Genomic DNA, 1153433 nt, shown 5'->3' on the forward strand with positions numbered 1-1153433 from the left:
GATCTGGGCTGGAGGACAGGGCTTAGGGGAGGATAGCTTATACGGGCAGTGAGAGCAGTGATTGCCAGGCCCATCGACTAAGATAAAGTGGGCACAAGGGGACAGGAGGGGCTGGTTCAGTTGGAGTAGTGAGTCCCTAGAGTAGACTTGAATGTTGCGCGAAATTGAGATTGGCGTACTAGGCCCTAGGCTCGGTCTGGCGCGGACGGGCGCAGACGGTCTTACCTCTGGCCCACTCCGGCGCGCCATCGTAGTGCCCGCTGCGCTCGACCGCTGCGCGTACGACGTATAAAGGGCATTTTGTAGTGTGAGTGCCAAATCGCCCGCAACACTAGAGGATGTCAGGTATTCATATTTTGGCACATGTTCAATGTGAATTTGGCGAGCTTACACTTGCTAGGTCAGACATATTGTAAGTAGGTGTAGCATAGAAGGTAGGCAAACCAATTTTTCTTTTTTTTTTTACCAAAGAGCAAGATCCCCTGTCCCGTTAGTATCTCACTTTACATAGAAGAGGCCAGAGATCCAGAGAAAGATAAGAAGATATTCTGGGGGAATCTGTCAGCTAGAAGGAATTTGCCTCCAATTGTATCACCAGAACTCAAAGTAGGCGATTTTGCTGCAACAAAACTCTCATCCAGTATAGTTAAAAAAATGACCAAGAAGTTCATTAAATGAAAACTGAAAGAGAAACGAATCTGCTCTCTGTATGAAAATATAGTAAGCAGACTTAAGACGATTCCCAGGTTCAGTCTTTGTACTCCATATGCCTTTCAAACTGGTATAGAAACTATTACTCCGTAATGCCAAAACAACCATTACATCCCTCATTGATATGATACAGTTGTAGAGGGATATAAGCTAATGCAACACTTGTTATTAAACTACTGTCTCTAAAAGAGCAAAACTTCAAGGCTGCTGGATAAGGTCCTTAGATAAAATGTATGGCACTTGGGTGGGCAATTTAATCAGTGTCATTAGCCATTTGTTGAGTGCTGCTATTCATAAAAGTAAATGAACATGATTATTAATGTCATAACCATGACACAATTATGTTAGATTTTAGCAACTGCTTGGTCACCAACCCATATGACAACCTTGAGAACTGTACAGCTTAGATGGAAAGTTGGAAGGAGAGTGTGTCCTCTGCGGATGCCACATGCAGAAAAAGGTACATAGTCAGATGGTCATCAGATTCCTGGACCTTTTTTCCTCAAGCTGGATAACTAACTGTTTTCCCTACTGCCTCCCCTTCCTATAAACACAATTCAAAAAGTATTTATTTCATAATTTTGGATGAATGTCTTCTTGAAATTCATAGACTGAAGTACGGCAAAAGTATTCTACACCTACTCAAGTGAACATCGTTGTAATCATAATTCAGATACATTAATAGTGGCAATCTACTCTTATTTTAGCCACGCCATGAAAGTGGTTTATCCCTATGAGACAATGATTTAGTAATATAGGCGTGCATAATTTCAAAACTTTTATGAAAACTTCCATTCCTCTTTGTCTTAATATTTCTTCAGGAGAATTCCATTGGCATAAACATGACATCACATGAAAGGCATCAGGTTGTACATAATATGTATCACAAAATTACACGGAAATCTCTACTGTTGGTGTTATATGAATAACGTGAATCAAAAAATCTAGCTGTAATGTTTTGTAAGACATTCATCCTTCACAAAAGGGGGTATGAGGATCATGATAAGAAAAAATACCAACGGAATTCATATCACAGCTTTAAATGTGTACAAGTTAATGTATTGTATAATACATTTTTCAAAATGTTCACCTCTAGATATTTTCTTCCAATATTTAGACAGATCATCTAATCCACATGTTCTCCATGTTTTAAGGTTCTGAGGATTATGTTTACATACAAGACTTCTCTGCAGTGTGCCTGGAAGGATCATAGCATATCTTCCATCAGCCCGTGGCAATGCTTGATTAACAACGAGGTCCTTCCCATCCTCACCGAAATACTTGACAACAATTCTTAATCCTCCTATCGTTGAATTCCACTATGCTGTCTCTACCAGCTTAAATCACTCCCTAAGATGGTCCTCCTTTTGCTCTTTGCCATCCTCTGTTTTAAGGAAGATGCCCGTGGGAACATTGGGTTCTTGGTCTCTGCACAGTCCAATGAACGGAGAGTGGTTGCCCATGTCCCTGGTGATATTATCATTGGGGCTCTGTTTTCTGTCCACCACCAGCCAACTGTTGAAAAGGTCCATGAGAGGAAGTGTGGAGAGGTAAGGGAGCAGTATGGCATACAACGGGTCGAGGCGATGCTCCACGCTCTTGACCGAATTAATGCAGACCCGATGATACTGCCAAATATAACCCTTGGTTGTGAAATCCGGGATTCATGTTGGCATTCAGCAGTGGCACTGGAGCAAAGCATTGAGTTCATCCGGGATTCCCTTATATCCAGTGACGAAGAGGAAGGGCTTGTGAAATGTGTTGATGGATCTTCTGCACCATTCAAAATCAAGAAACCCATAGTTGGGGTGATTGGACCGGGTTCGAGCTCTGTGGCGATCCAAGTGCAGAACTTGCTGCAGCTCTTCAACATACCTCAGATTGCTTACTCTGCAACAAGTATGGATCTCAGTGACAAAACTCTATTCAAATACTTCATGAGGGTTGTACCCTCCGATGCACAGCAGGCTCGGGCGATGGTGGACATTGTCAAACGCTACAATTGGACCTATGTGTCTGCAGTACATACTGAAGGTAAGAATCCCTGTTTTCAGTGTTGTAATATTCCATATATTTTTCCTTAGGGGTGCCACATCAAATAATAATGATTATATTCCTTTTATGCTGTTTGAATTTAAAAAGTTTCATTTTGTTTTTCTTAAAAATATTTTCTGATTCTACAAATGCTTCCTTGTATTTTTTCTGGTATTTCTGCTTCCCTTGAAAGAAACTACTTTAGACACAGTTTCTTGATGCCTGAAACATATAAAAAATACATTGCATTTTGAACCAAGATTTAGACTGCAAGCATATTTTTCAATGACCTGATACAAACTGTTTTGATTTAGAGTGCAGCTCTGGAGAGCCATCTGTGACTGCAATCTACAATTTCCAGAAAGTGAACTGTACTTGAACAACCCTAGATTGTTATACATTTTGTGCTAATGTTGAAATCTAGATTTAAGGGGGTCTGTAAACATTTCAATAGGAGAGCACAGATTGATCAGAGACTTACTGTATTTTGAAGAGGGAGGTTTGGAAATGGATCTACACTGTACATGTGAAGGCCTGTGTGGTCTTGGATTAAATACGGCATTTTGTGGAAGGAAAGGGAATTTGCATCAAACCCCCTGCTGAACTTGTTCTTTTCATGATGGGATGGTAGTGTGCAAGATTGTTTTCAGTGTGCAGGCTTTTTTTTTTTATAAACAATTTTTTATTGATTTCAGAAAAAGCACCAGCCAATCATCAAGACACCATGATCACAGAGAAATATATGGACAACCCAACAGCCAAAGGCATAGAAAATCAAAAGGACAAATTTTAGAGCATTCCCAACGAGATTAAACCATTCCCCGATCACTTCCCCCAGACCCTATGAAACTTCTTGGGGCAGCCACGCGCTGCATACATAGTCTTCTGCTGTGCGGCGCACCAATCAACCCTGGCCCGCCAAGTGTGCAGGCTTTTTGCATATCCTTCTTAGCATACACCTGTTCGGAGCCGAGAGAGGGCCTGATTACGAGTTTGGCGGATGGGATACTGCCTCACAAATGTGACGGATATCCCGTCTGCTGTATTGCAATTCCATTATATCCTATGGAACTTGTAATACGGCTGACGGGATATCCGTCTTGTTTGTGACGGAGTATCCCATCCACCAAACTCGTAATCTGGCCCTAAATCTGGCAGCCCTCTGGAGCTCGTTTATATTAAACCTCATCTGATGAAGGGAACCAGTAATGTCTGGACATCAGCCATAACATAGCATAGCAGGTCGTTTCATAACACAACCTAGTTTAAAATAACCTATAATTTTTTATAATAGAATATGCATAACACAAAGAACCGTTGCATAGCAAAACATTTAGGAGTACGCCAGATGTGCTCGTAAATTAGGTGTACTCCTGGTTTACTCCTGTAATTTAGGAGTAAGCCAGAATAAATATGAGTAAGTAACACATACCTTAAAATCTTAGTGATTTAGACCCAAAGTAGGCACTTTTTAAAAAGGAAAACCGTAGTGATACTTGACGAACAAAGTTCAGGAGTTTCTGTAGCCACTGTTCAATGAAACACCAGCCATCGGGATTGTCGTTTGTTTTCCATTTTGTGTAATTAATGCGTTTATTGGACCTTTTGTGCGGCTGCAGGTTAACAAACTTAGCCAAGTAAATGTTTTGAGGATTTTCACAATTGAAGGTGTAAATGATGTTTGCTTTCCTAAATATGGACATAGCAGGTTGTGTTTTGATGAGACTTTCATAGCATTGTTTACTTTTTCGATATGTGAGTAACTACCAGTAATGTTTGTAAATCAGTAAGTCAGACTGTGCCCAATCTAAAGCAATACGATGTAATTAGTATTAAAAAAATCGGAAACAACCGTGAGCAGCAGTGCTTTCTTTATGTACTTTTGCAAACTTATTTTCTGGATTTCGGGGCAAGGATCGTATTCGCCCCTTCCAGAGAGGCCTAATCCCCCTGGCCTCCGCACAGAGGCACAGGTTTGCTGCCTGGGAGTGCAGTCTGGCGCCCCCTGCAGGTGGCCCAGAAAGCCGCCCCGTATTGTCTTGTCCCGGATCAGACACCGCTCATGTCCCAGCCGCCATGGCAGACTGAGAATCGACAAAACCATTATCAACAGAGAGCAGGCGGCCTGCAGGTCACCGCGCGCACATACTAATGAAGCAGCCCAAGGGCGAGTGGCGCAGAGCGAAGGGCGACTTTGAAGAGGCTGCGGCCGAAGTGCGCAGCGAGTCAGCGCATCTGGAAGGCGGGAAGGGAGGTCTTGCTCGACGAGACATTAGAGAGACACCCTTCTACATTTAAAAGTGGTAGAACCCTTGAGAGGATCATAACGTTTAAATACGTCACATAAATCATGACCAGACACTTATTTATTCCCATTAGAAATTATCACAATCCATAGGTTTCCTTTCCCTTCGTTTACTTCAAACATTTTGTAAGTTACATTTCAGCGACAGGAGAATTTCGAGAATAGAGCGTTAAAGTATTCTGGGCTGGGGGACTTCACTCTTCATTGCATGCACCTTTCACCTTTCACGAGCGGTAAACTTCAGATGCTACGGTGCGAGATAAGGTTCCGGCGTATGCATTAAAAAGTGTGCTCGCCTCTGTTGTACCTTTCATTTCATTGGGGACGTTCGCAGGGTTTTAAATGGGCCGGGTTAAAAGCAGGTGCCGAGACGGGTCCCTTCGGGCTCTCCATTTTTGCCCTCACCCTCGGTGAATAAAATAAATCTTAACTCTGCAGCAGTACCACACTTCACTGCCTTTGATACAACTTCAAGGACACTCGTTGTAGTTCTTTCACAGTCTTATCATTTCAACACTGAAGTATGTTCAGTCTTCTATACAACGTAGCCATAGCTGTTGCTTATTTATCTTATGCAACTAACAACAATTGACAAAGCCAATAGCCCTGGCTTGTTTTAGGTTTAAAGTTACTTGTTGTATTATATATATGGATACAATGATAGAAACAGCAAAATACCAGTCAGGCAGCACACTATGCTAAGCACAGATTTTCAGTTAACATGTTTTTAAGCCGCGCCTTTAATTACATCAGCCACGCCCCTTTGAGAGACCCGCCCAGTTTTTTCATCCCAGTTAAAGCTCTGGTCGTTTGTATAGCACCTGGTACGCCGGAGGAACCTCGAAGCGCTTCCGTGTCAACGTCCACTATGCTGCTCGTGGTTAGCAGAGCATGGATTTACAGAGGACTCTACGCGGGAAGAGTTTTGGGCTCATGTGTGAAGTAGTCCAAATGTGTTGCTTCCTGTCTGTTGCTGTGCTTAAGCACAGAGTGATTCAAAAAGGGGGGTGGTGATGGACAGAGTATCTGAGTTAATCAGAACACTCCTACCCAGTCAACAGATCAGGGCTTGATCCATCACCGTTTTTTAGCTCACTGCACCATCCCAGTTCAGAACCTGGCTACATGCAAATTAGTCTGTCCCTGGCCCAGTGCATCATGGGAACAGGGCAGACCAAACTACCAAGCCAATTCTTTACTGGAAAGGAAACAAGCTTCCGGGGACCGGTTTCTGGCATTACAGCCGTCTTCAGTCCGGCTTGCTTGAATCCTGATGGTGCAGTGAGCAAGGGACTCACATCTGAGCATACCCTTCCAAGCATACCCTTCCACACTTGTGGTGGCCAAAACGATTCAAAAAGCTCATACCTGCCAACGTGAAGCACAATCTCACCATGTGAGGAGGGGGCGGGGCATTGAAGGTGGCAGGGCCTTAAGCCGAGAAGTACCTATGAGTCACTTTTGAACCCCCCAAGCCCCCTCCTACCAAAGAATAAAATAAAAAGCTTGCTGAGGCTGGTGTCGAAGTTGGCAGTTCAAAGCCTCGGAAAATGAGCTGGAAAATCACTATTTACAGTGTTTTTCAGCTCGTTTTCCCTGCCAACGTGTGATAGAGGCTTGGGCCTATATTGGGGTGGGGAGGGGCAGCACATACCACAGACCAGCTTGTTGGTGTGTAAAAGGCCGCTTTATTGGAAACAGGTGCACCTTACAAATACATACCCTTGGCCTGTGCCGAACAAAACTAGATCTCACTAAATATATACTTCCTAACATACCCCGCTCTCCCCACCCCTAAAATTGGACCCCCTTTGCAACAATTATAAACACCAACTTGCAATTTGCAACTTTTTACCTACCTAACTATATACCTTCTTATATATATCTATCCAACTGTAAACCCCAACCTCATAACTCCCCCCTGCACTTTTAGGGAAAAAACGCCACTCGAAAGTCATCCTGACGGCTTTCGACCCCCCCTTAGGATGCTAGCCTCTTAGGATACCGACACACACCTATGGCCCTATCCAGCGCCTCCTTCAGTTGCACAATGTACAACTCCATCCCATACCGAGATAGGTGTACTCCGTCCTCCCCAAAAAAATACACCGCCCGGTAGCGGAGCTCCGAATGTTTCATCCTACCCACACCTTCCTTCTCGCAAAAATACCTAATTTCCCTGTTGAGCTTCCTGCACGCCCTATCTATAGCCTCTGGCCTTTCTGCTCCTCTCCATATCCGTCTCTGTATTAGTTCTGACCAAATACTATGGGAGCCTGACCACTGGCGCAGCACCTCCAACAGGTCCCTGTTTATCTGCTTAACTAAAGCCAGCCCCTTGCACTGCACCAAATCATTCTCGCCTAAGTGTATAATAAGCACATCCGGACACACCCCTCTCTTGACCACTTTACTCAAGGCAGGCAACAGCTCATGCCACCACATACCCCCTCGCCCTTGTCACTGGCACACAAACAACCCCGGATCCAATCCTAAATTCGCTCCTTTTCCCATTCCGCACGTTCCGCTCCTTTCACAAAGGAATGCCCACAATGAGGATAGACAGGACAGCCTCCTCCGGCCCGCCACTGCACCTGAAAAGACACATATGTGAGCCACAGGAAAAGATGCCCATCAAGCGCGGTCCTCCATCCCCACTCCCTTCAGCCTGTTGTATGTCTTATAGCAGTCCGACTTCCAGCACCCTAAGCGCATGAGGTCCTTGCTCCCCCAAATCCGTCGCCGCCCCAATCGGAAGGAATGCGTACCAAACACCCTCGGGTCCTCGCCCAATGGCGCGTAGGGCCTGTCGCAGGATCCCCAACAACTGAGCCGCCGTCACCCTGGTCAGCCCGACAAAATTCAACGCCTGCGTCCACTTGCCGCGCAGAAGTCAACAAACTGCCCAAACTCGCTGGGCAAACTGCCCCCGCCTTCACTGGACCCATCACGGACTGCTTTCCCACCCCCCCTTTGGTTGGTCTTAGAGCATCTTAGCCGCACCTCCACCTCCCGGATCGGCAGGTCGAGGTCCCCCCACAAGATCCCAGGGCCCCCTCTGCCCCCACCAGCTCTGAAACGCAAAACGCTCCAAAGTACATCCACGACATGAGCGTGGAAAACAGCACGGTCTCCTCATGATTATGGCAGATGGAGGGCAAAAGCCGAATCAACATGCCGAGCATCCCAACCGTAATGGGCCTGCACCTACACACTCTGGCCCTTTTCTCTCACGCCCAACCCTCCAATAAGCATGTCCCCAGCTCCCCCCCGGACGGAGCATACCCCCCACCACAACATCCCCATGCCACCGCATACCGCCACCAATTTCCCGGCAATCGTCACTCTCGACATCCCCTTGTCCATCATGCGCAGTATAAACTGCACCACCTGCTCGCACCACCGCCCGCCATCCTCCTGCCGCACAGCCCCACCGTCCCGAAATTCCCGCCAGGCCTGTTCGTACGTTCTCTAGGTAGAAACTGCCACCGACGCTCTTACCAGCTGTATGACCCGGTGTCTCCCACGTTTCACAGCCCCAGTGGTACCGGTGTCTTGTGGGCTTCCGCCTCCATGGCTAGCCCATTTGAACCTCTCCCACTGTGAACGAGACATCCGCAATGTCATTGTCCACCCCGGAAATATGCCGAGCTTGAAACAAAATATCGTGCTCCAACATTTCATAATAAGTACCCTCATCACCTTGAGCACCTGCGGGTCCCTGGCGGACTGTCTGTTAACGACCTGCACCACCGCCATATTGTCCACTTTAAAAATTACCTGCTTGTGTGCCAAATCATGTGCCCACACCGTCACCGCCACCATGAGCGGGAAGAGCTCCAAAAACGCAATGCTCCGTCCCTCGCCTTGCCAATGTGACGGCCATTCTTCCGCACACCACCAACCCTGCCAGTATAAACCGAAACCGCCCACTCCTGCCGCATCCGATGAGATGGTCACGTCACAGTCCCTGTCCTCCGGGGGCGCCATGTGCACACCATTGAAACGCTCCAGAAAAGCCCGCCACATGCGCAGGTCCTCTTTCGTCCCTGACGACAAACGGAGGTGGTCATGCGTCAACGTGAGCCCAGATAGCGCCAGCCGCCTGCAAAATATACGGCCCGCCCAAACGACGCGACATGCGAAATTCAGATGCCCCAACAGAACCTGAACCTCACGCACCGTCACCTTCTGCTTCTTCAACATGCTGTCCACCTTCTTCTCCTCCGGCAGGCGTGCTTCAATGGCCACGGAGTCTCGCTCTATGCCCAGAAATGACAGCACTGTGCTGGGACCCTGCGTCTTCTCTGGCACCAGAGGCACACCCAGGTGACCCATGAGTTCCGCAAAACCGTCCAGCTGCTGCTGTCAGTCCGCCGAACTGGGCCGTCCGACTAAGAAGAAGTCATCCAGGTAGTGCGTCACCGTCTCGTTACCAGTGTGCCAGGAAAAATCCCACTGTAAGAAGGTACTGAAGCGTTCAAACAAGGCACACGAGATCGAGCACCCCATGGGCAACGCCTTATCCACAAGGATGTCCCCGTCAAATTGGATCCCCAACAGCGGGTGATCCTCTGGATGGACAGGCAGCAGCCTTAATGCCGACTTAATGTCGCATTTTGCCATGAGGGCTCCTCCCCCCACTAACGCCAGTAACCGCCGCGCCACATCCACCGACCAGTACGACACCGAGGACAACTCCGTCGAAATGTAGTCGCTCACCGACGTCCCTTCTGGCCACAGCAGGTGCTGAATCAGGCGAAATTGCCCGGGTTCCTTCTTCGGCACCACGCCGATAGGAGAAATAATCAAGTTCTGGATGGGTGCCTCCCAAAAGGGGCCGGCAATCCGCCCCTCCTGCACTTCCTTGAACAACTTGTCCCGCACCACCGTCTTGTGTGCGTTAACCAATTTCAAATTCTCCGCCCATCGAGCGATCCGCGGACCCTCTTAACCCAAACGGAAACCCTCCCGGAACCCCCGGCGCAGCACGCTCACGTCCTCGGCCCGCGGATAAGACGCTAGGAGGGTGTCCAGCCGCTCCAGCCTAACCGGCGTATGAGCCTTTTCCTATAGTCCCTGACCTCCCCTTTCCTCCGTGACTCCCGGGCTGTGCTCCGGTCACCGCGAGCAGCTGAGCCGGCGTACTAGCCCCCGGCCCCCCCAGCACCGTTCCACGGGGTGGCGCTTCCCGCACTTGGAGCACACGTGCCGGAATCAACAATATTGCCTGCTACACACGCCCTTGTTGTAATCCCAGCACGCTCCGACGGCAGCGGTCGTGTCAGCTCCACCTTGTCCCACCCCTCCACAGGTCGGGCGGGCCTGAAAGGGGCGCGGTGCCAGCGGTAACCCGCTGGCTGTGTATACGGTCCTAACAAACTTCGCACCCCCCATCGTCTGGTGGTACAGATCCTCGTTGATCTCATCCCACTACCCGTCCGGATCTCCTGCAAATCGCGCCCGGAACTCCTCATCATAGTGCGACCACGCGTAGCCCCCATACGTGACCTGCGCCCTTTGTATCACATCCATATATATGAAAAGCGCGACCTCCCGCTCCGGGTACTTCTCACAGTACACACTGGCAAATATTAAAAACCCCGCTGACCAATTCCCTATAGTCAAAGGCACCTTCGGCCGCCTCGCCAGCTCCAGCTCCTCCTCCTTCGACCCCTCCTTCACCGTCCAATCGCAATGCAGGAGCTTCAAAATGTCAACATAGTCCCCTTTCCAAATCTTCGTCTTTGGTGGCCAAGGACAGGAGCGCCCCCAGGGGCTTAGTAGCTTACATACCGGTATGTTGTGGCTCTCCTTCTCGTCCGCACCCCCTTTGTCCTCCCGGGCCAGCGTCACGTCCGCGGCTCCCTCCCCAGTGCTCACCGCGTCCGGGCCTACCCCCGTGTCCCTCACGTACATCCCTTTACTCAGCCGCACCCCCTCCGCTACTCCCTTGGCATCAGTGCCCACGGACACCCTACCATGGTGGGCCCTACCCGACCCACCACATTCCTTGCCTGGCTTCAAGGTCGGCATTCGCACCGGATCCCGCCGCCTAACCAGTAGAGCAGGGGGGGGCACCACTCTCTCTGCTCGGCTACTCTCTGATCGGCAACTCCTCGGGGCCTGTAAAGCACTATGAATAACATTACTGCGTTCCCCCCTCCCCGCTCTCCTCCCGAATCTCCCCTTCCTCTGTGCTGTCCTCGTCGTAATCCAATTGAGGACCATTCACATCCCATTCATGCCCTCCATGAGATCTATTCTACTGAGCCCTGCCTTCTCCCTGCAGGTGCACCACAGCTCTCTCAAGTCAACACTCTCTCTTCTCCCCTCATCCACCTCCAGCTCGGGGTCCCAATCAGCACTGCCGTACCTCCGCCCCCGTCCTCCGGCGGCCGTGTCGACCCTTTAGGGTGGGGCTGGCGGAGACCTACCACCCCGCCTCCCGTAGGATTCTAACGACCGGTCCCTCGTGGGAGCACGACCGCCCGTACAAAGCAGAGCCAGCCCATCCTCTTGGTGGGTTGGAGCCGCATGCTGCTCTCCCAAGCACCTCACCAACCGCTCCTATCGAGAGAAATAGGTGGAGTCCAGCATGCCGGGGTTAAAAGAACCCCACCCCCCCAGAAACCCCCATGCCCCCCAAACACCCCTCCCCACACCCGCTGAATGTCCCCCTGCCGCACCGGGGTGTCGTGCCCCAACCCCTGATCCCTTCCCGTGCCACGTCAACCCCACCCCTATCTCCCCAGATGTCCCCTCCCCTTCGCTCCACACCAGCGATTCCATCTCCCGCTGCACCGACCAGCCCCCACCCCCCACCCCCGGCCCCCAAAACTCCCCCTTCTGCAGGTCCCCTACCACCCCACGCCCTCCCATCCACCCCGCTACCTCCGTGTGCCCCGGCCCGCTCCTCGCGCTCCGCCATTCCAGTTCCCCCTGCCTCTCTATCTGACGAATCATCCCCCCCGCACCCCCATGACCGGACCCGCGCTCACCGGTACCCACCCACGCCCCACCCTCCCGCTCATCCTCCCCGAATTCCGGCTCAGAGTCCTCAATCAACAGCGGGAACACCCCCCCAACGCTCTCGGGCACGGAGTCATCGTCCCCACCCCCTCTCGTCCACGCGGCTATTCTATTCATTTTGGGCCCGCTTCCGCGCAGCACTCTGCCCCTCCCACAACGAACCGCCCGCAGCCGCCGCCCCTCGAGATGCCCCCTCCGCTCCCTCCACAAACACCTGTCGGGGATGCTGCATCGCTCCCCATCGCCCCCCCGCCTCCGCCTCCAGCCCTCACCCCCCACCCGGCTACGCGGCACACCTTCTTCACCCCCTCCGGCCCTCTCCCCTCCCCCCGCCCCCCGCCCCAACTGCCGCCACAGCGGCCTTACCTTCCTTCCAGGCCTCAACATGTCGGTGTGGCCTGCTTTCTCGAGGAGGCGGAGGGCCTCCACCACTCTGGGGTCCTCACGATCCGCCATCACAGCAGCCACCGCCGATCCGCAGCTCCGAGGGAAATCCACGCGGCGAGGCACCCACCCTACTACAGCCCAGGTAATCGGACTGCGCCCACACAGCACCACGGCCACCACAAGCGACCGCACAGCCCCCGAGACGGCCGGCTAGCAGCCACAGGCCAAAACCTACCACCACAGGCCCCGGAATACAGTCCACAACACAACCACCAGGCCAAGCCTCAAAGGCAACAGGAAACCCTCACTGGCCCAGGTCACCTGAACAGCAAAACTAGGCAAGCAGCAAGACAAACTGGCAAACAGAAAGACCAAATACAAAAACAGCGAACCCCCAGGACACCTCCCACCGGCTGCTGGGTCACTGCCACCAAAATGGTGGGCAGTGTCCTAAAATGTCAGATTAAGTATCCCCCCAGCCCAAAGGTAGCCCAATGCCAACCCAGAGGTAGCCCAAGGCCAGCCCAACCAGCCCAAAAAATCCCACATAGCCCAACCAGCCCACTGAGGTGCTGGCTGCCCTCCCCCCACCCCGGGTTAAAATCCCCCGGGAGTGCCAGGCCTCCCGCTGGTCGGCCGCCCCTCCCAAGGCCCTATTCTCACCGGTAGACAGTGTGATGAAAGCCGATATCGTGTGTTACACAGTGGCACCGTGTGAGTTGGCAGGTATGTGTACTTATCATCTTCTGCGGGATGGGCAGTAATTTCCCCAAAGCACGCGATCGCTGGAGACCACTAGTTAGAAAGAGAGGTGTGTCCAACCCTAAGTAAACAGCTTCAATCTGAGTAAGGTGCTAGTGGAAATATGTTATTTTACTTACTCAGTCAGATGCCTATTGTAAACAATGAGGAGTATAACAAAAGGAAAGAAAACTTGATCAAATATTCCCGAAGTGCTGCGAGCATACTGTGGACATATCTTGCAGATAAATACCCCAAAAACTAGCAAAGCCAGTGGGTCTTGCATGATTTAGGTTTGTGTGATCTTTGTTGTAATTTGTTTATATGCACTAGTTTGAAACACACAGGCACCATATGCATACAGGCAGTACCCAAAACAACAGGCACAGACAGCACATTTACAGGCACACAAGCAGTCCGAAAGCAGACGTGTACATGCAGACACAGGTTGATGATGTCTTGATGGGGTGGCTGAATTAATAACTATAAGGTTTATACAAGGATGAATAAAGGGGTGGATGCCTGTGGGTTCATTCGATGGTGGGTTAGTGGATCCATAGGCAGGAGCAATTACATAGCTCCGAATGTTGGTGGATAATGCTTTGTTGTGGGTTGATAGATGAAGATATATGGGTGAATGGAAATGTGTGTGGATGAGAGTAGAGAAGTGAAACATCATTGAATATGACTTTATGAGCAAAATATAAGTAAGACAAACATAACATTCTTAAGCATATATGTTTATGTATGTATTTATATATATATATATATGTATAGCCATTTAAATCACCTATTGTTTGAATGATACCCCTGAGTGCCATTGAGTGTTTCAGCATTTATACCCGGGCATCGTGGGTTTATGGGAAGCTCTTGTAGCCTAGTAAGACTTTAAACAAAATCATCAATGACAGCGGGTGGATTTGCTTAAATTTGCTTCCGATAGTTTGAATAAATTATCAGCCCACCTTTGCTTTGTGGTATATATTTTGCTGGATGTTATGCATGTCAATTGTGCACAAGTAGCTGTAGGATATCAGATTTATACAGTGGTTTAGGCTCTATATCAACATACTGGTAGCGTATGCAGGCCCTTATAGTCATTACCATGGTATAGTTGCTTACTTTTGAAGTGAAAAGAGACCAGCAGAAGGGAAAGGAAAATAAAGAGTATGAAGGCAGCTATTGATATGGTAAAACCCTCTCAATAATTCCCAAACGCTATTACACCTTTTAGAAACAAAAGGCCTGATTCGCAAATGGTCACTTACTCTTTTGAATAATTTACACTTTGAGTAAGTTCACTTTTTTTGGCTGTTCATAAAATCCAAGTGTACGTTTACTACAAATGAGTATCTCACATGCCTCCAACAAACTGAAGGGCCTGAGGGCTATACAATTTTGAGTATGTTTACTACTTTTTGACTATCCACAAAACCAGAGTGTACATTTACTCCAAAAGTGTAACTTACACTCTGATTTTGTCAATGGCCAAAAAGGTGTAAACTTACTGAAATGTACATTACTCAAAAGTGTAAATTACGTTTATGAATCAGGTTCAAAATGTTCAAATAATAAAATCACTTTCTTTCAAGTCAGGGTGTGTGTAAAGCATCTCATATTCGCACAGCACTTTAGACTTCATGTACTCAACAGCCTCTGTAACTCTTATTCACTTAAAAGGTACTGGAAATGGTAGAGGGAGAAGAAACTGCAGGGAACTTCTGCAGTTTTTAATACTCGCCTGAGACTTACAGAACAGGGATTTGTATTTGGGTTTTAGCTCTATAACTCGTTGACAGATACACCATTTCACCAAAAGAAACTTGGATGTGATAAAGGGGAAAAGTGCATTTTCCTTGAGAAGAGCTCCGTCCTGTCTCTCCATCTCACTTACAATACTGCTGGTCACACATAAAATTAAGAATGTCTAGACAGCAGACTTTACCATAAATGAGTACATCGGAATGTTGGAAGCTTCTGGGTTTCTAATGGCCGGTAGAAGGCCGGATCTCCAACATTTCAATGTTTGTTCACAGTTTCTGCTGTGAACAAAAGGCCTCATGGAGCCCAGGGTTGTGGGGGGGGGGGAGGGGGGAATTCGAACCCCTCGGGCTCTGTGAGGCATTTGTTTGACAAATTAGAACATTCTGCCCTCTAGCGGTGAAATGTTCTAATAACCTTAGAGCCTTCCGTTGTGGGCTCTACCGGCCATTAAAGACCCGCTCCCTTGTTATAATCCTCCCTTCAGCTTGGGTCGTTAACGCTGGAGCAGGCCTTTAATGGCCGTTAGAGCCCACTGCGGCAGGCTCTAAGGCTATATTATACTCTAAGGCTATATTATATCTTGATGAAGCTCCATTTTTTCCAGTTGACCAATGAGCACTCCTGGTCCCTGTTAGATAAAACCCTAGTGTCTATACAAGTGTTAGCTCCATTTGTGACACAAGTCCACTTTTTTGTACTAGAGGCGTGACATCATGGATCTTACTGTAACACCAAGCGCAGAAATACTGCTCTAGCACCTGCAAATTCACGAGGCAAGGTTTGCCTTATTTGCATGTGGCCGTACCAACACCAAAATCATAGGGCATCCATTTGGTTGGGCTTATGTTCACTTCAGTTAGCATGTTCTGGCCATATACCCGCCGATAAAGGCACAAAACTACTCAAGATATGGTCTACCTTCTACAGTCCTGCAATTTGGGTAATGAGTGACCAGGATCCAAGGGACTTCTTATGGGAGCGCGATCAGGGTACTTTAATTGGTCCTGTGTTGGCACGTTCCTAGATAGCGTGCCAACACAGGGCCAAGGTGGGACTTCTGGTGCAGGGCCACACATTGCACATACTGCTATACAACCTGCATTTGTGCCCGGGAGTGCTGCGCTTGTCCATTGTGGGGTGACTTGCAAAGATGGGTGGTTTCAGGGATCATATCCATTCACCTGGGTATACTCAGGACCCCTCTCAGTGTACAGGGATTTGAGGCCTGTACACACTGTGGCCTAGAACTGAGTGAAACTTCAAGTTTGTCAGTGTGAGGAGGGTGTGGAGCTGCACAAGCGCACTCTTAAAGAAGGTGCACCACTGCAGCTGCCCTGCGCCGTGCTGTGTGCAAAGTAGTGGGAGAAATTCTCCTCTAGTGCCATCTCTCTTGTCCTGATATAGAAGACAGTGTCAGAGTATGTGTGAAAAGATACAAAGGAAATGCTTGACCTTAAAAAACCTGAGTCTTATGGCAAAATGCTGAGGCCTTGCAATTCAGCCTTGATTTATGTTGTTTTTTTTTACTATACCAAACAATTTCACATTTTGGTAAGATATGTCTTGTGCTAAACAACCAAAATACCACATCTGATAATACTATGTGTGCAATGAACCCCACAATATTACTAATTTACCCCGGACTGTCTACCTCTTGCTAACAAACATTTCCCTTTTATCATTCAGAAATCATCATTTGACAGACTAATCTTTCAATTAATTGACTAAAAAAAAGCCAGCCATTATGAAATTAAAAATGCCACTAACCTACTTTTAAAATGCCCCACATGTGCTCTCAAATTTGTCCTGATTTGCCCCTGAAATATATGAAATGTAATCATTTTAAGACATAGAGAAGCTTCTGCCCTCACTTGACATACCTCCATCCAGGGTTGTGGACAACAGATTGCCACATTTATGGCCTACAGGGGGAACCATCAGAAGTTCAATGTAGTAATCAGCTGTTGACTATAAAAGTGGACTGGGTGTGAGCAAGCCCCTATCTCTGGCTTTTTATGTCAAATAGAAGTATTGTCAAGGCAGTGTTGATACCCAGTGGCGGCTCGCCGTGGGAGTGCTGCGGGGCGGAGGAGGGGCAGGGAAGAGGGTAGTGGAGTCCAACATCAACGGAGAGGAGTAAGGTAAGTAATTAAATAAAAAAAACAATTTACCTTTCGCGGGCTGCATCGCCAACTCGGCGATGCAGTACGCGTAAGGTAAAATTGTTTTATTTATTTAATTACTTACCTTACTCCTGTCCGTCGTATGTCGGACTCCACTACCACCCCTTCCTGCACCTCCCCGCCCACCACCCACAGCACTCCCACGGCGAGCCACCACTGTTGATACCTAAACCTGTATCATCTATGTAATCCCCATTATTTTCTTACTACTAGTGTGTTCTGGTTTAAGAAATTATAATCGGATATTGGCACAAACAATTGCCTGTAATAATTTATTACAGGTGAGCAGTCAAGTCACAGTAGCCTGGCTGCACCAAGCGCTTCTGCATATAACCCTACTACTCGGTCACAGAAGCTGAGAGCCTGGCAGGCTCTATGTGCACTGCAAGCGGAGGAGTCACAAAGGCCTGTAATCCTCTCGCTTTCAGCTGCTAAAAACAAGTGAGCTGCCCTACATCAGAGCTCCAACAGATGGAAGGCAAAGAACATAATGTGTGCGAACAGTAATAACAGGGAGAGGAAAATGCATCGCGCCATATGAAATATGGTTTCGGGGAGTTATCTGCATGGGTTCACCAGAAATGTAGGCACGACATGCGGCTTGTATCGATTTTTGTGGCAACAGATCTGTCATTTCAATGATGAAGTGAACCAAACAGCTGCCATCCACATTTTGGTTTTTGATGAAGGAGAATGCCATTTTTAAATCAGCGACTTGTAGCGAAAGTGAAAGGACCCTTGCATTACTAGTTTGAGACCTATGTGTCTCTAACTCCCTAATTAAGGAATCAACAGATGTTAAACTAAAGAAACAAAATAACACCAAGACAGAACGTTTAGAGCTTCTAACATAATACTAAAGACTACAGAGGTACAGGAGGTTCAACACATATGGGTCACTATGTATTATAAGGAATAAAGTAGCCCAGACTGTAGGCAGTGAGGCTTTTATTAGCATCATCTTGGAGTTCCACAGCCTTCCAAATAGATTTATCCTTAGCCTAGTACATCACTTGAGTCATGACACTCCTATGTGACTTGAATAGTATTGATAATACCTAACCCACATGCTCTCATATTATCACATCTATCGATGCTGACAACAACGTGCAAAGCTGATCAACGCCACCAACCAGGCTCAGGCGTTATGCTCACGCAAAAATCTTCCGGATCCAGTCTGACACCCGGGTAAACTCAAAACTAAGGAATTTGCAGCTGTATCTTGGTTTTACCAGATAATGCATTACCGAAGATAAGAAACTTGTTCTTTAGGGAGTTTGTCACTATTCCGCGTATATGTGGTACTATTTCCCATTTTAACAGCCAATAAAAGGTATCCAATGTTGACATGTATCCTTTAAAATGGGCAATACAGGGAGCTTTCGTAAATGTTAAAATTTTCTCAGATTTCTAAAGATAACATTTTGAAAAGAAGGTGCATTAACACAGCTCTGTCATATCCTGAGTTTTCTTCAAATTTCCACTGACCTATTTTTATTTCTGGTTTATCCTTTGCCATCCGACATAGACACAGAAATAAGAGTTCTATTGAAGTTAAAGGTACCCTCAATTTAGATAGACCACTGTTTCTTAAATTTGTATTGCTTGTATGTCCTTGAGCTGTTTTAGCTAATTAAACTCAGACCTACTGATTTTTGCAAAGTGTGTTATTTTTTTAGCGCGAACTAGACCCGAACCGAATCGGGTATCAGAGCGCTTTACATAGCACCAGTTACGTTACATGAGGACACACATTCATTTTTGGTTAGGCACGGGGAGATTAAGTTATTTGCCCAGAATCACAGGATGTTTGGCGTCGTTACCGAGACTCGAACGCAGTTCCTCCAGGTCCGAGGTCGAGCACCCTAGCCGTTAGGCCAACTCCTCTACCGATGCTTTATGCTACAATTGGTGCAATACAGCAGTACACATGCTCTTTATTGGTCTTATACTAAGCTAGGGAAGGAGAGATACTGAAATCGAGATAGTGCACAAAAAAAAAGAAAAGGTAGCTGGGATAAGAGAAATTAATACAAATTACATAAAGGGAAGGGGAGTAGGACTTGATACACGATAAATGGGACTGTGGTATCCCTTCCATTAAAAAAACTGTAGGGCAGAAACCTTGAACCTCTTTCATGGTCACAAATACATACACCTTAATTCAGTGAATAAGCATTGACACCAAGTGGTTTGTTGTGTTTTATAAAATGATGTTTTCATGAGAGTCAGCAAACTTTCCTCTGCATCATGGAATTTTTTGTGTGCATTAACATTGTCATGCTGTCGCTGGATTTTGCATATACATAAAGAATGTTGTGAAACTCTGTCTACGCTTACCTCAGAATTTTTTTGTAACAAACATTGCAAATCCGCAATTTAAAAGAACAAAAGGTTGGCGCTGCAGGGGAACCCCTGTGATACCTACATTCCTCCAGGTACATTTTCCTCAAACTAATATTTGCAGGAATTTTCCAAACGATGTTTTTTAGGGAGACTAATACAGCTTAAAGAAATGTTGTACAGTGCACAAGCTCCATAACAGCGTACACTGCAAAAGTTATGTACAGTGTACAACAACAGCAAATACGTTATTTCCTCTACCCACAGTCTTAGAGATGCCAAGATTACAAATTGGTTGGCCACTGATTATAAGGACGACTGATGCTCTAGTTAACTTGCCTAGGAGCACCCTATCTGTATGAGCGACACATACAACGAAAATAAATGAGTGGAAGAAATTGGAGGCACCACTGCCATCCAAATGAAATACTCTTACGTTTTAGTGATCTGCTGTTCCTTGTTAGGAGATATATTTTCTTGGCCCGCTCTCTATTTCTCTCATATATAGAGAGCTACACCATGCACATGCCTACTATCGGAGGAGCTAAGAAGGATCTTACTGTGGATGCATCTCCCTGGCTCCTCCTAGTGCCCATATTTAGCAGTAAAGGGGTTCTGCTCCAATTGTTGTTTCCGGTTTATTTTCAACTCGTGGTTTTAGATGTTAAGTTATTTTGTTTTAATCATAACTTTACACTGTTACATATATCAGCATACCACTTTATCCTTATCTATACAATTATATTCTATACTACAGTTTCTTATTTTAACTTCCTAGACTCTCTACCTGTCACATTCTACTGTTGTGAAGAGATGTAGGTAAAGAGCCTTCATTCATTACTATGACCTTTTGAAATTACACAAATTTATTTACTACAAGGCGTGCACATTTCTGCAGATTTCCGTTTCTTCAGGAAAAGTGTGGAATATTCTGTTTTTCAAAAATGTTAAATGGACAATGCATATTTTCAGCTCAAGAATAAAGATTTACTATATTCAAAGCAGTGCTTTAAATGGGAAGGTGCTACCAGGTACTGAGTGCTTGCACTTCTTTAGTTTGGAAGGAACAGTATCACCAAGTCTCAGCAAGGATATTGTTTCTGCAATGGAAGAGTACTAGCACTTCTCGATAATTAATACAATCTGGGACGAGACAGTAAGTACCTTCACTTGTATATTTGAATTTCAAGCAATGGTTCAATAAAAACTAACATATGTTGAAAAGGAAATCTTGGAAAATGACCTCAAATTAAACAGGCAGTATTTTGAAGACCATTGCTTTGTTTTTACCTCTCTGTGCAAACATGGAACACGAGTAAATTGATAAGGTGCTGCCTAATTCCTAAGGGCCTCTGAAAGAGCACTACAATGGAAATTAACTATTGGGACGACCCATCTGTGTCACAGTAGCTGATGATGAGGATGCAACTTTGCAGGATGAAGGACAATAGCATCGACTCTTGTATGGTCCCTTGTAATTCCTATGCATGCATTTTACCCTTTGCAAGTTTTGAAGTCACTTATGAGCTTTACACTACCCTTAAGGCTTTTATATTAACATCCTGTTATTCCATCATGGTCAAAGGTTAGATGATCTCTCTGTAACTCCAGAAGGTTTAACTGCTATATGATATAGTTCCCTCTTTTCTTATGACCAGTGCAAGGGCGTTAATGCTCCATCACTAGACCTTCTCTGCACCCTAAGTGTCACCTACATTTGAGACCCTTCTGCCTCTCTAGACTGAACCGTTGTATAGCTTTTACCAATGCCCGGCCTATCGTGAGTTTGGCACTCTATAAATTCTTCAAGGGACATCAGTGTGTTTTTTTTAATAGCAGTGTTGTTAAATGCAAGAAATGGAGGTACAGATCCATACCCGAATTTCAGGATGTTGACAAAAGATATATTTGCATACAATGGATCTAAATGGAACAAATTTTCATAGTCGATGGCTAGCCCAAAAGTCTGTTATGCACCTGCATCTACTTTTGACACTTTTTTCATGGTATAATCAGGGCCACTGGAATTATGCGGCAAGAGAGGGCCAAATTATGTGACAGGGTTGAGTAAATGATGCTGCAGGAAAAGGCAAATTATGCGGCATAAAGTGGCACACTTTGTAACAGTATTATTTCATTATTTTCTCATTTTTAAACTTGGCAACACTGTCTGGGCATTAATTGCACCTCATTAGTCACCCACAAATAGCAATAAGCTACGAAAGTTGACCAGTCGAGCTTTGCACAGGGGCTTCTACTGAGGGGCAACACGTGTTGCTGGATTGTTAGTAATTTTTTAACCGTTTGAGCTAGAAACAACATTTTTTAAAATCCAAATCTGCAGATTGTGGCAAATGCAGCACATCTCTATATTTAAGCGAAAATTGCAGCGGCCACACAAAATTCCAGAGGCTTTGAGTATAACCCTGTAGTAGAATAAAGCACTTGATGACAATAATGTGCACTTTTCCCTACAAAAGCGTCACTTTCCTGGTACAATCGTTGCTGCAGAGTGAGTTGCAGTGTACATTAGTTTCGCTTTCTAATGTCATTCCTGGCTGCCTTGCGTTTGGTTCAAATAGGAACATAAAAACCTGCAACATTATTATTTAAATCTCTGCAAGCTCCTGATTAGAGAACAATAATTCTTCAAATGTGCAAAATCACGTCGTGGTCATCATTCCCATTTCCTGTTTTTTAAAACTGATGAGAGAGCATTATGCAGATATGAAATATACCAGAAAGAGCTACTTAGCAGTTGCAGTGATCGCTAGCTTAATTTTGCATTTTATTTTCAAACTGGTAAATGCTAATTTTATACAATCTTAGTCATTTTATGCCTGGTTGATAAGGAACATCATTAACAGCTCCCTTCCTGTTGCAACACTCGCTTTACCCATAATAACATTTACAAATGCCCTACATTTTATACATTTGTTACAACCTTAAGTGTGTTCTCTTAAGGGCTGAATATTTTCTGCGAGCTAAACATATCTTGGGTTATGTAACCAGAGTTCAAGTTCATCATTACATGTTTTCGGATATATTTGCATTTTAGTGACCAATACTACGGCTATGTTCTCGCCTTGCAAATATTTTCTTTACTTTTCAGATTAAAATATTTTGTTTTTGAAAGTCTATACAAGTTTTCAAGGGATAACTGGAGAAGGCTGGCAATAGCCCAAAAAATCACAAAAATGCTTTATAGAATATACTTGTTCACAAAGATTTCAGTTGCTTTAATTATTGTTTTCCTATGACAAAAGAAACAAATAAAGCCCAATATGTAAAAGAAAGGAATTATGAAATATTTTAAATAGGACTGACTGAATTAAAGCATTCTTACATTAGAGGAGTAGAAAAATAATAAACTGTAGAACTGTGGTGTGTGTGTCGAGGGCCGCAATAATGGCAGCATGGTGAGTGGGGCTTGGTGGGGGGATAAAGTGGGCATAGGGGAAGCGAATTACATACATGGTGTAGTCAGCTAGCTTAGTAGGGGCCTGTGTTTGACCCCATGGTCACAGTTTCAAATCCTGGGGGGTCCACTCAGCCTTTCATCCTTCTGAGATCGATAACATGAGTACCATTGAGTTGGATAACAATAAACATCTGTTATTCAAAGCCAAGATACCCTTGGGTAACCGTGCACTTTACAAATACACGTTGTGAGTCAAGGAATTATTTTAAGGGTTTCTTTCCTTACTGCCATCTAAATTAAGTCCCCAGTCTCTAGTAGAGTCATAGATTTGACGATACTGTGTTATTCTGTATCTGAATTGCTATCCCTCTACCGCACCTTGCGGTAAGTCTTTCTGCTTGCTATCGCTACCTTGGGAGACGCAAGTGTAAAAAGTAACCAGAAAATCTAGGATCAATCCTGGCTTCCCCACTTGACCCAACTGTTTGATCAATTCAACTGCCTAATTATACTTTATCTCCCTTTTCGTCATTCTGGCAAATAATGAGCACCTTGATATGCATGTGTTCAGGATATATTCTGTACAAACCTATTGTGTTTGATTTATTAGACTATAATACCCATGTATAATAACAACCCTAACCACCCAGAGAGTTCCACGTGGCAACTGGCTCGCTTCTTAGTTCACTATTGGCACTGTTGTCAGCGTGTGAGGAGGCATAAATATTTCTACACTCATTTTTGAAATCCATCAGTTTTATATAAAACAACTACTAAATGCACTTATCTATTCTGATGTACTGAGCTGTAACACTTCTGCATTTCAATGAAATACACTTTTAGAATTTTGGAGAGACTTTGTTATATTTTTACACGTTTGCTGCTAGATGTATTGAAAAATGAATGTGTTCCTTAACACCTTCCGCGCTCATGACGAGCTCAGCTCACCATAACCGCTGCGGAACGTCCATGTGGGGCTAAATCCCCTGCTGTGCTGGGCATTCCATTGAGCGGGCATGCTCGTCATGAGCACAGCGCCACCATGCTGCATGACAAGCCGAGCTCGTCAGAAGCACCGCGGCGCCGCGTGCGGCCCCCTCCCACCGCGTCGCGGGGGAATTAGCCCTGCGCCGAAGAGGTTAAGTTACGTTTTGCAGGGAACCTTATTTGCTTCTTTTCATTTACTTCAGTTAGCCTGTAAATAAACGTGTTCCCTTTCTTTAACTCATTTTCGAATGTTAGTTCTTTTTGAAGTAAACAGCAGCCGAATGCAGTCATTCAGCTGAGGGGGTGCAAGTGAAGGTCAGGAGGGCCGTATGCGGCCCACAAGCCGTACTTTGAGTACCCCGGCTGTAGAATAAATAGGCCTTCAGAGTTTTTTTAAGTCCTTCACTGAGTGTACCCATGCTGGTCAAAGGACGAGGAGAAGCAGAATGTTGGCCCATGCAATGAGAATGCCCTCCCACCTTCAGAAACAAGCATTGCTTGAACCACAACAAGATGCTTGAGATCAGCATGTCTGAGGTTCCTTGCAGCTTGGCAATGATGCATGTGGGAGGAGAGAAAGGTCAGTGGCCCATTTGTATAGGCTTTAGGTGCTTCAACATATTTTGAAGACAATTGTTGCACTGAATGAAGCAAGTAGGAGGGTCAACTCAGATGTGCTTCACAAACCTCCACATAGTACAATCCAGGAGAACCAAGCAAGCATTGCTGGAAGTACATCACGTGGTTGAAGAGAAGGGATAGAAATGAGAAAAGAGGCACAGGCTGCTGGATAAGACTACGGATACACCATAAGGTCTCAGCTGGACCATGAGGACTCAGAGTGAGTGAAGGACCCACAAAAGCCCGTGACTGTGATAAGTCTGACCGATACAATAAGTCATATGAACTCCAAAGGTGAGTGTAAATACAATGGGATATACCTCCGAGTGCGTACTCACTGTCCCAGACAACGGCATTGACAAGCACCAGAGCAATCACGAAATACCCTGACACACCGAGATACAGAAACAGCCTGCTGGGAAACAAACACTGGCTAGATCAATAACCCTGACTGGTGGAGCAGGTGGGAACCCTAAAATGATGGAAAACAAGAAGGGAAAAAAAACCAATAAACGTGCTGGATGCTGAAAGCCGAATGCGTACAATCGAAAGTTGGACTCTTACATTGCTAAGGCAATTTGACTTCCTTCTGACACGGATATATTCACCTGGAGCTCATCTGACCAGTGTGAATGTATAGTCCCACTCTGTCAGGGTGCCCCAGCTGCCACTGGCCTGGACTCCACACTCTCCATTAAGATTTCTGGCAAACAAATCTCTGCCATGCCCTGCCTAGATTAGGATTTCCACACACTGAGAATGGACCTTTTGGGAGATTCTCGACTATTTATTCCTTGACTCATTCCCCTTTAGCAAGCATAAATGAACTCTCTTGGCAAACCCAAAGATCAAATTGTTAATAGGGGGGGTTTTACCCATTAGAAGGTACGGGGACCTGGGTAGTTAAATCAGTAACGAGAAGGGGTCCCAGTAGCCATGGAACATAAAAACACACAAATGCAGAATAATCAAGAACACATAAATTGAAACCACATTGTTTACTTCACAATGGGAATGCTTATCGAATATGCAAGGATAAATACACACAATAATAGAACACTCGTTTCGGTGGTGCCCCAAGGAGGGAGAAGGGATGGGACGGTGTAGTGAAGGTGAGGAATTGGTGAGGAAAGAAGTGGCGATTCAATAGTGACAGTAAAATCAGCAATTGTCAATCGTTTGACAGAGTTACACACTATGTACAGAAAAAAATAAGACACAAAATGTTCGTGAGCAAGTTCGAGAAAGTCATCCTCCAGGTTGTCCAATAAATGTAGATAGTGGGGATTGGAGATGACACACGGAACTGGATATCGACGTTTCGACCCTCAGAATTGCAGATATCAATGGTTATCTTGCTGGGGGGTCTTCATCAGGACTGGGGGACACATAACCTAGTAAATGTATAGAGATATATATACATTATGAATACGGGATAGAACTCCCTGTATATAGTTCAAACAAAGTAGCACATTACACTAGGGTTTGGATGCCGTAAATGAATTACAATCCCATACATTAGGTTGGGACACAATAATTAATAACAATTGCGTCATATTGGGGTGTCAGTTACACTTTACACTGATCATGAGCACGTGGTAAAAAGCTGGATCCAACATGGTGGAGGGGAGTAAGGTGGCACTAGGCTGGTGGGTGCCGGCAGGGTTCTGGTAAATAAAGTGCCAGATCAAGAAAAAGCCAAAAAGGACTATGGGGACTGCATGAGACTATAGATACATACCGGACCTACAAAGTAGAAGTGGGACTAGGAAGGACTTACCACAATAGTGGTGTCTGAAAGACCGAATCAATTGCGCAGAGAGACAACCTGGATGGTCTGTGGAATGGATCCAAAGTTGAATTGCGTACCTTACCGCTTGCAGGGCAAAAATGGGTGGAGGTGGTTAGAGAAACTCACCGTTATATGCACCAAACGTGGTGAGGTGGTGCCGGATAGGGCATAGAGTTGAGGATGTCTTCAAGGTACACTTCTATCTAGAAATGAGGTAGAGGTGTGTTGGGGACCCTAGCGCGAACAACGTCAGCACCGTGAACGGGGCAGAGGAAAAAGACTTACCCCGCTATCATGAAAGAGACGAATCCGACAAGGATAATTGAATAAGGCCGTCAGGTAGCTCAACCGTGGCTGTCTAGTGGGGAAAACATAGATTGCATAAGGGATCGGTGGTGTATGTCGTGTGAAAACACAGACCTGTGAGCGCCAGTTACAGAATAGCCCAACTCGCGCACTGCTTACCGGACTGGGAATTAATCCGTCTACGTTCGCAATGTGGAGTTTCAAAGGCGGTGCAGAGTACCGGGGTCAGTCCGGTAGGGAAGCTCGCACGAGGCGGTCTCCTGTGAAAGACATGGAGTATGATGTCAGATGGCGGTATATGGCGGTTAAGCGCACAAACACCTGAAAAAACTGCTGCAGTACGGCATTTCAGGAAGCAGGTTGCTTGCTTACCGGTCTTGGAAAGAATCCGTCTAAGATCGCGGGCTCGCGTCTGAAGGCGGCGCGGGTTTCCGGGAATCTTGAAATCACTGTGGCAACCAGGTCACGAGGTCTTGTCACATGGTCAGGACATACGCAGCCTGCATGTCGTTGCTAAGCGACATGTAAACAAAGGATAGAGAAGACATCCTCTGTGGTAGCTAGCGAGGCAGAATAGTGACATTGACACAAGATGTCGGTGCAAGCAGAAGGCAAGGACATGGATCCTACAAAGGGGAGTCCTGGGCACAGATCGTATTGGGCAACAGGAAAGCCACGTAATGAGTGGACAGATGATTCAAAGGAAATGGACAGACCAAATCCCGAGGGATGCAAAGCGGAGGTCCGTGCTAATAGAAATAAAAGTTAGATTACAAAAAAATGTTGTAAATATATAAAGAGGAGTTCAGCATGCAAATCGGGCAGATCGGTACATCCAGGGAAAAAGTATAATGGTTAACTCCACAATATGAAATGCATACAGTAGATGGAACAATAAAAGTCATAGTGAGGATGTGAAAAACTGCTAATACACTCAAATAGCATAGATACAGTTGGCGTACCACACACAAGCGGGTAAAGGCCATGAATGATTACAGTAAGCTTATACTGGCGCATACAGAATAGTGGCGTACCTCGCACATGCGGGTAAAGGCCAGTGTGAATCGGACCAGGAGAAACATTAAGTCAGACATGCCAATTGCGAAAAAGAACTGTCTTGTTCATTGAGCCCTGAATCAATGGAGTCAAAAGTCAGCATCCATCTAAGTTCGCGGGTGTTTAGGATGTCTGCAATGTTCCCACCCCGGGGTCCCAGTGTGGCTCGTTCAATTATCACCCATTTCATGCATTCAGGAGAGTGACCTGCTGATGAGAAATGGTCGACCATGGGGGCACCAGGGACTTGGCAGCGAATTCTGCTCATGTGCTGGAGTATCCTGCTCTTAGCTTTCTGCTGACCCAAAGATCAGGAAAACATCTAGATTTTGGACATTTTGAGGATCTGAAACTCGGGTACGCTGTCATGAAGTGCATTTACACTGCTCATTGCAAAAATTGGTAACACCCCTACCATGAGTGCTCTACGTATGTTGCATACTTTCTACAATAAGAAGATAATGCTACTTGTATTAAAATACAAATTTGTATTCCCTACAGAATTAAATATCTGATAGACATGTTGCACGAGTCTAAAATGCAGACTAAGCTATTTCCACACGCACTTGCAACATTATTAAACTGAGGCTGTTAGCCCCACAATTTGCTACACCAATTCAAGTGGAGAAGGGTCTCTAGGGCTCAGATTAGCAGGGTTGTCAGTCTCTGCTACTTAGAATGTCCATTTAGGTGTTCAGTCATGTGCTATCACCTCCTGGATGTAGCTGGATTAATACCAAGACCTACTTCTTCCTCAGCAATGGACCACACTGCTCATCACCTTCAACACCCTACTGATGGAGTCATGGCTCTTTTGCATGGGGACATCCACAATGCAAACGAGTCCCCTTAGAACCCCCGCATTAGTCACAGTTATCTGGTTTATTTGCAAATTGTGGAGAAGAGCCCGCAGGCCATGGTGGAGGGTCACCAAAAAGCAATTTCCCTGGAGTCAATCTGTTTCCACAAAGCACTCAAAAGGAACACCAGGTGAGATTAAAGAAGTGGGTAGCCCATTTTACCATCTGTCTGGGGGACATTTGCAATGGAGATTATTAGCACTGAACCAAAATTTGGGGAAGATGAGCTATGAAGCTGGAGGTATTGTCGGTTGGAGGACCATAGGTAGGCAATCAGCGGCAACTGTAGGGGTAACTGCTGAGATGGTACCTGTCCCGGTTCATGGGGGGTAAAGTGTCATCTCTGGTTGTCTCTCCCAATGTAGCGTGGTAACCGTACCAATCTCGAGCAATTGGGTACTTACAGAGGCCTCTGGTCTCCTTCCTGTGAAGAGTGTTGATCTCTGCCTGAGCCCACCTCAGAACCACTTGGCACAAGTTGTAACTAAGGTCGGCGTTGCAGTTTTATTATGTGAAGTAATTGTGCGCTTAGCAAAAAGGAGGTGTAAATTCAAAAAAACAATTTACGGCTTTGCAGTACTTTGACTGGGTAAATAGACCTTTTTGTAAAATAGACCTCGTTTTGTAAAATGTTTCATTGAGAATTATCTGTGGTCCCAGGGACCATTGCCGACTCTACCTGCAGCATTTTTCAAGATTCTCAAAGGGGAAGTGGTCAGAATTGCTGTTTGGAAGAGACAACCAAGACACACCCCTTCCAAATAGTGATTCCGAGACTATTTTTGAACTCCTTTAGTGATTCACTAAGAGAGCTTAGTACACTTGAGAAAGGCTTTTTGCAAACCTTCTGATTTACCGAATTGGAGAGTTTGCGAATTCTGAAACCCTTCGTGCATTCGGCCACTAGTTTCATACAACTGCACAGATGAAAATTACCATAGGAATGAAAGAGCCAATGGACTAATGCATCTATTGCCATGGCTGTATGATAGAGACATGCATGGCTAAACCACGCATGCCTATACCACGCAGCCCAAGCCACGAATGCGTCTTAACCACGCATTCCTTTACACACATGCCTTTACCAAGCAATTTTGTGGTAAAGGGATGAATGGTAAAGGGGTATGCGTGGGGAAGGTTGCTACTACTCAAACCCCTCTCCCTGCCCTAAGCTACAAATCACCTAACAGTCCCCCTGCCCTGAGGCCCAAAACCTGAACACTACCCATTCCCCTCCCCCTGTCCTGAGGCCAAAAACCATGCCCTTTAACATACACTGCCAAGCTCGCGCTATCCCTACCCCTTAACCTACACTACCCTGACCCCCTCCCACCTCTGCGGTGTCCATAAAACTACCCCACCCCCTTCCACTGCCTTTAGGCCTAAAATCCTAACCCCTGATTTAACCCCCCCCCCCCAGCCCTAAACACTACCCCGACTCCCCCAGCTCTGAAAAGTACCCGATCTCCCTGGCCCTGAAAACTACCCCCAATCCTAAAAACTACCCCCAAGCCCCGCCCTACTTACCTCACCACATCCTCTGGCTCTCTTTCTGGTGTGGTCTTCACAGCCACGGCCGGTAGTAGGTGTAACTGCAGGGCGGTGATGTGGGGAGCTAGAGAGGCAGGGTGGGGGTAGTAATGTATGTATTACGGACTTTAACAGGTAAGTAAACATATAAATAAATAAGACAAATTTTGTTGTGCGCACTGCATCGCATTTGGTGATGCAGTGCACACAACGTTTATTTATTTATATGTTTACTTACCTGTTAAACTTTAAGTCCGTAATCCATACATTACTACCGCCCACCCTGCGTCTCCCCCTCCCCACGTCACCGCCCTGCAGTTACACCTACTACAGGTCGCGGCTGGGTCTCCCTGCTTCTGCCCAGCAGCAGCTAGATCGCGCACTGTCTTAACCACGCATGTGCATGATTAAGGCAAACTTGGTTGTGCTTGTGATGTTGTAACACGTGCGGCTGAGGCCGCGGTGTTCCGACTGTTTCCCATTGCCAATACCTGTATGTCACACAATGGTCACAAAATACTTTAACATTTCCTAATTGAATATATCTAGCCACAATCTTTTAAAGAAGGTCATCTCTAAATACACAAAGCAAATAAAATCCCTCCAGATCGATGCATTAATTTTCATTCTAAAGAGGCCAATTTGCATTGCTGGCGGGTCTCCAAGATTAGCACACATCTCATTTTGAAGAGTTTCTTGTTTGCATTGCACCAGTGCACCAGGCCAATATTGACAGCTTCCAGTCCTGGACTAAGCCTTTGTTTACATATTTTATCTCTTTCAGGAGTGCCTTTGCTGGAGCCCAGATATCAAGGTCACTCTTACTAATCCCTGTGGGACCATTCGTCCTTTTTACCCCTGGAAAGTCAATACAATAAGTACCAATGATTTAAACACTAATAACACATTATCACTAATTAGAGACAATCGACTTTGACTGGCATTTGATATAATGTATTCATTATTAATATGTTTTGCTAGGGAGCTCGTGCATATCAATATACAGCATAGACCTCAAGTGATAACCTTCCGGTGCATTAGTCCTCCATCTTGACGTCAGTTTCACGTAGGACGATCGACCATCTTATACAGAGCTTGGCATTTAAGAGTTATTTGTAGCCAGTGGGAGGGGAGGCGGGATCAGCATCTGAGAGAGGGGGAAGGCGGCCAATCAGTGTCTTAGGGAGAACAATCAGCTTATCCATGCTGCCTCTTCTGACTAAGTGAATAATGTTCAGTTGCCTTTTGTAGAGCTGCTGTGCATTTCAACATTCTATCTCGTGCCTCTGTGAATTAACTGCACAATCGAGCTGCTGTCTCTGCTGAAAATGACTGATCATTAGCGGCCGTAGCCTTAACGACTTTAAAAGCCTCGCGTGGACAAAGCACATCATTTTCTCCCTGCCAATGTGCGCTACCGAGTACTGAGTGTACTGATGGCGACCATCTGGCAGTGTATTGGTAGAATGATATTTTCTCGTTTGCGTGTGCACATTATAATGTGACTGAGGGAGTACTTAGACCTGTGTTGAATGTTGTGCTAAGCTACATGCACCAACAGGGGGCGGGAGGGGGCAGTACTCAGTCAACGCGGAGTGCACATTGTAGATAAAATAAGATAGTATTTGTAGAGTGCACTAAACGCATAGGTGTCTAGGCGCTAAACTAGATCGCACAGGATGTATGTTACAATTTTCACAGACAGCATAATGTGGTTTTTTGAAGTCTAGGAGGATTCCGAAGCCTCATCCTAGGAAGAAAACATTAGTGAGTCTGCCCCCATTTTATGTATATTGGATCGGAACCCTAGCATCTTGCAAATGCGTGCAAGGGGTACTACTGCAACAGGGCCGGTGCATTCCTGCTACTGATGTTTAAAGGAGTAAATACAGTGGCGGCTCCTATAGTGGAGTAGTGTCCCCCCCACCTGCCAGCCTCAAAACTTGAAAAATAAAATGATAATAAAACAGGTCTATTATTGTTTTTCTTTTTCAAGTTCTAAGTGCCGGGCTAAGTTTTGGGGGTGGGGCCACCAAGCGCCACTCACAAGGGGGAGTGGTGGGCACTGCTATAAGTGTGCATTTGGTATCAAACCGACATGCGCACTGAGCTGTCTCCAACCTGAGCTGCTTTGTCTTGTTTGGAGACAGCAAGCAGAAGCTCCCAGTCTCTCTGAGGGCGCAAATTCAGGGTGCTCAGGCAAATTCTGACAATGCTTTCATGCAAGAGAGCAGCTCCAGGATTGGCCACAGGAAAGTCTGTGAGCCTGTGTTGCAGCGAGGACTTGGAGCAGAAGAGCGACTGTGGCAGGTAAGTTCTTTTTCTCCCTTTTTTTGTGTGTTTTCTTCGTAGTCCGTTATTCCCCCTCCCCTCCACCCACACACCTGCTGGTACTGAGTAAACGTTCTCCCAAATGTTTTTGTAGTAAATGGGGAGAGGAGTTGGCCCAACGGCTAAGGACGGTCGACCTCTAATCTGGGGAACCGGGTTCGAGTCTTGGCAATGAGCTGAAGATCCAGTGATTCTGGGCAAATCACTTAATCTCCAGATGACTAACAAAAATAACTGTGTCCTCATGTAATGCAACTAGTGCTATGTAAAGCGCTCTGATATCCGATACCGGGTCAAGTTTGCGCTATATAAAACTCAGTAAAAAAAAGTATACGGAGTCAAAGGGGGCTCAGCTCCCTCATAAAGCTCAGGGGAACAGATTGAGATGACTGTTTTCTAGACACTCCCTCTGTCAATAGATGCTAGGAAGAGTGAGTGCGGACATATTGAGACAACTTTCGCTTCTCCCAACCCTGTTGTGTATAATTGTGCACAACATCACTAGATACACATCATAAAGTTCACCCATATGTTCTAATATTTAATTTGCATGTGTGTGCCTTGAGTCACGCTGTGCAACAGTGGCTCTTCGTTATGCCTTTTGACGCATTGATGTATGGATACTGTAGTCCATGAATTGCCAATATTAATCTTCAATCAATCCTACTGTCAGTGTTTGTTTTTCCTTTAACTAAATATAAGGTGCACAAGTCTTAAATGGATGTGCTGATTAGAATGTATTTAAACAAAATAGAAGGCTAATAGAGCCATATTTGATGGTCAGAGGAGCCGCGCCTCCATGATGATTTTGTACTTTTGTTTAAAAAAAAATTATAACTAGGGCACCTGGGATTATACTACAGGAGAGGATCAAATTGTGTGGCAGAGTTGATGAAATTATACAGCAAGAAAAGGCAAATTTTGCAGCCTAATGCTTCACATTTTGTGACAGTATTCTATTATTAGTTTGTCATTTTCACTCGTGTTAGCACAGTTTTTGCAAAGGTGTCACCTCATAAATACCACTTTAAAACTCTATTACATCAATAAACTAGTACAAAATGAGCCTTCATCATGTGGGAAGGTCTTTCACATGCGCAGCAAGACATATTACTGCATTTTTAGAAACTTTTGAACCTTTTGAGATAGAAGCATTTTGTGTTAAAATCTGCAAATTATACAGCAGATGAGGGATTATGTTGCAAATGTGGCAAATTCATATTTCTGTGAAAAACGCTGCAACCACAGAATTGTATAATTACAGTGGGCAAGTGTGTACCTTAGTAAAATCGATAGGTTTTTGCACCATTATGCTTTACATTTTTTTTAAAGTATAGATTTTAATATTGCTTTAAGTTTAGGTCCCCATTTAGACATTGGCAGATGTGTGGAGTATTTGCAAAACATGGCTGATTATGTGTGTCCCAAACTTGCTGTTCCCGTGCCCCATTTAAAGGGTGAACTGATGGGATTCAGCAATGATAGCCTCAGCTGGCCCTACTGGCGGCCACTTGACTGCCAGTTCACACTGATGATCACTTGACCCTATTTAGAGAGAGGCAGCCGTGACCGGATTTCCCTGCCTGGGACTGCCTTGCGAGGTATGGGGCTCCCTCCAGGGAAACAAACAATGTCTCTGGAGTGTATATCCTTGTCTGTGATTTTTTTTTGTTTTACTGAAGTAAAATTCAAATAGGGAACTCCCCTTTCCCCACATGCCCCTCTACAGGCATGCATTTTCTACAGAGAACCATCTCAACACGCATGCACGCAGCAAAGAGACCCCAAGCTACAGTGGGAATGTTCGCTTCAAACAAGCGGCAAGCAAGTCCACCTCGATGGCACCCCTGGGGCACTGTCACACTGATGCACAATCTCATGTTTACACTGGGGGCCCGATTCACAAAGTGCCTCTGTAGTCTGGCTGAATCTCCACAATGAGCAACGGCAGTGCGGAGATTCCGCCACAAGTGCGGAGGCGCTTTGTGGAACGGGCCCTGGGTCTGTGCACACTTATCCCCGAGACTCCAGGCCCAATTCACAAAGGTAAACAGACGACTTTCGGTATTCACAAAGGGCATTTATTTACGAGTACTAAAGTTAAACTTTTGTCTCAGTTAAACTTAAGTTTTGGTCTTAGGTTTAATTGAGACAAAAAGTCCTTAGACTTTTGTGAATACTGAAATTTGTAAAGTTAGACTTTCGACTCAGTTTTTCTTTGTGAATCGGGCCCTCCATGTTTTTTACTGAAGTGGGACACACAGCCCCATTGTTTGAGTGGTGCAGCCTGTATGCTCATGCATGTCTATCTTTTTGGACAATGCACCCCCTGGTCCTAACCTAGAGGTAAGAAACAGGAAAATGTTGATTTTTCTACTAATAAAACTGACTTCAGATTCTGGACTTACAATGTCAATTGTACATTTTATTATTTACTCAGTAATTCGCAAGTAGCTTGCTCAAGAAATAACCAAGCAAAATATTACTTCTCTTAAGAGAATTTTCACACATTTGTATGGAATTCATAGTTTTCTTGTCCTAGAATGTAAGCAGAGAAGTGAGATTTTGCACATCAATGAATGATGAATATATGTTTTTTGTATGTGTTTGTAGAATATACATTGATATCCTAACGGAATTGTATGTTCATTATAAAATTTAGGTTCAAGGCATTGGGATTTCCTCTCTATTATGATGATTGATCAGATAATTCTGGAGTGTACACAGCCGATTCTGGTTAGCTCTATTCACAGTGCTTTCTTGTTAATCCTGGCATTTCCTCAGATGCACGTTAATGCCCCCTGGGACAGCTTCAAAGAGTCTGCTGGCACACACTACTTGGCCTGAAGGTGACACAGCTGCTGCTCTGAGCTACAAGTAGATGCTGCTGGTGTCCTGCTAGAAGGGTGCTTGCAGAAAAGTTGTAAGAAAGAAAAGACAGAAGAAAGAACAGTGACATGTCAAATGAAAATAGAACTACTGAAAAATATTAGTACAAATAACAATACCAATTTAATAAAATAATAAGTACATTTTCATGTATAATGTGATGCATTTCTCTAATCACCGTCTCCTCATCCTCATCCTTTCATGGAGGCTGCATTCTAAACTTTGTTTGCTTTTGTTACAACAATAAAGTGAAACAAGGTGTGTTGTGGCAGGCATTTACAAGTCAAAGTTATTTTTCAACCTTGAGACCAAAACTCCTATTCCCTTTTTCAAAGACCCACAGGACCTGATTAGCACATCTTCTCCACCCGTAAGGTACTTTTAGGGTGTACTGACAGAATATTTAAATATCATCCTTCAAACATATCATATCCAGAATAATAACTACCACACTATCATGAAGGTAAGCATATATACATAATTATACGTTCTTAACGCCATATCTCTGCACCTTGACATTACTTATATTTACAAGGCACATAAAAGTGAAGTTAAGATATTAAGGTAATATCTATCTATCTATCTATCTATCTATCCATCTATCTATCTATCTATCTATCTATCTATCTATCTATCTATCTATCTATCTATCTATCTATCTATCTATCTATCTATCTATCTATCTATCTATCTATCTATCTATTTATCTATCTATCTATCTATCTATCTATCTATCTATCTATCTATCTATCTATCTTATCTATCTATCTATCTATCTATCTATCTATCTATCTATCTATCTATCTATCTATCTATCTATCTATCTATCTTATCTAATCTATCTATCTATCTATCTATCTATCTATCTATCTATCTATCTATCTATCTATCTATCTATCTATCTATCTATCTATCTATCTATCTTATCTATCTATCTATCTATCTATCTATCTATCTATCTATCTATCTATCTATCTATCTATCTATCTATCTATCTATCTATCTATCTATCTATCTATCTATCTTATCTATCTATCTATCTATCTATCTATCTATCTATCTTATCTTATCTATCTATCTATCTATCTATCTATCTAATCTTATCTTATCTTATCTTATCTTATCTTATCTTATCTTATCTTATCTTATCCTATCCTATCTTATCTTATCTTATCTTATCTTATCTTATCTTATCTTATCTTATCTTATCTTATCTTATCTTATCTTATCTTATCTTATCTTTCTATCTATCTATCTATCTATCTATCTATCTATCTATCTATCTATCTATCTATCTATCTATCTATCTATCTATCTATCTATCTATCTATCTATCTATCTATCTATCTATCTATCTATCTATCTATCTATCTATCTATCTATCTATCTATCTATCTATCTATCTATCTTATCTGTCTGTCTGTCTGTCTGTCTGTCTGTCTGTCTATCTATCTATCTATCTATCTATCTTATCTTATCTTATCTTATCTTATCTTATCTTATCTTATCTGTCTGTCTGTCTGTCTGTCTGTCTGTCTGTCTGTCTGTCTGTCTGTCTGTCTGTCTGTCTGTCTGTCTGTCTGTCTGTCTGTCTATCTATCTATCTATCTATCTATCTATCTATCTATCTATCTATCTATCTATCTATCTATCTGGCTTTATGTCTGTCTGTCTGTCTGTTCTCTTTGACCACTAGGCAGGTCACACAGCACCCAGCAACAATGCACCAGCAACAATGCAAACACCCACCCACCCACACAGAAACAGCCTGTCAAAGACCATTTGAACAATAAACATACCTTTGTTACAACTGTTTGTAGGCCAATACTCAATCAGATGCATTAAAAAAATTAGTAAGGGTGGGCTTGCCTTGGTGATGCACACTGTGTCAGCCCAGCCATAGAATAACTTTAATCACAAATGCTAGCATCATTGCATGAGCCATGTGCGTGCAGAAGTTTTCTGCTACAGTGTGCCATGCCAAGTTTTCTGGGTAGTAATTGTTTGCTGGGTACTAATTAGTGGCAGCTGGCTTTTACCGAGGGTGGTGAGGCGCAAAAAGAAAATTAAAGTAGTCTCACCTTTTATCTTGCAGCGCCACATCCTCCTCCCGCAGGTGTCTTCTCTCCTCACAGAAGCTGCAGATGCAGGAAACAGCACTACCCAAGCCTGGCCCTGCTTTCACAGCACGAAAGTAGCACTAGGTTTGGATAGAGCAGCTTCTCCACAAAAAAGTGAAGAGTGCCGGAATGCGCTGAGTAATTACCAGTGGCTGGGATTAGTTGAAGCATTCCATCCATCACTTTTTGTACACTTCAGTGTGGCATCTTAAGTAGGATGTGTATGCTCAGATGTAGGACCCTTGACATTGTGCCATTGGAACCGAGCTAGACTTGACTGAGGAGTCATAATAAGGGTAAAACTAGTCCTGGGTTACTTGTGTTCTGATTCAGGGAGGACCTGGCCTGGCACGTTGGGCTGGACAGCTCCAATTGGAGCAGGGTGAAGACTGATTTGTCTGTGGGAGGGTCCAAACTGATGTGGCACGGTGTACAAAATAACAATGGACTGAGATGCGACCCAAGTGATTACCAGTGGCTGAGATTAATTCAAGCATTCCATCCGTCACTTTTTTCTGTACATCAGTTGTATAGATCAAAAGCCGATCTGTATTAAAAAAACAGACCAGGCTTTACAAAGACAAAAACGCAGATCAAGTCCTGGCATCAAACAGTAAGAGATGAACATGTTGTTGTGTATGCAAAAAATGGCATCTCAGTAGAATCTATGGAGGTACTCCAACTTTTTACATGTATCTATTTCAGGGACCCCAGGAACGGGGCACCAGTAAAAATAAATTTTAACCAGATGCTGAAAAATATTTTCTTTTCCGGTAGTCAATCACATGGGGTCTTCTATGACATGAAGACAATCTAAACTTTTAGAAACAAAATGCACAGATCAGATATAAAAACCGTGCTATAAGGCTAGCCAGTATATGGGTATTCATGTAATAAAGACCAAGGCAGACACAAAAGAGAGGCAGGGCTTTATTCAAGATCATGTGCAAGAGGGCGGGATGCTGCTAGAACCAACATAGAGGTTATCAGTGCAAGGAACGATTTAGCCTGCACATCCATTGACCAGATTTGACAAAACAGTGCAGAGAAAATGAACCCCTCTAAGCAGCCACAATAATTTAGTTTTTTTTGTTTTTAACAGTACCAAATAAATCTTCAGTACAGTTTTTTTGGAAGAGGGTAAAAACCATCTTGCAGCAATACTAATTAGAAAGGTCAAAACCCATTAACTGGCTCCAGTGCTACGTTTATGAGTCTACCCCTTCTGACATTCCTCCACATCTGCAGATAGCTCCAGTGGCAAAGCCATTAAGTATATTGTAAGCATATCCCACAAAAATAAAAAGGAAAAATAAAGTATGCTGTAACCAACCCACTGCGACATTATGCTCACAATAAAAATGTTATCTTTAAAAAACATTCACCAAAGCATTAGGGGAGAGGATGCAGCCTTACGGCTAGAGCGGTCGACTTGAAGCAGGGGAACCGGGTTTGAGTCTCGACAACGATGATCAACATCCTGGGATTCTGGGCAAATCACTTACAGCCAGATTCATCAAGCCAAAACTTTTGCGAGCACTATTTTTGCATTTGGGATTCATCATCCCAAATGCAAAAATTGCAAATCTAGAAATCGCTAAATTGGGAATAATTGCATTTAAGGAATCTCAATTTGAGATTCCTTAAATGCAATTCATGTACCATTTTAAAATTACGAATTCGTAATCTGGGGCCGCTATTTACCGCGAAGTCTAACTACGTGGTAAATAGCGAAAACTTAGAAAAATGCACTCTAGTGCATTTTTCTAAGTTGTATGTTACACACACACATGTCCTTTGGACATGTGTGTGTGCAGCACCAGTGTACATTACCATTTCAGGGGTGCTACAGGGTGTCCTTTGGACACCCTGGCACCCTTGAAATTGCTTCCTTATTTGCGATTCGCTAATTGCTAATCGCAAATAAGGAATGGCGAATCGCAAATAAGGAAGCAGTAGAAATCGCAAAAAATATTGCGATTTCTACATGCATCCCGTTTTGCGAGTCTTTAATAGCGATTCCTTAATATTCGCTATTAAGGACTCGCAAAACAGGACTTTGATGAATCTGGGGGATAATCTCCCCGTGCCTTATAATGAATGTATCCTTGAGTAACGAAACTGGTGCTCATGTAAAGTGCTCTGATACCCAAAATCTTCGAGTCTAGTTCGCGCTATATAAAACTCTACAAAAAAAAGAAAATGAGGCTCTGTTACTATTGATTTTTTTAAATTATCAAGCTGTTCAGCTGACCATGCTTTTTATTATTATTATTTATAAAGGTGACATGAATAAATCACAACTTAACCAAGCACCCACATTGAAGGCAGTGACTGTGTTTACAATGGCACCTCAACCCTACATAACATAAACTTTATATGGGAGTGCAGGCAAAATAAATAGCTAGTATTTAAACCAATAAAAATAAGAATATACATTTTAAATCAGCTTTTTAACGAAGGAGGAACGAACTATATTTAGTTGGATGTGAACAATGTGCACAGACTTTGTGCTGTCTCTCAAAGGGGAGGGAGCATTGGGCTGATCCATTTCTTCATACTGTGGGGGAAGAAGCAAAACGTGAAGGACAATTTAAGAGACCATTGGATGAAGCTTGTTGACCAAAACCTCCTAGTCTTGCGAGAGACCTATAGCTGTCCCAAAGGTCAAACCTAAAATCACATGCACACCACTGAGTGATGGGGCGGCTAAGGGATGTTAGCAAACCTTACCATCCCCTGCTTTAATATGAGCACACTGCAGTCGCTGTTGTAAGGGTCTGATTAGTGCTGCTAGAGGCAAAAATGTCTTAAGGCACATAAACCACGTGACAGTAGTGCTACAATCTGCAATATGGAGAACTGAGCGGGGAACAACCTATGCTCAGCAGGGCCATACTGGGAACCACAACCGGCCCTGGCAAAGTGCTCGGCCGCCCCCCCTCCTCAATTAGGGGGTGGAGGTGCCGCCAAGCTCTTTGTCGGGGCCGGCTTTTGGACGATTTTGGTACAGGGCGGATTTTGCAGCTATGCTGCAAAAATGGCCCTGTAACAAAAACGGCCCCCAGGGGCCCAAAACCGGCCCCCACCCGTGCGGCGCACCAGGGGATTGCCCGGTGCCCGCTATGGCCAGTCCAGTCCTGATGCTCAGTGCCTTGTTTCCACTCGGCCTAAGGAAAAGGGCCATGCATGTTTGCAAGAACAAATGCACTGCAACACAAAACGTTAATATTTGTCTGTCTAGCTAAGCCACTATCTGGCGGTAGCAAGGTAAATTGTTCCCTGTGGACTAGCTGGATAGTATAATACAGCCATAATTTGTGTGCATTGGGCCCCTAGCCCCACAGAGCACTCGTGCCACTGCACCTGCTGAGCTATTGATAGCTTTGCCCCTGCCCAGCAGCTGTGTTTGTGGTAGGTCTCGTTATATTATTTCTATCATACTATTGATAATTGATTTTACTTGAAAGGCTTAAGTCGTGGTTCCTCATCTTCATACATTGTCGTTTCTGAAGCACATAATGGATGGTTGCATGCCATGTGCTCTCTCTGGATAAAAATCCTTTAGATGGGCTCTTTTTTTTGCATATTTTTCGAACAGAGATCCGTGAGCATAATGAAGGCGATAACCAGTGGTTATCGCCTTCATTAGGACTTGGGGATCTGGGTTCGAGCCTCGGTAACGACGCCAAAAACCTCCTGTGATTCTGGGCAAATCACCTAATCTCCCCGTGCCTAAAATGAAAGTGTGTCCGTCCTCATGTAACGTAACTGGTGCTATGTAAAGCGCTCTGATACCCGATTCGGTTCGGGTCTAGTCGCGCTATATAAAACTCTGCAAAAAAAAAAAAAAAGTATGTGTATGTAACAAACTCTGTCATCTTGTGAGGTTTTCACTTCGACTCTATCCAACATGCACGGTGATGTGAACGATGACAGCACTACTAGAGCGTCCTTGTCCCAATCACAGCGTCCTTGTCTGTCTCCCGAATATACATTAAGAATGTGGGTCCCGATGTGCAAAGCCCTTTTGTAGTTGCAAACCCAGTAATTCACAAAGTCTTTTTGACCCTAACGGAGGAGGCCACATCCACCCCCAGTGCGTTAAGACCCTCACAGGTGAATAGTGTGCTTTACAAATCCCTGATTGATTGATTAATTGATTAATTGATCATTTGATTGATTGATTGAACGCAAAGGGCGGGTAGTTGGTTAAACCAGTGAACCAACTTAGCTAGCTATCATTTAGTTAGGGTTATGTGTAATGCCCAAATTTCTTTGACATTTGAACATAGCTGTTCATGCTTTCAGCTTTGCTGTTGCTCATAATCTGTTGATTATCCTTCTGTGTTAAGTCTGAAAGCTTCTGAGGGCTGGGGCAGAGTGACCCCTGACAAGAAGCCAGTGATTATTTTCACGTTGCCTGAATGTGATTATGTTGGAGTATCAAAAACCTCATGAGAGATTGCTAACATGATCATCATGTAGCAAAATGTGTGGAAATTTCAATAAACCTTGATGTTATTAAGGAAGATACATAGCATGATACATTGTGACCCATTGTACTTCAAGCCTCAGAAAGAAAGTTATCACCCTGTGTATTTCTAGCATGTATTGGCTTCTGTGTTTATTTGATTTATACAAATCCATCAATGACTACATGATAATGGACAAAGGTGACGCATAGTTAGCCATGTGTTTGACCTCCTGTAGGTAGAGGCCAGTAAATTTACTCATCCATAATTTGATGCCATTTGGATATGCCATGCAAGTAGTCAGTACTGGAACTGCCACCATTGACCTCGCTTAGTATGACTTATTAAAAGATAAACAAGAAGGTCAAGATGAAGATTAACAGTGTGAAACCAATAGAGGGCAAACACATTTATAAGCTGTGTGCTGGATGCATTCCTTTAGATTGGGGCATTATTCAATTAACATTTGGGTTAGCAAGGCTCCAGGGTTGATAAGGTTGTTCAAATGCACCACCACAATAGAAAGGCAATATGTCACACTTAATAGACAAAGGAACAGATAGTGCTTTGTGCAGAGGAAGATGCTGGAAATACTATTTAGGATCAATAAAAAAAAAGGTGCAGATCTGAGTCTGTACAACAGAATACTTAAACGCTTTCATGTAAATCATCCATACTATGGAATTCTTTTTTTTTAATCATCCATACTATGGAACTTGATTGTATTCTTTTCTGCCCACATCAGAATTTGATGAAGCAAAATACAAGAGGTGGATCTTCATATTATTTTCAATTAAATCAAACAGATTGTAAGTTTAAGTGCAATGGACTAGAGAAATGCATTATTATCTCACCCCAAACACAACAGTGCCCTACGTGCATGTCCATCACCACCATCACACCCACCCAACTCGCAAATTAGCTGCAATCAGTAATTTATCTGTCCATCACCAGAGAGTACCCACAAGTTCAAGCTGGTTGTAGTGTTGTAAGACAATGGCAGCCACAGTTATATTCCTAAACTCATGAAAAAGGACGCACCCTGTTTCGTATCTGGAGAAATGGTGCATGAACATGTGCAGGTGGCTGTCGATGCCATTGCTATGCTCGCATGTAAAAACTAAGCATATGTGAATTTTAAGGACTATTGTTACCAAATATATGCCATATCCCATTTATCCTTGGAGTGTGATTCCTCTGTGTTTGGAGCTATCATTGGTCACAAAAATGAAATAGTGTGCTGACATAGGGAACCTGTATCTGCCATTCTATTCAAATATTTGGTGCTTATTTGGAATGGCTATAGGTATTTCATGCTTTCTGAATGCTTCAGTAATGTAATGCTATACCATGGAAATAGAGGAAGATGATATTGAAACCTCTTCTAGAAAAGCCTTGGCTGAAAGAAAGTGATTCTTTATACTATTGCCAAATCTTAAACCTGCCTTTCCCTTCAAAACTACTGGCTAGAGCAGTGAATGACCAAATTCAACACTATTTGAAGGCAAATGCCATCTTCGACTCACTCAGTTCTGGTTTCCAACTAGGTAGAAACAAAAGAGTCAGTCATGGTTAATATCCTTTATGGCCTTTACAGGCTCGGGAACCTCAGCTATGTTGATTCTGTAGTATGGGACACTCAGTCCCATTCAGCGCAATCATTGCATCTGTTTGTCTGATCTGGAAGAAGCTGGCAACATCGATCCTGCTTTGGTCTGTTTCATGTCCATTTAATTATCCAAGAATACCCTATTATTTCCAAAATGTTCAAAGATCACATGGGCCATATTATCAAGAACAGGCGATACATTATCGCCGCTTTAGCATCAGGAAACTGCCACTAAAGCGGCGATAAGGCGCTTGATAATATGCCCTAGAGAATTCCAAAAGAAGCCCAGGTTCTGCTGGGAAGGACATCAAACCTGGGCCTCTATTGGAATTCTCTAGGGCATATTATCAAGCCCCTTATCGCCGCTTCAGCAGCAGTTTCCTGCCGCTAAAGTGGTGATAATGTTACGCCCATTCTTGATAATAAAGCCCCATATGTTGTGACCGAAAAAGGCCAACTTTTTCCAAGTTTGTATCACATATCCATTCCTGCTGACCTGACTCATCCAGTCCTATGTCTTAGGTTTTATAAACCATACTGATGTGGTGCAGATCATTTATGATCTCAAAACATCAACTTGAAGCCTTCAATCTATGTCCCAAGCCCTCACTTTCCAGTATAGTAAAATATTGGTGTGTGGATCAACTCTGCATCCCCTCTATCTCCTTAATTAAGAGAAATATTTTACATTGATGTAAAGGCCATAAGCAATATGTTTCTATATCCTTTAAATCCTCTGCTGGATCAATGTGTGTTTGGTTACAAAGGATTCTGAATTACACAGGGCCAAAATAGAGGTCCACCTAGTCATAGAAATAGGTAAAGTCCATGTGATGTAGCTGATAGTGCAGTCGAATCATAGAGATGACTATTGAGTAGATTCACAAAAGCACTGTGTGAAGTCTAGCACTGCCATGTCGACTAGGCCAAGTGCACCCACTTGCCAATCCCTAAACCACCCCTTTGCTTCATATTAGACACCCCGATGGTAGGGCCAAGGGCAGGGTGCATTGAAAGTATAAGGGAGGACATGCTCTGATGTGTGTAGCATGTTCTAATAGTGAATTACAGCCATTTTCGTTTTTTCACTATTGAAGATTATCTGTTCTCATAGGCCAGAATGGGCAGTTAGATTATTACATTCTTATAATCCTAACTGACCCGGGGAACATGGTACAAATTTGAGTATGCCTGAACTCAGAATAATAAAATACATCTTTTAGTAAAGTTGGTTTCAATATTCTGTGTTTGCAAAAACCACTTTTAGAAAGCAGGTATTTGCTTGCCTAACCATTTGAGCCTGCCTCTGCTGGGTTGTGTATTCCTTGTCTGGGTTTGTGAGTGACAGGGCTGGGGAATTCCAGGACACAGGCTGGGGCAGCCCGGTGGTGAATAGAGAGATCTGCATCAAGATGGGAGGGAGGAGTTGCACCTGGGACCTGAATAGGGCTGGGCCTTCCTTCTACAATGCTGACTCCACCCCCTGTGGCTTGTCTGATGTCTTTGCCCTGCACTGTGAAAGGAGAGGAGGAATCATGTCAACAGAGTGGTCCAGAGCTCTATCTTCCCTCCCCTGTGCTGGCTCACCTCCGGTGGGGCGGCTGATGTCTCTGCCCTGCACAGTGAAAGGAAGAAGAGAGTCCTGTAAACAAAGTGCTCAGGAACTGGTTTGGACTAGGCAGAGGCCTCTCTGCCTTCAGAGAACAAAGGATTTTGGGGTAATGATATTGGGACCCTGATCCCAAGAAATTAGATCACTTCGTGAACAAGAAACTTTTTGCCAATGTTAATGTTAATGTTATGTGGATTTATATAGCGCACGGCTGCCCCAGCCAAGGGGCGTCCCGGCGCTGTGAGCAGACAAAATGCAGAGTGAAAGTAACAGAAATGGAAGACAGATTATTGGAAAAGATGGGTTTTGACGGCCTTTCTAAAGGCTAAAAGGTCTTGGATCCCCCGTATGGTTTCAGGCAAACTGTTCCATAGCTTGGCAGCAAGGAAACTGAAGGAGCGAGGAGAAGAACCAAGGAAGCTGCAGGAGTTTGGACTGCCCCTCTGCCAGTGTGCTGTTTGCTGGGTTGGCCTGCAGTGGTTGCTTCATTGCCAAGGAAAGGAGAAGGAACTTTTTAAGGACTTTCATCATCTACAGAATATTCTCCAAGGGCTTGAATCGTGCTTGCCTCCTGCTGAAGTCTCAGGGACAAAAGACTTCACCTCCAGCTCCCTCCTGAATTTCCTTGCTGAAAATTCTGACTCCAGACACTTGCGTGCCGCTGGGAGCTGGCAGCGCAACGCATCGAGAAGAAGCGTGTCGCCGCCGCAGCTTTAATCGCCGCATCGCCGGAGAAGCGAGCCTTCGACGCATCTCCCTCGAAGCGTGAGTTCATCGAAGCTGCCTGCTGTCGCATCACAGGAGAAGCGTGACGCCATCGTGAGAGTCGCCATCACATCACCGGAGAAGCGTGTCGCAGGGTATGTTGCAGTTCCAAAGTACAGAGTAGTCACAAGGCTGCCAGGGCGTCATCGCATCGCCGCATCAAGGGCGCCATCTTCTCGCATCGCAACTGGATCATCGCATCAAGGCGCCATCTTGCGAACCGCAACGGGCCCGCAGGCCGAGAATCTGCGCATCACCTCCACACAGGTAAGGCTCACGACGAGTCCTCTACTCTGCGCAAGCATTGAGGCAGGACGCAACCGTTCCCCTGGATCACGCATCTCTCCTTTTGCGAGCCATTTGTTTACTTTGCATTACGCATCCAGGTACTTTGTTGAGAACTTTGTCGCATTTAACAGCAACTTAAACTAAGAGACTTTAATCATCTTTAAAGTAATCTTAAGTGTAGTATTGTGGATTTTTGTCATTTGTGGTCTTGTGAGTTTATATAAAGTATACTTATTTTTATAAAACCTGTGTTGTGTCCATCTGTAGGGATGCATGACGTTACAACGCATACTTTTACAACGCATACCTTTACAATGCATTTTTTACAACACAAGATCCTTTACAACGCATTCCATTACAACGCATGCCATTACAATGAATTTTCTGAAAACTACCTTTACAACGCATTCCATTACTACCCACACTACCTTTACAACGCATACCATTACAACGCATACCATTACATTGCATGTATGGTAAGTATTGGATAGTGTAGGGGTAAAAATTACTATTCTAACTCCAGGGGGCGCAACAGTAGGGTAAGTGTTGGATAGTGTACGGATAAAAATTACTATTCGAACTCCAGGGGGTGCAACAGTAGGGTAAGTGTTGGATAGTGTAGGGGTAAAAATTACTATTCTAATTCCAGGGGGTGCAACAATAGGGTAAGTGTTGGATACTGTAAGGGCACTACGCGTTGTAATGGTATGCGTTGTAATGGTATGCGTTGTAATGACTGCGTTATAATGACATGAGTTGTAATTGTATGCGTTGTAGTGTCATGCGTGGTAATGGTTGCGTTGTAATGGCATGCGTTGTAAGGGATGTTGCGTTGTAATGACCGTTGTAATGGTAGTGCATTGTAAAAGTTGCATTGTAAAGGTTGTTTCCCATCTGTAGTGTTTTCACTGTATTACTGGGTATATCCACAAATGCTTAACACACTGCCTCTGAGATAAGCCTGTCTGCTCGTGCCAAGCTACCAAGGGGATGAGCAGGGGTTATTAAGGAGTGCAATCCCCTTATCCTGAATTAGAAGTAAGGGTCCCTATTTGGACAAAGGTGAATACCATTGCCAACTAGAGACCCCCAGATCTAACACTATGGGAGAGGTAGGCCTTGCAGCAGTGAAAAATGAATTTAAGAGTTTAAAATACCATGACATGTAAAACGTAAGTCAACCTTTTAAATACACTGCACCCTCCTGAATGGGCTGTTTAGGGCCCACCCCATGGGTGAAGTATATGTATTGCAAAAGAAGGTTTGGGCCAGGCAAAATGTTTCCTTTGCCAGGTCGAAATGGCAGCTTACAACTGCACACACAGGCTGAATTGGAAGGCCTGACATATGTTTGAAAGGGCGACTTAAGTGGGTGGCATAATCAGGGCTGTATGCCCACTAGCAGCATTTAATGTATAGACCCTGTGTACAGGTAGTGCCACTTTACTAGAGACCTACAGGTCAATTGAATATGCCAGTTGGGTGTAGACCAATGTCACCATGATTAAATGAGAAAGCACAAGCACTTTAGCACTGGTTAGCAGTGTTAAATTGTGCAGAGTCCATAAAGCCCCCCAACAAAGTTCAGAAAACAGGAGGGGGAATGCAAAAAGTTTGGGGATGACTTTGCAGAAAGGGCCAAGCCCAACACTATCTTGATCAGATAAGTGTTAAATAACAACAAGAAGGCATGCTTATGAAGTACAGAATTACATTTGGACCCACAAGAACACATACTCATACGCATCCAAACTGCATTCCACTTTTACCAGTGCTGTGATTTGTGGGATTTGTAGGACATCACATATAGTCAAATATGTTTACAAATATGTGCATATGTAATACTTTTTCATGGCCCATACACATGCATTATGCTCATGCAACAATGTGCACCTTTAACCCCTTCCATGCTGATGACAGCCCCCGTCCGTCATGCATCACGGTGGGCATGTGCTGATGACGGCTGGGGGCCGTCATGATCCCGCCCACTCATTAAAACGGCCGCACAGGCGCAGAATTGCGGCCGCGCCCAAGGGGTTAAACAAGAATTTTGTTAAGAAATTTACACCTTGAATTTACTGTAGAACTTAATAACATAGTTCCCACCAGTACCTCCACTACAGCCACAGCTATTAAATGATGTAAAATTATTTTTGCAAACCTAAAGCATGATGACCTCGTAATGCATGATTAGAAACTATGACACCGCGTACTGCAATGGCACAAGCAGTGTGCCAGAGACCAATACTGGAAGAGGGAGCTGGTGTGAGACAAAGGGCCCAATTCACTTATTTCTGCCTGCAAAAATCTAGTCTCAATTTGCGACCAGTATTTTTATGAGCAGTAAAGAATTTAGCAAATTGACTTTTGTACTAATCAGTCGATACACTAAATTCAGATTTGGAGTGGGTCACAATCCAACCTACCTCATGAGTATTAATGAGGTAGTTCACCAATTCTGACTCATTCCACTTGGTGACTTTCACAAGAATGGTGGCCTGCAAAGGCCAGCAAACAATTATGTTTGTGATTGCACTTCAATAAAGTATTTTTTTTAAATACAACCCATTTTCCTAATTGGAAACAAGGCTGTGTTTAAAAAGAAAATATGAATTTGTCTGAGAACTTTGTTTGAGAATTAGCAGTGGTCCCCTTGACAATGGCTACTCTTCGACACACCTTTTTATACCTTCACAAAGGCGAAGGTTTTGGAAATAAATTACCACCCCAGCTCAGGAGTCTGCAATTGTTCAATGTTTTGAAACCTTGGTTGCAAAACTTTGACACATTTGGCACAATTTGGAAGAGATAGCTACAAACCTACCCCTTCAAAATAACAAATTTAAAAAAACATGAATTTTCTAAATGGAATTGCTCAATGTAGCCATAATGTGTTAAAAGGTTTGCTGAAAATTGCTACAGTCCTTGAATCCTTGCACATTTCAAAGGCACATATTGTGGCCCACATTCAAAATTCACATGATAGTATTGCTGTGCTCACTGTAAGGCGTGGAAGAGGAGAGGTTGAAAGTGCAAGGCAGAATAATCTACTGACAGGCCAACAGTAACTAGTGGAAGTAAAAACATTAAAAATGCATGTTAATGCGTTAGGTTAATTATTATCCTTGGCAATATTGGAAGACGCCTTCCTTTATTATAGTCAGATCATGGCATTCATTTTCAGGTTCAATGTTAATATCTTAGCATAATCAGGGGCAATCCTTTGTTATTTCAGTAAATAAGCTCATACATGATTTATTTTACTTAAAGTAATTCATACTTTACCTTAAAAATAGTTGGCGGTTATGTGCCCTGCATGCACTTCTTTCAACTGCCCTTGCAGCATATTGTATAAACCATGGTACGATGGGGGATGGGGGTATTCATCGTCGTCTGTATGCTCACTCTTTGGTTCTATGGAAAGACCTTTTTGAGTGGTTGGATTATGAAGCATTAACTGTCAGTCAATATTTGTGCATGATATTTCTCATGTATACTGAGTCCTCCCCCATTGAATGAATTTGCTCTTTAAATGTCTGAACCTTGTACATATAAGTGCTATGATATAGTTCGTCTCACTGGCTGTAACATTCAGATATGGTCCAATGAGCCAGCATCATTTCTAATATTCACTGTCACCTGCATTAATTTTTTTAATTGTTTTGTAACACTGAATGATAGTTGTTCAACAACATACATGCCAACATTTTAGAAGAGCAAATTGAGAGGTTTTGAATCCGTAATCAAGAGAACATATTTCTCCCATTGACCTCCATTGAAGCAGAAGCACTTTCAGGTAGGAGATAGCCAACATAAAGCCATTTTGTGTTTAAAAAATCAGGAGTTTCCTGTCCGAATCAAGTCCATTGGCATGTATGCATTAATGGCAATAGTAACATGATTTGCCTAATATGGAACCATTTTCAAAATCTCCCCTCATCTAAGAATTGTAAAGATCACACTTTCTGAACATGTGGGAGATGTGTAGTTCCAGGTTAAAGTGCCACCAGATCTGTAATGATGCACTCTGCATTGTGTACAACCAGACTGTTTAGTGAATGCTGATACTGTAGTTCCTTACAGGAGTTCAGAGCATGAGGTTAAATAACCATAAGACATATATCCCTTCTACATAACCTATGAACCGTGCAAATGTGGTATCCAATAACAATCTACTTTGGTGTTAATCCATTCCTGAGCTCAGTTAGAAAAATCAATGTAAGTCATCATCTTCAACAGCACTGCATCAAGAAATTTATGAAAAGGTCCGGATAATGCAGTCTGTGACATCTCACCTCAAAGCCAACAATTCCCTTGTAACTGCTGCTGTCAGAATCCTCATTCGCTGTTCCATGCCACAAAGTGCAGCCATTTTAGAAAAAAAAAATCTTCTTTCGGACTCACTTTTTATAGTTTGCACCTGGCTAAAACCTACTTCCACTTGGCGGAAAATTGTGAATTAAAAATCTAATTTTTGCCAGTATTCACAAATCGCGAATGTTTCAGCCATTACCGGTTCATAATTAGGTACTTTCTCTTTATTATTGCTATTTCATTTCACATTTTATCAGCGTCAGTAACCATTTATTTCCCAATGTGGAATTGTCAAACTCCATGTTTTAGCTTTTATACATTGCAATAGATTGTTTAGCATTCGCTGACAAGGTTTCAGCTGGTTAGCACTATCCAAAACATGGGTCCATCAGGTCCCTAAACAGTTCTCTTCCATTGTTTTCATTAAGTATGCCCCTCATATCCACTTGCCAGCATTAATGGTCTATTTTAAGTCAGATTGAAATGCTATATTTGCTTAGTTATTTAAATCCATTTCAACGAATAAGCAAATAATTTCACTATACATTTATTAAACTATCGACCAGCAATAAAAAAAAAAATTCATTAAGAACAAGTATATTTACTAAATCATGTTTGATTTAATGAATGGGATAAAATGCCCTAATTGTGCGTTCAAATAATTTGCAATCCACAGAAGAGATTAGTGGCCATGTCAATACACAAAGCCTCCTTTATGAGGTCATGGTAATCTGGGTGAGGTATAATGGTATTTTTAATGTAGAATATGGGTTATACCACCCAGAAGATTGTTGTCCAGGCAGTAGTAACTTCTCGCCTGGACTATGGAAATGTATCAGATCTGAGATTTCCACAATTAGTACTGAACACATTGCAGGTTGTTCAAAATGCTGCAGCACACCTTCTACTAAAGCTGTCTAGGCAACCATCTGATTCAGTTTCTTTGATATAACTTCATTAACTCCCTATAAAAAAAAAAAGGATTCCGTTCAAAGCCTTATTGTTATATGCTTCATAAGTAAAATATATGGATCCAAACCTTTTCCACAATGTATTACAACCCTACAGTCCAGCAAGATGTTTTAGATCCTCTACCTCTTACGTGGCAGTGATTCCCAGAGTCCAAAAGTAGAAGCAGCTGTCGGCCTTTTTCCTTTTCGCTTCCAAATTATGGAATTCGCTGCCATTGATGCTGCACAGTGATGCGGACAAACTCACCTTTAAAAAGCTTCTCAAGATTTATCTTTTTATGTGATCGTGTCATGAGCTTATTTTGCTCTCGACCTACTTAGCGTTGGGTGGCCCTGTAGAGTACCTTATAAAATAACTGGGCGTTCTTATCCTACAAAGGGTCTCAAGCTTTCCTGGGTAAAGATTTTACTTTCTGTTCCAGGACATTAGCTTTGCGAGCACCAGAATGCAAAAACCTGATTTGGGCTAACCATAAATCTTTGGGGTGTGGGGAAAAGAGATCAGAGTTTTAAAATGACAGTTATGTGTATGTGGCCAGCAGTGTGAGAAAAATAGCACTCCAAAGACTTTCTTTTTATTAGATCATTAGAATCTAAGGACCGCCATTGAAAACAATGGGGTGCTTCAGGCTTCAAATGGCGGGTAGAAGCCCAGAGCATCAACATTCCAATGTTTAATAAAGGCTTCACAGAGCCCGAGGGGATTTCCGTCCCCTCCGGCTCCGCAAGGCCTTTGTTTTACAAATTAGAACATTCAACCCTCAAGGGTCCAGTTATTACCATTTAATAGCAAAGTCCATTTTTCTATTTTAGACCTATTTTAATCCCCAAATAGGGGCCATAGAAAGTATACTGACCTGGCCCATGTCATTAGTATATGACTGGGAGAGAGGAGGAAAAACTGTTCCCTCAAGGACACTCCAATTACTGACTAAACTAAAGATAAAGCATGCTGCCCTGTGCAAACCTTGTTGAAATATTCCCTTCATTATACGTGGGAAGTGTTTTCAGCTTTTAATGGGGAACACTTCTCTTTTTCTCCAGCAACATTTCAATGTATTTTCAACACCATGGTTTTCAACAATATTTTAATCTTCTGGAAAAATTAAAACCATGTGTAAAAATGACTTCCCAGGTTAAAATATTTAATTTGGCAAATTAAAGACCATAATAATGATACCTACATTAAAATGTGTACTGCAATAAGCAGATGTGCTCTTGGTATGTTACTGTGTAAAATATTGAAAGGGGCAAATCCAACATTCTTTGGTCTACATAAGCACCATAAGAATTGTAAGGTGGGAGCTATTGAATGAAGGTAAAAGAGCGCAAGAAAAATAATTAGCTGAATGAAATAAGGCAAAGCTCTGTTGGATTGTGTTTTATATGCTGGAAATTAGTCCATTTGCATCATTTTGGCTCATGATGGATTTTGAATTCAATTTTGGGGGCATAACTCCTTAATTAAAAATGGCATGCCTTTATAAACATACACATATATTTTGTTTTGCATTCCTATCCCTAGGCTCATGCAACATTTTAATTTAAAATCTTAAAGATATTCCATTGCATTAACGCAACATATGACCAGGGTGGTCTGGTCCCTGCCAATGTTTCAAGTGATGCATACAAAATAAATGTACACATTTGGGGCTGGATCGCAAAACGATTGCCACTGTTTTAAGAAAACAGGATATTGGAGTAGGTAATCTGTGACAATTAACTTTGTGCACATTTAATATGTTGTTTGTGCTGCTGTTGTTTTGTGCCACATTGCTGCAATATGATTTGGTTTTGTTGTACTGCAGCTTTTAGGTTGTGCTCTGTTTGACTGTTGGCATGTGCTGTGTAATGTTTTAATGGTGGTGGTATGCTACATTGTGTGTGTTATTGTGTTATGTTGAGTTGTTTCCATAAAATATGTCTACAAACTCTGCTATATTCCCACCAAAACAAAAGACACACAATTGAAGGATGGAATGCCGAACAAACCAAACATTAACCCAAAGTCAAGAGATCTGGGTTACATCCATCATTCTTTTGCTCACCATGCCACCCCAAGCCTAAGTGAGCTGGGTGTGCGCCGAGTATGCCCAGACGTGGGTCCTGGGCTTACTGTGCTGCTGGATTCAAGCGAGCCTGGCGGATGAGGGTTGATGCCCCGAAACTGGTTTTAGGATGCTTGTTTCCAGTCCATGGAGGACCTGGCTTGGCAGTTCGGTCTGGACTGTTCCCCTGAGGCACAGGGTCAAACTGATTTGTATAAGGCTGGGTCTAAACTGGGGTGGCATGGTGAGCAAAAGAACGATGGATTGAACCCAGATCTATTAACTGGGGGGAGAATGTTTGATTTGCTCTGTATTCCGTCCATCATATGTGTGTCTTTTGCTTTCTCTCCCTAAGTGTGCTGGGTATGCCAAGACGTGGATCCCGGGCTCACTGTGCCACTGGATTCAAGCTAGCCTGGCTGATGAGGGGTGATGCCCCGAAACTGGTCCCAGGATGCTTGTTTCTGATCCAGGGAGGACCTGGCTCGGCAGTTCGGTCTGGACTGTTCCCATGAGGCACAGGGTCAAGACTTCTTTTCATATGGCTGGTTCTAAACTGGGGTGGCATGGTGAGCAAAGAAATCATAGTTTTAACCAAGATCTATTGACTGGGGGAGAATGCTTGATTTGCTCTGCATTCCGTCTATCACCTGTGTGTATTTTGCTTTCTCATCTTAAGTGCGCACGGTATGTCCAGATGTGGGTCCCGGGCTCCCTGGGCCACTGCATTCCAGCTAGCCGTGCTGATGAGGGGTGAGTCACTAGAAATCAGTCCCAGGATGCTTGTTTGCAGTCCAGGGAGGACCTGGTGTGGCAGTTCAGTCTAGACTGTTCCCATGAGGAACAGGGTCAAGACTGATTTTTTATATGGCTGGGTTTACACTGGGGTGGCATGGTGAGTAAAAGAACGATGGATTTAACCCAGATCTATTGACTGTGGAAGAATGTTTGGTTTGTTCTGCATTCCATCCATCATATGTGTGTCTTTTATATTTCCACCAAAGGCAGGACAGGCTGTCAGAGATCTTGTGACAAGCAACAATTCACCACTTCTATTGGTGCTGCAGCTCTTCGAGCACTTAATAAACGGGAAACAACCTTTACAGCATGGTCTGAGCCATGCGTGCTGTTTTCCCGCAAGCGGAACCATGCTTGCCTTAACAACGCATATACCTTAACCACTCATGTACCTTAACCACTCATGCATGTGATTAAGGTAGTGGGTGGTCTAGATGCTGGGATGGGCTGACACAGGAAGAGGAAGAACCGGGAGAGGACGCTATCAGGTAAGTGGGGCTGGGGCCTGAATTTTGGGGGGGGGATTTACTAAGGGTTGGGGTTATTTTTAGGGCTCATAGGGTTTTAGGGGTGTTTTTTTTAGGGTTTGGGCAGGTCGTCAGAGCTCATGGGGTCAGGGTAGTTTTCAGGGCTCGATGGGTCAGGGTTATTTTGGGGGTTCACGGGGTCTGAGACTTTTTAGGGCTCTGGGGCATCAGCATAGTTTATAGGGCTCGGGGGATTGGGTAGCGTTAGGGCTTGGGTGGGGGTAGTTTTTAATGCTCGGGGGGGTCGGAATGTTTTTAGGGCTTGGGGGGCTCAAGGTAGATTTTAGGGTGCAGTGCAGGGGGGGCTGGTGTGTGATCTTTACCACACATAACCCTTTACCAGTCATGCCTTTACCACGAAATTGTGTTGTAAAGGCATGCATGGTACAGGAATGCATTGTTCAGACACATTCTTTTTTTTGGCATTGTTGTAGAGGCACGCGTGGTTTAGCCATGTGTGCCTCTGTCATACAACCTGGCATAAACCAGTCAGCACAGCACTGCGCTGCCTCCAGTGCTCACTTGATGTGATACGGCCCAGAGAGACGTATATAACTCATTTGCGTAATGACTTTTTAATCTAAAAAATCTGGCGTGGACACAACCCTCCTAAAACTACGTTGGACAGCCCTGCAATAAGTGATGCCAACAGAGATTTTCTCTTAGTCGCTGGGCTAATAAATATTTTAGCACTCAGAAGGCTATTTAAAATAAATTTGCAAGAACATTAATTGTAATGCTCCGTTGTTCACTTCACAGATTACTCATTTTAATCAATGCATTATGACACTAACAAGTTGAACTCGGAATATACACATTAATCGGTGCAATTGCCTATTCAGTCCTTGTATATTATTTATCCTGTGGGACAAAAGTAATTGATTAAAGTAAATAACATTGTACGCGGTGCAAATATATAATAAATGCCCTTGTATATTATCTCTGCTGTAGAGCAAACGCCATTGATTAAAACCAATAAATGGCTGTTTACAAGGTCTTAGAGTATATTTCAGTGTGCTGGCAGTGAACCTGGGGTATCCCTGGACGCAGAAGGGAATGAATCTATAGTAATCACTTGTAAAAAGCTATTAAGTTATGATCAAAGCAGGCTGATCTCTGCAAGTGCTTTCTTAGTGCACTTCTGCAGACTCTGCCCCTTGCCAATTTCCTACATTGGCAGAGAAGCCTGGAGTGCTTGAAGAGAGGTATAAGTAGGCCACTGGTACCAACTCATCCCTCACCGGACTCTTGTGTTGCCCACTTCACTGAAATCATTTCCTTGAGGAGTTTTTTTTCAATAACTGAAATGTCTGTCCTCTCTTCATCTTTGAGCTGCACATATGCTCCCAAATCCTCTTCACAAATCCGATCAGCCAGAGGCAGCACATTTCTGGTTTGCCTGGCATTGTGTTCAGCAGGGCGGTCGTATATTGAGCTGGACAATCACAATACAACATATGTGAAGATTAAGCATCATGGAATGACATCATCATCAGGGACCCTGAAAAATCTGTCTCAGGATTATGTTTAGTTATTGAAACGTCATCAAATAAAACAATAGTTCGCATTATCTCTGCATAGTGAACACACTTGCAAATACGTAAACTCGGATTGTTTTTATTTGAAGAGTGTGAGAAATAAATAATTGATTCAAATATCATTGGCGCACATAACATTAATCGAGAGAAATGCCTAGGAGTACATGAGCAAATTAAGGAGAAATTAATAATGAATAAGGAAGTAATAAATAAAAATAAGCATTTACATTAAAGGTGTATGTTAGATGTTATTTATAAGATATAATTTATAACGAATGAAAATATAAGTATACAAATACGTTTCGGGTTTACTGAATAACAAAATAAAACAAAAGCTGTGTATGCAATGGGGCTCACTATCCCTGAGCATGGATCACGCACACACGCATGGCGTCCTCAGGTCCATCACCCTGCTTGGTTTGCAGACCCGAAAACAGGGCAAGGAACCTGGCAGATCTCCAACAAGGGTCCTTAACCTCTTCCATGTGCCAGACGGCCCTCACGGTTGGTTTGTGCGGAGGACGGGCGGGGGCCGTCTGAACCGCACACACATAGAATTCTCCAGCACCGCAGGGGAATTCCGGCCGCAGCGAAGCGGTTACGTCTGCAAGGTTCGTAACCCCAAGGTGGTGTCCACGGACAGTGGCCATACCCAAGTGTGGATGGCCAGTTTTTGTGGTAAAGCATCCTATGGCCTTGTATCGTGCACAGTGGTCTGGGCTGCCTGTGGCAGTGTGGGCGCTGGGCCGTGTACCAGGCCCTAGAGTCAACCCTCGCCGCATTGTAGTGCGGTTGTCTACCAGTGGCTGGTTGGGCATAGTGCTGCAGCTAACTCCCACTGCCCTCTGCCAAATACTTTGAGCAGCTGGACAGTGATTAATTTAATAGAAATTAGGTGTACTATATGATCAGAAAACCCACAAATTCTTTGTGATAAACCGTGGTTGCAATAAAGTTATGATTAGCTTTGATTATGTTACAAAGACTCAGACATGTACCCATCAAATGGGTGAACAACCTTTACAACGAAACTTTTACAACGCACTACCATTACAACGCGGTCATTACAACGCAAACTATTACAACGCATTGCGCTGGGGGGCGCTCTAGGATAGGGAATAAGTTTAATTTTCTATCCAACACCTTCCCTAGTGTCCACGGGGACTAGAGTTGGAATAGAAAATTAAACTTTTTACTATCCAGCACCTCTAAGCGCTATGCGTTGTAAAGGTTTGCGATGTAAAAACCGCGTTGTAAAGGCAGGCGTTTTAATAGCCTGCGTTGTAACGTCATACATCCCATCAAATGCAATGCTTATACCTTCACAATCTTTATATCAAAAAGTAACAACATCTAAAAGCCCAACCTAATCAAATACCAACACATACTTAAACCATTAAATAATACTGCATTCATAGTTGTCTCTTTCAAATTATTAAGTATAATGTTATATGTAATCTCATCGGTAAGATTGTTAGCATTTGTAATTGCATCTGTTATATCAAGAGTAAGATCATGAGCACTGCGTTCGGTATCTAAGTTATAGTTTGTATGGCTGTTGCGCTAGTTATCGATTACGGGAATAGCCATTACTTGTGCATTTTAGTGTGTTTTTTGGTCATAAACAGAGCTGCAGTTAAGTTATGATTTTGTAAGTTAAATTCATAGTTTTAAAAAAATACATTTGAAGAGATGCATGCAAGAAGCCATGTAGGCAGATGTGCTGAGCACAATTAGCTATTCATTACCATAAATGAGAAAGGGGGGGCGGGGCGGGGTCATTATTACCCACTCAAGGCTCTGCCTCTCATGAGTTATGCCTTCTCACCACAGTCAGCTATATTTTAGCGACAGATATTCAAACGAATCCAGGATGCACGAGATTTCATTTGTGCAGGAAGGTAAACTGGCAAAACCACAACGAAGAATCCTTGTGACAATAAGGAGAATTGTTTTCATGTATAAAGTAATTGTAATATTCAATCTGTGTGGCAGTAAACAAATGTTTTCTCACATGAATTTCACATAATTGTGGTAATAAACTGGAATTTGACCTTTGCACTTTAGTACTAACTGTGTGAATGTGTGTTTATCTGTACAGTTGCTATAAATTACAATTATTTTCAAGGCTATGGAATACATATATATATTAATATATATATTTTTTCATATACATATAACACACGTTTGCCCTGTCTATGGCAATATATAATGTATAATTCACGAGCTATATCTACTAATTCTTACTTATATTAAATATTTGATTATATAATAAAAACCTAATACATTTAGTCTTGTTTATTTATGGTAAATAATGAGTAATTTGGCTCGTGGAGCCATTTTCCTAGATTATGTAACAATTTCCCAGAAAAGTATAGACTCGGTTGAAATTTGCTGCCCATCTGAAAGGATCTAAAATCTTTCCTAATCAAATTACCCCAGAATTATAAAAATAAACCATTCCATTTTCTCTGTTCTTGGTTTAATGTATGCCATTGTTACATGTAAACAAAAAAGAGCCACCCAATTATCCCACAAGGACTGGGTATATTCAATAACAAACATCAGATGCCCCTGATTCCTGGAGGGACATCTGATGTTTGTTATTGTTACATGTAAAGCGCCCATCTGCCCATGTAACTAGGTTTATATTACACATGTATCTAGAATGAATAAATAAATACATGGAATTGAAATTGCACTGTTATTATTTGTGATCCTGAACTGATCTTGGAAAATTGTTTTTTTTAGCAATATCACTCTTACATATTAGCTCGATGGGTTTTCTGTCATATTGTATGCACTCCACAATGGTGAGCAGTGTTGAGCAAGTCAATAAATGCAGCTGTATTAATAGACACAGTGCTTTTAACAATTTTTTTATGCATGACACCATTTTGGATTTGTAAAATTAAACCACTGGGCGACCGGCAACAGGGCACTTATTTGGGTCAGCCCCCTTCTGGCATTGGCTCGATGGGCTGTCCATCACATTTTCTGCACTTCATATTGGTGAGTAGTGTATGTAATTCAACTCCATAAAACTGTTCATATAGACACAGTAATTCTTATAATTGTGTTATCCATGACACCATTTATTGTTTGTAAAATAGAAGCATTGGGGCACCAATAGCAGGGAGTGATTGTGAGAAATTGTGCTGCAAAGGAGCCATGAAGATTCACTTGGCAGTCGGTAAAACATGCTTACGTATTGTCTACCACATTACGGCATCTCCCATTCAGTGTTCTGAATACTAATGGTCAGCAGGATGGGAGCTGGTCCTGACGGACAGCCTATGGCCCCGCTCAAGTCACTGTGCATTTGGGCCTATCTGGGGCCTCGGTGCACACTCTATTGGCTGGACTCCACACACAAAGTACAGCCATTCACCAAAATGGAGCAGCGCTTATAGCTCAACTTAGGAGCAGCGCATCATTCCCCTTCTGGTTCATACTGCTGGGCCCTGCAGGGACTAGTAGCCTGACTCTCCTATGCTGAACCTGCCTATGTAGACCCAATTCCCTGCAGCAACAGGACTTTCACTTTCTAACAATGACTTGTTTTTCAGACAAGTGCTTTTTGCAAGCTCCCGCATAGTGAGAGCAGCCCTGAGCGGATTCCGATTTGGGTCTCTGTGGTCCAACTGCTCACTCAGAAGCACAGTACAACTCTGTTTAATGGGTGCCGCAAATGGCTGATGGGCAGAACTGCACAGCTTCATTAACAGCGCAGACTGTCAATTAACCACTGCTTTAAATAAAAAAGTGCGGGTCTATGAGTCAAAAGCCTGGGCTGTGCATGGTGCCAGAGATTAGCATGTTCCAACTGCTGGGTACATTGCCATGTGCATATCAAGGCTCACGTTACACCTATCAATCTACCATGTGTTCCATAACAGTGCTTAATTTGAACCGGTGGTTTCAGGTGCTCAGTACCAGTACTTAATTGTCAACACCGGCACTAGGAACAGCCTGCCACCTGGTGGCACTGTTTGTCCAATTTACAAATAAGTGCAACAACAGTTGTTTATTAATTTGATATACGTAAAAGTGACTAATACCTGTTGCCCAAGCCCTTGTTATGGATTTGGGGGCCTGGCATAGTCTTATTGGTTCCCTTTGTGGAACTGTGATGGTTAGCAGTTGTGTTGGTACTGTCAATGGCAGCGCTGGCAGGGCAATGGGTGGTGCAAACTGCAATGGCCTCCTGACGCGGGCCCTGGCACTTATTTATTTATTTGCAAATAAAGCACTGCGCTCTGGTCCTTGTCTTCCAATTGCCTGTGTATGCCACGCCCTCATCACGCTTCAGTGGCTGAGGAGGCAGAACCCAGACTGTTAATCATCCCTGCATACCAGCTTCTACCCAATCAGAAGCGGGAGCGAGCTCAAGCAGAACACAGAGGACCTCTTGATCACTAGACACGACACCTCTGCTACCAGCCGCTAGTGCACGACTGTGACACAGGTTTGAAATGTGCAATGTGGCTGTCTCAGTTCTGCCCTCAACTGATGAGCTGCTGAAATGCATGCAAAGACTTTTAATAAAAAAGGAGGAGCAGCACATCTTTCATACGTCACACTGCCAAAGAATTAAAATATATTGGTGAAATTCATACAACATATGCCATTCCAGCCTTGACTTAGTGCCCATGAGGCTGAAATACAGAGCTATCATGCTTCTTAAGACAATGTATGAGTAGCTGATCCAGGACGAGTTTTATTCATGGTCCTAATCAACCTGAGAGCTCTGGAGCTCAACGTGTGGCTGTAAGGAGAATATTGACCCATGACCTCAAAGCACCGAATGCATTGCATTGACCTGCAGGTTGCAATGAATGCTTGGCAGTGCTGTGAGGCATTTCTTTATGCAGTTTTATATAGCATAACTATGTCCTGCATCAATAAGAGCACATTATAATATTACCAATGCTAATAAAAAGTTAGGGCAAATAAAAGTATATAAGAAGGACAGAAAGGTAGATGCCCAAAAGTAATTTTTAGTAGAGTATTGGTTCTATTTATCCCATTAGTCTGGAGGAAAGAAAATAATATATATGTAACTAAGAAGTAGGAGGGGGAGGGGACAGAAGGGATTAATCGAAATAGTTGAGATACGATACGTATAATTGGAAAGACATTGACAAAAGGATGGAAGAAAGATTAGAGAGAAGGTTGTAAAAACTAGAATGTTGGTGGTGAAAGAGAGAGCGGCCTATGCTTGCAAAGGAAGGAAGCAGAATTGAAGAGTGAAAAATCCTGTAATTGTGGAGGTAGTAGAGAAACAAAAGCTGCAGGAGTTAAGCAACGGTTTGGAAATGGCGAAGAAAAAGAAAAGGTTGTAGTATCCTTTTCAATGTAGCTAGAAAAGAAGTTGTGCTTCAGAGTTGGAGGGAGTGGCTTACAGAATCTTGATGCACTACCAAAGAAAGACTGAGATATAGGGCCTGATTTATTGCATGGCAGTCTTTAAACTGTCCATCAGGGTGGCAGAGGGCATTATGTATACCAGTCTGACGGATTGAAGACCACCATATTCCGAGATGACTGCCAGCCCAGCAGTGATCTCTGTGCCGTTAAAGGAGCCGCCATCATGGTGGTTCCACTTAAAGTATCAAACGTTGATGGGCTGGTGCCATTGGTCTTGACGGCCATCCATTAAGCTTTTTAGGTTTTAAGCACAAACTCCCAAAGTGGGGGGTTGTGTTTGATAAATAAATAGTAATTGACCCTTTACTTTCGTTTGGTGTTGCGTTCATTCTTTTAATTTTTCTGTTCTTCATTGCCAAGTTTTAAATGGCGGTGATAGACCATCAGCTTTAAATAGGGTGGGTGGTCCGGTGCCCTCAATCTGATGACCAGCACTCCATCAAGCTTGGAGTAAGCGTTCCATCAATGGAAAGCTCACAATCCACCAGGTTCTAAATAGGGAGGGCAAACCAAGAGTTTGGCAGGCAAGGTACTGTGTCACATTTGTCATAGGGTAACTTGTCAGCCACGCTCTAAACAATTCCAATAGTCTGCACTTTTTTAAAGTACAGCAGAACTGCAAACGAGTAGTTGGCCACCAGAGAATTGCAACTTTTTTTACAAGGCAGGTAGAAGTTGCTGTATTTACAGCTTTGTTGGTGATGAACACTGTTGTGATCTGAACCCTAACTTCAATGGGAAGCCACTTGAATGTTGGAAAAACAGGAGACATGGGCAGATTTCTTTAATCGAGGAGCAAGTCAAACTGCAGCATGCAGTACAGCTTAAGAGGGGCAAGTACATAATCCTTGCAATCCTGTGAGGAATGTGTTCCAATATTTAAGTCCAGAGAGCACTGAGATTTGAACTAAAGACTTTGATTTTTCGGTGGGATAAACTGTCTGATACCCCGAAGCAGTCTGAGTTAAATTCAAAAAGTCTTGGACATAGCCTTGATTTGGGATTGGAGGTTAAGTATGTCAATACAAGATTGAACAGGTCAGTTTGTTTTTTTCAAGGTGAGATAAACCAGAATTTGTAGTATGTTTAGTAGTAATGCAATAATACTAATAATGTAATTGTAATTGTACTTATATAGCACTTACTAACCCTGACGAGTCATGGACGTCGCTTTTTGGCGAGGAGGATGCTATGCTGAAACCCAAAAAGGATTATTGCTTGATTAGTATAGGGAAATATGAGTTAATTTGTGAAGTCGATTTGTCTGTTAAATGGATTGAGTAGGATAATGGAGGAATACATGAGGAAGAGTCTAGAAAGTGTTGTTAAGTGGTGTTCTTGGCATGGCGCCGTTGGACCTCATGTGCAGGGACCGGACACTGACCCCTTTTTGGCAAGGCACTTGCCTACACAATACCGTAGCATTGGAGGGTTTCTCTCAGTGGGATAGGATATGGACATCCCATTTCGGGTATATCGGGGATGGTACCCACATATTGTCATTTCAAGAATTCAGGAAACAGTTCCAGGCTTCCCACGCTCAATTTCATAGGTACCCCCAGCTGTAACAAGCCCTTTCCGCAAACATCCCTCTTGACACAACAATCCCCGCATTCAGTATCCTTGAGGCCAGGCTGCTGACTGGAAGGCTTGATAGGGGAGCCATTTTACAGGTTTATCGTTCCTCGGCTATTAATGCCCCCAACCAATTTCCTAAACTGAAGCGGAGATGGGAGGGCTTGCTTGGTGAGATGGACAATGCAGATTGGAGGGAGGCCCACTTGGTCCCCAGGGAACTAGCGATACTGACACGCCTGCGCCTGGTTAACTTAACTACTTACACACCGCATACATGGCCCTGTACAGTTGTATCGGGCTGATAGGTTGCCCCAGCTGGCCTGCTTTCGCTGCCCAGCTCAGCAACCGGCTTCTTCCATGTTGTTTGGTCCTGTCCAGGACTGGCCCAATACAGGATAAGGATAGAGTGTGAACTCTCCTTGATCTTGGACAAATCACTACAGCTTACCCCTAAGATTGCCTTGCTGGGGCAGCTCGAAGACCTTAGCAGCCCCAGAATAGAGTGTGTGTTTATAGGGGTGGCATTGTTGGCTGCCAAGTGGCGAGCAGGGATGGACTTGTGTGCCCAACAAGAACTGCTTATATACGTGACCCATGGTTGTCCGCTAAAACCCCAGAAGATCTGGGCAGCTGGTAGGATTTCCATGGTTTGGACCCGTGGCCTGGTTGAAGTGCGCTATGCATACTGCGAGAGGTTGTGGTCAGAAGTGGTGGCCTTGCATTCCTGTTGTGTTTTTGTGTATGCTTGGAAAATAATAACATTTGTTCATACATATGTTTTTATTAACTCATTTTCTAAATGTATATAAAATGATTTTAATGATAAAAATACATTTGAGTTATAAAGAAATATTATTTTGATTTAAAATACCTTTTTTGATGTAAAAATATGTGTGACTTCAATTTTATAAAAAAAAGAAATAAAATTTCATGGTTTATATATGTAACTTTTAGTAACATTTAAGACATAATATTAAGAATATTGTAATTGTAAATTGTGTTTATATAGTACTTACTACCCTGACAAGGCTTTGAAGCACTTTGAGGTGAGAAGCACACAACTGCCCAATAAACGACATAGGAGAAAAGGTCAAAACTACAAATAAACCTCACTCAGAGATACGTGGAAACTTCGTTTTACTTTTTTACTCTACTGTTCGAAGTAAAGCAAAATTCCCAAATATCTCTGACTGAAAGTGGATCTATCTATCTATCTATCTATCTATCTATCTATCTATCTATCTATCTATCTATCTATCTATCTATCTATCTATCTATCTATCTATCTATCTATCTATCTATCTATCTATCTATCTATCTATCTATCTATCTATCTATCTATCTATCTATCTATCTATCTATCTATCTATCTATCTATCTATCCGTCCAACAACATGATTGCTTCCGCATCGGATATAAGCACGATAGCGAGTGAAACTGAGTCAGAGGGAAGTGGTTCAGATGCAGGCAGTATTCCAGCATTGGGTCCCTAACATATGCGGAAGAAATGGATTTTATAAGGGAACAGAGAAAACGTTCCCTTCGACCGAGAAATCCAAATCCTCAACCAGCGCGCTCAGAAACCACAAGAGGCGCCAAAGGCGCAAATGCGCCAAACAACAGAGGCAGAGGGCAATTCTACAAGAAAAAAACCTGGCAGAGTTAGATACCAGTTCGGAAAATACCATCATTAACCTAACAAATATTCAACTAAATGTTGCAGAAATACAATTGTTGACATTAGGGCTTAGTTTCTGTCCTGAAAGTAATTGTAACTTTGTGGAGACTAGGGTCAACGTGTACAAGTTTATTCGCAAACTTAAACTAGCGAAATTTTTCAAAATTAAGAAGCAGAATATACAAATAACAAATCCACCAAGTACATCTGCACAAGCTAGTTTAGCAGTACAACAGATACCCCTTTTAAAATCTCTCCACTCTTTACGCTCAGATCAATCGAGCTCACAGGAACAATTAGTTGACACGCAACAGATAGCTGATGCCGAAGGCATAATCATCTCAGCTCCGGGCAATAGTCCTTTCAAGGCACCCTCCAGGTTTGTCCCTATAATGCCACGTGACGCCCTGGACATTTTTGACGACCGCAACACAGAGGAACTAAAAATCTTACATCGCAAAACAATCAACAATAAGTATACAGTCAAAAGGAACACATCACAACAATATTTTCAACTGATGGATAAACTTAAGAACAACAACTCAGTGGTGATTAACAACTCCGATAAAGGGGGAAATCTAGTTCTATGGGACAAAACAGCCTATAAAGAAGAAGCATATAGACATCTCAATAACACTGAATGTTACGAACTGACTAATGGGGCAGCAGTGAAAAAAGTGAGTAAGGAATATAAAGAACAGCTCACGAGATGGAAGAGGGAAGGCCTAATTACGAAAGAAGAATTCGGCTTTCTATACAAAGAGTTTCCCATCTTACCGACTTTCTATTTGATTCCGAAAGTCCATAAACAGATAACGCCAGTCCCAGGACGCCCTATAATCTGAGCAAGAGATAGTGTCTTTGAAAACACGTCAAGATATGTCGACTACTATTTGCAGGAACATGTGGTTGCCCTGCCGACTTATCTAAGAGACACAAAGGACTTCCTTAAGAAACTCAGTTCCATTCAGTGGTCGAGTGACTATATGCTCATGACCCTAGACATTACCTCCCTTTACACAAGTATCAGACACGATGATGGCCTCGCAGCGATTGAACATTTCCTCTTTAACAGGTGCATTTCGTTGTATAAACATAATGCTATGCTGCTAAATATGATGCGGTGGTGTTTGTTTAATAACTTATTTTTGTTTGAGGGAAAAATATTCAGACAACAACAGGGTGTAGCCATGGGTTCATGCTTCTCCCCCAACTACGCGTGCTTGCACGTAGGCTGGTGGGAGAAGCATGTACTCATGGAGGAGCACAAAACATTTGTAGACAGGCATTTGGTACACATTTGGAGGTATATTGACGACATATTTGTCGTTTGGAAAGGTACAGAACACCAAGTCTTAGAATTTGTTAATATCATCAATAACAATCAGCTTAATCTGCATTTCACAGCCCATGTTGATAAGTGTACAATCAATTTTCTAGACATCACTGTGTATATTGAAAACAACAAAGTGGAAACACGGTTGTTTCGCAAGCCCACAGCAGGAAACACACTGCTGCACGGCAGTAGTTTTCATCCCCAGCATACGATCACAAGTTTACCGTATGGTGAATTCTTGAGGATACACAGAGCATGCAGTACACCAGAGGCATTATTGATAGCTCAGCAAGCAGCAAGAAGTAGGTTTCTGCAAAGAGGCTACAGAGCCAAATCACTTGACTCAGCCCTCATCGAGGCCAGTGCACGCGATAGATTGGATCTATTACAAACACAACCCGCATGTGAAGTGGCAGTGACTGATTCAAACATGATTTCGATTCAGAGCGACACTCCTACATCTAGTCTACCAATCTCATGTAGGTTCATTTCTACGTACAGCAGGCAGGCTAATTCTATCAAGAGCATTATTAATGCTCAGTGGCCGATTGTACTAACAGACACAGTGTTGTCACAAGTCTTACCTGCGAAACCCAACTACACATATAGAAAAGCTCGCTCTATGCGTAGTGATTTAGTTAGAACTAGTACTGAATCAGATCTGAAAGCAGGGTGGTTAACTGAGAGCAAAGGCTTTTATAAATGCAGCACATGCCGAGCATGTAAATTCGGCATGAATGTCAAGACCTACACAACTGCTTTCTCTGATGCCCCTATCAGTTTGAAGGGACACTACACTTGCCGCACTGACCATGTAGTGTATATCCTTCAGTGTGCTTGCGGATTACGTTATGTTGGCAGCACGAAGCTGCCAGCATATCAGAGAATCCTACAACATCTACGTGCAACAGTAAATTCTGATCCCACTTATCCAGTGGCCAGGCACGTAAATTTGGAACATGCCAATAATCTCAATGTCCTTAAATACTTAGTCATCGACAGCGTCCCTCATTGCAAGCGAGGAGGTAACCGCGAGAAGAAGCTTAGACAGCTAGAGACAAAGTATATAATGGAGCTTGACACAAAGTCCCCGAAGGGGTTGAATATGTGTGACGACATACACCATTATCTTTAGAACATTGTTGTATGCTAGTGCAGGGTTCCCATTTAGACACTCAGTGATGCCGTTTTCTTTTGACTGTTCCAGTTATTTTCTGCAGCTATTGCCTCCGTTAGCTTATGGTGATTCTTTCTGTTATACCATCTAAGATTTCCTTCTATACATATGAGAGTTATGTACTTGATGATATGAACATTATCCTCTCTCTCATGTTAAGGACCATTGTTGAAGGATTCTTTGCAAATATATGTAAATATGAATATTTTCGGTACCAGTTCATGGCCGTATTTTCTTCTCTCGAATGAGAATTAACAAAAGTTAACTTTATATATTGTTTATATTTCACACATTTCACTTTATCAGCACTTTATTTGTTATCACATTAGGCTGAACAGATTCAGTGCTTAGCTGCTACACATAATAAGGTTCCGGAAAGTATTGCTGTTTTTTTGCATGAACTAGATTTTTCTGCTTGTTTTAGATTGTAAATTATATTAAATGGCTTGAGTATTCGTTGACAGGGTTTTAGGATTATATGATGACATCATGGCCATTTTGTGGGTTTCATTGTCATTTTGTTCCCATCAACAAAATCGATCTTTCTGACAAAAGTCAACTTTGGATTAATAATGGCTGACACCTACATTTTTACAACTTAAATATGTAGTAGAGTTAGTTCTATATTTATATGAGTTTTTTTGCATTTGAGCAGATATTAACATTTAACCCCATTACGTGACATACTTTGTCGGTTATGCCGTTAACAATAGAATTTCTAGTATGCATACTTTTTGTCAGTAACTGTTGGGACAATTTTCATCACTGTTTATGTTGCCAGTCGCACATGTTGCTTTATCAATGCCCATGTCCAAGCCAGATGAAATAGAATACAATCGATATGTATTTGTACATTGACATTTGAATACAAACATTTTGAGTAAATCGAATTTTAGTTCACAGGTGAGATGTTAACAACTAATGTATTTGTTTTAATACTGGCTGTTAATCTTAATTCATTCATGCGTATGTGAAGTTTTTCAATATATTTGTCTTTATTTCTGGACCATTTACTGTGGCTATTTCAAAATTGTTATTTAAACTAAGATGTGTAGTTCTTTCCTGTCAGTATTTCTTCACTATCGATTATAATTGTAGTTTTCACTATCACGTGATTGTGACACCTGTGTATTTAATCACATTTTCAAAGCAACGCGGATATGTGAACAAGGCCACCTCGCTGGCCGAAACGCGTCATCTTGTCCGTTATATTTGCGCTGATGGCTGAATAAAAAGTCACTGTTGCCTGCAGTGCATGAAAAAGCATTTCAAAGTGTCAGTTTTTCTCTACAAGGTGGGTTGAAGCACCAGAGCGGTAATTGGATATATATATATATATATATATATATATATATATATATATATATATATATATATATATATATATATATATATATATATATATATATACATATATATATTTGTGAAAGGAAGCATAGTTAAATGTACAATGACATATGAATAGCAATGGACTCATCCTATACCGTAAACATTTTACTTTAGGTGGGTTTAAGTTTTTTTAAAACATCATTAAATCAAGATTTAACTAAATTCAGTATACTTAAAATCCTTAATAATTAAATTTTCTAATTGTAAAAATATTTTTTATTTTAAATGCATATGTACAATTATTTATCATTAACATGTAACATACAAAATGTTTAATTTTTTTACTTTAGAGAAATTAATAAAAGAGTATATAATACTCTACAGAAAGGAGATCTCTACTCCGATATCTGAAGTCCCCGCCAAGTGTGCAGAATGTAAAATATGGTTCTAAATTACCTACTAGAAGTAAGTTTACAGTAGTATTTGACATTTCCACTGACTCCACCTCCTATTGCAGGGATTAGGGGTTGTAGAAGTCTACAATTTTTGAGTAATTTTGCACTTGTAAATCGTGAATAGAACAAAGCAGAAAAATTACTCAAAAGTGTAAGAGTAAATTTACATGTGTAGATTTACTTCCATGTAAAGTTACCTTTTTAATTAGCAGCAAATCAAAAGGGAGAGAGAGGACTAGGTAAGCTAGTCCGGGTCCCCTGATTATATGTAGAAATATCAATATAGGACTAGCTGGGTTGTGTTAGTGAGACTCAGGAGGTACATCTGTGGGCAAACCATTAGGTTTGGTCATGAAGCCCTCACACACCAACCTAGTTGGTGTCATGCTTCATCATCGGGCCCACCACAGTGACACCGAATGTGTCCCGGGTGTGCTGCGACTCCAGATTACTGAGGAGCTGGTATGCTTACTGAGTGTGCAGTGATAGTGAGAATGAACGTGAAAAGTTAAAAGCTATACAGGTGGTCCCAGTTCCCGAGGGTGAAAGGTAAATTTTAATATCTGGGCCCCTGTTAGCAAGATAAAAAGGCTTGTGGACGAAGTGGAGTGTATTAAGAGCTCCTACGTCCTTGGTGGTCTACATGTTTCAGCCAGGCCTTTTGGTTAAAACTGGCTTTCCTCAGGACCAATGAGTATGTGTGGGTGACAATAAACTATATTAAGTGACAGTGTGTGATAAAAAGTGTCGCACTCGCTAAGGTGCTGTACGTGTTAGAGGGGGATTCCCTCTGCTTTACTGTACATAGAACATAGAGACAATACAGACATACAAGGGAGAACCAGTGAGAATGGTATTTTAGAAAACACAACTTTTGGCCGACTTCTAGTGTGCGTGAGCGACCTAGAGCGGCAGATAACGTGGCCATGAGCGTCTTTTATGGCTGTGGTGAAATATGGCGGTAAAGTTTTAAAACGTAGTGGCGGTGGTGGGCTACACAGCGAAACAAGCATAGCGTGAGGTACAGGTAAGTATGGTACATAATTCCTCACACTTGCTACTTGCTGTTAAAGCCTCATGGGTCACTTGGCAGGGAGGGGAAGAAGACCCTGAACAATGTAAAAGGCCAAAGTTAGGATAGTACCTGTGGAGAGAAAATGCTGCTTACCCAGAGCGTCGTGAAGAGATCACTCGTTTACTCACGGTAATTCAAAATTTCGGACCACCACCATTTGGTCCCATGCCTCCATACTATGGATACCCACCACTATACCCTCCTGGCCAAGTGCCGTATTATCAAAACAACCCAAACCAAAGATTGTTTCGCTGTGTAGCCCACCACCGCCACTACGTTTTAAAACTTTACCGCCATATTTCACCACAGCCATAAAAGACGCTCATGGCCACGTTATCTGCCGCTCTAGGTCGCTCACGCACACTAGAAGTCGGCCAAAAGTTGTGTTTTCTAAAATACCATTCTCACTGGTTCTCCCTTGTATGTCTGTATTGTCTCTATGTTCTATGTACAGTAAAGCAGAGGGAATCCCCCTCTAACACGTACAGCACCTTAGCGAGTGCGACACTTTTTATCACACACTGTCACTTAATATGGTTTATTGTCACCCACACATACTCATTGGTCCTGAGGAAAGCCAGTTTTAACCAAAAGGCCTGGCTGAAACATGTAGACCACCAAGGACGTAGGAGCTCTTAATACACTCCACTTCGTCCACAAGCCTTTTTATCTTGCTAACAGGGGCCCAGATATTAAAATTTACCTTTCACCCTCGGGAACTGGGACCACCTGTATAGCTTTTAACTTTTCACGTTCATTCTCACTATCACTGCACATTCAGTAAGCATACCAGCTCCTCAGTAATCTGGAGTCGCAGCACACCTGGGACACATTCGGTGTCACTGTGGTGGGCCCGATGATGAAGCATGACACCAACTAGTTTGGTGTGTGAGGGCTTCATGACCAAACCTAATGGTTTGCCCACAGATGTACCTCCTGAGTCTCACTAACACAACCTAGCTAGTCCTATATTGATATTTCTACCTTTTTAATTAGCTCACAAGTTTTTGAGGGGAGAGTTTAGAGCAGTATGTGGACATTGAACTTTAAATGGTCTCCGATACTTTGGAGAGAAGAGAAATGTCTTTAGGAGGGGTGATTTTTAACTATGTCTGAGTGTCATCAGTGTATTGATGATGACGAGTTTTAGAATTTTTAAGAAGGGTCCCTAAAGTTTCTACCTGGAGATTGAACAGAAAGGGGAACAGAATGGAGCATAGGGGACACTGTTGTGAGCTCAACAAGCTGGAATGAGAATTCCTCATTTTATATACTTGATAATAGTTGGACAATTACAAAGTAAACTATCTAAGACCTACATCCTTGATGCCAATCCTGTTTTTGAGGATATTGATCAGAAAGGAATGATTGACGCTGCTCAAAAGCAACTGAGAGATCAAGGAGAACAAGGATGCATGAGTTGTGCATATTAAGGAATCAGAGGGCATGATCGACAACTTGTGGGAGGGCAGTAATTGTGCTGCAACCATGCCTAAAACTAGATTGAAAGTTATGCAGATGATCATAGACTTTGACATCACAAGATATTTGAGATGAAACACACCTATAGATCATCTTTTCAAAAATGGGTAACCCTTTCTTCATAAGGAGTGAGATGTGGACAATTTTGAGGTAACCAGGAAGCGAGCCCTGTGAGAGAGATTAATTGATTTATATGGTCAAGTGAGGTTAAGTAAGGTAAGATATAGTGCTACAAAACTTTTAAATTTATCAGTGAAGTGGTATGCAGTTTTATACAAATATTGATAATATCCCTCTCAGAGACTTCTGTAAAATGGGTCTAACGTAAGTGGGATTTGCAATTTAGGCAGAATACATCAGCAATGTCAAGTGTAGGAGGCAGAACACTCTCAATAGCTGATATTTTATGATCTATTGGTCGCTTCCATAAGGCTCAGTCCACAGAGCACTTTTGTTACTGCCTTCACAGAGTTCTATGTCCTTTCTATGTATGCTTTTTAACCAGGTCTGGTAATTGGAAAATATCCTTGAGGTATAGCTGGGAGCAATCTGTGAAGCTGCTTCACCGAGCGCAGGGTGCACTGTTGTGTTTCCGAGCCAGATTAACCGTATATGAAAGCTCCTTAGTTCTATACTATCAGAGAACAGGAGTAGTATATCTGTATTTTTTCAGCATTAACTTTCCATTTCACATTGAATTGTACTAGCACTGTGGTACATCTGTGTTAATTTGGTTTAGTCATTTTTACAAATAATTAGTGTATAGCCAATGGTTGTGTGTATGCTCTCTAATCCTATGAATATCATGGTGCAGCCTGGTACCATGCTCTTTCGTCAAGTTTGCACTGACCATGTGCAAACATATCAGTGACACACCCCTGACATTTGTACTGAATAGCAGTGCTGTATACAACATAGCAGCTAACTGGCAACACCCTTTTATCACATGTATATAAACAAAGATGTTAGGGCAGTGAGGTGATTTTGCATAACCCTATTTGTGATACGTTTAGGGCTTTGACAATTCTGACTACTTCCATAAAACGGAATTAAAAAGAATACTTTATCTTCAAGCATCGTGTGCATTGCTGTTAGGTCACGTGAATACCTGATGTTCTACAGGTATGATTTGATTTGATTTATATATTTATCTGAAGTAATCTTTATTTCGGCCGACGGCCATAAAAGACACACATATATACATTCATTAACTCATACATTTAGAACACAATATATGCGTGAAATCAATTAAGACAATAATTACATATTTATAAAGGGAGCGATTGCCCGGAGGCGTCTTGGCGTTGAAGTTCGATGCGCATTGGATTACTGCTGAGATGAGCCACTGCCTTAGCAGAGGAAGAGCCACGTTTTTACTGCTTTTCTAAAGGACAAAAGCGAATGGCTGCTTTTTATTGTGATAGGGAGAAGGTTCCACGTTTTGGCTGTAAGCAGCAGAAAGCTTCTCCCTCCCCATCTCACCAGTTTGAACTTAGGTATTTGTAAACATTTTGCATGAGCAGATCTCAGGCTTCTTGTGGGTACATACAATTTCAGATGTGTTCTCAGGAACTGTGGTCCTGAGCCATGAAGGGCCTTATAGGGCAGACATAAAGTTTTGAACCTGATCCTTTTTTCCACCGGTAACCAGTAGAGGGGCCTTAGATTGTGAGAGACTGGCTCATTTCTGGGTATGAGAACATTACAAAAAAAATCGAGTCCTGAGTGCCTCTCCATTTAAAGAAAAGATCGTCTGAGAGTCGTCATCTCAATATCTGCTTTTGGTACTGTGAACATATTCTACTGATATAAGAAATTGAAGGTTGACACACGGAGAGTGTGTTCCATTCCAGCCAATTTTGCTAAAGCTTCTTAACCTGCACAGTGCTCATAAATACTAAACACTGTCATTTAGAAAGCTAACTCCCCTTCAAAGTCACCTGTACACTGCCTTTTTCACAGATGCAATTTGCTTCTAAGAGTTGGTTCAGAGGTTCCAATATTTCTACTTGGTACCTACTTTGTCGGAAGCCATAAAAGAGCAGTGCCAACCCCTTTGTGGGAGTGCTTAGGCTGAGCCTCTGTTATGTTCAAGTGTGGTGGATGACAGCTCCTCCCCATAGTTAAGTCAGAGTGGCCCAACCTGCCTACACCTAGCTTCCCTTAGTTTCACTGTCTGGGAGCAGAACACAAAGACAAACTATCAGCTGCACCTAGTCATGCGACCCAGGAATAGGCTGAAGGCACAAAGTACTGGGATAGGATAATGCTAACCTTATAAAAGTGGCATTTTCAGTGTTGTGACTCAACATCTGAGTTTCCCATTACAGAGTGATTTTAAATACAATTCTTTAGACACCAACCCCGACTTGCCTAACTGCTCCCAATTTTAAGTTATCACTTATTAAATGTAATAAGAAAAACCAATGTTATCCTACGGGAGAGGTAGGCCTTGCAATACTGAAAAAATTGAACGTTTTTCACTACTAGGGCATGTAAAACTTAAAAGTATTTGTCCAACTTTTTCAATATACTGCACCCTGCCCTCTGGACTGTGTATGGTCTGCCTTAGGGATGACCTACATGTATTAAAAAGGAAGGTCTAGCCTGGCAAATTATTTTTTTCCTTGGTCAAAATGACAGGTTAAAACTGCAGCCACATGTTTAAAGGGCTACTTAAGTGGGTGGCATAAGCAGTGCTGCGGGCCCACTAGTAGCATTTAATTTACAGGCACTGGGTACATATAATACCACTTTACAAGAGACTTATAAGTAAATTAAATGTCCCATTTGGGTATAAGTCAATGATAGAATGTTTGAAGGAGAGAGCACAAGCAATTTAGCACTGGTTAGCAGCGTTAAAGTGTGCAGAGTCCTAAGGCCAGAAAAAAATGAAGTCAGCAAAAACAGGAGGCTGGAAGGCAAAATGTTGGGAGAAAACCATGCCAAAGATGTTTGGTCCACCAAGTAGCATATAAAAATGCAAGTGCACAGAGGATCCCCTGCACAAATAGGGGATCTCGAATAAAACACAGGTGGTATCATAGTGTTCATTAAAACTCGTCTGTACTACCTGATTACATGGACAATAAAATGAAAGGCACTGTTCAACTAAAGTGGAGCTGTTGTGCAACTTCTCTGGCTTTGATCGTTCAGTAGCTCCCTACTTCTGTTTCCAAAATACCACATCTGTGTTTGAGTATTTGTTTAATAAAAGACACATTCAGACAGTCAGAAACAACAAGAAAGATGAATTATACAAAGTCTTATCGGAAAATTGTAAGATCTATCCTCTTATATTTATAACTAGATATGAAAACAGTCTGGTATTCCACATGCTTGTTTTATAAACACCATGAGCACGGGTTAATTAGGGGACCTAGAACATTTAATTTATTGGGAAATAGCATTCTAGAATGGGTGTTTCTGAATAGATTACTAATTGCTAGCCCACAACTTGATCCAGTTTTTCACGCCAGCAATGAACCATGCATCCCATAATTGTCACAAATCAAAGGACATTCCTGATTAAGTCCTCAAAGGCATATAATCACCCTTTTCAACATTACAAATGGAACTTTCCTCAGAGTCGACTTAAAGCCAGGTTTTATTAATCTGGATTATAGCCAATAGGCCATAGCCAACTGCAAAAACACAAGCCAATTTTAGTAGAAATATCCCAGCACCCGTGTCTCTTGGCTTTTCATCTATTTTGGAATTGGGTATTGGAACCCTCCAGCAAAAATGCAATATAGTTGTAGAAGACAGATTTAAGTAGGGGTTTCCCACATATGTATCATGTTCTTCTCCTGTAGTATCAAAACTACATGAATCCTTGTCTACCGCGTATATGAGTTGCATATTACCCTTTCTTCTCATGACACCCGAACTCTGACAGATAACAGTATAAAGTTCACCAACCCCAAAACCATGGTCTCTCTTTTTTAATGCTTTGTGATTCCAGTATTCTCAATTGGCTGCCATAGAATTAGTAAAAAGCACTCTCACCTACAGAAATTCTGTAGCATGCTTCATCAGAGTCCTTATCCAGGAGAGATGGTGCCTCTGGATGGGCTCAACCTTATGAGAGGGATACCATGCTTATTTGATCTTCAAGACTTCGTGAAAGAAGATGTTACAATTACCTAGCAGAATAAGCCTACTTTTAATCTTTTTTATTCTAGGGTCCTCGGGCAGTATTCTGGAGTGGTAGAGATGAAAAAAACATTCTAATTCTAATTCTAATTATAATAAGGTATAGAATATGCAAGTGTAGTTATACGGTACAAAGGACAATATTATGTCTATGAAAGTAAAAACCAACTAAGTGATAAAACACACAATAACGAAATCACTGCAAATCCCACACTGTGCTTCCATGTGATGTGCCACATGAATCTGTGTGAAGTAGAACTTGAATACACATGGCAGATGTTTAACCTTTTTGTACATCTTTCCACCAACCAGTTGATCTGAGTGTAGTAAGATGTAAAGAAGTGGTAGCTTAGCCCACATTTATATGGACATGAAGTTACTCTCCCTGTCAAATACAAATCCATCCCTGGAAAGGATGCCAAGAAGAGCTCTGGTCGCCACACAGATATCCAGTGCCATGATCCCCCACAAGAAGTGATACATGTTTGCAGCTCCACAAGCAAATACTGCCCAGTTTTAGACATCCAGACCCCACTGGCAAATACGCGCAGGTCAATTTAACAACTTGAGCCAGGAGAGCAGAAGTTTATAACGAACATACTTCCCACAAACTTCGTGAAGATGGTGCGTATAGGGTTACAATCATACTCTGGAGGCTACAGGGTTATTTATTAGTGAGTTTCAGAGTCCTTTTCAATGGATGAACTCACATTACAAATCCACACTATATTTAAAAAGATTTTATCAATAATTATTGCCCTATTCTAGTGATGATTACATGAATGGATGTTTCTATAAATATAAACATAGTGACTGTAATTAAACAGACAATTGAGCAATATATATTTAAACGAATTGCAGTATATTAAATGCTGTTCAATAAATCAAAACATTGAGTGATGAAACCAGCCTATGGTAAAACCCCTCACTTTATAGCCTCTAGCTAAACCTTTCTCAGAACCAAAGAGTCAGTTTCCCAGATGAGCACTTACTTGCATATTTTTGCAGGAAAATAAAATCTCAATAAAGTTCAATCCGTGCCTTGAAAAGGTCATAGATTGGCTCTGTTTTGATGTTCTAAGCAGGCAAAACACTGATAAGGTTGGCAATGCAAACCTTTGCCCTTCAGCTAACATGTCTGTAGCATGCTGCTCGATCAAGGCTCTCAGGGAAATGTGAAGTTGTCTCTCCACCGAAGATGGTCTTTGCATCAGACATAAATACCCTTTTCTAATGATTATGAAAACGCCAGACTTCTTGCTTAATGATGTGAAATGCAAGAATTAGCAAATAAAATCTGTTTGTTTACTAAAAACTACAGATCATACTCCACCTTTGTACGTCGGTAATTGGTTAATTATCAATCTATAATAAAGCAAATATTATATGAGAAACGTGGTAACGCTAAAAGAAACGCAATGCGTAGCACATAAGCAGGAAAATGCAAGGTTGCAAGAGAAGGATGTCTTTATTGTCTGAGGTTGTTGGTTGCTGACACATTAGTCAACTTGTTGAGATCAGTACCTCTGGCCTCAAGCCATCTTACTTAAACTGATACTAGTGGCTTCTTTTTCATCTTCTTCTTCAAGCAACCGCAGTGCGCATCACCATAATTACATCTGCTGAGATCTAGTTATTCCACTGACCTCAATCCACTACACAACTTGCCTCCAACCTCTGCCTCACATCTCCTCCCACTGTAAAGCCACTGCAATGACATGACAGCTGCTGGAACCAGCCTCTTCTAAACACTGCTCAAGCATCCTCTTCGTCTTGGCCAACGAGGTCATCGGCCTTTACCTTTCTGATCCATATGTCTTCGGGTGCTATGTACAATTGATTCAAGTGCCCTTGCCTGGCCCTCGTAATTGAGCCTTGTCACAGAATGGCAGCAACTTCTATGTGCTGTAGAAGATTGCAAAGTTTCATAGATTTTTTATCGCATACTACCAATGGCGTAGCGTGGGGGCTCCAGAGGTGCGGTTGCCCCGGGTGCAAATTTCTTAGGGGCGCAAAATTTTAAAACAACGTATTGCACCCCGAACCCGTGGACAGTTAGCACTTCCTGAACTAACAGTCCACTGGTTAGGTGGCGCAATACTTTCTTTTAAAATTTTGATCGGGTTCTGAAAACCCATGCTACGCCACTGCAAACTACTCATAACTCTCCAAAAACTATGGAAAGGACAAGTCTACACTGTTCATTAGGAAACAAGGTGGCAAGGCATATACTCGTCTTTAAAATACTTGAAAAATACCCAAATGGACTCATGATGAAAGAAATAGGCTCGGTTGTTTCACACAGGTGTGATAAAAAATGTGTACTCAAAAAAAATTCTGCAAGAGTAAATTCTGTGATTGACAAAAATGGGAAAGCACACATACTACAGGGAGCCCAATAATTGTGAGGTGTGCAAGAATACACTTGCATTACACACATTCCACAAACACCTACTGTGAATCAGGTATGCCCTTCTGTATCAGTGTTAAAATGTTAACGTTTCAACACATACTGAACCTCTAAACATCAGAGTTATGCTCTAAATTAGTACAATCTAAAAATAAGTGCAATGAACGTATCTATAATTCTATATTTATTGAAATGCGCGCTCTTGATATTAAAATACACTAGCTGGTAAAATTTAGATTTGTTACTATCATATAATGGAACATTTGTTGAATTGTTTAATGACTTCTATTGAGTTAAGCCTGAAATGTTAACAATTCGTTTCTGGGTAGCAAGTCTCTTTCAAGGCACTCCACGCCTGTTTCATTGCTTTGACTAATTCATTCTTTACAACACAACCAGAAAACATGCGGCTGACCTGTGTAGAAATCCATAGCGCTTGTTCAATTATTCACCACCTCTAATGATTTAGCATGAAACCCCCGCGTAAGCTCTCCCCGGGGATCAGCTGTCAGATCTCACTCTGCTAGAAAATAAGGCATTTTTGCGTTTTCACAGCCTTTATTTATTCATTAGTACACGGGTTAAAATACTTTCTAGCATACGCTGTCGTTTTACATAGAGGTAACTTCAGCTGTGTGCGCCATTTTGTGAGCGAACAAGTGAGTGCTAATATATTACAACATAAGGAGCCCTATGTTGATTCTTTGCAAGCCCTTCAATATTAACCAGTTAATTTATATACCATTCTCTAAAGAAGCAGGAACAATAGGGCTAGATAAATGATTCGAGAGCCTTTCCTCTCATCTGGTCACTGACAGTGGCGGCTGGCATCAACAGGGAGGGAAGAGCCGGGCGCCCGCTCTCAAATACAATTAAAAAATATAAAAATAAAGGGGTGCACGTGACAATAAACATAAATATATTTTTTTTAAACGTACTTTACAACAGGATCTCCTCTTCCGGACCTCTCGCAAATGCAGCTCGGCCACCACCAGGAATCTTCCTAGACCAATCCTGGTGCTGCTCTCATGCTGTGAGAGCAGCACCCTGATTGGAGGGAGCGGCCTCACTCGCTGCTCCCCAGTGTCCTGGAGGCCTGCACTTACTCTTACCCAGCTGTCTGGTTTCAAAGTGCGCATGTCCGGCCAAAGGTACGTGCACACTTTGAAAAGTGCATATACTGCCCACCTTCCTCCCTGCTGCTGTCATTAACCCCTACCGCGCTACCGCGTTTTCCCGCTGTGCGCTGAAAAAAAAAGGCTTGTTTATGACAAAGCCAGCTCGTCATCCACGCAGCGCAGGTAACGTTGATGACGAGCTGGCTTTGTCATCAGCACCGAAGGGGTTAAGCAGCAGCCCGACCCCATACTGACTCTCTGTTCAGGTCGGGAGGATGAAAAATAAAATGGTAATGAATTACAATAACATTTTTCATCTCAGGGCTTTGGGGGGATTTTTAAGTGGGGTAACGCTCCTCTGCTCAAACGGAGGAGTCTCCCCTGATTGAAGTCCATCACTGTTCCCAATTAACCATCAGAATCATCTCAGTTCATGGGACAGTAGATCAGGTAGCGACTTATAATATCTGACCAGTGAGCATTCAAGTGTTATCCCGGTGATTCCCCCCAACCCTTTTATTTGTTAGAAAGGCCTTAACGAAAGAAAAGTGCAGATGGACAGTTGTTAACAAAAGGGATATTTAGCAATGAGGGGTTTAAAGTGACCATTAAAAATTACAGCAAACCTCGGGTTGTCTATATTGCCACAGAAATCTTCTTGAAAAAAAAGTCCCACTTCTTGCCCGCTACCAGTCTTCGATTTTATTTGTTGGATGTATCCCATAAACGGTTCTATTCAATAACAGGCAGTTTTGCTAAAGTTACTAAAAGGGTAGTAGTGCATTGTAAGATATGATAATTTAAATTGTTATGAATTGCAGCGTTTCAGTTGGCAAATGTTCTCAATTTTGTTATGCTATTATATATATATACACAGAGAGGGTCTGCAATCTTTCTTTGGATATATATATATATATATATATATATAATTCCAACAATCCCCCTTGCAGAGGAAAGATCAGCCGCACACCACAAAGAGCCTTGTATTCTTTATTTGTGAGACGAACGGCAGTCCGACATGTTTCGTTCAGCTTTGAACTTCTTCACAGGTACGTCTCTCACATGACATCAGGTGCTTAGGAAACAACAGCAAAGTGTCTTATATGCAATAGTTCGCCCCCTAGTGGGCGTCCACAGTGGGTTGCAAGGTCTCCTGGTACTTGTTGTTTCCTTAGGCTATTTTACCTCGTTTTGTACCCTCCATTGGGTGTTTTAGTTTCTGAATATCAGGTCCGTTGTGCCCCTAGTGCAACCATTTTCAAGTTGTGTCGGGGACCCTGCCGAAGGCAGTCTTCGGTGACACCTGTCTGCCCTTTAGCGCTTCCGCGATCCAACAAAGGAGGCTCAGATTCAGGCAGATATTGGCGTACTTTTGGGCGGTGCATCGCTGCGACAGAGCCACATCGTTATGTATTATTCCAACAATCCCCCTTGCAGAGGAAAGTTCAGCCGCACACCACAAAGAGCCTTGTATTCTTTATTTGTGAGACGAACGGCAGTCCGACATGTTTCGTTCAGCTTTGAACTTCTTCACAGGTACGTCTCTCACATGACATCAGGTGCTTAGGAAACAACAGCAAAGTGTCTTATATGCAATAGTTCGCCCCCTAGTGGGCATCCATAGTGGGTTGCAAGGTCTCCTGGTACTTGTTGTTTCCTTAGGCTATTGTACCTCGTTTTGTACCCTCCATTGGGTGTTTTAGTTTCTGAATATCAGGTCCGTTGTGCCCCAGGTGCAACCATTTTCAAGTTGTGTCGGGGACCCTGCTGAAGGCAGTCTTCGGTGACACCTGTCTGCCCTTTAGCGCTTCCGCGATCCAACAAAGGAGGCTCAGATTCGGGCAGATATTGGCGTACTTTCGAGCGGTGCATCGCTGCGACAGAGCCACATCGTTATGTATTATTCCAACAATCCCCCTTGCAGAGGAAAGATCAGCCGCACACCACAAAGAGCCTTGTATTCTTTATTTGTGAGACGAACGGCAGTCCGACATGTTTCGTTCAGCTTTGAACGTCTTCACAGGTACCTCTCTCACATGACATCAGGTGCTTAGGAAACAACAGCAAAGTGTCTTATACGCAATAGTTCGCCCCCTAGTGGGCGTCCACAGTGGGTTGCAAGGTCTCCTGGTACTTGTTGTTTCCTTAGGCTATTTTACCTCGTTTTGTACCCTCCATTGGGTGTTTTAGTTTCTGAATATCAGGTCCGTTGTGCCCCAGGTGCAACCATTTTCAAGTTGTGTCGGGGACCCTGCCGAAGGCAGTCTTCGGTGACACCTGTCTGCCCTTTAGCGCTTCCGCGATCCAACAAAGGAGGCTCAGATTCGGGCAGATATTGGCGTACTTTCGGGCGGTACATCGCTGTGACAGAGCCACATCGTTATGTATTATTCCAACAATCCCCCTTGCAGAGGAAAGATCAGCCGCACACCACAAAGAGCCTTGTATTCTTTATTTGTGAGACGAACGGCAGTCCGACATGTTTCGTTCAGCTTTGAACTTCTTCACAGGTACCTCTCTCACATGACATCAGGTGCTTAGGAAACAACAGCAAAGTGTCTTATTTGCAATAGTTCGCCCCCTAGTGGCCGTCCAAAGTGGGTTGCAAGGTCTCCTGGTACTTGTTGTTTCCTTAGGCTATTTTACCTCGTTTTGTACCCTCCATTGGGTGTTTTAGTTTCTGAATATCAGGTCCGTTGTGCCCCAGGTGCAACCATTTTCAGGTTGTGTCGGGGACCCTGCCGAAGGCAGTCTTCGGTGACACCTGTCTGCCCTTTAGCGCTTCCGCGATCCAACAAAGGAGGCTCAGATTCGGGCAGATATTGGCGTACTTTCGGGCGGTGCATCGCTGCGACAGAGCCACATCGTTATGTATTATTCCAACAATCCCCCTTGCAGAGGAAAGATCAGCCGCACACCACAAAGAGCCTTGTATTCTTTATTTGTGAGACGAACGGCAGTCCGACATGTTTCGTTCAGCTTTGAACTTCTTCACAGGTACGTCTCTCACATGACATCAGGTGCTTAGGAAACAACAGCAAAGTGTCTTATATGCAAAAGTTCGCCCCCTAGTGGGCGTCCACAGTGGGTTGCAAGGTCTCCTGGCACTTGTTGTTTCCTTAGGCTATTTTACCTCGTTTTGTACCCTCCATTGGGTGTTTTCGTTTCTGAATATCAGGTCCGTTGTGCCCAGGTGCAACCATTTTCAAGTTGTGTCGGGGACCCTGCCGAAGGCAGTCTTCGGTGACACCTGTCTGCCCTTTAGCGCTTCCGCGATCCAACAAAGGAGGCTTAGATTTGGGCAGATATTGGCGTACTTTCGGGCGGTGCATCGCTGCGCAGAGCCACATCGTTATGTATTATTCCAACAATCCCCCTTGCAGAGGAAAGATCAGCCGCACACCACAAAGAGCCTTGTATTCTTTATTTGTGAGACGAACGGCAGTCCGACATGTTTCGTTCAGCTTTGAACTTCTTCACAGGTACGTCTCTCACATGACATCAGGTGCTTAGGAAACAACAGCAAAGTGTCTTATATGCAATAGTTCGCCCCCTAGTGGGCATCCACAGTGGGTTGCAAGGTCTCCTGGTACTTGTTGTTTCCTTAGGCTATTTTACCTCGTTTTGTACCCTCCATTGGGTGTTTTAGTTTCTGAATATCAGGTCCGTTGTGCCCCAAGTGCAACCATTTTCAAGTTGTGTCGGGGACCCTGCCGAAGGCAGTCTTCGGTGACACCTGTCTGCCCTTTAGCGCTTCCGCGATCCAACAAAGGAGGCTCAGATTCAGGCAGATATTGGTGTACTTTTGGGCGGTGCATCGCTGCGACAGAGCCACATCGTTATGTATTATTCCAACAATCCCCCTTGCAGAGGAAAGTTCAGCCGCACACCACAAAGAGCCTTGTATTCTTTATTTGTGAGACGAACGGCAGTCCGACATGTTTCGTTCAGCTTTGAACTTCTTCACAGGTACGTCTCTCACATGACATCAGGTGCTTAGGAAACAACAGCAAAGTGTCTTATATGCAATAGTTCGCCCCCTAGTGGGCATCCATAGTGGGTTGCAAGGTCTCCTGGTACTTGTTGTTTCCTTAGGCTATTGTACCTCGTTTTGTACCCTCCATTGGGTGTTTTAGTTTCTGAATATCAGGTCCGTTGTGCCCCAGGTGCAACCATTTTCAAGTTGTGTCGGGGACCCTGCTGAAGGCAGTCTTCGGTGACACCTGTCTGCCCTTTAGCGCTTCCGCGATCCAACAAAGGAGGCTCAGATTCGGGCAGATATTGGCGTACTTTCGAGCGGTGCATCGCTGCGACAGAGCCACATCGTTATGTATTATTCCAACAATCCCCCTTGCAGAGGAAAGATCAGCCGCACACCACAAAGAGCCTTGTATTCTTTATTTGTGAGACGAACGGCAGTCCGACATGTTTCGTTCAGCTTTGAACGTCTTCACAGGTACCTCTCTCACATGACATCAGGTGCTTACGAAACAACAGCAAAGTGTCTTATATGCAATAGTTCGCCCCCTAGTGGGCGTCCACAGTGGGTTGCAAGGTCTCCTGGTACTTGTTGTTTCCTTAGGCTATTTTACCTCGTTTTGTACCCTCCATTGGGTGTTTTCGTTTCTGAATATCAGGTCCGTTGTGCCCAGGTGCAACCATTTTCAAGTTGTGTCGGGGACCCTGCCGAAGGCAGTCTTCGGTGACACCTGTCTGCCCTTTAGCGCTTCCGCGATCCAACAAAGGAGGCTTAGATTTGGGCAGATATTGGCGTACTTTCGGGCGGTGCATCGCTGCGCAGAGCCACATCGTTATGTATTATTCCAACAATCCCCCTTGCAGAGGAAAGATCAGCCGCACACCACAAAGAGCCTTGTATTCTTTATTTGTGAGACGAACGGCAGTCCGACATGTTTCGTTCAGCTTTGAACTTCTTCACAGGTACCTCTCTCACATGACATCAGGTGCTTAGGAAACAACAGCAAAGTGTCTTATTTGCAATAGTTCGCCCCCTAGTGGCCGTCCAAAGTGGGTTGCAAGGTCTCCTGGTACTTGTTGTTTCCTTAGGCTATTTTACCTCGTTTTGTACCCTCCATTGGGTGTTTTAGTTTCTGAATATCAGGTCCGTTGTGCCCCAGGTGCAACCATTTTCAGGTTGTGTCGGGGACCCTGCCGAAGGCAGTCTTCGGTGACACCTGTCTGCCCTTTAGCGCTTCCGCGATCCAACAAAGGAGGCTCAGATTCGGGCAGATATTGGCGTACTTTCGGGCGGTGCATCGCTGCGACAGAGCCACATCGTTATGTATTATTCCAACAATCCCCCTTGCAGAGGAAAGATCAGCCGCACACCACAAAGAGCCTTGTATTCTTTATTTGTGAGACGAACGGCAGTCCGACATGTTTCGTTCAGCTTTGAACTTCTTCACAGGTACGTCTCTCACATGACATCAGGTGCTTAGGAAACAACAGCAAAGTGTCTTATATGCAAAAGTTCGCCCCCTAGTGGGCGTCCACAGTGGGTTGCAAGGTCTCCTGGTACTTGTTGTTTCCTTAGGCTATTTTACCTCGTTTTGTACCCTCCATTGGGTGTTTTCGTTTCTGAATATCAGGTCCGTTGTGCCCAGGTGCAACCATTTTCAAGTTGTGTCGGGGACCCTGCCGAAGGCAGTCTTCGGTGACACCTGTCTGCCCTTTAGCGCTTCCGCGATCCAACAAAGGAGGCTTAGATTTGGGCAGATATTGGCGTACTTTCGGGCGGTGCATCGCTGCGCAGAGCCACATCGTTATGTATTATTCCAACAATCCCCCTTGCAGAGGAAAGATCAGCCGCACACCACAAAGAGCCTTGTATTCTTTATTTGTGAGACGAACGGCAGTCCGACATGTTTCGTTCAGCTTTGAACGTCTTCACAGGTACCTCTCTCACATGACATCAGGTGCTTACGAAACAACAGCAAAGTGTCTTATATGCAATAGTTCGCCCCCTAGTGGGCGTCCACAGTGGGTTGCAAGGTCTCCTGGTACTTGTTGTTTCCTTAGGCTATTTTACCTCGTTTTGTACCCTCCATTGGGTGTTTTCGTTTCTGAATATCAGGTCCGTTGTGCCCAGGTGCAACCATTTTCAAGTTGTGTCGGGGACCCTGCCGAAGGCAGTCTTCGGTGACACCTGTCTGCCCTTTAGCGCTTCCGCGATCCAACAAAGGAGGCTTAGATTTGGGCAGATATTGGCGTACTTTCGGGCGGTGCATCGCTGCGCAGAGCCACATCGTTATGTATTATTCCAACAATCCCCCTTGCAGAGGAAAGATCAGCCGCACACCACAAAGAGCCTTGTATTCTTTATTTGTGAGACGAACGGCAGTCCGACATGTTTCGTTCAGCTTTGAACTTCTTCACAGGTACCTCTCTCACATGACATCAGGTGCTTAGGAAACAACAGCAAAGTGTCTTATTTGCAATAGTTCGCCCCCTAGTGGCCGTCCAAAGTGGGTTGCAAGGTCTCCTGGTACTTGTTGTTTCCTTAGGCTATTTTACCTCGTTTTGTACCCTCCATTGGGTGTTTTAGTTTCTGAATATCAGGTCCGTTGTGCCCCAGGTGCAACCATTTTCAGGTTGTGTCGGGGACCCTGCCGAAGGCAGTCTTCGGTGACACCTGTCTGCCCTTTAGCGCTTCCGCGATCCAACAAAGGAGGCTCAGATTCGGGCAGATATTGGCGTACTTTCGGGCGGTGCATCGCTGCGACAGAGCCACATCGTTATGTATTATTCCAACAATCCCCCTTGCAGAGGAAAGATCAGCCGCACACCACAAAGAGCCTTGTATTCTTTATTTGTGAGACGAACGGCAGTCCGACATGTTTCGTTCAGCTTTGAACTTCTTCACAGGTACGTCTCTCACATGACATCAGGTGCTTAGGAAACAACAGCAAAGTGTCTTATATGCAAAAGTTCGCCCCCTAGTGGGCGTCCACAGTGGGTTGCAAGGTCTCCTGGTACTTGTTGTTTCCTTAGGCTATTTTACCTCGTTTTGTACCCTCCATTGGGTGTTTTCGTTTCTGAATATCAGGTCCGTTGTGCCCAGGTGCAACCATTTTCAAGTTGTGTCGGGGACCCTGCCGAAGGCAGTCTTCGGTGACACCTGTCTGCCCTTTAGCGCTTCCGCGATCCAACAAAGGAGGCTTAGATTTGGGCAGATATTGGCGTACTTTCGGGCGGTGCATCGCTGCGCAGAGCCACATCGTTATGTATTATTCCAACAATCCCCCTTGCAGAGGAAAGATCAGCCGCACACCACAAAGAGCCTTGTATTCTTTATTTGTGAGACGAACGGCAGTCCGACATGTTTCGTTCAGCTTTGAACTTCTTCACAGGTACGTCTCTCACATGACATCAGGTGCTTAGGAAACAACAGCAAAGTGTCTTATATGCAATAGTTCGCCCCCTAGTGGGCGTCCACAGTGGGTTGCAAGGTCTCCTGGTACTTGTTGTTTCCTTAGGCTATTTTACCTCGTTTTGTACCCTCCATTGGGTGTTTTAGTTTCTGAATATCAGGTCCGTTGTGCCCCAGGTGCAACCATTTTCAAGTTGTGTCGGGGACCCTGCCGAAGGCAGTCTTCGGTGACACCTGTCTGTCCTTTAGCGCTTCCGCGATCCATCAAAGGAGGCTCAGATTCGGGCAGATATTGGCGTACTTTCGGCGGTGCATCGCTGCGACAGAGCCACATCGTTATGTATTATTCCAACAATCCCCCTTGCAGAGGAAAGATCAACCGCACACCACAAAGAGCCTTGTATTCTTTATTTGTGAGATGAACGGCAGTCCGACATGTTTCGTTCAGCTTTGAACTACTTCACAGGTACGTCTCTCACATGACATCAGGTGCTTAGGAAACAACAGCAAAGTGTCTTATATGCAATAGTTCGCCCCCTAATGGGCGTCCACAATGGGTTGCAAGGTCTCCTGGTACTTGTTGTTTCCTTAGGCTATTTTACCTCGTTTTGTACCCTCCATTGGGTGTTTTAGTTTCTGAATATCAGGTCCGTTGTGCCCCAGGTGCAACCATTTTCAAGTTGTGTCGGGGACCCTGCCGAAGTCAGTCTTCGGTGACACCTGTCTGCCCTTTAGCGCTTCCACGATCCAACAAAGGAGGCTCAGATTCGGGCAGATATTGGCGTACTTTTGGGCAGTGCATCGCTGCGACAGAGCCACATCGTTATGTATTATTCCAACAATCCCCCTTGCAGAGGAAAGATCAGCCGCACACCACAAAGAGCCTTGTATTCTTTATTTGTGAGACGAACGGCAGTCCGACATGTTTCGTTCAGCTTTGAACTTCTTCACAGGTACGTCTCTCACATGACATCAGGTGCTTAGGAAACAACAGCAAAGTGTCTTATATGCAATAGTTCACCCCCTAGTGGGCATCCATAGTGGGTTGCAAGGTCTCCTGGTACTTGTTGTTTCCTTAGGCTATTGTACCTCGTTTTGTACCCTCCATTGGGTGTTTTAGTTTCTGAATATCAGGTCCGTTGTGCCCCAGGTGCAACCATTTTCAAGTTGTGTCGGGGACCCTGCTGAAGGCAGTCTTCGGTGACACCTGTCTGCCCTTTAGCGCTTCCGCGATCCAACAAAGGAGGCTCAGATTCGGGCAGATATTGGCGTACTTTCGGGCGGTGCATCGCTGCGCAGAGTCACATCGTTATGTATTATTCCAACAATCCCCCTTGCAGAGGAAAGATCAGCCGCACACCACAAAGAGCCTTGTATTCTTTATTTGTGAGACGAACGGCAGTCCGACATGTTTCGTTCAGCTTTGAACTTCTTCACAGGTACGTCTCTCACATGACATCAGGTGCTTAGGAAACAACAGCAAAGTGTCTTATATGCAATAGTTCGCCCCCTAGTGGGCGTCCACAGTGGGTTGCAAGGTCTCCTGGTACTTGTTGTTTCCTTAGGCTATTTTACCTCGTTTTGTACCCTCCATTGGGTGTTTTCGTTTCTGAATATCAGGTCCGTTGTGCCCAGGTGCAACCATTTTCAAGTTGTGTCGGGGACCCTGCCGAAGGCAGTCTTCGGTGACACCTGTCTGCCCTTTAGCGCTTCCGCGATCCAACAAAGGAGGCTTAGATTTGGGCAGATATTGGCGTACTTTCGGGCGGTGCATCGCTGCGCAGAGCCACATCGTTATGTATTATTCCAACAATCCCCCTTGCAGAGTAAAGATCAGCCACACACCACAAAGAGCCTTGTATTCTTTATTTGTGAGACGAACGGCAGTCCGACATGTTTCGTTCAGCTTTGAACTTCTTCACAGGTACGTCTCTCACATGACATCAGGTGCTTAGGAAACAACAGCAAAGTGTCTTATATGCAATAGTTCGCCCCCTAGTGGGCGTCCACAGTGGGTTGCAAGGTCTCCTGGTACTTGTTGTTTCCTTAGGCTATTGTACCTCGTTTTGTACCCTCCATTGGGTGTTTTAGTTTCATAATATCAGGTCCGTTGTGCCCCAGGTGCAACCATTTTCAAGTTGTGTCGGGGACCCTGCTGAAGGCAGTCTTCGGTGACACCTGTCTGCCCTTTAGCGCTTCCGCGATCCAACAAAGGAGGCTCAGATTCGGGCAGATATTGTCGTACTTTCGGGCGGTGCATCGCTGCGCAGAGCCACATCGTTATGTATTATTCCAACAATCCCCCTTGCAGAGGAAAGATCAGCCGCACACCACAAAGAGCCTTGTATTCTTTATTTGTGAGACGAACGGCAGTCCGACATGTTTCGTTCAGCTTTGAACTTCTTCACAGGTACGTCTCTCACATGACATCAGGTGCTTAGGAAACAACAGCAAAGTGTCTTATATGCAATAGTTCGCCCCCTAGTCGGCGTCCACAGTGGGTTGCAAGGTCTCCTGGTACTTGTTGTTTCCTTAGGCTATTTTACCTCGTTTTGTACCCTCCATTGGGTGTTTTCGTTTCTGAATATCAGGTCCGTTGTGCCCAGGTGCAACCATTTTCAAGTTGTGTCGGGGACCCTGCCGAAGGCAGTCTTCGGTGACACCTGTCTGCCCTTTAGCGCTTCCGCGATCCAACAAAGGAGGCTTAGATTTGGGCAGATATTGGCGTACTTTCGGGCGGTGCATCGCTGCAACAGAGCCACATCGTTATGTATTATTCCAACTATCCCCCTTGCAGAGGAAAGATCAGCCGCACACCACAAAGAGCCTTGTATTCTTTATTTGTGAGACGAACGGCAGTCCGACATGTTTCGTTCAGCTTTGAACTTCTTCACAGGTACGTCTCTCACATGACATCAGGTGCTTAGGAAACAACAGCAAAGTGTCTTATATGCAATAGTTCGCCCCCTAGTGGGCGTCCACAGTGGGTTGCAAGGTCTCCTGGTACTTGTTGTTTCCTTAGGCTATTATACCTCGTTTTGTACCCTCCATTGGGTGTTTTAGTTTCTGAATATCAGGTCCGTTGTGCCCCAGGTGCAACCATTTTCAAGTTGTGTCGGGGACCCTGCCGAAGGCAGTCTTCGGTGACACCTAATTAAACAAGCATTGGAAATGCAATAGGTCTCGGATTTATTTGAGTTAGAGCTAATGGCATTGTCAATGGCAATGTCTTTTAGCCATGTGTTATGGAGTGTATGCATGTGGTGTGTAGTGGAATTATGTGGGTTGGATTGGAATTGTAGCAATGGTGACATGCTGCGCTTTAGATGAATATGTTTAAAAGTAAAGTGCACCATACTGCGATTGCTACAATAGTTTATTGTGGATGCGTTAACAATTGATGTGTGCACTGATGGCTGGTGGTGTGTGTGCCTGTAGAAATTGTTCACTGATGGCTGGTGGTGTGTGTGCTTGGTGGAAGCGTGCACTGCCGGCTGGAGGTGTGTGTGCCTGGTGGAAGCGTGCACTGACGGCTGTTGGTGTGTGTGCCTGGTAAAAGCGTGCACAGACGGCTGGTGGTGTGTGTGCCTGGGGAAAGCGTGCACTGACGGCTGGTGGTGAGTGCGCCTGGTGAAAGCAAGCACTGACGGCTGGTGGTGTTTGTGCCCGGTGAAAGCGTGCACTGATGGCTGGTGGTGTTTGTGCCTGGTGAAAGAGTGCACTGACGGCTGGTGGTGTGTGTGTGTGGTTGCGTGTGTGGTGGTGAGTGTGTGGTGGTGAGTGTGTGGTGGTGAGAGAGTGGTGTGTGTGTGTGTGGTGTGTGTGGTGTGTGTGTGTGGTGTGTGTGTGTGTGGTGTGTATGTGGTGTGTATGTGGTGTATGTGTGGTGTGTGTGTGTGTATGTGGTGTGTGTGTGATGTGTGTGTGGTCTTATGTATGTGTGTGTGGTGGACTTAGTTCAAGTGTTCATACCCTGCACACTCACACACTGCCCCTACACACTCACACACTGCTCACCCTGCACACTCACACACTGTTCACCCTGCACACTCACACACTGTTCACCCTGCACACTCACACACTGTTCACCCTGCACACTCACACACTGCAGTCACTGTCACTCTGCAGTCACTGTCACTCTGCAGTCACTCTGCAGTCACTCTGCAGTCAGTCACTCTGCAGTCACACTCACTTTGCAGTCACTCTGCAGTCACTCTGCAGTCACACTCACTCTGCAGTCACACTCACTCTGCAGTCACTCTGCAGTCACACTCACTCTGCAGTCACTCTGCAGTCGCACTCACTCTGCACTCACTCTACACTCACTCTGCACTCACTCTGCACTCACTCTGCACTCGCACTCACTCTGCACTTACTCTGCACCTGCACTCACTCTGCACCTGCACTCACTCTGCACCTGCACTCACTCTGCACTCACTCTGCACTCACTCTGCACTCTGCACTCACTATGCACTCTGCACTCACTCACTCTGCACTCTGCACTCACACTCACTCTCACTCTGCACTCACACTCACTCTGCACACTGTTCACCCTGCACTCTCACACACTGTTCACCCTGCACACACACACTGCAGTCACTGTCACTCTGCAGTCACTCTGCAGTCACTGTCACTCTGAAGTCACTCTGCAGTCACTGTCACTCTGCAGTCACTCTGCACTCTGCACTCACTCTGCACTCTGCACTCATTCTGCACTCTGCACTCACACTCACTCTCACTCTGCACTCACACTCACTCTGCACACTGTTCACCCTGCACTCTCACACACTGTTCACCCTGCACACACACACTGCGGTCACTGTCACTCTGCAGTCACTCTGCAGTCACTGTCACTCTGAAGTCACCCTGCAGTCACTCTGCAGTCACTGTCACTCTGCAGTCACTCTGCAGTCACTCTGCAGTGACACTCACTCTGCAATCACTCTGCAGTCACACTCACTCTGCAGTCACTCTGCAGTCGCACTCACTCTGCACTCACTCTGCACTCACTCTGCACCTGCACTCACTCTGCACTCACTCTGCACCTGCACTCACTCTACACTCTGCACTCACTCTACACTCGCACTCACTCTGCACTCACTCTGCACTCACTCTGCACCTGCACTCACTCTACACTCTGCACTCACTCTGCACTCACTCTGCACTCACTCTACACTCACTCTACACTCACTCTGCACTCTACACTCACTCTGCACTCTACACTCCATCTGCACTCACTCTGCCCCTGCACTCACTCTGCACTCACTCTGCCCCTGCACTCACTCTGCACTCACTCTGCCCCTGCTCTCACTCTGCACTAACTCTGCCCCTGCACTCACTCTGCACTCACTCTGCACTCACTCTGCACTCACTCTGCACTCACTCTGCACTCTGCACTCACTCTGCACTCTGCACTCACTCTGCACTCTGCACTCACTCACTCTGCATTCTGCACTCACTCTGCACTCACACTCACTCTGCACTCACACTCACTCTGCACTCACTCTGCACTCACACTGCACTCACACTCACTCTGCACTCACACTCACTCGGCACTCTCACTCTGCACTCACACTCTGCACTCACACTCTGCACTCACACTCTGCAGTGTGTGGGTGTCTCCCTGAAAAAGATGGGGAGCCACAGGGAAGAGATAGTGTGTGCTTGTGAGAGCCGAGGGTCCGACGGGTCTGTACAGAGGGCACTGCCAGAACTAAGTATGTCCCAGTACTGTAATACCTGACGCTGCGGCGGGTCAGGATTGGTGTGCATCGGAAGAGCAGAGTGTGCGTCAGTCGTGTAACAGCAGAGGCTGCCAAGGTCTGGGTCGAGGTACTTTGGCACAGTGTGGTGGTGCTGTAACAGATGCTGTGCTAGTCCCGACTGAGATACGTTGGCTGAAGTGAGTGCGCCCTGTATTGCACAGCAGGGGGGGCGGCAGCTCTGCATTAAGACACATTGGCAGAGCTGCGGCGTTCCGGGACTGCTGGAGCCCAGGGTGCGGTCGGTCTGGATTGAGGTGGGTAGGATGCGCCTCAGTACAAAAATAGCAGAGGGTCAACAGTTCAGGACTGAGGTACACTGACCGAGTTGTGTGCGCCCCGGACCTAAAAACAGGAGAAAATGGCACTGTGCACCCCTGTACTGAAAGAGCAGTGTGCATGGCATGTGAGAATTGAGGTACACTGCCGGAGCTATGCTCGCTCCGCAACTGAAATAGCAGAGGATGCGGCAGGTCGGGATTGAGGTGCACTGACAGAGCTGTGCACGCCTGGTACTGAAATAGCAGAGGATGCGGCAGGTCGGGATTGAGGTGCACTGACAGAGCTGTGCACGCCTGGTACTGAAATAGCAGAGGATGCGGCAGGTCGGGATTGAGGTACACTGCCGGAGCTAAGCTCGCTCCGGAACTGAAATAGCAGACGATGTGGCAGGTCGGGATTGAGGTGCACCGACAGCTGTGGTGTGCGCGCCTAGTAATGAAAGAGCAGAGGGAGTGGCTTCCCTGGAATCAGAATTGAGGCCCAATGCCTGAGCTATGGCGCCCCTGTACAATGATAAGGATGCGGGGGGTCAGGATAGAAGCCCACGGAAGAGCAGTAGGAGTTCTCGGTACCTGACACAGCGACGCTTCTTTACACGCAGGGTTAAGGTGCATCTCCGGCGCGCTGGCAATAAGCTCGTGCTCACTCACATGCCTGGTCCGCACAATAGAGTTATCCGAGTGCTCACATCCTGTTAAACTGCTCCCATGTACTTCATAACAACTCGGCATGTACCTCCGATGAAAAACTGAACGCGCGTAGAATCCCCGAACAAACAAGCTTCACAACGCCGGACCACAGATCGCGAAAGCGATCCAATTGTAAAAAAAACAAGAACAAGGAAGCTGCGCGCTGAGCGCTGCAGAATTGTGAACGCGCCCGGCCATCTGGATTCACTAACGGAGGCACCCTGACAGCTCCTAATTATAATTTATGTACTTCTTTGCGCGAGCACGAACGAAATATGCCCAAAATGGCGGAACAAAACTACATTTACCCTATCACTTCAAGCCTATTAAAACGAAAACACAAGGAAGACGAATCACTGGCCAGATGACAGAAAACGCTAAGGAATGTGTGGAATTCCTCTCGCCAAGGCCCTAGGAGATACTTCTTTTTTTTCTTCTAACATTAGGATCTCGAAACTCCTCCCCCACTTACAGTGGGGAGGAGTCCGAGCCCTAAAAATGAGTTAAAAGTGGCTACTTTTAACTCATTTTTTAATTATTCTGTTTATGTGTAAATCTGTAATGGCATTCCATTGTTGAACTGTATTGATATGCTGTTATTAAGAAATATACTTCTTCACATGTAATACGTGTTTTTTTTTAAACTGAATATATTAATAAACAATAGAACGTGAAATATAACTTGTTTTATTTTCTCTGCTAAATTTATATGATAGGATGGTGCAATGAGCTAAAAAACGGTGTTGGATCTAGCCCTGATCTTTTGACTGGGTGAGAGTATTCTGCTTAATTCAGAGACTCTGTCTCTCACCACCCCTTGTTGTAAATATTTTTGTCCACCCTAAGCATGGAAGGGTATACTCAGACATGAGTCCCTTGCTCATTGCACCATCAGGATTCAAGCAAGCCGGGCCGAAGACGGCTGTAATGCCAGAAACCGGTCCCCGGAAGCTTGTTTCCTTCCCAGTGTAAGAATTGGCTTTTGTAGTTTGGTTTGCCCTGTTCCCATCATGCACTGGGACAGGAACAGACTAATTTGCATACAGCCAGGTTCTGAAACTGGGATGGTGCAATGAGCTAAAAAACGGTGTTGGATCTAGCCCTGATCTTTTGACTGGGTGAGAGTATTCTGCTTAATTCAGAGACTCTGTCCCTCACCACCCCTTGTTGTAAATATTTTTGTCCACCCTAAGCGTGGAAGGGTATACTCAGACATGAGTCCCTTGCTCATTGCACCATCAGGATTCAAGCAAGCCGGGCCGAAGACAGCTGTAATGCCAGAAACCGGTCCCCGGAAGCTTGTTTCCTTCCCAGTGTAAGAATTGGCTTTTGTAGTTTGGTTTGCCCTGTTCCCATCATGCACTGGGACAGGAACAGACTAATTTGCATACAGCCAGGTTCTGAAACTGGGATGGTGCAATGAGCTAAAAAACGGTGTTGGATCTAGCCCTGATCTTTTGACTGGGTGAGAGTATTCTGCTTAATTCAGAGACTCTGTCCCTCACCACCCCTTGTTGTAAATAAATTTATATGACAAGCCAGTTGTAATTGCCTAGGTTGTTATCTTTCATATGCTGTTTTCCCTGACCTAGAAATTATTAGAATTGACTATTCAGGGGGTCCTTGATACATATGTTACTTATTGTTTTCAATCCATTGGGGGTTTTACTATCCAGCTCCAGTATGTAACGTGTTTCAAGCTGGCGTAACATCTTTTCTCTATTACCCCCTCTTCTTTGGCTGGGTAATGAATCCACTACAAAATATTTTAGACATTCAAGCTTATTATTATGTATGGCCTTAAAATGTCTGGCCACTGGATATGTGGCGTCACTGTTCACAATGGCCCTCAGATGTTGCAAATTTCTCACATGCACCTGTAGCTTGGTACTCCCAACATATTTCAAACCACAGGTGCACGTGAGAAAATAAACTGCAAAATCAGTTCTACAACAATAGTTCCCCTTTATCTCTTTCCTTATTGTGTCAAAAGCTGTCTCATAATGGGTACCACTGATCCCAAATTTACAAGCTCTACAGGACGAGCACTTGAAAGAGCCTTTTTGAGGTTTAAGCCATGAGGTTAGAGAATTTAATTCAGGGCTTGTTTTCACCAGCTGAGTTCTCATAGATGGCACCCTTTTAAAGGTAATAGAGGGTGTTGTAGGTAATCTGGGGTCCAGAACCGCGTCCGTCATCACAATTGGCCAGTTTTTCATGATAATAGCTTTAATCTGTCTTTGTTGGCTGCTAAATCTTGTAATAAGCCTAGCGGTTTCAGTTTGTTACTTGCTTTCCGGGGAAGGTATGGAGGCAAAATCCTCACTAGTTGAATCATTATCTTGATATTGTAACAGGAGGGATTCCCTTGTACTCATGTCAGCTTTCTTGGTTGCCTCTTTTAAAATCTTAACATTGTATCCTCTAGCTTTGAATCATAGTGCTGACTTTGTCAAGTTGTCATCAAGTTCCTCTTTGGTGCTACAGATTCTTTATACTCTTAGGAACTTACCAAATGGGATACTAGCTATACGAGGCTTCGGATGCAAACTTTGGGCATGTAGTGTAGTGTTGCCCGCTGTATTTCTTCTGTGTAACGTTGTTTCAAATTTCATGTCAGAGATATATACTTGCACATCAAGGAATTCAACTGATTTGTCACTGATCTTAGATATAAAAGTAAGATTAAGATTATTGGCATTGATATCTTGGATAAAGTTGATGCCACTACATTCATCCCCTTTCCAAATTATAAAGATATCGTCAATAAATCTAAACCAGTTAGATACATGGGCATTGTACTGTTCAGCATGGGTGATTTTGGGGTCCTGCTCCTCCCACCAACCTACATGTAAACATGCATAGCTGGGGGAGAAGCAGGCCACCCATAGCCACCCCACGTTTCTGTCTGTATAATTCTTTACCAAAGAGGAAGAAATTATTGAATAAACACCATCTTATCATACTTACCAACATAGTGTTGTGGTTGTAATACATCAGAGGTCTTATGTCTAGAAAGTGTTTGGTAGCTGCTAATCCCCTCTCATGATCTATACTAGTATATAGGGACTCAAGTCCAATGTTATCAACAGCATTCCTTCAGTCTATGTGACAGATTTTAGTTTGGAAAAGAAGTCCCCTGTGTCCTTGATGTAACTAGGCAGACCCCTGACATGGTCTTATAAAAAATAGTCAACGTATTTCGCAATATTTCCATTGACTCCTCCAATTGCTGATATTATCGGTCTTCCCGGTACAGGTATTCTTTCCATATGTATTTTAGGAATAAAATACAATGTTGGTAAAACAGGAAATTGTTTATGTAAAAAGTTGAACTCTTACTCAGAAAGGAAACTATCTCTTTTCCATTGTAAGAGGTCTTTCTATAGCTCTCTTGTATTTTTCCATTTCAGATTTTTCATAACATTCCTCCTGATTGAGATGACGATAGGCTTCTTGTATGTATTCTTTCCTAGGCCAAATGACGACATAGCCGCCTTATCAGACTTATTTATAACTAGTTCATTGTTCGTTTTTAGCTTATGCATAAGTTTTCTGTAATGAACATCACAATATTTCATTTTACCTCTGGTGCATTTAACTTTGAGATTAAGGGTTTTTAGATCTTCTGGTACCCTCTCGTGGAAGATATCCACGGCGTCTTTTGGCATTATTGGTAGAAATGTTGATTTAGGTTTAAATGGACTTAATATATATATATATATATATATATATATATATATATATATATATATATATATATATATATAAGGAACTTTTGTTGTACATGTGGGGCGATCTGCTTTGCCTTTACAAAGCAGGCAAGAGATTTCTTCCCTTCTGAATTATTAGAGCATCAAAGCAGTGTCTACGCGGATTTTAAAAAGTACTACGTCAATATTTACCATATAGCTTATCCCTGAATGTCATGCTGTTCACTTCCACCATGCTAGTTAGGCATGCCAATGTAAATAAACATCTGTTGATTGTATTTTCATTGTCGTCAAGAGAGTCATAAAGGCATGCCTTGCTAAATGCATCACTGAGGCTCCTGTCCAAGTTGGAGAACTATTCGATATCTGACTGGTAGTGGCTAGTTGATTAGCCATAAAAAAGTGACCCTTATGTGTGGCAACCACTCTGCAATTCGGAAGTACTTCAAGTTTAAATTGAAAAAAAGTCACCTCTCCATCATGTGCTCCTGTGAAATGCCTCTCTGTTCTCCTATTCCATATCCTCTGCTTGTATTTATAGTATTGACTGTGAAATAGCAGAACAGAGTGGCAATTCCCCAGCAGCGGCCAGCACAGGTAAGCGCAGTGGTTGGGGGAGGGCGCGGCAGGGGGTGAAGCCAACAGACGACGGAATAGGTATTATTTATTTATTTATTTGTACCTATTACGTTGTCTGTTGACTTCCCTCCCCTCCCCTCTAACCCTGCCCAGCCCTGCCCCACTGCGTTTACCTGTGCCGGCCTCCACTGCAATTCCCATGTCTATAGGGGCTGCAGGAGAGATGGGCACTTTAGTTTCTGGGCCAAGCTTAGCAGTTCACACAGTTTTGAAAGAGGAGCCTTCGATTCATTCAAACCTTTGAAAAGTGCTAACTAAACATGACTGGCAAAATAAAGTGCTCAGCTATACTAAGGATCCTTGCTTAGCAGCATGCCTCATGAAACCCTTCCCCTATTAACATGACTCACACAATAGTGGCGTAACAAAACTTGAGGGGGCGCACCTGCAAGGTACATGGAGGGCCTCCCCCTTTACTCAATCAGGAGCTCTCAGGCCAGCGTACTGTGTGAGGGGGCCCCCTGGAGCTTTGGGTCCCCCCTGCACAGCAAGGTCTGTGGGGACCTGTTTTACTCCACTGTCACACAACAAACATGAACAGTACATCTACCCTCCCTAGAGCGGTTCTTCAGGAAGACTTTGTGGAATCAGATCCACAACTGTACTTTTCATACTATTGGTGTGGTATTGCAACACAATTGGGCACAAGTACTCACTCTAACTGGAGTTTAGCTTCCCCTTCCAATCATGTAGTTGGATCTCTTTTCTCTGTCAGTGCTTTGAGGCAACAGAAGAGTGACACACAAAGAGCTTTACGCCAGTCCTAAATAAACACATACATTTTTCCCCAATGAGTGATTAGGTTCCCAGAGTGCAATTAAAAATCTTAATCGTTCATTGGTACCGTGCTTAAGTATAACCCTGGGCGAAGTTTGCGTAGTTGCTCTACACGGAACTCCACGAAGTGCAAAAAAACCTCTGCCGCACTATATGGAGCTCCGCAAGCGGCTGAGTATGATAGAAAAATGCAGTTCGCGGTGATTGCACAGTGCCGGATGCTTGTCTGCACTGTGAAATCATGGCGAACGGCACCATGCACAGCAGGAGCACTTCCTGCTTTCCTTTTCTGCCGCTAGAGTACATTTTTACTCGAGCGGCAGCTTTCTCAACGCGAACAGGCAGTTTCTCAACGCGAGCTGTAGTGAGCATAAGTGACCACTTTCAATGAGAAACCTGACCCCCCGTGTTGAGACATCTCGCCGGGATGTTGATTTTCCTCGCTTGAGCTTGCGAACTTGATGTTGACGATCGCGAACAAGAAAAAATCTCGCCAGGAGGTTGATTTTCCTTGCTCGTTGTTGCCAACTTGACATTGACGAACACGAGCGAGGAAAAAAACTCCGCTACGCGGAGCAGAGTTTTTAGGAACTAAGCGAGCTCGCGTAACACGGTGTGCGGAAAATTCAGAAAACTCTGCCAATTCCACGAGTGGAGTGCAGTTCACCGCCCAGGGTTACTCAAGTATGACTTTCAACCAGCCAAGAATTTCAGTGAAAAGCAAGTAAGTATATTTGGACACGAAGACTGACATGCTTAGTGCTGTTGGCTGAAAAAATCAGTTGGCAGTAGAGGTAACTTAGCATATGTAATAGTGATAAAATGTAACCTATCCTTTTTCCTTGTGGGACTGGACTAGGAAAATATATGGACACATTGGATGTGTGGCAACCTTTATCCCCTTGATTTGTGGATATTTAGGCATGGAAGGGTCACGAGCCATATGTAACTCCTTATGTCAGCCCTGGCATTCTAGCCAAAAGCACTGTGCATGCTGGGAAGGATGGCTGTTGGACCTGGCCCTTTTTGAAGGGTTATTATCAAACTTATTGGCTTCCTTCTGTATTTTTCCTGACCTGTTTTTGTTGGCTTTATGACTCTGGGCACTTTACCACTGCTGATCAGTGCTAAGGTGCATGTGTTTCATCTAGTAAACTTGGTAAGATGGGTCTATATCTGTTTGGCATATTTAATTTACCTGTAAGTCCCTTGTATAGTGGTATTTCATATATCCAGGGCCTGTAAATTAAATGCTACTAGTAGGCCTGCAGCGCTGCTTGCGCCACCCACCGAAGTAGCCTTTCAAACCTATCTCAGGCCTGCGCTAGTGCTAGGCTTGCACGCACAGTTTACTGATGCAGAGACGTGGCACTAAAAGTGTTTGCCATGTCTAAAACTCAACTTCCACTATATGTAGGTCACCCCTAAGGTAGGCCCTAAGTAGCCCCATGGGCAGAGTGCTGTGTAGGTAAATGCTAGGACATGTGCCTTAGCTGTGTGGCATGTCCTGGTAGTAACAAACAGCCTATTTAGTTTCTCACTGCTGTGAGGCTCCCCTCTCATAGGGTTGCATTAGGAAATCCCTGATATGTGCTTCTGTGGTAATGTCAGGTATGAAAGGAATAGCGTGGCCATGTTTGGTATGTTTGGAGTAGTAGTAATAAATCCTGCTATTGGTGAATAGTTATTACTATTCTAGAAATGCCACTTTTAGAAGTGGGCATTTCTGTGTGCTTATGACTCTTTGTGCCTGGTTGTGTATACAATGTCTGGTTTAGACTGACAGGAGAAGGGGATGTGCATTCACTCTAGACATTCACAAAGGGGGTTGAGGTGTGTCTTTCCTTTCATGGGTGACTCAGCACTGGGCTGAATAAACCTTGACTGCATTTAGAGTAGTGGGAAGAGTTTCCCTTGCACCTGAATAGGCCTGGTCTGCATTTAGAGTGGTGGGAGGAGTTGCGCCTGCACTTGAATAGGGCTATGCCTGACTTTCACAAGGCTGTCTCCGCCCCCTGTAGTGTGTCTCATGCCAGGGCTTGGGATTGAATGGTGGTGTTGTGCACTTCTGAAATTTGTTTGAAGTGCTGTCAGAACACATACTTTTGGACGATAAGTACTGGGGCTGTGACCCCGTGTCTTGAGACATGGCGTGGACTTGTAAGCACAAGCTGCTGGCTCTACAAATGGCCCATTGCCAGAGGGAACTGGTCTGCTGCTAGGAAGGGTCACCATTTGGACTACTTGCTTGCTGGGTTTGCCTGCTGCTCACTGATTGCTGGGCTGCTGGGTTGCTGGAGGTACTACCACTTTGTACTTCCTTATGTGCTGGTTTGCAACCTGTTCCCCTGTCCCGGGCCCCCCAGTGATCTCCCAGGGCTGAGTGGCCTGTCCTGTGTTAAGGGAAAATCAGCACACCAAGGGCGCTTTCCGGATTAATTATACAGTGCATGAAGGGCAGACCTGTGGTGTGAGACGCGGTGCTCCAGATGGCCAGAATACTGTCGGCCACAGAGAAGGGCACTAGTGGGCTTTCCCCTCTTCCATTCCACGTGTGTGCCCCAGCACCGGTTTCTGTGCACTTACCTTGAGGGCATTTGCTGGAGTGACCTGTGTCGGATGATGAGGTGAAGCCACGACGGATGTCCCTGGCCACCGATGGCGAGGATTTCCTTTTAATTGACCGTATTTGACAGAGTGTCTGGGGCCTACAATGTGGGCAGGAACACATCCCACGAACTTAAACTAGAGTACGGACCTGAACCCGGCTGTTTTGAAAGCAGGTGTTCCGGGGTCCAAGGTCCCTGAGGTGCTTAGGGAAATAGTTTGTAGTTCAGTACCCCAAAGGATGCTGGGTGTTTCATGGGGGTTCCTGCACCCTACCTGAAAACCAGAACTTACCACATTGCACCTAATAGGAGCACAGGAGTGGAGTGCCCTATCGCCTGATGAGGAGGTTAACGTGATGATTTGGTGACTGATATCTGCCTCCTTCCTAACTGCTTCATATTTATGCCCTGATGTTGTGATTATGGTTTTTTTCTTACATTTCAGGCCTGGCATTGTATGCCCAGCAACCATGATTTATGTATGACCTAACCTGCATTTTAGGCCCTGATGTGTTTTAATGTATGTTGTTTTTGCTTACCTTGCATTTGTCAGGATAACAAGCAATATTCCAGGATTCACCTTATAGTTGGAGTGATGGTTTTAAAATGGGTGCAACCATAAGTATTTTCTTGATTGCTCTCACTAGCGATGTATTGACAATTGCCTGGTTGACAAAGTGATTTATGATCTATGTGACACATGACAAGTGCCTAATGGCGCAGTGATTTATGTAATTATGGTCTAAAGTGTTTTATGTATGATACGAATTATATTTTTACATAAACTTGTGTGGAGTCTCTTTTTGTGGTGTGCCTAGTGTGTCACTGGTGTGTGTGTGATGCGCGAATGATTTACACATTGCCTCCAGGATAAGCCTGACTGCTCTGCCAGGCTACCAAGAGGGTGAGCAGGGTTTATCTTGGGTGTGTAAATCCCTTACCCTGACTGGAGGTGCATACCCTAGCAAAACAGAAACCCAATTTCTAACAGAAAGCATATGTAAACAGAGGTACCCGCAATACAAATGCAAAGTGTCATTGGTGGAAACAAGCCTAGCATATAAAGGAGTTCGAATCACATGTCTGCTATTTGGTTCCTTTCATACACACTTCTGTGTACACACACACACACACACACCTCTCTCTTGTCATCAACTAACCCCATACCATGATGGGTTCATGGGTTTCAGTGGACATCTCCTAACATACTTGAACTTGTACTTACACTTTTCCCATGCTAAGTATGGCACTAAACCAGGGTTCTCTACAGTCGGTCCTGGACGGCCGGATCCCTACCAGATTTTTAAGATAGCTACATTTATCTAAATGTGGATATACTAAAAATCTGGCATGGATCCAGCCCTGCAGGACCGACTTTGTGGAGAAGTGTGGCTCAATGGTTAGAGCGGCAGACCCTGATGCAGAGGTCTAGCCCTGGACCAGGGTTCAATTCCCCGCCTCGGCGGGTCTTGGGCTCAAAAATTCCACGGACCTGATAATTCTCGCCTCGGTGGCTATTCTAATCATAGAGTCCCACTCTGCAACTCTGGGCAATAGCTTGCTTAATCTCCACAACGGCCCCCACGATGCTAAGGATGCCTGGCCTTCACCCTGGGGGTGCCCAGGAGTGGACGCCTCACAGGGAAAGCCAGGACAGGTTCCACAGCGGTATTCGTACAAGCGCCTTGAGACCCTTGCGGGTGAGTAGTGCGCTATACAAGTATCAATTTACATTTTACATTTACTTTGGAGAACCCAGGCCTAAACGAACAAGTGTGCTGTCGATGTAAATCCAGGCAGGCAAAGAAGGCAGTCAGCAGCAGTGACGAGGTGCATTACTTCTGGAAAACAACCTTTGAGATACATGTCACTTCTGACTCCTCTGTGCAAATGTAGCAAGAACACTAATAGTATACTAAAGCATTATGCAATTAAATTATGCAAATCGCTTTCCAGTCCTACTTAATTGAAGAATATAATACTCAAGGGCAAACAATAAAACCATTTCACTTCTGAATCAACCTTTCCTTTTAAGCTGTCAGGTTTTGATTACATAAAGCACTGAAATGTACTGTTATTTACCATCTCAGTGAAGGCAAAGAAATATTTCAATTAGAAATGATGTGAAACCATAAAACAATTTATTATTACTTTTTAAAAAAAAATTCTTTATTGAATTGAGTTTCCGTATCATAAATACAAACAAGAGAAGCTCTGTTATTCTAAGTCCCACCGACTTAATCCCGTTGGCTTTATGGAGAAATTGGGTGATTATGTAAATTGCTGCGTTACTTTGGGTGACAGTATGTAGTATTAGAGAGCAATTTATCAGAAAATATAAATGTCCATGGTGGTTTTCACATCAGCGATTTACGGTGAATGAATTGAGATCATATCAAGAATACTGTAGCTTTCCAACCCATGGTGTTAAATCGTAATTTTACATAAACCACCTGTCCACCTTCATTTCTTGTGTATTTTTTGGTGGTATGGTTATTAGTGTTTGAATATAATAATGTACAGCATATCTATAAACAGAGCAATAGAAAGCAAAACAGATGCAGGAAACAAGAGCTGTCAAGCAGCACTGGCTGAAGGAATAGAGCCAAGCTATAAAAATGTAGGGGCATATTAGCAAGAACCTCGTTAAAATTATCGCCGTTTTAGCGGCAGGAAACTGCTGCTAAAACGACGATAAAGGGCTTGCTAATATGCGTTATAGAATTCCAATAGAAGCCCAGGTTAGATATCCTGCGTTATGTGAAAATTATGCAAAGTCGATGTGAAATTTCACAAAACCACATTTCGCATTATCTCTCAGGAAAATTAAATGCGAGGGTATAGTTTGAGTTCAAAAGCTATGCAAGATACCAGTACTGGAACTATTTCGATGGGAAAATGGCCCAGTGAGAATTTCTTTCCCATGAAACATTTCCTGCAAGACGTTTTCTGCTGCAACCAATTTTACTTTGAGCAACATTTTGCCGTTGCATTTTGCATACATTGAAATTTATTGAGCATAAATAAATATTTGGACAGTCCTAGTGGTGTGGTAATGTGGAGATTTTGAGGGGTGAAACTAGTATTGTTTGAAAGAACATGGATTGACACTGTTTCTTTTTGAAGGTATCGTGCAGTTCAGTTTAAACCTGTGTGCCACCACAGTTGCAAGCCTGGTAAAGGCACAGTTCGCATGTGCTATCTTGTGTATGACGGGTTTGTGTTGCATATCACAGATTTTGGCTAAAGGCACCAAGATCTCTTTAGTTCTTTTAGTAGGGCAAATTGAGATTCTGGTTAGCGACTTCTTTCACTATTTAAAAAGTGTTGGATCGTTTTAATTGATTACAGGTATCTTTTATAGTTTTTTTTAACTTGATTTAAAAGTTAGATATAAAATATTATTTTGTTTGCAGAAAAATAAATCTTCTGCGTTAAGATATTATTTTTAAAGTATGCCCTATTACGAACTGTATACCAATGGATAGAAGGAAACATTTAGCCTTCACAAATTCATGTATCTCACACAGTCCAACAGCCCTACGAAAGCATGAAAAAACCCACAAATTAATTTAGCCTTATTGCCCGCTGCCGAGGGCTGTACTGGTTGTTAAAGGCCCTGAACCCAAGCTGCGGCACTATAACGAGGGAGAGGTCCTTTAACAACACGTATAGCAATAGACAGAAGGACTATAAGGCTAATAGAACATTATACCCCGTAAGGGTAGAATGTTCTAAATTAAAAAGGGAGAACCATGAACACAAACATTGGAATGTTGGAGCTCCGGGTTTATACCAGCCATTATATGTCTGGAGATACTCCGTTTCCTTCAATGGAGCCCTCTACATTTCTATGTTCTAATAAAGGGTGGGTATTGCAAAGAGGAGAGGAAATAAAGAGGCCAAGAGATAGGATGGTGGGGAGGTATGTTAATGTTAATGTATTATATCTCTGAAAAAACACTCAGTTAAAATACAGCTATGGTTATCCTTTGGTCTGACTCATAATGAACCAAACACAGTTGCAAATGTAAATCTTCTTACATAAGACATTTCCCTTTCCACTATGACAGAGACGGATATGAATATGTTGTTGTTTAATTTCATTTCGCGTTTATGAGTTATTTGCTGGTATAAATATTGTGGGTCAAACCCACAAAAAGTGATGAAAGGAATTTGTCTAACCACTGGCAATCGCTCAAAGTACCATTTGAACCCATTGTTCTTTTACCCTTCATGCCACCTCAGTTGCATGTTGATTTGGGTTCGTCATTCAAGTGTTGCTGGTTCCAGTAGCACAGTGAGCATGGGACCCACATCTGGACATACCCTTGCCACTTAGAATAGTATGTTGAACGCACAAAAGGTGATGGGAAAAATGCTGACAATTTGCCAAACCACTGGCTCGGGGTAGTTTTCTAACCATTTGTTCTCTTGCGCACCATGCCACCTCAGTTTCGGCCCAGCCAAATGCAAATCAGTCTTGAGATTGCTGTGATAGGAGCAGTCCAGCCGGACTGCCAGGCCAGGTCCTCCTTGACCCGGAGCACAAGTAACCCAAGACTGATCTTGCCTTGATAGGGGCTTGTCATTCGGGTGTAGCTTGGTTAATTAAATATTGGTGTGTGAGTCATGATGGGCATGGCAATCAACCCTTGGCTGCACACCACCTTCAGCTGTGCACAGTGGGGTTGCTAACCTTCACTGCCGAATAGTCTTTAGCCATGCTCACTGGTGTTGGCCAAAAGCCCTGAACCCCAAGTCTTGAACCCAACCCTCCGCATCCAGCCAACCATCGCTGCACACAACCTTTGGCTGTGTGCAGCGGGTTTTGCTGCACATGCCTGACCTCCAGTCATCTCCTGTACCAACTCATCTCAGGTGGCCAACAACTACCGCACACAGCTTTTGGCCATGCTCAGCGGATGTTAGCTGAAGGCTGTGCCCTCAGGTGGGCAACTTTAGTTGTGCATCGTCTTTGGTACTGTGTAGCAGGATTGGGCACAGTCCTGACCTCAAGCCAGCCTCTCTCTCTAACTCTCTGCAGGCAGCCAACATATGCAACATCGTCGGCCCACAGCCTTCTATTGTGTGAATGTAATGTAAATATGATTTATAAAATGCAACTCATGCCCAAGGGCGTCTTAGCGCTATAGAAGTCTGAAGTAAGGCAGCAACAGTATCCACTACGTGTTGAGCAAGAGGGTAGGATGCTTTATCAGTCCTGTGTGAAAAGCCAGGTTTTTAGGGCTTTTCTGAAGCAGAGTAGGGAAGGGGCTATTTTCCAGTGGCAGACTGTTCCAGAGCATTGCAGTGGTCCTGTAAAAACTCCTCCCCCCAGGTGGCCTTTTTAAATTTCTGGAGCACCATGTTCCTGGCAGAGCCTGAGCATAGCGATCTTGCTGTTATGTACCATTTAAGTCTTCTCTTAAAATGGCCAGGCCCGAGTCCGTGCAGAGATTTAAATGCCAGACAGAGGGCTTTGAACTTGCATCGTTGTCTAACTGGCAACCAATGCAGTTTTCTGATGGCTTCTCTAGTCGATTCATATTTGGGAATTTTAAAAATTAAACAGGCAGCAGCGTTTTGCAAAATCTGGAGTCTTTTCAAAAGATCTGATGCAAGAGTAAGCTGAGACTATTATAGTAGCCAATCCTTGTATGGACCATAGCCATATTCACTGTTTTTAAAAGATCAGGGGGCAGGAATATTTCAATTTTTTTATCAGCCTTATAGAGCAAAAGGATGCAAATGTAATTTTGTTGACTTGCTCCTTGAATTTCAGTTTACTGTTCACCAAGAATCCTAGGTTCTTTACATTGGTTGAGGGTGTAGGCAGTGAATCCAGCTCTGGCGGCCACCAATCCGGTGTCCAGAGAGAGGGCTTACTGTCGAAGATGATGACCTCAGTCTTTGAGGCATTCAGCTTCAGGCGATTGCAATCCGTCCAGTTGCTCACCTTACTCATACATTAGCTAAATGCCTCACCTGGGTTGTTTTCACAGTTTTCCAGTGACACCACAATTTGATTGACGCAAGTGGCATAACAGAAAGGTTAAAAAGAGTCGGGCTCAGTGCCAATCCTTGTGGAACTCGGCGGGGCATGGAAAACTGCCTGTAGACGAAATTGCCCATTGCCACATTTTGTTATCGATTTCTCATAAACAATTTCAGGAGATTTATTGCTGTGTCTTTTATCCCCAGGCCCTGCATTCAGTCTACTAAGATTTCATGGCTGACTGTATCAACGGCCGCAGAGAGATCAAACAAGAGCAGGGCCGCATCCCCTCTCTGTCAAGAGCTTCTCGTATATCTTCAGTTGCTATGATTAGGGCTGACTCTGTGCTATGATTTATTTCTAAAACCATGTTGTGGGTCGTCCAGCAGAGACTAAACCTCTATGTATTCAAAGATCTGTTGATTCATAATTTTCTCTGCCAACTTAGCAGCAAAAGGAAGTCTCAAAATAGGGCGATAATTGCTAGGGTCCATAGCATTCTTAAGGATTTGTGCCAAGTATTGTGCCACTTGAGCAGGTATCATGTGCACTATGCTGGGCGGGCAGGGATCTTGTGGTGCACCAGATTTAATTCGCTGAATTAGGTCTATGAGTTGTTCCTCTGAGGGGGTCTTAAAGGTGGAGAAGCTGATTGTGCCCCAAGGGGCAATTGGAGCTTGCTCATCCTGGTGCTTGGCTGCTTTTTTTGCGGCCAATTTGTTGTAAATATTAACAACTTTCTCTTGGAAAAAGCCCGCTAGCGTGTCACAAAAGTCTTGATTTATACCTGCATAACTTGAGCTAGTTGGTGTAACCAGCTTTTTTATTACAGAGAAAATAGTTTTATTTGCATCACATGCTGATTTTATATGCTCTGAGTAGTATGTGTTCTTTGCTGCTAGGATAACCTCTTTATGCTTTGCTAATTTAGCTTTACAGATGCTCTTTTCCTCCAACTCACAGTTTTTTCTCAATTTTTTTTTCTTGTCTACGACAATCCTGCCTTGATAGCCTGAGGTTTTCATTGTACCTACTGTATCCAATGCAGAGTTTAGCCAGTACGTAAAGTTCTCAACACTTTGCTCCAGGTTATCCCCTCGTTGACAAGGGTTGGAGGTAATCGCATCTCGTAGTTCAGCTGAGGGTATTTTATGAAGAGGGGGTTGGCCTCAGGGCCTGGGCTGAATCCAAGAACTATGCCCAACCATTCTTGGATAGCCATTACTCAAAGTGGAGGGTCACTCACCCTACCCCAGGCATCCAATCCCTGCTGTGCAAGTCATTGAGCTTTGTGAAGCAGGGATGGACACTGGGCCATGCCTCTGGGCAGCGCTTGCGCCCAACTCTCCAACCCATTGTGTTTGTAACCAACCCCTGTCATGCACGGCTTTCAGCTATATACTGTGGGGATTGACTGCAAGACCTGGTTTGTGTCCAGGCCCTGTTCCACTCTGCTGCATGCAGGAGCTGACTTGTTGGCTGTTGGCCAAAGGCAGCAGTAGTGCACTGAATATTATTTTTCATATTTTTGCCAGATTCAAGAACCATGAGGGCAAAGAGGGTTCAGGATCCGTAAATCCAGCATAGGAACCGCAAATAACGTGATCAAAATCCGTTTTAAAATGTTTGTCTCATTACCAGAGGGTCCTTTTAGGCTGCCCATTCGACATGGCCAAGCCATGCCTTCCCTGTACGGCATGAAGATGGCTGAAATGCCAGAAACCAGTCCTAGGAAGCTTGATTCCGGTCCAGGGAAGGCATGGCTTGGCAGTTCGGGTTGGACTGTGTCCATGAGGCACTGGGTCAGACTGATTTGCATATGGCCATGTCTGAACTGGGGTGGCAGAGTGGGCTAAAGAACGGTGATGGATTAAACCCAAATTTGTTGACTGGGTGTGAGTGTTTTGTTTGATTGGTTCAGATGCCCCGGCCATCACCACCCCCTTTTGTACCGCTTTGTTCGCCATAAGTTGGCAGGGTATGCTCAGACGTTGAGTCCCTTGCTCACTTTGCCACTGGATTCAAGCAAGCCTGGCTGAAGATGGCTGAAATGCCAGAAACCGGTCCTAGGAAGCTTGATTCCGGTCCAGGGAAGGCATGGCTTGGCAGTTCGGGCTGGACTGTTCCCATGAGGCACTGGGTCAGACTGATTTGCATATGGCCATGTCTGAACTGGGGAGGTAGAGTGGGCTAAAGAACGGTGATGGATTAAACCCAGTGGATTTTAAAAAAAACATTGGACAATTACTTCTAAATTTTACGTGTCGTGATAGTGAAAAAGGTTTACATTCGTGTTTCACTATTGCATGGCCTACATTTTCCGTAGGACAACATTGGGTTACCATATTACACTTAATATGTGATAACTTTCAATCGGGAGATGACAGGAATATCGAGTTTGGCGTCTGAAATATTGTCATGCTTATATGCAGGATGGCTTAATATTGGTCCCTATTGAAACATGACCATATGTATACTTTGTTCCATAACAAGTACTATTGATTTTTAACTTATACTGTATGGCGACACACACCTGTAATTAAGGCTGTGGTGCCTTTGATTCTTCTAGGAACTAAAGAAGCTAATATTTCCATGCTACCGGGATACATGAGATGCTCTTTAATTGCTTTCATCTGGTAAGCACACTTAGCACTTACATAAATATGCACAATAGGTTGATGGGTGTTTTATTATCACTTTATCCTTTTGTCTCCTTGGGGTTTTTAGGCAGACTAGCACTCTCTTTATTTAATTTAATTTAATTTAATTTTATTCATTTTTTCTTTTACTGTTTATTTTTTCAACTTTGTGAGTACACTCTGACAACACTATTGATTTCGTTTTGAGGCCTCTATCTCACTTACAACTTGCCACTTCCAGGACTTCAAGGGAAGTAGGTACCTGTTTCTCTCTTTCCACTTTGGTTATTCCTGTTCCCACCAACTATCCATCTGCTATTGGCACTAGCGGTATACGCTATATGGGTGATGGATATTAATTACCCTATGTGTATATAACTATGTGCAGTAATGTAATTAGGCTAAATTTCTCTGTTTTAGCCCTGAAGAAGTCCGTGGCTTATAGCCGAATGGACGAAACACGTGTTGGCATGGTCTGTGGCTTGAACGTACTCTGTTAAAGAAGATGGATATCATGGAAAGATACCTTGCACACTTGGAATACAAACAAGAAGAATATACTCAGGACTGAACTTTGGGCTTTATTTTGTTGCTTCGATTTGTGTGCTGTTGGCTCGGGTAGCCAACTGTTTAACTTGTATCTTATGTGGGCCTTTGCCTACAGTTTACAAAGCAGGGTGGTCCTTGTATGGTGACCCTTGAGCATCAGTACCAGATAGGATATCTACTGGAGTTACTTTAATCACCTCTCCCCGCAGATTTTCCCTACTGCCTGTTCTGTTTTTGTTCTAGTCTGTAGCATGTATCATGACTATTCAGTAAATTCAATTGAGGTAAATACTTATATTTTATTTTCTGACATCATCTGTGTACTATTTCTCCTTGTTCATCAATTAAGCTGGCACGAAGACCGGAAATTGTCAAGGTACTCATGTGCTAACGTTTTAGCGTACATGTACGTTCTTTTCTGCTTTACACTATATAGTGGCACCGTGATGATGGTCACAACTATCGCGATTACTGGAATCATATTGCAGTCCTTTTCTGTATTATTAAAGAATGCGCGTGTCTATTGATTCCATGGAAAACAGTTTCTGTTTCAGGGCAGGATTTCACTGGTCACTCGTTGCATTTACAGAATAAAATCGTTGCCGCTGACGAACAAACTCACGGAGAGGCCAAGTGCACCTGCCTTCATCACCACGACTAATTGAGGCCGAAATTAGCATTTTAATTTAATTAGAAAAAAACACCTTACTAATGATTTAGCCGCTTGACCTTTGTAACCGCCAGTAAACGGAAGCCTAGGTTTATTTTTGTACTGAAAGCATGCATCTCTGTAGTCTTGCTAGATGGAACTGAAATTAAATACCATGTTTTCGTCATATGAAGTCATTCAGAAACGCATGGACTATGTGATGTCAACTCATTTAATTGCATAGGCTTCAATGCCATGAACTTGGGATGCATTTGTTAGCAGTAGGAAGACGTCTAATCTCAAATATTTTAAAAGGCCTGACAGAAAGGCTTTGGGCGGCAGTGCTTCATTTATAAAATAATAAGTGCTGGGGCTCTCGTCGGGAGGCCACTGCAGCTTGGACCACCCATTGCTCCTGCCAGCTGCCAATGACAGTACAAACACAGCTACGAACCATCACACTGTTACAAGTGTGACAATTCATGCTATTTCATGCCCCCAAAGCTATAAGAATGGCTTGGGAGGCGGGTATAAGCTAGTTATCTTGACGATTTTGACTCTAGGATGAAACGAAAGAGTTTTTACAGGTCTACTTTTGCAGTTGCACATTCTGGCATCATCATAATCATTTTCTAAACTGGTTCAGGCAGACCAAAATATGCACTACACATTTCAACTTTCACCATATTTATTTTTCTGTTGTATTTTCCCTTCATTACCATTTCATGATCTGTCAGTGTCTTCTTTAATCTTGCACCCTTCTACTAAGCAAGTTCCTCCCACTCATAAGGGTTAAATGTTCATTTATATTTTGTAGTTGACATTTGGCTTTACAATTATTTGATGGATCCGTTTATATTATTCCTATCTTGACATGCCGACACTAGCCTCCATTTGCACAAGTGAATTTACTTTCCTTGTAGAGCAAAGGCTCTTTTGGAGGTGCCCGAATCCACTATTGCATCGTGGGTGCCTTCTTGGAAGAGTGCTTTTTGGTGCAACTTGCTTTTAATATTTTTATGATTTCTAATTTCGCATATTTTATTTAATTCACTTTCATTTGCCAGTATCTTGCACTGGAAGGGGGACTTCCCAGTAAGTACATAGTTTCTGGCACCAGTTATCAGGTTTATAACTCCCCCTCTTTAATTTAGTACACATTTCATGTTTTGGCCACACCTATTCCTATGGCTGTGTACAAACCCAGAAGACCGCTGAAGGTATGCCAAAGGCGAGCACTTTTGCTCCCGGACTATGCCTAGTGACTGGAACCTGCTCCTCTAGCTCCAGTGTATTCGGCATCAGATCAGCTACCCTCTCATTGTTCTTCCTTTTTGCTAAGTGTTTGACTTGCTAATACCTGTGATATTTGCAACTCCCAGACCTTAGACCATGGGTACTCGCAAACATTTTCCCAGGGGCTGAAAGGTATGGTGTTAGCTGTGACCGAGGGCCGGGTTGATTCCACCAGCATTTGAACAGGGGGGCAGAGTTTAAGGTGGGAGTTGAGGAAGTGAAATATCTGCTTGTTGTTGTCGTACAGTTTCCACTTTCTCCGTAGGAACTGTTTGTTCGTTGGACTACATAAACGTTGGGATGGAGCCAGACTGATTCTATGCGCCCCCCGCAGGATATGTTGGCCTATAGACCTGCTAGCTCACGGTTCCACCATAAGTACCCCCAAATCTGGCAAGGTAACAAATGGATTGGGCAACCACAGAACATGACAACCCTAACTCCGAATATGCGATGTTACATCACATGCGCTACAACGCATGCGATTACAACAAAGTCGTTACAACCACCGCGTTGTTACAACGCAAACCATTACATCACAAGTTGTTTCTATGACTTGCTGTAGGGGGCGCACTGGACTTAGGAATAGTATAATGGACTATTCCAATTCCAGCGTGTGCAACAGTAGGAAAGGCGTTGGAATATTAAATTATACTATTCCTTAGTTTAGCGCGCCCCCTACAGCAAGTCGTAGAAACGACTTGCGATGTAATGGCTTGCGTTGTAACAATGTGGTCATTGTAACGACCGCGTTGTAATCGCATACATTGTAGCGCATGCGATGTAAACGGTGTTTCCCCCCTAACTCCCCAAGGAATCATGGTAATAGATCTAGAACCGTTTTGCTCAGTCACCCATGCTCTCTCAGAAAGGAACACAAGAAATAAACAAAGGAATATTTTCATTGTTTATTGAACCATTGTGATTCTTGTATAAAATATATGTGCTGCAAAAATTAATAGACAGAAGCAGATGAACAATTCCACCATCTTGCTGAAACAGTGTATATATGCTGGCATATAACCACAGTGTATAGCATACTCCTACTATGTGCTCCCTAACCTAGTTGCTTAGGGCGGGCGTTCTGCCAAGAATCCCCTACTGTATGATCTAACTCCCCATTACTTGAAGGCAAGGTATGTAGGCCCCTGTCTTGGTCCCAAGTCGGAAATCCTTCCTCGCAGAGGGTAAGCAGGAATCAGCTAAGCTGAAACTCCGACACAGCGTTGAACTTGCAATGACAGCAGAGTGCTCCTCTCCTTTGAGCAAGGAAATGTGTATGTATTTATAATAACATCACCACATGGATGAATAACAAACAACAACATTTGCACAATGTGTGTTCAGGCCTTGTACTAAATGTTCAAGGTGTCTTGATAGTGTACTTACAAAGTGGAATTGTAAGCAGTGTGGCTTCAGAGAAACTAATCCTGCACTGTCAAGCAAGCAAAAGTGTTTCAAAAGTTATTGTGTAAAAAAGAAGGCGACTTAAGAATCGTGTATATGTAAAATGACTGTGTTTCTTCCCGGCCTTAACCTAGCGACATGGCAGTGTGGACAGTGAGCCTTGTAGTTATTTTGAGGGTTTTGTTCCATACAGCCCTCTAAATTAATTTCCTAGTGTCAAGAAGACTCATAGATTTGCTAATACTATTATATGTTGTGTGTGAGTCACTCTCTGTCTACCAAACCCTGGAATAAGCCTTCTCTACTTGATTTTGCTACCTTTGGTAAGGCAAGTGTACAAAGCAAGTATCTTAATTACTATTACTGACTTGAAATCAAAAAGGACCTTAGGCCTCACAATTTGTTATACCTTTAGTAGTTTATCTATAAACGTTAGGAGTGCTTAGAAACCGACTCAGTTAAGGTGGTGAGTGCTAAAGAAAATTCTTGACAAAGGCCCCCCAAAAAAAGAGTGCAATCCACTGAGTTGGGACTGACACAAACACCCAAGTTCCATTGTTAGATATAGAACTGGGAAACTTTTATCCATAGTGCTACGAGACCTGACACTTAATCCTGGCTTTACAACTTTGACAAAAGATGTTGGTTCTGAACTCTGCATTTAGAGTTTGGCCAGGTTCCACAGCACAGTGGCATTAATTTGGTGAGAGTAGTCCCTGAGCCTCATCATCAGCATGACTCACACTCCAGTTGTTGTGTAATGAGCAGGAAGGAAAGTATGGAACCAGAAGGCATGTTTTATTATTAATCTTGGTCTCCCTTTGACAAATTGTGTTCTCTTGGGTATTCATTTTCTGAACAAATTTATCTGCTCCATTTTTTAACAGAAATTAGAAACACTTAAATCAAATTAAACGCTGGTAGTATGTGATAACAAAACACATCTGCAACCAATAGTAATGATTCCACTCATGGGAGGAAGACACGAAGTATCTTAGTACACTCTCTAAAATATGGTGTAGAGAGAACGTCATGAATCTTCAAACAAGGAATCCTGCACTGTAGTGTTGGTAGTCCTGTTTCAACAAATTGTTTGGTGATAGTCAAATAGTACCATTACTGTGTGTGTTTCACCTTAATTCTCATTATGTGATAAAGGTGGGTGAGCCATTGAAGGCTTGAGCCAGATGCCTGGCTCCAACTCAGCTAGAGGTTCCCTTGGATCTTCAAACCTAAAACAAATCAAGCCTTTTTGTGGCTTTTGTCTGCCACCCTTGGTCTAACCTCATACACCAACATTTAAAGATGAAGAATTAACTTTTGAGGTAAAAACTGAAATGGAAATAGATACCCATATATTGGATGAATTGCACAATAGGAAACCAGAAAACCTGGAACTAATCCCTGCTTCATCGCTTGACAAAATTGAATGACGCTAGGCAATTGTTTTATTTCACTTTGCCTTCTTTTTCATCATTATCACAATTGAGAGCATTTGAAATACACAAGAGCAGGATATAAGCTGAACAAAAAACTTCTCTTGTGTTTGATTCAATAGACTATATAGTAGCCTATGGAGGTTGCACATGACAAATGACGTGCCTCTTGGTTCACTACTTGCGTTGTCGTCTGGGCAGTGGGAAGCATTGATGTTTCTCAGTAAATGCTTGAAAACAATCACTTTTAACATATGCACATCAATGCAGCGATATAATCTGACTACGGTCAAAGTCCTCTGAATCCTAATGAAAAACTCCTTTTTGAATTAAGAAGAGTTTGTATCATATTTTTATATTTTTGTTGCAAAAGGTCTCTGAAAAGGAATTCCTTGCTAAAGATTAGTAGTATGCAACACTTTATTTGCTTCTTTTCCTTTCCTTCAGTTAACATGCTTCGGAATGTTAATGCTCAGCCAATTAAACAGCAGTCAGGTGCTGCTGTTCTCAAAAGATCCATGTGCAAAGGTCAGGAGGGGCTAAAGCAGCCATGAGCTGAACTTTGGCTATCCCTGCCTTAGACTGCTCTCCAGGCTTTCCCTGCCTACCAACCTAGGGCAAGAACATCCCTCAAGCATGACCCTTTCTATCTCTCACTTCATGATCAACATACCGTCTTACCCAAAAAATAAAACTAAAGTATTCAAATATATAATTTAACTTAAACCAGACATGCTATCTTTGGGAGGGACCTGGGATTCTGAAGCACGTGATACTGTCAACACCATCCCTGATTCTATTATTCACCTCTCCTGCCTTGACAAATTAGGTAGCTATATAGTAAACATACATTTTAGATCTATCTCCTGCACTATTATCAACTTCGATACCCTCCTCATTTAAAATGGTAATTGTTGGAAATGGCCCTTTTTCTTAGGGTTACACCAAATATTTTGCGTTGTTCCGCTTCTGGTTTAAACTTTTTTTCTGGTTTTAGGACTCTGGGCACTTTTGTACTGCTGACCAATGCTAAAATCCGTGGGCTCTTTCTCTTAAATGTAATGGCATTTGGTTTCTCCATGATTGGCATATTTGCTTTAAAAATAAGTCCTTAGTACAGTGAACTACATGTGCCCAGGGCCTATAAATCAAATGCTACTAGTGGGCCTGAAGCACTGTTTGTGCCACCCACATGAGGAGCCCTTCAAACCTGTCTCAGGTCTGCCACTGCCACTGTGTGCGCAGTTTTAAACTGCCATGTCGACCTGGCAAGTTCACCTACTTGCGAGCTCCAAACATTCCCTTTTATTACATATACGTCACCACTAAGGTAGTCCCTAGGTACCCCATGGGCAGGATGCAATGTAGTTTAAAGGTAGGACATGTACTTTCAAGTTTTACATTTCCTAGTAGTGAAAAACTGCTAAATGTGTTTTTCACTAAAGCAAGGCCTATCTCTCCCATAGGTTGGCATTGGAGCTGCCTTGTAACCTTTACAAGTGTAACTTCCAATTGGGAAAAGATAGAAGGAGTAAGTTTGATGTCTCCAGCTTCAGAATTTAAAAACACACAATTTAGTGAAGTTGGTTATTAAATTGCCGGTCTGAAAATGCCACTTTTAGAAAGCGGGCATTTTCTTAATTTACAAAGAAATGAGGAGCTCGCACAGCAAAGTGTAATCTGGTGTAAGGAGGTTTTTTAGAGTTGAAGCGTGCAGCTGGGGGTGATCACCGTCTGGCCAGAGCGGTGGATTCAAACATGAAAAGAAGCAGCTCCCCCATCTAGGGAGAGAACGCCCCTGTGCACAACTGTAAGCAGGACCCAATGGTCTTATTCCATAGTCATAGGGTAATAATGATGTTGAAACGTGGATGGAAAATAACCATCTTTCACAATTTATTTTAGCTTGTAAATATGGTCGATATCATGGTGTACTTCGCGGTATATTGATACACTTGTTTAACACATATCCCGATGCATTTCGGGCAAGGCCCTTCGTCAGGGGATCAATCTACAGAAAAAATCAAACAAACTACAATGTAGTTTGTTTGATTTTTTCTGTAGATTGATCCCCTGACGAAGGGCCTTGCCCGAAATGCATCGGGACATGTGTTAAACAAGTGTATCAATATACCGCGTTCTCTCCCTAGATGGGGGAGCTGCTTCTTTTCATTTTCTTAATTTAACCATTGTGCCTTTGCCTGTCCCTAGAATACATGTCTGGTTTGGATGACAGCTGGTCTTTCTACATTCCCTCTGGACAATCCCACACAGAGGGAGTTGAGGTGTGCCCTGCATATCCTGATGACCAATCACCAGGCTGATGGGTCTTCCTGAGGTAGAGTGAGGGGGCAGAGCTGACACTTGCACCTGAATAGTGCTGTGCCCATCCCCACACAAAGAGCTTCATACCCCCCTGTAGGGTGTATGGATCTAGGCAGAAGAAGGGCAGGGTCTTGTGCACTACAAAGACCTTTCTTTGAGGTCTCCATACTTCAAAGGTTAAAATGGGTATAAGTACCGGACCTCTGACACTATATGCTGAGAACACTTCTGGACTGAGGACATTCTGCCAGGAAGAAACGCTGTTGTGCTGCATGGGAGGATTGTTACTTTGCTGCTTGCTTTGCTGTGTAAGCCTACTGCTTCTTGCCTGGGAGTAAGAGGACTGAACTTTACTCTCTACATCCTGTACCTCCTGTTTCTGAAGTCTCAGGGATATCAAAGACTTCATCTGTATCTTGCTACCAGCACCTGGGCTCCTCCGCTGTGAATTTTGCTCTGCCAAGTGGTGCAAATCCAGCCATGTGCACTTGGAAGTGAGTGTCTGGTGCTACAACCCAAGAAATCAATGCATCAACCCTGAAACATCATTCAGAAACGGTACCTTCCCTGCAAAATAAACGCATTGCCGCTGCCTGCACTGAAGCCGTGGACACTGCTCAGATGCTGTGGATAAAGCCATGCTTTTAGCCTTTTTCTGAACTGTGATTCATTGTTTGTGCATCTTAATGCTATGGAGAGCATGTTCCAAAGTTTGCCGATCAGATATGAGAAGGGCCTACTGCCCCATTGTGCCTTCATCTTATACAAATCACTGCTGCAAGGTTGCTGTTAAACATCATGACTTGTGTGACTGAATAAAAGAGCATTTGCTCTCACTACATTGGCTGCCCATACAAAAACCCATTGTTTTCAAGTCACTATGTATCAGTCCTCGAGCTCACAATAATTTTAATCCTTCTTACATCAGATGGCAATTCACTAGCTACACTACTCCCCATCACCTACAATCTTCCTCCCTTCACTTGGTGTCAGTTTCCAATATCCGCCAGACAGGGAGACAGATCTTTATCCTTTCTTACCAGCAAAGCCTGTAAGCTTCTTCCTGTTTCCATTAGGTTGCTGTAAAGATATGCGCAATTCAGGACAAAAATCAAGACCTGTCTTTTTTTATCTAAAACTCATTCCACTCACTACATTAGTTTGAGTCTCCAGCGCCAGGACGCCCCTGGGTATTTGTGGGCTCTATCAGTCCAATTCACTTCAATTCCATTATTGCCGTGTTTGTACTTCTCAATCTAAAAGGTGCTTGGGGATATTCAACATCTATTTGATGTGCACCTTAAGAGTTGAATTAATTCCATTTGTGATAATGTCTCATTGACTCTTAGTTGGACTGTGCTCATGGGCTCCGGTTAGGCCTTGTCATGAACCATCTTTATCAGCAACATACTGATAAAATGTGGCTGGGTGGGTGGTGTGACTCAAAGAAAGGGATTTCAATTTATTTGTTCATCACATTGTCACAAGACATGCTGTACATGGCACTAGCAGAACACTACAGTAAGGATACCTAGAGAATATTTAATGAAGGCAATTGGACAACATAGGCGATGGATGGTGACAATATGTTTAGTGCATATAATTGTCATATGTTGTTTCCAAGAAAATAATTCCAAGCTTCTTGATTTAATCTTTCAGTTGTTAAGGGAGTTTTCTCTTTATATTCACATTAAAAGGTTATGTTTTATGACTCCAGTGAAGCATCAGGGTCTTTGGCCAGCACCAGACCAACACCTCATCAAAGATGGTGGCATATTTACTAGAACGGCGATAAATAAATGCAAAGCACACTTAGCGCTTGTTTATTTATCACCGTCCATTGCAGGAATTTATTGCCCTGGTAACGTATTATTAATAACGCATTACTCCAGGGCGATAATATTCCAGAGAAATAGGCCAACATCGCTGAAAAACCAGCAATGTTGCACCCAAATCGGAGATAGCCTTGGTGATACGACCCTGTGGTCGTATCACCATAATCCACCTTCCATGTTAGCTATGCCTTAGTCAGGAATTTAATAGATGTTAAATTCCTGCGATAAGGCATAGTTAACAGGATTTAAAATATCACTACCCCTCGTTGGTGATATCACGAACCTGGGGTAGCGATATATTCCCATGGTGTTTTGTTAGGCATGCCTCTTTTGCATCTCATTAGAGATGCAAAGCAAGGTGTGAACAAAACGGAAGCTAAAGCAAGGAAACACGCGCTAGCGTGTCCTTGCAAATAATGCGATATAATTATCGCTGCATTTCCCCAGAAAACGGACGCTAAAGCGGTGATAATGATATCTTCAGGCCCTTGATGATATGCCCCTTAGCTTTTTAACATGTGAACGGGCATGTGCAGCCACTTTGTGCACCCCTGGGACACTTTGGTATTCCAAGCAGAGCTGCATACGCTTCAGCAGCCCCTTCTGTAATATAGATAGCGCTGGTGCATATGTAGCACCAGTATCTTCTCAAGAGGGTGTTCCCTCATTTGCATACAGGCGTGGCCCCATGCAAATGAGGGACTTTCCTTATCTTTGCGCCTGCGCCATATTATGGACACGGGCGTAAAGGCAAAGTAGCTGTCAGGTGGCGCACTGAAAGTATGCCACAAAAAGGTGGCACACTGTCAGTGCGCTCCCAATGGCATTCCTCGGGAGGGGGGAAAGGAGGTCATATGGATCCCCCAGACATCCCCTTGCATGCAGGTGCAGTCATTTCTTGCACCCGCCTGCAAATGGATCTCCAGTCCTTGTTTAAAGTGCAGGTGGGTTGCCACACACACAGTGAAACACATAGCGGATTTGAAGCAGCCGCTCTGTATTTCGCTTGAATGCTCTGCCTCCAGGTCAGCATGAGGTTGTGGCTACCCTGGGGGCAGAAGATTTGCTGAAATAGGGAGATCTTTCTCTGTCAGCACACAGTGCACCTATTAAAGGTGCCCAATCGCACTAAGAGGAAAAGTGTGCCCTATGTGTAATAGGGCCCCTGGTGCCTTTTGATTCTCGTGTCCTGTGTCCACAATATTTGAACCCAAGTACCTCTTTTACCCTTGACCCTCACCAAACAAGTGGATAAACCACTGGAAACACCCTCTAAAGAAGTGTGGGTTGCAAGTCGATTTTTGGTGGGTCGTTTAAGTTGAAGCAATAAATAAAGGTGTCTTTAAATATGGTATTTATATTGTCACATTTGCTGCACTACAAAATCAGAGTTCAAATGTTAGTAGCCCACTACAAAATATAATATTCCTTTAAATGAACTGCACACATTCAGCAGTTAGGAAAATGAAGATGAAGCACATTTTTGTGTAAGCCTGAAGTGTGATAAAAACAAAGATTTTAATAGGAGTAAAACAAATCATGACACTTGGTGATGCACAAATGATAAATATCACTAAAACCCGATTTCCACACTTTATCATTTGCATGCCATACAGTTTTATCAGTAAAACTGTATGTCTGTCTGTGCAAATTTAGGAGCAATATCAATTGAAAATGTTCTGTTTGTAAATGACAGGGCATTACCACACAATTCTTTAGTTACATTAAAAAACGCCCTCTTCATGTCCTTTAAAGCTAGGTGGGCCGCCAACGTTTTTTGTTCTAAAAATTATGCTGTGGTTCGAAAAAGTTTCAGAGGGCCTTGCAAACCGCTGGGGGTGTACCCCAAAGAAGGGTCACAGTAATCAACTACCCACCCAAAGTGGGCGTGATTCTGTGTGTCTGAGGCACCTTGAACACTTGCTCGCTAGCAGGCCATACCCCTAAGACAAAAATCATTTTTTTCTGTGTGGGAAGTAGATGTGTGAGCTTCATATTTTGCAAAGATAAATACACTGAAAAGTAGCGTAGCATAATGTTTTATTACAACAACAAATACTAAAAATAAAACATAATCTAAATAGACTATGACAGTCATTCAAATTGCCAGTCAGTTCCACACATCCGCACTTTCTCCTGCTGACAATGCACACTTTGTCGATGGTGTGCTTTCTTAGCTGCTGATCATATGCACTTCTTCCATGATATGGTTTCATCGAATGAAAATACTTGCTTCTTCGTTGATGCTCCACCACATACTGGTAGTTTATGTTTTTTCGATACTAGTTGAGCTCTTATACACCCAATACCTAAATACAGAACTTGTTTATCGTATCCCCTTTGAGGGAGGACAATGAGATGCCAGACCCCTTCCTTAGTTGAGTTAGGTAGGTAGATTGCTTCCTAGATGGCTGCCTGGATGATTGTAGCCCGAAGCTGCTGTACGCAAGGTGTGAACAACAGAAATAGCATTTCGATGTTTAGAGTCTGGTGAAAATCCAATAACATATTATCACATTACAGTACAGCAACTCCAGAGCATGGCCCTGAGCGCGTGGTGTAATGGCTGTGTTTACAGCTGATGCAAACCCTCGGAAGGGGAGCAGGCTCCTAGTAACCCATGTTAACACAGGCGGAAATTGAGAGCTACAGATTTATTCCACAGGAGCGCTATTCGCGACACGGCACTAGCATCAATATCTGTAGACAGAGCGCACACAGAACCTGAAATAAAAGTGCCTTTATTGGGGTTGCACATTTTTATTCAAGCCAGACCCACCTACACCTTGTTGAGCTTTCCTAGTGCAAAACAATTTATAAACTTTAAAGAGTAAGGTGTTGTCTTGGATTGGAAGAAGTGTCTATCCAGGCCCAAACATAACTTTGCATCTAGGGGTAATGTACGTCATATAGCTATACTATTTGACTAATGTGAAAGATTCGGGGCATGATCTGCAAAGGTGCATGTGTGATTAATGCTAGGACGCCTGCTGGTCCTAGATGTCAATTAGAGGTAGCCAGGACCCTGGCCTTTCCTTGGGTAGCCCTAACACTCCTCATTCTACCCGATTTGAGGAGTCATGAACACGGTTTCCAGAACAGAAGGTAAACAGGACACTAATTTACTTGTCCACATTTTGCAATTACCACTACTTGAAATTCTTCTACTCACTGAGCAGCAAATAGGTAGCTGATGAGGAAATAAAGATGGTACAAATGGCAAAGCCTGTGATGTCATTGGCGATAAAGGGTATGCGATGTCACTTCCTCTACTCCAGGCATTTTGTTGAAGTAGCTTCCATGTTGGTGGTCTAACCAGTTTATTGAATAAGAAACATGTATTGATATATTCACCAGAGAGTTATTCATATTCAGCAACTAAAACAGCAAATTATAAATCGATAGGAAGCATTCTATGTTGTAAATGCTAAATCAGTTGATGAAAATGGGGTGTGGAATTCAAGATGATATTCATAGATTGTTCATAGATTGTTGGCATGATGGTATAGACAAACACTACTTAACCAAAGACTTTAGAAATACCAAAGAGTGCAGAGGGAGGATGGGACACATGCAAGAAGATATAAATACGTATATGGAAATATGGGAATCCAGAGTGTAGGAAGCCTTACAAAACTTTCATCAGGAATACCAATGGTATGACAAGTGCGGGGACAAATTGAGACTGGCCTCCCTTAAAGTGAACAATGTGAATATGATGAAACAGATATAGTTGAAAATATACGAACATATGGGGCCAAATAACTCAAAATATTTGTAAATCTGCACCCGCCGGTTTACAAACTCATGGGTAAAATTTACGAATATCTACACACCACAAAGGTTTCCAAGAGTGCGCCTGTAAACATCCAACTGTTGCAGGTTTCTTTGACTAATCCTCAAAGTTTGTGAACTCTAAATTTCGACCATTCAAAAGTATTTCTGAATGCCCGTATGTGAATTACAAAATTAAACCTGTTGATTTTTTTTTAATTAAGTCTCTTGAATCCTTTAACCCCTTGCGTGCTCGTGACGGAACCGCTCCGTCATGAGCCTCGGGTGGGCAGTGCTGGTGACGGAACGGTTCCGTCACGGCCCACTCGCCGCGCCTGCGCGGCGCGAATTCCGCACCTGCGCTGACGTTCTGAAGAGCAGGCGGGGCCGTGACGGAACCGTTCCGTCATAAGCACAGCTCACCCAAGGCCATGACGGAGCAGTTCCGTCACTAGTACGCGAGCGCCGCGCGCCCCTCCCTCCCTCTTAGCACTCCGGCGGAATAGCCGCCGCAGTGAAGGGGTTAAATTACGCCCGATACCTGAAAACGTCTGATTTTCAAATTGATCAGAACACTTCGATTTAAGGTGTTCTATGACAAATATGATGTTTTCAAAACTTCTGCAAGTGTGTCTCCAAACTTTTGTGAATCATGCTACTGTTACAGTTGCACCCTAACCTCACAACAATGGCATCATATTGATGTATAGGTTAGGCCATGCCTGTGTAACCTTGACGTTTTACAATTTTACTTCACAATAATTCAGTTGCACCATCGTCAAGACATCATTCCGTTAAAGTTTGCTGCAGATACCAGCTGTAATCTGCAGGTCACGTGCTGGAATCACAGCAGGGCCCACTCAGCCAACTTGCTTTTCGAATTTGGTTTGTTGAGTACCAATATGTTGGTTAATAATGGCACCTGCTGTATAAAGCTCCTAGAAGCACTAGAACTTGCGTATGAAGGTCAATAAAATAAGTCACTTATGGGATAAAGTACACCCGCCATACATTTTTTAACACATTTTTATTAGGTTTTCATCATTTACAGTTCTGCACAATAGGGACCTGATTCACAAAGGTAAACTTTGACTTTTCTGTATGTTTACCAACTTTTGCTACTCACAAAGTTATTTTATGATTAGTATATTTACGACTGCGAAATCTCTGCACATAAAAAGATAGGACTATCCTATCATGCCCTATGTTGTTTTGGGTGTTTATAAATCCACAAAGCTCATGCTTCTCAAGTGGGCAGCAGAGGTCAGCCGGGACAGGGTGTCAAGGCTTAGAGAACTTTGTCCCAGAAAACAGGCTGAGATGAGCAGCTGCACAGCAGGTGGTGAAAGTTGGTGGCTACTAATGAGCAGTGAGGACAGGAGGTGGAGACTCCTGGGAATATCCTATTGATTTTACGGGAGAGTTCCGCTCTGTGAAACACAGGAAACGTAATCAATTTAAATCTGACATCTCAGGAAAGAGTGTGTGACTATTGGAGTGCCTTAGACCATTCCGTACCTTATCGTGCATCGATCGCCCAATTTCTGCTTCCCAGGTGTCTCCTGGTGTTGAAGTGGGATTTGAAGTTGGGGCCAATGAGCTTTATATAACCTGCTGAAACACACCTATTTTTCATGAAATGACCTTTGGTGTACAAATAATAAACATGTTCCCATTAATATCACCTTTCTGCTTATTTGAGAAAAAAGATCAATAAAAGAATAGGCAGTCATTTCCAGAAAAGCAGATGAGCAACGGACTTGTCGAATACAAGCACCTCACATCAATACTGTCGGCCTCTTATAAGCCAGGTACGTTTACACTTCTCAGCACCGTTGCCCTTTAGTGCCACTGTCCACAGATTCCAAAAATATAGTTTACAAAAAGTAGTGCATGTGAACAGAAAGCCTTTAAGTCTCTTTATAATTTCTTTTAATCCTTTATTATCATTTCAGGTTATGCATTTCTTTTAAAAACAAGCAGCCAACGCGTTTTGCTCCATTTGGCAAACTGCCAGGAGAACTTCTTCAGGGCTGCAGACAGAGTAACACAAAACATATATAAGGCACAAAAACCATAACAATTTAACAGACAACATAAATACAACCGATTACAATTATTAATACACACAGAAACACACCTTGTTACAAAAATGTATACATAAAATGTCACAAACAAGGAGTACTATTGCAAGTACCGGTCACATAATTATACACGTAGTTTAAGATTCTTTATATATAGGTCATTTCACATTAGGATATGGGGGACACTACGAATAGGCAGTATTTGGTTTTGTTGCTTTATTTAAACTGCAGCTGAAATGATACAGAATGGCATGCCTTTCACCTGGATTGCTGGCTGCGGCAGCAGGCATTAGACGTCACAACTCGTATGTAATAACTTATTACAGTTGAGCAGCTACGTCATTTTGTTTTACTTGTCACTAGAGACGTCAAAAGTCGCCTGTATTATGTAAATTATAGACAGGTTTTTGTGCATGGATAATTAGCTCCCATATATTATAATAATATTTACTGATTATGACTTTAACAATCAGTTACAACAAAGTCAGAAACTGGAGTGGCAGAATTGTGTAAGAACTGTAGAGCTGCTGTGTCTGTGGCCTCGAGGCCTCAACATTTCCATTGCTTCCTCTATTTTTACCTAACAACAGTGCCAGGATGATTCAAACACACCATTCTCCAGACGGTGAACAGGTTGGGGATACTAGACGTCATCGCAGTGCTTTCATAGATGACATTTAAACTAATTAGCAGGGGTTCCTGGTCCCATTAAAACTAATGTTAATGAATAATGTGATCCATTACCTGCAGCTGCTCGTTCGTTCAGGAACTGCCATTGATAAATTCTTTTTAGCCGTATTTTTCGAGTGAATCTAGGTTAATACTTTGCTGCCTTTCTCAATCTGCTGAGAGCTACAAAACACAGAAACACATTTAAACACCCTGGTTCCACCACGTGTATTTGCTACATGAACCGGATTGGGACAGAAGACCGCAGTCTGCATTCTTGTTTACTGTTCTCTTTGAAGATCATGGAACTATTTGGCTTTTTAGTTACTTGTCTGCCTGTCTCATTTGGCTACATTCAGTTGCTTCGCCTATTTACTTGTAAACTTTCTTCTGGAAATGTTAATTATAACAGAAGATGTACCTCTTAATTAGTGTTCTTAGGCAGGTAATACCTCTCCGTTCAGAGAGAACCTTCCACCTATTTCCTTTCGTTTTATTTTGCCTTTAGAGTTAGTAACACTATACATTTTGGGGGAGGGGAGGTGACTTTCCACGAAGCAGTGCAGAAACAGTTAATAATTGTTGAGAGGACTGTGCCCCAGTAGCAGCTGCTGCGGGGCACTAGTGGTGTGGCGGGGAGGGCCGGCCGCCACCTCTCCTCCATCCTCTTCGGGCGACGCTGGAAGCACACTGGCTCCTAGACTCCCCTAAGCCAATCACAACGCTGCTGTCATCAGCATGACAGCAGCATTGTGATTGGTCTGAGCGGCCCGGTTCGGCGCACAGACAGGGACTTGGAGCCTGTGCATGTTCTCTACCCAGCTGTGCAATACAGCCGGTTGGAGATCATGCTAAGTGTGCATGACTGTTTGGCTGGCCCAAGACGGCCGGCCAAACCGTCATGAGCACTTAGAAAGTGGCCACAACTTCTCTCCCTGCTCTTTGGGCAGCCCAGCCCCTTAAAAGAAACACAACAGAGCCAGTACTGATAAATAAAAAGATAATAACATGGTGTTATCATTTTATTTTTCCTGTGGGGTGACACTCCCCCCCCCCCCCCTAGTGGAGGACCTGCCACTGCTGTGCTGTGCTTTGTACTTTTACTAATGAGATGTTTTTGGCACGGATTCACACCGGCATGTCAGAGTGCCTAAATGTGTACGCCTGTAAGAATGCTTCCCGTTCACATACATTTGTTTGTGAATTGACCACTTAATTTTTCATCTTAGAAAGTGAATTTACATATATGTTACATTGCAAAGAAGGAAAAGAACTCCCACTTACCACCCACAACCCCTGGCAGAGTATGCAAGGAATAGGAGTAGTTTCTGTCCTGTAACTCCAGTTCTGTAGTAGGGGTATCTCTGTTATAGTCATAATCTAGGGAATAGTCCCGCCCATGTGCGTGGACCCCGGAGCAATCAAAAATAATCTCTTACAGTGTCAAAAAATGCAGAAATGCATAGACACTTAAGAGAGAATTTAAAGACAGATAATGCAGCCAAAAAGGCTACACTGTCCAGTACTTCAACTAGAAATTCCACCATAAAATCCACAAAACAGCAAAGCCTGTACAGATTTCCTTTTGCTTAACAGCAAAATCCCTCAGGAATGATAGAGAGAAGAACCTGGACAGACAAGCCCCATAGGCTGCCATTATGTGGCTTAATTAGGATACTGTGCCTTTGAGGAACCTTCCAGAACCTTCTCCCAGTATCCCAGAATGCATAGCAGGTCCAACTTAGCCTCAGTTCTTTTTGAAGGCGTAAAAGACGCCAGACCTGTAGCATTATGAACATGAATAACTCTCCACTGGGGAGGAGGGCGGGCGCTTATGACTATAACAGAGATACCCCTACTACAGAACTGGAGTTACAGGACAGAAACTACTCCTTCTGTAGTAGGGGATCTCTGTGTATAGTCATAATCTAGTGAATAGAATGGCAAGCCCATCCCCACATCAAGCGGCGGTGGAGAATAAAATAACGCCACTACTGTGCGAACAGATTCCGCAGCGAAGCCTGCCCAACCTGAGCGTCTGCCCTGGCATCAGTGTCCAGGCAGTAATGCTTAGCAAAGGTATGGACCGACTTCCAAGTGGCCGCCTTGCAGATCTCTGCAATGGGAACATTACGGAGCATAGCTGTCGTAGCAGCCTTGCCCCTGGTGGAATGAGCCTTAGGCTTGCCCCCTAAGGTCTTATTAGCTTTGCAGTAACACAACTGTATGCAGGACACAATCCACCTCGAGATGGACTGTTTAGAGGTAGCAAGACCTGTCCTGACCGAGCCATAATTGACGAACAATTGGTCTGACCTACGAATATCTTTAGTCTTATCAAGATAAAACTTCAGCACCCTCCGCACATCCAGGGAATGTAAAGACCTTTCCGCTGGAGATGAAGGATTCTGAAAGAACGTAGGCAAAGTGATAGTCTGGTTGATATGAAAATCAGAAACAACCTTGGGAAGAAACTTAGGGTGAGTACGCATAACAACCTTAGCAGTATGAAACACAGTATAAGGTTCTTGGCAACACAATGCCTGAATCTCAATCACCCTGCGGGCCGATGTAATGGCCACGAGGAACGCTGCCTTCCAGGACAGGTGCTGCAACGAAGCCTTATGAATGGGTTCAAAAGGCTCCTTCATCAATCTGGACAGCACCACATTCAGGTCCCATGAAGGCGAAGGAAGCCTGACAGGAGGGAACACTTTCTTCAAGCCTTCCAAAAAATCTTTGATCACAGGGATCTGGAAAAAGGAAGTCTGTGAAGGGCCTTTCCTGTAGGCAGTCAAAGCAGCCAGGTGAACCTTAATGGAATGAACATTAAGGCCCGACTGCGCCAGATGTAGCAGATATGGAAGGATGACATCTTCCTTGCATGTCGTAGGGTCATAGTTCTTAGACCTACACCAGATGCAAAACCTCGTCCACTTGTAAGCATAAGAAGTCCTAGTGGAAGGTCGCTTAGCCTCCTTCAGTATGTCCATACAATCCTCTTGGAGATTCAGATGGCCATATTGCACTATTTCAGGAGCCATGCCGCCAAACTCAAAGACGAGAGGTTGGGGTGCACCATCCGCCCCCCGAACTTCGTGAGAAGGTCCGGCCTGCACGGCAGCTTCCTGTGAGGAAGGAGAGATCGGTGAAGCAGGTCCGTGAACCACCACTGTCTGGGCCATTCCGGGGCAATCAGAATCATCCTGGCCCTGGATTGGGACAGCTTGATGAGAACCGCCGGAATCAGGGGAATTGGTGGAAAAGCGTACAGAAAGCTGTTCGACCAGTTGATCCATAACGCGTTCCCCAGCGTCCCCGGCTGGTAGTACCTGGAGGCGAAGCCTTGGCATTTGCTGTTTTCGGCGGTGGCGAACAGATCTACGTCTGGAGTTCCCCACCTTGCGAAGACTTCTCCCAGTACTTCGTCGTTTATGACCCATTCGTGGTTTTCCTGAATGAGTCTGCTCAGTTCGTCTGCCTGAACATTCTGCACACCTGGCAGATGGGTGGCCGTTATCGACAGTCCTCGAGCCAGAAGCCAGTGCCAGATCGCCTGCGCCTCCTGCGACAGAGTGCGCGATCTCGAGCCCCCCTGCTTGTTGAGGTAATACATCGTTGTCGTGTTGTCCGTCTGAACAAGCAGAGAGTTGGTCTGAAAGGACGGATGAAAGGCCTTCAGTGCCAAGTGAACAGCTCTCAGTTCCAGGAAATTGATGTGGTACGTGGACTCCGTCGGGGACCACGTCCCTTGAATTTGTAGGTCTTCGGAGTGCGCTCCCCAGCCTTGGAGAGACGCATCCGTCACGATGGTCTGTGTGGGAATGTCCTTGTGGAAGGGAACCCCTCTGAGGAGATTCTCCTTCGAGCACCACCACTTCAGAGACTGAAGAGCATGTAGAGACAGTCGTATCTTGTCGTCCCAAGAACCTCTCCTCTGGTCCCACTGATCCTCCAAGCACTCCTGCAGAGGTCTCATCTGTAGCCGTGCGTGAGGAGTGAGGAAGATGCAAGAGGCCATCGATCCCAGTAGAGAAGACACCGTCCTCACAGTCGTAGACGGAGTGTTCAGGAGAGCCTGAGCCTTCCGAACGAGTGATAAACGTCGCTCTTCCGAAGGAGACACGCTTGCTGACAGCGTATTGATGGAGGCTCCCAAGTACTGGATGCACTGGACCGGAACCGGGACCGACTTGGACATGTTGATGTGCAACCCCAGCTTGTTCAAGAGAACGCACGTCTTCTGGAAGTGTGCTTGAGCTTCCGAGAAGGAGGAGGCCTTGATCAACCAATCGTCCAGGTACGGGTAGACAAACACCTTGTTCTTCCGCAGGTGTGCTGCTACCACTGCCATACATTTCGAGAACGTCCTGGGTGCAGACTTCAGCCCGAAGGGTAGCACCGTGTACTGATAGTGATTGGTGCCGACTTGAAAGCGCAGAAACTTCCTGTGTTTGCATGCAATGGGCACGTGGAAGTATGCGTCCTGTAGATCTATGGCACACATCCAATCTACTCGTTGCAGCTGAGGGTAGATCTGATGCAACGACAGCATGCGAAACTTTTCTCTGCAAATCCACTTGTTTGCCTGTCGCAAATCCAGAATGGGCCTGAACTCGTTTTTGTCCTTCTTGCGGACAAGAAAGAACCGAGAGTAAAGACCTCTTCCTCTTTGAGACAGAGGTACGTCTTCGATCGCCCTTTTCCTTAGCAGAATGTCCGCCTCCGCCTGAAGCTCGCGCAGTTGACACTGCGAGCTGACGGGAGGAATCGATGGAGGAGGGCTGGTGAAACGTAGACTGTATCCATTGCAAACAATATTCAGCACCCACTTGTCCTGAGCAATTTTTCTCCACTCTGCCAGAAAAAATTGAACGCTTCCCCCCACCGGAGCGGGTAACGGACGAGGGGGAAGTAACCGCTCAGGGTCGAGACCCGGCCGGGCCCTTGGTCGCGGTAGAGGACTGTTGTCTACCTCTACCCCCTTGGCGTTTCTGGAAGGGCCGCCTGTATTGCTGCTGCTTTTGCTGCTGTTGATGTGGTCCAGCAGACTGTCCCCTTCCACGACCCTGCGACCCAAACCGACGTTGGAACTGTCGGAAGGGTTTCTTCTCCTTGGGCTTCTCCAAGCCCACCGCCGTCAGGGTCTCCGCCTCGGCCTTCATCCTGGCCATCTCGTCATCAGCGTGTTTTCCGAAGAGGGTATCTCCGGAAAACGGGAGATTCGCCACGCGTTGCTGTGCTTACGGTTTCAGTGACGTCAACCTGAGCCAAGCATGGCGTCTCTGGTGAATCCCATGGCAGTATCCGTGCGCTGATAGCAAGGAGATGTCCGCTGCGGCGCCGATGGCCTGGTTAGAGACCAGCATCCCCTCCTGGACGATCTCCATGAAGTCCTCCTTGCGGTCTCGAGGGACAAGGTCCGCAAACTGCTCCATCGAGTCCCACAGTGCCCGGTCGTAACGCCCCAGCAACGCCGAGTCACTGGCGGCCTTCATCGAAGAGGCGGACGTCCCACACGCCTTACGACCAGCAGAGTCGATCCAGCGGCTCTCCTTGTCCGGAGGCACCGTGGACGCAGGGGAGGTGGCATGAAGCTTTCTGGCAGCTGTCACGATCACTGAATCCGGTACCGGGTCCTTCCTCAAGAAGGCTGGGTCCGAGTCCGGAGCCCTGTACTTTTTTAGGATCCTGGAAGGCGCAGACTTCACCACTGCCGGCGTCAGGAATAACTGTTCAGCGGGCTCAAGGAGCCCTGGCACCAGAGGTAACAGGGGGCGAGACAAGTGCCTTTTGTGTAATGTCTCAAAAATCACAGAAGTAGAAGCTGTAGGTGCTTCAACCTTGATTCCCAACTTCGCCGCTCCACGCAGGAGAACCTCCTGAAACGTGCCAATATCGTCTATAGGAGACACCCCAGTCTCCGGCGAATCAGACAACGTGGGCGAGTAGGAACGGGTCCCAGAGGCAGAACGTGACCTGGACCGACGTCTCTTATGGTGATGCCTGGATCTTGAGGAAGATCCACATCCACTCCTCGATCTGTCCCGTCTCCCCGAGCGAGACCTCGACCTCTTGGGTCTCGGACGTTCCTTCGGCCTCCCAGGGTCAGGAGTCCTAGGCTTCTTAGGAGTCTTCTTCGGTGGCGTCGGAAACTTTGGCATCGACACCGCCCTCGGTGGGACCGGGGGTGGAGGAGTAACCGGACGCGGGGTCTGCGGAGCCGGCATCGGAGGTGGGGTCGGGGCCTTCGGAGGCGGACCCTTCGGCAAAGTAGGCCGCGAAGGAGGTGCAGAGGGCTTCATCGGAGTATCCACCCCGGAATGCGCCGTTCCCGGCGAGCCACCATCCCGTCCGGAGCGTGGGGAGCCCCCCACAGTCCTGGGCCTGTCCTTAGGACCTCCAGACGCCGAAGATCGGTGCCCAGACGACGACCGATGGTCCCTCGACGTCGAGCGGCCCTTCGGCGTCGACCGTTTCTCACTTCTCGACGTCGAACCGCGTCTGCGTCTCGACGTCGACCCCGACCAGATGGACGAACCCCGAAACCTCGACGACGGGCGATGGTGCCTCGATGGCGACCTCGACCTCTTCGCCTGCCTCGACGTCGACCTCTTGGATCGTCTCGACGTCGACCCTTTGGATCGTCTCGACGTCGACCTCTCGGACCGTCTCGACGTCGATCTCCTTGAGCGTCTCGACGTCGGTCTTTTCGAATGCTTCGACGTCGACCTCTTCGGCGCCGGAGACTTCTTCCGTCTCGACGGCGGCCTCGACGCCGAGGATCCCCTCGACGATGATGTCCTCGACGGCGAACGGCGGTGTCGCCTCGACGGCGAGCGCCGACGCCGGGCCCTCCGATGTCGACCACTCGACGCCGACACCGACGACGAGGAGATCGACACCGGCTTCGACGGCGGCCGGAACACGTTCCTCGACGTCGACGGGCAACGTTTACTCGACCCAGAGCCCTGGGGAGACCTGGAACTGGCCGTTGACCGTCCTCTCGACGTCGTGGTCAGAGCAACTGACCCAGACGGAGATCTTGGGCGAGGGCTGGTCTTCCTGCCCCTGGGGAGCCCCCCAGAGGCCTCAGCATGGGCAGAAGGAGCCCCTCCTGACCCACCTCGTGCCTTCAACCTTCTTTCTTCAAGTCCCTGAAGTCTGATCTTCTTCCTCTCCTTCAGGGTCCTTCCAGAGAAGCCTCTGCAGATCACACAGTCCTCAGGGATGTGGGAAGAGGGAAGGCAGAGAATACAGACCTCATGGGGGTCTGACTTGGCCTTCTTCCTTGAGCACTCCGGGCATTTGTCGAATAATGCAGGCATTATGGACAAAAAAGAGTGCAGAAACTCAAGAAAAAAGTCACCAAAGTACTTTTAAAGCACCAAAAATCGAAATTAGTGTAAAACACCAACAAAACCCTTGAAAAGGGAGAGCTCAATGCTCCAGGGTCCTGCTTGCAGGAGCCGGAAAAAAGAACTGAGGCTAAGTTGGACCTGCTATGCATTCTGGGATACTGGGAGAAGGTTCTGGAAGGTTCCTTAAAGGCACAGTATCCTAATTAAGCCACATAATGGCAGCCTATGGGGCTTGTCTGTCCAGGTTCTTCTCTCTATCATTCCTGAGGGATTTTGCTGTTAAGCAAAAGGAAATCTGTACAGGCTTTGCTGTTTTGTGGATTTTATGGTGGAATTTCTAGTTGAAGTACTGGACAGTGTAGCCTTTTTGGCTGCATTATCTGTCTTTAAATTCTCTCTTAAGTGTCTATGCATTTCTGCATTTTTTGACACTGTAAGAGATTATTTTTGATTGCTCCGGGGTCCACGCACATGGGCGGGACTATTCCCTAGATTATGACTATACACAGAGATCCCCTACTACAGAAACGTGTTTACTCCAGTAATTCTCACAAAATTTTTTACTTTTACATTGCAAATTAAGTAAATGTATTTGTCTGTAATATTGCAAGTCATTCGCAATCTTTAATTGGCTAACATACCCTAATTTCTCCTTATGCATTTCCACTCTCTCTTTTTTCATTATATTTAATATAAAAACTGCTTTTACTAATAAACTGTCTTACTTGATTTTAACTTTTAGACATGAGAAGCTATTACTAAAAATAAACTCTAAAAATAACTGACTAGCCAATGGATCGTAGAGATTCCATTTTCGATCATATTCCTGACTGGAAAAATACTTAGCATTGTCTCATTTAGCTCATTCAACTTGGAAGTGCACAAGATATCTGTATAAGGGCTTCTTTTATTAGAAGAAATGGCTGAGGTAGTGTGGGTGTAAACACATGTATCTTAAATTTGCATATGCTCTGTTATATGTTCAGGCAGAATAAGCTGATAAAGCATTGTGGCTTGATTACAGCTAGAAATGCAAGCATGACTTCAGGCCCTAGGCCATCAAGCCTCTGCTTTCCACCTTTGTCGTATGTAAACCTTACTTTCATTCTTTCTCCAAAGCTATCCATCTGTGTGTGATGGTGCTCAGGACCTGGAGACTTGGTATGAACTATCAAATGAGTGAGAATAAATCTAAAGGGTTCATGGGCAGGGGATTCAGCAGGAAGATCAACATGCGATGATTGATGGAAGTGAAAGTTGCAAAGGGCTTAGCTGCAGAGGCGGTGGAGTGCTAGGAGGCGAGAAGGCGGTGAGGAAAGGAGATGCAGTAAAGTGAATGTGACTGGCAGCAGCCGTTTACACTCTTCAAGCAGCCTTTAACCATGCCACATAAACTTTAAACTCCAATCTCTATACAGGGAAAGTAGAATGAAGGGAAATATTAATACACACCTTTGGTCTGCTATCATCACTCAATAAGTATTGTGTCATTCAACTAATCCGAAATATGCATGAGACTAGAGAGGCAACAGATGTGTAGTATCAACTCATGCCAAGCACCTACTTAGTGCTGAAATTTGTTGAAGACAAAGAGAGTACCTCAGTTGTTGCAGACTTGCTGACTTTTTCAGATGCCACATGAAAGAGTTTCAAATGTATGGATCGACATGTGAAGCCTTAGATTAGATTAGAGTATTTATAGAGCGCATGTCTGCCTCGGCAAAAAGGCGTCCCAGCGCTAGAGCAGAGCAGAGTGGTGAACATAGGGAGAGACCTAAATCTGAGAGAAAAGCCAGGTTTTTACGTGCCGTCTGAAGGTCTTATGGTCTGATTCGGCCGGATGAAAAGAGGGAGGGAATTCCAGAGTGTTGGTGCCAAGCGTCTAAAAGATCGGCCGCCTTACGTATACACGGAGTGCGTGCAAGACACTGGTTTGAAGAGCGCAGTGCTGGAGCTGGAGTGTACAGGGTGCACAGCTCATTAAGAATGTCTGGGGCTATACCTGTCAGTATCTTGTGCGTAATACTGAGTGTCTTAAAGCTGACCCGTTGCTCAATGGGCAGCCAATGAAGACGATGGAGAAGGTTAAAGGCTTGGCTGAACTTCGGCAGAGCAAAGAGGGCACGCTCTGTGGCATTCTGGACCCGTTGCAATCTCTTCATCACAGATTTATTAGAACCGAGGAGAAGAGCATTGCAATAGTCCAGATGGGCCAGGATAGAGGCCTGAACAATCAGCTGGCTTGTTTGAGCATCGAAGAGACCCAGAATCGGTCTCAGGCCACGGAGTATCCCAAAGCATTTTCCAGCCACTGTTTTTGCATGCATTTCAAAGTTCAGATCTTTATATAATAGGAAGCCCAAGTTTTTTACCATAGGTTTAGGATCCGGGGGGTTACCTAGTGCCGTTGGCCACCATTCATTTGTCCAAAGATGGGAATCTCTGCCCACCAAGAGGATTTCTGATTTGGTGGAGTTCAGTTGCAAACAATTCCATTCTGCTATGGTGGAGATATCCTCTTTGAATTTTTGTTTGTCTCGAGTGGGGTTGTTAGGTAGAGTGAACACCAGTTTGGTGTCATCGGCGTATGACACCAGGGACACTCCTCTTGCTTCGGCCATTTTGGCCAAAGGGCTCACATAAATATTAAAGTGCGTAGGGCTCAATGCGGAGCCCTGAGGGACCCCGTATCGGAGCCGGTGGACCTGAGAGGCAAAGGGGGGGCAGTCACTTGGAACATCCGTTCAGATCAGAAGGAAGCGAACCAAGCTAATGCAGTGTTTCCCATTCCTATTTACTCCAACCGTTGGAGTAGTATTTCATGAGACACTGTGTCAAATGCCGCGCTTAGATCGAACAGACGTGCTGCCGGCATCCAGCGCTGATTTGAGATGTTCAACCACCGCTAACAGGGCTGACTCGGTACTGTACTGAGGGCGGAAGCCATTCTGTGAGCTATCAAGAATGTTATTGATATCTAAAAATTGCGTAAGTGCATTATTCACATAGGCTTCCAAGATTTTAGACAGAAACGGAAGCAATGAGATAGGGCGGTAATTTTCTGATTTGGAACAGTCAAGTGTGGGTTTTTTAAGCAAGGGCACTACTTTAGCATGCTTCCATGTTTTAGGCACTGTCGCAGTGGAAAAGGAGTGATTAAGTAATTCTAAGCATGCAGGCATAAGATCTGATTGGATTTTTCTAAAGACTTCAGGCTTAAGGGGATCGGCCGAGAGCCACATTTAATTTTAATTCCTAATTTCTCTAGTTCATTGGAGGTCAAAGGGAGGAAAGATGTAAAACGAGTAGATTTGGGGCCGGGATTCACATCCATACTCCAAATATTGGGGGAAATGTTAAATCCCAACTTTAAGTATATATCTTCAACTTTCTTCGACCTTAGAAGGTAGGCTGGCAAGCCAAGATAGATGACAATCATTTAGTCCAGAAAAGAGGACATAAAGTTATTGATTGGAGATAGATGTACTGAAGATCCTCTCTCATGCTTGTTCCACCATCAGTAGCTAGTTTGATAGTGATTTCTCTCATCCTCAATTAACGCCCTGATTCAAGTGCAAAATAGCTAGAATGAGAAAAGTCTAAGACAGATCGGTAACATAGTCATCATGGAAATGTAAGGGAGCAGAGTTTACAATTAAAAATGAAAAGGATGCCAAAATAGTAAATCCTTAAATCAAGTATACGCAACTATTGTGAGCGAAGGCATATATATTGAATAATCATTGTAGGGTAGAGGTCAATGGTAGGAGGATAGGAAAGCACAACAGTTACTCTGTCATAAACCTCTTATAATAAAGCTAATGAAGGACAAATCATGCATTGGTGTAGGATAATGGTGAAATACAACTTCGCCCCAACTAAGTTGAAGGGGAGCATGGACTGAAGGAACATAGTGTTGCCCAAGTAGCATAGGTAAGACAAACCACATGTCTGATTTTGAGATGGAGAAACATGCTGAGCATTAAGCCAAGAAATATGCAGATTAAGTATCAGTATGAATCTATAAAGTCAAAAAACAAACTTTTAGTAATAGCTGCATTAGCAAGTTGAACTAGATATTAGAGTGCCATTATGGATCCTAGAGTACCAGTGTGGTCACGAAATATACACCCATTGGGTTTTTCTCCCAAAGGGTACCATATTAAAATGTTTTTTTCCAGCTGAAAACTCCTGAAGGTCTTCTCTTGATACACCCAATTGATTACACGTTGAGATATCTCTTTATAGCTCTCTCTCCTCCTCGGTGCAATAATTTCAATCTTGTCCACAGATCATATTCACTTGGAACATTCTCACCAGAGTTTCAAACATGTATTAGACACGCTTAGCTTATTAGACAGAAACATGGAGTTTAAATTAGCCAAATGCGTATAGGCTTCACTGTGGTTTAATAGACATGTTAACATGTTAACTGGTTCACCGACGACCTCAAGGACTCCAAGAAGACCTGCCGCACCCTCGAGAAAGCCTGGCTCCTCGACCGGACCACCGACAACATGACCACCCTCAAACACGCTACCCGCAAGCACCACCAGCTCATCCGCACCACCAAGAAGAAATCCCTGAAGGAACGACTGGACAACAACGCCCACGACAGCAAAGAGCTCTTCACTATCGTCAAGGAGTTCTCCAACCCCAGCACCGGCACCAACGACATCACTCCGTCACAAGACCTCTGCGACTCCCTCGCCTCGTTCTTCCACCGCAAGATCGCCGACATCCACAACAGCTTCGGCGCCCCACCCACGCACCCAACCGTCGAACCAACGTCCCCCACCGTCACCCTTCGCACCTGGACCACGGTGACCACCGAAGACACAGCCCGCACGATGAACCATCCACTCCGGATCACCGACCGACCCCTGCCCACACCACGTCTTCAACAAGGCCAACTCCACCATCGCACCCCAACTCCGGAACATCATCAACGCCTCCTTCAACACCGCCACCTTCCCGATGAGCTGGAAGCACGCCGATACAGCGCCCTCCTGAAGAAACCTACAGCGGACCCCACCGATCTCAAAAACGTCCGCCCCATCTCGCTCCTCCCTTTTCCTGCTAAAGTCATCGAGAAGATCGTCAACAGACAGCTGACCACCTTCCTCGAGACGAACGGATCCCTCGACCCCTCGCAGTCCGGCTTCAGAGCCAACCACAGCACCGAGACCGCCCTCATCGCAGCCACCGACGACATCCGGACCCTCCTCGACAAGGGGGAAACAGTGGCCCTCATCCTCCTGGACCTCTCCGCTGCGTTCGACACGGTCTGCCACCGCACCCTAGTCCAGCGCCTCAGCAACATCGGTATCCAAGAGAAGGCACTGGAGTGGATCATCTCGTTCCTCGCCGGAAGAACACAAAGAGTCCGCCTCCCCCCGTTTCGCTCCGAGTCCACCAAAGTAATCTGCGGCATCCCGCAAGGATCTTCACTCAGCCCCACCCTCTTCAACATCTACATGAAACCTCTTGCAGCCATCACACGCCAGCACAACCTCAACATCATCTCTTACACCGACGACACCCAGCTGATCCTCTCCCTCACCAGAGACCCCGACACCGCCAGAACCTGCCTACACGAAGGGATGAAAGACGTCGCCGAGTGGATGAAGGACAGCTGCCTGAAACTGAACTCGGACAAGACGGAAGTCCTCATCCTGGGATCTTCGCCCTCCACCTGGGACGACTCCTGGTGGCCCCCAGCCCTGGGCACCGCACCCAAGCCAACCGACCACGCACGCAACCTGGGCTTCATCCTGGACCCCTCCCTCTCGATGACCAGACAATTCAACGCCGTCTCCTCATCGTGCTTCAACACCCTGCGTATGCTTCGCAAGATCTTCCGCTGGATCCCGACCGAGACCAGGAAGACTGTCACCCAGGCACTCGTCACCAGCTGACTGGACTACGGAAACGCCCTCTACGCTGGAACCACAGCCAAGCTACAGAAAAGACTCCAGCGCATCCAGAACGCCTCCGCCTGACTCATCCTGGATGTCCCCCGACGCAGCCACATCTCCAGCCACCTGAGGAACCTGCACTGGCTCCCCGTCGACAAGAGGATCACGTTCCGGCTCCTCACCCACGCACACAAGTCTCTCCATAACCTGGGCCCAAGTACCTCAACGACCGCCTGACCTTCTACACGCCCACCCGCCAGCTACGGTCCACCAGCCTCGCCCTCGCAGCCGTACCACGCATCCGAAGAGCCACCGCCGGAGGAAGATCCTTCTCTTACCTGGCTGCCAAGACTTGGAACTCCCTCCGCATCCACCTTCGGCTGACCCAGGACCATCTCGCCTTCAGGAAACAACTCAAGACCTGGCTGTTCGAGCAGTAGCATACCCCTCCCCCCAAGCGCCTTGAGACCCTCCCGGGTGACTAGTGCGCTATACAAATGGCATGATTGATTGATTGATTGAAGATTGATGGCACCCCAGCTTACTGTGAAAATTGGGCAAAGAAAGGAATCAATATCATTAAAGATCTTGGCGCATGAGAGAATAATACCTGTCCTCTGAATTATTGTCCAATTTAGATTTGTATGACTTTCTTAAACTCAGATCCGCTGTAAGAAAACTGTTTTATAGTCCTACTCCAGATCGCCCAACATTATTAACAAAATCCATGGCAGTGGGTCATGGAGCTTCAAAAATATATGTTTTTGTTGACCTCAAAACCGTACCTCACAAAAATTTCAGGGGTAAATATATCACCATCAGTCTTTAAAAAGAAAATTACCCCAGCCCTATCACAGATGATGCCTATTGGACTCCAGTTAAGCTATGTTATTGATTCCAACCTGTGCCGCAACTGTAAAGCTGAGTCTGGAGAACTACTACATATGTTCTATAACTGCACACATGTTCTCCCTCTATGGCAACAAAGCCAATCTTTTTCTGCAAACAATTTTCAAAATTACTTTTCCTGTAAATATCATTACAGTACTATTAGGTAGTCATGCTTCTTCGGCCGTACCTCCTGCGAGCAATGTCGATTACAATTAATTTATCTGGTGCTTGCCATTGGTTCGAAGTTAATACTTTCAGAATGGAAAAGCTCACACAGCATTTCATTTCATACATGATGGGTCAGGTTATGCTTTGTGCTTAGCACTGATAATACCTATTTTCAGAAAATGCGTTCTCTTACCTCGTCAAGAACCCTACAGAGTACTCTAGTACTCAAGATGACCATCGTCAACATACCAACCCCTTTGACTGTCCACTTTGTGTTAACTGCTTAATGGCTTAACTGGGAGCACCTTGATACCCCTCACGCCTTGCTGACCGTTCTTTGGGGTCACTTGATGGACACATTTAATCCACCCTTATACCAAGGGCTCCTTTTATATCCACTATATCTCCTTTTTCTCTCTGTCATTTTGTCTTCTTTATATAAAACATTGTCAATTTAATTTGGGTAAGGTGCAATGAGAAGTCTCAGACATTTACTGAGGTCATCGTTTGATGCACCGGATTATTGTATATGACTCTCCTTTCTTATTCAATTTTATAAAAATATTTTATGTTTATTTTTTATGATATGTGATGTACATCGGTTTTACTGAGTACCTTGCTAAGCCAAATATAATTGAAGTCATACAGCAATACCGAATACCTATATACCTTATATCTTTGATTTCTGTATAACGACTTTAATCAAAAATATTGAAATGAAAATGATGACGCTTGCTGCTTGAGTGGGGTTAAGTTTTAACATTGTTGCAGTATAATTCACAAGATAGAGAGTACAGATGTAAGGAAGAAAGGTTCGGACACACATTGGACATGCTGATTACATGTGCCAGGCTTGTTTAAGGATTTGAATTAAGCTATCAACACAATGCACATTCAAATCAGGAATCTTAAAGCAAAAGGCAGATTTAGAAAAGGTCGAATCACCTCATGCGGCTCCCCTGTCAATCCATGTTCGGGCCTGGGCAGGATTGCAGGACAATACCCCATTCTCCAGTGACATAAGGGAAGACCTACTGGACTGAAAACAGATAAATAAAATAGCACAATTTTTTGTTGTTTGTGTAATAGGGCAACCAGCAGCAAGTAGATTTGACAATATGTTGCTGCATTCACATAATTGGAAATAGAGAAAATAAATTTTGCCAAATCTTTAAATGTGAATGAGGTGAAAAGTGAAGCAGAATTGTTCCATTTTTATCACAGAAGTAAAAAAAAGTGCAAATTACTAATTTCCTTCTGAATAAAATGTTTCCCATTTGCTTAACATCTCTAATACACTTAGAATGATTTATAAGAAAAACAATGTTTCTGGTTAGCAATGGTACCACAGTCCATGTTCGCCTTTTTGTCGTCTTGTAAAAATCTTTCTGCAAAATGTGTTTCTTTCTGTATTACCCAAACAACAAAACATTTCAACATGTATTTGTCGTGTTTTGCAGTGCCTGTCTGAAATGTCACCAAAGTGTCCCTTACCGCTTATCGCCCATGACTTCTCAGACCTTCTGTACACTATCTAACTCCTTAATCACAAATACCTTAGACAAAATGGCATTTTCCCCACTAATTACATCCACATAAACCCAAAGAACACACCGACTCTTCGCCATACCGTTGTCCATTCTAACCCACTTGCGACTTGCTGATGCTTACCAATGCTTTCTCAGCTCGTGGGCAGGGCTGGACTGGCTACCGGGCAGTTTGGAATGCTGCTGAGCTGGGGGCTAATTTTGTTGATGGGGACCTGTGTGTACTAAACAAAATTCGTTTTGTTTTCATTATTTCGAAGTACACGCAGGTCTCCATGTACGAAATCAGCCCCCACTGCAGTAAAATCTTCCAGCAGCTCGGCAGCATTCCAAACTGCCCGGTAGCCAGTCTGGCCCTGGTAATAGCACACCCATTCAAACCAACCTCCAAATCCTCTTTATCACAGATTACGGTGTCCTGATACTTTTGTCTTCTTCCTTGCCAAATTAAGGTCTGGTGACTTACAAAAAAACACAGCAGCCTTATACTCACAGACCAAGTGACAACTTTGTGTTTGTCCATTAAGATATCTCTTCAGCTCTCCTCTTCCTCTTCCTCCACGGGTCTGTCTACCAGATGTTCTCTCAGGCCCACTTTTCCCATCACATGTCACATCGTGTAACATCACCCAGGTTGTTCTTCTTTGTCTGTTTCATGTCTGATCTCTTATCTATACCTGACAACAATTCTACAGATAACACTCACTTGTTCAATCTGTCTTCCTGCCAACACTACAAAAGCAGACAGACGTGTCCTGGATCATTAACTCACTCTCACTTACATTGCATTGACTATTCCTGCTCACTTCTTCATTATTAATTTGGACGTGGTCACTAGCCTACTGAGGACTGGTCTAATCGTGATGCTATTCTAATCCCCATTGCGGTCCTCAAGCAACCACAGGTACCTTTTTGCCCTTTTACAATGCATGCATGGTTGCCTTTGAACAAACACACTATTCCTGGCCTCCTACAGAACATGCAACATCAACCACCACAATTAAAACATATCACCGACCAGGCTCATGCCTCTCCACACACCAGAAGTGTAAAATCTGACCGTTCTGTAACCTGGCATACCAGGGAAAGTAATCCAGCTAGGAATCACATCTGTCTGAGAGAAATTACATGACATAGAATAAAGTTCCCAACTGCTCTTGCAAATCACAGGCTAACTCACTAAGCGCACAAAACGTGCATCATCAAATCAGTACCACACTCAAAACCTAAAATGAATGCAAAGCTCTTTCTAAAGCTGCTGTGCACCTTGCTCTCCCGACACCCATGATTTGGCTGACAAACCCACAGAAATTAGTAAACATGTCACTAGGAAAACATCGGCAGTGAGAAAAGACATCAACACCACAAATATTCACAATGGAAAAACATACATCTGTTCTCGCCTCACTGAAATTTTTTTAAAACGAAAGTCTTTATTCAGATTGTCAAAAATATCTAAACCAGCAAACTGCAATAATAATGTGACACTTGTGCAGTTACTTAGTAGCCCTAAACATATGAGGCATTATACCACGGCTGATAGGGAGGGAGGTGTGGGCTCATTCCATCTTGGCACTCTCTCCAACCCTTAACAATTCAACTGTTCTCCAATATCGTGGGCAACTTAATGACAACTACCTATGACTCTTCAATCGTCAATTGGCATTGTTTTCAGCTAATGATATCAATAAACTCAGTCACATTTTGACATTATCCAAGTTTGATCCTGAACCACTAGCATCTCGTTAGAGGACTCCACTTGAAAATCTTCGACCTGTACAACATCCCTTAATTTTCACAATGACTAAACCCTTTCCTTCAGAGATCATCTGAAGAAATCTGCCTACTTCTCGAAATCAAACGATCCCTCCCATAAACAGTTTATTTTCCATAGTTGAGCTATCCATAGTCACAATGAATATGGCAATACCCACCTCAGCGGGTCTCCCCTACACCAGACTTCTTCCCCTATAAGATGGTATTTCACCAAGAAGGGCACTTAACAATCATTACAAAATTGGAACAAATCATCCCTCTACAAAAGCAACTGCACTGTGTCACTTTTCTAGTACCCAATAGCTATAAGGCTTCCAGTGTAATGGACAAGGCTGTAAAATCAAATCAATTGGACGACTGAGTAAATAAGCTCAGGAAACAATCGAATAACTTGCAGCGGTCTGTGAAATTCAACAATCTCTCAAATAACAAGCCTTATCTTCATATGCTTCCAGGCAATGTGTTGACTCCAACTGCAGCTAAGATCTCTTCTCTTAATACAGTGCTTCATAAAGGATCACAAAATTCTCCTATTGACCATCATCCTCTCAACCACAAACGAGGTGCGAACCTCTTTAGCATCCCTCTCCGGTCAACGTAATGCCCCGTTACTCACCTGTAATCTTCATTCCTCTGAGTCCTGGTCCTCCTGTTCTATTCATGAGTCCGTCACTCCCTCCCTGTTTCTGTTTCTGGTGATTGTTTTGTGTTTTTCTTTTCCTTGGGTTTGTTTCGTATTCTTAGGCTATTGTGGTGACGCAGTGCCCCCGTTATGTAGGCCGGGTAGTCAGCATCATATTAGGGGAAGTGTTTTACCTCTGCTAGGTAGTAGGTTTCGATGGAGCAGGTGAGCTGCTCATTGATGAGGAATGGGACGGGAAGACGGAGGAGGAGGTAATGACAATATCTTTGCTTTCTACACATTTCCACATACTTCTGTAAATGTGCGTGTAGCACCGGCTATTCTTGCTACATACAGCATCAGGACTGAAGTGGCCGTAGCAGGCACTGGGCTTTTTCCTGGTAGGTCGGAAGGGTGGGGGCAGTTTTCAAACAGCGGGGGCCTTTTTTTTTTTTTACTTGGGCCGCTCTTCGGCCCCCTGTAACAAAACTGGCAGCGGTGCCAAAATGGAAGGAGTGCTGCTTCCCTCTCCCTCCGCCCAGGCCAGTCCGGCAGAATTGACAGGGCTGGTTTTGTTGCCAGTCTGGCCCTGTACAGCATTCACTACCCTTTGCACTACTTTTGTGCTTAAATACCCCATAATGTAATCAAAAAGAAGTACAAAACGAGGAACTATCCATTGCTTTTTTTTTAATGACATGTTCTTCTTTATTCATAAAAACAGTAATGGATGGCCATCCCTATTTTTGGGAAATCTCTCAATAAAAACACTTTTTTATAAGACCTTCTTAAATGTAGAGTTTATATTCAATATCCCATTGTTTGTTTTCAATCTGCCCTTGACTAAACTGTTGCCAACTAAATTCAGTCTCGATCTGCAGGATTTAAGTTGTGCCCTTTAATTGTATTTTCTGCACTGATAAGCATTCTAAACTATCTATATTACACATTGTGATTCGATTGGTAAAAGTGTTTGCAAAGAGAAGAGATATTTTTCGTCCAACTAAAGGAAGTGCTGCTGCGGGACACCGGGGGAACGCGGAGGCAGCACTTTACACGTAATATGTCAAAGTGGCTCCCTCTAGCCTTGATTACTAGCCTTTCCGAAACCCGTAGTAGCTGCGCCTCATCGCTATGAATATAATTTGCATAATGTGATTCGCATCAACAGCTGGTGCAGACTCCTTAGCTGACAGAAGGCGAGGACACAGCCGTGTCCTTAACACATATCTCCGTGCCTTCATTGAAAGGCGGCTGGCCAATCGGTAATCCTAAAGGTTAAATGCAGAGAGCCAATTCACTAAATTACTCTTGGCGGGGCACAGGGGATAACGAGCAAAGAATATAACCCTCAAACAGGCTTCAAAGTGAACACAGGAATACAGGAGGGCTACTGAGCCGAAATGATTACGTAAAGAGCGACGTGAGTGACGTCCGCGACAAACGCCTCGTGAGCACTGAAAATCCCTTGGTTCAATTTGCTTTAATAATGGGCTGAGTTTACTATGAAGATGGAACAGCTCTCTGAGGGTCTGAAGAAATGCTGCACGTGCCTGAGTGGGAATATATACATTATATAGGTGTTTAAGTTAGGAATGTACAGAGAAGGACCACTCTGGCCAGGTCTATGCCAGATTTTCAGCATAACTATTACCTCAGGTAGCAAAAAAAGAATTAAATTTACTCTAGGTGAATAGAGTTTGAGCTAATACCTTGAAAATAAATGTGAGAGGGATTGCAGTCTCAGGTCCAGCATTGGAGGGATACCCCTGCGATAAACCCATGACAAGGTAAGAGACTGAGTTGTGCAGTCCTTCAGTTAAAGACTCCATGCATTTTAAATTTAATATTGAAATTGAAAGCTCTCCAGCAGAATCAAATACCTGTGCTCACTATTGAGGTATCTTCATTTTGAACAATGAACTCCTGCTGTTCATATTTGTGCTTTGCAACTGTTGCATAAGGTGCAAAATTGTGTAATTCATGGCTAACATGCAGTTTTCACTGGCTCTGTCCTTTTAGTGGTCTTTCGACAGGCAGCTTTATTTGTCTTGGATACTAACGGGATCACTTGGGAACAAGAGGGCCATGTTAATAAGGGACCCTTCATTTATAGGTTGTCAACATGTTTCTGCAATTCTGTTGTGCCAGATGTTCGTCACACATGTTCACGAGGACCAGGTTTACAAGTCACAATGTCACTGTTCTTGAAAAATTTCCAAAGATATATGTAGCATCCAGGGCTAGACTGGGAACAGAAACCGGCCCTGGCAAACTGATGAGCCGCCCCTCTGGGGTGAAGGTGAGTGCAGCTGAGCAGTTTGCGAAGGCCGTTTTCGGCCGATTTTGTTACGGGGGCTGATATTGCCGACCCCCTGTAACAAAGATTGCCCCCCAGTTGCCCAACACCGGCCCCACCCTAGAGGCCTACCGGGAAAATGCCCGGTGCCCGCTATGGCCAGTCCGGCCCTGGTAGCATCCACTCGAATCCCCTTCCAACCTGATTCTAGAGCTTTTGTTTTCCGATTCATACAAGTGAATAAGGTTAAAAGACATCTGTGGGTTGGACTACTGCTTCTTTTTAGTCCCCTCCTGTCGCTTACCTGCTCAGTATTCCCACACAACTAGATTTGCAGGCCCAGATTTACTAAAATGTGATGCAGCGCAATGCAGCAAGACAACTTTTTGCACTGCTTCAAATGGAGCAAGCAGGAAGGCACCATATTTACTAAAATATGGTGCATTCCTTGTTCTCTCTTTCCACTCGCTGCTTAGCAACAATGCAGGCACCCTTGCGCCATGACGCAAGGGTGCCAGCGTTACAGTCAGAATTGTTTTTTGCAGGAAAGGCACCTTCAGCACAAAAACAATCTTCAGTGGTATTTTCTTCTTTCTACGTGAGGTGCAGAATGCAGTACACATAGAAAGAGGAAACTACACGGAGAAATAAACATATTTCTCCCTATTATGCCTCGTTGGGATAGCGTACCATTTTGAAGCAATCCCAGATTTACTTACCTTAGTAACTCTGGGATCAGGGCCGGCTCTAAGCATGTGCAAGCTGTGCACCTGCACAGGGCCACCAAACCCCAGGGGCCACCACGCCAATATATATCCTTAATATATTAATCCTCTGAGGATGGATACATATTTGCGTGGTGGCCCCTGGCAGGGATTTGGCAGCCTCCGGCTCTGTTCCACTTCTAAACACCCTGACCCCCTCCCCTCTTTACTGGCCTGCGCGCTCTGCCCCGCCCGGACCCCCTCTTCCGGGCCCCCTACCTACGCTCCTTGCCCAGGGCCACCATGAGCCTAGAGCCGGCCCTGCTGGGATTGCGCTAAATTCCATGAGTGGATGCATGGCATCGCCTACCCTCTTCCCATGGAAACGCGCCCAATGCAGAGTAATGCAAGGCAGCAATTTAAATTGCCTGCATTACTCTGGGTTTACTACACAAGGTGGCTCTGCATGGCTTAATACATCTGAATAAAGCCCTTATGTTGCCTTGCGTGATTTATTATGAATAACTTCATTGAAAAGTCTGCATCCACAATCCTGCTCTGATATAAGAATAAAGCAAACGCAAGGAGATGATGTACGGAGCACTGAAACGTTTCAGACCCTCACCCCCAGTCACAGATCTGGGTCCAATCCATCATCGTTCTTTAGCTCACTTCACCGCCCCAGTTCAGGGAGGACCTGGCCTGGCAGTTCGGGCTGGACTGTTCCCATTGGACACAGCGTCATGACTGATTTGCATATGGCTGGGTTCAAACTGGAATGGCATGGTGAGAAAAAAAACAATGGATTTAGGCCGAGATCTATGTACTGGGGTGAATGTATGACATTGTTCTGCATTCTGTCCATCAATTGTTGTTTTTGCACTGATATAAGAATAAGCACTGTTGTTGTGTTAGAGTAGTACTGTGGCTGATATCTGATAGAAGTGTCCAAATCTCTCTGATGTCTGCAAACCCAAGGGAGGCACAGGAATGCAGGGTTACTCTTTGACTTCCAGCTGTCATCTCCCCAGTCAGCCACGAGTGCATGCTTTCACATTGAGAGTAGAGGGGCTGGCCATTATTGGGGAGATGGAGGGAAGACTACACTGGTGATATGAGAAAGGGCGGGAGGTAGATTAAAATCTTTAAAGTTTACGTGAATATAGCGCCAAAAAGTGCTAAGCACCATTGAAAGTCTATTGTCCAAGTGACATCATAGACAATGATGGAACTTCACTCTTGTTGTCTGATTTGATATCACCTTGAAACTGGAAATAAGTGTCTATAGTTTCATTTTATCAGTATGTTATGCTACTTTACTATGGAAGCCCATAGGAATGAATGGGGCATTACCGGTCGGTATTTACCGAATTGGTAAATACCGATTTTGACAAGGGTGCAGGGGGTGTCACTTTGACACCCTCTAGCACCCCCAAAAAAGGTTCGGGGGCCATGTGGCAGGCATACCTGCCTGTCATATGGCACAGGTGTGCATGCACACATGTGCATGCACACCTGAATCGGTATTTTACCATCAAATTGAATTTGATGGTAAAATACCGAATTTGTAGGGCTTGTGGGACTCAGAAGAGTCCCACCTACATCTCAATTTTACCGATTCTGTAAAAATACCGGTCGGTAAAATTACCGACCGGTATATTTACCGAATCGGTAAAATTACCGAAATGGCCTGTTTCCTGCCCCCTACATGTCAAAAGCCAAATACCGAAATCAGCCGTTACCGACCGGTATTTGGCTACCTACATCTGGCCCCTAGTCTCTTATTTCGAGCTCCGATTGCTCCTGCGGATCAAGGAGCAGGCTATATCCGAACAGAACTCTACAAGGCCGGTTACCTTTTTGCTGAGGTCCTGCGGAAACAGATTTTCTGCAGCGGAGAAGCTTCAAGTGGGACAAACCTGTTTCTTCAGCCCAGGGATGTTCCAGTGCCTAATTTATAAAAAGAATACATGCCAGGAAGCCACTGCAGTATGCACCACAGATTGCCCCTGCCAGTATTGCCAATGATAGTAACATCACAACTGCTGACCATCACACTCCTACGAGTGTAACAAATCGGACTATTTCAGGCACCCCAAATCTATAAGACTAGCTTGGAGGACAGGTAATAATCATTTTTAATGTATATTGAATTAATAATTAAATGTTGTTATGGTTATCTCTGAATTGGGCAGACAGTGGGCGACTGTCGCAAGCTCCGGTGTTGACAATTAAGTGCTGGTGCCAAGCCCCGAAAACTATAGGCTCACATTAAGCCCCGATTGATTCCAGTCCTCCAAAGTTCTGGAAATCGAAAATATTTCTACTGCTGTCAGTTTCTTTTTCCTTCAACTCCTCATCTAATGCTCTCAGGCTTCAGTGGAAGCTCTTAGGAATTTGCAGGGTCCTTGGCAGGTCCAGCTGGAAGTGGGAAACTGGTCTTCCAAGAAAAAAGTTTTATTTTCAGATTGTTATGTGCCTGTGGCCAGATAGAGGGTCAGCTCACTGACCCTTGGATTCCAGGTATATGTCCTGGGCAGAGGAGGGAGCAGGTACAATCCTACAGGGCTCCACTCAGGTCACAGCAAGCAGGGGCTAGTCCTCTTCTGTTCTTCCACAGCTCCAGCGAGTATTCTGGGGAGGATGTTTTGGGGTGTCGCATTTATAGTTGACACCAGCTTGTGGATGGGGGTGACTCCAGGTTCTTCCTTAGCTAATGAGGCAAACTTTCCCAGCATCAACTCTATGCAGGTTTGCAGCAGTTCCTGTTTTCCCTAATGCAAACAATCTCACTGTGCACCTTACAACTAGAATAATTTAAGTTGGAGAATCCCTTCATCCCTTGTACAGAGCCTATGTTCCCACCCAGTGGAATAGCCAGAGAAACAAGCAGTCCCCTCTTCTGTGGTCACTCAAAACTGGTTCTGAGGGTACTTTCCCTCCTACTGCATGTTATGCCCTCCAGACAGGGACGACAAAGGACTGCCTTCTCCAGGCCTCATTTTATATTTATTTGTGAAAGGACAGGCCTCTTTACAAGTTAATGAAGTTCCTTGATCCACTCAAAAGGTCTTTATGCAGGTGCAAGAAAAGCCCCTCTCTTCACACAGGCTATTGTCCCTGCTCTGGGAACAGTTTTAATGTTGCATTAAGGCCAAGCTCTAGTTGGGCAGCTGCCGAAGAGCTAAAATTAATTAGCCTTTTGGCGCTTTAGGCAAGAAAAGGTAACTTTCTAAAAGTAAATTTTCCTGATTACTTATTTAATATCTCATTTCACCAATGGATTGTATTTTTCATAAATATAAAAAATTATCCTTGAATGACTTATATAATGGTTTCCTGTCAAAAGTTACAGATTCAAGTTTTTAATCTCCACTTAGAAATTTTCTAGAATTCATCAACAGCAATGCCAGTGAAAATATCTTTTTGGGCCCAGTCACTGGATGAGCATGGCAATTGTAATTGTGCACACGTTCTCTCATTTCAATACTAGGTGCCCTACATTGTGGGTGACAAGTTGTACATCAGGGTGACATTAATTTTTAAAAAGCAGTGTTTCTTGCCTGTGAAAAAGGATTATTTGCCAGGTCTCCAAAGCAGATTTTAGGCTGCTACATTCAGGCTACACAGGGTAGTCCGAAGCCATGTTTTATCTGTCACTGTAGTGTATGGCACAATCAGTGCTGTAGTCCACAAGCGACCAGTAACTTTTCATTCCAAGAGAAAATAAAATGATTCAAATTGGATTACTATGGTGGAAGTGTATTATTTGGAATATCTATGCATATTTGGCTGTGCAACCCTTGTTTGACCTGCTAAACCGGCGGGTCACCACTCTACAGTCTGACTATGTTCAGGTGCGAAAGGAACGGCGCACCTACGTGGGTGCTGCAGGCCAAAATTGATAAAGAGACTCATTTGAATGAAAGTCACGTAATAAATAGGGTGCGCTTCAAGACATCTCAGGTAATGTCGTTATACTATCCGTTTCAACGCCTGATAGCACCCCGGTAAGAACAATAAATAAACAGAGATAAAAGGAGAACATCGTGTTTCACGTCGAAAGAGATTCACCATGTTCAAGAAATAGAGAAGTCATCTATATGGACTGGTTGTAATTGGATATGAAGCATACATTGTTTATGGTCACAATTTTTGAGTTTATGGGGGTCTGTTTGTGGCATTTAGGAGTATGAGGCGCACTATTATAATTTAATACAATTGGAGACATTGTGATTGGTTGGTGGAGGGCAGACACGTGACGGCTTACACCTATGACCAGAGAGGAGGGGCGGGTAATATCAGTTTAAATACGGGACGAGTAGCACGGCCAAATAAAATGAACAACGAGTGTGGACAAGGGGGTTGATGCGCTGTGATTCTTAACATCAGGTATGCATGGGGGTTGGAAAAGGTGATAAGATCGAATTTAGGGAAGGAGTGCAGTTTTGTTTTGTTTATGATGTTTTTTTTTAATAGGATACAGAGGGTTGGAGGTGCGTAGAGGATTTTTTAGGGGGACAGTTCACTTAGGGATGGTAGGTTGAAGGTACACATTAATGTTGAACAGTGTGGAATGGTTATGTTAGGGGGCAGACTCGAGGGTCACATATAATTTTTTTTTAAAATATTTTTTTATTTTAACAGTAAGACAAGAATAGGCAACACAAACATCAGGTGTTTCGCAGTGAAATACAGAACAGGGCCAGGCGGGGGAAATATACAAACAATAATCACCGTAGGAAGTAAAAGGCCCATCACGGGTACACATAACGGAAAAAGGAAATAAGCAATCTATTAATCAATCAAAGGCAATCCCACCGCGCGACCTCGTCCACAATGTTACAGGATAATTAAGCCAGCGAAGACACCCGGACAATAAAGGATTCGTGAAAAAGAAACAGCCCATCTCTCGTAGAAGGAAAAAGAAAGACAAAAGGGGCCATAGAACAAAAGAAAGGCAAAATAAAAAACCCCACCCCTAACCCCCCACCCTGCACCCCTGCAATGGCTATGGCCTAACCCCACTAGCAGCGTGCCTGTCGCCCAAGAACTACCCTAAAGGAAGGGAAAAGAGAAAGCGGAGGACGAGAAAGCAAACACACTCCCGGTCTCCCATACCCCCCGCCAACAGCGACCACCCCGAGACATGGTAAAATCAATATTTAGCAATTATACAAACCAGTCAGGGGAGAATAAACAACAACCACCCAATTCCCATCACAATATAGGCACAACCCCGGCATTGCGAAAAGCTATTATATCGGATCCCAGCAGTAAAGTTCAGCCCTGGCCAGTGCGGTCCGTCAGAAGAGTCTTTGCCACTCGAGCCGCCATTTTGATGGAAAAGGCAAAGCATCCATAAAAGTTCTTGTCAGCACAAGAGGATCGAATACAGGATAAAAGTTCACGGCTCGAATGAGGAAAGGCGTCCAAAAACAGCGAGTATCCGAAACCATCACCAAGGAACTCGTAGCCACACGGAAGACCATCTATAGATGGGTTGGGTGGCAGCAGGGTCAGGCAAAAGACGCTAGCGAGAAGCACGGGCTGGCTTGCCGGTAATAGGGGACCGTCAAGGTTCATGAATTCCGGGTTATGCACGGGGACCTCGACCTCTGATGTGCAATGCACCACTGGTACCATCTCTAGCTGGAAACTAAACGAGGTGTCGTCCTCAGGTTCCAGGATACCGTCCACTTTCACCATCAGTGTCCGGAACACAGCGACTGTGTGCAAATGGAGCGCCCCAATGACGGCCACAATGGCCTGTAGCGATGGCGTGCCCTCCGTCCGCTCCATCTCCCCTCAATAGGTGACAGAGCCGGACTTGAACCCCGGAGGCCGGCTGCTCCGGAGTCGCAGGCCACGCAAATCTGATATCAAATAATGGGCGCTCCTCGTCTTACAGAACACACCTTCGCCGTCAGAGAGGACCCCAGCCCGTCGACCCCGAGGGGGCAGCAAGGTCTCTGGGCACCGGGCCCCCACCACAGCAGCCGGCGTGGCACGCTGGCGTGTCCCGGGTGTAGATCGTTCAAAGGATCGTCACAAAAAGTCAACAATTCAGGCACTCTTCGGGAGACCGGGCTCAGTCCAGGTCTCACGGCCGATGTTGTTCAACTCTGACTCGGGTAGTCTAGAAATCGAGGCCCCGACTTCCACACGTTGTTAGGCCGAGAATGGAAACACGGTGTATCTTCGTCAGCCGATGAGGTAGAAATCTCGGGATTGCACCTTTGGAAGCAGTAGACCTTCATAAACAAGGAAATCAGGTGTAAGGTCAGGATTGAAGACAGGATAATCGAGCTGCTGGCGGAGGTCGGAGGAGCCGGGAGCTTACGCAGCCATCTTAATTCGTAGCGTAGCTCCTCCGGATCACATATAATTAGTTGTACTGTTGGGTTTTAGTCTGCAAGTATTAAGTGGGGTCAGAGATGTATAATTTAATGGCATTTTAAATATAAATTGTTTGGCATATATTCAAATGATTTGGACAAGAATGTTTTAATTAATGTTGTGGTTTATATGCAACCGCGACTGAAATTCAGATATTCTTTTAGTATTTATAGATACTCCTGAGGAAGGTTGTTTTTAAATCGAAATGCATAGCGTATGATGTATATTGAATCTGGTGGATGTTTGGAAATTTGCTAAATCTTCCTGTATAGGCCTGGATGGGCAATACATCGAAATATAAAAAAACAAAAAGTTGATGAATTTCGGAACTTTTGACGTGATGGTTAAAAAATGGATGAACTTGAGAAACCAAGAGAAAATAAAATGATTCAAATTGGATCACTATGGTGGAAGTGTATTATTTGGAATAACTACGCATAGACGGCTGTGCAACCCTTGTTTGACCTGCTAAACCGGCGGGTCACCACTCTACAATTTGACTATTTTCAGGTGCGAAAGGAATGGCGCACCTACGCGGGTGCTGCACTCCAAAATTGATAAAGAGACTCATTTGAAAGAAAGTCACATAATAAAAAGGGTGTGCTTCAGGATATCTCAGGTAAAAAAGATTATTTGCCAAGTCTCCAAAGCAGGTTTTAGGCTGAAGCCATGTTTTATCTGTCACTGTAGTGTATGGCACAATTAGAGCTGTAGTCCACAAGCGACCAGTAACTTTTCATTCCATTGGTGTGTTTCTGCCCCATATGCTGAGGTCTTATGGAAAAGATTAATATGCTAATTAGGCTTAAGCTAATTTTGACATATTTAAAGGGGGTAGTACAGGAACTCATGGGTAGCATGGGTAAAGCACTCAGATTTATAAATTAATTAAAACAGTTAGGGCAAAAAGTGGGGGGAACCCCCCAAAAGATTGGCATTTCCATCAGTTATTAACAATAATAGGGGGGGGGGTCCATATCTCATTTCCAACTGACATCACAAACAATTATGGAACTTCAGTCTTATTGTTTATATGATGTCACTTTGAAACCTTGGCAGGCAAATATCCATCAAAAAGTCCTTGTATTCTGTATGGTATGCTACTTTACTATGAAGGGGTGGCGTAACATCTTGTTTAAGGGAGACAAACCCTGCAGAGGATCAAAATGCTTAAATTACGTTCTTAATATTTTGGTGACATTTGTAAGAAGTACAGTAATTGAATATTTTAAACACTAAGAGGTGGTAAACATAGCAATCCAGTTGATGCATTATTACAGAGAGTACGGCTCTGCATTAGTTTCTAGAAGAAGTGGCTGTGTGGGTGTATGTAATATAATCACACTCTTTGTGCATATAAAAAGCAGTGCACTTTATTTTACAAAGGCAACCAGCAAGCTGTCATCTTTGCAGGGCTAGAAAGTGGGAGTTTTCATTTAATAATCTATCATTTTATTTCAAAGGTGGACATACAGGTGGAAATCTTTGATTTGTCCCACACATTGCCACGCACAGTGCACAGCACTTCATTATAGCTAGGAAATGCTGTGCACGCTCTGCCAATGGAAGGATCAATACAATACCGCAGCTTGCTCATTGATAATTTATAAATATACTGTCAAATCATAAGAAGTTTTGCTTCCTGGGGGAGGTGAACTGTGCACAGAACTTTAAACCCATCTGAAACATTTTTTGCATCATCCATACATCAGTAATTCCTTGCAGTTCTGAAGATTTCCACTAAGCAATGGCAAGTACTTGGTTTAAGAAACTTTTGGCAGCCTCTTTGTGAATTTCTTATATACATTTTGTTCTGCCATTTTGTATTCGCTTGTGTCTAATTAACTTGTGTCTAATGAAACTAAAATAAAATTTGATGTCCTCTATTTATTGATCTTTGCTAGCTGGTTTTCTTCTTCACCAGTCTGTTGCGTACGCTACGACGACTTTGACTCATCTCTACCAAAGATGCCTTCCTGCCCATGAGTGTCACAGGTGAACTTGGTTCAATGTGCCAGCGACTAATGTGAAAAACAAATTATTGTAGTGCTGCAAGACGCTGTTCAAAGTGCAATTGACATATATGTATTGCTTTTTGGATACTAACAATCCCATAAAGGGATAAGGGGCCCAATAGAAACTGCAAAAATCTTATCTCGTTCACATTATCACACACAGGTTACTATGAAGAATGAACACTCTTAAATTAAAAGTATTTATTACTACAAGGACACTCTGTTTGTCAATAGATCTGAAACAACTACACAGAATATTATTAAAACAGTAACAAGACACGTTATAAATAAAGAGAATAAAATCACTATTTCCAGCATTATTAAAATGTCATATAAAATATTATGTAAACCTAACACCCTAATGTCTACCTCTATGCGCAATGCAATGAGAGCATGAAAGGCACAGCAACTTGCAATCTAGAGTTTCTTAGGGAGAAGAGATGTACTGCATACCTTGTTGACAGCAAAGGCTGTCTTTATCAGTGGAGTTGTGAAGACAGTGTTTCCTGCGAAGGGGAAACACCCACTTCAGTAGCAGTCAGTCGGTCTTCCCCTGGGACTTGGCTTTAGCGGCTTTAGTCTTCAGGCAAAATTTATCATTTACAAAGTGTACTGGCAGCAGGTGTGACCGTCTCTGGCAAAATCACAGGCAATATTCTGAGGGAAGAACCTCTCCTGACAAGTGGCCAAGTGGCAGTCCTATTCTAAATCCTATCAGACATTGGAATTGCTGGCATAAGTTTAGAAATGTTTGATATAGTTTATGTGCATCAAGATATGCATCCTAGTTTCCTTTTGAACATATAAGGTAAAAGGACGTCAATTCAGGCTACACTATTTTGGTTGTATGTCTATATGTGTTCTTATTTAACTTTGATATGATGAGGAGTAGACATTTGACCCAGACGAATGTCACATTAAATGTTGTACATATTTCATTATACAAAGAACTTGATGCTTTAGCAGTTCCTAGAAAGATATGGTCTTACGACATATGCGTTTAAAGGCTGAAATGACAATGATTCTGCATAAGTCAGGGAATATGAAGGTTTCCATTGTCTAAGTTAAGAAAGATGGTGCCTCCGTGAACTAAGATGGAGTCAGGACCTACATGATATGGAGTCGGACCTTAGGGACTTAATGTAATGTCTTTTCAGTTGTGGTAGTTTCTTAATACCATTTAGAATGTTGTAGTGTTGATAGCACCAGCTAGCTATTAGTCAATTCCTTTTTTTTTTGGGAATAATTTGCAAGGAGTTGACCAAATCTATTTTGCCCCCCCTGACACTACCAGGCATTAAGATTTAATAAATAACCACAAGCTTTGTCAGTGGAATGTCAATTAAATAGCTCTTAACACACTGATGAGCCCTTCTAGGTTTATTTTATCATGATTGGTAGTGTAATATTTGCGTTATATTTTATATTAATCTTGTTTTGAATAGCTAAGGATTCTTTCTCTCCCCTATATAGTTGAAACTTAATTAATAATACATGCTCAAGAGGCTGCTTTAAGCGTGTCCCAGAATATATGAGCCGATACATTTTCTGTTGTAATAAATGTAACAAATTCATGAACAAAGATTTCATATCCTGATAGGAGAGACGGTTCACTTAACAAAGTATTATTAAATCACCACCTGGAAGATTTGGGACTACTGTAGAGAAGATCGAAATCTGTTCAAATCCGGGCATGCTCTGAAATTATTATATAAGCTATTTCTGAATCAACTAGGGCTTGAATCATATATTTGCTAATAGATAAGTACTCAAGTTGGGTTTGGGAATTATGAGTCAGAGAGTAAAAAGGTATATTCATTTGAATCCAGATTAAAGAATCTCCGTTAATCTGTGGGTTCATGTTGGGAAATCGTCAGTTGAAAGGCTTTATATGTAGTATTGGAAATAAACTTGACAGTAGAATGTCTATCTAAAAAGAGGTCTAATATTTGCTTACAGTCTCCTCCTAATACATTCTGTATTGTAGCTTGTCATTTTCTTGGAAATGTTAAACCAGAACTCAGGATGTGGGTGATTAGGACCATAGACTTCATAATACATAAACTAAAGTCATTAACTTTCAATTTGACCACAGCCATCTTCCCTTAAAGTCTTTTTCCTCCGAAACCACTGATATATTTAAATGCTTATCACATAAAATAGCCATACTACCCTTATTACAAACACATGACGAGAAGAGAACTCATCCAACCCATTGTTACTGCAACTTCATATATCAGTATTGGACAGGTGAGTTTCTTGTAACATAACAGATTTAATTGACCCTGTAAGTTGAGCTAAGTGGGATAATACATGTTGCCTCTTAATAGGTTAATAGGATTCTTTAGACCTTTAACATTCCAGGTGATAATCCTGATATTCAGCTAAAGTGTTTATGAATATATTGATTGTGTCTGTCTAGTTCCATGACAAAACTAGTACAGCTATAGAAAAAGAAGAAAAGAATAAAGAAATAAATAGGTAGGAAAAGGAAATAGTAACTGAGACAGGGAAACCTCCAAAACACATAAAAGGTAAGGAGGAAAGGTGGCTAAAAAGTGAGCCACCAAGTGAGTCAGTATGAAATAAAAACCACACACTATTAAATGTGTGGGGATGCTGGAACACCCAAAGGAAGACTGTGGATCATGTATCCGTATAGAAACAAAATCAAGAGCGACATTATATATGTAAATCAAAGACAAGGTAAGGAAAACAAAGAAAATGAATAATGACATGTTCTAGTTGCTTCATAAATAAACACAAGAGGAGAGCCATCAACTTAGCAACAAAGAACACAAATGGATTGCATAGGGATAATGCAACATATTACAGCTGGACTTTCTCTCAACAAGAAGATTATACAAAACAGCATGACAACAGTGCCATCAAGTTCCCGTACCAAGACAATAAAGAGGTATTATAACAGAAGACAAAAAAGGAGTTATATTAAATAACAAAGCACAAAAATGCAAAGAAAGTTAGAGCAAAAACAGTCAGCCATTATGGTGAGCTCTTTGTGTTTGTAGAAAGTCGATTAAAAGAGCTGTATCTGTATGTGTAGTTATTCTGTTCTTATATGTAACTTTGAAGGAGCATGGGTGAAGAAGTCCGTATCTAGCATTTAGTGCCTTAAGTTGTGTTCACTATGCTAAGAACTGTTTCTATCTATTGGCAGTTGCACCCAATGCATCCTGGGAGATATAAACTGTGTTATCAGACCAGTGAAGATTCTTTTGAAGCCTGGCAGCAGTAACAATCTGCATCAAATCTGAATATTGTATGAGACGGATAATGATACCTCTGGGCTTCGATCTGTAGGCCAAGTGAAGTGGCCTCTGGATATTAAGAGGCGAGGAGAGATGAAAATGGACAATCTTAGGTAGTATATTATGGAAATAGGAGACTATATTCAGCCCTCTGCCCCTCTAGGAATGCCCTGTGGTCAAAGATTGTTAATTCTGTTCCTGTTCTCCAAATCCTCTGTGACTTTCTTGAGCAGGTCAATGTGTTTGAAGGCTTAAAAACGTCAGCACAGATTCTTCAATATCACTGTAACCTTGTAACTTTTGTGATACCCTCCTATCCAAGGAATACCATTATTCCTCCAGTCTCTGCAACATAGTACAAGATTCTACAACAAAGGGCTGGAAAGCTCTCCGTTCATCCATGAAATTATCTAGTGTCAATGTAGAAGGTGATTTATGAGAATAAACATATTTTTTAATTTTTTAACTGAGCCTGAGCTGGTTGTTTTCTTAGAAAAAGCCGTCGAGGAGTGTGAGGAGTTAACCGTATCACAACGAGTCAGCTCCATCCATATTGTGCAGATCCTTTTTGTTTATTATCATCATCAGTTCAGTTAGTAGCATATCAAATAGGGGGATATCTGACCACCCGAGCAGATATTTGAGGAACTAATCCCCTAATGTTTGTAGCAGCGGGTAAAACAAAAGGGAGTGTGGAGCGCACTGCAAGGAGAGAAGCTGAAGTTGAAGATAAAAAACGTAATATGTTTAATAAAGCCGTCATGACATTCCACTGTCATTGCTGCACCCCCATTCACCTTAATGAACTCTGTGGAGAATGGTCATGCCGTGCTGCTCAAAGACTTGGAAGCGGAGCGGAGTTTCACGGAGAAGCCACCATCGTCTTCTGTGTACAAACCACACCCAATTTCATGTTCTTGAAAGGATGCTGCAGTTCAGTGTGCAGACAGCATGCCTGGGGGTTTGGGAATAGGCAGTCTCATTCTCCTTTGGGAGAGGTCTCGTTGAAAAGAGGCAAATCTCCCCTTTTCCAATGCTACCTCTGCCCAGCAGGACACTGCTTGGGAATTACCACAGGAGAGCGATCCCCAAGCAGGATTCACCCAATAGCCACCAGGGATGGGGGAGTAGCCCCTTAAGGGAGGGCTTATGCTCACTGCCAGTATATTTGATTGACCCAGTCTATCTGCCCCCTGGGGGCTTATGGGGTAATTTCTCCCGATCTGCAGTTTAGGAGGGTGGGCGGAAAGCCCACTAGACACGAGGAAAATATATTTTTAAATATAGGGGTGGGCTAGCACATGATGGGCATGGCCATGCACCCAGCCCAATTAAATGGGGCATCAGTCTTTCTGCCCCCCTCCCCCGGCAGATGGGATAATTCGCCCATAACTGATCCCCCGGGGGAGCAGAACCATACTAGACACCAGGGAAAGCTATGGAGGGGGATGCCCACCATGCCATGCCCATACCCCAAATAAATTCTGCATCGGTCTTTCGGCTATTAGACACCAAAGAAAGCAATTTATTTTAAAGATATCGTGGTGGGGCCTGCCCACCATGGGCAAGGCCTTGTCCCAGCCACATTAAACGAGGCATCAGTCTTTCTGTACCCTTATGGGGCATATTGGGTATTTACCCCTGATCTGCACCCCAGGGGAGGACAGAAAACCTGCTAGACACTAGAGATTTCAAAATGGAGGCAAAACAAACAAAAGAATGTAGCAGTCTACCCTGGGATTGAGCTATACCCCGTCCCAGTGGGGTCAATAGTGTTTCTGCACCACTGGGGGCAGGTCAGAGGCTTGTCCCAGTGTGGGAGGGGTAGCCCCAAGGGGATAGAAAATCTACCTGTCACCAGGGGGGCAAAACAAAGTGCTACAGCTGTTTCACCCTGTCACACCCACCCCACCACAAAAGGGACAAACTAGTCTCCCCCCCCCCCCAGGGGAAGACAGATGGTGTGCTCCCAATTTGCCCCTGGGGGGCAGGAATCCCACTGTGTGGTAGGAATATATATATTTTAATAAAATAATGTGATATGTCAGTTCTATTCTAACATCAGGCTCCACCCTCACCCCATAAGCCTCAACAATCTTTCTGCTCCTCTGCGAAATAAAGCATCCCATCCCAATGGCAAGCCAGAGGACATTTTGAGTGTTGTTTTTACATATGGGCCATTAGAGAGTGGCTGACTCCCAAAATGGTGAATTGTTTCAGCATTTGGGATTGGGTAGGCTGCCACCTGGAAAAGCCTACCAGACCAAGACAGTTCTGAAAACTAGACATTTGGGGGAGTCCAGAGCAGTGTGCTTCTCATGGCTCCCACACAATTTTCCTACAATGCCCTGCACACCTCAAACTTTGACTAAAAACACACATTTTCCTAACACTACTGTGAGGAAAAATGATCTAATCTGCAGGAAGCCACAAACTTACTACCACACAGCATTCCCCTAAGTCTCCCAATAAAAATGGTATCTCACTTGTGTGAATGGGCCAAGAGACCTTGACAGAAAAGGCCTTATAGTGCTATGTGAAGAGATCAGCAATAGAAGAAGATGTGAGATTTGAGGCCATGCTCGTCTGCAGTGGCAGCCGGCACAGCTCAAATGTTGGGGGAATGTGCAATGTAAAACATATTTTTACAAAAACAAACACTTACCTTGCTGTCAGGACACGTGTCTCTGCTCCTGCTCTCCTCCGTTGTACTCCAGGAACAGGAAGCACAGCCAGGCTCCCCTGACCCATCACAATGCAGCATTGTGATTGGTCTGAGAATTGTGGGTCTACGCTCAGTCAGGGAATGGAAGCCTGGACATGATTTCCGTGCAGGCTGTAATGCAGCCTGTGTGGAGATCAGGGAAAGTGCGCATGACTGTTTGGCCAGTCCCAGAGGGCCAGCCAAACAGTCATGTGCACTTAGGAATGAGCAAACTACTCCACCCCTGCCCTGCTCCAAGAGCAGAGCAGCCCCACTCGCCCACAAAGCAGCATGGAAACATAAAATGATAATAACTCAAAGTTATTTTCATGTTATGGTTCCTTTATCTGCACTTCTTAAAAGCAGTCGGGCGATGCTCCTCTGTCATGGTGGAGGAGCCGCCGCTACTCAGCCACCACCTATGTAAACCTACCAACCACAGACATTTTTACGAACTAGACAACCAGGGAATTCCAAGGTATTGTGCCTTGCATGGATAACAATATATTTTCTTACCCAGAATGTAGAGCAAACCTCATACTTTGCCTGAAGTCATTCATTTTCCTTATTTCCATGATGGAAACATCAATAATCTGCCGGAATCCACAGAATTCATAGCACCCAGCATTGCTCCACTTGTGCCAATAAAAACGTTGTGCCACTTGTGTGGTTGGGCCTAGTGCCTGTCACAGAAACAAGTCAAACCAGGGACTATGGTAGTCCCCTCGCAAGGGCTCCCATTGACCGTGGTTTGACCAGGTCCTGTTGTGGGCACTTGGCCAAGCCACACAAGTGGTGCAGCATGTTTCATGGCAGAAGTGGGGTAATGGAATAGTTCTTATTATGGTTGACTTACCATAACGTTTAATAATACATTTGTATCAATGGTATTCATTGGTGAAATTATTCACTTTTGTGTTTTTTCTAATGGATTTTTCAGCAACATTTTCCAACATATATTTCTGTTGGTAATGTTTTTCATTAGCTTTGGTTTTCCATAATTTTAAATGTATTGTTTTTTTCTATTGAATTCTTACTGGTATTATTTCCTCTTTTCCCTATACAATTTGAACTAATCATTTTTTTCCTTTTTTCTAGTTGAACATTTGTACCTTACAGTTTTTTGTCATTGAAGATAGTTTCTTCCTACTGTAAAGTAATATTAGTTTGTAACCATTGTCACCTATGTGTATTTTCTCTGAGAACTGACTCAAAGCCAAAGCCAGGACTCAAATGATGAGCAAAGACTGGACAGGGAAAATTAGTATTCACAGATAGACTACTTTGTCACATGAATTAAGAATTTATTAACATATTTTATATTGAAATTGCATACAAGAGTAGCCAAATAGTGATGTGTTTGACAAAGAATATTTGTGATGGTGGTAAGGGAGCTAAACCAGAGTGATAGAAAAAACCTTCACGCTACCCACATTAGGGTAACTCCAGGCTGCCCCCTCCCCTCCCCACCAGACCTTACTTTAGACCAATCTTCTGCAATTATTTTTCCAATTGTACATTTCCAAAATAAATGATTGGACTATAAATATAGTCCAATATTTTATATTTGTAATGTGATAAATATAACAATATTACATTTTAACATAACATATCGTGTATTTGTAAAGCACGCATTCACCCCTCACGGGGCATCTTGGTGCTGAATAACAGATGTTTATTGTTACTCAACTCAATGGTACTCATTTTATCGACCTCAGAAATGTAAATGTAAATGTGTGGGACTTGTAAAGCGCACTGCTGCCCGTAAGCGTCCTGGCGCTGAAGACCGCTGGGGAACCTGTCCTGGCTTTCCCTGTGAGATGGTCCATTCTGGGTATCTCCAAGGTGAAACCAGGCATCCCCGGCGTCTGTGGGGGGCCGTTGTAGAGATGAGGCAAGCCTAATGTCCAGAGTTGCCAAGTGTGATCCCTGGTTAGAGTAGGCACCGAGGCGAGAATTTTCGAGTCCGCTAACCCTGGTCCACGACCCTGCCGCGTCGGGAATTGAACCCTAGTCCCAGGCCGTTCTCTGCTTTCGGGTCTGCCGCCTCTAACCAGTGAGCCACACCACTCCACCACTTGCCCCATGGTGCAAGGGTGTGTTCATTGTTGGCAGGATTCTTTGTGTGCAGGAAGAGACAACTTCCTGAATCAAAACAATCCATGGGGGCTATTTCCTCTATGTGCACTACAGAATGCAGCACACATAGAGAGAGGAATAAACGAGGAGAAATAAAGATATTATCCCTTGTTATGCCTCTGCTGGGGAATCTTACTGCTTTAACGCATTCTTAGGTTTACAGATCCTGATAAATCTGGGAATGTGTCAAAATCCATGGGTGTTTTGTGGGAAAACCCACTGCAACGCCCATGGAACGCCCCCCTGATGCAGTTTAAGGCAATGCAGTGACGTGTGCAGCCTTGCTTTACACCATATCTAGAAAGCCATGAAAACCGATGAAAAGAGGCTTTGTGTGGCCTCATTGATATGGGTCTGCGCTCTGCACCGCCAGACCTTCATAAAAAGTGATGCAATGGCAGCACAAGGGGCTTTTAAATAAGCCCCTAAGTGTTACTAAGTGACGCACTGAGGATTTTGTCTCTCACGCTGTCAAATGACTCACAGTGTTTTACTCCCACAGCATAGACGGTATTTACCATGAGACAAACAGGTTCAAATCTTAGGAGGTCTATTTCAGTCCCCAAACTTCTAAGATGGCTACTGTTATATTGGCTGACTAAGGCAATACTGTCTCACATGTAACTGAAGCACTGTAAAACCATTCAGTTTGAGAAGTGGGCTTTAAAAATGATCAACACATTAGTTTTGGTCTATTTGCGCATATTTGAATAGGTGACGTGTGTAAAGCTACTCAAAAGTGTAGACTTACATGTCTCCGCCTCCTGAACTCAGGAGGTGGAGTCTAGTTTATGAGTGTAAATTTACTACTTATAACTTTTCACATGTGAGGAAGGATTCTCTCTATGGTAAATTATATGGAAAAGTTTAAAAGTTTATTAAACTTAAAAATAAATTAGTAAAAAACATTTAATGTAAATTCATTTAAAACATTTATTTTACATTTAGAACAAAATAGAAAATGCTTCAGCATTATTAACTTAGTTTTTCATTAAATTTTATTTTAAATACATTAAATTGAATTTAAAGTATTTTTCTTAGGTTTTAAATACAAAATTCCACCTAAAGTAGAACATTTATATATATTCATTATGTAATAATAATATTTGTGTATGTTTTAAACTCATGTTTTATAATAAACTAATACTTGTGAAATTTACATATATTCGTTTTTACATTAAATTATATTTATTTAAATGTTATTTTTTATAAAAACAAGTTTATTTAATGTACCTTTTGTATTTATGTGGTTTTAAATCCCTACCTCAATTATGTTCTATGGGAGACTGCTGCAATACAATTGGTTGACCATATGTGGGGTTATACTTATTCCAGTTCTGAACTGGTCTACATTTTGGGTCTTTTTTGGTTGTAGTAACTATAGAAGTGCAGTTTGTGAATAGCTATGGGCTTACTCTTCTGTGGGTGGGTTCAAGTCCCTCCCTAAAGCACTTATTAGCAATTCCTTCACCCCTCCTACCCTCTCTCTAAACTCCTCCTATTTATTTATAATTATTCCCCATTTTTCATACACTCTGCCCTGTCGCTCCCACATTTACTACTGAAACTTATAGCTACATGTGCAAAGATCTCAGAAGTTACATAAAAGATGGGAGAAGCGGAGGCAGAGACTGCAACATGTAGAGTAGTGAGTAGCATTTTGTAGTACATTAAAAGTATTATTTAACCAACTACAAAATGTAGTTTGTGAATAGGCCATAAAGTGATTTTCCACATTTTTAACTCTTGTTTTTCCCCACAGGAAACCCCTTCACCTACACTCTCCAGCACCCCTCAGACACCTTGCTTTCTGTTTGTTTTCAGCCTAAGAAATGTCCTTCAAATGATTAGTAATGCACCCAGGTCTCTGACCTTTTTGTGTAGACAGATGCTTTGGCGTTACCACTTCCCCTCTTCTTTTCCCTGTTCATGTCCCATTCTATAATTTAACTTACTCATATAGAAACATATATCAAGTAGCTCGACCTACCTGCAAGAGCAAGTGGATTTCTGAGAATCACGCTTTAATTATTTCATGCTGTAATACTGTTTCGTTGCCTGCAAGTAACACCCATGGTTCTTTGTGAATCAGGTTTAAATGTACATTGCTGGGAAACTGACACAAAGTAAAGGAATGCGTGTGGCTTATGCTACTGACTCTAATGTGACTTTGTTTAAGAGAATTAGGACGTCTAATGTAGTCAGACTGTTGGCATCATAAGAAAGATAACAGGATAGTTACCTAAGAATTATGCTACCCTTAAGATTGAGTGCTCTTGAAAATTAAGAATCAGCAGCCGCGGGGGGCAGTGGGAGTACCTGCAGGGCGGTGACGTGGGGAGGGGAGGGGCAGGGTGGGGGGTAGTAATGTATGGATTATGGAGTTTTACAGGTAAGTAAACATTTAAATAAATAAATGAATTTCGTTGCGTGCACTGCATAGCATTTGGTGATGCAGTGCACTCAACAAAATTTGTTCCCCCCCCGCCCCCTCACCCCCCTCCCCACGTCACCGCCCTGCAGGTACTCATACTGCCGGCCGCAGCTGACAATCGGTTTGGCTCCTGTTTGTCAGTGAACCAGAAATCTTAGAATCTTTACACTTATAGTTTAAAACAATTTATACATAGAGGCTAAATGAGCTTATGTGGCTATTATTTGATTGTAATGCTCATTTGACTACATAAGTTAGTTATTTCAGCACTCAATAATGCATGCATGCAATAAACATTGAAAAAACAAAAATTTGTTTTTAGAAGCTTCAGCGATAACCACTATAAGGCAACGAGGGCCTGATGTACAAAGGGTTTTAGTGTTTGCTAACCCTCTAATTCAGTAAATCACAGGGTTTGTGAATGCTAAAATCCTTTTACTAATGTACTAAGACCATTTAACAATTCGGAAAGGTTTTCTGAATCATTACATTGGTTTATGAAACCATGCTGACTGGTATTTGGAAGGAACTTGTCTAGGACATCCAGTCAAATACTGATTCCTTGTGGCATGTATGAGACCCCTGCTTACCCCTAAAAAAATGTTTTTGAAACTTTTCTCTTTTTTTTGTTTAATGCATTTTGGGTTACTTTCAGGAAAACTAGTAGTTAAAAAAAGAAAGAAAAATGATTGCTTTATAAAAAGCATTTACAGATATGGTGGTCTGCTGACCCCAGCAGGCCAAAATCCCTGTGATGGCAGCTAATCGTAGTGGGTCACAATTTGCAACCTACCTTTTAATTATGAGGTGGGTCGAATTTAGACCAGCTACAATTTAGTATTTTGTGAACTAGTACATAGGTTGGTTCACAAAATATGAATGCATTTGGTGCTCAAATTACGAAACATTTTGCCGAATGCATTCTTAGAACATCTGACCCTGAGAGGGATATACCATTTTGTCAATAATTACCCATTATAGAAGGCTGTATCACGTTTTTTTTTGTCAGTGGCATTTGAATTTGGTGATGGTGAAAGCAATCAGAGGTACTTCAATCTATTGCACAAAACTGTATTTATTCAAACATCACTTGAAAAAAAGAAATATAAGGTGAAATTAGAGCTAAAATCCAGCGATTCGCATTTTACTACTTAGGAATATACTAACTATGACAGTAATTAAGGATAGAAAATACAAATAAAGTAAAACAAACTGTTTATATCAGTTGATCCTAGCATTTCTTACATGGACCACACCCTAATGATATGCATTTCTAGCACCCAACCTTGCTTCTATGGATTCTGATTTTCCCCTTTTCAATATCTAAACTAGAGTTATTGATTGTTTGCACACATTGTAGCAAAGTCAATTATTAGAACATTCCGGTTTAATGTGCTCTTTTTGGCACACAGAAAAGTGCTTGTTTTCTCACTGTTGAATACTTGAGTAAAGTAATCGGTTCAGTATTACCACTGGAAGAGAAAATGACACTAATAAAAATATGCAAAGTGAAAGGTTTTTCCACTTATTACATGCAGCTAGATTATCCAATAATTTTAAAGAATATTGCTTATCTAAACATAAACCACAATCATTGAAAATACATCATTATTAATTACACTGTCAACTTATTCTATTGTGCTTTATCTTATTTTGGATACAGATATATGTGTATCTTTTTTGCAACTTATTGTTTATGATATTTGTGTTTTGTGGGGAAAACCAATTTAAACTCCTTGCTTGCCATACAAAACAAAGTGTATGGCTTGACAGGACACTTCATATACAGATTAAATAAATTGGATCAAAACAGTAGCAGAAAATAGGTCCTCATATAAAAATCTATTTTACAGTTGCAAAGATCAAATCTGAGCCTTTGTGACCACAAAATGGCATTTTTAAATGTGCATAACCCAAATTGCAATTTGGTAACATGTTACAGAATCGCAGTTTGGGTTAGCAGGTAAATACTGGTATTTTGAGGGGTTGTAAAATCTATTTTACAGTTGCAAAGATCAAATCTGAGCCTTTGTGACCACAAAATGGCATTTTTAAATGTGCATAACCCAATTTGCAATTTGGTAACATGTTACAGAATCGCAGTTTGGGTTAGCAGGTAAATACTGGTATTTTGAGGGGGTGTGTAAGGGACGTCCCTTCCAAGTGCTAATTCCTTGAGATGTGTATTAATGTTTTGCGACTGAAATCTGGTAGGAAAACACCAATATTTCACCACCAAGTCAAAAGAGGTGGTAACCTTTAGCAAAGGGGAAGGGTTCGCATAGGGACTCCATCCCCTTTGTGAATGTGGTCAAAAGCATTTTTTGACCACAGCCTACTCTTAAAAGTGGGTTGTAAAAGAATGTATTTTTAAAGATGCATCCAGTTTTCCTTTTAGGAAAACAGGCTGCATTTTTCAAAATTACTTTATTTAAAATAAATCACAACATAGTGGTCTAGCCATGGTGGTGCTAGCGAAGCATAGCGGGTCGCAATTTTTGACCCACATCATACATATTAATGAGGTAAGTCAAATTTTAACCCACTACGATGCGCTATTTTGAGAACCAACCTAATAATATGTAAGTTGGTTTGCAGAATACCAATGCATTGGGTAGAAGTTGGTTATTTGGAATCATAGCACACGAGGCTAATAATACAGTGAACATGAGAGAACAATACTACAAAGAAGAAAAGCACAACTTTAGGGACTTGAGAGTGAGATCACATTTTAGCGAAGTCAAAATATTTGGCAGTGACCTCGAAGGGCAAAGAGTTGCAATATGTAGCTGTAGTATGTCGTAGAATGGCATGGTTTTAATCATATGAAATTAGTACAGATTTTGCAGCTCTAAATGGAGGACTGGAGTGGTGCTCCTAGGACCTTTGATATCTCCTTTTTCATAGTGCCTGGGGACTTCAAGGGGTGGATGTGAGATCCATTTCTGTAAATGACTAACCCAAATGTTTATAGGCATCATTTTGAGCATTTAGCTTTTGCAGATGTATGATAGATGCCACCAAGTCCAGCTGTGGCTCTGGGAGCCGTTCGTTTATTGGCAGTGTTCATAAGATCTGCCTAAAACATGCAGACCACCTCTGCCATACACTGACCCTTTGTGGAGCCATTTAACACTATTGATGATGAAAGAAGAACTGTGAGATGTGGCTTGATTCAGACGAAAACTCATCATATACCTGACCCTAATGCAGAAGAGGAGGTTCCAGGATACCGGGATCTAGCAAGAAAAAGGCAAGGAAAATAATCGTAAATATTGTCCCGCACCTGCACAAAAGATTAGGTATAACTAATATCCAAAGTACTCCACTGCCTCCAGAATGTGGATATTTCCACATTAATGAGTGCATGTCTCACTGTTCCAACCTATGTCCTCCAAAGGCAGTGCTCCACCACAAGACCCTGGGCAGTGTAGCCTAATGTGGACCTTTCAGGCACCACAGGGACATGGAAAGGCCATGAATTGAGTAGGCCTTAGGCATTTGCTCTTATGCTGCTCTTGTGGCAATTTACACTCAGGCAGAAGGAAAATATCCACCTCTCATATATAATCTCTCTGAGGACCTTCGTTGCCACCATTACCATTTTTATCCTTACCACTTGGACTTCTCAATAAAGGTTCTTTGGGGTACCAAAGTGGTAATTTTAATCACTCACTTGCCCTCCCACAATCCTGCACCCCAACTGCGGCATTACTCCTGAAACGAACTCAGACAAAGAGCCCTCTTGCGGGTCCATGGCGGACTGCAGTACCACCTCCACGAGGAGCAACACCCAATGATGAAGCATGGCATGGGTGTGTGAGGGCACTTTTTCCAAAAGGAGGAATTCCCCCACCTTCACTGTTAGACGGGGACCTGGAGGGTCGGCTGAGCACAGTGATCGCACAGACAGGTAACTTCCCCCCCACAGATGGACACCACACAAAGCTTATGGTAACACCTTTTATAGGCACTTCGGGTAGTAGAGTGGTACGATACAGGGCGATCAGGACACGATGATCCTCTCAATTCTAGTCTCTAGTAAGGGAAGGGGGTAGCGGGACAGTCTTGGTACCCACGGGTACGGGTGTGTAACGGTGATAGCTCACAATCCTCGAGCTCGGTGTTCGGAGGGGTCAGACCGCGGCAGCGCCGGCAGGTCCCGAAGAGGTCGTAGGTGGCACGGGCCGCGGCAGCGCCAGCAGGTCCCAACGAGGATGAAGGTTACAACGGGCCGCGGCAGCGCCAGCAGGTCCCACGAGAATGCAGGTTGCAAAGGGCCGCGGCAGCGCCAGCAGGTCCCACGAGGATGAAGGTTACAACGGGCCGCGGCAGCGCCAGCAGGTCCCACGAGAATGAAGGTTACAACGGGCCGCGGCAGCGCCAGCAGGTCCCACGAGAATGCAGGTTGCAGAGGGCCGCGGCAGCGCCAGCAGGTCCCACGAGGATGAAGGTTACAACGGGCCGCGGCAGCGCCAGCAGGTCCCACGAGAATGAAGGTTACAACGGGCCGCGGCAGCGCCAGCAGGTCCCACGAGAATGCAGGTTGCAGAGGGCCGCGGCAGCGCCAGCAGGTCCCACGAGGATGAAGGTTGCAGAGGGCCGCGGCAGCGCCAGCAGGCAGGACAATAGTTCACAAGGCAGGGCTGTGGCAGCGCCAACAGTCCGTCAAGGATGAGTTCGTCGCGGTGTCTCTCGACTCCAGGATACAACTGCCTTCCTGTCCTGGGGCTGCCTCAGTTATAGGTCTGGCGCCCTTTGATGTCCGGACCCTCGCTCTTGGAGGTCGGGAGGTCCGGGATGAGGGAGTCCAGACACCCAGCAGGGGGGTGGAGCCAGCGCCCGAGGAGGCTGGGGGTGCTCGGCACCTGGCGGGGGAGAGCCATCGACACTTCGTACTCCCATTGACCTGCCAAGTGGGCCGTTCACCTCCTGGGTGGAGGGTGGTGCCGGGATGTCGGGGCCTGGCCAGGCCCGGGGTTGGGGTCGGGCCGAGGCCGCACGGCCGCGTGGTGCCGTGTCCAAGATGGCGGCTGAGCCGGGCAATGGTGCTGACGGTGGCCCGGGCCCTGTCCTGCGGGGAGGGAGCGAGCCCTTCATGTGGCCTGTCCAACATGCGTCCCCCCCAGCTGAAGGCGGGGAGAGTCACCCATCTTCTTGGGGACTTTCCTCGTCGAGGCGGAAAAAGCGGGACAGGCCATCCGCGTTGGCGTGGTCTTGGCCGGGTCGATGTTCCACAGTGAAGTCCATCCCCTGCAGGGAGATTGACCAACGTAGTAGTTTCGGGTTTTCCCCCCGCATCTGCATGAGCCATTGCAGGGGTCGATGATCGGTCTGGACCCGGAAGTGGGTGCCGAAGAGATAAGGCCGGAGCTTTTTGAGGGCCCACACCACGGCGAAGGCCTCCCTCTCGATGGTGCTCCAGCGTCGTTCTCGGGCCAGGAGCCGTCTGCTGATGAAAGCCACTGGCTGGTCAAGTCCTTCGGGGTTCAGCTGGGAAAGGACTGCCCCAACGCCGTGGTCGGAGGCATCTGTTTGGACGATAAATTCCCGGCTGTAGTCGGGGGCCTGGAGCACCGGGGCGGAGCACATGGCGGCCTTCAGCTTCTCGAAGGCCGCTTGACAGTCTGGGGTCCAGTTGACCTCCTTGGGTTGGTTTTTAGAGGTGAGTTCCGTGAGGGGCCCTACGATGCTGCCATAGTCCCTCACGAACCATCGGTAGTAGCCTGTGAGTCCCAAGAAGGCGCGGACCTCGGTCTGGGTGATGGGGGACTGCCACGACTGGATGGCAGCGATCTTGAGTTGCAGAGGGGCCACCAGACCGCTTCCCACCTGGTGCCCGAGATAGGTCACGGACCCCTGGCCAATTTGGCATTTGCTGGCCTTGATCGTGAGGCCAGCTCGTTGGAGGGCCTGTAGCACCTCTTGGAGGTGGTGGAGGTGGTCGGACCAGTGGTGGCTGTACACAGCGATATCGTCCAGGTAGGCGGCGCTGAATCCTTCGAGTCCTGCCAGGACCTGGTTTACTAGCCGCTGAAATGTTGCTGGCGCATTCTTCATGCCGAATGGCATGACCTTGAAGTTATAGTGGCCATCAGGGGTAGAGAATGCCGATCGTTCTTGGGCCCGGGGTGTGAGACCGATCTGCCAGTAGCCCGCTGTCAGGTCGAAGATGCTGAGGTAGCGGGCAGCTCCCATGCGGTCGATTAGTTCATCTGCTCGGGGGATGGGGTGTGCGTCTGTTCTGGTGACCGCATTCAAGCCCCGGTAGTCGACGCAGAACCGGAGCTCCGGCGTGGCGCCGGGGGCGGCCGCTTTGGGGACCAGTACCACTGGGCTGGCCCAGGGGCTGTCTGAGGGCTCGATGATCCCGAGTGTGAGCATCTTGGCCACCTCCTCTTGGATGCAGGCCCGTACCCGATCTGGTACGCGGTAGGCCCGATGGCGGATAGGGGGACTGTCTCCAGTGTCCACGTCGTGTAAGCACCAGGGGGAGACCCCTGGGGTGAGGGAGAACAGGGTGGAGAACTGGAGCAGGAGGACTCGGCAGTCTTGGCGCTGTTCCAGGGTGAGGGCCTCCGAGAGTCGGACCCCGTCCACGGAGCCGTCCTTCTCCCGTGACCGTAGGAGGTCAGGAAGGGGTTCGGAGTCCTCCTCGGTTCCATTGTCGGTTGCCATCAGGAGACTGAGTTCGGAGCGTACAAAGTGGGGTTTCAGTCTATTAGCGTGGAGGACCCGGAGAGGGTTTCGGGAAGATTCCATATCGATGAGATAGGTGACAGGGCTCTTGCGCTCGATTACTTTGAAGGGCCCCGTCCATTTGTCTTGCAGGGCGCATGGTTCGGTAGGAGACATTACCCACACTTGTTGGCCGGGTTCAAATTCGATGGAGGATGCATTTTGATCGTACCACCTTTTCATGTCCTCCTGACTGGCCTCCAGGTTTGCTTTTGCCATCTCTCTGAACCTTCTGGTCTGGTTGCGGAGGGTTAGGAGGTACTTGAAAACATCTGGAGTGTTCTTTAGAGGGGGTATTTCCCAGCCTTCTTTGACTAGGCTGAGCGGGCCTCGCACCGGGTGTCCATACAAGAGTTCGAAAGGGCTGAAGCCGAGGGACTTCTGGGGGACTTCTCGGTAGGCAAAGAGAAGGCACGGTAGTAGCACATCCCACTGGCGACGGAGGGGCTCTTCCAACCCCCCAATCATCCCTTTGAGCGTGCGGTTGAATCGCTCAACCAGTCCGTTCCCTTGAGGGTAATAGGGGGTCGTGAATCGGTAGGTGACCCCACACTGTTGCCAGAGGGACTTCATGTATTTTGAGATAAAGTTCGTACCCCTGTCGCTGACGACTTCCCGGGGGAAGCCCACTCGAGAGAAGATCCCCATCAAGGCTCGACCCACTACTGGGGCTGTTATCGTACGAAGGGGGACCGCTTCAGGATAGCGGGTAGCGTGATCCACCAGGACCAGGATGAAGCGATGTCCCTGTGCTGTTCGGGGGTCCAGGGGCCCCACAATGTCTATTCCCACCCTTTCGAACGGGGTGGTCACCACGGGGAATGGTTGTAGGGGTGCCTTGAGTTTGCGGCCGCTCTTCCCACTGGCCTGGCAGGTCGGGCAGGACCGGCAATGGTTGGATACGTCATTTCTCATTTTGGGCCAAAAAAAGTGAGTCACCAGGCGGTGGTAGGTCTTGTCTTGGCCCAGGTGCCCGGCCAGGGGGACATCATGGGCTAGGTTCAACAGGAAGTCTCTGAAGTGGAGGGGCACCACCAGCACTCGCCCGGCCCCCAGTTCTGCGATTTTCTGTTCGCTGTACAAGAGATCATTGTCCCAATAAACCCAGTGGGCCCCGGTGGTGTCTCCTTGGCTCTGGGCGAGCGCTTGCTGTCGCAATCCCTCGAGGGAGGGGCAGGTCTTTTGCTCCTGCCGGAATTGTTCCTGGGTGGGCCCCCCTTCTTGACGCCACTGAGCCAGGTCGGGAAGCTCGGGGGGCTGTGTGGACCCCTCTGGGGTGGGGTCCGGGTGGTCGGTCTGGAGGAAGTCTTCTTCTGGAGTGATCGAGGGCGGAGGTGCTGCCCATTCTGGTTCTTTTGGTCTAGGGATGGTGCGGGTGGCCATGGACCGGGTGGTTACGCACGCCCAGTCCGGGAGACCCAACATCCCCAGATGCTCTCTTCTTTCCACAGCGGCCCACGGGGAGCTCTCGAGATCGTTCCCCAGGAGGCAGTCTACGGGGGCATCGTCACGGACAGTTACTTTCAGCATGCCGGACACTCCTCCCCATTCGAAGGGGACGCAGGCCATCCGACACAGGCTCTCCGAGTTATCTGCCGATCGGACGGGGCAAAGTACGTTTGGTAGGATTTGTTCTGGGGTCACCAGGTGACAGCGGACGGCCGTCACACTGGCCCCGGTGTCACGCAGGGCCTCGGCCTTGCGCCCATTGATGCTCACCCATTGGCTGTACTTCCGAGTGTTGGCGGGCAGGGGAGTCCGCGGGACCATGTCTCTTCCTCCTAGGCATGCCAGGGTCATGGCGGCGGGTTCCCACTCGAACTGCTCCGACTCATAGGTCTCCGTGTCTTCGGAGACTTGTTCTTCTCCCAGAGCGGCGGCCGCCATCTGGCGGGGCCCGGGGGCCTGGTTCTTCGGGCAGGTCGGGTCACTGGCATAGTGGCCGACTCGCTGGCATCGATGACACGTCACGTTAGCTCGGAATCCCGGGCGCATCGGGGGGTTTCCCCGGCCTGCTGGGGCCGGGGTGGCGTTAGTGGGTGCGGCCGGGGCGGCGTCTCTGCCCCGGCCCGGGCCTCCTCCTCCTCCTCGGGGACGATGGTGACCTTGGTTGGTTCTGTTCTGCTCATTCGGCCCACTCCGGGCCACTCGGGTGCTCTCCCACCGGTCAGCCTCGGTGGCGAGCTGCCGGGGTTCAGTCAATTTACTGTCGAGGAGGTGCTGCCTGAGCTCGACAAAGCAGTTGTTGGAGAGGTGCTCCCACACAATGAGATTGAAGAGTTGTTCGTAAGTGGTTACGTTGTTACCCTTGATCCACCCCTCGAAGGCTCGGCTGAAATAGTTCACGTATTCCAACCACGTCGTACCTGGGATCCTGGTGCAGTTGCGGAACCTCTGGCGGTACATTTCGGGTGTAAGTCCATATCGATTGAGGAGGGCGGGCTTCATGTGGTCATAGGACGTCATTTGATGGTCCGGAAGCTGCAGCAGGGCATCACGACCCTCGTTGACGAATCTCCCCCATAGACCGGCTCCCCAGTCACTTCGAGCGACCCGGTGGGCGGTCATGGCAATCTCATAGGCCTTGAACCACTGCTGTATGTCGTCGTTCCGGTGATATTCTCGGACCACATCCTTGGGGATGTGGACCTTCTGCTCGGTAGGACCCGGGGAGTGCGGTTGCTCGGGCACCCCTAGGTTTTTGTTCAGTTTGCGCATTTCTATCTCCGCTAGTTTGCACTCGTGCTCGTATGCCAGTCTTTTTTCTTCGAGGTCTCTCTGTCTCTGTTTTTCCTCTCACTCTTCTCTGAGCCGTAAGTGTTCTAAGTTTATTTTTTGTTCCGCCAGTTTCAATTCTCCGTCTAATCTGAGTCGTGCCAAGTCTAACTCGTGTAATCTATTTTTTTCCCGCTCTTGGATCTCTTCATGGGAGGGGCCTGTTCTCCGTTCCTCCGTCCGGGTGGTGTTGACTTCCGGGGCTGCGGGGTCCCGGGGGGTTGCGGTATTTGTCTCTGTCCAGGCCTCTAGGGCGTTTTTGAAGTCTTCTTTTGTGCTTAGCCCGGTGGTAGCAATGCCTAAGTCCATGCAAAATTGCTTGAGCTCTCGGTGGTTGTATTCTTCCAGCTTTTCCATCTGGAACTTCTCCGCCGATCCGCTCTCTTTGGTCGTCATTGTGGTTTTAGTTGTAGGGTGAGTTACTGTCTGTACGGTACGCGTTGGTTCGGATCGCGCCGCTAGCCACCAATGTTAGACGGGGACCTGGAGGGTCGGCCGAGCACAGTGATCGCACAGACAGGTAACTTCCCCCCCACAGATGGACACCACACAAAGCTTATGGTAACACCTTTTATAGGCACTTCGGGTAGTAGAGTGGTACGATACAGGGCGATCAGGACACGATGATCCTCTCAATTCTAGTCTCTAGTAAGGGAAGGGGGTAGCGGGACAGTCTTGGTACCCACGGGTACGGGTGTGTAACGGTGATAGCTCACAATCCTCGAGCTCGGTGTTCGGAGGGGTCAGACCGCGGCAGCGCCGGCAGGTCCCGAAGAGGTCGTAGGTGGCACGGGCCACGGCAGCGCCAGCAGGTCCCAACGAGGATGAAGGTTACAACGGGCCGCGGCAGCGCCAGCAGGTCCCACGAGAATGCAGGTTGCAAAGGGCCGCGGCAGCGCCAGCAGGTCCCACGAGGATGAAGGTTACAACGGGCCGCGGCAGCGCCAGCAGGTCCCACGAGAATGAAGGTTACAACGGGCCGCGGCAGCGCCAGCAGGTCCCACGAGAATGCAGGTTGCAGAGGGCCGCAGCAGCGCCAGCAGGTCCCACGAGGATGAAGGTTACAACGGGCCGCGGCAGCGCCAGCAGGTCCCACGAGAATGAAGGTTACAACGGGCCGCGGCAGCGCCAGCAGGTCCCACGAGAATGCAGGTTGCAGAGGGCCGCGGCAGCGCCAGCAGGTCCCACGAGGATGAAGGTTGCAGAGGGCCGCGGCAGCGCCAGCAGGCAGGACAATAGTTCACAAGGCAGAGCTGTGGCAGCGCCAACAGTCCGTCAAGGATGAGTTCGTCGCGGTGTCTCTCGACTCCAGGATACAACTGCCTTCCTGTCCTGGGGCTGCCTCAGTTATAGGTCTGGCGCCCTTTGATGTCCGGACCCTCGCTCTTGGAGGTTGGGAGGTCCGGGATGAGGGAGTCCAGACACCCAGCAGGGGGGTGGAGCCAGCGCCCGAGGAGGCTGGGGGTGCTCGGCACCTGGCGGGGGAGAGCCATCGACACTTCGTACTCCCATTGACCTGCCAAGTGGGCCGTTCACCTCCTGGGTGGAGGGTGGTGCCGGGATGTCGGGGCCTGGCCAGGCCCGGGGTTGGGGTCGGGCCGAGGCCGCACGGCCGCGTGGTGCCGTGTCCAAGATGGCGGCTGAGCCGGGCAATGGTGCTGACGGTGGCCCGGGCCCTGTCCTGCGGGGAGGGAGCGAGCCCTTCATGTGGCCTGTCCAACATTCACCTTGTTCCATTTCCAACCTACTCAGTGAGGCAGGTTCCCACAGACTTTCAGAGCGCCCAAACCAGGTCAGCTTGCCTTCAATTTAGGAACTGTTACCCCTTTATGATTACTAATTCACACTTAGGCCCTTCTAGCTTAGAGTCTAAGATCTAACTGGTGGATTCAGGGGTTTTCCGTTATAGGATGTGAACCAGTTGAAAACTGCTTCCCATCTTCCACTTGTGTCACCAGAAATTTAAATTAAGCCTGTCCACTGAAGCAGGAGCTCTATTCACTCATCTATTTTGAACAGACGCCCTTCTTACTGAGCAGCTTACATTTCCCTTAAGTAACTATGCTGTTCAGTAGGATGGCTAAGTGCAGGACGGACACCAGCAGTAGGAAATTACAAGAATATCAAGGAGTTGGCACTTATATATGGTTCTAGGTCATTTCCAGAGCAACCACTAAAGCAAAGTCACCCTCTGGAATCAAAGCTCCCAAGTGAACAATGATGATGAAATCCTTACCACCTGCCTCAGCATACACTGTCCAGGGGTGTAAGAAAACTTGAGGGGGTCCCCTTGCAAAGTACACGGAGTGGACCCCCTTTCTCGGCCCACCACCTACCACTTTTGCTGAGGTACTGCCAAGCATATTATGACTTTCCTCACTGCCAGTGCTGTCATTGAGGTTCCTCCTTCATGAAAAGCTTGGCAGTGAGGAAAGAAAGGGGGCTGTACAGCCCTAGTTCTCGGGGTGCATGCAGGGGGGCACATGTTGTGCCCATATTTATCTCTGCAACCCCAGTTCCAATGCACGACATGATGCATTTCTCCTTATGGAGGAATGTGCATTGGGGGTCCCGTGGCGTTGCCGCTTCAGGCTCACGAAGGAGCCTTTTAAACAGCACCACTGTGGGACTGCCATGCCACCCGTCCTCCAGACTACATATATCTTGTAATCTGGTGGGTGGATGGCAGCGGTTAATGGCCACCTGTCCTTGCACCACCAAAATTCATAATTGGGCCCTTATTGTTTAGCCCTTTCCTGTTTAGTTGGAATGCACCTCCTTTCTCGATATCCACTATGTCCCCTATTTGCAGGTTTAGAACGTAAAAGATCACCATAGTTGAATTTAGTAATAGAGAAGGCTGGCAAAAGCCAAATGGGACACATTTTTTCCTTGGATCCCTCATCCATGGCTGCAGAAATTATTTTTACAATCTAACCACCATTACATACAAGCAGGCAGAAGCAATTAGCAGAAGCAGACAGACAGACAAGACATGGGAAAAGAAGAGAAAGATGACAATAATAATTCATATTTGTAAAGCGTGTACATATCACCCCCTTAAGGGTTTGGAGCGCTGGGGGCTGTCGAGGAGATTAAGGGCCAGATGTAGGTAATCCCCGATTACCGATTCTTAAATACCGAATCATACCGATTCGGTATTTAAGAACTGGCAATCGGGATGTAGGTATATTTACCGAATTAATGACCGAATCGGTATGATTCGATCATTAATGAATCGGTATTTACCGAGTCTGTAACTGCCATTGTTTCCTATGGGCCTTGAGGCCCATAGGAATCAATGTCAATTACCGAATCGGTAAATACCGATTCGGTAATTGGGGGAAATATTGAAGGGTGGCAGGGTGTCACTTTGACACCCTGTTGCACCCCTCATTTGTGCATGGGTGCACATGTTGCTGACATACATGCCCTTAGGGCATGTATGTCTGCAACATGGCACTGTGTAAAAAGCAAAAAAAATGCTTTTTAAATGGTTTTCTTAATTTACCACCAACTAACAGTTGGTGGTAAATTAAGAATTCTTAAACCCTTGTAGCACTGAAAACAGTGCTACCTACATTTGAAATTACAGAATCGGTAATTTTACCAATTCGGTATTTTACCGAATCGGTAAAATTACAGAATTGGTAAAATTACCGATTCTGTAATTTTACATGCCCCTACATACCAATGTCCAAATACCGGTCGGAAACGGCCGAAAATCGGTATTTTCGGCCGTTTCCGACCGGTATTTGGACACCTACATCTGGCCCTAAGTGAGCTATTGTCCAGAGTCACATGATGTTGAGCTGAGCTGCCACCGGCGATCAAACCGAGTGCCCCGTGTTCTGAAGTCAGCCGATCCGGGCGCTGTGCCCCACCTCTCCCTACTGGTAGTAAGTAGTGAAAGGAACGGAGCAAGAAAGAGACAGAGCAAAATGAAAGTGAAAGGCAAGCAAGGTAAAACATGTAAAAAGGGATCGAAAAGAAAGCAAAATAATCCACAAGATGAGAACCAATCAAGGACGTGGTGACCGAAAAAGAGAAAACGAAAATGGCAGAAAATACACCAAGGTTGAAAGATAAAAGGGATTAGAGAATGCTTAACGACCGAGACAGAGCTAGGTAAGTGGAACAGGAACTAAAAGAAGGGAGAACATGTGTAAAATAATTGGAAATGAAAAGGCTGTAGGTGAAAATTAGTTGAGTTTGAAAGCATTGATAGAGATCAAAAGAAAAAAGAAATAAACATGTTAAGAAACGTAATAATAGAAAAATAGTTTGGAATGTTATAAATTAAAATGTGAGCAAGATAATGAAGGATTATTGTACCAACCAAGGGAGTAGCCAGATAAATAAAATATGTCCCTGCTTTGAACCATATCCCAAATGGCGCTGAGCAAGTAATAGAGGCCAGCAAGCCCAGCACGCATTCAGGGCTTGCCCCCGTCTAAGGGGATTCTGAAACCAATGAGGCCAAATGGTGCAATCTACGCATCAATTTTTCCAAATAAGGGGTTTCTAGGAAGTTCTGTAAGGTCGGGCATGAAATAAACCAATTCATCGAGGGCTACCGACTGTGGCTGATCTTTCGCAACGATTTTGAAGAGGTCACACTTTCTATAGAAAACTTAGAATAAATGGGGCCACAGCGCTCATTTCAAAAATCAATTTTTCGGATAAAGGGGTTTAAAAGCTTTAGTTTAATAGCACTCACATGTAGGTCGATGCCTTCCACGCTAGGGATATTGAGAAAGGACCACATTCTATCCGTCTTTCTTTCCCTATTCCTTTCCTACTTTTATAAGTCTTTTCATTTCTTTCCATCTCATCTTCCGTCGTTACTAAATTATAATCGTTTGCATTTCTTCTTTATTTCTCCTCATCATTTTTCTGCCCCTCTTTCCTGCTTTCTTTTATTTCATCTTTTTTCTTCCTCTTCCTCTTTTCATCATGTCCACCTTTCCTTCCTTGTTTCTTTCCATCTGCCTTTCAGTATTCTTTCTCTCCTAATGAATGCTTGCGTTCATTCATCCTTTTGTGCACCCATTTATGCATCCATGCACCCATCCACCCATTTATGCATCCATGCACCCATTCATGAATCCCTCCATCCATCCATCCATCCATCGATTCATGCATCCATCCATCCATTCATGCATCCATGCACTCATTCATGCATCCATCCACCCATTCATGCATCCAGGCACCCATTTATAAATCCATCCATTCATGCATCCATCCATCGGTTCATGCATCCATGCACTCATTCATGCATCCATCCACCCATTCATGAATCCATCCATTCATGCATCCATCCATCGGTTCATGCATCCATGCACCCATTCATGCATCCTTCCACCCATTCATGCATCTAGGCACCCATTCATGCACCCATGCACCCATTCATGCACCCATGCAACCATTCATTCACACATCCATCCTTCCATACACACATAATTCATATATTAGGTTGTCACATGAAAGCCCAAGACTATAAACAGCATCCTTGATCACTCTGAGTGACGTGGTCACCCAGTCGCATATGCTTACCCCTAACTGCATACCCACCCATTGGCCCTCCGGTGAGCTTTCCCGCACGGCAACTTGTCTTAAAAGTTTCACTGCACTACGCATGGAAAGTTTGTTTCTGAACTTGTGCAACCTGAGAAGGAAGCAAAACTACTGTCAGAAGTCATGCGTTATGAGAATACACAGAGGGAGAGTGACTCTGCGATCAACCCTCCCTCTGGGAAAGGATTTACAGCCAAGACCAAAATAGGAAAAACACTCATGGCCTTCGCGGCTTCCTAATCGAGTTATATGGGTTCACATCCATGTGGCTTCAAGTGGGACTGAACTTTTATTTGGTGTGGGGCTAACAGCGCAACTATTGCTTTATTGGTGAAGCAATGACAGTGACTGTCTCTTAAAATGTGTGGCTGTAAATACCGCGGAGGAGTGAACTCCCCTGGTTCCTCTGCTCTGTATTAATGGCATAAATCAAAGGAGGTTGTCATTGAGTGCTCTGCCAACTCCATACCTCATCCCTCGGCCCAGCTTGAGCGGAAGTGACTCAGGCTTTTGAGAGAGCGCAAACTGACCTAAATGTATGAGTGCATCACACTTACCGTAGTAAGCACAAATCATGAGGAGAAATGCCATGAGTGCTAATAGTATCTGCAATTATATTCTGAATGTATAGCTAATGTAGAGATTTAAGTAGAAGTGGAACTAATACAGAAATGTGTGACACTATATGATTTTATTAGATGTGATTATTCCTGAATCCATGTCGTGTAGCTGTTAAAATGTAAGATGGTATGTGGTTAAACGCAGAATGTGGTAGGCCTCAGGGCCAGAGCTAAAAGGGAAGGTGTTTCTTTTCACGACATAGATTGTACTAATGTTTTGGTCATTGAATTAATGGGCCATGATTTATAGATGTGTTTACTGAATAATAGAATAAGAGTATTAACATGCTTTAATTAATGAAGAAGTTGAATGCTATAATTATTATGAGAAATGCTGTAGGCCTGAAATGTTTTAACGTTGGTTTACACGTGCATGTCTGGGCCAAGAAATGTTGCGAACCTTTTTGGAAGTCTATGAGAGTTGGGATCTTGGCTGCAGATGTCTGTCTGCAAGAGAAAAGGGGGAATCCAATTATAAATAAAATGAATAGAGGTCTGTTCAGTAGACGGCCCAGACATGGAGGAGGGTTCCGGAATGTTTAAGGGGTATCAGCGGGCCGGAGAAGAGTCTGAGAAGCAAGGTCAACTCCAACGTATGAGGCCCAACACAAAGCAGCATGGAAAAAGCCAGAAGCTACACCACGTGAGGGGCGTCTCGCGAGGGGCGTCTCAAATGTTGTTGACTGTTTTGTATTAGGGACAGCACCCTTGGGTGGAGTTAGAGCAGATACCTGAGGACCCTTTAGAGAGCGGATGGGTAGGCAGAGAGGGGTCATGACTGGAGAACTATAGGTTTTCACCAAGAGACTTAGAGTGAGTGACTTCCCTTGGGGGTCATTCACTGCTGACACCTTTGTTAGGTTGGGATTTGGTTAAGTAGGGATACCATCTAGAGCAGGGTAGGGACAGCCTAACCTGTGCGTTTTCCTCCAACTTAAATGAAGGAGAGATATGCGTCAATGCTGATAGCTTTATTATTCTTAGAACTTGTGTTAGTAATTTCCGTTGCTCGTCTGAGGGCTTTCAGAGAGCACATGTATGTAGTTGGACCTGTGTATCTCGTGAATCTCATTCTGAGATGCCTGTATTTGCAGCTTATCCTATCCTTACAATAAACTTTTGAAAGCTAGAAGTTGTTTGTGATCTTTGGGAGCGAAGTCCTTTATTGGGTGAACTAGCTTGGTAAATAGATGCACTTTCTTCCTCAAAGACAGGCAACAAAGGTTCAGTCGACCAGATCGAGGTTTGGATCAATAGTGATAAGGTATCGATCAAAATCTCGCCCTTCCAGTTGGTAGCTATAGAGGATGGTTGCCTTCTTGAGGACGGTGACCTAGGCCAGGTTAGCTTACCCCAAGGCCCCTAGAGATCGATGATCGGAAGAACCGCCCGCTGAAGAAGATCCGGATGACGTGAGACAGAAAAAGCAGCAGTATCGGTCGAGAGTGAGTATAAAGGGTCATGCGTGTTAGATTGCGGTGTTTTTGTATTGTATCTATGTTGTAATGTCTGGCGGAGTTGAATGTCTGTAGAGTGACTGTGGAACAGGTTGTGAGCGCGCGCAACCGGTGGAAATCTTAAGTTCAAGGAGAGCTTAAGTGGTTCGGGTGTATCGGACACCCAGAGTAATTGTTAACTAGTGTGAAGGGGGTCATGAGGTACCATTGATCACCCGAAAGACCGAGATAGGGGGAACGTAAGAGTGAGTGCGTGAGTAACGGACGCTGGTCGGAGGTTACTGTGTGTGTAAGCAACCTATCAGAGAGACGATAGACATTTCGTCAGTTGTGTTGACAATTACATATAGACTGTGGACGTACAGTCGAGGGAAGTGACCGCTTGGTCGGAAGTAGTCATTTTTCGGTGTATGAATGGGACGCATGCATGACCGGGAGACGAGTTGAGAAAGGAGGGGTGCTGCTGCGAAGCGGAGAAAAGTGACGTCAGGAAGTGTCGCGCAGTGATTGGCTGACCGGAGAAAGACCGCGCCGTGATAGGCCAGCTAGCAAAGACGTCAGAAAGTGTCGAGCTGTGATTGGCCGACCGGAGAAAGACCGCGCTGCGATAGGCCAAGTTAGCAAAGCCGCGACAGGATTGGTGGATTGTCATCAGGAAGTAAACAGAGTAGCGAGGCTGGATATTGTGCGCATAATTATGAAGTGTTTTAAATGGCTGAGAGCGGTGTTTAAAAAAGAGAAGCGGGGATCGTATGAAGGGGAAGAAGCCCCGCCGGAGGGTACGCCGGCTCGTTACATGGCAGTGAATGTTGGGTTGCATACGATCCTTTGGATATCAGAGTGGAGTAAGATTACGGAAGGAAATGAGGAACTGACGTTCCCAAAGTACGGGACGTTCAGATTAGAGGTGTTACATCGATTAAAATCAGTCATGACCTCAATGAGACCCTTGCCTAGACCGACCCAGTTTGAAGCTCTTGATGCATGGATTAGGGCAGCGCATGAAAAGAATATGAACAGACGACAAGAAAGGGTGAAACGATCGGTAAGGGCAGTGCAGGATGCCAGGTGGGATGCGGATGCTAAAAGATGGAGAGTGCATAACATGGAAGTCAATAAACTGTACCCAGTGTTAGAGGTGCCCGGTAATAAAAGCCCCCTAGAAGAAGATGATGAGAGCGAAACAGAGGACAGCCTGATAAACAGATTATTGACAGACAGGCCACCCCCGTATAATAGAGCAGGGGGAGAGGTCGAGCATAGTGAAGGAGAAAAGGGGGGCAATGCAGGAGAGCATGGACCGCTTCCCAGTTCAGAGTGGGATCCTGAGGCAAAGAAAGAGCTGTCCCAGCCTAGTCAGGTGCAACAGGTAGTCGGGAGGTTTGTGGTACAAAGAGCGCCGGAAACGGAGAGCGCCACATCCTACGCATTACCAGATGCACTACAGGTACCTGTTACCATAGGTCCTATAATATCGATATATGACCAAGAAAGAGCAAGAGGGGAAGAACGGGTACGGAAGGACAGAGAAAGAGCAGGGACGGCAAGGAGGAACGATACGATTAATTCCCCAAGTCAGATGCCGATACCAAGAGAGTGGAGCACCCCGATGCACACAGCAGGGGACCCAGGAGGGGATCCCGGGGGCCCTAGATGGCCAGTGGATCTGAGGGGATCTGGACGAAAATCCTTTCAAGAGCTAAATGAGTACATGAAGAAGTGGGATGAGGCAGTGGAGGCTCACAAGAGCATCATAGCTGCAGAAGCTGAAAGGGAAAGTCAGGACAGCAGAGCTCGGACTCACTGCGGGGCTGGGGAGAGCAGCCCGGAGTGGGACTGTAGAGAGAGAGATAGTAGGGGAGTCACCCATTGGGCCCGGAGTGGAGGTAGAACAGACCTGGAAAACGGGGGCCCCGGGAATGGGAGGGTGGCGCGCCCAATACTCAGTGAAGAGGAGAGGAGAGCGCAAGAGTACAGAAACAGCTTTAAGTGTCCACACTGTGTGCCCGGCACCAGAGAACTGAATGGGAGTTGTGAGAGGTCGCACCATAGTCCCTGTGATGACGGAAATGAGCGCAGCCCAGGGAATATGGGGAACCAGGAAGGATCGTATCGGATACTGAGCGATACTAGGCAAAGGGAGAGTAGCGACCAGAGGGAAAATAACAGAGAGGCGTACGGTGAAAGGAGAGGAGAAGAAGAGAGTGGGCAGAGCAAGAGTGGGGGTAACAGGCCCGTGTTCCATCACCTTCCAAGATCGGATGGCCGAGCATGGGACCTGGAGAGATGGGAGCAAGGGAAGGCACTCATTAACTCTCCCGAGCCCAAACGTAGAGCTCGAAGTTGGGATGGTAGGGAGACTAGTGAGCCCCCTTCGAAAGACATATTGCGAGCTGAGATAAAAGCCAAGAGACTCGATGTCGCCAGCTTAAGGTCAGACCTGGATGACATGATAGATGGTACCCTGCCTTTAGAAAGAATGGAAATGTATGAACAGGATGAAATACTGTATATGGCAAAGGACATCACTCGAAAAGCGAGAGCAATCCATGAGAAGTTAGTCGAACTAGCAGGCAAATATATGGTGGACCTGTCAAGAACCAAAGCATTACAGGGTAACCACAGGCTACATTACACAGATCGAGACCTAGATGAGAGGAGAACGATTGGGCTGAAAACGCACATAAGGGAACTGATCACTGGAATAAGGACATGGAGGGCACTAGATAAGTGGGAAGAGAGGTGGTCCAAGAAAGGGACCGTCAGGAGAAGCACGCTTGGTATGACACCAGGAGGACTGCAGGGAATAGAAGCATACCCTTTGCGTGAAGTCGCAAATGGGAACTATGTGCATGTCCCTTGGAGTAGGGGAGATTTAGCTGCTTTTACCACCTCCTTCCCCAAATTGCGGGAAAACCCAGTGGAGTGGTACAAGCAAGTCGAGAGATTTGTAAAAATCTCAAAGGTCCTATGGATAGATCTGAACACGCTGTTTGACATTGTAGTACCAGGAGATCTGTGGACAGCATGCAAGGTTAGCGCTGAGTGGCCCACAACGGAGCCAGAGAGAGATGCTAAGACTAATGGGCCGTCCGAGATTGTGATGGCAAAATTCGAGAGAGTGATGACTTGGCTGAAAGAGAAAGTGCCAATGCAAGACATAGATTGGGTCAGAATAGACCGAACCAGACAGGAACCTAAAGAGACAGTCCACGAATATTACGAGAGATTGCTGAAGGCGTTTAAACAGTATAGCGGCTTGGATGTAATGGATCCAAAAGACATAGGGCAATTCGTGTCCAAGTTCGTCCTGGGACTGAGACCGGATATTAGTTTAATGATTCAGCAACACTCGATTTGTTGGCAAAGTAAACCCCTAGACGAAATACTGAGATATGCCAGGTACTGCTGTGATGAGATAGACTCCAAGGCTAAGAAACTAAAAGAAAAGTTGATGGTGGTACAGATGCAGGCAGCAGGGAAGGGGGGACAGCAGCAACAGCAGCAAGGAACAGGTACAGGAGGAAAGAAGCAGTACAGTCAGAACAAGGGCAATGAGGAGAGTTCCACCTTTAGACCCAGATTAGACATAGCTGCCTTGAAGAAAACGACTAGGTGCCACCAGTGTAACGAGGTGGGGCATTGGAAACGCGAGTGTCCCTACAATGTAGAGATAGGAGAACAAGAGATAGAGGAGGAAGAGGTCCAGAGCGCGCCTACAAGAGGGGTGACGCCATACCAGGGAAAGGTGCTCAAAGGGGGGGGGCTCCTCCCCGAGCCCAGTTCCCGCAACCTCCTCGAGTAGGGACTATGGGTAAGACCTATAGACAAATGCCCCTGTTTGTAGAAGGAGAAGAGTGCTATTATGTGGACCCATTAACCGGACAGAGAGTGGAAAGAGAAGACTGCACCCTCGGGGCAGCCTTGGAGGTGGACCAGAGGGGACCCTATGTCGAAGCAGAAGTAGCAGGGTGCCCTACGACATTTCTGGTGGACACAGGAGCCACTAGATCCACGATCAGATCAGCTGCAGTTCCAGACCTGCCCATGTCTGGAGAGACCATACAAGTGGTGGGGGTCGCAAACAGGAGAATAACCAGCCAATTGACAGAACCAGTACAGGTGAAAATAGGGAAGTACAGCGATGAGCACCAGTTTGTGGTTTGCGATTCAAGTCCTGTGTGTCTGCTAGGGAGAGACCTGTTGTGTAAATTGAATTGTACTATATACTGTACACCTCAGGGAGTGGAGGTATTGACCAATGATGATGACGCAGACTTCAAAGTTGCAAACTCAAGAATATGCGTGGAGCTGTACCCTACTTTGACAGTAGATGAGCTCCCCTGGGACTTGAGAGAGACAGTGGCACCAGAAGTATGGGATTTCACTGGGGAAGAGATAGGATTGGTCAAAGGGGTGGACCCAGTGAAAATTGTAGTGAAACCGCATGCTGAGTTCCCAAGAACACCCCAATATAAATTGACTCCAGAAACGATTGCAGGCATAAAACCTGTGATCGAGTCCATGATTAAACAGGGAATACTGAAAGAAATCGTGGGTAGTCCATGCAACTCCCCGATTATGGGTCTGCAGAAACCAAATGGGAAATTTCGGATAGTGCAGGACCTCCGAAAGATTAATAACATAGTCGTTTCGTGTTGTCCAGTGGTACCGAATCCATCAGTGATACTGTTTCAGATTCCATTCCAAGCTGAGTGGTTCACTGTGATCGATCTTTGTCAGGCTTTCTTTTCGATCCCTCTGGACGAAGAAAGCCATTTTCTTTTCGCATTTAAGCTGGAAAATCGCGTCCTAACATGGTGTCGTATTCCTCAGGGGTATACAGAGAGCCCATCGATCTTTAACCAGCTTTTGAAGAAAAATCTTGAAAGTCTAGTGCTGCCCCAGAAGTCAGTTCTGGTCCAGTACATAGACGACCTCCTCGTGGCGTCAGAAACAGAAGAAGCTTGCAGGGAGGACTCTATTGCTTTGTTAAATCACCTAGCTGCCAATGGGCACAAGGTGTCCCCGGGAAAATTGCAGTACTGCCTGACAGAAGTGCAGTACTTGGGACACAGAATAGAGAAAGGCAAACGGAAGGTGTCACCAGACAGGATAGAGGCGATCATGAAAATGAATGCACCTAGGACACAGAGAGAGGTCAGGATGTTCCTAGGGATGGTGGGTTATTGCCGACAGTGGATCGCGAACTTTTCACTGAAAGCAAAGCCCTTGCAAAAACTGACGCACAAGGAGGTGAGCGACCCGGTACCATGGGACAAAGACTGTTTGATGGCATTCTTACAGCTGCGAGAGGACCTGTGTCGTGCTCCGGCATTGGGAATGCCTGATTACAATAAACCATTTTTGCTTTACTGTTGTGAGAGAGAAGGTTGCGCGTTGTCTGTGTTAGTCCAAATCCATGGGAATGCCCGTAGACCAGTTGCTTATTTCTCGGCTACTTTAGACCCAGTAGCCGCAGCGTTGCCCGGATGTCTCAAATCCGTTGCTGCAACGGGTGTCAGCATTGAGAGATGTGAAAATATCGTCATGGGGCACCCGTTAGAGGTGTGCGTGCCCCATTCTGTTGAACTGTTGATGACCAGGACCAAAACACAGCATCTGACCAATAGCAGGCTCACGCGCTATGAGCAAGTTATTCTTGCTGCAGAGAATGTGACCCTCAAGAGATGCTCTGTTTTGAACCCTGCCACCTTGATGCCACTCCCAAATGATATCGAGGATGATGATGAATGTACAGACCATGACTGCCTTGATGTGACTGAACTATGCACCAAACCCAGACCCGACATCGTAGATGAGCCACTGACCGACCCAGACGAAATTTTCTTTGTCGATGGCTCATGTGTAAGAGACGAAGTTGGGCAGTTGAGAGCAGCTTATGCTGTTTGTACAATTACTGGAGTTGTGGAAGCTGGGTGCCTGGAAGGAGTACACTCCGCTCAGGTAGCCGAGATTATTGCCTTGACACGTGCTTGCTTGGCAAGCAATCAAATTCGAGTCACCATATACACCGACAGCCAATATGGTTATGGGGTGGTTCATGATTACGGGCAGTTATGGTCTCAAAGAGGGTTCATGACCTCTTCAGGCTCTCCCATTCGCAATGGAGAGTTTGTGCGCCTGTTGTTAGAGGCGTTGCAATGCCCAGCAGGTATAGCAGTTGTAAAGTGCACCGCACATACCAGAAATGAGGACTTCGTTTCGAAAGGCAATAGATATGCTGATGAAGTTGCGCGGTATTGCGCGGAGCAAGGGTACTCTTTCACAGAGGTGGAAGTGGGTGGAATAAATGTAAGGACTGAATTAGCCATGATATTGGAAACTGTTGATACTTGGGATGAACTGGCAAACATGCAAGAAAATGCTCCTGATTCTGAAAAAGAAACATGGGAAAAGGCAGGATGTGTAATGGGTGAGTCCCATTTTTGGGTCTCAGCAGACGGCAGAGCAGTGTTGCCCAATGAGATGGTGAGTCCAATGGCCAGACTCATACATGGTCCCGTACACTTAGGGAGAGATGCTATGCTGAGAGTGTTTAGACAGACTTGGTACAATCCTAAGTTTAGAATAGCAGCAGAAGCAGTGTGCCAGCGTTGTGTGACCTGTCAGCAGCTGAACGTAGGAAAAAGAACACCAGTTGCACTGAGCCACATAGGAAGGTCTGGAGGTCCATTCAATCGAATGCAGATAGATTTCATTGAAATGCCGAGGTGCAACCGCCTCCGCTATGTCCTGGTGGTTGTTTGTATATTCTCCAGATGGGTTGAGGCATACCCTACACGTAGGTGCGACACCCTCACAGTGGCCAAGTTACTGCTTAGGGAACTCATTCCGCGCTTCGGGGTGCCGGCCTTTTTGGAATCAGATAGGGGAACGCATTTTAACAGCGAGCTTGTGAAGATGATTTGTGCAGCTCTGAATATCGATCAGAAGTTGCATTGCAGTTACCGACCAGAAGCCTCAGGAATTGTGGAGCAGATCAATGGCACGATCAAAGCCCGAATTGCAAAAGTGTGCTCCTCAACGACCCTGAGTTGGCCTGACGCCCTGCCATTGGTCCTCATGAGCCTTCGTAGTACCCCAGACAGAAGAACGGGGTTGTCACCACATGAGGTGTTAATGGGGAGAGCAATGAGGCTGCCATCTGTCCCAACTACTGCACTGTTAAATATCACAGATGATATGATCCTAGACTATTGTAAGGGGCTGTCTGACGCCATTCGTTCTGTGTCCCTTCAGGTGCAGGCTGCCGAGGTTCCATCGTGCCAGGGCCCGTGTCATGACCTGTATCCTGGGGACTGGGTCCTGGTGAAAAAACATGTGAGAAGAAGCTGCTTGGATATTCGTTGGCGTGGGCCCTTCCAGATCATCCTGATCACGAACACGGCTGTGAAGGTGGGAGGCCTGCCCAATTGGATCCACGCGTCACATACGCGAAGGGTTCCAGCACCTCGGGAAGAAACAGCTCCTCTCTCGGATAGACGTCCAGTAGAGGACCGAGAAGCCATAGAGGGGGCTAGCCAAGCTGTAGAGGTGCCAGCGGAAGCAGGGAACGAGTCTGACCAAGCTGAGGACGGTCAGTACAACAGTGAAACAGACGACGCTACAGAAGGAGAAAGTAGCTGGGAGTACGAGTCAGACACTGACAGGTCTGACAGAGAGCGAGAACAGACAAGAAGGAGAAGGAGTAGAAGGGCACGTGGAGAAGCTAATTGGCCGCAAAGAAGGAGCTTTAGCCTGAGGTCAACTCCAGAGGTAACCCTTCCTCCGATATCTGAAGACTCAGACCCGGAAGAAGGTGCTCAGGGCGCTGAAGCACCGGACCGAAGAAGGTCAAGAAGAGTGCGTGTGCCTAACAGAAGATACTCCACACCTGAGTGGACATATCTGGCGACAAATGTCTGTGAAACAGGAGACAGGGAGGATCCGAGCGGTGGTGGTGTCCAGTTCTGAGCCCATCGTCACCGTGGAAATACGACTGTTGGTACCCGGAGTCGAACAAGAAGGGTCACTAACATTCATGCTCCCCAGACCTCCCCGCCTCAGCAAGTTAAAACACATGTTTCTCTCAGAATTGCAATTCCCCGACTTTGGTACAACGATAACAGCACATGAAGAGCACAATCTTCGTTTGGAAATACTGAACTTTGCTATCGAAGCTGCAGGCACAAACCTGATAGTAGATGCTTAAAGGACTTTGTAAATAAAGCAAGCAGAAAAAGAAGATTACCTAGCGCCCAGGAAGCAGAGAATTTTAGGGAACTTCCCTTGAGTTGATGGAGAAGGGCTAGGGTTGTCTTTATTGAACTGTTAAAGGACTTTTGCGAAGAAGGTTGTCAGCTTCCAGTTGTGTGGATTCTAAAGACAAAAAGAGTAAAAAGAGACTGTAAAGGAACGAGAAGAAAAGAACTTTGTGCCAAGATAAGAGAGAGCTATATTGTCTGACGAAATGGAAGCCGGCACCCAGAACCGCAGAGCTAAATGTATAATAGGTACACTAATAGTAGGAGTGATAATATTAATAGCTTTAGTGGTAACAATTTCTTATGTAAAGGGACATGAGGAAGAGGCAAAGGTAACTGATGTGAAATCTGTAGAAACGCTTACACCTACTGTTGCTGGTGAGAAAAGGGAAAACATTCAAGAGAAAGCGTTATTAGCTGCAGAAGCCCGCAGGTTACACGTAGATGAGTCCCAAGGAGACTTTAGGTCAAATGCTTATGCTAAACTCTTATATGAATACGTGGATGCCATGGAGGTTAAGGACTGTTACGTCTGCATGCAGTTGCCGGCGTCTGTAGATGAAGGCATTAGATATCATCACCTCCCGCTGACATATGGCATTACATGTAGCTTATTGCTTAGTATATTTTATGAGAGAGATAGTTTTGAATACTATTTCTCCAACTATGATTCAGTGTTGCCAGAAGTCCCAAATTATAAGCAGATGAACAAATGGGACTACTGGAAGAGTGAAGACAGATTGGCCAAGTTCTTCATTCCTTGGATTACCTTAGATACTTCACATGCCCGTAGAAATAACCTGACATGCAAGGTGTCAGAAGTCGAGAAGAAGTTCATAGGGCAGGTGGATGATCGTTACAGGAGACAAAAGATTTTGAAAAAATCAGGACAATGGAAAACAGATTGGACCGAGGAAGAGAAGGCACACAAGAGAAAGGGTAGTAGTGGTCCAATAGCTTTAGATAAGACGCAGAGAGGAAAGTTATGTCTTCACCGAGCCAAAACGTATTATGAAAATGTATACGTGGGAGAAGTCGACTGTGAACATGCTTTCAATATAGAGTACTATACTAAAGATTTCCTGAAGGGAATGCAAGTGATTCCAAATGTGTATTTTGTATGTGGAAAAAATGCCTACGTGAGACTACCTGACAACTGGTATGGATCATGTTACCTAGCAATTGTCTTCCCCAAAATATATCATGCACAAGACTTAGAGATCATCGAGGGCAAGACATCATCGAGGGGAAGGAGAGATGTAGGAGATGCAGAAATGGTTGGAGATGTCTTTGGAGCTATGTTCCCTCTTTTGGGTCTAATCCTTAATGATGTTAAAATTAGACGACTGGCAACAGTCGTCGACAGGTTGTCTGCCAGCACTGCTCAGTCCTTAATGCTGGTAGAAGGAGAGATGCAATCGATAAGGGCTATGGTTCTTCAGAACCGTCTTGCGTTAGATGTCCTACTAGCAAAAGAGGGCGGAGTCTGTAAGGCTTTGAAGGTCCAGGAATGTTGTACTTACATTCCAGACAATTCAAAGCCCCTTGAGAAAGTTATTAGGAACATAACTGATATTCACAAAGAGATCGAAGACTTGAGTAGAGAAAATGTCTGGGAAAAGGTGGGCCACGGAATGAGTGAAGTTGGAGGGTGGATTTCCACCCTAGGCAAAAGCTTTGTGTGGTATATACTAAAACCTGTCATCATAATATTGATCTGTGGGATCATATTGTGGGGATTGGTGAGGGTATTCAAATGGTACAGAGCAAGAAGGTCAGAAAGGGCCCAGAGAGAGCAGCTGCAGAGATTGGCTGCCATACAAGATAATCAGTACAGGAGTCTGAGGGCTCTGGAAGCGCAGAGACAAGTTATGCTAGCAATAACTGCAGTTTAAATGTTAGTGATGACCCCGAGAGGTCATCAAAGGGGGGAACTGAGAGAGCGCAAACTGACCTAAATGTATGAGTGCATCACACTTACCGTAGTAAGCACAAATCATGAGGAGAAATGCCATGAGTGCTAATAGTATCTGCAATTATATTCTGAATGTATAGCTAATGTAGAGATTTAAGTAGAAGTGGAACTAATACAGAAATGTGTGACACTATATGATTTTATTAGATGTGATTATTCCTGAATCCATGTCGTGTAGCTGTTAAAATGTAAGATGGTATGTGGTTAAACGCAGAATGTGGTAGGCCTCAGGGCCAGAGCTAAAAGGGAAGGTGTTTCTTTTCACGACATAGATTGTACTAATGTTTTGGTCATTGAATTAATGGGCCATGATTTATAGATGTGTTTACTGAATAATAGAATAAGAGTATTAACATGCTTTAATTAATGAAGAAGTTGAATGCTATAATTATTATGAGAAATGCTGTAGGCCTGAAATGTTTTAACGTTGGTTTACACGTGCATGTCTGGGCCAAGAAATGTTGCGAACCTTTTTGGAAGTCTATGAGAGTTGGGATCTTGGCTGCAGATGTCTGTCTGCAAGAGAAAAGGGGGAATCCAATTATAAATAAAATGAATAGAGGTCTGTTCAGTAGACGGCCCAGACATGGAGGAGGGTTCCGGAATGTTTAAGGGGTATCAGCGGGCCGGAGAAGAGTCTGAGAAGCAAGGTCAACTCCAACGTATGAGGCCCAACACAAAGCAGCATGGAAAAAGCCAGAAGCTACACCACGTGAGGGGCGTCTCGCGAGGGGCGTCTCAAATGTTGTTGACTGTTTTGTATTAGGGACAGCACCCTTGGGTGGAGTTAGAGCAGATACCTGAGGACCCTTTAGAGAGCGGATGGGTAGGCAGAGAGGGGTCATGACTGGAGAACTATAGGTTTTCACCAAGAGACTTAGAGTGAGTGACTTCCCTTGGGGGTCATTCACTGCTGACACCTTTGTTAGGTTGGGATTTGGTTAAGTAGGGATACCATCTAGAGCAGGGTAGGGACAGCCTAACCTGTGCGTTTTCCTCCAACTTAAATGAAGGAGAGATATGCGTCAATGCTGATAGCTTTATTATTCTTAGAACTTGTGTTAGTAATTTCCGTTGCTCGTCTGAGGGCTTTCAGAGAGCACATGTATGTAGTTGGACCTGTGTATCTCGTGAATCTCATTCTGAGATGCCTGTATTTGCAGCTTATCCTATCCTTACAATAAACTTTTGAAAGCTAGAAGTTGTTTGTGATCTTTGGGAGCGAAGTCCTTTATTGGGTGAACTAGCTTGGTAAATAGATGCACTTTCTTCCTCAAAGACAGGCAACAAAGGTTCAGTCGACCAGATCGAGGTTTGGATCAATAGTGATAAGGTATCGATCAAAATCTCGCCCTTCCACTTTCATTGGTTTTGAAGGACTGACACTGTTTCTGTGCGGGGCTGGTGCGAGACAAACAGAATACCCTCATGTTACGTTCCATTTACTGCCATCATTTCTTGCAAGCTATCTCATAATAACTTTATTCGGAATGTTTTTATCGATCCATAAAAGTGCATAAAATATGAAGAGAAAATATTATATATAAGATTACAAATTTCTCTCAATAGATCCAAAAAAGGACATAAAATAGAGAATACATCTTGTATAAAATTAAACCTTCTTGCAAACTAAAACATACTGTCCTACTGAGGACATTTCTTAGTCATGTGTGAAGCCTGTAGTATTTTATGTCCCGGATTCCCTCACTTATTGTTACTCTTCCAAGTGCATTTAAAGTACCTGAGGAGTGTAACTGAGCGAGCCAGACTTCAGAAGATGCATCGAAACTGATCCAGCTCCATTTTAAATGAATGCAATTAGGCCCCAATTTGAGCAGTGTGCATTAGAATTCCATTGTGGAATTCTGCCCCATATAATTTATATTTTAGTTAGTGTCCCTGCACCTGAGTTTCTAGTCGGTAATATAGCTTTAGTAAAGACCTGCATTCAGGGCCAGACAGGGAACCCAAAACAGCCTTGGAAATTATGGGAGGAACATATAATGCTGCCCTGGCCAGGTGACATCTTCCCCTTTCGTCACCTTCCCCCACCACTCCCTTTCCCCAGCCCAGCATAGGCACTGTAAGTGGGAGTTTTTGACAATGCTGCAGCACACCCAAAGTTAACACGCTGGAGTTCAAAAGGTGAATGAGCATTATGGAGGTGTTTACAATGTGTTTTTATCCTGTCACATTAGTTGTGTGTTCAAATGCAGAGGTCACATGTCAGGCTATGGCTTCTGACAAAGAGCTGCTTATTCTTTTAACATGGAGAGGGGTTTCTTTTCTTTAACTACAAAGGGAGAAGATTTTCTAAAGTGAACTATGTGACAGTCTTGCTGAGGTACAGGGAGTGTGAAAGGAAAGTCTGTAGGATGTACATTTTATTCTAAGGCACAACAGCATTTAAATACATGTAAACGAACTGTACAAATATTCCAAAATTTATCAGCTATTAGGATAGCACACAAGCACATTATTTGTAATTCTGAATTGTGATGGAAACACAAAGATTTTATTAGGATCAAAACAAATCAAGACAGTTTTCTTGGTGATGTGCAAATAAATATTTGCTGATACCCTATTTCCACATATTATTGTTTGTGTACTATATAGTTTTATGTGTAAAAAATGCATGTCTGTGTAAATGTGGTGACCATTTCAATGGAAAGTGTGATGTAAATGACAGTGCACTACCTCACCATGCTCTAGTAATATATTTGTGACAGTGGGATCCAAAATGCACTACAAGCAACATACTACACCCGCACCACTCACCTGCTGAATTGGTGTGCCTCATTCAGTATACGTCTTCTTTATGTGATGCCTTGACTTTTCACAATCCCTATGACTTCAAAGATGTAACATTGATGGCAGCACCTCCACTCTGAAAATTGTTCCAGCACCACTGCTGCCCATCATAGCAGCCCTCAGAGACGTTTACCACGAGTAGGTGTTGAATGTCTGCATTAAACCCTTTTGAATTGGGAATTTGATGTCTAATATTATCCGGACAAGACGGTTCCATGCAGTTATTCCCCATTCCATGAGCTCTATCTCCTAATTACATGAATTCATATGGATCTTATGGCTGAAATTGTAAACTCCAGCCACTTGAAAACTCCTCATGGTAATATGCTTCACTTGCAATTAGGCCCTTGCAGTGAAAGACATAGAAATGATGTGTCTTCAACGTGTGTAGATAAGATTGCTTAAAAGACTAATCTCAAGGGGTAAATCCGTGAATGATCATGTAGACAGAAGGAACTTAGGGGCATATTAACAAGATGTGCGTTAAAAAACGCACATCGCACATTTCACTATCGCCGGATTATTTCGCCGTGTTAGCGCGTCATTATCAACGTGCAACACGTAGGCGATAGTAAATCCTGCGATAGCCGGCGATAGTGAACATTAGCGCGTGAAAACAAGCGTTGTTTTCACGCGCTAATGTGTGCCTTGATAATATGGGGGGTGGATTCAGTTTTATGATCCACACCCCCATGTTATCAATGTCTAACGCCTGGTCAGGGCAGGCGTTGGGAGACCTGCGATAAACGAGTTTATCGCAGGTCTTTCCCTCCCAACGCCTACCTTGGTGATAGGGTGTTCCCACCTCCAACCACATTTTACATGTGGTTGGACGTGGGAACGCCCACTTTGCATGTCATTAGCGGTGTTTCTCGCTGACATGCAAAGTGGGCTTGAGGCAGGCGTTGCAATGCCCTTGTTAATAGGGCGCTGGAAGTATCGCCGCTTTCTCTGCGAATTGTGCCGAGAAAGCGGTGATACTTCAGCTTGTTAATATGCCCCTCAGTATTATAGAGAACCCAAGCCGGGTGCTTCTGGTTATGTGGGGCACAAGAAAGATTAACACTAGGGTGAGGCCCAGGGGGATGCTTTTAGGAATGTATGCACAGTGGGATCATCAACTATTCAGACTTTCAAACAACTCTGAGAGAAAGTTCATAATTTTCTTGCAGACACATATATAGTTTACCCCTCCAAATAGTCGTGGTGATGACAGGACTTACCTGCTATGCTCACTTCATAAGTTATTGGGCTGGTATGAAAAAGTTCCAATGGCTGCATTGAGCTCCGAGTCCACCGCTGAAATGTTAAGTCGATATGCAGGGTGCAACATATCTCTTGTGAGGGTATCTAGGCGCTGGAGCAGGAACATTTGCAAAAAATTACACACCTACATTTTGTGTGAAAAACATCTGGAGAAAGTGTACAAATTGGATGGGGTGGGAGAAATGATTTCCCTGTCAGGAAAAAAATCCCCTGATTGAAAAAGTAAGACAAACATGAGGGTTCATGCTGCTCCTGAACCCTAGCCAAAAACAAGGAGGTGTATTACCAGCACAAAACCCAGCTATTTAGGGTTACGTATTATATTGGTGTTGGTGGATTTTTGTCTGTATGTGTATCCTAAGTAAAAGGTAACCACAGAAATTATTAGGTTAAGTCTACAATTTATTATTTTACTCTTGTTTGTGAATTGTCCCTGCATTTTTCAGTTTGGGGCAGGTTGATTCCTGAATTAAAGGGCCGAAATTGCCATTCTCCACTTTGGCATTTACCAGTGGGCTAAAAGTAAGGGGGTTGCTTTCGGAGCAGCTATGTTGCCATTACCTAGGTATGTCCCCATAACCCCGTTTTAGCCCTGCCTTGAACACTTTTGCCAAGGCTAATTTTGGTTCCCAATGCGGCCCGGCTAAGGTACAATTCACATGCGAGCCCTTGATGAAATTTCCATTATGCCGGTGTAATCTTGCAAAAATTTGACAATTTTGTATTAAGTCATGTTGCACTCTTCACTGAAAAAATATAGCGCTTGCACATGGGTACAATGCGAAAGACCAGGGACCAGATGTATGAAGCCGTTTGCGATTCGCAAACGCCGGAATTCGCAGAATTCTGGCGTTTGCGAATCGCAAACTGTGTTTTGGTATGTATGTGCAAAATCGCAAAATAAGGAATCGCAAAAATTGTGATTCCTTATTTTGCTCAAGCATTTAAGGAATCGCAATTTTGCGATTCCTTAAATGCTATGCATCAAGCATTTTTTGGGGGGGAATCCACATTAAGAAATCGCAAATTACCACCAACTTGTAGTTGGTGGTAATTTGCAATTTATTTTACAAATGCACTTTTTGGCATTTGTTAAGGTGCCATGTGGCGCTCATACATGACCTTAGGGCATGTATGTGCGCCATATGCGCACACATGTAAGTTTCAGGGGTGCAGCAGGGTGTCCTTTGGACACCCCTGCACCCTTGAAATTATTCTCAATTTGCGATTAGCAAATTGCGAATCGCAAATTGAGAATAACTTCACATTCCTTCCTATGGGCCTCCTGGCCCATAGAAATGAATGGGAAATTATTCCTTAATTGCGATTAGCAATTTGCTAATCACAATTAAGGAATTTTAAGAAATCACTTAAAAATAGCGAATTTCTACATACATCCCAATTTGCAATTCCCAAATAGCGATTTCTTAAAAATCGCTATTTGGGACTCGCAAATAATGGGGATGATACATCTGCCCCCAGATTGCAAGCAGCTGCTGTTTGCACTATGTTTGAGTTTTTAGCTTCTTTTAGCGCAAGATTCAGCTGCGCTTCAAAAAAGGATGCGGGGATCCTTTTTGTGGTAAGATATAGCAATACATGACAGTTTCGCATTGCATGTTATTATGTGCAATTTCGCATAATTTCCCCAAAATTTCACATAATTATGCAAATATTTTTTTAATGCATTTCAGACTCCCCTACAATTTACCCAAGTAGCCTCCCAGTTTCCTCCACACATTCTCGCCTCCCCACACAGCAAATATATGGTGCACTGAAGTTCTGAATATTTTCTTTTTCTCGCACCGGTTGGGTGTTATAGGAGATGTTTATTAAGTAGAACTCAGCAAGTTGTTTTAGTCAGGCTGTATTCTTGATCCCTATTTGACAGCAATTTCTATTTGCTTGAATATGAAACTACGATTTGGCAAAGTGAACAGCGAAAACCTCCACAGAGAACCAGCTGCAAATAAATAATATTATTACTTTTCTGTTGACACATATTTGTGTATGCATCTGCAGGTGATAACATTAATTTTGCTTCCAGTCAGATTATGTTAGAAAGTCAGCAACAGGCACTGAAAGCAATTTCTTCCAAAGATGTTGGTGTGATGAATGTCTTTTCTTTTCAAGAGATGAAGCAATATGTATGCTCACACACATCCCTCTGTTATATGATGAATCATGTGTCCACCAGCCTGACTGAGACTGCCTCCTTCAAATGACATTGACAAATTTAAGTCAGGTCCCAGTTCTACAGTTCTTGGTTGGGCTGTTTATATATTTTGATCCCAACCTTTGCTTCTGTTCGGTATGATTTACACAAATAAGGTATTAACAGATATAAATGATTCAATTTAGGGACTTCTTTATTGAACTATTGTTTCTATGTATTAGCCTAGTCCTTACGATAGTGAGTAACATTGTAAATGTAATTTTGTTATCTCCCCACTAACATTCTGACTCTCAATCAAAAGCACTTGAAATAAAATATCATGTATGAAAATTGAAAATACATTAGACTGTGCATGCCATTTCAGCAACATGTAGTATAAATCTATGTGTATTATAAGTGAACGTGAACAGATTTCATCCAAAGAGAATAACCTCTAAAAGCTAATAACCTAAAAATCTAAAAAAGCTATTGCAAGAAATTGGATTATTGGTTAAGGGGGGTGGAAGGCTCACTGAGGCAACAACCACAATCTTTGTATGGGGTGAACCAAAAAAGTCACTGAACTAACCGGTATTTAAATCTCTAGTAGCTTAGCACAAAAGCAATCAGGCTTAACTTATCATCAATGTGAAAAGCATTTATGCAGCACACAAACAATAATAAAGTGAAAACAGAACACAAGAAAATTTCCAAACCAGTTAAGAAAAATAGAGTAGATTTTAATAAATAAAATTGCACAAGAATGGCAAAACTCCAAGTAGTAGAACTGGAAATATTCAAATTCAAAGTTTTAGTGAAAATAGGGCTCAAAATCACAAAACCGCATTCCCGGTCATCTGGTCATGCTAGGCCGAGGGAAAGTCCAAAGTTCAGGCTGACCATGATGGAGTGCTGGTTGGAAACAGGGATCGGGTTAGTCCAGCTGAAAAAGTTACCTTCAAATTCCAATGCAAAGAGGTTCATTCGTGGCGGAGAAGGCCGCAAGGAGCAGGTAGAGCATCACAAATGGACACCTTCCTGCACATAAAAAATCATTCCCTGCAAAGCAGGCACCCTTGCACTATGGTGCAAGGGTGCTTGCATTGGCGCTAGGCAGCTAACTTTAGAGCCAGCACTAGCGAAAAACACAGCGGTGCCATATTGTAGTAAATATAGGGCAGCCCTGTGTTTTGAAAATGTCAGAGAGCGACGCTGTCAAATTCTGCGCCGCTCCATGCTCTGACATTTTGTTGTACATATGCCCCACAGTTTCTGGACAAATTGGGAATTACACCGAATTTATGATGATGCCTTTACTGTGGATTACTGAATTTCCAATAATTTTATAGAGTCTGTCTTTTATTACACTATTAATTTTTGTCTGTGCTTGAAATTGCTTGTTTTAACTTATTTTCAGGGTTGGGCTGCGACAAAAAATAGGTTTCTTCACCAAAATAAATAGACCCATTTAGCAAATAAGATAGCTAAAAAAGTGGCCCACATTGTGTGAATCAGGGCAGATTTAAACTTGTAAATACTCTGTGTATAGGATTTTTGCTATGAATGAGAGACTGCATGCATTTCTGCTTGTTGCCAGCAATGTTTATTGTAATATCAGGGAAATCAACAGTAAAACTGGTCATCCAGACCATAAAGATGGTCCACCAACAGCAAAGAAATAAGCCCACATACTGAATTACACTGCAGATCATAAACATCACCTGTGGCATTCACCATCCTTCTGCATCTTTATTTTTGTTTCTTCAGTAACTAACAGCACTGCAGTGACCACCATTTGGGGTGTTTTGAAATTCATGCTGGCTTGGCTTTGTCAATGTTTCTTTAGAAATATTTGCGATCATTTGTACAATCTGAGACTTATTTAACAAAGTAAAAGTTTGTCTGATCAACAACATCTGTTTGTTCAATGCTTTAGGATCTCCAGCTAGGATTCCTGCAAGCACTAAATCCAATGAATTTATGAAAAACTATATCAATTTACTTGTGTTGGTACTAACACTTCCTAGTACTCATTATTGCTACTTAGGAACAGGTGCATTGAGTATCATCTATAAAGATTTCATGGCCAAGAAAATTCATAATCTTAATATGAAATGTAATGGGAATTGATATATCTTAAATTCATTTGATCATTTATTTTGTTTTCTCAGGTAACTATGGAGAAAGTGGAATGGAAGCCTTCAAAGATATGTCAGCAAAGGAAGGAATCTGCATTGCTCACTCCTACAAGATTTACAGCAACGCTGGGGAGCAAAGTTTTGACAAGCTGTTGAAAAAACTCAAAAGTCATTTGCCCAAGGCCCGAGTTGTTGCATGCTTCTGTGAAGGCATGACTGTGAGGGGAATGCTAATGGCCATGAAGCGTCAAGGGTTGTCAGGAGAGTTCATGCTTCTGGGCAGGTAGGTCTTGCAGTTATTAATATTATATAGTGTTTACCAGACCCTCAGCAGGTTTATACGTGACTTAACTATACATAATGTAATATTATCTATGTGTTCATTAGTTAGTTTCATGGAAATTATGGTGTTTTAAATCGAGGTACTTTAGCATGTATTTCAAGATTAGAATATGCAACACTATAAATATCCATTTAGTAGCAAAACTTGTATTAAGATATTTTTCTTGAGGACTACAGTTTATAAAATAAATGTCACTCTAAAGTCAGTTTTACCCATATCCATATAGAATATTGTAAACAATGTTCTGCTATTTTTCTAGATAATTATATTTGAATAACTATGACCAAAATGTGAAATAAATGATTCAGGCGTCACTACATGCTACTCTGTCAATTGAATAACAAGAGTTGGCTTACTAAAATATGCAATTTCTGGCTTAAAAACTCACAACCTTTTTTAGGGCATGATAATATATGGGTTTTTCATTAACACATCTAAAACACGTATATTTGTTTTAACTTTTAAATATTTTCACTCTTTTTTAAATGGTTTTATGGTTAACTTACCATTTCTAAAATGTTCAGGTAATTGTAAATATTAGGAATTTAAAAAAAATATCTTTTTTAGAAGATTTAAAAAGTGGAATTATAGCAAAAATATCTACAAATTATTTTCATATTGAAATGGACTAGGGAAGTGCTCCTCAAATGGCCTGTTTGTATCCCTATGATTTTTTTTTACAGCGGTACACATAGCTGTACAGGTTCACCAATGTCACATACATTTTTTTAATCCGCTAAGGTACTTTGCTACTTATGGATATATGCAAATTCTGGTCTAGTCTGTATGCTGGTTTTGTCAGCCGCTATAGGGAATGACAGGCATGGCACCATTTCCATTTTCAGGGATGTGAGCCTGTGCCATTCATGGTTGAGGGACTATGTTTTGTTTTAGATTGTAGAAAGGTTTAGCAACCATTTTTTCTAAGTCACTTGTTGAGAGTTATGGATTTTATTTGGAGTGATGAGATCATGTTATTGGTGCTTCACTTTCTCGTGATAACAAACCATCAGAATAAAAACACCTTTTTCAAGTTTGTCTCGCAAAAGGTATTTATAGATATGCTGATAACACCATGAAGAACCTTGTCTACCCGAACCTGCAATTGCACCCAACATTTGAACATTTCCTCCGATACTGTTGGACTCTATTTACTGTTTCAGACTATACCTATCTGTAATAAATTGCTTCACTGACAATGATAGCATGTTTTGTTTTGTTCAGAGTTTACACCTAATTCCTTAAGTAGTTCAAGCAATCTGCAGGGCAGCTTTATGTTGTATGTATTTTGTTGTTACTTATACTGATGATTGTAAATTAGCCATTTAAAGTAAGCAGTGCAAAAGGTAAATGTTGAACCCAGGATGGAATTAATGTGTAATGTTTTGAACTACAAAAGGTTATGAATTTTCTAGTGGGATAATAGAGGCAAGAACTGACAGGCGATGGTGTTTTCAAGTTTTACCAACCTAGTTTGCTACAGAGTGGTGCTACTGTTGGTCAAATTGAATTTCTCTTTTTCATAAAGTAGACCATTGTGTAATAAATATAGATGTTAGATGTGAATTAATATACATACAATGAGTTAACATGTTAATTCTGTGGGTGAATGGTGCCCAAAAACTCCATTTCAGCGTTCATTCCATCCAAATCGGAGTTTCAGGTGTAGATGGTTTGGATATCTAGTGTTATAACATATTGCTTGAGTATGATAGCGCTTAGCACATTTAGGGTGGAAGCATTCACTTCATCAGTAGCTGAGGTATTCAATAGGTTTGGAGAATTATGCTGATTGTGTTGTTTAACAATTTCTCATGGTTGATGTTCATGTTTGAAGTTGGTGAGGAAATTAAATTCATTAAATTGTTGTGACTGTTGCAGTCTAAACCAGTAGGAGGCCATCACTGCAATGGAGGTGAATCAGAGGATTTGTGAGTTATGTGACATGACATCTGTGCTCCAGATTTGCATAAATCAATTGTTGCTCCGCGGGCTATCCTTTGTCCTATTGCAGCTGTTGTTTCAGGACATGATTCTCTATGCTAAAAATAAAAGGTAGTTGCAGATAAATATAAAATACATAGTTTGAGTTATAATTTCTATAAGTGTATCTTGTTGTTAATTCCCTGCAGATGGGCACACTAATTGGTAATCACAAGAATGCTGATGTGACATAGGGCCTTACTTGAAGTTCGGTGGTCAGGGTACTCCATCACAAACGTGGCGGATATCGCCCATCCACTTCACTACAAGTGCACTATAATCAATGGGTCTTGTAATAAGGAAAACAAGACATCCACAACATTTGTGATAGAGGCCCTGTCAGTCAAACTAACTAAGGCCTATACTCTTCTAGTAATGCTGATGTCCTACAGAATCCCAGGAGTAAGCCATAAGAACTGAATTCCACTTTTATTCTTGACAAACTGCGAGAATTTAGTAGCAAGTCAGGAGTAATATATGAGTAGGTTTTAGACATGGGGTCTCTAGTTGGAAGAGATTTGCACCCTGTCAAAGTAGGGACCACCACCCTAGTCAGGGTAAGTCAGATACATACCCTAAATTGACCTGCGCTCACCTTCTGGTAGCTTGGCACAGAGGATTCAGGCAATGTGTAAAGTTTTCATGTAACACTTAAATTACAGCAACTCAATGAAAACACCACGAAAATCCACACAGGTTTAGAGAAATAAATAATAGTTATGTGAGTAAAACAAGATAAAAACAACAACATTCCCATAAGTAGAAGACAAGATATGAATTTATAAAGATTAAATTAAAAAAACATTGCTTAGAAGTAACTAGTGGTCAAAAGGTTACTTGAGGTCGCAAGGAATAGGTGCAAATTCAGAGTTCAGGCTGACTGCGATAGAGAGCAGACTGGCTGCAGAACCCATGCAGGGTCTGCTGAAAAAGTACCTTGTATGTAGCAAAGCGTCAGCGGCGAGGGCAAGCTGCGTCGATATTTTCCACGCAGTCAGGTCACTGCATCGTCGTCGGCACCATTGAATGGGAAACAATGCATCATTGTGGAGCCATGCAGATTGTCATCATCGAGTTGTGCAGGTTGTCGATTCTTCATTGAGTATCCTCTGCGTTCGCATCAAAGAGGGGATGCAGCGGAAATTCTCAAGCAGTCAAGACAATGAGGTGGTTTTTGCAGAAATCAGCTGCAGAACCCACTTCAGAGGCCCAGGACTGGAGGGTAGGACTCACAGATGGTCAGCAGCACCAGGAGGATTGCAGATAGTCTTTTGTGTCACTGAGACTTCAGAAAACAAGAGGCAAGCCAGCAAGCCATTGGAGTCACTCTGGGTTCAAGTGAGAGGGTACAGTCCTTGTCCTCAGCAGAGAAGAGGTCAGTAGGCAGCAGGACAGCTCAGCAAAGCAGAGAAAAGCAGTTCCTCACAACAGTCAGTCTCAACAAAGGGGCAATCCTTTCAGCACAGCAGTCTTTACTCCAGCAGAGTTCTTCCTAGGTCTAGTAGGGTACTAGTTTTGTAGGGCTAAAGTGCAAAAGGATCCCTTTCAGCCCAGCCTTGGTTTCAGACTACCAGTAGGGGGTAAATCAGCCCTTTGTGTGAGGGTGTAGGACACAACCTATTTAGATACAAGTGCAAACCACCTCTCCCCTTCCTTCCCAGGAAGGCCATCAGTATGCAGATGAATGCAGATGGATCCACTATCACACCCAGCCCTTCCTGTGTTTTGGCTGTCTAGAGGAAATGGACAAAGTATAGCTGTCACACAGCCCAGACATGTATTGGAGAAAGGCTGCAGGCACAGAAAGCAAAGTTAAGAGCAGAGAAATGTCTAGGCCTGGGTGAAAAATTCTGCTCCGCTCACAGAATTCACGGAATTTGGAAGCTTTGCGTTTCGTGGAGAACGTTGAGTCCCTGATAAATTCTGCATTCTGCTTTGTGGCAGAATTTAATGTCAGTTGACACACTTGAGCCGGGATTTTGCACGAACTGGCAAGTAATGCAGAGTGCTTGCGAGTGGCAACAAAATTTGCCGGCTGCCAGTGAGACTTGCCGACCACCCCTGAGCACTTGCGAGATTTGCTGCCACTGGCGCGGCCTTGAGCTGCGCCTGCGACATACGGCACCTTTTTTCTGAAGATAGCAAGAGAGCGCCAGTGACTGTGGCTGAATCTTGAGCAGATTTTCCCCTTGTGGTGCCATTTGGTTGTAATTTTGAGCATGATCACGTTGCCAAATGCCACTAACGGAGCGCAAACAGGCACGTTGAGCAGCTCTGCCCACCTACGGAATTTTGCGGAGCCTCACTGAGTTTTTGGGGCACTCCACGTAATTCTGCATAGCAGAACTCTGTGAGCTCTGCCCAGGCCTAGGAATGTCCACTTTCTAAAAGTGGCATTCCTTAAATAGCAATGTAAAATCCAACTTTACTTTACCATTAGAGAGGATTTATCCACACCAATTCAAAGAGATTAAATATGAGGTAGCTACTCCTTCTTAGGCCTGGGCGGTAAATTCTGTTCCGCTCACGGATTTTGCAGAATATGCGTAATTTCGCGTTCCGCTGAGAAAGCGAAATTGCCCATAATTCTGCGTTCCGCGGCTTTGCAGAATTTTTTGCTTGTTCACCTTCTCAAAAGGCGTGTTCGCGGAATTTCTGTGTGTTCGTAGAGATTTTTACCATTTCGCAGAACTTTGCGTAGCAAATTCCGCCCACCCCTACTCCTTCCCAATCAAGAATTACAGCTTAAAAGACGTTTTAAGCAATCCCCAATGCAAGCATATGGGAGCAGTGGGCCTCACAGCAGTGAAAAACAAAGTAACTGTTTGTTACTATCAGGAAATGCAAAACTTAAAAGTACATGTCCTGCCTTTTAGTTTCACAGCACCCTGCCCTTAGGGACTGATTTAAGGTAACTTAGGTGTATTAAAAGGGGACTTTAGGGCTTGGCAAGTGGTTTTAAATGCCAAGTCGAAGTGCCAGTAAACTGCATACAGAGTCACGGCAATGGCAGGCCTGAGATAGGTTTGAAAGGCTACTTGTGAGGGTGACACAACCAGTGCTGCAAGCCCACTAGTAGGATTTAGTATACAGGTATTGCGTACATGTTAAACCAGTTTACAAGGGACTTAGAGGGAAGCTAAATCAGGTATACACCAATGTCATTATGTTTAGGGGAGAAGCACATGCACTTTAGCACTGGTTTGCAGTGGTAAATTGCTCGGAGTCCTAAGGCCAACAAAAACATACAGCAAAAAGTGGACGGAAGCAGGCATAACGTTGGGGGACGACCACTCTACGGATGATAGGTCCAACAGTAGATCAAGCATACAGTAAACTAAACTTTTTGTTTATGGGTATAAAATCTTCAAATGGAATGGAAGTGAAAGAGAACACTAAAGTCATGGTTGCTTAAATGATTGCTTGAACTTAGTACAATGGTGAGAATCTGATTTCAAAGTTAATGGTATCTCGTGTATGGCTTTGTATTTTGTTACTAGTGCTTTAACCGCATGCGCGCTGCGCGTTTATCCGCTGTGCGCTGAGAATCGCGGAATCCTGCGGTTCATGACGAGCAGCTCGTCATGAGCGTACGAGAGGTGTACCTCATGACGAGCTGAGCTCGTCATCAGCGTGGAAGGGGTTGAGATGTTTTCTACCAAACTGGAACTGTTTTCATTCAGTGTCCTAGACATCCTCATTTCCCTCTTTATGTTCTTTGAAGAAGAATGGTAAACATGCCAGATGTTGGTCCCTTATCTGAAATCTAGTCAGTTCATGATTCCCGCCCGTTCAGGGTATTTGTTAATTGTTTTACCTTACGCGTTTCTGTACAATACGTTTTTTTGTGAGTGCCCTGTGTGTTTCCTTTATGTGGTATTTGTTCTGAATAACAATCCCTCTTTGGCAGTAGGATTGATGAATATTCATTTGTTACCCCGCAATAATCTCATGTCTCTCTTTTCACATACTACGTTGTACAGATGCTTTTCTGTGCAGCTGATGTGAGAAGAATATGTAGTATTTGACATTAGCACCCTGAATTGAATGCCTGAATGGAATGCTGCGGCTGGCTCAGACTATAACAGTGCTGGCATTCATGCCTGGTATATGCCTGGGAGCATCAGTCCACAACTATATTATAGCTTCAGAATGGTACATTTGGACCTTGAGGGAGCCTGGAAAATCTAAAGCATCTTATACAGACAATTTAATTCCCATTCCCTGACGTGTGGCATAAATATGTTGTAATGAGGATAACAAATGCGACATTGCACACAAAGATAGTGCTGTAGACAATTTTGCGAACAACCTCCAAGGATTTTTCCAACCAGATACCAAGAGTAGGATATACGCGTGATAAGTGCAAAATGGCATTTAACAGAGACTAACGTGTTAGCCTCATTTTATCTGATTGAATGTTTGCTGCACAGAAGATTCACTGAAAACACGTAATTGTATGAGTACCCCCTTGATTTTAAGTTGATATTGTTAATCCAATCACAATCATTTCCGAGTGCTTTTGAATTTGAAATAAAAGTATTGGTTATAAGTAAAGAATTATAAAGCGATCAGTGGCTGCCTTGGTAGTTAAACAGTAACATTAAATTGGGACCTAATCTGCCTGTATGAAAGTGCAACTGCTGATTGTCATTAGTCACTACATAACAGCGAGAAAGCCCCATTAATTATGAAAAAATCAGAATGCCTTAAATTGAACAGAGAGAGACCCACCCACCACGAATTAAATATGATATTGTAGAATCACTTCAAAGTAGTTTACTTTCAAGTGCAAAGCTACCAGGTTTTACTACTCTTGTATCAACATCGTACCACTGCTTAATGAAAGATGTGCATTAATGGATTGAAAGAAGACATAATGATTGTCAGAGTTCAGAGGGAAATATCAGCGGTATAGATTTGTTTCTGAATGATGGGGAGAGTTCATACTAATGTTGATGATCTACAGAATGACACAAAATACTCAATATGTCTCAAGATAACCTACATTTTTGCCGCTGTCTTTGTAAGTTAGAAATAACAAAAATTGTCTTTACAAATTGTATCAAGATAAATTAGGACACACACACACTCCACCCCAAACCCATCCACCCTCAGACGCACACACGGAAAATTCTTGGAAAATGTGTGAAGAATACAATTCTTTCCAAAGAAAAAAAAATTAGGAAACAAATGTTGGCACCGATGTTATAGTTTAACCTTGAGGCTATCTGGTAAATAAGAACAATACAATTTATGGTGTAAAACCTGAACACAGGGAGTGTGAAAGTGATGTACAGTGAATTGCTCCAGCCGGAGACTGCAAATGGCGGAGTGTGAAAATGTGACACTTATAAGTTGAAGTGTTAGCTGAAGCGAGGTGGGAAGAAGAAGAGTCAGGGGCATTAAAGATCCAGCAAAAAAAAAAAAAAAAAAAAACTAAAAAACTATCTCGATTTTAAGGTGAACTAATAAACCACAAACTTCCCTCCTATTGCACAGCTCATGACTTTACACATGATCTCACAGATGACCCCGCAGATAATACTGATGACATTGCTGATGACATAATCTCTCCAGTGATGTACTACAGTTAGGAAACGGAATCTAGGCGCATGAGCTGGGCATTGTACAGGCTGGACATTGCCTACTGTTGTCCTCCAGTACCAACAGATTACAGCAACAGCCACATCTGTAGGAGGGTTGGTAGCTCCAAAGACGGATGCATCCTCTGTAAAGGATTGTATGACATAACATAACATCAACCTACAAAAGTGTCGCATCCACTACATTGCCTACCACCGCATCAGTAAAGCAAGTATATCATTATTATACTTACCTCTACATCCACTTACCTAGATGAACCTTCCGATGTAGTGGTTGGGTAAATTACGTGAATGAGACATTTGTGTTATGTGATATAATGCATATGATAATGTAGAGGTACACCATGCAGCAATCTGTTTTCTGGTACCATTGTCAAAGGTTCAAGTCCCAGCAAATGCACTCAGCCTTTCAAGTCAAAATGAGTACCAATAAGTTATGTAACGATAGGTATCTGTTATATGCCTTTTATGTGTAATGTGTAAAGCACACTGTCAGTCACTTTATCAATTGCATAGTGTATAGAGTGCATGACTTGCTGTCCTGTGTGTTGTTTGCTCAAGACTTGCCACGTTTCCTGTGCTACAAACACATTGAATGCCAGATAATTTTAATATATTGTCCACAGGGGGCTACTGGTAGATGATATATGCTTGCTATACCTTTGTGTTTAGATTGCCCATTGTAAGGTGCACAAGTACTGCACAGGTTCTAAATCCATGTGTGTGTAAAGAACATGCAGAACATGGCCCTGTTCTATATTCAGCTGTCAAATGGCATGTGTCCTAATTCATAGCCCATAACTACCTGCCCTCAAAACGAGTCTATCAGTCCATTAGTTACACACTATACTGGTGACCGGTGGGGGAATGTGGGGCGTGGGTAGTAGGTTCCTATAGCTTGTTATGCTATTAGGTATGGAGCAACTATTTTGTGTCATGTGATCAAAGAAAATGTTCGTTTGGTGTATTTGATCGCCATTTACAGCCAGTGCTTTTCTGCTGTCATCTTTCAAATACTTTGAGAAGTCACCACAGATAGCTGATCCCTTTATTGTATAAAGACCAGTAAATATGTTAACCGCTTCCGCGCTACCGCGAATTCCCGCTTGCGCTGGAATTTCAAAAATGCGCGGTTTATGACAGAGCCAGCTCGTCATCCGCGTAGCGCACGTAACGCCCATGACGAGCTGGCTTTGTCATTAGCGCGGAAGTGGTTAATGTGGATTACCTTTCATGAGATGTCTCTGATAGATGTGTTTGCCATTAGCTCAATAGGAGTTTGTTTCCTGTGGGTTTATCTACTTTAAATTACTCTGTGCAGGGCAATGTCTTCACAAAAACAGATCAAGGAGATGGGTATATATTGACCAATCTCGACAATTCTAATCTACAGTGGAGTGGAGTTGCATGATTAGGCTCTTGATTACAAGGGAGGTAGAAATGTTTCTATATGTAGGATTTTAATTAGCCCAAAGTTGAGGCTCCCTTAGCATTTATTTTATCAACGTGGCAGCATATAATTGATCCAAGCACCAAAAGGAAATGGCATATGTTCAATATTCAACAGATTTAATAGCAAAGTTCAGACATAACTACAAATCCACTGACGCAAGAACGTACGCCAGCCCAATATCTACATGTTGTTGTGGCAAAATAGTATTATTCATTTACAGGTTAAAAAATCTATACATTTTGTGATAAATAGGCAGGCTGGCCATCTTCAATATTCTCCTATTAATGTAAGTGGATTGAGTTGCCTCCTAGTATAAAAACCATGGTCGTCATTTAGGTGGTAATAGATACAAAAGAGGAAAGGGGGTCCTAGGGAAGTTTTAGAGACCAGCAAGGATTAGAGACAGCAAAGGGTACTTCTATGGGAGTCCCTTAGTTAGGACAAAATCCCATCACCCACCGAGGTGGCATGCTTCATCATCTGGGATTCTCAACTTGACGAGGGAACCTAGCCCCGTCAAAAACTGCAACACCCTCACTGGGATGTTTTTATTCCTACTCTGTAAAGGATATACTAAATCCTGCAGATGAAAAGACACTGAACTAGCTGGGAAACGGGCGCAGGGCAAAAAAAATGTGAGGATAGTGATGCTAAAACTAGCTACCAGGGGTAACAGAAACTTTATTGACTCGTTCCTAGTGCCAGGATTAAAAACAGGGCACCTGCAGTGTGAAAGAATAACTGCATGTGACTGACAAAACCAAGTCTACATGTTTCAGCCTAAAAGACCAAAAAGGTGTCAAAGCTTTTGTCAGGACCTTTTACGGATAAGAAGCCTCACCTCCGGTTCCAGCTCTGAGACCGCCCGGGGTACCGACGGAGAGAGCGATGCCTCCTCCCTGAGCGTTTGCCAAGTTGAGGTACGACCAGTAAATCGAGCACACCAAGATTGGGATTACTGGTGGTGTATTTACCTTTCTTTGTTTATCACCGTTCACTTTATATTTTTCGCAGTAGTACTTTTCTCTAAAGTCCTGACGAAAACCTTGAAACCTTTTTGGGTCTTTTAGGCTCAAACATGAGGCCTGGTTTCGTCTGTCACATGCAGTAATTATTTCACACTGCAGGTGCTCTGAATTCACTTGCGCTACCCCAGGCATTTTGGGGAATCAACGTCCATAATTAATACAACAGGTGAGTGGCCTGACTCACAAATCCCTGGCTGCAAATTTATCTCGGGGCCTTGTTATGGTAAATGCACATTTTCATTGTTTGCGCCAGGCGCACCTTTAAAAAAAAGGAGCACTAGGTGTAAACAGTGAAAATACACCCTCTAACCATGAATGCGCTGCCCCCAAGGCAGTCGCAAACTGGTGCTGCCCTAGGGGCAGCGCATTTGGGTGAAAAACAGAGTGGCTACTGTACAGCCACTCTGTGTTTTCACAGCGCAGGCGGCAGCCCGCCTGCACTTTTGAAGGGGGATTATAGATCCGCTTGCAAGCGCCTCAAAGGGGATGTCGGGGGGGTCCATGAGACCCCCTTTCTCCCCTCCCGAGGGCTGCCATCAGGGGGCGCACTGACAGTGCACCACCTTTTAGATGGCACACTCTCAGTGCTCCTCCTGAGGGCTTCTTTGCCTCTGCGCCCGCATCTGTAATATGGCACAGGCGCAGAGGCAACAGGATTCCCTCACTTGCATGGGCCACTCCCCACAGGGTCAAGACTGTTTTGCATATAGCTGGCAAAGTGAGCTAAAGAACAACGATGGATTCAACCCAGATCTGTGACTGGGGGTGAATGTCTGAGAGGTTTTAGTGCTCCATCCATCATCTCCTTGTGTTTGACCTCTGCTTTGTGTCGTAGATTCTAGTTGTCTGGATATCACATTTGTTAGAAATGGGGGTCTCTACACCTTTGTCCAAATAGGGACTCTTGCTTCTAGTCAGGATAAGGGGGTATATTCCTAAAATAACCCCTGTTCACTCCATTGGAAGCTTGGTACGAGCAGACAGGCTTTTTTTTGCATTTTTTTATCTCAGAGGAAGTGTGTAAAGCATTTGTGAACCCATACAGTAACACCGTGAAAACACTACAAATGGACACCATACCAGTTTAGAAAAATAAGTAATCTTTATCTACACATGACCAAACAACAAAAATCCACAATACAGTATCAAAAATATGACTCTCCAATGGTAGAACTAACTCAGTTCAATGTAGAAGGTAAATGCAACATGTTTCTCTCAAAGTACCTTGGATGTGTTACGCAAAGCAAACAAAATGGTCGCAGGGAAGGTGATGCGCCGTTCCTTACACTCAGGGGAGTGGATGCGTCTGTTTCTTACTGCAGCGCAGGGGAGGTGATGCATCGGTTCCTTACTGCATGGGGAGTTGCTGTGTCTTTTTCTTACTGCGGTCCATTGATGATGCGACAAGATGACACCTCGATCCGGTGCGATGCTACAAAGATGGCGTCTTGATTCGACTTGACGACTCGGATACATGCATGCCCGGTGGCCTTGCTTTGAATACAGGCACTGCGACTCGCTTCTTCAGTGATGCGGCAGGAGACGGTGGCAGCGTCCCTGATCCGCTTGCTGACACTGATACAGCGCTAACATCATTTTAATGTGGTAAAGCTGTTGTACATTTTATTCCTCACTTCATTTTGTGCCTGAGCACTTTTAAAACTGAAACGGATAATAATCTGTGTGCGTGTTGATTATTAACGAGCACCTACTAATGTGTAATATTTTAACGTGTTGATTACTAATGCGCTAGGTATTACCGCGCTGCCTTTCCCTTACCTGACATACTAGCAGGGAAACAGCCGCTAGCCAGGTTCTTGCCTAGAGACAGCGAGGAGTGGGGGCTCAACTCTCCTTCCTGTCCGCCTCGTTCCGAAGGGGAATTATTACCGTTGTGCGGAGGGCAGACAGGTGAGAGCCTTACAATGCTGGCACTTCCGGGATTCACTGGAGCGGGTAGCGCTCTAGTTGCTATTCCCAGGGGCTATTTAGGCTGAGCATCAGACACAGCGCGAATGCGGTAGGAGACGGTGGCAGCGTCCCTGATCCGCTTGCTGACACTGATACAGCGCTAACATCATTTTAATGTGGTAAAGCTGTTGGACATTTTATTCTTCACTTCATTTTGTGCCTGAGCACTTTTAAAACTGAAACGGATAATAATCTGTGTGCGTGTTGATTATTAACGAGCACCTACTAATGTGTAATATTTTAATGTGTTGATTACTAATGCGCTAGGTATTACCGCGCTGCCTTTCCCTTACCTGACATACTAGCAGGGAAACAGCCGCTAGCCAGGTTCTTGCCTGGAGACAGCGAGGAGTGGGGGCTCAACTCTCCTTCCTGTCCGCCTCGTTCCGAAGGGGAATTATTACCGTTGTGCGGAGGGCGGACAGGTGAGAGCCTTACACTGCTGGCACTTCCGGGATTCACTGGAGCGGGTAGCGCTCTAGTTGCTATTCCCAGGGGCTATTTAGGCTGAGCATCAGACACAGCGCGAATGCGGTAGGAGACGGTGGCAGCGTCCCTGATCCGCTTGCTGACACTGATACAGCGCTAACATCATTTTAATGTGGTAAAGCTGTTGGACATTTTATTCTTCACTTCATTTTGTGCCTGAGCACTTTTAAAACTGAAACGGATAATAATCTGTGTGCGTGTTGATTATTAACGAGCACCTACTAATGTGTAATATTTTAATGTGTTGATTACTAATGCGCTAGGTATTACCGCGCTGCCTTTCCCTTACCTGACATACTAGCAGGGAAACAGCCGCTAGCCAGGTTCTTGCCTGGAGACAGCGAGGAGTGGGGGCTCAACTCTCCTTCCTGTCCGCCTCGTTCCGACAGGGTAATTATTACCGTTGTGCGGAGGGCGGACAGGTGAGAGCCTTACACTGCTGGCACTTACGGGATTCACTGGAGCGGGTAGCGCTCTAGTTGCTATTCCCAGGGGCTATTTAGGCTGAGCATCAGGCACAGCGCGAATGCGGTAGGAGACGGTGGCAGCGTCCCTGATCCGCTTGCTGACACTGATACAGCGCTAACATCATTTTAATGTGGTAAAGCTGTTGGACATTTTATTCCTCACTTCATTTTGTGCCTGAGCACTTTTAAAACTGAAACGGATAATAATCTGTGTGCGTGTTGATTATTAACGAGCACCTACTAATGTGTAATATTTTAACGTGTTGATTACTAATGCGCTAGGTATTACCGCGCTGCCTTTCCCTTACCTGACATACTAGCAAGGAAACAGCCGCTAGCCAGGTTCTTGCCTGGAGACAGCGAGGAGTGGGGGCTCAACTCTCCTTCCTGTCCGCCTCGTTCCGACAGGGTAATTATTACCGTTGTGCGGAGGGCGGACAGGTGAGAGCCTTACACTGCTGGCACTTCCGGGATTCACTGGAGCGGGTAGCGCTCTAGTTGCTAATCCCAGGGGCTATTTAGGCTGAGCATCAGACACAGCGCGAATGCGGTAGGAGACGGTGGCAGCGTCCCTGATCCGCTTGCTGACACTGATACAGCGCTAACATCATTTTAATGTGGTAAAGCTGTTGGACATTTTATTCCTCACTTCATTTTGTGCCTGAGCACTTTTAAAACTGAAACGGATAATAATCTGTGTGTGTGTTGATTATTAACGAGCACCTACTAATGTGTAATATTTTAACGTGTTGATTACTAATGCGCTAGGTATTACCGTGCTGCCTTTCCCTTACCTGACATACTAGCAGGGAAACAGCCGCTAGCCAGGTTCTTGCCTGGAGACAGCGAGGAGTGGGGGCTCAACTCTCCTTCCTGTCCGCCTCGTTCCGACAGGGTAATTATTACCGATGTGCGGAGGGCGGACAGGTGAGAGCCTTACACTGCTGGCACTTCCGGGATTCACTGGAGTGGGTAGCGCTCTAGTTGCTATTCCCAGGGGCTATTTAGCCCTCGCACCCTCCTGAGCGCGCAGCGATCGCGCGCAGCCGAAACCACGTCGAAGACCAGCCAAAGAGCTGCCCGTCTGCGCCCGTCCGCGACAGGACGGGACCAGGGGCCATGGAACCAGTAAGTCTTCTACAAAGCTTACACAGATATTCCACGCAAGATTTGCTAAGACTAAGACCATGTCCACGGTCAGGTTGTATGATCGAGAACTGGCCATGGTTAGAGGGCCCGTTCTCCTGCATCAATTGTCACTTTCAAGCAACCTATCCCACTACCCCCATTACACAGGACACATGCACGGATAGGCCGGAAAATGGCTTAAAATGTGTTTTATTAAATGTTCGCTCGATGCCCAAACACCAACTCCAAATATGGGATCTACTTCAAACATCGTCACCCGATCTATGTTTCTTCACAGAAACATGGCTTAAACCTCACACCACCCCCGCCATCACACTAGGGATACCTCTAGGCTACAAGTTTCTCAATATGGACCGCCCAATTAAAACAGGCGGCGGGCTGGCCATCGCCCACAAAGAACACCTAAAGGTCACCATATTAGAGCAAAAATGCTGCCCTCTAATAGAAATTGTAATTTTTAGAATAAATCTTTCCACCACAGTGACCAAGAAAGGAGCACTGATCTATCGCCCACCTGGCTCCCACTCAGACTTTACTAACACCCTTCTGGAACTGCTAGCCCCCCACTTCAGAGCCAAGGAAGATTTCTTTCTATTAGGAGATTTCAATATTCATGCAGATATTCCTGAACTTCCAGAAACAAAAACTCTGCTGGCAGACTTATCGACCTTGGGCCTTGAATTGCAGAATAGTGGACCCACTCATGAAGGGGGACACTCCATTGATCTGCTCTTTACTAACGGTGCCAAAATTCATTGCGAAACTGCTATCCAGCTTGACTGGACTGACAACTACTTGATGGAATTTCGTCTACCCTCAGTTAAAATACGTCCCCACAAAAAAACCCTCCCCCCAACATGGCGTCGTCAGTGGCATAAGCTAACTGTGGAAGGACTGCAAAGGGTTTGGGAAATACCCAATCTCACAGATGAGGATAGCATGGAGGACGCATTAGCCAAATTCAACAAATCCCTAATCGAGGCAATAGACAAACTTGCCCCCATGAAGTTACACAAACAATTTCCTATAAATAAACAGGAAAAGTGGTACACCGAGGCACTAAGAGCTGAGAAACAGAGATGTAGGAGGACAGAAAAAAAATGGAGAAAGACACGGACAGAAGAGAACAGGAAGGCACATTACGAAGGACAGACAATCTACTATAAAAATATAAAAAAGGCCCGAAAGAATAGCCTTGCCCAACAACTCGTAGACGCAGGCAACTCTTCCAAAGAGCTATATAAAATTCTGGAAGCATTCACCAAACCCACAGCCTGTATTAGCCCAGATGACTTCTCCCCATCCCTTTGTAACGAAATGTCACTGTTCTTCGAAAACAAAATATACTTAATCTATGAAAAAATTCTGAATAACCAAAACTCCAATAGTATCATCATTCCCTCCCCTACATCAACTCAAAGGAATACCTTCCTGCTGACTTTTCCACCAGTAACGGCTGCAGCCCTCCCCCTCCTCACCAGCCATATAAAATCAGGCTCTCCCAATGATTTAATACCTGCAAAAATGATGGCCCCCCTGAGTGCCCTATTAGGACCCCACATCCAAACAGTCATAAACCACTCCCTCAGAGTAGGACATGTACCAACAGAGTGGAAAAAAGCAGTGGTCAATCCCATCCGTAAGAATGCCGCAACACCATGGTCAGACTTCTCTAATCTCCGCCCCATCTCCCTTTTGCCATACCTCAGTAAATTAACCGAGAAACATGTGAACACTCACCTGTCAAACTACATCGAGGCAGCGGAGGGCCTGGACCACTCACAATCTGGGTTCAGGCCGAATCACAGCACCGAATCAGCCCTCCTCTCAGTGACCGACAACATCAGGATGTCACTTGATGAAGGAGGCTCAATGATTCTGGTGCTGTTAGATCTATCCGCTGCCTTCGACACGGTGTCACATGAGCTCTTGCTCGGCCAACTGAGAGATATGGGCATAGGAGGGGTGGCTATGTCATGGCTGGAGAGCTTTCTATCAGGACGATCACAAGGGGTCAAGCTAGGCTCCCATTCTTCCATCTTTAGGGAGCTTACCAAGGGAGTGCCACAGGGCTCATGCCTAAGCCCCACGCTCTTTAAAGTGTATGTGGCCCCCTTGGCAAACATTGTAAGATCAAATGGCTTCACCCCAGTATCATACGCTGATGACACACAGCTTTTGTTCCCTTTCCACACTCTCACACCTGCAGTCCAAAAATCATTTGCAGACGGCATGAGAGCAGTGGCACATTGGATGGCACAAAACTATCTACAGTGCAATGTATCCAAAACTGAGGTCATGTTATTTGGAGGTGCAACTCCAACGTGGTCCCCTGACTGGTGGCCCTCAGAGTTGGGACCTGTCCCTACCCCGAAACAAATAGTAAAAAATCTGGGCATCCGTCTGGATCAGGCTCTCCTACTTAAGGAACACACCACCCAAGTCACAGGGACATGTTTCCGTGTGGTTGGGCTGCTCCGACGTGTTTTCCCATTTCTACCAGACAACCACAGGAAAACGCTTGTACAGACCCTAATAATAAGTAGGATGGACTATTGCAATGGCCTCTATATATCAGCCAACGAGGAACAACTGAAGAAATTGCAAATAGTACAAAACACTGCAGCAAGGCTGGTCCTCAATGCCCCCCCCCGAACTCCCTCCCGCCCCCTTCTTCACCAACTTCATTGGTTACCAGTAAAGCAGTGTATAAAATTCAAGATATGTGTCACCATACATAAATGCCTGCTTGGCTACGGTCCCAGATATTTAAAGGAAAAATTCATTCCATACATTCCCGGACGCACGCTACGATCCAGCAGTCATCATCTGCTCCGGGTTCCATAGTTCAGAAAAGCCAGACAAGGAGGAAGGTCCCTCTCATATAAGGGCCCTGCCCTCTGGAACTCCCTACCACCAGGGCTGAGACAAATCACCAGCCTTGAATCTTTTAGAAAAAACCTAAAAACTTACCTTTACACCATGCCATAGGCACAGCCCCCCTCTTACCACAGCCATAACTAACATACCGCAAAACCTATCAGTAGATGCACTAGCGCAGAGATATCCCTTCGGGAATTGAATCAGGCGCTATACAAATATAAAAATAAATAAATAAAATAAAACAGCAGCGGCGGTGACACGCTTCCTTTGCGATGCGGCGGCAACAGCAGCGGCAATAACACACTTCCTTTGCGATGCGGCAGTGACAGCTGCAGGGGCGGCACGCTTCTTCCCCGTTGCTTTGACTTTCCAGCTCCCAGCGACAAACAGTCTCTAGAGGTCCTAAATAGCAGCAGGCACCTCTCTGCAGGATAGAATTCCCAGCAAGGAAATTCAGGGGAGCTGGTGGTGAAGTCTTTGTGTCCTTGAGACTTCAGAACAGGAGGAAAGCTCAGCTTCAAGCCCTTGGAGATCTTCCTCAAGATGACAAAGCAAATACAGCAAAGTCCTTTTCTCCTTTCCTTGGCAATGAAGTAACCACTGCAGGCCAACCCCAAACAGCAAACAGCACAGGGGCTGTAATCTTCCTTCAGTTTCTCCAGCTCTTCTCCTTGGCAAAGGTTCTTCTTGATTTCCCAGAAGTGATCTAAAGCAGTGGTGGAGTGGTTTGCCCACTCCTGAATGTGCAGTGGCTGATTGGTCGGCCATCTCGGGACAACCAAAACAGTCATGCGCACTTTCCCCTTGTCCATGGGCTGCATTACAGCATGCCTTGAGAACATGCCCACCCCTTCAGCCCCTGACTGAGCTCCATATCACGGCAATCAGACCAATCACAACGCTGAATTGCAGAGTTGTGATTGGCTTAGGGCAGGGAGCCTGGCTGCCTGATTCCTGTTCCTGTGTCGGGAGCAGAAGGCAGGAGAAGAGAAAACTCGGAACACTGTGGCGGCAAGGTAGGTGATTTTTTCTTTCTCCCTTCCCTCCGTAATTGCGACCAACAGCGTGACCCCCGCGACCCCTACATCCCCACCCGGGAGCCATGCTGGCCGCGACTGCAGAGTAATCCCATTTAAATTGCCTCCAGTAGCCAGTTCTCTTGCCCTCCCCCATACTTTTCTTAATAGTTGACCAGGTGCTTTTGTCAAGGGTGTCCTTTGTAGGGGAATTGCTTACTTCACTTTCTCCACTCAACATGCTCTCTTCAGATTCAAATTTGGAGTCATCTCCAGTAGAGTTTAAGTCATCCGTGACCGGTTTGTATGGTCTGACAAGGAAAACAAGTACTCCCCTGCTTCCATATCTGGCCCAGAGGAATATTTTTTTTTTAAGACTTCTTTTCTCTCCCCTTCCTCGGTGGTCTGACAAATGTTTAAAGGGGGCCCCTTTCAGGGACGCTCCTCCTTCTAAGGCAGAGGAGCATCATCCCACTGCCCGCCCTCTGGGGCTGGCCAAACATTCATACACACTTTGCATGTTCTACACCAAGGCTGCTTTACAGCCTGGGTGGAGAACATGCCCAGGTTTCCATTCACCATCTGAGTGCCGAACCACTGTGCTCACACAAATTATAACAATGCATTGCAGCAGTGTGCTTGTCTCAGGGGAGCCTCAGTGCTTACCAATCACAACACTGCATTGAAGCAATGTGATTGCCTTAGAGCCTATCCTGCTTCCTGCTCCATCAGAAGCCAGGAAGAGGACTGAAGAGAGGCGGCAGCCGGCCAGCCGGCCATCCGGTAGGTAAGTGAATTGCGATTCTCCTATTAACATGACCAGAGAATCTGGATTTCATCAAAGACACGGAGGCTAACATTATGCATTAATCCTTTAATGAAACTCACAAACAGCCGCTTACATCATAAAGATAAGAATAATAATGTGATGACAACATAGCAACAATATAAGGCATGAGCAAGAGCAGAGCTGCCTCTTTTAAATGCAATGAAGCAAGGAGAAAGTCGGCAAAATTGAGGTGCAAGTAGGACTAGAAAGCGATGAAGAAGGTGAAAACCAAGGAGGGAAGTGAAGGCAAATCCATGAAGATCCGTTAGGTCGAATTATCTGAAAATAAAAGTGAAAAAAATGTAAAGATTGAAAGAACCTTGCAAAGAAAAAGTAAATTGTAAACATGAACATGAACAAATAACAACATCATATGAAATGCAAATAGTCAAAAGGCAAAAGAATAGATTCTTTGTCCAAGGGAGGGACGGGAGGGATAATGTTAGCCTCCGTGTCTTTAATGAAATCCAGATTCTCTGGTCATGTTAATAGGAGAATCACAATTGTCAGGCCTAGAACAAAAACGGTCAAGCATAAGTGTAACTTACCACACAGATTAGTATTTAGGCCTAGGAGGTCTTTTTAGTCTAATACACTTTAGAACTCTACAAATAATAACATTCTTACTTACCGTCTTATCATTGATAAGAGAATGTCCGGCGGAAATGGGAGATCTATAACAATTAATCGATCTATAGGAGAGGCCATTGTTGAATAGTTCAACAAGAAATTAACTATATTGACAATAGGAGCCTCCACAGGATCCAAGTTCCTCTCCATGCACCAACGAAACCATTTTCTCCAGATGTTATTATATCTGTAGTGAGTTCCTGGTGCCCAGGATTCTCCGAGGAGATTGAAAGCAGATGACCAAAGTCCAGACAACTTGTTAGATTGTCTGACCCTTTTGAGGCAAGAAGGTTCAAACTCCCTGAAAGAACCAGATGGTGATCTTCTCCATTTGCGTTTAGAACGAGACCTTTTGTTGCAGAATCAGGAAGGGAATGTCGCATAAAAGCTCCAGAGTTGTGGGGAACCACGCCTGAGAGGGCCAGAAAGGAGTTATCAGGACTAGGGAGCACTGATCCTGTTTCACTTTTTGAAGAGCCCTCTGAATCATGGTAAACGGAGGAAAGGTGTAAGGTCAAAGAGGGGACCATGGCTGGAGAAAGGCGTTCACAGCAAGAGCGCGCCGTGTCTGGCATCCAGCTGAAATATTGGAGAAGTGGGAAAGTCAATCTGCTGGCAAAAAGGTCCACATCGAATGGGCCCCAAAAAAGAGACAAGGAATTGAAAACGTTCACGTCGAGTTTCCAATCGCTGAAATCTTGAAGGAATCTCGAGTTCCAATCCGCGGAGAAATTTGATTTCCCGGGGAGATATTCTGCCCTCAGAGAAATTTTGTGTTCCAAACAGAACATCCAGAGTTTCTTGGCCAAATCGGAGAGGTCTGCTGATCTTGTCCCACCAAGGCAGTTGATATAGGAGACTGCAGACACGTTGTCCATCTTCAAAACAACGGATCTGCCCTGAAGAGAGTGTTTGAAACTCATTAGGGCATAAAGACCGGCAGCCAACTCTAAAAAGTTTATATGGTGGGAGGACTCTGCCCGAGACCGGACGCCACCGGTGTCCTTGTCGAGGTGACGTGCACCCCAGCCATGAAGGCTGGCGTCTGACTCCAAGACAAAGTCCGGAGTCGACCGAAGATAGCTCTTCCGTTCCACGCATCCAAATTGTCCAGCCACCAAGAGAGTTCCAACCTTGCTTGTTGATCCAAGGAAACAAGGTCCCCGTACCAGAGACTGGATCTGAGGGCATTGGCTTTCACTCTCTGGAGGGCACCTCTGAGAGAATGAGCTTGAAATTTGGAAAGGTCAATACCAGCAAAGTTCATAGCTAATTTAACCCATCTGCCAATAGAACAGGATGAGATGGGTTTAAAAGGTTTGACAAAAGAAATGAGAAGTTGATTGGCATCAGGAGGGCGAAGGACTTTCATTCTGGAATTGTATTCTTTCATACAATCAACAACACAAAGTTTTTTGTAGTATGTAAAACGAGGGTAAAAAATAGAGTCAGACATGGTTTTAGTTCTCCTAAGAATTTCAAACTTAACACCGAACATGTCATAGCATCTATTAGAGATATCTACAGCTTTCACATTGGAAACTCTACGACAAGAAATTAAGCATAAAAGAGAAGCAAGTTTAACGGAAAGACATTTCCTGTTTAGAAAAGAATTGTCAGGCCAAGAACAAAAAAGGTCAATTTGTTTTCCCACTCCTCTGCCCCCTCCTCGCCCCACTACTGATTTGCGGGTGCAGCCATGACTGTCCCATTTCCCCATAGATTATTCCTCCATTTATCTTTTACCCCTCTTACATAGAGCGGACCCCTATTGTCATTGATGTCCTCCCCATCCACAGGGACAGGCACAATCTTCAGAAAAGCTACAAGAAATCCTAAAAAAGGTCCAATTTCTCCTATTAATGCACATCATCAGATTATACTCTAATTCACTATTCTTCAGAACATCTTTCACAATCCCACCAATCCCAAATGGTGCATTATGCCGCAATACCCAGTTATCCTTTCTTAAGTAATCACATCCTAAGGTTCAACACTAGATCACATTCCCTTCAAAGCATCTTTGGCAATCCTGCTATCCAGAAAGGTGCACTGTGCAGCAATGTCCAATTGATTTTTGTTAAATAATTGATAAGTACGTAGAAATACCAAACAAGAAAAATCAGATTTGAATGAATTCTTATTGCTAAGTGTCATTTAGAAGGATGTGAAATTTGCTCTCTCAAGGTTTTGTTTTGTTAAGTTACTCTGTGTGTGCACTATTGAGAGACATGCACTTTTATTTTATGTTTATTTTTATTTGCAAAGTTTTATATAGCGCTGTCTAGACCCGGAGGTATCAGAGCGCCTTACATGAGAATCAGCGAGTTACAGGATACATAGTTATATCAGTTGAATCAGTGAGTTACAGGTTACATAGTTACATCAGTTTGAATGAAAGAATCACAGAGGGAGGAGGAGGGGGAGGGAAGGAGACAACGAACGGGGAGACGAGGAAAGCAATGTCAGTTGACCGGCTGGATAGATGACGGCAAAGGGGCCAGACTCCTCTATAGCTGTGTAGGACAGCTCCACCGGGCATCGGCCAAGGTTGCTCAGGCTCCGTGGTAGGTACAAACAATTTTGTTATCTACATCAGTTGAATCAGCGAGGTACAGGTTACATAGTTACATCAGTTTGAATCAAAGAATCACAGAGGGAGGGGGAGGGAAGGAGACACAAACGGGGAGACGAGTAAAACAATGTCAGATGACCGGCTGGGTAGGTGATGGCCAAGGTGCCAGACTCCTTTATAGCTGTATAGGACAGCACCACCGGGCATCGGCCAAGGTTGCTCGGGCTCAGCGGTAGATTAAAACTGTTTTGAGATCTGCCCAGGGGGCGTCATCATAGTTCCATCGAAAGCATCCGGTGTTCCTGACTGCTGGGTTGGAGTGTGAGATGGGCGGTGGGAGCTGAGATGATCTACAAATCATTGAGTTCCAGCGCTCGGAATGGAAGGCCATCTATGAGTTAATTGATGTTAATTCAAGTTGATTAAGGTTGCCTTTGCTGTTGTCTCAGGCACCACTCTGTGGTGTGGCTCCCTTTAATAACCACAATCACAGACCCAAAGCCTCTTCAGGGGTGGGCATCATTTTAAGGTTAGGCATTGTAACATCAATGACTCACAGGGGCCTCTTTGGGGCGGCCGCCATCTTAGGGTCAGACATTGTGAAAAACTTAATGTAATGTATTGTGAGATCAGTGCCTCACTACTGACCCCCTTGTTTCCAGTATTATATAGTTTTATGTGGAGTTGATTCTTTAGAGTCTTCAATAATCATCGCGCGTGGCAAGGACGTGCCCCGCCACCCTTCTCACCAGTCTAGTTCCAGTGATCGTCCCGGGATCATGGCATCGCCGACCGCAGAGTCAGGAAAGGCAACCTGCTTTATTCATTTATTGTTATTGTTATTATGCATTGAATCAATGCAAGCATCGACCAGTGTCAGCTGGCATCTACGGGTGGGTTGGGTGCATGCATGCATACCAATAAAAGGTAAAAAAATTAAAGCTTACCGAACACAACATCCTCCCCTCCAGGCCTCTTCTGTCACCCACAGGACCTGGATGCTGCACCTCCCGTAACCATTCCTGGCGCTGCTCACATGGGGTTAACCCAGTGCACCAGAGGCCTGCACTTGCTCTCAAACCAACTTTCTTAAGACAGCTGGGTTGAGAGGTTTCAAGTGCGCATGTCTGGCTGGCCGTTACCAAGGCGACATGTGCACTTTGAAAAGTGCAAAGGCAGCCCTCTGCCCAACATTCCTCCCTGCCGTCACTCAGCAGGCCCCGCCCCGTCCTGATACTCGGTTCAGGATGAAAAATAAAAAGGTCATAAATTACCATTTATTTTTCATCTCTGGGGCTTTGGGGGGAATTTAAGTGGGGCAACGCTCCTCCGCTCCAACGGAGAAGCCACCCTTGGATGTGATTTTAAAATAGTTCTTTTGTTTCACAAGTCTGTCAACAAGTCGAGAAGGACATCATTAGTATGGGTGAACCGTTGAATCAAAAAGTAAGGACCACTTCAAGTAGGGAGACATATTAATGTAGGTTGCTATGGAGCAGTTTGATTTAACATGAATACCCATCCATGCTGCACATTCATACCACTAATGCAATGTGTCTGCATGATTCATAGGAATTCAAGCGAGGCAGGCCCACGAAGCAAGAGAGATAACTCCTGCTGCCCCTCAAAAAGGTTGCAGGTCGTGCTGTTGCCTTTCAGTAATATTTCCACTTTAATGTGATAATAAATCATAAAGAAGTGTTTCCTATCTCTTTTCAGACATTCAGTCTGCGGCACATAGGCATGGTTCTCCACAGAGCGGTGTTATTAAGCATGAGTCATGTTTGACTGGCTGTGCAATCACATTAGCATTGAATTGTGAGATTGCCTAGGAACCAGTAAAAAGATTGAAGAAAGAGATTTCTCGCCTTTGAAAGAGCCTCGTCCTCCATCCTAGCTGATTAGGTTACATATTAAAATCATGTTGTATACTTACAGTCCTTTTTCTTTTTGATGCAATAGGAAGATAGTGTTGCTGAGCCCACAGACACATTACAAAGATTTTTTTTATTTTTGTCAAAAATCATGAGTCAAGAATAGAAACGACTGAAAATATTTAATTATCATAGAGAAATAATGTATACAGAACATCCGAAGATAAGCAAGCTTTTGTATACAGGAGTAGGAATAAAGTAATATGCACAGATGTGTCTTTACAGGTAGGATACCTGGATTGGGTTTTAAGATTGTGTGGCATGTCGCCATTGCAAGCCCTGTCTATAACTGAATGAACACATGGACGGAACTTTTGTACTGCAGCAGAAACACCTGTGTTTATACATCCCATCGCTGTGTGGGGGAGCATCAAAACATCTGGTGAATTGGAAGGCTTATACAGATGGGCTTACTATGTGAGGGTAACACACAGGCTTTATATTCCTGTTGGACAACAATTTCACTTTGTGCATTCCCTGTAGATAGCCACAACACAGTCTGAGTATCTATCTACATACATCTGCACTCTGATGGCCTTGCCTGGGGAGGATGGAAGGGAGGGGCTAACACTTCACCTTAATAGGCAGTGTCCTATCCCCACACAGAGGACTGATTATCCCCCACAGATAGCCTGGCAGACAGGACTAGGTTGAAAGGGATACTTGTGCCTTTCAGAGAGCTGATTTGAAGGCACCCCCCCTACATCAAAGTTCCTTTTGGGCATAAAACTGGATCTCAGACCCCTTAAAATCAGATACTGCTGAATCTTGAATTGAACCTCCGTCGGAAGGACTGCTGTGCTTCTTAAAGGACTCATCTTTTGTATTGCACACTTGGAAGGCCTGCTTTTTTCTTGTGTTGCTCTGCTGCCTCCTGCGTTCTGACTCTGCTAAAGGAGAGCTGTACTCTGCCTTCCCTCCAAGGGAACTCCAAGATCTTGTAGACGTGCCTCCTGTTGCTTAAGACTCAGGAATATCAAAGTCTCTACTCCAGCTCTTGTGCCGAGCTCATTGCAAGTGGCCAAGATACTTGCAACACAGATTTTGACGTATGTCTGTGTACCAGAACCGGCGCAGCGACCCAGTTGCAGGAGTAAAATTGACACATCACATCAGAACCAGCGCTTTGCCTCCAGAGTTTGAAGCATCGGACAGTGTATTGCTGCCGCTGCAGCTTGGTAAGGTTGATGCATCTCTTCACTGCATGGCAGACTCCGGCGCATCACTTGACGCATCTCAACACGAGCAGAAGTTTTCGGAACTGACGCAACGTCTTCACTGCTTGGAGAAGATTAATGCTTCCTGCACTTGCTGGCCTCGACATTGACGCATCTTGCTGTTTGCGACCATGAAAGGTACTTCCCCGGGCCTGCATAGGTTCTCTAGCTGGCTGGCGCTCCATCGCGGTCCAGCGCGACCTAAAGTAACCTTGTTTGTGCTACTTGCTTCAAAGATATATACTCCATTTATTCTTTTAAAATTCAATATCTAAACCTCTATACATTGAATTTTTGTCATTTTTGTCTTGTTTTGTTCAGAATATAATCTTTTTTTCTAAATTGGTGTGGAGCCTTTTGTGGTGTATTCATTGTGTGACTGTGTGTGTGTGTTGCACAAATACTTTACACACTGCTTATTTAGATAAGCCTGCCTGCTCTGCGACAAGCTACCACAGGATAAGTACAGGGTATCTTTTAATGTTTATCTAGCTTACCCTGACTAGAGTGGTGGTTCCTGCCCGGCATGGGAACCCCAGCCAATCATGAATCCCATTTCTAACATTCAACAAAGTCTCATCTCATCCTTTCAGTCAAGTGTTTCAAACATCCTATTACTTTAAAGGAGAATGCCAAGCCAAGAGTACATAAAATATGGTGTGTCCCTATTAATTTCCAGGAAGAAACTTAAGTCTGAGCTAAAGAAAATGTGAAACCTAGATATCATCGAACCGATTGAGAATTCGGAGTGGTTGGCTCTGACAAGACGATATGTTTGTGTGTCAATTTGCATGACTTGAATTCCAACATTTGGGTCGACCAGCAACCACTTCCAAACATCAGTGAGTTATTGACCCCCTAAGAGGGTGTGGTTGTTTCACCACACACAACATGTGAGCAGTGTACCATCAAATAGAGCTGTGTGAGGTGTCAAGATACTTGGTCCTTGTAACTCCTGAGGGAGCATTTCAATATAAATGTATGCCTGTTGGGCTAGCCTTTGCATCTTCAGTTTCTCAAAGATTGCTGAAATTCTTTTTAAGGAGGCTCCTGGTGTATTATGTTTCCAGGATGATATATTTATTTATGGGCGGAATGGATGTGAAAATGATGGGAGACTCGAGAAAGTGATGGAAATCTTCAAAAGTGAGGATTGGACTTTGAAGAAAGGGAAATGCAAGTTTCAATGTGAGGGTGTAGATTACTTGGGCACTAATCGTCTAGCAAAGGTGTTGAATCTAAAATGAACATTCTGAAAGCTATTATTGAGGCGCCTGCGCCGAACAACAAGGATCAGCTCCGGTCCTTCCTGGGTCTAATTGAGTACCATCCTAAATTTGTGAAGGATTTTTCTGCCAAAACAGCATGCTTGCGAGATCTGTTAAAGAAAAATGCATTGTACATGTGGAGTGACGAGTGTAATACTGTGGTTAAGTCAATTAAAATGAACATTGTATCTGTCAAACCCCTTAAACTATTCAATATACATGATCAATGCATCATCACAACTGATGCCAGCAACCATGGTCTTGGAGCAGTTAAAGCAAAAGAGAAAGGACCGCAGTGATGAAATCAGTGCGCTTGCATCGAGAGCACTTCGCAAGGCAGAACGGACTTATTCCACCCTTGAGAAAGAGGCACTTAGTTTGTGTAGTATTTTAAAAAAAAAAATCTGGGGAAGTCAATTCCTTCTTTCCAATGGTCATAAACTATCAGTAGAATTGTTTGGTACTGTCAATGCTGGATGGACTACGCCCCATTTTGCAAAGTGCCAATATCAATACCAGTTGGGGTATGTTCCATGAGTTGGAAATTTCACTGCTGCCTGTCTTTTAGGCTTCTAATAGTGGATAGTGAGATAGTAGAAGATGATTATGTGAATTTTGTATGTGCTGTAAGTGTGGCTACTACTGGAGTGTTATCTGAGGGTGAATGGTGGCCAGCTGCCTGCAAGGAGAAGGTTTTGCAGGAAGTGATGAAATGCATCACTGATAGTTGGCCTAGTGTCTAGATGTTGGCTCAATGTTGAAGATCTGCAAACGAGTTGTCCATCATATATGGTATATTGTTGAGAGGTGAACATTTGGTGGCTTCTGAGGAAATTAGACCAGCAGTCCTCGAATTGGTATATGAGGGGCATGTGGGCATTCATGTGATGAAGTTTAGGACAGGAATGTTGGTGGCCTGGAGTAGATAGAGCAGTTGAACATTGTGTGAGGGAGTGTAGTACATGTACTTTAAGTGGCAAGTTGCAGGTCACCATACCGTCTCCTGTTACTCCTATGGTCAGCAATGGGGTGCCATAGCATAATTTCAAATTGGCATTCGCTGTATCCGGACCTTTTGTGGTTTTTGGCAGTTCAACTAAATGTGCTTTGATAGTAATTGGCTACATGTCCAAGTGGATGTAGATACAATTTGTCAATAATGTTAATTCCAGGGTAATCATAGATTTTTTCCAGGTCATCTTTGTCAGTGAGGGTTATCCTGAAGAATTGGTAATGAACAATGCTAGCCAGTTGTGATTTCTTGAAATCTAATGGAATTAAACACATAAGCATGTCACTGTGTCATCTTCGCAGCAATGGCCTTGTGGAGAGGGAGAATCATGTACTGAAGGACAGTCGCGGACCGTGGAGGGATTTGCAGTGGGGCAGAAAGGCAGGGTGGGGAAGGGGCAGGGGGGGGCTAAAAACCGGAATATGGATAATTGGAGGTGAGTAAACAATTGAATTAATAAAATGAATGTCATAGCGCGCTGCATCGCATTTTGCGATGCAGGCCCCGCCTTTCTGCCCCACCGCAACTCCCTCCACGGGCCGTGGCTGGCGAAGGACCAACTTCAGCTGGCCATTGCTAATGGTCTTAGTTGAGGGAAAACTGTCATGGACATATTGTGGACCATGAGAAGTTAACAGTAAGCGTTTGAACAGGGGGTGGATGAATGGAAAGAAAATGATTGTGAGAAATAATGTCTTGGATGTGCGGAGATGTGTCCTGGAGATAAACGCTTCAAAAGAGGGCAAAGAGTGTATGGTACAAGCCGGTGACTTGGTGAGGATATTGATTCCTCTGCATGTTTGTAAAGATCAATTTAGGTTTTCTCCACTGCACATAGTGATGGAAGTGAGATATCAGGTTGTGATTTTAGAGAAAGAAAAGGTTTGGAACAAGAGCAAGGTAGTTGTGGTACCCGAGGGAAATTCTAAGTATATAACTGAAAAATTATGTACAAACTACAGAATTCGCTGGATTTCATCCCAAGTTAAGGCGGAGCAAGTGTTTGCCTACGAAGTTTAGTGTTTTTGAGATGTAGATGGGTGTTATTCATTTACTTTCTTATGCCATTATTTAATCACTATTTCTCTTTATTAATTTATATTCAACATTATTATGTGTTCTTTACTTAAGTCAGAATTGTTTTATATACATAGTGTTTGGTTATATATGTTTTCTATTTAGAATTTCAGTTTGTGTATTTATCTGTTGTACATTTTATATATGCATTATAGGTCATAACTGTTCATGCATTTTTTGTAATTAAATATGAAGGGAGTGGGATATGTTGGGAACTTTCCTAACAACGTTCCAATCCTCATGTCTCAAGGATGGGAATGTTGAGGGAATTGTGGAGATCGCCAGTTGCTGCCTGATTCTCAGCGCTGTTGGACAAATAAACTTACTGTGCCACGAAGTCTCTCTCGTCCTTTCAGATAGTCATTTCAAATGTAAAGGTTGTATTATTTTCTTCATTAGACTAAGCCTTGTACCGAACAAGACGAAAATAAACAACTCATTCTGAAAAGGTTAAACAAAGATATATTGATGTCAGCGGAAGTTCAATTACAAATTTTGTTATGTTTTCTCTGACACAATACAGTGCAAAGAGTGCAGCTGAGGCCTAGAATCTATAGCTCCTTTATGCCGCTCATGTCACACAACAGTAGCAAAGAGTCTTATTCAGATCCTAGAAAAAAGATGTAAAATGATCAAATACACTGTATTTTTTCTCTTTCTAGCACACGTTAGATTTGACTATAGGTTTTGCTTTTCGTTGTGATTTGCATTGTCAAAAGTTTTGCTTCTTGTAACTTCAAACACTAATTGGGAAAAGGTGATAACATTCTACAAACAGGGGCAATTAATGGTGTGCATCTGATTTTTATGCTGATGTATACATTTTGTTGAAAAACCTTAGCACCTGATTCATAAAAGTAAATCAAACGGTGTATATTTCCTACTACACCTAGGTGCAACTCTCCATTTTTCTGCTATTCAGAATAGACCTACATCTAGTTGTTACATAACTCCATTCCTTAGATCGGGGGGGGGGGGGGGGCTTCAACAACAGGATTTATAACTGCTATTACCAGCAACTATGTCCGTGTAGGTAGAGATCCCAACCACCATGGCGAAGATCTCCCTATGTGAAGGTCAGGCAAAATTACTAAAGTTTAATATTCTTTAAAAAATGTTAAACATATTTAATATATTCTATGAATGTAAAATAATGTCAAATTTTCACCCTCACAAACATTTATATTTTTTTCTGATTTGTGGGTGAATGCTAAATGCTATGTATTAAATTATGTATTAACTAACTAACTATGTATTAAATTGGGGGAGAGGAGTTGTCCTAACGGCTAGGGCGCTCGACCTCGGATCTGGGTTCGAGTCTCGGTAAAGACACCAAAACCTCCTGTGATTCTGGGCAAATCACTTAATCTCCCCGTGCCTAAAATGAATGTGTGTCCGTCCTCACGTAACGTAACTGGTGCTATGTAAAGCGCTCTGATTGATACCCGATTCGGTTCGGGTCTAGTTCGTGCTATATAAAAAAAATATATATATATTTTTCATGCTGTGAATAAAAGTTTAAACGATTCGTTTTTAATTAAGTTGATTTTTATATTTTAAAATAATTTATACTCCTTATATGTGTGTGTGTGTGCATCTATATATAAATATATATATGGTAGAAAGGGCTCACGAACAGAGTTTCTTCCTCCCAGGAACCACAAAAACGACTCGCACACCAGGGTCCGTGTTTGAAATTGCGTTTATTGGCGCTTTTTTTTTTCCGTGTTTGAAATTGCGTTTATTGGCGACGCGTTTCGACCAAACGGTCTTCTTCCAAAGCCAACCACATATAAACACAATCACCATTTTATACATACTACAGTGCTCAAAGTGGTAGGGGAAACTGAGGTAGGACTACTTTCCAGTAAAGACTACATTTCATACGAACTACAAATGAGGTGAAAGACAGACTATGTGGAAAAACGGTCTCAAACACATTGAACAAATGTCATTTAAATGTGTAAAATTAAAACCTGGATGGTTTAAATTAAATTGAAACAAATGCACAAACATATTTCAAATAAATATTTAAATTTTTACATAAATACATACACAATTCATGTAAGTCTCTGGTCCCACCATATAATGGGAATGCATTAAATAGAGGCCAAGTGGCCTATTCCATTCTCAAATTGTTTGGAGACCAATTGTTACTGCCACAATTGTCTGTTCTATCTCAGTAGGCCCCGGATGTAAGTCTCTGGTCCCACCATATAAAGGGAATGCGTTAAATTGAGGCCAAGTGGCCTATTCCATTCTCAAATTGTTTGGAGACCAATTGTTACTGCCACAATTGTCTGTTCTATCTAGGTAGGCCCTGGTTAAGGTTTTTGGGGGGGAAGGGGGGGTCACGGCCAAGTGGCCATTTCATTCTTGTAAAAGATGAGTAGTTCGATAGTAGTCTAAGAATTCAAAGAAATTTAAACAATTCACACTATGACTCCTCTAAGGAGACGAGTTTCCCCCACATCAGTGATGGACTGCTCCAATGTCATGGAGGAGCCACTCCAAAAGAAAATTAAATCAAAGGAAATTTCGGGGTGAAAGGGTACCGAAATTCTTATTTCAGCCCCGTGAACTGTGCAAAGCGTGAACCCTATGTTGCCTGAGGTTTGCCTAGCCAGACAAACCATGGTCAGACAGTTTGGTGTGATTGTGAAAGATAAAATTGTGGAATTAGGGAAGTGCCCGTGAAAGGAACGGGAAAAGTCATTTCTGCCAAAGAGTGGTTTGGGCAATGGCGTAGGTTGAGGTCTACGAATCTAAGCGTAAATGTGATGTTATAATTAGCTAACCTGCATCAGAGAGAGCCCTCTCTGTGCAAGTATCATGTGAGTTAGGGGAAAATGCAAACACAGAAACCCAGGTGGAGGGATCCGGACAAGTGCAATGAAAAGGACAGTAGTGGAACTAGTGCAGTATAAAGGCAGATCCTCCGGCTTAACATAAGGTCCTTAGCCAATGTGCACGTACAGTTCCTCATCCTCGTTCAAACCAAAAGGGTTCCTTGAATCAAGACGGATGATATATCGGGATTCCAGGATACGTAGTAGTCTGACACGATTACCCCCTTGGGATTTTCTGGAACTCTGTCAACACCAAAAAAGGAAAATTGGTTAACATCACTGTTGTGAACACGCAACCAATGACGTGCAGTTGCATAGGACATATCTGCATTCTTAATTGCTCTCATGTGCTCAAGAATTCGCTTTTTTATCGGGAAGATGGTACTCCCAATATAAAACTTTGCACATGGACACACAATTACATAAACACAATGGTCAGTGTTACAGTTCATGAATTTACCAATGTTCTCACTTTTTCCCGTAGGGAGAGGATGAGATTTTACATTTTTACTGGTAGCACAAGCCTTGCACTTGCCACACTTGTAAAAACCCTTCTGTTCTTTTAACCAATTCTTCTTCTTCACTGGGCCCTCAAAGTAGCTTTTGACAAGCATGTCTTTCAGAGAACGTGCCTTTCTGTAGGTAACCTGGGGTGAGTTGTTAATCAATTTACCTATTGTGGGGTCACTTTTGACAATGTGCCAATGTTTCTTCAAGATTTCTCGTACTCTGCCTTCTGACATTATTTGATCCTGGGCTACTGGGGTCTTTGGCTATTTTCTTGTTCAGAAGTTTCCCCCTCTCTCTGGCTTTCGCCTTCTCCCTGGCTATCCCCAATGTCTGGTCTGAGTACCCTCTGACTCTGAATCCCTGAGTCATTGCATTCTGTGCTCTCTCATAGCTGTTAATGGAGCTACAGTTTCTTTTAGCTCTCAAATATTCTCCGTAAGGGATGCTATCCTTCAGGCTGCTGGGGTGGTGGCTCTTAGCATGTAAAATGCTGTTTCCATAAGTGGGTTTTCTGTACAAATCAGTCTCAATTATCCCTTCCACTATTCTGACCGTGATATCCAAAAAGTCCATTTCCAAGGGATCTACCTTACTTGTGAATTTAAGATTTACATCATTCTTGTTGTTACTAAACAGGAATTTATTCAGATCAGATCTTGTACCATCCCCAATCAGAAAGATGTCGTCAATGTATCTGGTGTAAAATACAATATGGCGGGTAACATCAGCATTGTCCTCAGACCAAAGAATTTGCTCTTCCCACCATCCCATCAGCATGCAGGCAAAGATATATATATATATGTGTATATAGTTTAAATGTCAAATTATCCTTTTATTTCTGTCTCTGTTGTTTTAATGGGAGTGTGTTGAAGTATCTGTGACTGGCCTTGTATGCTGCTTGTCTTATTCCTTAGCTTTGTGAACAAATGCAGATTCTGGATCAGACCCTTATTGCCATAATTTACTTGTCTAGTAAACAACCAACTAACGTGGATATGCGGTAAAAGGTGGCCAAATTAAGTTACCATCTTCTAGCTAAGTGTGCAGTCTTGTAGTTTAACTCTTCCACAAATATCTTATCTGTGGGAATTTATTGACATGATTCTGAAATTCTGATTTCCAAAATCAGTATCTATAAAGTTTCTTGACCAAAATGGGCACTATTTCCATCAAAACATCTACCGGGTTTGTTGAATTTTCTGCATTAATATGCATTATAAGGGGCAGGACTATGACTATTCCTAGAATGGTCAACATTGGGTATCGTGAGAAAATCTACATCTAAGTGATTACTTTATGGGTGGCATGCAATAACATTTCCAATTACATTTCCCACGCTATTTGCACACAAAAATGTAGTCCTCAGATATTTTAGAGTAAATCTCGAAAAATAGTAGGACATTCCCTTACTAACTCAGCCCAATCTGGATTTGAGACCCAAATAAAAACGAATGAGAAAATGCTGGTTTGTCATCATAGAGACCCTAATATTGTGAAAAAAAGACCAACCAGGACCGCACATGATAGCAAAATTGAACTTCCAAAGCATACTTTTTTTTTTTTTAAAGAAAGGCCAGATCTTGATATCAAATTCATTTTCAGTGCTAATGGACAGATTGAAAGTGTTCCTGCAGTGTAAATCATATACATCAAATGGATTGTGCATTACCTTGTTTAATAGATTTTTGTGATTATTTTAAAATAGGTTTTTTTTGTTTCCCATTTTGTTATGTGTGTAGTATTGATATCAGGGTGCCCTCTGTGCCTGCTGGAGGTTCCTCCATCTGGTATACCTTTTTTGTCCGATTTATTGATGACAGTACAGAATAAGTTGGAGTGCTTTTCGAGGTACTTCCAAAAAGACTTCGAAAATAATGCCCCCTAGATCACAAGGTAAAGTGAAATTTCATCCACCACCACTGAAGCACCCTACCTTGTTGAAAAAATCCATTGAGTCAGAACTGCACAAGAAGGCAATATTGAATCTCTTTAACGCAGGTTTAAAAGAAAGGCGCGCAGCAATGTCAAATTATCTATCAGTGGCAAAATACAGATTCACAACGTCATTCCTTGCAGTTAGAGATGTTCATATTAAATATAGTGTCTTTCCATTGTTACCCACTCCTTTGCCTTGCTTTTGGGTTTTTTTCTGTTTTGATGCATACATTTTTTAACAGGTGAAATGGAATGGAACGTTTTGTGATTTACATTTTACTTTCTGCCTGTCACCAAGGCTTTTTTCCTTGGGAGCATGTTGAAGTTTTTTCTGCCTCATTTTCAACTGGTGTCTGCTGGATCACCATAAGTGCAGATGCATTGTGCGAAGCAGGGTGCGCTACGAAATTTGTTTCATTTATTAAATTGTTTACTTACCTGCAATTATCCATATTCCGTTGTTTACCACCCCCACCCTGCCCCTCCCCCGAACCGCCTCCCTGCCCCACCGCACTCCCTCCACGGGCCGTGGCTGCACTTACCTGAAGTTGTTTTGAAAATTATCTGATCCTAAATCCTCTAATGAAGTGCAACATATCATTTTAACTTTGTCTGTGCTTTTATTATGACTGGACCGTGCAAAACCAATTGTAAAAAAGTGAATGTCATAACACCCACCATAGTTTCTACTGAAGAAGCACAACAATTATTCTTTTGATTTCCGGTTTCAAATTAACTGTGTTATGAATTTAGTAGTACCGGGCTGCAATTTTGGGTTTTGTAGAGTGAGAGCCTGAACCCCAATAATTCACTAATCCACAATATTTTCATCACCCACAAATTTACCCTTGGCTGTTCAACTTCAGCACCCTTGACCTTGCAATAAGAGTCACAACCCTCCACAATATCAGACCAACAATTTAGCAGAGTAAAATCAAATAGTGACTGGGACCACCAAATTACTGAGGGCCATATGAGCAAACCATTATTGCGGTCAGAAACGGTCCGTATCGGGCCATTTCCGACTGCCTAAATGCTTTTAGTATGAACGAATGCCAAATTATGATTCGTAACTTGCTACGGAATCACGATTTTGTCTAGCGATTAGGTATTTGGAAGGGGCATGTTTAGGGTGTCCCTTCCAAATACCAAATTGCAGTCCTATGTATGAATGTTTTGCAACTGAATTATGGGCGCAAACCATTCATTTCTTACTGACTACTAAAAGGTAGTTGTAACCATTAGCAAATGGGAAGGGGTCCCATAGGGACCCCCCCCACTTCTCCTTTGAGAATGCAAAAAAAAAGTTTTTAAGAACAGGCAGTGGTCCTATGGGCCACTGCATACTCTTAATAGATGAAACTCCAAAGTTTATTTTTTTCTTTTTAAACACATTCCGTTTTCCTTTAAGGAAAACAGGTTGCATTTCCAAAAAAGTTCGCTTTATTAAAAAACAATCACAGACATGGTGGTTTGCTGACCCCAGCAGGCCACCATCCCTGTGATGGCTATCATTCCCAATGGGTCGCAATTTGTGCCCTACCTCATTAGTAGGTCCCTTTTTGAATCACTATTGAAAACTTGTATGTTTACTTACATGAGGAATTGCAATTTCCTAATTGCAATTCGATAAGAATCACAATTAGGAAATGGAAATTTTTTAATTTTGTACATGTGGCCCTGAGTTCTAGATCGATCAAAAAGTTAAAGACTTTTATTACAGAAATCTCAAATTAGGCAATATAGAGAAATGCAGTAAATGCCAGATCTTAGTAAGCAGTAAAGTCTCTCAAAAATCGAATTGTCTGACTCTTAAAGAATACTGACAGCATCTTAAAGGAGAAGCAAAATCTCAAATAAATCAGACAGGGTCTCAGGAGGAAAATGAAAAGTCGTCTCTCACACCCCCAAAACCATGTTATTTTTTACATCTTTTACACTTAAACAATTAGCAAAACTGCAGATTCCGCATGACATGACTACCATTAGCTCATATCAAACAAATCAGAAACAAAATTGTACTTTAAGGTTTCTTAACGCTTACCCATTTCTAAGGCAGAAGGCTCCTTCCGTTAGCTTCCACAGCAACAGTAATCAGGGGAATGTAAAATACAATACGAAACATTCTCAAATAAAGGCTCTTACATTCATAGGCTAGCAAGCCTGCATCAAAAGTTTCAGCGGAAGCTGCTTCAGAAAGATACACCAGGAACACAATGGAAAATGTAATTCACAATACATGCTCTTTGAGGAAACTAACCAATTGCATCTCTGTGTGCTGTCCTCCTCAGAAAATATGGGGGAGAGGACTCGCAGGGGGACAATTATTGGGAAGAGAAAAAAGGCAGGAGAAAGATGAGCAAAACACTAGAAAATGCATCAATTTTCAATAAAATTGTGTCACTCACAAAGAATGTGGCATGCCTAAAATACATTAATAATCACACTCTTCAACATTATACTTTAATTGTTTTATGTGCAACATCATTACATCATCCGTTATGACAATATTCATCACAAAAATCATTGGTACACAAAATTATTTGTTACAAAAAGTGCATATTAACCGCATGCGTGCGGCGGTTATTTTTGCGCTACGCGGCTTTTTTCCAAAAGCCGCGTTACATGACGAGCTGAGCTCGTCATCAGCGTGCGATCGGCACAACTCATGACGAGCTCAGCTCGTCATGCGCGCCGAAGGGGTTAAACAATTCTTTGTCAACAGCATATTTCAAGAGGTTGTTTCTGTGCGTGATGCTCATATTTCACTGAAACAAATGGGATTCTTGAGTTGTAGAATCTGTTGACTTTTTATTGTGCAAACTCTGGCACAAGCAGATTTATCTTGCCCTTGCAAATACAGCCTCTATTGCAAATAGCTAATGTCTTGATTTTGTACTAAAACACCTACGTCCGTTTGAACCAGCAGAGCTTTATTTGTGACTCCCTGATTAAACTGGTTTTTAGTGTTGCCTGTAGCCTTCTTGTAACTTGTAGTGTTCTTGTAACGGTTTTACAACTAAAGAGTTTCAATATTATGGTCCTGATACAGAGGATGGTGTTAATACATAAACCGACAAACATAGACCATGGACATACCACCATCCGAGAGTCCCCTGACTTTGATATGGGTTCCAGTACGATTCAGAGTTAAGGGAGACGGACAGGCACTAGACCCGGATTCTAGGATGTTTGGTTCTCCACCTTGTGTGCCTGAATTAATTTTGTGAAACGCTGTCATTAAAATAGTTCCAGGCTGTCATTGAAAGCTAAATATGGTTACCTAAAATTAGGAACCCTCACCCATCAACATGTTGGGTGATAATAATATACCTATGCTGTGGAGGTACACTTCCAGTACCCACATCTGCTGGCTGATTTCCTGCCAGTAGGTTTATACTGTCTCGGTGGTGCAAAAATGTTGCTACCTTAGTGATTGAAGTGTCCAGCAGCTAACATTCTAACAGACCAATTTTCAATTTGTACCAAAATAGAATTGGGAACGTAGCCATGAAGGCCTACATGATTACTATTATTACTTATAATGAATTTCTAACTTTTAGGAGTTCTCACAGATTTTCTTGGAATCTCTGACTCTGTCAGTTTCTAAATGTTATTTACATGTGTAAACATGTAGGCAAATAGATATGCAGCAAGTCTAGATTTCCAAAGCTGTAAGTGAAAATACATTTAAATTGTTCAACTTTGTCTTATGGTTCTCCATGTTGGAAAGTATTTTTCTCCATTGAGAACCTCCTTCCATTACATCACCACCAGTTTCCTACCCTAAAAAGAGATGTATTCATTCAATTTGCAGGAACAATTATCTACTCATTTCAGGGTGGACAGCATGCACACTTCTATGTGTTCGCAGATGGGTGCAGGTGCCCTCACCCTTGCTGAACCACAAGGCAGCCTGTGAGCATTTTTACTCATACATAACTTTTGCCTTAATGGCTAGATTTTAAATGCAAGTAACTCCATTTATGAGGGGAAAGTGTCACTCATTCCTGATTAAGTGATTTGTCTTTGTAAATTATCCTAGTTGTGCGCCTAAGTTACAGAAAGGTGTGTACAATAGCATTCAGAATAGGACTCTAAATCAAGCCATTTGGCTATTGCCTCCCCATGTCATACCCCAATCGGTATGTATGAAACATATCCTAACTAAATCACTACATCCATGTCTGAATGACAAAGGAGATCTAAAGCATGTCCACTTGATTACGTAACTGCCACTTGTAGTGAAGCGTCACTTTTATGAGTGGCGGACAGACCAAAAGACATTTAGGGCCTGAATCGCAAAGATTTATGTTTGAGTAGATGAGACTTAATTTTTAGTACATACACATTTCTGCAGTAAGCCTTATGTATACCTAGTTTGATCCTGAAATGTAGGAGTACTACAAGAGCAAGTCACAGCAAAATCTTGTGAATTGGGCCCTTAAACTGTATTAAACACAGGTCTGTGTTCTACTAAAGCCACTTCTAAATAGTCCATAATCAGAGGTTTTGAAAAAGATTTCAAAAATTATAAAAACATATTGAAATTAAAAGTTGGATGAGTTGCCAGTGATACCCTTGTGAACTATTTTACTTATTTCTCACAGCAAAACTGGATAATTAGTACCTGAAGACATTTTTAAGCCTATCAGTCAGTCAGTCATTACCTAAGTGTGAGAAGTTGGCCTGATGTGCAGTGCTCACTATTCTAGTGATCACTATATATCAGTCCAAACAACCCTTATTGATGATTGGTTGTAAGTCAACCTTATAGACCAGCTATCCTAGTAGCATGGATACGAGCAGTCTAAGGCTAAGACTCTAGAGGGCGTGTTAAGCCAGCTGTTTTACCATCACATTACCCCTTGAACACCCAGTGAAAGGACACCACACAAGTGTTATGAAAATAAACAATGTATTTATTAGAATCACAACAACCCTGTACTCTTTATGAGGACAGGGTGCTAAGCACACAACAAAACTCTTATGAAAATACTTAAGTTAGCACGTTATACACAAATGCCCGAGGGGCACGAAAAACCATATACTCTAAAAGTGGAATGCGAATTACTAGCAGGTAAGTAACGATTCTCAGAGGCTTTGGGATCGCTAGGACTGGACTACTGAACCTTTAGATTACTAGCAGGAGGCCTAGGGAACTCGGGTGCAGGGTGTGCACTCTCACGCGGGATGCGGGACAAAGTCTATGGAAGCTAGAATTCACAAAGTTAGTGTTCACGGGCGAACCCGACCTGGTAGGGAGAAAACGACAGTGGATCCTGACCCTGGAATAGTGAGGCTATGCTGGGACACCGAAGTGCCGAAGTTACCTAGCCCAGGGGCTGCAGCCGCATAGGTCTGAAAAGACGTCGGGAATCCTCGTTGCCGGACCAGGAGCCTGGAAGGAAGAAGTTGCTGGCAGGCGACCAGTGAAGAAAGTTCGATGGATCCAAGCCTGGATCAAGGAAGAAGAAAACCTGAAAGCAGAGGGGACCAAGTTCTTGAATCACTAGCCAGTGATTAAGTGGGCACCAGGATGGCACCGGCGAAGTCACCGCAGTCAGGTGAGTGGGCGCTGCTGGGCTCTGCAGTCTCTCGGACCAGGAGGCGTTGTCGGCGACCAGGATGGAGGTGCGAGCTGTCCCACGAAGGTTCTTGCTGTCGACGTCGCTGGACCCAGGATTGGGCAACAAGTCTTGGCAAATGCAAGGCCCACGCGGTGGACCTAAAATGGCGTCTTAGCCGGACCAGGAGGATCCAGGGTACTTCTCCGATGGAGGGAAGCAAGGGCCAGTCTGGAGCAACCAGACTAGCAGCAGTGTTGTCGTCGGGCGTCATTCGGAAGGCCACAAGCCAGCGGGCTAGTAGCCAAACAACGCGGTGAGCAGCAAAAAGCAGAAGGGCCCCACGCCGATCGTGGAGATGCTGGGGGGCTGCTCTTCGGTGCTGGAGCTGCTCAGGGTGGGGGCTTCTCGGACCCCAAAGCACTCACCAGGAAATTACTCGGTGGGCTTGCTGTGCAGAAGTCGAGCAGTCTTGGCGATGGCCGGTCCCTCGAGGTCTCGTCGCACCCACGGTTCTCAGTTGTGCTGTAGAGGTGGGTAGAGGTCAGAGGTGCCAGGGAAGCCGGGTCTCGTCGAGCTGGGCAGTCGGATTCCGGAGGAAGGACGTGCAGCAGACCGCAGTGTTCTTAGATGGTGCCTGCGGATGCAGGGTGACTAATCCTTAGCCACAAGGGAGAATCTTGAAGAAGAAATCGTGAAGTCCTTTCGTGGAAAGTGGTATCTTGATTCCAAAGATGATCTGATTTGGAAGGGGGCCAGTCCCTACCTTTATCTGGGAAAAGGGGGCTGGCACGCGACTAAGTCCTGCCCTATGGGTGGGACCAGGAGGGGGGTGGTTACACCCACTTCCTTGGCGGGCTTTTCCCCAGCACAGGGTCTGGAGTGTCCCTGGAACTGGTTCAAGCCAGCCTATGCACAGTGAGCACCGGGGTGCCACGTGCAGTCACCTTCTTCTGTAGCCCTGCCTACCTACAATACACAAAACCCTGTCTGGGACGGTGCTGGCACCGCCCCTGGCAGGAAACCCTTTGTCCTTATCTCCTGCTCTGGGAGGACTCCCAGCAGCAGGAGGGCAGACTTGTGTCTCGGTGGCAGCATCCATTTTGTGGAGCTGAGGCTCTGTTTGACTTTAACCGGGTTTAGGGGTTACATGCATGTCGTGTCCCTCTAGAAGGGTGGAATGCTAACCCCGTCGCCAGAATTGGCGAGGGGTTAGTATTCCAAGTCGTATGACACCTTACTCGACATGTTTTGATAAAGCGATACCAGAGTTGGCATTTAACCGCGAGGATTATAATGCACTTAAGAGTATATGGTATGCGATATCATGGAAACGGCTAAGGGATAGATCCCGAAAGCCGCAGACAGGCTCAGCTCATGCCAGAGCACTATCTCACACGATTCCAAGCACTCTGCCTCCAGGATTGTTAAGGCCTGCCATAGGAGTGACTGATAGGAGATCTGTGTGTCCATTTTAGGGTTAGATATAGGTATACTATATCTAAAGCAAAGGGTGATTATACCACCTTGCCCCAGCTGTCAAGCAGCCAGTTGTGTCAGATTTGGATGGCCAGCCAGGGGTGGCATAATACATGCTGCAGCCCCTGGTAGGCCCTGGGTACACCTATGCCCTGGGTACCTAAGGTACACTGTACAGGGACTGATAAGGTGACTCAGTATCCAATTGGATATGTACCTAGGGTACATGGAATCCATTTTAACAGAGAGAGCAGTGGGCCTGAGGTCCTGAATAGCAGGGCCTCAGGTCAACTAAGTCAGAAAACCAGCAAAACACCAGGCAAAAAGTTGGGGGCAACCATAGTCAGGGATCTACCTTCCTACATAACCCCCCCAAACGAAAGGAGATAAGGCTAGCCTTGCCAGGTAAGCCTATATTGCCTGAGTGGCCATATAAGGAAGTACCAGCACTGGCATGGTTACCCCCTATCTCATAGTCCACTAAGCAATCCCTCACCCTAAGGGTGTCTGAGGGTCTCCACCATAGGGAATCTCTACCTGTGGGTGTGTTTTGTCAAAGAAAAAGGCTGGTGCTGAAATGGAGTACTGAAGTGAGGCTCCACTAATTTTGGGCTCAGCTTCCTCTAATCATTTTCCACCATAGAGGCCTTTCTTTCCAAGACTGAGTTGTTTTGGGCTCTCAGGGTCAACCTCTGGCTACCTACAGCTGGAGGTTGGGTCCCTCTGTTTGGTCTACTGGAGGGACAGGTCAGGTTTGGGGCCCTCAGGTCCCAGGTTTGGCTGTGCCCAACAGTGTCCATCTGTGGGAGGTCCCTAACTAAATTTAAGGGGGATCCCTCAGGAGTTGGTTTTATTTTCACTTGGCTAGGATTACTAGCTTCAGTGCCCTTAATCTGCTGATTGGGGAATCTTTTTGGACAGGGGGCCCTTTGGGGTCCACCACTGGCCTCCCTGACCTCTACAGCCCTGGGCTGACTGAGGCAGGGTAGAGAGGGGCAGGTTACCTGCTCCAGACTGGGTCCCACCTTGGAAGGGTCCACTGACATCAGGGGTTCTGCCAGGCTAGGCCTGACTACCTCTGTGGCAGTTTCCTCACAAGGGGTCAGATCAGTTCCCTGAGGAGGCTGATCCTTTCCTAAAGTCTGGTGGGAGGGAGATTTCTCTTCCTCCTCAATGCTCTCTGTCTGAGTGGAGTGATCCATAGTTTCAGGCTTCACAACACTATCATCTGTCTGAGTTTGAGCTGTGGCCATCACAACTCTCCCAACCTTTTCAGGAGGGGGCTCAGTTTGGGTGTGGGCTGTTACCATGACAGCCTTGACAACCTGTTCTGGGAAGGAAGTTGTCTGAGATTGGGTTGTGACTGGCACAACCCTCCTGACCTGTTCAGGGAGGACATCTTGGACTGGGGCTGTGGCTATCACTGCCCCACTAACCTTACCATGGGTGTTTACCATTTTAGAAAGGGTTTCTGGCTCAACATCAGCCCAGGCTGAGAGCTCTAAATCATTCCCCAGTAGGCAATCTACAGGCAAGTTTGGTGACACTGCCACTCTCTTGTGGCCAGTGACACCTCCCCAGCTGAGATTGACCACTGCCATGGGATGATCTCTCTGTACTCCATCAATATTGGTCACCTGGTATGTGGCACCAGGTAAAAGTTGCCTTGAGGGGACTAGACTCTCAGTCACCATAGTGATGCTAGCCCCTGTATCTCTATAGGCCTCAACTTTTATACCATTGATGAGGGGCTCCTGTCTGTACTTGCCCAAAGTGTTGGGACAAGTTGTGAAGTTGGCAAACCCCATGCCAGTCTCACAGACAAGAGTATCTAAGTTTGGGGACCTGGTTAGGCCAGAGTCCCCAGGAACTCCCAAAGTAAATGCACCCAAATTCTTGGGGGCACTCCCACCACCTGGGGGATTACTACTAGTAGTAACAGGAGGTTTGGGAATGTTACTTGGGGGTATGTTCTCCTTATTGTTATTCTTTGGGCAACTGCTGTCAGTTTTTAAATGACCCACCTGTTTACAGGGATAACAGTAAGGCTTCTTCTGGTTATTGGAAGGATTCTGGGACCCACCCCCCTCAGAGGATTTTTGGGGCCCTGATGTGGTTTGATCTGGAGATTTATTCCCACCCTTCTCTTGAGGCTTGGTTGATTCCTTTTTCTGGTCACCACCTTGGTTCTTGGGCCTAATCCTGGTTCTGACCCATTTGTCTGCCCTCTTACCCAATTCTTGTGGAGAGGTCAGATCAGAGTCTACCAGGTGCTGGTGTAATAACTGGTTCTGACAATTATTTAAGACTTGCTCTCTCATAATAAGATTATATAATCCTGTGAAGTCAGTAACCTTGCTACCCAGCAGCCAGCCTTCCAAAGCCTTAGTGGCACAATCAACAAAGTCAGACCAGTCCTGAGACTGAGTTTTCTGGGTGTCTCTGAACAGCAACCTGTACTGCTCAGTGGTTAAGCCAAACCCATCAACCAGTGCATTTTTCAGGACCTGGTAATCATTAGCATCCTCCACTCTTGTAGTGAGGAGCTTATCTCTACCTTTACCATCAAAGGAGAGCCACAGTATAGCTGCCCACTGACTCTGGGGAATGCACTGCACAGTGCAGGCCCTCTCCAGAGCAGCCATCCATTTCTGGATATCATCCCCTTGTTTAAAGGGGGGCACTATCTTAGTCAGGTGTTTAGTATCTAAACCCTTCTCTCTATCTCTTGGGAGATTGCTGCCACCAGTGGGGGCTAACCCACTCATCTTCTGCTCTCTAGCAAATGCAAGCTTTTCTTTGGCCAGGGCAAGTTCTTCCCTTTCAATCCTCAGTCTAGCTTGTCTCATCCTTGCTTCATGCTCTCTTCTCTGAGGGGAAGTCAATCTCCTCTGGGGAGAGTTCCTTCTCCCCTGAGAAGAGGCATTAGAGTGCAGAGATCTAAGGGAGTCCCTAGAAGGAGATCTATCTCTCCTAACTCCAAGGTTAGGCCTCATTAGGGTCAGTACTGGGAGTCCCCCAGATCCTTCCCCAAGTAGGTCTAAGTTGGCCCTAGTTAGCCTTCTGACTACCTCAAGACCTTTGTCTACCTCATCCCCAGAGAGTTCCTCTTGATCCTCCTCCTCAACTGCAGTAGCAATGTTGGGGAGATCTGGATCCTCAGAGGTTCCCTCTAAGGCTGGCATGTTCTCATGTAACTGAGAAAGCTTTCTGGCATCATATGTCTCTAAGAGACCTATCAGAAAGGGAGTGGTGGGGTTAGACCCCTGCTTCAGTTTCCTGGAGACACAGATTTGTCTCATCTCCTGAAAACTGAGAGCTGCATATCTTGAAGTGACCTGTGGAGGGTCAACACTGACCAGGGGAGTCTCAATAGATTCTCCCTGGGTAGACATGCTTTTCTAGTGAGGTGTAAGTGGTGCACTTACCTACACTATATGTTTGCCTACTGATCCCTTGCTAGAGTTGTAGTTTAGGGTGTGCTAGGCCCTAGGAGCTACAACAGCTGGTTCAGTAGAACTCAGAGTATTCTAAGCTAAGTTATATGTACCTTTAGTACTTATGTGATCTTTCACAAGATATTCTTAGGATATGTGTGGTAAAACAACAGCAAGCTCAAATCCCAACCGCTGCTCACCAATGTGAGAAGTTGGCCTGATGTGCAGTGCTCACTATTCTAGTGATCACTATATATCAGTCCAAACAACCCTTATTGATGATTGGTTGTAAGTCAACCTTATAGACCAGCTATCCTAGTAGCATGGATACGAGCAGTCTAAGGCTAAGACTCTAGAGGGCGTGTTAAGCCAGCTGTTTTACCATCACATTACCCCTTGAACACCCAGTGAAAGGACACCACACAAGTGTTATGAAAATAAACAATGTATTTATTAGAATCACAACAACCCTGTACTCTTTATGAGGACAGGGTGCTAAGCACACAACAAAACTCTTATGAAAATACTTAAGTTAGCACGTTATACACAAATGCCCGAGGGGCACGAAAAACCATATACTCTAAAAGTGGAATGCGAATTACTAGCAGGTAAGTAACGATTCTCAGAGGCTTTGGGATCGCTAGGACTGGACTACTGAACCTTTAGATTACTAGCAGGAGGCCTAGGGAACTCGGGTGCAGGGTGTGCACTCTCACGCGGGATGCGGGACAAAGTCTATGGAAGCTAGAATTCACAAAGTTAGTGTTCACGGGCGAACCCGACCTGGTAGGGAGAAAACGACAGTGGATCCTGACCCTGGAATAGTGAGGCTATGCTGGGACACCGAAGTGCCGAAGTTACCTAGCCCAGGGGCTGCAGCTGCATAGGTCTGAAAAGACGTCGGGAATCCTCGTTGCCGGACCAGGAGCCTGGAAGGAAGAAGTTGCTGGCAGGCGACCAGTGAAGAAAGTTCGATGGATCCAAGCCTGGATCAAGGAAGAAGAAAACCTGAAAGCAGAGGGGACCAAGTTCTTGAATCACTAGCCAGTGATTAAGTGGGCACCAGGATGGCACCGGCGAAGTCACCGCAGTCAGGTGAGTGGGCGCTGCTGGGCTCTGCAGTCTCTCGGACCAGGAGGCGTTGTCGGCGACCAGGATGGAGGTGCGAGCTGTCCCACGAAGGTTCTTGCTGTCGACGTCGCTGGACCCAGGATTGGGCAACAAGTCTTGGCAAATGCAAGGCCCACGCGGTGGACCTAAAATGGCGTCTTAGCCGGACCAGGAGGGTCCAGGGTACTTCTCCGATGGAGGGAAGCAAGGGCCAGTCTGGAGCAACCAGACTAGCAGCAGTGTTGTCGTCGGGCGTCGTTCGGAAGGCCACAAGCCAGCGGGCTAGTAGCCAAACAACGCGGTGAGCAGCAAAAAGCAGAAGGGCCCCACGCCGATCGTGGAGATGCTGGGGGGCTGCTCTTCGGTGCTGGAGCTGCTCAGGGTGGGGGCTTCTCGGACCCCAAAGCACTCACCAGGAAATTACTCGGTGGGCTTGCTGTGCAGAAGTCGTGCAGTCTTGGCGATGGCCGGTCCCTCGAGGTCTCGTCGCACCCACGGTTCTCAGCTGTGCTGTAGAGGTGGGTAGAGGTCAGAGGTGCCAGGGAAGCCGGGTCTCGTCGAGCTGGGCAGTCGGATTCCGGAGGAAGGACGTGCAGCAGACCGCAGTGTTCTTAGATGGTGCCTGCGGATGCAGGGTGACTACTCCTTAGCCACAAGGGAGAATCTTGAAGAAGAAATCGTGAAGTCCTTTCGTGGAAAGTGGTATCTTGATTCCAAAGATGATCTGATTTGGAAGGGGGCCAGTCCCTATCTTTATCTGGGAAAAGGGGGCTGGCACGCGACTAAGTCCTGCCCTATGGGTGGGACCAGGAGGGGGGTGGTTACACCCATTTCCTTGGCGGGCTTTTCCCCAGCACAGGGTCTGGAGTGTCCCTGGAACTGGTTCAAGCCAGCCTATGCACAGTGAGCACCGGGGTGCCACGTGCAGTCACCTTCTTCTGTAGCCCTGCCTACCTACAATACACAAAACCCTGTCTGGGACGGTGCTGGCACCGCCCCTGGCAGGAAACCCTTTGTCCTTATCTCCTGCTCTGGGAGGACTCCCAGCAGCAGGAGGGCAGACTTGTGTCTCGGTGGCAGCATCCATTTTGTGGAGCTGAGGCTCTGTTTGACTTTAACCGGGTTTAGGGGTTACATGCATGTCGTGTCCCTCTAGAAGGGTGGAATGCTAACCCCGTCGCCAGAATTGGCGAGGGGTTAGTATTCCAAGTCGTATGACACCTTACTCGACATGTTTTGATAAAGCGATACCAGAGTTGGCATTTAACCGCGAGGATTATAATGCACTTAAGAGTATATGGTATGCGATATCATGGAAACGGCTATGGGATAGATCCCGAAAGCCGCAGACAGGCTCAGCTCATGCCAGAGCACTATCTCACACGATTCCAAGCACTCTGCCTCCAGGATTGTTAAGGCCTGCCATAGGAGTGACTGATAGGAGATCTGTGTGTCCATTTTAGGGTTAGATATAGGTATACTATATCTAAAGCAAAGGGTGATTACACCACCTTGCCCCAGCTGTCAAGCAGCCAGTTGTGTCAGATTTGGATGGCCAGCCGGGGGTGGCATAATACATGCTGCAGCCCCTGGTAGGCCCTGGGTACACCTATGCCCTGGGTACCTAAGGTACACTGTACAGGGACTGATAAGGTGACTCAGTATCCAATTGGATATGTACCTAGGGTACATGGAATCCATTTTAACAGAGAGAGCAGTGGGCCTGAGGTCCTGAATAGCAGGGCCTCAGGTCAACTAAGTCAGAAAACCAGCAAAACACCAGGCAAAAAGTTGGGGGCAACCATAGTCAGGGATCTACCTTCCTACACTAAGGGATAGGAAAGAGCAAAAAAGGAGCTGACTAAGTAAAGGTAGAATGACTGCCATGTTAAAAACAGATCTCAGGCTCCAAATCGTGAAATAAAAGTTTAAATAAAAAGCAAACTATACAAGACTCTAAGTACCTATTTCATTTTAATCTTTATTGGAAGGTGGGCGCTTTTTGGATGCTTAGAACAGTTTAGCTAGAAGTTCTCACCATCATGAGAGATGCATATCACAAACAAATTCTGATATTAACTGGAAGTTTCTACCAACAGATATATCTGCTGTATTTACTGATTAAAATTTGGATTTTCCATAAGGTCCGCCAATCAGTTTCTTATGAATTAAAGAAGGCAAAAAGGGCACCGGTGGATCTCTGGCAGCAATAAATAAGGATGGGCAGAGACTGTGGGTATTCAAATCATTTATTAGGTGTGTTATACCACAGAGAGGCATAAGAGTTTAATGACAAATGAGGTTGGGATAAAATTAAAACAAGTGTTGTCGAAGCCAACAGGTCTGGCACAGACTTCCAGTTGTTAGCTTTCTCAATTCTTCCTCTGTCATGGGTTTTGTTAAACCTTATTGTTGGAGGAGCTGGTGAGCACTCACTGACATTAAAAACTGCATAAAAACAAAACCTTTGTTATGGTCTCTAAAAGCATCCTATGCCACAGTAGCACATGGCAGTGAAAGGAACTACATTGAATGTGGATGTGCACCTTCTGAAAGAGCAGAATGTCATCACTTAGAGTGAAATTAGCCAATGGCGGAAGTGGGCTGACCCATTGGGTCATGATGTTTGTTGGGGTAGGTGAAAGGAAATGACACCACAACAGACCAATGGATGCAATGTAACACTTTGTAGACATGCATTTAACTAATGAACATACGCAGGCACAGTCCAATCACAGTCTTCAAAGCAGAGATTGACAGCATTTTGTTTCCCTATATACTTCTTTTTAGAAAGTATATTCACTAACCGCTTATGCAGGTGTAACGTATATGCCCCTCGGTGACTTCAATTTGTATAAAAGATCTTTTTAGCACAATAGTTCATATTTTTGGTGTGCTATTTTGCTTCCTTTCATTCTCCAGTATTAACTCCCACAATACAACAGTGACAACCCCAAAGCAAAGTTAAAAAGCATGCCCTGACAGCTTGTAATATGTTGCTGAATAGCTTCCAGAATGACTTAAGCGGGCCTATTTACATCTGTGAGGCACGCTGCAAGTTGCTTACTTCCGGTCTTAGTCCAGGCACTTAACACCAAGTTATCTCTGTTGGTATTTGCCCAAGCTACATAGTGTGCAAACCATAACAACATGCGCCAAATGGAGGCAATGGAGGCAAACTGTGTACATTATTCCATATTTAATAAAACAATACTCTAATGTGATTTCTAAAGTGCATACAAATCTTCTTTTATTTTGTATATTTTTCAAAAGTTCATATAGAACAAGTGAGGGCAACAGATAACAGCCAATGCATTTTGTCCAGACTCCTGGATGACTTCAGGGCAAGCAGCAGATCCATACAAGCAGCGATGGGGTTCACGAACTGTTGTATGTTGCACCTTTTATTTATTTGAAACTTGCATAGCCCTGTTCCGGGCTGCACCCTGGCAGCAGGTGCGTAAATTAAGTGCACACTCCAGATACACCGTACTCTTTGTAAATTTGGGTATAACAGGTTAGGTGCGATTTAGGTGAAAGGTCCAGCTGTCATGCTTTTGCTTGATTATTCCTCATTGTTTCCATGCAGGTGTAGATGGGACACTAATAACACCTGCAGGCCCATCACAAAGGTTCCTTTGGACAGTGGTTAATAGGACTTGCTCTTTGTGGAACGCTGTAGACGACCACCTGAGCACTGTGTCCAATAGAATGCAGGCAAAATCCTGGCATTAAATCAGTAAAACAGCAAACAAGCTGGTGGGGCTTTCACTGAAATGAGATATGATCTCGAGGTTTAATAAGCCTCAATATTGGTATCCATCTGTAACTGCTTTCACTATTAGTTATATCAGTCAAAGATATTTTCAGTCAATATAATGTAAAATATTTTACCCTTTTCCACCGCGTAACATGTCTTCTACAGTTGTTAATTAGTACTTTACTACTTCCACGACTAAAATGTCTTGTGATACTTGCTTCGTGAGTGACAAAACTTTGGAATAAACCGATTTTTGTCAGCCACATATCAGGCTTTTATACAAATACCTCAGATTTATGTCATGTTCTTAAATTAGAAGAAGAGAGCACATGTTTAATCGGGCATGGTGAATTCAATGTAAGGCTGAGATATTTATGCAAGAGGACATATAGTGTAACGGATAAGATGCTTGCTTTGGAATCCAGGGACCGTCCATACCTTCTTGAAAATCTTGTGATTCTTAGCAAGTCACGTAATCTCTGTGTGAGTGTCGTACAAGTTGCATAATCACCCCTACTTGATACACCAGGATACCCTCACGGGTGACTAACAGAGCCATACAAATCCACATTACATTGATGTACACAATGAAGTAGTGTCTCTCCCCACACTGTACAGTGCACTGTTCCTACCCAGCTATTATACCATCACACTATGTAGATACAGGTAATGCATTCATACATGCAATAACCTTGTTGGGAGATTGTTTGAAGACGAAGATAAGCTTCAGTTACAGAATGAAAACTTAAATCGAGAGATCATTAAATAGAAAACAAAGTTAGATTCTCAGCTTACAGATGAGGAAGTATGCTCACACAAGAGAGTTCAAGGTATATCACGTCCTAATTTGCATCCCTGCTGAAACAATCAAGAATGCCTTCGTACTTGTGTCATGGGGAAATTTTCTTCCTAGAACTGAAGACTAAAAATAGGCAGGTAATTATGTGGTTGATGTGGGTGTAATTAGGCTTTCTTGAGAAGAGTGCTGAAAGAAAGGGAAGAGAAGTGAAAGGAATTATTTGCAGACTGTATTACTTTAGTTTATCAACTCAGGCATATGTAATGATACAAAATAAGGAAGATCATAGGTACTTCCAGTTTTTAAATGATCCAAATATTTTCCACCTTTTTTATGATTTAGTGGTATCTATTAGTTATTATAACTAATGCATAATTTGTACCACCTGGTAGATGGCTTCAGTGATTTAAAATCCTTTTCCAGTTTCATTGCGACATATGCATCAAAGAACATAGCAATGGATGGGTAAGAATTACTAACTACCCAAAGGCTTTTTGTACTTTTACGGTGTGATCATTGCCAGTGCCACTGTGTTTTTTGTTAGTATGATTATTGTCAAGTTGAATTTATTGTATACATCAGTTAAAATACCTTTCTCTTCAATATGATTCACATAGGCTCTAGAAACACAATTGTCAAGGTCTACTCAGTGTTGAAGGGCAATATTAAAACCATGTCTTGCAAGTAGTTTTCACTTATCCCCAAACTGCATGATCTATTGAAGCATAAAGAACTCTGTAATTGTGTGTAATTCTTGTATTACAAGTTAAGTGGTATATGTTATACATCTGATGCTCCAATGATAAATATACACTAATTATATTAAAAATCATAGTGCTCTATACTTTATTAGCCCCGGGAAGAAGGTAAAAAGAAGAGCTGGTGAGCTCTGCCAAGAGGATAGGTACCTTTGTTTCAGGTCCCAAAGAAGCCATCCTTCATCCTATTAGCAGAAAACAAGTTCATCTGAAATGAAGAAAAATAGTCACTCCGATGAACTCTTGGCGCGGTCTTGATAAGCAGAAAATGAACATGGATACTCTCAGTATTTTGTTTTGCCATGTACCGGTCCTTAAGCACTGAAGGAAGAAACAAAACACAAGGTAAAGTCTGACAGAAAGCAACAACAACAGGGTGATTGATTGAATGATTGAATTAATCTCAGCCACTGGCAATCACTCTGGCCGCATTCCAGTCCATTGTTTTTTGCACACCGTGTCACACTAAACAGAGGCCCACTTTTGCAAATAAGTCAGACCCTGCTCCTCATGGGAACAGTCTGCCCTGAGCTCCCAGGGAAGGCCCACTCCAGAAGGGACTACAAGCATCCGCAGACCCCAGAATGATGGGTTACAATGCTACCCCAAGCATGTATAAGGGTAAGGCTTAACTAAGACTTGTTACATATAAAATTCTGAGAAATGAACATTAACCTCTGCGAATTTTTGCTTATTAATAGAGCTCTACATCACAATATAGGCTGGCTTAGATGCGATGCATCCATGTGACAATTGTCAAAAGAAAACTAAGTACATAAATAATACCAAAACAACATGAATAATACCAATACAGCAAGAAGACACAAGAGAAAAAAATCACTGTGCTCTATTGATAAAAATTATCCTACTGCAAAAAAATTCATAAGTGTAGTGGATCACTTGAGGTCTCAAGAAATTAATGAATCTAAATTTATAACACAATGATGTTCAGCTAAAAAGGCATATTGGACCTACTTTCATGTAGTAGACAGACACACATGGTGGGGATGACGCACACACAATTAACAAAATAGAAACATCTTAGAGCTTTCCTAACATGTGCGTGGGATGGATTTTAATTTAAGCTGGATATCATTCCATAACTGAGGACAACATTTCCCTACTGATCTTCAACCAATCTGAGCGTTCTTCGCCCTTGGCATGCAAAATAAAATACTTCCACAGTGGTGAGTCTTTGTAGGTGTATAAACTTCAAAGAAGGAGGTAAGTTAAGACTTCTCAGTTCATACAATTTACAGATATGGTACAGGGTCTTGAACAGAATTCTCTGTTTCTCGGGAAGCCAGTGTAAACTACCCAAAATGAGGTGATGTCATCATTTCCCTTTAGGCCACACACTACTCAATCTGCAAAGTGTTGCACCTTTTGCAATTGATGGATCAGAGCTTCCTATATAAAGAAGGTTGCAATATTACAAACGGGATAGCACACATGAGGCTATAACTCCAATGGCGGTTGGATGGAAAATATTTAGGGGCATATTTACAAGGGCTTATCGCCACAGGAATGCCATTTTTTGTGGCGTTCCTGTGGCATTAAGTCCTTCGCCTTATTTACAAGGCGGCGTTAAGCCACTTAACATGACTTAATGCCGCCTTGTAAATAAGGCCCCCTTTCATGCTTCACTTAGATTGAGAGAGGCGGGCAATGGGTGTTGTGGTGGGAGTTCCACCGCAACACTCATTGCTTTTTTGCGCTGCCCCCTATTTACAAGGATGGGGTAAATAGGAGTAAGTGCTAAAAATAAGACCAGGGAAAACGAGGAGAAATTATTAATTTCTCCTTGTTTTTGCTGTTTCTATGTGTGCTGAATTATCCAGCATGCACAGAAACAGCTAATTGCCACTAGTGATTGCTCATATGCAGGAAGTTGTCCCTTCCTGCACTTCAACAATCATTGAAAAATGACGATTTGCAAATTGTATGTGTGCTGCATAAAACAGCACACATAGAAGTTACAAAGTGCCATTACTGAATGTGTATGTGCAGGAAGGGACACCTTCCTGAACATAAACAATCAATCCCCGCAAGGGAGGCACCCTTGCACTATGCATGAATTGGCGCTAGGCAGCTAAATTTAGTGCCAGTGCCAGGTGAAATGCAGGGGTGCACCGCATTCTTGTAACGTCGTCACATCTCTGTGTTTGGAAACTGTCTGAGCACGGCCATTAGCAATCTTGGCTTAACGCCACACTCCGACAGTTTCCTTTGTATATATGCCCCTTAGTTTTTTCAAGACCTTTAATTTATAAGAGGAGTTACTTATCACTGACTTCATCAGTGATAAGTCACTGGCCATAACCAGCTGAGAGTCCAGATGGAACCCAAGGGACTTTACTGATTTTACTGGAGTTGGGGGCTTGTCTCACTTGGGCAGGCCAGAGAAGGTTAGACCATCTTTCGGATGTTTCCCTACTAACAACTGCTTTGTCTTGTTGGTACTGAGTTGGAGAAAGTTACATGACATTCAGTCCTGTAGTGCTAGTAAACATTTCAGTAAGATTTTCCACGTCTATGTGTTCCTCTGTTACTTAGAAAATGTCATAATGTCTTCCTTCCTTTTTGCATTTTTTTTCCTGTGGGGTTGAATTCAACCCTATGGCTGAATTCACAAATTACAAGATTGCAGAATAAAAAATATGTCTAGCTCTTCATAGACCGATCACATCGATAAAAACATTCAAATGTGAATGACAGAATTTGAGTTTCATGCTAGTGCATTTGACTGACGCGATATCAATAAAATATAACTCTTTGAAGCCTGTTGACACTTTTTTCAAATCCACATATCTCAAAAATTGTTGAATGGATTTACAACACTTGCTCTGGTAGGAAACATCCCTTCTTCAGGGATCTAAAATAGAAAATGCTTAATTTCCCCCTTCTTAAGTTCTCCCCTCTCCTCCAGATGGATCTGCATAAATCTTCAAATGCCTAAATTAAACAAAATAGGTAAAGTTGGGACCAAAGACCACCCACTTAATGCTGAAATATGGAATGTGTGGGCCTGACTGATGTTCTGAAAGTAGTATAAAAGAAAATTGTAATTTTCAAACATTCATAGCCTGATGGTGTAGTAATGTATGATGATGGATTTAACCCAGATCAGTTGGCTGGGGGTGAGTGCTTGCAATGTTCAACACTCCGTCCATCATCCCCTTTGGTTTTGCTTTGTTCTCCCTAAGTTGGCAGGGTATGCCCAGACGTGGGTCCCTTGCTCACTTTGCCACTTAGATTCAAGCTAGCCTGGCTGATGACAGCTGATTATCCAGAAACTGGTGCCAGGATGCTTGTTTCCGGTCCAGGGAAGACATGGCTTGGCAGTTCGGGCTGGACTGTTCCCATGAGGCACAGGGTCAGACTGATTTGCATATGGCCATGTCTGAACTGGGGTGGCGGAGTGAGCTAAAGAATGATGATGGATTTAACCCAGATCAGTTGACTGGGGGTGAGTGCTTGCAATGTTCAACACTCCGTCCATCATCCCCTTTTGTTTTGCGAATAAGCCAGTCAAGCTATTTTGGACTAAATGCGCTCAACTAGAGGGAGACAATGCTGGAACCTCCAAGGAATGAAACATGGTCTTATCTGTTCTGCCCAATGAATGCCTGCACAGCAGTCACATGGGATCTTTGGAGTCTCAAAACTCTTTTTGGGGAGACCACCATAAGGCATGGTACAGTAGTCCAAGCAAGGCTAATGGCTGCACCGATCCCCAGGACACCATAGGTTTTCAAAAACAGAGGTAGGATGGGCTTTACTTTGGTCTGTTGAAAGAAGTTACTGCTCACTACTGCCTGATGTGAGGGGATAGTGTACTTTCTAAGTCAGATATCACCCCTAAATGTTTGACTTCATCTGCCCCACAAACTGTAAACTAAGCATTTTGAGGGACTAAGATGAGCCATTCTAGGTTTGTCTTTAGTCATCATAAGCACCATTTTAAGATCACTGAACTACATGAAATATCAGACAAACAGGATAGGCTGTTATTAGCAAAGCAGAATAAGCATTTTCAGTGGCAAGTGTAATCTAGCCATGCAGGTTAACATCCGGGTTTCTGCAAATGGATAGATCCTCAGACAAGATGAATTTAAAGATAAGTATTATGTGCATAGGATTGTGTGGGGACTTGGGTATCTTTACAAAGTTACAAGATAGGAACAAGACAGATATTGAATAGGACCAAAGAGAGTACTTCTCCGCGAGGTACCGCATACACATAAGGGCACTACACAGGAAGGCAATGGAGGTCATCTTTATCCCGAGTATCTTGTTTTCCATACCCAATACAAACCAGACCACAGCTCTCACTTCAGGTCTCAGCAAATTGCACAATAGTCAAATTAATATATGGTGGTCCACCATGTCAAAGGCAGGAAATGTCCATTAAAAAAATCAGGGTGGCGGCTTCATGAAAGGTGTGTTGAAGATCAATATCCACCCAAAAAATCTGGGTGGTGTCTGGCCTAAAGCCAAATTGAATAATCGTGAGCATGTGATGAGAATCTTGATTGTTTTGAAGATGTCTGGAAATAATCACTCTATTATTTTTGCCCATATTACTTTACTTTTGCAGGGCCATTGTTATTCTGCTGTCTGGCTGTGCATTTTTTTAAAATGTTTTTCCAGTTAATTTTCTGTACTTTGATCAAAAGTCTCACATTTTACTGTTTTCTTTAGTGGCAGCAGTGCCTCATGCCCTCTAATCGAACATCAGTCTAGCGCCCCCTTCCAGCACTCTCTGTTCAGATCTGATCCATAACCAGGAACCCTGCTGCATGCAAACTTCCACATTCAAGAGAACTTGCACTGACAGCAATTGGACATGAGTTGATGAAAGAGATAGAGAAACCTAATACAGAGTTTCCAATTAGTATGCAGGTTTTTAAATTAAACAAATTATTGCAGCATATAGGAAAAACGTGCTAGAATTAAAAGAAAGTTTAAATGGAAAAAAATATTTTTAAAATGGCAGTTGCCAATAATGTTAGCTTTCTGGCAATGATTAAAACATATAAATCCCTGCTTCAGCCAGGAAAGGTTTTTGCTCCTTCAGTAAATGTGTGAACATTGTGGAGGTCACCCCAATCCTGTTGATATGGAGCTGTCCTGACCCGGGAACTCCTGGGTAATCTAAGGATACACTGGAGAAGAGCCAGGCTGCCCACAAGAATAATTGATGGGATGCAATAGTGGCGGCTAGCCAAGAGCTTGGTAATCTCCCAAGGCGATTAATATCTGGCAGGAAAATAGTTCATGCAAGTTCAGCTTGATGCAGCATCTGTGTCAAGAGTTCGGCAAAGAGGAAAGCAAAGTCTAATTATTTTGGTTATAGGTAAAGCATGGACAGTTTACCTTCAGGAGCTAGTCAAGTGTCAAATCAATCAATCCATTGATGCAAATTTTCAGAAAGGCATAACACATGGAGGTTAGTTTTTAGTAAAATTTCAGGGCCAGAACAGGAGTATGCAAATGTGGCAAAAGAGACAAGCAGGCAAAATAAAATAACACGTTACTAATCCAAAACCGTCCAACCTGAGTGAGCGTAGGTACATGTACAGGTATAGAGCATGTATTACTAATGCCAGTTAGCAACGCCTGCATTGTGCAATAATTTGATAGACAGAAGTGAGGACTTTGGGCCATATAAATAATTAGTTTGTTTGACTAAGCCAGTCTTATGCCATGTTTTAGAAGACAGACATACATGCATATGCTCAAAGTGAGTAAAATCGACTAAGCCCTATTATGCCAGGAATTAGCAGACATGGATAAAAGCTTAGAGAATTTAGTGGTCACTCGAGTCTTAACATTCGGAAATGTCAGGATCTTTTAAGATTGTTTTGCAGGTATAGCCAAACGCAAATGGAACGTTGCGCACAAACTTTGAAGGATCTATGAGCCTGGCAGAGAGCAGGAAGGTATTAGGTGCATTCACCCCACAAGCAGCAAGAGCAACAAGGGTTGATTCAGAAGAGGTCCAGGTCAGGGGTAAAAGTTTAAGTAATTACACTTTGAGGATGTGCCTCATTGCATATAGGTACTTAAGACCTGCCAATTCTATAATTTAGGTGCTCCATGCAAAGGACTTCTGGCAGAGTGACAGACTGCTGCCCACAATTACCGACCAGTGAACTGGGGTGGCACTGGTAGCTCAGTGACTTGATTGTTCTATATTTTAATTGCTTTTACTCTGTTCTGAGCTCCCTAATACCTTTCTTTTCACTGCCTCTTTCCCTTTGCTCCACATGAGGCAAATGACTATAACTTACTGTATGTCACCTTGATGCCACAGCCTCCAACCTCCATTCAGTTTTGAGAGCCTCGTTTATGGCATACAATATCATCCAGCCACTGCTAACATAAAGCCCAGGTGGATGAACTTGCGCCAAGACTCTGGCAAAATATTTAATGCATTGACGACTACTTTCTAAAGTATACAAAAGTGTACAAAACTTTGTTTCTTACCCTTGCACTGTGTCTCCTTCCTTAGCCCTATTTCTAATATAAAAAGTAAGTCCTTGGTTTCAAAGTCTGCCATAGCCTGCAGACTCGATTTTGTCTTTGAAGTGGTTGTCTCAGATTTAGGCATACTACTGGTTTATCCTGTTGCCTTGACATGGGTAGTTACAGAGTGCAGGTCTTTAATTTTCTTACTATTCACCTTGGTAAATGTACATTGTCTTCCATAGTTCTACACCTTCTCATAGACTATTACTAGGCATCAGCAAATGTAAATTATGCCAGTATGATTTGTGTAATTCTGAGAATTTCATATTGCGCTTGTTATGTTAAATCCCAAAATTCCTTCATTACGCCATTTGGTGTAATTACATATCCTTCACGTAAAAATGTACTGCAAAGTGCCATGTGCAGACATTAACGTTAGATGCTGTTCACGACGCATTTGTTTTTTCGCTCGTATTAAGCGTGAAAGACATTCTTATATCAATTGACACGAGGATGTAATATAGCGCTAAATGATTGATTCACATTTAGCGTAATTACACATAATTTTGCCTAAATTTGCGGAATTTTGCATAATTATCCAGGAACAAAGTGCACACATTTTACACACCCCTACCTTTTATGACCTTAAACATTCAATATTTCTTTAGGATTTCTTCTCTCATCAATATGATAATGTAGATGTTCATGCTGTTAACTGACAGCCACATACAGTACTAATATAGTAATCAGGATATAAATAAGTCACATGGAGTCATATAAATAGGGAGTAAATAAGTCTTACTTCTGGAAACTGATGTGTAAATCACACTTAAGCTTGGATTAAAACACTCATAGAATAGCCTTTGTGCTTTATGAATTGGGCCATATTTCTCATGGGACTATTCTTTCCAGCCGTGCATCCAGGACCTATTTACTTGTTCAAACTACTTTTATGCTGTCTTTTGTTTTGTGGAGTTCACTGTCCAGTAAGAAGGGGTAGGTAAATATGTCTAATATGTAGAATGCCCACATTTACAGAGTGCATTTACCCCTTTTGGGAGTATGAATATTTTTAAGAAGTGTGTTCTGACCCACTTAATTTTTGTAGATGTTTTATTTTGGAGCGCTATTGTGAGTGACTCTTACTGAGTCTCACTCACTGTGTCTAATAAATGGATTCGTGTGATAACTGGTATCTGTGTAGAGGTAACATATCTCACATGGCACCTTCAATAAATTGCTGATGGCCTTATATTTTATTTGGGGCAGTCAAAGGGCACTTTCTTTTTTACTTAAGTGTAAGTCAGTAGTGCTTTATTTTATTAATATTTTGGGCTAAAGTGGTGCAAACAAGTAATTTTGCATAAATGAGTCACATTATGCTATAGAAGTTCTCAAGCACAAATACAATATTCGTTAGGCCCCCTTTGCATTCCTTCATGCTTTCTTGATTTTGCAATATTTCCCTGTGCGAGCCCTAATGATTTTTAGGCTGTGAACCACCCTTATGGGTCAAGGTAATCAATCTGCCAGCCAACTGTTAATTCAATGCCACAATTGGCCAATGGGTCCGATTAGTTGTCTCCCGGTAGAGAAAGAAGGCAGGCTGAGAAATCAGTGTAGGGTGATTAACCAACTTGCCTAGGTATGCCCTTCACATAAGGACAGAGGGGATCAGGCAGAACTCTTGCACCAATCCCACCAATAATTACATTTGAAGTCTTAAATAGAAGGAACTCGTTATGCAGAGTGAGCTAGGGGCCAGGGTAAGTTACAGGGAGAGGTCTCTCGGACCACAACTTAATTCTTCCATCTTGAAAATACCCTGCATCGGCAAGCCTAAGAGTGACTCCTAGAATTTGTCTGTTGGGGTGAAGGGGTGACGTGATATTTCTGAATTGGGCAGAGGCACCCACTTTCCAGAACTCTCCACCTTTGCTGTTAAAGCACCTGTATAATAAAAAGAATGGAGGAGGATAGAGAACTACAGTAGAGGCGAGGCAGACCCCATGTGAAGGTAAAAGAGTGTGTGGGTGACTTTGAACAGGTGACTAACGAGAAGTCTTTAGATGAATAAATCTTTAGGGGCTGAGCTGGGCATGAAAGCAAATTTGCTAGCATCTGCTAGGATGAGGTTTCATGGAAACATTACCTTATAACTTGTTTGTGTTTTTTTATCAAAGTTCTCTCAGGTGGGAGTTGAATGCAGAAGCTGCTGGACAAATTCTCTGAATTCTCGCATATAATTGGCGGATGCTCCCAAAAGCTGCGCTTCAGTGCATACAAATGCTCCAGGCGGGAGCTAGAGCAGATGGGATGCCAGCAAATATTTGACTTAGTTTCCAAACACCGAAGGGCTTTCTACCCAAGAGAACACAAACGGGCCGGTATCAGCTCGCGCAGCACACATCGCCTCACGGCTCCTCGCTCCTTAATACCAGCGATGTGCATTTATGGTAACAAAGCCTCCTTCCAGAACCACACAGCATGGTTCTCTCATCTGGAACTGGGACACTTCTGGCAGCATCAGTGGGCTGTCAGTCTGCCATCACTTGCTATTACATACTAACTTGGCGCTTTGACGTTTTCTGCACGTAATTTGTATTCAGGCCAATGTAAACCATTAAAAAGAATGCAATAATATTTTACAACCTAGGTTAAAATTGCTGCGTGCTGATTGGACAATTTTCCATTTATTTTCTAGTGGGATCCAGCTTAAGTGTATGTCAGGGGAGTAAAATTAAAATGTGTTCTCTAGGGGCGTGTTGTCCTTTGGTGGCCATGCAGTGTAGGTACATGTCAACACTCTGGAACCCGTAAATGCAATATACTAACATGAAGTGAATTTGCTCTGTGAGCATGAACAAAGCTGTTGATTATCCAATAGCAGACAAGGTTCCGCCCCTCGAGGACTCTAGCTCTACACCCCCTGCATCAGGAGACAGGCATCTTTGAAGCAGTATGTCACTAATCACTAAGCAAATATTCTCACTAATACCAGGATCAACCACTGAAAGGTTTCTTCCCGACAAGATATTTTATAGCCATTCATGATAAAGTCATGAAAGAAGTGTGATTATTGTGAGGTTCCGTGAATTCTGAATCCGTTTCATAAAGGTCATTGTTTCGTTACGAATTTGATATTAGCGAACCGTAACTAGGTAGTGCGGCAAGTATGAGTGTTTTCATCACGTTAGACCGATGGATTCACTACATATTTAGGGATTTCGTTCTGAACCCTTGGGTTCCATTTTGTGTATGGCAGCCATTTTGTGGTTGCCCTCACATAGGCCGATGACTGTGGCTGAACTAGTCTTTTTAAGGACATGTACACCTTAGCTCCAGTACGTGCTGACTTCTGTTTGACCTGAGTGAACTGACCCTGTTGCCTGAAGCTGACCTTGTTAAACCAGCTCCTGTCCTTTAGCTGATCAAGATTAAGGATCAGAGCACGGGACATCGTAAAGTTTTACTGCACACAAATATGCCTTATCCTACTCTCACCTGTTTCTGCTCCTTTCTTTATGGTCTATTTATGATTGGGTTGTGGCCTTTTTTATTATGGGTTTGTCTGAACTGTCTAAAGAAGAATGTTGGGTTTGACCGATGATTGATCATGGGCTGGGCAACTGAAAAGTGGGTTTTACCGTCATGCAATACTTTTGTTGTGGAAACATGTGATTGGTTAAACTGTAAACAAGGAATGTTTGCCTGAAGCATAATGTTTGGCATAAAAAGGGATGACTTGCTGTGTAAAATTGAGCAGTCTCCTGAGAACTCATACCGTGATGATTTCTAGGACTTCTGTTACTGCCTGCAGCCAATAAATTTGATCTTTGACGCCACCAAGAAGTTTCCGTGTCTCTGTATTCTAAGACAGGTGGAATCCGAAGATTTTGGGCGTGCCCCTGGTGCCGCTGGGTCCTAAATTACCCGGTTCTTCAATTGCACACATTTTGATCTTGCTGTGTGTGAATAACTATATGGCAATTATCAAATGTATTCCCTGCTGGACGATCAGATAACATCCAAGCAAATATGGGAGGGTCACCTAAGAGAAGATATGATTAGACTAATGTGGCAACCTGCCACCCAAGGATTTTATTAAAAGTCAGGGCACTACACTAAATCACACACACCATGTAGATCTTGCTGCTCAATTCTGCAAGCTTCCAGATATTTTGTAGTTTCAGAAATATTTTGTTTCTCTCTCCCAAAGTTGCATGTGAGTGATGGAAGCCAAACAGTTGTCTAAAAGAAGGAATACAGATAGGAGAGACAAAAAGAAGTAAGCCTTCGTCTCATTTTACCCAACTCCAACTGGGACACGGTTAAGGTTTTCCATTACATATCAGTATGTTTTTATTTTTCTTCTGCTCATCAAAATGTGTACATTGGAGTGCAGTCTACATATTGAATTACATCAACGTTCTGAAATGTTTTATTGAACTGAGAAGGCTGTTTGTTTATGGGTTTTCACAGATCTCTAAAACAAGCACTTACCGAATGGATCCATCTTGCTACTTAGTTACATGTAGTTCAATTTTACCAATATTGTGTGTTATTGTATTATATAGAAATGCCTGTTATATTGTGCCTTGTAGTTATCTGATGCAAAAGGAACAAATGATAGACGGAATGCTAAACAATGCACACATTCACCACCAGTCACAAAGATCTGGGTTTAATCCACTGCTCTTTTGCTCACCACACCACCCCAGTTTGGACCCAGCCATATGCAAATCAGTCTTGAGCCTGTTCCTTATTGGAACAGTCCAGCCCAAACTGCTAAGGCAGGTCCTCCCTGAACCGAGAACAAGCATCCTGGGACCGGTTTCAGGGCATTACCCCTCATCAGAATGGCTAGCTTGAATCCGGTGGCGCAGTGAGCACGGGACCCACGTCTTGACATACCCTACCCACTTATTTTTCTGATGCACTGTTTTTCAAAACATGGTTCTCGTATCAGCTCTTTAATTCCAATGTTGTTATAAACTGATAAAGCATTTGCTTATGCTGTGCTTGTAAGGGGATCTATAGTATTTCAAGAATGATTTGTACATGTAACATATTTTTCCGAACAAAACCTATTTCTGTTTGGGTATACTCATTGAAATCATTATTACATTGCTCACCCATAATCCTTTGATGACATATTGTTGACATTCCTAATCCACATCACCACATCACCTCGTTGTTCAATGCCCTCCATCTCACCAAATTTCCAATTCCTCTATGCTCCATGATTTTTATTGATTTTGTTACATATGCTAACATACTCCAGGATCACTGTTACTAGTAAGGCTAAAATAACAAGCGCATATAGAAGTGCGTGTTTTCTAACCTGCAGTTTAATAATGAACTCTTTTCAGATAGGGTTGTAAGTCAGTTTATCGAATTAATTGGAATATTGAATTCAGGGCATCCAATTAGGCTGCTGTTTACAAAGCAGTCCATAATTACTGGTGCAACCCATATATGCAGTTCTTCCACAGGAGACAACAGATTAGGGGAGGGACAGAAAATTGGAGGGGGTGAAATACCTGTCACATTCATGTGGTAATATTATTGTTAAGTGTCACATACAGACATCTGTTTACTTTCTGTTGTTGAAAATCTAATTTGTGCTAATGTATAACAATACTTCGGCCTGTTAAGAAATGCTAAATGGTCTTTTCAGATGTACAAAGGGCCAAAGCCTGGTCACAATTTGTGATTTTTACACTGTAAAAATAAATCACAAATTGCGACCGCGATTTAGGAATCACAAATAGGGATAACCAATTTGCGATTCCTAAAACATATGTACAAAAAGCAAATTGGGCATTTTGGAAATGCAATTACCATCAACTTAAAGTCGATGGTAACCATATGCAAAATAAAACAATGAATCAAATAAGCAATTTTTTTATTGTGACATGATGCACACACATGCCCCAATGGCATACGTGCACTTACATGTGCAATAGGAAATTCATGGTGCCTCCAGGGGGGAGCCTTAAACCCAGAAGCTCCCTTGACTTTGCATTTCTGAAATTGCCATTTCCTAATAGGAAATCGCAATTTAGGAATTTGCGATTCCCTCATTGCAATTCCTAATCCTAAGGAATCGCAATTAGAGAATCACTAATTTTGTACATATCCTTTTGCATTTCTTAAATAGCGATAGCTACGGAGTTGCTATTTATGAAATGCAAAAGGTAACATCTGGCCCCATGTGTTTCTATGCTCTCTCCATGTTTTTTCTTTCCTCCTCTGTATCGGCCCCTCCCGTGCTCTCCGCCTTACTCCCCTACTTCCCCAGCTTCACTTTTCCGCTCAAACCACCCCAAGCCCATGAATGACTTAACTGCCTCTCATTGCTGTGTGTCTCTTATAAACTAGCAAAAAACACAGTTGATGGACAGAATGTAGAACAATGTCATACATTCACCCCAGTACAAGGATCTGGGCCTAAATCCATCGTTTTTTTCACTCCACACCACCCTGGGTTAGACACTGGCTATATGCAAATCAGCTCTGACCCTTTGCCTCATGGGAAAAGTCCAGTCCGAACTGCCAAGCCCTGTCTTTCCCAGACCGGAATCAAGCATCCAAGGACCGGTTTCTGGCTATCAGCCTTCATTCAGCCTGGATAGCTTGACTCCAGTGGTGTGGAGAGCCTGGGACTCACGTCTGAGCATACCCAGCCCACTCAGGGTGAAAATTACAAAAAACACAGTTGATGGACAGAATGTAGAACAATGTCATACATTCACCCCAGTACAAGGATCTGGGCCTAAATCCATTGTTTTTTTCACTCCACACCACCCTGGGTTAGACACTGGCTATATGCAAATCAGCTCTGACCCTTTGCCTCATGGGAAAAGTCCAGTCCGAACTGCCAAGCCCTGTCTTTCCCAGACCGGAATCAAGCATCCAAGGACCGGTTTCTGGCTATCAGCCTTCTTTCAGCCTGGATAGCTTGACTCCAGTGGTGTGGAGAGCCTGGGACTCACGTCTGAGCATACCCAGCCCACTCAGGGTGAAAATTACAAAAAACACAGTTGATGGACAGAATGTAGAACAATGTCATACATTCACCCCAGTACAAGGATCTGGGCCTAAATCCATTGTTTTTTTCACTCCACACCACCCTGGGTTAGACACTGGCTATATGCAAATCAGCTCTGGCCCTTTGCCTCATGGGAAAAGTCCAGTCCGAACTGCCAAGCCCTGTCTTTCCCAGACCGGAATCAAGCATCCAAGGACCGGTTTCTGGCTATCAGCCTTCATTCAGCCTGGATAGCTTGACTCCAGTGGTGTGGAGAGCCTGGGACTCACGTCTGAGCATACCCAGCCCACTCAGGGTGAAAATTACAAAAAACACAGTTGATGGACAGAATGTAGAACAATGTCATACATTCACCCCAGTACAAGGATCTGGGCCTAAATCCATCGTTTTTTTCACTTCACACCACCCTGGGTTAGACACTGGCTATATGCAAATCAGCTCTGACCCTTTGCCTCATGGGAAAAGTCCAGTCCGAACTGCCAAGCCCTGTCTTTCCCAGACCGGAATCAAGCATCCAAGGACCGGTTTCTGGCTATCAGCCTTCATTCAGCCTGGATAGCTTGACTCCAGTGGTGTGGAGAGCCTGGGACTCACGTCTGAGCATACCCAGCCCACTCAGGGTGAAAATTACAAAAAACACAGTTGATGGACAGAATGTAGAACAATGTCATACATTCACCCCAGTACAAGGATCTGGGCCTAAATCCATCGTTTTTTTCACTCCACACCACCCTGGGTTAGACACTGGCTATATGCAAATCAGCTCTGACCCTTTGCCTCATGGGAAAAGTCCAGTCCGAACTGCCAAGCCCTGTCTTTCCCAGACCGGAATCAAGCATCCAAGGACCGGTTTCTGGCTATCAGCCTTCATTCAGCCTGGATAGCTTGACTCCAGTGGTGTGGAGAGCCTGGGGACTCACGTCTGAGCATACCCAGCCCACTCAGGGTGAAAATGACAAAAAACACAGTTGATGGACAGAATGTAGAACAATGTCATACATTCACCCCAGTACAAGGATCTGGGCCTAAATCCATCGTTTTTTTACTCCACACCACCCTGGGTTAGACACTGGCTATATGCAAATCAGCTCTGACCCTTTGCCCCATGGGAAAAGTCCAGTCGGAACTGCCAAGCCCTGTCTTTCCCAGACCGGAATCAAGCATCCAAGGACCGGTTTCTGGCTATCAGCCTTCATTCAGCCTGGATAGCTTGACTCCAGTGGTGTGGAGAGCCTGGGACTCACGTCTGAGCATACCCAGCCCACTCAGGGTGAAAATTACAAAAAACACAGTTGATGGACAGAATGTAGAACAATGTCATACATTCACCCCAGTACAAGGATCTGGGCCTAAATCCATCGTTTTTTCACTCCACACCACCCTGGGTTAGACACTGGCTATATGCAAATCAGCTCTGACCCTTTGCCCCATGGGAAAAGTCCAGTCTGAACTGCCAAGCCCTGTCTTTCCCAGACCGGAATGAAGCATCCAAGGACCGGTTTCTGGCTATCAGCCTTCATTCAGCCTGGATAGCTTGACTCCAGTGGTGTGGAGAGGCTGGGACTCACGTCTGATCATACCCAGCCCACTCAGGGTGAAAATTACAAAAAACACAGTTGATGGACAGAATGTAGAACAATGTCATACATTCACCCCAGTACAAGGATCTGGGCCTAAATCCATCGTTTTTTTCACTCCACACCACCCTGGGTTAGACACTGGCTATATGCAAATCAGCTCTGACCCTTTGCCTCATGGGAAAAGTCCAGTCCGAACTGCCAAGCCCTGTCTTTCCCAGACCGGAATCAAGCATCCAAGGACCGGTTTCTGGCTATCAGCCTTCATTCAGCCTGGATAGCTTGACTCCAGTGGTGTGGAGAGCTTGTGACTCACGTCTGAGCATACCCAGCCCACTCAGGGTGAAAATTACAAAAAACACAGTTGATGGACAGAATGTAGAACAATGTCATACATTCACCCCAGTACAAGGATCTGGGCCTAAATCCATCGTATTTTTCACTCCACACCACCCTGGGTTAGACACTGGCTATATGCAAATCAGCTCTGACCCTTTGCCTCATGGGAAAAGTCCAGTCCGAACTGCCAAGCCCTGTCTTTCCCAGACCGGAATCAAGCATCCAAGGACCGGTTTCTGGCTATCAGCCTTCATTCAGCCTGGATAGCTTGACTCCAGTGGTGTGGAGAGCTTGTGACTCACGTCTGAGCATACCCAGCCCACTCAGGGTGAAAATTACAAAAAACACAGTTGATGGACAGAATGTAGAACAATGTCATACATTCACCCCAGTACAAGGATCTGGGCCTAAATCCATCGTATTTTTCACTCCACACCACCCTGGGTTAGACACTGGCTATATGCAAATCAGCTCTGACCCTTTGCCTCATGGGAAAAGTCCAGTCCGAACTGCCAAGCCCTGTCTTTCCCAGACCGGAATCAAGCATCCAAGGACCGGTTTCTGGCTATCAGCCTTCATTCAGCCTGGATAGCTTGACTCCAGTGGTGTGGAGAGCCTGGGGACTCACGTCTGAGCATACCCAGCCCACTCAGGGTGAAAATTACAAAAAACACAGTTGATGGACAGAATGTAGAACAATGTCATACATTCACCCCAGTACAAGGATCTGGGCCTAAATCCATCGTTTTTTTACTCCACACCACCCTGGGTTAGACACTGGCTATATGCAAATCAGCTCTGACCCTTTGCCCCATGGAAAAAGTCCAGTCGGAACTGCCAAGCCCTGTCTTTCCCAGACCGGAATCAAGCATCCAAGGACCGGTTTCTGGCTATCAGCCTTCATTCAGCCTGGATAGCTTGACTCCAGTGGTGTGGAGAGCCTGGGACTCACGTCTGAGCATACCCAGCCCACTCAGGGTGAAAATTACAAAAAACACAGTTGATGGACAGAATGTAGAACAATGTCATACATTCACCCCAGTACAAGGATCTGGGCCTAAATCCATTGTTTTTTCACTCCACACCACCCTGGGTTAGACACTGGCTATATGCAAATCAGCTCTGACCCTTTGCCCCATGGGAAAAGTCCAGTCTGAACTGCCAAGCCCTGTCTTTCCCAGACCGGAATCAAGCATCCAAGGACCGGTTTCTGGCTATCAGCCTTCATTCAGCCTGGATAGCTTGACTCCAGTGGTGTGGAGAGGCTGGGACTCACGTCTGATCATACCCAGCCCACTCAGGGTGAAAATTACAAAAAACACAGTTGATGGACAGAATGTAGAACAATGTCATACATTCACCCCAGTACAAGGATCTGGGCCTAAATCCATCGTTTTTTTCACTCCACACCACCCTGGGTTAGACACTGGCTATATGCAAATCAGCTCTGACCCTTTGCCTCATGGGAAAAGTCCAGTCCGAACTGCCAAGCCCTGTCTTTCCCAGACCGGAATCAAGCATCCAAGGACCGGTTTCTGGCTATCAGCCTTCATTCAGCCTGGATAGCTTGACTCCAGTGGTGTGGAGAGCTTGTGACTCACGTCTGAGCATACCCAGCCCACTCAGGGTGAAAATTACAAAAAACACAGTTGATGGACAGAATGTAGAACAATGTCATACATTCACCCCAGTACAAGGATCTGGGCCTAAATCCATCGTATTTTTCACTCCACACCACCCTGGGTTAGACACTGGCTATATGCAAATCAGCTCTGACCCTTTGCCTCATGGGAAAAGTCCAGTCCGAACTGCCAAGCCCTGTCTTTCCCAGACCGGAATCAAGCATCCAAGGACCGGTTTCTGGCTATCAGCCTTCATTCAGCCTGGATAGCTTGACTCCAGTGGTGTGGAGAGCCTGGGACTCACGTCTGAGCATACCCAGCCCACTCAGGGTGAAAATTACAAAAAACACAGTTGATGGACAGAATGTAGAACAATGTCAATGGGAAAGACATGGCTTGGTAGTTCGGACTGGACTTTTCCCATGAGGCAAAGGGTCAGAGCTGATTTGCATATAGCCAGTGTCTAACCCAGGGTGGTGTGGAGTGAAAAAAACGATGGATTTAGGCCCAGATCCTTGTACTGGGGTGAATGTATGACATTGTTCTACATTCTGTCCATCAACTGTGTTTTTTGTAATTTTCACCCCGAGTGGGCTGGGTATGCTCAGACGTGAGTCCCAGGCTCTCCACACCACTGGAGTCAAGCTATCCAGGCTGAATGAAGGCTGATAGCCAGAAACCGGTCCTTGGATGCTTGATTCCGGTCTGGGAAAGACATGGCTTGGTAGTTCGGACTGGACTTTTCCCATGAGGCAAAGGGTCACAGCTGATTTGCATATAGCCAGTGTCTAACCCAGGGTGGTGTGGAGTGAAAAAAACGATGGATTTAGGCCCAGATCCTTGTACTGGGGTGAATGTATGACATTGTTCTACATTCTGTCCATCAACTGTGTTTTTTGTACTTTTCATCCCGAGTGCGCTGGGTATGCTCAGACGTGAGTCCCAGGCTCTCCACACCACTGGAGTCAAGCTATCCAGGCTGAATGAAGGCTGATAGCCAGAAACCGGTCCTTGGATGCTTGATTCCGGTCTGGGAAAGACATGGCTTGGTAGTTCGGACTGGACTTTTCCCATGAGGCAAAGGGTCAGAGCTGATTTGCATATAGCCAGTGTCTAACCCAGGGTGGTGTGGAGTGAAAAAAACGATGGATTTAGGCCCAGATCCTTGTACTGGGGTGAATGTATGACATTGTTCTACATTCTGTCCATCAACTGTGTTTTTTGTAATCTTATAAACTAGCAGCAAACACATCTATAGGGACCAAAATCTCAAAAAGAACCCTAGGCTGCATAAGGCACTCACACCCAATTTGAGAGGACTTCTCTATGTATAATTTTTAGAACTAAAGATCCCCTTGGCTTTCTCTGCCACTCAATCTACCTCGATGGTACAGAAGATATCTTGCTGTGTTAACATTTTCTCTTGGCGAATAACTCATCTTGACCTTGTTTGTCATTGCTTACCATTACCTACAACCACAGAATGCCTGGCATGCCTGTAATCTGATGGCGGCATGGCCCAATTTGCTAAGATTTCAAGTTAGTTTAATGCACCTTCACCATGCGCTTGTGCGAGTGCGTGTGCAGATTGCGCTTTCAAAAAGTCATAATTCTCAATAGGCGGTGGGTAGATGTTTCTGACTGGTTTCTTTTACTGTAAATTGTCAGTGAAATGTTTCAACTTCAAAGACAATTGTTTGGTTGGATATTTGCCTGCTGCAGATCAATGATTGTGTAATGCACAGGTTACATATTTGCACAACGGTCTGATAACCGACATGGTCATTCTGTTTACTGTAAGATTCATTTTACCTCTCAAATCACAGTTCAATTCCTGTAGGATAGGCTGTGATTTAATCTTTCTCCCATGAAGTTGTGACTTGAAAATAATTGGCTACAAAAATCCAGTTTTTGACTGGTTTCTGTTGTACATGGTTTCTACTCCTGTCTAGTTGCTCAAGCCAGAGTGAATGTGGAGTCTGTGTGGAATGTTGGAGTGCGTGATGTCAGAGAGTTTAGAATGTGTGTGTGCCTGTGTGTCTGTGGAATGACAGTTGAGAAGAGTGGGCTGAGCAAATAACATCTAGCTCCTGGTGGGACTATCTATTTACTATTTACTTATATTCATGATATTATCTGAGACTTACAAACTATCTTGGCTACCTGTACATTATATCATCAATTACCCACAACAGTTTCCAAATCCAAACTCAGTAAAATAGCGCAGGATCTTGGTTTACTTCCGAGCTCAGGGCATCATTTTCAGATCACAGATTCCATTTCCCACTGGATCAACTCAAATATTTTCTCTAAGAAGGTAGACGAATTAGTGCTTTAAATAGTAATGTTAATGGCTATTTCCCAAAATTGGAGGCAGATCTCATGCACTTGTCAGCTTTTGTCTAGCTTCACATTTCGCCATTTAACTCTCCAATAAAAGTACCATACAATTCTCAACAGAATGGATCTTGAAGAAGAATGAAGAATAATCCAAGGAAATTAGTTAACTATAGGTCTGAAAGACAGCTCTTTAGCTGAGGAGGGCCTGTTTGGAAGTAATAATTGGTATATAGTGGGCTATGGAAACATGCCATAGTTCTTCCAAATAGAACACCGAAATACAGGGAGGGCTGCACCATATTTTGTCCTTTTATTGCCCCCCTCCCCACCACAAAGAGGACTATTCATGCCTCCCAATCAATCCTGCCCAAGTTTTCGTGATGGGCTAATATTTAGGAACGGCTTAGGGTAGGTGTAGAAGAAGGGTGAATGTAGGATTAGAGTGACCTTGAATATGAGGGTTCGCTTAGAATAAAGAGTTGGGTTAGGAATTCCATGGTGTATGTGATGGGGTTGCAAAGACTTCGAACACCCTCCCTCTCCACCTCAGGCAATCACCTGTGACTGCCCCAATTCGGGAAACACCTCAAGACCTGGCTCTTCGATAGAACCACAGGACCCTCGACGGACCAGCAGTCCACCCTCTTACCCCCCAGTGCCTTGAGACCCATACAGATGAGTAGTCACGCTTTACAAGCCATCTGATTGATTGATTGATGGGGTTAGCATCAGAGACACAGGATATGTTTTGGTGTTTCGGTGCTTATCAGTATGGGTTACTTGATGAAATTAGCATTAAAGGGGCAGGTAATTTAATAGCATGGTTTAATGTTAGTGGCAGTTCAATTGCTGGTATAAAAAGACCCTGAATGGGTTTCACAAATTTCATGACCTGTGTTATATTTTTAAGTGAATCGTTCAAGGTTTTGACCTTTCGAACTAAAAGAATGATCTTTCAACCTGTATTCCTTAATGGATCAATCACTTTCATTATCCCCCCTCCCTGAACCACCCCCGCCTACAGCCAAATATGAGAGAGTGAGAGAGTGTGTGTGTGCTCTCTGCAAGGGAAACATACTTTACAATGAAATGAATTTGTACTTGTATAGCACACTTATACCCTGAGGCATCTTGGCACTGTACGCGTACCGCTGTGGAACCCTTCCTGGCTTTTCCCTGTGAAATGCCCATTCCTGGGCACCCCCAAGGTGAAGCTAGGCATCCCAGCGCTGTTGGGCCCATGTGGAGATTAAGCAAGCTATTGCCCAGAGTTGCAGGGTGGGACCAATGATTAGAATAGGCACCGAGGCGAGAATTATCAGGTCCGAGGAAATTGAGCCCAAGACCCGCTGAGGTGGGAATTGAACCCTGGTCCCGGGCCAAACCTCTGCATCAGGGTCTGCCGCTCTAACCATTGAGCCACACTTCTCCACTTCTAAACGCATACCCGTACCCAGCACTTTTTACTAAGCAAAAACGTTTACTATGCAGGGCTTTACACCGCAAACCATTACAACGCATTCCCCTTTACAACCCTGGATTGCGCTGTAAAGCGCTACGTTGTAAAAGATTTTATGGAGTAAAAGATGCAGGGTAATGGCACGCATTGTAAAATCATGCGGTGTAAAGTGTCAAATTCCTCTGCAAACAAACTGCTCCCGGAGACTGTGCACTCATCAGCTGAGAGTGTTGAACTGACGTGCATGGAGAACATTACTCCTCTTTAGCAAGAAGAGGTGCCCTGGCCTGAAATTTAGCCAGCATGAGAGCTGCTACTAAAGGAAGCAAATCAATAATTGTCCATTTAAAGCTCCAACACAAATCCTGTAAAATGTGCTCCTATTACCAGCGGCGCCCTTGTTGTATTTAATCAAAAGAGCCTTGCATATACCCTTGCATATATCTCTTGAAATGAAATAGTTGGCATGCCAACATGTATCAAGCAGGAAGGATGCCTTATAACTGAACATGTACATTGTAAGTGGAGTTGCTATAGCTACCCAGTGGTAAAGCATCGGTACTCCTAAACATTCAGCAGGACACAAACGTAAGATTTGCTCGCAATACGCAACTGTTTACCAGGGCATACACGATTGTTTTGGTACCCCATAGTCAGAAGTGTCTAAGGTGACTTCTTGCATCTCTGCATAGCTAGCCATGGTATAATGACTTTATAATTACCAGCCATAAGTGAATAAAGCAGTCATTAGTGGCACTTAACTGCTCACTTCTATTTTATATTTTCTTTGACGTGAAATGTATTCACAGACGAAGAATGTTCCTGGTGCTACAGTGCACTGGTTGTTATATGTACACATCTTGCCAACATGGGAAGTTACTACTCATAAACAGAAAGGCATTATTTTTAAGGAACTGATTATATGTTGCTTCAAATAATTCCACCCATGCATAAACTCCTGTTTACACGTGGGTCAAAATTATGAATTTGAAGGTATTTAACGTATCCGATATTTATCGGATGCTTTAAATAACTCAACATTTGCTACATTTCGACAGGTTAAGTCTGACAAAAATGAACAGAGGAAAACATACAGTGTTTACCATGTCATGCGGATTATGGTGCAATAAACACCAAAATCCGATTATTATTCCCCATGGTCCAGTAATAGGTGTTATTACACCCGATATATAGCGCATCCTGTGGCATCAGGGCCGGACTGGGAGCCAAAACTGGCCCTGGCAAAGTGCTCGGCCGCCCCCCCACTCTGGGGGGTTGGAGGTGCCGCAGAGCTCTTTGCCAGGGCCGGTTTTCGGCCGATTTTGGTACAGGGCCGATTTTGCAGCTATGCTGCAAAAACGGCCCTGTAACAAAACCAGCCCCCAGGGCCCCAAAATCGCCCCCCCCGTGCGGCACACCGGGGGATTGCCCGGTGCCCGCTAAGGCGAGTCCTGGCCTGTGTGGTATCTTTATTTATCAGGGGTGATAGATAACGCCTTAACTCGTAATCAGGCCCTTAATATTTCAGGCAATGACTAAGCTCAGAATACCCTTTCATATGACAGTTCTTTGGTGAGTTTGGAAGGTGTAAAATGGCCTTAAAATTTCCTTCTTTGCAAGTGAGGAACCTACTTCCACTTCGGGTTGAGGGCTGCTTTCCTGACAAACACCATTGTGAAATGCCCCTGTTGAAACAATAACAAGAAAAGGGCCAGCCATGGTCAGTTTACCATCACTTGAGCGTGGCCCAGGATCACCACGACTGCCACTCAAAAATGTCCTTACAAAATGGTGGTCAATGTGTCTAATAATTAGAGAGTACTGAGGCAAGCTGAGCATTTTTTTTAACTGAGATAGCATATTGAAAACCCTCTATGCCAACAGCTGAGAAATTTGTAACCATTTTTACACAGTAGTTAACATACATTGTCAATGCCAAGGAGGCATTCTTTTTTGGAGGGTCAGGAACCCTTCTGGTGCCTTGATGGGTTTGCCTCTGTAATCTAAATTCAATGCATACAGGCCAGTGCCTGAGCAAAGTTAACCCCTAAGAAATTCTTGTCTCATTTTTGACAAGTTTATAGTGTTGATTTTGTATTTGAAGACAGCGTTGACAGTGGCTGGGTTTTCCAGACAACTATGGGTCCCAAGAAGACTTGTAGGTACACCACCAATAAATATCCAAGAAATGATTCATCATATTTCCAGCAGTTTTGGGCATGGCGCTGCTAGCTCTGTAACACAGATTTTTGTATTTTGAACCTGCAGTGATGGGCGCAACCATATTTGTTTGAGGTCCCCAGACCAACTGTGGCCAGTTGGACCCACCTGGCCACCAGAGAAGACCTGGGAAGAGGCTCTCCATTGGGAGCATCTACCTTCCACCACTCACCAGTACAAATGGTTAAATGTTAACTCCCATATATTCCTAGATACCTGTGTTATATTCAATAGACATATTGAAGCCAATTTCGGTGCAATCAAACAGCAGGCATTTTATGTCTTCCAAGTTGTACATGGGCTCATGATAAAAGAGACTTACACTCTACTGGTTTTGCATCTCTTCTTCATTCCTGTCAGGAAGTTATAAAGGTGACCAGATCAAAGAAGATAAAAAATAGAAGGGATATAGATTTAACAGACAATATGAACATGGACATAATTTTACAGATAGACAGGGCAGCAGCCGCTACCCTACGCCTGCCTCCGACATCCCCTGTACTGCCTTTGGTACCCTTCTCTCAGGGCTCATAAAAGTAGCATCAGGGACAAAAAGGAAATAGCTATAAGAAGCAATTTTCTTTTTCTGTGGGTTTTACTCTTTCAGCCCTTTTTGTAGTCCCTCAGCGGTGAATCGGAGAGGCTGTTGTACCAATAGGTCAGGTGGGAAACAATCTTCTGTTGCGTTTGGGGTTCATGAGGTCCTTTTTGCTACCTCATTAGATTTTGTTGGAAATCAATGGACAACGGCCCAGAATGTTGCCTTTCTTCCAGTACATTTGTTGGTGTTACCTCAGACACCAGTACTCTTTAATATTTTTGTTTCTACTCGATGTAAAATCGAGAACTTAAAGCATGCTTAGTTTGTGGTTTTATACACTTAATTTAGATTCTAAATGAAAACATTTATGGCTAACTTTCCACCTCAAGGAACAATACAACATTATTTACCCTTGGTAAACGTTACACTCTGAACAGTCGGCAAAAGTAATAAGTCCAATGTAATAAAATCCAGTGTGAAGTGAAAATTATAGTCAGGATCCCACTTATTCCTATTTTACATTATTTGATCCAGGGTAATGGCAAAAATAATGCAGCAGAACTTAATCCCCTAAAGTACTTCACTTTGTCAGCTTTAAGTCAGCTCTCTTCAACTCAAGAATTTGATGAATAATGGATTTTAGCTACTTTGTCACACATTGAATGTTCCTATATGTACTTGCTTACCACTATTAGAAAATAAAACCTTGCTTTCAGAAAAATAAATAGTAGACGACAAATACATATAGGCACAATAATGAAAATTGTATTCATAACTTTTGGACCTATTCACAGGATGACATGTTCTAAATTACCATAAACTGCCATCCAAAACGTGTATGTCAGTATGTTTTAGGTAGCAGTAGATTTGCTAAACCTCACTGCACCCCTTGCAAATGTGTTGATTACAATTGGACAAAACAAAGACAACCAATCTATGAAAATTTTGATTTTGCCTGATAAAAAGGCAATAGGTTATGCCTCATCTTGTTCGTGTTCAGTGGTCGTTGGATTCAAGTCAAGATAAAGACAAGTGACGCAAAACGACTTTAGCTAAAATAACTTAATAAGGTAAATAGTAATACATTCAAAAGTCATGGATAAGCTGAACTAACAAGCCATATTTAGTCTCAATATGTACTCAATGGAATAATAGACATATTGAGGAGTAAGTTGATAGTTGGATAAAGGCAGACTGCATGCTACTACTACTCATCCCAGCTGTTTCTCTGAAAGTTCAGCCATGACTGAGACATTGATTTATTGCAAACAAAAACAGACAATCCCTGAGTGGTAATCTGCCCGATATTTACAATATCTCGTTCCAGATCTTGTATGCCTTTTCCTATCAGACTTCACTTTGCTTCTCAAAGTTCATGTTTTGTAACAAACGCTGTGTATAGGCGACAAATAAGTTCCAGATTTACTAACACATCTGGCATATGCTGATGCATAGTCCTTTTAGCCTAGTTTTGTTTTCAAAATTTGTTAAAACAGATGCTCAACCTGGTTGTATGTGAGACTATGGTATACAGAAATATCATCAGACACAAACATTGTGGGGCCGATTAGGATGGCGGACGGACTTGCGTCCGTCCGCCACCCCTGAGTAGGAGGGACCGTCCGCATGGGCAGCGGCGGTCCCTCCATGGCAATTAGGATGTGACCACCAGGGTGGCGGTCACATCCTCGATTTTTTACATTGCGGCGGGTGCAGCTTCAAGCTGCACCCGCCGCAATGTTAAAAATGCATGTGTTGCATTTACATGCACAAAGCGGCAGGCCCCGCACGGTGCCTGCTGCTTTGTGTACGCAAATGCAGGGGGGTACCATAGGTACCCCCCATGTGCACCCCCCACCCCCCATTCACCCAGGGGGCCCGCAACGGGCCCCCAAAGTGAATGTCCGTATGCTTTTCCATGGCGGAAAAGCCGCCGTGGAAAAGCATATTTACACAAACATCATAATATGGCGGACGGTGTCTCATAGACACCGCCTGCCATGTTATACCTTTTCCGCCGCGGTCGGCTTCCGACCGCGGCGGAAAAGCGGCGGACGGAATTCCAGACCCACCAGCCATCCTAATTTGGCGGTGGGTCTTTGGAGTCTCCGCTGCGTTTTTTCCGCATCCTCCAGGCCGGCGGACACTTCCGCCGGCCCGGCGGATGCGGAAAAACCGCCATCCTAATCGGCCCCTGTGTACCAAATATAGGGGCCGATTAGGATGGCGGACGGACTTGCGTCCGTCCGCCACCCCTGAGTAGGAGGGACCGTCCGCATGGGCAGCGGCGGTCCCTCCATGGCAATTAGGATGTGACCGCCAGGGTGGCGGTCACATCCTCGATTTTTTACATTGCGGCGGGTGCAGCTTCAAGCTGCACCCGCCGCAATGTTAAAAATGCATGTGTTGCATTTACATGCACAAAGCGGCAGGCACCGCACGGTGCCTGCTGCTTTGTGTACGCAAATGCAGGGGGTACCATAGGTACCCCCCATGTGCACCCCCCACCCCCCATTCACCCAGGGGGCCCGCAACGGGCCCCCAAAGTGAATGTCCGTATGCTTTTCCATGGCGGAAAAGCCGCCGTGGAAAAGCATATTTACACAAACATCATAATATGGCGGACGGTGTCTCATAGACACCGCCTGCCATGTTATAGCTTTTCCGCCGCGGTCGGAAGCCGACCGCGGCGGAAAAGCGGCGGACGGAATTCCAGACCCACCAGCCATCCTAATTTGGCGGTGGGTCTTTGGAGTCTCCGCCGCGGTTTTTCCGCATCCTCCAGGCCGGCGGACACTTCCGCCGGCCCGGAGGATGCGGAAAAACCGCCATCCTAATCGGCCCCTTAATTTGCAAAAGTATAGCACTCCAGTCAAATACAGTTCCTGTGCTTGCTCTGGGCAGCACAGAGATGGTTTATAATAAAAAAAATATATGAATGGGTAATTTAGTGCCGTTATAAAGCCCTGGCGATGAGATCACCATGTGAATATATTTTATAATGTTCATGTCCCTTTAAGTCTTGATTAAAAACAAAAGTCGTTCTCTCAGTGTGCCCTTCTCATTTTCCACTTTGCTCATGCAACTAATTCGACTCCTAACTGTGTCTCTGGGCTGCAATTATGCAGTCTATTAGCCCTGTGACTTCTCACGGCCTAAGCCTCCTGGCCTAATTGGGGCATCTTTCTGGAATATTCCATGGGCACCTGCAAGACGCATCACTGTTGGAAAGCCGCCACTAGACGACTTCCCTTTTCTTTTGCAGCTTTGTGTCTCCACTTACATAACATTTACCAGTAAAATACAAGAACATAATGTCACTGCTGCCTTTTGCGCTGTTAAAATAACACACAAATATGGTTATTTCATGGTGATACATTTCCTCTGGCCCTTTCATAGCTAACGGAGAATAGAAAAAGCATATTTAAAGATGAAACTCCAGTCGTCTCACAGTTTTTTATTTGTTCCGCATGTATTTTGAAATTATTTTTTTCACATTTAAAACAAATAAAAATATGAAGATAAAGAATTGTCATAAATTTGTAAATAACATGCTTATTCTGTATTTTAAGGATGTGAATATATGCCAGAACAATAAGTAGAAAGGTGGGTAAACATTTTATGTGCAAGGTAGCACTATATACATGGCTTACAGTACCATGGGCCACATGTACGATAGTTTTTAGTGGTCGTAAATGGAGATCTCCGTTTGGGACCGCTATAATGGGTTGTAGCATGTATCAACCCTATTTTGCGAGTCGGTAACCTGTCACTGACTTGCAAATTGGGGTTTGTGAGTCGCTATTAGGAAGGGGCGTGCCGAGGGGTCTCTTCTTATTAGCGAGTTGCAAGAGTATGTTCAGTTGTTTTGCAACCAGAATGCGGTTGCAAAATAATCGCAGTTTACTGCCTACTTCAAGTTGGTGTTAATCCACTCGCAAATGGGTCCACTCGCAAATGGGAAGGTTCCCCTTCCCCTTTGTGATTGGCAGCGAAAACACTTTTTAAAACAAAACAGAAATGTTTCATTTTTGTTTTTGAAACATGTTCGGTTTTCCTTTGAGGAAAACAGGATGCATTTAAAAAAAAAGTTTGGTTTGTTAAAAGACTAGTTCTGCACATCCCAGCAGGACACCATCTCCGTGTTAGTGACCATTCTAAATGAGTCATAAATTGCGATCTGCCTCATGACTATTGATGAGGCTGGTCAATTGCTACCCCATGGGTAATCGCAAAATGTGTCTGAGACACATTAGTAAATTTCCTTTCGCGACTCACAAAAAATTTGCAAATTGCGAGTCGCAAAAGGAACTAGTCGTACATGTGGTCCCCAGTCTTATACTAATGTGGCAGCTGTCTGTCTCTTGTACAAGGTGTTTGGGTAGCATCACTACAAAATCAAGTCCTTTTCAGCCATTCAGTCCATCAGGTTTAGCATACTAATGCTACCTGTAGGTGCAATCTGTTTTATGCCTTTGTACGGTCATGGTCCTTCATGCAACCACAGTTCAATCAATGGCAGTTATGTGCATAAGAGCTGAGATCATGCTAGAGTAAGGAGATAGACTCAATAAAACGCTGCCCTCCCAGCAGGTGCCGGTTTATAGCTGCCCAGGGAGCTGCATATTAAATATAGTATGGCACGCTGTGCCCTCTGCTAGAGGTGTCCACCTGTTCCCCCAGTGGGCTAGCAGTCCTTATTAGATCTGGTGGGGACCACTGGCACTTATGTTTGGGGCCTGGCACTTATTTGTTCACATCAGATATTTACAGAGAGCAAGTAATGGAAAAACACATAAATTGGAACATTGGAGGAAGAAAAAAACGGAAAAACAAAGACGGAAAAAAATGTCACAACGCGATAAAGCAAGAACAAGGTGCAGGGAGTATCTGGAAGTGGATTAAAGAGACATGACATGAATTTAAGAATACCTGTCTTGATATTAAGCATACCGATATTTAATTTGCACTGACAGTGGGATCTTGAGCATACCTTTGGGCAGCTGCACTCTTTCTTTTGCAAAGTAAGGAATGGTTCAATGTGTGCTGCAGCACAGGCCATTGTAACAAAAACAATGTCTCAATAGGAATATCACTTTGAAGGGCGGTTCAACAAAGAAAAAATCACAAAGCACAGGGAAAAAAGGGGCAAGGGAGACCAAAGGATAATAAAAAGGTTATTATTTACATATAGAAGCACATAAATACAACTAAATTGCAGTGAACAAAACAACCAGATGTGTACTGGCAGTGTATAGGTGAGTGGACGGCGCAGTGACACATGTGATTATGAACAACGTGAGGCGGCGCAAGTGAAGGTAAGTGAAGGTCAGGACAGATATTTACAATTACAAATAAACAATCATTAATTGTAAATGACCAATAGAAAGCCGCAAATGGCGTTGCAGGGTCGACAGCGTTTCATCCTCTATAACTCGAGGTCATCATCAGGACGATGGTCACATAAATTAGAATTGTGCTCCGTCCAAGAAGGGGCGGGGTTGTTGGAGTCCACGTCAGGGATCCCTGTGACTGCTTCTAGGGAGTATAGTCAACCTTATCGGGCTAATCAACAAGACATTTGAGTAGTAATAATGCCAAGCGAACTGGATATAAATCAGCGTTCGAAATGTAGCAAGGAACGTGGCCACAAGGTAAACTTCACAGGCAGCTGGGGGAGAAACCGGCTGGATCGAGTTGTCTCCCCAATGTAGGAAACGTCTCCAGAGGACCGGAGGTCTTGTCGCCAAACGAGAGAACAATTCTCATGCCGGTGTGGGATACAAATTGCAGCCACAAGGAGCTAATAACTATACAATTCTCTCAGAGAGAAGCCGGGCAGATCGAGCGAACTCGCAGACGAGTAAAGCGTCTGAAGCACAGGCCATGGCAGTGTGTTTCTTAATCTGAGGGCACACCTTACGTTTACCATCATATTCAGGTGGGTTATTTCGATTAGAGTAATTGAATTAAGCCTAGAGTAAAACACCCAGAAGCACTGACTTCTTAAATGAAAGTTCTGGAACAAATCTGTCCAATTGACCTGGAAGTCATCTGGTAATCCAAATCAAGAGAATCCAACTTTTTAGGCTGAATCTAGTGAATTTGTATTGTCCCTGGGTCGAGCAGAAATACGTTTTAAGTGATACAACGTTCTTCCTGCTGTGGCAGATGCTGCACCTCTTTGAAGAAGGTTGCAAGGCTCTGGGATTTAACATAGCAATTTTCCTGATCATTTCAGTTGCTGCCTGTATGTGGAGTGTGCAGGTGAAGACAGCTGCAGTGGGTTATTCAGGAAAGATATTCTGTACCAAGATGGGCTTACGAAGGAGCTTGTGGCCCAAGAGGTGAGGCTACAGAAAATTATCTGAGCAGGATCGGGTGCAGTCAAAGTCTGAAGTCAATTTTGGATCCCTAGATTTATGTGGAGATTAGTCTCAGTGAGCTCTTTTGGAGAGTCAATCAACCAATCAATCAAACCGTATTTGTAGAACACAACACTGTCTCCCCAAGGGGTATCTGGGCACTGTGTCTCCATCGAAGAGCTGAGGAGTGTTTCCTGGTGGGGGAGCATTCAAGTAAGATTCAGATGCATCACCCATACTCTGCGGGGTCCTTTTGAGCAATACTCTAGCAGAATCAGATTTTCAGGCTCAGGTTGCTCACACGTTCATTTTATACGGTTGCTTGGAGATAAGTATGCAAATTTATGAACACTAAACTTACCTTCTAGGATTTATTGAAGTGAGCTTTATTGGAGTGTGGATTGAGAGGAACAGTCTATCCCGTATCTCGCCTTGGGCAGGTAGTTTATTGGTTCCTCTAGTATGAACAAAACTACTTCACACCTACATGAATTAATTAACTTATTTATTTAGGTGTGGTCCCAGAAGTTGGAGGTGGCACTTTGAAGAGGTCTCAATTTGTCTGCTTCAGTGTGAGTTGCTCACAGGTCCGGCTTTAGCTCTGGTGGCGCCCTGTGCGAAAATCTTTGTTGGCGCCCCCAATGACCACATCTACTATGGTTTCCCTCTCTGCCACCATTTAACAGTGCTCCTCAAGTATTTATAACCACTCTTTTTCAGACTGATTTAGTTTTATATTTATTTATTTTTGACATTTGTAAAGCGCACAACTGCCCTGGGGCGTCTCGGCGCTTCGGACAGCGGAGAGGTCTGTAAGGGAAGCAATTGATTAAACAACCAGGTCTTTATCATCTTTCTGAAACCAAGTAATGACTGACATGACCTGATCTCAAACGGAAGGTAGTTCCAAAGTCCAGTCACAGTAACAACAAAACTCCTATCGCCCCATGAAACAGTTCTTGTGCGTGGCACGGAAAGGTGGAAAGCATTGGATGATTGCAGCAGACGGTTGGGAATGTAGGCGGCAAAATGGTTTAATACCAACTGGGGACCTGTCTTGCGGGAGGCTTTATACGCGATACACAGGGCCTTGAACTTCATACGGTTCTTTACTGACAACCAGTGATAGCCTTTGATGATGTGTGTAATTGGTTTGAACTTGGGGGTTCCTGACAGCACCCTTGCAGCCGCATTCTGAACTGTTTGCAATTTTTGTATAATCCTACTTTGTGCATTGGCAAACAGACCATTGCAATAGTCCAAAGATGACATCACCAAGGTGCTGACCAGTGTTTTGCCCGAGTTCAAAGGGAGATGTGGTAAGATCTATTTGATCATGCGAAGTTTATAAAAGGCTGCTGATGCCACCAAATTAGCATGTGGTGCAAAGCTCAGTCTATCATCAAATAGGATACCTAGATTCCTGACCTTAGTGCCTGGGTTTGGGGGAGGACCTAAAGCAGGTGGCCACTACATGCTAGACCAAGCGGGAGACAACTTACCAAAGATGATAACCTCCGTTTTATCGGAGTTCAATTTTAGACAGTTGCTGGCCATCCAGCCGCTGATGGCCAGCATGCCCTTTTGAAAGTTAGCTGCTACTTTCTCTCCGTTGTTGTGAATGGCAAGCACTAACCGGGTGTCATCAGCATAGGATGTAAGGCTCATCCCATTAGCCTTGATGACTCTGGCTTATTCCGACACATACATGTTAAAAAGTGTCGGGCTTAGGGATGAGCCTTGTGGAACTCTACTTGGGAGTGTTAATTGGGCTGATTTGAAGGGGCCCAAAGTCACTGCCTGAGTTCGATTCGACAGAAAGGATAAAAGTAGTCCTTTGGCCTTGTCCTGGATTCCCATTGTAGTGACACGGTCGATCAAAATGGTATGATCGACCGTGTCAAATGCTGCTGAGAGATCCAACAATATGAGCACCACTGTGCCACCCTGATCCAAGATAGTTCTTATTTCTTCAGAGGCCTTGATTAATGCTGTTTCAGTGTCGTGTGTTTTATGGAAACCAAATTGGGTGTCATCTAGCAAGTGGTGATCTTCAATGAATTTGGAAAGTTGTTGATTCATCAACTTTTCCACCACTTTAGCCGGAAAAGGTAAACTGGCTATTGGCCTGTAATTCTTAGTGTCCACTACATCTAAGTGAGAATTTTTTAGCAGTGGCTTGAGTATAGTTTTCTTCAAGGAGATGGGGTATATCCCTGAGCTGAACATTACATTGGAGATGTTTGCTAAAACGGGAGCTATCTGGTCCGTAGCTGATCCTAAAACAGATGGAGGACAAGGATCATTAGCTGATCCAGACTTGATGGTAGTCATTACATCAGTAATTTGGTTCACAGTAACTTTTTCAAACTGTACAAAAAGATGATCCAAGGGGTTATTGGGTATAAGCTGATTAATATGATTAGTATGTAGTGAAAATTCAGAGTAGATGTTGTTTACTTTGTCATAAAAATATTCTGCTAGAGAATTACAAAATGATTGAGAAGGCACGGGAACTGCCCCTGAGGTTTGTCCCAAAAGCTTTGTGACTATCTGATGGAGTTGTTTGTTTGAGTTCTTAGCAGATTCAATCTTGGATGTGTAATATTTACTTTTTTCTTGCACTATCATATATTTGTATTTAGTGAGTTCTTCCTTATAACACAGTTTATCTTTTGGAGCGTAAAATTTATGCCAATGTCTTTCTCTGTTTCTGCAGAGTTGTTTTTGTGCCCTAAGCGAATTGGTGAACCAAGGGGCTGATGGAACATTGCGATTTTTGGATAAAGATTTATTCGGCACTAACAGATTGGTTGCATTAAGTAGCCAGTTTGCATAATTAGTTGCTGCAATATCTGTACCGGTATGAGCACCACTCATACCGGTGTAGGGTGTCAGAGCACTTTAAATCACACCCACATTGGCACAGAGACAATCATAGGAGTGTAAATGACTGTATGGGAAATGTTACATAAGACAGAGGACTACAAGCTGTAGGAGTCACATGTCATCTATACCGGCAGTATAGTTTAAGAGTCCTTGGTCTGGAAAAGCACAAATTCAGAATTTAAACATAATATAATTGTTAGGGGTTTTCTTTAATAAAAAATCAATTCCCTTTTTTTCAGTTTAAGATAAGGAAAAACTGGGGAAAAGGCACATAGCGCTAATGCATATCTGTAGTTTGCATGCAGTTCTTTGATGACAGTTAATAGCTCACTATGCTTATATTAACATTTTAACCTACAAACTGCAAGTAACAAAGGATACCTGGGACACAAGCAGTAACACACTAACCTGTTTACATTATATGTACTTTGTGACCTGCATGGTACATATTCTTTGCAATAGGCATATTAACCCACTGCACTACCTAACAATGAGTGAAAACTTCCACTAGATAAACCTACAATATCTCTCCAGCAAGAACATTAATCACTGGAGTGATCTTGACGTCTTTATTGATGCCTGAAAATTGCTGGAAGCAAGGAACACGGCAGCAGGCGCTTTTAAAAGGAAAATATATTTGCAAACAGGCGCCCCCACCCCAAGTCAGCGCCCGGTGCGGTGGCACTGATCGCACCACCCTAGAGCCGGCCCCAGATGCTCATCCATACCAAGCTTTGTGTGTTCATTCTGGTGGTTGTAAACCAGATAATCCAAATGGCATAGCAAGGGTGCCCTGGTTCACAATGCATGCAAGGAAAATGGGTCCACGAGTGGAAAGTTTCTTAGTAAAGTAATTGAGTGCATTGGAGTCCTCGCGTTCCCATAGTCCTGTGCCAGCACACCTGCTTAAATATTGAGGACTAAAATCCTGGATTATTCTGTAATAATTGGTACCTGAATGATTTTTAAAACGCTGGCCTTGAAAGTGGCAACCTATTTATTGATATGATTTATAAAGATTACAATTATATTTGTATATATATATCCAACAAACAAATACAGGTATCTTGTTGAGGGTGCACAATGTCTTTGGACTAGAGGGAGGGTTGAGGGGACTGGGAATGACTGAGAGCAAAACATCTGGGGGTACAGTAGAATCCGATGGACTCAAATGCAGATGTGCGGTGCCAGATTACACCCTGTGAAAGCCCCTAGGCAGTGGAAATTTGAACCACCCCTCGCAAATTATCTCCTAATACCCAATGCACCAGATTTTTGTTTGCAAACTGAAGCTGCCAGAAGATGAGCTTTAAAGAGACAAACTGTTATGTGAATCTGATGTCTGTGGTTTATGTACTTTAAGTTGTTAATGGGTATATTACATTAATAGAGTAATTTTTCTATAGTCTTTAATGTAAAGTTTTCGTTTCTTTGAGTTAATTAATTTTGTTCTATCTTTTGGAAACAATATTTAAGAAAGCTTGATTGTAATTTTCTTTCAAGATCAAATGGATAATATTTTGACCCATTGGTGCGGGCCCCTAAAAGGAGTGGTACCCGTAGGCCGGTGCCTTCTTTGCCCATTTGGTAATCCGGAACTGCAGATGTTTGGTTTTTGTAAGATTCTTTCAGTTTGTAAGCCGTGAATGATTCTTCTCCAGTTCTTGTCCTGTGCTCTGCACATCTTTAATAGTAATTCTGCAGTGGTCTAAAGTAGTTGTTTAATTCTGGGTATGTATGGTTTCAGCCATGCTCTACACAGGGTCCATATTGTCAACTTCTCCATTTTTGCTTTGTTGAGAATAAATGAAAAAACACTTGCTACAAAGTAATCAAGTGATCAGAACTGCATCAGGGACAAGATTTGGGGGAGATGTCTGCAGAGCAGCAAGCATCACTGGCATGAAATACCAGATAACCATAGAGCATGAAGTTGGTGATAGTACATGTGATTTTATATGACAGGAAGATGAGCTCAATCTTTGCTAACATTTAAAAGAAACATGCATCATGTAGGACTACCTCTATGACTCCTAACTATAAAAGCAAAAAGAGTGATACATGGTTGTGCAGGTGATTTCTATCTTTCTATTCACACTAGTTCATATACAGTGGCATCGCTAGGGGGGTGGTCTGCCTCGGGCGGCACTGTTTTTTGGGGGCAGCGGAGGGGAGCAAGTCTTGTCTGTCATCTACCACCATTCTCCCACAAACAAGTCATCCGTCGGCCCCCAGACCATCCTGCTCCCCCAAGGAACAAGCTGTCCATCAGCCCCCAGGGCCCTCCCCCCGCTCTTACCTGCACCGGGCAGCAAACTTAGGGTCCGCCCCGAGTGGCAAAAGGTCTAGCTATCCCACTGTTCATATATTTTATTTATCTGGGTTTTTTCATATTGAATTTCAGTGTGCTTGAAAGCGCCAAGAGTCCAAGTAATTAGTAAATGCAGAGCCATATAAAACACTTTACATCATGCACTTAAGACCTTTTGTTTCTTGTCTGCATGCAAAGATATGAAATTGGTATAATGCTAATTGAAGAAAAGTACCTGAAGTTCACAGTAAGCGGGAACTTTGCACCATTTTGAATATGTTGTTTTTTCAATGGTTTGCCTCCACTGCTGAGGTAGGTGTCAAGGAACCTCGTGCCACGCTCTCTACTATACGAGTGCCATTGAGACACGTGTTAGCATTTTTATTATCAGTCAGTGCACTAACATAATCTACAGAAGAAACAAATTCTGAACTTCAACAAACACATGCTAAAGCAAGGTACACACAGTTCCACTTTAGTGCATTTGTGATGGCAGGGTAATGATACAAAAGTGCTATCGCTTAGCCGTGGTAACCAGTTTCCATGACAACCTCAAGGTTTTGTCATTCAACAGCTTCTGCATCCTTCTAATGGTGAGAAAGTCTGGGGGATTGAAGTGATGCTTACACCGACCTTCTGTTACAAAGTACGAACATGCTATCCTTGTACACTGTGTTGCTTTACTAGGCTGAAAAATGCATTCTCACGTGTGTGTCTCGCACTAGATGCAACACAAAGGTCGTGACCTTCAGTTCTCTTGTGACACTCGCCTCTTCTCTGCTAATGTGTTCCCCAATCCCCTCATTAGAGCCGGTGGTGCCTCCGCCATACATCTCAGTGATATCTATTTCAGCAAAGTGCCAAACATGATATTGTGTTGTTAACTGCTCGAAAAAAACAGGCACATTGCCACATGTAATGCTTTACACTATAGATGAAAGTATGGTTCGGATGGGAGAGTAAATTCGTTAACATAAATTGCTTAGCACCAGTTTAAAGAGTGTTTGCTACTGTATTTGGAAATTCCACACCCCCATGACATTGTAGTTAGGGGGCAAAGGCTGAGATGGGGTAAATGTCGTGGTCTTTTGACAGGGCAGTCGAAGATTTAACACCATTTTTGGTACAATGCGCTGATGTAGCTGCTGTTCGAAAAATATGTTTCTGACCTGAAACTATTATTTAAGGAATGCAACGTTCCAATCGATATCTGTTTTAGTAACAACATGAGCACCAAAACTTAGATATTCATTTTGCAATGACTATAAATAACAGACCGTATTAAGAAGTGTGCAATTCATGGGCAGTTTTGCGCTTGAAAAGCCTTTATGTTAAGTAATATTAGTATAAGAGTCAAATTATGTCTATTGAAGTTGCCCATATGAAGAACAATTATAATAACGTGTTTAAATATAGCGCTTCATATATAAATGTTAAACTGGCTTTGCCAGGATTCAAGCTCGTGATCACACATATCAGGACTTATTTGAGCACCCAGCGTTCACCTCACTGAGCCATCCTACATAACTTGTAACATCAGATTTGAAAATGCTACATCTACAGAGTTGCAAGAAAGCACTTGTCTCACCCATTACGGGTCTTACTTTGCCATGCTGTCATAGAGTCCCATGGATGGTTCATTATTAGTAGATTTTTCTAACTTTTAAAAACAACTTATGTTGGAAAACCGTGTGCAATGGAATTTCTAAAGCTCACAAGATGGGTATGCCAAACTGTGGTCCTAACACCAGTTTGTGTTTTAAAATAGACAAGAATTTTTAAGTTACATTTCATGATTTATTTGTGGTGCCGAGGGAGATGGGCCTGGGGACATGTGTTAAAATGGATCAGCTGGATGGATAGTTGTCCTAAAGCCGGAGAATGAACTGTGAAAATTGAATCAGAATCCAGACCTACACAGCATCTCACCCCTGCTGTCTGCCTTGGCAATGGAACTGATAGCAGCACCATCCAGGCATGCAAGTGATAACTGTGGAATCAGAATGGGAAATGAAATGCATGTGATCTAAATGTATGTGGACAATGTCCTGCTTTACTTTATGATACATACCCCAACTGGATAGCTTAAGAACATTTGGGAAGATCACAGCCTTGCAGGGAAATGATGAAAATTCTGTATATAGCCAAATACGACGAGATGAACTTCCCACTAAGGCACTGAGGTGGAAATATGTGAGACACAGGTATTTCAGTGCTCATATTTATCATAAAAATGGTGACCTAATTAATGCGAGCATGGTAAAAGTCATAAAGGGGATCCGAGAATTGGTCACTTTCTGGAATAAGCTCCCCCTTTTGTGAAAAAGGCAGAATAGCTTTATCCAAAAATGATAACCCTTCTGGAAGGGATGTACTTGTTTGCGACTCTCCCTCTCTGCCTAGCGAAAAAAATATTTACCATCTCAAATGGGATATTGATCGACTTGGTTTGGGGGAGGCACAGATGTTCCGTTAGTAAACTACTTTTGCCATCTGGGAAAGAAGGCCCAGCGGTACCCGGTTTTGATTTGTAGTATTACCAAAGGGGTTAGGCAGGGTTGTGTACTGGCTCCCTTCCTGTTTAACTTATACACCAACGGTCTGGAGGCAGCCATGTTAGAAGGGAGCCAGGACCTTCCACAAATCAAACATCGCCCTATACCAACGCTGCTATACGCGGACGACTCTGTCATCTTTGCCAGGACGCTGACTCAACTCCAAGTACAGCTCAACAAGTACTGTTCTTATATGGGATCCCTTGGCCTTAAGGTTAACATAAAAAAGACATTTGTAATGCACCTCGGCCCAAAAATTAAGAGTCCTAAATCTATCTTTGTGGAAAAAACCAAGCTTGAACAAACCCATGTTTATCCTTACCTGGGCATCGTGGTGGACGATTCATTGAGCTGGCGGCAGGCTGTGGCAAGTAAAAAGTTGCTCTTTCAGAGAGCAACAACAGCTCTGGTCACCTTCTCAAGGAAACTGGGGAAACCGGCTCCTCCTGAACTTCTTACCATTTATTACGAAAAGTGTCACAGTGTGGCAACGTACAGTGCAGGGGTTTGGGGCTATGGACCAATGAACCCACTTCAAACTGTTGAGAATGGGTTTGTTAAGTATTTGTTGGCCCTACCACAAAGTGCCCCAACCTATGCCTCGCTAGCCGAATTGGGTATGGACTACATTACGGACACCATTCGTTGCAAACCAATGCTCTTGTGGCACCGTATATGGACTAAAGAGGAGTGCCACCTAACGCGCTCATTAATTTTGGATTGCATAGCCCTTGATAACTGGGAAAAAATACCCTGGCTTGTATTTATAAGGAACTTTTGTCGTGACATGGGCCGTAGCAGTTTTTTCCAGAATCCTCCCAGTATGGGCGACATTTCGAGGAAAGAACTAAAAAAGCTGTGTTTGTGCCATTTAAGAGCCCTTCGATGCTCGATGGAATTGGTGAAACCCGCAAATTCTCAAATCGTTGCTGTTCAGAAGTATCTTGGTATTCAACCTTATTTGACCTTCCATCTGAACAATTATGAAAAGTACCTTTTGACAAGGTTTCGTTTTAATTCTTTTTTCCGGCTTGTAACCTTTCCAAACTCCCAAGACTGGTCTCCTACAATCATTCCTTGTCCCTGTGATGATCTTCCCCCCCAATCAACATTACATATTGTTTTCTTTTGCAAATATTACACTTTTCCTAGGAAGGTCTGGATCCTGCCTTACTGCGATTAATGGGCTTAAGATCCTGTCGCCCAGCATTTTTGTCCTTGCAATCTCTTGAGTCAAGTTTTATAGCAAAGTACACAGCCAACTTTTTAAAAGCTTGCATTAAATATCGACGCAACTATGATTAATTCATATTTTAGTTAACGTTTTTTAAGTAAATGTGTTTTTCTTTTTCCGTGTATAACTTGATGGACTTGCTTCCAAAACGTTTTTTACAAATGTATAATTTTAATGCCATTGTACTTTTTATGGTTGCAATAATAAGTGGCAATCGAATAAAAGCTTATGAAACGAAACGATTTGTAGTATGTGGTGGACCAACTGCAATTGTTAGCTAAATGAGCAGCAGATGCTGATAATGTAGAACTAAGATATGTACGGGGTGCATGCTGGCGGAAAAACATATAGAAATACCTGAATGAGCCATATAGCAAATGCATGAACTTCTCAAGTTTGGTGGAAGTGGTGAAGTACTGTTGAAAAATAATTTTTGTTCATACTAACACAAAGGTTTCATATGACCTAGAGCTAATATTATGGTCATTGCCGGCGTTCAGTAAACTGGCTGAGCCAATAGATGCACAGGTGTGGATTGGGGCGGGAGCAACTACTATGGGGGATTTATTTGAAGATGAGCACTCCTGTTCATATCAAACCTTGACCCAGAAATATCTGCTGCTAGTAGGTTTATTTTTGATCCATAATGCATTGGGTAGGCTAATGCTAGAAACATGGGAAAGATGGGGAGAGTACCTAAATGCACCAGAAACGCATAGAACATTGTATATATTAATTATATTAACAGGTGACAAATGTAAAAGAGTTGTGACTCACATGTATAGTGGGCTGGTCTCACAAAGCAAAAGGTTATTAATGTTACTTAAGTAGACTTGGGCAAATGATTTCACTGAGGAAATACAAGATTGCAAATGGCAAGGGATCATAGGCCTCTTGAAGGTGGTGTCCAGAAATGCGAGGTTTGAATTGATACAGCACCACCTTTTGCATCATTCATACCTGACGCCCGTAGAATTCACAGAGTGTTTCAGACAACTTCAGAGAGATTCCTCCATTGAACAGTGGATAAAGCAGATCTCCTACAAATGTTTTGGTCATGCCCAATGTTATCACTATACTGGGTAATATACTCAGTCAGATTGGTCAAATAGCTGGACTGAACATTAAGGAGGAACCTAAGAACTCTCTGTTGAGGGTACTGCCAACAACTAAGAAACATAAAAAACAGCTTGATTCGCTGATTTACTTTAAAATGGTGAAAAACATTGCAATGACGTGGAAAATATGTAATCCCCTGTCGATAAATAAGGGCTCAATGTAAGTTGTGTCGGACAAAGTAATTGCCGTCAGCCTGGCAGAGGACTCAACATCCACCAGGCCGAGATTTAGAAATGACTGCCAAGCTGGCAAAACATGTTTGCTGTCCCTGCCAACCATTTTCTGTGGTTCCCTCTTGCTTTTTACTCTCTCTAGGTCTACACTATTCCATCTATGCATGGTCAGCCTCTCAAGGCCCTTACTCCGTCAAGCTATCAGAGGGGTGTAACTATGGCAAAGACAAAGTAGTATCCACTGTGATTACACCAAAGGTCCCCCACTTTTAAATCTGGTGGGTGGACAATTATGTTGGTGGTAAGGGTACTCTGTTGCCTTTGCGATGGAGTATCCCTACCGGTAACAAATCATTCAAGCCCTAACAAAGAAACAAAGAAGGGAGGTGGGCTGAGGCGAAAACAATGATACTCATAGATTTGCAGAGAAAAGCTGGCTCTGTTCCCTGTACCACAAAGTGGGATGTGTTTTGTACAAGATTATGAGGAATGATAGAAGACCACCATTCATAGATGGAATAGTGTAGACCTAGAGAGAGTAAAAAGCAAGAGGGAACCACAGAAAAAGGTTGTCAGGGACAGCAAACGTGTTTTGTTTTTAAAAATGAATAAAGAATATATTTTTTAAAAGTTTCTTTTCACAAGCTTGGTCTAGTTCCGAAAAGGGTGTGATTTATATCAGGATAGTTGCCAAAAAGAGACAATATCCCATCACCCTCCTGTGAATTTGCTGCCCGATACAGAGGCAAAATAAGGAAGCATCCCCGATGGCTAAGGCATAGCAGAAAGACTCCAATTTCCCAGTTGTGACATGAACTGAAATGGCACTCAAGTGGCTAATCAATTTATGGTGGGTCATAGCATGCCATTTGTGCAGGCATCCCTTGGCCATTATGGTTAATTCTACATAGAAGTCTGAGAAAATGCTGTTGACAAGCTGGAAGAAATTCCTAGTGCCGCAGGAATTATTTTGAAATTGTACCCTCATTTATGGAGTACATTTCAATTATCCACATTGATCTAGGGGAAGGTGGTTGGGAGGTGGTGGAGTCAAAGGGTCCGTCAGCCACGAGGCAGGGGCTTTGGGTGGTGAGACAAAGCTGTATCTATGAGTAGAGTAAGTATAACTGAGAAGAATCAAAGGAATCTACAGATTTTATTTCCTAAAGGGGCTCCTATCGTGCTAATTTGTAACTCAAGATTGGGCAGTCCCTCAGTCGGTGAGAAAGATGTGTGTGTAGAATGTGACCTGGCTTCTCGTTTACTAGAGATCATTAGAACGGCTGAAATCACTCCGCTCTAGAGTGATCACTGGAATTAAGCCAGGACCATTTGAATGCAGGTGAAAGAAAGCAGGCACATCAAATATGTGCACAGAATAGTTCAGTGACTGAATATTGAGGACATAAATATATTGTGAACAGAATTACATGTCAAAAGTTTCGAGGATCGAAATTTCAAGAAGGTAAGTGTAAATAGGTATGTATAGATTTACTATTCTTGACTCCACATCTACATACTTTGAAGATGTAATATAGTGTCAAGGTTCATATATATAGAGCTAAGTATAGTGAAAATCGAATACCGATATAAACTTACCTTTGCGATATTCTTGTGCTCGATATTATTGACACATTATATTGTTCATACGATATTTTGATCATGATATTTTGTCCCAACACGCACATAACAGCCGGAGAACCACTTCTCACGTTGATGAACACTAGATTGCAAATAATACTAAACTATGAAAGAATATTTCCCTTTTAATTGAGGGTAAGATTTGCAAACAAGGACCGGAGTCCTTATGAAGGTCTCACCAGACTATCCACAGCCCCTAAGAAGTCAAAACGCAATGTGTCATTCAAAGTGTCAACAATTTCTGTCTGAGGAGATTTTCTCTGCAAAGGTATGTAAAGTGAAATCTCCCTGGAACATCTTCTCGAGAATATTGGAAAAATTGGAGTTTTAAAAACTATAATATACAATTTCTTTCTTGCACCCTCCTTTTTCATGTGTTGGATCAAGACCCCAAGGACAATGCGTGAAGAGTGATGGTGTCTCTATGTACAATGAGGGATAAAGTACCATCTTAAAAGCATATTGCAAATGCAAATCTCCTCTGAGTCCTGTGGCCTTATATAGGAACTTCACTTTTAGCCTAGTTTCTATATATAGTTACAGAACTCCTCAGGGGCTTGCAATATCCCTATAATTTATGGCAGGGTGTGTTACCCCTATTATGTATAGAAACCTCAGTCCATAAACAAAATTGCTTATAAAACAAATAATGAAAACCAATCATGCCAACTATATCTAAAAACATTATAAAACATTTTACACTGCAAAACTACATTAAAATCTTTCTGACACAGCACCTTAAGCGTGAGTAATCGATCAAAAGCAATTATGGATAGATAACTGTGAATAAGGGGGAGGTTTTTCACTGTGGTGTTCTGAATGCCATCAGATAGACAATGTTAGTGAAGCTTGACTAGTCAACAATGTGTCTCAGACACTGAAGTGAAAAGCATACTGGTTATTCACGGTTTACCCATTTATAATTTTATTTTGTTTATGGCACACAAATTCATCTACCACTGTTTCAAACATATACAGAGGGGTGGAGAATTATGAGCTGCATTCGATTGCGTGCCGCACAACCTCCTGTGGCAAAACTGGCACTCTGGGGCGTCCATTTCACCTTCAAAAAGCAGTACAGCTGCGATATACGGGCACATGGGCAAGCGTGAGGATCTGGGATGGCTCTTTTCTGTCCAGGAAAATAGAAACCACCCAGGGCCTAAAGCAAGGCTGTGTCCTGGTGCCATAGCTGTTCAACCTCTTTCTGACCGATCTGACCCCTTCCTTGGATGCTGTGAATGCTCACGCACCTAAACCAGGAGACATGCACATTTTGAACCTTCTGTAGGTAGATGAGGTGATTCTCCTCAGTAAGACAAAAATTGGTTTGCAACGCATCATTGAAAAACTATCTCAATATTCTGTAGTCAACGGCATGTCAATAGACCAGAAGAAAACCAAGGTCATAGTAGTGAGTTACAGGAATAAAAGAAGACACAAATGGCGTTTGCAAGGCCAACAACTGTAGCCTGTGAAAACTTACAGAAACCTAGGAGTTCTATTAGATGACACAGCGCCTTTCACCAGCACAGGCTGGACTTGCTGAGGTAACGCCTTGCTTCTTGCCTGCCGTACCTTATAGAAAACAATGGACGGCTCAGGCTACCTGCCACTGCTGAAGATAATAGCTGCAAAACTGACACTAGGCATCTCTTATTGAAGTGAAACCCTGAGAGGTAGAGACACATCAAGCCTAAATTTGATCTCCATGAAAATATTCATATCACTTTTTCGTCACACTCCTAACGCTTCGCCGGCCCAGAGAAGGCTGGAGTTTGGTCTAACAAATCAACTTATAGCAAGAAAAGGGGCTTACATTAAAGTATGGAAGCAAATAAAGTCCTTCTCAGCAAACCAACTAAGTGAAGATGCCCCTTATCATTGGTACCTAGACGTGGCCATTGACGATCTGGGTGTCCGGCTATTATGAGAAATACCCCTACCTCCAGCTTCCTTTAAAACATTGATTATGGTGTGATGAAAAAGAGTCATTATCCTCCACATCTAATGCCTGGATGATCTTAAATGGGTATAAAATTCCTAAACCCCAGCTTTATCTGGGGATTGGGTGGTCCAGGCACCTAAAAGCCCATTTTATGAGATACTGGTTTGGCCGTCTCCCAGGCCAGGCTCACGTTGTGCCCTGGAACCGTGTCATCAAAAAGGCTTGCTGCAGATTGTTTAAATCTGGGATAAAAACTTTATTCACATAATATGCCTGTGCCATACTCTACTGAGAGAAAAGAGGGCACGGCTGAGAGCACTTTTTAATCAACAAGGCATCCGCTCCAGCAGGCAGGCCCTGATCGCTTGTTTTAAAGCTACGGACCCCATTTTGAACTGCAGTTTTACAAAATTCTTAAAGCTCGCAGCAAAAAAGCTGGAAACTTGTGATGTTGTGCTGCCTTAAGCTTACTTTCATTCTATGGATCTTCCCCTCTTACCTGACACTTCAAATAAGATTGTCATGGTACCCTCTCGTAAACTACCAACTTTAAAGCCCAGGCGGGTCGTTGGAACATCGAGGTGGCTGTTTTCAAATCCGACAATGCAAGCGTTTGCTTCTTAATAATGAGGCATAACACAACCATACAACAGCTGCCGTTAAGGTCAGTTAAGATCAGCAGATGGCCTACACTGCACCTTAAGTCTTTATTACCATCCGACCTCTTGGGTGGTACAGTTGGCCGTTTAGCATGCACTTTAATACTTGATATGCTCCTTATTTATACACTCGCCCCACTGTTAATACCGAAGTCTGCCACCCTGTAATAGGTTCACTGTGCTACTGTTGCCAATCTTATCTTCCACAATCATTTGTGATATTTTAAGCTGTAAATGGTTTGTAAATTTTCATTTAAAGATTTGAAACGCACTTTGAATTCTCATTTGATTTTTTAATGTAATTTTCCTTCTCCTTTAATCACATCGGTCAACTCTAATATTGTAATCATTTTATGGTGTTATCCGTATTGAACTGAACTTTTATTATGTTTTATAATGTTTTAAATATTGCAAAGGTTTTATTTACCAAGCAATGTCAATAAACTACTACTAAAACTTGTTCTGAGGCACAACATTCTTTCAACAACAAATTGCAAGCAAGAATATGCATTTAAGTTTGATTTTCCTCAAATTATTTTTTCATTTCTTCCTTTATTACGGTGTGAGCTTTCGGTTCGTGCACCCACTCCCTTTTCCTAAATTCCTAGTGTTAATGTAATTCTGCATTTATTCATATATATTCAATAAAGTATATACAAATAAACAGCTCTTCTTGTATCCATCTCAGTGTTCCACCTTGTGTTTACATTTATACACGGGTCTAAAGGGTAAGTGTACTACAAATGTGTGACCTGAATCCTTTTTTAAAAAAAATATTTATCTTATGTAAGCAGAATTTATACCAGATTAATTTCAAAAGAAGGAAAAACAAAATTTTAATCATCAGCCATGATTAATATGTATTACAAATCACAACATGGGGGTAGAATTATACATGCATAGTATGGACCAAAGATAAAAATACCTTCAAAAAATAAAATAAAAGAACATTTAAAACATAATTGAATGCAAGAGATCTAAAAGTGGAAATTCATTACAAGGTTCCCTAAGAATTTAAAAAAGTGCATATACAGACTGGAGTTGAGAAATATTCATTACTATTGATTCTTACAGATTTATTACAATGCATGGAATACATTTGTACCAAAAACACAATTTCAACATAAAAAGACAAACACTTTTCAATTATCAATCATGATTAATATGGATCAGAAAAAATGGTGAAATTATTATTATATAGCAAGTAACAGAAGTAACTATTATCAAAGACTTTCAAAAGGGAATTTTAGAGCATAGCTGAATGCAGGAGATCTAGAAAGCTAAAATTCTATTATCTCGAATCAAAGTAAATAACTTTGAAAAAGAAAATACACCTTTCTTTTTTTAAGTTTAATGGTGAGACTTGAATCCTGAACTTAATTTAGGTCTTCTTGTTGATTTGGTGGCCCCTTTTTGTCCTACATCTCGGTGGTCATGTACAGGGCTCCTGAGTAGTTGTGATGGGCTAACACAAGATTAAAAAGTATTTGACTAAGAACTGACTCAGCCACTTCATAAACATTTTTTAACTGGATATGATTTGAATTCATTGTTAACCTTGTTAACTAATTAGCTGTTTCTGTAACTGTATCTGTAAATCAACCTTTTAACATTTTTATGTAAATACAATTTAATATAATTATTTTCCTTATCCAAACCCTAGGACTGAAATGAAAAGTCAGTTGTGATCAGGATTATTTACCTTTGTTGAAGTCCTAGCTGTCCAAGGCGCATAGTCTGAGCCAGACAGTCATGGGACCGCTTTGCTAGTGGCAGAGCATAGGTTGGCCCTGCTGAACAATTACTGTCAAACATAGTTGTTTTATGTTGAATCTCTGGCTCTAGTAGCTTGTCGCTTAGCACGTTTGATGCTGCAACACAATGTGTTCAGAGAGTTCCAGTAACTGCCCCTGCGATGGCTAGAGCCTAATTTGTCTGATACAAATGCAACATCCTCAGTTTGACATAAAGAAGGTTTCCGGTTAACAGTCACATTTGGACCTCAAATCAGAACAATTACAAATTGTCGTTTGAAAGTCAAAGCATATTTTTAAAGTATATGTAATGAATGCAAAAATATATGCAAAATAGAGGGCATTCTGGAAAAATAAACTATTTTGTTTCCTAGCCTTTACTTTGTGCTAGGTAGCACTCACATTAAAATAACAAGCATCAGCAAAGCCAAGCTGTCTGGCACTGGCCACCAGCCTTTTGGCTGTGAGAATTATGGTTTTGTTCTGTCATGGTTTTTGCAAATCTTTATTGTTGAGGTAGCTGCCAGACAATGTAAAAAAATATTGGTTGAAAGACAATGTTTTTTTTGGTCTGCAACAAGCACACATTACCATAGTAGTCCCTGGCACCAAAGACAACTACTTTGAGTTAGAGTGTAGATGTGAAAGGGCAGCATACCATAACTGAGAGTGGAGTCCGTCAATGTCTGACGGTGACTGACTCATTACTCCAGGATGCATGCTGCAATGGGAGGAAGACAAATATGAATGACATAACAGGCTAATGGATGAAGTCTGTCTGAAAAGCCCTATAACTATGTTATACACATAAGGCCTCATTTTAATGTCAGTTTGACCAGCACCAACAGGCTGTCGGTGGCAATACGACCGACCAACATGCGATCAGTCCAACTGCCGCATTACAATGCAGGCGGTTGGACCACAGAGGTCGGGAGGAAAGACTACCGCCTCTGACAGGATCATCTGATCCCAATGAGGCGGCTGTCAGAATCGCAATCCCGAATGGAGGAAGGGCCAAAGCAGGCACTGCCATCAGGATTACGATTCCCATTTCCGACAGCCTTTTCAAGCTGGAAAGACTGACATGGAAAGGCTGTCTGAAACTGACTTTTGGGGCCCAAGACAGGGCTGCTATCCATCATGGGCCACTGTTAAGTGGCCCAGAGGGCACATGTAGTGCCCCCTGCACTGCATGCGATGCACCATATGCACCGCAGTGCAATGAAGTGCGGGAAGTGCCACTTTGCACCATGGCTTGTGCTGCAGCCCTATTCCTGGGCCGCAGCACAAGCCGCCGTGGAAAGGAGCACTTTCCGGCCACCTGCACGGCTGTCCTATACAAATGTGGTGGACGGACTGCTGCATGCTTGTCGGGCAGTCTCCTGAGTGCCACGATAGTGGATGGTGGTCCATCCAACTGCCATCGTAATGACCATCACAATAATAATGAATTCCTAAGGTCCTGGATAACAACAGACCTAAAAAAGCCAATTGAGCTGGTGTGGTCTGACATCCTCTTGCCTTTGCTAATACTTTTAAAATGTTTGTTAAATCTTTATTAGAAATAGATAAGAAGGGTTGAAAAAGACAGGTAAAGAGGGAGGCTTGTAAAGACAGACAAAGAGTTGTATAGATAGAAAGATGGATAGATAGATAGATAGATAGATAGATAGATAGATAGATAGATAGATAGATAGATAGATAGACAGACAGACAGACAGACAGACAGACAGACAGACAGACAGACAGATAGATTTGCAAAGATAGCTAGATAGATACATAGATAGGTTTGCATAGATAGATAGATACATAGAAAGGTATAGATAGGTAGATTTGCATAGATAGATAGATAGATAGGTAGATAGATAGATAGATAGATAGATAGATAGATAGATAGATAGATAGATAGATAGATAGATAGATAGATAGATAGATAGATAGATAGATAGATAGATAGATAGATAGATAGACAGACATATAGATTTGTAAAGATAGCTAGGTGGATACATAGATTGGTTTGCATAGATAGATAGACACATAGACAGGTATAGATAGGTAGATTTGCATAGATAGATAGGTAGATAGATAGATAGATAGACAGATAGATAGATAGATAGATAGATAGATAGATAGATAGATAGATAGATAGATAGATAGATAGATAGATAGATAGATAGATAGATAGATAGATAGATAGATAGATCAGTGATGTCATCAGTGGTGTCACTAACCATGTCATGAATAATGTAATATGTGACGTCATCAGCAGTGCATTGCAGGGGCGCAAATTATAGTTCGCTGAACTAACTGTAACAGCGGAGCTTCTCTGGTTTTGTATGAGTGCAATGTCCAACTAACTATAACGTCAATGAAACCAATGTTTTTTTTCTGTCTATTTCTAAGGTTTTTTAGATGCTAATTTTTATCTATAACGTGCCTGAAACCTATGTTTTTTTCAGTGAATTTCAAAGGTTTTTAAAATGCTAATTTTTAACTTTAAACGTACCTGAAACCTATGGTTTTCTCAGTGTATTTCAAAGGTTTTTTAAATGCTAATTTCTAACTATGACATACCAGTCGTGTTATCAGAGTGGTGGAGAAAGGTGAGCGTGGCCTCAGAAACACCTCTTAGCAATCCCACTGTGTGGGATGTACTAGAGGTAACAGGAGGAATAGTTAGCCCCCTACGTCAACCTTGAGGGACAACTATCCTTTATTACCACCAGTAAGTCCCACACAGCAGGATTGCTAACTTCTTATATCAGGCCCGCCCCCTCCCTTCACCACTGTGCAAACATGCCCCCTAGCACGTTGTAAGTTGGATAATCAAGTTGGGGGATTAAGTCCCCTTGAATCCTGAGGGTCCCTGGGGTCCAACTAGCCCACCAGGTATCTCCAGTAAGCGTCACAGAGCTGTGTTGCAGAGTGGTGTAAAAAGGGGCGTGGCCTCAGACCACCTCTCTGCAACGCAGCCCTGTGGCGCTAACTGGATGTACCTGGTGGGCTAGTTGGCCCCCAGGGACCCTCACGGTTGAAGGGAAATTAATTCCCCAATTTAAAATGCACCAGTGGGTGCGTTTGCATAGGGGTGCAGGGAGAGGGCGTGGCCTGATGTGACATGTGTGCAAACGCGCCCTGTGGGCATTTGGGGCTCCAGATTTCGGCTTGGGCCTTTAACAAGGGAACAGGATTTTAATGGCCGGTATAGCCCAGCTAAGGAGGCTCTAAGGCTATTAGAACATTCTGCCACTAGACAGCAGAATGTTCTAACAAATAAAACAAAGGCCTCTCAGAGCCCAAAATGATTTAAGTCTCCTTGGGCTCTGTGAGGCCTTTGTTCACAGTAGCGGCTGTGATTCTACCGGCCGTAGAAGCCCAGAGCACTCCATTGTCTGCAATGGAGTGCTCAACATTCTAATATTCTAATATGATATTATTGCCCAACGATGGGGGATATACCAGTTGTTAAAAACCCTGAACCTGAACGAGGGCCTATAATAAGGTAAAGGGCCTTTAACAACTGGTGTAGCCCAATCCAAAATCTATAATGCTAATAGAATATTCTACCTGCTAGCAGTAGAAGGTTCTAGATTAAAAAGGAAAAAAATATAATGACAAATATTGGAATGTTGGAACAGAAGGACTATACCAGTCATGGTTGTTTCTGAACTACTCCATTGGCTTCAATGGAACTCCCAACTTTCCAGCGCTCCAACTAGCCCTGTATGGTTTCTAGATTTGACCTTAAATCTGCCAATGTATCAGGTACAGGTGCAGTCATGCAGCCTGACCTTCCAGGGTTGCCACGGGTTTCCCTATGGTGGCGAAGTGAAATTAGAAAATGTTTATGTTCCAGATCGAAAGCAAAACTCTACCTGGCTAAATATCTGAAGGATGAGACATCCTAGCTTTTCTGGAGTTGTTTCACATAGTTTTCAGCAGCCAATGCTAGTGACTGTTTGGAAGGGTCCTGGAAAATGTTCTATAATTGAGATTATTGGATCAATAAAGTTGTCTGCTGTTATTGTTATTATCAATTCCTCTGTGAAAACCAAGTACTATTCCGTTGTTATGAGTTTTATCACTCAGTCTCAGAGGCAGTGTAAAAAAGCTAGGATAGTAAAACAAAAAGATATTTTGACAGATTTCCCAAGTGATTGCTGAACATCACCTTCTATGTGCTGTTGGTAAACTAGATTTGATAAAATAAATGTGAGGTGCATAAGCAGGTCAACAGTTCATTTTTAGAAGTTACACATATAGAATAGAAATGCACTACACAAAGTGCTTCATACGAGCCTAAGATACCTATCTGGAACATAGAAGATGGCATACCCCACAAAGACAGACCCAGAATCCACAGCCAATCTGTCAATGTCTGTCCATGTCTAGAATGAGTACAACCTCAGGGTATGAGTACATGAATTAATGAATGAAATGCAACTTGTACTGTGCATGGCTACATCAGGGAGTGTCCTGGCCCTTTTCTGCATGTAGTATTATTTATTAATTCCACAAGTGCATTCACCATGCACTCAAAGTCTTTTATGTATAAGGGCACAGTGACTAATCAAACTCAATTTATGAATTACAACTCAAAGAATATAGAGTATGGGATTTTGTCCCATGTATCATGTTTGATACAGGCAAGGCTACCCAGGAAGCCAAAAATCATTTCCCCGGAGCTTGGCCACAGTCATGGTCAGACTGGGAACCATCCCTGGCAATTGAGTCAGAGTAGCTATGAAGAAAGGGGTGCGGTGGGGGGTTGGTTGGGAGGTGTTGGTGGGAAACACTGCTGCTGCTTTTCATACAGGTGGCTTATATAGCAGCACTGCTGCAAAACTAGACCCCTATACCAAAAATGGCCCCCACCGGTCCAAAACTGGTCCCCACCCTTCTGGCCCACCAGGAAAATGCCTGGTGCCCACTACAGCCAGTTCGGCCCAGGCCACGATGAGGACCCATGTAACAGCAACCTCGCCAAGCTCCTACGACCGGTGTGCCATTAGGTGCCAATAACTCACGCTACATGCTGTTTGAGTACACCTCATAACATGCTTAAGATGCAGAAGTCAGTCCTACACCATTCGATGCTGGTAGAAGTGAGCCTGATGGCCTCGACAGGCACGGGAGCTTATTGTGGAGCAGCTTCCACTCTGCCTTAAACGTTGGTGCACTGAAAATCTCCTCTGCTCCCTAGAGGACCACCATCCTTGGCTGCGACTGATACAGCAGTCCACAGCCTGGACCCTGGACTGGACCCCTGTTCAAGGGGGTCCATTAAGGCAACTTCTTCTCCTACACATGGAACTTGATCCTGGGGCAGCTTGATAGCCACAGAGAACTCTTCAACCTGCGCTTTGACCACTAGGTGAGGAGGTGGCAGGAGCGGGGAGAACTGTGCCAGCTGGGTTCCTGGGCCTTTCTTCATGCCCCACCCCCAACCTGGCTTTTCGCACTCACCAGTCCTCAGCAGGCCCATGGGGCAAGGTGCCCAGCTTGGCTGCCTCGCATGGAGGCTCCCTGGTTCCAGGGATGCAATCAGAGTGCCCCCCAGCCTAAAGGGGAGTTGGGAGTGTCAGTAGCCAAGACTGGTGAGTGGGGCCTGGACTTACTGAGGGGGACCTGGACTTACTGCTGCCCCTGGGGACCCCTGGATTGCACACCAGGTTGCGCCTTCCCCTCACCTCAGGGAGATCTTACACTGGCAGCTTTTCCTTCTCTACACAACAGGGCGTGTGTTTGTGTCCCAAGCCATGGTAGGCCTCCCTAGTGGGGTTAGGGTGGTTCGAGCTGAGGGCCTCCTCCCCACAAACAAGACTCCAGCTGTGAGCCATTTTGGTTTTGAGAAGATCATGTAGAAAGCAAAGGGCGTGAACCCCAGAGGCAAGTCAATTAAAGATCACTTGCAGCCTCGGTTACCAAAGATTGCGCAGACAGTGACAGGGTGTAATGATGAGGCTGACATCGGGCTGCCTCCACAGACCTTGATTCCCAGTGATGCAACGGGATATAAGGGTCCTGCTGGAAGAATTAAAAACTGAAATGTCCCTGCTGCAACAGGGCATTGTGAAGTCTGTCCAAAGCCTCAATATGAGGATGGAACATCTGGAGGTTATTGTGGCTGAGGGGGCCCACAAGTTGGACGAGCTGGATGTAAGGATCAACAAACTTGAGAAAAGATGTCAATAGCTTCATGACAGGGTGGAGGAAGGCAAAAATAGTTTCAGCTGGAGTAATATTCGTATCAGAGGGATTCCAGAGTTGGTGTCCAACAAAGATCTCCCCCAACATGTTCAAGAGCTCTTCTGGCATCTTCTGCAAGGGATGGACACACTTATTATCAACCTGGACTGTACACCCAGGGTGTTCAGTCCTTACCAAAACCGAAACAACCTGACACCTAATGTTCTTGCTCTGGTCCACTATTTTTAAGCGAAAATATGAGATAATGCTGGTGGCCAGAAGGACATATACTGCGTTTAGAGAGCCTTACGATGGGTCTGGGGGGAACTGGAGACAGTACTGACTAAAGACACAGCCGATTAACTTCTCGAGACTAAGCAGCTCTATTATGAGAGGGGAGACAAGGACGATCGCCTGCTCGGCCATAAGATCAGAGTGCACAGAGCTAGGAATTATATTCATGACATTACAGATGATCAACGACATAAACTTACATCAGACCAGAAGGTTATAGAGACTTTTGTGTGGTACTATGTAGCTCTCTATGGGGGAGACTATTGTGAACTAGAGCTACAGGATGTCTATTTAGCGGATGTTCATGTCCCAGAAATTGACGGAGACATGCAAGGAGACCTAGACCGACCTATAACAATCGATTATTTATTTATTTTATTTTATTTATTTAATTTATATAGCGCATAATCACCCCGGGGTCTCTAAGCGCTTTTCCAGGTACATAATGCCACCCAAATTCTACAGCTGATAATGAAAATTTACAGCACACCCCATGCTTGCTGAAAAAGCACTATTTTTAGTTTCTTTCGAAATGGCAACAAGTTGGATTCTTTGCGCAATTCAGAGGGTAGATTGTTCCAAACAGCTGGGAAGATGTTAGAGAAAGCGCGACCCCCAAGGGTGGATAGTTTATAGCGCGGTTGAACTAGCAGGGAGGCATCTGTAGAGCGCAGCTGTCTGCCAGGTTTGTATGAGGCAAGACGAGCTTTGATGTAGCTTGGCGCTTTCCCATACAGGGCTTTATGCGTGATACAAAGCCCTTTAAACAGAACCCTCTGTTTAACCGGGAGCCAGTGGAGTTCACGCAATAGAGGGGAGGCATGCGATCTTCGGGGTTTCTTAAAAATCAACCTGGCCGCATCATTCATGACGATCTGCAGGCGGTTCAACTGTTTTTGAGGGAGCCCTGCATACAGTGAATTTCCATAATCCATCCTCCCCAGGATCATAGCAGAGACGGCACGTCTTAGGGTGGTAAAGGACAGAAGTGAGGACATTTTCCTGAGTTGTCGAAGCAAACCTACACAAGTGCCAACCACCCCAGAAACTTGCCTTTGCATCGACAAGCTACCGTCCAGGGAGATACCCAAACTTTTTACTACTACTGCGGTTTCTGGAGGTGTTCCAAGATCTTTTGGCCAGAACGGATCGCTCCAGGGGCTGCCTGCAATTGTAATTGGCAACACCTCTGTCTTGTCCGGATTAATTTTCAAAGAGTTCAGAGACATCCAATTAGTAGTGTATCTTAGGATGTTCTGCCTTCTTACATGTGCATCCGGACAGTTCTCCATTTGTATGACGATTTGGGTATCGTCGGCATAGTTGTAGACTTGACAGTCCATCTGGTTAAGGGCCGAAATCAGGGGTTGCAAATAAACATTAAATAAAAGGGGGGAAAGGGCGGAGCCCTGAGGGACGCCACAAGTAATTGGCAATGTGGTGGAAGATAAATCTGCCAATTGAACTCTCTGAGTTCTCCCTTGAAGAAAAGAGGATAGCCAGACAAGTGCTGTACCCTGGATGCCAGAGTCCCTCAACCGCAGCATCAATTGACTATGGCACACGGTGTCAAAAGCCGCGGAGAGGTCCAATAGCACCAGGGCCCCAGGAAGTTTCTTGTCAGCTCTGTTCCGTAGCTCATCTAAGATGGATAACATCACTAACTCCGTACTGTGATGCGCACGGAACCCAGCCTGATTTTGCTCAAGTAGGCAATTTTTCTCCAGATGGTCAGTAAAAAACGGAAGAACATGCTGCTCCAAGACCTTGGTCAAGAATGGAAGCTGAGAAATCGGCCTAAAGTTCTTTAGGTTCTTTACGTCTGCCCCCAGCTTTTTCAGCAGGGGGATCAACCGTGCCTCCTTAAAGGAGGGGGGGACTTGACCTAATTGCAGGGAACTATTAAGGAGAATTAAGACTTCTTCCTCGATGCCTGGCATGGCTAATTTGAAGACCTCCGGGGGACAGGGGTCGGCCCGGGAGCCAGATTTAACCCGCCCCACGAGATTTGTCAATCTGTCCTTTGTAATCAAGGGCAGGGTAACCAAAGGGTCATCAACCGGATGGATAACTGGGACTGTCTGCAAAGGACAGTCCAAAATCGGAGTGGTAGCAATTTCCGATAAGAGGTCTTCAATCTTTTTGGAGAAATAGTCCTGAAATCTTTGGCAGTCTTCTTGCTTAAACTCAGGACTCTGCTCCTTGTTTTTCCTGAGTTCGTTAAGGACCTTAAAAATTTCTTTCTGTGGATCCATGGCTCTAGAGATCCTGTCCTCATAAAACTCAACTTTCCTTATCAAGATCGCCTGTTTGTAAGAGGCGAGCTCCTGCACATACGAACTCCGTGCGTTAAGGCTATAGCACTTCCGCCATGCTCTCTCAGCTTTCCGTAGTGCCCTCTTTTTCCCCCTAAGGGATTCATTATACCACGGGGCCCCTGCTCCTCTATCTACCAGCTTCATCGAGCCGGTGCCACGAGGTCCACCACCCTGTTTAGTTTATCTGTTAGGTCTTTATAGATAATATCTGGATTCTGATCGTCCTATTAATCAGAGGACGAGCAAGGAGGTGAGCTACCATATCATCCCCATCTATATGCTTCCATTTCCTCACAACCTTCCATCCTACTCCAGGCTTCCCCTTCTGTTCGACAGCCGATATCCTGCCTTTCACCAAATAGTGGTCTGACCAAGCACAAGGCTGTGCCTCCGCTAAGCCATGATCTCGGCCATGTTCTGGGATTGTGATCCAGACGAGATCCAAAGTATGGCCCTTCTCATGCGTAGGGCCCATTACCCTCTGAGCCAATCCAAAGGACCTGAGCGCTACATCTATCTGGTTCGCTTGTCCTTCCCTAGGGGACTTATCCCAATGGAAATTTAGGTCGCCCATGATGATTACGTTGTTATATCGGGATCGAACATCCTGAGCCAGTTCCAGGAATAAGTCAGAGAAAACCAGCAACGCCCAGGGGGGTCGGTAAACTAGTATGACTATCCAGCAGTCCATCCCTAGCCTGAGCTTAACGCCCAAGACCTCTGCCCCTCCCAAGTTCTCAGCAAACAATCTTTCGCCCCTCAGGCGTGTACTATATAGAAGGGCTACTCCCCCCCCTCTCATAGTGCCCACACTCCCAGCGCTCACTCCACTTTGCGCACCATAACACTTACATACCAAGGAAACTCATGAGACAGATTTGTGGGAAAGCAGTGGTGCAGGTTTATTTTGCACAACAAGTAGCAATAAGGTGGGTCATCTTACGGGCGATCCAATGCAGCAGCCCCTCGCTGACCCGCATGCCTAATGAGCCATTCTTGCACGGCGAGTCGATGCTCTGACGGTGCAGTCCATTATCACTTCCTTTCGCTCAACTCCCGCCCCCCCTGTCAGGGCGGAGCGATGAGGCACACCCCCGGTCGGTTCAGGCCCCCCGACCACCCGAAGGACTAACGGGGCGCCGACGCTGTTTCCTGGAACCCCCTCGGCTCCAGGTTCTTGGCTCAGGCACCCCTACTGTGCCAGGCAGAGGTATTGACTGTATCCTTCTGCCGCAGAGGTACCCCTACTGTCCATCTGCTTCCAGATCGCCCTGTGACTCCGCCTGCAACATAAAACAGACCGTTAACATTTCAAAACATTACTGCCGCTCTGCCGCTGGGTCTGGGTCAGGGAGGGAACAGCGCAGAGCAGCCAGGAACGCGACGGCAGGAAAGGCCGAGCCTCACTGCCGCGCGAATTTTAAACCACTTGGGGCCGCCCCTTCCACCAGTTGACCCGCGCCCATTGGATGCGCATGAAAGGGGCGGCCAGGAATGACTTGCAACGTTTTACTCGCGCGGAATGTGGGACTAAGATGCTGTCTCGCTTAGCTCCCCTTCGCGTCGCGCGGCCAGCGGCATAGTGCCCACACTCCCAGCGCTCACTCCACTTTGCGCACCATAACACTTACATACCAAGGAAACTCATGAGACAGATTTGTGGGAAAGCAGTGGTGCAGGTTTATTTTGCACAACAAGTAGCAATAAGGTGGGTCATCTTACGGGCGATCCAATGCAGCAGCCCCTCGCTGACCCGCATGCCTAATGAGCCATTCTTGCACGGCGAGTCGATGCTCTGACGGTGCAGTCCATTATCACTTCCTTTCGCTCAACTCCCGCCCCCCCTGTCAGGGCGGAGCGATGAGGCACACCCCCGGTCGGTTCAGGCCCCCCGACCGCCCGAAGGACTAACGGGGCGCCGACGCTGTTTCCTGGAACCCCCTCGGCTCCAGGTTCTTGGCTCAGGCACCCCTACTGTGCCAGGCAGAGGTATTGACTGTATCCTTCTGCCGCAGAGGTACCCCTACTGTCCATCTGCTTCCAGATCGCCCTGTACTCCGCCACAGCTCTGGAGGAGGCCTCCGTCGATGACAGAGCCCCCCCACACACTTAGCTACTTTCGGCCGCTGATTAGTGCACCTCTATCCTCCACCACACCTTTTGGAGATTTATTAAGACGGTTCTTAGGACTCGCCCTTAGTTACATAGGCCGCACCTCGATGGCGTTTGCTTAGATCCGTTCTCAGGCCACGCCCTTGGTTACATAAGCCACACCTCTAATGAGGACTGCGTAGACACGCCCTTAGTTATACAAGCCGCACCTCTACTGGGGATTGCGTAGATACCGTTCTTAAGCCCGGTCTCACTCTCACAGGACTATTTGCCTCAACCTTGATCTTCCACCCTGGGACCTTATTAACCCATAATTTACTGCTCGGGGAGCCCTGCCCTCAGACTAGTGTACTTGGCCCTCCACCTCTTGTGAATCCTACCGTTTTTTCATTGGGCTGTTTACCTGTCAATATCAACAAGAGGGGCCGCACATCCTTACTTAGCCCTGCCTCTCTGGTGCATTCTGCCTGTTATTTGCAAAATTCTATGGGTGCTAATGGAAGACCGGTGATATTGGTCCCAGGAACCAAAGGGATGGGTATGGCAGGTATAACGTTAATGCCTGCAGTGAAAAGCCCTCATGTATTATGCAGAAGGCTTATCCGTAATTTTTGTAGCTTTTTACTTGCAGCTATAAAACTAGAATCCTTCTAACGCCCACCGTGGACTGTGAAGGATATGGGACTCATGTACCTTCTGACCCTCGCTGTCCCAAGGGACACTCTGTATACCGCTGCCATTACCCACTTGTGCAGCCCACATGGAATCCTCTCTAATATAGCGCTGTGGACTCAGAAGGATATGGGACTCGTGTACCTGTAACCCTCGCTGTCTCATGTGATGCATATGCATACTGTTTCCTTCACCGCTCCACAATGCATTGTCCCTGTATAACCGCATGTTACCCAACCAACCGTGCTCTGCCATCCTGCATAGGGATGCGAGGTGCTGTTAAGCATAGTAGTGCTATTTAAATTGTTATTTGGGTAAGTACCGGGACAGATAAGGAAGACTGGCATTCTTACGGTGCCTGCACTTATCTAAATTGTTATTTGGGTAAGTACCGGGACAGGCAAAGACAACTGGCGGAGCCACCATCGCCTATCCTACCATTGTTCTGGGCCTGGGTGTCTAGCCCATATTGCAATATTTCACCACCAATTGTACCTTGACTCTCTTGTAACCTGCACACTTATCACTTGTTCCTTCTGTAATGCACTGTTTGCTACTTCGTGGATTTTGTTTGCCTCACCATTTCACCTGACCTCATGTAACAAAGCGTCTGCTTTTGTACAATGTTGCCTGTCGTTACTTGTACTTATTGTGAAGAGCTCACGCCTTCGGTTAACGTCCGTGCTATATAAATGCATAATAAAATAGATGAACCAAGTTGACCATGTATTGCGTAGTCGATTTTTATAGTGGGGGCCAGGACGGGGCTATGCCGCCTGCTAGAGCACTCGTGCTCAACTCTTTACATCATCTCGAATATATGTTGTTAAAACAAATCCCTTCTCTGTAAGGGGCTGCTGGTAGCTGGACAGCCGGCGGTGGCGACAGTGACTGTATGGTTGTACACCCCGAAGCCTGCCGGGCATGTACGCTTCTTTGATGGAAACAAGTTCAGGGGCTGTTTCCACCGGCGCCCTTAAACGACATTTTTAATATGGCCCAATTCCAACTTTGTCTGAGCCTGTCTGTGCACTGCTAGTACAGCCATATATATTAACTAATCCCCTGTTACGAAACGTATACAGTCACCGTGCGCTTCATGTCGCTCCCGCACACTCTGCCATGTGTGTACCACCCGGGCACGCCCTCCAGATGGATGCCTTCTCACGTAAACATTAACTCGCTCCAACATAACGATGGGACCGTTAATTAACTTACAGCAGATGTGTGACGTAGTCAGTAACTGGTCTGCTAGTTTGAAGGCACATAAGCTAGCCAGAATTGTCATGTACACTTCGCTTGTTACAATTCATTACCTTAATTCCAGCTCCGTTCGGCGCCAGAATGTTAAGGGCGTAGGCCACCACAGCCATCACATTGCAGAAAATCAAATAGTCAAGCCTTAGCGATTGTGTTACTGACATTAGTATGAATCATACCCACTTAAGTTTAAGCTGTCATTAAAACATGAATACCCTTTCGCGTCATAATAGTTACCTGGTGGATGTTGTGATGCTTTCAGTGGCATTGGGTCCGGACTAAATTACGGGCAAAATATACTTTGAGGATAGAGCGTTATCTCAGAATGTTGGCCCGTTTTGTTGCATGGTATTGCATTAATATGTCAAGCCTCCGAACTGGACAGTCCAGAAAGTGATGTGGTTTTCTGCATAAACTGCAGTGCCTTTTGGTATTGCATGTATTAGTTAGACACATTAGCAGTTTATGCCTGCAGAATTAATCGATCAAAAGGGCTTCTGCTATTCTTCAAAAGGCTTCCCTACCTATTTAACAGCATCCTACACATTCACTTCCTGGGCAGGGTGGAGCATTGTTGCCATCCGTGTGTGGCCCATGGACCCACCAATAGTTCCCTTTTCGTCTCAATGGCTGGTAACAATGTGTGTTTTACTGCGAGGTGTGTTAAAGTCAGTCCTGTGGTGCTTGGGGTCTATATGCCCCAAATATGGACCAGGAGCCATTCTACCTCTAGGTGAATACTGTGCTGGCGAACAGCGCAGAGCAGCCAGGAACGCGACGGCAGGAAAGGCCGAGCCTCACTGCCGCGCGAATTTTAAACCACTTGGGGCCGCCCCTTCCACCAGTTGACCCGCGCCCATTGGATGCGCATGAAAGGGGCGGCCAGGAATGACTTGCAACGTTTTACTCGCGCGGAATGTGGGACTAAGATGCTGTCTCGCTTAGCTCCCCTTCGCGTCGCGCGGCCAGCGGCATAGTGTCTGCTCGGTTGAGGCAAAATGATGAGAAATTAGACGGCATAGAGGCTACCAAATCTGGCACTGAAGAGTCCTCTAACCACGTTTCCGTGATACCCGGGAAGTCTAGCTTTCCATCCTGTAATAGGGAGAACACTTCCAGATTGTGCTTCTGTAGAGAACGCGTATTTAAAAGACCATAGCATAAATCGTGTGTCAGGCAGTCTGAATTAAGACCAAAATTAATGCCATGACGTTTCAGCAGCCCTTCCTGGCTAAGTAAGTCTATACATATCTGGCTAGGATACAGACACCCCTGATTTATGTCCAACAGCTCACCTCTAGTATACAGCCGGCAGGAACCAGGGGTTCTGCCCCCGGGCCCCGGCTGGTCGCGGATGGGCGCAGATGGGCTCGCCTATGGCGCGCACGCTGCGTGCAAACGCTGCGCGTAAGCATTGACAGCTTTATGTAGCGTCGAAGCGTCAGGCGCGTCCCGCTGGAGCTAGAGTGCCGACCAAGATGGCGGCCAAACACGACCCTTCCTCCCCCAAGATGTCACCCACCCAAAATCGTCACCCGGGACCCGGGACCCGCCAAACAGCGGTGTAAATTACTATTTATGATGCAGGTGAGTGGTCCCACTAAATCAAACCTCAAAACTACGGCGCAAATGAAATATTAAAACTGCACAGAGGATCAAATGTGCTACCGCGCAGTGCGCTCTTACACAGGCAAGCAAATGTTAAAATTAGCTATGAATGGTGGCAAAGTTACCTTGGATTATGTACTCTGCTTTCTCTTTACTCCCTTAGCCTCTCTCCCAGTGTTGATGTCAAAGCTGGAACATTTCAGGGAGACAGCGGGATTCAAGATAAACCCTAAAAAAAGATCACAGACAATGGTGGTGGGAGTTTAAGCGAGGAATAGCATCAATTCATAACCAAATGTGGCTTTTGTCTAGCCCCTAAAGGCGTGACCTATTGTGGAGTAGTTATCCGCCCTATTGTGACAGATGTATTTAATTGCATCGTGCCCCCTGCTTTTGGCAACCCATTTTAAAGACCTATGTAGATGGGGTCACCTCGAGGTGTCATGGGTGGGTAGGATTATTTGTCTCACACTTAACTTCCTGCTGATACTACTCTACCTATTCCACCTTTTACTTGAGCAGATCTCTCTAGACACATTGAATTACATAACACGAAGGCTTTAGTAATTTACATGGAATGAAAAACCCCAGCGATTTGCCATTTCCCTCCTGGTCAGGAGCCCAGAGGAGGGGGGCTGTGTGTGCCTGACATTGGATGCTACCTTTTAGCAACCCTGTTAACCCAATGCCTGGCATGATGCCTTACTGTCACAGGCAAACCTTGCGCTCTTTCGGAGCAGAAATCCAGCAGGCTGATGCTTCACCAGCTGGTATGGCTGCCTCCAAGAGCAGGGCGAGTTGGGAGCCCACTTTTTTGGATCACTGAGATGACCCTATGTCATTGGAATTTTGCAGTCGGGACCCGGGGTGGGGGGGAAGACGGGGGGGGGAGGGAATGACTTCCTCTCTCATCCTGGTGATTGGGAGCCCGGATTTCCCATCTGGCTTCATGGTCAGGGGATCAATGTGCTAATTACGTTTTGCTTCATCCAAAAGACTTGCACAGGGTGACACAGCTCCAACACTTGGCATGTAACCCAGAATTCTAGACGTCAGGACGAGGGAAACATCAAAAATTGATGCTATGTTCTCTGACAGTGACACAATGTAGATGCTATCAGTGCTTGTTAGATACTTGACAAACCCACCTTTTTCTCAGAGCTTGCATATACTAGAAAATGGTCTGAGGATGTAGGACTTGACCTGACTGAGTCAGGTTGTGCCTTAATTCAGAGGAGAGCAGTGAAGTCTTCTATATGTTTACGGCATAGATCCAATGCCTTCAAGGTCATGCTTAGCTGATGCATGACCCCGGTCCGCCTTAAGGCGATCAACACCAGCTCAGCTGATTATTGGAGGGGATGTGGGGGAGGGAACTTACTGGCACATGTGGGGGGATAGCCCCTGGATTCTTCAATCCAGGTCCCAGGTACTGGAGGTTATTAAGGACATAATTAACGTCACAATACCGAAGACAGCCCATGGCTGTTTTCTTGGTTTTGATGAACCACAAGGGTTGGTTTCCCCTGTCTTCCCACTCCAGCAGACTACTGACTCATTTAATCTTGGCTGCCTGACTAGCAGTTGCCCTATGATGGAAGGGCCCTTTACCTACCAACCATTGAACATTGATGGGCTAAATTGTGGAGATCCATGCAATGGAGAATGTTACTGCCACAGATAAGGACTCACTCCTGACCTATGCCAGGGTATGGATCTCCTTTCACAAGTATGTTAAGAGGGAAAACCGTGCAATTCAACCTCCGTACGTGGTGCACATGGGGGAGATATTCAATTACCCCCTTTTAGACAGCTCCTGTCTCCGAAAGGCTATGGGAGATCCTACTCCAGGGATAGCGCACACAAAGTTTGGTTAGATCGAAGAGCGAGGTTGGACAATGTGGCTATTATGTCTCAATAGATGTGGAACCTTTATTCATATGTGAAAATGATCTATATTATGCAGATGTACCTGTAATCGAATATGTTAGTATGACATGTGAACTGTTGATGACCTATATGAGCTTATTAAAACTTCTCGTAAAGTCATTACAAAATATATTTACTCAAAATTAATCCCACATCAGGTGCCACACTAAGAGTACTCCCCTAGATAATCACCACAGGGTCCTATAACACACATACTTTGTTTAGGTGGTGACAAACGATCAAAATGGTGGCAATGCATCATTTATTTTAGTGAGATGGAAATCCTGGTTAATGTTACAATTCAAAACATTTGAAAATGTTTTTTATGAGAAAGGAGAACACCGTTGTTTGGGTTAAATGTGACACATTGACTGAACGATGATGCAAGAAACATGGGTTTAGTTCTTTACTATCGAGAGGATGCCTTCTTTGGCAGTGTGAGTAACAGGTCGTATCAGGTGTCACATCTAGAACGACAACTTTTGGGACAACATGGTGCCCTCAATGGAGATATACATATGCAAAATTGTGCTACTAAATACAATGCATGTCTAGCCCAAACAGATACCCAATGCTCTTTGGGAGTGGTCTCAACATTCAAGCTTGAGATGCTCGATGTTCTCTTAGTGCTCTACCATTTTGCAGGACTTTTTTCAATTTTAGGGAAATCATGGTATGACAATTATGATGCTAAGCCTACTTTGACAAGTACCTCACAGATATCAGTCCAGAAGTACGTTTCGAATCCTTTAACATGCCACTCTGTTTCTTTCTTCTGACATGTTGAGATACCTTAGTCTTCCTGGTTTCGATAGACAATTGTAAAGTGTGCTAATTAATATGTTCCTCTGATGCACTCTTTTGTATTTTTTCACTTTTCGTGTTTTATTTGGAGCATCTGCCTTTACCATTCACCACCACAGGCCATTCTCAATCATCCTATATTCTTAGTAAATGTGCCTGAAGAAGCGTTGGACATATTCAAAAGACCTCTTGTCTTCTTCATTTAGATACCTTCTAAAAAATTTAAAATAGTTTCTTTTAAAAAATATATACACAGATAACTGCTAGGATTCAACACAGCTTTCTTAAATATTCTACATAAATGAAAAATAGCACTAGAAGTTTCAGGAACACTTCCATATTTCACCATCAGGAGATATAATGTGTTTCCAATGGTGCACAGACATAATATCGACTCCAAAATATCGTTTGGACAGAATATCGAGTTTTAAATATCGTTTGGAGAAAATATCGACAGGACAGAATATCGACAGCCAAAATATCGTTTTTAAGGTAAGTGAAGTAATATCGACTGTAAATAATATAGAAAGTGAAAATATCCAAGTATATAATCTAGATAGTAAAAAATATCGTTTTTTAAATAATATGTAATTATTTATAGTGTTTTTATGTTATAATATGTGTAAAAAAGTGTCATTTTATGTTATAATTATTTTTAATTAATGATTTTTTTAAAATTATTGTGTAATTTTATTGTGTAGCGGGTTGTGGGTTTATAGGGGAATAGGGTGGGAAGTAATTTAATTATAATTAATTAAATATGTAAATTTATTAATTGGTAGTAATAATTAATTAATTGGTAATTAAATAATATATGTTAATTATTTAAAATGTAATTGGTAATGAATTTAATTTAATTTATTAATTGCTAATTATGTAAATTAAAATAATGTATTTCCTGTAGCGGGTTGTGGGTTTATAGGGGAATAGGGTGGGAAGTAATTTAATTATAATTAATTAAATATGTAAATTTATTAATTGGTAGTAATAATTAATTAATTGATAATTAAATAATATATGTTAATTATTTAAAATTTAATTGGTAATTAATTTAATTTAATTTATTAATTGCTAATTATGTAAATTAAAATAATGTATTTCCTGTAGCGGATTGTGGGTTTATAGGGGAATAGGGTGGGAAGTAATTTAATTATTATTTATTAAATATGTAAATGTATTAATTGGTAGTAATATTTAATTAATTGGTAATTAAAAAATATTTGTTAATTAATTAAAATGTAATTGGTAATTAATTTAATTTAATTGATTAATTGCTAATTATGTTAAATTAAAGGGGTATTTTTAGGGTTCAGAGTCAGTTTTTAGTTTTTGGGTAAAGGGGTATTTTTAGGGTTCAGGGTCAGTTTTTAGTTTTTGGGTAAAGGGGTATTTTTAGGGTTCAGGGTCAGTTTTGGGTTTTTGTGTAAAGGGGTATTTTTAGGGTTCAGGGTCAGTTTTTAGTTTTTGGGTAAAGGGGTATTTTTAGGGTTCAGGGTCAGTTTTTAGTTTTTGGGTAAAGGGGTATTTTTAGGGTTCAGGTTCAGTTTTTAGTTTTTGGGTAAAGGGGTATTTTTAGGGTTCAGGGTCAGTTTTTAGTTTTTGGGTAAATGGGTATTTTTAGGGTTCAGGGTCAGTTTTTAGTTTTTGGGTAAAGGGGTATTTTTAGGGTTCAGGGTCAGTTTTTAGTTTTTGGGTAAAGGGGTATTTTTAGGGTTCAGGGTCAGTTTTGGGTTTTTGGGTAAAGAGTTTTTTTAGGGTTCAGGGTCAGTTTGGGGTTTTTGGGGTACAGGGGTACAGTGTAAAAATAAAGTAAAATTAAATTTACATTAATTTAATTTAATGAAATGAAATTAAATTAAATTATATTTAAATAATTTTAAATAATTTAAATTAAAAAAATTATTATATACTTACCAATACTTACGTTGTAATGGTAGTGCGTTGTAAAAGTTGCGTTGTAACGTCATATATCCACTGTTGCACTCTTTGCAGTGGGAATAGTAATTTTTACTCTTTTGTATTTGTACGTTAATAATATTGGCTATTATTTAAGTACATTTTGTTACTATATATATATATGTTTTAAGAAATATGATTAAAAAAATATAATTTTTTTACTTTCATTAATTATTTAATTATTAAATGTTATTTTAAGTATTGTTAATTATATTTTAGTAATTAATTTTTTATATTAATGTAATTAAACATTGTTTTTATTAAAGTCGATATTTTTTACAACTATATTTTTGTAAACGATATTTTGTACTCGATATTTTTGTACTTACCTGTTTGTACATACAAACTCGATATTTTGGTTGTAGATATTTTTTCCTCGATATTTTGGGTAGTCGATATTTTGGCAGTCGATATTATTTCAGTGATCCGTTTCCAATATGTAAATATTACTTATATTTGCAAAATGCTAACTAATGTTTGATAAACAGTACTAAAACACACTTCAGAGATCCCTGGTATTTAAATACGTGAAAAATCAACTTCAAATGAATGTAAACCTCAATCAATCATGTACTCTGGGAAAGTACTCAGTAGTTTACTGGCCTTTTGAGTCTTTGCCAGCATCTATTATTAGCCTTGTGGTCTCCATTTATTATATCTCTTTCCTAAAATGTCTTTTCTGAACCTTCCATCACTCTTTATCTTAATCTACAATTGTTTCCCATTAAGCCATTTTATAATTATTATAGAAAGCAAGAGAAGTTTTGTTTTTCATTGGGGTCGTCTGGATATATAGATCCCCATTTATAGTTTAATGGATGGGATACACCGTCAAAACATAATGGATATCCCTTCTCCATTTTAAAAGTACCATAGGCTATAATGCACTTGTGATATGACAGAGAGGGCATTCGCCACCTTGGTGGCAGAGTATCCAACCACCAAACTTTATACAAACCCTTAGTTTCCAAAACATAATCCACTAGATTGCCCCTTTCAATCGTATTACAGCAATATCACTGCATTCAATTAAGCTAACTCACACTCCAATTTCCACAGAGGTCGTTAATATTATGAACTACAGCTTGTGTGTATGAATTTTCCACATTTAAAAAACAATATTACTGTTTTTTTTAAATTCATGAAACACCCATTAACATAATACTAATTGTCACACAATCGTCTACAAGCATTCATCTAGTGATCCAATGTCAGAGGTAAGCCTGACACATACAGATAAATAATGTAGTTGAGAAATACAGTTGCCCAAGTGAAAAAAACTCTCAGCGGTTTGTGTTTACTTTCAATGTTCATGCAAACGCCTAAAGTTAAAGAAAGTAATTATATCTTTCTTACTAGGATGTCTCCAGTGCTCTGCGGGTATCTATAATCACAGGAAAACCAAGGCTAATGCATCCTTATTATACCACCTGCTACACTTTTGGAAATTGATGCAAAATAATTGGAGAAAAGAAAGAAATGAATCAATAATAGCAGAAGAAGAGAAATCTTCATAATTGGCCCGTCTAGACCTGAACTCCAATCCATTGTTAAGGGCACATGCATTATTGGGTTTCAAATCACCTATGCCTTTGAGCAAAGTTATGATAGGGCCAGATACAGATGAACTTTTTAAGTGTTCCTTGCTCAGTTTTAGGAACCCTGTTTTTATAGAATTTGTTGTGTTTAGATGTACCATCCATATCAGTTCATAGCACATAACTTGTCCATCTTTTTCATGCAATAAAACATATCCAATATTCAAATTCGAATACTTGGGGTTGCTAGTAAAGATAAGCTTATTTTCAGCATGCCTAAGCACTGAAAGAAATCAGTAGGGAAAAAAAAAATCTAATTTGAATTGACGTGCGATCTGTCATGTATTGAAATTATAACTGTAGGATAATTAAAGAGGAACGTTATTGGCTTCAAAAAAGAAAGCTAGAACAATATAAATGGTCCATTCTCCAACTTAAGTGATTAAATATCTCTCTTCGCAAGGACATTTAATCATTGCCTAAATGTGGTTTGTTCTGTAGGCGATTTATTCTTTATATAAATATGCCAGTTCTATAGGATCACAAGGAACCTCTTGTTAGAAATGGGGGTCTCTGTTTGGCAATGGTTTGAACCGTTGTTCAAGTAGAGGCCCTCTCTTCCTAGTCAAGGTAAGGGGTATTTACTTCTAAAATAACCCCTGCTCACCACCTTGGTTGCCGGGCATGAGCGGACAGGCTTATGTCAGAGGCAGTGTGTTAAGCAGTTGTGCACACATACAGTAATACTGTGAAAACACTACAAATGGTAGAAACAGTTCTGCTCAAAGCAAATTGCAGATGCCACACTTTCCACACAATGGGGCCGATTAGGAAGTCCGTCCGCCACCCCAGAGGTGGAGAGACCGTCCGCAGGGGCAGCGGCGGTCCCTCCGTGCAAATTAGGATGTGACCGCCACCCTGGCGGTCACATCCTGGATATTTAACATTGCGGCGGGTGCAGCTTCAAGCAGCACCCGCCGCAATTTTAAAAGTGCATGTTTAACATTTACATGCACAAAGCGGCAGGCACCGCGCGGTGCCTGCCGCTTTGTGCATGTAAATACTGGGGGGTACCATAGGTACCCCCCATGTGCACCCCCCACCCGCCTACACCCTGGGGGCCCGCAACGGGCCCCCAAAATCAAAAGTACACATGCTTTTCCACGGCGGAAAAACCGCCGCGGAAAAGCATATTTACAAATGCTTCCTAATTTGGCTGACGGTGTCAGATATACACTGCCAGCCAAATGAGAGCTTTTCCGTCGCGGTTGTAATCCGACCGCGGCGGAAAAGCTGCGGACAGAAACCAAGACCCACCAGCCATCGTAATGCGGCGGTGGGTCTTTGGTGACTCCGCAGAGGATTTTCCACCTCCTCCGGGCCGGAGGTGGCTTCCGCCGGCCCGGAGGAGGCGGAAAATCCTCCATCATAATGAGGCCCAAAGTACCTTGAATGCATCAAAATCAAAAGCTAGAATAGCCACAGGGAAGGTGATGCATCGGTTCCTTACGTGCAGGGAAGGTGATGTGTTGGTTCCTTACTCCAGGGGAGGATATGTGCCCATTTCTTACTGTCATGCAGTGGAGGGGATGTGTCGGTTTCTTACTGCAACCCCAGTGTCCTTGTAGACTTAGCTCCCTGGTGCGATGCGTGAGGATCAGGGTGCGGAGGCTCTTGATGCGGCGGCAGCAACAGCACTTGCATTGATTTCTTCAGCCCTGGTCCCACGATGCATTGATTATTGCAGCTGCACAGCAGGGCCTGCGCCGGAATCAGTGCGGTGATCTCGGCCTTCTTAGATCGGTGCACTCGCTGCGGCGTGCGTCGATTTCTCAAGCCGTGGGCTGGCACTGTGTTAATTTCTTCGGTGATGCATCGGAAACAGGTACGGATGCATCGCGCTTCTTCTCGTTGCGTTATGTTTTCCAGATCCCAACTGCAGGAACAAACTTTAGAGGCCCAGAACAGCAACAGTCACCTTTTGGCAGGTCAGAACTCTCAGCAAGGGAGTTCAGGGGAGCTGGGGGGGTAAAGTCTTTGTATCCCTGAGACTTCAAACACAGAAGGCAACCTCTACTTCAAGCAGTTGGAGATCGTCCTCAAGTAGGAGACACAGCACACAGCAAAGTCCTTGTCCTTTCCTTTGCAGAAAAAGCCACTGCAGACCAACTTTAGTCAGCACACAGGAAAAGGGCAGTACTTTCCCTCAGTTTTCCAGCTCTTCTCATTGTCAAAGGTTCCTCTTGAATTCCAGAAGTAATCTCTGAAGTCTTTTCTATCCCTGAGACTTCAAACAGGAGGGAAGCTCTACTTCAAACCCTTGGAGAAAACAGCAGGATGATGAAAGCACAGTCCAGTCCTTTCCCTGCCCAAGACAGAAGCAACCACTCCAGGCCAACCTCAATAGCACAGAGCACGGGGCGGTACTCCTCCTCCAGCTTTCCTGGTTCTTCTTCCTGGCAGGTTCCTTAGTTCAGCAGTAGTCTAAAGTTCAGGGATCAGGCCCCCACTCTTTTTAGCACAATATCCTTTGTTCTCTAGTGGCAGAGAAGCTCTTTGCCCAGCCAAAACCAGTTCTGTCCTCTCTGGTGCAGCTTCCTGGAAGAGGGTGGAGACAGTATTGTCTAAGGCAACCAGGGCCTATACAGGTGCAGGGGAAATCTCCTCCCACCACTCTAAATCCAGACCGGACCTATTCAGGTTCTAGTGAGAACTCCTCCCCCTACTCTAAATGCTGCCCAGGTCTACTCAGCCCAGCCCTGACTCATTTGGATGTACAACGCGTGGTTTTACCACGCGTACCGTTACCACGCAGGTTTTACAACGCAAGTCGTTACAACGACTTGCGTTGGGGGGCGCTGGATAGTGGAATAGTTAAATTTACTATTCCAACTCCAGTCCCCGAGGATAGTAGGGAAGGTGTTGGATAGTAAATTAAACTATTCCCGATCCTACAGCGCCCTCCAGTGCAAGTCGTTGTAACAACTTTCGTTGTAAAACCTGCGTGGTAATGGTACCGCGTTGTAAAAGTTTTGTTGTAAAGGATGTTTCCCACTCATTCAGGAAAGGCGGGACACATATCAACCCCCGTAGCTGTCTGAGTGAATGCACCTCCTATCCCCTGTCACTCCAAAGCCAGACAGTCAATACAAAAACCAGCAGACGCACACAGGATGGCTACGCAAGAAAGTACCTACTTTCTAAAAGTGGTATTTTCAACTACACAATATAAAAACCATCTTTTCTAAAAGATGCATTTTTATATTCTGAGTTCAGTCATACTAAAGTCCATCTTTCTAGCTTGTCCCACTCCGAAGTAAAATTTACAAGATGTAATGAATGAACTCCCATTCCATCCTATGGGACAGATAGCCTTTCAATAGTGAAAAATGAAATTGGCAGTATTTCCCTATCAGAACAATCCACACACATCAGGTCATGTCCTACCTTTCGCTTATACTGCACCCTGTCCACAGGGGTACCTTGGGCCTACCTTAGGGGAGACTCAGATGTAAGAAAAGGGAAAGTTAGTGCTTGTCAAGTAGGAGCACTTGCCAGGTCGACATGAAGGTACCAAACTACGCACAGACACTGCAGTGGCAGGTTGGAGTTACATTTGCAGGCTGCTCATGTGCTCAATCAGTGCTGCAGGCCAAATAGCAGCATCTGATTTTCAGGCACTGGTCACACACAGTGCACTTTACTAGGGATTTACCAGTAAATCAAATATGCCAATCATGGAATCACCAATCCATAAACACAAATTACAGGGAGAGCCAATGCACCCTTAGCACTGTTCAGCAGTGGTTAAATGCCCATAGTAATCAAACCAACATAAACAGGGTCCAAAACAGGAGGCCACAAAACAAAACGTCTGGGGATAAACCTGTTGGAAAATCCAGGTCTAACACCCTTACTTTGGTTTTTTTCTTATGGACTGAGCTATAAAACGTCTCATTTAAAACCATGATTTACGCAACAAATAATTGAAGTAATGCATGTATGATTTAGTGACGTTTCCCAAAAGATAAGAAAAAGTTGCAAAAGAAAGCTTCCTGTATTATTGTACAAATGCCATGATGAGCACTAGACCTCCACTGCTGTACATAATTTAGTATTATGTGGCATCATGTGGTCTTGAATTACCAGAAAATGGGTCATAATATAAAAAGAATTTCCACACAGTGGTTCCCAAAATATATTTTTCACAGGACCCCAAACTCCATAAGATGACAGTGGCTGCACTTAGTACCTGAATAAATAGAAGGGCTATTTACATAGACGTTAAAAAAGGTCTCAGGGAAATTTCTGTTAATACTATCAACAAACACACACCCATGGCATAGCTTGAAGTGCACATTTAATGTTTGTACGTTCCTAAACTTTAAACTACGCGATGGAGGTGTAAGTGCTTCAGAAAGTGCAGAAAAAAACTTCATGAAATGCCACATTTTATCAACACGTATTTAGGCAGGAAGCACTTTCCATGGAGAGGTGTTTTCCTTATTAAACAGGCATTGGCATAGCCAATAGGTCTCACCTTTGGGACCTTATAAGTATGTAGCCATGCAGCACATTATCCTGGGTGCTACAACATCTACTGTTCTTTAACCTGATAGTGCAAAGCACATTATAGAACTGTATTTAAAAGTACTTATGTAAAGGGTTATTTCTGTACAACTGGTAGTCTGAACTCACATGGAATTGCTTTTATACACGATAATGAATAAAACAATAGGTAGTTATGTTTTTTTTTCTTTGGCCTGCAGTAGTGTGTGTTTTGCATGTGTTTGTATGTGTTTTTCTATTTTTACATGAAGCTTTTGGCAATTGTGAGGGCGATGTGGCAAGGGTTGACGGGGTGGGCGGGTGTGGGGAATAAAAAGTCGGAGGACAAAGTGAGTGAAAACCAAGATATGAGCACTTTGTGGAATATGCAAATGGAAAGAAACAAGATTTACAGTCACTTTCCAGTGTAAGTAAATATATAAATACATGCAAACGATAAGAAGGATCTGGCCTTGTGTAATGTAAGAGATGCTTGTGTAAAAGGGAATGGGAGTGGAGGGGGGCGCTATGGGAGGGCAGCAAGTCTGAGGACACTTCCCTTTTGGAAAATCCTGCAGCTGAGCTGCAGTGGTAGTCACTTGCCAATAAGGGGTGTGGATGGCCAGCCACTTGGAGGAAACGGTGGCATGGGTGGGGGGGATTTAGAAAACAAAAAAGATTTGCCTCGACGTTGCCGGTCATGGTGGCAGGGGTGGGGGGGGGTTTAGAAAACAAAAAAGATTTGCCTAGACATTGCCGGTCACCAGCGGCCATTTCTCCTCCGATGCAGGAACCCAGGCTCCGCTAGCTAATTCACAGCTCCTGACCCACTCTGTCTGTCTTTGGTGTAATCGAAAATGATCTGAAACTTCTGTTTTTCTTCTGCTAAACACTAATATGCTCCCTCTGGAGTGATGGTTGAGCTTTATAAATATAGAAATCAAAACAAATCACGATGCTGCCTTACAGCTGCGCCGTGATTGGTCTGAGCACCGTTGTTCAGCACTCAGGAGGGGACTGGGAGGTTGTGCATGTTCTCCACCCAGGCTGTACAATACAGCCTGCGAAGAACATGCAAAGTGGGCATGACAGTTTGGCCTGCCCAAGACTGCTGGCCAAACCCTCAGGAGCACTTAAGGTGTAGCAGAAACCACTCCTCCTCCCTCTCCCAGGCTGTGACAAGCCTAGCCCCGCCCCACCCGCCTCAACATGGCTGGCTTCTTACAAAAGAAGAAAATGTTTACAACATTACATTATTACGGTTGCTGTATTCTCGTTGTCTTTTTCTTTTTGCACTTAGTGGGGCGACGCTCCTCTGCCTTAGCGGAGGATCCGCCCATGCTTGCTGCACAAGGGGAGGAAGTGGGGTAGATTGTAACTAAGTCAGGTGGGGTACATTGGGGTACACTGGAGTGGATGTGATAGAGTGGATTGAATTGGCATAGTGTGGAGTATGCATGGTATGGTAGCACACTGTCATTAAAGAAAACACATTTGCAATTGAAATGACCATTACATTTGCACCGAAATACAGTTTTATTGCGCATAATTGAAGTGTAGAAATGTCCTCACCTAGCGTGCTGATGTGAAATAAGAAAGGACTGGTGGCTGGGAATGTGGGCGCACACAACTTATTCCATCTGAGGGGTAGAGACATATATCAATCCGCACAATAAGTTTCCATATTTCGCTTGGTGCTCTAGACGAGAAGGAGCCAACTAATCTTTTTCAACAGGAGGAAAATCCAAACCGACATACAATCGCTCTGAGAGCACTTAAAACATTTTGACATCGAGGTTGTGGTATCAACAGTTCTTTATTTGAATATCCAATGTCACCCTTATGCTTTGACTTTCCACTTGCCAACACGCGTTGCGTTTTTATACTGTAAGCGTAACAGCAGACTTCCTCAGGGCTATAATACAAGTAAGATAATATTATAGAGAGGCAACTCTAAATTAGTGTAATCCTGTCACCAGGGTCACCAACCCAAGAGGCACCTGTTGTGTGCTTGGTAAATCCTACTGAGTGTGGCAGAGAGTAAGCCAAATTATATAACAAGGTTTACAAGGCAAAGTGATGTGTTCATTAAGATCAATATGTCAGGTGGAACATTGTGAGGGTTAATCAGAGGTATAGTGAGACCAAAAGTGCCTGAGGTAAGTCCTACTGTATGGAAACATTTAAATCAAGATTCGTGTCATAGTAGAAGTGTGGACTGGTCATCTTGGTGAGCGCCATAGGTAAATGCTAGGTTAGTTGCTTGTGGTTGTCACACTATTCATAATGAGGAAGAAGCTCACCTACGTATGTTTCTATTCACCTTCGTCCAATAATGCGAAATAGAGAAAGCTGTACCATTTCTTCAGTCCACATATTCAAGAGAAAGCACATTTATGCTCTACAAAGTAAACAAAGTGCATACGTTTCAATCCCTATTGTTATAACCATTTACCGCATGGGCTAGGTCAAGGCATATTGTCTTACCTTTCAATGCCCCAAATTCTTGTGTGGGGCCTAGGGCCAGCGTGTGGCACAGGCCTTATTTATTATTATTATTTATTTTGAGAATTTGTAAAGCGCGACTGACACCTTGCAGGCTTCCTGGCGCTGGAAATTACTCTGTTGACGGTAAACCTGTAATAGACAAGTTTCAATATAGATCTCTGGTGAAGTCAATGGGATAAGGTATAATACATGATAAGGAGCTCTCGGAGATAAGCTCTTTATCTAATCTATCAGCCATCACTTCAGTAAATGAGAGGTTTCAAGATGCACGCGATGTGTAATACGGTAAAAATAATACGGTAATGATAATTGATTGATTACCAAAGATAATTTTTAGGATAGAAAAAATGAGCATTCAAGCTCTATCTGGAAATCTTGAATCACAAGTCTCTCCATAATAGTCCGTTCCACAGAGTCCAACACTGCAATGACCGAGTCAGGTTTATGGAAGCAAAAGCTTTGGAAGAACTAAGAGAGAGCCACACAATCTCACCCTTAAAACTATTAAACGATCATCAATCTAAAAAAGAGGGCCAGAGTTCAAACCTGTGTTCCTCCCTAAAATCACTCGGACATGATTAAATGCCTCAGGTTCCCTCAAGCAACCAAACTTTCAAATTCACTCTAGTCTTAACCGCGTTGTGAAAAGCCTTAATTTTGCAAACATTTGGACAGGCACTAAAATGAGCAGACTACAGTTTTAGTCTACCATTCCCAGGCAAGATCTTGCAAGAACGATTTTTTCAATACACTTTCCTTATCTTGGTACAATACGTTCCGAGGAAACAATGGGCGTTGGCAAATGTCACTAAACTGTAACCAAAAGAAAGGGCTGATGCTATATGTCTTAGTGTCTTGTTGATAGCATTGCTGGGATGACATGATATTTCTTGAATTGGAGCACAGTAAATTGGTCAGAGTTATACTTTCTGATGTGTTATTTATTAAGTTCAATTGTGGTCCCACTATACCCTTTGCTGTACCGCATAGGTGATCACAAAGTACAATGTCAGGTGAATACAAAACATGTTCAGATGCACCTCCAGCAGGGTATTGCCCTGAAAGCTAGAAACTCTCCTTGACTGCCATGTCTTCTTCTGGATGAAGATGAATTTCCAGTGCTTCAACTCATCCAAACCCAGGATGCTGATGACCTTTAGCATGCCTGCAACAACATCATTGACACCTGCTTGTGTGCCTATAAAGAGGTGTTGGGTGAAGGTCTTACCTTTATCAAGCAGATCTTGGCACTGCTAAGGTGCACCCACTTATGATTCTCAGTCAAAAGTCCACAAACTTCTGTAGCTAGACCACCAAGGGAGAGGATGTGGCCTAATGTCTAGAGCGGTTGACCTTGAAACTGGGGAACCGGGTTTGAGTTTCACTGGGACGCTAAACATCCTGTGATTCTGGGCAAATGACTTAATCTCCCAGTGCCTAACAAAAAAATTAAAAAATGAATGGGTCTGTCTGTAACGCAACTGGTGTGAATCATCAGAACAGTGATACATTCCCAGTTACATTGATGCTCTAAAAAAGAAATGCACTTCTAAGTGGTGGAAACTAGAGTGCTGGACCGAGTAAGAGGAAACCTGTCCACATCACTCTAGCACTGCATTGGCTTCCCTTTGTAATCAGGAGTCAATGTAAAAGTCTACTGTACACTATATAGAGCATAAGGTGGCCCAAACAACCCTGAAAGCAATACTTTTTTCATGGAAGCTTCCAAACATTTATGGCACATTGTCATTAGCCCTCCATCACCCACTGAAAAAACACCATCCCACACACATGCACCGGGGAGGCCCTGTAGAAACTTTTAAAAAGGTACACCAGGGAGACAGAGGGATGATCTATTGATCCATGATTAATTAATCTCCCCGTGCATACTGAAAAATGAATGTGTCCTTGTGTAACGTAACTGGTGCTCATGGAAAGCACTCCAATACCTTTGGGTCAGGTTTGCAATATATAAATCTGCACAAATGTTTTTTCCAGCAATAGTGACATACGTGCTAGCCTTGTATGCTTGAACAGCTTCTATTTTGTTAACTGGATGCTGGGTAAAATGTAAAATGTTAGTGACTTATACAACAATATCATTATTTTATTGAACCAGAAGTTACAACAGATGGCCTTTTAGATTGTTGTACTAATTATTTTTCTAGGCCGATTTGGCATAACATGAAATTTTGCATGATTTTTGCCCACTCGATACTGGCTGAGGAGGCAAATGTCTCGCCAAGAGATATTTCCTCCTCAAATTAGACATTTCTCATCAAACTAGTCGCCTGCTGATTTCAGCTTAACTAGTTTTCATATACAACCACATGGAGAAAAGTTGTTTGTGATAACAGCAAAATGCATTGCTTACAATGTACATAATATCGCAAAAAGCAACACATTTTGTAGAAGAAAATTCCAACACCACTAGACTCATAGGTTGTAAAAAAAACCTGTTTTATAGCACTAATATTGGTCGACACCTTTTGTTACATTTATACGCTGCCATGCAAAATAATCTAAGCACCAAGAGGAAAATAATATACCTTTATAGCCCACTGCCAAGGGCTATGCCAATTGTTACAGTTCCTACCCCCGAGTTATAGGTCCGAGCAGCTGGTTAGGGCCTACTACAAGGATGAGGGCCTTTAACAACTGAAATAGCCAGAGGCAGAGGGCTGTAAGGGTATTAGAACATCCCACTTACCAAGTGTAGAATGTTCTCAATTAAAAACGGAGATAATGAAGACAAACACTGAAATGTTTGAGCTCCGGGCTTATACCAGCCATTATAAGCCTGGAGCTACTCCATTGTTTTCAATAGAGCTCTCAACATTCCAATGTTCTAATATCTGGTGATCACACATCTGACATTCTGGGAGGCTGATCCTCCAATCAGACAATGTAACCCTCAGCATTCTGTAATGTGTAGTTTCTTCTCATGTGCAAATCTTCAAAGACCGTAGCTGGGAGGGAAGGGGGCAGTGGGGGTGGACCAGGGATTGGCAATGCGGGCATTCGGGAATGGGCCGAAGGGCCGGTGTCTCTGTGCCCTCTGTGGGACGGTTTTTTTTCTCCCCTTTCCCAGCCACACAGTGAAGCTGCATTCATTTCTCTGTCTCTGTCTCCGTGCTCACTGTGGACTTGGAAAGGGGAGAAAAACAAACGGCCCACAGAGGGCACAGAGACAGAGAAATGAATGCAGCTTCACTGTGGGGCCCTACAGCGATTATCCGCTGTGGCCTCTCCTTGACCCCCTGCCCTGCCAAGCAATCATGCTGATGGTGGGCTGGCGAGGGGTGATTGTATACAAGAATCGGCCTCCCAGGGGGGCAGGTGTTGCTCAGGTCATTGAGCCATTTTCAGCTCGGCCCCCCTGGGGCCCACGCAGCACAAACAGTGTTAGATTTAACACCTCGCCCACAGCCCTTCACATTCAGGGCATAGTGGACGAGGAAGATTGGGTCTCGCTGTGGGGGCCAGGTGATGTTTGTAACTTGCACCATCTTCACCTCAACCTCCCCCTGGCTAATGTGGATGACCCAGCAGCTGTGTTTTGTGCTCCCCTGCCAGGACATTGCCCTGAGGCCTGGAGGACTGGGGAGGGCTGATTAATTTACTAATTGCAGGGGCCTTACTGCTGTTCATGTGCTCCTGAGCTGAAGGTCTGGGGAGGGCGGAGTAGGTTAGTAATAGCAGGGGCTTCATGCTTATTAGGTGCTCCTTCGCGAATAATTTTGTGACAGAAAGGGGTCTTGCTGTTTTTTTAGTGGCTCAGCATGTAGGCCATTGTCACCTTGGCCCTGTGTCCTGTGCAAGAAGAGTATCCTCTCATTTTCAAGAAAAAAAGCACCGAAACGCTGCGTCGACTGTTTTTTTTGATTAAATTTTGACTTTTTTTATATATATGACTGTATAACTGAAGTTATGAGTTTTTTAATTATTTTTAACATTGTGATAACATGCTAGATTGTAACCCTATTGGGAGGTGAATAAATCATCATTGATTATTTTTTAACATACAAAACTCTTCTTGTTTGGTATACTCAAGTGTGTTCAAAAGTTCATTCTAATAGGTTGTAATGGTATTAACTGGCACGTACAGCCTATAGATTGGTAAAGAATAGACCCCCCTGACCCAGACCACCCCTAGTAGGTTTCACATCAGCTATTTGCTGTTTTTGGGAGACAGGGTTTTTTTATATTTCTACTGTTTAATCCCCCTCCCTGTTGCACAAAACCAGGGGTACCTCCAATTGTTTTTGCTTATCATAGGCATATGTGGCCTGACGCCAGAGTTGCAGAGATCGGGATTCAAGTTTGAGTCCCAGCGTCTGCTCAACAACCTGTGATTCTGGGCAGATCACTTCATCGCCCAGGCCCTTAATAAAAAATCGGATCATGTGTACTGTAATTGGTACTCATAAATAGAACTGTGTTTTTTGTATACGGACATCACCTGCTGGTTGTGAAATACATTTATGACTAGATTGTACAGATACATTTTCCAGTATTCTTTACACCCCATACTGCTTTTCCGCGTTTGTGAATTCTTACTTTTGTTATTACATGTTCTATTCCCAGAGATTCCAGGCTTACCCTTTCTCCTACACTTTGTGCTAGATATCTGATTCATGTGATGATTAGAGTCTAGGACACAGCTGGTTGGGAAAGAGTATCTAACAGTATTATGCAGGGCGTTAAGACTGCAAGTAAGTATTCAGTTATCAGAACTGCAGTGCTCCTAGTCTTTACCAATGTTACCTGCTCTGTAAGCTTTAAAAGGCTTAATTTACTAAATATTTCTCTACAAATTAGACCTCAAAGAGTAACCAAATGGTGTTCCATGAAAGGGCACGCCCCTTGATTGTGGGCCACGCCCCTTAATTTTGGGCCACGCCCCTTGAATGTGGGCCACTTTTTTCATCAGTGCCCGGGCCAAATTGTGATCCCAATCCGACCCTGGGGTGGACCAGCCAGGCAGCACTAGTTTTGGGGGTGATGGCTGGCCCCCGTTCTAATCCGTGGCCGAAAGAATCGGCAGCAGCCCACTCAACACCCCACTCTTACCTGCAGCTGCATGCATCGCTAGCCATACCCCCCGCTCTTAGATCAGGCCGCCACGGGCAGCAAACGCAGGGGCCACCACAGGCAGCCTAAGGCCTAGCCACGCCTCTGAACGGTATATCTAAATGCCTGTATGTTTGACAGTGCAAAAAAATTCTGAGGCTTATAGCTCAGATACTGCAATCAGTGCAATTGGAACCATTGGTTTCTGGTGCTCGGCACCAGCAGTTTAATTGCCAGCAAACCCCTCCACCCCCTTGCTAATGACAATCTGCCACATGGTGGCACTGTCTGCTGAATTTAGGGATGATCACCACAACACTAGTTTATTACTAATATTATATACATTGAAATTGACTAATACCTGCAACCTGAGTCATAGGAATGAATGCACGCACAACGTGACATTCATTCCTCCCCAAATTTCCATCACCCGTCCCACCTCACTGTTCCCAAGAACTCTCAAAATCAGGATATGTTGTCCAAGGGTGTAGCCTTTTATTTATTCACATCAATAAAGGTAGTCCACCAAAGCCCATTACAAGAGTAAAAGTATCCTCCTTGGATATATACAAAATTATTTACAGCTTCACATGTTATCAACGTCACATGTGAAAGGCAGTAAGAAAATTAGTCATGACATTGCACTTCAACTTCGCCGTACATTTGAACATGGCCGTACTCTTTGATTGATTGATTGATTGTGGGTTTCTAAAGCGCTAGAATCGACTCCCGAAGGAGTATCTCTGCGCTGTAGACCGCTGGGGAACCCGTCCTGGCTTTCCCTGTGAGATGGTCCCTACTGGGTATCTCCAAGGTGAAACCAGGCATCCCCGGTGTATGTGGGGGGCCGTTGTGGAGATGAGGCAAGCTAATGCCCAGAGTTGCCGAGTGTGATCCCTAGTTAGAGTAGGCACCGAGGTGAGAATTATCGAGTCCGTTGACCCTGGTCCAAGACCCTGCCGCGTGGGGAATTGAACCCTGGTCCCGGGCCATCCTCTGCTCCTGGGTCTGCTGCCTCTAACCAGTGAGCCACACCACTCCACAAGTGGACTTGGCCGACTCAGCCTACCAAACACCCACTCTGCCCCGTACATTGTGCCAGCAGGCCCCAACACTCTACAGCCAGAAGTGGCACAACTTGAAATCCAGGGTACTGTATACTGCACCTGCCCATGGGGGTACACCTGAGCACAAGCCGCCCCCCCAATATTCTACTGAGTCCATCCGTTATAGGTTAGGGCAGTAGAGTCCCCGCCTACCCTCTGTACACGTGGAAAACTGCCCCCTCCTGGAGTCCAGCCAGTGGCTGAAACTCTATTGTTGTACATCCCCTTTTATTGTTAACTGTCAGCAGCTGCGGCCCGTGGAGGGAGTTGCGGTGGGGCAGAGAGGTGGGGCGGGGGAGGGGCAGGGTGGGGGGTGATAAAAACCCGCACATAAATTTGGAGGTAAGTAAACAATTTAATTGATAAAACGAATTTCGTAGCATGCCCTGCATCGCATTTTGCAATATAGCGCGCGCTACGAAATTCGTTTCATTAATTAAATTGTTTACTTACCTCCAAATATCCATGTGCCGGTTTTCATCACCCCCCACTCTGCCCCTCCCCCGTCCCGCCTCTCTGCCCCCCCACAACTCCCTCCACAGGCCGCGGCTGACTGTCAGCGCTCCGCCGCTCTTCCTCCATGAGGCTTTGCTCTTCTGCCGGGTGGGTGGGTGGTCAATGACGCTACTGCAGCTAGAGTAAGGTCCAAGGGGACAAAGGGGTCGAAACCACTGGAATGCATCCTTAAATACCCTGCCAGGATTTCCCTGCACAGCCTGAAGACGTCCCCTCAGCCCATCCTTTATTTATCTACTTTTCCTTGTAGCCCCCCTCACCCCCCCCCTCCCTCCCCGAGGAAGCTCAGCCATTCTCTGCACGATTAAGGGCGCTCCTCCCCTAGTTGCAGGGGGCAGCGCCTGTTCATTCTTATAGCTTTAGGGGCCTGGAATAGAACAAACTGTCACACTTGTCAGGGTGTGTTGGTGAGTTGTCATGTTGGCACTGTCATTTGCAGTGCTGGCAGGGTGCACGTGCAAGCTGTAGTGTCCGCCTGAGGAGAGAGCACTCCTTTTTTTTTTTTTTACAAATTAAGCAACACTTTTGTTGTTTAAAAAAAACACGCCATTCTGCAAACCACCATATTATTACATCAACACCTCGCTTAAATTCTTATTAAATGGTTCCCCAACTATTTTTTATCATCCTCATATTTTGCGCTCTAGGAAATTAAGAGCGTCGTTATTGGCGCATCTGTTTTACGTCTCTCGGCGGGACACTTCGAAAAACCAAGTCCTACTGCACGCGGTGGAAAATTGTGCCTCTGATCTTAAGAAAATGAGTCGAATTCAGATCTGTGTGCACCAGTGAAATAATTCATTTTGCCGCATGCTCCATTAAAATGACAAAGCGGCGAGGCTTCCCGGTGCCTCCCCCCGCTGGACTGGATTGATAGTTGCTGGAGAAGCCGCCGCGTCTCTGGAGGTTAAAGCTGAAGGCGACTGATAACGTGAATGAAATACCAAAACCTTTAAACCTCATTCCTGTAGCATTTGGCTTGCCCGTGAACTGAAAAGAGAGAGTACATCTTGGCACAGGGACGGATTTCAGCACGACAAAGGAGCATTTTTCTATGCTTAAACGAGATATTTAAAATTAACTTTATTGATTTCTTTCATTCGAGCTGAAAAGAAGTCCCGTAAAATGAAGTGCGAGCGGAGGTGGATTAGAATACTGACGCTTATCAGAAACTAGGCAAGGATGACTGACTGAATGGAATGAATAAAGCGGATACTAACACCATTCAGTCGATATGTTCTGCATTAGCATAATGAGTTGTGGAGGGTAAGATATGAGAAAGTAGCACAGTGGGGTCCATATTAGAAATACCAACGAAGCCCTTTAAGGCTGATTCTCTGAAAATGCAGTAAGTCTACACAAACCAAGCTAGTACATCTGACTTTTATAAAATTCCAAGTTCATTGTAATAAATAAAAAAATCCCCAGGAAATGTAAATTTCCCAAATTTTTTCGCCATATTCTGTCCTCTAGGAGTCGATTTTTGCTTGTGGAGGTAAATGTGTTTACTTCATAGTCTGGAAATTTGGAGGTGTTTCGCAGGTCACACATGGTGTGAAATACAGATGCTGAAAACGTTCTGCTGCATAAAAACACCACGGTTTCTTTCAGAGTCAAATAAAGTGTATCTTTTTTGCACTTAATGTTTGGTTATCATTCTCAGAATTTCCTCTGAAGCCAGATCTTCACACTTGCAATACAAATGTAAAGTGTATTAAGTGTTGAAAACTCTAAACATACACGAAACGGTTTCGTGGTGGCAAGCCCTGTGATTTGCTAAATGTGTGGGCTTTCGACCACTAAAACGTTTAGTACCATGTTCCAAACCAAGGGGTCGATTACGATGATGGACGGACCTGAGTTCGTCCGCCACCCTCGAGGTGGAGGGACCGTCCGCAGGGGCAGCGGCGTTCTCTGCGTTGGAATTAGGATGTGACCGCCACCCTGGCGGTCACATCCCGTATATCTAACATTGCGGCAGGTGCTGCTTTAAGCAGCACCCGCCGCAAAGTTAAAAATGCATGCTGTGCATTTGCATGCACAAAGCGGCAGGCACCGCGTGGTGCCTGCAGCATTGTGCATGCAACTGCAGGGGGTACCATAGGTAGCCCCCACCCCTCCCCTTCAACCTGGGGGACTGCAACGGGCCCCCAAAGCAGGAACCGTATGCCTTTTCGTGGCGGCATTGCCGCCACGGAAAGGCGTTCCTCCGCCACCATATCAGGACTTTTCCGCCGCGTTCGCAAGGCGACTGCGGCGGAAAAGCGGCAGACGGTCTTCCCCTCCGCCACGGTTCCCCACGCCATTGTAATATGGCGGGGGGTAGAAAGGTGGCGGACGGGCAAGGAAGGCAGACGGATCGCCACCGCCTGCATGGCGGTGGCGATCCATCCGCCATCCTAATGGACCCCCAATTTCGGGGGTTGGTATAATGGTACAGACTCCTAAAATGGCTTTCAAAATGGTATATGAATTGAAATTTGGAAGGGGCAAGTTGTCGGCATTCCTTTCAAATTGCAATTCTTATCTATATATAACAATGCTTTTTGCCCATAATAGCGGTCGCAAACCTTTGAAAAGTTACAGAATACCCAAGTTGAGGTTGTAACTCATTCGCAAAAGGGTAGGGGTTGCACTGTCAACTCGATGAGAAATAAAAAATAAAAATAAACTTTTTTTATTTAAAGCAGCCACCACGGAAAGGCATTCCTCCCAGGCCATCCTAATATGGCTGGGGGTGTCTGATAGACACCGCCACCATATCAGGACTTTTCCGCCGCGTTCGGAAGGCGACTGCGGTGGAAAAACGGCAGACGGTCTTCCCCTCCACCACGGTTCCCCCGCCATTGTAATGTGGCGGGGGAAGAAAGGCGGCGGACGGGCAAGGATGGCGGACGGATCGCACCGCCTGCATGGCGGTGGCGATCCATCCGCCATCCTAATGGACCCCCAATTTTGGGGGTTGGTATAATGGTACAGACTCCTAAAATGGCTTTCAAAATGGTATATGAATTGAAATTTGGAAAGGGCAAGTTGTCGGCATTCCTTTCAAATTGCAATTCTTATCTATATATAACAATGATTTTTGCCCGTAATAGCGGTCGCAAACCTTTGAAAAGTTACAGAATACCCAAGTTGAGGTTGTAACTCATTTGCAAAAGGATAGGGGTTGCACTGCCAACTCTATGAGAAATAAAAAATAAAAATAAACTTTTTTTATTTAAAGCAGCCAGCTTATTTAACGTTTTTTTTTTAATGCAGTGACAGTCATGGTGGTGTGCTGACCCTTGCAGGCCACAATTCCTGTGATTTGTATCTAGTATGAGTAAATCCTAATTTACGCCCTACCTCTTGAATATTAATTAGGTAGGTCTAATTGTGATTCACTCTGATTTTTTATTTGAAATACTTTATTTTGGTCATAGACCATAAAAGTAGCAGATCAAAATTACAATACAAATACAGCACATCTTTACAGTGTCAAAAGCATTTAATTAGAAAAATAATTTACAACTCTTAATAGCAGCATGGATATGGTAAAGACGATAAAACCATACAATATAGTATTAAAACATGGGGCCATATTATCAAGAAAGGGAGATACATTATTGCCGCTTTTATCGGCAGGAAACTGCCGCTAAAGCGGCGATAATGGGCTTGATAATATGACTTTGTGAATTCCCATAGAAGCCCAGGTTCTTTTTTTTTTTTTTTTTTTTTTATTTAAGCAGATTCAAAACGGTACAGTTTAAGAAGGATATGTAGAGTACAATATAAAAAAATATACACAACCTAACGTTACTGAAAAAAGAGAATTCTTTGCTTCATAAGTTCCAAGCGGTCATGTTAAATAAACAGCACAGTAAGACATAATTCATTTTAAGGTTTCTTCTTGGAAGTATTAGGTATACTCTAGAAAGGAGAGAGAGGGGATACACAGGTTGTGGGAGGTATCCACCTATATTACATTACTAAACAATTTCCTTTACTGAAACTATATATTTCTTTGGTTGTCGAACCAGGTGGCAACAGGAGCCAATATCTGTTCCCCAAGTGTTCTTGATTTTTCCCTCTAGTTCTATAAATTGCAGTCTCCTGCTTGTAAATACCTAATAATCTGCTCAGCCACCCCTGAAAAGTTGGAGCATCTGAGTCTTTCCACCGTGCTGCCAGGATGATTCTATATACAGCCGTTCCGACAACGATAGACATTGCTTCTTTATTACTGTACCCTAAGGAGTCATCATAGCCTATGACAAAGAGTGTCGCTGATGTTCTTAATTCGTGCCCAAAAATTTCAGTCCAATATTTGGTCATACCTTTTGTAATCGCATCTAGTTTTGGGCACTCAGCTAGCATGTGGGTCAGGTTAGCTGGACCAAAAGAACATCTTGGGCAATGATCATTTATTCTTTTGCCCCAGGTGAATAGTTTTGCGGGGGTAAAATAGAGGTCGTAGATTGTTTTATAAAGTTGGGCTTTTAAATTTGAGACTAAAAGTAGTTTAGATGATAACGTCAAAGACATATCTATATCGATGTTTGAGTTATTCAGCTTAATGGCCCAATTTCTTTCCGTTTGTTCAAGGTCGTCAGAATGGTTCCTTATGAATAGTGCATAGATGTTACCTATCCGGGTTGTCTGTTTACCTATTAGATCTAGTATCGGAACTGTTTTTAAGTCTATACACGGTAGCAAGTGTCTAAGGGAGGTGTAGATTTGAATGAATTTCAAATAGTCAGTGCGGGGGATTTGATATTCTGCACATAATTTTTCGAAAGATGGCATAAGTTCTCTACCCAGGAAATCTCCTACTGTAACTACCCCTAGGCTCTCCCACCTCCTAGAGGTGTTATCATTAAGTTGGGTCGGAATTATTGAGCTCTGCCACAAGGGTGTATATTTAGTATATCTTGATATTGTCAGATATTTAGTGGTACGTTTTCAGATTCTCGATGCGTCCGTGATAATCTTAAATTTAATCTTTTTAAAGTAGGATGGTTCGACTTGTTTCAATAACAATCCTCTAGCCTTATCTCCTAAAGACAATTCATATATTGAGGGTATAGCCTGTTCCGAATTAATGCTTACTAAAGCTCTAGTGTCAAAAAGGGTAGTCATTTGTTGGAGGAGAGTCGCCCATAAGTAGAATGTTAAATTTGGTATTGCGAGTCCTCCTCTTAGATGTGGTAGAGTTAGCTTAGGTAGAGCTCTCCTAACTTTACCATAATTCCAAATAAAGCTTGACATAGTAGAATCAAGGTTTTTGATTATATCATTGTCGACCAAAAAAGGGATTGCCCGAAATAGGTATAGTATTTTTGGAAACACACTCATTTTAAAGTAGTTCCCCCTGCCAATTATAGATAAATGGAGGTTGTTTACTCTGTGAAGGTCTTTCTTAACTTTCTTAATAAGCGGGTCATAATTTAGTTGATTAATTTCATTTATTTTAGGGGAGATATTTACACCCAAATATACCGCATTGTTAACTCTATACTGGCTGACAAAGGATGTATTCTCGGTACAAATATCCATCATCTTATCCCTATTCAGGGAATATCCTGAATATAAACCAAAAGACCGTGTAATTACTTCGATTTCCTCAATTGCCTCTGTGGGGTTTGGTGTTAATACCGCCACGTCGTTGCATAGGCGAGTACTTTGGTGTTATACATGCCCACTTTAACTGGTTCAATTACTGGTGAGGTAAGTAGTTTAAGATTTAGTGGATTATTATAGAGAGCGAATAGAATCGGGGAGCACGGGCAACCTTGCCGCGTGCCCCTCTGGATGTTAATAAGTTCTGATTCGCTACCCCCTACCATAATTTTTGCCTTAGGGTCGACATAGAGGGCCTTAATGGATTTTATAAGGACCGGGCCAAGGTTGTTGATCTCTAGCACCTCCCAAAGGAACTGCCACGAGACCCGGTCAAAGGCCTTCTCAGCATGCAATAGGATCATCGACATCTGGCCTCCCTCTACTCCCATGATGACAAATAGGAAGATGACTCTGCGAGTATGGTCTATCGTACTTTTACCGGGGATAAAGCCGTGCTGCCAAGGGGAGACCAGATGTTCGACAATCCTACTGAGACGGTTGGCAAAGACCTTGGCATAAATCTTTGAATCTGAGTTGATAAGTGAGATTGGGCGGTATGAAGATGATTGTTCCGGTGGTTTACCTTTTTTTGAGAAGATGGCAATATTTGTGTGTTTCCATGACTCGGGGGGGTTTCCATGCCATTGCACACCAATAAATAGATCTTAAAGGAAAGGTACTATAAGGTTACCAAGTAGCTTATAAAGATCTAAAGGTATTCTGTCTGGTCCGGTTGCTTTTCTGGTAGCAAGTTCAGAAAGTGCTAATTCTACCTCAATGCTTGAGACCTCTTTTTCAAGGTCTTCCCTTGTTGTCTCATCGACAGTTTTACCAAGATCTGTTTCAATGAGCCAGTTATTCAAAAAATCTTTAGTGTTAGGTGTTAACTGTTGGTCTTCATTTTGGTATAGCTTCCGATAATAATCTTGAAATGACGCTACTATGCCTTCCAGGGAGTTAGGTTTCTGTCCACCATATTCAATAGATTGGATGGAATTATGCGATTGCTTCTGGCGGGTTTTAAGGGCCAGATGTTTCCCGACATTTTCTCCGGTTTCGTATATTTTATTCCGGTTTGCCTGAAGAATTTCTGCTGCTTTTTGAGAAAGATCGCTATTGATCTCAGCTTTTAAAACTAAAATCTTACAAAGAATATCTTCAGTTTGCTCCCCAAGGTGGATCTGGGTAGCGTGTAAATGATCTAGATTTATTAGTTCTGAGTTTAACTGAACAATCGGCCTGTCACGATCTTTATTACGCCTGGCTACAAAAGACACAGTTTCCCCCCTTAGAGCTGCTTTGTAACAATCCCAGACGACCACCCTGGGTGCGCTGTATTAATTGTGTTAAAAAAACTCCTTGGTCCATAGTCTTATATATGTTATATATTCTTGATTAGCAAGAAGCTTACGATCGAATGACCATTGAGAATGTGGTTTCTTGTAACTAGCAACATCAAATACAGCAGAGAGGGCGTTATGATCTGAAATCGTCTTAGGAGCTTTAGTTATGACAGAATTTAGGGCAATGTCAGCAGTTGACATTATATAATCAATACGTACGTATTTATTATGGGGGTAGGAAAAGTATGTATATCCTGGATCCCCCTCTATTTTTCAAGGTCCAGATATCTTTTAGATTGTGGCTGGCCATCAGTTGCTGCACTGCCCTAAACACTTTGGGCTTACATCCTGCGTATATATGCTGTGCTTGTCTATTCTGTAAGTGGCCCATCGTTATATTAAAGTCACCACACATTATAAGCGAGCCAGTCCAGGATGCCAGCTCAAGTTCTAAATCGTTAAATAAAGCAGGCTCGTCCAGATTTGACCCGTAAATAGAGCAGATGGTAATGCCTATATTAAGCTGTACTATAGCCCATCTACCATGGGGATCCGCCATTTTCCGCGTTGGCCTGCCCAGGGAGGCCCTTGCTAATATGGATACACCCCGAGTCCTGGACGTTTGTGTAGTAGAATCAAGAATGTTAAATCCAGGGATTTTTAACAGATCTATTTCACCTATTGGGATGTGGGTCTCCTGCAGGCATATAATATCCCATGAACCTTGGTGTATTGCTTGACATAGTTGTGCCCTCTTCCCCCTGTTATTAAGGCCTGCGACATTCCAGCAGCAGTTTTAACTTCCCCATAATTTTTTTCTAGTAATCAGACCATACCTAGTGTTATAGCAGATTGCCTGTTTTTTTGCTTGTATATAAACGCTAATTCTCAAGTAACGTCTTGCTATACATTGAACCTCATTTACTGTCTCAGCTATTGTGCTCATTATTAATTTAATTGTACCCTTTGACCTGCTCACTTTATATTCTTTTTTTTCCTCCCTCCCCCATCCCCACCCGACCCACCTCCCCGACAAAACCCTCCCCCCTTACACCCCAGAAAAAAAGGCAATTAGACTCTATAAGAGTCTATGACGATGGACTAGCGCTGCCAGACCAATAACGATGACCACGCAGCCATAAGAAAAAGAATGAAAAAATAGAAAAAAGAAAACGGATAAGAAAATAGGTACAAGAAAATACTAAACTAATACCGTAATGCAACAATACGGAGTGTATGAGATGAAGGTCCATAATAACATTATGAAACCTACAGTTAAACATTATTTAAACATTATTTAAACATTGATATCATCCCCCCTCATAACCCTAGTGATGAAATCAATCTACGCTAAACTATCCAACAGTGCAGTCATAGATATCTACTCAATTTAAGATCTGGGTTCATATTTATGTCTATTTCAGGCTCTCTAGGTACTCCTTTGCCTTAATCTCAGAAGTAAAATACTTTGTTTGCCCCCCAAATATAACTTTCAATTTGGCTGGATTGTTAAGATACACCATTGCTTTTTTATCTAGGAAGGGCTTAATTAATTGTCTAAGGTGCCATCTCCTTTCCACTGTGATGTGGCAAAAGTCTGGGCGCACGAAGTACGAAATTGAGTCTCTAGTGCGCCGTTTATCAGGTGTGACTTTATCCGAGATGGCTTGCCGGAGTAAAAAGTTCCCGAAGTAGACTAGGACTGCTCGTTGATATCCCCCTGTTTTTGCTGAGGCTTTTAGTGTTAATGGATCTCTGTGGGCCCGTTGCACCTCATAGCCCCAATCCCAGCTGGAGAGTTCAGGGAGGGTATCGCGAAAAAGTTGTATAATATACAGGCGGCAGTCCTCCCCTTCGCTCTTTTCGGGGATACCAAGGACACGTAAGTTGTTTCGGCGTAGCCGATTTTCGCAATCCTCAAGTTTCCATCTCACGTCCTGGAGTTCAGCTTCGTGAGCAGCCACTCGTTCATGAGTCGTAGCTGCCTCATTTTCAATTGAGACTATACGGTCTTCCATCTCATTCATACGGTCGTTAAAAGTACCTACAGTTTTAGTGAGCTTACGGACAACACCTTAGACTTTTTGCAATGCAGCCCGTGCCTTACGTCCATCTTTAGATGTTTCTTCGCGATGAGATGTGATGGCCTGAAGTACTGTATCCATGACTTGAGTCAGTGTGGCCCCAGGCTGTTCTAATTGATCCACTGAGGCTACTTGGAGGGAGGGAGAGATTTGAGATGATTGAAGAGGGTGCAAATGACTTTGGTTCAATCCATGAGTCGTTGGCGTATAGTCCACCGCCAAATCATTCGCCCCATGATGGCCTCCCTTTTTCTTCTTCAATACTGTCTTCCGCCTATCCTGTGGCCCCTTAGCACGTAGGTCTTGATTACTTTCCGTGCTGGTAACTGACTCCGCATCGTCATCATCCAGTTCCTCGGGCTCCCCCTCTGTATCCCCAGACCAACTAACGTCCTCTGAGAATGAGTAAAAGTCCGTGGGGTCTGCGAGGTCTCTATCTGTCTCATTAATTTCTGTTTCTGTGGCTTCAATTGTGTTACCCTGCAGAGTATCAATTTATTTAGAGTTTATCACTGTGTCTATTGTGCTCTCTTCGGTAATCACCTGGTGGGTTATATCCCCGGAGTTGTTGCGGGTGGTCTGTAAAATTGCACTGCGATTCTCCCCACCGACGTCTATTGTCATTAAGATGGGTGTAGGGACATCCATGTCTAAACTAGTGGCCCTAACCCCAGTATCGCTGGTAAGAGGGATATTCGAGCCCCGTATATTATTTAGAAGAGGCAAAATAGGTGTTGCAGGTGTCTCTGGAGCATGTGGAGTTAAATTTAGAGTCACACTAAGCACTGCACAGCCACTGACCCCAGGGGATGTACCTTTTCCTGCTTGTGCCTCCGGGGAACCCCCTGCTGCTGCTGCTGCTGCTGTGAAGTTCAGAGCCTCCAGCCCCGTTATCGCCGATATCGCCGAAGCCTCTTGTATCCTCAATAGCTCTGGGGACTTCAATGAGGCACATGAATCCGGACGTTCGACTGCAGACACGGGAGAAGCAACCAATGCATCTCTCTCCACATGTTCCACTGCTGGTACTCCGGTTTGAGGGTTTGAAGTCAACAGTCCTGGTGGTACTGGCAAAGTATCCGTAGTTTGTCTCGAAGGTTTCTGGCTGGGGGCATGGCGTAGCATTTCTATCACGGAGGGCGTAGGGGTAATAGCCTTCCCCGCCGCCGCCTTTGGGGTGGGAGTCAGCTCCTCCGTCCCCCCCACTGTGTTGCTTCCCGTATTCCCTGGGCTGGCCACTCTACGTTTGTTCATAAGCTCCAGATCACGGAGGGATTGTTTTGCGGCTCTTGTTTTGGCCGCAGCTGCAATATTAGCTGCATTCTTCGGTGCCATTACGTTATCGAGAACGCCGTCCCGAGTGCTTCCCTCCTGCTGCAGACTGGGTGGAGCACCTGGAGCACCTGCAGGTGAGCGGATGCCGTTCAGGAGCCGTAGTACCGCGATGCCGATCAGAGAGGTGAAGAGTTAGAGCTGCACTCTCAGAGCCGGGTTTTTTCCTATGCAAACCGTGTCCTCTGGCCGTTTTTCTGACCAAGCAACCACCGGCATATTTTCCTTTGAGTTTTTCCTCCAGCGTGAGCTTAGTGCCGTCCAGAGGATCAAGGAGCGCAGAGAAGGTATTTAAACTACGATAAAATTCATGTTCAAACAGCTATAGTACAATATTGTAGTCACAGGATTGTTCTTATCTGCCCATATGCGCGGTCATCGGAGCTGGTCAGGGAGCTGCTAACGGCGATCTAGCAAGTCGCGCCATCTTGCCTCCTGAGCAGAAGCCCAGGTTTTGGTGTTAACCTGGGCTTCTATGGGAATTCACAAGGGCATATTATCAACCCCATTATCGCCGCTTTAGCGGCAGTTTCCTGCCGATAAAAGTGTCGCTAATGTATCGCCCTTTCTTGATAATATGGCCCCTAGTGTCTAGACACCCCGTGCCGGAGAGGTAACCAACTAAACTGAACTAGGACTGAGAGGGCAAAAGGGAAAGAAGTTTACGCTGTATTGGCCAGATACTCCCTAGGTATTTAGCAACAGAAAAAACAATGACCGGAGACATATCTGCTCTACATATACTCTGGGTTATCCTGTACTAACGAATACCTAGAAGACTCATTATCAGAATTTTATGAACCAACCTATAAGTATGAAGATTGGTTTGCAAATTTAGTATCAGTTGCTAAAATGCTGGTTACTAATTGTGACCAGTTTGTGTAACCAGTATAATGATACAGCCCACCCATATTCTTACTGATCATTTATCCATTGCTCACAGTGGTAGAAAGTCGGGGTGGGTGAAACCTTTTTTTTCCAGAAAGCAAAAAGCATGCAGTTCACAGCCAGATACATTTCACCAGTGATAAGAATGCACAGGTTTTTTCACATTCAATCCAGTGGTAGGAATTTCAGTATCCTTGTCCTAACCTGAGCTTTTCGACTGCAAGCAATGGTAAATTCTGGAGTTGGATGTGGTTTATGCCAACACCCAAAGCACACGGATCAGCACACTGGTCTCGAAACTTTATGAAGTATTCATATTCCACTTGTCTGAATAACACTTCTCCACAAAATGAAACATGTGAGTCACTGCAAAATATCAGAAATTAACCCCATTTCACATTTGCGTTCCAACAAAAAAATACAAATTTTCCCACTCAAGTAGACGGGGAGAAGAACCCAGGATTTCCAATACTCCTAGAGAGTGAAACATTAAATATTGTTGTATTTCCTGGAGAGACGGTGGAATATTGTCATATCACACAGGGAACCATAAATAATTGCCTTAATGCTGCTTACTGATTTTGTGAAATGAATTTTGGTCAAAGCAGTCACAGTCATAGCTTTAATTACCCAAGCCCCCTGTTGTAGCCTTATTAGGATGCAAAGCAGTGCTTAATTTGAGCAGACGGTTTCCGGTGCTAATGTTTTACTCAAGCCATTCTTTTAGCATTGGGGGCATGAAATAGTCCAAAGTGTCACACATGTAGGCGTGTGATGGTTTGTAGTTGCGTTGGTGCTGTCATTGACAGCACAGCACTGTCAGGGGCAATGGGTGGTGCAAGCTGCAGTAGCCTCCCGAGGAGGGCCTTGGCACTTTTTTCTTTGCAAATTAACCACTGATTGTAAAGTCCATGATATCTTATGTATCCTAATATAACGGGATAAACCAGGTAGAGCAGGATAGAGCCAATGGTTAGCTTATAAAGGGCACACAATGTTAGGTCCTGTTTCACCAGAAAATCAATGGAGCATTACTTGTGCCCATCGAAGGTTATCAAAATTAAATGCAGTCTTATTACTTTTAAGTACACTGAGGGAAATAAACCTGGGGGCCCCAGTTCAGTTTTGGTTCCTCGCTGTCATTCCTGCACAGAAAAAAAATCACTTTTATATTTTCATGTTTTTGTGGTGTAAACAGGATGCAAGACCAATCTGTAGAGAACCCTCCGGCACAAAAATAAGTAACAGATCAAATGGCTAAATCCTTATGTTTAGAATGCGGTGTTATTTGCTGGTCAGATGTTTTAATCAAAGCACAGGTATTTAGCTTGTCATGCTTCTGGTGGTGGTATTAAGATCTTACTACCTTTTCTTTTGAGGGAAACACGAGCTTCCATGCAAAATTGTATTATTACAAGTCCTTTGGTACAAAGTTGGAGGACTTTGTCTGCAGTAAAAAGCAAAGAATTATGATTCGGCACAGTGAAATGTCATATTCAAGAGATGGTTATACTGGATTAACGTGTAATGCAACCCGATAACCGAGGGCCACATTATCAAGAAAGGGCGATACATTATTGCCGCTTTTATCGTCAGGAAACTGCCGCTAAATCGGCGATAATCGGTTTGATAATATGCCCTTGTGAATTCCCATAGAAGCCCAGGTTAACACCAGAACCTGGGCTTCTATGGAAATTCACAAGGGCATATTATCAAGTCCATTATTGCCGCTTTAGCGGCAGTAGTTTCCTGCCGATAAAAGCCGCGATAATGTATTGCCCTTTCTGGATAATATGGCCCCCAGTTATTAGTAATACCAGGTGCAGCATTACAGCTCCATCCATACAGGTTGTCTCGTGATGGAGGGCTGAGATAGCTAATAGCACCCTCTGTTATTTGCAGTGGTATGAAACTGCAAACTAGCCCTGGTAACAGGATCTATATGGCTGCACACACACATTTGTGTCAAAATCATAAAGCTGCTCAAATAGTCAGTATTGGTGCTACTTTGCAAAAACTAATATTAACGTTTGACTTTAATTTACCTTGAGCACCCTGGGTATTAAAATATTCCATCACTTTTCGAGATTAACAATGTTACCTAAAGGAGAAGGTAAACATTCTACACATACTTTCTGTGCTTTCGAAAAAGAATTGCCACTGCAATATACAGTATGGATATGCAGGTATTCCAAGAGATCAAAAGCAAGCATAGACATAAAGGAAAGAATTGTGAATGTGTGAATCGTGGAATGAATCTGGAACCTCAGCAAGGCTGGCTGTATTCATCACGAACATAAGATGGATGCTCGGTTTACCGCGCAATCGACATTCTGCGAACGAGAAGCCCTGAAACTTGAATTTTCTTCCCATGGTCGCATTCGTCGAAACTCAGAATATTTTCACTGTCGCTTGAAAAATATTGGGTTTATCGAGGATTTAGCCTAGCTTGTCAGAATGACGGGTAGTTCCAAGGCAAACAATCATTCAATTTTGGCTGTATTTTACAATGCTCTTCAAATAGTTTGCAACATTTACTGCAACTCTCACGCCACAAATGCCAAAATGGGCTGCTTGTCACAGCTTTCCCTAAAAAGCAAAAAAGTGACATATTCCTGTGGTTCCAAAGAGAAATCCGCAACAATCATCTTTATTTTACCTGGACTTTCGCATCAGTATATTTTCCATAAAGGATAAACAAAGACCTTCATTGTGACCTCTGGAGAATTACTGTGCAATAAATACCACCCAAGGACATAACAACATCGCACCTTCCAGTTCCTATCTTGGATAATATTACCACATGATTCCAAGTTTAAGAGGTCAGAATACGACATATAAGGGCCTTTTAGAAGAGCGGGCGGATAGCCACCGCCCATAAGGCGGTGGCGATCCGACAGCAATTTCACACCGCCCGCCCACCATTTCCCCCCCCCCCCGCCATATTATGATGTGGCGGGGGGACCCCGGCGGATGTAAAGACCGTCCGCCGGTTTTCTGCCATCCATATTAGAATGCATGCGGAGATTTGGATGTTGGGGCCCACTGGGCATGGCTCATATGGGTGGATGGATGGAGGGTTCAGCCTGGCACACACTCTGTTGGAATGCACACAATATTCTTGTACAGATTATTCAAATGTACCCCCCTTCCCCCAAGCTATGTGATTCTTAGAGTTTATCTATTTGTATCTCTTCCTTGAGTGACTTTACAACTTGTATATTTGCAATTTTTTCTGTTTGTATCTCTTTCCTGTGTGACTTTACAACTTGTACATTTGCAATTTTTTTTCCTGTTTGTATCTTTTATGTAACTCAAGTAATCCTAAATCCTTATGTATCGCAACTGGTTCTTTTGTAAAGTGCTCTGAAACCTTCGGGTAATGTTCGCGCTATAGAAAATCCCATTAAATAAATAAATAAATAAAAGCTTGCCCAAAATCCTACTGCAGATGATTACACTAACCCGATACACTATCGGAATAGTCTGAATATTTCCCAGGGCCACTTTGAGCTACCTGTTCACCTCTCGGACCATAAAATACTAAAAATGCATATTTGGTGATTGAAAAATCATAACCACTATGAAAATCTGATAGCTCACACAAATTAAAACTAACTCTAGGAAGTTTAGCACACCAGAAAGAAAGAAGCAAGAGGCCATGACAACCTAAGATTGTATAATGTACAAAAACACACACACAAAATACCTAAACGAAAAGAGCTTAATTTTGTGCACTTAGCATGTAACTGACACCCACAAAGACATGAAAAAAAATCTGATGATAGAAAATCCATGTGAAAATATTTGCTTAAGTCTAGGCTGATGAAAGCAGAGATTAATAAACATAAGTAACTGGAATAGCTGTCAAGTTATAAAGGGCATTAATCCCTTTGTGACTGACATGATGAGGCTTTCAGAACCTTGTGTTGGGAGCAGATGGAGGGAAGCTGTGAGAGCCTGGGTTTTGTAGTTGCCATTTGCCTAATCCTGTTCATGAATACCATCTAGAAGGGCTCAGAAGCTTTAGCATTAGGAACCCTCCAAATAATGCGTTAGATTACAGTATTTATTGGTTTCATGTGAGGTTCCCTATAGAAAAACCCTTTGATGTTAGTTTTATTGGTTTATTTATTGAGCATTTGTAACAAGCTGCAGTCACTACAAAGCGAAAGGGCAGAGGGGTGGGCGGGAGGATTCAGATAGGGTGAGAGCGGGGGGAGGTAGACAAGTGGTTGTTTGATCAGAAGAAGCAGTAAGTTATGCGAATGGCCTAGTTAGTAATATTACATTGATGAGTTTTTATTTTCTTTGGGATATGAAACAACTTCCTTGGCCCCGCCCACAGCATGTGATGACTACCCCCTGACTCTTCCATGTCTCCCAAAAAGTAATTCACTATGAGCTGAATGGCCCCCCTCGCCCTGAAGAGATGCCCCCAAACCTGCCATAGGAGCTGCAGGGTCATATGTAACAGTCATGAACAGTTTAAACTCTTTTCTCAAAGGTAGGTCTAAAGCAGAGGTGTCCAGTGCTGGTCCTGAAAGGTTCAGATCCTTTCAATATTTGTAGGATATCCGCATAAGATATATTTAGATGTAACACAGATAAATCGATTTGTTCTGATTATTCTGACAATCTGACATGAATCCAGCCCTCCTGGGTCAGGGGCTCTCACCATTACATTGTGTTCTACAAGTCTTTGTGTGGGCATTTGTTTCTGCTATTAAATTGGTCTAGTATTATGCAATGTGTTGTGGGTGAAACAGACACTCTCATTTACAGTCTGGAGAAATTCTCCAAAGAATGTGCGGGCAGGGACACGAATACAAATGGTTTATATGCTCAGCTAGAGCAAATCGGCATTTAGTGCTGTCAACTTTATAAACAGAGATTTCATCCCTAGAGATCTTAAAGTTGTTGCATGTAATAACAGTATATTTAATATTGGCTTGCATATTTTAGCACAAAAAGAGGGAGGTAAAATGCTTGTGCTAATACAGGATGATTATGAGTCTCAGGAATTAATATGCGTGAGAAAGCTGCACTTTTCCTTAATAGATCCTTTTAGGTCTCAATAGTTTAAACCTGAGCTCAACCCTGGGAAGTTGTGGCACAGAGCAGGTAGGCTTAACTCACGAGAAATGAGTAAAGCATTTATCAGCAGCAAAACAATTAAAATGTTGGCAACGCAACCCAATAAAAATCCCATTCCAGTTCTTAACTATAAAATTTTAATGAACATTTAGACTCTAAAACAACACAAATCGGATGTAGGAAACTGGATATAAGACTTTTCAAACTTTCTGGTGTCTCTAGGGCTAAAAGATTCAAAATATCAACCAGGGGTATTTTGTTGAGCTTGACTGGGTCAAAGTCAAACGTTATGGTCTACTGTGATGGAGCGCAGATCGCATACATGGTCCAGCTTTGTCATAGTGTAAAGTTTACCTTCTGACTTAAACATTTTGTTGGAGAAAATCTGCGTTGATGAGTTAGTCAGTGGGTTGGGAGCCAGCTGGATCTGAAGCAGGGACTTGTCAACAGCTCAATGGGAGCCGTGGCTCCAGTGGGAAGTTTATGGCTCTCAAAGGCAATTGCAGGAAAACTCAGAGTGGGTGTACTCCGAAGATCAGGTCCTGGAAGATGACAGTGTGCTACTCGATGTTGGTCTTGGTGAAGTCCTCTACATTCAGACTTAAGAACATTGCTTGAAGTCAGGATCCTATCAGTGGGACAAACCAGCAAGCTCAGTCTGACCAGCAGTTCATTGTTCATGGATGTAGTCCAGTGGTAGCCTCTGGTTCCTTTTGCAGAATGTTTGGAAAATGTTTTTCAGTGTCCAGCCTTGCAGGTTCTGAGGGGAAAAGTTCGCTTTAACACCAGCCAAGGATCCAGTAGCTTTTGGACACCACTATAGTATTAGGACTCAATCTTCCAGAAGCCATCGGAAGGGTTCACAGCAAATCCATTTGGAACTGGTCAGGGGAGCTCAGCTCAGCAGAGTTTGAGACTGCTTGCATCTTTTGTGTTCCTAGAGCTTAACAGGAAACTAGCCACTTCCAATTAGAGTCCACTATCCTCTCCTGGGCACAAATGGGGAACAATTGTAAATGTAAATGTAAATGTAAATGTATTTCGATTTATATAGCGCACGAATCACCCAGGGGTCTCAAGGCGCTTGCTTAGGGAACCCGTCCTGGTATTCCCCTGTGAGATACCCCGGCAGGGTATTCACAAGGTGAAAGCCAGGCATCCCGCCGCGAGGGGCCGTAGTGGAGATTAAGCAAGCTATTGCCCAGAGTCGCAGAGTGTGACCCCGTGAGTCGAGTAGGCACGGGAGCGAGAATTGTCAAGTCTGTGGAATTTTGAGCCCGAGACCCGCCGAGGCGGGGAATCGAACCCTGGTCCACGGCTGATCTCAGCTTCCGGGTCTGCCGCCTCTAACCACTGAGCCACGCTTCTCCAATTCCACTCCTCTGGGTTTCACTCCACAGGTTAACAGCAGGTGCAGTTTTTGTTTGTCTTCCACAGGTCCTAAAATGTTCTGAAAAGGGTACCGGGGTGACACATTTATGCTCAGTGCCAGCCTTTGGTTAGGGAAAACTCCTGGCCACCCCCTAACCAATGGTGAAAAAGTTTACAGGGCACCCCTACCTACTTTTGCAGCACCTCTGTGTGCTTTACTGTAAACCATCCCCACAGTGCCCCTCTCTAACAACCAATATGGCAGAACCTCACTTCCCTTGAGCAGAGCTCTGGGCACACCCCAGATGTGTCTCCTAGGGGAGTTAGAAACTCTCCCAGCAAACCAGTTCTTGAGCAGATTTTCCCCCCACTGGGATTGGTGCCACTCTGGCTACTCAGACAATGGCAAGGGCAAGTCAATGTGTGAGTGACATCTGCCTGCAACAAGGGATACCTCTTTGAAGCTTGTGCATTTAGTGGGCACATTCCCCAGGTCATCCTCTCAGAAGGAAGTCATACTTTCTTCTGGCAAAGGCCTTTTGTTCCCTTTCCTGGGATCCATTCACACCTCACAGCAGGCGGCCAGGTGTCTATTGGGGATTCATTCTGAAAAGGCGACAAAAGGCTTTAGGCAGGAAAATGCCATTCTTCTAAAAGTCAAAACACACAAAGGGGATATGGCTCAGTCATACCTTAAGCTCTTATTGCTTTAAAGCCACAAACAGACAACTATTCTTTCTGTTTGAATGGTTTATTTATTTTAAGCACTCTTTTTGGCTATCAAATATTTTTGTCAGATTTTTAATGGGTGAAAAGTAGGGAGACAGTTATTTTTCAAATGACATACACTGGTAATCTTAACATTCACTGAAAATAATAATCATAAACACACAACATTAATATATAAAAAACTTTTAAACAACATAACCTTGTTACATTTGCATCAAACCATGTAACGACCACAATTAATCTGTCGCTATTCTGAATTCTAGACCAACCAAGTGTCTAATACAGGGAAATGATTTGAGTATATAAATGGGGGATGGCTTTCATAGCAGTACCCTCACAGAATATACATTTTTTTTTTAATCCTCCTTGTAAGTAGAGTGCCAACGCGTTTCGAGACCCAGGCTTGTAGTACTGGGACTCTCATCAGGGCATCATATTAATGGTTGTCAGCTTTTTCTGATCTGGCCAGGCGTTTGAGACCCAATTTTAGGCAAGAACAAAGAACAGCATAAACAACATTTTTAGATTTGCAATTAGTAAACTCTGAATTACGCCATTTGACCCTCTTTGTGTGTAAATTCCGACCCTTCTATTGTGGAGTCACATGCAACATAATTTCCGCATTTACGATGGCCTATCACTGGTTTAAGATGCCACTGGGATCTCAAGTTGCTCTTGGATTGCGATGGAAAGATGTCAGCTCTAACAATTTGCTGACCAATGCTTCAATTCTTTTTCATTGCAAAAAGAGGTTTCAGCAATGGACAGTCTAAGTTTTCCAGCAGGTGCCAATTTTTTAGCACAATTTGCTTAAACTTATTAGTGTCTGGCCCAAACATTGTAACGCAAACCAAACTTTACAATGGTGGCTCGACTTTCTTTTGCAAAAGATGTTCTCGATGTGTAAACTAGCCTCTTTTTATAGCGCACTTCAACAATGTCTTTGGATAGCCGCGAAGGATCATTTGTGAGTGAAAAATGGCTGCATGCTGTTCGTAATCAGATTTTCTAGAGCAATTTTGCCATATTCGTGGTAGTTGACCATATGGTAGATTTTCTTTTAGACTCCTAGGGTGTGCACTTTTATGATGTAAAATTGTGTTTTTATCAGTTGACTTCCTGTGTAATGCAGTGGTCTGCTTTTTTTCTTGAGGAGATACCTCCACATCAAGGAAGGTCAACATAGTCTTACTCAATGTCAGGTTGAACTTTATGTCCTCATGGCGCGTATTAAGCCAACCGTAAAAGGCTTCTAGTTCTTCTCTAGACCCCCTCCATAGACACCAAATATCATCTATGTCGCGCAACCATGGCGCTATCTTATCTTGAGATGGGTTGTTGTTGAAGATTAACCTATCCTTATACTTGGCCATGAAGAGGACCGCCATTTCTGGAGCAAAAGGTCATCCCATGGCGGTCCCCTTCACCTGGATTAAAAATTAATCTTCAAACTTGAAATAGTTCTTCTTTAGCGACACCTCCGCCAATTGTAAAATGAAGGCAATTGGTACCCGATGGGGACGTGGTCTATCGTCCAAGTATGCTTCTACCACTTGGAGTGCTTTGTCCTGGAGTATTTGTGTATACAAAGAGGTTACGTCAAAGGAAACCATCCATTGTGTTTGTTCATCAAATTCATGGCCTTCAACCTTATTTATAAAATCAGTGGCACCACCGACATAAAAGGCTTCAAGAAAAGATCAACGTATTTCAAGCTTGGTTCTAACAGGGAATCACTCCCGGAAACTATTGGTCTTCCTGGGGGGGTCATTCAGCCTTTAGTGTATTTTAGGCAGGAAGCAAATTCCAGGGATCCAAGGGAATTTTTTAGATAAAAAGTCAAAATCTTTGGGTCCCAGAAAGCCACCATCTAGTCCCGTCTTCAATATTCCTGCAATGAATTCTTGTGTGGCTCTCATTGGATTTTCTTTGACCTTGCAATACCATTCTTGGTTGTGCACCTGGTTCCTAGCCTCTATAAGGTACATCTCGCGGGGCCAAATCACTAGGGCTCCGCCCTTGTCGGCTTGTTTTATCACTACAGATGTGTCTTCTTGTAAGTTCTTAATGGCCCTTTGTTGCTTCGCAGTAATGTTGAGCTTGATAAACACTTTCTTCTTATCAAGCTGGCTGAATCTTGACAGAATCACCTGTTCGTAGGCTAGAATTTCTTTAGGGACATTCTGTGTCAGTGGAATACATTTGGATTTGTTGGAAAGCCCCAATACTTCATTAGTATTGGTATATTTTTTACCAGAAAAATATTACTTTAGTCGAATCTTGCGACAAAACTCAATCGCCTCAACTTTGAGTTTTGTAAAATCAGTTGGTCTGTTGGGAACAAATTTAAGGCCCAATTCCAACACAGCTTCTTCTTCTTTGGAGAATTGCCTCTGGGACAGATTGATGATAGATGTAGGCCTCGCAACTTATAAAACTGCCATCTCGTCTTCATCTCCCATGGCTGAGATTTGAATCTTCCTCTTTGCTTTGGTTCGCCCTTGTCTAAAAAAGAAACCTGTTTTCTAGATGAGCCATCTCTTGGATTCGAATCCCCAGGAGAATCCGAAAAAGATCCTGGGGCGTCCTTGAAAATTGGAAAGGGCTCTGCGTGATTCAACTGAAGTGTAAAATCCCTGGCTCGATTTCGGCCTCAGAGACCCCATCCCCCGGGGCCAGACATTTACTGAATGGAGAAGGGGCTTCGCACAGCACCCCTCCCCAGACCGATTTCAGGCCCAGGGCCCCCATCCCACTGCCTTTTTTCCCTATTTTAATTTTTGATTATTAAAAGGAGGGGGCCAAGCGGCCTCCCTCACTGGCCATTTTCGGCCCTGGGGACCCCATCCCCAGTGCCCACCCTCTAGTGTGGATGCCCTGGTCCCACACAGGGCATCCAACATGCCCTGCCCTGCCATTGACAACATGCATCTCTTTCTCTGTCAAAGCAATTGTGCTAGCTTTCAGCAAGCAAGAACATTTGCAATGCCCTCACTTGCTGACAACAAGCACAGTTTGCTCTGGCTTGACGGGATTGGTAAAGCTCCCGCCAAGCCAAAGCAAACAGCTACCTCGTGTGGGTGGGCACCTTAGGAGGTAGCAGGTGCCAGTCCTGGGAGTGGCAGTCCCCAGGGCTTTCCATGGCTCCAGGAGGAGGGCAGCATGGCCCCCCCTCCATTGCAGGCCATAACCCTGGAGAGGTGGAGGTCACTGGGGCCACAGTGTGGCACCCTGCATTTATGTCATGTTTAGCCCCGAGGAGTTGGTTGGCTGTGGGGGGCATGTGCCCACCAAATTAATACATTTGCTCTGGGGAGACTGTGGTCCCCAGGGCATGGGGGGTTGCCTACAGCACCCCATATAACATATTCACAATGTCCTGGGGAGGTGGTGGTCCCCAGGGATTTAGGATTCCTTTGAGGGGGTTACACATATATTTTGGACATGCCCCCATGATCTGACCCACCAGGGTTGGATTAGAAATGAGGCACCGTAGCCCACACAAATGTTCTGCAGGATTTGCGGATCCAGCTTGTCTGCCACCTAATTTAAAACAAGCTTTTTTTTGGTCCTGCAGGCCCCCTGTGGAACCCCCTCAAGAGGCCTAGGGAGTTCATGGTGCTTCTACATTGCTCCTTTTCTATTCTTTTAATGCTTTTTCTGTGACTCAGTTCAACCGAGTAACACGATGGCTGCCCACACTTCCTGATTTGAAGTGTTGGCAGCCAATCAGATCTCAGCTCGAGATCGGGAGGGTCACTAATTCTCCGTGTCCCCTAGATATACAAATTTATAAACTACTGAACGAATTTGCATCATTTAACAAATAGTCACTTTCTGGACCAACAGCTACATTTCTGTCAAATTTGGTGTAATTCCGTTCAGCAGTACGGGCTTTAGCTGTGTCCAAAGTTTGCTTTTGAAATTAACATGGAGAAAACATTTTTTTACCCCCGTTTTTCTCTGCCCTTGCTTGATGGATCACCCCAAAATTTTCAAGGCAGCAGCTGACGTGAGTTGCAAATTTGCTTTGGAAATTTCATAAGGATTCATCAAACAACGGCAAAGTTATTGGCAAATGCAAAAACTCTTTTCCTATAGAAACTAGGTCCTAATTATAACTACCCACTGGTGACCCCCAGTAGGTAATATATATACTGTGCAAAATGTTGAATTTCTAAGGATGGTGGGCCAGGAAATGTGCTCAAAATTGGATGCAATTAAAGTACTTTTTACGAGAGAGCTTGCAGCTCTCATAGATTTTTGGGCAATTTGTTGTCAAATAGTTTGAAGCACATTAGGATAATAACATTGGGACAGACTTATTTGAACTGAAATCTACAAATATGTTTGAGGTTGTCACTCCAAAGAACATTTGTGCCATTTAGTGGCAAGTTGAATATTTACAGGGTGTAAAAATTGTATTAATATTTGGGGTTGGAGTCTGCCCTCCTCGGGGAATAATTATAACTCCTGACAGAGTGAACCCTCAAAGTCACTAAATTAACTTGGGCTCAACCACCTGGTATCAATGGCACACTACAGACAAGCTCAACTTTTGGTAATGTGTAAGTTATCTATACAGTATCCAAAATAGCAATAAAGTCAAAACACCAAGTCATTGGAATCCCAAAGAGAATTAGAAAAAGCGAGAAGACATGTTGTGGAGAAAATGACATCAATCTAACATAGTGACCCAGAGCTATGAATTGCTAAAACATTAAGTAAAAATATTGCCAAAAAACACAGTGCACCAATGGTTGTCAATAACAGTGGTAGACTGACACCTAGGCACTATTTGAGGCCTACTGTGATAGAGCCCTGGTCGCATAAAAAAGTATCAGTAGGAGGAATCTGAAATTCAATTTGCCGCTGTGGAGCTGCTGATCAGATTCTTTTTGCAAAGTCTAGTCCTAGTTCCAGTTGCCACCGGTCACCTGAGAATTGTAGAAAAAAAGACTTGCAGCATTTTGTGTCCCACAGCCACACAGGAACCAAGTCGGGGAACAAGTTCAATTCCTTCAGAGTTTCTCACAGGTCCCAGACTGGTCCCTGTTATTCTTACACAAGTGTGCTGTCCAGGTTGCCTTTGGGTTCCACATTTATGTCCAGCACAAGGTAGTGGGTGGGAGTGACTCCTGGGCACTCCTTAACCAATGGGGTAAAAGTTCCCCAGGCAACCCTACCCACTTTTTCAGTTGTTCCTGTTTGCCTTCCTGAAAACAGGCCCAAAATGCAATATGTCGGGGAATTTTCAAAATGGAACAAGTCTTTGGCCATGATAAACCTGGGCTGTGAGTGTTGAGGGTGTTTAGGGGTGTGCACTATGGTAATCACTAGTGTCCTCACATCTACCATTAAGATCAAATTTGAAGCAGCCACTGTACTTACAACAAACCCAGAGACAGACATCTGTGAGGACAAATGCAGGGTCCATTAGCAACCAGACAGGGAATACACAAGAGTTTTTTTCTGGCATCCTTTTCTGTCTCTCTCAAGTGCGCCAAAGGTTTACATGTAGCTCAACAGACCTGTCAGACAGGATTTGACACTGTGGTGTCAGCAAAATGCCCACAGCTCCCACCGTCCATATTCCATTGAGCTCATCTGAGTCACCTCTGCAAATTCAGGTTGGCTTATTGTGTGTTCTCGGGTGGACTTTCACACCCTTTCCACACCTTTTCCTGAGATGAGCCCAGACTGGGATGGCATGAATGTTAATGCAAATTAGCCTTCAGGAGATTCAGGCTGGGAAAATGTGAAGTTTTTAAAGTTACCTTTCCTTAATATTTATTACAAATCTGACTTCACCTTTTAATTTGATTTTTTATATTTGTTAGAAATTGGGTTTCTGGCTGGCAGTGCATGCACCCTGTCCAACCAGAAACCACAATCCTAGTCAGGGTAAGTCAGGTAAACCCCCTAAATTAACCTGTGCTCACCCTCTCGTAGCTTGGCACAGAGTAGTCAGGTTTGACTTAAGAGACAATGTGTAAAGTGTTTGTGCAAGACTTCAAACAGTAAAACAGGGAAAACACCAATCAAAAAGATACCACACCTGATTAAGAAAAATAGAGCTTAATTTAATGAACTAAACAAGAAAACAAATCTCCAATAAGTATAACTGGATTTAGGGTTTCTTAAAGAATAAACTGAAATGTCGTGCTTAAGCATAAAGTGCCAGCCTGGGCCATCTGGTCACGCTATACTGGGACAAATCCAAAAGTTCAGACTAACCGCGATAGATACAGGGGCCTGCCTTGTCCCACTGAAACAGTAACTTTGTTTGCGGTTGAGTCGACTGCGAGGAGCAATGGAAACAATGTGCCGGTATCGACCCTTAGAATGTAGGCAATGCACTGGCTCCGAGCCACGCAAGGTCGGACATGTATCGAGAATGCCGGTGATATGCCGCACCGTCGGTGATGTCCTCGATCCTCATAGCAGCAGCATGTGTCAGTGTTGATGGAGATGTGCCAATTCTGAGTGGCAAAATGGTGTTGATGTGTGGATTTTAGATGGAGCAGCACTTTATTCCCAATTCCAATGGTCCAGAACAGGATTGGCACCACTTGGCAAGGCAAGACTCAAAGATGGCAGAGTTCAGGTGCTGTAGCAAGGTGAGTCGAAAGTCTTTTATGTCCTTGAGACTTCAATCCGGAGGAAAGCCATCAAGCTCTTGGAGTCATTTTGGTTCTGGGTTGGAGAGATGCAGATCCATTCCTTCTCATTCCCAGTTAAGGGGGCAGCTATAAGGATCCGGTAGCAGTTTCCGCAGGAGTGCCAGGAGACGATGAGAAACCCAACCCTTCCCCCCTACACCTCCCGTGTCTATCAAACACTAGAACACAAGGGTGATATGGAGGGAAAGGAGGGAACAAAACAAGGAAAGTGGGGGAGACAAAACACTGGATCTTCGGACAGTTCTCTTCTTCAAGTGGAAGATGATGCTAAAAAGAATGGTAGGTTAATACAACAAAAGTCAACTCACAAGCCTATAATGTAGATACAGAAACCACCTTTACCTGATAGCACAATGGTGTGACAATGAAACCAACTAGGATATCATCTGGAAACATGAGTATGATCTTGGAGTATACTGGTATCCAGTCTAGCCTAGTTTGAGGGGTATGAAATGTTACTTCTGAGCATATCACAACTAAGTACAATAAGTGAGGGTTTAACGTATCGTATCTTATCCAGCTGAAACCACAGCCACGTTACGGTGTCTTGTGTAGTATAAGGACTGGGTTACAGAAGAAGCTGGATGGAAGTCAATGATTGTATACATAAACATAAAAGAATCCTGACAAGAACACAATGTAAATATAGTGAGCTACAAGCGCTTTACCGGTTCTTCGTGTTCCTGTACTGTGACGAATGCCAGCATCCGGGAAGTCCAGTGAATCGAAAACAAATAAAGGAAAATAAATGAATGGAGGAGGAAATCGCCAGGCGGACCACAAATCCCATGATGCCACGAAAACCACCCGCACCACTACTCCAGCAATGACCGGCCGTTCGACGGGACCGTAGTCCGGCCGAATAACGGCTCAGCTAGAAGCAGGGCGCAGAGAGTCTCAACAGCACAGGGGTAAGATAGCCGGCGCTGAGCGAGGGAAAGTAGTACCCACGACAAAATAAGATATGTGGGTCTACGGGGCTAAAAGAGAGCTCTTCCTTAATACCATTGAAAGCCACCAACTAAATAGTGACACGGTGCGTGGTATTCTGAATGAAGAGCCCCGAAAGGAAAATCAAGAACTGAAAGCGGCTTCAGGCTAAGAAGAGCCGCTATAGCTTCCAGTTAAGAGGCAAGGTATCCGAAAGCCAGAAAGCCACGACTGGATCAAAGAAACGAACGGCACTTGAAATGTAACTGCCGTAACTTGAATCAAGGTACAATTCCAATAACAAACATTAGTCATGAAAACGGGGAAAAGGCTAAGCGGAAGTGACTAGCTGAAAGGGCAAGAAACTAGAGCGCAAAGCGCTGAGAGCCGGGGAGATCGAGCCTAAGTTCCGGCTCGAACCCCTCACGCATGCGCATTACAGTGAGGCCATCTTGGATTGGTCTCGTCAGTTCGGTGTTCTGTTCCTCGGATGATTGGCAGGCATGACAGCAGCAGGCAGCAGGTCAGCATAGCAGAAGTCCAGCAGAGTAGCAGTCCTGCAGAGCCGCAGTCCTTATAACAGCACAGCAGTCAGTCCTCCTGACAGAGGATCCACAGGTCCAGAAGTGTACTGAGTTGGTGGTGTCTGAGGTCCAGTACTTATACCCAGTTGTGCTTTTGTAGTGGGGGAGACTTCAAAGAGATGCCTTTGAGGTGCAAAGAGTCCCTGCCAGGCCTGTCCTGGCTCTTGACTCACTACGGGGGAATATATGACACAGCCTATTCAGGTATAAGTGTTAGCTCCTCCCTTCCATCCTGCCCAGGATGGCCGATCAGGATGTGGATGGCCCATTAGTCACACCCAGTCACACCCAAGTTCCCTTTGTGTGTGGCTGACTGGTGGGAATGCACAAAGCCCAGCTGTCACTCGCCCCTGTATTTAGAGACAGGCAGAAGGCACCAAATGGCTTTCTAAAAGTGGTATTTTCAGAATTACAATTTAAAATTCGACTTCATAATAAGTTGTGATTTTAAATTGTGGTCTCAGAGACACCAACATTACAGGTCCAATCTCTGTCCAGAGAGCTATGTGCAATGTATTTAAAAGTAGGACATTTACGTTTTACATACTGGTAGTAAAACATTCTTGAATTTGTTTTTCACTCCTGCAAGGCCTATCTCTTCTATAGGATAACATTGGAATTACCTTAATATATTTTATAAGTATAATTTCCAAATGGGAACAGGTAACCCCTTCATGTTTCGTGTCTCTGCAATTGTCATTTCAAATCCTAACCATCAGATATTAACTTTAAATTCTGAAAATGCCACTTTTAGAAATTTGGTGTTTTATCATCTTAGCCTTTTGGTGCCTGTGGCCTGATTCTGGGTCACATGACTGGGTGTGGGTGACAGTTGGGCTTTGTGTATTCCTCCTAGACAGCCACACACAATGGGGAGCATAGAGGTAACTAGATGGGCAATCACTGGCAGGATGAGTGGGAGGAGCTGGGTACAACCCCACTTACATTTGAATAGGCGGTGTCTTGTCTCCATACAAAGGGCTGCATACTAACTGTAGTGAGTCTGGAACCTGTGCCAGGAAGGCAGGACACCTGTGCACTTTAAAAGCAAGCCTCACTACTTCATAGGCACAACTGTGTATAAATACTGGACCTCAGACACCAACTCTTCAGTACACTTCTGAACCTGTAAATAGTTTGCCAGGAAGAAGGACTTCTGAATTACAGAAAGGACTGCCACTCTGCTGGACTACTACTCTGAAGGAGCTGCTGACCTGCTGTCTGCTGCCTTCTTGCCTCAGGAGGAAATGCTGAACCTGCAACCTCATCTTAAACCAAGAACCTCAGAGTGACTCCAAATGCCAGTTTGCTGGCCTCGTTATCTGTGTCTCAGAGACATAAACCCAGCTGCAGTGAGTTCCTGACCTCCAAGTGGTGGCTCTCAAGTCCTTGGTTAAGTTCAACGAACTTAAATCAAGCTTTTGGGCTCTTCATGACTGCAAATGGGTCCGTTTGCACCGACACCATGCGGCTTGCAGGGAAAATCAGTGTGTAATAACGCCAGCCCATCTCTTTGTGCTGCATATTTTGACTGCTCCTGTGGGACCACCGATACAATGCTCTGGCTTGTTCATCCATAGTGCCAAGCCTTCTCTTTGCACAAGGCTGACAACCTCCTGCGACACTATCCTTGCTCCTCACGGCCCTCTCCAACGCAAACGGATCTCATGGCATAGAACTTGGGAAGATAAAACTTCAGCGGGACTAAACTGGGACAATATCCAACCTGTTCTACATTGTGGTCAGCCTGAACCTTTGAATTTGACCCCCTTTTGGCGCGACCAGATAGCTATGGTTGGTGCTTTGTGCTTTTAGCCACTATTTTACACTTTATTGTTTAAAAATTCATAACTCCAGTTTTACTGATTGGAGTTTTGTCATTTTGGTGGTCTTTGTTTATTTATTAAAAGCAGCTCTCTTTTTCTAGCCTGGTATAGGATCTTTTTGTGTGTTTTTCTCACTTTTGTGCTGTTTGAAGTGTTGCACAAATACTTTACCCATTGCCTCTAACTGAAGCCTGACTGCTCTGTGCCAAGCCAAAAGGGGGTTGAGCACAGTTTAATTTGGAGCTTGCTTGTGCCTTACCCTGTCTATGATTATGGTTACATCTTGATCAGGGCTCACACCCCAGTCAACCAGTCACCCAAGTTCTTATAAAAATCTGTTAAGGTTAAAAGATCTGTTTTCATCAAGAAGGTCGGGTATTTTCCTGTACAAACAGTGAAAAGGGTGCATTTTAACTATATTATCTCTGTAATGTTGCTCGCAATAGAATAAGAAATAAAATGTTATTTTCTAGTGGTGCAGGGGTTCTCCCCCAATTACTTAGAAGGAGATAATGATTCATGGCAAAGTAGGCCAATATTATTGTGGAATTTGGTAGAATGTAATAACACTTTACATTGTAATCTAAGCACAGTTAAGAATTTTCCATAAAGTCACTTATATCAGTCTCATGGTATGGGAGTCATTAATCTTTTTTTTTCAACTGCCATTTGGGAGATTATTTAAAAAAAAACCTTTGAAAAGTTTGACGGCTACCTATCATGTGTGACTGAGCAGTCCCCCACACCTTTCAAACATTGACATGAACTGCAATGGCAGCAGTCCATGTCTGTCAATATGTAGAGATGTCTGTGGGGCTGACAGACATCTCCAAATTTGGTGGGTGGAGTAAAGGCAGGGTGGCGGACAGAAAGTTCTATATCACCCTGTCCAACTTTACTCCACCTGACAAACCCTAAATCATGCAGTGTGTGGGAGCGTAGCAGGGAAATTGGACTGCCATGGATACCTGTATTTTCCATGAGAGAATGTTTAGTGAGGCTCTGTAACTTATCTGTGCTCAGTCTACAATGGTGGCTTAGGTCTTCTTTGTTAATAGATGCATTGTAATGTATATGTGTCGGTGCCTCCTGACATTGGTTGTTTTCGTTTCCAGAAAGGTTAATATATTTACTAATTAATCTCAGATCAAATTAATGATGAGTAATTATCGAGCTAATGAGTGAAGCCAAGGGCAATAGGAATATTATTTCAAACTCTGATAGGCCATAAGGCTGGAACGCTTGAGCCGTTTTCTACAAAGAATGACTGTTATTTGTGGAACTGAGCTTAAAGTTATGAAAGACATGTAAAGTTACTTGTCTATTATATTTAAACAAATCATAAAAATATTTAGCTCTCTATATGGAATACCTAGATTTGTATAGCCAATCAAAGTGCCCAGAACGTGGCAAAAAAAACGTCACTTTGTCTTAATTATTACAATGACATGAAGCAAGTATAAACACCAATTAAATAAAATGTTAAGAAGTACATTCAATGATGTGAGAACTTCATCATGTACATGTTTGCTAACACAAGATTCTTTTCTTTAGTAAACCACAACCTATGTTACTTCATCCAAACTACTATTTTTCTGCATGCTTTTATAAAGCAGTAACTAAAAAACTTTGTTTTCATCATCTTTTCTATAACATGTAATTGAAGCACGTTTATTGATTTTCTCTCAAAAGGTATCATGTCCAGTTCTTACTGATCTTTAAATGTAAATGTAATTTCCACTCTATTACACTCCTTGTCATTCTCCTAAATACCTTCTTGCATAGTTTCCTGTTTGCTTCATCAGCTTAGCTATAAGACAATGTAGGTAATTTACATATTTAATGTAATGAAATCATCAAACTATCTCTTCCGCAAAACGGCCTGCTCTTTTTAGTCTTTCTGCAGAAAACCTATAGGATATTGTGCATAATGGGCCAGAGGTTTCTCGTACTCTTAAAGGCAATTTTCAATGATTATATTTTTTTAGGTTGAAAAGCCTTTAAAATAGACATAGCAGTCTCTCTATATTGATTTCAAAGACATCGACCGAATAGAAAAAGCGAATATCACCCATTGACCAGCTCCCAATGTCCCTTCAGCGTGCTGTGAGCCCCGGAATTGTTGAAGGAGAAGCAGCTAACTCTTAGCTGAATACATTGGAAATAATATCACTATTCTCCATCAGCACTTCCACAGCTCAGACTCTTCAGAAGTAGCCTGTTTACAAATGGCTGAGTATGTACTCCATTTATTTTGCTGAGAGAGAAATCCAATCAGCCATAAAGGTGGAAGAAGTAAGCACACGTTTTTAAGTCTTGGCTCTATATGATATGCATGAGCTGTCTCGATCCAAGGAATGATGTATCTACTGCTGTGGGCTTGAGCCCGCCTATGGCTTCCCATTTTCTGTCACAATCGTCACTCCTGTTTGCGTCCTCCCTATTTGTCAACGGCATGCATGTGTCATGCCTCTTCCGGTGGTTAGTCCTCCCCCAACGCACTGGCTAACTACTGCTACGCATACGCAGTAGCCATTTTTATTATGTATTGTTTTGGGGCTACTTTTTCATTTTTGGAAATCCTGTGTCACTACAGGTACACCACCCTTTTTTATGCATGCACTGTTTGCAGTAAACATCAAATACCCACACACACTCACTCTCTTCTTGTGTTTTGTGTGCGTTGATGAATTGACTGCCTCACGTGTGCAGCGCAGGAGCAGCTGACACCCCTCTTCCACCACCCTCCTGTTATGCACACTTTCCTTTCCTACAGATTTCGCTACCACATAATCACTATCTACATAATTCCACTACAAATAACTCCACTCAACACCATGTCACACAATTCCACAACAAGCAATTCCAATCATACCACATATTTCAACTCCACACCACTCCATTACACATGGCTAAAAGACATGGGCATTGACAGCTCCAATAGCTCTACGATTGGCAAGAACTATTGGATTTGCCATTGCTTGTTTTACATATTTTGGCTAATTGGGTTTCTCTCTCAGCAAAATCTAAGGGTGGAGCCCAGTTAGTTCTGTGTAAAGAGAGTGCTACCTGAGAGGCTGATCTTATGAGGTGCTGCAGGAGAATAGAGCTGCTTCTGCAGAACTAGTTTTTTGAGGGGTTGTAATTACCTCAGTGCCTGAACTTGCAGGACAATAACTGCTGTTAATTTCTCTCCCCTCATTATGGACCCTCACTGTAATTAACACTCATTATTGGTCACAGATGCTGGCAATAACGCTTCAATAGTATGGCTTTATAGAGCACTTCAGACAGTCCAGGAAGCAAGATTAGTCCATAATCAAGAACCACACTCAGGAAACGAATGTCCAAGTAAGAACATTATTCTCAGAGCGATTGGATAATGAATGCAATAGAAATGCTAGCTTGCTAAACAAATACTGCAAATTAGTTAAATTTAAACACATCCATTGCATCTTTCAAACATTAAGGGTAATTTTTAACTATTGTACTTATGTTTGAATCAACCTTGCAATTGTTAATTTTGCAGGCTTGTGTGTGATGTCACAGGATATACATGATGGTTGTCAAGAAACGAGTATTGCAGAAGATAATTGAAGAAGAATGTAGATTTGGAATCACTTTATCAGAAGCTGCTGCTTATAAAATTACATTTTTATGATATCAATTACAAGCAACATTGAAATTGCTGATGTGAAAAGTCTAGCAATGAAATTGATTGATTGACCAGATGTTCTATTTTACGTCACATGCATAAGCAATTAAGCAGCCAATTATGTGCAAGTCAAGTGTTGCATCTGTTATTTTCACTCGTAGATTTAAGCGCAGCTGTATGTTACAAAATGCCTTACTATTGCATTTATGCTTTGCAGGATGTTGTACATTAATATTTTGTTTTTTACTCTTTCTTGTTTGCATTTGCAGTTAAGTAAATAGGATTGCCTTATTCTAACAGTAATGTGTTCACGCATTTTTAAAGCATGCTTAACAATGAAAAAGGTACTTGTAATGAGAAAAGACAGGCCGGGAAACAAATGAGTAGAAATTGAGCATTTATTATAAGTACCACATCCATCAGGAACCAGCAGCAACCGGTCACTGGCTCATAAACCGCATTCTACATTCCATGTTCTGCATTCTGCCACTTTACAGTATATAGCTAGATACCACAGGTCTCCCCTCTTTAATGAATTGCAAATTATCACTGGAAAAGAAATGTACAATACATCTGAATTCAAATAAAATACAAATACAGACATATATAAGACTTAAGTTTACTACACTGATACTTCTCCAACGCAATAAATTCGCCCAACATTGGGCCTTACGTATGAACACATTTTTCCATAGACACAGAATGGGCAAAACCCTTTGATACATCTGGCCCATAGTCTCTTAGATATGTCTCCATTTTTGAATAATTGTCCTACACTTCATGGGTCTTTTATTGAGAAGGTGGAAGAAGTGTGCCGCAGTGGCCGGGGCAGCTGACTCCGAAACACAGGTCTCGCGGTTTGATCCCTGATGGCAGGTTAGTCCAGCACCGTGTGACTCTGGGCAATAGCTCGCTTAATCTTCCGGACGGCCCCCAGCACCTTGAGACCCTTAGGGGTGATTAGTTCTTACTTTACAAATGCTGGGTTTAGAGGGATTATCCCCCTTCTTTTCAACAGAAATGTTTGCACTATTTCCTAGCAAACCCTCAACTCTCAACTCTGCAACCTCTCAACTCTTATTCCACACTTTCTCCTCTTTTGTTTTGACAGCATTATTGAAACACTTTAATACGCTGACTGGCTCAGCAAACTTTGACCAAGACATACATCTCACAGGGGCTCATATCCTCACCCAATATCCTACTTTGACCTATACCCTCTTCACACATTTTCTTTTGTCAAAATACACTTTCCTCTTCTTCTGCAATTCAGCCTTTCAATCGCTCCACTCACCAGGTATATTATATTTAATCCCTTTGTCCCAGTTCATCCTACCTGGAATTAACATATTGTTTGGGGCCCTTCCCTTAAACAACTCAAATGGAGGCTTTCCTGTTGAAGTATGGGGTGACATATCATGTGCTGTTATTCTTTTTTGCAATTCAAACTTCCAAACTAAAGAATTCATTGTTGATAATTGTATGCGTGCCTTAATTATTTTGTTGAACATTTCCACAGCTCTATTGGTTTCTGGGTGGTATATTGAGCACTTCTTATGAACAATCCCACAGGATTCTAAAAACCCATCCATACTCATTGAGCAGAACTGATTATCTGAGAGAATGTACTCTGAGAAACCTTCTCTCTTCAATACCTCCCCCAGGAACTTGATGAGAAAGGATGATATTCCTTATTGCACACATATAACTCTCACCCACTGGAGTATAAATCCATCAGAATCAACAAAAAAGGAGTGTGATGTTAACCTCTCGAAGGGCCTACAATATTGATGGCAACTTCCTGGCAAGGGTGATCCTACAATTTGCGACACACTATCAGCATCTGGCAATGCACCTGAACTTTGCCGCTACTCTTGCATTCTACATAATCTCTCACCTCATGCTCAACACCCAAATCCAGACTCAGTCACCAAAAATGTGCCCTCAATCTATCTTTTGTTTTGACTATCCCCAAATGGCCCTGATGCGCCTGATAATAATCTGTTTCCTAAATTGAAGGGAAAAATCTATCTTGTTCCCCTCAGTAGCAAACCACTGTCCTCAGTTAACGCATCTTTCATGGTAAGCTGGGGCTTAGACAGTGACTTCAAATGATCAGACTGGACTGTTTGTAATATTTTGAACAACTCATCATCCTTCATCAATTCCTCCTTCCAAATATCTTCTGTCAAAACACCTAATGTTGCCTCACACACACTGATATCCTTATCCAACCACAACTCTACCAGATTATCTTGATCTGTCTCAGACTCTAACTGAGATAAACAATCTGCAGATAGATTGTTAAGACCCCGCACATGTTCTACTTCAAACTCAATTTCTTGTCGCACAACAATCTCCTTGTGATTATAGATGATATAAAATCTCAACTTTTCTTTTGAAAAATGTTCTATCATGGTTTATGATCCGTATATAGCTTGAACTTCATCCTCCAGACAAAATTCTTTCAATGCCCAAAAGTTTGCCAATGCCTCTCTTTCGACTACAGACTATTCATTTCAATTTCACATAGACACCCTGAGGCACAAGTAATCAAACGGTCCTTACCAATGCTTCTTTGCTTCAAAATTGTTCCTAGGCATAGTTTCTTCACCTGGAATAAATGCTTGTAAATTTGGTGCTTTTTAAACTTATTTTTCAAGCTGACAAACTCTTGCCAACGATCAGAACTCCACACACATTCCTTCTTTTTTCCAAGAAGAGTTCTCAAATTTGTTGATTTCTCGGCTACATTGTCTTTAAATTTGCCATCGTACTCTACCATGCCAAGAAGAAAAAACACCTCTTCTTTCAAAGATCGTTCCCTCAGCCCACAATGGTGTCCACCAACTCCGTTTTAGGTGATGATCCTCTTTCAGAGATCAAATGCCCTTGATAATTGACCTCACAGACAATAAACTTGTATTTTTCATTTTTCAAGGTCAGGCCAGCTTCAAAAATTTTTGTAATACCATCCTCACTCAAATGATGTTCATCAAGACTACTTCAATAGATTAACTAATCAGCTTGGTAACATTTCACTCCTTTTACTCCATTCAGCACTGATGCTATTACTCTCTGAAACACATAGGCAGCTGATACAAGTGCAAATGGCATGCTTTTCAACTTGAATGCCCCCATTGGAGTAATGAAGGATGTGAGATTCTTGAGAACTTTCAACCAACTCAACCTGATGTAAGATCAATTATTTTGCTCCAGCCAATATAGAGACAATATCATTGATATTTTGAAGTTGAAACTGGCCAACATTGACTTCTCTATAAAGTGCTCTTGAGTCTACATAAAGTCTGATGCTCCACTGGCTTTTCTGGACATCACAAATGATAAAATGGGAACCTAGTCCAGTATTTTACATTTCACCTTTTAAAAACAGAAATATGTTGTCTCTTTGTTTACTTTCAGGCAAATGTCATTCACCCACAGTTTTTTTATCAGTGCAGTTTCTTTTGTATGTCCATAGGATGGCTTCCTGTTTCGGCCAGTATCTATTTGAGAGTGACATAGAAAATGGGTTACTATATTGATCTGCCAGTCCTCACTACCTCCCTCACCTAAAAATGCACACCTGCCCTTCAAAACCTTCTCATTGCATTGCGCAGACAATGTTTGTTTTGAACAGTGTTTGCTATGTCTAGTTAATCCCTAGGTTAATACATTCCAGTGTACGCTATCTATAAGCCAACAAACTGGTGAGGTTTTGGCAGTAGACTGATGACTTAGGCTCCCTCCATGACCGTGAAAAGGGACTGCAGACAAAAAGCTAACAGTCTTGTGATGCATAAGTAATTTACACTAGCTGCCTGTTTGGAATGTTGAGATTTGTTCAGTCAATCACAATGCTTAGAATGCTATCCCTGCAGATTTTGTTTTCCTACAGCAGGGACAATTGGCTCGGTTATTTGTCTTTGTTCATCAGATTATTGATAATTGATGGTAGCCTTGGAACTCAAATGTGGTCAACAGAGAACATTATCCTAATTAAATTCCCTGGACAGAGTGCAGCAATGCTTAATTATTTCTGTACACTTAGGGCTTAAAACCCTTACAGCAGAGTGATGGTGCTGCGGTGCAAACTGCTGCGCAACCGCTACGCCGAAGGTTGCCACCGCCCGCTCATCAGATTACTACTAGTAGTGGTCTGGCTTGCGGGCGGTGAGGCTGTTCCCCCTGCAGTGCCCTTTAACCGCATCAATGTTGTGCATATGTACCGCTGTGCGCTGAAATATGCAAAAACCCATTGTTCATGACGAGCTCAGCTCGTCATGAGTGTACGAGAGGTGTACCTCATGACGAGCTGAGCTCGTCATGAGCATCGAAGGCGTTAAAAGGGGGCATTGCCTTTTAAATGGCTCACAAGGTTCTTGCACGGCATGGACTCGAAAGTTCATGCTGTGCAGGAGCATATGTGCATGCACACAGGCGGGCACATGTTATGCCCCCCTGGGTGCTTTCACATATGTCTGAGGCACAGTTGTTTCTTCTCTGCCAGGCATTTCTTGTCAGTGGAACAGCTCACAGGAATCTTGTGATATGCTTGGCGGGACCATGGCAGTCCCGCCAAGCATATTGGCAGTCCCGCCAACCATATTTCGCCCTCTTACTGCCGTACCCTGGCAGAGCCGGTGGTCCTAGTGTGGTCATAATCGGATAGTCGGACCGCCAGTGGCTGGATCTGCCACCACAAGACTGGCGGTCCGAGGACCGCCAGACTCGTAATCTGGCCCTAGGTGTTAATGAATGGCTTGTTTTAAATAATCTATAAAACAACTTTTGGAAAACCAGGCAAAAGTGAGCTGAGCTTTTTGTCCTTCCCATATAGTAAAATAAAACTGTGTGCCATTGACATGCATGCATATTTGAAGTTACAAACTAGGGATGCAAGGAGATTTAGGAGTGGAGTAAATAACATCAGACTTACAGCCCATTTATATATTGAAGGCTGGGACGCCCTCCTCCATGGCAACTGAGTATTTTACTCTGCCGACCTGCTGGAGGTCCTTACAGCCAAATTTAGAAAAGTCTGTTAAGCAGACGGGCATTTCTAGTATTCGCTCGAGCCACCGTCAAGATGGTTTTCTGTGGATGCATTATAACTTCGAAATATGGCTCCTCTGTCAATCATGATGGAGATGTACTCAAAAATGACAATGTTTTTTATTTTCAAAAGCAAGACCCCAGTGTGGAATTTTGTTTTTGACTTTCCCATCTAAATTGTGCGGGCAGACATATGGTCAATTCTCTAACGGGCCTTACTTTGTCTAACCATTGGAGAGCTATTGCCATTGGTGGAGATGGAGTAGTCTCTGCCATCGTCAACCTATTGTCTGCCCACTTTAACTATGGTGGGTGGACCATTGTGTTTGCCAGAAGAGTACTATGTCGCAACAACGATGGACTACCCTTCCCACCAACATATAAATAGGCCCCTTAATCCAGCCAAACCCCACGGGGAAGTGGACAAGCCCCACGCGCCAGAACCATTTGCTTATTCTGTCATGAAAAGATATAAACCACCTTCTATTGTTTGGATAATTACAGGGACAGCAGGTAACATAAGAATATGGTGGGGTGTGGCACGGTGCCAGAAAACTCACTGAGATGCTGCTGGCCTTCCATCCAGTATTTCTCCTCTCCCGGTGGGATCCTGAGGGGGACGAGGAAGGAAGATGATTGTCTTCCTGCCAAGTGAATCCAACCATGCCATGTGAATCCAACCAATCATGGATTGGCTCTCATGCTCTTTTCAGTATGAGAGCAGCTCCAGGATTGGTTGTAGCTGGCTAACCAGGTACCCATCTTGAGGCTAGAGGCCTGTGCCTGCAATACCCCAGCTGATTCACAGCGCTAAGATTACTGGGTTTGAAGTCCAAATGTCGGGCTGCCAGTCTTTAGACAGCCAGAAAATCCAACATGCGCCCTCCACAGAGGCAGCAGTCCCCCTGCGATCTGCAGGAATCAGCCCTGCTCTCACACTCGTGCTAAAACAGTGCGAGTCAGTGGCATAAAGATTATAAAATGATAATTACCATTTTATAAATTTTAGTTTACCTGCTGCGAGGTGGTGCTTGTCCGCCCTTTAGGGGGAATTTCCAAAGAATAATTATTCATTGCCTGATATCTTGTAAGCACAAGGCTGATTTTGAGAATGGTGAGAGGACCAAGATAATAAGATAACTCAGTGGATAAAAAAAATCTGTTGCCAAGATCTCACAGTAGAACTCTGCTGCGAATAAGTACTTTTTTGTGCAAACTTTGTACCACTTATTGACACTGCGGTTGGGGAATTGTGTGCAACACAATTAGGGACACCATCTTTACTGAGCTGTTTTGAGCAATATCAGACTGTCACAGTACATAGGAATATTTACTGAAAACTAAGCTGGTACTTACAAGAAATAAAAACATTAAACAAATTATGGCCTGCTAAAGAGTTACCAAAGGGCCCTACATCTGCAGGTATTGAGGCAAAGAATCGTGTATGTAAATGTTGAACTGCTCTTGCAGGTATCAGATTATGTTACATTTTCTGCGACCAAAAAGTACTAAGATGCAATTTTTGCTCCAGTTGCTCAAAAGTAATGTGGGCACTACCTGCCCTTACTTGAGCTTTAAGTTCCCAGCTAAGTGTCATGTTTTCTCTTGCATTAAACATCTCATACATGCTATAGTGACTCATTCGCATTAGTGAATGAGCCGCATTAGCTGTAATCACAAGGTATATTTGGGACTCAACGCCTGTCCCAAAGTGGCATTGGTGCATAACAAACTTTCCTAGTAATTGCCACTGTGAATTCATTTTCCCTTAGCTTATGGAATATCACCAAAATGTACTTGCATCCATCTTCCTCTCACCACTGATAAGCACAGACAATACCACATTCCTCTTTATGAGATATTGAGAAGAAATATGACATGTTACCTTTATTTTTTCTGAATACAATGAAGGGTGCAGATCGTTAAGAGCACACCTACAGCCAGAACGAGCACATAGCTTTTCTCCAGAGAACTTTGAACAATGCTACTTTGTGAATAATTTAAACGTTATCTGTCTAAAATGAGGACAAAAATGCTGGCTTCCTATAGGCTCCTTTTACTCATTGCTTGTCAGGTGAAGTGCTTTGTACCGCTGTGTGATCAACACTGGCAGACGGTTAATATTTACCAGTCTCAAGCCCTAAATGCCAATTGGCTTTTCTTAGCTATCTGGAATTGTGCAGAATTTGGTCCCAGCAGCAATTGGCGACTGTTTTAAATAACACTGGGGCATATTACCAACAACTAGCGATAATTATCGCTATGTTGGCTTAGCGGCAATAATTTTATCGCCGTGTTGCGGCGATTTTCATCGCTTAGGAGCCTTGCTATTATCAAGGTTTATCTCCTAAGCGATAAAAATCGGCCGAAATGCATGAATATCGCTGTAAAGTCAGCGATATTCATGCATTACCGAGCTAATGCTCTTAGCCATGTTATCCACCTCCCATTGGATAACATGGCTAAGAACTGCTCAGGGCAGGTGTTAGCTTTTGGAGATATTCGCGCTTAGCGCGAATATCTCCAAAAGTTGGTAATAGGAGATAGCGATGTTAGCGACTGTTTCCAGTCGCTAACATCTTGGCACGCCCACTTTGCATGTCATTAGTGATAAATATCTCTGACACGCAAAGTGGGGCCAAAGATGGTCGCTATCTCCTACTAGCTGTCGTTAACTGGTGTTAGCGACAGCTAGGTAATAGGGAGATAATTTTATCTCCGCTTTCTTGGTTTTTAAAGCCAAAAAAGCGGAGATAAATCCCTTGATAATATGCCCCACTGTTTCCTAGCATAGTAGTGGTGCTATGTTCATTCTTCCATTTTCCTTCAATACTTCACTCTTACTTCTTCCCAACCTTGCTTCGTCCTCCGCCTTGTTTTCCTCATTCCCTTCCACCAATCCTTCATTTCCTTCCTTATTTTCTTCCTTTCTTTTGACCTCTTTCCTTACTGCCTTGATTCTTCACTTTAATTCATTGTTTCTTCCTTCATTCTCTTGTTCCTTCTTGGTGCCGAAGCAACCAGGGTGTGCCAGAGGCTTAAGAGACTGGAATGAGCATTGGGCTATCCATCCTATCCCTCACAGCAGCACTCTCACTCAGTGCTGGACTAAGCAACTGATCATAGGGGCTCTTCGTATGCAGGAGATTCTAGAGTCAGGTCTGAGTGGTGGGCTGTCCATCTGGTGTTTGGAAAAAAATATTGTGTCAAGAAATTGGAGGGCAAAAATATTGTGAAAGTAAGTTTCTATGGGAAAGCAAAGCTTTACTGAACTTAACTCCATATCTACATACCTTGACAATATATATATATCTTCAAGGTACATAGATGAGGAGTTAAGCAAAGTACATCTATACTTATCTATTTTCACTTACATTCTCGATATTTTGTTCCTTGATATTTTTCACAAAATATTCTGTCTGCCCGATACTTCTGTCATTGATATTCTATCAGATACTGTCTTTCTCAACCCTAAAAGGAGCACTCTGATTCCGCTCAACAACACAATTTAGGAGTACCCTATCCTGTAGTCGGAGTAACTGGATATGCAGCTTTCATGTGCTGCCCGTGCACTCCACATGGAGCCTATGAAGTGGAGATAAGCTAGTGCACTGCACAGCAGAGGCCTTGCACCCTATTACTTTTGCAACATGTGTATGGCCAGCAGGCCTAAGAGTGGTTCTGCGCAGATAACTATGCTTCACTTTTGAAGACATTAGCGAGAGCATTATTTGTGTGTAGTAAAAACAAGGTGCCATTAAAGCCACAAGTGGATGGCGCAGGACTTGCCTTGGCCCCTTTGACTAGATTGGAGCATCCACACCTGTAGAATCTCTATTTTTCTCCTCTCCCTATACTTCAAGAACATGTATAAATTATTCAAGGCATGCTGGATCTTCCACTGGACAGCATCCTCATATTAACATATGCTCATGAATGAGGGCTACCATTAAGCCATTATGGCATGTGCCTGTTAGGTTTATGTTCAGCTACTCTACTTTCTGGGGAACAAGGGGTAGGAGAAGGATTTCAAATCTGTCATGACTCTTGTTCCTTCGTGCTGGGACACTATACATAGTGCTCTTTTTATTAAACAGTACAGTAGCCAGCACAACATGCAAATAGCCCCTTTATTTATCAGATCATACATAGGAAAGGTTTAGTTACAATGCTTCCATGGAGAAGTGTGGCTCACTGGTTAGAGGAGGCAGACCTGGAAGCAGAGGTCAGCCTGGGACCAGGGTTCAATTCCCGACTCGGCGGGGTCTTGAGTCCTAAAATGTCCATGGACTTGACAATTCTCGCTCCGGCGCCTACTCGATTCACGGGTTCACACTCTGCGACTCTGGGCAATAGCTTGCTTAATCTCCACAACGGCCCCTCGCGGCGGGATGCCTGGCTTTCACCTTGCGGATACCCTGCCGGGGTTATCTCACAGGGGAATACCAGGACGGGTTCCCTAAGCAAGCGCTTAGAAACCACTTGGTGATTTGCGCTATATAAATTCCTGTACATTTACATTCCATTGAAGTTAATAATGGAAAATCTGCACCCATTGGGATCATATTTTTCTAAACAATGTTTTAGAAATTATATTTCTGTCGTACAATAATTTTGCTTAGGAAAATCTGAAATATAGTCCGCCTCAATATTGAAAGAACCTGCCAAGCCAGCAATGCTCTCCAGTTTGCCAGGTCCTTGCTTGATGAGCTTATCCAGTCCAGGTTTTTACATTCAGAACGAAGAAAACAGAAAATGTTTGGCTACTCACACATATATATAGAAAACTTGACAATGGTGGTTCATGGAAAAAACTACCGCCAGTCCATTATCTACCAGGAATTGGTGCAATGTTTTCTTCTACCAGCGGAATTTGGCGACTCCGCGTGTCTCTTGTAATTCAGAGTTCCAGCCCAATACCACCAATCGCCACGTGATGGAATTTTTTGCACAGGGCCCCATAAATGCGAGCTGGTGAGCGCAAGTGAGATTTGGCGTCCCCTAGTGCAATTTTCTAATGTGGGTGGATGCGAGCAGTCACTGTCAGAGGGCTGGTTCTTGATTCGATTTGCTGCTGCTCGAGTAAACTTTCTAAATGAGCGGCAGCAAAATCAACTCAAAGATGTGGGCTCTTGGTCACTGCATCATAATGTTCGTGCGGATTTTTTCAGCGTTGCTCAGGCTACAAAGCTAAAGTGCCGCACAATGTGCATATTTGACTGAACGACAAGGAATCTTGCGGACCTTTTATGTAACTCTGTGGAATTCAAGGGAGTGAAACTTCATGAGTTCCCCCATCCCTATTATTTATCCAGTATTTAAAGATACACTGGGCAAAAAATTAGCTATGGTTATTTACATCCTTGGGTATGAAAAGGATTCTATTCACACTGTGGCATTTTGAAACCAGCTTGACTAAGGTGCTTTTTATAATGGGGCAATGAGTAAACAGTCCTGCCTATCATAATTTCTGTACGGGGCCTTTCTCTGGTCCTTTCCATACTAGAGGTAACTTGTCTGACTAAATGGTAAAAGATGCATGCAATGTAAATACATCTATACTTAAAGCTGGTTTAGTTCTCTTATCATGATAGAAGATCTTCAGAAGAGTTTCATTCTGGCAAGTTTCAATACATCAGTTGGGTACTACGTTTTCTGCAGCACAAATATTTGCCTGAATATACTTTCCGTGTTTTGGGCACAGAATTTCTTTGTAGACACATGTATGCTTTTCTGCAATCGAAAAATATTTCTTCTGGGTTTTGTGGCAGCACCAGACATATTGGAATGTTTTAGTAGTTGCCCTTTAGAACAGCCTGTAAAATCCCCCTCTGGAGAATTTCAGTATAGCTTGCTATGTTTGCTCATCCCAATTTGGAGCTGTATTAAAAAAATATCCAGAACAGGTTATTTTTGTCTGTTCAGCTCAGTTCATAACATCTATCCTATATTACTTCCTACGTTCCTTCCTTTCTTCCATCCTTAATTATGCAAGCACGGAAATCTCATAAAAAGTTTATAAGTAGCTCCACTTCAAATTTACTAAGTAAACTTCCAATTTCCATGCCTCTTTGAGTCGATGATTCTTTGCCACTTTATTAGAATGGAGCTTAACCCAGATACATCTAAAAAATAAACATCATCTTCAACATTAGATGTTCAGTCAATAATGAGAGGTGTGGTGTAATTTTAAAAGTTTTATTTTCTCTTCAAGGGATTAGTCTATATTGTTGTCTTTTTACTCGGGTTAGTTGAATAAATCAATTTACAGAAATATCGAGAAAAAGTAGTTCTGGAAACTCAGGCGAGTTCCCTAACAGCCACAGTAGCAACCATTAAACAGATAAAGGAATTAATCACAGCAGTAGCTATGATCAACATAAAATAGAGTCTCCTCACTAATTGTAAAAAACCAAAGAAACCACTGTTAGCAATAGTTTTGGCATTTCAGAGTAGCACAACATAGTGCTAAGTGACATGGCAGGGTAGGGGTGCATAGAATGCCTTAACTCCCTAACTAGGAACACATACTATATAGAAAGCACAAAACATGTGGCAAAAACAGCTGTTTATGTCATCTGTAGCCAATGAGGAAGAATCTTTCAGTGGTCCGTTGCCGCCTTCTTCGATTCCCACAGTAAACATCCTTGTCGACATGTAGTTATTTGAATGTAGCTACAACGTATTACAAAAAGATACATCTAGGAAGTCATTATTATCTAGCTGGTTTGATGCTGAAATTTAAACCTACAACAAGCATTTCTTTCATTAAGATACTTGTTCATTATCAGCATAGATCAGAGGAAATAATTAAAATATAATGAAGTCATGTGGTGTGAGGAAGGAAAGAACTACATTTTGCAGCAAACAGCACATTTCAGGAAGATGTTAAGTTCTCCAGTTCAGTTATAACTTTAAATAATCATTTTGCAAAAAAAGTATTTTTTTTCGTAAAGGGACAGAAGAAAATCAAGAAACATTGTGGCCTAGCTGTGGAAGAACATTAGAAATGGGGGCTTTCTGCAGAACTAAGCACCATTTCACTTTTTGCACATGTAATAAAAGCACTTTTTTCTAACCACTATTTTGATATGAATTTTCTATCTCACTGTTAAAGCATATTTCTATAATATGAGATTTAATTTACATAAGAAATGTACACCTTCCACAAACACCTCCTCTTTTTTTCCCTAGCACACGCGTTTTAATGTTTTTTTCCTCTTTTCTTTCACTTGTCCTTAACTCACTGCCCTTTCCTTCCTTTCTTGCTCCTTGCTTCCCTCATCTCTTAAGTAACCCCTCTCACCCTTTCATCCCTTCCTGTATCCATTCCTGTTTCCTCGAATACTTTCTTTTCGTTCTCTGTGCACCCTTCCCTCTCCCACTTCTTAATTCCATAATATAGCCCTTTTCACCTCCTACCAGGTATGTTCACCTACCGACATTAGTAGAGCAGTTAATGTGGTTGCTTCAGTAATCTCTAGGTGACGTGAGCAGAACTCAAAAAAGTTTCCTCTTTCGAGGACAATCAAGTACCACTAAAATAATTAACAGTGGTATCAGGTGATTGCTGTGTTTTTAAAATGCCCGCCAGCGCCACATTATCCTCTGATATACAATAAAGCTTCAGTTTTATCAGAAGATGAATCAGCACTGTGCACATTTGCACAGAATAATGGATTTTTTTTTTACCCTGCCTTTGTTTTAAAGCATATTTACAAACTGGTATAACATGACATGTATTTACTAGTTAAAACGCAGAAGTAAGGATTAATATTTCATTGAGATTTACTGTCCTTTTTAGCTTATCATTTTTAATTTTTTTTAATTTTCTGTATACGCTTGGGGGGCTTTTCTGGCATTATTGTGGGCTCTGAAAGGAAATTTCAGGCTTGGATTTATGCAGCAGACTGCTTTAAAAGGTTTGCCTGGAGATTTCATTTTCTAATGCTGCAGTGACCTTGAACCGTTAAAACCCACAACCGGGGCCCACAGTGGCAGATTTATGCTGTGTGTTGAGAAGGCCCAATAGTCTGTCAGAAGGTTAAACCGTGATTCAGAGGCGGAAGTGGCTGACGGAAAGATGATAATGCATTTAAATGCAGGAGAGGATGTGTCATTTTATCTCACAAAGGATAATGAACTCGCAGTAACACGGAGATTCTTAAATTATATTTATTTATTTATTTATTTATGCATTTTTATATAGCGCGGACTTTACCCGAAGGCGTCAGAGCGCTTCACATTAGGAACAGAAATGAAACATAATGAGAAACATTACAAAAGAACAGATGTGGCAAGAAGAGAATGGGGGCTGGAGGACAGAATAAAAGAGGCATATTAGCTAGGAAGTTAAAATACACTTGTATATTTGTATTATTACTATTAGTAATAGTGAAAACAATATTGACAACACTAATAATTATATATTTTAAAAAAATCAGAAAGCCTGTGTCTGCAAGTCTGCCTATAATAGGCCTGACGACTTCCCATATACATCAAACACATAGTTACTTACCACATACGTTTCGAGGCATTAACAGTTTGCTCTCCGGTGATTTAGAGAAGAATAATATGTACTACAACGCTATATCTTTATATTTATATCTATCTATAGCATAGGGTGTCATAAAATCATCAGCAAAATATCACCTCACAAATATCATGTTCAAAATATTATTTACAAAATTATTGTCCCGGAAGGTGTAGATTTTCTGCCATTAATTTCAGCGGGGCATATCATTTGGTAAGCAATGTTTTGGACACAGAAATTGTGTAAGTCGATATTGTGGTTACAATATTCTGGTACCATACCTGTAAATCTATTTCCATATTGTAAAACATTGGATTATTAGTTGTGCAATATATAAGATCCACAATATCCCCTTACTGGCAACCATGCACCCCATTGTAGTCTAGCCTGACAATTTAACAGAGCAATCCAAGGTCTACTCATGGTGGGTGATGTGGGCAACAATTTACCATTCGCTGGTAATAATAACACTCAATAAATGATTATCCAGCAGTGCTTTTTCTTCAGAAAAGAAAAAGTACATTTATTACACACACTGATAAACACTATGCATTCATTTACAAATATATACATCAAGCACATAGACATTTCTTGGATGACATTCTGCAATTACATTTGACCCCCTAAAGGTTCATGACCCCCAAAATCACAGTACCCACCCCACCTATATCAGATGGTACATGACAATTTAGAGGGGTAGCACATTTTTAAAAACAGGCGTATTGGCTTTGTCAAAGAGTCATCACAACAACATGTATAGCAAGCCTACTGGCTTTGCCAAATGCTCACCACATTAAAAGTCGAATAGTCCACATGTTAATTCCACAGTCATTTTGCTATGATCTATACCCATATGTAAATGCAATCAGCAATTGTCAATAAAGCGTTTGATCAAGAATCACTTTCAGCATTATTATATTAACTAGCAGCCCGTCCGGACGTTGTCCTGGTATGAATTGCTGCCGGGCAGTAGTATATTGTTTTGTAGGATTTCGTTTTGATAGCATTTCTTATCTGTGACAGGCCTGTGAAACGCTCCGATTCACAGTGCACTGCTAATGCACTTAAGAGTGCGTGTTCAGTAGTGTGTGTGAACTCGAGTTTCCCTACTTTATTTTTCCTTGCAATATTATATAGCGTGAACTCGACAACATGGCATGAGCACAATTTACATTACAGAAGAACACATTCATTTGTGGTAGGCAAGGGGAGACAAATCGATTTGCCTGGAATCACAGGATGTTGAGCTAATGCCGAGATTCGAACGTAGCTCCCCAGCTCTAAAGTTCGCAATTCTAGAACTTGTGGCGGGAGGTGTGTCTAAAAGTGTATGTCGGTGCTGGTCATCAATGAGAGAGACCTGTGCATTTTTCAAATTGGTGGTAAAAAAATATGAGTATGTTGCTGGAGATGTGGGCCGCCGTGCCACCAATTTGCTTACCGGGGGAGGGTAAACATCCATTATTCAGCAACTTTCTTTCCACATACCATCACTCCGCATACTTTCATTACGAAAGTACCGTCACTCCGCAATGCCCTTATAACGCATGGCATTACATTTTATATGCTTTACCACGCATACATTTACAACTAAATTTGTTGTAAATGCATGAATGGTAAAATCATGTTTTTTTTTAATGTTTGGATAAGGTAAGTCTGGGTATAGGGGTATATGTTTTGGGGTACTGAGGTATATGTTTTGGGGTGTTTGGGTATTTTAAGGGTTCAGATATAGTTTTGGGTTATGGGGTACAGGGGTAGTTTTAGGGTTTAGGGATGGTATGGGTTTTGGGGTACAGGGGTAATTTTAGGGTTCAGGGCTAGGTTTGGGTTTTGTGGTATAGGGGTATTTTTAGGGTTCAGGGCTAGGTTTGGGTTTTGGGGTACAGGGATATTTTAAGGGTTCAGGGCTAAGTTTGGATTTTGGGGCACAGGGGTATTTTTAGGGTTCAGGGCTAGGTTTGGGTTTTGGGGTACAGGGGTATTTTTAGGGTTCAGGTGTAGGTTTGGGTTTGGGGGTACAGGGGTATTTGAAGGGTTCAGGGCTAGTTTTGGGTTTTGGGGTACAGGGGTATTTTAGGGTTCAGGGGTAGGTTTGGGTTTTGGGGTGCAGGGGTATTTTTAGGGTTCAGGGCTAGGTTTGGGTTTTGAGGTTCATGGGTATTTTTAGGGTTCAGGGGTAGGTTTGGGTTTTGAGGTACAGGGGTATTATAGGGTTCAGGGCTAGGTTTGGGTTTTGGGGTACAGGGGTATTTTTAGGGTTTAGGGATAGGTTTGGGTTTTGGGGTACAGGGTATAGTTATAGGGTTAAGATGGGTTAGTGTTTAAGGGTGTTGGGGTATTTTAAGGAGTAAGGGTGGGTAATGATTATGGGGTGAAGGGGTATTTAATGGGAGCAGGGTGGACACCCGGAGCTGGAATGTACAGAAGAGACTACTTTGCTGGCACGGTTCTTTTACCTTTTAAATGTATATGGTGGGCGTCTGCATAGCCTATGTCCTTCTGCTGCAACTGCCCTTTCCAACGCTGTATTGGGTGTTGTGATTGGTGCTGTGGATCCTGAGATTACCCGCCTCAAAGGTTTGGGCTCTCTCTTTATTATATTAGTATAGATAAGCATGTTGAAATGACCATAACATATGCCCTAGAACCAACCCTCTAGAGGGCGCTGCACTCTCAGCTGAAGAGCAAAAGCTCGGAGCTTGGGAATGCTTTAAATAATGGTGAAATCCTGGGTGGGCAGGTGATAATTTCCTTGATTTTACAAACATAGGGGGTGCAAAGGTATTCCCACCTTCTTCTGTATAAACTGGGCCAGGGTTGTGATCTTCCGGCCTCTAGAGCTCTGAGGAGGGGGGCCCCACACACATCCCCTCCCCGAAAGCTATTTAATAAATCTCATGCAGGCACTCTCCATGGGTAAATTCTGAAAATGCAGCATTGCACCATATGCTTCTTGCTGGGGGCTCAAAGGTCAAATCTCTAACATGAGCATAAGTAGGGCTCTGATGGCCCAATTTCAAAGATCCTGGGCTCATATTGTTCCTGGTGGTGAGCTGTAGCTACCAGGTACAGTTCTAACAGGCCACCTTGCCTCAAAAGTGATGTACTTTGAAGGGAGCTATTTCCACTGGCTCTCTGCACCAGCTTTTCTCCTGCTCTTTAGCTCTGGTGCTCCTCTCTTCCGTTCGGGGTACAAATGTCCAGAACTTCCCCAAACTGTCAGAGACCCAGATTCCCTGATCCTGGAGAGGCCCACTGATCCTGGGGTCAATTGTAAGCAGAGTCCTTAGACTATTTGGGCATCAGAGAGCTTGTCCTTCTAGTTTTCAATGTCAATTTCCACTTTTGCAGTCCAGTGTACAAGTTGAACAGCCTCCTTCTCTCCCTTGTGCAAGCGTTTTTAAATGGGGGTAGAAAGTTCTAGAAGTCAGAGACCTCATCGTTCATACAGTACCCCCCACTCTATTAACAGGATCAATGACATTGAGAAACATGTGACAATACACACAATTTGGGAGCCTAACTGAGTTGAAAGGAATAATGACTTTGATTGTTATCACCCAAGTAATGCGTTGAGTACAGAAGTAACCCATTATATGCTATACCTGTTTAATTGAATTGTTGGTCTTTTTGGATGACAAGATTGGAAGATTGCTCATTGCTATACTGTTCCAGTTTGAAAGATATGTGCCTGAGCATTAGGTGATAAGTTGACATCCTGATGGTTTGACTCAAAATGTTGTCTATTCAAATAAATTAAATGAGTACAATGCTAATTAGCCATAGTAATACCTAATGTAAAAAAAGTTACATTTGTAGGTTGAAATAAATAAATGATAATTGATGCAGTGAGTTAGTGTATTACAAATAATATTTTTGTTACCATTATTATTATCAGTAACAATGATAAATGTGTTGAATGGTGTATTTATGTGTACACGTGTGTGTACACACATTCCGGTATGAGTGCTTCACCAACACAATGCAACAAGCTAATTGTTGTATAGGTTGCTGGGTTCTATAACTCCATCTGTACATATGAATGTTTCTGCAAATCCACTTAGTTCCACATGGATGTACTGTTCCATTCATTAAGCCTTCAAATTAAGTAAATGAGCCCCCTGTGTATTAAATGAATTATAGATATTTTAATAAAAGATGATTAGGCATAGCATGAAATAAAGCCTTCTTGAATGAAGTACCTGAGGTATTTCCATGACCCACTGCCCCATCACAAAAAAGCTGCATATTTAATGTGAAGCAGTGAAACACTAGCATGAGTATGATGTAATGTGCTTAGTTCCATTCTTAAAATTATTTTTATTAACATTGCACTGTGTAAACATTTGATTATAAATATTGGGGATTTTTTATGGCAAAGGCAATAGGTGTTTTTATATATGTTGATATGCTGATCCCTTTATAAAAGCCAGTATGCCCACTTTTTATATTTTAGTGTTCTGACTCTTTGTAGGTCTGCCTTTCTCAGAATCACACCCTTTATATTGTAACATAACATAGTCAGCATTGGGCACCTGCTTAGATTTGAGTGCCAGTCCCTGCACCAAATCCCCCATCAATGGGGAGTTAGGTGCCCGGCTGCAGCCAGCCCAACGTTGTGCATGACCAAAGGCCATTCATAGCACAGGGTTGGTCTTATGTATGGTAATAAAATACATATTATTTTACATAAAAAAAATAATTTAAATGTAATGTAAAAGCCACAGGTTAAAGTGTTGTTATAGTTAGGTATGGTAATAAAATCTTACTTAGAAAGTCACTGTAAAAAAACAAAGATTAAAGGGCCATTATGGTTAGGTGAAGATGGCAGTTAAAACATACCATTTTAAATGAAAAAAAAACCCACTGAAATTCACTAGTTATACTTATCTCAAATAACTATAGCTTGTGCCTTAAAGTAACTATAAACTGCACCCTCCCCATACACTGCTAACTTCCTCACATATCGCATCACGTATGACCTATTCTATGACGACATTTATACCATCAATGCAACATCTTAAATTACATAATTGATGACAATACTGTGCATGGTGGGGAGTGAGTTATAGTTACTTTTGATTAACTTTACTACTTTTGGCGATTCATCATTCATGAGTGTAAAGTTACTCGAAAGAGTAGATGAACATGTCCCCACTTCCTCAAATATACAGTGGAGTTAAATCCAGCTGTATAGTTACTACTAGTGGTGACTGCATGACCATATGTGACATTTTGTACGCTTAGCTGGAACCTCTGCAATTGCGGCAGAGAACTACTTATCATCATTAAGTACATTTAAAAAATATATAATTATTAAAAGTTAATGTTAATTTCATATCTTTACTTTAAATGTATTGTAGAACAATATTAAAAATGCTACTGCATTAATACAAATTTGAAATAAAATATTAAATAAAAATGTAATTTGGTTTCTGAAGTTTAAATTGAAAAACAAATTCCACATAAACTAACAACATTTTATGTATTACATTAAGAAATTATTAATTGACTTATACAATTAATAAATTCAAACAATACTCTTTCAGGCCACATAAATTATGCAAAAAAAGGAAGCAGGGATTTCTGGGTAGTTCCCAAGTTTAGGTGAGGTGCAGCTCCTTTATATTGAGCACCCTACAATACAACGGACATTCTAAATCTGCTCACCGCAAATGTCAGTTTCTCTACGAGAATTTGTGGGCAAAGGTTTCGCACAGTACCATTCATGGAGAGCTAGAAAGTGACACAGCCTTTTGTCATTGTTAAAGCAAAGTCTTTAAGTATAGGACCTACCTATGTAACTATGCACCGTGTACCTATCTACCTCAACTACTACAGTCTATTAGTCTATGACCCCCTTGTCCTTGTAAAGCGCTCTGATATCTGCAAAGATCTTGTTCGCGCTATATAAAACTCTCAAAATAAAAATAAATAAATAAAATAAAATAGGATCAGCAAATTCCATCCACATAGAGTTACAAAATGGCAGAAGACGTTTTCCACTCTAGACACAGAATTACAGCTTTAGATTGGTAAAATGCCATCCAAGCCAACCTGTAATGAATAAGATCAACCCCAATACAAGTATTTCACTCTAGTTAGAGCTCATCAGAGAGCTAAAGCTGTCTAGACACACCAGGGAGCAGTGGACATCTATGAGCTGGAGTACATTTACAATTGTTTGGGTCCTTTTTGACTATAATAACTATTGAAGGGCAGTCTGTGAAGACCAATGAGCTACAATTTTGTCAGTGGGTCTATGAAGCTTTCTCAACCCTTCTCTGTACCCCTCCTTACTCCTCCTTTAACCCCTCCTCTTTTGTACCAAGTATTTCCAATTGTCCTGCCAATCCCCTCTGTCCCTCACATATTTGCTACTAAAATGTATCATTACATGTGTGGATGTCTCCGCTGTCAGGACAGAGATCTCTGTACATGTGTGACTCCTGAAGTGTGTCTTAACTTTCCAGTCAGCAACATTTTACATTTTGAGATTTTGAACCCCTATGTACAATATCAAAAAACACACATGTCAGAATACAATATGCTGGTGCTGAAACACTCGGAGAGTCACATATCACAATGAGTCACTTCGTAATTATATATAAAGTTAAAGTTAAAAACAAAATCAAGATGCAGTAAGTGACTTTAAGCCTTGATTTCTGAGGCAATGGAAGGTACATCAATGAACTGGTAAAAGGTTGGAAATTGTATTTTGTTTACATTCCAGTTTTACTAGACACATTTTCACACCCTCCTCTAACTACAACAATATTGCTTGCTAATAACCTTACAGCCTATTACAATTAAAGCCCCCATCTCAACCTGTTGGGTTTGGCTATTATAGTACAGCACCACCAAAAACAGTCTCTCCCTTGATCAAGCAGTAGAAGCAGGCGGCAAATAAACTTGTCAACTGAGAAAACCTCAATGTTGGAGCGTGGGCAGAGCCCAGACATTCATGCTCTTCAAAGTGCTGCCCAGTGACTGCCCTCAGCTGAAATATTTCTGGGGTCCAAACCTCAAAACCACACAGAAATTGGCACACTGCACAAGTCAGAACGTCCACAAACAGGTAGGCAGAGAAGAACCCAGGGGCATATTACCAACAAGTAGCGATAATAATCGCTAAATAGGCTTAGCGACGATTTTTATCGCTGCCTATCGCTGGATATGTTAGCGGAGAAAACATGCTATTAGCAACGTTTTTCTCCATTGTGCTAAAATATCCAGCGATAGCGGCCAAATGCGTTAATATCGCGGAGAACATGGCTAAGAACTGGTCTGAGCAGGCGTTGGTTTTTGGCGATAGCGGGAATATTTCCATTGCTACGCCTGCCTTGCTAATAGGCGATAGCGACGTTAGCGACTGCTTTCAGTCGCTAACAGGTTGGGTACGCCCACTTTGCATGTCATTAGCGATAAATATCGCTGACATGCAAAGCGGGCCCCAAACTGCTCGATATCGCCTAAAAGATGTCGCTAACATCAGTTAGCGACAGCTTGATAATAGAGCGATAGAATTATCGCCGCTTAGCGGCTGAAAACGGCCACTAAACCGGCGATAATTGCATATCGCCACCCTTGGTAATATGCCTCCCAGTCTTCACATCTGACTAAAGCTGATGGCTCAAACTTAAAATTGGCACAGCCTTTGGCAACAGAAGAACACCCTTTCACAATCCAACATCATACAGCAATAATTCAAGCCAAGCTCTAGTCGCATACCTTAATACATCTTTATGAAAATTCACAGTCATAAAGAGGAACCAATGGCGGGAATGGGCGTCTGAAATGCTGAATAAGTTAAACTAGCCATTAGGTAATGAGAGCTAACTAGGAGAGGGCAGGTCAGTAACTGTGAAAGTTAAAAACAAGCAGAGATGGGGAAATGAACATGAAGCATTAGAATAAACAGGTTGATTATTTTTTTCCAGAACAGTAAAACAAAGCTCATTTAAAGCAATGTGGTCAAAATTGGAGAGAAATCCATATTCCAGAAGAACAAAGTCAGCCCTCGGAGAGGTGTAGTACAAGCGATAGGGACATGCAGTAAATCAAAGCTGATGTCATTACAACATCTTCAAAGAATTACAGTAAATGTATCAGTTTTTGGCTGCCTAGTTGCTAATTTTTTGTCACAGCATTATCATTTAAAATAGTCAGTAAGCAATAGAGATACAATAACACTGCTTCTCTGGGATGCCCAGTAAGAGGCATGCAGAATAGTCACTCCCAAGATGGAATAACTGAACACAGGTTAGACTTGCCACACAATACATAGATTTAGATAAACCATAAGATGGCATTTAGTGTGCATCTGGCATGGTACATATAGAAACAGACAGGGAGGATAATGCACATTGGTGCTTTGAGCATAAGGAAAAAATGAGTGTTGTTGGTGATTAAAGTTAGGGGAATTTATTTGACCAGTCCCTTCTTTCGAAATTAAACTTATCAGAAATTTATATATTTTTAATACTAACGTTGTTGTAAGTTGTGGCCCTATGTGATCACTAAAAATGTGCATGGTGTGTTGTGGAAAAAGGCTAAGCTGACATTTATATCAATGTTATTCTTGGTGATCTAAACCTCGATTAAAACATGTCAAGTTTTACAATCAAGAATATTATCCTGGAGGAATACGTACAATTTTCTTAAAGGGCAGCATGTAAGTACATATCATTTCTTTCAGGAGAACTTAAGAACATTGTGTTATTGTATAATTACCAATCTGGATAAAATGCGCCTTTAAAGCTTGTTGGCAACCACTGCCATTTATTTCTGAATATATTTCTTCTTGCATGTGCAGTGCACCATGGACAGTCAACTAAAGACAAATTCATTCAGTTGCTTTGGAAATCGGCAAATGTTATACGCAGCAACACTTTAATATTGTCTAATTATTAATTCGGGATAATGCCCTAAGTACTAACTAATCTGCGCGGTAAGTAGACATGGCACAGAATCATTGGATTCTCTGGCCTTCAATTCAATTTTGTACCTATAACATGGACTGTCCATGATTCTAAACAAAGACAATCATAGAATCAGTCTTATCCGGATGTTCCCCATCAGTCTAGAATATCTTCGTGATGGTTATTTTAGGGAAGGCCCTAGTCTTGCCCACATCACGAGGGGAGATCAGGATGTAAATTTTACAGATATTCCCGAACAGATAACACACCGAAGAATCTTCCCTTTTCGTGATCTTCAGCGCAAAATATTATTTTTCATTATCGCTGGCTGTAGAATATGTCTACTGTTAAAATGGCTCATGGCTTTAATGAATAGTGACCATTTGGACAATTTGATCTTCATCACATAACAACATATGAGAAAGGACAGGTCTTAATTCCCTTCCTGTATCTCTGTATTCAGTAGATATAGTATGAAAGATAGTTTGATAATATTGATAACACTACTGAGGTTCTCTTTCTCCATGTTGAACTGCGAAGAATGAAGAAACTATCATGAAATGGCCTACTGCTGTCATTCTGAGAAGAACCAAATAATAGAATTATTCGCTTTAAAAAAATAATCAAGAATAAGGGATGTTTGTAGCCATAGGCTATATACTGATTGTATGGGGACCTAAACAGAATGCTTGTTCTAGTAAAGATTCCATTATGAAAAAATGGGGTGACCCAATAATGGTCTTGGACCTAGGTTCAATGTGGTACAAAAGACAATGGTAATAAACCTTACTTTAAACGATATAAATCAAACCTACAATAATTTTTTTAAACAATTTTAGAGCATGCACACTGTCAGATCAAAGTAATCAAAACAATCAATACACTGAAGTGCAACAACGAACATTTGTCCAAAATAACAAGGGTTTTTATTCAATCATAATTACCCCAACAGTAGATATCTTACTACAAAGGACAAGGGAACAGAAAAATGGGGGGAGGTTGCTCCAGGGGAACGTGCGGAAAGAGAGAGTGCTCTAGTGTAAAGGGGGTGGAAAAAGATGCCAGAAGGTGTTGTAAGAAAGGAAAATGACAAAGATGAATAGATTGGATTGATAATCAAATATCAATCTTGTATACCCTGGCCACACTTAGTCAATAGGAATCCATTTACATTTACTTTTGTAATACATAGATATATCAATCTGTGGTACGTTAGAGTTGGGGGCTTGTGATCCAGGCTAAGTAGGTATGGGCATCGACGTTCGACCCATCTTGGGGCTCAGAGGGTTATTTGGGGCCTCGGCCTGCGGGTCTTCCTCAGGACAGGGTAGGGCAACCTGGATGTGGGTGCGGTATACATGTTACACACCTACAGGGTTAAGAGGGGGGAGGATCAGGTTGTGCACAATAATAATTAAAACGAGATTACGAGGTAACCATGGAACATAAAGCTTACGCTCAAGGTATTGCGGAGCGCGGGGGTAATTCCTCTGATCTAGTCTTTGCGATTAGCGTCCTCATCTGTAATCAGAGGGGCTTGTTAGTAAGTATCCATAAGTGGTACTTGGCCTATATGCGTGTTGGATCACAAGAGTGAAACACTTACCCGTCAGTAAAGGGTAATGTACTCGCTTTATTTTAAAAAAAGGCAATCAATGCTGGCGCTGTAATTAACAATAAAAATGGGGTTCGGAATGTGGACCGCTCTAAACAGTGTTGGGCTAAAGAATGCGGCATGTCAGGAGTGCAGACACAGGAGTTACCTTGAGAAAAAGACTGCCGGCGTCCACGATCCGCACGGATAGCAGGAAGCTGCTGGGTCTGCCTCAAGGACGTTATTTAATCGTCCCGCTTGCATGAACATCACGCCTGTCGAGCGGTAGCTCGGGGTGGAAGAAAGACTACCCCCCGGTGGTTTGGAAGTGCAATTCCTTAATGACGGCACTACTAGTGACTAGATCATATGGGAATAATGTCAAGTATTCACATTGTTCTCAAATGCAAACAAAGAAATTATTGATATTTACATTCTTTGCAATGTTGGTGTAATAAATATACAGTGACAAAGATACAGTAAACAAACGTAATTACAATATTGCATGAGTACATGGATGCATTAAGGATGCAGATGATGAAAAGATAGATTAAAGTAAATCATCAATAACATATTGTTAATCATGAGACAGTATCGATTAGAACATATGCATAGAATTACATTGTTTGTAATGATGTATAGGGGAGTGGGACACGATTGCAGGGTGGTGGAGTAGGGCATACTGATAACAGAAGGTGCAGTCACTGTCCTATCATGCTGTGGCCTTGTAAGACCAGTGGATAGCCATTAAGCAATACTGCAGCCTTTAAAGCTAGTGGTTAGCCATTATTCAGTACTGCCACTTGTTTACTGATTTCCTCGTATTAGTTGAGGCTCGTGCTATTGTGTCGAATAGATTTATCCACCTACACTCGCGTGTGCTTAAGGATTGGGTTTGACTTTTTCTATAACCCACCATTTGAGGCTTTCTGGTGTGTGCCCGAATGTAGTGAAATGGTCCACTAATGGTGCGCCCTGAATTTGGCATCATATGCGGCTGCAGTGTTGTAAAATGCGACTTTTAACTTTCTGGATGGTCTGGCTTAATATACATGAAGCCGCACGGGCACGTAATCGCATAGATTACTCCAGCGGTGTTGCAATTACTGTGACCTTGCAGTATGTGGGTGTGGTTGTTGTGGGTGAATTGTTTGACTTCTTTCACCATGGGGCAGGCTTTACATTGGCCACATTTGTGGTGACCTTTCACTGGGGGGATCCCTCAAAATACCGACTGACGGGGTATGCCTAGAGTGGGTAACAGAGATTTCACGACATGCTCCCTCACGTTCTTGCCTTTTTCTGAAAGCATGCAGGGGTGGTGGCATATTACCTAATTCATCTGAGATCAGATGCCAATGCTGATTAATGATCTTTTTCACGGCATTACTTTTAGTGGAGAAGGTCGTGACACATACGTTCCTCATTCTCAGTACTCCTCTGTCTGGGTACGAGGAGGCACTCTCTTTGATTGTACCACGCACGTTTGCGTGCTTTTTTGAGGTGTCTGATGGGGTATCCTCTCTCAATTAGTCATGACATTAGGCCTGAGGATTCCTCAAAGTAGTCCTCTTTCTTTGAGCAATTCCGACGTAGCCTCAGGAATTGCCCGAATGGTAGGTTATCCCTGAGGTTGCGGGGGTGGTGACTTGAATAGCGCAGAAGGGTGTTGCGTTCACTTCTCTTTCTATACAGACTAGTGCATAATGTGTCTAGCTCTGCTTTAATAGTAATGTCTAAAAAATGGATTGAAGAACTGTCAAATTCCAATGTAAATTGGATGTCATTGGAGCATTGGGGGAGAAGTGTGGCTCAGGGGGGGAGAAGTGTGGCTCAGGGGTTAGAGGCGGCAGACCCGGAAGCTGAGATCGGTCCTGGACCAGGGTTCAATTCCCCGCCTCGGCGGGTCTTGGACTAAAAATTCCACGGACTCGATAATTCTCGCCCCGGTGCCTCCTTGACTCACGGGTTCACACTCTGCGACTCTGGGCAATAGCTTGCTTAATCTCCACAACGGCCCCTCGCGGCGGGATGCCTGACTTTCACCTTGTGGATACCCTGCTATCTCACAAGGGAATATCAGGAAGGGTTCCCTAAGCAAGCGCCGGGACACCCACTGCGGGTAGCCATGCGCTATATAAGCACAATCTACATTTACATTTACATGTGTTGAGCCAAGTGTGGAAGGACTTGAGTTGTTCTTCGCTCCCTAACCATATAATGAGCACATCATCTATGTAGCGATACCACAATTCTACACATTCAATATATGGATTGTAGTCATTCAAAACATATCTGTGTTTGAATGCGTCCATATAGATGATTGCCTTTTTCTGTTCCCTTATCCTTTGCAGTAAGATGTCTACTGTTGGTTTAATTATGATTGAATAAAAACCCTTGTTATTTTGGACAAATTTCAGTTGTTGCACTTCAGTATATTGATTGTTTGATTACTGTTAGCTGACAGTGTGCATGCTCTAAAATTGTAAAAAAAAATATTGTAGGTTTGATTTATATTGTTTAAAGTAAGGTTTAGGACCATTGTCTTCTGTTCTAGTAAGGAGACACTTAATTAGTGGAGAGTATGGGATTTATTTGGATATTTGTGTGTCTCAACCACATATTCATAAATGTAGTTCCACACCCTTTGCATTGCTGTGAAACAATGAAGGATGGTGATTAGAAAGACCCACTAGGGGAACTTAATAAAACAAAGCAGATGTGCACAGTTTTCGGCTGTGCTTCGCAACCTCAGGCTCAGTGCATACCTTGAGGTTGGGCCCTGTGGCATCAACCACTCCACCCAATCCCACTGTGCAAGGTCTTAAGAAGTGGGCCTTGAACTAGGTGTAGAGGACCAGAACTATGCCCTGCCCAGGTCGGGCTGTGTTGACTGCTATTCTAAGTGATATCATCAATGATACCATTTGTGGCATTGTGTGAGAGGTCATGAGCATTGGGGCTGTATTAATGGTGCACTGCTAGTCATGTCTGGTGTGTTTCGGCAGTTTTTGAGTGAAAATCTTAATCAACTAAAGTACGTTTTTAGAGGAATGTTCAGTGTTTTTTAGTAGTTTGTACTTTTTTCTGACTACTTAACCTTAACTCTTCTGCCCTACCTCAAATGAAGGCCTAGCCTGTAAGAAGACCATGCGCTGCTGTCGGTACCATGGATCTGGCTGTGCTTTGCCCATACACCGATCCCCGTCTACATTGCATTTGTCCATGCACAGTGGGCACTGGGATGAGAGCCGGAGCCAGTCCCCTGATGCAATCAGACTAGCTGTGCACGGCCTTCAGCCATGTGCAGAAGACTTTAGGAGCATGGCCTGGCCAAGGACTAGCTGTGCATGGCAAGCAGCCAAGCCCTGCTTCCCTTGCCCATACCACCAAACCTCCTGCAGCCGGGCCTGACCTTAATGAAGGACATTCTCCAGACCCAAATCTACAGCCCATAAATGTGAAAAATATACACATACCTTTTTCACAAAATGAATTGTCTGTATTTGAACTCTGTAGTGTGTCTCCTTTTTTGAACATATACATTGTGAGAATCGAGATTTAGCTTTGAGGTTCGCCATGGTGGCGATTAACAACAATTAACTAAAATACACTTCATCTCTTTTTTTATCTACAAGAAGGATCACAACTCTGTGTTAGCACTACTCTTCTTTGAGGCAAATACCTAGAATAATTAATTAAAAAGCCCAGCTTCTTATGCTTACAATGTTAAGGAAATATCCCAAGTACAAAAACGTGCATATATTTTTTGTAGGAGCAAAGCACCTGCTATTAATAATATAAATCCTAATCATTTTATTCTTTGCAATTACTATAAAACAATCACTCAACAAACAGCTAAAAATCTACATTTTTCAAACACTGAAACAACAACTATACTAGTGATAATATGAATTAAAGCTGTTGCCTCAAACCCCGGCTCCTTAACTGGAAACATCTTAAAGTATAACAAACTGTTTGTGACAGACATAGCTAGCCTTTCAATCTATTCAAACATTGTAACGAAAGGGAATAATATTTATACTGCAGAATTTGCTAAAATGTAATTTCAATTCATACACATAGAAAAACCATTTCAGTTGGCTGGGCATTTAGACTCTGGCAATTTGGCCCCTTACCAACCTTAACAAATTCCTTGTCTTCACTGGTGTAATGGCAGCGGGTCATGTGAAACTGGAGTTGCACAAATTGAAAATGACAGCACCGTTCAATGATGTTGTAGGACTGTTGTCTAGGACATGATCCACATGGGGCCAGAACCCAGATGGAGTTATTGTTATGGACATGACATGTCATCCTGCAGTCCTGTGGGGGTTCATGTTCCTGCAAAGAGATGGCACATTGTCATTTATGAGTATCCCAGACCAGAATCGCAGGGCTGTCTATAATAAAACGCTGAGACATTTGCAAATTATAAATTCACACTGGAAATCCGAACAGCAGCGGCTGTTACTTCTATCTGAAACGTGCTTGTTTATCTAAAGGTTTGACCTGAAATACACTTAGTATTACACATGATCACATAGTTTATACGTGTACATGTAAAGATTTGTTGACAGAGTTTGCTTCTATCATGAATATGCTTTTAAATAAAATATTATGCATTATTTCTTAGCCATTCAAAGCTGAGCTTAATCCCTTCAACCGTCTAATGGGCTTCTTAAATTAAGTTGTTGTGAACCCCAAGTATGTAGACTCAATTAGGGTGCAGTTATAGTGCAAGATCCTTGGTTAGCACTTTTCTTCTTTTGTAAGAAAAATGTCTCAGCATTGAAGTGTATAACTTATTGGTGTTTTATGGGCTTTGGATGGAATAGTATATGGACCTGTATGATTCTTATTTTCAGTCCTGGCATATGTTGTTTTATTATATTTTAATAATTAATGATAATTGTAATTGTTATTTTGTTAATATATGCCTACACATGATAGTTTCCCTCACAGTGTTGTAAAAGTATTCATTTATTTATTTATTTATTCATTCGTAGAGCGCATGGTTACACCAACGGTGTGTCCCCGCGCTATTTGAATACTGGAATTGTCCCAAATGTTATTATTTTACTGTACTCATTGAAAGTCATATGGTTATTGCTATTGTTTTCAGCATCAATAATTTCAATCTAAAAACAAATATCTTATATAAAAAAGTCACTAAGTTAATTAAAAATGTAAGTTATCATCATTTGTATTCAAAATCCATCTTTATGAATACAGTCAACCTGTAATACCTGGAGTTCGAACACACTCAGTTAAAAAACAATCCCCATAGGCTATTTTGCTAAATGCCTGGTCCACCCACTGGTATTTTTGGCCTTTTTTAAATATGATTCTCTTTATTTGGTTTTAGGTACAACATTGTGAACAACAACTGTTTAACATTCAATGGGGTTTATCCATTTTTAGGATAATAGTCACAGTAACTCTCTAATCAAACACATTTTACAACCGCCTCTAGCCTGTTCACAACTTTAGAGAAATTGAAGTCAACGCTAATAACTGCAATCAATCATGCACAATGGAAGATTGGCACTGCTGAGGTACCACTGATCAAACGTCTCCTTGTAGTAGACCCCGATCTAGACACAAACTTCTGAAAGAAGAAAACCACTATACCAGCTCCTCCCCCTAAACTTAAAAGCCATTATAATAATGTCTGATTCTCAGACAAGCCACACTCTTGCCTTCCAAGCACATTTTCACCACGTAAACATAACATCATCCAAGGAGCTGGACAAATACTTTTTTTTAATTTTGGTGACAGGCACTTTGGTGGGTGTAAGAAGCGGGAAGGGAGGGGATTGCCTCCTGATTGCCATAATAATTAAAGTGCACAACTGCTATCTTAGAGGGAGTTTGTTTGGTACTCTAGTCTCCTGCATTTAGCATGTGCTGCCCATTGGCAGCATATATAAACAGTCAAGCAGCAGGTCTGTGTAATCAGAACATGGCGGCATGCCAAAAGCTAGCCCTTTGGCACTTCCAAAAGCACCAGTAACTCTGCCCATTTGTGCTACCCCAGGGAGGTCTTACTGGTCCTGAAGAAGGCACCCACTGAGAAGGTGGAATGGATAATGAGAAGAAATACAGAGACAGAGGTTAGGATGGCGAAGATCCATCTGCAGCAGAAACTAATGAGTGGAGCTATTAATATAGGGCAATGGTATAAATGTATGCTTTTAAATGTACACTTACTGACTAGCCATGCAGAGCACATTAGCCTCCTATTAGTGAACCAACAAATTAGTATTTTATTAGTGACAGAGTCCTGTTGGACTGGATATTGAGAGAGAATTACCTACAGATAACCACTTAGGCCCTGATTATGTGATGGTCTGAGTTGCCTCTGATCGACATCATTGCAGAATCGGGACTGATGGTCGCATACTCCCATTTCTGTATGGGAGCATATGCTGCAGCCGTAAACCAGCTGTAGCACAAGCTCCCATGGAGAAATGGAAGATTCTGTTAATCCCTGTACCGGGTGGCAGTCACCTCAAGGTGCTTGCCACACGGTGCAGGGATTAACAGGGGGGCACCATAGGTGCCCCCTCGGCCCCCAGCCAGAAGCTGCAGGGATAAGGGGGCCCTGATAGGCACCCCCAAAGTCACTTTCCAACAGGCTTTCCACGTCGGAAAGCCCGACATGGAAAGCCTGCCGGAAACCGACATCGTAATCCCAACTACGGATACGTTGTCGCATAAGGATTATGTGTCAGTTCTGACTGGCCGACAGGCTCCTTGAGCCTGTCGGAAGCCAGCTGTAATGACTGGCCGGTTTAAATCACGACTGCATAGATTGAAATTAGGTCGTCGGAATTGAAACCGATGATGACGGTTGGAAAGCCTCGGACCAACATCAAAATCAGGACCTTAATGAGGAAGGACAGGGAAATCAAACAGGGAGGGGCCCTGGCCATTATTTGCAGTGAGAAGTTAAATTGGCACTAGTTCAATGGGCTCACTAAAGTCTGTCAAACTAAAGGCACTTCAAGTGCAATTATGAAAGTCAGTGATGTTGTCATAGTTCAATTGACCAGCTACTGAACTTCAAGAAGAGGTAGCAGGGATAATTCTCTGTTATGCCTAGAAGCACAAATACCTAATGGATTTAGGTAACTTCAGTTTATGGTTGGAGGGGGAGAGAGATCATAGGTAACATCCCGAATTGATGAATTAAGCTTACTGGGTCTACAACAATTAGTTAAATGGCATATGGCTTAGCCAGGAACAATTTAAATGGTATTTGTACTACACCAAACATGATCAAACCTGTCACACCCCTGGCCTTTCCATGGGCAGAGCGTTTGCAAATCGTTTTTGGGTTAAGGCTGGGCATATTAATGTCTTCCGAGATCCATGACACATCATAATACACTAACACCTCACTGGTCCAAGATTAAACCTGGAGACCATGGGGCAGCCCAAAAAGGTAAATCATAGGTTGATGCCATGCAAGTTGATTTAGACAGCATGCAGTGGCTTGTGTAATTCACTTGTGCATGCTTTGTTAAATATGACTATATTTGTAAATTATAATTTTGTAAATATATTAAGTAGAGTAATATTCACTCCTTAGGTATTTGTTCCCTCACTCGAGGAGGTCATTTAGCTGAATAATTTTGACCTTTAACAATGGAGGAGTTCTGCTGCTAAAATGGACGATGCATTAATCAATTTTGAACACAGTGAGTGAGTAAAACGTTCTTCCTTTGAGTCCTTGATATTAGAACAACCTTTAGGTGGATTATGAACTTTCCAGTCATATAAACACCTCTTGTTTTTTTACAAACAATGAAGGAGGAGCCAAAATATCTCACTAATATAATTATGTCGTATGTCTAATGTAAGTGTTAATCAATGTGTTTAAATTGCCCAAAAAGTGATATGTTCAATGAGTGGTGTAAACTCTTTATTTGGCATTTTAAATAAATACTCTTGACCAGATGGCAAAGCATATATATTCAGGTATCCAATTATAAATGATTGCCATTGTGGGGAAATGACCACAGATCTTAATTGATTACCAGAGAGAACTTTCTCTTTGTTTTCTTTATACTTAAACCCTGACTATAAAAGGATATTCAGGCAAAACCTTTTTTGTATAGTCCTATCATGCATAGACTATTCTAGCCCTTTATCTATTGGATTGTCAATCAAAGTAATAATATAGAGTCTATTCATAAACTGCATCTGGTAGTACGTTTAGTAGTACCACAATAGTGATACTTATGTGCTACACTTGGCACTAAAGAAAACCATGATATATGCATTGAAGTGTAGGAGGAGACCAGCCTCCAAAGTTCATTAGAAAGGCATAATACTTACATACTACAAAATGATATTAAAAAACCAACATGCAAAGGTCTCTGTCTCCACTTCCCCTATCTTTTCTGAGCAGAGATGTCCTCTACGACTAGGAAGAGCTCCACAAACATGAGCCTTCATTTAAGTAGTAAATGTGAAATGGACGGGGTGTGGCTGGAAAATATGCAATGCTTACTACTGAAGGGGAAGGGAAGGAGGGGTTAAGGGAGGGCTAAGGACTGTGTGAGGAGGGACATGTACTCCACCCACAAATGAGTAAGAGGATTGCTATTCATAAACTTCATTTCTAAAGTTTCTATGGTAAACATTGTTTACCACGAATCCTTTTCCCCACAGGAAATTACAATGCGGTAGTTACAGAGACCGAGATGTAAGAACGCATACCATTACTACGCAAGTCAGAACAACGACTTGCGGAGGAGGCAGAATGTGTCGGATTTAAAATCCAACACCTTCCCTACTATTGCAAATATTAGAGTTGGAATAGTAAATTATACCATTTCAACATCCAGCGTCCCCCCTAGATCAAGTCGTTGTTGCGACTTGCAGGGTAATGGTATGTGTTGTTACAATACAGTTGTTGTAACAACCACGATGTAATTGCATGCGGGGAAAAAGCATGCAGAGTAAAGTGGCATATTTGTTTCTACTGCCGAAAATGACATAAAGCAGTAGTAAATGTACTCTAGCTCCGATCTGGAGAATGTCCAGCACCACATATGACCAACTACTGGTAATGCTTCACCATATTATTTTATTAATTTGATGAAAGGCTACGGATGCTTGCTATTTTTCAATAGAAATGTACACTAATGTAATGTAATGAAGTTGGTTAGAGGTGAGAGATGGTTCTTAGGGCAACTAGATGAGGGACAGACATAATTCGTCTGCAGAGCTGAATATCCATGTTTTCAACAATTTCCTGAATTGTGTTTCATTTTTTTGCAGTCTCAGATGGATAGGCAACTTGCTCCATGCCTTAGTTCCCAGAACGGCCACTGTCTTTCCTCCTTTAGTTTTATATCTAAAGGTAGGAGGTTTAAGGAAGTTGGCTGATGAGGACTTGAGGGTTCTTGATGTAATATAGGGAGTGAATCTCTCTGAGAGGTACTTCGGTCCAAGTTTAAGCGAGGCTTTAAAAGTAATTAAGAGGATTTTCAAATGTATTCTTTTGTGGAGTGGGAACCAATTAAGGGTATTCAAAGCTGTCAATGCCGAGGACCTACGAGGCAGCTTTAGTACTAATCTTGCTGCCGTGTGTTGAACCACTTGGAGTCTTTTCAAGGTTGATTTTTTTGCTCCTGCCAGGAGGCTGATGCAGTAATCCAAACGCAAGAGGATTAAGGCCACTGCCACTGATTTCCTGGCAGAGAGTGGTATCAAATCAAAGAATTTTTTCAAAGATTTAATGAGGCTGAAGCAGGTCCCTGCTACTGCCATTACATGTGGATGAAAGGATAGAGCTGTATCAAAATAAACTCCTAACTTTTTAGCTACCCTCACCGTGTCAGGTGGGGGAGTCGTGCCCTCTGGCCACCACTCAAGTCAAGTCAAAGAATCTTTATTAGGTGATTAAAAAACACCATAAAAGCACACACATATTTACATAGATTAAAAAAACCATTAAACATTTTCAAGATCCTTATACAACATGTTAGTGTTAACATAAGACACGGGCACGAAATAATGTAACACTATTAAAATTTATAAAATCAAAGGTATTTCATTCCTCTCCTCTAGTTAGTCTTAACCGGACCGCTACCTTAATAAAATTCAATATGCAACACAAAGTTAAGGGGTCCGATGCTTTTTGTAAAAAGACTAATGTCTCCCTGGCATGTTCCTGTTTAGCTTTTTTAAAAATATTTACAAGAAATCTACGCCTGGGCATTGTAAAAAAAGGACAGAGTAAAACAAGGTGAATGGAATCCTGCGGAGACCTGTTGTCGCAGCCGCAGGGTCACTTCTGCACAATTTGTGTTGTGAATCCTGCTGGTGATGCCAACATAAATGGGAGTAAGTTCAGTCTGAAACGACACATCAGGAATCTATCCTGCGCGTTATGCATAAGGTACAGATAAGGCTCCATACCCTCCACGCTCTTCACCAGGTTGTGGGCCCTCACTGTCTTTTTAACCCCTTCAGCCTCGGCTCTGCAATAGCTTTTCCGCTCTAGAAAAGTTTGCGCTACATGTGTCTTGTGCTGGGCGGCTATTGTTACGGGGTTAGTGAAGAGGTTCCCAAAGCCTAGTTCCTCTAGAGTGTGCTTTACGTAGTTGAGCCAGGGAATACGCATACATTTATCCCTCTCTAAACAGTCAGATAGAATTTCTCTGCTAAGAGACGCGTCAGGGTTAACCCAGATTTTTAACCAGGCCACAATTGGCCTGAGTTTTACCAAGTCATCTAGGTATGGCCTCCCTAATTACCTGTGTGCTACAAATCCCGCGGTACTTGGGGGTGTCCTCAGGATGGATTTCAGATATTTGTTTTCTTCCCGTTGAATTCTTGTGGTGTTAGCGAAGCCCCAAACTTCTGCACCATAGATTACTTTGGAGCATGATACGGAGCTGTACAGGTTCATTACCTGTTCCGGGCTCCATCTGCCTAGCCTCCCGCCATAGCTAGCTATTGCCCCGTTAGAGGCAATCATTTTATTACAACGTTCCTCCACCAGAGAGTTAAACTGTAAGGTGCCATCAAAAGTTACGCCAAGATAAGGGAACATTTTGACCTCTTCCACTATGTGGCTTCCTATTGTATAAGTGAATTTAGGGGAGGTCCTTTTACCCGCCAGGAGCACATACGATTTACCCAGGTTAACAGAGAGATCTAGGGCGCCCATGAACTTAACGAATCCGTCGATCAAGATTTGTAAGCTCCTGGGTGTACGCCCAATCAGGACCGCGTCATCTGCGTAAAGCAGGACCGGAATATGACGTGACCCTACCCTTGGGCAATCTGCCTTTAGACCTAACAAAAACTGTTCCAAATTATTAATATAAAGGGAGAACAAAAAAGGGGCGAGAATGCAGCCTTGTCGGACTCCACTCCTACAAGGAAAAGAGTCGGTCAGTCCCCCCTCCCTGTTAAATCGAACCTTAGCCGTGGTGTCACTATGCAATTCCCTCAATATATTAATTAAGCCGCCCTCAATCCCCATACTTAACATCATGTCCCACAGTTTCTCCCTGTTGACATGGTCAAATGCCGCTGCCAAATCCATGAATCCCAAGTAAATCGATTCATCGCTGGCCAGGGTATATTTGGCAGTCAGCATATAAAGGTTCAGGCATTGATCGCTAGTGGACCTCCCTGTCCTAAATCCATATTGAGTGTCCGAGAAGGTATTATTTTCTTCGGTCCACTCGGACAGTCTGTTAAGGATCGCCCTACCCAAGAGTTTGGCCGATACATCGATCAGGGAAATAGGGCGATAACACTTGGGATCGTCCCTATTGCCCTTCTTAAAGATCGGTACTATAATCGCTGTAGACCAGGACGGTGGCAGACCACAAATAATTGCAGTGTTTATAACCCTGGTCATTATAGGGGCCCATAACTCTGTACTGCTCAGAAACAGATCAGGGGGAATTCCGTCAGGGCCCGGGGCTTTATTTTTAGTCAGACCCTCTTTCCCAGCAGTGATCTCCTTAATAGTAAATATAACCGATGAAGCCTGAGTAAACGTTACAGGTGGCTCTTCAAAAGTACCAGGCTCATGGTTATACAAACCCCTAAAATGGGTAACCCACTGTTCAGGGAGGATGTTAGACCCTATCTCCGGGGTATCGTTTTCCTGGAAGGTTGGTTTGTTGATAATTCTCCAGAAGCCCGATAAATCCTTTCTTTCCCCTGCTTCTCTTAACTCTGCCCATGCTTCTGCCTGGAGAGCGAATTTCCTCCTCTTGATCTCTTTTTTATATGTTTTCCTACACACCTTGATTTTTTGAGGGTCCCTCGGTTTTTTTTTAGGGTCCCACTCATGTGGCTGGAAAGGGACATCTTTTCCTACTGGAAGAATCTCTGTTTTGTCAGTATTACATCTGAGGTGATTATCCTTCATCCACTGGATGACCGGACAGGCAATGTTTAAAATTGCGTTCGGCATTAGTGGAATTGTTGTCCAGCGAAAGGATCATTTGGGTATCATCTGCGTAAGAAGTAACTTCAATTCCAAAAGATCATACCAAGCAGATAAGTGGAGTCATATAAATGTAAAATAACAGCGGGCTCAGCGACGACCCCTGTGGTACTCCTGTTGTGATGTGCCATTCAATGGAAAGAAAAGATCCCAGGGTCACTGCTTGTCTGCTATTAGTGAGGGAGGACTTTATCCATGCAAGTGAGGTGCCTGAGATGCCGCAAAATATCAGCCTTTGCAAAAGGATAGCATGTGAAATGGTATCGAAGGCAATCGACAGATCGAGTACGATCAGGACCGCATTTCTACCTTGATCCACTAACATTTTTAAAGTTTCTGTTAGTTCTGGGAGTTCTAGGAGTGCGTATTCTGTAGAATGCTTTGGACGAAAGCCAGGTTGTTGGGGGTGAAGGGTGTTAAAGGCCTCAATGAATTTAGTAAGTTCTTTGTGAACAAATGTTTGTGTAATTTTTCCCAAAAGTGGGAGTAAAGATATAGGCCACAGATTTGAGAGCACCGAGGGATCAAAGTTTTGCTATTTTTATAGAGGTTTTACCAGTGCCAATTTCCATTTGTCAGGCACTATGCCTGAGCTAAGTGATGAGTTCACTATATGATTTATAATTGGGTTAACTACATCTATGATTTTGTTAATGATTATCAGAGGGCAGGTATATAAGGGTGAACCTAATTTGTATGCTATGATAGAATCACAAGTTTGTTCTACTGATACTGGTTCGAAAGCTCGTAGGGAAGAAGCAGCAGTTCCGAAATCCTGCCTCTGGGCAACTTCAGAGGTTAGAGGGAGTTCTAAAATCCTTTTGAATATTTTGAATTTTGTCTTCAAATAAGACTGAAATCTGATCGCATAATTCTTGGGAAGGTGGAGTCTCTTTCTGTAGTACTTTTGGGTTAGTGAAAGACTTTACAACTGAGAAGATGGCCTTTTGGTCTTGGTTTGTTTCCTGGATTTTATTAGCATATTACTCTTTGTAGCTAATTTGATTTGGGCATGATAGAGTTTCCTACTGGTTTTATTTTTTTAAAAATTTTTTTTTATAATTCTTTTTATTAAGGAAAACAAGAGGAGGCATTACAATAATAGGCGAGGGGATGCAGCCATGCAGATAACCAACTTTAAAGGAACATGGGATGTCATCACAGTTACGCATATTAAGAAGGATAAACAATGTGGTAGACGATCTAGTCCAATTCCCATCCGTAAGACCCATCCCCCCAAGATACAGGATAATTAGAACCAATGTAGACACCCAGATGAATAAGGAATCAGTGAAGGATAAACAACCCACCCCTCGTAAAAGGAAGAAAGAAAGAAAAAGGCCATAGAACAAAACAAAGACAAAATATTAAACCCCCCCTAACCCCCCACCCTGCACCCCTGCAATGGCTACGGCCTAACCCCACTAGCAGCGTGCCTGTCACCCAAGAACTTACCCTAAAAGAAGGAAAAGAAGCGGAGGAGGAGAAATCAAACACACCCCCGATCTCTCTTACCCCCCGCCAGAAGCGACCACCCCGAAACATAGTCAAGACAGTATGTAGCAAAATATACAGACCAATCGGGGGAGTTTAGCAAAAACCACCCAACTCCCACAACATTATAGGTTACAATCCCGGCATCAAATCAAGGTATTTTATCAAACCCAAGCAGTCAAGTTCAACCCTGGCCAGTCCGGTTTTTCTTGAGAGCCCTTTTCACCCGGACAACCATCTCAATGGAAAAATCAGAGCGTTCATAAAAGTTCGAGTCAGTGCAGTATGATCGAAAACAGGATAAAAGTTCACAGTGTCCACAAATCAAGAAAGGAAAAGTGTCCTAGGATAGCGAATCTCTCCAATAGTCACTGAGGATCTTGTAACGGCACATAAGATTGTCCATATCTATATTGGGCGGCATCAGGATCGAACAGGAAAAGCTAGCAATTGTCACAGGCTTGCTAGCCGTTATTTGGGAACCGACAAAGCACATTAAATCTGGCTTCCACACGGGGTCCTCAATCTCAAGCGTACACTGCTCCGCGGGTACCACAGCTTGCTGAAAACCTACCGGAGGGTCGTCGTCCGGTCTCAGACAGATATCTTCCACTGTTACAGTCAGCTTCTGGAATATGGTGGTGACCTGTGAGTGGAGCACCCCAATGGCGGCCATTACTGCCTGCAGCGATGGCGTGCCTTCCGTCCGCTCCATCTCCTCTCGCGAAGCGACAGAGCGGGACTTGAACCCCGGAGGTCGACTACTCCGGGGTAACAGGCCCACGTGAAGCCGATCACAACTGTGGGCGCTCTCCGTCTTGCAATATCGACACTGTCGCCGCTAGCGAGGGCCCAAGCCCGTCCACCCCGGGAGGCTAGCAGAGTAGCAGCCGGCGCGTCACGCAGCTGTGTCCTCGGTGTGAATCGTTCACAGTGTCGCCATCCAAAACAAGCAGATTATGTCCCACTTAGGGAGACCGGACGCAGCCCAGGTCCCGCGGCCGTTGTTGTTCAACTCTAACCCGGATGGGCTAGAAATCGAGGCCCCGGCTTCCACGTCGAGTTAGGCCGAGAATGGAAACACGGCGTATCTTCATCATCTGATAAGATGGAAATCTCGGAATTGCACCTTTAGAATCAGAAACACCTCATGAACACGGAGTCTGGTGCGAGTTCAGGATCGATGTCAGGATATACGAGCTGCTGGCGGAGGTGGGCGGAGCCAGGACCTTACGCGGCCATCTTGATTGCTAGCGTAGCTCCTCCTCCTCCTACTGGTTTTAAAAGCTAATCTATCTGCAGTGTTGTAAGATCTTCTCCACTTAGGCCCGTGTTGCTTGCATAGGAGATGAGTGTGTGCAAGAGGAGGCGTAAACCAAGGGGTTTTATGAGTTTTTAATTTAGTAGCAGCGTCAGGTTTGTCTGGTGAAGAAGTTCATTACTTGTAGTGGTTAACCAAGCGTGAAAGAGATGTGAATCAGTTGCAGTGGTCCCTGTTAGTGCAGGGAGATGGGCCTGGGCAATGGTAGCCAGTCTGGGATCGGCAGCTAGTTGTGCCTATTTACGCCTGGGCTGGAAGTGGGGAGATATCTTATTTTGTTGAATTCTTGGAGGGAGTCGAAGTGACAGTGGGACAAAATAATGTTCTGACCATATCTGTGGTGTGGGGTATCTGCAGAGGGCAAAGTAAAGTTGGAGCAGACTCCATCTAGAGTATGGCCTTCCTGATGAGCAGGGGCATCAACGAGCTGGTACAGTTTAAATAGATCAATTATTTGAAGAAAGTTGTCCACTCCTAGCTCAGTACCGCCTTCCAAGTGGAGAATAAAATCTCTCAATAGGGTAAAATTGGCATATCTGAGAATAAAGTGGCCTAGAGTATCTCCTAATGATTTTATAAAAGTTGTGCAAGGACCTGGTGGACGATAAATCAAAGCACCTGTAAAAAACAGAGAGACGTTTAAGGAGATGCATAAGCGAAGGCTTTCAGCTCCCCTAAGGGTGTCTATATCAAAATTTGTACAATGCAAGGTTTCATGAAGGTTAACAGCCAAACCCCTCTCCCACCACCTGTTCTATCTTTCCTATGGATAGTGTAGTTAGGTAGGAGTGCACTAGCAATGTCAGGGTTACACCAATCCTTCAGCCATGTTTCAGTGGTAAATACAAAATGTAGCTGTACATCAATAATTGGATCTCTGACATCTTGGCAATGCTTGCTTAATGATCTGCCATTTATTAGGCCTTCTTGTAAATGGGGAGTATGGGTTTCTGTGATAGTCCTAGGGCTGTTAGCTTTGATGGAGATTTCAGCTCTGCAATATGCGCAGCTGACTGCCCACAATAACTTGTTTGGAGGTATTAGACATCTGCATGCTCGTTTGGTATTAAGCCGTGTTCAAGCCTCGGAAGTGTAAACAACAGGTGAGTACATTTGGGCAGAATCTCCTGTCCTTGTCACGATCTTGGTGCAAACGGGCGCAGACGGGCTTGACTTGTACTAAATAGCTGGCCGGGTGCAGGAAATCACTGTGTTCTGCCTTCGCCGCTGTCGGAAGTCAGGCGGGCCAGGCCGGGGGGGGGATGGGTGTCTGGTTCCCTCCAATCAAACGGTGAAGTGCTGCTTCGGACCGGGGAATCAGAGACAATAGTGCAAATATGCTAAAAGTGCAAGGTAAGATTTTCTAAAATGCTTAAACGTCGAGGATGATAAAAGTTAGTTAAAACTCTGAGGTTCGAAAACGTACAAATGCAGTAAAACTTACAAATGCGGCTGACGTGTAAAAATGGCCAATTCAGGTCTCACGTTTAAAACTACCAAAAAAAAGTAAACACTTGGGGTGCTCAAAGGGTTGCTCACCACTCCCGCTCCGCTGCACGTCCGGCCAAGCATGGAACTAAATAGCTGGCTGGGCATGGGAAATCACTATGTTCTGCCTTCGCTGCCGCCGGAAGTCAGGTGGGCCAGTCGGGGGCGGAGGGAGGGGGGCGGTTCCCTCCATTCAAATGGCGAAATGCCGTGTCGGACCGGGGAATCGCAGACCGGGAAAACAATAGTGCAAATATGCTAAAAGTGCAAGGTAAGAGTTTCTAAAATGCTTAAGCGTCGAGGATATTAAAAATTAGTTAAAACTCTGAGGTTTGAAAACGTACAAGTGCAGTAAAAAATACAAATGTGGCTGACGTGTAAAAATGCCCAATTCAGTTCTCACGTTTAAAACTACCAAATAAAAGCAAACGCTTAAAGGACTCAAAGGGTTGCTCACCCCTCACGCTCCCTAATGAATGCTCAGCAGTGTACAATATATGTTGGTTTTTTGACATAAGTATATGTATTGAGGTATTATTAACATTATTAAAATGTAAATAAGTTAAAAAAAATTTAATGTGATATATTTAATAATATATAAAAAGTAACATACAAATGTAAATGTATTAACTTTAATCAAATCTTAAATATGCATATGCCATGGAAATATGTGTAACAATTAAAAAACACAATTACATTATGACTTACAGTACATTTGTTAAATAAATAAAGATTATTCTTACATACGAATATGCTTATTAATTTATGTTAAAAATGTATCATTATTAATAATAAAAAATATATAAAACCTTATTTTAAATTCATTAAAGTATTAAAGTACACTTTTAAAATATGTAACCATTCATATTTTTAAATACTAAAAACATAATGAAAATGAAAAATAATTAAAAAACAAAAGAATACAAAATAATTAAGTAAATACAGAATTATAAAAGTCTGTACTATAAAATTAAATATACTCAAAATATTTTAGAAACATTTCCTGTATGAAGCAACATGCAGTAACCTAACTCCAATCCAAAACCATTAAAACATAAACATATATCAAAGACAGAAATGCATAACTTGTTTGGAATGAGTCACATTTACTATATTTACTGCATCCTAACAAACATTGGGGGAAAAAAATATAAGTGACAGTGTCAGGTTTACTATTCTAAATTCTGTCCAGTGTATAGTGGGCAACGTGCGTATACTGGGGGTCAGATTTACTATTTTAATTGCAGTCTGAGTCACTGGAGTAACACTCAATTTAGGGGGCAGGGAGAATTCACTATTCTAACTGCAGTCTGACAAATCATTGGGAAAGTAGATACATTGGAAGGGGTAAGATTTAATATTCAAGCTCTATTCTAACAAAAATTGGGGAAAGTTTAGACTTTCGGTTGGAGTCAGATTTACTATTCTAACTCCAATCCAACAAACACTGGGGAAATTACATATATTTAGGGGTCACATTTACTGTTCTAACTCTAGTCTATTAAGCAGTACAAACATTGTTGGGGTGTGGGGGTCACTTAAATTACAGCCCAATAAAACAAGTACCCATTAAAATGATTTCAGAAATTTAAAATAAAACTTTAAAAACCTAAATTAAGTAGCTTTAAAAATCATCAAAATCATTATTACAAATTACAAATACATTTGAATGTTTAAATATCAAATACATATTTTAAATTAAACAGCATAGAAAAACATTTACCCTCCACAAAGCACACAAATCCAAAGGAAAAGTATTTAAAAATGTTCCAAAGAGAAAAAAATGTTTTACAATCGTAAAATAATTTACAAGTCTGAAACATAAAATGTTTGACTTTTTAATTAATTATAATACAATAATATATTTAAACAAAATTACCATTATACACCACAACCCGTAATAAAAAATTTATTTTATAAAAATTTATCTTTGAAATACAAACATAAGTTACAAAATAACACGCACACACATATATATATATATATATATATATATTTATATATATATATATATATATATATATATATATATATATATATATATATATATATATATATATATATATATATATATATATATATATATATATATCCAAACTGCTAATGTGCCATGCCATTCCACTTCTAGCGGTGCTGGTGTCTGCGATGGCGGCAGCTACCATTAACATCTATTTCGAAATGCAATTCCGAGAGATCCAGAAGAAACAAAGCGGCACACCTGATGACGGCACAATAATATTTATTGTGCACAAAACAAACAACGTGTTTGTTTTTTTCACAATAAAGATTATTGTGCTGTCCTCTGGTGTGCTGCTTTGTTTCTTCTGAATCTCCTGGAATTACATTTCGAAATATGTATATATCCTATGTAAGCCTACACTTAAAGACTTTGGTTGAAAAGCAGACATTTGAGGAGAGCAAATTTAGAGTGTGGCTGGTGTTGACAGTACTCTATACTGGAGCTGCTTTCCACCTAACCTTGAGAACTACCCAGAGTTCTCTGATTCTTTTTGTGCATAATTTAGAGATCATTCTCTGCATGAAAGAGTTTTCTTTTGATACATATATATTCATGTGTGTATATATATATATATATATACATACACACACACATATAAGGGAAACATCACTTAGAACGCAACTTTTACCACGCAATGCTTTTACATCGCAGCTTTTACAACGCATACCGTTACAACGCATTGCGCTGGGGGGCGCTCTAGGATAGGGAATAGGTTAATGTACTATCCAATAACCTTCCCTAGTGTCCACGGGGACTGGAGTTGGAATAGTAAATTAAACTATTCACTATCCAGCACCCAAAAGCGCTATGCGTTGTAAAAACCGCGATGTAAAAGCATGCGTGGTAAAAGCATGCGTTGTAATGTCGTACATCCCACATATAAAACTCATTCGATCCATCAGTAAACCACACACCTAAAAATGTGACTTTTTTATATGAAAACCAACATATAACAATTATAAACTTAAACATTAAAAGTTAAATCAGTTATCATTAACTAGTATATAATTAAGAATGTTACCCATCCGTTCCACCAATAAATTCAACAACCCAAAAATAAATATATTACTAAAAATTCACAATGAAATAAATAATGAAATATAAGCATTATAGAATAAAATAAATTGACACAATATAAATGATATTGTAGTAAACAATATTACAAACTTTGATATTATTGTAAAAAAAGTAAACAAATAATACCTTCGATATTGTTTTCCACTACATATTTGTAGTCACAATATTTTTACCAGGATGTTATGCACAGATGATAGCTTATATATATTTTGAAGTCAATATTAAAGGGACAAACCAGACATGATTATGAAAGTCAAGGTAAAAAACATGTGGTTTCAAATTTGATAAAGCTACATCTTTGAAACCTCATATCAATGAATTCATTTCCACATATTTTGTTCAATGCAAGGTTTGCAGGAAAAGCTTGAAAGTGAACCCTTGAAAATATTTTTACTCAGTGGTAGCAGACTGCGTCACCTCCAGACTTGACCCACTTTAAAGTGATCTAGCTGGTGCACCAGGAATTTTATTAGACAGGAGCTCCGGCAATCCAGACTAGAGTCAAGTGATACTTCCCTAGATGCAATTATTGATCTTCTGAATAAGTAATTACTAGGCACAGGTACACCCTTAAGGAAGGCATGGCTTTCTCTGTTATGGTCTCTCAGCTGTGGAACTGTCTCCCTGGTCGCTACAGATCACTGCTTTTTATTCATCTGATTATTTTTTATTTATTTCTTTGTTTAGAAAAGTGCTCTTCTTTGGCTTCTCCTGTTGGTTCTTTTAGTATTTTAGCTCTTCAATTATATCTGATTAAGTCAGCAAATATTATTTTCATTTATTCATTCATGTATTCATTCAAGACAGAGCACAGTATTATTTGCCAGTTCAAGCAGCACTACAGAATACAATGCAAAAATATATATTAAATATCTCAAACTGTAATACCCAAAAGGTAATGCCATTAACCTTCCAAGCCTCCCACCAAAGACAGTAAAGAGGATGGGAGCGACTTGGGAGAAAGAAAACATGTAACGGAAATGGACATGCCTTAGAACTCAAGAGCCTCTCATTTAATTTTCAAATATGGAACAAATAAACCCAACTTGGATCAAAATCTGCTCACTCCTTTAACTGAGGAATAGGCTAAAGCACATCCTCACTACTCATTCACATTTCTTATATGTCAAACAACTACATCATTCTAGTCCCTTTCACTAGACTGGTGTCTCCTCCTTGCCCTCAAGTAACCTTAAGCTGCCTCTGTATTAGTAAATGCAAGGTTTTCCCATCTTCTCCTATTCTCAGTGTGCTAAAAAACATATGAGTTCTTCTGCACCATGACAAAGTAACTCTTTCTTCACAGTCTGTCACTGCGGTCTATATAGAAGAGTGGCATGAATATGGTTGGAGGAAAATATTGACCAGGCACCCCTACATTATTTATTATTTATTTATTTAAGAAGCTTATAGAGCGCGCAGCTACCCCCGACGGGGGTGTCCCGGCGCTAAGAGTACAAGTTAATCACGGGAGGGGGGCTGCCGGGTTCACGTCCATCCTAGCCTGAAGCTACAGAGGGCGCCCTGCTCGCCTAATCAGAGTTTGGTAAACAGCCAAGTTTTTAGTTTACGTCGGAAGACTTGCTCTGACTCAATGAACCTGAGGTCCAGAGGAAGGCTGTTCCAATACTTGGCCGCAGTCACTCCGAACGTTCTGCCGCCACTCCTGGCGAGCCTAAATCTGGGAGCCACCAATAGGCGAAGGCTGTTAGATCTCAGATGTCTTACTGATACGGATAATTTGAGTCTTTTACTCAGGTAAGCTGGGCCAATTCCATGAATCGCCCGAAAGGCAAGGATCAAGATTTTAAATTGAATGCGCCGGGCGACGGGGAGCCAATGTAGGTCTTCCCGGTATGCTGTGACCGAGTTGCGGATAGGGATGTTTCCAATAAGTCTGGCTGCCGCATTCTGAACAATTTGCAATCGGTCAATGAGATATAGGGGGGCGCCGGCGTACAAGCTATTGGCATAGTCCAAGTGTGCCGTAATGAGAGCATGGACGATCGTTTTGCGGGACGACTGGGGGAGATAGGGAAAGATCTTCCTAATCATGCGCAGCTTTCCAAAGCAGGCCGCGGTAACTCTGTTGACCTGAGCTTTGCAGGACATAGCGTTGTCAAAAAGGAAGCCGAGATTGCGGGCCGACTGTACAGGACTGGGAGGGGGATTCAGGACAGTAGGCCACCACAAGGTGGCGGGGGGGGGCTGATTTCGGGCTAAAAAAAAGCACCTCCGTTTTGTCCGTGTTCAGGGCCAAATGATTAGAAGCCATCCATGCACAGATGTTGCCAAGGCAGTTGCGAAAGTTGGAAAAATGGGAGTCAGAGTGGTCTCTAAAGGAAAAAACAAGCTGAGTATCATCAGCGTAAGAGACCACCCTGACCCCCCAGGACTCAACTACCCTGGCAAGTGGGCCTAGGTACACGTTAAACAAAAGAGGGCTCAAGGCCGAGCCCTGGGGCACACCGCACAGAAGGGGTTTATCCTCTGATTCAAAGGGACGAAGAAGTACCCTTTGAGATCTCCCTGAGAGGAAAGATTTAATCGATGCCAGGGCCGTGCCCCCAATCCCCAACTGCTGAAGGCGAATCGCAAGTATGTCGTGTGACACAGTATCGAATGCAGCGGACAGGTCGAGGAGGACCAGCATGGCCTCCTCGCCCCTGTCCACTGATTCCCGGATTGTCTCCGATACCTCCAGCAGCGCAGTCTCAGTGCTGTATCCGGTTCTAAATCCGGACTGGGAATCGTGCAGCAGCTGGTTAGATTCTAGGTACAGGGCCAGTTGTTTCTGGACCACTTTCTCTAGGATCTTGGCAGGTTTAGGCAGAAGAGATATAGGGCGATAATTACTGAGTTGGGAGGGATCCGCATCTGGTTTCTTTAAAATGGGGAGCAGCCTAGCTTGTTTCCATACAGACGGGAACTGACCAAGGGCCAAGGAAGAGTTCCAAATGGAGAGGAGAGGGTGGATTAAGACCGGGGCGAGATTAGCCATCACTTTGGCCGGGACAGGGTCTAATGGTGACCCTGACTTAACCTGGTTTAGATGTTTCATGGCTGTGTCTTGCGTGAGCTCATCAAATAAACTAAATGAGCATTGCTGGGGTTGTGACTCTTCTAACCAGGGACTAGAAGGTGCGGAATCAAAAGAGGAAGATAATTTAATAATTTTTTCCTGAAAGAAATCAGAAAGTCCATTACAAAGGGCTTGAGTGGGAGAGCTCTGGGACTTCAAGGCAGGTGGATTCACAAAATCCTTCACAATTGTGAAGAGAGTTTTTGAAGAATTCTCTGCCAGTTTAATAATTTGTGAGAAGTAAGCTCTCATCGTGGAACGTTTAAGTTTTTGAAATTTATTCAAGGCCATCTTGTAGGCTGATTTGGTAGTAGAATCATAAGACTGGCGCTATTTACGTTCCAGCTGTTTGCACTTACTCTTTTCCTCTCGCAACAAGGGGGAAAACCAAGGAGCAGACGGGCGAGATCTAAAGGAAGTGATAGGAACTAGAGGGGAAATGGTATCTAGTGCAGAGGTAAGGGCAGAGTTATATCTCACCACTTCCTCATTAAGATCTACCGTTGAATTAAACTGATAGAGAAAACAAGGGTCAATGGTATCGCAGGTAACTTTGGACCATTTACGACCCTTATCCCTGTTGATCGAGGAAGGTAGGGGCAGGGAAGGGATAGTGATTTCAAAAGGGAGAAGAAAGTGGTCTGACCATGTGAGGGGTAAAGAAGGAAGGGAAGTTATGCCGGGGTGATTCGTGAAAATAAGATCAAGGGTATGTCCCGCTTTGTGGGTGGGGCCCTTAATTAATTGGGACAGAGTTAATCCTTGTAGGGTTTCGAGAAGAAAGGATGCTTGTGCACAGGAGGGGTTATCGACATGTAAATTAAAATCTCCCAGCACCGTAAAATAAGAGTGTTTGAGAGAGAGATCCGCAATAGAGTGAAGTAGAGTGTTAAGAGATGGAGTAGTGGCTGTAGGGGGGTTGTAGACCAGGATGCCGACAAAAATAATGATGGCAGAATCCATGATCGTGAAGTACATGGCTTCAATAAGCCCAAGGTTAGGTATTTTTTTAATACTCAGATTAAGATGAGATTTCAAGATAACAGCAAGGCCCCCTCCAGATTTAGAATTATCTCGATTGATACCCAGCAATCGAAAGCCAGGGGGAGTGGCCAGGTGTATGTCCGGTTTGGAAGAGTCTTTAAGCCAAGTTTCCGTAAGGAATAATATATCCCACTTTTGAGTATCCACCGATAGCCAAATATCAGAGGCATGCGCCGGCAAAGAACGGCAGTTAATTAAGGCGGCCTTTAATTTAGAGAGGGACTGAGATTTAATAGCTTTCTGAATGGGAGGGTTTTGATTTCGCATGGCGGAAACGGTGAGTTTGCACAGAGAACAAATGTAAGTAGATTTCTCAGGGCCTAGGGGGTTACAACAGGCAGCGGGGGTACAGACGCCTTGTCTTAATAGATTAAGCTGGCTGCTGGTCCAGGTGATTCTTAGGGGCCGAGATGCAGGGGGACCGACATTACAGCTTCCTTTGTTCTATTGTGTTTACTGTACCTCTCTGACCTGCATACAAAGGGGCTGTGTTCATACCCACCTGAGTGCCAGAAAGGCCCCTCATGGCTATCTGAGAGACCCATCAGGTCCATCACCAGAGCAGCAACTTCTTTGCCACCATCCACTTCTCCTAAGAAGATCACACTCTTGCATGAGGGGCATGCTCAAGATCTGACTCTGTGTCACCTTAAAATTGTTTTCAAGAAACTTCATTTTTGTTTACAGCTTGACCACTGGGGCAAACACAGACTCCTTAAATTACTTGGTTTTGGAAGCATTGTTCTCTTGGTATCTCTCCACATAAGCATCAGAAGGCTGTCCAGATTCCTCATATTGTTCTCTCTCCAGCAGAATGGCTTTTACTTTCCAAAACTTCCATTTTAAAGAAGACGTTCTTCCCTCAGTTCACTGCACGAAGCTCAGCATCATCAACAATCTAGTCGCTATCATGGCTAGATTGCCAAGAGACCATCAATAGAGCCACCTCATTGCTCTCAAGTAATCCCTCAACCTATTAATGTTCTTCTGTGGATGCTAAGGCCTATTATCAAAGCAGCCGCTCCTCCTCTTTGCCCCTTTCTTTCATTGCAAGCATTTGCAAAGTTTGCTGCTGCTCAGAGTCTAGGTGTGTCATCATGTAAGCAATTAATCAATTTACAGTTGTGAATAGAGTGAGCAAACTATTTACCACTGGGCCCCAATATCACTTAATCACAACACAATGCCACTTATTGCTAGCATGGAAGGCTGCACCCCCCCACCCCCGAATCCAGATCTACTTAGGTGATCACAAATGGGCCATATGGCTTCATGTTTACATTGGTGATTACTCAACCATGGCAAAGACAGGTAGCAGTGGAGAAATCAAAAGGGGGGAGTGAAGAGGTGGTGCTGGGTGGCACCAAGGTGGGCACGTCCTCCTCTTCCAAAGTACTGTTAATCAACAAGGTCCACCTCACGTAGGGTCAAATGTGTATCCTGTTGTTGATGGAATACACAAATTGTGTTAAAATACCCCTCACACACCAAAAGGGCTCTTGGTGTCATGCTTCATCATTGGTCCTGACGTAGGGGCATGATGCCCCGAAACATGTTGACCCGCACAGGAAAGTAAGCCCATTAATCCGCTTTACCTTTCCAAATCACATTTTTTAACAATACCAGCCAGTGTTTATTAAATAGTTTTTTCTACCACCAGGCCAGGTATTTTTTAACACCACTTATTTATATCACCCCTGACCCTACTGACACTCACTCCAATTCACTCACATAGCACTCACATTAAAAAGGTGCTCCAGCGTAGTCACTTGTCGCAGCACTGCCCCGTCCCGCAGCGGGGCGGGAAGACCCCAATGATGAAGCATGACACCAAGGGCCCTTTTGGTGTGTGAGGGGTATTTTAACACACTTTGTGTATTCCATCAACAACAGGATACACATTTGACCCTACGTGAGGTGGACCTTGTTGATTAAAGACAGGTAGCAGTCACTGATGTGCTGCCAGTGACCTCCACCATGTTGTTCTGCAGAAGGGTGTAGGCTGTAGTGTTAAAGTAGGAAATCAGCAAGGACTGAGACCCCTGATGGACCACAATGCCATCAGTAGTTCGCAGATGCTGCTTGAAAGATTGCCCCCCATTCCCAACTTCAAAAATCCCCAAAGAGAAGCAGCTATCTTGTAGCCCAGAAAGCCCCACCTCCTTTATCTGGATGTTTCAGTGATTTGGTATGGAAAAGAACATCTCTTTTTAAAAACTGACGCTGTCATTAGTGCTACAAATATGAGGCTGCGGAAAAGAAATATTTGAAGGGGTTAAAAGGATGCCTTCATGACAGTATTGAAGAATCTTTAATCATCATAATATCATTGACCTGTGTGATGGATTAAGTGTAGTCACATTATAGACAGGTGGTATGGGATTTGAGTTTTTTGTTCTTCAGTTGAGGGGGCCAAAAGCAGCAGCTGTAACACAGGCTTACTCTTTGGTTCCTCTGGGGATATGGTGAACCCCTGTGCTTTACCCTGCTCCAGCGCACAACAGCAGCCGTACGCCAATGCAGGCACCCTTGCACCAACGTGTAAGGTGCCTGTGTTGCAGGGATGATTGTTTTTGTGCAGGACGAGACACCTTCCTGCACAAAAACAATCATTAATTGCGTATTTCTCCTTCTATGTGTGCTGCAGAATGCAGCACATATAGAAGGAGCAAAAAATGAGGAGAAATAAAGTATTTCTCCTCATTGCGCCACTTTAATGCCTCCCCTGGCAAAGCGTTAGTTTTTGGTGCTGCCTCAGATTGAAGAATCCTTGTAAATTTGGGACAATGTCATGGCTATGAGTGTTGCGCGGAAACACCTAAAGCATAACCCATGACACGCCCCTTTCACACAGAGTACTGTGTGGAAGAGGGCCATATTTACAAGGCTGTGTAAAGCCAGGCAAAGTGGGTTTGCGGGGCCTGGTAAATATCGGCCAGCACACAGGGCCACTGAAGCATCAAAAAGAGTGACGCACGGGTGGTGCAACGGGCTTGTAAATATGCCCCCCAGGCGGTTTTCTGCGAGTTAGAAATATTTACTTTAGAGTAATACTGATACAAGGAAAACTATGATTTTCTTAAGATTCCCATGCATAGGCAAAGTAATATTTGTGATTTCAATGACTTTGCAGAAAAGCCCACAGCACCTCAAGGCGCTACTTATTCCTGACTCGTTCCTCATCTTTGCTGAGTGCTAATATCCAACGGCATTTCATGCTATTAATGCTATTTTCTGATCGAAGAAACTCCTTCTAAATTCGTGAGTAATCACTCTAATGCTGCACGGTTCTTTCTCGTCAGAATATGTATTACAGACTTTATTTGTATAATGTATTTCTCCAGTTGCATAGGAAGTGAAATGTCACATTGAAAACAAATTAAATTAAAGAATCGATGCCTAAAACAGCATTTGGCCCAATCGTTGTATATATAATTTTAATGTAAGGTCCATTAGTAATTCGGCCTTGTAGTGCAGTTTTCCTCATGGCTGTGAGTGACTCAATGTCTCGTTTGAAAATAATGAGACGGATGTTTGTACTGAAAGGCAGCACTGACAATAACTTTCCCCGCTGGTGTATCGATCCCGGCTCCCGGCTGAGATTGAGAAAACGAATGCTGCCTGTCCTTAAATACCAAAAAAAATAAAAAATACTGGGAGTGCGCGCGGCGGAGGGTTACAGTGTCAACCCATCCGTTCCCGCTGACTTCATTAGGCGCTGAAGGCGCGCGCGCGCCAGGCCCTTGCTGGTGCCTAATAACCTGACAAGTAAAAGGCCGCAGGCTTCCCCGCCGCCGTCCTGTCAGCAGGATCCCGCGGCCGCTGTCCTTGCTGTCGGCCGGGCCTCTTTCGAATTACCGAGTGTTGATAACAGGCCCCGCTGACATGCACTGTGGGACCTTCAAAGGCCGCTAGGCCCCGGAGATTTCCAGGTAGCAGGAAGACACCTGTCACCAGGTGAGCCACTTGTCTCCTACCCGGCTTAAAACAATAGCTTATTAAAGGAAGATGTTCTAGAAGCTTCCTCCCGCTAGGAGTGGGCCATGATATACCTGACAGTATTATTATTAGCGGCCGATATAAAGTACACGCTTTGCCTACGTGAAAATATATATATTTTCTTCTAATATCGGTTTCTTTCTTGGAAGTTTTCCTCCTGACATGAGCTGAGCGCCGGCGTAGCTGGGAAATCCCTTTCAATCTCGGCCGTGGGCTGAGAGGAATCATGCTGTGCTAGTAATTTACATTTTCTATAAGCTCTAAAGTTTGTCACATTTTATTTCAACAGTGTAATTCTGTGCAAGCTGTTTCTCTTTTCGTCCTGCTGCCTCAGCTGGAGTTCCCAGAATGTTCTATGAGGGAATTACCCCAAATTTAAAAATCTTTTTTTTTAAGTTCAAGAAAATTTTTATTGAAATTAATAAAAAATAAAGCCAGGTGTCAAAGCAAAATACAATATGATATCAAGGAAAAAACTCTGAGCAGAACAATGCAATTATACAAATGCAATCCTTATAATGAAAGAAATCTGGATACAAGATAAGAGAAAGGAAAGAGGTAAAGGGAAAATATATTAAGCATAAAATATGAAAACCATGAAAACATCAGAAAGAATTAAAAGAATAATGGTACAATGGAGAATAAATAGAATGTATCGGGCGTTTAAGGAGGTTTAGAGACTTCCTGTTGCAGAGGCGTAGGGTGAAACAAGCGTTTACTACATGAGTCCAGATAAAGTGTGACGGGAGTCCATAGGTCCATGCGTTTAGTAGCCACACTCGCCGGGAAGACATGAGCGGTGTCAAGTCTATGGTTATGGCATACATTAAACCACCACGCTTTGAATGAAATCTTGGAGAAATCCTTCCAGTTGACCGTTATCTGTTGGAAGGCGGCGGCAAGTAATAGGTCGACAATTTGAGGTTTGAGATCAACAGCATCCCAGCAAGGGGAGAGACTGCCCATAAAAATGTGTGTGTAAGAAAGTGGGATAGTAGTGTGGAAGATTAAATTAAGTTGAGCCCACACCTGCAGCCAAAAATGACGAACATGAGTGCATAGAAATAACATATGAAACAAATCAGCTTGTGGTGATGAACAGGACCAGCATGTGTGGGGGGTGTTAGGAAAGCGTTTGTGAAGGATAGAGGGTGTGAAAAGAAGTCTGTTGTAAATGAAAAACAAAGTCTGAGTGAGGGTCGCTGCTCTGGAGGACTTGCGTAGTTTGGTCCAGATTTTGTCCCAGAAAGAGACCGACCAAGAGACAGACAAGTCAAGCTCCCAAGACTCTTCCACTTTAGATTTGGGTCTCGGAGTCTCACCAGCGTGAAGGTACTTGTAAATGGCAGAGGCTTTTGGTGTAGTACGTAAAAAGGAATGAAGTGCGGAGGTGGGAGTGGAGGGAGCAGGAGAAGAAGGGCGGGGCTGAGAGAGGTCAATGTATTTCGTTAGAACTGTGTTTTTAAGCAGTTGGTATTTGCGCGCAAAGGAAGTGGGTAGGTCATAGAGGGAGCGAAGGGTGTCAAAAGGTAAGAAAGAGGAACGAGAGAAAAGTTGGGAGATCCATTGCAAACCTCGAGCATGCCAGGTGCTCCAAAAAAAGGGTCTATCACGTATGAGTAAGGATGTGTTGTGCCATATGGGGGAGGAGAGGAAATCAGCAGTGGTGGTAGGAGGCACGTGAGTGAGAGAGAAGAGTAATTTAGTGGTAAACTTATGAATTGGAGTGGAGATTGAAACGGGTTTGCGGGAGAAGGAGAGGTATTCAGCAAAGGAAAAGGGAGATAGAAGGAGGCGTTCAAATTTGGTCCATAGAGGAGATGGGGTATCAGGGTCTTGTAGCCAAAAAGAGGCTTGCCTCAACTGGAATGCCTTGTGGTAAGCTGGGAAATCAGGAAAGTTAGCCCCACCCTCTGATTTAGGACGAATCAGACGTGCTAGAGACATTCGTGGTTTCTTTTTATTCCAAAGAAAAGACATGAGAATAGAGTTGATCTTTTTGAAAAATTTGGAAGGGATAGGGACCGGAATATTAGAGAGGGTATAGAGAACAATGGGGGAACACATCATTTTAATAGTGTCAAGGCGGCCCCACCAGGATAAGTAAAGGGGATGCCACTTGGATGTGAGATCTGTTAATTTTTGAGTACATTTGGAGAGGCACAGGGAAACAGTGTCTGAGATGGTAGGGGTAACATGCATTCCGAGGTATTTAATATTGGAAGGTTTCCATGTAAAGCCAGAGGCGTCAAAATCAGGTTTGAATGTGAATTTAGTTAAGGGGAGGATCTCACACTTATCGTTATTAAGTTTATAGCCCGATATTTGGGAATAAGTGTGGACTTCAGTGAGAAAGGCAGGAATGGAAACGGAGGGGTTAGAGACAAAGAGCAAAATATCATCTGCATAAGCGGCTAGCTTAATGTGGAAGTCCGACGTCTGGAAACCATGGATGGAGGGATTTTGACGGAGTTTGGAGAGGAAGGGTTCTAAGGCCAAATTAAAGAGAAAGGGAGATAAGGGACAACCTTGACGAACACCTCTTTTTAAATCAAAAAAGGAAGATATTTGACCATTGGCACAAACAGCAGCGCGGGGATTAGAATAAAGTAGTGAAATCAAGGATATAAAAACAGGACCAAAACCAAACCACCGGAGGGTGTGAAATAGGTAAGTCCATTCAACCCTATCAAATGCCTTTTCGGCGTCTAAGGCAATGGCCGCAAGGGAGTGGGGTAAAAGGCGGGATTTAGAAAGAACGTTAAAGAGGAGCCTGGTGTTATCGGTGATAAAACGGCCTTTGACAAAACCCGACTGTTCCACACCCAGTAGGTCTGGAAGAAGAAGGTCGAGACGTGCCGCAAGAGACTTTGCAAAAATTTTATAATCAATATTGACCAGAGAAATTGGTCTATAGTTTTTGCAGTGTTGAGGGTCCTTTCCCTCCTTGGGTATAAGGCAAATATGGGCGTCTGAGAAAGAACCCGACGAAGAACCCAAGGAAAGGAAGGAGCCAATAAGGGAATGGAGTCTGGGGATGAGGAGTTTTGAAAAGTGGAGAAAGAATTCTACTGTGAAGCCGTCCGGCCCGGGGGCCTTGTCCTTTTGAAGAGTGTTGAGCGCTTTAAGGAGTTCTTGCTGGGATATATCAAGTTCCAGATGGGAGAGATCAAGTGGGAAGTGAGATGGTTTTTGAATGGAGGAGAAAAATGTGTGGAGGGAATGAGAAGAAGGCTGAGTTTCAGAAGAGTATAGAGTCTTGTAGAAAGTAGAGAATTCAGTGAGGATATCTGCATCTGTGTGTTTGAGATTTGAGTTGGTGTCGTAAATTGAGTCAATGTTTAATTTATTGTGTTTCACCTTGAGATAATTAGCTAAAATCTTGCCAGCCTTATTTTTGCCTCCATAAAACTTGGCACTAGATTTTAATAAATACAGAGATGCGTCATCCGTAGATTTTTTGTTGAATTTCATCTTAGCGCTCACCAAGGCATTTAGAGTATGCTGTGAACGAGAAGTGAAGTAAGAATGCTCCAATTTCTTAATATCCAGGAGAATAGCCTTAGTAAAATCCCGAGCAGCTCTACGTTTTTTAGCAACAAAGCCAATGATGAAGTCTCTGGCTGCCGCTTTAAAAGCGTCCCAAATGGTGTGTTTGGGGACAGGAGAGGTATCATTTAGGGAGAAAAATTCATGGGAGAAGGAAGTGAAGGAAGTAGTAAATTTAGGGTCCAGGAGGAGAGAGTTGTTGAAACGCCAGCGTTTAGGGCCTGTTGATCTGGGTAAAACGTCCAATTGGACTAATGTGGGGGCATGGTCAGAAAGTAAAATTGGGCCAATTTCCGCATGAGTAAGAGTTTGGGCGATGTTGTGAGTGACAAAAATGTAATCAATGCGAGATTGGGAATGGTGACATGGAGAATAAAAAGTAAATTCCTGAAGTTCTGGGTTGCATAGGCGCCAAGCATCAGTGAGTTTGTGTTGAGAGATAGCTTGGGAGAAGGATTTATGTGCTTTGTTAGGAATGAAGTGTGCTTTGGAGTTTCTATCTAGAAAGGGATCTAAGGGTTGATTGCAGTCTCCTGCCAATATAAAATTATCATCTATAAATCTGGTGATGTGCTGGGAAAATGAGTGCCAGAAGGTGGGATCACCAGTGGTAGGGGCATAAACGTTCAGGAGAGAAATTGGAACATTCTTGATAGAAAGTTTGGCATATATCCATCGACCCTCAGCATCCGATTCCTGAGCAAGCAGGGAGTGAGAGAGAGCTTTGTGACATAAAATAGCCAAATTTAAAAATCTTAATCTGAATCCAGCCATCCAGATGCACCATTAAGGCATTTGTGGTTATGAGCACTGTACTGACCACATACCATACCACATAGCACCATATCAGGCATTATCCTAATATGCTGTAGTGACTGAAAGGCAATAATTACAGGTATCATTCAAAAGTTTGTAATGAATGAACCAATAATATAATATAATATAATCTATCTATATATATAAAAAACCGAATGTAGGTCTGTCTGTCTGTCTGTCTGTCTGTTTGTCCTTTATGCATTACTACACCATTCATCCGATCGCCATGAAACTTTGGGAAGTTGTTGAGTACACTCCCGCGAAGGTTTCTGGCATATGCATTACAACACCATTCATCCGATCGCCATGAAACTGTGGGAAGTGGTTGAGTACACTCCCGCGAAGGTTTCTGGCATATGCATTACTACACCATTCATCCGATCGCCATGAAACTTTGGGAAGCTGTTGAGTACACTCTCGCAAAGGTTTCTGGCATAATTTTTTTAAAATATCGGCCCCCCAGGGCCCTCATAATCTTTCGAATACTGATGTACGCACAAGACGGAAAAACAAAAAATCGTGTATCCACAAGCACTCGAATAAATACATTGAATTAAAACGACATTTTTGAAATGTTTTCCATATTGAAATGAATACGCTTGAATAAAAATTACACAATGGAAATTGAATGTTATCATGACGACTTTCCTTGAATTTCCTTTCTTCGGAGATCGCAGCAACGCTCGACGGGTAAGCTAATATAATATAATATAATATAATGTAATATAATATAATATAATATATAATACAGTGTGATCCAACAGATATTACACTTTTTTTTAGCTGATCTTGGTGTCAGCTTTCTATTAAGAACGTTTGTCATCAGAAAGTGCAATAACATCTGGGATTTGTGAAAAACAGAATTAAGTGAATTGATTAAAAATGCTGTTTAAAATAACTTACATAAAAACACAAAGTGAGAGAAAGTGATAAAGAGAGTGAGAGTGGGGAAATGTAGGTCTGAAAAGGGTCCATATGTCAGGTTGTATATTGATTCAGGAAGAAGGGGGAAGGTAGAGAGTCAAGACATGTTATTGTGAGTTTAGTAATAGGTCACACACCGTTAGTACAAATTCAGTATAACAATTCGTAGAGAGATAAAAGGTTTGGTCTTGAGGGCCATTCAGAATTCCAAAGTGAGGTGATGGTCCTGAGGTACGTGGGGAGGCTGCAGTAACGTAGTCCACACTGGTCGGATGTAGTTTGAATAGGTTTATTCAAGTATATAACATGTAGCTTAGATCCTGTACAGCAGGTAGTTAAGCTCTGTAGAGCAGCCAAACCAGGAGCAGCCTGCTAGCTGCTCAGCCCTTCCACCAACTGTCACCACTCACACCAGGCACACAAGAATTCCACTCATGGCCCACAAACCAACATTCCACACAGAATACTCATACTGGCTGAGCAGCTAGGAAGAAGATAGCAGAGAACATTATAACACAACATAAAAATACTACAGATGCTGTTCCAGGTCTTTGCTGCTATGTGGGAGAAGGAGTGTCCTCCACTTCTGCTTTGGTAGATGGGGGCAGTATGGGCAAGTGTAAGGGAGGCTGAGCGTAGTCTTCTCGGTGGTTGGTGGCAGTTCAGGTGGTGGTTAATATATTCAGGTCCTTGGTTGTGTAGAGCCTTGTGTGCGTGAATGGCATCTCTTCTGTATGGGGAGTGTTAGAACTGGCTATTTCTGGTAGGCTAAGGCTGGCGCCAAAGCCAGGCAGAAACCACCATTCTAGTCAGGGCGAGGGAGTCACACGCCAAGATAACCCCTGCTCACCCCCTTGGTAGCTTGGCACGAGCAGTGAGGCTAAACTCGGAGGCAATGTGTAAAGCATTTGCGCCAGCGCACAACAGCAACAACATCCTAGGCACACCACAAAAGGAACTCCACACAAGGTTATATTAAAATAACTTTTGTATTGTCAAAACACATCAGATAAAAATCACACATGTACATTGTGCCAACTGGCACGGGCAATATTCAAAAGGGATTATTTACAGGACAGGGCCACATGGGCCACTGTCAGAATCAACACTTTTAGAAATAGCACTTTTAGAACTTAGAATAAGTATAGCACAAAATAACAGTTATAAATCACATCCAGTAACTACTGGGAACAGGTAAGTACCACCTACGCAACCCTAAACACCTTAGGAGAATGTCACGCAGGGGACCAGGACCTCACTAGGACCACCTGTACTAAAAAGAACAACCACCTAAGTATCACACAGCATTTACGGGTATAAGCACAACACATTACACATGATGCCTGAAAACACATTCAGCGGTGTAGTAAAGGGAAACACATGATGCCTAAAAACATTCAGAAGTGTAAGACATGGGAAACACATGATGCATAAACCTACACATTCAGCGGTGTTCAGAACAAAGCACATGATGCAATAAAATACATTCAGAGGTGCAGCGCAAGAAGACACATGATGCCTAAAACATTCGGAGGTGCAAGGAAAAACCACACAATTGCGCAAAACCTACATAAGCCACCACCTGTGGCAGTCCCTAGGCCATCTGGCCTTGTTGGGGCTAGGACGCTCTGTGTCTCAATGTCAGGGGCCTAAACGTGGCAGGTGCCCACTACTTGCTGGGCACCTGGGAACACTCCAAGACCTAAATGGTGCAGCTGCCCACTAATTGCTGGGCAGCTGGGAATCATCAGAAAACTGCGACAGGGCCCTCACTGACCCTTAGGCACAAACTGCACCCACTGCTGGAGCCACACAGGCTCTGGGCATGTCACGTGCCCCAAACGTTGGAGCCACTCAGGCTCTAAAACAAATAGGCCCATGGAGCCCTCAGGCTCTGAAAGCAACTGTGCCCCCTAGAGCCTCCGTGGCTCTAAACACAAAATGGCCCTCGAGCCTCGCTGGGCTCGTAAATCAAACATGCCCCCTAGAGCCTCCGTGGCTCTAAACACAAAATGGCCCTCGAGCCTCGCTGGGCTCGTAAATCAAATATGCCCAAAGTGACGCAGGAGCCCCGCTCGGGGGGACCGAACACCAGATTAGCCCCTGAGCCTCACAGGGGGCTTTGTTGGAGTCCCTCTCGGGGGGCTCGGCATCAGGGGAGGCCCCACGGGCCTCCGAGCACTCAAGCGCTCGCACTGGAGGGGAGGGGCGGGCACCGGCAATGTGCCCCGACGCCCCTCCTCTCCCTCAGGGCACTCACCGGGTCTCCAGACGCGCCGGTCTCTGCTTCGCCCTTCACCCGGTCCCCCATCTCGGGACCGGGACTCGACGTGCGGTGGGGGCGGGCACCGGCAATGTGCCCCGTGAGGTTCCGTGACAATTTTAAGTGATGTTTTCGACTCGCACGAATATGGTCGAGTCTGGTATCTAAGAACCGCAAATGACGAGTTTAGTAAGTGTGCGCAGTTTCGCTGTGCTAACTTAAACCGTTCATTTGATATGTGAGTTTTTCATCTGTACCCACGGGTTCCATCTTAGATACGGCATCCATTTTGTCTCTTGCCCTCAAGTAGCCAGCGAACGGACACTGTCCGCTTCGTCACCCTGGGACTCTCAGGATATTTGTGGAAGACACATGTACTTTGTAAATATCTTTTACGATGAGGGGGATGATACTGTAAGGCAGATGGCCCCGCTCGAGGCTCATCTTGCCGTCCAGTTTATTGTCTCAGCCGTGCATCTCATTAGGCACGTCCCTTTGATGCCTGTATCTCGTGTTTCCCGATACCTCCCCTTTTACACCCTTTTCGATTTCCCACTGTCTCCATCTCCCTCTGCACCTGTCTTTGTCCCTATTTCGATCTGTTTTTACTGCCGATTGGAATTCACTAATGTTGGGAAGATGGGTTTTTACAGTTGGGAACCGCCAAATGTTTCCGCACTTATGTTCCGGACCTTATGTGTACCAAAGTGACCAAAGCGACCCCTCTGGGGGATAATTATGGGAACCAGGTTGTAAACTTTTGTGTACCATGTTGTCCTATGAGTTAATTTTGTATAAAAGGAGCGATCCACAGAACCAATTTGAAGCAGTCTCCCCAAGTTGCACGTGTTGTACTTGTCGTGACTTCTGTGTTCCCTGCAGTAATAAACCTTGAATCTCTGACGCCGAAGGAAGTGTCCCGTGTCTCTGTAGTTTGTGCGCCGAAACAGGTATCCCATGAAGGTTATAGGTGTTGTTCCCTGGCACCGCTGGTACTGTTAAAAAGTCCAGTCCTTCAGTTGGCGCCCAACGTGGGGCGACTTCAGCGGTACCGGTCCGGTCCAAAGCCTGATGATCGTGAGGAACTTCGTGTGAAATCTCCGAGGGAAGGTGCACCCCGCTTCATCGATCCTGTTGTCGAAATAAGTGGCCCGAAGTTTTTCCCTGCGAAGATTCCCGCCTCCTGACGGCTGCGACGGACCGATGCCCTGACTGTCGACCTGTCTTCGACGCCCGGCGTAGACCTTATGTACAAGCGAGACGATAGACGGGCCTTCCTGGTGACGCCATTGAAGTTCTGAGTTAAGTATTTGTGGGTCGCTCCCAGTCCTTAGTGGTTGTTCTAGCTTTTTGAAAGCTTTGTGGTTAGCCTTTAAGGCTTTGTGGTAATAGCTCTCCGAGCTTTGTAATAGCCTTAAGGCTTTGTTGTATTGCATGGTTCCATTGCATTTGTGGTTCTTAGTATTGGTTCTTAGTATTATTTGACAGTTGCAATTGCCAAAAACCGAGGGTTTTGACTTACACGAGGTTTTATTGCTTCGGTAATCCTTGAAGTTTGATACTAGGTTAGTGTGCACGATGCCTAGCCATAGTGGTTTGTTTCGTATTTTCAAATGTTGCGCAATGGATTCCCGGTTGGAGGACTCATGTCCGATACCTCCAGTTGGAACTCCTATTCATGATCTTTATAGTCGACACGGTGTGGGTCCCATAATCTATAATGATTACTGGATCCGCTATACAAGGAAAGACGGTGACCTTAGATGGCCACCACACGGAACTTTTGAACTTTCGATTTTAGATAATCTTGAGGCTAAATTATTTTTAAAGAAAGCTAGGCCAGCTATGTTTGATTCCTTTCGGATATGGCGTAAAGAGGCCAAACAGAAAGAAATCAAACAACTTAAAAAGGATAAAAAGCAAGAGTTTGTTCCGATAATGCAAGCTATAAAAGAATGTAGACAAGACAAAGAAGAAAAAGATATGGAAATCGCTACTAGATTGCATCACATGAAAATAGATAAATGTTACCCAGTCTTACCGAATAATCTAGAAAAGAAAGAAGAAGATTTAAAGGAGGATTCCTTGCTATCATACTTGATGAAATCACCACCTCCTTATGTACAGGGTGCTACTGCTCCTGTAGCTCCTCCTATAGCTCCTCCTGTTGTTCCTCTTGTTGCTCCAGCGGCTGCGGGCCAGCCCGCTGTTAACCCTACGTTTGTTCCACCATCTGTCCTCGTTCCTACTGCTCCTGTACCTGTACCTTTGCAGACTGTTGTTTCTGCTACTCCGACTATCTTGTCCGTTCCTACTATGCCTTCCTTCACCTCTAGTGTTGTTGCTCCTGTTTTTCTTTCCCCATCTGTTCGTAAGCGTGTACCTAACTCTGTTGCTACCCTTTATTCACCTCTTCCTGGTCCGTTATTTTCGTCGGATTCATCTGATACTCCTCAGAGACGGAGTCAGATCCCTAGTGGTAGGGAGAAAGAGACGTTAGTAACAATGGCACATAGGTGGATAAGACATCCTGCTAATTACACTTCGCGTGTAGTATTTGATACGTTTTCTCAGTTTAATGAGCCAACGCAGAGATTCGTATTTGAGGAGATGTGTAACTTTTTGAGAGAAGAATGGTACAATAATGATGTAGATGATGTACCGTCCGACATAATTGAACTCCAGAGTCACTTTTCGAACGGTATGATTATAGGAGACGATGTACGACGTGCTGTGGAACGCTTATTAGCATTCAGACCCACAGCACATTCTCGGGTGTCATCAGATGATACCACTGAGAATTGGAAAGCGGTTCCTGGTCAGTATCCTATGAGAGAGGTTCCGCCGCTATGGGTACCTGGTGACCCCGGTGCAAACCCTCCGGTTTTACCACATTTTCGAAGGGTGTGGATACATCTTCCATGGAAACGATCGGAAGTTTTGCAAGTGAAGCAATCCTTACCCGATCCGCGTAAAAATCCGGCTGGTTATTATAAGGAGTTATCACAACTGATAGAAGCTTCTATTATGAATATTGCCGACATCGACATGTTGTTTGGCAATGTTGTACCGCAACCAGTTTGGGCTAAAATTCGTCAAGCCAATCACGCAGCTGAATTAGGGGGTGATTGGGCTGCACTGCTAGCAGCTGATGCATTACAAGTTGGTGGGGCTAAACCTGAACAGTTGATCTTGGATTTGCCTCAGAAAATCATTACGCTCATGAAAACTCTCATGCCAGCGATGAAGGTGAACTGGGATAAGTTATCAGCTTGTAAGCAAAAGAAAGACGAGAGTGTCTCAGATTTCTTTACTAGGTTTGAGGAAGCGTTTGTTGACCACAGCGGCCAGGACATGGGCGCTGAGGGAGGTCAGCGGTTATTCGTTGACAAATTTGTGTCAAATTTGCTGCCTGAGCTATGCAACAAATTAAAGAATTCAGAAAGTGCGTGGGCAGTTTCAACCCCTGCGCAAATATTAGCAACGGCTCAGTATTATGAGAATAGGGAAAAGGAAGAAAGTGATCGTGTAGAAAAGAAAACTAAGGAGCTCAAAACGAAGGTTTTGTTGCAGCAAGCATACCCTCCACGATCAAACCAAAATGATGCACAACAGCAGTATCGACCACTAGCACAGCTTGATAGAACACAGCCGCGCTCTGACAACTTTGATACCAGATCTTCACTTGGGTATAATCAGTGCGCATATTGTAGGAAAGAGGGACACCTAAAATATGATTGTCTTGCTTTACGGGACCGTCTGAATGGTGTGTCGACACGAGGAAATCGTGGCGGTGGTCCTCAGCAGGCACCACGTGGTAGAGGTCGTGGTTCATCCCACAATCAGATTGATCGTCATCAAAATCAATCGGATGCAAATAATTATTTCGACCAGCGAAATGCGGGGTCAATTCGATCTGCACAGTATAATGTTGATGACTATTATATAGACCACGAGACTGTTGTAAATGACCACTACTAGGACAGCCAACGACAAAGAGAGGGAGTAGTGTCAGTTCCGGTCGATCAGAGTGGGCCTTACGTTGCAGTGACTACATCGGGTGTAGTTGAGCCTTTTCTGTTAGACACTGGTGCGACGAAAAGTTCCATCATGCATTCAAAACTCCCTGGCGCACCTTTGTCTGGCTTAACGAATGTTTCCGTTGGATTCTCTGGCGCCCCTGTTAGTAACCCAGTCTCTAACCCTTTGCCTCTTATGATTGGACCACGTGAGCTAACGGCTCCACTGATTCTATCTACAGGTTGTGGTGAAAATCTTTTGGGCCTGGATTTGTTGAAACGATTATATGCAACATTGTATTGTTCCCCCGAAGGAGTGGAGCTTACATTGGGAAGGAGAGTGATCTCTCCCATGTATTTATCGGTTGATAAATTCCCACCGGAATTGAATTCCCTCCCTGCGTCCTTATGGGCCACAGGTCCCAATGACGTGGGCCTGTTAGACATTCCACCCTATGTGATTCAATTGAAACCAAATGCGCGATTACCGCGTTTACCTCAATATCGTATTTCTCTTGAGGGCGAACGAGCGCTGTTAGAAATCGTTCATGATCTCATTGGAAAAGGTGTTGTTGAAGAAACTCGTGGAAACGTGTGCAATAGCCCTGTATTGCCAATTCTGAAACGAACTGACCCAACTAAATCTCCTGTGTATCGTTTTGTTATAGATTTGAGAGAGGTAAACAAAATAGTGGTTCCGCAATTTCCTGTGGTCCCTGACATTACGGCTTTGTTAACAATGATTCCGGCATCTGCCTCCTGGTTCACAGTGATCGATCTAAAGAATGCTTTCTTTAGCATTCCGATTGCAGAGGAAAGCAGAGACCTGTTCGGATTCTCATTAGGAGGTCGCAGTTTTAGGCTAAAACGCGCTCCACAGGGTTACTGTGAGAGTCCATCAATCTACAGCCAAGCACTTAAAGGTCAAGAATTGCAGCGATTTCCCGAATGACTGTGCCAAAAACCCAGAGAGATGTTCGTGCCTTTTTAGGTATTACGTCCTACTGCAGACAATGGATTCCAAATTTTTCATTGTTGGCGAAACCATTGATAGCCCTTACGTGCAAGGATGTTTCATCCCCAGTACCTTGGTCTGAAGAATGTCAGAAAAGTTTTTCTGAATTGCGTGATGCGCTGTGTTCGGCTCCTGTGTTGGGTACCCCTGACTACAGTAAGCCGTTTACACTATACGTTCACGAGAGGGATGGTTGCGCGTTGAGTGTTTTGACACAATCTTTTAGTGGTAAGCAACGCCCATGTGCCTACTTTTCTTCGACTTTAGACCCAGTAGCAAGGGCTTTGCCAAGTTGCTTAAGAGCAACAGCGGCAGCTGCGGCGTCCATTCGACAGTCTGCAGGTCTAGTCATGGATAATATACTCACGGTAATGGTTCCGCATGCAGTCGACACTCTATTGAACCGAACGAAAACTCAACATCTGACAAGTGCAAGATTGTCCGGATATGAGTTGACGTTGCTGGCCAGTCATATACGGATAAAACGATGTAATGTGTTGAATCCAGCAACATTGCTGCCGATCGACGCAGAATCAAGTGGTGAAGCAGTACATGACTGCTATCTCAAAACTGAAGAGGAAACCAAGGGTCGCATTGACCTAAAAGATACTCCATTGACAAATCCCGATGGTACTTTGTATGTGGATGGTTCTTGTTTCAAGTTGCCGAACGGTGATGTGACGACCGCGTATGCTGTAGTTACATTGGGAACGATTGTGGAAAGTGCAAGATTAAATCAAAATTCGGCTCAGGCTGCTGAGCTAATTGCTTTGACGAGAGCGTGTGTATTGTCTAAAGATAAACGGGTGAATGTGTTTACAGATAGCCAGTATGCATTTGGTGTGGCACATAGTTTTGGACGACTGTGGAGAGAGAGAGGATTCCTTACGTCACATGGTACGAAGATTCAGCATGGCCAGCTTGTAAATGATCTTTTGGATGCACTTACGTTGCCTAAGCAAGTGGCGATTGTTAAATGTAGTGCGCATCGTAAAGTGATGGATGATGTTGGTCGTGGTAATGCGTTTGCGGATGAGACTGCTAAAGAGACTGCCCGGAACATTAGCACTCGAATGTATGTGACGAGTTCGGTTAGGTGGCCTGCAGAATCAAGTATGTGTGAAAACACTATCGAGAGTGTGAAAGCAATTCAGAATGAGGCCACCGAAACTGAAAAGACGAAGTGGAAAGAAAGTACGGGAAAGTTGGATGCGAATGGTTGTTGGACTGACTTATCGGAACAGAAAAGATGGATGTTGCCTGATGCGTATGTGCTGGCTATTGTGACTATGGCACACGGGTTAGCACATATTAGCGCGAAAGGTATCTGTAAATTGCTGTTTCCTGTGTGGAAGAATGATGGTATTACGAAATGTGCTGAACGCTTGGTTAAGAATTGTATGGTGTGTTTGATGCACAATCCTGGTAAGGGCACTCCCACTCCACCTGGTCATTTTGCCCCTCCTGCGTACCCTTTCGAAGTTATCCAGTTGGACTTTATCCACATGGAGAGATGTAATAATTTGAAGTATGTGCTGGTTGTGGTGTGTGCATTTTCTAGGTGGATTGAGGCCTACCCCCTTAAGGATAATACGGCTTTATCCACGGCAAAAATTTTACTCAAAGAGTATTTTTCCCGCTACGGAATGCCTCGGGTTGTGTGGTCAGACAACGGAAGTGAGTTTGTTGGGAGCGTGATGAAGAGTGTGTGTCGCGGGTTAGGGATCGTACAGAAATTTCATAGTGCCAATCATCCTCAGTCAGCCGGTTTGGTTGAAGGGTACAATGGCACCCTTAAACTAAAACTAGCAAAGATTCAGGCTGCGACAGGTCTTTCGTGGCCTGACGCTTTACCCTTAGCATTACTGTCAACAAGGGCAACTGTACACTCCCGAGTAGGGCTCAGTCCCTATGAAATAGTGTTCGGTCGTCCTGCCAATGTTTGGGGGGTCCCTAGACCGGGTGCCTTTTGTGAACTTGAGTATCCAATGTTAATCGATTATCTTCATGACTTGACTGCTAAACTGAGGTTAATTCACCAACAGGTTCACGAAGCATTGCCAACACAGACGGAGGGTCCAGGCCACCAGCTCCAGCCCGGAGATTGGGTGGTAACGCGCAATTTTTCGCGCAAGAACAATTTGGATCCCAGGTTCACTGGACCCTATCAGGTCCTCCTTGCCACGAGAACTGCAGTTCGTCTTGAGGGGCGGAAAAATTGGGTGCATGCCACCCATACCAAGAAAGTCCCCATTCCGTTGCCAGCAGACTCGTGGGTAAGGAAAGGCATTGCATCAACTGAAACCGAAGGATTGCCGGCGTTGGTACCTTTCAGCGACGCACAACCTGTCGGAGAATCCTCAGTGCAGCAAAAAGGCATTATTGAACACTTGTCAACAGAAAACTCAAGACCAGAACATTCAGCTGATCAACAGGGCGTTGTCCCTTCAACGGATCTTTTGTTTAACGAACAGACACGTCCTGGGAAAACCCGATATTTTTTAAGATCCAGCACTAAAGACTAATAAAAAACCCCGTTCTGTCCCTTGACAAGTGCATTATCCCGTTTTCCATGATCAGTTTGAACACTCATACCATTGTAATTATTTTGTATATATTCATTGAGCTTCGTTCCTTACACTTTTTGTTTCCACAGCTGAGAGACATTTGTTTTTTATACATATATATATATATATATATATTTGTGAAATAAAGGCCGTAGGGCCGCGCGTGTACTTCCTCCTGGTTAGTAGGTCTTGACGCTAGGTTAAAGACCGTCGATTCCTGGGAACTCCTAGGAATTGACTATTGCTACACAGAACGAAGTGCGTCAAGAAACGTTGCGGACGGTCATAGGGAATGGCATTTTTGAAGCTGATGGACTTGGAAAAAGCTCAAGCACAAAGATTCAAGCTGCAGCAACTCAGTCGTACTAAATGTTTTGTGTTCCAAATATTTGTACTGTTTGTGACTGTTTCTGCGTTATTTGCGGGTGGGGTGTATTACACAATGACTTACTTCTTGCCTTCCACTATACCTACTCCTACCCCTGACCTTAAACTCATCTCCACTGACTCTCCTCATTCTTTTCACATCTTACCTGAACACGAGCAGGCTAGACGTGCAGAATTCCGCAACAATTCCTTTATTCAACTCCTTCATCAGCATCAGTTAGTGGTTAACACTACTAATTGTTGGGTGTGTGGGTTGATGCCACATACTACGGATAAGGGAATTCCATATCTGGTGTTACCGTATAGCTCCCAAGGGTCTGCTCGAGCATTTCAAACAATGTTTCGAAGCGCACTGGGTTTCCACCCCATTCGAGAACCACGTTCCCCTTACTCTGGTCCTACCTCGTACCAAAAATCTTTGTCTATAGCAATAGAGGATTTAGATAGCGATATCTATGATCCCTCGCTTATCCCTGAAGAAGAGGTACAAGCCTATAGGGTCCTAAGTAGAGGCGAATATAGTGTGTTCACTGGTGAAAAACAGCTTAAAAGCTCGCCTCCGATATGGGTCGTACCCCACATTGGTAATTTTTGTTTAATAGGTCGCGGCCGTAGATCGAAAGCCCGACTTGGAGAGAGTGCTTGCACTGAAAATTATATATTGCCAATGGTCTCGTCCCCTGTGTTTTTGGCTGCCAAGGGTACATACTTTATTTGTCATGATCGTGCATATGCATGGTTGCCCTCTGACTTCATGGGCTCATGTTTTATCGCAAACTTGTTGCCTCCGACGTTTACTGTAGATGCAGATTATCACAAAACTAGAGTTGTGAGGGGCGTAATTAGCGAAGAGGATACTGCCGGTCAAGAGGCAGGAGACTTTTTCAAGGGTTTCCTCCCATTCTGGGGACCTATGGTTAATAGTAGGAACCTAAGACAGTTGACTCGAGTGGTAGAATCGACAGCTAATATTACTGCCAGTGCCCTTGGTAATATAACCACAGAACTTCAGGCGGATAGACTTATGACGTTACAAAACCGTATGGTGTTAGATGTGATCTTAGCAGATCGAGGTGGGGTATGTAAGGTGATCCATTCGAGCTGCTGTATTTTCATTCCTGATAACGCCCCGACTGTCTATCAAGCCATCTCGAAGTTGCATAAGATTTCCGAATCCATACACGTGGATGTAGGGGATTGGACGCTACTTGGATGGTTTTGGGGCCTGATGTCGACTTGGGGTTGGAAAATTCTGACGATCATTGGAGTCGTTGTAGTGTTCCTGTTCACGTGTTGCCTTTGCGTGCAGTGCGGTCCTGCCTTATGTGGCCTCTGTGCTACAACGTGTATGAGACAGCCACCTGTTACCAAAGGGTCTCGATTGGACAGAGCTATGCTACAACAACATCTCGAGGGTCTGATGAATATCGAATATGATTCCGACTAGTGCTTGCCTACATGAGGGCAAAAGGAGCGTCTGAGGTTCCGTGACAATTTTAAGTGATGTTTTCGACTCGCACGAATATGGTCGAGTCTGGTATCTAAGAACCGCAAATGACGAGTTTAGTAAGTGTGCGCAGTTTCGCTGTGCTAACTTAAACCGTTCATTTGATATGTGAGTTTTTCATCTGTACCCACGGGTTCCATCTTAGATACGGCATCCATTTTGTCTCTTGCCCTCAAGTAGCCAGCGAACGGACACTGTCCGCTTCGTCACCCTGGGACTCTCAGGATATTTGTGGAAGACACATGTACTTTGTAAATATCTTTTACGATGAGGGGGATGATACTGTAAGGCAGATGGCCCCGCTCGAGGCTCATCTTGCCGTCCAGTTTATTGTCTCAGCCGTGCATCTCATTAGGCACGTCCCTTTGATGCCTGTATCTCGTGTTTCCCGATACCTCCCCTTTTACACCCTTTTCGATTTCCCACTGTCTCCATCTCCCTCTGCACCTGTCTTTGTCCCTATTTCGATCTGTTTTTACTGCCGATTGGAATTCACTAATGTTGGGAAGATGGGTTTTTACAGTTGGGAACCGCCAAATGTTTCCGCACTTATGTTCCGGACCTTATGTGTACCAAAGTGACCAAAGCGACCCCTCTGGGGGATAATTATGGGAACCAGGTTGTAAACTTTTGTGTACCATGTTGTCCTATGAGTTAATTTTGTATAAAAGGAGCGATCCACAGAACCAATTTGAAGCAGTCTCCCCAAGTTGCACGTGTTGTACTTGTCGTGACTTCTGTGTTCCCTGCAGTAATAAACCTTGAATCTCTGACGCCGAAGGAAGTGTCCCGTGTCTCTGTAGTTTGTGCGCCGAAACAGGTATCCCATGAAGGTTATAGGTGTTGTTCCCTGGCACCGCTGGTACTGTTAAAAAGTCCAGTCCTTCACCCGTGCCCCCTCTGCTACTCCTCAGCTCCTCCAGGGCTCTCTCAGCAATGGGAGCCCAGCTCCCGGGCGCCTTCTTCTTCTTTTCCTGGGCTGCGGGGCGGGACTTCCGGCCGGTCGCGCCAGGATTGGCCGGCCAACCACTTCCGGGTTGCTGCGGGCAGCGCAGCGGCCCCGCTTAGGCAGGCAGGCGGGGAATCATTATCCGAGGGGTGGGCTCCCTCGAGATAAATAAATAAAAAGTGAATACGCGGCGTGGGCAGCCGTGGAAGGCCATAACAGCGCTACCACGCGCTGAGGGGAAAATTACAGCGCTCCCAGCGCTATAAATGAAATAAAGCGCTCATAAGCGCTAGCAGCCAAATAAAGCGCTTCTCAAGCGCTACAGGCGAAATAGAGCACTCTTAAGCGCTGGAAGCAGGACAAAGCGCTCCCAGGCGCTAGGGGGAATCAGGAAAAGTCCAGCAAAGTCCTGGGGGGATAGGAAGAAGGTCCAAAGGATCCCAGGGCAAAGCAAAGTCCCCCCATCAGCCCAGGCAGGGCAGAGGGGTCCCCAGAAGTCCTACAGGCATCCAGGGACTGGGCAGTGCCCGCCCCTCGTAGATTCAAGTCAGAAACAAGAACATTTTGGAAGGGGACACAGCCCCTTCTTATACAGAGAAAAGTCTTTGAAGTCTTTGTGCAGGCAGTGTGAGAACCAGCTAGAACTGGTTATAGGGAACTCTTTTCAGTGTCAGGGACAGAGGTGACAGTCGCCCAGCGGGGAGATGGGGCCAGCATTGTGGCAGGCAGGCACAGCCTCATTCACTCCCAGGTGCTATCTCCTCCCACTTCCCTGGCAGCAGATGCTGCCTTTCATCCACGGGCTGACTCAGACAACCTCCTGGGGCTCCCCAGCCCCTGTCTTCCTCAAACCAGACAGTCAATCCACAAGCAGGCCCAGACACTCCTAGGCCAGGCTCACCAGCCAATCACACGCCAGCCACAGACTACACAAATATGCCAACTTCTAAAAGTGATTCAGAAAAGGGTGTGGTGATGAACAGAGTGCCTGAATTAAGCAGACCTCTCTTACCCAGTCCAAAGATCAGGGCTTGATCCATCACCGTTTTTTAGCTCACTGCACCATCCCAGCTCAGAACTTGGCTATATGCAAATTAGTCTGTTCCTGTCCCAGTGCATGATGGGGACAGGCCAAACCAAACTACCAAGCCAATTCTTATACTGGGAAGGAAACAAGCTTCTGGGGACCGGTTTCTGCCATTTCAGGCGTCGTCGGCCCGGCTTGCTTGAATCCTGATGGTGCAATGAGCAAGGGACTCACATCTGAGTATACCCTTCCACGCTTATGGTGGACAAAATGATTCAGAAAAGGGGGTGGTGATGAACAGAGTGCCTGAATTAAGCAGACCCTTGCTCACTGCTCCATCAGGATTCAAGCAAGCCGGGCCGACGAGGCTGAAATGCCAGAAACCGGTCCCCGGTAGCTTGTCTCCTTTCTGGTGAAGAATTGGCTTGGTAGTTTGGTCTGCCCTGTTCCCATGATGCACTGGGCCAGGGACAGACTAATTTGCATATAGCCAGGTTCTGAGCTGGGATGGGGCAGTGAGCTAAATAACGGTGATGGATCAAGCCCTGATCTTTGGACTGGGTAAGAGTGGTCTGCTTATTTCAGACACTCTGTTCCTCACCACCCCCTTTTCTGAATCGTAACTTCTAAAAGTGGCACTTCTAGACTAGACACAACCATGCCGCATACACCATTACGCAGCATTCAATCTCACGAGTTCGCACATATCAAACTCGACCCTGCACTCCCCACACATCAGGAACTACCATGGGCATACATATTCCCCATTCATTCCTATGGGAGGGCAGGTCACTCACCACACATACACAGAGAGCTCAAGCACTTTACACTGTACCACAGTGAAAAAGTGCGCAGAGGCCTAAAATCACGAACACCAGGTCACAGAAACAGGCTAGGAAAAAGCAAAAAGTTTCGGGGTGAACTTGCCAAAAGGGCCAGTTCCAACAGGGAGCCAGTGGAGAAGGCCGAGGATGAGTCTGGCTGTGGCATTCTATATGGTCTAAACTCTCTGTAGGAGGTGGTGTGGTGATTTCTAGAAGGTGTTGCCATAGTCCAGTCGGCTGGTGATCAGGGCCTGTGTCACGGTGCAACCTGTGTGTAGGGGTAGCCACTTGAAGATCTCACATAGAATGTGCAGAATGAGGAAGCAGGTGGAGGAGACCGTGTTAATCTGTGATTTCATGGTGAGCTTGTTGTCAATGATGATTCTGAGGTTTCTGGAGTGGTCTGATGAAGTGGGTGTGGATCCTAGGTCTGATGACCGACAGGAGTCATTCCATGTGTTGCTGCTGTTGCCAAAGTTCAGTACTTCTGTCTTGTTTGTGTTCAGGTTCAGGCAGTTGTGAAGGACTGGACTTTTAACAGTACCAGCGGTGCCAGGGAACAACACCTATAACCTTCATGGGATACCTGTTTCGGCGCACAAACTACAGAGACACGGGACACTTCCTTCGGCGTCAAAGATCAGCGTTTATTACTGCAGGGAAACAAGAGTCATAAGAAGTACATAGGCATGTAGGTTCTGCGAGTCTGCTTCGAATTGCATATGTAGGTCGCTCTCTTTTATACAAAATGTTGCCATTGCACAACATGTGAACAAAAGGTTACAATTCAGTTCCCACAGTAAAACTTCAAAAGGGTCGCTTTCATGTGTTCAGAATCCCGCAACATAATTACAGTAGCAATGCCGGTTCCCAACTGTAAAAGTACATCTTCCCACCATTAGGCATACCCATTAGAGTTGTAAATGACAAAGAAGAAGAGACAAGAGCAGCTGCAAGGAAGTCAGACATGTGTAGAGAAAAGAGTGTGGGGGTAATATCGGAAGCATGATCGTAGGATCAAAGAGTTGGATCTCATCTCCTGCACGGCTGTCACAATAGGCCGGCACGACCAGATTACCCTCAAGCTGGGCCATCTGCCTTCGCTGTGTCATTCCTCCGGCCATAAAGACGCATGAAAGGAATATGCGTCTTCCGCAAAGCTTGGGAACTAGAGGGTCAAGGAGCGAACAGTTACCTGCTCGCTGACTACGTGAGGGCAAGAAACAAAATGGATGCCGTATCTAAAATGGAACCCGAGGGTTCAGGTGAACAACACGTAATATTAGACGAACCCTGGCAGGTAGCGTAGCGAAAATACACACACTTGCCGAACTCGTCATTTACGGTTCGTAGATACCAAACTCGTCCATATTCGGTAATGCCCAGAAGGTCGAAATAATTTTTACGGAACCTCAGACGGTCCTTTTGCCCTCATGTAGGCAAGCACTAGTCGGAATCATAATCGATTTCGATACTCATCAGATCATTTAGATGTTGCTGATACATTATTCTATCCTTCAATGCCTCTTTGGTGACAACGGGCTGTCTCATACACGTCGTAGCACAAAGGCCACATAAGGCAGGACCACATTGCACACAAAGACAACATGAAAACAGAAATGTCACAACAACCCCTATGATCATCAGAATCTTCCAACCCCAAGTCGACATCAGACCCCAAAACCATCCGAGAAGCGTCCAATTTCCTTCGTCCACGTGTATCGAAATTTTGTGCAACTTAGAGATGGCTTGAAAAACCGTTGGAGCGTTATCAGGTATGAATACGCAGCAGCTCGAATGGATGACTTTACAAACCCCACCTCTATCTGCTAGAACGATATCTAGAACCATACGGTTCTGCAACGTCATTAGTCTATCCGCCTGGAGTTCGGCTGTCAAATTACCAAGGGCACTTGCAGTTATGTTGGCAGTTGATTCTACTACACGAGTTAACTGCCTCAGGTTCCTGCTATTAACCATCGGTCCCCAGAACGGTAGGAAACCCTTAAAGAAGTCTCCCGCTTCTTGTCCGGCAGTATCTTCTTTGCTAACCACACCTCTCACAATTCTAGTTCTGTGATAATCAGAGGCCACAGTGAAAGTCGGAGGCAAAAGATTCGCAATATAGCAGGTACCCGAGAAATCATGAGGTAACCACGTATAGGCTCGATCATAACATACAAAGTAGGTACCCTTGGCAGGCAGGAAGACAGGGGAGGAGAGCGTTGGTAAGACATATGTCTCAGTACACGCACTTTCCCCAAACTGAGCTCTCGGATTTCGACCAAGACCTTTCAAGCAGAAATTACCAAGGTGAGGTACAACCCATATCGGTGACGAGCTTTTAAGCTGCCTTTCACCCACTGATAAGCTGTACTCAGCCTCACTTAGTTCCTTATATGCTAGCACCTCTTCCTCTGGGATGAGCGATGCGTCAAAAATATCTCTATCTAAGTCTGCAATAGCTCTCGCCAGAGTCTTGTGGTATGGGCCAGGACCAGAGTTTGCTGAGCGTGGTTCTCGATCGGGGTAGGAATCTAGTGCGCTACGGAACATAGTTTGTAATGCTCGAGCTGACCCTTGTGCACTATAAGGCAGAACTAAGTACGGAATACCCTTATCCATGGTATGTGGCATTAACCCGCACACCCAACAATTGGTAGTGTTTACCACTAACTGATGCTGATGCAAGAGTTGGATAAAAGAGTTGTTTCTGAATTCCGCACGTCTGACTTGTTCGTGTTGAGGCAGAAGATAAAAGGAATGTGGAGAGACAGTAGAAACGAAATATAGATCATGAGATGGAAGAGTAGGTGTAGCAGAAGATAATAAGAACTGGGACCCATAATATACTCCCCCTACCAGTAACATAGATATGGTGAGGAACAGTATGATCACTTGTGAGAAAAACCATTTCGTATGATACATTTTATGCAATGCAGATCTTTGCGCCAACATTTCCTCTCTTTTCGACAGCTCAGACAATGATGATTCCATCCCCTAACAACCGTCCGCGACGTTCTTGACGCACTTCGTTTTGAGTAGCGATTACCAATTCCCAGGAGTTCCCAGAAATCGATAAAAGAAACCGACCTTGTGTCGATAGCTGCTAAACAGAAGGAAGTACCCGCACGGCCTTACGGTCAACCTGGATGGTAGGTTGTAGCTAAATAATGTTCTTGGCTGTACGAAAAAGGAAAAAGATACACAATATACAATGTCCACTGTTTTCAGAGCAACTGTAGAACCTAGAAACAAAAAAATCTTTTTATTTGTGGCTCGTTCGTGAACGAAGAAAGTATCGGCTACTCCCAGGGCGAGTCTGTTCTTCGAATAGTGGATTGGACGGTAAAGGAGTGTTCAATTGTTCAGGCGATTGTTCAACAGTCAAATTTTCCAAGGTTGACGTAGAGGAAATTGTTTGAGGGGAATCGACAACGGTGTCAAATACAAGCCGAGCTTCGCTGAATGGAACGAAACGTTGTGGAGTGTCGGTCTCAGATGAAGAGAGACCTCTTCTCATCCAGGTGTCCGACGGCAAAGGAAGCGGAACTTTTTTAGTATGAGTAGCGTGGACCCAATTCCGGCGTCCGTGTAGTCGAACCGCCGTCCTCGTAGCCAGCTGTACCTGAAACGGGCCCACAAATCTCGGTTCAAGGTTCCGTTTTCGTCCGTAGTTCCGGACGAGGATCCAGTCTCCTGGTTGGAGCCGATGACCAGGACCCTCTGTTTGTGACGGCAGAGCCTCAAAGACCTGTTGGTGAATCAAACTCAATTTAGCAGTCAGATCATAGAGATAATCGATCAACATAGGGTATTCAATTCTATCAAATTCTTTAGGTCTTGGGACTCCCCATACATTAGCAGGGCGGCCAAACACAATCTCGTATGGGCTGAGCCCTACTCGAGAGTGTACAGTTGCCCTGGTCGACAGGAGAGCCAGAGGCAGAGCGTCGGGCCATGATAAACCAGTTGTTGCCTGAATTTTAGCCAATTTCAGTTTTAGAGTGCCATTATATCCTTCCACCAAGCCTGCTGATTGTGGATGATTTGCACTATGAAATTTTTGCACAATCCCTAAACCGCGACACACACTCTTCATCACACTCCCAACAAACTCACTTCCGTTATCCGACCATACGACCCGAGGCATTCCATACCGAGGAAAATATTCTTTGAGCAAAATTTTTGCCGTGGATAAAGCCGTGTTATCCTTAAGGGGGTAGGCCTCAATCCACCTAGAGAATGCACACACCACAACCAACACATACTTCAAGTTATTACATCGGTCCATGTGGATAAAGTCCAACTGGATGACTTCGAAAGGGTATGTAGGAGGGGCAAAATGGCCAGGAGGAGTGGGGGTGCCCTTACCAGGATTGTGCATCAAACACACCATACAATTCTTAACCACTCTCTCGGCACACTTAGTGATCCCATCATTCTTCCATACATGAGACAACAACTTGCATATACCCTTCGTGTTGATGTGCGCCGTACCATGAGCCATTGTAACAACAGCGAGCACATACGCATCCGGTAACATCCATCTCTGCTTCTCTGATAAATCAACCCAACATCCATTCTCATCCAATCTTCCCGTGCTCTCTCTCCATTTAGTCCTTTCCGTCTCAGTGGCTTCATTCTGTATTCCCTTCACACTCTCAATCGTGTCTTCACACATACCAGTCTCTGTTGGCCATCGCACTGAGCTCGTTACATACATTCTGTTCGTCAAATCTTTAGCTGTCTCCTTAGTCGTTTCATCCGCGAACGCATTACCACGACCCACATCGTCCGTTACTTTCTGATGCGCACTGCATTTGACTATGGCCACCTGTTTAGGCAATGTGAGTGCATCTAAAAGATCATTTACAAGCTGACCATGCTGAATCTTCGTACCATGCGACGTAAGGAATCCTCTCTCTCTCCGCAGTCGTCCAAAACTATGTGCCACACCAAACGCATACTGGCTATCTGTAAACACATTCACCCGTTTATCTTTAGACAATACACACGCTCTCGTCAATGCGATCAACTCAGCAGCCTGAGCCGAATTCTGACTTAATCTTGCTCTTTCCACAATCGTTCTCAATGTTACTACAGCATACGCAGTCGTCACATCACCATTTGGCAACTTAAAACAGGAACCATCCACATATAAAGTACCATCGGGATCTGTCAATGGAGTATCTTTTAGGTCAATACGACCCTTGGTCTCTTCTTCAGTTTTAAGATAACAATCATGTACTGTTTCACCACTTGACTCCGTGTTGATCGGCAGCAATGTTGCTGGATTCAACACATTACATCGTTTTATCCGTATATGACTAGCCAGTAACGTCAACTCATATCCAGACAACCTTGCGCTCGTCAGATGTTGAGTTTTCGTTCGATTCAATAGAGTGTCAACTGCATGCGGAACCATCACCGTAAGCATATTATCCATGACTAGACCTGCGGACTGTCGAATGGACGCCGCAGCTGCCGCTGTTGCCCTCAAACAACTCGGCAAGGCTCTAGCTACTGGGTCTAAAGTTGAAGAAAAATAGGCGCATGGGCGTTGCTTGCCGCCAAAAGGTTGTGTCAGAACACTCAACGCGCAACCATCCTTCTCGTGAACGTATAGTGTAAACGGCTTACTGTAGTCAGGAGTGCCCAACACAGGAGCCGAACACAACGCATCACGCAATTCAGAAAAACTTTTCTGACACTCTTCAGACCAAGGCAATGGGGATGGAACATCCTTGCACGTAAGGGCTATCAATGGTTTCGCCAACAATGAAAAATTTGGAATCCATTGTCTGCAATAGGACGTAATACCTAAAAAGGCACGAACATCTCTTTGGCTTTTAGGCACAGTCATTCGGGAAATTGCTGCGATTCTTTCTGGGGTCAACCTTCTCCCTTCTTTTGACAATAAGTGACCTAGATAGGTAACTTCTTGACAACAATACTGTAGCTTTGAAGGCGATACCTTGTGATGTAAGTCATGTAGATAGTGCAATAATGATACCGTAGCCGTTTTGCAAATAGCTTCTGTATCAGCTGCCACTAAAAGATCGTCAACGTACTGAATCAAAGCTGAACCCGTTGGTAAAACAAAGGCATCAAGTTGACCTTTAAGTGCTTGGCTGTAGATTGACGGACTCTCACAGTAGCCCTGTGGAGCGCGTTTTAGCCTAAAACTGCGACCACCTAATGAGAATCCGAATAGGTCTCTGCTTTCCTCTGCAATCGGGATGCTAAAGAAAGCATTCTTTAGATCGATAACCGTGAACCAGGAGGCAGATGCCGGAATCATTGTTAGTAAGGCCGTGATATCGGGAACCACAGGAAATTGTGGAACCACTATTTTATTTACCTCTCTCAAATCTATTACGAAACGATACACAGGAGGTTTAGTTGGGTCAGTTTGTTTCAGAATAGGCAATACAGGGCTATTACACACGTTTCCACGAGTTTCTTCAACAACACCCTTTTCAATTAAATCATGAACGATCGCTAACAGCGCTCGTTCGCCCTCAAGAGAAATACGATATTGAGGTAAACGTGGTAATCGCACATTTGGTTTCAATTGGATCACATAAGGTGGAATATCTAACAGGCCCACATCATTGGGACCTGTGGCCCATAGGGACGCAGGGAGGGAACTCAATTCCGGTGGGAATTTATCGACCGATAAATACATGGGAGAGATCACTCTCCGTCCTAATGTAAGTTCCACTCCTTCGGGGGAACAGTACAAAGTTGCATATAGTCGTTTCAATAAATCCAGGCCCAAAAGATTCTCACCACAACCTGTAGATAAAATCAGTGGAGCCGTTAGCTCACGAGGACCAATCATAAGGGGCAAAGGACTAGAGACTGGATTGCTAACAGGGGCGCCAGAGAATCCAACAGAAACGTTCGTTAAGCCAGACAAAGGTGCGCCAGGGAGTTTCGAATGCATGATGGAACTTTTCGTCGCACCAGTGTCTAACAGAAAAGGCTCAACTATACCCGATGTAGCCACTGCAACGTAAGGCCCACTCTGATCGACCGAAACTGACACTACTCCCTCTCTTTGTCGTTGGCTGTCCTAGTAATGGTCGTTTGCAACAGTCTCATGTTCTACATAATAATCATCCACATTATATTGTGCAGATCGAACTGACTCCGCGTTTCGCTGGTCAAAGCAATTATTCGCATCCGATTGATTTTGATGACGATCAATCTGATTGTGGAATGAACCACGACCTCTACCTCGTGATGCCTGTTGAGGACCACCACCACGGTTTCCACGTGTCGACACACCATTCAGGCGGTCCCGTAAGGCAAGACAATCCTATTTTAGGTGTCCTTCTTTCTTACAATATGCACACTGATTATACCCAAGTGAAGATCTATAATCAAAGTTGTCAGAGCGCGGCTGCATCCTATCGGGCTGTGCTCGTGGTCGATACTGCTGTTGTGAATCATTTTGGTTCGATCGTGGAGGATATGCTTGCTGCAACAAAACCTTCGTTTTGAGCTCCTTCGTTTTCTTTTCTCATAATACTGGGCCGTTGCTAGTATTTGCGCAGGGGTTGAAACCGCCCATGCACTCTCTGAATTCTTCAATTTGTTGCTTAGCTCAGGCAACAAATTCGACACGAACTTGTCAACAAATAACCGCTGGCCTCCCTCAGCGCCCATGTCCTGGCCGCTGTGGTCGACAAACGCGTCCTCAAACCTCGTGAAGAAATCCGAGACACTCTCGTCTTTCTTTTGCTTACAAGCTGATAACTTATCCCAATTCACTTTCATCGCTGGCATGAGAGTTTTCATGAGCGTAATTATTTTCTGAGGCAAATCCAAGATCAGCTGGTCAGGCTTAGCCCCACCAACTTGTAATCCATCAGCCGCTATCAGTGCAGCCCAATCACCCCCTAGTTCAACTGCGTGGTTGGCTTGATGAATTTTCGCCCAAACTGGTTGCGGTACAACATTACCGAACAACATGTCGATGTCGGCAAGGTTCATAATAGAAGCTTCCACCAGTTGTGATAACTCCTTATAATAACCAGCCGGATTCTTACGCGGATCGGGCAAGGATTGCTTCACTTGCAAAACTTCCGATTGTTTCCATGGAAGATGTATCCATACCCTTCGAAAATGCGGTAGAATCGGAGGGACAACATTAGCATCACCAGGTACCCAAAGTGGCGGAACCTCTCTCATAGGATACTGACCAGGAACCGTTTTCCAATTCTCAGTGGTATCATCTAATGACACCCGAGAATGCGCTGTGGATCTGAACGCTAATAAGCGTTCCACGGCACGTCGTACATCTTCACCTATAATCATACCGTTCGAAAAGTGACTCTGAAGTTCAATTATATCGGGCGGTACATTATCTACATCATCATTATACCATTCTTCCCTCAAAAAGTTACTCATCTCTTCAAACACGAATCTCTGCGTAGGCTCATTAAACTGAGAAAACGTGTCGAAGACCACACGTGGGGTGTAATTAGCAGGATGTCTTATCCACCTATGTGCCATGGTTACTAACGTCTCTTTCTCCCTACCACTAGGGATCTGACTCCGTCTCTGAGGAGTTTCAGATAAATCAGACGAAAATAACGGACCAGAAAGTGGTGAATAAAGGGTAGCAACAGAGTTAGGAACACGCTTACGAACAGAAGGAGAAAGAAAAGCAGGGGCAACAACACTGGAGGTGAAGGAAGGCATAGTAGGAACGGACAAGGTAGTCGGAGTAACGGAAACAACATTCTGCGAAGGTACAGATACAGGAGCAGTAGGAACAAGGACAGGTGGTGGAACAAACGTAGGGTTAACAGCGGGCTGACCCGCAGCCGCTGGAGCAACAAGAGAAACAACAGGAGGAGCTACAGGAGGAGCTACAGGAGCAGTAGCACCCTGTACATAAGGAGGTGGTGATTTCATTAAATACGATAACAAGGAATCCTCCTTCGAATCTTCTTCTTTCTTCTCTAGACTAGTCGGTAAAACCGGATAACATTTATCTATTTTCATGTGATGCAATCTAGTAGAAATTTCCATTTCCTTTTCTTCTTTGTCCTGTTTACATTCTCGTATAGTTTGCATTATCGGAACGAACCCTTGTTTTTGATCCTTTTTAAGTTGTTTGATTTCTTTCTGCTTGGCCTCTTTACGCCATATCCGAAAGGAATCAAACATAGCTGGCCTAGCTTTCTTTAAAAATAATTTAGCCTCAAGATTGTCTAAAATTGAAAGTTCAAAAGTTCCATGTGGTGGCCATCTAAGGTCACCGTCTTTCTTTGTATAGCGGATCCAGTAATCATTATATATTATAGGACCCACCCCATGTCGACTATAAAGATCATGTATCGGAGTTCCAACTGGAGGTATCGGACACGAGTCCTCCAACCGGGAATCCATTGCGCAACATTTGAAAATACGAAACAAACCAGTATGGCTAGGCATCGTGCACACTAACCTAGTATCAAACTTCAAGGATTACCGAAGTAATTAAACCTCGTGTAAGTCAAAACCCTCGGTTTTTGGCAATTGCAACTGTCAAATAATACTAAGAACCACAAATGCAATGGAACCATGCAATATAACAAAGCCTTAAGGCTACCACAAAGCTCGGAGAGCTAACAACAAAGCCTGAGGAGGCTATAACAAAGCTCAGGGAGCTATTACAACAAAGCCTTAAAAGGCTACAACAAAGCTTTCGAGAAGCTAGAACAACCACTAAGGACTGGGAGCGACCCACAAATACTTAACTCAGAACTTCAATGGCGTCACCAGGAAGGCCCGTCTATCGTCTCGCTTGTACGTAAGGTCTGCGCCGGGCGTCGAAGACAGGTCGACAGTCAGGGCATCGGTCCGTCGCAGCCGTCAGGAGGCGGGAATCTTCGCAGGGAAAATCTTTGGGCCACTTATTTCGACAACAGGATCGATGAAGCGGGGTGCACCTTCCCTCGGAGATTTCATACGAAGTTCCTCACGATCATCAGGCTTTGGACCGGTACCGCTGAAGTCGCCCCACATTGGGCGCCAACTGAAGGACTGGACTTTTAACAGTACCAGCGGTGCCAGGGAACAACACCTATAACCTTCATGGGATACCTGTTTCGGCGCACAAACTACAGAGACACGGGACACTTCCTTCGGCGTCAAAGATCAGCGTTTATTACTGCAGGGAAACAAGAGTCATAAGAAGTACATAGGCATGTAGGTTCTGCGAGTCTGCTTCGAATTGCATATGTAGGTCGCTCTCTTTTATACAAAATGTTGCCATTGCACAACATGTGAACAAAAGGTTACAATTCAGTTCCCACAGTAAAACTTCAAAAGGGTCGCTTTCATGTGTTCAGAATCCCGCAACATAATTACAGTAGCAATGCCGGTTCCCAACTGTAAAAGTACATCTTCCCACCATTAGGCATACCCATTAGAGTTGTAAATGACAAAGAAGAAGAGACAAGAGCAGCTGCAAGGAAGTCAGACACGTGTAGAGAAAAGAGTGTGGGGGTAATATCGGAAGCATGATCGTAGGATCAAAGAGTTGGATCTCATCTCCTGCACGGCTGTCACAATAGGCCGGCACGACCAGATTACCCTCAAGCTGGGCCATCTGCCTTCGCTGTGTCATTCCTCCGGCCATAAAGACGCATGAAAGGAATATGCGTCTTCCGCAAAGCTTGGGAACTAGAGGGTCAAGGAGCGAACAGTTACCTGCTCGCTGACTACGTGAGGGCAAGAAACAAAATGGATGCCGTATCTAAAATGGAACCCGAGGGTTCAGGTGAACATCACGTAATATTAGACGAACCCTGGCAGGTAGCGTAGCGAAAATACACACACTTGCCGAACTCGTCATTTACGGTTCGTAGATACCAAACTCGTCCATATTCGGTAATGCCCAGAAGGTCGTAATAATTTTTACGGAACCTCAGTTGTTCTTCATTCAGTCAGCAATATTTGTAATGCATTTGGGGAATTTTGTTCTGGTGGTGGTGGGGTCATCGGTGAGTGAGAGGATGAGTTGGTTGTCATCTGCATAGGAAGTTATGTTGAGACCGTGGGATATGACGATGTTGCCCAGCAAGGTCATATATGCATTGAAGAGCGTGGGGCTGAGGGGAGAGCCCTGGAGGACACCGCAGATGATCTCCTTGGGTTCAGTGGTAAAAGATGGGAGGTAGATCCTCTGGATTCTGCCAGTGAGGAAGAAGGTGATCTATCTGGGGGTGTCCCCTTGAATGCTGATGAGGTGGGGTCTTTCGATCAGCTTGTGGTGGGATACTCTGTCGAAGGCTGCTGAGAGCATGATGACGATGAAAGCTGCTGTTTCTCCTCAGTCAAGGAAGTTTTGGATGCTGTCAGTGGCTCAGATCAGGACAGTTTCAATTCTGTGAATGCTGCGGAAGCTGGACTGGGAGATGTCGAGTAGCTGGTTCTGCTCCAGGTGTGTCATGAGATTGTTGTTGAAGATCTTTTCCAGTACCTTCTCTGGGAATGGGAGCAGGGAGATTAGTTTGTAGTTTTTGTGTTCGTTGGGATCGGCGGAGGGTTTTTTGAGTTATGGTCTGACTTCATCATGTTTCCAGGCATTGCCAGATGTCACAATGGTGATAGAGGTTTAGAATAGGATGGTGAGTTCCTGGACGATCCTTTATTTTCGAGGTTGAAGATGTGGTCCACACATGGGTCTGTGGGAGCTCCTGAGTGGATGGATTTCATGATGAAAGTGGTGTTCTGGGTGCAGAGGATGTTCCAGTTCGTCAGTGTGTGGTTCATGTTAGTTACGGTGGCGGCATATCTGCCGCAGAGGTCCGTAGGTGTGGGTTGGGGTTCGATGATTCTGTATATGGTTGCAATCTTATTGTGGAAGAAGTGGGCAAGGTTGTCGCACATCTCCTGTGAGGGTATGATGTTGTTCCACTGGCAGCTGAGTTGGAGAATTCCTTAACAATGTTGAAAAGTTCCGTAGTGTTGTTGGTGCTAGTTTCGATGCGTGCTACAAGGGCTGTTTTCTTTGTTGCCCATAGCCGGTGGTAGTTGAGGTTGAGGGATGTTTTGAAGGCTGCCCTGTTGGAGGTGTCCTTGCTGGTGCACCATCTTCTCTCCAACTGTAAACATATAAGTGCCTAATTTGAGCCAGTGGTTTCCAGTGCTCAGCACCACACTTAATTGTCAGCACCCACAGTTATGACAATCTGCCACATGGTGCGGCTATTTTCTTAATTTAGAGATGAGGGCCACAGTTCATTATTAATTCAACATATATTAAATATTACTAATAGCTGCTGCCCAAGCCATTCTTTTAGCTTTGGGGCCCATAAATAGTCTGAATTATCATACTTGTAGGAGTGTGATGGTTAGCAGATATGTTAGAATTGTCATTGTCAGTGCTAACAGGGGCAATGGCGGGAGCAAGCTGCAGTAAACTACTGACGAGAGTATCAGCACTTATTTTTTCACTAATTAATCACTGATTACTGTAGATGTGTTTGATGAGATTGAGATGGAGCTGAGATGATAATGGGGAGGATTGAGGTTTTGGGAGGGAGGGGTGTTGGTCATTAGCTCAGCAAGTTGGTGAGAAATATGTCATCAAGGGAACTCCATTGAAGTGGGAGAGCAAAGTGTGTGTGTCAGATTGATACTATTCAAAGATTTTCTATCAACTGTTAAGGAAGGAAAAAAACGGAAGAATATACAATATAACAGTGTAGCCTTATTGAGGGACTGGATCAGAATGGAGTTGTCAGCTTGTGGGTGTACCAACTCATACAGTTTCTGCTAGCCAAGAGGTATCCTAGATCATTTGTAAGTCGACAGATCCGAATATTCCATAGGTGGGGCTGTCCTTCTCCAAGGTATGTTGTGAAGAAGCGCGCAAAAAATGAAGATTGGAAGATCACCGCAGCACCATGTATGTTATCACACACACAACCTGACAACAGCATTCAGAGAAGTGATTATACAAAATGATCCTACATAAGATGAGCCTCAAAAGAGAAGCCACTAATTGTCTTGACCTGGCATATTATCAAAGCTTAGTGAAAATGAACTTTGGGTGAGGATGTGATGGTCCCGATTGGTGTCGTGTCGATTCACCAAAATACCAGGGGTACCAAAAGTGACATAACCCAAACATCCAGCTGCTGGTGACATCACTGGAAGTGACATCACATTACTTTTTGAATCTGATGATGCTAGAGAAGGAGTTGCCACATGGCTCTTAACATAATGGCTTTAAGGTAAAGCTAAAAAAAGCAACAATAAATTAAAGATTAAACATTAAGGGGCCAATTTATATAATGGTAGATGATCAGTTGCTCCACCAGGAGGACAGAGTGAATTACTACACCCCCTGGTTCAGGGAACACCCGCCAAATTTATAAATGCCCGCCTAGCTATCAGTCGCCTATAAGGCATTGACAAGACCCACCGTCACAGTGGTTCCCCTCAAAGCTTGTTGCTATTTTATGCACCAAGCAGTTTTTTTTTTTATTTTGAATAAGAAAATCCCAAAACAGGATTGTATTTTACTAAATAAAAAAAAACATGTTGCCTTCACCATGAGAGTTATTTCCCATGGCGATGGGAGAATGATTTACATGCTACTGTCCCTCGCTGCCTGGGTTTGCCTGGAGGTGACAGTCTGTAAAGAAATTACTTCATGTCCACCCATCCTAATTGGGTGGATGGCATGTACCTATTTCTTCGACTGCCCTTAGTTCGTCGGTCTGTCGGGAAGTTTTGGCTATGGCAGTGTTGGAGGAGTCACCGCCATAGCCAAACCTATGGTTCAGTCGAAATTAAATCTAGTGGGCAGACCATTATGTTGGCGGTGTGTATACTCCATCGTCATTGCGATGAAGTATACACACCGCCCACATATAAATTGGCCCCTAACTAAAAGGCAAAATAATGCAAAAGGTTTCCAAAGCAAATTCAAATAGATGTTTGTACCATGTATATGTCCAGGTTTGTGTGTGTGTGTATGCGGTACAGAAATAGATTTTCATCTTGTATTGTATCTGCTTTAGATATCTTTTGCATTAGTTCAGCAATCTATAAATGAATATAAACACACACACACATATATAATTAATCCACACATGTGCACAATCCTCATGATTGCACGTCGTAGATGGCCCCACCATCTTTTTTCTGAAGACCTTTGTATGGCCCCTAAACATTGATTATGGAAGCACTCAGGATACAAACAAATTAATTAAAGTGTACCAGTTTTGAAAAACCAATCCATTTCCCTTCAGTTCCTGCCACTGCCTTTGGATCTGTCAGTTATGGGGTCGCAAAGGCAGTGTCAGAAGTCACAAGAATCATGCCAGTGGTCGCAGCTGTGACCCCTAAATGAGGTCCATTTGGGGCTCTGCAGTATTGCATAGTTCAAAAAAATTAAAGGGCATGCCTAGTGAAGCAGTCAAAGATAGAGAAAGATTAGGTAGTACAATGTAAAGAGCAAAACTTGAAAGAAAGTCAGAAATAGACAGACTTAGGTAGTCCAAACTCAAAGGCAAGACTTGGCAAGCAGACAGATATACACTTGGTTGAATATAACAAATAGAGGCAAGGCTTGATTTAGGGGAGAAGAAGAAGCAAGTTCACAAAAGATGTCCAGCGGTTGTTTGCTATCCTTGCAATTCGAAACATGCAGGCATCATCGAAGTATAAAAAGTATCACTTTCTGGATTCGACCATCTGTCAGAGGCACTCTCGTAATATGATGTATTATCTGTCTTTTGTTTCGAGATTATGTGACTTGTGGTAAGAATACGTCTGTTTTTGGAAAAAAATGATTATCTGGGACTTAGCCAAGCAAGCAAGGAGAATAACACTTAGATTCTATTTGCTTTTTTAAGGACAATAATCTGTTTAAAAAAACAAATTAGGTACTTGATTGGTGCTCCATAGCAAGATCTATGTACATGACTAACAACAAATGGGTGATGCATATCATCTAATCAATGCTCAATATCAATAGTGAACAACAAGTTCTTTGTCCTAGGGCAAGAAAAATAGGTGTGTGTCTAAATTGGGATATGAGCCTAAGCGAAGCAATAGTGTAGACCAAGGCCATTTCTGTATCTAAATAAACAAAGAGAATCCAACTCGAAGGAGGGGAGAGAGTGATCGACACAAGTTGAAGCACTTAGTGTTTTGTAAAATACCCCTCACACACCAAAAGGCCCCTTGGTGTCATGCTTCATCATCGGGGTCTTCGCACCCCTCTAGCGGGATGCGGCGTGCTACGACCTACGACTACGCGGGAGCACTTATAGTAATGACTATGTGTTGTGTGGAGTGTGTGGGGTGTATTTATAAGTGAGTGGTGGGATGTGGTGAAAGGTTAAAAAGTACCTGGCACATGAGTCTATAGAAAAAACTTTTATTCTGAACTCTGGCTGGTACTGTTAAAAGAAGTGCAGTGTGAGGTCAATTCTGTTAATTTAAGAACAGGACCTCTGGTGTGCGTCGACATGTTTCGGAGTCAAGCTCCTTCTTCAGGACGGGGGCACAACTTCCCCACCTTACTCACGTATTCTTAATAAAAATGTTTGTGTATTTACAGAAAAGTGAAATATTCAGGCTTAGTGTGCCTACAGCGGTCTGCTACAAGTACAATGACTTATGAAGCTTGCTTGTTGGCTTCATGAGCATAAAGGAACGTCAGGGGTGTTGCTTGACTTGCAATATCAACAGGACGCTATGATCACCGTCTTACCCCTCACGCTGCTCCGCTGGTATGACAGATATACACTTGGTTGAATATAACAAATAGAGGCAAGGCTTGATTTAGGGGAGAAGAAGAAGCAAGTTCACAAAAGATGTCCAGCGGTTGTTTGCTATCCTTGCAATTCGAAACATGCAGGCATCATCGAAGTATAAAAAGTATCACTTTCTGGATTCGACCATCTGTCAGAGGCACTCTCGTAATATGATGTATTATCTGTCTTTTGTTTCGAGATTATGTGACTTGTGGTAAGAATACGTCTGTTTTGGAAAAAAATGATTATCTGGAACTTAGCCAAGCAAGCAAGGAGAATAACACTTAGATTCTATTTGCCTTTTTAAGGACAATAATCTGTTTAAAAAAACAAATTAGGTACTTGATTGGTGCTCCATAGCAAGATATATGTACATGACTAACAACAAATGGCTGATGCATATCATCTAATCAATGCTCAATATCAATAGTGAACAACAAGTTCTTTGTCCTAGGGCAAGAAAAATAGGTGTGTGTCTAAATTGGGAAATGAGCCTAAGCGAAGCAATAGTGTAGACCAAGGCCATTTCTGTATCTAGTCATCGCCAATGAGAATGACGTGTGTACTAGAGGGTAAAATCAATACTTGATGTGCATAAAGAGAAGCTGAAAAATCCATACCTCAATGAAGCGAGATTAAAAGGTCGGAAATGGAAATGATGTTATGAGCTCCACCTAGCCACACCTCCCCTGGAAGGACTCCTACTCTGCATAGACCAGTCAACCTGGGACACTGTTATTATAAGTATCAAGGAGAATGCACCAAGTGAATGTACTACCTACTAAATTGTAATCTTAACCGAGTAGAAGAAAATGAAGTGAGTCAACAGGAACTAAACAGCAAACACATTTAATTGAAGGTGCAGAGGTACATGAAGTACCTGGTAACAGGACAAGAAGTGAATATAAAACTGTTCAGTCAGCAAGTGTTTGATAATTCATCCAGTGTTCCACTGTAGGAGAGAGACGTGCTGGTTTGCTATAAGACATGCTTGTTATGGAATTTGCGGAGATGCAAGTAAAGTCATACTGATTTCCCCGAAAATTTCAATATCATCTCTCGTAGATGATGAGTGTGAGAAGTGGTTTGGGAGGTCCTTTGGCAATCAGAAGTTACTAGAGCCAAGATTTAATAGCATTTGATGCTTTGCAATGCAGCAAGTCAACTTGACGTGCTGCGCTGGATCAAACGGAAAGAACAGGATTGCTCTTAATGAAGGTATCCTAACATCCTATAATCAATAGTTTTAAAATGATGGCTTTGTCTCCTTCCTCCAATGAAAATATTAGATATATATTTATTGTGGACCCTCACACACACTATTGGTGTCATGCTTCATTATCTAGTCGCATCCTGGTCCCTATAAACCAGGGCGGGCTCGACAATCTTTAAGGGAGCACTTTTGATACAGGTCTAAATCTAACAGGGACAATACATAAAAATGCCAAGTAGTTACCCTGTATCCCTTTATTTTAGGTAATACAGGTATGATTGAAATTACTTAGAAATTGGGTCAGGTAGGGAGGGAATTCTGTCCCTATAACCGAAAAGTCAATATGTTTCAACCCCATCTATAAAGCTTTATATAAATCCCTCTTACAGCCCTCATGGGGTCCTGGGCTTTCAGAAAGACTGATAATTAATCTCCATTCCCAGAAAATGACTGTCACGGTTTTGTGCTGGCTGTTTTTGTCTATTCCATCATTTGTTAATATTCACACGTGTAGGACATGGAAAAACATGCAATATGAGAGGCTCAGCTACTTGCCTGGGCCTCTAGTGGGGTGACATGCCTCCAAGGTGTATCCATTCACCAAGTATGGGCTGATGGGACATGTCCCTGTAGTCACACTCACTCCAAGGGTTGTGTGTTGCTAGCAATGTGCCTTTTCACTGCAAAATGCCTGTGCGGGAACAGGATATGACACATTCCTGCTCTCTGTTTGCTCTCGTGCACAGTGTGCAGTCTAGCACCCATGTAGGCACCCTGGGGCCGTCCGACGCATCGAAAAGGTGACAGGCAGGATTGTTTTTAGTGAGGCACAAAAAAAACCTGCAGAGGCATTTTCCTCTTTCTACTTTTGTGGCACACATGGAAACAGGAAATAATGAAGCAAAATAAAGATATTTGTTCTAATTGCACCTCTGTTGGGAAGACGTATCATTTTGAAGCATTCCCCGCTTTACTATACCTAGCACGTTTGGGATTGCATCAAAATCCATGGGTGGATGTATGTGAGCACCCACACTGACCTCATGGGACGCCTTCCCAATGCAGAGTAATGCAGGGCAGCAAATTGCTCTGCCTTGCGTTACTCTAAATGTACTAAGCCACGCAGAGCCATGAAAGGTAGCTTTGCCTGGCTAAGTAAATCTCACTGAAGCTCTGCATTGCCTTGTGCTGTCTGCATAATACAATGCCAATGCAAGGTCTTTGTAAATCTGGGCCCTGGGTTTTACTATGTCAGCCACGACCTTTCACCTATGGTGTTCTGGAGCTTTCATACCATCGACCCTCAAACTAGGGACCCAGTACCACTTTTCACACTTTATTTTCAGGGGGAGAGGTAGAGCACTTTAAGAATAGAGAGAGAGATTCTAGGCTGCAAACTCAAAAAGCAGCTGCACACAAACACCTCATACATAATTGCCCAGTGAATAACTTTTCTTTAGAAAGAAAAATAACTTGAATGCATGGAATCTAAGTATTACCTATATTTACAAAATTGGAAATATCAATTGAATCCCTCCTGAAAGAAAATCATCAACTAATTGGGGTGCTATGCCCCCTAGATTAGACCATGTAGTTTTGAGACACCTTGATCTATTCCTTCACCAGGGACCCTTAACTCCTGAAACATCAATACCCCTCTATGTGCCTATAGCAAATCATACAATAATATACTATAATAAAACGTCAGCCCTATTGCATTTGTAAGGGGGTTCACAATGACAATATCTGATCTGCAGCCTTTGGCAATCACTGTTACCTTCAATAACATAATTATGCTGCCTTAACATGCCAATTATATTATTTGTCATTCACAAACAGTAAGTCATACCTGTTTCCTTGAGCATAGCTTTTCATACTTGCATACAATTTTTTTTAAACACTATATTGGCTAACAAGTAAGTGTGAAATTCGCTAAATTTGCTTTTATGTAATAATGCAAATTGGTTGCAAATTTATGCAAAATTCTGCATAATTACACAAAAGGAAAATCTGCCATTTAGAGCTATATAATAAGTCAAAATGTGCCCTCCAGTCGATTCTTGATGGTCGAATGCTTATTGGACTAAAAAATAGGGAACTACAACGGCTTTTGTTCTGCATCAGTTAGTTTGCGGTAGATGTTTACTGCGAATGGTGCTTTCTTTATTGTGAATGGTGTATTTGATGATATTTTTTACCAAGAATGAAGCTTAATTACACGATGTGATGTAGTTTTGTAGTTTCTGGAAAAGTGAGTAACAAGGGTAACACAAAGTTCCCGAAATTATGAAAATCATGCTGGGGTGATTCAAATTTCTATCAGGCCTATTATTAATCCCAACATGCAATGCTCAGTACTCATAGAAAATTCACTAAAGTTCTGCACAGTAGTGCTTCACAAAAGTGCTTCACAAAAGAGCCCGCATTCTCCATGGCCGTATATTCCCTGCCTTTGGAGAACTAGAGTTGTGGGGGCTTGCCACAAACTTAGACATGTACACCACTGCAGGTGCTTCCTGTCCCCCACGAAGAACCAGCCAACAAATAGACACTTTTTATTAACCTCATGGGCTTATGGGGCGCAACTTTGCCAAAGGTAATTTTTCTCATTTTCTTTTGGGACAATCTTTACTTTTTCTTCTTCTTTTACATTTTTTATGTGCTCTTCTGGCTGGTTCTTTGAGTGTGGGTTGCCCTGCTCTGCATGGTCTTGCCACCTCCACTGCTCCACAGCACTCTGCTTCCATTGGACGGGGTGGGAAGACTGCTGTTTACTACTCCCATGTCTGCCCCATCTCTTATCTCCAGCGCAGTCATGGAGTAGGGAAGAAGAGGGGTTCCCGGGGGCCCTCTCACAGGGCCTTCAAACACAGGCGCTTGAGCTCCCCAGATGCATTGGGCCCTCCTTAACTGCTCCCCAAACCTCTAACATGGGTACATTTTCACAGCATTTGATTGCGCTCACGTCTTTACAGTGGATTAAGTACAAATTTACCCCTTGCTGGGGAAAGTGGAGATACACTTGGTTTTTTTTTTGTAGGTGATGGGTAAGCAGTGATTTCTGTTAAGAACCCATTGCGCCCCACTGGGCCAATTTTAATGGGGTTTGTTGCATTGGGCTCCAGGTGGCACAGTCCCTCCACCAGGATCAGTCTTCTAACACCATATGACCCTCAAAATTTTAAAGAATTCATTGAAGCTTTCCACTGCATCTGGCACTACTGCATTCTCTGGCCTAGCAGCAGCCTATCGATGTGGGCTTAGACCTGCCCTTTTGTCCAGCTTGTAACCTGGGGTCTTCTTGGCAGAAGCCCTTGAAGGTCCTTCACGGGAGACCAGTCTCTCTATCTGCACTCCTCAGCCAAAGAGGCCTCCCACCACTTGCAGGGTGACTGTATTCAAGCAAGAGTCTGTCATGCTCAGCCTGGGACACCCACAACAGATACTTTAGAGAAAGGTCTATAGCTAAGTCAAGAATTGGCTATAAAAACACAGCTGTGTAGGAGGCCCAGTCAATTATATTATACAGTTATGACCTATACCTAACATATTTTAGAAACACATGATATGAATTAAATATAAATATATTTTTATAGAAGGAATATATTTTTACAGAACAGCTTATTTGATAATCACATCATACAATTAGTATTATTTCATGATTACATATATGGTAATGAAAACACAGTACACACTAAAACATAGACATATTGATTTTCCCTATGTATAGCAAGTCTATTAAGTATATAGGGGTCCCCTGGTTTCCAATGAAAACACCCACAACAGAAAGCAGTCTGTGCACGGTCTATAGGTGTTGAGGGTTTACCAGGGAGCTGGTGAAACCAGCTCTGGAAAGAGTCCAGAAAAGTCCATAGTACAAGCCATGAATTTTAAAACTCCTCACAGGAGTGAATCAACTCAAGCTCGTACTTCCTCGTCTTCCACAGACTCATTCTCAAGTTTATACAACTGTGCAAGCTCTTGAAATGTAAGATAGAGTTTTTTTTATATTGGCTGGGCACCTACCCAACCTGGTGGTGCCTCATCATCCCTCCAGTCCTCAAGTCACTCGCATTTCCTGACCTCTGTCTGTCCCAACCCTGTGGTACACTCCAGGAAGCTATCAAAATGACAGCCGCTTTGAAATCGTAGTACGACCCCCTCTCCGACTCAAGCATCACCCCCACAGGCCTGGTTTCTTCCCTCCAAAACTTCAAAGAAATGTCCCATAAGGACTGCTTATAGTCTCTTTTCCTTGTTCCACCCATCAAGCTAATACACAGAGAGCTGCTGCTAACAGCTATGTTGATTTTACCCAATCCCTCTTACTCTGACAGGAGGAGTCCATTCTCCTTGGAGTGGGCATTATGTTCAGGAAGTGTTTGATCTGGCAGCTGGGGTAGCAGAACAATTAACTCTCCCAGGCAGACAGCTCAAAGCTTGAATCTCACTAAGGCTGGTTCAGAGAGGTATGCATTATTTATGTATGTAAAGAATTCATAAAGAGTAAAACTGATGTTTTATATGAGTTGAGAGCCCAGCAGTTCACATACAAGAACAAGTCAATTAACCCCCCCCCTTGCCAATGCACATTTTATCCAAATTGTAAAACAGTTTAAATGCTACAGATTTGCACTTCAGCCGACAAGCAACAGAACATTCCTTTTTGGATCCCCAAATGAAATACAAAGTCTTATTAGGTCTTATCCAGTTACATCTGGTTATGATATGCACACAGAGCTATCTGAACAGAGGCAAAGGCATCCATTTCATATTAACTAGCATTAGAGATCTGACCCTAGAGAGCCCAGAGGAGAAAAGGAGGCCCAGAACTGATGCAATCACAACTACTGCGCACTGTGCAATAAGCTTCAATTAGTGTCTCTGCCTTTTGGGTAGGCTCACGCTACAGAAATACCTCATGCATAAATACATGCATTATGGTCTATTGCTGTATTGTGACAACGAACCAGTAGGGGATTCACAGCCTTAAGAGTCAAACGTAAACTCTTCTATCAAGCTAAATAATTGGGCCTGGGTGGCCTGTACTGGGAATACAACAAATTATGAAAAACTGGTAGACCAAGATATGCAGAAAAACAAAGGTGGTGGAGAGATAACTAAGCCAAAAGACACAGTGAAGCTCCATTGGGCACAAACAATGCCCTAAGGAAAAAAAAAAAAAAAGCCCTCCTCTTGATTTTGGGTGACCGCCACTAACAGGCCATCATTGACATTCTGTCTGACATCCAGGGCATCAGTCCAACCACCGGATTACAATACCGCCAGTTGGAATAATGATGTTGGGGGAAAGGTCACCACCTCCGATAGCTTCAAGAAGCCCATCAGGACGGGGGTCAAAATCCGTTCCCTATCACGAGGCACCTCCATAAGGATTAGGATGTCCCTTTCCAATTGCCTTTCCATGGCGGGCACACCGCCATGGAAAGGCAGCCGGAAAGGGACTTTGGGGGCCCCATTCCCTGTGGGCCACTGCTAAGTGACCAGGCGCGCACATGTGGTGCCTCCCTAAACATCCATGCACACGGTGCATTGATTTTGGAAAAATGCCTTTTTCTACAGCGGCTTTTGCTGCGGCCCTTTTCAGGGGCGCAACACAAGCTGCAGTAGAAAAGGGCAGTTTCTGATTGCCTACGCGACAGTCTTATCGAAATATGGCGGTTGGGACTGCCAACTCCTTGTCTGGCTGTCTCATTCCCGCTGCAATGGCGACCGCCATCGTAATAATGTCCATAGTCACGTCCAAAGGAACATAATTTTATAGCAGAAACAAAAAGTGCTCCATTGGCAGAGTGAGTTTCACTCTTTAGTAAGCCATTCCATAGTGTACTGTGCCACTTCCTCCAACCTCTCCTACTCAATCCTGCTATGAATTCTTGGGGCATGAGTCATTTATTGTGTCTATTAGTAGTCGGTTTATATTCTTATCCTGGATGCCACAAGTAGATAACATATCCAGGTTAACAAATAGAGAAAAATATACAGGAGTCAGTTTAAATATACAGAATTATTCATTTGATTCTTCATTATTCTTAATGAGAAATAAGGCCCTTGCACAAATGTAATTGGGTTGATTAAAACACTTTGGCTCCATGTAACAAGCAGGTTATGAATTTGAATCCTGTACTGCCAAATCAGCCTTTCATCCTTCCTGCTAAAGCGTAGTGCTGTGGCCCCAAATTCTCCTGCGGCCTGTCCATATCCTCTGTTGTGTGAAAATGTTCTCTGTTTCTTCTTTTTTCTTTGCTGAGTGCCTTTCTTCTGGTCAATCCTAAAAGTTCTAAATTGTAAAGGGCATCTCCTAAGTTTACAGGGCGTAGATAGAAGGCAAGTTCAACCACTTCCTTCAGCGAGGTCCTTGGCAAAGTCTAGTCCACTAATCGCCTGGTCTTTCTCGACAGAGTCCCTTATTAAACCTTGTCGCAGTGGCCATAGGAGTAGGAGGCCAGCTGGTGTGGCCCTAGTAAAGCCCTTCCAATCTTGGTAGAAGTGAAAGCAGGCTCTTTGGTCCCAGTGTTCTCCTCAGCCACATGTTTTGGCAACAGAAGAATAAGACTGCAAGGACAAAACTGTGTCCCAAGTAGATGACATTAAGCATACTGCAACCCACATGTGGCATCGGTCTTTCATGCCACTGGTGTAGTTTCTGCATCACTATAATTTGGCTTACCTAAAAGTCAAAGTGTCACCTGGTGTTATTTGTTATGTTTAGAGATCAGAGCACATGCCTTCTGAAGCAGCTGCCTTGAGTCCAAAAATGACATTAAATTATTAAACGTATGGGAGCCACTTGAGAGATGCACTCCCCTACAAATACAATCAAAGAGAGATATATAAATATATATTGCATTAGTTGTGCTTGTATAGATTTTGGCTAACTGGGGCGACAGGGGAACTGTCTACTGAACTCAATTCTTTCAGCCTGAATGGCATGTTACTTTATACAGTTACTTTATCACTGCTAGAAAACAACACAACATCTGTTGCTGTTTCAGAATTCTCTTCTAATTCATCAGCCTGCTTTTCAACCTTTGTAATGAAATCAAGTCATTTTCAATAACACAGGGAAAAATAAATCTGTCATTTTGGAAGGCTGTAATTGAGAAGCCCATTTAGCTATGTGTGCCACCTGTGGCTTATGTCAGCATGGGTTCTGCTTTTCTTCATTTGGCTTCTCAAATTCCATCTGGCTTGGGGATTGAAAATACAGCAGCCTCAAATAGGAACATTGTAATTAATGATGTACACGCATCTTCACATATCTGTTCACCAAGTATTCAGTAATATTAAAAAAAAATATATAGGGGAGGATAAACTTGTCAGGATCTCCTTTCTAGAGCTTAATGAAATTGTTTGTACAACTTTGAAAATGTTATTGTTAAAAGTGTTTGCTCAAAACAAGTGGAGCATGAAATAATCAGAAAGCGGCCTCAGGCAGACTACCTTTTCAATTTGACCAAGAGTTGAATTTTTACTATGCAAAATTCATGAAAAATCCTGTGAATTTATTTCACATATTTTTCTAGATTTTGTGTGGGAGAATTTTCCCTCAAAATAATTTTTTTCTAGAAAATGTATCAGGACTGTACTTTGAAAACAAATGAAATAACTGGAAAAGTTATGAGAGGGGGTGTGGCCTAACTCTGGTGGAGTGAGCCAAGGATTGCAGGAGTTTCTGGTGGGGCTCCCGCACCTGGTCCCATCCTAGTCTGTACTTTTACCCCCGATGACTGGGGACCCCAGAAGAGATCTGGTGCTATGCAATTTGCCCCCCTGGGCATCATGGGACTGAGGAGAGTCTTCCTGAGCCTTCACGGACTGCCAACCCACCCACCACACCCTGGAAGTACGCCTCGACCCATTGTGGTGCGCCTTCTGCACTTCCGGGACCACATTTGAAAGTATGCCAGGGACCTGGGAGAGCTGTGTGTTGACAACAGCACATTGATGATTTCCCCTGACTTTATCCTGACTGTCCAGATGCAGAGGGCCTCATTCCTAGAAGCCAAACAGATGTTAGGAGTCTTGAATATCAAGTATGCCATTCTCTACCCAGCATGCCTGCACCTTTTCACTGCTCAGGGAACCAAGTACTTGACAGAACCCATTGAGGTATGGTACTGGCTGGACCTGAGCCCTGGAGGAGCACCAGGCAATCATGGCCCGGACTGTGAGGGGACTGGGTGACGTATCCACAGAGGCTTTGGTGCCGCCGGACTGGCAGAGCGCAGTGTATGCAGCTACATAGCTCATGTCCTTATACTCGGTATGGCACCTGCCACTGACGGGGGATGCATCAGAGGATTTGGTCACAGGCTCGGAGTCTGATTGTACTCGGAACACTGCTCAGAGTGGGTACTTATCCCTGGTCACTCCGAAGACTGACGATAATATCCACGGACTCTTAAGTTTCCGAGATGTACTTGTGAGTGAAATGTGTGGGATGCTTTGCTTTGTTCTTGACTGCAGGACGGGGTTTCTGTATCTTCGTAGAGGCTGCCTGGTGGGACACCTGAACTGAGGAATGTTCTTTCTTCTTCCCGCATGACTGGGTGCAGGGCTGACTCACCGGGGCTCTTTCCTCTTGAAAGAGACTGTGTCTGCTTCTGCCACACCTCAAGAGGTGCTGTAGGTGTGTTTCTGGCCTACTGGTTTGTTCTACTGAGTATATTGCTTTGGATGGGAGGATGTTACCTTACTGTCCTTGAGAGGGGGAGTTGGGCTGTTTTTGTTGTTACTTTCTTTAGTTGGGTGCTCCTATTTCGATCACCCTTGTGTGGTAAATAAATAAATAATACCCTATTTTTGACTAGGCATAAATCATAACAGATAGCTCAATAAAATAAGAGTCAAGATTCGAGGTAGTAGGAGTTTTCGCAGGTTTATTACAGCATAAGGACAGGATCAGGACAACCTGCATAGGAATAGGATGACAGGGCCCAGCAGGACAACTGGGGCCCAGCAGCTGCTGGGGCTGGGTCTGGGATGAGCGCGCTAACATTCAATAACAAAACATAGGCATATATACATAGCGCGAACACATAGCATTACATTGCAGTAGGCGTAGCAGTGGGTGGAGCAGAAGGCGTGACGCGTAGCAGTCGCGAAAGATAACAGTAAAAGTAGGTGTAACTGGGCGTATGCATAGACATGTGATGCAAACGTAACAGAATATGTCATGAATGGGGCGGAAACCATGGAGGGGGCTACCTAAGGAGCCGGGGACCTCTAACCTGGTGGTGCGCGTAAACTGGCAATGACGTGTTACTGGGAGAAGCTGGGGGCTATGAACTCTGTGCTAGGAGCAGAGACTAAAGTCTGGAGGGTCGGAGCGACATGTACCTAAACCCTATCTAGTATCTGATGTTTAGGGAACATGTTGATATAAACTAGAAGTCATGAGGGGAAAAGCTAACTTACTCTAAGACTGGAGCATGCATTTATTCTACATGTAGTGCGTGATGAAGAATATTAAATGACCATTAAATACAGTATTTCTCTTAACATGGAGACGCATAGGCTAGACAATGACGGAAACTATTGATGCAGTTCAGTAGCTTAGGAATGCAGAGAAGGAGGACTAAACTGATAGCTGGGATCATAACATACTCTTGGCAGACTCAGAGGCAGAGCCAAGCTGCACCGGGCACTGCGAGGCAGGAAGTAAGTGAAAGGTCGAGGATACAGGTGGGGGCTGAATCGCTCCTCAGCGAGGCTTCAGGAGAGAGGAGCTGAATCTAGGGTCCGGGCCCTGTTGAGGCCTAGAAACGGGGACTTTATAATGAAATAACGTGCACACTGAGAAACGTGGCAACGTAGCTTTACATAGGCCTGATATTCGTATTATTCACGAGGACTGGAAACTGGCATACTAGAGGTGGACACAACTGTAATTGCATCATTAATCGGACATGGGGAATAACATATGCATATTGGTCATGCACACATAACATATGATGGATGACACGTAGGGACACAGAACATGGCAAAATTTACTTTTCCACATTCCCTCCTTGTCACTACGTTTCCATCAGGAAACATCAATATTCATGATACCATCTATCATTTCATACAGTACCATTTGTTCGTCTCGAATTGTCTTGGAACGGGATTTAGAACGGGGCTTGGGACTAGGAATACAAGAGGTAGCACAAATGCCGCAAATCGCAGGGCCACATTGTATACAGAGGCAGCAGCTGAATATGATCGCTACTGCGATACCTAGAAAGGACAGGACTTTCCATCCCCATGCGGAAATTATATTCCAGAACCAACCGGACCATGTCCAGGTGCCTGGATTTTGGTGTAACAGATGGGCAATTTTATGAAGTCTGGTTATAGCTGAATAAACAGACGGCGCGTTATTTGGAATGAAAATGCAGCAACTAGATCCGAGAACTCTACAGGCCCCGCCCCTATCGGCCAGTATGACGTCAAGGACGAGACGATTCTGTAAAACGACAATTCTCATAAAGGATTGCTCTTCGGTTAAGTTACCTAGAGCGGAGGCAGTCTCATCTACTACTGCTTCAAGGGTTCTTGTTAACCTACGGATTAGCTTACTATTTACAACTGTACCTAAATAAGGGAACACACCTTTATCAATATCAATGAATTGTTCTGCGGCAGTTTCTGTATAATCGACAATCGGGAGATTTCTCTTGTGTCTAGTATGTACTAGGAAGGAATTCCTATGGTAGTCAGGTGGGGCTAGGAAAACAGGTGGCAGTAGGAAGGCAATGTAACAGGTTCCCTCCCAATCGAGGGGCAGACGAACATATGCGGTTTGACCACAAACAAAATAAGAATGACGTGAAGCTTTAAAAATAGATTTCCCACTGTCACTATACTGGATAATAGTAGTACAATCACTATGTCCTACGTGTATGGAACCATAATTACGGACACATAATTTGCCTTTGACTGGTAGTACTGAAATAGCAGGTGAGTCTGGAGTAGTATCAGACTGAACATTCAGGACCATGAAATTCGACGAATAATTACCTAAATTATACACTTCATTTTCTAGATCTAAACCTGTTCTGTGGGGGAAACCTTGCTTGTCTGGGAAACATGTACTGTTAAGAAAAGACATATCTGTTGAGGATGACGTTAACGTGGACCATGCTCCACACGAACCATTATGTGAGAATGGATAAGGAAAGAGTGGCAGAACTCCCTTCGGTGTCTGGAAAGGGGGGAGTCGACCACACACCCAACAATTAGTGGCATTGCTGGTCTGGTGTGAATAATGTAACATGCGGATGAATGAATTGTTACGCATAGCGAGGCGGTAAGAATATTCGTGAGGAGGCAGATCACTAAACGTGTGCTCTACTGTAGCATTAGCAGACTTATTTACATGAGGAACTGAGAAACACAGGAAAAATGCATAACTGGTGCAGGAAATCATTATGCTGAGAAATAATATGAAACTTAGAAAAACGATACATTGAATTGAGTTTTGACTGACTCTCTCACTATGGGGGTCTATTTTATACATGTCAGAAACAGCCTAACCGTTTCACCTAGGGGAGGACTTATACAATCAAACTGACTGACTTACTAGACCGTAGTTTTGATAAATACTCCTGTTGCGGAGTTTTCTCTAACAGGGAAGGGGTTGTAACAATGTCTTTTGCGGGACAGTCCTTAGGAACAATGCTTTGGCAGTCTTTAAAATCCTGGGTATCCTTGGAAATGTTTTTAGAAACTGGTTTCAATCCATTGAAAAGTTTTACATGAGAAAGGTGGACCCACCCCTTCCTGCCTTCCAGCTTGACGGCAGTACGGGTGGTCAAGAGGACCTGACGGGGCTCCTTCCAACGTGGCTCCAGTGGACTTGATCTGTCAAAGTTCCTGACGAGTACCATCGAACCTGGAACGATTTCATGCGGTGCCACCTCGGTATTGTCTGGAAATGCGGCGGCAACCTGTGAACGACATGAGTTGAGGGCAGACATCAAGGAAGCTAGGTAATCTGTCAGCATATTACATGAAACATCGGTAATACTTCGGGGTCTAGGAGTACCCCACATGTTAGGGGGGCGGCCGAATACGACCTCATACGGGGACAGACCTGATCTGGAATGTGCGACCATGCGCATATAAAACAAAGCGACTGGCAGAGCTACTAGCCAGTCCACACCTTTTTCTTTACAAACTTTGGCAATGCGGATTTTCAGAGTCTGATTATGTCTCTCGACTAGACCGGCTGCTTCGGGATGGCGTACACAATGGAACTTCCACTGGTACCCTAACAACAGGGAAACGTGCTTCATGAGTTCGGATGAGAATGGCTGACCGTTATCAGAATATACGACTCTAGGGAGTCCATATCTAGGGAAGAATTCACGAACCAACTGCTTGGCAGTGGTCGCGGCTGTGTAATCTGGGACTGGATATGCTTCTGTCCACCTGGACAAAGCGCATACAACTACAAGGACATACTTGAAACCTCGACATCGCTCCATCTGAATATAATCCATCTGGAGGACCTCAAAAGGGTGGTCAGGGGGCTGGAAACCACCTTGTTCCACCGGGACACTTTTACCTGGATTAAACTGACAACATATCATACAGGTACGGACTTTCTGCTTGGCTGCAGCTCGTAAATGCTTGTTGAACCAAATGTTCTGGATACTGTCTAACATAGCTTTTTCTCCTAAGTGTGCTGGACTATGTGCGGTATTAATAATGACTTGAACCATAGAGTCGGGGAGAAACCATGTGGCTCTACCCTTCGTTAACCATCCTTGATCTGTCTGGACCCCTCCTTGTTCAGACCATTTCTTGATTTCATCGGGAGTAGCATGTAACTGGATATCTATGACATCTTGAGTAGGGTCCTTAACTGTCATGCATGTAGTCGGATCTGAAGTATGTGTCATGTTAACTGGACTGTCTGGAGTCTGTGCTGTAAGCTTGGCTGTGCGATCTGCTAGATCATTACCTTGGGAAATAATGTCAGTAACTTTCGTATGTGCTTTGCATTTCATGATAGCGATAGATGTCGGTAAATGTATGGCATCTAACAGAGCTTGAATAAGGAAACCATGCTGAATCTTGGTTCCATGAGAAGTCATGAAACCTCTCTCCTGCCAGAGCACTCCGAAGTCGTGTACAACTCCGAATGCGTAACGTGAATCTGTGTAAACATTAACTTTCAGGTTCTTGGCGTGTATACAGGCTTGTGTCAGAGCAACTAGCTCTGCTGCTTGGGCGGACAGAGTGTCAATGCGGTGTGTTTCAATAACTTCAGTGTCAGTAGTCACTGCATACGCGGCGACTAGTTCTCCTGTACTTGTTCTCATACATGAACCATCCACATAAAGTGTCAGGTCGGGATCTGGTAATGGAATATCTGTCAAGTCTTGTCTTGGTTTTGTCGTAATGTTAACTACTTCCACACAGTCATGTGGGTCTGGATTTGAATTAACTGATGGTAACAGTGTAGCAGGATTCAGAACGTTGCAGCGTCTAATTTCTATGTGTGGCTGAAACAGTGTCAATTCATAACCTGTTAAACGTGCAATTGTCAAGTGCTGAGTCTGTGTTCGGTTTAAAAGAACTTCCACGGAGTGTGGGACTTGTACTGTCAGGGAGTGTCCTAAAACTATGGAATCACTTTGTCTGATAGCTAGTGCTGTGGCTGCAACTGACTTGAGGCATGCAGGTAAAGCCTGGGCGACTGGATCTAATGTGCTCGAAAAATAAGCACAGGGCTTGTATTGTCCTGCTTGATCTTGTGTGAGAACAGATAATGCTGTACCTTCACGTTCAGTAACGAAAAGTGTAAAAGGCTTACTGTAGTTCGGTGTAGCTAGAACTGGAGCTTGGCATAAAACTTTCTTTAACTCGTTGAAACTAAGTGTATGTTCAGATGTCCAAGGGAGGACAGTCGATACGGCTGCCTCCTGTGTCGTTAACTGTATCAGTGGCTTGGCTAGAAATGCATACTGAGGAATCCATTGTCTACAATAAGAAGTAAGGCCGATAAAAGCACGCACCTCCTTCTGGGTTCTGGGCTGGGGAAGACTCGCTATTAACTGGATACGGTCGGGTGTCAACTGCCTACCCCTCTTGGACAGTAAGTGTCCTAAGTAGACCACTTGCTGGACACAGAATTGAAGCTTCGAAGGGGACACCTTGTGCCCCATCTCGGCTAGGAAATACAAAACTGTGAGTGACGCTCGCTCGCAGTCGCGTTCAGAACGGGCTGTGATCAGTAGATCATCGACATACTGGAGCAGGGCAGTGTCAGTTGGCATGTGAATATTGTCTAGTTGTCTCTTAAGTGCTTGACTGTAAATACTAGGACTTTCTGTGAAACCTTGAGGAGCGCGTGTAAACATATAGCTCCTTCCATTTAAACAAAATCCGAAAAGAAACTGGCTGTCTGGATGAATAGGAACACTAAAAAATGCATTCTTGAGGTCTATGACAGTGAAGAACGTGGCTTCGGAATCAATGGCTGTTAACAGGGAAGAGATATCTGGGACAACTGGGTACTGCGGAATAATACATTTATTAAGCTCTCGCAAATCAATCACTAATCGATATACTGGGGGTGCATTTGGATCAGTGCGTTTCATGACTGGAATGATCGGGGAATTGCATACATTGGAGTCAGTTTCTACAACTACTCCTTGAGCCATGAGCTCGTCTATAATTTTGGATAAGGCTGCTACAGCCTCAGGTGGCAATCTGTACTGTCTGATTCGTGGTAACACTACACCTGGTTTGAGAGTCACACGATGGGGTGTGATTTGCATATAACCTACATCAGTTGGACCTTGCGCCCATAAATGCTGCGGAACATTAGACAATCTAGAATCAAAATCTCGTAATACATAGTGACCCTTGAAGTCACGTAGGAACAGACGTATTCCCTCTGGGGAACAGCAAATAACTGCACCTAACGCTTTCAGTGTCTTAATGCCTAACAGATTTTCTGGACATGACTTAGTAAGTAACAGATCAGTAGTACGGGACAATGGACCTACTTCTAGAGTAACTGGCTTTGAAATCTCATTAACGATCGGTTTTCCTGAAAATCCAAGGGAAACATTTCTTGAGCCTGAGAGCGGAGCCCCTGGAACTTCGGCATGACTAATTGTGGTCCTACTTGCCCCTGTATCAATCAAAAACTTTCTGTCTTTCCCTAATACTTGACTGTGAACATAGGGACCTTCTTGATCTACAGGTATCTCGATGAGAGGCAAGCCTACCTCCCTCTCTAGGCTGTTTCATGAATATGGCTGGTACTCTGGATACTCGGACTGTGCATACTGGTACATCTGCGATGTGACATGCTGTGTTGCAGCAATAGGCTGCGGTGCTGTAACTGTCTGTTGTGCATTCTGTGGCTGAGGAGTCTGTGAAACTTGTTCTTGTCTAGGCGGACGTGGTCTTTCTTTAGTCTTACCCGTAGCTATGTTATGTTTCAGAACTGCACACTCATTTATAAAATGACCTGGCTGTTTACAATAATTGCAGTTCCCTTTAACGGGAGCTGCAGGATGACTGGCTTGATTCGGACCCCTCTTCTGACTGTCTTGAGGAACAGATTGTGCAACTAGCACTTTCATTTTCGTGTCTTTCATACGTTTTCTCTCGTGTTCTTGCTCTTCCCTGATTCTATTCTGGTGATACTGGAGCATCTGGAGCATCTGGGACGGAGTATTAGCTTGCCAGGTACTTTCGACTTTCAAAACTCGGTTTTTAATTGGTGGACTTGAATTCTCGACTAATTTAGTAACGAAAAGGTGAGGGTATGACTCACTACTTGTCTTGAGACCACTATTAATACTGAAACATTTTTCAAACCTAGAATAAAAATCACTAATATCTTCATCTTGTTTCTGTTTACAGGCTGAGATTGCATCCCAGTCTTCTTTTCTCGTTGTCAATAATCTGGGTAAAACTTGAATCAATAATTCTGGTAATTCTTTACATTTATCTCCAAGACCGGTACCTGGTACTCGCGCCTTGTCTTCGGCTTCTAGAACTGCCCAATCTATCTTTTTCTCTCCCACCTCCCATTCTTTTTCCTTTAGCTTTTCATACACCCCTGCGGGTAGCAGAACCTTTAACATTTTAATGATATCTGGGTAAGTGTATTCTCCCATACGGAGCATGTCTTTTAATTCTCTATGGAACCCTGCTGGATCTTTGTCATGACAGGGAATTAATTTCTTCATCTCGAGGAGTTCCATCTTTGATATTGGAGTGTATACAAACACTTGTTGCATTTCGCCACCCGTTCCTCTAACTGGGTGGACTTCTCGTAACGGATTCTGTCTGTCTATGTAGAATGGTTTACTTTCTGGGGGTGAGACATGAACAAAATGTGGGTTCAAGAACGTTCTATATTTGTGACGCTGTTCTAGAATGACACTAATTAAATCGGTACCTAGACCTCTCCATTTATACTGGAGTAACTCGTTCAGGATATCGTGTAACGGGCCTGGATCAGAATGTTGACCCTCATACAGAGTAATGAGGTACTGGATCATATACATACCCACCAGTCGTTGCTCGGCTGGGGGCATTTTCAGGAACATTTGTGCCACTATTTCGTCTGGAAAAGTGGTAGAATCAGTAATCCATCGGACTGCTGATCGGGCTAGTTCTTGTTCATGCATAGTACTTAACTCACTATAACCGATTCGTGATTTCAGAATGTGATCGGTAGCTTGAAATACTTGTTCTAGAGAACCTTGTTCTGGTGCTGGATGACGGAAAATAGACTTGTATTCTAGACGTAAATGGCGATCTGGAAATCTAGATTTTCCTACATACGCTATTCTGGCGGGATTCTCGTCGTCTACCTCTTCAGTATCAGACATACTTTCTTTCTCACTTACTTGTGCTGCTTTACGCTGTTCGTGTAACTTTATTATCTCTTTACGGATTTTCTTGTACATACTCTCCATAGCACCGACGGTCTTGTGCTTACCCTCGGCTATATTATCACTCCACCTTGTCAGGATTCTCATTTCGGCAGAATCTTTAGACGGGTAATCTTGTTCTCTTATTAGACAATTAATCAGAAACTTTAATATCATGAGCTGGATCTCGGCTTTCCTTTGAGACATGACCTCGCCAATACTTTCTGGATCATCCCCTGTACGGATGAAACGATATATTCTGTCTAGATCTTCTTTCATATTCGGTAAGGTGACTAAATACTCGGCCACCTTTCTTACGCGGAATGAATATAAAACCATATTATCCTCGCCTGGGACTGGATCATAGCAACATTCGGCAAGGGATTTTCTTATTTCTGCAACAGACTGATATCTAGGCGTACGCTGTGACGCTTGTGCATGTAATTCGGCTAACGTTAAACGCTTGTGTGGCGGCGGGGTTTGAGGAGGACCTCCTCCTGCGGCCCCTAAACTGGAATCATCGACGGACATTCTTCGTGGCGGAGCGGGAAGTTGGAATGCTGGCTGGACCGGGGGTACCGTAGCAGGTACTCCGGTGTCTGGAAGAGCGGGAAGTGCCTGATTTACAGGGACTGGCGGAGTGCGAACAGGATTTGCATATTCTGGGACTGTGTCGTCCAAATAGGACGAAATAAAAATATCAGCTGCGGTCTGTTTGTGACGTAGCTTAGTCGGAACTAATGGTGGCGGGAAATTACTGGATGCCTCTGGGGTCGCTTTTGGCAAACCCTCGGCAAGAAGAGGATACATACCCTTAATAAGGGCATGCCTCTGTCTGTCTGTCTGTTCGGTTTTGACTTGTTCACCTATCTCGATTAATTCTCTTTCTTGGGCTCGTTCTTGGGATTCTCTACTTAACTCTGACTTTCTGACTTCCTTTTCGGTTCTTTTATGAGCTTCTTTACGCCATAACTCGATGGCATCTTTCTGTGACTGTCTGGCTTTCTTTTTCCATAATGCTTCTTCTACTCGCATGATACATTCGGCATCCCATGTACCCGATACGGGCCATCTATACTTTTCTTCTAACTGTTTGGTATACTCTACCCATAAATCTAGATACAATATGGCACTTATGCCATGTTTCTGATACATAAAATGACCTGGACTGTCCCTCGGCGGAACAGGAACTGCTTCTTCTAATAAACCCTTTCTAGTTTTTAACTGACGTAACTTGGAAAAGAGCGGCATTGTAAACTTGAATCGGAACACAATACAATACACAAAGAACAATAACAATTGGGAAAACAATTCAGGCATACCACGACATTGAAAATACATTAAACAATATCATAACATAACAGTTCGAACAGAATATTACCTGGAATACTGAAAACAGAAATACAAGAATTTTCTCGAGAACGGAACAGACTAGAGTTACTGGATGCACTGCTGTAACAGTACGGAACATACCGGTCCCATAAAGGGACGCATCAAGACCCGTATCCACCTAGGTGAACACTTCGTTTGTGAGTCTGGGTACCACCAACCCACGGACCAGGAGTCAATTTAGATTGGTCCTGTCTAGATACTACCCCAGCAATGGTACTCACCGGGCAGCACGGAACGGAAGGCCTCGGACGGGACTGGACTGCTACGACGACGAACTTCGGACTTCGGACTTCAGTTACGGGTGGGCCTCCGGATACCTCGGACCTTGGACTCTCGGCTTGGGCTCTGGTCGGGACTCGCCGCGTTCCTCCACCGTCTCGTTTGGATGCTGGACCGCCTCCTCCGTCTCCTCCGTGGGCCTGAGGGATACTTGAAGCAGAAATATCTGCACGTGGCCGGTATGGTTCCGTCACGGCTGCAGAGGGTCAGGGGGTCGGCGTGGCTTCACCGACGCGTGGGGAAAGGGCAAGTCCCTATTCGGGCGCCATTATGTGGTAAATAAATAAATAATACCCTATTTTTGACTAGGCATAAATCATAACAGATAGCTCAATAAAATAAGAGTCAAGATTCGAGGTAGTAGGAGTTTTCGCAGGTTTATTACAGCATAAGGACAGGATCAGGACAACCTGCATAGGAATAGGATGACAGGGCCCAGCAGGACAACTGGGGCCCAGCAGCTGCTGGGGCTGGGTCTGGGATGAGCGCGCTAACATTCAATAACAAAACACAGGCATATATACATAGCGCGAACACATAGCATTACATTGCAGTAGGCGTAGCAGTGGGTGGAGCAGAAGGCGTGACGCGTAGCAGTCGCGAAAGATAACAGTAAAAGTAGGTGTAACTGGGCGTATGCATAGACATGTGATGCAAACGTAACAGAATATGTCATGAATGGGGCGGAAACCATGGAGGGGGCTACCTAAGGAGCCGGGGACCTCTAACCTGGTGGTGCGCGTAAACTGGCAATGACGTGTTACTGGGAGAAGCTGGGGGCTATGAACTCTGTGCTAGGAGCAGAGACTAAAGTCTGGAGGGTCGGAGCGACATGTACCTAAACCCTATCTAGTATCTGATGTTTAGGGAACATGTTGATATAAACTAGAAGTCATGAGGGGAAAAGCTAACTTACTCTAAGACTGGAGCATGCATTTATTCTACATGTAGTGCGTGATGAAGAATATTAAATGACCATTAAATACAGTATTTCTCTTAACATGGAGACGCATAGGCTAGACAATGACGGAAACTATTGATGCAGTTCAGTAGCTTAGGAATGCAGAGAAGGAGGACTAAACTGATAGCTGGGATCATAACATACTCTTGGCAGACTCAGAGGCAGAGCCAAGCTGCACCGGGCACTGCGAGGCAGGAAGTAAGTGAAAGGTCGAGGATACAGGTGGGGGCTGAATCGCTCCTCAGCGAGGCTTCAGGAGAGAGGAGCTGAATCTAGGGTCCGGGCCCTGTTGAGGCCTAGAAACGGGGACTTTATAATGAAATAACGTGCACACTGAGAAACGTGGCAACGTAGCTTTACATAGGCCTGATATTCGTATTATTCACGAGGACTGGAAACTGGCATACTAGAGGTGGACACAACTGTAATTGCATCATTAATCGGACATGGGGAATAACATATGCATATTGGTCATGCACACATAACATATGATGGATGACACGTAGGGACACAGAACATGGCAAAATTTACTTTTCCACACTTGGCTGTGGAGGCAATGTTACTACCTGCAACTACAGAATCTGGGGTGTTGTGGCTTTACATGGTACTGGCTAATTGGGTCTGATTTTAATGCCTACAAACTTCTTGCCTGGAATATGCAGGGCTTGAATAGCATGATTAAGCATTACAAGGTGCAAGCTTACCTGCAGTGGTGGGAAATAGATACAGCACTGGTGCTGGCTCTCCTATTGCCCCAGGTGACTCCTATTGGGGTGACTTTAATTGTGTTGGCAATATTGACTTAGATTGCTCCCATCATCCACTTGGCGACTCCATTGCCATTTGCTGGGCTAGGAGGTTCACAGCTTGGAAGCGCTACTGGGGACTGGTTGATGGCTGGCGTCATTGACACCCACAAGACCGAGACAACTTGTTCCACTTGATCATACATGCGCTCCAATTCCGGCTCAATATTATTTATGCTTCCCGACATGCTTGGGGCCATTACATATATTGAGTACCTGGCGAGGACTATCTCAGACCATCACCCCCTTTCGTTGACACTACAATGGATTGTGCACATAACTGTATACCGAGTTGGTTCGAGACACACCGAAAGAGTTAGGATGGAACCCCTGTTGCGTGGTTGGTCAATAGTGCCAGGTGCAGTTCACTGATGTTAGAGGTAGTAACACCTGAAGGGGCCAGATTATATAGCCAAATTGGATTAACCAATCCTTTGTCAATTATTATACAATATGTCACACCAAGAGGGGTGAACTGTGGCAACAGACCTTCTATGGATGGTTAACTGACCTTCAGCCTTGCAGTCTACCACCAGAGTTGGTGGATGTGTCGGGAGGGGATGTTTCGGAGGAGGAAATCCATGCTGAGGTCTGACACATGGTTCAAGGGAAAGTTCTGGGGATGGGTGGCCTGTGGGTGGAGTTCTATGCAGCCTAGATTGATCTGCTGGCACCTCACGTGACTGCACTGTACCGACAGCAGGCACTTCCGTCTTTGGTTTTGCCCTTTACTCTGCGGTAAGCCGTTACTGTACCAAGGGCAAGCCTGGGAAACCTGCTACTGATGTGACAGCATACAGGCCTTTGTTAATGCTGAACGTTGACTAAAAAATCTTTAGTGGAGTACTGGTACAGTGCTTGCTACCTCACGTGTCCGGACTAGTACATGCTGACCAGTTGGGATTTATCCGAGGCCGCTGCAAGGCACTCAACATTCATTTATTTAGGTGTATGTTTTAAATGCACAAATGTCAATTTCGTTAGAGTATCATTGGAATATGACAATTCAGCTTGCCTGAACATGTTCATGTTCTATTTTAATGTGGTGTGTATTGTTTTTCTAGTTATTGTTTTAAAATAACGATCAAGGATTCATAGAAATTAATATCTTGATTTTTCAGTTATTGTTTTTAAAGGAATCATTATTAATGGTTTATTCTAAAGATGTTCAACAATGTGCAGTATGTTTACTCGAAGTACGCCTTATTAGATAGAGAAGAACTTCTGTCCAGGGATTCGAGACTAAGAGCCCTATTACAATGTGGGTCGGAGTTGCCTTCGACTGACACCGTTTCTGTGTGAGAATCGGCTGACCATAGGTCGGCGGTTTCACACACCCTAGTCGATGCGACCGTACATGTTCCAGTCACAAACTCCCATTTCTCAATGGGAGCATGTGTGGCGTACAAAAAATGCCTGCAGCACCAGCTCCCATTGAGAAATGGGGGTTTGTGGAAATCCCAGCACCGTGAGGCAGGTTCCTCGTGGTTGGTGCCTGCCACACGGTGCAGGAATTTTCGGGGAGGCACTATAGGTGCCCCCTAGCCCACAACTGCAGGCCATTGAGGGATGGGGGCCCTGATAGGTGAAAATGCAAACTGGGTGAGAGGAGCACTCCTGATTTATTTTCGCAACTCTGTAAAATGCAATTTTCACTGTAATTTTGAAGATTTTTATACCAAGCGTGCTGCGGAGGTGGCAGGTTTGTCCTAACCGTGCCTCAACATTTGACCTTATCTTAAGTGCAAGAAACACTTAACCTCTGCGCACTGTTGCTAGTGCGGTTCAACCTTAGGAACAACGCTGTGCGTTTTTCAAATTTATCTACATAACAAAATAATCAATACAAAACTAATCACATCATCTCCTTGATATTTGCTCAATAGAGCTTCAAAGATATTTTATGCTTATCGCTCAACAAAAAACAATTCCAAACATTATTGTATTCAATCACAATAAATCTGGTACACTTTTTAACATTATTAACAACATCCAAAAATGAATTCAAAACATCATCCTAGACGACTCTTCTTTATGCCCAATGCATTTCAAGCTCTGCGAGCTCTTCGTCAGGGGCCTGTGGACTGAATATAATATTCATTTTAATCAACTATTTGGTGTGCTGGACATCAAAAATTCACAAGGTATAAGGAATCGCAAATGCAAGGGAAATGTATAGAAAAGAAACGAATGCTTTAAAGAAAACCGTATTCCCCACCACTATGTGCTCAAAATCAGTAAACAGGGAACTGAACTCACTGATCTCGTAATCGTAAACAATTGGAGTACCTGGCAAAACGGGAAGTAAACCAAAAATTGCACGCATCAACCCTGGTGCAGTATCACAGGGTGAAAAGGATTCCACGAGGTTTAAGAATGTCAATAAAACCAATGCTTTATAGATTTCATCTCAATAAGGAGTTCATGGAGAGGTGGTACTCCATCTTAAATAAATGCTCCCTGGATTTGATTCTTTTATTGATTGAGGAACTGGCTAAGGTAAATCATGAACTATCCAATGAGATCGAGGAGATAAAACAAAATTTGGAAACATGGATGGATAAAGATGATTGGGAGAAGTCCCTGAATGACATCAACGCAAAACTTGACAAATATTCTAAAGAGTTACAGGAAGGTAAACTTTGGAAATTCAAACTTGATACTTTGGTTTATAAATTAAACAAAGTTTATACATGGGCTGAGGTGTATGCCCAAAGAAGAACATACCCCAAGAAGAAAGCACCAACAACATCAGAGGAAAGCTTGGTATCTGATAGTGACCTGAATGCTAACAGGCCTCCTGCTCAAACTCAAATTGCGGATGATCCATCATCAAAAAACCTAACACCAACAGATGCTTCAAAAACTGCAGGTACCAGCCAGTCTTTTTTAGCCCAGGGAGGGCACTCAAGTCAACCTCCAGGGAAACAACTACAAAAAAAACCTGGTCCAAAACAAGGAGAGGAAACAGAAGGAGCTCGCACAAGAAGCATGAGACAAACCTAGTTTTGAACATTTCCAAAACACAACTAACCGAAGATGAACTGAGAGTGCTGAATAAAGGTTTGGGGTTCGTCCCCACATATGACACCAACAAACTAGAGAGTGAAATTGCCTTTTACAGATTCATGCGAGTTCTTAAACTTAAACATTTTTTCACGAATGTTGCACCATCTCAAACTGACAAAGAAGAACCAGAATTTTTGGAATTTAGACCCAAATCAAAATTTCAGGCACCAGTGTCACATAAAATCCTTGATGCTTTCGAAAATGCCGTTAATAACGATTTGGATAGTCTAAAAATTAGGAAATCCAAAAGGAAGAACTTATCAGTGTATGATAGAAGTATAGTGAAAGGATTTCAAGAAAACACAAATATTTTGACTCAAAAGGCAGATAAAGGAGGAGCTATCATCATTATGGACAGGATCATGTACAATCAAAAAGTAGATGAACATGTGGCAGATACATCTTCCTACTTCGCATTAGACAAAAATCCGACTGAAGATTTAAAAACAGCCCTCCAAGGGATTTTGACTCAAGCGCATGAATTAGGCTACATTTCTACCGCCATTAAACAATTTCTAACCGTTCAGTACCCCAGTAGACCGCGTCTCTATATGCTCCCCAAGGTGCATAAAAATGTACGAGATCCACCTATGCGTCCCATTGTGACCGGGTGTGGAACCATTTTTGAACCACTCGGCCAATATATTGATACATTTCTTCAGCCATTCGTTCAACAATGGCCATCGTATATAAAAGACACTAATGATTTTCTTTTGAAATTGAAAGAAATAAAGATGACGAACCAAATGCTTTTGTGTACAATCGATGTGAAGTCGTTGTACACATCTATCCCACATCAATCCGGTCTGGAAGCCGTGGAATGGGCTTTGTTGCAACAACCATCAGTAAAGGCAGATAAAGTTTTCATTTTGGAGTTATTACATTTCTGCTTATACCATAGTTACTTTCAGTGGTGAACCAAGTTTTTTCTTCAACAAAATGGGACATCCATGGGATTTGCCGGGGCACCGGCATATGCGAATCCCTTTATGGCAAAGTTGGAGGCAGATTTTGTATACAGTAACAGCTCCTGGAAAGAACAAGCAATTATATACCGCAGGTTCATAGATGATATTTTTGTATTGTGGTCCGGATCAAGGGAAAGTCTTGAATCAGAGATTGGAAGACTCAATCATTGTATAGAGCACATTGAATTTACTCACACCATTAGTGAGAAAGAACTTTCATTTTTGGATGTTATGATTAGAATTCAAGACTTGCAAATGGAAACGACAGTATTCAGAAAGGAGACAGATGTGAACAATTCGTTATTATTCCAGAGCTTTCACCCTCAAAATCTAAAGAACAATTTACCTGTGTCACAGTACATGAGATTTAAAAGAATTTGTTCAAAAGAAGAGGATTTGGAAAATAATCTGATGTTACAACACCAAAGGTACAAGGAAAGAGGATATCCAGATGATACCCTGGAGAAAGCTAAAAACAGGATTCAGACTTACAGCAGAGAAAATCTCTTGATACAGAAACCCAAGAAATTAACTGAAAGACACGTCTTTGTCTCAAAATTTTCTACCTCATCACAAAAATTGAAGAACATCATTAATAGACATTGGGAACTATTACAAAACGAAACAGATTTTAATGGAATTTTCAACAGCAAACCCATTTTTGCCTATACGAGATCAAAAAATTTGAAAGAGCTATTGATGACACCTATAAGACGAGCAGAAGTGTGCCACAGAGGAATGAAGAAATGTCATAACTGTGTTCATTGTTCCAATGTAATAGAAGGCAAAACGCTTCATCATCCACGAACAGGAAAATAAATGACTTTACACTATGATGGTGATTGTAATTCAAAAAACTTAATCTATTACATAAAGCGTCCATGTGGGAAAATTTACACAGGAAAAACAGAAAGAAAGTTAAAAACCAGAATATCTGAACATAAAAGTACGATAAGGAACAAAAATTTCAAAAGTAATTTGGCAAAACATTGGAATGAGAATAACCACAACATATCCCAGATCAGGTTTTCCATACTGGAAATAGTGAAAACATACGAGGGGGTTGATCTAACCAGATCCCTCCTCCAGAGAGAAATATATTGGATTAGAATCCTTGAAACACAAGAGCCGAGGGGACTTAATGAAAAAATAGATCTATAGTGTTTTTTATGAAATTTCACTCTAAAACTGCCATAGGTTGATGCCTGTATTATGTAACCCTGTATTACAACTGGCAGTATGTTGTATATATTATCTAAGCTGTTTTTCATGAGAAGCTTCCCTTTTTTCCTTTTTTCCCCTTTTTTCCTCTTTTTCGTCTTTTTTCTTCTTTATTTTCTTTCTTTATTTACTTTAATACGGTCCTGTTTGATTCATTTGCATTGAACTTATCAGTAACAGTTTCGCCGAATAAAACTCCAAGATGGCGCCCGCGATCACGCTGGAGTATTGAGTAGTCCTTTTTTAGTGTTGAGTTGTGGAAACCTCAGCTGTTATTAAGTGTAGTCACGGAAGGAGTTTGAACAAGGCAGGTTGCCGACGAGAGTAGCTTTGTAGAAACGCATGGGCGATTTCACCACATAGAGGAAGTTCACATCAGAGGTGAGATTTGAGCGAATTGTTGAGTTACAGAGTTTTAAATTACGGTGGTAGGAACCAGTGAACACTGCGTAAGACCCGAGTGAGATTGTGGCTCTTATATGTTTTCAGGTCACGGAATAGTCTGAGGTGGTGATAGTTGGTTGACACTCGAGAGGTGATTCACAGAAAAGAACGTTTTTTACAAGGTAAGACGGTCGACCAGGCATGGTAATTAAGGTGGCGAAGGAGGTTTCAACCCTTGAAAACATGTAACACTCGTTTTATGATTTAGGTTTGACGAAAGGCTGCGATTACGAGATCAGTGAGTTCAGTTCCCTGTTTATTGATTTTGCGCACATAGTGGTGGGGAATAAGGTTTTCTTTAAAGCATTCGTTTCTTTTCTATACATTTCCCTTGCATTTTCGATTCCTTATACCTTGTGAATTTTTGATGTCCAGCACACCAAATAGTTGATTAAAATGAACATTATATTCAGTCCACAGGCCCCTGACGAAGAGCTTGCAGAGCTTGAAATGCATTGGGCACAAAGAAGAGTCGTCTAGGATGATGTTTTAAATTCATTTTTGGATGTTGTTAATAATGTTAAAAAGTGTACCAGATTTATTGTGATTGAATACAATAATGTTTGGAATTGTTTTTTGTTGAGCGATAAGCATAAAATATCTTTGAAGCTCTATTGAGCAAATATCAAGGAGATGATGTGATTAGTTTTGTATTGATTATTTTGTTATGTAGATAAATTTGAAAAACGCACAGCGTTGTTCCTAAGGTTGAACCGCACGGTGTATTGCAGGATGGTTTCAGTCCTCTGTATCATGTTGGTACATATACTGAGTCCTTCCTTCCAGAGGGTGTAGAACACTTATTCCAAGGCAGTGTTCTAGACAGAAGTGGTAACCAGCCCCACTTACTCTTCAAAAAGCTTTGCCTCCTGCACACACAAAAGCATCTGACACCAGACCTGCCCTGCCCTGCCTTTGTCATTCCCCAGACAATTTGAAGCATTGACAGGGGAAGAACATACCTGAACCAGATGTGGGGGTAGGATAGGGAACTCCCACACAAATTCTGGCACCAAGAATAAACATTCGACCTCCACAGCCACTCATCAGAACAATACTGGACCTGTGGGAGTTACAGAAGAAGGACTGCCATGCTGCAAGAAGACTGCCTGCTTTGGATGACTATCTTATTGTCTGAGAAGAATAACTGGACCTGCTTGCCTTCATCCTAGGACTAACCTAGAGTGACTACAAGGGTCAGATGGCTGACCTCTGTATGAGCTACATGAAACAACAAGCTTCAGAGGCTTACATGCAGCTGCCCAGAAGAGCTGCTGCAACTGGACCTAATTGGACCAGCCTGAGCCCTGAAGTCAGTGTGTGATCCTCAAGAAGTGCCTCTCTAGGAAACTGGACCCTTGCTGGCATCAGAGTGTACTCCTCTGTAAGAAGAGGTAAAAATCCTGAAGTTTGAGCTCCTCACAATGCAAATGAGCCCATTCGCGGCGAGCCTCTGCTGTCCACGACAACCACCAGCGCTCAGGTGAGACCTGCTCTTCGTGCTACAGACTCCACCAGCGAAGACCTGCAACGAGAGAGCCGCACTTCCCTACAGCCACGACAGCCTGAACTGTCAACACAAAGCTACAGCAATGATCGTCCATGATGCCCAACCGACTATTCGCACTACAGTGACGAAAACCTGCGTAGCTGGCCTGCTTTTCACACTACAATGATGACCATTATCGACCCTCTACCTGCTCTTCACGACCTCCTCCACTGCAAATGGAACTCTTTGTGCCAAACTCAGGAAGTAACTGTTTTGCGGGACTCACTTAGCCCTTTTATCCAACCCGTACTCCATTGTGATTGGCCTTAACTTGTGACTTTCGTTGGCCTAATGTGACCAGCACTATTTTCACTTAAAGCATACTTTGAAATTGAATATTTCTGGCTCTACTTGATTTTTGTCATTCTGACATCATTTTATATGTTAAAATGTCTATTTTTCTAAATTGGTTTTGGTTTTTTCTTGTGTTGAGTTTTCACTTTATCACTGTTTTGTGGGCTGCATAAATACTTTACACATTGCCTCTAAGTTAAGCCTCACTGATTTGTGCCAAGCTACCCAAGGGTTAACCACATGTTAATTTAGTGACTTTTGTGGTTCACCCTGACAAGGATTGTGGTTGTTGCTGAGTGGGGCTTACACCCCTCTCAACTAATAATGGAATTTCTTACATTCGTGAATAAAATAAATGATTAATTTATTCAAAATGTAAGAATAAACATGCATTCTTAGGAGAATCAAACTGTGAATGTGTAAAATTGAAAACCTTTTTATCTGACAAACTTAGTTTAGGTGTAAAAAAATCTTCAACACTGGATGTAATTCTCAAAAATAGACAGATTCAGAATCAGGATCATTGGGCATTTACTCCCACAGAAGAAATTTATGATGGAGGGAAATTCAAAACAGATGTTTTGGTGGCAGAAGCTAAGGTTAGTGGTGAGAATATGCTGTGTCCTAACATGTGCAAATGTGTGGAATAGCTTCCCCATATCCCTTATTTTGTGTGGGGTTGTACCAGAAGATTTTTTATCCTGATGGGGAAAAATAAAACCGTGTCTGATGTACATTTCAGCACTATCACTTAATAGATTAAGCTTTGATAGATATGGAAATGGAAGCCCAGAGCTATGCAAATAAGCTCCACAAATGCATTTTATTTTCTATCCATGCATCTTGTAACTGAGCTATACAGGAATCATGTGCAAGTCCATTTCCTTGCACGAGATAGGCATATTGGATCTTATTGTGCCAAAGGGATTTCGTTAGAAGATGATATGGTGTACACAGCTGATTACCCTTACTTGGGTTATTCTGTGGGCCCTGTATACCAAATGTTGGATTGGGGGGAATGTTCCTTTTCCTTGAGTGCAAAACTCAATTGGTGACGAGTGTGCGCATGGTTTTACGGTCTATTCCCGGCCAGACACTTCCATTATTCTCTCCTTATTCACCTTGTTTGCCAGCGTGCCCTGATGAGAAGTTCTAATGCTATTTCCTGGTGCACCTTGTGGAGTTAGGACTATTAGTTAGAACGGTGTAGCAAAGATAAAAAAAAGATATCAGTGCATTTGTCGTGGTTTGCTGCGTGAGGATTAGACAAGTGCAGATTTTATTTAGAAGGCCAGGTAACTTTATTCATTTGTTTTGTTATGGGGGATTGGGGCAGCAATTCAAAAGACATACTCAGCTCCTTGTTTCCTGAGGCTCGTTTTCCACTCAGTACTAATCCTCGACCCTGGGGAATCATACCAAGTTACCTTGAGTTACCTTGAGTTACAGCTTGCCCACAAAATTAAAAAACAATGACCTAGGAGGAGATACACATTCACAAACCCAGAGGAATGCTTATGCAGCCATTTTCCTTCTGCTATTCCCTAATATCCACTAATTAGGGAGCAAAGCAATTTAGTTGATTTGTGTAATTATAGCAAAGTACCTCTAACATGATTGAAACATGCATTTCATTTATATGCAAATAACATTGCAAATTATTACGGAAACCTCTATTGACCAAGAAAAGTTACTGCTCTGGCCACTGTGTTGTGCTAGTGATATTGGGTGGCCAACGAGGCATGCATTACAATTCAAATTTATGTTTTAACGGGAAGGAAATTAGGAGGTAATGAGGTATGCCTTTATAAATGCGGAGAGCACTTTAAAATAACATGACAACAATGTAAATCAATTCTCCTCCTCTGGTTCCCTCAGATTTGCAAATTATCACTTTGCGTGGTGTTCGGTGGTAATATTATACTATGATGAGCAGTTAGCAGCAGTGTCTACCAGGCAGCAGAGCAGAAGTGTTTTCTTGTCATGTGCTTTACAATACATTCTCACTCAAATTCTAGACAAGTGGTTTGGCAAGCAGCCTCTTTGAGGAGACATGTTGACACCAGCTTAGATCAATTTCCTTTTTTTTCCAATCTTTTTGTTAATAACATTTAGGACACCTATTCATTTAAAGCAAATGAGGGTGGTGGGACACATTTAGTTACCTCCTGCTTGTGTTAGATGAAGCAATATAATAAAATGTGCAAACCGTAAAATTGCAGACAACATTTATTACGGGTGAGGGATCAAATAATCTCTTTCTTCTCCATGGGATATCTCATAATATACAAATTAAATTTTTCGCAATTATCCAACTCATTAATTTTATTTATTTTTTAGGGTTATTTTTTTAGGCCTGAGGTAAAATGTATTTCACTCCGGTGTAATCTTGTGTAATTTTTTGCATTTCACTTTACGATTGGTATTTAAAATGCCTGAGATGAGGCCATTAGCACATGATGCGTAATTGAGGTTTCATGGAAGCATGGGAACAATATGAATGAACAACATGTAGGTGACTGTTGTTCGTCTCATGCACATTTTGGTGCTTGATTTTACTGCCAAATATTTCCTCTGGTCCAAAATGGATGCAAGGACACATTCACAAAAAAAATTGCACAACATTCCAGATCAAAATTTCACATAATAACGTGCAATTTCATGTAATGTTTTGGGCATTATGCATAATTTCTACAAATGAAATTAAGCATATTTTCATCTAGGTTTAGTTTTTGTAGTATTTATAGGGTGAGAAATTAGCCATGGAAGGAAACTGAGTACTGGTCACAGCATCAAGCTACATATCCCACATGGGGATACAATGTTTAGACATGTGGAAAAGGGTGGAATGGGAAGAAATATTCTTTATAAATTAGGAAGAGGGTAAAGATGTGAGTTTTGGAGCCTTTTTTAAGTTGCACCAATTACATAAAACGCTGTGTGTCAATGGAGGTCTTTCAGGAGTATTAGCCCTGCTGATAACATCTGGCAGCTAAATGCTTTTTTTGTTGGTCTTTTGTGTTTTCAATCTAACACAACACGTGCTATATGGCATTTGCTTTCTACAGAGTTTATATGCCTGGTAGTCATTGATTTTCAAAGGAAGTGCTTTATAGAACAAAATGGTGGACTGAATTCTGACAGAGAGAAGGAGGCAATGTAGATTCTTCAAGGTGAGATGTACTCCAACTTCATCCGTTTGAGATTCATTGAGATGTTGCATGACAAATTGCAATAACTGGTGTCGGTGAGGACTTGTAGAGGCTGTCCGGTAGAGTGTTAACTACATCAATTTGAGATGGAGCAAGAGCATGTACTATGGATTGGAAGGCTCGTAGGAGGTAGTATTTTTTGAAAGATGGAGAAAAATCATTGAAACAGGAGCTATATATCCTGTTTTGACTAATCAATAATTGCCATGTTCTCTAAGTAAAATAAGTATAATCGGATTGAAGCTCAAAAAATACTTTTCAAAGCTTAAGGCATGTTTGGAAATCATTTAACCAATATTGTTCAGTCTAACTCCCGGAAGAAATATAAACCATTTTTGTTTGTGCCATGGCATTGATTAAAATTCTACCTTCAGCTCATTTCAACATTTTGACCCTCATTTTGATGTCGGGAGGACCGCCACTGACAGGCCATCCGTGGCGATCCGCATGACATCCAGTGTATTGTCTGACTGCTGGATTAAGATACCGGCGTTTGGAGTGATTTCGGAGGGGGGGGGGGTGAGACCTCTACCTCCGACAGGCACAAGGACCCCATCAGGGCAGAGGTCAGAGCTTAATCCCAACAATGGATGTGGTGACTGAGGAGGCACTTCCATAGGGATTAGGATGTTGTTTTCCCTCAGCCTTTACATGATGGTCCTACTGCCATGTGAAGGCAGACAGAAAGGGACTTTGTGGGCCCCTTGCAGGGCCCCCATGGGCCTCCACTAAGGGGCCTTGGGGCACATGTGCCCCCCCAAGAATTCATGCACCGAGCGCCCGGCACCACATGGTGCCTTCCACACAGTGCATGGATGTTTAAAAACATGCCTTTTTCAATTGCTGCTTGTGCTGCGAAACTTTTCAGGGCCGCAGCAAAAGCCACAATTGAAAAAGGGATGTTTCTGACTTCCTATACGACAATCACATCCTAATCTAGAGGGTGGGACCACCGACTACTCGTTGGACGGTCCCAATTCCGATACAATGATGGTCGGACGCTCATCCAACAGCCATCGTAATGACCCCCTTTGTTTTTGTGGTTACAAATAGTGAGACCTTCGTGTCTCTGGATACATCCTATGTTCTTATTACTGAATTTGCTTGGAGGATGAGCAATTCCAGTTTCGTGCTGTATTTATTAGCAGTGCTGGTATGTGAACCACCTTAATACAATTTCCATTTATAATGTGTCATCATGACACATTAGCAGAAATAGAAAGCATATTTCAAGATGAGGATGCATGATTTATAACTGGCCCTGGCATAGGTCAGAAGATTTCAGCCTTTAGTGGAATGAGTGAAGCTTATTTAAGGACATACCACAACTAATTGTGCATCACACAAACCTTGACCTAATTAGGTATAGTTCGTTTGATTTCCAGCTAAGATAATAGCTAGAGGAAATTAATTCACCTAAACATATAACCCAAATTGATTTACCAATTTGTCATATAAAAGAGGATGGTGTCTTTTTTCTCCAGGGTAATGCTTGAAAGGACTTGTCTGCCCATCCTATAATGTGTTCACAGTTGCCATGTATCCACAATAGTTGAAGAATAGCATTCTGTGTATCCTGCTTGTTTCATACAGGTGGTTACGTACTTCTATGGTAAGCTTAGATTTTGAAAGGAATCTTCTCTGCAGCCGGGATCTGCTGGCCATTCTGATGCTTTGTTCCTGTGAACCGGAGTTTATATAGTTTGGGGTATATTCTTGGTGGGTGTAAGGGCAAGTGAGGATTCGTTACGGTTAGAATTGAAAAACTGAAAAACACACGATCACCTTGACGCGATCTGCGGCTCCACTTAAAGGGCAGATGAGGTGCATTTGTTAGCGGTTGGAACATTTTTAAGCAATTAACTATTTTGGCACGATTGGCTGTTCCACATCTTTTAAAGACATTGGCACAACACTTCCCATATTGGTCGTCTAGGTTGACTCGGGACCGGAGTTCCCATGATGAAGGGATTTCCGAAATGCATTGGGAACATGGCACAAAAATGTATTTGTTAAAAGTGACACATTAAGTGTGAAATAAAACATAATTGTGCAGCATGAAATGACATCAACGAAACGTTAAACTGAAAATTGATTACTGTTGTTTTTGTCACTTTTCTTTTGGTTCATTAGTAATATGTAACACACTGTATTTTACAGGCCAAGTAGTAATTGTTAGAAGTTTGAATTTGTGCACAAAACACTTTAAAAAAAACAATATTGCACCGTATGGGCTTGAGTAGTGCACCTTTTTGAATGTGACAAGATCTGTACACATTCACTTGGAGCATGGTGTAACGCCACAGTTGGTAACGCCATGCTCCGACATTCTGAAAAAGCAGAGATGCACATTATTTACAATAATACAACGCACCCTTGCGTTTCCCCTAGCACTGGGGCTAAATTAAGCTGCCTGGCGCTGGCGCAGGAACCCTGGCACTACAGTGCCAGGATGCCTGCTTTGCAGGGAATGATTGTTCATGTGCACTAACAGCGAGTTGTAACTACAATGTGTGCTGCAGAATCCAGCACACATGGAAGTTGCAACTCGTCATTATCTAATGATCGTTCATGTGCAGGAACAGACACCTTCCTGCACATAAACAATCATTAATGGGGATTTGTTCATTCTTTCTATGTGTGCTGCAGAATGTAGCACACATAGAAACAGCAAAAACTAGGAGAAATTAATAATTTCTCCTCACTGCACCAGTTTAAGACCAGGTTTTGCCTGGTCATATTTTTGGAGCTGCCCGAAATTTATGCCAGCCTTGCAAATAAGGGGCAGGGCCAAAAAGCAGTGGGTGTTGCGTTGGAACGCCCACTATAACACGCATTGGCTGCCCCTTTCATGCTGAGGTGCTGTGTGAATAGCAGCATTATTTACAAGGCAGCGTTAAGCCACGTTAAGTAAAAATGGCGAAAGAGTTATCGCCCCGAATGTCAAAAAAGTGATGTTCTGGTGGTGATAAGCCTTTGTAAATATACCCCCTTGTATTGTCAGTCTGAAAAGTGTTTCAGCTCAATCTTAATCAGAAAACCAAAACAGTGATGGATAGCATATTTGAATTAATGTCACCATTGGTTTTCTTCCCAACCTCTTGTTCCCTTTGCCAGTGTGGTTTTATATTTCAAAGTGAAGCCTCGAGTTGGGGCTGATTCTTTGGTTGAAGACTTTTGAGTGCTCCTTTTAAGTTCTCCTTGATGTCCTTGGGGCTATCTTTCTTAAGTTCTCTACACTGCTTCTTGTTGCTAATTTGGTAAATTCTCTTTTTTGGATTCCCTCTTTGATGTTTGTTTAAAACGGCCTTGACTGTCCTCTCCTTCCACTGTGCCGGGAAACAGACGTTACATCGCAACTTTTACAACGCACTTCTATTACAACGCAACTTTTACAACGCTGGATCCATTACATCGCATGCCTTTACAACGCATGACATTACATAGCAGATGCTATTACAACGCATGCCATTACAACGTAAGTATAGGTAAGTATATAATTTTATTTTATATTTTATTTAACATTATTTAATTAATTTAATTAATATTAAAAATAAATAAATATATTTATTTATGTTTTTTTATATTGGGTTTGGGTTTTGGGATACAGGGGTATTTTTAGGTTTCAGGGTTGGGTTTGGGTTTTTGGGGTACATGGGTATTTTTAGGTTTCAGGGTTGGGTTTGGGTTTTGGGGTACATGGGGTATTTTTAGGTTTCAAGGTTGGGTTTGGGTTTTGGGGTGCAGGGGTATTTTTAGGTTTCAGGGTTGGGTTTGGGTTTTGGGGTACAGGGGAATTTTTAGGTTTCAGGGTTGGGTTTGGGTTTTGGGGTACAGGGGTATTTTTAGGTTTCAGGGTTGGGTTTGGGTTTTGGGGTACAGGGGTATTTTGAGGTTTCAGGGTTGAGTTTGGGTTTTGGGGTACAGGGGTATTTTTAGGTTTCAGGGTTGGGTTTGGGTTTTGGGGTACAGGGGTATTTTTAGGTTTCAGGGTTGGGTTTGGGGTTTGGGGTACAGGGGTATTTTTAGGTTTCAGGGCTGGGTTTGGGTTTTGGGGTACAGGGGTATTTTTAGGTTTCAGGGTTGGGTTTGGGTTTTGGGGTACAGGGGTATTTTTAGGTTTCAGGGCTGGGTTTGGGTTTTGGGCTACAGGGGTATTTTTAGGTTTCAGGGCTGGGTTTGGGTTTTGGGGTACAGGGGTATTTTTAGGTTTCAGGTTTGGGTTTAGGTTTTGGGGTACAGGGGTATTTTTAGGGTTCAGGGCTGGGTTTAGGTTTTGGGGTACAGGGGTATTTTTAGGTTTCAGGGTTGGGTTTGGGTTTTGGGGTACAGGGGTATTTTTAGGTGTCAGGGCTGGGTTTGGGTTTTGGGGTACAGGGGTATTTTTAGGTTTCAGGGCTGGGTTTGGGTTTTGGGGTACAGGGGTATTTTTAGGTTTCAGGGTTGGGTTTAGGTTTTGGGGTACAGGGGTATTTTTAGGGTTCAGGGCTGGGTTTGGGTTTTGGGGTACAGGGGTATTTTTAGGGTTCAGGACTGGGTTTGGGTTTTGGGGTACAGGGTTTTTTTTTAGGGTTTAGTTTTAAAATACAATCTTTTATTTTAATTAAAAAAATTAATTTTAATAATGTTGTTATTTATTAAAAATAGTTCTTTATTATTAAAAGTTCTTTTAAAAATAAACTTAAAGTAATATATGTACTAAATAATTATTTAAAAATAATTTAATTTATTTAATTAATTAAATTTAAATTACTTACATTTAAAATAAAAATAATATACTTACCTATACTTACATTGTAATGGCATGCGTTGTAATAGCATCTGCTATGTAATGTCATGCGTTGTAAAGGCATGCGATGTAATGGATCCTGCGTTGTAAAAAATGAGTTGTAACGGAGTGCGTTGTAATATTTCGCGTTGTAACGTCATACATCCACTGTGCCTGCCACCTCTCCTACATTCATCATAATGTGGATTATGCTCTACTCCTGTTTTTTTCCCTAAGGCTAAGTTCTGGCTCCATTTGGCAAATTTCAGCAGGCACAGGACTTTAGTTTCAGAGATTCGTGGGCGATGTGATTTTAATATTGTTTCCAAAAAGGTAAAGTTAAAGACATGCAAACATATATATCCATACAAATTATAATAACAAGAGTAAAACATTGTTAGCTCAAAGTCACAAAAATTAAGAAACATAACATGCATTTGCAAAACGCAGATTCATCCAGAAGGGGATCTTGAATAACAGATGTGTATTGTTACCCAGCGGTACTCATTTTATCGACCTCAGAGGGATGCAAGGCTGTGGGGACCTGCCAGCATTTGAACCTGTGACCATGAGATCAAACAAATGCCCTGCAGTGGCTGCATTAGTCCACTAAGCCACCAGAAACCTGGATAAACTGTTAAACAGTTATTGAAGTTAACTATTTGAGCCAATAGGGACCAACTAAAAATAACCATTACAGGAAAGTCACAAGTAAATCGTAAACATTCTAAAATAATCTGCCCTTCCTGGATACAGGTCCCAAGTTAAGCTGATCAAGGAGTCCATCCAGTCGAAATTAAATCTAGCTGCAGCCTGTGAAAGATTGTAAGTTCAAAATTAGTAACATTGGCCCTGAACCTACCATGTTTCTTCTTTCAAAAAAAGGAAGTATGTTTGGTGTGCTCTCAATTGATTACCTGATATACTCATATGGGGTCAGCTGCATAAGTTCCTTTATCGTCGCAAACCCTGTGATTTGCAAAATCCCAGGGTCTGCGAACACAAAAGGGCAAATTCTGGTGTACAAAGCCCATTTCAAGAGTTGGGAAACTTTTTCCAACTTGTAAACAGGATTTTGTGTCCAATACCGGATTTCAATTTGGAAGGGATATGATTCAGTATTTTTTAATTTATTTTATTTTGAAGGTTTTATGTAGCACGAACAAGACCCTTGCGAGTATCAGAGCGCTTTACAGGGTATATATAGGGAACAAACAGATATATAGTAAATAACGTATTGTTCTGTACAATCAAGAGTCGTATCAACACTTATAAGCATAACTCATGTGAATTTAGCCATGAGGAGCGATTTCACTTCTTTTTTTAAAGATGCCGTAGAGGGATTCAGTCTAGTTTCTGAGGGCATGGCATTCCAGTTCCTGGGTGCTATCCCCGAGAGGGCTCGTTGTACGTTTTCTTCTTGCTGAATCTTTGTGGTTTCAGTAAGAGGTCACTGCCACTTCTGGAGGATCTTTTACCACAAGAAGCCACCAATTTCTGTGCCAGATAGCTAGGAGTGTTGTGATGTATGGCTTTATGCATCATACATGCGATTTTTACTTGAATTCTGGCTTCAAAAGGTAGACAGTAAAGGGATCTGAGATCCGGGGAGATATAAGAGTTTCTTTTGGAGTCAGTAATGAGTCTAGCTGTAGCGTTGATCAACGCTATTAAAGAGGCCGTCGAGGATCTGGGAAGACCGCAAAGAGAGACACTTCCATATTCCACTTTTGGGATGACTAGTGCTTGTACTGCCAGTTTGAGGTCCTTTGCGGGCAGGAAGGGTTTACGTTTTCTCAATGTGTTCATCTGAAAGTTTGCTCCTTTTGTTGCGGTGCTGATGTGTTTCTGCATATTTAGCTTTCTGTCCAGACTTATTACCAGCGATTTCGTTGAGTTGATGATCAGAGATTGGCAGTTGAGTGCCGTTAGATGTTTCAGCCAGTCTTGAATTATAGATACTTGGGAGGCGGGAGGGATTAGGAGGAATTCTGTTTTAAGATTGTTTATTTTTAGATGGTTTTCGGCCACCCAGGTCTGAGGTTATTTTTTGCGTTGAGTTGAGCGATTTGATGTCTTCTATTGAGAGGATCTTTACATATAGTTGTGTATCATCTGCGTACATATGATACTGTACATTTGAAGAGTTGAGAATTTCGGTGAGTGGTTCCATGAATATGTTGAAAAGTGTAGGCGAGAGGGATGATCCCTGTGGGACTGCTAAAGTGACTGGGATGGGTTTGGACAAGGCTTGATTGACCTTGAATCGTTGTGATCTGTTTTGAAGGAATGAGGTGAACCAACATAGCACAGATTTAGATAATCCCATTCTGTGTTTCAGTAGGTCTAGCAAGTTGTCGTGATTAAGCCGAAGATAGGTTGAGCAAGATTAACAAACAGGCTTCGTTTTGGTCAAGGATTTGAAGATACATCATCTATTTTGTGGGTCATGGCTGATTCCATACTGTGCCCTGCCCGGAAGCCGGACTGGTATTGGTTGAGAAGGTTGAACTGGTCTTTATGTTTGCAAAGCTGAATGTGTACACATTTTTCTAAGAGTTTGGCCAGCGTAGGGTTGCTGGATATTGGACGGTAATTGTTTAAGTCTGAGGGGGCCTTAAATGTATCAATAGATTTTGACCACAATTTCATCCGCAAACCATTACTAAATTACTGACTCCTCAAAGAAAGTGCCTCCCCCGGAGTTTACTTTTTAAAAATAAAGCAGCAACGGATCTTTTAAGTAATATGAACTGCTTTAAGAAAAATAGTTTTCTATGTAGGAATGGAAACTCCGTGATGGTGGTCTGCTGTCACTTGCAGGCCACCATCCTGTGCTTGTAGCCAATCCCAGGGGATCGTAAATTGCAATCTGCCAAATGAATACCAATTAGGCAAGTGTTCTGCAACCCTTGTGATATGTTGTTTGGTGAACCAACCTATTAGTAAATGGATCCGTTTTCCAAATCCCATTCCAATCTCAAACAGTTGGTGCTCAATTTGTGATTACTTTGTATGTTTGGCTCGCGGTTCCTTTTAGAACTGATGGTGTAATGTTCTTCTTTTCTCAGGCAATTTGCTTCTTCGTGAATGGTGATTGTTTTTGGGGGGGATTGCTTAGTAAATGTTTTGAAGATGTTTAATGCCTCTTCGGTGTCTTGCGTCTGTAGCCCCTGTTTCCTCTACATAAGTACTGCTGATTCAAGCATTTTCTATTGAACTTGATTAACATTATGTTATACTTAATACTTATTTTGGTGCTTCTCTTCTTCTTGTATTTCAAGCCAAAACATGCTTAAGACAAACTAGCAACTCATTTTCTTCTCTTATAGTACTGAGCCTCAAATGTACCAGGCAACATAAAATACTGCATACATGTTTAAAATGAGTTTGACCAATACTTTTGTCAGTCAGTGGGTATTATTTCAATACACTAATTTATTTAAATCACTGTTCGCTGAATTCAGTGTAGCATAGTGTGTGTGTGTGTGTGTGTGTGTGTGTGTGTGTGTGTGTGTGTCTATGTTGTTGCCTGTCGGAGAGTTTTCAACAGAAACATGAGCCCACATTGAACAAGATGTTATTTCTATATAATTGTTTGTTACCTTGTTTTGAAGTGACAGAGAAGTATTACTGTTTACCATAAATATAATTGATTCACACCCCTTGAAAAAGCGTATGCACAACATTTGTTTCTCTTTTGTAGCAGAAGTTTAGAACATAATTAAGCATCTCCACATTCTGGCTAGAGAAGACAAGATAAGTCTGATCAATCCGGGCAAGTGCCTGCATTGTAGCAACAGTGAATGTATACTGTTTCTTTTCCACTTATATCTTTACAAATTACACACTCACATTTTCTTTAGAATTTTGTAGTTGCAATTGAACGATAATGTCATAAAAAAGTTAAATGGCTGGAGGCCATGCCTCTTCTCTAATCCTGTCCTTGAGTAGAATGTCCTGACACTATTGACCACATCATTTCTAGACCGTGCCTCACTCACTGATGACAGTCTTTCCAGCCTAATGGCCTTATTTAAAGTAATGGGTGTGTTTCTCCATCACAAGCATGACAGTTGTTCTGCCCCCTTATCACAAGTGCATTATATCCATTGGCACTTGTAATAAGACAGACGGGACATCCTTTCCGGTTGTGACAGAGTAGCCTGTCTGCCAGTCTCAAAAGTAAGCCATACGTCTCCTTCTGAGTCTTTATCTCTTCTGGACAATGGCCTGCACCTAGTCCACCTCTTGGTAAATGAGCCCCATGTTGTTTGTGTTTTATTCAGATGTCCACACCCCACAACAATCCTATTACTTTTACAATAGTCTGCACCCCATTCACAGAATTTCGAAGTGACTAATGTTTTAGAAGAGTTTCAAATAATTACAATCACATTTTAAGTGAGTTGGCTCCCTGTCAATATGTCTCCTGTGACTGGTTGTAGTTAGGGAAACATACACAAAACATACAATTGTTTGGTTTAATTGACACTATAAAACTGCACACATATTGCTATGGTCCTGTAGTGATGAGGACTGCAAGGGCATACACCACTTCTTCGTTGAACCAAATGTTTTTGAGGATCATCAACAGCAGAACTCAGGACAATTGTCTGTCATGGAGAGTTGCATAGTGTAATTATTAATTAGTTAATTTGCTTGTTTGGAAAGATAGTTTATCCTCAGGCAATCACAAAAAACATTTAGATATGATGGTTTGTGGTATGCCCATTTACAGATGGCTTAAACAGAAACTATTTGACAGCTTCACCAAATTCCAAGTAAATGTCTGTTATAGGTTTTGGAATATATTTACTTTATTGTGGCTGGTCTGAGGACTTGCCTGAATAATCCTGATATAATATATCTAGAAATAATTTTGAGTAAGATCCTAGTTTTATCCCACTGTCTTTTATGTCAGAAGGCCAGGGTAGGATTTAATTTTCCTTGCTCTTCTGATAGCAGCACAGATGAAACAACAAAAGAAAGGAAACTCTATCACAGAATAGAAAGGTATCAGGAAGAAAAGGAACAACAAAGGTCTTGAGCACTGGCATAAGCTGGCTTTTATGGCTGACACAGTGTAGCACATGTGCTTGTGTTTCAGGACAGCACCTTGATAACGAGAACATATACACAAGTATACTAATAGAAGCATGATTTGTAAAGTATGTGCTGATTTGGGGTGTACATTTGTTTTGTTGCACAAGTAACCTTACACATTTTCCAATTATTGGCTTAGCCATAGCTTGAGTAGATTTAAAGATTTCACCTTTTTCGCAGGTCTGTGCATCCATTTAATCATTACATGGTCCCTGTTACTCCTACGAATTTTGCATGAAAGTGCATGCTTAGCCTTCCCTTGCAAGTAATAATAAGTTCATAAATTAAGGCTCTGAATTGGATAGATGAGTGGAGGACCTCGAGGCCACTGGTAGGTAGCCACTACTCGTATACTATGCTGCTCTTAAGATGGAAAGAGAAAGAAAGACAGCACACAGTAAAAGCTCAGTAAGCTTGGCACATGTGTGTTTAGCCCCACCCCTACACTATCTGCTCTAATCAGTGTGGTATATAGTGGAAATGCAACTAGCCTCACCTTTGTGAGAGTGGGACCTTGTATTTTTGGGGCTGGTCCTCTCAATTTATACGAAATCAGTTTCATAATAGAACAATAAGTGAGAGCAATAAACCTTTCATGTTTTCATTGCTTGGGGGTCGCAAAATAGGGTTTCTTTTTAATTGCAAGTAGCAACAAGGAGGTGGGAAAGATATGTAGGGTGTAAGGCATTTTTAGGTGGAGCCTACCAGACAACACAGCTGTCTGATTGTAAAAAAACATATTAAGGGATTAAGAAGAAAATAGAGGGGCTTGCAGACCACCCATTGCTTACCATTGGTTTTCTTTTCTATCACTCTCATTTACCTGCTTCTTCTTGTTCAATGGCTTCACTTGTCTATCGTGTGTCTGTTCCTCCCCTAGAGCGTTGACAATTTGTGTCCTTCCACCACTTACTTTTAGGGAACTACTATTTATTTGTCTTAGGCACTTCATGAGAGTGCATGGGTTTTCCAGTTGCCTCTCTCATGTGCTTCTCTTCCACCTCTAAGCTCTATGTTACTCTCTCTTGCCTGTGTGCATCTCCTCACTCCTTCCGTGCTGCGTCACGCTCACATGCTTCTCCTCCTTAGTTTCTTTCTCAGGTGTGTGGTTCTTCCCCCACCTCCATGGTGTTCTCTCTCACCTGTTCGCTGTGTCCAGCCCCCACCTGCAACCTATGCGTTGCTTCTTCCACCCACGCCCTTCCCTTCTTGATGCTTCCCCCCAACCTTATGCTGCTTCTGCCCCAGCTCCCCTTATTGCTTCCACCATATCCATGTTGCTTCCACATCTGTGTTGCTTCCTCCACCTGGTTTAAATAACAATGCATTGGTGCATTTTTTTTCTTTTTATTTACCAATCCAACTCTGATTAGTAAGCAAAAAGAAACAAAGCACCTGCATCATTTTGTAGGCACACCCATGCATGGTTGCACACACCTACAAAATGACACGGAAAGTTGTTTTAAAGCTTTTTAAAAAATGTTCTTTATTCATACTACGCTGTACAGCATCACCAATAACTATTGGCAAAGCCAACAGATCCCAAAGTTGAAGCCTATTGGCTGTCCCAGTGCTTATTTGTTCTTTCTGCTGGTGTATACAATGAAAGTGAGAAGCTTCTAGGATTCAAAGCATGTTTTTGTGTGGTCTGTAAGGATATAAAATGCATGTAGATAAGCCGTTCAGGATACCAGTAATATTGGTTTATGCAGTCATTCAGGTCGATGAGGTGAATGGCAGGAAGTCTGATAGTTTTGCTTGCATAATGGGGGAATGAGTTGGGTAATGAGTGTTGGAGGGTAAAATGCATTTTGTGCGTTGATGCTGTAAAAGGTGTTGCAGAGAGCTGTGAAGAAGGTGTATGGACTTCAGGAATCAAAAGAGACATTGTAACAGATCCAGAATAGGCCTCTACCAAACCTCTTTTCACTGCATGTCTATGGGACAGCTGAGGGAGGAAGAGTGTTTCATCCTCATTGTTTGGCTTTAGCAGTTTGTCTCCAAGAAAATTATATATCTGTCAATAACAGGGTTGTTTCCCACTGAGGGGTTCCACCCGGCATCATAGACAACCGTAGCTTAGGGTTTATTGGGTACTATGGTAAATGGATAAAAACCAACCTTCTTATTGACAGCTATTCATCTACAAAGTTATGATGGTTATGACCTCCCTCTAAGCCTTGGGCAAACAACAAATCAGTTTGCCTTATCAACCCACTTTTGCCTCAATTAGTACTCATTCTTTTAAACATAAATATACCTTTGCCGACCATTCTCAATAACCCCCATAGTCAGATGGAAAACATACCTGTCATCCTATCATTCAATCATTCCCTTTTCACTGGACCAACATGCTCACAATGCAGAAAAGAACTACACACTTGCCATCCTGCCAAACTCACACTCCATCTACAAAAACACCATTCCCATGCCACCTAAACATTTGGAAATAAAACCTGCTATTCTGTTAAGATTTGCTACGCTTGCAATCCAGATCTAGCGTGAGTGATGTGATTTTCCACACTTCTCTGAACCCGCTGCCAGCCATACACTAACAACATGTAAATTAGATGTAAACCTGGGGAAAGGGAAATGAGATAGTAAAGAGAAATAGAGACTGGAGGTATTAGAACACTGCCTAACTACACAGCTGGGCTTGATCAGCACTGCAGGAGCATTGATATCTAAGGAAAGAGCAGACTTGTAGTATTGCTATGTTATTGACTTTGACATCTAATGTCTGGTAAAGAATGCAAAATACCTGCTGACATTCTCTGTATTTCTGACTGTATTGTGGAGTGAAACCCAATAATTTCCGAGAATTGAAATACAATTGGAAATTAGATATTAAATGTGAACTATTTTACACTGTTTGGTAACGAGAACTACCTTCAATATTATGTGATAACATTAAGGGCCTTATTTAGATCTCGGCGGATGGAATGCTCCATCACAAACGTGAAGGATATCCTGGCCGCCACATTACGATCTCCAAAGGATATAATGGGATCGCAATATGGTGGACGGGATAACCGTCACATTTGTAGAATATTCCCCTCCGCCAAGATGTAAATCAAGCCCTTGCAGTTTCAGGTTATGTTCAAGGTTATTGATGAATAACTGTAGCCTGAATAGGCATTTATTAATATCATATAGATCATGTTTTAAACAATACCGTAATACCATGTGTGTTCTACTAAGGATAAGGTTCCTAACTCCTCTTGCAGTCTAAAAGGAGTTTGTAATCCTAATGAATGACTCCTTGTATAGCAAACAAGTGCAATATGAGAGTTCACAATCCTCAATGGATGACTACCTTTTTATCAAACATGTACAAAGTAAGAGTTCGAAATTCTGATGGAGGACTCCTGAAATAACATTCAAGAGCAAGGTCTATTTCCTTTTACACCAGTGTTGTTTTAAGAATACTGCTCTGACTCCTGATATGCCTTTCATCAACTTTCAAGAATCACAGATTGTGTGGATTCCAAACTTAGGAACAAAGGATTCCAGCTGAAGCAACTATATTTTAGGATTGCCTAGCCGAGGCGCTATGGACCAGGGAAAACCTATACTCTAAGCCTTCCAGATTGCTACCATTGATTGCAAGCTTGTGAGAATACTGAGGCTCCAGGGTACATGTAGTACATCTTGTCTTCACTCATGCCTTTAACATGTGCATCCATCAGAGAAGCAAAGCATCTTTCAAGGCAGCACCCACACATTTTGCACTCCATCTTCATCAACTCCTGAAGAAGCGCATGTTCAGGAAGCTCAGAGTAGTCCATTAATAACTGGCTTGCAAACTTAAGCATGCTGCATGCATTGTGGCACAGTCTGCCACCTCTGTCCTTGGTAAACCCTCTACTCCATTCTGTCCAAACATATTTTATTTAACATACCTGACACGTTGCCACCTTTAACACTACCCTATGGTATTTCCCTTACCACTGCTGACTGAGTGCCACACCCTCTGCTTTCAAGGAAAAAATTGTGTTGAAAGGGGCACTCACACAGCCACTGGCCACATAGTAGAAAACCTCCTGCCTGCTGCGAGTTTGCAGAGCCCCAAGGCTGAAGAGATGATGTTTGGTGGCCTCAAAGCCCCACTCACATAACTCACCTCCCTTCGGTCTACAATGCCCTGGGACAACAAGGAGGAGGTTGGTTTGGAATTCAGGTCATCACCCCCAACTCCACTGACTCTCTTAGGTGACAAGAGACCTATTAGAGGAAACCTATCAATTCCCACGGAAGCACTGGGTTCCAAACCCAGTTTTGTACTGCTGTGGTGTAAGAGCACTGAAAAGGGAAACAATGTTTTATAAAACATACTTTGTGGATCACTTCTACATCCTCTAGCCACTAAATTATCACAAAATAAAAGACAATATTTTTAAAGGCTTCCCACCTTAATAATGTGTGGTAGTATATTGTCTCAAAAGCACTGATTGTCTCCGTGCCTTAGATGCATGAATAATGATTAACCACTTAAAGCTCAAAACAGCAAAGATCGAGATCGTGACCTGCGGACATTTACATCAAGAAAAGTGATTAACCTATAAATATTCAGGAGACTTAGATATATCCCTGATACATCATGCCAATCAGGTCAAAAGAAGCACCTTCTATGCTATGAAAATGTTGTGACGCATTTCCCATACCTTGCTTACCAACAATAACTGATCTCATAAATTTGAGTATGTCCATAGCTGATACCCTGGTGCCCCTTATTTCATCACATGGCAATTCAATGGTTTCAAAACATTGCAGCAAGACTCCTCCTCCACCTTCTCCCCACCACCCCGTGATGCTGCTAGTACTGAAAATTATTCCCTGGCTACCTGTAGCTAAACCATAATTGTCCAAACCACTTTGTATCATCCACAGAGCCTCTCATGGAAATAAGGTACTGTACTTACAAACAATATTTAACAATACAACAAAATAGGACACTTCACTACAGGCAATAACCGTAGATAGTCCTATCACCTTAAAATAAGAAATCCATAGCTGGGTCACCTTTCCCGATACAAGCCAACAGGCACCAGGATTCATTGCCTGCAAAGATTTAAAGCATCCAGAAGCATTAAAGTGTATAAAAGAGGTCATTTGTGGTTATTCTCAAGATTATGACATCAAATGCTGACCAAGGGATACAATCAGAACAGTAAGCTTCTACCACCAGTAAAGGCATGGTCAAGAGCTAGGGAACAGTCACAACCAGCACATTATGCCAAGAGGACAGACATAGGCCCTCAGCCTAATATGGGGAGTTCCACTCAACGAAACCTTGAATGACCCTGACATATGGATGGAACCAATACTTGAAGTACCCACTGTAGTTCTGCACCTGAATACCCACAATCTGTTTTATGATGTGTGACACTAACCATAGCACCGCCACACCTAACACACATAGGGCCTTAGAGACACTTTGGCAGGTGGACTACTTCGTCACAAAGAAGGTGGATGTACTGTCCATCATACTGTAAGTGCATTATTGTATAAGGCTTTTGTAATATCACAGACAGGATGTTTAATCTGTACGATAATCCTCTCAGCATCAAGTTGATGTAATCCAACTCTCCATTTTTAAAAAATCAGATTTTTATAGTTTTTTAACATTGAAACAGTGTGGTAAAGTGAATGTGTATACATTTCATTTGTGCGAGACAGTGACTATTATCCACCCTTTCACATAATACAGTGGTGCATAACATTGGTTTGATCTTGGGAGTGCAGTTATCTAGCTGGCAATTTCAGGCATATTCAAATTGTCCCAACATTCCAAACCATGTTTGCCATATATCTCTGTGACCCCTGTCACCATATGATATAACGTGAAAGTTCACTACCCCGATCCTCATCATCTGTAGTACAGGCATCTAATGAATGAAAGGGCCCATGGAACCTCCCTGGCAACTAGATAACTCACATACAGGCCACTCAAGCTCACTTAAATAACCATGCAACTGTTCCACAAAAGTCTGCAGAGACCCATGTGAAGCTCGGATGCAACTGAAGGTTGCATGCATAACACACAAAGCTCTACAGAGTTCCAGTCCTAAATACTTGGCAAACAGGATCAAACTATCAGGAGGTGGAAGGGTCTCCAGAAGTTCTAAATCCCTCATACTAGAACCAGCCAGATTCAAAAAAAGGAAAACGCATGGCCGCACTTTTTATGGATAAGCCTGAAGAATATGGAACTAAGGAACTCACTACCACCCGCTACTAGATCTATTACCTCACTCAGGCTCTTAAAGAAGGAAGTCAAAGCCTTACTACTAGAAAAACATTTGACAAGAGAACTTTGTGAAAATGTTAGTCACCTTTCAGTATATTGTTTCCGATTGTACCTTGCTCTTCGAAATCTATCGACAGCGTATCATAAGCAAAAAGTATTCTTAATGTACTGCAACGCTAATCATCTCTCTCTTTGTACAGTGCTCTGATACCATGATGGTCATGCTCGCGCTTTACAAAACACTATAAATAAATAAATAGATCTGCCACAGTTTGCTGGTCACTGGAGGACTCTAACATAGTCCACTCCTCAAGTACTAAATGACTCGAAACACTGACGTTTGTTTTTTGTGCTGTTTGTGGGCCTGCTTTATGGTCTGCTGGGCCAGTTTTTACTGTTGATTTCTCCGATATTAAACGAAACATTGCCGGCAGCTAACACAAATCAATATAGTGTTCCATATCTTACAAACTTGTACGGACAGTGTGTCTGTACAGGTTAAAACCTGCCCCAATTTACAAACATGGGCCACTTTTTAGCTATCTAATTCGTTAATCACGGGTTCTTTTATTTTGGTGTCTGTTTCTATTTTCTGTCCATCCTTGACCATCACGCAGTTAAGCTCTACGTCCCGTTACGCAATGACCACACCATAGTCATCACGTAGAACGTGGGAAAATGTCCACGTAGGCTCAGGGCAAAAACAACACTATTCCAGTCACACACCTAAACTGTGTAGCGTGCAACCTATGCGAACAAGCGCTTGATTACTCCACATGGGGATTGTAAGCACTATACAGATACCGCATTACAGTACTATAAAACTTAAAGACCTCTACGCTTTAGGGAGCATTATTGCAATTAAAGCAAAAAATAAATAAAAGAAGATCTTGCAGTGATGGAAAGCCTTTCAGCTGGTCGAAATATTCTCAGGCAGGATTCACTGAAGCTTTTAATTTATTTTAATTTAACACACTAATTACTCCGTGTGTTCTCTTTTTAATAGACAATAGACTGTGGCTTGGTTTAAATGAATTAGGTTTTGTACCCTACAGCCGTACTGCAGACAAACAAGCTGATTAAACATGTTTAGATCTAAGCAACAATCCAGCTGCAAGCAAGAAAGCAATAGAAGACAAGGCATTGAGTAACCTGTCAACAGTACCTCAGAGAGACCACCCAGGATCGATACAGGGGGCTTCTTTCTCCGGCAATAGAAGCACCAACTTGACGATGCTTCTCGCACTCAGTGTCTGAAACAATCCAGATTTTGCAGGAGCGTGTAATATCAAGGAATCTTTGAAAAATACCTTAATAAAATGCACAATTAAATTGTAGTTTTTAATAAAATACAAAAATGTATCGCACCATGAGCCTAATGACAGCCTTTCCTGAAGGTATGGCTCCACCTCCAGTTTGACCTTTAGGAAGCAAATGATGCTCAGTTGAAGGAGGTTGGAGGAGATGAGGTTTGCCGACAGGGAAAACTATTATTTTTCCTGTGTAAATAAATGTATTTGGGAAAAAAATTGCAACGTTAAAATCTTAAGTTTCTATATTATATTAATGGCACTAGAGGCATGTTGACGAGTGCCAAGATAACTCGGATCTCGCCGTAAACCTGTTTGTGCGGAGATCAGTCTATAATTTATGCAGAATTGACCACACTTGATAATTACTACTTGGTGCAATAATCCCCGCATCTCAGCAGTTCGGCACAGGTACAGACAGACTAGAGAAAAAGAGCTGGGAAATAACAGGATACGAGGATTTTGTTGTGTAAGCGCCACGATTTGCATGTTATGCCTTGTTTCTTCGGCAAAATTCATAATAGGCGTTGTTTATGGCAAACAATACACTCCTCTCTCCAGGGTATCTCAGTTTACGGGATGCGATACATATCAACATCCCTTCAGGGGCGCTGGTAATTAGGGCCTACATGTTGATTTTATGCACCCATGATCCTAGAGTATTAATAAAATTGTGGCAGCAAAATGGAGCAAACAGTCATTTGCAGGTTTATAAATAATGTAGCGCAAAAAAATCTTTTGTATTAGTTTTTGTCTGTTACATGACTGACCTTCTGCAAACTAATCTTGAATTCTGCAGCACAGCGTTTTTCATGTCTCATTCAGTCATCCACCAGTGTACATTATAAATGAGAGTTGTCACTCAGCTGAGGTGTGTGTCTGTGAGGAATGAGGGAGCGATGTGGCGCAACGGCCAGAGTGGCTAACTCCAAAACAAAATCAGCTCAGTATCATGTGACTCTAGGCAATACCTCACTAAGGGCCCGATGTAGGTAGCCCTTTACCGATCGGAATCGGCCAAAAATACCGATTTTCGGCCGTTTCCGATCGGTAAAGGGCTATGGAGATGTAGGGGCACATTTTCGGTAATTTTACCGAATCGTTATCATTACCGAATCGGTAATATGTACCGATTCGGTAATGATAACGATTCGGTAAAATTACCGAAAATGCAATGTAGGTAGCCTATGTTCCATCAGCACATGGCTTACAGAATCGGTATTTTACCATGGAATACAAATCCATGGTAAAAAACCGATTCCTGTGTACATGCACATCTGTGCATGTACACATGTGCCATGTGACAGACAGACGTGCCCTTAGGGCATGTCTGTGTGCCACATTGCACACATGCCCGTTTTGGGGGTGCTAGAGGGTGTCAAAGTGACACCCCCTGCACCCTTGTGAATTCTTTAATTACCGATTCGGTAAATACCGATTCGGTAATGCCTAATCATTCCTATGGACTTCAAAGCCCATAGGAATGAATGGGCATTACCGATTCGGAATTTACCGAATCGGTAATTAAAGAATTGTTAAGGATTCGGTAACGAATCCAGATGTTGGGACCTACATCCCATTTACCGATTTTGAAATACCGAATCGGTAAAATTCGGTATTTCAAAATCGGTAAATGGGATTTACCTACATCGGGGCCTTAATCTCCCCGATGGCCCCAGTGGCTTTTAACCCTTAATGGGTGATATGCACGTGCTTTACAAATAGGAATTATTAATATTATTATTACTGTGCTGTGCAGTCTTAAAATGTGAACGAGTTGGCTTGATATGGAAGTGAAACGTATGCTTGGGAAGCATAGACGAGACAAGTAACCCACAATGCTGTTTTGCTTTTCTCCTAGGAAAAACACCATGCCTTCTTGTTCCAAAGCAGCCATCATTGTCATCGCCATCACCTTCATGTTCCACATCATTGTGCATCTGAATCTCAGTGTAACGCCTCAGTGGACCCGGCTGTTCCTCTCTCGCTGCAAATCTCCATCTCCATGATGACCATCTAGTCCACTGTTGTCTTTTTCGTGGGTGTTTGATTTGTGGTATTGTATATATCATATGTTGGACATTTTATTGTGTGTCTCCATTACCCACTCTTTGTTTTGCAACCGTACAAAAGGAAATTGTAATTTAAAATGTGCTGATTTTCCTTAAAGAGAAGATATGCCTGTCCAGTAAATTTACGTTGGATACTAAAGGCCTGGGTTGTCATCCCTACTTCAGCACTTGACATAAAATCATATGATTCTGGGTAAAACATTTGAAGGCCTGTGCTCATTTCTCAAAGAAATTTCTAAATCTGCTCTCACTAGTTTGCACCCTTCCATGGGTACAGATTGCAAATATCAGAAATTCATAAATGCTTTATGAGTAGCCCTGGAAAATGCTTGCGAATTCAAAATTATTATCATGCCATCAACTTTCTACATACAAAGGGTAAATTTGGGCATAGAGGAGTCATATCACATTTCTGGAATTACATTGTTTTCTCCAGAGGGAAAATATTCTCTTTCTGCACTTGAGAGGAGAAATTACGTGAACAGAATCAAGCAGGATCAGAACAAAATGTCAAATGCCCACAGACTCTCAACTTTGTGGGAGTTTGGAAGCTTTCCAAGGCATCCAAATTATAAATTGAAGTTTGAGTTTTTGATGTGCATCAAGTAGATATAGTTGTTATCAATGAAACGGTAAACATCACTTACAACGAAACTTTTACAACGCACTACCATTACAACGCGGTCATTACAACGCAAACCATTACAACGCATTGCGCTGGGGGGCGCTCTAGGATAGGGAATACGTTTAATTTTCTATTCAACACCTTCCCTAGTGTCCACGGGGACTGGAGTTGGAATAGAAAATTATACTTACCACTATCCAGCACCTCTAAGCGCTATGCGTTGTAAAGGTTTGCGATGTAAAAACCGCGTTGTAAAGGCAGGCGTTGTAATAGCCTGCGTTGTAACGACATACATCCCAATGAAACGTGGGCTGACCAGACTTCAGGTCTTGAGAGGACAGTGGCAGTACCTATGGGATAAACCATATACATACTAGACGGACTCCACAAAAGGGCAGAGGAATAGCAGTTATTCTAAATTACTCCTTTACTGCAGTATTCACACCAGCCTCGTCGGACGTGCACAAAGCTCTCTTGTTCAACATCGAACTAACCAAAAGCCAGTCCTAATTCCTGAAATATTCTCCTACTATATCGAACTTTACTCTGTTGGAAGAGTTTCACTTTCATCTTCAGAACAATCTGGACCCAGGTTGTGGTTTTGTTATCCAACAAGGTTCCCAAAATTAGCAATACCTTTCGGAGCTGTATGAATGCAGTGAGCCTCTAGATGGACAAAAACTGTTACAAGCTAAATTAATCCAAGACAGGAGTCATCCTGTTTGGTAATAATCCTACTTTCTGGTCTCTGGCTTGGTGGCCTGATGAACTAGGCACACTTCCGATGCCGGCCAAGAAGGTAAACAAGCTCGGCGTTCTGGTAGATGATAAATTGTTGTCTAAAAAGTAAGTTAACAAAGTTATCTCTGCATCCTTCTTCATCTAGTGCATTGTGAAGAAATATGCTCAATTCCTACCATTTGACATGTTAAAGACCATCGACATTGCATTAGTTCTATCCAGAGTTGCAACGCCTTATACGATAATCTGCCCAAAAAATCTTGCCTAAATTGCAGATTTTCAGCAGACCGTATGATGATGAAGGTTCCAAGATATGACTCACAGACTGCACTGGTTCCCCGTAAAAAAGCGCATTGCTTTCAAGGGTCCATGCATGGCCTATAAAATGCTCCATGGCCTTGGATCCACCTATTTTAGGGGCAGATGGTATCGGCTTGTCAGGACTGTTCGGTCCAGATCTGCTTGAGATTTGGTAGTTTCCACCTTGACATTGGCCACCTGGGGAGGCAGAAGTTTTGTAGTATGTGCTGCCCAAAATTGCACCCATGCACCAATCTTACTGGCAGCGCCAAGACGCCTCAACGCTTTATGAATTATATAATCAACTCAGAATCAAATCCTCCAACGAAACCTCCTCTACAGACCCTGCAGCAGGATTGACTCACTTTCATGATTTCACTGTGGGGTAATACCACATGCGCAAATTGATTTACAAGTAGAAGTTCACCTTTTGCCATTTTGCAAATGTTAAGTAAAACTTATCATGGAAATAGCGTGTGAATGGAGCCCACTGTGCGTAATCATTTATAAATATGTAAAATGAACATGCGGAAGAACTCTAACTGTGCAACATAACTTCAAACAGATATGACTCCATTCCATTTGGCATGGCAATTCCCTCTGGATGTAAAAATAGATTATAATTTGAGCACAAAGCATGGGTGTTTAATTCTATAATCTGTGACAGGAAAAAACCTGAAGCAAATCATATTCATGCATTGCTTCACAACTCAGAATGGGGAATGACGTGCTTTAGTTACATTGTTTCTCTTTTCTAAGTCTCAGACTTAATTGGGTACAGCTTGCACACCAGGGGCCCCAATATGTATATATCTAGAGGAACACTAGCCAACATTCAGAAATATTGCCCGAGAAACCCGCAAAGATTTTACACATCGGACCGGCTCCTGGAGCTACGTCCTCCTCTTTACCAGTCCTGTTGTATTCTCGACCCTCTGCTCTTGGTAGGAAGCGCCATTTCACTTTGTCCCCATTGTAAAACTTCTCTACCAACTGTCATGAACACTCCCTCTATCATAAAGGCCATACCAACTAAAACCTACTCTATTACTCTCGCCAATGTCCGCTCGCTCGGTAAACACCGACAGGATATAGCGGATCTCATAGAGGATAGAAAACTAGACATCCTATTTCTGACAGAAACTTGGATGGACAACACGTCCGATCCGGATTTAGTGATTGCAGTGCCTAGCGGATTCACCATCCATAGATTAGATCGACAACGTAAGAAAGGCGGTGGTATCGCTATTATCTCACGTGACGCACTCACCGTCAGAACTAACATTATTACAATACTGTCCTGCGAAGCTCTACAATTTTCTATTAAGTTAACTCCTTCCTACAATTTTAAAGGGATCCTTTTGTACCGACAACCCGGGTCAAGGACTGGATTTATCTCCGAGTTTAGGACCATCTTAGAATCTTCAGCTCTGGACAGCTCCTTTTCTGTCCTTGGTGATTTTAATTTTCATTTTGATAAAACCGAGGATAAAGACACCGCCACTTTTTTAGCGGATATGACAACTTTTAGTCTTCCATTGCTAGTCAAAACCTCCACACACGAAGGTGGCCATATATTGGACGGTATTTTTACTAATCTGATGGATCTACATGTTTCACAAATTCTTCCCCTAACATGTTCAGATCATCACGCTATCCTGGCTACACTGACCATTAACAAGCCTGGGGCCTATTGAGCTTCCAAATTATCTCTCACCTCATGACAATCTTTTCAGGCGTGGAATGACATTAATCATTCCAGCCTTGAAACACTTCTGATTAAATCTACCCCCCACTTATCTGCTGACCCCAACATTGCTATTTTGCAATTCAATAAGTGGGTCGGTTCGGCTGCCACCTCTCTGGTCCCAATCAAACAACACTCCCGTAATAGGCTCGTTCCATCAGTCCCATGGTTTTCTGAGGCCTTAAGATTACAGAAGCAGCAGTGCAGAAACAAGGAGAGGCACTGGCGGAAAGATTACTCGGGAGAGGCTAGAATAAAATATAAAGAAACGTTGGCTATATATAAAAATATGATTAGCGGCGCCAAGAAAAACTATTACAGCGATAGAATTGAACAAGCTAAAAATTCCAACAAGGCACTATACGAAACCACCAAACAGTTAGCCGGGCTCTCTCAAAATCTGACTCCCCCTCCTTCCCAATTTCTTTGCGATGCCTTGGCCAACTTTTTCTTGAGTAAGGTCAAAGACATTTACTCGGTTTTTGCCAATAATATTAACACTTCTTCCAAGCCATTCACTACATTCTGTACTGGTCCAACTCTTTCTCAGTTCGTAGATATCTCCAACACCCAGACTGCGGATATCCTATCCACCATCAGATCGGGTTCCGCTTTGGACCCATGTCAATGTTTTACTTCCTGTCATGGAAGCTGTTCTTCCTGCTATTACACTGATTTGCAACTCCATGTTCAGTACCGGCATTTATCCAGCCCCTCTGAAAAAAACCCTAATCAAGCCACTGCTAAAGAAGCCACACCTTGATATGGAGGAGTTAAAGAATTACCGTCCCATTGCCAGCCTCCCAGTTTTGGCAAAAATAGCCGAAAAGGCTCTGAACCAGCAACTTTCGGCTTTTTTAGAGGAACATCATCTTCTGGACGAATCCTAGGTTGGCTTTCGCCAATGCCACGGGACAGAGACGGCTCTGATAAAAGCCGCGGATGATATTAGAACCATCCGTGATGCCGGGGGGACAGCAGTTTTAATACTCCTCGACTAATCGGCAGCTTTCGACACGGTCGATCATGCCACCTTGATCGACAGTGTCGAGAACATGGGTGTTCTTCACAATGCGAAGAAACTCCTGGCCTCTTTCTTGGCCGACAGGACGCAGGCGGTTACACTGGGATCTTTCCATTCGCCTACCTTGTCTCTGCCATGTGGAGTACCGCAAGGCTCATCCCTAAGTCCGACACTTTTTAACATTTATGTGTCGGACCTCGCCAACATCATTCGGGCCCATGGGATGAGCCTTACGTCCTATGCAGACGACACCCAGTTAGTCCTAGCCATCAAGAATGACGGCCACAAAAGAGCAGATGACCTCAATTTAGGCATGCGGGCAATTGGGACCTGGATGGCTTCCAATTGCCTAAAATTGAATTCCGAAAAGACGGAAGTAGTAATCTTTGGGCACTTGATCCCGGAATGGTCCCCGCTTGGTGGCCTTCGTCATTTGACCGAGCCGGTTGGCAGAGTCAGGAATTTGGGAGTCATTTTTGATGATCGCCTCACTTTTCTTTCACATGCCAACCAGATCACCTCCTCGGCCTTTTTTAAACTAAGACTTATCAAGAAAATCCTCCCCTTCCTTCCCGATGCAGCTGGCAAAACCTTGGTTTCTTCTTTGGTACTGTCCACCCTTGATTACTGCAACACCTTGTTTTTAAATGCTCAGGAAGGAGTTCTGAACAAAATGCAAATTGTTCAAAACTCCGCTGCTAGGCTATTGGGAAGACTTCCCAAATATCAATCTGCCTCTAATACCATCAAAGACTTACATTGGCTACCTATCAGAAATAGGATAAAATTCAAATCCCTCTGTATAGTCTACAAAGCCTTGCATCAATTGGGACCAGCCTTCCTGGCCCAAAATCTCACCCCCTACTGTCCTTCCAGAACTCTACGCTCCTCCAGTCTAAATGATCTTGTGATTCCTCGGACCAAAACTGTCGCATGGCGTGACAGAAGATTTCTGGTGTCTGCCCCCAAGCTCTGGAACTCCCTGCCTTACTCGATTAAAACAAGCCCTTCACTATGGTCCTTCCGTAAACAACTTAAGACCTGGCTTTTTTATCAGTAAACACAGCCCGTAATTAGTAAACACTGTGCTTCCCTCTTGGGTTGATTTCTGCAGATACTTTAGTGCCGAGACGCCTACAGGCCTTTGTTAGCGCTTTATAAATGTTATTAATAAATAAATAAATAAATAAACACTTTTGGTCTATACAATTTGCATAATTTAGGAAAAAAGAAATACAATAGAAAATAGTTAATACATAATTGCGACCTTCTACTCAATCACTGGCTGCTAGTTATTTTAGGTACATGACTCTTATAGCTATATATTACACGTTTCTGTGAGTGTACTTATGTATTTATGAAAAGAGGCACCAAGCGTGCGAGTAACCAAGAAAATAATTCAACCTCGTTGCATCAGTTAGATCCTCAAAGCACAGAGACCAACTAACTCCTTGAGACTTTTGCACCTGTGGCTCAACACAAGAAGCAGGTGAAGTTTTCAGCATGCATTTATCACCACAGAAAGGTGGATGATTAAATATACCACATTCAATAATATAGCACGTGTAGAATAGAGAGACATCTTTAAAATTGAAATAACCCATCAAACAATTCCATTTTCCTTTGCATTGTTGTGCATCACACTGCTCTGTGTTGTGTTATGTTGGGGTGGAAAAGGCTCACTCAGCCACTGAAGGTGAGTTACAACAAGGAAGAGTAGCTAACCTCCAACTAAATGAAGTTGGACAGTCCTCCATATGTAAGAGGTTTGCACTTGTCCCTTTGAGAGCCTTCTAGTCCCTCTGTGTACTTTTTAACGCATCCCATGTCTTTGCAGGACTTCTTACCCATTGTGCGCTGTCTATATTCTTACTCTTCCTCGAAGATTGGAGGGGCTGGTTGCTAAGACTCCCTCTAGCCAAAATAGCCTGTGACGCTTCAGCACTGAGTGAACAAGGGAAAGCTATGTTTAAGAAGCAAAGATTATTCCCAAAGTCTTGCTACTCTCATGGTATACCTCATGGTTTACCTTATCTAAGTTATGCAAGGATATGGTTCCAAGCAGTTCTGTGAGCTTCAGCTCTGGTTTCCAGAAGAATTGTGGCACATATTCTTAATAATTCAATCTACATGGCAAAAGCCCACTCTCTCATATGAAATTAGTCTGTGGAAGTAACTATCCTGCACTACGACTACGCCTAGGTCCCAACCCTGCTTTGGGGTGCTATACTAAGGTTATAGATCACTCAAGCCACTCCATATTTAAAGCTCATCTTTGAAATTCACGCACCTCACACAACACCTCCCATATAGGCCATGCTACATTCAACACCCTATCCAGCTATGGACTACAAAAAGCGTGACCGGGAGCCTTATGCAAATTGGAGTGCTTTGCACTCTTGTCACAATACAACACCATTGGCTGTTTCTCTCTATCTATTGCCTACACAGCCTAAAATAATGAGTGCTCAGGTCCTTCAGTAACTAGTTACTATATTTTGCTTGTTCATGAAAAGTTTTCTCTTAATACATTGGGATATAAAAAGGATTAGGTATAACCAGGGGGAGAGTATGATGCAAATGTTGTGATAATACCTATTTCCTGCAGTCAGGATTTGAACTGGAATGCTATTTTAATACTTTGCCTACGATTTCACCAGCATTTCTGACACACATAATACTTCCCTTCAGATATGATGGGGCTAGAGGAATAAAACAAAACATCCAAAACAGAAGAGAAATAGAATGATAGATTCCCACAAATGCATATTTAAAATGGATTAAAGCAAAAGACCTAAAAAGTAAATAAAAATGTGAAGTCCTAAATTTTGGATTTGGGCTATCAGGGCACCTTTATCACCACTTTCAATGGTCCAGAACAGGAGGGGCACCACCTGGGGGGCCAGGAGTCACTCAGGATGGATCTAGGTGTGGGTTCAAGACGGTTGGAGCCTTTTCTGTCCCTGAGGCTCTGTTCAAGTCAATTAGCCCTTGTGATCACTCTGGAAATCTTGGATTAAAGCAGAAAAGCACGTCTCCAGAAGCAGGGCAGTGCTCCGAGTGCCCAGGGTAGGCCACAAGCAGCAGGGCCGTTCTTTGCAAACTTTCTAAAAGTAGCAGTTACTTCAGATCTGACTATGCCATTAAAAAGGGGTTTCAATTACAATTCCTTAGACACCAAACATGTTATGTTAGCGGTATTTGTAAAATGCACTACTGCCCAGAGGCGTCTAAGTGCTATTGGTTCCAGCAAAGAAGCGCAGAGCAGAGAAACCACGAAATTACAAAGACCTAAACAACCAGGTCTTTAAGGCTTTCCTGAAAGCAAGAAGACTAGGTGCTGTTTTGATGAAAAGAGGTCAGGCATTCCATGCCTTAGATTCTTCCAGCACAAAGCTCTTGCCATCCCACCTGGCTCGTTTGAACCTGGGTAGTACAGCTAGTTTAGCATTAGCAGAACGTAGACTTCTGTTGGGCCAGTAACATTTGAAGCTCTGATTAAGAAAGTCAAGGCTAAGATCAGGAAGAGCCTTATACGCTAGGCAAAGCACCTTGAAACTGACCGATTGCTTGATAGGAAGTCAGTGCAGGTTTTTGATATCTGGAGATTCTGAAAGAAATTTTGAAATCTTTAACAGAAGTCTGGCTGCAGCATTTTGAAGGACTTGTAATTTGTTGATATTGTATTTATGGGTGACACAAAGTAGGCTATTGCAATAATCTAATTTTGACAAGATCATGGAAGTGACTAGAGTTTTTTGAAGTTTATCGGAAATCAGAGGCAGTATCTTTTTGATCTGTCAGAGGCTGCATAATGCAGATGAGGTGAGCTTATTCACCTGATCAGTGAAATTCAGTTTGTTATCGATAATCACGCCCAGATTCCGAGCCTTGTCTTCCGGAGGTGGGATAGAACCCATAATGACTGTCTGAGCAGATGGAGTCCAGGAGGATAATTGGGCTCTCAAAAGTAGGACTTCAGTTTTTCCAGCATTAAGTTTAAGGCAGTTTTAGTTCATCTAGTGATAGGCAGCCTGCATGCAGTCGTGGCATCTGACTCCAGAGCCCACTTCGTCATTTCCAATGGATATAACGATTTGGGTGTCATCCGAATAGGAGGTCAAGAAGAATCCAAAACTTCATAACAGATTGGGAAAAGGAGAAATATAAATATTAAAAAGAGTTAGTTGGGCTCAAGGAGTACCCCTGGGGAACCCCACAAAAAAGGGAGAAAAAACGAGAAGCAGAGTTCTCCAGTTTAACTATTTGTTCGCGATCAAGCAAATAGGATTTTAGCAGATCACAGGCCAAGCCTGAGATTCCACAATTAGCCAGCCAGCCAAGCAGCAGCTTGTGTTTGACAGTATCAAAAGCAGCTGAGAGGTCAAGCAGGATAAGGGCTGCCACTTTTCCCTGATCCAATACCTGTCTGATATCTTCGGTTGCCTCACGGTGCTATGACTGCTTCCGAAGCCGAATTGGGTGGTGTCCAAAAGTTTATTATATTCAATGAAAGCCACAAGCTGGTTGTTAATAAACCTTTTAGCTATTTTGGCTGGTAAGAGAGGTAGGATATGGGGCAATAGTAGGTGGGTCCTTCATCTAACAAGACGTTTTTTTTAGAAAAGGAAGCAAGGCTGCTTTTTTTCCAGATGGTGGGGAAGTTACCTGATTTAAACATAGTTTGGAAGATAAAAGCTAGCTTGGCCACAATGACCTCTGCAGCAAGTTTGGCTACATTAGGAGGGCATAGGTCATATGGAGAACCATATGAGGAAGTTGTCAATAAAACAGTAGTATCCTCTGTGGATGGAGTGGTAAACTCGTTCAAGACATTGGCAGATTCAGAGGGTGCCTGGAGAGGTTCTCTAATAGATAGAAGACTCAGAAGTGAAGAAATTCTTGAAAACTGTTTACACTTTTTCCCAAAATAAGTTGGCTAAGGTATTACAGAAAGACTGACTACGGACCAGGACATTTCTGGTGCAGTTTGTAGATAATTTGTAACTGTCAGAAAAAGCTATGTAGTTGAGGTTTTTGCATCCTCGATCTTCTATGTAAAATAGGAGGCTTTAGCCTTCAGAATAAGAGCTTTATACATAGCTAAACATTACTTATATTTTGTCCCTTCTTCCTCTTTGTAAGCAGCTCTCCATCTCCTTTCCTGCCTTCTACAATTGTGTTTACAATCCCTAATATCTTAAGAGAACCACAGGGCAGAAGAGTTATGATTTTTGACTCATGACATTTCTACTTGCTTCCAGATAAACATTATTGCTTATTAAATGTAATAAGGCAACCTTATGTTATCCATTGGGAGAGGTAGGCCCCACAATAGCTAAAAACGAATTTGTGAGTTTTTACTGCCAGGACATGTAAAATCTGAAAATACAATGCACTCTGTCCTATGGGCTGGTTAGAACCTACCTTAGGGGTGACACATATGTACTAAAAAAAAGAGGCTTCGGCTTTGCAAGGGTTTTATTTTGCCAGGTCGAATTGACAGTTTAATGGCAATGGCAGGCCTGAGGCATGTTTTAAGGTGCTACTGAAGTGGGTGGCAAAATAAGTGCTAAGGTCTCATTTGTAGCATTTAATTTACCTGTCCTGAGTAGAAGGTATACCACTTTACTAGGGTCTTACAACTAAATTAACTATGCCAATAAAGTGTAAGCCAATGTTACCATGTTTTTGGGGAGTGAGCAAAAACACTGCACTGGTTAGCAGTGGTAAAGTGCACAGAGGCCAACAAAAACAAATTCAGCAAAATGGGAGGGAAGAAGGCAAAAGATTGGGGGAAGACCACCCTAAGCTGACTGGTTTAACACCAAGCAGCTCCTTGATTATCTGGAAACAACATAAGTCCTTTCTATCAATCTGCGGTTTGCCCACCGAGAAGGACAGAAATTGTCATTGTAGATAACAGAGAAAAAATGCTAGAACTACTGGACAGGGGCCATTTAATTGCCCCAGTCATAGCTCAATCCCATGCACACATACATAATTTAAACAAGAAATGCAAGTATCATTCAAAGCAAATTGTACAGAATTCTTGGGTAATATCGAGATTTCTTTATTCTGACGTGTTTCGTCAGGGAAAAGTAATCTCACGACTCTTCAGGGCTTGAGGAAGTTGCCAGAAAACTGTGATGTCCCTATTCCGGTGATAATTCCAACCCGGTAGGGCACAAGTGCAAAATATATTATGGATTCCAAGGTAATAAGAAGTAGGGCGTCTGAGAAGTGGAATAGCAGTGTTGCGTGATCGGCATGCCGTTGATACTTCCTGGCAGAACTCGATTGGGGTCATATTACGCAAAGCAAGTGTCCTGTGAATATCTGTAATAGGTTAGTGAAATGGCTTGAACCGCCAGTAGAGTACCCCTATAGTCTATGGGCAAAGAATATTCACCTATTGGTCGGACTTAAGTAAAGTCAAGGCAGAACACTTGTGAGTGTTCACCGCATCCGTTTGGATAAAGAGCAATGAAAGCGTCCTGGTGGGGCTGGTTCCCTCGTTGGAGTGAGGACAATCTTTCGTCGGATTGCTAACTTTCCAAGCACACGACGATACAGCAGATTAAACTTTCTCTGACTGAGAAGTCTCCGTGGACAGTAAATTGAGAAACACCGTCCGCGAAGCGCCAGAATCTAAATATCTTTATTCTGTGGCAATTGCTCATTTAAAATAAAAGTTATAGAGCTAACATTGATCTTACTTATACCCAGAAGTGGTCAACATAAATTGTATTCGACCTTTGGATTCGCTTGAAGTATGTTTCAGGGGTCATCTGTTTGTTACACGATAGTCCTGAAGATGGTCTCATGGACAAATGCTTCGAGACCGAAACGTCGACCTTAACACTTCTTTCTGGAAAATAATTGTTGATAAAAAAAGTGTTTACAATAGTGACAGTGAAGGACTGTACAATTGCATCTGCTTTCCTCTTGTTACATTGTGTGTTTAATTTTGTAGTACCCTTAATGAACTTCAAAAGATAAAAATATTTTTATATACACCCATGTCTTTTGTATATTTCCCTGTTGGGATTGCGTCACTGGTTCCTATTTAATATAAGGAACAAAAACAAATTCTTAAAAAGGTTTTGAAATGAAATTCATTGGAAGTTTATAAATAATTCCTGCATCTGAGTACATACTAAAAGCAATATAATTGAATATTACAAATAAATCCCTTGAAGGCACTCTTTACCCGTACATTTGATTTTGCCTAGGCCTTCAAGGGTAGATTGGGTTTCCCATTATATTTAATTGTTTACCACCTACTAGATGTCACACAAATTAAATAATATAAGCCTGTGCTCAGACCCTGTTAATGTGACACAAAGCAGTGAGGCTTAATTATGGCAAAGTGTAAAGTACTTAAACACTGCATACACAGTGGAAAAGGTCACACAAAACTCCTTATAACTCCACAAGGATTTAGGTGGAACACGTGCCAAAAAGCCCAAAGTGCCGTTAATAGTTTCTGTAAGTGGTAGACCAGGACGTAAGGTCAATTCGAGGCAGACTGCGATGGGGCCCAAGTGGGATGCAAGTGGATTGGTCCTGGTGAAAATCTGAAAGTCAAAAACATTGAAAATGTCTTGAAGTCCCAATGCAGAAAAGAGCGTTATCACTTTCTGAGAAGAAAAGCCATCTCTTAGTGAGCTGCCTCTGAAATTGCAGCCAACGCTGTGGAACCGGAGGCCGGATGCCAGACACAGGTTCGTTCTGCTGGAGCTTTGGAAATTGTTACTTGAACATGTCCCAAGTCCCAATGCAGAATGAGAATAACTAATTTTTTTGGAGGTGATTGGAGCCTTAAGCAGGACAAAGCTGATATTCAGTTTGGTGCCTTGAATCTGCCAGGTAGACGTTTTTTCCCAAGGATCCAGCTGGGATTCAGAAGGAAAATATTTTAAATGTTTCCAAACTTTGTCCTTGAACCTGAACATCCACAGGAGTATACTTCTTATGCCCCCTGGAGCTCAGTGGAGTCCACTTAGAGATTCTCAGGGTGTCAGTCAGATGCCAACATCAAAGTCCCATCCAAGTCCATTTGCCCCATGTCAGCTGGGTACTTCGGGACTTCAGGGAAATGGCTTCTTGCAGCTTGTTGTGCCCCTGTAGCCACACAGGAGATCAGCCAACAGACCTTTGGAAAACCACCTCTTTTCCTGGGTACAAGAGGTATCACGTCCAGTCCTTCGGGATTACTTTCAGATCACTGACACCAAGTCCAACCCTCATCTTATCTTCCACAGATCCAGAAAGTTTTCTTAGGGTTGCTGCGTAAGAGTGCGGCTTTGTAGGGTTTGCCAGCCTCTGGCTTGGGGATACCCTTAAACACTCCTAGTCCCTCTCTGACTAATGGAGTAACTACTTCTAGACCCTGACATATCTTCTTTCCCAGTAGTTCCTGTTTACCCTACTGCCAACAGGCCCAAATGTCATGTGCCAGGGCAATGCAAAGATGGCTGAGGTCTTCAGCTACACTAAACCTGCGTCAGAGAGCTGGGGATGTGTATGGGAGTGTACTTTGAAACTCATCAGTGTTGTCCCATATCTAGCACTAAAATCTAGTTTGAAGCAGGCCATGGACCCACAACAAAACAGAAGACAGAGGTCTGGTAAAACAAAGGAAGGGTGCTCAGCAACCACTAAGGAGATACTTAAGAATTGGGTTCTGGTGCTGGTTCAGTGGTGCATCAGCTTTACATATGGCTCAGACAGACATGTCAGGCAGGATTTGACATTGTTGTGCCAACAGTATGCACACAGCCCTCACCCTGAATATTCTCCTGAGCTCAGATTAGTCATCCCTGCCTATTCAGGTCAACCAGTCAATCATACTGACTATTGTGTAGGTCAGTGGTTCCCAAACTTTTTCGACCCCTGGCTCCCTTGACCTATTGGCCATGGGCCGCGGCTCCCCCTTATGTTTTTGTTTTTTTGTAGGTGGCGGAATGTAAACCTGGCTTCGGGAGTACTTCCATTTTTCTCCCTGTAAATAATTGGGATGAAGCCAATTAAGGTATTATAATCATAAGGCCTACCTCTTGCCTACAGCCTCCACAGTGGCAGCAGTGTGCACATTCACAGATGCAGGTGTGAGGCCCTTCCCTCCAGCCTTTGCTGAACACTGTGTGCCAGTGGTGTTCCTACAGCATCTCAGACAAGGTATTTACCTTTGGCCTTTTCTCAGTATGTGCACAGTGCGCACACTCTGCGCACATAGAGCAGTCCCCTTGCTGGACCTGCTCTTGCTTCCCCAGTATGGCTCATGCAGTATGTCAACAGCCCTCATTCTATACCCCAGTGTGGAAGTATGCCCCTTGTGCCTGTTGCTCCTTCTTACCTCAAGCCCCATCAATTTGTCCAGGAAAGGAGTTCATCACATTGGAACTGCTGCCTTGTGTTCAGTCTATACCCCTCACAGGGCAGTAGCACTCTCTAAATGCTGCAGCAGGAGAGGCTTACCTTGGGTCCTTTGTCTCTCTACCCTCTGCTACTATTCCATAAAACAAGTAAACTAACAGCTCCAACTTTCTTCTAACAGCTGTTATGATTCTAGCTTGTTTTATGTTGATAAAGTGAAAACTGTATTATTATCAGTGTAAAATTCCAACTATGTATATATATATGACATGGATGAAGCATTATACCTGTTAGGTACTCAAAATTCCATACAAATGCAGACATACAAAAAGAAATCCCAAACCACTTCACCTTTTACATAACATGCATTAAAATAACAGATCAGACCTGTTTACTTAGAATATGTTTGTTATTAATAGCAGGTACAATGCATGCTTTTCAGTCTGAGCATGGCAATGTATCTGTACGACCCCAACTGCGTGTGCACTAAAATCCCGCCGGACAACTGATAACCACTGCCATAAAATGTATTTTAATTACGAGAATCTAAAATTTAGATTGCTACAGATAGTTGGTTTCAAGGGGTGGCTACAAATACCAGACAGCTTATAAACGGGTTATATGCTGTGTTGCAGCAGTCCACTGGTGCAAGAAACTGTTAATTCTAGCACTTGGAAAAATGTGTTTTCTAACTGTCTGGAATTTCGCTCCTAGTATTTCTTCGCTTTAGGACTGCAGGGCAAGTGTACAACTCTTCAGAAAGTACTAAATATCTAGTTCAATTAAATTATTAATAACAGGGGATGAGATGAAATCGCTTGTATACAAGGTAACTGAAAGGCCGCTCCCCGGGAAGGGCTTCCACGCTGGTCCTTTCCTTAATGAAACAGCGAGGCACCTTTCACCACACGCATTCTTAAATTTGCAAGTCAGGTGCCCTGGCCGTGCTATCCATGCTGGCCACGGCCACTAAGACTACCTTTGTACACTGCCTGTGAATGATGCTGGCAGTAGCTTTCCTGCTGGCGCAAGTGCTACACTGCAGCGTCAGCACTGCCTACTTTCCTCGCGGCGTGCACTGCCTCTTTGATAATGTCATCCATAGCACAAGAGCAGGTGGGATGGGCAGCTCTTTGCCTGGATGTGCTGCTGTAACCCACCAATGAGGTGAGTACACCGGAAGGAAAAGTTCAGCCGGAACTGAACTGTCCACATCAGCTCGAGCTTTAATTTACGATGCAAACTAACAGGAACAGAGTATGTCAGTGGTTCCCAGACTGGTGCGCATCCATTTGCGGCGCCCCTGGCTAGTTTTAATGGCGCACCTGGGCGCCGCGGCGCACAGATTGGGAACTCCTGGTGTAGGTCCTGGGAGGAATTTCACACCTTAGTCACACCTCTTTCAGGCTAAGTACAGGCTTATCAGCTGTAAGAAACTGATTCTAATTAGCCTCCTGAATTCTCATACAGGAAAAAGTTAACTTTCTGAAAGTTCCTTTCCTTTATTTATTAAAAATCATTCACCATTGAATTGGATTTTTAACAAGTATTAAAATAGTGGTTCCATTATTTTTCAAGCTGGTCCTATTTCCGAGACAGTAGTGTGATTATTTCAATCTGCATTATCTTTTGTTACATAAGTACATGCCATGGTAAAAGATATCTTTAGAGGCCTTATCTCTGTAGAGACATGGTAATATTATTTTAATCGATATTCTACTTTCAAATACCATGCACCCCATCCTGTAGGCAGCAAGGCTTCCATAGGGGATGACTTATTAATAATTAAAAGGGAGGTATTTACCTGTCTAAAAGGGTTAATATTTTGACAGTTCACACTACCGGTCTTACAGTGGAGTAGTCAGGCTGCAGAGGGTAGGCCTGGAGCTAAGTTGTCAGTGAATGAAACATTATGTACTGCAGTCCATATGTAGCAGCTTTGCGTGTCATCGGTGTATTTCTGCACCATATGCTATGACTATATAGGAAAGAGTGTGTCCATCAGATAGATTATAGACCAGTTTAGCTATGTTTTAAAAGCCTGGGCACATATACTGGTCACTGAATAGCAGATTCCCTGTGTTAGAGTTTAAGAATACCAGCAGGAGAGCCCCAAATAAATAAAAAACTAGGGATGACCACTGAAATAGGGGTCACTTTGCAACAGTGACTAAATCATCCTTTTCTCTATCTGCTAGGAAAGTATCTCCCGGTCACTCCTGCAGCATGCAGGACCACAGGTGCAGGCTTCTAGACAGTAGGGCTATCACCAGCAACCACTCTTGAAGGTATTATTCTACAGTGTTCAGCTTGACCTTCTTAGAGTCAGGAGCCTTTTTTTATATTTTGAGTCCTTTGAGAGGCAAACATAAGATTAACCACCTGACACTTAAAGAGAAGGCCCAGTCACTGGGTGCTAGCAGCAGTCAGGAGTCTTTAAGCCCATTTCTTTCAGCAGTTTCTTCTTTCCTCATGCGTTGTCTTCCCAGGTCTAGGAGTGTTCTGAGGAGGTGCTGATGAAATGCTATTCATGGCCAGTGACGGAAGACTTTCCCACACCCAATCTTCTGTGTTCCTTGCTCAGTGCCCACCTTCTTAGGCAGCACTTCCACTTCGCTTTATGGTTAAAAATTCCAGGAACCCTAACTTAAAAAATGGCTAACCCCTTCTTCCATCTGCAGGGGCATTGACTCTCCAGTAGCCATTCAGCTCTGTCAAGGTAAAAAAACAGTTCTCCCTTCTACTGCCGGAAAGTCTGGGAGGAGTTCTGAGAGCAAATGAGAGGGCAGCCTAATTTGCATCTCCTAGTCAAAAGAGGAGGTGTGAAGTCTATCATTTGTTCTGCCAAGTATTCCTCCAGCATCCCAGATTACTGATTCCCACTAAGTGACCAGTTGTTGACAACGCCCCTTTCTTCCTCAGTCCAGCGGCCAAGTATTATCCTCTTGAAGCAGGTTTGTTTACTCTCATCCAGGAATGTGTATTGAGCCTCTGGAGTGGGGCGGAGTGACAAACTGGGTCTGAAGCTTGCACTTAAATAAGTTACTTTGCCATTGGCATTATTAAAATAAGTATATCTTGAGCATTAATGTAGATTTCTGAAAATAAATTGAGAAAAACTTTTAAATATAGAAAATCTAGCCTACCACACACATAGAAAACAACTGTATTTATTTTCTGTGACAGCACACATTTTCCTAAATCTAAGGTAACACATTTTTATATTCTAAGCACCCAGCCATGTAGGTTTACATAGCACTCTTTATGTTTCCTTAATAATATGTAAAAATATGATTTCCTACATAGCAACGGTGCTTTTTTCTTCATGTGTCACTGTACGGCTTTTAAACTTTAGGTCAGCGATAGCATAAAGGTGCTCCTTTTGTTTTTCCCGCAATCATAGATCATACAGTCTACAGGTCACATCTGACATTTAACTTGCATGTGACATTTAACTTCCATTGCCATAGTGCAGTTTATGCGCCAATTTACATTGTCCTTATTTGAGAGTTAACTACACCAATAGGGTGAAACCAATTTTACAATGCCATTTATGGGGCAACGCACAGAGCAGAACTACAGTGTTGAATACAAGCACCACATTAAAAAAAATTCGAAAACCTCCAACAATACAGTTCAGAAAAAGGCAAAAAAGTCTGGTTGTCCCCATGAAACGACGACTTTGCTGCAAAGCCACTTCAAGCTGACAGCTAGATGAGATGAATCCTTCCCTATTAAAAGAAGCAGCCTAGTATGAAAACTGTGCCACCAGGACCAAACAAGTTATGTGGCCCATTCTGACTCCTGCGTCAGATCTCCGACTCTACTCCGACTAGAGGGCAACCAACAAACAAAAGCAACTAACAGCTGTCATTTTAATGCACCAAGCCACTGGCCATATCCAATGTTCAAATCAGTGAAAACACATTTTGGCTAATTATTCACTATGGTGGCACACTGTATACACATAAATGTAGAGTGACACTTTGATGTAATAAGCACACTGCTCTGTGGTCTTAGAAGTCACACTTGAGGAATAATGTACTAATATATAAAAATACTTAGTTATATCAACATGGCGAAAGTACTTTTCCTTTGTAGGTGTCACATAATAACCAAACAATTCATCATGAAGAATACAGTAATGGATATACTCTGCTATAAGCATTCAAATGAAATATTTAAGGCCTCATTCCCATTGCCCCAGATGCAAGATTTTTAATTTGGAACCCCAAGAATTAATGATACCACAGGTTCTGTTAATACTGGGGGGGTGGAAATAACTGGGATCCTGAGTTGAACCCTTAGAATTTCCTGAGAAATAAGGAATTGCTTGGGAATTGGTAATTATGGGTTTAATTCTCCCTGTAATTTCCCATTCTGGCTCACATTTTCCCATGGACATTTCTCATTACCAGCCCCATCGGAGATTCTGTAAAACTTAATGAAATGAAAAGAGATTTTGTAAAGCGCGGACTGCCACTCCTAACAGAGTCTCCTGGCGCTATCGACAACAACAGATCAGGTGGATGACATAAGCCTAAATTAGCTTTTGGCAACAAGCATCTGATAGGCCAAAAATCCATGTCTTTAACAGTTTTCTGAAGTGCCCCTCGTATGCCATGGCTCTAAGCTCCTTGGGCATGCGGTTCCAGGCTTTGGCTCCCAAGACGGTCGCTGATCTATCACCTCAGTTGACTAATCTAAATGCTGGGACACTGAGCAGGTTAGCGGTGGTTGACCTTAGTGTTCTTACAGTGGTGTAGGGCCGAAATCTTGCTGAGAGATACCCTGGGCCTAAGTGACGATGGGCTCTAAAAGTTGTCAGTAGGAGTTTTAACAAGACCCTCTTACAGACCGGAAGCCAGTGGAGGGTCCTCAATGCAGCTGAAGCTGACGCCCTGCATGGTAGTCCTAGGACCAGTCTGGCCGCTGCATTCTGGACTACCTGTAGTCTCCTCAGGATAGTTTTGTTGATTCCTACAAGAGGCTATTACAGTAGTCCAGTCTCGATGATATGAGGGCCACTGCTACAGTCTTTTTAGCCACCAGGGGAATCAAATTAAAAAACTTTTTCAACGTTTTTATGAACCCAAAACAGGTCCCGGTCAGTTTCAAAACATGGGGCTTGAAAGACAGGGCAGAGTCAAACCATACGCCTACGTTTTTGGCCACTTCCACCGTTGATGGCGGTGCTGTGGCATCATCTGGCCACCAATCCTTTGGATGGAAAGGATTATCTTTCTCAATTGGTAAGATTTCTGTCTTGTTGGAATTGCAACAGAGATAGTTTTCCCTCATCCATTGCAACACAGCCATCAGACAGATTTTAAAGTTTCCCTCTGCATTAGTTTTGGTCTTGTCAAGGGAAAGGATCAATTGGGTATCGTCGGCGTACAACGTGATCTCGATCCCATAGTTAGAGATCAGGGAGACAAGAGGGGCCATAAATACGTTAAACAACAGAGGACTTAAATAAGCCCCCTGCAGTACCCCTGTAGTAATAACTTGTACTGGTGACATAAATGGTCCCAGCGAGATCGATTGTGTCCTGTTGGTCAGGAAAGATGTAATCCATGCCAAGGCCTGATCCGATATGCCACACGATCTTAATCTGGTAAGCAGGATTTTATGTGAGATAGAATAAAACGCTGCTGACAAGTCTAAGAGGATCAGAACTGCCCTCTTGCCCTCGTCCAGAGTGAATTTGATGGTATCTGATATCTCGAGAAGCGCCGACTCAGTAGAGTATTTTGGTCGAAAACCAGATTGGCGGGGATGGAAAGCCTGTCGTGCCTCTAGGTAGTTAGAAAGCTCGTTATACACAATTTTCTCTGTCATTTTTCCCAAAATGGGTAACAGAGATATAGGTCTGTAGTTTGCTAGATCTAAGGAGTCGGCGTTTGGCTTCTTCTTTAAAGGTTTTACTATGGCGAATTCCCATTCGTCTGGGACTGTCCCCATGGCTAAAGAGGAATTCACAATCTAATTAATCACCGGGCTAACAATGTCAATTATGTGATGTAAAAGCATCGATGGACAGGCATCCAAAGGGGAACCTGATTGCTTCCTTCGTCTGGGAGAGAGTGGCCAATTCAAAAGCTTGAAGATCTGCGCAACCATCCCTATTCGAGGTCCCCTGTACCTCAAAAGGCTCCAAATGGTCTTGGATAATAAAGTTCTTTTGAATGGCCTTAATCTTTTCCTCAAAATGAATTGCAATGTCTTCACATAACTTTTGAGAGGGGGGAATTTCAGCATGTGTCCCCTTGGGGTCAGTAAATGATTTTATAATTGTGAAAATCTCGTTTTGATTTTGTTTTGCCCTGGTGATTTCATTATAGAAGTAAGACTTTTGCTGACTTGATGGCTGCATGATATTTTTTCCTAAATTTAAAAAAAATCAAACAATTGGATTCCTCATAGCCCTTTCTCCACCTGCGTTCCAACTGCTTGGATTGCAGATGGAGTTCTTCTAGTTCTTTCGAGAATCAGGGGTCCCTTTGGGGTTTCCTTTTACTTAGTCTAGCAGGACGGCCGGCTGGAAGCAATTACTCCCCTATCTACGACATCCAATCGTGAAACCTGCTGGTATCCTCACCAGGAGCCCCTGTAAGAGTAGGAACCTTGTCCTGTGCTACTGATTTCAGCGTTGTTTGTGAGCAGACGCTGCCACTCTTTCCTAGGGGGCCCTGCCACTAACTTCCCCTCTCTGTGCCCCTTGCCTGGAATCGGGATATATAGTGGAATGAAGCTGTGGTCAGACCAGATCTGTAGGGACGGCTTTCCAATCTGGAGTATGCTGAGATTAGTGCAGACTACAACCAGAGTATGCCCTGCCCTATGGGTTGGGCCCTGGACCATTTGTTTCATACCCAACAGCTGCATCGTCTCCACAAAGGGTGAAACCCCTGGGCTGTCGCTGGATTCCAAGTGAAAATTCACATCACCGAGGAGCGTAAAATTGGCATACCTAAGCATAGCCTCACTAAGCACATCGCCCAGGGAATCCAAGAAGGCCTTGCTGTTACCTTGAGGGCGATACACCAGTACCCGTGAAAAGGAGAAGGTGTGAGCGATGGTACAGCAGAAACCCATATGTTCAGCTCCGCTAATACCTGGGAGCGAGAAAACTTTCCAGGATAAGGTCTTTTTATGTAGTATTGCTACCCCTCCCCCTCTCCCACTTTTCCTGTCCACCCTGCATATTGTAAAGTCTGGTGGCAGAGCAACTGCAATATCCGGGTTTGAGTCCTCTTTTAACCCGGATTCAGTTATACCCAAGAAATCTAGGTCGTTGTCCATAATCAACTCCCTGACCTCTAGGGCATGGATGCCTAATGAACGTGCGTTTATAAGACCTCCCTTAATGCGCCTCTGAAAGCCTTCTCCTTTGGCGTCCTCACCTCTCTTCTCCTTAACCCAAGAAAAGCTGGGTCCTACATTTAAGGCATGACAATGGACCCATAACTCTGTCCACATCCAGGGAGTGTTCACACTCGGTTCTAGGAATTAGATCTAATAGGTGCCTGGCTGAATACTTCCTACATGGTTCTAAACGGGCAGGATGGCTGGTGCTGATCGTGTCACGAGCACGGACGGGCGCAGGCGGGCTTGTCTTTGGCACGCCTCCGGCGCGCCCTCTGTGCGCGTCCGCTGCGCTTCCGCGTCCAACCCTCCATTTATGACGAATGAAGTGAGAGACTAGACCGTCTCTTACTCAAAGATGGTGGTCGAGACTGTCCGACTGGAAGTGGGTGAACTATAGCGTCGCGCTCCCTCCACTCAATCAGCAAACGGTGTGGTGGACCGGGGAGCATACGCTGGAGGCCCTAAACCATTCTGTGGAGCCCCGCTAGTAATGATCTCCAACTACTAACCCTTATGCCAAACAAAAGAAGCAGGTATGGCACAGCATACAATAGCAAGTTATTAGCCCCCCAAATCAGCCCCAAAGCAGTTTTAAAATTCTACGACAGTGCAAAGAATGAAAATAAAACAAACAAGTGCGTTTTTGAAAGTTTAAAAAGAAGGTTAGCTTGTGCTGGCGGCTGACCTTGTTAAAAAGTAGAGTTCCACGGTAAAGATCGATACTTTCCCCCACTACTTATTACATAGATCGGTTACTTTCAACTACAGTGGTCAAATAATTAACTAATACTTATAGGAGGTCACCAGAACTGTGACACCATCCTTCAGGTATGTCTGCAAAAACCGCAATCCCTCAAAAGGCCTTTTAGGACACAAAGCCTAGAGAGGGATTGCTGGATGACAGGGGTATCCCTGGTATGATACCTCCCTGGGCATATGGATCTCTCTGGCATAGACATTTACAACAGCTTGTAAAGAATGAGTGTATTGATCAAGCCTCACCATATCATGTCATAAATATCCTGTGCGTTCACTTGCTCAGAAATGGCTTCAGGGAAATATTGCGTTTATATTTGTACAACATTAGATGGCAGTTTTAACCAGAATTTGCACTAGACAAGTGCTATGTTTGTGGGAGCTGGGGCATATTCGATGGGGAAAGCCTGATGTTCACCATTGCATGGTGTACTGTGGTGTGCTAATTTTAAACCTTGGCCCCAGGCCCGGCTCTCTTGTTCTGCTGCACCGATCTTTGTTCTCCCCATTTTTCTGAGTGCTTTCTCCTGCTTTAGCCTCGGTGTTTACTGCTTTCTCCTTCCTACCCCATCCCCCCATTTTTTGGGTGCTTTCTCCTGGTTTTGCCTGGTTTTGCTCCTTTCTCCACGTGGCAGGTAGCAACTTCAGCGCCTTGACACCCTCGAGGGTGATTCGCCGCTTTTCATAAATCCTGATGGATTGATGATTGAATGATTGATATATGGCTAAGGTGACAAAAAAATCAGTACTTCTCAAGGGTGGTGGGAGTTTATTAGCTTCTTTGAAGATGAAGTTTAATTTCTTGACAACACAGATTCAGCAAAGCCAGAAGTTCCTCTGAAAAAGGGTGAGAAAAAAGTCTGCATGAATTTGACTGCCTATCAGTGGTCCCCCCCCACTAAAGATCATTTCTTTCTTTAGCAATGAGTGGCAGCGGGGACGTGCTTGAAGTACCAGGAGACACTTCTGGCATATGGTAAAGCAGCAGTGCATTGTCCATGCCCTGCCTGCCAAAAGTCCTGTGACTTAAAGTGAAAAGAAATTCCTTTGACGTTGCATCTCCATACAGTCTTAATAAACACCCAACTCTAATTCAAACTCTCAATATTATGGGTTAAGTTTCAACTTGTTTTCCAAAATAAGATATGCTCTTTTCCATCACCTATATTTGCTTGGAGCAATTAAAGTATTCTTCCTTGTCTTAAATCTAATTCACAGAGGAGCATTTAGAAATATATGTGAGCTCCTTATCTGTGTGTAACCCAGAGATGAGTAATTACAGAAAATACTTGCACAGGATCCTTAGGACAGAATTATATTTAGTCAGTGTTAGTGGTACATAAGTGAGGGTAGTTTTCCATGAGCAGAGTACAAACCCGAGTGAGGTAGTATGTAAGGACGGCATGTTTATGATAGACTTAAATATGGCAACAGTTCCCTGCACAGTGCTCAAAGTATGTTGGATTCATAACATATTTTCATGCACGTTGGATAAATACTCAAGTCTTTCATTTTCATTATATCATACCAAAACAGGAATTTGTTTTACATTTTTTTACTCCAGAACAAGAAATCCTTAAACTCTTTATAACCCACTCCTTTCTCGCTGTGCTCATGATTAATTAAAGAAAATCATTTTTCTGTTCACGATATAGTCCGATGTGAACCAGAATCAGGGGGAGATTTTCTGTTTCATTAAGCCAAATTGTACTTTACAAAATGTTTCACCTGAGCATTTTGCTCTCTTATAATCATCAAAAAGAAGGCACTGTTCTTGAAATAGACACAGCAGAGCGTCACCCACATCAACCACCCTACTGTCGGCAAGACAAAGAATCCACGCTTTTCACGTCTGCAGGAGCAAGGGGTGCAGGTGCGGGGATAAAAGGCGAGGAGTGCATTATTCCATTAATCACTGCTTTACCGCGACGCTGAAAAGCAGGCTGAACATAACTCACAGCAGAAGGAACAGCATGAAAATCAATCGGGCTTCTGAAAGTGCTCGCAAACGCCTACTCCACTGCGCCGAACAATACCACCGACAGCACGTGTGTGAGCTTGAAAGCCACTCAGTGTTCCCGTGCGGAGGTCGCCCCTCCAGAAGAGCAAATGCGCAGCACATGACTCATAGTAGAAGTTTAAAAAAAAAACAATTCTGCATATAAACAAGCGTGAATGTGCTTGTTCTGTTTACAAAAGAGCATCACAAATGCAATTAAGCTTGTTTATAGAAAGAACTGTAAGGATATTGTGGTGGTGGTCAAGCAAAGAACCGACGGAGCTGCAGTAGCTGTTTTTCAGTGGCCACCGTATCAGATGACTCGTTTTCGTGCTGTCATCTTGAAATGTATGTATGTATGTATTTATGCATGTTTGTGTTGTAATCAAAAGATGAATGCCGGCCGTCCAAGTGTAGGAAAGATCAGTTGCTTTATTAAGACGTTAAGGTCCAAGATGTAATTAACCCCTTGGCTGCGGGGCTGTTTCCCCCGCTGCGCTGGGGGGCGGGGCACGCACAGCGCCCGGGGGCTCATGACGAGCTGAGCTCTGGCTTGCCCCTTGCTACCCCTGGCACTGCTTGTGAGACCCCTGGCCTCAGAGGTGGCAAAATCAGTGCCTGGAACACAGGGGTAGCTCTTTTTAATTGACACTGGTTGGAGCTCCACTTGCCTGCTTTCTTTCAATTTTTTTATTATACAAATAGTTTATAATATTATTCACTATTAGTGTAATAAAAAAATGGAGTACATTCGCTGGAATATGACCCTATCTGAAGAAAAGGTAAGTAAAAAAAAATGCTGTTAAATGTATGTTGTAAGCATGCTTGGGGGAAAGTGTGTTATGTGTGTGAGAGTGTGTGAATGTGTTAGTAAGTGAACATATGTTTTTGTGTGAGTCAACGCAAAGGTCAAATGGCATGCAATGTCACTTCAGCTACCCCTGGCATGTTGGTGAATGGACATCCATGGGATGAATGAGGCACATTGAACAGCCTCTACAATTTATGGATGGTTGCTGGAAAGAATAGGTAGGAATGTGCTGATGGGTAGCACCTAACACCCCAATCTTACCCAATCTAGTATTCTACAGGTCTACAGATGGGACCATGGTGAAATGGTGGTTATTTGGGGCAATACAGGTAGTGCAGGTCAATAGGGTAGCCAGAGAGAAAAAGTAGAGAATAGGTAGATCACCATGGAAGAGTTGGTTATTCACCGTAGGAACGGTGCTTGAAGAAGCAAACAGAAATCAAGCCCAAATGCAGGAACCAGCATTATGCATTGGATATTAGACGGGGAAAGGCCTTTACAACGGAACCTTTACAACGAAGTACCGTTACGACGCAGGTTTAACAACGAAAGTCATTACAACGACTTTCGCTGGAGGGCGCTCTAGGATAGGTAGTGGTTTAATTTACTATCCAACACCTTCCCTACTATCCACGGGGACTGGAGTTGGAATAGTAAATTAAACTATTCACTATCCAGCACCCCACAACGCAAGTCGTTGTAACGACTTGCGTTGTTAAACCTGCGTTGTACCGTCATACATCCATATTTGACAGTTGGGAAGCATCATATTTAATCCACCAGGGCCCTTAAGGAGACATGTTTAATACAGCTCACACAAAATAAACAAGTTATTCCTATCTAATAGGGGCCAATACACTTGTGCATAGCTAGCACTTAGCCCTTTTCAAAATGACCTCGCTACTGACTCAAGGATAGTCCCCTGTACATGCACTTGCTTTGGCCACTGTGTGCCCGATCACATCCCACTCATTAAGCCATGCAAGGAAGGCAAGAAATCTAGTTCATAGACACTGGACAGAAGGAATGTTGAGGTGTGTAGACTAGTACACTACCACCATATTGTTCCTCTACACTCAATGAAATATTCAGCTAACAGACCATTGACCCTTCTGGGTCTCATGCTCCTAGGAGCATCAACATGTACCAATCTAGTATGGGCACTGCCCTTCTTGGCATGTCATGCCTGGAAGCATGACACTTAAAAGTTAGCCACAATACACCTTACCAACACAATCGTAATGCAACACAACGGTATTGTTGTGGTGCTGCCTTAAAAGGTGCAATGTTATTTTATGGTATTGTGATATGTTAAAGTTCTTGTGGTGTATTGTGTTGGCTAGTGGATGTGCATTTTTTGTTGCTGTGTGGTTAATTTTCTTGTTGAGGTCTTGTTTTATGTTGATACTTTAACGATGTCCTATTCTTTTGTTGTGTTGTGTGTTCTTCACTGCCTTTGTGTTGTTTTGAAATGTTGATGTTTCATGGTTTGTTGCGTTCTTGTGGTGGGTAGTTATACATTTGTTTTGGTGTGGATTTTGTTGTTTTCTTATGTTACTGAGTTTTCATGTTTTGTTTCATTTTTTATGTTATTGTAATACGGAGAAGCATTGTGTTGTCTCAATGCAGTGTTGTACCAGACCTGCAATCTGATAAAACATATAGAAGCACTCATGTCTCGCAATAACATTATACAGTACTGTTGTCTCAAACCATTCATGCTAATACTCATTTGCACTAAACAATATACTACTTAGTTGCAAAAACCACTGACCAAAAATATTTTGTGATATGGCTCATAGTTGTGTAACAGAACGCTGCCCATTCTTACTCTTTTAGTTTTTACGTGATCAGTTAAGTTCAGTTAAGTGAGGGGATGGAGACTCCTACAACTGAATTTATGAACGAAAATGTACTATTAGTAGCTTTCTGCCTGTTGGCAGAAATCTTCACCATTAGGGAGAGATCTCACTATTGAAGGTAATAGGGAATTCTAAGAGAATTAATTTTAAATGACTAGATTAAATATGTTTAATTCAAAATATTACCTATTCTCCAAGGGCTACCACAGTATCAAAGCACAACATATCTTTACTAAACTTAGTGTATTTATTAATAAATATTAACTTCATTTTTTTTAACTCAAGTTAAATGTTAATTTTCTCACCCCATCCTATACACTATGATTTGTGTCGAATGGATCCCAATCTTGGATGCACGTTTTGCATTATTTTATTTGTTGTTTCTTTTTAATAAATTAAAATGTATTCAAGATTGAATTAAAATTATATGTCTATTATAAATAAAAAAAAATTAAATGTTTTATAAGCTCAAAAATAAAGTTTAATTCATGTTTTTTAAATTCAGAAGTGATAGTCTGAGTCCAGCTTTCAATGCAGGCGATTAAGTCTGGCTTGCCAGGATTTCCACAGATTACATATCTATTACAGTGTCTCACCCTAAACATTCTCCTAGGTTTGTAGGTCCCTTTTCAATCACAAAGGCAAGCTGCATTAAAGTTAAAATGACCTAAACACTGTGCATTCTATTTATCTTCTATTAAGAAGGTGATGTTCAACACCGCCTACCTAGTTTAATCAATAGAACTCATTAATATTTGGATTAGAAGATCCTAAATTATAGATCGAATAGAGGACAGTTGCAGAACTTAGTTCCAAGGAAAGGATGTCATGTGTCAGATAATTCCAGGGAGTCATCATCCTTTATTCATGCACCATGATTAGCCTCAATCGCTCTCAAGAAGTTTTCAGGTAAACCCAAACCTAATAGGAGAGAGGGTGAGTACGAAGTCCTTAAAAACTTTATATATGGAAAATATGGGGAACATGAAAATAGAAACTACAAACATGCAGTGCTAACATCTCCAGGGCATTATAGTTTAGTGCGCTCCATCATCTGCTATAGAGCTGGCCATTGAGCAGAGCCTTTCCAGGTCAGTTTAGACAGAGTAGTAAAGAGACCTCCCATAGTGTAAGCAAGTGCCTGTCAAAATCAGTTGCTATGACTCCTTTGCTATTCCTACCGTTTCCACCCAGTCTCTTTTTCCTTGCACCTTTATTTCCATTGCTCATCTAATTCTTTGGTCCTTGTCCCTTTTTGTACTTGAGCTCTGTTTATGTTGCTTTCCATACTTAGACTTCTTAATGGTGCCAAAACGTCTAATCTATCTATGGTTCTTGGGCAAACCTACATACATGCTGCACCGGGTACGTCAAATTCTTAAATATTTACTCTAGTTAATGGGTGTATGTGCTAAAGCCTGCTTCCTTATCCTATACACTACCTTTTGGCAGGGAAGTAGCAGTTACTACACGCAGTCCAAAATGCTGTGCCATTTCCACTGGTTCTGGTAGTTAAATAAAGATGGAACAAATCCGAGGTGAGATTAGGGTAGATTTCATGAAGCATCATTGAAACGACCTGAGCCAGCCATCCAGCACTGTATCAGTTCTCAACTCCTGCTTTAGTCCCATCATAACATTCTGAGAACTTTTCGATCAGAACTTCCTGTTCATACTATGAATTCCCCATTCTGTTATTACACACCAGGCCTTCCAGCAGTCTCCTTGCTGGAGCAAGCATCTTTCTTCTGTCTTTGCTCCAGAACACCGTTTCCCTTGCATAAGGGTTAGATTCACTTTTGTAAACACTGGAGGCACGCAAGGGGAGACGGGTAGCTTGACTTCGATGTCCTGCACGTGATAATAGGTGGGTCATGACCCTAAGTAGACCTTTACAATGGGAAAGGCTACTCCAACCTATACAGTGATATGGTACTTTGAATCTTGTCACTGTAGAGGCATGCTATTCCATGTTTACCATGCCTTACCGTTACACATTTTGCATCAAGATCGTTTCTGGAATAAAGCTTTCTTAAAGTTTTATTTTTTTTAAGGGATTTTTTGGCTCCAATGCACTTCCTGGGGTTGATGTAGTTATTGTACAGGTATTCTTTTATCCCCAGATATAGTTTATTTTGGTACACAGACATAATATCGACTCGAAAATATCGTTTGGACAGAATATCGAGTTTTAAATATCGTTTGGAGAAAATATCGACAAGACAGAATATCGACAGCCAAAATATCGTTTTTAAGGTAAGTGAAGTAATATCGACTGTAAATAATATAGAAAGTGAAAATATCCAAGTATATAATCTAGATAGTAAAAAATATCGTTTTTTAAATAATATGGTGTAGTGTTTTTATGTTATAATATGTGTGAAAAGTGTCATTTTATGTTATAATTATTTTTAATTAATGATTTTTTTTAATTATTGTGTAATTTTATTCTGTAGCGGGTTGTGGGTTTATAGGGGAATAGGGTGGGAAGTAATTTAATAATAATTAATGAAATATGTAAATTTATTAATTGGTAGTAATAATTAATTAATTGGTAATTACATAATATTTGTTAATTATTTAAAATGTAATTGGTAATTAATTTAATTTAATTGATTAATTGCTAATTATGTAAATTAAAATAATTTATTTCCTGTAGCGGGTTGTGGGTTTATAGGGGAATAGGGTGGGAAGTAATTTAATTATAATTAATTAAATATGTAAATTTAATAATTGGTAGTAATATTTAATTAATTGTTAATTAAAAAATATGTGTTAATTAATTAAAATGTAATTGGTAATTAATTTAATTTAATTGATTTATTGCTAATTATGTTAAATTAAAGGGGAATTTTTAGGGTTCAGGGTCAGTTTTTGGTTTTTGGGTAAAGGGGTATTTTTAGGGTTCAGGGTCAGTTTTAAGTTTTTGGGTAAAGGGGTATTTTTAGGGTGCAGGGTCAGTTTTTAGTTTTTGGGTAAAGGGGTATTTTTAGGGTTCAGGGTCAGTTTTTAGTTTTTGGGTAAAGGGGTATTTTTAGGGTTCAGGGTCAGTTTTTAGTTTTTGGGTAAAGGGGTATTTTTAGGGTTCAGGGTCAGTTTTTAGTTTTTGGGTAAAGGGGTATTTTTAGGGTTCAGGGTCAGTTTTTAGTTTTTGGGTAAAGGGGTATTTTTAGGGTTCAGGGTCAGTTTTTAGTTTTTGGGTATAGGGGTATTTTTAGGGTTCAGGGTCAGTTTTGGGTTTTTGGGTAAAGGGTTTATTTTTAGGGTTCAGGGTCAGTTTTGGGTTTTTGGGGTACAGGGCTACAGTGTAAAAATAAAGTAAAATTAAATTTACATTATTTTAATTTAATGAAATGAAATTAAATTAAATTATATTAAATTATTTTTAAATAACTTAAATTATAAAAATTATTATATACTTACCAATACTTACGTTGTAATGGTAGTGCGTTGTAACGTCATATATCCACTGTTGCACTCTTTGGAGTGGGAATAGTAATTTTAACCCATACGCTATCCAACGCTTTCCCTACTGTTGCACCCACTGGAGTGGGAATAGTAATTTTTACTGTTTTGTATTTGCACGTTAATAATATTGGCTATTATTTAATAAAAAATTTTTACTATACATATATATGTTTTAAGAAATATGATTAAAAAAATATTATTTTTTTACTTTCATTAATTATTTAATTATTAAAAGTTATTTTAAGTATTGTTAAGTATATTTTAGTAATTAATTTTTTATATTAATGTAATTAAACATTGTTTTTATTAAAGTCGATATTTTTTACAACTATATTTTTGTAAACGATATTTTTTACTCGATATTTTTGTACTTACCTGTTTGTAGATAGAAACTCGATATTTTGTCTCTCGATATTTTCTCAACGATATTTTTGTTGGTCGATATTCTTTCCCTCGATATTATTTCAGTGATCCGTTTATTTTGACATGTGCGGATTACACACTTTTACTACCATTAGGCATGCCTACAAAGTCACACTTGTGGGTGGTGTAAGGGGACTGTACCCACGTGGGAACACTGATGATTTTGCCTCTGATGCGTTTTCACTATGTTACTGGGGCTTTACTAAAATGCCAGATTTCCTAACTAGAAGCAGCAACAGTTACCATGTTTTATTGGGCAGTGCACTTGATGGGGGTTGTATAGCACCCTCTCAGTTTTTAGAATATTGTTTCCAAAACAGCCAGTGAGAAAAATGGGTTATCGTGCAAAAAGAAACACTAACCTACAATATGTATGAGCAAGATACGCATATAATGAGCTTAAATCAGAGAACATTTTCATAGTTTTGGTTAACAGGAAAGCGTGATTTTACCATATGTTGCAACGTCATAAATGGAATATATTCATATAATGAGCCACATAATATAGAAAGATAACAAAACACAACCGGTCCAGCAGAAATAGAATATCAGGGCTAAACCCCCCACAGAAAGGGCTCATCTTTCATCCAGATATAGAGATACAAATTATTTTAGTGGGAATTTCCAGAAAAATAATATAGGTGCTATGAGTATTGCATTGGTGGTGCACCAATGATTGGGTCTACACCTTGTGTGGAAGGGGTTACATGTAGAGCTGTTGACAGCCCTGCTATTAGTTGCCCAACCTTCACTTCACCAGAACCTCATCCCTTCCCAACATCCTGAACAAAGAGGTGGACGCTTTTGTTAAATTTTATTCTGAGGTCACAGCAGATACGTTCAGGATAATATCACCTTCATTTAATTCGAGCATCCTCACATCCTACCTCCAGTCCATGGATTCATCTCTTGCTGTGTTGCATTATATAGCAGGGCAGAAGGTTTGCAGGGATACTCCTGAGTAGCTGTGCGCGTTATAAGTCTCTTATAACATAACATAACATAACAATTGTGCAGAAGGGGCTCTAGGAAGCCCCAGGTTAAGGTCTAGGCTATTTTTACTGAGGAAGGCTCCATCAGCACTTACTAAAATTCAGATTGGCTTCCTCTAAAATATGTTTTTACTGCAGTCAGTTCACCATGTAAGTGGCTGGAGAGCCTTATGTTCGTAGACTGCAGGCTGGGCGCAGAGGCAGTGCCATGCCGTAGCCTCCACCATGTTCTAAATGCTGAACAGTTTCTATCGGCCTATGTGTGAAACCAAATACTAAAGCAGGAGTTTCCAACCTTTTCTCTAATAAGAGCTTTTTACGTTCAATGAAAATCACCGGAGCTACTAAGGTTATTAATATGGTGACCACATCAAACGAGATTACATTAGTGACCACCCAATTTTTATTCAATATCAGATTTATACATGTTATGGAATTCCAACCATTTTTTGCCTAACATCAGCTGATGAGTTCTGAAAATACAGACATTTCCATCTAAAATACAATAACTTTAATTTTGATATCCATATATTAGTTGATCCTGCAAAAGATTCTGTTTTTTTAAGCTGGACTTGCCACGGGAGAGCTACTCACAGGTAGCTGGAGAGCTGCATTTAGCTCATAAGCTGGTCGTTGGTGAAGCATATATTAAAGGAACAGAGAGGCAGAGGTACAGCATTGTTGAGAAGTCCTGCAATGATACTCACGATATTGACTTAAAATATGTCTTTTTTGAGATGTAAACATTTATTGCTGGCATCCACAGATTTTTTCCTTCAACAGACTGAAAATCAGGTTGAAATGGTGTTTGCATTTGATAGAAGGGTTATGCAAAGTGCACATTTGCATCAGGGATTGGTATTTCTATTTTGAATGCAAGAAAGTAAAGCGATAGAAATACCTTCATCACAGTTACAGTACAATTTGATATTACCAGGAAATAAATTCAGATGTTTTATTTCTTCAGGGATTCGAGTAATATTAACTCCCAGCGACCAGTCACGTTCTTTCTTGAGAGCTTTCAGTCCAAAGTTATTTTTGCCAGAACTCAATTAAGAAGTAGATACATACATTCATACAAATAGAAGTATGAATACTACATATTGATCAACAAGTATGAAGCTTTGGAAAACAATGGGCATGTTGGTTAAACATGTGTCATTTGGTTATGAAATAAAGGATGTTTGAAATATTGGTTAGGTATTCCTAAAATATAGAAATGCGTTACGAAAATGCTCTGTTGTAGGGACCTTCAAACACATATTTGGTAGGTAAAATGCCTAATGTTTTGAAGGTTTTATATTAAAAGTGTGAGAGCGGCACTGTAAAATATTCAGAATTTTATTTGCCAAATGAGACAATTAAAACAGTTAGCAAGGCTATTTGAAAGTAGAACTGTTAAATTTCAAAAACCTTTTTTGAAAAGAGTCAGGATTTGGTTTTTCTTTTTTTATTTGGGCGTGTTTGTTTAGTTAGAATTTTTATTATATTAGTTATTAATGGAAGTTAGAGCCTATTTTGAGGTTGAATATGAGAGCTCTATCATGTAAAAGAATACACAAATTTATAACGTCTGAATTGATTGGGGTGTTTTTAGGAGAGATAAGAGGGGAGATAAAAACATTTTTAAACATTGTAAATGATATGAAAAAAGAAAAATAGGTTTCATAATTTTTTTGGGGGGAGTAAAATATATGAAGCAGTTATTTAATAATAACACTGTATTGCATGATTAATTAAAACCTTTGCAAACAGATAAAACATAAATTAGAAGAAACAAAATGACTTCATTAATAATGCTAAAATTGCTAATGTACAGTAGTTCCATAAAATAGCGGGGGGATAAAAACTGGTGTATGAGGCAGCCAATAGGGGTGGGGGGGTCGGATGGTGCAAAGTGCAACATTTGTCGGAGAGCTAATTAGTGTGGGTGCCTGTATAGTCCACATTCCTTTAAAGTTAATAATGAAAACTTAGATCTTGAAAGTGTTTTGGAGTGTAGCGGGCGACAGAGAGCTTGTAGTTGATGGAACAATGTGTAGTTCGTCATGTCGCTTGCTCTCCTAGGTTGTTGCGCCCTGTAGTAAAAATGTGTGTGGAAGTTTATGTCGCTGTACTGGCTGCCAGCCCAAAGTGGCTGCAAGAGAGCCTAAGAACCATGGTAATAGACAGAGTTTCCGGAGAACATAATGGTCAATGTTGTTATACTTCTCTCAGAGACCAATGGGCCTGGGCTGAGGACCAGATTATTGGAGTGCTTCCTGGTTTAACTTTACATTAGCTGCACTCATAAACAGGACAAGGTTACAGGCTAGTCAGATGTTGCCGCCTCAAAGCAGGCCTTTACGGCCTCCCTACATGAACGTACCTGGCTTGTGATCAGGTGTGGCTTTAATAGCTGTCTTCGGTCCAGTCCCAGGCCATTGCAGATGCATAGTAGATGTAGTGCATCCTTGTTAAGGTCTCCGGATAGTCTACAACGGTTTGAAGTATCTATGCATTTCCACGGTGGAAGGTGATGCTTTGCGGGCAGGATTCCCAGCCTCAGAAGCAAGAACCTTTCTTTTGTGAATCTTGAAAAACCAGTGCCTAGGTATGGTTGGGGCTTTGCCGACGAATAACTCTAAATTACGAACCAGCCATGGGCCCTCCTGCTGAGGGCAGCTTTGTCTACGGCGAGGGATGCAATCTTTACTGATTTGTTTACCAGGGCCTTGAAACATTTTTGTGATGTACTTGATTCCCATAGGTCCTGTAGAGCTAGCAGCCTGATTGCTGATTGAAGGTAACTCATGGCTGGGCTGTTCTTCCTTGTAATTTCCTTCCACAGGTATGAGTTCAGTGTGCCCGGCTCGGCTCTCTTTATTTTGAACCAGCACTTTGCGTAGGCACCCTTCCGTGAAATATGCTGCTTTTGAAGCCCAAACTCTAACCTTATTTGGGCTGGCGTAGAGAACTGCGGATTATTCTTAATGCCTTGGCGACCACATTGTCCAAGGTAACCTCGTCTCTTCCTCTCATTGACTCGCAACCGTAAGTGATCGAAGGTAAAAGTCTTGCTCAAAGCTCTTCTAATAGTGGAAGAAGACTAGGGCCAGTAGTTTTTTTGCTTGATATTTTTTCATGCAACTGCCAGTGCGATCCCTCTACCTTTTATGGTTGCTTTCTGTTTGATGAAGACGCCGTTCCTATCAAATATTACTCCCAAATACTTATATTCCTCAGCTGTCTCCAGCAGCCGATCCCCTGTTGTCCAGCGGGGATGGCGTTTGATGATCCGTTGGTTTAACACCATAACTTTTGATTTTTCAAGATTTATACTCAGCCCGTTCTTGTCAGCGAAGTTACTTGTGATATTTATCAAATGCTGCAGGCTGACTGGAGTACGGCTGATAAGAAGCAGGTCGTCTGCGTACAGGAGGTTCAATAGGGTTAAGCCCCCCATGATGATTACAATTGTCCAACTCGATGGTGAGGTCTGACACAAAAAGTTTGAACAGGGTTGGAGCCAGTACGCAACCCTGCTTCAGCTCTTTGGTCGTTGGTATTCTCCTGGACAAGTTGTCTCCTGCTCCCACTTTAATTTGTACCCATGTTTCAGTGTGAAGCAAGATTAGCTGGTTCAGGAGATTCGTAGGGATTCCCCACCTTGCAAGTTTAGCCCAAAGTATCCCCCTGTCGATGCTATCGAAAGCGGCTTAATAATCAATAAAGCAGACAAATAGTGGCTTGTTGATGTTTTTGGTGGCGTCTATCAAGAGAGAGACAGCAAGGATGTTTGTTGTGGTCCCCAGGCATTCCTGAAAGTCGGTTTGATTGATGGGAATTAGGGCTTTTTCCTGTGCCCAGACCGTAAGTTCATTTAGTCGGAGTCCTGCGTAGAATTTGGCTTCGATATCTATTAGTGCGATGAGCCTATAGTTTTTTGGCTCTGTCAAGCTCCCCTTTTTATGAATCGGCGAGATGATTGACCCTTTCCAGAAGTCGGGAATTCTCGCAAGTTCCAAAATGTTGTTGTAGAGGGGTAATAGTGCTTCGACCCAGTAGTTCGGATCCTGCTTATATATAATTGACGGTAGACCGTTGGGCCCAAGAGCTCCATCTTTCCGGCTTTTCAGGATTCTATCCACGAGCTGTTTGGCTGAAAAAGAGATGGCAGGTTCCGTTCCTTCAGATCTGGATTGCTGTTGGACACTTTGACACACCAATGGCTCTTGCACGCTTTCCCCAGCTTCCGTGTTTAAGTGGCTCTGTAGATGCTTGGCCCAAATGTCCTCCGTTGTGTGTGAGTTGATTCCTGGAGGTGATGGGTTCTCCAGGCTTCTGACAGTCTGCCAAAACCTGGCGCTGTTGTTGTTTTTTGCGAAATATGTCAGTTTTGCCCATGTTGATTTGGCACTTTGTTTTTTAGCGAGCCAAATGATTTTGTTTTTGCGAGCCTTAAGCCTCCTTAGTTCAGACTGGATGTTATCAGCTGGGCCGTGTATACGGAGACTGCGCAGTGCCCTGTTGGTGTTGGTTTTTAACTGCCTTAGTTCGGCGTTCTGATTCCTTGAAAAACAGATTCTTTCGCTGTTTGCCAGCTTACATGATGCATCCCCATCTTTCATTGGACGTACTATTCCTTTTGTTGGTTCATTTTTGGGCTTAATTGGGTCGAAGCTTTCAATGAAGTTCTCCCAGGCCGTTAAATGGTTCTCACTCATCTGCCTGCTTTCCTCCCATCTTTTTTTCGAAAGGGCAAGAAGTTTTTCTGGATCACGCGTGTTGCATTTGATTCGCCGGTGATTTAATGTGATCGTTGAAGCAGTTATTTGTAAGCCGTGGCTGATAACGCAGTTCTCTTTCAAATAGCGCCTGGATACCCCGATGTTGATTAGTGCGCTTTAGAAATTCTGATTGATTAATTGCAAACATCTATTGAAACACATAAGAAGCTTATAAACCTTTAATGAAATCCCATACTAATGTTGTTTATTTAATAATTTAAACCTCTTGGAAAAATATTTGGAACCATCAGACATTTTCAAATCAATATGAATTGCTGTCTCGAAAAAAAATCTAATAGTATGTTTTATGTCTGGAAAAATGACCGAACAACAATATAGATTTCAGCTTTACATGATGGGAGGGGGAAATCATAATTTTAAACAGAAAAGCTGTGAGGTGATTTTTTGTTTTTTTCACAACAGAGGTTATTGCATTTTGATAGCACACCTAGGCCGGACTGGCCCGCATATATACGTAAGACAATAGTTGACAAAAGTCTCTTGATATTGGTGATACAAAAAAAGGCACTGGCATTCCCAAACAGCCCCCAGAGCACCATATGTCTCAGACAATGCCCACAATCAAGTACATTACATTATTAGTTCTCATTTCACATCTTCAAGCTCAACCCCATAGGTTTCCATTTTGGTGTCAATTTGACCCATGTGTGAGATGCTTTTTTAAAGGTATATAATCTATAATATTTGCTAAAAAATCTATAATGTTTCGAACTTGTAAAAGAGCCAGGGCATTCACCGCTTCATAGTTACCCTGGGCACTGTGCCCTAATCATAAAATAAGGTATGATTTTAAACGCTTGATTAAAAAAGATAGTGAGACAAATACAGATGAGGTGCGGGGCAAAGAGAAGCACAACTGACCTGTGAGAATGAGCAAATTGGTCTTTTGAATCAAAAGTGAAGGGCAATGCCAAGAGGCAAGGCATTATGCAGCCCTGTCCCTTTCCTGGGATTTATAGTGTTCCTGTGACCACCCCACCCTGGACTGGCACATTGATGCCAGGCTGAGTGGCTCCTTAGGCATCCCACCCTGGACTGGTATATGGATGCCAGGCTGAGTGGCTCCCCAGGGTACATTGTGATTGATGGGAAAGGGTCAAGGAATTTACCATCTCCCCCCTGTTTACAGGTCTACATTATGGCAAAATGACTTCTGTAAGCATTGTATCAATACAAATTGTCGTTGGGGCGGTATTCGGTGAGTTTGTGGGATTGTTTCTTCCTGGCCAAAACCTTATGAGATGAAGTCAATGCTGTTATTCTTTTTCACAATGCTGCTTTGGGTTGTGCACTGTTCATAATTAAATATATGTATGTATATTGTTGCATATAAAAATGAATAAAGGCAGATATTCTCTACTACACTGCTTTTACTTGGATGTTTCTGTTCTTCTGAGATTGTAATTGTAAAGTGCTTGTTCCAAAACCACAATGCCGTGACAGGAGAAAGAAAATTGCCATTGATTCCCTAAGCGTACACCAGCTCTGAAAGCAGTGCAACCCACTCACTGTCAAATCCTTCGATGAGAGGGCTGTTTTCCAAAGTTAATCCAGTTTACATCCACTTTGTTTCAAATAAAATTGCTATTGTCAAGCCTGATTCACAAATTACACCTATTGAGAAAGATAAAACCCAGCTTCGCTTGTTCAATTTCAGCACTTATTGTCAAAGTATCTCATAGTTGTTAAACTGAGACCAACTTAGAAACTTTGTTGAATTGTTGCTCATGGACCATGAGGAGGGTGCTCCTTGAACATAGAGTATATTGTAGTTTATGTAGTTATTCAGAACCTACTCTGAAGTCTCATGTGTTTTATGGCTCAAGCAATCCTTGTGGCCTGTGTCACACCTGACACACCATGATTCACAGAATTAGGATCCTACTATCACAGATGGAACTTAGTACCAGAGAAACACCAGTGGTATGCTGGATTTTGAACAATGTAAGTTTAGTTGTATTTGGGGGAATTTTTATGTCCCCTGGGGTACAACAAGTGGAGGTCAATCATAAGCTTATGGATATCCATATGCACCCCTAAGGTTTTATCCACCACCAATTGTTCTAAGCCTAACTATGCTCCACGTAGGGTGCACAAGTGTATGTTGTGCATCCTTCTTGGAGAATAGTTATTTAGTCATCTACTGTTGTGTAGTTTCCACTAATCCGTAGGACCATTGCGTTTGTTGGACAACATAAACTTTTGGTGCGGTGCCTAGACTGATTACGGGCACCCCCACAGAATATGTTGGCCTAAAGACCAGCCAGCTCACAGTGCCACCATAAGCCCCTAACCTTACCAGGGAGCGAATAGTTAGTGGCAACCACTGAACATGACAACCCTGACCCCAGAGGGATTGTGGTACCAGATCTGAAACTTTTGCTCAGTCACTCATGCTTACTTGTGCTTAGAGAAATATAAAGAGAATACACAATTGGACGTTTTCAATATATTTATTGAAGCAATGTTATTCCTGTATAGAATACATGTGCAGCGATAATCAGTAGACAGACGTAGATGAAAGTGATTACATGCACCAAAAGCCTAAATAGTAGATACAGTTCTACCATGGTGCTACAACAGTGTATATATGCAGACATATGATACAAGGCAGTAATCAGGTGCACTTCTGCTGTGCGAACCCTACTCTACGTGTCCCTAGAGTGTGTGTAGGTGTAAAGCCAAGAATACCCCTAAGGGACGATCAAACCCTACTATCTGGTGGGAGAGAATGTAGGACCCCGTCCTGGTAACTAACTGGACACTGCTCACAGAGATATCAGATCGCTGCTTGGTGAAGGCTCAGCGTGCAGGGACCCTCAGTGTCAGCTGAAGTGCCTCCTCTGCTAAACTTTTGGGATGCACATTATTTAAAATAGAAGGCATCCTTGTGATGTGCGTATAGATTAGCGATGTTAAGGATATGTAGACAGCTCTGTTGCTCCATGGATGAATATAGAACAACATTTGTACATAGTGCTTCATGACGCCTTGTACATGGTGTTCGAGGCATAGTGATAATGTTATGTGAAGCTAGTTGTGTAAATAAAGTAGTTTTAAGAGAAACTAATCCAACATTGTCATACAAGCAGATATGTGCAAACGGTCACAACAGAAATGTTATTGTGCAAAATTAGGACAATGTAAGCAAAATGTGTAGCTGTGTTACTTGGGCCTAACCCGGGCACATAATAGTACTGTAGAGTACAGCACAATGTCCAATCATGTCTCTCCCATGATGAGTTTATATACCTCTAATGCTCCTTGAACTTCCATCTTAATCAATAACTTTTCTGCCAAGTGCATCATTGTTATGTCTTCTTAATTTATACTGTCCGACTTCTTCTGGACCAGACTCCCACTGTCCCTCAGTGGCAGCAGTTACAAGTACTCCGTTGAGCTAACTGAGTTACACCCCCATATTTAGATTTGGGCTAGCTGAACCGTCGTCCGCGTTAAAAGACTGTTTACCGTTGCGTAAGCAGCACACCTCCTTCAACGCAGTAGACTCCTCTGGTGGCTAACAGTACAAGGTGTGCAACCCGTTCAAACAATGTAACAGTGCAAGGTCGCCATGAGGTTGGCTGTTTTGTGCCGACCCTATCTAGATTTCTCCGTTTTTCTGGCGTTGTCCTAGTGGCGATTTCCTGATGGAATGAGTCTCTGATGGAGTGGAGACAGGAAAGCAATACTATTTAATGTGTCACTACACATACATGTTGTGTTTGCTTCAAAATTAGATGTTGGTAATGTGTTATGCCCCTTTTCTTGCCTATAGCATAGCACACAAACAACATACACACACTATACACACTAATGAATCTACACTCACAGGACCCACAAGAACGACACCCACAATTTTTTTTTTGAGTGTCAACAATACAGGTGTGTTTATTTTACCTTGATAAATTGTAAAATAAATAAACATTAATGCTTAACACATAAGAATAAAATTGTATGTAAAAGCAATGCATTACTACATGAGGACAAAGCAAGTATTAACATATGATTCAGAGTAAAACAAGGAAAAAAGAAGCTTACCTTAGATCCCAGCGATAAAGGAGTTGATTTGCTTTGTGATCAGGTAGTTGCGTCAAAGGAAGGATCAGTACAGTCGGTTTCAAGACTGAAACGGAAGTGGAAGACAGAAAAAAGGGAGCTTGTACCTCATTTTCCTTGACGGAAAGGCCCATCATGATTGGCCCAGCGGAAATCTTGGCTGGACTCCCTCCAACATTCACTTTTGCCTATGACACAGTTAACACAGGCTAGAAATTCTGGGAGAGACGGAGGCACTCAGACGGACTATCGTCTATTGACCCGCCAATCTAAGTTGAGCAGGCCAATCAGGCAAATGGAGAAACCGTCAGAAAAGTGATGAACATCTCTTGGTTTTCCTGAGTGAATTGTGTATTCTCTTTTAATACTGTTTTCTCTTGGTTTTCCTGCAGTATGAGAAAAAGAGGGGTCTCAAAACGTACCTTACCCATGCAATTTACCATAGGGATTTTAGACACAACTACAGCCCAAACTGTTCAATGGAACTACACCAAATTTGGAAAAAAGCTAGGTCTTGGTCCAGTAAGAATGTTTTTTGTAATTTTGTGAAAATGTGTTCAGTAGTTTTGAAGTTACAAAAGAAAAAAGATTTATGTATATCTATATTCACTGAAAAAACCATAGGTTTCAGGAGTTATATAGTTATCTTTTAAAAAAACCTTTGAAATTCACTCAAAAAACTATAAGTTTTAGTGGTGTTATAGTTAGCTGGACATTTTACTCATACAAAACCATTGAAATTGCTCCTATATAGTTAGTTGTACTAACTATATTTCGCGCACCCGCAATACACTGCTGATGATGTCACATATTAGATCATTCATGACATGGTCAGTGACATCACTGATGACATCTCAAATGACATCACTGATGACATCACTGATGACATCATCCAGTGAATGTGGTTTGCTTCGTTATTTAAATATGCATTATATATATAGCAATTTGCATTGAAGAATAAGTGGATATATATAAATAAATATTTGGATGGAGGATTTAGTAGCAGTGTAATTGACTGTTTACTTGACCAATTTATAATGTCTCACTAAATATAGTGGATAGTGACTAAACTGTGTGAATATCTGTATCACTTTGTCAGTTGTTGTGTAAACTGATTCTACAGTTGGTTACTAGCTATATTAGTTATTGATTAGTTAACTGAGTATTTGTATGGGAGTGTGAAAGTGTGTGTGGTTCGGTGGGGGGTGTGTGACTGTCCAAAGATGTGTGAATAGTTGATTCAGTAGATATATGAAGTTAAAACTACATGTTCTAACAGTTGTTTGGGTGAGTGAATATCTTTATGGGTGTGGTGATGAGCAAATATATTTCTCAATGGTACAGGTCCAACAAACTAGAAAAATAAAAGGCAGTGTATGTGTCAGTTGTTGTATATAAATAAGTATACATAAGACACAATGATTGTGTGAGTGACTGTATGGATAACTGTATACTTGTAATAATGATTTTATAATTCACTAAGTATGACTTACTATCTAAATGAATAGAAGAAGTGGTGTTTGTATAAGTGTTTTGCTAAGTAAATATGTAAGTATGATCCATTGTTTGCATAAGTGAGTAGGATGACTTTATATGTGAATAGGATGCGTGCTGTTGTTTAATGTCGATATAGATGTAAAAGTATTTTTGATAGTGTTCTATTGTTCATTGACAGCATGTATGAGTGAATCCATAGGTAAGTGATTAGATGTGTGTATACATCTATGAATCACTGAGTGGATTTTTAGATACTTGTATTGCTGTGACAATGGATTTAAATATGATACTCTGTATTTTCAAAGAGTGATGAAAAATTGTAATAGTGTATGAAAAGGTGTATGTGATTGTCACGTGGATGATTTCATCAGTGATGTCATCAGTGATGTCATTTGAGATGTCATCAGTGATGTCACTGACCGTGTCATGAATGATCTAATATGTGACATCATCAGCAGTGGATTGCGGGTGCGCGAAATATAGTTAGTACAACTAACTATATAGGAGCAATTTCAATGGTTTTGTATGAGTAAAATGTCCAGCTAACTATAACACCACTAAAACTTATAGTTTTTTGAGTGAATTTCAAAGGTTTTTATAAAAGCTAATTCCTAACTATATAACTCCTGAAACCTATGGTTTTTTCAGTGAATTTCAAAGGTTTTTTAAATGCTAATTCCTAACTATATAAGGCCTGAAACCTATGGTTTTTTCAGTGAATTTGCAAGGTTTTTTAAATGATAATTCCTAACTATATAAGGCCTGAAACCTATGGTTTTTTCAGTGAATTTCAAAGGTTTTTTAAATGCTAATTCCTAACTATATAAGGCCTGAAACCTATGGTTTTTTCAGTGAATTTGCAAGGTTTTTTCAAATGCAAATTCCTAACTATATAAGGCCTGAAACCTATGGTTTTTTCAGTGAATTTCAAAGGTTTTTTAAATGCTAATTCCTAACTATATAAGGCCTGAAACCTATGGTTTTTTCAGTGAATTCGCAAGGTTTTTTAAATGCTAATTCCTAACTATATAAGGCCTGAAACCTATGGTTTTTTCATTGAATTCACAAGGTTTTTTAAATGCTAATTCTATTAGCGGATAATGTTTTTATATATTAAAACGTTTTTTAAATATCAAATGCCTGCTTTGCTAACAGAGTTTTTAAGCACAGGCTCTTTTGTCTCTGGTGGCCATCTTGGGAGACTGCATACCCGCCAGGATACCCGTAGGGTGACAGCTGCGCGATACAAATGATAAATACAATACAATACAATACAATACATATCAGAATTTTTTTAATGAAATATAAGAGGATTTGAGAAGTCACTCAAAATGTGCCCTAATTTTTCTTTCTTCAGCACTAATCATAATTTCTATGGCAAAATGAACCCCCTCATGTTGTTCCTTTGCAAATTAAATGTTTTAAGTGTTAACACTTTATTCCAATCAAGATGACTTCAGGTGTGCCATACTTTTGTCATAAGTAAGACTGTTAGCGCTCTAGTTGTTCTTTAGAACACTCTGGGACATTTGTCATTGGGCTATAGTTGGGCTACATCTGGCTGATATTTGGGCTACATTTGTTTTTTTTTGTCTCTGGTGGCCATCTTTGGGCTACATTGGGCTACATTTGGGCTCTAACATATATATAGCCCAATGTAGCCCAATATATATTTTTTCAAAGTTAATTTTCGTAAAAACCACTGGAGCACATATCTTGAGACATAGCAAAGGCACATCGGGCTACCAGTCCCTACAATTTTGCCAAGTTTGGTGGAAAACCATTCAGCCGTTCGGGCTAAAAGTGAGTCCAACCGCCCCATGGAAATTAACATGGGAAAAACACGTTTTGGGACCCCCCTTTTATCTCGGGCCCCGCTTGACGAATCTCCCCCAAACTTTCAGGGAAGGACCAGAGCGCCGCGAGGCAAAGTTAAGGAAAATTTCAGGAAGATTCCTCGACCGGCGCCAAAGTTATTCCCAATAGAATGTTGCAATTTCCCTATGGAAAACAATCCTAACTATATATACTTACTAGCTATCGCCAGTAGGTAATATGCTGATGGATCCGCGGATCCACGCACCAACAGCAATGCCGTGATTGGCTGGCCACAACCTGAGAGAAAAGTTGTGGCTGCTATTTGGGCAATCGGGAGATGGTTACCAAGGGGGAGGGGTTAAAGTGTAACTAGGATATGAGGGGTCAAGATAGAGGTATCCTTGCGTGGTGCAAGGGCGGTAAATATGCCCCTAAATGCCTGCCAAATCCGCTGTACTTTTGTTTTTATGTGTTTTTTTATGTTTTTCTAGATATTATTAGGCAAACGTTTACTCTTGGGAACCCCTTCCCTCATAAGCGGGCTCCTAAAATTATGAACACGTTGTTTACAAGTCAAACTATGCTTAGCTAAGCCAAATGAACAAAAATATGGTTTGCACCAGGTTCCAATACAGTGCGCAGAATTGCACTTATTTATCCTGGTCAGTGCACTAGAGCACAGACACTGACGCTGAACTTTTAAACGTTTCTACAACACACGCCGAAGATCAGTGGCACGCGCATGACCAATACAAGTGCCCTTGAAGTCTTTTGGTGGCGATGTGTTTAGAGCTGACAAAAAATATAAATGTTTCTCTCCCTAGTTAATTGAACTCGTTGACACAGTAGTTTAAAATTGTAATGCCACTGAGAGGTAAGAATGGCACGGCTTGGTGTGTAACCCGAACTAAGGTTTTCAAGCTGTCAGTTGAATTTATAAAACAGCTTTTCAGTCCTTATGCTTGAGGCTGAGATGGTTTCTCTCTATAAATTGCAGCGATTTGGGTATCATATTACTGTGTAAGTTCCTGGAGGAAAAATAATTAGCGTCACTGCCACTTCTGTTTTTTTCTTTCACTTGACGCCGTAGTTCCCTGTACAACCCCGTCAGGCATATAAAAATCCACCGTCTATTTATGCATTTGATAATATGAGATAGAAGCGGAATCTCGCACGTCAATATCCCAAAACTGATGATACTGCATTTTTTCGTTATCAAACATATTGTTTGAAGAGCTAGCATATATTGTCTGCAAATAATCGTTTGCTTTGAACAAAAGATGGGCATCGCCATTTTTTGAGCCACGAGGTTTTACTAAACATCATGCCCCCTCGAGCACAGTTTTAGAAGACAACTACAGGCGTCTGTAATATGATTTTTACACGCATTTGTATATTTACTAGCTGTTCTGTGTAGCACGGATCAGACGCAATATTTTGCAGAGCATCTTACCTACGAATAGTTTTGTACAGCAGATAGAAAAATATAAGACAATTGTAATTAAATATTTACTAAAACACTATAATATGTTTAATAATATAGTGATGTAAAACATTTACAACTGGTGATGACATTATCAGAGTGAATAGTAAACAACGAGATCAAAGCATTGTCAAGTACATTAAGCTTACAGACACTCAAGAGAGATGTTTCACAGCTGGAAGTGGCACTGAAGTAGCATGGTTTCACCTCTTCTTTAGACCCTTGCTAGGATGCAGTTGTTTTGCTGTCCTTTGGAATGGTATTAGACACAATTGTTTAGCTCATTTGTCTTCTTAATTCCTGGTGTTTCAAGGAGGAGGTTGTCCCTGCCCCAATGAGTTTATTGACCACCCAAGATTGTCACTTTATGATGAAGGTGGTTGGGGGTTCCCAAAAGCGTGCGTTTATGACTGATGCATGTTGGTTTGGATGTGCTCCTCACTTTTATGGCAAGCCATTTTGTAGAGCCCAGACTATATGAGATGTGGTTGAACTTTCTCAAGTTTATGTCAAGAAGGCGTTGGGTTAGGTAGCAGACTGAGGAGAAAGTTATAAAATTAAGTAGTGAGAGAAAACAGCTGAATAGGGTTTGGACCAGAATGGCAAAGGAGGTAAAAGAAGCAAAACAACAGACGGTAAGATGAGGCGAGCAGTGAAAGTTTTGAGCAGGAGCAAGGAAGAGGGAAAGGAGGAACAGGATAAAGAAGGAAAGGCTGGATATATTTAGGAGCGGAGAGTTAGGTCATGAAGAACACAAAGAACAGTACAGGTTAGCAGTGATAGCTAATATAAAGTTGTGGTGAAGAAAGACAACAGTCGAGGAGCAGACATGCCAGACATGTTTTTTAGGGCTAAAGGTCAACAAACTGTAGTTGGGCCGTTCATCAGATGAGGACGTGCTTCAATCTTTTAACAAGCGGATCTACATGGAAAAGAGAAAGCATGGAAGATAGAGCATCTGGCTGGATCTAGCAATATTAGCTGTGCTAGCTCACTCGTCATTAATACATTAGGAGGATTTGATTTAAAATGTAAAAGTGAATGTTCTATTCAATTTGTGGGTCCTGAAAAAGCACAGGCCTAAGGATTAACAATCCCCCTTTTGATCGGCCTGCAGAGGCATAGAATTGAAGGGTACGCAGAAGCTCAATGGCAGGCGAGATCGAGTAACTAACCTGATGTCTGCATTCGGAATGGAATCTTTGATTTCACAGAGGAGTCTGACTTAAAGTTGTGCACCCTTTGTCATTCTGTTGATGTGTGTTTGAAGGGAAACCTGTACAACGCATCTCAAACCATGCTGTGCCTTTACAATGCGGTCCGAACAATGAATGCATCTTTACAATGCATGCCTTTACCACGCAATTCGTTACAACAACTTGCCTGAGGTACGAGTTGTTGGACTGGTGTTAGACTTTAAGTCCAACACTTTTCCCTAATGTTGTGCAGACTGGAGTTGGAATAGTAAATTATACTATTCCAAAGTCTAGCGCTTTCCCTAAAGGAAGAGGTGTGGTGCAGCGGCCAAGGACGCTTTCTCTGGAACATGGGGGCTTACGGTTCGATCCCCGGGACCGGCGGCAGGTTAGCCCAGCACCTTGTGACTCGGGGCAATAGCTCGCTTAATCTTCCTGATGGCCCCCAGGGCCAGGGCCCTCTCCGGAGGTAGCTTTTCAAATGCTGTTATAGTATAGTTGTAATGACTTGCGTGGTAAAGGAATGTGTTGTAAAACACATTTGTGGTTCTGACCGTGTTATAAAGGCATGCGTGGTTCAGACATACAACTGTGCTTGAATTTTAATGTGTTTTATCTCAGTAGAAGGCCAGATATTTGTTGGTCTGAACAATCAGTGGGATAAAGTTAAGCACCATAACTGAAATGAACCATATTTGAATACAACTAGGGGAGCAATGCTAAGATAACAAGAGGAACTCAATTTGAAATTGTTTACAATTTACGGTCATCTGAAAATCAGACTTTAATGTCTTTACCTACTTGGGCCATTAATTCAACATCTACGAGGTGAGGGATTTTCAGAAAGAGGTGGGCATTTTCTACGGTGAAGTGATATAAGATATTAGAGCTTCTTGGAGCAGAGGCCAGACGTTCCATGACAAGGTTGAAGAGAGTAGGAAAGAGAATAGAACCAGAAGACATCCTTGCTGGCTCAAAATGAGGAAAGTTAAGAAATTAGCCATTTTTACACACTGGCTCCAATTTTCCAGGTACAACCATATTCCACTTATAACTGCATGATTTAGTCCTACCCTGTGCTTTAGGGTTTTCAGGAAGGTGGCATGGTTGACCATGTTACAGGCAGTTTATAAACCAAGGAAGAGTGGGAGGCATGAGTCACTTTTATTCAGTCAGATTAAGTTTCACACTCTAGGTGTTCTTCCAGAGACGGTTATTTTATGCTCTTTATCTATAAAATCACAGTTTAACACCATCACTGCACAAATGATGAGAGCTAACCTACCAATATATCAGTTTTCCACTTTTGTAAGACAGAGTAGGGGCAGGAAGGGAGGGTATGGCCAATTAAAATGTATAGACACTAAGAAACTCATATCAATTAGTTACTCATAAATATGTTCAGGGTAATTACTCTCGTTTAGGGAGCCAACTCTCATAAACCCCTCAAGCTGGGCAAATCTTCTTTGCTATGTGACTCATATGGTCCCTTTTCCCTTATTAATGTAGATGCCAAAATTCTTGCTAAAGTATTCGCTAATCGGCTATTAGTACTATTGTTTGATCTTGTCATCCCAGATCAGGCTGGTTTCATTCCAGGCAGATCAATTTCTCATAATCTTAGATCCCTATTCACTGTCATGCACCAACTAAATGCAGAGCTTAACACAGTGGAGGTCTTTCTAGATGCCACTCTATCGTTTGACTCCTTAGAGTGGGGATTTGTTTTCCCCTGCTGTCTGGATTGGGCTTTTCAGCTAACTTTCTTACTTGGATCCGACTGTTATACCATAGATCAACTGATAGAATCCGATTGAACAGCCTCCTTTTTAACCCTATATCCATTGTAATAAGCACTCAGTATAGGTGACAGCTATCTACATTATTGTATGCCTTGGCATCAGACCCCCTGGCATTTGAAATTAGGCAGCTGCATGCACGGTGTGGCTAGATCTTCACCACACGGAATTTTATATCGTCCTTGTACTCTGACTACATCTCTTCGTATGTGCGCAACCCAGCCCAGAAACTAAGCCGGGTCATTAGAGAATATACCTTATTCAAAACAATATTGGGAATAACTATTAACTGGAATAAATGCACAATTTTCCTGTTAACTCCTAATACTCCAGTTTTTGAAATTGAATTCCCTCTGCCCTGGTGCACATAGCTGAAAACTACGGGGTAGCTATAAAACAGATTGAGGAATAGGTGGATTCACCTCCAAAAATTCTGGCCCTAATGAAAATGGTTGTACTGCCCCGACTATTGTTATTGTTTTATAATGTGCCCATTGCTCTAAAACAAAAGTTCTTCAAACTACTGAGACCCCACATTATCTCTCTGGGGCAGGCAGGCAGCCTAGGATTAGTTGCCAATTATTGATACTGCGCTATGTACAGAGTGGACTTCTGCACTGGACTTTGAGCTTTACTATAATTGTGCTTAGGCACACTTCATGTACAACTGATTGCGTCCCCCCCACACATGGCACACGTAGCAATTGAACATGGCACAGCACTCCCTCATTGCCTGGGCCCAATGATTGGTCGATTGCCTAGGTATGATCATACCGAAATGTACTCAATTGCTTGTACAGAAATTGCATGTGACAGGCTTTGCAAACTAGAACAGCCCCTGATGCACAAAACAAAGGATTCCTTATTACTCCATAAGCTAATGGTATGTGGACTGCACACAGTGAGAGGTGTATACCCCAATGGATTTTTCCTAATTGCTGTGCGACAGCCACTATGCTTTCGACACACTCATGTATCTCACAATCTGGGCGTTTTGTAAAGAATACTTCTCCTCATTTCCCAAGGAGTCCCCTACTTCCAGATTCTATTCCAAATTAAAGTGGGAGATATATATAGATGAGATGATTATAAATAAAGAATCAGCATATTGCTGTGCACTTACAGGAATTCTATCCCCTAAAAGTAGATTGTTCCTTATTCATTTTCAATTCCTGCTCCAGTTACATCGCCCCCCTGGGTCTGTTCAGATGTGGCATCACGGTTGGTTCCAGTTGTCGTAGATGTAAGGCCCTGTATGGGGAATTTATTCATCTAGCTTGATATTGTCCACTAGTCTGTACTTTCTGAAACATGATCTTCTGCTCTCTTTCAGGAGTGACTAGGGTGGTACTGTTGCCAAACCTGAAGTTGGCTCTTCTGGTGTGTGCAGTTAGGGTGCAACAAGGTGTGTGACAAATTGTGTCAATCACTGTTAGACCAGAGAGCCTTGATGTGGTTCCTCTGACTTTTTTCCTTCTCACCACCTGTTTTTAGAGACAGTATTTTTGCTGGCTTTAGGGTTCTGGGCACTTGACCGATGCTAACCAGTGCTAAAGTGCATATGCTCTATAGTTAAGACACTGTAACATTGGCTTATCCACAATTGGCATATTTAATTAACTTGCAAGTCCCTAGTAAAGTGCACTTTTCGTGCCCAGGGCCTGTAAATGCTACTATTGGTTTTGCAGCACTGGTTGTTGAACCCACTTCAGTAGCCCTTTAAACATGTCTCAGGCCTCCCACTGCAGAGTCTGTGTGTGCAGTTTAGACTGCCATTTTGACCTGGCATTTTAACCAACTTGCCATGCCCAAACAATCCATTTTATTACATAGTCACCCCTAAGGTAGCCCCTAGGCAGCCCTATGGGCAGGGTGCAGTGTATTAAAAAGGTAGGACATGTACTTTTGAGTTTTAATTTTCCTGGTAGTTAAAAACTGCCAACCTCGTTTTTTTACTTTACTGCAAGGCCTATCTCTCCCATAGGTTAACACTGGGATTGCCTTGAAATGAAAATGTATTTTGTAAAATGGAATGAAAATGTATTTAGTAAAGCATGCTTTTGCTGGGAGGCATATTGGTACTGCCAGGAACTTGTAGACGACAATAAAGGGACAGAGATTTAAGCAGATGCCTAATTATTCAGAAGCGAACCTAATGATTAAAAAGTCATGTTTTTAATGCTTTTCTAAATGGAAAAAGGCCTTTGCATTTCTTCAGCTGTGGTGGAAGAGAGTTCCACAACTTAGCCGTGCAGTGTTCAAAATTTCCACTGCCCCAATGGCCTCTTTTGAATTTGGGGATAATTACATCGTAGTATCCCTACATTTTTTACTTTACAAACAAGTGTTGGCAGGGTTCGTAATTCCTGCGGTCACCCTGATGGAGACCAAAAGGAGGGGTTATTGACCAACAAGAGTACTTAGGGTTTTCTAGAGTTTAATTTTAGGCAATTATTAGACATACAATTGCCGATATGCGACTTGCAACTGTGAAATCTACCTGCTCAGTCTGCTGGATTCCTAAATACTGAAACCACAATCTGGGTACCATACGCGTAGGACACTACTGAGAACCCAAAAGACTTAATGAGTCTGGCAAACAGGATGACATATAGATTGAAAAGGTTAGGGTTCAGGGATGAGCCCTGAGGTACCCCGCTTGAGAGAGAGAACAAGCTAGATGTAAAGCTATCCATAGCAACAAATTGCTTTCTGTTTGATATGAATTATTTCAGGAGAGCAAGTGCTGCTCCCCTGATACCTGTAGATACCAAGTTGTGATTGACCGTATCAAATGCAGCAGAGAGGTCAACAGGAGCAAAACTGCCTTACCTCCTTTGACTAAGGTGGCTCCCAGCTCTTCGGATGCAACGATCAGGGCTAATTCGGTGTTATGTTCACGCTTGAAACCTAATTGAGATGGGTCCAGGAGATGATTGGATTTGAGAAACAAGGCTAGTTCTTTGTTTAGTGCCTTGTTAACCATTTTGGCCAGGAAAGGGAGGCGTGATATTGGCCTATAAATATGGGGATCCAGTGGACTGAAATTTGTTTTCTTAGGTAATGGCAGAATAGAGGCTATATTTCAAACTTTCAGGAAGTGGCCCTAGCTGAACCTTTTGTTGAAAATGTTTGTCAAATGGCTAGATATTGGAATGTGGCTAATTCAGTGATCATAGGAGGAGGGCTCCAAGGGGGTGCCAGATTTTATAGCTTGGAGTAAGCCTAACATATTTTAAGTGTAATTTCCAATTGAAAAAATATATATATTTGGAGTTTGATATCTCTGGACTCACAATTCAAAACAACAACTTATGGTGAAGTTGGATTTTATGTTGTATGTCTGAAAATACCACTTTTAGAAATGTGAAATTTTCTTACTATAAACATTCTGTGCCTCTGTCTGTCTCTGAATACTCAACTGGATTGGGTGACAGCTAGGCTTTGTGCATTCTCTCTAGACAGTGAAACACAGGGAGCTGGGATGTGATATTTGTATCCTAATAGCCCATCTCCAACCAGGCTGATGGGCTTTCCTGAGGTAGATTGAGAGGGCAGAGCTGACACTTGCACCTGAAAAGGGTTGTGCCTGTCTCCACACAAAGAGCTGCATACCCACCCCCCCCCTTGTAGAGAGTCTGGAGTCAGGGCAGGAAAGGCACTAGCCTTGTGATCTTCAAATGCCCCTTTAAAGTCTCCCCACTTCAAAGGCACATTTGGGTGTATGTACTGGGCCCCTGACACCACCAAAACAGAACTTTGCTGGAGCCAAGGACATTCTGCCTGGAGACTAGCTGCTGTGCTACAGGAGGGACCGCCAATTTGCTAACTACTTTGCTGTGTTGGCCTGCTGCCTGCGGATTGCTGTGCTGTGCTGTAAGAGGGACTGCCACTTTGCCACATGCTCTGCTGTGTTGGCCTGCTGCCTGCTGCTGCTTCCCTGTGAGTGAGAAGGACCGGACCTGTTCTCTACATCCTTGAACCTAAGCTTGTCCAAAGGCTTGCTGGCTTGCCTCCTGTTCTTGATGTCTCAGAGCCATCAAAGACTTCTTTCAAATCTGCTTCAGGTGCTGGACTCAGCCATCTGCGAGTCCTCCCTTGCCTGAGGTGTCAATTAAGTCCCAGATCTCAAAAGTAGGTTTACTAGCTGCTTCTGCCTCAAAATCAATGCAGGCATGCCTATGAAGTGATCGAAATGAACGCAGTGCCCTCCGATGCAGTGCCGATTCAAAACCCTGTCTGTGAGGTTCGACGCAAAGCTGAACCGAAGACGCTGCTGCAAGGCTCGACTTTGGAGAATCACACTGACTTCATGAATCGGAACCGACACATTGAGTCTTTGACGCCATCACCTGCTCCATCCAAGGTCCTGCCCTCCATAATGGTCAGCCTGAACATTGGATGTATCCGGGTCTAGCGTGACCTCAAGTAATCTTTTGCGCTATTGACTTCTAAGCACTGTTTTGGGATTTAATATTTAAAACATTTATACCTTGAGTTCAACTTATTGGATTTTGGTTGTTTTGTTCTCGTTTTACTCAGATAAATATTCTTTTTGTGGTGTTACCACTGTGTTACTATAATTAAAGTGTTGCACAAATACTTTACATATTGCCTCTTAAGTTAAGCCTGAGTGTTCTGTGCAAAGCTACCAGAGGGTGAGCACAGGTGAATTTAGGTTGTGTATCTGACTTGTCCAGACTAGTATTGTGGACCCTAGTTAGACAGGGTGCAATCCTCCTGCAACTAGAGACCCAATTTCTAACAATCTTACTGCTCCTAGTGAAACCATGGGTGACCTATACATGGGGTTGGGATAGGGCCCCAACTGTAGCTAAATGGTTCCCTGATATGATATTTTGAAGCAAACAACTAGAGCTATCCTTCTCCACCCTGCCCCAACCCAACAGTCCAAATGATATCTGGGTCCCATTGCAGTCATATCTTCTCGCCAGTACCATACAGGATAATTGAGAGTTTTTGTTGGGGGTTACAGGAAGGTGGGAGGATGGCTACTTCTGAAAACCTTATGTCGTCAAGGATTTGTGTCAGACATAACAATGGTATTTATGCCACGCAATCTTTCATGCCTGAATTTTGAATTAAAATAGACTTTTGAATGTCTATCTTAGGCAAATTGTTGATTCACTTCAAGTTATCCGTGTGCACTTATTAGTACCTACCGCCTTCTGTATGTGTCATACTGTGGCTTTTAGGTTTTTTTTTTTTTTTTTATCCTCATTTGCGTTCATTAGCTCCAATCTGTCAAGACAGAGAAACTACCGCGGAACCGAAAGTCAGGCGAGACCTCTGTACTGGCTCAGCTACAGCTGGCGGGGATCGCATAGGAAGAGTGGTGAACCAAACCCCATCAGTATCAGATGGCAGGCCATGAGATTCTAGCATGCGGGTTGCTCTGATGGACAATGATGCCCGGAATACCAAGGCCCTTTAAGCTTCGACAGTACTGTGGCGGAGCCGAGAGGTGAGCCATGTCAGCAATAATCATCGGACCTGGGAAAAAAAAAAACAGGTGTCAACAGGACCTCTCCAGCAGCTTCCAAAAGGCTCTTTTCACCTGATTTCCTCCCCTTGCCAAGTCAAGTTTCGAAATCTGGAGGATTGAAGCACGCCATTCATAAAAAATGGGTGGCAAAGCGTCTTTCCAATGTCTACAAATTTCCCTGCGGGCCGCCAGAATGGAATAGAACACTAAGTTGGAGGCAGCGTTACGAGTTTTTCCACTCAGGCCAAAAATGACTAAGCCCAGATCGATGGTAACCTGATAGCCCAAAATCAAGGACAATTTTCTACAGAATGGAGTGATTTGTGGGCATTCATAAAACATGTGGATGTCGGACGCCGCCACCAAGCCGCATCTTGGGCAGGAGACTGGCCCTGTTTGAGAAAATGTTGACAGTCTCTGCGGGGAGTAATAAGCTCTATGAATTAAATACGTGGTTCCTTCGTAGCCACGCAGGCTTAACCAAATCCCACAATACACTGCATGAGGTTAGCCAAAGTTCTTCCACATCTACTCCTGGCATAGACTCCGCCCACAATTGTGTTGGAAGACAGAATTTGCCGTCTGATTCCTCTATGATCTTGTTATACCAGAGCGAGATCTCTTTTTTATAGGTGGTTTATCAAGCAGGCATGTTTCTAATTCGCTCACTCCCCCTATAGGGAGCCTGCTGTTCGTAAGGGCAGTATATTTTGCGCCTGGGCCCAACTTGAGATTTGTAGATATTTGAGTCTAGAGAATCTAGGTCCGACTATGTTAGACAAGTAGTTCCATGGAAGCAGATGTCCCTCAGTAAATAAGTCACCCCAAGATACGATTCCTGCCTCTTTTAGTGGTAAGACTAGTGCGTCTTCCGCCCAGGGAGGGGGTGCAGGTAAGTCCCATATTGGAGCTCTGCTTGAAAAATATCCTAACTTAATCGAGTGTCTGACTCTGTACCATGTATTGGCCATCCCCTGTAGTATCTTCAGCTTTATTTTTTTAAAGAATTTGGGATCTCCAAACTTAAACAGAAAGCTGGCCTGCCCAACTCCCTCACACCTCAACAAAGTGGAAAACATAAGGCCCAGGCCTGAATCAGCTGGTGTTTTAAAAAGCGTGCGTGCATGCGTAAGCTGGAATGCCCATGCATAAGCCTGAAGGTCTGGACCCGCCAACCCGCCCTTCTCCCTCCGGCGCCTTATCTTTTTCCAGGCAATTCTGGGATTCTTATTATTCCAGATAAAAGAAGATATCTCACTCTGCAGTTTTGCAATTAATTTAGGGTCAAAAAACAACGGTATTGAATTGAATAAAAATGTAATCTTTGGCAGTATGGACATTTTAACTAGAGGTTTACCTTCCCCAGGATGGTGAGAGGGAGATGTGCCCATGCTCTCATCGATTTTCGGCACTGTGCTGCAACTTTTGCAAAATTCAGAGAGGCTATCATGTTTATATTTCTATCTATGACAATCCCCAGATATCTCAAGTTAGCCCTCGATGTCGCACTATGTGTATTTAGGTTAACGTTCCATGACATTGACTCTGTTTTAGAGGCATTCACCTCGTATCCTGACACCTTTCCAAACTCCAAGGCGAGATCTATAACTGCTGGAAACGCAGTATTTATATCTGGTGTAAAAATCATAATATCGTCTGCGTAGAGGGCAACTTTTTTAATCCAATCACAGTAGACAAATGGTTTGATTTGTTGGTTTTCTCTCAGTTTCTGCGCGAACGGCTCTATATACAAATCGAATAATAGAGGGGACAGGGGGCAACCCTGTCTCGTTCCCCTCGCTACCCTAAATGGCTCAGACAACCCTCCATTGATCAGGATGGAGGCCGAGGGGTTTCCATACAGCAGTTTTATTGCTCTACGGAATTTGTCTCCCACATTGAACCGCAACAAGGCCTCCGACAGGTATTGCCAATTGACCCTGTCGAAGGCCTTGGTGGCGTCCAAGGTGAGGACCGAGAGGAGCAGAGTCTCCTCAGTCGCCAGATCTATAGCTCCGAGCAAGTCGTACGTGAGCTCGAACAGCTGCCTCCCCTTTACGAAACCTTTTTGGTTACAGTTCAGTATATCTGGAGCTACTTGACCGAGCCTCTTGGCCAATATTGCCGCAAAGATCTTATAATCGACATTTAGGATTGAAATTGGCCGATACGAACCGCAGTCAGATGGGGGCTTTCCAGGCTTCAGGATTAATGTTATCGAGGCGCTATCCCAGGATGCTGGGGGGGCCTCTCCCTCCCTCAAGATCTTGTTAAACAGTTCCACCAGAACTGGAGACACCACCAATAGCAGGTTTTTATAGATTTCTGCCGGTAAACCGTCTGTTCCGGCAGCCTTACCTCCCTTGGCTCCCTGTATAGCCTGCTCCACCTCATCCTTCGTTATTTCTTTATCCAAGAATGTGCTCTGTTCATCCGTCAAGGATGGTAAGGAAAGATCTTTTAACCAATTAGCAACATCTTCAGAGGTGGCACACAGGTTCTCCTGATATATTGTTTGGAAGAAGTCTTTAAAGACTTCCCTGATGTCAGCATCATTTTTGAAGGTGCCGAACTCCGTTGTCACTGAATCGATATGATTTCGCACTCGGTCCGATTTTACTTTCCAGGCCAGGAGCCTACCTGCCCCCTCCCCATATTGAAAATGAGCAAGTTTGCTCGCCTCCCATCTCTGCATAATTCGTTTATCTAATACTGATGTCAACGCATTCTTCAATTCCATCATTTTAGCGTGTTTCTGGGAAAGATCATGATTACTGTCGTCGCTACTGTTTTCAATATCTGTCTGGGTAGCTCTAATATTCTCTTCGATTGAAGACACCTCTTCCAGATACTGCTTTCTACGGTATACGGTCTTATTCTTTATGATCCCTCTTAATGTACACTTAAAGGCATCCCAAATTACACCTGGAGATGCTGAACCCGCGTTGATTTAAAAAAAAGCCCTTGCTTCTGATTGTATTTGCTCTATATCTTCACATGAAGTAAGTAGAGAACGATCGAAAGACCACGACCTTGCTGGGGGTTTGCCTCCCCAGTCAAGTACCATCTTCATGGCTGAGTGGTCAGAGAGATGAGACGGAAAATAATCTACGTGTTGGACTGAGTTAGTCAATTCACGACTAATTAAGATAAAATCTATCCTTGACCGATGACGATATTTAAGATTCCTGAAGGAAAATCCCTGCCTCTGCCCCTCTCTTACCCTCCAGATATCAACATAGCCATATTGACTCATACACCCAAGTAAACAGTTTCTAGATTTAGAGAGGGGCTGTTGTCTACTTGTTGGGGACTTATCCAGCGTGGGATTCAGTACAATATTAAAGTCACCGGTAATTATGACTGGCTCCGGGAATTGCAGCAGGTGGAAAAATAAAGATTCCAACGCTGAGGGGTCATCCCGATTCGGCCCATAGTACCCCACCAATGTTAACACTGCGCCTCCTATCTCGACCGCCACAATAACCCACCTGCCTCCGGTGTCAGCCTTGTGCTGGATTATTTTTATAGTCTTAGATTTTTTGAAGAAGATAGACACTCCCCTTATATTCAACGATTGGGAGGTAGAAACAGAAGTCTCCAGCCATCTATTCTTCTTGACCAGCTCAAGTATTTCTCTCTCCACTAAATGCGTCTCCTGCAATATGATGATATCCGCCTCAACATCCCGCAAGTACTGGAGAATTTTATTTGCACGCGGTTTGGTGCAGAGACCATTAACATTCCAGGAAAAAATGTTAAGCTTCGCCATAACCCGGGGAATAGATGATAATAGGAAAAAACGCCAACTTATACAAACCGCTGTTTATCTGCTGCTTGGAAATAGAGTCCCTAGAAAATAATAATGATTGGAGCACTGTTGAGAATAAATGTTTTTTTGCTTTTTCCCCCCACCCCACCGCCCCTCTGTGCCCCCCAAACCCCCCTCCCTCCCATGGGAAACCCTTGTACTCACTATCCGGAGTACCGGAAGTAAGTGCCCCAGCTCCTCCCGAACCCCCCCTGTGAGTGCCTCAAATTATATTTTATAGTGTTCCTTAACGCTCCCTTATTACTTGTCTGTTTTTTTTTTGTTTTTTCTTTTTCCCCCTTCTTCCCCTTTATCCCCTCTTTTTTTTTTGTAGTTCTTTTTTACTTTTCTCTCTATTTCCCCCTTTTTTTATTTTATATATTGTTTATTAGTTTATTTATTTATCTTCTTTTTTTTTGTTCCATTTTTTTATTTTTTTTTTTTTTTATTTTGTTCATGTAAACTCTGTTACATCCATTGGAAAACTAGGTACTATACAGATCGTTCTTAGAGGTAATCTATTTTTTTTTTTAACTTTCTCCCCCCCTACTGTGGCTTTTAGTGTATCATTGCATTGTTTACTCGCTATGCTTTTATGAAACTAGATAATGATAAAGAATATATTAAAACTTTAAAAAGAAATATATGTTTAGGATAGTTCTGTAGCCAGTGTTACAATGCATAGGAACATCCCCAAATTTTATGCGGTTGTATGGGTATTGTTTCTCCACAGGAAGAAATGTTTTTCCTGTGGATAAAAGAAAAAATTGAAATGTACAAATGTGCATTTCTGTCTGATTTAATCATGAAGATTTTCCATCAAGTGGGCAATCTGCATGAGTAAATATTGACCAGCAGTTGTACATTGGTAAACCTATGAAAATCACAGATTTTCGAATTTATTTCTGGTGCTGAATGTAAATCCCCAAAAATGTAATGTTTTTGGTAGTTAATGAGTCATTCTAGGTCATATGTGCCAGCTGCTGTAGGGGCACCTCCTTTTCCTGAAATTCTTAGTACCTATACGACTATATCAGTACTATGATCCCCACAGACACCTGCACCTACAGAGTGCATATCAGGTCAGACATCCTGCCACCGTCCCATTTCAGTCTTGAGAATACACAGACAGCTGAGTTAGGGTTTGATGGGTGTTTTGCAGTTATTTGAAGAGTGACAGAAGCATTTACCTTTTTTTTCTGAAGTGTACACTTTGCATTTTGAGTTGCTGGTGTTAATTCAAATCAGATTTGTTCTCCTTTCTACTCAATACCTCTCCACCCCACTGAGTGTCCTCTGCGCATAAGCCTCTATTTTTTATCAACTTCTACATCCTGAATTGAACATAGTTTTCAGAAAAGGGATTGAAAATCGACCGTCTCCTTTAAATCATAAATCTCAATTTAAGTGAACACAGAAAATCACAGCTTCCACCTCATTACCTAAATCACATCGTATTGACAATGTATGATAACCCATTTACATACTAAAAAGGTCAATGCTTGCCGAATCGCATGCAGATACATTTGCTGCTTCGTGTAACTTCAGCAAAAGAAATTCTGTGCGTCCTGAAAATATCCCGTGGCCTTCTACAGGAACAGAAAACGAGGAAAAATAGTGGAAGGGCGAGATTTTGATCGATACCTCATCACTATTGATCCAAACCTCGATCTGGTCGACTGAACCTTTGTTGCCTGTCTTGGAGGAAAAAAAAAAAAGTGCCCCTCTCTGCAAGTTAGTTCACCCAATAAAGGACTCTGCTCCCAAAGATCACAAACAACTTCTAGCTTTCAAAAGTTTATTGTAAGGATATGATAAGCTGCAAATACAGGCATCTCAGAATGAGATTCACGAGATACACAGGTCCAATTACATACATGTGCTCTCGGAAAGCCCTCAGACGAGCAACGGAAATCACTAACACAAGTTCTAAGAATAATAAAGCTATCAGCATTGACGCATATCTCTCCTTCATTTAAGTTGGAGGAAAACACACAGGTTAGGCTGTCCCTACCCTGCTCTAGATGGTATCCCTACTTAACCAAGTCCCAACCTAACAAAGGTGTCAGCAGTGAATGACCCCCAAGGGAAGTCACTCACTCTAAGTCTCTTGGTGAAAACCTATAGTTCTCCAGTCATGACCCCTCTCTGCCTACCCATCCGCTCTCTAAAGGGTCCTCAGGTATCTGCTCTAACTCCACCCAGGGGTGCTGTCCCTAATACAAAACAGTCAACAACATTTGAGACGCCCCTTGCGAGACGCCCCTCACGTGGTGTAGCTTCTGGCTTTTTCCATGATGCTTTGTATTGGGCCTCATACGTTAGAGTTGACCTTGCTTCTCAGACTCTTCTCCGGCCCGCTGATACCCCTTAAACATTCCGGAACCCTCCTCCATGTCTGGGCCGTCTACTGAACAGACCTCTATTCATTCATTTATAATTGGATCCCCCCTTTGCAGACAGATATCTGCAGCCAAGAACCCAACTCTCATAGACTTCCAAAAAAAGCTTGCAACATTTCTCAGCCCAGACATGTACGTGTAAATCAATGTTAAAACATTTCAGGCCTACAATATTTCTCATCATGATTATAGCATTCAACTTCTTCATTAATTAAAGCATGTTAATACTCTTATTCTATTATTCAGTAAACATCTCTAAAAATCATGGCCCATTTAATGCAATGACCAAAACATTAATACAATCTGTGTCGTGAAAAGAAACACCTTCCCTTTTAGCTCTGGCCCTGAGGCCTACCACATTCTGCGTTTAACCACATACCATCTTACATTTTAACAGCTACACGACATGAATTCAAAAATAATCACATCTACTAAAATCATATAGTGTCACACATTTCTGTATTAGTTCCACTTCTACTTAAATCTCTACATTAGCTATACATTCAGAAGATAATTACAGATACTATTAGCACTCATGGCATTTCTCCTCATGATTTGTGCTTACTACAGGTAAGTGTGATGTACTCATACATTTAGGTCAGTTTGCGCTCTCTCAGTTCCCCCCTTTGATGACCTCTCGGGGTCATCACTAACATTTAAACTGCAGTTATTGCTGGCATGATTTGTCTCTGCGCTTCCAGAGCCCTCAGGCTCCTGTACTGATTATCTTGTATGGCAGCCAATCTCTGCAGCTGTTCTCTTTGGGCCCTTTCTGACCTTCTTGCTCTGTACCATTTGAATACCCTCACCAATCCCCACAATATAATCCCACAGATCAATATTATGATGATAGGTTTTAGTATATACCACACAAAGCTTTTGCCTAAGGTGGAAATCCACCCTCCAACTTCACTCATTCCATGGCCCACCTTTTCCCAGACATTTTCTCTACTCAAGTCTTCGATCTCCTTGTGAATATTAGTTATGTTCCTAATAACTTTCTCAAGGGGCTTCGAATTGTCTGGAATGTAAGTACAACATTCCTGGACCTTCAAAGCCTTACAGACTCCGCCCTCTTTTGCTAGTAGGACATCTAACGCAAGACGGTTCTGAAGAACCATAGCCCTTATCGATTGCATCTCTCCTTCTACCAGCATTAAGGACTGAGCAGTGCTGGCAGACAACCTGTCGACAACTGTTGCCAGTCGTCTAATTTTAACATCATTAAGGATTACTCCCAAAAGAGGGAACATAGCTCCAAAGACATCTCCAACCATTTCTGCATCTCCTACATCTCTCCTTCCCCTCGAAGATGTCTTGCCCTCTTTGATCACTAAGTCTTGTGCATGATATATTTTGGGGAAGACAATTGCTAAGTAACATGATCCATACCAGTTGTCAGGTAGTCTCACGTAGGCATTTCTTCCACATACAAAATACACATTTGGAATTACTTGCATTCCCTTCAGGAAATCTTTAGTATAGTACTCTATATTGAAAGCATGTTCACAGTCGACTTCTCCCACGTATACATTTTCATAATACGTTTTGGCTCGGTGAAGACATAGCTTTCCTCTCTGCGTCTTATCTAAAGCTATTGGACCACTACTACCCTTTCTCTTGTGTGCCTTCTCTTCCTCGGTCCAATCTGTTTTCCATTGTCCTGATTTTTTCAAAATCTTTTGTCTCCTGTAACGATCATCCACCTGCCCTATGAACTTCTTCTCGACTTCTGACACCTTGCATGTCAGGTTATTTCTACGGGCATGTGAAGTATCTAAGGTAATCCAAGGAATGAAGAACTTGGCCAATCTGTCTTCACTCTTCCAGTAGTCCCATTTGTTCATCTGCTTATAATTTGGGACTTCTGGCAACACTGAATCATAATTGGAGAAATAGTATTCGAAACTATCTCTCTCATAAAATATACTAAGCAATAAGCTACATGTAATGCCATATGTCAGCGGGAGGTGATGGTATCTAATGCCTTCATCTACAGACGCCGGCAACTGCATGCAGACGTAACAATCCTTAACCTCCATGGCATCCACGTATTCATATAAAAGTTTAGCATAAGCATTTGACCTAAAGTCTCCTTGGGACTCATCTACGTGTAACCTGCGGGCTTCTGCAGCTAATAACGCTTTCTCTTGAGTGTTTTCCCTTTTCTCACCAGCAACAGTAGGTGTAAGCGTTTCTTCAGAATTCACATCAGTTACCTTTGCCTCTTCCTCATGTCCCTTTACATAAGAAATTGTTACCACTAAAACTATTAATATTATCACTCCTACTATTAGTGTACCTATTATACATTTAGCTCTGCGGTTCTGGGTGCCGGCCTCCATTTCGTCAGACAATATGGCTCTCTCTTATCTTAGCAAAAAGTTCTTTTCCTCTCGTTCCTTTACAGTCTCTTTTTAATCCTTTTGTCTTTAGAATCCACACAACTGGAAGCTGACAACCTTCTTCGCAAAAGTCCTTTAACAGTTCAATAAAGACAACCCTAGCCCTTCTCCATCAACTCAAGGGAAGTTCCCTAAAATTCTCTGCTTCCTGGGCGCTAGGTAATCTTCTTTTTCTGCTTGCTTTATTTACAAAGTCCTTTAACAGTCTACTATCAGGTTTGTGCCTGTAGCTTCAATAGCATAGTTCAGTATTTCCAAACGAAGATTGTGCTCTTCATGTGCTGTTATCGTTGTACCAAAGTCGGGGAATTGCAATTCTGAAAGAAACATGTGTTTTAACTTGCTGAGGCGGGGAGGTCTGGGGAGCATGAATGTTAATGACCCTTCTTGTTCGACTCCGGGTACCAACAGTCGTATTTCCACGGTGACAATGGGCTCAGAACTGGACACCACCACCGCTCGGATCCTCCCTGTCTCCGGTTTCACAGACATTTGTCGCCAGATATGTCCACTCAGGTGTGGAGTATCTTCTGTTAGGCACACGCACTCTTCTTGACCTTCTTCGGTCGGGTGCTTCAGCGCCCTGAGCACCTTCTTCCGGGTCTGAGTCTTCTGATATCGGAGGAAGGGTTACCTCTGGAGTTGACCTCAGGCTAGAGCTCCTTCTTTGCGGCCAATTAGCTTCTCCACGTGCCCTTCTACTCCTTCTCCTTCTTGTCTGTTCTCGCTCTCTGTCAGACCTGTCAGTGTCTGACTCGTACTCCCAGCTACTTTCTCCTTCTGTAGCGTCTTCCGTTTCGCTGTTGTACTGACCGTCCTCAGCTTGGTCAGACTCGTTCCCTGCTTCCGCTGGCACCTCTACAGCTTGGCTAGCCCCCTCTATGGCTTCTCGGTCCTCTTCTGGACGTCTATCCGAGAGAGAAGCTGTTTCTTCCCGAGGTGCTGGAACCCTTCGCGTATGTGACGCGTGGATCCAATTGGGCAGGCCTCCCACCTTCACAGCTGTGTTCGTGATCAGGATGATCTGGAAGGGCCCACGCCAACGAATATCCAAGCAGCTTCTTCTCACATGTTTTTTCACCAGGACCCAGTCCCCAGGGTACAGGTCATGGCACGGGCCCTGGCACGATGGAACCTCGGCAGCCTGCACCTGAAGGGACACAGAACGAATGGCGTCAGACAGCCCCTTACAATAGTCCAGGATCATATCATCTGTGATATTTAACAGTGCAGTAGTTGGGACAGATGGCAGCCTCATTGCTCTCCCCATTAACACCTCATGTGGTGATAACCCCGTTCTTCTGTCTGGGGTACTACGAAGGCTCATGAGAACCAATGGCAGGGCGTCAGGCCAACTCAGGGTCGTTGAGGAACAAACTTTGGCTATTCTGGCCTTGATCGTGCCATTGATCTGCTCCACAATTCCTGAGGCTTCTGGTCGGTAACTGCAATGCAACTTCTGATCGATATTCAGAGCTGCACAAATCATTTTCACAAGCTCGCTGTTAAAATGTGTTCCCCTATCTGATTCCAAAAAGGCCGGCACCCCGAAGCGCGGAATGAGTTCCCTAAGCAGTAACTTGGCCACTGTGAGGGTGTCGCACCTACGTGTAGGGTATGCCTCAACCCATCTGGAGAACACACAAACAACCACCAGGACATAGCGGAGGCGGTTGCACCTTGGCATTTCAATGAAATCTATCTGCATTCTATTGAATGGACCTCCAGACCTTCCTATGTGGCTCAGTGCAACTGGTGTTCTTTTTCCTACGTTCAGCTGCTGGCAGGTCACACAACGCTGGCACACTGCTTCTGCTGCTATTCTAAACTTAGGATTGTACCAAGTCTGTCTAAACACTCTCAGCATAGCATCTCTCCCTAAGTGTACGGGACCATGTATGAGTCTAGCCATTGGACTCACCATCTCATTGGGCAACACTGCTCTGCCGTCTGCTGAGACCCAAAAATGGGACTCACCCATTACACATCCTGCCTTTTCCCATGTTTCTTTTTCAATATCAGGAGCATTTTCTTGCATGTTTGACAGTTCATCCCAAGTATCAACAGTTTCCAGTATCATGGCTAATTCAGTCCTTACATTTATTCCACCCACTTCCACCTCTGTGAAAGAGTACCCTTGTTCCGCGCAATACCGCGCAACTTCATCAGCATATCTATTGCCTTTCGAAACGAAGTCCTCATTTCTGGTATGTGCGGTGCACTTTACAACTGCGATACCTGCTGGGCATTGCAACGCCTCTAACAACAGGCGCACAAACTCTCCATTGCGAATGGGAGAGCCTGAAGAGGTCATGAAGCCTCTTTGAGACCATAACTGCCCGTAATCATGAACTACCCCATAACCATATTGGCTGTCGGTGTATATGGTGACTCGAATTTGATTGCTGGCCAAGCACGCACGTGTCAAGGCAACAATCTCGGCTACCTGAGCGGAGTGTACTCCTTCCAGGCACCCAGCTTCCACAACTCCAGCAATTGTACAAACAGCATAAGCTGCTCTCAACTGCCCAACTTCGTCTCTTACACATGAGCCATCGACAAAGAAAATTTCGTCTGGGTCGGTCAGTGGCTCATCTACGATGTCGGGTCTGGGTTTGGTGCATAGTTCAGTCACATCGAGGCAGTCATGGTCTGTACATTCATCATCATCCTCTATATCATTTGGGAGTGGCATCAAGGTAGCAGGGTTCAAAACAGAGCATCTCTTGAGGGTCACATTCTCTGCAGCAAGAATAACTTGCTCATATCGCGTGAGCCTGCTGTTGGTCAGATGCTGTGTTTTGGTCCTGGTCATCAACAGTTCAACAGAATGGGGCACGCACACCTCTAACGGGTGCCCCATGACGATATTTTCACATCTCTCAATGCTGACACCCGTTGCAGCAACGGATTTGAGACATCCGGGCAACGCTGCGGCTACTGGGTCTAAAGTAGCCGAGAAATAAGCAACTGGTCTACGGGCATTCCCATGGATTTGGACTAACACAGACAACGCGCAACCTTCTCTCTCACAACAGTAAAGAAAAAATGGTTTATTGTAATCAGGCATTCCCAATGCCGGAGCACGACACAGGTCCTCTCGCAGCTGTAGGAATGCCATCAAACAGTCTTTGTCCCATGGTACCGGATCGCTCACCTCCTTGTGCGTCAGTTTTTGCAAGGGCTTTGCTTTCAGTGAAAAGTTCACGATCCACTGTCGGCAATAACCCACCATCCCTAGGAACATCCTGACCTCTCTCTGTGTCTTAGGCGCATTCATTTTCATGATCGCCTCTATCCTGTCTGGTGACACCTTTCGTTTGCCTTTCTCTATTCTGTGTCCCAAGTACTGCACTTCTGTCAGGCAGTACTGCAATTTTCCCGGGGACACCTTGTGCCCATTGGCAGCTAGGTGATTTAACAAAGCAATGGAGTCCTCCCTGCAAGCTTCTTCTGTTTCTGACGCCACGAGGAGGTCGTCTATGTATTGGACCAGAACTGACTTCTGGGGCAGCACTAGACTTTCAAGATTTTTCTTCAAAAGCTGGTTAAAGATCGATGGGCTCTCTGTATACCCCTGAGGGATACGACACCATGTTAGGACGCGATTTTCCAGCTTAAATGCGAAAAGAAAATGGCTTTCTTCGTCCAGAGGGATCGAAAAGAAAGCCTGACAAAGATCGATCACAGTGAACCACTCAGCTTGGAATGGAATCTGAAACAGTATCACTGATGGATTCGGTACCACTGGACAACACGAAACGACTATGTTATTAATCTTTCGAAGGTCCTGTACTATCCGAAATTTCCCATTTGGTTTCTGCAGACCCATAATCGGGGAGTTGCATGGACTACCCACGATTTCTTTCAGTATTCCCTGTTTAATCATGGACTCGATCACGGGTTTTATGCCTGCAATCGTTTCTGGAGTCAATTTATATTGGGGTGTTCTTGGGAACTCAGCATGCGGTTTCACTACAATTTTCACTGGGTCCACCCCTTTGACCAATCCTATCTCTTCCCCAGTGAAATCCCATACTTCTGGTGCCACTGTCTCTCTCAAGTCCCAGGGGAGCTCATCTACTGTTAAAGTAGGGTACAGCTCCACGCATATTCTTGAGTTTGCAACTTTGAAGTCTGCATCATCATCATTGGTCAATACCTCCACTCCCTGAGGTGTACAATATATAGTACAATTCAATTTACACAACAGGTCTCTTCCTAGCAGACACACAGGACTTGAATCGCAAACCACAAACTGGTGCTCATCGCTGTACTTCCCTATTTTCACCTGTACCGGTTCTGTCAATTGGCTGGTTATTCTCCTGTTTGCGACCCCCACCACCTGTATGGTCTCTCCAGACATGGGCAGGTCTGGAACTGCAGCTGATCTGATCGTGGATCTAGTGGCTCCTGTGTCCACCAGAAATGTCGTAGGGCACCCTGCTACTTCTGCTTCCACATAGGGTCCCCTCTGGTCCACCTCCAAGGCTGCCCCGAGGGTGCAGTCTTCTCTTTCCACTCTCTGTCCGGTTAATGGGTCCACATAATAGCACTCTTCCCCTTCTACAAACAGGGGCATTTGTCTATAGGTCTTACCCATAGTCCCTACTCGAGGAGGTTGCGGGAACTGGGCTCGGGGAGGAGCCCCCCCTTTGAGCACCTTTCCTTGGTATGGCGTCACCCCTCTTGTAGGCGCGCTCTGGACCTCTTCCTCCTCTATCTCTTGCTCTCCTATCTCTACATTGTAGGGGCACTCGCGTTTCCAATGCCCCACCTCGTTACACTGGTGGCACCTAGTCGTTTTCTTCAAGGCAGCTATGTCTGTTCTGGGTCTAAAGGTGGAACTCTCCTCATTACCCTTGTTCTGACTGTACTGCTTCTTTCCTCCTGTACCTGTCCCTTGCTGCTGTTGCTGCTGTCCCCCCTTTCCTGCTGCCTGCATCTGTACCACCATCAACTTTTCTTTTAGTTTCTTAGCCTTGGAGTCTATCTCATCACAGCAGTACCTGGCATATCTCAGTATTTCGTCTAGGGGTTTACTTTGCCAACAAATCGAGTGTTGCTGAATCATTAAACTAATATCCGGTCTCAGTCCCAGGACGAACTTGGACACAAATTGCCCTATGTCTTTTGGATCCATTACATCCAAGCCGCTATACTGTTTAAACGCCTTCAGCAATCTCTCGTAATATTCGTGGACTGTCTCTTTGGGTTCCTGTCTTGTTCGGTCTATTCTGACCCAATCTATGTCTTGCATTGGCACTTTCTCTTTCAGCCAAGTCATCACTCTCTCGAATTTTGCCATCACAATCTCGGACGGCCCATTAGTCTTAGCATCTCTCTCTGGCTCCGTTGTGGGCCACTCAGCGCTAACCTTGCATGCTGTCCACAGATCTCCTGGTACTACAATGTCAAACAGCGTGTTCAGATCTATCCATAGGACCTTTGAGATTTTTACAAATCTCTCCACTTGCTTGTACCACTCCACTGGGTTTTCCCGTAATTTGGGGAAGGAGGTGGTAAAAGCAGCTAAATCTCCCCTACTCCAAGGGACATGTACATAGTTCCCATTTGCGACTTCACGCAAAGGGTAAGCTTCTATTCCCTGCTGTCCTCCTGGTGTCATACCAAGCGTGCTTCTCCTGCCGGTCCCTTTCTTGGACCACCTCTCTTCCCACTTATCTAGTGCCCTCCATGTCCTTATTCCAGCGATCAGTTCCCTTATGTGCGTTTTCAGCCCAATCGTTCTCCTCTCATCTAGGTCTCGATCTGTATAATGTAGCCTGTGGTTACCCTGTAATGCTTTGGTTCTTGACAAGTCCACCATATATTTGCCTGCTAGTTCGACTAACTTCTCATGGACTGCTCTCGCTTTTCGAGTAATGTCCTTTGCCATATACAGTATTTCATCCTGTTCATACATTTCCATTCTTTCTAAAGGCAGGGTACCATCTACCATATCATCCAGGTCTGACCTTAAACTGGCGACATCGAGTCTCTTGGCTTTTATCTCAGCTCGCAATATGTCTTTCGAAGGGGGCTCACTGGTCTCCCTACCATCCCAACTTCGAGCTCTACGTTTGGGCTCGGGAGAGTTAATGGGTGCCCTCCCTTGCTCCCATCTCTCCAGGTCCCATGCTCGGCCATCCGATCTTGGAAGGTGATGGAACACGGGCCTGTTACCCCTACTCTTGCTCTGCCCACTCTCTTCTTCTTCTCTCCTCTCACCGCACACCTCTCTGTTATTTTCCCTCTGGTCTCTACTCTCTCTTTGCCTAGTATCGCTCAGTATCTGATACGATCCTTCCTGGTTCCCCATATTCCCTGGGCTGCGCTCATTTCCGTCATCACAGGGACTATGGTGCGACCTCTCACAACTCCCATTCAGTTCTCTGGTGCCGGGCACACAGTGTGGACACTTAAAGCTGTTTCTGTACTCTTGCGCTCTCCTCTCCCCTTCACTGAGTATTGGGCGCGCCACCCCTCCACTCCCGGGGCCCCCGTTTTCCAAATCTATTCTATTCCCACTCCGGGCCCAATGGGTGATTCCCCTACTATCTCTCTCTCTACAGTCCCACTCCGGGCTGCTCTCCCCAGCCCCGCAGTGAGTCCGAGCTCGGCTGTCCTGACTTTCCCTTTCAGCTTCCGCAGCTATGATGCTCTTTTGAGCCTTCACTGCCTCATCCCACTGCTTCATGTACTCATTTAGCTCTTGAAAGGATTTTCGTCCAGATCCCCTCAGATCCACTGGCCATCTAGGGCCCCCAGGATCTCCTCCTGGGTCCCCTGCTGTGTGCATCGGGGTGCTCCACTCTCTCGGTATCGGCATCTGACTTGGGGAATTGATCGTATCGTTCCTTCTTGCCTTCTCTGCTCTTTCTCTGTCCTTCCGTACCCGTTCTTCCCCTCTTGCTCTCTCTTGGTCATATATCGATATTATAGGACCTATGGTAACAGGTACCTGTAGTGCATCTGGTAATGCGTAGGATGTGGCGCTTTCCGTTTCCGGCGCTCTTTGTACCACAAACCTCCCGACTACCTGTTGCACCTGACTAGGCTGGGACAGCTCTTTCTTTGCCTCAGGATCCCACTCTGAACTGGGAAGCGGTCTATGCTCTCCTGCATTGCCCCCCTTTTCTCCTTCTGTATGCTCGACCTCTCCCCCTGCTCTATTATACGGGGGTGGCCTGTCTGTCAGTAATCTGTTTATCAGGCTGTCCTCTGTTTCGCTCTCATCATCTTCTTCTAGGGGGCTTTTATTTACGGGCACCTCTAACACTGGGTACAGTTTATTTACTTCCATGTTATGCACTCTCCATCTTTTAGCATCCGCATCCCACCTGGCATCCTGTACTGCCCTTACCGATCGTTTCACCCTTTCTTGTCGTCTGTTCATATTCTTTTCATGCGCTGCCCTAATCCATGCATCAAGAGCTTCAAACTGGGTCGGTCTAGGCAAGGGTCTCATTGAGGTCATGACTGATTTTAATCGATGTAACACCTCTAATCTGAACGTCCCGTACTTCGGGAACGTCAGTTCCTCATTTCCTTCAGTAATCTTACTCCACTCTGATATCCAAAGGATCGTATGCAGCCCAACATTCACTGCCATGTAACGAGCTGGCGTACCCTCCGGCGGGGCTTCTTCCCCTTCATACGATCCCCGCTTCTCTTTTTTAAACACCGCTCTCAGCCATTTAAAACACTTCATAATTATGCGCACAATATCCAGCCTCGCTACTCTGTTTACTTCCTGATGACAATCCACCAATCCTGTCGCGGCTTTGCTAGCTTGGCCTATCGCAGCGCGGTCTTTCTCCGGTCGGCCAATCACGTCGCGACCCTTTCTGACGTCTTTTCTAGCTGGCCTATCACGGCGCGGTCTTTCTTCGGTCGGCCAATCACGTCGCGACACTTTCTGACGTCACTTTTCTCCGCTTCGCAGCAGCACCCCTCCTTTCTCAACTCGTTTCCCGGTTATGCATGCGTCCCATTCATACACCGAAAAATGACTACTTCCGACCAAGCGGTCACTTCTCTCGACTGTACGTCCACAGTCTATATGTAATTGTCAACACAACTGACGAAATGTCTATCGTCTCTCTGATAGGTTGCTTACACACACAGTAACTTCCGACCAGCGTCCGTTACTCACGCACTCACTCTTACGGTCCCCCTATCTCGGTCTTTCGGGTGATCAATGGTACCTCATGACCCCCTTCACACTAGTTGACGATTACTCTGGGTGTCCGATACACCCGAACCACTTAAGCTCTCCTTGAACTTAAGATTTCCACCGGTTGCGCGCGCTCACAACCTGTTCCACAGTCACTCTACAGGCATTCAACTCCGCCAGACATTACAACATAGATACAATACAAAACACCGCAATCTAACACGCATAACCCTTTATACTCACTCTCGACCGATACTGCTGCCTTTTCTGTCTCACGTCATCCGGATCTTCTTCAGCGGGCTGTTCTTCCGATCATCGATCTCTAGGGGCCTTGGGGTAAGCTAACCTGGCCTAGGTCACCGTCCTCAAGAAGGCAACCATCCTCTATAGCTACCAACTGGAAGGGCGAGATTTTGATCGATACCTCATCACTATTGATCCAAACCTCGATCTGGTCGACTGAACCTTTGTTGCCTGTCTTGGAGGAAAAAAAAAAAAGTGCCCCTCTCTGCAAGTTAGTTCACCCAATAAAGGACTCTGCTCCCAAAGATCACAAACAACTTCTAGCTTTCAAAAGTTTATTGTAAGGATATGATAAGCTGCAAATACAGGCATCTCAGAATGAGATTCACGAGATACACAGGTCCAATTACATACATGTGCTCTCGGAAAGCCCTCAGACGAGCAACGGAAATCACTAACACAAGTTCTAAGAATAATAAAGCTATCAGCATTGACGCATATCTCTCCTTCATTTAAGTTGGAGGAAAACACACAGGTTAGGCTGTCCCTACCCTGCTCTAGATGGTATCCCTACTTAACCAAGTCCCAACCTAACAAAGGTGTCAGCAGTGAATGACCCCCAAGGGAAGTCACTCACTCTAAGTCTCTTGGTGAAAACCTATAGTTCTCCAGTCATGACCCCTCTCTGCCTACCCATCCGCTCTCTAAAGGGTCCTCAGGTATCTGCTCTAACTCCACCCAGGGGTGCTGTCCCTAATACAAAACAGTCAACAACATTTGAGACGCCCCTTGCGAGACGCCCCTCACGTGGTGTAGCTTCTGGCTTTTTCCATGATGCTTTGTATTGGGCCTCATACGTTAGAGTTGACCTTGCTTCTCAGACTCTTCTCCGGCCCGCTGATACCCCTTAAACATTCCGGAACCCTCCTCCATGTCTGGGCCGTCTACTGAACAGACCTCTATTCATTCATTTATAATTGGATCCCCCCTTTGCAGACAGATATCTGCAGCCAAGAACCCAACTCTCATAGACTTCCAAAAAAAGCTTGCAACATTTCTCAGCCCAGACATGTACGTGTAAATCAATGTTAAAACATTTCAGGCCTACAATATTTCTCATCATGATTATAGCATTCAACTTCTTCATTAATTAAAGCATGTTAATACTCTTATTCTATTATTCAGTAAACATCTCTAAAAATCATGGCCCATTTAATGCAATGACCAAAACATTAATACAATCTGTGTCGTGAAAAGAAACACCTTCCCTTTTAGCTCTGGCCCTGAGGCCTACCACATTCTGCGTTTAACCACATACCATCTTACATTTTAACAGCTACACGACATGAATTCAAAAATAATCACATCTACTAAAATCATATAGTGTCACACATTTCTGTATTAGTTCCACTTCTACTTAAATCTCTACATTAGCTATACATTCAGAAGATAATTACAGATACTATTAGCACTCATGGCATTTCTCCTCATGATTTGTGCTTACTACAGGTAAGTGTGATGTACTCATACATTTAGGTCAGTTTGCGCTCTCTCAATAGTAATGTGGTTTGTCGCATGGTTTCTTTTTTCGAAGGAAACAATTCAGAGGTTTTTCCTCCAAAGGAATATAGCAAAACAGTAACTTTTAGGAGACCAAACAGCAGTGACAGGAGAGCTCACCAGGTTCAAATACAAAGGCAAACAGATGTTACTCCTATCTGTAAATAAAGAAATAAGAGAATGCATTTGAATAATAAACCCATGTCATAATTGTTACAGTAGAGGTGGCATCCAAGAGGTTAGGCAGAGAGGAACCATATTGATATGGGAGGTTTGTGCGGAGATGTCAGGAACTTAGCCTCTGCTCCTGTACTCTGAGTAGTATTAAAGCTAAGAAGAACTTCCCCTTTGCTTGCTGTGTATGGTGCTATTCGAGAAATTACTGTATCAAATGTTGTTAGTGTGCTGATGTGTTTTGGGCAAGCCTGGGAAAAAGGCACATAGCAGGAGTTTGATTTACTAACCTCACAGGCTGTCTCTGGACCAAATGGGTAGAGTTCTGACCTGATACAGAGATAGTAAAGGACCAGAGGTGGTTATAAGTGCAGGTTATTCAGGATCCCCACAGTGGCATTCGATATATGTTAGATGAGTGTGCCTTAGATTAGTGTGCAGATAGCAGGCATAAACTTCAGCAGACATAATTAGAGAGAGAACAAAACTGCTATACAACTGTCTCCAAACACAGCGGCCATCCAAAATTATTTTCCTGGTTAAAGCAGCAGTAATACTAGGAAATAGCTCTCCCGCCTAGGGAGAGAACGCCCCTATGCACAACTGTTAAAGGACCAATGGGTCTGATTCTATACGTCCAATTTTTTAACAAAACGATGTCCAACACGTATGGGACACTTCCGGGTGATCCTACCCCGGAATACACCAAGGATTTGATTACTATCATCAACAAAGCCTTCGAGAATGGGACCATCAATGAGAGAACAAAGAGGTATCTAACACCTAGCTATCCAAAACCTCCGACATTGTACATGTTGCCTAAACTCCATAAACACCCTACCAATCCCCCTTTTCGACCCATCGTGTCGACTAGAACCAGCATTCATGAGAACGTGGGGAAATTCCTTGACAAATACTTTCAACCATTTGTGACTACATCTAACTCATATGTCAAAGATACCACCGATTTCCTACTCAAATTGGAACCTGTTATGACCCAGCTCAAAGACGCTAACCTCATCATGTGTACTGTGGACGTCAGTTCCTTATACACTTCTATCCCCCACGATGGAGGGATAGAAGCCATCGAAGAAACACTGGCTCAATCGAACATTGATCAAGATTTGAAAGTATTCCTGATGGAACTCACTCTGTTCACACTATACCACAGTTATTTTACCATCTTTGACCAATGGTATTTACAGCTTACAGGTACGGCCATGGGAAATTCGGCGGCTCCTTGCTACGCTAACATTTTCATGCGAGTGTTTGAAGAAACCCACATCTTGAGTACTACGAATTGGCAGGAAAACGGCCGGCTATACTTAAGATACATTGATGACATTTTTCTTTTATGGGCAGGCACTGTTGAAACCTTAGTCACCTTCCTTAACACCTGGAATCAGGTCACACCACGGATACAATTCACATGGGATTACAGTACATCCTGCGCCCATTATTTGGACGTGAAAATATTAAGAGAACTGGGAGATTGGTCCACGTCGATCTTCAGGAAACCAACCGACAGAAACTCAACCCTTCACTATCAGAGCTTCCACCGCATGGGGTTAAAAAACAACTTACCTTATGCTCAGATTTTAAGGGTTAAAAGAATTGTGTCTAAACCCACTGAGAGTAAAGTTCAAATCCAAACAGTTTTGGAACGGTTAAAAGCACGTGGTTACCCCACACCCATATTGGACTTAGCCATGGAAAGAAGTGAGAAATGTACCAGAGCATCTTTGCTCCTCCCCAGACAAAAGACTCCATCTGATCGATTAGTGGTCGTTTCTAAGTTTTCCAAAGCATCGACACAATTCCAAAAAATCATCCGGAAACATTGGCCCATTTTGACCATGGAAACTGACTTCAACGGCATATTCAATGAAACACCCATCTTTGCTTTTACCAGGGGTAAGAACATAAAAGAAGCTTTGAATAACACCAGTGGACCCAAATCGAATGTCACATACACTGGTCTCAAACCATGTCACAATTGCAGCAATTGCAATAATTGTATCACAGGCAATCGGATCAACCATCCGATGAAAGGCAACCCCATAAAGTTAAGAGTCAATGCTACATGCAATAGCAAAAATGTCATCTATTTGCTGAAATGCCCGTGTGGCAAGTGCTATGTGGGACACACTGAACGCAAGATCCGCATCAGGATCTTAGAACATAAGAGCAATATTCGCACTGGGAATTTAAAATCTACGGTTGCCACCCACTTCCTGGAAAATAGACACTCAGTGGCACAACTGAAATATCAGATCCTGGAACAAGTACCTATCACCACGAACAACAAGAACTTGCTACTTAAAAGAGAGAATTTTTGGATTCGTTATCTCTCCACGATGGCGCCCTTGGGGCTCAATGACCGCATTGAATTTTTGTGTTATCTATGAACTTATGTTTCTGTTTTCATTATGGTTCACTTCAATATTATTTTGACATCTAAAGATCCTTCCTATGTTTCTATTGGTTTTGACTGTTATTTCATCCTTTACATCATGGCGCTCACGTTTTTCTTTCCACTTTGACCCTTTGGGCCGTTTAGTCCTTTCTCACTTTCCAGCACTTATTACTTGTACTCCCAGCGTAGCACATCGCGCTAGCACCTTCACGGAACTCTTACGAGTCTGCCGGATATTGTCACACAAGTAAGTACCCGGTCCCGGGACGCACGCCTTCGGGCACTTGTAACTGAGTCACGTTCCTTTAGATGCACGTTCACGTGGGATAATCCGCTGGAGGTTAGACACTGTAGGACTCCGTTCATATAATCGGACAGACACCGGGTGAAGACTCTTTTCTATTTCAGGCACGAATCTTTACTATTTACATGATTTCACCATGTAGAGACCCTGGGTTTTAAATCCTTGAAGCTTGCGACTTTTTATTTATCTTTCCCGCTTGATCACCCATTACCGTCACTCATAGCGTCGCATGCATCACGTTTCCTGTTTTTTGAACGTTATTATTTTTTAGCATATGATTACAACTGGTTATTTTGTTTTTGTTGTAGAGTAACCCCCTGACGACGGGCTCCGCCCGAAATGCATTGGGTTGTGTGATAATGAACACTCCTCGAATTATATACATGGCTTTGGATTACTATGTTTGATATACAACATATACATGATCGCATCCTTTAAAGCTGCATCCAATAAATATTGAAAATGTGAAAACATCTCCAATTTGGACATCGTTTTGTTAAAAAATTGGACGTATAGAATCAGACCCATTGGTCCTTTAACAGTTGTGCATAGGGGCGTTCTCTCCCTAGGCGGGAGAGCTATTTCCTAGTATTCACGTTGTTACACTGCTTGGCCAGACAGTGTTTCCCCATTGCACACTACAATCCTTTACAACAGACTACTTTGTTGATCAAATCAGCTGTGCGAGATCCTTCTTCATTTAAAGCAGCAGTAAGGCATTGAATGAATGAATGAATGAATGAATGAATGAATGAATGAATGAGAGACTTATAAAGCGCATGACTCACTCCAGAAGGGGTATCTCCACCCTAGCAGCGGATAGGATCGAGGAAGTAATGGGGGCAATCATTCTTTAAAAAGTTCTATTTTAAAAGTTTTCTGAATTTAGGTAATCTAGGGCACATACGTAAGGCACTGGGGAGCGAGTTCCAGAGACACGGGGCAACATAGGCGAAGGGTTTGCCCCCGTTCGGAGTTTGTTGACCCGAGGCACTCCTAACAGAGCCTTCCCTCCCACCAGAACGCAGGGATCTACTGGGTCGATAGGGGACAAGACTTTCAGTCATATGCTTGGGCCCACTATCGTTGATAGTTTTGTGAATCAGACAGCATATTTTAAACTTGAATGGGAAGCCAGAGAAGGCCTTTCAGTAACGGCCGGGGGGGAGCCCTGGAAGGTTGATTCGGAGCCAACCGAGCTGCTGTGTTCTAAAACACTTGCAACCTATTTAGCACCGTCTCATTTGCCCCTCCCCATAGCACATTACAGTAGTCCAAGCGTCTGACTACCAGAGCTTAGAGCAGGGTTTGTGCACAGATAAGGGGAGAAAATAAAACACTCTCCAGAGAGACTTCAGCATACTGGTACAGCTGCCTGAGACAGCAGCCACCGGGTTCTTCATAGATAGGGACTGGTCCAGGTATACCCCTATGTTTTTAGCCTTGCTAGTGGTGATAGGAGCAGGGCCTAATTCTGCTGGTCACCAATCGGGGCACCAGAGAAATTGTGCTTTGCCATACAGGAGAACTTCGGTTTTGTTGGCATTCAACTGGAGAAAGTTCTTTATCATCCAGTTGGAGATAGCATGCACACACTCTGGAAAGAGATGTTTCTTTGCCTCTGAGTTATTGTCAAAAATCATGAAAATGAAAACAGGAGATGTGTGTCGTCCGCATATGAAAACGGGACAAAGCCATATTCTCTGATGATCTTTGCAAGGGGCGATGTATATTAAATATTGTGGGACTGAGGCATGAGCCCTGAGGGACCCCGTTGTAAGAGATTTGGCTCCAGAGTGGAAAATACCCTAGTTGACAGTTTGGGTGCGCTGTTCCAGAAAGCTGGCAAACCACTAAAAGGCCATCCCTACTATGCTGATGTCAGTCAGTCAGTCTTTGCAAGTCTATGATGTGCTACAGTGTCAAATGCTGCGGACAAGTCCAGCAGCCCTAAAGACACTGCCTTATCAAGCAGGGTGGTGTTGGTGGAATCTTTCAGTCCAAAACTGGATTGTGAAGGGTCCAGACATGACTGAGTCTAGCTGCGAGTTGACATATCCCTCCAAGAGTTTGCTCATGAGCGGAAGGAGCGAGATTGGTCGATAATTAGATAGCTCTGTGGGCGGTAAGTTGGATTATTTTAAGAATCGCAAGGATTTGCGCAGATTTCCACGCCAAAGGCACTTTTCCCTCACTCAGAGAGAAGTTGAGTAGGGAGCCTATAAGAGTGGCGAGATGTCGAGCCAGTAAAGCAAACAGTTTGGCTGGTATGATATCAATGGGGGATCCAGATTTCACTGCTGTCAGCAGCTCTTTTACTTTGGAGTCCTGCAAGGGAGGGAAGCGAGCCAGCACGTTATTCTCACTAGGCACTATAAGAGGGGAAGTGAGAGTATCGACGAGACTCACCAACCTAGGAAAGGCGTTGTAGATTTTTTCAATCTTATCTTCAAAGAAGTTGGAAATATTATCACATAAGGTCTAGGAGGGAGGGATGGGATTAGAGCAGGCAGTAGGAGATGTAAATAATTTAAGAATTGTGTACAGTTCCTTCCCTGAATTTCCACCTTCACTCAGTTGCACGTAGATGTATCTTTTCAGAGTTAGCTTCATGTTTTTATGGTATGAGTTTATTGCTGCTTTGAAAATATCTTTCTCTGACTGTGAACGACAATTACGCCAGGTTCTATCCAGCTTTTTACATTTCGATTTCTCTCTACGTAATTCTTGAGAGAAACAGACTGCCTGCTTTCTTAGCGATTTGGGCTGTGATGGCTTAGGAGGCGCTAACGTATCTAAGGCAGTCCCTATAGCGTGATGGAGTTCATTGAGTCTGCTAATAATATCTCTGGACTTAGTGAAATTAGGAGGCCTGAACACCTGCAAGAAGTTCTCTTCTGAGATTTTGTGCCAGTGGTGTGTAGTCTTCTCGCTATGGGGAAGGTTAGCAACCGTCTGATCAGGGCTGTTTATCTGGAAGTTGATGAGAGAGTGATGTGTCCAGATCACTGATACCGGAGGGAGGGAGTGAATATTGGGCGAATTAGTAAGAATGACATCAAGTGTGTGACCTGCTACATGGGTCGTCCCAGAGTTCTTAATTTCCAGCCCTAAAGTGGCCATGTCTGCTAAGTACATTGCGACGTCTGTGTTTTCTTTAACTTCGCTGTGAAAGTTAAAGTCCCCAAGTAGGAGAAAGTGCTTAGACGCAATGACATGTGGGGCGATCCTTTCCATTAATTTTAGGGAGAAGTCCTTTACAGGCCCTGGGGGTAGATAAACTAGAGCACCCTTCCAGTGATCCTGGGGAGAAAATTCAATTCTAAAGACACAGATCCCAGTTAAATAATCTATGAAAGTGTCTATTATTGTAGCCTCTAAGGATGATTTGAAGATAATCGCAACTCCTCCACCTACTTTGCTATCCCTATTTAGATGGAAGATGCGGTACTGCTCTGGAAGGGCCAAAGCAATGGTCGGAATAGAAAAATGTTTCAGCCAAGTTTCCGTTAGGAAACCTACATCGGGGCCCTTGGAATTCAGTAAATCCCATACCTCAGTACATTGTTTGGGTAGCGATCTCACGTTTATTAAAATGGCTTTCCAACTCACAGTTGAGATGGGAGCAGCCTTTTTTTGTATCTCCCCTGAGGGTCTGCTATAGAACTCTGTAGGGGCAGTACCTACAGGTGAACAGCCCCTCCAGATACGCTAAACAAGCATTAGCATAAAATTTATATGAGGCACCAACCTGACTCATTGACTGACGTAAGTGATTGAGTTCAGCGGACGAGCACAGATGGGTTTGCCTTAGATGAGCCTTCAGTGCGCCAGCGGTGCCCGCTGTGTGCGTCCGCTGCTCGTCCGCGGGATTCTGTCATTAAATGGACTGGCAAGGGGAATTATTCTCGCCCTCCCTGAGGTCTCTGAATTTCTCCCACAGCAAATTGACTTTTCCTAACTGGATCATAGTTGTGAATTGTTCTCTTTGGGTCATCCTTAGTGAGAAGATGGACAGTACTTACATTCTGTGCAGGTTGTTTCCCACGATGACATGCATAGCAATAAACACTGGAGCTGGAACCTGGTGAGTTAAATAGACTGTATTGGTTGCCATCCCTTCACAGTCCCAATGGTAACACTTTCCTCCTGATTAATCTACAGCCTTCTGTGCTAGAGCAGGATGTAGGCCTCCAAGCTTACAGAGTAGCAAACATTTCCTCCTCCCTCAATACACAATGCATGAGTTAGAGTTTCACACACTATAGTTCTGCATGTCATCTTCTACAGTGGATGAGTTGCAGTGGTGACAGCCCGTTTGCTGGGAAGGATGGCCTTTTTGCCCAATGAGGTCAATATCCACTTTATGGAGTACCATCCCTTTCGGTTGCCTGTTCAAGAGGACAATGGAAATGTAGCAAGGAACTTGGTCTATGCCTCCTGGAATGCAGAGGACTCGTGGACCACAGCGGCTTAACAAATGTCAGCATTCGTGATTCCAAGTGGGAACTGAAAGAACTGAGGAGTGGTGAAGACATATGTTGGATGCAGTAGTGGCTGGTACCGGACAAGGGTGGGTGGTCAGGGGGGACTTAAGAAAATAAATCACTTATCTTGGAATGGCTGGCCGCCGCCTCTCCCCGTCCTCTTCATCTTCCTTCTTCCTGTCTCCAGTCCCGTCAGCAGGAAGCAGCAGGAAGTTTCTGGTCTCCCAGTCTCCCCTAAGCCAATCACAGTGCTGCAATGCAGAGTTGTGATTGGGAACGGCGCTCAGACGGTGACAGGGAGTCTGTGTATGTTCCCCACCTGGCTGTAATGCACATGCCAAGTACACATGAACTGTTTGTCCGGCCCAAGAGGGCCGGCCAAACAGACATGCATACTTAGGGAGTGCAAACCACTCCTCCCCTGCTCGGGCCAACCCCACCCTGCCCCAACTGAGCAAGCCCACTGACTGCAATAGGAAAAATTAAATGATAATAACGATACGTTATTGTCATTTTATTTTTCCTTTTGCGCAGTTTGATGACGCTCCTTCGCCTTAGCAGAGGAGCCACTACTGGTTGGATGCATTGTAGACAAATAACTCTAATAGTTAAGCACAACTATAGCACAATCAAGAACCACATGTAGTGCACACACCCTGGCACAGAAGAGGATGTAGTGAAGCAAAAGCAAAATAAGTAAAATTGACTGGGCAAAAGAATAGCCAACTAATTTGTGTCATGTCATTTAAACCATTTCTCTGACACATTGTTACTCTAATGAGGCCGGTGGCATACATGAAAACATGCATTCATGGGTGAGATAAAGAGAAGCTGTGCTGGCAATTATCCATAAATAATACAGCAACAAGATATGCCCCCGAACCTTCCAAAATGTACCCTTCTGAAGAATAGTGAATGTATGAAACATGGGTCAAAGGTTACCAAGCACTGGGCTCCATAGTATGAGGAAAGATTGTACCATCATGTATTTGGGGATAACTGGAACAGACATGCCAGCCAGTGTGCAACTCCACCCACTTCACTTTGTTAAGTTACATCCACTTACAAAAACAATTATCAAATGTGTTCTAAATATACGGATTTAAATATACAGTTGACAATAATGTCATACATTTAAAATAAAAAATAAAAACAATAAAGAGAAGCGAAAACTAGAGTCTCCCACGCCAAGCTGCTGCAAAATGTTGAGAGGTGTAACTTAAGCGATTGTTGTGTTTAATGTTTACACCTCATGTTACCGCTTGTGAGCAGAAGTTTGGAAAGGCAGAATCGTTAAAAGGCAGGATGATTAAAAGCTGAGAAAGATCTGAACTCGAGAGGCCTCAAAGAATCTTCTGGCCTGCAATCTGTTCGAGTTTGGACAGCAGAGTGATTTCACGTGGGCGGAACAGCATTTTCCATAATAATGATGTGGAACGAGAACAGATTTTGTAAAACAGAAAAAGACCGGACGGGTGGCAGCTTTAATGAATGCTGATTTTAACCCAAAAAATAACATTATTGGTTGGTGGGTAAGAACAGGGCCGGACAGGCCTTTTATTTCACCGGGCATTTCCCTGGTTGTCCGGTTTGGAAGCCCAGGGCTGCTCCTGGGGCCTCTGTCACTTTTCCCCAGCATCCTGACGTTGATTGCAGCAGACACGGAAAATAGAGAATGGGGAGGGGGGAGGGAGAAAGAAAACGACTAGAAACGGACAAAAGAGAGAGAGGAAGCGAGAAAGTATGGATAGATGGAGGAAAAGAATGAGACGACAAAGGGAGCCGGACCTGACTGCCTGGCCATGTTTATCACTCTGGATTCTATTGTATTGTCAGTAACTAGTTGTAAAGCAAAGACCTTCAAACGCATAGCAGCTCTACATAAAATTTAAATAATAAAGATTGGTCTTTAATCTGACTAGGTAGAGGAATGGTGCCAATAATTAATCTAATAAATTACGGAAGACTGAATATCTTTTTTTAGCCTTTAGTTTTCAACGCTGGAATTGCCTTTTTCTCTGCTCTACACACTCCTAGGTAAAGCCACTTCTCGTACCATTGCTTGCCTCTTCAACTGAATGAAACCTTTGAACCATATACTAATCCCCCACCAAGATCCAACTACAGTTCTTGTATATTGAGCTTTGAACCATTTTCAAAATTCTATGACTTTCCACAAAAAAAAGCTACAATCCTCAGCCCACATTCTAACCTGGGCAGAAAATATCTGGGACATTTGTGCGTGAGAAATAAGGAAAGCAGCATTCTGAAATTTCCAGAGGCACACAAGAAGAAACTCCTTCACAGATCATCCCTGCAAATGTCCAAAGAAACTGGAATCGCCTCTGAGCTGTACGCACGCACGCGCGCGCCCAAATAGACACACACACTATTTTGGCTGCTATTTTCTATTTTTTTCTGAAATGCTTTGCCACCTATAACTACTAAGTGTTTGCCTGCGCACACAACTTGCCACCTATAACCCCACATTTTGACATGATATAAACGATAGTGCATCATTAACTCAAGCCCTCTGTTCAAAGTAAACTAAATAAAGTGAATCCCACGTGTGACTGCCTGCCACTAAAATTAATACACCCTGCTATATGGAATGTGTCCATTGTAAACAGTTGTCCTGTGGTTGCTCAATAGCCTCAAGGTAGAGTGCTCCTAATGTATAGCAGTCTGATATAATGATAGGGTTCCATTGGCACACTTCAGTCAATGTCAGGGATGCAATTATCCAAGTCATCTTGATTTATGCTCTGAAATGTCTCGGCAGAATGATGCCCAATCAATCAATCAATCAATCAATCATATAATTTGTAAAGCGCACTACTCACCCGCGAGGGTCTCAAGGCGCTTGGGTGGGGGATGCTGCTACTGCTCGAAAAGCCAGGTCTTGAGTAGTTTTCTGAAGGTCAGCAGGTCTTGGGTCTGCCGTAGGTGGATGGGGAGGGTGTTCCAGGTCTTGGCGGCGAGGTGGGAGAACGATCTGCCGCCTGAGGTCGCTCTTCAGAAGCAGGGGACTGTAGCGAGGGCGAGGTCGGCGGAGCGGAGCTGGCGAGTGGGGCTGTAGAAGCTGAGTCGTTTGTTGAGGTACGTTGGTCCGGTGTTGTGGAGTGCCTTGTGTGCGTGGGTGAGGAGCTTGACGGTTATCCTCTTGTTGACTGGGAGCCAGTGCAGGTCTCTCAGGTGGGGTGTGATGTGGCTACGGCGACAGATGTCGAGGATCAGGCATGCAGAGGCGTTCTGGATGCGTTGGAGCCGTCTCAGGAGTTTGGCCGAGGCTCCTGCGTAGAGGGCGTTTCCATAGTCCAACCTGCTGCTGACAAGGGCCTTGGTGACTGTTCTTCTCGTTTCAGTGGGGATCCACTTGTAGATCCTATGGAGCATGCGGATGGTGTTGAAGCAGGAGGAGGTGACGGCGTTGACCTGTTTAGTCATGGAGAGGGTGGAGTCGAGGATGACCCCTAGGTTGCGTGCGTGGTCGCTGGGTGTTGGAGCGGTTCTCAGTGCGGTCGGCCACCAGGAGTCGTCCCAGGAAGAAGGGTTGGATCCGAGGATGAGGACCTCCTTCTTGTCCGAGTTCAGCTTCAGTCGGCTGTTCCTCATCCATTCAGCAACGGCCTTCATTCCTTCGTGAAGGTTGGTTTTGGCGGTGTGGGGGTCCTTGGTGAGGGAGAGTATCAGCTGGGCGTCATCGGCATAGGAGAGGATGTTGAGGTCATGCCGACGGGCGACGTGGGCGAGCGGTGCCATGTAGATGTTAAACAGGGTTGGGCTGAGGGATGAGCCCTGGGGTACGCCGCAGATGATCTCGGTGGCTTCGGAGCGGAAGGGGGGAAGGCGGACGCTCTGTGTTCTGCCGGAGAGGAAGGAGGTGGTCCAGTCCAGGGCCTTCTCTTGGATCCCAGCGTTGTGGAGGCGCGTTCGTAGTGTGTGGTGACAGACCATGTCGAAGGTGGCTGACAGGTCGAGGAGGATGAGGGCCACCGTTTCTCCATTGTCCAGCAGGGACTTGATGTCATCGGTGGCGGCGATGAGGGCAGTCTCGGTGCTGTGGTTGCTGCGGAACCCGTACTGGGAAGGGTCCAGGATGTTGTTCTCCTCGAGGTAGCGGGTCAGTTGTTCGTTGATGGTCTTCTCGATGGCCTTTGCCGGGAACGGGAGCAGGGAGATGGGCCGGAAGTTCTTGAGGTCCTTGGGGTCCGCCTTGGGTTTCTTGAGTAAGGCGTTGATCTCGGCGTGCTTCCAGCTCTCCGGGAAGGTTGCTGTCTCGAAGGAGGTGTTGATGACTTTCCGGAGATGGGGTGCGATGGATATGCTGGCTTTGTTGAAGATGTGGTGTGGGCATGGATCTGACGGAGATCCGGAGTGGATGGTGTTCATGATCTCGATGGTGTCATCGTTGTTGATGTTGGTCCAGTAGAGCAGGCGGTTGGTGCGGATGGTGGTCGTGGGGGCGGAGGTCTCAGTGGATGTCGGGGCGGTCGTGGCATTGAAACTGTCGTGGATGTCTGTGATCTTGCGGTGGAAGAAGGTGGCCAGCGAATCGCACAGGTCTTGCAAGGGTGGGACGTCGTTGGTGTTGGAGCTGGGGTTGGAGAGTTCCTTCACGATGTTGAAAAGCTCTTTGCTGTTGTGTGCGTTGTTGTGTAGGCGGTCTTCGAAGGAGACCTTTTGGCAGATCTGATGAGGTGATGGTGTCTGTGGGTGGCATTCTTGTGGGCGGCGTGGCTGTCCGGTGTTCGTTCACGGAGCCAGATCTTCTCCAGCTTTCGGCAGGTTTGCTTGAAAGCCCGGAGGTCTTCAGTGAACCAGCTGGCTTTCTTGTTGGTATGATTGTTGGAGGGTTTCTTGATCGGGCGAGGGTGTTGGCACAGTCGTTGATCCACTGTCTGAGGTTGCGGGCGGCGGTGTCGGGGTCGGTATGGTCGGCGGGTGGGCTCTGGGCGAGGGTGGTGGTTAGCTGGTCTTCGGTGACTTTGCTCCAGCAGCTGTGAGGCATCTGTTGGGTGCGGTGGTGCGTGGTGGGTTTTTTGAAGGTGAAGTGGATGCAGCGGTGGTCGGTCCAGTGGAGTTCGGTGGTATGGTTGAAGGAGACGTGGGGGCTTGCGGAGAAGATGGTATCAAGCGTGTGACCGGCGGAGTGGGTGGGTTTTGTGACGAGTTGTCTGAGTCCGAGGTTGGCTAGGTTGTCGATCAGGGTGGTGGAGTTGGTGTCGTCATTGTTCTCGAGGTGGAAGTTCAGGTCCCCGAGGATGATGTAGTCCATGGAGGCGAGGGCGTGTGTGCTGACGAAGTCGGCGATGGAGTCGCTGAACTGTGGTCGGGGTCCGGGCGGTCTGTAGATGAAGGTTCCTCTGAGGGTGGTGTTGGGGTCGGTGTGGATCTGGAAGTGCAGGTGTTCGGCGGTGCTGGGGGTGTCGTCGGTGTTGGTCGAGACTCTGAGAGTGTTCCTGTGGACGATGGCGATTCCACCTCCCGCCCACCGTTAGGAGCAAGTTTCTGACACGCAAAAAGGTAACTGCCCTATTTTAGAATGTGAGCCAAACAACAGATTTTTTTAAGCATGCTGAAAAACATTTCATACACCTTTGTGACGTGGGAACCTTTTTCCTGCTTAGACTGCAGGGGTTTTGATTGGTTATAATATTAGACTTTCTAGTCTCCTACAATCAGTTTTTAGTGGACCAGCTGGATCCTGGAGTTGAATTAATTTTATGTACTGTGACATGGTTGCTATTCAGAGGTTCTAGTTTGTCCAGTACCTCCCTTTGAAGCATTGTATCAGGCTACTTACAAGTGGTAACGTTGAGAGCGCAGTGTGTGCTTTGAGATTGCGAGCATTGGGCTGTGTGTGGATCTTTGTGGAAGGGTAGGAATGCAAGGTCAGCAGGAGCACTCAAGACAGGCAAGGGTCCTTGGGTCAGGCTGCTTAGCAATGTGATGTTGTGCATACCTGCTATTAAGCAGGTTTTCGAGTAAATGAGTGTAAGCCCCAGGAGACATATAACAGTGAGGAAAATTCGGTGGTGCTTGAAGAAGTGGATGCTTTTGTGACCAAGTGACTTGAGACACTGTGCTAACCAGGGCCTCCTCCAGTGGCGCAGCTAGACCTTCGGCTGACCGTGATGTCCCCTGAGTTTGCCACCCGGGGCGGGTGTATGAAGATTGGGGGAGGGAGTGGTGATGGCGATTCCTGCAGCGGCCACCCCGTGAAATCCACAGGTAAGAGAGGGGGTCTGGGAGGCCGCCGCCCCCAAAACTCATGCCGCCCAGGGCAGACCAACGAACCCCCCACATCCACTGGCATCCTCCAAATGTCAGACATCCCCTCAAAGATCTTGTTTACCCCTAATGCTGCAAGGCACCTTTTCTTAAAGGATGTCCAGTCTGCCATGGGTCAAATGGTATTCTCATTCTATTCAAAATCCCTTCTGGGGATTAGCTATCCTAATGCATTTGCATGAAATCCTGCGTGGTGGTCTTGCTGAAAGGGTGTGCTGTATCTTTGCTACAGTCTTGGCGTTAGTTACATATCTTTTCTATAACTGTGAGCCTGTGATCTGCAAAATCCTGTCTCATATGCCTTCAACGTAATTATTTATCTCATAGCTAATGAAAACCTAATGTGATGCATTAGCATCTTTTATACTTTGGAGAAAACAATGCTTCTTTACACATCTAAATCTTATATTTAGAACTATTGTGTCTGTTATATGCCCTACTTTGTGGCTTAATAATTTCATAGCTCAAAGACTGGCAAATTTGTGGTTTGTTGTGGCTCGTAGCGACCAGTGGCATCGCAAGGTCAGGTGGTACCCGGTGTGGAAAATTTCTTGTCACCCCCGGCTTGACAAAATGGCAAAAATCTGTGTTTAAAACACACATTTTTGCCATTTTGTAACTCCCCCTCAGTGAAGACACCCGGGGCAGCCTGCACCCACTGCACACCCCTTCCTACGCCATTGGTAGTGACAAATGCATTTCTTATAAAATGGCTTGTCCTTAGCTTACAGACGAACGCATTTGTGGCTTGTAATGTCAAATGCACCCATGGAATATATATTGGATAGATCTAAGCATGAAAATTATACATACGTTGCCATAAACACGACCCCAAATATGGCAAATACATGACTCATATCTTGGCAAATGGCAAGCTCACAGACGGGGCCACTTGAACTGTGCAGCATTGCAGAACCAAATTATGCAACAGGACTAATTACTATATTAGGTGAAAAGAAAATCAAAATATGCACTGATTATACAGCATCTCTTTACATTAAAACAGCTCTTCTGAATAGGGTAGTGCTTTTCTCTTCATTATGTACTTGTCCACTAAGAGGTACTTTAGCATTCGAGGCAGGAGCTTTTAAAAACATATACAACATATGTAGGATTATTCTAAAATGTTGAAATCACTGCGGCTTACACAACGCCTGCAAAGTGAACATACATTTGTGTTATAGTAAAAATAAAATTCGGAAAAAGGACTCCTTTTAACCACCCTGTTTAAGTTACATTTTAGTATTTAAGGTTTTTTTTTGTTTTCTGTTCAGACATAAACCCTTCCCACAGACCAATGTTTACTCTATCTTGTCAATGATGTCATCTCTTTAGATGACTAACAATTAATAACCGAAGCTGACCAGTTAAATCTCATAGTATCTGGTGGCACATTGCTCCTCAGCTATAGCTATTTTAATAACATTTGATCCTTTTGAGAAAAAAACATTTTTTATTGCGTAAATCAGCAAATTATGCAAAAGATGAAAGATTATAGGCCAAGTGCATCAAATTCATATTCCAACAGAAAACTTAACAACTGCACAATCTCATTTTTCCAATAGCATGCATGTAGTATTTCAGATGTATGTATCATGGGAAACAACCTTTACACAGCCATTGCATCACACTACATTTACAACACAGTCATTAAATCGCAACATCCTTTACAACGCATGTGACTGCAACGTGTCCATTACATTGCATATCACTACAACGCTTGACACTACATCGCATGTCACTACAACGCAGGCATTAAATCACATGTCATTACAATGCATACCATTACAATGCATAGTACCCTACACTATTTAACACTTACCCTACTGTTGCACCCCCTGGAGTTAGAATTGTAATTTTTACCCCTACACTATCCAACACTTACCCCACTGTTACACCCCCTGGAGTTAGAATAGTAATTTTTACCCCTACACTGTCCAACACTTACCCTACTGTTGCACCCCCTGGAGTTAGAATAGAAATTGTTGCCACTACACTATCCAACACTTACCTTAAATGCAATGTAATTTTATGTGTTGTAAAGGTATTATGCGATGTAATGGAATGCGTTGTAAGTGTAGTTTAGAAAAATTAGTTATAGTGGTATGCAATGTAAATGTATGCATTGTAATGGAAGTTGCGATGTAAAAACTGCATTGTAAAGGCATGCATTGTAAATGTATGCGTTGTAATGTCATACATTCATGTATCATATCAGCAAACTCATAAAGATACACTGCTGCATGATTCAAGCAAACAGCATCTGCTTGTTTGCTACAATTTGGATACACTGGTTGAGATCAAAGTTAGAATGTCCATTTTTAGCCGCAGTCCAGAAGAGGACTTGGAAATCATAGACTGTTTCATTGTTTCTTTTTGCAACAATCGCTTATTGTGTGTGCTTGCTTGTAATTTATTGTCATATGTTAGTATTGCCCACCCCTCATTTTTCTGTCTTCTAAGCATGCACTTTTTATTGTGAACCTTGTTGCTTACTTAAAGTCTGATTATGAGTGGTCCAGGAAATTTCAATCTCTCTTCAAACATCTGTTTGCACAGGATCTCAATTATAAGTAGTGCAATGTTTATTTCACCCCATACTACAGAGGTGTAATAAAGTCTATCAGCCAGATTCATCATTGTCCCGTTTTGCGAGTCCTTAATAGCGATTATTAAGGAATCGCTATTAAGGACTTGCAAAACGGGATTCATGTAGAAATCGCGATTCCTACAGCTTCCTTATTTGCGATTAGCAATTTGCTAATCGCAAATAAGGATGCGATTTCAAGGGTGCCAGGGGTGTCCAAAGGACACCCTGTAGCACCCCTGAAATGAAAATGTAGACTGATGTTGCGCATACACATGTCAAAAGGACATGTGTGTGTGTAACATACAACATGGAAAAATGCACTAAAGTGCATTTTTCTAAGTTTTCGCTATTTACCACGAAGTCAGACTTCGCGGTAAATAGCGGCCAAAAATTGCGAATTCGCAAATTTAAAATGGGTAATGAATTGCATTTAAGGAATCTCAAATAGAGATTCCTTAAATGCATTCCTCGCAATTTTGCGATTTTGCTATTAGCGATTTTTGCATTTGGGATGATGAATCCCAAATGCAAAAATTGCGCTCGCAAAGGGCCAGATTCTCAGAATCTGGCCCTTTGCGAGCGTAATTTTCAATGATGAATCTGGCTGCATGTCTTTCAATCAATTGCGTCAGGTAAAAATTGCCAGATATTAAAGAGTGAAAGACCTAGAAAACACAACACTTAGCACCAAGTTTCCCATGTTATGCCCCATTTTCAAGACAAAACTCGGGAAGGGCGATAATATTATCACACAGGATACATTTTGTATTAAAATTTAACAGATGCAACATTTATCCCATCCATCCTTAGACCTGCAATAATCAGGCTGTCTGACTTGTAGAAGACAGTTAAAATACAGTGAGGCAAATGTGAGATGTTTTAAAGAAAATACTTAAAAGCCTTTCAGTGCTGCGAGTAACGAGGCATGATACACAGAAGGGGCGTGCAAAAGGCGGGGTGCATTTCAGGGCAGCAGTTCCTCCATGGGAGGAGGTTACAAGGTCTCTACATATGTAATTGTTCGCAAATTACACTCTTTCTTTCCTCACTGGTGACTAAATTGCATAGAGGTTCTATAAAAGTGAAGCTCTGCACACCCTCTGTCTTACACTGATGCATAAGTATGCCAATTACAAGGCTGCTAATCAGGGCTATAAATGGCCCACTGGGTGGGTGGAAGGATCAGATCGGAAGCACAGTGTGGTCGTCCAAGTGAGCAATATTCAAATTGCCCACCTGGTTTGCGTTCAGCCGAATTGCTGCTCATATGCCGAACTCCTCTCCGGCACATGGCCATTAAGGCAGCAGCATACATTTGATTTTCTATTTCTATTTATGGAACATTGTTTACAAATCTCACTTATTAAAAATAGTACTTGGGCTATCCAATGGTACAATCAATTCTCAAAAGCAATGAAGCAGTATTTTTAATGTTACTCATCAATGAGTACATTAATCCATTACAATTAGGACTCCACGTTCCATGTTATTTATTTTTTACAGTTTAATAAAGAACCTAAAAAGGGAAAGTCTAATTGAAAAATTTAAATACATGGGGCCTGATTCACAAAGAGCCTCCGCACTCGTGGTGGACACTCCGCAGTTTGGGCGGAATCTCCTCAATGAGAATTCTCACTGGGTCTTTCTTCGAAGGATAGCCAGTAAAGCCTATGCCTTACGGTTGTCACACAATCATATTTTTTGTTTACTTATCAGTTTTGCTGCCTAATTCTAGATATTCTGGCGCCTAGCCCTGTGGGTTGGCTGCAAGACTATAAAAGGAGATGCCCCAGCCTCAGCACCGCAGGTGTGCCCCAGCTCTATTGCAAAGGGCCTTATAGGAATGAAAAATACAATTAATCATTCAAAAAAGAATTTGAACTGAATATTATTTGAGAAAAAGTGTTGCAGATCCACAGCAAAACCATTAACGATAACAATACACATGTTGGTGTTAATTCCACTCTATATTTTAATCTTTTGGACTTACTAAAGTAACTTGCCAATTTTGAAGTATTAATTCTAAGGTATTCTTTCACAGTTTTTGTGTTTGTTGCTTTTCTAAGTTGTAAGTCCGAATGTTTTATGTGGTTCCCCATTTGTGTCTTCCATATTCATTGAACTAGGACCACATTTAGCAAATCTTTTCAATAGAGCGCCCTTGACTATACAGTGTGCCTGTTTGCCCCCTCTCATGTCCAAAAACAATCAGCCACTGTAGCTTTCAACGGCAAGGCCTGTTCATTGCAAGTCAGTGCGAAATGTGACTTGTAGAAGTTAAATCCTCCCCTACTCTTCCCTATCCTTGCCTTTGCCCTTTATTTGTTGCAATTTAGGTGACTTTTAACATCTCTGTTGCCTTCTCTACCATCAACCCCACACACACATTTTAACAAACCGGAAAGGACAATTGCTGTCACGCGCTGAAGCATCAGAGTTAATTGCCCTTCAGACGCAGGGTCTGAACCTCTGTCTTTGTCTCCACAGCGATGGCTGGGCCGACAGGTATGATGTCACGGACGGGTACCAGCGCGAGGCTGTCGGAGGAATAACCATCAAACTGCAGTCTCCCGACGTGAAATGGTTCGACGATTACTACCTGCAGCTGCGACCCGAGACCAATCACCGAAACCCCTGGTTCCAGGAGTTCTGGCAGCACAGGTTCCAGTGCAAGCTGAAAGGATATTCGCAGGAAAACCCCAAGTTCAACAAAACTTGCAACAGTAAGACATTATACACTTTTTTATTTACAAATCAAATCATAGCAGAATTAGGATTGGAATAAAATGTTGGCTTAATCTTTCTTACACATAAAGAGTAATTTTAGAAAATCATATTGAAATTTCCAGTGTTTATGTGTGTGACCCTAGTCATGAAGCTTTAGATTACCGAAGAGTTCGAAGCAGACAGCTAAAAGCATTACTTGGAGCAGTTATTTGGACAGTGACAGTAGTTTACTTGTGATTTGTATCAGCAAGTTGATGTATATAACTTGAGGCTGTAAGTGTGAAAAGTTGCACTGTCTAACCTTGAACCAAAATTAGTTGGCAATCATTTTTTATAACACATCATCTTTTTCAAGATAAAGCTGCATAAACATTGACATTCGATTGCTCAACCATACAGAACAGTGTGTCAATAAAAAGGCGTTACACTTCCCTGCTGCCCTTTCCTATGATGCAGCGCTTTTATCTCCATCTTCAGTCCAAAGTGAAACTGACTGATGAAGCGATATTAATCCCCTTTAGGATTTTGTTGCTGCTCACTGGATCTAGTCAACGTGTAGATTCGACAGCAAACAACATTTCATAATTAAATGTAAAGCAGCTTAGGCTTCACAATAAAAACTGGCAAGTATTAAAATGAAAACCATGAAGGTTTATTGAAAGCGAAAAAGCATTTCAGAAAGCAAATAAACGGTGGGGGCTCAGTCAGACAGTCATTTGTCATATAAAAGCATGACGATCAGAATGACATACAAATCATGAAATAGCAGAATAGAGTATAATACAGCTCAGTAAATAGGCCATAAATCAGAGATCAGACAGATAGAAAGATCAAGGTTAAGAGGACCTAACTTCTTCTGGGTAAAGCTCATTTTATAGGGACCCTACCCAATCATATAACAGTAAGAACAATGCAGTGCCAAACCACAATTTCCAGCACTGCCCCAGTGTTTCATTTCTAAAATATTAAGTGCCAGGGCTCTAACCAGGAGGCCACTGCAGCTTGCACCACCCATCACCCTTGCTTTGCTGCCAAAACAACTACTAACCATCTTTCTGGCATGTTAATGTGACAGTTCAGATGATTCCAGGTCCCTAAAGCTAAAGGAATGGCTGGGGAGGCAGGTATTAGCAATTTTAATGTAAACTGTATTACTAAACAACCATTGTTCTGCTCATCTCTAAATTAGAGGAGCAGCGTTACCATGTGATAGACTGTTCTAAGTTTGGTGTTGACAATTAGGCGCCGGTGCCGAGCACTGGAAACCAATTAAGTGTCGGTGCTAAGCACCAGAAAGCACCGGCTGAAATTAAGCACTGTGCCCCATAGACTTGTCCTGTGAAATAAAGGCCTTTAAAATTAGTTTTAAATTCAACATAATTTTTCAGCAAAATATCTCAAATTCAATATGTTAATCACACCATGTTAATACAATTGTTCATTTTCATTAAAACCACTATGTGAATATATATGTATATATACAGTAATAAATATCCTAAACTGTGAGGTCAGTGTCACATGCTTTTTATACCACTTGGCCCTGCTAGCTGTCTGTGACATATCCAACTTCTGGAATAGCAACTAATACATAATGTCAAAATTGAAAAATACCACGCTGTGACATGAAATCAGTTGGTTACTGTTAGTTATGCCACTCAGAGTGGGTGCTACTTGAGTCAACAGCAATTCCCAGAAGCCAAAAACAAAGCTGTAAGAAATAGTGTTATTAGTTGAGAAGGGTAGAAGCCCTATACAAATTATAAACACAATCCTTGTCAGGGTGAACTTCTACATTAAGCTCTGCTTAACCATCTGGTAGCTTGGCACAAAAGCATACTGTTAACAACCAAAGGCATAAGGCCTGGGTGGGCACTCCAACAGAGGCCAGCAGCACACGTAGTGATGGCCAGCTAGGCAGCAGCAGGGAGGCCTCTGGAAGCTTGTTGTGTCCCAGTAGCTTTCACATGAGGTCAGACAACTGACTATTGGAGTCACTCTCAGTATCCTGGGTTCAAGGCAAGCAGGTCCAATCTTCCTTCTTCAGTCAGCAGGGCAGCCCCTCTTCCTAAGACGACAGGACAGTCCTTCTTCTAAATCTTTCACATATCCGGGAGTGATCTGATGAGATGTACTGAAAGACTCACTTTCATACCTGGTACCAGCCTTTGTCTGAGGGAAACCCCTGAGTCACCCCCAAACCTGGTTCTGGTCAGCCCTTCCCTCTCCCCTGGCTATAAACTGTAGTGAATCAGGCAAGGACCAGCCTAGTGTCAGGTTCCTTTGTGTGTGCTGCAGGTAGGACCCTTTAAAAATGCAGTCAGAGCATGGTGCAGCTCCTCCCCAGCCTCACAACAATGCTTATTTTGCCACTGTCTGGAAACCCAAAATAAACCCACAGAGGCATTCAAAGTCCTGTGACCCAGGATACTGGCACAATTAGTTTGGGCACAAAATTGGCAACTTTCTTTTTTTTAGTTCAAAATGTTTTATTAAATTAATTTTCATAGATATTAAACACAATGCAAAGAATAATACCGAACATTAAGGTATAGGAACATATTGCAATACAAGGAATATTTACATCCATTAGCATTTAAATGGAATACCTATAACAACATCATTTATACATAAGAGATATAAAAGATAATATAAACAAAAAAGGGCCACAGTGAACATAGATTGACTGATAAGGATTCAAGTAAATAATTTTGATTGAAGACCATGAAATTATATCGATTTGATTGCTGTAGAAATAAGGAAATCAAACAATTTACAATCCATAGGGGATAATGTAGATTTAAAGAGAGAGGATTCAAGGATTAGAATATGAAAAGATAGAGTTGTTTGGATCTTAAGGATCTGAGTTATAATATTCCATATGTCTGATAAAAACTGATGAACAATAGAACAATTGAAAGAAAAATGTTGTAAATCACCAGTTGTAGACTGACAATGCCAACTATTTGGAGTATCTAGAAGTTTAGCATTAAATAATTTGTCTGGAGACCAAAAGCATTGGTAAAGCAGATAAATATTAGTTTGTATAAGAGTAGCCAGGAGATAATTAGCCGTGTTGGACTTCCAAATATCCTTCCAGGATACAATAGGGGATTGAAGATTTATGTGTGGTGACCATTTTTGATTAACATGTGTGAAGGAGGAATTAGGAGTGGCAAGTTGTTTATATACTTTAGAGGCTATATGCCCTGAGGGACTGAACACAGAAATACAAAACTCCATACCAGAGGACTAAGACAAAGAAAGTAATTGGGGATTGGCATTAAGAACAGTATTACATAGTAATGTATATTTGGACAACTCCGAGAAAAGTAGATTGTATTTAGCTTGAATAACATCAAATGTGTAAAACATATCATATTGACATATGTCAGCAACAAAGAAAATACCAGCTGTAATCCATAAGTTCTAGAAAGAAATATGTTTATGATATTGGAGTTTGGGATTGAATCAAAGAGAAACTTTTTTAGTGGAAGCCATGGTAATAGAAAAACTACTATCAAATGATAAAAGGGCAAGTTTAGAGTTAGCAATAATGGGGGAACGTTTACCAAAGGAGCCATTTGCCATGGTGAGGAACGCAGGTAATGGATAAGGAGCTAAAATATTTTTCGCTAGGTTAAGCCATTTAGGTGCATTCGGAGGAGAAATAACATGGAACCATAAGGAACATTGTGCCACAAGAAATGCAAAATGATATTTTTTTAAACCTGGAAGACCAACCCCACCTTCACATTTGGGCAGTTGCAAATTCTTAAGGCTGATTCATGTGGGTTTATTATTCCAGATGAACTTAGTAAATAACTTATATAATTTAACATAAAAAGTGGACGGGAAAGAAAAGGGGATCATGAACAATAGGTAAAGAATTTGTGGAGTTATAGACATTTTAATTGCCTTAATGCATCCCCATCAATTTAAATAAAGATTAGACCATCTATCCAGTTTCTCTTTGGTATTAGCTAAAATTGTGGAACAATTGGTTTCAACTGTTTTTTTTAACCAAATCAGTAAATGTTACTCCCAAATATTAGAGGTTTTCTGATGGACCATACTATGTCAGTATTTGCCAACATTGCAGAATTACAAAAAACATTTAATGGAAAACATTCTGTCTTATTAGTTTTGAGGGAGTAACCAGAAACATCAGCATACTTTTGATAACATCGAGAATAATAGGTATAGAGGTAATAGGATCATTAACATATAATAGCACATCATCAGCATATGCAGAATGAAATCCTGTTTCAGCAATTTACTCAAGAGTGTGTGCTTTCTTCATAACTGAGGTGAGGAAGAGGCATTGGATTACATGGGGTTTTCACATCCACAGCATGCACCGCCACTGTGAGGGCTGTGTGCAGGTCTTTCTCTGAGAAACAAACTATTAGTGGTGGAGCGTGGACAGGGAACAGCAAGTGTGCACCTGCACTGGAGCAGAAATTAAGCTCCCGCTAGGTGGGAGCACATTAAATGTTGCTGATCCCACTAGCACCCAGGATGGGACCACGGCACCCAGGCTATACAAAAACATAGTTGTGGCCTCACCTCTTCAGTATTGAAGCAGCAAGGCAGCTTATTCGATTTTTCTGCTTCCTCCTGGGAGTGCCCTACCGTGCCCTGCATGGGCTTTGCTTTTAAATATTGTCATTGAGCCACTAGGAGAGGCAGGGGCACCACTAACAATTTATAGAGGTGTAATGTGGGGTCTTAAAGGAGCATAGCCGCACCCCAGGAAAGTTTACAAAATTGTACGTCCTCTGGGTCATTAAATTCATGAACCCTAGGAGAGCTTGCCATCGTTTCTAAAGCACTTCAAGCTGGAGCTGAATGATTTTAGCTGGAGTGCAGAGACCCATTGTGGTTGGTTCTATGGCTGCCTTTTGTGGCCTGAAGAGTGTTAAGGAAAGACTGAAACACACAATTATGGTTGTTTGGAATGCAAATGTTTTCTTTTAACTATTTTTTGTGACATTTATTGCTATGCAGAACCATGTGTATTAACAAGGAATACTATGGAATATCAATCAATCAATCAATCAATCAGGGGTTTTTAGAACACGCTACTCACCTCAAGGCCTTAAGGGGGGAAGGGGCGATCCGTTTCAGCCGAAGAGCCAGGTCTTGAGTGTCTTCTTGAAGGTGTTCAGGGAGGGGGCACGTCTGATGTCTGTTGGTAGCTCGTTCCAGGTTTTGGCTGCAATGTGGGAGAACGATCTACCGCCCGCTCTTACCCTGTAGATGCGCTGGGTTTCAGCTGGGCGAGGTTGATGGATCAGAGTTTTTTTTGGGTATGTGGAAATTTATTATGTCGTTGAGGTATTTGGGTCTGCTGTTGTGTAGACATTTGTAGGCGGGGTGAGGATTTTGATGGTGACTCTCTTCTCTACGGGGAGCCAGTGGAGTTTTCGCAGGTGCTGTTTGTTACGCGGGATGCTGAGGACGAGTCTGGCCTCGGTGTTCTATATCGTCTGGAGTTTTCGGAGTAGGGCTTTGTTGATGCCGGCATAGAGAGCATTTCCATAATCGAGTTTGCTGGTGATGAGTGCATGGGTGACTGTCTTTCTTGACTCAGGGGGATCCATTTGAAAGTCTTTCGAAGGATGCAGATAGTGTTGAAGCAGCTGGAGGTGACGGCGTTGACCTTTCGGGTCATGGTGAGTGATGTGTCGAGTATGATGCGAGGGTTTTTCCCGTGGTCCGCGGGGGTAGGCAGACTTCCAAGGGCGGTGGGCCACCAGGGGTTGTCCCATGCTGAAGGAGAGGACTTCAGTTTTTTCGACATTGAGTTTTAGGCAGTTGTTGGTCCTCCAGACTGCAACGTCTTGCATCGCTCTCTGGAAGTTGAGTTTTGTGGTGAAGTGGTCACCGGTGAGACAGAGGATGAGCTGGGTGTCGTCGTCATAGGAAACGATGTTGAGGGCCGTGACGTCTGACGAAGGCTGCGAGGGGGGCCATGTAGATTTTGAAGAGGGTCGGGCTTAAAGATGACCCCTGCGGGTCTCTGCAGGTGATTTCGGTAGGGACAGAGAGGAAGGGTGGCAGTGTGATTCTTTGACTTGTTCCAGTGAGGAATGATCGGATCCAGTTCAGGGCCGTTCCTTGTATGCCTGCGTTGTGTAGTCTGTTGGATAGAGCGCTGTGCGAGACAATGTCGAAGGCTGCGGATAGGTCAAGAAGGATGAGGGCAGCTGAGTGTCCATGATACAGGAGGGCGCGGATGTCGTCCGTGGTGGCGAGTAGGGCGGTCTTGTGCTGTGATTGCTTTGGAATCCAGAATGGGACAGGTCGAGGACAGCGTTCTCCACGATGATGCGGGCCAGTTCCCTGTTGACTGCTTTCTCTACGACCTTAGCTACAAAGGGGAGGACCGAGATGGGCCGGTAGTTCTTGAGGTCCGAGGGGTCGGCCGTAGGCTTCTTGAGCACGGGTCTGACTTCTGCGCGCTTCCAGCTGCCGGGGAAGGTGCCTGTTGCTAATGTGGTGTTAATAGTCAGATGTAGTTCCGGTGCTATGGAGTCCATGGTCCTGTGGTAGATGTGAGGGGGGTAGAGGTCAGTGGAGTCTACTCAGGGGCCCCTGTTTCCGCCTCCCTACTTCTAGTTCCTCCCTCCTCCTCAACTTAATGGCGGCCACTGTGGCAAGCCAATCTGCGCCCGTCCGGACCAGGGATTCTGTTGGTATAAGCACTGTAAATAAGAGGTGTGGTTACATCTTGTGTTTACCCAGAGAGGCACATACTCCAGCGTTAATAAACGAGTCACTGGCTTTCCCCATCGCAACTCTGACACTGAGGCTCTGACTGCAGGCTCGTCCTATCAGGACACCAGCTCAGTTCTAACATCGTCTGCTGTCTCCATCTGAAGGCTTTCCTATATCCCTGCATAGAAGGAAATAACTTTATTTTGTAATGTGCCGTCACATAAATAAATGTACACAACCCTCCTCAGATGGCCACGTTGCTTAAATTGAGCTGCAGGCTACGCGCCATACGAAGGCTGTGCCTGTCCTCGCTCTCTGACCCTAGGACGTTCAGTGTCAGTGGGAAGACAGTAGGAGACATTTCAAACATTATCACAAATGAGTGTGTCATTAAATATGTGTGTTCAGGATGTGCAGAACTCTGCAGAATCTCGCAGTTTTGAACTGGAACTCCGTGGAGGAAAACTCTGCAAGTTCTGCCCACCCCTGCTTTTGACTTGGAGATATCATTTTGGACTAACAGGATCAGCATCAATTCACCTTAGGGCCCTACTAGACTTTCTGGCTCTAGCCACAGCAAGGGAAAACAAGTCTTAAGACAGACAGATGGGAGAGACCTAAGATGACTGGAGCAGTGGTTTATGGGGAGTCATAGTCCCTCCTGATAGAAGAAGTGTTAGTTACTTTTGACTTAGGACTTTTGGAAACCTTTACAGTAAAATGAAAAAGTTCTGCATAAAGGCACAGGCATAGAGTGAGAAAGTAAACAGGTGGGTGGTGGGAATCTCCAATCATTTGCTATTGTACATGACTGGCACCTCAACCACCACCCCCTCCAAACACTTCTGACCTGCACCTGACGAAGAAGCCTGTTTTGGAAGAATTCTACTTGACTCCTGCTCGCACCAAGAGACCGGAACTGCTCTCAAAGGCTTAAGTGTCTGGCATTCTGCTTACCTGACATAGGGACACAGAGGCCTGATTCCAAGCAGACATATCTGACAACTATGGACCTTGTAGGATCCCTAGTCATAGAGATACACCCCTAGAAGCCTGCCATGAGGACCTGGGAGCAGCAGAGGTGACCAGGAGGAACCTTTCATGTATTTAGCAAAAGGTGAGACTTTCTTTCCACCTTCCGAGGACTGAGACAAGGGGCTGTGGTTTACGTAAAAAGGACAGACCCTAGACTGGCAAGAAACCCAGGTTTTTCCCACTCTGAACTTTTTGCTGCCCTGGAAATGGGTTCAAGTGGTAGTAAAGGTAATCAGCCTTGTGAAGCATGTTTTGTTACAATTACTGACTCTGCCCTGCTTAAGAATCCTGAGAGCTAAAAAAGAATGACGTTCAAAGGCAAAAGTATCATCATGCTCAAATCTATCCACCAATAGAGAAGTATTTTTGTCATTCTGATAATCAGATTCTTCACTTGTCTCAAGAGTAGTGACAATATCAACAGTCAATGGCAAGTGTTCAGAATATAAGAATTGTTGACGTTTACATTCACATTGATGGCCAGGTAATAGCAAATTAGTCTGTTACTTTGGCTTGATTATATATTTCAGAAAGCAACTTCACTAGTACTGCTGCAGCCCTCTTCACCCCTGGACAGATGTCTGCATTTGGTGGAAGTTGAAGACTGTGGGTAGGAGGAGAAGGAAAAAGCTCAGACTTCCATACTGATCTTGCCTATCCCAAAATTCAAACCCCCTCCACGTGTAAGTGGGCCTGCATGACCTTCAGTGACACAGTGGTACAGATACCACACAAAGATCCTGCTGTAAAGACTCCAAAACATTCTGGCCTGTCTTCACTGATGGTATTTTAGTTATGTCGGGCTCTTCATTCCAGGTAGAATCTCCTTTCATTGCTCGATGCCGACATGCCATGCCACTTCACCACAGGAACTGTTGAAACCCCCTAGAAGCACCATTGCGAACAAATTATATCAAAACCACAAAAATGCAGGTATATGTTTGGATTCAATTAGAAAGGAGACATTAATGTGGTATGTTAGTAAGCAGCAGCCCATATCTTATTTATAAAATGCACACATTGACATAGTAAATGCATAGTAAACACAGAATCTAAAGTTAAGGAGTGAGGTGAGGTGGCGTGATCCGCGGTGGGTACTTTGTGGCTACCATCTTTTACCGCAATGGAACAGCAACATGAAAAATGATTATGGGCCTGAAGCACAAAAAATGCTGTGCGCACAACTCAAAAGGAAGTTGCAATATTACAATGCACGCATTACATTGTGATTCGTAATAACTATTACAAATCCAGTGCAGCCTCTCAAGGAGGAAATCATATATGTAGCGTCCTCCCCAGTGCCGTAGAATGCAAATATTTATTTTATTTTATTTATTTTATTTTAGAGGTTTTATATAGCGCTGGCTGGACCCAGGGGTATCAGAGCGCTTTACATTTTAAATACAAGAAGGTCAATAAGACAGGGGACATACATAGCATCAATGTATATAAACAACATACAAGTTTCCGCCTGACAGATTTCAAAATGATACATATGGGAAATAAGCAAATCAAAACCTGGAAGCTGTGAATAATCAAAAATATCAAGAGGCACAAATTGAAAGAAGTCAGATCGGGAGGTTAGTGGTCAGTTAGGTTGGGAAAGAAGAGAAGCGGGAGGGGCAGAAGTGGGGGGGGGTTGGAGGGATGAGGGCTGAGGGTGTACAAGGGAAGGGGGGTGCAAGGAGGAATGAAGGTGGTAAACAAGGAGGGGGAAGTGACGAGGAGGAAGGGCGAGTAAGGCTGAAAAAGGGAGGGCGGATGCATCTAGGGTCGGACAGATGTGGCCAGTGGAAGAGAACAGATATGGATTAGGGTCCCCAGTATTTATTGAGGAAATGTAGTTTGAGTTCTTTTTTGAAGCTAGAGAAGGAAGGGTTGCAGCGAAGGTCAGTTGGAAGGGCATTCCAAATGCAAGGAGCGTTGCCGGAAAAGGATCGAGACTGGGTGTTTTTCTTTTTTAGAAGGGGGGGATAAGAAGTAGGGTGTTAGTACTTCTCAAGGAACGGGAGCAACCGGCTTTAGTGAGTTTGTTAGCAAGATAGGTCGGTGTATTCTGATGGAGAATTTTGTGTGTAATGCAGGCTGTTTTGTAAGTGGATATACCTTCAATGGGGAGCCATTTAAGGGTTTTAAGGGCAGGGGAGATGTGGTTGAATCGCTTGCAGTCTGTGGTAAGCCTAGCTGCAAGGTAAAGCACAGATTTAAGAGGTGCTAGGTGGATCTTGGGAATTCCGGTGAGAATGGCATTGCCATAGTCGATGCGAGAAAGAACAAGGGATTGGACTGCTAGTTTGAAATCATCGATAGGGATGAAGGGCTTGATTTTCTTTAGGTGGCGGAGAGTGGAAAGGGCTCCTTTGGCAGAATTGTTGATGTGTACCTTGAGGGTTAGGAGGTTGTCAAGGGAGATCCCTAGTGATTTGACTGAGGAGGACAAAGATAAGGAGCAGTTGAGGGCATTAAGGTCAGAGATCAAATTCTGAATGGGGAGCTGGTTATTTTTAGGGGAAAAAGAATAAATTCAGTTTTTTTAGGGTTGAGTTTGAGGTGGTTAATGTGGAACCAGGCTTGAATCTTGATGAGAGTGTTGTTGACGTGAAGGATGTCAGCATGCGTTTTAATCTTATAATAGAGTTGGGTGTCGTCGGCATAGAGATGGTAGTTGATCCCGGCTTGTTTAAGAATGAGAGTGAGGGGTTCCATGAAAAGGTTAAAGAGAGTGGGAGAGAGGATGGATCCTTGTGGAGCTCCTAAGGGGATGGAGGTAGGGTTAGATAGGCAATTTTGGATTTTTATTTGTTGAGAACGGTGTTGAAGGTATGAGACGAATCATTTGTGTGTCGTACCATTCAGGCCGAAACGATCTCTAAGAACATTGAGTAGAGCAGAGTGGTTAACAGTATCTAACACTGCAGAGAGATTAAGGAGGATCAGAAGGCTAGATTCACCATTGTCAAGTGAGTGGTGGATGTCGTCAACAATGTTTAGCATGGCGGTTTCAGTGCTGCATCCTTTCCTAAAGCCAGATTGGAAGTGGTCTAGTAAGTTAAAGTGCTCAATGTGTCTATCTAGTTGGAAAAGGACACATTTTTCCAGGGCTTTAGAAAGAAGGGGAAGGTTGGAGATGGGACGAAAGTTATTGAGGTTGTTTGGGTCTGCCAAAGGATTTTTGATAATGGGGGTGATTTGGCCTAGTTGCAATGAAGTGGGGACACAGCCGGTGGTAAGGGAGCTGTTGATAATAGAGGTCCAGGAAGGGGTGATGATGTGTTTGAGGTTTTGGACAAGTTTGGAGGGGAGAGGGTCTTTGGTGTGGGAGGAAGGCTTGAGTTTGGAAATGATGTTAAAGACGTCTCTTTCAGTGACTGGCTGGAAGTTAAGCCAAGTGGCATTATTTTTAGTAAGGGAGTTAGGATGATTGGAGTCCAGGAAAAAGGAGGGCAATGGGGGGTGAGGGAGATCAGAGTTATGATGGGCAGTAGTAGGTGTAGGGGGAGTTATGATGGAGGGTGGGATATTAAGAGAGATATTCGGATTGGTGGTAGGGATCGCAGTAGAGAGGAAGGATTGCTCAATTAGTTTAATTTTGTCTGAAAAAAAGAGAGCTATTTCTTCACATCTAGTCGTCGAGGCCAGTGGGACTGGGGAAGCGGAAGCAGTTTGATTGCGCACAATGTTGAGTAGTTCTCTTGGCCTATTCTGAGCTCGATCTAGTTGTGACCTGAAGAAGGAAGTTTTTTGTCTAAAGATGTGTTTTTTGTAGGACGATCTAGCAAGTCTGAGGCGGGCCAGGTTAGAAGGAGAGAGGTGCTGTCTCCATAATCTTTCAGTCAGTCTGAGTCTACGTCTTTCATTATTTAGGCCTGTGTTAAACCATGATTTGGAGGGGATATTTCTTTGTTTTTTTAGTTTGAGAGGGGCTAGAAGGTCAAGGGTAGCAGTGACAGCTTTGTTATATTGTTCGGTTAGTTCATTCATGTTAAGGGAGGGAGGGATAGCGAGAAGCTGGGCTTGAAGAGCTCGGCAGTGCACGTCTTTATTCTTCAGAGTGCAACCGTTAATTGTACGCACTTCCAGACACACCTAAACAATTATGTTATTGTCCTACCTAGTCCATCAGGTTTTAGAAGGGTCCCACTATTCTTACTTACAAGACACTACAATACAGACTGTAGCACTGCTATATGCTGAAAGGCAATTCAGCTTCACCCGTCCCTAGTTGAGGGAAACTGGGGTCTCACTCTGCCATTAGCTACAATATAGGGTTAATCTCTTATAGTAATCCTCAATTCTTGTCAATTCAATCTATAAAATGTTTGTCATGGTCACATCTGCTTAAGTGTATCATCAGTGGAGCTTATCAAGATTCTCACCATCTATCTCACACTGGTGCAAACTTCATCATTCCTAATGGTGTAAGACATCATACGGTATAAGAACATCTCACTGATATTCTTGGCTCGATTCCAACAACCCAAAGATGTCAGCCGGATTCAGTATTTTCTTTTGCAGCAAAAGTTTATTGCTTGTGGAGATTGTATGCCTTCAGATAGCTTCCAGTCTGCTTGTCAAATGTGTTACAGAAACATTCTACAGGTTCTCAGGCATTTACAAAATTTTGCAAATTCAAATAAAATGGACAGTCCCTGTCTTTCCCTAGTATAAATTCCCAGAAAAATCGGGAAGAAATTAAAAAGCACATGCAACTACCTCAGTCCTTTACAGATAATACAGTGCCCTAATCATTTTGATGGGCCTTTGAACAATAGGTAACAGGACTTTTTTGTATTACCCCTCTTAGCAAGCTTCTGTTGCCAATCTTTGGGTTTGGAAGAGAAGATTTAGTTGTTCTTGGAATTCCATACCAAGCAGAATTTACACTGAAAATGATATTCTGCCTAAGATTTGGGTATATCCATGTGCTATCTTGCCACTCTTGTATTTCAGGCAAAACACACACAATTGATGGGGGGAATGCAGAACAAATCAAAACATCTATCCCCAGTCAAGAGATCTGGGTTAAATCCATCATTATTTTGCTCACCTTGCCACCCCAGTTTAGACCTGGCCAAATGCAAATCAGTCTTGACCCTGTTCCCCATGGGAACAGTCCAGCCTGAACTGCCAAGCCAGGTCCCCCCTGGACCGGAAACAAGCATCCTGGGACCGGTTTCGGGGTTTCACCCCTCATCAGCCAGGATAGCTTGCGTCCTAACACTAATCTTAGTAACAGTTAAAAAATATTTTAAATTGAGCCCATTTCTCCATAGGCACTAATGCAGCTGCTGCCATAGTTTATTTGAGTTCAAGTGCTGGAAAGGATTACGTGCCCTAAGCTTATTGCCTCAAAGTGAAGATGCTGTTTATGGCACCATCCATGCAAATTACTCCCTTTTGTTATTTACTTAAAAGCGCTTTCAGTATCGTCATCTTTCTATAAACATCTAAAGGAGACGTTTTCATTACGCATTCAGGTGAACAGCAAAGCACTTTACGATGAAAGCTTCAGGGCACACAGTCCTTCCGGCCCTAGGAAATTGATTACCCCTTCTACAAGCATGGCAACGGTTGCTGCCTTTTCTTCTTTGACATGAAATAGCATAACTATTTGTAAAGCGAAGTTTCATCCTTGGCACTGAAGAATATTTTGTTAGTATTACCCAAGCCAGTGGTACTCATTATATCAGCCTTAGAAAAATAAAAAGGTTGGAGCTGACCTGTGCCCTTGAAGTCTTTCGCCAAGACATCTTGAACTTTTCAACTTAATGACGCACATCCCAGGCCCTATATTTGCAAATAAATGCACGAAGCAAGTTATTTACCTGTGACATTAGATTTACAGCTTGACTTTAATATAATATAGTTTGATGTGCTACACATTTCCACCTGTGAATTGACTGGGTTGTGTAATTCTATCTGCTTTACTTCTAAAGCAAAAGTTCTATGTGTCAGCAATGTGTGTGTCGATTATCAGATCCCCAGTCTGACAGTGACAAAGGTTCTATTGCCTGAGCCAAATAAATCCTTTTTATTAGTTTTCATTTTATTCTGAAGTTTGGCTCAGCTATTGCCAGTGAATTTCTCAGAATGCCAGTGGTGTGATTTTAAGGTTTTCATCAAAGACGCTTCCATTAATATTTGAATAATGCGGTATTCCATTTGTACTTCCCTACTTTGGCAGAAGTTCCTTTAACAATGACTGACAGTCTATCTACAAAGCCAAAGTCACCTTCCAGGAGGCGCATCAACTGTGTTTTTTGTCCAATTACCAGACTCGTGGCAGGGAGGGTACCTCTGTTTTCGGAGGAGCAGCCTCTCACACGTCTGTTTTGGTATCTCACTGCTCTAATTAGACACGAATACTATTAACTGCATGTTTATTCATTCCCAGGTGAAACGTTTCAAAGCAGGAACATTTTTCGTGCCCGGATTTAAGCAGAGTTAATCCAATGTCTGCTGCTGATAAACACATTGATTTTCTGCCCACGCGAAGTACCGCAGAGAGTGCAAACTTTCGAGCCCTGTCTGCTTCCATTTGAAATGTTATTACTTTGTTTGTCATACAGCTGATATGAGCCATCATGTTACACTGAGCTGCGATGCAAGCCCATGACAACAGAGAGGGAGCCAAGCACCCGACACCGCTCAGTGGCTTGGGGAGGCCAAGAGTTCATTCTTGGGAAAAGTTTGAGCTGTCAAGTCTCTGGAAATGTGTCACACTGTGATTTCTTTTGTAATTTCCTGAAAATTAGGTTGGGAGAGTTAGCCAATTGGAAACTGGGAAGCAAATCAAGGTTGATTCAATCTCAGTCAGTGCACGCCAGAGCCGGGGCTTTTCATTTATGTTGCTTACTTTGTAATAAACAAGTTTGATGTCACGAAGTGTTGAGTATTTTGGAGCTGGGGTCTGATATATTAGAAACATACATTGTTATACCCGATAGAATTTAATTTAAAGATTAAATAGATTATAATATATTTAATGTTTTATAATTCCTTGAAATATTCAGTTACCAATGTGAATGTTAAATGATTGTATTAACATAAGCCATACGTGGTAATTACCCCCAATAACCAAAAGTATCAGGCGGCCATGATGGTTCAAATGAAGTACACGCGTAGGAGCACAGACCTGTCAGGAGTAGTGGTACTACCCGAGGTTGTCGGTGCTTTGAACCAAAATCCAGCTTAAAGAAAGTAGTTCTAATGAAAGGTTTTCGTCCAACCAATGATGACAATTTTTTTTAAATCAAGAATGGGTTTCACCAGGTTGAGAAATTCAACTTGGTGAAAGACTTTCTTGATAAAAATAATTCCTTTCTTCACGCTATTTTTTGGTTGTTTTAGGGGAGGTTTCACTGCCTTAACCATGTACCTTTTTAGGTCCCCATTCGAGACCTCTTGTATATACTTTAGTAAATACTTATATGTCTATGTACTTTGTGGGTTATGGAGATCAGCCCTAGGACTGGTCTGCTTCTGCTTAGCCACATCGATGCTGATGACGGAACCGCTCCGTCATCAGCCGCGGTGGCGCTGTGCTGATGACGGAGCGGTTCCGTCATGGCCCGCCCGACGCGCCTGCGCGGCGCTGATTTTGCGCCTGCGCGGCGCTGATTTCGCGCCCGCACGGCGCGTTCTATTGAGCGGGCGGGGCCATGACGGAACCGCTCCGTCATCAGCACAGCTCACCCGAGGCTGGTGATGGAGCGGTTCCGTCACCAGCGTGTGAGCGCCGCGCGGCCCCCCCGCCCCCGTAGCGCTGCGGCTGAATAGCCGCCGCAGCGAAGGAGTTAGGGACTTTTTTTCTGTTCAACTACCTCTAGTTAACTGTCTTGATAGAAAACGACCAGTAGAGGTCAGTAAAATACCAGAATTGCTTTCTGCTTGTTCAACTGTCTCTATTTATCTCTCTTTATAGAAAATGACCAATAGAGGTCAGTAAAATACCGGAATTACTTTCTGTTGCTGGAATTTCTTTTTAAAAAAAATTCTGCCAGCTGCCTCTATTTAACTTTCTTGATAGAAAATGACCAGCAGAGGTCAGTAAAATACCAGAATCACTTTAGCATTCTCTGGATTCCAGTCTATAGAAATTGTCTTCCACGAGCACCCGTAGACGATAATATTTGTTCCAATCTTATATTTTCAGTGATATGAACACCGAAGGCCCTGATTTTATATTAAAAACAGAGCTTTGGACTATACCACATCCAGCTGAAAGGCAATATTTATCTCCATGTGTTCCTATACCTGGTGTGTCATGCAGTTTGGTACTTACTTTCCCTCCATGTTCAACACCCAGGCTAATATGCTGCATAGCTAAATACATATAAGGTCCCAAAGGCGAGACCGATTGCTTTGCAAATACTTGATTTAAAATGTAATCCCCTATCTGACTTCCACAAACTCTACTCCCCTCCTGCTTTACTCACTTTTCTTTTTTTAATAAACCCCTACTCCCCAGCCAATTCACCCCATTTGTACAACCCCCTTACTTCTGATTTACCTCTTCCTCATGCATTATTCCCTCTTATTTACAAAAAAGCACTCTGACTCGCATTTTATTCCTGTTTTTTTTGCCCACCCGCTTTCCCCTTTTTACTATTTGCACACTATCCTTTTTTTCTCTACATTTACCTTTTCTACAACATTTAATATATCTGTGAAAAAAATATTCTGCTGTGTTAACTTTTTTCTAAAATGATTCTTTGTCAGCCTGTTTTCATCAGGCTGACATTCTGCAGTTTAAAAAATTCGCCAAATGATGATTTAGCATTAGCAGGTACACCCCATTACCTAACCCTCTAATGCAGTGGCTATTTTTATATCAATCTGACCATTATTACATCGACCGTGGCCTTATTAATGACAAAACCCTTTATAAAAAATCAAGAATGATTTCTGATTTCATGGTGTAATGCAGATGTTTTTGTATTTGAATGACCGACATGCACAGATTTACGCATGCCATTTTTTGACCTGGGCTTGAACTACTTGGGCCTGCAAGCTCTGTTTCAAATGACTCGTGAGAAGCAAGTATTTTAATTTGTTATGATGAAATAATATGCACTGAATATGCCCTCATACATATATTTTTGTAGGTTTAGAACTCAATACCTGTTTGATCCCATACGCATAGTTTGAGTAACTGTTGCTTAAACTAACATTTGAAATTGTTCTATGATTTATAACAAATTGCCCTTTTATATGTAAAGTGCAATTTATTTCAATCAAATGTTTTGAATTGTGTGAAAACAGAGGGAATGCTACCATACCCACCCAAACTGTAACCACCAAACCTTGCCCCTAATCTATCACTCCCTGATGGAAAATGGCCCTCTCTGAAGGGTCACTTCTAACTTTTCGTCTTCCTCCTCCTCTTTGTGCTGCATTATTTTTGAGCACTTTACCACTGCTGACCAGTGCTAAAGTGCATGTACTTCTCCCCTAAACATGATGACATTGATGTATACCTTATTTGCATTTTTGATTTAATAGTAAGTGCCTTGTAAAATGGTAAACCACATACCCAAGGCCTGTAAGTCAAATGCTGCTAGTGGGCCTCCAGCACCGAATGTGCCCCCCACATAACTGCCACTTCGACTTGGCATTTCAAGATACTTGCCAGTTATTAAAATCCGCTTTTATTAAGGTAGGCCCTAAGTAACCCTTAGGGCAAGGAACCATGTAGGTAAAATGTTGAACATGCACTTTTATGTTTTGCACCGCCTATTTCATTTTTTGCTACTGTGAGGCCTACCACTATCATAGGCAACATTGGGAATTCCTTAATACACGTCCAAACTGTAATTTCTGATCAGAGAGGAGTAGCTTTTCCATGTTTCCTACCTATGGAATGGTAGTGACAAACAAAGCCTTCTTACTGGTGAAGCGGAATCTAACATTACTGTTTTAGAAATGCAACCTCTAGAGAGTGGACATTTCTCTGCACTTCTCAATGTGCCTGACAGCCTGTCTCCAATTCCCGTCTTGGGTGGGTGACACCTACACTTTGTGCATTCCTTCTAGACAGCATCAAACACAGTAGGTGAGACTCTTCTGCATTATGAGCACTGATCTGCATTCTGATGGGGCTTCCAGGGCCTGGAGGAATCGGAGGGGGTGACACTTACACTTCAATAGGTAGTGTCCTGTCTACACACAAAGAACAGATTTACCCTCCCTAGATAGCCTTGCAGACAGGACTGGGTTACAAGGGATCCTTGTGCACTTCAGAGATCTGCTTTAAAATCCCCCTCTATATCAAAGGCACTTTTGGGTAGAAGTACTTGGTCTCTGACCTTCCTAAAATCGGACACTTTTGGATCTTGAACTAAAACTCTTTCAGAAGGACTGCTGTGATGCCCAAAGGACTGCTTTTCTGGAAGGACAGCTTTTCTGGAAGGACTCCTTTTCTTCTTGTTGGTGAATTATAAAGAGAGACTGAGGCAGAATGGATATTATACTTATAACTATAGTGGATGATAGTTAAACTCCAAATACAGTGGTGCACAAATCTGGAAGACCAGTCATCTTAATCTTCCACACAGGAAAAGCTCCATTAATATCAAAAAAGCATGATTCAGCACCCACCATTTGTCATCTTTCGTGGTGATATACAGATCAATTTAAGGAATGGAATTAAACAACACCTAAAACATGTGATGCACAGACTCAAAGAAGATTGTTTCTTTAAAATGTGATCTATTTATTCATGATCGTCTCATTTCTTTTATATAAACATCTTCTTTTATTTTCTAGAAGACGAAGCCTTTCATTCCAACAGGGTTTTTTAGGGCTTTGATTATAGTATCCTCTGTGTGATGTTGTAGTAAAGTAAACCTTCCCTTATCTGGAGGAGGGAGACACCTTAAACCTTGGAGTTAAATAGGTATTTCCTCAAAGTCGAGGTGATGAGGCAAAAGCAGTTGCTTGAAGATTGCAATAACAGCAAAGTTCCAGACCCTCTGTGTCCTATTTAATAAGCCACACGTTATACAATTTCAGTACCATGCATTTATGGTCCAGTGAGTGTAGTGGCTCCTGCGTGGCATTCGGTGGACAAACTCCCAGGGTTCTGCTTGTTGCCTTGCTGCCTGCTGCTCCTTGCCTCTGCTTAAGGAGATCTGGGCAGTGCCTTACATCCAAGTGATGTCCAAGGGCTTGCTGGCTTGCCTCCAGTTTAAGAAGTCTCAGGGCCAGAAAAGACTTCAATCTCCCCCCTGCACTGCTGCTGCAGTCTGCAATCCATGAGTCTCGCAGCTGAGTTCCACCCGGGATAGCATGTCCCCTCCTGACCAGCAGAAGGGTCTCTACAAAGGTCTAGCACTCTGTCTTCAGACCTGCAACTACATCCTATGAGGATCAGCGCCTGTGCCAATTTAAATCAGCTCCTCCGTCCCTCAAAAATAGTTGCAAGTGCAGAGGGAAGCCCTTCCTGAGCATCTCACCCTGCGTTACCCTGGTAACCGAAGCTCCCCTAGTGATGACACGTCAGCTTGTCCCATCTATGTAAACAGAGCCAACACTGTGCGCTGACGTCGGCAACTTCAAGGTGACTCACCTGATTGAGGGGGATTACCACGTCGGTGCTTTTTTTTTGCATTTGACAACCCAGTCTCAGCACAGTTCATCACCACCTGTCAGCCCGGAAGCCACAGCTATGTGGGCCCCGGCCCATGAGGCCTCCACCCCTGCTGCTTCTGAGAAAGGTACTGTGTGTGAGAACAGGATTTGCGAGGTCCCAGAAACCGACTTAAGCTCTTGCAGGGTGCTGAAATTACCTAATTGCACCGATCCCGAGGGACCAGAGGAATGCATTTTTTTTTCTGAGTGAGTGCCGCTTTGAGCACTGTTTTGGCCACCATTTTGCCAGGAAGAAATAACAAACTTTACATATTTGAATTTGGGTCGTTTCTCCACAGTAAACGTGACCACCAGTAACTGGATGATCATGAGTGCTGCTGAAGCACCCTGTTATCTGTATACTTTAGTATCTGTTAATGGATTTTTATTGTTGTGGTCTTGTTTAAGGCTACAATTTTTCTATACAAGTGTGAAGTCTTTTTGTGGTGTTTTCACTGTGTTACTGTATTAAATGTGCACAAATAATGTGCATATAACCCCTCATAATAAGCCTGACTGCTCTGCGCCAAATTACCAGAGGGTGAGCACAAGTTAATTTAAATGTGGTTTACTAACCCTGACTAGGATTGTGGATCCTGCTAGGACAGGGTGCATACCTCTGTCAACCAGAAATCCAATTTCCGACTCTCCCCTTGAACTCTCAAGAGCCACAGTCTCTTACAACAGCACTTAGATTAAATTGAAAGTGAGAAATTGGGTAATCTAAGTTTGCTCTTTTTGCTCATTCTGGTGACAGGATTACAACTGATCGGCTCAAACTAATTACACTTCTCACTGTTTGGTTAAAATCCATCACTTTTTATCAATCAATTTGAACAGTTTAAGTTACTACTGTCTGTGTGGAAGGAATATATGCAGGAGAGAGGAGAAAGCAGAGCAACCCATTACTAATCTGTGATTGAATCTCTGAAGGAGTATAAGGTGGTCTACAGTGGTGAATGTTGTGATGTGAACCAGGAAGATATGGGGGGCTTTTTCCATGATCATATTTAGAAAATATTGCTGACTGAATTGGGGTGATGATTAGAGAGGATTAACAAGTCAATTTTGGGCTTTCTGGCAGTGGTCTGATCATGTTCAGTTTTAAGACTTGTTGGCCTTTGCCTTAAAAGATGGATGCGTTCATCATATTAATATTGTTTTTGTTACGGATACGGATACGGTCACTGAATTCCTTAACAATTGATGGAGAAGCATTGTTATGCAGTGGTTTGGCTTTCAGAGTGATAATTTATTTCTCATTCTCTTCAGACTTGACATGGAAGAGATTTTTCAGAGCACATGCAAGAAGGAGGAGTGTTGGAATGGATATGGCTTCTCTTGCCATCTATTACTGAGCAAAAATGTAATTGCATAAATCGCCTTTACAAATTTAGTAGAGAAATGCATTACAAGAGTGGGTGTTACACACTGCATTGCAATAAATCAAGGAGGTGATTGGTGGCCATGATTTTGAATATTTTCTATGGATTAGATGTTTGAATGTTGGGCAGGGAATTTGTTGGATGTAGAATCTATTTAAAACTGACAATATAGGGCGCGATGGCTGACCGTCGGGGAAGATGGCCTTTTCCTTGAGTGGCTCTGTAACCTAGCCTTCCTTTCCCTTGCCATCCGTAAATTAGTCCGATCTCCAGCTGCGACCCTCAAGCTTGTGGGTCGGCGGCTGCGTGGAGACTCTGCAGACCAGCATATTACTGTGGACTGTGGTTGATATCTGCAGCAGCCGAGGTGAGGCCTGCGGGGTGTGGTAGAGCCCCGGCCTCGGTTGCGGAGGAGACGTGATGCCAGACCGTCTCTGGATCTGAGGGACGCAAAGCAGTCCGACCCTGAGGGTGGGGCGCCCGGCTCTGGAGAACTGCTGTTCTGAACATTTGGTGGGATGAAGACAAGGAGTTTCTGGCCCTTCTCTCGACCATGCAGGCAGCGAGTAAAAGACGCCACGCGGCGCAGCAGCCATGGCAATGAACATGGACAGCTGCTATAAAGAAATACATTGCTGCACACCAGATCAACATAGATGGCGCTCTCGCTGGGAGCATGCAGTAGTGCCTGTGGTGAAGCACTTTGGGTACTGGCAGCGAGGGACTGATACCCACACCAGTACCACATTAACAAAGGTGCAAAGGAGACTACTGTAACCTCCTGATTTGTGTGTGGGGCCCCACTCTCAAGTAAGACTGACGGCGGATTGTCACAGACTGTGTGGTGGGGGGGGACTGGATAAGCGAGGAGAAACCTGAAAAGCCGCAGCGGATTGCACGCACACCCCCTGGCAGGGAGTACCATGGTTTTTGGCCGATACTCCACTAAACCCCTCCCATTTTTTCTTATTATCAAGTGCCCAGACGACATGACGGCGGCAAAAGCATGAATGCGACTCACCAATCTGAACTAGTCTAAAGGGTCAGAGCTTCCGGGGGGCCCCAGAGATCACCTATCCACGCTACCCCTGGCATCCGGAGGAGATACCCTATCCCTTCATTATATAATGAAAGTGATACATGGGGTCCAAATAGCATTGGAAGTGCACATAGACACTGGTACGATGGAGGTTTCACAGATGCAAGCAGACCTACGTAATATGGGAGCCAGAGTAAAAGTTGTTGAGGACACAGCAGCGACTCTAACTTAAGACACCAAGGCCTTTAATGTCCATATCCATTAACATCAGGCGGCCAATGCAAACCTCGAAACAAGATTAGAAGATTATGGGGCAGGTCGAGGCGCAATAACGTATGCATTCTAAGGATCCCAGAGCTGGTAGAAGAGCCTGCTGCAGACCTGTTCATAGAGGACCTCATCCTTAAACATATCCAGCCCCAGGTTCTGTCTAAGTGGAGAGGGCACACAGAGTGCCGGTGGTCAGGCCCTTCTGGGCACCCCGCCAAGACCCATCCTGCCCCACCTCTTCAACTTCTGTGACTGAGATGTGGTGTTGCAAGCAGCCCGTGCTGCTCCACTGGTACTCTATGACAATGCCCAAATTACCTTTTTCTCAGATTTTACATTGAAAGTACAGAAGCAGAGATGTAGCTTTCTAGCAGTCAAAAAGACACTGAGGGAAAAGGAAGTGTAATACTCAATGCTCTTTCCAGCAAAGTTGCACATTGAGGCCGAGGGTAAGGCATGGTTTTTGATACACCAGAAGCGTCATTGGAATGGCTTGAGGGATGGTGAATAGTCGGTGGCCCTAATCCCAGGGTGCACCATGAGAGGCCTAGAGGGGGATTGTCAGCATCTGGTGGACACCCCAGGGAGGACATTTTACAGGGGAAAGACCTCTCCATAATTCACCAGGAGGACTAATGACCAAGACCTGTCTGGGCTATGTTGGGTGTTATCCTTTCTTTGAAGCCCTTAAGATGTAGTAGTGTCACCTCTGCGGTGGGGTGGGGGTCTGCACTGTATTTGCTACACCTTGCCCATGTTGCCTTGTATTGATTGCTGCCTTGGGGCTCTGAAGCCTGTGCAATTACTGCTGTTGTGTTATTATCCTAACTGGTTTAGTGGTGCAACGGCACAACCTTTATGGGAAAGAGGGCTGTGTATACGGGAGGTCCATGGTCTCCTGAGTCTTCTATGTGGGGTTGGGACGAAAGGCGCTCTGCTGAGTTGGGGCGGCAGGCAGTTCTGGATCCGTCAAGCAGGGATGCTGGAAGGGGGTTAGTTCTAAGGGAAGTGGGTTTGAGAGGGTTGAAAGTACTTCATATCACTTAATATGGACAAGTATACCGAAATGCATGCACTCTGCTGCATAGGGGGTTCGGCTGACCCTAATTTAGGGGGGCTAGGCACAACTATGTATTTTCACCATGACAAAAAGAAATATCCCTGAAATTTGCCTAATGACTTGGAATGTGAATGGTCTGGGCATTAGATCAAACGTAGAATAGTGCTCCTGTTTTTACAGATACATTCCACCGAAATTATCCTCTTGCAAGAAACCCACCTTATGGGTAATACCTGTAGAGCTCTAAAAAGCTGGGGTTACAAAATGGTGGTACACGCGGGATCCACGGGCACAGGGATCCTCCTCAAGAAACTATTTCCCCTCACTGTGGATAAAGTCAGATAGATATGAGGCACATGGGAGGGGGAAATGATTAACATCCTCTCAGTGCATATCGCACCGGCTCTGCATGGGGCAAAAGTTGCCAGACTTGGGAGCCCCACATGCTTGAATTTCCAATAGGGAGGCTCTTGGGGGAGATTTCAATATGACACAATGTGACATTATAGACCGACTGCCACCTAGATGGCCACACACTTCGGAGACTCGATTGGCAGAATTCCTCTTGGCACTGGGACTGGTTGATATTTACAGAATGCTTAATCCTAATAAGAAGGAGTTTACTTTTCACTCTGGGACACATGGCAGTCTCACTTCTTATATAATTAGCACCGCACCTTCCATATTTTAGAGAAGTACGAAACTTGGCACGGGGAATCTCTGATCACTCCGTACTGTGGGCGCGATATACTGTAGGCATCCCACAGACTAACAACACAATCCCCTCAATTCCTGGTTTACTAAAATACCAAAGATTAGGAAGGGGCTTGTTGGAGCTACAGGCCACTGCTTTAAATAGAATGAACACTAGGTTAGGTCGGCGATGAGACTTTGGGAGGCGTATAAAATGGTAATCCTGGGGCAAGCCCTCTCTTTAATAGTGGGACACAAGCGAGACAAGAGGGCATTGATGGAGGCGTAGAGCACGATATTTTAGACTTAGAGATGTAATTGACAGGAATGTAGGACGAAGACGTGCAAAACACCTTGAGCCTCAAACAAGAATATAAAAACCGGATGGCAACATTGGCTAGAGCCGCCATCAAGATGATGTAACACCGGGTTTATGAGCAGGGAGACAAAGCAGGGAAGTTCCTTGCGTGGCTACACAAATGAGAAAGGGCAAACCGATGGATTGCAACAATTTGCACAGAGGACGGAGAGTGTCTCAGAGACCCTCAACCAATTGCGGATGCATTTGTTACCTAAAACTCCTGTATTTATTCTACAGAGACTGTGTCCACTGAACAAGAGTTCCTTGAGCTCCTTAGGGATTGCCTGCTCCCTTCTTTTACACCTGAAGATATACAGCTCCTAGATAGTTAACTTACGGAAGAGGAAGTGACACAAGCGATTAAAGCTATAAACTTAGGCAAGACACTGGGACCTAATGGGTTGCCAATAGAACTATATAATTCAGAAAAGGGGGTGGTGATGAACAGAGTGTCTGAATTAAGCAGACCACTCTTACCCAGTCCAAAGATCAGGGCTTGATCCATCACCGTTATTTAGCTCACTGCCCCATCCCAGCTCAGAACCTGGCTATATGCAAATTAGTCTGTCCCTGGCCCAGTGCATCATGGGAACAGGGCAGACCAAACTACCAAGCCAATTCTTCACCAGAAAGGAGACAAGCTTCCGGGGACCGGTTTCTGCCATTTCAGGCGTCGTCGGCTGAATCCTGATGGAGCAGTGAGCAAGGGACTCATGTCTGAGTATACCCTTCCACGCTTATGGTGGACAAAATGATTCAGAAAAGGGGGTGGTGATGAACAGAGTGTCTGAATTAAGCAGACCACTCTTACCCAGTCCAAAGATCAGGGCTTGATCCATCACCGTTATTTAGCTCACTGCCCCATCCCAGCTCAGAACCTGGCTATATGCAAATTAGTCTGTCCCTGGCCCAGTGCATCATGGGAACAGGGCAGACCAAACTACCAAGCCAATTCTTCACCAGAAAGGAGACAAGCTTCCGGGGACCGGTTTCTGCCATTTCAGGCGTCGTCGGCCCGGCTTGCTTGAATCCTGATGGAGCAGTGAGCAAGGGACTCATGTCTGAGTATACCCTTCCACGCTTATGGTGGACAAAATGATTCAGAAAAGGGGGTGGTGATGAACAGAGTGTCTGAATTAAGCAGACCACTCTTACCCAGTCCAAAGATCAGGGCTTGATCCATCACCGTTATTTAGCTCACTGCCCCATCCCAGCTCAGAACCTGGCTATATGCAAATTAGTCTGTCCCTGGCCCAGTGCATCATGGGAACAGGGCAGACCAAACTACCAAGCCAATTCTTCACCAGAAAGGAGACAAGCTTCCGGGGACCGGTTTCTGCCATTTCAGGCGTCGTCGGCCCGGCTTGCTTGAATCCTGATGGAGCAGTGAGCAAGGGACTCATGTCTGAGTACACCCTTCCACGCTTATGGTGGACAAAATGATTCAGAAAAGGGGGTGGTGATGAACAGAGTGTCTGAATTAAGCAGACCACTCTTACCCAGTCCAAAGATCAGGGCTTGATCCATCACCGTTATTTAGCTCACTGCCCCATCCCAGCTCAGAACCTGGCTATATGCAAATTAGTCTGTCCCTGGCCCAGTGCATCATGGGAACAGGGCAGACCAAACTACCAAGCCAATTCTTCACCAGAAAGGAGACAAGCTTCCGGGGACCGGTTTCTGCCATTTCAGGCGTCGTCGGCCCGGCTTGCTTGAATCCTGATGGAGCAGTGAGCAAGGGACTCATGTCTGAGTATACCCTTCCACGCTTATGGTGGACAAAATGATTCAGAAAAGGGGGTGGTGATGAACAGAGTGTCTGAATTAAGCAGACCACTCTTACCCAGTCCAAAGATCAGGGCTTGATCCATCACCGTTATTTAGCTCACTGCCCCATCCCAGCTCAGAACCTGGCTATATGCAAATTAGTCTGTCCCTGGCCCAGTGCATCATGGGAACAGGGCAGACCAAACTACCAAGCCAATTCTTCACCAGAAAGGAGACAAGCTTCCGGGGACCGGTTTCTGCCATTTCAGGCGTCGTCGGCCCGGCTTGCTTGAATCCTGATGGAGCAGTGAGCAAGGGACTCATGTCTGAGTATACCCTTCCACGCTTATGGTGGACAAAATGATTCAGAAAAGGGGGTGGTGATGAACAGAGTGTCTGAATTAAGCAGACCACTCTTACCCAGTCCAAAGATCAGGGCTTGATCCATCACCGTTATTTAGCTCACTGCCCCATCCCAGCTCAGAACCTGGCTATATGCAAATTAGTCTGTCCCTGGCCCAGTGCATCATGGGAACAGGGCAGACCAAACTACCAAGCCAATTCTTCACCAGAAAGGAGACAAGCTTCCGGGGACCGGTTTCTGCCATTTCAGGCGTCGTCGGCCCGGCTTGCTTGAATCCTGATGGAGCAGTGAGCAAGGGACTCATGTCTGAGTATACCCTTCCACGCTTATGGTGGACAAAATGATTCAGAAAAGGGGGTGGTGATGAACAGAGTGTCTGAATTAAGCAGACCACTCTTACCCAGTCCAAAGATCAGGGCTTGATCCATCACCGTTATTTAGCTCACTGCCCCATCCCAGCTCAGAACCTGGCTATATGCAAATTAGTCTGTCCCTGGCCCAGTGCATCATGGGAACAGGGCAGACCAAACTACCAAGCCAATTCTTCACCAGAAAGGAGACAAGCTTCCGGGGACCGGTTTCTGCCATTTCAGGCGTCGTCGGCCCGGCTTGCTTGAATCCTGATGGAGCAGTGAGCAAGGGACTCATGTCTGAGTATACCCTTCCACGCTTATGGTGGACAAAATGATTCAGAAAAGGGGGTGGTGATGAACAGAGTGTCTGAATTAAGCAGACCACTCTTACCCAGTCCAAAGATCAGGGCTTGATCCATCACCATTATTTAGCTCACTGCCCCATCCCAGCTCAGAACCTGGCTATATGCAAATTAGTCTGTCCCTGGCCCAGTGCATCATGGGAACAGGGCAGACCAAACTACCAAGCCAATTCTTCACCAGAAAGGAGACAAGCTTCCGGGGACCGGTTTCTGCCATTTCAGGCGTCGTCGGCCCGGCTTGCTTGAATCCTGATGGAGCAGTGAGCAAGGGACTCATGTCTGAGTATACCCTTCCACGCTTATGGTGGACAAAATGATTCACAAAAGGGGGTGGTGATGAACAGAGTGTCTGAATTAAGCAGACCACTCTTACCCAGTCCAAAGATCAGGGCTTGATCCATCACCGTTATTTAGCTCACTGCCCCATCCCAGCTCAGAACCTGGCTATATGCAAATTAGTCTGTCCCTGGCCCAGTGCATCATGGGAACAGGGCAGACCAAACTACCAAGCCAATTCTTCACCAGAAAGGAGACAAGCTTCCGGGGACCGGTTTCTGCCATTTCAGGCGTCGTCGGCCCGGCTTGCTTGAATCCTGATGGAGCAGTGAGCAAGGGACTCATGTCTGAGTATACCCTTCCACGCTTATGGTGGACAAAATGATTCAGAAAAGGGGGTGGTGATGAACAGAGTGTCTGAATTAAGCAGACCACTCTTACCCAGTCCAAAGATCAGGGCTTGATCCATCACCGTTATTTAGCTCACTGCCCCATCCCAGCTCAGAACCTGGCTATATGCAAATTAGTCTGTCCCTGGCCCAGTGCATCATGGGAACAGGGCAGACCAAACTACCAAGACAATTCTTCACCAGAAAGGAGACAAGCTTCCGGGGACCGGTTTCTGCCATTTCAGGCGTCGTCGGCCCGGCTTGCTTGAATCCTGATGGAGCAGTGAGCAAGGGACTCATGTCTGAGTATACCCTTCCACGCTTATGGTGGACAAAATGATTCAGAAAAGGGGGTGGTGATGAACAGAGTGTCTGAATTAAGCAGACCACTCTTACCCAGTCCAAAGATCAGGGCTTGATCCATCACCGTTATTTAGCTCACTGCCCCATCCCAGCTCAGAACCTGGCTATATGCAAATTAGTCTGTCCCTGGCCCAGTGCATCATGGGAACAGGGCAGACCAAACTACCAAGCCAATTCTTCACCAGAAAGGAGACAAGCTTCCGGGGACCGGTTTCTGCCATTTCAGGCGTCGTCGGCCCGGCTTGCTTGAATCCTGATGGAGCAGTGAGCAAGGGACTCATGTCTGAGTATACCCTTCCACGCTTATGGTGGACAAAATGATTCAGAAAAGGGGGTGGTGATGAACAGAGTGTCTGAATTAAGCAGACCACTCTTACCCAGTCCAAAGATCAGGGCTTGATCCATCACCGTTATTTAGCTCACTGCCCCATCCCAGCTCAGAACCTGGCTATATGCAAATTAGTCTGTCCCTGGCCCAGTGCATCATGGGAACAGGGCAGACCAAACTACCAAGCCAATTCTTCACCAGAAAGGAGACAAGCTTCCGGGGACCGGTTTCTGCCATTTCAGGCGTCGTCGGCCCGGCTTGCTTGAATCCTGATGGAGCAGTGAGCAAGGGACTCATGTCTGAGTATACCCTTCCACGCTTATGGTGGACAAAATGATTCAGAAAAGGGGGTGGTGATGAACAGAGTGTCTGAATTAAGCAGACCACTCTTACCCAGTCCAAAGATCAGGGCTTGATCCATCACCGTTATTTAGCTCACTGCCCCATCCCAGCTCAGAACCTGGCTATATGCAAATTAGTCTGTCCCTGGCCCAGTGCATCATGGGAACAGGGCAGACCAAACTACCAAGCCAATTCTTCACCAGAAAGGAGACAAGCTTCCGGGGACCGGTTTCTGCCATTTCAGGCGTCGTCGGCCCGGCTTGCTTGAATCCTGATGGAGCAGTGAGCAAGGGACTCATGTCTGAGTATACCCTTCCACGCTTATGGTGGACAAAATGATTCAGAAAAGGGGGTGGTGATGAACAGAGTGTCTGAATTAAGCAGACCACTCTTACCCAGTCCAAAGATCAGGGCTTGATCCATCACCGGTATTTAGCTCACTGCCCCATCCCAGCTCAGAACCTGGCTATATGCAAATTAGTCTGTCCCTGGCCCAGTGCATCATGGGAACAGGGCAGACCAAACTACCAAGCCAATTCTTCACCAGAAAGGAGACAAGCTTCCGGGGACCGGTTTCTGCCATTTCAGGCGTCGTCGGCCCGGCTTGCTTGAATCCTGATGGAGCAGTGAGCAAGGGACTCATGTCTGAGTATACCCTTCCACGCTTATGGTGGACAAAATGATTCAGAAAAGGGGGTGGTGATGAACAGAGTGTCTGAATTAAGCAGACCACTCTTACCCAGTCCAAAGATCAGGGCTTGATCCATCACCGTTATTTAGCTCACTGCCCCATCCCAGCTCAGAACCTGGCTATATGCAAATTAGTCTGTTCCTGGCCCAGTGCATCATGGGAACAGGGCAGACCAAACTACCAAGCCAATTCTTCACCAGAAAGGAGACAAGCTTCCGGGGACCGGTTTCTGCCATTTCAGGCGTCGTCGGCCCGGCTTGCTTGAATCCTGATGGAGCAGTGAGCAAGGGACTCATGTCTGAGTATACCCTTCCACGCTTATGGTGGACAAAATGATTCAGAAAAGGGGGTGGTGATGAACAGAGTGTCTGAATTAAGCAGACCACTCTTACCCAGTCCAAAGATCAGGGCTTGATCCATCACCGTTATTTAGCTCACTGCCCCATCCCAGCTCAGAACCTGGCTATATGCAAATTAGTCTGTCCCTGGCCCAGTGCATCATGGGAACAGGGCAGACCAAACTACCAAGCCAATTCTTCACCAGAAAGGAGACAAGCTTCCGGGGACCGGTTTCTGCCATTTCAGGCGTCGTCGGCCCGGCTTGCTTGAATCCTGATGGAGCAGTGAGCAAGGGACTCATGTCTGAGTATACCCTTCCACGCTTATGGTGGACAAAATGATTCAGAAAAGGGGGTGGTGATGAACAGAGTGTCTGAATTAGGCAGACCACTCTTACCCAGTCCAAAGATCAGGGCTTGATCCATCACTGTTATTTAGCTCACTGCCCCATCCCAGCTCAGAACCTGGCTATATGCAAATTAGTCTGTCCCTGGCCCAGTGCATCATGGGAACAGGGCAGACCAAACTACCAAGCCAATTCTTCACCAGAAAGGAGACAAGCTTCCGGGGACCGGTTTCTGCCATTTCAGGCGTCGTCGGCCCGGCTTGCTTGAATCCTGATGGAGCAGTGAGCAAGGGACTCATGTCTGAGTATACCCTTCCACGCTTATGGTGGACAAAATGATTCAGAAAAGGGGGTGGTGATGAACAGAGTGTCTGAATTAAGCAGACCACTCTTACCCAGTCCAAAGATCAGGGCTTGATCCATCACCGTTATTTAGCTCACTGCCCCATCCCAGCTCAGAACCTGGCTATATGCAAATTAGTCTGTCCCTGGCCCAGTGCATCATGGGAACAGGGCAGACCAAACTACCAAGCCAATTCTTCACCAGAAAGGAGACAAGCTTCCGGGGACCGGTTTCTGCCATTTCAGGCGTCGTCGGCCCGGCTTGCTTGAATCCTGATGGAGCAGTGAGCAAGGGACTCATGTCTGAGTATACCCTTCCACGCTTATGGTGGACAAAATGATTCAGAAAAGGGGGTGGTGATGAACAGAGTGTCTGAATTAAGCAGACCACTCTTACCCAGTCCAAAGATCAGGGCTTGATCCATCACCGTTATTTAGCTCACTGCCCCATCCCAGCTCAGAACCTGGCTATATGCAAATTAGTCTGTCCCTGGCCCAGTGCATCATGGGAACAGGGCAGACCAAACTACCAAGCCAATTCTTCACCAGAAAGAAGACAAGCTTCCGGGGACCGGTTTCTGCCATTTCAGGTGTCGTCGGCCCGGCTTGCTTGAATCCTGATGGAGCAGTGAGCAAGGGACTCATGTCTGAGTATACCCTTCCACGCTTATGGTGGACAAAATGATTCAGAAAAGGGGGTGGTGATGAACAGAGTGTCTGAATTAAGCAGACCACTCTTACCCAGTCCAAAGATCAGGGCTTGATCCATCACCGTTATTTAGCTCACTGCCCCATCCCAGCTCAGAACCTGGCTATATGCAAATTAGTCTGTCCCTGGCCCAGTGCATCATGGGAACAGGGCAGACCAAACTACCAAGCCAATTCTTCACCAGAAAGGAGACAAGCTTCCGGGGACCGGTTTCTGCCATTTCAGGCGTCGTCGGCCCGGCTTGCTTGAATCCTGATGGAGCAGTGAGCAAGGGACTCATGTCTGAGTATACCCTTCCACGCGTGGAAGGGTATACTCAGATGTGAGTCCCTTGCTCATTGCACCATCAGGATTCAAGCAAGCCGGGCCGAAGACGGCTGTAATGCCAGAAACCGGTCCCCGGAAGCTTGTTTCCTTCCCAGTGTAAGAATTGGCTTTTGTAGTCTGGTCTGCCCTGTTCCCATGATGCACTGGGCCAGGGACAGACTAATTTGCATACAGCCAGGTTCTGAAACTGGGATGGTGCAATGAGCTAAAAAACGGTGTTGGATCTAGCCCTGATCTCTTGACTGGGTGAGAGTACTCTGCTTAATTCAGAGACTCTGTCCATCACCACCCCTTGTTGTAAATAATTTTGTCCACCCTAAGCGTGGAAGGGTATACTCAGATGTGAGTCCCTTGCTCATTGCACCATCAGGATTCAAGCAAGCCGGGCCGAAGACGGCTGTAATGACAGAAACCGGTCCCCGGAAGCTTGTTTCCTTCCCAGTGTAAGAATTGGCTTTTGTAGTCTGGTCTGCCATGTTCCCATGATGCACTGGGCCAGGGACAGACTAATTTGCATACAGCCAGGTTCTGAAACTGGGATGGTGCAATGAGCTAAAAAACGGTGTTGGATCTAGCCCTGATCTCTTGACTGGGTGAGAGTACTCTGCTTAATTCAGAGACTCTGTCCATCACCACCCCTTGTTGTAAATAATTTTGTCCACCCTAAGCGTGGAAGGGTATACTCAGATGTGAGTCCCTTGCTCATTGCACCATCAGGATTCAAGCAAGCCGGGCCGAAGACGGCTGTAATGCCAAAAACCGGTCCCCAGAAGCTTGTTTCCTTCCCAGTGTAAGAATTGACTTTTGTAGTCTGGTCTGCCCTGTTCCCATGATGCACTGAGCCAGGGACAGACTAATTTGCATACAGCCAGGTTCTGAAACTGGGATGGTGCAATGAGCTAAAAAACGGTGTTGGATCTAGCCCTGATCTCTTGACTGGGTGAGAGTACTCTGCTTAATTCAGAGACTCTGTCCATCACCACCCCTTGTTGTAAATAATTTTGTCCACCCTAAGCGTGGAAGGGTATACTCAGATGTGAGTCCCTTGCTCATTGCACCATCAGGATTCAAGCAAGCCGGGCCGAAGACGGCTGTAATGCCAGAAACCGGTCCCCGGAAGCTTGTTTCCTTCCCAGAGTAAGAATTGGCTTTTGTAGTCTGGTCTGCCCTGTTCCCATGATGCACTGGGCCAGGGACAGACTAATTTGCATACAGCCAGGTTCTGAAACTGGGATGGTGCAATGAGCTAAAAAACGGTGTTGGATCTAGCCCTGATCTCTTGACTGGGTGAGAGTACTCTGCTTAATTCAGAGACTCTGTCCATCACCACCCCTTGTTGTAAATAATTTTGTCCACCCTAAGCGTGGAAGGGTATACTCAGATGTGAGTCCCTTGCTCATTGCACCATCAGGATTCAAGCAAGCCGGGCCGAAGACGGCTGTAATGCCAGAAACCGGTCCCCGGAAGCTTGTTTCCTTCCCAGTGTAAGAATTGGCTTTTGTAGTCTGGTCTGCCCTGTTCCCATGATGCACTGGGCCAGGGACAGACTAATTTGCATACAGCCAGGTTCTGAAACTGGGATGGTGCAATGAGCTAAAAAACGGTGTTGGATCTAGCCCTGATCTCTTGACTGGGTGAGAGTACTCTGCTTAATTCAGAGACTCTGTCCATCACCACCCCTTGTTGTAAATAATTTTGTCCACCCTAAGCGTGGAAGGGTATACTCAGATGTGAGTCCCTTGCTCATTGCACCATCAGGATTCAAGCAAGCCGGGCCGAAGACGGCTGTAATGCCAGAAACCGGTCCCCGGAAGCTCGTTTCCTTCCCAGTGTAAGAATTGGCTTTTGTAGTCTGGTCTGCCCTGTTCCCATGATGCACTGGGCCAGGGACAGACTAATTTGCATACAGCCAGGTTCTGAAACTGGGATGGTGCAATGAGCTAAAAAACGGTGTTGGATCTAGCCCTGATCTCTTGACTGGGTGAGAGTACTCTGCTTAATTCAGAGACTCTGTCCATCACCACCCCTTGTTGTAAATAATTTTGTCCACCCTAAGCGTGGAAGGGTATACTCAGATGTGAGTCCCTTGCTCATTGCACCATCAGGATTCAAGCAAGCCGGGCCGAAGACGGCTGTAATGCCAGAAACCGGTCCCCGGAAGCTTGTTTCCTTCCCAGTGTAAGAATTGGCTTTTGTAGTCTGGTCTGCCCTGTTCCCATGATGCACTGGGCCAGGGACAGACTAATTTGCATACAGCCAGGTTCTGAAACTGGGATGGTGCAATGAGCTAAAAAACGGTGTTGGATCTAGCCCTGATCTCTTGACTGGGTGAGAGTACTCTGCTTAATTCAGAGACTCTGTCCATCACCACCCCTTGTTGTAAATAATTTTGTCCACCCTAAGCGTGGAAGGGTATACTCAGATGTGAGTCCCTTGCTCATTGCACCATCAGGATTCAAGCAAGCCGGGCCGAAGACGGCTGTAATGCCAGAAACCGGTCCCCGGAAGCTTGTTTCCTTCCCAGTGTAAGAATTGGCTTTTGTAGTCTGGTCTGCCCTGTTCCCATGATGCACTGGGCCAGGGACAGACTAATTTGCATACAGCCAGGTTCTGAAACTGGGATGGTGCAATGAGCTAAAAAACGGTGTTGGATCTAGCCCTGATCTCTTGACTGGGTGAGAGTACTCTGCTTAATTCAGAGACTCTGTCCATCACCACCCCTTGTTGTAAATAATTTTGTCCACCCTAAGCGTGGAAGGGTATACTCAGATGTGAGTCCCTTGCTCATTGCACCATCAGGATTCAAGCAAGCCGGGCCGAAGACGGCTGTAATGCCAGAAACCGGTCCCCGGAAGCTTGTTTCCTTCCCAGTGTAAGAATTGGCTTTTGTAGTCTGGTCTGCCCTGTTCCCATGATGCACTGGGCCAGGGACAGACTAATTTGCATACAGCCAGGTTCTGAAACTGGGATGGTGCAATGAGCTAAAAAACGGTGTTGGATCTAGCCCTGATCTCTTGACTGGGTGAGAGTACTCTGCTTAATTCAGAGACTCTGTCCATCACCACCCCTTGTTGTAAATAATTTTGTCCACCCTAAGCGTGGAAGGGTATACTCAGATGTGAGTCCCTTGCTCATTGCACCATCAGGATTCAAGCAAGCCGGGCCGAAGACGGCTGTAATGCCAGAAACCGGTCCCCGGAAGCTTGTTTCCTTCCCAGTGTAAGAATTGGCTTTTGTAGTCTGGTCTGCCCTGTTCCCATGATGCACTGGGCCAGGGACAGACTAATTTGCATACAGCCAGGTTCTGAAACTGGGATGGTGCAATGAGCTAAAAAACGGTGTTGGATCTAGCCCTGATCTCTTCACTGGGTGAGAGTACTCTGCTTAATTCAGAGACTCTGTCCATCACCACCCCTTGTTGTAAATAATTTTGTCCACCCTAAGCGTGGAAGGGTATACTCAGATGTGAGTCCCTTGCTCATTGCACCATCAGGATTCAAGCAAGCCGGGCCGAAGACGGCTGTAATGCCAGAAACCGGTCCCCGGAAGCTTGTTTTCTTCCCAGTGTAAGAATTGGCTTTTGTAGTCTGGTCTGCCCTGTTCCCATGATGCACTGGGCCAGGGACAGACTAATTTGCATACAGCCAGGTTCTGAAACTGGGATGGTGCAATGAGCTAAAAAACGGCGTTGGATTTAGCCCTGATCTCTTGACTGGGTGAGAGTACTCTGCTTAATTCAGAGACTCTGTCCATCACCACCCCTTGTTGTAAATAATTTTGTCCACCCTAAGCGTGGAAGGGTATACTCAGATGTGAGTCCCTTGCTCATTGCACCATCAGGATTCAAGCAAGCTGGGCCGAAGACGGCTGTAATGCCAGAAACCGGTCCCCGGAAGCTTGTTTCCTTCCCAGTGTAAGAATTGGCTTTTGTAGTCTGGTCTGCCCTGTTCCCATGATGCACTGGGCCAGGGACAGACTAATTTGCATACAGCCAGGTTCTGAAACTGGGATGGTGCAATGAGCTAAAAAACGGTGTTGGATCTAGCCCTGATCTCTTTACTGGGTGAGAGTACTCTGCTTAATTCAGAGACTCTGTCCATCACCACCCCTTGTTGTAAATAATTTTGTCCACCCTAAGCGTGGAAGGGTATACTCAGATGTGAGTCCCTTGCTCATTGCACCATCAGGATTCAAGCAAGCCGGGCCGAAGACGGCTGTAATGCCAGAAACTGGTCCCCGGAAGCTTGTTTCCTTCCCAGTGTAAGAATTGGCTTTTGTAGTCTGGTCTGCCCTGTTCCCATGATGCACTGGGCCAGGGACAGACTAATTTGCATACAGCCAGGTTCTGAAACTGGGATGGTGCAATGAGCTAAAAAACGGTGTTGGATCTAGCCCTGATCTCTTGACTGGGTGAGAGTACTCTGCTTAATTCAGAGACTCTGTCCATCACCACCCCTTGTTGTAAATAATTTTGTCCACCCTAAGCGTGGAAGGGTATACTCAGATGTGAGTCCCTTGCTCATTGCACCATCAGGATTCAAGCAAGCCGGGCCGAAGACGGCTGTAATGCCAGAAACCGGTCCCCGGAAGCTTGTTTCCTTCCCAGTGTAAGAATTGGCTTTTGTAGTCTGGTCTGCCCTGTTCCCATGATGCACTGGGCCAGGGACAGACTAATTTGCATACAGCCAGGTTCTGAAACTGGGATGGTGCAATGAGCTAAAAAACGGTGTTGGATCTAGCCCTGATCTCTTGACTGGGTGAGAGTACTCTGCTTAATTCAGAGACTCTGTCCATCACCACCCCTTGTTGTAAATAATTTTGTCCACCCTAAGCGTGGAAGGGTATACTCAGATGTGAGTCCCTTGCTCATTGCACCATCAGGATTCAAGCAAGCCGGGCCGAAGACGGCTGTAATGCCAGAAACCGGTCCCCGGAAGCTTGTTTCCTTCCCAGTGTAAGAATTGGCTTTTGTAGTCTGGTCTGCCCTGTTCCCATGATGCACTGGGCCAGGGACAGACTAATTTGCATACAGCCAGGTTCTGAAACTGGGATGGTGCAATGAGCTAAAAAACGGTGTTGGATCTAGCCCTGATCTCTTGACTGGGTGAGAGTACTCTGCTTAATTCAGAGACTCTGTCCATCACCACCCCTTGTTGTAAATAATTTTGTCCACCCTAAGCGTGGAAGGGTATACTCAGATGTGAGTCCCTAGCTCATTGCACCATCAGGATTCAAGCAAGCCGGGCCGAAGACGGCTGTAATGCCAGAAACCGGTCCCCGGAAGCTTGTTTCCTTCCCAGTGTAAGAATTGGCTTTTGTAGTCTGGTCTGCCCTGTTCCCATGATGCACTGGGCCAGGGACAGACTAATTTGCATACAGCCAGGTTCTGAAACTGGGATGGTGCAATGAGCTAAAAAACGGTGTTGGATCTAGCCCTGATCTCTTGACTGGGTGAGAGTACTCTGCTTAATTCAGAGACTCTGTCCATCACCACCCCTTGTTGTAAATAATTTTGTCCACCCTAAGCGTGGAAGGGCATACTCAGATGTGAGTCCCTTGCTCATTGCACCATCAGGATTCAAGCAAGCCGGGCCGAAGACGGCTGTAATGCCAGAAACCGGTCCCCGGAAGCTTGTTTCCTTCCCAGTGTAAGAATTGGCTTTTGTAGTCTGGTCTGCCCTGTTCCCATGATGCACTGGGCCAGGGACAGACTAATTTGCATACAGCCAGGTTCTGAAACTGGGATGGTGCAATGAGCTAAAAAACGGTGTTGGATCTAGCCCTGATCTCTTGACTGGGTGAGAGTACTCTGCTTAATTCAGAGACTCTGTCCATCACCACCCCTTGTTGTAAATAAATTTGTCCACCCTAAGCGTGGAAGGGTATACTCAGATGTTAGTCCCTTGCTCATTGCACCATCAGGATTCAAGCAAGCCGGGCCGAAGACGGCTGTAATGCCAGAAACCGGTCCCCGGAAGCTTGTTTCCTTCCCATTGTAAGAATTGGCTTTTGTAGTCTGGTCTGCCCTGTTCCCATGATGCACTGGGCCAGGGACAGACTAATTTGCATACAGCCAGGTTCTGAAACTGGGATGGTGCAATGAGCTAAAAAACGGTGTTGGATCTAGCCCTGATCTCTTTACTGGGTGAGAGTACTCTGCTTAATTCAGAGACTCTGTCCATCACCACCCCTTGTTGTAAATAATTTTGTCCACCCTAAGCGTGGAAGGGTATACTCAGATGTGAGTCCCTTGCTCATTGCACCATCAGGATTCAAGCAAGCCGGGCCGAAGACGGCTGTAATGCCAGAAACCGGTCCCCGGAAGCTTGTTTCCTTCCCAGTGTAAGAATTGGCTTTTGTAGTCTGGTCTGCCCTGTTCCCATGACGCACTGGGCCAGGGACAGACTAATTTGCATACAGCCAGGTTCTGAAACTGGGATGGTGCAATGAGCTAAAAAACGGTGTTGGATCTAGCCCTGATCTCTTGACTGGGTGAGAGTACTCTGCTTAATTCAGAGACTCTGTCCATCACCACCCCTTGTTGTAAATAATAGAACTATATAAGCTGACACCATCTCACATGGCACCTCGACTGCTGAAGATGTATGGAGAGAACAGGAGCTGTGGCACGCTACCCGGAGATCAAAGACTTGCCTCGATAGTTGTAATACATAAAGAGGGAAGCGAGGCGGATCTATGCGCATCTTCCCGGCTTATCAATGCGTTTTTTACTGGCCTATCTCATTTCTGAAGGCAGAGGCTAAAAACATTGCCAAACTGTTGGCCTTCTGACTTATCCCGATCATTTCTATGCTGGTGCCCCTGGATCAGTCTGTATTTATTCCAGGTCGCAATACTACTCTTAATTTGAAACGTCTCCACTGAGTTTTAGGATGCACAAATAAAATTCAGGAGGGAGCAGTGATTTTATCCCTTGATGCGCGCATAGACTTTGAAATGGTCGAGTGGCCGTATCTGTTTGCTGTGCTCATACACCTGTGTTTTGGGCCTCGATTCTTGACCTGGATTCGACTTCTCTGAACCAAACCCCTGGCACAAGTGGTGGTAAATGGATGAGTGTCCAGGAGTCTTCCCCCTCCAACAAGGGACTAAGCAGGGCTGCCCCTTGTCACAAATCCAATTTGCTCAAATACTTTTTTTTAAAAATCTATTTATTGAACAAGATCATAAGACAGTACATTATGAAACATATATGTATGCACCTCACTCAGTTGGTTGATAATGAAAGTATAGTGTAGGAGGTTAGGACAAACACAATCAAAGGTAACAGTTCTTGCAAAGACCAGGAAATAAGTTACAGCAGAAACAGTATCATACATTTCAAAGTAAGTGGAACAATATCGAGGGCCCAGGCCTATGCCCCTCTGTATCCACGCTATGGAGACCATATCTTTTCCCATTTCTTTACACATACCCTGCTTTTGTATACTACTTCTTCTGACTGCTGGCACCATTCTAAATCGTTCTCCCACTCTGGCCCTGACGATGTTCCGTTTTGTAACACCCGCCGCCAGTGCCAGCCAGAGTCTAGGCCAGTGTTCCTCTCCCTTGATCATTAGAAGGAGCCATCTGGCATCCATTGAGATCTCTGTCCCAGATACCTCTACATTATTGTTGTGACTCTTTGTCAGATTGAGTTGATCCTGGGGCATTCCCATAGGATATGACAAAAAGGAGCCCTCCTGCTGGCAGCCTCTGACACACAGAGCGGTTTGTGCCTTGCCCATTTAAGAAGGAGTGTGTGTGGGTAGTAGGAGAGGTGTAATATCTTAAGTTGTATCAATCTGAATCATGTACGGATTGCGATTTCTCTTGGACTTTGCAAGGCCTCTGTCCAGGTCATCTACCCAGGTGCTACATAGCGAATCCAGGGGATCTGGTGCATTATTTATGAGTTTTACGTATATTGTTGACGTCCCTTTGTCAAGGATGGGGTCGACCAGTAACCTGTCCTCCAAAGGGCAGTGTCCTGGAATGGCCGTCCTTCGTTGTGTGTGTCATTGTAGGGCATGTGTGAGTCTCAGGTAGAGAAATCTCTGACTTGGTGACAGGCTATATTCTTGTTGTAAGTCATCGAAGGGGAGAGGTGCACCATTTCTCCACACATCTCCAAGATGTTCAGTCTCTATCATCTGCCAACCCCTGAATCCCACTAATGTGGCCACTTCCCTCAGCCGGCGCCTGAGCCATAGAGGTGTCTTACCAGTCAGCTTTCCCTGCCATCCCAGAAACCTGTTCGCCTCATTTCAACTTTCCTCTTTTTTCTTTCCCCCTATCAGCGCCTGGGCTTAGCCCCTCAGCGCAGTTTTGAAGGCCTCCCATATGATCGTATGTGATTAGACTGATTCCGTTTTTTCTTTGAAGTATACCTGGGTCCCTTCATGAAGTTTATTTCGTAGAGTTAAGTCTTTTAATTGCCAGGGGTCAATTCTCAGGTATGTTGTTCTGCTAGTGGACGGTCCCCGAAAGGTAGCGCTCACTGGGGAATGATCTGATATGCCACTTGCCCTATGTGTCATTTGTGTGAAGCCCCCTACTCTGTCATGCTGTGTGAGTAGGTAATCAATTCTTGACAAGGAACCATGTCGCGCGGAGTAGTATGTATACTCTCGCCCATCGGGGTTGTGCACCCTAGAGAGGTCCGCCAAGCCCATGGACGCCTGAAAGCTCAGAAAGGTCTGCTCCTTCCTCTGGCCTGCCTGCACATGGGAGCAGTCTAGGTCGGGATCCAACACTGCTTTGATGTCTCATCCAGTTAAGAGGGTGGTTGTGGGAAGGCCCACGAAGAGTGCGCACATTTTTGGTAGAATGATTGTGTGTAGTCTCGGTGGTATGTAGAATGAGCAAAGTGCGAGCAGGCCCTCCCTCTCATCTGCCCACCACAGCTATGAAGCAGCCAGCATCATCGCACCAGGGTTTGTCTATGGCGAGGGGCAATGTGTTGTGCATCAGAATGCCCACGCCACAAGCATCTGTCGAATATCCTGAGTGAGCTGCCAGTTTATATACAAAATGCTCTAGGGCCTTGTAGCGTTTCCCTTTCAGGTGTGTCTCTTGTAGCATTACTACATCCGGGGAATGTCACTTGATGTGTTGTAGGACTAGTGTATGTTTCATTTTGTTCCCCAGCCCATTCACATTCCAGGACCAGGCTCGGATATTGGTGGTTTCACCTGTTATCTTGGATATATTGGGTTGCGATTGTGAGGTGATCCCCTCCTTGTGATTAGCCCAGTGACCACATGCATCGTATTGCAACTATATCTGTATTGAGTAATAGCTAAATTGCTAACAACAACATTAACAGTTTCCCCAACTCCCCCCTCCTTGCATCACTGCTAGGTAGGTTAAAATAAAAACACCTCCCCAACATGCAGAGTGCCTGTCGCCGAACTGTGCTATGGTAACAACTGTTGAGGGGTAGCGAACAAGCAGGCAGCATCAATGGGAGTATTATTACTGGTGGTGGTAGCAGTACCTCAACACTTTCCCGTGAGAGTATATCTATTAACAGTCCCTATATTTATGAAGGCATTCTGGTGGACAAATCTTGAGTCTTTGTTTCAGCAGTTGACTCTACACTGCTGAACATCCCTACATGTTGTCTCTTTCCACATTACAACCCTCTTGTCCCTCCACCCTACCCTAAACAGAAAGGAAGGAAGAAAAATCTTTAGTTGTTACTGATTGTTCCCTCCGAGGGTCACTTATCTGGTTTCTGCAGCTGGACGGAACCGTCAGACAGGGAGCCGGCATCTCGTTGGGTCTTGTTCCTTCCTGGTTTGTGACAGGGCTGTGCCCCCTTTTCGCACGACTGTCCGCCAGCCCTCCAGCAAGTCCCATGCATTTTCCGGCATAGTTAAGAAGTAGGATTTCCCCTCGGTAAGAACCTCGAGTTTCGCTGGGAATAGCATCATATATTTCAAGTTTTGTTACCGGAGGGTCCATTTCACTGCATCGAAGATGCGTCTTTGTTTCTGGACTGGGAGTGTGAAGGGGGAAGAATCGTATGGTGGCGTGTTCGCATTGGAAGTCAACCTGCCTACGTGCCACTTGTAGGATTACATCCCTGTCCCTATAGTTTAGTAAGCGGGCTATAATTGTGCTCGGGCAGCCCCAGGGCGCGGGTGGGATCCCAGTGCCGGGTGTGCTCGTTCCACGGAGAAAAAGTTCCACTGTTTGCCCCTCCATGCTCTCCGGGACACCGACCACCCGAATGTTGTTACGGCCCACTTTTGCCTTCATGGACTTCCAGCCTAGCCAAGATTTCTATCGTGTTTTTGGTTAGCGTTGGCACTTGTTCCTCCAGGCACTTCGTTTGGGACTGTAGGCCCCCTATGCTTACTTCAGCTGTCAACATTTTGTCTGCGAGCTTCCGAAAATCCACCATAAAAAAGTTGACTTCCTCTGTTACGGAGTCGAATTATGATTCCAGAGTGCCCCTCAGGTCTCTGATTGTCTGCATTATGTCTCTTAGTGAAGGGTCTGGGTCTTGGTCTCCTCCTCTGGCTGGCGGTGTGGTTCCGATCGCGCCTTCTTTGCGCCCAACACCATGGTATACTTGTCAATTTGATTGACCTGGCCTGGTCCTGTGCCCTCATTTCGGACCATTGCTGTTGCCTTCTGGTTGTCGCACACGGCCCAATGGTGGAGCTTGGTGCAGTCATTGGTTTCTTCCCCTTTGTCCCTGTAGGATTCAGCTAACTGGCAGCCCACGTTTTTTGGCCCAAACTTCCAAGCCATGGTGCATATGCACATGTTGAAACTCTACAAACCAAACCACATATAAAAATTCTAGCCTCCATCTTACCTTTTTGAAACAAACCAGTAGGAATCAAAAAGAAACTGTGATCCATGATGAAACAAATGTGATTCCTTGTATACCAGTGAAACATATAATTTATCATCATCTAATCTTGCATCCACAATTGTCTATCCAGACATAGAAGAATTTACAGGAATATTTACATTTAACAGGTTTGTGTTTTCAGATAAACTATTGAATGATGATGTAAACACAATAGAAGGTCGAATGTGGAGGCATGGTTGAATAAATAGGCTTGTTCTCCCCTCCCTCTCCTGTGCCCAATGAACAACATATTAACACTCTATCCCAAACCCTCACACAATCCCTGAACACAGCCCTCTCACCCCTTCTACCCCTAGATTCTTCACCCCCATTTCATCCCCTTTCATCTACCCTCACTTCTCCCCCCTTATCTCCTCTTCCTAATTCGCTATGCTCTGGTACACATGCCTCTCCTTTCAACCTCCCCCCAACATCCCCCCTCCTTGCACCACTTCTTACATCTTCTGAGACGCCACCTACACTTGTTGCTTCCACGGACTTGAGCCCATATCTAGCGGAACCCGCTTCGCGGGTCCCGCGTCGCAGGAGGAGGGCATCTGAGGACGTCTGCTGCTGGGCGGGGAGTGTGCGACCGGGCTGCGAGCTACAACCCGGACTCAATCTCCCAGGAGTCCCGGGTTGTCTAGGTCGATCCAGCAGGCCCGCTCTCCCTGACCGCCCCGCCCAGCCACACCTGCCTCATATACCGGCAACATCATTCCCTGCCTTGGGATCTTCTGAGACGCCACCTACACTTGTTGCTTCCACGGACTTGAGCCCATATCTAGCGGAACCCGCTTCGCGGGTCCCGCGTCGCAGGAGGAGGGCATCTGAGGACGTCTGCTGCTGGGCGGTGAGTGTGCGACAGGGCTGTGAGCTACAACCCGGACTCAATCTCCCAGGAGTCCCGGGTTGTCTAGGCCGATCCAGCAGGCCCGCTCTCCCTGACCGCCCCGCCCAGCCACACCTGCCTCATATACCGGCAACATCATTCCCTGCCTTGGGATCTTCTGAGACGCCACCTACACTTGTTGCTTCCACGGACTTGAGCCCATATCCAGCGGAACCCGCTTCGCGGGTCCCGCGTCGCAGGAGGAGGGCATCTGAGGACGTCTGCTGCTGGGCGGTGAGTGTGCGACAGGGCTGCGAGCTACAACCCGGACTCAATCTCCCAGGAGTCCCGGGTTGTCTAGGCCGATCCAGCAGGCCCGCTCTCCCTGACCGCCCCGCCCAGCCACACCTGCCTCATATACCGGCAACATCATTCCCTGCCTTGGGATCTTCTGAGACGCCACCTACACTTGTTGCTTCCACGGACTTGAGCCCATATCTAGCGGAACCCGCTTCGCGGTCCCGCGTCGCAGGAGGAGGGCATCTGAGGACGTCTGCTGCTGGGCAGTGAGTGTGCGACAGGGCTGCGAGCTACAACCCGGACTCAATCTCCCAGGAGTCCCGGGTTGTCTAGGCCGATCCAGCAGGCCCGCTCTCCCTGACCGCCCCGCCCAGCCACACCTGCCTCATATACCGGCAACATCATTCCCTGCCTTGGGATCTTCTGAGACGCCACCTACACTTGTTGCTTCCACGGACTTGAGCCCATATCTAGCGGAACCCGCTTCGCGGGTCCCGCGTCGCAGGAGGAGGGCATCTGAGGACGTCTGCTGCTGGGCGGTGAGTGTGCGACAGGGCTGCGAGCTACAACCCGGACTCAATCTCCCAGGAGTCCCGGGTTGTCTAGGCCGATCCAGCAGGCCCGCTCTCCCTGACTGCCCCGCCCAGCCACACCTGCCTCATTAATCCACCTATAAAGACCAAACTCCATAAGCTGCGCGGGAGCGCGTGGGAGCGCCCGGGTTAAGCCCGGGACAAGGGCGGGACCGTCTGTGGCCATCAGGGGCCGAAGGAGGCTGGGCTGGGCCAATCTATTTCGCCTGCACTTTCCGGACCCTGGCTGGACTGTGCTACAGGATACAGCCATGCCTTCGCCAGCCCTAGGTGATACTTCATCAAGGGCAGTGGGTAGTAACACTGGGACTCTGGACAACTTTTTTAAACTAGCAAAGGGGGAAGGGGGAAAGGAAAGCCCCCTAGAGAAGCGCAGGGTTGAGCGTCGTCGCTCCATTGAAAATATGAAAAATCGACCCCTTAGCGAGATAACCCCCTACCCTATCTCCCAAGAGGAAAGCCCCCGTCATGGTAGTCAGGACACATTAACCCAAGAGGGTGTCCCTCTACTACTACGGGGATACTATCCCTAATCCCGGTACACTCCCTGAACAGACCATGGAGGCCATCCCACCCCTAACTGATAGCAGTGTGACTGTCGATTTGACTACCCAAACACCCTCGGGAGCCAAAACCAAGAAAAACAAGCCCAAGCAAATTGCTGTGGCGGAGGTACATGGTCCTCCACCCAACAAGCGTAGAAGAAAGACGAGGGGTGGGCAGGGGAAAACTAAAATTCCCCACTCAGATTTTGGGAAAAATTATAAGCCGGTACACACCCCAGATAGGCCCGGAGTGAAGATATCTGTAGCCACCTCCCCAAAGGGTATCAACATGACTACTGCTGTCGTCAATAGTGACCTAGGGATTAAACCACCCAATACAACACCCCTGTTACATCCTCGGGGAGTATAGAATTTTTACTAAGATCACTCCTATTGCCTATAAGTGAGAGTCTAAAAAAAGTAGAGATCAGGCTCACTATCTTAGAAACTACCTTATCTAGTCTGAATGCCGCGGCTAGTAAGCAGACCAAAGCCGCTGGGCCCAATCTTTCTCTAGGGACCCTCCCCTATTTGCAAAATCCCCACTTCAATGCAGGATTCTCACAGGGTACCGCTTTAGCTCCCCCTTTGCAACCACTTATGTCTATCCAAGTCCCAGTTCCATCGAACATTCCTAACATCGCGCCCCCCGAGAAAGTGGCCACAGCCTCTCATACTCCAGCCCTAGGCATAATGCATAAGGCCCTACCAAACGTTTGTAAATCCCCTCCTCCGTCGGCAAGGCCCGCTCCCAGACCCCGGAGACCGGACCTGCCTCCGGAAGCTAATAGCTTTATGGTGGTATTGGCGGGTGCCCCCCCTCTTGAAAGGGGTGAAAATGAAAATTTCCAAACACTCAAGAGGAAAGTCATCAAGTGGCTCAATTGGAACAGACCCTTACCACCCCACTTTAATAACGAGATCACCATGGTTAGAAGGGTACCATGGCTGGGGAGGACAAAGAAAACAATAATAGGGGATTGCATTATGGTGTCCTTTCGAGACCCTGGCACTGTCTTACATATTTGCGCAGGGTCAAATAGATCATTGGACTCCACCATACAGTCTTTGCCAGTCTCCTTCTTCTTCCCCCCCATCCGCATGCACCATGAGCCATCACAAGGCAACTGGACAAGGGTAGAGCGGAGACCCAGATACAAGGAACATGTTGTACGTCCAGTCTACCAACCGCCTGATACACCCTTCTTTCACTACAATCGTTTTAACTGTTTGGGGGGGTTGGATGGGGTTGATTGACTGCCTTCCAATTCAGCTCCCAAGCCTGTGACCCCAGACAATGGCCCCTGTGTTCTCCCTGAGCTAGTTGGATCTATTGTCGAGAACGTCACCGATGTATCAAACATTGAAATAATTGGGATTGCTCCCCCTGACACTTCTTTCTCTGCGACTTCCACTACTGAGCACTTGAGACTTATCTGGTGGAATGTGGCTGGACTTGCCAACAAGTTGAACACTCTGGACTGGACAACATATATTGAGACTGGGGACGTTTGCATGTTCCAGGAGACCTGGGCAAGGGAGGAATACATGCACCAGGGATATCAGTCATTCTTTATCCCGGCCAGGTGGGAGGGCAAAGGTCGTCCTTCTGGTGGACTAACAACATGGGTGGCATCCCATTTAGGATGCGAGGCCCTACGCCTACCGGTACCATCTGACGATATTCTTGTGGTCCTACTATCTTGGCCGAATCAAACAAAACTTGCTTTGATTAACATCTATTCGAGGCCAGTGGGAGTTGCCAGGGAGTCACCTACCATTGATGAGCTTTCAGCTTATTTAGCTGAAATACCGGGAGATCTAGCCTATATAGTGGGGGGGGATATAAATTCCCACTTTGAGCCGCTGCCCGGCCTCCTAGAGGGTTTCTCGATGGAAGAAGAGGCCAGGTGGTCAGTACCCTCGGTAGAGGCCCCTCCCCCGAAGGCATGGACCCCCGTAGCATTGCAGATCACAGCCCTAACCCTAAAGTTCGGAATTAGAGCCTGTAACAGGCGCACTAAATCAGATGTACCTAGCAGAATTACCTATAATAGAGCGGGAAGAAGCTCCCGCTTGGATTATGTCTTGGTACAGATAGCGAACTGGCCAACTATCAAGGATTTTAGGGTTTCCGAAAGGCTAGATAGCGATCACAATGCTTTAGAACTTGATCTCATTCACCCTGGCCTTTAAACCCCTGCAATAATGAGTGAGGAAAACATACCTGAACTTCTGTTAGCCAATAACAAAAAAAGAATCAGGTGTACAAAATTGCCTCGAGCCAGGAGAAACTCCCGAAGCTTTATGCAGGGTTAATCCCTATTCTAGAGAGTGTAGGAGATTTAGCCATTGAGAATGGCAATAAAGACACACTGGGCAAATTATACCAGGCACACGAGGATCTCATAAAGGGTGTGGCTCCCATCCTATTCAAACAAATCTGGTGATTCGAGCACTGCTGAGGTTGTTTAGTAGTATTCAAAGGTTTACTGTGCTCCAGGAACACCCTCTACTCCGGGGTGTGGCGTATAATCAAGGGGACTCACAAGTTCACAATCAACTCGTATGCCTGGGCACAAGTGTATGCTGTAATCCAGCAAAATTTCTAATAAAATGATTGATTACTAAAAGTTCTTGTACATTCCTTCTTTATTGGTAATCCATAGATTATCACGACATTTCAATGTTGCTCCACATCAAATGTCTCCATCAATACTGTTCTTTACATTTTATTCATTTTAATCTCCAAAACATGGCCTCCAATGGCCTCCCGGCCGAGGGCAACGGAGGCCATCGCCCGTCCCTTCCGAACGGCGCTCGCCCATCTCTTAGGACCGACTGACCCATGTTCAACTGCTGTTCACATGGAACCCTTCTCCACTTCGGCCTTCAAAGTTCTCGTTTGAATATTTCGGAAGGGACGGGCGATGGCCTCCGTTGCCCTCGGCCGGGAGGCCATTGGAGGCCATGTTTTGGAGATTAAAATGAATAAAATGTAAAGAACAGTATTGATGGAGACATTTGATGTGGAGCAACATTGAAATGTCGTGATAATCTATGGATTACCAATAAAGAAGGAATGTACAAGAACTTTTAGTAATCAATAATTTTATTAGAAATTTTGCTGGATTACAGCATACACTTGTGCCCAGGCATACGAGTTGATTGTGAACTTGTGAGTCCCATCCTATTCAGTAACGTACAAAACTCGAGGAGGGGGCAGCCTCACAAATCCTCGTGGTATAATACAGCCTGCAAAATGGCAAAAGGAGAACTTCTTAAAAATATTAAGGAGGGCCTAGGTGGAGAGAAGGTAAGAGAAAGCAGACGGGCTTATAAAAAACTACTTGCCCATGCTAAAACTGAATGGGAGGTGAATCAATGGGAGGAGCTTAACAACTCCCTTGTAAAAGGAGATCACAGAATGTTCTGGAGAGTAGTGAATGGGGGGTCGGGGAATCTCTATTCGGCCATCGAGCCCAACATTGCAGCTGGGGTGTGGCAGGCTCATTTTCAATCCCTCTATAGCGCAGAGTTGGGAGAAACCACGAGTGATATTGGTTGTGGCCAGGCGGCATATATGGGGGAACCAATAACAGTGGGAGAGGTTAGGGTAGCAATAGCAGGTTTGACCTCGGGTAAGGCACCAGTATTGGACGGCCTACCTGGGGACCTGTTTAAACAGGAACCGACGTTTGGGCCCCCTATCTTGCCGTTCTGTTTAACGGAGTTTTGAGCGGCATGGAGGTCCCGAGTACTTGGCTGGGGGCAGAGGTGGTTCCCATATTTAAGAAGGGCTCGCCTCTGCTCCCAGCCAATTACAGACCAATCAGCTTAATTGACGTACCGCAGAAGCTGCTTGGTAGGGTACTGCTGAATCGGCTTCAGGACTGGATAGAAGAAATGGGTGTCCTCAGCCCCTATCAGGCAGGATTTAGAAAAGGAATCTCAACAGTGGACCAGGTCTTCCGACTGAGCATCATCTATTGGAGGGCAGTGTTTTGCGAAGGCGGCAGCTTATACACAATATTTGTGGATCTGAGGGCCGCCTTCGATCTGGTGCCTAGAGGTAGACTTTGGAGTGTCCTGTCTGAGATGGGTGTACCCGCGGACATCTTGATATTCTTACAGAGATTACATCATAATAACTATGCCCGAGTGAGGTATGGGAAGTCAGGGGAACTGACGGATAGATTCCCCGTTGGCAGGGGGGTCAGGCAGGGCTGTGTGCTTGCACCGACCCTGTTCTGCCTCTTTGTCAACGGGGTAATCGCCTACCTGAACGGCACGGAATATACTGATGCCCCAAAATTGAACTGCAGCAGGGTTCCTGCAATCATGTTTGCAGATAATACCCTGCTGCTGTCTAAAACCCCAATGGGGATTCAGCGGATTCTCGACTCTTTTGTGGCCTTTTGTACAGATAGGGGCCTAGAAATCAATGCCGCAAAAACTAAATTTATGGTCTTGAATCCAAGTCAAAAACTGCGCCCGAATCCATTACTGGGAGCGTCACGGTTGGAGAGAGTCTCTACCTTCGAATATCTAGGTGTGACCCTGAATGAGACTATGTCTTGGGGGCCACACCAGACTAGGGCGAACCTTAAATTAGTGCAGACTACTGGGGGCATCGCACGGATGTTGAAAAACTCGACACATCGGCCGTTGGGACCGCTCATTCAGATCTATAAGGCACAGGCTAGGGGCGCTACTATGTATGGGGCGGAACTGTGGGGACATACACCAACTCGTAGTCTGTCGGTAACTGAGAACAACTTTATTAGACAGATAGTTGCACTTCCGCCCAGTACCCCGCTCCTACCCCTGAGGCTAGATCTGGGACTGAGACCAATAGCTGATGAAATAGGTCTCAGACCCATAGTCTTCTGGTGAAGACTATGGAGCAGTGAAGAACTCTCTGCATATAGGGCGGAACTAAGGGAGCTCTTAACTCATCCGAAAGTGTTGCAGATCCCTTGGGTAAAATATATCCAAAAATCATGCACGACATTAGGGCTCCCAGATCTTTGGTCTGACCCTGCTGACGCCTCATTAAACATCTCTCGCAGAACCTTGGTCAATGTTTATCACGCCCAGAAATTATCCATTGCCATGGACCGCCAGCGGGAGGGATCACTAACATCTGCATTTATCTTAAGCAAGGATTCATACGGGTTGGAAAGGGTTCTGGACGCCATGTCACCCGTGCTGGCCAGGAAGCTGTTCCTCCAATGGAGATACGGCACACTGCCCTTGCGATCTTTTACCAGCTCCTGGACAACCCCGCCCTCCTCTAAGCAGTGTCCGACATGCTCTCATGCTGAAGAAAGTGACTTACATGTAGCCCTGTTTTGTCCGACCTACACGAAAGCTAGGAAATATTGGCTTCTCCCACTAATTAGAAACCTTGGTTGTAGGGAGTACCTGCCGATGTACAGAATTTTAAAAACCGATGTTTCGAGTCCAATCGTGTTTGCATTGGCAAAATTTCTTACTAATGTTTGGCATATCCGCACTAGTATTTTGAAGTCCCAGCTCCAGATTTAATTTTAAAGTTTTTTCTAAATGTAACCTTTGTAGTGTTAACTTCCTGAAATGATTGATTTTATAGTGTATAAATATGCATTGTTGTTATTTGCGGTGATTTTATTATGGTGCATATGTTTTATTGTTGTTGTATATCTTTGATGGCCATGTGGCCGAAATAAAAATTAAATAAATAAATAAAAACATACACACAACGTTACCTCCTACATCCCCCTCTTACCCCCAGATCTCCCCCAATTCTAAAAACACACTCTACTCCGCGCTCCTCCCTCCACTCGACTCCATTTCCCCCTTCCAGGCTTTACATCTCATCCTCCACACTTTATCTCCCCACTAAACAACCCTAACTCGACAAACAGCCCAATAATCACTGATCCTCCGCACTCATCAACTCACACACTAGCTTCCCCTACCAGTGAACTTGTCCTTTTGTCCCTCAACTTAGAACTCTCCTCACTTAGAAGCGATATCTCACTCCTTTCTAAAACTATCTCCTCTCACACTGACACCCTCCTCAGTACATCCAATAACTGTCAGCCTAACTCTATCACCTACAGAAACACTCCTCCTTCTAGCAACTACACAACCAGCACTTTACCCATCCAACCCTCACCAATCGTGCCCCCCGCCAATACCAACATATCCACACAGCCACAACTTGGTACTCGCCCAATGACCTCTAATGCTAACAGTTCCTCTAATCTAACTATCTCTCCATCTCTACCCTCTAAAGCTAACTGTTCCTCCAACTTAACTATCTCTCCACCACCACCATCGTCCAATATAACCTCTAGTCATAAATCTTCTATCCCAGTTCTCTTAGGAACAAGAAGACTCCCCCTTCCTCCTTCCTCCCCTAGACCACCCCAACAACTTAGATCTATCCCCCCTTGTCCCCCCTCCAAATCGCCCGATCTCACTCCCCTATGTTGCATGATGACTAACTGCCGATCCGCCTCCTGCCCTACGCATCTGTCTACTATCCCAGTTCTTTTAGGAACAAGCAAAATACCCCTTCCTCCTTCCTCCCCTAGACCACCCCAACTACTCAAACCTATCCCTACTTGTCCTCCCTCCCTATCGCCAGTGCCCACTCCCCTCTGCTGCATGCTTATTAACTGCAGATCTGCCTCCTGTCACGCTACTGAGATCGCTGAAACCATTCTTAGCGAAAACATTGACATTGCTTTCCTAACTGAAACATGGCTCACCTCCCGCTCCACTCCCATCCTCGACTTGCTTATCCCCCCTGGTTATTCTATCATTAGAAAAGACAGAATCGAACAAACAGGTGGCGGACTCCCCATAATTTCTAAAGCTGAACTTAACATCTCACTCGTCAATCTACAAGACCCTTCTTCCTTTGAATACCTTTGCGCCGATCTCATCATACCTGACTCCCCCACTACCCAGTTGCACACTATCTACCACCCCCTGCAAATAACATCCCCTTTACGGAAGAGTTGACTGATCTTATCATACAATCGTCTCTCTCACATTCTAAAAATCTCTTCCTCGGTGACTACAACATCCATTGGAACAATAGTGCTGATCCTGCTGTCATCCTACTTAATGATACCATGGACATCACCAACATTACCCAGCTCTGCCATTCTCCCACACATAACAAAGGTGCCACCCTTGATGCTATTATAACGAACAACGATCTAGCCTCCCTCTCAAATATACTTCCGGTAGATTGGTCTGACCACTACCTTATCCTTTTCACCATGACTAAATCCATTACTCGCCCCGCCCCCACCAGCATATTTTCTAAGAAATCCACACGCAACCTTCACCTTATTCCTCCGGGCGAATTGGACACCACAATTAAGGCTCACTTAGTTCTACCCCCTCTCTCTGACAGCACCACTGACCTTGCTAACCATTATACCAATTCTATTCTTGAAGCCCTCGACCAAATTGCTCCAATCAAACTCAAACAACAAAAAAACATTCCTCCTAAGTCTTGGTTCAATTCTGAACTCAATAATGAAAGACGGTCCCTTAGACATTCTGAACGGGTCTGGAGAAATCATCCCAGCGTTGACAATCTGGCTCTCATTAGAACTGCTAGAGCCCAGTACCAAAAACACATATTTAACGAAAATGCCTCCTTTCTACGATCTCAACTTGATCAGGCCAGAAATCGCCCTAGAGAACTCTTTAAGATTGGAAAAAAACAAACCTTCACTGGCCCTCCTAAAATATTAGCCTCCATTGACAAATGCGAAGAATTTGCCAGCTTCTTTACAAACAAAATCAACACGACCGAACTATCCTTCTCTTCCCTCCCACTCTCACTTCAACCTACCCCATCCTACACACCCTCCCCAACACTCATAACTCTCCTTCGACCACTTTTTCCACACCGCTCAATTCTTCTGATCCCCGCCCTGCTCTACTCCAACAAGATACCTTTCCGAAAATAAACCCCCCTGCTAAAAACAATGCCTCATGGAGCGATTTCAGCCCAGTATCAGAATCTATGTTCACTAATATCATTGTGAACCTAAAACCTTCCGCCCACTCCAATGATCCTCTTCCCGCCCTTCTGGTTCAAGAACATAAATCTACCATTGCCCCCATATGGACTAAAATTATCAACTCCTCTCTTTCCACTGGCTGTGTTCCTGCCTCCCTTCAACTTGGTCAAATCTCGCCTATTCTCAAAAACACCACAGCTGACCCCAATGACCCAAACAACCTTCGTCCAATCTCTAACCTTCCATTCCTCTCCAAAGCCCTTGAAAAATGTGTCCTATTGCAACTAGAGAAACATATTGTCGCCTTCAACCTCCTTGATGTCTTCCAGTCCGGCTTTAGAAAGGGATGCAGCACAGAAACTGCTATGCTAAATATCATTGATGACATTTATCGTTCCCTTGACAAAGGGGAATCCTCAGTACTAATCATTCTCGACCTCTCAGCTGCATTTGATACTGTCCACCACCCAACCCTTCTCAGCACTCTCAAAGATCGATTTGGTTTGGAAGGCACAGTATTCAAATGGTTCTCCTCATTTCTACAAAATAGATCACAACAAATCAAGCTCAGCCATTTCCTCTCTAAACCTCAACCTGTCTCACTCGGCGTCCCTCAAGGATCCATCCTCTCCCCAACCTTATTCAACCTGTTCATGGAACCACTCACCCTCATCCTCAAACATTCGAATATCAATTACCACCTCTATGCCGATGACACCCAATTATACTACAAGATCAAATCTTACAAATACATCCTTCACCTCAATGAGACCCTTACCAAAATTCAAACCTGGTTCCATCTGAACCATCTCAAACTGAACCCGAAAAAAACAGAAATCATCATTTTCTCCCCCAAAAACAATTTCCTTCCCATTCAACTTTGGTTAAATGACATCAAAGCTCTAAACTGCCCTCTCTCCACCTCTAATTCTGTCAAATCCCTAGGCATCAGTATTGACCAGAATCTAAATCTCATCCACCACATTAAAAATGCATCCAAAAGCACTCTTTTCACCCTTCTCCACCTTAAGAAACTTAAACCTTTCATTCCAGCAGAAGATTTCAAACTTGTTGTCCAATCGCTTGTCCTTTCCAGGATTGACTATGGTAACGCCACTTTGGCTGGCACCCCTAAAATCCATCTTGCTCCAATTAAATCTGTCCTCAACCTTGCTGCTAGACTAATCTCTGATTGTAGAAAATTTGATCACATCTCCTCTGTCCTCAAAAATCTCAAGTGGCTCCCAATAGAAGGTAGATCCACCTATAAGATTGCCTGCATCACTCACAAAGCTCTTCATCAAAACATCCCTTCTTACCTTGCAACAAAACTACATAAAGCAGGTTGCTCCAGGTCCCTGAGGAGCACAAACCCCCTTATCCTGATCCCACCTAGACTCAAATGTCAAAAGACCCAATCCCGTGCGTTCTCTGGTAACACTCCTACAATCTGGAACTCTCTCCCAAAGGATATCCGTTGCAACCCCTCTTACCCTCTCTTCAAAAAAGAACTAAAAATACTTCTTCTCAACAAGTATTGAGGTATCTAATGTTACTGACACTGTACATGTTCCAAGTATTGGGGTATCTAATGTTTCTGACACTGTACATGTTCACTCCTCTCTCTTCTCTTATGCACTCCTCTTCCCTCCCCCTCTCACTGCCTTCATATGCTTACTCCCCCTCTCTTCACCCCCCCTCTCTCTCCTAACTTTCATTATTCATTTCCATCCTAATTTTTATCTCTATGTTTCTTTGCCCCATTAGCCCTGCTGAATGCACTATCATTTTATAACTTGTTTTGCTTAATTTTACGTTTATCTCATTTTTGTTTCACCTGCCTTGTAAAGCGCTCTGATACTCTTGAGTCCAGTAGCGCTATATAAAACCTTTGAAATAAATAAATAAATAAATAAATATATTTATGATGGAAAAATTAACAGTTCTAACATAATGTAACTAAAATGGAAAATATTTTCTGGATCATGTACCTATTTAATGTATATTTATCAAGTGTTCACATTTCTAGCTTTTTTGATACTAATAAACCATTTTTCAATATAGATTTTTGATCTGGGTTTTTGTATTTATATATGTTTGCCCATATTCTTATCAGTTGCCTAAGTATATTGTATATACAATTGCAGCCATCGTTATTTTGCCTTCCCCCGTCCAGGCTGGCTTGTGTTTGCCTCTGCCAATCTGCACACTGCCTCCACTTGGGGAGTGGCTCTTTCCTTAAGTCTGTCCAATTTACCTGAGTTTATGGGTTGCCTCACCCACACAGGGTCTTAGGGCTGGTTGTGTGTATGAGAGATTTTAGAGGGTTGGGGGGATACGAGAGGAGTGGCCACTGTGAATGCCATCTACTTCCTTCTTCTGGGTGTGATGGGCAGCACATCTGGGCCTTTCCTGCCAGGTCTCTATTCACTTTGTGGTGGGCCTTCGGGCTTCTTTGGGTCTTTATTCAGTGTCACTGGGTGCAACCACGGGTCCCAGTCTGTAGGATCTCTAAGTTTTAAGGACAGGGCTCCCTGCCCCTCTCTTCCTGGCAGGGGAAACCCTCAGAGCTTCTTTGCGGAGGTGTGGCTGGTATGGATCGCTTGCGGGGGCTTAGCAGTGTTGATTAGGCCCTCTACCTTGGCCCGCGGCACTCAGACGTTCGGAAGGCACTCAAGATTACTTTCTCAGTTTGCCTGTTGCCACGTGTGAGAAGCACCCGGCTGGGGGCCTCTGCTGTCAGTGCTCTCTTGCGTGCTCAAATCACATTTTATGCCCAGAGAACATTTTACCCGGTCTAGTTTTCTAAGTTCGGGCTTAGTTTCTTTTTGGACCTCAGAAACCTCCAATGGGACTACGTTGCAGGATATATCTGGTGATGAGGTCCACGAGGCCATATACCTTCTTGCTGAGAGATGGATTTGCTGTGAAGAAGAAGCTCCTAGCTGGCAAAACCTGTTTCTTAAGCTCAGCGAAGTTATGCCTTGGGCGGATTGGCTTCGGTTGTTTTATGCTTTCCCTTCAGATGACAGAAAGTCCAAAAAGTCTTTAAGTCACAGCATTTCGGAGGTGTTTGGAGAAGCCAGTTAGACACAGCCAATGTTCTCCGGACCTCAGGAACAGTGATTTGGGGTCAGGACTCACTCCAGCAGAGTAATGTTCATTCTAGGGTCAGTTTCTATTAGCCAACTGGGTAGCTCAGAGGGAAGGCTACTTGCAGCTTTTGTGACCCTACACCCACACACAAGTTTGGCTAGGACCTTGGAGTCCACTTCTTTATCCAAGGTACAATTTGGAACAATTCCAGCAGTTCTGGCCTTCTCACAGGTCTCAAACAGCAGGTAAAGTCCTTCTTCTGCTCTGAGACCATACATAGGAAGTCACATTTATGCGGGGCATTAGCTAGTGGGTGGGTGTGACTCCTGACTCCTGAATGACAATGGTGTAAACATTTCCAGTGGCCACCCTACCCGCTATTTGTGCAGTTTCCCTACTGCAAACAATCCCACAGTGCACCTCACTCCCAAAATCCAAGATGGACAAACCCCTCCCAGCTTGGAAAGAGCCTGAGGGTCCACCCAGAAGTGGGGCCCGGGTAATAAGCAGTTCCCTTCTCTGTGGTCACTTAAAAGCAGTTCTGGGGTAGCTCTCATCCCACTGGGTTAGTTGTCAGTTTGACGAGGGGGAACAAGGCTGGTCCTCTCAAGGTGTCACCTGGCAGTTGCTTGGGACAAGGCAAGCCTTTTTGAAGTAAATTAAGTTATTGGACCTATCCCAACTGATCTTCCTCCCATAGGAAGAAAAACACCTACCCACGCCCAAGCTATTGTCCCTGTTCTCAGAGCAATTTCCACACCTCCTTAAGGTCAAGCACTTGCAGTACAGCTGCTGGAGAGCTGATGTAAATTAGCCTCCTGGAGGGTCAGGCAGGAAAACAGTTACTTTTTTAAAGTTACTTTCCCTAAATATTTATTAAAACCTGACTTTACCGATAGAGTTGATGTTGAATAAATATTAAAAATAGTGGTTGGATGATTTTTTTCAGCTGATCCAAAACTCGAGACAGCAGAATTAATATCGTAATCTGGACTCCATTTCTCATAGAACAGCCAGGCCTTCGACAGTGACAAGAGCTTTAAGGGGCTTGTCACTATAGGAAAATGGTAATATTAAATTTCTACATGTCCCACTTTTAAATACCTTGCATCATATGTTATTGGGCAACATGGCATACTTAGGGGTGACTTATTAATATTTGAAAGGGAGATTTCCTTGGAAATTCTTTTTATTTTCAAAGTTTGCACTGCAGGTTTAAATTGCAGCAGTCAGCCTACAATGGTATACCTAAAGAAGTGCTTTCCTTGTAACACTAGATGTTGGCACAATAATCCTTGCAGTCTACAGGTGACATTTAACTTTCTATGCCATAGGTGTATTTTCAGCACGTTATGCTAAGGCCTTATAGGAAATGTAAATAAGTCATGTCGGAGTTAACCAATTGAACTATATTTTAGGTGTTTCGAACTCATGCACTGGGGCCTGGACAGGAGTTTTCCATGGCACAGAGTCAAAACACCAGCAGCATCATCCCAAAATAATGTTTGGGAGGACACAAAAAAGCAATTTTTAACAAAAAATGCAATGCATAAGTAATTTGCGACCACAACCACTGTAGAGTTTCCAACAACTCAAAGGAGATTGTAACTGATTCACATAGCGGGATTCATGTTGGCAGCCTCCAGAGGGGGAGGAAGTGTTCTCTGGGACCACTGCCAGCTCCCCCAAATGTTTTTCCAAATAAAAAAACATTTCAACAGAATCAGTTCCTTTAAGGGACATGGCTGCTTTAAAAAATATTTTCCATTTGGAAATGCGAATGCAGAGATGTTGGTCTGCTGTACCTTGCAGGCCACCATTCTTGCGTCTGTAGCAACTCGTAGGGGGTTTGAAATTGCAATCTGCCTAATTAAAATTCAATAGACAGGTTATTTTGCAGACCTCTATGAATGGGGACTTTACAAATCAATCTGATAGAACATAGATCAGTCTGCAAAATCAGATACTGATCCTAAAAACTCAGGGGCAGATTCATGAGGCCCTTGCGCCACGTTTATGCCGCTGTTGCGTCACGCAAGGTGGCGTAAACGTGGCGCATCGCTACGAACGATTTACAACGTGACACATCTAGGCAGATGCGTCACGTTGTAAAGCCCTGCGCCGCTTGTGGGCGTTCCGGCGCAGGGTGGGCGTTCCGGGGCAGGTGCGCCTCGCAAAAGTGGCTGAGTGAAATCTATAAGATTTCACTCAGTCACTTTCAGGCCAATGCTGCGTCAAAAGCCTGCGCCTGCTTGAAGCAGGCGTAAGTCTTGATGCAGCATTGGTCAGATAGGGCACCCCCCGAGCCTTGCTGGAGCTGCGTCGCGCTTGCGACGCAACTCCAGCATTGCGCCGCCTTTACGGCACAGATGCGTCACGCATCTGTGCCGTTTTTGCCCCATGGTGCGCCGAATTGTAAATGCGGCGCACCATGGGTGGCGGAGCTGTGGCGCACTGTGGCGCACATTGACTGGCGCATCCCTGGGGATGCGCCAGTTAACATAAATCTGCCCCTCAATACGCAATAATATGCAACCACTTTTTGAAACCTTTATCTTGGTATATCTGGCCCTGTTTATAGAGATACTAGTGCTACAAAGTACAGCTTGTCTTTCCGGTGAAGAGGAACCCTCCAATTATGTTACTTCACAACCGTGCTCTACTTGGACTAGTTGTTACAGCAAAACGCCGGGTATCGCCATTTCCTGACCGGCCCTTGATGTATTCTGCTTTCTTTAGTCACATATTTCCTGCTCCCTTTCTGTGCTGTTCCCAAGAGCCAGACGGGATAGGACTGGGCTTAAATCAAATCCGATTTTGTCTCCTGCTGAACTCTTGAGTTCAAAGTATTATCCTTATCTAATGCATCGCCTTCGTTCTGTGAACCCTTCGGCCTGAATGAATCTTCCAAATAGACTGGAGCTGATCCCAGCTTGATGGGCTGCTTCCGGGTGTTAACCTCGCGCCCTGGCAGTGAACGCTTCTTTCTTCCTCCACAGTGCACCTTTAGAAGCAAACGCAGCTGTTAACGTTTCTCACCTGTTCAAGCAAAATATATTGTAGTGTTTCTACTACTTCTGACATGAATTTACCATAGTTTACAAATTCTCTTACTAAATTTATAGCTCGGCCTAAAAGACTTAAAATAATTCATGCTGACTATTTTCATAATTAAAGAGTGGTAGGAACCTATTCTGAGTAGTAAGCATATACTATTCCTTGTATATAAGGTCCAACAATGTACGTAAGAAACTCTCTCTAATATTCCTACATTTGCCAATTGGATGCCCTAGAAGGCGAGCATATGTTCTCGTGAAACTATTCACACGTGCTTCGTTTCGGACAGCAGATCTGCTAGGGACAATTATGATCAGCATGTATTATCCAGAGGCATGCCATTAAATAATATTAAGGGCAAGGAGCATCCACAATATCCCTATTTTGGCATGGGAACTGGCCCCTTTTTGTCACGTGATCCTGGCTTTAATGGGGCAATTTACTGATGTAGCATCCTTAATACAGACTGATTAGTGGGCTGAGGGACTATATTCTAATTACACACCACAGTGGTTGTAGCAAAAAGTATCTGTAAAAAAATTTGATTCATGGTTTCATTTGTTTTAAAGATGGCGAGACTTGAAAAAATACTTTAAGAAAGAACGTAGCACGGCCAATTAATGTGGCCTGTAAGGCAGGGCAAATGAACGAGTCTGTACCAAAGTTAAAATACAATAAAGGATGTGAAGATATTACAAGTAAGAAAGTCATAAGGCACAATTATTTCTATTTTAATGTGAGAGTGTAAGCCAGAAACATAAGAAACAAGCAAGAAAAACAATGTACTGGGTTCACAAAACAGGTGTAAGTTATGATGTACATAACTTATACTGGCATGATTGTATTTTACATCTGTTTGTCTATTTCACAAAATGTTCTCACATACATTTTCATACTTTAGGTATGTAGAAGTCATCAGGTGTAAGTGAATATAATTCCTGAAAAATTTAAGTCGATTTCACTTTTGGTTCCATTTAAAATACATTTACTATGGACTTACAAGTAAATTAAATGTGGCAATTGGGTTTAAACCAATTTTACCACGTTAAAGGTGACACTAGCACTTTAGCACTGGTGAACGGTGCAGAGCCCTAAAAGCCAATCAAACAGGTTCAGAAACCAGGAGGGTGAAGGCACAAAGTTTGAGGATGACTATGCAGAAAGAGCCAAGCCCAACAATATCAGTAAGCCAGGTTTGTACTATTTCTTGGTTGTTGCTCTTGGCAAATAAAAGTAATTATTTCTTGGTGGGGTTGAACTTCAGGCATTGGACATCCAGGTCTGTATGAGGTGCTGGCAGAATTTGAGGCAGGGGATATCTCATGGGGGAGACACTTTCTAGTAGTGCTATTTTTTATTGATATATTGGTTCATTTTGATGCTGTTATCTGTGCATAATGCTCCAGGGACCCCATTTAGAGTATGAGGATGATGCAGCAGCATGGTGTTCTGGTGAGCTCGAAAGGTGATAGGAATCATACTTAACTTGGAGGTACCCAAATGAATAAACTGGTTGCAAAGGTAGGAGAAAAACCAGCGAAGGACATTGCCAGTGAATCCCCTTCGAGACTTCGAGGGTGTGGATGAGGGTGAGTTGGTCATCTGTATCAAAGGCAGCTGAAACGTCCAGCAATATCTGGAGGCAGGGGACATCTTCATCTATGGTTAAGAGGGTATCATCTGTTATCTGTAAGGTTGCAGTCTGTGTGCTGTCGTGTGACCTGAAGACAGATTCATAGTGGTGCAAGAGATGGTTAGCAGTGATGCCCTCTTGGTGTTGAGTATAGACTGCTTTTTCAATGATCTTGCTGATGCGGGGAAGGTGAAGGATGGGCTGATAGTTGGAGAGATCAGCAGGGTCTAGTGTAGGCTTCATTTGAAATGGGACAATGTGGCCAGTCTTTAGAGCTTCTGGAAAGATTCCTTGTATGAGGGTGTCATTTTCAATGGTCAGTAGGGGGAGAGAGCTTCTCCATGAGATCTTTGATGAAGGACAAGGGTAAGACATCATATTCATAGGAAGTGACTTTGTGGCACTTGCGCATGCCAGCAAGATGTGAGAGAGATATCGTGTTGAAGGTTGACCATTGCAGGATTCTACAAGAAGGAATAAGTGTTGGAAGAGAAGCACATTTAGTGTTGTTAATGTGCTGTCAGTTTTTCTGTATTTTGTGAACAAGAGCTCGATGGCATTGAACTTGCCTGTGAAGAGAGAGATAGGAGGGTCAGGTAGGTTGTACAATGTAGTGTTTGGTTATCTTAAAGACTATTCTGCTTCTTTTGTTTGATTTATTGACAACATTGGAGGGACTTCAGCAACATGAGGTTTTCAAGGGCTGAGTTTTTCTTTCATTTTTGTCCTGTCCGCAGATGGAATGTTTATTATTAATGAGGACTTTAGAGTACCTAGGTGCTGAAGGTCTTGGTTTGACCTTGCATACTTTAGTTGGAGAGTGAATGTTTAGGACGTTTAAAAAAAAGTGATGAAGTCATGTTGAAGGAACTGGGCATTGGACGTGGTGCTGGCAAGGTGAGAGATTAGTTCACACATTAGTTTGAAGATCAAGAAGTCTTTGTAGGATCCATAGATTTGGTCTTCTCTTTGGTTGACCTTTTTTTGTTGGTGAGGTGCTAAGCAGGGAAATAGGGATGGTGAGGTGGTCGGTCTAGTCCAACAGTGTGGGTCATTTGCATTGGATTGTTGGTGATGTTGAGAAGAAGAGGTTAGCATGTGGTGATTAGAGTGCGTTGGTTGGGTAACGTGCTGTACTGTAATGAGCATCTCAATAAGGTTGAGGATGGTGTCACTTATTTTTGAGGATTTGGTGATTAGAGTGCGTTAATTGGGTAATGGGCTGTACTATATTACATGTGTCAGTAAGGTTGAGCAGGGTGTCTCTTGTTATTTTAGAGCATGTGTTTTCTGGGTGATTGAACACACCCAGAAGGGTTGTGTGGATGCGTCCGATGGTTGTGTTGGAAAAGAGATATGAGAATTCATCAATGACGTGCATGTGTCTTGAGATGCCTGCAAATGAGATTGAAGGTGGTGGTCTTGGTTGGATAGAGACAGAAGTAGCTTGTAAGGCAGCTCCATGGGTTTTAATGCCATTTGATTATCCAGGGTGCAGGGCCAGGAGGATTTACGAATGGCAGCAAGGCCTCCTCCTTTCTCCTGTGCATGGTCCATGCAATGAATGCTGTAGCCTGTGTGAAGGAGGACATGTAGGATGTGCGGTATGTGGGGGTGAGCCATGTTGTTGTATTTAGGAGTGTATCAAGCATGTGATAGTTGAAGTCTGTGATGTCTGGCATGCTGTGCCACATACCTCCATGCGCAAAATCCTTCTGCAGAACTCACAGCTTCGGCTGCTTGATGCCACATAATACAGCAAAAACACTGATCAGCAAGCTGGCGCATGAACGTACATGTTAAGTTTGCATATAACCATCCTGTCGCCACACTTATGATGGCTTTTCCTTTCAATGTATAGAGATGACCGCTGGGCCAGAAGGCATCTGTAAACTTGGGTCGAAAAGCTTAATCTGGCCCTTAGCCTACAAACCAGCCTATGGTAAATTCATCTACACAGCAAGGCACATTCCCTACTGCTTTAATAACTGTCTTGTTTCACCAATTCTTTTAATGACTCATTTTAGCAATTTTTGCTCTTAAATAGTATTTACAACCACACACCAATATCTGTCATCACCTCCTCCTCTAACCACACCAATTTGTCTTCTTTCTTGAATGAAGCCCAGATCTGTACACCGTCCTTGCTGTCAAGAACACTCTTCACATTCTTGGCAATGGAGATCCCTGCTTCGTGTTTGATTTAATGGCATTCATCAGCCCTTCTGATCGCCATACTATGCACTCCATCATCCCTATATACAGTTACATTAATTACACTATCTTGTATTGATTCGCCTCAGGCAGGAAAAGAGCAAAATGTTCAAATGGAAATAATAAGGTCATCTATACTCATCAGAGTTAGTGCCAAATGTTCCACTCAAAGTTTTATGAGCTTTAACATATACATCAAACCCTCGGCGCTCTGGCTAGACTCCCAAGTACTATTAGTAATTATGTGACAGTAAACTGCACTTCAAATTGTTGTTGGCAAATTACATACTATAACTTAGAATTTGCCACAAACTTGGCTGCCTTTTTGTTAGGTTTGCAGTATAGAATACAAGATACATACTTACATCTGCATTTAAACTGATTCAATAATAGATGTCAGGGGTCTACCTCGAGCTGTTTACAAACATAACCGAATGTGATGAATGCTCTAAAGGCTATCCGAATTCACATGTATAATTTTGGTTTGCTGCCATGCCAAAGGAAGGTTTCTTCCGTGTACAAAATCACTGTCACGTCACACGTCGTCAAAACACACAGTAGGAAAATATGTCTATTTGGGTAAGTGATGTTTTAGACTTTAAGGGGGTCATTAGGATCGCGGTTTTTCCGCATCCTCGGGGCCGGCGGAAGGCACCGCCGGCCCAGAGGATGCGGAAAAACCGCAGCGGACTGACCAAAGACCCACCGCCACATTAGGATGGCTGGTGGGTCCTGGTTTCCGTCCGCAGCTTTTCCGCCGCGGCTGGCTTACAACCGCGGCGGAAAAGCTCTAATATGGTGATGGTGTCTGTCAGACACCGTCCACCATATTAGGATGGCCTGTAAAGTATGCTTTTCCGCGGCGGGTTTTCCGGCGTGGAAAAACATACGGAACTTCACTGCGGGGGCCCGTTGCGGGCCCCCTAGGTGAAGGGGGGGTGGGGGGTGCACATGGGGGGTACCTATGGTACCCCCCTGCATTTGCATGCAGAAAGCGGCAGGCACCGCGCGGTGCCTGCCTCTTACTGCATGCAAATGCAATGCGTGCATTTTTAACATTGCGGCGGGTGCAGCTTGAAGCTCCACCCGCCGCAATGTTAAAAATAGAGGATGTGACCGCAACCCTTGCGGTCACATCCTAATTGCACAGGAGGGAACTCCGCATGCCATGCGGAGGTTCCCTCCTGCTCTGGGGTCGCGGACGGACGCAAGTCCGTCCGCGATCCTAATGACCCCCTAAGTGTGCACACAATTTAGTGATCAACATCAGGTGGTAGACATACAACTTGCATATCTCTAATCAGGCCTTATTTTTTATTTTATTCATCTCATAGTATCTTATACTACATCTGAGGCAAGTGGTATTAACACCCTTCATGAGAAGAAGAAAGTACATAGTCATTATTTAAAATATGTGCTGTAATCTTCAGGTAAGACATATGTAATTAAGAGCAGATCATTAATAGGGGTCACTAATGTTGTTAATGTGGAAAATAATTAATGTATGCATTTGCAGATTTGGCACGGTCTTATGATTCAATTGACGTAAGCTGCAAATAAGCACTCGTTTAAGTAACTATTTAAGTTTTTAATCCCTTCCTGAAAGACAGGAGTTGGACAGGGTTGTCAACAATGCTGCTTTGCAGTGGGATGCTTTGAAAGGTCCTAGCCCTTGTAAGAACTTTGCTCAACATCATCAAAAGGAAGCTTGGGGGCATATTGCATTAGGTGCACTGCTCATATATAAGGGTAACGCAGTGTCAAGCTGCTACAGTGGTGCAGAGATTTGGGGAAGCTGTACTTTATCCCCTCCAATTATAGCCTCATATAAACATTTCAAAGCTATGTTAAACCCTATTTGGTGCTCAAGGCGGATGTGGGGATTCAATGAATTAATTAAACAGGAGCAAAGATACCTTTGCAGAGTTAAATAAGTGACAATGGACCTGTACACTCTCAGAAAGCTCTCAATATATTGATGCTTCCACAGAAGCCTTTTACAATATCCTTTCATTATGATCATTTCAGAAGATACAAGATCTTTTTGATTGAGTCCAATTTTTGAAAGGTATACGATACAAACAAAAATGGATGTCCTTTTAGTTTTGCTGGATGACCGACAAACCACATGTTGGATATACGGTTACCAGATTCCTAGAATTAGTAAGGTCATTCTGATTGAAAATATTGACTATATCATTTATTAAAACCATGATTTATATATTTTAAACTAGTCATTCAAGGTTTTCAGCCTATGATGTATAATTACCTCTTATATGAATGTAGTCAATATTATGAATCATTGTATTGTCCAAGGATGGACTCAATGTTGTTTTGTAAATTTGGTAAAAATGTAAAAGTTTCCAGAAAGTCTCAGTGAATTAAATGCTTATTACTGAAACATGCAATACATTGGCAAGTAATAATACCAGTTATTTACAATACATAGAAACAGACAGCCAAAGCCTAAATTATAATTTTTATTAGCATAAGCGAGGAATATTACGCATTATGTAAAATGAGTTTTATTTATAAAATGCCCTAGCCATTTCTATAGATATAAAGGGCCCCTTCCTTCTGCTGCATTTCATTTGAGAATTTAAAAAAGTTATTTGAAGTACATAACTTTTCATTTAACCTGAATACTTTTTTATCATATTACTAGTTTTGTTAAGTAAATGTTTGACTTGCTAGAATTTGCATTCTGAAGAAAAGCACAATCCACTCTGGCTCTCCGTCAAACCCATTCCCGCGCCACGTCTTTAACAGAGCAAGATGCTCCATCGCACCCAACCTGCGCAACGTCATCAATCTCTCCCTCGAGACCGCGACCTTCCCAGAGATCTGGAAACACAACGAGATCAACGCCCTACTCAAAAAACCTAAGGCAGACCCAAGAGACCTCAAGAACTTCCGGCCCATCTCTCTGCTCCCCTTCCCAGCCAAGGTCATCGTGAAAACCGTCAACAGACGGCTAACCCGATACCTCGAAGAAAACAGATTCCTGGACCCTTCTCAGTCACGGTTCTGCAGCAACCACAGCACCGAGACTACCCTCATCGCCGCCACCGATTACATCAGGACCCTGCTGGACAACGGCGAGACCACAGCACTCATCCTCCTAGACCTCTCTGCCGCCTTCAACACCGTCTGCCACCGCACACTATGTGCACGCCTCCAAGCCGCAGGGATCCGAGACAAGGCTCTGGATTGGACCACCTCCTTCCTCTCGGACAGAACCCAGAGCGTCCGCCTCCACCCCATTCCGTTCCAAAGCCTCTGAGATCATCCGGCGGCGTACCCCAGGGATCCTCCCTCAGCCCGACGCTGTTCAACCTTTACATGGCCCGCTCACACGTAGCCCGACAGCACGACCTCAACAATAATCTCCTACGCCAACGTCACTCAGCTGATCCTCTCCCTCACCAAGGACCCCCTCACCACCAAAGCCAACCTCCACGAAGGAATGAAGGCCGTCGCCGACTGGATGAAGACCAGCCATCTGAAGCTGAACTCGGACAAGACGGAGGTCCTCATCCTCGACTCCAACCCTTCAGCCTGGGACGACTCCTGGTGGCCGACGGCACTTGGGGCAGCCCCTACACCCACCGACCATGCACGCAACCTGGGAATCATCCTCGACACAATGCTTTCAATGACCAAGCAAGTCAACGCCATCTCCTCCTCCTGCTTCAACACCCTCTGCATGCTCCGCAAGATCTAGATGGATCCCGACAGATACAAGAAAGACAGTCAACCAGTCCCTCAGCAGCAGCAGACTTGACTACGGAAACGCCCTCTATGTGGGAGCCCCGACCAAGCTCATCAAACGACTATAACGCATCCAAAATGCCTCGGCAAGACTGTTCCTCGACATACCACGCCACGGCCGCCTCACCCCCACCTGAGAAACCTACTCTGGCTCCCCCTCAACAAGAGGATATCCTTCAAGCTCCTCACCCACGCACACAAAGCACTCCACAACACCGGACCAGCCTACCTGAACAACAGACTCAACTTCTACACTCCCGCCCCTCAACTCCGCTCCTCCTGACTCGCCCTCGCCGCCGTCCCATGCATCCAACGAACAACGTACGGCGGCAAGGCACTAAACAAGACCGGCCGAGCCTACCTCAACAGACGGTTCTCCTTCTACATTCCCAACTGCCAGCTACGCTCCGCCAACCTCTCACTCGCCACCGTCCCGCGCTTCAGAAGAACAACCACCGGTGGGAGATCCTTCTCCCACCTCGCCGCCAAGACATGGAACACCCTCCCACTGATCCTGCGACAGACCCAAGCCCTGCTGACCTTCAGGAGGATACTCAAAACCTGGCTGTTCGATCAGTAGCGCCCCCCAGCACCTGAAGTCCCTTGCGGGTATGTAGTGCGCTTTACAAATGATTGATTGATTGATTGCTTAATTGATTGATTGAACTGTCTTAAGAATTGATTAAATGCACATGGATAATAAGGAAAAATGACAGATACTGGTTTCCTGAAAGTTTGAGGTAGTGTTAAATAAAATATTAACCCCATTTTACCAAGTCATCTGTATTAGCCATCACAGCAATAAGTGGGGCAGTGGGGCTAATTATTTTCATATTGGTTTTGATGTATATAAAGAGATCAAGCAACATAGTCTACTTATGTGCCTATATCAAATTCAATAGAGAAGCAGATTTGTCCACCTCAAAATAATGCCGAATTCTTAAGTAAATTTTGTACAGTTCTTAAAATACCAGACAAACACATTCTCATTTTGGTAGGTATTAATGTTAGGGAGATGAAGACTACATGTTAGCCAGAGAGTTCTTGCATTTGTTGGATATGCTCTGTTTTGTCCAGCAAACTGCTGCCCCCATTTTTACTGCGGTCCTACTAGCCAGAAAAATACACTGCTTTCTCGGACAGATCATCTGATGATCCAATTTCCTAATCTCACTCCTGTAACCAACTATAATGAGCTATTTCAATCTAACAAAAGAACATGTGAGACATTTCAAAGCCACAACTGATGAGGATTTACAGTACACTTTCCAGACCTAAAATTAATTTGAGTTTTTGATCCAGTTCTGTTACAAACCTCCAAACGGACGTGCCGGAAGCTGAAGAAGAAATGGCTCCATGACCACACACCAGACAGCCCCGCAGCCCACAAAGACGCCACCCGCAGACATTACCACCTCATCAGAACAGCCAAGAGATGATCCTTAAAAACCCACCTGGATGACAACGCACACAACAGCAAAGAGCTTTTCAACATAGTGAAGGAGGAACTCTCCAACCCCAGCACAAGCACCAACGACATCCCACCCTCGCAAGATCTGTGTGACTCACTGGCCACCTTCCTCCATCGCAAGATCACCGACATCCACGACAGCTTCAACACCTCATCCGCCCCGACCGCAACAGACCCCATCCCGAACGCCACCTGCACCAACCAGCTGACCTCCTGGTCCCACGTCAAGGACGACGAGACACGCAAGGTCATGAACTCCATCCACTCAGGATCTCCGTCAGACGCCTGCCCACACCACGTTTTCAACAGAGCTGACGCAACTATCGCAACCCAACTACGGAAGGTTATCAACATCTCCTTCGACTCAGCTACATTCCCGGAAAGCTGGAAGCACGCCGAAATCAACGCCCTCCTCAAGAAGCCCAAGGCGGACCCTAAAGACCTTAAGAACTTCCGGCCAATTTCCCTGCTCCCCTTCCCGGTGAAGGTCATTGAGAAAATCGCCAACATACAGCTGACCCGTCACCTCGAGGACAACAACATCCTAGACCCATCCCAGTCCGGATTCAGATGAAACCACAGCACCAAGAGAGCCCTCATCGCCGCCACAGACGACATCAGGCGCCATTTAGACAACGGCAAAACCTCAGCCCTCATCCTTCTCGACCTGTCAGCCGCCTTCGACACGGTCTGCCATCGCACACTAAGAACACGCCTCCAAGAAGCCGGAATCCAGAAGAAGGCCCTGGACTGGACCACGCCCTTCCTCTCCGGCAGACCCAATGAGTACGCCTCCCACCCTTCCGATCCGAAGCCACTGACATCATCTGCAGCGTACCGCAAGGCTCATCCGATTTTGGAAAAGGGGGGTGGTGATGGACCGAGTTTCTGAATGATGCAGAATACTCTTACCAAGTCAAGAGATCATGGTTTTAATCCATCACCGTTTTTTAGCTCACTGCACCATCCCAGCTCAGAACCTGGCTATATGCAAATTAGTCTGTTCCTGTCCCAGTGCATGATGGGAACAGGGCAAACCAAACTACCAAACCAAATTCTTATACTGGGAAGGAAACAAGCTCCCGGGGACCGGTTTCTGGCATCACAGCCTTCTTCGGCCCGGTTTGCTTGAATCCTGATGGTGCAATGATCAAGGGACTCACGTCTGAGTATACCCTCCCACACATAGTGTGGATAAAACCGATTTTGGAAAAGGGGGGTGGTGATGGACAGAGTTTCTGAATGATGCAGAATACTCTTACCAAGTCAAGAGATCATGGTTTTAATCCATCACCGTTTTTTAGCTCACTGCACCATCCCAGCTCAGAACCTGGCTATATGCAAATTAGTCTGTTCCTGTCCCAGTGCATGATGGGAACAGGGCAAACCAAACTACCAAGCCAATTCTTATACTGGGAAGGAAACAAGCTCCCGGGGACCGGTTTCTGGCATCACAGCCTTCTTCGGCCCGGTTTGCTTGAATCCTGATGGTGCAATGAGCAAGGGACTCACGTCTGCGTATACCCTCCCACACATAGTGTGGATAAAACCGATTTTGGAAAAGGGGGGTGGTGATGGACAGAGTTTCTGAATGATGCAGAATACTCTTACCAAGTCAAGAGATCATGGTTTTAATCCATCACAGTTTTTTTGCTCACTGCACCATCCCAGCTCAGAACCTGGCTATATGCAAATTAGTCTGTTCCTGTCCCAGTGCATGATGGGAACAGGGCAAACCAAACTACCAAGCCAATTCTTATGCTGGGAAGGAAACAAGCTCCCGGGGACCGGTTTCTGGCATCACAGCCTTCTTCCGCCCGGTTTGCTTGAATCCTGATGGTGCAATGAGCAAGGGACTCACGTCTGAGTATACCCTCCCACACATAGTGTGGATAAAACCGATTTTGGAAAAGGGGGGTGGTGATGGACAGAGTTTCTGAATGATGCAGAATACTCTTACCAAGTCAAGAGATCATGGTTTTAATCCATCACCGTTTTTTAGCTCACTGCACCATCCCAGCTCAGAACCTGGCTATATGCAAATTAGTCTGTTCCTGTCCCAGTGCATGATGGGAACAGGGCAAACCAAACTACCAAGCCAATTCTTATACTGGGAAGGAAACAAGCTCCCGGGGACCGGTTTCTGGCATCACAGCCTTCTTCGGCCCGGTTTGCTTGATTCCTGATGGTGCAATGAGCAAGGGACTCACGTCTGAGTATACCCTCCCACACATAGTGTGGATAAAACCGATTTTGGAAAAGGGGGGTGGTGATGGACAGAGTTTCTGAATGATGCAGAATACTCTTACCAAGTCAAGAGATCATGGTTTTAATCCATCACGTTTTTTAGCTCACTGCACCATCCCAGCTCAGAACCTGGCTATATGCAAATTAGTCTGTTCCTGTCCCAGTGCATGATGGGAACAGGGCAAACCAAACTACCAAGCCAATTCTTATACTGGGAAGGAAACAAGCTCCCGGGGACCGGTTTCTGGCATCACAGCCTTCTTCGGCCCGGTTTGCTTGAATCCTGATGGTGCAATGAGCAAGGGACTCACGTCTGAGTATACCCTCCCACACATAGTGTGGATAAAACCGATTTTGGAAAAGGGGGGTGGTGATGGACAGAGTTTCTGAATGATGCAGAATACTCTTACCAAGTCAAGAGATCATGGTTTTAATCCATCACCGTTTTTTTAGCTCACTGCACCATCCCAGCTCAGAACCTGGCTATATGCAAATTAGTCTGTTCCTGTCCCAGTGCATGATGGGAACAGGGCAAACCAAACTACCAAGCCAATTCTTATACTGGGAAGGAAACAAGCTCCCGGGGACCGGTTTCTGGCATCACAGCCTTCTTCGGCCCGGTTTGCTTGAATCCTGATGGTGCAATGAGCAAGGGACTCACATCTGAGTATACCCTCCCACACATAGTGTGGATAAAACCGATTTTGGAAAAGGGGGGTGGTGATGGACAGAGTTTCTGAATGATGCAGAATACTCTTACCAAGTCAAGAGATCATGGTTTTAATCCATCACCGTTTTTTAGCTCACTGCACCATCCCAGCTCAGAACCTGGCTATATGCAAATTAGTCTGTTCCTGTCCCAGTGCATGATGGGAACAGGGCAAACCAAACTACCAAGCCAATTCTTATGCTCGGAAGGAAACAAGCTCCCGGGGACCGGTTTCTGGCATCACAGCCTTCTTCCGCCCGGTTTGCTTGAATCCTGATGGTGCAATGAGCAAGGGACTCACGTCTGAGTATACCCTCCCACACATAGTGTGGATAAAACCGATTTTGGAAAAGGGGGGTGGTGATGGACAGAGTTTCTGAATGATGCAGAATACTCTTACCAAGTCAAGAGATCATGGTTTTAATCCATCACTGTTTTTTAGCTCACTGCACCATCCCAGCTCAGAACCTGGCTATATGCAAATTAGTCTACTCCTGTCCCAGTGCATGATTGGAACAGGGCAAACCAAACTACCAAGCCAATTCTTATACTGGGAAGGAAACAAGCTCCCGGGGACCGGTTTCTGGCATCACAGCCTTCTTCGGCCCGGTTTGCTTGAATCCTGATGGTGCAATGAGCAAGGGACTCACGTCTGAGTATACCCTCCCACACATAGTGTGGATAAAACCGATTTTGGAAAAGGGGGCTTGTGATGGACAGAGTTTCTGAATGATGCAGAATACTCTTACCAAGTCAAGAGATCATGGTTTTAATCCATCACCGTTTTTTAGCTCACTGCACCATCCCAGCTCAGAACCTGGCTATATGCAAATTAGTCTGTTCCTGTCCCAGTGCATGATGGGAACAGGGCAAACCAAACTACCAAGCCAATTCTTATACTGGGAAGGAAACAAGCTCCCGGGGACCGGTTTCTGGCATCACAGCCTTCTTCGGCCCGGTTTGCTTGAATCCTGATGGTGCAATGAGCAAGGGACTCACGTCTGAGTATACCCTCCCACACATAGTGTGGATAAAACCGATTTTGGAAAAGGGGGGTGGTGATGGACAGAGTTTCTGAATGATGCAGAATACTCTTACCAAGTCAAGAGATCATGGTTTTAATCCATCACCGTTTTTTAGCTCACTGCACCATCCCAGCTCAGAACCTGGCTATATGCAAATTAGTCTGTTCCTGTCCCAGTGCATGATGAGAACAGGGCAAACCAAACTACCAAGCCAATTCTTATACTGGGAAGGAAACAAGCTCCCGGGGACTGGTTTCTGGCATCACAGCCTTCTTCGGCCCGGTTTGCTTGAATCCTGATGGTGCAATGAGCAAGGGACTCACGTCTGAGTATACCCTCCCACACATAGTGTGGATAAAACCGATTTTGGAAAAGGGGGGTGGTGATGGACAGAGTTTCTGAATGATGCAGAATACTCTTACCAAGTCAAGAGATCATGGTTTTAATCCATCACCGTTTTTTTGCTCACTGCACCATCCCAGCTCAGAACCTGGCTATATGCAAATTAGTCTGTTCCTGTCCCAGTGCATGATGGGAACAGGGCAAACCAAACTACCAAGCCAATTCTTATACTGGGAAGGAAACAAGCTCCCGGGGACCGGTTTCTGGCATCACAGCCTTCTTCGGCCCTGTTTGCTTGAATCCTGATGGTGCAATGAGCAAGGGACTCACGTCTGCGTATACCCTCCCACACATAGTGTGGATAAAACCGATTTTGGAAAAGGGGGGTGGTGATGGACAGAGTTTCTGAATGATGCAGAATACTCTTACCAAGTCAAGAGATCATGGTTTTAATCCATCACAGTTTTTTTGCTCACTGCACCATCCCAGCTCAGAACCTGGCTATATGCAAATTAGTCTGTTCCTGTCCCAGTGCATGATGGGAACAGGGCAAACCAAACTACCAAGCCAATTCTTATGCTCCGCCTGCCTCGCCCTCGCCGCCGTCCCACGCATCCAACGAATAACGTACGGCGGCAGATCCTTCTCCTTCCTCGCTGCCAAGACCTGGAACACCCTCTCCACCCATCTACGACAGACCCAAGTCCTGCTCACCTTCAGAAGGCTCCTCAAGACCTGGCTCTTCGAGCAGCAGCACCCTCCTGCCCCTTCAGCGCCTTAAGACCCTCACAGGTAAGTAGCGCGCTCTACAAGTTCATTGATTGATTGATTGATTACATAATTTTAAGGCACAATCTAAAACAACTGTGGATGCTGGCCCATGGAAAACCCAAAGCAACTTCTTCTAGGAGCCAACAAAGTCTATCCATCAACTTGAAGGGAGCACAACAATGCCATTGTCATAGGCTTATTGACAGGGTGGTTTCCACTTCCCAAGAACCTCTTAACGCTTATAGAGAGCTAACAAGTTGCCCAATCAGTGAAATACCAACTGGCCTTGCTTTCCAATAGATTTGCAGCCAGCCTATTGCTTATTGTCTGGAATCGATCATATATTAAATCACCGACATTGAAAACAAGTTTTGATTTGCTATCTCTAAAATAGAAGGCAAGCTACACCCTCTGGTTTGAGAGATGTGCGTGTCCTGCTGTTATAGTCAAGACTTTAGGATCTCTATCCCAATATATTATTAAATTGATCATTGATTTTTTTTATTACAAATACGCCTTTATCCTTCTCCCCAAAAGAATGCTATAGTGCGACCGTCACTAAGAAAAAATATGTGTTTTAAACCCTAGTCAGCCTGTGATTTATAGGCTAACCTTCACGGCTTCATTCCAACTAGATAACTGAATCGCTATTTAGAGGGCTGCTGCAGCATTATTTGGGGAAAACGTGTGATATTTTTGCATTTTCAATCTGTTTTCCGAAACAGATGTTTCCGATAGTCTTGAAGATTTATTATCACAGTGAGACAGGGCAAACTTATCTGCTCCAATTTTATGAGATCTCTCTGTAGAATTTGATACTGTGTACCATGAGCTGCTTTGAGCGCCTTGCTTTGGGGTTTCTAGTGTGAATGAACGGAAGAGCCCTGGGCTGGTTTATTCCTTTATCACAGACCAGACCCAGATTGATATTCTAAGCCATTTTAGTTCAAACTCTTACAGATTAAGCTTTGAGAATCCTTAGGGATCTACCTTCCAGACCCAAGGGCATATTTATCTTTTTTTCACACAACACAGCATGCCACCTTTCTGTGCTGCGTGAAATGAGGAGGGCATAAATGTTCTGTATTTAACAATATACAGCACATTCCTGTCCTTTGCTGGCTCACTCTTGGCTGGCTAGCGCCCTTGCATCATGGTACAAGGGTGACTATGTTTTAGTCAGGATTGTTTTTGTGCAGGAAGGCATGCACACCTTCCTGCACAAAAATAATCCTGAAGGGCATTTTCCTCTACGTAGAAAGAGGAAAGAATGAGGAGAAATAAAGATATTTCTCCTCGTTTCTGCCTCACCTGTGGAGGCATAGCATTTCGATGCAATCTCAGGTCTACCACTCATGGTATCATTCTGCAATGTTTCAGGGTGTCTCTGTACAATATGAACTAGCTCCAGACCATACAAAATTGTGAAATATGGATTGAGCCTGGTGTGTGAAAATTTGACACCACTCTGTTGGCGTAGAGACAGTCTAAAGACTGGATAGTTAGATGGCTCTATTTACTTGAAATTTGTTTTTAATTTAAGAAAACACTCAAGAAAATTGTGTTCTGCTGGTGTCCCTGGTGCTAGACGGCAGTGTGCTTAATTTGGTGACGGCTTGGTGGCGGCTTCTCACTGTTGCAGGGAGGGAGCTCTGGATTTTTTACCCTGTACCTCTGCCACTTTATTTTTTTTCTTCTCTTTAACCCAAACCGGAAAAAACATCTTCGTCGGTGGCGCTAAATGGATTATATGTAAATGTAGTTGAGCTTATATAGCACACAGCTACCCGCAGTGGGTTTCCCGGCGCTTGCTTAGGGAACCCTTCCTGGTATTCCCCTGTGAGATAGCAGGGTATCCACAAGGTGAAAGTCAGGCATCCCGCCACGAGGGGCCGTTGTGGAGATTAAGCAAGCTATTGCCCAGAGCCGCAGAGTGTGAACCCGTGAGTCGAGGAGGCACTGGGGCGAGAATTATCGAGTCCGTGGAATTTTTAGCCCAAGACCCCACCGAGGCGGGGAATTGAACCCTGGTCCAGGACCGATCTCAGCTTCCGGTTCTGCTGCCTCTAACCCCTGAGCCACACTTCTCCACATCTATGGCGCCATAATTAATGTATTGTTTAGCCTAATCCTACTAGAGTGTTGGATCTGCACCACGCAGTTCGATATGTCTAGTATTGTGCACGATGCAAAATAAATACATGCAAATAAATGTTAATGAGACACTGGCAAGAGCTGAGAAGAGAATAACAAACCCAATTAAATGATGTGCATGGATTTTCTGCATTTATATGATACAAATTCTAAATAACATCTTGTAAGACAGTAGCGGGACCATTTTCTTAAATCAATACATTACTCCACAAACCTGAATGATGGTTATTTTTAATACAGTGAAATCATTTATGTATGCACAATTAGTTTGCAGTTAATTTAGTTCATAAATATTTCGTTATGGGATTTGCTATTGCCATACAGTCTATTTGTTCAATTTTGTTTTTACCTGTTAATTACAGTATTGGCCAATGGAGATGGCCGGTAATTGGCATACTACACCTGTTTTTTATTTAAAACAGAAACATTATTAATAAATCCACTAGAATAGACGGGAGCAATGCTTTGAAATTTACAGGAGACGAAAAGGTGACATGGAAAGAACACACCTGGCCATATTGCTTTTAGATGTCGCGATGCAACAGATCATCATCATTATACTTGTTGTAGGCAGTATTTCTAATAATAATAAAAAGCACAGAAAAACTGCTTACAAAAGGATCTTTTTTCAACCAGTTTTTAATGTTAATGTCACTTTCATATTATTTTTTGCCAGCTGTAAAAACAAATTCAGCTGAATTCACATTTGCAATCAGAAATGGTAGAGTTGTCATGAAATTGATCTTACTGGATGTATGAGTTTATCAGGTAGATGGGATGCTGAAGGAGTTAACTGCTCTCTGGCCACTTCTAATGTCCTCCACATTTCACAAGTTTATATTTAGACACAAGATTACTTTTTTCCATCTTCTGAGGTCGGTAAATGTATTATCAATAAAGTGTGTTAAGTTAACATTCGATAACTAGAGTGCTTAGAGAAATTTCAAAAACTGCAGTTTGCATTGCTATATTAAAATATATTTTATTAGTAGTAATATTGTTCTTGCTCCACAGTTCTTCAGCATGTTCATACCTGAATTCTTACGGTCTGAATCCCACATTTTTACCTTCATGTAAGTGGGAATTAGACAGGGAAAAATGAATAACGTCCACTTGTAACTACATGGAGATTCATAATGCCAGTTAAACAAGTTGAGCAGTAAATGTAGGTGTCCATATGTAGCACAAAGTATTGAGAATTTCCACAAGAAGAACTGTCATCTTGTCAGGTAGTAGTGGATTTTCTAGGGGAGTGTAATAGGTTGAGTAACGGAACAGTAACATAAAATAGGTGACCACCCACACAGCCAAAACCATGTGGTGTTCACAAAACATCTGTAGCACATTTTCCATAATTATCTGGACTTCTAAGTTTACCTCTGAATAATAAACACATAGGTGCTGTAGATGGTGTGAAAAAGTCAATCAAACATGGATTTATAAAGTGCGACTACTGACATGTGAGGGCCCCAAGACGCTTGGGGGGGGAGGGAGGAGGAGGCCGGGTCTGCAGTTCAAACAAACCTCAAGGTCTTGAAGTCCTTCCTAAATTGCAGCAGTGATTGTCTTTGGTGCAGAGGCAGGAAGTTCCAGGTCTTCGCAGTGAGGTAGGAGAAGGATCTTCCTCCAGCCGTGGTCTTGCGGATCTGTGGGGCGGTGCCTGGGCTAGTTGGGCAGAGCGGAGATGTCTGGTTTGAGTGTAGAAGGAGAGGTGGTGGTTAAGGTATGCAGGTCCAAGGTTCATCAATAGACCAATTAATAGAGGCGTGCAGCATTAGATCATATTTTTACAGGGTAGTTGTCAACAGAGAATACATCTCGTACAAAAATAATTTCAATGAAGAACACAAATAATATCAACATAATAATGAAATTTCACTCTTTCCTACTCCTACAGATTAGGAAAATGACAATGCTTAGACAAGCTCTCAAATTGCAATGGCAAGTCCCTGTGGATCAGTGGAGTGGTCCCGGTGTGCTCATCACCCCACAACAGACTCTCTCACAAGGACAGAGGAAGAACAACCCTTTGCAAAGGGAACTTCACTCGAGCTGACTTTCCTGATTTCCATCGATTTACTTACAAACAGAAAGGAAGAATGATTCCAGGTGACGCAAATGCCAACAGCTTTCTGTAGCCTAGTGCACTGCTAGTCTTGAGACAATGGGTTTACTGTAGCTCCTCCCATAACAAAAAGGGCCATCCATCTGGGAGTTCAGAGGTGGTCATGTTTCCTCTGTGCTCAGTAAAACATGTCTTGTTCATGCTCCCCAGAGAATCTCTTTCTTTTTTTAAATATCAGGAGCCATATTGGAATTAGAACTATTTTATAGTGTCCGTAATATTAAACTGATATTCTCTACAGCTTTCAGTGGTAATCTGTTATACAGTTTGCTATTAAGCATGTCTACGCATTTGTCCCAGATGCTTATCACTTTTTAATGTTGATACTGAGGCCCACATCCCTTTTGCATCAAATTTAGAAGTATACAGATTGCAGATTTGTGTATATCTACTTCATGCATGAAAAACTATTTGGTGACTCTGACAGCCGCAGCCGGTAGTGGGAGTACATGCCGGGTGGTGACGTGAGGAGGGGGAGGGGCAGGGTGGGGGGTAGTAATGTATGGACTATGGAGTTTAACAGGTAAGTAAACATATAAATAAATAAAATGATTTTTTTTGCGTGCACTGCATCACCAAATGCGATGCAGTGCGCACAACGAAATTCGTTAATTTATTTATATGTTTACCTACCTGTTAAACTCCATAATCCATACATTACTACCCCCCACCCTGCCCCTCCCCCTCCTCCCGTCACCGCCCGGCAGGTACTCCCACTACCAGCCGCGGGTTCCCTCTGAATCTTCTAAAGCACTTGAACTGTGAACCTTTTAATGTGGTTAAAGTAAGGAGAAGTACCCCTTAAAAGTGTCAAGGGAAGTAGGGTAAAATACCAAACAGGAAAGAGTGTCTCCCTGGACCTGCGATTGTGAGAACACAATACCACAATACTGGACAATAGTAACTATAACAATTGAAATATGTATAGAAAACAGATATTTATTAAAAATTCATCAAACAATTAAAAATATGAGTTATCACAAACATTATTAGATTCACAATAAAAAACTATACAGATTAATTATATCCCCAGAACAAAACAATTATTCACAAATCATAATTATGACCAGCATAATTCTGAACGACAGAAAAGGTTGTATGATCTAAAAAATTATCAATTACTGTTTGTACATCTAATCAGCTATTGGCAACACAATCTCGTACACATTCAGATAATTTGTGTATGGAAAGGGTGTGCTTCATTAGATTGTACTGTTGTTTGCGTTGACGCGTTTCGATGGTTCTTGCTTGTCACACCATCTTTTTTTATATAAAGGGGTTCCTAATTGTCCAATCATGAACAAATTAAAAACCTTCGGATTTTCCGAAGATCAATATAATAAACTAATGAACCTTAAATCCAATAAAGGGGTTTCCAAGGGGCTTAATAACACCAGCCATGAACAACTCAGGAAGATTCTCAATTTAAAAAAGAAACAAATAAGGATCGAACATCATCCGGAATTCCTCATAGATTATTTGAAACCGGGGGTAATTCCGATTGGCTTACAAGTAAGAAATGAGCCAGGACTCTTTATAGAACATCCAAAATTTATGGAGACATGGACATTAATTGCCAACCTTTGCAGCCGTGACTGGCTTATCCTAATCATAGAGACTGCCCAAGAACTCCTTGAAATAGAAAAACAGGAGATAGAAGGACTTGAAAATCAGTTAAAACAAAACCCAGCCTTAGAGGATACTAAAAAAAAAGAACTAGAGGCAGAAGCTGACAGCTACAGAGAATACCTAACCAATAAGAAGGCAAATAAATTTAAGAAGGATGTGGAAAGGTACTCTGTTGAGGGTGTTTATCCATATATAAATAAGGATTATTATAACAACAAGAAAGAACAGAAATGGGAAAAACCCCAATTTCAAAGACCTATGTACTCCAGAGGGAACAACAAAAGTATCACTTTCTCACAGACATTGGGATCCAGCAGTGAGGAGGAACAGGAGAGTGGACAGGGAATCAGAAATGGCCCCCCACCCGAGCGCGATTCTTTTTTAGGGAGGCGCCACTTTCGAGGGCAAAAGGGGTACAGGGGCTATACGCGCCAGGACCCAGCATGCAACCATCAACCTCAACAGGGAGGCCATGAGTAATTGGCGACACGGACCAAGCAATACTGGAGATAAATGAATTTCCTATCATTAATCTTTCCAGTAAAGAGTTAGGTAGGGACGAACAGGAGGTACTTCAAAAAGGTTTTAATTTTGCCCTGACCAACCCTCAAAATGTGTTTGAAATAGAGAGCGACCTAAGGAGCTTCTTCAGAAAAATACGTTTAAACACATTTTTTGAAGATAAAACCTATATACCACCGCCCAACATTACTGGCCGTAAACCGAAATCAACCTTTTTGCCCAATTTGAATCAACTAGATAAAAATGTAGAAACCTTCGAGAGAGTGGTTGAATTAGAAATCAAGAAATTAAATAGGGATAGTGTTAAAAATAAATGTAATAATAACCTCAATAAAGAACAAAGAAATGCCCTCATGACCCTCCAAAACAATGACGATTTAACAATAAAACCCGCTGACAAAGGCGGGGGAGTGGTGGTCTTTTGACACTCCTAAATATGAGGAGAAATTGAGAGACCTTCTTAATATTAAAGAACACTATCAACGTAGTAAATTTACAGAACTAGGTAAATTGAAAAGCGAGGTTGACATACTCCTTAAGAGGGGCAAACAGGAAGGATGGATTTGTGAAAAGGAATACAAATATATGCTTAAATCACATCCTATGATTCTGGCGATCTACGGTTTGCCTAATATACATAAAAATGTAGCAGACCCACCGATGAGACCCATTATTAGTGGTATAGGCTCAGTATTAGAACCTCTGAGCAGATACGTTGATTTTTTCCTTAAACCATTGGTGAGGAAAATTGGTGTGACCCGTAGCGGCCAATAGCATAATCACCTGCACTACACTCCGCTTTTTACACCCATTAAAGGCCCATTTACTGCGGAAGATTATCGTCACATTAGGAGATACCGCCATCCAATGGGTTTGTTTCATTATAGCACGTACACAATCAGGTTAACCGTCACCTAAAAGGACGGTAGATTTTAGCAGGTCTAATATGAACGAGCAGCAAGCTACATCGGAGTGTGACCTTTAGCTGCCAATAGCATAATCCCTTGTATTGCTCTCTGTTTTTACACCTATCAAATACAATGTTCAAGTGTGAGATTACTGTCACACTAAGACATAGCGCGATCCAATGGGGCGTCTTTATTTTAGCATTTATATAATCAGGCTAGCCGTCACCCAATAGAACGTGAGACTTTAGCAGTTTAAAATACGAACAAGCAGCAAGCTCGGAGTCACGACTACTCAGAGCAGGCTGCAGGCGAACACGCTATACACAGAAGGTGAGCCAGAGAAGGGGATAGAATAGACCCGGTCTCTCTCTTTCTTTGATTGAACCCAGTAGATTTGACAACAAAACTTTGGGTTAAAAGCATTTTCTTTTTTTTAGCGACAGCCTCAACGGTGATTTGACCAGTAAGGCTTTTCTAGAGTGCGAGACCTCCCGAACAACGAAATTATCGAACGGGACCAATCAATCAATCAATCAATCAAAGCATTAAAGGAGACCTCCTTGTGACAGCGCCGGGACACCTCCTTGTGAGGTAGCTGTTCGCGCTATACAAAATTCTGTATTATTATTATTATTATTATTTATATAGCGCACTACTCACCCAGAGGGTCTCAAGGCGCTGGGGGAGGGGGTCCGCTACTGCTCGAACAGCCAGGTCTTGAGTCGCTTCCTGAAGGCGAGGTGGTCCTGGGTCAGGCGGAGGTGGGTCGGGAGGGAGTTCCATGTCTTGGCGGCGAGGTAGGAGAAGGACCGTCCCCCTGTGGTGGCTCTTCGGATGCGGGGGACGGCGGCGAGGGCGTGGCCGGTCGATCGAAGCTGGCGTTTGGGAGCGTAGAAGTTGAGGCGGCTGTTGAGGTATCCTGGGCCTTGGTTGTGTAGGGCTTTGTGTGCGTGGGTGAGGAGTCGGAAGGTGATTCTCTTGTTGACCGGGAGCCAGTGCAGGTCTCTCAGGTGTCCGGAGATGTGGCTGCGACGGGGGATGTCCAGGATGAGGCGAGCTGAGGCGTTCTGGATCCGCTGGAGTCTCTTCTGGAGTTTGGCGGTGGTTCCGGGGTAGAAGAAGTTGCCGTAGTCCAGACGGCTGGTGACGAGGGCCTGGGTGACCACCGTCTTCCTGGTCTCGGTGGGGATCCACCGGAAGATCTTACGTAGCATGCGCAGGATGTTGAAGCACGACGAGGAGACGGCGTTGACCTGTCTGGTCATGGAGAGGGAGGAGTCCAGGATGAAGCCCAGGTTGCGTGCGTGGTCTGTTGGTCTGGGTGCGCTGCCTAGGGCGGGGGGCCACCAGGAGTCGTCCCAGGCGGAGGGTGAGGATCCCAGGATGAGGACTTCTGTCTTGTCCGAGTTCAGTTTCAGGCGGCTGTTCTTCATCCATTCGGATACCTCCTTCATCCCTTCGTGAAGGTTAGCTCTGGCGGTGGCGGGGTCGTTGGTGAGGGAGAGAATCAGCTGGGTGTCGTCGGCGTAGGAGATGATGTTGAGGTTGTGCTGGCGTGCGATGTCTGCGAGGGAGCTCATGTAGACCTTGAAGAGGGTTGGACTGAGCGAGGAGCCTTGAGGAACGCCGCAGATGACTTCGGTGGCTTCAGATCTGAACGGGGGAGGCGGACTCTCTGTGTCCTTCCGGCGAGGAAGGAGATGATCCACTCCAGTGCCGTCTCCTGGATTCCGACGCTGCTGAGTCGCTGCACTAGTGTACGGTGGCAGACAGTGTCGAAGGCCGCGGAGAGGTCTAGGAGGATGAGGGCTGCTGTTTCTCCGTTGTCAAGCAGTGCTCGGATGTCATCGGTGGCTGCGATCAGGGCGGTCTCGGTGCTGTGGTTGGCCCGGAAGCCGGACTGCGAGAGGTCGAGGGATCCGTTCGTTTCGAGGAAGGCGGCCAGCTGCTTGTTGACGGTCTCCTCGATGACTTTAGCAGGAAACGGGAGCAGCGAGATGGGGCGGTAGTTCTTGAGGTCGGTGGGGTCGGCTGATGGTTTCTTTAGTAGAGCGCTGAGTTTGGCGTGCTTCCAGCTCTCCGGGAAGGTAGCGGTGTCGAAGGAGGTGTTGATGATGTCCTGCAGGTGGGGTGCGATGACAGCGTCGGCCTTGTTGAAGACGTGGTGAGGGCAGGGGTCGGTAGGAGATCCGGAGTGGATGGAGTTCATCGTGCGGACGGTGTCTTCGGTGCTGATCGGGGTCCAGGCGCGGAGGGTGGTGGGGGGGGGCGGTGGTTCGGTCGTGGCGTGTGTCGGTTGTGTGCTGAAGCTGTTGTGTATGTCCGCGATCTTGTTGTGGAAGTAGGAGGCGAGGGAGTTGCAGAGGTCTTGCGAAGGGGTGATGTCGTTGTTACCGGCGTTGGGGTTGGAGAGCTCTTTAACGATGTTGAAGAGTACCTTATAGACTGCGTGATTTAACCCAACAGATATAAGGTAATTTAGCAGTATAATACACTCACAGATCCTCAAGATCAATACCGCCAGTATTTTTTAAATAATATCGTGCTCTATTTTGTTACAGAGCAGACTGAGCACCCAAAAAGAAACTCCGATTTTGCATCAAAACGAATAGGTTTTTTAACAGATACGCCCAATAACATTAACAAACCACTCGTGAGGATTCACACAAACCAGATAAGGTGAGCTTCCTTCCTCACTATCTTTTTAAAAAAAATCACAAGTAAGGATGGACAATACAATTCCCTTTGCTTTCCCATTACCTAGATCCCATGAGGATACTCCCGAGAGTGACATACATTGGTGAAGCAAATAGTTACACTCCCCTACAATTAAGGAACTTAGCCCTGTAAGGTATGATATCTTGTCCTTTAAATTAGATTAGAGAACACTTTATGGATACTCCAATAGTGTGAATTAAGAGCGGGTTGAGATCAGTTTACAACTTAGAGATCAAAGCAGGTCCTCTATAGATAAAAGTTGTGACCTATATTGAGGAGGATATTGTTTCAATGCATGTAATTAGGATTTTGTTTTTGTGTTAAACATCATCTCAACAACAAGATAAAGTTTAAATGTAACTCAAAAATATGTAACCAGGATTATATTCTTGTGTTTAAAATTATTTCAACAACAACATAATGTTTGAATGAAATTCATCATGTATCATGAAGTGGTTGATTCTTATACTCTATATCTTTATAGGGAAAGAGAAATCCCTTCAGTGACAGAATTAATAGATTGTCTTGAAAAAGATGGTGTGACAAGCAATAACCATCGAAACGCGCGAGATTGTGTTGCCAATAGACGATTAGATGTACAAACAGTAATTGATAATTTTTTAGATCATACAACCTTTTCTGTCGTTCAGAATTATGCTGGTCATAATTATGATTTGTGAATAATTGTTTTGTTCTGGGGATATATTTAATCTGTATAGTTTTTTATTGTGAATCTAATAATGTTTGTGATAACTCATATTTTTAATTGTTTGATGAATTTTTAATAAGTATCTGTTTTCTATACATATTTCAATTGTTATAGTTACTATTGTCCAGTATTGTGGTATTGTGTTCTCACAATCGCAGGTCCAGGGAGACAATCTTTCTTGTTTGGAACCTTTTATTGTGTGCATCAAACAAATACCCATTATCAGCAACATATCAAACCTATCTTAAAACCATGCAGATACATTTCTGCCCACAGCAAGTACTTCACTCAGAAGAGCGAAGAGAAAGATCTTTTTCCCACTTGAAATAGTGAATTGTGGTTATTCTTTGGCTGACTGCAACCTCTCATCTCAGATTAGATCTGCCTCCATCAGTCAAAGTACATGTACCCCACTGGTGCGCTGAGTTAGAGATCATCTCTAATCTAACAACAACCTCAGATAAATTATTTCTTTTCAAAGGATTTTCCAATTAATGCTTCAATTCTCCCTCAATGTTATACCCTCAACTGTTCCAAGCTAACTACAAAAAACTTCAAATACAAGGTTATGCGAGAATTCCCAAAGAATATATGGTCGCAAATGGGTATCACTGTGGAGGAAAGCGCTCTCTTAAAACAGCCTTCTTCTTCTCCCCGCATTGTCCCTGAAAATGGGAGGGACATTTTATGAAAACCCTGATTATCTCCAAAGCTAAATCCTTATCCTACACAAAGAAATGTTCAACTAATGCATCCATGCTCATACACAGAAATGAGTGAATCCACCTATTTAACAATGGAGGGTAATGATACAAACATTTTATGACAGTCATGCATAGTCCCACAACAAATTCCTCACTTTTCACCAAGTTAAATCAGATCTCTCCTCTGATCATTCACACCCCTCCTCCCCCACAGCCCACCCCTCCCTCATCCCGCCCTACTTTCAATGCACTTTCCTAACTCAGCCAGTTTACATCACACACTCGAACTACACCAGAGTTGTTCCTTTAACTCCCCTACATCTACTTGCAAACTCATCATAAGGTACCACTTGAATCAGCCTTTTAAACATTTGTAGTTCTCCTTCCAGAGAGAGCATGCATTCACCCATCCACAGAATCTCTATTATCTGTTGACAACCTCAGCCTTGTACTTGTCTCAGGGCCACAGGGGGAAAATACACTGAATAACACTCAGCTCCCTTAGTTAACTTGACAATTAATCCTACTCCCACTTTAGTCCTTTGCAAACCAGTCAAAGGCAACTCTTGCCTCTTTATAGTCCTTGGACTTTTTGCTGCATTTAATGTGGTCAACCACACCAGTCTCTTGAAAATCTTGGAACTGAGGGGTCGATTATGATTGCGGTGAATCCGCATCCTCCGGGCTGGTGGAAGCCACCGCCGGCCCGGAGGATGCGGATTCACCGCCACGGTCAGAGAAAACACCCACCGCCAGATCAGGATGGCGGTGGGACCAGCGGCGGACTCGAAAGGGGTTTTTAGGCACACTTAAGATACACTGGAAACCCGAGAGACGACGACCGGGAACCATAGGAGGAGGGATACCTTATCACGGCGCACCGCCACATAGGAAACGCACCCGTTTCTTGCGAGCCTTTCTACAGATGGATCCCCTCCCGGCTACCACCTGATACACACCAGTATTCAGAGTGTCTAAACTTGAAGATTTTATCCTAACCAATAAGGCAAAATACTCAGACAAAAGTGCTTCTTACGTGACTCTTTTGAAACACACCCTTCCTAATTAGTCACAAACGGAGTAACCAGTGTCTCTCTCCTATCTATCTAAACAGCACACGAACATAAGTCCAGACTTAATCGCAATCAATTTTATTGAGCTGAGCCCTAAGCCCTGAAGAGTCGTGTTGACTCAACTGTACACGACGAAACACGTGTCGGCTTTGTATGACATTCCTCAAGTCTGGAGAGAATAAACCATCTTCTTGCTGTGACTAAGAACACACTAAAGAATCTGCTTCTGTTTCATTGATACTCATCAGTCATTGTACTGTTTATGTGATACCTTTTTGTAGTTGCGAGAGCTTAGCTGTATATAGGACCAGCGGCGGACGGCAGGTCCATCCGCTGCTGATCTGCGGGGTGTTGACCGCTATTTGGTGGCGGTGTCTGCAAGACACCGTCAGCCAAATTAGGATGTGTGTGTAAACATGCTTTTTCGCCGTGGAAAAGCATGTGGACCTTTGCTTCTGGGGGCCCCTTGCGGGCCCCCAGGATGAAGGGGGTGGGGGTGCACATGGGGGGTACCTATGGTACTCCCCTGCATTTTCATGCACAAAGCAGCAGGCACCGCGTGGTGCCTGCCGCTTTGTGCATGTAAATTCAAAGCATGCATTTTTAACCTTGCGGTGGGTGCTGCTTGAAGCAGCACCCGCCGCAATGTTAAAGATACGGGATGTGACCGCCAATTGGTATGGAGGGAACGCCGCTGCCCCTGCAGACGGTCCCTCCACCTCGGGGGGTTGCGGACGGACGCAGGTCCGTCCGCCATCATAATCAACCACTATGTTTGGGAATATGGTGCTGTGATGTCCAGACAGGACTAGTTGGCCCTGTACAAAACTACACATAAAATAAATAAAATATTGTTCTCATAAATGTAAGTGAACACTCCATATTCCATATGCAGATTGAAAACGTACAGGTAAGTCTGATGAAAATTGTGGGCTTCTTTCTGGTAGACAGTCGTAAATCGGAAACCTTGGAAATGAGCTGATCTACAAATAAAGTCTCAAAAAATCATCAAGCAAAACGCGCCAAACATCCTTCAGTCAACGCTCAGTTAGTTTCCATGCTTTACCTTCTTGGTCTAGTTAGGAAGAAATATGGTCTAAGAGCTACATTCCTGACTTTGGATCATTAAGAGTAGAGTTCTAATTCCAGCTTCCCCACTTGACTGCACTGTGAAATCTGGGTCAAATCCCTGTTCCACTGCTCCTATAGTTTACAAAACCTGAATGATTAGAAGCTGTCACAAAGGATGTACAAAGCCTTATGTATAACATTTCAATTGATTAAATCTGTACGGTTTCAATGCTAAGTATATCATTCTCAAATAGACATTTGGTAAGTCTCAGCAGGCCTGTTTGTCTTAAGGTAGTTTATCTAGTTAGATGCAGGAAGCTTAACTAAGTGATTGATTGCATCAGCTTTGGTCTCACCTTTCCTAGTTACATGAACCATGCCAGAAAGCTGCATTAGAGTACATTAGAGAGATTGTGCAGCAGACTTCAGTAAATGTCTTAGATTCTTTGGAATATCCTCTGGAAAAGGTACAAGTCGAAAAATGGGTATCCATAAGTGTTACAGGTTGAAATACATTAGAAGCAATTTTGTACAGGTTTCTCTGGATATGTCAAAGTTATCTTAGAATTAGAACCGGATATTGAAAACTGTAAATATTTCACTTTCATATAAATCAAAGCTTTCACCATTCTCTTGGTTGCCTCCTTTTGCTATTCTATTCAAAATAGCTAATATTAACATATACATTAATTTTAATAAACTTTAAATAGGAAGAACGACTCAATGAAAATTGTAACAGCTAAATTCCAAGAGCAGATTTTTATATATATTATACTAGTTGAATAATTCGCAAATTAGAGATTTTTTTTTTACCTCAAATAAACATGATATGGGTCCTGCAAAGGATGTAAATGGGAATCCTATATTTTTTTATGAAAAAGCGAAACCTTAACAGGAGTGTTTTCTGCCAAAGCATCTGCTTTATTAAAATTTGTAAAGTAAACAGATGTTTAATAAACCTCGGCTGATTCACCGTGGAACATTTCGGAATTAAGAAAGTCTTAAGACAAAGTGAAGCTGCTTAGGTGTCTTGGTATACAGAGGGTTTACCATGGCTTAAGAAAATGAAAGGTCGTTCTTTAGTCTGTTTTAGGTCAATGAAAACACACTGTAAATCAGATCCAACTGTCAAAAATTTATTTTAAGCCAGGTAAGGTATTCTTAAGACTGTGTTAAATCAGGGCGAAACAGTATATTTTTACTATTATAAGCTTAAGAGAGAACATGAGAGAAAACAAAGTTTGATATCCATTATATGTGAAACAAGCATTTGCAATGAAGTAGGTCTCGCATTTACAAAAGTTTTAGCTATTGGCATTGTAAATGACAATACCTTTTATTTATGTTTTAAAAACGAAAACAAAAATAAAAGGCATTGTCATTTACAATGTCAATAGCTCAAACTCGCGTAAATGCGTGACCTATTGCAATGCAAATGCTTGTTCATTTGTGTATTTGGACTAGAGTCTTTCACTGCTGAAATTATTTGTTTTATAAAAATAAATGTCTACTGCCCCCTGTCACAGTAGGTACTACAGGGAGTAAATAGTGCTCATGGCTGAGGGCACTGTTAAACTTTTGTCCTTGGCATTGCCATTGCCACCCCTAAGTACAGGGCTCACAGAGGCAGTGACGTCAGTGCACCCTTATGAAAAACACCTCCCTATTCTCGGCACTGTCTGCGCGCATAGAACAGAAAAGTTTCTAAGAATTGTACCATGTCCTTTTCTGTGCAGCTAATGCCTATACTTGATTCCACAGTTAAATCGCCCTCCCAAAAATTAATATAGGGAGACAGAATTTAAAACTTAAATAGGCCCAGGAAGGAAAACAGGAATTGCCTCCATCACACAAATTATACCTGGTGAAACTTATTTGGATACACCTTAGGATGAAGAAATGTAACAGATTGTCTCCTCGCTGTAGGCAATGTCCTTGGGCAATGGAATGTTACTTATTTTTTGAGGAGTTTTGTAAAGCTCCTTAAGTGGCTATTATATTACTTTAGTGTGCCGAAGATGATAGGTTTATAGAGGAAAATAGTGGGACTTTAAAGTCTTAATTGACTGTTGAAAATGATGTCTGATGTTATTAATCACAGGTTGGAGTGGGTGAAATCTATTGGGAACAATGTTTTTAATTTTTTTTAATTTTATCTAAATTGTTCACATACTTTGTGACAAAAGAACAACGGTTCCTGACTCTAAGGTACATACGGCATTGGTTCTGAGCATAGCGCACCATATAAGAATTCAGTTTTCATAGTTTGAACTCCTTACAGTGCTATTGGTAGCGCTCAGCCGCTTCAGAGCGATTGTGACAGGACGCGCATACATACATTCACTTTATATATTGCGCATGCGTTCCCTGATAGACAAAAAGTAAATAAATACTTGAAAAGTGTTGAAGTACAGGACACAGGATTCCGATGAAGATTGAATTCAAAATATTTATTGTAAAGCTTAATGTCGCGGAAGAAGCTCTAACTATACTGCCTCGGCAACCTCCTTCCTCAGAATGCAGAGAATCTGGAACTTAACAAGTTCCATGAATGACAGCACCAATTCTCATGCCTGCACGAGGATCGCAGGGTTGACACAAATTTGGAGTAATACTCCACTAACCCTAAAAAAGATTTCAACTGATCCCTATTTGAGAGAATAGGTGCATATCTAACAGCTTTCAACAAGTCTTCTTTTGGTTTGACTCCAGATTGAGAAATGGTGTAACCCAAATAGTCTATCTCTGTCATTAAAAATTTACATTTGTCTTTCCTCAAAGTAAGACCAGCATTCAACAAAATGTGTAACACTTTAGCCAAATTTGCATTATGTTCAGACTCATCTATACCAATAATTAATATATCGTCTTGAAAATAGTGAACGTGTTTCAAATCTTTTAGTAAAGAATGCATCATGCGTTGGAATACGCTGGCCGCAGAGGCCAGCCCGAAAGGCAATTTTTTAAACTGAAATACACCTTCAATGGTTAAAAACGCAGTAAGTTTTTTAGAATCAGGGTGTAGTACTACCTGATGGTAGGCTGATCTGAGATCAAGTTTGCTATAAAATGTTGCCTTGTCCATCAAGAGTACCATTTCTGAGATATTAGGGAGGGGAAACTCATCTACAATAATGTTCTGGTTGAGAGACCTGAGGTCAACACAAAAACGAAGTGTGCCATCTTTCTTCTGCGTGACCACGACCGGAGAAAGCTACTCGGAGGCTTCCACCGGTTCTAATATATCTTGTTTCTGCATATCTTCAAGCATTTCCTTGACTTCCTTTCTTATCGCAATAGGAATCCTCCTAAGAGAATATTTTACAGGAGTAACATTTTTCTTTAATTTAATCTCATGTACATACCCCTCCAACTTACCCAAATTAGAACAAAAAACATCATTGTGCTTAGTAAGAACAGCATTAACATTAGGAAAATCATCGATAACAAGTACCTTATCCACAGATCTAGGATCCAAAATAAAGTGTAAGTCATGTTGTTGTATCCAACCCAAAATTGCTGGACCATCATCAGAAATATACACCTTTCCTGACGCAGATCTGCCTTTGAATTCAAAAGCGGTATCCATCACACCCTTTATATTAATAACTTCACCTCCATATCCCTTTGGCGTGATATCACTCTCAGAGAGTGGCATATGCGGCCAACACTCTTTGAATACGCGAAAAGGAATGATGGTGAACATGGAACCGGGGTCAACTAAGAGTGTCACCGAAACCCCATTCAAAACAAAAACAGCTTTAGGTGTTTGAAGAACACCACAGGAATTATCTTCAATACACAGAGACATATCAGGAGGAATTACATTGTCATCTACAAAAGCATCCCTATTGACAAAAGGATTTCTACAAGCTTTGCTGATGTGACCCTTTTTTCCGCATTTCCTGCAAGTCTTGTCTCGAGCAAAACAGCCATGAAAATCCGCTGCATGAGTCATGCTCCCACAGGGAAAACAACCAACACATTTGCTCCTACCTTCAGAGAAAGAACCTTTACGTTTAGACCTAAAAGAAGAAAAATGAGGTCTAACATCAGGATATTTAGTGTCAATAGATGAAGAAGGATCTTTTTCCGACTTTTCATGCTTGTTGATAGTATTGACTATATCCCTTTTTTTCATTTCAAGTGTACGCATTTCTTCCATACATTTATCAGATTCCTCTATGACTTTGGCAATAGCAATAGCTTCCAGGCTGTCAAACGACAAAGAAAGAGAAAAATAATAATTGCCAATGATAAACAGTACCTTGAAAGGTGATAATTTTCACCAAAGGACCTCGTAAAAGAGAATGGAAAACGCTGTGCCAGAGTCTTGACGAGAGGTGATGTGGGGTCTTGATGATCTTGGTAGAAGACGAGGTAAGTCAAAACAGGATCGTCGCCAAAATGTTGAAGTACAGGACACAGGATTCCGATGAAGATTCAATTCAAAATATTTATTGTAAAGCTTAATGTCGCGGAAGAAGCTCTAACTATCCTGCCTCGGCAACCGCCTTCCTCGGAATGCAGAGAATCTGGAACTTAACAAGTTTCATGGATGACAGCACCGATTCTCGTGCCTGCACGAGGACGGCAGAAGCAACTACATTAAACCAAAAAGCGTCAGTCTTCCCCACCTACCTGGTCCACCTGTAGCCTCACGAGCACAGCATTCCCAGAACACACTTATGCACTCCCTGTTGAAAGCCTGGTCACTCCTTTTAACTCCTTAGAGATGCACTGTGATGGACCATACCCCTTTGTTTCTTACATAGCTGAAGCATAGGAGGGATTGGGTTTCGAAGCAGGTAAGAGTGCTTCCAATCAGTTAGTGCCAACGGTCAAAGGAGTTCGGCCAAAATTCCTGAGCTTGCCTCAGCTCCTATCAGCATTGCTGAACACGTCCCTGGGCCACTGGGTGTTCTTTGCTTGTCATTGTTTAAAAACGGATGAACTGGGTTATCCTCAACCTACTTTAGCCTGACCTTAGAAACTCACAACTGGACGAACACCCTGTCTGCGCTCTGTTGCGTGTTGAATCGAAATGCTTACGTCACAGAAGTTCGAAGTGATCTAAGTGTTGCCATTTTGCATATGTCTTGCATAGCCATCCTCAAGCAGTCATACATTTCAAGGAACATCTAACTCTGTGCATGGTGGGACTTGTAGTTTCACTCTTCTCCTTAGAAGTAAGGGATTGAAACTACCGGTGCAGTCTTCCTGGCTAACATGGCAAAACTGTCTGGATGTGTCATTCATGACTTGGTACCATGCCCATCAATGTAGCAAAAATGTATACCATAGCATAGCGCCCTAACAGATGGATACATAATTTTTCCAAGGAATACCTCAAAAAGATCTATTTACATAGTGAATTACGTTGCACTTATTGAATGCATATGGAACATCATCTTACAGATTTTATATAGCTCGAACTGGACCCAAAGGTATCAGAGTGCTTTACATGAGCACGAGTTGCATTACAGACGTTAAATACATCGGCTCGCCGCAGGGGTGATCGAGTTTCACTGGTAGAACCAACAACTGCACAAGAAGCATAGAAGCGCAGGCCACACCGGTATAAATAATATCGCTGCGGTCAAATGCAAGTTTCGAAATCCCCCCAAAATTCCTCTTTTTGTAAACAAGACACCAAAGAAAATGACTGCGCTGAAACCTACGCCAATACAGCAGCAGAATATCTAATAGAAACGGTGCACCCGCCTCCTGAATGAATGACTTCAAAACCTCAAAAGAAAATACATTTAAAACAAGAAGCAGCCACCATTGAAGAAAGTGAAAGCGCACCATGCGCAGTAGTACAAATAAGTGCACGAGAAGCATAGAAGCGCAGGCCACACCGGTATACTTACTAAACGGTCCAGGCAGTTGCTGCACTGGGGCGTTGCCCCACTAATGCCATTCAAATACTTTGTTCTACTTCTCCGACGTTAATGCCAATCAGGACTCCTGATTGGAATTAACGTCGGAGAAGTAGAACGAGGGACATTGCGCTGAAGGAGGTGGGGCTGCGGCAGCGTTTGAGTGACGGCAGGCACGGCACTAAACAGTTACGTCACGGCATTGCTACTGAGCATGTTCGTTGTTAGGCTGATCATATTTACGATCAGCTCTCACATGCGCACTAGTGTACCCATTAAGAGACCGAGGGTTGCTTCATGCTTCAGCCTCCGGTCTCCTAATGGGCAGATAGTATCCTTGCCCTCAGCCAATCCAAGGCCTGGCACATAGAGAGGTTGCCCAGTGACCTCGCGGCTGTTCCTGTTTGTTGAGGAGCGCGAGACCCCAGCCCAGGAGCAGTCTAGCAGAGGCGGCGCGGACCGGTAAGTTCTTTTATTATATTTCAATTTTAAACTTCCCCGGCGACCTCCACCCCGCCCCGCGTGACCCCCCCTGACCCGCCCCGCAAGTATTGCGAGCTGCGCCTTTTGTTTGTGTGTATGTGTAGGCTAGCTCTTGAACCGTTGGGTGCGTTCCCGCTATTATAAACATTAACACTCTTTCAAGTGCAGAGTGACGCCACTCTGCACTTCAAAGAGTGTTAATGTTTACATAGCGGGAACACAGACTGATTGGTCTGGTGCAGTCCAGGCAGTTAGGCCCGTCCTGCTGGATCCTGGCACGCAGCTGTGTATGCTTCAGAGGTGCATGGCAGGGACACGCCCTTGAAAGCAGGGCTAAAGTAATTTGCATGCCAAAAACCAGCATCAGTTCTTCCTGCCTTGTGTGACAAGCGCAAGAAAGTTCCACGACTTTCTGGATGGCTGAGGGTGGAGTTCATTGCTTTCGCTGCTCCTTATTCCACACACAGACTTATTAAAAAAAGTTTGAAAAAGAAAACTTGTATAACTTGTCTTTAATAGGATATGTTCTCTAATCGGGCACCAGCGTAGTTGCAGAATTCTATAAAAATCGCTCTCTGGTGCTAAATACTATACTTGCCTGTCACTCAGATTATTTTTTTCGTTTACCTAAATATTTGAACTCGATTAATGTTTTCACACATCTGCAGTGTTCTCCTGTACTTTCGTTTTGTGAATAGAGGTGGGGCCCAATCAGAAGCCAGTTAGCTAATTAGCCTCCCTGCAGGGTCGTGCCTTTTATGCGTTTATGTTAGGCGTATCGAGAGTCTAAATCTAGCTAAAGAGCAACAGAGTCCTGAGGGAGGAGAGGAGGCCCTCAGAGTGAAGCTTACGCTTGGCTTTGTCCTCCTCTCTCCTGTGTAAGGGAAATGGTAATGCACCCTTTAAGGTGCAATGCTCTTGCTTATCCCCGTGCTTATGTTGGTGAGCGTTTTATTGTGCTATTCAGACAGGGCTGCCTCAGACCTTCATCCTGTCGATGTCCGTAACATGAGGGCCACACCTCTAATAGCCCAGGAGGACGCCACTAAATTGTGGTTACTAGCATGTTTAACAATAAGTTGTTGTCTCTATTGTTACTATTACCATGGGTTAGCAGGTTTAAAGATTACAACTGAAATCTGTATGCAGCCTGAAAGTCAAAAGATGGCATCTTTTACGCCTACCACAGAGATCTGTATTATAACAGAAGTTCTTTTAGGCTAAAAAGTTACAGCGGTGTTGGAAAGTGCTTTGTGACAGCATATGGCTGGGTATCGTTTAGAGTTCACTTTCCCTAAATGTGCGACTATGTAAAACGTGCCCATTGTGTATTTGGTAAAGAATGTGTCATGCTTTACGCCTATTTGTTTCAATGTAAGTGTTTTCTTGCATCACTCTACGACAAAGTTTACGCTGCACCACTTTCAAATGTCACCAGCTGCCACTGTGAATTTCGCTGTGGTAAAATGCAAGTTCCGCAATTTCCAATAAATACCTCTTTTTGTAAACAAGACACCAAAGAAAATGACTGCGCACCGAAACCCATGCCAAAACAGCAGCAGAATAATAGAAAGGGTGCACTCACTTCCCGAGTGAATGACTTCAAAACCTCAAAAGAAAATACATTCAAAACAAGAAGCAGCCACCATTGTTGAAGCCGGTGCCCCAAGTACAGTGTGGGGCAGGATGTAGAAGAAAGTGAAAGCGCGCCATGCACGTGCTGTGCTGAAATGCCATGATCAAAAGAGAAGCCAGCGAGACTCGAGATGACAGAATACCATACAAAAGAAAGTGGAAGCGCGCCATGCGAACGCACCGTACTCATGCACATCTCTTGTCTGGACAGGCACGGCAAACAGGAGACAGGGAGGGAACTGTAGTGCTGAGGTGGGGCAAGGACAACCTAGGCCACGTAGTGGGGCCTTACTGACAATCTGCGTAATAACTTGACACAGAGACTAGCTGCTGCACTAGGGGTAAAGACCACGAGCAGTCTTCCGCCCGTTAATTTATACCTGAGGGCAACCCCAGGCTGTGTGCGTGCGTGAATGGACGGGAAGGGTGGCTCCGCCAGTACATCCCTCCAAACTCACAGATGGTTAGTCCAGTCCTACTCAGAGTTCTTTATGGCGCGCACTCTCCAGGCATAGTCCCGGAGTCGCTGACTGGGAGTTGGGTTTGGTCTCAGGTTGTATCTTTGGCTTCGCTGCATTCCGGCCTCAGGTTCCTCTGACACTCCTGCTGCGGCATTCTCTGGGTCTGGTGTTGTGACATTCAACCCTGGGTTCCCTTGGATTGGTAAGGATTCTCTGTCGCGAGGGTCCAGCGCCTCCTCCGAGTCGATTGGCAGGTCCTCGTCAACGTCCATGTCTTCTGACACCTGTTCTTGCCTTGCTTCGTGTATGGACACTCGCTTGAACCAGGATACATTTCTTGTCACTACTCTGGCACCTCGGGAGGCAGTCACCATGGTGCCGTGAATGTTCACAATCTCCCAGATCTCCGGCTCAAACGTTGTTTGGTATTTCCAGTGATGGTTACGGGTCTTGCGGACCACCCGATCTCCCACAGCGAGTGGCCTGATTCCTGCTCCCCTCGCTCGGCTCGCTCTCTCATTTTTTCTTCGTCTCCGGTCTTGGGCTGCTTTGTGATCCAACTCTGGTGCCCGCCACGCTGGGCTCACGAGTACACAGTCTCGTGGGGGTCTCTTAAACATGACGTGCGCTGGGGCGCACTTGGTGGTACAGTGAGGCGTTTGTCGGTATGCATTCAGAAATTGAGATAGACATTCTTCCGCCGCTTCCCCTTTCTCCACGCCGATTTTTAGTGCCCGGTTCATTGTCCTCATAAACCGCTCCACCTCTCCATTGGCCTGCGGCCATTGCGGTGTGATCTTCCTGTGTCGTATGCCTCGCCTGGTTAGATATTCTGGAATTCGGCGCCCTGAAACGGTGGCCCATTGTCCGACCGTACTTCATCGGGGAATCCTAGCATGGCGAACGCTTGATCTAGAGCTGGCTTGACGTGACTGAATGCAGTGGAGGGAACCACCTCCACCACGGAGAATCGTGAGCACGAGTCAATCAGCACCATGGCTTGGCGCCCATCTGGGAACGACCCAAAGTCAATACTTATCTTGGACCAAGGTGTGTCACACAGGTCCTCCGTGATGACGGGATGTGGTGTTGGCTCCTGGCTCGTGATGACACAAGAGTGGCAGTTGCGGATTTCTTCTTCTACCGCGCTGTCCATTCCGGGGAACCACACTCTTCCCCGTAGCCGAGCCTTCGTCTTTGCTATGCCTTGATGCCCTTGGTGGGCAAGTCGTACTACTTCCTTCTGCAGGCACGAGGGAATGACTATGGTGGTGCCTCGTAAAACCACTCCATGGGGACCTGTGCTCAGTTCACTTTGCGCCCGCAACATTTGTTGGCGAAAAGTCTGTTCCTCGACCGTGAAGGCACCCGCCCCATGCAGGAAATGTTTCCAACTTCGGTCCTCCAGGGTGCGCTTCACCCTCCGAAGACATTCATTCTGGTCAGTTGCTGTCCCGATTTCTTCCAGCGTGAGTGCTTTTGGGCATGCCTCTTGTGACAGGATCCTCACAAATTCTTCCACCTCTTCTAAGTCTTCGCTCTCATGTATTGCGGAGTCGTTGCGTGGGTGGCGTGAGAGAAAATCCGCGGGGTTGTCTGCTCCCGGCCGAAAAACGACCTTGAACCTGTATGTCTGAAGCTGGACGGCCCACCGTTCAATCCTGGGCGGCGCAAGCCTGGCTGTCCCCGCAAATAGCGGAACCAACGGTTTGTGGTCTGTTACAACCGTGAATTCATGTCCGAACAGGTACAGATGAAAGTATTGACATGCCCATTTTATGGTGAGCGCCTCTCGTTCAATCTGTGCATAGCGCATCTCTGTGGCCGTCAGTGCCCGGCTCGCATAGGCCGTGGGCACCCATGTGTGATCCTCCGTCTTCTGTAATAGGACCGCCCCTAGCCCTACCGGGCTGGCATTCACGACTACCTCAGTTTGGCGATGTGGCCTGAAGTACGCCATGACTTTGTCAATAAGTGGCCATCCCTAGGAAGCTGCGGACTTCCGTTGCAGACGTCGGCTTGGGCGCCGACCGGATGGCCTCTGCTTTCTTAGGGTCCACTCTGAGCCCATCCCTGGAGAAGATGTATCCAAGAATTCGACCGATTCGTTGTAGAATGAACACTTCTCCCGGTGTAACATCAATCCGTGGTGTGCTAGCCGTTGTAGCGCAGCCCGCAGGTGCCCATGGTGTTCTTCTAGGGTCTTGGAGAAGACTAGAATGTCATCACTTAGATTGATGACTCCCGGCAGTCCCGATAATGTCTCTCTGATCGCGTTCTGGAAGACCTCAGCGGCCGAGGACACCCCAAAGCTCAGACGTTTGAACCTGCGGAGACCGACATGGGTCGAGAATGTTGTGATGTTACGACTGTCCGGATGGAGCTCTAGATGGTGGTAGCCTGCGTTTAGATCCAGTTTGGAAAACCATTTGGCTCCATTTAAGTCAGCTACTATGTCGTCCATTGTTGGCGTAAGGTGCCGTTCCCTTTTCACAGCCATATTTGGGAGACGCATGTCCACACATAGCCGAATCACGCCCGGTTGCTTCGGTTTGGGCGCAACCACGAGGGGTGACACCCATGGTGTGGGCCCTGATACTTTCTCGATCACTCCCAAATTCTCAAGTTTGATGAGCTCCTACTCCACCTGCGGCCGCAGGTGGAACGGCACCCTCCGGTGCCGCAGTGCAGTCGGCCTCACTGTGCGGTCAATGTGCAACTTGAACACTTTCCCTTTTAGTCGGCCCAATCCTTGGAACAATGTCGGAAAGTCTCTCAGCAGGGCATCGGCATGTCGCTCGTGCACTTGGTTGGCGAAAAACACGAGTTGGAGGTCCTCCGCTAAGTGGCAGCTGAGCAACGTGCCCCTTCTGCCCCCCGTAACGTGGAATTTGGTGTTCACCTTCTAGTCATTGCATGATACTGTCACCTCAATCAGTCCGCGTAGGGGCAATGGTTCATCACTGTCGTAAGTGTAGATTCTGGCTTTCGAAGGCAAGAGTGGTGGGCGAGGATGAAGCTGTTCATATTGTATGCTGTCCATTACGTTCACCGACGCCCCTGTGTCGATCAGTGCCTTCACCGGGAATCCTTCAATGTCGACTTCGCACATGGGTGGTGGCCTTTTCCTGGATCCATCTCTACCAACGAAGGAGACGAAAAAGACATTGTCATCGTCCTCCTCCTCATCCAGCCGGAATGCAGTCTGATGTGTGTCGCCGCATGGTCCAGGGTCTTCAAGAGAAATCTGGCGTACCCCTTGGGTGACGTTCCTTCCGCTTGGCATGGCACGGCGGCTGCTGCGGCACACCTTCGCAAAGTGGTTCATTTTTCCACAGTTGGAGCAAGCTTTTCCTCGTGCAAAACACCGTCCGTTCGGGGGATGTTCCATCCCGCAGTTCCCACATGCAGACCGGGAATTGATCATCGGCTGGTTCTTCTGCGCGGAGGCCGGGGCCCTTCTCCTCACCACATCCACGTGCTCCTCTTTGATCGACACTTGCTTCGCCGGTGCCACGGGTCCGTCAAGCGTGGCCTGCATAGCTTCCGCTCGCGCGTTTGAGAGCTCATGCGACCTGGCCAGCACCAGGATCTCATCTAGGCTGATCCGTGGTTGTCGTAGGATCAGACGACGCAGTTGAACGGATCTGCACCCTTGTATTAACTGCGCTCTGATCTCCAGTGTCCTGTCGGGCAACTCACAAGACGTTGCTAGCTTGCGTAACCTTGCGTAGAAGACGTCGATCCCCTCCCCTTCTGCCTGGCGCAGTTTGAACCACACAAAATCGGGGTTTGCACGGGGTCAAAATGGCGGTTGAGGGCCGTGATCGCCGCCATGTAGTCGTTGCCGTCCCCTCTGTCCGGCAGTGTTTCGAACAGTTCATATAGCTCATCGCCTCCGTAGCACAACAGGAGCGAGCGTTTGACTTTATTATCAGTTTCCTTTACGCCCACAAAGTAGTGTTCCAGGCGTCCAAGCCATAAGCGCCATCGCGCGGCAGCCGTGGACGACTCGGCCAGTTCGCTAAATGGCGGGATCGGGGCAGCCATGGCATGGCCCGGCGCGGCGGGCGCAATGTTCTGCGCAAGGACTTGAGGTGGCGGACCTCCGTGCGCCTGTCCTGCATTCTGTGGTGGTGGCGGTGGTGGAGTGGGAACTCGCTGGGCAGGTCCTGTGGCCCCTGCCCCTCCGGTGGCCTGCACACTCATCCTTGGTGTGTGTGTCATCTACTGGCAGAGGCGTGATGCTGATGACCCCCCCGGGGACTTGCTGCAGGAGCGCAACGTCGTCTCCACGCCCTCTTGCTGGGCAGCTGCCGTACAGTGGAGTGCTAAGAATGTGATGCCAGTGGATCACTGGGACCATCCCCTTGGGAACACTGTTCACTCCTCTTAGTAACAGAGGATTCCACACAGTTAGTTCAGTTTATACTTTCATTTATTTATCACTGTTCATATTTTTGTAGATATTGATCAAGATATATTTCATGTCATATAACTTCATATTATTCATCATTTAGGGCATCATTCTGATACATAACATCCTCATTTAGGGCATCATTATGGTACATAACATCCAATGCATTTCGGGCTGCTTATAGAGCCCTTCATCAGGGAATAACGCTGTAAAAATAAAAATAAAATAAAATGTTGCTGCAATATGCGTTACGATATGTGCTGTTAATACATTTCAAAATCATATCACCACAGTTCAAGGTATCGGATATAACATTTCCCAGAAACATAAATGGTAACTTACATGCCTGTCTGTATCTTTTGAAAGTTTTGAAGTTTATAGTGACGGGTAGATTTCTAAAAGAAAATTGCGCAAATCAGATTGTGGCCAAAAAATAAACCTGGTGCAGCCGTTTCTACAAGCGAGACGAAACTGTTGTAACAAGAACTAACCTGTTGTTTCAGAGATTCAAAACGCCACGAACGCGGCTACTCTGTTGCACAGTCGTCTTTGATTGTAACATTGTAGCCGTTACGGTGATCAGACCTAATGGCGGTCATGTGACCTAGTGAAGCTGTAGAAAGACTATGGACCGACCGGTCTAGAAAGGTTTTCATGCTAAATTTAAAGCGCATTAGTTAAGTAAAAGTAATGTATGTTTAGACCCATCAAATACTAATAAGTAACATAACAGAATTTTTTTTTTTTGAAAAATAACACTACTTATGTCGATCTCGAACCAAGGTACTTAAAAAAGACACTGTTGATTTAGACAGCGATGAGGGTGGTGTGCTAGATCTCAACTGGGTAAGAATGTGTGATAGAACGCATGCAGTATGAAAAAACACAGGGGTTACCAATCTAAAGCACTGAAGCAAATTTACATGTCGTACTTTATAGATAACATGAGAATTCAATTCTTTCGTTAAGTCCAAAAGGTTTTTGAGTACACAGTCTATAAATCCATGAATTCTCTCTTTGAAGTAGATATTTCGTATTGTCTCTGCCTTCTATTTTTTTAATATTTTCCAGGATCAAGAATTTCAGTTGTGCAATGCTGTGTTTCGATTCCATAAAGTGTGTCGCAACTGTGGATTTCACATTTTTCAAGCGTATGTTCGATTTATGTTCTGTAATTCTTGTTTTGATTTGACGCTCCGTCTTCCCAATGTATAACTTGCCGCACGGGCATTTGAGGGCATATATGACATTTGTCGAGTCACATGTAGCATTCACTCTTAGTTTAATTTCCTGACCTTTCATGGGGTGGTTTATTTTGTTGCCTTTGATAACGTTGTTGCAATGGCCACAGTTGTGGCAAGGTTTAGTACCATTGTAAATTTCTGTTGTGGAAATTTGTGGTTGAAGCATTTCACCTATATTTTTTGTTCTAGTGAACGCAAATAGAGGAGGATCTTTGAAACAATTGTTGAAATCAGGTTCCAAAGTGAGCATTGGCCAGTGTTTCAATATAATGCTTTTGAATTTGTGGCTTGATGTTGAATATCTCGATATTGCAACTATCCTGGTTTGCTCCTTTGAGTGACTGGGTTGTAGTAATAGGTTTCTGTCTCTTTGTGCCAATTTTTGTTTTGATTCCTCCAAAATGTGTTCGGGATACCCTCTTTGTTTGAATTTCTTTTCCATCTCTGATATCCTTTTTTGCAACGTGGTGGGTTCAGATGTAATTCTTTTAATTCTTGCCATCTGGGAGAAAGGTAGGAATCTCTTAAGGTTGTGTTCATGGAAGCTGCTGTAATGGAGCATGTTGTTGCGGTCTGTGCTTTTGGTGTGCAGGTCAGTTTCCAATCCTTTCAGTGTGCGGTTTACTCTGACATCTAGGAAAGTGATGGTGGTATTGGACATTTCCCAGGTTAACTGAATTCTTTCATCAACTTGATTGAACTTTGTTAACACTTCATGTAGTTGTTCTTTCGAGCTTGACCAGATAATGAAAATATCATCGATATAGCGAATAAATAGTTTTAGGTTGTTACTCCATTCTTTTTTGGACAGAATATGTTTTTCCTCATAAAACTTCATAAAGAGATTCGCATAGACCGGCGCTGCAGAATTGCCCATGGCAGTGCCAACTAGTTGTAAGTACCAGCTGTCCTTGTGTCTAAAGTAACTTTGATATAAGGAAAAGAGCATTAACTCCATTAGAAAAGTCTGAAAATTCACATCCAAGTTGGTATTCATGAGGGCGTCTTCTATTGCTTCTATCCCCATGGAGTGGGGTATGCTCGTATACAGTGACCTTATATCCGCTGTGCATAGTATTATTTGTTCCTCTGGTTCAATTTTGATAGTATCCAATTTCAGAATAAACTCCGTCGTATCCTTTATATATGTGGTCATTTTTCTCACTGAGGGCTGAAGATATTTATCAAGTAGTTGACCTACGGGCTCATGTAAGCTATGTCTGGTTGATACGATTGGTCTTAGTGGTGGATCCAATAGGTTTTTGTGGATTTTAGGCACCATATTCAGTGTGGGACTTTTTGGGTGCTCTTTTAGTAGAAATTTTTTTGTTCTGACATTTATCACACCCATTTCGTGTGCTTTGTCTACAATGGTTTTGAGGTTATATCCTAACCAGGATTAACTTGGACTAAATAGCTGTGCATCCACCCTCAAATCTTTCTGTACAGTGGAGTGCCCCACTTGCTGCTAGAGATTTGAGGCCCTTGGTGGCCAGTGCGTGGTGAAGCTGGGCTTGCCCTGTACCCAAAACGGCCGAAATCGGAGCTCCGCGAGATGCGTGAGCACCGACCGAGTGTCCTTCCCTTTTCCGCGAGATGCGTGAGCCTTTGTGGGGGGAGCGGCGAGGGCCGAGCCAGTCCCTCCGATGCACGCTGCGCGTGTCTCCCCTCCTACGCGCTGTGAGGCCTGACGTCAGCAAGTAGATTGCCGGTGGCGCTGGGCCTGGCAACGGGCCTTCCCCCAGACGCGGCGCTCCCTCCAATGGGGCGGCTCACCTTGTGCGCCGCGACAGGCGCGAAATCTCTGCCGACCGTGACAGGGTCAGGGATGAGCAGCACAGCGGGGTGGCACCCGCCCGGGATGCCGGCGCCGGCTGCAGGCTCAAGCGCATGCAGCACCGCGGGACAACGGCAGGTATGTCCGCGAGGCGTGGGCAGAGACCCGCCTCGTCGCCAATGTAGTGCTGAGGTGGGGCAAGGACAACCTAGGCCGCGTAGTGGGGCCTTACTGACAATCTGCGTAATAACTTGACACAGAGACTAGCTGCTGCACTAGGGGCAAAGACCACGAGCGGTCTTCCGCCTGTTTATTTATACCTGAGGGCTACCCCGCCCCAGGCTGTGTGCGTGCGTGCGTGCGTGCGTGAATGGACGGGCCGGGTGGCTCCGCCAGTACAGGAACAAACATGCCTCCCTTCCAATTTAAAGCGCACATTTTTGACGTGGGCCAATCAGAAGCACCACCTCGCTTCTGAAGCAAAGCCAACTAAAAATGGCAACAAAACAGAGAGTTCCAACATTTCAATGCATGTTTTTATTGGGGCCAAAATTATATATCATACACACTATGCTTCTAGTTTGCCCACCGGCACACCCTTCACTACTGTGACAGTTTGCACCTGCACTGTGGAGAGCGCAGCAGTGAAAAACAAGGAATCAGACTGACCTCTCTTTGAGCAGGAGATAAGGCATCCCCCTACAGGTGGGTGCAATGCGTAAGTGCACTGCCTACAGGGGTGCCGTAAGGTTTCCCACTCCTTAGGTGTGCCCTTCTACGGGTGCACTGACTGGGACAATTCTATGTGGCAGTTAGTGAGCCTCCCACTTTTTCTCAGCCTCTGCACAGGTTACTTTAATACGGTGCGGGCACAAAAACAAAGTGTTGCCTCATTTGCATGGGTCTTCACTCTATGTAAATGCGAGAAAACTCAATGTGATTGCACGCCTTTGCAAAATGTGCGCCAGCATGATCCAAATTAAAGAAAAGGCCACACAGCACTTGTAGCCCCTTCTATAATACCAAAATGCCATGTGGGTGCATGAAGAGGTTTGAATGCCTTGTGCCACCTGGGCACTTTCTGTGATTCATTCATTGATTACCTTGTTAACTATAAACATTGTGAGGTACATTGAAAGATGTGAGACAGTATCCCATATAGTGAATCACAACAATTCTTCCCTTTATTGTTGATCATGCATGTTTTAAACATTCTCATTGGGATTCAGCCAAGTTATCTTCAATGCCATTTTTGAACAATGCTACATTTTTAAATTTCCAAATGAATAGTTAAGCAAAGGTGTTGCATCATTGATCAACAAACACTAGCAATCTCATAGCCTTCCATCATGAATGTGAATTGATCCTGAGTATAAATAGGCATCAGGTATTCTCCTGATAATGTGTATAATGTATGGAGGGATTCTCTGTTCTACAATGCGCATCTGCAATCGGGTAGAGGTGATTTGTATCACAAGAGCAGAAGGTGCCTTGGCACTGCACAACATGTGCAACACAGATGTGCATATCACTTTTTCTAAATGTGGCCAAAAATACAGTCTCACAGAAATAATTGTCAGTGAGATTGGTAGAATTTTAGGGTTGGGTTTGGATTTACAATTTTGTTGCATACCTGTGAGGAATGGAAATATGTGAACATCTACATTCAACACGCTGATTAACAGAATCTGGAAAGATAAGTGGAATTTTAGGCTCCTTAGATGCATCTTCTATGAAGGGAAAGGTGTCAGTAGGCATGGAGTATGCCAAAACCTTTAGCTGTTCTCCTTCCTGGCCAGAGAATGTTAAGAGGGTTTGCCTGTGAAGTTGTAAAGCCTACAATTCTGCAATTCGCATCCACACCAGCAATCGGATGCAGATATATTGTGTGAGCCTGCTTTTGAGTACAATTTAAGGGAAGAGAGTAATGAGTCTTTACTTGCCTGGTGTACCACACACATCCTGTAGGCAAAGCCCATTGGCAGTGGGTGATTCATTGTGAAAAGCCTTTTATCAAAGTCTGTATGCAGAGGGTGGTTTAATCAATCAATCAATCAATCAGTAAACTTCTGAAAGTGAGCAGGTCGTGGGTCTGCCGTAGATGGGTGGGGAGGGTGTTCCAGGTCTTGGCGGCGAGGAAGGAGAAGGATCTGCTGCTGGAGGTCGTTTGTTGGGTGCGCAGGACGGCAGCGAGGGTGAGGCTGGCAGAGCGGAGCTGTCGGGGGGGGTGTAGAAGTTGAGTCTGTCGTTCAGGTAGGCTGGTCCGGTGTTGTGGAGTGCTTTGTGTGTGTGGGTGAGAAGTTTGAAGGTGATCCTTTTGTTGAAGGGGAGCCAGTGCAGGTCTCTGAGGTGGGAGGTGATGTGGCTGCAGCGGGGACATTGAGGATCAGTCGGGCTCAGGCGTTCTGGATGTGTTGTAGTCGATGCAGGTGCTTGGCCGGGATTCCTGCATAGAGTGCGTTGCCTAGCCTGCTGCTGACGAGGGCTTGGGTTACCATTCTTCTGGTTTCGGTCGGGATCCGTTTGTAGATCCTGAGAAGCATGTGGAGGGTGTTGTAGCAGGAGGAGGCGACGGCATTGACCTGCTTCGACATGGAGAGGGAGGAGTCGAGGATGAACCCTAGGTTGCGTACGTGGTCCGTGGGTGTTGGAGCTGCTCCCAGTGTGGTTGGCCACCTGGCGTCGTCCCACGCAGAGGGGGTGGGGCCTCGGAAGAGGACCTCAGTCTTGTCCGAGTTCAGTTTTAGGCGGCTGCTCCTCATCCACTCTGCGACGGCCTTCATCCCTTCGTGGAGGTTGGTTCTGGCGGTGTGCCGGTCCTTGGTGAGGGAGAGGATGCGCTGGGTGTCGTCGGCGTAGGAGATGATGTTCAGGTCGTGTTGGCGGGCCACATGTGCAAGGGGGTCCATGTAGATGTTGAACAGGGTTGGGCTGAGGGAAGAGCCTAGGGGTACGCAGCAGATAATGTCGGTGGCTTCGGAGCGGAAGGGCGGGAGGCGGACTCTCTGGGTTCTGCCGGAGAGGAAGGACGTGGTCCAGTCCAGGGCCTTCTTCTGGATACCGGCTTCTTGGAGGTGTGTTCTTAGTGTGCAATGGCAGACCGCGTCGATGGCGGCTGACAGGTCCAGGAGGATGAGGGCTGAAGTTTCGCCTTTGTCTAGCTGGTGCCTGATGTCGTCTGTGGCGGCGATGAGGGCAGACTCGGTGCTGTGGTTGCGTCTGAATCCAGACTGGGATGGGTCTAGGATGGTGTTGGCCTCGAGGTGGCGGGTCAGCTGCATGTTGGCGATTTTCTCGATGACCTACACAGGAAGGGGAGCAGGGAGATGGGCCGGAAATTCTTGAGGTCTTTGGGGTCCGCCTTGGGCTTCTTGAGGAGGGCGTTGATTTCGGCGTGCTTCCAGCTTTCCGGTAATTGTTGAAAGCTGTTGGTACTGGCAGTGGGCAGTTTTTATTTCTTATGAAACCTTTGGTCAAATCCCAAAGACAATGGTTTATTGATTTTGACAATATTGTGTTAAAGTTTTACATAAACAGTGTATTATTGGTTAAGAAAACACCTTGTCAAAGCTAATATCGAGAGGTCTATTTATTATGTAAAACCTGTATCACATTGCTTGTTGTTTCTCCATGTTCATGTATATGAAGTTTTTATTAACTGTACAAATAATTGAAATCATTACAGTAAATAATACAAAACAGGCATCCTATAAAAAGTGAAATGAAAACAATTAAAAAATCGACACAAGGTATGTTAAAAAGACTATAAACACTTCAGTGTGTTATTGATGAGGCTACCTCCCCTCCCAGGTGGCCTGCTTGATCAACAGGCACCCAAGTTTTGTGGTCGTGGTCAAGTACTTCTGCTCGCATTTGTGGAGCCCCCACAGCCCTGAAGATGGACTGCTTTGTAAGTCAATTAGTCCTTCTTCTTGGTGCTCCAAGTTGGAACCACGTGATGGAGCACGCACCTCAGAGCTTGTTGTAGGCCCAGCTGCTTTCTTCCACTTGATTTGCAATACTCGTCGCCACGGATAAGTTGCGATCGTCAGCAGCTTTTAAGGTGATCCTGATATGATGTATACATTTCCACGGTCTTGCCAATAATGTCGTGTTTGAGGTAGAAAAGCACAAGGCTGACGCTTCACTGAAAGGACTTTATTCCATTGGATATGCAAATCGTGGCCAGGAGTCGCCTTCATTGTCAAGGTTGGGGCAGAAACATAAAAGGTGCAACCAGGATTCCCTCATGTAGAAGCACAGTCTACACTTTGTAGTTTCCCGTCTGTAGGCCCAGGCAGGGTTAAAATCAGCAATTCCAAACATGCTTAGTCTCATGTAAAGAATTTTACTTCGGGCTTGTGGAGAGGGAGCCTCGCCTAGGTAAGGTTGTGCTTTGCCTAAAATGTAAGAGTGTTTCAGCTGGTCTGAATGGGGGCTTGAGCGGAGGGATTTAAAGTCGAGGTCGAAAGAGATTTCCCATACTTGTTTGTTTATTTGCTTTTTTACAAGCATTCAGTGGAATTTACGGCAATTGTATGCTCTTTTCCTCGATGTTCAGTATGGTGAAGCAGGCCGAGCATGTTTCCTCGAAGATGGCTCTCAGTTGATGTTTTAGAGACTTAGCGGGAGCCCTTAGGATCTTTAGGTACAACTTTAGAATCTCCTCTTGACATGACACATCTGGCCTCACCAAACCCAGCTCCAGTCTTAACCTTGCTTTCCTCACAGACCTCGGGATAAGAAGCACTGATTTTTATGCCTTTGCTTGGGCGTCCTGAGACCCCGGAAAGGCCAAATGGCCACAGCTGATTGCTGGGAGAAGTTCAAATTTTAAAACTGTCAATATTGACACTGCGGATGGGCTGATCAGATGAAGACTCGGTTGCTTTAACAAATATGTGACCTGGTTGGCCTGGGACGACTGCTGTTTCAGGTGGATATTCTCCTTGGCCTGTTCCGTGAGCCAGACCCCTAGGTAGTTATATGAGGCCACAGTATTCATTTGTAGGTTTCCTATTGACCACTGTGCTATCTTTTTCCGATGACAGCTCCTGAAAATGCTGACCTTGGTCTTTCCCTGGTTAACTGCCAGGTTTTTGTCTTGATTGAAATGATTCAAGGCGCTTAGTGATCTTTGTAGGCCCACCTTTGTATGGTCCATTATAGCAGTGTCGTCGGCATATTGTAGCACCGGCAGCCTCACAGCTCCTAGTCTTGGTGCTACTAGACAGGCTCCTTTTAAGGCATCTCCCATGTCCGCGGTGTATAAGTTGAAGAGGATGGGGGCCAACACGTATCCTTGTTTCAGCCCATTATTCATGGGTATTTTAGGGGACACACTGTGTGCGCTTGTTTTGACCCGCACCCAAGTGTCTTCATAGAGTGATCTATTGCTTTCAGGGGGGTTGATGGAATGCCCCAGTTTTTTAGTTTCCACCATAGTCTTCTACGTACAACTTTATCGAAAGCTGTACCGTAGTCGATAAACCAGCAGAGAAGTGGGGGATGGTTCTTCCTTGTTGCCTGAGCTGATAGGTGCGCTAGTGCAAGCACAATGTCCATGGTCGATGACTGTGACCGCAAGCCTGTCTGATAGAAAGGAATGATGGTATTTTCTTCAGCCCATGTCTCCAGATCTTTCAATAGGAGATGTGCTTATGCCTTGGCCTCGAGAACATGCAAAGCAATGAGCCTGTAGTTTGATGGCTTTAGGTGATCCCCTTTTTTAAAAATGGGGACCAATATAGAACCCTTCCAGGAGTTAAGGGTTATGGCTTGCAGGAAGGTGTGATTGTAGAGAGGAGTTAGAGTTGCGGCCCAGAAATCAGGGGCTTTTTTGAAGACCGGTGCAGGAATCCCATTAGGCCCAGGAGCCCTGTCGTTCTTCATGGTCTTAAGAATCTTGATGACCTGTTGGGGGTTAATCTGGGCAGGAGTGCAGTGAGTTCATGTATATTTTCATGTTAGTATTTAGCAGTGTGTAGAATGAAGTACAGGCTGGAGTATTAATACTGTTAATATTGCTTCTGCTGAGTTCTGATTTTTTAACCCACATCACCTCCGTGAGTAAGCTTTGTAGCTCTCAGTCTTGTTATAAGAAGGTCAAATGATAAAGGGGTGCTCTTGATGCACAATTTGTGTGTAATAGGAAAAGGACCCCAAGACACTAAAGGTAGAGAGTTCCAACTGGCACAAGTGAAGCATAATAACTCCTGGGTGCCAGAAGACCCCTGGAACCAGTTTGTCAACTATTTTAAAATATTTGTAAGATGCGATATCCAATGTGCAAATAAGGTTCCCTAAACTCACCATAATAAACCTCTAAACCCATATGTTATAGAGGATTATGTGTTTATAGATTATGAATAGTACATATGGTATGCCAGGAAATCCTAAGCTTTACGAGGCAACAGGCTTTCAGCCATTCACTTTCAGGTTTGTAAATGAATTTGGAGAACACTGCTACTGAGATGTTTTATCAATGCACATCTTTGTAACTGTGTCTCAGAGCATTGTGATAAACACTGTGTGTGACAGCTGCATCAAAGCACATTACAAGTATGTTGCCTATTGCTTAGCAGATGGCTGCGGAGACTTTGAGAGACTGAAGGCTTGTTTCCCGTATAGTTTGTCCAACCACAAATGCATCACTTCAAAAACAATCAGTAATTCTATTTGCAGAGTTACATCTTACCCAGGTGTTGGTATGGGCAGTCACAAGAAGTTCCACTGGAAACTGCCATGCCTTGCCTCAGTATCAGCAGCACATCAAAGAAAACAAAGGTACATGCTGCATGTTATAAACCTGTTATATCACAGTGAGAAACTGAGAAATTGAAGCATTTCAATTTTGCAAGATCTCAAAAAAGTCAAAAGACTTCTAATGGGAAATACATATGTTAAATAATGCTAACAGAGCAACAAGTAGCATCAAAAATACTACAAGACATTATTCCAACCTGTGACAAGCAGGTTATACACAGTTCGTTCTAGGACGTGCATTAGACAATTGACCTATCTTAGCAGAACTATAGACTGACACTTGAAATATATACATAGGTCTCAGCAGCAACTACTAAATGACAATAAAACCTAGTCTGTGTTTGATCAGTGAAAAAGCTGGACCAGCTTTACTATAGCATTTCCCATTGTCTCACCATGAAATGCCAGATCAACTCAGTCTCCTCCTGCTTCCACACCCTTCGCATGCTCCAAAAGTTCTTCTGATGACTCCCCGTCAACACCAGAAAAACGTTACCCAAGCCCTAGTCACCAACCGACTTGACTACGGCAATGCACTCTATGGAGGAACTACATTCAACTCCTAAAGAGACCCTAGACGATAGAGTACTCAGGTGCCAAACTCATCCTCAACCTCCCTAAATGGACCCGCATCACCCCTCAACTCATGAACCTCCACTGGCACTACGTCCAGAAAAGATGCCAGCTCAAGATGCTCACACACTCCTACAAGGCCTTCCACAACCAAAGACCAGTATACATTACCGACAGCCTAAACTACCACCAACCCGCCAGATGCCTGTGATCCACCTCCCCCACATCAACCACTAGCAGGCTCAAGTTTGCCCTTCTCGCTGCCCTCTAGACCAAATCAGCCTTCTCTCTTTTAGGAAAAATCAAAAGCATTTCTCTTGCCATGGCCACCCTTAATTACCATGGTTTTCTCTAACAGTTCGCTTAATATAATCTACAGTTGTTACTGGCAGGCAATGCCTTCTGAGATCATTTTAGTTAACGATGAATGCAGTAAAATAAAAATTGGGGGCTTTATTCAAACTCCATTTTGTAGTATCTAAAGTATTACTAAAGCAGTGTTACTCATGTACTACAAATACTATTCATAAACAAATATAATTTTTAGGTGCAATTGTGGTAGGGATTGGTTGGTAGAGTGGTAGGAAAATGTGGACTAGAAACTCAAATTTGGGAACAGTTTAGGGAACTATTAGGAGGAGTTTAGGAAGGGACTTGCTAATGCAAACACACACCCACAGAAGAGTAAGACCATTCCTATTTACAAACTGCACGTTTAGAGTTAATACAGCCCTAAAGGTCACAAACCAGGCGTAAGAGTACTCTTACCGATCCTTAGAGTGAGTCCAGCAAAACACATGGGCATGCACAGGTACTACAACATGTTCCAATAGAAACTAATGGAGGCAAAGAATTAAAATAACAACCTGTAGGAAATTATGTTAAAAAAATTACGTCATTTTGAATTTTACATTAAATGTATATTCGTATTTTGCATAAAAATGTATCTTTATCAAATAATTAATACAGGTAAAATAGTTAATTACCTAAACATTTATGTTGATGAGTTAATGTACATTAATAATGTATTTCATTAGTTCTCAATCAAAAATCATTATTTTACATTGATAACTTACATTAAACTATATATCTTTGAATTAATGAACATTTTACATTTTCTCTATAGTTTCCAGAAAGGCGATTTCTTCAGAGAGGTGTGCTCGGGTGTGTGAAAAGTTACTATTAGTAACTTTACACTTGTAATTTCATAGCCTGATCTCATCACCCTCTGATTTCATGGGGAGAAGACATGTAAGCCTACAATTAATTTTCAATCTACACTCTGATATGGTGAATAGCATCAAAGTGTAGATTTATAATTAGGTGCTGGATTAGAATTAAACATAAGCACATTTGCACATGTAAATTCAGCTTAGTAAATAAACCCCTTAGTATATCTCATTTATAAAAAATCTGAGAAAAGGTGGGATAAGTGATCCGATCCATAGTAAACAACTTGAAATCTCAAATGGTTTGCAATACTGGAAAAAGGTTGTGTATGGAAATGAGACCTTCAGGTGAGGTTGTCTATTCCTAGTCCCAGAGGACTGTTAGTCTTGGAAAGACCTCTCCTTTTGAACTGATCTCAGTACCCTTGTATTTGACCCAGCCAGCACACCTACAGTGTCTCAGCTATTCCAGCCACTGAAGGTGATCCCTAATTAGCTTTGTGTGCTCCAACTTCTCCAATCCTCCACCACATTCCTTACCTATGGTTCATGGCTTATACACGTCTCAAAGAACCTCTCCTTAAAATCATAATGTCATAACAGTTAGTCTGTCAGCTATCTACCCAACTGAAGGTCATGACGAAACACAACTACTTATTCTGAAACAGCTCAATCAAGCTACTCCTTCCAGAAAACAGAATAGCACATTCACTGTATTATCAAGTGTAGGACCATCAATCAGATGCCTTACAAGGTTTAGCTGGAGACCTTGGTGTCAGCCAATATGCTGGTTCTTGTCCTTTATCCTCATAAGGCACCATCAGCTACAGCACTGGCCTATAAGTGGTATGAGGTAAAATAACTAGCATTAAGGACTGACTCTTCTGTCAGTTATGATACACTAAAACACATAGCCAAACAGCTAAACATATATCGAAGCAAAAACATCATAATAAACCTCAAGATATGATCAAATGAAAAATATCTAACAGACATAGAACACGAAAATAAATACTCAACACATTAAAAACATCAATATGCAGAAAATGGTGATGGTCAGGCAAAACCAGAGACTATTTCAATAGTTTGATATAAAATGTAGCAACAACTACAAAATCGCAATCATCCAAAATATTCTGATTAAACATGCACTTTACACTGCATTCTGCACAACTGACAATAAAAGGAAAACTGAAAATGCTTCAAAACTATATAATATAACGTTTTCAAGAAGAGCAATGATTACATTCAATCGCCTTTAAATCCAATGCATGTATCTGTAACTATGTTTGTAGTTAGGTATTTGTATGTGTTATTGCAAAGTGCAAAGCTGTCCAAAAGCAACAGAGAAATGCATAGAGTCAAAATGAAAGATTGAGAGTGATTAGAGGGCTAGCTGATTTCAGAGAGAGGAATCGGACTGTTACTGCTTTGTGATGTAGTGGTCTTCATCTGTTTCCTAAGTTGGAGCAACTTGAATCATTCCTTATGTATACAGAGATCTTGCTCTAGATGGTGGGTGCCTAGATTGAGAAGTCCTGTTGGTTTTTATCTGCTCTTCATCTTCACACCAGCCTGCTCCTGCTCTGACTGCAGATGTGCAGGGATTTACTGGTGGTGGTAAGCTTATCAGCCGGTTAGATGAGGGCGCCAGTCATGAAAGCTTGGTAGATGAAGCAGATGGGTTTGAAAAGTGTGTGTGCTGGCTGGTAAATTACATATTTTCCACCTGGGTTGGGATTGGTAATAAACAGTCTTGATAGTCCATAGTTGTCAGATTAAGGCCTAAGAAGCCGATTTATCAATATTTGACACAACTCAGCTAGACACCTTGCTGCACAGCTTGAAAAGGAGAGGTCAGGAATGCGGCATATTTAACATTATATGGCCATTCCTCTGCTCTCCTTGAACTGGCACACATGTGGCTGTCTGCGTCATAGTGCAAGGGTAGCTGGGTTGCAGACAGGATTGTTTTTGTGCAAGAAGGGACACCTTCCTGCACAAAAACAATCCTCTGAGGCTTTTCCTCTTTCTACATGTTCTGCAGAAAGCTGGATACATAGAAAGAGGCAGCAATAGGAGGAGAAATTAAGATATTCACCTCGTTACACCTTCCCTGGGAAGGTGTACCATTTTGACGCATTCCCAGGACTACCACCCATTCTAAATATGGTAATGCGCCAAAATCCATGGGTGAATGCATTGGAACACCCAAGCTCCAACAATGGAACACTTGTGCTGCCTTGCGTTACTCCAGATTTACTGCAGAGCCACACAAGGTGTGCGTGGCTTAGTATAACTGACTGCGTTACCTTGCATTACACAAATTCAACACCACACTTTGAGAAATATGGTCCTAAATGTATATCTGTGTTGCGTAAGAACTGTATGCTAACTTCCCTATTTGTTATTAAATGACCATGGTAGGCTAAGCATCCTTAATGACAAACAACCTGCTTTTCACAATACAACCTCTACTCAAACTCAAAAGTGTAGAAGAAAACAATAAAGTTTCCATGTTCTTATTTTGGCTCTAATCATAAGTTGCCCATAGCATCTTCACCTGAGGAATACTGTTCTTGGCAACTACAACGATCCTGGTGAGTCGAGACCTGGAATTATTGGGTCCATATGCTGCAGACTCAAAAAATCCAGGGCCAATCACATAGCCCCAGACACCACAGCAGAGCAGCAGGACCCGGCCACTGCCAATCTGCTTATTTCAGAATGGTGGAACAGAACATTTTCCCCCGATGTGACATTAAAAACAGCTGCCCCGTACACCCTGCTATGACCAAGTAAAAAAGCCCTCACATTTACCACCTGCTCCAAGCAAATGGAAGGAGGAAAAAATGCAGAATTGGACACAATATTCGAGGTCTATTTGCTGTTTCCCATTCGAGGGGAAATAACTCATAATCCCTGTTAACTGATGGGAGATACCGACTGGAATAATTAATTCCAGCCCTGATTTTCCCACATGAAAATAAAGAATAACTTTTAGAGAAGCCTTAAGCATAAATAAAATGGTTTCTTTCTGTATTTTAAAATGTGTACTTCAGTGTTTTAACATTTCGATCTGTGCTGTTAAATATAACCTTTCTTCAAGTTTTCATAATTATATGAACAGCATTTTTCTAACCAAAGATTTTGTTTGTTATCTCATAGGCAGATTCACGCTCAAGTCTCAGCATGTCCAAGATTCTAAAATGGGATTTGTCATCAATGCAATATATGCAATGGCACATGGTCTCCACAAAATGCAGATGGCGCTGTGTCCAGGCTACAAAGGACTATGTGACGCGATGAAACCCATTGATGGGCAGAAGCTACTTGACTGTCTCATGAAGGCTAACTTCACAGGAGTTGCTGGGGATATGATTATGTTTGATGAGAATGGAGACTCACCAGGAAGGTACAGTCACATGTTGTTACTAAAGGCTGTATTAACAGGGCTGACATTTAGATCTCATTATATTGTCGGTCACTCTCCACATGCACCCCACTAATAATGGAAAGCCTGATATAACACATAAACGTTGTAAGGTGATTGCATATATGTATAGTTTATAAGGAATTAAAACCTAATACCCCTCAGTAGGTTATCAACGCAAATACTCGCTGTAACCAATGTGTTCCATCTGTGTAATCTCCCTGGATTTTTTATTTTTTGACTAACTGGTTTTGGACCTTTACTGTAAGTCTCATTACCTGAGTCTCAATCAGGCAAATTCTGAGAAAATGTGAAAGTGGATTGAGAGTGCCTACCACCAGTGCCTGCCTTTTAACAAATGGCTGCTGCTATGTAGCAAGGCTTGGAGACTCTGTGCTGGTTTCAGGTAAGTGTGGGTGGCACATGTGTGCAAGTGTGTGTATGGGCAGCAGGTTTGAGACTGTCATCTTGTAAAGCCTGCTATTTGAGCACAGGCAGCCTGTCACAGAAGAGACCCTTCAAGGATTGGTGCTAACCTGGGGTAGGCCTTAAAATGAGAGTGAGCATTCAAAGTGTAGGTCTGTAGTGCTTACTGAAAGTCAGTGGGGTTTAATAGAATTATACATTATTGGCTTCGCCCCACTTGGGCTTGCGGTTTCCAGTGAGGTATCCATCTTTGGGCAAACATGCATTCCCAATGTAGATCTATAGTGATAAAGAAAAACCAAAGGTTGTGGTAAATAAATAAATAATACCTCTATTTTTGACTAGATATACAATAACAGATAGCTCAATAAATAAGAGTCAAGATTCGAGGTAGTCGGAGTCTGCAGGTTTAATACAGCATAAAGGACAGGAACAGGACAACCTGCACGGGCAAGATCTGGGATGGCTAGCCACTTTTAATAACAGTGCACAAGCATATATAGTTAAACAAAAATACATGATGTTCAATACAATAGGCGTACAATAGGCGTAGCAGTGGGCAGGGCCTGTAGCAGTCGCGAAAGATAAGGCAGAAAGGAGGTGTAACAGGAGGCGTGAACAGGGCGTATACATAGACATGTGATGTAAACGTAACAGAATATGTCATAAATGGGGCGAAAACATGGAGGGGGCTACCTAAGGAGCCGGGACCTCTAACCTAGTGGTGCGCGCAAACTGACAATGACGTGTTACTAGGGAGAAGCTGGGGGCTATGACTTCTGTGCTAGAAGAAGAGACTGAAGTCTGGAGAGTCAGAGCGACATGTACCTAAACACTATCTAGTATCTGATGTTTGGAGAACATGTTGATAGAATCCAAAAGTTATCAGGGTAAAGGCTAACAGACTCTAAGACTGGTGCATGCATTATTCTACATGTAGTGCGTGTTGAGGAATATTAAATGACCATTAATACAGTATTTCTCTTACATGGAGACGTAAAGGCTAGACTGTGACGGAAACTATTGATGCGATTCAGTAGCTTAGGAATGCAGAGAAGGAGGGCTGGACTGATAACTGGAATCATAACATACTCTTGGCAGACTGGCAGGTAGAGCCAGGCCGAGTCGGGCACTGCGAGGCAGGGAGTAAGTGAAGGGTCAGGGATACAGGTGGGGGCTGTATCGCTCCTCAGCGAGGGTTCAGGAGACAGGAGCTGAATCTGAGACCGGGCCCTTTTGAGGCCTAGAAACGGGGACTTTCAATGAAATAACGTGCACACTGTGAAACGTGGCAACGTAGCTTTACATAGGCCTAATACTCGTAGCTTTCACGAGAACTGGAAACTGGCATACTAGAGATGGACACAACTGTAATTGCGTCTTAAATCGATCATGGGGAATACATATGCATATTGATCATGCACACATAACATAGGATGGGGGACACGTAGGGACACAGAACATGGCAAAATTTACTTTTCCACATTCCCTCCTTGTCACTACGTTTCCATCAGGAAACATCAATATTCATGATACCATCTATCATTTCATACAGTATCATTTGCTCGTCTCGAATTTTCTTGGAACGGGATTTAGGACGGGACTTGGGACTAGGAATACAAGAGGTAGCACAAATGCCGCAAATCGCAGGGCCACATTGTATACAGAGGCAGCAACTGAATATGATCGCTACTGCAATACCTAGAAAGGACAATACTTTCCATCCCCAGGCAGAAACTATACTCCAAAACCAACCGGACCATGTCCAGGTGCCTGGATTCTGGTGTAACTGATGGGCAATTTTATGAAGTCTGGTTATAGCTGAATAAACAGACGGCGCGTTATTAGGAATGAAAATGCAGCAACTAGATCCGATGACTCTACATGCTCCTCCTCTATCGGCCAGTATGACGTCAAGAACGAGACGATTTTGGAGCACGACAAATCTCATAGCAGATTGCTCTTCGGTTAAGTTACCTAGAGCAGAGGCAGTCTCATTCACTACTGCTTCAAGGGTTCTTGTTAACCTACGTATTAACTTACTATTCTGGACAGGTCCTATGAAGAAGAAGAATCCTTTATTGAAGTCTGTATACTGTTCTAGAGCAGTTTCAGTTTGATCGACAATCGGGGACTCGATCTCCCTTTTATGTCTAATATGTACTAGATGTGTGTTTCTGTGATAATCGGATGGGGCTAGAAAAACTGGTGGCAGTAGGAAGGCAATGTAACAGGTTCCCTCCCAATCGAGGGGCAGACGAACATATGCGGTCTGACCACAAACAAAATAAGAATGACGTGAAGCTTTGAAAATAGATTTCCCACTGTCACTATACTTGACAATAGTAGTACAATCACTGTGTCCTACATGTACGGAACCATTATTTCTGACACATAATTCGCCTTTGACTGGTAGTACTGAAATAGCAGGTAAGTCTGGAGTAGGATCAGACTGAACATTCAGGACCATGAAATTCGAAGAATAATTACCCAAATTATAAACTTCATTTTCTAGATCTAACCCTGTTCTGTGGGGAAGACCTTGCTTGTCTGGAAAACATGTACTATTCAAAAGGGACATATCATTTGAGGATGACGTTAACATGGACCAGGCTCCACATGAGCCATTATGTGAGAACGGATGAGGAAACAGTGGCAGAACTCCCTTCGGTGTCTGGAAAGGGGGGAGTCGACCACACACCCAACAATTTGTGGCATTGCTGGTCTGGTGTGAATAATGCAACATACGGATAAATGAATTGTTGCGCATAGCAAGACGATAGGATAGTTCATGAGGAGGCAGATCACTAAACGTGTGCTCTACTGTAGCATTAGAAAACTTATTTACATGAGAAATTGGAAAACATAAATGAAATGCATAACTCGTGCAGGTAACCATCAAGCTGAAAAACAATATAAAACTTAGAAAAATGATACATCGGATTGAGTTTTGACTAACTCTCTCACTATGGGGGTCTATTTCATACATGTCAGATACCTGTCTAACCGTTTCACCTAGGGGAGGACTTAGACAATTAAACTGGCTGACTTATTTTACTAGACCGGAGCTTCTGCTTATACTCCTGTTGTGGAGTTTTCTCTAATAGGGGAGGATTTGAGGCAAAGTCAATTGCGGGACAGTCCTTGATAATAGGCAAATGTTCAGACTTGAAAGTGTCTATAGAAGTGTCTTTGAGCTGTTTAGGTCTTAGTCCGTGAAATCTCTTAACATGCGACAGATGCACCCAGCCTTTCCTGCCTTCCAACTTCACGGCTGTGCGGGTGGTTAGAAGGACTAACTTCGGCTCCTTCCAGCGAGGCTCCAGCGGACTTGAACGATCAAAATTGCGGACGAGGACCAAGGTGCCGGGAAGGATCTCGTGTGGCTTGACTTCAGTATTGTCGGGAAATGCAGCGGCAACCTGTGAACGACAAGAGTGTAGGGCAGACATCAAGGAAGCTAGGTAATCTGTCAGCATATTACTGGAAACATCTGTAATACTTCGGGGTCTGGGTGTACCCCACACGTTCGGGGGGCGGCCGAATACGACCTCATAAGGGGACAGGCCTGATCTGGAATGTGCGACCATGCGCATATAGAATAGAGCGACTGGCAGAGCAACTAACCAGTCTACACCTTTTTCTTGACAGATTTTGGCAATGCGGATTTTCAAGGTTTGATTATGTCTCTCTACGAGACCGTCTGCTTCTGGATGGCGTACACAATGGAACTTCCACTGGTACCCTAACAACAGGGACACGTGCTTCATTAATTCAGATGAGAATGGCTGGCCGTTATCAGAATACACGACCCTAGGGAGTCCATAACGGGGGGAATATTCACGAACCAACTGCTTGGCAGTGGTCGCGGCTGTGTAATCTGGGACTGGATATGCTTCTGTCCACCTGGACAAAGCGCATACAACTACAAGGACATACTTGAAACCTCGACATCGCTCCATCTGAATATAATCCATCTGGAGGACTTCAAAAGGGTGGTCAGGAGGCTGGAATCCACCTTGTTCCACCGGGACACTTTTACCTGGATTGAACTGGCAACATATCATACAGGTACGGACTTTCTGCTTGGCTGCAGCTCGTAAATGCTTGTTAAACCAAATGTTCTGGATACTGTCTAACATGGCTTTTTCTCCTAAGTGTGCTGGACCATGTGCGGTATTGATAATGACTTGAACCATTGAGTCGGGGAGAAACCATGTGGCTTTTCCCTTCGTCAACCATCCCTGATCTGTCTGGACCCCTCCTTGTTCGGACCATTTCTTGATTTCTTCGGGAGTAGCATGTAACTGGATATCTATGACATCTTGAGTAGGGTCCTTAACTGTCATACAAGTAGTCTGTTCTAGAGTGGATGTCGGTGTCTTGTTAACTGGTATGTCTGGAGTCTGTGCTGTAAGCTTGGCTGTTCGATCTGCTAGATCATTACCTTGAGAAATAATGTCTGTAACTTTCGTATGTGCTTTGCATTTCATGATAGCGATAGATGTCGGTAAATGTATTGCATCTAACAGAGCTTGAATAAGGAAACCATGCTGAATCTTGGTTCCATGAGAAGTCATGAAACCTCTCTCCTGCCAGAGCACTCCGAAGTCGTGTACAACTCCGAATGCGTAGCGTGAATCTGTGTAAATATTAACTTTCAGGTTCTTGGCGTGTATGCAGGCTTGTGTCAGAGCAACTAGCTCTGCTGCTTGAGCAGACAGGGTGTCAATACGGTGTGTTTCAATAACTTCAGTGTCAGTAGTCACTGCATACGCGGCTACTAGTTCTCCTGTACTCATTCTCATACATGAACCATCCACATAAAGTGTCAGGTCGGGATCTGGTAATGGAATATCTGTCAGGTCTTGTCTTGGCTTTGTCATAGTGTTAACAACTTCCACACAGTCATGTGTGGCAGGATTCGAAGTAACTGACGGTAACAGTGTAGCAGGATTTAGAACGTTGCAGCGTCTGATTTCTATGTGTGGCTGGAACAGTGTCAGTTCATAACCTGTCAAACGTGCAATTGTCAAGTGCTGAGTCTGTGTTCGGTTTAAAAGAACTTCCACAGAGTGTGGAACTTGTACTGTCAGGGAGTGTCCTAATACTATGGAATCACTTTGTCTGATAGCTAGTGCTGTGGCTGCAACTGACTTGAGGCACGCAGGCAGAGCCTGGGCTACAGGATCTAGTGTGCTCGAAAAATAAGCACAGGGTTTGTACTGTCCTGCTTGATCTTGTGTGAGAACAGATAATGCTGTACCATCACGTTCTGTGACAAAAAGTGTAAAAGGCTTACTGTAGTTCGGTGTAGCTAGAACAGGAGCTTGGCATAAAGCTTTCTTTAACTCATTGAAACTAAGTGTATGTTCAGATGTCCAAGGGAGGACAGTCGATACGGCTGCCTCCTGTGTCGTTAACTGTATCAGTGGCTTGGCTAGAAATGCATACTGAGGAATCCATTGTCTGCAATAAGAAGTAAGGCCGATAAAAGCACGTACCTCCTTCTGTGTCTTGGGCTGAGGAAGACTCGCTATTAACTGGATACGATCGGGTGTCAACTGCCTACCCCACTTGGACAGTAAGTGGCCTAAGTAGATCACTTGCTGGACACAGAATTGAAGCTTCGAAGGGGACACCTTGTGCCCCATCTCGGCTAGAAAATACAGGACTGTAAGTGATGCTCGCTCGCAAGCACGTTCAGAACGGGCTGTGATCAGTAGATCATCGACATACTGGAGCAGGGCAGTGTCAGTTGGTTTGTGAATGTTGTCTAGTTGTCTCTTAAGTGCTTGACTGTAAATACTAGGACTTTCTGTGAAACCTTGAGGAGCTCGTGTGAATTTATAGCTCCTTCCATTTAAACAAAAACCGAAAAGGTACTGGCTATCTGGATGAATGGGGACACTGAAAAATGCATTCTTGAGGTCGATTACGGTAAAGAATATTGCCTCAGAATCAATGGCTGTCAATAGAGATGAGATATCTGGAACAACTGGATACTGGGGGATAATACATTTATTGAGTTCTCGAAGGTCAATCACTAATCGATATACTGGGGGTGCATTTGGATCAGTACGTTTCATGACTGGAATGATAGGAGAATTACATACATTGGAGTCAGTTTCTACAACTACTCCTTGAGCCATGAGCTCGTCAATAATTTTGGATAAGGCTGCTACAGCCTCAGGTGGCAATCTGTACTGTCTGATTCGTGGCAGGACTATACCTTGCTTGAGAGTCACACGATGGGGTGTGATTTGCATGAAACCAACATCAGTTGGACCTTGCGCCCATAGATGCTGCGGGACATTAGACAATCTCGGATCAAAATCTCGTAATACATAGTGACCCTTGAAGTCACGTAGAAACAAACGTATTCCCTCTGGGGAACAACAAATAACTGCACCTAATTCTTTCAGTGTCTTAATGCCTAACAAATTTTCTGGACATGACTTCGTAAGCAATAGATCAGTAGTTCGGGACAATGGACCTACTTCTAGAGTAACTGGCTTTGATATCTCGTTTACAATAGGCTTTCCTGAAAATCCAAGGGAAACATTTCTAGAGCCTGAGAGCGGAGCCCCTGGAACCTCGTCGTGACTAATAGTCGTCCTACTTGCCCCTGTATCAATCAAAAACTTTCTGTCTTTCCCTAATACTTGACTGTGAACATAGGGACCTTCTTGATCTACAGGAATCTCGATGAGAGGCAAGCCTACCTCCCTCTCTAGGCTGTTTCATGAATACGCTTGATACTCTGGATACTCTGTCTGTGCATACTGGTACATTTGCTGTGTAACATGCTGTGTTGCAGCGATAGGCTGCGGTGCTGGAACTGTCTGTTGTGCATTCTGGGGTGACTGAGAAGTCTGTGAAACTTGTTCTTGTCTAGGCGGACGTGGTCTTTCTTTAGTTTTACCAGTGGCTATATTGTGTTTCAGAACTGCACACTCGTTTATAAAATGACCTGGCTGTTTACAATAATTGCATGTCCCTTTAACGGGAGCTGCAGGATGACTGGCTTGATTCGGTCCCCTCTTCTGACTGTCTTGAGGAACAGATTGTGCAACTAGTACTTTCATTTTCGTGTCTTTCATACGTCTTCTCTTGTGTTCTTGCTCTTCTCTGATTCTATTCTGGTGATACTGGAGCATCTGTAACATCTGTGACGGGGTACTAGCTTGCCATGTACTTTCGACTTTCAAAACTCTATTCTTAACTTGTGGACTTGAATTCTCGACTAATTTAGTAACAAAAAGATGAGGGTATGACTCGCTACTCGTCTTCAAACCACTGTTTATTATAAAACATTTCTCAAATCTGGAATAAAAATCACTAGTGTCTTCGTCTTGTTTCTGTTTACAGGCTGAGATTGCACCCCAGTCTTCCTTTTTAGTGGCTAATAATCTAGGCAAAACTTGTATCAATAATTCTGGTAATTCTTTACATTTGTCTCCAAGACCGGTACCTGGTACTCGTATCTTATCTTCAGCTTCTAGAGCTGTCCAATCGATCTTTTTCTCTCCCACCTCCCAATCTTTTTCCTTGAGTTTTTCATATATGCCCGCAGGCAACAGGACTTTTAGCATTTTAATAATATCTGGATACGTGTATTCTTTCATACGGAGCATGTCTTTTAATTCTCGGTGGAACCCTGCTGGATCTTTGTTGTGACAGGGAATTAATTTCTTCATCTCTAAGAGTTCCATCTTGGTAACTGGGGTGTAAACAAATACTCGTTGCATTTCACCATCTGCTGTCCTAACTGGGTGTACTTCTCGTAACGGATGCTGTCTGTCTATGTAAAACGGTTTACTTTCTGGAGGTGAGACATGAACAAAATGCGGGTTCAGAAACGTTCTATATTTGTGGCGCTGTTCTAAAATGACACTAATTAAATCGGTACCTAAACCTTTCCATCTATACTGGAGTAACTCGTTCAGGATATCATGTAACGGACCTGGATCAGAATGTTGACCCTCATACAGTGTAATGAGGTGTTGGATCATATACATACCCACCAGTCGCTGCTTGGCTGGGGGCAATTTCAGAAACATTTGTGCCACTATTTCGTCTGGAAAAGTGGTAGAATCAGTAGTCCATCGGACTGCTGATCGGGCTAGTTCTTGTTCATGCATAGTACTTAACTCACTATAACCGATTCGTGATTTCAGAATTTGATCGGTAACTTGAAATACTTGTTCTAGAGAACCTTGTTCTGGTGCTGGATGATGAAAGACTTTCTTGTGTTCTAGGCGTAAATGTCGGTCTGGAAATCTAGATTTACCTACATACGCTATTCTGGCGGTATTCTCGTCCTCTACCTCTTCAGTAGGAGAGTCATTTTCTTTCTCGCTTCCTAGAGCTTCTTTGCGTTGTTCGTGTAACCTTATTATTTCTTTACGAATTTTCTTGTACATACTCTCTATACTATTGAGTGTCTTGTGCTTACCCTCGGCTATATTATCACTCCACCTTGTCAGAACTTTCATTTCGACCGGATCTTTAGTCGGGGAATCTTGTTCCCGTATTAAACAATTGATCAGAAACTTTAATAGCATAAACTGGATCTCGGATTTCCTGAGAGATATGACTTCAGCAATACTTTCTGGATCTTGTCCTGTACGAATGAAACAATACATTCTGTCTAGATCTTCTTTCATATTCGGTAGGGTGACCAAATACTCGGACACCTGTCTTATACGTACGGAATATAGAACCATACTATCCTCGCCTGGGACTGGATCATAACAGCATTCAGTAAGAACTCGCCTGATTTCTGCAATGGACTGATATTTGGGCGTACGCTGTAACGCACGTTCATGTAACTCGACTGCTCCTAAACGTCTACTTGGCGGCGGGGTACCAGGAGGACCTCCTCCCGCGGCCCCTATACTGGAATCGTCGACTGATACTCTTCGTGCTGGCAGAGTGACTGATGTGGCGGGAATTTGTACTACGGGCTGGACCGGGGGTACCGTAACAGGTACTGCAACAGGTGCCCCGGTGGCTGGAAGACCATGAATTACATTATTCACAGGAGCTGGTGGAACAGGATTTGCATATTCTGGGACTGTGTCGTCCAAATAGGACGAGAGAAAAATATCAGCTGCGGTCGGTTTGTGACGTAGCTTGGTCGGAACTAAGGGTGGCGGAAAATTACTGGATGCTTCCGGGGTTGCTTTTGGCAAACCCTCGGCAAGAAGAGGATACATACCCTTGATGAGGGCATTCCTCTGTCTGTCTGACTGTTCTGCTTTAACTCGTTCACCTATTTCGATTAGTTCCCTTTCTTGGGCTCTTTCTAAGGATTCTCTACTTAATTCTGACTTTCTGATTTTTTTTTCGGTTCTTTTATGAGATTCTTTGCGCCATAACTCGATGGCATCTTTCTGTGACTGTCTGGCTTTCTTTTTCCATAATACTTCTTCTACTCGCATGATGCACTCGGCATCCCATGTACCCGATACGGGCCATCTGTACTTTTCTTCTAACTGTTTGGTGTACTCCACCCATAAATCTAGATATAATATGGCACTTATGCCTTGCTTTTGATACATAAAATGACCTGGACTGTCCCTAGGCGGGACAGGAACTGCTTCTTCTAACAGACCTTTTCTAGTTTTTAACTGACGTAATTTGGAAAACAAAGGCATGACTGAACTGTAGTCTAGACACAATACAATACACAATGAACACGATAATTACTGAAGATACACCACTTTCGTACCACGACATTGAAATACATGAATGACATTTAAAATAACAGTTCTGACAAAATACTACCTGGAATACTGAGAACAGAAATACATGAATTTCTCGAGAACAGAACAGACTAGAACAGAAACTAGATGCACTGCTAAAACAGTACGAAACAGTACGAAACTTACCGATATCATAAAGAGACACGTCAGGACCCGCATCCACCTAAGTGGACACTTCGTGTTGGATCTGTGTACCCCAAACCCACGGACCAGAGACAATGCAATTGACCCTGTCTAGATACTACCCCAGCAACGGTACTCACCGGGCAGCAAGAACGGAAGGCCTCGGACTGGACTGGACTGCTACGACGACGGACGGACGAACTTCAGACTTCTGTTACGGGTGGGCCTCCGGATACCTCGGACCTTGGACTCTCGGCTTGGGCTCTGGTCGGGACTCGCCGCGTTCCTCCACCGCCTCGTCTGGATGCTGGACCGCAACCTCCGTCTCCTCCGTGGGCCTGAGGGATACTTGAAGCAGAAATATCTGCACGTGCACGGTATGGTTCCGTCACGGCTGCAGAGGATCAGGGGGCTTGCGTGGCTTCACCGGCGCGTGGGGAAAGGGCAAGTCCCTATTCGGGCGCCATTATGTGGTAAATAAATAAATAATACCTCTATTTTTGACTAGATATACAATAACAGATAGCTCAATAAATAAGAGTCAAGATTCGAGGTAGTCGGAGTCTGCAGGTTTAATACAGCATAAAGGACAGGAACAGGACAACCTGCACGGGCAAGATCTGGGATGGCTAGCCACTTTTAATAACAGTGCACAAGCATATATAGTTAAACAAAAATACATGATGTTCAATACAATAGGCGTACAATAGGCGTAGCAGTGGGCAGGGCCTGTAGCAGTCGCGAAAGATAAGGCAGAAAGGAGGTGTAACAGGAGGCGTGAACAGGGCGTATACATAGACATGTGATGTAAACGTAACAGAATATGTCATAAATGGGGCGAAAACATGGAGGGGGCTACCTAAGGAGCCGGGACCTCTAACCTAGTGGTGCGCGCAAACTGACAATGACGTGTTACTAGGGAGAAGCTGGGGGCTATGACTTCTGTGCTAGAAGAAGAGACTTAAGTCTGGAGAGTCAGAGCGACATGTACCTAAACACTATCTAGTATCTGATGTTTGGAGAACATGTTGATAGAATCCAAAAGTTATCAGGGTAAAGGCTAACAGACTCTAAGACTGGTGCATGCATTATTCTACATGTAGTGCGTGTTGAGGAATATTAAATGACCATTAATACAGTATTTCTCTTACATGGAGACGTAAAGGCTAGACTGTGACGGAAACTATTGATGCGATTCAGTAGCTTAGGAATGCAGAGAAGGAGGGCTGGACTGATAACTGGAATCATAACATACTCTTGGCAGACTGGCAGGCAGAGCCAGGCCGAGTCGGGCACTGCGAGGCAGGGAGTAAGTGAAGGGTCAGGGATACAGGTGGGGGCTGTATCGCTCCTCAGCGAGGGTTCAGGAGACAGGAGCTGAATCTGAGACCGGGCCCTTTTGAGGCCTAGAAACGGGGACTTTCAATGAAATAACGTGCACACTGTGAAACGTGGCAACGTAGCTTTACATAGGCCTAATACTCGTAGCTTTCACGAGAACTGGAAACTGGCATACTAGAGATGGACACAACTGTAATTGCGTCTTAAATCGATCATGGGGAATACATATGCATATTGATCATGCACACATAACATAAGATGGGGGACACGTAGGGACACAGAACATGGCAAAATTTACTTTTCCACAAGGTGGTGATGGACGGAGCGTTGACAATACAAACACTCACCCCCAGTCAACTGATCTGGGTTTAATCCATCACCGTTCTTTAGCTCACTCCGCCACCCCAGTTCAGACATGGCCGTATGCAAATCAGTCTGACCCTGTGCCTCATGGGAACAGTCCAGCCCGAACTGCCAAGCCATGTCTTCCCTGGACCGGAATCAAGCTTCCCAGGACCGGTTTCTGGCATTACAGCCGTCTTCAGCCGGGCTTGCTTGACTCCAGTGGCAAAGTGAGCAAGGGACTCACGTCTGAGCATACCCTGCCAACTTAGGGCGAACAAAGAAAAACCAAAGGTGGTGATGGACGGAGCGTTGACAATACAAACACTCACCCCCAGTCAACTGATCTGGGTTTAATCCATCACCGTTCTTTAGCTCACTCCGCCACCCCAGTTCAGACATGGCCATATGCAAATCAGTCTGACCCTGTGCCTCATGGTAACAGTCCAGCCCGAACTGCCACTACAGTGATAGCCACACTCCTTATGGCTCTTTGAGAACTTTCATATTTTCCTGGCTCAGCCATAATCAAATTCAAAGGTTTTTTCTTTCCTAATGGGCCAAAGTAATTATTCTGCTAGCCAAAAACGAGGGTCAAATGCCTCCCCACACTTGATCTGAATCTGTAACTGTCTGAATCAGTACATTTTGGAAAAGTGTGTTGTTTCTTAAATGTGTGTGCATGTGTGTGTGTGTGTATACATATATTCACTGAAAAACCACAGGTCTCAGGGACGTTATAGTTAGGAATTAGCATTTAAAAATTCTTAGATATTCACAGAAAAAAATGCAGGTTACAGGAACTTTATAGTTAGGCTGACATTTCACTTGTACAAAACCTATGAAATTCAGCTGTTATAGTTAGCGGAGCTAACTATAACTCACGCCCCCGCAATGCACTGCTGATGATGTCACATATTACACCATCCACAAAATCTCCGATGCACCTACTCATACCTCAATATAACCTTTCATACACCCACTCCAAATTTCAGACTACCATTCTCGAAACAATAGCTACACCAATACCAGTATGTACATACCCACTCACTGATTCATAGGTCTACACACACATGCAGTCACTCAACCGGGGCCCGACCATTTTGTTTTAAATACAAAAATGGAGGGGAGCCTAGTGGCCTCCCCATGCCATTTTTGGCCCCACGCATGACCATCTGGTTAGGGACTGCTGGGGGAGCCTGAAGGCCCCCGCGGTCCCATCCAGCTCTATCTTTCTGCGGGAGCTGGCATGGCTTTTTACCCCCAGGGAGATGCTGACAAAAGTAAAGTGTGCTCACTTTGAACAAGAGAGAGCAAAGTGCTTTCACTTGTTCAAAGCTAGCACACTGTTTGCTATGGGATGGCAGGAGCAGTGCTCCCGCAATCCAATAGCAAACTGCAATTTCCCAGGATGGGCATTTGGAACATCCAGCTCTGTCAAGAATGTATCTGATTTCAAAGGTCCACAAACAAGTTTCACCCACCCCCGCAGACCCATTATAGCAGCAATAGGGAGTGTGGGGGAACAAGTGTCACAATATGTGGACTATTTTTTACAGGGCTTGGTTAAACAACTGCCTACATATTTAAAAGGTACAGAGGAATTTCTTGGAAAATTACAGAACATACAGTGGGCAGAAGATTTGATGTTTATTACTTTCGACATCGAATCCCTGTACACGAGTATAGAACATGCCACAGGTTTGAATGCCTTAAAACACTTTGTCAGATTAAGACCCCTTGATTGTTATAATCATAACAAAATGCTTTTAGATCTAGCTTCTTGGTGTCTTTTTAATAACTTTTTTATGTTTGGTAATGATGTTTACTTGCAAAAGAGGGGTGTGACGATGGGGGCCTGCTTCTCCCCCAGCTATGCATGTTTGCATGTTGGCTGGTGGGAAGAGCAGGTCCTGATACGCACATTCCTCAATGATTACACCAACCATGTACAACAGTGGTTAAGATACATAGATGATGTTTTTATTGTATGGAAGGGTGATGAAAGAAGTGCCACTGATTTTATCAATAGGATTAATGACAATACCCTTAATCTTAAATTTACATCGCAGATCAATAAACACTATGTTGAATTTTCAGACGTTAAAGTCTATATCAAGAACGGAAGCATAGCAACCACTCTACACAGAAAGGTGATGGCTGGAAATACGACTCGCCATGCCAGTAGCGCTCACCCCAAACATTTGATGAAAAGCATTCCGTTTGGGGAGAACTTGCGATTAGAGAGGATAAGCAGTACTGACAAGGACTTCATGCAAACAACAGGCCCTCATGCGATTTAGAAGGAGAGGCTATAGTGAGTCCATTTTAATGGAAGCAGTGAACAAAATTAGTACAAGATCTAGGGACTCCCTTTTTTCTAACCCAAGTAACAGAGAAAATTCTGAATCAGCAGATAGTGTCCAGAGACTCAAAACTTCATTCCATAGACAAGAAATAAAGATCCGGTCTATTATTGGGAGTAATTGACCTATAATTATGACAGGTGGGATACTAGTACCCAGCCTTCCCCAACAACCTACTATTACTTTTAGAAATCGTCCGTCTATTTCAACACAAATTGTGAAGACAAATCCTGAACTTGGGACTGCCAATATGTGGCTACAACCCAAGCAAGGGTTCACTAGGTGTTCCACTTGCAGAGCTTACAGGTTTGGAGAGAATACTATATTGTATCTGACTCCTTTTAGCTCAGAGAAAGTGTTGATCAAAGGCAGCTACAATTGTAAAACTGAGTTTGCAGTTTATGTTCTGACGTGCACCTGTGGGTTAAGATAAGTGGGAAGCACCAAGCTCCAGGTGCACGTCAGAATTTTACTGCACCTCAGAGTCATCATGAATAATGATTCCACGTATCCAGTATTTAACAAATACATAATAACAATCTCAGTTGTTTTAAATATTTTGTTGTTGCAGCCATTCCCAAACCCCGAAGAGGAGGAGATAGAGAAAGGATGTTGAGGAAATTGGAATCCAAAATGATATTAAAATTAGAAGCCCAATGGCTTCAACAACACGGAGGACCTTTATCATTTTCTATAGTATATCGTTTGGTAAAATTGACATATGTAAATATATGAACTTTTTGTACATACTTTGATGAACTGCATTAGTGTCCAGCCCGCAAGGACCTTTTTGTTTTGTTTTGCCCCATATTCTTAAATTTTTTAGATAAGGGTTTAAAACTATGATACCTTTGTGGCTTTTAGATATGTATATAATAGTGTGTTTTAGGATTTAGCTGCACACGCACTTTAAATAAGATAATTGTGGATTAGGACGGCACTTTAGAGGCACCTGGCACTTTATTGCATTTTTTGCACGTTGGCATTAAGCACTTTATTCTCTCCTCTATGCATTTAAGAAGATAATTGTTGAAACATGAGGAGCTGCATCTATATAGGCAGGATTTGGCACAACAAGAAGCTTCTTTGTTATTTGCGATGTTTGCAAAGTTAATTAGCTCAATATATATTCTTTAGTGTCTTCAAATGTGGATTCATGTTTTTATATATGCAATATATCGGTTTTTACTATTTATGAATTATGTATAAAGCCTACATCAAGATTTTAACTGTGACGCGCCATTCCCAAACATTGAAGAGGTTAAATTTCAACTTCTTAATTATTGAAGTTCAATTTAATTGGGTGGTGGAATTCAAATGATTTGCAATGCATTTACACAGTTATATGAAATATTTGCCAGATTATCTGAAGGCCAATTATGCTGATCTTACGAGCTAGAAAAACAGACTTCTTCAATGTAAGAAAAAGTGGTGCCAGTATGTCTTTTATGTCTATTATTCCTCGTGGTAGAAACACAAAGACACAGGTAAAAAATAAAAATTGGCTAATGAGATGCAAGCTGACCTGTGAGCAAGGGCACAAGGTGTCCGAAACGCGTCAGGCTTGAGGACTTCAATAAGATAACATCTGTCTCATATTGCTGAGTTCGAGTCTCTGTTTGCCGGATGGAAATGCGGAGAATTAAAGTTGGAGTTTTTTATATATATATAGGCAGGCAACTTGTTTGGTTGTTATATATAAATATATATATATATATAGCATCAACAAGAGTTCACCAGATGCGCACCGCGCATCCCTGGTGCACTCCTACGCGGTGGTGAGTCGCGTCACATAACAGGATACGTTCCACCCATCCGTGGACAAACTTGGAGGCACTCAGTGGGGAAGTTTAAAGTTGAGTGTTTATGCGGCAAGTAGCATGAAAAAATGGACAGATGTGTTTTGGCAAACAACGCCTTCTTCAATGTCAGTCACCATAACAAACCCAACCTATTTAGGCATGTAATGGTAACTGACATTGAAGAAGGCGTTGTTTGCCGAAACGCGTCTTTAAGTTTGTCCACGAATGGATTGAACGTATCCTGATATACATATATATGTGTGTGTGTTTGTGTGTGTTTGTGTGTATATATATATATATATATATATATATTCATTGAAAAACCCAAAGGTCACAGAGACGTTATAGTTAGGCTCAGAAAATCAGCAGTTATAGTTACATGAGCTAACTAGAAGTTATGCCACCTCAATGCACTGCTTATGACCTCACATATTACATCACTCATGATATGGTCAGTGACAAAACTAATGACATCACATAAATGAAAAACAAAAAAACAAAGAGAAGGGCACTAAAGAGATGGAAAGTCCCAATGAAAATTCGCAAAACACAATAACAAGTGGGGACACAACCCTTTTCGAAACACACATGTAGCTAGTAAAACATCTCCTTTTAGGAAAAAAATCAACATTCAATCCTATTTCACCCAGGGACAGCATTGATATTTTTAACGAACAGATAGTGGCAGAAATGAAAAAATTTAATTTAAAAATGCAGGACACAAAACAAAAGTCAAACATAAAAACTTGGCAATACAAACAGCTAATAACAGAACTGCAAAAAAAGGAGAACGTTATTATCAGAAACTCGGATTTTATTGGTTTACAGATTTTGTTGGATCAAATAAGATAGATAGATTAAAGACACAGGAGGCAGAGCAGGTGTAACGTGTACATTGCATTCCAAACTGTATGCTGGATAATAGTCATCATTTTAAAGACCACAGGGGGGTGTTCATATACACCGAGAGCTTCACAAGAACATATTGTTTTTGTGCATTTTCGTATTTCCTACAAATGGTTTGGAATTCTTCACTCCATTTAGTAATTCATGAATTTCCTGAAATACATTGTAAGCTTTTAGCTATCCTTGACTTATAATTAGTCATAACTCCATTTAATTGGCAACAAAAGCAACATTAGAGTTGGCTCAATTCAAAGTAAGTGGAGTGAACTATGATCAATTTACTGCCTAGAATCAAGATTACAGGGCTGCTTCATACAATCATTCCAAGCCATTAGGCACTTCCGGTGTTCAGATAAAGAAAAGGATCATTCATTTTCTTTCTATATCTCAATGGTTAGCAGATATGCTAAATTCAGGTTTGCTATGTATGCATTTTATGAGCTCTGCAAAACCGACTTCTAATCAGATATTATTTTCCATCTTTGGATTAGTGTACCTGGATAGTACAGTACACAAACGAGGAATTCCAAACTCACTAAAAATTGAACAACTAATTACATGTCATTTAAAAGTGGTGTTTCTATTTGTGTAATATATTAAAAAACAGCTTGATATCTTGGGGAATTTTCAATAAACGAAACATGTATGTAACAACTATTACTGCTGTCATTATTACTACTACTGCTATTACTAAGGTTACTAGAACTAATACAAATAATAAAAATAACAATTATAATAATAGACGTTATTATTGTTACATTTTTTCGTCCATAACATTGATAATAATTTTGACAATAATAATAGGAATTACTATTATTATCACTTGTACTGGTAGTAGCAGTAGTAGTTGTAGTAAGACAAAGTATAGACCTGTAAGAATTATTAATTACCATAGCTAATCGTGCAACATTTTCAGATTTCATGTTATGCCAAATTTGTAAATAAAATGTATTACATGATTTTGCGTAACTTTTATTTTCTTGAGTGCACTGATCACATAAAGGGGCCGATTCCGATCTCGTTCGGAAGCATTCCTACCGAATCGGTTCTTGAATGCTTTCCAGATGACTCAGATCGGGGGAGTCCGGCCAAATGATTTGGATGCATCCGTATGCTTCCGGATAGGTATACACCCGTTACAACGGATCTTTTACTCCGCACTACCATTACAACGCGACCATTACTCCGCATACCATTACAACGCATTGCGCTGGGGGGCGCTCTAGGATAGGGAATAAGTATAATTTACTATCCAACACCTTCCCTAGGGTCCACGGGGACTGGAGTTAGAATAGTAAATTATACTTACCACTATCCAGCGCCCCAAGGCGCTATGCGTTGTAACGGTATGCGGAGTAAAAGTCGCGTTGTAATGGTCTGCGGAGTAAAAGTATGCGTTATAACGTCATACATCCTTCCGGATACGATTTGGTCGAACTCCCTTTGACTTCAATGGGAGCCTGTGTTACAAATGAGAAAAGGGGGGTTGGGTAAAACCTTGCACCCTGTGGCGGGCACTCCATGGTGCCTACCACAATGTGCATGGTTGGAAATGGGTCCCTTGGGTACCCCCACGGGCCTGATTCGGAAGGCCTCTGGTGAAGGGGGCCCTGCTATGGGCCTCCAAAGAATAATTCCGGCAGCCGATTCATTTGGTAGAAACCGAATCAGAACGGCTGTCCAAATACATCGTCGTACTCGCTCGCTCGGAAACTGAGTCCATAGAACTGTAGGATTTGGCTCCTAAAGACGCGACCTGTCCAAATGCCTTTCGGAACCGATTCGGACAGCCCTACTAGTTTCCAGGCATCCTTTTCGGTTGTTGGGAAGTGTGTACGATTCAGGCGGAAACAAGGGTACCAAAAGACATCAGAATCGACCCCAAAGTCTCATGAGCTAGTAGCAGGAGATTGATCTGTGCTTTCAAGAGACATTTTCTGGCTGAGCGGACCTCCATCAAGACATTTTTTTTAAAGAAACTGACACAACCTACTGGAAAACCACATTTACCTACAACACCACAATTTTGTGAAATTTTCATAAACTTTGGCAACATTTCGTAAGTAAAAATTTGGCATCTTTTTAAAAATATTAGTAGTAATAGTGTACTGCTAGTTATAATACCATTATTATTATTATTAGTATCATCAACTGCTTACTTATATAGTGCTTTAACATCTTTATCTTGGAGTGCTGGATCAACAGGTGATACTTGATCGGTCTACTCAAATGCACCATTAAAGTCAAATATAGATTTTCTGGATTCAGATCAGTTTTAATATACAACTGGTCAGTGCGTACCGGATCTCGAACAGTTTCTTATCAACTGCATTCCATAGTTAGAAGAAACACTACCATGATTTCATATCTACAATTTACAAAGTTCCAAACACAAGAATTAATCATTAGGATATGGTGTCATGGTGGATATCTGAACCCCTTTTCTCAGAATGATAAATCATTTTTGTGATAGATTCACCTGAATTAACACAGTGTCCTATTGCCTGATGGATTGCTGTTTCCATTATAGTTCTAAAGTAGAAAATGTCACAATATACATTTTAAGGCAATCAAGAAACTTTTAATCACCCACATGGTCCAGTCAGAGTGTACACCCGTAGAATCATGGCAAAACCCGATTCATTCAAAGGAAATAAATACATATAATTTACAATCCTAGCTGTTATTTCTGTTTGTTTAAAGCAAACAATTGAACATCCTGATATAGACTGAAGGGCTATAGTTATTCAACCTAGAAATCTGGCCCCCATTTTAAGGTTGACCCTACAAGACATCACATGCAATGTCTATTGTGAGGTATATTGTGGCTTACCAGCACCAGGAAGGGCCCTGGAGCCCTCCTATTGCTTAGCATTGGTTCGCTTTCCTTGTCACTCATTTGCCTGCTTCTTATTCATGTTGCAGCTTGTCTATTGGCTGGCATCACTGATGCAACTGTTTGCTTTTCAAGCACTGTTTATAACGTTTGTGTAAAGCACTTAGAGTGTGTGTATTTTTGAGCCATCTCTCCCCCTGCACTCCGTGTTGCCCTCCTCCCTCTTGTGCTCTCCTGTGTGCTTCTCACCATTACTTCTCCTCACCTGCACCATCCTTATTACATTCCCCAAACCCCTGTATTTCTTTCGCTCCTCCCTTTCCTCCCCTGTTGCTTTCAAGTCTCTTGCAGCCCCCACTCCTGTTGCTTTTGCGTCCCCTCCTGTATTGCTCTGCCATTCCCCTGAACCTCCCCTATGTTGCACCCGCTCCCCCATTAAAGTAATCATATATTCATCCCAACAGTCTGCAGAACCTCCAGCCAGAAATGTTATTTCAGACAGCAGTAGACAGAGTGGTCTAACGACCAGCACCATCATTGCCCACCAAGGCTATTTCCCAAGGGAGAATAGGGTTGTAATGACCACCCAACACCCCATAGCTTCCAAGCAATAATGTGCTATGTAATAAACTTTAGAATGCTAACATATTGTTATTGTTAATATTATTATTATTGTTCCTATTGTTATCACTATTATGATCATTATTATTTATAGGGCCAATGATTATGTCAAACAATATTCTATTTATCTTACAATGTGTAAATGTGACCATCTCAAATAACACTGTTATTGTTATTCTATTTTTCATTACTAGGTATGAGATTATGAACTTCAAGAAAATGGGAAAAGATTACTATGACTACATTAATGTTGGAAGCTGGGACAATGGTGAACTAAAAATGGACGATGATGAAATATGGTCAGCTAAAAACACAGTGATCAGATCTGTTTGCAGTGATCCTTGTGCAAAAGGCCAGATAAAGGTAAATAAAGTTAATTAACACTTTTTGCTCTGTTCTTAGGTCCAGCATAAAACACTTTGATTGGCTTGCTGGAACTATTGCAATAAAGATAAATAATACATACAATACAAATACTACATAAATAGAGGAGAACATTAGATCATTCCCTTTCAGCCATTTCTGTCTTGAACTGGCATTCTCATTTTGGATTGGGCCCCAATACAGACACTCAGTGATAGGAGAGTCAAGCACCTTAACTGATGTTATGTTATGTTATGTTAAAATCATTTATTACGCGCACAGATGCTCCAGCAAAGGAGCGTCCTGGCGCCCGACAGGGTAGCAACACAACACAACTGGAAAGAAACTAAGGATCTAAGGGAACAAGAAAGTTTTAACAGCTCGACGAAAAGAAAGCAGATCACCAAGGACACGGATCTCTAGGGGAAGAGAGTTCCACAGTACTGCGGCGCGTACTTGGAATGAGCGGCCGCCAGCACGGCTACGCTTGAAGCGGGGGACAACCGCAAGTTCGAGGTCCGATGATCTTAAAGAACGGACCGGAACATAGAGGGACAGCAGATTTGAGAGAATCAAGGCAGGAGAGCCCTTAAGGATCTTGTAAGCTACACAGAGAACCTTAAACTGGATCCTTTGCGCAATCGGCAGCCAATGCAGGGCACGCAGGGTGTTGGTTGTGGGGCAGAATCTCGGTAAGCCCACAACTGCTCTAGCCGCTGCGTTCTGTACGCGCTGAAGACGGGTGATTTCGGCCCGGTTTAGCCCTACCAAAAGGGAGCTGGCATAATCGAGCCGAGAGATCACCGTTGCCTGCACCACAAGTTGCCTGGTCGTTGCATCGAAGAATTTTAATACGGGACGTAGTCCACGCAGGATACCAAAGCAGCAGGCCGCCGTGCGCTTTGTGTGGCAGACGAAGGTGAGGGTTGGGTCAAGCCACACCCCAAGGTTTTTTAACTCAGAGACCGGAGTTGGCGTGGGACCCAAATCCGAAGGCCACCACCTATCTCCCCAGAGTTCCGTTTGCTTGCCAAAGATCATAATTTCCGTCTTATTTGCGTTCAGCTGGAGACAGTTGGAAGTCATCCAGCTAGCGACCGCCCGGAGTCCATTCTGGAATCTGGGAGCATCCACATCAGCGTCCCCGCTGAGCGTAACCGCTAGCTGAGTGTCGTCAGCATATGACACCATGGTCATACCCCAGTGCTTGACAACCTCAGCCAGCGGTCTCACGTAAAGGTTGAATAACGTGGGACTCAGCGATGCCATTTTTCTTTTTCCATCCAAGTGAGTATCAGTAAGGAGCTAGTACCATTAAACGAAAATGTCCTCCATGGCAGGCCACCTTGTCAGATAGTTTACGGCAGGCCCGGACTGGCCGTTGCGGGCACCGGGAAATCCCCCGGTGGGCCGCATGGGTGGGGGCCGGTTTTGAGCCCCTGGGGGCCGTTTTTGTTACAGGGCCGTTTTTGCAGCATAGCTGCAAAAACGGCCCTTTAACAAAATCGGTAAAATACCGGCCCTGGCAATGAGCGCGGTCGCACCCCCAACCCCTCCCCTGGGTAGGGGGGGCCGGCCGAGAACTTTGCCAGGGCCGGTTTCCGTTCCCAGTCCGGCCCTGGTTTACGGAGGCAGTGCCTGCTGCCATGCCAGGCCAGAACTACTAATAATCTGAGAGCATCAAGACTGTATTGCTAAAATGCCATCAGTGGCATACAACATGAATGCCAGACACCATCTCATGAAGTATTAGGAGAGACCACAATTCTCGCTCATTGTTAATGAGACTCATGTATTTGGGGGTTGAGTGTGAGCCCTCGCTCATCGCAAACTAAATATCACACCTGGACTGAATGGCTAATAACTGAACGCTAAATGCGACTCAGTCAAGAGCTCTGGTGTGTGATGAGTAACTTTTCTAAGCTGTGGAGGCTTCAGGTAGCCAGACTGCTGAAGGCGCAACTCTGCTGCAGTTTCCTACTTATTCAGTTGATGAAGGAGCCTCTTTGACCATTAAACTGGTGATTCACTACATTTATACGTCCGGACACTACGTAAGTGAGGCATAAGTGTTATTATATGTGATAATTAGGTTCATATTTTTATCTTTTCATTGATGTCAATTTACATGTTGTTATTGATAAAAGATGTTATGTAACATCACTATCCTTGGTGCCAACAACGATGACAAATTATTTCTCACGCTTAAGAATTTTCAAACCTTTAGAGCTTTGCACTAGAGCATGGATACTCACAAACATTTCACCGGGCGCTGCAAAGTACTGATGTGGCATGACCATTGGATATACTGATGCCAGCAATGCGTGAGTCAGGGTGATGAAAGGTGGGCACAGGGGGACATGAAGCAGATTGATGGTATGAACAACAAATGGAGCCTTCACATGACTTCTGTCTATCACCAACACTCTATTCTTATGCACTAAGAATTAAAGTCAAAGCATTAATTTGTAATGTAAAATGTGAGAGGGAATGAGATTCTCATTTGGTGGCTGAATTTCAAAATGTGAAACTAGAAAACCTGGTATCAGTCCTGGCTTCCCCACCTGATGAAATTGTGTGGTCTTAGGCAATTGGTTAATTTTACTTTGCCTCCTATTGCGTCATTACCACTTATTAGAGACTCTCATATACGAGTTCAGGGTGTGTGCTGTACAAAACCTTCTCTTGTGTTTTATTTAATAAACTATAATGTGGTTCCAATTATACAACAACCAAGGCTACATACAAGGTGCACCATAACAAATAACTTGCCTCTTGGGTCACTAATAGCAATGTTTTCAGAATGGGGGTGGCATGAATGTAATGTTTGGAAACTATCACTAATAATAAATGCCTCTCAATGCAGTGATATAATCTGATCTACTAAGGTAAAACTCTCACTTATGTGAATAAAATACACTCTTTTGAAGTTTGCAAAGAGTTTATCATGTTTTTACATGTTTAGTGCAAGATGTCTTTTAAACTAAAGGTGTTCCTAAAGATAGGTTGTCTAGGACACAATCTTTTTCTCTTTACCATTACTTTAGTAAACGGGTAAATATAGTATGCCTGTTTGTTTCACAGCTTTCTGTATGTTCCTGCTCTGTCAGATTAACAGCAGTCCAGTGCTGCTGTTCACCAGGCGCCGCAATTAACGGTCAGGAGGGCAGCATGCGGCCCCTGGGCTGTACTTTGAGTATCCCTGCAGTAGAGGTACAATGTACGGATGATCAAAAAAAATAGATCATTTGGAAACAGTGTTTTAGAAAAGATAACTTGAAAAAAGTTGAGAAATACTGTTAAGATACCCACTTTACAAAGGAAGAGTTCAAGTAAAATAATAATAATAATAATACCGACATTTATAAAGCGCGAACACACATTGCACTAATGTATTCATTATAGTCACCCATGCAGAATTATGATAACCCATACATCTGTGTCCCATTCTACATATGTAGATAACCATGCAAGAGTAGAATTACTGGTCATTTGAAAATGAAAGAAATGGTTGGAAGTTTGTTTAACAGTACAGTGCAGGCTGTTAATTTTAGTTTGCATAATAAACATGTTCAGAGGTCAAGGAAGGATTAACATGGATAGAGCCAATCCTCATTTCAGATTATGTGTGTGTTACCCTTACATCAAGCTCTCCCTACAGCCCACCAAAAGCTGCTCATGGAGAATGAACAATACCATTCTTACTGACCCAGAAACCAGAGAGCCATCTCCCACTCTATCTCTCAATTCTTTCAAATCAATAAAGAACTAGATATGGAGAAAAAGACGATCCGGGATGTGACGAAAGCAACTATCAGGAGGGAGATGCTCAGAATTATGGTGACCAAAAAAAAAATCTAAACATAAGGTTGAAACTTTTGGAAATGTAGATTACAAAAACAGAGAATGACAGAAGGCTAGCTCTAGACTCCAACCCTACGACCAGGATAAAATAACTTAAATATGAATATATAAAAAACTCCTAAGTGAAAGAGCTCATGCATGGTCCACTAAAGCCAAGGCTAAAAATCTTCTTGAACAAAACAAGGCTGGTAAACCTTGAGCTCGAACACTTAAAGAATCTAAAACCTCAATAAATATCCCAGCCATCAAGGAAAAAAAGATTGTGATACAAGTTGACCATACAAAAAATTTGTAAACACCTTTCAGTCTTTCTACATGGATTTATATAGTCCATCTTATTTCAACAGTAGACTCAACGTTTAAGCTTGCCAAATACACCTGGAGGTGATCCAGCTAGCCCATCTTGAGGGCAAAGATTCAGTTGCTCTTAATAAATTGATTGATCCGGATGACATTACCAAGGCTATGAATTACCTAAAAGCACCTGGGCCCGGCAGATTCCCGGCCTCTTTTTATCAATGCTACTAACACATTTTATTCTCTCATTTGGCTGACCTTTTTAATACATTTTAATTGTCGGGTGAAATCTCAGGATCAGTTTCAGAAGCCCATATAGTGGTGATACCAAAAGAAGATAAAGATCTGCTGGAGACCTGGGACATGTTCAATCAGGAGATGGTTTTATATGTATGGCCCTAGTAGTTTACAATAATCCCTCAGCTCAAACTTAATGGCTGCTTATCAAATAAACTTCTCTTAGCTCAAGGAACTAGACAAGGATACCCTCAACCCCCCATTATTTCTCCTTTCAATAGAGCTACTTCTCCATTCCATCAGAGAAAGCACTAAGATAAAGGATATCCCCTTTACCAGTGGCCCTAAAAAAAAGCTGGCGGCCTATGCAGACAAGTATTTGATCTACTCAGCCGAGGCAGAGTCAGCATTCAGAAGTTATTGCCATCGTTTCCAAATAAGCTCCAGTGTCAGGCTACTTCTTAAATAAGGAAGACACCAAAATATTTCCCTTACACATGCTATGTCTCCAAAATATAGCTACACATGCTAACCTAAAATGTCAGCCCTCCAGATTAAAATACCTAGGTATTGAGTTTGCCAATAACATCGAAGGCACCAGAATGCATATAGAGGACACCATAATGACTTAGATTAAAAAACAAAGTGACATGTGGTCACCTAAGTTTATTACACAATAGGAATGTATAGAAACAGCTATGATGATGATACCCCCACAAATTAAGTTTTTCTTTAGCATGTTCCCAGTGAATATCTCTGATTCTTTGTAGAATTGTAGGGGATGTAATGTGGAATGGAGGCAAATCAGTGAGGGAATGCTCTAGGATCCGCAGTTGGTGCTGGACAAGGGAGTTGGAGGACATACCAATTTACTGGAGCAATAAAGTACATGTTACTTACCTAACCGGATGTTTTGGATTTAATACTAATATCCTCCTTTATTTGGAAAAAAGAATAGAACACAAATGTGACTACGGAAGCTCCAAGCAACTATATTTAAGGGTGGCCTGAGCTACCTGGTGGCTAAACTCGACTTTCCCAGCCCAACCCACTAGCCTCTCTCTCTAATCAGCACCCTTATAATAAAACAACTGAAGGTTCCTCACTCCTTTTATATTATTGACGACTCAATACGATCAATTAAAACTCTTGACAAATGCTTCACCACAAAATAAGAGGCTTAGAATTTACCTCACTTTCGGTTAAACAGTGCCATCAATTTGGACCCCACCCTGACCTCTGGAAAGACTGGACTGTTCGTGGCATACTTTATTTTAAAGATCTGGACAAATCCAGTAAATTTCTATCCTTTGCCATTCTTTCTGAGAGGTACATCCTTCAACCATATGATTTCTACCTACACTTCCTTCAGAAACTCTTGACCAAATCTCAAACTGCTTCCCAGATATATAGAATTCTACAAAGAAACTCGGAACCAAACAATTATTATTTTCAACAGGCATGGGAAGACTCCTGCTCTAGATACAATTTGGAAACCATCCCTCCCTCCTCCCAGGAAAGAATATGGGTCTCTCTCCTATGTCACAAAATATCTCCCTTAATCTTTCATTGCAAATATTGAACAGCCCACATCTTCGTGGTCCCCTGTACAACTATATAAATATGGGCTATCAGAATCAGAGGCCTGTTGGCATTGTGGTTACCCTTCTGGTGAGCTTGATCATTGTTAGAAATGGAGAGAGTTGGCAGAGGTTTGCACCCTGTCCAAGTAGGGACCCTTATTCTAGTCAGAGTAAGGGAGTAACACAGCTAAGAAAACCCTGCTCACCCCCCTTGGTAGCTTGGCATGAACAATGTGTAAAGCATTTGCACATACACACACAGTAACACAGTGAAAACACTGCAAATGTACACCACACCAGTTTTGAAAAATAACCAATATTTATCTGAATAAAACAAGACCAAAACAATAAACATCCAAAAGGATCAAAATAGTTCAGTCCATAAGAAACTATGAATGTGTCACTTTTAGCACAAAGTGCCTGGATGCATCAAAATTGAAGGCGAAAACAAGCTCAGGGAAGGTGAGATGCTGGAAAAGCAAAGCAATGCGTCAGTTCCTTACTCACCGGGGGGGGTTATGCATCGATTCCTTATTGCCAGTTCAGTTAAAACACTTGGGATCACGTTAAACCAACATCTTACCCTGCACTCCCAGATTAGTATGGTGGTATCCTCTTGTTTCTTTAGCCTCCGCACTATCAGGAAAATTTCCAGATTCTTCTCCCCTTCTGCTCTAAAACTCATTATGATGGCAATGGTGTTATCACGGTTAGACTATGGTAATATCCTGTACAATAGTGTTCCGGCCTATGCTCTCCGACGCCTTCAGCTGGTCCAGAACCAAGCTGCCTGCCTCATTCATGGTCTCCCTAAACTGCATCATGCTACCCCTTTATTGAAGAACTTGCACTGGTTGCCCATTAGGGAGCGGGCCCTTTTTAAACTTGGCTGCACCACGTTTCAGGCCCGAGCCGGAACCGCCCCAGCTTTTATAAATTCTGCAATTAAAAGTTACATCCCGGTCAGAGAACTCCGCTCCTCCACCCAGTCCCTCCTTTCCGTTCCACGTTTCAGGAAGAAGAGGATGGGGGGGCGAAATTTGCTGTTCTTCGTCCCACCTTCTGGAACTCCCTCCCCCCCACCCTCAGATCTATTCCCTTGCACTCTGACTTCCACAAGGCACTTAAAACTCATCTCTTCCTGCAAGCCTTTTCATTTTAAAATCTCCTGCACCCCCTTACCCAGGTTTTATTGTTTCCCAGCGCCAAGAAACCGCTAGGTATATGTGCGCTTAATAAATGTTTTTAAATTCAAATGCCAAAGGAGGTGATGTGTTGGTTCCTTACTGCAGTGCAGAAGAGGTGATTTACTATTAGGGGAGGTAATGCATCAGTTCCTTAGTGTGAGGGGAGGTGCTGCGTTGATATTCAAACATTTTGATCTTGGTTCCTTACTGCTGGGCAACGTTGCGAAGAACCTGCCGCCCACTGATGATGTGTCAAAAATCTAGACAACTGTTTCAATGCAGTGGAGCAAGCACTGCTTTGATTTCACTGCCACAAAGCAAGTGATTTTCTGATCTGTTCAGTCGCACAGAACGGCCTGCACCAGAGTTAGGAGGACATGCACCACGGACGTCAGTGATGTGGGGCTCGGGACTCTGGTTGCTGTGATCTTTTAGCCTCACAGCAGGCTCTGCTTCGATTTTTCAGCCTCACATCAACTATGCATTGTTTTTTTAACTGCACAGCAGTGCTGCATCGGTAAAAACGGTTGCTGAGAATCAATGTGTGGATTTTCTTGGTTCAAAATCACCTTGTGGGAGGGCAGGTTTGATATACAAGTGAGGAGGCTGTATGTATTTGCCAAATGGACTAGTTTTATTATCAGAAGTAACACGTGGGGATGACACAACAGACAAGTTTCCAATTTCTTCCTCAGGTGTAAGGCTGGTCGAGCTGGAAGGGCCAGTAGAGGGTAACGGTTCCGACTCCTCTTCTTGGTGGTCAAAATCTTCACCCCGAAGGCTCATATAGAGGAAATAGAAAGGAGCCGTCAGCAAGGTGTTTTCCAGTGACTTCTGTTTTACTAAACCCTTCACCACACCGCTAAGTGTACCAGAAGAAACGTTGTGGTATATTTACAGGGAAATAGAACTTTAGTGCCTAGGGAGTCTATTCATGTGTTCAGGGAGGAAACTAATAAAAATCAAAGGAAACAAATAACGCAAAGGCTGCTGGTTTAGGTACGGTTCACTGAAGAGACCGGATGTTGAACTGAGTACTGCTTTAACTACTATTCCTCCTAGTATCTGAGTCACTTAGAAGAATGTATGCATTAGGAAACACTACATGGCACAATAATCTTACTGGTAGGCACGTTGGTCTAATTGCAAACAACAAAAAAATATAAAGATATCCTATCACTACAACTTCAGTTAATACTCAAACCGAGCCAAAAGTTTTCCCTTATAACTACAGGGTACCAATCACACACACTTCTCCCTCTGATGTGGTACTCGCTTCCTTTTTCAAGTCTCCAACCTAGTTCCTCCCGCCACCCTCCTGTTCCCCGAGGATGCTGCCACTCACCCGCTCGAGTTGCGGCCGCTCTCCGGCAGATTCCACCAGTCTTCACACCTCCGCTCTCCGGAATCCTGGTCCACGTCCTCCTCCTCGTCTTCGGTGCTGGGCTCTCCGGTGTTCTATGGACCCGGTTGGTTTTCCTCCCTCCTCCTTTCCTGCGTCTTCCCTCTTTCTTTCACGCCACTGGAATGACCCATCTCCTCCTCCCATCTGCCTCTTGTCATTGGTTCTTCCGCGGCATTTCCGGGGTCACGTTCTTTTGTTTCCGGGGTATCGTTGCTTCTACGCTGTGAATACACAAAACAGCGGAGTGGATTTTGCCTGATGATTGGACCCTGTCGGTCAGAGCTGTCGAGGGACCCCTGTTCGACTGGAGAGGAATCCGCCCATGGTGCAGAACGGGTAAGTCCTTCCTCACACACCTCCAATGGCCCAGAACTGGAATTAATACCACTTGGCAGGTCAGAAGTCCCAGCAGTTAAGTTCAGGGGTGCAGATGAAGTATTTGATGACCCTGAGACTTCTTAACAGGAGATAAGGACCCACAATCCCTTGGAAAACCTTGGAAAGCAGGATGTATAAAGCAAAGTCCAATCCTTTCACTCCCAGGACAGAAGCAGCAATCAGCAGGCCAGCACACTAACAACAGGCAGCGTGTCAGTTTCCTTCTACAGCATTCAGCTCTTCTTCCTGGCAGAATGTCCTATTAGTTCAGAAGGGTTCTGAAGTTATAGTGTCACAGCTCCAGTACTTATACTAGTTTATGCTTTTGAAGTAGGCAAACTTCAAAGGAAAGTCTTTGTAGAGCACAAGACCCTGCCTTTCTCTGACCTGGCTCCAGACACACCATAGGGGGGTGGAGACAAATTTGTGTGAGGACATGCACAGCCCTATTCAGTTGTCAGTGACATCTCCCGCCACTCTAGCTCAGGAAGACCAATCAGTCTGATGATGGGCCATCAGGATATGCAGGACACACCTCATCTCCCTTTGTGTGATTGTCTACAGCGAATGCACAAACAGCCCAACTGTCATTCTCCCTGACATGTGGATTCCACAGGAAAGTGAAGGAGCAGAATGGTGAAGCAGGAAAATGCCCACTTTCTAAAAGTGCTTTAGCTTGAAGGGTTGGGTCTGTACCGCAGCCTAAGGTTAGACCACTTTCAATGTGCAAACTATGATTTGCCTAGGCTGGAATTATTCACCACAGCTTATTCTGGTTCAGGTTTTTTTTATTCCCTGATACCTTGGTTTCTATTATACCTTTAGGCTTTTTATTTCTTTTGAAACTTTTTTTTTTATATCAGACACATAGGATCACATACATCACAGTGTATGTTGCCTGCTTAGGCTTTCTCAAGACACTATAGTAATGATACTTTAACACATATTACAAAAAACCTTCTTTTGACTTTTCCTAACTGTAACACACAGTACACATATGAACAAACAATTTTAAAGTCAACCAGACTTGAGATTCTCAAACAAGATTCTATACTTCATGTCACTATTTAAATGAGACTCATGAATGACAGCACTACAGAAGGGGTTATATACACTGCTTAGTTTATCAAACAAAGGGGGCATTGGACAGAGTTCAAGGTTTGCCTCAGCTAGCTAGGCTGGCCTTGGTCCTGAAGAAACATCGAACTGAAGAGGTCGTAACACGTCGACCTTTTTGACCGCTCTAAGGGAGTAAAAATAAATAAATAAGTAAAACCTGCAAGCTGAGGCAATCTCCCGAATAAAAATGTGTTGTAATAAAAAAAGGAAGTGTTAACATAACTAAGCTTTTGCTTTGAAAGTAATATCTGGTTTGTTGTTAATTGCATTTAGGCGACACACGTTCTTATGGGGTCCTGGCCCAACCAGGTCCACTGTGTCTAATGTCTTGTGTTCATTCTGTGTGACTTGGTGCAACATGCAATAATATCTCATGGGGAATTATCTTAGGTACTGACAGAAGATAACTTTCAGACAACAAATTATTCCTGATAAACTCATAAAGTGTACCTTAATCTCCACCTACTGAAAGCAGGCGTTTCTCACTTACTGAAACCTTATATAGGAAGCTCAAGCTTGTATCATCACACAATGCTGCATTCAGATACATTTATTTGTATTATTTCAAATACCAATTCTACTGCATTATATCATGCAGCAACAAAGAGTTAGAGCACAGTGTCACAACGGGAGAAGGCAAGGGGTCTAATGGACCAATATCAATCCTTTCAATCTTGCTGGCAACCAGATCTTCAGCATGCAATAGCCAGACAGACAAGCAGACCAACAATGCCATAATACCATTTATCCTGCTGTGTGTAGTAAATATAACCTCACCACAAGGGTCAGGGGAGACAGTCTTTAAACATTTCCCTTCTGGTACAGTAATATGAAGGTGTTGAAAAATACGGAATGAATTCATAAAAAAATGCAAAAAGCGGGTTCCAAAGGGTTTAGCATCACAAACAATGTCACAAAGAAAGCTCTGCAAATATCTATCAGTCTGTAGTGAGAGAGAAAAATTACCACATCATACCAAAACAACACAAGTATTTAAAAAAAATATTGTGAGAAGTGCTCTTTTCAGAATGTGTGCTGATATGTAGAAATGAACAACCACATAAAAGCCACTGATCAATATAAATGCAATAGGCATTTTGAAATAATCCTCTGAATCTCATCAGACTTGGCAGTTCGGCATTGACTGTTCCCGTTGGAGGAGCGTCAAGACTGATTTGCATACAGGAGGGTCCAAAGTAAGGTAGCATGGTGGGAAAAGTATGATGGGTTGGAATGCTTCCGAGCAATTGCCAGTGTGACTCCCATTCTCACTGTACCACATGAACTAACCTACGCCCCATTGGAGATCCCCAATCTGGACCAAACCAGTCTTGAGTTGCTTGTTTTCTGGTTCAGGGAGGGCCTGGCAGTTTGGGATGGACAAGGAACAGGGACAAGATCAATTTTCATATCGCTGAATCCAGCTTGAGGTTATGTTATGTTAGGAAGTATTTATAGAGCGCATCTGTCACTCCAAGGAGCATCATGGCGCTAAAGTCGATTGAGTTGAGGGCATATTGTAACAGCCAATGAGAAACAGGATTGAAAGAGTTAGATCAGAGCTCTGCATAGACCATCTGATGAAGTGAAAATTTAGGTTTTTAAGGATTTCCTAAAAAGGGTTTCTGACTGAATGAAGCGGAGGTTACTAGGGAGTTGGTTCCATGCCTTTTTGCCTTTTTGCGTAACACTGCAATGGATTTACCTACTTTGGAAATACATTTGAAGGTTAGGGGTTTTAATAGATTTGAGTTGGAAGATCTAAGCATGCGGCAAGGTACATAGTGGGTAAACCTAGATTAAAGATACTGGGGGCCGGAGGAATGAAAGCTTGTTGCATGTTGAACCATCTGAACTTTATGAAGGACTGATGTATTAGTTCCTGCATAAAGGCTGGTGCAATAGTTCAGTCTAGAAGTAATCCAAGCTGTTGCAACCATCTTCCTTGTCGAAATGGGAAAGAGGTAAAAAACCTTTTTTAGTGATTTGATTAAGTGAAAGCAGGTACCAGCTACATATAGCACTTGTTGATGGAAAGAGAGAGCAGAATCAAATCTGACCCCCCGGTTTCTGGCAGCATTTACGATGTTAGGGGGAGGAGGGGGATCAGCTGGCCACCATTGGCTGGGGCACAAATTATTACCCTTCCCTAACGGCATGATTTCTGTTTTTTCAGAGTTGCATCTCAGGTGGTTGGTCTTCATCCAGTGGAAGACAGCTGTGAGGCATTGGCAGAGGTTTTCCTCAGCCAGTGTAGTATTTTTGTCTAAGACCAATACCAACTGAGTGTCGTCCGCGGGGATGTGGAATTTATTACAATATCTACTTGTCCATGGGGCAGGTTGCTTCATAAATGTACTTGTCCTGTAACAAAATCCACTTGTGCTTTTGGTGCCATGTAGTGCGGCGACACATTATGGCAGCAATCTCATTGTATAAGACCTCTTATATAGCCTCTCTGATTATGCCAGAGCTCATACCATTGCAGTGTTTGAATACTAGCAATCTTTTTATGTTGCCACGTTTCCGCAGATCTACATACTGGGACTGAAGGTAGTGGTAAGCAATAGTTCCAGGGTTGGAATGCACTTTTTAGTCTGAGCAACCGGACTAACTTGCATGTTTTAAGGGTTTTAAACCTTAAAACCACTCTTCTCTAAGCTTTTCCCATACTGAGAAATGTTGGAAATGTACTCCTGACAATGGCAGACGTAAACCTTTTTCCAGGGTTTGGAAAAAAGTGGTTTGAGTTAAAAAGAAAAATGAACTTGCAAACACTCAGGTATTCACAAGCAAATCTACAGATGCATATATATGCTCATGCTAAAATGCAGTTCATAAATATTTTCTAGGAGCACAATTTCTTGCACTACTTCTGTAAATTCTTGTGAATTCACGAAAGCCATATAGAAGCACTTAATGCAAGGACATATACCAAGAGTGCACTTTTGAGACTTTCTTTATTAATTGGGCCCCTAATTTGGTCTGGCATTAACCATGACATTTTGTGTTTATTAAAATTCTCTCTCTCTCTCGGCACCAGCTGGCTTCACTGTGAGGGACAGCATTCTACTCTTTCACAAGGAGCATATTGGCACACAAAGTAGTTTTGTTCAGTGCCAATAACTAATGTGGCAGTGTGTGCTTTTTTGAGACGAAAAACAATTTTTGGTTTTGCCAATGTTTGTTATAATGGTGAGGGCCTGAGAGCCCTTACATCAATAAGGTTTTACAAAAACCATGCCAAAACAAGTCACTCATTGCCAAAACTAAAAGGCTGTCCACCAATTTCAGACCTACTAGCTTTGCCAATGCTTGTTTATTTTAATGTTTCCCATAATCTTATTATAACTGGTTACACTGATTTTCCAATAAGAATATTTTTGGGAAATACTAGCATGCATCAACACAGTTTACTAAATGATACTGCAAAGAAATGGTACCTGAAATTTTACAGTAGTTTAGCAAATTGTTTTTTTCCCCTATTTTCATTTTTTTGGGAACAATTTATATTGAAAGCAAATAATCATTAATGTTGCATTCAAGCTTCTGCAAATATTTGCATCTAATCAGAGAGCATTCTGGGAGCATTATGCATAGCCTCATATTGTGAAACTTTGAAACCGTATGTACACATTTCTATAGTGGAACCACTGTCAGTAGTGCAGTCAGAACTTACATTTACTTAGAGCGCTCACCCTAATAATAAAGGCTTTCAATTAATAAACCATAAAAACAAGTTTTAACAGCATTAAGATATGTAGACAAATAGTACCTTAACTGCAGGCAGTGCCCTTCCCTGATCCTTAATATGGTACTGCAAACTGGCAGCCAAAGGGTTGATGCAGCAGGGGGTTGGGCTTACTTGTCCCAAGGACGAAATACATAATAAAACTTGTTGTCCTTGACCCCAAACAATATCTCCTGGGTGTAGGGCTATAGGAATGTTGAAGGACTAAATTAACCTGATTAGTGGGGCCATAAATGCATTAAAAAGTACTGGACTGAGGATGGAACCTTGTGGGACCCTAGAGAGCAGAGGTTTTTCTGCTGACTGATATTGTCTGAGGGTAATGACTTGCCTTCGACTTTGGAGAAAGGATTTTAACCAGGCCAGGGCAAGATGGGAAATGCCATAGGCTTCGAGACGGTCTAGAAGAATATCATGTGAGACTATGTCGAAAGCCGCTGATAGGTCCAAAAGGACCAACACAGTGTATTTTCCCTGGTCCAGGGCAGCTTTTAGTGATTCAACCATGAACAACAGGGCGGATTCCGTTGAATGATGCAATCTGAAACATGATTGGTTTGGGTGTAGAATGTTTGCTCCTTCCAGGTAGGTCGTAAGTTGTGAATTGACCAGTTTTTCTATGACCTTACTTAGGCAAGGAAGGAGGGACATGGGGCGGAGATTAGAGAGGATGGTAGGATCGGCATGCTGTTTCTTTTGCAGAGGTCTAACTGCCGCAAGTTTCCACTCATTAGGAACCTCCCCAGTAAACACTGAAGTGTTTATTATATTGGCAGTGTGGGCAAAAGAACAATCGGTTGGAATGCTACCCCAAGTGAATGCCAGTGTATAGACAAATTGCAAGCACTCCTCCCATCTCCTTTTGTGTGTTTAATGTTTTAAAAGCTAGCCAGAGGGTGAAATGCCGGGCTTATTTTTTTTCAGTGCAAACATTCTATGGAAAATAGAAAATAGCATTACACATACACTTAAATTCATGTTCCATAGAAGACAAATGTCACCCACGCATTGCAATGAAAGGAGCTCTTCAAAATTGTACACTTTTTGCCAACAGGCCCATATTTCCTAAAATTTCTGAAGACAGTTGTCTCAAAGGGCGAATGTGTATTCCATCTGTCATATCGTCATCTTGACAACCAAGCCTGAATGCAAAGGAGCTTTAATATACATTTACTTATTTAATTCATTTCATATTTTTATGTAGCACGGCTCAACAGCGGCTGGGTCTCAGTGAATTTTACAAGCAAAACAAGGTTTTAGATCGAGAGCAGAAATGTGCTGTATCTACTAAGATATGTCCCAGTTCTACTACCTCTTAGCACTGGTGCACTTATAGGTGCCTAGCCCCAATGCAGGCATCCTTGCGCCACGACGCAAGGGCAACTGCTTCCCTTCAGAACAATTTTTGTGTAGGAAGGAATATCTTCTTGCACAAAAGATATTCATTGTACCGTATTCCTCTTTGCATGTGTGCTGGATAGTGCAGCATACATGCAAAGAGGAAGTAACAGAGATAAATAAAATATATTTTTTCACATTATGCCAGCCTTGGGTAGGCACACCATTTTGCCACAAACGTGTGTGTACTGGTTTTAGTAAATGTAGGTTTCTATCAAAATACATGGAACACCTGTGCCCCATATATGTAAATTGTCTCCTATATAAGGTAACACAGGGAATTGTTAGGTACTGTTGGGATAAATTCCAATGCAAAGCTCACAAATATTGATTTGTATTGCTTGGTAAACCCCAACATGGATTTTGAGTTGGGACATTGCCACAAAAGTGACGCAACCTCAACACAAAATCTTTGTAAATTTGGGCCTTGGTATTTAATATAATCGTCTTATGTAGTAACTTTGCTTTTGGCAGAGATGTGAGATTGTTGTGGTAGGGTCTTGTCCAATGGAAAGAAGAAACCACCGTGCCTACTATGTCTTCCCATTTCTTAAGAGATTTAAGTGTGCCATTATTATATAATCTTATAGAAAATGTTTTGCCACCATAATTTCTAGTTGGGAAATACCGTCCCCAAACTAGGGTGCCTGTGTTGTAGTCAGGATTTTTTTGTAAAGGAAGGGACACCTTCCTACACAAAAAAACATTCCTAAGAGGCGCTTTCCTCTTCCTGTGAGTGCTACAGAATGCAGCACACACAGGAAAAAGAAAAAAACGAGGAGAAATAAAGATATTTCTCCTTGTTATGCCTCCCCTGGAACGGCATAAGATTTTGGTGCATTCCCAGGTCTACAAGTCCTTGTAAATCTGGGAATGTGTCAGTATGAAATCGGAGTTGGTAGGAGCACCCACTGCAATGCCCATGAAACGCTCGCCTACCCAGGGCAGAGTATTGCAACGCAGTGATTTGCACGGTGTTGACTCACTCCAGATTTATGAAGCCACTCAGAGCCACGCAAAGTGGCCTTGCATGGCTTCATAAATCTGTTATAGAGGTTTGCGTTGTGCATGTGCCACGATGCGTGGTGAGAGCATGGCACAAACCTCTCATAAATACGCCCCAAATTTTCTAAATACTATTTGGATTCCATTTTAAAATAGCCAGTTATTAGAGAAAAAAGAATGTAAAAATAACAAAAAAAGCTTTTTCGAGTCGCTCCAAATTGAAAAGAGAGGGGTTGCCAGCATTTTTAAGACAGTTTAGAGATGAGACATACTATCATACGATACCATAATAAGGAATTGGCAAAATGATGATATCTTGGGTGCTAACAAAATGATTATATGAGTGACAAAGAACACAATATAGTAGAGGTGAAGATTATGCAGAGCTAACCACACTGACTCAAAAAAATTGACAAATGCTGACTATGCAAACATTGATCATGAATATATATATATATATATATGTGTGTGTATATGTGTGTGTGTGTGTATATATATATGTGTATATATATATATATATATCAACAAACAAAAGAGGCGGCACATCAGGAATTGTTTTTAAGTCTTTTTAATCAAGACTTCACCCCACCAACGCGTTTCAGCCAACACTGGCCTTGCTCACGGTTGGTTAGTCCCTCTTCAGTGTTAGTATATGTACTATCCCATATCTAGACATTTAGGAGGCATTGTGGGAATTGTAGTTACAGTATTATTGTGTGAGAAAATAATGAAAATAAAAGAAAGACAATTGTGTGCTTTTTAAGTAACTGCACATTAGTGACTGATAGTTCACTGGGGCTGTATCAATGTAGACAATTCTCGGTATAGTACCCAAGTCCTGCATTCATGTTCCTCATTGTTGTAGTTATATTCCCAATAGGTGGTATAGTACCAGATTGTCATACTGAGAACATATTCATTCGAGATGAACATGCAGATCCTCTCCAAAGTTCATCCCTTTCGGGTGTTTCGTTCTGAGTCTCACTATCATGCGTGATTCCATTTGTCGCAGCCTTCGAACCACATCCCCACCTCTCTCCATTTTGTCAAGCATTTTTGCACCATAGAAATGCATTTGTCTCCAGTCTCCGTTTTGGCAAATGCTCATGTGTTTTGCTGTGGCATATTGCATATTGGAGTTTTTGACTGCTCGGATATGTTCCAAAATTCGTTTTTTTAACATACAGGTTGTACATCCAACGTACTTCAGTCCACATTTGCATTCTATGATATATACAACATTCTTTGAAGTACATGAAATCTGTTGTTCAATTCTCATTGATTTCCCATCAGGTTCCTCGATCACTTTCATGCTTTTGCCAATCTTGCACGCTTTGCAGGAGTTGCATGGTGTGAACCCTTTTCGTTGATTTTGCAGCCAGTTTGGCTTCTGTTTTTCTTGAAAGTGACTTCGAACCAGCAAATCTTTAATGGATGTATTCTTTTTGTATGTTATCAGCGGTGTTTCACCGAGAGCTGTTCCAATGTCTGGATCCCCAGACAGTAAGTGCCAATATTTTTTCAATATATGTGCAATTTTTCCACTTTCCTTGCTGTAGGTTGTTATAAATCTAGGAGGTGTGTGGGTTTCAGTTTTTTAGGCTGTTCCATTAGTGTTTGTGTCCTTGTTTTCAAATCAATTTTTCTGTTGCATTGCATTAGTACTCTTTCTTTGTAACCTCTTGCTCTGAATCTGCATTTGCTTTCCTGTATAACTCTCTCCGCATCTTCCGGCACAGAACAATTTCGTTTGAGGCGTGTGAATTCTCCATAAGGTATGCTCCGTAACAGGGATGTTGGATGGAAGCTCGTTCCGTGGAGCACACTGTTCGTTGCTGTTTTTTTACGAAATAGAGTTGATTCAAGTTTGTCATTTGACACATATATTTTAGTGTCCAAAAAGTCTATTTCCTTTGTGCTCGTGTTACATGTGAACTCTAGACCTATTTCATTCTGATTCAATTTGTTGAAGTAAGTTTGGAATTGATCATTTGTACCATGCCAAATAATGAACAGGTCGTCAATGTAACGCACCCACAATATTATTCGATCCAAATCGTGTTGGTTCCCCTCATTCCACGCCACAGTCTTCTCCCACCACCTCATTGTGATGTTTGCATAGTTAGGAGATAGAGAAATGCCCATGGCCGTGCCACAGATTTGTTTGAATAACTGTTTGTCAAAGAAAAATACGTTGTTCCTCAGGCATAAGTCAATCATTTTGATTAGCATTTTCGAATGTTCCAAATAAATGATGTTACGTTGCTTCAGACAATATTCAACAGCTTGCATCCCGATCTCATGACGGATCGAAGTGTAGAGTGAGACTACATCAATAGTAACTAACAAATATGCTGGATTCCAATCTACATTCATCAATATTCTTAAGAAGTCCCCAGTATCTTTGATGTATGAGGGAAGACTTTGTGCAATAGGGGCTAAAAATGTATCCACATAGTTGGAAATGTTCTCATATAATGACCAACATGCTGAGACAATTGGTCTTCCTGGAGGATGGTTTAAAGTTTTGTGAATCTTTGGGAGAAAATATATACAAGGTGTTACTGGATGGTCAATTGTTAGATACTTCTTTTCATCTTCATCTATTAGACCTTTTGCGTGCCAAATTTCCAGGTATTTTTGTAATTCTCTCTTCATATTCACATATGGGTTATTTTCCATTCTCTGATAATTATTTTCTTGGTTCAATTGTCTCATGGCTTCGCATACATAGTCAGATGTTCTCATTAGCACGATATTGCCCCCCTTGTCCGCTGGCTTTATGGTGACTTTGTCGTTGTTCATCAGTGTTTTAACTATCAGTCACTAATGTGCAGTTATTTAAAAAGCACACAATTGTCTTTCTTTTATTTTCATTATTTTCTCACACAATAATACTGTAACTACAATTCCCACAATGCCTCCTAAATGGCTAGATATGGGATAGTACATATACTAACACTGAAGAGGGACTAACCAACCGTGAGCAAGGCCAGTGTTGGCTGAAACGCGTTGGTGGGGTGAAGTCTTGATTAAAAAGACTTAAAAACAATTCCTGATGTGCCGCCTCTTTTGTTTGTTGAAATTTTTCTGGGTCTGGATCCGACCCCTGGGCTGAGCACACACTGTGGAGCGCTCTCGCAAGGTTTGAGGATCACTTTGTGGCAAAAAAAAAAAAAAAATATATATATATATGTGTGTGTCTATATGTATATATATTTATATATATAAACATATATATATATATATATATATATTTATATATATATATATATATATATATATATATATATATTACCAACATTCTATTTGGAATAACTTTGGCGCCGGTCGACAATTACACGCAAAATTCTCCAAGAGAATGGCCTGGTCCGCTCCGCTCCTTCCCTGAAAGTTTAGGGGTGATTCGTCAAGTGGGGGTTGAGAAAAACCATTGAAATTCCATATATAGTTAGTTGCACTAACTATATATCGCGCACCCGCAATCCACTGCTGATGATGTCACATATTACATCATTCATGACATGGTCAGTGACATCACTTATGACATCACTGATGACATCTCAAATGACATCACTGATGACATCACTGATGACATCTCAAATGACATCACTGATGACATCACTGATGACATCTCAAATGATATGGAATTTCAATGGTTTTGTGTGAGTAAAATAAGGTTTTGTAAGTGCTAATTCCTAACTATATATGGTCTATAACCTATGGTTTTTTCAGTGAATTTTCAAGGTTTTGTAAATGCTAATTCCTAACTATATAGGTCTATAACCTATGGTTTTTTCAGTGAATTTCATTGGTTTTTTAAAAGCTAATATCTGTAGCTGTAAAATGTATTCTTCTTTAAATCCAAAAATATATTTTATATGTTTATTAATAATTTTTTTTTTTATATTTTTTTTTCTTCGCTCCCGCTTCGCGAATCGGGAAGCTTCCCGTTAGCTCACCTTGATGCCGCGAAATAGTCCGCGAACCGGTAAACGTTCCTTTAGCGCAACTGCCGCGTTAGAAAACAACATCGTGACGCCTCGCGTCCGCATGACGTTTCGCGTTGTCGCGTGATACGTCATATGACGTGCTACGTTAGCGTACCCGGAAGCGAACTGGTACGCGAAGCGAGGCGCGAAGCGCAGGTTCCCGGAAGCAAACCGGGAGGCGGCGCAAAGCGCGTAACGTAAACACAGCAGGTCATGTGACTTGGTAATAACACTTTTCATTGGTTCATTTCACTTTTGGTTTCCTAATGATGTAAGACTAGGTCATGTAATGTAAAATTAACACTTTTCATTGGTTGAGAACTATTGTTTTTCCCAAATGATGAAAACCCCTCCTTCTTTCCTCACTCTGACTTTCATCTTTGTGAGAGAAAGACCCTTTGTTACCAGTGAGCAATGGCTTCTTTAGTAGCTTCAGCTGGTGCTTCCCCACCACCTCCACCACATCCAAGGAAGAGAGGACCACCTGCTGAAGTTATAATTCAGCAAGAAGAGGAAGAAGAGGAAGAGGAGGAAGAGCTGGAAGAGAGGCAGTTTTTGCCTGAGGAGCCCAGGAGGTCTCACCGGAAAGAAAACTTCATTTGGCAATTTTTTTAATTTCCCAAAGGCCAGAAAAAAGTAAATGCAAGATACGTAACTTGCCTTATATGTCAAGATAGACTGTCCAGAGGGACCGAGAAGAAATACAGTTACGGCAACTACACAATGCATCGCCATATGACTAGGTGGCATCCTAACAACTACAGTGCTGCACAGTTTCGTAACGAACTAGATAATCCCCCTATTATGGCCAGAAGATCTGTTGTACCGGAAGTGACGGGACCAGAGGGCAGGGAGATGGTGCCAAATATACAAATGAGATTTGGGGAAGTAAAACAAATCTGCGTACATTGCAATGGATTCATTTGCTACAGAGAAAGTAGCATCACTCTAATCAAAAGAGCTATTGACAATCATGTTCAAGTTTGTCCGAAACGCCCCAAACAATAAATTCTTTTTTTTTTGTTGCTCCTGTTGAGCCCTTTACAATGAATCGTTTTCGTTCCCCCCCCCCCAAAAAAACCCAAAAAAAATATAAAACTGTTCAGAAAATACAAAAATAGTAAAAAAATGTTCAGAAAAATAATAAAAAAAATATAAAACAACAAAAACAATAAAAAAAAAGTTCTTTTCAGAACTACCTCCTCGTTATAAAAAAATTGGTAGAATATTTGGAACTCTGCCAACCTCTATTTCTCTTGGTTCGCTTCCCAGTTCGCTCGCCGGTACGCGAACCGGGAGCGAACCAAAAATTTTTTTTTTTTAAAAAGAACAGTAAGTATAAGGGAAGGAAACAGACAGTTATGTTAAAAGAAAGACAGCTATAGGGGAGTAAACTAGAGATACTGTTACCCGTAATCCACTGCTGATGATGTCACATATTACATCATTCATGACATGGTCAGTGACATCATCAGCAGAGGATTGCGGGTAACAGTATCCCTAGTTTACTCCCTATAGCTGTCTTTCTTTTAACATAACTGTCTGTTTCCTTCCCTTATACTTACTGTTCTTTTTAAAAACATTTTTTTTTTTAGATCAGTCAGAAACAGTGAAAGAGACAGAGTGAGTGACCAAGAGTGAAGAAGTATGAGAAGAGAGGGACTAAGAAAAATAGTGAAGGAGTAGAGTAATTAAGTAATAGAGAAAGGAATGAGGGAAGTAGCAAAGGCAGGAAAGTGATTCTTAAAGAAATGAAGCAGTGGAACTAATAGAAGTTAAATGTGATAGAAATATAACGAAAAGAGTACGAAACATTTACCTTATAATTGTCGTTAAGTTAGTCATTTGTTCTTTTTATACTTTCAATCTGTGAAAGAGAGAACAAACATTTGAAAAATATTAAAACATGTTTTTAATAAATTAGAAAAGACAAGGGAAAAGATTGAAGGACAAATAGTTTTTCAAGAACTTTGACACTTACAGAAGCCTCTGCTTCTCCATGCCCCTACACAGTCCTAAAAATATACATTTTAAACTAACAGTATCTTGATGCAGATGAAGTGAGTCCTATCTTGCAACATTGTGCATCTTTTGCATGACTGCTGCATCGGTTTCATGTGGCATTGTTTTTTTACAGCATGACACATCTGCCTAGATTCATCATTTTATAATTTTGTCGCCTCATAGCAAATCTTTTCAACCGCGACTGCGTCACAAAAGTGACGCACAGTGGCGCAAAAGAGGCATACACCTATCATAAATCTGTCCCTAACATGTTAAATAATTGATTCAGGATGACAATAAGGTGTGGCCTATCCAGAGGTTTGTTTAAGGTGAGGCCTACTCAGGGTTGCAGATCAAATTCACACTTATTGAAGAATACAGAGGAGATAATACATGTGAACGCCTACTAATGAAGTAAGTCATGTCCACTTCACTCTTGAACAAAGGCTAGACCTCTTCTGTGTCCGTGGACAGACCTAAACTTCATCTGCACAATGTCATTCGTAAACTTAGGAAACACAGGTGATGTAATTGAAAAATGTGGAGTTTATTTTCCTCATTTCACAATCACATCACCTGTGTTGCCTTTGCTTAGGTATCTCATAGTGCAGATGGAGTCTAGCATATCAAACAGTACACAGAAGTTGAGCAGTGTATACAACAATTTTGACACTTAGAAAAGCTTCAGCTTCTGCATGTCCCCTACACAGTGCTAATTATATACATTTCAAAGTGATGGTATCTTGCTGGAGATGAACTGAAACCTATCTTGCAACATGGTGCATGTTTTACACAAAAGTGACCCAGAGCGGAGCAAATGAGGCGCACGGTCATCATAAATCTGAGCCTAACATTTTAAATCATTGTTTCAAGATGCCGATAAGGTGTAACCTATTCACAGATTTGTTTCAGGTAAGTCCTACTCAGAGTTGCAGATGAAATTTAGGTTTGTTGAAGAATACAGAGAAGAAAATACATGTGCAGGCCTACCAACCAAGTGTGTCATGTCGACTGCACTCTTGGACAAATGTCAGACCTCCTCTGTCTCCAGGAACAGTGGAGAAGTGTGGCTCACTGGTTAGAGGAGGCAGACCCGGACGCTGAGATCAGACCCGGGACCAGGGTTCAATTCCCGACGCGGCAGGGTCTTGAGCTTAAAAAATGTCCACGGACTCGGTAATTCTCGCTTCGGTGCATACTCGAATCACAGGTTCACACTCTGCAACTCTGGGCAATAGCTTGCTTAATCTCCACTACGGCCCCCTGCGGCGGGATGCCTGGCTTTCACCTTGGGGATACCCAGTAGGGGCTATCTCACAGGGAAAAACCAGGACGGGTTCCCAATGCAAAGCGCTTTGAGACCTGGCGGTGATATTGCGCTATATAAAAACCCATCCATCCATCCATCCAGGAACAGGCCTAAACCTCATCTACACAATGTGATGTGTAATGTTAGGAAACACAGGTAATATAATTGAAAAACGTGCAATTTTTTTTCCTCATTCCACAATCATATCACCTGTGTTTCCTTTGCTTAGGTATCTCATTGTGGAAATGTAGTCTATCATATGAAAGACTACGTAGAATATGAGCACTGTATGCAACAACTTTGACACTTACAGAAGCCTCACCTTCTCCATGCCTCCTACACAGTTCTACATGTACATCATAAATGCAAACAGAACAGAATTAATTATACATGTTAAATGGTTTATTTTTGCTGTTCTCAGAATGTATCAAATTTCACTAAAAACAGTGACTTGAAGGTATTCATCATATAACAGCGGGAAAAAAAAAAACACAATCAAAATGATTGTGTTTAAAAAACCCATACAACATAACAAATCAGAATTCAGAACTCCTTAAAGTTAACTTACTTTCCATGACGGCGAAGGATGTCCTATGAACAGCTTACACTCTGTTGTGCTGTTATTACTTTCAACCCGCCACTTTCTGAAAGAAAACCTCCATCGTTTTCAAAAACATGTTACATACAATAAATGACTTCTCGCTCTCTACCACACGTTTCCACAAGGCCAAATCGTGTCAGAGCCATTTATAACTCTTGGAATTCTTGTAAGCCAATCCCGTCATGTTGTATTTCCGCAACTTTCAGAATTAAAATGTTGAAGATCATTTTCACAATCCTGGATTACTAATATCTTACCTTTCTTGCTCACTCATGTTCTACATTTCCTATGACACTGATACTGCTTACTATGAAGCAGACTTACACTATCTCTATGACTACTACAATTATTAAATTCTCTACATCACTTTTGATCACAAAGCAATATAAAACAGTAGACAGCATTGCAGACTTACATTCCCTCTACTCCATGTTTTGATTGGCTGCTTGAATTTGCTTATAAAAAGAAACAGTTTTTCTGAATTCATTCAAAGTGCAGTTATTTCAACATGACGTCCAGTGTTATGGTAAGAAGTTATGTCTCTGTACTACACTTATCCTCAAGGCCAAATCGTGTAGGAGCCATTAGAACTTCTTGAAATTCCTCAGAGCACATCCCGAGATTCTTTCCCTAAAATTTTGGTTTTAAAAACACCAGGTAAGAGTTTTTAAGGTCATACGGCAATTTTTTTTTGAAAATTAAAACAGAATCATTGCAGAATGACCAGCCGTTTCTAGACTTTAAATAAGCTGTGTAATGTCCTGATGTAATTGAAGGACCGTCATGATATATAATTGCTGCAGTTACAAAAGTCCTTCCTGATATTGACAACTGTGAAGCCACAAAATTTTTAATTAAAGTTGTCAATTTTGTTCCATCAGGCCTACATCGTTGGAACATTAAAATAACATACTGGCCATATGTTCGTATAAATAATGTGGACATCATTTCATATTTACCTTGGCTACACTCCATGTTGTGATCAGCTGCTTTTACTAGTTTATTAAAAGAGACTGATTTACTGTCTGGCAAAGTTAAATATATAAATCTTTCTGAGTCTACACTAGTACTACTTGATACCCTACAGTTCTCGCAGTCATGCTGCCATTGATAAGAAAGCCCAAACAGGTGATCTACATCTACACCTTCAGCATGCAATACATCAAGTATATACATTAAAAACTCCTGACAATCTTGCTGAATATTTTGAGAGAATTGTGTTTGGCCTGAACATCTGTCTAACAGATTTCGAATTTCAGACACACTTTCTATTTTTGTTCTATCTGTGCTACATTTCTCTAACACAGAATTTAACAAACTGCAAAATCTTTGATCAGAATTGACTACAATCTCTTCTTTTACATTTTCTAGAGAAAACAAAACATTAACCACTACATTAGCATAGCAGTTGACACCAGAACTGTTTTCAAATTGAAAACCAACAACATCTTCAACAGAATCCTTTTTCTTTCTGCTTATAATTTCAGGTTCATCGACTTTTCGTCTTTTTGCTGCAACCTCCCTAGTATTTGTCACATTTCTTCATTTCCGGCCTACCACACGTTTCTCAAACAAAGGATATTGAGGCAAATGTGGCGCATACTCTCTTCTCAACCTATTGTATTCCTTAACACAATCTAGATCCGCACAAATGTTTGTGACATCACACTCAATCAAGTACAATCCCGATAAAGGTCTAACTCGTGACAATGCCACATATGCCATACCCTCCTTGAACACAGAACTGCCAATATTCACCAATGCACTGTCTACACTTAAACCTTGCGATTTATGGATTGTCACCGCATATGCCAAGCAAACAGGAAACTGCTTACGGCGAACATATAAGTCTTTTACAAGCAAAAATCTAGCAGAGCAACGACCAATTACCTGTACTTCCTCAATGCCATCAAATTTAATTTTTAAAAATTCAATTCCATCTCTATTTCTGTATTTCACAAAATCAACAACATTACCCATTGATCCATTTACCAGACCTCTTTCAACATGTAAATTCCTTCTTAAAATTATACGGCAGTTCAAGCACACATTCAGAGTCTTTTCAAAACCTGCAGTTTTAGATATAGTCTTCTCTAATGAATCCAATTTTGATTTCAAATTCTCAGACAAAATAATTGTTGATCCCATATGCTCTACTCTGTCAATAGCTTCTAGTTTCACAATCTCCTGCTTTTCCAAATGCAACATTTTGTTGTTGAATTTGGCACATTCTGCAAGAGTTGGCATCAAACATATTCCAGATTTCTTCTCAGTAATTTTCTGAAAAATATTCTCAGGCACAACATCTTGTTCTGGATATAAATTTGACAGTAATCGTGCATGTAAAGCTTCTTTCCCATGCTCGGTCACTTTTCCAATTCTAACATCTTGTAGAATACTCTTGTAAACTTCATCCTTCGCCTGACGCATATTTTCATGCAGTTCAGCATAATTGAAGTTTAACCATATATTGACGTTGCCAATGCTCCCTAGGCACTTCCTAGTATCTTCATGCGTGAGCATTTTGAACACAGGTTGCTCTTTCACTGGTGTCAGCTGCAGAAGATCTCCGAAAACAATGATGTGTTTGCCACCAAATAACACATCATACTCTGTTTTGAGAACTTCTTGCATTGTCAAATGCACAAACGCAAGCATGACATTGGAAACCATGCTTACTTCGTCAATGATAAGAAGTTTCATTTTCCTCAAGATTCTTGAAACTTCAAAACAAGCATCTCCAGATAGCTTGTGATATTGTAATCTGTTGTCATGCTCCACTGGCAGCATCAGTAAACGATGTAAAGTAATCCCTTTAATGTTATGTGCTGCCAGTCCAGTTGGAGCGGTGACAACACAAGACAGCGATGACTCTGTCCTTTCCTGCAAATAGCATAAAATTGCTTTAATAAGGAAACTTTTTCCAGTTCCCGCTTCTCCACTCACGTACAGTCGGACAGGCTTCAACGACGTACATGAACACTCTTTCTTGTCACGACTTAATCCATGATCAATTTGCATGGTAACTTCGTCATATATTTTCCTCTGCTCAACGTTGAGTTGTCTTTCCAACTCTTCTAAGTTAACCGCATCCTCCTGAGCATGTGCCATGGCTCTTTCCACTTCATTCATAGCAGTGGCAGCTTCATTTTCGATAACAGGTCCTCCTAGTGGATCCTGACTTAATGAAGCAGAACTCTGACTGTCCTGAGAACTGTCTCTGGCAATCTCGGCTTCAATCGTTGCTTCCTGCTCAATTTCCGCATTCAACATTTCTACATATTTGGGAAAAGCAGGACATTCTATGGTCTCCTTGGCAGAATTGAAAGAGTCTTCGTAACAGAGGAAATCTCCAAGCAGTTCCTCTTCTGCACGCCAAGGCTTGAAAAGTTGCAAAAGTGCTAAATAGAAAAACTCCTTTTTTTCAGGAGATTCGCCACTCAATTTTCGATGGTTTACCAAGTGGCATTTTCTTTGCTTGACCAGACATCCCTCACTTCCTATTACAGCATACACTCCTTTCTCAGTATCTTCTTTGATGTTCCTCTTGAATATGTAATTTTGAAGAACCTCATACAGACAAACATTGTCGAGGTGTTTGCTTCGATTTGGATAATATGTATCCAACATGTTGGTCTCCAAAATGTCGGTACTGTTTGGCTCCTTTTCCGCCAAATACTCAATTTCCCGCACAGGTTTCAGAACTCGATTACGCGTTGCAGCAAGACCAAGACTCGCCCAAACGATACTCCTGGACTTGGCATAGAGACTTGCTGAAGACAACCGGTCAGAGCATTCGTAAGCTCCGATTTCTCGATGCGACAACATCTTCAGACTGAAACTGTACAACTTCTTGCTGAGGCTCTTTTCATGGGAAATGTCCTCCCACATATCCTTCAATTCTGTCTTCTCTTTTTTGGTGATGTAAGATGTCACATACCGAGCCACAGCCATACAGTTATCAGCCACAAACTGTATATCTATGTTAGCATTCCACATGGACAAAATCACCGGGTTGTAGTCGTTGATGTACTTGGACTCTTCGTTCCTCTTCAAATTGTATGTGTTTTTAGGTGATTTCTACATCACATTATGTCGCAGCAAAGACATCAAACTGTTTACTCTTCCTTTAGAAATCACCGGTCGTGGAAAGCCGAAACGACATTTGGTGTAGAACTTGTCCTTGTTTCGGAATTTACGACGACAGTACTTTCCACATCGATGGCTTTGGAAACGTAGAACTTTTTCTCTTAGGCTTTTCTTCTCCTTTGCGTTTGGAACAGCACACGTAGAATACTGTTGTATGAAACTCATCACTGAGTCTTCTGGATCCGTTCCAAATTTAGGTGCATCCTTGATCCACAGCAGCATATGTATATGAGGAGCACCTCTTGCTTGGTACTCCTTTCTCCAGAAGAAATCCAACACCTCTCCAAGAGGTGGATTCTTCTTATTCATGATGAAAGACATCATAGCTTCAAATCTATGATTGAAGTACCTGCATACATTGACTGGATCCAAAGAGCACAGTTCTCCGGGTGTCTTGAATTCGATGTTTTCAATGTTTGCATTTGCCTCTCGTAGAAATTCAAGTAAGTCTTCCCAGCCAAACTCGGCACAGCTCAGAGTGAGGAACCATGTGGGAGTTCCTAAGTTCCTCTGCATACATTTTAAATCACCATGACGACGGTACCAGTACTCATTAGTACCACGCTGACACGCCATGAGATTAATCAGGTGAGAATCCAAAATACTGTCTTGGACATTGACTTTATCCATAAAGTCACTTGCCGAGATGTTTTGCATGTGTATACCACTTTTCAAGATGTGGTTCACTGCATATGACAGTCCAGACAGATCGCTTTCAACCAGGAGATGAAACAAATAGGGAATGCATTGTCGAAACCTAGCATCTCCTGCATACAATCGCAAAGTCCGGTATTCAGAAGCAGGAATTTGATGAGGTCGCTCATCATATCTTCCTCCCTGACCTGTTGGAAAAAGCTGTGGGAAACACTGAGCTTCCAAACTTTCCTCCCAAACACTAATGGGACTCCCTTTGGCTTGTTTCATTTGAAACAACTCAATAGCATTCCCCATGACTTCCTTGGAATGCAAAGGATGAACACTATAATGTTCATATATTTCTTCACTAGTACAGGGTTCTACTTTCTCAATTTGACCAGCACACAAATCGCTATCCTCTTCCTCACTTACTTCCTCTTCTGCAACATATACATTTTTATAGTATTTATTATTTTTTTTCAAATACAATGTTGCCTTTTTGACTTTCCTAACATCCACTAAATCTTGCCATATTTTGTTATTCTTTGTCGGAACCCCATTAACTAAGATAACCAGAGGTTCCTCTTCCACTTTTTCTACTCCAATTGTGTTAATGTTTTTCTTCAAATCTAGAGGCAAATAAACAACTCTTCCCTTTAATCCTCTCTGTAAATCTGATGGAGGCAATTTCCCTGTCTTTGGCTCCATTCTTACAATAGCCTGAAAGGGATGGATACTTTGAATCAAAATAGATTCATAAGTATTTAAATCCTTCAATTCAGAAGGAATCTCAACCAATTCCAGATTATTATGAACTGCTCTAGCAGGCATCTGGTTTTGATTTAATTTGTTACAACAATAAGTACACACACGTTGATCCAATCCCAAATCAAAACAATTTTCTACCATCAAGTATGTTGTAAAATCCTTCCATTCACTATTATTTTCCCTTTCACTTTTTGCATATAAATCCACTAACTTAGTCTGATTCTTATAATAAGTGCGTCGACAACACACACAAGTGAAATTTGGCCTCTCACTTGATTTCACCTCAAACGTTGCAATTTCCCTCTGGAAATTATCTGTACCGGAAACCTGTACACTATCTTCCACATTACTCTCTTCTTCTTGGTCAATTTCAACATTCTCCTCTTTACTTCCAAAGTAACAAAACTCAATTTCTTCACATATATTCTTCACATCTATTTCAGAACCATGCAAAAGAGCAGCGCATAATTGTTTAAGCATAATTGCTGGACTCTTAGCATAATACAACATTCTAACTAATTTCCTCACTTTATTATGATGCACTGCTAGCATCCTGAAATGATGAAAAACACTCTGGCATACTCTCCTGGAAAGACAAGCCAGTGAATGCCCATGCAAACCTGTCACTTCTCTCACTCTGCAAGGATCTAATTCTTGCAACAACTTCATTTTCTGCTTCAAACTTTTCTTATTAAATGACCGTATAAAATCACAAAGCAAATTGATGGAATCCTGTCGTACACTGCAAATACTACTACACTTCCAGGTGTACACAGGACCCTTAGGACGTCTTCCTAAAACCTCATTACCTAACACCTCTTCTATCTCTGTTGTCACAAGTTTTTCTTTTTCAACTGGACAACCATCTTTCACTTCATAAGCTCGACCACTGGTGTCAACTGCATGCACCAAATCATTATCCTGGAAATAACTCTCCTCATTAAAAAATGCCTCAGAGCTTGAACTATGCATCCATTCTCCAGAAAAACTTCACAAAAATTACTACGATTAACTATTCTCTTCCATCTACTATTTCTTTTGAAATCATAAATTGCCTTGTTTAGCTTCCTAATTCTATTGATTATCAAAATAAATAACTTACGTTTAATTTCAAATGCCTGATCAATAACTTTCTCAACTATTTTTTTTCTCTTATAAAAAACCACTTTCTGTTGACCTTTCTTAATATTTTTTAACAAATTGCCAATTATCCTGTTGCGGAACATTCGTTTACGAATGTCCCTAAACTGTTGTTTCCTTCTACTATCATGCACAGAGTTATCTCTTGCTCTAGCAGTAACATTTTTCATTGGCCTTTCCTTTCCGTTTGAATTGCTTCTCCTTTTCTGGACTGAAACATTTTCTGTAGTAATATTTTTTTTACTACAGATATTTCTTATGAATGTTTTTGTACTCTTACCCGGTGCTTTCTTGGTGACTTGACAAATATTTTTGTTAGAGGACTGCTGCTTTTTTTTCACTGACCTGCTGTCTTTGACGTTTTGCAGCCTTTTTCAGTCTTTCTTTGGTTGGCATGCTGAAATCTTCAAATGATCTGCAGTTGAATCTGTGGTAAAATATAATAAAAAATGTTATTAACCACTATTACCCAACAGTAAATCAATAACAGTCATCAAAAACTTAACACACTACTTAACATTTTTACATAGAAGATTTTTTAGTGCTTGGCAAATTTAGAATACAGAAATAGCAGAAAAGAAATGGAATTTATATTCATTTTACCTGTGCTGTTTTATATGTGAATCTGATCTAATTTTATGAGCATATTTTAATATTTTATTGAAGACACTACACATAACCTGTTTTTGAAGGTGTCTTTATTTTTAAATTAAACGGTTTACATTTTTACTTTTTATTTATTATAAATTTTTTAAATAAATGTTTATAGTTCCATAGGCTCAAGCACGTCAGCTTCCCATCCTATGTCATACAATTCTGACAAATCTGCATCCTCATCACGTTCTTCTTCATCCTCAGGATTTAAATCATCCAAGGGATCAACATCCATTGATGTTTCAAATACGAGTTCAATGATGAGGTCGAAATCAACTGATTGCTGATTGTCGCTCATGTTGATGTTGTCTTTATCTTTAAAGAAAGATAACAACAATGAGATGTTCCAGAGTAAGAGACAAATCTCAGAGATTATAATAGTAAAATTTTTTACCAAGAGTAACATTTTGCAGCTATTATTTAGCCATGTCCAGCGATGCTGAGGAGGTGAAGCCTATGTCCAATTTTTCAGTGAACAGGACTCATCTCTTCTTAACCTTGGATAAGCCTCACCGACTCTGTGTCCCCTGCACATACTTAAATGTAAAGGGGCAGATTGATGTTAACTAGCACATCCCCAGGGATGCACCAGTTAATGTGCACCGCTGCTCTGCCACCCATGGTGTGCCGCATTTACAATCAGATAGGACAAAGCTGCGTTAAAACCCTGCGCCTGGTTGAAGCAGGCATAGGTCTTGACGCACGTAGGCTGAAAGCTAAAGCAACAACTAAGTGTCGTGTGCAGAAGTTGCAAAAAAGGAAAAATGGCGTTTAAACCGGTAATGAGCCCATGCTAACTTAACACGGTGTAAAGATATCCAGGATCTACATCAGTTTGGGGTTCACAAACCTGGCAGGTACAAGGCACTGAGGCTTTGCACCGTGCATGTCTCATCCCGAATCATATGTTGTTTCTGAATGAAACAATTTCCCAGACCACATGCTTTGGATTGGCTACTTCTAAAAAATTAAACACCCCTACTATCCCGGAGTTAGAGGAATATGATGGTTGGAGTAATTTTACTCGGTTGTCCATTAGTGATTTACAGGCCCTACTCCGTAATTCTTCCTTTAACATTTCCAGTATAAATCCAAAAGGTTGGCTGCTTTGGCAACGTAGTTCAGATTCTTGCCAGAATCGATTTTTGGGTTTAACAGAAGGTTTTAAAAATGTTAGACCTGATCCCCGGTTTGACTTGGTCCACACTGTCACGACTTACTCTGTAGGAAAATTGTGTCAGAATTGGCTGAAGCATTCAACTTTACTTGCAGTTAAAAGTCACCTTTCTAAACTGAATGCAGACGTGGATTTGAATGATTTCATTAAAGGCCCGGCTAGTGGCAGGTCGAAAAGGTGGATATATGCAGCTTACAATGAAATTTGGAAACTGACTCAGATTGAGGCTGCTACACGCCTTAGGGCTATTGATCAAGCGAATCTTGAAAAAGTGCTTGCAGTTGTTGACAATAGTATTAGCGTTCTTTCATCTAGAATTTACACACTAGATGACATTGTGTCGTCAGTTGTCGATATTGTGCATGATGAAGTGTCAGTGTTATACCATGGTCAGAATCAATTAAGAACAATCATGCAATTTGCTTGGACCCTTCAAACTCTGAAAAATGGTAAAGTTCCCTGGGGATACATGAACGTTTCTTCTTTATTTGCCCCATTCAATTTGACTAACAAACAACGCTTGCTGTCAATGCGTGATGCTTCCTTTTCTATGTTACATATTGAAAGGTTAGAATCTTTGCCTTTTTCAGTGGCAGAGGCCAATGCTGCAACGTGCCTTATCCACGGTTTAATAACGCTGCCTTTTGCTTTATATAAGTTTTCAAATTGTATGAAATATGTACCAATAGGTCGTTATGAACCTTTAGGTAGTGGTTTTCTTCATGAGGTCTGGTCGCTTCCATATACATACAGATGTTTCAAAGATGATCAAGAAGTTTATCTGAATGGAGAGGAATGCACTGAGACGCCAGATCATTCACTAATGTGTAGGCACATACAGTTACACGGTTCATGCAACAAAGACCGACCAAATATGGCTTGCGTGTTGCAAGGCACGCCAGTTCCTGCTATCATCCCCACGTTCAAGTTGTTGGAAAATGGTAGTTATTTGATGCTCAATAATGAAGATTGTTGTGGGTTAATTAAAAGTATTCCTTTTATCGTAACAGTAAGTGAACGGGTTATTTGCTGCAGAAATGTTCTATTTCCTCCCACACATGAACATAGGGAGTTTTCAATCTGGCCACAAATACCAACCTTGGGAGCAGATTTCAACGGCATGGCAAGAATAAGGGCTCTTTTGTCTCAGAGAGAGGTGGCCTTGAGTTCGGCCCGTGAAACTTTCGTGCTTCACATAGCGAACACCCGTACAGAGGTGCAGGCCCTTTTAAATACTGATTCGCCTTTGCATTTCAGCGAGATGGTTCGGACTATCTTTAACGCGTCCTCCACAAAGGGCCTGGCGCATTTTTTTAAAGTTGTTAGCAGTGGTCTCGTGACTTCATTTGAGAAAATCTTTGGAGTCATCCCTGCTTTCTTTCATTCTATTTTTTCCACTTTGTTTGGTGGATTCCCAGTTTTACTTGCATTAGCAGCGGACGCTCTTGTGCTTTTTTACATTTTTAAATATGGATGTCCTTCCTGTGCAAGGTCCCGCCCTGCAGCTGCTGACGCTGTTCCGCAATCGCATGCTTGAATATTATGGCACAATGCCGTTGGCGATATTAAGCACGGCATATGGATTATCTTTTCGATTCTCCTACTTCACCTGTGTCCAGCCTGTATTTCACTGCCTGACCTGTGATTTCGATTGGGCCATTGATTTGTGTCTCTGCGGACCGGTTTCTCCTGACGTCGACTTTAATCAGCTGATGAGTCCTATCATTACTCACGAGTTGGTTTGTCCTGGCGAAAGGATTATGACTGTGGCATTGATGCATGGACTAATTGGTCCCTGGAATTTACTGGCGACAACACAGTCTTTCTTGGAACAGAGCTTTCTTGAAAACCCACCGAGCTGTCCTCTGATGGTGATAGAGGATCCGGTGCTGGGAGAGCACGTATGTTCTTTTCCGCTTTTAAGTTGGATGGCTGAACTGTTTTCGGATGAAGACGCTGACTTCCTATTGGAGGCTGTTGCCGCTTATTTTGCATACACAGTTATGTCATAGACCTTTTTCATGTTTGATATGCTGAGTACTAGCATTTCATTGACAATTCATTGACTTATTTGTCAAGTTTTTATTATTTAGCTTGCCTATTGGCTTAAGCCTCGATAAAGTAGTTGGCTGTTTTATTTTATTTTAGCATTAAATTTTGCTAGTTTTTAATGTTTTACCTTGCGGACCGTGCACATATAAAGTTGCAATCTGCTCTCATGAGATGGCACTTCTATTATCTTATTCAGTTCGTTTAGCATGGGCTCATTACCGGTTTAAACGCCATTTTTCCTTTTTTGCAACTTCTGCACACGACACTTAGTTGTTGCTTTAGCTTTCAACCTAGTAGTTCATCGTGGTTTACATGAGAATAATATGTTATTGCTCTACTATCTGCTTTGCTTGTTAAACTATATCTGTACAGCGAGTGCTGAAGTTTCAAGAACAACACGATACAGAATTGTTATGAGGTCTGATCTCCACGACTTCATAGTCATAACATAAGTGCAGCTTCTGCCAATTCTGGGCATGAGGCGGGTTTTATATTGCTTTGCCGAACACACATACACAACACTTGATGTGGTTCACATGAAGAGAGAGCTGGTGTATGCTGATGTGATTCCTTCAAATCTAGGACACTAAGGTATGGGCCCGCCCTAAACCAACCCAAAGAGACCTTCTTAGCAAATAATATAATATGTGTATTAGGTAGGGTGAGATATAAGTGTTGCTAACTCTTATTCATTTACAGCATGTTAACATACTGTCACCATTTGCTTTTTATGTACTAGTAACTATGCTGGTAATTTTGCTACTGATAATATGTGTACTTGTATTATCTAAGATACTACGCCTGAGAAGACGGCATTAGTAAATAAACATTTCAAATGCACATGTGTTCTTCTTAACTCCATGTTCTCGTTTGTAATGAATATATAACGACCGAGTGTTCATTAATTCCACGTATCCTGAGGTACTGTAAGTTCATGTTCTGGATTGTCTAAAGATTGGGAGTTTGTTATATCCAATGTGACGCTGTAGCTAGCTTGTTAAGGGGTTTTTGGGTACTAAGGTGAGTTTTGGGGCACCCTAATTCGCCGAGGTTCCAATCCTCTGTGCTTAGTTCTGTGTGAGAACAGAAACCCTGCGACAGGGGCACCCCTGAGCCTTGCTGGAGCTTCATCACACTTGCGATACAACTCCAGCAATGCGCCACCTTTACGGCACAGATGCGTCACGCATCTGTGCTGTTTTTGCCCCATGGTGCGCCGCATTGTAAATGCAGCACACCATGGGTGGCGGAACAGCGGCGCAGGATGACTGGCACATCCCTGGTGATGCGCCAGTCATCATAAATCTATCCCTAAGCTTCTCATCTTGTTAGAGATGAACCGCCATATGTATCATCAAAGTTTTTTGCATTTCCTAAATAGCGAACTTTAAGGAATAAATAGCGATTCTTTACCATTCCTAATTTGCGATGAGCAAATTGCTAATTGCAAACTACCCATTCATTTCCATGGAGCAGGAGGCCCATAGGAATGAAGGTGCAATTTGCGATTAGCAATTAGCTCATCGCAAATTTGGAATTTTTTCGAGGGTGCAGGGGTGTCTCAAGAACACCCTGCTGCACCCCTGAAAAAGAAATTTGGAGGCATATGGCGCACATAAATTTTAAAAACATTCCTTTACCTTAAAAACGATTTTCAAGTCATAATTTGAAAACACTGCCCACGGGGAAATGACTTAAAATGTCCTCAAGACACATGAAAGTGTTTTTTTAAAGCCGTTGCAACTTTTTGGGGTCACTTTTAACATGGCTATGTAACTCAAACAGTCAAAATTTAAATTTACCATGCACAGGTGGGAGCATATTTACAAGGAATTTGCTGCACGGGGAAAGGTCTTTTAATTTAATATTGGAAAAATAACATCAGAGACACTGAAATGCCTTATAAAGAAGCATACACCATTATGTCCTTGTCATAAATTTTAAAAGCATTCCTTTTCCCCAAAAACGATTTTCAAGTCATAATTTAAAAACACTCCACATGGGGAAATGACTTAAAATGTCCTTAAGACACATGAAAGCGTTTTTTGATTGCCTTTGCAGCATGCTTGGGTCACTTTTAACATGGCTATGTAACGCAAACATTCAAAATCTAAATTTGCCATGCACAGGTGGGACCATATTTACAAGCAATTTGCTCCACAGGGAAAGGTCTTACATTAAAATGGGAAAAATAACATCAGAGACACTCAATTGCCTTATAAAGAAGCATACAACATTATGTCCTTGTCATAAATATTAAAACCATTCCTTTTCCTCAAAAACGATTTACAAGTCATAATTTGAAAACACTCCACAGCTCCTATGCACATAAAAACACTGTCAGTACTAATACTTCACATTTTCTCCAATTACAATTTCTCAAAGAAACAAAATCTATTTGTAAAACACTTGACACAAAGCAACATTTGAAAAACACAACTTTCTTCATAATTTTCTCCTTAAAGCACACTATTCTCTATCTAAATTAAAGAAATCTTTTCTCACCTAAGCAAATACTTTGAGTTTCAAAACAGTCTCAGAAACACACCAATTTGTCTTCAGCAGAGCAAAAGGTATGCACTCCAGAGTCTGCAGCTATCAAAAGCACAGAAATGCTGTAATTCTTCACACATATCTCTCATGTCACCCAATCAAAACTCTTCCCTCACTTTTTTTCAAATCAAAACCCTTCCCCCCTCTGCCCTCTCTGCTTTTTTTGCATAGCAACCACCTCTTGGAAGACATCTGGTGTTTGCAAGTTCACACAACAATGTTGCAATTGAACTCTGAACTCTCAGTGCACCTGCATATCCAGTGCATTCTTTCATTTAATGATTTTTTCTTGACCACTCAAAATACATCTTTCAAAGAACTCATCCATGCACCCTAACTTTCTGTTTTCAGCAATCAAAATCCACCAATCACTCTTACTGCTTCATTAACACAGAAACTCCACAGTTTTTTTCATTTTACACTCTTATTTTTTCAACTGCCATTTCATTGCCACACTTCATCTGACTGCAGGAGAACCTTCTCTCACCATGTTTTCTGTCTGGATTGTTGGACATAGTTACATCTATTGGGCTCAGAGGTACGCTGAGAACAGGAATTTACCTAACCTCAATTTACAAGATGTGGAAATTAAGTGGTTTGGCCACAGAGGATTAAAATGTCACCAATTGATACCGTTGGTGAAAACCTTTATGCATTTGCCAAAACCTGACCTGTTAATTGTGCACTGTGGAGGTAATGATTTGGGCACTTTGACTGGGGTAGGTCTGGAAATGCTTTTAAAGGACACCTTTGAGCAATTGATGGCACTTTTTCCTCAGACTGCCTTGGTATATTCAAATATATGCCAAAGACAGAAATGGAGGTGGTCGAACCAATTTTGTCCACAAATTGAGAAGTCGAGGAAGCATGTAAACAAATCTGTTTCAGCTTACATGAGAGACCATGGAATGGGCTCCTTGTACAACAATAACTTGCGTTACTACATGCAAGATATCTACAGAGGAGATGGAGTTCACTTCTCAGATGAGGGCAACAGAATTTTCATTCTGAATTTAAGACTGTGCATTGGTACCTACTTATAAGTACCTAAATGTACCATAAACCCAAAAGCTCTTCTCAGAGCTACCCTACATCTGATCACTCACAATTATTATTTTACTCTAACTTTTTTCACAAATTTTCAACAAAGTACGCTCCCCAGAACGTTTCCCGGTTCGCGAACCGGACGCTCCCCACGCAAAAAAACAAAAAAATTTTTGTTTCCAGTCGCTAACATCTTGGCATGCCCACTTTGCATGTCATTAGTGATAAATATCACTCACATGCAAAGTGGGGCCCAAGATGGTCACTATCTCCTACTAGCCGTCGCTAACTGGTGTTAGCAACAGCTAGGTAATACAGATATAATTTTATCTCCGCGAAGCGGAGCGCTGTTACAGATATATATCTTTTTTTGAACGTTAATTTCTCAAAATCCACTGGAGCACATATATTGAGACCTAGCAAAGGCACATCGGGCTACCAGTCCCTACAATTTTGCCAAGTTTCGTGCAAATCCATTCAGCCGTTCGATTATTATTATTATTTTTTTTTTTTTGCCCCGCGGGGCCCTTTTAAAACCTCCACATCAAACCTAGGGGGTCAGGGAGGATCTACTATGCCCCCTTATGGTCATTTGCCCCTTCGCTTTGGCCTCCTCTTGTCTCTCGATCCTACCGAGAGACAAGATGGCGGCCGCTACGGACTGTTTGGAATGTTTACAGACACCGGAGAACCAATCAGCTTCGCTTCACAAAGCTCCGTAACGCGAAAAGTACGCGAACTGGAGCGCTGCCCGGTCCGCTGTTACAGATATATATCTTTTTTTGAACGTTAATTTCTCAAAATCCACTGGAGCACATATATTGAGACCTAGCAAAGGCACATCGGGCTACCAGTCCCTACAATTTTGCCAAGTTTCGGGCAAATCCATTCAGCCGTTCGGGCTAAAAGTGAGGCCAACCGCCCTATGGAAAACTCAATGTTAAAAACACGTTTTGGGACCCCCCTTTTTTCTCCGCTCCCCCTTGACAAAACCCCCCCAAATTTTCAGGGGCTGCTCAGAAACAAAATGTTCCATTTTCCTGAATATTTCAGCCAATTCCGTCCACAAACGCCAAAGTTATTAGACATAGAATTTTCAAAAATCCCATAGAGAAAAAATCCTAACTATATATACCTACTGGCGACCGCCAGTAGGTAATATATATATATATATATATATATATATATATTACTGCTCCAGTTACACCAAGACCAAACGTGTCACTCGTGTGGCGGTTGCTGTTTTCGGTGGTGTCCCGCATCCATATTCACGCTTCACAATCCTCTTTGGTTTAGAAAAAGGAAGACAGCACTCACAGGATCTTTTTCGTAGCGGTGTTTAATAAGCTGACAGATGTGTTTCGGAGAAACTCCTTCCTCGGTGTCAATACGTTACGCGCTGCACGGCGCCATTTTTAAGCTTACTTTGCATTTTACCATTGAAACAATAGGAGGACTACTAACACATTACTCTGTGCGCGCCATTTTGGGAGTATATTCCAACTCCGTCTTTAAATGTCGTTATTGCTTTACAAAATACGATAAATTGAAATTAATAATTCATTTCAATGGCTAAAATTCATGCATTTCAAATATTCGATCTTCCCCTTGATCGGCACTTGCAATCTCTGAAATGAGATTGCTATCTCCCTCCTTGGTTCAAAAGTATTTTAAAGCTTAAACAAATATTGCACAATCATAAAAAACACCATGATATTAAGTTCAGTCCTGCTGTTTTTTCTAAGGCGGAGAAAACGCCCACTATTTGGGATGTCTTTCTTTCTAACATAATTTCTCCCAAGGTGTACCTGGGCATCATCCAATATAATAAAATATAATCACGTTAGATACAATCCCAATTATGATTTTCTAAATTACACAGTGTCGCCGTGGATCGGCATTTGCAACCCCAATCCTGAGGTTGCATGTTCCCTCAACATCTTTAGCTTCGCAGTCATTTCATTCTTTTGCACATCCTCAATACAATATTTCCAAATCAATAATACAGTAAATATCTAGCTCCCTAGATGAACTGCCAATTCCTCCCCACTGTTTAGACCATGAGGAGCTTTACTTTGAAGATCAACAATATAACGAGATTCTAGCCTCCGTAATTTTAAAGTTCTATCAGCTCCCCTGGCATTCAATAGTACACAGTCAACACAAAAATACTGCAACATATCCCTGTCGCTTTTGTGTTTAATCGAGAAATGACGCGCCACTGGATAAGAAAAATCCTTTTTAACTATGGCCCGCATGTGTTCCAATATTCTCAATTTAACGCAATTAATTGTGCTCCCTATGTATCTAAGGCCACATGGGCATTTCAAACAATATACTACGTAGGTCGTTTGGCATGACATAAACTTATTTATGGTTTTTCCTTTTTTCATTCCACTTACTTCATATGACAAAACCCTTTTACTGAAGGCACACGCCTTGCATCTTCCACAAGGGAAGAATCCTCTCATCTCCTGTAGACAGCTGCCTCACAGCAGTAGTGTACACCATGGACGTCGATTCACCAAACTGTCTGGGGTAGTGAATGTTTAATCACATGCCCGTTGACCCCCAATGATATCACAAGAAGTGACATCATATTACCCTTGACTCAATGACGTAACAGAACCGAATGTCACATGACTGATGACATCAAGGAAGTGACATTGCTGGTGTTAAGAACTGAGCATTAAGTGCAATGTCAATAAAAATACAGCAGTTATGGAAGCAGATTAATGTCTACTTTAGTCACTCATCTATATTTTAACTCGAGTGCCACTGAGATATAGCAGGGGACAGTCCAACACCTTCCAAGGTAATATTGTCGTATGCAACTGAAGCCTAAAATGGCCGTGCACACCTATTGTATGCTTGTGCTTGTGCACTGATCAACATTGCTTTCCTCCCATATCAGCATTTTCCTGCAGTAGATGGGACTCACAACACACATATTTTTAAAAATAAATCCTGTTCTATTTTATAATGTGAATCTGCTGTCTTTTGGATTTGATAAGATTAAAATACTGTATGTAATGTTTTATTTAATAAAAACCATAAATAATACTATTGAGATCTTTTAAACAATGTGCTAAAAGGCCATTTCAGCTCCAATGAAATTAAGAAAGATAATGATGCATGTGGTAGAATCTGGTAATGCACACACTCACTTTCTGGGATTCCCATCCCTATTATAATCTGAATCTTCACTGGACAGAACAGCATCAGGTCTTCTCCGCTTTGTATGCTTTTCAGGTGCTATTATTTCATTAAGATTGAACCTATGGCATTCCTCAAAACCATGGCACTCTGCATTCAGGCGTTTATTTACATTTGTCTTGATGATGATCCTACTATTTGTAAAGGATCGAAACGTTGTCGACATTGCACACAGATCCTACTCTGTATTTTAAAACTGTGGTCATTTATTGGGCTGTATTGCTGTTACTGGGTTTGTGACACAAAAATAACACTTTAAGTCACAATTATTAATTGAAAATGCATTTATAAGTTTGGATGCCTTGTTTTGATTTCAAAACTATGATTTTTTTAATATAACCTAATTCTTTACAAATTAGGGGTCCTGTTCCATAGAGCAATAACCTTTTTTGAAGGCCCACTGCATGTGTTCTTCATTGCTATATCTTCCATGAAATATCAACATACAGACACCGTAAGCTGGGGAACCAGTAAAAACTTCCTTCATTAATCCCCCACATTAACCCTAAAGAACTCAAACCCATTCCACCAATCAGTACAAAACACATTGATGAGGCTTTTAGAAAGAAAAAAAATCAATGAACAGGCATCACATAAAATGCATTCGGGTACCACTGATACCACTGTTTACATTTCATATATGTTTCTCCCTCAAACTGCTCCCTTTAGGTCCTGTGCCTAATTGATAAGCGAAGTCAGCTGGACTCCTGCTGACAAGCTACTTCTACGTACCTAATTTGCTGGATCTTATCTGAAGCATTATGCCTTGGTTAGAGAGATCCAATGTGCAGCTATAGGAATGCCAACATAGAAAGCACATAGAGTCAGTTGCAAAGACTTGTGGGTAGAGCACACTGACCACGTCTAAGGAGGCCTGTATATCTTTCCCAAGGTTCATCCTCCAGCCACTAGGAATGCAAAAAATGTGAAGTGTTGAATGTTGCATTAATCTCAGCCACTAGCAAATACTTGTGGCCCCATCACAGTCCATCATTTTCTCCACCATGCTACTCAGACAGGACCCAGCCATATACAAATCAGCCTTTGACCTGCTCCATCAGGAACAGGCCAGTACAAACTCCCAAGACAGCCCCCCTCCGAACCAGGATACAAGCAAGCCCAGCTCACTTTTGGTTTATTTGGGCCAAGCAGCTCGGCTACAAAATGAGAATGGGACCCAAGTCTGGGCATTCCCATAACATATAGGTCATCACAATGAAGAATGCAAAAAAGTGGTGGGTGGAATGCATAGATTAATCTCAGCAACTGCTAATTACACAGCCTTCAGCCTTATCGGAGAGAGCAATGGTGAACAGTCCTTTTCTATGGCAGGTCATAAAACAACCATTTTAGGCATGTTGCACAAATACCCACAATGACTTCTCCTAGCAAGGCCATGGACTAGTTTTGGCCACAAAAGTGCCAACAGCAAAGTACAAACAGAATTTCCTGTAGGTGCTCAGCCTTTTTTTATTTTCACACTTTTTTTAGGTAAGAAACGTGAGGCACAGTTCAGAATTTAAAGTACCTTACCCAAGATCACACTACTGTGTTGAGGGAACATGCCCTGATAAAAACGTTCTGCTTCTTATTCTACGGGACACAGGTACTCAACCCTAGACCACATCTCCTCCTGTAACAATGAGAACCATTCCAGTCACCAGGAACTCACTCTCATATTTGCTCTTAGAAACCATAATAAAACCACGTTTAACCAGCAGTCATCTGTGTCCTGAAGGACTTTAGTCCCTGTCATTTATAGCCAGAGGTTAGGCATGCCTCATTTTTGCACCGCAGTCACAAAGTGAAATAATTCACATTTAGTTTCAACATTTAAAAAAATATTTGTCATCATTTTAAATAAACGAAATGAAACCACCCTGGAGGTAAAGTGATTTAGCAAGAATTGCACAAATGTGTTTGTTGATTCTTTAAAGAAGGTCACTACACCTAGGGTCCGAGTGGCATCAAATGGGAGCCGCTCCTCTACTTAAGGTACCATCAATAGTAGCAGTAAAGAAATCCAGCCAGTGTAAACCAGCTCAGCTGAAAGAGAGAGATGGGGTGCCCATAGATCGGGCTCCCGGGGGGGTAATTAGCATCGATTTACCCCCGGAAGCAAGCCCGTATTTGATAGTTCTAGCAGGAGTCCCTGTACTGAGTAAGCCTGACCAAGAATCTTTTATGGCCTTAAAAAAATAAAGTTGTCGATTGGCTAAATAAATATAGACCGTTGCCATCGCACATATCGAGCAAAATACTTATGGTACGGAGGGTGTCCTGGGTGGGACATTTGCCCAAGGACATTAGGGGGGATAGTGTCCTTGTTAATTTTAAAGATCCTAGGACAGTGGAGTATATCTGTAACTGGAAACACCACAGCTCTGGAGCTTGCATACGATCTCTCCCACTGTCCTATTTTTATCCCCCCGACCATTTGGCACCTGTAGCAGATGGGTGGACACTAGTACAGCGGAATGGGAGGGGATTGTCCCATGTGGGTTGGCTGGAGTCTTTACCAGCCCCAAGCCAAACCCCTATTCAAAATCGGTTCAGCGGCCTGGAGGCCGTTGACTGACTTCAGGTTCCAGAAGGGGTACCTATAGACACCATTGATCCACCTAGGAGCTCTATTATTAGCCCTTGTGGACCAGATAAGTGCCTAGGTCCTGAATTGCTAACTACTGTCCCAATAACCCTGGAGGAAAACAATGAGATTGGGAGGGGACTCGACTTATCCCAAGGTGACTTGATTCCTCGCAGTCGTTCTATTGGGAACCTTAAAATTGTTTCATGGAACATAGCGGGTCTACGTAATAAGTTATCTTTACCAGACTGGAACACTTTTATTGAAAAGTATGATTTGTGTCTATTCCAAGAAACATGGAGCCTTGAGCCATTGCATAAGTCTGGTTACTCCTGCTTCCATATACCAGCTATTTCCTCTGGACGTGGACGTCCGTCTGGAGAGCTCATGGTCTGGGCTAGGGTTGCGCTCAATTGTAAGATCATACACCATCCATGTCCAACGTTAGATCTGATGAGATTATCAATTAAGGGCATAAAGGGCACCATTACTTTAGAACTTTTTAACATCTATGCTAGAGGTACTCAAGGGGGGGGGCAAAATCTGCAACTATCTCCATCCTGTCTGAAGTGCTTCTCTCTTGCCCATCTGACTCCTTTATATTGATCGCCGGCGACCTAAACTGTACATTCGATCCTTTGTCGACAGACGATATTTTGGGAACCCTTGATGAGGATGCTAGATGGGGCATCCCATCCCTGTCGATTCTGCCGGTGAAGAAATGGTCGCTGGTGGTAATTCAATTAAACGCCCTAACGCTGGAATTCGGGTTAAGAGTTGTCAATGGGCGTACGCCCTCTGATGCTATGGGAGCAAACACATACAACAGGGTCTCTTGCCCAAGTAGAATTGACTACATATTGGTGGACAAAAGGCTATGGAAATATGTGAGTGATATGATTAATATACCCTCTATTGATAGTGATCATAACCCTCTATCCTTGTCAATGTTAGAACTGTGGCAAAAGAAGGAGCCTTATCCTGGCACCGGATCCAGGATGATAACAAAAGCAGTTATACCATCTAACTGCAAAAGGTTTCTTAAATGGCCGAAATTCATTTTGGATGAACTAAAACTAACTACTCTAGGGGATGTTTTAAGAGATCAGACTCTTAAGCTCTCTGCAGCCTTTACGAACAAGGTTGGGCCCCCAGTGGCGGAGTTAATTTATGTCGATACAATTGACCTGATTGGATCTCTCTTTCTGGAGGCTCTGTCTTTCAAAAAGCGCTCTGCGAACTGTAAGCCAGTAGAGAAGTGGTTTGACAAGGACTGTAGGAGGAAAAAAAACAAATTGATACTTGCCATTAAAACCTGCAACACCGTTGAGGTACGTTTGGCAAGGTTACAGTATAGGCAAGCTATCTTAGAGGCGAAAAGGGCATGGGAGGAATCACATTGGATTAGCCTAAAGACAGCGAGCTAGTCTAAGAATGGCAAGCTTTTCTGGGCCCTGGTAAGAGGATCTAACGGTCGTAACCAGGACCAAATCCCTAACCACATTACCGATGGGGAGTGGTTTGATCATTTCAGGGGACTCTATGTAGGAGATGAGGATACGGTGAGATGTGGGCTGTCAAGTTGCCCTAAGGTATCTATTCTGATCCCTTTGGGCTCTTTTGACCCCATAGGGAAAAAAGCGGTGGTGGCCGCTATAAATAAAATTGTGCCAGTGAAGGCTCCAGGACATGATGGTATACCGGGTCACTTATTTCGAGCTAATGCCGAGCACTGGGCTACATATTTTGGATTCCTTATTAATGCTCCGCTGGAAGGATCTCCAGTCCCAAACTCCTGGAAAGGAGCAGAAGTAATTCCTATCTACAAGAAGGGGTCCAGGGGGGACCCTGCCAACTATCGCCCAATAAGTCTTATTGATGCCGGACAGAAGTTGGTTGGTAGGGTCCTCCTGGAGAGGATCCTCTCTTGGGCCGAGGAGAATAACATCATTTCGCAATTCCAGGCAGGCTTCAGGGCATGCACTAGTACCATCGACCAGGCCTTCAGGTTGGCACTCCTTCATTGGAAGGTGGTAACCATTGGCAAGGGCGGTCTTTATCTCGCATTCATCGATTTAAAGAGCGCCTTTGACTTGGTGCCCCGAGACCGCCTATGGGAGGTCTTGCAGGAGATGGGGTTCCCCTCTTACATCTTGAACCTCCTGGTCCGCATGCATGATGGCAATTATGCCCGTATTAGATGGGGCACGCAGAAACAAAAAACAGGCAAAATCCCGGTGAACAGAGGTGTCCGCCAGGGATGCGTATTGGCTCCAACCCTGTTCACGTTATTTGTGAATGGGGTTGTTTCCTTTCTGTTAGAAATTAATGCCGATGCTCCTGCCTTGGCGGGGGATAAAGTTCCTGCCTTACTCTTTGCGGACGATACACTGTTAGTATCGAAAACCCCCATAGGTCTACAGAAGCTGTTTGATCGGTTTTGCCTTTTCTTTAAAATGAGGGGCTTGGTAATTATTACCTCTAAAACAAAGCTCCTTTATTTTAATCCTAGCAGATCGGTCAAATCTACCCTGGCTCTTGATGGGGTACCGCTAGAATGGGTCAAAGTCTTTGACTATTTGGGGATTAGAATCTCCGATAAATTGAAATGGCAGCTACACATTGATAAAATGGCTTTAAGCCTAAAGCGGGTAGTGGGGGTGATAGGAAGTGAACATCGTGCCTCAACCTCTAGGCCTATCACCCCTGCTCTGGAGATCTATGCTGCGAAGGCCGTAGGCTGCGTATTATATGGAGCCGAACTTTGGGGCTTCAGTTGTACAGATGTGTTAGTCAAAGCAGAAAATAAGTTCTTTAGAGAGCATGTCTCGCTGCCTAGGTGAACCCCAACCAAGCCACTCTTGAGTGATCTGGGTCGTCGCTCAATTAAGGATTTAATCACTTTGCGCCCACTCCTTTATTGGGCTCGGCTATGGTGCACCCCTGAGCTATCTAGATATGCTGACGGCCTAAGAGAAGTAATGAACCTCGAGGGATCCCACAAGATTGGTTGGTTAGTAAACGTAAAAAAGCTTCTTTTAGCTAATCAATCAATCAGTGACACTTATATAGCGCGCTACCTACCCGTAGGGTCTCAAGGCGCTGGGGGGGGGGGTGCCGCTACTGCTCGAACAGCCAGGTCTTCAGCTTCTTCCTGAAGGCGAGGTGGTCTTGGGTCAGGCGCAGGTCGGTCGGGAGGGAGTTCCAGGTCTTGGCGGCCAGGTAGGAGAAGGACCTTCCTCCCGTAGTCGCTCTTCGGATGCGGGGGACGGCGGCGAGGGCGTGGTTGGCTGATCGGAGGTGGCGGTTGGGCGCGTAGAAGTTGATTCGGCTGTTGAGGTAGCTCGGACCCTGGTCGTGTAGGGCTTTGTGTGCGTGGGTGAGGAGGCGGAAGGTGATTCTTTTGTTGACGGGGAGCCAGTGGAGGTCTCTCAGATGTCCGGTGATGTGGCTGGTTCGTGGGATGTCGAGGATGAGTCTGGCTGAGGCGTTCTGGATCCGCTGGAGTCTCTTCTGGAGCTTGGCGGTGGTCCCGGCGTAGAGGGCGTTGCCGTAGTCCAGTCGGCTGGTGACGAGGGCCTGGGTGACGGTCTTCCTGGTCTCGGTGGGGATCCACCAGAAGATCTTCCGTAGCATGCGTAGGATGTTGAAGCACGACGAGGAGACGGCGTTGACTTGTCTGGTCATGGAGAGGGAGGAGTCCAGGATGAAGCCCAGGTTGCGTGCGTGGTCTGTCGGTTTGGGTGCGGTGCCCAGGGCGGGAGGCCACCAGGAGTCGTCCCAGGCGGAGGGTGAAGAGCCCAGGATGAGGACCTCCGTCTTGTCAGAGTTCAGTTTCAGGCGGCTGGTCGTCATCCACTCGGCTACCTCTTTCATCCCTTCGTGCAGGTTGGCTCTGGCGGAGGCGGGGTCGTTGGTCAGGGAGAGGATCAGCTGGGTGTCGTCGGCGTAGGAGATTATGCTGAGGTTGTGTTTGCGTACGATGGCTGCGAGGGGGCTCATGTAGACGTTGAAGAGGGTGGGGCTCAGAGATGACCCTTGGGGGACGCCGCAGATGACTTCGGAGGCTTCTGACTTGTACGGTGGTAGGCGGACTCTCTGTGTTCTTCCGTCGAGGAAGGAGATGATCCATTCCAGCGCCTTGTCCTGGATTTCGACGTTGCTGAGGCGCTGTACTAGGGTGCGGTGGCAGACAGTGTCGAATGCCGCGGAGAGGTCTAGGAGGAGCTACTGGCCTCAAAACTGCATGGGAGTCAGGGGTCTCGCTGTCCAAAGCAGAAACAAAAAGAGCATTCTGGACATGGATTGATAACCAGGAGCATAGAGATCCCAATCTAGGCAGGTTGACTGATGAGTTTCGTCAGCACAAGCAAGTGCCTCGGTTGGAGCCCTATCTGGATTTCATCCAGAAACCGAGAGATAGGGCCCTTTTTATCCAGTTTAGAATGGGCACTCTTCCTCTTCGTGAACGCACAAGTAAATGGAAGCCTCCCCATCAAACATCTCCTGATTGCCCATATTGTGTAGGTGTAATTGAAAATATTCCACACCTTTTCTTTGTATGTCCGGCTTACACCAAACCCAGACTGAAGTGGTTAAAACCGGTCTGTCAACAGCTTGAGACTAGAAATCATTCTACTGCTCTCAGAATTCTTCAGGCAGATGTAAATACTACCCTAGTCTGTGGGGTGGCAAAATTCTTAAGCTGGGCGTGGCTGATAAGATCAAAAGTTATATGACAAATTTGTATGATTAACATTTTAAAAATTCTATCAAAGCTGCTATAGTTTAATGCATTTTTATTATTCCATTGTAAAAATTGATTGTCATTGTAATTTTTCAACCCAACTTTATTTATTATGAAATGTTTTTTAATTGTAAGAATGCTTTTAAGATATATTATATCGAAATAAAGCTTTGTTGACTTGACAAATGTGTTCAGTGAAGAAGTTTTTTTAGAGCTACCTCAGTTCTATCAGCTACACTGTCTACAACTGCACCATTACTTAATGGCATCCCTGCAATAAACAGTTTAGTGCCTAGGAACAAAAATGAGGCACTATAAGAAATTATAAACACGTAATAAGGTGACCAGCCTTATGTTATTTGCCTACTCTACATGGATGGACTGATCTCAAATCTAACATACCCAAACCCCCTTTACTTCTGTTCCTTGCAATGTGACCATATTATCATCATTGCCAGACCGAGGCAGCTTCCCTTTAGCTTTAAAGCATTATTATGGCACACACATAACAAAAGACAGCACAGCACCATAGGAGCACAAAACAAAAGCTCTTTTTTAAGCACTGTGAAGTAATTGTCAGCTAATAATTATGTTTTACATGACCTGGTAGTACAAAACCCTTAATTTGTTTTTCACTATAATAAGGCCTACCTCTCCCATAGGCTAACATTGGAGCTACCTTATTACATTTCATAAGCTCTAATTTCCCAATGGGAGCAGGTAACTAGTTTGTGTTTGGTGTCTTTGGAATTGTAATGAAAAATCCTAACTTATGGAGAAGTCTGTATTTCAATTACAATTTTGAAAATGCCACTTTTAGAAAGTTGGCGTTTTCCTGCCTTAGCCATTTAGTACCAGTAGCCTGTCCCTGAATTACATGACTGGGTGTAGTTAACAGTTGGGCTTTGTGTATTCCTCTTGGACAGCCACATATAATAGGGAGCTTAGGTGTGCCTGGATGGGCTATCACTGGCAGGATAGGCGGGAAACTCTGGGCACAGTCCAACTTACATTTGAAAAGGCTGTGCCCTTTCTCTACACAAAGGGCCGCACACTTCCTGTAGTTAGTCTGGAGCTAGGACAGGGAGGGCAGGATGCCTGGAGACTTCAAAGAAGAACCTCTAGAATCTTCTCCCCCACTTGAAAGGCCCAACTGGGTGTAAATACTGGACCTCAGAAACTGACTCTTCAGTACACTTATGGGTCTGTGGATACTTTGCCAGGAAGAAGGACTGCTTTGCTGCTGAAAGGACTGCTACGCTGCTGGACTGCTACCCTGCTGAACTACTCTTTTGTTGCCCTGCTGTCCTCCTGCCTGGGATAGGAGAACTAGATCTGGGACTTCATCTACTACCAAAGGGACTCTAATGGATAGTCTGCAGGTCTCCTAATCTGAGTGTCAGGGACATAAAATGCTCCCCAACATCCTGCACCAGCACCTGGACCCAGCTGAAATAAGTTCCTGACCCCCAAATGGTGCCTCTCAGGTCCTAGACCCTTATGCAGCCTCAGAGAGCCGTATTGTAGTATTTGGGCTCCTCACAACTTTAAAATGGCCATTCACACAGACCTCACTGCCTGCACTGTGGTTCAACATGAAACTCTGGCAGCCACTGATGCATGCTATAACATCGACCTCTTGATGGGATCCCCAACTTGAAGCTCCAGAAACACCCATCTGTGATGCCTGGGCAGACCTTTTCACTACTCTGGCAGCCATTTGTGATGCTCTCCCTGATCCTCTTGGCCTCCTCCACTGCGAACTGGACTCTCTGTGCTGATTTGAAAAGATAAACAGCAGGACTAAACTGGTGACTGTAGCCGATCTGCACCATATTGCAGTTGTCCTGATCATGTGACTTTGATCCGGTCTAGTGCGACCAGATAGCCATAGTTAGCACCTTGTGCTTTTTTTGTGCCATTTTCACTAAAATCTTTAGAAATTCATAGCTCCCGTTTTACTAATTGGGTATTTGTCATTTTGGTCTTGTTTTTTTATTACAAATTCCTCTATTTTTCTAAATTGATGTGGAATCCTTTTGTAGTGAGTTTTTTCACTGTGTTACTGTATGAAGTTTTGCACAAATACTTTACACATTGCAACTGATTTAAGCCTAACTGCTCTGTGCCAAGCTTCCCAAGGGTGAGCACAGGTTGATTGGTGGCCTGCTTGTGACTTCACCCTGAGAAGAATTTTGGTTGCTGCTTGAGAAGGGTTTCACCCCCTCAACCGGTAGCCCAAATTCTTACCGTGGTCCACCTGGGAAAGGAGGCTACAGTGAACACATCACAATGTAGAAGGATACTGACAAACATGCCCTTCAGTTTTCTTTACTGAGCTACATATAATGACCAAGGCTCAGGATATCCTGTTTAACTTGAAGTCCTCACCCTTCTTTTGTGATCTCTGAAGCCGGGGGTGCCACTAGGTAAGCCAGGAGTCACCGCTGGGACTCCTGGCAACCCGTAAATGAAGCCATGCTCTACACGAGCAGCAACCAAATCTGAGTATTCCTATACTGTCTGAAGTCAATTTGTACCTTAGGATGCTTCTGACCTCATATATCTGTCATTATCACAACCTATACATCGACTGCCCAGCACAGCACTTGCCCAGACCTTCACTTGTCCATAAAGTATTTTCTCTGTCTAGCATGTCCTTTCCTACTTCACACCTTTCTTACTTGACTCTGCAGACTGTGTGCATTTTACACTTTGTGGTAATCTCACACCCTGTGGTAATCTTCTGTAGAACAGGTAGCCAAATTATGCTTGTGTTTCCACATGTGTGTATGTATTATATGTATATCTTTGCGGCTGTTCCAGAACCATCTTGCCTGCCTGCAATGCTGTCTCCAAACACGTGTTCACAATTTATGAGGAAAATAGACGCATTGGCTTAGGCAGTGCTTGCATTAAGCTTCTTCTCCATGCTAAAGTGTGGTGTTTCTTTTTATGAGATCTGTGTATAACTGTGAGACTCACATATGTTGGACAACAAGCACTATAAAAATGCACACACTAAATTAAATCTAGCACTTATTTTGAAAGCACGACTGACACTGCCCTAACCATGTCGAGGCTGGATTATTGTAATAGCCTTTTCATCAGCCTTCAGGAAGGGCATACAAATAAAATCAAAATGCAGCGGCGAGACCGCTTACCTGTATACCAAAATATGCCTCTATCTCGGCTGAGAGAAAGCTTCACTGGTTACCGGTAAGGAAACGGGTTGTTTAAAGTCCTGTGCACGGTCTATAAAGCCCTTCAAGGAGCTGGTCCAGAGTATCTCACACAACAATTTTGCTGGTATGTACCAAAAAGATCATTGCGTTCAGCAGAGGCAAAATTGGTATCGGTGCCCTGGGTATGAAAAGCCAACTTGGGAGGCAAGAGTTTTGTGGCCTGCGCAGTTAATGCCTGGAATGGTCTCCCGCTGCAGCTCAGAGGCATGACCAATTTACTTGCCTTCAGCAAAGCCTTAAAAACTTGGCTCTTCGCTGCTTAGTTTTTGATTATGATCACTCTGTCTCAATGCCTCTATAGGACTTCACACAGCGCCAGGACAACTTTGGGTAGCAGTTGCGCTCTACAAATATCAATAACATGAACATAACATTAACACTAACACAGGACTACAGCTTTATGAACAAGGAGCACATTCCTCTAATAATATGTATGCTCCTCATTTCTGTATGCAGACTTTGTCCTCAGAGTTTATAAAGTGCATTTCTGTGACATGTGGCCACAGAAAGATTTGCTTTCTGTGCCAGTGTAGGCCTCATAGAATCCAGTATGAGTATGGGAATGGGTTGTTTCATTCACATACTTTCCCTGGTACAGTGTTGGAGTAAGGGGAGCGAGACAATCAGGAGAGTAAGGGAGAGAAATTAGGTCTTGTGAATAATCAACAATGTTGGTAAATCAGAACAGATCTATAAAACATGCTGATGGATGGAAAGCTAGTGTTTGTGACACAAAAGATTTTTATTTGCGAGTACACCCCTAAAAGGATCATTCGCATTCTTATTCACATAAAAAAAAAAACTTAAGAGTTTTAAGCACCCAAAGCAAGTATCACTCAGTGATAAGGAAATATACATGTTTCTACATAGCAATTACTTTTTAGGTCTCGCCTAAGACAGTGTGCATGCGCTGTCACTTGCGAGAGATTTTGTTTACTACAAGGGCCTTAGAGTATGACCATTGTTTACCATTAGTCAACTTCATTGTCTCTCTTATTTGCTGCCTCATAATTGGCCAGCAGATGCCAGTTTCATGTCCTCTCTTCCTCATGTGGAGCATGGATGAGGAACAGATGGCTTCAGTTTGATCCATGTCCTTCCACTGCTCGTGCTGTGATTGAGGTACTATTTTTCTTTCTTCTACCCCTTTTGTTCGTCGAAATCTGTTTCGCTTCTGCTGTGTTGCTTCTTCTTCAAACCCCTCCCCCTGTGGCTGTGTTGCTTCTTCCCTCCTAGGCCCATGTTGTCTGTGTTTTCTTCCCTTCCACCCCTTTGTCTGTTGCTTCTTCGCTCCGACGCCCTGTTGTCCGTGTTGCTTTCTCACTCCCACGTTACCTTTCTCTGTTGCTTCTTCCTTCCCACATCCCAACCTCTCTTTGTTCACGTTGCTTCTAATCCCTCCCACCCGTCGTTTTCTGTGTTGTTTCTAATCCTACCCGACTCCTACCCCACTCCTATTTTCTGTGTTGCTTCTAAAGTTGACAGTGTTGCTTCTAAAACTCCCACCCCATTGCCCTCGGTGTGGAAAATGTCTTGTCACCCCGGCTTGACAAAATGGCAAAAATATGTTTAAAACACATATTTTTGCCATTTTGTCACCCCCCTCAGTGGTGATGACACTTGTCACCCCTGGCTTGACAAAATGGCAAAGATATGTGTTTAAAACACATATTTTTGCCATTTTGTCACCCCCCTCAGTGAGGACACCCGGGGCGGCCCGCATCCCCCTTCCTATGCCACTGCTTGTTGCTTCTTTCCTCCCCACTTGTCCATGTTGCTTCTTCCGTCTGCCCCCTTTACACCCCATTGTCTGTGTGGCCGCACTGCTGTGCAACATGGCTAAATACATTGGCATAGCCAAAAACTATCGCATAGGAAAGACATACCCCCAGATTCATCAAAGTCCTGTTTTTCGAGTCCTTAATAGCGATTTTTAAGGAATCGCTATTAAAGACTCGCAAAACGGGATGCATGTAGGAATCGCAATATTTTTTGCGATTTCTACTGCTTCCTTATTTGCAAATCGCTAATTGCTAATCGCAAATAAGGAATGGCTTTTCCATTCATTCCTATGGGCCTGAAGGCCCATTGGAATGAATGGGGAGTCATTCCTTATTTGCGATTTGCCAATAGCGAATCGCAAATAAGGAAGCGATTTCAAGGGTGCCAGGGTGTCCAAAGGACACCCTGTAGCACCCCTGAAATGGTAATGTACACTGGTGTTGCACACACACATCCACACACATGTCCAAAGGACATGTGTGTGTGTGTAACATACAACTTAGAAAAATGCACTAAAGTGCATTTTTCTAAGTTTTCGCTATTTACCACGTAGTTAGACTTCGCGGTAAATAGCGGCCCCAGATTGAGAATTCGCAATTTTTAAATGGTACATGAATTGTATTTAAGGAATCTCAAATTGAGATTCCTGAAATGCAATTAATCGCAATTTAGCGATTTCTGGAATTGCGATTTTTGCATTTGGGATGATGAATCCCAAATGCAAAAATAGCGCTCTCAAAGGGCCAGATTCTCAGAATCTGGCCCTTTGCGAGACGTTTTTGCATTGATGAATCTGGCTGATATTGTCTTTGCTAGTGCGTGTGTTCACAAATGTCAATAAATCGATAGTGTAGCATTCAGTGGTACACGACATTGAATGTCATTCTTATCTTCGCAATGGTTTCAGGCTGGAAAAACTATTCGCCTGTGCGCATTATGTTTTTATTCTTTCTGAGGGGCCGACCTGGTGACGAATGCAGAAATGCCCCCCGTGGATTACAGTAGGGACACAAAGTAAACAGCGCAGGTGCCTGCTCGCCTTTGCTGAAGAAACTTGAGCTTGCACTGCGCTGAGACAGCAAAGCAGTCATCCTCCCTAATAGGATTTTTTTCTATCGTTATTATTACTTCTGCAGCCCGCTGTACAGTATAACATATTGTGTTTCTCTTCGGGCCGGTAGTAAATACCAGTACTGCCTCTCACGCGATGAAGGCCTACAATAACTCTTAGAAGCGAGCTATTTATCTTTTCCTTTTGTTGTTGTTGATTTTCCTCTGAAATAGATTTTCCAATATTTTATATCCCTGAAGTAGTAGATCCAGGCTCTGAGAGCCCACGAGGGTCGAGAATACGAGCACAAAGACGCGCGAGCGACGCAGAGCTCTAAAACCATTTATGCTCACGCGCCATAAGTGAATGATTGCTGGCTTCCCATTGTACACCGAGTAATGGCCACGCGGCAACTGTGGCAGGCACAGACTACAGATATGCAGGAATACAGGAACTCAGACCAGGCACGGTCAAAACTGCACATGTTCCTATTATGTGCAGGGATGTAAAGTATCCTGTAATTAAGTCACCATCAATTTTAGTTCTGGCCTAGAGACATCCTTAGCTACCTTGCTAGCTTCATGCAATCTAATAAAGTCGTAGATAAATACATACATGTAATAATCCATAAATAGAGGGGCTTTGAGATAGCTCTCTTCCATTGCCCTGTTCAACTTCAACTGTCATTCACTTTTTCTTCCGCCCACCACAGCATACTGCGCAGTCCTGCAGTGCGTCAACTCACTTGAGCTATTGCACTGTTATTGACAGCCTTTTACGTGATCACATGTTCACGTCTGCCTAAAAAAAGTGTACTTCAGTGCCACAGCTCTTTGACAATAACTCTTTGCTATTGATGTTTTTCTTTCAATTCTTCATGTTTTTATTTTTTTTAATTTCTTTTAGTGTTAATTCTATTTTTTGGTCATAGTTATGTGTTTAAACTAGATATTTAGGTCACAATGAACCATAAGCATAAAAATGATGTATATTTTATTATGAAGTGCGTTAAAATTAAATGGGCTTTTATACCTGCTCTAAACAACCTAACTTGACAGGAAGCACCCATGCTCTTGTCTTACAATTAAAAGCAACAGTTATTTGTTTTTGAATGCTTTACTGGTGGCCACATGCTTTTTTTTAACTTCTTTTTCTTTACATTTCTTTCTTTTTACTGCAAGTATATAATATAATCACCATCGTTTGGTGGCCACATGCCTTTTACTTCTTTTTTATTTCTGTGCCATTTGATTGCAATGCAAAATAAAAATAAAGGTAACCCTTGCACCAGCTTACCAAGGCAAGAATGATTGACTTTGCTTATACTTGTTTTAGTTATTGGATTTAGTAGAGGCCTAGCTCCAAATTACAGGAGAGCAATATACAAGGAAATGTGTCTGTGCACTCTTTGCCAGAGCACTAAAGAACAAAACACTACCCAGCAGACACTACTAGAATTGAACCTATAAATGAGTATGCAAAGAGATACACATCTGCATGGTATGTATATATGTATGGAAAGTTTGTCAATATTCAGTGCTGCTCACACTGTTCAGAACACAAGCATGTCTCCAAGCATTGTATACCCAGACTTCTCCCAACGCTTCTTGGAGCCTCACTGTAAGAAATTGGGTCATTGGTTGGGGGGTGTAAACCCTTCTCTAGCAACAACTACAATCCCTGTCAGGATGAGCCACAAAGCCAGTACATTTTCATGTGCTTAACCCTTTGGTAGCTTTGCACAAAAACAGTCAGGCTTAACATAGAGGCACTTATGCTGCTCGCAAACAGTAATAAAGAGAAACACAACACATTAAAAGTCCCACACCAATTTAGTAAAATGTAATAAATAAAATGATACCAATGAATGACAAAAATTCTATCAGTAGAATCAGAGATGTGCAATTTAGTAGTTCTAGGTAGGTACAGCGCCATTCCCGGTCAGGAAACATCCTTTACATTGCAGTGATTACACCGCGATGCATTTAGAACGCTGCCATTACACCGCAAGCGTTACATCGACTTGCACTGGAGGGCGCTAGAACCTAAGGAATAGTAAGATTTACTATTCCAACACCTTCCCTACTGTACGTAGACTGGTGTTGGAATAGTAAATCTTACCACTCCTAAATCCAGCTAACCATTCATGCAGGATCTGGAAACAGCCATTCATACAATGGAAGCATGCTGCTGCCTGCAGCTACCAAATGTGTAAACAGAGGTATGATATTGCAACTATAGTGGAAACATGCTATGCAAATAACAGTTGTAGAAGAAGAATCTCATACATCACACGCTTGAAAGAGAGCAGTGTGGACTGTGGGTCTGGTTAAGGAGACACCAGAATGTGAACACGGACAATTGGGACAGCAGGCTCAACAGCTAATGTTTCAATATTCATGTTACAAATATTTGTATGTTAAGACCCGGTTGATAACGTGTTTTTGCATAAAATAAATAACACAATTTATGATCACGTGTCATCAGTTTTTAATCCAGGTCACCGTGTTTTACTGTCACTTCTTTCCCAACACAGTAAAAGTCATACATACACATTGTTCACTGTGTTGTCTCTTTCTTTTATTTAATAATTTTCCTCTCTCTGGAAGGAGTCGACATTGCCTGCCTCTCAAGGTGCCACCGTCTGAAACTTAACTCAATAACATGGTCCCATGATTCGTCACGTGGGCTGCCCAAACCATCATCCAAGGGTAACGTGGATGTTCTTTGCAATCACATCAACCTGATGCTCTGTCTTGACTGCTAGGCAGCCAATGGCTGAACCACCTCTGCCTTCAACGCAGTCGATTGGCTCAGACTTTGTGTGTGCCAAAGTGCACCCTCTTCCCTACAGGGGACTTGAAGTTCATGAACATTTGCCCAGTTCCGTCTGTAAATGCAATGTGATGTCACATCGCAGGCTCGAGCCTGGACCCAGCCGTGCTAAAATACGGTTCTTCCGCACACATCAATGCAGGCCGTGTGCAAGCCGTAGCAGAGTGTCTTGGTGTGCTATGCAACATTGTAAAATAAACGTCATTTTCACTTTGAAGAATTTATTTTACTTTGTGACTTGGTTTTCCTCTCAATATTTCCTTTTTCATACAATAATAGTAAAACTTAATATTACCATTCTAATTGATTGACTGACTTACTATATTGATTTTTGCCTTTGGATCAACTCTTTTTTCTATTAATTATTACTTTTTCATAGGCAGCTCTGTTGCCTTCCTTTATAAACATTTTATCACCCCAGTCTTCTGTGTGATATCCCAGAGTGATGTTCTCTCCTTTGATGATTCCCCGCATTTTCTAAGAAATAAAACTTTAGAAGTATTATGCTACTGCTTTAATCTTTGCTTTTCACCCTTTAGCTGCAGCATGTTTTCTTTAATAAGAAAATTAACCATTATTATTCTGTCCATGTAACATCCTAATTTAAAGTTTGCAGTCTCCAGTGGATACCATATCATTTTTGAGTGCCTAAAGGGTTTTTGACTTTCTCCAGCTCCTATTTTGACTGCAGTGAGAGTTTTATGTGTTACTAGCTGCCCGCCCCAACGTTGTCCGGGGATGAAATAGAATCTCTGCAATGGTTGTAATAGGCAAGGTTAATTTATTTCAAAACTTGCCTCTGCGTCCGCTCAGAAGCCCTCGTTCGGTACCGCTGAAGGTGAGCGTGTGCTCTTCTGTTTGTTGTCTTTGCCGCAATAGCGACGCGGCAGCCGCAAACGAGTTTGTCCGCTGTAGCGCCACTTAGACGCACCACATGATGTCAACGTCCAACAATGCCAAATGCAACTCTCGCGTCTAATGGCAAATGCAACTTACGCTTCTCGCAAGCGGTGGAATCCATGTTTGTTTTGAGGAATGCCGCGCCCATCGATGTATGCACACGCACCCCATCGCTCTATGCACACGCCCCCAGCACAACGCTTCTCGCAAGCGGTATCATTCAGCAGGGTTGGGTTTTGACGAATGCCGCGCCAATCGCAAGCGGTATAATTCAGCAGGGTTGGCTTTTGGCAGGGTTGGGTTGGGTTTTGACGAATGGTGCGCCCATCGCAAGCGGTATAATTCAGCAGGGTTGGGTTTTGACGAATGCCGTGCCCATCGCTCTATGCACACGCCCCAGCACAACGCAAATGCCCACAACGGACTACTTTTTCCAAAACGTTCTTTTTCCCTTCTAATGTATATGTTGGGCTGGTGTAGAGCCTATGTCCATCTGCTGATACTCTCCTTTCCAACGCTGTATTGGGTGTTCCGGTTGGCGCTGTGGTTCCGAAGCTTACCCACCTCAAAGGTTTGGGCTCTCTCTTTATAATATTAGTATGGATTCCCTAGCACTCGTATCCATACCCAGGAAGCAAGGGCTGACCTGCAGCATGGTGCATGGCCCTGAAACCTTAGACATGTTCAGTGTCGCTCACTGCATACACTGTTGTGACTTTGCAGGCAGGATGTTAAATATTACATTGCTCTGTACAACATTTGAATATTGACATAGTGCATTATCTCTAATGTAGCCATAACATGTGCATACATTTCAGGCTTATCCTCAGTACTTGGCAGACCTCACTCAAAGAGTAATGAATTAATTTACCTTTGCATGCCAAAGAGACGTGGCGCCCCATTGTGGCACCAGGGTAGAAGACACTGAAGAATTGATCCCTAAAACAACAAATCCGACTCCTGTAACTACCAGTCAGAACCGTAAGGAAACCTATTGTAACACATGGGATTCTGTAATCTTCTATAAACACCAGTCTCTAACTTCTTTATAATCAGCGACTTGTGACGTATCCCATGTTTGAGTACAGCGAAAGGATGTCAGAACTCAACTGTTATATGTAATTACAGTTGAGTTCTGATGTCACAATGCCTGCTGCCAGAGCCAGCAGCTGAGGTAAAAGACAGGTCGGGTCACAGAGCATAATTGAAGCAGCTGTTTAAAGCAACAAAATCTGAAGGTTGCTTTTCTTTCATCTGCTCTAATATTCTAGCTTACAATGACAACCAGAAAGAACATGTTTATTTTTGCACACCTTAGAGACATGCTAGAATCTTTCTGCATGCTTCTATCCATTCCGAGCTACTACAGCTTTTTTGTATAAAAAAACAGACTTATCCAGAGTGAAGAAAGTTCGCATTGGGGGCAGCTCTTTTAGCTTTCTAGTACCCAAGTTCTGGAATTCTCTTCCACTTTATCTGAGGCAATCAAAGACAGAGCTTCTGTTCCACAAAAACTTTAAAACTTGTCTCTTGAGATAGGCTGTCTTTCTCTTTAGGCTTTTTCAACTCTTGGGAGTTAGACCTACTAGCACTGGTACACTTCTGTTGATGTAGCTATGCGCTTTATAAGCTTTATTGTTGTTAGGATTATTATTGAACTGTTTCTAAAGTTTATTCGCAACAAATATCTAAGAGGTTTTTGATGTGACCTATATTATATGGGATAAAGTACCTGCTGGCGTACATGATAGGGATATTGCAAGTCATATCGGAATTTCATAACATTATAAAGGAACTCGGCCTTCAGCCTCATTCCTCTCTATGGTTATGGAACTCCTTGGTGATGTGCAATATTCTTATAATGTATGGCAGGGTGTTATTTATCCCTTATATCATACTGGTTTGCTGAACTGTTTTTTCAAAAAACTAGGGACATTAAAGCAGTTATGTCATGTTTTCCAGATTGTAGACCTGTAGGTCAACTACTTCTCATTTGTATAATATTTGCTTGCCCAGTGTAAGGAGATCCCTCATTGTTTTGTTAGTGTCTTACCAATCCCACCCATCAACCAATGAATTATCAGTAAACGTGGCAGGGTTATCACAAGCTGAAACCTCTAAGGTATGCATAGCTCTCAATACTACTCAACATCTATCTTGACACAGGGTGTGGTGCAGCAGCTAGGGGAGCTGACTTCGGAGCACAGGGTTCACGGTTCGATCACCTGCTCCGGCGGCAGCTCAGCTCGGCACCATGTGACTCTGGGCAATAGCTCACTTAATTTCCATGATGGCCCCCAGCACCTTAAGACCCGTAAGGGTGAGTAGTTCGCGCTTTACAAATACGGATTTACACATATACCTTATAAAGATCAAGACTGTAAAAGTCATCCAGCAAAAGAATATTTGTATCTTCGGACCAATCAGTACAAATATTTGGTCCTTATTGCAGAGTTGTTGAAGCCATGATAGCAGGGTTGGTCGGTTGCATCCCTGTTCTAGCCCAGAACAAGCAGTGCCCGGCGCCAGTATGGTACACACATTGAGCCAACAAAACCTACTGACCTTTCTTAGAATATGTAGTAAAGGAAGGATATTTGTCACAGTTCTGATGCTCAGTACCTAGTTAGGCAACACATGAACCCAAGAAAGCAAGAGCGGCACACTGTGGCCACTACCAATGTTGGCATTATGCAAATCTACAGCTAGATTTTTGTTTTGCAACATCCTCTAGAAATTTCACAGACAGGTGAGTACAAACCATCTTTTTCACATTGGAGTTTATGGGGAAGTCTAAACACTGATAATTTGTAAACGGAGAAAATACGAATGCATAAAAAGTCTAACATTTCAGAAATATGCAGCTCTATGACACCCTGGTTTTTAAGGCTAATTTATAAAAAAAAAATTCCTTGCTGAGAACAATCATTGCTTCAAACTGAGTACCTATGACCAATGTAGCAAGTCCACAGGCCTAGATGATTCAGTAACATTTGGGGCAACTACATATAAAAGCACATAACCTAGTTTCAGAAATAGAGGCTGAGGATAGTATTGTCCAGTTAGGCCTGTTTTCAACAAATGGCCCATTCAGATACCACATAAAATCACTAGCATATCGTATACAATTTTAGGAATGTCAATTAGTTTGATCAATATTGATCTGCATTGGTTTTTGGTGCAGTGATTTGTGATATGTAAGGCAGTATTAACATGTATATATGTATGTTGCACCAGTTAAATTGAACTTGAATCAAGCGACCACCCTTAACCTCTGGTAATATTGTAATATGACGAAGAAGAATTCATGATCATGAGCAGAGAAGAAGGGGAGGAGTATATCTGAGGGAGTTTGCAAGAATTTGTGGATGAAGTTATTGAATGCACGCAGGGTTAGCAAGTTGGTTGTGTAGGACTATAAGGGAACTCTAGACTACATAATCAGGCAGAAAAAGGGGTGTAACGGGACCAATCCAGAGAAAGTGGGATACACACCTTTCCTGAAGGAGATTGGATGAAGAGTTTGCAATATATAGGTGTAGTCATTATATTTTACAATGTAACTAATCACTAATGATTTGCCAATGCAAGCTTTGCACCAGGGCTGGGGACCAAGATGTCATGAAGTGCCATGATATGAAAAGAATGAACACCATTGTGCCAGTTAAAACATTACTCCATTGGTGTGCACCTTGCACCATCACTCGGTAATCTTTAGTGGACCACCATTCACTCATTAGTTCTAAATGCCTAGATTTGACATGTTACTCTTTAAGCACCATCACTCACTAATCTAGAATGCATGTCCAGATTTGAAATGAGAGATCCTGAGTGACGGCCAGATATCCAACATCTGCTGGGGGTCTCTGCAGCATGACCATATTGCCCTCACCCCTGCTTATCGCATGTTCTGATTTGCTAAAGCTCTCAATAATCCTAGTGAATGTTCAGATTTACATTCTGAATAATTTGTTGGTTTGACTTAAGTAACTTTTGCAGTGTGCGTTCATGAGTCATCTGTGGCAGGTGTCAAGGTGACGCTCTGGAGTCTGTGGGGCACAAACGCCAGCTGTCTTAGACATGGAAAAGGAGGGAACTCTTCACAGCCACTGCTCCACCGGAGACATAGCTGTCCCCAAAGAACTGCCACCATCAGGACCAGTTTCACATTTAGGCTTTAACTGTTGCCATGCGAAGGCTCTGCAATTATTGCGCCTATTCCTGTGCTGGCTGTATGCATGGCTGCCAATTCCTTTCTCTGACAACGGTGGCTTTGAAGGGCTCCAGTCCTGAAAGTGTGTCATACCAAAACAGTCAGACCACCAAAATGAGAGAAGACCGAATGAGACAGAGCACTCTGGTTTTGCCCATGCCATGAGCATCCACCCCGTTACCTTATATCCCAGAAAAGGCTTCTGTTATTTGTACAATATGGTAGTGAAGCTGAAACACTCCTTGCATCATGGCTGCCAATTTCAATACCCACTGGCTGTTGTACTGGGTCCTCCAAAATGTGACACAAGCCGAGGCCCTTCTATCTGAGGCCCTTCTCTCTGGGTCTCTTCTATATGAGGCCCTTCTCTATGTGTCTCTTCTATATGACACCCTTCTCTCTGTGTCTTATTATGTATTTATTTAATTGGAGTTTTCTAGACTTGAAGAATTAAAAGGATACTGTAATAGATCTTCCAGAAATAAAGTGCTTTTAGATAGATTATGAAGCTAATTCAGCTATGATTTTTGTATGATAGACCAAATGCTGGTATGTTGTGGGATAAGAGGTGGCGAGTTGTGTTAAATCAATTTGAAAGTAGTTTAATGACTCATGTGGATTGCAAAATATGTATAAACATTTACACATGTAAACACCACCAATGCCTTCATTCCTATGCTTACTTGATGTAATCAATGTTCTCTATTGCACAGCCACTTGCGTAAGCCTCTCAAACTACAGCACGAGGAACAGCTATGGATGCACTCTTTTGCTGGGGTGTAAAATGTGAAGATGAATGTCAGTACTGCCCCATACCATACTACTGTAAAATCACAACAGTAGCTTTAGCCTAGTAGGATGGAAATGCCATTATATCAGTACTATAAAGGGAGTATGCATGTATCTATATGGTATTTCTATAGCATAAAGCTAGCTAAAATGCATCAGCACTGTACAGGGTCAAAGACAAGCATAACGTCAACAAGTGATTGGCGGCGAGCTGGTTTTGAGAGCACAAGTGGACTGTTACTCTGTTGTGATGTTATAATATGCAATGTGCATAGTAAGTCTAGTTTGTTTCATATATGGGAGGAGGGTTGAGGTGGTTGCGATGTATATTGGCATGTCGTTCCAGATTCTGCCTGCTGCAAATCTACTCTTGGGAACTGCGATCTGCATTCTGTAAAACCAACTTTGACTGACCCCGAGTCCTCTAAAACAAGAAGAGGTGTACTCGGACCTTGCATCAGCAGTGGTTGAATACATAATTTATATGCAGCAGAGAATACATTTCAACTTTTTTTATCTCTTAGAAGCTGTGTCTGATGCCACCCAACCATGTCAGTGAAGAAAGGGCCTGATTTAGAGTTCGGCAGACAGGTTACTCCATCACAAACAGGACTTGTATCTCGTTCGGCATATTACAACTGCCACTGGATATAATGCACTTGTAATACAGCACAGAGGATATTTGGCACGTTTGTGACCAGGTAACATGTCTAGCGACCTCTAAATAAGTCCCTAAATGGTCCCCCTACCTCTCCAGTAGACTCTGGAGCCCACTTCAGGAGGAAGGCACTGAGATGACAACCATCTGCTGCATGTGGGCATATAACAGTTACTTCCTACTGCACCCAGAGGTAGAGGAGGATTTCACATGAATCTGGGCAGTGTGTCTCGCCTCCACCTGCGCTGTAAGGTGGTCCTGAAGGGCTGTGTAGTTATGAAGTCAATCCATCTGGTACTAATGCATCTGCCACATTTTCCCATAAAAAGTGGTATCTCCTCCCAGCCTGGCAGATGGGAGGTGGAATCGGTAATGCAGAAGTTCAACTTCATGAACATCTGATGCCCTTGCATTGAAGACATGCTGTTTTTTTTACTCGCAGTTCTTATCTAAGATGGACAATTCACAATGTAGTCATCTCCTTCCGTCAGGAGAAGTCGTCCATCACACTTAACACCTTTCAAGTGATCAAGCATGCACGTGTAAACTTACTTGACACTTGTGCCCAAGATCTGGAACAACATCCTTTTATCCATGAAAACCACTCCTTCCCCACTCCAGTTTAGGAAAATAACTGATGCCCCACTTCTTTAAAGAACATTACAGTATTCCCAAGTAACAGTACACTTCTATTCTCACTCACTTGCAGTATGTTGGACTTTGACCTTCCCTACAAAATGCTTTGGTGCGTTTTGGCTAGGTTTGCATCATAAATACCACATGCACACATACATGCTTTTTGTCAATGAGAAAACATAACCTTGTTTGGTGGAATAAAAGTTACTCTCATAGTTTTTAAAATATTCCATCAGTTTGTGAATCCAATCTGTATTCTAAGCACCTTTGCCAACCTGTATAATCCTGTTGGCTTGTGGCTGTTAATGGAATTTCAGCCTATTTTAGCCATTTTGATTTTTAGATAATTTCAGGTTAGCATTCATTTAGATCAAACACACAAAGGTGATGGGAGGAATCCTTGCAATAAGCCTATCCACTGAGAATCACTCGAGGTAGCATTTCAACCCCTCGTTCTTTTGTGCACTTGCCACTTCGGTTTGTACCCAGCCATATGCAAACTAGTTATGACCTTGCTCCAATAGGAATAGTCCTGCCCAAACAGTCAGGCCAGGTCCTCCCTGAACAAATACTCAAGCAACTGAAGTCCAGTTGTGCCCTGATTGGGTGTACCTTGGTTCCAGTGAGACAGTGAGCAAGGGACCCATGTCTGAGCATGCCATTGGCAACTTAGGGCATTACATCAAACACACAAAAGGTGAAAGAAGGAATGCTTGCAATACGTCTCACCACTGGCAATCGCTTGGGGTAGCATTCCAACAAATTGTTGTACCAATAATAAAATTAAGGTTGAGTATTTAGTATGATTGATTAAGCTTTTGAGGAACAAATGCTTAAAATGAGAACAGCTAATTATGTATAGCTTTGTGTTTAGGAGCCGGATGAACAGGCATCAAATTTAGGAATTTGAGATGGTTGACTAACACCTAATGAGTATACATTTTCAGAAACTGCCATGTACCTGTATTGTTTCCAAGTGAGTCATCTTTGTTTATGATTTTAATCGAAAATGCAGGATTGAGTAGATGTAATTTTACAAGAATATTTTGGAAATACAGAAAAGTTCATGGTCTAGGTGAAATTGTGCTTAGTGAAAAGACAACATTGTTGGTGACTGCTGGAATTAAAAATTGATATTTTACACTAATCTGTCCAAATGTTGCATAAATTAGTGCAAATTTATACTTACACCAGCAAGACCGAACTGGTCGTACCGGGCATCGGGTGTTTCTCTGGGAGGCTCGAAGGGTGAGGTGGGGCTAGTTTTGTGCAGTGGAGCAGTTTGAAAAGCACTGCAAACTTCCTTGTATATCCAGCAGTTTGGGTCAGCAATAAAAGTGTCAAGTAAACTCTGATTAATGCACCTGCTGGAGGAAAATGGGAGTTTTGTCTAGTGGCAGTTTTGACTCATCTATGGTATCACAGAGGCTTAATATGCCTTCTGCAAAGAACCTGTACCATGCATAGGAAAGAACAATATTTTATGTGCATAGCTCAGTGGGTTACTGCTTTTATCACAGAGAATTTTTAGTTACTGTGCAGTTCATAAGTCACAATCGTACTCTAGCGCAGTGAACTATGAACTGCCATCAAGAGATGCTTGCAAGCTGCGTGGTGCAGGTTAGAATGTATGTTTTCCCCGTTCTTTCATTACCCTGATGTTGGTAAAGATGGTTTGTTTGGGTAGAAATACATTCTTATTATTAATGTCAACCCTAACCACTGTGTTATGTTCTGAATCCTGAATTTGTGCTTCTCTGGACTGAGCACTCTTAAAAAGTGCCAGCCCATACGAATGGCATGTTAACCTACACATTGTAGCCACGTTTGCCTTATGTAACATTTTCTATACACTGATTTATACATGTATGATTCATTGTTTCTGTTTGTGGGTGTGATGCAAAGTGCTCTGACACGCTACACTGGTATGAGAGGTGTTATAAAACAAATAGAATACATGTAAGAGAGGGACTCTGGAGGGAATGATAGGCACTGTTAAGTGGTGATAGGGAGGGAATCATTGATGAGCCCCATCAAAGATTGTTGTATCCTGGGACATAATACGGTCATCATCTACTATGCTTTAAAAGCTGATGCAATGGAATATACAATGAGACATATATTGTAGAATGCATATTTTTCCCAAAAATTTTCTTCGGGAGTGAGCCCCCCAAAACTCCCTTTAGTAGTGATCAGGCTCGCTCGCTGCACTCGCTATGCACTATTCGGGACTGGTCTGACAAAATTTGCTAGGGCTGCTTTCAGGTCCCATACCGGCCCCTGAACACCAGTGCAATCTAGAAACGTTGGTGCTAAAGTTAATCAGTGCAATCTATCTAATCTTGCTCTAGGTGCGCTTTTTTATGACTTCTACTCATTGTAACTATCATTGGCAACAATATGATAAATAAATTGTGTTAAAGCTTATTTTTTAGCATTACTGAAGTAAACAGAAATGTAGTGTCATACACAAAAAAGAACACAGTTGGGTATCAATGTTAAAAAATCATGCACAGCTACCAAATATCAACTCTAAATCCCTTTTTCTGTTTCCCAATTCCATTTATCAGCTCTTTCTTCCTTTAATACATGCGTGGAGATTCAGAACAATTAGAAATCTAGGACGCCTGGGCTAGGACAATGGCAAAAATGCATCACCCTGATTGGCCAAAAGGCCAGAATCCAGAGACTATGAAACACTCCGTTTCCCAGGCAACTAGCCTTACAGCTGTTAAAATAACGCACATAATCTATTTGTCGGTTTCATTACGTTATATAACAGATGAATTCAAGGTCAGATAGTTTCTGCTTATAAATGCACTGGTAGGATTAAGGCTTGGTTTGAGGCAATTATGCACCCCGTTGCCATTATTGCTAAATTAAGTATGACATTTCGGGTTAGGATTGTAGAGATTGAACAACTGCCTATTGCTGAGATCTTGCAACAGGTGTTTTTTTCCATCTTAAAAATATTTCTGAGATGAAAAGGAGTGTAGATGTTGCTACTGACTGCAGATTTAAAAGGATGCTGCCTGATGACCAAAACGCGCATACAGGCATAGACGAGTGTGGGCTGATTGGTGTCTTTAGTTAAAGGGCTGGCTCCGTGATATTTTACCACAGTACACAATGATAAGTGGTTGCTTGCTGCTGGAAAATGAAAGGAATGTGCTACTTTTGGCTGAAAATTTAACAGCACAACACAGAGCAAAATAAAAATACAACAAAAGGATAGGTGGGCACAGACAACAAAGCAGTCCAATGTAACGCAACAAACAGAACTACACAAGAAAAGTACATAGTAATAATGCCGCTCGAAATAACAGCTGAAACACAACACAACAAATCAACAACACAACAAAATGCACACTTATTCTTGCTACATGTCAACATCTCCACAACGTTGTTTTCATGCTGCCAAAATGTGTTTGCACCGAGCTCTCCCTTATTTGCCACCAAGGTTAGGTGATAGTACTACTGTAAGAAAATGCTACATATATGTGTGCAGACCCCCATTATATGTGGGAGAAAACCCCAGTTTTCTGCAGGCTGGCAGCTGTGTCACTCGGCAGCCAGACTCCTTGAGTGTTCGAATGTTGAGATTGTACATGTACTATGAAGAAAAATTAAATGAGCTTCAGTCTATCCATTAAATGCTACTTTTATTAAAACCGCAGTGCTGAATATGGGGGAAGAAACCTCTCCCATACGATATCATTGCCATGTGTCTCTGCCAATGTTGGAGAATACTGCAGGAGGAGCTGTGGGGGGAGAAACTCCTGTTGCTTGGAAACCATAGAGCTGCTGCGAGACCACTCAATGCAGTGGCCTACTAGTCTGTCTGGAGCACGCCGCTTGCGTGGCCTGCGACACTCGAAGGAAGGTGGCGTCGGGATCTTGTAGAGAAGCACCCAGCAGAGGGTGCGATATGTGGTGCTCTTGGTGTAAAAGCGACCTACACTTTTAAGTAAGGACCGCCACCCTAGCGATGTGAGTAGAAGGGAGACAAGACAACGGCCATGCCCTGGATACCTGTGGAGTCTGTTTCATGTTTTCGGACTGGGGACTTGTGGTAATTCCCCTGGGCGCACCAAACGGCCTCAACCTTAGCAGCGTCCTTGTACCCATGTGACTCTCACACTGTGAAAGGGAACCCCAGAGGATTGCATACACTATCAAAGATCATGTAATTCATGCCTTTAAGCCTGGAACATTGTCGGTAGCTGAGTGCTATGGTGAAACATTACGCTGGCTGCCCTCCCTACTGACTGTCTCCATATACGTTGCATTCGCTGTGGTGAACAGTCTTGCCCCATTGGAGGCCCTCCAAGGACAAGTGCACTACTACACTGGCATAACGCCCTGTCCCCTTTGCCCTACACCGGACTCAGGCTGGATTGTTCTTGCTGCTCAGGGAGACAGGAACAAACCACCAACTGCAGGGCTGATATGAGTCCCACCCATTGCTGCTGTGGCAACAGGGCAATGACCTGCATGCTGAGATATTCCAGCGCCTTTGTGATTCTTCTGACTGCTGTGCACTACGGCATATTGTTCAGATTCTACTTGGTTTGTGGGTGTATCAATAGCCCTACTTGGTGATTCTCCAGAACCTCACCATCCCTTACCGCCCTTTCCCTTGAGATGCACAGTCAGATACCACGAAACACACTGTTCTCCTAACTGCTGGTTAGGTATGATGCAATGACAGCTGTAAAGCCATGAGACAACTTCACTTTTAGGAGGTGGTAGGGGGCACCCAAACACTGGGAGTGCTGAGCACCCCCTCACCTAAAGGTTCAATGGAATTTATTCTGAAATAGATTTTGGCAGTGGGGATGCAACTGGGATCCCTGAATGCGAACATTTTGGTTCTTGCCCCAGAAGTGAAAACCTTTCAGCTTGATATGGATCTTTTACATTCCAAAGTAGATGATCTGGACAGACAAACAACTCTCCTGGAGGAACGCCTGGACAATGCTCCCTCCTTTGGCCTGTACATCTGGCATCATAAGCAAATAGTGATTGACATAGAGGATGGGGCGTGAGGCAGAATAACATTCAGTTTTACGGAATCCCAGAAAAAATAGAGAGGAACAATGATGTGTGAATGCTACTGATGGAATTACTGCTACAGCTGCTTGAAAGGACTTTCACTCACCCCCTCGATGTGACAAGAATTCATGCCTGACCCTTCCCGAAAGATAACTTATCAGGACAGTGGCCGATCATACCCTGTTTTTGTTGCCATGAACAGGTCAGCCTGATCTTACCAGCTGCCCGGAGCTAGAGCTCATTTGACTTAGATGGTCATACAGGGCAGACTGCCGCTGATTTCTCAATGGAAGCAAATGCTAAATGAAAGACCTTTCGACAGGTCAAGACAAGACTCTGAAAATGGGTTTTCAAATTTGGCCTCCGGGAGCTGACCACAGTGTGGATCACAATTAACCCTGGGCAAAGCACTACGCTATGCTTGCGTAATTTGCGAAGTTTGCGCGACTTCACACTACGCAAACTGCACGTAGCACAGTGCAAACACGCGTTGCATATTGCAGCGGTCATTTTTTGTTTGCTCGTGGTCCTCAACGTCAAGTTGGCAACTGCGAGCAACTAAAATGACATCCCGGCGAGACTTTTTCCTCGTTTGCGATTGTGTTTTTTGCTCAAAAGCTACAAATCTTTTTTTTGTTAAAATCTGCAAATTTTGCATGAAATGACTGAATACGTGGCAAATAAGGCAAATCCATTTTACCACCTTAGGGCCGACTAGTGCCTTAAGTGGTTGATGAGCTGCAGCAGCACTATTTTACTACCTTAGAAACTGGTAAATAGTTGTTTATGACTGGAACTTTGAAGGAATGTGCTGCTTTCGGCTGCAAATAAAGCAGCGGTTGTTGACCTATCTAAAGTAAGCCACTAAATATAACACAGTAACATACACAAAGCAACACAACACCACAATTAAAACATGACATCGCACATCACAGCAACAGTCAAAACAAAACACAGCGCAAAACCTACAATACAACAAAATACAAATCACATTTAAATAATGCAGCACAAGACAACAGCATGAATAAAACAGTAGATCTCACCAGCACAACAAAATGCCGCAAAGCAAATGTGAAATTATTCAGATTTGCAGTAAAATGTACAATTTTGACCTCTGTTTCAAATATTTTTCAGTGAGGGGCCCCCATGACCATCTATTCTAGTCATGCTTGCTCATTACGCCTCACCACTTTCAAAAGTCACCAGCCGACTCTGTACATTATTGTACTAATGTATACTGTATAACTGTGAAGACTGTGCTCATAATCATGCAAATGTGAATTACTCTGCCAACACTGTGATTGAGATGTTGTTTTGTTGTTTAATAAAAAGATTTATGAAAAAAAAATAACAGTCTAAAACACATAAACCAGAAACAATAGACTCATTCCTTCACATTGAAGCTTTTATATTGGCACAAGCAATGTTGTATTGTGAAAGCATAAATTAAGCAACAAATAAAAGAGTTACTTAACCTCTAACAATTCATGCCTGACAGATCCACATCAGCAGAAAAGCAAACTATTCTAAGATAATTCAACAATGACCTAAACAAACATATTGATCGGTGAAGGATAGCATCTGAAGCAGCCCAACTAGAAAAAACTGACCTAAATTGTCTTTGCGTAGATGATATGGGAAACCCAAAATAATGATCTCATAATTTACAAAAGAAACTGAATACACCAAAGAGAGGATGCCCTAAAGCCCAGAATCAGTGTCTCTGAATAACCATGAAGTCTAAGAGCTTAAAAACAGTAGAAGCGCTACCATAGTCGGAAGTGGAAAGAACTCCACCTCTCCACAAAAACATCAAACGAATAGTGACAGGGCAGCATTACAAAAGCAGAAAAAAGTATATAGATTAAAGTGTAACGTGTCCTGACATATACAAGAATATAGGGGATAATTACAATGACGGTGAACCCGCCACGACAGGCTGTCGGTGGCGGGTTTCCCGCCATTGTGAGGCCATTTACTGCCTGCCATATTATGAGGGCAGGCGGGTCCGTGGCGGGCGGAATTTCCAACCGCCACACATCCGACAGGCTCCTTGAGGCCTTCGGTGCTGCGGAGGCCTCCCAATCCCTGAAATGGCAGCAGTGCCTACCAGGCACCACCATAGGTATTAGGATGGTCCATGCAGGGTCTAACATCCTAGTCTCCCACACCTCCCAGCACTCCTGGACAGACCACCACTGCATTCATTTCACTTTCACGTCCAGCTCCGCACCCAAACCAGCCCCACTCCCACCTCGACTAAACTGGAGTAGGATCACCGAGGACCTTCTCAACTCCACCCTCCTCCACGACCCCCCTGTAGCCACCACCAACTCGGACGACGCTGCACTTGAACTCCACTGGTGGATCACCAGCTGCGGCAGCGAACTCCTAGAGGCCAGACGCACCTGCACATGCCTCGAGAAAGCGTGGAGGAACCAGAAGACCTCGGAAGCCCACACCTACCATAGGATCGCCTGAAGAATTACCACCAGCTGATAAGAGACACTAAAAGAACATTCATCAGGGAAAAAATCAACGCCAATGCAGCCAACAGCAGTAAACTCTTCAAGATCATCAAGCTCTCTGCGACAAGCTCAGCACCTTCTGACCAATGATCATGACCATTTACGACAATTTCAACGAACCACCGACTGCCTTCACCCGTACGACCAATACCTCCACCATGCCAACCGTCACCACGTGGGCCACGCCTCCGTGGAACTCATCACCACCACTATGAAGAACACTCACTCTGGAGCCCCCATGGACCCCTGCCCCCGCACATCTTCCACGGACATCGCTCCAGAGCTTGCTCTCACCGTCAACTCCTCCCTGGCATCGGGCCCCTGCCCCATTGACTGGAAACACACAGAAGTGAAGCCCCTCCTCAAAAAACCCTCGGCCGACCCTACTGACCTAAAGAACTACCGACCCATCTCCCTCCTCCCTTTCGCGGCCAAAGTAATTGAAAGGTTTGTTAACGCCCAGCTTACTACTTTCATTGAGGACAACGGCATCCTGGACACATCCCAATCCGGCTTCCACAGAAACCGCAGCACCGAGATAGCCCTGATCGCCGCCACCGACGGCATCCGCATGCTGCTCGAACAGGGCCACCCCGTGGCCCTCATCCTCCTGGACCTCTCTGCTGCCTTCAATAACGTCTCACACCGCACACTGACCACCAGACTCCACAACGCAGGGATCCAGGGAAACACCCTCAACTGGATCCGCTCCTTCCTCTCCCACCAAACACAGAGAATCAGGCTCCCCCCCTTTCTCTCCGAACCCACCGACGTAATCTGCGGCGTTCCCCAAGGTTCCTCTCTGAGCCCTACCCAGTTCAACATCTACATGGCCCCCATCGCCACCATCATCAGGCAGCACGGTTTCAGCATTATGTCCTACATGGACGACACCCAACTCATTCTCTCCCTCACCAATAACCCAGAAGACACCAGACTCAGTTTTCAGGAAGGAATGAGGAACGTGGCCAGCTGGATGAAGGACAGCTGCCTCAAACTCAACTCCGAAAAGACGGAGGTTCTCATGTTCAGACCCCGCCCCTCTGCATGGAGCAACTCATGGTGGCCTCCTGCTCTCGGCCCACCACCCACCCACACGGACCACACCCGGAACCTAGGCATAATCTTGGACTCCTCCCTCTCCATGAACAGCCAAATCAATGCTATCTCATCGACCTGTTGTAACTGCCTCCGTATCCTGGGTAAGACATTTAAGTGGATCCCCCCCTGACTGCAGAAAGACCGTCACACACGCACTCATCACCAGCAGGCTTGACTACGGCAACACCCTCTACGCAGGAATCAACAAATCTCTACTTCACAAACTCCAAACCATCCAAAACGCGGCCGCCAGGCTCATCTTAGGGATACCTCGTCACAAACACATGACCCCGCACTTGCGAGGACTCCACTGGCTCCCCGTTGAGAAGGGAGTCACCTACAAGCTACTCACGCACGCCTACAAATCTCTCAACAACATTGGACCCAAGTACCTCAACATCAGAATGAGCTTTCATGCACCCAATAGGAACCTCGCCCTGGCAGAGATCCCCCACGTCCGTCGAAGAAGATCCAGAGGGAGAGCATTTTCCTACACTGCAGCCACAGCTTGGAACGCTCTCCCAGTAGAAATAAGACGCTCACCAACCCTGCACTCCTTCAGACGGGCTCTCAAGACCTGGCTTTTCAACTGACCGGAGCTGCCCTACCTTTCCCTACCTTTCCTCTCAGCGCCTTGAGACCCTCACGGGTGAGTAGCACGCTTTACCAACCCCTGATTGATTGATTGATTGATCCACGTCAGCCTTTCCATGAAAACCCCGATGGAAAGGCTGGTGGGATGGACTCTGGGGGCCCGTAGAGGGCCCCCTTCATCCCAGGGACTTCTTTTTGGGGGTTGGAGGGCACCTATGGTGCCCCCTACATTTCCCTGCACGATGTGGCAGGCACTGCATGGTGCCTGCCACATAGTGCAGGGAAATGTAAACAGAGCCTTTTCTACATTGCGGCAGGTGCTGCAGCCAGCAGCCCCCGCCACAATCCAAAGTATGGCAAGTGCGACCACCACGGTGGGTGTCGCATCCTAATACCCCCAGTGGGACTGCCGCCTTGTAGGCAGGCGGTCCTACGCCCCGAGACAATGACGGACGAACTGGAGTCCGTCCCCATCGTAATGAGCCCCATAGTTCAGGACTGTTCAGTTTAAATAATACAAGCATTCGAAGCATAGGAATTAGAACAGTCAGAGAATAAAAAATGGAGGAGAATCACCACTGACAGAAAAACGTATTTATCAATCTGCAGTTCCAAGTAACTGAAAATTGATCTGCAGTGCGCACACTAGTGATTTCATCCGTGGACATTGATAATGCAAGAGTTCCTACACTTTGAAGCTTGCTATTGAAATGGAAATAGATACCGCTAAGATAGTCCATCACAAACAGCGTATTGATAGAACCTGTCTACTACTGAAAGTGCACACAAACAAAATGAGCTTACCAAATTCATCAGAGTCATCCCAAGAAAATGTGTGGAAAAAAAAAGCTGTAAACAAAGCATAGATGACTGTAGGTTCACCATTTCAGAAAGAGCAAATAGAAAGTATGTGAAAAGGCATAAGCCCATCACCGACATGTCTTCGAAACATTATCATAGCTAAACCTCTGGAGATAATTTAGCATCTCATTAGAGAAAAATATAGCCTAGAGAATGTGACATATAACTAAACCATGGAAACTGTGTACTAAATCACTTTGAAAACTCGGGTAGGGAGACTAAGACATAACACAGCAGAGTTAAAACAAGAAACTGTTATATAATCTGCTCCCTGGAGGCTTGCTGCTTCTGTGGCCCATCTGTAATGTGGCAAGAGAGCAATACTTGCAGCGAAAATGACACAGAGGAAAGCTAATAAACACCACTTTGTACTCTGACCATTTGAAACCCACGAGGCCAAGGCTAGGTTGTCTCAAGCCCATTGATGTCTAAGTTGGTACACATTTTTAGATGTTCTGTTGCAGACAGAGGGTTCTATTCATAAAGGAAAGTAGTGACTCTCACAGATTTACTCCTACACACACGTGCAGATTTAGTACTTTTTAGAATTCATAAATTTCTATTAGAAACATCCTAGTTTTGTTCCTTTCCTGTCCACAGAGTTCACTTTGGCAAAGAACTCCAATCAGGGGAATAGATTTCTTTGTGCATATGCATTTTTAGTTTTTTCTTTGTGAAGAAAACCCTTCCTCTGCACCCCCACCAAATGGGGTGTGATCAGTCTCTTTCCCTCAATAGAATGAGAGCTACCCCATCCCTGTGCTAAAGTAAAGCTTTTAGTGTAGGCTGGAAATTAGTCAGATTGTAGTTTGGGAATGCTGACAAACTTCCATGTTTGTAAATGTTCCCAACCAAAGTTTCAAGGTAAGCTATGCATTGAAACATCCATTTACCATCCCTTCTGTGAATTTCCAGCTGAAGATACCGCTGCGCCCATAAATTAGCATGTACCTGCCTGGAATTTTTGGCAGGCATAGTAAAGTTACATTTGCTTGTAAACTTTACCTTCGTGAATAGGGCCATGAGGGAGAACTGATGTCTTCACTGTTCAGTATAGTGCCTTGCTTTCTACAATCATAAGAACAATGATAGGTTTTCCACTGTGCATCACACAACACCTACATAGCTACGTTCTGTGCATAACAGGTAAAAACATATAAATATGAATTAGAGCCTGTGTTCTGGAGTCTTTTAGAATGAATGTTGGCATATTACAAGGATATTTTGAAAGGACTAGAGTGACACAATGGGGGATGATGTTCCTCAACCTAAACGGCAAAGCAACGGAACCCCTTGCAGAAACACATCTTCTAAAAGCAAACAAATCCATTATAAAGCATGGGGCTACAATAGAAAAGGCATTCATCTTGAAGATGCACAACCAAAATTCAGTTGTATGTACTGAATTTAAAAATAAGCTATTATACTAAAGATTTTGAAATTTACCAAGACCAGCATGCATTAGCTCTTTGAGGGCATTCAGTGTTTACGTTCTGCATTTTTACTATACATCTGATCTGCCTTTCCACTTGGAACGCTGGCCAAATCAAGAACCATATTCAGATAAATTCGAAGAAGAAGACAATGTTTGATATAGAATGAGCTTGTGGAAATGATTGTTAAATAATAAGGGCCTGATTTAGAGTTTGCAAATGTGACAGAAGTTCAGCCTGCCATATTACAAGCCTCATTGGATACACTGCATTTGTAATTCAGCAGATGGAACATCCACCACATTTGTGACAGAGTAACCCATCCACCAAACTCTAAATCACGCCCACAATCTTAACAATAAATTAGGTTTGTCAACTTCTGCAATTGCATCTGCTTCCTCCTGGCTTTTGGGGTTTTATTCAGCTTACATAGATATATGACAATGTGACTTCAACCTCCCAATCAGAAGAATGTGCATGCAGTGGCGTAGGAAGGGGGGTGCGGTGGCTGCGAGCCGCCCTGGGTGTCATCACTGATTGGGGTGACAAAATGGCAAAAATATGTGTTTTAAACACATATTTATGCCTATTTGTCAAGCCGGGCGTGACAAAAACTTTTTGCACCGGGTACCACCTGACCTTGCCACGCCACTGCTTGCATGGGTTTTCATTACAAACAAATCAGCTGAAAAACTCAATGTTGAGTTGTGTGTTACTGGAACACGTACAACTGACATGTAGAGTGCAACGTCCTCAGTTGAGAGGGACTTCTCTGAACGTACAGCCGTGGTCAAATCATTAGCAAACTCCCCAAGGCATTGCAAGTGCTGGAAGGCCTACACCACAAAATATCTTCATAGGTGAAGAATATAAATGCACCAAGGCAGTGTGAGGTTAGCATGATCATAGTCGGCACCATGTGAGGACACAGTCATAACCACCACCAGTTCTTTAATAAACAAAGAAAAACATTATTTGTGTTACATATATAGTGGCTTACAGCAAAGTGTTGTACTCTAAATAACAGTATTCCTATTACCCAAAATAAAGGTCACTAATTCATCTAACTCAGAAGGACACGAGGCTGAGTTGGCCTTCATGGAATTTTAGCTCTCAAGCTGTTGGAGATTGAGGTAGATGAATTAAATACCCATATTTGAGTAATTGCAGGAAACAATGTAACATGAAGTATTAAATCCGTGTAACAAATCATTAATATATAAAGGAGAGATTCGCTTTGTGGTTCATAAATATCATGTAAAATATATAGAAATAGATAAGGGACAAAGATCCATGCAAGAAAAAATGTATTTAAAATAAAAAGGAGAGGATGAAATGCGGCATAATAGAGAAAATGACCCAGAAAATAAAATCACAATGAGGAAATCGAGATAGAGATAAAAGATCGAGATGAAACGAAGGTTGAGATGCGAACAGTTAAAATAAAGAAGAAAATTAAAATAAGGTAAACTATTTCGTTCTTTGAGATTAATTTTGTTAAAGGAACCTACCGTTGCATGAAAAATGAAACAAATACATTCTGACTCTAGGAACAAACTTGGAGAAATTTACTATCGACTAGGTGTTCATATGGGGTTAATTGATGAAGTACCAGAGACATAACCCCAAGTTCAACTGTCTCTAGCAATTTGCCTAAAATCACACAATGAGTTTGGAAGGTTTGCTATTCAGAAACTCTCTTTGGATTTCATTCTATAGGAATGACACTAGCTGAACCAACGGTATATATCACTCTTTAAATTGAATACACTGTGGCTTCAGTTATATAGATACTTAATTAGCAATTAAATGATTGTTAATAAATAGAATTACAGAGAAAAATGTAACATAAAGAACACTGTTTAGCATATCACACTAAGACGATAAATACATATATAGGGATATATGTATATATATACATATATACGTGTGTGTGTGTGTATATATTCATATATATATACATTCATATATATATATGTGATCAAGTCCGGGTTTACCGGACGAAACGCGTCATGCCGCCATCCCCATTGATGGAATAAAGCACACTATTTCGCTGTGAAACCTTGGTTTGTGGTCTGTACCTGGCTGTGTCCGTTGCTGTGTGTGTTCGGCGCTTCAGGATTGTGGATTCCTATATATATATATATATATATATATATATATATATATATATATTACCTACTGGCGGTCGCCAGTAGGTATATATAGTTAGGATTTTTTCTCTATGGGATTTTTGAAAATTCTATGTCTAATAACTTTGGCGTTTGTGGACGGAATTGGCTGAAATTTTCAGGAAAATGGCACATTTTGTTTCTGAGCAGCCCTTGAAAATTTGGGGGGGTTCATCAAGGGGGGGCCGAGAAAAAAGGGGGGTCCCAAAACGTGTTTTTAACATTGAGTTTTCCATAGGGCGGTTGGCCTCACTTTTAGCCCGAACGGCTGAATGGATTTGCACGAAACTTGGCAAAATTGTAGGGACTAGTAGCCCGATGTTCCTTTTGTAGGTCTCAATATATGTGCTACAGTGGATTTTGAGAAATTAACGTTTAAAAAAAGATATATATCTGTAACAGCGGACCGGGCAGCGCTCCAGGACGCGTACTTTTCGCGCAACGGAGCTTTGTGAAGCGAAGCTGATTGGTTCTCCGGCGTCTGTCAACATTCCAAACAGTCCGTAGCGGCCGCCATCTTGTCTCTCGGTAGGATCGAGAGACAAGAGGAGGCCAAAGCGAAGGGGCAAATGACCATAAGGGGGAATAGTAGATCCTCGCTGACCCCCTAGGTTTGATGTGGAGGTTTTAAAAGGGCCCCGCGGGGCAAAAAAAATAATTAATAATAATAATCGAACGGCTGAATGGATTTGCACGAAACTTGGCAAAATTGTAGGGACTGGTAGCCCGATGTGCCTTTGCTAGGTCTCAATATATGTGCTTCAGTGGATTTTGAGAAATTAACGTTCAAAAAAAGATATATATCTGTAACAGCGCACCGCTTCGCGTACTTTTCGCGTTACGGAGCTTTGCGAAGCGAAGCTGATTGGCTCTCCGGTGTCTGTAAACATTCCAAACAGTACGTAGCGGCCGCCATCTTGTCTCTCGGTAGGATCGAGAGACAAGAGGAGGCGAAAGCGAAGGGGCAAATGACCATAAGGGGGCATAGTAGATCCTCGCTGACCCCCTAGGTTTGATGTGGAGGTTTTAAAAGGGCCCCGCGGGGCAAAAAAAAATAATAATAATAATAATCGAACGGCTGAATGGATTTGCACGAAACTTGGTAAAATATTAGGGACTGGTAGCCCGATGTGCCTTTGCTAGGTCTCAATATATGTGCTTCAGTGCATTTTGAGAAATTAACGTTCAAAAACAAGATATATATCTGTAACAGCGCTCCGCTTCGCGGAGATAAAATTATATCTGTATTACCTAGCTGTTGCTAACACCAGTTAGCGACGGCTAGTAGGAGATAGCGACCATCTTGGGCCCCACTTTGCATGTGAGTGATATTTATCACTAATGACATGCAAAGTGGGCATGCCAAGATGTTAGCGACTGGAAACAGTCGCTAACATCGCTATCTCCTATTATCAACTTTTGGAAATATTCGAGATAAGCGCGAATATCTCCAAAAAGTAACAGCTGCCCTGAGCAGATCTTAGCCATGTTATCCAATGGGAGGTGGATAACATGGCTAAGAGCATTAGCTCGGTAATGCATGAATATCGCTGAGTTTTCAGCGATATTAATGCATTGCGGTCGTTTTTTATCGTATTTGCGATAAACCTTGATAATAGCAAGGTTTATCTGCGATAATTTCTGACGGTAAAAAAATCTTTGCAATGCATCGTTAGGGATAAATATCGCTTAACTTTGGTAATATGCCCCAACGTCTGTTAACGTTCGATTCGAAGGAAATCAGGAAGTGTTGAAAAACATTGTCTGCGCCATCTTGTCTTTTTTCAAATGCCACACTTTTGTCGTGCACGGCAGCCATTTTAGATGCCTTGACCAGACCCACTCTGTGCACGCTGTCGATCCTTAGCATGGCTCCCCACCCTCGCAAGCATGTCACCCAGGCAGTGGTCACCCCCGCTCTCTGTCTTATGCATGGGTAATAAACCTCCCCCCATCTGCGCTGCTCTTCCCTGAGAATCACACCCTGTGCCCGCCCGACACCTCCCTTTCGCCCTATTCACTACCGCACCCTCTGACACTCCTTTTCCTCTGTGTCCGATTGTCCAGGCCGGTCCTAGGCTATCAGCTAGCCCTGCAGATGTAGTTTATGGCCACAGCTGTAAAGAATCACCCCTCTTCAAAGGAGTTATAGTAGATCAAGGCCCACATTCGATGAGATCCGTCACAGCAGAAGCGTTGCTATTATCTGAAAACCATCCTGTATTGTGATTGGGGAGGGGACCGAGCGTGAAGCGGAAGATTCCAGGGATGACTCTTTGTACATCAAAGTTTTTACAATTATGTGTCTCATTAAAAATATATAGCACTCCGACAAAGTAGTAAGATTATAAAACTTTAATAATTTATAAATATATACAAGAAAACAAAAATAGTAATAACATATAAACATTTTTAGGGAAAAACAACGAAGTAGCGGTCGGCTGTGCGAATAGTCCCAACGCAGCACAACGTCCAGATTTCCGGCGTGGGGCGTCGCGGGGGGTGGGTCATCAGTAGCAAACTGTTGTGCGAATAGTTCCAAGGCAGCAGAACGCGCCGAAATCTAGATGACACGAAAGTGATGTCTAGTAAGTTGCCACCCAGCAAATAACGGCGTGGGGCGTCGCGGGGGGTGGGTCATCAGTAGCAAACTGTTGTGCGAATAGTTCCAAGGCAGCAGAACGATGGCACCAAGGTGATGTCCAGTAAGTTGCCGCACTGGTTTTGGTATCCTACAATGCTGCTCCGAATAACGCCGTGGGGCGCCCCGGGGGAGGCGGCGTGAACGGGCCTCTCCAGGTGGAGTGTCATCTGTTGTAGTGGGGCGCCCCTTTACCGTTTCAGTTGCCATTCCGTCCGTTTTTGGTCCACTGTGTCAAAAGCCGCAATTCAGCTGAGTTGCGCCCACTCTTGCGGTGCAGCGATAGGCGGCTGTCACAGGACTCTCAAAATGGCGGCAGGCTCTTTCCTTTTTGGGCCTGGTCCACTGAAATGGCCCTGGGACACCTTGGAAATCGGACGCTTGTCTGCTAGGTCTTGGACCCCATTCTCGAAAGCGTCCCCTCCGCCTTGAGAATTCATCAAAAGTTTTGGGGGCCCCGACTCCTGCAGGCTTCTGGTGGGGAGCGGCTGCCATGATTGCTCGCGGAATGACCACGACGGAGCTACGAGATGGTGGTGCTCTCATGCTGATGCCAGTTTAGTCTGAAACATCCAGAAACAAGGTGGGGCTTTCATCGTTTGGGAAAAAAAAAAAGTTTTCATCCAATGAAAAGTGTTGTTTTTAGGTCATATGATCAAGCCTTCCATCATTAGGAAACCAAAAGTAAAATGAACCAATGAAAAGTTTTATAAACAAGTCACATGACCTGTTATGCGGCATAGGGTATAAAATGCGGAGAAGATACGTTGGCACGTGAGGCGGCGTCAGTAGCGGACCGATGTGCGAATAGGCCGAAGGCAATACAACGCGCCAAGATCCGGATGGCACCGAGGTGGTGTCATAGTTGAGAGTTCTGAGCAGCGGTTGTAACACTGTCTGAAGCTTATTTGCAGCTGCTGCAGCTTCACTACGCGCCAAGATCCGGATGGCACCGAGGTGGTGTCTAGTAAGGTGCACTGGTGTGGCCATCCTACAATGCTGAAAGTCGGCGTGGGGCGCCCCGTTGGCCTGTGAGTTTGCGTCAGTAGCGGACCGATGTGCGAATAGGCCGAAGGCAGCAGAACGCGCCAAGATCTGGATGGCACCGAGGTGGTGTCTAGTAAGTTGCCGCACTGGTGTGGCCATCCAACAATGCTGAAAGTCGGCGTGGGGCGCCCCGTTGGCCTGTGAGATGGCGTCAGTAGCCGACCGATGTGCGAATAGGCCGAAGGCAGCACAACGCGCCAAGATCCGGATGGCACCGAGGTGGTGTCTAGTAAGGTGCACTGGTGTGGCCATCCTACAATGCTGAAAGTCGGCGTGGGGCGCCCCGTTGGCCTGTGAGTTTGCGTCAGTAGCGGACCGATGTGCGAATAGGCCGAAGGCAGCACAACGCGCCAAGATCCGGATGGCACCGAGGTGGTGTCTAGTAAGTTGTCGCACTTCTGTGGCCATCCTACAATGTTGAAAGTCGGCGTGGGGCGCCCCGTTGGCCTGTGAGATGGCGTCAGTAGCGGACCGATGTGCGAATGGGGCCAAAGGCAGCGCAACAATATTTTCTGACTGACACCACAAGGCGCTGAGATGCCAAGATCCGGATGGCACCGAGGTGATGTCTAAGTTGCGGACTGATGTGCGAATGGGGCCAAAGGCAGCGTAACAATATTTTTTGTATGGAAGATACCACTAGGCGTTGAGATGCCAAGATTCGGATGGCACCGAGGTGATGTCTAGCAAGTTGCTGTACTGGTGTGGTCATCCTATAATGCTGAAACTCGGCGTGGGTCGCTCCATTAGCCTGTGAGATGGCGTCAGTAGCGGACCGATGTGCGAATAGGCCGAAGGCAGCACAACGCGCCAAGATCCGGATGTCACCGTGGTGGTTTCATAGTTGAGAGGCACTTCATCTGCAGTGGGGCGCCGAGATCCGGATGGCACCGAGGTGATGTCTAGTAAGTTGCCGCACTGGTGTGGCCATCCAACAATGCTGAAAGTCGACGTGGGGCGCCCTGTTGGCCTGTGAGATGGTGTCAGTAGCGGACTGATGTGCGAATGGGGCCAAAGGCAGCGCAACAATATTTTCTACAATATTTTCGGAGTAGAAGACACCACAAGGCGCTGAGATGCCAAGATCCGGATGGCACCGAGGTGATGTCTAAGTTGCGGACCGATGTGCGAATGGGGCCAAAGGCAGCGCAACAATATTTTCTGAAGAGAATACACCACAAGGCGCTGAGATGCCAAGATCCGGATGGCACCGAGGTGATGTCTAAGTTGCGGACCGATGTGCGAATGGGGCCAAAGGCAGCGTAACAATATTTTCTGTATGGAAGATACCAGTAGGCGTTGAGATGCCAAGATTCGGATGGCACCGAGGTGATGTCTAGCAAGTTGCTGTACTGGTGTGGTCATCCTACAATGCTGAAACTCGGCGTGGGTTGCCCCATTAGCCTGTGAGATGGCTGTTCTTTGGGCCTGGTCCACTAAAATGGCCCTGGGACACCTTAGAACTCGGACGCTCGATTTTTTTTTCCTTTCCTGTACATGCAAAAAAAGGTAAATGCCCGGTACGTTACACGCTTCATCTGCCACGATGAACTCTCCAGAGGAACCGAAAAAAAATATAGTTGTGGTAACTATACCATGCATCGTCATATGGAGAGGTGGCACCAATTAATTATAGTGCTGCATAAAAGAGAGATTTGGACGAGAACCCCTGACCTGCTAGTACATTCATCAAAGAAGTGGCACTGAGAGCTTCAGAGGCAAGGGAAACGGTCCCAAATATTTAGAAGAACTTTGGAAAGATTAAAATGACATGTTTAGATTGTGGCAAATTAATTTCATGTGGACAGATGAGTGTTACTCTAATAAATACAGCATATGAACATCATCATAGTCGATGGTTGGTAGAGACATTTTGACTATATCCTGGACCTGCCCGTCCTCGCCCAAAATGGCGCCGGAATAAATGGGACTCGTAACTCCTTGTTGTGTACTGGTTGCAGAACCTTGAAATCACGAGATACGTATGTAGTTTTGAAGCACATGGCGGGCGGGGACGAGAATTGATTGAATATTTCGACATCCCTATTGATATTAAGTTCTGATGTGTTATTGATTACTGTACTGTTGAAAGTTCGAATTAACGTCACCCATGGTACTTGCCCGCAAATGTATATCTAGATAATTTTATTGTAACTGGCCCTGTCGTATTTTAATTATAAAATGTACGTCCACCGATTCCGTAACTGTTAGACACCTTAGTTCTTGCAACCTAATGGCCCGCCCGTTACGTTCCTCTACAGTGTAAATGTCTATTCATCATATACGATTACAGTTTGCTCTGTGGCAGGCCCACGTGGTTATAGGCTCGTATTTGTATAATGAAATTTTCACAATAAAGGTTTTTAAAAGAAAACATGGTAGTAGTATATACATTGGTAAAGTTTTTAATAATAGTGACTGTTTTAGAATCATTAAAAGGCAAGTGAAATAAAGCAGACCAATCACATGAAGGGTAAAAGGTATAATACGAAGGAAGGCAGTAAAGATAAATGGTCAAGGGCTGTTGTGTTTTATATTCCTGCAACATAAAGTGATCGATAAGAATCTCATATTCAGGCGTATCGGCGACTAAGACAGCAGGTCGACCCTCTTTTGCTCAACGGCTCCGTCATAGGACGAAGAAACGCTCTTTTTCTCGAAAAAAGAATATATTTTACTTGCAGGACAGTTGTAAAATTTCCGGGAAAGTACATTAGCCTGGAACATTATAACATATATTTAAGAAAAAATAATGTTCGGAAGTAATGAAAAGCGTAATTTTTAGGTCATATGACCAAGCCTTTCATCATTACAATAAGAAAAGTAAAATGAACCAATGAAAAGTTTTATTAACAAGTCACATGACTTGTTATGCGTACGTTACGCGCTGCGCGCCCCGGATGACTTCCGGATGCGCTAACGCGGCGCGTCATATGACGCATTACGCGACAACGCAGGTACAGAATATAGTCAAAATGTCTCCACCAACCAGCGGTCGGAACACAACCCCTTTCAGCAGGCTAAATAGTTCTGTTAAATGACAACAGAAGGGACAGGCAACAAGAACCATCAGTCAAAGAGGGGAGGGCTAGTTCTTCTCTACCGGGTTACATTGGGGCGCTACCGGAACTGATCGAATTGGTAGTCTACAGTGTTTCTGGTTGTTTCAGACTGAAGCTGGGGTTAGCATGAGAGCAGCACCATTTCGTAGCTCCGTCGTGGTCATTCCGCAACCAATCATGGCAGCCGTTCTTTATCGTTATTTTGGGCGGGGTGGGTGGCGGAGCCGAGCTGTTTTGCAGCCATCATTGTGTGGAGTTCAGTTCATCTCACTAGTTTTGTATTTGTCATGAGGGGTTGTTCATAATGTTTCTATTTTAGCGAGGTCAAAAAGAGATCCCATTAGTGGCCTACTGATTTTGCTCGATTCCTTTTCTTTTTTTTTACACGATTTTTCGTTATCTGCAAAGACTAAACAGAGTATTGCGACTCTGTGTTTGTTTGTAAATAGAGAATGAACCAAAGAGAACTAATTCTAAAACAGTAAATACTTGGATAACAATCAATCAAATGGAGAGAGAAGCAGGCACGACGGATTACAACGGGGGCAAAGGCCTGCGTTAACTACCTTTCACTATCTGCAAAGAGAGAGTACTCCTAATAGAAATGAGGGGGGGGGGCACCATTCAAAGCAGATCAGTGTGCATAAACACGAAAATGTTTTCACTTACCACGTACTTGACATTCGACAGCTTATGATATTTGCTATTAAAAAACCATTGAAATTCACTGAAAAAACCATAGGTTATAGACCATATATAGTTAGGAATTAGCATTTACAAAACCTTGAAAATTCACTGAAAAAACCATAGGTTATAGACCATATATAGTTAGGAATTAGCATTTAAAAAACCTTATTTTACTCACACAAAACCATTGAAATTCCATATATAGTTAGTTGCACTAACTATATATCGCGCACCCGCAATCCACTGCTGATCATGTCACATATTACATCATTCATGACATGGTCAGTGACATCACTGATGACATCACTGATGACATCTCAAATGACATCACTGATGACATCACTGATGACATCTCATTTGACATCATTCTTGTGCTAATACGATAAACCTCTTCAGACTCTAATATAACCTTAGATACACTCAGTGTATACAGACACTCACACACTGCCACTCATCCATGGAGTTACTCACACACCCAGTCAGTCATGCAAAGAAACAATCTCACCTCCATTTCTTCAACTATACAGTTAAACACACCTTACTTATTGAAACATATACTAACACATATTTACTCTCTTATACAATCCCTGATACAAATTCACAATGATCGATACAACCACTCACTCATTCAGTGGCTCTCATGCACAGTTATTTATATATGCCAACTCTCACATGTACTGTGTTTTACATATGTACTTACTATGACATGTAGCATTGAGATATCCATTCACTCATCAATACACTCATGCACACAGTCAACTGCCCATGTAGCTGTTTCCACATGCACTCTTGAACTCATACACCTAGTGAATAAACTGCTCACACATCTATGCATAGAGTCACACACCTTCCAGCCACCCCCACACAAACTCAATCTCCCATAGAAATACTTGGGCAACCAATTAATAACACATATAGCCTCTCGTATAGCTAATGATCAACACATGCAGCAGTTTACAGAACAACAGACATAATGATGCACAAATTAAGACAGTTTAGTCACTAACCCATGCATTCAGTGAGACACATTTAATCACTCACTCATAGTCAGTCACGCACCTACTAAATCCTTCATCCAGACACTTATACATCCACTCATTCTTCAATATGTAAGACATATTTTAACTTTACAGAAACATACAGTCACTGGATGTTGTCATCAGTGATGTCATCAGTGATGTCATTTGAGATGTCATCAGTGATGTCATCAGTGATGTCACTGACCATGTCATGAATGATGTAATATGTGACATGATCAGCAGTGGATTGCGGGTGCGCGATATATAGTTAGTGCAACTAACTATATATGGAATTTCAATGGTTTTGTGTGAGTAAAATAAGGTTTTTTAAATGCTAATTCCTAACTATATATGGTCTATAACCTATGGTTTTTTCAGTGAATTTTCCAGGTTTTGTAAATGCTAATTCCTAACTATATATGGTCTATAACCTATGGTTTTTTCAGTGAATATATATATATATATATATATATATATATATATATATATATAATTACAGCAAATATATTTTACATGTTTATTACACACCTAGAGATGGACCTATAGATTGGGTAATGCGTATGCAGTCTTATCAAAAAGAAACCACACTTATTTTCTCATTGCACCTGTCTGTAAATTACAGAACACCGCCAATCTTTTTTTAGCTACACGCATTGCTACTGGAATACAGAAAACATAGACATGATTATCCCATTCAACCACTGCACGGATTGCCTTCTTATAAAACAGGTCTTGGAAAGCTATAAAAAGCTGGTTTCCACAGCTAAATCCAGGTACATTATTCTGAAAATTAAATCCGCTCTAAATGTTTCAAAATAACTCTTTACTGCAGTGCAACAATTAAGTAAACTCCCAGATCCTAAAAATAAGGCAGCCAATCAACCATTCTTCAGCTAGTGTCAGCTGTTATTTCTGGGGAACATCCTTTACGACGCGGATGTTACCCCGCGCTACCATTACGACGCGTCTCTTACAATGCAAGTCGTAACCACGACTTGCGCTGGAGGGCGCTCAAGGACAAGGAATAATTAAATTACTATTCCAACACCTTCCCTACTATCCACGGGGACTGGTGTTGGAATAGTAAATTAAACTATTCCTAAGTCCGCACCCTACAGCGCAAGTCGTTGTAAAACACGCGTTGTAACGGTACGCGTGGTAATAGCCCGTGTCGTACCATCATACATCCGTTATTTCTAAGCATCTAACGGACATCTTTAACATGATGTTCATTTTGGGCTTCTTTCTAAAGGAATGGAAAAGGGCCTCTTTGTTGCCTCTTTTTAAACAAAAAAGGCTAGTCTAGACATCAATGACCCTAACTGTTATAGTCCAATCTCTTACCTTCACTTTCCTTCTATGATCATTGAAAAAGCTATCAGTCAGGAGCTATCATTGTTTCTTAACAACAATGCACTTCTTGATGGCACTCAGTGTGGCTTCAGAAACCAACCCAGTAGCTAACCAGCTTTGATTACAGCCTCCGAGAAAATTAGGCAAATCTTGGACAATGGTGGTAATGCTGCTTTGATTTTATTAGATCTCTCTGCAGCATTCAATATTGTTAATCATGGCCTCCTTATTGCTCGCTTTTTTGCCCTCAGCATTAGAGGCAAGGTTCCTAAGCTCCTTAAATCTTTTCTCTCAAATAGAGTACAGTTTGTTGAGCTTAACAGGTTTAAATCTCCCTACTTCTCCTTGCTTTTTGGGGTCCCTCAGGGATCATCGTTGAGCCCGACCCTTTTTAATCTGCATGTGACTCCCCTGGCAAACCTAATAAAAATCTTTTGGTTTTGCACTAATGGCCTATGCAGACAACACTCACATTGTGTTGTCAGTAGCCAGTAATCTTGATGATAGGGCCTCAAGATTCCACAATTGTGTGATCCAAATTGAGAAGTGCATGTCCAGCAACTGTTTAAAATTAAACTCAGGAAAATCTGAGGTTCCGAGGCAAGATGGCTGCCGTGAGGGAGGCTGTGTAAGCAGCTAGCTCCCTGGTTCCAGGCGTCCGGGAGAGAGGGAGAAAGGAAAACTCCGTTTTGCCTCATGGAAAATTGCCGTGATAGTTTGCCGTGATAGTTTGTGTGTATTCGACGCTGCATGGGCATTCCTCTGCGCCTTACCTGGCTGAATAACGCCGCACGGCTGCCTATGGTTGCTCTCCCGCTTGTGCCTGCGCCTACTCCGTTGTCGGACGGAGCCGTTTGGGGCGTTGACCGTTTCCGGGCTGGACACTAGTGTGAGCGCTGCTCAAACCAAGCTCTATCAGCGCGGAGCAGTACTAACCCTGCAACGGAGTTCACGAATGTTGCTGAACTTCCTCAAGCTCAGTCGGCGGTCCCCGCTGTGGCGCGCTACACTCTGCCTGTTTTGGACGCAGAGCAGTGTTTTTCCCGGCAGAGGTGGTGGCGGAGGCGGCTCACGGAAGAAAAAGAAGATACCGCCGCCATCATCTGTTAGCACCCGCAGCAATAGGAGAGACGGCTCAGGAAGAGACCAGAGAAGAGAGGAGCCGGGCAACGAGGAGCCTGAGATGGCAGAGGCAGCACCACCAACCCCTGGTAAGACCGCTACAAAACAGGGTAAGAACATCAATAAGCCTGCCTTGAAATCTAATGAAGCTCGTGCGCTAAGAACATTGTATCACAAACATTGCCCGACCTGTTTGGGAAACAAGCTGCCAAAAAAAAAATTATTGATGGCAATATTCAAAGTGCAGATTTGACTGTTTTATATCCGCCTAAACAATGTTCTGCCACAGTTGAAACCCATAATAATTCTCTAAATCCCATGTTGACTAATCCTCTGAGAAAGGGCATTATGGGAGATGTAGTCTCTGGCGGAGCCGTAATCAGCCGAGCTTGTTCTCTTCCCTCGCTATCAGTATCGTCTGAAACTGACCAACAGAATGAAAAAGAAACTCCTACACAGCAAATCAATGTGGAGGTGCCTGAAAAATTCTACTCTCTGTCTGAACTTTCATCGGATGAAGCAACTGGTTTAAACAAAGATTGGGCAGAGTTTAGCTGTGAGAGTCTATCTTCGGATGGTGAAGTTAGTATGAGTCCTGATAATACTAACGCGGCTACTATCATTAAAAAAAAGCTATGGAAAAAGAGGTCATCACGTGCGGCGAGTAAAGAAGATGCTCCTAACTCACCCAGAGGGGAAAATATTCTATCTTCTAATTTAGTATCTGTTGCTACTACTGATACCTTGGGATCTAATCACAATTCTATCCTAGATCCGGCCCTACTACAGGAAAATAATGAAATTTGTGAAGAGATCACTCTGAAAACGATCTTTGATACTATGATGAGCCACAGGGCTGAAAGCAAAGCCGAAAACCAACGCACACAGATGACCTGCGCTAAGGTTAAAAATGCAGTTCGCCGTGCAATTAAGATGTGCTCTGAGACCACCGACAGAGTTGTTGAAGCGGAGGCCAGAATCTCTGTTTTGGAAGAAGAAAGCATGTCACAGAGACAGGAAGTTGGTGACTTTAAAGCCCTAAAAGAAGACCTGTCCGACAAAATAGCTAATTTGGAGAATCAGGCCCGTAGAAGTAATCTACGCTTTTTGGGAATTCCCGAAAATAAAGAAGGGTCTGATCCGCGGAGGTTTATTATTAATCTACTAAAAGATGCCTTTCCTGAGATGACTGACTGGGATTGGGCACGAGAAATACAGCGTGCTCACAGATTTCCCTTCACTGTAAGGAATCCACGACAAGGCCAAGAAAACTATCCCAGGGCTATTCTGGTCTAATTTAATAACTTTCTCGCCCGTGAAGCTATTTATGTAACTGCGAGACCAGATAAGAAAGCGGATGGACTGGGCTGTCAGTTTTTTGTACGTCCGGACTACTGTCAAGCCACTGTGGCCCAACGGTGGCGATTGAGACAACTGATCCCTGATTTTCAAAAGAAAGAGGTTGCAGTTTTTCTCCAAGGCCCAGCAAAGCTAAAGACTGTATTCAAGGGCACAGTTAAATATTTTATTTCTGAAACTAAAGCCAAAGAATATCTGGATTCCATTTGAAAAATAATTAGGAGTTAAGACTGTAAGAATATAAGACTATAAGATTGCAGGACTATAAGGACTATTAGTTAGTAATTTATGTTGAAGCTGTCAATTTATTTTTCCAATAAGTAGGATTGCTATGCTCTCTCCTATTCTTTTCTTTCTTTTCATTGTTTTTTCTTTTCTCCTTTTCCTTCGTCAGGACGCTATGGGCCAGGGACCCGGCACCCATACGCTTTAGGAACTGGTAGTTCCTATGCCTCATATAATGGGGAGGGAGGGGGGAGGGGTTCTGGGGCAAAGGGTGGGGGTGGGTAGGGGCAAGGGTTGGTGGTGGGGGTGTAAGGCAGAGGTATTCACTGCAAGGATGGTTATAAGGCACTCAAGTTGTAGTACTGAAGAGTATATATTGTCGATGCTTGCTTACATTTTTTTCTTAATTATTATTTCATCATGGATAAAAAGGTGAAAATATGCACAATTAATATCAATGGTCTTAATGATTTAAAAAAGATTGGGATGTTTCGTTCAATGCTCCAGACTTTATCTATTGATTTATTATGCATCCAGGAAACTCATATTGCATGGGATAAGCGCTCTCTTTTGGATAAGCTGGGATTGGATGTTCTGCTTACATCTAAGCAAATGGGTATAAAAAGAGGCATTGCAATCTGTATGCGAAAGGGTGTTGGGAAGTGTCTGAAAACCTTAGCCGATAAATGGGGCAGATGGGGGCTTGCTGAATTAATAATTGGGAGTTGCAAATTCACTATATGTTGTATGTATGGTCCAAATTTAGATGACGCTGAAGTTTTTAATACTATAAATACAGAATTAGCTACTTGGACACAACCAATCATAGTATGTGGGGACCTAAATATTCACTTGTCAGCCGACTGGAATATTAAATCAGGAAGGAGATATACGGGTCGTAAATCCAGAACTTATAGAGCCCTCAGAGGTTTGGTTTTAAATAACGGGCTAAATGATGTCTGGCACAAATTGTATTATAAAGATCCTGGATATACCTTCTATTCTATTCCCCATCAGAAATTTGCCCGACTGGATTATTTTTTTGTATCTTCTCTGTTTTTGGAGACAATTAGTATCGAAATACTACCCCAAGTCATATCAGACCACAATCCTATAATTGCTGAGATTCAGGTCCCCACAGAACGTCAAAATTCAATCAGATCCTGGTCATTCCAGAGAAACCTGTTATTAGATGAAGACTATCTTCAATTTATGGCGACTATCATTAATGACTATTTTCTAATAAACAATGACACGGCCTCCCCACAAGTTGTGTGGGATGCTTTTAAATCGATCGTACGTGGAGAGACAATTAGTTTTGCAAACTATAAGAGAAAAAAAATCCAAACAGACTTTAAGGAGAGGTTAAATAAGATCAGGTTATTTGAGATGGACTTATCAACCGCGTGTAAGAATAACACAGGTATAGAAGACGCTCAACTACGTCTAGTAATTGAACGTTCTGGCTTACGGATCCATATTGCCGACGAAGTAGCATCAAAATTTAAGCTATATAAAACTGAACGTTATGAATATAGCGAGCGTACCGGCAAAATTCTAGCACAACGCCTTCGTCAAAAATCTTCTTTAAATGAAATACAAGGCGTCAAAGATATGAATGGTGTTTATCATGAAAGTAGGGAAGGAATTTTAGAATCATTCTACGATTTTTACAAGACATTGTATAATGACCTTAATAATGAAGTTGATAAGACTCTTAATCCCGTAAATTATCTCCATAGTACTAATCAACCGTCATTGTGTTCTGATGAGACTGACTTATTTACACACTCAATAAGTTGGGATGAGATTGAGAATGCCATTTTGAGTCTTGCGGCAGGTAAAGCCATGGGATCCGACCAGATACCCCTTGAATTTTATCGGACATTTAGACACATGCTGAAACCAGAGCTGTTAAAGATCTTTAATTCGGCTTTTCAAGGTAAACCACCTGATTCCTGGTCTACCGCTATCATAGTTGTTTTCTTAAAGAAGAATAAGGATTCAAAAGAATTAGGCTCTTATCGCCCCATCTCTCTTATCACTGCAGACAGTAAGATTTATTCCAAAATTCTTGCAAATAGACTAAATCATGTAATGTCTAGTTTAGTCTCTCACATTCAACATGGTTTTATTAGACATAGAGATACCACTGATCATGTTAAACGTGTCATTACATTATTAGATTGGGCTCAGGCAAAGGAATCCCCAGTCGGGGTGATCTTACTCGACGCTGAAAAAGCGTTTGATAGAGTAGACTGGGGATTCCTTTGGACTGTGCTAGAATGGAAAGGGTTTCCATCACAATTCATTCAAGCGGTACGATCACTCTATTCTAATCCTAAAGGTGTAATAAGACTAGGTACTGACAACTCGAGACCTTTTTCAATTACCAGGGGGACTAGACAAGGCTGCCCATGTTCCCCGCTTCTATTTGCTCTATACCTAGAACCTTATTTGAATAGACTAATCTTGGAACCAAATATACCATCAGTTCGACTTTTTGAAGTTGACCACAAAGTCTTAGCGTACGCAGACGACGTGGCTATTGTAACCTCTGATGTCTCCTCTGCGCTACCTATAATTATTGACGTGGCTAGAGAGTTTGGGAATGTTTCTGGTTACAAGCTTAATATTACAAAAACTCAGATTATACACTCTGAAACGGGTAAACCCACCGACATCCCACTAAATACTACTGGCACATACCTCGGTGTAATTTTATCTCCCAAGGTTGATGACATTGTCGCCTTAAATATAGACCCTTTACTTATATCCACTAATAGAACGTTAGAAAGACTCAATAACCTACACTTATCTCTATACGGACGAACTAATGTTATTAAGATGATGATCTTTCCAAAATTTTTGTATTTTTTTCGCACTATTCCTTTATTTTTCTCAATGTCCCTTTTTAATAGAATAGACAGGATGTTGTCCGGGTTTTTGTGGGGGTTCCGTCGCTCTAGAAGATCTTTAAAATGGTGTACTCTCCCGCCAGATTGTGCTGGGCTAGGATTCCCGAATTTTAGAATGTATTATTGGGCTATTACTTTGAAAACAATCCGGGTTCTACTATTTCATGACTATGTAATAGAACCGTCCATGGCACCCTCAATTTTTGAAATGCTCTTCGGCGCTCAAGCTCGGCAGTGCTTATTGAAAGTCATCGAACCCAGCTACTATAAAAAAACAAAATTTAAGGTGGTTCTTGCTGCTTTTTTAGTTTGGAGGCAAATGAACAAAACTTTACGTATAACGTTAAAACTGAACTTTTATACACCTCTGTCTGACAATAAGTTACTATCTGAAATTTTTCAAGATATCGTAATTTCCCGATGGCATACGAGACAGATTTATTTACTGAGGCAATTGTATCAAAATGGGGTTTTTATGTCCTTTTCTGAACTTCAAAAGACATTTGGTCTATCTAGGAACGAATTCTTTAAATATCTACAGATTCGTAGTTTTCTAGAAAAAAAAAATTTGCTTTATACTGATACAATGGAGACTATTGACATTCTAGAGAGTTGTAGGAAGAATAATCGTATCGGCATAATCTATCAGTTAATGGGCAATAGGATGCAGAACGACCTCGATCATCAAACCCAGAAATGGCAGAGAAAGCTATGTATAGAAGGGATAGATTTGGTAAAAGCTTTTGAGATGAGTAATAAGACACTAATTAATAGCTCTCTTAAAAGTCAACATTATATGTCCACTCTAGATCTCTATTATACACCTGCTAAGTTGGCAAAATGGAAAGCTTTAAGAGGTATTAACTGTAGCCGCTGTGGAACTCTAGCAGCTGATTCAAGTCATATGTTTTACAGTTGTTCTAAATTGGTCGTATACATAGATAAGGTCGAAAAGTTTCTGACCAATTTGTTGCATGTTCAAATCACGCTTCACCCTTCTGTTATTATTTTTGGTGTCTATTTTCCCTCTCGGAATCTATCTTTGGATCAAGAATACTTTTTGTTTATTGGAATGTCTATATACCGATCTTGTATCACTTCTAGATGGTTGGACATAGACCCACCAACATTTGAACTTTGGTTGGGAAAGCTGTTAAATGTTTATAGAATGGATAAAGCAGTCTACAAACTGAAGGGATGTAAAACGAAGACTTTTGGCCGGAAGATATGGTCCCCTACTGACAACTGGATTTAAATTGTATAATGATTGTTTTTTCGTAAAGACTTATTTTGTATTCTATGCCTCGTTATGTCCTTGTATGTTCTTTTTTTTACCTCTGCCAAAAACAATTAAAAAAAAATAAAATAAAAAAAAAAGGAAAATCTGAGGTTCTGCTATTCATTACAGATACATCATTTTGGACACCCAAATGGTGGCCATAGAAAATGGGGAAACTACCTCTTCGAGCTCCTAAAGTAAAAAATCTCAGGGTTTACTTTGACAATAAAGTCTCTTATGAAGGCCATGTTAAACCCATCACCTCTACTGGCTTTTATGTGCCTACAACCCTCAGAAACCTTTTCCCCCATATTCCTGTGATCTCGGTCCTCATTTTGTCAAAAACCAAATACTGCAGTGGTCTCTTTACCAATATTCGGAAATGATTTTTATATAAGCTGCTGATCTTACAGAGTGCGCCCCCCCCCCGGCTGCTCTGGCCATTTCTAAGCACTATTCAGTATTGCATGTTCTTCCATATTTACACTTTCTACCTATCAAGAGAAGGATTGCATTTAGAGCCCTCTGTATTGCTTTTGAAGCACTGCATGACTTAGGACCTGATTACTTAAAGCAGCGCTTTCAACAATATGGTCCTCGTAGATCTCTGAGTTCCTCTACTGCATCTAATCTTGTAATTCCCAAAGTCAGGAGAGCCAACTGGTTAGGCAGAATCTTAATTGCCTGCAGGGGTAGGCTGTGGAACTCCTTGCCGCAGCACCTAAAAAATATTGCCAAATTTGTATTTGTATTTGTAATTACATTTATAAGGCGCACAGCTACCCACATGGGGTCTCCCGGCGCCACTTGAAATAGCGCTAAGGTAAATTTACTTTCCTTCCATAATTCCCTCAATACTTTGCCTTTGAATCGATGGCTCTTTCCTAGCACATATGAATGCTCTGTTTGCTATGTTTTCTTTCTCTTCTTAGTGACAAGCAGCTCATAGAAACTCTAGGGTTGTAGAGTGCTTTATAAATTACATTTTTATTTCATTTCATGTTCTGGCACAAGAATTTCAATCAGGGAAACTCATTATTATCTAAAGTAAAACAATGTTGATTTTAGTTTGAGATCTTCTATGACTGTCAACCTTCTTAGCACAGTAAACAAAGTTGAGTCTGATCTGGAGACTTTTGATACATTATGTTTCCAACCGTATATAGAGGTCAATTAGGATGGCCACCGCCATGCAGGCGGTGGCGATCCGTCCGCCATCCTAGCCCTTCCGCCAACTATTTCCCCCCCGCCATATTACACTGGCGGGGGAACCGTGGCGGACGTGAAGATCGTCCGCCGCATTTCCGTCGACCGCGGCTGAAAAGCTCTAATATGGTGGCGGTGTCTATCAGACACCGCCAGCCATATTAGGATGTGGTGGGGGCTATGCATTTCCGTGGCGGCTACAGTCCTTGCTTTGGGGGCACTTGCAGGCCCCCAGGGTGAAGGGGGGGCTGGGGGGTGCACATGGGGGGTACCTATGGTACCCCCCTGCAGTTGCATGCACAATGCGGCAGGCACCGCGCAGTGCCTGCCGCTTTGTGCATGCAAATGCACAGCATGCATTTTTAACTTTGCGGCGGGTGCTGCTTAAAGCAGCACCCGCCGCAATGTTAAAGATACGGGATGTGACCGCCAGGGTGGCGGTCACATCCTAATTGCAACGAAGGGAACGCCGCTGCCCCTGCGGACGGTCCCTCCACCTCGGGGGTGGCGGACGGACGCAGGTCCGTCCGCTATCATAATCGACCCCATAGTTTGAAACTTTAAGCAAAATAGTGACCTGTTATGCATGTTGCAGAATTGTTAATGAAACTGACATTTTTCACACACTGAAAATTCGGACATTCTTAGACTGTAAAGAACTTAGTTATTCACTTTAAATTGTCTGTATGTTCTCTGACACAGACCTGAAAACAGCAATAAATTCACATCACATTACATATTTAAATTACAGCCCTACTCTGATTTATGACTCTTTCCATGAAAGCAAGCCTCACTTTGTGATTCTCATTGCGAACATGTAATATAAAGGGAATCTAAAGGGAAAATAGAAAAAGAAACAAGTTTTGCTTTTTCAAATATATGTAAATAGTAGTGTTTGCAATGTACTGTTATATGTTTGGTGATTTTGTTTTATCTCTTTTAGAATATTTGGCTGATATCAAATCGTCCTGAGGAAGACAAATGTTTTGTCGAAACGCGTAGACTCACAGCCTTAGAAACATCTTGTACTTGAGAAATTATGTTTAAAAACAAATTGTCTTATTTTTAGTATTATGTATATTGATATGTTTGTTTGCCATACATTATTTAAATGATTCATGTCTATTCAAATCATATCATTGTATTTTATTGAATCAAATTTATCCACATATATATATATATATTTTTTATACTTACATTAAAATCAATCTTTTTGATATCAATACAGTTTATTGCATTTTTAATGAGTTGTTTATAAATATGTGTCTCTTTCATTAGCCAGTTTTTGTTCCTTTTTGTCTGCCTGGGCTGTTACCTTTGCACAAAAAACTGTTTTCCCTGACCCAGGAGCACAATCCAAATCAGGGGGTCCTTGTTACCTACAAAATATAAAGGGAATCTAGTCATGAATAATATTTACATGCATGCAATTATACCCTTTTTCAATTACCAATAAAAACGCCTGGAGTTCATAATTCCACTTGGAAAACATCTATTACACATGTATCTGAAATGCATATTTATCCAGGTCTGTAGAAAATAGGGGGTTGATAATTGCCTGATTAACGTGGATATGTCTATTTTGGATCTCTTTGAAACGTCACTATTTAGAACCAGCCAGTGACTTTCTACTTGTTATGCAATTGCCTATGCTTAATGTATTTCCCCCCTTAAAATATGTAAATGAAACACACGAGGAAAGGTTTGATTATTTTCTGGAGCTATATTAGAATTTTCCATACAGTTCTATAACCCTTTACAAAGCCCAACCTTACACAAGGCTGTTGTAGAATGTTTATCTGATGTTGAGGATGAAGGATGCAGGGAAGTTTCTTGGTACTTCTCGCTCAGGTGGACTAATGGTTGGCACTTTTTACCCAGCCAGATCCCTAGGCGAGCCTGCCAGATATAGAAAGATAAGCCCAGGCAGTGACCCAGTGAAACCACAGAATACCAGGAAAGAAAAGAAGGCCCATAGAGTAGATACAGGGACAAATACTACAGTGAAAAAACAGGTACTCTAAGACCAGAGTCAACGAAGCAGAACTCTGGTAGGGTTCTAGCAACATAGGAGGCTGAATATAAGTTATGCAGTCACTTGTTCAGCCAAAGCTGTGCAATAGCATATTGTGGGTTAAAACGTATACGTTTTTAAATGTTCTATTTTTCTGTTCAATAGCAGAGATGATATTTCTGCAAAATTCCCTAATTTTCAGGAAATTCACTGTGGCTAAGATTTGATTTTGCAGAAACCCATGTCTGGCTAAGTAAGATTTGGTTATGCAGAAACTCATGTCTGGCTAAGATTTGGTTATGCAGAGACTCATCTGGCTAACATTTGGTTGTGCAGAAACTCATGCCTGGCTATGATTTGGTTATGCAGAAACAGATTTGGTTATGCGGAAACTCATGTCTGGCTAAGTAAGATTTGGTTGTGCAGAAACTCGTCTGGCTACGATATGGATGTGCAGAAATTCATGTCTGGCTAAGATTTGGTTGTTTTTTGATTTCAAAAAAGAGAGGGTACCCCACTTTCACCAGGGAACAGGGTAAGAAGACAGTTAGTCAAGGGGGGGATCCCTGGAGTCGAATAGTCTACTTCTTACACAGACCTTTCTTGTAATACAAGGAGAGGTCACAGTATATCATAGGTATTCAGACAAGCATAAGGATGGATTTCCACAAAGAAATAGTCTTGCTAAACAATCTAGATTTATTCGAATTGTATACAAATAGACAATAAAAACAAGATAAAATTCATCCAAAATAATTAAAAACCAAGATAACATATCCCGGTGGGTTAAGAATAATTATTAAACAATGTTACATCACCACAATATTATGATACACAATAAATGGAAAATCAATCAAGATACACAATAAATGGAAAAGCAATCAAGATATATTCACAGTAAACAACAAACAAAGCAAATTTACAATAAACCCCTCATATCTAAGTGGCCCACTTAATATTTCTGCCACTATATTTGACAAGATCCAATGGCCATAGACGGTTTAAATACTCTCTAGCTTTAGTGGAGAGACCTAATGCCCATCTGAAGCTCAATCTGGCCCTGGTTGGATTCTTTTGGATCAAAACAGTGCGTCGACGCGTTTCGGTGCTTGTCACTTGATATCGTAGCACCTTCCTCAGGACTTCTTGTTTCTGGGGTTTCAGGGAACGGATGAATATACCGTATCTGTGAATATATTAGGAGACATATGCACTGTCAGATATTATGCATTAACGTCTATTGTCTGTTTTTGCTCTAATGGTTGAGCTCTTGTGGTTGGCGTATACCCACTCAGGCTTCACACTATTGGTTCTTACTGCTGTTATTCTTTCAACCATATGCAGTTCCTAGTGACCGTACATTTACTTCTCTCGTACATATCATTACACAGTGATGTTTGCATTAGTTCAAAAGCCTCTGATTTGGCCTCTTAGCTCCTTAGCATACATTTACTTCACATATACTATACAGGCCCTACAAGTCTTATTCCTTGTGGAAGACCAATTGGGAAGAAGGAACTAATAAACCCATGGACCAAAGAGAGAAGAAAAGTATAGATTCTCACCCTTGGTGCCGTATTGTGGGCGCTCAAAAAATGGGGTCTCCTTAAGGTCTCCCTCTTTTGGTGCTACACATATAGTCCTTGGTGCCCTTCTGTTAATGAAAAATAGAGCTTTTCTTAGGTTTTAGATAGAAATTCCCCTCGTTTGTGCGCTTGGGGATAGTTATTTATTTTTCTATTTACCTCTCTCTTGTAACCAAAAGCTCCTTTTGATGGGGTTCCTTGGTTGTTTAGTTGTCAGGCAACTGCCCACTTGTAGTGTATCTGTGATGGTAAAATATACAGTAATTTTTCACTAAACTATTTTATATACTCTATTTTTACATTCCCATCCTTATTTTTAGAAGTAAGCTCTTACCTCAGATATTTTTAAAACTTGTTTAGAACGGGCATATGTAGTCATTCGTCTGCTGCTGAACTGGATATGTTCTGTTGAGTGAACATAGGAATAACATCGTCACATTTCTCTTCTGTTCTATGCAAGAATGTACTGTTAACTCTATTGAGGCATGTATGGTGTATCTGGTATTTTGCTTTTCTTAAATTCTCTTATTTGTTTAAGTGCCTGCGCTCAGTATTACTTATGTCTCCTGCTTGGTACCCACAGTGTTAGCTATGCCGGTTTAGTGCCTGCAATATGCAATTACTTGTATATGACCTACCGGTCCCATCCTTCAACTACAAACATAGTCATATGCAGGTAATCTATTTTCACCGCCCCCGCCCTGGTTACGTATTACTCTTCCAGTATGAGGTGTGGGCTTTGTAGTGACAAAGTGCCTCCTGTCTGCCTAAAACTAAGGGTCTCCCGTGCTATGCTCTCAGCTTTTACGGAAAAGCGGTTCCCCTTCTGCCTGGGAAACAGGGAGGGGGCAGGGACAGGGACCCGGGGATAAGATCTACACTCACCGTTATGTAGCTGATCGATCGCTTCTGCCTCGTTCCTGCACTCGTCTGGAGTGTGTTGGTTTCGCGGGAGTTTTATAACTCACTTTAATTGACTAATTCCCTACACCTGTCATGTGCGAATCGCTGTGTGCGCGCCGTCGGACCCGCCGTGAGCCTGGGCGCCATCTTTAAATGATATAATGTCCCCGTTTTTCTATGGGAGGATCTGTCCGTGTGGCATCCCGCTACATTCGCGGTTGGCTTAATGTATCTCTTTTTATATTTTCCTTTTTATTGATATGGTGCACACTCCTACTATTTGGAATGTTTCCCTCGCGCTGTGCATCGACATAGTGGGGCATTATTTCCCAGTTAGTGCGCATTGTTTTATTGTTTACACCAGCACTGCTGTTTTTATTCGCTAGTGATCCCATTTTGCCATCTAGGGTAGGGGCATCCTGGTTACCGATGCAGGGCTACCTACGCCAGACCCAGCCAATCGGTCGACCAGGTCAGCCCCTAAATCTGGGCGCCATCTTGTAGTGGTGGTCAAAATACTACATCTCCATATCATTTGATGTGTATATTTTCAAGGATTGCAGGTTATCTTTAAAGGAATAACGTTATTCCTACTAAGTCAACTATTGCTGGTATGTTAAATAAGAGCCTCCCATTCTTCCCTGGAGTTTAGACCTTTTTTAATGGTATTGAATTTAACCATATACCATTGTTCCTGTAATTTTCGTCTCCTGGTACTGTCACCCGATCTGGTGAGTTCCCTGATCCTTTCCAGAATAACCCATCTGAGGTCCTTTGTTTTGTGTCCAGTTTCCTTCCAGTGAGCTACAAGGGGGGCGTTTTCTTTATTGTTGTTAATCGCAGACTTATGTTCCCCTATCCTAAGCCTTACTTCTCTTCCTGTTTCACCTATATATGCCTGGTTGCATGGACACAGGATCATATATACGGCATTCTTTGTCTTGCAGTTGTTAAGGGTGGTGATTGTGTGGTTCGCACCATTATGTTCCACTGTTTTGGTGACTATACATAGCTCACAAATGCAGCAGTTACCACATTTGTTATTCCCTGTTGCTTTCTGTCCACTCAGGGTTGTTTGAATTCCTATCTTGTCCTCCCTGTACGTGTGCACCAGGTTCGACCTGAGGTTCTTGTTCTTCCTATACGCGTACATGGGACGTTCCAAAGGGGTCACATCTGGGCCAGTATTTAAGATTTTCCAATTGTGGTTTATAATGTTTTTAATTTGGTTGGCTATGACTGAATGTTGGCTTACCATCACTATTTTGTCTAGTGTTTTCTTGTTGTCCGTTTTGTTGATCAGACAATCCCTATTATAGTACTGTGCTCTTTTGAGGGAGTGACTTATCAGTTTTTTGGGGTAGCCCCGGTCCTTAAATTTCTTTTTCATTTCTTGGGCATGTTTGTGAAAATCTGTGAGATCTGTACAATTTCTTCTGAGACGAAGGAACTCGCCGAATGGTATCGAGTCCTTCTGACTCTTTGGATGGTAACTAGAGTAATGGAGGATTGTATTCCTATCCGACTCTTTTTTATATAGTTCCACTTTTAAATGATGGTCTTGACTCTTAATACATATGTCCAAGAAATTGACCTTGGACCTGCTGTATACTGCTGTAAATCTCAGGTTTGGGTCCCCTAGATTCAGCCAGCTTAGAAATTCTTCTAGGAGTTCTATGCTCCCCTGCCAGATAAAAAATATGTCATCAATGAAGCGAGCCCAATTTCGAATATTTTCGAAAAAGGGACTCACTTCATTGTACACGTGCTTCTTTTCAAATAGGCTCACGTATATACAAGCCAGGCTCGGCGCACATGTTGCGCCCATACTGGTTCCCTTCTTTTGGATGTAGAGATCTTTTTTGAACAGGAAGATGTTGTTCAGCAAAACCATTGACACACACTGAACAATGAACTCTTTATTTCCACCTTGTATGTCTGTCTCTTCTAAAAGGTTCCTGACTGCCACTATGGTGTCTTTTTGTGGTATGTTTGTGTAGAGTGACTCTACATCGAGAGTCACCAACACTTCATTCTCTCCGTTGAAAGGGATCCCTTCCACTTTGGATATCATATCCGCTGTGTCTCGAATATATGAGTTCTGTTCAGCTACTAGAGGCTTGAGGAATCTATCTGCATATTGACTCAGTGGCTCCAACAATGAATCAATGGATGCCACTATGGGTCTCAGTGGGGGGTCTTCTAAGTTCTTATGAACCTTCGGTAATCCATAGAATGCGGGGATTTTTGGACTAGTGTTATTCAAAAATTTCCATTCCGCCTCCGTGATCTGATCCTCATCCAGAGCCTTTTGGAGTAAAGTCTCCACATCTTTCTTCAGCATATTTAGTCTCGATTGAGAGACTTTTGAATAGTGTTGGTCATTTGTGAGGAGGGTGAGTGCTCTCTGCTCGTAGTCAAGTGTGTCAAAGACCACTACTCCTCCCCCTTTATCCGCGGGTTTTATCGTTATGCTGTTATCTTCGGACAGAGATTTAATGGCCTCTCTCTGGGCTTTGCTGATGTTATGCTGTTGGAAATGATCTTTCTCTAATAAGAGACCTATTTCTATTTTTACAATTGATTCGAAGGTCTCCAGGTTTTTGTCCACCATTCCTAAACTCGGGGTAAAGGTAGATTTCGTCCTAAGACCCGAATCTTGGGGTTGCTCTCTCAGTGGTCTGTCCTCAAAGAACCTGCGTAGTCGTATTTTGCGGAAAAAGGACCTAAGATCTTTCTCTAATTGAAATTTGTTAATACCTGTGGTTGGGACAAAGTTAAAGCCCATGCCTAGCACTTGCTTTTCTGTGTGTGTGAGTGTTCTTTTGGAGAGATTTATAATGGGGGTCCTCTCTAGTGCCAATAAACTTTGTTCCTGGTTCTCTTGTACTCTTGAGGGGCCGGGGTCTGTTGATACTCCTGCTCCTGCTCTCTGGGTGCTGATCTCCTCGGGTATTGGCCTCTCCCTCTGCCTCGAAAATTCCCCCTGCTTTTCTGTGGGCGCTGGTCTAAAAAAGGGGTTTCATACTCCCTGTTCTGGCCTCCATATTCTCCGTCCTCTCTACCCAGTTCCTCCTCCTCTATACTACTCTCGGATGTCCCCGAGAAGTGTATATGTCTGGGTTTCCTGGTTTGAAATCTCGTTTGGAATCTGGGTCTTGATCCCTCATTCCTGTTGTACTCAGCCTTGTCTGTGTAGTAATCTTTTCTCAGAAATGGATAAACCACTTCCTGGCTAAACTTGTTGATGTCCTTTCTAAGTTTTTGAGTCTTCCTATTGGTGAGATATTCACCGTATCCCTTCATATCCTGGTTTATTTCTTCAAGCCTTTTTTTGGCTTCCTCTATAACATTGCTCTCTAGCAGGGCCTTCTCTAATTCCTCCATCTCTTTAATTTCTATCAATACTGTTGCCTGAGCGGTTTCAATAATGAGGAGCATAAGGTCCCTACTACACCTATTACAGATGAAAGTCCATGTTTCCAAGAACTTTGGGTTATCTACAAATAAGCCTGGCTCATTTCGTATTTGAAGGCCTATCGGTATTTTCCCTGCCCTCACATATTGTGTAATGAAATCCGCATGTAGCTCTGTTCTAATAATCTTCTTTTTCAGATTGATAAGTTGGTTCCATTTTTCACCCCCATTAGGAATTACTGTGATGTTATTGCTTCCTCTGTTAGAGCTTAAGATTTTGTTTAATTGTTCTTCACTGAAACCAAATGTCTTCAGTGTGTCCATTGTATGATTGGACCGGGACTATATAGTTTTATTGGAATAGGAAAAAACTGTGATAGTCTACACAAAAACCTAGACTCTCCAGCACAAGGCTGTACTTTACTGATTTCAAAAAAGAGAGGGTACCCCACTTTCACCAGGGAACAGGGTAAGAAGACAGTTAGTCAAGGGGGGGATCCCTGGAGTCGAATAGTCTACTTCTTACACAGACCTTTCTTGTAATACAAGGAGAGGTCACAGTATATCATAGGTATTCAGACAAGCATAAGGATGGATTTCCACAAAGAAATAGTCTTGCTAAACAATCTAGATTTATTCGAATTGTATACAAATAGACAATAAAAACAAGATAAAATTCATCCAAAATAATTAAAAACCAAGATAACATATCCCGGTGGGTTAAGAATAATTATTAAACAATGTTACATCACCACAATATTATGATACACAATAAATGGAAAATCAATCAAGATACACAATAAATGGAAAAGCAATCAAGATATATTCACAGTAAACAACAAACAAAGCAAATTTACAATAAACCCCTCATATCTAAGTGGCCCACTTAATATTTCTGCCACTATATTTGACAAGATCCAATGGCCATAGACGGTTTAAATACTCTCTAGCTTTAGTGGAGAGACCTAATGCCCATCTGAAGCTCAATCTGGCCCTGGTTGGATTCTTTTGGATCAAAACAGTGCGTCGACGCGTTTCGGTGCTTGTCACTTGATATCGTAGCACCTTCCTCAGGACTTCTTGTTTCTGGGGTTTCAGGGAACGGATGAATATACCGTATCTGTGAATATATTAGGAGACATATGCACTGTCAGATATTATGCATTAACGTCTATTGTCTGTTTTTGCTCTAATGGTTGAGCTCTTGTGGTTGGCGTATACCCACTCAGGCTTCACACTATTGGTTCTTACTGCTGTTATTCTTTCAACCATATGCAGTTCCTAGTGACCGTACATTTACTTCTCTCGTACATATCATTACACAGTGATGTTTGCATTAGTTCAAAAGCCTCTGATTTGGCCTCTTAGCTCCTTAGCATACATTTACTTCACATATACTATACAGGCCCTACAAGTCTTATTCCTTGTGGAAGACCAATTGGGAAGAAGGAACTAATAAACCCATGGACCAAAGAGAGAAGAAAAGTATAGATTCTCACCCTTGGTGCCGTATTGTGGGCGCTCAAAAAATGGGGTCTCCTTAAGGTCTCCCTCTTTTGGTGCTACACATATAGTCCTTGGTGCCCTTCTGTTAATGAAAAATAGAGCTTTTCTTAGGTTTTAGATAGAAATTCCCCTCGTTTGTGCGCTTGGGGATAGTTATTTATTTTTCTATTTACCTCTCTCTTGTAACCAAAAGCTCCTTTTGATGGGGTTCCTTGGTTGTTTAGTTGTCAGGCAACTGCCCACTTGTAGTGTATCTGTGATGGTAAAATATACAGTAATTTTTCACTAAACTATTTTATATACTCTATTTTTACATTCCCATCCTTATTTTTAGAAGTAAGCTCTTACCTCAGATATTTTTAAAACTTGTTTAGAACGGGCATATGTAGTCATTCGTCTGCTGCTGAACTGGATATGTTCTGTTGAGTGAACATAGGAATAACATCGTCACATTTCTCTTCTGTTCTATGCAAGAATGTACTGTTAACTCTATTGAGGCATGTATGGTGTATCTGGTATTTTGCTTTTCTTAAATTCTCTTATTTGTTTAAGTGCCTGCGCTCAGTATTACTTATGTCTCCTGCTTGGTACCCACAGTGTTAGCTATGCCGGTTTAGTGCCTGCAATATGCAATTACTTGTATATGACCTACCGGTCCCATCCTTCAACTACAAACATAGTCATATGCAGGTAATCTATTTTCACCGCCCCCGCCCTGGTTACGTATTACTCTTCCAGTATGAGGTGTGGGCTTTGTAGTGACAAAGTGCCTCCTGTCTGCCTAAAACTAAGGGTCTCCCGTGCTATGCTCTCAGCTTTTACGGAAAAGCGGTTCCCCTTCTGCCTGGGAAACAGGGAGGGGGCAGGGACAGGGACCCGGGGATAAGATCTACACTCACCGTTATGTAGCTGATCGATCGCTTCTGCCTCGTTCCTGCACTCGTCTGGAGTGTGTTGGTTTCGCGGGAGTTTTATAACTCACTTTAATTGACTAATTCCCTACACCTGTCATGTGCGAATCGCTGTGTGCGCGCCGTCGGACCCGCCGTGAGCCTGGGCGCCATCTTTAAATGATATAATGTCCCCGTTTTTCTATGGGAGGATCTGTCCGTGTGGCATCCCGCTACATTCGCGGTTGGCTTAATGTATCTCTTTTTATATTTTCCTTTTTATTGATATGGTGCACACTCCTACTATTTGGAATGTTTCCCTCGCGCTGTGCATCGACATAGTGGGGCATTATTTCCCAGTTAGTGCGCATTGTTTTATTGTTTACACCAGCACTGCTGTTTTTATTCGCTAGTGATCCCATTTTGCCATCTAGGGTAGGGGCATCCTGGTTACCGATGCAGGGCTACCTACGCCAGACCCAGCCAATCGGTCGACCAGGTCAGCCCCTAAATCTGGGCGCCATCTTGTAGTGGTGGTCAAAATACTACATCTCCATATCATTTGATGTGTATATTTTCAAGGATTGCAGGTTATCTTTAAAGGAATAACGTTATTCCTACTAAGTCAACTATTGCTGGTATGTTAAATAAGAGCCTCCCATTCTTCCCTGGAGTTTAGACCTTTTTTAATGGTATTGAATTTAACCATATACCATTGTTCCTGTAATTTTCGTCTCCTGGTACTGTCACCCGATCTGGTGAGTTCCCTGATCCTTTCCAGAATAACCCATCTGAGGTCCTTTGTTTTGTGTTTGGTTGTGCAGAAACTCCTGTCCGGGACTTTGAATATCTGCTTGGTTATTTCCCATTCTGAAGAAAAACTCATAATTGGATGGTGCAGGCGTACAATTACAGTCTAGAATTGGTGTTTCGGGAACTGTTTTTTTTTTGCAACCCTGCAATATGAAACTCATAAATTGCCCAACATTTACAAACGCTGTTTGGGCTATCCGAGGTTGGGGAAAATGCCACATGTTCACGGAGAAATTACGTGCATGAGCAATTTATTTAGTGCACATATATTGACTTTCTGCTTACTTTAAACTCAAGTGGCACGCCAGTGTGTATCTATGGCATGTGCGGTGTGCATCCCTAATGCACAGAAACATTCAGTGCCTTCCACATTCCTGTTCCACTAAGGCATTCCTGGCTTAGGTCATCGCAAATACAGTGGAAGATGCAGTGGAGGCAGGGGCGAGAAATGCCCCCTGACTTCTTTTCAGACACTTCTATTCCAGTAGTATTCAATTACATTCCTACAGCTAATTTGGGGGTGGGCGGGTTCAGCTGAGCATTAATAGATACGAGCTCATCAAGGTCCTTACTGGCCAATGATGCTTCCTAGTGTGATGTTGATGTGGTGGCAGGAGACTGTTGACAAGAAGTTGTTCTCATCACCGGCACGAGAGGTAGGCGGGGGGGGGGGGGGGGGGGGTGATGTGAGCCAAATTTGTTAAGAGCAGCCTAAGTTTGGTTATGCATGATGCGTAATGTGAGCTCAGTCAGTTCCTGCCTGACTACCCCATCGATTTGCGAAAAGGGAGGACTGGCACAAAAACACAGCTGCACTCACTCCAGAGTCATTTTGCCTTCCTCAAATCTGCAGCCTGAATTTGACTCCATTTGTTTACCACATGTGATCCAATTGTTTGTACATGATAAGCCTTGTTTAGCAGCCTTTCACCCAAGAAAACCGGCATCTCACCTTTGTCAAACAATTGTTAAACTACTTTTGCTCTATTTATGCTGCGTCTTAGTAGGAAAAGTGTGCAAACTGATTTCCAATCAAAGCTCGTTCTTTTACATTTCTAGGTGATTCGTAAAGGTGAAGTCAGCTGCTGTTGGACATGCACGCCTTGCAAGGAAAATGAAATTGTATTTGATGAGTACACATGTCAGGCATGCAATCTTGGATCCTGGCCAAGACACGACCTCACAGGTAAATGTGTTTCTACACTATAACTACAAGCAGGTTAAGATCTGTACACACCTCTGTGAGAGATGCTGAAAAAATGTTTTTTTTGCTGTTTATTGAACAGCCACCAAGAAATCAATGAAAGCATATTTTCACCAGCAGCAGTGTGTGGGGTTTCTGCAGAGACTTTTCAATATATATTGATCTTTCCCTTCGACTACTTAAATATGCGACTGCAATATGAGCTCAAAGGCAGAATAGAACCAGGCTTTTGAAAAGGGATGTGGTTCAGGGTGTTGATTAAAGTGTTCGATCCATTTCTAGAAAGACAAGTTAGGATCCGAAATCTACTCTGTTAGAGACGATGCAATAGACACTTCAATATTTGGATATATCCGGGCCACATCAACATTTCATTCTGTCGTAAACAATATATGGACCTGGAACAAATGAGCATGAAAGGGTGTAGAATCCTGCCAAGATCTACCCAGTTTTCAGTATATATCAACAGAAGATTGGGAGACACACTGCGAAGCACCGCCTTCATTAATTGTTTTTTAAAGAAAGGTTATTATCTTCAAATCAACTTTAGTCTTTTTTATGTTTCTTATCTTTTTGTTTTTAAAATTCATGTATCACATATTGAGCTAACAGGTATTTCACAGGTACCTCTCCCATGAGCATGCCATACATTTGTTACATGTATAAACATCTCAAAATAATTCCGTTTATAAGCATTCTTACATATTCTAAACCAATAGATGATGTAGTGTCTGGTATTCACATACTTATAACCTTCATAAAGTTCACGACAGATTCATGATATTCCATTCACATTTCAGCAATTGTAAACATTGTATTACCCGATTTCTGGGCATCGTTGTTGAGGTTATTAAATCTAGATACCTCCAGATTTAATCTGTGTTAATGTAATTTACCAGCATCAGTAGAATGACATTTCTTTTTTTTGTGTAAAAAAACTTCTTTTTCTCTATAGGAACTGCATACCTCGTGTTGACTATCTGCTTGGGGCACGTATGCTGGACCTATTTTAGCCCCTAGTCCCCCCTCTTTGTGTTTAATTCAACATTCTACAGAGGTCACAGAGAGACCTTTCCCAGTTGTACTGAAACAGTTTGCCTTTTCATGAAAGAGAGAACCACCTCCAACTAGAGTGCATGACCTTCTGGAATAAGTCAAATTAATCTCCTGCTCCACTGGCAGCCAATGTCGATGGCTTAATGCAGGAATCCGATAGAGTGCATCATCCTCTATTGCTTGAGTGTCTTGAGAAGGTGACAAGACTATTTGTCATAATCAATCAAGGCTATCTTATACATGAGATAAACGCAGTCCTGGACAATTTCTTATTCAAATTAGTAGCTACATAGGTGTGGGACTTCATGTTCAACCTATGTATAAAGCCTCTTGCTAGTATCATCAGGAGGCATTATTTAGATTTCCAAATCTAAGTCAATTAACCACCTATAATTGGATATGTATTTGGAAGCAGAGGATTCTATCCAGGATTATTGATAAGAAGGATTCCTATATGATGATCTTGAGCTTGCTGAACAGCAAAACAGTGAATATAGCCTTTCGACATTCTACTTCATCAGATTAGCTCTTTCAATTGGCTTGGTCTGCCTTGAGATCACCATCAGTAAAGATCCTCTGCTGTTTTAAAAATATGATTTAACACTTCTAAATAGCTCTCTAAAAAGGTTATGGCATTTAACTGCCACCGGAGCATCCAGAAAGGACCATAATGATTTGGACCACCACAGTCTTGTGTGCTGCCATCTCCACTTTACACAAATACGGCTGACGTTTACTGGTTACCCAAGTCACTCAGGAAAAGTGGAAAGCCCCAACACACTTCTCTAATGGCTTTTACCTGCTCTAGGTTGTCCCTTGGACAGGACATCCTTAAGCAGGCAATGGTGGGGCTTTAAATGCACCCTCCGATGATCATCAGTGAGCACCACCTGGGAGGATGTCAGCAGAGGACGTTGATGGATTGTCAGTGCAATTTGTGGAGGGGGCAATTCAGTGTAAGAGCAGAATAGGGTGATCCAGATGTGAGAGGCTGGGGTAGAGCATGCCCTTACATTTATAATGGTATTCACAGTACATTGGTAGACCAGTGAGACTGGTAAACTTTGCACTGGAAGGTTTAATATACGGCTCGTGAATGACTGGCAAGCCTTTAGCATGAGGGACCTTTGACAGCAGTGGAAATGGTTCTCCACCACAGCAGCAAAACACTGCTGATACTGCCCCTTCCTTTTTAATAAATGGACTTTGAGAGCTTTGCACTTTTTTGAAGATCCTGATATTTAAAAAAAATAAAGACCTTGTATGTCCTTGGACACTTCGTTCACTCTTGGTGACCATATCTAGTCACCCGCTACCCAAATGTTTCAGCTGCAGGATGTCTCAAGTCATCTATCTAACATATATGGGAGCTCAACTGAACTTTAGTTATTATGACTGAAGTTGGTGCCCATATGTTTTTTTTAAAGCAATCTTTCTTTACACTCTTTCTGCAATGTCAAAGACAATGTACACTACGGTCACAGCAGAGTGCCACAACAAGCAAATAACATATTGAGTACACTGGTGATACTGACAACAACTGTGCAAAACCTGGAGGAAGATGGAGAAGAAATGGCTTTCATTGCATTGCAGTGTCATGCAGTACACCAGAGTGAAAGGATTGGATTAAATGGTGCTGGTGTATTTGAACCACATTGCATGACTAGGGTAGGAACCAGGGAAAAGAAGGTAAAATATGGGGAAGGTAGAGCGTTATGGAGAATGGCTATGGGCACGGGGAGTCAGTGTGTGTGTGTGTGTGAAACAAAATGTAAAAATGTAAATTGATACTTGTATAGCGCACTACTCACCCGCAAGGGTCTCAAGGCGCTTGTACGAATACCGCTGTGGAACCCATCCTAGCTTTCCCTGTGAGGTGTCCACTCCTGGGCACCCCCAAGGTGGAGGCCAGGCATCCTTAGCGTTGTGGGGGCCGATGTGGAGATTAAGCAAGCTATTGCCCAGAGTTGCAGAGTGGGACTCCATGATTGGAATAGGCACCGAGGCGAGAATTATCAGGTCCGTGGAATTTTGAGCCCAAGACCCGCCGAGGAATTGAACCCTGGTCCCGGGCTAGACCTCTGCATCAGGGTCTGCCGCTCTAACCATTGAGCCACACTTCTCAGGGTCTATTGGATGTTGGTGTGAGGCCAGGAGGTGTGGAGCTGCAAGATATTTTGGTAGGGGTTGTTTACTTGCTAGCGAAATCTGTAGTAGACTGCCCACGGCCACAGTATCACATTGCACAGCTTAGGGATGCCTATAAACCCATCTAGCCTCCACTCTGTGCAGATCAGATCCTTCGGCCTTGGTCCATTTCGTGAGGACACAAGTCCAGGCTGTAATCAAGGGTGGAAGTTGAGCATTCCAATGAGAGGTGATCGCGCTGTTAAGCAGTAGGCAGTAGGGAGCCAAGTTGACCAAACTTGAGACAGCACATTAATTTTTTGGAACACCTGTATTACCCAGTGTGACTGATCCCGAATCTAGGGAAACCAGATGTGTTGTAATAGAGGCCAAAATATTTTTGACACACGTACAGAATGGTAAAAGATGTGGACAAGTCCAGACTCCAAAGCATATGGGGAAAATCTGCCACCGGGTGGAAACAGCGAGAACAGGATACCACAGTGCAGGAGAAGCATCTATTAAGGGCTTTGGGTGAAAGATAAGCCCTGTGCAATACAAAATACTGAATCAATAAAAAATTTGCATAGCGGGACATTAAACAAGGCATTTAAAGGGCTAAGGCCTTTCCTTATCATGCAAGGCTGTTGGCATCTGTTTCTCAGTTGTACCTTAGCGGGGCCAAACTATGTGAGGCAGGCAGTATTAATGATTTAAAAAAAACAGGAGGTATGTTGACACCCATGGCCCATTGTGTAAACCACCTTCAGAAGGAGGTGGGCCTTAAGGGTCGAAACTGGGGGAGTCGATATCTTGCGTAAAGCATGAAAAATTATATTACGCAGCAGAAATTGGTCACTGTGGAGGTCAAATGGTTAGACAAGCTCTTAAGAAGTAAGGAGACCATTGTCTCCAGAAAGATCACCCACCATTATGACATTGATTTTGTCCCAGGGATCAAGCTTGCCATTTCCAGTAACATGTGTTTTAGTACTGAGGCTCAATAGGGGGACCGCCTGGACATAGCGTATCATCCTCTTGCTGAGAGTAAGTAAAGTAGAGTAGATATGCAATGCCACACAAAGAAGATGGGGTGGAAGTAGAGATGATGAGAGGATGTAAAAAGAAGCACATTTATGCCCCCTACTCAGAGGGGTGGGGCCTATTTAGGGGTCTCTATGAGGGAGAGTCCCACTAGCCATCAACACAACCACTTACACTGGGCTGCTAATGAGTATAACTCAAATGACCTGGCTACACCGGGAGGCAAATTTTGTCATTGGCAAGTCGTCATCTCACAGTGTGCCATAATAAATCTCCCAAAAGTCCATTTAGTCACATAAAAATGAGGGCCTAAAAATAAATAGTAGATTTGTGAAGTAATATCAACTACGGGGGAAAACCACCTTCTTCCAAAGAGCTAGGCATCCTTTGTGGGACAGATGATGGGTTCTCCAGAAAGAGATCTATGATTTAAGTTCTGATAGTGCTCTGGTAAGATTACCGTCTAACAGGTCCTTGTCTGAACGGTATATCCTGATGCTGAGGTAGTGAAATTAGCTCCCTTCAAACATAAGGAATCCCCTCTTAGATCTATGAGAGATTTGGGGGGATCCAGAACAAGAGGGAAAGCACATGATTTCGACCAATTGACCCGAGGCCTGATGTGGCCTCAAAGTTCTGAAAGAGGCATTGGTGCTCTGGTGAAGGTGACAGGTAACCCTTAAAAAAGACTAGGAGATCATCCACGTAAAAGGAAACCACGTGGACCCTATCTGAAAGAGGGATACCCCAGTTCGTCCAAGCCTGACCATTTTAATTTTCAATCGCGCCACGGCCAGGGCGAACAAAAGTGGGCACACAGGACAGCCCTGCCGCATACATCATCCTACTGCAAAGGGGGGTAAATAAACTTTCTTATTCACATTGAGCAGTTGTCTGTGAATAGAGAATCTGTATGAGCCCTCCAATGCATGGGCCAAAACCAAAGTGGCAGAAAACATCAAAAAGGTAATCCCACCAAAGAAGGTTGATTAGATGGGGCTGCTAGTCCAGGTATGGTTAAGCAGGGTGTATTGTAGTTTTAAGGGCCCCAGGGATAATGTACAACAAGAGTGTAGTTGTAAAGGTCTCCCCAAGGAATAGTGAGAGGGGCCCAGACAAGAGAGTGACTTAGAAACCTGTGACAAGTTCACATTAGTTTATTTGCTGTTTGTGGTGTTACAGCCGGGGTGATGCTTGATACTCCATAGGGAACTGGGACATTGATGTGTCCTCATGGTCAGATGTAGGTGATACACTGAAGTGCAGGGACAGATCTTCGGAGCAGGCCTCTACTGCCAATGCCATCTGTAGAGAATCCTGAGCCTGTGCCGGTGACAGGGTCTGTGTTGACATTGGGGGCCTGTTAGAACCCAAGCCACTGCAGTGGTGACAGCAACCTGGGTGAGGGCCAGACTCAGAAAGGGCTCAGTGAAGACAGCTGTCATCCCTAAGCTCTGTCCCAAGCAGACCTCAGGATCAGTGAAGAAGTGTTACATACCATCAGATATAATTTTAGGATCACTGACAGAATATCGACGTACAGAATGTCGAGCTACAGGAATATCGACTCTAAAATATCGATGGACAGAATATCGAGAGCCTATCTCTACAATGGTAAGTAAAAAATATTGAAACCAAAATATCGTTTAAAACATTGTTTAAAATATCGTTTTTTTAAAATGTCTTAAAAATAATATAAAAATGATTAAATTATAAATACAATTAATAAAAACATAGTTAGAATTATTTGAAACTGTTAAAAACTGATAAATGATAAATGTCAAATAAAACAATTAAACATTTCATCTTTTATACAATATATATTAACTTAGTAATATTAATAATTAATCATTTTATTTAATTATAAACTGTTAAAAACATAAGAAAAGTTATAAATGCATATATATATATATACATAAACCTGTAAAATAAATATAAAAATAAAACATATATATATAATACATTAAAATATTAAAATTTATTTTAATGTGCTTGTTAATTGTTATTAGTTAATTAATTAATTGTTAAATAGTTATGTTAACTGTGTAATATTTTACAATATAGGTGGTGAATATAGGGGAATATAGTGGGGGGTAAATTATTTTTGAAAAATACATTTTTGTTAATTAATGTTTTTGCAGGAGTGGGAATACTAAAGTTTTCCCCTCCGCTATCCAACACTTTCCCTACTGTTGCACTCGCTGGAGTGGGAATAATCATTTTTCCCACCCACTATCCAACACTTTTCCTACTGTTGCACTTCACTGGAGTGGGAATAGCAATTTTTACCCACCCGCTATCCAACACTTTGCCTACTGTTGCACTCGTTGGACTGGGAATAGTAATTTGTATCCACCCGCTATCCACCACTTTCCCTACTGCTGCACTCACTGGAGTGGGAATTGTAGTTTTTATAAACCCGCCATCCAACACTTTTTCCTACTGTTGCACTCGCTGCGGTGGGAATAGTATTTTTTATCTACCCGCTATCCAACACTTTCCCTACTGTTGCGCTTATTTAAGTGGGAATAGTAATTTTTACCCACCTGCTATCCAACACTTTCCCTACTGTTGCACTCGCTGGAGTGTGAATAGTAAATTATTCCCTTCAGCTATCCAACACTTTCCCTACTGCTGCACTTTCTGTAGTGGGAATAGTAATGTTATCCCCTACGCTATCCAACATTTACCTACTTTTATAGTTAATGTAGTGTAAAATATTTTTTTAGAAACAAAATCATAATTAGTTCACACAATTAACACTATAAAATTACTTTAAATAAATATTGTATAAAAAAGGACACATTTTATTAAAATGTAATTACTTCTCACACTACTCCCCTATCAACCCACCACAAACAAATTACACAGTTAACATATTTACCAATTATTCATTAATAATTATATCCAATCAAAAAGTAATTAATAAAAAAATAACACACTTAACGCTATACAATATTAATTACATAAATATGAATTAATAAAAATATTAAACATTAATTATAATTAAGTTGCTTCCCACCCTACTCCCCTATAAAAACACAACCCGCGCCGCAATAAATTACACAATTGTCATATTTACCAATTAATTATTAATTATTAATAACCAGTTAATAATCAATTAATAACAAATTAAGTCACACAATTAACAATATAAATTATTAAATACAAAAATATTAATTAATAAAATTATTCATTAATTAAGTCAAATTAATTTACTTCCCACCCTATCACCCTATAAACCCACAACCCGCTACATAGCTAAAACACAATATTTATGTTTTGATTTTTTAAGTAATAGCTTCTAAAAAAATATTATTAAATGTATTATGATTACATTATTTCCCACCCTATTCCCCTATGAACCCATCATCCATTACAGATCTAAAATCCTCAAAAATGAATTCACATAAAATTATTTACTTGTAAAAAATTCAAACGTACATTAAAAAATAAGCTATATTTTTAACACATATACTAACATGCAAAACACTAAATAAAATCGATATTATTAACAACGATATTTTGACTGACGATATTACTAACATCAATATTAATTAAAATGATATTTCTTACCTGCATTTTAATATTCTGGTTGACTATATTCTTGATGGTCAATATTCTGTCATATCGATATTTATACATCGATATAATGGTATATCGATATTTAAACTTCGATATTATGTCTGCATACCATAATTATACGTTTTACAGGCAAGAGGAGAACATATTTGAGTCCCATTTCTTGAAGCTTATGCTTGACACCTGTGAAGGTGACTTGGTGATGTTGGACTGCCAACTAATAATCAGGAAACAAAATACTTTGGTGGTTTTCTTGCTGGAGGTGCCCAAACCATGGGCCTCCCTTAGCACTTCATCCCTCGCTCAATAATGCAACAATTGGGTTAGTAAAAGGCACGGTTGATCCCGGCTGATCAATCAGTCAATCAGTCAGGGTTTTGTGAAGCGCACTACTCACCCACGAGGGTCTCAGGGTGCTGGGGGTGTGTGTGAGCAGCTCAGTTAAGGTCATTCGAAGAGCCAGGTTTTGAGGTCTTTCCAGAATTGGTGCAGTGTTGTTCTCTTCCAGAAGTGAAGGGAGCTCGTTTCAGGCCTTGGCTGTGAGGTAGGAGAAGGATCTTCCACCTGCTCTGGTCCTGTAGAAGTGTGGGACGGTGGCTATGGAGAGGTCAGCTGAGCAGAGGTTTCTCTTGGGGGCATGGAAGGAGATGTGGTCATTGAGGTATTGGGGTCCAGTGTTGTGGAGGGGCTTGTAGGCATGCATGAGCAGCTTGAAAGTTATTATTTTCTCGACGGGAAGCCAGTGGAGGTCGCGGAGGTGTTGGGTGATGTGGTTGTGCCATAGGATATCAAGGATTAGTCTGGCTGCGGCATTCTGGATGGTCTTGAGTTTGCGGAGGAGTTTTTTGTTGATTCCGGCATAGAGGGCGTTGCCATAGTCCAGTCTGCTGGTGATGAGTGATGGTTTTCCTGGAGTCAGGGGAGATCCACTTGAATGTCTTGCGTAGTATGCGGGGGTGTTGAAGCATGCGGAGGAGACGGCATTGATCTGGCAAATTCATGGTGAGTGATGAGTCGAGTATGATGCAGAGGATACATGAATGGTCCGAGATGGGTGGGTTTCTAAAGGTCGGGGGTCACCAGGTGTTGTCCCATGCAGAGGGGGTGGAGCCAAGGATGAGGACTTCTGTTATCTCCGAATTGAGTTTCAGGCAGCTGTTCCTCATCCAGGTTGCGACAGCTTTTATCCCTTCTTGGAAATTGTGCCTGATGATGTTGGGTTCGATGGTGATGGAAAGGATGAGCTGGGTGTCATCGACGTAAGAGACGATGTTGAGCCTGTGGTTTCTGATGATGGTTGCAAGGGGCCATGTAGAAGTTGAAGAGGGTGGGACTGAGGGAGGATCCTTAGGGTACTCCACATTTGATCACTTTTGGTACTGAGAGGAAGGGTGGGAGTCTTATTCTCTGTGTTCTGCCTGAGAGGAATAATCGTAACCAGTCTAGGGCCTTTCATTGGATGCTGATTCTGTGGAGACTGGTGTCTAGTATGCAGTGGGAGACGGTGTCGAAGGATGCTGATAGGATACAGGAGGATTAGGGCTTCCATTTGGCCTTGGTCGAGGAGGGTGCAGATGTCATCAATGGTGGCGAGGGGGGAGGTTTCGGTGCTGTGGTTGCTGCAGAATCCAGATTGAGAGGTGTCTAGGATGTTGTTGGTTTCAATGAAGTGTGCTAGCTGGGTGTTGGCAGCCTTTTCGATGCCTCTGGCTGCAAATGGAAGCAGTGAGATGTGCCTGAATTTCTTGAGGTCTGTCAGGTCTGCGTAGGGCTTTTTTAGGAGGTGGTTGCCTTTGGCATGCTTCCAGTTGTCGGGGAACGTGGCTGTCTCAAGAAAGCAGTTGATGGTTCGACATAGCTCTGGTGCGATGGCTGGGGTGGCCCTATGGAAGAAGTGGGGCAGGCAGGGGTCAGAAGGTGCTTCGGAGTCTTCTATCATAAGTGGGGTCCAGATGAGGAGAATCTGTTGGGTGGCATCGCTGTGGGTGGGAGTTGGGGCGGTGCAGAGGTCTTGTTTGTTGAAGTTGTCTAGAGTGTCTTGAAATTGAGGTGAAAGAAGGCGCTGAGTCTGTTGCAGAGGTCTAAGGAGGGAGTGACGTTAGTTGTTTGTCTGTTGGGTTTGGCAAATTCCTAATGGGTGATGAGTGTTGGCCCAATGACTCATCAGCTCTCCCAAGTGTCAAATAGGAAGCATCTGATGATGGGGGTTTGAACATGTCAACTTGGTTCTTCCCATTATGAGAAGGGCATTGCTTCTAAGTAGTGGTGGGTGCAACTAGTGACAATGGAATAACAGATGCCCCCAGTAGGACAGTCCAGTCTTTGTGGAGCAACTGGAACAGTCCAGAGGGGGAGGTGGTTCCCCTTGCCAAATAATTGGATCACTATGGAAGCAGTGATCCTATGGCCAACAGCAGAATCAGCCTACCTTCATGTCACAGAGCTGTGTCCCAAGAGGCAGGACATGGAGCATCACCACCTCAGGCAGGCTCGTACCCAATGGGACCAACCCCAGACCTCGACAACCAACACATTGGAGAGTCTAGGGAGATGCAATTGGCAGAGAATTCAGTGGGAGCAGGATGATGGGTGAGGGCAGCAATGTGTGTTGTGGTACCTGATGAACTGGCCAGGTGGTGAGGAGAGGGGGCGGGCTGGGCCAAGTGGTCAAGGCTTAATATTGCAGGCACCCCCAGATGGGCCAAACTATATCTGTCGATTGACCCCCTTAAGATGCGACCCCTTGAGCAGGCAAGAGTATCTCAGCTGGAAAGTCCCACAGGCTGAGTGGTTGGAGCAGTCACCCTCAGCTGTCTCTTTACCCCATAGGTCTCCCACGCTCTGTGAGTCCAAAGCACAGGGCAGGTCAGAAGGCCCCCACTGGAACCCAGGGCAAAGAGCTTCATTAGGAGGGGGCTGTGCAGCGAGCGAAGGCCCCCACTTACCCAGCCGGGACAGCAGCACTAGTCCTCGCATGACACAGCCTCAGAGCGGGAAGAGGACTACTCAGGACCCAGCACCACCAGTGAGTCTCGGTAGCCCAGGCTGTGGATGGCCAGGTGAGCTCTCTGTTAGAGGGCATTCTGGGAGACCCTGCTCGGACAACCAGAGAGGGCGTTCAGCAACTAAACCACATTTAGAGATGCTTCAGAGTAAATTGTAATATTATGTGAATCCCACTCTTATAGGCTCAAGGGTTTAAATCTTAGAAATAGAAAAACTCCATGGATGTTTTCAAGGACAAGGATAAAGGACTCATTTAGAGTTTACTATATGAACCGCTGACTGCCAGTGACTTTCACTAAATGGGTGAGCCAGTAATTGAGAAGTGTAAGATCTTTTGGACAACTTTCTTCTGAGGGGAACTGATGAAGAACAGCAAAGTTAATCTCTAAAGACGAGGTCATTAGTCTATGCCTGTACACGAACTAAGACACAAATGTGAGTAAATAACCAGTGTCCAGAACTATAATTTTGTGATACATGGTGTGTGTATACCACTAAAAAGCATTTCTAATCACAAAGGGAAGAAAGTATTGGTGCAGGCAGTAGTTACCGTGAATACATTGGCTATCTATTAGGAAGCTACATTCAAAAGACAGATGGGGATTACTAGGTTATCATTCAATGAAATTAGCTTCTTTAGCACATTCAGTTTGCCCAATAAGAAAATAGCAAATGCTTCTGTCCAATGATAAAAAAGCAGATGCTCTGTGAACCACTTTGATTCTTCAAGAGCTACCATGACATGATGTCAATCTTATTTGAGTGATAATTTGCATTGGATAACGTAGGAGTGAAAAGCCATCAGTGGTATGCTCACGGAGGGGCTGAACAGTTCTCTCCATAGCAGCCACTCACTATGCTTCCTCAATATGCTCTGAAAGATGTTCCGGAGTCAAAATGACTGTTGATAGATGGTGAGCAATGAAGAAAAAAATGCAGCCACTATGGACAGCAGGTTGTGTGGGAGTGGGTGTATGAACGTTTCTATGGGAGTGTGAGTGGGTGCATTAGTGATTATGTGGATGATGTCATCAGTGATGTCATGAGTGATGTCATTTGAGATGTCATGAGTGATGTAATATGTGAGGAAATAAGTAGTGCATTGCGGGGGCACGAGTTATAGTTAGCTCAGCTTGTATGAGTGAAACTTGAGCCTAACTATAACAACCCTGTAACCTTTGTTTTGTTCAGTGAATTTCCAAGGTTTGTTTCATTCCATTTCCTTACTATAACATCGCTGTAACAGTTGCTTATTTTTAGGTGAATTGTTAAGGTTCTAATAATTGGATTGTGACAGAGGGGAGAATTGAAAGAGTGTGCTAATTGTCACACAACTTTTAATTCCAATCCATGTACAAACATATGTTTGAGCAGAGATCAGAATTTAGCCTTTAACTCATGTTGAGGGCTTATGAAGATATTAGTTAATTCCCTAAGCTTTTAAATACTTGAACCAAGAACACACCTCACCATCAACCAGAGCCATAACGATAAATGATGGGGCCCACCTGCAAAATATAATGAGAAGCCTCAGCGACTTCAATTTATCACAGATATGCTTAAACCTTGGGTTGAGGGCCCACTGGAGGGTTCAGCCCCCATGCAACGCAGGGGCTGCAGGGGCCTGTATTATGCCACTGCTGTCAAACATGCAATATATGCCACTGCATAGGGAAGATACTCTACCTTAGATGTCCTGTCTCATACATAGATGGTATTCCAACTTAGACGTCCTGGCTAGGGCAAACTAAGATATTTGAGAAAAGAAAAGAGGACATCATCTCCGATTACACTGATAGTCTTGAACACTGTTCCTCCCAACTCCTGCCCCTATAGTCTTGTTCTCTCCTAATGAACTGACAAAAAACCCAAATGTTTACTTACACAAATCTATATGGATTTACCAGGTCTCTAACAGCTATGTGAAGTAGCATCCCTCCACATTTGTACTTATGTTGATGGATAGTGTCAAAATGCCCTGTCAGGCGATAGTGCACTTTATAAATTCCTACAAAACATTTTAATAATTGATGTTTTTAATTGACAGGCTCCCATTAACGACACTTAACGAATTCCCATATTCCCTACACAAATGGATTTAGTAAGAAACAAGGTGCTTGTCTCTAGACACTGCCGAATGAGACCAACAGAAATGCAAAATTGCAGAGGAGATTGACAAAAATAATCACATCGTAATTTTAATCACACTGCCTAAGCTAACATGCAGGAACGCCAGCAAAGCCAATCAACAATAGAGATCTGCTGTCATTGATCTGGACAGTACTGATTAGTTTATGGATTGGGACACAAGTAGTGAATGAAGGGCCTGCTTTCCGAGAATCAACAGAAAATCTTAACACATTTTCTTTCTGAGATCCATTCTCCATTGATCTAAGATGTCATAGTGTGAAGAGCAAACTTTCAGCCACAAAAGCATCTGTGTATCTCAGAAATAGTTGCTCATTTCACAGTCTGTTTGCGGCTAAATTGTCATTCTTAAATACGGATGGAATGTGACTTTATTTTAATGTCCATTAATGAACACACCAAAAAGACTTTTTGAAATTGAAACACTTTAGCCAAAAAGACGATTCTATAAGAAACTGACAAGTGAAATAATCTATAAACGTATATAAAAACAAAATTATGTGTGGAAAAAATAGCAAAGCAGTTGACTAAACTTGCCAGAAGAAGAGACCATGCACCCTCTCTGAGAACAGTTCCCACAGTAGCACAGCACTCCGGTGTGTCCACTGCTATATAGTCCTGAGAGTGCAATTACAATCTTCTCATTTAAGATAAGGCGAGGAACACTTGACTGAGCATTGGCAGGCATTGGAAGAAAAGTGGGATATATTTGCTCGGACACAAGTCCCAACATACTACCACAGAAAGGATTTTCAATGCATGAACAAGTTATGCCATCTGAGGTCAGCCATAAAGTTCCAATGTGTCCATCCTTCACGAAGCTACACCTAAAGACCCAAGTTGTCCAAAAGGTAGCCTCCAGGATTTTAATGTGCAAATACCATATATCCTTCGACAGGTTGTAATCAACACCTTTGATCACTACTACTTCGAGGTATAACTACATTGATGCCACTTCATTGGCTGTCACCAGATCCTTACGTACATTTCTAATACATTTCACTTTTACTTAAGCCACACTATACTGACTCTGCACCTATATCAACTGTTTAAAGTAAACATTTTTAAATGTTTAACCTAAATCCCTAACTAAGGTAAATTCTAAGAAACAACACTGAACTAAATTGCTATCACTTACAGTAATACATATTTAATGTCCATCACATTAAGTGAAACCCCAGACCCTCGGTCCATTTAGAATAATTAACTTAATTAGGTTGACTCAATTCAAATTTAAATCGATAAACTAACTCAATACTTACTCTGTCTTTTCTGTATTACCATTTAATTATTTTAAAATGCAAAATGACCCTAACCTAATTATTATGCCAACCCTAACACCGTTAATGCTTATAGTATGTTAAAGTAAACATTTAACCCTAATCCTTATATTTTAATTTAGGAATTGTGTAATTAAAATACACAATTACTGATACCCATAACCCTTTGTGTATTTTACTTAACATTTAGGTTACGGAACTAGTAAACCAAACTCTCCGAATGTATTCATTATTTCATCAAATTACATTGAAATAGAGCAATAACACAATGCCAAACCAACCTTCAACTAGTTAAAATTAAGATATTGTAAATACTTCCTCTCAACATTGAACCTTAATTCATTTAAAATAAACTAGTTAACATTTAAATACATGCACATCTGTTCACCTAATGCAAAACATTCATTAGTTAAAATTAAGCTATTTCTTTTATAATACTTAACCCTTCCTCTCATCTTTAATTGATTTAATCAATTATATCATGTTTTTTTCAATGAATGTAATGTGCTATAAATGGAATTAGATTGGATTAATATTTTGATCATACTAGTTCAATAAATTAGACAATATCACCCTACACATATGGTAAAATAAGGTAATGTATTCTGTACTTTCATTATTTAAGCATTCACACTAAGCATTGATTAAAATTAGTAATTTAAAGTAAATAATTTATCCTAACCCTTACATTTTTCAATCAGAGTAATTTAAACTAAGGGTGTAAACCTAGCCTTTAAAAATACATCTATTAAAGTACACTAAGAAACATTTGCTTATTATTCTTAATTAGAACAATATAGTGGCATTCAATGCTTGAACAATCAATAATGTATGAAATGAGTGGATGCTGATTGGAGATTTCTAATTAGTGTGTAGTGTGGGGCCAATTCCTGCATCTATTCTTGGTGATGGTGCAAAGAACCTTTAATGTGATTCTGGCTTCTAATGGAAGCTGAGACCTTCTGGCTTCCAGTAGCAGATCTCCTCTGCAGTACCAACAAATTTGGAAGATATGTAGAGTAGACTAAGCAGTGGAACTCACTCTGGCCACACTGCATCATGAACCCATCCTTCTGGACTTCAAAAAGGGCTCAGGATTTCTCTTTGTCTAATTCTAATAGACACCTTTGCTCCATACTGTCTCATAGTATCTGTAATTTATACTTGTGTTTTGGACTCAACCATGTCGTTCAAGCTCAACAAAATTAAAAGTAAAGGAATTGAACATTCTACTCTGGCCAAGAGTGTGAAGGTGAGCATGGTGCCATGATGAGGTTGGAAAGCAATAGGGTCCCTGCGAGATATATAGTGAACGACCAGTGCTTAAATTGAGCTTGTGTTTGCAAGTTGGGTCTCTTTGGGGGACAATTACTTATTTTTCATCAGCTTCCTTTGACCCAGAACAAGGGAGAGATAGGCAGGGAAGTGTGAAAGGAGGAGGAAGGGATAAAGGGAAAAACAGTGACAAATGATACAGAAGCTGAAAAACTGAGATAAAGGTGCATGGAAAGTCTGGTTGTGTATGAAAGAGGCATGAAATGGAATTAGGAATAAACAACCATGGTAGTTGTGCCGCTATAAAAAAATGTCACCTTTTCTATTACAAATTAAGCACTGTCACTGTGATGCATATCTGACATAGATGGCTGCTAAAAATATGATTTTTTTTATTAAAGAATTTTGAGAAGTACACCAGTTTCTCAGTACAAGTATTCGCATCGCACATTTGCCCCCCATTTAAATTAATCTCAAACTTTTGCTGCTGCCAAACCCGATGTATTGGGATTTCCTAATTCCCGTGTATCATTGCTAAGCATCAACAAAAACCATCTGGCAGGAATTTTAAAACATGCACAGCTAAAGTGTGGGATTTTGCCTTCTGAAGCAACTCCCATGCACTGATAACAAGCACAGCAAAGTCATTAGGTCTGGCATTGGCTGCTTGCCTTGTGAATGCTCGTTTTCTTTTATCATGTTTTTTGTAAAACTTTAATATGGGGGTGCTGCTGGACCCTAGCCAATATAAAAAAAGAACGTTTTCTTTTCTTTAACGTGCATGGCCCTTTAATCATTTGATGGGATTGGTAAAATAGAAAATCACAAATTGTCCTGAGTGCTACTAAATCATTTATTCGGTTCCTGCGATTATCCACAAAGTGACAATCGAGGGTTTACAGTTAGGAGAAAAAATGAACTTGCGTTTTTCCTAATTTTTTATATCTAGTTGAAAGATATTTTACTTTGTGGCGAAATCTCAACCCTTGCAGCTTTTCGAAATAATAGAGTTTTTGCTGAACTTTTCAACTCTAAACGCACACCTATTGAGAACTTTTTAGCAGTCCTTTTATGTGATTTTAGGGTGGGAAAATGCACTGCAAATGTTTGTGCATAGCCACAAAATTATGACTTGGTGCCAGGTCCCAAAAATCTACATAGTCTCTCCCTTGAACCTGCCCTGCTGAGAACGACAATATTCCTAACTGTAAGTAAATTTAGGACTGTGAAAAATCAAGGCAGCTGACATTTGTAAATTCCATCTGTAATGCAGCTTTCCCACAAGTTCAGAATCATTTATTCTTCGTCTCAGATGTCAAATTAGTGCAGCTAAGTAAAAGGAAAGCGCCCAGAAATGCATGTTGTTTTCAGCGTGGGCATTCATCACAGAGATAATATTCCGTAAATTCCATTTAAAAAAGTGTTCTTAATATATCTTTTTTTCAAGTTACACCAGCCCGCGTTTGCAAATTAGTTTAATTGTATTTTATAGTTGAATACCCTTGAAACTGTAAAAACTGGGTTTGGGCTATAAACATCTCACTCATATTACATTCAGGAGCAGTGTGACTAATCCTGCACATGTCTTCTGAAGATGAAACATGAGCTAAATATTACATTTTGTATTTATGTAGTGTTTATTACAGTTTTTGAAGTCTTCACAAGCATTGTGAATAAAAAGTGCTTCTATGACTCATTTTAATCGCATTTAATTTATCAACATATCAATTTACCAATTTTAAAAGATGGACCTCTGAGTTAGCCTTGCCAGGGCTTAAACCTTCAGGTTACACAGATGTCAGGGGCGAGCTTTTAACTCACTAGGGGCCAGATGTAGGTAGGCTTTTACCGGGTGGTAACGGCCGAATTCGGCCGTTACCACCCGGTAAAAGCAATTTGACATGTAGGTCCCTGTAATTTACAGACTCGGTAAATTTACCGATAGGTAAATTTACCGAGTATGTAAAATACCGAGTCGGTATCATTACTGATTCCGGAAAATTGGTATGTAGGTGGGACTCTTCTGAGTCCCACAAGCAGTACAACATCGGTATTTTACCATCAAATACTACTTGATGGTAAAATACCGTTTCTGGTGTGCATGCACATGTGTGCATGCACACCTATGCCATATGACAGGCAGACCTGCCCTTAGGGCAGGTATGCCTGCCACATGGCACCCGAGCCTCTTTTGGGGGTGCCAGAGGGTGTCAAAGTGACACCCCCTGCACCCTTGTGACAGTCGGTATTTTCCGATGTGGTAAATACCGACCGGTAAATGCCCAATCAATCCTATGGGCTTCAAAGCCCGTAGGAATGCATGGGCATTAACTGGTCGGTATTTACCACATCGGAAATTACCGACTGTTTCCGATTCGGTAATTGCACATCTGCAATTACCTACATCTCGGTATTTTTATTTTCCGACCTCTTAAATACCGAGTCGGTATGACTCGGTATTTAAGAGGTCGGTAAATGAAATTTACCTACATCTGGCCCTAGGTGATCATGCAGATCTTTTCACAGAGCTGTGATGTGTCGACCATTTTCAGACTCAAGGTCACACTGGAATCAGGCTCAGGTTTCAGATGCTCTCATGGCCTTTCTCGCATGCTGTTTCAATACCCTGCTTCTGATGTCCTTGTTGAACCTTTACCATAGAGACATTTCCTATGAATGCTCCAGAGGACATGGCTTCACAGCATTGATGGAATGCAGAATTAATCCAGCCTTTAAACTTTATTTCGTAAATGAATCACAGCAGATCTTCTATGTAGCCTGCACATAAAGGATATCTTAGCGGGGTGAAAATATAGCTCCATTTTATCACCCTGCTGGGATGTTATAAGGAATCCAACAGAGGTGTAATAAACTCTGAAAGGCGTGAAATAGGCTAAAACTAATGATGAATGCATACTTATGAATCACCTTTTGGGGAAAGTTAGGAGCTTTCTAACCATCAATCCGCTCTTTCCTTTTTGTGGTCTGCGTTTAAAAGGCCATATGCGACCAGTTTCCACTATTTTTCGCTTCAAAACCCCAGAAAGTCATAATGAGGATTTCGTGCTGCACAATAAATCATAATTTAAATTTTAATCAAGGAGTGGACTGAATCTTTTGGATGAAAGTCACCTGCTATAAAGGTCCCTGAAAGATGAGAGTGATTGAACTTCACACAAAATCCAAGGTTTCATGTGTTTAGTATCTCCTCTGACAGAAAATATGAAGCAATGCACAAAAACATAACAGAGATAAACATTCATTTTGAGTTAATCCATCAATTACCAGAAGATGTTAAGGTGTCTCTATGGGTGTGTATGCTGTGATACTACTGCATTTCATGATTCAGCGCAAGACACAGTGCCTTTTCACAAAGGTATTTTGGAGTACATAAAGTGATACTCCTGTAGTACTCTTGTATTTGTTTTAATTTGTTTATTAGAGTTTTAAAAAATACAAATAGAAATAAATATAATCTATAACCACTCTGCACATATACAGAACACAGAAGAGCACTGAATGATTGCCAAAATTGTTGTTCCCAATCACCCCAAATACCACCATGATGCCAGAATGCTATATTCACCACCTTAATATGCAACACTGTATGTGTCTGTACATCTAATGTCAATTGCTCTCAGCACCCTTGTGACCATCTTGGATTTCCATTGGTCTTATTTCCAAAGCTTTCCACATCATTCTGTAAAAAAAGATCAGCTTTGAAGGGACTCCTGTAGACCTGAATTTGATCTGCATAAATTCCCAAAATGCATTTCATTGTTCCAGGCACTATACCACATCCCACAGACAGTCACTAACCATACCAAGAATGATCACTCTGTGTTTCGCCAAGAGAACCATCAAGGCCTTCAGTTTCCGTACCTCCACCACAATGTCTCACGTTGCGAAAGGGACATTAGTAGCGTCCTCTGGATAACAAAGCCAATCACTGCTGTTGTCACTTATATCAACATCATTCAGAATTCTGCAAATCCTGGACTTGACCATGGCAGGTAGAGGAAGCCTGCATCTCGGCCCCAAAGCCAGAATAGTTTGCATTGTCTCTAAGGCCCATTTTGCACAAGGAGTCTGGGTGTTGAATATTCTATGAAGGAACTTAACATCTATCAATCGCAGCCTAGAATTAGGTGAGACAGCACTTGTCTGGTCACAGCAAAACCTCCACTGCTGCTTAACAGGGGATGGTTCAGGAGCAAGTAGCCATTGGATCTTGTTTTAGGAACGTCTAATGGTGCATTGCTTTGCATAACAGCATATAGATGGCAAACAAGTCTCCGCTGAGAGGGGGTGTCCAGAAATTTTGCCAGCATGATAATGATGGAGGGGCAGAAGGAAACATATTATTGATCTTTCTGTGTGTGACTGGAAGTCTAAAATAAAAAAATATGTCAAGGGTCGGCTGTAACCATTAACTTCCTGAATAGCAACAGGTGATTCTAAATACCATTAGGTGGCATGTTTATGCAATTGTATATGTTGAAGTTGTCTACATAACCTGTGGTCAGCTGCGAGGGGCAACATGGAGTTAAATGCAAGTGACATGTTTATTGTGTACACACATTCAAGTTGCCCTCTACAGCAGAGATTGTCTCAGGCCCAAACCATTCACGTAACAGTATCTATCTGTGCATAAGTATGCTGCATGGGTTATCAGATAACTTTTTTGGCTGGACATGGTTGTGCATTATCTGCCTCAAGCGCTGTCTGCAGCTGATAAGGAGTAAGGCAGTGCCAGTTGTGTGCATAAGGGTCCTGGATACATTACTAGTTGAGTTCAAAGTCAGATGCCAGGAAGCCTCCCTGTTTAATGGGGAGCATGAGTGCTTCTCACTTCCGTCGATGTTGTTTACTAGCTCGTACCAAATTAATGATGGTTAATCCCAACCATATAAAATTGTTTGTCCAGTAGAAAAGGGATATTCAAATAAATGGGCAAAGAAGCAAACATTTTTTCTTTTAAAATCCAACCAGCAAAATTTTAATGCAAGAGGATCCTTGCTCCTCAAGTCTAGCAATTGCCTCATCATGTATCTGCAAACACAGATCCCCTGGTATTTCGCTCTGGACATATTCCTGTTTCGTGGGTATTCAAGAGGGGGTTTCGGGTCTAGAAAGAGTCAAAGGGAAGATTACAGATTTTTACCAGTTAATCATGATGCCAGTGAGATAGCCAATTGAATCAACTCTCTTGTCATCATTGAGGTGTTAGTTTCAGGGGCCCGAGTATAATGAGTGACATCATCCACATGTAGTGAGAGTAAGAGCTGTGTAGCTAAGCCCTGTGCAAAGTGGTGTTGGTGAAGCCTAGCAACGGTGGACTCCATCACAATTGTGAAAAGGATAGGGGGAAAAGGGTGGAAGTTAGTCCATTTTGCCAGACCCGTGCTGTCAGTTGTGGAGTTCTGGACTTTTTGGTTCCGTCCAGAGGTGTCAGGGATAACACCCGAAGACCCCGGAGTTCAACCTGTCTCGGTGCACAAACAAACAGAAACACGGGCTTCTCGATGGTGGCGTCAAAGACCAAAGGTTTATTACTGCAGGGACACAGAAGTCACAGAAACTACACATGGGCAGTATCTAGGAGCCTGTTCAATTTGTACAAAGAGGGTTGTTCCTTATATACTGAATATTGGGCTTCAGGCAAATTATTTACATGTTAGCACATTCCAAAACCTTTGTATCTTACACAATAAATATTTGTCGTTGCACAGGAATCGTCAACAATATCTGATGTCAAAACATTACGAACGAGGGGTTCCCACTAGTCCATCATAATCCCATGTCAACTTCCCATTCAAGACCCGGACCGCCTCATCGTAAATTTCGTTACCTCCCCCTAATAAAGGCCCAGAAGGAAAGGAGCAGAGCCAGGTGCAGAAGATAGAAAAGTAGGATAAGAGATGTTTGTGGGTCGTAAATGGGCACGGTTACCAGCTTCGGCCGCCTAATCATGATCAGGCCAACGAACACAGGAACCAGTATAGCAGGACTGGCCTCAGGCTGGGGAGGCAGCTCTTGCCGAGTCATGCTGCCACAGCGTTGCTGGCCTAAAGTGCACGTGTCACTAGCAAGGTGAATCGCTGGCTAAAGCCTACGTGTCCTTAAATGAAAAGAGGTCATTGCGTGTCCATTGACTATGTGAGGGCAAGGAATACAAAATGGCTTCCGTGATTCTAAGATGGATGCCACGGGTAGATCACAAATGTGTTCATAACAGGAGTGCTCTTGCTCGTAGCATGGCGAAAACACCAGGATATACTAAATGGATCATTTGCGGTTCACTGATACCAAAATTATGCATTTGCGACAATGTTACTAACACGGGTAAAATCGTCACGCAACCTCAGACCCTCCTTTTGCCCTTACATAGGCAATTACTCAGTCTATGTCTGAATCTAACTCTATGCTCATTAGGTCAGTGACATGTTGTTGCATCATCATTCTGTCTCGTGCCTTTTCTCCTAATGCAGGTGGTTTTCTGAAACAGGTTGCAGCACAGAGGCTACACAAAGCGGGACCACATTGGATAATAAGGCAGCATGAGAACAGAAATACTAGGATGACACCAATGACCATCAGAACCTTCCATCCCCACGCTGATACCAGAGTCCAAAACCACTCCATGAAGGACCAGTTTCCCTTGTCTACGTGTATTGTGTCGGAAATCTTGTGTAGCTTAGAGATCGCTTCATAGACGGTTGGAGCATTATTGGGAATAAAAACACAGCAGCTCGATTGGATCATTCTGCATACCCCACCTCGATCTGCAAGTATTACTTCTAGAACCATACGGTTCTGCAACGTCATGAGACGATCCGCCTGAAGCTCAGCTGTTAAGTTACTAAGGGCACCAGCAGTTTCTGTAATAGTAGATTCAACTACCCGTGTTAGTTGACGTAGATTTCTACTATTGGCCATAGGCCCCCAAAACGGAAGGAAACCTTTGAAGAAGTCTCCAGCTTCCTGACCAGCGGTATCTTCCTTGCTGAAGACACCTCTTGCTACTCTGGTCTTGTGATAATCTGAGGAAGCAGTGTACGTCGGAGGTAACAATCGAGCAATATAACATGAACCTGAGAAGTCAGCAGGCAGCCATGTATACGCTCTGTCTTGACAGATGAAGTAAGTACCCCTAGCAGTAAGGAAGGCAGGGGAGGAGTTAGACGGAAATACGTAAGTCTCAACGCACTCACTCCTCCCTAGCTGAGCTCTCAGATTTCTCCCATTTCCTTGCAAACAGACCTGACCTCGGTGAGGCACGACCCAAACTGAAGTGGAGCTTTTACGCTTGCTTTCTCCCACACTAAGGCGATACTCGGTAGAGTTCCAACTCAAATACACCCGTAATTCATCTCTAGGGTATGATGGAGTATTATTGACGTCTTTAATCATGTCAATAATTCCCTGGACTAAAGCTTTGTTGGCTGAGTTGTATTTAGTGGACCGTGGTGGACGCGGAGGATAGGTCTCAAGGGCATATGAAAAAATGGTCTGAAAGGCCTGAAATGACCCATTGTAGCTAAAAGGCAAGACTAGATAGGGAATGCCTTTATCCATAGTGTGAGGTATCAAGCCACACACCCAGCAGTCTGTAGTATTAACTACCAGTTGGTGTTGATGCAAGAGCTGTACAAATGTATTGTTAATAAATTCTGAACGTCGAGCTTGTTCGTGTTCAGGAAATGAGTGAAAAGAATGCATAGAAGAAACCGTAGAAGTAGTAGGATCAAGGGGAGGTACTGTAGTTACCAGCATAAAAATCAAATGTACACCAAAGATGATTCCACCCACCAACGTTATCAAAACAATTAAAAATGTAACTGCACATTGCATTAGAAAGCATTTGCTGTGAAGTATTCTGTACAGTCTATTTCTGCGAACATAAATTACATTCTTTCTTTGCAGCTCAGGAAGCTCCATCTTCTACAATCCGCTCGTGACCACTGATGATGTGTACGTAGATGAAAATGCCTCTATCAGCCCTGGGAGTTCCCAGAACTAACAGAAAGATCGACCTTGTGTCTGATCCCCGCAGATTCAACTAGGCACACAGCCACGACCCTATGGCTACCCAGACGGCAAGGCAAAATTTAAAACAACAAAATAATAGCAAACTTCCTGGCTGGAGGCAAGGTACCAAAATTCAAAAATGTGAAAATAGGCAGTTTCCTGCTTTATTTGTCCATATTGCGAGGTCGCAAGTTGTATCTCAGTTTTGCAGGAGCTGTCTGATCTGGAAACAATGTATTTTCAGCCGACGTTGCAATGTTCACGTTTTCAGATGGCAAATGTTCTTTTGGTGCAGATGGCAAATGTTCAGGGTTTAAAAGAGCAGTTTCAGGAGGAGAGTCAGAGTTTGATGTATCCGTGATCAGTTCTGCATCACTGAAAGGGATGAACCTGGGTATTTGTTCTGCTTCAGAGGCACTGATTCCTTTCTTTACCCAGTTGTCGTAAGGAAGTGGCAGAGGCACACGTTTGACATGTGTCGTATGGATCCAGTTCTTCCGTCCGGCCACACGAATAGCAGTTCTCGTTGCCAATAAGACTTGGAAAGGGCCGACGAATCTGGGCTGAAGATTTTTCGTTCTTGCAAAATTTCTAATGACTACTTGATCCCCAGGTTTCAGCTGATGACCTGGACTCTCCGGTGGCTTTGGCAATGCATCGAAAACCTGTTGGTGAATAAGGCTCAATTTAGCAGTCAAGTCGAAAAGATAATCAATTAGCATTGGGTATTCCAGCTGCTTAAATTCTTTCGGTCTAGGTACCCCCCAAACATTTGCAGGACGACCAAAAATTATTTCATATGGACTAAGCCCTACTCTAGAATGTACAGTTGCTCTTGTTGATAACAAAGCCAAAGGCAGCGCATCTGGCCAGGACAAATTCGTGGATGCTTGTATCTTAGCAAGTTTCAGTTTAAGGGTGCCATTGTAACCCTCGACTAAACCCGCGGACTGGGGATGATTCGCACTGTGGAACTTTTGTCTAATCCCTAGGCCGGCACACACACTCTGCATAACTTTCCCTACGAACTCACTTCCGTTATCTGACCATACAATCCGTGGCATTCCGAATCTGGGGAAGTACTCTTTAAGAAGGATTTTGGCAGTGGACAAAGCAGTATTGTCCTTCAGTGGGTATGCTTCGATCCATCTGGAGAACGCACAAACTACCACTAGGACGTATTTCAGATTATTACAACGATCCATGTGAATGAAGTCTAGCTGGATCACTTCAAAGGGGCAGGAAGGAGGAGCGAAGTGACCTGCAGGTGTGGGGATTCCCTTGCCAGGATTATGCATCAAGCATACCATACAATTTCTCACCACTCTCTCTGCACACTTACTAATCCCATCATTCTTCCAAACTGGAGCCAACATTTTACAAATCCCTTTGGAACTGATGTGTGCTGCTCCATGTGCCATCGTTACTACTGCAAGCACATACGCATCAGGCAACATCCAACGCTGTTGTTCCGACAAGTCAATCCAACACCCACTCGAGTCCAATTTACCCGTGCTCTCTTTCCATGCACGCTTTTCCTCCTCAGTCGCCTCTTTCTGAATTTCTTTCACGCTTTCCACTGTGTCCTCACACATTCCAGACTCAGAAATCCATCTTGCAGACGTTGCAACATACATTCTACTCATCATATTTCTAGCTGTTTGTTTTGCAGTCTCATCAGCAAAAGCATTCCCACGACCAACATCATCCGTGATTGCTTTATGAGCACTGCATTTCACAATCGCAACTTCAGTCGGCAAGGTTAGAGATTCCAACAAGTCATTAACTAGTTGGCCATGTTGAATCTTAGTCCCATGGGACGTAATGGAACCTCTCTCTTTCCACAAACGGCCAAAACTATGGGCCACGCCGAACGCGTACTGACTATCTGTGAACACATTCACTCTCTTTCCCTTAGCTAAAACGCACGCTCTTGTCAGCGCGATCAATTCTGCAGCCTGGGCAGAATTCTGACTCACTCTCGCAGTCTCCACAATCGTACTCAAAGTCGTTACTGCATAGGCAGCAGTTACTTCACCATTCTCCAATTTGAAGCAAGACCCGTCAACATACAACGTGCCATCTGGATCTGATAACGGAGTGTCTTTTAAATCAATTCGTCCTTTTGTTTCTTCTTCAGTTTTGAAACAACAGTCATGTGGTTCAGAATCACTCGACTCTTGACTAGTCGGCAACAATGTTGCTGGATTCAATACATTGCATCTTTTGATCTGAATATGACTCGCTAGCAATGTCAGTTCGTAACCTGATAATCTAGCACTGGTAAGGTGCTGCGTCTTGGTTCGGTTCATGAGTGTATCCACAGCATGAGGAACCATAACCACTAGCATGTTGTTCATTACTAAACCAGCAGATTGTCGAATGGAGGCTGCAGCTGCGGCTGTAGCTCTCAAGCAACTAGGCAACGCTCTAGCTACCGGATCTAATGTTGATGAAAAATACGCACAAGGGCGTTGTTTATCACCAAATTTCTGTGTCAAAACACTCAACGCGCAACCTTCTCTCTCATGGACATAGAGCGTGAATGGTTTACTGTAATCGGGTGTACCCAATACAGGAGCTGAACACAGTGCATTTCGTAACTCAGAAAAACTCTCCTGACATTCGGCAGACCATGGCACCGGACTCGGAACATTTTTCCCAGTCAAAGCTACCAACGGTTTCGCCAAAAGAGAAAAATTTGGGATCCATTGCCTACAATATGAGGTAATACCTAAAAAGGCACGTACATCTCTCTGCGTGCTAGGAACATTCATCTGTGTAATTGCTTTTATTCTCTCTGGGGTCAACTTCCTTCCCTCCTTTGACAAGAGATGACCTAGGTAGGTCACTTCTTGGCAACAGTATTGCATTTTTGAAGGTGACACCTTGTGATTCAAATTTGACAAATGATGCAATAAAGAAATTGTAGCTGTTTTGCAAGTTTCCTTGTCATCGGCAGCCACTAGAAGATCATCGACATATTGTATTAAAGCAGAACCAGGAGGAAGTACAAATGAGTCTAACTGGCTTTTTAATGCTTGACTGTAAATGGATGGGCTTTCACAATAACCTTGTGGAGCGCGTTTAAACCTGAAGCTTCGTCCTCCTAGAGAGAAACCGAAGATATCTCTGCTTTCCTCGGCTATCGGAATGCTGAAAAAGGCATTTTTCAAGTCGATAACCGAAAACCATGCTGCTGTAGCAGGAATCAACGTTAACAATGCAGTAATGTCTGGAACCACAGGAAACTGTGGAATCACAATTTTATTAACCTCTCTAAGATCAATTACAAATCTATATACTGGAGGTTTTGTTGGGTCAGTTCGTTTCAGAATGGGCAGTACAGGACTATTACAGACATTACCTCTAGTTTCTTCTATAACGTCTTTCTTGATCAGATCTTGTACTATCAGCAGGAGCGCACGCTCACCTTCACTAGATATTCTGTATTGTGGAATTCGTGGAAATTTTACATTCGCTTTCAAAGTTACTACATATGGTGGAATTTCTAAAAGACCTACATCATTAGGACCAGTCGCCCAAAGAGTATCAGGGAGTGAACGCAGCTCTGGTGGGAGTGCATCCATCGACAAGTACATTGGAGAGATGATTCTTTTACCCAACGTAAGCTGTACTCCTTCTGGAGAACAGTACAATGTCGCATATAGACGTTTTAACAAGTCTAAACCAAGCAGATTTTCATTACAACCTGTCGTCAAAATTAGGGGAGCTTTCAATTGTCGGGGTCCAACAGAAATAGACAAAGGACCAGAAACAGGGTTGTGAACAGGGGCGCCTGAAAAACCTACTGAAACGTTTGTTGAGCCAGACAAAGGTGCGCCAGGGAGTTTCGCATGTATGATAGAACTTTTTGCTGCACCAGTATCCAACAGAAACGGTTCGACTATACCTGATGTTGCTACTGCGACATAAGGCCCACTCTGATCTACTGGAACTGATACTACTCCCTCTCTTTGTCCATGGCTGTCCTAGTACTCCCTTGGCTGAACTTCCTCACTAGCTTCATAGTAATCTTCAACATGATATTGTTGAGACCTATTCTGTTGGGCAGATTGTCCATTTCGTTGGTCGAAATAATTAGAAGGGCGATCACTCGTCTGTGGAGGCATAGCACCTCGTCCTCGACCTCTAGAGTTTTGCATATAACCACCACGGCCTCTCTGAGCTGCCGCAGTATTATTTTGTGCCCGTACCGGACACTCAGTCTTATAATGGCCTTCCATTTTGCAATAAGCACACTGATTCCATTGGTACTGTGGCCTCTGAGAATTATAATCCGTTCTTTGATATGACCCTTGCTGTGTATTGGTCTGATTGGTGCGAGGCGGATATGCTTGCTGTAAAAGAACTTTAGTTTTTAACTCTTTCGTCTTTTTATCTGATTTTTCTTTCTCCTCTTTGTCCCTATTTTCATAGTACTGAGCAGTCGCAAGTATTTGCGCAGTCGTAGAGACAGCCCACGCACTTTCAGAATTCTTTAATTTACCACTAAGTTCTGGCAACAGATTGTGCACAAATTTATCAACAAATAATCTCTGGCCTCCTTCTGTGCTCATATCCTGACCACTATGATCCACAAAAGTCTCTTCGAATCTTGTGAAAAAGTCGGAGACGCTTTCGTCTTTCTTCTGTTTGCACGCGGACAATTTGTCCCAGTTAACGCGTAATGCTGGCATTAGGGTTTTCATTAAATCGATTATTCTACCGGGCAAATTAGCAATTAAGGGTTCAGGTTTAGAACCACCTATTTGTTGACCATCCGCTGCAATTATAGCTGCCCAATCACCACCTAGGGCAACCGGATGATTCTCTTTACGAATTTTAGCCCAAATTGGTTGCGGTACTACATTACCAAATAGCAGATCTATGTCAGCTAGATTTAATACACAAGCGTCAACTGTTTGAGCCAACTATTTGTAGTACCCTGCAGGATTTTTACGCGGATCTGGTAAGGCCTGTTTCACTGCTAATACTTCAGCTCGCTTCCATGGAATATGTATCCATACTCTCTGGAATTGGGCCGGAGCGGCTGCAATACCAAGGTTGACATTAGCTTGCACAGCTTCACGCCAAATTGGTGGAACCTCTCTCATTGGATATTGACGATTTTGTTTCGTACTACGTTTCTCTAACTCCCTCAGTGAACGAAGGGATGGGTCATTCCTATAACTTAAAATCAGTTCCATCGCTTCTTTTATATTTTGACCAACTATCATACCTGCAGCAAACTCTTTCTGAACATTAATTAATTCTCCTAGATTTGATTCAGGGTCATCCTCTTCTAATTCCTCACGTAGAAGGAAGCACATTTCATCAAACACATATCGTTGTGTCGGTTCATTCCATTGCATAAACGTATCTAATACATCTTGTACATTATATCTTCCAACTTTCGAAACCCATCTAAGAGCAGTGGAATCTAGTATTCCTCTTTCTTCAGTACTGGGAAGCTGACTACGTCTCTGCACAGAGTCAGAGGTAGGAGTCTTAATCAGAGTTTTATAGAAGGGAGATAGAATATTAGAGACAGAATCAGTGATTCTTCGACGAACAGAAAGTGGAGTCATAATATTAGCAGAAGCAGTAAATAGAGTAGCAGTTGTAACAGATAGATCAGGAACAGTAGGAGTAGCGGGCAAAACAGCTTGTGAACTAGCAGGTGTGAGCGATACAGGCATAGGTAAAGAAGCCGGCAACCCTGAAAGAGGGGGTGCCGAAGGAACATTAATAGTGACCACAGGAGGTACAGGAACTTGATTCAGAGGAGCGGGAACACCAGGTTGTCCAGCAACCGGTAATTGAACATTCGGTATAGGTGGAGCCGTAGCACCCTGTGCATACGGTGGGGGTGATCGTAACAAGTAAGACAACAGGGGATCCTTTTCAGGGTCCTCTATTATCTTAGCTGTGCTCGATGGCAAAGCAGGATAGCACTTGTCTATCGCTAAATTACGCTCTCTATTGGCCACCTCCATTGCCTTCTCGGACTCATTGAGTTGCAACTGCTTAGCAGACTGTTCTAAAGTCAACTCTTGCTCTTTCTGTTCTTTCTTCAACTTTTTAATTTCTCTCTGTTTAGATTCTTTTCGCCAATAACGGAAAGAATCAAACATTGCCGGCCGGGCTTTCTTCTTGAATAATTTCGTTTCTAAATTATCAAGAACTTGAGGTTCAAAACTACCATGCAGTGGCCAACTAAGGACACCATCTTTCTTAGTGTAGTGGATCCATACCTCGTTATAAGAGATAGGGCCCACACCAAATTTGCAATATAGATCATAAAGGGGAGTTCCAATCGGAGGAACCGAACACGAGTCCTCCAACTGGGAATCACTGTTGCAACTGAAACAAGACAACATACAATTTTTCCGACTTACCATTTTATAATCCGGAACACAAAACAGACGAAACACAAATTAAAAAAAGGTGCGCACTCGAACCAAGAACTTAGGCCTACCAGAACAGACAAACGTATCGATACCCGAACTGAACTGAATGATTATCGTAACCAGAATAACCAGCGACAATCTTATAAAACCGAACCAAACCAAGAACTAAAAGGATTAGCAAAACAGAAACAACCCTTACGAAGTAACCAACTATCAACCACTTAATACTTAACTGAGGCACTGAAGACGTCACCAAGGAGAAACCCGTCACGTCTCGCCGTACTAAGGACTGCACCTCGGGTCCAAGACAGGGCGACGGTCAAGGCAACGAACCACTGCAGCCGTCTGAACGGGAACCCTCGTGGAAGAGAACGTCGGGCCACTTTTGCGATATGCCGGGATCGATGAAGTGGGGCGCCTCCCTCTGAAATCTTCACACGAAGCTTCTCGAACTCTTCAGGCTTTTGGACCGGTACCGAATGACGTCGCCCCACGTTGGGCGCCAATTGGAGTTCTGGACTTTTTGGTTCCGTCCAGAGGTGTCAGGGATAACACCCGAAGACCCCGGAGTTCAACCTGTCTCGGTGCACAAACAAACAGAAACACGGGCTTCTCGATGGTGGCGTCAAAGACCAAAGGTTTATTACTGCAGGGACACAGAAGTCACAGAAACTACACATGGGCAGTATCTAGGAGCCTGTTCAATTTGTACAAAGAGGGTTGTTCCTTATATACTGAATATTGGGCTTCAGGCAAATTCTTTACATGTTAGCACATTCCAAAACCTTTGTATCTTACACAATAAATATTTGTCGTTGCACAGGAATCGTCAACAATATCTGATGTCAAAACATTACGAACGAGGGGTTCCCACTAGTCCATCATAATCCCATGTCAACTTCCCATTCAAGACCCGGACCGCCTCATCGTAAATTTCGTTACCTCCCCCTAATAAAGGCCCAGAAGGAAAGGAGCAGAGCCAGGTGCAGAAGATAGAAAAGTAGGATAAGAGATGTTTGTGGGTCGTAAATGGGCACGGTTACCAGCTTCGGCCGCCTAATCATGATCAGGCCAACGAACACAGGAACCAGTATAGCAGGACTGGCCTCAGGCTGGGGAGGCAGCTCTTGCCGAGTCATGCTGCCACAGCGTTGCTGGCCTAAAGTGCACGTGTCACTAGCAAGGTGAATCGCTGGCTAAAGCCTACGTGTCCTTAAATGAAAAGAGGTCATTGCGTGTCCATTGACTATGTGAGGGCAAGGAATACAAAATGGCTTCCGTGATTCTAAGATGGATGCCACGGGTAGATCACAAATGTGTTCATAACAGGAGTGCTCTTGCTCGTAGCATGGCGAAAACACCAGGATATACTAAATGGATCATTTGCGGTTCACTGATACCAAAATTATGCATTTGCGACAATGTTACTAACACGGGTAAAATCGTCACGGAACCTCAGATGCTTGTACAGAAGTTTGATTCACACAATAATGAATCTGAGACACTCCAGCAGCGTGTACAGGTAGCTCCACTCTAAGGAATCAAAGGCTTTAGTGGCATCTGAAAACACTGCTGTGGCATTCAGCTGGTGATCAGCCTGATGGAGTAGGGCAAAAATTGTTCAGGGGTTGGGGGACTGTGATCTTCCAGATATGAAACCCAATTAGTCAAGCCTGATAACTTAGGGGAGCAGGGGGAGCATTCGGAGCATTCTATTGGCTGTTAGCTTTGCCAGATTCCTATTGTCTTGTTGTTCATCATTAATGATTGATAAGACATGCACCACTTAGGGGGGTTTTTCAGTCCTTATGATAGTGACGTTTAACACCTTAAGAAGTAAGAGAGAGAGAGGATCCCATACTCTCTGGATTCCTCATAGACATTGAAGGAGGTGGGGTGCTAGGATTTGTGCATATTTTTGTTTTTATAACACTGCACAGACCCTTGACCTTGCTTGTAGGTCGCTCCCCACCACACAGTTCCGCCTGTGTGTCCTGACCCTGCCCCAGCTGCCGCTGCTGTAGAAGTTGAGGCCCTCCTCCACCCGCAGGCTACCACCTGCACCTCATTCCTGGTGGCCAGTGGTAGGCCTTAGGTTTGTATCACTGTCGCTATCTGTCTGTCTTCTCTGTACTGCCCATACTGTCTTCTGGTGTCTGTGACCACCGTTGCCTGTCTCCCCCCTGTGCCTGCATTCTTATTGGTGCCAGTTTTCTTGCCTCCTGTTCACTGATTGTGCTCGTTTCTTGACTTCTGCTCCCCCTCCCTGCCCCTGATTTGTGCCCGTTTTCCTTGCCTTCGGCTCCCGATTGTGCTCGTTTTCTTGCCTTCTGCTCCCGTAATTGTGCTCATTTTTCTTGCCTCTGCTCCCTGATTGTGATCGTTTTTCTTGCCTCTTTTCCCTGATTGTGCTCGTTTTTCTTGCCTTTGTACCCTGATTGTGCTCGTTTTTCTTGCCTCTGCTGCCTGATTGTGCTCGTTTTTCTTGCCTATTTTCCCTGATTGTGCTCATCTTTCTTGCTCTGTTCCCTGATTGTGCTAATTTTTCTTGCCTCTGCTCCCTGATTGTGCTCGTTATTCTTTCCTCTTTTCCCTGATTGTGCTCGTTCTTCTTGCCTCTGCTCCCTGATTGTGCTTGTTTTTCTTGCTCTGTTCCCTGATTGTGCTAATTTTTCTTGCCTTTATTCCCTGATTGTGCTAGTTTTTCTTGGCTTCTGCCCCCTGATTGTGCACGTTTTTCCTGCCTCTGTACCCTGATTGTGATCGTTTTTCTTGCTCTGTTCCCTGATTGTGCTAATTTTTCTTGCCTCTGTTCCCTGATTGTGCTCGTTTTTCTTGGCTTCTGCCCCCTGATTGTGCACGTTTTTCTTGGCTTGTGCCCCCTGACTGTGCTCGTTTTTCCTGCCTCTGTACCCTGATTGTGATCGTTTTTCTTGCTCTGCTCCCTGATTGTGCGCATTTTCTTGCCTCTTAGGTAGGTAGGGGCGTCCTGCAGGTGACCAAAGTGCAGGTCATCATCCCAACCCATAATGGAGAAGGGCGACAGAGGAAGCCGCTTGGGTAGAGGACCCTCATGTTCCTAATAATAACTTACCATACATTACCTGAAAAATTATTTTTCAGGTCTATTTGGCAATAGTGGACCCCAAGCTGGCCTCCACCTTTGAGCATTAAGATGTGATGTAGGTATCCATTCTAGGGTTAGCAGGGAAGCATAAAGCAGCATTCAGGGAAATGTTTTTCTATATCCCATTAACGCTTTTACATAATTTCTTTGCTCAGGACAGTTATTAAGTTTCAGTCAGCTTCACCATGTTTGCTTATACCGCCCTGATTAAGTGATGTTTAGACATTACACCAACATAATTTAGGGGGGAGGGGCTTAGGGGGGTATCGTCCCAGTGATTTATGTGCCCACTCTACCCAGAACATAGGGAGAAATCAATTTTCTTAAACATGCTCTTCAGCATCCTCTCTACAAAATTTTACTTATGTTCCATTGCAGTGGACTCCAGGACCCCCACTGAGCGTAGATTAATCCTTCAAGACTGGGCATTTAGGTCTTAATTTTTAGCCTTTATAATCTCTAAAACCTTATCCTTTCATAGGAGTTTTTGTTGCGGCTATCTGCATCCGATACACATTGTCCTAATTTAATGACGCAATTGACATGTTTATCAATCCGTTCCTTCATTCAATCAATCCTATCAGTAAGTGTGTAATCTTGAACTCTATTGTAGATGGGCTTTTCCTCATGTCAGTCAAGAGACTAAGTAGACCCTGCCTCTTAGGTGCATTTTGCCTTGGCAGTTGGCTGTATGTGGGCTTCTTGATTTATGTCCTTGCTGGGGTTCTCATCAAGCGCTTTCTCTCTAAGACTAGCTTAGGTTGCTTGTGTTCTTGTTTCCCTATTTTGTCATCAGAGAGTAAGCAGAGCAAGAGTGGTATTGAACTGTGCCAGGGTCCCTGAGCCACACCAAACAGTGAAAGTAGTAGTGAACTCCCCCACAGCATTCAACTGATTAATACTACAAAGACAAAGGTACTTTCGATCTGCGGGGCAACAAGTCACCAGTGTACTCCTGGGTCCTGCCTCACCTCAAAAAACCAAGATGGCATGCACAAGCAGAGCAATATTGGGATCCATTGGCTCAGCAGCTCTTGCACATTGGTAGTAAGGTGATTGCCTTTAAAACCACACCTGGCCATGCGTTATATTGTTCCTAGGTTACGCATGTTAAGGGCCATCCCATTGGGCCACCAGTTGAACAAAGTGAGCCCACCTAGTCCAGCGCAGTGTGGACTCTAGTGCATGGAGCCCAGAGGTGGCCTCAGCTACCCTGTGACTGGATCCCACTACATTCAATGATCTCAATGCACCACCACTCAGATGTGGGAGGGGCACAAGCAGACCCGTGAGACAGACTGCAAAGGCTAAACAGTGCTGCTGGTCACACCAGTGGAAGGGGTGTGGCGCCGCGGCCAGGGCGACTGACGCTGGAATCGGGGGACTACGGTTCGATCCCCGGCTCCGGCGGCAGGTTAGCCCAGCACCATGTGACTCTGGGCAATAGCTCGCTTAATCTTCCCGACGGCCCCCAGCGCCTAGAGACCCTTACGGGTGATTGTGCGCTTTACAAATGTGGACTTTACTTTACTTTACACCTTGAACCCATACTTTCCTGACTCTTCTCACACCCGTTACACCAGTCACCAGGCCAGACCCCCCATCAGTCCACTGATTCTCATCTCCCTGAGGCTGCCACTTTCTGAGCATGCCACAGCAGCCATCCGGCCTCGTCATCCCAGCCCAAGGTGGTGCCAATATCCCAGCAGCAATACCCCACCAGTCCCAGGACCGGCCTTCATCTCATGGTCCCCCGAAGCCATGCTCCTGAAAAGCATGTCTCAGGGAAGAACCACAATAGGAAGTCCAGGCCTGGCACAAAGCTCAAGCTCCACTTTCTCTCTCTGAGCAGCTGCAGTGGGGTCCATAGATGCCAGTTTAGATAACCTCAGGAGGGTGGGGGGGTGATAGTTTGATGTCTAGATGGGTGCTCCTTTAGGGTGTTGCATGGTCGATTTTTCTCTGGGCACCAAGGCCTCACCCAAAGGAAGCCATCATGCAGCCCGGCACTCTGGCATACTGGTAAAAGCCTTGGTAAATAGGTCCCAGAGCAGTTCAAATGTGAATGAAATGGGAATATTCATACAAAGTGAAATAGTAGTATTTTTAGGCTTATTCAGAAAAGGAATGTAAGAATATGTAAAAGAGTACTTCTGTGGTACTACTTCCTGTACTATGATGTGGTTTTGCTAATCAGTACCCTTTGTGAAGGGCACCTGTGGTTATAGCACAGTGCATGATGGAAGTTAGCAATTGTTTTCCTGATACCTGATGTACTTACTGAGATTAAAAAGGCAGAGTGAATGCCATAGTGAGAGCAACTTCAATTGAATACCAATGTACATTTTAGAAGAGAAATGGTAGCATTCAAGTTAAAATGCAATATTTTACATAGAGCTAGGACACAACATATTTTATGAATGTCCACGGCACACATCTGTCATTGAGAACTGCAATATTTCTGAACTGTAAGGAATACCAATGAATCATTATATCAAGAAATCAAGAATTATTCCTATATCCAGAAATGTCAAGATTGCTCAGCTCTTTACAATTGTTAGTCCTTACAGGGCATAGAAAAGTGTCATTAGAGCACTACATCAGAAGGTCACCTATTGAGGTCTCCTGTCTTAAAGTATAGAGTCATGGCCATCATTTCATCACAGTAGCTTGCACAGATAGAGCATCATGCAAGATGGCTTGGTGAGGTATTTATTTACACAACTAAATTATGCAGTGACCAAGTCAGACATTCTGATCCTGAGAAGGCCAATTCAATATTCCATCCTTCCGAGGTTAGTAACTGAATTACCATTAAATTGTGCAATTTCAACACAGACATTCTACAATGATTAGAAGAGGCAGAAATACAGCATAAAACCATGTTTGAAAAAGAAGACTTTGGGGTCCATTCACATACAGCATTTTGTAGTACTACAAAAGTACTATAAAGGAACTATAAAATGCTCTTCACAAACCTACACAGAGCCTTCGCACTGATAAACATATCTTTTAGATGTAACTGTACGAATGATGGGGGAGTGGCTTAAAAATTGGAAATACTTACTAATAAGGGGGAGCGGTTTAGGGAGGAGTAGGAAGGAGTTAAGGCAGGATTAGGGGGGTGTTGGAAAATTGTCCTCTCTGAACGGGCATCCCAAATATGTTGCCTTCCTCCTCTTTTTTTTGCTGATTCTTTTTGTAGGCCTTAGGACTCTGAGCTCTTCACTATGGCTAACCAGTGCTAAGGTGCAAGGGCTTCTTCTCTAAAACATGATTAGATCGGTGTATACTTGATCGGCATATTTGTTGTATTGCTAAGTCCCTTGTAAAGTTGTATACCATCTACCCAGGGCTTGTACTTTAAATGCTGCTAATAGGCTGCAGCACTAATTGTGCCACCCACAGAAGTTACCTTTCAACCTGTCTCAGGCTTAACACTGCAGTGCCTGTGTGTGCAGTTTACTGCCACTTCGACATGACATTTAAAACCACTTGCCAGGCCTTAAATTCCTCTTTTAGTGTATATAAGTCACACCTAAGGTAGGTCCTAAGTAGCCCTAAGGGCAGAGTGCCATGTAAGTAAAAGGTGGGGCATGTACTTTTATGTTTTGCAGGTCCTGGTGGTGACAGACAGCCTATTTTGTTTTTCACTTCTGTGAGGCCTACCCCTCGCATAGCCCAGCATTGAGAATTCCTTAATACAAATGTAAGCTTTCATTCCTGATCCGAGAGGAGCAGCTTTTTCATATTTTATATCTTTGGAATGGTAATAATAAATCCTACTTGCTGGTGAAGTTAAATTTAACATTACTGTTTTAGAAATGCCACTTTTAGAAAGTGTTATAGCAGAAAAGGGGTATGGCCCAAGGCGGCTGGACTGGGCCTAATTGTCCAAAAAGAGGAAGATGTCCTAGCCGTCATATTTATATGCTGCTAAAAGTGATTTAACAGACTGAAGGCAATTAACTGAATTAACACAGGACTTATCGCATTTATTTGCTGACTTATTCACTTCATATAAAGAAGTAAAACCACATTATTTATTTTTGTCAGACACAAGTGGAAATTTATGAGTGAGCCAACTTTTTTGACACTTGAAAAAATGCACACATATGTTATCAACATTGTGATATAACAAAACAAAGTGACAATAATAAACATCAGAGATTTTGAGCGATAAAACCAGTCAAAGGTCAAGAAACAACAGCAGCAACTTGACAATCATTCACTGTCTAATTGTCTACAGCATTTAACATTGCTGCTAAACACAGGGAAGAAATTGTAATGCCTAGTAGTTAAGGGTTTTGGAACATTTCTATTAGGGCACATTTAATTGAATGAAAAAAGTCCCTGCTTGTGTAGTGCCGACGCGTTTCGATTCCCAGACTTATTTACGGGATCCTCTTCGGGGCGTGAATACCTTAGAGATACAGGCTCGCAAAATCCGGAAGTACAAACAAGATACTATCGACTACAAGTTAGGAAAAGTATATAAATGGGCGGAGTGGTATGCTCGCCGACGCCAGAATAAACCATACAATCCTAATTCAGAAACTGAGACATCCTCATCTGAAGAAGAAACAACCGGGAGTTCAACAGATAACACCTACGCACCCTCTACTTCCGCGGTGCGTTTTTTAGACAAGGGAACAAAAGACGCAGGCGACCCAGGAGGAGCCCAAGGTTCAGAAAAAGACACATTGACCGAGAAAAATCCTGTGATTACAAGCAGGAAGGGCCAGGGCAAGAAATAATGGATCATGATAACTTGGTCATGAATATTTCATCACACCAATTGTCATCCAGTGAAATACGAACCCTGCAAAAGGGACAATCATTCGTTCTCACGACCTTTACCAATACTTTAGAGCTTGAAATCAGCTTTTTCAAATGTATGAGAAACTTAAGATTGAGGAACTATTTTAAAAACGTGGTAACCTACATCCAGTCTGATAAAGACACTTTATTGAAAGGATTAAGACCATGGAGCACTTTTTTGGCTCCAGTAAGTCATAGAAGTCTAGATCTTTTTGAAAACCTAGTGAAGCAAGAACATTCTACCCTCAAATTTCAACGTAAGTCCAAACATTGCAACATGTCCGTTAAAGAAAAAGCTATTTTACGTAGCCTGGCTATCAATCCGAAAATTGCCAATTCTATAATGAACAAGTTGACAAGCATGTGAATGACATCAACACCTATATGGCTTTAGAACATAACCCTCCGAATCAATTTGAGAGTGAACTTAAAAAGATCATACTAAGAGCAGTAGAAAATGGAGTCATCACTGAAAGAGTTAAAAAATATTTAACTCAAACCAACCCAAGGTCGCCGTCATTATACATGTTACCTAAGGTACATAGGAACTTGCAACAACCACCCTTCAGACCTATAGTCTGTACCCGAGGCAGTATACACGAGCCAATTGGAAAATTTGTGGACAGACACCTGCAACCTTTGGTAACAAATATCAGCACCTATGTGAGGGACACCACAGACTTTATAGACAAAATCAGCCACTTGAAGTTTTCCCCTGAAGAGGAAATATGGATGTGCACAGCAGACATTAAATCTCTCTATACGTCTATACCCCACCACTTGGGTATTGAAGCCATCGAACACGTACTATTAAGATCAGACATAGACAAAGAATTACAGGTCTTCATAATGGAACTTCTACATTTCACATTGTACCAAAGTTATTTTACATGGGACAACAAATGGTATTTACAACTCTCCGGCACATCAATGGGGAATTGTGTAGCCCCAGTATACGCCAGCATCTTTATGCACCATTTAGAAGAGAGCCCCATAATGAACAAAGAGCCATGGATTACACACAGGAGGATTTTCCTCCGATATATTGATGATCTATTCATCATATGGTCAGGAGCCAGAGGCACATTACAACTATCACTAGAACAACTTAACAACATCGATGAACGTATTCAGTTCACTTTTGAAGTTCAACAAAAGGTTATACACTTCTTGGATGTTGAAATACGACGGGAACAAGATCATCTTCAGACCAACATTTTCCGCAAGGATACAGACAGAAATAGTATTTTGCATTTCAACAGTTTTCACAGACCAAACCTTAAATGTAACCTACCGTACTCACAATTACTGCGAGTTAAGAGGATTGTCTCAGATACCACAGAATGCGACATACAATCTCATGCCATGATAGAAAGATTTAAAAAACGTGGGTACCCCACTCGAATTTTGCACAAGCTCTGGAAAGATGTGACAGTACAAATCGCAAAGAACTCCTGAAAATTTTAACTAAACAACCACAGAATCGGATGGAAATCACTTCAAAATTCTCTTCTATGGGTCAACAATACAACAACATCATTTTAAAGCATTGGCCTATACTAACAGCTGAACCGGATTGTAATGGCATTTACGTAAACCACCGATATTTGCATATACTCGAGGCCCCAATCTAAAAGAAATACTAACAAAACCAGATATGAAACAAAAGAATATCACCTTCAAAGGCCTGCAATCAGGTCAGAATTGCAGCAACTGCAATAATGTGGTCTGTGGATCAAGCATGAGTCATCCTATGAAAGGTACCAATATTAAACTACGAGCGAATGCTACTTGTAACACCATGAACGTTATATACATGATCAAATGCCCATGCGGCCTTTGTTATGCTGGAAAAACTACGAGGAAAAATAGAATCCGGATACTGGAACATAAAAGCAATATTCGAGTAAAAAATCCTAAATCAGCATTAACAGCTCACTTCCTGGATGAGCGACACAGCATTGCACAACTAAAGTTTTTAGTGCTTGAAACAGTGGAAATGAAAGAAGGAACTGACAATAATAATAGACTCTTACAAAGAGAGAACTTTTTGATCCGTTTTCTTAACACAATGCATCCTAATGGATTGAAAGACAGGATGGAATTCTTATGTTACTTATGACTTTATACAGTAATTGACAAATGTTTTCTTGATTATTGTTTTTATCATCATGATTTGAGACTTTCATGTATGGAGATTGATATTGCATATGTGTATTCACACACAGAACGTTATTCTCTGAATGTTTCTTGATCCTTTTATCTATATACACTCCAATCGGTACGAGGAAGTTTTGTGGTATATTTACCTTCACATTTTAGTTGTTGCCTCTCGAATGACCCGTTACACACACACCTATATTCACATGAGGCGCTTTACAGCATGCTTATTTTTCACTTTTATTCTTGATTATATGCAACTTTCTTTTATATTTTGTCATTCGGATTGCAATGTTTTAAACTTTATTGTACTTTCTTTGGAACACGCTACTTTTCCACCATTACAAGATGGCCGCCATGTTGATGCGGTCACGTGATCGTATGACGTTTTCCCTACTCGCGATTCAAAGGTTTTCCTGTGAACGTTTACCTTTTCTACACTGCGCTCGGACGGCATCGCTAGAATATTGAGCTTGCGTTTTGAGTAAGTGTATTTTTTGTACTGAGTATCGGTTCTAAACACATTTCTTTAATCTGGATGGATTTGTGATGGCCAATTCTCTTGCAGACTTTACAGACTGGTAGCAGCCTGCTACTTGCTTGCTGTTTGTGATTTTTACCCGGCCACAATCCTGGAGACGCGTCTTCACGATTTATCATGTAAGTGTATTTAGTTGCACTACCTGTTTCACTTTTTCTCACTGAAGCAGCGTGAGCACTTGCTTACTTTTTTGCATCAATTTTAGGTACGCTGCCATGACTTCATGGTCGTAAGTAACCACTTGTTTATATTAAGCATGAATTCACATGCACACTGATCTATCACGTTTTTTCCTCTTTTAACAGTTCACTTTCTACACTTTTTCCTCATTGCGTTTTTGTACAGTACGGTTTTACACAATCGTATCAGACTGGGTTATACTTTTCCAACACCATCAGTCTATCTACCATAAGCTCACATAATACAGTTTGTCGTGACCAATTGCCCACTCACTACAATACCCCGTTATTCTTTCTAGAGACAATCACTGACCGTTGTGAAACACCACTTGAATAATAACAAATGCGCATGCACGTTTATGAGATTGAAATGCCATCAAAATGTCTCAAAGTTGAACATTCCATGAATATGTTTAATTATGTGTTGATTTCAAGCACATACTATTGGTTTCATTTACAGTGAAGAAGGGCACTTAGTTGCCCGAAATGCATCGGGAATACTTTATGTTGTTTAACAATCTTTGTGAATAAGAAAAATAAGATATCTGAGATTACCTATGAGATTGGAGAGAAGAAAAAAGTAAGCAAATATATGCAATAAAAGCTTTTCAACCTAATCCTGTTTGGATGGATGCAATCATTGAACTCTAACATTGTATGCCTCTATAGGCCAGATGGCTGTGCACTGAGGGACATCCCCTAATTAGGCGATGCATCTTGCTTTTATTTCATACAACACTTCAAAGGATTGGAGAGTGATACCTCAGGAGCACGCGACAACACGTTTACTTTTGGAACAATCAGGCTGTGCATTGCACTACTGATTCCAGATAGCCAGGCAGACAGGACTGGGTAGAAAGGGATCCTTGTGCTTTTCAGATATCTGCTTTGAAGTCACCTCCTGCATCAAAGGTACTTTTGGGTACTGGGTCTCTGACACTTCTGTATCTTAAACTGATCCTTGTCAGAAGGATTACTGTGCTGGCTGAAGTACTCAAATGGACTGCTTTTCTGGTTGATGCCCTGCTGCCTGCTACTATATGACTGTGCTGAAGGAGACTGGACTCTGCCTTCCCTCCAAGTGATCTCTAAGGGCTTGCTGGCTTGTCTCCTGTTTTCTGAAGCCTCAGGGACAATAAAGACTTTCTGCAATTCTGCTGGTGCTGCTACACTCTGCCTTCTGTGAGTCCTAACCTTGGTTGAGGTGCCCTCTCCAAGTTCTGAAGCTCAGAAGAGGGTTATGGAGCTGTTTTGCTACAAAACTAATGCATCGTCACCTTTGCACCATTCGGAACCGACTCATCTCCCTTTGCCGCCTACGCAGTGTTCGACAACAGCAGTTCAAGAGCCTTTGTGGCACAACAACAACGCTTTGCCTTCACTTCAGCAAAGCTTCAAAATGACGCAACGACTCAACTCCGTGGAAAAGATCGAAGTATCGTGCCCTCTGTGTCGATGTTTTGCTCCATTGAAAGTACTTTCTCAGCGGGCCCTGCATGGGTCCTGCAGCCGGCCTACCCTCCATCGCAGTCTGCTTGAACTTTGGATTTACACCAGTCCCTCGCTACCTCAAGTAACCTTTTGACCATTTCTGACTTCTAAGCACTGTTTTTGCATGTAATCTTTAAAAATTCATATCTTGACTTCTACTGATTGCATTTTTGTAATGTTGTTCTTATTTTGCTCAAATAAATATTCTCTATTCATCAAAATGTGTGTCGAGTCTTTTGTGGTGTATTCATTGTGTTACTGGGTGTGTGTTGCACAAATACTTTACACATTACCTCTTTAAATAGGCCTGCCTGCTCTGTGCCAAGCTACCAACAGGTGAGCATAGGTTATCTTTTAGAGTGCATCTAGCTTACCCTGACTAGAGTGGTGGTTCCTGCCTGGCCAGAATGCATACCTCAGCCAACCAGGGATCCCATTTCTAACAGGAGGGCTTTAGGGAGGGACATTTACTCACCCACGAAAGAGTAAGCCCATTGCTATCCACAAAGTTCACTTACATAGTTAGTACAGTTAAAAAGGGAGCCAAAACAACAGTAAATGAGTCCATCTCAGAGTTGAAGTTCAGCACCAAACATGGCAAACCAAGGGTACTGCACTACCTTCATGTAGCATGTGTAATGATGGACTTACTATTGTTTGTTTTAGTTGTGACCTATACTTGGAGTTTGTGATTACCAAAATGTGCAAACGTACTCAAAAGTGTAAGTTATCTTTGTAAATCAGGCCCATAGTCAGTAAAATGTCAAAAATGCAAATTTTAACTGAATACAAAATACAGTCAAGAATAATAATGGCATGCATAAAGATGTTTAGTTCCTCCTTCCCAACAGTTAAGTTTACCCGACAACTTCACATCTCTTAAGGGGGCAGTGCTTGAGTCCTGAGTTGTTATTTAACAACCTAAATCATACAATGAGTTGTAGTCTTGGTTCACAACTTAATTTCATCCATTAGAGTTCAATGACTTGTAAAAAAGATGGTACCACGGCTGTCAGGGAACAGCCCAGGGAAAGGTGCACCTAAGGAAACCCAGCCTAAGAGTACAAATACATCTGACAATTGTATGTCAAATACGCCTGATCAAAATTTCTCTCAGACTATACTAGATACTAATGATACGACTGATGATATGGATAGCCTGAACGCAGGCCCGATTGAAACAGCAGTCTAATCACAGAGCTGAAGCGAGACTGGGGCCATTAAAGAGGATGTATCACTCAATATGATTGTACAACTCCTCAATGAACAGAGCCTTGAATCTCAGCAACACTATATGCAGATGCGTGCAGATAAAGATAAAATGCAGCACTCCCTAAATACTTTGGAAAACAAACTAGGGGGTCTCACACAAGAGGTAACAAAGCTATACCAAAGGGTTGTAGATACTGAGAAACTCTCTAATCGTACACAGACGTGTGTGAACAAACATGAGAGTCAGATTGCAAGTTTGCAAAATCAAATTGGGGATAAGGAAAATCGACAAAGGAGACAAAACCTTCGAGTCTTCGGCATACCAGAAGGGGCTGATGGTGAAGATCCGAGAGAATATATGGTGCAGTTTTTCCAAAAAGCATTTCCGGATTTATCAGACTGGGACTGGGATTCGCAGCTGCAAAGGGTTCACAGATTACCGTTAGTTCAGCGCAATAAAAATAACCAATATCCCCGGCCCTTTTTTATTTATATGGGTAACTTTCTGCTAAGGCAGGCGGTGTCGCTGAAAGCACGACCTAACAGACCAGTCACCATAGAGTCGATAACTTTTTGTCAGATCAGACTTAAGCAAAATGACCACGGAGAAGCACTGGAAGTTACGACAATTTATTGATCCAATTAAGGCTATGGGCGGTCAAGCTTTCTTGCAAGAACCAGCACGTTTAAAAGTTTTTAAGAATGGTGACACATTTTTTTTTTCTGATGACCTAGAAGCAGAAAAAATGGTGGAAAAATGGCGGAGAGAATTTACTGAGAAATCAGCAGAGTAGTAAAACAATGTCTGAGTATATATGATGATTTAAAATGCCAAAGAGCTAAAAATGTTGCAGTTTGAGGTTTTATAAACTGCTGCTAGCAGGATTCTCTCTGTTTTTTTTCTTTGCCTTGTTCTCTCTATGGTGTTAAATAATGGCTATAGGACAATGAGGTAATGAAGGACTTTTTTTGTTGGTATTTCTCTCTGTGTTAAATATAGCTGTACTGAAGATACTGGTGGGGAGGGGGGAGGGTTGGGAGAGAGGGGTGGGAACTGCTGTAACTTTTAGGGCTGCCCAAACCAACGGCAGCTGGTTAGAGAGAGGATTCCTCCTCTACGAAGAATCGGAGGGTGAGGGTGGTAGGGATGGTTTGGAATGGGGTGGGACGAGGGTTTAGGGGTTGTTTTTTTGGAGTGGGTAAAACTTGTAAAATTGACATGAGGCGCGTTTTGAAAAAGATAATAAGTGGCAAAGTGTTTTGCTTATGTTTTTTCTCTTTTTTAATGAGTGGGGGCAGGCGTAGGTGAGAAAGACACTGTTATGGACAAAGTAAGGTGTCTTGCTTGGAATGTTGCAGGGTTAAATAGTAAGAATAAACAACGCTTAGTTTTTGAGGAGCTAAGGATGTATAGCCCGCATAAAGCTCTACTATCTGAGACACATATATGCCATAAGGGTCACAATGTACTTGATACAATGTTGTCGTTAGCTCTGACTTAAATATGTCAATTAGGGGAGTCGCTATTTTACAGAATAAATTCTTTAAGGCTGAGACAATTAAAACCTCTAGTAGCACGCCTATTACGTCATAGGTGTGTCACCCTAGGGACAAGTATAGCGTGCTGGTACTTCCACGCAGCGGAGAAACTTAAACTCAATGTTTTGGGATTAGGACGTTCCCTGATGAAGGCGCATAATACACCGAAATGCATTGGAATAAGGGAGGATTTCTAATAACGTCTAACATGAAACGATAAAGGATAGATGTGAATATAACATGTTGTCACAAGAATAAATTGAACTTTGCAAAATTGAACGTTTTGTTTGAAGAGTACGATTTAATACACGTTGAAGATTAGCTGGAAGTATCAGCACGCTATACTTGTGCCTAGGGTGACACACCTATGACGTAATAGGCGTGCTACTAGAGGATTTATCACGTACACTCCTGGAGGGGAGTGATACCCCAGAGCACAGTTTGAAACAAACTATAAAAAAAGGGCGGTGCACAACCCATTTCCTAGAAGCTGAATACAATTAAAACCTCGACAGATAACAATGGGAGATGGACTATTGCCCAACTAATTATAGAAAACAGGAAATATACGTTTTGTGTGGTCTATGGCTCAAATATAGTCGACCCCACTGTTATGGACAAGATAAATATTGAACTTCTTGAATGGGAGGGGGAGCATTTGATATTTGGTGATTTTAATTGTATCATGGACTATGATATTGACACTACTAGACGGGGGCATTTAGGAGGATGCGTAAAACTAGGGCAGCAATTTTAGAAATTGGGCGTATCCACAATATCAAAGACGCCTGGAGGGTATTACACCCTAATGTTGCTGGCTATACCTACTATTCTGCGGCGCATAAATTATGCTTCCGCATTGATATGGCATGGGCGTCTAATGATATTCTGGAAACAAGTAGCATGGAAATATGCCCGCGGGTCACATCAGACCATAACCCTATCATCCTTTCTTTTAAAATACTTATGAAGAAACTTAATTATCGCCGTTTCTCATTCCCACGACATCTACTGCTAAATACAGATTTTATATTTAAACTTAAGGCTCACATAAAAGATTTTTGGGAAATTATTATTGGTTCAGCCTCGTATAATATGGTATGGGACTCCTGTAAGGCCAGCATCAGGGGTTTTACTAAGCAGTACATATTTAGGCAGATACAGATGATACCATAGCGAAAATATTACACGTAGAAAAACAATTAGCCACAGCTCTGTTACAAGGGTCTAATTCAGAAGAAGAACTAACCTATGTTTTAAGTGGCCTTAAGTCTGGTTTAAAACAGACACTGAGAAAAAAGAGTCTTGCCAAACTAAATAAATATCATCTTTCCCAATATGAAGGTGGTGAAACAGTAGGAAAGATACTGGCTTGTAAGGTAGCAGAAAATAAGGCTAAAACACTAGTTAGGGCTATTAAAGGCCCAAACAATGTGTCATATAATAATCCCCCTAGAATATTAGAACAGTTTGCTAGATATTATAAGGAACTATACACCCCTGAAAGACGAAAGGGTCTTGATGATATTAATATATATCTTCAGACTAATGAAGTGAATCATATTGATATGGAGCTAACAGATATGTTAAATAAAGAAGTTACTCAAGCGGAAATTAGATTGGCAATTGCTGCTCTACCTTCGGGTAAATCATATGAGGAAGATTCGATCCTGGTCGAGCTTTATAAACATTGCATAGGGGAATTAGTTCCTATACTTAGCCAAGTGATTGGATTTATTGGACACGAGGGGAAAGCCCCTGATTCGTGGAATATCATGCAAATATTTTTTTTTCTTAAGAAGGTTAAAGCATTCTGTGCCTCTGGGCCGGTCACTCCTCCACGCACTGCGCACACTCCCTGTGGGTGTGCCCTTGCTGGCCCGTTCCCGCCGCTGCTCGCAGCTGTGCCCCTGACCACGAGGCGTGGTCTCTGCTCCTGGAACGCAGCGCTGCTCCTGCTGCCTGCGTGACCATTCTGTTCCTGCCCTGCACTATCGTCTGTCCCCCCTGTGCTGGGGCTGCTTTTCCCCACTTTGCCCAGCCTTTCTTTCTTCCTGCCTGTCCCTTGCCCAGTCCGCCGTTTTTCCCGCTGTTTTTCCCGCCGTTTTTTTCCCGCTGTACCCCCGCCACCTCCCCGCTCCCCGCTCCCCTGCTGCCCCGCCCCCCTCCACCTGGAGCCTTCACATTCGCCGCCCCGCTCCCGCCTCCCAGCTGCCCCTCCCTCGCTCCGCCCCCTCCACTCTCCTCTTATGGCAGAGTGGCCAACGCGCAGCGTGCACGCGCAGCGGGCGCGCCCTAAGCACGCCAAAGGTGCGCCAAAGGTAAGCCCGTCTGCGCCCGTCCGCGCCTGGACCGCGCCCAGTGCTAGGACCCCTGGGCCCCGCAGACACCAGCCTACCCGCCGGACGTACGACGCCGCAGCCCTCAACGCACTCAACACCGGCCGTATCCCGGGATGCTACCGAGCCACCCCGAGACGAACCCACGGACCCTTCAGCTGCCAAGCCTGCAAGTTCACCTGCATCCGGACCTGCCCCGCACCTGCACCCGCCAAGCCGAACACCAGCAGCAACCACCTGAAGTGCATCCTCCTCAACACCCGCTCCATCCACAGACACGCCATCGAACTCTGGAACCTCCTCGACACCACAGCTCCTGACATCGCCTTCCTCACGGAAACCTGGATGAACGACTCCTCGGCGCCCGACATCGCCATCGCCATCCCAGAGGGCTACAAGATCACCCGAAGAGACCGCGACAACCAGACTGGAGGAGGCATCGCCATCATCTACAGGGACACCATCCGCATCAAGACCAACACCGACGACACCCTGAGAACCGCCGAACACCTGCACTTCTAGATCCACACGGACCCCAAAGCCACCCTCAGAGGCACCCTGCTCTACCGACCCCCGGGACCATGCACACAATTCAGCGAGGACATCGCCGACTTCATCAGCCCGCATGCCCTCCCCTCCACTGACTACATCCTCCTGGGGGACATCAACTTCCACCTGGAGAACAACAACGACCGCAACACCACCACCCTGCTCGACAACCTCGCCAACCTCGGTCTCAAGCAGCTGGTGCCCACCCACCTCGCCGGACACACACTCGACGCCGTCTTCTCATCCAGCAAAGACATCGCCTTCAGCCACGCCACCGGACTCCACTGGACGGACCACAGCTGCGTCCACTTCACCTTCAAAAGAACGATGATCCACCACCACCAGCAACAGGTTGCTCGAAGAAGCTGGAACAAGATCACAGCCGACCAGCTCGCCACTTCCCTGAGCCAGCACCCTCCCGCCAGCTCAGCGAACCCCAGCCAGGCCGCCGACAACCTCACGAAGTGGATCAGCAACTGCGCAGACGAACTCGCCCCACTGAGGATCCCGCCCAGCCGACCCGGCAGCAAGAAGGCCCCATGGTTCACTGACGAACTCAAGAGCTCCAAGAAGAACTGCCAAGCCCTCGAGAAAGCCTGGAGAAGGGAACCAACACCGGATAACATGACCACCCTCAAGCTTGCCACCCGGAAGCACCACCAACTGATCCGCGCCACCAAGAAAACCGCATTCAAGGACCGGCTGGACAACAACGCACACAACTACAAGGAACTCTTCAACATCGTGAAAGAGCTCTCCAACCCCAACGCCGGAAACAACGACATCACCCCATCGCAAGACCTCTGCAACTCCCTCGCCTCCTACTTCCACAACAAGATCGCGGACATACACAACAGCTTCAGCACCCAACCGACGCACGCCACGACCGAACCACCGCCCCCCACCACCACCCTCCGAACCTGGACCCCGATCAGCACCGAAGACACCATCCGCACGATGAACTCCATCCACTCCGGATCTCCGACAGACCCCTGCCCTCACCACGTCTTCAACAAGGCCAACGCTGTCATCGCACCCCACCTGCGGGACATCATCAACACCTCCTTCGACACCGCCACTTTCCCGGAGAGCTGGAAGCACGCCGAACTCAGCGCCCTACTCAAGAAACCTACAGCGGACCCCACCGAACTCAAGAATTACCGCCCCATCTCGCTCCTCCCGTTTCCAGCCAAAGTCATCGAGAAGACCGTCAACAAACAGCTGGCCGCCTTCCTCGAGACGAATGGATCCCTCGACCGCTCACAGTCTGGCTTCCGAGCCAACCACAGCACCGAGACCGCCCTCATCGCTGCCACCGATGACATCCGAGCCCTGATGGAAAATGGAGAAACAGCGGCCCTCATCCTCCTAGACCTCTCCGCGGCATTCGACACTGTCTGCCACCGCACCCTAGTGCAGCGCCTCAGCAACGTCGGAATCCAGGAGAAGGCACTGGAATGGATCGTCTCCTTCCTCGACGGAAGAGCACAGAGAGTCCGTCTACCACCGTACAAGTCAGAGGCCACCGAAGTCATCTGCGGCGTCCCTCAAGGGTCCTCGCTGAGCCCCACCCTCTTCAACGTCTACATGAGCCCCCTCGCGGCCATCGCACGCCAACACAACCTCAACATCATCTCCTACTCTGACGACACCCAGCTGATCCTCTCCCTGACCAACGACCCCGCCGCCGCCAGAGCCGACCTTCACGAAGGGATGAAAAACGTAGCCGAGTGGATGACGACCAGCCGCCTGAAACTGAACTCGGACAAGACGGAAGTCCTCATCCTGGGCTCCTCGCCCTCCGCCTGGGACAACTCCTGGTAGCCCCCCGCCCTGGGCACCGCACCCAAACCGACAGACCACGCACGCAACCTGGGCTTCATCCTGGACTCCTCCCTCTCCATGACCAGACAAGTCAACGCCGTCTCCTCGTCGTGCTTCAACATCCTGCGCATGCTACGGAAGATCTTCCGGTGGATCCCAACCGAGACCCGGAAGACGGTCCCCCAGGCCCTCGTCACCAGCCGACTGGACTACGGCAACTCCCTCTACGCCGGAACCACCGCCAAGCTACAGAAAAGACTCCAGCGGATCCAGAACACCTTGGCCAGACTCATCTTCGACATCCCACGACACAGCCACATCTCCGGACATCTAAGAAACCTGCATTGGCTCCCCGTCAACAAAAGAATGACCTTCCGTCTCCTCACCCACGCACACAAAGCCCTACACGATCAAGGCCCGAGCTACCTCAACAACCGCATCAACTTCTACGCTCCCAAACGCCATCTCCGATCAGCCAATCACGCCCTCGCCGCCGTCCCCCGCATCCGAAGAACGACAACAGGAGGAAGGTCCTTCTCCTACCTGGCCGCCAAGACCTGGAACTCCCTCCCGACCGACCTGCGACTGACCCAAGACCACCTCTCCTTCAGGAAGAAGCTCAAGACCTGGCTGTTCGAGCAGTAGCAGCACCCCCCCCAGCGCCTTGAGACCCTCCGGGTGAGTAGTGCGCTATACAAATGTCTTGATTGATTGATTGAAAGCATCAGATGAGTGCGGGTCTTACCGACTGATTTCGTTAATAAACACTGACGCGAAGATATTCGCTAAAATAATTGCTAACCGACTTGCCCCAATAATATCCACCCTGGTTTCTACACAACAACATGGATTCGTACCCGGTAGGGATACTATGACTCATATTAATATGGCTTTTACTGCTTTTGATGTTGCCAGGGTAAACTCCACCCCGCTCGGTATGATACTAGTTAATGCTGAGAAAGCATTTGACCGAGTGGGGTGGCATTACCTCTGGGTTGTGTTGGATAGATTTGGCATCAAAGGCTCCTTCTCGAAATGGATAAAGGCTTTGTATGACAATTCAAGGGCAAAAGATTGCTATGCAGGGATGCAGTCGGATACATTTTCTATTTTGCGGGGCACTCGTCAACGGTGCCCATTGTCACCGTTATTATTTGCTTTATCCATCGAACTGTTTTCAGTTGCAATACAAAAGAATCCACGTATAGTACCATTTTCATCTGGCTTAAATACCCTCAAAATGACGGTATACGCGGATGATATTGCGGTCTATTCGACAAATATAGATGAAGCAATGATAGAGATTATTATGGAGGCCAGGATGTTTGGTTTAGTATCTGGATACAAGCTAAACACTAATAAAACACAAATTATTATGAATTATAAACCAAAGGATCAAATTCAGGGAGTATGTAAAACAGCTACTTATCTTGGCGTAAAGATTTCTGCTTCCCCAGAAGAGATAGCTACGCTGAATTATGAACTACTGTTAAAAGACACAGCTACTGTTTTAAAAAAATGGCATACGGTTCCACTAAGTTTAATTGGCAAAATTAATCTAATCTAAATGAAGATTCTTCCCAAATGTATTTACTTATTTTGATCAATTCCACTTCGCATTAGTAATCTCTTTTTTAAACACCTAGATGGCATATTAAGCAGCTTCATATGGGGCTATAAAAGAGCACGCTGGGCAATTGATGTAATTAAATTATCTTACGGTAAAGGTGGTCTTGACTTTCCTGATTTCAAAGCATACTTCTGGTCGACATTTATAGGACGTATTCGCAGTATAATACACCCATATAATAAGCCATTTTCTTACTATACATTTATGTTAGGAACTGAATCTAAAATGTTTTTATACCATATATATGATACGAATTACTTTAAAAGGGTCAAATTTAAGACTGCACGAGATATAGTATATCTTTGGAGAGCCATCACTTGCAAATTCCAAATGTCGCTATATCATTCCATACTCCCTTTTTGGGACAATCCAGCTCTCCCAGGAATTTTTCATGATGGGGGGGGAGATTATGGGCAAAACTGGGTATTAAAAATCTCGGGGATTTATATGATAATATTGGGTTCTTATCATTGAGAGACTTCAACTTCTCTATAAAGTGACGGAAAATATGCGCTTAAAATATTATCAAATTCGAGATTACCTTATACGTAGTCTCAATATTACTGAATTTCTGACTCTATCATATAGGAATGTATCCATTTAGCTAAAAATAAATCATTGATCAGCTCTGCATATAAAAGCTTAAACTCTCAGAAAGATGCTGGTTGTAGGAAACTAGCCATTGCTGGAGCCAGAAACTAGAGGCTAATATCACCCCTAATGTCACATCTTCTGCACTGGATACTATCCGTAAATCAGTACACTCATCTAGTTTAAGGCTGCAGTCATATAGGACTATCTGCTTTCTTTATTATACCCCGGCACGTATCTCGAAATGGGCAATAAGTATTTCAAGGAGTGATCGGGTTAGATGCCCAAAATGTGATTTATACGCAGCCGATTTAATGCATATGTTTTATTTGTGCCCATCATTATTAACATTTAGGAGAGGTCTGGAAAAGACTGTGTCACATAAACTTAATAGACCTATATCATTTACCGCCACAGATGTATTATTGGGCCCACAGTCTTGTGACCCCAACTCAAGAGAACTTATTTGTTTTATACTGGCCTGTGCGAGGCTAACAATTGTTAGAGTATGGATCGCACAAGATCCACCTTCGATGGCAGAGTGGTGGGCAATATTAGGAGATATATATAATATGGAATGTGCATTAGCTAAAGTCAGGGGTATAAGAGCATTATGTAAATGGAAAAAAATTTGGGGAGACTTTGTCTAGGAATGTGCTAGGAAAGTGGTTATCTGTTTATTTGAAGTTATGCTTATTTCACTTGATTCTGAGCCCTTTTGTTTCTACACAAGATTACTTACCTTGTGTTTACCATATCAAAGTGCGTTAACTCTTGTTGCTTGCCCCGAAAGTCAGTTTTTTCTTCCTTCAATTTTTTTTTAATCAACGTATGATGAGTTTGTTTCTTATTTGCTGTAATCTTGTCTTCATGTCATCAATAAAAATATTTTTTTTAAAAAAGGACTTGTAAAAAAAGAAAACAAACACCAAGACTGGAGCCTTATATACTTAGTGACATGGAGTTATCTGGTAACGTTCATGACAGTTCGATGTATATCTGTTCACACCTTTTTGTATATCCTTGTGACACTGCTACTTTTCAGGGATAACTCTTAGCACATAAATGCATGAATAAATATATTGCACTACATGCTCCTTATAAATTTCATACATTTCACACGATGCTAATTTCTTTTTTTTTCATTTCAAAAAGATTTTATTAAGAGAAATAGTGATTCAAATAATAGCAAACAAAATACAAAGAGGCGATACATTCCAATATGAGAGGAACGCGAAACCATGGGCATCATTTGATCAGTAACAAAGCTCAATGTAAGTAAAAGTGGAAAACAGGCAAACAATATGAAGGTAATGAAATGAGCCAATAAGGGAGTACATTGTTCAGAACTTAGAACGTATCAATCCCTAATATGGGGATAGGGGGAGGGGAAGAGAATAAGAACCATAGGAAGAAGGAAGGAGAGAAAGGAAAAAAGCAACAGAAAGAAAAAACGGGATGAGAGGACAGGAAAGAGGAAGAAAGAAAGAAAGAAGGAATCCCACAGGAATAACCCAATGTACCGCAACTACCAGACAAAAATTAGGTAGACATAACAACAGGAAATTGAGGGACTACACCTTTCGCAGAGAGTTCCATATATTCATCCAGAGTAGCCCAAACCCCCTTAGAGATGGAAGGCGACAGGTGTGTTAGATCTACTGAGGTGTGAGCACTGCGTAAGAAGGAAACCCATGCCCACCAAGTATGATAAGAGACAGACGAGAAAGATTTCCATTCCATAAGGATAACTTTGACCGCTACAGATAGAAGAAGGTCTAAGAGTTGTAATTGTAATGGATCAAGGGGAAGAGGCGTAGGAGCCACCCAGGGGCCTAATAGAACTAAAGGAAAAGAGAGTTGGAGCTCAATGTCAAAGATAAGAGACAAATGTTGCTGAATAAGGACCCAGAAAGGTTTAAGTAAGGAACAGTTATAGAACATATGTGGAAAATCACCCGCCTCAACGCCACAACTCCAACAGAGGTCATCCTCTTTAAGGTTGAGGGAATGAAGACGTACCGGAGTCCAGTGGAGTAGATTGATCGAGAAAAACTTGGACTGTATTAAGGAAGGAGCTATTTTATTACGTAACGCTAATTTGCCAATGGATTGCCAAGCTTCGGTGGAAATATGATCCGTAATATTGTGATCAAAATGACGCAACCATTTTTGTTGTGCAACCGTCTGATCAGGAAGCAAAGTAGAGGATAGAAACCTATATATGTGAGAAGCAACATGACCCGCTTTGAGCCAAACAGAGAACAGCGAGACGGTGGAAGAGGAGGGTTGAAGACGAGTTTTCGAGATCGCAACCTTGATTTTAAGAAAAGTGTAGAAGTCTAGATTTGTTAGAGAATGTTTGAGCGCTAAAGTAGAGAAAGGTAAGGGCTCACCAGAATCATCATACAGATGTTGTACAAGAGAGATACCTTTCTTCGCCCAGTACGACATAAGTGTGGGAGTGATATTGAGTTTAATTTTGGAATTACGCCAAATGGAAGACCATCTAGTTTTGTGCAGAGGAAATGCCATCTTTCTATCCACTTTCTTCAGTGCGACAATTGTATCAATAATGATAGATCGGGAGAACAGAATATGTAGAGTGGAAGTAGTACAAAAAGAGGCAAGTGGTAGAGGAGCAGCTAAATCCTGTTCTATGAGTAGCCATAGAGGAATATGACGGGTTGGTGGAGAAAACCAAAGGGCACCTTGGGAGGCCAAAAAAGCAGTCTGGTATTTATCCCAGTCCGGGAAATTACAACCCCCCATATCACAAGGTCTACGTAAATATTTATATGCTAACCGAGCACGTTTGCCGCTCCATAAAAATTTGGAGGTGATACCATCAATTTCCCGAAAAAAAGAGTCAGATAATTTAATCGGAATCATGGAAGAGACAAAATTGATAATCGGAGTGATCATCATTTTAAGGGTTTGTAGGCGACCCCACCAAGAAATATGTTTTGGAGACCATGTGTCCAGAAGACGACGAACTTTAGCAAGAGTTTGAGATTCATTATAAGTAACCGTGGTATGTAGCGTAGAACAAAAATAAATGCCTAGATATTTGAGATGGGTAGCTTGCCATTTAAAGCCAGCCGAACCCATATGAGCAGGAAAGCAGTAGGCATTTAAGGGGAACAGTTCTGTCTTATCTTTATTTAGGGTATATCCCGAGACCTTAGAAAACAAAGAAATGGTGTCAGAGATAGCAGGAATGGCTAACGCGATGTCATCCGAGAAAATGAGAACATCGTCAGCGTAGGCTGCAGTTTTAAGACAATGAGGGCCAAAAGAAAACCCTTTGATATCAGGATGTAAATCAATCAGCCGAAGGAGAGGATCAATAGATAACAAAAACAAAAGAGGGGATAAAGGACATCCCTGTCTCGTGCCCTGGCAAAGATTAAAAAAAGAGGATGTAGAACCATTAACTCTAATATTAGCTTTAGGTTGGGAGTACAAAGACATTACCATGTTAATAAAAGAGTCCCCAAGGTTATGTGCATGTAAGACAGCTCGAAGAAAAGGCCAAGAAACCTTATCGAAGGCCTTCTCCGCATCGAGGGCCAAGGCCGCGGCAGGTAGTTGGGATCGCTTAGCCGCCCCAATAATATGGCAAAAAGTGCGAATATTGTCTCTTGCCAGCCTACCTTTAACAAAACCAGTTTGGGAGGGATGGACTAGGTTGGGAATGAAAGATTCTAGACGTTTAGCGAGGATTTTAGCAAAGATCTTCGCTTCCATATTGAGAAGCGAAATAGGGCGGAAATTCTTAAGGTCCGAATGGTCCTTCCCCTCCTTTGGGAGCACCACTATGGTGGCTTCAGCAGCCGTACCAGAAACAGAACCATTACGAACAAACGCGTCAAAGACAGCCTGCAACTTAGGAACAAGCAACGGGAGAAAGGTTTTATAAAATAATATCGGGTATCCATCTGGGCCAGGTGCTTTCCCGGAACGGGTGGCCTTGATAGCAGAAACTATTTCCTCAAGTGAGATAGGTTCATTCAGAGTGGAGCGATCTTCTTCTGATACTGATTGAATCGGAATCGATTTTAGAAAATCTTGGCAGTTGTCAAAAGAGGCTTGGTTAGAGGGGGTATACAACTTATTATAGAAATCACGAAAAACTTCAAGAATTTCCTCAGTTTGGAATTTTTTAGAGCCAGTATGATCTGTAATAGAAGAGATCTGAGAGGATTTATAGGAGGAATCTTGGAATTTTAATGTAGCAGCCAAAAGTTTACCAGCCCGATTCTTTAAGAGTAATTTTTTGGACTTTTGTGCTTGGAAACCAATATGAGCCCTTTTAGTGACAATTGTATTATATTTGTATTTTAGAAGCTTAATTTGTTGCAGGATAGTCGGGTCTTTAGTATGTCTAAAGGAAGCCTCCAGAGTCTTAATCTCAGACGATAAGTCAGTAAGTTCTTTTTTAATCGCTAAATTGCGTTTGGACATGCATGCAATAACTTGGCCCCGGAAAGTACATTTAAAAGAGTCCCATAAAACTATTGGAGAAGATACAGAATCCTCATTCTCACGGAAAAAAGTGTTTATATCCGTTGAAAATTCTTCCACTTGGGCAGAGTCATGTAACACTTCCGTATTAAGTCTCCAAGAACGACCACGTGGTTTCGGAGCAAAGGACGAAAGCGTAAAAGTGACCGCAGCATGGTCCGAGATAACAATGGGATGTATGAGCGGGGAAGAAGAAGCCGAGACAAGAGAAGAGTGAACTAGGAGATAATCAATACGAGAGAATGAGGAATGAGGAGAGGAAAAGAAAGAAAAGTCACTAGCAGTGGGATTATGGAGACGCCAAATATCATGCAATTTAGCAATGGAACACATGTTAAGCATCTGTTTGTGTGCTTTAGGTGGACGAAACTGAAATGCAGAATTCCTGTCCAATAAAGGATCCATAGGTAAGTTAAAATCTCCACCAACAATAAGATTTCCAGCATGTGGGGTGTCATGCAATTTTTTAGAAATGGATTTCCAAAAAGCAGGGTTATCAACATTCGGAGCATAGATATTCATAACAAACAAATCATGTTGTCCATCCGATAATTTAGATAAGAGCCAGCGACCCTCAGAATCATGCTCAGAGGAGAGAATCGATAAACCTGAATTCCTCGAAACTAATGTAACCACACCATTGCGTTTACCAAGAGCATCCGAACAAGACACATCCGACACCCAATCTTTCTTTAAGAATAACGCTTCTCTACTAGCGAGCTTAGATTCCTGAAATAGGACCAAGTCCGCCGAGAGAGATTTACAGTAATCTAAGATTTTAGATCGTTTCACCGGGTGATTCAAACCCTTAACATTAAGGGATAATACATTTAAACCTGGCATATAACGGAAGGGGATACAAACGAAGACAACATTGATAACAGAGAAGGGGCGGAGTTCAAAAATATAGAAGACCAACTACTAAGCAAAATAGACGGTACGGGAGCATCCATGTGGGAGAACCAGGAAAAAAGAAAAGCCAGAAGAGGAGAAGAAAGACTAGAAAAGAGAAAGAAACGAGGCAGAGGGGGAGGTCTAAAAAAGACCCATATCATGCAAGGGGGAACGTGGAAAAGGCGAGTAGGAGACCCGTACTAGGAGCAAAAGTTGGTAAAGACGAATAGCCCAGTATTAAAAGACAACTGTCAGTGAGCTAAAAAGCAATAGAAAAACCATACTCATATAAATACATTTGATAACGAAGTACTAAATTGCTATTAGAAGACTAAAACCACTCAGAGTAGATTAACAATACCACAACGAGAGCAAGTTCGTGAAGTAAATAACAATAATATAAAATGTAAGCAAAGCGTAATTATGTACGAAACATCTTGAAAAAACATATATCATTTTGTGAATACAAGAACAGACATGTATTGAAGCCGCATATGAATAATACAAAAACACCTAATTATAACTATACTATAAAGTGGAATGATATAAGAAAGAAAAAAAGGTGCATGAAAGCAGTATATAGAAACGAGGAAGAAACAGAGAGGGAAGATGCAGAAGAGCAGAAAGAATAAGTCCACACAGCCATACTACAATGAACCATAGTATAATGCAAATGTAATACAAAAAGCTATTGAAAAAAGCAACAACACTTAATTTATAGACAATAAATCTGCCACCAATATCTATAAAAATGCAGGTAGCCTGTAAATCGAAACAGCAACAATATAAGTGAAACACACCGTAAGAAAGATAGATAGGAGCAATAAAAAGGGAGCAGAAAAAGAGGTACAAAAACTAAAGAGATCAGAGAAGACGGGTAAAAGAAAAAGAAGAAAAAATTGAAAGGATCTAAAAAAAAGTTTTCTCGAAAGAAAAAGAAGAGAAAAAGAAAAAGATGGAGAGGCAGGATACGAGAAAGAAGGAGCACTTTCAGAATAGTATGGAAAGGAGAAAAGAAAGAGGACGTACGATAGCAGAGGATTAGATTAACATGGAAACATGGCTGGAGAAAAAAGAGGAGGTAACCATCCAGAAAAAAAAGATACAACCAGAAGTATAGAAAACAACAAATCAGGTCCCTGAGGCACCATGAGCCTGTGAAGTTGATCTTTGAATTTCCATCTCTATTTCCTCCTGGTTATCCAAGAACGTTGCCAAGTCCGCCGGTTCGTCGAAGATTCTGGAACGCCCTTTATATGTAATGCGAAACTTGGATGGACCAGAAAAGGAAAAAGGGATGCCCAAGTCAGTGAGACGTTTTCGAAGATTCAAGAAACCTTTCCGTCGTATGACCGTGTCTCTGGCAAAGTCTTGGGAAATAGATATGCGATGACCCTCCCAAATGAGTTGCTTAATCTTTCGCATATGAGACAAAATCAGCTCAGTGTGTTGATGCCGTAAGGGCTTAAAAATGATTGCTCTTGGCTGGGTGGCTGCCTTAGAACGGAACGTTGGAACACGGTGTGCTCTTTCAATCTCAAAATCTCTGAGGAAAGATAAGTGAAGCGTATCCGGAATCCACTTAGATAAGAACTCAATCATGGAGGAGGATGTTTTCTCTGAGTCCTCCGGTAGACCAAAAATACGCAGATTAGATCTTCTATTACGGTCCTCCTGCTCCGTGAGGTCTCTGCGCAGCGCCGCCATAGAGCGCTCCATTTGAGAAAGGGACCTAGATTGCTTTTGGATACCATCCTCTGCGGAGCTTATCCGTGTTTCTGTCGCTGATACACGTAGAGAAAGGGCTTTAAAATCATTCCTGATAGCAGACACTTCCACTTGAAGTAAGTCAGTGTTAGTTTTGGTTGACTGCGCAATATCGTGAACCTCATTGAGGCGCGCCAAAATGGTGTCCAATGTGGAAGTATTGTCCGCCTGAGGAGATTCAGGAGACGGAGAGACTGACTTAAGTCGTTTCAAAGATGCGCCCTGGTCCTTAGAGTCTTTGGCGTTCAAGGACCGATTCATATTGACAGAGTTGTAGCAGAAGGCTAACAAAAGACCCCTGGAGTAGAGTATAGCACCAAAGTTACTCAAAAAAGTCAGGTACAGTGGAAAAAAACGAGGCAGTTCACGCTCAAAACACGCTACGCAAATCTAGCGGATCAGTTATGAGCAGAGATAGGCAGGAACTCACTTCAATGAAGCGATATAAACACCTCAATGAGCCAGTGAAGAAAAAATAAAAAACTGTGAGCAGCTTCAAACCCAGCCAAGCAGCAATAGAGTAACATTAGAAAAAAGAAAAAGTATAAATGTTACCATTGTAGACAGCGTGTGAAGAAACCCTCATTCAGACACTGAAGACTGCTAAATTGTATCCGCGGCGGCGCCTCAGAAGCCAGATGCCCGGAACATCAGACGCGGTAAAATGGCGGCCGCACCTCAGGAATGCGAGTGTCTGTGAGGAGTGAAGCCAAACGCATATTTCCGATGTCACAAACCGCGGAAAAACAGCGTCGTGGAGGTCAGCACACGTTCCGCTGTTGGTGTATGGTTTTTCCAGTCAGGAGGGCAAGAAGAGACGGAGAGAAACGCTCGACGGGACCAACTCTCCCCGGAGCTCAAGCGCAACACGCCATACCACAGCGGCGCGCAAGCCACGCCCACACGATGCTAATTTCTTATCCATCCATGCCAACCGATTGACCTTAGCAATTATAGCAAGATGGACAAAATATAGTACATGTAGAGGGGGTCGGTTGTGTGCATATTAATTGCTGGTGATGCAATAAACTGACATTTGTACAATAAAAATATTAGATCATGTTGGCCAGGATATTGGCAGGTCGCTAGAGTGCTGTCATATCAGGTGCCCACCACCAGTTTAGTTTCTAAATCTACCCTGTCTCGAATTCGCAGAGGTGGAATGTGCCTTACTGCTCTGGTTGAGGGCATGGAGGAGCTGTTTCTTGCCGAACCAGCACGAGCACACGCTGGTCTGTCCTGGAGTTTAGGAAGAGCCGCAGGGCAGCAGTGCAAGATCTACTCTGGAGAAGCGAGGGCAGCGTCAGCACAAGTGTGGCCCCTGCAGCCCCACAGTGCACACAGAGCAACCTGGAAGCACGGCTCACGCATCTGACAAAAGGGAAGAGGCGACTGGCAGCAGGAAAGCAGAGGCTGCAGTATTTGCAGCACAGATACCTTTGGGATCTGCTAAACAAGAGGCAGAGGGTTTAGTCTGGGCAGGGAGCAACAGGATTTGGGCAAGCTTTCTGCAAAAGGAAGGCACATTAAAGCACTGGGTGCCAGGAAAAAGCATTCTCATTAACTCTCTCAGATAGCCCCCGCCCTATTTGATGCACCAGTGAATATTGTGGGTTCACGATTCCCCCCTACCCCAGGTGTGCATACCTAAGGACGGGTTTTTTAAGAGATTTGCAAAGGAATGGGAGACTCAAGAAAAAGCCTGAGGCCTTAGAGCGAAGACTAAAAATGACTCCCTTGCAAATGTCCTTCTTTAAGGTGCTACCCCCATTGTGACCATTAGAAAACAAAATATAGGCATGACACAGCAGGCGGGGTGACAGGCAGCCTTACCAGGGATTGCAGCAGAAGGGAGAATGTTCAAGCCAGGGGTGTGGAGACCCCGGCCAGTGATTAGGCAGGATGAATACTCAAAAAGCGATAGGAGAGACACATCACCAACAGGAAAAAGAGTTGGTTCCCCAGTTAGTAACTCTACCCAGGACAGAGTTCCATTAGACATAGCACCAAAGTCAGCAGGAAAAAAATGACGCACATCCAGAGGCTTCAGCTAGCTCTATAGCAGGCAGGTTTTCTTCAGTTACTGTGGATATCAAGAAAGAGTTTGCTGTTTCAGAAGCAAGCCAGGGTGAAATACGGAGCTTCTGTGATATCCTTGAGAAAAAAAAAGATCCCTTTTACATAAGATCGCAGACCCTTGAGAATACTGTTGGGATTTTGAAAGAAGATATGAGGAGTAGTAAGGTGGAAATTCAGGCCCTGAGACATGACGAGACAGAGATACAGGAGAAGGTGGAATAGTTGGAAAACAGCTCAAGAAGATATAAAATAAGGATTTTGAATGTCCTGGAGGGGAAGGAAGGTGATGACCTAAAGGCATTTGTTGTTTCTCTTATATAAGTAGGGGCCCAGATTAAGGTTAGTGAGGGAGATATAGCAAAGGATATCCAGAGAGTGCATAGAGATCCATTCATAACAAATCTCAATAGGGTTAAACCCCAGAAGATTCTCCTTAACTTTCAGACTTTTGCTTTGAAGTAAGAAATTCTCTCAAATGCATTGACAATGAAGACATTAAGTGGGAATTAATTCTCCTTTGAGAGTAGATCTGACTTATTTCGAGCCATCTTAGATATGCAATGGGAGTTGGGGAAGTATCTAGAAGAATTTAAAAAGGTAGGGGCCACGGCATAGCATAGATATTCTGCTTCTTTAAGTCTCATGCACAATAACAAAATGCACAACTTAAGAAGTCATTGATGAGTTGTTAGAGACTATTAAGAAGGGAGGAAATAAATCTAACCTGACGATGGTGGGCAAGATAGTATTATGGGTGAGAGTGTTATTGTAGGTTATTGCTCGCCCCTTCTAGGGAGGCAGGGGGTTCACGACTATACTCACACTTTCATTTTTGGTGGTGGGCACTCAGTGGCGCACCAAAACGGACTAACATCAAGCCCATGAGGAAGCAGGGGTGGGTGCTCCAGGGTGAGTGGGGGAGCAGCCGAGGACAGGTGGGGGAGCTAAAAAAAAGAAGAAACAAAAAGAAGAAAACATATATATTAGATCATGTTTGATCAAACTCTACAATCATTGTCATTTCCCTGCCCCTCCATGATTTTATTTTGAAGCTCCTAATCCCAAAAAAGTTTGCAAGTGGGACAGTCATGTATCCTTGCCAGCATTGACGATTAAATATTACAAATACTGAAGATGCCGGAGAGGTTGAGGATTGGACACAGAATTCAGTAAAATAATAATTTACTTTGAAAGTCCTTACCAAATTGTAGCATGATTATCACAGGGTCGCACTGACAGAATGGAGCGTGATGGAATAATTGGGCTATTACAGTATAAAGAATGAAATCCATTTCTTGAAATGTATTCAGATTTTACAGAAAGGACGTCAGTACAGTAGCCCGAATTGTACCGCTCTGTATCGGTGAGCGTATAAGTAGGTGAGCGGGCTCAGCACTCCCCAGAAGATGAAATATCGCAAAAAAGTGCCTTTTAAGTCACATGCAGTGGGAGTCTAGTCTGCAATACAAATGCCAGCTTCTGCCCTTTAAGGTAGCATAATGTTCAGCGCATGGAACATTGCTTCTATTACATCCCATTGACCTTGAGCACCAGACTCCTAGCCAGCATCATGAAACAATTCGGATATTAAATGTAATCATTAGTATGCATAGAAGCCTTCCAAAAATATAGCAAAATGTAATTATTTCACTTTATGTTCATTTTCTCATGTTTCTCACGCAATTGTTTTTTCAAAATGAATTGTTTCAGTTCTAATAAATAGGAGAATGCATGCAGCTATTCTGCAGGTCTATTTCCCGAGGGAACAGGATAATGATGATTGTGGCAGTTCCTCGGTATTTTAGCAGGTCAACTCTGACAGCTGAGCGGTGCTGGCAATTGCACTGGGTCGGTTGTGACTCACGCTGAGTAACAGTTTACTCAGGAAGGTACTATAGGGCACATGCATCAAGCTAATTACTGGTCACAAACGGGCCAATTTGCAGAACCAGCCCCTTTGAGACCGGTAATTAGACTTTTGGGAGCCCAAAGCGTTTTGTGGTTACCTATTTTGCGAATGCAGTTAGGGAATCATAATTTGCGAATGCCTAAATGCAATGCAAGAAGCATTCTCAGAATGCAACTGTGCATTAAGGAATCACAAATTACCATCAACTTCAGGCTGATGATAATTCACAATTCCTTAGAAAAATGCCCACAATTGCATTTTTCTAAGTGCCATATGGTGCATACATGCGCCACATGTGCATGCATGCCAATTTTGGCGGTGTATCAAGGTGGCCTTTTGGCCCCCTAGCACCCTCGAAATTGCATGGGCAATTTGCGATTACCTTTTTGGTAATCGCAAATTGCAAATGGTTTCCCATTCATTCTGATGGGCCTCTAGGCCCATAGGAATGAATGAAGGCATTTCCATAGGGAATAGGGAATGTGTAAGAATCACAATTTATTTAGCGATTCCTACATGCATAAGGAATTGCGATTCCTATATAGTGATTCCTAAATAATCGCTATTAAGGAATCGCAATTCCTTATGTTGATGCATGTGCCCCTATATTCATATACTGCTTGTACAATAAAGACACACTGATCATACCATTAAATAGTACAATGTTTTGGTCAGGTATTAAATACACATAAAAGTCAAGAACATAGTTGCAAATACTGATTTTCTGGAAAAAAATGTACTTCATTTTTTTATTTTGATTAATACGCCTTCTACAGCGTAATGTTCTTTGCTCATTGATAGTATAATAAGTAAGAACCTGCAATCCCTGTTTAAAATCCTGTCTCAATTTTCCTTATTACGGTTGAGTTGTGACGTCTTTGATAACCTGTAATAAGAGAAAGGCTTTGCTGCTTAACTGTAATAAGTTATAACAGTTGAGCTGTGACATCATATTGCTTCCTGCCAGAATCAGCACCCAAGGTGAAAGGCAGGCCTTGGACCATAACTAAAGGGTGCCGACTAAACAAGGGAAAATGCAAACGGACTTTTTCCACTTCTGATCTGTTTTTTATTAAATGAGCAGTGATCAACAGAAAGGACATAATGTTGGCAACTTGTATTTATTTTGTGCACTCTATCAGTCTTTACCAGAGAGATAAAGTCTCTCTACATGTTCTTGCACATTGTAAGCTATGGTATGTTTACACTGATTTATATAAACTGATTCTAATTGTTCTTTTGCATCAAATTGCTAAATTCATTGTGGTGTTTTTAATTTCACACTGCAGATTCTTCTTTTATGCTTCATGTCTGTAGCCCTACTGTCTCCTTTATATCAAAGAGCAATACACCAAGCACTTAATCAGTTTATGGGTGGGTGAGGATTTGACCATGTATTATCCGGAATAAAAGAACCCCTGTCATATAGTAAAATAATGTTGCAAGTGACCTCAGAGTTCCATGTCCTTAAAAAGAACCTGGACTTCAGCTTCATTCCGTTCTATGATCATGGAACTCCTCAGAAGCTTGTAATATGCTTATATTGTATAGAGAGGGAACTTTATCCTAGAAAGTTGACACAGGAGGCTAGTCATACCAGAAACTATGTTGATGACCATTATAACTAAGACGTTTGAGAAGGAATGAAAGAGAACTGTGACAGAGCTGAACAGAATCCTCAAAGCATATGGAGGCAAAAAGGGGTTTTGAAACATTATGTTACTACTAAGACTATAATGTAAACTAGAGATGAGCAACATTTAAATTTTATTCTGCAATCCTAGGTTGTCTTGAATGACATTAGTGGGCTCCACCACAAATAAAACTTTGCAACTTTAATGTTTTTTCACAATTGTTTTGAAGGTTAAAAAAATGGTAGTTTGCAGACGGAAATCTTTATTGCTTCATCCACCTTTCTGGAGTGTAGCTCACTATCAAAACATGATTAACAGCTCTGAGTCATAAACTCAGAAATATATTTCTGTAGGCGTACAGCTACATTTGGAGTACATTATCCACAGTTTTGTAATTCTCATACAGACTTGCTTGAGGACTGCTGGGAAGAGGTATATTAACATTTTCCAGGAGTACCAACAAGTGTACGTACATTCACACACCTAAAGTTAACAGGTGCACGTTAACACATGTAAATATAAGGTACACTTGCCTTTGTACAATTTAATCTTTGTTTTTGTTTCTTGATGGATATTTCCTTACAGAAAAACCTTTCCTTATACCCCTTCTATTTCATTGGTAATCCATATCTTTCCTATACTTGATAGTTACTTACTTGTGTCCTTGACAGGACTAAATCTCTGATGCATTCTGGGGCTGAATCTGCCTACTAAAGGTTTGTAAGTATTACAAAAGTTACAGATTTCAGCTACAAAGGACCTAATTACGTGCCCGGTTACATTGCATCTGGTGATACAGGGATTGCAGTTATAAGTGGTAGGATGTATGATATTTGTCTCACCTGGTAATTCACAGGTGTGATAAGGTTCACAACCCCAGTTACATCTCAGGAGGCCGAACCCAAACACAAATTTAAGGTGTGAAAAGGTCTGATAAGTATCTGATGTATATCAGGAAATTGGGAATTCGGTGCAGTATGCATCAAAAATCTCATGTTTTTCCTTCTTACCAAAAAATAATCTCAGGATAGGTGCTATTTATTATGAGTATAAATTCTAAACACTAGGGAATTAGATTTTATCAGCTGCAATAAATGCTGACTACTGATCTGGGTCCCAGGTAATATGACTCTGCAGGAGGTTTTCCCATTCCAGGAATGCTGATAGTCCATCCATATAAAAGTAAGCCTAAGATTTCACCATACTGTTGTAGTATTACAGGTGGGTATTTCATTTTACAGATGGAAATTCAAGTTCAACGCAGCAGCTAAAATACTTGAGTCATTCAGGCCTTTGACTCCAAATAGTCCATTATAAGTGGTACGATAAGCAGCACATACAAGCAGAACACTGGTCATGATTACCCTAGCATTTATTTTTGATAAAGATGTTGTAATGTAGTCAGTAGCTCCCCAATAATGACAGGAGGCACCGTTGATATTCAGGGCATTTATTTGCTAACTCGCATCAGAGAGCGCCGAGCCGCTGCTAGCTCCCGGCTCCGGCACTCGCGCTCTTTTCTCTGGGATGCGCGCGCATCGCCAACATGGCCGCGGGCGCGTAGACGTCATCACGCTACGCGCGCCGTCTAGAGCGCTAACACTACATATCTCCCCTTTTCACACAAATGAAACAACATGAAAACTATAGTCCATCACTCATATCATAGTCATGGAACCTGGATGGTCTCACCACCGCTCTCCCCCCTCGGGTGCGTCTTACCGGGGTGTCTGTGTCTCCTCTCTCCTGAGTCTCTCCGATACCTCCTCTTGGGCTCGGTTCAGCTGGGCTCCCCATTGATCTCCTCGCATTCCTCTCCATCTCTATTCTGTGGTCGCTATTACTGTCCTGTTCCTCACTCGAGCCTCCCTCTCCTGTGTCCATGTCCATGTCGGAGAGCTCAGTTCCCTTTTCAAACCCCGCTGTTCCTTCCTGCTCCTGCTCAACAGAGTCCCATTGTACTATTCTGTTGCATCTCGCCATCCGGTCTTGCGACCATACATTTCCATCGCTTAATAGTGCGGCTCTATCGTACACCTCCTTGACCTGAAGGGGTTTACTATACTTGCTGTCCCCCTTTCTTTGTAATGTCGCCAGCTTGACTCTCACCCATTCGCCTTTCTCCAATCCCGTATCTCTCACATTCCTATGTAAGTTGTAGTACTTGCCATAGACTGCTTGTGCTTTCTCCATATTTGCATGAACCACTGCTGGGGACCATTGGCTGGTCACTGTTTTCTCCTTCCACACTCTGTTGTCCCTCGTGAAGGGTTCCCGGCCCCTCAATATTTGGAAGGGGCTGTACCCTGTCCCAGTGGGGGTGATCCTGTACGCCCATATCATTTTCCATATTTCCTTCTCCCAATCCTTGTCACTCATTATGGCTGACTGTACCGATCCCATCACCACTCTGTTAAAGCGCTCGACTAGCCCGTTCCCGACCGGTTGGTATATGGAAGTGTGTTGGGACAGGATTCCATTTCTCTCCATGAATTTAATCCATTTCTCTGAGGTGAACTGAGGCCCATTGTCACTTAATATGGATTTGGGAATGCCTTCTCTTACGAATGTGTCATCCAGGAATCTTAGAATTGTCTCTGTGTCCATTACTTCTGCCACCTTCACTTCCGGCCACTTGGAGTACCTGTCTATGAGGACACACACGTACTTTTGGGTCCCTTGTCCATCTACGATTGGGCCCAAGATATCAATAGACAGCTCTTCCCACGGGTTCTTAGGGGAGTCAAACTTCCCCAGCGCTGGTCTTAAAGGCTTAAGTGTTTTGTCCGCTCCTTGGCACTGGATGCATTCTCTGACGTACCGTTCCACTTGCAAGTCCATGCCTGGCCACCAGTATCCTTGTTTGGTCCGTAGTTTCATCTTTCCAATCCCCAAGTGTCCTTCATGGAGTGCTGCTAGCAATCTCAGAACAATTCCTGCTGGGGGAATGACCTTGTCTCCTCTGTATACGAACACTCCCTTATCATCTACTGACAGTTCCTCCCTGACTTCATAGTACTTTCGTAGATTTTCCTTGAGGTGTTTCTTTTCTGGCCATCCATTCACTATGCACTCCTTCACCTCCTGTATGTCACTATCTTCTTTATAGGCTTCATCCCACTCTTGGTTGCTGATGACCCTTTCTTGGTCCTCCATCAATGCCACCATTTCCTCTCCAGCTTCTTTGTCTTCCTTTTCTGTTTCCATGACTACTGCCCTGCTCAGATAGTCAGCCACTTTATTCCGACTGGCCGGGATATACTCCACGTCGTATCTGTACTCCAAAAGCTTCAATGTCATCTTTACAATCCTGGGCGTGGCATTTGCATGCCCACTTGAGGTGAGTACTTTCACCAATGGTTTGTGGTCAGTTTTCAACTGGAACCGTGTACCCCATAGAAATTGTCGGAACCTTGTCATTGCCCACACTACGGCAAGCATTTCTTTTTCTATGACGCTGAACTTTTTTTCCGTGTCACTCAGTGTGCGGGATGCGAAACTCAATGTTTCCACTACTCCTTGTCCTCGGTCCTGCATTAACACCGCGCCGAGTCCCTTGTCGCTGGCGTCCGTCGTGAGCACCGTTCGACCTTGGGGATCGTACCCTTGCAGGGGCACAGCTCCTACAACGTCTCTTTTTATGCTTTCAAACTCCTGTTGTGTTTCTTCCGTCCAGCTGAACGGTGTCTTCTCCCTTGTTAGTTGTCTCATGTGGTGGGTCTTTGTTGCAAAATGATGAACAAATTTACTATAGTATTCTGCCATGCCTAAGAATGACCTGACATCTTCTCTGTTGGTGGGGGGTGGTGCGTCGCAAATTGCTCTCACGTTCTCAGTCTTTGGCGTGATTCCTTGCACCCCTATTTCATGCCCCAAGTAGGTCACTGATTCCATGCCCAGGCGGCATTTTTCCCACTCCGCCGTCAGGCCTTTTTCTTCCAGCACTCTCAGTACTTTGGTTAGCTTGGCATCGTGGTCTATTCTGTCTCGCCCCATTACTATGATATCATCCTGAAAGTATTGGATGCCATCCATATTCTTGAACAGTTGGTGCATCAGTTTCTGGAACACCGCTGCCGTCGATGCCAGTCCGAACGGCATGTGACAGAACTGATAGCATCCAAAGGATGTGATGAAGGACGTCAATCTCCTGCTCTCTGGATGTAACGCGATCTGGTGGTATGCTGAGGTTAAGTCAATGGTGGAGTACCACTTTATTCCTCTGGTTTTGGCTAGCATCTCTTCGATTCGAGGCAAGGGGAATTTCTCCACTACAATGTTCTCGTTGAGTTCGCGTAGGTCAACGCATAACCTGACCTTCCCACTGGGTTTCATCACCACCACGAGTGGTGCCAGCCATTCGGCGCACGTGATGGGTTCGATTATGCCCTTGTTCTCCAACTCTTGCAGTTCTTCCTGCACTGCCTCTTTCACGGCAAGGGATACATTTCTCACCTTGTGCGACACAGGTACTGCTCCTGCTTTGAGTACAATCTTGTGCGCAAACTTCTCCAGTCTTCCCACGGTGCCTCCAAATACCTTGGGGTACTCTTGCCTCCACCGGTCTAAGTCCGGCCAACTTTCCGGTTCGGTGAGCAATATCTGTACTTTCCCTCCAGGGTCCAGCTTGATGCCCAGGTCGCCCTGGTCCAACCATCCTAAAACTGATGGTCCCTTCTCTGAAACATACAGTTTGCAGAAGGCGCTGCGTCCCCTGAATTCGAACTTTAATGGTCTGAACCCTACCATGGGTATGCGATCTCCGTTGTACGTGACCGGCCTTATGTCCAGGCGCTCGAGTTCCGGGCCCAATGTTGGCTTGAACGTCTCGTTCCATACCGCCCTCTGGACTGTTGTGTAGGGCGAGACTGTGTCTGCCACTATGTTTATTGGTACTCCTCCAATCGTCATATCCAGCACAGGCTTGGTTGATCTCTTGGCGTCCACACTGAGTACTTGATCGTAGATGCAAAACACGGTGTCTTCCTCTTCATAGTTGTCCTCCCCCATGTCTTCTTGTCCCTGGTCTACAAATTTCACCATGTTCCTAGCAGACTTCCTGCGGCACACCTTCTCATAGTGCCCTACGATCCCACAGAACAAGCATTTAGCGCGAAACGCCGGGCATTTCCTGTCATGGGCCTCGTGCGCCAGGCTGCCGCACCTGTAACAGCTCTTCTTACTGCTTCCCATCTGTTTTCCCGGGGGTCCTGGATTTCCCTGCCATCTGTTTGGACTTTTCTGTGCGATCCCTTTGTTCTTGCCTTCTCTTCGGGGTCCTTCGTCCTCTATCCTGTTTGTCATTGGTCTGGCCACTGTCTCTTTTTTCGCCGCATCAGCACATCGCCTTGCTAATTCCGCCTTCTTGACTATCACCATGACGTCCTTCAGCGTGGCTTCCCCACTCGCCCATAACTTCTCCTGCACGGCTTTGCTCGTGGTGTGCATCACGATTTGATCTTTGATGAACTCATCCTGGAACGCGTCGTACTTACACGTGGATGCTAGCTTCCTCAACGCCGCCACGCATTCTTCCACCGATTCCCTAGTCTCTTGCTTTCTCTGTTGGAAGTTGTACCTATCAATAGAAACACAGACCGCGGGTCGGTAATGTTCGTTCAATTCTTCAATTGCATGGGCGTAGACATCATCGTCGGTACTTGCTCTTTGCTTGGGTACTAGATTTTTGAAAACTCTGAGCCCCTCCGGGCCTAGGTTATGTAACAATATTTGTTTCTTCCTCTTGCTCGTAAATTTCTCCTCATTTTCATCCTCCAGAACCTCGATGAAGTTGTCTATGTAGTCTCTCCAATCTTCCCACCTCATGAGGGGTTCCCTTGGTTTAGGTAGGATTGGTACGGGCGCCGTTGCTGATGATGCCTGGGCACACAAGTTTTCGTGCCTTTCCGAGGGGGCGGTCCCACTTCGGCTCTTGGGGCTGCCCGGTGAGTCGTCCTCCTCCTGCTTCTTAGGCTGCCGCTGGGGGCTTTTATTGTCTTCCCCTTCGCCTTTCCCTGAGGTCGCCAGCGCTTCTGCCCTTAGGGTGTATTGTGCAGCGGGGTTTCTCACTGTCTTACCCCTTTGCGTGTCCTTTTCAGCCTCTCCGATGTGCTGTCAGGCTCCTATGTAGGAAGGTGGGCTCTGCCACGCTCTCTGATGTTCCTTTTTTCCTGTGTTGCAAGTGGCCCCTTCGAGCGCGTCGTGCCGATTGGTCTCTGCTCCTGCCTGGGGTCCCTTGCTCGATATTGCCTGCTGCTTTTCCTTTTTTTCCCCGTTTTTTTTTCCATCCCACCCTCGTCGCCATTGTAATGTAGTCAGTAGCTCCCCAATAATGACAGGAGGCACTGTGGATATTCAGGGCATTTATTTGCTAACTCGCATCAGAGAGCGCCGAGCCGCTGCTAGCTCCCGGCTCCGGCACTCGCGCTCTTTTCTCTGGGATGCGCGCGCATCGCCAACATGGCCGCGGGCGCGTAGACGTCATCACGCTACGTGCGCCGTCTAGAGCACTACTACTACAGATGTTTCATTGTTCATGGTAGAGCAGCGTTTCTTCCTATTCCTGGATGAGATACTGGAACCTGCTTCATTGACTGTACATATTGTGGGAACAGGGGAGACTCCTCCAGAGGATTGTCGCCCCACCGGAAAAATACGATAATAATACGAATCTTATTATCATTTTATTTTTCATTATTGCTTATGTAAAGGTGTGGGAGGGGCAGGCTGCGCTTCCTGTAGAGCAGGGGAAGGAGTGGTGGAACTCTCCTAAGTGCGCAGCATGGCGTTTGGCCAGCTATCTTGATGTGGCCAAACCGTCATGTGCACTTGGCATGTTCTCCACCCAGGATGTGTTGTACAGCCTGGTGAAGAACATGCCCAGCCTCCCAATCCCTCTCTGAGCAGCGAACCATGGTGCTCAGACCGATCACAAGGCTGCAGTAAGGCAGCGTTGTGATTGGTCAGGGGAGTTGGGAGCCCGGGTGCTTCCTGTTTAATCGATCGAAGAGGACGAGGACGGAGAAAAGGTGGCTGCGGGGAAGGTGTTATTTTTTTTTCTTTTCCCCTTTTCTTCTGCCCAGAAGCAGCCACTACTGTGTGCTAATATAGAAATCAGCTTTGCTTATTGCTGATTCCTGTGGATTTTAAAGTAAAAGTTTCTGTAGTCCTGGATCCCAGCAGCTACTGAATTATGCAATCCAATCAAATTTCAGGAAAGAACAACCTCCATCATGGGCTGACAGCTTTGAAACTTTATATAAATTGTCATCTAAAGCTGAATAATAACAAGAATTGGCAAAGCCAATAGAGGTGTCTATATTTTGACTCCTAACCAAAATATTTAAAACGCACGGTTCAGTGAAAAATATAGAAAACGAAAAACAATTGCAATCTGCCACAACCCATTTATGTTATGCAGATTTGAAGAGTGCACTGTCATCAGGGAGGGTGTCATGGCAGTGAGCAGGTGTGAGTCTAGCTAAACCTAGGGCCTTGTGGGACTACTCAAAAAGCCAGGTCTTTAGATTCTTGCAGAATTCAAGAAGTGAGAGAGGCTCTTATGTGTCACAGCAAGTTGTTCCACACTTTAGGAGCGATGTAGGAAAAGGCTCGACCACCGGATCTGGTTTTCCATATGAGTGGGATGTTTACAAGTTATAGTTTGGACGAACGGATATACCTGAAAGGTTTTTGAAAAAGGATGCGATCATTGAGGTAGGCTAAGCTAGTGTATGTAGTGCCTTAAAGGTGTGGATGCAGAGTTTAAATTGTGCTCATTTGTGTATGGGGAGCCAGTGGAGGTACTTCAGGTCTGGGGTGATGTGAGTGCAGCATGGGAGTCTGAGAGTGATTCTGGCTGCAAGGTTTTGAATGGTCTGCAGCATTTAGGTGAGTTGTTTGTTGATCCCAGCATACAGAATGTTCCCGTATTCCAGCTTACTCTGTGACAAAGGCTTTTGTGAATCTTTTTCGGGTACTGATTGTGAGCGATTTGGAAATCTTCCTCAGCATCTTCAGGGTATGGAAACATGAGGTAGTGACAGCATTTACTTTGGCAGTCACATTGAGTTTGCTGTTGTTGCTTATAATCTTGATGTTCCTTGTGTGGCAGGTGAGTGTGGGTTTCAGGTCTTGCTCTGTTGTCCACTAGGTGGAGTCCTACAGTGAATTGCTCTTCCTTGAGATCACACTGTTCTTCTTGTCAGTGTTCAGCTTCAGACAATTGGCCTTCATTCAATAGGCAATTTCAGTCATGCAGGCTTTGAACTTGATCCAGGTACTAGGAATCTTGTTTGTGAGGGAGAGAATGAGCTGTGTGCCATTGGTGTACAAGAGGACGTTGAGTGGATCAGTGGCGAGAGGGATCATGTGCACGTTGAAAAGGGTTGGGGTCATGTATTGCAATGTAATCACCTCATTGGTGGCAGAATGATAGCGCAAACCAAATGCATGAGATGGGAGAAAGTCCTCCAGGCGGAGTCAAAGCCCACTCTATGTAAAAAATTGGTAACAATTGGTAATTGAGTTAGCTGTACTGTCAACCCACACCTAAATAGAAAGAAGATACACAAAACAGCAATACAGCTAGTTGGTCCTCACTCAGACAGCCTAGTGTTTTTTGCAAGATATAACCTATAATTGGTGTACATTTTAACTGGAAGGCTGGCTGTCGTCTTACATAGTAGTTAGTCTGCTCAAGGGAGAAACACGTAATAACTTCCTGGAGCCAAGACAGTTCATGAAGGTCTGTATCAATCCAACACTTCTAGACAAGTGACATACAAATTCCATGCAGTTAAACATATTGGGATTCAATTGCTTTGTAATGATAAATATGTGGTTGAGTCCAAACATATTAGCAGCCAGACATCTGGGCAGGTTAATGTTGCTCAATAGATTTAGTTAAAAAAGAAACTCCTCTATTGTGGTTAATTGTGGGAAATTACAAAACATATGCATCCGATCTGGATTATTGTACTGTAGGCACATAGATTGTTTGAAGAGATGGGCATAGATGTTGGCCACAAGCCTCTACAGACGTACAGTTGTTGAATGGAATAATTTATAGTCATAGTGCGGTGTGATTGCATGCAAATATTAGTTGATTTAATATAATGCACTGTATTTGAAAATACTTCCGGGAGCGATTTTCATGTAGAGCTAAATTATAGCCTTCGATATGATTAGTCTTTAGGAAAGCTCTTAAAATTTTGTGCAGTTCCAATTATGTAGGATTGGCAACATTTTCTGAGCAGTTACTCTAAAATTGACATATTTGACCCCCTGGGTATAAGGAAGATCATATCAAGCCTTTTTTCACCAAACAGTTGTTTGAACAGATGAATCCCATGCTAGACCTCAGAGAACCTATCTTTAATATTTGTAGACAAAGTCTTGTCATCAAAATAGGTGACTCATACCAGATTTGATGGATCGTCTAAGATGGTATTTGTCCTTCTAAATACAAATTAAGGCTATGTGAGTTTTTAATTATTTCTTCCTATAGAACATTAGAAGGTTATAAGAGAAAGTCTCTTGCACAGAAATTCCTGGCAGCATATGTAGTTCCATTTTTCTCTTATTCTCGCCATATCATAAGAATTGAGTTTATACAGTAGAGAAAGTGGGGGGAAAAAGTAAATTATTGTGTACACTGAATCTCCTGACAATATACCGACTAAATAAAACTGAACAAAGAAGAAATTATACTGTTTAAAGAAGAATATGCATAAGGTGTGAGCAAGTCTTTTTGAAAGTTATATATTGCACATTCAAGGGAACTAATTCCACTGAAGACAGGATGGCAATATATTCGGTAGGGGATACAACAAAGCCCAATTTTGGCAGCCTAAACTGAACAATGTAGGATTCAAAGAAACTTAGTCTCCCACAGGAATAAAGACAAGCCAGATACAATTGCTGAGCTTTTCTGAGGGTAGAATACATTGCTGTTCACTGGAGGATATCAGTTCCACCCCTGGAAGGTAGATAAAGTTAACTGCATATTTTGCCCTCGTGGCAAGAGGATCTACCTTGATGTCCTTGCACTGGTCTGGGGCTTTCTCAGTAGCTCTCTTTACAGCCTTCCACGGGCCCATGTCCCGCAAAGCTGAAGATGGGCCCACTGTTGCTAGAAGGGCCTTGACCCTCGCACCACCCCATCCCATCAGTGCCCCCCTCTCAGATGGTGGTGCTGTAGCAGGCAGTGAGCAGAGCTGCGCATATCCCAATGGCAGAGGACCCAGGGGCATCAGCCGCAGATCCAGGCAGAATCGAGGTCTCTTATTCCTGCAGCAGGCAGTCATGTAACGAGGTGGGTGCTAGTTTTACGTTAGGTTGCAGCTGCCATTTTAGTTGGGTGCCGCATCAGGGCCTCCATGGTCTCGAATGGTCTCAGGAGGCCAGCCCTCCAGTTTAAACCAGAGCCCCTCGCGCCGTCATCACAGGTGAGCTTCAACTCCTCTCCTGGCCTTCTGGACCCCCCTCCTGTGACTAGTGGTGGCACCTGAGCAGCCCGGGGACAAGAACAGCGCATTGAGCACATTAACAGCCACCATCTTGGCAATGCCCCCAGATACCTACTTTTTATAGCATTCCACAGCACATACTCCAATATGTATCGTTTTTAATTGAAGATGTGCACCAATGTACTTATCTAAATTTATAAAAATCCCCTTATCTCTCAAAAGGAAACTTTTAAAAGGTTTTCAAATCAACAGAACTTTGTGTAGCAAGATTTGATAAGCTAACCTAACCGATCAACCAGAAATGATGAGCTTAATAGTTGTTCTGTGTGTGCTACAGATGTTTTGTTGCCTTATTTCATTTGAGCTTTTTTGGGGTAAGTGGAACTCTCAGAATTTAACTCCGTGGAAATCTTTGGAGTTACTCAAAAAAAATCTGCATGATTCCGCTGAGTTCTGCCCAACACGGAGTTCCTACTTGAACGCTGCCCTCCCTCTGAAAACTGTTATTCGGAGAGAGCCTCAACCCCCTGGATGACATCATGTGCATTATCTGTGCACACAAATGCATGAGCACGAGAAATTGCAGATCTTAGGGACTGCATTACAAGACCACAAGGGAGACTTAAACATATCTCCCACGTCCCACTACTTCAAAGTTGCACGCACCTATTATGTATAGGGGCAGTGTGTACATCAAATTGGGTTTGTTTTCATGCTATGGGGTTGCTAAAGGCAACCCATGCCATGAATCTGACAGCTCCACCACAGGCTCATGGTGAGCAGGAAGTTTGGACCCCTTTGTTGTGTGCCCTAACACAAGCATTTAGTATGGGCAAGCATTGGCAGTGAAGCAATTTAATTGGGGTGTAGCAGGCTCCGGTGACAATGCACCTGCTGCACTAATCAAAACATCTCTGCACCACCCAAAGGACTGCCTCTTATTTCAGCCAGTGTGATCAGCTGTCACCCAGTGCCCGTGCTCAAACTTTGGCCACATTAGACCTCTGGTAGATAAATCATTAAAGGACCGGAAATAATGTGCTAAAGAAAAATCCACCGACATCACTAACCACGTGTCGCTGCTGTCAAACCAGTGGAGTGCTTAAAAACCCAAGAGATTTAGGCAGGCAGCTTCAGCCAATAGGCGCAAATTCTTCTGTCATGGACTGATACTTTTTTAACTTGTCATTACTTAACTACGCTGCTAAAGTGCTCTGGTTGAGTTACTTACACCTGCCCGGAAGCTTCAAGAGCTTTGACTGCATCATGTGCCATAGTGTGCAACACTGGGACCTGGAAAACATCTATCTTGTTCAACCGAGGGCTCGTCCTAGCATTAGTGTCATGTTGTCTGTGCACAACTTTGTGCCGCCAAGGCATATTTCCAGGCCATGGAGTTCAGTGCATTCTGGGAGTTGTAATAAAGTTTTCAAAAAAACAATCAGACTGTCTGTACCAGAATGCAATGGGTTAAAGAAGGAAAGTACTGAGCTGGAAACATGGCATTCCATTACTACATGCCATGTTGGTAACATGTTGGCAAGTGTCATTCATATGCCCACTTTATCACCACTCATATCTCCCCTTGAAACTCTTCCTCACCTGCAGGGAAACCTGAGGGCTACAATGATGGCACAGGTCAGGCTGATGCTCCTACACAACAGCTCTGGTCTTCGGGTCATCTGAGACTGCAGCACCCACTTCGCAGACTTCATTCACACATGCCTAGCCATGCCAGAAGCAGGGGAGGAGTGTTACCTCCACGGGTGGGCCAGCGAACCCGGACATAGGAGCATGGAAGCACTTGTCCAAGTCTTGTGCCATGGACACAAAGAACTGAGAGCAAACTTAAAGGCTAAGTCCCAAGCATGAATGTAAACATGGTGGCCATCTTACTTTAATTATCTCCTTACGTTGAATAGTGGCACCCGGGTGAAGAAGAGGTGGGCGCCAATAATCTCCGCTGCGTGGAGGTGTGCAGAGTTTTTGCCAAACTCTGCGCTCAAGCGGCAAAAACTCAGTGGATTCAGCCGGTGGAGCAGTTTACTGCTCAGGCCTACTTTTCATCACTTAAGTATTTAAAATGGTATAATTTACAATTATTTCTGTGTTGTTTAGATTTTAACATAATATCAAGCAACATTTTGAGATCCCTGTGAAACTACCAAATCACCAGTAAAATTCAACATTTAAAGCTAAAAAGGATTGAATAAACTGGAATAGTCTTTCTATTCCTATCATCTGAACAAACCTAGCAACAGACACAGTTCTTCTATGGCAATTAATTAATATTCTACAAAAAAATATATAATAAGAGTTTTATATAAATAATAATAATACGTCCTTGGTCAGATCATAGGCATTACAATTCAGTCTATCAACTTCAAGTCATTAATTTATATGCTAAATAAATCTAGAAACAACATTTGAATGGATGTGAACTGAATTATAATTGAAAAGATATTAAATACTTCCTGCCTAAATATAGAATAAGATGCTTCAAATGTCATAGCTTATCTAAAGAGCATGCTTCCATCTCAATATATTTTGGCGAACTGCTCTCAAAGTCACTCTTAAATGACTGACATTCTACTTGAAACTGCTGTATTGTGTTTGAGAAGGTTATCTGCACCAAAGAATACCTTCAATCCAGCAATGTCTACTATATATATAACATGCATCAATGATTATTAGTTGAGCCCTTATTGCCATCAGGTGTCTGGATCTGTACTCCCGTCCTGTTCTGCAAAATCAAAGTAAATTTCACATCTTCATAAAGGATCAACGTTTTTATAGAAAATTCCGAGGCTGATCATGATATAAGTGAAATGGCAAGAACGAATATTTTGTATTATTCCTGAAAGTTTTTATTCTACACTCTTGCATTCTTATAATTTTGGGAAATAATTACTTGCAACCTGAAACGGGTGAAAGCATATCATTTTCACTTGCAGAATCACTTTTTGCAACCACGTTGTTAAAGGACCCAGTAGAGGAAATCAGGAGTAGCACCATACCAAGAGAGGAACTGTGAACACAAAACACCAAGACAACCAGAAAACAAGTAAACCTTTGACCGAAGACACAATCGATATAATCCGAGGCTTAGAAGGAATGCTAATAACTTCTAATAGCTCCGTTTTGCAGTCTGTAAACACAGTAAATACCGCATGGTGCCATTAACTAATTTAATGGTGGTACACAGTTTGTGATCCATGGATGGATAATAGCAGGGTTGGCCTTTCTCGGATTTATTTTTGTGACCTGTTGACCACACCAACTATCTTAGTTATCTTGAGGTTAATACAGAAGAATGTGTCTGGCTTCTTCAAAAGATTACAGACTACCCAGCATTATGTTGTTTGCTGGCTATGTTCACACTATATAGGTTCCCATACCGACATGTTTATGGGAAGATGGATTTGTATCACATTTTCAAGTTCAAATGTTTCAGCTATGATTTTAAGTTTCATTGACAGTAAAACCAGTGTCATAACCAACGTTTCATTTTAAAGAGCCTTTAAAGTGTATCGATTGCCTATGTAACAGGTCACATTTGAGCTCTGTCCAGTAATGTCTTTAGACTATTGTAAGGTTTACTAAACCTTCCCTAATGTATTTTTCCGAATTAACCATGTCTATGGTGACTCAATTTGGTTATATATATTTTGCTCTGGACTTCCTATTAGATAGTGTTACTTCATACACCATTGCCAATTAGCCATTGCATAATATTTATAAACCTAACAGTATACATGATTTTCTAATTCTGTTGCTTGTTTTTTTCTTGATCAGGTTGTGATCTAATTCCAGTGGAGTACCTTCGATGGGGTGACCCTGAACCAATTGCAGCTGTGGTGTTTGCATGCCTGGGACTTTTGGCAACCATGTTTGTGACAGCAGTTTTTATTCTTTACCGGGATACTCCAGTGGTAAAGTCATCGAGCCGAGAACTCTGCTACATAATCCTAGCAGGCATCTGTTTAGGTTACTTGTGCACATTCTGTCTCATTGCAAAGCCTCAGTGGATCTATTGCTATCTGCAGCGAATTGGTATTGGCCTCTCACCCGCAATGAGCTATTCAGCACTGGTAACTAAAACCAATCGTATTGCGAGAATTCTGGCTGGGAGCAAGAAGAAAATTTGTACCAAGAAGCCAAGGTTCATGAGTGCCTGTGCTCAACTGGTCATTGCTTTTCTATTAATTTGCGTCCAGTTGGGCATCATCGTTGCTCTCTTCATAATGGAGCCACCAAATGTGATCTTTCATTACCCAAGCATACGGGAAGTCTATCTGATATGTAACACCACCAACATGGGTGTCGTGACTCCACTTGGTTATAATGGATTGCTGATCCTAAGTTGCACCTTTTATGCGTTCAAGACAAGAAATGTCCCAGCTAACTTCAACGAAGCAAAATATATTGCCTTCACGATGTATACAACCTGCATCATATGGCTGGCCTTTGTCCCAATATATTTTGGAAGCAACTACAAAATCATCACCATGTGTTTCTCAGTAAGCTTGAGTGCCACAGTGGCGCTCTGCTGTATGTTTGTGCCAAAAGTGTACATTATCCTTGCCAAGCCTGAAAGAAATGTACGAAGTGCATTCACCACATCCACTGTGGTCCGTATGCACGTGGGGGATGGAAAGTCTTCTTCAGCCGCCAGCCGATCGAGTAGCTTAGTGAACCTTTGGAAGCGAAGAGGATCATCTGGAGAGACACTGAGGTAAATAGATTATTACATGTGCTTGCTACGGACAGTGAGTTTGAAATGTCTTGTTGAAAATATATGTATATATGTATATAATTTGAGCAAAAAATTATTGACATTTTGAGTTTTTTTATGATGTGAGGAATACAAATTTTGATAGTGTGGCATGTATGCTACTAAACAATTATAACCACTCTTAATGCTTTATAGAGTTAATGACAACATAGTTCACTATTTTGTAAACAATATCTGTAGATTGGTAGATCTAGAAGCAAACTAGCAAGACAGCTGTTTCACATACATGCATTACTGCACATAATATATAATGTGGTCTTTCTCAGACAAATGTGATACTTATTTGAACAGATCAAAGCATTCAATGGGTGAAACACATGGGTACTCCTCCTGACCACTTGAGCTATGTTTTCATCTGAAAAATGTATATGTTTGATCCCCTATCATTACTCCTAGTTTTAGAGCACATTTTCGACTGCAAGGAACAATAGAGACTCTTTAGAGTACTTCTGGAAATCTGCACCAGTCATATGTTTTCAGGAGCACCAACAAAGATACAGGTCAAAGCATTTATGAGTATGGGATGCAGTGTACTTTTTTACATACACATACATGCCTTTGTGAAATGCACGGGAATGTACAATTCCCTACTTATAAAGTGCCAAGAGGCCGCAGTCCTTTCTGTTATTAGGAAACAAGGGAACCCAAAGGAAATTTACTAGGGACCTTGGGCGTTAACTTTTTACAAAAAACAGTGGACCCTAGAGTTTGTAAGGATCAGGTTAAGAATAGACATACACTAGATAGTTGGTATGTCCTTTGTCCAGCCGGACAGGAATTTATTAGGAAAATTCAGCAGCCAGCCGATCGAGTAGCTTAGTGAACCTTTGGACTAATTGTATGTGCATATCCCCTGAATATTTCTGTTTTATGTCCGTCTCTGTTTTTGGGCTAATTCACGAAAACATGCAAGATTACATAAACAAGTACTTCAGAAAAGCTACTCTAGGTATAAAATTAATTCATGAATATGCCTCTCTGTAATAAAGTGCACATGCATAAAATAACTGCTACGTCACAGCTTGTTGCATCAATACAGATGTGTGCTAATTTAAAAAAAAATACAAAACTTTTGCATGGAAAGAAAGCCATTTCTCCACAGTTGCCAGTTTCTGTAGTAGATCTAGCTTTTGACTGCTTGAAAGATCAACACCGGTCTTGTTTTCTAGTAGATCTAAAGTAAACAATTTCATTTAGATTTTGAAAGTTATGATTTCCTGAGGTTGGCAGTTCTATTTAAAAATGACAAAGTAAATGCAATTTGTATTCGTACAAAAGAATGAGATGTTTATTTGGGGAATAGAGGTTTCGAAACCTTTATTTTACAAGTTGTTGTAAAATGCTACCCCAAACCAGAGCTCCCAGTGAATTCAAATAGCGGTGTGAGGTTCCCTTGGCCTTCCATGATAGAAAAAATTAACAAATGTGATGAGCCTTCAAGTAAGAGCCTTCTACACCTTTGGACCTAACCATAGAAGACCAACTCAAGCAAGAAGGGCAAGGTGGAACCCTTTTATCTCTTTGGAAAGAAGGCTAGAGCTGCAAATGTCCTACTGATCATGGTGTGCTATCTGTTTTTAGGACATATGAAAGGTCAGACATTACCTGTACTTTGTAGCGTCTCCCTCTCAATACCAGCCTGTGTTATCACCTTCACTCAGATTACTTAGCAATAACTTCCTTCACTTATTGGCAAGATCAAATTTAACTCTCACTTTAATCAAGGTCCAATCAAGGCATTGGAGACACCTGCTCCAGCATGGTCTTTTTATAATACTTAAGAACTCATTGCAAGTCATGTCATTCCAGTTGGTGTGAAAAAGGATGCATTGTGCAGCAATCTAAACAAGGCATGTCTGAACCCACCATGCCCTAACAAACGTGCGGCCACATGCATCAATGTTGCCGTTTGCGAATCCTTAATTGCGAAAATTAAGGAATCGCAATTAAGGATTCGCAAATGGCAATGCATGATTAATTCGCATTTTTTTTAGCGATTCAGTATTTTTCCTTAATTGCGATTCACAATTTGAGAATCGCAATTAAGGAAAACCCTTCCCATTGATTCCTATGGGCAAATTGAAAATGCAATTTCAAGGGTGCAGGGGGGGTCCAAAGAACCCCTCCCTGCACCCCTGAAATTAAACTTAACTGCAATTTACACAAACACATGTCCCAAGGACATGTGTGTGTGTAAAATGCAACTTTCAAAAATGCATTTTTGTGCATGTTTGAAGGTTTTCGGTAAATTAGCACGAGGTTCAACCTCATGCTAATTTACCCCTTCCAAATTGAAAATTTGCAATTTAAAAATGATCATGCATTGCATTTCAGGAATCTGAAATTGCGATTTCTGAAATGCAGTCGCAATTTTAGAAAGCGCAACATGATTACGATTCCTAAAATTGCAAAATACATGATGCATTGCAATTTTGATAATTGCATTCGCAAACGGCCGAAAATTGCGATTCGCACCGTTTGCGAATGCAATTATCGTTGATGCATGTGCCCGTTAGATCCACCTCTATGTTTTATTTAATTGTCTGCATGATATCTTTTGACTAATCCAGGGGACTAAATTGACTCATTGGATATCTTGTCAGACTCCCATTCGGATCAGTGCACATAACCTGTGCTAATTCCCAATGGTAATGATGTTCTTAAGCAATCCATTGGTGGATGCAGATAATTTTCTACTTTTCAGTATGGTTTGGCCATGTGCAGCATTACATTTAAACCAGATTTCGAAAGGATATTAACGCATTACACACAGATGTATTTAAGTTTCTGCCTAATACGATATAATCAGTTTCGCTGTGCCCGCACTCTTCAGAATTTCTAGCATTCCCAATATGATTTTCCGCAGCGACTTTGATCATAATCTATGTCTAAACATTGGCTTGTCTCAGTCAGTCTAACAGCATATATTATTACCCACATGCAAATGATAACCTATTTTTTCCTTAAAGTTTAGGGTTTGCTGGTGACCACATCTGCACTGTTACAACAGTGAATGGTTTTAATCAGCATCTGTAAGACGTACCAGTGGCTGAACTTAATATTGACCAGACCATGGTTACCTTTTACCTTGTTACCTTTTGGCATCAAAGCATAGCACATTGCTCTGCCATGGTAAAAATAGTGAAAATCGGTGTCACTTCCTAAGCCAGTGTCTGTTTGTTTCTTCCATCTCAAGATTTTGAATTAAATCCCCCTAACCTCACTGCAAACGTTGAGTTTTATAAATTGCAACTATTTTTGGCATGTTACTTGTTTAAGGCAATGCCTATCATTTGAAACTGGCCATGAAACTTTAAGATTTCTTTCAGCTAGTTCAAAACAGTGTGTCACATCTTCTTTAAGGTACAATGAAATATATTTGTGTGCCCTACCTACTGCACAAGGTAAGTCCAGATAACAAAATGTAAAATTATTGGCATTCTTTAACTGTCCTTTTCTAGAGAATCTTTACAGTTTCTAAAGGAGAAACTAGTTTAACACACTCCAGGACATTTCTCGAGCTTTTACCCAGTGCCTACTTGAGTGCCTCAGTTTGACAAACATCAGAAAGGAAACATTGACTTCTATGTACTGGTAATATTTGTATATAAGAGTATGCCATTCTGTAAGTAATTGGGTTATTGGTTGAGGGGAGTGGAAGCACCACTCAGGCAACAACCACAATCCTTGGCAGGCTGAACCTCAAAAGACACAAAATGAATGTGCGCTTAACTCTCCAGTAGCTTACAAAGACGATCAGGCTTAACTTAGAGACAATGTGTAAAGTATTTATGCAGCACACAAACTGTAGTAAAGTGAAAGCTCTAGACATGAACAACCCAAAACCAATCTAGAAAAATAAATTACATCTTGATAAAATTATGCCAGAACAACAAAAATGCAATCAATTGAAGCGGAAATTTTACATTTTGATGTTTTTCATGAAAATAGCACTTGAAACCACAAGGGACAACTTGTGGTCATCTGGTGGTACTAGACCGGGGAAATTCACAAATTCAGGCTGACCACAATGAAGCGTGGGTTGGATACTTGTACCAGGTTAGGTCAGCTGAAAAGTTACCTTCTCAAGTCCGGCGCAAAGAGTTCTGTTCGTGTTGGAGGTGACTTTTGGTGCAGAGATCAGGTCGATCATTGTGGCCAATTGTTGTTGTGCAAAGTTCTGGTCGTTGCTGGATCTTCACTTTGGTGGTCTTTGTGGGCTGTTGTTGTAGCGTGAAGTGTATGTCTTGCATTGTCCGTCATCACAAGTGCAGTCAGGATTTTTGCCTTTCCTTCTTAGAGGAGCTCCAGCTGATGGCAACCAATGGTCCAGGACCTGGGGGCACCTCTTGGGGATCAGGACTCTCTCCAGCAGAGACCAGCAGCAGGGCTGAAGCAGGTCCAGCAGGTCTCGTTGCAGCTGGTCAGATGGGCTGTTGCAGGGAGGCCCCTGAAGCTTGTTGGTTGGTGTAAGAAAATGTAAACTTTCTAAAAGTGGCATTTTCAAAATTGTAACTTAAAACCCAACTTCACCAATAAAGAGGATTTTAAATTACAATTCATTTGTGTGTAAACAGTACATATCTATCTGCTCCCAGTCTAAAGTAAGCACTTATTAAGTGTAATATGGTAACCCATTCTTAGTCAAGGAAAGAGTATTGGACCCGGTCTTTTTTACAGGGTTATCCCCAAACTCTTTGCCTTCCTATGCCTATTTTTCTGACCTTCTTTTTGTTCCCTTTAGGACCCTGGGCCCTTTACCACTGCTAACCAGTGCTAAAGAGCATGCACTCTCTCCTCTAAACATGGTGTGATTGGTTTACACCTCTTTTGCATATTTCATTTACTTGTAAGTCTCTTGTAAAGTGGTATACCATATACCCAGGACCTGTAAATTAAATGCTAAGGGCCTGCTTCACTGCTTGTGCCACCCAAAGATGTAGAATTTCAAACCTGTGTCAAGCAGGCCACTTTAGGGCCTAAATGCTCAGTGTACCGCCTCTATGATTTGGCATTTAATCTACTTGCCAAGCCCTAAAATCCCCTTTTATTACACAAAGGTCACCCCTAAGGTAGGACCTAAGGAACCCTGTGGTCAGGGTGCTGTGTAACTAAAATGTAGGACATGTGCATTATGTGTGGCATCTCCTGGTAGAGACAAGCAGCCTATTTTGTTTCTCGTTGCTGTGAGGCCTACTCCTCTCGTAGGCCAGCATTGGAAATTACCTTGTGTACTGTTAAGTGGCACTACCTGATCTGAAAGGAGTGGTGTTGCCAAGTTTGGTATGTTTAGAATAGTAGTGTCAAATCCTGCCTACTGGTGTAATTGAATTTTGCATTACTATTTTCGAAATGCCAAAGTAAGCATTTCTCTCTGTGCTTATGACTCTTTGTGCATTGCAGCCTGACTGCAATACACATCTAGGCCTGGGTGACAGGCTCTGTGCATACTTTCCAGACAGCCACAACACAGGAAGGCTTGAGTGAAGGCTTGAGTGTAACAGGGGTTACATCTGCATTAATCTGCATACTGATGGTCTTCCTGGACTGGGAGAGGGAGAGGTTGTTCACACTTTATATTTTTATAGGTTGTGTCCTGCCCTCACACAAAGGGCTTATTTACTCCCTGCTTATGTCTTGAGCCAGGGCTTGGTTGAAAGGGGAGTGTTGTGCACTTGAAAGGGTTCCTTTGAAGTAACCCCTGTGATCAAAGACATTTTGGAGTATGAGTACAGGGGCTCTGACCCCGTGTGTTTTGAAGCACATTTGGACCTGAAACTAAACCTCTTTCAGAATGGACTGCTGCACTGATTAAAATACTCATCTGGACGGACTGCTTTTCTGTTTGTTGCCCTGCTGCCTCCTAACTTCTCTGCTGCTCAAAGGACTTAACTGGACTGCTTTTCTGCTTGTTGCCTTCTGCCTACTGCTCCCTGACTCTGGTATAATCAGACACTGTGTGTGAGTTGTAACCAGATGCTGCTGGCTCTACAAACTTCCACATTGCCAAAGTACTGCTGGGCTGCCAGGAGAAACTGCCATTCTGCTACCTGCCAGATCTGCTGGCTTGCTACCTTTCTTTGTGCCCCGCATAATGTGCTCTCCAAGGGGCTTGTTAGCTTGCCCCCTGTTCTCTCAAGGTCTCAGGGACAGCAGAGACCTTGTTGCCTGCTCCTTCCAACATTTCTGCACAGGCCCATTTTGCTTTGACTTGATGGAGCTAGGAACTGCATGACCATATTGCTCGAGTGTCTACTGGTTTCAGCACTCTTTGCACATGAAGGGTAGCGCTGCCTCAGTGCCTACTGGCTTTAAATCTGCCTTGAACATATTTCACCTTCCCAGATCTACAGTGGATTATGGCGCCCCAGGTGATGTAGCTCCCAGAAGCCGCACTCTAACCTTGAGTGGACGCAAAGTGATGAGAAAGACATTAGTGTCTATGCCAAAGTTGAGTTTGGCTTGAGTCCAGCATGCTGCATTCGAGCTCCACAACCCTTACCCTATCCAAGGCCTGGGAAACGAAGACACCAAGACCAGCAACAACCTCAGTGCCACTGAACATGTTCCCCAGCCTTGTGGCATTGTATCCAGGTACATTTTGTCTCTGACAAGATGAACTGGGCAGCCACCTGCTAGCCAGCAGCTAGCCCCAGTTATGTGGCCTCATGTGACCATACTGATACTAGCAAGCGAACCTGAGAGGTCTATTTTAGCCATGCTATGCTCCCCGCAGCAGCAGTCTCTAAGAAGTTACACCCGCTGGACTGTGGGAGTCAATCCAAGCTAGCAAGATTTTGGACATACCCATCAGAGGGCTTCTGACCCACTGTAGGTTTGGGGTGCCTCCTTTGTTCCGTATCCCAAGCAGAAAGATACAGCAGGGGACATATATGCCCCACACAGAGAAAGTTTGCCACTATGTGCAGTTCTTCAAAATTGCTGTATATGGTACATTAGAGGAGCAATGTAATTTAGTATTACTGTAAAGCCATGAGAAGTCAAGCAGGGATTTTTGACGTGCAACTACTCGAGGGCCGGGGGAAGTAACATGTTAACTCTAAGGCTTCACAACTGCCTACTTGGTAATCACAAAGTTCCTTCCCTGTTCTTCCCACATATGGTATAGTAGGATGCAGGTGTTCCTGTGCCGTAGATTTTGTTTCGGAATACAATTGTGTCCACAAGGCTCACCTTAATTTACCGTACAACTCATATTAGGAGTGCAGGTGCGCTGCCCCCTATGTGCTTATGGGGATAATTTGTGATCCATGCATTTATGGTGACATGTGATGATTCTTGTGTGTTTTCATAATCTGATATGCATTACATGTCCTAGAGATTCACTGATAGATCTGCATTGTTCAGGATAACGAGCACTATATAAATGACAGCATAATAGTCACAGTAATTATGTGTCATGTAATTTTGGTCTTGTGTTATATATAATATACTATATATTATTATATCATATTGTGTGAAGTCTCTTTTGTGGTGTAGTTATTGTGTTTCTGTGTGAATCTGTTGCACAAATGCTGTACATGTTGCCTCTGATAATAAGCCTGACTGCTCTGCGTCAAGCTACCAGAGGGTGAGCACAGGTTATATTTGGTGTGTAACTTATTTGCCCTGACTAGAGTGGTGGGTTTTGCCTGGCTAAGGTGCATACCCTAGCCAACCAGAAACCCCATTTCTACCAGAGAGTTAGGCCTCACAACAGTGAAAAAGACTTTAGGTGTTTTTCACTGCCAGGATACATAAAACCTAACCTCACATGTCTTTCTTTTTAAATACCTTGCAGCCTGTCCTAGGAGCCTTGATAGCCTACCTTACAGGTGACATACAAGTACTACAAAGGAAGGTTTAGGCCTGGCAAAAGGTTTATTTCTTTTGGTCCAAATGACAGTTTAAAACTGCACATCAGATTGCGGCGGCAGGCCTGAAACATGTGTTAAAGTACGACTTTAGTGGGTGGCACAATGAGTGCATTTAATTATCAGACACAATCAGGTGTAGGCCAATGTACCATGTTTTAGGAAGAGAGCACAAGCGCTTTCGTAATAGTTAGCAGTGGGAAAGCCAACAAAAATTATGTGAGTTAAACAGGAATGGTGAAGGGAAAACGTTTGGGGAAATACCACACCCATCATGTCAGATCTAAGACATTCATATATTGAAACATGCATAACCTTTAACTATTTTGAAAACAGTAAAAAACATTAATCAACCACCATGCCCTCAAAGAATAGTTTCCTGTTTCTATTCCTGCTTTTTAGTTGGTTTCTTTGATCAATTTTATACATTGATACAGCCAAAAGGCTGTCTAGTGCATCTGATTCATAGAAATATATTAATTATTTATCTGATTCATTTATTTATTCACTGAAGGCATCTGCATCAATTCAAAGTCAAATGATGGTGTAGAGAGGCAAATTTGCATCGTTCCTGTAAGCACAGCAAGGGAACCACACAGTCTGACATAGTGATGTGTGTTTTCAAAACACTTTCACATGCTCAAGTGTTTAACATAAAGTACAAAGTTAAGCTGTTCCAATGTCGTTCAACATTTATTTTCTTAACACAAATGTATTTGAATATTCTTTTTTCATCACTATCATATCTATATTTCATTTAAACAATCACTCCAAGATATCAAATAAAATTAATCATGATATATTTCAAAGTTACATATGTTAGCTCACATTTGAACACAATTGCCAACTTAGTTCACCATCCAAATCCCCAAATTCTGAAATTACACAGACTATTGATTTTCTAAACAATGTAGAGCAAAAAAATTTCACGATGTTGAAGAGAAAGTAAAACAGATATGTGTTTTATTTCTTATTTTAAGAAAAACGATTCACTTGGACCAGGTTTCATCATACCAATCATTTTAGGATTCTTACATATGCCCTATATGAACATCTTAGATACTAGAATAAGTCTCAGATCGTAAATGGTGTTAATTTAACATAGTTATTTATATGTTGATATTAATAGAAATATAGTAGCAAATTGCTAATTCGCTGTAAACTTAATGATCTAGACAGTTTTCATTAAATACATTGAATGTACTATTGTACTATTCTCAGCTAGATCATCAATATATTTCTGAATATTGATTTCTATTTCTCTCAAGCAAGATAGATTAGTTAATCTAGACATTGAGATTTCATGTTGGCATCTGCAGTGCTCCGATTGTATACTATCTAGCATTCAGAGTACATTGTGATATCACCTGTACTCGTCTTTTTGGAATGCTATAAGCAACAAGTGCGGTACAAAAGGGGGTGGTGATGGACGGAGCATCTGAACCAATCAAACACTCACACCCAGTCTAAAGATCTGGGTTTGATCCATCACCGTTCTTTAGCCCACTCTGCCACCCCAGTTCAGACATGGCTATATGCAAATCAGTCTGACCCCGTGCCTCATGGGAACAGTCCAGCCCAAACTGCCAAGCCATGCCTTCCCTGGACCGGAAACAAGCTTCCGAGGACCGGTTTCTGGCATTCCAGCCGTCTTCAGCCCGGCTTGCTTGAATCCAGTGGCAAAGTGAGCAAGGGACTCACGTCTGAGCATATCCTGCCACACTTATGGCGGCCAAAGCGGTACAAAAGGGGGTGGTGATGGACGGAGCATCTGAACCAATCAAACACTCACACCCAGTCAAAAGATCTGGGTTTGATCCATCACCGTTCTTTAGCCCACTCTGCCACCCCAGTTCAGACATGGCTATATGCAAATCAGTCTGACCCTGTGCCTCATGGGAACAGTCCAGCCCGAACTGCCAAGCCATAGCTTCCATGGACCGGAAACAAGCTTCCGAGGACCGGTTTCTGGCATTCCAGCCGTCTTCAGCCCGGCTTGCTTGAATCCAGTGGCAAAGTGAGCAATAATCAACAAGTGCAGCAAATAATGAAACTACCGGTATACCTATTAATGCTGATATATTGATTGAAAGTGTTAGTATATGTAACGAGATATTAATTATTTTTATTATTATTAAAGTTAGAAATATAAATGTATGAACACCTCCAGATAGTGTTAACAATACCTAGTTGCAGGTGAAGTAGAAATCTGTTCACAGTAGTATATCATAGTAGGTGCTAAAATGATTTGTAACTTACAAGAAATAGCCAAAATGTTAGTGAGGTCACTGAAACTTTATTTTACTGTTGGTGTATCCTTTGTGGTATTCTGTTTCTGTTTGGCACAAACACTGGACAATAACCTTACAGCCTGAAAACACCTTGCCCTTATCTTATCTTCTTCCAGTTGGAAGGAATTCCTTCCCTATATTTACTACTAGACTAAATCGGTTATAGCTAATTACACTCCCCGCAAATCACTCACTTTCCCCAAAATCTTCAAATCATTGGGATTCCTTTGTGCTGAGCACCATTCATGTACTCTCAGCCATTGGCGAAAAACTAAAAGCAGTTATTTAGTTCCTAGCTTGTTTTCCTTCTCACAGCTATGCCACTCTTTATATCTTTGTCTCCAGTTGGTGTGCACAAGTGATCGTTCTCTAATTTATGGGATTTTCCAGAAATATTAAATACTGTTCAACTCCTCAAACATTCAAACCTTGAATCCATTTTACTCTCTAACTACTGTACAGTATCAAGTCTCCCATGCTTATGGAAGTATATGGATAAATGTAGAACAATTCAAATAAATGTCCTCGTTTCCTGAAACAGCTGTTTATGGATTATCGATTGATAATCAGATTTTATTTCCAGCCTGGGTGCAACATAGAAAAAGCTACCTTGCAAATCTTGCAATATGTATAAGAAGTTTTGGATAAAGGAGATTCCCGTCTATTGCCATGGTAATGTCTGGGAGGCTGTGCCTCCTTTTTCTCCAAAATGCAGTGTGTGGTACAAATTGAGAGTTTCATTTCAAGGAAAGCTGCAGTGACCTGTGGCATTACGTAAGGCTTGATCTTAACCCCTGCACTCCTCAACATAAAAATGGAGCCACAGAGTTTGAGTTTAAAAGAATCAGGTGTCTGCATGAATCAAAATGTGGATCACACAGTTATACTTAATAATATCTACACTTGTGGGCATCCTCTCTCTAATCAAGCCTGGTAAGGCTTTACTGATGGATGTCCAAAAACTGCCTAAGACTGAACCCACACATGGCAGACTTTGCCCTTTTTGTTTGTAAGCATACAGTCCATTTCAAGCCTTCTTATATATATCCTGATAATTTAACACTTTTTATGTACTCTTCCCTTCAGACTCTATTCCATCTCCCTCTTTCGCCACACCAACCTAATGACCAACTCTGCAAATAAATTCCATCAAGTCAAAAAGCCAATCATCTTTTTTCTCCAAACCAATTTCAAACTGTTATTCCAGCTCAATTCATCTCAATAATGTATTTCACCAATGCAATATTCAAAAGAACCCCACACATGTCCCATCCTTCGATCAAGGCAATACTACACTCATTGGATATATTTATTGAAAAAGACAAAAATGTGAATACTTTCAGATACTATGGGATTTTTCCTTCACTTCCTAAAGTAATTGTTTTGAAGTCATGTAGCATTTCTTATACAGCTCTACACCTGAAAAAAACACCTATTTGGCTGACTCCAAACCTTCTCAGGCAAACTAAGGGGCATATTATCAATGTCTGGCTGTCCTTAGCAGTACATTTCTTATCGCAGACTATCTCTGGAATTTATTGCCCTGGTAGCGCGTTATTAACAAATCGATTCTCAAGGGCGATAAGAATTCCAGGGATAGTGATGTTCCCTGCAAAACGGCGATAACCTTGCTGATAAGACTCTGTGGTCGTATCAGCATAATCTACCCCGTATGTCAAACATAGGTAAGTCAGGATTTTAGCAGACGTTAGATTTTGGAATCTAACGTCTGCTAAAATCCTGTGGGCTGCTTTGTAAATATCGCGATGTGAACATCAGTGATATTTGCATGGTAGTCCATCCGGGGGACGCCCAGTGACACCTACTTTGCATCTCATTAGAGATGCAAAGCAAGGTTTTGGGAAAAAGTGTGCACCCTCTTGTAAATAGGGCAATTGTTTTATCTCTGCTTTTTTGTCTTTTTAAGCCAAAAAAGCAGAGATAAAGCCCTTGTAAATATGTCCCTAAGTGATCTAAAAAGCCGAAGTTCCTGGGTTCAAACTTTCTCATTCATAAATCCTCTCCTTCTCCAGAACAATATCTTCTTCGTGGAGCTTTTTACCCCTTGCAAATAGAACTGAACCCAATCTTCTCAAATTCGGGAAACACTAAAAAATACAAATCTTTTAATTCTATCTGAACTAAGAATGATCCTTTCCCTTCTTTATTCTCTACTTTCCTTTGCATTTTATCTTTCACATTACCAGGTTACTCAATTTTATTACTGTTTTATTATTATCCCTTTCCTCTTCCAAAACATTCATTTGTAAAGTTATCTAATGTCCCTGTGGTGCTGTGTGCTATTAAATTTACTATATAAATAAATAGAGACCCCTTTCAAGGTGCCATTCAATTTCCATTGATTACAAAATCATCACATTTTCTAATCTTCTGCTTTAAATATATAGACCACACCTCTCCACGTTGATGTCACTTCACTGAATTATGATCATGACCATGTCAAATTCAAGACTCTCTGCATTGTGCATGAGGCCCGCATGTTCTATCTCCCACTACCAAACATGGTGCATTCCACTTGGCCAGACACTTTGGTCAGGTACCCAAATAGACGCACTAATATTTTGGCTAATTATTAACATTTTTAAGGCATTAGCCTATGTGTTTCATGTTCTTTCCTATAAAATTCTGGGAATGTTTGAACAGTATCTGTTCTGTCATTCTTATGGTCTCACCAAAATAGCTTTCACAAGATAAGCTTGTCGCCCTACACAATTAAATTACCTTAACTTGTAAACAATCGCCCTTTACCATCTGTAAGCCTCCCATCTCATTCACCAATGGAACTCTCTAAGGAACACTTAACAGTGCGAGTAATTTAGAGAATCCATTATTACAATATGATAATAGTAAATAGACATCTGTTTAAAGTCATTGTTGGATAGCCATAGCATACCTTTCAACGATTTTTAACTAATTGGTGCAGCAGACTGGAATAAACTGTTTGAAGTCATTTACTTCTCAAATAACATATGGCTTTCAGAAGCATAATCAACATTCGATGATTAAAATAGCTTTTGATAAAGCACTTTTCTTATTAGCAGCATATGTCGGTCAATCTAGCAGCCTTGAGTCAGTCATTCGAGAGTGCCAAATTCACTTTTCTCCTTCACTTAACCTTTGGTGATACCTTGGATGCTGTAAAATACTAACTAACACTCAGTAAAAACATTAGAGCCATTTGCTTTACCACATTCAGATAGGTGGTCCCTGCATAAGCTGAGCACAGATGACTAAAGAAGAGGAAGAGCTGTAGCATCCATCCTTCACTGTAGTTTTTCTTAAAATGTATTTCATGAATAGCACTTCCTGACACACCATAGCCCTTTATGCTCAAGGTAGATAACAGCTGGCAATATTACCCAGCTCAATGGGGCTAATTGTATGGACTTTTAAAAGGATAGTAAACTAAATGGGCTTGGGGATCAAATCTGGGCCATGCCAGATACTTAAGAAAATATTATAAACTGCTGATCATGCTAAGCTCTCTCGCTGATTTAAATACAAGTAACAACACACATAAGTGCAAGATGTTTACTAATGTTTTTCATAGCTCTGATATAGTTTGGGCATATTATGATGAGACAATTTGTAGGAGTATGTACTACTAAATTAAAAAGCCGTGTTTGAGATCACAAAGGTTTAATTCCTCTATATTTAACTGCAACTGTGGATGGAGTTTGGAAGCTAGAATGAGTAATGCACTGCTGTTGTATACAAATGCCACTAGACCATACATCTGCAACAACATAATGAGGCAGAGCAATGTACCAGCCTTAGATGGTTTACATGCTAATGCAGTTATTCTGATCTTGGCAGATATTGCAGTCTGTGAAAAATGACAGCGATGATAAATGGAGGTTCATTTTGTAGAGAAAAGCATGTCTGCTTTATAAGCAAAAAAATAATTTAGGAAAATAAAAGAAGTTCTATAATGTGTATGCAGCACAATGAAAATCACATTGGATTGCATTTATAATGGTGTTCATTATTTAGAGGTATCAACGTTTATTGAAAACTTAAACCTACTGCAAAATAACTGCAAAACAAGCAAACAAATGCAGTTTCAGTTACATTTAAAGATACCAATTCTCCAAGCCAAACTGAGTTTCTTTGCTGAATTTCTGATTTTCCTTTCGAAAAGTGTATCAAAGACAATAATATATTATTTGATGTTTTTTCATAATAAAAAATGTGATCAGTATTCCCTCAAGCCCTTCATTTATAGGAGCCTGAAAAATCAATGACTATTTTTTGATCAAGCATTCCAGATAATCAGATGGCAGTGAAACATTGTTTTCGAGGCAACTGAGCACGAAGCTATTAAAAACATTTCAAAAGTTCTTGGAGTCTGCAGGGTTAGACATCTCCTGCTTCTTAATCCGATGCAACCGTGGCATTTTCTCAGCATTGCATATCTTTCCAAAAGAGGAAAATGCAGGCTTCTGTGCCTTCTAATTAACTAATTTGAACTGTTATTGCAGCTTGGATGTTGAACTTGATGTGTAAATTATAAACTGGGAATAAAGTCACCTGCAGTAGCTCACACTAATTTTGGCTTGATTCATATAAATTGATCTGTACATCCAAATCCATCTTTGACTAACAAATTCCACATTGATTTGGACATGAACATCCAGCATTGATTTGGACAGGCCCATCCAGCATTGATTTGGACAGGCCCATCCACATTGATTTGGACAGGCCCATCCACATTGATTTGGACAGGCCCATCCACATTGATTTGGACAGGCCCATCTAGCAATGTTAGGGACATGGAAAGTCAGCATTGCTGTGGACATGCAAATCCAGCATTGTTTCAGACATGCTAGTCACCAACTGATTTTGACGCTGAAAAATGCAGGAGTCATGCATTCCGGGATCATGCAGTGAAGGTTGATTTGAGAAGACGACAAATAACGGCTACAAACTGAGCTTTTATCAAATTGGTTGGAGCAAGAATGCGTCATTTGTTGTCCAATTGAATATACATTCACATCATGACACGAGTGCATGTCTCTTGGTGTATGTAATAATAGCTATTTGTTTTCCATGGGATTGTGAATAGTTTACTTAGGAGCTTGTGCCTATGGTCTACCAACCTAGCTATGCCCATAGTAATTTTTGGATCATTTTGAACTGCTCACTACAGATCATGTGCATAGGTACAGGAGTGTATTTATTCCATGCTCAATGTCTGATTCCAAACTGTTCTGCCTCTGCATGCTGCACTGATGTTTTCCCAGTGCAGTAGTGTATTGTTCATATCATAAAAGATACAAAAAATATATTTCTTATAAATATTTATCTTGTTCAATTTAATATTACAGATATGTATTGAACTAATATGTAGTCATTCTTCACACCCACATTTTGAAATAGGATGTTTCATTGTTTATTAGTTTTAAAAGTGAACACGCAAAAATATAAATATGTCTGAAAATTAGCTTGGATCAACAACTGTGAAATGCATCATTCCCACAAACACCTAATTCAGAGTGGGTTGCTAAGACAATGGTAACATCATGATGCAGTAATTACAGTAAAGCATTTACTACCAGTTTTATGCCTCCTGATTTAGAATTTCCCATCATGAATTTGGCTCAACTGTGTTTGCAGAGTATCGGCCACCAGGTGTTTATTGTAGTAACAGTCATGTTTTTTCCATGATGTATTGCCATATTGCCTCACTCCAGAATTACTGTGAGGAAGAACATTATGTTAGGTTTTTTATCTCTTTAGAAACATTGACGATATTAACACAAATAATAAGGTTTGAGTGTATTATCTGTGAGATAATTTTTTGGCCACTGAGTGCAAAGTGAAAAAAAGAACTGCGTAAATAAAATACTACATGAGGTATATATAGTAAGGTCTGCATTTTACTTAACTGTTTAAGAGACCCATTTGTGTTTGATTATGGGCATGAATACATGTCTTCATACATGCATGTTTCAACATGTATGTCATGATCTGGGAAATGCATCAGAAGATCTGCAACTAATGTGCTTATAGTAAATTCGGAAATTACATTTTTATTATTATTATTTTACCAATTCATTTATTAATTCATCCATTTTCTTTATTCTAGCATTTCATTTACACCTGGGCCTCCTCACGTCTATTGTCATCAGCCAATCGGAATGTAAGCGCTTATTTTTTTCATGTTCATCTGCAATATTACATGAGAGAGTGAGTTGAGGCTTGGCTGCAGGGTACGTCAGTTGCTCATCAAGGCAGATGCGTGAAATAAAGTTTGAAAGGCCTGATAATGATGGTGAATGGTAGAATTACATGGAAAGGGCTCTCCTCCTACAGAGACCCGAATTGCACTCAATGACAGGGTATCTAATGATAGCAATTTGTTCAGAGAGCCATGGAAGTTAGCTCTGAAGACTGGCAGGCACAATCTAGTGCACTGGAGTGTGAAACACATGTAAATGTCAGTAGGACAGTTATGTGAGAAGCGTGTGAGTCACTCCCACCTTTTTAAAACAACATAACATTTCACTCGCCAGCCTGAAGCTGCCCATAATCATTAACATTTTGCTGCTTGACACTAATTATTGACCCGTCTGTTGCCATCCTTCCAACTCTTAGGTCCTCATAAAATATTGTAGGTCCTGTAAGGTGAGAATGTCTCTAAACGTTGTAAGTCCCGGTAAATTGATTGCACATGCAATGATTTAGCCAGGGAATATATACCTATGTTTGATCACAATTTGACAGTTAGTCCTGATTACTGTACTATTTCGGTAAAATGAAATTACTTACTGTTAGAGTAACATTGAATGCTTGAGAATGTTATCTATTTTATTAAATGTTTACATACGTTTTCAGAGCCTTGCATCCCATATTGATTATGAAGATAAATGACCAGAGGAGTACTCGTAACACAGTAAAACAATAAGCAAAAGCATATCCTTCTGACTAGGTTGTGATAAGTAAGCACACAAAAATTCAATCTTGCTAAATTCTATTAGATTGTAGTACATACCTGGTTGTTCCTCCATCAAAATGATCATATTTTAGCAGTATTAAATGTAGTTTTCTATTGACATCTCAAAATCTTTTGCTCAGGAAGCTCTAGGGACTTGGGAAAGTCAAGTCGGCCTGTAAACATTTGTGGAACTGACTGGTGTAGCACTTTTTTAAGATTACAATTTGTTAACTTTGCTAATTTAAATTACCAAAAAATACTTTTTTGTGCAAGAACTTCCCCACTACATACTCTTTTTAGCTTGTGTCAAGACAACAAAATAAAAACTTATTTTTTGTAGTTTCCAAATGATGTCTACGTTTGTGATGCCATATCAGTAAAAGGCATGTTATCATGTAATGTCATTGTGCATATGTTCTGGTAAATTCAAGTGGTTTCTGTGGGAAGGTGATGCTTAGATATTTAGTAAAATCCTACACCCTGTTTACATTATTCTTTAGGATTGTTTAAACATTTATATCATTACTAAATGTCATAACATGCAGAAACGAGAATTTCAATTCAGTACTGTACTTGCTCGGCCTCAAAACAAAAAGAAAGTGAAACATGCTGACACACATACACCGGGAAGTAGGGAAAGGGGTTCTGACATAGTGATATGTACATACCTTTATAGTTGAAACTGTCTATAGAATGGGCACTTATCAAAAATGTAGTTCTCTCATCTTAACCAATGCTTTTAAAGTCACGGTAGAGGAGTGTTTAGAGAACTTATCCAATTTCTGGTAATTCATTATTTCCTAGAAGTCTTGGTAAGGACTGATATCTGGAAATTCCAGTAACTGAAAGAAGAATTATGAGGCAGAGTCAAAGACTTGTCCTGTGGTTGTCCGTATCTTTTTGATGAAGGGGATTTACCACTGCACAGTGGGAGAGTATGGCAAATGTAGCCCGAAATCTTGCCTGTGGAGATGGGTGTTTAGACTATTTAGGAAAAGAATGGTTGGATGAGTCTGTTAATCCAATCTAAAAAATCCACACTATTGGTTTTAATACAATTTATTGAATTAACACAAAATACCAGCAGAAAACATATGCCTGCTTTGACTTACTCCAAAACATAGTATCACAATTTAGATTATCTGGCTCTTCCTGTGGACAGTAAAGATGTACTTTAAACATATTGGGAGAAATTCTCAAACGTGAATACATGTGTAGATCTACTCACATGTATATCTACTCCTATACCTAGGAGCTATATTTTTCTACTTTTCACCATTTTAAAGATTTACACATAGGTGTAGAATTACATGTCTCCCCCCCTAAATGAGGAGGGGGTACCTCCTACATCTCAATTTAAGAGTGTAAAGTTACTACTAGTAAGTTTTCACCTGTTGGTGAAGTTCTCCACCAAGAAGGGCAACTCCCTATGGCAAATTATAGAGATATGTAAAGAGGTTTTTATTAAAAAATAACAATATTCTAATGAATAATATAAAATAATTATTTACATGGAAATAATAAATCATAGTATTATAGCATATTAACTTCTCGAATTCAATGTGTATTAAATAATAAAATAGTTTAATATATTGATTTTATTTATAAATTGTGATATATGAAAAACTACCCTCACTAACAGTTTTATTTTTAATACACTTTTAGTAAACGTAATATTATATAGATATATAGATGCACATGCAGAAGAAATATTTTTCCCAAAAGGAGCCCGGGAAAAGAACCAGTCACTCTGGAGCTGTTGTACAGGTAGCTATTGTTTATTTAGCGCTACACGTAAGATAACACGTTTCGACTCACCAGGGTCTTGGTCCCATGACCACAAAAGTTTCTTAGGCATCTAAATACTACTTCAGTGCGACGATAACCAAACAAAATAGAAAATAGATGCTCGTTCGGTGTTCACATTGTTGTAACCAATACACAAGTTGTGTCCCTTATAATAAGGAAGTGTGTACACGAAGTGTAAAATAATCTATTATATACAATGTGCATTAATAAAAAACATAAATTAAACATTATTAAAAACATACAAATAATGTACTGCACTCCTCTGTGGTACCTGCAATCAGGAACTCTTTATTTCCCATAATGCTCCATACAATTTAGCAAAAAACAGGTGTATACTATACATTAAATCTGGGTTCCTTGTCTTGCCAAGTGGATAGGTGAACTATAAAGTGATAGCAGTGTTAGTCAAGAAGCCAAATAAAGTGGCAAAGAATGACCACATATTCTGGTTATTTATTAATTGATAAAAGGGTCACGTACCCAGGCACATTGTTGGATTTCTCCCTTGTGTAGGTGTGAGCAATTAGTGCAAGTCCATTGGGTGGATCAGCATGAAGCAAATAAAAAATATCAGAGGACAGACCGTAGTCAATGTGCTGTAGTAGCTGAACACTCCAAAGAAGAAGTTCCACAGTGGTTTTACGTTTTCATGCAGATTATCCCTGAATCTGTGGTGCTCATCAGTGCAAAATTGCCATGCGCAAATCTTGAATCAGAAAAATTAAATGCATAACAAATGTTTGGTTACCATTTCCTGTCTAGTAAATCATGGATTATCACTCTAAATAATAATTATACTCTTAAACCCACTGTTATCAACTAATTGAACCAAGGCTGGAGAGGGAGAGAATGGAGAGAAAGGTACATAAGGTATAGTAAATATGATCCAGGATCAAGAGAGGAGAGGCAGCTATCATTCGGATGAATGACTCAGGAATTCACTGTATCCACCCCATGCCTGACATTTCACAGTTCATTTGTGGTCCAATCAAATAGAAATCAAAGGCCAAGACAAAATATACACCAGGCATTAAGCCAACTGTGTGTGCGGAAAGATAGAAAGGAGAATAAACAGATGGGACTGTGAAAAACATCAACATGGGTTCATATGTGTGAATGTAACTCTTCATTATTATTCATCCCATCTGGGAACGTATAACCAACTTGCGGAATAAATCTACATTCAGGACTACATTACTCTATTGCCTCCTCTGGGTTTTTTTTAGCAAAGTATCTAGGCTAAAGAGCTTAGTTTTCGACCAGTCACTTTGGTGTGCCTCACGGAAATGTCTAGCTGTGCTTTAGCTAAGGTTTTTATTGGTTATGTTCCTGCAGTTTTCCAGAATTATTTTCTGGACCAGGAAAGTGATTGATCCAATATACCACTTGTCATGGGGGCATGTTATGGCATAGGCCACAAAGTAGGTCTTACATGCGATTAGTTTGGGAATTTTACAATTTTTATTAATTCTTTGAAGTTTGGTATCTGGCATATTACTACTGTCTCTGCATGCTTTGCAAGTCCCACCACGTTTGAATCCCTTAATCCCCTTAAGCCAATTAGTGGTTTGGGGTCCTAAGTGACTTTGGACTAATATGTCTTGAAAGGACACATTCCATTGATATGTTATGTTTGGGGTTATCCCTATTTTACTCTTCAACACTATGTCCTGAGTTAGAATTCCAATACCTTCCCTACTGTCCGCACAGACTGGAGTTGGAATAGTAAATTATACTATTCCAACATCCTGCGCCCCCCTCCGCAAGTCGTTGTTACGACTTGCGGCGTAATGTTATGCGTTGTTACAACGGGGTTATTGTAATGACCACGTTGTAACAACATTCGGGGTAATGGGATGCGAAGTCAAGAGGCATAATCATTTATTAGCGCAATCTGGGATGTCGTAAATTAAGGCTCATGTTGTCAAGGTTTAAGGCCCATAACAGGACTACTATTAGTATGTCTCTCACTGAAAGTGTCTCCATTATGTCTTTATCCTTGGGTAGAGTGTAAGGTTGTATGCAACACTTCAGACAAGGCCGCACCACATTTCTATAATGCGGGCCAATTTACAAAGGCATTTATGACTATGTGAGGTAGTGCTACTTCACATTCTCTTCAATGCCTGCTATTTGGCACCAAAATATCTACCATGGGAATAAAATGGCAATATTTAGGGAATTCCACTACACAAAAAAGAGAAATTATATATTTTCTTTGCACTTTTAGCAATAGATGCACTTTATATGACCAGCAATGCTTATCAACCTGTCTCGAGGATTATGGAGATGAGGCATGACTAAGAAGTGGTGATTCCTGTAGCTAGCAGGTTTTATAACTTAATGTAAAAGTGTATTTTTATACCAAATACACAACTGCAGTTTGGTGGTTCAATTCCACCTCTTCCTTTGCTTGATTAGACTGAATAACATCACATGTCTCCAAACGCATATTATAGTTGACTGCAAACTATGCCTGGGTGTCGAATTCCCTTCCGCTCGCGGGAATTGCGATAATTTGACATTTTCGCGTTACGCGGAGAACACGAAAATGCCAAAATGTACGCGATCCGCAGCGAACCGGAAATTGTTTTCATGCTCGCGCTGTAAAACTATTTTCTTGCTCACACGATCGCCTTACCTGGATCCCCGTGTTCGCCGACAAGTTTTCCCGATCCGGTCACATGCTCCTCGAGACGTTGGAATGTTGGTATCCATTTTGCGCTATATCGCGAGAGATCTCGCCCGCGATCACGTCATTCGTCTCGCTATCATGCACCGAGAGAGTATGAGATCTTGAACACGTCATTCCCCACAGCAAGAGAGATCGTCAGGATGCGAACACGTCATATCGAATTCGACAAGGAGCGAGAGAAGAGAACCTGAACACGTTATTCTCCACCGCGAGCGAGAGGGTGAGGACGCGAATCGTGATCATGCAGAAAGATACAGCGAATAGGCGGGAAAAAAACTTCTGCGTCATAGCGATATTTCGACGTGTTTGCGGAGATTTTCGAAATTTTCGTGATAATTTGCGAAAGTCAATTTCGCAAATTCCACCCACCCATACTGCAAACATCCAAGTATCAAATCTCCAAAGATGGAACAATTTTTTTCTAGATTGCTTTTGTCAGCTCTTCAAATCAGTGTCTGCAATTTCCTCAACTAGAGCCACTGCAGCCAAGTCATCCCATCCACTGCAACTTTTTCTGCAATCAAAGTCTGTTTTCTGCAAAAGGACCTCTAATTTGTCCAGTCCCACCAATTTTAGCATACAGTTCAAGCGGTTCAGCTCACTCAGCCCAGTGTAATTTCACTCCAGGATGTAATCAGATCTCATTGGAAACCCAAAAGCCTACCTTATTTCCTGGCATGTCTGCAACAACCCTTTTAAAATCTTAAGCTACATTTCTTTAGAACAATTTATCCCAAGGTTTATAAAGGGCCTGACAGCTAGAAATAACATTATTTAGAAGATAGAACTATCCTTATCTCACACTCCTAGCATATGAAAACCCTTAGTTGCATCGTGTAAAGCCCACTCCTTCAGAGAATTTCGTAATTATCTTCATGTAATTCTGGAGAATGTAATGCCCAAAAAACCTAGTGATGGTAGACAGGGCTTTCTAGAAAAATATTATCACTTCTTACAGCCTACTGAGAAGGAAGACGAACTTTGGGTGACTACCCATGATTAGTGAAATAGTTCTGCCAGTAATAGGCAGATAAAGATGTTCTCACTTCTGGAAGAGAGCTGAGGAGTGCTCTAGCATTCTCTAAAACATCTTTGTAATTCAGAAGAAACATTGTATATCTAAAGTATCTGGGACGATTTTTATCTATATTCGGTGTTAAATGGGCTGATCCACTACATTGCATCTAAATTGCATTGAATCATTTTATACTCTGATAACTTCCCAGCAAACATTGTATAAGCTACTCTTAACAATGATTCAACACCACTTATGTATAAAATAAAGTTATGTGTATAAGGCCAAACTTTAAAAGACCAAGAATGATAATGGGGAGATCCTTTCTTCCATATACACACTTTGTGTTAGGGGTTCAATTCCTATTGTATTACATAACGGAAAAAAGGGACACATCATCTTGTACCCTGAAGAACATTATGTGGTGAAGAAGAATGGCTCTGCACCACTACTATCAATATCTGTTGTTTATATAGGGCAAGGTTATCTTTGCAAAAATACTTGTGCTTCTCCCTCAGATATAACCACAGCTGAAATCATTGTCAGCATAAACAAATTGCAAATTGGTAAAGGGAATCTCTTTTTTGCAGAATCCATAGTTAATACAAAGGTATTGTAATAGGTTCAGATTCCTGACAGGGATAAATAGTAAAATAGCTCTTGATTGACTTGGATCAACTCTGCCCTTTGCTACCCTGCACAACCTTAAAGCTAACATCTTAGCCTACACCTTCATATCATAGTTGAGCTGGAAGACATTCTGGTCAGATGACCCAATTTGTTAATGAATGTGATCAAAACTGCGTTGATAAACACCTTATTAAAAAGATCTCTCACAAAGAATGAATGCACGTTTGTAGGTCTTATAGACTTCAAGTAACCCCCACCCCCCGGCTAGAAGATGTCTCTCCTGATTGATGTGAAAACATTATTGCACCTGATACTGACCTGTGTGATAAACATCACTTCATTTCTATTTCTGCTTCCTGAGCAAACAGGTATTTGCACAGGGTTTTCAACGTACCCAAGCACTTGTAATCAGGCATTTGGTGAATGTATAATTCATATTCAGGATGTTAGAAGTGCCATTAAGACACCTAAGAGGGTATGAGCCATGCATATTGTATGATAGTTTAAGCTAGTATTGTTTTTAGATTTGTCACTATCAACCTACATAAAAAACAGATTGTAGATATCGAAGCCCCTCTTTGCTTTGAGATCTTTTCACAAATGGAAGCTTGCTCACTAATAATTGTGCATAATAACCTTATTGGAATGTGCTCTAACTTTATTTGTTTTAAGGAGTTGGTCTTCTTTCCATTCCTGAATCAGTGATACTGAAAATTATGCAAATGTTCATATACCTAAACACTTTGTTTGGAGTTGGAAGCAGCTTCTTTTCACAGTCCTGTCTGTTTGAGTTTGGTTTATATAAACAACGGCTAAGCTCTGACTGCCAACATCAAGACAAGCTTATAGTGATTAGGAGACAAAATAACCAGGAATGGCCCTCATTGACTTGAGTAGGATGTATGTCAACACATCGCATACGAATACCACGCGTGCCATTGCAACGCGGGTATTACGACGCGATGTCAATGACATCGCATACCATTACATCGTATACTTTTACAACGAGAATGCTTTACCACGCATGCCATTACAACGCAAAGACATGCGTGGTAAAGCCATACTTGCAGTAAAAGTTTGCAAGGTAAGTAAAATCCCTACCCCTACACAACACACTACTCCCACCCGTACTCTACCCCTAACCCAAAAACACTACCACACTACACTACCCCTACCCCTACCCCAACACCTACACAACACACTACTCCCACCCCTACACTACCCCTAACCCAAAAACACTACCACACTACAACACTACCCCTACCCCTACACCTACCCTAAACCTAAATCACTACACTACATAAACACTACTACACTACTCTAAACCCTAAATCACTACACTACATAAACACTACTACACTACCCTAAACCCTAATACACTACACTAAAAACACTACAACATTACACTACCCTAAAACCTAAATCACTACACTACATAGACACTACTACACCACCCTTAACCCTAATACACTACACTAAACGAACACTACACTCTACCACACTACAACACTACACCTACCCCTACACCTACACATCACACTACTCCCACCCCTACACTACCCCTAACCCAAAAACACTACCACACTACAACACTACCCCTACAAAACACACTACTCCCACCCCTACTCTACCCATAACCCAAAAACACTACCTAAATCACTACACTACATAACCACTACTACACTACCCTATAACCTAAATCAATACACTACATAAACACTGCTACACTACCCTAAACCATAATACACTACACTAAACAAACACTACAACACTACACTACCCTAAAACCTAAATCACTACACTACATAAACACTACTACACTACCCTAAACCCTAATACACTACACTAAACAAATACTACAACACTACATACCCTAAAACATAAATCATTACACTACATAAACACTACTAAACTACCCTCCCTAATACACTACGCTTAACAAACATGACAACACTACAACACACATTAAAAGTTTTTTTTTTAAATACACAACATAAACAATACCACACTAATTTTACACTACCCTAAACACTACAAAAGTAACCCCCACCCCTTGCGCAAACCCCCTTACCTCTCTCCTCTTCAGCAACGCCATCGGGTCCTGCTTCCTCCTTCCTGCTTGGTTCACGTCGTTGTGAGGAAACAGCCTAAGTTTCCTCACAACGACTTGGATAGCCGCCCCGCGATTACATCGCATACGTCGTAATAGCTCATGCAATGTAATGGTATGCGTGGTTTTACCACACGTTGTAACATTGCATGCGTTGTAACACATGCGATGTAAAAGCAACGCGTGGTAAGATCCGCATTGTAATGGCTGTTCCCCCCTGAATATGTAGGCATTCTTAAATTGATTAGTAGCTAAGATTGCCTTATAGAGCTCACCTTCTCAAAGATAGGGGGAGCACAATTGCAGCATTTTACTGTTGTGCAATATACATATTTGGAGGGGGATTATGCAAAATTACATCTTTTGCAGAAAATGATTTGGTCCGATATTGGTCATGAACATTGAACACAATGGTATAATTTACACACAAAAGAAATGCACGATAATGATAGAGAATCATGAGAGCATATACAGTCTTGAAGATAGAACACACATTGATTTCACTGTCCCCGTGAGATATTTCCTGCAGGAAAAAAGAAAAATCATAATAAATGTGTGAAATCCTATTGTCAGGATTTATGTGAGATTTTGTTGTATATTAAAGGATTATCCCATGCCTACTTGAAATGGAATAGTGTGTCCCACAAGCATTTACTTTTCAACTCATTGTACCACTTTTAAGTCTTACAATGTTTAAAAATCATGCAGATAAATAAATATCAGTTGATTTCAATATTGAAAGTATGGAATGCTCTCTTAATCTGACAACGGGTTATTGATTAACAATATATCATACAGGATATAAGAATTACTTTTATATGTGAAGATATCTTCTCAGTTGTGATTGATTTTCTCCAGGGTCTTCCTGGCTGACACTGAAAATCAGTTTTCAGTGTTTTCCTTACTCAAGCAGAAATATTAAAATAATATGATTCATTCACTCCTGGAACAGCCAATTAATTTGTAAGAGCAATATTAATAATAATACAATTCATAAAGTGTTTGAACACCTAGGGGCATCTTGGCGATTCCACAAAAATATTACAACAAGAGGACAGAAAAAACAAAGAATTAGACCCTTTATTGTAACAACCACGTTATCAGTTGTTTCCTGAAGGAAAGATGGTCAGGGAGGGCCAGTATCTCCTGAGGTAAGGCATTTCAAAGTTTAGAAGTCAAATGCCCAAATGATCTTGCAGCCCATTGACAGCGCTTGATTTTCTGCACTACCCTGTTTATCCCAGAAGCTGACCTTAAGGCCCTTTGTGGCGGGTACCTTTGGAATTTTTCCTTAAGATATTTGAGATCTGCTCCACCTATTGATTTACACAATATACATCGAAATTTAAAAATAGATCTTTATCCAACTGGAAGCCAATGAAGATTGCCAAGATGGTGGAAATAGATTGGTATTTAGGTATGTCTAGAATCAAATGGCCTGCCCCATTTTAGATTACTTGTAATCTCTTTAGGTCTGTAAAGTTCATGGCCAAATAAAGGGCATTACAGTAATCCAATCTAGACAAAATTATGGCACACACCACCAATTTACAAGAGTTCACCAGGATATAAGAACATAATTTCCTAAGCATTGTCAATATGAGGGTACATGCTGATATGACAGAACTTACTTGCTTAGTAAGAGTTTGAAAACTGTCAAAAGTAACCCCTAAATTCCTGGCTGATTTGACTGGCAATGGGATACTATCCAAATCGGGCGAATAAAGCAAACACAAGGAGATGATGGAAGGACTGCTGAAACTTTTCAGACTCTCACTCCCAGTCACAGATCTGTGTTGAATCCATCATCGTTCTTTAGCTCACTTCGTCACCTCAGTTCAGACCCAGCTATATGCAAATCAGTCTTGACCCACATCAGTCTTGACCCTGTGCCTCATGGGAACAGTCCAGTCCGAACTGGCAAGTCAGGTCTTCCCTGAATTGGCAACAAGCATCCTGGACCCATTTTGGGGTATTACCCCTCATCAGCCAGACTAGCTTGAATCCACAGGCCGACAAGCAGAGGACAATATGTTAGTTTAGTTACCAAAAATGATAACTTAAGTTTTCTAACCAGTTAACCCAAGGCATATTACTTTCGTCCATTCGCTAACTGTCGCTCATTCAGATTTGGACATTCTTTGCGGTTACCTGAATATCCTCTGAAATCATGACGCATATTAGTGTGTTGTCCACATGAGAATACTCTGATAGAAGAAAGGACCTAATCAAAATTGCTAGAGGAGAAACATATAAATAACATAAGGTGGGACTTAATGAAGATCCTTGTGGCAACCTACAAGCAGACAAAATGGTTTGGAGTAAAATTGGCTGCAAATTAGCATCAGAATCTGCCCAGGAGAAACGATTTCAGTAGCTGTAAAGCTTTACTTCTTATCTGTAACTCAGTCAGATGGGTCACTAGTATGGAGTGACTCACGGTATCAAATTCCACAGACAGATTTTGTAGTATTTCCTCAGCAGAATCGCCATTATCAACCATACTCTTGATGTTATCCGTGGCTGCTATCAACTCCAACTCCATGCTATGACCACTTCTGAAACCTGATTGTGTCTGGTCTAATAATGCAGGCTTATCAATATCCGCACATAATGCCAAATTCAAGGACTTCTCTATAATTTTAACCGGAAAGTGTTAAAGAGATACTGGGTGATTGTTCCTTAACTAGCTTGGATTTGCACATGGATTTTTAATTAGATGAATTGTCTTGGTGTCTAAGTTCTATGAAATGTGCCTAAACCAATAATAGAATTGAATATAAGTGTTAAACATTCAGAAACCCTTTCTGGGACCAACTGAACAATGCACAGTAGTCAAGGGTCAGATGGTGTACCCAATTTGGTTGTGAGAATAGGATTAGTGATTTGTTGCTCCGTAAGAGGAGAGACATTTTCTAGCACTGTAATGATGTCTAAAGGTATGTTTACATTGTGATCTACTGCATCCAACTCCTGATCCAAGTAAGAAAATTCATCATAGCTTTTGCTAATCCTATTTTGAAACAAATCTGCTTGTTAATCGCAAAAAGCCTAAGTGAACCCTCTATATGTGGTATTAGCCAATCTCATAAGGAGTTTTCCGACTAAGAAAAGTTCCTTGGAAAGATTCTTTGCAGTATCTAATTTTTTATGAAATATTTATTTCTTCCTGTTTAATAGTGCATTTATAATCCCGATTGAGCCTCTCATGTTTCTCTTTTTCATCCTCATTAACGTATGTGGATGAGCACATCAAGTAAAGGAAACGTTTACATTTGTTAAATGGGCAATGAACATGATCCATGTGCTACGCCCTCTGGTGTCTGCCTGATCAGTGTTGAAAGTGAAAGAAGGTCAAGCTGCCGCATGCAACTTGAACAAGGCATGCACAACTTGAATAATATTATATAAACAATGTGACAGTATATCAATCCAACATCATAGCAATCAACCACAATTGTGTACAGTAATAAATAATTATTTATCTCTCGAATTTTTCAACAATATACACTGTTGATAATGAATGTTGTTAGTAAATTAAAAAAACAAACAATATCCTGACATTCCATAAATGTTCATATAAACTTCAGATAATATACCCAATGCATTTCGGGACTCAAGTCCCTTCTCCAGGGGAAAATCTGTAATGGAAACAGAATAACATTTTGTAATGTATAAGGGTGGGCAATAAACGGGTAACATAATATCTCTAATATCGGCTTCTACATTGCAGTGCCTTCTACTGATCCATTTGTGATGTGTGTCAAAATATACATGCAAAGAATAGAGTGATATTTACGCATGATGGGATGAATAACGTGAAAATTCCAATGCAACGCCATGTGAAAAGAGTGGTGGCCCTGTAATGAGCGTTGAGTTCTGCGCCAAATGAGATAATAGCGTATACCAAAAACCGTAATCTTATGCCCTCCACTTCCAGGACCTACAAGTGAGAAACCGATCCATCACATGCTAATGGCATCCAACAGAATCTGAGACGCCGAATACTAAATGCACGCAGGTTGTTCGTGTGCTAAACAGATTGGAAAGTCTGGAACCAAAAATGTCTGTAAAAAAGAAAACTTACTGAATACCCAGGGGCAGATGTACAAGCCCCTTGCGCCACTTTTGCGTCACTTTTCCCATGTTAAAAATGGCACAAAAGTGGCACAAGGGCCTTGTAAATAAGCCCCCCAGTGTTCTGGCATTTTTTCATCCTCGCCATTGTTTTTTCTCCAGATTCTGTCTTGTCAACGACAGTCCTGTTACAATTGCATAGGTGTCTCAGAAACCCATGAGGAAGATGGGAAGGGTTATGGCGGTCGACTTCAAATCTGGGGAACCAGGTTAAGAGTCTCGGCAACGAGGCTCAACATCCTGTGATTTTGGGCAAATCACTTAATGTTCCTCTGCCTTACAAAAATGAATGTGTCCTCATGTAACGCAACTGGCGCTCATGTAAAGTGCTCTCATACCTGATTTCTGGTCAAGTTCGCGCTATATAAAACTTTAAAAAACAAAATGTAACTGCTTGCTTGTTTTTCACCTTTTTAGTCAATCAAACCAAGTCTAATGCTTCATTAAGCGAGCCCTTATATGCTGTAGCTGCTTTCTGTGCCCCATTAGGGTATATTACCAATGTCTTTCCTAGTGCTTTTCTAAAATGTATGTTATTGAATTTACTCCATACATGTGAGTGCTTCCCTTCCTCAATTGCTATTCAATTGTTGGATCACTTCAGGAAATTAAAGTTAACAACAAACTAATGAGCTGACCAAATGAGCGGGAGCACTTCTTTGAGACACACCCGAGGGCAATTAGTTAAGATAGCGTCTAATGTCTGACAAGCTAAATGCATTGGAACATTTACTAGTCGATTAAAAATGAACCCTTTCACGTATAGTGCTATTTCACTTTTTAATGCTCTAAGAACTAAAATCTAAATGGCACCCAATAATTTTGCAATTGTATTGCCTTTTCTCTTACAATATAATTTAGCTGTCGAATTATGCTTACGTAGTTTTGAAAGGAGTTAATTTTCCTGTGGCTTTCCGAATACCAGAGGAAAGCCACTCTTATTGGAATTTGTAGACAGTAAACATCCTAAATTAAAAAGAAAAGTGTCTTTGCAAAAATAGTTTCCCTCAGGAGAAAAAAATAGTAAAAGATATTTGCATTTTCACAGTGGACTTAACTTCGCCAAAGCAAAATTATATGCAAATGTATATACCCTGTGTATAAATCTGCAGTGGGAAAATGGCGGATGCCAGATGACATTCCCAGTTGACTGAGGCTCATGCACAAACAGGAATGTTTGTGAATTTCAAAAAGTTGGATATTTACAAATGATCCTATGGGTATGTCTACGCCGATCTAGATCTTTCACAGCATACATCTCATAAAAATGTGTTGGTACATTTTATAAGCTGTTTATTAAAACAGAAACATATAATTATTACAACAGCAATTATTCGTAAATGCCAGTATTAGTCGCTAATACATTTCTAAGGTAAAGGTGAAACACGTTTATCTGCTCGTGATATTCAGTGATTAATTTGAGTTGCTGGTTTCGGGTGCTCGGCACCTGCACTTACTTGTCAACACCGGGAAATATGACAGTCTGGCACTAGGAGGCGCTGTCTTTCTAATTTATAGTATGATTTCCTTCCACTTGCCTGTGACTCAGCCTTGCATTTTTCTCTGCTCTCCTATACACCTCCCGATTACAAAAAAAGTGTGATTTAGAACGTTTCGCACTACTTTCTATTCCGTTCTTGAGATAAGTCATAATATGCCAATACTGGTGGAACAGGCTGAAGTGTTCAGACCTGTGTTGGGCCTTGATGTTGCTTTTTTAGAAAGTCGGAGTTGCTAAACAGCCCGTTGTCACACTTCCTATCAGTCCAGACTCTTTAGCGCTTTGCATTCTATGACCTGCAGTTTCTATCCCTCATTAGAAGTACACACCTGGGCGTCACAACATGTGTGCTTATTTTATAGGCTAGGAATGGCTGCAGGTGCAGCCACACTTGACATACAGATTAGAAGAGTTGGTTTTAAATGCCTAGATCACATCACTCAGAACAAGGGTGCTGACTATGCTAACATTCATATTTTTCCATCTTTTATATTATAGATATGAATAATGTAAAAGTCCAGGAACAAAGAAGTGTAGCTATTATAATGTTTTCACTTTTTCTATATCAAAATGCTTTAAACTTTAAAACCTTTTCTTCCATTAAATGAAAGTGTTTCTGACACAGATAGCTGTCTTAAACTAGAGGTTGCACTAAATCAACCATTGCAAGGGTTTTTACTCAAAACCTGGGTGTAGACATGAAAATGTGTACTTTGGACTACTGCAGCCGCTGCGCGGTTCTGTTTTTAACTGTTATCACTCTTATTTTTTAGTGGACTGGACAAGATTTCTAGAGAATATTCTGTTCACAGGTAAGTGGTAGATTGTGGATTTGATGTGGTATGATTAGGTTGTAATCCTGGCATGCTCTGTATACAGAAGCATGGCTAATTAATCTGCCAATCAAATCACTTTAATTTGCTAATACTGAAAGACCTATGCAAACCTGACTGAACTTCCTGAGCTCTGGACATCTGGTTGTAGATAGCAAATTATTTAAAAAATATATTTTTTTGTTAAACTCTTTACACTCGTAATCCATATATGAGTGCTTTGCAATGGGCGTTATAGTTTACAGCTGGCTTAACAATGTTGTCTGCAGGTACTCTCATGGTGGTCTACTATTAGAAGGCCTGGGTTGTGGAACTGGATCAGGACGGGTATACACTAGATTGAAGGACAAACAAGGTGGTTGGTCTAGATGCACTTAAAGTACCATCTAGGTCCAGGAAGAGTTGGATGATATTCTAACCACAACTTTTATAAATCCCCTGCCATAAGTAGTGAGATGATAACACCTTGTCGGAGATCACCATGAAGTTTAGTGAAGCAACCTCCATGTGGCTGCACTCTAAAAAAGACTGGGACTCAAAACATGCCTTCATTTGGGGGTTGAGGAACAACCATAGTCCATCCTAGTTGCACATGTTTAGCTTCAATGTGCCCATTTTTATATTATATTATATTATATTTACAGAGCTGTACAGACTAAATCAAGAGCTGAAAGATATCTTATCAACACATCTGGAAACATCAGTTTCATGTGTCCTAATGAGAATATATGACACTCTAATCTAATGCCTGGTATGCCAAATTTCAAACATTGCCTTTGTGAACAAGAAGTGGAAAACGTCAATATGTTTGGTGTTGGTTGCAGTGCTATTGGCTTTGCCAAATATTATTTTGCTTTACTAGAATTTACAGAACGTTTACCATTCCTATGTAGCTGATGCATTTGGAAGCAATGTGTCAGTCATTGTGGAGTGGTAAAGAAAGCTTTCCGAGAGAGCTTTCTATTCATGAACATGCATGTGTATGTGTGTGCAGCAATCTACTAATGGTTTTTGTTAAGGTTTAGTCAAAAAACATTGAAAGATGGCCACAGATGCAAGCAAATGCATGTTAATTACTGTGCAGTCATTTTGAAATGTTATTTGTTGTAACTTTAACACTAAGCACTTAAAGATGGCTGTGCTTGCATCTACACAAATGTGCACACATAAGCAGCCATCTTTCAAAGCTTTCTGCAATAATGTTTATTAAAAAACGTTTAAAGATGGCCACCACACTTGATAAGCGTCTCTGAATGGCTTTGTATTGTTTTATTATTAATAAAGAATGGGAAACCTCATTTTAAGAGGGCTGATATAGCAGTGCCTGCGACGGATGGGGGGCACTGCAAGCAGCAGTAAGCGACCTAGTAAGAGTGAATGAGTAACTACAGGGCCCTCACAAAAATAAAGCAAAAATAAATATTGGAAAATAGGAAATAATAGAAAATCTTCAACATTTAGGGTATCTGTAGAGCAATTGCCTTCTCAATCACTACAGCTTGATGTTCAGCCTTCCAGCTCCATTGTCCAATTCGGAACACACTATTAATCATCAAACAAGATATGTTAGCCTCCAGGATTGAAATAGTCTGGCGCTCGTAAGGTTTTATAGTGTGCTTCGTGGCCAGCAAATTTTATGTATGTATAGGCATTTATATAGCGCACTACTTACCCGTAGGGTCCCAAGGCGCTTCGACCGCTGCGAAACCCTTCCTGGCTTCCCTGAGAGATGGTCCCTTAATGGGTATCTCCAGGGTGAGACCAGGCATCCCCGGCGGTCTGGTGGGGCCGTTAGTGAAGATGAGGCAAGCTAATGCCCAGAGTTGCCGAGTGTGAACGCTGATCAGAGTGGGCACCGAGGCGAGAGAATTATCGAGTCCGCTGGCCCTGGTCCAGAAACCTGCCGCGCCGGGAATCGAACCCTGGTCCCGGGCCGTCCTCTGCTCTCGGGTCTGCCGCCTCTAACCAGTGAGCCACACTACTTCACCTATGAGTTGCCTTGCAGCAACAATGCCTTCCTTTTTTCTGGGAATCCCAGTCCCATTATTTCCATTGTGGGGCTGGGGTAAAGCAACATAGAATATTGCATCCCCGACACCTGTCGGGTTTCCCACATGCTCAGCGCAGTTCTTGTGTGTCACACTAGAGCTGACTTCCTTCCTTTCCCCTACAGGAGTGAAACAGCACTTCTTCCCACCCATGGTCAGAATGGGTGGGAAACTTGAGGTTGGTTGTCCTCCAGACATGTGCCCGTGGGGCCGTGAGGAGTGTGGAGTGTGGGCATGATCTTCTCACTCTGGTTCCATAAGGAGATGGAGGCCCTCAGGGACAGGTAAACAAATAGCGCAGATGCACTCATTTTGTGCTCCACTGAGTCAGCTCGCTTCATAAGTACATATTGTGGCCAACCAATCAGGATCCTCCCACCCACTTTGAATGTGCCAAGTAGAGCATACCTGAACACCAAGTGTGGAAATATATTTTTTTACCAGTGTTAACTCTTTCATGCACACTCAAGCACCTTTCTAAATGTTAATTTCAGGAAAACATCTGAACGGATTTCCACAAAATAACAAAACACTTTTTCTGATAAAAGTTCTAAGACTTTGCAAAATTTGGTGTAGTTCTATGCAACTCTATTTTATGTGTTAGAGAGCAAACGTTCCTATAAGAAATTTCACTTTTGTGACCCTTTTTCTTGGGCCTGCTTGAGAAGTCAAGATTTCTTTAATCATAACAGCTCAGCCAGCAGCAACTCTACGCGTTTCAGTCTTAACCAAGACCTTGCTCACGAGACTGACTCGTGATTAAAGAAATCTAACCACTGATTTGGGAGTAATCGCTGTTTGTGAAATATTGAGTCTGGAGTGCACGAGCAAAATTCTCCGCGGAGAAAACAGGAATGCATTTCTAACGGCTGGGCTCTGCCGTGGCTCGTCTGCACCGTCTGAGAGCGCCCGACATAACCTGAACCCGGGCCAAAGGAGAAAAAGATATATATATATATATATATATATATATATATATATATATATATATATATATATATATATATATATATATATATATATATATGTGTGTGTATATATATATATATAGAGAGAGAGAGAGAGAAAGAGAGAGAGAGAGAGAGAGAGAGAGAAAGCGAGAGAGTGAGATATGAGTGAATGAATGAATGCAGGTAATGAGCAACTGTGTGACATGGGCCTGTATTGCTATCGAGTGGCTCTGGATGCATTTATAAACCACTAGGGCAGATATAGGGGTTGGCAAAGTAAGTGCTTGGGAAATGAGAAGGATAAGCTACAAGTAGTCCCTCTGTTCTTTGTATCACTGACCACCTGCAAGTCCTGGCCTTAATCACCAAGTGACAGTTCAAAGAATGTTGGCCTCTGTCTTGAGAGATACCCAGTACCCAGCGTGCTAGAGTGGGCCAAGAATGACAACAAGTGCTGGTCTTTCTGAGGCATGGGCAGAACTGGTTATGAGCAATCCGGATTTACCTACATAGCTAAAATCCAGCTCAAGAACCACGTTGACTCAATATGTTGTCCTTTCCTGTTACTAGACTACACTTGTCTTTTCAAGCTGTCTTATATTTTGTCAAACATTCTATGCATGACACTCTACAGGGTTCAGAGAGGTCACAACCATGTGGGTAGTTTTTTGTGATGTCTTCTACACTATCGCTACCAAGGCCGGAAGCTAGGACCATCTACTGGCTGCTGATGAAATATAGATCAAGTGCATCACTAGCTACAACCTCTACAGAGGCAGATTACTAAACCCCCAATGGCATTTTCTCCCTGACACACAACCTTTTAATGGTAGAAGACTTAGCTGAAGGTCCAATGACAATAAAGGCATATGCCTATTGCACTGCCTATGAAGTACAGTTGGTATAACCTGTACTGTAAATTTTAATTGAAAGTCCTCTTCTGGGCCGTTAAACTAAATTCACTGTTTGGTCACAGGCCTGAGAATGGCACCCATAAATTGACTTAACTTAACAAAATCATGACATGCTTGGACCCCTCTCTTTCAACACCAAGGCTTTGCAACCTAAACAGTCTGAACATCTGGCTGATTTACCTGTTTATCATCATAGGTGTGATCCATGGTGATCATCATTTAAATTTACTTGACTGTCCATATTCATGCATCAATTATTCAAGCACTTTAAATTTCCTGAGGGAAAGTCACTGCCCTGGTCCAGGCCCACCTATTTGACTGGTTTTTCCTTGAAACCAATGCTTCTCTAAACAGCTCTAGACACAATACAGGATGGTTTGCCAGAGAATGAAAGTCAGGGTACACTCAGAATGCTGATGCTCCTTATCAACATTATAGGAAGGATGCTCCTTCGCTTTCTCCAGTCAGCGATCAAAGTCACAGACCACTGACACTGCATCTAATTACATTTAATGAACCACATTTTAATCGTACAGTGGTGCAACTGGTAGTGTTAGAAAAGAACTGATGTTATTGCTCAGTAAACAAATTTGAATTAACAAGATACAAGTATGGGTTGAGATATCTTACATATGGCTATGGCTGCAGTACAGGAGGACAAAACATAAGCATATCTCTTTGTACTTACCAGCATACCCCTCTCAGTGTCCCTTAAGCTTCACTGTAATTTCCAAGCAGGCCCTTGAAGGAGGAGGAAAGGTAATGGGCATGCAGCTTGCGGCCCAATTGGTTTGGGGTTATCCTGATTAAGATGGTTGAAGCCACAAGACATAATGACAACAGGAGCCTGGATAGGACTCCTTCTTGGCTAGGAGAAGTCTCTTCCTGACATGTTGAGTGCATCTTCCCTGCTGGTAGACGTTTCCTCCTCTGTGGTGTTGTGGCCTTTATTCTGTGTCTGTTCAGCGGCTCAGGTTTTTCTTATCCTTCAGCCCTGGTCCTGAATTCACTTCTCACTCCCTGGCTGCATGCTGAAAGGAAAAAATAAAACAAGTATAAGTGAATAGGTACAATTATTCATGTAAATAAAATATAAAATGATAATAAAATGACACAAAAAGAAACTATACAAAGCACTGTCTCATAAGAAAATACCCTTTGCCACTCAAGCTTGTAAAAATAAGCTGCCACTTTTGACTGTAGGTGACTAGGGTGAAGAGGAATACTAAAGAATATCACTGTTTGCAATAATCAAAGAATAATTATTTTTTATATATGATGTAAAAACACAAATGGCACAAAATCGTATTGAGTGACAAGAGATAGAAACGCCCTGGACTCATAACATAAATTAATATACACATGAGTTTCTTTTGTGACAGCATGCGTATTCATTAGGTGGGCACGTCTTTGAATTTCTTGGGAATAGTACATTTTATGTACGTTTCATAACAATAACAAATGTATAAGACAAGACAAAAAAGTATTATTAACAAGTAAAATGTGTGTTTGACTTGACCAAAATCACCTATAATAAATTTGGTTTGAAACAGATAATAACTAAACACTTGGAAAGATAAGGGCATAGGCCAACAGTGATTCACATGTTTTATACAAATATAATTATTTAGATTCACAAACTGCATAAAGAATTTATATTTGAGCTATACCTCGACAGTTTTTTAAATATACATTGACAAATATGCTCACTGTGATGGTGCCGCCCCTGGTGGCTTTAAAAATTCGGAGAGCCCTTGATTTTTCAATTACTGGCTAGGAGGGTAGACTGAAGCTGAGAGGTGGCAGTGTTATTTTATAGAGGACTCTGACTTCCTTCTACCACTAAGGAGGCGGGGACTAAAAATCACCCTGTTTCAGCATCACAGAAAACGCCTCTTCGTGTAATGGAGAGCAGCAAAGAAAGCCAGTAGAGGAAATGAACACAATATTTTGTAAGAATCACAATGTTCTTGTCATAATGCTTGAGTTGAATTTATAATATTCAAATTGATAATACCATGTTGTGCTGGAAATCACAGCATACTTGCTGTCACGCTATCGATTTCGGCAAAGTACATTCCTTAAAGAGAACAATATGACTTTTGGCAGGAACATAGTGTAATTTGCCGTCATGCTATTGAGTTGAGCATAAAAAAATCAGTGAAGTGAACAAAACTCATATGCCTGAAGAATACTAATCACTTATTTGCCTTTATGACCTTAGCTTCTATGTATGGAAGAGAAACGAAAGATGTGATTAAGAAAACTAAATCTATATTTCATCAGTGCTTTTGGTTGTGCTAAAAAAACAAGAATTTTATTAGCACCAGCTATGTGAGAGATATTATACATGACAATGCACATCATGATATCTACTATCCAGTCCCTGAAGTAGTGGTGCTGGGCTAGTGAATGAATGGGGTGACTACCATTTAGCCAATGGCGTAACAAAATCCCCTGAAGGCCCCTGAGTAGGGGGTTGGGGGACTCGAGCTCCAGGGGACCCCTCAGCAAAAAATGATAGGTGGTGGGGTGGGGATGGGGGGCCCTCAGTGTACTTTGCTTGGGGACCCCCTCAAGTATTGTTACGTCACTGCATTTAGCGAATGAACAAATGCATGAATGAATAAATAAATTATGCTAAGGTACCTGGTCTCTAGTATCAGCATTACAACCACTAGATCTAAAGCCGGTTCCATCAATCTCATTAAAGCGAGTGCCGCTATTCTGGATATTCTGTGATGCCACTTTTAAAAACATTGATTGCCAAAGTACAGTCCATGTGTACTAATGGGACATAATTTTGTAAGTTCATATATAGCTTTGTCCAAGCACATCAGCTTGAACTGTCTAACTTCTTTTTGTTAGGCTTGTGGGTTGAATTAAATGTATGCATATTTCAAAATGTATCATATGGCGTGAATAAGCCTAATGTAGATGCCCCTCTGCCTTCATAAAAGCACTGCGCCAGTGTCAGTGAAAGGCTGTCAAACCCTCACTCCTATCATGTAACATTCTTCATAATTGAATATTACTCCTTGCTAAGGCTTAGTTAAAATGTCCACAGTATGTAAGTCAGGCCAGTGTAGATAGTGGTAGGTTTACTCATGGGAGCTAGGCTTGCTTCATGAGTATTGAGCCAGGACCTGTTTAAGTTGGGCAAAAAAATTAAAACAGAGAATAACATACATTTCAAATAAGCACATAAAATGGTTCATTACAGTATATCTCTGTAATACACAAAATATAAACAACAGATTGATATAGTCACTTTCCCTCCATGTCTAAGTACTCTCCTACTGAAGATCCTCTGTAGGAATAATAGAAAACATATTCTCTTAGTGGTTTACTAGTTGGGTGGATTGGTGTCCACCACTAGTAGTAAAGTCAATATCTTGTTAGGTCCACTCAAAGTGTCATAATTATCGTAATTTATACCTACGCTCAAACCCTGGCAGTTACAGCACAGAGCAGACAGGCTTAATGTACAAAAACAATTAAAAAGTCAAAAACACAACATAAGAAAATCCTATTCCACTGTATAAAAATATAAATATAAAACTAGATTAAAGTTTTACGAACAAAGTTACAAAAATCTAATTAGTGGAACCTTTTCAATGTTTTAATATTTAAGTGGAAAAAGCAGAAAGAAGCACAAAGCACTAAAGGAAGACAATGGTTGTGGAAGACCCAGATGTAGGCACAATTTGAGGCCAGCCTCAATGTAGCGCAGGCAAGATTCTTCAAATAGATTGGCTCCATTAGGGCCTAAAAGTAGCAAGGTTCAAAAAGGTTTCTACGTTTCAATCTGGAAAGGGACTTTGTTGATTTTCTGAAATTCTCTGGGTGTCAAGCAGAGGACAACAGCAAAATCCAGCCAAAGTCCATTTGCCACTGGTCAGCTGGGATTCTTCACAAGTCTGTCCTCTTCAGCTTTTTCATGTTATGTTCATGGATCAGCCTTATGATCATTGGAGATCTTTCTGCCCTTGATTTCAAGTGGAAGCGGTCCAACCTCCTCAGGTCCTTCCCATAGGCCACTATTGCCAAGTGCATCAGGTTAAGTTCATCTGGTATCCTTTCCAAGTCCAGCAGTGTTCCGATGGAGTGTCTTGGGGTACCACATTTATGCCTGGTATTAGCTAGTAGGTGGGGATCACTCCTGGGGACTCCCTAACCAATAGGATGAAAGTTCCAAGGGGCATCCTATCCTTTTTGCATTAAGGCAATCATGAGCTACTGAATAACAGGTTAAAAATGATATTTACCCCGCCAGTTTCAAGATGGTGAAAATCTTCGGCAACACTAAACATGGGCTGTGAGGGTTTTGTGTGTGTAGGGAAGAGCACTTTGTTAATCACGAGTGTTCTCCTTCATCTAACAATAAACTCCAGTTTCAAGCTGGCACTGTACCCACAGAACTCTCTGAGACAGAAGTCTGGTAGTACAAATGTAGGGTGCTAAGCAACCAGACAGGCAATACACCAAAGTGTCCTCGCATCCTGTTTGCTCCCTTTGAAAAGTCTAAACTTTTCCATATGCTTCAGGTAGACCTGAAATGCCATGCTTGATACTGTGGTGTCAACAAAACACCCACAGTCCCACTTTGTACATTCTACTGAAGTCAGAGTAGTCTTATCTGGCTGTTCAGGTCAGCCTATTGTGTGCTGCTGGGAGTACCTTCGCACCTTATCCTGGGCTGAGCACAGACTAGGAGACGCTGATGGATAATCCAAATAAGCCTCTAGGGTTTTCAGGCAGGGAAAAGGTTAACCTTCTAAAAGTTGCTTTGCCTTCCAATTTATTTAAAATCTGACTTTACCACATTTTAGGGCCTTGTCACTGTAGGGACATGGTAACATAAATTTTCTACATGTCCTGTTTTTCAAATGCAAAGCACTCTACCATGTGGGCTACAGTGCTTAGATAGTACTGTCGTATTGATATTGAAAAGGGGTTTTTACTTTATGTTAAAAATCGCTTTTGCACTGAAGCAGTCAGGCTACAAAGCTAGGCCTGAAGCCATGTGTTCCTTTGTCCACTAGTGGAGGGCACAGAAAGTGCTGCCATCTACAGGTGACATTTTAACCTCCTATGCCATAGGTGTATTTTCTGCACTATATACTATGGCATTATAAGAAAGTTAAATATGCCAATCATGGATTAGCCAATTTCCACATGTTGTAGGAGCAGCACAACCACTGGGCACTGGGCAGCAGTCTAAAAACAGCAATATAATTCACCTACAATGAGTTGCCCACACAAAAAGGGGCATCTGGACCAATACACTTTGTATATCTGACCCGCGCTTCTCCTGACCAGTTTTACATTGGACCTTGATCCTTGTCTACTGTGACTATTGACTATAATTGGTGCTTTACTTTTTCTTGACACTTTTTTGCTTAAATATTTAACATTTATATCTCTTGTTCCTCTAATTGGATTTTTGTTGTTGTTGTTGTTTTGCTTAATTATTCTCTTTTTTTATAACTTTCACTGGGATTTGTATTGGGTTGTGTCTACGGCATTTTTACTTTTCTGCTACTTCTATATGCTTTACACATTTTCCATTAAGACTATCTGTTCTGTGCCATAGCTACCAGGGGTTGAGCACAAGTTTAAATTACTGAAACCTTTGACTGTACCTAAGAGATTACTGACGTTATTGCTAGTGGTGCACTACCATCCCCTCAATTAATAAATCATTTTCTCACAATAGCATAGACAACAGGACTCCAGGTTTGTCTAATACTAAGCAATTATATCATCCAGGTGGCCATATTGCACTCACACATTTTTAGTAATTGAATATTGGCTTTATTAATAGAAATACATTCTGCCCATTATTCATTATGGCCATATCCAAAAGTGTCCTTCAGACATGCATAACAAATTGAAGTTTAAGAGCACCATTGAATTTTAAAAGATCACAGCAGATCTCCAGATAAAGAGAAATATTTGAAATACTGCACAGGTTAGGGGTAAACAGAAGAGGTTTAACAGGCTATATTCCTCACATTCCTGATAATTAATTCAAGCCACAATAACTTCATTGCAGTGGATTTTGAAAAGCAGTAAACTGTTCTGGGGAAAATTTTATGGAGTGGTCCTACCATTTAATTAGGCATTTTACCACTAATTCTACTTAGGGTCAATGTGTTCCCAGAGGGGCAGGTGACAGGTGATTGTCTGCAATGAGGATATAATTTGGAAAGAATTTATAAGTATATTAGGGCTTTATAGGACTTTTGAATCCCACATTCCACTAAAACACAATCAAAAGCCAACCATTCAAACTCAACAACTAACTAAAATACAGCACAATTTATTGTAGACACTTTCCGGGGATATGTTGGCTGACAACAATTTTAATCTTACATTTGGCAACATTTATCTCTAAATAGTGTAGCTACAATCATTTTCAAAGGCAGAGAGAGTTTGTCCTAAAAGGAAGGGTAGCATCATGAGAATAGAGACGACAAGGAACCAAAGCTCCATCATTCATTGGACAATTATCTGTCCTTAGATTTTAATGAGATGTGGAGCAAGTAAACAACCATACCTTTGTACTTTAGTAACTTCAAAAGACCTTGTCAATTCGTAAGCATTGTCAAAACAAGCAGAGCTGAATAAGTACTTTTGTGAAAGTAACTCTTTGTGTCAGTGTTGCTTTCCAGGCCTATCCCTATATGAAACAAAATAAAAATCTGTTTGTAATTCTCAGGATACTTCCAGAGATCGAGTAAAATGGTCTAAAGGTAGGAATATTGCTTCCAATTATGACTAATAACCAAGAGAGTTTTATTAGGTACCTTCATGTCTCGTTTATCAACATGTATCTGTGTATATTTTGGTCAGATGTATTCATAAGGACATGGGTCCCATTAGGCCCTATATTGTAGAAAAGTATACTATAAGCAATAGGCCTGCTTTAATCGTGGCTAGGTATTCTTTGGAGTCTTGTAATCAGGAGTCTGTATGCAATCCTATGAAATGAGACCTTGAGTACACCAGATGAGTATGGACCACATACCTTTGAACAACAATACTGCTGGGAAAATAAAGTTGTGTGCCCATGGTGTATTTGTCTGATACCATCTATTCCTTCTATACCAATTTGCATTAAAAATGACAAGAACTATAGTGTCAAGCGCACACAACAAAACCATAAGAGTTCTTATGTGTAGGGCTGAGAAGCAGTCTGTGCTCCATGTTTCGCACCTAGGATGCTTTTAAAATTCATCAGTTTCACTCACCGGACCTCCAGTGTCTTTTATCCTGCTGCTGAGAGAAATATGACTCTGCCTGGCTCTGAGAGTTAAAATAACATTTCAAAGCAGTATGATGATACTATAGTCTTGGAGTAGAGAAACTGCAAGTGCTGCTGATATCTTGCTGATTCCCAGTGACTACATCCTCATGAATACCTCAGTGTCTTGAGTTGAGCTGGACCTGATTGGCTAAAACTCACTGCCAGCATGGCCAGGCCTGTTTTGGCAGATACTGGAGTATACTCCTGCGGTGGCTTGAACAAGTGCGGTACTTTGCAGTAAAAGGTAATGGACCTTGTAAAAAGCTGTATGAACTGTGGAGGTCATCTCGGGACTTGGATACCTAAAATCGGGGTCAGCCGATGACCTTTGTAAATGTAAATGTATGTAAATGTATAGGCATTTATATAGCGCACTACTTACCCGTAGGGTCCCAAGGCGCTTCGACCGCTGCGAAACCCTTCCTGGCTTCCCTGAGAGATGGTCCCTTAATGGGTATCTCCAGGGTGAGACCAGGCATCCCCGGCGGTCTGGTGGGGCCGTTAGTGAAGATGAGGCAAGCTAATGCCCAGAGTTGCCGAGTGTGATCGCTGATCAGAGTGGGCACCGAGGCGAGAGAATTATCGAGTCCGCTGACCCTGGTCCAGAAACCTGCCGCGCCGGGAATCGAACCCTGGTCCCGGGCCGTCCTCTGCTCTCGGGTCTGCCGCCTCTAACCAGTGAGCCACACTACTTCACTTCACTTTGCCCTCCTTCTGCTTTAAAATCTAGAGCACCCGCTCCTACTTTATGTGCCCCAAGGAACTTACATTTCACATGGGCTTTGCTTCCCAGTTTTGCAAGAAAGGCATAGTCTCCTGAAAATAGTTGGCCTCGATCCAAACTAACTGAAGACCTATTATCCTTCTTCCAGCCCTCTCCAAAATTATGGGACACTTTGTAGGAAGATAACAATGATGAGACTAGAATTTCTGAAACTGCTTGACCTGTCTCAGTTTGGCTTTAGAGGAGGCCACATCACCAAGACAAGAGATAGTTATTTGTTCCCTATGTTCCGAATTGGGAGCAAGGTGCCACGGTTAGACCTTTGATTCTGGACTTTTTTTACAGCCTTTAATATGGTGGCTCACTCCATTTCTCTAAATCAAATATAAGGGATTAGCCTTTTAGGACTAGCATTGGACAGATTTTCATTGTTTCTCTCAGACTGAATGCAGTCAGTGTTCCTATTCACTGTTTCAATCCAGAGAGTGGAAAGTGAACTGTAGAGTACCACAAGGATCTGCCATTTCACCAATCCTATGCCCAGCCTCTGGGAGAACTGATGTGTAGTTTCAGCCTCCAGTTTGTGTCTGTGAAAGAGCAGACCCTTGTGTCACTCCACAGTTCACCTTCCATTATCTGGATCGAAATATTGGGAGATAAACTGACTAATGTCTGTCTGAATGAAACAATGAAAAAGGTCCAGATTTAGTTCTACATGGCCCATCCCTTTGAAGTGGTGTGGATCAATGGAGTGATCCACCATATTTAGGGCTGAAGAAACATCCAGCTTCAAAGGACCAGTCCAGGCACCATGCTGCTAGGTAGAATAGAGGGAATTAGCAGCTATCACTAATGGAGATTTGGTGAAATGACCTTTGGTATAATGACCACCTGTAATACATTTTCATATTTAAAGCTTTAATATGTATTGCCCATTGGACTTTGCGTATATCTGATATTTTGTGGGATTAAGGGTACGTTTTTACCGGTCGCAAACTTTCCTATTTACTAAATCGTACTGTTTGCTACCAGTAAAAATCTTTTTCTAATGTACTAAGCCCTTTTAGCAATTTGGAAAGGTTTTTCTGAATTGCTAAATGTGCTTATAAATAATTTCTTATTTACAATTTGGAAAGGCATCCCTTCCAAATTATGAATCAGTGAGCTAAATATTCATGGAAGGTGACCCAAATGCCCGTCACCAAGCATTGGCCAGTTATTAACTCCCAAATTGGGGTGTTAACCAGTTCACACAGGTGAAGGGCTCCCCTTTGGACCCCTTCCTTTGTGGGGATCATTGCAGCAACTTCAAGTGTTGAATAGAGTAGGCCACAAGACCACTGCCAAATCTCCCTAAAGTTTTTCAAATTAGTAAAACTTTGAGCCTAATTACAATGGCATCACAGCGGCCACCATATAACATTTATACTTCTGTGTAGACGATCGGAAACTGCCTTTTTGTACTGTGGCTTGTGCTGCTGCCCAGAAAAAGGGCCGTAGCACAAGCCGCAATGGAAAAAGGCAGTTTGTGCACATTCATGCAGCGTGTGCCAGGCATCATGCATTGCCTCAAGTAGTGCCCCATGAGGGGCAGGGACCCTGCTTGGGGCCCCCAAAGTCCCTTCGGCTGCCTTTTCATGGCGGTGGGACCGCCATGAAAAAGCAGTCAAAAAGGGATTTCCTAATCCCTATGGCGGTGCCTGCACCTTGTAAGGTTAGGAATCAGACCACCATCCCAACGAGATCTTTGATCCTGTTGGAGACATCAGTCCTACCCACAACCTCTGAGATCTGATTGCTGGTATTGTAATCCGGCGGTCAGGCCGATTCCGAGGATGTCGGGCAGACTGCCACTGATGGCTTGTTGGTGGCAGTCCATCCAACATCGTAATGGCCCCCTTTATTCTTAAAATTGGCCTTTTTTCCTTTCCCCAAAAGTACTATAAAACATTTTTGAAAACTTTCACGCGGATGATGGTCCGCTGTCTCTTACTAGCCACCATCAGTGTGAAGGCAGCCAATGAGAGGGAATCGCAGTTTTGTGACCTGCCTATTGAATATTAACTAGTCAGGTCATTCTATGACCACTCACTAATTTCATAATTTGCAAACCGACCTATAAGTACATAGATTAGCTCGCAAAATATTTACTGGTCGCAACAAGTGGGGCATAATTTGAGACTTATTTTCGTGACCAGTACTATAGTATATCTGGCCCTAAATTGTTTGACTTTGCAGATCACTAGGTCTAAAAACACAGTTTTATTACTTTAAAACTTCTTTTTCACAGAATTTCTCAAATTTTTTAGTTTCTGTGAAAAATGGATGTGACAGTTGGAACTGATTCCAAGATTGTATTCAATTATTTAAAAAGTCAGCAACATATCTGATTGATGATATTAACAATAAAATGCCATTTTCATAGTTTGTAGAATAATTTTTATTTATAAGTGGTTGCAATATGTAAATGCCATTGCAACCAGTGGTGGCTGCTCCCGGACAGCAGCAATGGGGGCGGGATGGGGGAAGAGGGAGAGGAGGTGGAGGGGTAAAAAAAATACACTTACCTGCTGGCTGGCCAGCTAGTCAGCCGCCGCCTCTCCTCTGTCCTCTTCCTGGCTTCTTCACTACAAACAGAAAGCAGGAAGTATCCGGGCTACCGAGCACCCCATAGTCAAACACAACGCTGCCTTGCAGCTTTGTGATTGGTCTGAACACCGTGTTTCATCACTCAGCCAGGGAATGGGAGCCTGGACATGTTCTACACCCAGGTTGTAATGAAGCCTGGGTGGAGAACATGCAAAGTGCGCATGAATGTTTGGATGGCCCAATAGGGCCTGCCAAACATTCATACAAACTTACATAGTGCTCACCACTCCTTTCCCTGCTCTGAGAGCAGAGCAGATCCCAGTGCGTCTCTAAGACGCCGCAGCGGAAACAAATAAAATGATAATATCGTTGAGTTCTTATAATTTTATTTTTCCTTTTTTTACTACGAAAACCTGTGGGGCAACGCTCCTCTGTCTTAGTGGAGGAGTCGCCACTGATTACAACATCCATCTAAAGCTTTTGTTATGGCAATTGAGTATTAATCGAATATTTATAAAGAATATATCAATCAGATCTTAATGATTTTAGGCCTCTATTGTACTGCTTGCCAACATCAGAATCGCCTTTTATTTTTTGAGGGTATATTTTTGCACGACTTCAAACAAATGTAAGAGAGAAGGTTGGATAGTGTTCATTGAATGCACACATAGGTTTGTGGTTGTATATGTCAATACATTAATTATATGAATTTGAATTGGTTTTTGACTCTGTAAAACATTATCTTTCAATTAGATAAATAACCTGAGCTGATGCAGGTGCATGGAACCAATAATCAATTTTGCACATGTTAACATGTGCACATTATATTGTCAATCTATTATACAATTAGGTAAATTATGTTTTCATTTTTTTTCAGTTCCAATGGGAAATCAGTCACTTGGGCTCAGAATGAGAAGAGCAGCAGAGGACAACACCTTTGGCAGCGACTTTCTGTCCACATCAAGAAGAAAGAGAATCCTAATCAAACCGCTGTCATCAAGCCCTTTTCGAAAAGCAACACAGAGAGCCGGTACAGCAGCACTAGTTTCCCAGATGCCAGTGCCAAAATGCTTTATGATGTCTCAGAGGCAGAGGAACACTATCCAGTGCAGTACCGGCCCCAGACTCCTTCGCCAATCAGCACCGTGAGCCAGCGAGCTGCCTCTGTCAGCCACATGGATGACGACATACCCTCGTTTCACTCTGAGCATGGACAGAGAAGCAGCTCCTCCCAAGGGTCCTTGATGGATCAAATCAGTAGTGTTGTCACTCGATTTACTGCAAACATCAGTGAGTTGAACTCTATGATGCTCACGGCGAATGCTCCAGGAACCATGGTCCCAACACCTCTCTGCGCCTCCTACCTGATCCCAAGAGAGATACAGCTTCCAACCACGATGACCACGTTTGCCGAGATCCAGCCAACGCCTGTTACTGATGTCAATGGTGGTGCCAAGTCCACCGGTAAACCTCCTAGCGACAGTGTCAAAGATGGGCCATCAGAGGCTGTTGCAGCAAAGCCAGATCTTGAGGAGCTTGTTGCTCTAACACCGCCTTCACCTTTTAGAGATTCTGTTGACTCCGGGAGTTCCTCCCCTACCTCCCCAGTGTCAGAGTCAGCTCTCTGTATGCCGGCCTCCCCTAAATACGACACTATTATCCTGAGAGACTATACTCAAAGCTCCTCATCATTGTGAATGTATTTCAAGGTCACATTGGGGCTCCACAACTGTGAACAGACCATTGAAGGCAGAATCAAGCACTCTAGACACTGTCTGCACAGATTCAGTAAGAGGCGCCGATCTCTGCCGCGTTACAAGCAAAGTGAGAGGAACCATATAATGGGTTGGAAGAGATGGTTTTTGAAGACGAGGGGCAGGATTTCTTTCTAGTGGCCTTAAAAACACAGGGGCTTTTGAGAAACGCTGCGCCTTTGATGGAATGAATGAAGAGATGGTTCAAACAATAACATACCAAGTGCTTTTCTTTAGAGTATCCATGTAACTGCATATACAGTACAAGAACAAACCAGATTGTAAAACAACTGTGAAAAGTTTTGTTCATTTACTTTTATTCTCTACCCAGAGTTGAACCATGACCTTTTAGCAAGAAGAGAAGACCAAACATGAATGTACATTTTTTAACAGACTCAAAAATATGGGACCAAAACGCCAGGCTTTTTTAAAGAAGGAAACAAAGGGCAGTAAAGTATATCCACGACCGACTAAACTATCCCAAAATGTGTGAGGCACACGATACACATAAAGGATAGCTGGCATCCTCCCGTAAGTGACTGCGTGATCTAGGGCTTTAAAGTGACTTACCTAAAAATGCAAATTTGTTTATGAGAATCTGTTTTTATACATCTTGATCTAACATTGACTTCAATTCCTCATCTCCTATTTAAAAAAAGAAGGTCCACTGAAAAACCCTTGTTAAAGATTCCCTGTCTTTTTCACCTTCTTGCTGACTAACACAAGAGTAGCAAAAAATATTTTCTGGAGCACTTTTTTGTAATTTATTTTTAGGGGAACTTGTTTTAGGGGAATAATACATTTCTAACTGCATTATTATTGTGAATCAATTGCAAACTTCTTCCCTATAAGGCTTTTTGCATATTTGATTTTGAGCATTTTATGCCTATCTGGGTGGATAACACAAATACACATTCTGGGCCAAGGATTTCAAATTTAGGGCATGATAGCCAAACGCCAAGCAAAAGTGTTCCCTAAAAGTTACAAAAGTAAAAATGTAAGACATTCCTAAGAAAGGCTTTGTAATTTTTATTGATCAGCACCTTATGTGGCTTCCAGTGGTGGACTGTGCAAACCATCACTTAAAAAGCAATACCTAGCTGGAAAACAGTTTCACCCAACATACGTACCTACCAAACATTGAAAAAGCAGCATTTATTCTTACCAAGTTAAACAAAAATCCAGCTTTTGCCCCAATCAGTTGGTGAAAGTTGGTGCAAATGTCATTATGCGCAGGAAGTTCAGCGCAAATGTCTTTACCAGACATGTGGTCCAAATATTGTTTAGCACCAGTTGGTGAATGCAACAGGTAGTGCAGAATTACATTTTACTGGTGTAGGTCATTTGACCTGGTCTCAGATTACGTAAAGCTCTCATTGTTATTAATCTTAAAAAAAGACAAATGGATGACTTAAGGTGCAAATAATATTGACAGCACATCCCCCTAATAACCTGGAACATTTAACCCTATAACTCTATGTTATTACCCTATTATCCTAGCACATTGCTAACTTCGTTGCATGCCTGGAAAGAGTAGCAGAGTGTTTGATTTCCATCCATGTGTGTTCAGACATGAAGACATCCCTCACAAATGCTGAAACGTGTTTTGCCCTCAGCAGACAGCTATCCCGAGGTGCCAAATGAGTCTAAATAGGATAGCACTCGAGATAAAAGGTTTACTGCAGTTCAGAATGATGCAGCCTTATTTTGAGAGAGCCTTAGGGAAAACAGTCTTGAGAAAAAGGCTGGCGTGTTTTTTTACTGGGAGAAACGAAGGGAATTTACAAAAAAAATCGCTGTTTTTCTTTTCTTGTAATATTGCTAATGTCAAAGAAATAATGACAATATCTGATTATCAATTTGAAGCACATTTAGCCATTTCAGAACAATATTTCTAATATCTTTTTGTAAAACTTAAATGCTTACGGTTTGTGTATTGCAAATGTGTGTTGAATAACCATGTAATACAGTCTTCTATATCTCACACAAAAATTTGTATATTTCTTGTTTATTTTGTAACTTTTATTGTGCTCTTCTTTCTATGACTGGTAGTGTTGTCCTCCCACCGTAGGCCTAGATGTAACTCATTTTCTCATGTGCAGGATCATCCACAGAATATTCTGGAACTTTCAAGTTTCTAGCTAAGATGTCGCAAGACCAAAGGAGTACAACAAAGAGACACAGAGTGGGAGGCAATGTCTTTTCACAAATCCCAGATTCTTCCAATTGGCGTATATGTATGTGAACCACAATGTAATGCCTTTCACTGTCATATTGTGCTGAGGTCCTCATACATGTGCCACCCATCAAACAGATCATACAGTTGTACACTATTTTATCTTTTGATTCCTGAGTGATCCAATATAGAAATATAAATATAATCATAGTTTTGTGAAGGGTGTGCATAGTTTAGTTCTTTCAATCGTCCTGTAATTCCCCTGAACATTACTACTACTGTTAGTAGCTCCTACGGTTTTTGCCATGTGGCTTTTAATATTAAAATGCATACTTTTGAACCCTTTATAACTTCTTTCAAGAAAAATAAATTGCCAAGATTCATCCAATTTCAAAACCTAGAGGAAACCCTTTGTGGTTTATGTGCTTTTCAGTGAAGCAAAGGATTGTTTTTACAGCAGAGAGAGTTGCTCATGTGTCCCTTAAATTTAGAATGCTCTCTACAACTCCCTTTCACAATTCTGCCCATTCCTTTATGGACCAGCTGGGCTGGTTCTGATAGAGAAGAGTGGTGGGTTGTGGAGAGTCCTAAACTGTGCAAGGACATTGTAGTGAGCAAAACTTTGATTCTCGGACGTCTCATTTGAGATGCGTGCAGTGGTAGAATGCATTTAGATAGTGGGTGGAACAGCTTTGTATACCTGCCGAGTCATGCCTTACAGCTGGATGTCTTGCACCAACAACAAATGTACGTCTCAGACACAGGCTATCTAAATGCACGATTCTTTATTTGAGTTTGAGTTTGATAAGCAGTCTTACAAAGAAAATATAAAAAGTCAATATACACAATAGGTAATTTACATTACAAAGTAAGAAAATAAGATGTGTCTATACAGAAAGAGGCCATTTACACAGCGTAGCTAGTGGATGTTTGCTTCTCAGTCTTCTAGCTCATCTAAGTGCAATAGCTTTTAACTTCCTCAAGTAAATAGTTCTTGAAATGGGTCAGTGCCCTATGTGTGTCTTTCCTTTCTTCATAAAACAAATAGATCACACCTTTCTCAGTTCTTTTGAAATACATTTGGAGACAAAGTAAAAAATAAGTACTAATCTTATATCAGGGGTGTCCAACATATGTCTATAAAGTCCAGATCCATGCAAAATGTGCATGTTACATTTAGTTCATATACATGAAAAGTCAATTATATAGTCAACGGTTATACTGAAATTTGGACATTTACAATACACATAGACTAATTTGGAAGACCACTGCTTTATACAATGTTTAGCTCATTATGTGAAAATCTCAAAGAATATCTTTAAAGAGACCGTGGCATTACAATATCATTTGTGCTGGTTCAGTATACGCCAACTGGAACAACCCTTCCCTCACTTTATCTTTTTGTGCCTTTCCTTATCTTTCTCTCTCTCCATTCTCACATCTCTTTGACATACACCTGGCCCCCAGTCACTTTCTTGTTCTTTCTGTTTAGCAGTGATCCCCCTGCAAGATTCAAAACCTGTATTGAATCCTGCCATTCTTTCACAGTGCAGTTCACAGGGGGGCCATCATGAACACACTGCGGTATATGTTGCTGACACCACATCGTGTTTTGTAGAAACAAATCTATTCACATGGCAGCTGTTTTTCTAATACATCTGGGCCAAAGTGTGGACACAATCTAAACCTTCAGAAAAAGAAAGCTGATAGCTCTGTGGACTTCAGATTCATCTGATTTCCTTGAATGTATGTGTGCATGGATCTATAGAGGATTCTTATAAATTGTGATTTTGAAAGGGAATCGCTTATTGAACATTGTCACTATAAAACTGTGGATTATCAATCTAGGTAGTATTTTCATCTTTCACCAGCACATAAATACCTTTTCTAAATATATTGTAAATGTGTACGATAGTTACAATGAACTTTGTGTTGGAGATGTTTAGGAGAAGGAACAAGGTTTTGTCTCCAGCTCTAGGTCCCACTGTTCGGTTGACACATTATTTGTGTTGCCTAATAAAACATTATGACTGTGATGAACCCCTTACTTCAATGTGGTCTCGGAATTCAGTTTTCAGTTGGCCCAATGTTACTTTATCCATAATGCATTATACATCAAACAGGAGTTATGATGCTTCATCTTTCTCAAGTTTTTCAAAGTGTCACAAACAGTGACAAGGTTTATATAGAATGCAAGACTCTAAGTTACAGCTGAGAACGCTCCTAGATCAATGTCTAATTCCATTGTAGACACACTGCCATTGACTAGCACGCCCATAGAGGCAATGCAAACACTGTCCAAGTTTCAGTAGACTATTTTGTAGTAATTCTTTTGGGTCCGATTCACAAACATTTTTAATTGTGTAAATTAAAGTGCTGAAAATGAAAGTGGATAGTCAAGCATGCCTAGTTTAGTTTCGATACAAAGTGCCAGAAACATCTTAGTCATGGAAATATGTAATCAAACATTGCTGAACGTATACTGAGTGCGAATAACTTCTGTACTGTAAAGTAACACCTACATGATTCTAATTGAGTCCTCCCAGGGCTTGTCAGATTAATGGTCCGGGAAAAGCACTGCAAATCAATTGGTTGCCTGCACTCAATCACCAAATATTGAGGGTATTTCCAAACAAAAATAATACATGTATACTACATATGCCACACTTAAGTGCACTCATTAATATACTTCTAAAATGATATATGAAAGTGCTGTTGAAAGTGGGTAATGCTTTAGTATTGCCCCTTTTCAGAGGGTTGCTGCAGCAAGTAATGCACGCAAAACATTTTTTTCCATGAAAACAGAACAAAATAACAATGTTTTTGTAAATAAATTTTTTTCTTAGACTTACACAGGGTAAATCTCCATGCCCCATAGACTCATACATATACGATGGAGGATAATAGACATGCAATATGAACATATGTGAATAGTTTACATTTCCCTTCAAAGTTTCAAAAACCGTTAGGTAATTTACATATACACCTTCTCCATTTTGAATCTGGTAACTTATCATGTATTTTAACAATGTGGAGATGTGTGGTACACATGCAGACTTGTGGGACTCATTTTCCAACCAGCCGACTTGAGGTCCATTATTGCATCTTTGCTTGACTGACATCTTTCTTAAATTAGTGCCAAATGAATGTTGTGAGTAATGTCAGCAGCAAGTTGACCATTAACAGCCAGGACAATATAGGGAGGGACGGACTTAGAAAATAAAACTGCCTTCCAAAATAAAGATGCAAGCATGTCACAAAAAATATATACACACAAAGCATAGGTATTTAAGGCAATGGGGGCTCTCAAAATGGTATTTATTTGTAGGTCTCCCACAACTACTTCATTTTTTGAGTGAGAAAACATTCCTTTCTAAAACCCATCATGCAGAAGTGGCTTTGAGTGTGGAGCTATCTCCTCTAGCAGCATCATTCATGTGCATTATCAAGATGCAGTGAGGATGAGTTGGTAATGGCTAGAGCTCACCATGAGGGTCCTATTACAATCTAGATATTAAAATATATATGCAAAAGACATCACAGGATTAGTCCTTGCCATAATGTCTTATTGCTGAACAGCTTGATTGGCCACCACCACACTATACATGTGTTATATGCTATAAAAACACTTCATGCGAGCGGCTTGCACATTATGCAAATTTCGTTCTGAAACAAAAAGTAGGACTGCCGGGGCATCCATTAAACGTGCTGATGGATAAAAGCTGCAAGTAAAACGGCTGTCTGTTGTAGGTGATAAATAAAAGGCCTGGGCCAATTTAGAAGAAGGGAAACATGGTTTAGCCAATTAGAAGAAAGTGTATATGTGTTATATGAGCAGGCAGATAATCCCAGAGTTCAGAGCGCTGCATGTGATGCAGTGCTGCACTGTTTGCCTTCTAATTTCATATTCATAGAGAAAGAAATCCAGTTTATGCATGGTGAATTTGAATTAGATGTCAGATCCAAGTTCAGAGGAAAATATGGCCCAGTGGAGCCTTTCTTCAATTAGTGGTGCAGCAATGGTTCAACGGGCTGTACGGCAAGCACGCAAAATGACCCATGCCCTATGGTTTATTAGTAAAAGGCAACTATAGTATTGGGGCACTGGGTTCCTCACCCCCAGTGAGGTGTGGTGATAACTACTGCCACTCTACCATTATGAAGTAATGTTGTATTACTGCATTTCAGGATTGCATTATTATTATATCTTGATCTTCAAAATGCTAAACAGGTACTGAAATCCTATTACTTCTCTATGCTGAAAGAGTTTGTTCCTGTTTGAGCAAATATGGAAATAATGCCTTTGTGCAGTTCACTCCTTGTTGCTGCTTGCACTTAAAAACATGGATGTTCAAAATGGGTTGCCGCACATGTTGCACTCCTGCAAGCTCGTAATTGATTTTACAACGTGCAGATAATAGTTAGTTGATGGCAGGGTCCTTTTGTGCCCACAAACATGATGTAGATATGATTGTTGGCATTTTATTTGAAGTTGGTGTAACACATTATATGTGTGGGCCTATTAAAATAATGATGGAAGTTTAAACTTTAAACAGAATAAAAAAACACTTGATGATTTGAAATACATAAATGAGTACAGTCCAAAACCCACACAAAGATACTTACTTGAAATGTATTTTACTTTTAAAGGTTGTTACATGTCCTCTATTTCTATAATTTCCTTGATTAGTTCACAGAAAAAGCCTTATCGTTCTCTGTTTATTGCGGAAGCACACATCTTTACCTTTGTTAGTTATGTATCACCCAATCACTGGGTTGGAATTAATTGGCTGCTCTTGCCGAAAAACCAATTGAGCATTGTGTCGTGCACAGCTCAATCTCTGTGCAAACCCATGTTTTGAGTCAAATATATAAGGACGCTCATAAAATGGCACTGCGGTTTAGGAGTGTGATAAGTTGCAACGAGTTTTTGCTGCTTTGTGAAGTTTTTTAACACTGCTATCTTCATCAGCTACACACAAGCCGCAAACTCTTAGAAAAGATTGGTGAATATTTCCACTGAACATATATTTTTGAGAACTCTTTTAGTGGAGAAATTTCTTTTGTAAAAATGGCTTGAGAGAAAATTATCTTACAAAGATGTAATGAAGAATCTGTTTCCATAAGTGAAGTTGGATGATTTTGGAAGCTCCCTATCTTTGCAAATTACTTGGAGTGTTAGGTTTACAATTTAACTCATCCCTTGGCACTATCCTATTCAATAAGATTACTAGTGCTCTCTTTCTTCGGAAGGGACAAGACAAATGGCTGCACATTATGAGTAGGAATATACAAAGGCTTTCCTCGCAGCCTTGAAGTTCTATGGAACTTGCTTAAAAAACTTCTGAATATATTTTCCTTCATGGAGGTTTTTATCAGATTGAAAATGTTCCCATAGTACTATAAAATAAATAAATCTACTTCAACATTACAAATTGAAAAATTCAGAAACATTACAAAACTTTTCTGGTGTAAAAACCCTAATGACTAGTGAGATGGGCAACAATGTAACTCCCACCCTTCACCATCAAACATCCTTTTTGCAGCACACTTAAGATGTGGGTGAACTTCCAGCACTGCAACTCGCTCCTTTTGTTGCCTCCTCTTCATTAGTTCTAGTTCCAGGATCTTACTCTAGTAGCAAAATAACTTGGGGTGCTCCTGTTGACTTTGGTGACTGACAGGCATGTCCCAAATTTTCAGCGAGACACAGCGGGTCTGTTTCCCAATGAAGTAAAAAAATGGACATTATACAGACCCACACTTACCTTTGAAGCACATTTCATGTTATTTTTAGTTCGTAGACGTTTCCAGGAGTTCTTATATAAGATGGTCACAGTTTACCATGTGTTATTCTGGAATTCTTTTGTGAACTTCTAGTTCGACAGGAGAAGGCATCTTTGTAAGTGTTAATGTACAAGCTGTACAATTTCCACTGTGCTGATGGTTAGAATGGTCCATTAAATCTTTGTGATTACCCACAATTCTAAATGTCTTTAGACGTTTACTAACCTGGGCGATTATCTCCACCATGGAATACCGTGTTCATCCCACCCAAGCAAATTTATTCAAACATACAGGTATGTGTGAATACATGTTTTTTGATTTCCAACCACATTTTCTGAATCGCTGCCCTAGCAATTTGTGCACCAAAGTTCAGATTAAATGCTCAAATGACTGAGAACTGGACCAAGGAATAGCAAAGTCACACAAGGGGTCTTTTCTGGAAGATATTGTTTTACATCATTATGAAATGAATTCGCACAAAGATGCATAAAAATATGTTATTTAGACATTGGAACTTCTCACGACGAAAGAGAGGAAATAACTGCAGTTCAGATCAGCAGTGTCAGTACAGCTTCTATCATTCTGGCTCTACACTGACCCCTAAGCCTGTGTCAACTCTAATGTTCCCAACAAACAATTTAAGGTAAGGTATCTATCTGTTCTTAATTATGTCTTGCTCAATATCTTTGTTTATAGACTTCATTATGCATGATAACAGAGGAAAAAACAAGATCCAAATATATTAATATAGCACAGAGGAAATATAAATATAGTTCATGCAAGTGATTAATGTCATAATTAAAACACAATTTCAAATGAAACTAAATAAATAAGAAGTTTTAGGATGTAATGATTCTTGAATATGGCAGAGTGTGAGGCAATATTCGTTTTTTCTACAGCAATATTTGAGTCACTCATATGTGGTTTGGGGTGTCCCTAAAGCAAAAAAGCATAACTTAAACGGCATAAGTTAAATACAAAGCATGTGGGGAAAAGACAGACATAAACAAACCACATCAACCCACAAATAGTTTTTTTCTGACCTACACAACAGTAGCAAATGATTTGCCCTTCTTTGCTATAGTTGTAATTTTCCCCTGTGTAACTTGCTTTAAGCAACTTAATCAGTCAGGATTTTTTAAGAAATTAAATATTTTTGTCAAATATTTCCTAACTGTGAATTATTTCCCTTCCTATTGTGTACTCTCGAAAACTTTATGTGACGTCATTCTTTAATACACTTCTCCATAACCAAACCCCTTTATCTGCTTTCGATAGATACAAAGCACAATTTAAGATGAGAACGTTTGTGAATCACCCCAAAAAAAGAATTTCCGCCATGAATACATCATTTGTCCATGATCACATTTAAACGGGAAAACAAATGTGAAACAATCTCCATAGTTTGCCTGTTGCTGAATATTTTGTCTCGATATTTATGTCCCCCTGAAATCAAACTAATTTGTGCTTGTGTTTAAAAGAAAGAGAACGTTAAAATTGGCAAATTCATCTTTTCCATATTATTTGGTTAATTTGGATGGTATGCCCACTGATGTGTGTAGAGACTATGGCTGTGCAGTATCTCAAAGAACAAAAAGAAAACAGTATAGTAAAAAGGACATCCTAATCCAACTGAAAACTGAACAGTGAGGTAAACGTTCTATCATTTGAAATGTGAGAATCCCATTTGATTAAGTATGTTTAATACTTTTTGTACCACTAATCCAATTATTTGTGAGGTAACTACTTCCACTGCAACATAATGCTTTCTGTTCTTGGAATCAAAACACGTGTTTAGAAAAGGCAAAAATTCCATATGTAAGTTGGCCCGATGTGTTGCTAGATAGCTCCCCCATTTCACTGGTAGACTTCAACTTTTGCTTTATTACTTTACGTCTGTGAGATGTTTCAGACTCAACACTATCTATTCTTACACTATATACTGTGAACGAAATGTTAACACAAATGTTTTACAGAGCATAGAGAAAAACAAGGTTCATCTTGTTGATGGAAATAGGTGTACATAGATGTTCTTGTGGGAGTGATAATGTTCCAAACATAAAATAAATGGCTACATTTCTATGATATGCCAAATAATATACCATGTATATTACATGTACTTATAGAATGCAATGGCAGCTGGTGGTACAGTATTTGTAATTAGAACTCATTATCAATGTTTTAGAATGATGGTGCCAATTCTAAAAAAGATTTGTGTGGGCTACACGTGTGGGTAATTAAATTATTTGCATAAACTTATAAAAGAACTACATGTTTTTAATCTTTCTGCAGGCAGTTTATCTTTTTATGTTGTTGTTGCATATATTATTAAAGGAACTTGTGAATGCCATGCTATTATTTTGATGTGAAATGAGGATGATTTCCATGGACAAAAACGTTTATATCAGCTTTGGTTTTGCTTTGTACTTGTATAAATGTAATTTATTTTTGGTATTTTTAAAATTGCATTTGCTTGTTTCTAAATTATTTACATCATGTTACAGTTGATGTTTATGTACAGTCAGGTATTTTTGAACAGTATTAAAGACCTGTGATATGACTCTGGTTTCTTTGACTTTTCTTAAAAGAGAGTCTCATAAAAGGGTTTACAAGAATGCAATAAAAAATGCTTAATTATTATAAAGGTGTACATCTACAGCTTTCCTTCTTTTTAAAACAGCCACTCCAAGCTGGCCCCACACATAACCATTTGCACAGGCCGGCAGGATGTGAGAGGTGGCAAAAAATTTCATTAGGAGCAGAGGTTGAAGTGGAAGGGATCTATTGGGCTCAATGTTCCCTTGATGTTTTCATTGTACCCAAACAGTTCCTCTACCTTTTGCTAAAGAACAACCATTCCTGGATTGTTAATGACCGCCTTAAGTTAAAAGTAATGGAGAGTGTATCCTGCACTGTGAAGGGATCGAAAGAGTAGATATCTAGCACTCTGTAAGATATTGGGTTGTTGGTTGGGGGGGTGGGAGAGTGGGGGTGAGCCCTCCTCAATCAACAGCCACAATAGGGTGAAGCACAAACGTCACTAAACTAACCTGTGCTTAACCCTCTGGTAGCTTGGCACATAAGCAGTTAGGCTTAACTTGGAGGTAATGTGTAAAGTATGTATGTAGAACACAAACAGTAATAAAGTGAAAACACAATAAAAAAATGCCACGCCAATTTAAAAAAATTGAGTATATTTTGGTAGTTTATTTGGACCCAAAGCAACAAACATCCAATCAGCTGTACCCAAGTTGTGCAATTTCAAAGATTTAGGTAAGTATGGCGCCTAAAAGCACAAAGCACCACTCACTGCCATCTCGTCATGCTAGACTGGGAGAAAGTCAAAGGTTCAGACTGACCACAAATGGTGTAGTGCAAAGAGCAGGCTGGGAGTTGTGGATGCCATCACCGTAGCGTGAAGATCTTGTCGGGAATCGCAGACAGTCATTGCTGGAGTTACGCATTGGTGGTCACCGCAGACTGACGATGCTGTAGCGCAAAGAGCAGATCTTGCATTGCGGGCTGTAGTGCAAAGAGCTGGTCCACCCGCGTGCTGGGTTGACTGTCCGCTTGGGCGGCAAGATGTTTGCGCGAACCGGCCTGTTCACAGTTGTGAAAAACCCAAAACTTCAGGATTCCTCCTTTTCTTTCAGGAGGATCACAGCTGATGCCACACTAGGACCTGAAAGGCACCTCTTGGGGATCTGGTACTCACTCCAGCACAGGGCAGCAGGGCTTCATTTAATTGTATCTGCTCACCAGTAAAGCCATAAAAGTATAAGCATACTATAAAATAACAAAACAGAGTCTAGCAATTAAATGCAGGCTCACTATGTCAGTAAAAACTACAACAACATAACCCAGGTCAGCCATTATTTCTCAACAGTATCACATGTTGGAACTGAATATTATTGATCAGAAATGCCGTGTTCAGCCATAATTATAAGAATACTATGAAACATTTCTAAAAAGAGCACAGTTACTCAAAGTGCATAGTGCCCCTCAAGCAAACAGCAGCATGCAAAAGTGAACTGACACAAACACAGGTTTCAACATCCAATAATTCCCTTAGGTATAGATATGCAAACCTGCACTGTCTCTGGTTTCTGCAATTCAGTAAGGGGACCAGGTACTGCATGGTAAATCTTGTGTAGTATCCACAAAATAAAAGAAAATGCAGCACAGATTGGCCAAAACAATCATTACAAGAGCACGTTTGAGAGTCAAGATTGTGATGATAACCTAAAGGGAAGGCAACAGGTATTTAATGGCATCAACCCTAAACCAAAATAATAATGCTCAATCCCATCTTCCTCCAGCGTTCCACAGAAAACTAGTGAGGGACTTTTCAGGACATAGTAGCAAATAGTTTGCAACTGTAGGTTTGAGGGATTCAACATCCAGCCTGTGACCTTCTAACAAGAGGGCATGAACTTGTTTTTCCCAGGTAAAGTGTGGTGTGCGGGACTAAAAAAGGCTTGACAAGGCCAGTTTCCTCAAATGAGTTCTTCTCATAAGCCAGCCAGGGTATGGTCAAATATTTGTTGCATGTTAAGCAATTTCTAATTAGACCAGCAGGGCTTAGGCAGGTCTGGTTGTAGGTCCGGGCAGATCCAGGGCTGCAGGTGAGCTGGGCAGCTGCCGGGACACCTCTTGGGCTTATTTTGTCCCTGTTCAGACTATGAGGCCAACTAACTGTATCTCTGAGTCACTCAGGTGGAGGCCTGAGATGAAGGGAGCAGGTCCAGTCTTTCTTTGCAGACAGTAGGACAGGCCTTAGGCAGCAGGCCAGTCTTTTGGCAGCAGGGCAGTCCTTATTCTGTAGTGTCCATTCATCCTGGAGTGTACTGAAGAGTGGGTCTGAGAGTGTTAGCTTTATACCTAGTGGCCACTTTGAAGTGGAAGAAACATCTGGAGCTTTCCTCCCACAGGGGTGTCTGGAGTTTTTTGCCTCCCTGCCCAAGCTTCACTGGGTCTGGGGTCACAAAGTAGTGTGAAGTTCTTTGTGTGCAGGCTGAGTTCGATCCTTTGGAGTGCGGTTGTGACAGGACCCACCTCTCCCATTAAGAAAGGATAACCTCCAGCCAACACCCAGTTCCTCTTTTGTGATATTGTCTGGCCGAGGACCTGGCATTGTAGAAGAGTGGCGGGGCAAGTGGGAAGGGGTCGTGAAACAACAAAAATAAACCGTATCTTACCTTGTTGCGCTCTTCTGCCCTAGGTTCTGCTTCCATTCAGAGGGTGGGCATCTCTGTGGTGGGGCTCTCATGCTCCTGCTTGGCCTCTTCTTGGCAGGTGCCTGGGCCATTGTTCCAGGCTGCAGGACTTTCGGGTTCTCCTCTCTGGAGGCCGTGAACCGTATGGCTCAGGCAACCCAAGCGTCTCCAACTGTGACCAGAGCTCCAACTCCTTTCAGATGATGTGCACCACATCATTACCCAAAATAAAATCCACTGGCATTGCTTGACTCACTGCTACCTTCAAGGAAGCCAAGAGCCCCCCCCCATTCAAAGGGAACCAGAGCCACTGGGTCTCATGTGGTTGTCATCAGTGACCACCTGATGGACTAGATTGGGAAGTACCTGCTCTGAGGACACCAGATGACACATGACAGTAGTAATACTGGCTCCTAAGTCTCTCAAAGCCTCCACCCATCGATGGTGACCCTCTACCTATACTTCTCAGTATTACTAGGTACAAGAGTCTTAGGTACCATCTCTCTGTCTCCCAGGGGCACTAAGGTGACCTCTGCACTCTCCCCGTACTTAGTGGGGCAACCTTTTCCCCGAGAACTACACTGGCCATTCCTGGGGTCTGCCCACTAATGGGGTCTGCTGCCTTTTTTAGGTGGTTGGGGGGTCTCTCTTTGTGTGCCCTTACCTATAAAACTCAAAGCACTTAGGGGTGAAGTGACATGAAGGAGTCGGGATTGGTCTGCAAAAACTCTTCTGGGGCCTGTTGAGAACTGCCTTATTTTTTTATTTTCTCCCCCTCTTTCTTCTGTGGGGTACACTGTCCACCCTTTGGGTAACTCCTGCCCCCCATATACCTTCTCGTGGACCCTAGAGGTGAGCCAGTGGTTTGCCTCCTTAGCAAGCTCCTGGGGGTCTGTGGCTTACTATTCACAAAGAGTTGGCGCAGCTCTATATACAATTGTTGAACATGTCCACCCTGGCAACCACATTGTACAGCCCCTTGTAATCATTCACATCATTGCCCTTCCAACCAACAAACAGTGCCTTCCTAAAGTAATCCACATAATCTACCCAGGACTGTTGGGGCAACTTCTGGCTATCGTAAATATTTGCCTATACTTTTCTGGGGTGATGCCGTATTTCTGGGTAAGAGTGCCCTTCATTATGGGATACCTCATCCTGTCCCCTTTTCCCTGGGCGCATTGTTGCTGAATAAGTGCTGCAGGCACACTCATAGTATTTAATTTGCAGGCCATGGGAACTAAAGTTTCCATTTATTTGGGACCAGTAGATATAATGTGCCAATAGGGTGTAATCCTATTTTACAAAGTTGAAAGTAGTGAACACAAACACTTTAGAAATGTTTAGCAGTGGTAAAGTGTGCAGAGTTCTAAAGCCATCAAAAACTAATTTGACAAAACAGGAGGGGTGAAGGCAAAATGTTTGAGGGACTAGCATACAAGGGTGTCAGGCCTAACACATACCTTCTCTCCAAAATGCCTGCTACCAGAAAAAACGTAAATGAATGCAACTGGTTGATCAATATAAAAGAACGTTTGTAATAGGTACAGCCTGATTGCCTAATAATTAAAGTATGAATGAAATACTGATTCATTGTCAACTAGTTTTGGCAGCCTATCATTTGGTGTGTCTAATACATTTTAAACTAATGACATATATTGTTAGTTCTTTCAGTCAGAGGCTAAAACCTAATAGAACTATGAAGAAACAGTGCTATTTACCAATGTACCAAGCACCATTAGATCAGTGAATTTACAATTACAGACACTATCATCTGATGTGATTGCATTACCCAACTGAGCTTTCCAATCACAACAATACATTTCTGACAGATAAATTTCACTTGCGTGTATAGAAGGCCCAAAAAATGTTATGGATTTTTTTTCCATTTAGCAATTGGCTCGGTCCCCATTGTATTCAGCATCACATTCTCATACTTGTTTTTAATGCACTTCGACCTCTGATAAGGAAACCATGGGCCTCATTTATATGTTTTTTGCCGTAGGGCAGCACCGCAGGCCTTGCTGCTGAGCTGCCCTACTGCAAAAGAAAAGGGCAGGAATGCGCCATATCTATTAGATTCACTCCATTCCTTTCCTTTTCTCCGTGCCGGCGCACAATGGGCTGCCGCGTGCCAACCAGGGCACCTTTGCACCATGGTGCAAGGCTGCCTATGTTGCAGGGATGATTGTTTTTGTGCGTGAAGGGAAACCTTCCTGCACAAGAACAATCACAAGAGGCTTTTTCCTCTTTCTAACACATATAATGAGGAAAAACGAGGAGAAATGAAGATATTTCTTCCCGTTGTTCCTCCCTTATGCCTCCACCGGGAAGGCATACGTTTTTGGTGCTGCCTCAGACTCACGATTTCTCGCACATCTTGAGCAATTAAAAAAATCCATGGATGTTGCTGGGAACGCTGCCATCAACACCCAGGGAACGCCCCTTTGAGGCAGTTTTCTGCGTGAAAGGGGCACATATTCATATGGCCATGAAAAGCCACCCTAACATGGCCTTCTGTGGCCTCATAAATAGGCAGTGGCATATCGCTCCACTGGAACGTTAAAAAAAGTGACATCCCGGCAGCACAATAGTGTCGGTAGGGCCTCATAAATGAGATCCCAAATCTCTAACCCATTAACCTTGGAAACTTGCCCTCTTTTGATAAAGAAAACATTATTTTTCCTTTTGCCATTCTAGTGGGTTACATATAATACACCATATAAAGGTAATGCCTTCCCTTCCTGCACTGCTGTAGGCACAGAAGGTATGTTCGCTCCTTTCTGCTCTCACCAGGTTTCCCTGTCCACATTAGTGCAGGCAAGGAAACTACTCTGTCCCAGCAGTGGGCTTCCTGGGAGAGAGTACTTGAAACAACCCCAGGGGATGGGATCCCCGGGGCCTTTTAAGACTCGGGGAGGGTCCCAAATCTCCCTCCCCTTTTTTATATTCATTTCGTCCCTGAGGAACAGGGTCCCTGGGGCCTAAGAAGGCTCCAGGAGGGAGGCTGCACACCCTCTCCATTCCTTTACAACCTCTACCCCAGGGGATGGGGTCCTTGGGACTGCTCCAAGGCTTGGGGAGGGGACCATGCGCCATGTGTCCCCCCCAAAAAGGATTAGCACTGACTCAACCCAGGGTTTGTTTTCAGAAGGCAAGCCAGAGATTTTCTCAAAAGAAATTGCTGCAAATTCTTGTATCCGCCGTGAGTTTCTGTCAAAATTAAAAAAGAATACATTTTTGGCCCCAGGCGGGGTCCTTTAGGGGGTCACGGTATCCCTACTCTGCTCCCATATCTTTTTTTAATCTTTCATTTAGGACTCAGGACTGAGTTTGTTGTTGATGTTGTAGCAGCCAATACAATCTCTCGAAGGGATCAGTTGGGACTGTGGGTCCTTCAAAGCGTGACGTTTACAATGTTTTTGACCATTAATTGTTCACAAAGTACTGCATGGATTTACACAAAGCACTCTTTCTGGAACATGATCTAGCTTTATGACACATTTGATGTAAATCTGTTCAGTGGTTTAACCTGTAGCTGTGTCTATAGTTTCTATCGAAAAAGTGAAACAGGAAGACGGATCTCCATGGAACTTTCCAGTTAGGAGTTGAGTTAGAAAAAAAAAGTTGGGAAAGTTTCCAGAAGATTCATCAAATGATGTCAAAGATAGAAGCAAACCAGAAAATGTATTCTCTGTGGAAACATGCTGCTAAATGTATGTATATTTCTCTCAGTTCATTTCAAATGTGTCCCTCCAACTTGACAGTGCTCAAAATGGTGAATGTCATGATTCATAGACTGTGGTCCCTTGTTGATACTGGATAGGTTAAGGAGCAGCGCTCCTCTGCACTTCACAGCAGAGGAGATCAGCAATACATGTAAAATGTGGATCATTTTGAGTGCGAGGCTGCACAAGTGCAACAGATGCAAAACACCCGGATGGAGACAGATTACAAGTCTCAGATGGCCACAGAATGCTCAAAGGATTTGCACCAGTGGTGGCTTTCTTAGATTCATGGAGTATAAGTTTATTGTGTTTCAGTGGGGAAACTGCATTTACAAGCTGGCTGAGCCAAGCATATGGGTTCAATCCAAGCGGAACAATGCTTGTCTGAACTATGCATATGCCTTCACCAGGCATATGCATGGTTAAGGCAGTCAGCGGTCTAGATGCGGAGCAGATGGGCGAGGAGAGGAACAGTAAGGATCAGGAGAGGAAGAACCAAGACGCGGCTTGGTAAGTGGGGCTGGGTTTTGGCGGGGTAGTTCTTTGGGCTGGGGACTGGTTTTATGCCTCAGGGAGTTGGGGCATTTTTTAAGGCTGGGGGGATGGGTTTTAGGATGCAGGTTGGGGGAAGGGACAGTTTTCAGGGCTGGGGTCAGTTTTAGGGCTCGAGACTGGGGGGCTTGGGGCCAGGGTAGTTTTTTGGGCAAGGGGCCGGGTTTAAGTGCTTGGGGTTGGGAGTCGGTAGTTTTTAGGACTGGGGCAGGGTGGATTGCAGAGCTGGAGTATTGGGTTTTAGGGCACAGCGGGGGGACTGAGGTTTGATCTTTACCACACATATCCCTTTACCAATCATGCCTTTACAATGGAATTCATTGCAAAGGCATGCGTGGTAAAGACGCAGTCATGGTTCAGACCGTGTTGTTTAGGCACACATGTATTGTTGTTTCATACAACCATTTCAGCGCATACTTTATTAGGTAATATTTAGTTGCTGCAGTCAAACCTTTATTAACAATCTCAGGCCTGACACTGCAGCCTGCCAGCAGTTTTAAACTGCCAATTTGACTTGGCAATAAAACCCATTTGCCAAATCTAAAACTAACTTTTTATTATGTAGAAGTCATCCCTAAGATATGCCCTAAACAGCCAATCGGGCAGCATGCATTGTAATAAAAAAAATTGGACATGTACTTTTAAGTTTTACATATCCTGGTAGTGAAAAAAGCACAAATTCATTTTCACTGCTGCGAGGCCTGCCTCTCCAATAGTATGACATTGTGTTACCTTATTTAATTTCATAAGTGCAAACTTATGATTGGGAGCAGGTAGGAAAGTCATGTTTTGGTATCTGAGCAATTGTAATTTAAAATCCTCTTTCATGGTAAAGTCGGACACTTGGGCAGGCTCCCTCTCTCTACCTCTCCTCAGCGAACAATTGTTCACTCCTCCCTGGCCTCAAGTGCTTTTGCTTGCTTCTCTGTTAAGCTCCGCCCCTCTCTCCTCCCAACTTTCTTAATGGAAGCCGAATTGCGGCCGCGCAGCAGATGCGCACAGCCGGTGTGCCACCAACACATTGACAGTATGCCAAAGGGAAGCCTGTCTATATCCATCTGGGGATGTATGACGTTACAACGCATACTTTTACAACGCATACCGTTACAACGAATTTTTTACAACGCAAAAACTTTTACAACGCATACCATTATAACGCATGTTTTTACAACGCAAGTACTTTTACAACGCATGCCATTACAACGTAAGTATTGGTAAGTATATAATATATTTTTTTTTAATTAATTGTAAATAATATAATTTAATTTTATTTAATTTAATTTAATTTTTTTTTTTTTACCCTGTACCCCCAAAAAAAACAAATTAACCCAGAACCCTAAAAATATCCCTGTACCCCAAAAACCCAAAACTGTCCCTGAACCCTAAAAATACCCCTGTACCCCAAAAACCCAAAACTGTCCCTGAACCCTAAAAATACCCCTGTACCCCAAAAACCCAAAACTGACCTTGAACCCTAAAAATACCCCTTTACCCAAAAACTGAAAACTGACCCTGAACCCTAAAAATACCCCTTTACCCAAAAACTGAAAACTGACCCTGAACCCTAAAAATACCCCTTTACCCAAAAACTGAAAACTGACCCTGAACCCTAAAAATACCCCTTTACCCAAAAACTGAAAACTGACCCTGAACCTTAAAAATACCTCTTTACCAAAAAACTGAAAACTGACCCTGAACCCTAAAAATACCCCTTTACCCAAAAACTGAAAATTGACCCTGAACCCTAAAAATACCCCTTTACCCAAAAACTGAAAACTGACCCTGAACCCTAAAAATACCCCTTTACCCAAAAACTGAAAACTTAAAAAAAAAAAACATATAAAATATAAAATATAATTATATACTTACCAATACTTACGTTGTAATGGCATGCGTTGTAAAAGTACTTGCGTTGTAAAAACATGCGTTGTAATGGTATGCGTTGTAAAAGTTTTTGCGTTGTAAAAGTTTCGTTGTAATGGTAGTGCGTTGTAAAAGTTGCGTTGTAAAGGTTGTTTCCCCCATCTGGGCCTGCAGCACACCCAGCACCTGGAGCCCTGACTCTCCACTGCCTGAAAATACTCCGCTCCCGAGCTCTGAGCCCTGGACCGTGCAACAACAACTGCTGCTTTGCTTTAGGCATGGACTGTTCACCTGCCAGCACTGCCTCTTCTCCTGCAACACCAAAGCACCTGAATGAAAGGCATCCACCTCCACGCCGAATCACCTCCCTCACCCCGGATGATGTCTTCCTCACTGAGACTTGGTTCTATCCCACTCCCAAGCATTACATCACCTCAGCAACACTGGATGGCTACAAAATTGTGCACTGAGATCGCATCAACAAACACAGAGGTGGCGTCGCCATCATCCACAAAGAAACCATCCTCTGCACCACCACAGTGGACGACACCACACCACTCATGGAACACCTCTACTTCTTACTCCAAACTGATGACAAAACCACCATCAGATGCAGGCTCACCTACCGACCTCCAGTACCTCGCCCAAGCTCCTGTGATGCCATCCCCGAATTCATTGCCATGCTCGTCATTGACTCTAAGCACTCCATCTTCATCGGCGAAATCAACTTTCACCTTGATGACTTCAACAACACCAATACTGCTATTCTCCTGGAAAGCATAGACAAGATCAGCCTCTACCAGATTGTCACCAGCCCCACACACATAGCGGGGCACACACTCAACCCATCTTTACGGCCAGCAACAGAGTCAAATACAGCCACCCATCATCATGGTCAGCGACAGAGTCAAGTACAGCCATGTCATGGAGCTCACCAGGACAGACCACGCCATCGTCCACTTCACCATCATGGGATCCCCTGGTTCCACCACCATGCTGCCCAGTACACACTACCATATCTGGAATAAAGTATTTTATACCCATTGGACCACCGCCCTTCCGCCACCCACCCAGAGACATCCACTAAGCTAGAACAAGTTATCAAGAACCTCTCTAACTGGATCACCAAGTGCGCTGACAGAGTCGCCCCCGTCAAATCCACCAAACTCAAGAAACCCCCCAAACAAGCCAGCTGGTTCCTCCATAACTGAGAACTACTAAACACACTTGCAAGCGTCGTGCAAGGAGATGGCACATTCACAAGGGGCCTTCTGACCGAGCCACTTTTAAGTCATCCCTTAACCAATACCATCAACTCCTGAAAAAAGAAGAAAAGGAACACCTGCATTGACTGCACTGAAACCAGCTACAGCCACAGCAAAGAACTCTTAGCATCGCCAGAGAGTTCTCCAACCCCTCAGCAACCGAGAACATCATCACCCCCTCCCAGGAACTCTGTGGCAAACTTTGTCCATGAAAAGATCATCACCATCTACAAAAACCACCTGGGACCAGCTTATCACTCAAGTTACTACCGCCATCTTGAACTATATCCACTGTAGATCACCCTCTGACATCTGTCCCCACCACATCTTTAACCTTGGGATCAAGATAATCTGCAATGAGCTCTCTACCATCTTTAATCCATCCATCTCCACAGCTATCCTCTCTGACGAATATAAACATGCATACAAACTCAAGAACTACTGTCCCATCTATCTGCTCCCCTTTCCACCCAAAGTCATCGAAAAGGCCATCAACCGCCAACTCACGGAACACATGGAGAGCAACAGTCTTCTAGACAGCTACCAATCTGAAATCTTCAGTAACCACAGCACTGAAACCACCGGTATCACTGCAGCTGGTGACATCTGAACCCTCCAGGACTGGGGAAAAACAGCGGCACTGATCCTCCTCTACCTCTCGACTGCGTTCGACACCATATCCCACCACACCCTCATCAAGAGACTCAACCATATTGGAATCAAAGGAAACACTCTCTAGTGGATCACCTCCTTAACCACTGGGAGAACACAGAGAGTCTGCATACCTCTGTTCACCACAGACCCCAAGAACATCATCTGCAGCATCCCTAAAGGCTCAGCTCTACACTGTTCAACATCTACATGACCAATATTGGTCAACATCGTCAAAACCCACGGACTAAACATCATCTCCATTGACAACGGCAGTCAGCTCATCCTCACGCTATCGGAAGACCCCTCCACCACCATGGTCAACTTCCGCAAATGCATGTCTAGCGTCACCGACTGGATGATAGACAACCACCTAAAACTCAAGACAGATGTTAGAAATAGATTTTTCTTGTTGGCAAAGGTATGCGCCTTGTCCAAGCAGGAACCACCACTCTATTCAGGATAAGCTAGGTACACACTAAAAGATAGCCTGTGGTCACCGTCTGGAAGTTTGGCACAGCGCAGTCAGGCTTATCAAGAGAGGCAAAATGTAAAGTATATGTGCCACACAAACACAGTAACACCATGAAAACACTGCATAAATGCTCCACACAGGTTTAGAAAAATAGATGTTATTTTTATGTGTTAACCCCTTGCCTGCTTCTGTCGACCGTTGGCCGGCAGCACAACCTCGCTAGTGCTGCCGTCGGCCAATGGCCCACGCGGCCCCACCCATTTTACAGAAGTGCCGCACTGCCGCAAAATCGCGGCCGCAGGTAAGGGGTTAAACAAGACCAAAACAACAAAAATTAAATAAGTAGAACCAGACTTATGAATTTATAAAGAATACATAAAAAAATAGTGCTTAGAAGGAAATACCGCTTAGGGGTTACTTGACGTCACGCTAGACCAAGATAAATCCAAAGTTCAGGCCAACCACATTGGAGGGCAGGCTGTCTACAGGACTCACGTAGGTCCCACTGAAAAAGTACCTTGGATGGCAAAGCATCAATGTTGAAGTCTTGATGCGTCTGTTATGATCCACGCAGACGAAGAAGGCTATGTCGACGAATCTCTTTGCGATGCAGGAATTGCATTATCATGACATGGTGCTGTCCATCATCGTAGAGCTGTGCAGTCCATTGTTGTTGAGCCACACAGTCTGTCAAAGCAATATTGTCGATAGGTTCCTGTGTCGGTATGAAAGTGCAATGCGTTGGTTCCCATTGACACAAATTCATCACTGCATTGATTTTGATGGTTCTGGACAGCAAAAATCACCTTTTAAGGGTTCAATACTGAATTGGCACCACCTTGACAGGCCAGGACTCTCAGATGTCAGAATTAAGGTACTTTTGCAGAGTTGAAGTAAGTCTTTGATGGCCCTGAGACCTCAGAAGAGGGAGCAAGCCAGCAAGCCCTTAGAGTCATTCCGGGTTCCAGTGAGATGGGTCCAGTCCTTGTCTTCTGCAAGGCAGAGATCAACAGGCAGCATGGCAGCACAGCAAAGCAGAAAATCAGTTCTTCCAGAACAGTAGTCAAGCAAAGTAGCAATCCTTGTAGCACAGCAATCTTTACTCCAGGCAGAGTTCTTCGCAGGTCCAGAAGTGTATTATCTTGGTATGGTCAGAAACCCAGTACTTATACCCAGTTATGGTTTTGGAGTGGGAGTGACTTTAAAGCAGGCGCTTAGAAGTGCACAGGTCCTCCTTTCTTCCCAGCCATGGGTCCTGTCTATCAGTAGGGAGTAATCAGCCCTTGGTGGGGGAAACCGGAAACTGCCTACCCAGATGTGTCAGCTCCCCCTCTATTTTCTTGCCCAGGAAGAGCTATCAAAATGCAGATGAATGTAGATGAGTTCTCGGTCACACCTACACTTCCTGTGTTTGTAGCTGTCTAGAGGGAATGCACAAAGTGAAGCTGTCATCCACCCAGATGTATATTGGAGACAGGCTGCAAGGCACACAGAGTAGTAAGAGCAGAGAAATGTAGACTTTCTAAAAAGTGGCATTTTTAAGACTATAATATTTAATCCAATGTTCCCAGTAAAGAGGATTTACATTACTATTCCAAAGATATGATGCAGCTACTCCTTCCTAATCAGGAATTACAGCTTATAAGCAGAGTGTATTAAGGAATTCCCAATGGTAGCCTATGAGAGGAGTAGGCCTCACAGTCATGAAAAACAACTTTGGCTGTTTGTCACTACCAGGCTATACAAAAACGTAAAAGTACATGGCCAAACGTTTACTTACACAGCACCCTGCCCTTACAGCTACCAGGGCCTACCTTAGGGATGACTTATGTGTAGTACATGGGAAGTTTAAGGCTTGGCAAGTGGCTTTAAATGCCAAGTTGAAGTGGCAGTAAACTACACACATAGGCCTTGCAAGGGCAGGCCTGAGACAGGTTTGAAAGGCTACTTGTGTGGGTGGCACAAAGTGCTTCAGGCCCACAAGTAGCATTTCATTTATAGGCCCTGGGTATATGGTATGCTACTGTACAAAGGACTTACAAGTAAACTAGATATGCCAATCTTGTAAACAACCTATGTCACCATGTTTAGAGGAGAAGCACATGCACTTTAGCACTGGTCAGCAGAGGTAAAGTGCTCAGAGTCCTAAAGCGAACAAAAACAGACATCAAAAAGAGGTGCTAAGCTGGCAAAACATTTCAGGAAAACCGCCCTAAGGATGACAGGTCTAACACGTGTCCACCTCAGCTGAAAGTGGGGAGCTCTACCCTACGTCTAGGGAGGTCTCATCCCTAAGGCAGAAGAACCTGTATAGACCATCAGCACTGGCCTGTCTACCCCTCATCTGTGTCCCACCCTGAGGTCCATACCTTGTAGGGAAATGAACCACCTCAACAATATTGGATTCCTGAGGTGCTTGAGGTGAGTTTGAATCAGAAATAGCACTCCGCCTTTGTTTTCTGGAGAGCAACCTCTTGGAGATGAAGGCTACAGGTTTGTCTAGGCCCTCTTCATTTAGCTGTGATAGCATTGCCCCTATGCCATGTTCTGAGGCATCATCTGAACGATAAACATCTGGAAGAAATCAGTGCCCTGAGCACTGCAGCTGTGCACCTGGCCTGCTTAATGGAGTCAACAGATTTTTGGCATGCCTCTGTAGACATCACATTTATGGGCTGCTTCTTAGAAGTCAGCTTTGTCAAGGAGGCAACAGTGGTGCCATATCCCTTGACAAACCTCCTGTTGTACCCAGTGAGGCTTTTGGGGGGCTCCCAGGACATGATAGTCTCTATCTTGGCCTGGAGGGGCTGCACCTTACCGCTGCCCACCAAGTTTCCCAACTACACCACAGGCCCCTGCTCTATCTAGCACTTACTGCCCTTGATAGTCAGGCCTGCCTGTTGCAGACCCTGAAGCACATCCTGGAGGTGAAAGAGGTGGTCCTTCCAGCTGCTATTTTAGACAGCTATGTCATCCAGATAGGCAGATGAGAAGGACTCCACACTAGCAAGGATCTGGTTCACCAACCTTCGGAAGGTAGCAGAGGCATTTTTTAGTCTAAAGGGCATCACACAAAATTGGTAGTGGCCCTCTAAAGTGGCAAAGGCTGACCTCTCCTTGGCACCATCTGCTAGGGCAATCTGCCAGTACCCCATGTAACATCAAAGGGACTTAAGTACTGGGCAGCCCCTAACTGGTCAATCAGCTCATCATCCCTGGGGATGGAATGAGCATCAGTCTTTGTCACTGAGTTTAGCCCTCTATAATCCACACATAACCACAGCTCAGGTGTGGTGCCCGGTGCGGCAGCTTTTGGTACCAGAATCGCAGGACTGGACCAAGGGCTACTGGAGGGTTATATCACCCCCAATGCCAGCATTTTAAAGACTTCACTCTTAATGATGACCCTCACCTTATTTGATAACCTGTAAGAAATTATTCTTAACAGGGAGGCAGTCTCCTGTGTCCATATCATGGGTACACAGGTGGGTTCCAGGATCTCAGGAATAAGGGAGAACCGATGGGGGTACTGTCCCAACACTTGGTGGCAGTATCTTTGCTGTTCAGCAGTTAGACTGGGGAAAAGATGTTCCCTCCACAGACCCATCTTTTTCCTTGGCGTCCAAGAGGTCAGGGAGAGATTCACTCTCTTCCTCCTCTTCTCCATCTGTCACAAATAGTATGGTGAACTTAGAACTCTCAAAGTAGGGGTTAAGGCAATTGATATGGAGCATGCTGCGGAGTTGCCTGAGGGTCTTGAGGTCAACCAGATAGGTGGCCTTACTCTTCCTCTCAATCACCTCAAGAACCCAGGGTCCCGGAAGACCCTGGGTTTGACAGATTCCATAACCCAGACTTTCTGCCAAGGCTGCAATTCCACAGTTGTAGAATTTTGGTCATACCATTCTTTCATCACAACCTGACTGGCTTTTAAGTTGTCTGATGCTTGCTTCCACAACTAAGTCATTTGGCAACTGAAGGCCAGCATGTCGCTCAATACATCGTGGGGAATCTTCCTGGGATCCAGCTCCCATCCTTCCTTGACCAAACTCAGAGGTCCTCTGACAGGGTGTCCATACATAAGCTTAAATATCGTCCCCTCGTTGTCCCTTCCTGTTGTTGACTGTCCATACATAAGCTCAAAGGGGGTAAAGCTCACTCCCTTCTGTGGTACCTCCCTGTAGGCAAACAGGCATGGCAAGAGGTTTTCCTACTTACTACTCAGTGCCTCAGGTAGGCCTCTAATCATGCCATTCAGGGTCTTGCTGACTCTCTCTACAAGCTCATTTATTTGTGAATGATAAGTCGTGGATAACTTGTAGGTTACCCCACACTCCTCTCACATTGACTACATGTATGCAGACATGAAGTTTGTTCCCCTCTGGGCCTTTGCCACTGCAGGTGCAGTCATGGTCCTCAGAGGGATTGCCTCTGGGTACCTAGTGGCATGATCCACCAGAACCAAGATAAACCTGTTGTTTGATGCAATCTAGGGATCAATGTCGAAGCACACTCGCCCAAAGGGTGTGCCACTGACTGTCAAGGGATTAAAGGGGGGCTTTCGGCCTTTGCCCTGTCTTCCCACTGGCGGACTGGTTACACAAATCCTACATAATGCATCTGATGAATTCCTGATCCTAGGCCAATAAAAGGGGCTGAAAAGCCTTGCAAAGGTCTTGTCTTGGCCCAGGAGTCCTGCCAAGGGAACTTCATGAGCCAGCTCCAGTAGGAAGGCCATGTAGCATACCCTCACTCCCTTTGTGCCCTATAGAACTCGTCCTTGGTGGGTCTTCCTTCTGCAGGCCATCTAGCAAGTGTAGGCAGGTCACCAAGGGAAGCAATGCCCTCCTCAGTGGACTACGGGGCGGCCACCACAGGTGGCACATCCATCTGGGAGTATATCCAGGAGCTGGTTTCCCACACCCCCTGAATCTCTCCTTTTCAGCAGCGCTGGCCCATTGTTCCAGGCTCTAGCCCTTTTTGACTTCCATCCTGTGCTGCCGTGGACTGCTTTGTAGCACAGATCCAGTCAGGTAAGCCCAACATCTCCATATGAGCCTTGAGACCCCCTTCCTTCCAGGTAGCGTGCTCAAGGCCATTACTGACATGGCACCTCTCACAGCAACCTCCAGAAGTCCTGAATTCCCCCACCTCAAATGGAAGAAGGGCCTCAGGATAGCTGTCAGCCACCACAACCTGGTGGAATGCGTGGGAAATGATCTGCTCTGGGGCCGCCAGCTGGACTCTTACCATACACAAGCTGGAACGTGTATCCCTCACAGCCTCAACACCTTGCCCATTGATGGTGACTGATTGCCTATACTTGGTAGCATTTGAGGGCTCATGGATCTTATGAACTATCCCACCCCTACCACCAATGTTAGAAATTGGGTTTCTGGTTGGCAGTGGTATGCACCCTATCCAAGCAGCAACCACCACTCTAGTCAGAGTAAGCTAGATATACAATAAAAGACAAACTGTGCTCACCCTCTGGTAGCTTGGCACAGAGCAGTTAGGCTTATCTAAAGAGGCAATGTGTAAGGCCTTTGTGCAACACACACACACAGTAACACAATGAAAACACCACATATTTACTCCACACGGGGTTAGAAAAATAGATATTATTATTATGAGTAAATCAAGACTGAAACTACAAAATTCCAATAAGTAGAACTGGAGTTATTCATTTTTAAAGAATACGTCAAAAGTAGTGCTTAGAAGCAAATAGCGTTTAGGGGTTAATTAAGGTCCTGCTGGGCAGGGGTGAATCCAAAGTTCAGGCTGACCACGTTGAAGGCCAGGACGGCTACAGGACTCATGCAAGTCCTACTGAAAAAGTACCATTGCTGTAGCAAGCATCAACGGCGAAGACTCGATGCGTTGGTCCCGGCAATGAAGGCTTCACCGAAGCACCCGTTTATGATACAGGCACTTCGTCATCGTCGAGCCATGATGTCCATAATCATCAAGCCGCATAGTCCGTTGAAGCCATTAATAGACTCCAGCTTCGGCATCGAAAGGCAATGCGTAGGCTCCGATCAGCGCTAAATGAGTCCAGGTACTGTTGCTGGGTTGAAGAAAGTCATTGATGGCTCAAAGACTTCAGAATAGGGGGCAAGCGAGCAAGCTCATGGAGCCACCATGGTTTCAAGTGAGGTGGGTCCAGTCCATGTCCTCAGAAGGGCAGAGATCCGCAGGCAGTAAGAAAAACCAGATCAAAGCAGTCTCATCCACCTGCTTCCTCACCCTTTGCATGCTCTGTAAGATCTTCTAATGGCTCCCCATCAGTACAAGAAGAATCGTCACTCAAGCCCTAGTCACCAGCAAGCTGGACTACAGCAACACATTCTACAAAGGAATCACCTAACAGCCCCTGAAAAGACTGCAAGCAATACAGAGTTCAGCTGCCAGACTCGTCCATTATCTCTTCAGATAAATCCACATCACCTCCCATCTAGGTAAGTTTCACTGGCTGCTCATTAAGAAAAGATGTCCCTTCAAGTTGCCGATCCACTCCTACAAAGCCCTGCACAATTGTTGCAGGGATTCTGCTCAGAAACAGAACTATGCTTGGGACCATAGAACATTGGCATGTAGGGACTGAGTCACCATCCCACCTCAGTGCCTTTGAGCCAGAGTCCCACAAGCTATAGTGTCACATTTGCCCTCCTAACCTTACCAGCGAAACAAGTAAGTTGGCATGCCAGAGCACAATACTCTCAATTCTCTTAGGTACTGCGGTAACAGGACACCCTTTTGTTCTCTCACTCATACTCGCCCACGGGAAGTTTAGGCTATTTATTTAAACTATTGCGCTCTAAAATGCAGAATTCATGCCACAATTAGAAAACAAATGCATATCAAAACTACCATTAGCATGGCTAATGAACCATATACTATGAATAACCCCGTCATGTTATAAGACTAGTCTAAAGCCTACTGAAGCTAAATAATTATATATCAAAGATATCTGGGATTAAAGGCATACCCTCTACCTTAGCATACACAAATGGACGTTCTACATCTCAGTTGGCATAGCAATCCTGTTTCCGAACCCTCGCTCAGTGTGCATTTTTGCTTAAACTCTTGTGCTCAGTTATATGACAAAACGTGTACTCACAAACAGCAGCTGTATTCTCGTGTTATGTCTAGGTGCTAGTGTCTGACCAGAGAGAATACAAGGAGCATTGTTGTTTGACCTTGTCTATGATGTTCAGACTAAATCCCAAGAAAAGAACAGAACATGAAAACATATGCAGGTTCCGTGTGAAAGTACAGTGTTGCACAAAAGCAAGTGTGTTATTATTGTTTATATAGTAATGTCTGCCATGCAGGAAACACACGACACAACCAAGGACCAGCATACATCAACCATTGCTTGAACTTCCACCAACCCACCAGACACCTGCGCTCTGCCTCTATCTCCCTCACTCACACACCCTGCATCTGCTGAAGCAACAGTAGAGGTTGCTCCTTCTCCTACCATGCTGCCAAGTCCTGGAACGACCTACCTCTTTACCTCCAAGCCTCATCCTCACTGCTGGACTTCAGGAAAGGACTTAAAACCTGGATGTTTAACTGAGCCCCCCCATCCTGCAGGGTTCATTTGTCCTCTGATTATTCCTCCCAGATAGCCACACAATAGATACACGAAGTATGCATGACAGGATGGGGAGCCAGAGCTGTGCACAGTCCCAATTACACAACAATAGACTGGGCCCTGCTCACAAACAAATAACTTCAGGCTTGCCTTTTGTGCCTGTAGCGAGGCTGAAGCTAGGGCAGGGATGCAAGAAATTCCAAACACTAATGTGTAAGAAGCCACCAGAAATTTCTCCCACCTCAAAGAAGGCATCTCTTTTCTGTTCACTAGACCTGCGGAAGAACTTTCAGAAGACTGCCTGCTGTTTGGCCTGATGTGTACTTCAGAGGAACTGCATTGATGCACCTACAATTACTTCTCTGCTGCCTGAAGCCTGCTCTCAGCCAGCCCCAGAGGTCTTCCCTGCTCTTCTCCTTGTACCCAGGACTTCCAGAAGTGACTCCAGTGGGAAGTTTGCAGGCTTCCTCATCAGAACCTCAGGGACAGGATCCAGCCATCTTGAACCTGCACCTGGACCCTGCCTGAGTGAATCCTGACCCTCCAATTCAATTCAATGCATTAGTGCTTACATAGTGCATGACTACCCGAAAGGGCCTTCCTGCGCTCTAAGAATATTGAGCACGTATTAAGCCTCAATTACGCAAGCAGAAGTGTTTTCAATAGTTTCCTAAAACAGCTTTCATCTTGGTCTTTCTTAATATACTGGGCAGTTCATTCCACAATTTTGTCACTAAGAAGGAACAGGCCCTGCCTGCGCTTCTTGCTTTACAACTATCCAAGTGGTGCCTCTCCAGCCCTGGATCCTTGTAACTTGTGCTAAAGGTGCCAAGATAGCCAGAATCCAAACTTGGGGCTTGGCAATTTTAGGCTAAAAAGTGCTCTGAGAACCGAGAGAAGACCTGGACCTACCTGCTCGATGTTTTACCCTAGGGGCATCCTGTTCTGCTGCTCCTTGCAGAAGGGCTAGCCAGCCTCATGGAGTACTCGTCGGCTATAGTCCTTGTCTCATGCTGCTAGATGTCCGTGGTTGGTGCTTTGATGTTCAGGCACTAGTTTTCACTTTACACTTTAAACATTAATCATTCCAATTCTACTGATTGTATTTTTGCTGGTCAAATAATTTAATAAAATTCAGTTTTACTAAATTGGTGCATTATTTTACTTGTGTTGTGTTTTCACTTTATTGTGATTAGTGTGCTGCATAAATACTTTACTCATTGCACCTAAGTTAATCCTGACTGCTTTTGTGCCAAGCTACCAGAGTGATGCACCTTGACGGGGACTGTCTGTTGCTTGAGAAGGGCTCACACCCATCTCAACCAACAACCCTGTTTCTCACTAATGATCACTATTGCATATAGAAAAAAGAAAACTAAAAAAGTAGATGTAATCAAGGATGGCACATCTGCTATGTGAGCACTGGGTGATGTTACCAGAGCTGAATTTACTACAACCAGTCAAAGGAGTTACCTGAATATTGGAGAAAAAAAGGATTTATTAGTTTTCCTAATGGATCTTATTTCAGCTTATGTCGGAGCTGCATTGCTGATTTCCAAGATAGAGTCTCTTGGAGCACCTCATCCCCAGGTAAGATCAGATTGAAGTCTCCAGTAATTAAACACTCATAGCCTGTAAATGAGGAAATTAAGGGCCATATGTACTACGTTTTTTGCATTTGCAAATGGCCTGATTTACAGAATAGGGCAGTTTGTAAACACAAAAGATATTTTCAAATGTGCAAAGCCTAAATTGCTATTCAGTAACATGTTACCGAATCGCAATGTGGGATCGCGAATTAGTATTTGAAAGGGGCGTGTTTAAGGCGTTCCTTCCTAATAACAATTTGCATTGGTATGTACAAATGTTTTACGACCTGAAAATATTAGCATTTTACCACCAACTGGAAGTTGGTCGTAAGCCTCTCGCAAAAGGGACCCGTTCCCGTTTGAGAAGGAAAAAATATTTTTTAAGAGCAAGTAGTGGTCCTCCAGGCCACTGTCCACTTTAAAAAAAATGAAACAGTAAGCCTTTTATTTTATTTTTAATTCATCCTGTTGACCTGTTAAGAAAATTATTGCTTAGTATAAAAGCAATCACAGACATGGTGGTCTGCTGCCCCAGCTGCCCACCATCCCGGTGATTTTTGATATTCTCAATGGGTGGCAAACTGAGACCTACCTCAATAATATTCATGAGTAAGCCCTATTTGTGACCCACTGTGAATTGCAGAAAGTGTAAAACACACTTTTCTACATTTGTGTTTGCAATTACCAAGTAGAGAATTGCAAACATTCCCAATTTGGTAATCGCAGCCAATAAGCTTTGTACACATGGGCAAAAATGACCTAATACTGATGAATTCTAAGAATAATCCCTTTCAATCTTTGTGCTGAATATTTAGATAGATATTTATCAGAAGAATGCTGATTTGAATTTTCTCACAACGTAAAGTATAGGGAACCATTGCTTTAAAAAATTACTTAAAATGTGTTGTCCTTGCTTTAGTGGCATGGAAACAATAGCTAGACCTCCAGATGGCCTCTAATGACTACTTGTGGAAATCACATGTTTGGAATATTCTTGCACGTAATTGGGGTGTACTGATTTCCTAGACTAACACAAAAGAATGGGGATCAGAGCATAGATTCCCGCACCTGTCTCAACGTCCCTATCATTTAAACACAAATCAAGGTGCAAAGAACTTGGGACACAATCCCCTAGGTCCCAATATAGAGAAACCAGAAGAGACCTTACTAGTTCCTCTAATACCAAACAACAAAGACAGCTCAGCACACTTATAGATATCAAATGTGAACAATCCACAGTAAGATCAATTTATAACACAATTGTTTTCCCAAGAAGAGTCGATATGTTCTTTCGATATTTGAAATTCATCCTTTAATCACACATTTTTGCAACCGCCAACGCTTTTCGTCCACAATCGGACTTCTTCAGGGCTACAAAAGTATATAAAAACACTATTTACAACATTGAAGAGATACATTTCAAATATAAGATCCAAATCACTTTTTTAGAACCACTATCAACATGATTTAGTCACTAGTTATTTTATTGGGAAAACATTTTGCATGTGGACAGGCCATTTAGCAGGTCAGTGTGCACGGTGGTGAGCAAAAACATCTTGAGCGAGATAAGATGGTGACAGGATCTAGATCTGACTCCAGAAAGAGCATTTGACACCTGTATCCTGGAGATGTTCTTCATCCACCTCCTCTTCTCCTGCCACGTTTTGTAAGGTCCCACACAGTGCATGCTTCCACCTCTATTGTATTGGCGTAGTCCATCAAGTCCTGCTACATCTTGCCACCTCTGCCTTCTCTGCTCCACTGAGGGTGTGTGGAGGCAGACCAGTTAATTTGAAATAAAAAGCTAACTAAAAGAACTGGCTCCTCCTCAGTGAAGTTCCTTCTTCTTTTGAGTGGGACTGGCTGCTCCTTGGAAACCATAGGTGAGGTGTGTAGAACGGTTAGTGAGCCAGTCCGAGGGTATGAGTGAAGAGCCATAGATTTGCTGTTTGTTCATGGGCAGGGTTAAGAGTGTGAAAGTTGGTTCAAGTGTATGGTGTTTCACTATTCCCTTACATCTGGGGCTCTCCTTTCCAGAGAACTCTTCCAAAAGTTGTATCATAGAAATCGAATTTTAAAGTTACTATTTGTACCTCTACAATCATTTCTATAACAGGAGGATCCATCCACTTATGTGGGAGGACAGAGACCTGAATGTCATTTGGGACAAATTCTTTATACATTTATATATTTAATAGAATATTTTGGTAAATTCGAATGGTATTTTTTGGAATGCTATATTTTTGTAGCAGATATTTATACTTATTATTTAAACTCAATGTTCATTTCAATATTTTTGTACTTCATATTTTGATCTACAATTGTTTTACCATGCTAATGTCATACTGCAACACTTTTGTAGTCAATATTCTGACATACAACCTTAATTTCTATTTAGTATGGCCTCCTACGAACTGTCCTACAAAAGCTCATGCCAGACAGAAGTTGTGTGAAGCAAGAAGGGAAATGGATGAACCATACACTAAACTTCCTTCTCCCTTGGACTCACCCTTATTCGCACCCTTGCTACCTTCATGAACACTTTTCGATACCCCCCCAATAGTCTTGCAGCCATACACCACCTCCCAGAGCAACATCCTCCACCTTACAAATAGCAAACAAAAAATATCTGAATTCCTTGCACCCTCCCTGACCATTTTGGGATACCCCTTCTCGACAATCATTCAAATATTAAAAGAATACTACCATCCCCATTACCACTGGAAACACCATCCTCTACCCTGTTAAAATGTATTTTTGGAAAAAAAATACCTGGTTTCTTTCCCCCATTCTCACCACCTGCTGAGCCTTTCCTCTTTCTCTTCACCCAACTCTGACTGAGCACGATCATCATAGTGTGAAAAGATGGGGGGAGGCGATAGATCATTTACTGCCACTCCTCCACTTTTTATCTCTAGAGACCCAGACCAGCAGTAGACAACAGCGAAAATAAACACTTCCCAGAGCGATATCACAACAGTGAACAATGCTTTTTCATCACTGTAATATAATAGTGGGTAATCTGTTATTCACAGTAATGATTGCTAAGGAACTCAGCAATGCTATGTGTGACCAACTTTGGAAATGTTGCATGATAGACATCAAGCAATACTACAAATATCAGTTAACACGTAAGTGCATGTAGATACTATCCAGTAGGGATGGGTTGTGTAAAATCAGTAACTGAAATCAAAATTCTGTTCACCATAGCAATTGAATGAGTATATAAGAGAGTAGGAGATTTAGTAAAAGGTATAAGGCATCATTATGATGTCGGGCGGATCGCCACCGACAGGCCATCGGTGGCAGTCCATCTGACTTCTGAGGCTGTGGTCCGACCACCGCATAATTATGCAGTCGGTTGGAGCGGAGGGGTTGGAGGGACTGACCAACGTCTCAGACAGGCTAAATGAGCCCATAAGGGCGCCAGTCAGACATTAATCCCTACAATGCGAGTGGTGCCAGCAGTGGGATTACGACGTCCCTTTTCCCTCTGCCTTTACCTGGCAGTCCGACCAATATGTGAAGGCAGATGGAATGGGACTTTGGGGGCCCCTAGCAGGGCCCCGTCTCCTGTGGTACCCCAAACAGCCATGTGCCAGGTACCACGTGATGCCTGGAACACGGTGCATAGATGTTTAAAAACATGTCTTTTTCAATTGTGGCTTGGCTGTGGACCTTTTCTGGGCTGCAGAGCAAGTCACAATTGAAAAAGGCATGATTCCAACTGCTTTCACGGCTTTCAGATCATAGTTAGGTTAGTAGAGCCGCTGACTACGTCGGGTGGTCTCTATCCCGATATGATGGCAGTTGGACGATTGTACAATTTCCATCGTAATGAGGGCCATAGTGTTACTGATATCAAAAATATCTGCAAGCTGTATTGTATGATTCAGGTAGGCAATTGGATGAAGGACAATTGCCTGAAGTTATATTTTTCAAAAACAGTTCCCCGATCTGCTATTAGTATCCAAATGTGCTTGCATCATTCTAGGGATATTTAAACACCATAAGTATTTATCAGATCAGTATGGTTTTAAATCCTCTTACATATTACTCACAATGCTATTAAATTCTCTTGTTCAAGTAAGGAAATACTTTTTTAAAACACACATTTTTCTATGCCAATGTGAGTAAAGGTTATGGCTATTACCGTTTACATATGCAATAAAGTGCTCTGGTCTAGTGCAGTGATTCTTAAACTGTTCATCCGGGAAGCCTGGGTGGTCCGCAAAGCCTACTCAGGGGGTCCCCACTTATAAAATTGAATAATATTAACTGATAAATAAACTGTATATAAATGAAGAAACAACTTGTCAAATTGAAAATTGTATAACATTCTGTAAATATGAAGTAATTTGTCTTTGAAATCCGAATATAGTATGGATAATGAGCGGCCTCAATTGAATTCAGAAAAGCTCCAATCTCCCCATTAAAATTTAAATGCTTATTTTTTTAAATATTTGTTTGTGAATTCAATAAAATATATCAGCATTTGTGAATTTGTTTGATGATTGCTTTGTTGTGTATTGGTTCAAATCATCAAAAATCCAGTTTTAATTAAGCAAGGATCCACGTAAGTAAAAAGGTTAAGAGGCACTAGCCTAGTCTATATGTAGGTTAAAGTAATGTAAGATTTTTAGGTAGCTAAGGATACATTTTTAGCTATTCTTATTATGCAATATTTGATTCTCAGATTCTCAAAATCATGTTCACTGTTGAAGAACACAATAAAACATTGCATATGTTTTTAAAGAATCCACATTTTTGTAAAGCATATTTCTATAAAAGAAGCTGACAGTAACATCGTATCAACTGGATGACTAGGTACAAAAACAGCTGGATGTTGATAGAATGTGATTTGATTCGTTTTTCTTGCAGAACATGTTGCTGATGAACATATTCTTGCAGACAGAATCCAATATCAAGTTGGCAATGTGTGTTTAGAGATGATAACCGTAACATTATATACCCATTCTGTGAGAATATAAGATTGCAAAAGTGGAAATGCAACATGTTTCACCACTTCCGGATACAGAAACACTTGCTTCTAGCCTTCACTGCAAGTTTGTCGGCATAAGGTAAGGTATTTACCACCTGTGGTAAATACCTCCTATTCCAAGTTTTCATCAGAAAAACAAGCCATGACTTGTGGAATCGTTTTTTTAACACACCAAATTCTGCATGTTTTGCCTTTTTCATGGTACTTTCCCTCCAATACATTTAAGCAGGTAAGACCTGTTGGATTTTATCAGGGGGAAACTGTGACTGTGTGATAACTATTGCATACCTCATAATTCTGATCCCTGTGTAAAATATGTGTGCAGACAGAAGGTACCAAAGCACACTAGGAATTCACTGGTCACTGTACACAGAGAGTATAAAAGCAATATTTGTTGTTCGTGTTTATTCTCCCAGTATTGTTCATAGTCCTTGTACAGCAAAGCGTGACATCACAGACAAAGCAGCAGCAGACTTTCGTCACTTTTACTTTTTCAAGCTGCATATGTTAAATGTATATAGTCTTGCACTATTTAGAGTCATCCTTACTAGACACTAAACTGCGTTTTCACCATAATCTCACCCAAGGAGGAAAGAACCCTAGAATTCATGAGTGAAGATATATATATATAAATATTCACCAACGGTGGTTATGTTATGTTATGTTAAAATTATTTATACCGCGCTCGGTCACCGGATGGTTTCATGGCGCTCATAACAAATGCAGAGGGCAGGAACAGGGGTTACTCGAATGCTGACCGGAAGAGAAACGTTTTCAACATCCTACGAAAGCAGTCATAGGTAGGGCAGTATCGGAAGGCAGACGGAAAGGAATTCCAGATTTTGGGGGCCAAAAAAGAAAAGCAAAGACCACCGTGTTTTTTACGTTTGATTTTAGGAATGACTAAAAGGTTGTGGGAGGTGGAGCGGAGATCTCGCGAGGGAACATATCGCTTCAGACTAGAAGAAGTGAAAACAGGAGCCAGATCAGACAGAGCTTTGAATATCGTGCAACCAAGTTTGAAGGTGCAGCGTTTAGCCACAGGGAGCCACAGGGAGCCAATGCAGGCTCCGCAACAGCGTCGAAACGTGCTGGTGCTTGGGCTGATGGTAAACCAAGCGTGCTGCCTGATTTTGCACCAGCAGCAACCTGTGGAGATGGTATGCAGGAATTCCCACGTACAAGGTGTTGGCATAGTCAATTCTCGACATAACGAGGGCCATGATGACAAGGATAAGTGCATCTCTGGTGAGAAATCTACTGATCTTACGTATCCTACGCAGGTGGAAAAAGCAGGATGACGTGACGGCACTAATCTGGGACCTCATGGATAGGTCACTAGAGATGACTACACCAAGGGTCTTCACAGAGTTGACGGGGCAAGGAGGAGGCCATAGTGAGGGAGGCCAAAAGCTGTCATTCCATGGATTGGCTGATCCGCCCACCAACACAAGCTCGGTCTTGGTGGGATTTAATTTAAGCTGGCTGTGATACATCCACTCCGATATATTGAGCATAGTAGTTTGGAAGCTAGTGCGGGAGGAAAGGGAGGTGTCAATAGGAAAAATTAACTGCAAATCATCTGCGTAATTAAAAATTGTGGCCGCGGATTTGCGGAGGGAAGCTATTAGGGGCTGCATGTACAAATTGAATAACAAAGGAGATAGAGCGGAGCCCTGTGGGACTCCGCAGGAAAGGGAGGAATAGGAGGCGGAAAAGGTAGACAGGTGCACTGCCTGGGAGCGCGTATCCAGAAAAGATCTAACCCAGTCGAGAGCTATGCCCTGAATGCCGGCATTATTGACACGGTCGATCAATATTGCATAATCGACCGTGTCAAAGGCCGCCGACAGGTCCAGCAAGACAAGTGCTTGGGAGGTGTTATGGTCGGCGCCCTTTCTCAAGGTATCCATCACAGCCACAATGACCGCATCGGTGGAATGGAGTGGGCGGAAACCGGCTTGCTGGGCCTCCTGGTGAAAAACTAGTGACTTCTATCCATATGGCAATGGACCATATCTATAGGTCTGCCAAAAGATATGTTCAAAGTGAGTATGCTGGGCAGACTATTATAAAACAAAATAACATACCTAAATGGAACTGTGATGTATATTTACAAAAGAAAAGAAATGCCCCAACGAGCAAAGAGAAATAGGTGCAAAACTCTCAAAAATAGAAAAGAAATGTGAACACACCCAAACTGAAGTAGTGAGGGAGTGACATTTTACCTGAGTCAAGGTAATCGATATTTCAAAACACAAAATAGCACAAATGGAAATGTGTTTTGCCGCAGTCTATAAAGAAAACATCAATGAAACTGTGAACTCGGGGACATGGCCCTAGATGCCATTAAGTGTAGAGACAGTCTTGGGACCATTCAAAACTCCCAGTTTGGTCCATCAGTATATCGCATGCTCAATTAATAAGTGAACCTGCTAAAACAGCACCTTAAGAATGGGAGCTGACTGTAATCTCTCCCTTGAAAAGTAATCCTATATGGAGCCACACGGTCTGTTGTAGGATCTACCAGTATCTACAAAGCAATAATACGAATCCATGTCAGACACAGGCATTCCCATAATTAAAGTGGCATGTGATACAATATCCATGACCATCTCAAATCTACCAAGGTACATGCGCCGGAAGTGATGACATGCAATGTAATCTTATTCGTCCCGGGCCATTTAGTACAAGGTCCTAGAAAGTCTTGTTTACCAAATAATTCTATTGTCACTGAGACTTCCAAGAACAGTATAATGCGCAATCTAGTGCGGGATCTTGTAGTAACTAAAAACAATAATTTGTAGTTATGTCAGGCAAAGGTTCCCCTTATGTAACTGAGTGTGTGGTCCTATTTTAGCCACCAACCCAAGTATTTGAGCAAGTATATACTGGCAACGACATGTATCCAGCGATACATTTAAGAATATATTAAGCGCGGGTGAAACATGCATGCAGGCAGTATGTGCCCAAGGGAAGCCATCGGTCTTGCTAAGCCTCGGAAAGACAAATAACAGATCATAAGCCACATGGACAAGCAGAGGCAAAACATTCCCTCAGTGCCCATCCGTAAAGCATACAGCGCGGTATAGACTACCTGTAGCTGTTCAAGATCTCCAAACCAAGTAGTCCCGAGTACGTGCCAAATGGTGCCTGCATTTAAAAAACAACAGTCTTTGCGGTTGTAATGGTTGGTATGTTAAACATTGCACGAGCAGCGTGTGGTGCTTCAGGAATGTAGGAATGTTTATATGTGTCCTTTTAAATGTGTGGCTCATGCACGGAGTGTCCACTCGGTTGTGATTCGAATGCAGCTTGCCAGTTGCCGTTCATACACTTACCTGGGAGGACGCTTCGTTTGTTGGGTGGAGTTAATCTTCAATAAACCTTTGAACAAGAACCTCTTATTGCATCGGTCTATTTCTTCATTTGGCGATGAGGGAGAAACATTCCACCCACATACCCACGCTGAGGATTTCCATTTTTATCTTGTTGGTGCCGATTTTTCCATCTCACCTGAAAATTTTGTCTTCAACTTCTGACCTTGCAGCGATCCATGAAGATCCCTTGGCGGATTAAGCTCTTCAGACATTCTCTGGATGAGATTCGGCAGAGGTACATGTAATTTGTTTTCTTACACGGAGCTCCCAGCTAGCCCACGCTTCCGCCTCGCGGCTTTCCCCGAGCGCTTACATCGTTCCTGCACGCACTGACGTCAACACTCTATGCGGCGCCATCTTTAATTGGGACATTTCTATTTGCTACAAAACTTCTACACGGCAACCAGTCATTCCACGTCAAGTTCCTGGGCATTTAAATACAGCGCACCAGTCTTTTACTACAGCGACGTGCACGCTATATAATTGGACACGGCCAAACTATGCGCGTTGTGCTTTTGGTATTTAAATTCAGCGCGTCAGGCTCTCACTTCAGCGACGTGCATGCTATATAATCGGATGCAGTCAAACACTGCGCGTCAGCCTTTGATTCAGCGACGCGCACGCTTCATGTTTTATTCAAGCATTTATTCATAAGTTTACATTACAACACAGCATTTGGGTACAGCGTATCAACTTCTGAGTTCAGCAACGTGCATACTCTCCTGCAGATTACCGTGTGTCATAATTACATTTTCAGCGACACACACGCTCTTATTCCTCAATTCTGAAAGCCATTATTTCATCTGTAAATTTGTTCATCATGAACTTATTATTATTATTTTTATTTATTATTTCTTTCTAGTGACATTTTGATTTATAATGGCTAATGTGCAACAGATAACACAGCCCCCTCTGTTTCTGAGTAAACCTGGAAGTCCTCCAAATATTTGGTCTGAGTGGTACAGAGTTTTTGAGAATCACTTAGTAGCCATCGATGGTGTGGGCTATACACCTGCTCGCAAATTTGCTTTGTTATTTGGATGTCTTGGCCAAGCTGCTCAAAGGATTTTCGACAGTATTGTACCCATTCCACCTCCAGCATCTCATTCTGGTGACAGCCAGTGGAACATTTACTTAGAAACAGTCGCTCGGCTTAAGAAACAATTTTCCGATGAACCTCATATCATGTTGGAGCGACATAATTTTTACAAAAGAAAACAGGGTGAAGAAGAAAAAGTAGAGGAATATATATCTGCACTTAGAGTATTAGCTACCACTTGTGGTTTTGGTCAATTAGCGGACAATTATATCAGATACCAATTTGTTTTCAATTGTGCTTTCCGCAAGATCAAGGAAAGAATTTTAGGTTGTAAAAATCCTTACAGAAGTGATTGAGTTAGCTCTAAGTATCGAGGGTTCTGCTATCTCTAGCAAAGCCATGCAAGAGGCTTCTAAACCTGGGGTTAACCTCATACCATCCTCAGATGTTGAACATGATCATTCAGTTTGTGCTGTGAATGTCAAGAGAAGAAATGCTAAATTTAATCAAAAGAAGCAAACCTTGTTCTGTTATAGATGCGGGTCCTAGAATTAAATTGGACATTTTTCCGGGTTGCCCCGCCATTGGTAAACGCTGTGTCATTTGCAAGAAAGTTGTGCATTTCCAGGGAGTATGCAGGAACATTAAAAGACCACTCAATGTAAACAGTATCAAAACTGCTGTAGATGCATGTAGCAATTCCGTTAGTAACGTGGTAGTTATACTAGACTGTGGTAGCGAGGCAAATTCTATAAAAGGTCCATTGTGCTCTGCAATAATCGATAACATTCCTCTTCAGGTGATGGCGGACTCCGGCTCACCTATTACAATTCTAGGAGACTCTACTTTTTAATGATTTCTGGAACAACCATGTAAAATTGTTACAATCTGAAAGGCATTTGGGGAAAAAGATATAAACATGATTGGTTATTTTACTGGTATGGTACAGTGTCTTGGGAGAGAGACTGAAACAAAGATTTATGTCGCAGAAAAAGGGAAAAATATAATTGGATGGAAGGACCTAGCACGTATGGGGCTATATTTAGTACCTGGGGTTGAGAAACCGATTAAAGGAGAATTGCCTGTGTGTAATGTTGAATGCTCCTTTTCCGAGTCTGACATTAGTGTGTTAAAGAAATAATTTTACAATTCAAACCTGTGTTCAGTGATAGAGTTGGCCTGGTTAAAGGTATAGAACACTGTATCAGGTTAGCACCTGGGGCTCAACCAGTAACACAAAGTGCGTTTGGTGCCATTGCGTGTAAGAGAGGAGTTGAAACGCAAGATTGTGTAACCAAGGTATTATTGAGGCATCAGATTCTTTGCTGTGGGTTGCACCCATAGTCGTACAAAAAAAGTCTGGCGAGATTAGGCTCTGCGCAGACTTACGCGCACTTAAAAAAATATAATTGTGGGTTACCACCCACTACCTAAGATTCACGAGTTATTAGCAAACCTGGGAGAAGCCAAATGGTTTTCGTTGATAGACTTAAGATCAGCTTATCATCAAGTCACTTTGACGACAGATTCTCAAGAGTTAACTATATTTGTGACCCCTTTCGAGCGTTCAAGTTTTTACATCTCCCGTTTGGCCTTGCGTCAGCTGCTAGCGTGTTCCGGATGCTGATGGATACGCTGTTCCATGGTGTCAGTGGTGTCCAAACATATTTGGATGATATTTTGATTCATGCAAAATCCTTGGAAGAGAATAATAACATATTGAAACAGGTACCTTCTATTTTGAAGTCTAGAGAAATGACTGTACATGCCGACAAATGTAAGTTTGCTGTACAAGAATTGAAATATTTAGGGCACACTGTATCAAAGCATGGGATTAAACCAACGTTTTCCGTTATTAGAGCTATTGAGGATGCTAAGCCCCCTACCAATAAAGATGCTTTACGGTAGCTCCTAGGATTGGCCGAATATTACGCAAGGTTTGTGCCTTGCTTTGCTCAAGCAGTTGAACCTTTACGTATGTTGCTTAGGAAGGGACAAAGTTTCAAGTGGACTGTTGAATTGGACAAAGTCTTGGGGGATGTTAAAAAAATGGTTGTGTCCTCCCAAGCTTTGCACGCCTTTAGAGATGACTGTATCTCTAGTATATCAGTTGATGCCAGTGTGTCCGGACTCGGTGCAGTTCTTAGCCAGAGAGTTTAGAGTTGGGAACAAACCGTGGCTTTCACCTCTAGGTCTCTTAAGTCATTTGAATGGCAATACAGCACTATAGAGAGGGAAGCCCTTGCATGTGTGTGGGTGGTGCATACATTTAGAATGTATATTTAGGGGCGCAGGTTTGAGCTGGTGACAGACCATAAACATTTGGTTTATATTTTTAACAAGGTGAATTCCCCAAATATGTCTGCCAGGTTGATGAGGTTAGTGTCTAAACTGCAGGAGTTCAGTTTAAAAATTAAACACATTCAGGGTGGAAAAAATGTCCGCGCTGACTGCTTGTCGAGATTATTGATGCACAAAGACAATGAGGAGGATACTTTTTCTGAAGATATTGAATGTGTTGCGTTTCTGGATGCTGTTCAGGAGTATGACACAGTGTTGTCTGAAGTGGATTGGAATTCAGCGTGTGAAAGTGATGTGGTTTTGCAAAAAGTGATGGAGCATACCACTCATTACTGGCCTGAGGTCAGGTCTTTAGTTGGTGATTTGAGTGTGTTTCCACAGGTTTCAGATGAACTTTCGGTTGAGAACAAAATTGTCCGTTGTCGAGACAAGTTTGTTTCTCTTTCAATTTTACGACCTACAATCATTAATAAAGAGCATCAGGGGCACTTAGGAGTGACTAAATCTATCATGAAAATAAAGCAACATTACCGATGGCCTCCATTAGACTCTCAGGTTAAGAAAACAGTTGATAACTGCCCGTGTGCCTTTTATCAGATAAACATTGGCGTACCATCAAAACCCTGTTACACCCTACCGAATTTCCATGTGCTCCTTGGGAGAAGATTGGTCTTGATTTTTCAGGTCCCTATTCCATGCTCGAACAGGATAGAAAATATGTAATCTTAGCAGTGGACTATTTCTCAAAATGTATGTATCATGGTTTGGTAGAGTCCCGTGACACTGAATCAACAATTTCATTTTTAAGTAAGAAATTCTCTTTAGAAGGATTTCCTGAAGTGATTGTCACGGATAATGGTACTCACTTTGTATCGGAGAAGATGTGTAGATAGTTAATGTGAAACAGACCCAGATGAAAATTGACTGACAAAAAGTTGTTTTTTTCGAGCGAGGATGTCCTGGTTGGGGACTGGGCTTTAAAATAAAACAAACAAATACAGTTAAAAAGGGTAAATCAATTTTTTTTATTCCAGAACAAGTAGTCAAGGTTAGTAAGGGAGATGCTTTCATTGGGAAGAAAGGTTTGTGGAACTAGAGACATCTGGTGAAAGTGTCTCCACAACAAGTGGAGATTATGCACAGTAGCCAGAGAAATGTTGAGGAAGACCTTGATTGGGGGCACTGGTTGGATTCAGCAAATAAATCTGTAGAGCTGATGCCATCTGCAGCTTCTTCCTCTGTTAACTCTGTTGCTTGTGCCTGCGTCCAACCTATTGTCAACTCGACATCTTGTAATACTAGTACCAGTACATAAAGGGGTCGGGTTATTAGAACTCCAAAGAAATGTGATAGTTTTATCAGATATTAAGTTTTGTTATAAAATGTTCTATTGTATAGTTTTATGTACACTGTATTTTATTTTTCTGTAAGGGGGAAGGTGGTGTAATGGTTGGTATGTTAAACATTGCGCGAGTAGCGCGCAATGCTTCAGGAATGTAGGAATGTTTATATGTGCTCTTTTAAATGGGTGGCTCATGCATGGAGTGTCCACTCGGTTGTGATTCGAATGCAGCTTGCCAGTTGCCGTTCGTACACTTACCTGGGAGGACGCTCCCTGTGTTGGGTGGAGTCAATCTTCAATAAACCTTTGAACAAGAACCTCTTCTTGCATCGGTATATTTCTTCAGCGGTGTGGGCATTAAAGCCACAAGAGGACTTACACGTAGTCCCTTCTTAGGCAGCGGTCGTCACCTTAAAATTTAAAAAATCGCCAAGATAGGTCAAAATTCAGTCAGAAGGCAAAATAACGAAGATAGAAAGAATATTTACCTAAGCGAGTATATATTAGAAAATCAACAGAGGACTGGCACATATTTCTACTTCAAAAGCGGTGGTCAGCTTGTGATGTACAAGATGGGGGCAGCCAGGACAGGTAGTACCCAGTCCAAAAGCGGACACAGGCAGCTGAGAGCTATGATTAAGATGACAAGTGTACTCGGTAGAAGAAAGTAGAGAATATTAGTAATGGACAGATCATGCAAAATTATACTCGTCCTCCGAACATGTTGATGATATGTCTTTGTGATACGCATGGTCCTACCCTTTCCATTAAGGAAGTGGGAAAAGAAAGCCTGTTGAACTCTAAGTAGAGTACGGTAGTATATGTAGTTATTAAGCGGTGCCGGAATCATACCAGTATTTTGTGGAACTTTGGTTACATGTTACATGTTCAGGCATTCTCTCTATTTTTCAATAGTAAATACAACACATATTATCAGAGCGGACAGAAATGGCCAAGGAATGTTCCATTGTGAGTAAAGAAAAGAAAAATATCACATTAAAAATCTGTCATAAGACCTCATGTTTGCCATATTACGTTCTATGCATCAGAGGGTGTGTCCATACAGGCATCCTATCAAATAACATCAATCCATCAGAAATACATGGAGATCCCAGTCGTCCACATTTAGACCCATATCCATTGGATTATCCACCTGCTGTCCAACTGTCTAAGTGCCATTTTGTATCTCCAGTTCTTACGATGTGCAAACAGGGGTTTAGGTATTTTCAAAGTTCTGTCCCTGGTTGCATTCAAGATGTGCCAATTAGAATTTACTATGTAGTGGATCTTGTCATTCATTGTCGAATGATGTGTAACGAGCACCAAACGCTCATTCTTTTTTGGTTCCTTGGGTGTGAGCAGGTGTTGTCTGCCATAGTATTGTGCTCTTTTGTAAGAGTCACATACTAATCTGCTCGGGTAGCCTCTGATTATGAACTTGGCCTTCATTTCAGTGGCCCTGGTGTCGTTATCAATCACATTTGTGTAGTTCCTGCGTAATCGCAGGTACTGGCCAAATGGTATACTGTTTTTTTTTTGTCTTAGGGTGGTAGCTGTTGAAATGCAGCAGCGTATGTCATGCAGTAGGCTTTGTGTATAGATCAACTATCAATTTTTGTTTATTTACTTTCATCATTATGTCCAACAAATCGACATTGCTGTTGCTGCAGGTTGCTGTGAAGATGATGTTAGTGTCACAAAGGTTTAACCATGACTCAAACTCAGTGAGTCCATCAGTATCTGCTGTCCAGTTAAAAAAGACATCATCTGTGTATCTGGACCAGCTAGTGATGGACTCACTGAATGGGGCTATCTCATTATACACAAATTTGTGTTCACTTCATAGTGCGCCATGAATATATTGGCCACTGTGGGGGCACAAGAGGCCCCCTGCTTACATGCTTAGTTTGGTTGAATAACGATCCAGTAAACTCCAAAGTGTTTTCCTGTGAAACTATGGCTAAGCAGGACATAATAAAAGCCTTAGGGCAGTCAACATTGAAAAATTCAATATATCATAGAACCGACTCCAAAGCACCAGACTGAGGAATATTGCTATAGAGGGCCTCTATGTCCATTGTTACTAGAGTTTGTGTCTTATCATTGAATGTAAGGTGTTCCACTCTATTGATGATGTCTCTGGTGTCTCGTAAATATGATTGAATTTTAGGGACGTGAGGCCGCAGAATGGCATCCATATATTTCAAAAGGGTCTCTGTAGCTGACCCAATAGTGGTCACTATGGGTCTGTAGGGGAGATTGGTGCTATGTTTATGAATTTTGGGAACCCTGTATATGGATTCCATTCTGAGTTTTGTTACATTTAGATAGTCCCAATCTTAATCACAAATCCAATTCTCACCTAGGGCTTTAGTCGTGGTCTCAAGAATTACCTTAGAGATCTTCTTTGTAGGGTCCAGTTTGATGGGGGTGTAGTGTTACGTATTGGAAAGCATTTGTCTCATATTGGCAAAATAATGATTGGTTTCCATAAGGACAGTGCCACCGCCCTTATCACAGCTTTTGACTGTGATGTTTTTGTTTTGGATGACATTATGTAGGGCTTAGTTAGATTATATGTATGCATAGGGATGTTGGCATAGAAGCTGTAAGTTTATTGAACACCACATGTTCAAAAATGGCAATTTCTGGTCCCACTTGTTCCAATGTGGAAAGAAAGGTGGAAGTGGGTGAGAGGCCCAATCTGTTCTCTCTTTGTTGACTCTGATTTATTTGTCCTTCAAAAAACGCATGCAGTCTTATTTTGCGGAAAAAAATAGTAGATGTTGAAAGATTTCAAATCTATTTGCCCTCGTGTGTGGAACACAGGATAAACCTTTTGTGAGGAGGGATTCAGTGTGAGAGTCAGTCGTCTGCTTACTGAGATTAAAAATGGGTAACACACTTACTCACGCCAATATTGGGCATGTCTCGTAACCAAGAGTTGATTATTGTCTTGGTAATGATTCTGTCCTTGCTGATAATTCTGAGGTGGTTGGTAATTCCCTTGAAATCGCGGTTGATATCTCGTCCGCCATCTGTTTTTTTGTGTCCCTCACCTGGCTAAAAAAGGAGGACGATCTCCTCTAGTGCTGGCTGACAAATTTTGTCCTGGATTATAATGTTGGAACTGATTGTATCCTTCCCCATCGGAATCCAATGTGTCAGAAAAGGTAGTGACCTTTTTGGGGACTCTATTGTATGTGTGCTGGTAATGGTCCTCCTGCTTCGGTTCCTGTTGGTAAAAATTGTCTGCCTGGTAGACTATTAAATGATGATAGATAGTATAAATAAATAAATCAAGATCCAACTAAAGAAGTGATGGATGAAATCACTTTTTTAGTAAGGGCAGGAAAGATTGATTGATTTGTGCATTTATGAAGCACACTGTCACTCCAACAGGAGCATCTTGGCGCTTTGCGGAAGTAAAGCAGAGGATTTGGACAATTATGGGTTACTCAAAAAAAGGACAGAGGAGTTCTGGGGCTGTAAAGATCCAGGTTTTAAATGCTTTCCTGAAGAGCATGTCCGATACTAAGAATCTTAGTTGTGTAGGCAGGGTGTTCCACACTCTTGTACCTAGGCTGGCCAAGGACTTGCCACTTCTAGATTTAAGTTTAAATGGGGAAGTTTAAACAAATTAGGTGATGAAGATCTGAGAGTTGACATATGGTGTGAATCTAGCGCTCAGGTACGAGGGTGCTATTTTGCTAAAAGCTCGAGAAGTAATTAGTAGGAACTTGAATAGGATTCTCTTATGGATTGGCAACCAGTGCAGGGTCTGCAGTGCTTTCCTAGCCATCGAGCGAGCTAGTAATTTCAAGACTAATCGAGCTGCTGCTTTTTGAACCATGTTCAACTTTTTTAGGACCTACTTCTTTGCGCCAGCATATAGGCTGTTGCAATAATCCAGTCTAGATAAAATCAGGGCTGGATTACAGCAGACTTCCTTCTTACTTTTACATATTACCAAAGATCCACATAAATAAACATCCCCTACCTGGCTGCCCTCATAGTGTCTGGAATAGGATCGACGTTGGAACCATTGTTTCAGTTTGTGACATTTCTATGACTGCTGATGAATAAAATGCCCTAATACTTTAAGGACACAAAAGATGTATTCAATCTACTAAGGGAGATAACATTTAACCCAGAAGAGAAAATACTGATCACCCTGGTTGTAGAGTTACTATTCACAAATGTCCCTTACAAATCCACCCTCAAAGTATTTGACTGACTATGGACAAAACAAAACTGTAATACATTTAACCCCCTGAGTTCATACTGGACTTTGTGCATATGGCCTTAATTAGAAATTTGTATGAAGACTGATTCGTTTTACTGATACATGGAACTTCCATGGACAACACAAGTGCCACTAACCTGGCATGTGTGTATGTGCATACATTTGATCCAGAGTTTATTTTCATCCCTTTCAAGACACATGTGGTACTATGCAAACAATATATAGATGATATACTTCTGGTGTGGAAGGGTACTCAGGACGAAACAAAGCCCTTAGCAGGCTGGCTGAATGCATTGTATCCATACCTAAAATTCAAAATGTCCATCAGTACCACAAAGATGTCTTATCGGGTTTTTAGAATCTACCCAGAACAAGGATCATTAAAAACTGAAGTGTACTACAAACCCTCTGATAGAAGCAGTTTACTACGATTTGAAAGTTTTCACCCACGATCATTAACAGAGGGATTACCAGTGGGGCAATTCCGACGCCTCAGATGTAACTGCACAGACATGATTACCTTTAAAAACACCCTGACAAACTGAGATCTAACCTCCATGAGAAACACGACACACAAAAGGTTATCCAAAAAGTGGGCATAAAAGTGAGAAACAATAATAGGGAGCTACTCTTAGCTACCTACGAAAGACCAGCCATTACTAGACCTATTCGCCTTGCCATCTATTCTCCAAGCTCCAACAGAGTTAAGAAACCCATGAATAAACATTGAAACATTTTGAATAGAGGGGTTCTCAATACAGAAAAAACAATGTTCTCCTTCAGGAAAGGTAGGAGCCTCCAGGATATACTTGCACATACCTGTCTCAAGAAACATAGGTCATAGGTCATTCCCTGTGCAGTGGATGTTGTGTATGTAGACCAGGAAAAGCAAGACAGTGGATCTGGGACTCAGGACCCACAGGCGTTTGAATGGACTTATGAACTGTAACTCAGAAAATGTGATTTACATGCTGAAGTATCCTTGCTCTCTTATGTACATAGGGATGACAAACAGGAAACTAAGAATGAGAATACTTCCACGGAGAAGCCCTCTTAGATGTAAAAAAGACAAGACAAGGCACTATCTTTTGAGACATTTGAGCAAAGTTTATTTCTGCATCTGGTTGTGGATTCAGTTCTAAATCACCTATAAACATCTGAATATTCCAGATTGAGATACCACTGGGGATTATACTATATCTGTCTAGGCATGGCAGCACTAAAGATCTTGTAAGTTTGTTCCCATGGTTTGTCTGCAGTAGTGGAACTGCCCATGTAAGCATCATATGCTGGACATTGGTCTGTATATCACTGTAATTTGCCATGAATAGCAGCTGCTTTCAGCTCTTTTGCCTATAAGAACAACAATGTACTTGATATTCTGTCATCAGAAGCTTGATTTTAGATCTGTTCAAATTAAGATGTCCCTCATTCAAAATGAGGTGTACACGATTTTGAGGAGCTTAATGTGCTGCTGTATATTATTCTACACTAGAACTCTGAGTATCGTTTACTTTCATTTGGGATTATAGTTGCTGTTGTGTCTCATCCACCAGGTGCCACAAACAAATGATATCGGTTTAGTTAAATAAACAAATATGTAATTTTTCACACCTTGACTTTGTTGAGAATAGTGTATATACTATAGAGATGTTGCAAGGGTTGCTGCCCATTTTCCCAGACATTGCTAGAGGATCCCTTGGTCACCAGTACCCTACACAGCCAACAGGGCAAGAAGGGTGTGGCCTTCCAGACAGTCAGTCCTTGGTAAAGTTAGGAAGAAGTTTCCAGGAATGTCTGCTAGGACGTTTCTATGTCACTACCTTTTCTAATTCCTGATTGGTGCAGTATGAAGCTGTTGATTAATCTCAGATTACAGAACCTGCTTAGTGTTTTGAAAGAAGTGGCTATCAAAAATGTAGTTTTTGTTGCATGTTTCACTGGGTTTCTGTCTATGGGTATATTAGTTTCAGTCACATAAATGTGGTGTATGTTATACTAAAAAATAGTTTTAAGTAAAAGAGACATACCACAAATAATTTGGACTTTAATTTTTGTTTTTGTTCACAGTTCTTGCCCATTCACTATTGAGCATTTCTTGATCTATTACTTTTATTTAATAGGGGTCTGCCAAATCTGCGTAATTTTATTTTGCATAATCACACAACATTTCGTAAAAGACATGAAATTATGAATAATGATGCAAAATGCAAATCCGACATTTTGTGCTATATTTTAGTGAAAAATGTGTGCATGTGTCAATTTTTGGTGAGAGGATACATTTAAACAAAAGCACGATGAATAACACGCACTCGCCTTCTGCTCTTTGTGATTAATGTTTAGTGTGAATGTTTAGTGTGAATGTGCGAGTTGCAGAATTAGGTGAAGTGGTGTATGGGTTTGACTTGGGGAATTTTCCATAACAAACATAATGTGAATTTCCTGAAATTTAGTGAATTACACCACTGTGATAAAAATGTTGCCAAGTCTATTTTTTAATGATTATATTTTTTCTACTTCTGTTAAGGACTTTCTTTCCAGTAATGTCAATTAGGTTCAGCTGAACAACAAATGGTTTTGTCACTTAGTAGCTGACTGAAAAAATTGCTTCACTGAAGTTATTTTTTAATTTGGTAACTGCTTTACAGCAATGTGCTACTGGCCTATGACCAGCAGCAAACACTATCATCTTATACAACAAAACAGCCAACAACTCCCTGCAAGAAACTAACTGGTAACTGGTGCGGGAAGGAGGGGATGAAAACCCTACTCAAGCAACAACCACAATCCTTGGCAGGTTCACCTGTGTGCAATTCTCTGGTAGCTTGGCACAAAATAAGTCAGGCTTAACTTAGAGACACTGTGTAAAATATTTATGCAGCACACAAACAATAATGAAGTGAAAACACAACACATGAAAAATCCCAAACCAATTTACAAAAATTGTGTAAATTATAAAAAATAAAATTAGACCAAATTCCAATCCGTAGAACTGGAGTTATGCAGTTTTAAAGTTCTAGGTAGGTACAGGGCCTAAAAGTAGACAAAACTGTTTCTTTAATTGATGACTTTTTATTTGTGTATTAAAAATTATGTATTGTGTTTTATGAATATATGTATATTGTTGCTCTATAAAAGAACCAGATAATTTCGATTTTTATGTGTGATAAAGTGTTTACATTAAGTTTACTGATGAAAACTTTTTTTAATAAAAATTATTTGGATACATCTAATGTTATGGTTTGGCTTAAATGCAATGTATGATGAGTTGGGGATATAATTGATTCGAATAGGTGTCATTGTTTACAAATTATATTAATGCTTTAAACTGTTTTACACAGAAAGGAACTCTTTTTTGGTTCTAAAAGTATGAAACGCCACTCTAAGGGGCCGATTATGATAGAGGATTTTCCGCCTCCTCCGGGCCGGCGGAAGCCACCGCCGGCCCGGAGGAGGCGGAAAATCCTCTGCGGAGTCACCAAAGACCCACCGCCGCATTACGATGGCTGGTGGGTCTTGGATTCTGTCCGCTGCTTTTCCGCCGCGGTCGGATTACAACCGCGGCGGAAAAGCACTCCTTTGGCTGGCAGTGTCTATCAGACACCGCCAGCCAAATTAGGAAGCATTAGTAAACATGCTTTTCCACGGCGGTTTTTCCGCCGTGGAAAAGCATGTGTACTTTTGCTTTTGGTGGCCCGTTGCGGGCCCCCAGGGCGTAGGCGGGTGGGGGGTGCACATGGGGGGTACCTATGGTACCCCCCAGCATTTACATGCACAAAGCGGCAGGCACCGCACGGTGCCTGCCGCTTTGTGCATGTAAATGTTACACATGCACTTTTAACATTGCGGCGGGTGCTGCTTCAAGCAGCACCCGCCGCAATGTTAAATATCCAGGATGTGACCGCCAGGGTGGCGGTCACATCCTGATTTGCATGGAGGGACCTCCGCAGTCCATGCGGACGGTCCCTCCACCTCTGGGATGGCGGACGGACGCAAGTCCGTCCGCCATCCTAATCGGCCCCTAAGTCAAGTGGTCATGCTAGACCAGGGTAAATTCAGAAGCTCAGGATGACCACGAAGGAGCACTGGCCGGATACAGGGATGAGGTTAGTCCTGCTGAAAAAGGAACTTTCTCAATGTCTGGCGCAAAGAGTTCAAAACTTCAGGATTTCTCTTTTTCTTAGAGTGGAGTGCACTCTGATACCAGCCAAGGGTCCACAAGGTGGGGAGGAGCCTATTGTGCATCAGGTACTTACTCTAGCAGATGCCAGGAGAGCTCAGGCAGGTCCAGTTGCAGGTCGGGAAGATCCAGTTGCAGCAGATGAGCTGGGCTCTTACAGAGAGGCCTCTGGAGCATGTTTTGCACCTGTAGCTCAGAATTAGGCAGGCTGGAATTCTTAATTCCGCTTGTGGAGTTGGAGGAATTCAGCAACTCCTCATTACTCTTTTGCAATGGTGTTCTGGACAAATTCCACCAATCAGCACATGGAGGATTTTTTTTTCCATTCGAGCGAAGCAATGCGAGGCTCCTGCAAGCAACAGTGGCCAGGCCAAGCAAGATTTGGCGTCTACTAGCAAGATTTTCGCTCACTTGGAAGCTTTCTGGCACCATTTTCTAACACAGCGGTCATAGTCATCAGAGCTGCTTTTTTAGTAGACATTTTTACTAAAAAAAACAGCAATATCAACTCAGAAATTGCTTTTTTAAGTACGTTTTCCCCTAAACAGACGGTAGATGTAGTTTTTTTTCGCGCAAAACAATTTGTTTTCAACAAAAAGGAAGTACGGCAGAGATTTCAACTTCATCTTCCTATTCAGAAGGCTCCTCTCATTGCTTTGCCCATCCCTTGGTCACTTTAATTTGGATTTTGAGGTGAAAGAATCACTGTCTCTATCTGCAAACATTGCTTCTTACATACCATTGGACTTTAGGACTTTGTTTTAGAGAAATCAAGCATGTTAAAGATCTTCTGATAGGTCTGTTGTGTGATGGAAGAGATTCACCTGTATTTATTTTACCTTTTTCTCTTTTTTCTTAAATTTGAGTGTGGGTGACTTGGTGCTTAGTGGCCTAATTTGTATTCATGTTTTTTCTCATGAGAAAAGCTTGCATATTTTTGGGAAGGGTGGGGAACTGGTTTTAAAGTACTTTTTCTCCATTTTCCTGTGCTGTGTTTGTGAATTCTGCACTATTTTGCTCATTTTACTGTCTGGGGATTGGTCTGCCTGCCGGCCACAGCTAGCCAGCAATAGGCACTGGGTTGGGTGCATATACTAAGAAACTGTTTCTGTGCTATATGTTTTTTTCAAAAACATTTATTGATATATGAATTACCTTGGATTAAATGCAAAATGTTTTCTTTGTATATCATGTATTTCTGCAATGTTTTTAAGTATATTTTTAAGGGGTAATTTTTTATGCCTTAGGATGTTTGTATTTGAGGATTATTTTAATTTGAATTAATTTTCATTTTTGGCATTCTTGAATTAATGGTAGTGGCCATTGTGTGTGGGTATGTTTGCCATAGGCTACTATTTTGTATTTGTTCTAGGCCTATATTGCTCTCTGTGCCATGTGGCAGGTCAGCTATTTAGTATAGCCACTGTGCATTTGCCATAGGCCTCCATGTGTTCTTTGTGTGCATGCCTTCTTGCTTGTTGTTTTCTACATGTGGCTGGTGGCCATTTTGTGTAGTCAGGGTGCTTTTGCATGTGTTGTTTGTTGTACATGCCTTTTGCCCATGGTGGCCATGTGGCTGGAAGCCATTTTGTGTAGTCTGTGTGCTTTAGCCATAGAACTGCATGCTTCCTTGTTGTCAGTGCTTCTGCCCTTAGTGGGCATGTGGCTGTCCAACATTTTCTGTAGTCAGTGTGCTTTTGCATATGTCTGCAAGTGTCCTTTGTTGTCCATGCCTTCACCCTTGGTGGCCATGAGTCCAGGGGCTATTTTGTGCAGTCACTGTGCTTTTGCCACAGGCCTGCATGTGTTCTTTGTTGTCAATGCCTTCAGCCTTAGTGAGCATGTGGCCGGCTAACATTTTGTGTAGTCAGTGCGCTTTTGCCAAAGACCTGCATGTGTTCCTTGTTGTCCATGCCTACGCCTTTATTATCCATGTAGCCTGCCAACATTTTGTGTAGTCAGTGTGCTTTTGCCATAGGCCTCTATGTGTTTTTGATGTCCATGCCTTTGCCCTTGGTGGCTATGCGGCAGGGTTGCCATTATATGGAGCCAGTGTGCTTTGCTTTTGCCAGAGACCTGAATGTGTTCTTTGTTGTACATGCCTTCTTCCTTGGTGGTAATGTGAAGTGGTGGCCGGCATGGATTGGGGGTGGCGAGGTGGGGCGAGGTGGAGGGGGCGCCTCGCTGCATCTCTCCTTTGTCAATTCTTCGATGGAGGAGAGATGCTCTGAAGGATGTGGTTCCACCACCATCATCGTCGGGTTCCTATTTTGTAAAACCCGCACAGAGACCTGCATCTGCCACTACTATAGTCGAAGTGCACCCTACAGAGGGGCAAACAACAGAGCCTCCAGTTCTTCAGGCATTGGCAGTGACACACTAAAATGCTCACCTGCCTAGTTTGGGACTTCTTTATGATTAGCAAGTAGGAGGATACATTGCAATATGCTCCATTTACCACACAAGTGTTCCTCTAGGTAAGCCATGTTTGCACTATGGTATGAACCTCCCATCTGTAAAGCCAAAAGTCCCATTTGGGCCAGGTGTGCCCAGGCATACCCAGACGTGGGTCCTGGACTCACTGTGCCACTGGAATCAAGTTATCCTGGCTGAAGAGGGTGAAACCCTGAAACCGGTCCTAGGATGCTTGTTTCTGGTCCAGGGAGGGCCTGGCTTGGCAGTCCGGGCTGGACTGTTCCCATGAGGCACAGGGTCAAGACTGATTTGCATAATGGCCAGGTCTAAACTGGGGTGGCATGGCAAGCAAAAGAATGATTAATTTAACCCAGATCTCTTGACTGGGGGTGAATGTTTGAATTTGTTCTGAATACCGTCCGTCATTTGTGTGTCTTTTGCTTTCTCACCCTAAGTGCGCCAGGTATGCCCAGACGTGGGTCCTGGGCTCACTGTGCCACTGGAATCAAGCTATCCTGGATGAAGAGGGGTAAAACCCCGAAACTGGTCCTAGGATGCCTGTTTCCGTGGGGGCACCTGACAGGCTGACATAGCAGTTTAACACTGCACTCACATGGTTGCAGGGCTACTCATGTGGGTTAAACGATCAGTGCTGTAGGCCCACTAGTAGCATTTGAATTACAAGCCCTGGGCACACACAGTGCAATGTACTAGGGACTTACCAGTAAATCCAATATGTAAATCATGAATAACCAATCACCATCACAATTTACACAGGGAGCACTTGCACTTTAGCAGTGATCAGCAGTGGCAATGGCAGGAGTTCTAAAACCAGCAAACATGAAATGCAGCTCACTGTCAAAAACAGGAGGTCAGAAGCAAAAACAACAAAGGGAAAAACACACCTAAGATGCCAGGTCTAACAGTGCCCCTAACCTGGTGGGAATATTTTCCCTTCTCCTCTAACATGTTAGAAAAGTGAGATGTGTGTGCACAACCCGAGAAAACAATGACAATGCATTTCCCAGGCCATATTGGCTGGGGAAGACTCTGACAGTAGTGAAGGGCACAGGTGGATTTTACAAAGGGAGTTTTTGCTTCAAAGTGTCCCCATGGCAGATACAGTCACGAAGGTTGTCAGGTGTATGCACATTTTACGAAACAGGAAAAGTTTTTTGAAATTTCTGCTTAGTATTCTTGACGTTATTATGCAGGGTTTTCCACTTTTCCTTCAAATTCATCTATGCAGTTTTTTTCTTCTTTACAAGCACGGCTTAACGTTTTCGTGAATTACAATCCAATCCAATAAGCTTTATTCCACAAATCATGTCATAAAAGCATGTCACATGTAATAGAAACACATTTTATGACATAAAACTTGGATGTAATAGTTTTAAAAATAGAATACAATGGTTAATATATGTACATCAAACGTGGACTCTATGAAAATCTGATTTAACAACATGAACAATACATTCAATAAAATATTTAATCATCCCAATTGGTACATTAAAAATTGATTTCTGATTAAAAATACTGTAAGTGTAAAAGCACACACATTACTTCACTGAGAGAAAACATCAGACATATGTGCCAGCCATTTGTAAAACAGGTAGTGGGGAGGGAGCGTGATCTTACAGCCCACATCCAACTCAGGTACTTAGCTACAGCTATTGCAGTACAGGGAAGGGTGTCATTATGCAGTATTCTCAGTGCGATACTGCATTTTCTAGGGCCAAGCAACCTACAGATTGGGGATAACCACGCTTTACGCAGTGCAGTGTAGGCTGAGCACACAAAAAGGACATGGGCATAGGACTCTTCTAACGTCTCACAGAAAGGGGATTTACTATTGCCCAGGCTTGACCATTTTTTTGTTCAAATCTGTTTTTATTGATTTTAGTTTTTCCATGGTCATAACAGGCAACTCACATGAGAATGTACAGTTGTGCATGAGGTCATTCACCAACTTCCAAAGCTATAATGCCATTTGAAGTCACATGCATACTAAATACACCGAAATTGGCGAGGGGAGCACTCACGCAGGAGCAAAGTTGACTTCGATAGAGGAGTCATATTACAAAATGCATAGGTTACAACCCAGGCTTGCCCATTTATCCGTAAACCATCTCAATGGCAGTGACCCCACTCTAAACTGGAATTACAACTTCCGGTCATGGTGTTTAGATATGATATCCTAGTACTCCAGGTTAGGCTGGGGTTTCCCTGCCAAATAAGTCCCTGTTAGGGATGAGCTATTACATCTGTTGTAACTATTGTGATACACCATATCGCAGTATCTTACTTTTATATTCTCTTTTGAAGGAAAAAGGGTGTTTCTTTGGATTTTCCCATACATTTAGCATACCCATGTTTGTCAGTGATGCTCTTATTTCACGTAGCCAACTGATCTTATGGAAAGAGATCGCTTTAATTATATCCCTTAGGCCTTCAGCATATGGTAACAATTCTGGTGTACTCCAGATCCTGCACCAATACAGAATAGGATGCAGCCTGGCAAAGTCAACCAGAGCTTTATGGCCAAGATCATGCAGCAATGGTCATGTCAGGGTGCTTTGTGGGAGAGCAGTGATATTACACAAAAATTGTTTTTCAGCAATAGAGAACTGGGGCATATTCTTGACCCTGTCACCAGGCAGGTCGCTCCCCTCACCGCCACGCAGCCCACTGTGCGACTTGAGCACCGCTGCCGCCTGTTGTCCAGTATCCCGCCTGCCCTTTGTTTTTTACTTAGTTTTTGCCTCTGTACTGCCTGCCTCGTACTGCCTCTGCCTATATCTCTGTGCCCCCACTGTTAGTTTTTATGTGTGTCGGTTTTCTCCCTTGTGCCCCCTTCTCTTGTTGCCCCTTTTGCCTTCTGTGGCCCCCACCCGCTCACTCCCTTAAGTTTCCCACCGCTGTGTCCCCTGCGGCTCTGCCCCCCTCCAAACCCATTCGCCACCCCGCTCCCGCCTCCCAGCTGCTCCTCCCTCCCACAGCCCCTCATATGGAGGCCGGGCAGCGGTAGAGAGAGCGATCCTTGACCCTGTCACCAGGCTTGTCGCTCCCCTCACCGCCACGCAGCCCCCTGTGTGACTTGAGTACCGCTGCTGCTGCTGCCCGTTGACCGGTATCCCGCCAGCGCTTTGCTTTTTACTACGTTTTTGCCTCTGTACTGCCCGCCTTGTACTACTTATGCCTATATTTCTGTGCCCCCACTGTTGTTTTTTTTTTGTGTCCGTTTACTCTATTGTGCCCCCTTCTCTTGTTGTCCCTTTTGCCTTCTGTGACCCCCACCCGCTCTCCCCTTAAGTTTTCTGCCGCTGCGTACCCTGCGGCCCGCCCCCTCCAAAACCCATTCGCCACCCCGCTCCTGCCTCCCAGCTGCTCCTCCCTTCCACAGCCCCTCATATGGAAGCCGCGCCCGTCTGCGCCCATCCGCGCCTGGACCGCGCCCAGTGCCAGGACCCCTGGCCCCCACACACACCACGACGCCCACCTCCTCTACAACTCCAGCACTCTCCACGCACTCAACGCCGAACAATCTTGCACCTGCTGCCAGGGTGCCCCGAAACACACCCACGGACCCTTCTCCTGCTGGAACTGCAGCTTCACCAGCATCCGGTCCGCTAACCCGCCCAACAAGGAACCCAACTTCCTCAGATGTATCCTGCTCAACACCCGCTCTGCCCGCAAATACGCCGTTGAACTCTGGGACCTACTCGACACCAACGTCGCCTTCCTGACGGAGACCTGGCGGCCCCCCTACTCGGCACCTGACATCGTCATAGCCATCCCGGAAGGCTACAAGATCACCCGCTAGGACCGCACCAACGGAATAGGAGAAGGGATTGCCACTGTCCACAGGAACACTCTCAAAATCTCGACACACGCCGAGGACACCCTCAACACCGCCGAACTCCTGCACTTCCCGATCCACAACGACCTCAACACCACCTTCAGAGGCACCCTCATCTACTTACCCCCCGGACCCTGACCGCAGTTCAGTGACTCCATCACCGACTTCATCAGCACACATGCCCTCACCTCCATGGACTACATCATCCTCGGAGACCTGAACTTCCACCTCGAGAACAACAACAACGCCAACTACTCCACCCTGATCGACAACCTCTGCAACATCAGACTCAGACAACTCGTGACAATACCCACTTACTCCGCTGGCCACACGCTTGACCCCATCTTCTCAGAGAGCACTCACGTCTTCTTCGATCGCACCACCAAACTCCACTGGACCGACCACCGATGCATCCACTTCACCTTCCGGAAATGCACCACACACCACCACACCCAGCAGATGCCTTGTCGCAGCTGGGGCAAGATCGACGAGGACCAGATAACCGCCACCCTCGCCCAGAGCCCACCCGCGGACCCGACCAACCCCGACGCCGCAACCCGCAGCCTCAGACAATGGATCAACAACAGCGCCAACACCTTTGCCCCGCTCAAGAAGCCCCCCAACACCCACACCAGCAAGAGAGCCAGCTGGTTCACTGAAGACCTCCAGGCCTCAAAGCGAGCCTGCCAAATACTAGAAGCTAACTGGACCCGCAAAAGAACACCGGAAAGCTACTCAGCCCACAGGAACGCCACCCGCCAACACCACCAACTCACCAGATCAGCCAAAAGGACCGCTTTCAGAGACAGCATAGACAACAATGCACACAACAGCAAAGAGGTCTTCAGCATTGTGAAGGAACTCTCCAACCCCAGCTCCAACCCCAACGACATCCCACCGTCACAAGACCTTTGCGACTCGCTGGCCACCTTCTTCCATCGCAGGATCACAGATATCCATGACAGCTTCGACGCCGTCACCACCTCGGCAGCCACCGACAACCCCGCTCCCACAACCACCACCCGCACCAACCGCCTGCTCACCTGGACCAACATCAATGACAACAACACCATCAAGATCATGAACACCGTCCACTCCGGATCCCCGGAAGACCCCTGCCCACACCACATCTCCTTCGAGACAGCGACCTTCCCGGAGAGCTGGAAGCATGCAGAGATCAACGCCTTACTAAAGAAACCCAAGGCAGACCCCAACGACCTCAGGAACTTCCAGCCTATCTCCCTGCTCCCATTCCCAGTGAAGGTCATCGAAAAGGCCGTCAACAAACATCCTGGATCCGTCCCAGTCCGGGTTCGGCAGTAACCACAGCACGGAAACTGCCCTCATCGCCGCCACCGACAACATCAGGATCCTGCTCGAGAACGGAGAAACCGTGGCCCTCATCCTCCTGGACCTGTCAGCCGCGTTCGACACATTCTGCCACTGCACACTAAGAGCACGCCTCCACGATGCCAGAATCCAAGAGAAGGCCCTGGACTGCACCACCTCCTTCCTCTCCAGGAGAACCCAGAGCGTCCACCTCCCCCCCTTCCACTCCGAAGACACCGAGATTTTCTGCGGCATACCCCAAGGCACATCCCTCAGCCCAACGCTATTCAACGTCTACATGGCACCACTCGCCCATGTCGCCCGACCTCAACATTATCTCCTACGCCGATGACACCCAACTGATCCTCTCGCTCACCAAGGACCCCGACACTGCCAAAACCAACCTCCATGAAGGAATGAAGGCCATTGCCGACTGGATGAGGAACAGCCATCTGAAGCTGAACTCAGACAAGGCGGAGGTCCTCATCCTCGGTTCCACCCCCCCGGCCTGGGACGACTCCTGGTGGCCGACGGCACTAGGAGCACCCCTTACACCCACCAATCGAATTCGAAACCTGGGGGTCATCCTCGACTCCACACTCTCCATGACAAAGCAGGTCAACGCCGTCCCCTCCTCCTGCTTCAACACCCTTCGCATGCTTCCCAGGATCTTCAAGTGGATCCCCCCGAAACTAGAAGGACAGTCACCCAGGCCCTCGTCAGCAGCAGACTGGACTACGGCAAAGCATTCTATGCAGGAGCCCCGCCCAAACTCCTGAAACGACTCCAACGCATCCAGAACGCCTCCGCATGCCTGATCCTCAACATCCTCCGCCGCAGCCACATCACACCCCACCTGAAAGACCTGCATTGGCTCCCCATCAACAAGAGGAAAACCTTCAAGCTCCTCACCGATGCACACAATGCACTCCCCAACACCGGACCAGCGTACCTCAACAGCCGACTCGGCCTCTACATCCCTGCCCGCCAGCTCCGCTCCACAGACCACACCCTCACCACCGTCCCCTGCTTCCGAAGAGTGACCGCCGGCGGCAGATGTATTGCGACTTATATAGTGCACGTATCACCCGAAGGTATCAAGGCGCTTGCTTAGGGAACCCGTCCTGGTATTCCCCTGTGAGATACCCCGGCAGGGTGTCCACAAGGTGAAAGCCAGGCATCCCGCCGCGAGGGGCCGTAGTGGAGATTAAGCAAGCTATTGCCCAGAGTCACAGAGTGTGACCCCGTGAGTCGAGTAGGCACTGGAGCGAGAATTGTCAAGTCCGTGGAATTTTTCAGCCCAAGACCCGCCGAGGCGGGGAATCGAACCCTGGTCCACGGCCGATCTCAGCTGCCGGGTCTGCCGCCTCTAACCACTGAGCCACGCTTCTCCACAGATCATTCTCCCACCTCCCAACCAAGACATGGAACACCCTCCCCATCCACCTACGGCAGACTGAAGACCTCCTAACCTTCAGGAGTCTCCTCAAGACCTGGCTCTTCGAACAGTAGCAGCACCCCGCCCCCTAGCGCCTTGAGACCCTCACGGGTATGTAGTGCGCTCTACAAATGCTATGATTGATTGATTAAGACACCAAAGTTCTGCCTCATATCACACTGAACTCACCACTTTTATGTTGTATATTTGTAAAACAGGGCTAACTGGCTTGGTCAGGGAAGCATTAAACTCATTTTGTAGGATACCTGACAGCTATCGATGCTACAGGGTAGCAGCATCTATCTGGCAGCCTCATCTCATGTCTTTTTGCATGGTAATACCCAAGTATGTGAAGACGCTAACTTGTTCCAATGGTCAGCTGTCTAGAAGTATACCTCCTATAAATGCCCTATGTGGATTGAATGCCATGAACTTAGTTTTAGTTACGTTAATTTCCAAGCCCCGAAGGGTACAGAACTTTTCAAAAAGGTGTAATGCTTGCTGTCGGCCACACAGGGTGTTGGAAATAATTAAAGTATCATTGGCGAACATTAAAGTGGGGTTTTTAATGCCTGCAAGGGCCGGAGCCTCAGTAGAGATGGATGTTAGATGCTTAGCGATACCATTTATAAAAAGCGAAAATAATGTAGGGGCCAGGACACAACCTTGGCGCACGCCCTTCAAAACAAGGAAAGGTATAGTAACATTTCACTGCATCCCCCAATGTATTTGGGCAAAGTTGTCCTCATGAAGGCGAGCTATGAGAGATAGCAATTTGGGCGGCATCCCCAACTCCTGGAGCACGGCCCACAGTTTACTCCGAAAGACCAGATCGAATGCTGACTTGCGGTCAACAAAGGCAGCATACATGGTGCCCTTGCCTAGGACCACAGCCGCCAATGTATTAATCTAAACGTAAATACCTGGTGTATCGTGCTAACATGATCTCGAAAGCCCGCCTGTAAGGGAGTGAAAATATCCTGGTACTTGATCAATTCTTGAACCTTTCCTAACACCAGTAGGGCAATCACTTTTTGTATGGAGTCGATTAAGCTTATAGGGCTGTAATTTCCTGTAAGGGTTTTGGCACATTTTTTGTACACAGGGATAATCTCAGACCCTCCCAGGAATCAGGTATAGATGCTGCAAAGGCAATAGCATTTGCAAGTAGCAAAATATATCTATTCCATTTTGTCTTATTGTGGAGAAAGATATGAGCCGGGAGGCCGTCTATCCCTGGCGCATTACCCTCCATGATTGCACAAAGAGCTGCATTAACGTCAGTTACAGTGAAAGGCTTACTAGAATGATAAATATGAAGGAGAGCTGGAACACTAGCCTATGCAGGATCAGCAGCATTTTGTGATTCAAAATGGCTAACCCATTAGTCTTGTGCTATGTGATTTTGTGGCTGTGGCTGTGGCCGTGAACCGTTCCTGCCCCATTTCACCACTGTCCAAAACCTACAGGCTTTATTATTAGCACATGCCATTCCGAGGTCCTGCCACCTACTTTCATCCCATTCATTTTTTGCTTTAACTTGGGCTTTCCTATACTTTGACCTTGCAATACGCACGCTACAGGGCTCTTATGACATAATCGCATCCACAAGATTTCTCCGGGCCATTTTACATTCATTATTAAACCAATGGCATGGATTTGTTTGGCCCATTTTACATTTATTATTGAACCAATGGCACAGATTTGTTTGGGTTGTGCTTTTAGCCCTACCCAGTTTAATAAAAAGGGGTCGCAATATGGATGAAAACTCATTGTGAGATGCGGTTACACCGCGAGGGAAGCGAGGTGGGATGAGAGGGCCTCCAGTACAGCTATTGCGTACTCAGTTTCCTTGGCAATGGAATCAAGAATATATGGCTTCTCCAGAACCATTTACCACTTAAGATGCCTCATATCATTGGTGGGCATCAGGTAGTGGGTAGTGAGCTGGATATCTTGTGAGATATGTTCCTGTGGGACCAATAGTTTGAAAGATGAGCACAGCGGGTTGTGGTCACCCTCCAGGTGGTCACACACCTCCATGTCCATAAGTGTATGCCAGATCTTTTGACTAATTAACATATAGTCAATGTGACACTTGTGTCGACCATTGTTAAAGGTGTTAGCCCCATGCCTATTGGAGGGAGTTCTTCCGTTTGCCACCCGTAGACCTTTTCCCACGTCTGTCCACCACTTTACAGGTGTTAGCTCAAGGCTTGTAATTCCCCATTGTGCATCTTCCTCCTTTGACCGATCATGGTCCTCAATGCCATGTGGCTCAAAGGTTGAGTAAAGATCCCCTGCCACTATCAATAGGGAATCTTTAGACAGATGGTCTAGGTATTCATCAAGGATTGCTATCGCCTCTGATCTCTCCCCCCCCACTAACCCCTCTAGCATAGATATTATAAAATGTCAATGTTCCCGTGGGGGCCAGCTGTCAACCTAATTGCTATGATATCATTATACTGGGTTGGGAGCTCCTGTATCTTTTAATTAAGAGCCTTTCTGCCCCAAACTGTGAGCCCCCCTGAGGGCCTTCCTTTATCTCTGCATCTTGCCTTGATGTGGTCATTTAAATACCCTAGCTGAAAAAGAGGCTCTACTAACCATGTTCCTTGGAAGAGACATATTTCATATTGTTCAATAAATGTATGCCACTTTAGGGATGCACCCCTAGATTTTAGCCCAGCTATATTCCATGACAAACGACTTATGCTAGAAGAGGTGTAAGATTTCTCAATTTGCTCTGTATGCATTGGAGCGTGCATACCTACTTCCTCCTTCCTTCCCTCCAAAACAGTGTCTTTAGGGGATAAATTGTACAATACTGAGTTTGGTTGGTCTAATGTGGGGGGATAATAGTCTCGCTGACAAGTGGTAACCTAACGTGTGTAGTTGAAACGTCAGCGAGAGGGAGGTGCCTTCAATCTATCTCCCTAAGTGGAGACAAGCTCAGGTGTATGGCTCAGGGGGATTAAGCTTAATGCGAATGCTAGAGCAAGTAAAATTTTGAGTGCGAATATCGAAGTTAACAAGGTTTTCGACCAGATGATGATGGGGTGGTCATGGTTAATCGGGAGCAGAGGTGCTGAAACAAGGGGTCTAGGATTCTGTCTAGGAATCTGGCTTGTGGATCTTACTTTGGATCCCCTATCTGATTGCATGCGTCCCATATTGATGTTACTAGTTAAGGGATTCTTACCATGGGTGCTTGCGCCTATCAGAGCCTTGATATGGCAGTGGGTGTCTAGCTTGGTGTTACTGTTCGTGTCCTCCGATATACTTAGGCTACTTCGGAGCTGTTCCTTCAGCATGACTTTTAAATGCTGGATAACTGAGTGGGCCTTGCTTATGGAATCAGCTAGATTGCAGACAGAGACCTTAAGACACTGAATTTCATTCATTGTGTCTATTAGCTATATGGCCACTTGTGGAGAGGTGTGGCTCACTGGTTAGAGGCGGCAGACCTGTAAGCAGAGAACGGCCTGGGACCAGGGTTCAATTCCCGACGCGGCAGGGTCTTGGACCAGGGTCAACGGACTCGATAATTCTCGCCTCAGTGCCTACTCTAACCAGGGAACACACTCGGTAACTCTGGGCATTAAGCTTGCCTCATCTCTACAACGGCCCCCCACAGACGTCGGGGATGCCTGGTTTCACCCTGGAGATACCCAGAAAGGGACCATCTCACAGGAAAAACCAGGACGGGTTCCCCAGCGGTCTACAGCGCCAGGACACTCGGGTAGAGTAACAGTGCGCTTTACAAGTATCCCACATTTACATTTACTATGTGTAGGGCTTTGTGGTAGATCCATAGGGAACCTATCAAGTTGCCAGGCATTAGTACCTTGCCCTCTTTCAGTGCGATTTGCCTTACCTGTTGCAACTGGGTCCTCAGCATTGTGGGTCGTAATACTCACTAGGGCCTCCCTACAATCTTGAGAGTGAGGGGTTTGGGGGTGGTCACTGTCTCTGGTTGCTCTATCAAGATGTCAAATCTATTTGAACCTGGAAAAACGACCAAGGCATCCAATACAGAATGAATGGGGGAGCTAACTACAGTTGGACTCACAAAATATGGGTTCCTTATTGCGGGCTTTTTAAACATGTTAGGAATTCACCTATTAGAGGGCCCACTACCCCCAAACTGCTTAGTGCTGCTGTCAGCTGTGACATCATTTTGGGTAGGGTCTAGTAGGACCTCACATTCGGTCAGTAGATTATTTATTCTGTCCATTACCCCCTCCCCTGCTTCTTGTGTTACAATCAGACTTTTCCTTTTGCCCCTTTTCAACTTTTTTTTCTTCCCTCACCCATATCGCCCTCGCATGATTTACTTTTGCCCATTTTTGCCAGATGACAACAATAAACCCAGAGGACAAAGCGAAGATTAGTCCAGGATTGCGTCAAGGATAGACAAGCCCGTGGTTGTAAATTTCAACAGCCAATTGCCAAGTCCTTAGTTCCAGTAAGCTCGCTATGTGTGCACTATATAAACATACAAGTGGGTATTAAGAGAGAACTATTCCAGTTCAAGTACTTAGGGCTAGGGCTACATTCCCAAACAGTGCAGCAACAGCAGTGGGCAACAGCACGGTCTAGGCTAGGAAGATCCAAGCCAAAAGGGATGGTGCTGACCAGTCTATTCCTTTGCAGGCGCTGAGGGGCGTGAGATGAGACTGCGTTTTGGGTGCAAAGTTAAATTTGGCGCCACCCCCTCAATAACGGGACTGGATTAGATGAGGGTTGCCCATTGGGCCTACTACTGACCCCCCACCCAGGTGCTGTAAGATGGCGTTAGTATGTCTTAGAATAGATGACCATAAAATAAGCGGCAACAACTTGAACAAGAGGCAACCTTGATAGTACTATAAGGCAAAGTAAAAACGGACAAATAGTTTGTATCACCAATTTAATACAAACAAGCTCTTATAATCAAGTTTGGTGGATACTGGTAAAATTACGATTTGGTATCCAGGGACAGGAACAAAAACTGTAGGAGAGAGCCAACTCACAGTTTTGTTGCAGTGATCTCTGTAGTCAACAGCCAAGGGAGGTGGTGTGGTCCGGCCCTGTCCTGCCCTTAGGGTGACCAACCATCCGTAAATTTCACGGACAGTCCGTAAATTGAACCTCATGTCCGTTGTCTGCAAGGATCCCTTTTACGTGCGCCTTTTGTTCGTAATTTTGGGCCTTTCAGGGAACAGAGCTGTTCCCCTGTGAGAGGCCTCAGCTCCCTGATGGGGACGCCTTGCACTCCTCTGAGCACAAGAGCAGCCCCACCCCGCCCATTGTGATTCTGTGTGTGGCTGATTGCCACATACAGAATGACAATGGGTCAGTCTGGGCTGGCACAGCATGTGGTGAGCCGCCTCCTGCCTCGGTCTAGGGCAGGGCATTCTGTCACATGGAAGTGCAAAAATGCCCATACTGCTGCTAGATGAGAATCCAGTTAATCAAAGGAAGGCGGTGAAAGAAGTTCAAAGGAAAGGATTATAGTTATAGTATAGCAGCAATGGTTGCTGCTTTTTTTCATTTTATGCAACTAACAACCATTGACAAAGCCAATAGTTCTGGCTTGTTTTAGGTGTAACGTTACTTGTCCTAGGTGTAACGTTACTTGTTGTTTATATATATCTGGATGCAATGACAGAAGCTGCACATTATATTAAGCACAGATTTTTAACTTACATGTTTTAAGCCACGCATTTTATTACATCGAACACCCTTTTGAAGAGAACGCCCTATTTTTTACATCCCACTTAAAGCTCTGGAAACAACACCATGTCACAGTTGCCCCACGTCCAGGCACTGTGCATCAAGCATGACTCATGCCTTCTACTTTTTCAGATTGCCTATGTGCAGGGGCATATTGAAAACCTGCCCCACCCCACCCCTTGCTTTAGGAACTACAGCGAGGGTGGAGTTCTTGATGGGTATCATAATTAATGTGAAAAGGTGAGCGAATAAGTAAGTGAAGGGATGGGTGGATGGATGGCTGGATAGATGAGTGAAATGATGGCTGGATGAGTGAAAGGGTGGATGATAGGCGAGTGAATGGGTGGATGGATGTGTGAAATGATGGATGGATTGATGAATTGATAAGTAAAAGGGTGAATGGATGGACGGATGACTGAAAGGGTGGATGTAAGGCTGGATGAGAGAGTGAAAGGGCGGGTAGATGGACAAAAGGATGGATAGATGAGTGAAGGAGTGAAAGGGTGGATGGATAGGAGAAATTATGGATGAGTGAAGAATGGATTAATGATAGGTTCAATTGACGGATTCATGAGTGGATGAGTAGATGGATGGGTGGGTGGATGGAATGCTGGAAGGCTAAGTGAAAGGGGAATTGAAAGAGAAAGGGGGATACATAAATGGATGACTAAATGGGTGGAAGGATGAGTGACTGGATGGATGAATGAGTAAGTGAAAGGATGGCTGGATAGGTAAATGGCTGGATGGATGAGTGAATGGATGGATGGGTGGAAGAGTGGATGGATGAGTGTAGGGATGGATAGGGTGAAAGGGTGGATGGATAGATAATGGATGAGTAAAAGGGTGGATTGAGGGATGGATGTGTGAAATGATGGATGGAAGGATACGTGATGGATAGGTTTGTAAATGGTTGAATATAGAAATGGATGGGCACACAGATGGAAGGACAGAATGAATGGTGAAAGACTGAATGATGGATGAAAGTATGATTATCTTCCAATAAATCAAGGAGGGCCCTGAAATTCGATGAGGGTGGAGATGCAGGGGAAAGGGCAATATAATGAACAGAAGAGTCTCCACCCGAACTATATCAAAAAAGCGCTAATTAAGTCCCCAAGGGTACATTCTACCTCCCAAAGAAAAGGATCAAACAACGTAATATGAGCGCAAATCCATAAGTATGTTTTTAATCAAAATTCATATATGCGCAATACATTAAGTTCAATGAATGCAGAATCAGAAAAACAAATAAATACAACACAAATATATGCAGATCCCCACAAATAACAATCCTTCAAACAGTCATACACATACTCTCTCATCCACAATCGTCCTGATCCTAGAGGATCCACTCATTCACATTCAATAAAAACCTGTTAAAAGAACAAAAGGAGAAGGTACCCAATTCCACGTTGGGGAACTAAAAAACAGATTGTCCTCCTGAACAAAAATTTTTTGTTTGGTCTCAAGGGTCACAGCAAAATCCAATTTAAGGCAATTCTTTCAAGCAAGAGATATAAGATACAGTAGATACGATTAAACTGGTAAAGACCAAAATATCAAAAAATTAGATCAAAAACAAATTATAAGTCATAGGGAGGCCAATAGGTAGTAGACTTCGCCAGTGGGTACAACCACCAACTGGCGAAGTCTACTGCCTTATTATCTTAAGCAACATTTCCTATACATTGACTTTCACTTTTATATGAGTGATTATCTCTTTATAATATGTGTGTGTTGTAACGCACTACAACACTCTTCCCCACATACTTGGGATGAGTAGCACTATAGAAGAAATTAAATACACATGAGAGAGGGTCTATGTGAAGATGAGGGGCACCATTAGAGGGAGGTAGCAAGGCCAGACTGGCCAGACCGAGCATCAGGCGTTTTCTCTGAGAGCCGGAACGGTGGTGGCGTTTTTTTTTACCACATTTGCTTAAAGCTGTGCGCATACTGGCAAACCATGAAGTGCACAATTGTCTCAACCTAATATAAACTTATTTTTACTTGTACTTTAATGGTTGTCTATTTACTTACTTATATACTATTGCGTAACCTCCTCTGATGTGTCTGTAAAACTTACCATTTGTCCAGAATTTAGACCTCCTGTCCTGAATTTTTGTCCTGAATTTTGACCCTTTGTCCTGAATATTTACACTCACTGTCCTGAATGTGCACCCATGCCAGTTGGTCACCCTGACCTACCCTGCCTCTTCCGGGCAAGGACAGGCCCGCCCTTCGCCCGGGTTTCGCCCGCGCTTGTCCGGCTCAGCGGTAGTGCGGAGCGCCTATGAGTCGTTGGTTTCCTGCTCCACCTGTGCTGGGCGCACAGCATTGTGGGACATGCAGTCCACCGTCAGTCACAGAATCACCCGCAGCGGCTCCTCCCCCTCACTTCAGTTCCTCTCGCGTTGGGGCAAGCTGAAAGCGCTTAGCCCTTGATGACAGGCTCCCCAGAGGCAGCAATTGATTTTTCGCATACAGCCTGCTAGAATTGTATGCAACTACGAAACTACATGGGTGGCTGTGACAAATCAAAATGCTATGCCAAGAAAACTTGTGTACAAAATAGTATGGCAACGGTGTCTCGTTAACAATGTATGTGGCCTTTTTCAGTTGTAAAAAGCTGGGTGAAATTGTGAAATAAACTCTCTTAAAAGCCAAAAATTTCCAGTTCTTCTGCAAAATAAAAAATGCGGAAAACTTTAAGACCGGAAATACATTTTTGCTAGGAATATGGAAAAGCTGTAAAAATAATCATCACATTCCTACCCGCAGAACAGTTTAAATTGGCCAGATTTTCTATTATTGACTTGGTAATTGGCAGATGTGAATTCTGGCAACTATAACATTAAAGCACATTGCCGAGGCCCAAGGGCCTTCAACAACTGGGACAGCAGAGAGCAACGCTAACATAACATTCCACCCACTGTGAGTAATCCGTTGTAAATGAAAAAGGGAGAATCCGAAAGACAAACATAGGATAAAACCTTGTAGGCCTCCATTAATATTCACATCATGGTGCAGGTAGGAAACGGACATTTTAAACAATAGCTTTTAAGTTGAAGTCTTGTCGGCTTATCCAACTTTTCAATAATATATTACTTTATGAAATTCTCAGAAAAAACTCCTCCAATGGCTGGCAGTATGAAGTCAGAACTGAACTGCTGGAAGTTTGCCATTCAGATCGTATAAGCCTGAAAGTACATTAGATTTAAGCGAATTCTCCAGTGAAGATGTGCAATTGGCAATGTTCAAAGGCTTTGTAGTTAAGAATGCTACAGATTTCCGTCTAATGGTGTCATTTCTCAAGTACCAACAAGAAGCGTTTGAGTTCTTATCTTGGAGCAGAGCGATGCGCAGAACAGCGAGAGGTCTGGAGATGTGTTCTCAGACGCAGAGATAAGCGCATTTATTTCCCACTGTGCTGAACATTCTGAGAGGCAAGAAAATCTGGAGCATCGTTATGAGTTTAAATAGTGGAAAAAAACACATACAAAAAAAAAACCAAGAGCATATTACAGGTATTTTCAAGATGGAGGCCAGGGTTCTGCGTGGTGTATATATTGTGAGCAACGCCTCGGCATGCAGGTAAAGTATGACGAAACTAGTCCACCATCTTCTTTGAGCTTCAACGCGCATGCTGTCATTCAAAACAACAAAATGATGCTTAATTTGAAAGCTCTGAATGACCTGTACAACTATTCATTTCACATAGGACTTTAGAGGCATCGGTTGGCTGACAATTCATATACAGAGGGGCTGACATTATTGAATATACAAAAAGAGTGTTATTTCCTGCCCTCACCTTATGGTTGTTAGGAAACCCCTTTTGACTACAGCTCAGTGTATTAACCTGAATTCATGTGTCCACTGCAGAACTCAGTGGATGTTAAAAGAATCCTTTGCAGACCCTTCTGTCTACTTGTCTTCAACACTGGAGGGGTGCAAGGTGGGGGTAAGTGGGTTTGCAGCACCCCAAAAATAATCATGCTGGAGTTCAGAAAGTAAATGCGCAATGAAGATGCTGTTACACTTGGGGGCATATTACCAACAAATAGCGATATTTAACGCTAAGTAGGGTTAGCGGCAATTTTCTTATCGCCGCGCATCACGGGATTTTATCGCTGAGATAACGTGCTATTAGCAACGTTTATCTCAAAAGCGATAAAATCCCCGACAATAGCGCCAAAATCCGTGAACATCTCTGAGAATACAGCGATATTCACGCATTATCGCTAACAGGGTCTTAGCCATTATATCCGCCTCCCATTGGATATAATGGCTAAGAACTGGTCTGAGCAGGTGTTAGTTTTTGGAGATATTCACGCTTAGCGCGAATATTTCCATCGCTACGCCTGTGTTGGTAATAGGCGATAGCGATGTTAGCGACTGCTTTCAGTCAACAACAGGTTGGGTACGCCCATTTTGCATGTCATTAGCGTAAATATCGCTGACATGCAAAGCGGGCCCCAAACCGCTCGCTATCGCCTACAAGCTGTCGCTAACTGATGTTAGCGACAACTTGCTAATAGGGCGATAGTATTATCACCGCTTAGCGGCCGAAAACGGCCGCTAAAGCGGCGAAAATTGCCTATCGCCCCCCTTGATAATATGCCCCTTAGTTTTTATCTTGACACATTCATGGTGCGCTCAAAAACAGAGGTCTTATGTCTGTCTATATATATCTTCTGACAAATTGCTTCTTATTCTTTTTAAATGGAGACTGGTGTTTACTTTTCTTTCTCGAACTCCAAAGCTTGAACAATTGCAAAGTGAACTATCTGACAATCGTGCAGGGGTACGGGCAGTGTGATAGGAAAGGCTGTAGAATGTCATTTTTTTTTATGCAACAACATTGAAATACGTGTAAATTAACAAATATTTCAAAATATATCAGCAGTTCGGAAAGCACAAATGGAGCAATTTTTTTTCATAATTCTGAAGTGTGATGAAAACAAAGATTTTAATAGAATCAAAACCAATCAAGATAATTTACTTGTTCATGTGCAAACGATAAATATCTGCTGAAACCCACTGTTCATACACCTTTGATTGTGTGCTATGGTTTTAGCAAAGCGCTACAAAAGGGGGTGGTGATGGACGGAGCATCTGAACCAGTCAAACACTCACACCCAGTCAACAGATCTGGGTTTAATCCATCACTGTTCTTTAGCCCACTCTGCCACCCCAGTTCAGACATGGCCATATGCAAATCAGTCTAACCCTGTGCCTCATGGGAACAGTCCAGCCCGAACTGCCAAGCCATGCCTTCCCTGGACAGGAAACAAGCTTTCTAGGACCGGTTTCTGGCATTTCAGCCGTCTTCAGCCAGGCTTGCTTGAATCCAGTGGCAAAGTGAGCAAGGGACTCACGTCTGAGCATACCCTGCCAACTTATGGCAAACAAAGCGGTACAAAAGGGGGTGGTGATGGATGGAGCATCTGAACCAATCAAACACTTACACCCAGTCAACAGATCTGGGTTTAATCCATCACCCTTCTTTAGCCCACTCTGCCACCCCAGTTCAGACATGGCCATATGCAAATCAGTCTGACCCTGTACCTCATGGGCACAGTCCAGCCCAAACTGCCAAGCCATGCCTTACCTGGACCGGAAACAAGCTTCCGAGGACCGGTTTCTGGCATTTCAGCCGTCTTCAGCCAGGCTTGCTTGATTCCAGTGGCAAAGTGAGCAAGGGACTCACGTCTGAGCATACCCTGACAACTTATGGCGAACATAGTGGTACAAAAGGGGGTTTTGATGGACGTAGCATTTGAACCAATCAAACACTCACACCCAGTCAACAGATCTGGGTTTCATCCATCACCGTTCATTACCCCACTCTGCCACCCCAGTTCAGACTTGGCCATATGCAAATCAGTTTGACCTTGTGCCTCATGGGAACAGTCCAGCCCCACAACTGCTTGCTAGTGCAAATTTCATGGCCATTAAAATGGAAAATGTGCTCTGTAAAATGTTAGATTTGCTACGGTATGCTCCAAAATGCACCACCGACTGCATAAGACAACGTCACCGCTCTGATGGATCACTTGCTATACTTATACTTTGTGTGACACTTGGATATTTCACAGTCCCTATGACTTCAGTGACGTAACATTGATGGCAGCACCACCACTCTTAAAATTGTTCCAGCACTCTTGTTGACTGTGCCTGGATTACACATACTGCTACTAATAGCATGCTCTCTTTCTGTGAATATGACACATCCTTATATAGATTATCATGATAAAACAATACATCAGATATGCATTGTCAGTAAACCCAGCATATATGCACTTCCTTGGTACAAGAACACGTATTTTATTTACCACCCACATCCTCTCCAGCAGCCAATCAGTATGCACTCTGCAGAGTGCAGCTCTAATGTGGCAAATTGAATGCATTCTTTCCAAGTTCCCCTTGCTACAAGCAATGTATTGTTTCTTTATCCTATTGTTTCAAAGGTACTCTGTCCGCTCTTTTTCTTAATATGTCCGTCATTGCCCATGGTGGTCATAGGACCTTATAACGCATTGGTTTCTCATGATTGTGGAGTAGTGGTTTCTGTAGAATCTGCTCTGTAAAAGTATTGACACTGAACATTCCCAATCCAATGTGGTATGTCTGCATATTAGTCACTTTCTTTTCTCCTGATACTTATTTTTTTATAGGAGTATTTTTTTTTATATAATCATAGGATTCTTTATTAATGCAGCTGAGTGACATAAGTTGCTTAAAGTGTCTTAAAGCCTAGCTGCCATTATTTATGTCCTCGTTACAAATGACCGGGAGCAATATGCCAGGGTTATACCCCTTCTGGTTTATTCTGTGTGGTGTATGAGTCCACTTATCACAACCCCCATACCTGGGCCTGTCGCAGTCTCCATTTCTTTCCCTGTGATTCTCCATTTAATGTATTGCTCTCTTTTAATTTCCCTATTTGCCAGCACTTTTTTAGGGTGTGTCCCCACGACATTCATATCAATGTCTTTGACACTGGAACTGTGACAAGAGCCCCCTTGTTCTGCCATCACCCGCTATAACTTAGATTATAATGCCACTGTTCCTATTCACATTGTTGTGCTTATGTTGTGCCATGTCTAATTAAAACACAGAGTAGGAGATACTTCAGGTGAACAGATAATTTTCATGGCTGATGGACTGAAACCTAAAGGCAAACACTGATGCAATCTCTGGAAATACTATAGCATCATGGTGACAATTTCAATTACTGCAGATCAATGATCTGCGAAAATACCAAACTCCTGTATGGATAATGAAGGAAATTGACGAATAAGGACAACTCCAAGAGTATTTAGGAATAGACTGTCATGATTCGTCCTCCTATTACCTCACTTCTCAGAGGACTAATTTGCACTAAGTACTTTTATCGCCCCATCACTACACTCCAACACCCGCGGGACATCCGGCTCCAATGAACAATCTGCAGAATATTGGACAGTATCATTCAGCATAAGGATATCAGTCCCTCGAGCAAGCCTTGATGCATCATTGTATCATCCATGAAAAGATGTCAGCCCCTCAAGCACTGCTTAATATGACAATGCATAAACCAAAACCAATGCTAGACATGTACTATAGTATTGTCACCTGACTGCTGTGCAGCACCATTGTATTTTGTCTTGTACCCCATGGGCTCAGGGGCCAGCTCTGATTGTAACCACTGAGAGTTGCTGAGGTCTTGTAAGATATCAGCAAGTCTCAGCTGCCATCGTGACCTTGACTACTTTTTAAACCACACTCAAGGAATTGAGCCCTGTTTGCCCTCAGGACTTACAGGACACAACCCCTCGCATGCCAAAGACTTACATGGAAATTGTACACTGCACATGCCACACTCCATCCTTGCTACGGCCATAGAGAACTCTGTGGGCTCACAGTCCGGCGATCTGAAAGAAAAAAAAAGAAAGGCACAAGAGACAACGAGAGGTATCAGGTTAACAAGAGACACTAATGCAGGAGGAAAAAATTGGACAGAAAGGTATTTTACAAACAGTGTATAGAAACCTTGATTGCAAGTGTGAAAGACTATCTTCAGAAATCCGAGAAACAATTCTTGAAAACTCAAAGTTACTCAAGTTATGAATCTACACATTATAAAATGATTGGAATAGAGATTTTATGTAATAATCAGAGGTTCAGAATCTCCTGAGAGAAAACACAACATGGAAGGGGAAACTGCTGCTAACCAGACCATAACTGTCCATTGGCGCCGAGGACGAGAATGCTGACTCGCAGGTACATGAGGAAACATGGGCGGGGAAGACGCTCACTTGCAGAAAAGCTCAGAGAAGTAGGAACTAATGACTGAATTGCACTCTTTCTTTAAGGTTCGATATCTCTAAGACAAGTTGCAAGCACAATTGATTAATCAACAAGGCCCTCTTCCTTAGTTCCCATCCATACTTCCAAGTGTAAAGTTATCTCCATGAGTGAGAGTACTGGGAGTAAGGAGTTGGGTCCATAAGTTCTCTGCATGACTACAGTGCAACCCACAAGGTGAGTGTGTTTGCGTCTTCTGTTCTCATACAGACAACTCCCAGAGGTCAGAGGGAAGGAGGAGGAGGGGACATGGAATGTGAGACGCAGAGCTGGAAAGCGGTTCTCTTTTGGACAGTAAGACTTTCATTTTACCCTCCTCTGCACTCAAAAGATTGCTGGATAGAATGCAAGGTCGAAGGAGAAAGCACGGTAGCAATATCCAGCACGGCAGCAGGTAGAAGAGGGGTCATTACCACTGGAAGTGAATGCTATTACAGAAAGAGCAATGGTCAAACACACAAGTTGAAAGTCTGGCAATAGAGGGAGGAAGAGACAGACAGCATGAACGAGCAAGATGGGTAGAGAAAGAAGGGTCAAAAACACGAGGAAATCATCAGGGAAGAGAGTGCGAGAATTACGTTTGACAGAACCACTGGGATCATGAGCACAGACGTGTCGTTCTTGATGCATCATGTATGATTTATGTATTGATGAACCAGAGTTTAGGAGGGGTAGACTTTACCACTTCAGTACTGTGGTGCTTGGAAATATATACACTTCAGAAAGTCTTTCTAAAGGGGAAATAGGATCCTGTATGTGGAAATCTTGGTACAAGCAGAAGAAAAAAGGATAAATCCCCTTTTCTGAGAATAGGGGCCATATTACTTGAAATGGGCGCTGGTAGCACTAAATTGAGACACAGAGTCTGCCACAGTTTTGACATTACTAGGGGCCCGATGTAGGTATCCAAATACCGGTCGGTAACGGCCGAAAATACCGATTTTCGGCCGTTACCGACCGGTATTTGGATACTGAGATGTAGGGGCATTAGAAAATGCAGATTCGGTAATTTGACTGAATCGGTAATTTACCGAATCGGTAAAATGACTGAATCGGTAAAATCACCGAATCTGCATTCTGATATGTAGGTAGCACTGTAAACAGTGCTACCGTGCTTTCAGGATTCGTTATTTACCACGAATTATTAATTGATGGTAAATAATGAATTCCTATGTAAATGCAAATATGTGCATTTACACCTGTGCCACATGGCACACAAGCCCTAATCAGGGGTGCAACAGGGTGTCAAAGTGACACCCTGCCACCCTTGAATTTTTCGGTATTTACCGAATCAGTAATTACCGATTCGGTAATTCACATTCATTCCTAGGGGCCTACAGGCCCAATGGAATCAATGGCAAATACCGAATCGGTAAATACTGATTCGGTAAATACCAAATCCTACCGATTCGGTATTTTTTACCAAATTCTTACCTACATTGGATTTACCGATTCATAAATACCGAATCGGTAAAATTCGGTATTTATGAATCGGTAAATCCAAATTACCTACTTCTAGCCCCGAGTTCTTAAATAGTTGAAGAGCTTGAACAGTGCCATTTTACCACCTTAGACAGTAGTCATGGGTTGCTTGTCACAGGAACCTGAAGGCATGCACTTCTTTTGATTGGAAATGTAGCAGCATTTGTTGACATATCTAAAGTAAACAAGAAAATATAAATGAATAGCATGCACAAAGCAACATAGCAAAAAATTAAACATAAGTGGGCACATCACAACAAAACAGTCAAAGTAGCATCCAAAATAACAACTGCAATGTAGCACTACAGGATCACATTGCAATAATACAGCACACAATCAGAGCAGTTAAAACACAACAGCACACATCACCACCAAAACATAATGCCATGCAACAAATAAACATAAGCGTTCTAGTCACATGACCACCTCCAGAATCCTATTTCCATAATAGGGTGGTGCCTTAACTTACCACCAAGGACATGAATAAGCTCCTGTCAAAAATGCTTTGCATTCTGGCCCTGTTCATAACTCATTGCACACAGTTCTCACTTTGTGTGATACTACCCCAATGTTCTTTATGTAGCCTGTAAAAACACAAACAGCTATGAAAGGAACACAGATTCAAGGGAATGAGTAAAACCAGACCAAACACTGGCTGTGGGTCAGCAGGCTGGCACTGTCGGTATGAAAAGACTGTCAGCATAGCAAGAAGGGTAAATATAACACATCTGATTAGATTTTACCAGTTCAAGGCTTGTTCCTGGCTACGGCTCGGGGATCTGATAAATGCACAGATTGAAAGGAGCTCTCATTTAAATGGCCAAAACTTACTGAAATTTGGTCAGACAAAAGCGCCTTTTTAATGCAAAATTGAAGTTAAGTAGCGTGTGAGAATTGCAAAGGATAGGTAGAGAGGTAAAACAGAATGAAGGATGCAGAGCAGTGTTGGTGTTGGCTGTTCTACTCTTGCTGCATGCAGCACTGTTAATATTTTGGGAAACATTAACAAGCATTGAGGGGTTGCCAGGGGAGATATGAAATGTTTATAGTTTGGAGAAGAAGAAGAGGTGCATCAATAGTCCTTAAGTGGAATGAGGATTCTCTCTTCATTATTAAATACCTTTCTTTTTAAATACATAACTTTGTATCTAATGTCATTTGAACCCTACTACGTCTTGTCAACTTTGAACTTTTTGGAGAGAATTGCAAAGTTGCCAAGTGACCTCCAAATCTACAGATATGTCCTTCTGGAACCTTTAACGTAAACACTGTAGGTGGTCCGCACTCCGTTATTCATCCGTTTCAGTCCGTTTTCTTTAAACTAGAAAATTTCAACCAGATGCGTGCGTCCCTGGGTTGTGCAAGCCCGAATATACTAATTTAAAGCATAGACATGTGGGGAGCGTGTATAAACACACTCCACTCCCAGGTGCACTGCTCGTGAGGATATCAAATCCAACTTCATTTTAAACCATTTCACCTCTTCACAATTTAAACATTGTTCTTCATTATTATTTTGACATTATGTTCTTATCGCTTTTGTCCAATCCACGTAATACTCGTACTGTATTTAAGCAACTTCTCATATTTCCATGTGTCCATCCGGACCTCTTTTGAAAATAAGATCTTAATACACTAGATTGTTCAGAGCAGCAATCTTTTATTTCATTTAGAACCCAATGCATTTCGGGCTATAGTCCAGCCCTTCGTCAGGGGTAGCTGAAAATGGACAATTTTAAGTAATGTATTATTTTTGGATGGTATCAAAATTATTCACAGCCATTTTTAAATAAACATTTAAAAAAAAAAAAAAAAAAATACATTTTCAATACAAGCGATCTTATACCCAGTGTTACTTAATACTACATTCATCAATGCTACGTGAATATGTGAAGCACATCCTTGTCCCAATCCTAAATTACGTGCATAAACAATGAATTTAACTAAACTTACATCACCCTAAAATATCTATTCTGTCACACATCGGGGGGTTTTCTTTACCAGGCGCTTAAAAAACTTGTTTGACACTATGTTGGAAACTCAACATTAAACGGTTGCTTTAAAAAATTATTTCTGCTCGCTTGTGCACTTATCAAGGACTACAATCATTTTGCCTTTCTTGCTCGCTAGTACAGTACACATTAATCTTTTACCCTCTTAGTATGTCTTAACATTAAAAAGCAACCCCGTTCTCGTGCCTGTCATACCTGCTAATTTTCTCGTCTCTTTCAGCTCGCGCTGCGCGCTGCCAGTAATTGAATTTCCCACACGTGCAAACCTGCGTTTTTTATAACCACATCCTGCTCCACCCATCTCCTCACCAAGCTCGATGTGTTCTCAGTTAGAACCATTAACTACGTTCCCCACAATGCACCACAATGCTTATACCTAATAACGCTTGTTAAAAAAACGCTTATTAAAAAAACCGCTTACACAAAATGTCCGTAAGCCATCTAAATTCAGGATGCTTTATTGTCCTTCCGTGTTTGCAATTGCCGCCTCTATAGATTGTAGCTCCGAACACGTTGTTCAATTCCATGTGGACTCGTGGATGTCATCAAGCTTCTTTTAAGATTTTATTATGGGTGCAATGACCAGCGGGGGGCTTCAATTACTAACGTAAATACTGTAGGTGGTCCGCACTCCGTTATTCATCCGTTTCAGTCCGTTTTCTTTAAACTAGAAAATTTCAACCAGATGCGTGCGTCCCTGGGTTGTGCAAGCCTGAATACACTAATTTAAAGCATAGACATGTGGGGACCGTGTATAAACACACTCCACTCCCAGGTGCGAGTATTACGTGGATTGGACAAAAGCGATAAGAACATAATGTCAAAATAATAATGAAGAACAATGTTTAAATTGTGAAGAGGTGAAATGGTTTAAAATGAAGTTGGATTTAATATCCTCACGAGCAGTGCACCTGGGAGTGGAGTGTGTTTATACACGCTCCCCACATGCACAGGCTTGCACAACCCAGGGACGCACGCATCTGGTTGAAATTTTCTAGTTTAAAGAAAACGGACTGAAACGGATGAATAACGGAGTGCGGACCACCTACAGTGTTTACGTTAGTAATTGAAGCCCCCCGCTGGTCATTGCACCCATAATAAAATCTTAAAAGAAGCTTGATGAACATCCACGAGTCCACATGGAATTGAACAACGTGTTCGGAGCTACAATCTATAGAGGCGGCAATTGCAAACACGGAAGGACAATAAAGCATCCTGAATTTAGATGGCTTACGGACATTTTGTGCAAGCGGTTTTTTTAATAAGCGTTTTTTTAACAAGCGTTATTAGGTATAAGCATTGTGGTGCATTGTGGGGAACGTAGTTAATGGTTCTAACTGAGAACACATCGAGCTTGGTGAGGAGATGGGTGGAGCAGGATGTGGTTATAAAAAACGCAGGTTTGCACGTGTGGGAAATTCAATTACCGGCAGCGCGCAGCGCGAGCTGAAAGAGACGAGAAAATTAGCAGGTATGACAGGCACGAGAACGGGGTTGCTTTTTAATGTTAAGACATACTAAGAGGGTAAAAGATTAATGTGTACTGTACTAGCGAGCAAGAAAGGCAAAATGATTGTAGTCCTTGATAAGTGCACAAGCGAGCAGAAATAATTTTTGAAAGCAACCGTTTAATGTTGAGTTTCCAACGTAGTGTCAAACAAGTTTTTTAAGCGCCTGGTAAAGAAAACCCCCCGATGTGTGACAGAATAGATATTTTAGGGTGATGTAAGTTTAGTTAAATTCATTGTTTATGCACGTAATTTAGGATTGGGACAAGGATGTGCTTCACATATTCACGTAGCATTGATGAATGTAGTATTAAGTAACACTGGGTATAAGATCGCTTGTATTGAAAATGTTTTTAAAATTTTTTTTTTTAAATGTTTATTTAAAAATGGCTGTAAATAATTTTGATACCATCCAAAAATAATGCATTACTTAAAATTGTCCATTTTCATCTACCCCTGACGAAGGGCTGGACTATAGCCCGAAATGCATTGGGTTCTAAATGAAATAAAAGATTGCTGCTCTGAACAATCTAGTGTATTAAGATCTTATTTTCAAAAGAGGTCCGGATGGACACATGGAAATATGAGAAGTTGCTTAAATACAGTACGAGTATTACGTGGATTGGACAAAAGCGATAAGAACATAATGTCAAAATAATAATGAAGAACAATGTTTAAATTGTGAAGAGGTGAAATGGTTTAAAATGAAGTTGGATTTGATATCCTCACGAGCAGTGCACCTGGGAGTGGAATGTGTTTATACACGCTCCCCACATGTCTATGCGTCTGGAACCTTTGCCTGCTACAGTCTTCAAGCTCAGTCTGCTGATGCTTTTCTTTCTCCAGAAATGTTTCCAATTCAGAAGGGCTAACCATCAATTTGTATCCAGCTGCATTCATTTGCGCATCAACCTTGGAAGGTGCTACAGTCAACCATGCACTAAACAAGAACAAGCTGCCTGATTCAATAATTAGGCAGAATTCCTTGCCTTAAATTTGAAAATGGTCAAAGTAAGAATAGAGCCATGTGATTCAAGACATACACATTATAATAATCCAATCATTTAATATAAGATAATCAATATAATTCTAGTTCAGAATCTTCAATGATTAATATAAATTAATATACATCAATCCAAATGAATACAAATGCAAACAATGTGTCCGAATGAGGTTGCACACTGCTCGTCCCATCAGCGTGTGACCCCGGAGCATCATGGTCAATGTAGTCGGTATCAGCGGGTGCGCTTCTACCCGAGTGTTGAGTCTTGAGGGTGTTCACTGGTGTGCATGCCATCCCTGGACACGTGTTTCGCGTTCATTAACACTCATCAGCAGGGATTAGGCGTGTGCACGGGGTTGCTGCGTGGGCTTCCGAAAACATTCGTAGGTCCAGATACCTCTTAAGGCGCGCAGGTGCGTTGTCTCGAGGTCGTCACCTCCACCGGCTCAAGGGAGCCTGTATAAATAGTATGTCCGAATGAGGTCGCACACTGCTCGTCCCATCAGCGTGTGACCCCGGAGCATGATGGTCGATGTAGTTGGTATCAGTGGGTGCGCTTCTACCCGAGTGTTGAGTCTTGAGGGTGTTCACTGGTGTGCTTTCCATCCCTGGACACATGTTTCGCGTTCATTAACGCTCATCAGCAGTTAAAGGCGTGTGCGCGGGGTTGCTGCGTGGGCTGCCGAAAATATTCGTAGGTCCAGATACCTCTTAAGGCGCGCAGGTGCGTTGTCTCGAAGTCGTCACCTCCACCGGCTCAAGGGAGCCTGTATAAATAGTATGTCCGAATGAGGTCGCACACTGCTCGTCCCATCAGCGTGTGACCCCGGAGCATGATGGTCGATGTAGTTGGTATCAGTGGGTGCGCTTCTACCCGAGTGTTGAGTCTTGAGGGTGTTCACTGGTGTGCTTGCCATCCCTGGACACGTGTTTCACGTTCATTAACGCTCATCAGCAGGGAAAGGCGCGTGCACGGGGTTGCTGCGAGGGCTGCCGAAAATATTCGTAGGTCCAGATACCTCTTAAGGCGCGCAGGTGCGTTGTCTCGAGGTCGTCACCTCCACCGGCGCAAGGGAGCCTGTATAAATAGTATGTCCGAATGAGGTCGCACACTGCTCGCCCCATCAGCGTGTGAGCCCGGAGCATGATGGTCGATGTAGTCGGTATCAGCGGGTGCGCTTCTACCCGAGTGTTGAGTCTTGAGGGTGCTCACTGGTGTACTTGCCATTCCTGGACACGTGTTTCGCGTTCATTAACGCTCATCAGCCGGGATTAGGCGTGTGCACGGGGTTGCTGCGGGGGCGGTCCATTGCGACGGTTTCTACAAATTGGCTCCCTTGAGCTTTGAGCCGACGGGCTCCTGGACGACGCACCTGCGTGCCGGTTCGGGCATCGAGGCCATTGACGGTTGTTTGGCGGCCTTCTCTTCCACCCCTAACTATTTTCTCTACTGATGAGGGAAGTTATCCCGAAACCCGAGCCATGTCTCGGGCGATATCCAAAAACCCGGGACATGTATCGGGTCTAGAGATCATCAGTTCAACAAGTACCTACTTGCACCCACATGGGTGAACCACTCGAGAACTCCATGTACCAGAGTCCGTAGGGGCGATCCGGAGGAGGGGCTAGCGGTGTGCGGTCCATTGCGATGGTTTCTACAAATTGGCTCCCTTGAGCTTTGAGCCGACGGGCTCCTGGACGACCCACCTGCGTGCCGGTTCGGGCATCGAGGCCATTGACGGTTGTTTGGCGGCCTTCTCTTCCACCCCTAACTATTTTCTCTACTGATGAGGGAAGTTATCCCGAAACCCGAGCCATGTCTCTGGAGATATCCAAAAACCTGGGACATGTATCGGGTCTAGAGATCATCAGTTCAACATGTACCTACTTGCACCCACATGGGTGAACCACTCGAGAACTCCATGTACCAGAGTCCCTAGGGGCGATCCGGAGGAAGGGCTAGCGGTGTGCGGTCCATTGCGATGGTTTCTACAAATTGGCTCCCTTGAGCTTTGAGCCGACGGGCTCCTGGACGACGCACCTGCGTGCCGGTTCGGGCATCGAGGCCATTGACGGTTGTTTGGCGGCCTTCTCTTCCACCCCTAACTATTTTCTCTACTGATGAGGGAAGTTATCCCGAAACCCGAGCCATGTCTCGGGCGATATCCAAAAACCCGGGACATGTATCGGGTCTAGAGATCATCAGTTCAACAAGTACCTACTTGCACCCACATGGGTGAACCACTCGAGAACTCCATGTACCAGAGTCCCTAGGGGCGATCCGGAGGAGGGGCTAGTGGTGTGCGGTCCATTGCGATGGTTTCTTCAAATGCAAACAATGGCTGATAGAATACAGACTAAACACTTATATAACCAATGAAAGTACACTTTCGCTCTGAAGACCTTAAAACTCTTTCCCCCACCATAACAATCATACTTGTCATTAAACTACATGCATATCATTCAAACCACATATATCCTTCCTCTATAAACATACACCGCACATCAATTACAATTTAAAAAAAACAATAATTTTAAGGATGGCAAGGACCAAAATTGCAATCCTTCCACTAATATATTTATCTGTGCTTTTCAGAAATATCTTAAACAAAAATCACGTTTCGTTGTAATACTAATACTTTATTCGAAAAAATTTCATAAAAGTACGAACATTCACACATACAAAAATACCTAAAACAGTATTACAAGCATTACAATTCGATAAATTTAAAATATCATTTGACAAAGCAGATAACGAATAAAACAAAGGGCATCACTAAAACGAACATTTCCAGATGGTACAGATCAACCATTGGGTAGCAGTTTAGATCTGGTAAGCCAAGCGCATGTCACATATTTGGCGACCCCACAGACAATGTACATAGAGGAGGTGTTAGTTAGAATAATACGCAGGGCTGTTCTATAGTCCCTAACTCCAAGCTCCCTGCAAACAGGTTTCAACCATTTTGATCTAGCTTGTTTATATGCAGTGCAAGCAAACAAAAAATGGCCAAGTGATTCTTTCGGACACGGGCAACGTGGGCATTTTAGGTCGGCCTCCCTCCTATCCTTCCACCCTTCCTTGAAAGTATTGAGGGGGAGGGTTCCGTATCTTAATTTAAGAAACAAAGTTCTATCGCGGGGAGTCTGGATAAAATCTAAGAATGGCTCTAACTTCCTGAAGGGCTTGTGTTCAAGGAAGTTATTCGTCAAGGAACCCCATTTCGCATTCTTTAGTTCCTTTGCCTCAACCCAGTCCCAATAAAGTTTTTTAACAGTTTGTTTCGGAGGGGGGGATTGGGAGGCCAAGGACTCACCCAGTCCTATAGATACAACCAACTTCTTTGGATTATTAAGCCATTTTATTTTGTTCGCTGTATTCAAACTAAGAAGCTCCTCCAGTACTAGTGCATAATTAGATAGTTCAGGGGTCCTTCTAAGGCGTACCCAAAATAACAAGGGGCGAATTTGGACTAAATCAGAAATAGATCTTTGGCCCATGTCAAGGAATAATGGTTTCAAGGGGGTCGTAGAAGGTAGCGAAACTATGTCTCTTATAAACTTATTTTCGGCCCCTACCAATGCTTTGATGTTCTCAGCACCCCAAAGTTCAGAGCCATATACTGCCGAAGGTAGCGCTTTCCCCCCATAGACTGCCAAGGCGGGAGCTACAGGTCTACTAATGGAGAGGCGCTGATTCTTTGATATCGCTCCAGATGACCTTTTAAGATTCAAAACCATTTTAGATATATGGGATTTCCAGCTCATGTTATTACTAAGCCTCACTCTGAGGTAATCGAATTCAGCCACTACCTCCAGGGGGTGCCATTAAGAGAGAGGTTAACCCTCCTGTTCTTTTTATTGGCGGATAACACCATCAACTTAGTTTTGGTGGTGTTGACCGTCAATCCTCGGTCTTGACAGAAGGTACAAAAACTATCGAGTAGTCTTTGCAAACCCATAGGGGTTTTAGATAACAGGAGGGTATCGTCTGCAAAGAGGAGTGTTGGTGTTTTCTCACTGGCAAGGACTGGGGCATCCGCATGGTCCTCCCTCAAATGGTCCACCACCCCATTTATAAAGAGGGAAAACAGAGTGGGGCCCATCACACATCCCTGCCTCACTCCTCTATTGACTGGTATCCTCCCTGTCAATTGGCCCTGGCTTCCCCAGCGGATCCTTGCGTAGTTCCCTTCGTGGAGTTTAATAATAAGTTGCAGCAGATAACTGGGGAAACCCATGTCAAAAAGGACCACCCAGAGTTTGGCGCGTGGAATAACATCGAATGCTGTTTTGAGGTCTATGAAAGCCAGATATAGACTACCTTTGGCGATTGACACTGACTTCCAATAGACTGCACAGAATCGAAAGACCTGGTCCATTGCACCGACATTGCGCCTAAACCCTGCCTGGAAGTGAGATAAAATATCCTCGTCCATAAGCCATGATTCTGTTCGATTTATTATGACCCTGCCAACTACCTTTTGGATGGTATCTATTAAGCTTATTGGTCTGTAGTTGACAGGGTCCTCTCTATTGCCTTTCTTGAATATAGTAATAACCTCTGCACCTTTTCAGGATTCTGGAACAGGGTGACCCTGCTGAATAAGATTCATTAAACACGCTATAAAATCTGCCCATAATTTAGGATCGTGCAGTAGTAAGTCCCCTGGCCATCTGGGCCAGCCGCCTTCCCCGGTAATATTTTGGAAATGGCGTCCATCATGTTTCATATTTCTCGAAGGATCAATACATTCACATGAAGTTAAATTGTTCAAATATTCTGGTCCTCATATTTAAATTCTCAATATGCGATGACGCGTGTTTCTGTGAACACCATCATTTCGGTAGCTCCTTCCTCAGGGTGCAAAATAGCTAAAAGCCAACTGAAAAAGGAGGAGCTAAGGTATGTCCCAGAGCAAGATCTTAAAGAAAAAGATAAGAATCACATATAATGGCTCAACTAAACAATACAAATCTATACTTACATGTTCAAAAAAGTGACTTACTAGAGCAGCTGAATCCCAAGTCGAATACATCATAGAATAGTCATTTTTTAAATATAAAACAGATCCAAAGTATACTCATCTTCACCTAGGGTGATCGAAACCGATAACAAAAACTGACAAATACAGTATAGGACAAAGAATATATATGCCCACGTAACACCAATAGAAAGCCCAATAAATCAAGTGAAAAAATAAAATACCAACAAAGTGAAAAGTAAAAACTAGCAATTTGTGAGTAGTAAATTATACCCAGATTTAAGCACTATAATCGCAAATGCAGGTCAGTTCCAAATACATAATAATATTTCACATGAAGTTCAAGCTCAGAAGTCAAGGTATACTGGATTCAGCAAAGAAGAGACAATATCCCAAAAGGGAAAGGGCCTTGGTACAATGAAGTCTTTAACCTATCTCAATATGAGGTGTTTCTTTCTATTGGTGTCACTTGCGATCCTTAAAATTATTGTTTTCTGATTTTATTGATGTCTGGTGTATTTTTATAGAGAAAGGAAGTATGTGGCTAGAGTAATATGTAGGCAGTTAGATGACGAGTATGATTGTTGTAGTGGAGGATAGCTTTTGGAGGTCTTCAGCACTAAAGTCTACTTTCATTGGTTCTATAAAGGTTTAGTCTGTATCCTATCAGTCAATGTTTGAGTTTGTACTCATTTGGAATGATTTTATTAAACATTGAAGATTCTGTACTAGAATTATATTTGTTGTTTTATATTAAATTATTGGAGTATTATGATGTGCATGTCTTGGATCACATGACACTATTGTGACTTTGAGCATTTTCAAAATGATGGCGAGATTTTCCACCTAACTATTGAATCAAGTAGGTTCTTCTTGTTTAGTGTAAGGCCTTTTCACCCTTGCGTCCCTGTCTTTGCATTGATTAATACAGGGGCCCTCATTAAAGGCAGCAGTCAACCATGTCAACCATTTAAAGGACATGTAAGACTTTAACATTTTTGTGCACATAGGGTAACTTTTGAATCCCTGTGTCAATGCTTTCCTCTGGTGTCTGTGTCCTTATTTCCTCTACGGTTTTTAATCCCTGCATTCGTTTTTTGTTAGCTGCATTATGTTTGGCTATTTCTTGCCCACATGCCACATGCATTTTCCATGAGTAAAGCATTTTTTACCAAGTTCAACCCATGGATTCCTCAGAGAAACCACTTTACCTTTGTGAGTCAGATTGTTTGAATCTTGTGGGACTAATGTCAATGGTTCAAGGTTTGAGATTTCTATTAGAGATTTAGATCTTACATTGAAATCTCTTTTGATACAGTTGTAAAGCAGGACAGGAAAATATAAAATGTTCAATAGTCTGCACATCATTGTGACATAATGTGCCGGGCCCGATTCACAAAAGTAATCTGAGACAAAATCCTAACTTTACGACTTTCATTATTCACAGAAGGCATTTAGGAGTACTAAAGTTAGGATTCCTAACTTTACTACTCCTAAACTGAGAATAATCCAAACTTTATGACTTTTGGTGATCACAGAAGGCATTTAGGAGTACTAAAGTTAGGATTCCTAACTTTACTATTCCTAAACTGTGAAAAACCCTAACTTTACAACTTTCAGTATTCACAAAAGGCATTTAGGAGTACTAAAGTTAGGATTTCTTACTTTTCTACTCCCTAAATGCCTTCGGTGAATACCGAAAGTTGTAAAGTTAGGATTATTCTCAGATTACTTTTGTGAATCGGGACCCATATTCTCTCCTTCCAAATTACATTCTGCCATGCATCTGTAATTGTCTTTAACAGTAAACATTTCAGTCTACATAGCATTATGCATTGTTGCACTCTGTGTTCCAGGTTCCAGTTCAAATATACTTGAGGAATAGCTGCCTGATATGATTGAACAATACAATGGAAATTATATTTTGCTCTACATATCTCTATATCATTTTCCAAGGGGCAGTTTTTCATAGTGCATTTTAGATAGTTTTTAAGATGAACATAGCTCATATTCTGGAGGTCTAATCTAGTAAAAGAAAAGCGCTCAAGTGCTGTTAAAATATTAGGTAAAAATGATCCAGCCTCAATATGAGGAACAAGACATTTGAGGCCTCAAATCTCCTTAAGGACTTTTCTTTAGCATGTAATAGTGAATGGTACCATCGTAAAATAGCAGCCAGTTCTCTTATGAAAAGGCTCACCAATCCAAATTCCTATCCGAGGGCTTCTATAGAGACCATAGGATTTAAAGTGCAAATAGTGCGAAGAATCTTCCCCTCCACCGTATGCATATAATGCCATTGATTATTATTCTTTGTCTCTATAGCATATAAAAGTGTTGATGGAATCTTCACTTTATATACTGTTAAGACTAAGAGATGATTTCAGTGTCTGTGACCTGATGCTTCATAACTTGCCTTTAGTTAATTTGCAAGAGCAAAAGGTTTATTTGAAATGTGTGCAATATATTCACTGTCAGCCATGTTTGCCGACATCATTTTTCCAAGATAACGGTAGGATTTTGATACTTTTATGGCAGAATTATTAAAAGACCACTTATACGTTGTATTCATCTGAGACCCCGTGTGTCAAAACCTCATGACCGTAGTTTTATTTATATTTACCTTCAGGAACTGATCATCTGAATATGATGACATCTCTGAAGACCTTCATGAGTCAGGTCTAGCAGGGTGATATTGTCCGTATAAAGGTCAGTGCAAAATCAAGACTGTGGAACTGCTCTCCTATAAACAAAATTCCTCATTCCATACACTGAACCTGTCTCCAGAGTGCTACATATTGCTGGCACTGGACCTAATACTGTATCTTGTAGCCCAATATACCAAGAAGATCGGTGTACATATAAACAAAGTATAAATATGCAGTGCCTTATTAATTTCGCTAGAGGATCTGTTGTTGAAAACCTTGCTTGCACAGCACCTGTGCATCTTCATCAGTACTCTTCTGTAAGTCAGGTTGCATTTTTATAGATTGGGAGCACATTTCATGTGGCACAAGGAAAGGTTCTTTTTTAAATTTTTAAATTTAAAATATTTTATTGAACAAAAGCAGAGTAAGTGATCAGTTGGCAGTCATGAAGTACAAAAATTGACATAGAAGGCATACATTACAGCGGTGCATTACAAGTGCGAGTTCGGGGAGGACCAATCCTGGTCATCGCCATTTCAGTTGTAGGGGAAGTACAAAGTTTGCCTCTATAAACATTCCAATGGCCCCATTTCTTATCCCAAGTTCCAGGACACCACCTGACCTTGTATACAGTTTTTTCAGACAACATACATGTATCCATTGCAGCGACCCGTCTGATCAAGAGCGGTTTATTTGGCGAGCCCCATTGCATTGCTATTTCACGTTTTAATAAGAGAAAGCCCAGAGCCGCCTATTGTCGTTCCAGCGTAGTGAGATCTGTGGGTTCCCACACATTAAGGAGTCCGCTTTTGGGAGACAGATGGACAGGTCTTCCTAGTGCATCAGACAACTTACGGGTCGCTCGCTCCCACAGGTCTTGAATCATCGGGCATTCCCAGATAGTGTGGTAGAAAGTGCCAACCCACCCACAGTTACGGAGACAGAGATCGCTTGCGCGCCTACCAATTTTGGCTAGGAGGGGAGCAGACATGTATGTTCTGTGTAATATCTTTAATTGTAAAAGCCTGAATCTGTGATTGATAGCTGACTCGCGCGGGGACAGTAGTGCCGCCTGCCATTCAGCATCCTCCATGGCCCCAATGTCGCCCTGCCATTTGTCTTTCAGAAGTTGGAAGGTGTTAGGCATGTTATTGCATAGCTTGCGGTAGGTATAGGATATCGCCTTGGCCTGAAGGGGTTCTGATAATAGTCTATCCTCAAGAGGTGAGGATTGTGGAAGAGAAGAGAGAACAGGGACATTAGTGAGTATGGCATGTTTGATTTGGAGGTAGCGGAAGGCCTCAGATTGGGCTAAATCATATTTCTTCTGGAGCTCTACGAATGTCAGCAGTTTGCCCTTATGAATCATGTCTCCCAGGGTAGAGATGCCGATCATGTCCCATTTGTCAAAGCCCTGATAGTGGCAGAGGGAGCCTAGCGTATGTGAGGCCCAGAGCGGAGTGGATAACGTGAGAGTGTCAGACCAGCCGAGTCGCTTATTCGCTCGGTGCCAGATTGCTAGTGTTTGGGACATCGGGCCTATATAGAGAGTGCGGGAAGGCTTACCATATAAGGCCCCAAGGTAGCCCTCATGGCCCGTCTGATATCGTTCAAGGTGGAAAGCAGGATTTGTTGGTGGACCATATAACCAAGAGTTGGTGGCAGTCAATTGAGAAGCCCAATAATAAAGTCGAATATTCGTAAGCGAGAGAAGAGCAATGCGGGAAGAGCCGCCGTCCCATAGGAGGAGGCGGAGGTCTCCCTCCAGTGTGTTGAAATAGGAGTCGGCAATGGGAAATGGGCAATTCTGCAAGACATACAAAAAGCGAGGGAGTACAAGCATTTTAAAAAGGGCTGCTCTGCCCAGGAGAGACAAAGGCAGCGATCTCCAATGTGATACGTCGTTATGGAGTCTTTGTAGCGGGCCCTTTAGGTTACGGTCATAGAAGACTTTGGGGTCTGGGGTGACAAAGATGCCGAGGTACTTGAATCCGTCCTGGGCCACTTCAATCGAGTATCCCCTCAAGAGAGGAGTGAGTGGGCCGTGTAGCCCGTATAGCACTGATTTGGACCAATTGATGGAGAAGCCTGAGTATTTGCCAAAATTGGTGATGACGTGCAGTAGACTATTAATAGAGGATTTGGGGGAAGAGTTGTAGACGAGAATGTCGTCTGCGTATAGTGAGATCTTGTCAACTGTATCGTCATTCCATCGGAGGCCTCGGATAGAGTTATCCGTTCTAACCCAGTGGGCCAAAGGCTCCAGGGTGAGCGCGAACAATAATGGAGATAGAGGACATCCCTGCCTAGTTCCCTGCCTAGTTCCCCTGTGTAGAGGAAATCGTCTGGATGTGTGACCATTGACATAAACCTGACCCCAGAGATCAGTATAGAGCAATTGGACCCACTGAATAAATTTGGGACTGAAGCCATAACGGAGTAAGACCTCGAAAAGGTACGACCATTCTATGGAGTCGAAGGCAAGTGTGGCGTCGAGGGAAAGGATAGCTGCGTCTTCTTGGAGATATGGTATTCTACTCATAACGTTGTGGACCCTACGGAGATTAAGCGCCGTGTTGCGGCCTGGAAGGAATCCCGACTGATCCTCGTGGATTAAGGAGGGGAGGACTGTCATGAGTCTGAATTTTCACCTCGGAGTTAATGAGGGAAATCGGCCTATAGGAGCCACAATCAGTAGCTGGTTTATTAGGTTTGTGAATAACAACTGTTGATGCCAACCGTTGGTCTAGTGGCAGGCATGCGGCATCGCGGCTCCCCTCGAACATTGCCCTCCGGTGTGGGAGAATCTCACCCACCATGCCCTTCAGAAATTCAATAGGGACACCGTTGGGGCCCATATCTTTACCTGACTGTATGGCAAACAATGCATTGCCAATCTCCTCTGTTGTGAGGTCTGCCTCTAATTCCTGCGCGTCAGTCTCAGAAAGAGTGGGTAAGCTCATTTCATTTAAGAGTTGTCTAGACTCCTCGGCACTATTGTGTGCCCTGGCTGTGTATACTCCCTCTAGATGGGCAGCAAAGACCTCCGCTATTTCCCCAGGGTCTGTGATAGGAGAATTGCCTGGTCTGGCCAATTCCGGGATCCATCTGGAGCCTTGCTCGCGTTTTTCGAGCCACGCCAGCATTTTACCTGCTCTGTCCCCCAGTTCATACACTCGGTGGCGAGTCTTTAAAAGTTTGGCCTGCGCTTTCTCCAAGGCTAGTGCTTTATATTCTAGTTGTTTAGTTCAGAGACGAGTTGCCGTCTCTTCTGACGGGTTCGCGTTGTGGGTCGATTCCAGGTGGACTAGGTCCACCTCGGTCTGGATTAGGTGTTCACTTTGTTTGTGGATATAGCCAGTTTTGAGAGCTAATGCCTTCCCTTTGAGTACAGCCATATAGGCCTCCCAGATGGTTATAGCCGTGTGTTCTAGCAGGCAGTCTTTTATGTCGGGGATTTTTAGAAGCCAAGGGGTTATGATTATGGGACCGCGGGATCTCTGGCGATGGTACGTAAATTCTACAAGAAGTGGGGAGTGGTCCGAGATTCCCCTGGTGAGCCCCTTAGGGTGGCGGAAAAGCTCTATATCAGTTGTGGGGGAAAAAAGGTAATCTATGCGAGAGCTACTATTATGGGCATTAGAGTAGTGTGTGAAGTAAGAAGTAGTCGGGTGAAACGAACGCCATATATCTTCAAGTCCCATCGCCTGTGTAAAGTCTAGGAGATCAGAGCCCTGTCTGTGTGACGTACGCTGGGGGTGTCGATCTAGGGCATCGTTCATTGTCATATTGAAGTCACCCCCAATAAGCAGGGGTCCGTGTGGGAGATCCAGTATTAATCGCTGCAGGGTCTGCAATGCGTCTATTCCTAAGGTTGGAGGAATGTAAACTGAGATATCATTTAACGGTTTTCCCTCCCAGATGGCCTCTAGCACAGCGAAGCGACCAAGTGGGTCAGCCCATGTCTTTGTACATGTTAGTGCAACATTTTTGCGAACAAGGATACCGGTCCCTCTGGAACCGGAGGTAAATCCTGCGTGTACGAGCAATTTGTAACCCCCCCGGTGTAGTGCTTGACATGTGTCACCCATCAAGTGTGTTTCCTGGAGGAGAACCAGATCCGGAGCGTGACGTTTGAGATATTGCATGACTATCCCTCTTTTTATTCTACTGCCTAGGCCAGTGGTTCCCAAACTTTTTTGACCCACGGCTCCCTTGACCCGATGGCTGTTGGCCACGGCTCCCCACTATGTGACTTTTTGATTCGGGTGGGGGGATGTAAGCCCAGCCTCGGCTCAGTACCTAGAAGAATTACATGTGTTGTTAGGGTGTTTTAATTAGAGTCTGTGTGCACTCTTTCTTAAACAACTCTCTCCTGTCTGCTGTGCTGTTCACTGCGATTGAGCAACATAATTTGACTGCCCACTTAATATCTCTGTGCCGTCAGCCATCCACCCCGACTGCACTGCTTGCCTGTCCTCGCCTCCGCTCCGACATTGATGCTTTAAAAGCAGGAACATTCAACGCCGAAGTTCGAACACGGATTCCCAGCTCCCGAGAATGCAGCTCTGACTGGTGTGCCACATCGTGTCAATCAGGGGATCCATGTTGGAGTCTTCCTTTGTTCGCCCCAAAGGGACCGTTACGTCAAGGGACTTGTTTTTTATGCACATTTTCATGTATTCTGTTTACACTCCTTCAGATGAGGGCCACACTTATGGTGGCATACATCACTGACGGATGATATGCACAGCATCACGGGCCCTTGACGTTCTTTGCACGAAGATCACATGCCCTGAGGCGATATTTCTGGCCAACTTTGCTTTTAATATGGCATCCGTTTTCATCTGTTAAAGTTGTTCTCATATTGGCACATGTTATCTCTAGCTTTGAGGGCCCTTTATTTATAAGGCCGGACCCCACATGCCCTGTAAGGTGGATGCTGCAGCACATCGCTTTATTTCGTTCGGAGAGCTGCCTGCACATTGTTGTGAGTTCCTGAGGTGCGTGCACCACAGCATTTTGTTTTTAAACCTGGTGACTCCATTACATATTCTACACGAGTGCGTGTATGTTTACTCTCATTTTTTTTTATATGTTTGATGTTCTGCTGGTGTGTGCAGTACAAGGGAGCGACCCTGTAATTTTGTATGCCGGCTAGTGCACTACAAAATGATAAAAACTGGTAAAGTACAACATTCTTTGCTCTCTTATTGTGTTTAATCTAGGATTGCTCTGGACAGGTGTTGTTACTTCACATAAACAGAGGCAGTCAGGGGCATGAGCCGTTCTCTTTAGCCAATCCTAAATCATAAAAAGATAAGGCTGATGAACCTCTGCCAATCAGCGCTGGGACAGTTTTGAAGTCCCAGTCTCAGCACGTTCTCGTAGCAGCCTTAAAGAAAGCTGTGGTCTCGCACTGGTTATCGGGACTGCAGAGAGTTAATTTACACACTTCGCACATTAAAACTTCTTCAGAGGATAATTCATTTTCAACGTTCCCAAGACGTGCGCGGCGCCCCTGGCAAGTTCTAACGGCGCACCGGGGCGCCGTGGCGCACAGTTTGGGAACCACTGGCCTAGGCCATTGACATTCCACGTCATGAGGGAGAGAGACGTAGTCAGGGGGGGTGTCATGGCGGTTTAAAGAATGGAAGATATTTACGGAGTATAGGCCCTTGAGTCACAGAGTGTTTCCCAGGGCTGATAGCGGACCTGAACCAGTCGACGGTGGAGTCTAGGGGAGACCTGGTACATCCTAATGATGAGTACGGAATGCCTTGTGAGGGCACGTAACGCTGTGTAGTAAGCTCCATGTCTAAAAAAACTCTGCAGCGTGTAAACAAAAACAAAGACAAAAACAATACCAGCATCATAGCAAACTTCCCAACTAACCACATCCCTCCCATACCCTCCCCCCTTCCTGCCCCCCTGCCCCCAGGCCCCCTCCCTGCCCCCATGCCTGCGGACTTAAAACTATCCACTCCTAGGCAGAGTGCCTGTCGCCCTCCCGAACATTGATGGGGTGTGTGGAGAGCCATGGGTGCCCTCGCTTAAAGTTGACAGGAGTGTATTGCCAAGTGCATCTAAGAACAAATTGCATCAGTAGTAACATTCACATATTACAGAAATTAGTAAAACAATCTGGACGATCCACAGTGTCTGGACCAGAAGAAGGATATGTGGAGTCAAGGGATGGGCACCAACCAGTGGACCTCAGGCCGGTCCAGAGCAGGAGATCTAATCAATACCAGATCGGGCACTGGATAGCGCCCTGTAGCAATAACAGGGGTAGGTACATATTAGTCAATATACGGCCGGACTAAGGTAAGTGAGCTTTGCATTACTCCACTCCCCAACTAGGCAGAGTGTTCGTCTCCCTTCCAAACATCAGCGGGGCGTGCGGAGAGCCAAAAGTTGCCCCCGTTGCAAATGTACAAGGTTGACTAGCCTAGTGCATCGGAGAACAATTTACAACAGCAATAACATTCACATCATACAGAAAAACATTGAAATTAGCAGAACGCTCAATATTCTCCGGACCAGGAAAAAGGATATATGTAGATCAGGATGAGCATCAATAACTGAGTCCTATCAGAAGAGAAGGGTCTTAATATCTCAGGGTTGGGTCCCGGCCGGCGACCCGGAGTGGCAGCTGGAAGGTACGAGCCACCGAAAAGGTCACGCCCAGGGAGTCAAGATGAAGTAGTCTAGTGCAGCTACAGTCGATGTGGACAGCCACAATAGTAATACAGTATCACATTTGAACAATGAATGAGCGTGTCCTAACACAGAAACCAGCAGAGAAATCGCATGAAAAGCAGGAATGAATAAGAAGGCATCCCAAATATAGACGGTCTGAGGCAAAACGCTCCAAATGAAGTGGCAGGTCCTGAAGCATACAAGATTGCTCTCGGGATGACCTATGGGATGAGTCCAAAGGAACGAAAGCTTCACTGATCACCCTGAGTAGCGTCCACCAGGAAAGGTTCTTGACCATGGTAGATGGTGCTGAATATTAGAGTCTCTGCCACAGTATATTTGATAACGTGTATGACAGGTCAGTGCTGATTGGCTGAGCCAGCTAGCTCTGTGCAGCTCCAACTTGAATATTACATTGGAATGGACTCTATCATGATTTCCCCATGATCAAAGCTCATCCAGAAGCAGTAAAAGTGCACACATTCATTACAAATCAGAGATTATAGTAAAACTAGTATGACTAAAATGAAAGTGTTAATGAAAAATCCAAAGGAAAAATACACACAAATAATAAAAAAGATACAAATGCAGAAGTCGATGCTTTTAACTAATACCTTAAAAAGATGTATGCACAGGATCGGGTTTCATAGGATGGAGACCCTTGTGCAATAAAAGAAAGCATTTCCAGGACGAAATTTTAAGTAAAAATCATGAAGGTTTATTAAAAATAAAGAATCATTACTGAAGACAAAAAGTAATTAGTCAAATTCAATTCTGTGCCAATAATGATTGCACATAAAGCCAATTGTGAGGGGTCATTAAATAAGGTTGCCCATCAAAGCGCGCAAATAGCCATAACCAAAATAGAGTTCAGCAAAGGACTTGCATAAATATGATCAGTTCAAGAAAAAAGGAAAGTCTAAACATAAATCAGCAAGAGGACTGACATGAAGTCTGCCTCTGTGTATAACTCAGCAGACAGTCTAACATGGATTCTGCCTTAAGTAGTGAAAGTAAAAATTCTAAGCATAGCATTCGATAACAGTCTAACATAGAGACTGCTCGGTTGAAAGGGAATGGAAGTCTAGCACACATCCCAGAAAGGACACATTTTATGGTTTTCACACAGTGAAAAAACAAACACTTTTTTTAACCATCTTTATTAACATTTTCATGGGTAGCATACAACAGAATGCTTGCTGGATTTGCGGTACAGTATAGATACAATATATCTGCTCATGTACTGCTAATGTGTCAAATCATTTGTGCACTTATAAGAGTTATGCACTTTCAAGGTGGTAGATAATAGAGAACAGTAAAACAGAAAAAGAGAACAATTAACTAGACACACAATTGCCATGTTCAGGGCTCCCCACATTATTGAGAGCTGACTAGTAGACACGAAATAATGAAGTCAGAGCATAGTGCTTTCCTAACAAGGATAGAAGAACCTATCAACACTGGAGGAATAGTGCTAAATAAAATAAGAAGCAATTAGAAGACAACTATGTTATGAACAATAATTGAACACACCTCACCCTACAAACAAGGGAAATGACATAGCACTATTGAAGCAAACAAAGTACTAGAGTGTTTAAGCATTGAATGAAGTATAGTTGTGTCCTCGGGAGCAGCCCTTCAAAAATATGACTTGTATGGCTCATCTCCTGGGACATGGATTCCTTCTCAAGGAAGAAATTAATAGGTTGTTTTGCATCTTTGTTGGAAAACGAGGCAGTATCTGTGAGGCCTGCACAAATAACATGACACATTTGTCCTTCACTGGGAACCAAACACCCTAGGGCAGCGCCTGACTCTCAGAGGGTAGCGTTGCAGAGCAGTCTGAGGCTTACTCAAGGGAGGTGGTGTGGGCTAGTAATCGCCATTTGCAGGTGCGCAAAAATAACACTCAATAATTGATTGTCCAGTCTGTACGTTGCTTTATAAAAGTAAGAGTACATTTATTAAACACACACATCACTCAATACTATACACCAATTTACAAATATACATAAGCTGTTGGAATTACTTTGTGACATTGCATAACATCTCCACCCCTCTCGCAGGGCGGTGGGGTCTAGTACCACCACTCCCATGTATGCACATCATCTTGCCCCCAATGCGGTGAATTGGTCTTAACCTGGAGCGAGGGCCCTCCGCACTGGCACCATCCCAGTGGCGACCCCCCCAGTACCTCAACAAGCATTAAACAGGTTACACCTGCCTTGGTGACACATTACCCTGACTGAGCATCTCCTACTGACCATACAGTATTCACCTCTTCATCTTAAGGGCTAACAGTCTGGGGTCTTCACCTAAGCGCAGCAGCAAGAATACATGTTTATGCACACTTTAGAATGACAGTACTCAGCACATTTGGATATCATTAGAATGCATTGCAATTACAGCCCCTAAAGGCATCACAGATAAAATCACCGGTTTAAGTATCTACAGTCAGACACCCTAGCAGGAATGTCTAGCCACTTAAATCCATTTTCCTTATGACATCACCTTGCACCAGCACTTCCATTTAACCAGGTGAAATTCAGTCCCTCTGCAAGAAATAACCATTAATAATCTCAGTTCAGTGCAATTACACCACTTCACCTCCAGGGGATGCCTTTCTAGACATCCTCCCTCGCACAACTTCACTCCTTGATGAGATTGTCAAAATACCCTCAGCTGAAGAACCAAAAGTTCCAGCCAAGAAGGAGTTAACGGCCAGTTGAGCCCCGAGGGGTTGATTCCTTGGACTCCCCAAGACACTTGGGGGGGAATTTTCTTCTTTGGGGTGGGGGAGGCTGCGTTGCTCCTGCAGCTCCCCCTGCCCCTCTTTCAACAATAGAGAGTGACCCTCCTACTCTGGGGCCATCAGCACCCGAAACAGCCGACTTTCTAATGCCTTGCAAGGCATTCTGGGGCGATTTCGCTCCTTTTCCTGCATATGGGATGAGCGGCTCTCCCGCTGTGCTGGGGAGAGCCGCGCTGATCCGCCGGCGGCTTCGCCGCATCCTCAGGCCTTGTTGGGGGGCCCGGTCCCACCCAGACCCCCAGGTAAGGGTCCGCGGCACTTTGGTTGGGGGCCTGGTCCCACCTGGGCCCCTGGCTCCTCCTTCTCTTCTCTGGGGGCCCTGGTCCCACCCGGGACCCCTACGGCCTTCCATGCTGGAGGGCAGTCCAGGAAGCCCACCCCTGGCTGCCCCCGCCGGCTCCCCGCTCGGCCCGCACCCTTGTGTGCGACCGCGGGAGCCGGCCCTTCAGTTCTCGTCTGCCCGCGCCGGCGGGCAGACACGGAGACCAGCGTGGCTCCCGCTGGCCTCGGGGGAGTGCAGCGGCACTCCCCCCCTCCTTCCTCCTGACATCGGGGCCCGGGGATGGGGTCCCGGGCCCCCGGACTCGTTCGGGGGGGGCGCGACGGTGCTCCCCCTCATCTTGGCACCTCGGGCCCGGAGATGGGGTCCCGGGCCCCGCATTCTGCCTTCATCGCGGGGGGGCGCAACGGTGCTCCCCGGTTTCGCTTCGGGGCCCGGGGATGGGATCCCGGGCCCCTTGGACCCATGTTTGCGGGGGGGCACAACGACGCCCCCCCTCAGCCTCCGGTTCAGCGGGGGCCAGGGTGGGCTCCTGGCACCCCGCGGGGGCATATTCACGGGGTGCGCGACGGCGCACCCCGGCTTTACTTCTTTTGGGGAGCAGCCCCCGGGACCTGACCCACCCCGGGGGCATCTCTGAGACCGGCGGCGGAGCCCCACGCGCTTCGTCGTCGGTCTTTTTAGGGGTCAACGGTCGCGTACCTTCCGGGGCCCATTTCTCAGCCCCTGGGGGTCCGACCTGCCCCATTTTTGCGTCTTCTCGCTCCTGGTGGTGTCCCCCAGCCACTGGGAGCACTCTCCTTTGTCCTCGGGGTCTCCAGGAGGGTGCATTCTGCAGGGAGCGGTTTTCACGTGCTCCCTGCGCCTCTCTTCTCCCTGCGCAGAGGCCCCTGCTCCTGCGCACCGGTCCTGGGCTCTTCTTTTGGCGCTGTTAGAGTCCTGGGGGGCAATCAGGGGTTTCCTCCTTCCAACTGCCCATTGCACCAGGCTCCAGCACCTTTCGCCTCCGCAGACCACACCCCAGAGAGAGCTTCTCTTCCTGTGCAAGTACTTTTTAAAAGTTGAGTAGGGGGCTGGCAGGAAGTCTCTGTGTGTCCTATCACACAGTGACACATCACTTCCCTGCCCCCTCCCTCCTTCTTGTCCAGCCTCTGGGTTGTTCAAAATGGAGTCGTCCAGTGTCTCTGGCCACATGGCCTCTGAAACCCAACTCTTTCCCCCTTCACTGCCTTCTCTCCTGGGTGCAAACTGGTGCCTGGCACCCAGCGACAGCAGTTGATGGATCATCTTTAGCTCCACCTATCTTTTCTCCTTGGAGGGAAGATCTTGCTCTGGGAAGAAAGGTCATTAATCTAACCTGCCATGGCCAGACCCCAGCCAGGGACTCAGAGAAATATGACATTTCTGGACGACCCAAATGCAGTACAAATATGACTTTGGACTTTGCAGAATACTCATTTTCACATCTGCTACACTGGACATTTTTGCGTGTCTGGAATCTGTAGGCTTTGTGGAAGTCATTTTAGCCATGGTTCCCACATACCCATAGGGAAATAATGAAGTAAAAACACAGTAAAACACACTGACTTTCCCTGGCATGTTCCTTCCCAGGGTATAAAGCCTATTCCATGTCACCGCCCAATTCTGCATAAGCTGGCCACGCCGTTCACTCTGTAGCTGCTCCTGGACTGCGCACGCTAGGAATCTCCCCTGTGCAGCCCCTACACGTGTGCACACGCATGTACACCTGTGTCTGCATGTAACCAGCACGGTGTCCCATACTCCAGCTGCTGCGCAGCGGCCTGGTCAAGCCAGGGGGACACCAGTAAAATCTCCATGCAGTCTGCTTCATGATGAGTTCACTGTGGGTGAGTCCCAGATTATGAGGCTCCCCCACAGTAAAAGCTCAACAATTAGGTGCTCAAAAAGCGAAAAATCCGGGCGGCCCATAGTGTCTGAACCACCTTCTAGCACAAGCCGCGCCCAGCTGATTTCTACAAGGAAGAAGTAGCCATTCTACATGGGTACACTTCCCGTAGTCAGCGATAACTAGTTATAAGGGGTTCTGACCAGACCCCCCTTACTCACCAGTTATCCGCTCAGACCACCTGCTTCTCCCATCCATGAAATCTCCACCCATGACAAGGATACCAGACTACCCTAAGAACCCTCCAGGGTCTAGGTTTGATACCTCCAGGTCACTCATGGTCTACATGGACTCAGCCTAACTAGGCCCACCTTTGCCCGTGGGCATGCAACACTATGCCTACCCGTTCTCTGGACAAGGGTACAGTGCCTCAGCACTGATGCGGTCTCCCGGGATAGGTCTACCCCCATCCCCGGGTTACTAGCTGGTCCCCCTTCCAGAGTTTGTTCCAACCAGTACCCTCTCTCCGTTTTGGTCCTTGCACCATAAAGATGCAACCTCTCTGGACCCTCACCCTCAGCCTGTGGCTGAGGTCGATTTACTGCCACCACCCTTTCGGGATGACTGGCTTCCCTACAGAAAGCACAGCCACTCATGCTTTTCCCACTCAGAAAAGCTCCTCTGACCGCTAGTCTAACTCCAAAAATAGGACCTCAGACCGGTCTCACTACCACACTGGCAGTGCTAGGGAGGAACACTGAGGGTGCCTTGACAGACCCCCTACAGCTCATTCCCCCGTCAGTAGCTCCACATGGAAACTACCCCGGGAACCTAGACCTCCTTCTTGTTCTCCGCTGCGAGAACAGGGCCTATGCACCCTTCCCTCCGAGAGGCGCGCTCTCCTCCCGGAGTACCCTTAGAGAGCCTGTGGGCCCTGAGTTAGCTAGACCCATGCCCACTTCTCCTGGCTCTCCCCAGTCTCCCGGCAGCGCCCTGGGAGACCGTCCAGGGACCTACATGGTCCCTGGATGGCCTGCACCACCCCTTCTGAAGAGCAGGGTCCCTTCACTTAAGATAGGCCCCACCTGCCTTCAGGGTAGTACTACCACCCTCAGCCAGGGACCCTAAAGATCCTGGCTAGGCCTGCACACCCCTTCGCGAAACACAGGGTCCCTTCACTGAAGATAGGCCCCACCTGTGTTCAGGGTGGTACTACCATGCAGAAGTCCACCCCCTGCCTCGAGCTAGGGGAACATCCCCATGCCCCTGGTCCTTGGGTCCAAGTCCCACAGGACCTACCTGACTGGTTACTGGCTAGGCATCGCCCAAGCCACCACTTCAGGTTCCCTCACCAGCTCCAGGTCCTGGGGTTCAAGTCCCACAGGAACTACCGGACTGGTCCCCATCCACCACTAACCCTTCACCTGAAAACTAAGGAGCACACCCCCCCCACTCAGATCTTCACTGGGTCAGTTATCTAGCCCACCAAGGGGCTACCACTACACACCATCACTCAAGAACTACCCTCCTTTGGGGCCACCCACTACCAGGGGCCACCCCTAGGACGCTCACCTCCCCACCAGTTAACCTGGGGACCTGCCGGACACTGCACTCTACCACACTCTCCGCTGTGATGTAGGTATCAGTTGCTGTCCCTATCTCTTGAGGAGACACCCTCCTCATGCAGATGTAGTGCGTGTAGTGTTAGGGTTCCAAATGTGTACAATATGGTTTAGAACATTTGTTTGTAATCATTTCATGGAAAGCAGAATCCCGCTAGCACATGATAATCAACATAGCGCGGTCATATCAATACAGTTTACATTTAAACTATAATATCTTCACATGACACATATGGGCGCGGGGCTCTCCTTTACCATCCTTTTAGTTCACATAACCAAACTTTGAACCCTTCTCAGAGCCTTGCGCTCTTCCATTTGCTCATTACTGCATAGGTAATGTGTGGCTAAACTGGACTTATCAAATGCTATAATTGCACACCAGAATGGGATACTATGTTTCCCGCCGCTAGACACCAATGTTGGAAAACGAGGCAGTATCTGTGAGGCCTGCACAAATAACATGACACATTTGTCCTTCACTGGGAACCAAACACCCTAGGGAGGCGCCTGACTCTCAGAGGGTAGCGCTGCAGAGCAGTCTGAGGCTTACTCAACGGAGGTGGTGTGGGCTAGTAATCGCCATTTGCAGGTGCGCAAAAATAACACTCAATAATTGATTGTCCAGTCTGTACTTTGCTTTATAAAAGTGAGAGTACATTTATTAAACACACACATCACTCAATACTATACACCAATTTACAAATATACATAAGCTGTTGGAATTACTTTGTGACATTGCATAACATCTCCACCCCTCCCGCAGGGGGGTGGGGTCTAGTACCACCACTCCCATGTATGCACATCATCTTGCCCCCAATGCGGTGAATTGGTCTTAACCTGGAGCGAGGGCCCTCCGCACTGGCACCATCCCAGTGGCGACCCCCCCCCCAGTACCTCAACAAGCATTAAACAGGTTACACCTGCCTTGGTGACACATGACCCTGACTGAGCATCTCCTACTGACCATACAGTATTCACCTCTTCATCTTAAGGGCTAACAGTCTGGGGTCTTCACCTAAGCGCAGCAGCAAGAATACATGTTTATGCACACTTTAGAATGACAGTACTCAGCACATTTGGATATCATTAGAATGCATTGCAATTACAGCCCCTAAAGGCATCACAGATAAAATCACCGGTTTAAGTATCTACAGTCAGACACCCTAGCAGGAATGTCTAGCCACTTAAATCCATTTTCCTTATGACATCACCTTGCACCAGCACTTCCATTTAACCAGGTGAAATTCAGTCCCTCTTCAAGAAATAACCATTAATAATCGCAGTTCAGTGCAATTACACCACTTCACCTCCAGGGGTCGCCTTTCTAGACATCCTCCCTCGCACAACTTCACTCCTTGATGAGATTGTCAAAACACCCTCAGCTGAAGAACCAAAAGTTCCAGCCCAGAAGGAGTTAACGGCCAGTTGAGCCCTGGAGGGGTTGATTCCTTGGACTCCCCAAGACACTTATGGGGGGACTTTTCTTCTTTGGGCTGGGGGAGGCTGCGTTGCTCCTGCAGCTCCCCCTGCCCCTCTTTCAACAATAGAGAGTGACCCTCCTACTCTGGGGCCATCAGCACCCGAAACAGCTGACTTTCTAATGCCTTGCAAGGCATTCTGGGGCAATTTCGCTCCTTTTCCTGCATATGGGATGAGCGGCTCTCCCGCTGTGCTGGGGAGAGCCGCGCTGATCCACCGGCTGCTTCGCCGCATCCTCAGGCCTCGTTGGGGGGCCCGGTCCCACCCGGACCCCCAGGTGAGGGTCCGCTGCGCTTTTGTTGGGGGCCCGGTCCCACCCGGGCCCCTGGCTCCTCCTTCTCTTCTCTGGGGGCCCCGGTCCCACCCGGGACCCCTACGGCCTTCCATGCTGGAGGGCAGTCCAGGGAGCCCACCCCTGGCTGACCCCGCCGGCTCCCCGCTCGGCCCGCAACCTTGTGTGCGACCGCGGGAGCCGGCCCTTCAGTTCTCGTCTGCCCGCGCCGGCGGGCAGACACGGAGACCAGCACGGCTCCCGCTGGCCTCGGGGGAGTGCAGCGGCACTCCCCCCCTCCTTCCTCCTGACATCGGGGCCCGGGGATGGGGTCCCGGGCCCCCGGACTCGTTCGGGGGGGGCGCGACGGCGCTCCCCCTCTTCTTGGCACCTCGGGGCCCGGAGATGGGGTCCCGGGCCCCGCCTTCTGCCTTCATCGCGGGGGGGGGCGCGACGTCGCTCCCCGGCTTTGCTTCGCGGCCCGGGGATGGGGTCCCGGGCCCCTTGGACCCATGTTTGCGGGGGGGGGGCACAACGACGCCCCCCCTCAGCCTCCGGTTCAGCGGGGGCCAGGGTGGGCTCCTGGCACCCCGCGGGGGCATATTCACGGGGTGCGCGACGGTGCACCCCGGCTTTACTTCTTTTGGGGGGCAGCCCCCGGGACCTGACCCACCCCGGGGGCATCTCTGAGACCGGCGGCGGAGCCCCACGCGCTTCGGCGTCGGCCTTCTTAGGGGTCAAAGGTCGCCTACCTTCCGGGGCCCATTTCTCAGCCCCTGGGGGTCCGACCTGCCCCATTTTCACGTCTTCTCGCTCCTGGTGGCGTCCCCCAGCCACTGGGAGCACTCTCCTTCGTCCTCGGGGTCTCCAAGAGGGTGCAATCTGCAGGGAGCGGTTTTCACGTGCTCCCTGCGCCTCTCTTCTCCCTGCGCAGAGGTCCCTGCTCCTGCGCACCGGTCCTGGGCTCTTCTTTTGGTGCTGTTAGGGGCCTGGGGGGCAATCAGGGGTTTCCTCCTTCCAACTGCCCATTGCACCAGGCTCCAGAACCTTTCGCCTCCGCAGACCACACCCCAGAGAGAGCTTCTCTTCCTGTGCAAGTACTTTTTAAAAGTTGAGTAGGGGGCTGGCAGGAAGTCTCTGTGTGTCCTATCACACAGCGACATATCACTTCCCTGCCCCCTCCCTCCTTCTTGTCCAGCCTCTGGGTTGTTCAAAATGGGGTCGTCCAGTGTCTCTGGCCACATGGCCTCTGAAACCCAACTCCTTCCCCCTTCACTGCCTTCTCTCCTGGGTGCAAACTGGTGCCTGGCACCCAGCGACAGCAGTTGATGGATCTGCTTTAGCTCCACCTATCGTTTCTCCTTGGAGGGAAGATCTTTCTCTGGGAAGAAAGGTCATTAATCTAACCTGCTATGGCCAGACCCCAGCCAGGGACTCAGAGAAATATGACATTTCTGGACGACCCAAAAGCAGTACAAATATGACTTTGGACTTTGCAGAATACTCATTTTCACATCTGCTACACTGGACATTTGTGCGTGTCTGGAAACTGTAGGCTTTGTGGAAGTCATTTTAGCCATGGTTCCCACATCCCCATAGGGAAATAATGAAGTAAAAACACAGTAAAACACACTGACTTTCCCTGGCATGTTCCTTCCCAGGGTATAAAGCCTATTCCATGTCACCGCCCAATTCTGCATAAGCTGGCCACGCCATTCACTCTGTAGCTGCTCCTGGACTGCGCACGCTAGGAATCTCCCCTGTGCAGCCCCTACACGTGTGCACACTCATGTACACCTGTGTCTGCATGTAACCAGCACGGTGTCCCATACTCCAGCTGCTGCGCAGCGGCCTGGTCAAGCCAGGGGGACACCAGTAAAATCTCCATGCAGTCTGCTTCATGATGAGTTCACTGTGGGTGAGTCCCAGATTATGAGGCTCCCCCACAGTAAAAGCTCAACAATTAGGTGCTCAAAAAGCGAAAAATCCGGGCGGCCCATAGTGTCAGAACCACCTTCTAACAATCTTCTACAGCACAATCAAAATTACATATATTTTGTTAATTTTCTAAAAAGGAAAAACACCAGCTAAAACATGAATGTGTAAACTCTTACATTAAAAATAAAATCATCACTTGTTATTCAACAGTTTCAAAATAGTTGTCAGTGCAAGCAGACTGAGGACCAGTAATGCCAATTTTAGGCCTCCTTATGCTAACCAAAACACTGCTAATTAAGGATTATTTCAAAAGATTAAAAATATGCCATATTCTTAGGTGTCCATAAATTCTGATGTAGTTGACAGGTAAAAACCAAGCAGATTGAGGATATCTAGAAAACTATTTTAACCTATCATAGTCATTTTTACAGAGGATTGGGAAAACTGGTGAATTTATAGGATAAACAGGAGAAATAGTGATGTTAAATGGACTAAATCAAGAAAGTGTGTTGCTAACAACTCTCTTTCTATTGCAGATTTGGCAACAGTTTTAAAATATCTGCAAATGCTTAAAGACGGTTATAGCATTATCATGTTTTGCATTTCCCAATGTTTGTGATGCGGATTGTGGCAGCTTATATTATTATTTACTGATGGATAATCATGTATGACCTAATGTGTCTGTACATTTGTGCCTTTTGAATCCCTTCCCTTCCACTTCTTTTCCTTTCTTCCCTCTCCCCTTCCTCAATCTTCCCTACTACATCCTGCCCTCCCATGTAGTAGACTGCAGATTCTACTATATCCCGGACACTGGGAACTGCCACTGATTGTTTTATCCATAATGTCATGTGTCAGGGACTGTTAAACCTGCATTGAAAGGGTTTCTACTTCATTTTAGTACATGTTCAATAAAGAATTCTTAGAAACAATATATTACATGAACTACCCCCTGCTGTACATTATAAGGATATTGCAAGTCACTGAGAAGGTCTGTGATCATATAGAGAAACCAAGCCGAAAGCCAAGTCCGTTTGTAAGGTCATGGAGCACCAAGGTGACTTGCAATATCCTTCTGATGTATGCCAGCGGGTGTTTTCTTCCTTATATTACATGGCCGCATCATCCCCCTTCCCACAAAATGTTTAAATCCTCTGGGCCTCATTTAGACGTTTTTGATGCAGGGCAACACAGCAAGTCACTTTGCTGTGCTGACCTGTGTCAAAAACCAGGACAAGAATGTGCTGTATTTATGATATACGGCGCATTCCTGTCCTTTCTCATTGTGCTGGCGCCACCATGGTGCAAGGGTGTCTGCTTTGTTGGCAGGTCTTGGTGCAGATGCAACACACATAGAAGAAGGAAAAAATAAAGTTATCTCTCCTTGTTACGCCTCCCTTGGGGAAGCATATATGGTTTTGATGGATTCCCAGGTTTATACATCCTTGCAAACTTGGGATTGCATCAATACCCATGGCTGTTGCGTGGGAACACCCACCACAACGCCCATGGACTGCCTCCCTGACAGAGTGTAAGGCAACAGAGCGACTTGCGCTGTGTTGTCTTACACCATATCTACGAGGCCATAAAAAGCCAGGCAAATTGACTTTCTGTTTCCTTGTACTTATGGGTCTGCAGTGTGCACTGCCGAAGCATCATAAAAAGTGACTCACCAGCAGCGCAAAGGGCTTGTAAATAAGCCTCTTTGTGTGGTGCTCTTTCATGTGAAAGAGATAGGATGTTTGTAAACATGACGAATAAAATTAGAATCTCTAGTGCAAACTTAACCCGTTCCATGCTGGTGTCGGCCAACGGCCGGCGCGAGCACTACCTTGCGGGTGCTGGGAACGACCGTTGACCGACGCAGCTCCACCCACTCTGTAGAATGCCTGCACCGCGGCAGAATGTCCAGCACGGTAAACGGGTTAAACACACTAAAAAGCAGTTAGATATTTGTGGCACAATATCTTAGAATCAATTTAATACAAATCAAATTTTAAAAAACACTTCAGCTCAGAATGTTAAGAAACATGCTGATTCTATATTTCCTATAATTACCTAAGGTGTGGAAAAAATAAGCATGTTGCCATAAATATCTCCTTTCTGTTTATCACTGTTCATCTAGAAAAATATTGCGGAAGAAGGAAACATCTGTATCCTTCATTTATTTTCGCTGGTGACTCTGGCAGCAGGCATTGTGACAACAGAACTCAACTGTAATAATTTATCACAGTTAAGCAGTTATGTCATGTCTTTATTATAGGTGACTAGGTGCTTCATAAGTCACCTGTAATAAGGAGATTAGCTTTTATACTTGAATTGCAAGCTCGAGTGCCACAATGCAATCTTTGTCCTATGAAAAAGAAATTGACAACATAGATCAAATAGCAGTTGGCTTGCAGTGAACTCTATTGACCATGTGTTGGACTTGGCCCTTTTGGCAGGTTCACCCTGAAACTTTTTTGCATTTTCCTAGCCTGTTTCTGTAACCTGGTGTTGGTGATTATAGGCCTCTGAGCACTTTTTCACTGTGGTCCAGTGTAAAGTGCATGCGCCCTCTGTGTATGTGTGGTGAGAGTGGCCTGCCCTCCCATAGGAATGCATGGGGAATAGGTGTGTCCAAGGTAGTTCCTGATGTGTGGGGAGTACAGGGGTGAGTTTGGTATGTGCAAACTCGTGAGATTAAATGCTGCGCGATGATGTGCGCAGATTTAATGTGTCTTGTATAGAAGTGCCACTTGGAAGTTGGCCTGTCTGTGCAGTGAATGTGAATTGACTGTATGGCTTGTGATTGGATGGGGCTGACTGGTGTGCCTGGCTCCAGGAGTCAGGATGGGTCTGCCCGGTGGTGAATGGGGAGATCTGCATGTTGATGGCAGGGAGGAGTTGCACCTGGGACCTGAATAGGGCTGGGCCTTCCATCCACAGTGCTGTCTCCACCCCCTGGGGTGCGTCTGATGTCCCTCGCCTGTCCTGTGAATAGGGAGAGGGGCTGAACAAAACAAAGTGCTCCAGAATCAGTTGCATCTGGTTCACCCCTTGCCTGCACCTTTGGAGACAAAGGATTTTGTGTATAAAAGAGGGTCTGTGACCCCATGAAAATGTTCTTGTTCTGACACTTGAAACAACCAGGGGCATGCTGCTGCTGGGGCCCAGGGGAAGGCTTGCCTCCCTGGGCCCTGCCCTGCCCCTGGATGCCTGATAGACTTCCTGGACCTAGTTCCCTTTGTTGTTACTTTTGCCAAGGCTTGTTGCAGGCCTAGTGCCCTGGGAACGCGTTATTTCGAATTGGGCCAAGAAATGGAGCATGTCCGCTCCGCACCGCTCCACGGCCATGATCGAGCGGGTGCCCACCCCGCTGAATTGCCTCCTGTATTTCGAGTGCAGGTGCCCTCCCTGCATTAATGGCTGGTTTTGGATTTAGTACAGCAGGTGCCCACCCTGCGTCTGCATATTTTTGATGGAGGCACGGGTGCCCACCCCACGGTTTTCCCCGAGGAAGGCGCCTGCTCCTGGCCACTACAGCGCGACCAGGAAGTCTGGCACATTTGCGAGGGACATGGGCGGGGCTACCAGGATGGAAGGGAAGCCCCACGAGAGAGAGGATGCCGGCGCCGGTGAGGACGCGAGGCTCCCACGAGCAAGGGGGAGCCCTGCGGTACCGGTCACTGGAGAACGCTTGAGCCTGCGTGATGCCTGGGAGATGTGCTGCAGCCACCAGCTAGGCTCCCTAGCGTGAGGGAGAGCCCCGCCCGCTGCACCACCGAGGCGCCCGAGACGTGTGGGGAAAGAAGGAGCATGGCAGTTCAGCAGGGATCCCATGAGCAGAGGGAGCCCTGCGGCATGGAGGAGTTGACCCAGCGGGATCTCCGGAACGAGAGAGCCCCGCCCGCTGCCGCGCAGCCTCGAGAGAAGCGCTGCTGCCATGCTGGTGCCGATTGAAGAGGAGAGACCGCCGCCTACGATCAAGCACAACCCGGTGAGTGTCAGTGGGGCTCTGTGTGTGTACTGGGCGGCCCCGCCTGGCAGTGGGCCACCCCAGCGAGGTACAGGCGTGGAGGTTTTTGTGGGGCCAGTGAGGGCCCCGTGGCAGTCAAGAGCGGCCCGACTAGCAGCGGGCCGCTCCAACGTTCTGGAATTGTTATTCAGAGCCAGATGGCTCCAACGTTGGGGCAAATTTTGTTTAAGGGCCCCAGTGGGGGTTCCCACGGCCAGTGGTGCCCTTGCTCCCACGTGAGGGGGCATAGTTAGTTCCTGAGCCTGCGGGCTCCAACGATGGGCACAATCATTCTCTAGAGGGCCCAAGGGGGCCATGTTTTCCCCCGTGGTTTTGACAGTGATGAAGTGAGTCCCTGAGAGGGACCGAAGCGGCACGGTGGTGCCATGCCTCATTTGGCTATATACAGCTGCAAGTAGTGGGCAGCTGCACCGTTTAGGCGCCATTTGAGTAAGAGTCCCTGAGGGAGACAGAAGTGGCACATAGGTGCCAGGCCTTCCACGATTCAGAAAAGGGGGTGGTGATGGACAGAGCATCTGAATTGAACAGAACACTCATACCCAGTCAAAAGATCAGGGCTTGATCCATCACCGTTTTTTAGGTCACTGCACCATCCCAGTTCAGTACATGCAAATTAGTCTGTCCCTGGCCCAGTGCATCATGGGAACAGGGCAGACCAAACTACCAAGCCAATTCTTTACTGAAAAGGAAACAAGCTTCCGGGGACCGGTTTCTGGCATAGCAGCCGTCTTCGGCCCGGCTTGCATGAATCCTGATGGTGCAGTGAGCAAGGGACTCATGTCTGAGCATACACTGCCACTCCTATAGTGGCCAAAACGATTCAGAAAAGGGGGTGGTGATGGACAGAGCATCTGAATTAAACAGAACACTCATACCCAGTCAAAAGATCAGGGCTTGATCCATCACCGTTTTTTAGCTCACTGCACCATCCCAGTTCAGAACCTGGCTACATGCAAATTAGTCTGTCCCTGGCCCAGTGCATCATGGGAACAGGGCAGACCAAACTACCAAGCCAATTCTTTACTGAAAAGGAAACAAGCTTCCGGGGACCGGTTTCTGGCATTGCAGCCGTCTTCGGCCCGGCTTGCATGAATCCTGATGGTGCAGTGAGCAAGGGACTCATGTCTGAGCATACCCTGCCACTCCTATAGTGGCCAAAACGATTCAGAAAAGGGGGTGGTGATGGACAGAGCATCTGAATTAAACAGAACACTCATACCCAGTCAAAAGATCAGGGCTTGATCCATCACCGTTTTTTAGCTCACTGCACCATCCCAGTTCAGAACCTGGCTACATGCAAATTAGTCTGTCCCTGGCCCAGTGCATCATGGGAACAGGGCAGACCAAACTACCAAGCCAATTCTTTAATGAAAAGGAAACAAGCTTCCGGGGACCGGTTTCTGGCATTGCAGCCGTCTTCGGCCCGGCTTGCATGAATCCTGATGGTGCAGTGAGCAAGGGACTCATGTCTGAGCATACCCTGCCACTCCTATAGTGGCCAAAACGATTCAGAAAAGGGGGTGGTGATGGACAGAGCATCTGAATTAAACAGAACACTCATACCCAGTCAAAAGATCAGGGCTTGATCCATCACCGTTTTTTAGCTCACTGCACCATCCCAGTTCAGAACCTGGCTACATGCAAATTAGTCTGTCCCTGGCCCAGTGCATCATGGGAACAGGGCAGACCAAACTACCAAGCCAATTCTTTACTGAAAAGGAAACAAGCTTCCGGGGACCGGTTTCTGGCATTGCAGCCGTCTTCGGCCCGGCTTGCATGAATCCTGATGGTGCAGTGAGCAAGGGACTCATGTCTGAGCATACCCTGCCACTCCTATAGTGGCCAAAACGATTCAGAAAAGGGGGTGGTGATGGACAGAGCATCTGAATTAAACAGAACACTCATACCCAGTCAAAAGATCAGGGCTTGATCCATCACCGTTTTTTAGCTCACTGCACCATCCCAGTTCAGAACCTGGCTACATGCAAATTAGTCTGTCCCTGGCCCAGTGCATCATGGGAACAGGGCAGACCAAACTACCAAGCCAATTCTTTACTGAAAAGGAAACAAGCTTCCGGGGACCGGTTTCTGGCATTGCAGCCGTCTTCGGCCCGGCTTGCATGAATCCTGATGGTGCAGTGAGCAAGGGACTCATGTCTGAGCATACCCTGCCACTCCTATAGTGGCCAAAACGATTCAGAAAAGGGGGTGGTGATGGACAGAGCATCTGAATTAAACAGAACACTCATACCCAGTCAAAAGATCAGGGCTTGATCCATCACCGTTTTTTAGCTCACTGCACCATCCCAGTTCAGAACCTGGCTACATGCAAATTAGTCTGTCCCTGGCCCAGTGCATCATGGGAACAGGGCAGACCAAACTACCAAGCCAATTCTTTACTGAAAAGGAAACAAGCTTCCGGGGACCGGTTTCTGGCATTGCAGCCGTCTTCGGCCCGGCTTGCATGAATCCTGATGGTGCAGTGAGCAAGGGACTCATGTCTGAGCATACACTGCCACTCCTATAGTGGCCAAAACGATTCAGAAAAGGGGGTGGTGATGGACAGAGCATCTGAATTAAACAGAACACTCATACCCAGTCAAAAGATCAGGGCTTGATCCATCACCGTTTTTTAGCTCACTGCACCATCCCAGTTCAGAACCTGGCTACATGCAAATTAGTCTGTCCCTGGCCCAGTGCATCATGGGAACAGGGCAGACCAAACTACCAAGCCAATTCTTTACTGAAAAGGAAACAAGCTTCCGGGGACCGGTTTCTGGCATTGTAGCCGTCTTCGGCCCGGCTTGCATGAATCCTGATGGTGCAGTGAGCAAGGGACTCATGTCTGAGCATACCCTGCCACTCCTATAGTGGCCAAAACGATTCAGAAAAGGGGGTGGTGAAGGACAGAGCATCTGAATTAAACAGAACACTCATACCCAGTCAAAAGATCAGGGCTTGATCCATCACCGTTTTTTAGCTCACTGCACCATCCCAGTTCAGAACCTGGCTACATGCAAATTAGTCTGTCCCTGGCCCAGTGCATCATGGGAACAGGGCAGACCAAACTACCAAGCCAATTCTTTACTGAAAAGGAACCAAGCTTCCGGGGACCGGTTTCTGGCATAGCAGCCGTCTTCGGCCCGGCTTGCATGAATCCTGATGGTGCAGTGAGCAAGGGACTCATGTCTGAGCATACCCTGCCACTCCTATAGTGGCCAAAACGATTCAGAAAAGGGGGTGGTGATGGACAGAGCATCTGAATTAAACAGAACACTCATACCCAGTCAAAAGATCAGGGCTTGATCCATCACCGTTTTTTAGCTCACTGCACCATCCCAGTTCAGAACCTGGCTACATGCAAATTAGTCTGTCCCTGGCCCAGTGCATCATGGGAACAGGGCAGACCAAACTACCAAGCCAATTCTTTAATGAAAAGGAAACAAGCTTCCGGGGACCGGTTTCTGGCATTGCAGCCGTCTTCGGCCCGGCTTGCATGAATCCTGATGGTGCAGTGAGCAAGGGACTCATGTCTGAGCATACCCTGCCACTCCTATAGTGGCCAAAACGATTCAGAAAAGGGGGTGGTGATGGACAGAGCATCTGAATTAAACAGAACACTCATACCCAGTCAAAAGATCAGGGCTTGATCCATCACCGTTTTTTAGCTCACTGCACCATCCCAGTTCAGGACCTGGCTACATGCAAATTAGTCTGTCCCTGGCCCAGTGCATCATGGGAACAGGGCAGACCAAACTACCAAGCCAATTCTTTACTGAAAAGGAAACAAGCTTCCGGGGACCGGTTTCTGGCATTGTAGCCGTCTTCGGCCCGGCTTGCATGAATCCTGATGGTGCAGTGAGCAAGGGACTCATGTCTGAGCATACCCTGCCACTCCTATAGTGGCCAAAACGATTCAGAAAAGGGGGTGGTGAAGGACAGAGCATCTGAATTAAACAGAACACTCATACCCAGTCAAAAGATCAGGGCTTGATCCATCACCGTTTTTTAGCTCACTGCACCATCCCAGTTCAGAACCTGGCTACATGCAAATTAGTCTGTCCCTGGCCCAGTGCATCATGGGAACAGGGCAGACCAAACTACCAAGCCAATTCTTTACTGAAAAGGAACCAAGCTTCCGGGGACCGGTTTCTGGCATAGCAGCCGTCTTCGGCCCGGCTTGCATGAATCCTGATGGTGCAGTGAGCAAGGGACTCATGTCTGAGCATACCCTGCCACTCCTATAGTGGCCAAAACGATTCAGAAAAGGGGGTGGTGATGGACAGAGCATCTGAATTAAACAGAACACTCATACCCAGTCAAAAGATCAGGGCTTGATCCATCACCGTTTTTTAGCTCACTGCACCATCCCAGTTCAGAACCTGGCTACATGCAAATTAGTCTGTCCCTGGCCCAGTGCATCATGGGAACAGGGCAGACCAAACTACCAAGCCAATTCTTTAATGAAAAGGAAACAAGCTTCCGGGGACCGGTTTCTGGCATTGCAGCCGTCTTCGGCCCGGCTTGCATGAATCCTGATGGTGCAGTGAGCAAGGGACTCATGTCTGAGCATACCCTGCCACTCCTATAGTGGCCAAAACGATTCAGAAAAGGGGGTGGTGATGGACAGAGCATCTGAATTAAACAGAACACTCATACCCAGTCAAAAGATCAGGGCTTGATCCATCACCGTTTTTTAGCTCACTGCACCATCCCAGTTCAGGACCTGGCTACATGCAAATTAGTCTGTCCCTGGCCCAGTGCATCATGGGAACAGGGCAGACCAAACTACCAAGCCAATTCTTTACTGAAAAGGAAACAAGCTTCCGGGGACCGGTTTCTGGCATTGCAGCCGTCTTCGGCCCGGCTTGCATGAATCCTGATGGTGCAGTGAGCAAGGGACTCATGTCTGAGCATACCCTGCCACTCCTATAGTGGCCAAAACGATTCAGAAAAGGGGGTGGTGATGGACAGAGCATCTGAATTAAACAGAACACTCATACCCAGTCAAAAGATCAGGGCTTGATCCATCACCGTTTTTTAGCTCACAGCACTTAGTGCCAGTTGCAGCATTTAGGCTCCATGTTATTGTTCTCAGCTGCCCAGCAAGTAGTACTGCAACGTTTAGGTTTGCGCAGATGGCGTACCCCTGACTGGAGCTGCATTGGCACCGCGCCCTGACATTGTGGACACAGAGCATTTGAGGCCCTTCTTGGGTGGCCAATTGGCCAGGGGGGCTGGTAGATGTATAGGGCGCTAGGCCGTAATGTGATTTATGTGCTGAAGTGATTGTGGTGCTAGGAAATCTAATGCATGTAGTATGTTTTACTCACCTTGTTTGATACCTCTAAACTATGGTTTATGATTATGAGGTTATTTTGCATTTCATGTGGTTATGCTAGTGAGATGATGTTTCAATCTGTGATTTACGCCCCTCATGGGAGTTATACTTAGGAGGTAGGGTCTAATGTGTTTAGACTAGTGAGGAGATTGCATAATGTGTTTATGCTGGAGAGGTTGACGCAGAATGTAATTCGCGCCTGATGTGACTGTGCATAATGTAGTTTATGTTACAGGTTGAGGCGGAGTACAGTAATTGCCAGTGGTTACTGATTGGATGTTTATGACCTATGTTACTTTTACCAATTTCTGCTAAGGGCTGATCCTGATAGTGGCCCACGAGGCCCTGTCTTGTGTAAATAATCCTTTGTGAATATTGCACGTGACAGTTGGCACAGTGTATGTTTTGTGTTTACTATTCTAAAGTGTTAAGAGAATACAAAGGCTATTTTTATATAACCTTGTGTGGAGGTCCTTTTGTGGTGTGCCTGGGATGTTGTTGCTGTGTGCATGCGCAAATGCTTTACACATTGCCTCCGGGATAAGCCTGACTGCTCGTCCCAAGCTACCAAGGGGGTGAGCAGGGGTTATCTTTGGCGTGTAACTCCCTTGCCCTGAATAGAGTGGTGGTTTCTGCCTGGCTTTGGCGCAAGCCTTAGCCAACCAGGAATCCCAGTTCTAACACCATGGAAATATATCCCCAAGATAATTATCTAAAGGTAAGTCTTTCGAAAACATTGCTAATTGTGTGGAGTGTTCCCCTCCTCCCTATCTTGTTTAATATATATGGCAGGTTGTTTGGATAGGAACATTGTCTTTTGCAGACAATACCCTGTTTATTATTAGATTTAGACAGGAAGACTCCAGTATCCATATTGAGATTGGGAGTTTTATTTGTCCGCCACCAATCAATGGATAGGGCACAACTTCCTGTGATTCAGTGCAAGCAAGACTGAGCTGCGATGTAAGGCCAGCGGAAAATGTGGTGGTGCCCATTGGACCAACTGTATAGGAACTGCACCAACTCTAGATTCTAGCGTTAGATCTTTAGGAGTACCATTGAATAAGGAGATTTCAATGAAAAATCAACTCAATATGGTTGTAAGCTTTTCTTTTTACCGGCAACAGCTGCTAAGGAAAATCCTAGTTTTCCTTTCTAAAACACACCCTGCCTATGGAGAGGAAACTTGCAAATACAAAGACCTGGGAGAAGCATGCAGGCAATTACATTTGCTTGCCAGAAATCAAAGATTCCTCTTCAAATGTATCTCTTTGGCACATAGAGTCCTTTATAGGCACGAGAAGTGAGCTCTCTGGTCTCATCAAACACTGCACTCCAGGCTGTACTCAGTACTCAACCCTTTCTCTCTTCAGCTCTGCATCACCAGAATCAGGAGTGAGCAAAGAGCCACTTCTCTCAGTGCCTGGGTTATGGAACAAAACTGCCAACATTACAGAACTACCTATCATTTAGAAAAAGGTTATTTAACTATTCTTATCTACTAACCTCTGGGGGCCTTATTTATGAAGACCTTGCGCTACCGGTGCGTCACTTTTTCCCATTTTAAAAGTGACGCACCGGTGGCGCAAGGCCTTCATAAATAAGGCCCCGGGTTTTCTTTGCTTCTGCTGTGAGTTCTATTTTTTTCTCTATACTGTAGCATTCTGCCTTGCAATTTTGCTCTGGATCTTCTTCTTAGTGCCATGCAACGTATAGATATGCAAGAGCGCAAACATTAACTAAGGAAAGGCTAAAGAGAGGAGAGGATTGGTGATATACTTATCACTTAATATAGCTATTTTAGATACTGATAGCTTAAATAAGCTCTTTCATAGAGTGTTTGTTGTCTTTCCTACGTTTTCAGCTGACAAGAACAAATGGAGTGGGTGCTTTTGGTACTACAGGAGACATGTGCTAAAGACTAAAGAAGAGGGGAGGGGAGGGGTGTGGAGGAGAGGAGAAGAGAGGAGAACAAAGGAGAGGAGAAGAGAAGAGAGAAGAGAAAAGGGAAGAAGAGGAGAGGAATGTTGATCCACTTATCACTTAATATAGCTATTTTGGAAACTGGTAGCCTTAAAGAAGCTTTTTTATAGAGTGTTTGTTGTCTTTTCTACGTTTTCAGCTGACAAGAAAAAATGGTTTAGGTACGTTTGGTACTACAGGAGACATGGTGGAAGGCTTACTGGTTATTGCTCAAAAGGTTTGAACATGTTCAAAATATTGTAAAAAATGGCTGGTGATCGTGTTGAAACTGGACCATCTATTTCCTCAGTGTTTTCAATAAACATCTCTATAACTGGACCATAGTACACATCACTAACATATAAAGAGCATTACAAAAGCCAACAATGTGCTAAAATAGGCCAAAACAAATGTGCATAGAATGCATTATTATGAAGTTGAGTTTTGCAGCCATTTTTTTCCAATGAGGAGATTCATTTGCAGCCTGGATGCTGCGATACATGCTGAACCATGTGCCCCTCTGCAAATATCCTGTCTGCCATGAGCTCCTTTTGGTTCCTCTGCTTCTACTGCCTTCCTCACCCTTCTCATACTGATGATTGAAAATGCCCACACTGGTAGCACCGAAATACAGATGCACTGTCTACTCACCTGCAGCCCACACATGGGACACAGCATAATAATAATATTCCACATTTGTAAAGCGATAACAATCACCCGTAAGGGTCTCTAGGCGCTGGGGCCATCGGGAAGATTAAGCAAGTTATTGCCCAGAGTCACATGGTGCTGGGCTAATCTGCCGCCGGATCCGGGGATCGAACCTTGATCCCCAGTTTCCAGCATCAGTTGCCCTGGCCACAGCGCCACAGCTCTCCCCTACAGACAGACAGAGCTCTACATGACAGCACCCAGCAAGAAGAGCCTTGTGCCATGTGGGGTAGTGCACAACATCAATCAGAGTGCCACCTGCATCACAGACTTTGTTGCTGCCTTGAATCACGAGGATGCCAGGAGACCAAGGAGAGACTTCTTCACCAGCAGAGGAGCATGTGTGTGGGAAAAAAGACTAATACAGATTAAAAGCAGAGCCTGCAATTCCTACACTGTCAAAAACTCCTGTTTCCAACCACGTTGTAATTGCTAAGTATTGGGACAACACTGCATGGTAAATGGGCACGTATTCCTGCCTACAGTGCCTGAGTGCATGTGAAACCTGGTGGTCTGACTTTTTGTTTGATCCTTAAACCCTGCTAATCTAGCCTGTGCTCTGTGACCTAGGCCTATCTCTGGCAATGCGAGTACCAGAACCAATTCTGCGATCTGGAGGGGTACACAAGTGTTGCAGGGATTCTGTACAAACATAGAACTATGCACAGGATTATAGGACCTTGGTGTATAGAGACTGAGTCATCCTACCACATTAGTATCCATGAGCTCAGGACCGACTAGCTATAGTGTCTCACTTGCTCTCCTACTCACTCTTAGAAAAACAAATGATTAGATACCCCAGGAACACAACACTCCCAGATCTCTCAGAAATCACGGTAACAAGACTAACTCTTTCGCTCGCACTCTTGTACTTGTCCACAAGAAGATCTGACAGAGACACGGAATAGTTTAAAATATTTATTTTAACTAACGTGCCCTAACATGCAGAAAAATGCATAGTACAAATATAGTCAGGATAGCAGCTGGTCCATAACTCATGAAGGGAGATGTCATCATAAAAAGATAATGGGGCCTAACCTCCCTCCCCTTGCTAAGAAGAAGTATTATTATATGTAAAAAGATCTCTGGGCTTTGTCAACAGACCCCATACCTTAGCCTATAGATGGTAGATCTACATCAAAGTGGCTTTCTCGCTCCTCTTCCTGGAAAGGTCCCTCTCCAAATGTGTGTCACCTATTCCTGTGTCCCACTACAAACCAAAGTGCGTTGTCCAAAGAACAGCTGCATTGGTATGTTTTGTCTAAAGGCTAAGGCCTGGCCAGAACAAAATAACAAGGGGCATTGTTGTTCGACCTTGCATATAATGTTCAATCAAAATCCCAGAAACATGCAGAGAGTGAACACAGCGATGAGTTCTCATGTGAAAACAGCCATAGGAATCATTGCAAAAATAAAGACATCTACTAACGTGCGCAGAACAGCAGGCAAGCTAGAACATTCTCATGCTAACTTAGTGAAGATGACAATGTCCCTATGGGCCACGTGATATAAGGAGTGCCTTCATAACAGGCATGCATGCCCTGAGTATGTCACATAAAGCAGCATTGTAAGCATTCTGAGTTTTTGAGAATAATTAGAGTGCACAAATCTTTTTTTTTCTGTTTCAAGGAGAGTATAGTCTACTGACGCCTCAGGTATAAAGTTCCACTGTTATGTTAACCGCTGAACCTTGCTCTGACATTCCATGTGCGTGTCAAGTGCATGTATGTGCGGTGAATGTGTAGCACATGTATGTTAGTAGGACTCTGAGTGAGGTGAGTATCTCAGAACTGGGATCTCCAGGGTCCATTTTGTACGGGTCCTGGTTTAGAATGACACAAGACAGACATGGATACAGCTTCCCCAACAGTGGAAGTGTATCAGCTGTATTTGTGTGGCTGAGGATTGGAGGCTCAGAACTGATGTGAGGAAGGGTGGAGACAGGGCAACCCTTAAAATTTAAATGAGGTCCTTGATAGCTTAGGATTTATGACTAGTTCTTCCTGAGCACAGCCATTTGGTAGATGGCAGGGGTGAGGGGTAAAATGGCAGTTTCTGTTTGACCTATTTCCTGCTGTGAGAGCGATCTACATTCCCTGCCTGGAAAATGAGTATAAAAGTGAGATCCAAACCGCTGGTTCCAGTTCCAAGTTCTTCATGATCAAGGAAGGGATTGCCCCGCAGAGTACTCAAAGGACTGCTGTGTGACAGGATTGTTGTCTGCATGACAGTCAGTCTCCCACAGGAGAGAGAACATCAGCTGAATTCTGTAGTTTCTGCTGTCAGAGCTGAGAGGGTAGGAGTGTGCCATGCAGGAGGAAAGCCAGGCATGCTCTTGGCATGAAGAAGCAGAAGAAAGAAGACGACCAAGAGGGAGTGAATCCAGGAGTAGTCCTTGTTGTAGTGGGGTTCCCCAGTCTCCCAGTGAAGTTCTTGCTGTGAACTGCACAAAGACTGAGAAGTACCATGAATGCTCATTTAGTTTGGAATCCTGTCATGTGTCCGTGAAACTAGTGCTGCTACTGCTGATGATGAAATTGTAGCTAAGTGCTATGTATGTAAGCAAAACAGCCTAGCAAATTGCGATTCCTTAAATGCAATGTATGAGGCCCAGAAAAAGTGCAATTTGGCCATAAGGAATCGCAAATTACCACCAACTTCAAGTTGGTGGTAATTCGCGATTTCTTTGAAAAATGCACTTTTTTGCATTTTTCAAAGTGCCATGTGGCACACATACATGCCACATGGGCACTCATGCACATTTCATGGGTGCAACCGGGTGTCCTTTTGACACCCTGGCACTCTTGAAATTGCATTCTCAATTTACGATTCTCTAATTGAGAATGACTTCCCATTCATTCCTATGGATCTAGGCCCATAGGATGAATGGGGAGGTATTCCTTAATTGGGAATTGCAATTTGCGATTCGCAATTAAGGAATATGTAGGATTCGCAAATCCTACATACATAGCATTTTGCGATTCTCAAATAGCGATTCTCTAAAAATCGCTATTTGAGAAACGCAATATGTAACTTTCATACATATGGCCCAAGGTCTTGAGAAGATAGCTAGCCCAGTAAGCAACTTCTTAGGGCAATTCAGTGGAAAGAGCTTGTATTCTCGGGATATACCATCATAAATACATGTTATCTTTAAGCCACTTTCACTGATGAAAAACAAGTTGGATTTTTTTTTACCTGAGAAGAGATACTTTTTTAATGCTTTTCACATTTTACAAAGTGCAACATGACATATTCAGGTGTAGGTGCGCTACAAACAAGAAATAGTTGTATTTCTTTACATAAAAGCAAAGCTCTGAAATTCTTTAAAAACCGTTATTCCGAGATTCATGCATCATCACAAAACGATTTGAAAGAGCAAGAAGGCAGGGTACCAAGTGGGTTAATGAAAAAGAAAAAAATGGAGAGAACAGCTGAAGGAGCTCTATACATAGGTCGCACTAGGTGCTAAGTTTTAGACAAGAGGTGTATGCTTGTAATATCCAAATACATTGGGAGACAGCATACAGATCACACCCAGATTAAACTAATGCTGCATATGTTGGTGACGCAAAGATGAAAATAACATTACATGGCATTGTATAAGGTAATACTTTAAAAGGTAGCACCCAGATGCCCAATATAACACTATTCAGAGTTAATTATAGGTAAGAAATGGATGTAGAAATGTTGTATTCCAGATATGAGTAATATTGTAAAAAGGTAGCACCCAGATTCGATGTAAGATTTTAAATGGGAAATAACTAGAAACAAAGTGAATGATTCCCTTTCCTCTCTCCTTTGTGTGATCTTGACAGAAAGATGAGAGGTCACACAAAGAATAAAGTCCCAGGAAGATTTCAAGAAAAATTATGTGTTATTCAACTAAATATCTATACCCTCCCAATCCTCATTTCCTTTGCTAGCCTTCGCTCTCTGGTGCACCCTTCTCTACTACACCTCTTCGGTAATCACAACTGAGCAGCACTTTCTACCCTCCACCACCAACCATCCCACTGCTCTTCCCATTTAATCTTCTAAATGCCCTCCCCTCTCCTACTTTATTTTAATCCAATAGTTTCAAACGCCTCTCATCATTTTCAAACCAACATGTCAAACTCAAAATTCCCATTCGTTACACCTCGCTCCACCTCGCTCTTGATTCCCTCTCCTCACTTAGGGCCAGATGTACTAAGAAACCATTTTGCGATTCCGTAATTACTAATCCATGTAAATCGCAAGTAGGAAATCGCCAAACGGCATGCACGAAAGTGTGTTGAACACCTTTTGTGATGACCTACCTCTTGAATAATAATGAGGTAAGTCACAATTTGAGACCCATTATTAATCACAAAAATCACAGGGATGGTGTCCTGATGAGGTCAGCAGACCACCATGTCTGTGATTGCTTTTAAATAAAGCAATCCTTTTTTTTGCCAAGCTGCCCGTTTCCCTTAAAGGAAAACGGGATGCGTTACAAAAAGTAAAATCATTTTTTTCTTTTTCTTTTTTAAGAGCAGGCAGTGGTCCGTGGCCCCGCTGCCTGCTCTTAAAAAGGTTTTTGCATAAATTCACAAAGGGGAAGTGTTTTCTTGGGGAACCCTTACCATTTGTGAATGGTTTACCACCAACTTGAAGTTGGTGTTAACTGCTGAATGTTTTGCAACCGCAAACATTCCTACATACCAGTGCTATTTGGTATTAGGAAGGGAGGCTCTAAAAACGCCCCTTCCTAATATCGAATCGTAATAGCATTATAAGACTTGGTAACAAGTTACCAAGTCGCATTTGGCCTTTTGGTTATGCCAAAAAGCATTTTACAGGTCTGCAAGTGATAAAATGCTTCATACATCTTGCCCTTGGCCCTTACTCTTTTCTTTTTACCTCTGCAAGAACGCTGTTTGAAAGCTAAGAGCCTCATTAACAGTGTGAAGGACACTAAAAATCCAGCCGTTTCTTGAGGAAACTATAAATATGGTGTAGAATATACTAGCAAAATTGCCTCCACCAAGGGTTGTTATTGTGAAGGAAAGTCACCAGATGTACTCCTATTTGTAATCATAGTTTCCTACAGAAATTACAGTTTTCATTTCCATCCAAACTGTAAATAAGGACCTACATGATCTGCATACCTATCCTTCATTCCCACCTGTCCCCAGCACCAAACTCCGCAAACCTTCCACTGTGCCAGTCACCTCTCAAAATCAAATTACTGACCTGCCGCTCTGACTTAATTATCTCTCCACTTAACCTATTTTTTTCTGCTCTGCCACTACAACTATGTGTTGCATTCAGCTTTATCTTTCTTGACCGGCTTGATCGGCTTGTTGTGCTTTTATTCAGAAGCTATACTTCACTCAAGTCTCTCACCTCAAATCTTCTCCCACTTGCAGTTTGCAAACCCTTTAAATTCTAATCCCTCCCTATTAACCTTCTACTCCTCTATACACTTCCACGCCAAGGGGCAGATTTGTCATAGGGTTGGGTTGCCCTTACATCATGCACAGTAACGCAAGGGCAATGCAACACTAAAGTCAGATTAAACAAGCAATGCAGGGCTACCTTACGTGGCACTGCAGTGCTTGGTAAATCTGGTGTAACACAAGGCAGTGCAAGTCACTGTCTTACATTACTGTGCGCCATGTAGGTGTTCCTTGGGTGGAGCATGGGTGTTCCCATACATCAACTCATGGATTTTGGTGCATTCCCAGATTTACCATGAGTGGTTGACCTGGTAATGCATCAAAATGCCACGCCTTCCATTATTATTTCTCCTCATTCTTCCACTTCTCTGCAGCACACAGTGAAAGAGGTAAAAGTCTCAGATGATTGTTATTGTCCAGGAAAGTGTCCCTTCATCCACAAATAAAATTATGCCTACAACTCCGGAATCCTTGCACAATGCGCAGGGGTGCCTGGTTTGTGCAAGCGGCCTGGTTTGTCACAAGGCAGAACATTGTGCATAGTGCAGGGTGAGAGCAGGAATGCACCATATAAGGTTTAAAATTGCACGTTCCTGCCCTTGCACTATTATGCAGCACAGTACAGAAAGGTGTCTTGCTGTGTTGCGTTTTGTGACAGTTTGATAAATCTGGGCCCTAGTTTGCACATGCCCGACCTCCACCTCTCTGCTTTCAGAGCTCCACAACCATCTATCATCCACCTCTGTCAACAATACAAACATTTCCATTAAATAATGTGCCTTAACCCTCTTCTATCAAGAAGCACACATCTAGCTCACTGCCTTCACCTCCATTATTTCCTGCATCACCTCAAAATCATGATCAGCTCCAGCTTCTTGTACTAGCATCAAGCAAAAAAAAGAAAATCTGGAATAAGATTACTGCACAGGATGAAAAACATTGCTCATGCTACCTTAACATCTGTTTTATGTTTTTAACTGCTTCTATGTTATTATTCTCATTAAATGTTTCTCCTTTCTACTTATTGGTTTGAGGATTGTTTCTTGACTTTAATATTGTTTGGGTGCTGCTTAAATTCTTTACCCCATTTTACTTGGGGAAACACCTGTTGTTGCAGGCCAGGAATACGCATAGGGTTTCTCATTGGAACTGAGTTTTGACGTAGCAGTATACTAGAATATTAATTTGATAGGGCCTTTCTCCTGATGCAACAATAATAATCAAAAAATAAATGTTTCCCTAATAAGTCCCTTCAAAACCGTCGAGCAAACTACTGATTTCTGCCAAAATATTGATTTTGCTTTCAATTCAACAATAGAGTCCTTTACATATACTTTCTTTCAAATGGATTAAACATATATTAACTTTTAGATGCAGATAGCTCCCTGTGGTAGGAGCATATAACCTCAAAAGTATTATTGACCCCAGATGAGAGACCCGGAAAATTGTTCAGAACTTATGCTATTCTCAGGGTTTCTCAAAAACTCTTAAAAACATAACGTACTCCATCATAGAGCCAAAAGGTTACTTGAGGTTTTGAGGGGCCTGTGCAAATCCAAAGTTCAGGCCTACCACGATTGAGGGCAGGCCGGCTACAAGACCTATGCATGGCCCGCTGAGAAGGTACCTTGAATGGAGCAAAGCGTTGACGCTGAGGGTAAATGTATCAATCTTTTCCATGCAGACGGGTCGCTGCGTCGTCGTTAGGCTTTGCTGAAGTGAAGGCAGTGTGTGGTCATCGAACTACACAGAGCGTCGTCACCAGGCTGCACAGGCTGTAGAACCGCTGTTGGGGAGCAACCTCTGCATCGGCTTGAAAGGGCGATGCATCGGTTCTGATTGATGCAGTGCCTGGTTGTTTTATGAATCTTCATGAAACATTCCAAACATAAGTTCATCCACAATGGTGCCTTAATAGAACATTTCATGCTGATCTGCAAAATGGGGACGAAGTAAAATGGGTAATCCCGAAGTGTAATTTCCCAGTTTAACTCCCATAGGAAAGTTTGCTCTCAGATTAAAAAAAAACATCTGATTGAATTCTCAACAAATTTGGCACAAAGTCAGAACTTTGCTCAGAAACTGTGCTTCCTTGTGGTTTGGCGTAAATCCGCTCTGCTGTATTTGAGAAATTAGCATTTAAAGAGCTACTCAGTTTGGGCATGAAGGAGACAGCCCACAGAAAACTTTGGATCTATCAGTTGGTCCCGCAGGACCCCCATGGTACCAACATTACAAAACAATACTGCAGCCCGATTGGTCGAGGAAGTGTTTTCTCCTGTCAGTCATTTTGTTACCACAGTGCCAAAATGATCTGATTGGCTGGTCACAACATTGAAGTGACTATTGAAGCCAGTATTACAGTACTCAAGGAGTCAAACTCTGAGACCGGCATACAAGATAAATAGGCCATTTAATGAGCAGGATGAGCATACCCGGGCCCCAAGGCCCATATGTGAGGGAGTCATATAGACCCCCCCCAGCAATAATAAATTCTAAAAAGCAATTTGATTTTGTCACTGGTATCAAGGTACTACCACAGGACCCAACAGGGTTCCCTGAGGTAATGCAGTATTCCTGCGGGCCTAGTAGTACTCTGGTACCAAATAATAATAAATAAAGAAAAGAATGGCATATTCCCAGTGGGTTGGAAGCAAAGTCTGGCTGCAGGCTTGGTCCGGGGGCCAACCCCCACAGTGGACATCCCACTGCGCACAGCCAGTGGTCAGTCGGGAGCGAAGATCCTACAAAGTTTAAGTTGCATACCAAATATAAACACTCGCTTCCCTTTGAGTCAATGACTGTGAGCTGGTGAATAAATTGAGAATATGAAGTCTTTCTTTTGCCTATATCATCTTGTTGAGATAAACTATGTTCTACAGCCAAACCACACTAGTTATTGATACTTGTTTTGATTTGACAGACGAAAAATGTTCATCAATCATGGAGATAAAATGAACCAATTTTGGTGATTAACAACTGCTAAACTAGAGTAACTTTGATGCTATTGGGAAGTACCATGTGGTTTTAACACGTCAGACCCCAACACTTCTGGGTCTAACTTTGTAGGGACTCAGACAAGCACAATATCTGTCATCTGCATCAAATGAAATAAGTCAGATGTGATTCATTTCCAGTTGGTCCTATTTCTAACAGTGCTATTCTGCCTTCACTCATTTTATAGTGGAACAAGAATACTGGTGGAGACAAATGTTCTAGATAACTTGCTTAGGAATTTTCTACAAGATCATTAACCATAATATCCACAGTGAGAAGGATGTATGACATTAGAACACATATATGTGTGTTTTACATATTTTTCATTTCATGTTTATTTTTTTACTTTTTGGGGTGAAATTCCCCAAAGCCGCCTTTTTTAATTTACCCCTAACCTTCCTTTACCACCCCCACACCAAAACCCCTATATTACCTATACCTCTCTTTACTACTACCAACCGCTAACTCTAAACTGAATATTTATTTTCCTTTTTTTCTTATATGGTGGGGGGGGGACCTTCCCAAACCCTAAAATTACCATTACTACCCAATCCTAAAAATCCTTCGGCTCCATTAACCACTGCCCACCCCTTTACAAATTATTATATATTAATATTATTATAAATTATAGTTATAGATTTATATCCTATGGAAACATGGCCATAACTATAACTACCTACTGGGGACTGCGGGTTTATATATATATATATATATATATATATATATATATATATAAATATATATATATATATTACCTACTGGCGGTCGCCAGTAGGTATATATAGTTAGGATTTTTTCTCTATGGGTTTTTTGAAAATTCTATGTCTAATAACTTTGGCGTTTGTGGACGGAATTGGCTGAAATTTTCAGGAAAGTGGCACATTTTGTTTCTGAGCAGCCCTTGAAAATTTGGGGGGGTTCGTCCAGTGGGGGCCGAGAAAAAAGGGGGGTCCCAAAACGTGTTTTTAACATTGAGTTTTCCATAGGGCGGTTGGCCTCACTTTTAGCCCGAACGGCTGAATGGATTTGCACGAAACTTGGCAAAATTGTAGGGACTGGTAGCCCGATGTGCCTTTTGTAGGTCTCAATATATGTGCTCCAGTGGATTTTGAGAAATTAACGTTTAAAAAAAGATATATATCTGTAAGCGCGGACCAGGCAGCGCTCTGGTTCGCGGACTTTTCGCGCAACGGAGCTTTGTGAAGCGAAGCTGATTGGTTCTCCGGCGTCTGTCAACATTCCAAACAGTCCGTAGCGGCCGCCATCTTGTCTCTCGGTAGGATCGAGAGACAAGAGGAGGTCAAAACAAAGGGGGAAATAACTATAAGGGGGCATAGTAGATCCTCGCTGACCCCCTAAGTTTGATGTGGAGGTTTTAAAAGGGCCCCGCGGGGCAAAAAAAAATAATAAAAATAATAATTGAACGGCTGAATGGATTTGCACGAAACTTGGCAAAATATTAGGGACTGGTAGCCCGATGTGCCTTTGCTAGGTCTCAATATATGTGCTCCAGTGGATTTTGAGAAATTAACGTTCAAAAAAAGATATATATCTGTAACAGCGCTCCGCTTCGCGTAACGGAGGTTTGCGAAGCTGATTGGTCATTCTGTCACTGGGCTATAGTTGGGCTACATCTGGCTGATATTTGGGCTACATTTGTTTTTTTGTGTGTCTGGCGGCCATCTTTGGGCTACATTGGGCTACATTGGGCTTCATTGGGCTACATTCGGCTAATTAGCAAATAGCTCATCGCAAACTAGGAATGGTAAAGAATCGCTATTTATTCCTTAAAGTTCGCTATTTAGGAAATGCAAATAACTTTGATGATACATATGGCGGTTCATCTCTAACAAGATAAGAAGCATAGGGATACATTTATGATGACTGGCGCATCACCAGGGATGTGTTAGTCATTCTGTGCCGCTGTTCCGTCACCTATGGTGTGCTGCATTTACAATGCGGCGCATCATGGGGCAAAAACAGCACAGATGCGTGATGTATCTGTGCCGTAAAGGTGGCGCATTGCTGGAGTTGTATCGCAAGTGTGATGAAGCTCCAGCAAGGGTCGGGGGTGCCCCTGTCGCAGGGTTTCTGTTCTCACACAGAACTGTGGACAGAGGATTGGAACCTCGGCGAATTAGGGTGTCCCAAAACTCACGTTAGTAATCAAAAACTATTTAGCAAGCTAGGTACAGTGTCACATTGGATATAACAAACTCTCAATGTTTAGACAATCCAGAATATGAACTTATAGTACCTCAGGATACGTGGAACTCATGAACAGTCGGTCGTTATAGATTTCTTAGAAACCAGAACATGGAGTTAAGAAGAACAGATGTGTATTTGAAATGTTTATTTACTAATGCCGTCTTCTCAGGCGTAGTACCTTAGATAATAAAAGTACACATATTATCAGTAGCAAAATTACCAGCATAGTTACTAGTACATAAAAAGTGAATGGTGATAGTATGTTAACATGCTGTAAATGAATAAGAGTTAGCAACACTTATAAGCAGCCGCGGGCCGTGGAGGGAGTTACGGTGGGGCAGGGAGGCGGGGAGGGGGAGGGGCAAGGTAGAGAGGGCTCCACCCTGCTTCTCCCCCTCCCCGCCTCCCTGCCCCATCGTAACTCCCTCCACGGCCCGCGGCTGCTTATATCTCACCCTCCCTAATACACATATTATATTATTTGCTAAGAAGGTCTCTTTGTGTTGGTTTAGGGCGTGCCCATACTTTAGTGTCTTAGATTTGAAGGAATCACATCAGCATACACCAGCTCTCTCTTCATGTGAACCGCATCAACTGTTGTGTATGTGTGTTCGGCAAAGCAATATAATAGGCAAGGTAAATAATAAAAACTTGACAAATAAGTCAATGAATTGTCAATGAAATGCTAGTACTCAGCATATCAAACATGAAAAAGGTCTATGACATAACTGTGTATGCAAAATAAGCTGCAACAGCCTCCAATAGGAAGTCACCGTCTTCATCCGAAAACAGTTCAGCCATCCAATTTAAAAGCGGAAAAGAACATACGTGCTCTCCCAGCACCGGATCCTCTATCACCATCAGAGGACAGCTCGGTGGGTTTTCAAGAAAGCTCTGTTCCAAGAAAGACTGTGCTGCCGCCAGTAAATTCCAGGGACCAAGTAGTCCATGCATCAATGCCACAGCCATAATCCTTTCGCCAGGACAAATCAACTCGTGAGTAATGATAGGAGTCATCAGCTGATTAAAGTCGACGTCAGGAGAAACCGGTCCGCAGAGACACAAATCAATGGCCCAATCGAAATCACAGGTCAGGCAGTGAAATACAGGCTGGACACAGGTGAAGTAGGAGAACCGAAAAGATAATCCATATGCCGTGCTTAATATCGCCAACGGCATTGTGCCATAATATTCTAGCATGCGATTGCGGAACAGTGTCAGCAGCTGCAGGGTCGGAGGTTGCATAGGAGGGACATCCATATTTAAAAATGTAAAAAAGCACAAGAGCGTCCGCTGGTAATGCAAGTAAAAATGCCAATCCACGAACCAGAGTGCAGAAAATACAATGAAAGGGAGCAGGGATGACTCCAAAGATTTTCTCAAATGAAGTCACGAGACCACTGGTAACAACTTTAAAAAAGTGTGCCAGGGATTTTGTGGAGGATGCGTTAAAGATAGTCGGAAACATGTTGCTGAAATTGAAAGGCAAACCTGTGTACGGGTGTTCGCTATGTGAAGTACGAAAGTTTCACGGGCCGAACTCAAGGCCACCTCTCTCTGAGACAAAAGAGCTCTTATTCTTGCCATGCCGTTGAAACGTGTCCCAAGGTTGGTATTTGTGGCCAGATTGAAAACTCCCTATGTTCATGTGTGGGAGGAAATAGAACATTTCTGCAGCAAATAACCCGTTCACTTACTGTTACGATAAAAGGAATACTTTTAATTAACTCAGAACAATCTTCATTATTGAGCATCAAATAACTACCATTTTCCAACAACTTGAACGTGGGGATGATAGCAGGAACTGGCGTGCCTTGCAACACGCAAGCCATATTTGGTCGGTGTTTGTTGCATGAATCGTGTAACTGTATGTGCCTACACATTAGTGAATGATCTGGCGTCTCAGTGCATTCCTCTCCATTCAGATAAACTTCTTGATCATCTTTGAAACATCTGTATGTGTATGGAAGCGACCAGACCTCATGAACAAAAGCACTACCTAAAGGTTCATAACGACCTATTGGTATATATTTCATACAATTTGAAAACTTATATAAAGCAAAAGGCAGCGTTATTAAACCGTGGATAAGGCATGTTGCCAAAAAACCCGCAATCCTCTGCTGATGATGTCACTGAGCATGTCATGAATGATGTAATATGTGACATCATCAGCAGTGGATTATGGGTAATGGTATCTCTAGTTTACTCCCCTATAGCTGTCTTTCTTTTAACATAAGTGTGTGTTTCCTTCCCTTATACTTACTGTTTTTGGTTCGCTTCCAGTTCGCGTACCAGCGAGCGAACTAGGAAGCGAACTAAGAGAAATAGAGGTTGGCACAGTTCCAAATATTGTACCAATTTTTTAATAACGGGGAGGTAGTTCTGAAAAGAACTTTTTTTTTTATTTTTCTGAACATTTTTTTACTGTTTTTGAATTTTTCGGAACAGTTTTATATTTTTGGGGGTTTTCCTTGGAGGGGGCAATGAAAACGATTCATTGTAAAGGGCTCAACAGGAGCAACAAAACAAAAAAAAGAAGTATTTATTATTTTGGGCGTTTCGGACAAACTTGCATATGATAGTCAATAGCTCTGTTGATCAGAGTGATGCTTCTTTCTCCGTAGGAAATGAATCCATCGCAAAATACGCAGGTGTGTTTTACTTCACCAAATCTCATTTGTATATTTGGCACCATCTCCCTGCCCTCTGGTCCCGTTACTTCCGGTACAACAGATCTTCTGGCCATAATAGGGAGATTATCTAGGTCGTTCCGAAACTGTGCAGCACTGTAGTTGTTAGGATGCCACCTAGTCATATGGCGATGCATTGTGTAGTTTCCGAAACTGTATTTTTTGTCGGTCCCTCTGGACAGTCTATCTTGACATATAAGGCAAGTTACGTATCTTGCATTTACTTTTTTCTGACCTTTGGGAATTTTAAAAAATTGCCAAATGAAGTTTTCTTTCCGGTGAGACGTCTTGGGCTGCTCAGGCAAAAACTGCCTCTCTTCGTGCTCGTCCTCCTGTTCCTCTTCTTCTTCTTCTTGTTGAATTACAACTTGAGCAGGTGGTCCACTCTTCCTTGGATGTGGTGGAGGTGGTGGGGAAGCACCAGCTGAAGCTACTAAAGAAGCCATTGCTCAGTGATCACAAAGGGTCTTTCTCTCACAATGATGAAAGTCAGAGTGAGGAAAGAAGGAGGGATTTTCATCATTTGGGAAAAACAAGAGTTCTCAACCAATCAAAAGTGTTCATTTTAGATTATATGACCTAGTCTTACATCATTAGGAAACCAAAAGTGAAATGAACCAATGAAAAGTGTTATTACCAAGTCACATGACTTGCTGTGTTTACGTTAAGCGCTTTGCAGGGCCTCCCGGTTTGCTTCCAGAAACCTGCGCTTTGCGACTCGCTTCGCGTACCAGTTCGCTAACGTAGCACGTCATATGACGTATCACGCGACAACGTGAAACGTCATGCGGACGGGAGGCGTCACGATGTTGTTTTCTAACGCGGCACTTGCGGTAAAGAAACGTTTACCGGCTCGCGGTCTATTTCGCGGCATCAAGGTCAGCTAACGGGAAGCTTCCCGATTCGCGAAGCGGGAACGAAGAAAAAAAAATATTAAAAAAAAAAATTATTCATAAACATATAAAATATATTTTTGGATTTAAAGAAGAATACATTTTACAGCTACAGATATTAGCTGTTAAAAAACCAATGAAATTCACAGAAAAAACCATAGGTTATAGACCATATATAGTTAGGAATTAGCATTTACAAAACCTTGAAAATTCACTGAAAAAACCATAGGTTATAGACCATATATAGTTAGGAATTAGCATTTAGAAAACCTTATTTTACTCACACAAAACCATTGAAATTCCATATATAGTTAGTTGCACTAACTATATATCGCGCACCCGCAATCCACTGCTGATGATGTCACATATTACATCATTCATGACATGGTCAGTGACATCACTGATGACATCACTGATGACATCTCAAATGACATCACTGATGACAACATCCAGTGACTGTATGTTTCTGTAAAGTTAAAATATGTCTTAGATATTGAAGAATGAGTGGATGTATAAGTGTCTGGATGAAGGATTTAGTAGGTGCGTGACTGACTGTATGAGTGAGTGATTAAATGTGTCTCACTGAATGCATGGGTTAGTGACTAAACTGTCTTAATTTGTGCATCATTATGTCTGTTGTGATGTAAACTGCTGCATGTGTTGATCATTAGCTATACGAGAGGCTATATGTGTTATTAATTGGTTGCCCAAGTATTTCTATGGGAGATTGAGTTTGTGTGGGGGTGGCTGGGAGGTGTGTGACTCTGTGCATAGATGTGTGAGCAGTTGATTCACTAGGTGTATGAGTTCAAGAGTGCATGTGGAAAAAGCTACATGGGCGGTTGACTGTGTGCATGAGTGTATTGATGAGTGAATGGATATCTCAATGCTACATGTCATAGTAAGTACATATGTAAAACACAGTACATGTGAGAGTTGGCATATATAAATAACTGTGCATGAGAGCCACTGAATGTGTGAGTGGCTGTATGGATCATTGTGAACTTGTATCAGGGATTGTATAAGAGAGTAAATATGTGTTAGTATATGTTTGAATAAGTAAGGTGTGTATAACTGTATAGTTGAGGAAATGGAGGTGAGATTGTTTCTTTGCATGACTGACTAGGTGTGTGAGTAACTCCATGGATGAGTGACAGTGTGTGAGTGTCTGTATACACTGAGTGTATCTAAGGTTATATTAGAGTCTGAAGAGGTTTATCGTATTAGCACAAGAATGATGTCAAATGAGATGTCATCAGTGATGTCATCAGTGATGTCATTTGAGATGTCATCAGTGATGTCATCAGTGATGTCACTGACCATGTCATGAATGATGTAATATGTGACATCATCAGCAGTGGATTGCGGGTGCGCGATATATAGTTAGTGCAACTAACTATATATGGAATTTCAATGGTTTTGTGTGAGTAAAATAAGGTTTTCTAAATGCTAATTCCTAACTATATATGGTCTATAACCTATGGTTTTTTCAGTGAATTTTCAAGGTTTTGTAAATGCTAATTCCTAACTATATATGGTCTATAACCTATGGTTTTTTCTGTGAATATATATATATATAGGTTTCACACCAGTTATAGTTAGGAATTAGCATTTAAAAAACCTATTAAATTCACTGAAAAAACCATAGGTTTCACACCAGTTATAGTTAGCTGGAAATTTTACTCGCATAAAACCATTGAAATTCCCACGTTATAGTTAGTTGGACTCACTATAACTTGCGTGTGCAATGCACTGCTGATGACGTCACATATTACATCACTCATGACATGGTCAGTGACATCACTCATGACATCACTGATGACACCATCCAGTGAATGTGTGTCTTTCTGAAAAATAAATATGTTTTATATATGTATATGTAAAAGTTTATGGAACAATAAATGTTTTAATAAGTGTCTAAATGGATGTTTTTTTTTAACAAATTGATTGGTTAATTGGCTTATTAAGTGTATCTTAGTGAATACATATATTAGTGAGTAATGTTTAAATATTTAAATATATGTATTAGTGTTTCACTTTCTGTATAAGTGGCTGCATGGGTTGGTGAGTAGCTACATGTGTATGTATATGGGTTATGAGATGTTTTTTTAATATCAGTATGGGTGTCTATATGGTTTAGTGGGGGTATTACTTAGCACATACATGCATGAGTGACTGACTCTCTGTTTGTATGTGTTTTGAAGACAGCATATGTGCATGACTGTATGGGTGGATGAGTGTGTATATGTGTATGTTAGTGAGTGAATGACTGTCTCACTAGTGTCTTTATCAGTAACTACATATGTTTTAATCTAGTATATGTGAATATTGATGTATATAAGTGAGTATATGTGAGAGTAAGAGATTGTAAGAGTTCCTGTTTAAATAAGTATGTGTTTCTATAAGTGATTGTTTAAGAGAATAAATATGTGTAAATATCCTTAGAAGTAAGGTGGTAGTGTGTGTATAGCTCTATATGCAAATAAATGGATGTTCAATAGTTTATTTGCATGTGTGAGTATGTGTGTGATTAACTTTTGGATGACTGTCGATGTGTAACAGGATGTATAGGTGTATCACTACATATGATGAGTGAGTATATGTATGAGTGACTATATAGAACTGTTGGTGAATCAGTGCATGTGTATAAAGATGGTGGAATTATTCAATTGGTTGTAGTAATTGGTATGGGTATCTCCATTTTTTTGAAAATGTTAGTTTTTATTTTTGAATATGTGTTTCAAGGGTTACCTTTCAGTGAAAGGAGGTCTGTCACTATATCACAAGGATGGTGTCATCAGTGATGTCATGAGTGATGTCACTGACCATGTCATGAGTGATGTAATGTGTGACGTCATCAGCAGTGCATTGCACGCGCAAGTTATAGTGAGTCCAACTAACTATAACGTGGGAATTTCAATGGTTTTATGCGAGTAAAATTTCCAGCTAACTATAACTGGTGTGAAACCTATGGTTTTTTCAGTGAATTTAATAGGTTTTTTAAATACTAATTCCTAACTATAACTGGTGTGAAACCTATGGTTTTTTCAGTGAATTTCATAGGTTTTTTAAATGCTAATTCCTAACTATAACTGGTGTGAAACCTATGGTTTTTTCAGTGAATTTCAATGGATTTTTAATAGCAAAACTTTATAGTTATAAAAAATAATACATTTGAAAGCAAATTTTATATTGTCAATTTTTTTTTATTTTTTACCCCGGGGCGCGTACCGGTGAGCGCACGGGTAAGCGCAATGTCCTTAGGGTACGCGTACCGGGGCGCGCCCCCCCCAAAAAAAGATTTTTTTATTTTTATGAAGCAGTTAGCATGAGGAAAGGACACAAACAGAGTTATGTTAAGAGAAAAAGAGCTACAAGATGACCACAGAGGGATTATGTATTACATAGTAAAAAATAGAGAAGGTGTAATTGGATGAAAGTGAAAAAAGTTAAATGACTAAAGGAGCGAAAGAAAGGAAGACAGAGGAAGAACACTAAAGTTGAAATAGTGTGAGACTGTGATTGGCTGTTTAAAGAAAAAGAAAAGACAGTAAAAAATGGAGAATGAAGGGTAGTGGCAGAATCACGATAAATAAAGAACACTGAGGGAAAGTGAGTAAAGACCAGGTAGTATAAGTAAAGAGGGGTGAAAGAGGGAGAAAAATTGAATTACGATAAACACATGTGGAGTGACAAAGAGAAAGGACAAAGAGAGTAAAGGAAACAGTACCTGAATGGGCTTGAGTAAAACAGCAAAAAAAGATAAGTAATGCAGTGTGTGTGACTTATAGGAAGTCAGTGGGTGTAGGTCGCAGTGTGGGTGTGTAAGGTGTGTCTATGGGTGTGGCTGTGTGGGGTATTTCGGTGTGGGTGGAGGTTAGGGTGTGTGAAATATGTGTGAGGAGTGTATGTGTGTGGGTGTAAATATATGCGATGTATGTGTATGTATGGAATGTGTGTGTGTGTGTTTGAGGAGTGTGTGTGGAAGGATTTTTTGTGTGTATGAGGTGTGTGTGTGTGGTGTGTGTGGTGTGTATGTTACAGGTGTGTGTATGTGTTGGAAGGGGGATGAGGTGTATGTGTAGGAGTAAGGTAAATAATTATGAAAAATATAATGAGTGAAGAAGCAAAGGAAGAGATTAGAGGGTAAGTGAAGTAAAGAAAAGTGATTGAAAGAAGTTGAATATGAGATGGGAAATCGGAAAAGGGGAGTAAACATGTAGAATAAGTGAGGGAAGCAAAGTAAAGACACAGGAGTGTGGTAGATTAAGAAAATGTTAGTGAGCTTAAAGCAAAGGGTGATCACAAATTAATTATTTTAACTACACTTTGTATCTGTGAAAGAGAGAAGAAAAAATAAGTTATAATTAGTAAAATATGTATTTTAAATTAAAAGATCCAAATGAAGAGGTTAAAAATCATAACGCTCTATTTAGAAATAAAGTTAGAGTGAAGAACACAGAAAGGGAAATAAACTAAGGTAGAAGGACAAAAAGAGGGAAAAAGAAATAGAAGGAGAGCAAATTACAAAGAGTAAGGCATATAGATTCACTGAGAAAAAGAGAGAGAAGAACAGAGAAATGAAATGAAGGTAAGAAAGATACCAAAACAATGTGAGTTACCAAAACTAAATCAGGAAACAGTAGTAAGTAAAAAGATAATGACTGAGACAGAAAACAGTCTAATTAAGGATGCATTTAGAAGAATGAGGAATACAAGATAACTGAGAGTAAATGAAGAACAGTCATAGAGTGAAAGGATGAAGGGAGGATAATATACAACGATTGAGGAAAATGGACTGAGAAAGTTATAAGGTAGACAAACTAAGAGAAAAACTGAGTGAGGTGGAGTACAATGAGTGAGAAAAGGAAATGAGTAAGTGAGCAAAAAGAAGGAAAGAGAGGAGAAGACGAGTAAAACAGTGGTACTGAGAGAAAGTGATTTGGTGATGAAAGTAAAGAGAAGGACATTGAAAGAAAGGAAATGAGGGATAGTAATGGAACCAGAGTAAAAGAAATGGGATGAAGAACGATGAGAAAGGAGCAGTGAAGTTGTTGTAAAAGAAGTAATAGAAGGTAGATAAACACAAGTTAACATAACACAAGTAGAGTGAGGCACTGAGGACATAGAAGTAGTGAACTAAAAACAGAGAGAAGAGGTCAAAAGTAAGGAGCAAACAAAGATAAGCTAAGGAGAGTGGGTGATTTATAGTGATAGAGTGCAATAATACTGCTGAGTGAGTAAACATGAATTACTAACAGAGCAAAGGAGAAAAATACGGAAAAGAGAAGTAAAGCAGAAAGACTGAAAGCTAAAAAGTTATGCAAGGGAGAGACGGGATACACACAGTTGAAATGAAAATGAGGGGTTGTCAAAGAAGTGGAGTAAGGGAACGGGGGTTACAGAGAGTGGGAGAAAGACATTATAAGTGAGTAAAAAGAGCTGAAAGAGGATGGAAAGTAAATGTCAGAGAATGGGAATACAATTTAATTTACACAATCCAAAGTATAAAATAACTTGTACAACATGTTACAAAGTTTATTTTTGCTGTTCTCAGAATATATTGAATTTCACTGAAAAGAGTGAGTTCAAATTACTCATCATATGACAGTGGAAAAAAAAACCTTAGATACTGACAAATGACAAATGTACGCTAAATTTAGATTGACTTACTTTTCCTTGAGGCCAAATACTGTATCATGGTGGTCCTTTTCTCGTTGGAAAGTACTTTGCTGTTCACTTAAAAATCCATTTCATCGACTTTCTAGAAGAAAAGCTCCAAGAACATCTGAAATAATTTCAATATTTTCATGTACTCCTTTTTTCAGTCATGTCTCTTTACTCATTCCTGCACCTTTCCATTTGGCCAAATAGTGTCAGATGTATGAGTATATGTTCAAATTAATTGTAAGGCACTCTGAAATGATCTTTTTCCCGACGTTCTGAAAGAAAGGCTCTACAACATTTTCACAATATTTAAATATTTGTAAAACCATCTCTGACTCACTCATGTTCATCATTTTGTATAATACTAACTTCACTTATTATGAGATCCAATTACAGTACCTATATGACAAGTCAATTTTTTATATTGCCTGGAACACTTTTACTCAGAATATATTTTTAAACAGCAAAATAACCTTTATGAACTTCTCCCGTCTTCAAATGCCAATTAGTTTTACCTAAACTTTGGCTGTAAAAACACTAGGTATGAATTTATAAAGCCAAAAGGCAAACGTTGTTTGAAAGTCAAATGAGTGTCGTTACATTGGGTCCACCTTTAGAAGTTTTTAAATAGCATGTGTAATGCCCTGATGTTGTAGAAGGACCATCATGAAAAATAATAGCTACAGTTGCAAAGGTTCTTCCTGATATCGATAACTGTGAAGCCACGAAATTTTTAATAGAAGTTGTCAATTTAGTTCCATCAGGTCTACATCGTTGGAACATTAAAATGACATAGTGACCATAATTTTGTAGAAATAATGTGGACAGCATTGTAGACTTAAATTGGGTACACACCATATTGTGATCAGCTGCTTTAACTAGATTATTAAAAGGCACTGATTTGCAGTCTGGTAAAGTCAAATATATAAATCTTTCACTGTCTATTCTAGTACTACTTGATGAAGCACAGTTATCACAGTCATGTTGCCATTGATAAGAAAGATTAAAAAGATTTTTTATATCTACTCCTTCATCTTCCAATACATCAAACATATACATTAAAAATTCCTGACAATCCTGCTGAATTATCTGTGAAAATTGATTTTGACCTGAACATATGTCTACAAGATTCCTAATTGCTGAAACACTTTCTATTTTTCCTCTATCACTACTACATTTCTCTAACACAGAATTCAATAAACAGCACAATGTTTGATCCCGATTTTCGACAATCTGTTCTTGTAAATTTTGAAGAAAAAAAACAACATTAACTACTACATTAGCATAGCAGTTGACACCAGAACTGTTTTCAAACTGAAATCCAACAACATCTTCAACAGAATAATTTTTCTTTCTGCTTACAATTACAGTTTCATCTATTTTTTGTCTTTTTGCTACTACCTTACTGCAATTACTCTCATTTCTTCTTTTTCGGCCTACCACACGTTTTTCAATCAGAGGATATTGAGGCAAATGTGGAGCATACTCTCTTCTTAACCTATTGTATTCTTTAACACAATCTAGATCAGCACAAATCTTTGTTTCATCACACTCAATCAAGTACAATCCTGATAAAGTTCTCACTCGTGATAATGCCACATATGCCATACCCTCTTTAAACACAGAACTTCCAATGTTCACCAAAGCACTATCTACACTTAAACCTTGAGATTTATGAATTGTCACTGCATATGCCAAACAAACAGGAAACTGTTTTCGGCGAACTTATAAGTCTTTCACAAGCAAAAATCTAGCTGAACAACGACAAATTTGTTCTATTTCGTCAATGCCATCAAATGTAATTTTTAAAATTTCAATTCCATCTCTATTTTTGTAATTCACAAAACCAACAACATGACCCATTGCTCCATTTACCAGACCTCTTTCAACATTTAAAATCCTTCTCAAAATAATACGACAATTTAAACACACATTCAGAGTCTTTTCAAAACCAGCAGTTTTAGATATAGTCTTCTCCAATGAATCCAATTTTGATTTCAAATTTTCTGACAAAATAATTGTTGCTCCCATATGCTCTATTTTATCTATAGCTTCCAGTTTCACTATCTCTTCATTTTCTAACTTCAGCATTTTGTTGTTGAACATGGAACATTCTTTCAGAGTAGGCATCAAACATATGGCAGATTTCTTCTTGTTAATTTTCTTAAAAATATTCTCAGGAAGAATGTTTTCATTTGGGTACAAATTAGAAATTAACCGTCCATGTAAAGCTTCTTTCCCTTGCTGACTTATTTTTCCTACTCTTACATCTTGTAAAATATTTTTATAATCTTCATCCTTTGCCTGCCGCATATTTTGAAGCAGTTCTGCATATTTGAATTTTAAACATATATTAACGTTTCCAATGCTTCCTAGGCACTTCCTGGTATCTTCATGTGTGAGCATTTTGAACACAGGTTCACTGGAGTCAACTGCAGAAGATCTCCAAAAACAATAATATGTTTTCCTCCAAATAAAACTTCATAGTCTGTTCTAAGAATTTCTTGCATTCTCAAATGCACAAAAGCAAGCATTACATTTGAGACCATGCTTACTTCATCAATGATAAGAAGTTTCATTTTCTTCAGGACTCTCAAAACTTCGGAACACGCATCTCCAGATAGCTTGTGATATTGCAATTTGTTATCATGCTCCACTGGCAGCATCAGTAAACGATGTAAAGTAATCCCTTTAATATTATGTGCTGCCAGCCCAGTTGGAGCGGTAACAACACAAGACAGCGGTGATTCAGTCCTTTTCTGCAGATAAGATGCAATTGCTTTAATCAGAAAACTTTTTCCAGTTCCCGCTTCTCCACTCACGTACAGTCGGACAGGCTTAAATGATGTACATGAGCACTCTTTCTTCTCATGACTCAATCCATGTTCAACCTGTTCTGTGACTTCGTCATATATCAGTTTCTGCTCAAGGTTAAATTGTTTCACCAAATCTTCTAAATGAATTACATCCTCTTGAGCTTGCTCCATAGCTCTTTCCACTTCATCCATGGCAGTGGCAGCTTTATTTTGGATAATTGGTCCTCCTAGTGGATCCTGACTCAATGAAGCAGAACTCTGACTGCCTTGAGAACTATCTCTCGTAATCTCTGCAGCAATTGCTGATTCTTGCTCTATTTCTTCATTCAACATTTGCAGATAATTTGGAAAAACAGGACATTCTATGGTATCCTTCGTAGCATTAAAAGAGTCTTCATAACAGAGAAAATCTCCAAGTAGTTCCTCTTCTTCTCGCCATGGTTTAAAGAGTTGCAAAAGAGCAAATAGTAAAATTCTCTTTTGTCTGGATTTTCACAACTCAATTTTCGATGATTAATCAAATGACCTTTTTTCTGTTTCACTAGACATCCTTCACATCCAATGATTCCATATATTCCATTATTGATATCTTCTCTGATGTTCCTCTTATAAATATATCTTTGCAAAACTTCATAGAGACAAATGTTCTCAAGGTGAGGACTTCTATTTGGATAGTATGTATCCAACATGTTTGTCTTCAAAATATCTGTACTTTCTGGTTCTTTCTCCGCCAAATACTCTATCTCTTGTACAGATTTCAAAACTCGATTTCGTGTTGCAGCAAGACCTAGACTCACCCAAATGATGGTTCTAGATTTGGCATAGAGACTTGCTGACGACAATCGATCAGACCATTCATATGCTCCAATTTCTCGATGCGACAACATCTTCAGACTGTAACTGTATAATTTCTTGCTTAGGCTCTTTTCATGTGAAATGTCCTCCCACATTTCCTTCAGTTCTGTCTTTTCTTTTTTTGTGATGTAAGACGTCACATATCGAGCCACAGCAATAGAGTTGTCAGCAACGAATTGAATATCCATGTTAGCATTCCACATGGACAAAATCACTGGGTTGTAGTCGTTGATGTACTTGAACTCTTCGTTTCTTTTTAAATTGTATGTATTTTTTGGTGATTTTCTCGTCACAGTATGTCACAGAGAAGACATCAAATTATTTACTCTTCCTTTAGAAATCACTGGTCGTGGAAAGCGGAAACGACATTTTGTGTAGAACTTGTCCTTGTTTCTGAATTTTCGACGACAGTACTTTCCACAACGATAAGATTGAAAGCGTAAAACTTGTTGCCTTAAATTGTTTTCTTCTGTAGTTTCGGAACAGCACATGTTGAATACTCTTCAATGAAGCTCATCACTGTCTCACCTGAATCTGTTCCAAATTTGGGTGCATCTTTAATCCATAACAACATATGTATGTGAGGAGCACCTCTCGCTTGATACTCCTTTCTCCAAAAGAAATCCAAAACCTCTCCAAGGGGAGGATTTTTTTTGTTGGTAATAAAAGACATCACAGCTTCAAATCTATGATTGAAATATCTGCATACATTCACTGGATCCAAAGAACACAGTTCTCCAGGTGTTTTGAATTCTATATTTTGTATATTAGCATTGGCCTCTCGTAGAAATTGAAGTAAGTCCTCCCATGCATACTCGGCACAGCTAAGAGTGAGGAACCATGTGCGAGTTCCTAAGTTTCTTAGCATACATTTCAATTCCCCATGGCGACGGTACAAATACTCGTTTGTACCACGCTGACATGCCATGAGATTGATTAGATGAGATTCTAAAATATTATCTTGCAGATTCACTTTCTCCATAAAGTCCCTCGCCGAAACATTTTGCAGATGTGCTCCACTTTTCAGAATATGGTTTACTGCATAAGAAATCCCAGACAAGTCACTTTCATACAGTAGATGAAACAAATAGGGAATGCATTGACGAAACCTTGCATCTTGAGCATATAATCTTACAGTTCGGTATTCAGATGCAGGAATTTGAAGTGGTTGATCGTCATATCGTCCACCTCGACCTGTTGGAAATAGCTGTGGAAAACAACGAGCTTCCAAACTTTCTTCCCATACACTAATGGGACTTCCTTTTGCTGCTTTCATTTGAAACAATTCAATTGCATTCCCCATTACTTCTTTGGAATGCAAAGGATGAACAGTATAATGTTCATATATTTCTTCACTTCTAGACACATCAACTTTTTCAATTTGGCCACCTGAACAATCACTGTCTTCATCTGCAGCTGTTTCCTCTGCTGCAACACATACATCTTTGTAGTACTCATTGTTTTTGACTAAATACAACATTGCCTTTTTGACTTTCCTAACATCCACTAAATCTTGCCAGATTTTTTTACTCTTTGTTGGAACCCCATTAACTAAAATAACTAAAGGTTCCTCTTCTACTTTTTCTATACCAATTGTATCAATATTTTTTTTAAATCTAGGGGCAAATAAACAACTCTTCCCTTTAATCCTCTCTGCAAATCTGTAGGAGGCAATTTCCCTATCTTAGGCTCCATGCGAACAATTGCCTGAAAAGGATGGACACATTGATTCAAAATAGACTCATATGTATTTAAATCCATCAATTCACGGGGAATGTCTACCAACTCCAGATTATTATGAACAGCTCTAGCAGGCATTCTGTTTTGATTTAATTTATCATAACAATATTTACAAATACGCTGATCAGAACTCAAATCAAAACAATTCTCCACCCACAAATAAGTTGCTAAATCTTTCCACTCATAATTATCCATCTTTTCACTTTTTGCATATAAATCAACTAACTTAGTCTGAATCTTATAATGAGTCCGTCGACAACACACACAAGTAAAATTCGGCCTTTCACTTGATTTCACCTTTTTCCTGCTCAAACTTCTCTGTATTTAAAATCTGTACATTGTCTTCCACATTACCTTGAATTTATGTCTCAATTTCTACACTGTCCTCTTTTTCACCAAAATAACAAATCTCAATTTCTTCACAAATCTTCTTCACATCTAATTCAGTTCCATGCAAAAGAGCACTGTTTAATTGTTTAAGCTTAAGTGCGGGACTTTTTGCATAATACAACATTCTCACTAATTTCCTCATTTTGGTATGATGTACTGCTAACATCCTAAAATGATGAAAAACACTCTGACAGACTTTTCTAGAAAGACAAGCCAGTGAATGGCCTGGCAAACCTGTTATTTCTCTCACTCTGCAAGGATCTAAGTCTTGCAACAACTTCACTTTCTGCTTTATACTTTTCTTACTATATGTACGTAAGAAATTACAAAACAAATCAATTGATTCCTGTCGCACACTACAAATACTACTACACTTCCAAGTGTACACTGGACCCTTAGTACGTCTCCCTAAAACTTAATCATTTAACACCTCTTCTAGTTCTCTAGGCACAAGTTTCTCTTTTTCAATCGGACAACCGTCTCTCACTTCATACGCTCGACCTCTGGTGTCAACTGCATTCACTAAATCATTATCCTGGAAGTAACTTTCCTCATTAAAAAATGGCTCACAACTTGAACTGTGCATCCATTCTCCCGAAAAAACTTTACAAAAATTAGTCCGATTAATTACTCTTTTCCATCTACTGTTTGATTTGAAAACATCAATTGTCTTGTTAAGTGTCCTAATTCTATTGATTACTAAAATAAATCATTTTTTCTTAACTTCAAAAGCCTGATCAACAATCTTCTCTACACTTTTCTTTTTCTTATAAAAAGCAGCTCTCTGTTTACCTTTCCTAATGTTTTTTAACAAATTTAAAACCACCCTATTGCGAAACATTCGTTTACGAATGTCTCTAAATTGATTCTGCCTTCTATTCCTATACATATTATTCTCTCCTGCTCCAGTTGTAGGATTCTTTGAGGTTCTCTCCTTCCTTTTCAAATTTACTCTGTCATTCTGTTTTTCTACATGCTGTCCATTTTTTTTTTTAAAGTACATATGTTACGTAAGAAAGACTTAGTTGTCTTACCAGGAGCTTGGATCCTGTTTTTTGAAGTATTTGTTGTGGAAGAGTGCTGTAATTCCACTGATTTTTGGCGGTTACATCCTTTTCTTTTCCTTTCCATAGTGGGCATGTTTGCTTACTCTTCAAATGTGGATTTCAATCTGTGTTAAAGAAAAAAATAGCACATTATAGACCACTATTATCAAACAACAAAGCAATGACAAAAAGCAAACGATCTATACAGGGTTACAGATCAGGTGAGGATTCTCCAGGGGTGCACAAAAGGTGAGGCCTGTATTGAAGAGTATAGTGGAAGACAGCTCTGTCCACAAGTACAAAGAAGATGAGACCTATGTCTAAGTCCACTGCACTCTTATACACAGGCTTCACCACCTATGCTTCCCGAGAAAGGTCTCTCTCCCAATACAGTCTTGATCATAAACCTCTCCACCTCTCTCCCTCTGGACATGTCTCACCTCATCTACACAATCTATTTCCTAATCTCAGGTAACACAGATGACACAATTGATCCTCATTTATAAAGCCATGCATCAGTTTTGCACTACTGATGCGTCACTTTTTGTGATGCATTGGCGTCATAAAACATATGCCTTGTTGCACCATATTTAAAAAGTGACGCATGTAGGTAGATGCGTCACTTTTTAAATCTCTGCGCCACATTATACTCAAAAATGTCAAAGCCATTTATTTTCCCCAAAATCGTTTTTGACATCACATTTAGAAAACACAGCACAGTTCCTATGTACAACCATTCCATGTCATTACTGAATCCTCACTATTTTACAAAATACAATTCCTCTATGCAAACAAACTCAATATGCTTCCTACACTGAGTTAAAACACAGGTAACATCATTGTAAAGAGTCAAATTGACACCTGTGTCTAAGAATGCAGACAGGGATATGCTTCATGAAGCCTAGTCCACTGCACTCTTAGATACAAGCCTCACCACCTAGGCTCCCCAGGAAAGCCCAAACATGTACCTTTTTTCCCCATATTTAAAAAGTGACACATGTAGGTAGATGCGTCACTTTTTAAACCTTTGCGCCACATTATACTCAAAAATGTAAAAAGCATTTATTTTCCCCAAAATCGTTTTTGACATCACATTTTTAAAACACAGCACAGATCCTATTTACAATAATCTGCCTCACAGCAGGGATAACACTGAGGCAAAATCTTGCACCTGCCTCACAACAGGGATAAGACTAAGGCAAACACTTTTACATGGAGCTTCACAATTTTACAAAATACAATTCCTCTATGCAAACAAACTCAATATGCTTCCTACACTAAGTTAAAACACAGGTAACATCATTGTAAAGGGTCAAATATATTTCTTTAAACATGCACACATTCTTTATTCCTTTCAAAAAATGTAAAAGCCATTTATTTTTCCCAAAATCGTTTTTGACATCACATTTAAAAAACACAGCACAGGTCCCAAATAAAAGCATTCCATATCACTACTAAAACTTCACAATTTTACAAAATACAATTCCTCTATGCAGTAAAAACTTTTTACCAAGCATTATCAAAAAGCATGACACAAAGCAACATTAAAAAAACACAATTTGCTTCCAAATCTTCTCCATAGAGTATACAAGTCTCTATGTATATTAAATGAATCATAACTCACCTTTACAAATATTTTAGCAGATTCAGAACAGTGTCAGATACACACACCAATATTTCTTTAGCAGAGCAAAAGGTATGTTCTCCACGCACTGCAAACCATAAAGGCACAGAAAACCTCTAATTCTACACACATATTGCTCATGGTAACCAATCAAAACTCTTCCCTCTGTATTTTCAAACCAACACCCTTCCCCCCCTCAGCCCTTTCTACCTGTTACCATAGCAACTCCCACCTCACTGAACTCTCAGGTTCAAAAGTTTATTCTACAACGTTGCAAATCACCTCAGCAAGGATGTTTGACCTGCAACACACCAGCTTTTCTGGTGCAAGGTTTCTTTAAATGATTTTTTTTAACCATTCAAATTACTTCTTATACAGAACACAACCATGCACCCTAACTTTCAGTTTTCAACTATCTCATTCTACCAATCATTGCTTCTGATTCAAAAGCACTGAAAGTATACTTTTTTTTTTTGCAAACTCCTATTGTTCCAACTGCCATTTCTTTTCCACACTTCATCTGAATGCACCAGAATCTCCTCTCACCATGTATTCTGTCTGGATTATTGGACATAGCTATATCCACTGGGCTCAAAGGTATGCTAGTACCAGAAATTTTCACAACCTTGATTTATCAAATGTGAACATCAAATGGATTGGCCACAGAGGACTAAAATGTCACCAATTGATTCCATTGGTGAAAACCTTTTTGCATTTGCCACACCCTGACCTGTTAATTGTGCACTGTGGAGGAAATGACTTGGGCACTTTGACTGGTATAGGTCTGGAAATGCTTTTAAAGGACACCTTTGATCAATTGATGGCACTTTTTCCACAAACTGCCTTGGTATATTCCAATATATGCCAAAGACAGAAATGGAAGTGGTCCAACCAATTTTGTCCACAATTTGTAAAAGCACGGAAACATGTGAATAAATCTGTTTCTGCTTACATGAGAGACTATGGAATGGGTTCAATATACAACAACAACTTGCGTTACAACATGCAAGATATTTACAGAGAAGATGGTGTGCACTTCTCAGATGAAGGGAATAGAATATTCCTCCTGAATTTAAGACTGTGCATTGGTACCTACTTGTAGGTACCTAAATCTGCCACAGAACCCAAAAGCTCTTTTCAGAGCTACCCTACCTCTGATCACTTCAAATAATTATCTTTTTGTTAGTATTTTCACTATTTTCACCAAAGTACGCTCCCCGGTACGCGTACCGGGCGCTCACCCAGCGAAAATTTAATGTAAAAAACGTTTTGGGGGCGTATATGGGCCTCCTAACACCCCCTCAGAAAACCTAGGGGGTCAGGGAGTGCCTACTGTGCCCCTTATACCCATTCCCAACGTTGTTTGTCCTCCATTTCCTGTCTCAAATCTACCGAAACACAAAATGGAGGATTCCCGTAGCGCTGCCGGTACGCGTACCGGGGCGCGTACCGGGAAGCGCTCCCCAAAAAATGTTAAAAGTTAATTTACATAAAAACCACTGGAGACACTTTCACCAAATATAGGTTAGCTCATACTACATACCAATCCATACCATTTTCCCAAATTTGGTGGAATTCCATTGAGCCATTTAGCCTGTAGACCTCTCTAAATACCCTGAGGTAAATTACTTCACAAAAACACATCTGAAGTGTTAGAATTGACAACCAATTAAAATGTTACTTTCATTTTCTATTTTATTTACCTGACATTTGATTGGTTATGTACATGAATATATATAAAGAAAGAGAGGGAAACACAGCCATTTTGACTACTACTTCCTGGTGTATATTTCAAAAGGATTTTCACTAATAACTTCAACTTCTTTTTAAAGGTAAGTTGTTATTTTGAAAACTGAAGTATATTGTGCACTTTAAGTTAATATGGAAAAAACATTCTGATAGTTATATACTATCCCTCTGTAATAGTTATAGATTTAGATAGACTTCTCTGTTATAGTTATGGATGGATTTAGGCTTGTCTTGTACACAGTAGGTATGTATATCTCAGTGCTACATGTCCAAGTAAGTACATATGTAAAACACAGTGCATGTGAGAGTTGGTATATATAAATGCCTATATATGAGAGCCAGTGATTATGCAAGTGGCTGTATGGATCAATGTGTACTTGTATCAGTGATTGTTTAAGAGAGTAAGTATGTGTTAGTATATGTTTGAATAAGTAAGGTGTTGTGTGTATAACTGTATAGATGAGGAAATGGGAGTGTGATTGATTCTTTGCATGACTGACTAGGTGTGTGAGACACTCCATGGATGAGTGAAAGTGTGTGAGTGTCTCTATAGGTGTATAAGTGCATATGATAGTATTGTATTGATGAGTGACTGTATGTATGAGTGATTGTATGGGTGAATGAGTGGATGTGTGTGTAGAACTAGGTTATATTAAGGTTATATTAGAGTGTGAGGAGGTGCATCGTATTATCACATGAATGATATCATCAGTGATATGATCAGTGATGTCAAATGAGATGTCATCAGTGATGTCATCAGTGATGTCATTTGAGATGTCATCAGTGATGTCATCAGTGATGTCACTGACCATGTCATGAATGATGTAATATGTGACATCATCAGCAGTGGATTGCGGGTGCGCGAAATATAGTTAGTCCAACTAACTATATAGGAGCAATTTCAATGGTTTTGTATGAGTAAAATGTCCAGCTAACTATAACACCACTAAAACTTATAGTTTTTTGAGTGAATTTCAATGGTTTTTTAAATGCTAATACCTAACTATATATGACCTGAAACCTTTGGTTTTTCAGTGAATTTCCAAGGTTTTTTAAATGCTAATACCTAACTATATATGACCTGAAACCTATGGTTTTTTCAGTGAATTTGCAAGGTTTTTTAAATGCTAATTCCTAACTATATATTGCCTGAAACCTATGGTTTTTTCAGTGAATATATATATATATATATAAAACCTACTGGCAGTCCCCAGTAGGTAGTTATAGTTATGACCATGTTTCCATAGATAGATATGGATATATATGGATGTAGATATACATATATGTAGATATATATGTGAGTATATATATATATATGTGTATACCTGAAACGCTGTGGAGTGCTTTTCCAAAAGCTGAGCTTTTGTAGAAAAAAAATTTCAACACGACAGCTTCGTCGTGGGAAAAGCACCACCTTGGTGTAAGGAAGGAGGGAGCCACTGGAGAAAGGGGCCGTCAGACCAGGACTATCCAGAGGTTAAACAGACAATTTGGCGACAATTTCGAAGGTGGAATCATATACTGGGGCACACTGGAGTGCTTTAATTATCACAGTGGTGCCGGATTCAATTACTGTGATTTTGTTCAATATTACGGCAAAACGGAACCCACTGTGGGTGTTTCAAATGTGTTAACAGAACTACATGTCCCAAGAGTCTAAGCTACTAAGGTGACACACCTACAGCTGACACTACTAAAGACAGCTGAGGTAAAGGACTGTGAACAGTTAATAATACCGAATTGCCGGAGCCCAGGACGAAGGAGCAGACAGCTCAGAAACGCGTTGGCAAGCAAGTTTGAATACGGATGTGAAGCCACCCTCGGTATGCCAATAAATGAGGTGTAACCTAAAACGCTGTGGAGTGCTTTTCCAAAAGCTGACCTTTTGTATGAAAAAAATTTCAACACGACAGCTTCGTCGTGGGAAAAGCACCTCCTTGGTGTAAGGAAGGAGGGAGCCGCTGGGGAAAGGGGCCGTCAGACCAGGAATATCCAGAGGTTAAACAGATGGCGCAGCGTTTGGCGACAATTTCGAAGGGGGAATCATATACTGGGGCACACTGGAGTGCTTTAATTATCTCAGTGGTGCCGGATTTAACTATTGTGATCTTGTTCAATATTGTGGCAAAATGGAACCCACTGCGGGTGATTCAAATGTGTGAACAGAACTATATGTCCCAAGATTCTAATCTACTGAGCTGACACACCTACAGCTGACACTACTAAAGACAGCTGAGGTAAAGGACTGTGAATAGTTAATAATACCGAATTGCCGGAGCCCAGGATGAAGGAGCAGACAGCTCAGAAACGCGTTGGCAAGCAAGTTTAAATACGGATGTGAAGCCACCCTCGGTATGCCAATAAATGAAGTGTAACCTGAAACGCTGTGGAGTGCTTTTCCAAAAGCTGAGCTTTCGTATAAAAAAAATTTTCAACACAACAGCTTCATCGTGGGAAAAGCACCACCTTGGTGTAAGGAAGGAGGGAGCCGCTGGAGAAAGGGGCCGTCAGACCAGGACTATCCAGAGGTTAAACAGACGGTGCAGCGTTTGGCGACAATCTCAAAGGTGGAATCATATACTGGGCACACTGGAGTGCGTTAATTATCACAGTGGTGCCGGATTCAACTACTGTGATCTTGTTTAATATTGCGGCAAAACGGAACCCACTGTGGGTGTTTCAAATGTGTGAACAGAACTAAATGTCCCAAGATTCTAAGCTACTAAGCTGACACACCTACAGCTGACACTACTAAAGACAGCTGACGTAAAGGACTGTGAACAGTTAATAATACCAAATTGCCAGAGCCCAGGACGAAGGAGCAGACAGCTCAGAAACGCGTTGGCAAGCAAGTTTAAATACGGATGTGAAGCCACCCTCGGTATGCCAATAAATGAGGTGTAACCTGAAACGCTGTGGAGTGCTTTTCCAAAAACTTAGCTTTTGTATAAAAAAATATCGACACGACAGCTTCGTCGTGGGAAAAGCACCACCATGGTGTAAGGAAGGAGGGAGCCGCTTGAGAAAGGGGCCGTCAGCCCAGGACTATCGAGAGGTTAAACAGACGACGCAGTGTTTGGCGACAATTTCAAAGGTGAAATCATATACTGGGGCACACTGGAGTGTGTTAATCATCACAGTGGTGCCGGATTCAACTACTGTGATCTTGTTCAATATTGCGGCAAAATGGAACCCACTGTGGGTGTTTCAAATGTGTGAACAGAACTACACGTCCCAAGATTCCAAGCTACTAAGCTGACACACCTACAGCTGACACTACTAAAGTAAGATGAGGTAAAGGACTGTGAACAGTTAATAATACCGAATTGCCGGAGCCCAGGATGAAGGAGCAGACAGCTCAGAAATGCGTTGGCAAGCAAGTTTAAATACGGATGTGAAGCCACCCTCGGTATGCCAATAAATGAGGTGTAACCCGAAACGCTGTGGAGTGCTTTTCCAAAAGCTGAGCTTTCGTATAAAAAGCCCGGCATGCAATAATGGACACCCGCTAACAATTACTCCCCTCTTCTACTCCACAGAAGAAGAAGACTGAGTATGCCAAAATCCAATGCAGCATGAAAGTGTTTTATTTACATATAAAAGCAATTGGCAGGTCGTCATGGACCTACGCATTTCGGTTCTAACAAGAGGAGCCTTGGAAGGTGCATTTCTCGCACATGCCTTTATCAATGCTTGTGCTTGGTGAAAGAAATATATTAAAAAATTTCTTTAAAGCTCTCATGAAGTATTCCCATAGGAGGGACCCCGCAAGTGCCCGTTATTTCCTTTTGGACTGTGATTATATATATATATATATATATATATATATATATATATATTCACTGAAAAAACCATAGGTTATAGACCATATATAGTTAGGAATTAGCATTTAGAAAACCTTATTTTACTCACACAAAACCATTGAAATTCCATATATAGTTAGTTGCACTAACTATATATCGCGCACCCGCAATCCACTGCTGATGATGTCACATATTACATCATTCATGACATGGTCAGTGACATCACTGATGACATCACTGATGACAACATCCAGTGATTATGTGTTTCTGTAAAGTTTAAATATGTTTTACATATTGAAGAATGAGTGGATGTATAAGTGTCTGAATGAAGGTTTTAGTAGGTGCGTGATTGACTGTATGAGTGAGTGATTAAATGCGTCTTACTGAATGCACGGGTTAGTGACTAAACTGTCTTAATTTGTGCATCATTATGTCTGTTGTGATGTAAACTGCTGCATGTGTTGATCATTAGCTATACGAGAGGCTATATGTGTTATTAATTGGTTGCCCAAGTATTTCTATGGGAGATTGAGTTTGTGTGGGGGTGGCTGGAAGGTGTGTGACTCTGTGCATAGATGTGTGAGCAGTTTATTCACTAGGTGTATGAGTTCAAGAGTGCATGTGGAAACAGCTACATGGGCAGTTGACTGTGTGCATGAGTGTATTGATGAGTGAATGGATATCTCAATGCTACATGTCATAGTAAGTACATATGTAAAACACAGTACATGTGAGAGTTGGCATATATAAATAACTGTGCATGAGAGCCACTGAGTGAGTGGTTGTATCGATCATTGTGAACTTGTATCAGGGATTGTATAAGAGAGTAAATATGTGTTAGTATATGTTTCAATAAGTAAGGTGTGTATAACTGTATAGTTGAAGAAATGGAGGTGAGATTGTTTCTTTGCATGACTGACTGGGTGTGTGAGTAACTCCATGGATGAGTGGCAGTGTGTGAGTGTCTGTATACACTGAGTGTATCTAAGGTTATATTAGAGTCTGAAGAAGTTTATCGTATTAGCACAAGAATGATGCCAAATGAGACGTCATCAGTGATGTCATCAGTGATGTCATTTGAGATGTCATCAGTGATGTCATCAGGGATGTCACTGACCATGTCATGAATGATGTAATATGTGACATCATCAGCAGTGGATTGCGGGTGCGCGATATATAGTTAGTGCAACTAACTATATATGGAATTTCAATGGTTTTGTGTGAGTAAAATAAGGTTTTCTAAATGCTAATTCCTAACTATATATGGTCTATAACCTATGGTTTTTTCAGTGAATTTTCAAGGTTTTGTAAATGCTAATTCCTAACTATATATGGTCTATAACCTATGGTTTTTTCTGTGAATTTCATTGGTTTTTTAACAGCTAATATCTGTAGCTGTAAAATGTATTCTTCTTTAAATCCAAAAATATATTTTATATGTTTATGAATAATTTTTTTTTTAAATATTTTTTTTTCTTCGTTCCCGCTTCGCGAATCGGGAAGCTTCCCGTTAGCTGACCTTGATGCCGCGAAATAGACCGCGAGCCGGTAAACGTTTCTTTACCGCAAGTGCCGCGTTAGAAAACAACATCGTGACGCCTCCCGTCCGCATGACGTTTCACGTTGTCGCGTGATACGTCATATGACGTGCTACGTTAGCGAACTGGTACGCGAAGCGAGTCGCAAAGCGCAGGTTTCTGGAAGCAAACCGGGAGGCCCTGCAAAGCGCTTAACGTAAACACAGCAAGTCATGTGACTTGGTAATAACACTTTTCATTGGTTCATTTCACTTTTGGTTTCCTAATGATGTAAGACTAGGTCATATAATCTAAAATGAACACTTTTGATTGGTTGAGAACTCTTGTTTTTCCCAAATGATGAAAATCCCTCCTTCTTTCCTCACTCTGACTTTCATCATTGTGAGAGAAAGACCCTTTGTGATCACTGAGCAATGGCTTCTTTAGTAGCTTCAGCTGGTGCTTCCCCACCACCTCCACCACATCCAAGGAAGAGTGGACCACCTGCTCAAGTTCTAATTCAACAAGAAGAAGAAGAAGAGGAACAGGAGGACGAGCACGAAGAGAGGCAGTTTTTGCCTGAGCAGCCCAGGACGTCTCACCGGAAAGAAAACTTCATTTGGCAATTTTTTAAAATTCCCAAAGGTCAGAAAAAAGTAAATGCAAGATACGTAACTTGCCTTATATGTCAAGATAGACTGTCCAGAGGGACCGACAAAAAATACAGTTTCGGAAACTACACAATGCATCGCCATATGACTAGGTGGCATCCTAACAACTACAGTGCTGCACAGTTTCGGAACGACCTAGATAATCTCCCTATTATGGCCAGAAGATCTGTTGTACCGGAAGTAACGGGACCAGAGGGCAGGGAGATGGTGCCAAATATACAAATGAGATTTGGTGATGTAAAACACATCTGCGCATTTTGCGATGGATTCATTTCCTACGGAGAAAAAAGCATCACTCTGATCAACAGAGCTATTGACTATCATATGCAAGTTTGTCCGAAACGCCCAAAATAATAAATACTTCTTTTTTTTGTTTTGTTGCTCCTGTTGAGCCCTTTACAATGAATCGTTTTCATTGCCCCCTCCAAGAAAAACCCAAAAAAATATAAAACTGTTCCGAAAAATTCAAAAACAGTAAAAAAATGTTCAGAAAAATAAAAAAAAAAGTTCTTTTCAGAACTACCTCCCCGTTATTAAAAAATTGGTACAATATTTGGAATTGTGCCAACCTCTATTTCTCTTAGTTCGCTTCCTAGTTCGCTCGCTGGTACGCGAACCGGAAGCGAACCAAAAACAGTAAGTATAAGGGAAGGAAACAGACACTTATGTTAAAAGAAACACAGCTATAAGGGAGTAAACTAGAGATACCATTACCCGTAATCCACTGCTGATGATGTCACATATTACATCATTCATGACATGCTCAGTGACATCATCAGCAGAGGATTGCGGGTTTTTTGGCAACATGCCTTATCCACGGTTTAATAACGCTGCCTTTTGCTTTATATAAGTTTTCAAATTGTATGAAATATATACCAATAGGTCGTTATGAACCTTTAGGTAGTGCTTTTCTTCATGAGGTCTGGTCGCTTCCATACACATACAGATGTTTCAAAGATGATCAAGAAGTTTATCTGAATGGAGAGGAATGCACTGAGACGCCAGATCATTCACTAATGTGTAGGCACATACAGTTACACGGTTCATGCAACAAACACCGACCAAATATGGCTTGCGTGTTGCAAGGCACGCCAGTTCCTGCTATCATCCCCACGTTCAAGTTGTTGGAAAATGGTAGTTATTTGATGCTCAATAATGAAGATTGTTCTGAGTTAATTAAAAGTATTCCTTTTATCGTAACAGTAAGTGAACGGGTTATTTGCTGCAGAAATGTTCTATTTCCTCCCACACATGAACATAGGGAGTTTTCAATCTGGCCACAAATACCAACCTTGGGACACGTTTCAACGGCATGGCAAGAATAAGAGCTCTTTTGTCTCAGAGAGAGGTGGCCTTGAGTTCGGCCCGTGAAACTTTCGTACTTCACATAGCGAACACCCATACAGAGGTGCACACCCTTTTCAATTAAGATTTGCCTTTCAATTTCAGCAACATGTTTCCGACTATCTTTAACGCATCCTCCACAAAGTCCCTGGCACACTTTTTTAAAGTTGTTACCAGTGGTCTCGTGACTTCATTTGAGAAAATCTTTGGAGTCATCCCTGCTTCCTTTCATTGTATTTTCTGCACTCTGGTTCGTAGATTGGCATTTTTACTTGCATTACCAGCGGACGCTCTTGTGCTTTTTTACATTTTTAAATATGGATGTCCCTCCTATGCAACCTCCGACCCTGCAGCTGCTGACACTGTTCCGCAATCGCATGCTAGAATATTATGGCACAATGCCGTTGGCGATATTAAGCACGGCATATGGATTATCTTTTCGGTTCTCCTACTTCACCTGTGTCCAGCCTGTATTTCACTGCCTGACCTGTGATTTCGATTGGGCCATTGATTTGTGTCTCTGCGGACCGGTTTCTCCTGACGTCGACTTTAATCAGCTGATGACTCCTATCATTACTCACGAGTTGGTTTGTCCTGGCGAAAGGATTATGGCTGTGGCATTGATGCATGGACTACTTGGTCCCTGGAATTTACTGGCGGCAGCACAGTCTTTCTTGGAACAGAGCTTTCTTGAAAACCCACCGAGCTGTCCTCTGATGGTGATAGAGGATCCGGTGCTGGGAGAGCACGTATGTTCTTTTCCGCTTTTAAATTGGATGGCTGAACTGTTTTCGGATGAAGACGGTGACTTCCTATTGGAGGCTGTTGCAGCTTATTTTGCATACACAGTTATGTCATAGACCTTTTTCATGTTTGATATGCTGAGTACTAGCATTTCATTGACAATTCATTGACTTATTTGTCAAGTTTTTATTATTTACCTTGCCTATTGGCTTAAGACTCGATAAAGTACTTGGCTGTTTTATTTTTCTTTAGCATTAAATTTTCCTAGTTTTTAATGCTTTACCTTGCGGACCGTCCACATATAAACTTGCAATCTGCTCTCATGAGATGGCACTTCTATTATCTTATTCAGTTCGTTTCCGGATCATGAGGAGGTGTCATCTAGGTCCTGGATATCTTTACACCGTGTTAAGTTAGCATGGGCTCATTACCGGTTTAAACGCCATTTTTCCTTTTTTGCAACTTCTGCACACGACACTTAGTTGTTGCTTTAGCTTTCCACCTAGTAGTTCATCGTGGTTTACATGAGAATAATATGTTATTGGTCTACTATCTGCTTTACTTGTTAAACTATATCTGTACAGCGAGTGCTAAAGTTTCAAGAACAACACGATACAGAATTGTTATGAGGTCTGATCTCCACGACTTCATACTCATAACATAAGTGCAACTTCTGCCAATTCTGGGCATGAGGCGGGTTTTATATTGCTTTGCCGAACACACATACACAACAGTTGATGCGGTTCACATGAAGAGAGAGCTGGTGTATGCTGATGTGATTCCTTCAAATCTAAGACACTAAAGTATGGGCACGCCCTAAACCAACACAAAGAGACCTTCTTAGCAAATAATATAATATGTGTATTAGGGAGGGTGAGATATAAGCAGCCGCGGGCCGTGGAGGGAGTTACGATGGGGCAGGGAGGCGGGGAGGGGGAGAAGCAGGGTGGAGCCCTCTCTACCTTGCCCCTCCCCCTCCCCGCCTCCCTGCCCCACCGTAACTCCCTCCACGGCCCGCGGCTGCTTATAAGTGTTGCTAACTCTTATTCATTTACAGCATGTTAACATACTGTCACCATTCGCTTTTTATGTACTAGTAACTATGCTGGTAATTTTGCTACTGATAATATGTGTACTTGTATTCTCCACCCTGCTTCTCCCCCTCCCCGCCTCCCTGCCTCACCGTAACTCCCTCCACGGCCCGCGGCTGCTTATAAGTGTTGCTAACTCTTATTCATTTACAGCATGTTAACATACTATCACCATTCACTTTTTATGTACTAGTAACTATGCTGGTAATTTTGCTACTGATAATATGTGTACTTTTATTATCTAAGGTACTACGCCTGAGAAGACGGCATTAGTAAATAAACATTTCAAATACACATCTGTTCTTCTTAACTCCATGTTCTGGTTTCTAAGAAATCTATAACGACCGACTGTTCATGAGTTCCACGTATCCTGAGGTACTATAAGTTCATATTCTGGATTGTCTAAACATTGAGAGTTTGTTATATCCAATGTGACACTGTACCTAGCTTGCTAAGGAGTTTTTGATTACTAACGTGAGTTTTGGGACACCCTAATTCGCCGAGGTTCCAATCCTCTGTCCACAGTTCTGTGTGAGAACAGAAACCCTGCGACAGGGGCACCCCCGACCCTTGCTGGAGCTTCATCACACTTGCGATACAACTCCAGCAATGCATTCGCCGAGGTTCCAATCCTCTGTCCACAGTTCTGTGTGAGAACAGAAACCCTGCGACAGGGGCACCCCCGACCCTTGCTGGAGCTTCATCACACTTGCGATACAACTCCAGCAATGCGCCACCTTTACGGCACAGATACATCACGCATCTGTGCTGTTTTTGCCCCATGATGCGCCGCATTGTAAATGCAGCACACCATAGGTGACGGAACAGCGGCACAAAATGACTAACACATCCCTGGTGATGCGCCAGTCATCATAAATGTATCCCTATGCTTCTTATCTTGTTAGAGATGAACCGCCATATGTATCATCAAAGTTATTTGCATTTCCTAAATAGCGAACTTTAAGGAATAAATAGCGATTCTTTACCATTCCTAGTTTGCGATGAGCTATTTGCTAATTAGCCGAATGTAGCCCAATGAAGCCCAATGTAGCCCAATGTAGCCCAAAGATGGCCGCCAGACACACAAAAAAACAAATGTAGCCCAAATATCAGCCAGATGTAGCCCAACTATAGCCCAGTGACAGAATGACCAATCAGCTTCGCAAACCTCCGTTACGCGAAGCGGAGCGCTGTTACAGATATATATCTTTTTTTGAACGTTAATTTCTCAAAATCCACTGGAGCACATATATTGAGACCTAGCAAAGGCACATCGGGCTACCAGTCCCTAATATTTTGCCAAGTTTCGTGCAAATCCATTCAGCCGTTCAATTATTATTATTATTATTTTTTTTTGCCCCGCGGGGCCCTTTTAAAACCTCCACATCAAACCTAGGGGGTCAGCGAGGATCTACTATGCCCCCTTATAGTTATTTCCCCCTTTGTTTTGACCTCCTCTTGTCTCTCGATCCTACCGAGAGACAAGATGGCGGCCGCTACGGACTGTTTGGAATGTTGACAGACGCCGGAGAACCAATCAGCTTCGCTTCACAAAGCTCCGTTGCGCGAAAGGTCCGCGAACCAGTGCGCTGCCCGGTCCGCTGTTACAGATATATATCTTTTTTTAAACGTTAATTTCTCAAAATCCACTGGAGCACATATATTGAGACCTACAAAAGGCACATCGGGCTACCAGTCCCTACAATTTTGCCAAGTTTCGTGCAAATCCATTCAGCCGTTCGGGCTAAAAGTGAGGCCAACCGCCCTATGGAAAACTCAATGTTAAAAACACGTTTTGGGACCCCCCTTTTTTCTCGGCCCCCACTGGACGAACCCCCCCCAAATTTTCAAGGGCTGCTCAGAAACAAAATGTGCCATTTTCCTGAAAATTTCAGCCAATTCCGTCCACAAACGCCAAAGTTATTAGACATAGAATTTTCAAAAAACCCATAGAGAAAAAATCCTAACTATATATACCTACTGGCGACCGCCAGTAGGTAATATATATATATATATATATATATATATATATCTTAATCCAGGCCGTAGTTCTCGAAGTAGCGCTACGTGAAGTGCACTTCGCACTACGCGAGCTGCGCGTAACACTACGCGAACTACGTAGTACCCTGTTCGCCATGATAAATGAGGTGTAACCTAAAACGCTGTGGAGTGCTTTTCCAAAAGCTGACCTTTTGTATAAGGCCGATTTCAAACTCAGCACCACATTATCGCAGACTTATGTCTTTATCGACTAGTGGTTTCCATCAACACTGCAGACAGCAGGGTTCACAACTTGAATTCAACTTTGGATCTAAATTTGTGTTCAGTATATGTGCTGAGAACTGCCTTCAATCTATTATGCAGCCAGTAGAGTTTACAACTTGATACCAGTTGAATGTAGCTTTGCATCAACACTACGGATTGCATTGAATCCAGCCTTGCTTTATTTAAGGCAGAGACAATTGTACTGTGTCCTCAGATTCTGTTGACTGTGACAAAATAGCATTCATCGATCTTTGTGTCGACTACTGCCTTCAATCTACACTGCGTACAACAGGATTCACAACTTGAATTCAGCTTTGCATCAACACTACAGACAGCATTGAATCCAGCCTTGCTTTATTTAAGGCAAAGACAATTGTACTGTGTCCTCAGATTCTGTTCCCTGTGACAAAATAGCATTCATCAATCTTTGTGTCGATTACTGCCTTCAATCTACCCTGTATACAACAGGGTTCACAACTTGAATTCAGCTTTGCATCTACACTACGGACAGAATTGAATCCAGCCTTGCTTTATTTAAGGGAGAGACAATTGTACTGTGTCCTCAAATTCTGTTAACTGTGACAAAATAGCATTCATCGGTCTTTGTGTCGACTACTGCCTCAAATCTACACTGCGTACAACAGGGTTCACAACTTGAATTCAGCTTTCCATCTACAATACGGACAGCATTCAAGATATCCTTGATTTATGTAAGGCAAAGATTATTTTGTTAAAGGATGCCACAAAAACATTCCTCAATGACTGTAGTGAGTTCTGTTTTCAAATGTACACTGCGATCAAAAGAGTTTACCGCTTGATACCAGTGACACATAAGCACTACAGACAACATAAAATTCAGTCTCGATTTATTTAAGGCAGAAAAATAGTACTGTGTCGTCAGATTTTGTTAAAGTATGTAACAAAAAAAGCATTCCTCGATTTCTGTGTCAACTACAGCCTTCGATGTACTCTGTGGACAGCAGGGTTCACAACTTGAAGTCACCTTTGCATGTATACTACGGACAATAAGGAATTCAAACTTGATTAATTTAATGCAGAGAAAATTGTATTGTATGTGTTCAGATTTTTTCAGATAGAATGACGAGTGTACGTCACGCATTCCAGTAGACAAGAGACATTATATCACTGCAACCCCCCCCCCCGAACCACGAATCATCACAGGGTATACACACGCTGACTTCTTTCGGTATCACTAAATCACTGCATCACAAGTCATTTCCCTGCAGCCTTTATTAAAGCAGAATTCACTAGGCAAAAAACATTGTTCCCAGTACAGCCCCCCTGCATTATGCATTATCGCAGGGTACGTACAAGCTCAGTGCCAAAGATACTACTAACTCAGTGCACTATAAATCATGGGAAAGAAGAGTGAACAGTTTTATGTCAGAAATGAGAAATACTATCACTTGTAAGTGGAATTCATGCAGAATCCAATCGACAAAAGACATTATTCCAATTACTGTGCCCTCCTCCCCCAGACCACGCATCATTGCAGAGCATGTACACGCTAAGCACCAAAATACTAGTAACTCAGTGCACCAAAAATAATTCTCACGTGGCCTTACTAAGGCACCATTCACAAGACAAAAAACATTACTATCAGTACAGCCTGCCCGGACCAAGCATCATCGCAGGCTCCACAGAACCTTCTTGTTTTAGGTACCACTAACTCAGTACAAACCAAACTAAGTATAACACCTATCAAACCCTACACAATATCCCTTTATTATGCTTCCTTGAAAAACTTATTTTATATCACTTAATCATTTAGTTGAATAATAAAATGCACACTGCATACATGTTTGATCTTCCACTTCCACTATGATTGCTGATGATGCACTCCACCCTAAGATCTACACTGCGGACAGCAGGGTATACAACTTGAATTCACCTTTGCATCTACACTATAGACAGTAGGAAATTCAACCTTGATTTATTTAATGCAGAGACAATTATACTGTATGTATTCAGATTTTGTTAAAACAAGTGGAAAAAACATTGTTCTATAACTGTACTGACTACTAGCTTCTATGTACACTGTGCACAGTAGGGTTCTCAACTTGAATTTACCTTTTCATCTACACTACAGACAGCATTAAATTCTGCCTCGATTTATTTAAAGCAGAGAAAGAAAAAGTGTTGCTGAACTGCTAGTATGTGCAAGCACCTTCAATAGCTGCATCATGTGAACTATGATAACAAACAATGTACAAGATTGCGCCAAAATGTACCTACACCACCAGCGATAACAAGTACCTCTGTGGTATCACCTTCAACATCGCCACCAGACATACGTCCCCAATTTGTAAAAGGTACAATGCACTGCAAGAAGAGGAATCATTTAATTTGTTATGTTGTTATGAGGAGCAATCAGTACACCTAGTTTTCACAGCAATTGATAACCATTGATGCTAGGTTTCCCCCCCCCCCCTCAAAGTTCATATACTCCAGTATGCAACAGTGAATGATTTCAGTGCAACCCGTTCAGATCATGCATCATAGCACACGATAAACACCAGATGTACCACTAACTCAGTACACCGTAAATAATCGCCACGTGCCCTTGTTAAGGCAAAATTCAATAGTCAAAACACATTTTTACTAGTGCGGTCTGCCTGGACCATGCATCATCGCAGTCTCCACACAAACCGCCCCTACCTCAGCCCACCACAACTCATAAACTCTTTACGATAGAATCTTCTGTGTATTATTTGACATACAATGCTCCTACCTTTGTGCAGCAGAAGTCATAAACCGTTTATGACTAAATATCTGTATATGATATCATGATTACTATTCTACTTCTTACCAACAACAACGTAATAAAATGAAGTCGAGCGCACGTGCCCGTACCCACTTCAACTATCTATCTGTTTCTGTGTTTATATTGTGTTTGTAAAATGCTGCTCCTCCACCCTACCACATTAAATTGTGCTATAAATAGCGTATGCAACCATCTTACCTTTGACAGTAAGTGTGGCTATTCCTCCTTTTTACATTTTTTTTAGCATATTTGTATAGCGCAAAATCAACCCAAAACGAATACATGTTCAGGCACATGTACATTACATCATTACTCTACAATAACAGGATGTGGACGCAACTCCGAGGCTCGAACACTGATTTCCACCACCAAGTTCTACAGTGTACCTGAATAACCACATACGTATATATATATATTAGCTGCCCTGCATGTACCAAAACCTGCAACTTAAACCTTTCACAGCCCTGTATTACTACAGCTACAACACTCCACTGAACGTACAACAAACATTCATAATCGCAGAAATGGGTCATGTCCACCAGCTTTTATGTGTGCAACTATGAACGAATATAGAGTCAGTAATACCCCGTACCTTCCATGTTGGCCAAGTTGTGGGACTTTACAGATATAATGAATCATTTCTTTTTAAGACCCGGGTGACGTCAGCACTACAAAACGGACACCTGAATCACTTTATTTCTCATATAGCTCACGATGGGACCATGCCCATAGCTCCGGAATCATGGTTCAGAGCCTCGCGTAGCACTGGCATAGGTCAGGCCAGCCCACTCCACTTACACTTCCAGGAAAATATAACAACGAAACATTGCCCAGATTTAATTGTAGTGATTTCTTAGTTCCAGGTTTAGTTGTCAGAACGGCACATACACACTCCTGGCCGGTATACACCCACACCACACCCATCCAGCACCTGCGTCACAAAACACGTGACCCTACCAATAAAAAAGACAGGGCGCACGTGCTCTACGCCATTTTAGAGTTGCTCCCATCCCAAGCGCTGTGATGGCCCATCCTAGTGATTCAAATGCTTCATGTAGACCCGAACCACCAAGTAGGGGGGTCCACCACTATGTGTGTGGCCACTTTGGTCACTGAGTTAGTGGTATCAGAAGCACTGAGTGGGTGAGGAACCTGCGATGATGATGAGAGCACAAGTATGTCATTAGCCATACCGATATCAAGACTCAGCAACATATATGAGACTTCTTAGAGGCAGTTCGGGACTACATGATGCAGAAGGTGTCCTGTCCACGAGAAGATGAGTAGTAAGACCTGGGTGTGCATCGGAGGGAGTCGATGGGCTGCAGCAGACTGGATAAAAAAAAGCGACGCAGCGATTTAGACAAACGCAGTCCTATATAGTGTATCAAATTACATGTAATTTATTTTTTCCAATAGCAGGAACGTTTTTATAATTGCTCAAACGTCCGGAATGTAAACTATACAAATAGTTCTTTTAAATGTGAGAGGGAACGTGTGTAAAAGACCGATGTTATTCAACACCACATTAAGATAGTAACAATTACCAAACATAACATCTTTCTTTTACTATCTTTTAGATGTAGAGCTTCAGGGAGCATTATGTCCCAGGACGTGGTGAAAAACGCACTGGTGACAGAAAGTTGACCTGCGAATATTCTTTGCAGTCACTCTCTCACTCCCTCTCTCTTTGATAAAAAAAATTAAACACACTGTTAACTTCCTTTTTATCTTACAGGTTGTGTTTCACAAATTGGCGTCCCCCAACACCTCTAAAACTCAACGTTTCAGGATTCTGCGATGATGTGTGGCCATAGTAACAACGTTTGAAAAGGCTGCTACGACACATGGTGTACCCTCTTTGAATCACGCCAATGGCACAAGGTGAGCAAAAAAGCTTCTTTCCGAAACAACGACAAGTCATCTGTGAAAGGAGAGAGTGGGTAGTGTGCAGCAGCTTCACTGCGTAGCAATATACCATTACCTCTGAGTAGTGACAATAGATAGATTACAACAGTCTGAGAGGCAAATCTACAAGCCCCTTATGCCACTTTTGTATGTACTATACTATGACTAACTCTATATACTATATTTCAGATCACTAAACTGGAGGGTGCACTATGAACATGCACATGCTTGGACATACAACCAAGGCAAAAGGTGAGCTACGAGTATTTTCTCCACAATTTACTGCTCCATCTATAACTTTAACTCTCTCACAGTTTTAATGTCATTTTCTCTCTCTTTCTCTCTCTCCCTCTCACATCATTTCCCTTTCTCTTTTAAAGATATGGACGCTGTTGTCCACTCTGAAGTGACCAACCAAAGCTGAGTTCAACTTGTGAACTCTGTTAGCCACAGTGTTTACACAAGGTAAGAAGAGCGACCTAGATATACAATGCCTCCAATTAAATGCATAAGAAATGAAAGACCTTATTTACATGCCCCTTGCGCCACTTTTGCGTCACTTTCAACATGAGAAAAGGAACACAAAACTGGCGCAAGAGTCTTGTAAATAAGCCCTAAAAAATATTGTCCTGCATATTGACTTGATCGCTCACCTACTTATGTCTCATTTCTGAATCATTTTAAAGACCTGTGGATCTGTAATGTAAATCTGACGCAGTAGGCTCTTCCATACAGACACCGCTTGAACGCAAGCCTTTAAGACAAGTGAAATGTATCAGGCACACTGCACACATTAAAAGAAGGAAATACCTTCAACTGTTAATTTGACTTGTGATGTTTGACCTCATTTACTCACATCGATCTAATTTTAAACACTAATTTTCTTTTTTGTTCTGCAGATTACCTACCGTACTTCTATTGGACTTCATATCACAATTTGCTTATTATATTGTTTTATTAAAGTTATGTTTCTAGTTATTTATTGTATTGTTATCTTTAAGTTACGTTTCCAGTTATTTATTGTTTTAATAAAAGTTAATTAAAAAAAATATATACGTCTTTTTTTTGGGAGGGGTAAGCGGTCCCTAATAGAAATGATATTTATAATTTGAAGTATAATTCTGAGGCTAACTCTTTACCAGATCTTTACCAGAGTCTATATCTACGACTAACAGTTCCTATGCAAAAGTTTAAAAACTCCAGCACAGTAACTTTTTTCCATTACCAACATGTGGTGAACTTCTAACTTCTGTGCTCATTTAATTGTTCCATAAACTGTTACTATGGTAACGGTATTCAGACAAAATATCGAAATTAAAATATCGATATACAATAATATCGATGTTTTAATATCGATGGTATAGTATATCGATGTGCCATAATATCGACAGACAGAATATCGAGATTAAGGTATGTATGTTAGTAATATCGAAATTTTGTTGTTTAGTTTTATGTATTTTATTTTGTTGTTTATATGTTTGCTAAATATGTTTAGAAATGTATGTTTGAAAATTAGTAATTTTGTTAACATTTTGCGTTTTAGTATTAGAGCGGGTTGTGGGTTTATAGGGGAATAGGGTGGGAAGTAATTTAATAATAATTAATTAATTAATATATGTTTGTAAATATTTTTAATTAATAATTAATTGGTAATTAATAATATTAATTAGTTAATTAATTAATATATGTTTGTAAATATTTTATATAATAACTAATTGGTAATTAATTAATATTAATTAGTTAATTAATTAATATATTTTTGTACATATTTTTAATTAATAATTAATTGGTAATTAATTAATATTAATTAGTTAATTAATTAATATAATGTTGTACAGATTTTTAATTAATAATTAATTGGTAATTAATTAATATTAATTAGTTAATTACATTAATTAGAGTAATTTTTTAATATATATAATTTTTTGTTATTGTTAATTAATTATTTGGGAAAAATTAATATTAATTAGTAAATTAAATTAATTATAGGTAATGTGCTAATATATTTACTTTATTGTTATTGTTAATTAATAATTAATTGGTAATTAAATAATGTTAATTAATTTTGGGTAAAGGAGTATTTTTAGGGTTCAGGGTCAGTTTTCAGTTCTTGGGTAAAGGGGTATTTTTTGGGTTCAGGGTCAGTTTTCAGTTTTTGGGTAAAGGGGTATTTTTAGGGTTCAGGGTCAGTTTTCAGTTTTTGGGTAAAGGGGTATTTGTAGGGTTCAGGGTCAGTTTTCAGTTTTTGGGTAAAGGGGTATTTTTAGGGTTCAGGGTCAGTTTTCAGTTTTTGGGTAAAGGGGTATTTTTAGGGTTCAGGGTCAGTTTTCAAGGGGTATTTTTAGGGTTCAGGGTCAGTTTTCAGTTTTTGGGTAAAGGGGTATTTTTAGGGTTCAGGGTCAGTTTTCAGTTTTTGGGTAAAGGGGTATTTTTAGGGTTCAGGGTCAGTTTTCAGTTTTTGGGTAAAGGGGTATTTTTAGGGTTCAGGGTCAGTTTTGGGTTTTTGGGGTACAGGGGTATTTTTAGGGTTCAGGGTCAGTTTTGGGTTTTTGGGGTACAGGCGTACAGGGTAAAAATAAAATAAATTTATATTTAATTTAAATCAATTAAGTGAAATTAAAAAAAATAAAATTACATTAAATTATTACGTTTTTAATTTATTTTAAATGTATATGTATTACTTTTAATTTTTTAATTATGTTTTAATGTTTTTATTTAATATTTGTTAAATTATATGTATTTTAAAATTATTTTTACATTATTATTAATACATTTAAAAAAACGATATTTTTAATTTCGATATTTTTGTACTACAATATTATTTTTTCGATATTTTTGTACTTACCATTATGTAGATATAATTTCGATATTTTTGATTTCGATATTTTTGTGTCGATATTTTTGTATGTAGATATTCTGTCTGTCGATATTATGTCAGACATTCTATGGTAACAGGCAGAAAGCCGTTTGGAGGTAGAGTTGAAAGGTACTGGCTGTACAAAAAACTTTATATTAACCCTGGATCCTCTACACGACCAAAAAGGAAAGCAAAGTGAAACAAAACACTGTGTACCAGATTTACAACCCCCTTGCACCACTTTCGCGTCCAAGGCCCCCCTACAAAAATAGATGTGTGTGGGCCTAAACGACCCCCCTCAAGCCCCGGGAACCACCACCCTCGGAAATGTGTGTATTGTGAGAGACAGACTGCGTGACCCTATGCCTAGAGCCCTCGAGATCCCTGGAGACCACAACGCCCAACGGCCGGCTCATGCAGTGTTCCAGCGGGGCCTACCCCACGGACACTGCTGTTTGCTTTGAGAGGGCGGAAGTCTCACCGCTCCCACCCTCCCATAGCAGATTTAGTTTGCATTTTGAAAGACAGAGCAGAGAAATCTGTTCTCACGTTCAAAATAAAAAGCAGATTGCAGTTCCACATACAAGTTAGTATCTCCCCTTGCAAAAAGCAATGCCGACTCCCGAAGAACGCGGGAAGCGGGCGGGCCCGTGGGGGCATTGTACATCCCCTCACGGTCCCCAACATTTTTTATAAGACCCGGGGGATATGGTCCCCGAAAATATTAGAAATTACTGATGGGGCTATTTCTTTACGGTAAAATTACAAGTCGTGCACCCAGCGCAGCGCTCAGTGCGGCCCCCTGGTGTGCACGCGCTGGATGCATGACTCATAACCTTTTTGCCAAATTTGGTGTAATTCCGTTCAGCAGTTCTGTCTGTAGCTGTGTCTAAAGTTTCCTATGCGAAATTGCATGGGGAAAACACGTTTTGGGATCCCCCTTTTTTCTCGGCCCCCGCTTGACCAATCACCCCCAGACTTTCAGGGAAGGAGCGGAACTGAGCTGGCCGAAAGTTTGAAAAATTTCAAGAAGATTCATCAATCGATGCGAAATTCACGGAAAAAAACATAGGTTTCACACATGTTATAGTTAGCTGGACATTTCACTCATACAAAACCATTGAAATTCCCCTGTTAGAGTTAGTTCAGCTAACTATAACTTGCGCGCCCGCAATCCACTGCTGATGACATCACATATTACATCACTCATGACATGGTCAGTGACATCACTCATTAGCCCCCTGGCGCATACTGGAGGTTCCTGGTGGGCTACTTGGCACCCAGGGACCCCAGTATTCAAGGGGAATGGTGCAGGGAGGGGGCGTGGCCTCCTCCCCGATCCCGTGATTTAAAAAAAATTTTGGGGGCCTTTGGTTCTACCGAAGCACAAGATGGCCTCCAACACTTCCTGGTTTGGAGTGTTGACAGCCAGTTAGCATGCAGCTCGTGCTCGGAAGGGTACGCGTATAATCCTCGGACAGTACTTCCTCTATAAATATATCTATGATTTTACTTTTGATTTTCTCAGGAACTAATGAACGGATTTACACCATTTAACAAAAAGCGTCATCTGCGAACCAAACTAAAGGTCCATATGGAAAATTGCATGGGGAAAACACGTTTTGGGACCCCCCCTTTTTCTCGGCCCCCGCTTGACAAATCACCCTGAAACTTTCAGGATAGGAGCGGAGCGGAACACCCCATCTTCTTGGAGAATTTCGTGAAGATTCATCGACCGGTGTATATGTATATTAATATATAATAATTTGCATAGGAGTGGGTAGTGGTTAATGGAGGTAAGGGATTTTTAGGCTTGTGTATTGAAGGTCATTTTAGGGGTTGGGAGGTTCTCCCATTTGATGCACTTCTATTCTGTATGATTTAATTTATGAATATTGAAAATTGCATCTGTGATGTTAAGTGTAAAGATGGTGGCTAAAGAGAATTTGATGGTAACAATTAATAATTATACCAATTGTATCTCCGTTTTGAACAGAATACGGATGTATTGAAATTCCGTCTGTTCCTATATATTTAAAGATGGTGTTCAAAAAAGTTAAGAGTAAGTCCGGTGGCACTGTCAATGAATGTGTAATTGACATAAATACGGTAAAAACATGGCGGCCGCCGACATTGAAAAAGGCGCATTGCCGAAATGCATCTGTGTGCACAAGAGTCTGAAATAAAAGGATAATCCTCTCCCGTGAGTGCTGGTCTATGTACAGTGAGCAGTGATTATTACGCGAGAGTGCCCTCTCATGACCGAGCACCTGCTCATGAGTGTGGAAACTGTGGTGCAATATGGAGCGTAATATATATATATATATATTAATTTTTGCACAAATTGACATAAAGGAAAGTTTGGGGTGCAATAATCAAACAGAACCAGAGCACCACGAGATTCCAAGACTGAAGAAATAAATATGCATAGGTTTTAACCGACCACAACCATCATAGACTCGATCTGTCCACTTGGAGACGATGGTTTCCGCGAGACCATGATTTAGTCAGCAAGTGATTTTGGAATAATACACGTAATATTTAACCTTACGCCTAACCTTCTCAGATAATTTTCTTACAAGTAGTCAAAACCGTGTTACCTAACAACTAAACGACTACGCTAACTCCACACTGGGTAATGACATGTCACTTGACATATTATAGATTTCTCCAGGGTTGGTGTGCCTTAACATCTTGAACTAGAAGCCTGGAAAGCCCTCGCAATCACAGCTACTCCTATGCAAGCTGCACGATTTAATTCGTTTTTATAGCCCCGTTTTTGCCGATATATTTTGATTTTATTTTTTCACTTTTCCCCTGGTTTTATATTTAGGCCACTCGCAGACTTGCACCGCTGGCACCTTACCCCCACTCTAATTGGTGAGATCACCGCGTTATCGCGGGTCCCTGTCCACTGTTTCGTGGTGGTGGCCATCTTGGGAGGGGGACATTGCCGGCGCCGCGGTTAGCGCTCGAGTTGTCAGGCGCTCGGCGAGCATAAAGGCAGTCGCTTTGCAGGTGAGCAGCCTTAACATCTTGAACTAGAAGCCTGGAAAGCCCTCGCAATCACCGCTACTCCTATGCAAGCTGCACGATTTAATTCGTTTTAATAGCCCGGTTTTTGCCGATATATTTTGATTTTATTTTTTCACTTTTCCCCTGGTTTTATATTTAGGCCACTCGCAGACTTGCACCGCTGGCACCTTACCCCCACTCTAATTGGTGAGATCACCGCGTTATCGCGGGTCCCTGTCCACTGTTTCGTGGTGGTGGCCATCTTGGGAGGGGGACATTGCCGGCGCCGCGGTTAGCGCTCGAGTTGTCAGGCGCTCGGCGAACATAAAGGCAGCCATGCTGACGGGCAGCGTCATTACGCAGCGTCATCGCCGGAATGTCGCCGGAGTTTCGCCAGAGTCAAGCCAGTCTGTGCCCGTCCGGGCCCAGACGGGCATAGGGCATGTTACTCTGCTCAACTCTACTGCTTATATGGATCCTACTCTCAGGTACTCTAGGGATACCCTGTTGTCGCTACGTGCTTCCAGACATACTAATTGCAGCTATCAGTGGGTAGAAGGTACCCCGTTTACACAATGCCTCTTATGTTGTTCAGATAGCACCTGTAAGGACCGGACTCTGATCTCTATGGCTCTGCTTAACTGCAGGTCACTACCTTGTCACGCCACGGAAATTAATTCCCTGATTTTGGACCATAGTTTGGATGCCTTGTTCCTTACGGAAACTTGGCTTACCTCTTGTTCGGGACCTGATATTGTTAGGGCCCTCCCTTCGGGATACCTCATGTTTCATCTTGACAGGCCGGACGGGAGGGGGGGAGGAGTGGCTATTATGTATAGAGATAAATATGTATGCAAAGCGGTAGACTGCGGTATTAATAACTCTGAAGGCTGTCAATTTTCGCTACGCATATCTTCTACTATCTCAATCTCTGGTCTTCTTGTTTATTGGCCTCCCGTAACGCTGGGAAATTTCGTAGATTCCTTTATTGAGGCAGTGATACCACTGGCTGCCGCGTCCTCCAATTTTGTAGTTCTCGGAGACCTCAACTTACATTTTGATGATCCTTGTGATGTAGTGGCGCGAGACCTACAGGGTATGCTGAATGCACTTGATCTACACCTTGCCAATGTTGGTGTTACCCATAACAAGGGTCACCAGCTGGATGTTGCTTTTGCCAACTCAGTGAACCTGCGGGCTCTCCAGCCGCTGGCTCTCCCCTGGACGGACCATTACTTAGTCCCTCTTAGATGGCAGTTGGAGAAGTGGAGAGTTCCTGCACCTAGACGGTATACAGTGGAACGACTCTGGTCAAGGCTGCCAGTGGATATCTGGGCGGCAGAGTTAGTAAGAACCTGTCCTCCCCCTGTCACTGACCCCATTATTGCCGACCAGCATATGGGAAACTGACTGACTAACACCTTGGACTCTCTGATTCGAAAAAAGAGAAGGCCCATCAGGGAAAGAAGAGTTGGCTCCGCTCCTTGGTACACCCCCGAACTTAGGGGTCTCAGAACACCATGTAAAAGATTAGAACGTGCATGGAGGAGAGAGCGGACGGAAGAAAGTCGAGAAGATTATAAGATAGCAATGAGGAAGTATAAAGTCGCGTTGAAGGATGCCAAAAGGAATTTCTTCAGCGATAGGATAGAGAGGGCAAGTAACTCACCAGGGGAATCCTTTAAAAATTTTAAGGAACTCCTGAAGGCTCCGGTCCCCCCAGTTGTGCATGATAACCCTCAAGAAAAATGCGAAGAACTGGCTGACTTCTTTCACTCGAAAATAGAGAAGATTCTGTCCTCATTGCCTGCGTCCCCTCAGATCCCGGAGATGGACCTTAGCTCAGTATTATGTCCCGCTGAGCTGTCCTCCTTCGACCCTTTCTCGGAGGATGAGGTTATAAAAGTTCTGAAAGGGATGAAGAGTGGGTCTCCTAGCGACCCAGTGCCTATGAAATATCTCAAACTAGTGGCAAATACTTTGTCCACTCCGCTTAATGACCTTATTAACCTCTCACTCTCCCAGGGCATAGTGCCTCAGAGATGGAAAAAGGCAGTGGTAAAAGCACTTTTGAAAAAAACAGGATTAGACTCTTCTAATTTGACCAATTTTAGGCCTATTTCACTCCTGCCTGGCTTCTCAAAAGTCGCAGAAAAGTTGGTCAACCGTCAGCTCTCTTACCATCTAGAGTCCCATCATCTGTTGGGAGACTCCCAGACGGGCTTCCGCCCTGGTCAGGGGACGGACACAGCCTTACTGGCAGTAGTGGAGGAAGCAAGGAGCATTCTCGATACAGGGGGGTCAGTGGCAGTGATCCTCCTGGACTTGAGTGCTGCCTTTGACACCGTAAGTCATCAGGTGCTCCTCCAACGCCTGTCAGAGGTGGGTGTGACAGGGATGGCCTTGAAATGGCTTGAATCCTTCCTCTCCAATCGTGTTTATCAAGTTTGGGAAGGGGTAGAGCAGTCGACCTTGTTCCCTCTTCAATGTGGAGTCCCTCAGGGCTCATCTTTGAGCCCTACCTTATTTAATATTTATATGACTCCACTTGAAAGAGTGGTTGCCCCTTCAGGAGTGAAATGATACTCAGCTGGTGGTAGGCCTCACCCAGCTGGTGGAACAACCTGAAGTCTTTCATGACTGTCTCGCTAATGTCCATCGTTGGATGTCCCACTCTGCCCTTAAGCTCAACGGGGAGAAAACTGAGCTGATGCTGCTGGGCAAATCCAGTCCCTCAATTATCGCTGGCTGTTGGCCTCGGTCTCTGGGTGACCCACCATCTCCCAAGAAGGAGATCAAGACCTTGGGAGTTTAGTTGGAGGAGGATTTGTCCTTTAGGACCCACGCCAGGAAGACCGCGGGGGTGTGTTTTGGTCTGTTGCGGTCAGCTCGCAAGGTGCTACCACTGCTTCCTGATCCAGCTAGGAAGCTTCTGATTCGTGGTTTAATCTTGTCGAGGCTTGATTACGGGAATGCGCTGTTTCTTGGTGCTCCCGAAGCGACTTTTAAAACCCTTCAACAGGTACAGAATGCAGCCGCTAGAGTCTTGATGCAGGTTCCCAGAAGACACTCAGCTGCCCCTGCCCTGAAAACCCTTCACTGGCTCCCCGTTAAGGAGCGGGTGAAATTCAAAGCATTATGCACGGCCCATAAAATGTTGCATGGTAAGGGCACCTCTATCCTCTCCACTATGGCACGCCCCTACAAGCCCACACGCCCACTGCGTTCGGACCAGAGACATCTTCTGCAGTCGGCTAGATTAAAGAGAGCTCGCTCTGGGGGCAGGCGTTTCTCAGTGCAAGTGGCGGCACTGTGGGACTCCTTGCCCTTCAAGATCCGTTCAGAGCCCAAGATCTTACTCTTTAGGAAACTCCTGAAGACCCATTTGTTTCCAGTGTAGCGATTGAGCTGAGCTTTCTTCCCTTGCTCTGTACTGCGCCGGGATGCCCCTGGATAACTGAGCGTGTTATAAATTTTATATAATAATACATATGAGGATGTCAATATGGCTCGCAAGGTTAATCCTTTTACTGTTAGACATGTTCAGTATATACTTCTATTCAAAAACGGAGTCTCCTCTCTCCATGTTAAACACCCGCCTTTTGCTAAATGAATTATGTGTATGCAATGCATTGCAAATATCATGGCAGCAATCTGACTACAGGTGTATATTTAATTTAATTTAATTTAATTTATTTTATGCAATAAATATCGACCGGTTGGTTATATATTATTTTGTAAATAGAATATGCCACAGCAACTTATGTTATTCACAATAGATAAGGAGACCTATATCCTTTGAAAAGTGACATGACTCGAGAAAAATTAAAAAATGTAAATAACTCCTCTATGTTTGTTAGTGGTGTCATGACAACCTCACTATGGCAACGATTTCCAGTTGAAACCTATCAAGTGCTTACTTGAATGTATGTACATATAAACTAAAATATGTGATTGAGCAGATGAAGTGAACAAGGCGGGGGCTAACTACCGAAACGCGTCTGAGCAGCAACTGAGAATAAAATCTTACTTTGATTGTGAACTCACGGAGTCAACGCCTTTCTTAATGGAAAGTTTGAAATGGTATTGAATATATATTTTTTGATATTTTGGTATTGAATATATATAGATATATACATATATATATATATATATATATATATATTACCTACTGGCGGTCACCAGTGGGTAGTTGTAGTTAGGACTTATTTTCCATAGGAAATTCGCAACATTCTATTCCCAATAACTTTGGCGCCGATTGATGAATCTTTGCGAAGTTTTCAAAACTTAGGGCCCTCTCCAGTCCGCTCCTATCCTGAAAGTTTCGGGGTTATTCTTCCAGTGTGGGCCAAGAAAAAAGGGGGGTTCCAAAACTTGTTTTCCACATGCAATTTCCCATAGGAAACTTTAGACACAGCTACAGACAGAACTGCTGAGCGGAATTACACCAAATTTGGCAAAAAGGTAGCTCTTGTTTCAGAAAGAACCCTTTTGTTAAATTGTGTAAATCTGTTCAGTAGTTGCTGAGAAAATCTAAATTGAAAAACTTTTGATATCTATGGCCACGCAGGATCGTCACACCCTCCCGATCACAAGCTTTATGCTAATAGGCTGTCGACACTTCAAACCAGGAACTGTTGGCAGCCATCATGTTCCTTGGTAGAACCGAGGCACAAGAAATCAGTCAAACTAAGGTGCAAAACACAAAAAGGGGGCAGGGTAGAAACACCCTCACCCCCTAGGGCCAATTCCAATTTTTTTTTTTAAATCGGCAAAATACACACAGGGTGCGTGGATCCGGCCAAGATAAAAAAAAACAAAGCTGGGGCTCCTGCGCTTCATTAATAATTAGCTCCGGGGGGGGCGCTAGAGGACGCGCAAGCGGAATGGCTGCTTAGGCAAGTGGCTTCCGCGCCTTGGCAAATTATCCTTCACTTATCCCATGCCACAGGGTGACGAATCGCCAAATATACCCTTCGCATTCTGCAGGCAAGCATCGACTACACTCGTCCTGAGTTTGGAGCCGCTACGAGGTGCGGGGCCGAAGATACCGCTGAATCTATATTTACCGAGGATTGACCTGGTGCCAGCGAGAGGAGAGGGCCGGCTGCGACGCTCTACACGAGACCGAGGTCGGCCACGAGGGGCTGGGCCGCGTTTCCGGGCGGTCGCCCGAGGTCGGAAAAGACCTTGAGTGGGAGCCTGCGGCTGGGGGCGAAGTGCAATCACCCCATCGCCTAAGCTGGTCCCCCTCCCTCCCCCGCTGTTGCTGACTCCCGGAGTAGGGACCAGGGGTGAGCCACCTATTTACGCCCGGTGAGGCGCTGGGTGGCAGGACACTCGCCGAACGACTGAGGAGGCCACCAACGTACCGGACCTCTCGCTGAGGTGGGGGAGACCACGAGGTGACCGGAGCTGCTGGTGACACCCGCATTTTAGACCGCCTGAGCGGGGAGGGCTGCAGCGCTCGGCTCTTCTATGCGATGCCTGGACCCCACGCGAGGCACCGAGTAAGTTGCTGACCGATTGCATACCCCCTTTTTGGTCCCGCTGAAAGCAGAGCTGGTTCCCTCGTTCTGGCTGCCTCACATTAGCTCCCACTAGCGAGTTGTGTGACTTGACTCTGCCCACTACCTGATCACGACGGCCTTTATCCTGGACGCTGCCCTCCCTGTGCCAGGCTCCGGCGGCCATTACACCGACCTTTGGACTGCAGGGCTGCACTCAAGACCTGCTGAGGCCGCAAGACAACCTGCGCCTGCTCGTTGCCGCCCCCCTGGCTCTGGTACCCCATCAACGCTGGCATACCTGGGACCTCGAGGTGCGCCTGGGACCTGCGCCCTCCCCCAGATAGTTACCTTCCTATACCGTCCTCATCTTCGCCAGCGGCTGCCACGCTGAAAGCTGCCAGGGTGTATTGGACCTCTGTACTGCCTGAATATCCGCTTACGTGATCACTGTGCACATAGCGCCTACGGGGTGTGCGGCGTCTGGGAGCTGCGGCCTGCTGCCACCATGGGGCGCCTTGATAATCGCCAGGCGAAGCTGAGTTTTGATGGCGCCAAAAAGACGCGAAATCGGTGCCTGCTGGCCCTGGACCCAGTGAGGCGCCTTTGCTGCACCCCCCGCAACAGACCTTGACCTTCACAACCTGTTCCAGGAGATGAGACAGGGGTTTGCAACGGTGGTTGAAAAGGTTGACGGCGTCACTGCACGACTGGACGCCTTGGTCCATAAGGTGGATCGCCATGAGGAGCGGCTAACGGCTGTGGAACAACGTGTCTCTGATAACGAAGATACCGCCGCGACTCACACGACGCAGCTAGCTCGGATGGATAATATGCTCTGGATCATAGCGGCTAAAAACGAGGACTTGGAGGCCCGCAGCCGCCGCAACAATATACGCGTCACGAATGTGCCGGAATCTACAGACACGGGCAGGATGGAACTATATATTGAGAAACTGCTTAAAGGTTCAATTGGAGACGACGCTTTTTCTCCCCAATTCATTGTGGAGCGAGCGCATCATTCCTTGGCACCTGTGCCCAAACCCGGATTGCCACCTAGGCCTATTATTGCCAGACTATTGGATTATTGCGACCGCGACACTGCATTGAGGGCAGCCCGAATTCAACGGACCTTGCAGTACAATGGTATCACCTTTTCCATATATCCGGATTTCACACCAATGGTGCAGGAGGAGCGCCGTAAATTTCTCGTGAAGAAAAAGCTACGGGAAGCCCAAGTGGACTATGCTCTCTTATACCCGGCGAAGCTGCCGATCACACATCAGGGACAGCAACGGTTCTTCACGAACCCGCAGTAGGTGGAGGACTTCCTAAAATTGCTCCGGAGGGCACGCAGGGAGGAGCGTGATGCTGCGGCGGACCTGGGGGACGGTGACTCGTCACCGGCACCAGACGAACAGTAAATACTTCAACTGATTGCGCTGGATGCCTATCCTGCACTGACTGAACATCGCTCATCATACCGACCACGGTGCCTGAACTGAATACGAGCAACGAACATGCATGGCCTCGACACGCCTGTGGTAATGTAAACCAAGGCCCACTCTCTTGGCTCTAGGCTCCACCGAGGGTGGTACAGACTGGAGCTATGCGCCGGGAGGTGGCTGTGCGTACTCTATGTTTTACCCCTACAGGGTGTTCCCCTTAAGACTGCTACTGTTTTTGTTGTTGCTACGTTGTTTGGGAATGGTAGGGTGGGGGGAGGGATGTTGGGTGGGATTCAATGGCTACTGGCATGATTGGGATGCTGGGGTGGGAGGGGGGATGGGTTGTTATACGAAGAGGCAATTCTTGCTGGGAGTATGTATGCAGATTCTACGATGGTATGCGTACCTTTGGTGGCGGGGCGGTGCAGACCCTGACTCATTGACTAGGCTGGCATTACTGCTTCTGTTGTTGACCGATTTATGGCTACTCTAAATGCTAATACACATTTGACTTGCTTGTCCTGGAATGTTCGAGGTTTAAACGATGCTAAAAAATGTCGCAGTGTCATTGCCTACCTTGATAGACACCACGCTCAGGTGGTTATGTTGCAGGAAACCCATTTGCCACCACGGGATAAGATCGCCTTTGCGAGCAGGTGGGCTGGGGACCTCATTTTTTCTTCGTACTCCACTTATGCGAGGGGGGTGGCTATCCTTATAGCACGGACTGTACCGTTTCACAGATATGGGGAATTGGCTGATAAGGAGGGGCGATATGCATTGCTGTGGGGCAGACTAGGCCGAGACACTTACACATTTGTTGTAGCGTATGCGCCAAATGTGGACACAGCTGCCTTTTTCACCACTTTGTGGGGCAAGATCATGGCAGCAGGCTCACGACACGTCATCTGGGGAGGCGACTTCAACCTGGCGCTGGTACCTCACTTAGATAGGGCTGACGGGGTATGCTCCTATAAACCTAGAGCACGAGAGGCGCTGGAGGGAGTGCTTGCAGAGGGTTAACTTCTAGATGCCTGGAGACACTTGCACCCATCTGGGAGAGAAGGCACACATTTCACCTCACACACGGGAACATGGGCACGATTGGACTATTTTCTAGTTACCAAGGGGATTGCCACAGAGCTAGTAGGGTTGGCTCATCTACCAATGACATACTCTGATCATAGCCCCATCGTACTCCATCTCCGCATCCCTGGGTGGGATAACCTACGACCGCACTGGAGGCTTCGCCCAGAAATCTTGCTGGACAATCTGTTTCGAACTGAACTGGGGGAAGAGATAACTGCCTTTTTCCCCAGAAATAAGGGATCAGTCGACTCGGTTGAACACATATGGGAGGCGTTCAAGGTAACCATTAGGGGCTATTGTATATCCAAGAGCTGCGGGGTCTTGCGTGATATCCTTCGTACTATTAGCACACTGGAGAAGGAGCTGGGAGCTCTGGAACGCCGTATGGTGGATGAGACTAGCCCCGAGCTGTATGCTACCTTCAGAGAGACGTTGTCAAGATATGAGGAAGAGGCTGCTAGGGAGACTAGGTTCCGTGGAAAACACTGGCAAGCCCAAAAATATTGCGAGGGAGATAGGCCTGGGAGGGTACTGGCTGCGCTCACACAATCACCACGAGACCGCAATGTCATATTCGAACTTACAGATACTCACGGCGCCACTATCAGGAACTCGGATGAAATTCTCAGTACATTCACAGCACACTACCACTCACTCTACACTTCCAACGCAGGGTCTGCAACGCCTTATGCTGATTACCTAAAGGATGTAGCATTATGCTGGCTCAGCGATGGGGATAGGGCATTCTTGGCGGCGCCTTTAGAGCTAGATAAGATCCGTGACGCCATCATGTCTCCTCAGAATGGTAATGCCCCAGGCCTTGATGGCATTCCTGCCGAATTTTATAAAGCGTACATTGATATCATGGCTCCTGTCCTACGCGAGGTCTACTCGGAATCCCTTGACGAAGGCGTTCTACCTTGCTCCATGCGCGAAGTGGTCATCACCTCTCTCCTGAAGCCTGACAAAGATCCCAGCTCCTGTAACGCTTACCGCCCACTTTCCCTCTTAAACTGCGATATAAAAATACTTGCTAAAGTTCTGGCTACCCGTCTGTCACTGTTGATGACTAGAATTGTGCTGCCTGATCAATCTGGATTCGTGGCTGGCCGCTCTACTTCACACAACCTCCGTACCCTGTTCTCTCTCCTACGCACAGTTCATCCCGACACACCTGCCGCAGCTGTCTTTCTTGATGCGACCAAAGCCTTCGACTCAGTCGAATGGCCCTATTTATTTTCTGTATTGGCTAGCATGGGATTCCCACCCTTGTTTATATCCTGGGTTCGCCTGCTTTATACTCGACCCACGGCGAGAGTGTTGGTCAATGGTCATCTATCACAACCTATCGACATTACCAGAGGCACGCGCCAGGGCTGTCCACTCTCTCCCTTATTGTTTGCCATAGCTGTTGAGCCTCTCGCCTGCCGCCTGCGTCAGCTTCATCGGGATGGGGCGGTTCAATGCTTACAGCGACAAATAGATGTGTCCCTCTATGCAGACGATATTACCCTATATGTTAAACACCCTGAGACGCACCTCAATCCCTTACTCAGGGAGTTCATTATGTTCGGCGGGATGTCAGGTGTACATATCAATTGGTCCAAGTCCCAAATTTTCCCTTTAACAGATGCGGTGGGTGATTTTCCCCTTGACTATCCATTGGAGTGGTGCCGGACGGACCTCCGCTACCTGGGGATCGGTATCTCCCGAGATAGGGAGGAGACATTACGGCCCAATTATGGAGTGGCTATCACCAAACTGACCGCCTCAGTGGATCGCTGGCTCACCCTGCCACTCTCCATGGCCGGGAGGGCGTCCCTTATCAAAATCGTTATCCTTCCCCGCTTTCTTTATTTTTTTCTCAACATTCCCTACTTCCCCGGCGCTTTCTTCTTTAAGACCCTGAAGATGGAGCTGCACAGGCTCTTTTGGGGAGGCAAGAGCCCAAGGCTCAAATGGTCCACACTTACCCTGCCCTACGACAGGGGAGGTTTCGATGTCCCTGACTTCGAGGAGTATTATCAGTGCGCACAGGCACATTTCGCCTACCACTGGATGGCACCTACGCCTTTCATGCCACATATTGCGGTGGAGGACTGGATAGTACATCCCCTCCCGCTAACAGGATTGCCCGGAATCATCCATCACTACGCCGAACCCTTCAGGTTCGTGCACGATGGATGCATGGCGCCGTATAGCCAAGAGCTTGTCGTGTCAGCTACCCTATTCACCGAAGTTGCCACTTACCTATCATCCGGATCTCACTCTACTGCGGGAACAAGTATTCCGCACCTTATGCGCGAAACTACATGTCTCCTGCTGGGGTGACTTGTTTGCTAATGGTCAGTTTAAAACGGCGGAACTTTTCTTCGCGACACACAGCCGCACCTCTCTAGAGCTTTTTTATTACATCCGACTACGTGCGGGGATGCGAGACATCCTACCCAACTTCCCTAACGAACCTGAGGTCCTGCCTCCGCTCCACTTCCTGTTATGCTCACAGGATGGGACTCATCTGGTATCTGGCCTTTACCGTCAGCTCAGGGGTGCAGCGCCGATGCCGGACTCTAGTGCTTGGACGCGATGGGCCGCTGAGCTGGCTATTGACGTCGCTGACGAGCAGTGGCTGTACTGCTGTGCTCTCACCTCCCGCATATCTGCCAGTAGCAGATTAAAAATTATACATTACAAATTTCTACAGCGGCTGTACTATACGCCAGTGAGAAAACATAGATTTGGCTTGGCGGAGGATGACCGCTGCATACGCTGCCGTGCCGACCATGCGGATATTCTGCATTTGGCGTGGGGGTGCCCACAGGTGGCGCTTTACTGGCAGCAAGCGACGGATGCCCTTACAGACATGACGAGAACCACCGTGCCCATGGACCCCTTGGTGACACTTCTCGGATATACACTGCAGATCCCTAGCTCTTGCCGGAAATTTGACGATACTGCGCTCCTTTTGGCCAAGAGGCATGTGGCTTGTCGGTGGGGCCGAGGTAGGGCTCCTAAATTTAAGGACTGGCTGGCGGACTTGACCTACTATCAAGACCAACATACTACATTCGCCGAATTATTACCTATATCCTGTAGGCCCAGGGACATATGGGGTCCCCTGGTGTGCTACCTGCTCAAACGATCGGACGTGGTGGATACATCTGAGGAAGGCCCTGTTGCTATTTGATGTTACACCTTACAGGCCTGGCGCAGGCCATCACTCCCGATCCCGCATCCACATATCACTGTGATCAGCATATGACGTGACCTGCTTCCTGGGGCTGGGTTAGATTGGTCTGCTCTCCACGCCCCACCCCGTACCCAACATTGAGAGCCCCCCTCCTGATGGCGATTATCCCCCCCCCTGAGTTAGACCAGTATCCCCTACACTGCATTTTGCACATCCCCACATTCTTTTTCTATCATATCACATTACATTTCAAGCCACTGCAAACGTCGCTGTCTTCGGCCTAGATGGTTGAATGTTAGGAGTATGGAGTTGCGACTACTATGTACTGCACTGCACTGCCTTTCTGGGCTTCCTTACCGATTTGATATCTTTTCTTTTCCATGGGAGAATGACTTGCCTCTTAGTTTCTTCACTGTTGGGAAGTTCTTTTCACTGTTATGTCACTAAAAGTAAACGTTGATAACACTGTTCTGCTGCTGCTCATCCTTCAGGTGCCCCGCAACGCCGGCTGTGTTACTACCCTCGCTCACACATGTGCTGTGCCGCCGGGCCTCAGGGATGCCGGTTACAAGGCTGTGTTATACTTACTGTACCACGCTGCCGGCCTCCGGGTTGTAGGCACGAAAAGCTGTGTACTCCATCTCGTCTTATGCAATAAAGCAATGTTGAACTAAAAAAAAAAAAATAATACAAAATAAAATAATTAGCTCCTGGGTGGGCCAAATTCCGGGGGCAATGTTTGATTTGCGATGGGGGGCCCAAAGGGGCCCCCCAGCCCCAGGGACGACCACCCCCGGGGCTTTTCAACATTATGTGCAGGGGGGGCTCACAGCCCCCCCAAGCCCCGGGGACGGCCACCCCCGGGGCTTTAAAAATACATGCATGAGGGGGCTCAAAAGCCTCCCAAGCCCTGGGGACTGCCACCGCCTTTAATTAAAAAATGTAAGCGATAAATAATCCTGTGTGGGGGGCTTGAGCCCCCCACACACCCTGGGGACCACCACCCTCGGGGCTTTGTAAGTGGTGGGAGGGGGGCCGCCCGGCCCTCCTCCTGGAGCTGTGATGGCCCTGGGGACCGCCACCCCCCAGGGCCGGGTCCTGCTGTGTCCCGGGGTGCCCACCCCCTGGACACTGCAGTTTGCTATGGCAGGGTGGGAGCCTCGCGGCTTGCCATAGCAAACTCTGCTTTGGGTTTTTGAAGAGAGAGCAGGGAAACCTGCTTTCTCTTCTAAATACCAAAGCAGATTGCTTTTCCACACGGGGAGCTTCATCTTCGCAGCTCTCCATGTGGAAAAGCAATGCCGGCTCCTGCAGGAGGCGGGGAGCCGACGGGACCATGGGGAAATTGGGGACCCCCCACGGCCCCCAAAGGAGAGGGCCGGGCCCGGGGATGGGGTCAACGGGGCCATAAGTTGCCCGGGAGGAGGGCCACGCGGCCCCCCTCCACCATTTAAAAAAAAAGGAAATGCCGGCCCCCCCTCCAATTCAATTACAAAAAAGAAAATGACCATGCCCCAGGGGATGGGGTCCCCAGGGCCGATTATGGTCTTGGGAGGGGGGCCACACGGCCCCCTTCCAATTTTTTTCCAAAAACTAAAAAAATAGGTGGCAGGCCCTGGGGAATGGGGTCCCCAGGGCAAATAATATTAGAAAAAGAAGGGGGGCCACACAGCCCCCTTCTTAAAAAAAAAAAAAAAAGACCGGCATCGCGTTGGAAGCCACGCCCCATCCTTGCAGCCCCCTGGCGTGTTTGCAGTTGGGAACTAATTCCCCTTGAATACTGGGGGTCCCTGGGGGCCAGCTAGCCCACCAGGAACCTCCAGTATGCGCCAGGGAGCTGCGGTGCAGAGAGGTGTTCTGAGGCCACACCCCTTTGTACACCTCTCTGTAACGCAGCTCTGTGGCGCTTACTAAAGGTACCGAGTGGGCTAGTTGCACCCCAGGGACCCTCAGGATTCAAGGGGGGTTAATCCCCCAACTTAAAACGTGCCACAGGGCGCGTTTGCACAGTGGTGAAGGGAGGGAGCGGGGCCTGAGTTGACATGTGTGGAAACACATCCTGTGGCACGTTCCCTGGGGGCCAACTAGTGCAGCAGGTACCTCCAGTAAGGGCCACAGAGCTGCGATGCAGAGTGTTGTAAAAAGGGACGTGGCCTCTGAACACCTCCCTGCAACTTAGCTCTCTAGCGCATACTAGAGGTACCTGGTGAGCTAGTTGGAACCATACAGACACTCAGACACTCATACTGATCATACTGATACTGTTATCTGAACTAACTATAACGGGGCAATTTCAATAGTTTTGTACGAGCGAAATGTAACGAACTATAATGCTTCTGAAACCTATGTTTTATATATATATCCTCGCTCTAACTTGCCCTTGCTTGAACAGCACACAAACACAAAGGTTGGTGTCAAACCTTTATTTCCTGGGTACAACCGGTCTATTACTGGCAGCTTTAATACGACAGTCAGTTGCGCGATGAGCCTGACGCGTTACAAAATTTCTTCTTCAGAGGCATTTGCTTGGCTAAAGCTGCCAGTAATAGACAGGTTGTACCC

At 43.4% G+C, this 1153433-nt stretch overlaps 1 protein-coding gene and 2 long non-coding RNA genes across 6 annotated transcripts; 1 reads left to right on the forward strand and 2 right to left on the reverse strand.

Annotated features, from left to right (window-relative positions):
• The first annotated feature begins 2066 nt into the window (after window positions 1–2066).
• GRM5 (glutamate metabotropic receptor 5) lies at window positions 2067–969436 on the forward strand. Of its 3 annotated transcripts, XM_078658429.1 has the most exons (10): window positions 2067–2745; window positions 202162–202411; window positions 596668–596903; window positions 711099–711345; window positions 732091–732259; window positions 841071–841197; window positions 920255–921194; window positions 937529–937582; window positions 953048–953086; window positions 968522–969436. In XM_078658429.1, exons 1-10 carry the CDS (start codon window positions 2067–2069, stop codon window positions 969339–969341), a joined length of 3561 nt encoding a protein of 1186 aa, XP_078514555.1. In that variant the 3' UTR covers window positions 969342–969436. The 3 variants fall into 3 exon arrangements, with proteins under 3 accessions (XP_078514555.1, XP_078514556.1, XP_078514557.1); XM_078658430.1 differs by lacking the exon at window positions 953048–953086; XM_078658431.1 differs by lacking the exons at window positions 937529–937582; window positions 953048–953086.
• LOC144773429 (uncharacterized) lies at window positions 831685–832992 on the reverse strand. 2 transcript variants are annotated; one of them, XR_013599976.1, is made up of 4 exons: window positions 832817–832992; window positions 832642–832722; window positions 832462–832569; window positions 831685–832082 (listed from the first exon to the last, which is right to left on the reverse strand). It is a non-coding gene; the product is annotated as an uncharacterized LOC144773429 (long non-coding RNA). The 2 variants fall into 2 exon arrangements; XR_013599975.1 differs by having other exon boundaries at window positions 832642–832992.
• On the reverse strand, window positions 837525–838805 carry LOC144773430 (uncharacterized). Its single transcript, XR_013599977.1, has 3 exons — window positions 838482–838805; window positions 838302–838409; window positions 837525–837922 (listed from the first exon to the last, which is right to left on the reverse strand). It is a non-coding gene; the product is annotated as an uncharacterized LOC144773430 (long non-coding RNA).
• Window positions 969437–1153433: the final 183997 nt, after the last annotated feature.

This window comes from Lissotriton helveticus, chromosome 8 (assembly GCF_964261635.1).
Source record: "Lissotriton helveticus chromosome 8, aLisHel1.1, whole genome shotgun sequence".
In the NCBI taxonomy this organism is placed as follows: domain Eukaryota; kingdom Metazoa; phylum Chordata; class Amphibia; order Caudata; family Salamandridae; genus Lissotriton; species Lissotriton helveticus.

Coding starts and splice junctions, on each gene's coding strand:
- GRM5 (XM_078658429.1), top strand. CDS start 2,067: ATGGTCCTCCTTTTGCTCTTTGCCATCCTCTGTTTTAAGGAAGATGCC. Junction 596,904..711,098: donor GTTCAACAAAACTTGCAACA/GTAAGACATTAT, acceptor GTTATCTCATAG/GCAGATTCACGCTCAAGTCT. Junction 937,583..953,047: donor TGTCATCAGCCAATCGGAAT/GTAAGCGCTTAT, acceptor CTTATTTTTTAG/TGGACTGGACAAGATTTCTA.